Consider the following 1,153,433-nt stretch of genomic DNA (forward strand, 5'->3'; position numbering starts at 1 on the left):
AGAAAAAGACCCACAAAGACAAACCCAAAACAGTTAAGAAAATGGTAATAAGAACATACATATCAATAATCACCTTGAATATAAATGGATTAAATGCCCCAACCAAAAGACACAGACTGGCCGAATGGATACAAAAACAAAACCCAGATATATGCTGTCCACAAGACACCCACTTCAGACCTAGGGACACATACAGACTGGAAGTGAAGGGATGGAAGTAGATGTTCCATGCAAATGGAAATCAAAAGAAAGCTGGAGTAGCGATACTCATATCAGATTAAATAGACTTTAAAATAAAGACTGTTACAAGAGATAAGGAAGCACACTACATAATGATCAAGGGATCAATCCAAGAAGAAAACATAACAATTATAAATATTTATGCACCCAGCATAGGAGGACCTCAGTAGATAAAGCAAATGCTAACAACCATAAAAGGGTAAATCTACAGTAACACAATAATAGTAGGAGACTTTAACACCCCACTTACACTAGTGGACAGATCATCCAAACAGAAAATAAATACAGAAACACAAGCTTTAAATGACACAGTAGACCAAATAGATTTAACTGATATTTATAAAACATAATTTCTTAAAACATTTTTTCCTAACATACAAAAATTAATGAAAGAAATATGCTAATATTTTATATATGTGTTACTTATCCAAACTGAATCTACACGTTCACTTTAAAACACTTGGGGGAAAAAAAAGGTCAAGTTATTTGAAGAGTCAGTATCAAGCAACATTAAAGCCTATTTATTGGTTTGACCAGTTTTTATACTCAGAGCCAGACTTCCAAATTCTTTAAGAGTTCAAAGCAATGAGAATGTCTTTGAATCACACTGCCGTAGATTTTCAAAACAAAACACAGCTAAGTAAATATAGCACCTCATCTTTTTCTCAACTCCCTTAAAAAAAAATACTTATTCAAACTCCAAAAATATTTCAGGTTCTTTGTATCAAATTCAAACAAGGCTGAAATGCATAAAAAGAAAAATGAAAAAAAATGCCACTTAATTCTGCTTTCAAGTGAACCAGTATTACACTATTTGCTAGTGAATTTTTAGGACCTAAACTAAATATTCTGAATTAAGTCCATTGAGATATCTTACTGCAACCTCACAGCCCCAATTTGAGATACTTGGGAGTAGAAATATTAATGGATATTAATCAATGAGATCTGAGTTCTCATAGTAACTTTAAGATAAAAAAATTGTACTTTAATTGTCTTAAGATACTTATGGCCTTGAACCAGGTGATCTTTAAATTCTCCTTCAAATCTAAACTATTGATTCCATAGTAATTCCACAGTAATCCTTATTTCTATAGGCATTACACTGAATCTATAAATCACTTTGGATAATATGGATATATTAAAATAATTTTTCCAATCTCTGAACACAGAATATCTTTGATTTTTGTGTATCTTCTTCAATTTCTTCCATCAATATCATATAGTTTTCAGTGTACAGATTTTCACCTCCTTGGTTAAATTTATTCCTAAGTATTTTATTCTTTTTAATGATATGGTAAATGGGATTGTTTTTTTAATTTCTCTTTCTGATAGTTCATTGTTAGTATATAGAAATGCAACTACATTTTCTACATTGATTTTATATCTTACAACTTTTCTGAATTTGTTGATTAGTTCTAACATTTTTTTGGTGGAGTATTGAGCGTTTTCAATATATAAGATTAGGTCATCTGCAAATAGAGAAAATGTTCCTGCCTCCTTTCTGATATGTATGCTTTTTATTTCTCTTTCTTGCCTAATTTCTAGTACTATGTTGAATAAAAGTGGTGAGAGTGGGCATCTTTGTTTTGCTCCTGATCTTAGAGGAAAAGATTCAGCTTTTTGCTTTTAAGTATGATGTTAGCTGTGGGCTTGTCATATATTATCTTTATTATGTTGAGATATATTCTCTCTATACCTAATTTTCCTAATGAAAGGATGTTGAATTTTGTCAAATGCTTTTTCTGTATTTGCTGAAATGATCATATTAATGATCATATAAAAAATGATTTTTGTATTGATACTTTATTCTGTTAATGTTGTATATCACATTTATTGATTTGCATATGTTGAACCATTCTTGCATCTAAACAGTAAATCCCACTTGATCATAATTGTTAGATCCTTTTAATGTATTGAATTCAGTTTGCAAATATTTTGTTGAAATTTGCATCTATTTTCATCAAGCACATTGGTCTATAATTTTCTTTTCTTACAGCTGATCATTACTTCATGAATAACACTTTGATTATAATTAGGAAGATAGAAAAGCATTGAGACATTATTCCTTCCCTCTAAGAATTTATAATATGTAGGTAAACCAAAATATGCTATTAGTAAAATATCATTAAAAATTATGTATTCTGATACAATATCACTTTCATAAATAGCACAGAGTATTAGCTCAATTAATTCAGAAAAAGCACTTGAAAAAATCTCACACCCATTCATGATAAAAACTCTTAGTAAACGAGGAGTACAAAGGAATTTCCTCAAACTGAAAAAGAACATCCACAATAAAACCCAGAGCTAACATGATACTTGTTGAAGACTGAATGCTGTATTCTCATCACTTCTATTCAACAATGTACTAGAGTTTCTAGCCGGTGCAATAAGGCAAAACAAATAAACAAAATTACCATGTCCACATTAGAAAAGAAGTAAAATTGTCTTTATTTTCAGATGACATGATTTGGTATGTTGATAATCCCAAGGAATCCCTCAAAATCAATAAGATATTTAGCAAGATTTTTTGACACAAGATCAATGTACAAATATCAATTGAATTTTTATGTGTTAGCAACAAAAAATCTATCAATGAAATTAAGAAAGCAATTTCATTTATGATAGTATCATAAAGAATGAACTACATAGAAATCAAATCAACAAAAAAATAATTTTAAGATTTATGATCCAAAGCTTCAATATTGTCAAAATAGAGGGGAGACCTTCAAGATGGTGGAGGAGAAAGACGTGGAGATCACCTTCCTCCCCACAAATACATCAGAAATACATCTACATATGGAACAACTCCTACAGAACACCTACTGAATGCTGGCAGAAGACCTCAGACTTCCCAAAAGGCAAGAAACTCCCTACATACCTGGGTAGGGCAAAAGAAAAAAGAAAAAACAGACAAAAGAAGAGGGACGGGACCTCTGGGAGGGAGCTGTGAAGGAGGAAAAGTTTCCACACACTAGAAAGCCCCTTCACTGGCAGAGATGGGGGGTGGGCGGGGGGAAGCTTCGGAGCCACGGAGGAGAGCGCAGCGACAGGGGTGCAGAGGGCAAAGTAGAGCAATTCCCACACAGAGGATCAGTGCCAACCAGCGTTCAACAGACTGAGAGGCTTGTCTGCTCACCCGCTGGGGCAGGTGGGGGCTTGGAGCTAAGGCTCGGGCTTCGGAGGTCAGATCCCAGGGAAAGGACTGGGGTTGGCTGCGTGAACACAGCCTGAAGGAGGCTAGTGTGCCACAGCTAGCCGGGAGGGAGTCTGGGAAAAAGTCTGGAACTGCCTAAGAATCAAGAGACCATTGTTTTGGGGTGCGTGAGGAGAGGGGATTCCTTCCCTGTCTGCGCACAGAAGGCAGACCACCACCTGAAAGAGCTCCAGAGAGGGGCGCAAGCCACGGCTATCAGCACGGACACCAGAGATGGGCATGAAATGCTAAGGCTGCTGCTGCAGCCACCAAGAAGCCTGTGTGCAAGCACAGGTCACTCTCCACACCGCCCCTCCCAGGAGCCGGTGCAGCCCGCCACTGCAAGGGTCCTGTGATCCAGGGACAACTTCCCAGGGAGAACACATGCCGCAACTCAGGCTGTTGCAACGTCATGCCGGCCTCTGCCACTGCAGGCTCCTCCTGCATTCCATACCCCTCCCTCCTCCCGGCCTGAGTGAGCCAGAGTCCCCGTATCAGCTGCTACTTTAACCCTGTCCTGTCTGAGCGAAGAACAGTTGCCCTCAGGTGACTTACATGCAGAGGCAGGGCCCAAATCCAAAGCTGAACCCCAGGAGCTGTACGAACAAAGAAGAGAAAGGGAAATTTCTCCCAGCAGCCTCAGGAGCAGTGGATTAAACCTCCACAATCAACTTGATGTACCCTGCATCTCTGGAATACCTGAATAGACAACGAATCATCCCAACATTGAGGCGGTGGACTTTGGGAGCAACTGTAGACTTGGGGTTTGCTTTCTGCATCTAATTTGTTTCTGGTTTTATCTTTATCTTAGTTTAGTATTTAGAGTTTATTATCATTGGTAGATTTGTTTACTGATTTGGTTGCTCTCTTTTATTATTTTCTTTTATATATATATATAGATATTTTCCTTTTTCTCTTTTTGTGAGTGTGCATGTGTATGCTTCTTTGTGTAACTTTGTCTGTATAGCTTTGCTTTCACCGTTTGTCCTAGGGTTCTGTCTGTCCGTTATTTTTTTTTTTTTTTTTAGTGTAGTTTTTAACGTGTGTTATCATTGGTGGATATGTTTTATGGTTTGGTTGATCTCTTCTTTCTTTCTTTCTTTCCTTCTTTTCTTTTTTTATTACTTTTAAATTTTTTTATTTTTAATAATTTAAAAAAATTTATTTTAATAACTTTATTTTTTTCTTTCTTTCTTTCTTTTTTTCTCCCTTTTCTTCTGAGCCATGTGGCTGACACAGTGTTGGTGCTCTGGCCGGGTGTCAGGCCTGTGCCTCTGAGGTGGGAGAGCCAAGTTCAGGACATTGGTCTACAGAGACCTCCCAGCTCCTCATAATGTCAAACAGAAAAAGCTCTCTCAGAGAGCTAGATCTCAAGGCTAAGACACAGCTCCATTCAACAAACACCAAGCTACAATGCTGGACACCCTAGGTCAAACAACTAGCCAGACAAGAAGACAGCCCCACCCATTAGCAGAGAGGCTGCCTAAAATCATAATAAGGTCACAGACACCCCAAAACACACTGGACGTGGTCCTGCCCACCAGAAAGACAAGATCCAGCCTCATCCACCAGAACAAAGGCACAAGTCCCCTCCACCAGGAAGCTGACACAACCCACTGCACCAATCTTAACCAATGGGGGCAGACACCAAAAACAATGGGAACTACGAACCTGCAGCCTACAAAAAGGGGACCCCAAACACAGTAAGCTAAGCAAAATGAGAAGACAGAGAAACACACAGCAGATGAAGGAGCAAGGTAAAAACCCACCAGACCAAACAAGTGAAGAGGAAATAGGCAGTCTACCTGAAAAAGAATTCAGAGTAATGATAGTAAAGGTGATCCAGAAACTTGGAAATAGAATGGAGAAAATACAAGAAACGTTTAACAAGGACCTAGAAGAACTAAAGAGCAAACAATGATGAACATCAAAATAAATGAAATTAAAACTTCTCTAGAAGGAATCAATAGCAGAATAACTGAGGCAGAAGAACGGATAAGTGACCTGGAAGATAAAATAGTGGAAATAACTACCACAGAGCAGAATAAAGAAAAAAGAATGAAAAGAATTGAGGACAGTCTCAGAGATCTCTGAGACCACCTTAAACGCACCAACATTCGAATTATAGGGGTCCCAGAAGAAGAAGAGAAAAAGAAAGGGACTGAGAAAATATTTGAAGAGATTATAGTTGAAAACTTCCTTAACATGGGAAAGGAAATAGTCAATCAAGTACAGGAAGTGCAGAGAGTCCCATACAGGATAAATCCAGGGAGAAGCATGCCAAGACATATTAATCAAAGTATCAAAAATTACATACAAAGAAAAAATATTAAAAGCAGCAAGGGAAAAACAACAAATGACATACAAGGGAATCCCCATAAGGTTAACAGCTGAGAAGGGAAGCCAGAAGGGAGTGGCAGGACATATTTAAAGTGATGAAAGGGAAAAACCTACAACCAAGATTACTCTACCCAGCAAGGATCTCATTCAGATTCGATGGAGAAATTAAAACCTTTACAGACAAGCAAAAGCTAGGAAAATTCAGCATCACCAAGCCAGCTTTATAACAAATGCTAAAGGAACTTCTCTAGGCAGGAAACACAAGAGAAGGAAAAGACCTACAATAACAAACCCAAACTAATTATGAAAATGGTAATAGGAAAATACATATCGATAATTACCTTAAGTGTAAATGGATTAAATGCTCCAACTAAAATACATAGACGGGCTGAATGGATACAGAAAGAAGACCTGTATATATGCTGTCTACCCGAGACCCACTTCAGACCTAGGGACACATACAGACTGAAAGTGAGGGGAGATGGAAAAAGATATTCCATGCAAATGGAAATCAAAAGAAAGCTGGAGTAGCAATTCTCATATCATACAAAATAGACTTTAAAATAAAGACTATTACCATAGACAACGAAGGACACTACATAATGATCAAGGGATCAATCCAAGAAGAAGATATAACAATTGTAAATATTTATGCACCCAACATAGGAGCACCTCAATACATAAGGCAAATGCTAACAGCCATAAAAGGGGAAATCGACAGTAACACAATCATAGTAGGGGATGTTAACACCCCACTTTCACTAATGCACAGATCATCCAAAGTGAAAATAAATAAGGAAACACAAGCTTTAAATGATACATTAAACAAGATGGACTTAATTGATATTTATAAGACACTCCATCCAAAAACAACAGAATACAGTTTCTTCTCAAGTGCTCATGGAACATTCTCCAGGATAGATCATATCTTGGGTCACAAATCAAGCCTTGCTAAATTTAAGAAAATTGAAGTCGTATCAAATATCTTTTCTGACCACAATGCTATGAGAGTAGATATCAATTACAAGAAAAAATCTGTAAAGAATACAAATACATGGATACTAAACAATACACTACTTAATAACCAAGAGATCACTGAAGAAATCAAAGAGGAAATCAAAAAATACCTTTAAACAAATGACAATGAAAACAGGACGACCCAAAACCTATGGGATGTAGCAAAAGCAGTTCTAAGAGGGAAGTTTATAGCAATGCAATCCTACCTCAAGAAACAAGAAACATCTCAAACTACCTAACCTGATACCTAAAGCAATTAGACAACGAAGTAGAAAAAAACCCTAGAGTTAGGAGAAGGAAAGAAATCATGAAGATCAGAAATAAATGAAAAAGAAATGAAGGAAACAAAAGCAAAGATCAATAAAACTAAAAGCTGGTTCTTTGAGAAGATAAACAAAATTGATAAATCATTAGTCAGACTCATCAAGAAAAAAAGGGAGGAGACTCAATTCAATAGAATTAAAAATGAGAAAGGAGAAGTAACAACTGACATTGCAGAAACACAAGGGATCATGAGAGATTACTACAAGTAACTATATGCCAATAAAATGGACAACCTGGAAGAAATGGACAGATTCTTAGAAAAGCACAACCTTCCAACACTGAACCAGGAAGAAATAGAAAATATGAACAGACCAATCACAAGCACTGAAATTGAAACTGTGATTTAAAATCTTCCAACAAACAAAAGCCCAGGACCAGATGGCTTCACAGGTGAATTCTATCAAACATTTAGAGAAGAGCTAATGCCTATCCTTCTCAAACTCTTCCAAAATACAGCAGAAGGAGGAACACTCCCAAACTCATTCTAAAAGGCCATCATCACCCTGATACCAAAACCAGACAAAGATGTCACAAAGACCGAAAACTACAGGCCAATATCACTGATGAACATAGAGGCAAAAATCCTCAACAAAATACTAGCCAACAGAATCCAACAGCACATTAAAGGGATCATACACCATGATCAAGTGGGGTTTATCCCAGGGATGCAAGGATTCTTCAATATACGCAGATCAATCAATGTGATGCACCATATTAAATTGAAGGATAAAAACCATATGATCATCTCAATATAAGCAGAAAAAGCTTTTGACAAAATTCAACACCGATATATGATATAAACCCTCCAGAAAGCAGGCATAGAGGGAACTTACCTGAATATAATAAAGGCCATATATGACAAACCCACAGCCAACACCGTTCTCAGCAGTGAAAAACTGAAATCATTTCCTCTAAGATCAGGAACAAGACAAGGTTGTCCTCTCTCACCACCACTATTCAACATAGTTTTGGAAGTTTCAGCCACAGCAATCAGGGAAGAAAAAGAAATAAAAGGAATCCAAATCAGAAAAGAAGAAGTAAAGCTCTCACTGTTTGCAGATGACATGATACTATACAGAGAGAATCTGAAAGACTGTTCCAGAAAACTACTAGAGCTAATCAATGAATTTGGTAAAGTAGCAGGATACAAAATTAATGCACAGAAATGATGAAAATTCTGAAAGAGAAATTAAGGAAACACTTCCATTTACCATTGCATCAAAAAGAATAAAATACCTAGGAATAAATCTACTTAAGGAGACAAAAGGCCTGTATGCAGAAAGCTATAAGACACTTATGGAAGAAATTAAAGATGATATAAACAGATGGAGAGATAAACCATGTTCTTGGATTGGAAGAATCATCATTGTGAAAATGACTATACTACACAAAGCAATCTACAGAGGAGCTGGAGGAATCAGGCTCCTGGACTTCAGACTGTACTACAAAGCTACAGTAATCAAGACAGTATGGTACTGGCACAAAAACAGAAATATAAATCAATGGAACAGGATAGAAAGCCCAGAGATAAACCCATGCACACATGGTCACCTTATCTTTGATAAAGGAGGCAAGAATATACCATGGACAAAAGACAGCCTCTTCAATAAGTGGTGCTGGGGAAACTGGACAGCTACATGTAAAAGAATGAAATTAGAACACTCCCTAACACCATACACAAAAATAAACTCAAAATGGATTAAAGACCGAAATGTAAGGCCAGACACTATAAAACTCTTAGAGGAAAACAAAGGCAGAACACTCTATGACATAAATCACAGCAAGATCCTTTTTGATCCACCTCCTAGAGAAATGGAAATGAAAACAAAAATAAACAAATGGTACCTAATGAAACTTAAAAGATTTTGCACAACAAAGGAAACCATAAACAAGACGAAAAGACAACCCTCAGAATGGGAGAATATATGTGCAAATGAAGCAACTGACAAAGGATTAATCTCTAAAATTTACAAGCAGCTCATGAAGCTCAATATCAAAAAAAGAAACAACCCGATCCAAAAATGGGCAGAAGACCTAAATAGACATTTCTCCAAAGAAGATATACAGAGTGTCAACAAACACATGAAAGGATGCTCAACATCACTAATCATTAGAGGAATGCAAATCAAAACTACAATGAGGTATCATCTCACGCCAGTCAGAATGGCCATCATCAAAAAATCTACAAACAATAAATGCTGGAAAGGGTGTGGAGAAAAGGGAATCCTCTTTCACTGTTGGTGGGAATGTAAACTGATACAGCCACTATAGAGAACAGTATGGAGGTTCCTTAAAAAAAAAAAAATAGAATTACCTTATGACCCAGCAATCCCACTACTGGGCATATACCCTGAGAAAACCATAATTCAAAAAGGGTCATGTACCACAGTGCTCATTGCAGCTCTGTTTACAATAGCCAGGACATGGAAGCAACCTAAGTGTTCATCTTCAGATGAATTGATAAAGAAGATGTGGCACATATATACAATGGAATATTACTCAGCTGTAAAAAGAAACGAAATTGAGTTATTTGTAGTGAGGTGGATTGACCTATTGTCTGTCATTCAGAGTGAAGTAAGTCAGAAACAGAAAATCAAATACCGTATGCTAAAACATATATATGGAATCTAAAAAAAAAAAAAAAAAAGGTTCTGCAAAACCTAGGGGCAGTACAGGAATAAAGATGCAGACATAGAGAATGGACTTGAGGACACAGGGAGGGGGAAGGGTAAGCTGGGAGGAGGTGAGAGTGTGGCATGGACATATATACACTACCAATGTAAAATAGATAGCTAGTGTGGAGCAGTCGCATAACACAAGGAGATAAGCTCGGTGCTTTGTGACCACCTAGAGGGGTGGGATAGGGAGGGTGGGAGGGAGATGCAAGAGGGAGGTGATATGGGGATATATGTATAGCTGATTCACTTTGTTAGAAAGCGGAAACTAACACGCCATTGTAAAGCAATTATACTCCAATAAAGATGTTAAAAAAAAAAGAATTAAAAAATTATATGTATTGTCAAAATAGCAATTCTCCCCCAATTTATCTCTACATTCTTGAAATTCCTATAAAAATTCCAGCAGAAATTAAAAATGGATAATAAGCCCTAAATGCAATAGCTAAAATATAAGATTTCCTGAAGGAAACAAAGGAGGAAGTCTCCATGACTTTGGGTTAGGAAAAGAGTTCTTAGATATGACAAAAAAGCACAACCCATAAGAGAGAAAAAATTACAAATTGGATTTCACCAGTTCTTAAATTGTACTTGAAAATTTAAATTGCATTAAGAAAATACTTTGGAGAATTCTTTTGCAAATTATGTAAGGACAAACAATTAAAATGTAGGCAAATATCAGAAAAGATATTCCACCAAAGAAGACGTGTGAATGGCTAATAAGCCTGTATAAAGATACTTAACACTAAGGAAATACAAATGAAAATCTCAATAAGATACCACTATACATCCAGTAGAATGGTTATAATCAAAACGGCAGGAATACCAGGTGATGGCAAGAACACGTAGAAACTGGAACTCTCATACGTTGCTGAGGGATGTAAAATGTTACAGCCACTTTAAAATAATTGTCAGATTCTTATAAAGTTAAGCATAAATAGAGCATACAATTCAGCAGTTCCACTCCTGGGAATGTACCTGAGACAAATGAAAACACATTTCCATACAAAGAGATGTATGTGGATTTCATAGACACATTATTCATAATAGCCAAATGTTCACAACTGGCAAATTGATAAAGAAAATGTGGTATGTCCATAAAATGGAACACTATTCAGCGATAAAAAGATGAAGTACTGATACATAATACTACATGAATTAACCTCAAAAACATGCTAAATGAAAGAAGCCAAATGCAAAAATAAGTACTTGTTTTCTTCCTTTTATATCATATATCCAGAGAAGGCAAACATAGAGAGAAAGCAAGTCAGTGGTTGCCTAGAGTTGAGAGTGGGAGTAGAATTACTGCAAATGGACATGAAGGATTTTTGAGGGCAGTGGAAATGTTCTTAAACTGGAATGTGGTATAGTTGCACAACTCTATAAATTTACTAAAATTTATTGAATCATACATTCACAGCAAGTGAATTTTACAGTACATAAATTGTCTTAATAAAGTTGTTTATAAACTAAAAGTAATATAATATAGGGTGGCAAGAAGTGATTGGAGGTATAGATGAAACAGATTTGTGATTGGCTGATAATTGTTAAATCTGCAAATGTATGGGATTTCATTTCTCTCTTTTTATGGTTATCTAAAATTTCATAGTGTGTTCTCGATTTAGTTCTATTTTAATTCATTTTCCTGAATCATAGTTCTTTCGATCTGGATTCTGACAAACATTCTTCTATTTTTTACTTCTGTAATGTATCTCCATTCATTTCCTTTGTTTCCCACTTCTGGGAACCCTATCATTGGATAGCTGGCCTCCTAGGTGGGGCTCTAATTGTCTTTTTGTTCTTTTCAATGTTTAATTTTTTTTTTTTTTTTTTGGAAGAAATTTTATTGACTTTCTCTTACCTTTCCATGGTCTGTTTTCTGACTTTTATGCACTTAACTCTCAAAGGCTGATTCCTAGTCTCTGAATGTTTTCTTTTCTCATAGCAGGCATTATTTTATCTCCCTAAAAATACTGATGATAGTATTGAGATTTTTGTCTGCTTCTTTCATTGTTGTTTGTCTCTTCTTATTTTCTTTAAGCTGTCTTCTGTATTGGTGCTTTCTTTTAATATCTGTATGTTACTTGACTTTCATATTTAGAGTGAGATTCTGAAAAAGATTGAAATAGATGAGTGTGTGTGTGAGAGTCTGTGTGTGAGAGAGAGAGAGAGGATGTCAACATTCAGTATATATTGCCTTTCATTTGCTACAATTATTTGCAGCAAAGTACCTCAACGTCTCATGCTGCTGAGTCTCAGCCTCAATTTGTCCTGTAGACGTGGGAGATTGGTGGTTTCCCTCTGCCCAGAGTTGCAGACAAACTGGAAGTTTAACTGTTTCTTATAATGTCTTAAACGATCATCCATTTTTAGGCCCATGCTCACACCCACTTACTTTCACTCTTTTTGCAACAATTTCTGAGTCAAAGTTTCTATAGGATGAGGCAGCTGGCTATTCATTGGCTTCTTCTCTGTAAGAGAAGCTGGCTATTCATTGGCCCTTCACTGTTCTTTGCTCTGCTGTGTCAATCGTTATGTCTTCCCACTGCTTTCCATTTTCCAAAAAATATGCTGAAATCTCTTGTTCTTGTCTACTATTCTGTTCTCTTTGTGGTTGTAGATTAATAACTTTAAAATAAATTATCCTTTTGCTGTTCCTGTAATGATTTTTAGAAGGAACAGAGATATGCCCGTGGATTTAAATCTATTAAGATAACTGTAAAAGAAGACTGCTAGTGAAACCAATGACTAAAATTCAAGGAACGTACTCCACAGCTTGTAAGAAGAATTATAATATTAGCATTATCATAAAGACACTAATCTTTCAGTGTTAAATTTGAAAAATACTGCAGCATTTTATTAACTTTAAAAATAAGATACAAATATCTGGAAATGCAATAAAATGTCCAATGTGATGAACAAGCATCCTGTACACCAACAGCAATCTCTGTGATGGTTTTACATGTTCTGTGTGCATCCTTATTTTAAAAAAATAGTGAACCAACATTTGAAAATAATAATATTACAAAGAAATACATTGTTTCTGCTCTCTTGAAATATCAAAAGATCTGGCAAATTCCTGTTAATGGTTAGCTGAGTCTGAGAATTACTTGCCCCTCTTATTTGCTCTTCCATCACAACGCATGTGTTGATACCAGCAAGCTGAAATAGAGCAACCCCAGAGCCTAGGCCAGTGAGCATATAAGGAACAATGTCTTGGCTCATAAGAACACGGTGGAAAATAATGTCCTTGCCCTCATGCTTGGGTAATGAGAGGGGAAGGGCGAGAAACTTTTAACTGAATATTTAATGAAAATTGACTAAATTATAAACTTCAAATTGCTGAGCTTACTTAAAGTCCAAAATTCAGTTGTCTTTCAATTGGCAGAAATAGGGCCTCATGAACAAAGGGAGTTCAGTTATAGACAAATTAAGAAAGTTACACCTGCTCTCCTTAGATGTGTATTGTAAACTTTATACTCACTGTAATTATATACAATTATAATCATATTATACTCATATTTGCTTCATTTATAAAGATTTTTCAAAGTAGCATTGTTTGCTTGCTTTCCTTTTATTTATTTCAGTCTTTATTTTTCAAATTAGTTTGTCCGTATGGGCTCAACTTCATATTCTGAAATCCTGGTTGAAAAAAAGTCAGCTTGGACAATAAGATTTCAGTAAAAATGCTTTTCCCTCATATAACAGTGAATACATTTTAGGACAAAGAGTACTGTTTCATTGATTTTGTATCCTAGATCTACTAGGTTACAGATAGATTAGGCAAGTTACTTTAAGTGTTTTGATGCCTCTCTGTCCCCATACATAGATTTTATAGTGACTATTCCAACTTTTATAAATGTATAGTGATACACACAGGTTATAATTATGTAAAGTCACTTTAAAATGATAAGGTAACATATACGATATTATGATACGAATAATTATTGTTATTTTGAAATAATCCCCAAAAGTTTTCAACAAGACTAACTCCTTAAATTCATTCTTTCAAGATTTTGTCATTGAAGATAGTGAGGTTATTTGAAATTAGAATGCAAGATATACCTAGTGTTTATTTTCTTACTATTGAATTAGTCCATAGATATATAGATATAGACATAGATATTGCTATACATTGTTATATAAATTGGCTTACTCAATATTCCATTCTAGAATGGAGACCCTGTTAGCTGGAAAACTAAAAAATTACATTTCCTCCATGCCCTTTTACAGTCGTGGTCCTAGTCTGAAAATTAGGTGCATCTGTGAGAGATTTTGATATAGAACTGAGTCAGATGGGGAAAAAAAGTAGATTATAGGGCAAATTTCCAAGTGAGGTGGTGGTTCTGGAACCAGAGGCTATAGCAATGATTTCCTTTTCAGCAGTTAGCTTCCCATTCATCAGCTTTTGTAACTTCCTCAATTGTGGCAGAGGCAAAGTGGTTCTTACTGCTGGTAGTGATTCTTGGGGGCTTAGTCTAGAGACTTCTCCAGGTCTTTAAACGATGGTTTAAGCACCTATTTTTCCATACTACATACTTTTTGATAAAACTAGCTAGACTGGATTTGTTGATTTGTTGACTTGTTAAAAATTCAAAGGTCCTGTTGTATTTGGATACATTTTTCCCATTGTTTAACTTTTCAGGATAGGCCCATGTTATCCCAAATTTCTCTCATAGGAAAATGACTTGAGGCTTTATATCAGTGCACAATAGAGTGACATTTTTCATCTCACAAAAAGAAAGAAATGAACATTGGATAGGTTATTTCAGGCCCTCCAAGGAAATTTGACTGTATTTGATGGCTATTCTCTTTTAAATACTATATATGTGTTTTAATTTTTTAAAGACTACATGTGTTTTTAAATACTATATGTGTTTTCCATAGAGCTTTACAACTATTTTTAGATATAGTGAATAAGAATATTAAAGATCATCCTTAAAGATCTAGGATTAATACTGAGTGGTATTCTCTGAATATAACTGAGAATTCATGGTCATGATTGCAGGTAGATAAAAAATCTAAATAAAAAGTATTTACTTTTAAAAATATAATAATTTTGTTGGCAAACAAGAAACAAGTTATATAAAAACCATCTCCACTATTAATAAATAAAATCAAAGAGAAAAAGACTAAAGAATGCTCCCCAAAATGTTTGTGACATATAAAAATATGAAATTATTTTAAAAATCAGTTTCACATGAAAAGTTTGGGTAACTGAATCTAATAAGCAAAAAAAAAAAGAGTTCTATACTCTGATTATTATATAATAATAAATATTATTTTATAAATATTACTGATTTTATAAATATGTATTTATAAATATTTTATAAATATTATTGATGTTGTATTTTATAAATTGTTCTATTTTATAAATATTACTGATTTGGTTAGTAGATGGCCCCCATGACCACCACCTCCTGGCATTTACACCCTAGGATAATCCTCTCCTCTTAAATGTAGGTAGAACTCAGTCTGACAATTTGCAAGTTACTAAAGACTGCAAATAAACACATGAATAAGGAAACAGATTCTTCTCTAGTCAAGCATCAGATGATACTGCGGCCCAAGCTGACATCTTTGACTTCAATCTTGCAGACAAATTAACTTAACAGGGCCCAGAAATTGTGAACTAACAAATATGTGTTGTTTTAAACCATGACGTTTATGGTTATATTGTTACACATCAACAGATAACTAATCCAGTTATTTTGATATAATTATAATCACACTGTACCCATAGAACTGAACCCTTTTTTGTATTCTGTTAATAATTAGAGAATGAAACATGGCATACAAACCACATAAGTAATGAATAAAAATTGTTTTCATTCTATAACACTTAACAGTATATTGTTGTAAACAACTGCTTCTAACCAATCCAAAATTACATTTAAAAATAATTTGTTAGAAAGCTTATTATACAATAATAGTGGTTTCTAAGATGCAGTTTCCTACAGATAATCTCCCAAAGAGAAATTCTATTTGGCCAATAATGTTCAATAAGTATATATTAAATATGCATTTACTCCTGAATGACTTTTGTTGTTTGTTTGTTAACGGGATGTATGACACAGAGTCACAATTCTTGTGTGAGTTCATCAAATTTTAACCACATGGTGTTATTTGTTCATATGAAGCCATTAATTAATTCACATTAAAATTCTTATAAAAATATTAAACATATAACAAAGAAAAATAATAACAATAAATTCCATGAACAAATCACCTAGCTTCAGCAATTAACTCATGCCAGTCTGATTTATTGCATATCCTGATCTATTTCCTCAGACTTCATACAATTGCACCTGTAAATATTTTAATATGTATTTCTAAATTCTAAAAAAAATGACATAATTTTAATATCTTTCTCACAGCTACCAAGGTTAATAATTTCATCAAATATCCTGCTAGTGTTCAAATTTCCAAATATCTTACAATTGTCATCTTATTTACAGTGTGTTCATTTGAATATTGATCAATATAAAGCACACAGAATCTTTCTTTAAACTATAATTTCCCCATCTCTTTCTTTTTTTCTTGCAAATTATTTGATAACGAAACCCAGTTTTTGTCCAGTGTCTTTTTCACAGTGCGTATTCTGTTGATTGCATCCCCTGTGGCATTATTCAATAGATTTCCCTGTCTCTATATTTTCTATAAATTGGTGTTTTGGCAAGATTACTTCACAGGCAGTGTTTGTGTTCTTCTATCAAGTAGCACATGATGTCATGTTGAATCAAATTTGTGTTTTTACTTGAATAAAGTGAAAAATGTAATTAATATTCAGTTAGTTGAAAGCTTTCTAACTTTTGGGAATGGAAGATGAGTTATTTTCCACATCTTTAATTGTCTAAGAAACCTTGCAAAGGCTACCTTTTCAAAGGCATTGTCATTCCTTTAAGCACAGTAGCATGAGAAAAACAAACAGCATGTTGCATTTATGTAAACTAATTTCAGTTTGTAGTTTCAAGCAAAATTACAGTCAGTAACTCTCTTTTCAAGTGTATTGAAATTATGTAGTATTTTATTTCAGAATACTCAGTGTATTATAAATGAGCCCATAGAATTTTACAGAGATGCACATGTGAAGATAATGTTTCATTCCAGCTAGATTTTTAATGCCAATTTTCATTAGCAGAACTCCAAAGGAGTAAAAATTCATGCAAAAATTTGAATGCCTCTTCAAGTTTTATTTATAATTACCTTTAATAACTAAAACCACAAACACAGAAGGAAAAAAATGCACTATTGTTACAGAGTTTCTAAAATGCTGGGCAAATAGTGGAATGTTTTTAATAATATATATTTCCTTTAAAATTACCACTTGAGCTTGCTAAGTAGTTTAATGTATGTAATGGAGCATGATGCGTTTGCTAGTAGTACTCACTATTGCTCAGGTTGAAAAGGGGAATTCATAACAGATTTCTTCTTAGAATGTTACCGTGAACACATTTTAAACGAAAAACAGATTTCCACTGAGATTTCCGTAACGGAGTTTCACAGAAAACAAAAGTTTTCACTGAAACAGGGAAAAAATACTTGTTCTATAAATTTTGTATCTTAAAATAGATGGAAAAGTTTTGGAGTTTTTATTATAATTACACCATTTTTATACCATATTATCCATAGTTATATATTTGTTTTGTCCATCTGTAAATCTTAGAGAATTTAAAAGGTAAGGTATTGCACTGCAGAGTTTGAAAGAAAAACACAAACTTGGTAAGTGTTGTCACATCAGACAATGTTTATTAGACAGAGACACATCTGTCTCCCACCTGAACACCAAGAGATAACAAAGACCCAGACAGGTAGATTAACAAACCAAACTGCTACTTGGTAAACATATCCTATAATGTACTTCCTTCAAATTTTGCTAGAAAATTATTCTTAGTACTTCCCTCACCTTCGCAACTTAAAAATTGTAACCCTACCACCGTTCCATCTCCCATCAGAATTCCTTATTCTTCTTATTCTTTTTTTTTTTTTTTTCTGGAGATCTTATCACCATATAAGCTACTATATAATTTATTTATTTAACATCTTTAATCTCCATCTTCTCCCACTAAAGTGTCAGCTCCTGTGGACAGGGAATTTTTACTTTTTTTCTTTTTAGTTGATTTATGCCCAGCACTGAAAGCAATGTGACTGGTTCTTAGTAGCTTTCAATAAATATAAATGAGCAAATGAGTCTAATAAACAAAAGTTAGAACAATTTATGGTGACTCAATTTTTTACTTTCCCTTTCTCAATTCTCAGACTGGTATGGTGTAGGTGAAAGTTTCTGTGTATCTGATGCCAATGGAGGACAGAATTAGCTGTTATTAAAATGATTTGTCTGTTAATAACCAGTATAAACATAGTACCAGAATGGAGTCATTCCTACAAATTCTACAGACATTAAAAAGATAATACAAATATTTTAAATCAGAAATTTAATTTTAAGTTAATTTAAATTTAAATTTAATTTAATTTAAATTTCATCAATGAAAAAAAAATCTTTAAAAAGTTTGATGGGAATGTGTGAGCAAAGTGTTAAAATTATTGTTTCATGCTTGTAACTTACTGAGTAATGACAATCATGTATATATACTTGCCTTTAAAAATGGGACCAGGATACAAACACTTTCCTTACAAAAGTAGACATTAACGTTCCAGTAAAAGTATGAAATTTAAGAAATGTTCATTAAGTAAAATTAAATTTCAAACATTTGATTGACAAAGATTAAAGGAACTTACAAGTTTCAGTATACATAAGGGGTTTTGGAAAATGGTACTCATAGTCTACTAACTAATGTATAATTGACATCTTTTTTAGGGGAAAACCCAAAAATATGTGTAAAATTTTGCAATATGAATATCCTTCCATCCAACAAATCTACTTACAAAAAATGTATCCTAAGGAAGCAATAGAACGTGAGTACAAAGATATATGTTCAAATATGTAGAGTCAGCGTGGTTCCAAACAGAGGGAATTATTTATTTAGAGGTAATTTAAAAAATAAATTATATTAAAGTGAAATACTTTAAAATTATCAAAAGTGATGCAGGATTATATCTATTTTATATTATTAGAGGAAAGCAGAGTACACATATCCACAGTATTTTTAGTAGGATAGGCACTGAGTCACCACTTTGCACAATCCCAGAAGCACCATTCATATACAATACAATGTGAATGTTGTCCTGGTGCACATCTACAGTACAGGGTTGAGGGCAAGGGCTCTGGCTCTGGCTCTATCCCGTGTGTCCATGTCTGAGTTGGGTAAACTTAGGCAAGTTATTTTTAACTCATGGGGCTGATGTGGAGATCAAATGAGCTAATTCAAGCAAAAGCACATCAAGCAAATGCTTGACACCCATATGCATGAGTTAATTATTTTTATTCTTCATTGTAAGCCCCATATAAATTGTGTTTTGTCTCTACTGTATACCTGAATATAACTGGTTCTTAATATTTTGAATGATTTCTAATTAAAAATTTTAATCCAAGTTATCAGTGTTCATATATATTTAGAGAAGAAATTCTGAGAGACATATGTCAAAATGTTAATAGTGGTTATCACTGTTACATATAATTTTATTTTTTCTCTAGACCTGTATTTTATAAGGTTTTAAATTTGAGCATATATTATGTAAAATGTACAACAATGAGATACCACTACACACCCTCCAGCACATATTTGCCCTTTAGCTCAGCAATTTTATTCATAGGTATTTACCCAAAAAAAATGGAAACAAACAGTTCTAAAAAACTTATAAAACAATATCCATAGCAGCCTTATTCACAACAGGCAAAAACTGGAAACAGGCCAGTTCCCCATCAGTAAGAGAATGAATAAACAAGTTATGGTACTTCATCCATATAAGAAAGTACTGCTACTCGGCAATGGAAAGGAATGAATTAATGGTACATGCAATAACCTCTGTATCTATCTATGTATCTATGTGTTTATGTGTCTATGTATCTATCTGTCTACCTATCTATCATCTATCTATTTATCTATCTGCTGAGCCAGACAAGTACACATACATATATGGTATGATATCCTTTATATCAAGATTTATAGCAAAAGAAAAATAAATGGTGAAAAAAATAAAAACAATGGTTGTTTCATGGGACAGTAGGGTAAGGTTCTACTGGGAAGGGTCGGAGGGAATTTTCTGGTGTTATGATAAAGTTCTGTATCTTGATGGGTTTCTGGATTACACAGGTGTATAAATTTTTTAATTTATACACCTTATACACTCAATACCTCAATGGTATTGAGGTGGTGGCAGAAAAAGGGACCATTGCAGAGGTGGTATGACGTCTAGAGCTACGGTTTTAATTTTTTATTCTTTGACTGACATAAAATAACTTTAGTCAGTATAGCATATGAGGAACAGTTAAAGCAGTTAACTCTTACAAATTTAGTTTTATACAAAATTATAAATGTATTTTTCTTGTGCTTCAAGTGAAATTCTATTTGTCTAAATTATTTGGTGATTGTTCACCTCAGGCATATAAATATGTTTTTATTATTTATTCACAAATAAGTGCTTAGAATTTGAGGGTTAATTCATCTCTAAATAAATACAAGCTTCTTCTATCTTAATATAGAGTGACTGAATTTGTGGTCTTCACGGGCATTGAAGTACTGGCTAGTCAGCTTTGGAGAAGACCGAAATGTTATTTCAAGGGCAATTGATATTTAATAGCAAATATGAATTTGGCCTTCATTAACATGACCTATTTTAGGTTATTAATTAGTGAATGGTTCTTTGGATAATAATGTAAACTGACATTGTCATCTTTACAACTAGAATGAGTAAATTAAATAATGTTTAACTTTCTATATTAATTAGAATAAAGAAATGCCAGTTTTTTCTTAAGTGAGGTTTTATTAGTATAAGCCTATCTTTTTAAAAATGAATTTCTTCACAGGTAATAGAGGTACGTGATCACAGACCTGGAATACACTTTTGAAGATGATTAGGCAAACAATATTTTATAATTATTTTTAACAGATTTGTTTTGCATTTGGAATTCAGTTGACACTTTTTGTTTTCATTACTCACAAAAAGAAATTTAGTAATTCTCAGCACCATGTGGTGTTTGGCAGAGGAAAGGAATAATGTAGTAACTCACTCTACCCTCAGAATTCCCCAATGTAGAGAAGGGCAAAACTCGAACACAGCGAGAACATTGTGTTACACAGTTAAAGTAGGTTTAGTTGTTATCTAATCCCAACCTCTTTCTCCCTTGCTTTCTTTGACTCTAAAGGTTGGATAACGGAACACTGGCTTCTTTGCAGTAAGTCCTGACCATGGGACTGTTCTGAATAAAAAGTAAAAGCGCTTTTACTTTTAGAAAGGTGCTTCTGGAGAAGCTACACTTTTCTCATATAAAGGGATGTTTCAATGACCTATTGTTGTCTCAGAAATCAGAACCAAACATTTTGGATTAAAATAGGGATCTGCAAACTAGAACCCTAGGACCTGTTGTAAATAGTTTATTGGAACGCAGCATATTGTTAACATTAAACTTTTAAATCAAACTGTTACCTCACTTTTAAATGTATTCAGTGCAATCTTAATACAATAGCAATTTTATGTATCATCTACGTTTCAAAATCATGAAACGGTACTTCTAATAATTGGAATTTTACATGATTTTCTTTTTGTACTTGAACTTGTATTTCAATTTCATTTCCCCATAGTACTTTACTTAAATATATTTTTATGCCTGAATGTCTTTAACTGTTTACTTTATTACATATCTCTGCCATAAATTTTGAAAAAAATTTATTTCTTATGACGGTATGGCTCTAGGAGTCACATATTTTATTCTGGATTATTTTAGCATTGCAGTTACATAAATAATGATCCAAACAACATAAGCATACTAAATTGTTTGAAAAATAATTATTAAACATAAAAAACTACAATGTCACTTGAAATGCATGTTTTAATAAAATGAATGAGACTGGTTTTTTTCTCAAATAATTCATTATGTTGATATAATATTACTTGTTGCTAGTACCATTATTAGAAATTTCTCAAGACTTGTAACTGAGCAAAACAGATTACCAGGTGTAATTTCATTGGAAATCCACAGATCATCTGATTCTATAGTGGTGGGCAGATTTGCAGAGCTTTCTATTAACTAGGCTATTTTATAACTAACTTGTAGTGTCAAAAGTAAAAATTATAGAAGACATTGCAATCCAAACAATTCCCATTCATAGCAATGAAAAAGACTTTTATCTGGTAAAGAATGTAAATCTTAAGTCAAATTCTCACATGAACTGTGTTACCGAGGTCCTCATTAATTAGTGAGTTAGAAAAATCCTTGACAGGTCTACATTTTGTATTTGAGAGTCATGATTTTATGTTTTAAAAATTATAATTGAGCAAATGAGAAAACATCATCAATTGTATTTATTTTTATAGATGTAAGAACTGAGAAAAACACATTAACATTAGAAAAAGATTTAACAGTTTCTCTGTTTTTAACTCAGAGTTATATGCCAAATATCACATATAATCTATTATATCAACCTATTATTATGCTCATAAAATTAATAAATTTCATTTATTATTAAATTATTAATAGTGATTGATTTGCCAACAATATTGGTTACTCAATATAGCTAAAAGCAAAGATTGAGCAACTACCACCCTTGAAAAAAGATCTGTCACCCAATCATTTCGCCACCTCAGAGGTTTCTACACCTGGAGGGAATTTGCCACAGTAAGAATAAGTATAATGTGGGCTATTTCTTCTTTTGCCTTGCCCTTACTTTGTAGACATCTAAATCCAGAAAATGGTACTTATCTAATCTATTTGTAAACTAATTCCCTTTCTCTCATTAAGAAAATCTTCTTACAAATTTAGTTATCAGCATGTATCTTTTTTTTTTTTTTTTTTTTGCAATCTTATGTTCAAGGTATAAAGCCCCCACAAGGACAATTCAAAGATCTACTCTTTAACCTTTTTCTTTTATCTATTTTGTATATTGACTTTTGCTATAGGAAATATACAGTTTCCTTTTATGCTTTAGAACTATTTTGAGACAAATCGCATATTTTTAAACATTCATGATTAAACAAAATTCTGCAAATCTTATTGAAACTTGTCCCTAGAATGGCCACAGATAATGTATACATAAAGCATAGTTTTTGTTTTTAGCACTGATTCTGATTTCAAATTTACTCACCAAGAGAAGTATGAGGACAATTAGAGCAAGTACAACATACAGGGTTTTAAATAGAAGCTCTTTTATAGGAACAAAGCTATCCATAACAGGATGTGGTCCTAGTGGTGTTTTGCAGCCAACCTTATAAAAAAAAATTGATTTTTAACTCGGACTACTTTGTAAGGAATGGTTTTTATAATATATAGCATTTTTACTTAATAATTCCATCTTTTATTCAGGATGAATTTAAAAGAGTGACTTTAACAGATGTAGTGTTTTGCGGGACTGAAAGTTGCTAACACACAGGAGTAGTGAAGTTTCTTTCATTACGCCTGCTTCTATAAGGAAGTGACTTGTGGGGTGACCAAGAATGTCTTAGAATTGCTATAAATGTATATGGGGACTTTTGCAATAAAACTGCATATAACTTGAAAAAAAAAACCGTACATAAATGCATATATGATTGGAGCACAAAACTGACCCATTTGAAACTGTCCTCATTTCTGATGTCCTGGGCAGAAGATTGACGATATCTTCCATGTAGTTAGTGCTTAATAGATGTTTGCTAACTTGAATTGAATTTTATCTAGATGGTATCTCAGTATTATTTTCTCATAATAACTTTACTCAAGATAATTAGCCCTTTCTAATTCTAGTCTCAGTTCCTTAGTGTCTATAGACACGTCAGTTATTCCCTGACTGAGCATTCTGTTTTGTTTGTTTAGATATTTCTTTAAAGCACTTCTATTGTTCACTATGTATACCTCCTCACTTCGTCTTACATGCTTTCAATGTGTCATATTCTAGCTGATTTTCATCACTTTGCTAATGCCTTCCACATTCTGAAAATTAGCTGTTTCATAAATCAAATTTTATACAGCTTCAGTTCTTGTATTTATTTGTTTCACTGATTATTCTAATTGATTTACAGCAAAATTTAACATTTAAAAAAATCGTGATTGATATTTTCCTATATTTGCAAGTGGATAAACAAAAGTTCTTTTTTTAAAAAAATATTCAGGCATTTCCTGTGGGAGTTTTGCTCAAGGGCTGAGATTTTTCTGCATTGTTTCTTTAGTTTTTAAAAATATTGTAGGTATTTTCATCAGGGTCCATAAATTTATTTTTCTCACCTTGTTAATGTTAGCTTGCAATTACCTTGCTAATCTCTGGAAATTAAATGTAGTAAAACAGTGAGTACCAGTGCTGAGTAATCTACATACATTATTTTATTACAATGTCAAAAGAACTCTATAAAATTGGTATCATGATACCCACCTTTCAGTTGAAACTGAGGATTATATATTTTAAGTAAATTTCCCAGGCTGGTGTTTTAGCCAATGGAAGACCTTAATTTTAAATCCTGATTCTTTAACTCCATATTTTGTGATCTTCAACCATTCATTCATGCAATTTACATTATCGTTCAATTAATAACTGATGGTATCCATTTTGTTCCGATACTAATGATGCCTTTCATCAGCTCACCTAAAGGAAGAGTTAGCTCATCTAGAGAGCAGACCTGCAGGACAAGTGACATGGCTCTTCAAGTGCTTTCTTTCAGTGCACATTTGTAGAATTATATCTTAACAGGTGTCTTTATTTGAGAAAAAGGCCACAGTTTGTTTGTTCATCTATTTATTATTTTTGTTTTATGACACTTTCATGGGTATTTTAATGAGAAAAAGAGAGAAGCAATCACAAGCAGGGGGACTCAGCTAACAACCTGTGGAAGCCCTGGCTCGTGTTCACTGATGCAAATATAATATTTGGACATCAAAGAAACTTTTGAAGCCAGCATTTTCTCACCCAGATATTAATTTAAGAAATATTTGCTTTTCCTGCCTGTTTCTTGGACTATTTCATTTCAGATAAATACATTCTATTACTCTAGATACATGTATACGTGTCAAAACATAAAATAAATATACAATATTATTCTGATTTTTCAATGAGAATCATATACAAACACTTCACAAAGTAAAGAATTTAATAGAAACAATTGCATCAACATGAATAATGTAATTCAATTAAAAAGTAACATGTCACCTTTATAACCATCTTGAAATTTTTTTTAAAGAAACTGGATTTAATTTAAACTTGAAAATTTATTCACAGATATTACCATGTCTCTGAATAATAAGTGCTATGAGATTCAAAACCCTAAGCCTGTTAACGAAATATTATTCCTGTTCTCAAAAGCTCATTCTGTATTTCAAATAATAAGAAAAAAATAACTTCTTGTTCTCAGATCATTTTTAGCAAACTGTTTCTCATTCCTTTCTACTATGTGTATCAGACATTTTATTTTTCTACTTTTATCTGTCCTCAGAGATTTTTCACACACACACACAAATCTCTACTTTGCTCCCAACAGGGAACCATGGGCTTTCTAACTCCTATCCTTCCAGCCATCAGCCAGGCTGCTTTCCCCACTATCTATCTATTTTTCTTCTTGCCTGATACCCACATTCTTAGCTACTTTCCATTTCTTTATACATGCAACTACCTATTTTCAACCCCTCGGGGTTTTTCCTTCATCCCAAAAAGTCTGATAAGAATACTCAGGTTCTGAGCTTCACCCTCTGCTATTCCAGACCAACTTCATCCTTTGTTGTTGTAATGCCCCTGCTAACGTTTCTTTTCATAAAGTGCCACCTCCTGTCTTTTGCCTATCCCATTTTTGTAGATTCAATTAAGCTCTATCTTTTGCATGAAGTCTTGCCTGAAAATACAAATGCTGACTATCCTCTGGATTTCCAAGCTCCTTATAATTAATGCAAAAGGATAAGTCCTTACTTAATTACTTATCTTTCTATATTGTTTATGCTGAAATTTCAAAATTTCAGTTGTTCTAACTACAATCTTTGCTCCCACAGCTGTTTTCCATGATGACAGGAGAGTTACATTATAAGAACTCATATTAGAAAGAGTTAAGAGGAAGGTATTTGACCACACTACTGTTCTCCATCTTGGTTTGGCTCACTCTTCTGGTTTGATTTTGCTACAAAGTACGTACAGATAAATCACCCTATGACACTTGATAGGTCACCAATCAGCCAACATAGCATTCACATGCAGCCAGCAATTCTGTCAACCATAAACTTGACTAAAAAGAGCAATCACTTTTTCTTGTGAAATATTTTGAGCTTTCCCTAAATAAACCTCACCTTGCTTTTATTTAGAGTTACAACCTGTATGAAGGATGTCCCCCCTTACGTATATGAGTTGATAAAGTATAATTTTCAAAAAGATAAAAGCATGACTCTAAAAATTAATGCATTTCGAATATTTTGTTTCCTTAATTATTGAGGGAACCATATGAATTCAAATTAAAATTTGACATATATATGATACATATATACTTATATATATGTACTCTCTACTGGACATGATATGTCTGCATTATTATATACAATAAGCTTTTGCATTGCCATCACTTTCCTACAACCTAAGTTGTTTTACCCCCCAGAAATTAAATACGCTAGTCAAAAATAATGAAAGAATATAATACTGTATGTCAATTATACTTCAATTTAAAAAAGTGAACGTTTCACATTCTTATTGTCAGATAATCACCAGAAAGGTCTGCAATACAACATCTAACTCTCCATTGTCAGAAGACCAGGCCATCGCCTTTGCCCGTTTTCTGGCAGAGTAAGTTGAGTCTTCAGCCTTTTAATAGTTTCTGAGCTACTCTTTGATAGTTATTAAGCACGTATCAAGTTCTAGTAGCAACAGGTACTGAAGTTGCAAAGATTTTTTAAAAAGAGAGAGAGGAGGTAAAGTTCTGGTTCATACGCAGCTCACAGTCAGATATAGTAGAATGAGACACAAGGCAATATGACAAGTAAAAGATAAAGGTGTGAGTAAGTAAAAAAAAATCTTCAACTTTTCACTGGGGGTGTTATTTTAAAACGTTGTTTTAAAAATAGATTCACTGAAGTTAAAAAAAAGAATGAGTCTATTTCAAGAAAAACATCAAGCATCATGTAACAAAAGTAGGGAAGGCAGTACTCAGACAACTGAAATTTCAGAAAAACTGCAAGGAGCAAAAACAAATATGAAATCCATGTTTCAATATACAGCAAGTGACTCTTGGATTCCCTCAGACTTATGATTGCCTTCCCCAAGTCTTCCTGCTTCTAGACTATAAATTCTGTGTCCATTTGAGGTCTCCGGCTTCTGCACCTGTTTTGTACCTTTTACTATCTTTCACTAGAGCATGTTTGTGGGTATCTTAAAGCCTTGGCACCATTTCTTCCGCTGTTTCTTGTGTGTTTCCTTCATCATCCCTTTTCCTTCTTTATTGTTTTTACAGAATTATTATTCTTTAATCTGTGTTTGCTGATCTGTGGGGGAAAAGGTTATGCTTATTCTAGGAATTTGCCCTAATATACATAAAATTCTTACATAGGTTTTTTTGTTTCTTTGTTTTTTAGCTTCAAGAAGAGCAATCAAGCAATTTAAAATATTTTATCTTTTCAGGGCCCAGCATTTTCTCTAGCTTGCTTTCTTCACTTCTTCAAGTCAGAAACAAAAAAACAAAAACAAAAACAAAAGAAAAGGAGAATAGCTTCAGGTTTTATGTCTTTTGCTCTGTGTAAAATTTATACAAGCCTCTAATATTACCTTTTTCTTCTGTAATATTAATTTACATTATCACAATCAATTGTAGTCATTTTTTCCAGTCTCTTACTCTGTTTTTATTTTCAATATATTTGTTATTAAAACAGGAGATTTAATTTAGAAGAGGATTATAGGAAAGAATGAAGTTTCTTTGCAAGTGCAAAGGCTTAACCTGAGCTATCTTTGATGAAAAAACGTTAAGGAGATAGTTTATTGGTATGCATAAGAGCATTAAGGGAAATACATTGGAGAGCACGACTTCCGATTAAAATGCATTCAGGGATCTCTCTCCAACTCTTGTTTCTACATTCTCTGTATTCTGGCTTTATTCTCTCTAACCGTATTTCTTAAAATAACTGGCATTTACTTTTCTAACTCTAGGATCATGTCCTCACAACTCTGTGATCAGTGATAAAAGATCTCTTTTCTCCCAGACACCACTGAACAAAAACCATGGAAATAAGCTTCTTTCTCTGGCTTTAGTTACAAGTTTGTATTCTGGACTACTTTGTTTATTCAAATGATCTTATGAGTTTATTCCTTTATTCTATTAATGTGGTGAATAGAATTAATTGATTTCCAAATGTTAAACCAACATACATTCCTGGAATAAACCACATTAGGTTAGTTTTCCAGTTATCTATTGCATAGTCAACTGTCCTAAACTTAGGGTTGCTGTAATAGCAAAAATGATTTATTTATATTTGACAGTGCAGGTGGATGTTTTTTGCTCACAGCCTCTCATAAGGTTGCAGTCGAGCTGGCGTCCCCTCAGTCTTCCTCATCAACATGTAAGGTGGTTGATGCTAGCTGTAGGGTGTGACTTTACCAGAAGCTGCAAACTGGAATACCTACTGGAAATTTCTGCATGTGGTCTGAGCTTCCCCGCTCTAATGACTGGATTCCAAGGACACTAGTCCTGAGAGAAAACTGGACAGGAGCTGCTTTGCTCTTTATTATCTGGGAATCTAGAAAAATGGTACAGATGAACCTATTTGCAATGCAGAAATAGAGGCACAGAGGTAGAGAAAAGAAGTATGGACGCCAAGGGGGGAAAGGGGGGTGGGGTGAATTGGGAGATTGGGATTGACATATATCCACTACTATGTATAAAATACATAACTAATGAGAACCTGCTGTATAGCACAGGGAACTCTGCTCAGTGCTCTGTGGTGACCTAAATGGGAAGGAAATCCCAAAAAGAGGGGATATATGTATACATATAGCTAATTCACTTTGATGTACAGCAGAAGCTAACACAACATTGTAAAGCAACTATACTCCAAGTAAAAAAAAAAAAAATCTGGCATGAAGCATCAACTATACTGCCTCCTATACATTAAAAGCAAGTAACTAAGTCAGCCCATATTCAAGGGAAAAGTAAGTAGCCTTGTTGTGAGACAGTGAAAATATTTGAGGATATGTTTAAAAACCATCACAGTCATGATTATCCTTTTATTGCATCTATAACTAGATGCAATTTGCTAATATTTTGTTTAGGATTTTTGTATCTGTGGTTATGAAAGATACTGCTTAGTAATTTTATTTCTTGTAATTTCTTTGTGTGGGGTTGGACAGTGTTCGCTCTTCTTTTATTCTGTGCAAGAGTATGTGTGAGTTTGGTATTATTTCTTGATAATGTTTGGTAAGATTTAGCAATGAAGACTTCTGTGCTTGGGGTTTAGTTTCTGAGAAAGTTTTTAATCATAAAATCCTTTTTTTTTAAAACAAAATGCTGTTCAGATTTTTCTACTTTTTGTCTGCTTTGTTATTTTTTTTTCTTTCTAGATATGTTTACATCTCATATAACGTGTCAAATTTATTGACATAGACTTTCATTGACTTGTTAGTTTTCTAATGTTCATAAAATGTGCAGACGTGTCCTCTCATTTCTGATTTGGTAAGAGTGTTTTCTCTCTTTTTTCCATGATCTGAATTTTTCAATTTTATTTAACTCTTCAAAAATTCAACTTTGTTTCAGTTCTCTAGTTCCTTTTTTCTACTCCTTTGATTTATTCACACATGTATATTATTCTATTCCTTCTACTTATTTTGGGCTTTTTTTTTCCCTTCTTTTTCTAGAGTCTTAGGATTTGGTTTATTAGTTATAACTATTTTTTGGAAATATCGTTTTAGTAACCACAATATGTATCATTAATGTCTCATAACCCCCCTTGAATTAATATACCACTTTAAATATAATGTAAGAACTTTACAGTAATACACTTCCTTTTACCCCCTCATACTTTGTGCTATTATTGTAACATTTTTTCTCCGTGTTATAAACTAAATAAGATATTGTTAAGATTTTGCTTTAAACCATCATTTGTAAAAATTATCAAGCAAGAAAAATCCTATTGGCTCTACCTTCAAAATAGAATCTTGAGAGATGGATGTATGGATACCTGTGTGCTTAAGCACATATGATAAAATGTTACTGATAGAATATGGATAGTAAGTATACAGGTGGTTACTGTATAATTCTTTCAATTTTGTTCCACATTTGAAAATTTTTTTAAACAATGTTTTTAAGAAAAGTCTTTTTTTTTTAATTAATTTATTTGTTTATTTTTGGCTGCGTTGGGTCTTTGTTGCTGCGCGTGGGCTTCCTCTACTTGTGGCGAGCGGGGGCTACTCTTTGTTGTGGTGTGCGGAATTCTCACTGAGGTGGCTTCTCTTGTTGCAGAGCATGGGCTCTAGGCACACAGGCTTCAGTCGTTGTGGCTCGCGGGCTCTAGAGCGCAGGCTCAGTAGTTGTGGCGCACGGGCTTAGCTGCTCCGCGGCATGTGGGATCTTCCTGGACCAGGGCTCGAACCCATGTCCCCTGCATTGGCAGGTGGATTCTTAACCACTGTGCCACCAGGGAAGCCCAAGAAAAGTCTTTTTAAGGAAACAAATATTGAGAGAATTTACCACAAGTAGATCTACACTATAAGAAAAGTTAAAGGAATTTTCTTGGGTGATGGGTTTTGCATGGCCCTAGGACTATGAGAGTTTTCTGCCTCTCTTCCAGTGGCTTATATTTTGCTTCATGGGAGAGAAGGGTCTGGGAAACTGTGTGGAGTCCCTCTTCTGACTCTTGCTCTGCTCCTGGTCTTTCTTAAAAGCACCTGGTGATGACCAATGGAAGAGATCTTGACAGTCTATATGAAATCACAGAGTTTCAGGGGACTCATCGTTATCTAAACTGTCTTACTATCTTCTATTTACTCTTTAAGAATGTTTTAAAATTTTAGCTGGTTTTTTTCTTACCTGCTTTTATGATATCCACTTTTTCTTCTAGTGCTTTGTCCAAAGTAAAACACTTCCTGTGTTTCATCTCTTCCCAGGGAAACTTGTCACTCTTTGGAATTCAGAATAGTTATTGCTGTGTGACCTCATATCTCTAATGAACTTAAAATAGATAACACAATTTTGCATATTGTTCAGCTCTTTTCTCATTGTTAGTGAAGTAATGACATTTTCTTGGGGTTTTCAACATCCTAAACAGAAATGGAATAATCAGCTTCACTACTGATAGATATTTTTGCTGGATACAGAATTTTATGTTGACAGATCTTTTTGTTTTCTCTTTCAACATCTGACAGATATCTTTTCATATTTATCTGGATTTTATCATTGCTGGTGATAAAAAAAAATTTTGAGTTTTTGTCCATTTTTATTTATGATGTCTCTTCTTTGGCTGATTTAAAGATTTTTTTCCTTTATTTTGATTTTCAACATTTGACTATTAAGTATCTAGGTGTAATTTGGGGGAGGTTTATCATGTTTGAAGTTTTCTGAGATCCTTGGATTTATGAGTTAAAAGTTTTGTAAAAATTTATATCAGTATATTATTTCTTCAAATATTTTTTCCACCTCAATTTTTATCTTCTTTAATGTTCTTCCCTTCCATTAAAGATCTCTTAGACTCTTTAATATGATCTCTTGTTTCCCTAAGCCTTGGTCCTATACATATTGTCAACCGAAAAAATATTGCACAATCTAAAAGTTGAGAATTATATTTTATTCAGCAGACATTCTGAGGACTTCAAGGTTGGGAGACAGCCTCTCAGATAGCTCTACGGGACTGCTCTGAAGAAGTAAGGGAGGAGCCAGGATATGTAGGAGATTTTGCAGCAAACATCAGGCAGAACATCAAAAGATTATTGTTAATTAAAGAAAACCAGACATCTCAAGTTAACGAACTTAGCTCTTCTATGTAAGGGAAGATACAAAAATCTGGGCTCATTGAAAACATTCATTTGATATGTACCTCAGCTATCTGGGGCCAGTATCCTGTGTTTTCCCTTCCTGAGTCTCCTCAGGGTGCACCGTTGGAGGATGGCTGCAGTGGCTGATGGCTTGATGGCAGGCCTCCTGCTTCCATCCTGAGTTCTCTCATGGCTCACCATCGGGGGTGGGAGGAGAAGCTGTAATGTGATGGTTTGGTGGCTGCAACATCCTTTGTTTACTGATATGACAGGCAACAGTTTTCGTTATCATTGTATATGAGCAAATAATGACTCATGAAAAAAATAAATTAAACATGAAACCTAAGTAAGTTTAGGATAATTTAACATGACTAAGTAAATTTCTACACACAGACTCTCTCTGTTTTAATTATGATATTTTTTTACTTATCTTTTCTTCTGCGGTGCCAATCTGTTTTTAAGCACATTCAATACATTTTTCATTTCATATATAGTATTTTTCATTGAATGATTTTCATTTTCCTCTTTTTTATATTCTTTCATTTTCCATCCTTTTACTTATTATATCCATTGTTTCCTTTATATCACTGACCTCATTTACAGTTGTGGTTTTAAATTCCTTGTCAACTAATTTCAAACTATATAATAACTCTGAATCTATTCTTTTGTTTCTTTTCTTTCTGTTTTCTCTCTCTTTTTTTTTTTTTTTTTGAGGAGGGGTTGGGAGGTTCTCTTGGTTATGGGTCACATTTTCCTGTATCTTCACATTTTCTGTGATTTTTAAATTATATGCTAGACACTGTCAATCCTATGTTGCTTAGGGTCTGGAATTAATTTTTTTCCTTTAAAGGATGCTAACCTTCTTTCCGGAAGGCTGTTAATAAAATGATAATAAGAACGACTGTCTCAAGACTCTGTTTCAGGCTTTCTAGGGACATTCTAGCCATTTTCCAGGGTTATAGTAGCCTTATTTCCAAAGTATAGTTTTAATTTGTAGTTACTTCAAGCTGAATCTTCTTTCAAAAACCTTTTTGTTTTTCTTTCTTTAGCTCTAATTTACTGCTAAGAGAAAAAATATTCCTTCATGGTTTGTTAAGACATGGTGTCATAGAGTCAGAAGGTTTGGTCTGTGCTGAGTTCCATTTGTCCTATTGTGCATGAATGACAATTTGGATAGAAGGATAGTGAAGAACACTAATGTAGTGCTCACTTTTATCAGCACTTTCTCATGAGCAATACAGAGAGGACCACTTTACAAACCATTATTATTTTTGGAATAGCTCCCAGTACGGAAGAGAATAATTCCATCATTTCATCTTCTGAGAAATCATTGTTTTTTTGGTCGTTTTCCTCAATTTTGTGTTAAAATTAAATTTTTTACTTTCATAGCATCAAAATTTATGACTTCAATTTATTCAAACGTGTGAAGTCAGCTAAATAAACCAGTGCTGACAGTTTTAATTCATTTCCACAGCAATCAATATGCTCCAAAAGGAAATAATTGATAAAAACAACTCAGAAAGCAATTCATAGGGATTAGTTAGTACTACATGACTGAAAGATATTTTGAGCTTGTCCTACACAAAGGTAAAATCAAATTTGCTACTTGGAATTAATAAAAGAGAAACTAGAGGCTTGATCTTATAAATATAGGGCCAGATGCATGTTTTTCTTTCTTTCTTTTTTTTTTTAAGTGGGGCTGGGCCTTATATTTGATGTGTCTATAAAATATGAAAAAAATTATATTTTTCTTTTAGAATGTATGTTAGCAAATTACTGCTTGATTGAATGTTTTCACTAAAAATTAAAGCTTTGTTTGGTATACTTTACTAAAAATTCCAAATAAAATTATATACATATATCTATATGAGAAGTAAAGACATATATCTTATTATGTGACAACAAATTATGTTAATAGGCAAACATATGTTAACCATTTTTTTAAAAATAATTTATTTATTTTTGGCTGCGTTGAGTCTTCATTGGTGTGTGTGGGTCTTCTCTAGCTGTGGAGAGTGGGGGCTACTCTTCGTTGCAGTGCGCATACTAATTGTGGTGGCTTCTCTTGTTGCGGAGCATGGGCTCTAGGCTCATGGGCTTCAGTAGTTGTGGCACGCGGGCTCGGTAGTCGTGGCACACGGGCTTAGTTGCTTTGCGGCATGTGGGATCTTCCCGGACCAGGGCTTGAACCCGTGTTTCCTGCATTGGCAGGCGGATTCTTAACCACTGCACCACCAGGGAAGCCCATGTTAACCATTTTTATTAGCAATAGGATTTATTTGGCTATTAAGACTGACCCATATATAATTGCTAAAACATTTACAAAATAAAATTTTGAAATTCAAGATATATTCTACGAAATAGTCTTCTGAGGATATCTACTTCTGGCCAACGATGACAGAATTTACCCTTTTTCTTCAAACGAGTGAAACATTGGCAGAATATAGGAAATAATGTTTCTCAAGACATTGGACATCAGGCAACCAAGGACATTGAATCTTGGGAGATGAGAGTCAAATAAGGTGAACACTTGGGTAACCCCAGCTTACTACCTGTAGAAATATTTCAAGCCAAAGAGCAACTGGTGAGGCTAAGGGAAACATCAACAGACTAAATGAGTTGATGAGATAGAGCTCGGTGTTCAGGAAGGTAAAGAAAGTAAAGCGCTTAGGGCAGAATAATAGAAAGAAAAAGAGCTGTTCATGGGATGAGCTCTGGTCATTTGCAGACAGTATCCCTCCAGAATTCAGCTAAGTAATAATAACATTTACATGTGAGGGAACTTGAGGCAAGGGAAGGAACTCCTGAAAGAATTAGAGGAACAATCCCCAGTGCTCCCACAGGGTGAGTCTAAGTGCCTATTCCCACCAGCCATCATCAGCCCAGGGTGTTGAGTAAAGTGCTCAGAAGTATTTTGTCTCAGGAGTTGTGCAAATTGTCCCTGTAATTCCATTGTTCTGGTCCCATACAATACAGGTTAAAACTTAATCTGCAAGTTTCAAAATGTTTCCAAGTGTCTTAACTAAATCCAGGCAAAGAACAGAGGAAAATTCACAATACCTGGAGTTCAATAAGACATTACTAAGCATGAAAAGAAGCAAGAAAATACTACACATAATTAAAAAAAATATTGATCAAATGTACTGATTCTGAAATGGCGAATTAATAAAATGATGATCAATTGAATAGAAAAGGACATTAGCGTAATGTCTGTCACTGTATCCCATATATTCAAGAATATAGAGGAAGATTGAACATATTAAGTAGAAACATAGAGGAATCAAAAAGACAATTTAATTTCTATAAATGAAACTACAATGTCTGAGATGAAATTACACTTGATAGGATTGATAGAAGATTAAATATTACAGAAAAAAAGAGTAATGAATTTAAAGATATAGCGATAGAAACTATCCAAAATAAAACATACAGAAAAAAAATGATAGGAAAACAAATGAACAGATTATCATTTAGCTAAGGGACACTTTCAAGTGCCAAATATGTATGTAACTGAAGTAATTGAAATTCCCAAAGGAGGAGTGGTTTTAAAATATGCCCACAAATTCTTTGCTATTCCTCCTATAAGAGATGTAGCCTAATCTCCATCCACTTGAATGTGGGATGGACTTAATAACTTGCTTCTAATGGATAGAATAAAATGGCAACAATGGAGTGTCTCTGGAGATCAGGTCATAAAGGTCCTGTAGCTTCTGGTTCAGTCACTCTCTCAGGGAAGTTAACTGCTGCAAGAAGCCCATGTGGAGAGAAACTAAAGCCTTCTGCCAACAAGAATCAAGAAACTGAGGCCTCCTGTCATCAACCAGAGGAGTGAGTCATCCTTGAAGCAAATTCTTTAACCCAGCCAAGCTTTCAGGTGACAGCAGCCCTAGCCAGCAAATGACTATAATCACATGAAACATCCTGATTCAAAACAATTAGCTTCTTCTGAATCCCTGTCCCACAGAAACTATAATATAATATTTATTGTTTTAAGCTACTTGATTTTAGTAGTAATATGGTATGACTAATACATATTTTGGTACCTGAAAGCGAGGAGCTAGCATAAAATAATCCTATAAGGTAGGAGTGGCTTTAAAACTGGGCAGTGGGAAGAAACTTGGAAAATTTGAGAGTGTTTATAAAAGCTGGAAAAGCCTGGAAGAAGCTGTTTGTAGAAGTACCATTTGAGGAAGCCATGGGTGAAGGCTTAAAGGAAAGTGAGAAAAATTCTATCGAAAATCAGAGGAAAGTGGATACTTGTAATTTAATGGGAAAGAACAATATGCAAGTGGAAAATATACCTAATGATCTAGCTAAGGATATTTCCAGCCTAAGTGATGCATGCAGCCTGGGTGATATCGTGCTGCTTAGAGTAAAATGTGAGAAGAAAGATATAAATGATAGAGGGACTATTACATATGAATAATCAGGAGTTTTATATGGTTGAAAATTCTCAGACTTTCCAAGAGACAATATATATGTATATATATATTTGTTTTTTTCTCATTTGATAAATATATTCCCACAGAATTTCAAGGTGACTTGTTTTCCATTTTTTACACAGTGCTTATATTAAGGCTGGAACATAGTAAATCTTCAATAAACACTTATTGAATAAAAATTATGATTTGCATTAATATTAATACAACTATATTTAATGTAATTACATATGATTGACAATAATACAATTATAATAAAATTATTAATTTTTTATAACATATTCTGTGGTGTTATGATCTGTTTTTGATCATAACACTTCTGAACCAAATATGTGGCCTTCTTCCACACCTACAGCCAACTCTCCAACTCCTAGTCACCAAACTGGGTGTCCTACAATTCAATTCAATTCTGGCACCAACTACAAGTAGTTATTGTCCAGACTCTACAAGTTTAAGGATTCAGTCCCACAAGACTGTCCATAGAATTGAGTTCCAAGGCATATACTCTTTTGTCTAACTTGACTACAAGTTCCCACTCACAGTCCCCAACCCTTTTAGATTTGATAATTGGCTAGAATGGCTCCAGAACTCAGGGAAACACTTTACTTACTATCACTGGTTTATTATAAAGGGTACAAATGAAGAGGTACATAGAGTGATATCTGGAAGAGTCCCAAACACAGGAGCTTCTGTCCCCATGGAGTTGGGGTGCACTACCCTTCTGGTGCATGGAAGCTTTCACTACCGCTGTAGTGCTCTGAACCCCTTTGGTTAGAGACTTTTATGGGGATTGCATTATGTAGGCATGATTGATTAAATCAATGAACACTGGTGATTGCCTCAATCTCTAGCCTTTGTCCCCTCCCTGGTGGTTGGGGATGAGACTGAACTTCCAAGCTTTTAATCAAGGCTTGATCTTTCTGATAAACAGGGTCCATCCTGAAACTGTCTAGGAGTTCCCCAGCCAAGAGTCATCTTGTTAGCACACCAAAAGCACTGTTGTCTTTTTCAAGAGATTCCAGAGGTTTTGCGCCAGGGACAAAGACCAAACATGTATTTTTTATTGTACCTCAGGCATGGATAAAAAAACGTGGTTAAAGTTGTTTATTATATATGATAATTACTAGGAAAGAAGTTTTTATTATATTATAGTGTCATAAATAAGAAAAAGTTTGAATAATGTGCTTGTCTTTACAGATTGAAGTCCTATCAATTTTTGGAGGCAACACAAAAAGAAAAAAATCCAGTGTTTCCTAAAACAGAGCTGACTCAATTCCTCAAATGTGTGTTGACTATTTTATTCATACATATGGAACAGGTGAACTTCCAAAATTATTCTAAAGTGGTATTTTAAAATACATATGACTTTAGTTTGCTTAGTTTAACTTATTTTTGCTAGTTTGAGTCTTTCGGAAGAGTTTCTTTTTTTCCATCTTCCAGATAACTAATAATTAATTAGATATTTACTATTAATAATAAAATTACTATTAGTGAAATAATTTACATTTGCATATTGTTGTAAAGTGATAAGTGGTATGGACTGGTGCATACTTCGTTGTGATATTTTAAAGTTGCGAATGCTAGATTGATAAAATATTCTTATGTGTCCTGTTTTCTCATTGGAAATCTGAAATGTTGAAATGCATCAGATAATTTAAGATTAGATAGTTCTAGCTTGGGAGATGTTAAAGGGACATCAGATTTCATGAAAGTTGTGTCATTCTTCGGCCACTGGGGAAAAGATAACAAACAACAAAACAAAACAAAACTTAGGTTCTAACTAGGCATCTGTGAAATTCCATTCTTCTTGTCTGCTATTTCAGAGGATTGAGAAGAAAACAGACAAAAGAAAATGACTTTACAAATGCCTGGTAATGATAATATTTCTTTCCAAGCAAGTTGTTGAAATGTTAATAGCTGTTAAAAGAAAGGCATATACAATTAACCCTTGAACATGGGTTTGAACTCTGTGGGTCCACTTATAAGCAGATTTTTTTCAATAAATATACTAGAAAAATTTTTGGAGATTTGTGACAATTTGAAAAAACTCACAAACGGTGTAGCCTAGGTATATCAAAAAATTAAGGAAAGCCTAGGGATGTCATGAATGCATAAAATATATGTAGATCCTAGTCTATTTTATCATTTTCTACCATAAAATATACACAAATCTGTTATAAAATGTTAAAATTTATCAAAACTTATGCACACACTTACAGACCATACATGGCACCATTCACAGTTGTGAGAAATGTAAGCAAATATAGAGATGCTGTATTAAATCATAACTGCATAAAATTAACTGTAATACATACTGTACTTCTGTAATAATTTGTATCCACCTCTTGTTGCTATTGAGGTGAGCTCAAGTGATGCCTGTATCTGCTTAAAACATCGTGTGATGATAATCATCTCTGTCTGAGCAGTTGGTCTAAATTGTATATTGCAGTAAAAATGATCTCTCGTAGTTCTTGTGTATTTTTCATTGTGTTTAGTGCACACAACCACACATGAATAACACCAGAGGACCCATACAAAGTGCCACTAGTGATGCTGGAAGTGCTCGCAAGAAGCCAAGTCATGACATTACAAGAAGAAGTTGAATTGCTTGATATGTACTGTAGATTGAGGTCTGCATAATATGATTTGAGAAAAAACAAAGCTGTTATATAACAACTTAAAGCAAAAGGAAGGTGAAGGACCTAAAGCTAGAGAATTTAATGCCAGCAAATGATGGTTTGATAATTTTAGAAAGAGGTTTGGCTTTAAAAATATCAAGATAACAGGTGAAGCAGCTTCTGCTGACTAAGAGGTAGCAGGTGAGTTCCCAGATGCCATTAAGAAAATCATTGAGGAGAAAGGATATCTGCCTGAACAGGTTTTTAATGCAGATGAAAGTGCCCTATTCTGGAAGAAAATGCCACAAGGGAAGAGAAGCAAGCATCAGGATTTAAGGCAGGATGGAATAGCTAACTCTACTTTTTGTGCAAATGCGGTTGGGTTTGTGATCAGGACTGCCCTTATGTAATATAAAGCTATTAACCCCTGAGACTTGAAAGGAAAAGATAGACACCAGCTGCCAGTCTTTTAGACAACAAAAATGCTTTGTCTGGATTAGTTCCATCAATGCTTTGTCCCTGAAGTCTGGAAGTACCTTTCCAGTAAGGGACTGCCTTTTAAAGTTCTTTTGATATTGATGATGCCCCTGGCCACCCAGAACCCCATAAGTTCAATGCCAAAAGCGTTGAAGGGTCTACTTGCACCCAAACACAATGTCTCTAATTCAGCCTCTAGATCAGGGGGTCATGAAGGGCCTTTAAGGCCCATTACATGCAGTACTTTGTTGAAAGGGTTGTCAATGCTATCGAAGAGAACCCCATTAGAAAGAATATTATGAAAGTCTGGCACCATTGAAGAAACCATTGTTATAGAAAACTTCATGAAGCCATCAAGCCCAAAACAATAAATTCCTGCTGGAGAAAACTGTGTTCAGATGTTGTGCATGACTTGATAGGATTTACAACAAATCTAATCCAGGAAATCATGAAAGAGATTGTGAATATTGACAAAAAAAAAAAAAAAGGTGGGGGGATGAAAGGTTTGAAGATATAGATCTTGGAGAAATTCAAGAGCTAATATCATATCAGAGGAATGAACAGAAGATAACTTGATGGAGATGAACACTTCCAAACCAGGGCCAGACGATGAGGAAGAAGACATAGACGAAGCAGTGCCAAAAACTAAATTGACATTCAACAGTCTAGCAGAATAGTTCCCATTATTCAGGAATGCTTTTGACTTCTTTTGCAACATGGACACTTCTATGATATGGGCACTGAAACTAAAGCAAAAGGTGGGAGGGTTTGTACTATATAGAAATGGTTTTACAAAAATGAAAAAGCAAAACATCAGACAGAAATTACAGTGTATTGCTATAAAGTTACACCAAGTGTGCCTGCCTTCTTGCCTTCCACCTCTTCTGCCTCTGCCACCCTTAAAACATCATGGCTATCCCCTCCTCTTCCTCCTCCTCCTCCTCCTCCTCAGCCTACTCAATGTGAAGATGACGAGGGTGAAGACTTTTATGATGATCCACTTCCACTTAATGCATAGTACATAATCATCATGATGTACAGTTAATAAACTTATCTGTTGTGTGTGTCTTCATGTGAAAAATCTAATAACTATGGTAAGAACTGTATGGTATGAGACGTTTTTGTGTCATCATTATCATTATTACCTAAGCATTCATTGGGTAGAACATCGTATGCAAGACTTGTATAAGTGGATAGCCTATCATTACATAAGCATAAGGTGAGTGATATTTAACATAAAATTAATGTGTTGGTTTTCTTACTGTTTTATAACACTGTTAGAAAACATTGAAGAATAACAATACCGTACAGTAGGCCTCTCTCAAAATTGGAGAACTGTGTATCAGTCTGTCACAGATAAGTGGTTTTTTAAAAGTATAACAATGTTTCCAATACTATATTATGAATATGACTGTAATACTGTATACTATAAACATTTTATAACAGTTTCTTCATTAGTGTACAGGGTAGGCCACCATAAAGAAATCATATTACTGTTTCTTTGTTATCAATGCATGAATCACTATATTGTAAATAAATATGAATTCCTTTTTCACATTATATTTTCATTTTTGATGTCTAGTGTTAGTAATATGTATAACACCTATGGTGTTTTGTATCATATAAGACAATATTGATGCAAGTACTGGCAGACAATTTATCTTATAAACAGACAATGTAAACTTACGGTATTGATACACTGCAGTACTGTAAATGCATTTTCTCTTCCTTGCAATTTTCTTAATAACATTTTCTTTTCTCCAGCTTACCTTAGTGTAAGAATACAGTACATAATAAATATAACATACAAAATATGTGTTAATTATTTATGTTATTGGTAAGGTGGTCAACAGTAGCTACATTTATTACAATTTGTAGTTATATTTTGGGGGAGTCAAAAGTTATACTTGGATTTTTGACTGCACAGGGGGTTGGCACCCCTAACCCTTATGTTGTTCAAGGGTCAATTGGGGAGCAGTTTACATTTCCAGTTTTCTATTGTTTAGTACCTTCTGTAGTCCTCTCTAAAGAACTTGGTTTGATAACATTATCAAATATAATTTGAGATGGTTCAGAGTAGAAGATAGATTCTACTAGGATATAGTACAGTTGTTAAACATAATTAAAGGGTGTCCCTATCATGTTCAGTGGTCTGGAGGAAACGTCACAGTCACAGCTGTGCAGATAAAGATAGACACACAGAGAACAGTCGAGCCACTGTCATGCACATCTTTGAAGGCCTGCTGCCCAGGTGCTTACCAAAGCCTTGGATCCAGAAAGAATTCTAGCCCCCAGCCACATAAAATTCCTCTTGTGACATTCAGTGTCTCTCATACCCATGTGTGTCCTTAATAATACTCTTCACTACCAGAAATATCCTGTGTGGGTCTTTATTTCCTGTGATCAACTTTATTTAGCAAAAACATAAGGAAATTTCCTAGACTATGAAATTAAGTATTTATAAAATCCACTTCAAAAGAATTTTGGATCACACTTAATATATGTTGAACTTATAAAACTATAACTGAGAAATATTCATGCAAGTGACTTTATTAAATATATTCATTGATATTCATCAATTATAACCACATTTCAAAATAGATTTGCATAAAGATAGCTAGTTGCAAGAATCTGTATCAATAATTCTTAGGATAAACTTATTTTCAGTTAGAAAGGCAAACTCAGGGGAGATTATATGTGGTGTTCTCTTTGAAGCCTGAGTTGAAATACGAAATTAAAACAAACCAAGTTAATCCAAATGCTTTTAAATATTCAATACATATACTATATTTATACTCTTGCATTCTGTGTATCCTTACATAAATTAACGTTAGGTTTATAAGGTCAAATGTATTTTTTGCTTGTTAATTGAATGACCTTGAATGTTTACTTCTCTATTCATGAGTGGCTTCTTTTTCTTTTTCTGTTTCTTTTGAGGAGCTTCACATTCCACTGTTTATCAATATAGTTCTACCTTGGAATCTTTATTTTTCTAAAAAACCTGACTTCGTTGACTATAATTTGTCACATCAAACTTAATGAATTTAATATTCTAAAAATATGCCTTTTAAAATCTCTGACTTTTCAAGAAAATGCAATTCCCAAATTGCTTATGTTATGGTGTATTTTTGTCTTTTTTGTTTCTCAATGATCATTTTTAACTCCCCTAATTCTGCTCTTCTTAAATATACAGATGATCCAAATGGAAATAAAGTGACTGAGCGCTTATCTTTGTGGGGTGCATTAGACCTTTCTGGCCACTTGAGTCTATTTAGTAAATTGCTACTCCAGTGCATTAAGTGGAACTCCAATAGCTTAAAATCATTAATGCACTTAATAATTTGGCATTGGTAATTGCCAGTGATGGTGGTACATTTACTTTCAGATTCTCATAGCAATAATTATGACAAAAGAATTTGTGCCCAAAGTATTACATGGTTAGCTGTTAGAATTATATAGACCCTCTTAAATTTATGATAAACCCCTTTGTCATCCAATACTAAATAAAAGATATTTCACAAGATGTGGCCAAAGATTTTGTTTCTACTCAAAATGCAAAGTTTATTCCTCCCCACAATAAGAAAAACCACATACATATACTCTAGTATTTCAGTGCTTTACTTTCATTTTATTCTCATATTTAACCAAATTACCATTTGAAAAACATCCTGTAGTCTCCTCCAGCAATGGCACAGTAAAGAATTTAACAATTTTGGTTGGCAAGGGGCTAATGAGTTATTATTCAATCTACAATGTCAAAGTAGGCATCAAATTTTTTAATAGAAAAACAAGTTAGTTTTTTACCTACACTGAAGGCATAATCACGTAATTCTAATTTTCTATGTTGTACTAAATGAGTGCTCTATTATCATAGGCAACCACTGGTGCCAAGTAATTAGTTTCAGCCAATAGACTGGCTTTATGGCTCATTTAAGGCCACCCATTATCTCTCAATACAGTGTGACTCACCTTTGTCAATGTAACAATCCGAGAAAAAGCATCTTTAAGATATGCATTTTCCCAAGCATAGGCAAATATTACAGGAGATCTAATTCACCCTCCAAGTTCGAATTCTAAAAGCTCAGCAAAACTCAGCATGTGTTTTTAAGTATCCTTATTTCCTGGTATTCACTTCTTAATTAGTCAGTGAGAGGTAAACTGGGCTCTATAATCCTAAGGGGAATTGATGTCAAAACTGAGTTTAATTGGTGGCTTAGAATTGCTTGGAAATTGCTGTTATCCTTAGAGATAAGGTGTCTATCTATCATATTGGTGTCATTAATTAAAGGTAGTCTTTACGGATCATGAGTCAGTTTTTTAAGCCTGATCATGAAATTACTTCATTTATGCTATGCTTTTGTAAATTTTTTGCCATGCTCTGTAAAGAGCTGCATCTCAGGTATAAACATAAAATTGTTTTATTTATAATTGTTAACCATTTTGTTCTGTAGCCACCATTTTTGCTGGGCATCAAGATTACTTTTCGACCTCTTATCTGATTCTACAGGTTGTCATTCACCTTAGGTTATTAAAACTGTTCTGTTCAGTTACTGAAATTCTGTTCTACGTGTTTTAAAACAGAGGTTCATGGTTGACTCAATGTTCTTCCCGCCCCCACTGCAGGCTCAGTGAGGCCCCAGTAGCTTGCATTATGGGGGTGGGTGAACTTGGTCTGCTTCTTTCAACCTTCTCTTTTCTCTGTCTTTACTCCCAGGAGATAGGATAAGGAAAAGAAACAGGGAAAGGAGACTTTCTGACTTTGAATGTATATGACAATTTAGCTAATTCCTTGAATCATAATGCGAGCAGCCACACGTTGAAGGTAGTGAAGCGGTGGTCCTTTTCATCGTGGCCATGTCTCACCTATTTTGTGGTTTAAAGAATCAATCAGAAGACAGGCAAAGACCTCACTGAGAAGATCCTGACTCAGGATTTTGGGGCTTGTCATCAAGTTAACATTATTGCCCCTTGGCGCTTTATTTGTGCTTTACTTCAATGAAATTTAATTCGACAACCAATGAATCGTTAAACATTATGTGCCTTACTCTGTTTAAGCTTTAGGGGCAAATTTGAAAACGGAGTCCACAATCAAGAGGAGAGAAAGATGTCTAAAGCAATTCATATAAAACAATTTAGGTGGATATTCATTATATTTGGGGATCACAAAGTTTCAACTTTGGCAAAGTTGAAACTAACTCAACTGAAGAGATGTATCATGGAAGAGGGAAACATAAATCAAGTCTTAAAGAGTGACTAAATTTTGAGTTACAAAATTAGATTTTGACCCCTGCAAGTATATCAGCCTTCCCCAGTGCCCACTCATCGAGAATGTGTAGAATTCTAGGCCTTCATTTTCCCACCATAGTAAGCTAAGCCACAGCATATCCAGCACTTGCCAAGATTCAAATCAATAAAAAGCAATACTGAATCAGAACAAGACAAAACAATATAAACTACGCTAGTGAATGATGAGAAACACGCCTAAGTGAAATGAAATAAAAATGGGATTTTAGTGGGCAATAGTTAGTGAAGGACAGCTCCTTGAAAAACTGATATTTGAGACAAACTTTGAAGTAAAATTATGCATGGACCGTTTTCTGCAGAAAGAAAAGAAGGTATCTTGAAAAGAGAAATGACAAGCAAAATCACATAGGAGAGCAAAGGGTATAAAAATCAGTAATACAAAACAGGTGAGAAGAACAAGTTGGTAGAATCTGCTGACTGATTAGATTCTAGGAATACAATGAGGCAAAGAAAAGAGTTGAAATTTATCCAAAATTTTGAATGTTTTACTTGGAGATATAGATTGGAGAAAAGTTTAAATATAAAGGCAAGATATATATATATATTTAGAAGTCAAATAGTCAAAGTTATGACCCTTCTTTCTCACATCCTTGTAACTCTGAGAGAGAGGCAAGATTTAAAAAAAAAAAAGAAACTGATCAAACTAAATAAATAATATGGTATAATTTATATTTGAAGATGTCAATAAAATCTTCAAATGATGGCTTTTAAATCACAGTTCACAATCCAGATTTTAATGGAATGCTATTTCTTCTGTATAATAAAAATCAGCCCCATGAGAGCAAGGGACTAAGAGAGCTGAAACTTTACACATTTAAGAGGACACAGGTAGAAGCCTTTGTTACCTATCAAATAAATTTGTAAGAATCTGGAATAGCCTTACCTGACTGCTCCAGCTAGGCATCTTTCAGATATCAACAGAGAAGAGTTATACATTAAAAAATACAAAAGTCTTCAGAAATTCACCTACGTTCCTAGGATGGACCCTATACATTTAGACCACTGTTTTTCCAGAATTATTATATGTCATTTACTTTTGTGAACCAGAACTCAGTAAAGTCAAAATCCACAAAAATGATCAGGAAGATGAACTAAGAAGGAATCCGAGCTGATTGTCAGGTTGTAAGTCTGTGGAAGAGAATCATGGAAAAGTGGAAATAGAGTTATGTGTTGCTCTTCTATTTTTTTACTGCAGTCACACCCTTTGAAGGTAGGAAAGCCTGTCAGTAATGATGAGTCCTTGCTAATGGCTTCTTTTTGTATATGCCCTACCACAAACTAGCACCAAAAATGATATCAAAGAGAAGTAGCAAAAGAAAGTATATATTATATTAATGTCAAGCCAGTTCTAGGACTCAAGGTTCATTTCTAATTTATACAAATGAAAAAAATATATAAGACTAATTCAATATATATAGTGCTGTTTTTAATTTGTTAATTTTTTCTATCAAAATATTACATCCTTGAATCCATTCTCTTAAATAAAGGTAATTGCACAATAATATAATAAAGGCACAGATATCTAAAACTGATGAAGTTTCAAATAATCATTTCAAAATTTAAAAATCAAAAGTGAAAAAAATTCCAAGTAAAATTACATTTTGAAATAGAGTTTTAATTTAGACAGAGATTCCTGATGATATACCCACACCTATGATTTTTTTTTTTCTACATCTGAAGAAACTCAACTTTTCAGCCATCCAAGCTGTAATAGGTCACCTAGAATTTTGGAAAGATAGATGATTTGAAGGTAAGAGACTCAACTGATTTCTAGTTACATTATATTCGCTTCTTTAAGCTTTAGATCTTTATCTATGACACTACTACCATCATAGTAGTTAACAAATACTAGGTGATAAGTATGTGAACACATTGTTCTGAGAAATGTACATGTTTTAATTCATTTAATTCTCATATTAGTCTGTGAGACACATACTATAATTATCCCCATTTTACAGATGGGGTAATTGAGGCATATAGAAGAGTAAATAAATAGGATCAATAGCTAGTAAATAGTGGAGCTAAGACTCATACCCAGGCTATTTGACCTTACTTAACATAACAAATTTATTTTAAATAGTGCATAGTAGTAATACTTAATTCATAGTGTTATCCTACATATCAAATAAGGTAAAGTATGCAAAATATTCATTGCTTGCAAGATGTTCCTTTAATACATGTTCTTATTTATCAAAAATATTTGTTAAATTACCCTCTGTACAAAAGATTGTCCTGAATGAAGTCTAATTTTAAACATGATTACTATATTTAAATGTTTACACATATTTGCATACAGATTGTAAAAAGTATCACATACTTAAATGTATATTTCATTTCTACCCATATGCCAAATTGTGATATGTGTCCTGCTGATTATAGGACAGTTTAAAGTCATTAGACACCCAGCTGTAACTTGGTATACAATATGTAGTTAAGGCAAATAATTGAGATATATTTGCAGGTAACCAGTGCAGGTTTGTCACGATCCAGACCTTCTAAATGTAAGCTAACAATATAAATATTAAATTCAATGTTTAAACTATTTTCATAAGTAAGCAGTAATTTGATTTTATCTTTCAGATTTTCTTCTTTCTGAATGTATTTGAAACATTGGAAGTTTTAGATGGCTTAAATGTAACTCTCAATTTTCTATGGCCAAAAAGTGAGAGCTTATCTAAAAATGGCCATTTTCATCTATCCTCTAAAAAGAAAAATTGTGACATGGCAGAAGGAAGATATGTACAATAATCATGGGTGCACATATGATTTTCAATATCAAGATTTTATATTTGAAATATGAATTTTAATATCAAGATTTTATATTTTCTATTTAATAAAAATACTAGCTTTAATCATTTGAGAGCTTTTTAGTTTCTAATAAGTTCTAGATAATGTGTAGTTCTTGGTTTTCATTTTTTTCTGCCTCATCCCCCCATTATGGGAAAAAGAGAAAAGATGAATTTTCAGGTAATTTTTATTGTTTGGTAATTTGATAATGAATGCTTTTTTCTCTTTAGTGCTTTATCATGAATTGTTATCAATTTACTTCCTAAATTGTTCTCCAACTTATTAAGGGCAAATGATATCACAACATCATACAATTCCAACACTTCTTTCTCCCATGCTGGTTTTTTTTTTTTTTTCCATAGCACTGTCACTGTTTAACACATAATGCAATTTAATTATTTTATTGTTGTTATGTTCCTTGCTGTTTGTGTTGGCAGTGGTGATGTTTGTATTTCTACTTCCACTAGAATATAAGCTCTATAAGAGTAGGTATTTTTGTTTGTTTACATTGTTGTGTTATTAGTACATGGAGCAGTGTCAAGCTCATAGAAATCACTCATTCGTGTTGTTAAGTGAATGGATGGATAGATGGGTAGATGGACAGATGCATGCATGCATCCATCAACTTAAAGATGCCCCTTGCATTAGTTGTAAATAGAAACATTTTATTACAAGTTAGTAATTGATTAAATAAAAGTTAAACAACTTTGACTATAATGTCACTATGAGAGCTGTCACTCACAAAGTTATTGAATCTGACAGCAGTTTTTACAGATTGGGGACAGAATAGAGTTGAAGTAAAATATAGGTTGTCCTCTAAATCCCATGGTTTTATTTCTAGGTTACTCTTCCTTTATAGTTACAGCTCAGTTCTGGAAGGTTTGATTGCAATAGCTAATCAGATAGGTATCGCTTTACTTAAGGATAAGGAAAGTCAGGCTTGTAATAGCTTCTTCAGAAACAGGCATATTTAACCGAAGACTCTTTCAATATAGCTTCTTTCTCAATTGACTGCACAGCATCATAGATTTCATTAAGCTCCTGGTAAGTATATTACTTTTTTAAAAAATAAATTTAAGTTGCAGTTCAGAGCTAACCTCACAAAAAGATAGTTTGCTTATGTTACATCTTCAGAATTTTTAATACATTTATGTTTTACTAATAAATATGCAAAATATCAGGGCTAAGAGAAGAGAGGACTCTTTGAGCAAGTGACCTTCACAGAGCCTCTCAGCATCGTTTCTTTAGATTTGTGATCTGAAGATTCCTTCCTTCCACTTGTGATCACCCCATTTTGGCTACTACAACAGCTTCACATGATAAAGCATGCTGGGTTAATGAGCTAAGTCCTCTGAGACTTTCTAAGAATGGTCTGTGGAAATAGAGTGTTACACTATTTTCAATATGATCCTTATAAGTTTTGCCATGCAAAACAAGAGTGGAATCAACATGCAGAAACACTAGGGTGGGGTATATTTAAAGTATATTTACTGAAGATTGAATAGAGTTTCTGCAAGGCATGCACATAAATCTTTTACTCAAGGTTTATTACTGTCTGTTTTCCACCCAGAAGACTGAGACTAGATTACCTTAAAAATAAAAAAGCAAAAGCCCATTTAAATTGATGATATTAACTTGAGAATAGGCAGTGTTTTCCATCTTATTCACAATGCATTCCTGGTTCTTAGCACCTTGCCTGGCATGTTACATAGATCTGTTAAAATAATGCATACTTGAAGGAATGAATCCAGAAGTGAAAAGGAAGCAGAACAGTTATAAATTCAACGACATTGAGTTATAAATCTTACACTCTAGTTAATATAGGCAATCCACCTGCCTTCCCTTCAACACTATAGACTGAACCAAATCACAATTATAAAGAAAAGGAATCCAAAGGTTAAAAAAAAATTCTTAGACATTTGACAAACCAAATTGTACTATTAAAACTATTTTAAAAGACTGAAATGTTCCCCTTGTCAGCAAACAATTTTTAGAATAGAATTTTCCCTTCTAACCGAAGAGATTACATTTCATATAAAGCACTGGTCTTATCCTATCAAGTTTCAAAATCAATACTTTTCTAATCTAAAAGATAGAAAATAAATTCATTTAAAGAAATAGTTGTAGCAATATTAGGAAATCTTTTATAAAGAAGCATGACATTCTTCTTAGTCATTATAAATATAAACATTATAAACAATCTCCCCTACCTCATAAAACTTACCTCTATCAATTTCAACACATAATTAACATTCTAGAAATACCTTTTTATATTTATAGCTGGATGGAAGTAGTCATAGTACTTCTCAACAAACTCTTTTTTGGAGGAGAAATTAAAAAAATAAATTTTCTTTCCATCTAAATCATGCCATTGCTTTGGCAACATCAGTTCACTTGTATGCATTTAAACCTCTTAGTCACACCAGGTTCTCAGTGTGAGTGTGTCAGAAAAAAATCTTTTGTATATTTTTTAGTATCAGAACATTTCATGTTACTGCCATGGCATTTTCAATTCTTCTTTTGAGCTTGCATTCAATGCTAAGGATGAATGAAGATGACTATTGAAGTTTAAACACCATATCTTCCTTGTATAATTTCCAATGTGACTCTAGGTCCAAATTGCAAAGTGTCACAAAGAATCTGAATCTGGTTTATTCATGTGCAGGCAGCTGTGTACAAACAACACTAGAATAATTGAACTGGTTGCAGTTATATGAGCGTTATTTTATGCTGATATGCTACAGATAATTTCAAACTAAAATGAACATGATTATATTTTGATGAGAATGTAAATCTTTCTCCATTTGTCTCCTTTGAGGTACTATATGATATAGGGATTAATGATTTATTATCAAGAGATGAGTACGGCCTCTGAGAGAGTCACTAAAACCCTTCTTCTAAAATCACAAAAAGGTTGGGAGAGATAATTATATGACTAGAATTTTCAGTCAGATGTTATATATGTATACATGCTGATATACACATATATACACAACCAATTGTGTGTGCATGTATACATAACTGTGAATAACTGATACATTCTAATTATTGGCATTCTCTTTATATTAAAGAGTTTTTCCAATATTCCTGTCATCTTTCAGAATATCCAGCAGAATATATTCTACATATATTATAACCTTAAATAAAACAGAACTTAAACCATCACATTCCATTTATATATTAATTCACTTTACATCTGCAAACAAATAATACTGTGATTAGGAGACAGTATGTTATGGTGACAAATGTCAAAAGACCCTGATTTTAGTTCTGGCTTTGTTATCAATCATGCTACCTTAAGTAGATTAGTTATAAAATCCCTGTGCTATGGTTTCCTTGTCTATAGACTGAGCATGCTATTATTTGTTCTATCTCACAGAACATTTGGGAACATCACATTAATGTTTTGTTAAAAAAACTGAAGACAATTAAATCCTATAAACATAAATAATATTATTAAATTCTGTAATAAAACAAATGATACAGCAGGAACAATAAATTCTTTATTATATACATTCTGATGTACAAATTTCAGTCATTTCTTGAATATTTTATATATATATATATATATATATATATACATTTTTGTTAGTTTGTTTTCCTACATATTTAGTTTAATTCAACAAATATATATTAATTGAGCACCTAGTATATGCCGATTCATGAAACTGGCATTGCAGGGAACATAAAATGAATAAAAAATAATTCCTGCTCTTAAGGAGCTTACAGTCTCTATTAAGGAAATAAGACAAGGGCCCAAAAGTTATAATATAAAGCAAAATATCTATTCCATAAAAGAGATGCCAAAAGATGTTATGAATTTCAAGAAGGGTATCAGGTAAAAAAGTAGCATTTGACATGAATGTTCAAGAATGGGTAGGACTTTCCCCTCTCCGCCCCTCCCCACTCCCAACTCCCAAGACCATAAGGTAGAAGTCACTTCAGTCAAGTGGAATAGTAAGATAAAACTCAAAGAATTTAGAAAGGGTGAATATGTTCTAGGAAAGGTATGCTTTCTGGTAAAATTTCAGTGTATAGTGATCTGGCAAGATGTATCAGAAACATTTAAGAAAATTTGTGGGTATACACTTAGGCATTTGTACCTTAGTCAGTATATAAACAGTTGACACTAAGAATTCCTGAGAAGGGGACCAATATGTTGAGACTCCACTTTCTTGTAAAGCAGTGGGACTCTTATTTAGGAAGACCAATTTGACATAGTTATGATGATGAATTTGGGAACAGGGGACATAAGGGCAATGACGTGAGTTAGGATGCTCTTACACTGTCTGGACAGTCATTTTTGGTGAAAAGCAGAATGGAATTTAAAAAGAGTTCAAGATGACAGAAATGAGGAAGCACTGCTGATTAAATTTAGGATACAAGGGAAATGGAGGCAAAGGTGATTCTACAGGTTTTGAGCATAGTTAAACATAGTTCACTGGAAAATGGTAGCATTTGACCACCAATGGTGGTCAAATTAATGAGACAGAGAATTCAGAAGAAGAATTTGAGAATTCAGGAGAAGAATTTGTTTTTTAGGGGTTAAAATGCTTTTAGGGATTACTGATTTGGACTATAGGGAGTAGAATTCAGCATAAATCTTGAATCTATATAAAAGATGCAGGCCTGGAGAGCGAGGTCAATTTGAACATCGTCCATTGAAGGGTTTTTCTGGTAGTGGATGGGATGGGACCAACAAAAACAAATTTAGACCATTGGAAAATATTTACAGTTAAAGATGGAAGAAGGAATATGTGGCATGCAGGCAATAGATAGTATCCAAACCAATGAGGAAAAGCCAGCAAATACTATAACATATACCAATGTTGGTAATTTTAAAAAGTTGGTAATTTCAAAGAAGTGTGATGAACATTTATCAAAAATAATTTATCAAAAAGTAACTAAAGAGAATGAATTTGGGGGTAAGTCTTTGGACTTGGCTTCTGAAAGATCAAAGTGGGGGGGGGGGGAATATAGTCATTCATCATTGCTTTACAAAATATTTGATATCCTATTCTGAATTTTAAAAAGATGGTAAGCAAAATAAGCATGTTTCCTCTGGCTTCATAGAGCTCACAGTAAAGTAAGGGAATTCATAATAATCAATACACAAATATTCAATTAAACATTTGAGAAATGCTTTAAGACAAGATAGTGGGAATATATAATAGAAGAAACTGATTTGGTCTAAATGATGAAGAAAGGATTCTCAGAAGAACTCTTGTATAAGCTGAGATGAAGAACAAACTGGGCAAAGGGGAAAGAGGGCTTAGAGTATCTGAAACATAGGAAAAGCAGGCAAAAGGCCCTGAGTATGGAAGCAGCATTGGTCAAACTGAAGAAAATCTGTGTCTGCAGCAACGTGAGCAAGCATGAGAGTGGTAGGTTAATCATTCATTCCTTCATCTTAATTTGATGAGTGCCAGTGATAGATTGCATAATATGATAGGTACTGGGAAGCACCAGTACCCAGTTTAAGGTGAGGCGAGATTGGTGAAAAGAAGCCAGATCATGCAGGTTTTCTTATGCTACTTTAAGGAATTCAGTTTTTATTTGGCAAGAAATGGGAATCCATTAAAAGGTTACAAGAAGGAGAGTGAACTTATATTTGTATTATATTTTAAGATGTATATATACCTAAGCTACAAGGTGAAGAATGAGTGAGGGTGCCAGTGTAAGATGCAGAAATCTACGATGAGAGGCTAATGCAGTATCCTAGCGAGAGTTCATAGTAACTTTGTCTAGGGCAGAGACATCAGAAATGGTGGCAAGAAGACAGATTCAAAATATATTTAGGAGGCAAAATCAAGACATGCTGATGGGTTGGATACAGGGATGAAGAATAAGGAGGCATCAAGGATGATTCCCAGGTTTCTGGCTCACATTATAATGACTGTTAGTGCTATACTAGGCATAAGGAATACTGGAGAAGTGGTGGCTATTAATACACCAAGGTAAAACAAGGTTTTGAAATTTTCATTCTATTGTGATAATGAAAACCATCAATTTAGCCACACAATCATAGTCACATTTCTGACCAATTAAAAGCATTGGTTTGACTGAGACTATCAGCGTGCATCCATAGAGTTCATCTCTCTATGCACAGCTAATTAGGATGGGTTTTTGAATATACAGGACCGGCCTCATTAGCACATGCCCCAAACAACAGAGCTAACCAGGCCAGAAAGATAAAAAGAAATGCACTCTTTGTGACGAAGATTACTTTCATGTGCAGTGTACTATTTTCCAGAACAGATAAATACAGTTGAGAGACTATAATTGAGATCAACAAATAATTAGTGTACAGAAGGGAAGCGATAAAAGTAGAAAAATAGTCTTGAGGAACATGTATATTATATTCTAAAACGGGAATTTTGCATATTTCTTCTGCCATGCAAACTCTTTATTGTTATTCATAATGAATGCACATTATTGTTTTCATTGACTTACAAACAAGATTTTCACTTTTTTTCAATTAATATTTCCCAATTTAAACTTTGAATTAAGTATGCTGCATTAAGCAGAGCATATTTGGACTCTACAATGTTACCCAATTTCCTCTGCCAGTGTGCAGCAACATTCAGTGATATTTTGCCCTTGTAATTATCCTGTTTTCACTACGCCAGCACATCCCTAAGACCTCACTAGGTGGACATGGTGTTTCTCCTCACTGTCTTATGCCTCCATGTAGAATGCCTAAAGCTATATTTTCTAGGCCACCTAAATCTAGAAAAGATCCACTTTTGAACAAGGAAAATAAACCCCAAAATCTTTCCTTACTCTGAGCCATTTTCTTCCTTTCCTCTCCCTAGGATTTTTTGTTATGTTTTTTGAGACTACAAAATTAACATATGTTTAATGTCCAAAAAATTAAGAATCCAGGAATGAAATAGAAAATCAAACTTTGCTAAACAAAACCTACCAGACAGGAAGAATGTTACGAGTTTGAGGCATATGTATTTTTATAAATATATCAGACTACATGTAATGTTATGTATGTTTTTAATCCAACAATATATAGTAAACATATTTATGTGTTATATGAAGTTCAAGCCCATTTTAAAAAGATTCCTGCTTCTCTCTCCTATAAATAATTGTCTTAGTTTGGTTGTCTCAGAAGCAGTCTTCAAGACAAGGTTTCAGTGCAATATTTTTTCTGGAAGATGATTCAAGGAAATTCTAATAGGGATATGAGGAAGTGATAAAGGGAAGGAAAGGCAACCAATAAAAAATTTCTCTTAATCCAAGGACCACCGTGGATAATGAACTTGGTCCCATGGGGAACTCTGGGAGTCTGTAGAACGGGCATTTTGGAGTTATTCTCCCTCAGGGCTAGAAAGCTAGGGCATTATGCATTGGGTGAGGACTGCTGGTGCTGAGTGATGGAAGGGCTGGTTGTGGTGATGTTAATTCCTGGCACTTTTGAACTATAGTGCACGTGTAGGCATTGAAAAAATCTCTCACAAAATTGGCAGTCTTCAGGCTGTACTGCTGTGTGAAAGCTGGAGTCCACATGGGAGTGCACAACCATGCTTTATTTAATCATTCCCTTACTGATGGACATTTATATTGTTTCTAGTTTTCTCACTATTATAAGTGGACACAATACCTAATACATGACTATTTGCATGGCTGTCTGATTTTCATTACACAGTTTCTATAAGTGAAATTAAGGGAGAATTTGAAAAAATAAAAGCAGTAATCTTTGGGTATGCTTTGAGATGAAGAGATGCAACTTTCTTCTCTTTATATGGTTATATTATCATATCATATAACTTTAAATGTAACATTCAAAATTTTGATTTAATATCTAAAATACCTAAATTTGTTAACCTCATTTATTGCTCTGTTTAAACATCTTTCATCATTGCTATGAGAAAATATTATATTTTTAAACTAAAATAAATGTACCTAACATTAAAACAGGACTTAAAATTTGTCCAGTTTTCCATCTTAGGATAAAGACACCATTGTTTTTAAAAGAACAACAGAGAGAAAATATTTAGTATCTAGGGCTAGGCAAAGAGTTCTTAGGTGACACCACAAGCATAATCCAAAAAAGGGAAAAATAAATTAGACCTCATCAAAACTAAAAACTTTTGCTCTGCAAAATACCACGTGAAGAGGATGACAAGACAAGGTATAAATTAGGAGGAACTACTTTAAAACCACATATCCCGCAAATGACTTACATGTAGAATATAAAAAGAGCTCTCAAAACTCAACAATTAAAAAAAAATGTAATTAGGAAAAAGGCAAAGGACATAGCTAAACATTTCACAGAAGAGGATATTCAGATGGCAAATGAAAAGGTGTTCAACTTCATTAGCTGTTAAGAAAATGCAAAACCTCAATGTGATATCATGACACCCCAATCAGAATACTGAAGTAAAAAAAGTGGTGACAACACCAAATTTGGTGAGAATGCATAGAAATCGGATTACTTATACATTGCCAGTGGGAATGGAAAATGGTGCACCCACTCTGGAAAACAATTATAAAACTAAACATACAATTACCATACCAGCCAGCAGTTGCACTCCTGAACATTTTTCTTGGGAATGGAAACTTATGTTCACAAAACAATGTGTACATGAATGTTCATAGCAGCTTTATTTGTAATAACCGAACACTGGAAACAACCCAGATGCCCTTCAATGGGTGAATGGTTACACAAACTGGTACATTCATACTATGCAATACTACTCTGCAATATAAAGGCACAAGCTAATGATACATGCCACAACATGGATAATTCTCCAGGGAATTATGCTGAATGCAAAAAGCCAATCCTCCAAATTTATAGAGTGTTTGATAGCATTTATATAACATTCTTGAAAGGACAAAATTGTAGAAATGAAGAACCGATTAGTTGTTGCCAGGATTATAGGATGGGTTGGAGGAGGGGAGGCAGAAGGGAAGTGGATGTGGTTATAAAAAGGCAACACTACAGGGGCTCCTGTGGTGACTGAACTGTGTACCTTGTATGTGGTGGTGAATACATGAACCTACAGATGTGATAAAAATACACAGAACTAGGGACTTCCCTGGTGGTGCAGTGGTTAAGAATCCGCCTGCCAATGCAGGGGACACAGGTTAGAGCCCTGGTCCAGGAAGATCCCACATGCCGCGGAGCAACTAAGCCCGTGTGCCACAACTACTGAGCCTGTGCTCTAGAGCCCATGAGCCACAGCTACTGAGCCCGTGTGCCACAACTACTGCAGCCTGCGTGCCTAGAGCCTGTGCTCCACAACAAAGAGAAACCACCGCAATGAGAAGCCCGCACACCTCAACGAAGAGTAGCCCTCGCTCGCCGCAACTAGAGAAAGCCTGCGCACAGCAATGAAGACCCAATGCAGCCAAAACATAAATAAATAAATAAATTAACTAATTTTAAAGAATACACAGAACTAAATACACACACACACACACACATACACATACATGATGTTATCACTGGGGAAACAGTATCTCTCTATATGATCTCTTACAACTACAATGAATCTATAATTATCTCAAAATAAAAGTTTATTTTAAAAAAATGAGCAGCGTTTCTGTCTAGAACATCAACATATATGCAAATATCAATGGTAACTTTTGAAGAATGTCAAACTTGTGCTTATTTACTAACAATTGTCTACTTTTTCTAACAATTTTTTATATCCTAAAATAAGCATGATTATTCAAAAAACCATTTACATTATAAAGTAATGCCATAGGGCCTACTTCATTTGGAGGGCTAGTATACTTCATGCCAGATAAATAAGAACATTCAAATACTATAGAAAATTTTTCCTTGTCCATCTTCAAGATGTCCATCTTCAAGAAAACAAGGAAAAGGAAATAAGGATTAGCCATGAAAAGAAGTTTTAAAGAATTTATTTTGAAAGATCTTACTTTATTAAGCCAATAACTAACAAAACAAAACAAAACAAAACACTTTTCTCTTTACCAAATACTTGAGATGTGTTGCCTCATTTACTCATCATGGAGTTGAGGCGAGTACTGTTATTACTGTCCCATTTTTGCAGATGAGCAAGATATTATGTGGTGCTTGCTATAGACCAGCAATGTTCTACATGTTTTACATATATTAGCTCATTAATTCGATAACCCCACTTTATAGATAAGGGAACTGAGGGAGATTACGTAATGAAGAACTTGGCAGTCTGACTCCAGACCGCTCTATGCTGTCTCCGAGAGCACTAAGGCTCAAGGCTTTAAAAACATCTGCTCAAGGTCACACAGCTACTAGTGGTAAAAATCAGGATTTGAACTTATATTCTTTCCACTACACCAATCTTTATCAAATTGTGGCTCCTTTTATCACAAATGCCAGAATTATTTAAGTGGCTTGTTAAAAAAACCCTGTCTTCTCCCTCTAGCTCTACTGAATCAAAACGTCTGGTGCCAAGACTCTGGAATCTGTATTTTCAACAACCATTCTAGAAGCTTTTGATTCACATTAAAGACAGAGTCCAACTGCATTATAATACACAAAGCAGGTTTCTGTAAGTTTCAAATGAAATATCTAGTACATTAAAAATGATGTCATATTTCATTAATCTTAAGATTCAATTTTTTCACAATTTGACGTCTCTGAAATAGGACTGCCTGTTATAACTTATGGTGTCTTACAATCACAGTAAAAATGTGGTCTTTTTCTTCTTAGTGGTACACAAAATAATGTTGTTTTAGATTTCATATAGTATGGAGGCTCCCTGGATAAGAAAAAACAAAAGACATTGCTTATTAAACACTGTTCTTTTCAGTCCTGGGTCACTGTGAACAGGTGCCCACCTACATGCTGTGAGAGGCAGGGTGATGGAAAGAGGACAGGACGACATCCATCATACCTCAATTCACACCCACCACGGGGAAGTCACCAATCATTTTGGGTTAGAACAGATGAAACAATGTGTGTGAAAGCACTTGGAAAATGATAAATCATTATATTAATGACATGTATGTATGAATGTGTGCATATGCATGGGCTCGAAGTAAGATTATTAGAGAGAGTGAAAATAATTTGAAAATGCTCATTTCCAAACTTGGCATATGTGGAAGGTAACAGATGTCATGATTCTCAACTTTCTTTTCTTCCTTCTCTAAGAATAGCATGAATATCAGTAAAAAGTGCTCATTAATTCTTACTACGTTCTAGGAAATTAAGTGTCTTATGTAGTTTATGTCGTTTGAGCCTCCCTGCAATCCTATGAAATACTATATTATTACTGATGATATTATCCCTATTTTACAGGGGAGGAAACTGAGTTGTTATGGACATTGAATAAGTTAACTAAAATTGTATAATGAAAAAGTGGTGGAGAGAGAGTATGAACAGAGGCAGTCTGAAACAGGAACTCGCCTGCTGAAGTACATCTCAAAGGAAAATTTACAGAGAAGTAACCTACGTACTGTGAGTCCACATAACCAGGAAGGAGAAAGTGGACAGAGAAGCCATGTTGTAACCATAGTCACTGCAAAGGAAAGAAGAGAAAGCAGGAGCATGTGGTGAATATTTGTATATATATTTATTGTAGTTCCTTTTCAAACTTACTTGATCTAAACATTTTATTTTCATTTTTTAGATTATGTCCCTCTACAGAATGCATCTAGTTATGTAATTTTCCTTTTCTCTCCTTTCTACTAGTGTGAAAAATCTAGTTTGATCAGTTTCATTTTTTAAATGCATCATCCACATCTATTCACATTGTCCCCTCTCTGTGACTTCATTGTTTATGTTTCTGTCCTAGAAGCTCTCTCACTCTGTTCTTTGAGCCTTTGCCTGGGTCTGACAGCCTGACATTCCTCTCATTCTACCTCTGTTTTATATACTGGATATGTAATCTGGACCTGTCCTCAGGAAAACTGTGAAATGAATGGTCTTTGAAATCCTGTACCTCTCCTCTCTGCATGCATCTCCTTCCGGTTCCTTAGCCCATTCCAGTGGGTCCAGGGTTTTCTGTCAATTTTGCTAGATATTTGAAGACTGTGAGCTGATAAAATGTTACCCCCAAATATTAGGGACTAATATGTTTTCCTGATGGGAATATTTATAGTTTGAAAGAAGACTAAATGGAGAAAGCAACACCAGGCATGAAGGAAGGGACTGCTGAGTGAGGAATCTCACGCCTGGTGTGGGATGTTGATTCAGAATGGATACCCTTCCAGTACCCTCAGATACTCCTGCACTGCAAAGGCCTTTTGAGTACACATAAAATCCCACTTTTGTACATGATATTGCCAAAAACTAAATGAAAAAGAAAAGATGCATGTTTATTTCATTAAAAAATTATAACAGTGTACTACTTATTTTTGTAAATTAATTAACTATTAATTATTGTCTATTTGCCACATACTAGCACTGTACCATCTTTTATTTTGGGCTCATTAGCCTGCTGAATTGTGTCAATTTTGGAAATTGAGACATATAATTCAAAGCCGAAACAAAATAAAATAATAAAATTATAGTCGTTTCTGTTCAACACCGTTACCAATTTTGAAAATTAATTTCTTTCTCATTATTTTGTCCCATATGTATGAATCTAGTTTTTGCACCTAAAATATTACCAAGAACTAAATAAATATCTTCTTATTTTTATAATTGTGTTTTATAATTCAAATTATTATACAACCCTTTAAAATATTTGCATATTAAAATATACTTCATATCATATTTAGTGGATGACTGGATCCCAACACATATATACTGCAACAAACTCTACAAAGGAGCTAAGACTTTGAATTTAGTTCACGTGATCTCCCTAATGTAAAATTAAGCATAATATTCTATAATTAATACACTTTGGTTAAAAGAAGAGATTCTATGTCATATTATTCTCATGTATAAGGATGGCATCTAACACAAAACATGCAGAATTAGTCTCCTTTTCCTTAGTTTAACCATATAATGATTTTGTTTGCAGAAACATTAACAACGTTTGCCCTTTTATTAAGAAATACAATCATTTTCTGTTAAACTAAGAAGTGCCAGAAAATTGTGTTGGAAATGCTTAAACTGACCTTTCATTTTCCTCGACTCCTCATTTTTCTCAGCACATAGGAGATGTCTTCTGTCTGTGAAATGTCATTGATTTTATAACTGAAAGGTGATATTGCTGCTTATTTCCTACATTCATTGAATAAGTTCCATTCTAAATGTAGGTCTAAATCATGGATTAATCCAGTAATCATTAATTCAATAATCTCTATAGAACCTAGGTAAGTTGGAAGCACTTAAATTTGTAAAAAGACATAGTCCTTGCCATGGAGGAGGTTACAACTTCAGCTGGGAAGCAGATATGCAGACTACTAAAGAATAATTTAATGGAATATAAATACTGTAGGAATCAAATATGGACAAAGTCCCTAATTTGACTATTAAGCAAAACAGCTTATGAAGAATAAACAGTACTTTAATATGCACTTAGGGAGCAGTTAGGGAGTTGATTTCTAAAGATGGTTAATAGGTCTGTTAATGTTAATTGTATCTGTATTTCCAAAATTTCATGGATATATTTAGAGATATAGTAACAAAGATGAAGAAAAAACTAAGCTAAATAGGCAGTAGGGAAACAATAATAAGCAAGTTTTAGGATTCCATTTATACTTTGGTTCACTCAAATCGTTGTCAAGCAGTATTATTTATTTCCCTCGGAAGGCCCGCATTTAGGCTACAGTGTCCCTGTGAAATATGTGATTAAAACTTTCATCCTGGAAAACAGCAGTACTGTTAATCTGCAGTCAGTTATTCACATACCATACAGAAGCCCACAGTTACTAAATTGAACCATCATTCTTAAATCACAGTTCATTCAGGAAGATTTTAGTGCCTACCTGTTTAACACAATCTTATAAATCATCCCTCACAAAGGATGTAAAAATCAACACATATCTTTAACGGGCTAATTGTGCTCCACTGCAGTGTTAAGTCTATAAAAGCTTTTTAATAGTGAGAGAAATGATGGCATGTTCATCTTAATTTGCAAATATAATTGCTATTCTAAATATTTTTTTGTTTCTAACTTCAGTGCTTATTGACAGCAGAAATTTCCCCAAAACACTAACAGAGTATTTAACATAATTTCATTTATTGAAAGAAAATCCAAGGGAAAATAACATACAGCTATCTGCAGAAGGAAAATATCAAAAGGAAAAGTAAGTTAAATCTAAACTTGGAGATCTAAAATGTAACTAATATTCGATATGAATTTAACACAATGTATATTTGATTAAACGTATACATTTAAATATACTGATGTCTCAAGAAATAAAAATGATATCCTGGAAATCCAGGACAACAATTAAAAGCCATACGAAAACAAACTGAAACTAATATGCTAATCCCTATTTCATAAAATTTCCCATCATTTTATTGAAAAATAAGAATACATTTTAGCTCAACTTATGGAAAATTAGTACAATTGAAATTAAATTCAATCAGTTGTAAATATTCCTTTAAGAAAACTATTTCAGTTTCTACCCAGAGTTTAACCCCTGCCCTATTCAAATTTTGAATTCCAATTCCTTAATTCCAATATACTCAATGTAGGTTCACGGTAATGAAATCACCAATCATAATTTATTAAGCTTTATATTGTCAATAAAGTAGTCCATATACAAATATATGGAATATTTATCTCTCCCTAACTTTCACTTCTGTTTCCAAACAGACATAAACATATGATAGATGGATTCTGAACTGGCATATTTCACATTAAAATTTCAAGTTTTTAGGTCTTACTTTTTCTATGTAATAACATATATATTTACTTATAAATATTATGGATACTCAGCAGAGAACTTTTTATACCGGATTTGAAAAAAAGTTCTGATCATTCTGTGGTAGCTTTTCTAAGTAGAAGTAGAAAATGCCAGAGACATTGCTTTTTAAAAATAAGCACTAAGAAAACTAAGTAAGCTAGTTAACCACAAAGGGAACGTTGTCGGAAAGGAAATAGCTTGGGATTGAACCCTATGATTTTATTGTTTTCACAGAAAATGCAATAACTCCTCATTGACATCAACTACCCAGTTGCAAGAAGAGTATACCTTCTGCTTTGTTGAGATGCAGACGAAGCAATTAGTAAGAAGTAGTCATCACTCAAGAGGAAAATGAATTTGGAATAAAATTTTTCCAGTTTAAATGTCTGTTGAGAGGCTCTTATCTTTGAAAGGCACATTTAAAAAAAGTTTTTTGATAAAGAACATGCATTCAATAGAATCCTTTGAAGGCATTCTATCAAACTCAGGTTATGTAGTCTATCAGTATCTTTCAAATCACTAATCAAAACAAACAAAAATAGATCATGACAAACACCACAGCCAGTTTCATACAGTCTTAAGTATAGAACTAAATTAACTGTTCTTCAAATTACACATTTTGACAGATAGGTTTATTATAAAATCTTTAAAATAAAAATGCATGTTTGGTGAAAAGTTAGTATAGCTGTCATTCATATTTTGTCATATTTTAAACTATAAAAGTAAAGAATGGCATTATTTTTTACCATTTGTAACATGATGTAACTGACCAGATGGTTTGTAATTCTCGTTATTGTAATTATCACAATTCATTGCTATGCCAAAGTTGATGCTGTGATGTAGGTGAAATGAAGTACCATTAGTTTAGCCTATTACATGACATTGTGATGCACCAGGCATTTTTCAAATCTCTTAAAGAAAATTTAATGGCAGTCCAAACTTCTAACCAACCTACTAAGTGCTATGAAGCACATAAAACCAGAAAACATTTTAATCCAGGGATACATGGCATATTGTAATTCATAATAGAACTAAAAAATGGGTAGCAGGAAAAAAGAAAAAGACAGAAAGCAGGGCTAGGTATGTATAAAATGCATGTAAGAGAAGACTCAGATTTTTAAAAAGCACAAAATAAAAGTTATGTTATTTTTAAATAATGTGTATTCAATGAGTATTTAATATAGTCCTACAAATACGAAGGGGCTATTATGACTACTGAAAAGTAATAACATTGGGCATGATTTGACACTTCTGGAAACATTGGTGAATTTCAGTACCTAAGATGCCATGTTTTTAGGATGCACTATTATTTTATATATCACTACACAGAAATGCTGTTAATTATAATTAAAATAGCCTGATTGCAGAGATGTTAAAATGTGGAGAAACAATCATCTCTGAACTGATGAAAAAAAGTAATGCTTCTAATTAATTGGGATCAACTACTGGCAGTAGGAGATTACATGATATAATCTTTCTCCCAGGAAATTAAAAGCTCCATTGCCTAATGCCTTCCTACGAAAGAAAAACAACAACAACAACAAAATATTGCCATCAATTACACTTAAAATGTGTCATCAAAAAGGAAAAGGGGGAATATATTGGAGATTTCAACTCATATACAAAAAAGTATTAGGAAAAGGAAGGCAGTTGGTAAACATGTAAGTGCTTTAAAGTTGTCATTATTATAACTAATATTAAAGAAGGGAATACTTAATTTACATTTCACATATGCTGACCTTTAAAAAAATTTTGCATTTTTATCCATTGCCTTTCAATTACAGCAACTAAACATTTGCTCTGGAGTGAAAAACATTGATTCTAAGTTTGTTCATTTATATAAGTGATCCAGAACCCATTTAAGTTATATATTTTAACTTATTACCACATCAGTAAAGTTGATTGCTTTGCAGTTCTTCTGATTACCCCTTTGTTCTTGGCACTCATCTGCAATTTCTCAAACATTTAATCAAAATTACTTTTTGAAGTACCAGCCGGTTCTCATGAACTTCTGAAGCCTTGTGTATTCTTACTGTGTGAAAGGTTATGGAAAGACTTTCGTATTTTATGAATGTTTAGTAGGAGAACTGAATCTTTTGCTTACAGCAGTTTCTTTGTGCAGGGTTACTTAGGAGAAAAGACTTGATTATTTTCCTGGAAAGGACACATGTATATCCAAATATTCTGAATGCAGATTTTTTTTTTTTTTTTGCAAAAGCCTCACTCAAAGATCAGGGAAAGAAGGCAGCAATGAGTTAAGCCTCTCTTTTGATCTAGAACATTTTCATTGATATTATCAGAAATGAGTACGCAGAAAATCAATTTCAAAATATGATCCGCTAATATGGGATAGTGGAGAGAATTGGTTAGTTGCCACATAAAATGGAAGTCAAGGTGAAGGGAGATTTAGTAAATATTAAGCTAAGTGCCTTGAATATTTTTACTTTAATCTCTTTGGTTTGATAAAATACATGGGTGACTATAATTTTGAAATTCTTTCAATATGTCTGATTTGTTCAAATATGTTATAAAATTCATTTATTTATTCTGCTTAATTTAAAGAACATGGCTTAGCTCAATTCTACCATTACCTGGATATTCAGACTGGTTCCCTCTTTAACTATGAAAATACACATTAAATTCCAAGTTCATATTTGTTTCATATTTTACTTTCAAAAGTTTGACTTTTTTTTACAACTATTACAAATAAGGGAGAGTGCATCAGAGATTTCCTATCAAAATTTCTTCCTGCAGACATTAAAGTATATGAAGCACTGAAGATTTATCCCATGGAGACGTAACCAGTAAATTGTATAACTAGTCTCATTTTGGTGATAAGTGAACATCGTTCAACAAACACACATACTGCTTTTCATACCTTACCTGGAAAGAGGCTTTATTGAACATAGCTGTAAAATTATCTTTTAAGTTGGATTACTGAATTTGCACAAACATTTCTACAGAATTTTTTTTTTAAAAAATCAAGCTTTGTCATTTTTCCACTACATTTTGTTGTGCTTTTTATACTAATATTTGCAAATGTTATAATTTAATACTTATATCCCAATTACTTGCATAATCAGTTTTTTTTTTTAATCCTGGGGTGTTGAAAGAACATATAATAATAATAATATTCTTCTTTAGACAAAAGTCTTTTTAAATGAAGTTAAAAGCTGATATAATTTAAGGAAAAAGATCTTCAAATTTTCATAACCAACAGGTTTAAGTGAAATTTACAATGCATTGGAAAACTGGCTGGTTAAAGGTATGATTTGTCCTCAAAATCATTTTTACAGGTTTTTGTTTTTTTGTAAAAGTGTTTTTTAATCTTGGTAAAATAATAAAATAATATTTCACAATTTTCACAGAGTCTGACTAAAGGGCAGAGGCATATTACCCTCAGTGTCTAGAATAAAGCCAGATTTTTTCAGGCCCAGTTCCACTGTAGAGTTTGTATGTACTGCAATCACAAACATTTTCTTGTTCCCTCTAAAGCTAGGGCCAATTTCATTTCAAATGGAGGTTAGAGTAAAAAATCACTCCTGTTTCACCACCTTCTGCGCTAAGTATTATCTTAACAACCTTTTGCTCTGGTTGACCCATTTAATAACCTGGAAGAAAAAAGTGTTGCTCCCATGTCTGGTCTCAATGGAAGTTATTTTCTAATGGACAATAAGCCGAAAGGCCATGGCTGTCTAGGAGGTCAAACAACAAATATCTTGTCTGCATGGGCTTACGCAGCAGCTTCGGTCCTTTCTTCTTTAGAAGCGGCTTTGTTGTCTTGCCTGTAATTTGCACATTTAGGCTCTGTAGTTTGTTTATAAAACAGTTTTACACAAACCACTCTTAGCAGTGCAAACTTCTGAGTTGAAAATTATTCAGGCTTGTTTCATTGAAGGCACTTGGTTTCCATGGCAATTTATAAAAGGTGATGGTTTGGTTTCTTCGTTGGAACAGATGACTTAGTTTGGGTGTTCAAGTGGCCGCAAGCAAACTCCGATAAGCCTGTGTAATATGTAAGCCCAGGTTTACCATCCTGGATAGTAGTGCATGCAAAAATAGACAGTATACAGTTATCTAGCTTAGCCATGGGAGGAAAACAAATAATAATAATAAAGGTGGGATGGGGATAAGGTGGGGAGGAAGAAGAATGTTGTAAATAATTCTGAGTTCGGGTTATTTTCAAGGAATGGTAACAACCAAAGGTAAAAGGGCCTACATTTATTTAATTCTCTATGCAAAACCTTCTCAAAAGGAAAATAAATGCCAGCTCTTCACGTACCCTGTTTACAGTGAGGTTTTTGTTGGCAGGCCATTAGGTTTCCATGGTAACAAGCAAACTGTTCATTTGAAACAAAACCAGCCATGACTTTGTGCTTTGACAAGGATTTCTATAGCTCTTTTTTTTTTTTTTTTCCGAGTTCAACCAGATGACCAGATGACGCTGTAATCTTTTTAGCCACGAAAGCACCTGAAGGTCTCTTCTCTACTCAGGTCAAGATTTTCTTTTATTTGTAGTGCGGAATAAGTTATATTTCCATGATGTCTTTTTATCCCCAGTGCTTAAAAAATTTGTTTTTATTATTTTATTTTGAGTCATTAGTCAGTGGAGGAATCTTTGGTAGTTTGTTTTTTCAATGTCCATTTACAAAGACTCTTTCTTCATGCCAGTGCCTGGTGAATCTTTTATAGCCTCTGCCAGGGTAAGGTCACCTTCGAGGACTTAAGATAGAGATGAGGACGATAACTGGAAAAAGCCATATATGTACTAAAATTCCAACAGCACCATCAACGGAATCTAAAGACAAGGGAAGTAAATGCCAAGAAATCATTAAAAAGGAGAGTAAGTATTCCATGTACCTACCAATACAACTTCGGTGAACAAATAAAACAATTTTAGTATATGGAAGATATTTTTGGAAAACACTTGTTTTTTGGTTTGTTTTATTTATCAGCTTCACTTCCAAGACAAGTGAAAAGGAAAATAACTTGAATACATGGTGAGGCGTTTGATAAACTTAAAATATTTTCAGATTTTAAATTGATATGCTATGCTACGAAAACCTGTTCAGAAGTTATTTATGTGAGTTTGTGGCTAAGCTCAACCTCAGAGTTCTGCTAGCCACATGAAGGCATGCACACATAGAAAATTCTCAAAAATCTAAAAGGGCAGCTTCATTTTTTTTGCTTTTTAAGCTTTCAGAAATGTTTAAGCTTAAAGACCACTGAAAGAAAAACTACTCTTTATGAAAACCAGGTAGGGATTGTTATGGGTAGAGAAATTAACTACTGCAAACAGTGGATTATACATATCAGGATCAGTCTATTATCTATAAATTGGGTAAATAATTTTCTCCTTAGTGTAATTTTTAAAAGTGCTATGAAGTCCATTCTAACTAAAAGAGCTCTTTCACCAATCTGCTTTGAGATTCCTACTGTAGCTGGTATTTCAAGTAAAATTCATGTACAGATGATACCTCTTAGAATGTATAGCTTACCTAGGAGGACTAACATAGGCAAACCCAACAATTCATTAACCTGCCTTAAGTTACACAATGGCTCCCACCTAGGAGTGAGCTGGGTTTTGAAAATAAGAGACAAACAATCTCAGCTTTTGATAGTGTGGCCATAGTACTACATTTACTACCGGAGAGGGGTTGGAAGCCTGAGCAGTTTAGGAAGAGTCCTTTGGCCTCCAAGCTGGTTTGTACTTAGAATTTAACATTAATTTAAGATTCCACAAACGCTATTCATCAAAATGAACTTAATAAGTTATAGTTAAAGAGATACAAATGTAGCAGAGTATTTTCTCATACCAAAGAAAATGTTTTTGTTCAATTAGAATTGTTTCCTCTGATTTACAGAGGCTAAATAAAAATACCTCCAATAAGCATAGATATATCTTACTTGAAATAGTCACACTTTTTCCTGGATTTAGTAGTTTAAGAGAAGAAAACTGATTATGAAAATGTTCTATTGTATAACAATAAAGTGCCTATGGGTTTTCAGTCATTTCACCGTGGCTGCATTTCTGCTTTCTCCTTTTTGGGGAGTAAATTATGTTCTCTTGCTTTCCTCATTTGGAAAGTTTAATTCTATTTATACTAATTTTCAGTGATTTAATTATCAAAATGTAAGATTTCTGTATCAGATGGTAGCTATCTTCAGTTAATATAGTATATGTTACTATCACTGATTCATGTTGTGAAATTCAAAAGAAATCCCTTTTTCCTCTGAGAAGAATGCTTGCTTTTCTGTGCATTTGACAAACCTACTTCATTTGGATATAGCTACTGGTTTTCTAAAGAAAAATTAGCCAGACACAGGGAGAAACTTTTACTAAAATTGCCACTTGAAATGCTAAGTGTAATGACAAGAAGGTGAAAACTATGGGCAAAATGGCTCATTGTTATGTACAGTCTTAGTTTTTGTCTCCTAACAATGTTTAAAAATGGAGTCAATTCAGTTCGTATGAGCAATCACTGGGTAGTTGTACAAATTTGACTTTCAACATCCAGACTGATATAATTTCTCACTAAAAATACTCAATTAACAAAGACTCTGATTTGCTCTAGACTTATACAAAGTGGATTTTCATGCTCTTTTTGTAAGTACTAAATAATTGAGTTATTTGTATATATTTAGTTTGATTGATACCTCTTTAAATGACCACAAAATTAAAGATTCTAGGTGGGCCTATGAAAATCCTTCAACTAGAGGAAGTTTTCATAAGTATAATTTTAGATTTCTCACCTTCACATGAATAATACAATGAGGATTTTAAGAAACAGCCCAACACATAATTCTGATGGTTTTTGCATTAGTTATAATTTTTTATTTATAGCTCTTTTACTAAAAATGGATTTTTGGTGAAAAACATACAATTTGAAGATATCATTATACCATAATATTCAAACTAGAATAAAAAGTGAAACCAAATTACTAAACAAGATTGTGATGCAGGTATAAGGAGATTAATCATACCAGAAAAGAATTAGGCTGCTCCATTACTTAATATATATACTAAGGCTCTTCACAATATTGAATCTGTTAAAATGGTTGGCAAAAGTTAGACCTACAAAATACATTCATAAACTTGGAGGAATAAAAACAGCCATGGCTATATAAATGTGTGCTGAGTATATAGATTAGCCAAATATTTTAATAAAAGTGAAAAAAATTCTCTGAAATTAATAATATAAATTAAGAATATTTAAAAATCTTAATTAAAAACCAAAGTGTGCTTGCCTTACATAGACCTAAATCAAAATTACTTTCATTTTAGGTCGAATAACTGAGTTCAAATGCCTACCATCGGATTTCATACTTTGATTTTAAAATATAATTAAAATTTTAGGGTCTCATGCACAGGAAATTTTTAAATAAACTAAAAATAAATTAATTTTAACAATTAGACCACATTAGTTTAATAGTCATTACATTACTTTAACATCACACCAAATGATCCAAGAAGAGACACTTACTCTTAGTCGTTAAGTCTTGTTTTGCACATTCTCCTTCTGCAATTGATACATCATCAATGGCAATGTCACCTTCTATGCCAGGACCTCGAATACCTTCAAAAATGAGCTACAAATATGAATGAAACAAACCTAAATGTAGGGCTTTGATTTGCAGATGAATTTTTATTGAGAAATCGAGGAGACAAACCTAAAATTGACAACAATCCTGGCATCATTTATTATTGATGGTCTTCAGAATTCTTACTTGCAAAAAGCATAAACTTTCTCAACAAAACCAATAGGATCTTCCTTGTATAGCACAATTTTCCATATTACAAGCTCTGTGTCAATTTTAAAACAAAACTAAACTTAATTGAATAACAGAATAAAAGCAGCTATTACAAATCCTATCACTTTTTGTTTTCAGAGGTAAAGAAAAGTTTTTCTCTGAAATATTTCTCTGAAATAGATTCCCTCCGATGTTTTCTAAACATATCCCATAACACTGGTTTTCTAGAAATATTTTATGATGAATGAGTTCCGGGTTCACTGCGACAGTATTATGTTTAATGAAGCACAGAGCAAGGGTTTACCATCTCTGTAAAACTGTTTGATCTCTTGCAAATACAGTGAATAAATTCATCATATTCCCCATATGCTTTGTTTTTAAACCCTTGAAGATATTTATGGGTTTACTTATGTTGAGTGTTTAGCGGCAGACCTTTGAATTTCCGGTATCTAGAACAGTGGCTGGCACTGAGGTAAGACATTAGTGTTGAAAGAATAGATGAATGAAATCAGTCTCCATTTATTACTAAATTCTAGATACAAGGTCAATATAAGGACAATTAGCAAATTTTTATTTCATTTTTATAGAAATAAGAGTCTTCTAAAATTTTGTCTTATCTCACAATTACTCCTTGCTTCCAGTAAAACCTTTTAATTCTTTTGATACTAAAAAATAACCTATGCATGTAGTGATTATATTCCCAGAAAAATTTCTACATACCAAAATGAAATACCTACTTTGTTCTTTCCGAAGAAAAATTAGCCTAATAACTGTTTTCAACATCAAACTAATGTGTGCATTTTAATACAATTTCTAGCCTTATTTCATTGCAACAAATTGGAGTAAAAGTCTGTTTTTATCAATGCCAAAATTTTTGTTTTTCAAAGTACCTTAATATGACTCCTTAAAGGCAAATTTGTGATGAATTTAAGAGAACTTACACTACTTTTGTGAAGGCTACCATTGTTCTCTGATATGCTATCATAATTTTATCAATCGAAATCTCTAAGTAGGAGAGTAGAGGCATTAGTTATCACCTTTTGTATTGAGTCCTTTCCCCCACTTAAATATGGTCTTTAAGAATAAGAATAATTTGCACGATAGGGAAAAATTTGATAAGAGAAAAAGATTTGGGAAGTTTTTATTATTATATTATTATTATATTTAATTTGTGTAGAGAGTGTTTCCTGCTTACCTATGTTGAGATAAGTATGTTAATAAAGAGTGTTCAAAACCATTTCTTTGAAAGGCATCCAATTAGTCTTGTCACTGAAGCCAAAATAAAATGGCAGACCAGAGTTAAAATATTTAGAACTAAATTGGCAGTATATGAATTCTCCATCCTCAGATAGAATCAGGAATGAAGCATTAATTTGGCTGCCTGGAAATGATAACTTGCATTTGAGTTAGTGTGGTGTTTTGGAAGGTATCTGGATAGTGGCTACAGAGCCCTCAGAGGACTATTTAAATTGCAAGAGAGAAGATTAAAGAAAAAAATGAATGGTATAAAAATTCAAGAGCACTGGGGCTTCCCTGGTGGCGCAGTGGTTGAGAATCTGCCTGCTAATGCAGGGTACATGGGTTCGAGCCCTGGTCTGGGCTCGCGGAGCAACTAGGCCCGTGAGCCACAACTACTGAGCCTGCGCATCTGGAGCCTGTGCTCCGCAACAAGAGAGGCCGCGATAGTGAGAGGCCCACGCACCGTGATGAAGAGTGGCCCCCGCTTGCCATAACTAGAGAAAGCCCTCGCACAGAAACGAAGACCCAACAGAGCCAAAAATAAATAAATAAATAAATAAAATTAAAAAAAAAAGAAATCAGGCACAAAATACATTAAATTCTCACTTAAAAAAAAAAATTCAAGAGCACTGAATTTGGAAAAGGAGAAGTCATTTTAATGGCTGCAGAATAGTCCATGTTATGGGTGCAACAAAATTTATTTAACCAGCATGTATTGTTATTGTTAGACATTAAAATTATTTTCAGTTATTCTGAACAAGGCTGAGATGAACAAGGCTGAATTTCATATGATTATTATACACAATTATTATATGGTTCTTTAGGGTCATTATAAATTGCCCCTATCAGCAGTCTATCTGTGAGAAGGCATTGCCTTTTTCCTAACCATGGGTTTTTAAGTATTTGGGGTTTTTTTTTTTCCTTTTTTTGATATGTGCTGCTTACCTGGTAGAGAATCAATGCTAACAGTAAATCAATAGTATTCCCACCCCCTTCTTAGTTTCAGTCATGTGATGCTGAGTCTTCTCTCCTGAAGATAACAACATGAATGGAATGTTATCTTGGAGAAAGTCAGAACTCAAAGATTCATGCTATAAGTGTCTGATTCCACAAAAACAAATATTTTCCACTTTGCCCCCAAGACTAATACTTTACTGAATGAAAGTGGAGGGCTGTCATCACAAATTTTTCTTTTATGCAGGTCTTTTAAAGGATTGAATGGAAGAAAATGGTAGATTTCTTCCTCCCGGTCAAGTTTAATTCTGGAGGGAAGCAGGAATAAGAATGTATTAGTCAGAAAAATTTGGTATGGTGAAGAGGAAACTGCCTCAGTCACCAAGAGTTTTAATTTTAAGAGGTGGAGTAGAAAGAGAAAGGGAGTAAACACTGCTTGTAGAACAGAATACAGGATTTGTAATGTGGCCATGGCAAAGATAAGAGGATGGCATTCCAGTATGATTTGTGTGGGAAGTGAGATGTTGGTGAAAAGGCTAATACGGGTAGGTTAGAATGTTCTGCACCTGCTCACACTTGAAATCTAAACAGATGAAGCTTAAGTCATAATCCTTGCATTGGGAAGGATGCTGGAGGAACATGCTTGAGAGACATGGATTTTTCCATCTTAGGTATGTAGAAGCGAGTAGAAAATAAAATTATCCACAGTTTTTCTTATTTAAAGTACACAATTATTTTCACTTAATAAGTTGCTGTTACCTGGAGATAAGTGTCAATATAAAATAATGGCATTATTTTAAAAATAAAAATTAAAATGTCTAAATCTTCAAAATCATTCCTGAACTTTTCAAAGCTTCTTTCCCTGGAATGATCTTGCCATTGCTCAAAGCATTTCAAAACTTCTGTTACTGACTTTAAAGTATTAAACACTCCTACTTTTCCTACTAATTTTCTTTTTCTTTCCTTCTTTCTGCCTCGCTGTGCAGCTTGATCAAAAACCCAAGGCCGAACCTAGGCTTGTGCTAAAAACAAAGTCTTGAAGCAGCGAGGTTGTGAAGGATGCTGCCACCCTTCTTTTGTGGTCAGATTGAGAGGGAGTGCTGGGGAGACTTTGGTGGTAAACGTCAGAGAGTAGATTGACTGATGGAATTTAATATGTGTGCTGCCTGCCTACTGGCAATATGTTGACCGCAAATGTGTAGTTAGCTGAACAGCAGAAATATAAATCAACAAAAGTTGAACTGTCGTATGTACAGAGGGCTGCCTCTATCTAGAACATTCTTTTATATGAATACTTCATCCCTCGGTGATCCTGATGAAGTGTTACAGTAATAAAAGCTGACTGATTTGTAAATCTATTATTTACATTTATCTTCACAACTATAGATAATACAGTTTGTCACTGAATAAAGCAATTTGATTACTTTCCAAGCATAGCAGTGTTTTAGTTATTGTGTGGAAATAAATCAGAGAATTAGTAGTAGTTATTACTGGGATGATAAAAATAACTTTTGACAATCAAACTCTTGGTACAGTTATATAATTGGTACTTTTAATATATATTTGAAATCTTGTGATGATAGGGAATCCAATCCAATAGGCTAGAGAAATACCGTAGTCTTCCTCAGGGTCCTATTTGAACATGAAGAAAGAAAAAGGTACTGTGTAGTTGTTGGTTTGTTTCCTTTTAATTTCCATAGCAGCTTTGTTATTGGAAAGATATAGATTGTTTTTTAACTCATTTGACTCTCACAAAGAAATATTTATTGCATTGTTCTGTTTATGCTCTGAACTCCAACTAGAATTATTATAACACGATTTTATAGATTCTAATAGACTTATAAATGGCTTTGAGATGAAGACCTAGAGGGGTATTTTCTCCTTATATTGTTATTGACTATGAGATAGATAACAGAAATAAAATGCATAGGTATTAAATTTAAATAATGTACCTTGGCCAAACTTTCAAGTGCTTTTAAAAATAAATCCTTGGTGACAAACATCTTTTTTCTCACATACAAAGATGAGAAACTATAACAGTCCATTATAATATGATGTATCTCAACTTGGAAGATGTGATCTGTATGCAATGAAAAAAGTCTGAATTACATTCACTCAGAGAAGAAATGCTCTCTAGTTTAATAGGTTAAATATGTCATATTTTAATGAAGTACCATCATGATTCTGACTACTATTACAAGGATAAGACTATGTTCTTTTCCTCTTCAATACTTCTGAAATGCATTTGGCTTAATTGCCTTGAAGACAGAATTAATGGCATCTAGATTCTCTGGGAGAAAATGTTGACGTTTAGGTCTCCTAAAAAGAGGGTTCAAATTATGCAAAACCTGTTCTTCACACATAATCACACTGATCTTACTTAAAATGGTTTCCCTTAACTGAAACAAGTTTAAAATTGTAACGTTTTCACAGTGTGTGCCTGCAATTCAGCAAACTTAATATGCAAGAAATACTGCATGATCAAAAAATTAATTCCTGGTGGGTAAATGCAAGTGGGAGTTTAAAAAATGTATGTGAATTTCTGTGTTAGAATTACACTACACAAAATTATTTCAATTCATCGACTGACAGTTTCTTACATTTATTTATAATGCTTTAAAGCATGTAGATATAGATGTCAATATATAGGGAGATACAGATGATGCTATAAAAGCTTATGTTCAAATATAATTTCTCAGAAAGGGAGGAAGAGCTACATGTAGCACTAATAAGTAAAAGTAAATGGGGAGTCAAAGACTACAATGCACTTCTGATGATGACTTCAACATTAGTGGTGCCTCTGCAAATGTTTTCTTTCTGACAAGAGACATCGCTTCTGATCATTACTGCTAAGGCAAAGCCAAAGCCTTGGAATGCAGTTTGAAAACTGACAGTGTACATCACTTGGAAAAACTTTAGGATGTGAATAAATTTGAAAATAGCTATTAATGTTAACAATTTTACCTTTATTTTATTACAGGTTCAGCAAATAATTAAACTGTTTTTTTTTTTCCCCTCTTACCAGCAAAGAGCAGAACTATCCTTAACCAGTACAGAAGAGATTTGAAGAGAGGTAACATAATAAACCAGGTGAGTAGCCTAAGCTTTTCTCTGGAGAAACTATATAAATATTAACAGTGAGTTTAACTTCACAAGACTGCCAGTTCAGCTTGCTGGATAAATGTCAGCTGGTTGTCAAAGCTTCTAATCTGAAATAATAACATGAGATTGTGACTGTTGGCAAAAACAGAAGAACTAGATCGCATTGTGAATTGCAATTAGAAAATATTTTCAATAGTTACTTCAGGAGCCATCATCATGTCTATAATTGCTCTGGAATTTGGCTTAGAATGTCAGATATGTATCTATATGAGCATGTAATGTCTACTAAGGAGGACGATATTTTTTGGATTATTATTATTCATAGAAATATATAAAGGCAGCATGATGTAATGAGAGCATTATAATCTCTTTTCCAATCCCTATTTAATGTTAAGGATTTGTGTGATTTAAGATAAATTGTCTCAAAACGAACTTTCAAATCTTTAAATGAGGATATAAGAAGATCTACAGAATTCTTTTTGCCTATACCTAAGAAAATGTAGAGACGGTATTATAATGTCTCTATACTTTTCCCTCACAAAACGTTTGAAATGTACTGTGAAAGAAGTAAAGCATTTAAAAGGATAGTTAATTATTTTCCTTGGTGTAGGATATAAAATAAAAGTGACATTCTAAGACTAACACTATATTAATTTTACTTTTTTGGAAATTTTTTCCCAGATCCTTCTGAATCCAGCTAAATATATTTTCCTCACAAGCACTGATCATGCTAAATTAATTCTAGAAAAAGAGCCCCAAAAGACATTTCAGTAGGAGAAAACGTCTATTTGCCTGAAAAAGTACTACACAATAATTTGATTTTCAGCTAAGCAAACTAATTGGACACACTTAGACAAAGAACTTTGCAAGTGGTTGTTTTTTTAAAGGGTTTATGGATCAAACTAATTTGAAGGCATACAACTCCAAACAAAACATAAAATGTATCAATGTAACAGAGTCTCAAAATCACTTATATTTCATTTAAAATTCCAAGAGGTAAGAGATAACCTTTCCACTTGAATTAAAGACATTCTAGGATGCCACAAATCTACATCTGAATAATGTTAAAACTTCTCACAACTTAATCTGTACAGTAATATATTCCATACTTTTCTTTGCCATGCTTTTCTGGTAGGCATCACACAGCAAAGCAAGATTTTTGAAAAGCTTGATAGTTTATAAATGACTTTTGAGGAAAAAAATACTTTGTCTGAAAAAAGTTGAAAACAACAAGAAACTTGAAAACAAAATTAAATTTAAAAAATGGGGTAGGATGGTGCAGTTGCATTTCCTTGAACAATCAAGATTTATGAAATGAAAGTCCTTAGCCAATGGACCTAGAAATATCTCAGAGAAATAAGAACCTAGAGATCCAGTATAAAAATATGGTTTTATTTATCTTCATTTCCCATTGGTAATTTAAATAGTTTAGAAATTCATTGATTCAAAATCTTCATTTTTTGATTGGCTTCCAGCCAGGTTAGAGTAACAGAAACCAGATTTATCTTCCCAACTGAAACAACCAAATAACCGGACAAAGTATATGAAAGAATGGTATTCAGGACACTAGACATCAGGTAATGAAGAACAGTGAACCCTGAGTGATAGAAATCAAACAAGGTTTGCCCTATGACTGCCCTACATAGAATTTATAGACTATGGTGAAAGCAGAACAAAGGTAGATCCTGGTAGAAAATCTGGGTTGAGGAGATAGAGCTGAGAGTCCAAGGAATCCAAGGCAGCTAGAATATGCAGGGTAGAATACCAGCCAAGAAAGAATTGCAGAGAAAGAGACATCTGCAGAGGGTACCCCTCAAGTATTCAGCAAAGTCCTGATCAGGACTTGAATGTGAGGAAACTGCCTAAGACCTGGGAAAGACCCAGGGGGACGCATTTAATGTAACAGTGCCCAGCTAACACAGAACTTGGGAAACCTCATAATTCATGAGGCATTGGGTAGAGTACTCAGAAGACTTTTGCCTCAGTATTGAGAAATAATCAGCCTGATATCAAACACCATTCTAGTCTCATGTAACAAATCTTAAAAGCAGGAACAAAAATTATCAAACTGTTTCCAAGTAACTAAACTACATCCACAAATGAGCTCAAGAATAAAGAAACACAAAAATACCCAGCAACTATGAAGGTAAAATTTACAATGTCTGACACCCAGTCAGACTACCAGACATGTAAAGGAGCAGGAAAATAATGACTTGTAAAGATGAGAAAACATCAGTCAATCAAAACCAACCAAGAACTGGCACAGATGATATCGTTAGCAGACAATGACATTAGACAGTTATTATAATTGGATTTAATAGGTTCAAAACATTAACTTAAGACATGAAATGTATTTTTAAAAAAGACTCAAATTGAACTTACAGAGATGGAAAGTATAATGGCTGAGATGAAAAATACACTGAGTAGGGCTGAAAGCACATTAGACATTGCAAAAGAAATGATTAGTGAATGTGAAGACAGTAGGTTATTCTATTAACTGTGAACAGTGAAATAATTTTAGATAAGATGGTGGTTTTCGCAATTTCCTTACCACCTTATGCAAATTTCTTAAGAGTGGGCACTCTCTGTAACGACGAGTCTACTGGACTTGACCTGCTTTCCAATTTGAGAATCACAGTCTTTAAATTCTGCGAGCACCAAACTTTCCTCCATCTCCTTCCTTATAACTCTAAAAAATACTACTTAGGATCAAGCTCCTCTTCCACAGTTCATGTTAATGATTGGTTAGTGTTCTGTGTGGTTCCACTGCCTTTAATCACTGTTCACATATGTACACTTTTCCTTGGAAATATCAACCACTCCCAGAGTTTTACGCAGCACATACAGCCTAATGACCTACAAAAATGTTTGTCCCCAAAGCTTCAGGAAAACATATGCAATAACCTTCTGCACATCTTTAAGAGGATATTCCACAGGCATTTTATATTAACATGTCCAAAATAGAAGTAACCATAATCATCCCTGAAGCCTGTCTCTTTTCCTCTTTTTGTTATTTAAGGTAATGGATAAAGTAACAGACATTACTCAAGACACCCCAGTTAGAAGCTTCTTGGTCATTCATGGCTACTTCCCAAATTCCCAACATAAAAATGTTCTGCTAGTTTTTATACCTAAGTATATCTTGAAACCATCCTCTTTTCTTTATACCACTTCCCTAGTTTTTCCTTTCAATATCCTTTATGTGGATTTTATGAGTGTCCTAACTGGTTTGCTGGCCCGATTTTATCTCCTTGAATCATCTTCCATACAACAACCTAAGTGATGCACCATGTCATCCCCTGAGTAAAATCTTTCCATAACTCCCCAGTGCCTATGCTCTTGAGGTTCCTTAACCTCATCTCACATTAGTCTTTGATCTATTTTTGTGTACCAAATTCCAGATAAACGTCTCTCTGTTTCTCTGACAAATCCTGTGATGTATGACCTCCATGTCTTGGTTTACTCTGAACTCTGCTGCAATATTAATATTAGACCTTTTTCTACTTTGCAATCCCTCTCTTCAGGTTTCACCCCATGTAACAGGCTTCTCTTGACTCTCCTCCATACTCTTCTTGTTGATTAGGTGTGCTCATAGAAACTTGTGCATATTTCTATTACTGCAATTATTACAGTATGCGATATATGTGTTTAGATGTGTATTTCCATCAATCTGAGGTAAACAATCACTATGAAATCTTCATGTCTAGCAATGTGCCTGGCACACAGTAGTAGCTCAATAAGTATTTATTGTACTGTTGTCTGTGACAATAAATGATTGTCTTGAAGGTACTCAATAAATATTTACTGAATTGATGCCTATGGCAATAAAGGATTATCCTGAAGGAAACATTAATATAACTAGTCCCTTAAATACTTACTTTATATGTTTTTGGCTTAAAAATTTTGTGTTGGTAAGGCAGTGACATAGGAAGCAAAAATATGTCTAGAAGAACATCATTTTTTTAGAAAGAAAGGTTCTTTGCTGCCTATAGAGGTATGTACATTTTAATATTAAGGTTACTTTTATCAGTAATGCTTTGGAGTTCTGTCTTCCCAGTCTAATTTGGTTTAATTATATGTTGCCGTAGATTCAACTTCTTTTTTTTTTTTTTTGAAAGTTTAGTATTAGTTGTTTTGTTTGTTTTTTTATACTGCAGGTTCTTATTAGGCATCAGTTTCATACACATCAGTGTATACATGTCAATCCCAATTGCCCAATCCAGCACACCACCATCCCCACCTCACCGCAGTTTTCCCCCCTTGGTGTCCATATGACCATTCTCTACATTTGTGTCTCAACTTCTGCCCTGCAAACTGGCTCATCTGTACCATTTTTCCAGGTTCCGCATACATGCATTAATATACGATATTTGTTTTTCTCTTTCTGACTTACTTCACTCTGTATGACAGTCTCTAGATCCATCCATGTCTCAACAAATGACTCAATTTCGTTCCTTTTTATGGCTGAGTAATATTCCATTGTATATATGTACCACAACTTCTTTATCCATTCGTCTGTTGATGGGCATTTAGGTTGCTTCCATGACCTGGCTATTGTAAATAGTGCTGCAATGAACATTCGGGTGCATGTGTCTTTTTGAATTACGGTTTTCTCTGGGTATATGCCCAGTAGTGGGATTGCTGGGTCATATGGTAATTCTATTTTTAGTTTTTTAAGGAACCTCCATACTGTTCTCCATAGTGGCTGTATCAATTTACATTCCCACCAACAGTGCAAGAGGGTTCCCTTTTCTCCACACCCTCTCCAGCATTTGTTGTTTGTAGATTTTCTGATGATGCCCATTCTAACAGGAGTGAGGTGATACCTCATTGTAGTTTTGATTTGCATTTCTCTAATAATTAGTGATGTTGAGCATCTTTTCATGTGCTTCGTGGCCATCTGTATGTCTTCTTTGGAGAAATGTCTATTTAGGTCTTCTGCCCATTTTTGGATTGGGGTGTTTGTTTCTTTGATATTGAGCTGAATGAGCTGTTTATATATTTTGGAGATTAATCCTTTGTCCGTTGATTCATTTGCAAATATTTTCTCCCATTCTGAGGGTTGTCTTTTCGTCTTGTTTATGGTTTCCTTTGCTGTGCAAAAGCTTTGAAGTTTCATTAGGTCCCATTTGTTTATTTTTGTTTTTATTTCCATTACTCTAGGAGGTGGATCAAAAAAGATCTTGCTGTGATTTATGTCAAAGAGTGTTCTTCCTATGTTTTCCTCTAAGAGTTTTATAGTGTCCAGTCTTATATTTAGGTCTCTAATCCATTTTGAGTTTATTTTTGTGTATGGTGTTAGGGAGTATTCTAATTTCATTCTTTTACATGTAGCTGTCCAGTTTTCCCAGCACCACTTATTGAAGAGACTGTCTTTTCTCCATTGTATATCTTTGCCTCCTTTGTCATAGATTAGTTGACCATAGGTGCGTGGGTTAATCTCTGGGCTTTCTATCTTGTTCCATTGATCTATGTTTCTGTTTTTGTGCCAGTACCATACTGTCTTGATTACTGTAGCTTTGTAGTATAGTCTGAAGTCTGGGAGTCTGATTCCTCCAGCTCCATTTTTTTCCCTCAAGACTGCTTTGGCTATTCGGGGTCTTTTGTGTCTCCATACAAATTTTAAGATGATTTGTTCTAGCTCCGTAAAAAATGCCATTGGTAATTTGCTAGGGATTGCATTGAATCTGTAGATTGCTTTGGGTAGTATACTCATTTTCACAATGTTGATTCTTCCAATCCAAGAACATGGTATATCTCTCCATCTGTTGGTATCATCTTTAATTTCTTTCATCAGTGTCTTATAGTTTTCTGCATACAGGTCTTTCGTCTCCCTAGGTAGGTTTATTCCTAGGTATTTTATTCTTTTTGTTGCAATGGTAAATGGGAGTGTTTCCATAATTTCTCTTTCAGATTTTTCATCATTAGTGTATAGGAATGCAAGAGATTTCTGTGCATTAATTTTGTATCCTGCAACTTTACCATATTCATTAATCAGCTCTAGCAGTTTTCTGGTGGCAGTTTTAGGATTCTCTATGTATAGTATCATGTCATCCGCAAACAGTGACAGTTTTACTTCTTCTTTTCCAATTTGTATTCCTTTTATTTCTTTTTCTTCTCTGATTGCCGTGGCTAGGACTTCCAGAACTATGTTGAATAATAGTGGTGAGAGTGGACATCCTTGTCTCGTTCCTGATCTTAGAGGAAATGCTTTCAGTTTTTCACCATTGAGAATGATGTTTGCTGTGGGTTTGTCATATATGGCCTTTATTATGTTGAGGTAGGTTCCCTCTATGCCCACTTTCTGGAGAGTTTTTATCAGAAATGGGTGTTGAATTTTGTCAAAAGCTTTTTCTGCATCTATTGAGATGATCATATGGTTTTTATTCTTCAATTTGTTAATATGGTGTATCACATTGATTGATTTGCGTATATTGAAGAATCCTTGCATCCCTGGGATAAATCCCACTTGATCGTGGTGTATGATCCTTTTAATGTGTTGCTGGATTCTGTTTGCTAGTATTTTGTTGAGGATTTTTGCATCTATATTCATCAGTGATATTGGTCTGTAATTTTCTTTTTTTGTAGTGTCTTTGTCTGGTTTTGGTATCAGGGTGATGGTGGCCTCATAGAATGAGTTTGGGAGTGTTCCTTCCTCTGCAATTTTTTGGAAGAGTTTGAGAAGGATGGGTGTTAGCTCTTCTCTAAATGTTTGATAGAATTCACCTGTGAAGCCATCTGGTCCTGGACTTTTGTTTGTTGGAAGATTTTTAATCACAGTTTCAATTTCATTACTTGTGATTGGTCTGTTCATATTTTCTGTTTCTTCCTGATTCAGTCTGGGAAGGTTATACCTTTCTAAGAATTTGTCCATTTCTTCCAGGTTGTCCATTTTATTGGCATAAAGTTGCTTGTAGTAGTCTCTTAGGATGCTTTGTATTTCTGTGGTGTCTGTTGTAACTTCTCCTTTTTCATTTCTGATTTTATTGATTTGAGTCCTCTCCCTCTTTTTCTTGATGAGTCTGGCTAATGGCTTATCAATTTTGTTTATCTTCTCAAAGAACCAACTTTTAGTTTTATTGATCTTTGCTATTGTTTTCTTTGTTTCTATTTCATTTATTTCTGCTCTGATCTTTATGATTTCTTTCCTTCTGCTACCTTTGGGTTTTGTTTGTTCTTCTTTCTCTAGTTTCTTTAGGTGTAAGGTTAGATTGTTTACTTGAGATTTTTCTTGTTTCTTTAGGTAGGCTTGTATAGCTATAAACTTCCCTCTTAGAACCGCTTTTGCTGCATCCCATAGGTTTTGGGTCGTCGTGTTTTCATTGTCATTTGTCTCTAGGTATTTTTTGATTTCCTCTTTGATTTCTTCAGTGATCTCTTGGTTATTTAGTAACGTATTGTTTAGCCTCCATGTGTTTGTCCTTTTTACGTTTTTTTCCCTGTAATTCATTTCTAATCTCATAGCGTTGTGGTCAGAAAAGATGCTTGATATGATTTCAATTTTCTTAAATTTACTGAGGCTTGATTTGTGACCCAAGATGTGATCTATCCTGGAGAATGTTCCGTGCGCACTTGAGAAGAACGTGTAATCTGCTGTTTTTGGATGGAATGTCCTATATATATCAATTAAATCTATCTGGTCTATTGTGTCATTTAAAGCTTCTGTTTCCTTATTTATTTTCATTTTGGATGATCTGTCCATTGGTGTAAGTGAGGTGTTAAAGTCCCCCACTATTATTGTGTTACTGTCGATTTCCTCTTTTATAGCTGTTAGCAGTTGCCTTATGTATTGAGGTGCTCCTATGTTGGGTGCATATATATTTATAATTGTTATATCTTCTTCTTGGATTGATCCCTGGATCATTATGTAGTGTCCTTCCTTGTCTCTTGTAACATTCTTTATTTTAAAGTCTATTTTATCTGATATGAGTATAGCTACTCCAGCTTTCTTTTGATTTCCATTTGCATGGAATATCTTTTTCCATCCCCTCACTTTCAGTCTGTATGTGTCCCTAGGTCTAAAGTGGGTCTCTTGTAGACAGCATATATATGGGTCTTGTTTTTGTATCCATTCAGCCAGTCTATGTCTTTTGGTTGGGGCATTTAATCCATTCACGTTTAAGGTAATTATCGATATGTATGTTCCTGTGACCATTTTCTTAATTGTTTTGGGTTTGTCTTTGTAGGTCCTTTTCTTCTCTTGTGTTTCCCACTTAGAGAAGTTCCTTTAGCATTTGTTGTAGAGCTGGTTTGGTGGTGCTGAATTCTCTTAGCTTTTGCTTGTCTGCAAAGCTTTTGATTTCTCCATCAAATCTAAATGAGATCCTTGCCGGGGTAGAGTAATCTTGGTTGTAGGTTCTTCCCTTTCATCACTTTAAGTATATCATGCCACTCCCTTCTGGCTTGCAGAGTTTCTGCTGAGAAATCAGCTGTTAACCTTATGGGAGTTCCCTTGTATGTTATTTGTCGTTTTTCCCTTGCTGCTTTCAATAATTTTTCTTTGTCTTTAATTTTTGCCACTTTGATTACTATGTGTCTCGGCGTGTTTCTCCTTGGGTTTATTCTGTGTGGGACTCTCTGCGCTTCCTGGACTTGGGTGGCTATTTCCTTTCCCATGTTAGGGAAGTTTTCGACTATAATCTCTTCAAATATTTTCTCTGGTCCTTTCTCTCTCTCTTCTCCTTCTGGGACCCCTATAATGCGAATGTTGTTGCGTTTAATGTTGTCCCAGAGGTCTCTTAGGCTGTCTTCATTTCTTTTCATTCTTTTTTCTTTAGTCTGTTCTGCAGCAGTGAATTCCACCATTCTGTCTTCCAGGTCACTTATCCGTTCTTCTGCCTCAGTTATTCTGCTATTGATTCCTTCTAGTGTAGTTTTCATTTCAGTTATTGTATTGGTGATCTCTGTTTGTTTGTTCTTTAATTCTTCTAGGTCTTTGTTAATCATTTCTTGCATCTTCTCAATCTTTGCCTCCATTCTTATTCCGAGGTCCTGGATCATCTTCACTATCATTATTCTGAATTCTTTTTCTGGAAGGTTGCCTATCTCCACTTCATTTAGTTGTTTTTCTGGGGTTTTTTCTTGTTCCTTCATCTGGTGCATAGCCCTCTGCCTTTTCATCTTCTCTATCTTTCTGTAACTGTGGTTTTTGGTCCACAGGCTGCAGGATCGTAGTTTTTCTTGCTTCTGTTGTCTGCCCTCTGGTGGTTGAGGCTATCTAAGAGGCTTGATGGGAGGCTCTGGTGGTGGGTAGAGCTGACTGTTGCTGTGGCGGTCAGAGCTCAGTAAAACCTTAATCCACTTGACTGTTGATGGGTGGGGCTGGGTTCCCTCCCTGTTGCTGTGGTGGTCAGAGCTCAGTAAAACCTTAATCCACTTGACTGTTGATGGGTGGGGCTGGGTTCCCTCCCTGTTGGTTGTTTTGCCTGAGGCAACCCAACACTGGAGCCTACCGGTGCTCTTTGGTGGGGTCAATGGCAGACTCTGGGAGGGCTCACACCAAGGAGAACTTCCCAGAGCCTCTGCTGCCAGTGTCCTTATCCCCACGGTGAAACAGAGCCACCACTCGCCTCTGCAGGAGACCCCCCAACACCAGCAGGTAGGTCCGGTTCAGTCTCCCCCAGGGTCACTGCTCCTTCCCCTGGGTCCCGATGCACACATTACTTTGTGTGTGCCCTCCAAGAGTGGGGTCTCTGTTTCCCCCAGTCCTGTCAAAGTCCTGCAATCAATTCCCTCTAGGCTTCAAAGTCTGATTCTCTAGGAATTCCTCCTCCCATTGCCGGACCCCCAGGTTGGGAAGCCTGACGTGGGGCTCAGAACCTTCACTCCAGTGGGTGGAATTCTGTGGTATAAGTGTTCGCCAGTCTGTGAGTCACCCACCCAGCAGTTATGGGATTTGATTTTACTCTGATTGCGCCCCTCCTACCGTCTCACTGTGGCTTCTCCTCTGTCCTTGGACGCGGGGTATCCTCCTTGGTGAAGTCCAGGGTCTTCCTGTCAATGACTGTCCAGCAGCCAGTGGTGATTCTGGTGCTCTCGCAAGAGGGAGTGAGAGCACGTCCTTCTACTCCGCCATCTTGGTTAATCTCTCTTCTTTGTCGATTCAACTTCTTTATTCTGTCTTCTTATTCTTTTTCATTCTCTATTCAACTTATTTTATTCTTTTTTTATTCAACTATTTTATTCTTCATAGAAACAAAATAATTACTAGGATCTGTGAATTGAGTTGCTTTTATGTGTTTGTAGATAATCAGCTAGGACTTACTCCATTATTCTTTACCTGAGTGAACAACTGAATGCATTTTTATCATACTGGTTAGTTTTAGAAGTGTAATTTCTAAATCAGTCATTAGAATTTTATAGATTAAGTTACAAGAAGACAGCGTTCCACCAATTGAAAGTTGGCATAATTGAAGCTCTCTGAATTTCTATACCCTTACTAAATGCCATGAAATGAAATTAAGAAATCCCCAGTAGAAAAACATACTCAGCCTGAGTATATAAAATACATATATAAAGTTACTAAAATCACTAAAACTACATTATTTTCTCCACTAAAGTAGTTTATGAAAAATTTTTTCTAGCCATGATGACCATTGCTATAATCATTAAAATTCTTATTATATATTTGCAGCTAATTCTCTTAATCCTATCTAAGCCTTTCTTCTTTTCTATATAAAAACAAATAAAAGTAACTTGTTTAAAGTTCTCTAACTTTGATAATCAAAGTAATAAATTACTAAAATGACATTACCTCAAAGAGACACATTTTGCTAAAGTATACAAAATTCCATCAAGTAAAATTCAAACAGATTAATTGAGAATTGATTATCCAGCTTCCTTTATTATAAGAATCTATGTTGTTTGTCTTCAAGGAAAAAAATACACACATATGATTTTATAGAAACAAATTACGTTTTCTCCAGGCAAATCACTTGAATTCGGATAGACAATTATTCAAACATATTACTTGATAGATGTTAATTAATAAAAGAAAAGGACATTTTCTCTTTATAAAACAACTTTTAGAACTAAATGGAAACTTAAATCATGTGATTTTTGTGATGCTCATGTCAGAATTTTTGCACACGCATTCTAATTTTGCTCAAGATCTGCCTTTAACATTATGCTCAAGTGCAAAAATATATCCGCAGACATGATTGTTCTTTTCTTACCTGAAATGAAGTAATTGGATATATATTAACATGTGCCTCATTCCATCGTTGTCCTTTATTCCCACTTGAAGACCACAGTGGATTCTCTATTGTTGTCTGCCCTTTCAAACGTAGATAAACATTTAAAACACCTAAAAATAACAATGAAATTTTATTTTGTATATTTGCTTTGGCTTCATGTTTGTTTCTTCTTGACTGAACACTTGTAAATTATTAAAAATGAAATTTCACAGAACACTCCAGTGTCTCCTCTTCTCTTCCCCTCTCATTTCCAATCTTGCTCTTAGGACACTTGGCATATGTGGCAGGTCTCCAGAAATGATCACATCTTAATCCCTAGAACCTGTGAATGTTATCTTATATGGCAAAAGAGAGTTAACAGATGTGATTAAATTAAGAATTTTGAGATGGGAAGATTATTCCAAATAACCTGAGTGGGTCCTAAATATTATCACATATATCTTTCTTTCTAAGATGGAGGGAGAAGGAGATTTGATACAGGAGAGAAGGTCATGTGAAAGACAGATAAGATGCAACATTGCTGGTTTTGAAAATGAAGTGAGGAGCCACAAGCTGAATACAGTTAGTCTCTAGAAGCTAGAAAAGACAAGTAGACAGATTCTCCCCTAGAGCCTTCATAAGGGAGCAGCCCTGCTGACATCTTTGTTTTTGTTTTGTTTTTTAATTAATTTTTATTGGAGTATAGTTGCTTTACAATGTTGTGTTAGTTTCTATTGTACAGCAAAATGAATCAGCTATACATATACATATATTCCCTTTTTTTTGGATTTCCTTCCCATTTAGGTCACCACAGTACACTAAGTAGAGTTCCCTGTGCTATACAGTATGTTCTCATTAGTTGTCTATTTTATACATAGTATCAATAGTGTATACATGTCAATGCCAATCTACAAATTCCTCCCACCCACCCCCATTTCCCCCTTGGTATCCATTCATCTGTTCTCTATTTCTGCTTTGCAAATAAGATCATCTATACCATATTTCTTGATTCCACATATATGAGTTAATATATATTTGTTTTTCTCTTTCTGACTTACTTCACTCTGTATGACACTCTCTAGGTCCATCCACGTCTCTACAAATGACACAATTTTGTTTCTTCTTATGGCTCAGTAATAGACCATTGTATATATGTACCACATCTTCTTTATCCATTCCTCTGTCAATAGACATTTAGGTTGCTTCCATGTCCTGGCTATTGTAAATAGTGCTGCTATGAACACTGGGGTGTATGTGTCGTTTCAAATTATGGTTTTCTCTGGGTATATGCCCAGGAGTGGGATTGCTGGGTCATATGGTAGTTCTATTTTTCGATTCTTAAGGAACTTCCATACTGTTTTCCATAGTGGCTGTATCAATTTACATTCCCAACAACAGTGCATGAGGGTTCCCTCAGAAGACTGAGGCAAAAGTCTTCTGAGTACTCAACCCCGAGAATGGAAGAAAGTATTTGCAAATGAAGCAACTGACAAAGGATTAATCTCCAAAATTTGCAAGCAGCTCATGCAGCTCAATATCAAAAAAACAAACAGCCCAAACCAAAAATGGGCAGAAGATCTCCCATTCTGAGGGTTGTCTTTTCGTCTCATTTATGGTTTCCTTTGCTGTGCAAAAGCTTTTAAGTTTCATTAGGTCCCATTTGTTTATTTTTGTTTTTATTTCCATTTCTCTAGGAGGTGGGTCAAAAAGGATCTTGCTGTGATTTATGTCATAGAGCGTTCTGCCTATGTTTTCCTCTAAGAGTTTTATAGTGTATGGCCCTACATTTAGGTCTTTAATCCATTTTGAGTTTATTTTTGTGTATGGTGTTAGGAAGTGTTCTAATTTCATTCTTTTACATGTAGCTGTCCAGTTTTCCCAGCACCACTTATTGAAGAGGCTGTCTTTTCTCCATTCTATATTCTTGCCTCCTTTATCAAAAATAAGGTGACCATATGTGCATGGGTTTACCTCTGGGCTTTCTATCCTGTACCATTGATCTATATTTCTGTTTTTGTGCCAATGTCATACTATCTTGATTACTGTAGCTTTGTACTAGAGTGTGAAGTCAGGGAGCCTGATTCCTCAAGCTTTATTTTTCTTTCTCAAGACTGCTTTGGCTATTTGGGGTCTTTTGTGTTTCCATACAAATTGTAAAATTTTTTGTTCTAGTTCTGTGAAAAATGCCACCGGTAATTTGATAGGGATTGCATTGAATCTATAGATTGCTTTGGGTAGTAGAGTCGTTTTCACAATACTGATTCTTCCAATCCAAGAACATGGTATATTTCTCCATCTGGTTGTGTTGTCTTTGATTTCTTTCATCAGTATCTTATAGTTTTCTGCATACAGGTCTTTTGTCTCCTCTAGGTAGGTTTATTCCTATGTATTTTATTCTTTTTGTTGCAATGGTAAATGGGACTGTTTCCTTAATTTCTCTTTCTGATCTTTCATTGTTAGTATAGGAATGAAAGAGATTTCTGTGCATTCATTTCATATCCTGCAACCTTACCAAATTCACTGATTAGTTTTAGTAGTTTTCTGGTAGCATCTTTGGGATTCTCTATGTATAGTATCATGTCATCTGCAAACAGTGACAGTTTTACTTCTTCTTTTCCAATTTGGATTCCTTTTATTTCTTTTTCTTCTCTGATTGCCATGCCTAAGACTTCCAAAACTATATTGAATAATAGTGGCGAGAGTGGACACCCTTGTCTTCTTCCTGATCTTAGAGGAAACGCTTTCAGTTTTTCACCATTGAGAATGTTTGCTATGCATTTGTCATATATGGCTTTTATTATGTTGAGGTAGGTTCCCTCTTTGCCCACTTTTTGGAGAGTTTTTATCATCAATGGATGCTGAAATTTGTCAAAAGCTTTTTCTGCATCTATTGAGATGATCTTATGGTTTTTATTCTTCAGTTTGTTAATATGGTGTATCACATTGATTGATTTGCATATATTGAAGAATCCTTGCAACCCTGGGATAAATTCCACTTGATCATGGTATATGATCCTTTCAATGTGTTGTTGGATTCAGTTTGATAGTATTTTGTTGAGAATTTTTTGTGTGTATGTTCATCAGTGATATTGGCCTGTAGTTTTCTTTTTTTGTAATATCTTTGTCTGGTTTTGGCTTCAGGGTGATGGTGGTCTTGTAGGACGAATTTGTGAGTGTTCCTCCCTCTGTAATTTTTTGGAAGAGTTTGAGAAGGATAGGTGTCAGCTCTTCTCTAAATGTTTGATAGAATTCGCCTGTGAAGCCATCTGGTCCTGGACTTTTGTTTGCTGGAAGATTTTTAGTCACAGTTTCAATTTCATTACTTGTGATTGGTTTTTTCAAATTTTCTATTTCTTCCTGGTTCAGTCTTGGAAGTTTGTACTTTTCTAAGAATTTGTCCATTTCTTCCAGATTGTCCATTTTATTGGCATATAACTACTTGTAGTAGTCACTTATGATCCTTTGTATTTCTGTGGCGTCAGTTGTAACTTCTCCTTTTTCATTTCTAATTTTATTGATTTCAGTCCTCTCCCTTTTTTTCTTAATGAGTCTGGCTAAAGGTTTTTCAATTTTATTTATCTCCTCAGAGAACCAGCTATTAGTTTTATTGATCTTTGCTATTGTTTTGTTTCTATTTCATTTATTTCTGCTCTGCTTTTTATGATTTCTTTCCTTCTACTGACTTTGTGTTTTGTTTGTTCTTCTTTCTCCAGTTGCGTTAGGTGTAATGTTAGGTTGTTTATTTGAGATTTTTCTTGTTTCTTGAGGTAGGATTTTATTGTCATAAACTTCCTTCTTAGAACTGCTTTTGCTGCATCCCATAGGTTTTGGGTCGTCGTGTTTTCATTGTCATTTATTTCTATGTATTTTTTGATTTCCTCTTTGATTTCGTTAGTGATTTCTTGGTTATTTAGTTGTGTACTGTTTAGCCTCCATGTGTTTGTATTTTTTACAGTTTTTTTTTTCCTGTAATTGATTTCTAATCTCATAGTGTTGTGGTCGGAAAAGATGCCTGATATGATTTGTTTTCTTAAATTTACCAAGGCTTGATTTGTGACCCAAGATGTGATCTATCCTGGATAATGTTCTGTGAGCAGTTGAGAAGAAAGTGTATTCTGCCACTTTTGGGTGGAATGTCCTATAACTATCAATCAAGTTTATTTAGTCTACTGTGTCATTTAAAACTTGTGTTTCCTTATTTATTTTCTGTCTGGTTAATCTGTCGATTTGTGTAAGTGGTGTGTTAAAGTTCCCCCTATTATTGTGTTACTGTCAATTTCCCCTTTTATGGCTGTTAGCATTTGCCTTACGTATTGAGGTGTTCCTATGTTGGGTGAATAAGTATTTATAATTGTTATATCTTCTTTTTGGACTGATCCCTTGATCATTATGTAGTGTTCTTCCTTGTCTCTTGTAATAGTCTTTAAAGTCTGTCTTATCTGATATGAGTATTGCTACTCTAGCTTTCTTTTGATTTCCATCTGCATGGAATATCTTTTTCCATCCCTCACTTTCAGCTCTATGTGTCCTTAGGTCTGAAGTGGGTCTCTTGTAGACAGCATATATATAGGTCTTATTTTTGTACCCATTCAGCCAGTCTGTGTCTTTTGGTTGGAGCATTTAATCCACTTACCGTTTAGGTAATTATCGATATGTATGTTCCTATTACCATTTTCTTAATTGTTTTGGGGTTTTTTGGTAGGTTTTTTCCTTTTCTTGTGTTTCCTGCCTAGAGAAGTTCCTTTAGCATTTTTTGTAAAGCTGGATTGGTGGTGCTGAATTCTCTTAACGTTTGCTTGTCTGTAGAGGTTTTAATTTCTCTGTCATATCTCAATGAGACCCTTGCTGGGTAGAGTAATCTTGGTTGTAGGTTTTTCCCTTTCATCACTTTAAATATGTTCTGCCACTCCCTCTGGCTTGTAAAGTTTCTGCTGAAAGATCAGCTGTTAACCTTATGGGGATTCCCTTGTATGTTATTTGTTGCTTTTCGCTTGCTTTTAATATTTTTTCTTCATATTTAATTTTTTATAGTTTGATTAATATGTGTCTTGGTGTGTTTCTTCTTGGATTTTTCCTGTATGGGACTCTCTGCGCTTCCTGGACTTGATTGACTATTTACTTTCCCATGTTAGGGAAATTTTCGACTATAATCTGTTCAAATATTTCTCAGGCCCTTTCCCTTTCTCTTCTTCTTCTGAGATGCATATAATTTGAATGTTGGTGTGTTTAACGTTGTCCCAGAGGTCTCTGAGACTGTCCTCATTTCTTTTCATTCTTTATTCTTTATTCTGCTCTTTGGCAGTTATTTCCACCATTCTATCTACCAGCTCACTTACCTGTTCTTCTGCCTCAGTTATTCGATTCCGTCTAGTTTAGTTTTCATTTCAGTTACTGTGTTGTTCATCACTGATTGTTTGTTCTTTAGTTCTTCTAGGTCCTTGTTAAACACTTCTTGTATCTTCTCCATCTGTGCCTCCATTCTATTTCCAAGATCTTGGATCATCTTTGCTATCATTACTCTGAATTCTTTTTCAGGTAGATTGCCTATTTCCTCTTCATTTATTTGGTCTTGTGGGATTTTACCTCACTCCTTCATCTGCAACATATTTCTGTGTCATCTCATTTTGTCTAACCTACTGCATTTATGGTCTCCTTTTTGCAGGCTGCAGGGTCGAAATTCCTCGTTTCTGTCATCTGCCCCTTGGTGAGTGAGGTTGGTCCAGGGGCTCATGTAGGTTTCCTGGTGGGAGGGACTGTGCTCTGGTGGGTGAGCTGAGTCTTTCCCCTCTGAAGGGCAGGGATGCATCAGGTGGTGTGTTTTGGGGTGTCTGTGAGTTTAGTAAGACTTTAGGCAGCCTATCTGCTGATGAGTGGGTCTTTGTTCCTGTCTTGCTGGTTGTTTGGCATGAGGTGTCCAGCACTGGAGCCTACAGGCAGTTGTGCGGGGCCAGGTCCTGATGTTTATATGCATACCTCCAGGAGCACACACACTGATTAATATTCCCTGGGACCAGGAAGTCTCTGGAGGTCCAGCATCTTCGACTCAGTGCTCCCACTCTGGAGGCCTAGGCCTGACCTCTGGCTGGAGAAACAAGAGCCCTCAAGCTGCACAGTGCAACCAGAGAAAAAAGAAAGAAAACCAAAACTAAAACCAAACAGACAAACAAAACCCAAGACAAATACCAAAAACAACAGCAAACAAACAGCAGCAACAAACACACACAGAAAAAAGAAAAAAAGAAAAATTAAAAAAAAAATTCAAGACAACAAAATAATTAAAAAATGAGCACAGTCAATAACGACTAAACTAACAAAAGAAAATACGAAAAATAAAACAAAAACAGAAAGCAAACAAAAAAAGTGAAGGAAAAATATATGCATAAAAACAATTTAAAAAAAAATAAAGATAAAAACAAAGAACAAGAAAAAACCCATGAAACAATAAAAAGGTAAAATAAAAATAGAAAAAAAAAGATATATATTAAAAAATTAAAATAAATAAAAATAAAAATTTTAAAAGATAAAAAATAATAAAAGCAACAACACCAAGAACCGAACAAAATGAAACCATCACAAAAAGAATAATAGTAATAAGAATATTTTCCTGGGGCCTCCTCTGTCAGTGTCCTGGCTCCCACAGTGAGCCAGAGCCAATCCCCACCTCCCCAGGAGGCCTTCTAATACCTCTAGGTAAGTCTGTGGACCTGCTGTGGGCACTGTGGGGCCAGCTCAGACTCTGACCTGGCCTGATTCCCATGTGTACTTGCCCCCAAAGTCCACTGCTGCGAAAGCTAGACTGGTTTCAATTGTGGGAACACTCGTTGTCTATTCAGGTATTCCACAGATGCAGGATTTACCAAGCCGATCTCTGGGATTTAATGTGAGGCTTGTGCAGCTGCACAGAAAAATCTCCATTCCTCTTCCTTAGTTGCACCACCCCTAGGACTCACCTTTGGTTTTGACACCTCTGCATGTGTGCCACGCTCAGGCATCTGTTCCTTGCCCAGGCGAGAGGGAGTGAAAGCAGCAGCTGCTTGGGGCACACTCACTCACTCTGGCTGGGGAGGCGTATGGTGGCCACAATTGGGGTGTATGCTAGCTGCCAGTCACGGTGGGGTCTGGCAGGCAGTTGCAACAGACTATGGCATGCTCGCTCTGGTGGGAGCCCCTCCCAGTGCCCACGGAGGCAGGAGCTGGTGGGTGGGGGTGCCTGTCCCCCACCGCCCTCGTGCCTCTCAATGATGGTGCCTTGTTTTCCAGGCAGATCACGCTTCCTCTAGGGGCATTCCCAGCCATGCATCCCCTCACTCCCATCCCCTCTGCTCTATCCATGCAGCCAACAGCCCTCCTCTCCCCAGATCTGTTCTTCCAACTCCATACTTTAGCACTCAGCCACAGCCAGCATTGGTGGACTCTTGACCCAGGCAAGAGCACCCAGGGCTGATTCCCAAGGAGGCTTTGGGATGGGCAGCACTCAGGCCCCCGGAGCCCACATGGGTGGAGGAGACCCTGGCCCGAGGGGTGGGCGGGCCTGTTCAGATGGAAGCCCCTCCCAGTGCCCACAGAGGCTGAAGAAGCTGGCAGGTGGGGAAAGGGGTTATAATGGCAGCTTCACTCCCTTGCCCACCACTCAACAATGACCCCTTGCTTCTATGATGTCCCGGGCTTTTTCTGCAGACTTTCCTGGTTGTGGAGCTCCTTACTCCTGTCCCTTCAGGCTGTCTTTTCACAGCCAACAGCTGTCCCTTCCCTGGGTTCACACTCCAAAACCCACTTTCCAGCACCCAGCCCCCTTCGCAACAGGTGGCTCAAGATCCAGGCCGGAATGTGCAGAGCTGTGGTGTAGACCATGTGTGCAGTTCTTACTTTGTCCTGCCTTCCACAGACCATTCTCTGTGTTCTCCTTTGATCCCTCGAAGGTCCTTTTCTGTCCCAGATGATTTCCCCATTATGAGGGAGTTTTTCCTGAGTGTGGGGACCTCCCCTCACCTTCAGCTTCCTGCCAGAGTTGCTGGCCTCTTTTCCTTTTTCTTTCTTTCATCCTATCTGGTTGTGAGGGGATTTTTCTTGTCTTTTAGGTGTCCGAAGTCTTCAGCTTATGTTCAGCAGGTGCTCTATGAGAACTGTTCCATTTGTAGATGTATTCTTGATGTACTTGTAGGAGTGACAAATTCCGCATCCTCCTATTCCACCATCTTGACTCCTTCTCTATTTTTCTTCAGTGTGAAGACAGCCATGTTGACAAGTCTCAGATGTCCATCCACAGCTATGTGCTGCCCAAGCTCTACAAGGGTGACCTGGACCTGCGGGCCCCGCCCTTCGACTCCCTGCAGATGTATATATTCGAGGGGGGTGGCTCAGTCGCTGTGGGGTCATTGAGCTCCCTGCAGTCGGCCACGTCAGTCTCAGAGCAGAGCTTCGACTTCCTCCCTGCTAACGTCTTGATTTTAGCCCCATTATACTCATTTTGAATTTCTGTCCTCTAGAACTTTAAGATAATAAATGTGGTTGTTTTTAGCCACAAAATGTGTGGTAATTTTTGTTAGAGTGGCAACAGAAAACTAATATAGCATGCAATCATTTACTGACTGTCTTGCTCAAAGCTCGACTTGAATTGTTTCATCATCAGTTAGCATCTCGTTTTCAGTCTACTTTTCATCCAAATCTCATTTTTTTTCTTAAAGAATTATTGGAAGATAAAATGAATAGCTTTGTCTCATGATTTGATATATCTCAACAGTTTCATGTCCTGCACATAGTGCTAATAGTAATGATGATAATAATAATAATACAATATGTTGAACACTTACTCCAGATAAATGAATCCTCTCAACAATCTTTTGAAGTATTTAATATTATTATCCCCATGTTATAGATAAGAAAACTTAGAGTGATTCAGTAATTTGCCTTATGCCATACAGTTAGAAAATAGCAGAGGCAGAATTTGAACCCAGTGAGTTTTAAAATCTCGTACCTTAATGCTAGGCAATCATTATTTTAATAAATACGTTATAAAAAGTCAACTTTATTGAGGTATAATTTACATGCAATAAAATTCTCTCATTTTAAATGTACAAGTCAATAACATTTGATCAATATATATTATAGTGTAAGCATGAACTCAGTCAAGATATAGAACATTTCCATCTCACCAGAAAGCTCCCTCACTTTCCTTTGTAGTTAATCTTCACAACCCCTGTTCCTATGCCAGACAATTACTGATCTGACTTCCTTCATTAACTGATGATTATTGCCTTTTCAAGAATATCATATTAATGCAATTATGCAGTAAGTACTTTTTTTGTGTGTCTGGCTACTCAGCATCATTTCTGTTATATATATATATATATATATATATATATATATATATATATATATATATATATATATATATATATATATATATATATATATATATATATATCTCCTTTAAAGTCTTTATCTGCTAAGTTCAATGTTTAACTTTCTTTGGTTTAGTTTCTATGGACTAATTTTTACTTTTCATTGATTACGTATCACATTTCCTATTTCTCTGTCTACTAGTGATTTTTATTGAATAATGGGCATTGGAGATATTATATTTTAGAGACTTTAGATCTGTAATCTTTCTCAGAAAGCAGCTTTGTTTTAACAGACTATTCAGTTACTGATAAATTATATTGAACTTGTATAGGCTTAGTTTTACACTGACAGTGCAGATCTGCGAAAAACCCAAATTGTTGCCCTAGACTCTGACTTTGTGGGAACTAACCTCCAAATCTGTCTTTACTGCGACTCTTGTTGCAGCTTAGATTTAGGCTCTTTAAGGAAAGGTCTAGAGAAGATATTTCTTCAGGGCATAATTCTAACTACTAAGGAAGAACCTGCCTCGTTTTCTTTGTGCTGCCAGGAGCTTTTATGAGCTCTCTTCACTCTAAAATGGTTTAAACTTCAATATTTCCTACTGTTCTTCTCCCAGGACTCCTTGACTTCCCCATTTGTGTTCTGTTGTCAACTCCATAAAAACTGCTATACTGCCCTATTGTAAGCCTTGGGGTTTTCTAGTCTTGCACAAGTACAGCCTAGCCTTCAGGCAAAGACACATGGAAAACCCTCTACAGTCTTTTAAAGTCAACCCTGAATGCATCCCTTCTTTCTGTTACCCTGATTACAGATTCTGTTCCAGTTGCCCAGTACTCTGATCTCTGCCTCCTGAACTCAGTGGGACCTCCACATTCCACTTGAATTTCAGGGCTTTGTGCCAGTGTCAGGAGATTGTCCTCAGTCAGAGAATTGGACTCTTATGGAGATCACCTTATTAGTTTCTCTTTTTTCCATATTTTCATAGATTTCAGTCTTGCCCTGCCTCTTTTCTATTTTCTGAAAACAGTTACCTAATATAAAAGATATTTTAATAGTTGTTTATGGCAGCAGGACTTCTCTGGAACCAGTTACTATTGCATGGCTTCAAGATACTCTCATTTTGATAACTTTTACAGATAATCATGTTAATGGTTAAGATACACATACATATGTATCAGATATCTTGCATATTTTATGTTTTTGTTTATGCGAATATTGCACATAAATACTGAAAAGCAGAAAGGACAATATCAAAATCATCATTAAATTGATCAATCAGAAGTAGCTTCCTTAGTATTTTGCTGTATGTTGCTTCAGTTTTTTTTTTTTAACGTATATCTACATATGTACAATTGTATGGTGTAAAGTAGTTTATCTTTCAGAATTTTAGAGCAATTTTGTCTAATTATACATAAGACCACATATATTCATATTATACACAAATGTATAAATATGAATACCCAATTTTTAAACAAAAAAATCTGCATTCTTCACATCATAGCTGTCACTTTCTAGCTGGATGACCTTGACTTGATCTCCTAATCTCTCTGCCTCAATTTCCTCATCAGGTGAGTGATAATGATAATAGTAACTAGCATAAGTTTTTCTGCAAAAATTAAAATGAGTTAAAGTATGTAAACCATAAATTATGTCTCAAACATTATCTTCACTATATTTTACTATCTATCAAGATATTCAAATAATATTTCTCTATTTCTCTCTCAGTGCAATAGATTACATTAGTACACTTCATGATGTTGAACTATGACTATACTACAGGAATAATTTTACTTGGTATAGGACTACTATTTTCTTATTATGGTTGATTCAATTTGCTAGTATTATATTTAGAAATAATGCATATATATTGTATTTAGAAATAATGCATGTATATATAACTTTATCCAGCTTTCTTGTTTTATCTTTCCACTTTGCAAGATGACTTTTTGCTTCAGAATCTATTATTGTCTATCTTTTTCCCCTTCAGTGTAAGAAATAAAATCAGTACCTCCTTGGTACTGATTTATTTTCCATAGTGTAGATTCTGTTTGCCTGTTTCTAATGTCCTCTTTATCCAGCTGTATTATTTATGATGTTACATTCTTCTCTGATCTCATCAAGCTCCCCTTTATTTTAGTGTTTTATCCAGTTCCTTCTTTTCTTGGTCCACTGTTGTAACATTCTTATCTTTATTTGTCTCATAAAGTTCATATTCCAATTTTATTGAAAATATAAAGCATATACTGTACAAATTTGCCTTCCCCTGAACTGTCAGTAATTCTTCTTCAACAATATGTGCTTCTTTTACTGTGTGCATGTTAGCCTCTTTTTATACTGTGGAATCTTTATTCAAGCCTGATTTTCTCTCTTTTATTTTCTTCCTCTTTATTCATCTTAAATAGTACTTAGTAATCTTGTGGCATTTTCCCCAAAACTGCTAATGGGGCTTCTTTTATATGCACAGGATGGGTGTGGATTTTGTTAGCTCCTCCTCTAAGATCTAAAGCTGGAGGCCAGGTGAATGTGAGGTTTCACTACTAGATAAAGATTTAACAATCTGAGAATAGTGGAAAAGCATTTGTACCTTGAGCCTTTTAAGAGCTGAACTTTCTGGGGTTTTCCCTCTGTGCTCAGTGAGCCACTATGGCAGGGAGTAGCTTTCTGAATCCGTCTTTCTATTTTCTATTTTGGACACTCAATGGGGCTCAGTTTTTCTTGCTTGCTGGTGTTCGTCTCTTGTGCTTCAGAAAGGCAATTTTGTGCCAGAAGGAAAAATCACCACAGCACATATTTCTGTGTGATGTCATTGCATTATACTTTAAAACATTAATCCACAATAGGGAGGGGTCCCAAGGAAATCAAGCCCAAATAAAAATAAATGGCATTAAACATTAAATAAAGTGATAATACTTTTTTGACCCTGTTGTCATTGGATTAACAAAGCATTATGTAGCATATACCTTTCAGAAATTATTTGAAGAAATAGCCTGTGTGGGAATTAAATAGGAAAGGACTGCTTGCCTATTCCATGGCCTACCTCTACTATAGCCTCTAGCTGTATCAGTGGTAACTGATTGAGTTGAGCTGTAATAATTTCTACTGATTTCTATTTAAACTGTATTGCTTTTTCAGAAAGGAAAGTATCAGTTATCTTTTTATTTTTATTTTATTTTTTGTATTTCTTAAATGTATCACCTTAGCTTCTTAACCTAGTAGAAGTCCTTCAATAGCTTGCATGTAAAAAAACGAAGCCTGCTCCCTCTAAGCTACCAATGCAGTTCAAGTTGTTCCATACATTAAAAAATTATCAATGGATACTTCAGTAAATGTGAGGTGCTAATGTAAATAGATGGCAGTGAATGAATTACCATTTTATATGGAAGTCTTATTTCTCTTGGGTAGCATGGCCTGTTATTTTGATTAAAGTGACAGGAATCAATCCTGTCATCAAATTAATACATGGAAATTTCTTTTAAATGTTAATAAAATGATTATATACTTTTTAGACTTATTCATTTTAATTAGGCTAACAGCAGTGTTTACTATATGTCTTTCAGAATTTACTTAAAGTAATAAATACATACCTTTGAAATAAAACACATATTAATATATATGACTTACCATTATTATATCAATAATGATAGATTATTATATCTATATTGACTGTGTTTTATATCAGAGAATATGCTTTGCTGTGATCATGTTTACTTTTTCTTAAATAACATTTTCTTTTTACAGATATAATATAATTTCAAACTTGAATTATTACTGTTTATATTTATTGAATGTGTACTATGTGAAAAATATTTTTCTTAGGTCTAAAGAGGCCAGGTCCAAATTATCCCAGATTTTGAGTTAGTTTTTGAATAGATTATATAGCTAGATTTTACTTAAAAAGGCAAGTATTACTTGTTTTATAACAAAAAGACACTAGAAATATAACTGATTGAAATAAGTTCAAATATATTATAATTTAAATGTCTTATTCTTATGTACATAATATTAATTATATTCCACTTTCCAAATCGATGAATACAAATTATTGATTCACTGGTCTATTTTAGAGCTGATGACAAAAATGCTATTAACAGACAAATGATTTTGGAACATTTTTTTATAGCATGTTTCCAGCTTTTAAGTTATAAAAGAGAATTAAGTACCAAAACTTACTTAAACTTATGTCCAGGTCATCTTGGTCAACAAAATTAGAACTTGCAAAACAGAATAAAGCTATTCAAGAGAAGTTAGATTCAGCAAAGCTGATTCAACCCATTATTATAGTATCACAGTAAGAAAATTCCAAAGTGAATATGATGGATTGTGTTAATACCCTTTAAAAGTAACTTTAAATCCTCAGAGGCAGTGTGTTTATGCTTTGGTAAGCACCAGATACCAATAGGTATGAATTTAATCATCCCCAAGGATTTTCAAATGTTATGTAGTGCCATGACACAAGTTTGAAGTTGGTAAGCAAAACTTAACTATCTTTTTCTTCTGGGTTTCCTAATTCTTATCTTTCGGTCACCAGTCTTTAAGAGTTAGGTGCCAGAGTTAGAGATAACTTTGTTCATCTCATGCTTAGGGATTACAGTCAGAAAGGCTAAATGAACAAAATGCTGTATTATCTCATGAGCAGTGACCTAAGTTTTGGGGTTATTCATGGCGTTATTCAATAACACAATTCTTGTTTTAATATTATTTCATATAAATTGCAGTATAAAATATAATTTGCTTAAATATTATTTATAATTACTGTTACCAAGTTCTCTTCTTTCATTAAGTCCTTAGCATAAACTTACTTTTAATTATTTTACTATAAATATGTATTTTATATGTTTTAGATAAATAATTTAAATATATGTCCTAAAATGTGTATACTTTTCTTTTTAATAGATACTTGAAATTACCAAGTTCATATAAATTAATCTGTAATTTGCTTTACTCCAAAGCCTGGGGAATCACTTGAATATAAATCACATTTTTATTCTAATCAGTAATACAGACTCATTAATTTGAGTTTCAAGATGTGCCAAAATCACCTAGCTCCAGGGAAGAGCAATGTCTATTGATAGGTAATTGGTAACATCATTTGTATTATACACACAGACAAAATGGGAAATTATAAAATCATTCTTTTCTGCTTGAATAGAAACAGCTGTATACATTCATTGTTATTATTTTCTAAAATATATAATTGCAATGATATCTTAAATAAAAAGTGTCTGTTCACTTTCTCCAGTCATTACCATGCCTTCTTGTATCCAGATGAATCTCTACATTAGTGTCCAATAAATTTACTAAAACATAGCTTTCATCAGGCTTTCTATTTCTCTAATATATGCAGAGACCTTATATAGATCTTGTCATTATTTGGTTCTAAAGCCGAGTAGGACCCTGTGGGGCCCTCCCAGGTACAAATCCTTTCCAAGCCCTCCATTTCTTGCTTATAGGAACAAGGCTTCAGTTTCCTAGACCTTTCAGGACTACCAAAGGGCAAATTCAAACAGGTGCTAACCAGAAAAGTGAAGGAATGCAGAAACAAAGGAGGAACAGTCAAGAAACAATAGTGCAATGATGGGGCAGGGTCCTGGTTCCTCCTGAAGAAGTATACATAACAACATCTTCGAATTCTTCTGCACGAACTAAGGCCCCCACCTTAGGTGGAGGATGGTAACATACGGCTGAGCACAAGATTCCTGGAGCACTGCCCTGTTACCTCAGCACCAACCAATCAGAAGAAAGTCTTATACCCTGCATCCCTCACCCCAAATTTTGCCTATAAAAATGCTTCCCTGAAAACCATCAGGGAGTTTGGGCTTTGTAGCTTGACCTGTGTATTCTCCTTGCTTGGCTTTTGCAATAAACCTTTCCCTGATAGAAACTCTGACACTTGGGTTTGTTTGGCCTCACTGTGCATAGGGCACACTAACTTGCATTCAGCAACACTTACCTCTTTTAGAGGATGGTTTACATTTCTTTTCTTCCTTAGAAACTTTATTTTAACTCTGCTGTTCTAGGTGTTCTCTCCTTGTTCACCCATGGCATGGGCCTGTCATGCATTTTTGGTGTATATTACTTTTTGGCTTTTATTCAGTAATTTATTACCCTAAATAAATGATAAACTATTTGATGGATAAGAACCTTTTATCCTAATTCTCTTTTATCCTTTATAGTTCCCTAAACACCACTAGGCACATAGCATGTGCAATTCATCCTATTGAACAGAAATGAGTGAATCTAAGACCTAAGGGTAAAAGTACTCATCATAATAAACCTACACTTCCAATGAAGTTAGTTTAAAAAGGTTGGTACACTGGATGAGAAACAAAAGCATTTAACTTATTTGCTTACCATTAATTCGATTGATGAAATAATACTGTTTATTAATTACACTGAAAATGAGATGTATATTTGAAACATGAGACTTTCTCAGTCACATTATTAATTTTGTTTAAGCATCCTAGCTTCTACTATACATTGTCTGAGGGAATGTAGGGGATCAGGATTTGCCACCCTAAAATATGTTTCTTTGGCATATTAATTGTTTTAAGCTTGTTATTTTCTGAGAAACAGCAGAAGTGGGAAAGACTCTGAAAACCAAGTAGGAGTTGCCCCTTTGTAAGAAACATGTACATTTATAAGGGAAATCTGCATTTGTAAGTGTGTCTCCCTCTTATACCTGGACACATGTATACATGAGGACAACCAGGTCTCTTGAAACTCTTATCAATAGAGAAGGCAATGACTTAAATCTGCATCACAATCACCCGGTTACTGCGCTTTTCCTGGTAACCTCCCATAGCTGACTCTCCCCACCCTCAACATCCTCTTTTATCTTTAGCTGAGGAGGGTATTCAAGGTGAGGACTTTGGCCATTTTGATGAGTTACTCAGTTTTTCTGGGTCTCTCCCATGTATACATGTTACTAAACTTTGTTTGATTTTCTCCTGTTAATTTATCTCACGTCAATTTAATTCTTAGACCAGCCAGAACCCAGAAAAGTAGAGGAAAACTTCTTCCTCCTCAACAGGACCAACATCAATGAATAATTAAATAGGAAGAAAATAAACTTAGGGATAGTTGGTGGTTCATAACCAGAGACTTAAAAGGTAAATGTACTACATATTACATATGGTCTTATTAGAGAGTCTGTGACAAGGATCTGTAATAATATTTTGATTATAAGTGGTAATAAATCATGGTTAAAGTCTATCTACCACCCCCTTAAAAAAAATACATCTTAATTTAACAAAGCAGTTTACTGAATGAATGCCTTCTTTCTATTGCATTGTTTTCACACTGATGACATTGGCATTAACAGTATTAACAACAAACAAGACTTCACTGAAAGCATTATATAATTCTTAACAGAAAGAGTGGATTAATATCAATCATTAACAAACAGCCCACTGTCGGTAGCTATTCTCTAACATTTAAATGTAGAATACTAAATAACCTTATCTATTCTCTCAGCCACCAGGGAATTGTCTTTTTCAAGGACCTTAATTCCGAGAAATTATCAAGATTTAAGTATCTCAAAATTACATATTTATTTTGCTGAGATTCTTCTAGAGTCAATGTAATTAAGACTCTAAAATAATGGCACCTTAATATTTTTTTTCAGGCTCAAATCGACTCTCACGTGGTATTTGATGCCAAGGGGAAAAAATATATGAGTAGATTTTCTGTTTTACAAATATATCTGAGATATAAGCAAAAATGTTGATTTAAAAAAATACTAATCAGAAGAAATATGATCTTTGACTAAAATAAGAATAAAAATCAGACTCCTAAAATCATGCAAAAGATTGTCACCTTTACTTTCTCTACACTTTGTATAAAAACATTTAAGTCCCCTTTTAAAAATCTTTGAATGTCAGCACTGAGAAAGCTTTAATCCAGCTCTTGCTATAGGATAACCTGAGATATCTTATGAAGAGAAACTTAATTGAGGTTAATTTCAGATTCATTAAATTTTATTTCTACATTTTGTTAGATCATCATAAGGTAACATATCTGGATCATAATATTTCAGCTGAAAACCCAAATTTTATTCTTTAATGTATTATGGCCTTTCAGTATATACAATTTTTATTTGTACATGTTTTATGTTTTTTCTAAAAATACTACACGAAGATATTGCTAAGAGTATAGCAATATCTATATAGTATAGCAATATCTATATTGCTTATAGATACTGAGTACTTTTACAAAATACTAAGTACTTTCATAAAGATAAATTTCCCTTTAATTAATTAAGAAATATGTGACACTTTTGTTTCCCTCTACACTTTAGCTGCCAGATAACTTAAATTCAAATTCAAGTTAAGTCAGTGATTAACTTCTATTTTTTTCCCAACCTATCCTATAAGGTCTTGGTGAAACTACCTTCTGGTTTCAATCTAAACTCATACTTTCATTTCCCTCATGTTGTCATTCTTCTAGCACACTCAGAAGCTAAAGTATCTATTTTTGGATGATTTTTTAAAAATCTATTGAGCATTTGTTTTTTCCAGAGGATCAAATATAAATAAATCATGCTATTGCTCTCAAGGAGCTTACAGTGTAACCGGGGTCAGGGTGACAAACATTATGACAAAGATGTGCACCAGGTGTTATGAGAACAGAAGGAGCAGGGAGGATGGGGAGGAATTTTAGCAGATGTCTTTGAGTTGGATTTTGAAGGAAGAATATGAGTAACCTAGATGATTAAAGAGGAGAAAAAGTACTACTTCTACCATATGTTTAAAAAAAATATTCATTTACTTAATAAATATTTATGGAGTGGTCAAATAAACATTTACATTTGCAGGGTACCATGTGATGGGAAGAATCATTGTTTCTGCTCTTCCCAAGCATACAGTTCAAGCAGGACAAAAAACAGAGTCTGTAAAGAAGCCCCAGATACAACACAGATTGATTTGGAGAACTTCAGGTATAACTGGAATAAACCATGGAGCTGCCCCAAGGAGATGTCAGAAAAGCATGTATCCTTGAGGCCCTAACATTACTAGTTTTAGAGAATGATCTTTATCCCCAGAAACTAGGGTCAAAGAGACAGCAAGGAAGGCAGTTAGCAGACTAATTCAGTACAATACACAAGAAGGGATGGAGAGTCGAACTGAGCATTATATCCTAAAATACATTTCAAAACGCTGAGAATTGATGTCCTGATCTCCAAACTCTCCAACTCTCTCTATATCCCTGATCAGTATCGATTTCCTTTTACCACTTTCCTAAAATGGTTTACTCTTTGAAAATGAAACCTTTGCATTTATTTTAAAGAGAAAATAGAAACTGTTCGGAACACGAATTTCACATCTGCTTGCTGTTCTTGCATCTAAGAATGAATCAGAAGCCACATTCTTAATTGTTTTCATCCCATCTCAGTAGAAGAGACATTAGTATCCTCTTCAAGGCTAATCCCCCACCAGACCTCTAAATTCTCATCTCTTCAAGAAACTTGCTTCCCTCTGATTTGTGTATCTCTAAACTTACCCTTTCTTTTAACTCTTTTTTCTCTTGTTTAAGTCCTTCTACAATCCCATGTCTCTCTACTTTATCACTTCTTCCTCACCTTCAAGATTCATGAGAATAGATGTCATTAATGAACTCCTTTTCCTTGCTTCCCATTTGTTCCACAGTGAAATTAGCTTTCTAGAGGCACAACTGTATTTGAACCATTGTTATCAAGTTCAATGAATGTATTCATAAGTGTCTTTTGTATTTTTATATTTAATTTCCTGGTATGTTATGATGCTTATATTTCACATTCTCATTTCTAGAAATAAATGAAGTACATATTTTACTGATTTTTAATAAGCTCTTGTCATATCCAGTGACCTCATATGAGGTTCAATTTCTTTGTAAGAAAATTAGAAATTTAGCTGATTAATCAATCAAAATGCCTACTAGTGGTCATAGGATTGCTGAAATAGTCTTATATTATTGTCAATAGCCAGATCATGTACATTGTATTATATCATGTACATATAAATCAACAGTTAAAGGGTGACACATTAGAGCTCTCATTTATTTTTTTTAAATCAATTTTGATGAAAACTTAACAAGAAATTGTACCACTGTGGCAGATAACCTCTAAGATGCTACCCAATGATTTCAACCTCCTAGGATTAACACTCTTGTGTCACTTCCTCCCCCTGAATGTGAGCTGGAACGATCAATCAGTTATAATAAATAGAATAAGTTATGGGATATCACTCCAATGGTCAGGTTATTAAAAAGTCTTGGGCATGTATTTGCTCTCTCTTCATAGATCACTTGCTCTGGAGGAGGCCTGCTGCCATGAGACAGTCCTATAGAGACATCACATGGCAAAAAACTGAGACCTGCCAAAAACCTAGTGAGTGGGCTTAGAAGGGTATCGTCCCCAAATGAGGTCTTCAAACTAGGCTGCAGTCCTACCTGACAGCTTATCTGCAACCTCATGAGAGGCCTAGAGCTACAGACACTCAAGATAAGCCATACCCATACTCCTGACCCACAGAAAATGTGAGATCATAAATAATTGTGTTTTAAGGTACAAAATGTGGGAGAAATTTATCATGCAGCAATAGATAAGTAATATAACATATCTGACTTTATTTCAAAGAGGAAACTCTTTTCTAAATAATGAATAACTGATCACCCTTTTTTGTATTATTAAAAAAATTGTGACTCTTCTCAGTGATATATTGTCCGTTAGTCCCAGTTAAAAGAGCAATGATTATTTATGGTTGATCAAGAAGTAATAACTGCAAGTAGGCTATTAGAAATCCAGGACAAATCATTTTTGAATCTGGATTTCCAAAAGAAGGAATAAAACTAAGACTGTAGTTTGTAAAAACCAGTGACTATAAATGCACCCCAGTTTAACAGATGAATGAGTGTCTTAGAATAATATTTGCAAAGAGGAAGGGTTTTAGATACAGGCAGCATCTCTCTAATGAGGTAGTTCACCTAGCCATCACTGATTAGTCATGTCTGGAACAGATATTTTTGCCTAGATTTTAGTAAGCAGCATGATTGTGTCCTGCTGAGAGGGGACCCAAGTGACAGACCTAATACCTGCAACCTTCAACCATCTGAGGAAGCAGAGAAATGGCACAGGTATCAAAGTGGTAAATGTTTGAGAACATGGAAGAAATGGAGAACTGCCTTCTCTTTGAAATAAGCGGAACAAAACTAGCAGAACAAGCAGGCATTCACTGACAATAAAGAGCCTAAGAATAACAACTGTGAAGTTAAAAGTATATTGACATTATCTTGGGATTCAGCCTAAATATGCAGAAAGTTTGAGAGGGAGCTCTAAGGTAGCCAGCCTCAAAAATAAGGTAAATACATAGTTTACTCATTAAAGTAATTCAAAATATTGATCTTGGAATTATTCATTTAAAAACCATTTTAAATATGCCTGTTCCAAGGTAAATCGGGAGAAAAAAACGTCCATGAAATATATTCGAAATAGAGAGTAAGTAAAATCATACCTCATCAACTCAAGGGAAGAATTAGAGTTGAGCTAATTCTATCTTTGTAATGAGAGTAATCTCACAATAAGTAAGATGGTTTGGTAATTGTGTGGAGATTTATTTCCTTCATAGTTTAGGCCGTAGTGAACCCATGACTATTCTCATAGTTTTCTAATTGCTTTTCCAGTCTATATTCTGTTTCTCAATAATTTTACCCACGCTTATAAGATTTATTTTTCCAAATCATAGATCTCACTATGCTTGTTGTCTGCACAAAATCCGTAATAACTCCGCCCTGACTACTAAATAGCTAAGCTTTCACAACATTGCAAAGGTCTCCCTGAACAGTGGCGAAGCAGGCAAACTATGTGTCCAGCTTCCCAGATTAGTATTTTGGCTTCACTACTTATCAGTTATGATATGATGGGCATGGTAATTAAAATTCCCTATATTTTAGTTTCCTTATCTATAAAAAACAGGATAACAATTTTAATGAGTGCAAATGTTTACTGTGAACATTAAGGGAAATAATCCATCACGTGTTAGGAATAGTGTCCTGGTCCATTATGAGTACTTCATAAATATTAGCTATTACTTTATTATTGCTAATATTGCTGCTCTTTGAAATTCAAAGTAACCTAAGATTATGAGTGTCTACCATCTGATAGAAGGTTTTATATATGTTATCTCATTTAACTTGAACTAAATAGGAATTATTATTCCTATTTTACAGATGAGGAGACCAAGATCCAGACATTTTAAGTGACTTCTGTAAATTCTTACAGCGACTGACTGCTACAGCCAAATTCCCACCCAGGTTTCCTAACTTCATGTTGAGGGCACTTTTTACTGCATAAGAGTTTTCCTTTCTGGGCTTGTCACCTACTGCTCCACTGTGAAGAATACCGGTAATAATGTTGGCTATGAATCTGAACACCAGCATAACCAGTTACTTGTAATTCATACAAACTCACTGAGGTTCAGTTTTCTCAACTGTGAAAGATGGATAATGATGCTCATTTTTATAAATTTATTAAAAGGATTACTTCACTTAAATAAGTCTAGTAGCTGGTGTATATCATGTGCACAATTTTGTTACTTTATATGAAAATATTTACATTTTTAGTTTTGTTAAATTTATCTTAAGACAATGTTATCCTCACATCTTGCGTTTTACTTCCCCATTACCAGTGCTTTAATCTTCCTTATGCTTATCTCTGTCTATTGAAAATGTACACTTCTTTCATAGAGAAACATTTCCCTTTGTCCCAAAGCATTGCCTTATCCTCCAAATAGACAGAGATCCACAATCCCTTGCCAACCTCTGTGGAGCTAGATATGCTTCACCATTCAGAATTTTGTCTTATTTTAGAAAGCTAAAAGAGTGTATGTCTTGTATATTATGTGACATCCCCAGGAAAGAACTGAAACAGAATCCCATAATTAAACATAGTAATATTTTTGCTGTAAATAGTACATATGGTCACACTCATTTGGATAAATAAAGACTATACATATGTTCATATCACTTCAGGCCAGATATTCTAACACATGTAGATCAGGTTAGCATGTGTTGGCAGATTATTATGTTTAAAACAATTTGTGTTCAGTTGTTTTGATTTTAGAATTGCACATCAAGAATTGTAGATCTGTATGAATTCCTTCCATCCCTGGCCCTTACCAGGTTTGTTAGGTTCATTCTCAGGGTTATGTGGTATTCTGTCTAGCATGATTGCGTATTTACTCATCTTAGCCTTTGTTACTCTTAAGGTCTCTAAGGGCAGGGAGTGTGTCTTCATATTTGTATGTTTTTCAGGATCAAGGATGTTCTTAAATCCTACTAGGTGTGTTAGGCATACTTTATAAACAAGAAACTATCACCAATATTCCAAAAGTGTAGATAGTGCTAAAAGCACTTGTCTTCCAAGTATGGCAATGCTTCTTTTCACGGTCATTAATATACACTGAGTCATTATTCAAGCAAATTTCTTTGGAAAGTAACAGAGTAAATTATACCGGTATTAATTCCCAAGAAGATCTCATAAAGAACTTAACCTATTGATGGTCTGCCTGAATTAGGATTCTAGAGGAGGTAGGTAATGCACCCAAATTTCGAATTTTAATATAAATTTGGGAAATTAGGACGTGATGGGGAACATTCTTAGCATCTTATTTTGCAATTTGCTAGTAAGCCGTTTAAAAGTCAATGATGATACTCTTTGACTAAAATTGATTTCATGCTATGTGTTTGTGAACCTTTTTCTTCTGAGTTACGATTTACTTTAGAATAAACATAGTAATTCTTTCCATCTCACCTATATGTTGTCCATACATGTGATAAAAGAAGCTGAAACAATATGCAGTGTTCGTGGGTCCATAAGGGTTTTTGGGAGCTATGCTGAAAACAGGGCTGAGAAGTCGAGCCTTTTCTCCTTCCAATCTGGGTCTAGATGTCTCAATGTACATATAAAAACCTTTAAAAAGACAAAATAAAATGTTTAAGCAAATTATTATTAGGCAACATGAAATTTAAAATCACTGAGAAGTTTTAGAGTTTTCACACAAAGTAAAGATTGATAGGAGAGTCTGCATCTCATTTCTAAAATCTATATATACAAACATAATATAAAGAATAAATAATCTATATAAAGATAAAATTGTTTAAAATGTATAAAAACTTGAGACAAAATTGGAATTTTAGACTTGAATTATCAAAAAAAAATTCCTAAACTCTCTATATATGTCAGTGAGTTCTGAGTGAAAATTAATGATTACAAACTTTGGAAATATCTGAATTATTTGTATGGTACATAAAAATTTCATGTTTTATTCCAAAATCTTCAAATCTATTGCTAAACATTATCTTGCATTTTGTATTAACAGCATTTCTAAAAAGTCCAAGGCTGGAGTATGATTGTTATGAACACAACATTTCATACCCTCATACCTTCTTTGGAGCCACTACGATCAGCGTTAGGTCCAGTGTTTGGAGTATATTTTGTATTTCTTGTTGCAGTACTTTGCTTTGTCCAGTCAAAATTGTCTGTATCATCTTGGGTAAACAAACAAATGTTACCATCTTCAAATCCACAGTGAAATTCTCCTGTTGACAAATTTTAATTAAAATAATTAAAATAAATTAAATGAATACAAATATTGCAACATTCTTACAAGAAAAATTTAAAACATGATACAGCAATAATAATGCAAGATTGCAATAATGGCACCATAGCCAAAATAATGCACAAGATGATGACTAAACTTAAAACTATTTCAATTTTAATGAAAATGAAAAATAATCTTGATATGTAAATCAGTCTCTTATTTAATAATTTAAACCCAAACCATTTTCCTCTGAAATATACAGATAATTGAAATTAAAGAATACAATGCATGCTTGAATTATGGCTGAAGAATTTCCCCAACTTTCATTGTTCAAGTATAGGTACAATCCAAACAAAACTGTCAATTAGAAAAAGATCTTTATTAATTTACCCAACAGCACTTTAAAGCTGTATACCTTGAGGTTACAATTTTTCACTCCATGTCTCCAGATGCTTTCACGTATACCCATTTGCACAAATGAAGTTTACTTAGGGGAAGATAATGGCAAATTATTTTTAAAAGTAGCTATCTTTCATGCTTTATTTGAATGTGGATTTGCCAGGTGCTTGAAATTCACTAGAAATAAAGTAATGAAAAGAACTTTATGAAGACCTTGTGGAAGGACTGGGATTTCTTGGATGCCAGCCACATGCTGAGTTAAGGCCCAACAACAAGTTCACTGAGAGCTTTCCTTAAGTGTCCCTGAAATGAGGGTGGTAGTAATGTTTCTAGGTATCAAAAGGTTTTCTTACTGGGATGGACCCTGCTTGAAACAGGGGGGTAAATAATGGAGTTTATAATCTCCACTAGAAACAAAATTAAAATTATCCTTAACTGAAAAAAAATAAACATAGTTTATATTATTTCATTCAAACTTATAAGAACTCTATGAAAATACAGAAATGTTAACTCATGAGGCTCATGTAGGAGAAAGCTTTGGCTAATTCCAGCTAGTAAATAATGAAGTCAAAACTGAGTACAGAGTCCCTGTAATTCATAAAGATATAAACACCTAAATAATAAAAACTCCCATTTTTTTCCCCCTGCAATGGGTTAGATTTATCAGATATTCCTGGGAGTGGAGCCCTTGAAGTTGGGATCATGCCCTTGAATTAATCTGTGTGTTTCTATACACTAACAATGAACTATCAGAAAGGGGAATTAAGAAAACGATCTCATTTTCAGTAGCATCAAAAAGAATAAAATACTTAGGAATAAACTTAGCCAAAGAGATGAAAGACTTGTACACTGAAAACTACGAAACATTGATGAAAGAAATTAAAGAAGACACAAATAAATGGAAAGATGTCTCGTGTTCTTGGATTGGAAGAATTAATACTGTTAAAATCTCTATACTACCCAAAGTGGTCTATATATTCAATGCAATCCCCATGACAATGCCAGTGGCGTTTTTTTTTTTTTTAATAGAAATAGAAAATATTCCTAAAATTCTTATCGAACCACAAAAGACCCCAAATTGCCAACACAATTAGGAGGAGGAAGAACAATGCTGGAAACATCACACTTACTGATTTTAAAATATATTGCAAAGCTACAGTAATCAAGAGTATAGTAGTTTTATACTATTGGTGGCAATGTAAATTGGTACAGCTATTATGGAAAACAGTATGAAGGTTCCTAAAAAAACCTAAATACAGAACTACCATATTATCCAGCAATACCTCTTAAGAATATATAACCAAAGGAAACGAAATGAGTATCTTAAAGAGATATGTGCACTCACATGTTCAATGCAGTATTATTTGCAATATACGAGAAATAGAAACAACCTAAGTGTCCATTAATGGACTGTATTTACTTTTAATCTTCTCATGACAACTGTTTTTAAACATTTCTACTGGAAGTGCAGTCAGAGAACTTACCTTCAAAAGAATTATAATCAATATAGTAACTAATTAGCAATAGTACCCTGGGTAGAAGCCAGGGAGAACCTGATTTATGCCATTAATTCATCTTGAAACTGTCATGTATTTGTTCTTTTAGCAAATGATCATTGAACACCGGCTAAATATGAGATGCTGTGATAGACACAAAGATAGTGAGATGCAGAGAGAAATTAGAAACAGATTTAGTTCTTAAGTATCTTACAGTCTACTGGAGGATATGAGAAAACCAAAAATAGCTTCCACATAGATGAAGATAAATTGTTATGGAAAATCAAAATGAGGGAATAATTAATGGAGGAAGAAGTATTTGTGCTAAACATTATAAGAAAAATGAACCTCAAAGAGTTGATAATAATATCCACATTAAAGGGTCATTGTGATGACTAAATGAACTTTTATGCACTGAAGCAAGATGTGAACAATAAAGATCTATAAAAATATTCAGTATTAGTATTTGGATATGCAAAAGCAGAGTAAAAGAGGATCTTTGGTAAGAAATACAGCAAGAACAGAGGTTACAGAATTTGGTCTTTGTTATATAATCAGTTAAAGGCTATTGCAGAAAAGAGAATATAGTAAAATGAGAAAAAAGACTTGGACATTTTCTTCACTAAGTATAGGAAACTGAGAATGTTGAATGGATATGCGTAAGAGTAAAAAGTTGGCTCTTCTCTCTTTTGTTAGACAAGAACAATATATTGCTAGACACAAAATAGAAGACAAAAATCAATTCTTAATTTTAAAATGAAATATTATCAAGAGGATGGTGCTCAGATTATCTTCTTCTCCATATAAGATTGGGATACAGAATAATGATCCATGAAAAATCTTGCTTAAACCATTCAAATACTAACTTTCTAAGTAAATATAATATTTCATGAGTAGAATGTAGAAATCAAAGAATGAAAATTAAAGAAACAAATAATAGCAATACAAATAATATGCAATGCCACAAAAGAAACAACAGTTTATTATTTGTAGTTTACACAAATAACATTTGTTATTTGTGTAAACTACAGTTACACAAATAACAAATGTTAAGCATGTTGGGGAAATGGCTCCATATTTAGCAAAAGTCAATTATCAATATTAAATTATTTGTCTTTACACCAATATCCTTTGAAATTTAAAATTTACAATTATGTCAGTTTTACTGTTTCTAAGCCATTCTATTTTAAACCAAATATGAACAGTTGCTAAATAATCTTTGTATGTTTATGCATTTTCTATTTCTCTTAATTGTCAAATACAGTGCCATTTTTAAAGTGAAAATATACTTACTCAAATGAGGATTAACAGGAGCTACAAGAAAAGCAAAAAATAATGTTAGCATGGCTTGAATGTCTTTTATAAATCAAAGTCTAATCAGTGTCTCATAGTGCCTAACCAAAACTTAATGATCATGCCCACTGTGGCCATGGAGAATTGTATCTGTAATCCATTTTGTTCTAGAGGATTGAATAGAATCTACTTTGGAGCTCAGCAGTAACAGCCTCAAAGTACCCAAAAGATCAATGCTAAATAGCTGTGGGATTTGTTCATTTTCCAAGGAATGGAGTTGCTGATCTTTTATATCTTAACCAGTGCTAAACAAAACCGAGAAATCAAAACTGAGGCTGACAACCTATAATCTAGATGTTTTAACAATGAATGCAATTATCCAACAGAGATTACACTTTAGTTTTTTTTTTGCTGTTATCTACTTCTGGTGAAACTAAAGCAATCTTCATATCATGTCATTATGTGTGTCCCAAAACAAATAGCTACTTTGATGCTGCTTTAATTACATTCACATACACACACACACACACACAGTCTTCAAATGTTAAGCATTGCATATGTATTTTCGTGTACCAGAATAAATATTTATCTCAAAAAACTAATTGTGTTTGCAATACAAGTGCCAAGTGACTTCTACCTGAAGAGGAATGAATACTTTAAATATTACTGAAACAGCATCAAATATATGTCTAACCTAAGAGACAAAATGGTAGCTGTATATATCAATTAGGCATTTATCACTCTGAGAGAAAATTCCATTCTGGATAAAAGAAAGCATTATTGCAGTCTCCCAAAATTACAATGGACAGTTAATCTAACCTCCAGAAGGTTGTCTACTTTGTTGTAAATTCCTAGTATTTGCCATTAACCACTTTTGTTAAACTTGGACATACTAGTAAAGTATGATAGTCAAAAATACACACACATGCATGAAGTAAGTTCATATATAATTGTTAAATTTAGGACACTGAGATCAATTTTAACAAAGTGATTAGTTTCTCAATAAATTACTCTTTACTATCTCTACATTGAGAAGACAGACTATTCCCATTATTTTAATTGTTCTAATTGTTCATTCCCCATTGTAAATTATGAAATGAATAACACAGAGAAGGGACTATACATTTATTAGTTCCACTGAAGGGGAGAAAAAATAATTCCCTTTCTTGCAAGGTATTGGTATATTTTAATTTGAAAATTAATTGTTAAAAATTAAAATTATTTCATAATTAGAATAATATGAAGTTACAATTTTTATATATTGTCTTTGAAAGAAGTAAGCATCTTTAAATTATAATTTAGTTCTAAGAAATGTCACAGCTACATGTAACCTCTGACCAGACTGAATTTTGAGACTTCTCCTACAATATTTTAGTCACCAAATTCACTATAAATATCACAATTAACCTTGTGAAAATTTGCAATTCTAAATTTGAAATATTGCAGTGAGTCTATTTTTCTTTTTTCCAACTAGCATGTCAAATTTCTTATAGATGCCTATATACATTATATGCTTATATACACTAAAGTATACTTTACCCAAGTCCATAGTATATAGAAGTAATTTTTAATTAAAATGTTTAAGATTTTAATAAGCATGCCTAAGATATAAAGATAATTAAAGAAAGTTGGAACTAAACATAATATCTATTTTCCAGATTTATTTTTCATTTTATTTGTTACCTCAGAGTTTTCAATAAGAGCTACTAAGTTTATGAAGATTTTTTTCTATATCTCTGTAAGACAAGTTCTAATAATTTCTAAACTTAGCAAATAAGTAAAGATTTCTGTCATGGAGGAGTGAGCCCTAGTTTTAGTCAGAGTTAGTCATTTCATAGTTGTTTAACTCTACAGGACACAATCTTTCTGGGTCTTAATATCTTCATCTTTTAAAGGAATGGATAGTAATGCATGGTTTCCAATGCCCCTCCATATTACATAGTTTACAGTTTTACAACTTAGGGGCAGGGAGCATAAATACTAGTTAGGAGGAGATAATTCATATTTTATAAAAACATATGACACTAAAAATTTAGAAAAATATACTGGGATGTTATCTAGTTGTTTGCTCGACGGAATCATGAAGGTGATTACAGAATAACAATTGCTCTTCTGCAATAATATTTATATCACTAACAAGAAAATGTACATTTTTAAAAGAATCATATTCAAGAAAATATACACAGTGATTCTAATGCTTTTACATTCCTTGATCTTGTATGAATATTCCACTATACATTATATATTTCAATTTTTTAATGAAAATTGAATATATAATGCCCAATGTGTACTCTGACTGATGAGAGTGAAGAAAAGTGACTTCACAACTCTAATGAGTTTTTAATAATTTCACTTTATTTTTTTACTTCTGACAGTATTCACTGTTTCCCTCTTAAGTAGGAAAAAATACTTAATGCTAAACAGAATGGAGAACTTCAGCTGCAAAAAACCTCATTCTATTATTTTTTTTAACTCAAACCTTAACAATCAATAATAAAAAGAATAATATTCCACTGAAGTAATGAAACACATATGAAATATTTTGCCAGTGACTTATTCAACCTTGAAAAATACATTGATGATTTTAGAGCTAGTCTTTGAATATTATAAATTTAAACAGAAAAGATGTACATAAATCTCAACTGATAAAATATTAATCTGTCAGGTATATGTTAAAAATAATATCATATCTAATCACCACTATTTCTATTTGAACCATTAGAAGGTTTCTGACCAACTTCTTTTCACAGGTTTATACTATTTTCTACTTTTAAGTAGGACATTTAAATAGTAAAGAAATATTAAATGCATATTGTTTATAACTGCAAACTATAACTAACATATACACATTAATATTAGTGATCTAAAAGAAAAAAATGACCAAAAAAAATCAACTAAGATGTCATTCAATAGGTGAATGGATAAACGAACTGTGGTACATCTACACAACGGGATATTATTCAACAACAGAAAGAAATGAGCTACCTAGCCACAAAAAGATATGGAAAAGCTTTAAATGTGTATTGCTAAGTACAATAAACCAGTTTGGAAAGGTTATATGTTGTATGATTCCAAATACACAGCGTTCTGGAAAAGGCAAAACTATAGATATAAGATCTGTGGTTGTCAGGGTTGGAGGAGGGATGGAAGGATAAATAGGTGGAGCACAGAGGAATTTTAGAGCAGTGAAAATATTCTGTATGATACTGTAAGGGTGGATAAATAACATTACACAGTTGTCAAAATCCATATAACTGTACAACACAAATAATGACCCCCCAGTGTAAACTACTGACTTTAATAATGTATCAATATTTGTTAATCAGTTGTAAGAAATGTGCCACATTAATGTAGGATGTTAATAATAGGGGAAACTGTGACAGGGGGAGAAGGCATATATGGGAACACCCTGCACTTCCTACTCAATTTTCTGTAAACTTAAAACTGCTCTAAAAAATGAAAAAAAACTTAAAATTCAATCACATTTCCTAATTTCTTAATGATATTCATTTTAAAATCATCAAGAATTTGAAAAAAAAATGTATACATACTGCTTCATAACTATGGGATAGAAAATAAAAAGACACTGTGACATTATCACCTAGGTTCAATGTTAATTAAGCATTTTTCTATATCTCTACTTATAACCAAATATTACAATTTATGATGATTAAGTATTGTGGGATTTTTTTCACTTGGTTAATGACCCAGAAAGTCAATATGCTAAGTTTTATTTTGTGTCTAAATTTGGTAGATAGTTACAACCTTCTAGAGAGTTTAGCATGCAAATAAATACTTTTAAATGAAAAGCTACTTACCACTATATTTGATGACACGAATTGTTGAATCTCCTTCTCCAAATTTGGTGAGAGGAGTCAGTCGGACTTCATACGCCTCTGGTTTAATTAGCTCAGTCAAGTTATATGTAATTAATTCTCCCTTTTGAATATTCCCATTTATTTTAATCTCCTGTTCCCACCATCGCTGCTGTCCAGCCTGAAATTAAAAGAATTATATAATAATATTCCTGGTATTTTTAACTGTGTGTTGGTCATGTGGCTAAAAATACTACTGCTGGGGATTCTTTGGGGCCTAGGACAAAGTTATATTCCGTTAAAGATGTACCTTTGTTTCTGATATGCTCCTAGGGGCATCAATAGTATGGTTCACTTTTACTTTGAATGTGAAGCCCTTTGGCGTCACAGATTAAAGTGGAGATGATCCCTTGCTTTGGGCAGGCCTTGGGTTTTCAATCCTGTCTGCCTCACCACTGCCAAACTATAAGAAAGTTCAAGTTTGTCTGGGTTGGTTAATAGCTGAGGACAAAAGCAACTTGGGTGGGAAATCCCATTTATTACTTTGATTTTCCATTGTCCCTTAGATTTTTACCTAAGGGATGTGTGTGTGTGCGTGTGTGTGTGCCTGCACCATATATATATATACACACACACACACACACTCTATATATGTTAATGTTATATATATACATATTCATATATTTATATATTTGCTTGTTTTCTGAGGGTGGGTTAATCCTAATTATATAGCCTAGCCTGCTATATTTCTGGAAATGAAAATCTCAAGTATGTGCTATTAGCACAGCATTAGACAAATGACAAACAAAATAATGAAATGGAACAGAAAGCCCATATATAGATTTGTGGGGTTGTTCACATAGAAGACATGAAAATATATACTACTCAATTGGTTATGTATATAAAAAAATACATAAATGTAATCCCTATTGCATATCTTATAACGAAAAGAAAAAAGAAAAGGCAGTCTCAGGAGGATCACATACTTAAATTTTTTTTTTTTCAAATACTTAAATTTAAAAGGCAAAAGTTAAATCATTTAGAAAAAACACAGAAGAATGTCATTATGACCTCAGGTAAGGTGTTACTTTCTTAAACAGAATAGAAAAGCACAATTAGTAAAGGAAAAGATTGATAAATTAGCCAATCTTAAATTTGAAATTAATATTAAATTTAAAATTTTAGCATAAAAATTTCTTCTCAACAGTGCTCCTCATTAAACAGGTGAAATAAAGGCCGAGGCTTGAAAAAAGATAGTTAGAACAAATACAGTTAATCAGAATATACTAAAAACTCCTATAACTAAATAAGAAAAAGAATTCAATAGCAAAATGAGCCTAATAGGAACAGGTATTTTATAAATGAGAAAGCCCAAATAACTAATTAAAGTCTCAGCCTCACGGTGAATCAAGGAAGTGAAAATTAAAGCCACAATGTTATTTCCCAGATAAAAGCTTATAAAGATAACCACATTAAGGTTTGTTGCAAATATAAAACAATGAGAATCTTTATACCTGTCAAGAACCTGCAGCAGCAGAGGGTGGATGGGTAAGATTTTAGTCTACTTCCAAGCTAACAAGTTAGCCTGCAACAGTTCATGGGCACAAGCAGAAGAATCCAGACTACTGAGTCAGAGAAAAGGATTCATGACACAGCAGACAGTACAAGCTTTACTTTCAAACTGGTTCCCTTTGCCTCCCAATTCCCACAGGGTGATGCAGAAGTGCCCAATTGGATTTTGCACATGCCTTCTGTTTGTATCACATCTGTAGGACCCTGAGCTTAAGAGACCTTAGTGTTTTATAACTGACAGTACCCAAGCCTGTCTAACCATTGCCCAAGAGGGAGACATTATATTTATTATACTAGATATTAAATGGGCTTTACCTCTGTTCCAGGGGAGGTCTCTATATTCTAAGGATGTTTGCTATGCAAATAACCTTGAAAAGATAGGCTGGAATAAAAAGACAGTGCCTCTGCACATACGTTATGCAAAAAAGCAAGAGACCTACAGAAAACTGTCTTCTAAAAATATAGTCTTTATGAGTATGTAAATTGGTGTAAGTATGGAGAGCATTTGGCAATAAAAACAATATTACAATGAGAACAGATAAACTCGTGTACACAGGAAACAGGAATATTCATGGCATAGAAAACACAGAGAATGATCTAAACATCAGTAAGAGATAGAATTATCAAATTGTATACTCTTCATAAAATATAATTTAAAATATAGCATGAAAAATGAACCTAAGCCATAATACATCACCATGGATGGATTTCACAAAATATTGAGCGAAAATTAATTTTAAAGCAGACATATTATAAAATTTAAGTTCAAAATGTGCATTTTGATAAGGGATGCATAGATCTGTATTAAAGTATACAGAAATGCAGAAAATAGTAAATGCTATGTTTAACATACTGGTCACGTGGATTAGAAGAGCGTCAAGAGGAGAAGGTGCAATTGTGAGGAGATAACAAAGGACTTAACTCTGGTGATTTTTAGTTTTTAGATTGGTAGCAGGTATATAAAAATACTTATATTATTTTTGGCTATGCCTGAAATATTTCTCTTTGTTTTTCAAAGAGAGAATTGAAGAATAAGAGACAGGCAACCGTGAGTTTTCTTAAAACGCTTTCTCCCTTGAATGTTAAGATTGCGCTCTTGGGCTTCCCTGGTGGCGCAGTGGTTGAGAGTCTGCCTGCTAGTGCAGGGGACGCGGGTTTGAGCCCTGGTCTGGGAGGATCCCACATGCCGCGGAGCAGCTAGGCCCGTGAGCCACAACTACTGAGCCTGCGCGTCTGGAGCCTGTGCTCCGCAACAAGAGAGGCCACGATAGTGAGAGGCCCCCGCACCGCGATGAAAAGTGGCCCCCGCTTGCCGCAACTAGAGAAAGCCCTAGCACAGAAACGAAGACCCAACATAGCAATCAATCAGTCAATTAATCAATCAATCAATAAATAAATCTTTAAAAAAAAAAAAGATTGTGCTCTTGTATTGATTGCTTCCTCCAGCTACATCTGTGGCAACTCACCTGCTTGCCGGGCTGCTTTTCCTTTTCCCGAGTTCTAAATGTTGATAGTCTGGAGTTTTATATTTGGTGTTTTTAATACACTGTGTTAGTGGTTCTCACTTTTAGGCAAGCATGAAAGTCACAGGACAATCTTGTTAAAAACCAAAATTCCAAGTCTTAACCACCAGTATTTCTGCTTCAATGAAGTCTACAGATATAATTTTTCAGTGAGCTTAGAAATACATTTTTTTTTTAAAGCACCTCCTCCTTTACAGGGTAATTTGGAAGCAGGTGCCCCAGAGTCTGTATTTGTTGAGGCATAGCTCAGCCTTGCTAGTTCCACAGCATTAATGCTAGTGGTTTCTTCTCCACCTCTACACTGATTACTCCTGCCACATCTATTAAACCTTACGATGTGCCACTCAGGCACCATGTTAACTGTATTATACCTACTATATTTAATCTACCACAACCCGTAGTAGGTAGGAACTAATACTAGCCCTATTATACAAACTGAGGAAACTGAGGAAGAAGCAAGTTACTGTAACTCTCCTAAGGTTGTCTAGAGAGTAGCAGCTGCAAAATTTGGTTACACCCAGAATGACTCTATCTGGCATCATTTCTTCCTTTGCTTCCCCAGAATTAATTGCTCCCTTAATTGTTTTAACCAGTGTCTTTATATATTTAGTTATAATACACTTAAAAGTACTTTTTTGGCACATAGATTATAAATCAGGAACAATTTCTTATTAATTTTTTTACCTATAGTGTCTGGTCATTAACTAGGTAAAGATGTGACAAGATTAAATTCCAGCACACAGTGTATATTTAACTGACCCAATGAGTGCAGCAGAAAATCTAACTTAGTGATAACTGCATACAGTCACTGAATTTACAAACACTAGTAAAAATGGACCTAAAACCTAATTTGACAGAAAGTACTTTACTCATGCATAGCTGATACTAGACACTACAAAGTTTCTATCAGTTTTGGAGACTAAACATTCTATAAAATAATATAATCCAAATGTCAATTCTTTCAATGTCTTTAGATTTTTAAATTATTATATATGAACTAAAAGCAAACTACTGTTATTTCAGAAGATAAAAACCCACAAGAATATATACATAATAATTTGACATTATACTATTATCTAAAGACATACAAGTTTAATCAAGGTATACTTTTCTGGATGTTAAATATAAGTTTAATACCACTCAGTATTTATAATACATCCCAAGGAGAGACTGGTATTCTGTCGTTATAATGAGATGCTTTACTCAAGTAATTTTAGTTGGCATGTACATTGATGTTGTTACTTATTACAAACTCTGGAGTAGATAACTTCATATGTGTATTAAAAAAGCAATAACTTTGATTCTAAATATTTAACTTAAAGCTATAATGAAAGTATATACTTCAGTAGTTGAGGAATAAGCAATTAAGCACTTCATATTGTATCTCAGTGAGCTGTGCAAAATGTAAAAATGGAAAACTAAATGCAATGTTTGCACATATGCAAAAGAAAATACAATATTAGTCCACTGTTTGGAGGTAATACCACAAAACCCTCAGAGAAAGTGGACCTAAAACATAACTACAGATGACAGTTCCAGAACATACCTGGTAAGCATGTTGATATGAAAACAATGTGTAAAGTATTTCTTATCATTTCTATTTGTAAAAAATTTTCATGTAACTTTTTCTGTTCCTAGGAGATATGCTGCTTTCATATAATTTAGAAGACTATTTTCACTATTTGAAGAAGAAATGAGCCATAATTTTTCTGAATGCTAAGATCTGTAACTTGAAACACACAATATCTGGAAATCCTGACTTCTAGAGAGTGAGGCTCAGAACAGTTTTACAGCATGACATGGAGGAGTATTAGAAAGCTATATTCAATAGCAATTGGAGAAAGTATGGATTTTATAAGCACCAATGTGCTTCTCTTAAAAATCGGATATTCTTTATTCTTCTAAAACTGAATTCTACTTACCTCATTTCTGCTGATGAAATACTAATTCTTGCCAATCCAGGTTAAACTTGATACGTTTAAGATTTGAACTTGATAAATTTAACCCAATCACTTTGTGTACTGGGCACCACCTAGGGAAGTACGTAGGTGGGGCAGGGGCAGAGGAAGCCCATTCCCCAGCTTAAGTGCTCCTGGCGGTGGTGGAGGGGATAACTGTCGCTTGGTTTATCCTGTTTCCTACTGATATTCTCTTGGATTTAGTCAACTTCATCAGGTCTTTCTTGTCCTGTACTAGCATCTTTTGCATTGTTTTTGGAACTGCCTTGGCCGATGGTCAATATTTCTACTCAATCTGCATCTTTCTCAGGCAAATCACAGGTTCTTTTGGTCTAAAAGCTCCATCTCTGCCCTTTTTTAGAGGTTTGAAGAATCCTGTTTCTCCTGTAACACAGTGAAGCAAGACTTGCCAGGCCCCAGTCCCTGAAAATTAGACTCAGTCTATGCTATTGTGATACTCAAGGGCCCCCTCAGGCAGGACCCAGAGCTTCAAGGCAAGTTCTGTAGCCTTCCTGATCTACCGGTGGGGAAGTGGGCCATTTCTTTCTTACTCAAGTGGGTTGTAGGTACCTTTCTCAAGGAATTTCTAGGACTTACGCTACTGTTCTTCTTTCACTTTTACTAAAATATTCCTGATACCTGGGGACTCTGTGTATTTGCATTGGAATATCTTTCTATATTTTTATTCTGAAACTCAACACCTTTTCTCCCTTAACGACCTCCTGCCCACTTCTATGAACTCTTGTTTGATTTAAAGTCTAGGCTTTCAAGGCTATCGTTTGTCCTTAGGTTTTATAAAATCTGTTCAAAGCTCATTTGCTATCTTTTTAATTTTGTACCAGTGTGTGTCTGTGGGTTTGTATTCATGTTCTTGGACCGTAAACCTCAGCTTCCTTTGTTGTGATTTTAAATAATGAGAGAGTAGCTGATAAAAGAGAATTACAAGGATTAAAAAATGCATTTGTTAATATTTCAAATTCCCAACTGTCCTTTGTAATCAACATTTTAACTTACATAGTATATGAATGTCAATCTGCATTTAGCTTTGAATGTCTTGATTGTCATTCCCTATAGTTTTTCTAATTTATATTGCTTATCATAATAGTTACCTGATTAAAAAACAAAACAAAAGAATACAACAACCCTCAGGTAAAGACAGCATTGAGTGGGTCCACAGCTTCAGTGAATCTCTCAGTCTTTCAGGCAGTTTTGAAGTTTTCCATCCTTGCCTACCTTGGTGGGCCACTGCTGTCTGGAGGGATGAAAAGTGGATATGCAGGCAGAGTCTCTGGTAAACATCACTGGTATATAAATGAAAGACCTTGCAAATACATTTCAAGAATTTAAAAAGTGAGAACTAAACATTAGGCACATAGAACAGTCTTCAGTGACAACCAAATGAAATATGCTTGCTCAGTGATCATAGAAATGGAAGAAATACAAGAAGTAGAAGAAAATTAGAGCCTAAAACTTCCTAAATATACTATGTGCCGTGGCTTAAAGTTAAAAATGCAGTTCCAGAAAAATGAAGACAAATATTAGAACAGAACTTTGGATGAAAGGAGGTCCTTTAGTACCCTAAAAAAATTAATGTTTCTGCAGTAGCTAAACATTTAGTAAAGACTAGCATTTCATATAGTCTTAAGTGTTTAGTTCATATTTTTTAATGTGACTTAACTTTACATTCCCAATGGTACTGTTTATAATATATTAGAAGATTTACATGAGAATATTTTAAATAGTTTTATAGTTAATGTTTATTGAGTGACTACTATTGGGTTGGCCAAAAAGTGCCTTCAGTTTTTAGTAAAAATAAAAGACACATTTTTCATTTTCACCTAGAACTTTACTGAACTATGTATTCACCCTTTTGTTCCACTACCTTCCTCCATTTTTCAGGCAACTTCATAATTCCATCTTCCTAAAACTTTTTATCTTTTTGAGCAAAGAACTGTTCCAGATGCCTTTTACAGTCTTCCAGGGAATTGAAATTTTTTCCATTAAGAGAATTTTGTAAAGACTGAAATATATGGAAATCCGAAGGTGCAATGTCTGGTGAATACAGTGGATGAATCAGAACTTCCCAACCAAGCTGTAACAGTTTTTGCCTGGTCATCAAAGAAATGTGCGGTTTTGCGTTATCCTGATGGACGATTATGTGTTTTCTGTTGACTAATTCTGGATACTATTCGTCAAGTGCTGCTTTCAGTTGGCCTAATTGGGCCAACTGGTTGGAATTAATCATTTGGTTTTCCAGAAGGAGTTCATAATAGAGGACTCCCTTCCAATCCCACCATATACACAGTATAACTTTCTTTGAATGAACACTGGCCTTTGGTGTGGTTGGCGGTGGTTCATTTTGCTTGCCCCACTACCTCTTCCATTCCACATTATTGTACAGTATCCACTTTTCATCACCCGTCACAATTTGTTTTAAAAATGGAACGTTTTTGTTGCGTTTAAGTAGAGAATTGCAGTGGAAATACAGTCAAGAAGGTTTTTTTCGCTTAACTTATGTGGGACCCAAACATCAAAGCAATTAACGTAACCAAGCTGGTGTGAAATGGAGCAGGACCCTATGGTCCTTCCCCACCATGTCCTCTGCCTGCCTTTTTTTTTTTTTTAACATCTTTATTGGAGTATAATTGCTTTACAATGATGTGTTAGTTTCTGCTTTATAACAAAGTGAGTCAGTTACACATATACATATATCCCCATATCTCTTCCCTCTTGCGCCTCCCTCCCTCCCGCCCTCCCTATCCCACTCCTCTAGGTGGTCACAGAGCACCGAGCTGATCTCCCTGGGCTATGCGGCTGCTTCCCACTAGCTATCTATTTTACGTTTGGTAGTGTATATATGTCCATGCCACTCTCTCACTCTGTCCCAGCTTACCCTTCCCCCTCTCCCTGTCCTCAAGTCCATTCTCTAGTAGGTCTGTGTCTTTATTCCTGTCTTGCCCCTAAGTTCTTCATGACCATTTTTTTTTTATATTCCATATATATGTGTTAGCATATTTGTTTTTCTCTTTCTGACTTACTTCACTCTGTATGACAGACTCTAGGTCCATCCACCTCACTACAAATAACTCAATTTCATTTCTTTTTATGGTTGAGTAATATTCCATTGTATATATGTGCCACATCTTCTTTATCCATTCATCTGTCAATGGACACTTCAGTTGCTTCCATGTCCTGGCTATTCTAAATAGAGCTGCAATGAACATTGTGGTACATGACTCTTTTTGAATTATGGTTTTCTCAGGGTATATGCCCAGTATTGGGATTGCTGGGTTGTATGGTAGTTCTATTTTTAGTTTTTGAAGGAACCTCCATACTGTTCTCCATAGTGGCTGTATCAATTTACATTCCCACCAACAGTGCAAGAGGGTTCCCTTTTTTCCACACCCTCTCCAGCATTTACTGTTTGTAGATTTTTTGATGATGGCCATTCTGACGCATGTGAGATGATATCTCATTGTAGTTTTGATTTGCATTTCTCTAATGATTAATGATGTTGAGCATTCTTTCATGTGTTTGTTGGCAATCTGTATATCTTCTTTGGAGAAATGTCTATTTAGGTCTTTTGCCCATTTTTGGATTGGGTTGTTTGTTTTTTGATATTGAGCTGCATGAGCTGATTGTAAATTTTGGAGATTAATCCTTTGTCAGTTGCTTCCTTTGCAAATATTTTCTCCCATTCTGAGGGTTGTATTTTCGTCTCTGCTTGCCTTTTGTCTGTGGAAAAACTTTAGCCAAAGAATAAGTTTAATCAGAGAATTGAGAATATGCAGACAGAAAGGAAAACAAAGGAGACCAAATAATAATAGTTCAGTCATTAAGCATAGTCAAGGACCTTTAGTTCCTCCTCAAGGACTATAGATAATATTATGAGCCCTATCCTGTGAGCTGTCCTACTGATACTGAAACCCCCACCAGGTGGAAGAAGTTAACTACATGATGACCAGACTGTAGCCATGACATAAGCTGCCACAATTCCAAGAACTGGCCTCAAGGAAATGGGAATAAACTGACCCTGGAACTGAAGATTAACTGTAGTTAAAACAATCAAGATGATGCTGGTCAGACCACGGATGACCAATTTCAAGATGACTGTCAGAGCTGACTGTGCTGTTTCTGCTTGTAGCACCAACCCTCTGTCTATAAAAGCTCTTGCCCACTGACTGTCAGTGGGGAGAGTCAGCCTTTGGACAGGCATACGCCCTCCCCACTGGTTGCCAGCATCCAAAATAAAACAAACTTTCCTTTCTACCACCCTGGCCTCTTTATTGGCTTTTGAACGGCGAGCAGCCGGATCCCACTTTTGGTTACAGGTGCAAATGATTTTCAACGCTTGATTTGGATATTTTGAGTATGTAGGCTATCTCTTCTATGTAGGTGTAACGTTGATTGTTCTCAATTAATGTCTTGATTTGATCGTTATCAACTTCAGGTGGTCTACCCGACCATGGAGCATTGTCCAGAGAGAAATCTCCAGCACGAAACTTCGCAAACCATTTTTGACAGGTTTGACCAGTCAAGGCACCTTCTCCATACACTGCACAAATCTTTTTTTGCGTTTCGGTTGCGTTTTTACCTTTCTTGAAATAATAAAGCATAATATGCTGAAAATGTTGCTTTTATCTTCCATCTTCAATATTAAAATGGCTACACAAAAATTCACCCATTTTTATAAGTCTTTTTTAAAATGCACTCTGATATGACAGCTGTCACAATACAGTCTAACAAAATTGTTTCGAATGAAGTTAAAGACAACTAAGAGCTACTAGAGCCATCTTTTAGAAAAAAACTGAAGGACCTTTTTGGCCAATTCAATATATACTAGGATGTTCTAAGTATTTTAGTTATTATTTAATTTAAGCACAAACAATTCAATGTGGTAGCTAAATTAACTTTAGCTTGTATTATTATATTTCCACCTATTCTATTATAATGTGTACAATTATTGTTTCCAAAGATAAAAACATCTGATAAAAGTAAAATAATAAAAGTAAAGAGAAAAAGAGTAAATATGGTACCTCAGAAGACATACAGAACAAATTGAGCATTCAAATGAATCTTGCTAATCTTCTTTTCCTGCCCCTTGCATGAACATTTTAGATCCTTTGTAACATACATGGCATTTGAAAGGTAGCTGCTAACACTTAGCTTACGGAATGCTCCAGGAAACATTTTTTTTCTTTTAACTCTGTAGAACATGTTTATCTTGTTATATGAGATAAAATTTTTTTTCCTGTTTTATGAAGTTACTTAATAATAACTTTAATGATGAATTGTAGGCATAATTGTAAACTATATTGAAAAATACAGTTTAAACTCACAATTTGGTAGAATTTAAAACATTTAGTATTTAACAGAGCATAAGGAAATCTTTTGATTTGATACTAAAGTGATCTTTTTCTCAGTTTATAAAGAATAGTTTATTTTTGTCTAAAGGTTAGAATATAAAATTCTAATAACTACAATTCATCACCCAAAGCACTCCTTGATTATGGACATTTTTGATAACGATTCATTTTATACTATGATTACAATAAAACATTTTAAGATTTAAAAATAAAAAAAAATTTGAACATATGAAAAAGTTCCTATCTAAACTTAAACATGTGTTAATGTGTAGTAGAAGTGAATATGGGTGGTTCTAGCTCAGAAAAACTGTCATTTTGGTCATGGTCAGGCTAACATATCTCTACCTGTGGGGAAATGGTCCCATTATGAAGAACATGAATTCTAAAGATACAAATGACAACTCTGTTAAAAATGAAGTATAAGTTTCTTTTAAGGAATATAATATAACACTCATTTTTAAATATAAAAACGTAGATATACTACATTCATATTTCAATGCTATATTTAAATTTCTAGGAACAAATTTGACAACTACAGTGTTCTTTACATAGGAATTAAGAAATTAATCAAAAAGACTGAGCTTACTTAAAGATTCTCTTTAAGTATATATTCTCTTTGAGCATAAATAGTAGTAAATCAGGATCCCTTCAATCCATTGTGACCGCAGGGAACAGGCTGCATAAATGATGACTCCTGTATAGTATGCCGTTTAATTCAACCACCAGACACAAGAAAGGCTGACCCTTTAAAAGTATGTTTGGTTCATCTTCCACAGTTTATGGAACTGCAGTTTGGGATGACAGCTGGTAATACTCAACTAAATTATTTAAGTATTTTTGTCTACTAAGAGAAGTAAAAAATAATAGCTACCAACTTTCTGAGGACTCACTGTTGCCAAGCTTTGTATGAAGGATTTTATATACTATTTTTCATTTAATTTTTATAAAACTCCAATGAGGTTAGAATTATTATATTTATTTCCCCAGTCAAGGAAACTGAGACTTAAAGAACTGATAAACTTTTCTAGGTCACATGGCTGATAAGAAGCAAGAGATGATATAGGAACCCAATATTGCCCAATTTCAAGGCTACCCTCTTAATCACTATTCTTTATTTCCTATTATTTATATTAAATGTGTTGCCTTCACAAGTTTTTCAAACCTATGTGCACTTTATTCACATCCCCTTAGAAAAGTGATAAAGAATTCTTACACTAGGGAAGGCCTAATTATGTTGAACTGAATTACAAAGCAATGGGTGACAGACTAAGCTAATGGATCTACCTTTTGGATGAGGGTTAGTCATACAAAAGGCTTTTGACTCTGTGAGTCCTGACAGTTTAAAAGAATTCAGATTCTGCTTTTGAAGTTTACCCTGGGACTCCAGTGAATGTATGCTCTGGTTGGGCTAAGTTCTGTGCTCATAACTGTTACATAAATCATTAAATGACATGGTATTTTATATTGCCTCAGGAAAGAACTCACCTGTGTTACTGGTGTATCCCCTCAACCATGTATTTATTACTCTCATCTGTTAAAACAACAACATTGAAACCACTCAAGAGACCATGTAAAACAGTAAAAATAATCATTCTTTAGCAGGTAGTGATAAATCACTATAGAAGAAAAACTGGTTTCCTATCAAGTTTGGAAATAACAGTCTAATTATTTTCTTGCCATGCTTGGATCAGCAGGTGAAAGGACACCTCAGCCTAAAGATTAATTCATTACAGATTTCAACCCTAATAAATTGGAATTAAGCAGTTCAAGCTGCATCGTTTTTCATAAGTTAGTTTTTTCAGGATGTTAAATAGATCAATTTTTTAGGGTTTTGATTTTGGCATTTCATCTTGGTATTTCTCTGATATAAAGGGGATCATAATCACATCTTTCCTTTTATGAACAACCCAGTGTACTGCTTTCCATCTCTAAGATATTTTACTACAGCTATGTTCTGGATTTATTACTAATAGCTTTGTATTTTCATCCTACAAATGCCACCTGACCCCTCCATGCCTCATCAACAACTTTCTCTAATCTTTTAATTGAACTCTTTACTACTAGTGAATTTTGATTCTTACCCATCTTATATATTGCCACCAAAGTAACTTAATCTTATTTTCCTGCTCCAATTACCTGAGTGTAATGCTTTTGTTGTATTATTTATAATAACAGCTAACATTACTGAACACTCACTAGGTACTTTGATGAATTATTCAATTAAACTTAGTTGAATCTACAATATCACCATGAATATTTTCTAAGTTTCATTAGAATATGTTGATACCACTTAAATAGTTATCCATTTGGGCAATCAATTTGACACTCATAGGGAGAAGCCTCAGGTTAATATATTTTCATAAACTTTATATAATAGAAACTAATCATATAACAATTTAAATGTATTGATATACTGATACTATCAATTATTGACAATGATAAAAAGTCTTAATCATCCAACTGCTTTCAAATTATAGGCTTAGAAGAAAAAACAATGCTTACCCAAATGTGTAAATAGAGATTAGAATCTCTTACTGCATTTGGGGAAGAAAATCAACAATATTCTCTTTTCATAATAAACACTGCACAGCAACATTGACTGATACATTTATTCATTTATTAAAAAAATCACCTAACTAGATTGGCATTAAAAAACAAAAAAAAGGAGAAACCATGCAGAGTAATCTCTTTTTATATCTGCTAAACTGAAAATGGAAGAGTGAGAGAACAAGATGATGGGAATGTTATATAAAACATATTCAAACACGTTTCAAAGATAATTTCAAACTCTGTGTACATTTTTTTAGAGTTTTAGGAAACTTAGATTTAAAAGTTTCCTGAGATATAAAGCCTTTATCTTTTAGTGAGTTTACGGCCAATGAGATACAATAACTTTTCTTACTAAATAAATAGAGCACTGTCACTAAAGCTACTGCTTCCTAACTCATTCCCAGTACCCTTGCTCTTTAGCAAGAAAACCCAATTTTTAGCTGTGTTACATTTCTGAGTCTCCCTTTAAACAAGATGTGGTTATGTGATTTAATTCTGGCCAATGAGAGGTGAGTAGAGTTGCTGCATGGTGATTCTGGGAAGGCTGGGGCAGACAGTCTAATCAGCCAGTAAGGGTTTTTATTTGTTTTTTGTTTTTTAAGGATTTTATTTTTTTAATGCTTTGCCTTTACTTTTGATCCTGGCCTGTGATTAATTTGTGATGGCTCAAGTTTTAGCAGCTATCTTAGATCCTCAGGTAACCTGGGCATGAAAGACATGCCTACCGACAGTGAAAAAGAAAGATATAACCTTAGGTCTCTGACGATACTATGGAGCACATGTCAACACTGGATTGCTGATGTCTGAAGTGATTCTATGTGAAAGAGAAATAAACATCTATCTCATTTAAGCCCTTATTATTTTGCTCTTTTCAGTTATAAGAAACTATACACAATCTTAATTATTATAGATACTAATAATTTCTTTTCCTATATGTCTTAAAAAAAACAGACTGTTGAGTTTACTCAATGTAAAATTGTAAAATAAATTTTTCCAGACATTTTTAACAGATCGGATTATGGTTGCGTTAATGTTGTCTTCTATTAAAGACTCACTTCGCAAAATTGAAATATAAGATATCAAGGAAAAAATAATAGTATGCTTGTTTCATTTAGCTGTTGCATAACAATGCTGTTTTACAAATAACCAGAAAATCTTAATGGCATAAAACAATAAGCATCTGTTTCTCGCTTGTGCACCTGCAGGTTGGTTCAGTTTCGGCTTATTTAAGCTACGCTTGATTCTACTTGTCACTAGTCATGGATCAAATTCAAGTCAACTCTATGTCTCTTATTCTTCTTGGACCACCAACCTACCGTTTGTCTCATTGATGAGGTCAGATGGTCCTTGAGGGTGAGCTGAAATCATGCAAGACCTCTTAATGCCTAGGCTTACAACTAGCGTCTAACATTTCTGTACATACTCCATAATGACAAAAGGAAATCACATGCCCAAGCCCAATATCTGTGGATACAGGATACATTCTTTCCATGAAGATCATAATTGGGGAGAAATAAATTTTAGATGAACAACAATCTAATATTCTATAATGTGGTATTAGAACTTTGAGTGTATCACACATTTCCAACAGCAAAGTTTTCTTATTAAAGGGAAAATTTTAAATATAGAAGTTCTTGGAGCTTTAAGCTCCAAGATGTATCATACTGTCATATAATTGCATTTTCATATTCCTTTTCATATATGACAATTAAAAGCAATATTTTTAGAAGCTAACATTTACCTTATCTAAAAAATGTCATCGACTATAAATGCTTAGCTAGTTATAGCTCTTTTCTATAACATGAAACTAATTCCAGTTTTAGGGAAGAGGTAATTACTGTAATCATTCTACAAATTTTCATTAGTAAATACTGAAACAGTTATATATCAAGTCTTTTGTTTAAAGAAATGATATATGTGAGCCCCTTCCCCCAAAATGGCAAAAAATAAATTGATAATTGAAGCAATCAATGTCTTATTATAGAATAACATATTTAAATGTTTTTCAGAAAACTCATAATGCGATATCTATCCATATGTGAAACCCATATTTAGGTTATTACTCTTTATTAACATATTTACATGTATTATTAAGCATATAATCTAACATCACTCTAATGAAGTATATCTATGCTTAAATATTATTTTAACTTGATATTATCCTCATACCTATATCCTGTATTCCTGTCATTTTCCAGAAAAATGTCATAATCATCCAAGTATTCTTAGAATATTCCTTTTGAAAATGATCAGAGAAGCAAGCAATGTTATGCAAAGGTATATACTACGGTCATTTGCTTTTTCAATAACAAAAGTCAATTATACCTTATTTTAATGGAAAATGTTGCACAATATCATTGGTTGATTAATTCATTCAAAACCATATACTGACAGCCTATTACTTAAACAAATTAAACAGAATCTTTGTCATCATAGAGCTTAAAAATCTAACCTAGCAACTGCCTCTGAGATACTGTGGGAATTAAAAGACTTAATACATGTAAAACACTCAAAACAATGTGTAACACAAAGCAAGCATTACATAAGTGTTAGCTAATACAACAATAATTACATCTGCTAGTCCTAAGACTAGTATTATTATTACTGATAGGCAATTGGTAAAAAGAGTGCAGTTAGAGAGAGATTAACTTAATTATCACTCAAAAATATATAATCATAAGCTGGGAATTATAACATGATTAACATGGGGATCTGACCTAGTTTGGGGGATTGTAATCATTTTTACCCATTTTCTTTAATTAGACAATTTAGGACTTCCTTGGTGGTTCAGTGGTTAAGAATCTGCCTGCCAATGCAGGGAACACGGGTTCGAGCCCTGGTCCGGGAAGATCCCACATGCCACAGAGCGACTAAGCCTGTGCACCACAACTACTGAGCCTGCGTGCCACAACTACTGAAGCCCAAGTGCCTAGAGCCCATGCTCTGCAACAAAGAGAAGTCACCACAATGAGAAGCCTGCGCACTGCAACAAAGAGTAGCCCCTGCTCGCCCCAACTAGAAAAAGTCCATGCTCAGCAACGAAGGCCCAACGAAGCCAAAAAATAAATAAATTAATTTTTTAAAAAAAGAAAATTTATTGAAATAAATTACAGCTAGATTCTAATTTTAAAGTAAATAAATGAATCCGTAAAATTATTAGAAGTAAACGTTTGCGATTTTGTTTAGATCTTTGAGTGTGCTAGGCTTCTCCAAGACTTAAAATTCAGAAATCATAAGATGGAAAAATTCAATTGTATAAAATTTTTTAAAAATACGCACAATAAAAATAACATAAATGAAAGGATAAGTGCATGAAAGAATATTTCCAAACTTTATGACAGAATTCTTAATATATACAGAAGAGCTTGTATAATCAAAAATAAAAATATTAGCAATTAAAAATAAAATGGATAACTATGGAAAACAATTTGAAGGAGGCAAGAGTATTCAGCATGAGGCTCTGGTAATTTCTCTGGCAAGAAATTGGATTTGGTGATGGTGGTAGAGATGGATAAAGGTGAAAAGATTTGAGGATATTCAAGAAAAAAAACTGGCAGAAATTGGTGATGAACTGGAGAGGAAGAATGAACAGAAGTGTCAAGAATTATTTCCAGTTTATCTCTGGCTTGAACAATGGGATGCATGATAGGACTATTCAGTGTAATGGGGACACTGGAGGAAGACTGGGCTTGAAATAGAATAAGTTAGCAGTTAGGCATGTTTACATTTGAGAGGCAATGAGGCATCCAAGTACAGATTTATCAAGTGGGTAGGTCTAGGGAGGTAACACTAAAACTTTGAGGACATAATTCATGGACATGGCCTTTGGTACTTGACAAATAATGTAAGTTAATGGCAATCACATATTGTTCAGTGGCTCCTTTAAAGAAAAAGAAAATGAAAGTTTGAAAAGAAAGGTTAAAAGCAAATACTTCAGGAAGGAAATAATATATTAAGGTCAGTCAAGTAATTAAGACAAAGGGTGTCAATCACTTTAATTAGACAGATAGCATCAACAAAAATATTGGAAAACAATATAAATTTTAGCACAGATTAAGCGAATGTAGTATTTAATAGTCAGTGCAGTTCTCAATAAAAAGGAAATTAACAGGATTTTTGCTCCTCTCCAGACCTAACCCTGGAGACACCATGAAAGCAACAGGGAGATTAATGAACCTGGGGAGGGGGGTAAATTGCAACCCTAATGGGAAAAGGCCATGTCACAAAGAGGAGACAGGTTGGCACATAATTTTTTTTCTCACCCGCCCCACATCATTGTTATGAGTTGATCTTTGCTCAGGCTTTTCCTGCTGAGAAGCCAAAATTTAATCATACCAGATAAAAGGCTGGGAAGTGGATATACTAGTTGTAGGCAGATTAATAACCTGAGTATTTTCTTTCCTCCTCACTCTTCTTTCCTGGAGAAAAGTGGGAAGAAAAGAAATTTTTCCTGGAGGAAATGACTACAAGATACAGCATTTCCAGCACAGGAGAAAAAGAAGTTTCCCTGAGAGGCAAATGAGTGCCTGTACAACTACAGAATTCTCATTAAACTCTATGGAATATATGAATATCAATTTCTTGCTTTTGGTAATATACTCTGTGTGGGATTTTGGCTTGGAAATGGGCTGGAGGAGGGGTTCATGGAACTTCCCTGTACAATTCTTTGTAACCTCTCACGAATCTATAATTATTTCAAAATAGAAGTTTTTAAAAAATTTTAAATGACTTCATAATGAAAAGTCTTTTAAAGCACTAAAGGATATACATAATGGTGAGGAAAAGTCATACACACAAACACACTTTAACTTGTTATAGTAATATTTAAGAATATATAAAAAAGAAAATATTGGAAGCTGGAAAATCAGATTGACAATATGCTTCTCAATAGCATCAGTGCATAAAAAAAGACAATGGAGCAATATTTTCAAACTGTAAAGGAAAAGAAAATCAAACCTAGTACTAATGTCCAGCTAAATTATCGCATGTATACTCATTCATTTATTCAGCAAATATTTACTGCACTGCAGCTACGTGCCAAACGCAATGAATGACACAATGAATTAAACAGACCCAAATATCTTATTCCATGCCTCTATGCCATTGTAGATGTTGTTTCACCAACCTGTGACTGTCTCTAGTTTTCCCAACCAGTTTAGAAAGCCATGCTTACACCTTTCCTTTCCCTACTGTCCTAGGCTCATTGCTAGAGCTTAAAAATGGTGAGCCGAGCAGGTGGCCAAGGCTGGAGCTTCCTCTGGACCATCTTGGCATGGCAATCTTAACTAAAGAACTATGGCTAACCCTGGGAGTAAACCTAAAAAGAGATAACTGTGGCTTGTGTTGGGAACTTAATCATTCACCACCACGGACAATGTTGCTTGGGCTTGTGGAGGAGTTTTCAGCAGTAACTTCAAAAGGCAAATATACAGATGCTACTATGGTCTAAATCCAGAGTCACTGATGAACCTCCTTCCTTCCACTTCCCCTCTTCATGGGACACATAAGCACGACTTATTATTTGCTCTCACTTTTCCCTTCCTTGTTTTACAAGAAAGGGTTTTATGGAGACCATATACAAGTGTAGAAATAGTATAATGTCTTCAGTTAAATAAATGTTTCTATTTTTTAAGTTAGTTCATATTTTCAACAGTGTAACCAAGATCTCGATTTTGAAAGAGTTTTAACATTTGAATTGTTCTTACTATTTTTTTTTTACTTCTCATTATCCACATAAATGATAATTAGTAGATTTTTAAAATACATCATCATTAATATACCAAAAAAGATTTAATGAGTGCCTTCTATATGTCAGGCGCTTAACCAGACTAAGAGATATACAGTATTCCATTATCTACATACTAGGAATTCATAGTAAAAAAAATTAGCAACAACAATAATGATAATAATCATAATAAAAGAAAACTACCCACCTTTCTCAAAACTATCATTTCAGTTGTGGGAAACAACACTAAACAATAATAAAAATTAAATACATAATATGTCAGAGAGTAGTAAGTGTGATGAGACAAATCAGGAAGGTTGGATAATGAACAAAGGATCTCACAAAAATTATGGTGAAAAGAAAAATTCCACATTATTTAAAATACAATTCCTTAGTCCCTAATCTAGATTTTGCAAAACTAGAGTATACTTATGACCCCATATGAACCTTCCCAGACTTGTGGGGATATGAAGTGCTTTTTTATGGTTTTTCTTCTATTTCAAGTGGGACTTTATATTGTATTTGTCCTTTTATATCTTTATTTAAAAATGATAGCTATAATGTGGCTTGTGTATTACTAACATTTTATTATAAAAACACAAGGACGCTACCTAACAAGATTCATTAAACAGATTTAGAAGAGAAAAGGCATATAATTGAGTTGAAATGTCTTAAAAGCAAAAGGGTCCAGGATGATTAAGGATGGAATACCTAAGTCTGGTTACTTGGTTTTTATTTCTATTTTCATAACTATTAGCTGTTTATATTTGGGCCCATCAGGAAATTTGAGGGCTGCAGTTTCCTCAGTAGTAATATAAGGTGGTCTTTAAAATCTGTTGTAGCACTGAAATTGATGAATATTTGAACATTATGTAATATCTAATTCTGTAGATGAGATGCACTATTAACACTATATCATAATCCACTATTTTTCCTTTCTACTAATAAGTGAGCTGGCTGAATATCTGCTATAAGTGCTTGAAGATTATTAGACTGTGTGACCAAAAACACCAACCATCTGAACTATGGAAGCATTTTAATTTTAAAACAATTTTGAAGCTATGAAAAAGGTTAAAATGCAGAAACATACAGAGAATATATAAACAATTAACCATGTTGTATTTATTAATAAAATGAACTCAATATTTTATCATATTTTGCTTAGATGTCTTTTAAAAAGAGATAAAATTTTACAGATTAATGGAACCCCACAATCCACCTCTTTCCTGATACATTTCCTTTTCCCTCATCTCATGGAGGGACTATACATAGGATGTGCTTTTTTATCTTTTCCTAAATATGGTTTCATACTTTTTCAACATATATTTGAATACATAGAAGTTATGCTGCTTGAAAAAGAAAACACTATTTTCTTCTAAAATACCAAATTTTTGCTATGTTAAAAATAATTTTTATACAACTGAGTTTTTTTTTTTCTCTAAGCAATTGCACCTAAGTGGGCCTGGCATTGTGTTGATGTAGAATGTGTATAATACAAGAGTTACTACAAGTTTCTTCCCACTATTTGTCTATCTTTATTGCTTCATATATGGGCATAATATCCTCATGCTATCAACTAATAATGACTAAGAATCTGCTTTATGTTGAAGGTAGCATTTTAAAGTGGAGAAAACACGCATTTTCTGAAGATTTACACTACTATGTATGGCAATACTTCATTTGCTGCGTTCTCTAAGGCACTGAGAATCCACAGATCTAGTTAAATACACAGATTAATCAGTGCTTCTCTTTTCAGTATAACTTAATTTCCCATTTTTAATAGATTTCACTAGAAAATAAAATTATGGTTTATTTTAATGTCAAGAAATATATTCATTTAATTTTAGTGTTAGGGGAGAGTTGGCCTAGTGTAGCATTTATAGATAAAATTGATGGTTCGTTATGTGCTTTGACTTTTTACTATCTCAAAACAATAAATTTTATTTTGATGCTTCAAAAGTTTTATTTTCTAATCTTGACCAAAATGTCCAATTCTATAGTTGACTTGGGGGAACTTTATTGTGTTTCCAGTCCGAGAAAGTATTTTCCTTCTTCACTTCCATTATAGAGCCACTGTGTCAGATAGCCAATATAATTTACTTATTTTCCAAGGAGACCTAGTTGAACTTATTGTTAGTCTAATATATGTGCCTGTCACGTTATTTGTACTATATGGCATAATGAAATGCTCTTCCCACTCTACCACTAAAAGTTCCTACTCTATCTTGGGTTGTGGTTTTGCTAATTAAGCACTATTTAATTATTTATTATGATAGTTTGGTTTACAAGGAACAGTCTTTTGAAGTTGAAATGATATTAAATACCTTTGTATATAGCAATTTTTTGACTACTGTTGTTTTGCATTCATCTAATTAGAACTGTCAAATCTAGAACACATTATAAAATAATTTTATATTAACTAAAAATAATAAGATTTTAGACGATTTTGAGTCAATTAGCATCACTTTGTAAACAAAGGTGGTTTCAAAATATACATTTGTTAAAAAAAGAAAACTTTATAAAAAGTTTTATAAAAAGAAAAATTTATAAGAGATTTTAAATTTTCTTTGAAATATTTTGTTACATATCACAGCATTGCTATTATTAACACTGGCATTAATAATAAAATTGATAATTTTAAACATTATAATACATAAAATAATATATAGACATCCAGAGCATGTCAGTGAGGCAGACTAAGTACTTTTCTGAGGTTAATACAATTCTCAGATGAGCTACCCAAAACAGAATTATTATTGAGTGTTCAAACATATTAAGAATAGTTGAGAAAATTCATACCTGAGCTATTTATTTTTATCAAATCTTTTTTGATGTCTCTAATATGCAAGTTAATATGTTTCAGTGTTCACATTAGCAAGTTTTCTTTTAAAGAATTAGGGGTCCACAAATAATGAATAGCATATATCATTCTTAAAACATCCATAAACTCATAAGATGAAACTTGACTAAAAACTGCACTCAAGTGAGTTCTCCTTCAATACATCCAACTTCAGGGTCTCAACATCCTTGCTTTTTAGACAATTCACACTTGCGTTCTTGGAAGTCTATATCCTAGTCTCTTAAGTGGTACTACCAGGGTAGACTATGTAGGATCACTGGAAGTAAATGTGAATTTCTGCAGCTGTGAGAAGGCATGGAGAAGTCACAGCTCTATTAAAACAAAATTAATGGAACATGCAGGGACAACCCTATGCAAAACAGATAATCAGAAAAAAATTTCAATCTCCCAGAAGACTCTTCTCTATGCCTAGATGATCATCTTTCATCTCATTTCATTCTCACAAGACCATTGTCTATTAAGTTATTCTGAGATAAGTTGCTAACTAGATGAAAAGTCCAGGATTTCATCTTATCTGGAGTACTCACTTCACACAAGAAGACAAATAAAGATAGAAAAGATTTCAGACGTTCAAAGCAATTCCCAGTGGTGCAGTCTCAAGATTGGGAAAGCTATTTTTGAGCATGTGGGACTTCTTGAAATCTCTGTCAAAATACTAAGTAGTAACCTTTGCATGAACACATATAAAACCATGTCTCATTTTCTCACTTGGCAAAAGTACTCATTATCTTTCAAATTCCATTTTACACTTTTATTTATATTCTTTTGAGATTGCATGCAAACTATCTCATATGTAATTACTGATACCAGTTTGCATCATTATGCATAGGCACACTAAACCACACACAAACTGGAAATAGAAGCAAACGTAAGGAAATCAAAGCAGAGGAGTGCACGATACTTCTGAAACATTAAAATTTATCAAGTTATTATCTGGTTATACAAAATGGTACTAAAATATAGTAAACTACAACTACTTTATTGCCAGTTGCTTTTTTCTAATTTATTTTATCCAAGTATAGTTGATTTACAGTGTTGTGTTAATTCTGCTGTACAGCAAAGTGATTCAGTTATACATATATATACACAAATTATTTTTCATATTCTTTTCCATTATGGTTTATCACAGAATATTTTTTTAATTTTTATTTTTTTAAATTTTTAAAATTTTATATTGGAGTATAGTTGATTAACAATGTTGTGTTAATTTCAGGTGTATAGCAAAGCGATTCAGTTATTTGAAATAAATGGTACAACTTCATAAAAAAATCTTTACTTTTATTTTTAGTATTTTATAAGTAAACTTAAGAAGTAGATCTTTCTGAGGTTATATTTTCAGTATAAAATCAAATGGTATTATTAATATATTCAATCAAATACTGCTGGCCAGAAAGGCAGATCTGGGTAGTAATTTGAGCTCTTCATAAATATTTGGTTCTTTTATTCCTTGCAGTACATAAGGATAACACTTGTTTGCCCTGTTTAACCTCAGATCATGTCATAGGGCTTACTTTGGACAAGGAAATATGAACAGAAGTGACGTGCTCCTTCCAGGAGGAAGATTTTAAAAGCTGGTGCATGTTTCAACATGGTCCCTTCCAAAAAACAATTGATATTGTAACGATTGTTTTGTATCGATATACAGTAGTACTTAACCTAGTAAACCAATATTTGTGGGACACTAGGACACCTAAGGAAAGGATAATACAAAAAATATAGAGGAGACAGTATAAAGGGAAAAAAAATTATATGTTAAGTGAAACTATTCTTATCAAAAATTCTTCTAGAGTTTGTTTGTTACATTTAGGACCTTTTATCGCAGCACCTTATAAAAACATATATGTTCAAATGAGATTCTTTAAGAAGCTGCTATTAAATATAAGAAAACTTCCTATGAATTTTTTATTGTGTCATTTTGTTAAGACATGGATCTTTGAGAATAAATTTCAGCTTAGTGTCTTTAGAACACTAAAAAATGTTGCATAGATATATTGATACATTAAAGTTACTTTACATTATAACAGAAGCTTCCTTCACATTTTATGTTTTAAAATTTCATCATTTTACATTTCTTTGAAAATATTCCATTAAATATGTGCCTAATATTCATCTCAGTAACTTCATTTTTCTCTCAATATAAACAATAATATTCAAGAATATTTTATTAACATATAAAATGAGAAAACCAATATTAACATGTTTTGACATAAGATCTTGTAAAGACAACAAGCACTTAAGCAGTGAACATTTTCTTCATCTCTGCCTTCTTGCTCCCTTTTTTCCCCAACCTACACTTAATCATCAAATCCTTCTGATTTTGCCACATAAATTTGTCTCCAATTACCAGTGTAGCAGCACTGATTCAGGTCATTATATTTCACTTGAAATAAAACAACAGCTTTTACTCTATGCTGTCCCTTATTTTGTACCATGATAGTGATTACTTGATTCCTCTGTTTTGGCTCTGTATGTGTCTTCCCACTTCTCTCAAGGTAAAGTCCAATTTCTTTGGACTAGTTCACATGGCCCTTCATGATCTCAGTCCCTCGTATCTCCACTTTGATCTCTTCCTTCTCTCCTGAACTATGATTCAGGAAAGGTCCAGATATACTGCATTATTTTCAGTTCTCCAAATGTTATCAAGCTGGCTTTGTATCCAGGCACTTGTTAATTTCATCCAAGTCCCTTGATCTGGGCAACTTCTCTTCACCCCTCTGGTATCAGTTTGCTAATACTTCTTCCATCAGCATTCCTCACCTCCCAAAGTCATCTTAGGTTCCCCTCCAATGTTTTCACATAATACCTTATATCCACACTTATTATAATACTTATCAAACTATATTGTAGTTTGATATCTGCTTGGTTGCCTATCTCCTTGTTTGTTTTAAACTCTCTGAAGACAAGAACTATCCTCTCACCCTTCCATCCTCACTCTTTTGGCAACTCAAATGCTTGACATAGTCTTTCATCTTTAATCTGAACTTAGTACATATTTTGTTGATTACATGAAATAATTCTTCTTTCTTATTAATGACTTATTTATAAATTGACATGAAATATAGAATATAGATTTAAGTATTGTTTTAAAATAAAGCCTAATCCCATTTTGTCTAATCTCATTTATTTAAGGCAAAGCAAATCCCTATTCTTGTATTGGCATTTATAATTTATAAACTTATTTTATTTGTCTGGAGAGGGAGCAGCAAGAGGTGAGTAGACATTACAGCCCTTCATGATAGAGCCCTGTGCCGCCTATCCAATCTCATCTCCAAAAAAACCCCATCTCTCTTTATATTCTAATAATTCATAGAATTACATCTAGTTTTATAGTAGTAAAGTATAAAAGTTAAGAGAGCTTTTAGAATTAGACAAAAAAGGTTAATAATTTAGTTCCCCAGTGACCTCTCTCTCTCTGTAGAGCATGGTTATACAGCTTAAATTCTGTAAGATTATTTCTGCATCTAAACAACAGTGATAATACCAATTTTACAGAATTTTTTGATATTTAATATTATACTTGAATATTTTCCTAATTTACATTTTTTTCTGAAACCAATTATTTTATTTTTTCATTCATCATTAAAAAATTTTAAAAAGATATTAATATCATACCATAATTGAACAGTTTATAAAATTTATAAAATTAAAAGTTGAGGAAAAGATATCCAGAAACAGAAAAGCCTTGTATAAAATATATACATGCATTGTTGGTGGAAAAGCAGATATATTCTCAAATATAGAAGAGATTAAAGGAATAAAAATATAATATTCAAATATGTCGACATAAGTTTATAAATATAGAAGTGTATAATTTAATTAAAATATGAATGGCAACTGAAGTTAATACAAAAAGAGATAGAAAATTTCAACAGAAAATTACTACAAGAGAAATTAGGAAAAAAGGTAGAGTCTATCAGAAGAAGGAGGAGGAGGAGGAGGGGGGAGAAGGAGGAAACAGAAGAAAAATATAAAGATAAAGGCACATGGCTCAGATGGTATTCAGCTGAATTACACTTGCCAGACTCTAAGCCAGATGACTTGAGTTCAAATCCAGCTTAGTCTTTCATTTAATTCTATGATCTTGGATGAGTTACTTAACCCCATGGTTTCTTTAGCCTTAAGATAGAAATAACAATAGTATCTACCTCATTGTGTTGTTTTAAGAGTTAAACATGATGATATACGTAAAGCACCTAGAATAGTGTCAGACTGTATGGTATTGAGATATATATATATATACACACACACACACATCAAGGACAACTTAGCTATTAAAAATAGGTAATGCCTATGACATTCAAACTATTACTTTTACATTTCTACTCAACTTCTTGCTTCCATCTTTTCAGAAATGGTTTCCTTAATTTGAAGTACGCTAAAGCAACTTAAGCACTTTGTGATATTTTGCATTTCTTGTTTGAACTTTTTAAAACAGAATAGAAACTTGGAAAAGCCAGCAATCTATAATCAAGCTATCATACAGCAGTAGTTATTGTATGTAACTTTATTAACATTTTATTGAAATCTGTCATGTTCAACATTTATTATTCAAAGGTAAATATTGTTCCAGCTATTTTAGTTAAAATATTTTAACTGCTGAAAAGTAGTCAGGTTTTTGGTATAGAAATAGTGTAAAAATAAGTATGACTCCATATTTTAAAACAACTTAAGAAACTTACAGAAATACAACTGAAAATGATAAAGCTAAACAAATAGTAATTTATATTTAGAAATGAAAAGAAGCAATAGGAAATAGTTATCAATTCAAGACAACTCTGACATTCATTCTTGAAATCTGACGGTATGTTCACTGAGGAGTTGTGTTTTAATGTAGTCATACTCCTTTGTAAAGCATTGAATTAGCCATCAGAATTACCAAATGCAAGTTTTAGTTTACACATACCACAATTAAGTAACTTTTAATATCTCGTTAATAGGTTTCTTATTAAAAAAAAGCCCTTAGAAATATATACAAATGTAAGCCTAAGGAACTGTGTATATCTTGCCCAGGAGAACTAAAGAAAATATGTGCAGTTGGTTTAGTTCTCAGTCCATGGTATAAATCTTGAAACTCAACAGTGGACTGAGAACAATATTTCAATAATCACTGGTTTTGGAAATGCATCAATCCAGGCATAACTAGAGGATGCACCTCCAGTTGGAACTTAATGGTTACCTATTATAACAGTAAATTTCAAATCCATTCATTCCGCAAATGGTATTGCGCACCATATGCCAAGCTCTGTTCTTAAATCAGTAATTATAATATTGTTTTTCACATTGAGATCATATAGGAATGTTAGAATAAGGAAAAGCCAAAAGATGAAAATGGAATCTGATCTTAGTCTCTTCATTATAGTCCGAAAATATAAAACAGTGGTTCTCAAAGTGTGGTCCCAAACCAACATCACACAGGAAGTTGTTAAAAATACAAATTCTTGGGCCACACCCCAGACCCACTATACCAGACTCTGGGGGTCGGTCACAGCAACTGTTTTAACAAGCCCTATGGATGATTCTGATGCTCACTCAAATTTGAGAACCACTGATATAAGACAAAGAAAACTGTGTTAAGTTTATTAATAGATACAGAACATAAATAGATCATAAATCCATATACAAATTTGCACTCAAACAAGCAACTTGCATGGTGTTAAAGCCTAAAAAAAGAAAATGACTGTTAATCCCAACTCCATTTTTCATTTCAAGTTTTGATCATTTTTTTCCTGAAAAGTAGTTGAAAGAGTGACTATTTTCGGGCTTCCCTGGTGACGCAGTGGTTAAGAATCTGCCTGCCAATGCAGGGGACATGGGTTCGAGCCCTGGTCTGGGAAGATCCCACATTCCATGGAGCAACTAAGCCCGTGAGCCACAACTACTGAGCCTGCGCTCTAGAGCCTGCGAGCCACAGCTACTGAAGCCCGCGTGCCTAAGGCCTGTGCTCCACAACAAGAGAAGCCACTGCAATGAGAAGCCCGTGCACCGCAACGAAGAGTAGACCCCACTTGCCGCAACTAGAGAAAGCCCGCGCACAGCAATGAAGACCCAACGCAGGCAAAAAAAAAAAAAAACAAAACCATAAAAACCCCAAAAGTGACTGTTTTCCATTGAACTCTACACTCCCAGTCATTTAAGACACTGAATATATATATTGGTCTATTGGATAGTTTCTTTGACTGGATAAAGTCTTGGAATCCATAATAACCATGTATTTATAGGTTTATAGGTTGTAAAAGATACAGTTTAGACATTTAAAAATTGTTTTTTCATCCAAGGAAATATATCAGTCAGCCTTCTCTTCTTTATAAAATATTGATTCAAGTGGACAGCCAGGATAGGCTTAGGTAAATTTAATTAAATTTGTAATCAGTTGACCTTGGAATAATATTAAACCTATATACAATCTTTTTTTTCTTCCTATTTCCCTCTTAAAAAAGCAACACTGATTTGTCAGTATCTGGTATTTTAAAAATTTAGGGCTTTTTAATCTTTAAAAATTTTGTTTACAGGTACAAATACCTCCACCACCAACACACACACACACACACACACTCACATATTCTTCCCTTAGTTTCCATGACATTGGCAGATTTTTCTACCTCTCAGTTCTTTCTTTTTCATTGGAACTTCTATCATTACTGTCTTCATACAGTACATTTATGTCTACATTTTTGCTAGCTTCGGTTCTCATGTCTAATCCTTCTGACCTATAAATTTACACATTCAAGGGGAAGTGTTCACTCAAATTCTAGTAACATGTTTCTAACTATGGTAACTTTTGTTTTATGTTCCTCTGTCAACTCAAATTTAACAAGACCGATTTGAAAACATGAGTATATTTGCAAACTTTGATTCAATATCTTATTTCTGGCAATAATTTAATACTTTTTCACTCCAAAAGTCTCTTTGAGGTTGCTCATTTTTCACTACATTCAGGGTCAAGAAAAAGGAAAATTCTAATTAATATTCCTTAGCAGTATTACTACATACAATGGAATCTGTACAAAAGGCCACAGACTCAGAAAAACTCCTCAGAAAGTACTTGGAATTTTCCAAGACAAAATACCCTTATTTCACAAACCCTTCTATATCAAAGGTCTGTAGGTCATCCAGGTCTTTCAAATTTACTGTGCTAATTCCTCCTAGTAGATACATTGCGATGTTAGTATTTATAGGAATAAAGGGAATATGTGCAGTGTCCTTCACTTGGAATATCGAGACAATGTCATTTTTTACCAACTGGCTTATGGCTTATTCCTTTTCTGAAGCCAAAAAGACCATTTACAAAATGGCTTCTCTACATTTCTCTATATCCCTTACTCTCTTCTTCATCTATATATTTGATAATTTCTTGAGCATTCACTAAAGAAATTGAAGTAAACAGAAGAGAACATAAGGTCACTATACTCTTAAAAACTGTTTCTCAAAATTAAATCAATATTCAAGTTCTGTCCATTTCAAAATTTTCTTAATTCATTTTTTCTTTCTCTCCCCCTTCACTACTCTAATTTAAATCTTACTCAAACTTACTTCAAACATGCCTAACTGTGGCCTTGCCTCTATTGTAATATCATTCAATGTACTATGTATGATATGATCAGATTAATCTATCTATAGATGTCATTTTACTCATGATTTAAGACTATAAAATCAATTCAGATGATCTGTCAATTCTCCACAGATTTCCCTGGTCTTGGCATTAAATGCTCTTTTTCAAATGGTTCGCCAAACACCTCTCTCAATAAAATCTGTCCAATGGGCTTAAGTCAATTATGTATATTATTCTAATGTACATAATTCTAATATTATTATTATATTCTAATATTATTAGATTATCTAATAATATAATAATTATTATTCATAATAATAGAATATTCTATACTATTCACTTCTGTCTTATTCTACCATTTTCCTTCAGCATCTGTAGACTGTGCCATAGAAACTAATAGTTCATACAAGATGCTAAAGCATAAAAAGCCATCTCTTCAAGTTTTTCTGCTTCTTCTATCAATGCATTAAATTAGGTATTAGCTGTATTAATAACCATAGTTACAATGCATATGGTCATTTATGTATACAATAAATTTATAAAATTTTAATTACTATGATCTATTAAAACATTAACCCTTTAATAAACAATAATAAGCAATGAATTATTTAATAAAATAAAAATATGTTTTAAATGGAAGGAGAAATAAACTCTAGCTCAATCATTATAGTAGCACGTATGAAGACCAAAATAAAATTTATAATAAATTCATCCAGTAATCAATTTTACCAAAAAGTGTATTTGTGATTAGTGATTTCTTAGTCATTATTAACAATAACTATTTATGAAGATAAACCTATAGAAAGTAACAAGTCTCTACTTTGCTGATCATGTCACTTAACCACTATGTCACAGTACTAACTGCTCCCATTCATGTTCCTATGGAATTTTGGACATGCTCCTATTATAGCACTTTTGTTAACAGGACATTGAGGACAATATTTTTTAAAATCCTGGTATTCACTAGATGATTAATTTACTAAAAGTTTTGTTGACTGGGTAACCATGTGGGTATGATAGTTCTAAGCATTTTAATATATCAAGAGTTAAGAAGACAGGAACACGGTGAATTAAAATATTTATTCAATAAAATATCCCACTTTCCAAAGATGACAGTCAAAAAGTCACATTCATTGTGCATGTCTTAGGCGGAGTATAAAAAGGAAACTGTATAAAAGTCTAAAATCCTTTATTATCAGAACCTATAGTGTGTATGTTAAATGGAGTCAAATGATTGTGTTGTTTGGTATATTCAGATAATTTAGAAATAGTTTTGCTTGTTTCTTAATTCCTTTGATACTAAGGAAAGCAGACATTCAAATAACCTTTTTCTCTTTCCTGTTAAGCAACAAATGAAGCAAACAATTGGGAGGCTAGTAGCTGTCTAAGGAGATTAAACAACTGCTTAGCTGAGCCTAAAAAGTACAACATAAGGACATTAAGATTTTGAGAAAAGTTTTTTTCCACACTAATTTTTTAACTTCACATGAAATATCTGTTCTCTTTTTAAGTTTTTTAAAGCAGTGATTCCAGAATTACAGTGCTTTTTTATAGATCGACTGCAGCAACTTTTAAGAAAAGTGTATAAGCCAATACTCAAATTCTGAGACAATTTTCCTCATTATATTTAAATAAAGACCCTACAGTTTAACCAAAAGGATCAGCTAATTTTACCAGAATGGTGGGGGAATGCTGGGTTCAGTTTACCAACCCCATCCAGCCAGGGATTTAATAATATACTAGTGATTTTATAATCTTACTTAATTTAAGAATAAGTAATAAAGTTTCTAACAGTTTGTGGATTAAAACAAAGTCGGGCGCTTTACAACTGAATTTGCCATGAGTCTTAAAGGATCAAATTTGCTTCTCAGGCTTCATCGAATCAGAAATGGGTTGTATACTTTAGGCCATGTTTGATATTAAAAGGGGAAGTACTTTTCATTAGATAATCTAGATAATTTATGGATAGAAGAAATTAGATATGTAGGCTCAAAATAAAAATATAGGGTAAAATAACTATTTAAAAATCATAATATACATAACATAAATTAATAATCCCTTGAAGAAAACTTAGTCTCATAGTCAAAGACATAAATACTAACTATTAGAGAAGAAAATCCAATTTTAAAATTTATGTTGCTTAGGTTACATTCCTAACATAGTTTATTTAAACATCATCCAAGTTATGTTGGTTACATTCAAAAGCTCATAGATTCAAGATTCTAAGCTTGGGACATGAAAAAGGCCATATGCATGTCATATAAAATCTTCATTACAATGATCATCAGATCAGAATTCAAGAGTGATTATTTTAAATGCTGGTGTCTGATTGTGTGTTAAAACAATGTTGATAACCAAATGTACATACCTGAGGAAGAAGGAATCTAATTTTCTAAGTTAATATAGAAAAATAACCTTATTTTACTTAATGACTTTGTGTCCTATTATTAAACAGGGGATATTCTTAAAGAATTACATCAATTTCATTGTATCTAGAATGCTTCTGCCCTATCATCCTCAATTTCGGTATGCAAGGGGATCTTCAAAAGAAATGATGTCTATTGAGGCCATTTTGCATGTTAAGATTTTTCATGTAAGGGTTAAGTGTAGAGAATATGGGAGTGGGGAAAAGAGTAGTGTTTATACATGATCTTTCTGTTCTTACACCATATCTACGAACACTTCCTTTCCATTCATATTGGCAGAACAGCAGAAGGCCATTACTCTTTATTGAGACACCCACAAAAGATATATCAAAGTTTCTCTTCCGTGGCAAGATGTAGTATCTGAGTAAAATTATCAATAAATAGAGTATTACAAAAAAAGCACTCCAGGAAAAAATAATACTTGTTTCTAAATATAAAAGAAAATTCTAGTAAAATAAATAATGCTAAGGCAAGTAAAGAGTTAGCTTCAGAAACTGTGTAAGAGAAAGGATTGTTTTCTGGACTATGGTTTATAACACTAGAAATATGTTTTCCTCTAGTGCATAGCATGAATCTCACAAACTTGGGAAGAATAGTGTTAGCAGCAGACTTATTGATCTGATCAGGAAGGCTTTAAAGTAAGACTCAAAGTGGAAGAGAAAAATGTGAATCAGTAAAATGGATATTATGGAGGACAGCAGGTTTGAAATAAAAATAAGACATAGTGAAAAAAATGTCTAGAAATTATTTTGTGAAAATCATGGCTTGGAATAATACTTAGGCCCAGGTTATACAGTGTACTAAATAAAACTGAAATAAAAATAGTAGATATGTTAAGCTCTTAAGATGCACTTAAAAAAACTGTTACACAACCCAGGCAGATGAGTGCAAGAATTGCCACAGATATTTGTGCAGAGAGTGCCCTGCACAAGGGAACCTGGCCTGTGGGTAAGTGGGGGACGTATTCCACTCCACACTTCGATTGCCTGACAGGTATCATTATCTTCAACTTCCCAGGTAGGAGCCTAGGTTTGGTATGTTCAGAAACCTGTTCAAGGTTATATAGCTAAAAATGATAAGGCTAGATTGGCTAGAATCGGAAGCCAGGAATTCATAATTTTCGCAAAACACAGTAAGGGGAAATTTATACACATATATGCATGCATATATAATGTATTCTAAAGTAGCAGAGTAAGGGGAAATTACCTAACTAATTTGTTCACAAGGATGAATACAGACTGGGAAATGTGTGTCACTGCATATCAGGGAGTTATATATTAGTATTATGATCAGGAAACATAAAGACAGGAATTTAGCGGAGATGCTCATATCAGGAAAGGAAAATCTAAGAGGAGAAACTGTCATTGGAAAATAGCATAGCAATTCTAGCAAAAAAAATTATAGAAGGTAGTGTATTAATAACTAGTACAAGATATGGATGAGAAGGAAGGGCTTTAATTAGGTGGATGCCTCTTAGGAGGAAGTCTAATTCTGCTAAAATCGCTCCAGTTGAGGGGGAGGACAGAGATGGTAATCATTCTGTTAAATTAGACTTATGGAGAAGGTGACTTGCATACATAATGGAGACTTTGGGAACGAAGGTTTAGAAGACTGTTAGTGTAAAAGAAAGGAATGATGAGTAGGGTTGGGTAAATTAATTCGGCAGATTAAAACAGGCAGCCCTTCAGCATACGGGAAGCAAAGGGCAGTTACCCAGACACTCCAAAAAAATACAGCTGAGGAAGAAAGTGAGAAACTAAAGATGAAATTCTGACTCTATTGTTGCAAAAAAACCTATCACCAGAAAAAAAGGAAAAGACACCTAAATAAATTGATTCAATTTTACAAATAGGAATTTGGTATTAGGTTCTTAGTTTTTTGAAAACATAGGTAATAAAAGATGAAAGTGAATGACCAAATCATGTAGTAAGGACTTGGAAATGAATGTGAGGTGTCTAAAGTCAAGAATGTGCTAAGATGCTCCAAATATAAAAGATCTAAAAATATTAACTGTGTTGAGAAAACAAAAAGAAAGCGATAAGCCCATAAACCGAGGGAGACTGCTGATCTTTCTTTTTTCTATCTTCTCTATCAAGGAAAATTATCATTAAATTACAATGAGTACAACAAACAATTTTGATATGGATTTGGGATTTACTCAGATTTACTTAGGGACCAAAGTAAATGAGAGTAATAAAGAAAGTTTCCGAATGATCCACTCCTGTCTACCATGTCTGTGACCTGTGAATACTTAGACAAGAAGGATAAGAATATTCAACTTACAATGTATCTTAATTTTAATGATGTATCTTACATAGTCTTTTATTATAACTTTGTTAACAAGATTAAAAAAACATTGGTCTTACGATAGTAACACTGAGTGGATTGCTGATGGTCGACCAATCTTTCTCCAAGCAAATTCTGTCCTTTCTACTATCCAAACTCAAAATGCTATTGTGTGATTTAGCTAAGGAAGTGGAAAACACATTTTACAAATCTATAGATAATACAAAGATGTGAAAGAGAGCTAATAGCTTATGTGGTAATCAAATAAATCTTCAAAAACGTTTTGTTATGCTGAAATAGTCACTCCAGATAACCTACTATGTAACAGGAAATAAAGTAAAGACCTACATTTAAATTTCAAAAATATCATTTATACCAACGAAGGATAACTGAGTTTAACAGTGGTTCATTTGAAAAAGCTATGATATTTTTACACAATCTATAATCTTCAGCTACCTTAGGAAAACATCATATTTCATTGTTTCTTCTCATTTTACCAAAACATTTCTATTCTAGACACATTAAATTAGCTTTTAAAAATCCTATATATAGTTTGAACCTCCTAGAATAAAAATATGTAGAATTTCTAGCTTAGGAAACAAGACAAAGAATTATGCAGTATAGGTAAGTGTGAGAACATCTTAAATAAGTTTCTTTCCCAGAAATTATACCATGTAATTTCTATAGAACATGTAATGATGAAGGATTTCAGAAAGCTCACTTTAATATGTCTCCTGTCATAGTGAAAAATGCATAAATTAATTTCAAAGGTTTGTAAATAATTTGGAACAGTTCTGGGTAAGGTAATATTATCTTTGATATAGAAAAATATATTTTGGAATTCATGCAAATTGATTAAAACTTTATAGCAACACATCATAGTAATAAGGTCTTCACAGAGGATCACACACACACAAAAGAAGACAATTAAATTCCTCACCTGCCTAATACCCAACCGGTATGCAACGATCCGATCTACTGCATCAGGATTCATTTGAGTCCACTGTAGACTGTAGGAGTAAACACGGTGTCTGTTTTGCCACACAGGATTGTAGGTATCGTAATAGAATTCTGGAGCATAGGCCTTTCCTAAAAACAGAAAGAGTCCTTAAATGTAAATGACATGTTACAGTTAAACATACTTACTTATTCTTTACGCCCTTGTATTATTTTCTACTTCATGTTCCATAAGTAATTCTTGTATTTAAAAAGTCATGTGATTAAAATCTAATCAATTTCTGGAGAATTTGAGAAGAGATGCAAGAAGATTTCCTGGTTGGTTGTATAAGCAGTGTAAGAGGAAGAGAAGAATCAAGGATGACTGCAAGTTTTTTGGTCTAAGCAACCAGAAGAATGAAGTTTCCATCAACTGATATGTAAAGCTATGGGAGGATCAAATTTGGGGGGAGAAGATCAGGAAATTATTTTTGAACAATTTGAATGATCTAAATGGAGCCATTAAGTGGGATACACTTGACTAGAATTCAGGAGAGGCCAGGGTTGGAGATATAATCTTGCTAACCATAGGTGTATAGATAGGAGTTTAAATTTAAGCCCTGAGACTGATGAGATCACCAAAGGAGTGTGTGTGGATAGAGAGAAAGGCTAAGGTCTGACCACTGGGGCAATCCAAGGTTAAGAGATATGGGAGGAGCTAACAAACCCCACAAAGGCCTGAGACAGAACAACCAGTGAACAGGAGGAAAATTTAAAATGTGGCATCCTGGAAATCAAAAGAAGTGTATCAGTGAGATAGGGGTATGGGATTAAGAGACACAAACTACTATGTATAAAATAAGCAACAAGGATATACTGTACAGCACAGGGAAATATACCATCATTTTATAATAACTTTAAATGGAATATAATCTATAAAAATATTGAATCATCATGTTGTACACCTGAGGCTAATATAGTATTGTAAATCAACTATACTTCCAGAAAAAAATAAAAAAGAAGTATATTAGCAAGTAAATGATCAACTCTGTCAAAAAAAAATCAGTGAAGATGACAATTTGTGTTTATATTATCCATGTCTTTGGTCACTAAATTGAAATTAACCAAACAAAAACTTAACAACACAAGAACTTTGGTCAATAACAAAAAAGGCTTTTATTTAGATTTTAAGCATATGTGAGGTATACATACTATATGTAACATACATAAACCATCTCAGTTTTTGTCTTTTAATTGCCAAATAGAAAAATGCACAGACCATGGGAATTACATGTCCAACTTTTTTTAAAAAAATTAATTAATTAATTAATGTTTGGCTGCATTCGGTCTTCATTGTTGCATGCGGACTTTCTCTAGTTGTGGTGAGCAGGGGCTACTATTCATGGTGGTGTGCGGGCTTCTCATTGTGGTGGCTTCTGTTGTTGCCGATCATGGGCTCTAGGCGTGCAGGCTTCAGTAGTTGTGGTGCGTGGGCTCAGTAGTTGTGGCTCTCGGGCTCTAGAACACAAGCTCAGTAGTTGTGGCGTACGGGCTTAGTTGCTCCCAGGCATGTGGGATCTTCCTGAACCAGAGAATTGATCCTGTGCCCCGTGCACTGGCAGGCAGATTCTTAACCACTGCGCCACCAGGGAAGTCCCCCAACTTTTTGATATTCTGAAATATAGATTTTTTTCACACCATCTATTTTTTACCAATAATACATTTATTTATTACATCAATATTTAGTTAGAGCCTACTGAATGCCAAGTAGTGTTCTAGGCAATGAACGAGGAGGTATGGCCTCTGTTTTCCTGGAAATTGCTTACATTTTCTCCAACTTTTCAAATAGCTTTGCAATTTTTACTGGATTATGATTTAATAAGTTGTACATTATTCAACAGATTTTTTTTTTTAATTAGGTTAAATATTAAATGTCCTCCTGGGGTTTTCCTCCTGGGTTCCTGTATGCAGGAATATATCTTACCTGTTTTTTTCTTTTTCTTCATCATTAGTCATCTGTCATCTAGGGATTGCAGAAGAGTTGATTCATAAGAATTTATAACAGATAGTTAAAGTATGAATGTTGAACACTAAGAATGAAAGTGATGGTCTCTATTACCCTGGTGAGGTTCACCAGGAAAAAATGTCAGATGAACTGAATTTAATTTTTGACAAATTTACTAGTAAAATTAAATACATTGAATTAAATATCTGAATTTTAGTAACATTTGGAAAAGTCTCCTACATCAACACTGTGTGCATTAAAAAATGTTCTATGAATATTCATTCAGTTTTACTGAAAATGGATTATTAACTCTATACAAACAATCTTGCATAGAAGGAGGTCTCTGGAAAAGAGTCATCATATTCATTTTATTTCTTCTGTATCTTGTATGATATTTTTACTTATTACTAACTAAATGATAGCACAGATTCATGTTCACAACATTTAGCAAAATCTAGATGAGAGGAACACAATATACTGAATGAAGGAATCAATATCCAAAACATCATTGACAACTTGTATTTGAGACCAAATTTCCCAAACTGTTATTGAGGAGGTACATTTAGTAGTAGCCTAGATAAAGAGCCAGGGGTTTTGATTAAAAATAAGCATCCAAAACCTATAAATGAAGTAATGAGCTTTTTAAGTGAGAAATGTCACCTTAGAGTGTTTTCATTAGACATTAGTGTCTAGATTGAATTGAGGAGATAAGAGTCTCAGTGGTTGGTTTTTCATTTTGCTTATTGTAATTTTTTTTTTTTTTTGAGGGGCACAGGGCGAAGAGGGGCTTGCTTTTGTTTTTTAGCCAAGAGGAAAATACAAGGGGTATAAGATTTAGTTCTAAGTATCACTTTTTTCATAAAATGAATGATACATTCAAATAGAAATGAGAAGAGAATAAAGTCTATTTAGCATGGAAAAGGAAAAAAAAATCTCTCAAAAACTGGCAAATGAAGTTTTCTGAGAGTTGAAACTCCATCACAGGCTAAATTTGAACAGATCTATGAAATAAGATGAATGCCAGTGAGTGGGTATTAAAGGATACATATTTTGACTTAGAAATGTTCTAGCAATCCTCTCTGAATACGGATGATTTTCCCTTCACTAGAGGTATTAGTCAATACCTAACTGCCATTTAGCAGGGTCGAGATGGGTGACTGTCCACAAAATGGCCATTAAGGTAAGGCACAGTCTCAAATCTCTAGGGTGCTATGAAACATTTGCCTACTGTTTCTTGTATTATTTCAATTGTTTTAAGCACACTTATTTATAAATTCCATTTAATGTTTCTATTATCTATACTCTAATCCTGCTTTTTGTTGACTGCCAGAAGGGTAAACTAGCTGCATGTCATAAATGCAAATTGTCATAATACTAGAACTGATTGTTTATCTAAATAAATACTTTTCAGGTTATTGAAGCAGTTTGACACTGAAGTTAAAAAAAAAATTCTCATGACCTTGTGAATAACATGAATTTGTTTATCAAAATCTATTTTCAAGGTTGTGAAAAATTAAGCTACAATTTAACCCTCATTTGAATATTCTAAATAGATCTATTTTACTATAAAATTCTATCTTCATCTTTATTTTTAATTACAGATTGTTACGAAGGCTTTTCAATGTATTTTTTGAAAATACTTAATTTTATTTGCATTGACATGTCTGCATTACATATGAGTGACATCGTATGTAATATTTTTTCATGAAACATTAGATTGGAAAAAGAAATAGAGATGACCAGTTCCAGTGTCTCATATGACAGATAAATTTTGGGACAGAATAGATATGGTGATGATATATGGATGTTGATATAAAGTTTTATTGTAGTTGAATAATTGTACCACCTTAGAATTAAAGATGAAAAAAGCTTTTTTAGCTGGTGCATAAATAGTATTGATTAGTAACAAATAATTACTGATAAGAAATGATTTTGTGTAGGTATAGTTAAATATAAATATGCTTGCTACGTCTCAGAGCATACTTTGTACTAAACCTCTTTTGGATAAACTTGATAAAGGAAAAATGCTTTCTGACTTTGTTTGAGAAATCTATCTTAAAAGTAAAAAAAAAAAAAAAAAACCCACAAATTTGTTCTCTGATTTCAGAGCCAATCATATTTAATATTTATACACTCGTTTTGTAAGAAGCACATAGTACACATAGTAATACTAAGGAAATGCCCTTATAATAATCTTAGGCTGTAACAACGAAACATGACATCTGCTGGTTCAACAGGGAAAGAATTCATAATTTTTCTTCTTTTTTATCCTTCAGACATTTTTTTTTGTCCTTCTAGCAAGCACGCCAAAAATTTTTTTCATTCTCTTTTATAGTCTAATTTTATTTTTATGCAACATTGTTCGAATTTAAATCATTTTAAACTAACTGACCTAGAACTACATTCATTATCTAAATTAGCAGATAATTTTTAGATATGTATGATTATCTACAGATTTTGGATTTTAAAATATTCTTAAAATAGATATAGAGAAAAATTTAATTGTTCAAATTTAAAAATTTATATAAAAGTACATTTATTCCATTTTGCAAATAGCTTCTCAAAAGTGAGTAAATTGTTTTCAAAATATTATTTTATGCATAAACCTCAAAGTAAAAGACATATTAAGAATATATGACATGTCACTTTCCTAGTCTAAAAATGTTAGATTAAAGTATAACAAAAATCTTTCTTACATGCATTCCTAAGCTTGCAAGCAGAAAGGGAATTGTTTCTTAGAGGTCAAAAAACAAAGAACTGAAATCAGACACTGAATAGGAGCTTAGGGAGAAAAGGAGTGTTGCTGGTGTTTGTATCCTTGGGAGCTGGAATTTTAAGCCCATAGGAGATGAGGTTAATGGGCCAATTAAGATGAGATGTTAGAAATGAGGTACCACATAACAGCAAGATCAGTAAAAACAGCAATCTCAGTACTGTATAAATGAGTCAGTAAACTTTTCTCCATATTGCGTTTCGCTTGCCTACATTCTAGTGACTCAGCTTGCCAGTGACTGAAAGTTCCTAAAACTCTAGTTTTATCCTCACACATTTTGACTCCTTAAACTGAAATGCTTTCTTGGTGTAATTTCTACCTGCTTATCAATTCTTACCTTTTCGTACCCAAATCACAACTACCCTTCCTTTCTTTAATTACTCTTTCTTCAATGATAAATATTTATACTACCATACTTAACGTTTAATTAGGAAAACACATTGTAATACTATACCTATATATCTGTACTCCTGAAAATATTTTCTGTATGATCATTTTTATTTTTCTGATTAGAGGCCCTTTCCCAGATTTAGATATAATGTAATTGGGGCCAACAGAGTGGACTGAACAATATAAAGCAACTATTGCCTTGTTGTTTTAGAATAATATTGATGTTTCAATTTTCACACACATACATTTTTTAAAAAAAAAACAGAATTGTGGTATAATAGATACTATCTCTAAATAAAGCCAGTTTTAATTTAATTATAGCCATTAAATAAATTTAATGCTACTGACCAAGAACAACCTTCCCTAAGCATGCCTATGTTTTTAATATTAATCCATCAATATGATATTTAGGATGATTTTTGCAAAGAGAAAATAAAATGGGATAATTACTGTAAAATTGATAGAGCATTTACATGTTTTTATTTATGATTGTAGTTTAAAATATTATTTTGAGAGCTTTGATAAGGATATGCTAACATAAATACTGATATGCCAGGGAAGAAAAAGTTAAGAAACTCTGTAACTTGCTCCCTTTCTCCTCAAGGATGCCTAAGGTAATTGTGACTCTACCAGACCACCTTCTAAACCAGGCTTCAGCAAACTTTTTGTGTAAAGGGTCAGATAGTAAGTATTCTAAGGCTTTAAATTGTGATCATAAGATATCTGTCACAACTATTCAACTATGATATTACAGCTACTACTAATTCATGTAGTTCAAGATGATATAATTTGAGAGGGTAATATAATACAAATTCAAAATTCTTCTACTTATCCAATGAGTTCACATGTTAATAATATTCCAAATTTTATGGTTTTCAGAATTGGCCATGTCTCTCCAATTGTACGTACTCACAGCTGAAAATCTATATCTTTCATAAGTATTCAAACAACCCAAGGAATTTAAAAGTGTCCAAAATGAAAAGACTTAGAAGTTCAATATTCTCACATGTAGTAGCTACATGTTGACAATGACTTTAATAAATTTTAAGAGAATTTAGTTTATCTCTCATAGACATCTGATTAAAAGAACCAATTATAGTTTGCAGATGTATACAAGCAATACTTAAAAAAAATTCTCTAGAGCAAATTGAAATAGATTTACTATATCATTAGTGTATTCACCCCCCAAAATGGTCAACTACTATATCATAGCCTTTTGGTATTCAATGTGTTATTCTCTGATATATCAACATCATTAAACAAAAAAAAAATTGTAAATAAAAATAATATTTAGAATAGAGATTTAATGAAGTATTTAAAACATCACAAATTTTAAAACCTTTAAAAGAAAACGTTGACTAAAATAAAGCACTCATTTCTCATGCTTGAATTATTCTATATAAGACCCTGTTTAATGACAAATACAAAATAGGATTCAGAATTATTCATAAAATCCTTATTATTACATCTTGCATCGTTTTGATACAGTGGTGGCTGTTAACATGCTGTACTAACTCCATGCACTGCCCGAATTATAATATTTGCCCCCTTTCTATGGTTATGTTAATTTATCTTTTAATAGATTATAAACACTTTTTTTTTTTTTTTAAAGCTTTCCTTTTTTTTTTTTAATATTCCATTGTCTGGATAGACCACACGTTTCTATTTTTTTTTTATTTTATTTTATTTATTTATTTATTTACGGCTGTGTTGGGTCTTCGTTTCTGTGCGAGGGCTTTCTCTAGTTGTGGCAAGTGGGGGCCACTCTTCATCGCGGTGCACGGGCCTCTCACTATTGCGGCCTCTCTTGTTGCGGAGCACAGGCTCCAGACGCGCAGGCTCAGTAATTGTGGCTCACGGGCCCATTTGCTCCACGGCATGTGGGGTCTTCCCAGACCAGGGCTCGAACCCGTGTCCCCTGTATTGGCAGGCAGATTCTCAACCACTGCGCCACCAGGGAAGCCCGGCAGATACATTTTTTATATACTGTCCCCTCAGCTGAGGATACGAAGATAACCAATTGAACTAAAAAAATATCTCTACTGGGGCTTCCCTGGTGGCGCATTCAGAGAAAATGCCATATAGTAAGATTCTCATGAAACACCTTCATAAAATTCATACTATTTATTAAAATGTGTTAGCATGAAGTGTAAGAGTTATTAAGTAATTAAAATTACATAGATACCAATGCTTTTTTCCTAATTAACAAGAAAACATTAAAAGAAGTTACTTAAGACTTGTGTGCAAAACTAACTTAGTCTTTCCACAGTTTGCTTCAGTAAGTTCACTTGAATATAATATCCTATCATATAATTCAATTTTCCTTTACAGATACTTCCTAAATACTTAGATATTTAGAGTAAATATGTTTATAGAAATATCTACTTGGAAAATTATTTAACTATAATGAGTTCAAATTGTCTAAATTAAAATATCATTTTTACCTCATTTCTTGAAACATGAAATGAACACACGATCCAATTTTATACACTCTCCTAAAATCATCTTCATATATTAATAATTTAGCCTTTTCCTTAATCTCTAGGAAGGCAGAGGCCATTAAAATAAGACCAAAGAATATGGTCTCCAGGGGTATTTGCTAGGAAGTAGAAACTGAAAATGATGATCAGGCGCAAAGACTGTATAACTTACCAAGAATCCTGCCCTTGGTTATTAGGAAACAAATCACTCAGATTGCAATAGATAGGCAAGCAGGTAGGATTTTCAGAAGTAATATGGCTTGGTAATTCTTGCAAGAAAAGGATTCATTTTAACAAATCACTAAATGCTCAAGCCATGTATATCCATCTCAGTTGGAAGCTAATGTGATATGTTTCCCACTGTAAAAATGCTCCCCCAATTTAAGATACTTCTCAGAAGGGTGCATGATTTTATTTGAGTAGGGATCTACCATATAAAGTCAAGATTCTTTATTTAATAGAATAAAGAATTAATGAATATAGTATAGTCAGCAAATAATGATAGATTCATTTGTTCCTGGTAAGGACTCTATTAGGTTTTTTGGCTCTCAAAAATAATAATTATTTTATGAAGTAGTTAGGTTAAAAAGATATCTCTGGAGATCCCAATGGATGAAAATATAAAATTTATTCTATTTAAATTATTTGACATAGTCTATATAAAATACCTATGATAGCACTGGGGAAATAATAAGTATTTAATAAACATTAATCTCACACTGTACCCTCTCCCATAAAGAAAAAAAAAAAGAAAAAAATGTAAAATAAAATTCTCTAGGAAGAGTTCCATAGTTTGGTTCCATTGTTACTGTTTAAAAGCACAGGAACTTGAAGCAATTTAAAAACTAAACTAGACAAATTTAAATGAGTTCTTATTTATTTTTTTAAAACTTCAATGAAGTACTATTTCAACACAATTGAGTCACCTCTGACCCCTTTTAGGCATCAGCCTAGAAAACAAAATATTTATGCAAAGTAGTTACTGGCTTACACACCAAATATATATGGTTGTCTTGGGTAATATAAAATAAATGCATGCACTTACCAGATAACATTTTAACTTAAATGAATAACCCTTTTACTCTAAAGCCCTGAATGTACTTTGCCAAAAATGATGTTAAATATGAATAATATGAGGGTTTTTTTTTCCAAAATAGGCTTAGATTAGGATCTGGCCCCAAAAATTTAAAAGATGATTTGGATTTGATGAAACAATTAGCTTTCACATTAGGCATGTAAATAGGAAACTGCTAAGGGTTTAGAGAAAGTTTAGAAATAAAAATTATAAATCCATTGATATTTTACTTGGAAATATCTAAGTAAGTGTTATGTGTATTGAAAACCACATGTTCTAAAGAAAAATAATCTGGAGAGCTCCTCTGGGAATAAAGATGGTTGACTTGAGAGAAAGAAGAAAAGGCAGCTCTTAAATTCTGTACTTCAATTATCCCCTTGTACAAAATAGAGTTGGCCCAAGGGCCTTTGCTCACTACTATTCTGTCAAGTATTTGAGACACCTACCAGAATTATATGTCTAGGATTGCTGTTAAAAGTTATTCTATTATAATTTACCACTACAACCATGGACTCATGAAGCAAGAAACATCTTGAGAGATAAAAACTGTATCTCAAATTTATATAGGAATTTACAGTTAAAAAGTACTTCTACAAATATTAACTTATTTTAGTCTTCACAGAAGTTGGAAGGGCAAATATGCAGAGGGATATTACTTGGCTTGAACTGCAAATCTGGAAAGTTAATATGAATATCATAATTAATGAAATAATGCAGACTACTGTCCTTGTCTGGTCTGCAGATCATCCCTCAAAAAGATCCGAATGAATATTTTGTGAGAAGGAAGAGAGGTTACACCATTCACCTAAATATGCAAAGGAAGTTGGCTTTCAGACTGAGAGGGTCTGATCATCCCTACCTTCCTCAATGTATTTTATTTCAGGAATGTTAGGATAAAATGAAATTATTAGAAATCTCTCTTTTCAGAAATATTGCAGCAAATACTCCCAAGGCAGAATACAAAACTATTTTGCTTCATTTTATATTTTAGAAAAACATTTCATTAATACATGGTACATGTCAACTGTCAGTGGGTGAGGCAAGCACACACCAAACTTTCTTGTCATTGGTGAGGGAAGCCAAGGTCGGAGTAGCTATCTGGAGTACCACATTTGGCTATGTCACAATCATCGCTCTAGGCTGATTTTGTGATGCTCTTTTGCTATCCTTTCAAGAGTTATGCCATTTCTTTCATATATCACAACTATGCTTGTTAATGAGCCAACTCTATAATATGTATGTATGTGCTGGCATGGGAAGCACAGACAATTGAGGTTGCAGAAGAAATTCTATAGATCATTAAATTTCACAAAACAGAAGCAGATTCAGAAACAGAAAATGATTAAATATACATGGTGTCCAGTTCCTGGGCTAAGCACAAATCTATTTTGTAGCAAGTGCACTGTTTTATAAAAATGGTGAGTGCATCCCTGTTCTCTGACCATTTCCCCTCGCCCGTCCTATACATCCCACGCCTAAGAAATGCTGCTAGAAAATCAAATCACTGAAGTAGCTAGCAACCATTTATTCATAAACTCAATTGCTAATTCTTATATGGCCCAGAAAGGAAACAGAAATGCTATATGCATTCCCCTCAAATATACATAGATACTTACGAGTCAAGATATGGAATAACCAAAATCTCTGCTTACTTACTAGGGCCCACATTTTTATAAGACTTCAAAACTTTTCCTTTCCTTTTTCTAGGAATCCTCAAAAGACGTCTCACATATAATTCAAAAGCCAGTCACTTTAGGCTTTCCTGCCCTTTCTTTCTCATTCCAGCTTCCATCAAAGGGACAGTCAGAGAAATTCTCCCTTGAGGTTGTGTACAGTGTGGGGAAATTTTATGTAAATCTGAATCACGTAAGAGAAACAGTATGTGAAAAACATACCAGTGTTCAAATTTGAAATAGAATATGCCCAAACAAGGGAAAAACCCCACAGACAATGCAATATTAGAGATTCAATTTATTTTTGTTCAGTTTGGATTTTTCTTTTCATATAGCATGTATATGTCTGTAGATATACAACTTCTCATAAAATTCTCATGAAATGCTTTCCTCTGGGGTCTTCCTCTTTGTAAGCCTGCTTGCAGTGTTTTACCTGTACACAGAAAATATTCTAATTGTGACATTAGGAGAAAGCTTAATCTATGGAATAAAACAGTTCTTTTTGGCTTAAAGAAGAATTGATGCTTGATCTCTCCTAGACAAAAATAAGATTATTAAAGGCACTTATGTGGTTAATTTTTGTTATTTGCCAGGCACCATGCTAACCACTTGCATACATTGTGTTTCTTAATATTCACAATCCCCTGCAGGATGAGAATATTCTTACCATTTTCCTTTTGTGAAAGATGAAAGTGAAGATTAGCGATCTTAAACAAATTGCCCTATAGTAAGCAACTGTGGAGTAACAAAGCTGCATTCTGAATCCGCATCCGAAACCCTTTTTATTCTAACACCCAACGTCTTTGGATAGGGTTGCTCTCTACCATGCATGACTGGCTGAAGGGGTGAGAAGGGCTGAAATCCAGGCTCTGTTTCTGTTGCAACCACTTGTGCCCTGGTATGGGAGTTACAACTGCTTGAAGAAAGGGGCACCTTTTTCCTAATTCACACACAAAGACTGTACAGGCTGGTGGATTTCCTGATAAGATGCTACTCCCAGTAATCTAACAAGGATCCCTACTTCCCTACTCTGCCCATTGTGAGTATGGAAACTTAAACCACAATTTACCCTTGGGACTCAACCAGATGTGACATATTATATCGTTATCTGAAAGTATTATCAAGTCAGGAATTTATAAAGATAAGGATTGACTAAATCTCTAGAATGAGAACTACATGTACTTGTTAAGCATTTAACTCAGAAATAATGAATATATAATAAGCTGCAAATAATTCAGTCTTTCCTAAAGCTTTACGTTCCCTAAAAACTGAAAAGTTCCAAAGTGTCTAAAAGCCTTGGGTTCCTTTAAAGGACCACTGGTTGGGGGGTGTGCACAGAGGGGGAACGGATGGCTGAACTGACCCAGCAGCGCTCAGGCCGAGAGGACTGACTGTTCAGTGGTGCACTTACGAGGCACATTAACTTCCTGGCAAGCACCGCTGCCGCACATGTGGGTGGTCCACCGCCGAATATGAATGTGCGGAATATCATTGAGGCAGGGAGTAAGACGTGTTCAAGTGAGTTGGAGAGGAGCCCCGAAGGTATGCTGTTTATCTTCTAGGAACATTTATTTTCTCCAAAATATATAACTTGAATTAACAAAGTGGATTTAGATGTGAATAAAGGAAACCAGTCATTGAAACTGAATAACTGTGACTCTCTAAGAATAACCAAAAGATCTGTGAATACGACTCTTAGAGCAAGAAAAAGATTAAAGCACAAATAACTGTTCTTATCGTATTGCTAAGAAGCACTGGTCTGGATCTGACTGCAAAGCAAGTATCTGCCTGCAGTTAGATCCTGAGGCTACTAGTAACTGTCATTTTGATCAGTGCTTTAGAAATAGACAAAGTTCATTAGAACGATGAAAGAAGGTGATTTCTTAAGTAACGCTTACGTAAGTAATGTAAAATTATAAGACCTTGGTTATATCCTCTGGTCTGAAATTCAAAAAGAATTTATAAAAAGAAAACCTCTATCGACTTTCTCAACTTACTGCTATGTCACAAAATATCCCTTGAGAAAAGACAACGTATCAAGTTGTGGGCAATTATCTGTGGAATCTCTCACCTGACCATCTTAAGTCTGGTTTCTGGCATGTCTCTGGAATAAGTTTTGCACTGTTCTCATCCATTAATCATCCCTTCAGGGTGATGGACAAAGGCCAAGTGCTTAAATAGACACTTGGAGGTTTGGGATATGGCTTTGATTCCACTGAACTAAAAAGTCCTTTGATTCTTTCACAGATTGATTTTATTACCACCCAATATCTACTGAAAAAATCCAACTGTACTAAGTGCTAAACAGACTCTTAAGAATAGAAATACTAAACATATAATATTCACATACATATGTGTGGATTTCTACATGTGGGTTTCTTTGCTTTATTCTTTTCTGGTGTCAGAGAATATTATAAAAATTCTTTTCTCTCAGGAGAAACTGTGGTTTCGAACCATTTCTTATCCTCTACAAACTGGATCTAATGCCTGCCCAAAATAATATAAGGAAGCTGTGAGCAATAGTTTTGGAATACTGTGTCCTACCCTGTTATGCTGATATCTCTGTCTTCCCTTTATTCTACCCAGCAGTGACGGTCTTGCTTACAAATTAGTAATTCTCCAAAACCTGATTCATATCTTTCTGATTTCACTTGTATACATGACCTTTGTTACCAATATATTGGGTCATTCAATATTCTTAATGTAACAGTCACTATCTCTTAAAGTAACAGATACAGTTGGGCAAAGATGGTAGTGGTTATTTTGGGGAGGAGAACTACTGCGAAGATAACCAGTTTACTGTCTCCTCCTAAAGGAAAGTAATTTAGAGGTTAGGGGAGGAAAAAGGAACAAACGATTCTTGAGGAACAACCAAATGTTTAAAAAATTAACACAATATGGATTAGAAAAAGTATATACATGACAATAGTAAATCAAACAATGCCATTCATATTATGAAACACCTCCTATTCCCAACCCTATCTTATTTGGGAAATATCATTCACTTTTCAGTAATACTTGAGGTACAATTTACATACAATAAAATGCACACATTTTAAGTGCAGATTTCACTGAGTCTAGAAAAATATATATTACTATGTAATTGCCAATCAAGATATAGGAGATTTCCATCACTGCAGAAAGTTACCTTCTACTCCTTTGTAATCAATCAACTCCACCCTCAGCCCCAGCCAAAGAATATAATTTCTATTACTAAAGATTAGTTTTGCATGTTCAGGAAATTCATATAAATGGAATCATAAAGTATGTACTTTCTGTGGCTAGTTATGTTTATTCAATATAATTGTTTTTGAAATCCATCCGTTCATGTATTGTATCAGTTCTCTCCACTTTTATGACTGAGTAAAATTCCACTGCATGAGTAGATTAGATCACAAGTTGTTTATCCAGCTACCTGTTGATGAATATTTGGGTTGTTTCTAGTCAGACACTATTACAAATTAAGCTGCTATTAAAGTTTGTGTATAAATCTCTGTATAGACATACATTTTCATTTCTGTTGAGTAATCATCTAGGAGTGGAATTGCTGGATTACTTGGTAAGTAAATATTTAAGTTTTTGAGAGACTTACAAGCCATTTTCAAAACAGAAATCCCATTCTACACTCCAAGCAAGAATGTGTGATAATTTCAGTGACTATATATCCTCACCTACATTTGCTGTTGTCAGTCTTTTTAACTTTTGTCATTATAATGTGTGTGTAGTTCTAACTCATTGTGTTTTAAATTTCATTTCTCTGATAACAAATGATGGCTACCAGTTTTAATACAAATACTGGTCAATTGTATGCTATTTTGTGCAATGTATATTCAAGTCTCTTGCCAATTTTACTTGGACCGTTTGTCTTATTATTGAATTTTAAGAATTATATACTCTGGATACAAACACTTTGTCACAACATGTATTTCAAATTTTTTTTCCAGCCTGTGGCTTGCTTTTTCCTTTTTCCCTTTTTTTTTCTTTAGACCAATAATTTTTTTAAAAAAATTTTTATTGGAGTGTAGTTGATTTACAATGTTGTATTAGTTTCAGGTGTACAGCAAAGAGAATCAGTTATACACATACATATATCCACTCTGTTTAAGATTCTTTTCCCACATAGGTCATTAAAGAGTATTGAGTAGAGTTCCCTGTGCTATATAGTAGTATATATATACAGTGGAATATTACTCAGCCATACAAAAGGACAAAATAATGCTATCTGCAGCAACATGGATGGACCTAGAGATTGTCATACTGAGTGAAGTAAGTCAGACAGAGAAAGACAAATGTCATATGATATTGCTTATATGTGGACGCTTTTTCCTTTTTTAATGAGGTCTTTTGAAGAGTAGGAAGACTGCAGTTTTAATTATGCTTGTATTATTATTATTTGTATTATTTTTAAATGACTGGTGATTTTTTGGGTTTACTTTCTATTCCAAATTTGCCTAGATTTTCTCCTGAGTTTTCTCCTAGAATTTTACAATTTTAGTTTTTTTATATTTACATCTACAATCAATTTTAATCTTGTGTGTAATGTGAGGTATTGTTTAAGGTTCATTTTTTTAATATGAATATCGAGTTGTTCTAGCACAATTTATTCAGAAGACTATCATTTCCTAATGGATTATGCTGATGACTTTGAAAAACTCATTTGACCATATGTGTATCATCTCTGTGACCTTAGAGGTCTATTCTTGGATCCTTTATCCTGTTTCAATGAACCATGTGTTTATATTTATACAAAAACCACACTATCTTGATTACTGTGACTTTACAGTAAGACTTGGAACAGGGTAGTGTGAGTCCTCCAACTTTGTTCTTTTTCCCCTTCCACATAAGTCTAGCTATTGTTAAGCCTTAGCTTTCCAAATAAAATCTAGAGTCAGCTCTTCAATTTCTATAGAAACAAAAACAAAAACAACCATGCTGGGTATTTTGCTGGGATTGCAGTGAATCTGTAGATCAATTCGGAGACAATAAGTATGAAAACAATATTGATTCTTCCAAAATACTAACTTGGTATATTTCTCCATTTATTTAGGTTCATTTCCCTCAGCAATTTTAAAATATTTTTCAGTGTATGTCTTGTGCATATTTTATTAAATTTATTTACACTTTGATGTCACTGGAAATGGTATTTTTTACCCTTCAGTTTCAAATTTTTGTAGCTATTATACAGAAATATGATTGATTTTACATACTAATTTCATACCCTATGCTCTTGCTAAATTATCTTAATTCAAATAGATTTTCTCATAGATACTTTAGCATTGTCTTCAAAAACAACCACATAATCTGTGACTAGAAGTAACTTTGCTTCTACCTTCCTGATTTTTATGCATGTTATTTACTTTCCTTGTGTTATTGTAGTGGGAAGGACTTGCAGTACAATATTTGTGACTAATGAGAGTGGGTATTTTTGTTTTGCTCCCAAGTTTAGAAGGAAAATGTTTGATCAGCGTTTTATCTATCTTGGTGAGTATTCCATGTGCACAGGTAATGATGTGTAGTTTACAACTTTGGGCATGATAATCTACAAATATCAATTTAGTTTGCTTGTAGTATGGTTCAGATCTTCTAAAACATTAGTGATTTTCTGGGTACATATTCTATAAATTATTCATAGATGGATGTTAAAACCTTTAGTGTAATTATGAGTAGATTATTCCTCCTGGCACTTCTTTATTTATGAATTTTGAAGCTCTATTATTAGGTGCACACATATTTATATCTGTAAAATCTTCCCTATAAATTCCTCTTTTACTATTATTAAATGTCCCTCTTTAACTCTTAAAATTTTCTGTCTTGAAGTCTATTTGTCTAGTAATAATATAGCCATGTCAGCTTTCTTATGTGCTCTTTGCATGTTATGTATTCCTCCATCCTGTCCTTTCAGATTCTTTGTGTCTTTGTATTTAACATGTGTGTCTTGTAGATAGCAGTGTCTATCTTGTAGACAGCTTGCTTTTTTGTTGTTTTTTTAAAAATCCAGTCTAATGATTTCTGACAACTGAAGTGTTAAGTTCATTTACATTTCATGTCATTATTAATATAATTGGGTTAAAGTCTATCATCTTGCTCATTGTTTTCATTGTCCCTTCAGTGTTTTTGTTGTTGTTGTTCACCTGTTATCTTTTCCTCTGATATTTTGAGTAAATTTGAATGTATTTTAGTTTCTTCAATGCACCACTTTTTTTTTGATATTTATTTATTTAAACATCTTTATTGGAGTATAATTGCTTTACAGTGGTGTGTTAGTTTCTGCTTTATAACAAAGTGAATCAGCTATACATATACAGATATCCCCATATCTCTTCCCTCTTGTGTCTTCCTCCCTCCCACCCTCCCTATCCCACCCCTCTAGGTGGTCACAAAGCACCGAGCTGATCTCCCTGTGCTATGTGGCTGCTTCCCACTAGCTATCTATTTTACATTTGGTAGTGTATATATGTCCATGACACTCTCTCACTTTGTCCCAGCTTACCCTTCCCCCTCCCCGTGTCCATAAGTCCATTCTCTAGTAGGTCTGTGCCATCATTCCCGTCCTGCCCCTAGGTTCTTCATAACCAGTTTTTTTTTTTTTTTTTTTTTTAGATTCCATATATATGTGTTAGGATACGGTATTTGTTTTTCTCTTTCTGACTTATTTCACTCTGTATGACAGACTCTAGGTCCATCCACCTCACTACAAATAACTCAATTTCGTTTCTTTTTATGGCTGAGTAATATTCCATTGTATATATGTGCCACATCTTCTTTATCCATTCATCTGTCTATGGACACTTAGGCTGCTTCCATGTCCTGGTGATTGTAAATAGTGCTGCCATCATCCAAAAATCCACAAACAATAAATGCTGGAGAGGGTGTGGAGAAGAGGGAATCCTCTTGCACTGTTGGTGGGAATGTAAATTGATACAGCCACTATGGAGAACAGTATGGAGGTTCCTTAAAAAACTAAAAATAGAACTACCATATGACCCAGCAATCCCACTACTGGGCATATACCCTGAGAAAACCATAATTCAAAAAGAGACATGTACCACAATGTTCATTGCAGCAATGCACCACTTTTTAAAAAACTTTTTAGAAGTTTTTGTATGGCAAAAACTATGCAACTTTAACTTACTGATTGTATTTAGAGTCAATATTGTATCACTTATTATATTACACTTCACATTTCATGCTTCTCTGAGGTCTTTATTTGCTTCTCAGTTCCTACTTCACAAATGTTATAAATTTAGAACAATACAACTCAAATTAATCCCATCATTTGTGCTATTGCTGTAACATTTTGGTTCGTGATATGTTATAAACCCTAACTTATAATGTTATTATTTTTGCTTCAAACCAAGGATTGACAGACTTTTCCTCAAAGGGCTAGATGTAAATATTGGGTTGGCCCAAAAGTTCGTTTGGGTTTTTCAGTAACATCTTACGGAAAAATCTGAACGAACTTTTGGGCCAACCGAATATTTTAGGTTTATGAGCCATATGGTTGCTGTTACAACTACTCACCTCTCCTGTTGTAGCATGAATGGAGCCATAGACAATACGTAAGCGAGTGAAGAAAGCTATGCTGCAATTAACCTTTATCTATAAAAACTGTTGGCTGGTCCCCAAGCTGTAATTTGCTGACCATTGTTTGTACAGCTGTTTATTAGGGAAATTACAAAAAATTTTATCTTTACCCACCTATTTACTGGATCTGATCATCTTCATTCCATTTTTTCCCCATGTTTATTGAGGTATAATTGGTATACAAAAAAAGTGCATATAATTAATGTAATACAATTTGGTAAATTTAGACATATGTATACCTCCTGTTACTATCACCACAATCTAGGTAATAAATATATCCATCACCTCCAAAAGCTTCCTTGTGTTCATGTGTGGGTGTGTAGGTGTGTATGTTAAGAGCCCAGAAATAAACTCACTCATATATGGTCAACTGATCTTCTTCAAAGGTACCGAGAATACACAACGGAGAAAGGACAGTCTCTTTAAAACATGATGTTGAAAAAACTAAATATCCACATTAAAGAGAATGAAATTGGACCCATGTCTTTCACCATACACAAAATTTAACTCATAATGGGTTAAAGATTTGAACATAAGATCTGAAAACATAAAACTCACAGAAGAAAACATAGGAGAAAAGATTCTTTATTTCTTTTTGTAGATCCTGGTTTCCACTGATAACTTTTCCCTTTAATATGAAGAATATCTTTTGGCATATTTTGTGGTACAGCTTTACTGACTACTAATTCTCCAGCTTTCATTTTTCCAGAAAAATATATTTGTTTGACCCTATTTTAAAGCACATTTTCACTGGAAATAAAATTACTAACTGACAGTATTTTAAAGATGTTTAAAGATTTAAAGATGTGTCATTGTCTTCTAGCTCACATTGCTTCTAATGAGAAGGTAACTGTCATGCATATCATCACAATATCATTTTTATTCTGGCTGCTTTGAAAACTTTCTGTCTTTGGTTTTCTGCAATTGGATTATGATGTGTCTAGGTGTGATTTTATTCGTATTTTTTCTTGGTTTGTGTTCCATGATATGACTGGATCTGTGGGTTTGAAAAACTTTTTTTTTTTTTTTTGGTCCCATTCTCATTCTTTTCTAGAACATCTGGAACTTCAATTGCAATTATTTTAGGCCATTTTTCATTATCTTCCAGGTCCTTAGGTCTCTTTTCTTTAGTCTTCAATCTTTTTTCTATCTAGCAGATTGTCTCAGCTCTTTCAATTTGTCTTCAATTTCACTGACCCTTCTACCTTTTCCAATATGTTGTTCATTCCATCTAGGTAATTTTTTCATTCCAATTATTATATACCGTTTTAGTTATAGTATTTGCATTTGGTTATTTTTTAAAGGATTTTTTCCATCTGCTGAAATTTCTTATGCATTTGCTCATAAATACTGCATTTATCTTTAAATCTTTGAACATATTTTCCTTTAATACTTTGAAATTATTATAACAGCTAGGCTTTGCTATATCCAACAACTGGGCCATCTCAGGGTTAGTTTTTAAAAGACCACTGTTATTCTTTTTTTTTTTAGTTTATTTTTTAAATTTATGTATTTATTTTTGGCTGCATTGGGTCTTTTTTGCTGCGCATGGGCTTTCTCTAGTTGCGGCGAGCAGGGGCTACTCTTCGTTGCGGTGCATGGGCTTCTCATTTCGGTGGCTTCTCTTGTTGCGGAACATGGGCTCTAGGCATATGGGCTTCAGTAGTTGTGGCACACGAGCTCAGTAGTTGTGGCTCGTGGGCTCTAGAGCACAGGCTCAGTAGTTGTGGCGCATGGGCTTAGCTGCTCTGTGGCATGTGGGATCTTCCCAGACCAGGGCTCGAACCCATGTCCCCTGCATTGGCAGGAGGATTCTTAACCACTGTGCCACCAGGGAAGTCCCATGACCATTGTTATTCTTGACTAAGGGTAACATTTTCCTATTTTCCTTGCATGTCAGTAATTTTTATTATTTATTGAGCATTGTTAGTAATTACCACTACATTATTACATTGTAATGTATAATACATATTATATAATATATTATAGATAACTGGACTATGCTCTCTTCCTCTAAAGAGTGTCGACGTTTATTCTAGTAGGTAATTCAGCTACCTGCTAACCACCTCAAACTTTTGTATTCTGCCTTTTTACATTTTATTAGGGTGAGATGTATGGAGAACGTAGAGACTTGCTCTTACAAATTGGTGGAACTCTACTTCCAAATTCTACCTCCCCATGAATCTTATCAGGGCTTGGTGTTAGCCTTTGTTTGGGAGTATCTAGAATAAGCCTTTATTCTCAAGCAAGGCCCTGACTCCTAAGGCTTAATCATTCTGATATCTCAGCAGGATGTTCAGAATTTTAAGAAGGTATATCCTATTTTGCTAAGCTGAAAATTCTAGCTTTCTCCATCACTGCTTGAACTCTACTGTCACTTTTCTGCTCTGAACCTGATATAGAAGAGTGTGCTAAGCCTCAACAGTTTCACCTTATCTATGCATCCCATTCCTCAGGTAAGGACTAGGATGGAATCAACACAAACTCCTGTAAGCCTTCCTCTAATCAGCCCTTTCTGCTCCAGTCTCTAAAATATTGTATAAATTAGATTCAATATTAAAGTAAATATTTCGGTAAAATTTTTGCTAAGTGATAGTATTAACTTCCTTAATTAATATTTACATTTTTATTTCTACTTTTTTAGATTCAGCATGGACTCATCTACATTTTACCTAGCTTAATTATCCAAAAATTCCTTTAGAACCACTAATAAAAGAGTTACTGAGGTGTGTCAAAAAGAGCTTGAATTTACAGTCAGAAGATACACATTTTACTTTTGGTTTCCTTAGCCTCTATTAGCTTACCTATCATACAAGGGTGATATCGCTTCTTCTACACACATAGCAGAATTGTTTGAATGAAAAGAATACAAGTGGAATCACTTTGTACACCGTAGAATACATTAAGAGTTGTTAGGACATATAATGCATTTTCTGCTCTATAGTTTTAACATAACTGTAATTCATAAGGCTGGCTGAAACACTGGGATCCTGTTAGTCTATCTGTTATCATCATAAGTGAAATTCTAATAAATTTAACAGAATTTTGGCTCTGAAAAATATTTGACATTGAAGTTTTTTGCCTTTTAGAGTTATCACAGGGAATTTTATTAGACATTTTTCCATTAGTTCATTTGCTCTTACTTCTGATAGTTCTAATGATTTTTCTACAGTGTTATGCTGTTCATGTTTAGACATTCATAACAAACAATTATCCAGCTGAATAGCACAAACATATGCATTGCCAGAGAATAAAATACATTTTCTATCTGATTACTACATAACTCAATCTGACTTTAGAAAACAAGAATAAAACATTTTGATTTGGAGTCAAATTTGACTTGGTTGTTATTTCATCCTTTTCATTCTTTAGAACTAAGTAATGCTAGAGTAATCCAACAGCCTGTCTTAAGCATATCACAGTTCTCAGTCACCCTGAATTTCTTTACATCCACTGGGTGATAGCATGTGCTCCCTTTCATAAAAATGTCTCACTCTTGCTTTATTTGTTCTCTAGGATCTGTCTAATTTTGGTTAGGTGTCTGACCTGCTGGTGCTGAATATGGAGAAAACAGTAGTTCCAAAATGTCCATCTGAATATTGTAATATATCAAAAGAAAAGTAGAGGATGCACAATCCCAGTACAAATACTTCCAAATTAGAGGTGAAAGCAACCGTCACAGGCAAATTTTTGTTTGTAAAACCCTATTTGCCATGTTTATTGAAAGGGATTAAACTATGAGGAATTTCTTTAACTATTGCCATAGATAAAACAGTTTCATATGTAGGTTGTATTTAAAAGTACTCCTAGCAGCAGGTAATGTTGATACATGTGGCAGACTGAACCTAAGGTGACTCCAGTGATTTCTACCTCTGTTATTAATGTCTTTGTGTATAATTCTCTCCCATGGAGGGTGGGAAAAAACTGTGATGAGATGTTCCTTCAGTAATTAGGTTATGTTATATAAGATTCCATCTTAACAGACTAGAGCTAGAGATTCTTCCTCATGGCTTGATGAATTAAGCAGACACGTTGGAAAAGCACATGTGACAAGGAATTACAGGTGGTCTCTAGGACCTGCAGAAATATTCTAAGACATGAGAGTGGCCTTCAGCCCAAAACCAGCAAAATGCTAGGGCCCTCTATCATGCAACTAAGGACATTAAATCTTTCACTAACCTTACATGATCCAGGATAAGCTCCTTCTCTCAAAATCCTTAACTTAATCATGTATTGCCACATAAAGTGATATTCACAGGGTTTGGGGATTAGGACATGGATTTACCTTCTTGGGGGACACTATTCAGCCCACTACGTATTTTCAACTTGAACTGCTCTTTCACCCTCATTCTTTTCCCATTAAAAAATAATTTTCAGTAAGATTCCTTCCATTTAATCATTCACTCTTAGCCATCCCTCTATCTATTCCATCATCCCAGATTTACTGGTTTTCTTTTCTGGATCAAGCTGTGCGCTAGGATCTAACCTAGCATGTTATTCACTCGTATCTGTAATGTAATGAATGTGCCTAGACGTTTTGAAGTCTTTAAAAACATTTTTTCCAAATGTTAATTTGGAGCATTTGAACCTGTGATAAAGTGAAATTCATGCTCCAGTTGAGTGATCTGCTAAATAGTACAGAACTATTTATTAATATAGAAATACTTATGTCTATGTATTTATACATATATACTTGGAATTGCACATTTACAAGTGGACTTATAATAAATTAATATGTCACATTTATTTATAGAACTTGTAAAAATTCTCCCACAGAAAAATATGATAAATGGTGTTCGGGTTCCTGCCATAGTTCACAAAGGCTTAAAACACAAAAAAACTAGGCTTAACTTCACTATAACAATACTAGTAAATAAAATAAATGAAAGTACACAGTATTTTGTAGTATTATAGCTAATATTCTCTAATATGGACAGTGCACAACAAGCTAGGTTGGTCACTCTTCCCCAAATACCTTTGCTTACTATCTTCTTTTCCTTTCCAGGAAAATATTCTCACAACCCCTCTGACTTCTTGGTAAACACAACCCCACTCTCCTACCCCCAAACACCCACACACATTGCATACTCATGATATAAATGAAGAAAACACATCCGAACTTTTGAGCTTTCCCGGGAGCTAGAATACATATAGACATGAGGGCTGCCATTGCCTTTCAGTTCAATTCTGTACGTTTTGATGTGCAGTCAGATCAAGTCCACTTTCAGGACATTTAGGACAAGCAAGTGGAAGAGTTTAAATTCTTAAATTTGGTACAATAGTTATAACTATGAAAATTTAAATGTTTCTTAGTTAATTTGGGCCTCAAGGAAAAAGAATTGTCTTCAAAGAATTGTCTTCAAAGATCTGTTTTGTGGGTAAAGAACATATGCATAATAAATATATGAATCCTTGCATATATTATATTCTCTAGTTCTCTTCTGCATAGCTTCAAAGAGTTTTGAATTATGGGAAATTGATAAGGATTACTACTAATTCTGGTATGTTTTAGTAGAAAAGTAAATAGCCTTTCAAAGTTTCTTCCAGATGTCTGATTCTATGGAATCATTGATTTCTTTATATATTTTCCTGAATTATACTGTATTTGGAATTCAATCATTTCTTTTTCTCTTCTTCAAAATTTTATTAGATTTTATGTGGAGATCTTGAAACAATGAGGTTGACCTGGAGATTGAAAAATGCACACTAGAAACAAATTAATGCACGGGGCTGTTTCCTCTCCCTCTATGGGGCAATCCACAACAGGTTTATTCCTTTCTTCAACTACTGAAATCTACTTACTGCACCCCATGGATCTGGAATGGGAGAATGGAGCTAGTGTTTACTCTGGTCTCAGCTTGTCTTCTAGCTCAAAAAATAGGATTTGGATCATATAATAGAGAACAAATGAAAATCTTGCAGAGGCAGCATGGTCTAAACCAGTCAAAGTTAGAAAACAGTGTCACCCGAGAAAATCAGAATGTGTATAAAGCCAAAAAGATTGAAGAAAGGGGTTTAGTTAATTTTATGGAGTATTTTTATTTTGGAGGGTTAATGAAAGAAAGTAAAGTGCTCCATTTGCACCAATATGTGAAAAACAATTGCCTTTGAAGGATTCTTATTGTTTGGGATAATAACATATAAATAAGGAATGAAAGTATATCATGCCATTTAAATTACCCCATAGAGTAATAGATTACATTCTCTTACCCTTGTAAATATTCCTAGGAAGAAAAATTAGATCACCATGTAAGTAATTGTCCTAGGGATTTTTTATTTCGTTTTAATAGTTCACTTTAAGTATCAAAGTAGAAAAACCTTAAGTTCAACTGAATGTTAATAAAAGAGATTGCAAAACCAAGAGGTGGCAAGATCCAGCAGAGAGGATGTCTTCACATTCTTTGGTTAGTCAATTGTATTTTATCCACCTAATATCCCACTTCCGGAAGCAAAAATGTCTCAAGGCAATCCACATTAGAGAGTTCTCTTATGAGTAAGAACTTATTAATAAGAATTTATATTACCAATGAACAAGATTTAATTAATTCTGAAACATTTTAATCATGATTTTTATGATTGCTTTCCAGATAACATACAATGTCCAGTTTCTTCTTTTAGTAGCATAAACACTATAACCGTTTCAACTAATCTAGAACAAAATAATAATGAAAAGGAGTATATCCTTTTAATGTATGCCTAAACCCTAACTCAAAAATTACACAGATTTACTTTAGATTACCAAAATAATTTAAATAAACATGTATGATTTAATACAGATTTAATATTTCCTTAAATACATTAAAAGATAATGATATCAAAAATGATAATTCTCTCTAATTCATTGTATACCAGATACAACTATATTGATTTCCCTTTGAATATCTGTGGTCCTATGGTAAGCCAGGGACAAAATGAAGATTCACCATACATTAAGAGGTAATAAATAAATAAACAAGAAGAAGAAAGAAAGCACTCTCTACCATCAAAACAAGAGCAGGTATTGGATTGCAAGGGATTTTAAACTTGCAAAAGAAAACATGTATTAATATTTGCAATTTGATCTAAATAAAGCTAGTTAAGAGTTGTCACTTTATTACTGAAACACTCAACATAACCAACCTCGTCACCAACTCTATTTGAATTCACATAAACTTCTAATTTTATAGGCACATAAACTATCTTAACTACTAAAATAGACTTGCCTTGAAAATAAATGAGTAGAAGCTCTAAATATGAACAGTCAAGCTGTTCATGGTATGCTCCATGGATCTGCAAAATGCTTTCATTCTTATACTGACATAAGCCTAAGCTCCCATGATCTAAAAAAAAAAAAAAAAAAGCAAAATATTCAGCATCTTACCTGTAACAAGAAAGCTGCATCTCCCTGCTCCAGCTTCATTTATGATGCTACAATTATAAACCCCATAGTTTTCGTTGGAAAGACTCTTCACCGGGTACTCTGTGTATTCTTGAGAGTCAAATTGACCCATCCGTAATAATTTGTTTCCCAAGCGCCACTCATAGGTCAGCACCCGTATTGGATAGGCTCTCAGGACCCTGCAGCTCATAGTGACACTGCGGTCTTGTCCTTGCCGGATTTCCAGAAATGCTGGTTCCACAGCAGGAGGATCTGTAGAAAAGAGATATTAAAACAGATAAAATATGTGGTTTGCAATAAGCCAGTGGCTACTCTTACTGTGAGAAGCTATTTTCAAGAATACATCTAGCAACAGGGAAGGAATATTAAGAGGTGGGTGGAGAACATATTTAGGCCTGGGAATTTCAGCTTGGGTAGGGAAATGTGATTCCTGAGTGTGGGCAATGAATAAACTCATAGCTTTAAAAAAGCATTTGCAGGTGAAACTAAGCAGAGTTTATTTTTTCTTTCTAGTTGCTTCCCAGAAAAAAATGTCATAAGTATGTTTGGTTTATACTGTTAGCAAGCAAATGATGTTCTGGGTATAAAAGCAGAGTATCCACACTAACATGAAATTCTGAAGCAGATGAAGCCATTGGTTCAAGTCAGTGAATTCTAATTATCCCATATGAGGCTCAGTCCTTGGGCTTCTGGATACCAATTATTTAATAAAATGGGTAACACAAGTATATAAATTTATTTTCTAAATTATTTGGTCAGAAAGAATTTGACTGCAAGTCATAATATTCATGCGTAAACCTTAAGCAAACTTTGCAAATTACACCACAGGTGGATATGGATTTCAACCCACTGCAGTGACTCATTTATTTGGCTTAATTGTGACGGTTTTCCCCATACAATCAAAACTTGCTACGTTAGGTACCTAACCTTTTTGTTTTTGATGGGAAGATTTCCAAAAGGTGTTACACATTTCTCTCATTAGGGTATGCAAAATGCAGGCCTTTTCTTAATGATGACTCCCAATTGTCATAATAAATAACAATTATTTCCTGGGCTCTAATGACATGGTTCATTTGATCAAGGAAATTGTGTGGGACCACTCAGGATTTTTTGCACTCAGGATTGCTCTGGGCAACAATATCCCATCCTTGACTAGATGTGTATGGCACCCTCTTGAGTTGTGCAGTATAAAAGCTGTACAACTCTACCTGGAAGCCCTTCCTTCAGGATGCTAAAAGGTTTTAGGACTACCACACCAAATGTGCCATCTGATATTCTTTACATGTCATTCCATCTACTTTTTATAATATTGCTCTCCTTTCTCATAGCCAACATATTGACTGATCCTTCTTGCTTCTTTCAACAAATATGTTTAAGCTACATAAGAATTTTAATTTTATTCATAAATTCAATTTTTGAGCCCTCCTTATATAAGTGCTAAGAATAGAAAAAGAAATGAACAAGAAAAAAATCCTATCTGCATGTAGTTTATGGTCTAACACAATAGGCAGACATTTAAATAGCTAATTTAAAAAACTGAAGTACAAAAAACAATTCTAGGGTAGAAAGTGAAGAAGTGAATAACACTATGAGGATTGACCAGGCAAGGAATGTGATACTTGAACTGTATATCCCAGGATATATAGGAAATGGTCAGGTGGGTGAATAGTAAGAGAGGACATTCCCGGTAGAGGGGTAAGTAGGTGCAAAGGTAAGGAGGAGACAGGGAGAACAGGGTGTTTAGGGAAGTATAAGTAAATAGCATAACTGATGCATAAAAGGTGCATGAAGGCTTGGGAAGAAATAAAGATGAAAAGAAAAGCAGAGGCTCTATCAAGGATCCTTGAATGTCATGTTATGGAGTTTGAATTTTATCCTGTTGGTACTGAGGGTCTTTAAAAATTTTTAAATAAAGGCTTTATATGATTAAACCAATCTTTTAGAAGGCATAGTGTGGCAGATAGGAGGAGCATGAACCTCAAAGAGAGGAAACTCAAAGAGAAGGCTTGAACTAAGGCAATGTCATGGGACCATAAATGATGCCTTAGACAAGAGGGGGATGAGTGATGAAGACAGGGAAGAAAGGAGGGGTAGTTTGGAGTTTGGTGGACATGTTGAATTTGTGTACCCAAGCGCTTCTTTATTTCCAAACATATGGTTATATTTTATTTTCTCTTTGTTTTGATTTTGTGCTTAACTGAATCATATTCAGAGAAAACAGTTCATATATATTCAATCATCTGAAATTTGTTAAAACTTGTTTTATCTCCCAGAATATGATCGATTTTTATCCTGTTTGTGCTTGCAAAGAAGGAGTAGTCTGTAGTTTTGGGATGTGATGTGGATCTATTGGGTTAAGTCTGATAACTGTGTTGTCCATATCATTTATATAGTTGTTAGGGTTTTTTTTTTTTGCCGCATTTATTCTACTTGGATTAACTTAGAAGAAAGTGTTGTACTCTTCTAAAAGGGTAGTAGCTTTTAAAAATTTTCTTCTTGTAGTTCTGTCTCCTTTTTGCTTTACATATCTTGAGGCAATGCTATTCATTACATACAAATTTAAATCAGCTTTATGTTATTGATGATCTGAAACTTTTATCTTTGTGAAATATCTCCTTTATCTCTATTAATGTTTTGTTATTTAAAACTCTATTTTGTCTCATATTAATATAGTTACCTTGGCTTTCATTTAGTTAATATTTACATGTTATGTCTTTTCCATCCTTTTATACCTTCAGTAACCTTATATTTTACTAGTATCTCTTTTAAACAGCACGTTGTTATATTCTATTTTTTCAAAAAAGTCAGACAATCTTTTTCTTTTACCCAGAGTACTTAGCACTTTATTCATTTCAGTTTAATATACTGATATATTTGGGTACAAGTGTTTCCTGTTGTTTTATTCTTTCTGTTTGTTTTGTGTTCTTTCTTTCTTTGTTTTCTTTGTATTAATGGATTATATCATTATTCTAACCTTTTTCCTGCTACTAGTTGGGAACTTAACTGCTCTGTTTCTATTATTTTATTGATTGTCTTAAAGCATGCAACATGCATACTTAAGTTATCCAAAAACATCAATTAATACCTTTACCATCCTTTTAGACAAAATAAGAATCTTAGAACACTTTGTTCCTTTTATTCCTGTTCTGACATATTTTACTGAGTCATGAACTTTAATTCCCTCATTTTTTTAAAATTTATTGGACATTATCATACTTTATACTTGCACATTTTTTAAATTACCCAGATATACGTTAGCTTATTTGCCCTTAATTCCTTCTTTCATCACAGACCTTCCAAATCTGTGATCACTTTCCTTTCGCCTGAAATATAGCATATTGAATTATCTTTAGTAGACTTTCTGATGTTGAATTTCAAAAAATATATATTTTACCTCATTATTTTTTTTTTAACATCTTTATTGGAGTATAATTGCTTTACAACGGTGTGTTAGTGTCTGCTTTATAACAAAGTGAATCAGTTATATACATATACATACATATCTCTTCCCTCTTGTGTCTCCCTCCCTCCCACCCTCCTATCTCACCCCTCTAGGTGGTCACAAAGCACCGAGCTGATCTCCCTGTGCTATGCGGCTGCTTCCCAGGAGCTATCTATTTTACGTTTGGTAGTGTATATATGTTCATGCCACTCTCTCACTTTGTCCCAGCTTCCCCTTCCCCCTCCCCGTATCCTCAAGTCCATTCTCTAGTAGGTTTGTGTCTTTATTGCCGTCTTGCCCCTAGGTTCTTCATGACCTTTTTTTTTTTTTTTTTTTTTTTTAAGATTCCATATATATGAGTTAGCATACGGTATTTCTTTCTCCCTTTCTGACTGACTTCACCCTGTATGACAGACTCTCGGTCCATCCACCTCACTACAAATAACTCAATTTCTTTTTTTTTATGGCTGAGTAATATTCCATTGTATGTATGTGCCACATCTTCTTTATCCATTCATCTGTTGATGGACACTTCGGTTGCTTCCATGTCCTGGCTATTGTAAGTAGAACTGCAATGAACATTGTAGTACATGACTCTTTTTGAATTATGGTTTTGTCAGGGAATATGCCCAATAGTGGGACTGCTGGGCCGTATGGTAGTTCTGTATTTAGTTTTTTAAGGAACCTCCATACTGCTCTCCATAGTGGCTGTATCAATTTACATTCCCACCAACAGTGCAAGAGGGTTCCCTTTTCTCCATACCCTCTCCAGCATTTATTGTTTGTAAATTTTTTGATGATGGCCATTCTGACCGGTGTGAGATGATATCTCATTGTAGTTTTGATTTGCATTTCTCTAATGATTAATGATGTTGAGCATTCTTTCATGTGTTTGTTGGCAATCTGTATATCTTCTTTGGAGAAATGTCTATGTAGGTCTTCTGCCCATTTTTGGATTGGGTTGTTTGTTTTTTTGATATTGAGCTGCATGAGCTGCTTGTAAATTTTGGAAATTAAATCTTTGTCAGTTGCTTCATTTGCACATATTTCCTCCCATTCTGAGGGTTGTCTTTTCGTCTTGTTTATGGTTTCCTTTGCTGTGCAAAAGCTTTGAAGTTTCATTAGGTCCCATTTGTTTATTTTTGTTTTTATTTCCATTTCTCTAGGAGGTGGGTCAAAAAGGCTCTTGCTGTGATTTATGTCATAGAGTGTTCTGCCTATGTTTTCCTCTAACAGTTTTATAGTGTCTGGCCTTACATTTAGGTCTGTAATCCATTTTGAGTTTATTTTTGTGTATGGTGTTAGGGAGTGTTCTAATTTCATTCTTTTACATGTAGCTGTGCAGTTTTCCTAGCACCACTTATTGAAGAGGGTGTATTTTCTCCACTGTATATTCTTGCCTCCTTTATCAAAGACAAGGTGACCATATGTGCATGGGTTTATCTCTGGGCTTTTAACCTCATTCTTAAAAGATATTTTCCTTGTACATAGGATTATAGGTTAGCAGTTATTTTCTTTCAGCACAACAGGATATAATTCCATTGTTTTCAGATGGCCATTATTGCTGTAGAAAAGTAAGCTCAAAGTCTCATACTTTGAAGTGAACATCTTTTTTTCCTCCAGCTACTTTCAAAATCTTTTTGCTTTGATGTTCTACAGCTTCAATATAATGTTTCTAGGTATAGATTTCTTTTTACTTATAGTTTGGAATTTGCTGGGCTTCTTAAATCTCTTGATTTAAGTTTGGTGTCCATCATTTAGGAAATTTTTGGAAAATTCTCATCATTAGCTCTTCAAATAAACCTGTATTGTTCTCTTTCTATTCTCAATTGAGAATCCTTTTTATTCCCTTTTCCATGTCTTTTAACCTCTCTTCCAACTTTTCCATTTCTTGAGGTTTTTGCATGAATAAATTCTCTGAGCTAATTCAGTTCATTAATTCTCTCTTTAGCTCTGCTTAATCTGCATTGTGTTATTTACAATAATGTAGTTTTCATTTATAAATGCTCTGTGTAGTTCTTTGGTTTACCTTTTATACCACCGTTTTAATACTTTCCCATTACCTGCAAAGTGTCTTTAACCTGCAAAGGTTAAAGACACTTGTCTTTAAACAAAGTAATTGTTTTATACCATCTGATATTTCCAATTATAGTGTTGAGAGGGCTTTTCTGTTGGTTTTCTCTCAGGGTACCTTGTTCCTGTGTATTCTTGGTTAATTTTAACTCTGTGCTACTCATTGTCCTTTAAAAAATATTTATGAGGATACTTCATGCCTCAGATGACGGCTTCCTCCTCTAGAGATTTGTGTCCATACGCAACTCTTGGCATCAATGTCTAGGATCACATTAATCCAAGTTCCTTGCTTGAGGTTTTATTTTAATCATCTGGGTGACATGAATTTGAGTTAAAAATCCATATAAGAGCTGGTTTGTGATTATAACTTCAAGAATGGTTCCTACGTCACCTCCACCCTTCTCACGTCAAAGGCAAGGCTCTTTGCACTCCCTTGGGAGTAGGAATGTGCAGACTGGGTTTACTTCTGCTCTACTCTTACCCTGTGGGTACAGTCCTTTGAGTTCCAACTTCTATTGGTAGACACTTTCCCAGGGAACACCATGGGTTTGGAGTTCTGCATCCCTTGCCCAGAGATGCCATCAAAAACTGAAGCTCAAATTTGCCCATGTCAGCAAATGCCCCCAAGGGCAAAAGTAGGCTCACTGTACTATTTTTGTATAAATTTGGCCTGGAATTTTTAAATAAATACGTTAATGCTTTTATAATATTTTAAGAATATTTTCCCGCATTTTCAGTTGTTTGCATTGAAAGGGTTTTGTGGAATATTTTATCTATTTTATGCCCAGAAATGCATGTCTCTGATTGCCAAGCAGAAATATGGATCTAAAGCTCAGAACGGAAGGCTGACTGCAGGCTACAGTTCTGTTGAGATATCTCAGAGAAAGTATAAACAAAGCCATATAAAATGCCAAATTTGAATTTACTCTTGAATATATAAGCACTTACGGGGTTGGAGGAAAATAAAAGCTCCTAAAGGAAAATAAACATAAATTAGCAGAGAGATATGTGGATCCAGAAAGTTGTGTTACAAAAATTAAAGGAGTTGTATGCTTCAAAGAACAGGAAGTAATACAATGTGCCAAATGTTAGCAAGGCAGAAGTTAATACTTAAAATATCTACTGTTTTTGACAAGTTTAATATTATTAATGATTACAGTGAAAGCATTTTCTGTGAAGTATTTATAACCTGGGTTACAGATTTTTGGCATATGAAAGGATGGTTAAATAGTAGAGATCAGTAATGACAACTATTTGTTCAACAATATTGTCTGTGATTAGAAAAGATGGTTATTTCTATTGATTCTACCTTCAAAATATATTGGGAGTTTATACATTTCTCTCAGTCTCCACTATCACCACTATTACCTCTCACATGGACTACTACAAATGTCCTGTGATAGCCTTCTAGCAGGCCAACATGCTTCCTCTTTTGACCTTCTCTCAACCTTCTGAGACTGGCCAGATGTTCTTTTACCAGAGAATCAGCTCTTTTATTGTCCTGTTTAGAACACTTTATTGACTCACCCCTGCTTGTTAACCAGGCCTACAAGGTCCTGAAAGTTTTGGCTCTGGTCGTATACCCAACTATTCTCATCTTGAATATTATGTTTCAGAAACATAGGTTTTCTTCCTGCTTCTGCATGATAAACCCTTTCCAGACAATGGACCTCTGATTTTGTTTTGTCTTTCCTTTACTTTATCCACGGCCCTGTGATTCTCATCTTTTAGATTTTAACTTCAGAAAGCCCACTCTTGACTACCAGTAAGTGAAGTATCTCTCCTACTGTTAATAATGTAATGTTAGTTACCATTGTATTTATCTCCTGTGTAAGCTCCATTATAAAGAAACTTACAACTTCCTAGTCATTGCATCACCCTCTGTATCCATCAAGTACCTAGTATTATAGTTAGTGACAAATCATTATTGATTGAATAAATGAATGCTGAAATGAATGAATGAATGATGTAAAAGAGTAAAGATGTCCATAGTATCTTCAATATTCTCCACATCAAGACCTGGATTCTATGTTCACTTTGTTAAATAGGGATGGGCTCTGTGATTACTTTGACCAATAGCATATAGCAGAAGTGATGCTGTGCTGATTTCTGGGCCCAGGCCACAGAAGACAAGGAATTTCACTTCCTATCTTTTGAAATACTCACTCTGAGAGTCCTGACCCATGTAATAAGGCCAACTACATTGCTAAAGAGATGAGGTGAAGGGGCCCTGCGATTATATAAAGGAGAGGGCAGAGTTAAGCCCAGGCTTCCAGCCATCCCTACCAAGGTTTCAGGCATGTGAAGCTATCTTGGACCTTCCAGACCAGACCAGCGACCCACAAAGTACCACCAAGTGATCTAGATAATACCACAATCCATATGAAGCAAAAGAATAGCTTCTTCAAGTTACTGACTCACTAGAGATTAGATAACTAGATTTAGTAAGATGTGATATTTTTTGAGCTCCTAGGTAATACAGCAGTTTTTAACACAGTAACAGATAACACAGATGCCTTTTAGCCTTGAAAATCCAGCAGTTTGATATTTTGTGTGAAGACTCAGCAGAGTGAGGCATAAGGACAGGGGACAGGGCAGTTGAGGAGACATGGCAGTTAAGGAGACACAGTGTAAGCAACAGACCATGGGATCCAAACTGGCTCTGGAGAGGAATTAGCTCAGAAGGAAACTAATGGGGGAAGATAATCAATGGGTTGGATTACTAGGACAACTGGAAAACTTGAAAAGCAAATACCCTGAAAACAATGGAGTCAGGAAGCAAAAACCTTGTAGTCAATAAATAGAATTTTGTCGCAATTTAATATTTCAGTGATAGAGAAATTTAGTGTGATTACAAGATCAGAGATATGGCCATTGAAATAAAATGCTAAAGTGGAGTAGAGATGAATGATACTAGAGTCAAATGAAAATAAATTAAGAGAATATACAATTACTTTCAAATTATATTTGCATTTGTCTAGCAAAACAAAGTATTTGCAACTGCTTATCTCCCTTCTTATTAATTTTTTTTTAAATGGCAAATAATATAAATGTAATTAATTATACCTAACAGGGATATATCTTAAAATACATACTTACTTTTTCTATGAATGATTTTCTATGAGAATTCTTTGAATGTATATCACCTATTAGGTTATTTCAAGTAATGGATTTTTTAGACCCTCATTATATATGAATGTGTCATTCATCCAAACCTAGAAGATTTAGCCCTGTAAAGACATCTGACAGTGCTGGGTTAAAACTTTTCAAGCACAGTGTGTTTTCATACATTCAATAGAGTCTGAATTGGAAAGCATTCCTAAATGAAGGTAATCGTTACTGCAATTTAAAATACTGCCCAAACTACTTGGATTCCAAGGTGGTTCCTTAACCACAAAAAAGCTAGAGAATGTAAAACTGAGAATATTCATTATAGTTAATCAGGTCTGCCTATGGAAAACTTCTGTGATAATAGGGTTTACTTTAAGCTCACTGGCTATTAATGAGCTCAGCATCTCATTCTTCAGAATATCCAGTGAGGATAACCTGTGCAGTTATGATTAAATGGTGTAGTATGAAGTCTTTGAATATGATGAAAGAAAGCTTCAGGTGTCAAAAAAGTTAAAGTTCACTATTCTGACAGAACCAGTTTTTCATGGTGTAAGAGTTATTCAGTACGTTCTATTATGAAATAATCTTAAGAAACTAAATTAAATAAAATATCATGAGAAAAAAGTCCACTTAGATATGAAATGCTTAAAAGTAGGACTGCTTAGGAGAAATAAATAGGTGCCAGAGTTTTGTTCAATTAAATAAAATGATTCTAAAAATACATCATTACATTATACTGAATGGATTCACTTACGTTAAAAATCTCTGGTTGAAAAGTTTGTCAAAATATCTCCCTACAAATATACTGAAGGATGATGGTAATAAAAATAATAATTATATTTGTCGATACTGAATACTTACTAAGTGCTAGGTATTGTGTTAAAATCTTCACACAGTTTATCTTTTTATAAAATAAGTCATTTTATGGAAGACACTGAGGCACAAAGCAGTTAAGGAAAGCCAAACAGCTAAAAAGTAGCAGAATAAGGATTCAAACAAGGTAATCTGATTCAGAATGTACACTCTTAACAACAACCTATGCTTCATTCTTTCCAATTACAAATATTACCAATGTTTCATGATTTTGCTCTCTTCCTCAGAGGATTTTGAAAATTTTGCCCTATTAAAGTTATCAATTGAAGTCGATGTTGGCCTATTCACACCAGTATTTAGAATTCACAAACTTTCATAAGTCAAAATGGGAAACATGTTTTGTGGAAAGCATAAAAGTATTGCAACAAAATTGCTATGTTAAAGAAAAATGTTGCTAACGATGGATTTCAAACCAGATTCAAATTGCAGTTTATATAGCAATGTACTTCATGTAAATGAATTTCTGTATTATCCATGTATTAATATACATGATGAGTGCCTGTAGATTAGCTATCTGGAGGCAAACATGTAATCTTTTAAAGTTATCAAGGATTTTGATAGGAATTAAGTAAAAAGTGCACAAAATTGATTAAGATTTTAGCATTTTCTGTTCTTGCACCTACTGGTTCCAAGTGTTACAAATGGGGAATGGTTCTAATGTTTAAATTCACATACAAATGTCTAACTTATCTGGAAAGAGTAATGAATGAAAACACCAGACTATAGGGAAATGTGATTAATGTTTGTTTCTCAATAAGGGGATCAGAGACAAGTTCATGAGTTCTTTTAACATTGTGTATGAATAAAAATTTGCCTCTATTTCTTAAAAACAATAGCCAGATTCTAATGAGAACCAGGACTGTGAGCAAATCAATGCCTTTGATTTTAAAAAAATACATTTGAATAAGTAAAAACCTTCCAAAGCTATCTTAAAGATTATTAATAAAATCCATTTTAAAGTCTTTAAGGGAGTGTGAGACTATAGATGAAAAATTATTTACAGTTTAAGAGGAGAATGCTCACCTGCTTGGAGAACTTCAGGGTAAGAATGATCTTAATTACTGAACCCTTAGAGGGGACTGATAAACATGCACACAATACGGTCATTTCTTCTCAAGTCAAATGCCTGCCTAATATAACACCTGTCTGCTCTTTGCTGTTTTTTTGTTTAAGGAGATCTAGGAAAATTGTGCCCTTAAAAATAAAAAAGTCTAGAACTGAGATGAGAAAATCGAGGAGTTGGAGTGTTAAGTCAGCAAATTAAATCCTTCCTTTTTCCAATAAAAATAGTGAAATTATTACCTTTAGTGTATGACAACCTCTATTCCTCTGTTTCTGTGTGTGTGTCTTTCTCTCAAATCTTTTCATGGTCTTATAATTATATCTATCTCAGTGGTAAGGAAACTGAACTTCAAAGAGATGAGTGAGAGTAACCTGTTTATGGCCATCGAGGGACACTAAACATATTTGAACCTAGGCTAATTTATCTTCAAGATGTCAGCCATTTAGATTTGACCATGTGATATCTTGAAGCATTTTGTTACCATACAGATATAGGTTCAAAATATCCCTATTTTATTAGTATCAATCAAGTACATAAATACTTAGAAAATTCTTAGATAATGTTGGGTACACGATGATATATTAAGAGATTAAACAAAAATGAATAAAAAGGCTCCTATTAACATATAATTTACAGTATCAGTGTAAAGATAACATCTTAACAGATGTGAGTATGCACAATTTAATACAAACGATATATGAATTCTTAGAAGGCAATAATTAATTAATTGCTGTAGTATGATAGGAAATACACATATATATATAAATTATATGTTATATATATATGATCTGTCTTTTTCATTCCTGGAACAGATCTCCTAAAACTCTTGGAATTTCCTGAGTGAAAGAAGCACCTTTTCTTATTTATAACAAGCCCTTTTCAACCATACCTGAATTTATGCTAATAAGGTGAATCTTTGCTGGCCCCTAGATAGCTTCAGGATATGGGCTGGTCTCCAGAGAGACCAAGCCATGGTTGGAAGACTGGAACTTTTAGTCCCACCCCTGACTTTCAGGGAGGAGAGAGAGGCTGGAGGTTGAAAACTGAGTTCAAACGCCAATGCCAATGATTTAATCAATTTTGCCTATGTAATGAAACCTCCATAAAAACACCTCAGTGATGGGGTTTGGGGAGCTTCCAGGTTGGTGAACACACTGAAGTGCTGGGAGGGTGGTGCACTTGAGGAAGGTATGAAATCTTGACACGGCATCCTTCCTCCACCCCATACCTTGCCCTATGCATCTCTTTTATTTCGCTGTTTCTGAGTTGTATCCTTTATAATAAACTGGTAAACTCAAGGAAAAGTGTTTTCCTAAGTTCTATGAGTCATTTTAGCAAATTACCAAACTTGGTTAGGGGAGGAACTACCAAGTCATGGGAACCCCCGAATTTATAGTTGGTTTGTTAGAAGTATGGATGGCAACTGGGAACTGTGACTGGTGTCTGAAGTGGAGGCGGTCTCGTGGCACTGAGCCCTTTAACTTGTAGGATCTGCACTAATGCCAGGCAGTTAGTGTCAGAAGTGAATTGAATTTTGGACATCCAGATGATGTCAGAGAATCAGAGAACTGGTGTTAGAAGACACACCACTTATTTGGTGTCAGAAAGAACAATATAATTGCTAATCAAGTCTTAAAATAAGCCTAATTTATTCAATAGGGAAAGATACGAAAAAGGATGGACTTGGAAAAAGATACTGAGAAGTTTGTAGGGTCTGGCTAATGTATCTAGAAGAGACGGGGATTGAAATAGCTAACATTTTTAGGATTAATATACTCTGTATGACTGTGCTAGCACATTTCACATACTTATTACCTCATTCAATTCTTACAACAACCTTGTGAAGTGTGTATCTCCATTTTACACATAAAGAAACTAAATCTGTCAATTTTCACTGCAAAGTAAAGGAGCTGTTACAGTGGAGGATTACTGGACTGAATGTCAATATTATGACATAGTATGAGTGTGTTTCATGTTTGGTAATTGCAATCATTGTTGCTTTTGTTGTGGTCATCCATGTACAAGGCTTGGTGTCAGTCTATTTATGTCTTGTAAAAATAAAATACAGTGTGTGTGTGTGTGAATAAAAAAAAAAAAATAAAAAAAAAAAAAAAAAAAAAAAAAAAAAAAATAAATAAAAAAAAACAAAAAAAAAAACAAAAGTAAGAATAATGAGGGAGTACTAACCCTACAGCAGTTAAAGTCCCCCACAACTAAAACAAAGCTATTCTGGTACCTGAAGAGTAGGCAGGACAATAGATGAGAAAACAAACTCTAGAATACAGTACGTTAGTACAAGTTAAAGGAGCCATCTCCAGTAGAGATGTGTGAAGTTAAACTGATAAACACAGCCCTAGTAGAAGACTTCATCAAACCACTCTCAGTATTTTACTTCTCAAATTGACAGGAAAAAAAAAAAAGCCCAGAAAAGAACAAGCATGGGCAAGGATGTGATAAAATTGGAACCCTTGTGCCCCATTGGTTAGGAATGTAATATAGTGCAGCCGTTATGTAAAACACTACGGCAGTTCCTCAAAAAATTAAAAACAGAATTACCATATGATCCAGCAATCCCACTTCTGGGTATATATCCAAAAGAATTGAAAACAGGATCTTGAAGAGATATTTGCACCCTTGTTCATAACAACATTATTGACAATAGCCAAGAGGTGGAAGCAACCTAAATGTCTATTGACAGATGAGCGATAAACAAAGTGCGGCAAATACATACAGTGGAATACTATTCAACCATAAAAAGGAAGGAAATTCTGACACATGCCACAACATGGATGAGCCTTGAGGACATTATGCTAAATGAAATAAGCCAGTCACAAAAAGACAAATACCATATAATTCAACTTATATAAGGTACCTAGAGTACTCAAATTCATAGAGACAGAAAGTAGAATGGTAGTTGCCAGGGCCTGGAGGGGAAGGGGTAAATGAGAAGTTGTTGTTTAATGGATACAGAGTTTCAGTTTTGCATGATGAAAAAGTTCTGGAGATCTGTTGCACAACAATGTGAATATACTCAACATACTGAACTGTGCATATAAAAAGGGTTAAGGTGTTTTTTTTATCATGTTTTTACTATATGTTTCTATATGTTTTACTATATGGTTACTATATGTTTTCTAAAATGTTAAAAAAATTTGAATTGTTAATGGAGCATAGCAATAAAATATATAAAATATAAAAAAAAAAAAAAAAAAAAAAAAAAGAAACTAAATCTGAGAAGTTACATTCTCAAGCATCCCACACAGCCCAGGTGACAGACTTCAGACCTAAAACAACATGACTTCAAAGTCCATGTTCTTTCCAACACAACAGATTGAGGAAGTAGCACCAAAAGCAAATTGTAAATTAGTCCCTAACATAATGTTAGCCTAACTTGGAAACTGGCAATATTGGGAAATGTAGTTTAAAAATAAAATAGTCTATAGCATTTGTAAATAATTAGCAGGAAAGCAACCCCAAAGATTTGGTGATACACTTTACAAAATTAGTATTCACCTCTCTCCACAAACATTTTGAGATTGTTAATAATTGTTACTTTATATCTCTAATACTATTCTCAACAGGACAGAATTTTGGAGTTACAGTGTAGAATTATTGCTATGTGACTGAAAATATTGGTACATTTGTATTGTTCAAGTTAGGCACATGATGGATAATGTACAGAACCATTGCAATTTCTTCCTCATAACAAAAATGATAGTATTCTCAGTACTCTTAATCTGTTTATAGAAGCTTTGCTTTGTATGATTATTAGATACTATTTATTACTTAGTTATACTGTTCCTAGGTCTAAAAGAAAGTGAAGAATAAAACAACTCTAAATAATTCAAGGCGTTTATAATAAAACAATTGATTTAATTATTTGAATTTTTCTAGGCTATTAATATGAATAAAATTGTTTTAATTAGCACCTCTCCATTATAGGCAGTATCCATAGAGGGAATCTAAATGGAACTTAAAATGTTTTGCTTCTAACTCACTCAACTAGATTCTTGATATATGTATAAATAGATCTAGAAACAATATTACTCACTATAATGATAAAGGTATCCTAAACCAGTACAGAAATATATTTCCATTTTGAGTTTATTTTTGTGTATGGTATAAGGTCCCAGTTTCATTGTTTTGCATGTGGCTGTCCAGTTTTCCCAACACCATTATTGAAAAGACTATCCTTTCTCCATTGTATATTCTTGGTGCCCTTATCAAAGATTAGTTGACCATATTAGCTTGGGTTTATTTCTGGACTCTCTATTCTGTTCCACTGGACTACTGAAACTGAGTCCCCTGCCTCTTGTTTGTAGAAAAACTTTACCCTCCTAGGCCTTCCCCAAGTTCCAAAGAGCAAATTCAATCAGAGAAGTTATATTTTAAATCAGAAAAAATTGGTTTTTAAAAGAAAATACAGAAACAAAGGAAAGCAGTCAACCAAGACAAAATAATAACAGTTTATCCATAAAACAAAGTCAAAGACCTTTAGTTCCTCCTCAGGGGCTGTAGATAATATCCTGAGCTGTATCCTTGAGCTGTTTTGAAGATACTAAAACCTCCACCAGGTAAAAGAAGTTAACTGTATGCTGACCACCAGCAAGTAGACTGCAGACTGGTTGGAGCCAGATAACTGATAACTGAGATTCCTAAAATACCACCCTGTTACCTCACCATCAACCAATAGAGAATTGTACATGAGCTTATCAGGCACCCAGCAACCTTCTCCCTCACACGTCTTTAAAAACCCTTCCGTAAAAGCTACTGGGGAGTTCGGGTCTCTTGAGCCCTGGCTATCCACGCTCTTGCTTGGTGCTCTGCAGTAAACACTGTACTTTCCTTCACCACAACCCAGTGTCAGTAGATTGGCTTTGACACATGTGTTAGTCGAGTGAGTAGTCCAGTGAGTAGTCCAGTTTGGTTTGGTAACACTATGTGTCTGTTTTTATGTCAATACCATATCCTTTCGATTACTATAGCTTTGTAATATAGTTTGAAATCAGGAAGCATAATGACCCCAGCTTTGTTCTTCTTTCTCAAGATTGCTTTGGCTATTTGGAGTCTTTTTGGTTCCATAAAATTTTAGGATTGTTTTACCTATTTCTGTAAAAAATGCCACTGAAATTTTGATCAGGATTTCATTAAATCTGTAGATTGTTTTGGGCAATACAGATATTTTAACAATATTTGTTCTTCAGATCCATGAGCAAGAAATATCTTTCTGTTTATTTGTGTCTTCTTTGATTTCTTTCATCAATGTCTCATAGTTTTCAGTATATAGATCTTTCAACTCCTTGGATAAATTTATTCCCAAGTATTTTATTCTTTTTAATGCTATTATAAATTGGATTGTTTTCTTAATTTCTTTTTTATTCTGATAGCTCATCGTTAGTGTATAGAAACACAACTATTTTTATATATTGATTTTGTGTCCCACAACTTTACTTGATAGAAGAAAAATCAACTCAAAATGGATTAAAGACTTAAACGTAAGATCTGAAACCATAAAACTCTTAGAAGAAAGCTTAGGGGGTAAGCTCCTTGACACTGGTTTTGGCAGTGCTATTTTTGGATTTGACACAAAAGCAAAGAAACCAAAAGCAAAAATAAACAAGTGGAATTACATCAAACTAAAAAGCTTCTGCACAGCAAAAAAACAATTAAAAAAAAAAACCAAACAAACAGAAAATACCACCAACAAACTGAAAAGGCAATCCGTGGAATGGGAGAAAATATGCACAAACCACATATCTGATAAGAGGCTAATATTCAAAACATATGAGCTGTATTATTCAGCCATGAGAAAAAAAGGAAATCCTCCCATTTTCAACAACATGGGTGGATCTTGAGGGCATTATGCTAAGGGAAATAAGTCAGAAAGAGAAAGACAAATATTGCATGGAATCACTTATAGATGGAGTATACCTATATCTATACCTGCATCTATAATTTAAAAGGTCAAACTCATAAAAACAGAGCAGAAAAGTGGTTGCCAGGGCCTGGGGGATAGAGGAAATAAGGAGAAGTTGGTAAAAGGGTACAAACTTTCAGCTATAAGATGAATACGGTCTGAGGAACTAATATATAACATCGTGGCTATAGTAGATGATGCTGTACTGTATAATTGAAATTTCCTAAGAAAGAACAACTTAAATGTTTTCACACACACACATACACACACACACAAAGAAGGCAAATATCTGAAGTGATGGATGTGTTAATTCTCGATGGGGAGAATCTTTTCACAATGTATACATATATCAAATCATCATGTTACACCTTAAATATCATAATTTTATTTGTCAATGATACCCAAATAAAGCTGAAAAAATATATTTCCTGTCCTTTGTTCCTGTTCCCTCCTCATTGTCTTATTTATATTTTTCTTGTTGTTTAAATGGTTATAATGGTCAACTTTGTGCAAGGTGGTGCAATTAAGTTGTTATATGCTATATGCTTGAGAAAAATGGTTGCTCATAGTTATACATTTTTTTTAAATGTATGAGCAATATGTCTTACTAACAAAAAAATGAGACATTCCAAAAAAAAAAACCAGTCTCTTGTAGTTATTTAGTTTACATACATGCACATGGGTATGTGTAAGAGATATTTTAGTGGAGTAGTATGATAAAATTGTAAAATATTAAACTTGTTACACTAGTGATCAAGAGTTATGATTATAATCACTGATTTGACTGGAACACCTTCTGTTTTGAGCATTCATCACAGCAAATCTCTGAAGCTTTCTCCTAAAGATTCGTAAATGACAAAAATTTATATCTGTTCATGAATTTGCAGAGTTTCAGACTTGATCTTTTGTTTAAAAATCTAATGAGGGTGAAACAGTATAAATGAATACAATTCATACATAATTAAATCACCCATAGGGTCAGTAGCATCATGATTTCACATTCAGTCATCTGTCTAAAGAATTCGCTAAATTTCACATTCAGTCATCTGTCTAAAGAATTCGCTAAATTTCACATTCAGTCATCTGTCTAAAGAATTCGCTAAATCTTTACTAAGTAATGACTTACAGAAACAAACTAAACAACAAAAAAAATTGAGGAGTTGCATCTTAAGCAGCTCATCTTGTCAAAACCTTGTTTCTCTTCTAAATTTCCTCAAACTATAAAAACTTCTTTTTCTTTCTTCCATCAATATTGTACACATTAGCTTCTGCTACTCTATTCTCTACATTCTTCTTATTGTGACCAAATGTCCCCAACATATAACATTTTCATTATGTATGGCTTCCCTGGGAAGCAGCATTCTTTACCCTTTCCATTGCTTTGCTCAGGAGAATCAGTGCAACTGCTTCCCTGTCTCCAACACTACCTCAAGTTTTAGTTAATAAAACTCTCTTGCTTGTGTGTTCTTTCTTGAACACACAAGAAAAAAATGTTGAGTCAGAAGAGAACACTATATTAGATTGTTTTCCTGATTTTTTAATTAAACATATAGCTCTTTTAGTCAAAAAGGCAAATACAAAAAAGAAAATACTGTAATATCACTCTTTAAAAGTGGGCACAAGCCTAACTAGACTATAATAGTGTATCCAAGGAAAGAGTCTTTGTGCTTTTTTCTAATATTAGGCAATGAAACATAGGACTGAGTATTTAAAATAGCTATTTCTACTTCAAAATTATTTACATATGTGCCTACATTTGAAATGGTAGATGATTACTTTGAAATAGTCTTACTTTTTTATTAAAAAATTGTAACTGTGTGTGGTGATGGATGTTAACTAGACTTATTATGGTGATCATCTCACAATATCCACAAATATCTAATCATTATGCTGTATACCTGAAACTAATAAAATGTTATATGTCATTTATATATCAATTAAAAATATATTTAAAGTAATGCCAAGGAACTCCTGGCAACATAGATTTGGTAATAATTTCAATGTAAAAGGAATTTTTAATATAAGTAATATAATACCTATTCTTTCTGGATAACTTTTTATGCTTTAGTTCTTTGTTAATTTGGGGGAAGTGCACATTTAACATGGACATTATAGAAATCTTCAACTAACTAGATCCTCCCTTTGTTTTATGAGAAAAAAAGGGCAACACGAAAAGAAAGAAAATATATTCACAATATTATTATTCAGAAAATATTTTAAGGTCAATTATCTAGTGTTGCACAATTTAATGTATAGTCTAAGGTCCAGGTCTGGTTCAAAAACTGTTACATGCCTGTGACAAGATAAGGAGGTTGTACCAAAATGTAAACTAATTACATAACAGCACATTATTAAAGTCAGCTGATGATCTGAGTGGGAAATTTAGGAGGTTGGTAAGAGCAGTTATGCAATATATTTTTATTGATGAAATCAGCTAAAAAAATCCAGTCCCTTTAAAGCCTCTTAGAGCTTACTTGTGTGTCCATACAACTCAACAAGCTGGTATCAAAGCTAAAATAAAGGCTTAGATGAAGGCTGGAAAACTAACTTGTTAGCAACAAAGTCAAACAATATCTGAGATGGAGTCCTTAGTGAAGAAGCAGAAGAACCAGAAGAAACTAAATCTTCAAAACCTCAACCTTTTCTCTCTTTGTATTCATCAATGCAAGGAATATTTCAGAATCATAAGCAGTAAGGATCATTTCAATAAAACTGGCCTTTTACTTAACTCTAAGTCAACCAAGAAGTTCAATTAAGCAGAATAACCTTCTCAGAAAATGAAATTTCAATAGCCTCTATTTGTGCTCATGTTTGATTTTACAACACACAGTAAATGAAAAATAACATACTAGATTTTACAGTAAATTTTGAATTTGGTCTATAGACTATGATGTCGTGTAACTGTCCTTGAGTTTTGGAAATTGATACATGCTATAAAATTCCAGTTTAAAAATTAGTTCAATTTAAAAGAAAACTGAAAATAAATAGAATTGACTCATTAACCTATCACCTTAGAACAGGTTTAGGACTTAACAAACTGTGGTAATCATCTAGTTCAGCCTTTTATATAATGAAAGATGAATCTATAACACAGAAAAATCTGCATTTAGAAGATGCAGTAGCTTACCAATGATCATAGAACCAATTCTTGAAAATTTGGGACAAGAAATTTTACATTTTATATTAAGTTTTAAGTTTAGGAAGTGATAAGTTAATTGTTTCATGAAAAAGCATTCCCAAGAAAATTTAGTTTCTGATGGAATTAAAGAGGAATTGAGAGGTCTATAAAAAAGTAGTTTTGACATAGAAAATTCAATTTTGAATAAGTTAAAAAAGGATTGTTGAATATTGTGGTTCCAATATGCAAATAAGATATAGGAATAAGAAACATGAATTTATAGGTGTGACTCAGGGATTCCTCTAGCAAATGCAATTCCTATTGGAGATGTTTAGAAAAAAAGATGAGACATTGGAAATAGGAATGTGAAGTAAGCAAAAGGCAAAGTAAGAGAACAAGTTTTATGAAAATGTATTTTGGCAAAGATAAAGGTAACAGGAAAATTAAGGTTTCAGTAGAGTAGACATCCTGCATTTTTAAGGAAGGAAAGGTATGTGGTACAGTAAAGAGAGACTAATATTTTCCTTGAGTATGGAAAAAAGAGAATAGGGTCGATTAAGAATACCAATGTACCACCACTGTGGAAACTGAACAAAGATTACATCAAAGTTTTTTTTCACCCACAAATACAGAACAGTCACTTAATTGGCTCCTCTGGAACCAATGGTTGCATTTGGTGTGTCTTTATAATTTGAATCAGAGAGTAAGAAAAGTAGCTTAACATTTGGTTAGAGGGCCAGGCAGAAGTTTGCTTTATGTATATAATCTGCAATACATGTAAACAAATTTACAAATAATTCTTTGACAATACAAGCAAGGTTGGTCCCCAGAAGTCTCTACAATGGCAGATGCTGGCAAATAACTTCACAGTTAGGAAGGAAATATACTTTTCTTACTCATCTGCTCTTTAAGATTATATGTGTCATTACTGAAGCTAATGTGTAGCTAGTTCGAGATTGATTGTAATTTTAATAAATTTAGGTCTTAGAATATGCACAAACTATTGCTTTATATCTTTCAAACTTCATCATTCCCTTGGAATTTAGGATAGAAGATGAGAGAAATTCAATCCAAATTATGCTACTAAGGACAAGGGGACCAAATTCTCAATTCTGTGTTATATAAATTATATTTAATAAGGTAGAATATTAGGATTAACATGACCACATGCCATGTTTATCATCAAGCTCAAAAAGAGCAAAAATTAATTCTAGAACTTTTATATTAGAAAAAAAATGTCAATTTTCAAATTCCATCCTCAGAAATCCTTTTTATGGCTTACTTTTAGTAGTCAGCTTAGAGTCCAAGACCCTCATTTTTTTCTTGAACGATAATGTAAAGTATCTTTGAAAACGTTAAATGAAAGTGGTTGAAATGAGAATGAGTTAAATTTTTAATACTTTCTTCCTTTCACACGGATAGACAAATATTAATAATAAAAAACAGAGAGACTGCTCATTTTCTATGTTCAAAGTAAAAACTCATAATTAGAAAATCCATTTATTTTATCTCAGCCCATATTTCTACATCCAAATATGAAATGGTTATTTGATAATAGCCCCAATTAGGTAACACATGAAACCATGTAGATCTGCCAAAAATATATTTTAAATGTCGCATTTTATATATAGAAGCCTGTTATATATAGCCATTTTACATGTTTGCTCTAAGTCAAAGGAATATATTTAAGAAAATAGATTCCTACTTTGACAAATGAAATATTAATTCATTCATCTTTTACAAATCGTATATCTAGATACTATGGATCATTGACACAATAGTAAACTTAGTAGGTGTAGAAATTTTCAGAAGAGGGGAACTCAGCAAAAGTATTATCCTTGAAAATCTTGTTATGAAATTGTGAAGTCTAATCTTATGTCAATCATAGTGGATGATGTGTTGCTTTAGTCTTGGCAGCAAGGAGCTATAAAAAATGAACTCCATCACCAAAAATATTACAAAGTAGAAGTTGTATGGTTTTTTAGTTTTTGCTCCTGGCTTATGATTTCCTTCAAAGTATTTTTTTTTGTATTTAGTGGATGCTTTAGTTACCTTATTTTCTTTAAAGGTTAAAGACTCTTCATGTACTATTTGTTTATACATAAGATATTTTCAACAGAAACAACAACAACAAAAAGTAAGAAAACAAAACCGAAATGATTATAATACCAGTGGCTGCAAAATTGTGTCATCAAATATAGTGATCACATTGTTTTATTTTACTTGTTTGACTTATAACAAAGATAAACAGTCTGATGAAAAAGACTGTTATGAACCACTCATATGGAGAAAATATTTCAATTAATATATTATGCTAATTTAGGTATCAAAAATGGCTTCTCCATCTATCATAATTTAACAAAAACATTTAGCATACATGCTAGTAGTCAAGAAGTACATTAAATACGTTTGTGTAGAAATGAGGGATATAGGTAGTGATTTAGATAGCCATGTGTTATGCTATTTACATTAATTATAGGGCCGTATAGTGGAGCTTTCAGGATATACCTCAAAACAGACAACAACTATGAAAAAAAACCCCACCTACCGTTTCACTATGTTTCACTTAGTGGTAATGACAGAAGAAGCAAAGCACTTATTAATCTGCTGTAAATTCTTGTATATCATGTAACTATAAATCTGAAATTGCAGCTTCTGGGAGTCATTGTTGGTAACAGATGAAGAAATGCTTTCATTGCCTCTGCCAAATCATAGTTGCTACATTTGCAACATTGGGAAAATATTACAGAAGCCCTACTAAAAAGTGCTATATCTTTCCTGAAGAGTGATTCAGAGATGCAAGATGATATTTGTATCTCCATTCAAACATTATAGGATGTATTTTGGAAACTGTACATTTATATTAAATACTGAGTTTGCAAAATAGGCCCTTTCCTAGACTTTCCCTATATAGATGCATTGACTGAAACATAAACACAGTTGGGTTAGTATTCGACTTCATAAAAATGTCTATGTTTAAAATTTTGAAAAGTTCTGACCATCCCTGATTTTAAAGTATCTTTATTATTTTTCCTTGGAAAATTGTACACATTTAAGTCAGTAAATAAATATACTGAGATGAGGAATCATGTGAAGCACCACGTAAGACATTTTTTCTACCTTTAAGAAACTCTGAGTCTGAACTAGTAGATAAGAAATAAAAAATATAAGTTACATATACTTCATAATACTACCAAATGCAAATCAGTTTGTCAAGCACTGTGAGAAATCAATTATATTTCAATAAAAGTTGAAAAAAAACAGAGAAGAGAGTTTTGACTAATTCTCTTCTTCATCCAACAAAATACGACCTCATAATACCTACTGGGTGCTCAATGAAATTAGTTTGAATATTAATTTATTATTAATGTAGAATTAATAAATCACTAATATTAGTATAAATATGACTATAAGCATAATAGTAACAATATAGATATATTATTCTAATAAGGATACACAAAAATATTTTGCATGGTTCTAATGAACATCTTAACTTAGATCCTTGACTTCTAAACTTCCAGACATAGCTACTAGCATTTACATCCTGAGCCTTGTTTCTTTATTTATCTTACCAAAACAACAAACTATACCCACTACTTAATTTTCCTGGTATTTCAAAAGAGTACCTGACATGCATTTCTGAGTCGTCAAACTGTAGTAGGGAAATTAATCAGGAATTGTAGTCTCTATGGAAGTTAATGATCCTATTTCCATTTTTAATGTATAAGTATTTTCTATTTTTAACGAATTTTTATAAATAATTTTATATGGTATCCTCAAGATCCTTTGCTCACCTTTATCTAACTATAATCTTCCAAAAATAACTTTGGCCTGGGTTCTGGATTATCCTACAAGGAAAGGCCTCAATGAAGGTTTGTAGATGCAACATGAGATATACCTTCTACTAATTTTCCTCCCTTTTCCACATGTATTCTATTCTTTAAGAATGTTGAGTAAAAGTTTATTTATTATACAAATATGCAAAATATAATCAATAAAATCATAAAATTCCCTCATAGAAAATAAATGATTCCTGCTCACACATCTATAATCAGCAAATCAGTGCCATTATGTCCAAATCAGGACAATGATTTCCAGTGGATACTTGTATCCAGTGATCTCCATCACATTTGTCAAGAATATGTACACAGTCCATCCATTCACCAGTTAAAATCTTACACAGCTGATTTATGACACGACGGTTTCTCCTTAACTATTGAACTGTATCTGCTCTGGCAACCATATCAAAATACTGCAATAGAGAAATGGTTGCAATTGCCAACATGCAAAAGAAGTAGAAGTTATTTTCATGTTCTAATTTTCTGTTAACAGAAATACGACATGTATATACAACTGAAGTTTCTATCTTGCTCTTTCATCTCTAATACCCAAGTCACCAGGAAAACTTTAGCAATAAACTTAGTAACAGTCGTTCTAAATTATAGTTAGTACTGAAATCTCTAAGTAGGCATTTGCTGAATTTCCCTCCCCAATTTTATTTTAAATAGGAATTGTTCTTCAATATTCAGTAGTGTATTTTCTTTCTTTTTTCATTCATTTTCTCCTTTGGGGCCTTCTGAAGATTATTACAAAGAAATAAGGAAAGAATAAAGTACAAAGAGCTATAGACAAGGAACCAGAAGTCTGTTCCTGTTACTGAAGCTGATGGTCTAGGTGACTGGGACCCAGCCACATACTTTTGATCAGATTCAATTTTCTAGTCTTTATTTTGTGAATTTTAAGTATAGACTCATCTTTGTTGATGAGTTCTCATGAAGACTGAATGAAACAGATGTGAAAGTGGTTAAAAAGAAGTAATAAAAAATAAAAGCATATACATACTCTACAGATGAGCACATATGGGAGATGCATACTCAGAAACATTTTATAGATAGAAACACTCAATAAAAAACTACAGAGATCACTGGTTGGAAGCATTAGAGCCAATATTTAGATATTTTCTGACCTTCGATATTGTTGACATAATAAATGTTCAACAAATGATGACCATTGTTACTGTGCAAAATTAGTATTTACCACATTCTCTTCCTTGTTTAGTAATAGTTATCATTCAATATTAACCCAAAAAGGCTATTATTAGTTTATCTTAAAATTGCAGGGAAACAGAGAAAGACAAATACCATATGGTATCGCTTATATGTGGAATCTAAAAAATAGGGTACAAATTAACTTATCTACAAAACAGAAATAGGGTTACAGAAGTAGAAAATAAACTTATGGTTACCCACAGGTAAGCAGGAAGGGATAAATTGGAAGATTGGGATTGACATATACACACTACTATATATAAAATAGATAACTAATAAGAACCTACAGTATAGCACAGGGAACTCTACTCAATGCTCTGTAACGGCCTATATGAGAAAAGAATCTAAAAAGGAGTGGATATATGTATATGTATAACAGATTAACTTTGCTGTGCATCTGAAACTAACACAGCATTGTAAATCAACTATACTCCAATAAAAAATTTTTTAAATTTAAAAAATAATAAATAAATTGCAGTGAGCATCTACCTCAGGTCCATACGTATAATAGTAGTTCAATAAAAGTTTAATTTTTCCTGTTAATTCAGTTGTATTATTCAAATTCAGCTGTTTTAATAAAGAATAAATTTTTATTTGAAAATTGAAAAAAAGAGGTAATAAAAAATGTAAGATAATACAATGGCAGGCAATAATTTATTAACATTATTTTCTACTAATTTATTTGATTTGTTTGAGAAAGCCAGTACAGTTTCTTGAAAACAAGTGTTTCTCCTAGAATAAACATTGACAAAGATTGAACTGACCCTAGAGGAGTATGCATTTATATGTAATTATACATGTAAGTATTTAGATGCCACGGGATGCTAAATCGATAAGTCAGTACCTTGCTTTATCCTATTAAAGTTCCTACTAATGTTTCAGTTCTTTGTAATGCTGGTGATTTATAGTATGGTTAGGACAGATAATGTTTTAGAGAAAGGTCAGTTTTCTTGAAGGCACACTCAGCCCCTCCCTGATGTACTGCTACTCAAAATAGCATGCTCTGGCAACAAGATACTATGCACTTATAAAGAAAATCAGACCACAGTGGGAAAATCCACTCTCAGTGTCAAGCAGTGAAATATGGCATCTCTCCTACAACTAAGCAAACCTTTACTTGAATGTTTTACCCTGGAGCTAACAAAGAGTTGGCCAGCAGTGGATCTGGGGTGGTATCATACATTGATCATGAAATAACAGAGTCAAGGAACACCTTCATAAATCCTGCATTATTTCAATAATCAGGTATTCAAGTGAAAAGGGAGACATTTGACAGAAGAATCACAGATCTCATCAATTTATCCTACAGCGTCAACACTGGTGTCCTCCACCTTATCAAATCACCATTAGCTACCTGCAACTGAGACATTTTTCCAGGAAAAAAAAAGAATTAAGCTTTCTCGGGTTTTACTGATTGCTCCATAAATGTGATTCACCAAAAGGTAACACTGAGTACTACCTTTGTCTACTTAAAAGCATCACTGTATTTTGTTAGCTTTGACAGCCTGAGGAACCCTTCCTGGAATATCAGGTTCCAAGTGAGTGTTAGAACACTGCAGTGCTCACAAACCACTGTTTTTACCTTATGGTGCTAGCACTTGGCACAGACACAAGATAACAGATGGCACAGGGATATCAATTGTTTTCCATTCAAGAACAGTGTCATATACAGAACTCAATTATGCACAAATGGATACAGAAGCCCTTTGTACAGAAGTTTTATCAGCTACCTCCACATCTGTGCCTTTATTATTTGTACCAACAAAACCTCTTCAGGGATTCTTTCTGAGGTAAGCTACTCCCTTTAATTATAAAACCCTGGGGTGCTTTGCTCAACACTAATGACCACATAAAATGGAAGAACAATATTGAAGGCTGACAACCTGAGCATCTGCCAACACTGATCCCAGAATATCCCAACCACCTTCCCTGAAAATACTGATGTGAGATTTTCTTTCTGATTCTCATCTACAGGCTGATTAAATTCAGGTTTAATTTTGTGGGATACTATTGAGGAAACAGGCTATTGAGGAAATATCCAAAAGAGAAACTTCTTAAGAAAATTAAAGGTTTAACAGAAATCATCTACCCAAAAGGCACAACTAGCTGTTTAGCATGCTTAGTTTTCTTACCAATACACTGGCATGTTGTTTGTCCCTAAGCATCGGCAGTGAGCTATATTTGATTGCCTAGGACTGACTTAATTATTGAAGTCAGTAGAACTAACTTGTTCTACACTTCTTAGCATAGCCTGTCAAGAGTGTCTGATTTTCTATCAGAAATTACTTAGAAACCTTGGTTAAGAATGCATATTGATTTTCAGGACCATTCTGGGGGAAGAACTTTATGACTCTTAAATGCAACTTCTCACATTTACCCAAAGTGGCCTTGGTTTGATTTCAAGCTATTACAGTGATGCTTACAACTCTGTCCCAGTCTGTCTGCCATCTACCAACCTATCTACCTACCTATGTATCTACCTATCTATCTACCTACCTATCTACTTATCTATCTATCTAGTCTGTCATCTATCTTTTAGTAATTCATGATAGTAAAACACTAAGATAACTGACATAGAATCTGCATTTACCTCAACTTATTTTAAGAAATTTATTCACACAAACATTATCTGAACTATCATTCTCAAAATGACAGTTCTCTCAAGTAAATGATTAAAGTACTAATATGATCAAGGTGAATTCTGGATAAAAGGCTGGCCGAGCAAACAGGGCTGAATTTCTCATTGCTAATATGTTAGTCCATGTGATGAGTCATTCTCCTCATTAATACTGAGACAATGTCACAAAATATTTTTGTGATCTGCCCTGCTAAGAGAACTTGACATTAAAATGTCCAAGGAAAAAAATGTCATTATCCACCACTTATTCATAATATCTACAAGACCTATTCTTTCTCAGGAACCATGGAGCAGTTTAAGAGATTCTCTCTTCTATGCAGATGGGCATAAGGCCTATGTTCTGAGTGTTCCAGTGCACAGAAGAAGCAACATGATACTCACCATATTGATAAATTCAGAAGAAACTTACTTTGATGAGCTGAAAACAGAAAATCACTTTAAGGAGCAACACTAGTGTATATAAAAATGTTTGTTTAATTAATCTCCTAAATATGCATAAGATTCACAAAAATATTAGAATACTGCTTTGATAATCAAGGCAAATGAACGCTAGTGACATTTACTAAGTTCCTACTACATGTTAGGCATTTTAACCTGGATTAAATGAAGTCAAAATATAGTATATACCATTAGGGTCTCAAAAAAGGACTTCTTTACTGATAAATTATTATGTCTTATATAAGGTAAGGGAAATATGTATGGAAAAGGATGCTGATTTAGAATACTCTGGTGTGTGTGTAATAATTTACTGTAGAAGTATGCTACAGTTATTTAGGGTGGAGATTATAGTATGTGATGGTGATAGGAAATATAAAAGTGCTGAAATTAATATCATTAACATAATTATTTTATATATTAAAAAGTTAAAAATTAAAATTATTAAAAACATAATTATTTTATATATTATTAAAAAGTCATAGAGAGTAGAATCCATCATTGAAAAAGAAAAAAGTAGAGACCAGAGTAGAGAGAAACTGGAAAGTTTTAATTCTGCTGTTATGTGGGAGCTGAGGGTAAGTCATGGAGATGGAGATGGATAAGAGAAGAAGCCTAAGATGAAGGTCTCCACTTTAAAAGTAGAAATCTGACTGAATCTGTTCAATAAGCCATTTCATAACATTCCAATCAGCTCTCTGGAAAAGTCTATTCAAGAATACATTTCACAGCCCTTCAGAGAAAAGCAAAATATCGTCAACACGACATTATAGCCAATAAGAAGATAATTATCAAGAGTTAAAAATACAAAAGTGAAGAGGTTATGATAACCACAAATAAAGACAAATTATATGTGCCCAAAACTAATTTTGAAAGGAAAAATAGAATATTCAAAGTTCTAAAATAAGAATTATAGCATAAATTGGCATCAAAGGGATATAAGCATTCAAAGGATGCAAGTTGAGTATCCCAGTACCTCCAATCAATAAGCTCATTCATTTGAACACTCCCGTTCTCCTGTCTTTGGCATCACTTACTCTAAACACTGGTTTTCTCTTTCCTCTCCCTTCCTCTGAACATAATCATGAAAACAGAAGGACAGGGAGGAATACGCAGAAGGACCATCTAAAGAGGTCGTCACTCTCAGTAAGAACTGGGGTCCTAAATGATACTTACTAACTCTCTTCAAGAAAGAGTACATTTCAGATTTTTAGGACATATTCTCACTACTATCATAGTGAAGATAGCTTTTTAAGATGGTACTAATTAGCAATGCCATATAGGAGTGAGGGAGAAGGGTTGTCTTTTGTCCTCCTTCCGTAGGGTTGATTATTGTGTCCTCAGATTCACAATGGCAGAATTGTGCTGAGTATTCCATAAATCGTAAAGAATAGGAATAAAAAAGTAGGGTCAAATAAAAAAATACACAGAATAATTGAGGATTTATATATACCTTATGGAGTGGCTAGGAAGGAGGAGTTGATGGAAAAAATCAAGTAAATTAGCATAATTCTGAGTCCACAACTCAGACAGCTTCTGCCACAAAGTCAAATTTGGACATAAACAACTTAATAGAACCTGAGACACCAGGGAAGCAAAGGTTAGATTCTGACAGGTTGGCTGATAGAAAGGCTGCTGATGCTGTGTGTGGTGACAGCAGTGTCTCCGCTCTCAAGAGACCCAGTGTAGCAGTTTGATACCAGGATAAGAATATTATGCACATGAAGAAGCTAAACAGTGGTAGAAGCACTCATAGAAAAGTAAATGCTAATAAAGAGAATGAACAGGTACAGCCTTCATATATGCTAGCAAGGATGCCATATGTAAGCTGGAAAGAGGGATGTATGGAGCAGAGCTTTAAGAAAGAAATCTCAGGAAGATCTGATTTACCTGTCTCTTCTCAGTAGAATTGAAATTCATGTTCTATGATTTTGCCAGTGGGAATGAGACGCATTGCAAAACAGATCCCTTTAGAAGAGTGATTTTCAACTGTTTCTCTACCATGACACCCGGATAATGTGTTGTCAGGCACAATACGATCCCATGTAGTCTCAGATTAGGGGCAAGGATTGTTAAAACACTAAATGATATATGCAATTCCTGGAATGCTAGCATTACTTCCACCCTTCATTTTAAAGAAAGCATATCCAAGGCATAACCTGAGATTTGCTCTAATTTCTTTTAATTTATATTTAAAAAGCAAGTCACAAATTTTAGTTCCTTATACTAATAGGGAATTACTCATCACATGCACCTATAATTCTCTGCCCAGTTCACTTTTCTTTGTATCTGTGCAGTAAATTCTCCAAATTCCAATGTCATTACAAACTTCTGTGTTCTGTGCCTTCTGTGTTCTGTTTGCCCTAATTTCACTAGCAGCTCTTAGTGGTCTTTTACATCTGTATGGGTTAGAAATATTTACAGGAAATTGATGGGGAAATGGAACTTCCCTAAAATATTGGGACAGTGAAATAAAAGCACACATGTAAAGACAATAAAATAGACATGTCTGGAGAAAATTCTTACTGGAAAATGAACTAAAGGTAAATAAAAACACAAGGTGGCAAGCTTATATTTTTTAATTTTGGCAGTTGACAGTACGTGAGTAATCTTTTTCAAAATCGCCTGAATTACATAATATTAGTACTATGAGGGGAGAGACTAAATATAACATCAGCTTAAATAGTCTATTGGCAAGAGCTACACAAAACACATCCAGTTAACTCCTGAGTGACTGTACCAATAGGAGAGCAAAAGATAGAGATAATATAAATAATGGATTGCTTTTTCTTTTAAGATAGGTTCCATTTAGATTGCATTTTAGCAGAGATAGAACTACATACAAGCAACTATGCATGCTTTATATGATTAGCTACATAGGACCACACCAGTTGGCAGAGGAGAAAGGTGGCAGGAATCACAAAGAGTGACTCATCACACGGATTATGAATATTTCATAAAATCACAGAATTCTCAGCATTGGAAGAAACATTAAAAGTTAGAAGTTCAACAGCCCATTAGTGCCCAAATTCCTGCTACTACTTTCTACCATTCAGTTTACTCATCTTATGAAACTAAAATTACAGCCTCAAATTTAATAAATATGACAAAATATTTGCCTTGTCATGTCTTATGCAGGGCAGACTATTATAAAGGATCAGTCTTTTATATAACATAGGGTAGTTAAGAGCTCTCAGGTTTGAACCCAGACTTTATCACTTGCTAGACATATGACCTTGAAATATGTGAACTAAATTTCTCTTAGGCTTCAGTTTTCACATCTGTAAAATGAGAATGATAATAGTGCTTAACTCACAGGTTTGTTCTGAAGATGAAATGAGATAATATATATGAAGCATTTAATGTAGTTCCTTGCTCCCAGTTTGATAGCTACTGTAAAGGCTCTGTAGCACACTAGTCCTATGAGACTAGTTTATTAGAACATAAGCTCCATGAGAGTAGGGACTTGTTCAGGTTTGTTTACTATGGTGATTCACACAGTCATCAAACATCTCCTGAATAAATTAAAAGATACAAAGTTTTAAAGTAAAATTAGTTTGGAAAATGCTGCAGGTTCCATTCTTCTCTTGGGAATCCATGATATACTTTAACAAATAAAAGGTGTTGAGAAGTACTATAAACAGGTACAGGTAACAAAACCTGCTGACATTTGTTAAGCAGTTTCCAAAAATGTTAACTACTCCTTTTATTTTTGAGTTTCTGCTAATGTTTAGAGTTGTATGCAATGCACATTGGAAAATGGTGTCTTTGAAATATTGTATTAAAAAAAAATAAGATCAAAGATTTAAAATAATTTCTAGTAAGGATACTAGGTATGGATATATAATAAAATATAAATTTTATTTGTAAAATATATCAAATTTTACATTGTTATATATAGTAATATGCTTAATAATTTAAGTGCTAGAAAATGTATAAAAATCAAGCTTCTAGTTATTGACTTCTCTTCATATATGGAATCAATTATGCACATGCATAAGACAGAGCCAGGAAATACAGGAGCAAGCGGTTGTTGATCACTTCCATAAAGTATTATGGGATAATGGCTGTAAGTGTCAGAGCACACACTGAATTAGGCTTTATGCTCAGTGATTTTTTTCTGGCTACCATCTGGCCCTTCAATATGGAATAAGTAGTGTTAATATATTTAACTTGTCTTATTGGGGTCATATAGCCAGATACTTTTTATTACAATGAATGTACTTCCTGTTCTGTCCTTTAATATTTCTATTTAAAGTTCTGTGGAAATGTCATACACTTAAAAGAAACTTTAAGATACAGAATAATAAGGAAGACATCCTCTTCTTTAGAAAGGTCATCTCCTGAGGATTATTTAAATCCTTCATGAAATGTAAAGAAAATCTTATAGGTTTCAGAAAGAAAAGAAACAGTATCCTCATCTCAGTACTTAGAACACATTATTTTCTTAAGTATTGAGTTGTCCAGACTATTGATCACACAGAGCACTTGTCAAATAGCAATACTAGCCATCCCTCAATAATTTACCTTAATAGTTCCTAATGCCTCCTTTCTTTTTAAATTTATGTCCTAAGATTTGAAGCAGGAAAGTTTAGTCATCGATTGCTTTAATATTTAAATTATTCAGCAATTTTATACCCACTAAATGAAAATACAATACTTTTCATGAAAAAATTAATGATGCCTGTGAGGACATTTCCAAACATATAACTTCTATCAACAGTTAATCAGTTTTTCTCCTCTCAGGCTTTAATGTTTCTAAGAGAACATTTATCCACTGAAACTAAAAGGCAGTTATTTTCCCCTATGACTGCAAGAAGAAAGAAATAGTTAATGCAACTCTGTTTCATAATAAATTCCTAAAATTAAAAGTAAACTTTCTAATATCTTTGTTCATTCAAAATCCTGGAACTTTGCTAGATCACGATCCATCATACCATAGAGCTTAGTATAAGACTCTCTTGGATCCCATTCAAAGGTTGAAATACAAAAAGAGCCTTGTTGTATGTTGGCTTTTTGTCATGGACTCAGAAAAATGCATAATTGTGTGATCTAAATAGGAGGAAAATAATTGCTTCCAACTCAGATTCCATGATTTGGTGAGAAAAGCTAGTTTTAATATAATCTTTTTGTCAAAGAGTAGAACTAACAGTTGCTATCAGCAGTTGAGGTATACACCTTGACAACAAAACTACTTCCAGTAACAATGATTAAGAAATTCTTGCACAGTTCAAATCCTTGGTGTGGGCATAAGCAAAGAAAGGAAAGGAGAATAGCTTAATGGTAACTCTAACTTGGAATTTCATATTTGGAAGTAATTGGAGTTAAAATATCTACTGTGAAGCTAAATCCATACTTTTATTCAAAAGAAATAGATAAATGATAGACAAATTCTACAAAAATTAAGCAATTAGCTTAGAATTTTAAACAATATTTTAAAAATCTTACAGTTGTTTTCTTCCTATGAGGGGATAACTGCTTACAATTCCATGTTTGTTATAATTAAGTGCTACAGAACAATTTACTAAAAATTTATATACTACAGTAGCTTGTGACAAAAATTAATGCTCAAATTTATTACACACTACAAATGTTAGTGTAGTTATTTTCATTTGTACAAGTTTTCACTCTAGAAGAGAATATTCTGTCATATCACTCTTATCATTTATTGATACACTTTTCAGAGTAGCTAGACAGACACCTGAGTTTTCCAGCAATCATATACTTATTTGTACTTTGCTAAAAGCGTCTATGTAATAAGCATACCTATGTAAATTGTGTCACTTCTGATATGTCAGAGGAATTAAATTTTGAGCTCAGCTCTAAGAAATGAATTATGAGACAAAAATAGTTTCCAGAATTGTCCTGATGATTCCTGAGCCATGCAAGTTGATTAATGACACAGCAATATGCCTTGACTAACCTAATCACTTACATATTTAATACTGACAAGAGAAAATGAGTGATATGAAAACATTTTCAACCAAATGTCCCAAAATTGTATACCTCTTTCCCCAATAACTCAATTACTATACCTTGAGCTTTACTTGTCTCTTTAGTTATTTAGTGTGGAAATACATATATAATATAAATATATGTATCTATCTATACACACACAATTTCTCATGAAATTGTGAGAGTCACCCCTGATAAAAAAGATGTTAACAGGTTATTAGGAAAAAATTAAAAAATTTATTTTCCTGGCAATATGATGATGTGAAGCATTTTAAAATAAAATAGCACTGTTTATTAAGCATATTTTTCAAATTGTATCCCAGTTATCCATAAATTGATATAAATTATTCAAAAAACACCTAAAGACTATTTATTCCCTCTATCAACATTTTATTTCCGGAAGGTTCCTTCACTCCCTAGTTAGGTTCTCATCCTAAGATACCTCATACTGAATCATCAATTCCAAATCCTGTGCATTTAAATCACTGTTAATAAACAGTGTTTATAATGAATTTCACACAAATATCACTTTTTTTCCTATGTTGTTCTTTTATACTAGGGTCCATGTTGACTATCTCTATTTAACTCATTCAAGCTTTTTATCTTTCTGCTTTAAAAAGCTGTGTAGTAAAAGTAAAGAATTTAGCCTTGCCCAAAGAGTGGTCTGGCTTTCACTCTCAGTTTCTAGGAGATATCTATATCATAACTGACAGAGATGTCTTTGTTCCGGGCGGCAGCTGGCCACACCAGACAGTCTTGGGTTTGTCACACCAGAAAGGCCATGTAATTTAGGGTGGGAGCTTTGGATCATGCAGTATTAGGTGACCTGGAGACTGAATTCAACCCTGTGGGCAATCAATCAATCAATCATGCTTGGTACATAAAATCTCTAAACACTGAAGCTTGGATAAATTTCCCTGGTTGGCAATACTCTGTGTATATTGTAACATCAGTGCTGGGAGGGTAACACATACTGGCTTCTTGGGGAAGACAGAGGAACCTTCACATTTGGAACCCTCTGCGTGTCTTCTCTGTCTTCCTATTTAATCTGTCTCCTTTGCTTGTAATAAACTGTTACTTTGAATACACAGCTTTCAATGAATTCTATGAGTCCTCCTAGCAAACTATGGAATCTATGGGTGGTTTAGGAGACCCCTTGAACTAATCCTTGCAGTCGGTGTCAGAAGTAAGGGCCGTCTGCAGAGAACTGTGTCCTCAAACTTTGCAGTTTGGTTAACTCCCACGCAGAAGTGTTTAGATGACACATTAACTAAAAGGTAAACACACACACACACACACACACACCCCACTGGAAAACACCGCACAGAAACTCAGTCTCAACATAAAAATGAACATCATAACAAACTATAGATCAACAAATATATTTCAGTAACGTACTGTCAGTGCCATGTATGTTTGCTCTCATGCCTCTTACACTATAAATAGATTTTAGTAGTTAATTCAAGTGTTCATGCAAAACAATCTTAAATATAAGAGCAAAACCTTTAAATATAAAGCCTTTATAATGGAAAGCATTAAGGCATCAATTTCATGTCCTGATGCAAAGGAAATAATACATAGCAAAGTAGAAAATGCAATTAAATGTAACTCCTTATAATCTTTTCATGTTTTTAAAACACAAAGGATAGTTTCTTTAATCAGTTCTCTGAAGACATCATTTTCAGACCTTGCCTCATTACAATATTATTCTTGTAGATGCATCCACATTTATCAACACCAACATTAAAACGAAGTATTTGTAATTCTTAATTCCAAATTTAGCTCATATAGTGCAGAACAAAACAATATTTCTGAAACTTGATCAGAGTAGAATGATATTTCTCTAATCAGAAAGAGAAGGTATACCATTAAGTGGTTATGAATATCATTTTATGAAAAGTATGAGACAGCATTAAAACAGATGAATTAAAATTGGAATTTTAAAGTAAAGTAAAACAAAAAAAATTCTATTTACTCTGTTTCCATTGATATTCTCTTGCATTATCATCTACTGCAGTGACTTTGATCAAATCAGTGTCCCTTAGAACCACTGGTGAGTTTTTGGTTCCCAGATCCTAACCCAAGATATTCTGAATTGGCAGATTGGGTAGGATCCCAGGTTTCTATATTTTAACAAGCTCTATAAATGATTCTCTTGAATATCAAAATTTAAGGACTACTGATCAACTAAATAAAGTTTCTTGAAGACTGGACCTAGCACATTGCTTTGCACTAAATAAATGTTTATGGAATTTAATTGCATTCTAGGAGTTAAAATTTTCAGCATTGTACCATTTAATTAACTATGATTGTTTACATAGTTTTTGTGATTTTTGTCAGGTAATGTATGTGTTTAAATTATTTCTATGACAATTGCTTTGTTTGACAGTATCTTTTGCTGAATTCATTATCAGAAAAAACTCTTGCTAGTTGTTCTGAATGTTTTAAAGCGTCTTTTGACAATATTTAAATTAGAGTTTTTTTCAGCAGAAACATCTTTAATATAATTGTATGAGTGTGAAAATTTATTTCTTCACATATTTTAAAATAATGCAAGGATAACTATAAGGAAACTGTCATAAAATGGTTTTAATGTAACAATAAGAGTTTATATTTATTTACCACCACAATAAAAAGAATAAAATACCTAGGAATAAACCTACCTAAGGAGGCAAAAGATTTGTACTCAGAAAACTATAAAAAACTGATGAAAGAAATTAAAGATGACATAAACAGATGGAGAAATATACCATGTTCTTGGACTGGAAGAATCAATATTGTGAAAATGACTACACTACCCAAAGCAATCTACAGATTCAATGCAATCCCTATCAAACTACCAATGGCATTCTTCACAGAATTAGAACAAAAAATTTCACAATTTTTATGGAAATGCAAAAGACCCTGAATAGCCAAAGCAATCTTGAGAAAGAAAAACAGAACTGGAGGAATCAGGCTCCCCAACTTCAAACTATACTACAAAGCTACAGTAATCAAGACAGTACGGTAGTGGCACAAAAACAGAAATATAGATCAATGGGACAGGATAGAAAGCCTAGAGATAAACCCATGCACATATGGTCACCTAATTTATGACAAAGGAGGCAAGAACATACAATGGAGAAAAGACAGCCTCTTTGGTAAGTGGTGCTGGGAAAACCTGACAGCTACATGTAAAAGAATGAAATTAGAACACTACCTAACACCATACACAAAAATAAACTCAAAATGGATTAAAGACCTAAATGTAAGACCAGACACTATAAAACTCTTAGAGGAAAACAGGAAAAACACTCTTTGACATAAACCATAGCAAGATCTTTTTTAACCCACCTCCTAGAGTAATGAAAAGAAAAAGAAAAAGACAAACGGGACCTAATGAAACTTAAAAGCTTTTGTACAGCAAAGGAAACCATAAACAAGATGAAAAGACAACCCTCAGAATGGGAGAAAATATTTGCAAATGAAGCAATGGACAAAGGATTAATCTCAAAAAATATATAAACAGCTCATGGAGCTCAATATCAAAAAAAAAAAAAACAACCTAGTTAAAAAATGGGCATAAGACCTAAATAGACATTTCACCAAAGAAGACATACAGATAGCTAAGAGGCACATGAAAAGGTGCTCAACATCACTACTTATTAGAGAAATGCAAATCAAAACTACAATGAGGGGGCTTCCCTGGTGGCGCAGTGGTTGAGAATGTGCCTGCCAATGCAGGGGACGCGGGATCGAGCCCTGGTCTGGGAAGATTCCACATGCCGCGGAGCAACTAGGCCCGTGAGCCACAACTGCTGAGCCTGCACGTCTGGAGGTTGTGCCCAGCAACAAGAGAGGCCGCAGCAGTGAAAGGCCCACACACCGCGATGAAGAGTGGCCCCCGCTAGCCGCAACTAGAAAAAGCCCTCGCACAGAAACGAAGACCCAACACAGCCAAAAATAAATAAATAAAATAAATAAATTTACAAAATCACTTGCTTTAAAAAAAAAAAAAGCCAGTAGAAGATGCAGTGTCTAGGAGTAAATGGGTGTGTACATTGGAAATATAAGCAATAATAGTCAAATTTAAAAAAAAAAAAAAACTACAATGAGGTATCACCTCACACCAGTCAGAATGGCCATCATCAAAAAATCTACAAACAATAAATATAGTCTGTTTTCTGTATCAGAGTGATACTGGTATTGTAAAATGACTTGGAAATAATTCCCTTACTTTTAAGTTTTCTGAAAGAACTTGTGTATAACATGATCTAATTTTTTATTGAGGTTTAGTTGATTTACAATATTATATTAGTTTCAGGTGTACAAGTTAGTGATTCAAAATTTTTATAGATTATACTCCATTTAAATTTCTATAAAATATTGGCTATATTCCCTGTGCTGTACAATATATCCTTGTAGCTTATTTAATTTATACATAGTAGTTTGTACCTCTTAATTGTCTACCCCTATCATGCCCCTCCCCACTTCCCTCTCCCACTGATAACCACTAGTTTGTTCTCTATATCTGTGTCTGTTTTTGTTTTGTTATAGTCATTTGTTTGTTTTATTTCTTAGATTCCACATATAACTGAAAACATACAGCATTTGTCTTTCTTTGTCTGACTTATTTAACCAAGCATAATACCCCCCAGGTCGTTCCATGTTGTTGCAAATGGCAAAATTTTATCCTTTTTATGGCTGAGTAGTATTCCATTGTGTGTGTGTGTGTATATGTGTGTGTATATATACAATATATGTATGTGTATATATATATATATACACACACACACACACACACTCACCCACATATATACACCACATCTTCTTTATCCATTCATCAGTGGATAGATACAGGTTGCTTTCATATCTTGACAATTGTAAATAATGCTGCTATGAACACTAGGGTGCATTTATCTTTTCAAATTAGTGTTTTTGTTTTCTTTGGATATATATCCACAAGTGGAATTGCTGAACTATATGGTATTATAGTTCTATTTTTAGTTTTTTGAGAAACCTTCATACTGTTTTCCACAGTGGTTGCAGCAATTTAGATTCCCACCAACAGTATATAAAGGTTCCTTGTTCTCCACATCCTTACCAGTATTTGTTTTTTGTGGTCTTTTTGATGATAGCCATTCTGACAGATGTGAGGTGATAGTTCATTGTGGTTTTGATCTGCATATCTCTGATGATTAGCAATGTTGAGCATCTTTTCATGTGCCTGTTGGCCATCTGTAGGTCTTTTTTGGAAAAATGTCTATTCAGGTCTTCTGCCCATTTTTTAATTGGGTCGTTTAAGTTATATGAGGTGTTTATATATTTTGGATATTATCCCTTATGTGTCTTACAGAAATCTGTTGCATTTCTATACACTAACAACAAATTAACAGAAAGAGAAATTAATAAAATAATATTTACCATCACATCAAAAATAATAAAACACCTAGGAATAAATCTAACTAAGGAAATAAAAGACCTGTACTTGGAAAACTATTAGACAGTGATGAAAGAAATTGAAAACGACACAAACAGATGGAAAGATACATCATGTTTATGGATTGGAAGAATTAATATTGTTAAAATAATCACAGTACCCAAGGCATCCCACAGATTCAATGCAATCCCTATCAAAATATCAATGGCATTTTTCACATAACTAGAACAAATATCTCTACAATTAGTATGGAAACACAAAAGACCCTGAATTGTCAAAGCAATCTTGAGAAAAAAGAACAAAGCTGGAGGTATCATGCTCCCTGACTTAAGATTACACTACAAAGCTAAGTAATCAAAACAGTATGGTACTGGTACAAAAACAGACACATAGATCAATGGAACAGAATAGAGAGCGCAGAAATAAACCCACACCTTATGGTCAATTAATCTATGACAAAGGAGGCAAGAATACTCAATGGGGAAAAGACAGTCTCTTCAGTAAGGGGTTCTGGGAAAACTTGAGAGCTACAGGTAAAAGAATGAAATTCTCTAAAACCATATACAAAAATAAACTCAATGTGGATTAAAAACCTAAATATAAGACCAAAAACCATAAAACTCCTAGAAGAGAACATAGGCAGAACACTGTTTGACAAATCTAGCAACATTTTTTTGGACCCGTCTCCTAAGGCCAAGGAAACAAAAGCAAAAAAATAAACAAGTGGGACTTAATTAAACTTAAAAGTTTTTGCACAGCAAAGGAAACCACTGAAAAAACAAAAAGACAACCTACTGAAAGGGAGAAAATATTTGCAAATATGATCTAATTTTGATTTAAATATTTATGAACATATATTTATCTCTCTTCATCTCCTAATACATAATACATTAATATCAATCTAAAGATATTGATACTAATTGATGGGTGTTAGGAATTCAGGTGATTTGTTTCTATTTTTCATATGTTTATGCATTGATTGTGTGTTTTATAAATGCTATGAGGGACTTAAAAAGTCTCTAAAATTATATTCTGTAATTAAATAAATGGATATTGTCAGCACTTTACATTGATTACTAGGGAACCATATTTTTCAACATGTTTTCTGAGAATCACCGAATTATTCTGAGTCCTTTAAAGTGGTCATCAGTAAGTATGATTGTTTCTGGGGATTAACAGTAAATTCAAAATTTTCACTTATGTTTATCAAGTTGAAATGTAGATTAGTAACTGTTTTCAAAAAATATTATTTTATTAATAACCATTATATTCCTAAGGGTTGAGCATGCAATGCAAGGACTATTCTGGTCAGTAAACCTCAGGTTTGTTTCAGCTATCAGGATACAATTCATTTCAAGCCAAGTTATTTTCAAGATTTTTAATAAATTTACAATAACTAAACGTGAAATAATCTCCAATCCTCATTTCACAAAAAATAGAATGATGGTGTAAGAATGGTTTATTATAATATTGATATATAAAAGATAATGATATATGTGCTTAAAATATAGAACATCATTAAATATACAGAGTGACCATCACTTCAGTTTGAATATAAAATGTGAATTTGTGAGTACTCAATCAACTGTTTATCACATGAGAAAATTTAAATAATATTTTATAAAAAAACTCTTTCCTTTAGAAAAGGAAAATGAAATGTTTTTATTATTCCATTGTCAGGGAAGCTGATGATGTCTAATATTTTGCTCCTTCCCAGAAATGACTTGCTTGGTCATCACCTAATGATGACCTGGGAATGGAAATTTTTTTTTTTCTGTTATTTTTTTAAGCTAGAAGACTGCCATCTAAAATTTGCCATTTTTTTTCTTTCTTTAAAAAGGGAGATTCAAACTCATCTTTAAGCAGAGTTCCTATGTCTGAAAATAATCACCTGGGTGGCTCCTTTCAGCTATGTAGATGTAAAGGAGGAAAGTATGCATTTTTCTGGGAGAATAGCCTAGCAGACTTATTTGGCCTGGAGCAGGCTGGAGACTTAGATAAGCTTTCTGGGGGGTAATTTAGACAATGTTCTTTCTCAATGCAACCATTTTTCTTCAAATTTATATAGATACAAGAAATTTTCAGGAAGGAACATTTTCTATACAAAGTTCAGCATTTTGGATAACTGATACTTTATTAAAGAAAACAGGTTGAAAGACCAGTGAGGAGTTCCTATAGGATTTGTATCATATGAAAGTAGAAATTCTGGTCTTGTGAGTGAAACTCAACTCCTGAGTCAAGACATTTATAAAGAGGATGGAGTAATTCACAGAGGTGTCTGATGATGCAGAGCAACATATATTCATCAAGCAGAATTATACACATCTAACACAGATGCTTTAGGAAAAAAATCCAGTCAAAATTATTGCTGCCCTATAATTTTTCAGATCAATTCTAATTAATTAATCGAAGGTTGAGATTTTATGTTGTATTTCCTCTGTGTTATGATGTATTTGCTATAGGATTTGATGAGTCTGGTGAGTGAAGGTGAGAGAAATTAGTTTGGTAGTTGGAAAGAGCTTAGCATATACTTACACATAAACATAAAGGCTATTTTAGTCAACATTAAGATTACATGGTATCCTGTTAGTTGTGAGGGCACTGTGGACCACTTACTAGAGGTATTTACAGTGAACAACACAGCTACACTGAGAATTAAGGAACTTTACATAGACTGTTCAGAATGTTATCATCTTGACGGTAGAAAGTCTGTTTCTCCTCTATGATTAGAAAATGAAAGAAGACAAGTAGGGAAATGTAATACAGTTTAAAAGCACTGATATTTTTCAATGATCTCTAGATCTTTACTCTTGTTCCCCAATTATGTTGATTGGGTAGAACTTTTACTGATATAAATAAGTACTAGATTGTTTTGTCTATTGTGTAAATCATGCTCATTTTCATGCTGTGGGTTGCTTTCTCTGCTGGAATTAAGTTTAGATGAAGCAAATTTTTAAAATATTCAATTATATTCATTTCTAATTATGATTTAGGGAAATAAAATAAGCACAGGGTGAATTTTACCATGATGAAAATTATTTTGGAAAGCATCCAATTTCCAAATGTGTTTTATTTGGGACCTTTATTTGTGTCTACAATTCAAATTTCAAGTTTATTTATTATAAAATGGCAAATGTGAAACAACTACTGTATAATCACACCTTTAAATATTCCATAGTGTATATATGTACTGAAGTATCATTCTATATGTACTTTATGAGGGCAGGATGTAAGTTTTGGACATACGTGCATTAGAGGAAAAAAAACAATTCAGAGCTCCTCTGGATAAAAATGAAGAAGGATTATGAAAAAAACAAAAACATAAAGTTTAAATAAAAATTTCAAAGCTAAAGGTAGATCAAAAGATTCCTAACAGACAGTGTTGGAGAAATTAGCTAATGTCTAATTGTTATTGTTCTTGTAGTTGGCTCATGCAAGCAGCTAAACAGTGATAACTCCCATCTGTATCTGGAATGTGGAAGTAAGTCTTTGAATACAAATATTCCCTGGGCCACCTTGCTAATCAGTCTCCAATTCCTAGGACTGATCTGAGTGTACTAATTCTATCATATCCTTTGAGCTCTACAGTTAAAAAGCATGATGTATTTTATGTTTCTGCCCAGCACAGACTTAAATATTTAAATATTTTACAGAATTTGGCAGTAATGAAGTGAAAAATAACACTGGACTACAAATTCTGGCCCCAGATCTGCCACTAATCAGGTGTATGAGTTAGTTAAGTCACTTAACCTCTTAAGTTACAATGTCGTTATCTATAAAATATCTTCTCTGGAAGTAAAGATGAAATAAAATGTTCTTAAAGGAGTTTTTAAAAATTAAAATATTGCATAATTATAATTGTAGATCATTCTATCAGATCTCACAGTCCCTTCAATAAAGTGTCTTTATTCTTTTTGTAATAATATTCCTGTTATTTAAAAATATCTAAGATCCTTATTAAGAATTCATTCAAATGTTTATTTCTCCCTGAGCACATCTTAGCTGTTTAATCATTAAATGTTATTCAGCAAATGACGCTAATGTCTATTTCTTTCTATTTTTAACCTAATAACATGGAACTACATGAAAATATTTCCATTACCCAACTCAAAATTAAACTTCCTAGCAAATATCACCAGGTTAACTTTGTTTAATCAGGCAATACAATTTAATGCAATATTTATTTCATAGAACAATAAAATAGTATAGTATGGCACTCAAACAGTCCTACAGATTAGTTTGCATTACCCACATTAATCAAGTTGATGCATAACAATTTTTTTTACTTATGTATAAGAATATTCTTTTTCTGGAATAAGCACAGGGCAATAATGTACTATGGAAATGTTCAAATAAAATGATTAGATGTCCTAATGAAGTTGGCTATTTTAATATACTGTGGTTTTTCTTAAGGTCACTATTATGAGGGAAAAAAATCGTAAATACAGGTGACTTCAATTTGACCACTCTTTAAACGTGTGCCTTACGGATCAGATCACCTGACCCTTTTCTACCTCCTTTGATAATTATGGAATCTTGACATGTTAACTGGCCTCTCTGGCCCTCTGCTTCCCAGTCTTTAAAACCTGATCAATATCCACTTTTCTTTAGCACATAGCAAATGTTTTAAGTTCTGTCAGAAATACAACGTTAGTCTACGGCCATACCACCCTGAACGCGCCCGATCTCGTCTGATCTTGGAAGCTAAGCAGGGTCAGGCCTGGTTAGTACTTGGATGGGAGAAATACAACGTTAAAGAAAAAATAATCAGACTTATAGTGACTAGGACTTCAGAATTATTTTGCTATGATCAATGTGATATAATGAGTGAGCACTATTTGTACATTAAATTGTGATTCCATCTTTCCTGGTAAGATAGTGCATTTAATTTCCCCTGTTGGACATACTTACGAAATCCTGTTAAGTGCAGGTAAGAATTTTGAACTCAGTCTCTCAGGGAAAGAGGACAGCAGTAGTAAGAGACAGTCAACTCTGCAGCCAGCCACAAGAGGGAGCATACCATGACTCCATCCCCTCACACCTCTCTAGCCATAGCTGTGCCTTTTTTTGTCTTCAATTTTCACTCTAGCAATACTGACTTCCTCTTGTCACCATAAACAACATGCTATTTCTAGGCCTCTGAGCCTTTGCTCATGCTGGTTTCTGTGCTCCGTACACTCTTCCCAACCAACTAAGTCCTGATCATCCTTCAAATCCTAGCGTAGACAACACCTTAAGAAAGATTTCTGATTCCCCCTTCTACTAGACAACACTGCATCTCCATTTATTGATGTTCTCCATTGACTATCAAGTCCCTGAAGAATCTTTCCCTTTATGACTAGCACAGAAATGATCCATGGCTATTCTGACTAGTCAGCCACACTGGAAATTCTTAAGGATAGGAATTAGACCTTAATAACCCTTGTGCTCTCAGTACTTAGTCCAACTGCTGACATGCAGATGCTCAATATATGTTCTTTGAACTTATCTGAAAAAATAGTTTAGAGCTAATCAGAGAAGCTTTTGAGATCTTCTTAAAAAGAAATGTAAATTAGATTAAAAAAAAATCGAAATTTCCAGGACATTAAAGCTGAATGTATACACTCTGAGGTTGAATATTGAGGCACATACTTGTTTAAAATAAGGGTAGAATTCACCTTTCTGACATATCTCAATAAATAAATCAATTTTCTAAAAATCTGCATATTATGGAACTGATTACCTCAATTCATAACTGTATCTTCAAAACCCTGTTTTGCCTCCTACAGTACTTGGAATATTAGGTGGGGATGAGCAGTCAATGATTCTAGTCATTTAATGTAAAGACTGCATAGAAATGTCTTCACTTAATTCACTCAGTGCTTAGAATGTCCAACTTCCTTTTTTTAACCAACTAAATATTGTGTTAATTAAGCGTGGTGTTTTGAAATGAACATTACATGTATCTGTGGTCTGCCTTAAGAATGTACATACCACTTCTAGGGGAGTGAAATTTACCACCACAAAATATCTCTTTTTGACATGAGGATTAATACAGGCTGATTATCTTTTTTAGAAAAAGAAGGTTCAGGAAGTTTTTCTTGTTACCTCTCCCTTAACTATTTAAAAGAATTTAGATAAAAGGCCTGTTCTGGGAATAGAGCTATCAGATGGAAGAGACGTACAGGACAATGTATGGTATGGAGAAAGGGCAGGGAGCTGCCATGCCCCTTCCAGGTGAGCCATTCTCCCAGCACCTCCACAGATTCACCAACATGAAAGCGCTCTGAACCCCATCCTTTTGGGTTTTTGTGGAAGCTTCATTATATGGGTATGATTGATTAAATCACTGACCGTTGGTGACTAAACCTCCATCTCCAGCTTCTCTCCCCTCCCCAGAGGTCTGGGGTGGGACTGAAAGTTCTAATACTGTATAACAATTATAACAACCTACATTGTGAGCTCTGAAGAAAGCAAGGAGTATAAACATGTATATAACTCTTATTTTTGTGAAGGAAAACGAGAAAAAATAAAACCAAACATAGATAATAACAATTACTAGTTTTAATGATGACAATTTAATCCGGTGAGTAATTACAATTAATTATTTATACAATAAAAAGTATATTATTAATAATACCTAAAATATTATTTTCTCAAATAATCATCATTCTATAACTTCCTTAAATCTGTTAGATTTTCAAGGTTTACACAGCACACTCGGCTAGATAATTTCTGTTATTCAAAATTTATTCTTTACATTTCACTTTGTATAGTGAACATAGACTTATCAGTTTACATGAAATTAGAAAATAAACATACTGGAGATGTCGGTATATGTATTTCAATGACTACCCGGAATATATTTTAAAATTTCCATTGGGAAAAGGAAAAGAGCCTGAAACTCTCATTATTACTCCATTAATTTGGAATCTGCAATGATGTACCTTGGAGCTGGGAAAACTGTCTTAGCAAGCAAATTCATAGTGAATATAGCTAAAATGAGTACTTTTTAAGTGAAGCTTTATCATTATTTTTTTGTAAATATGAACGTATGAATCTAAATTTCTGATATATTTGTTAATACATCTAGGATAAGTTCAAAATTAATAGGAAAGTATTTAAGTTTTACATAACTCACAGACAAATGCTTCTAAAACACTTACTTAAAATATTTTCGTATCTCTCATTCTTGGTAGTTTTTATTATTTTCTTCCATATTCTATCCTTTTTTCTATTTTCTTTTTTTACAAAATGTTTCCATGTTGCAAAGTACCAGCATTTTATGTGTTACCACCTTTCTTATTTAGGAAAACGAGATATTATGTACCTATTTATGTCTCTATTTCTCCTGGTTTCCATTTGTGTTTATCTAGTCTGATTCACTTTTATCAAGGTACTTTATCCTTGAAATTGACTTTTCAAGCTTATCAAGGAAAACATTTTCCTGACTTCATGTTCCCTTGCTGCCCATAGAGACCGGTTTTATTTTAGACTGAGTTAGGAAAACCTAGTTCCATTAAAAGCCACCACCCAAAGGGTCAAAAAGAATTAATCTAAGCTCATATAAAGAAAAGAAATAAAAGTCAAATCTAGTTTTTATTTTTTTGCAAAGTTTTTGAGTGATAAATATAAAATACTCCATTAATCAATATTTTAAATCAAGTAGGAAAATATATAATAAGAAATAAAATGCATTCTAATTCTATATTATGTCCAGCTGTGAAAGAGATACAAAAACAAAAAGAGAGAACTGCAAAGACCAGAGAAAGAAATGTGACAGAGTCTCAGGATTTAACCAAACCCTAAATTGAGAGCTCTAGCATTTATATACATACATGCAATCTTCAACATTTAGGGGGAAAAACGTGTAAAAGGATTTCAATCTAAAATGGAATCAGAGGATATGAAATGGTGAATCTTGACAAAAGAAGGGACAAGAAAACCCTAACATGATTTCTTAAGAAAATAGTTTTAAAATTCCACATAAAGCTGAAAAACATAATTATTAAAAATTTTTTCTTTTATTTTCATTTATTAGAGAGACAAGCCCTACTTTCATGTTCTGATATGTGGGAAATATATGTTCTCAAATTTTAAGGGAAAGATTCTACATAACTAGATTAACACTACCATCTTGTGTTCCTTTAAATTTCAATATTGTTCATAATGATTTTTAAGACAAAATGCATGAAGTAGGACGTATACGCTGTCAAGCTGTTAGAGAGGACCCCCAAGCAAAATGTGGACATTTGCTTTGGTATTATCCCTTTTTGTCACTTTGTTGAATTTTCATTTCAATTCTTGTGGTATTTATTACTCTGTTCTTTTCCCAGTGTACACTACCTGCTCTTTGATATGTGCTCTGCAGATACAGACTCACACTCACACACACATGCACACACATATGCAAACACACCAGTACACACAGAAACATACAGTCACACACCACACAGAGAAGGAAAGTAAAAAATGTACTGTTTTAAAGCCCCAAATGACTATACTCTGTGGAAATGTCTTTTTTTTTTTTTTTTCTGGGGGTAATTGGCTGTCTTTTCTTTTTTAAAGAAATATCTTTACTAGTCTAAACAGAACAGTCTAAATAGGAGGGCACCACCATGAAAAAAAACTAAATTTCTATACATTATAAGTAAGATATATGTGAATTGTGCCTTTTATTAGTGGCTCACGGGTAGGAAGTAAAGATGTCACCTAGGAGGGAATTAAGGAAATACCAACCAGAGAGTGACTGCTTACAGAGGGAAATGCTGATGATGATTATCTGGGAACTCTGATAATTCATTCTACTCTGTCCCCCAGTCCCGGAAAGCTTCAGTAATCTGTTCTGCCTCTCAACGTTAGATTAATACTGTTTGAGGGAAATTAGGAAGAGGGATTATGTCCAATAAATTAAATTATGTGAGGGGAAAATTATGATTTGCTAAGGGAGGGATGATGGTGAAGGGAATGCTGAGAACACAGGAGGAATTCAGAGTGAGAGATTCACAGAATTAAGAACCCCCAAAATTCTTAGAAATATTAGGGAGGCAGGCTAGGAAACATCCCATAATTAATTGTAGGGCTCAAATCATTTTATAAAGTTTATGTTGAGAGAATAAAAATGAAGTGAGAGAATTGAAATAAAACTTTTATACATTCATATTTATATCTATCGATATTGGTGAATTCAAATGTAAAAATATATACTGAACATATATGGCTGTCAGGACAAAGCATAATTAGCTAAAACCACCTCCTCTTCTGTGCTCATATGGTACCTGTTATATAACTTACGTTAAACGTTTTTGTCTGGTTCTACATTACATTATTATCTTACTTGGCATACAGACTACTTTTTTTTCTTATCTGAAAACTTCCCTTAGTCTAGCACAAAAATTGATAGGTTATCAGTAAATATTTATTGACTGAATTGGATTAAAGCTTCCCCATTTGAATACCGATTAAAGTGAAAACAAGGAAAAGAGAAACAGTTTCATTACCTTGGAAAAGAATGAAGCATTTAGTAATAAACATATATAAGCCAGGAGTCAAAACAATGCCAATGTTTGAGTTTATAATGTAGGAAGAATAGTCATTGTTTTGAGCAAAACAGAGGAAAAAGGAAGTATACAAAAGTCATGGTGAGGCATAAAAGATACACTACAAGTAAATGTTCTGTAATTTGGCTTTATTTTTTTATGTCAGTTCATTGTTATTGTTATCTTTTAATTTTTGTTTTAACAATGTATAAAGGGATTTGGAACAATGAATATTTTATATGGAGAAATAAAGTCAAATTATTTATTTGGCAAAAGAGATGAAACACTTCCAAAAACTAGCAACTTATCTACACTGAATTTATGTAGCATTACTATTGCTAAAAGGGAGAGAATATACACTTCCATTCCTATTAGTTTTAGTATATTCGGGTGAATACAGAATCTTTATTTGAATTTTATAGACAGATTAACCCCAACTTTTCAGGCTCACATTCAACATTAAAGCTGAAAATTCAAGGCACTGATATTTTGATATCAAGTGTGAACAAACAGTATGCATATTCAGATAATCAAATCTATTTTTTTTTCATTTAGGAGAATCTATAACAATCACATGAATAAACACATCAGTGTTAAGTAATTCTGTAGATGAACTAATTAAAATATGAAATATTAAATTATTGGAGCCTATAGTTGGGGGTTATAAGATCAAATATGATTCTTAAGAAACACTGGTTTATTTAGTCATCAATGTGAAAACCCAAGAATTATGGCCAAGCTACAAATTGGGACCATGTGTATTCCATAACATGGGACGGCTTCGTACTCATCTTCAGGAGTATGAAGAAAGGAAAAGATCAAGAATTTTTCATGTAGAATTCTAGAGAAAACCAGTCTGATTATTTAAAACAGAGAGTGGCAATATATGTTCCATCTTCAAACAAGGAGCAATAGGCTCAAATTATAATCACCTAAAAGTAAATATGTATGTATGTACGTATGTACGTGTGTGTATATACATATGGGGAGGGGAGAGAAGATGACAAGGGGTGGGGGAGGAAAAGACAGACAAACAGACAGACTTTCTGAAGGTAAGACTCTTCCAAAGCTACCTAAGAAAATAATCATGTTTTCCCAAGACTATTGGAGGAAACTTGACACACCTCTTTTAGTGTTGGCACATGATTTATTACATGCTACTTTGGGTGTAGCCCAAGGTCAAAATGACTATTTCAATTAAAATATTTTTCAAATCCAGACAAATACAATGTGTATGCTGAAGAAATTTGTTTTTTCTTTTTTTTAACCCAAATGAAGTCATATATTTAAAATACTGGAAGCAGAACTTCTTTTTAACAGATTGTTCTATTAAAAAAGACTTGGGAACTTCTCAAAAAAAAAAAATACACTTGCTAAAGCCAACAGGTAATCCAATTTTAAAATTTGGCACTTGACATAAAATCACTTTTGAGAGAGAAGTAGTAATTTTCAAGCTACCGTATCTTTTCATTGCTTTATTTATCTTCTTTACAGATAAGCTGCAAAGGATATCTACATAGAAACAGACATACACACAAAAATAAAATGATTTAATTTGATTTACCAAGTATTCTGGTGTTATTTTTTTCAAGAAGGAACCAGACAGTAGATCCAAAGTCTGTAAACATAAGTAATTGTAAAATAACACATATTTGTATGCACGATGTTTGGACTAGTATATGCATCCAGTACTGTACCTAGTGATCATTGTTATTATAAAATGAAGTTAATCATAGTTTATAAAAAAAGGGGAAAGGTTCAGGTAAAATTCACAAGGCAACATCTTTAATAAACTTTTTAAATTTTAATTTATCAGGCACTGAAATCTTGTAATTATATGTACCACGAATGCTTTTTCAGTAAGATTTCAAACACATTGTACTCTCTAGATGCAAGAGATGCAAAACAGCCAAGCACATATAATTATAGGTGCCTCTAGTCTCCAAGTTATCTTTTTTTAAAATTTTTTACTCTCGTCTTTCACTTAGAATAGACATCTGAATTATTTTAATCCTGGGTATTTATGTGATGAAATGTTTTAATCCATGCATCTTTTTAATTCAAGTATGTAGTTTCTAGGAGATTCCTGAAATGGTTACTAGAATATGTGTTTTCTGTGATATATGCATAAACTGTAATGGTTTGTTGGTAACAATTTGAAACTTCAAGAATACTACTGTAATGGTTTGTTGGTAACAATTTGAAACTTCAAGAATACTAAGAGAACATCTTACTAAGTTCTTCATTTGCATAAAGAAACTGGTGGTAGAGACTGAGACAAGTCACACAATTAAAAATGTCACTGCTAGAATTAGAACCCAGTGCCAGATTTAGAATCTATCCTACAACTTATAGTCTCCTATTTCTCCCCTATTCCAGAGAGAACCCATATTCATAGTTACGGTAAAAACTATGTGTAGTGTTATATTTTCATTAACAAAACTGTAACTGAAAAACATGGCTAAAGTCAGGAGTATGTATTTCAAATATTCATTAACTAATGCATTTACTGATCTAGGCTCTTTTGGAAGAAGTAATTATGATTCATAAAGGGAAGAGCTTATACTCTAATGAGAAAGAGACAGAAAAAAAGGGAGAGAGAACAGAGACATGCATGTATAGATATAATGGATAGATACAGATAAAATCTATATCTATATCTATATTTATACCTATATCAATTAGTAGTTGGAAGGTTGACATTACTAAGAACAGAAAAAGGGTCAGATTTACAGGATAAAAAGATTACACACAGCTGGAGGTTTTGGAGGATACCATTAGAGAAAAGGCATTTGACTGTTGCTTTGAAGGTGGTAAAGAGTGAGCTCACAGAGGTGACTCTAAGGATATTTATGACAGAGGAAATGAAATTACAAAAAGCACCAAGTTCAAAAGTGCATAGGATAATGAACTGTTCACCTTGACTGGAATATGGTATATGATCTCAGAGAAGGGTGAAGGATCTCGTTTTCCAGTTTAGGAGTCTGAACATTGAATCACAGGTAATGAGTAGTCATATAGAGTCTTTGAACAGAGAGAGAACAATCAATGCTTGCATTCATGCTTTTGCATGAATTTGGCTTGGTTATCCAAGCCAAGCAAATCATGTCCCATTGGAGTTAATCCTTGATGAGAGGCAAAAGAGGGCAAGTTTGTTTGTTTGTTTCAGGTGTAGCTGGAAATAATAAGAACCACTAAGTAAAGCAAACAGAGAATGGAGCTAATGGTTGAGAAGAAGGCAACATTTAAGCTCCTGAAACCCACTATACTTTCTTGCCCATAAAAGACAAGAATTTTCTGTCACTTTCATCTGACAGTGTTCCTGCTCATAAAGAAACATTCATCCAACATCAATGTTCTGAGAGGAAAGGGAAGATCAGAGGTGGGGAAAAATAGTAGGAATTTCTTGCAGGAGATAAAAGGGTCTCCCTTTGAAAATGACAGTTCGACTAGAGAGGCAGGAATGAATTCAGAGAATGTTTTGAGAAATAACAGCTAATATTTAGGAAGTACTATCTATGTGTCAAACACTGGGCTAAAGACGTCTCAGGCATCATCTAATTTTATCCTCAGATAAATCTATGATACAATGAAAATAAATCTCCGTTATGACAGATATAAAAAACAAATATTGAGGAAATTATGGTTAAAGTAGCCAAGCTGGAATTTAAACCACATGTCTAATTTCAGAATCCAATATTCTAATTTTTAAATGCATATGGGGAAAAAGGGAAGATAGAATAGTGACTCTAATATTGGTAACAGAGAGGAGAGAGATCCTTTAAGGTGGGACAGGGAATTCAAGAGGAGAAAAATAATTAAGGGGAATAATTATAAAGTTTAATTTCAGTCACATTAGATTTTAGAATTAATCAGGAAACTAAGTGGGAATTTCACAGAAGCTGGCTGAATGTCTCAGATATAAATGTGGGGAAGATCTGCACAACAGTGATGGCTTAAGTCATTATATTGCCAAGTGAGAGAGTGCAAAGTAAGAAAACAATAGGACCAAAGCCTGATTTGGAGAAAGGAAGGATAAACAGCAATAAAGACAAGACTGGAAGGTAAAAACAAAACTAGCACGTACGGCATCATAAAAGACAAAGAAGAAGAATGCCTCAACAGTAATGAGTGTTCACTCAATAAACATGCTCTCTTCAAGGAGCCAACATTGAGTTAGATAGATATGCATCATATGTATTTATCTCTCTCTACATATTTGCATAATATGCATCTATATCTATTTATACGTGTGATTGATTGATACATTTGTACCTTAGGGTTTGAAGTCAGCACTTAAAGCAAAAACTTCATATACTCAGATTACTTATATTTTTAACTGAATAAAAAAGTGCTATATTTATCATCTTATATTGTACACAAAGCAGTTAGTTTATGTTTAAGAACATATATTTCAAACACTAGGATCACCAGGGAAAATACTGACACTGACAAGCAGAAAGAAACTAAGAACAACTGAAGAAATGTCAGATTACTTCTGCCATTTCATCCATACATTTCAATGCAAATAATTTAAATGCTAAGAAATTGTGTCTCATTTTTCTTAAATATTTTTCAACTTCCTGCTTAATTTTGAACATTTTCTTTCCCTTATTAATTTTGTATGTTTAAATCCCTCTTAAATTTAAGAAAGATACTCAAGCTACATAATTTTCTTCTCAAGAAAAACAATAATTTTAATTCATTGAGAAACAATATTAAAGAACAAAGTCCATGTATTCACTAATTTTCAAGAACATTATTTGACTTTTTTCTCTTTGGAAATAGTTTGTAATTAAGAAGAAAGTAATTTCCACATTTAAAATAAGTCTAATAAGTGTGAAATCAATGGAGAATTTCTTTCAAATTCACAGTGCGTGGTCAGCGTAAGTTTCAAAGCTTCCTTTTGAAGAACTTTTGCTTTTGCCTACTAGAATCTTTAGGGCTTCAAGGAAACACGCGTTTGCCAGAAGAAAGGAATTCAAAAGATGATCAAAATGATCCATGAATAAAATACAGCTACTTCCTCCCAAACCCAGATACAAAGCCGAAAGACCAACAAAGAGAGAACATAGGCACAGCAGTACACAGAAAATGAGACAAAAAGCAAGTTAAGAGAAAAAAAGTAAGGTATATTAGAAACATACTTGCATAATATACATAACTGTATTTATTACAACCAAATGAAGAAAAATACTAGAGCAAAAGAATTACTAAGAAAGTTTAACATGGCAGATGAAGAGAGTAGATGAATTTGAAAAAATGAAAAAAAAATTCCCTCCTGCATGAGAATCTGACCTTTTAAAGTTCTAGCTGTGCTCTCCGTGGAAAGGGAAGAATGTCAGCTATGATTTTAGGCAACATTTCTGTATTAAATTGCTTCTGGATTGAGAGGAATGTTAATATTGGATAGAAAGACATTAACTTCAAGCTTAGTGTAGTTAGTGACTCTTGTAGCTTCAGGGACTCTGGAAGTTATACCTATAGGTTTGTTACAAGAGACATAGAGACGCTGGTTCCTGTGGGGCAGAGGGTTCTGCCAGAGTTCCAATCCCCAAATTACATAGATATTGTCTCCTTATACATGAGCCATCGTCTAGGCAGAGGTTCCCAACTTGGGATAATTTTGCCCATCAGAAACTCTTAGCAACATCTGGAGATATTCTTTATTGTCATGACATGAGGGAGGGGCGTGCTACTGGCATCTCAAGATTAGAGGCCAGGGACACCTCCAAAGATCCTAACGTTAACAAGATAGCCCCCACACACAACAGAAAATTCCATTTTGGGCAGAATAATTCCCTGTTGGGAGTTCTATGTGTTTGAGACATCTAGCAGCACCTCTGGCCTCTACGCAGCAGACACCAGTGGTATCCCTCCTTCCCCAATTATGACAATCAAAAATGTTTTCAGAATTTTCAAGCATCCCCAGAAGTAGGGATGGGAGGACATGCTGGCAAGCTGTGGTTCCTGTCTTATATCTGCAAAGTGAATTTGATTCCATATGTGTCTACAGTAATGCCACGAGTTTGAATGTAGTTGAACCAAGAAGATCCTCTGGTAGGTTATATAATAGAGGAGTTCACTACTAGGTTAAGAGTTATTAACATAACATAATATAGTATAATATAATATAACCCCAAATAATATAATATATGCAAAAATCTTTGGCTGGTATTAAATATTAAAATATGATATTGGATCAAACAATTGATAATAAAGATAAAATTGCTAACAACAACATGTAAGCTAAAATTCTATATGAACAATGTCTGTAAATGGATTAAACTTTGGTAACTGTGTCTCTCTTGCTGGAGAGATAGGAAGTCATGTCTTCCTTTCACAATCCTAGCCTTTGATTTCTCACTCCCTGATGATTTTATCATGCACTGACTGAAGTGCTTTTTTGCCATTCAATTTCTTACATTGTTACCTAACTTCTGAAGTGCTTGTGCTTTTTTTCCTAACAGGAGAGTCATGTCTTTTGCATACCTTATGTTTTCCTCTGCACTAAACATTTCATAGGGGGGTATATTTATAAAATAAATTGATCAAGTCACAAGCACATTCATGGGATATATTATTGTAAACTTCTATGTGTGACTTATTTTAATGGTTTATTATTATTACCTTTTTATTTTCATGGGAGAAAAGCACAGTGTTTAGACAATTTATAGACAATAAATTCTATATTTGGGAAGAATACATTTATTTTTGGATGAGAGATAAATCCTTTTTTAACTAAGATTAAAAAGGCACAGGTTTTTATAGTTACACATATATATTTACAAACGTGTTTATGTTCACCTCTCTTAGAGAATATATTTCCATAAAGTGAGGAAGGGGGAAGGAGAGAAGACCCAGGGAAATAGGCAACATAAACCTTCTTCATTCAAAATACATTTAATCTAATCACATATCTGAAGGCTTTCAAGGGAGAAAATGATCTTTTCAGTACCATGGAAATACTACAATCATCTTAAATTCATTTCTGCACAACAGGGGTGGGCAGAAGTACTTAGCTGACAACATCAATAAACAAAAACTTGTCTGAGTTAAGCTGTCAATACTTTTAATCATTCTGTTTAAGCTGGCTGGTCCCTATCTCACTTCTTTGCATAGATGCTGAAAATAAAACTATTAATGAAAGTTTTTTTTTCTAAATATTAAACTATGGTTGTATCTACATTAAGACAGAAGCAGAGATGGAACCAGGGGAAAAATTATGCGTGTATTTTCTTTACAAGATGCATATACTTGACAAACCGATCCTCTTTCCAGGTAATCTGTGATCCACGGCTCAGTAATGACATCGTGTCTGTGCTCTACATTGAGAAGCTCTTTAGAATGGGAGAGTTTCTATTGTCTTTGACAATTTCCTTAGATTAAATACCCTGCTGTATTCTCTGAAAGAGTGAGAAACAGGGAGAAAGGGGATAGCCCAGGAAGGCAGGAGCAGTTCAGCTAAAGTATATTCATCATAAAGACTCTGCAAAATATCATAGTCACTTGGGAAGTTCAAATTTCAAATATTCAAGAGGAACATAAAAATAAAATATTTCAACAAATCTGTTTTCAATGCAGCTCCATTATAATTTCTCACTAAATCTGCTGGGAAATGAGGTGGAGTATATTTATATGACATATTGACTTGAAATAAAAATTTTAGAGTTTATTTTATACAGTTTAAATTATACACCATCGTATACGACTATTGTTTCTTCTTTTTAAAGAAAAGATCTTAACTACCTGGGGGTGGGGAAGGTAGGATGGGAGAAAATAGCACAAATATTAATGTTTTCAAAATATTAACACTGCCTCAAGGTTCAGTTGATTAATGTTTCTAATAACTGCTGCAAACATCAGAAGAACAAACATGACCACTTAATCCAAATAAAGGAACAGTGTGTAATAAACGCTGAGTTCTATTTAATAATCATTAATGTTAAAATATGAAAAATGAATGCTTAAAATATTAAGTATTTTCTTAGTAAACGTAAAAGCTTTCCCCAACCTACATTCAGTTGAGAAGATAAAATTTAAAATTCCTTATGAGCAGAGGTTTAGCTTTAAACTTTTCCCAAGTACAGAGACCCTGGAAATGGATCAGTTAATCAAGAATCTACCAATTTTACAACTGCTGTGGTGCTAGAAATGTAAGAGTTGCTTAGGCCCACAAAGCACTTAAGTTATAGTAGGAATGGATCAACAGTCTTTAGAAAAAAAAAAATAAAGAAAATAGTAAACAGTAAAATGGGGTATAGGAGCAATAATTACAAGTAAGAAAATGGATTCTTTACATTAAAATATACCAGAAATGATATATTAAAATGATAATCATAATTTCCATTTTGTGCTGCATGGTGAGCAATGTTCTAGTTGCTTTGCAAAATTATTTCAAATAAATATTAATTGAAAATGGAAAACATTTTTCTTTTCTTGGAAATAGAAAACTAAAGCTCAGAGAAATTAAGATATTGGACAAGGGCCATATATATAGTATTAAATTAACACTCAAACTAATTCTATAAGCAATAGTAAAGAGAGTTTTGATGAAGGCAACAGTGAAATAATAACCAATGATTTTGAAAGAAGTTTATCATCTAATATATATGTTTAAAATGAAGTTTTGCTTTGAAGTTCTAACTTGTGCAGACTAAATGCCAGTGTCCACAGGGCTATCAAGGAGGGCCCTCTTCTCAGTCACCAAGAGGCTTCCTAAAGAGGGAGGACTGAGGCAAGACTTAAATGGTGAAAAAGAATTGAAGAGTTGGTGGGAACAGGAGAAGGGAGGAATAGGAATCTACTACAGAGGCAACACCAAATTACCATGTCTATGAGGCTAAGAAGAGATGGGCTGAATTAATACAAAAAAAAAAAGGAACACATCTGAATAAGTAGAGCATTCTAGGCTATGCTAGAAGGCATTTTATTGTTCTTTTAAGTTAAAATTCTTATCCATTCACTTATAAATTCCTTTGGATAGCCTTTAACATCTTCCTGTGTGAATATGGCAAACTGCTTCCTTGTTTCCTCTTTAATCAATATTTACCTCTTATATTATTAGCTTATATTAGTCTCTTATATTAGCTTTAGATCAATCTCTAGTCACAATATTTGCAGAGCAATTTTGCTTTTGAAAAAATCCAAAAAGTAGTTATACTTGCTCAACACAGTCATTCTGTATATCTCAACACTACAGAAAATTACTCAGTAATTCATCTAACAATAGTGAGCATATCTGTTACATTACATTCCAATCTATCTTTAATTTTCTTTTTGTTTATAAGGTCCATGGTGTTCTGCTTTGGTTGAATATTCATTTTGATTGAAAGTAATAATCATACACACTTCACTAAATTACTTGAGAAAAAGAGTAAGCGATAAAGCTCTGATCTATGGCTCCATCCTCTTCACAAAATTCGGTCTTACTTTGGAAATAGGTGAGGAACATGGGGTCTTTCAATAGCTCTGATTATTTTCTTTCACAATTTTTCTTCATTTGGTAAATAGAAATTGTAAGTAAAGGGTGCATGAAATCTCATTTGAAGGCAGCTGAAAGATGGGTAATACATTTTAACATTATTGTCAGTTTTTGGTTTTTAGTGCGTATTTTATATTTTATGACAGAAATATCTTATCTTTACTTGTAGGTACAATAAACGTGTCTATAGATAATAAAGCTTTTAATATAAAACTAACATCCAATACAGTATTTATCTTCTTCACCTGATTATCAAGGAAATGTACTTCAAAATACACTCACTTCTCTAAAAGATTTTACTAGTGCTTTGAGATAAAATCATTTAAAGTATAGCTTTTATTAAAAATAAAATGTAACAGTTTATGAAATTAAAATCACAGTATGCAATATGTATACATCTATAACACAAATATAAGAAAGAGCAATAATTTCTTTTAGGAAGACAATAGGCATATCTTAGTTTCTTCATTTAATATTTGAATATATTCTTCCAATGGCATTTTTATTTAATCAATATTCAAATGATCAGTATTCTACTGATGTTTAAAAATAGCTTTTACTACTGCTATTTTGTTTAGGAAATTGTTCTAGTTTTGTTCAATAAGCTCTATACATACTGTAATTTTTAAATGATATTAATCAATTAACCTATCCAACATTTTTATTTTCAATGATTCTATCCTAATACTGCTTCACATAAATATAAGCAAGAAAGTTAAAAGAACTGTTATACATTTTCAAAAACATGTAAATGAAATTAAATTAAATAGAGGCTGAATATTCAAAGGTCTGTTAAAAACTCTACAATATATGTTGCAATTTCATCTAGCATTTAAAAAAAATATAGATAAATTTTAAACCACTATTTTTCAAAATCTTATATTTGCAACTTCCTATTCTGGTCTATATCATTTGTAGTAATTGGCAATTGTAGAAATTAAAAATATTATAAAATAAACCTTCAGCTTTCAAGGAATGAGCAATGTGCACAAAAATTTAATAATTTAAACCATTTCATTACGGTGATTAAGCTACTCTTAATAAGATATAAAATGCTGTAAAATACCTCTAGGCTTCTGTCACTTGTTAAATCTTTATCCACACATTTTAAGAAGAAAATTAATTGGAGATAGTAAATAATTGAAAAAGTTTTAATAAAAGAACTGCTCTATTATTTTAACACATGGGCTAAGAATAAATCTCATTTGAAGATTCAGAACATTAAATTAAATGTACTGTTCAACATTTTTAGGTAATATGAAAGCATTTATACTATTTATATTTAGGTCCTTAAACCTACACTCATCAAAGGCCTAATACAATTTCTTCTTTGGTCCTTTAATCCTTTTGATTGGTTATTGTTTAATTGGACACAACTAAAACTTAATGAGAAAAAAAAATGCCTTAGAGACACATTTGGTTTTGTTTCTTATTTATTATGACCATCTCTGTTTCATTCTTTTATATTTCAAAACTGATTAATTATATATAAATATATATGTGTTTATGTATACATATTGTGTGTGCATATATACACATATTTTGTCCTAGAATAGACTGTCCTACAATTTGCCAGTGTAATAACCATTTTAAGAAAGGAGATCTTAATAAACTAAAGTGTAGATAGAGTTCAAGTGCTGAAAACTGTCTTGTAAGGGTTAGAATAATTGACATCTTCTCCCTTCATACATTTGGATGTTTTCAGCTATCAAACTATTATGCGAGAGACCTTCAAGATGGCAGAAGAGTAAGACGTGGAGATCACCTTCCTCCCCACAAATACATCAGAAATACATCTACATGTGGAACAACTCCTACAGAACACCTACTGAACGCTGGCAGAAGACCTCAGACTTTCCAAAAGGCAAGAAACTCCCCACGAACCTGGGTAGGGCAAAAGAAAAAACAAAGACAAAAGAATAGGGAGGAGACCTGCACCACTGGGAGGGAGCTGTGAAGGAGGAAAAGATTCCACACACTAGAAAGCCCCTTCACTGGCGGAGACAGCGGGTGGGGGGGGCAGCTTCAGAGCCACAGAGGACAGTGCAGCAACAGGGTTGCAGAGGGCAAAGCAGAGAGATTCCTGCACAGAGGATCGGTGCCGACCAGCACTCACCAGCCAGAGAGGCTTGTCTGCTCACCCGCCAGGACAAGTGGGGGCTGGGAGCTGAGGCTCGGGCTTCGGAGGTCAGATGCCGTGGAGAGGACTGGGGTTTGTGAGTGAACACAGCCTGAAGGGGGCTAGTGAGCCACAGCTAGCTGGGAGGGAGTCCAGGAAAAGGTCTGGAACTGCCTAAGAGGCAAGAGACCATTGTTTCAGGGTGCGCGAGGAGAGGGGATTCAGAGCGCCGCCTAAACCAGCTCCAGAGATAGGCACAAGCCACAGCTATCAGTGTGGACCCCAGAGACAGGCATGAAATGCTAAGGCTGATGCTGCAGCCACCAAGAAGCCCGTGTGCAAGCACAGGTCACTATCCACACTTCCCCTCCCGGGAGCCTGTGTAGCCCACCGCTGCCAGGGTCCCGTGATCCAGGGACAACTTCCCCAGGAGAACACACCGGGCCTCAGGCTGTTGCAACGTCATGCTGGCCTCTGCCGCCACAGGCTCACCCTGCACTCCATACCCCTCCCTCCCCCCAGCCTGACTGAGCCAGAGCCGCCAAATCAGCTGCTCCTTTAACCCTGTCCTGTCTGGGTAGGGAACAGATGCCCTCAGGCGACCTACACGCAGAGGTGGGGCAAATCCAAAGCTGAACCCCAGGAGCTGTGCAAACAAAGAAGATAAGGGAAATCTCTCCCAGCAGCCTCAGGAGCAGTAGATTAAATCTCCACAATCAACTTGATGTACCCTGTATTTGTGGAATACCTGAATAGAAAACGAATCATCCCAAAATTGAGGCGCTGGACTCTGGGAGCAACGATATATGTATTTTTTTCCTTTTTCTCTTTTTGTGAGTGTTATGTGTATACTTCTGTGTGTGATTTTGTCTGTATAGCGTTGCTTTTACCATTTGTCCTAGGGTTCTGTCTGTCTGTTATTTTTATTTTATTATTATTTTTTTAAGTATATTTTTTAGCACTTGTTATCATTGGTGGATATGTTTTTCGGTTTGGTTGCTCTCTTCTTTCTTTCTTTCTTTCTCTTTCTAACTTTGCTTCTGAGCCATGTGGCTGACAGGGTATTGGTGCTCTGGCTGGGTGTCAGGCCTGTGCCTCCAAGGTGGGAGATGCGAGTTCAGGACATTGGTCCACCAGAGACCTCCCGGCTCCACATAATATCAAACAGCAAAAGCTCTCAAAGAGATCTCCACCTCAACGCTAAGACCCAACTGCACTCAACGACCAGCAACCTACAGTGCTGGACACTCTATGCCAAACAACTAGCAAGACAGAAACACAACCCCACCCATTAGCAGAGAGGCTGCCTAAAATCATAATAAGGTCACAGAAACCCCAAAACACAACACTGGATGCGGTCCTTCTCACCAGAAAGAAAAGATCCAGCCTCATCCTCCAGAACACAGGCAACCTCCACCAGGAAGCCTACACAACCCACTGAACCAACCTTAGCGACTGGGGCAGACACCAAAAAAAATGGGAGCTATGAACCTGCAGCCTGCGAAAAGGAGACCCCAAACACAGTAAGTTAAGCAAAATGAGAAGACAGAGAAACACACAGCAAATGAAGGAGCAAGGTAAAAACCCACCAGACCAAACAAATGAAGAGGAAATAGGCAGTCTACCTGAAAAAGAATTCAGACTAATGATAGTAGAGATGATCCAAAATCTTGGAAATAGAATGGAGAATATAGAAGAAACATTTAAGAAAGACCTAGAAGAACTAAAGAGCAAACAAACAATGATGAACAGCACAATAAAAGAAATTAAAAATTTTCTAGAAGGAATCAATAGCAGAATAACTGAAGCAAAAGAACGGATAAGTGAACTGGAAGATAAAATAGTGGAAATAACTACTGCAGAGCAGAATAAAAAGAATGAAAAGAATTGAGGACAGTCTCAGAGGCATCTGGGGCGACATTAAACGCACCAACATTCAAAGTATAGGGGCCCCAGAAGAAGAAGAGAAAAAGAAAGGGACTGAGAAAATATTTGAAGAGATTATAGTTGAAAACTTCCCTAATATGGGAGAGGAAATAGTTAATCAAGTCCAGGAAGCGCAGAGAGTCCCATACAGGATAAATCCAAGGAGAAACACGCCAAGACACATATTAATCAAACTATCAAAAATTAAACACAAAGAAAAAATATTAAAAGAAGCAAGGGAAAAACAACAAATAACATACACAGGAATCCCCATAAAGTTAACATCTGATCTTTCAGCACAAACTCTGCAAGCCAGAAGGGAGTGGCAGGACATGTTTAAAGTGATGAAAGGGAAAAACCTACAACCAAGATTACTCTACCCAGCAAGGATCTCATTCAGATTTGATGGAGAAATTAAAACCTTTACAGACAAGCAAAAGCTAAGAGAATTCAGCACCATAAAACCAGCTTTACAACAAATGCTAAAGAAACTTCTCTAGGCAGGAAACACAAGAGAAGGAAAAGACCTACAATAGCAAACCCAAAACAATTAAGAAAATGGTAACAGGAACATACATATCGATAATTACCTTAAATATAAATGGATTAAATGCCCCAGCCAAAAGACACAGACAGGCTGAATGGATACAAAAACAAGACCTATATATATGCTGTCTACAAGAGACCCACTTCAGACCTAGGGACACATACAGACTGAAAGTGAGGGGATGGAAAAAGATATTCCATGCAAATGGATATCAAAAGAGAGCTGGAGTAGCAAATCTCATATCAGATAAAATAGACTTTAAAATAAAGACTATTACAAAGAGACAAAGAGGGAAACTACCTAATGATCAAGGGATCAATCCAAGAAGAAGATATAAGAACTGTAAATATTTATGCACCCACATAGGAGCACCTCAATACATAAGGCAAATGTTAACAGCCATAAAAGGGGAAATCGACAGTAACACAATCATAGTAGGGGACGTTAACACCCCACTTTCACCATGAACAGATCATCCAAAATGAAAATAAATAAGGAAACACAAGCTTTAAATGATACATTAAGCAAGATGGACTTGATATTTATAGGACATTCCATCCGAAAACAACAGAATACACTTTCTTCTCAAGTGCTCATGGAACATTCTCCAGGATAGATCATATCTCGGGTCACAAATGAAGCTTTGGTAAATTTAAGGAAATTGAAATCATATCAAGTGTCTTTTCTGACCACAATGCTATGAGACTAGATATCAATTACAAGAAAAATTCTATAAAAAATACAAACACATGGAGGATAAACAATACACTACTTAATGACCAAGATATCACTGAAGAAATCAAAGAGGAAATCAAAAAATACCTAGAAACAAATGACAATGAAAAAACGATGACTCAAAACCTATGAGATACAGCAAAAGCAGTTCTAAGACAGAAGTTTATAGCAATACAATCTTACCTCAAGAAACAAGGAACATCTCAAATAAACAACCTAACCTTACACCTAAAGCAATTAGAGAAAGAAGAACCAAAAAACCCCAAAGTTAGCAGAAGGAAAGAAATCATGAAGATCAGATCAGAAATAAATGAAAAAGAAATGAAGGAAACAATAGCAAAGATCAATAATACCAAAAGCTGGTTCTTTAATAAGATAAAGAAAATTGATAAACCATTAGCTAGACTCATCAAGAAAAAAAGGGAGAAGACTCGAATCAACAAAATTAGAAATGAAAAAAGAGAAGTAACAACTGACACTGAAGAAATACAAAGGATCATAAGAGATTACTACAAGCAACTATATGCCAAAAAAACAGACAACCTGTAAGAAATGGACAAATTCTTAAAAAACCACAACCTTCCGAGACTGAAACAGGAAGAAATAGAAAATATAAACAGACCAATCACAAGCACTGAAATTGAAACTGTGATTAAAAATCTTCCAACAAACAAAAGCCCAGGACCAGATGGCTTCACAGTTGAATTCTATCAAACATTTAGAGAAGAGCTAACACCTATCCTTTTCAAACTCTTCCAAAATATAGCAGAGGGAGGAACACACCCAAACTCATTCTAAGAGGCCACCATCACCCTGATACCAAAACCAGACAAAGATGTCACAAAGAAAGAAAACTACAGGTCAATATCACTGATGAACATAGATGCAAAAATCCTCAACAAAATACTAGCAAAGAGAATTCAACAGCACATTAAAAGGATCATACACCATGATCAAGTGGGGTTTATCCCACAGATGCAAGAATTCTTCAATATACGCAAATTAATCAATGTGATACACCATATTATCAAACTGAAGGAAAGAAACCATATGATAATCTCAATAGATGCAGAAAAAGCTTTTGACAAAATTCAACACCCATTTATGATAAAAACCCTCCAGAAAGTATGCATAGAGGGAATTTACCTCAACATAATAAAGGCCATATATGATATGCCCATGGCCAACATCGTTCTCAATGGTAAAAAACTGAAACCATTTCCAGCAAGATCAGGAACAAGACAAGGTTGCCCACTCTCACCACTATTATTCAACATAGTTTTGGTAGTTTTAGCCACAGCAATCAGAGAAGAAAAATAATAAAAGGAATCCAGATGGGAAAAGAAGAAGTAAAGCTGTCACTGTTTGCAGATGACAGGATACTATACATAGACAATCCTAAAGACTCTACCTGAAAACTACTAGAGCTAATCAATGAATTTGGTAAAGTAGCAGGATACAAAGTTAATGCACAGAAATCTCTTGCATTCCTAAACACTAATGATGAAAACTCTGAAAGAGAAATTAAGGAAACACTCCCATTTACCATTGCAACAAAAAGAATAAAATACCTAGGAATAAACCTACGTAAGGAGACAAAAGACCTGTATGCAGAAAACTATAAGACATTGATGAAAGAAATTAAAGATGATACAAATAGATGGAGAGATATACCATGTTCTTGGATTGGAAGAATCAACATTGTGAAAATGACTATACTACCCAAAGCAATCTACAGATTCAATGCAATCCCTATCAAACTACCAATGGCATTTTTCATAGAACTAGAACAAAAATTTCACAATTTGTATGGAAACACAAAAGACCCTGAATAGTCAAAGAAATCTTGAGAAAGAAAAACAGAGCTGGAGGAATCAGGCTCCTGGACTTCAGACTATACTACGAAGCTACAGTAATCAAGACAGTATGGTACTGGCACAAACACAGACATATAGATCAATGGAACAGGATAGAAAGCCCAGAGATAAACCCACACACCTATGGTCACCTTATTTTTGATAAAGGAGGTGAGAATATACAATGGAGAAAAAACAGCCTCTTCAATAAGTGGTGCTGGGAAAACTGGACACCTACATGTAAAAGAATGAAATTAGAACACTCCCTAACACCATACACAAAAATAAACTCAAAATCAATTAAAGAGCTAAATAAAGGCCAGACACTATAAAACTCTTAGAGGAAAACAGGCAGCACACTCTATGACATAAATCACAGCAAGAGCCTTTTTGACCCACCTCCTAGAGAAATGGAAATAAAAACAAAAATAAACAAATGGGACCTAATGAAACTTCAAAGCTTTTGCACAGCAAAGGAAACCATAAACAAGACGAAAGACAACCCTCAGGATGGGAGAAAATATTTGCAAACTAATCAATGGACAAAGGATTAATCTCCAAAATATATAAACAGCTCATGCAGCTCAATATAAAAATAAAAAAACGTATCTAAAAATGGGCAGAAGACCTACATATACATTTCTCCAAAGAAGATATACAGATTGCCCACAAACACGTGAAAGAATGCTCAACATCACTAATCATTAGAGAAATGCAAATCAAAATACAATGACATGTCACCTCACACCAGTCAGAAGAGCCATCATCAAAAAATCTCCAAATAATCAATGCTGGAGAGTGTGTGGAGAAAAGGGAACCCTCTTTCACTGTTGGTGGGAATGTAAATTGATACAGCCACTATGGAGAACAGTATGGAGTTTCCTTAAAAAACTAAGAATAGAACTACCATGCAACCCAGCAATCCCACTACTGTGCATATACCCTGGGAAAATCATAATTCAAAAAGAGTCATGTAGCATAATGTTCACTGCAGCTCTATTTAGAATAGCCAGGACATGGAAGCAACCTAAGTGCCCATCGACAGATGAATGGGTAAAGAAGATATGGCAGATATATACAATGGAATATTACTCAGCCATAAAAAGAAACAAAATTGAGTTATATGTAGTGAGGTGGATGAACCTAGAGTCTGTCATACAGAGTGAAGTAAGTCAGAAAGAGAAAAACAAATACTATATGTTAACACATATATGTGGAATCAAAAAAAAAAAAAAAAGGTTCTGAAGAATCTAGGGGCAGAACAGGAATAGAGACGCAGACGTAAAGAATGGACTTGAGGACATGGGGAGGGGGAAGGGTAAGCTGGGACGAAGTGAGAGGGTTGCATGAACTTTATTATATACTACCAAATATAAAATAGACAGCTAGCAGGAAGCAGTCGCATAGTATAGGGAGATCAGCTCAGTGCTTTGTGACCACCTCTAGGGGCGGGGTAGGGAGGGTGGGAGGGAGACGCAAGAGGGAGGAGATATGGGTGTATATGTATATGTATAGCTGACACTTTGTTATAAAGCAGAAACTAACACACCATTTTAAAGCGATTATACTCCAGTAAAGATTAAAAAATAAAAAACAACTGTTATGCAACAAGTCCTCAGATAATCCTGAAACCTAAATAATAAGGACTAGTTATGCAAGAAGCAAGATGTGTGTGTGTGTGTGTATATATATATATATTCTTATTACATTTGTTATCATAACATATTTACTCAACACATTTTCTGAATAGCTATAATGTAAAATATATTATGCTGGGAATACAAAATATACAAAGCATAGCTTGTTAGCTGCAACGATGTAACTAATTGCTGAGGATGACATAAACACATGCACATATATATGTATATTTGTGTGTATGAAAATAACTTAGTATTTTATATTCTATATGAATTCTCACTTGTAGCATGGCTATCCCAGTTAAGCACAAATACCATATTATTTTCATACTTTTAAGAAGTCACCATAAAAGTTAAAATATTTATGATTTTAAAAATGTATCAGGATTCCTACATGGCTAGTTTTGCAGGAATAATGCTTAGGTAGGCTTGCAAGCTGGACCTGCTAGCAGGGATTATGTGCCTGGAAAATGAATGCTTGACTCAGAAATATTCTGGAGCTCTTACTAGTTTTCATACCTGGCAAATGCTCAGACACATAACTAGATTCTTCAGAAGAGTTGGGAATCCATGAAATGAAGCTTTTGGAAAGACATGATGGCATACTCATCCGAAACTGGCAAGACTGCTGGCATCCAGCCACCTTTCTGGGTAGGCCAGGGAAGTTGCCTCTGAGACGAAGTGCTATTAGATTATACCCCCTGCTCTGCAGTCACCCTGGGATGCAGATCTTTTTCTCTACATTAAATGAACTCGGCTTTGCCTATGTCTATTGATGGCGTTCAGTCAATTACATCCTTGTGACAATAGAGACAACTGTGTCAGTATTTATCTTCATGTGCTATTATAGGATTGAATTTTAAGATCTTGTGCTGAACTTATTAATATTATCTATGAAATTTATTAGGAAGCAAAAAAAAAAAAAAAAAGGAAATTTAGGTTGTCAATAGAATCCTGGAAGTTAGTATATTCTATGGAGATAAGAGATCCTGGTCCTTGAACCTTTAATTTAAAATTCCCTAGAGCCAGTGGGTTTCACAGCTTCCCCAGAGAGTGTGAGCAGGGTGACAACGAATTGCCCTGTGGCTGTAGGAACACTGAAGCTTGGTGCATAACTCCGGAGGAAGCACACAATCCTGTGATTACCAATACGAATGAGGTGCTCCAAACTGTATCAATTTCCTCTGTGGTTACCTGAGTGTGTCTCTTATTTTTTGGAGAATTAAGGAGAGGTTTCGTTAAAAAAAAAAAATTTTTTTCTTTCTGAAACCTGTTTTCACGTAAACCTCCTACCATGAGCTTATTATCATGAGTATAAAGGCCAGTGAGGAAAAAAATGTAATATTAAACTGTGGAATGGAACTTGCCACCTAAAAGCTGCATTCTTTAGAGATAAAACTAGTAATCAATTGGAAATCAGCCAAGATATTTGACAAATATGAGTTTGCATATTTACAGGATACACAGCAGACTGAAATCTGAGTTTCTAAAGAACAGGGACAGGGAATGGTTCAGCAGCACCCAGAACATTGCTCCTCTCACCACTCATACTCCTCATACAAAAGCGCATGTGTTGTTACCTGCCCCAAACGTAATCCTTCCGTATCTCAGTTAACCTTCCAAATTTAAAGTCAGATAATCTAATCTGCCAGCATCCTTAAGTCTTATATAAAAATAGACATTTTGGACTAATTGCTATTTTCCAAGTTACAGGAGAACCACAGAAAGAAAACAACATCATTGTTTATTGAAGTGTATAGTTTCATCTACTTCATTCTTTTTCTTGAAGACTTTGCCACCATGTTGTTAACAAATAATACATCAACTAAAATGTACAGCAACACTCCTGGAGTTTGAACAGATTGTGTTTAGTTTGCTTCTTCTCTTTAACAATATCCACACTACCTGCTATCCAAAATACCAGGCCATCATCCTCTAATAACCTAACACCAGTGACATTGTTAAACTTCTTAATATCATGAATTTAGGTATTTTTAACACTAAAAGCAAATACAAAGCACAGTATGTCTGCATTTTTTTTTTGTTAGAACTCTAACAGTGATTTCATTGAAAATAGTTAAAAATCTATCATATTCAGCTCTCACAGTTAAACAATTACCTGTGGAGAAAGTCAAGCAAAACTTTAGCTCCTAATATCTGCCTGAATTATCTATATATTACCAGATAATTATGTAATCTACTCTTACAACTTCAGATTGCACACAGCATTGCAATGATTAGGTCTCCACAATTTAAGCAAAGGAATGCCTTGAAATAGGTGGATAATTTGGGCAAAGGACACGCAATTGCTGAAGCAGAAACATAAACTATGAAAAAAGAGTATTATAATCTGAATTAGCAATTACTTCCAATCTCCATTTTGCTTCATTGTACATGGCCAGTATTTAACCATTAGGCTTGTTGATTCTTTGGCATTAACCAATGACATAACACCATCATAATCATCACACACACACTAATACAATTCTTTTCCATTAGTGTGTATTAGTTCAAGTAATAGGCAGACTTAGGGAAATTATAGTTTAAATTGGGTAGCAATAATGTAGAAATATTGTTTACTAATCCAATTCCAAAAATCACCTCATTTTCTTCCCTTGTCCCCCCAGTCTCGAAATACATAGAAAAAAAATGTACTTACACTGCACGATGAGCTGCACCAAGGCTTCTCTTGGTTTCACATTAAATCCATTGTACTGGCTGGTCTGACATCGGTACATTCCTGACATTTCCCTAGATACATTCACAATCCTCAGTGTTCCATCATAACTCTCCATTTGCATTGACCCATCAGGCATTGCAACTTCTTTATCCGCTCTAGACCAAAGGATGATGGGTTTAGGTTTTCCAGTTACTTGACACTGCAGTTCTATTGTGTCTCCTTCTCTGGTGACCAAAGGTGATTTTTCCTGTGGAACAGTCAGATTGGGTGGAACTTGAAATGGGAAAAAGAAAATTTTTCAAGGTTAGTATGCACTGGTAAAGCATATTCAAACACAGAAAATCATAAGGAAACAACTTCTGCTGGTTGAAGATGTGTGACAATTCAGATGACAAAAATTACAGAGACCTTGGGGATAAGTGGCACTTACCCTCACTTAAAATAATTCTAAATTGTTTTCGTAGAACTTTCTCCAATGAGGTCTTCAAACATTAGCAAAATAAATAAAGCATTACATTGGAACGCAAATGGTCAACATAAGAACAATCTACTCAATGACGTCATTATCAGCCATTAACTGGGTCTTTAAGATCTGCATTTCACAGAAGAGTGATCCTACTTGCTGAGGTAAGATTTAGCTTTTCAGTCTTCTGCTTCCTATGCTGTTATCTCTTATCCAAGGATGTTATAAGAAAGGGATAAGAGACATTATAGACTTAGCAGGCACAGCAAATGCAATAGGAAAGAGAAAAAGAAGAACCTCTGATATAAAACCAGAAGTTCTAAATTTGGTTTAGAAACTGCTGCCAAACTGCTAAGGTTTAGGATTCGTTCTCTCCCTCGAGGAAATGAAATGGAACAACTGACTACAATGCCACACTTTGACAATCCAGTGTACTGTTCTTTTTGACTTTTAGTATTTTTTGACATTTTAATTTCAAATGATTTCACTTTAAGATTTTGAGATCACTGTAAATAGTTTGTCATGATGCTGCCACTATTTCTGTAAAATTAATTTTAAGTGAGTTTTTAAAAATATATTTCAATAATCTAAGAATTTAATTTTCTCAAGTAAAGCTAATTTCTGATTTTACTGAAGATATTTATGAGAAAATTTAATTTTACAGGAACTTACCTTACTGTGCTGGAATATATTTATGTTAGGGTTTGGTGAAAAATGAACTAATAAGAGGCAAGTACTACTCAATGGGTTTTCCTACAAACAATATCACCTGTTCCACTGGAAGACTTTTACTTCTCATACAAATGTGTATGAATTAAAAAGTATTTATGGAATAGGACATCTATCAAAAAAGCATGGGCTAAATTAGAATGGCAGAATAAGAATAACCAGAAATATATGAATAATTCTATCCTTGTGATAAATGTCATATGCTTCCCCTCTTTGGAGTTATTACTGAATATGGACAAAAAGGCAAAGGTTTTATTCTCCTGTCTAGCATTACTGTGCTCCAGTGCCCAGGAACAAAAACAAATATAATTAATTTTTAAAGTATTTTTCAACTAATGTTGAAATGTTGTTTCTCTTTATTACACAGAGAAAAATAAATTTAAGTACAAAGTGATATGAGAATTAGTTATCTTGCTATTTAAATATCTTCATGTCTTTTTAATTCCTTCATTTACTTCTAATTAAAAAAAAACGTAAATAATGCTAGCATCTTAGAAATCAGAAAATATGAAACACTAACCACTACCTTCTTGAAGCAGATATATATATATTCTAGGAATTGGCATTAACAAAAAATGTTTAAAAATGGCTGCATTTTAAAAACCTACATGATTAGATAATTTACTCTTGTAAATATAAACAACTAAATAATTTAGTTAAATAATTTGTTCTTTTTGAAGTGAACCACCAGGGAATGATGCAATTCTAAATAAGCATCATCTAGTAACAATAGGATTGAAAGAAGCTGCAGTATTTATTCACCCTCCATGAGAAAGGACACAGAATAACAGCAATAAGCTCAGCATTTAACATTAATTATGCTCCTATTGTGTGCCAGGCATAGTTAGGGATTTTACATTTTCATTAATTCTCATGACAATCTTAGGATCAAATATTTAATATTAAAATTTAACAAATGAGAACACTGAGAATGAGCGGATAAATACTTTGAACAGAACTCAAATTGAGGCCAATTTATAGCAGGTGGCCAATGCAGAGATATGAACCCTGAAGCAGGCTCCAGTAAAGTATGGTGTCTGGAATGAATAACCTGAGTTAGTACTGGACTCCTCTTGCTCATAATTAGTCTGTTCTTATGGACAAACTGGACCAGTTTTACCTGCCCATCTCTTGGTTACTGTCTCAGGGACAATAAAAAAGAGTCAAGGTAGAAATGAGAGGGAGTAAATAACACGTATGTTGCAAATTACCTTATCTATCTGTCTTACATCTTATATGTCTATTTTAAATATCTGTATCTACCTGTATGAGAATAATTCCCGTATACAAGTCAAAACTTCTTATAAGATATACCACTCCAAATAAGTATCCAAATTATGATACATTTATGTGAAATAAATGAAAATAAATTATACATTAAAAGATTATTTAATGGAATGTTATTATTTGAAATCGGAAGATTTCATATCTTCCAAGAACAAACCACATGACCTTGGCCAAGCTTAAGCACCTTGAGTATGAATTTCTTCATTTTTGAAACTAAGAATTTATACTTTACCAGCTCCAAGGTTATTAGTGTTCTGACTATAGGAACAAACAGTAAAAAGTTAAAGATAGAAGCGGGGTTAATAATAAGTATCTATTTTCTAACTTAACAAGATGAATATTCAAAGATCTTATTACATTAGGCCAGTCTAACAAAAATAGATCCTTGACTAGCTACAGATTTTTAAGTTTATCATGCTAGATAGTTCAAAAACTCCCTTGTTAATGTATGTTATTCATTTGTTAGATAAACTTTTCTCCTTACGTAATCAAAATTATAGAAATGTAAACCTCAGTTTCAATCTAGGTAAGTTACAAGTTGATTTTTTAATAAATTTGCTCATTTTAAAATAAACACCAAAGCCTAATTAAAATAAAGTTTATTTTCCATCTTTTCCATGAGGCTTTTAAAATCTTGATTTCAGAGTTAACCCTTTCTTTGCAACTTTCTTGGACAAGAAGGTCTTAAAACTTGTCAGAGTTTTTATAGACTTCTCTCTCTCTCTCTCTCCACATTAAATTTTCCATTCTCTAGAATGCTCTAAATTATTATCATAATTTTTCTGTCAGGAGATTTTGTTTGTTCTCATGAATATCTCACTGTTTTGCATGTTTATAATGTGAATTGTAACTTTACCCCAAGGTTCTTCCAGTCAATGATTGCAGCCTACTACTATTTTCCAAAAGTCTTGCAAATCCCCAAACCTAAGGACTATTTATTTCTTGACTTAGTTGTTAGTTAATTATCAGACCACTTGATCTGCTAATTAAAAACAACAGACTTTTCTTTGTTTCACCATCTTCTAACTCACCACTTCCAATTAGCAGCTTTGGTTTCTCTATCAAAAATATCTCTCATATCAGCCTATTTCTTTTCATGGCTATAGGTAGCTTTCTTAGTATAAGTCATCCTTATCTCTTCTTGTGACAGTGTCCTAAGTGGTCTTTCTGCTGCCAGTTTAATTCTTCCAGGCCTCCTGCTTCTGTGTCATAAACTTTATCATCATAAATAAAATTATGTTCCTGTAACTATAAAAAACTTCAATCCTCACTGAGTGTGCTCATCATAATACTGCTTTAATTAAAAAAAAAAATAACTGAAAACAGCCTGACAGATTAACTAAAAAAAATCATGGTACAGTCACATAATAGATTATGATGCAGCCTTTTAAAATGATGATGTAATAGACCCACATTTATTGACAAAGATATATATATTGTTAAGCAAGAAAAACATGCTAGTGAATAGCATGAATAGCTACAACCACTATTAAAAAGTGAGTAAAACATGTTACTGAGCAGTATGTACAGTATCACATTTTTATGTAAAAAAAGACATATGCTAATGACTGATAACAGAGAGTTTCTTAAAGGGAGAATATAAGTGATTCATCTTTATACTTGCAGCATCCCACACTCTATTTTACACATAATAGGAACTCAGTAAAAATGTTTATACCAAATGTACAAATTAAGACAGTGAGGCAGTTGAGCACTGATTTATGGAAGAGAACAAGATTTACATGGGGAAAAATGTAGAGGAAAAGAAAGCCCAGAAGGAACTATACCAAAACACTAACAGTGGTTCTCTCTGAGTGTGGGATTATTGGTAAACTTTTTTTTTTTGTATATTGTTCATTTTTCATTCTTGTACAATATGTGCTATGCATATTAGCATATTATAGTCTTCAAGAAGCCCAGAGAAAATTAAAATGTTAATGCAATCTATTATCCAAAGCTCATTTGATGAAAACTCCACTTTTTAATAACAACAAATGTATCACTCCAGACATGGTATTTTAGAAACACAGTCTTAGAAATGCTCCTCTAGAATCACGCACTCCTACAACACTCATCACTTACAGTTTCACTGACTAGTGAACCTCAGTGCCCCTGCAGTTCTTTCCTGTATTTGGCAAGTCAGGCCCTTGTCTTCTAGCACCCCCTACCTGCCCCGTGTGTTGAGATTCAGTTCAAAGTTACCACTTAAGTGATGATACTTTGCCTACCCCTAGGCTGAGTTTGTTGCTCACTCTTCTTGACCACATATTACGTTGTATACCCATTTAACCTGTACTCGAAGCTTCACCCTGTATCTTCTTCCATGTCTATATCCCTGACCAGATAGCTCCTTGAAGGCACAGAGTGTCTAACTCTATCTCTAAAGCCTGATGCCCTGCTTTCCTGGATGGCACAGACCAGGAAGTCATGAAATAATTGAGGAAGGAAGAGGGGGAGAGAGGGCAAGAGGGTAAGAAGGGAAAAAGATTAAAATCTATGAATATAAAAGAAATAAATGTAATAGATAAAAATCATGAACATTTTAAAAAAGTAATAAATAACAATGAAACGTAATAATTCTATATAATTAGTAACCATAGAACTAGCAGAATCTCCTCTAAAATATATTGTTAGTATAGATTTCAGATGCAGTAGATCTTCAAATTTGTGAAGGTGTGTGAGAGATAAGAGAGTAAAACAAGGATTCACATAGTTTTCCTTTTCTTTCTCCTTTCATTTAAGATTTGGATAGATAAGTTGTAAATTTAAAAAACAAATGAACAGAAAACAAACAAAAGAGCCAATGTGAGGACATGGCATTTAATTTTGTCATGATGTTTTTATGCTCTTCTCTAATCAACTAAATTATTTTTTCTTAAAATAGTCTCACAATGAAAACGTTAAATAAAGTAGAAAAATTTGAAATGTCTGCACCTTGTGAGATTTATTCATAATGCACTTGCTAGAAAACAGTCCCTCCTAATAAAAACACAAAGATACATTCTTTGACGTATAGTCTATACACTGTCCTTGCTTTGATTTTTCTTACCTGAAATGCTACTGTAGGAGATGCTATAATCAGAGAAACTTAAAAAACATGGTATGACACCAAAACTTCTCATTCCAAACATTAAAAAAATAGACAAGTAATATGAACAAACTGGTTCTCTGTCAACTTTTCCACTGTATCACAGACTGTAAAATAAAGTAAGTATAGAAAATATAAATGCTTCCATTTCTTCATTGGGAAAGAAGGTGAGGAAATTTAATCTTCAGTTTTTACTCAGAAAATGGCTGGCTTATTTCTCCTTACTCAGAAGAATACAGGGGAAGGTTAGTTCATCTCAACTACATGAGAAAATATCATGCTGTTTGAAACAAAGACATAAGAATATGCTTATTATGAACTTATTGGTTTAAATATGTAAATATGCATAGTGCAGTTTAATAGTAGATGTTTAAACAAAAGATATACTTCTTTTAATACATTATAATTTTTTATAATAAACTAAGTAATAAGTAGAATTGTCTCCAGAAGGACAACCAGACTCGTATTTTCAAGAATCTTAAAACAAGTATGGCACTAATTTAATCATATTTGAATTTAGGGGGAGAAGTATTTTATAGCACATATGTATGCTCTAGAGTAGAGTGTATAATCTATATTTAAAGCATAAGTTAATAAGACCAAAAATATTGTGTTTATGAAAGTGAACCCCAGAAATCAGAAATCAAGAATTCTCACGCTGACTAGGTACATATAAACACATGTAAAAAAGTTACGACTCAAGTAAATAGTGAATTTGTAGACTCAACTAATCCAAATGAACCAAATTTATTGTATTATTTAACCTTCAAAAACAACAGGTGAGGTAAAACAAATTATGATAGACTTGACGTGAGTTTCATCCTTGGTGATCTACTGATTGAAACTGCAAGGTTAGCTATATCCTTATTGCAGACCACATAGTTTTAAAGGAAAGATACCTCTATCACACTTGAGTGCTTTCTCAGTGTCTGAGTCAGCAGTTCTCAATTTTTTTTTTCCAACACATTACAGATTAGCTTTGTAAGCATGAGACTTGCACATGGATATAGTCAGATTTTGAGGTTTTGAAAAATCACAAAATAATTTTACATGGAAGTAAAGAACTGAATAGTTTGCAGTTGCAATCACTATCAATGGCACATCAGTAATACCTTCTGATAATGGACTATGGGATAAGTAAGATAAGCCTTTGGTTAAGTGAAATTGTCAGCATCTTGTAACTCCACTCCATTCTCTTCCATTCAATTAAGTATCTTCAATGTAAGTGAGAAAAATATCAATACTGTAATCTGTATTTTAAAACCTCCATACACTAATAGTGGAACTATTCTAATTCTCATGCACCTCATAGCTGATTTGATGAGCACAAACTAAGATTTGGAATAACTGCCTTAATACATGGAATTTTTAAGAATAAGTGATCATTGAGAAATATTCATATGATGATATAAGGTAAATTTGAGAATTCCCTTCAACTTAAAAATAATTCTAATCCAAATCTCCAAAATACTTTCTAAACTAATAAGCTTGACCCATTTTCTTAATAATTATATGTCAATTAAAATGTATAGTAAGATGTGCTTGAAAAATATTCAAGATGACAAAACAAATCCAACATGCTAAAGACTCCTCATTTACTAATGGATTTGCTCATATTTGCTTTCTTTTAGAGACCATGACGGGTAACAATATTTGATGAAAGAGACACTCTAGAGCTCATTTCTCATGAAAGGAATGAAGGTTGCCAATGGATACTTCCTGTTTTGTAAAAACACAGAGACAATATGGTGATTTATATGATATGCAGCACATAGAGTATTTTTGCAATTGTTGTCGTTTTAAAATATGCAGAACTTCCCTGAGCCAAAGGTTAATATAATAATATATTGCATTGCTGCACTTCCTTCTGAATTATCTTCCCCCGTATAAATGAATCACTGAAATCTAATTGACAAATGCTTCTTCCTCCTCCTAAAAAAATCTTACCATTTCTGAATTAATCTTTCTTAAAAATCCTATTATTCTACCATTCAAATAGCTTTAGTAGCTCCCCATTTTCTAGAACGTCTAAATCCCATTGTTTATTTTCCGTTTTACCTGCCAACCCTTATTAAGCCATAGTGTTTCTGTGAAAAGCTCGTTATTCAATTTTGATAGGTCTCTTGGTCTGCTTAACACTTGGTTCATTCCCTACTCCTTGCCTTCCTTCCTTACTGCTTGCTTTCCTTCCTTCACTCCAGGAATGACTTTCCCGTCATAATACCCATCCAATGATTTCCCATTCTTCTAAGACCCAACTGAAACTTCCTGTTCTCTTAAGTCTCCTGATTTCTGTAACTTTTATTCATCCTCCATGTCTCTGAATTATAGTGTATCTGATTTATTCTATCTATGTCATGACAAAATGTCTACTCTTTTACGTATGTAGCCAAAACATTCTGAGGTCAGTACTAGGCTTTATCTATTTCCTCAGAAAATAGCTCCCACAACATGTGATATTTTAAAGTATTTTAGAGGTGCTTAATAAATTCATGATTGATTGATGGAGCACCAATCAAGGTTACTAAGCAACCAAAGTAAGAAAACTATTAATGAATAATCACCTCTTGATTATCAAAGGCTTAATTATAAAGTATATAAATTTCAAGATCATTTTCACACATCAACTCTTTCTATTTTTAGTTTAAAAAAACACAAAAACAATAGGTTTTCATAAAGTTAGCATGTATACTAGATTTTAATTTGGGCATAATAATGAAACAGGGAGGTAAAGTATTGGAAGTATTTGGTAGTATTGAGTAATTTGTCCATGCTATGGCTTTCCTCTATCATCAATTTTTAAAAAAGGCTAGTTAGCTCTACAACAGACCATTTGGACCCATATTCTAAGACATGTATTACTTACAGTCTTGTGGGTAAATCATATATGAAATAGGCACTTATTTTTCAACATGCCATCATACCATATGGTAAGCCTACTGTTTTTGTCCATAATATGAATAAGCATAAATACATCTCTTATCATACCCTATAAATAAAAACTGCCTTTTCTGCACTGACATACACACTTTTTTTTATTGACTCACCTATAATAAATGAGGAGATGCTAATAAAACAGGATTGACAATGTTTTACAAATCTAGCTACAGAGAAAGAAGAAAGCATGTATTAAAAACAAACGTGAGGTTAAAATAGCACGGTGTTTGCATTTTGAAATTCTTAGGGGAAACGTGCATGCACACATACACACACACCCATACATACACACATGCACAATCCTTATTTTTTAAAGAGTTATAGAAAATCTTATTACAATGGTATTGTTAGTTATTTGAAACATGGGGAGAGGCAGGATCCTGAAGCGTAGCAACTCTGGAGAGTTTAGTATTAGAAGATGGAGGACATGCAGTGCCATTCAATCAGGAAAACAGGTTTGGCAGGCAACAGTTATGGCTGTTCCAATTTCCCTCTCCCAGCAGGTGTTGCTATGGCACAAGAATAGCCTCTGAGGGATTCAGTGGAACATAAAGTGTAAGATGAAAGAGCAAAAGAGAAAATCATTCTTTGAGTCGCATTCATATTTTCTCTGCTACACAAGCTACAAGGCCAGTTGCAAATAAATACAGGTTCTATTCTTGCTGCCTCATAAACAGATAAATGAAGGGGACCTTAAGCTGGGGTTGCTTATGTAGCATTTGCTTAAGTTTAGTTTTCAAGTATCTTGAATTGCTATGATCTTCACATAATTTGGTTTGCTAACTTGAGCTTATAGTAAAATGTTTTCTAGAATCATTAATGTAAATCTATATCAACAAGACAATTTTTTACTGACATTTTTGGGAAAAGATGTGAAAGCATACCTTTTTTCTGAGTTTAACCTCCCTTTCCTGACTTATTGTATGTGTTTCTCATGTACTGAAGTACAGAAATGAACGACGGTCACTGACTAATTATGTAAAGTCTCACATGTGAAAAACTTGTTTTCTTTGAGACAACTAAATAAAAAAACAGGACCAAGATAATTCTGCTTGCTAGTGACTCGAATTATGTTAACATTTTAGCAAGCTAGGAATCTGAACTAGACTGAGAAGACCTTGCTTTTTTCTGTAATAAGAAAGGAGATACTATAATAGTCAAAACCTCAAAGTGCTAAGATCTTTAATTACTAAGATATGACCAGGTCATTTGATGAAAAGATAATCAATCTATAATCATTTCTGGGAAATAGGGGACCAATTCCTCAACTTAACTCTCTACTGTTAATCAAGTTCCATTTCATGTTTGGTATATATTTTTTTCAATAATGCAGAGTAAAGGTGGAAAACTATAGTTAATTGGGTATAAACAATTGACTAAGAATTTAAAGTTGAAAAGTTGAATACCACATTCTATACATGCATTATACAGAGTAAAGGTAACAAACAGGAAAGAGTCCTATAGCTTAAAAGTTAGCTCAGAGATTCCCAAATTCCTGGAATCCTGATATTCCATTACACATTTGTGTTCTTGCCTACTCACTCTTGAAAATGGTGCCATGATTTATCCAAATATATTTAAATGTGTGTATAAATGCACTATCCCTTAAATTAACATTATGGGAGTAACAAAAGCAGAACTGCATGTATGAAAACTTATGCCCTAGGCTGGAGCTATTACCGATTCATTTTAATACACATTTTTGAGCCCCTCAAATAGGTAAATATGCTTAAGACTGGGGGCAAGAGAGATAAATTAGACCTTTAACTACCTTTAAAACTTTCAGTATGCATTACGGAAGCTGATAAATAGGGAGAATTCTCAGTAACTGATAACCGCTCACAATCATTTTTAAATCAGAAGGCCTTTTTTAATTGACACGTATAGTCTGGAAGAGTTGTAAGTGTACAAGATTAGAAATTTGACTTGGACACAGGGCCTAACGACTTACTAGCTGTGCAATCTTGGATTGTCTTAATCTGTTTTCTCATCAGCAAATAAGGCTGAGGAAAAGGAGAATTTAATGAGAATTTAAAGATAAAATGGCATAATGCACATTAGAGCATCCTCTGAAGTGTAAAGTATTTCACGTTGTGTAATATACTTGTAAAGAGCAAGGCTCAGGTCTGGCAGCCTAGATTCAGATCTTAGCTCTACCACCTATTAGCTGCATGACCTCAGGAAAGCTATCTAGCCAGTATCTCTCAGTTTAAGTAAAGTGAATATAATATTACCTACTTCAATTTTCTTTTTTTAGAATTAAGCAGTATAATACATATAAAATCTTGAACACAAGGTCTCTCATATAGTAAACACTCAATATATGTTAGTTATTATATTTTCTCCTCAATGTCTTTTATTATGGTGATATCAATGACTATATTTTATTGTTCTGCATATATTTCTATATTGAGGGCAAATATTTTGTTTTATTCATATCTGTGATGTCTCAAGTACTGAACATGGGTACACATAGGGTCAACAAAATATTTTATAAATTTGATATATATATATATCATTACCATTGACAGCTGTCTTGGAAATATGCATTCATTTCAGATGAGGACACTATTTGAAGAAGGTAACATTTTGGAAAGGACAGGAGTGAACCTTTTTAATCTGAGTAGTCAGAGGCATCCCCCAAAGCCATCCAAGGAAAGAAGGTGCAGATTTCTGCTGTTAGTTATAATAATTTGAACTGTGTGTTTGGACTGTATTATAAAATGGCACATAATACAGATATCCTAGCGCCCATTCTATTCCTATGAAGTAATGAGGTTTGGACATTCCTCAATACATCTCTCTCTCTCTTATGAAGATGACAAAATGTCATTGCTGTACATTTTCACAAAGGTCAGGGTGTTGCCATGAAAACTGGGAACCAATAAGTAAAAAGGAACTGTCTGATCATGTTAATTATGTGATTGCTTTCCTGTGGGTGAAGGAATTCTAAATTAAAAGGATAAGCTATAAATTATATATCAAAAGTGCAATGAAAGCATAGCAAAAGAAAGATGCTTTAAAGAAATCCACAATTTATTTTATTTTCTAGAGGAGGGGGCCCCAATCCCTGGGTCGTGGACCGGTACTGGTCCGTGGCCTGTTGGGGAACCGGGCCACACAGCAGGAGGTGAGAAGCGGGCGGGCGAGCGAGCGAAGCTTCATCGGCCGCTCCCCATCTCTCGCATTACCGCCTGAACCATCCGGCCCCCTCCTCCCCGCACCACGCTCAGTCTGTGGAGTAATTGTCTTCCACGAAACCTGTCCCTGGTGCCAAAAAGGTTGGGGACTGCTGTTCTAGAGCAACTGTTGCTCACAGTGATAAACTCTTCAATGCCTAATGGCTAGAAAAATCAATTTACTTCTATAATAAAAAGGCCATTTGTCTCCTTGTAGAATCCATCTGACGTTGTTTGGCCTCTTATACATGATAACTCTGAACAATGCCTGTGGTTTACAAATTCCCTAATTAAATCACTGATTATGTACTACTGAATATGCCTTATCCTGTGGAAATAGACACTATCACCATTTTAATAAACATTTTGACATAAAATGAAGCTGGCTCTTTCATGCTTTGTCAAGAGCAAAGTGAAATAACCAGTGAACACAATGTTCCATCAACAGATCAGGACCACATGTTCTTTAGAGCAAATGAGGTTTAATTAACAGATCCACTAGCAGAGAACTGGTCAGTTAAAACATAGGAGAAGGGTTTTCTTATAACACATGGACACTTTATTAACAAATATTCTACAAATGCATGATTGTATTTTATGATCCATTCTGCCAGTCTGTAGAAGTATAGAATGCTACAGTAAAAATATGGGCCTAATTTTAAAACCACATAAAAACTCATATAACGTCATTGATTGGAATGATATATAACTCATTCTAAGCTAATAAGTGTGTGAATAGAGTTTAGTACCATTTTATTAATATAGTTTTACATTCCATTTTATTCCTAAGCAAGGATATTTCCATTTAAATGTCAACTAAATACATTCTGTTTACAAGTATTATTTAGATAGTCTTGGTGAAAGTGGACTACTTATGTTTCATTTATAGTGAACTGTAATTCATACTAAATGCATTTTAGAGTGCAGACATTTGAACTCCTTGTCATTTTATTATTTCTACTTCACGTATTTAAATTACCAATATATTTCATACTGTGCATAGAACCTTTTTTTAAAGTGCAATGATATGCTTTTAATTTCACATCTTTTTAAATCTCATCATTATTATGGTAGAACATCCCTAAAATTGGGGAAATTCTGATGTATTTACCTGATTTATTTATGTACTCAGAGGAATCTGGTGCCCTCAGTTCTTCCCTTCCCCTGCAAACTATTGTCTTGTCTCCTTATCTAAAGCTTTCAGTTCTGAGCCTAGGCTGTCTCTTAGGCTGACTTTCACCCAAGAGGACCACCCAGGCTCCAATTCTTTAGTCAGAGAGGTAAGAAGGCAGACATGCCATGATTTGGGTTTCCTGAAATGGATTCACTTAACAAAAATATTTACATTTTTCACAGCTTATCCCTGGAGTCTGAAATCTCATTACGTGTGCTTGCTCCGTTGAGAAGCTGTGTGTTTTGTGTAAAGAACCTGGGTTTTGCAGTCAGAATTGACCTATGTTCAACACTTTGAAATGCATCAGCATATGCTAATGCTTTGCTTCTCAAATTGGGTGTGGTTATATTTGTGTGTAAACTATTCGAGCTTCATGCTTACAATTCATGCATTTTTCTATGTTTTTGTTACGTTGCTATAAAAGTTAAAAAAAAATTCTTCACCATAGACAATGTGATCCACACTTGCGTGCTGCAAGTTTTAATGTATAGACTAGGGTTACTTTAATATGTAATTCATGCCACTCAGGAGTACACATCCCTAGATGTGGTTAGGCAGCATTTTAAAGACACAAACCCTGGGTCCACTCTTCTCAGGAAGCTAGAACAAGACAAGTATCATCATGTTGAGTTGCCCTAGAGAATTTTTAACCTAGCATAACGCTGAAAGTGGTCTCCTTTGGTGAAATGAATATTGCTCAATCTATGCACCTAGGTTAGAATAGGGTAAGGCCATGCCCCATTTTAGTGAGAGGAATATGAGATGGGCAAATGGGACCTGACATCCTAACACTCTTTGAAGTGGTGTTCTCAGAGTAGGGGAGAGTGCTGTGCCCCACTATCAACCCAACACATGGTCACATGAACCAACTAGAATATTACCTGAATTCCTTTTAGAATATTTTAATACCTGCCTACAGTGATCTTTTGATGCAAGGCCCTTGTCAAAGGCCATAACTGAATATCAGAATCACCTGCGATAGTAAAGGGACATACCCATGTAACGTAAGATGCTGCAAGCTTATACTGAATTTGGAATCTGAGACTGTAAACTTGAATCAGGTTATGGTTATAGGAAGTGAACAAGTACCTAAGCTTTGGGATCCCATTTCCCTCTCTATAAATGGAAGGCACTAGGTAATCTATAAACGTCCTCAGTATTTAAAAACGATGTCAATAACTGAGACATTTAGAAATCTTTTTAAAATGTTTTACAAAATAGGTATATGGGGACCTGCTCCAATAATCTTTTATTTTTACTTAAAAATAGATATTCAGAATTCATAAATATCCTCAAATTGTGCCACCAAAATCCTAATTGTAATGATTTTCTAAATTTATTTAATCTCTTTGCTAAGCTCACTGATATCCCACAATGAATGATGAAAAATTAAGACTGTAAAAACTAATGAGGCCCTTTTTATATATTAAAATGAATTCATTTGTAAGCAGATTTTCAGGGGAAAGTCCTTTGCATTAATGGTAGTTCTAACTTCTATTTTGGAGCTATTGTAAGAAATAGCTTTAAGACATTCCAAACTGTAAAATGAAACTTAGTCACTACAAACAAATTATATCACTATAATAATTGTTCTATCTAATGCCAGAAATCTAGGATTCTAGATCTTTTGCTATCACATAGACTAAAACGGCGATCAAACTGTTAGTCTATGGATCTAGTCTCTATGGCTACTTCTATTTATTTCTCTGTTGTTCAATTGATAATGGTAGCTTGGTAGTGTCATCTAAAAATGACATAAAAATTCCAAGTGTTATCATAATCATATCAGTAGTGAATCTAATACCACTCACCACATCTCTATCTTCTCCTCTTGTCAAGAGATGCAGAGTGAGTCCTGGTATTGTAGCTTTAAATAATATACCCTGATTTACATCCATTCTCAACTATAAGTTTGATGGAGACATTTATTCTTCATCAGTTAATGAATATAATTTTCATAATTCTTTCTTTAACTTGTGTAAGTTATTGCTAGTTATTATAATATTAAGTACAAATTATAGAACTAACTGTGTTCAGTCCTCTGGATTAGAAGAATCTCTATTCAGTCATTTAAAATTCAAATAGTTTCCACGTCCCCATTGCTTGCATTTATAAGTGGATGAAGGGTATAGGAAACATAAATTGGGCATTCTTTCCTATTTCTCATTGACCTGCTCTTATCTCAATGTAATCTGGGAATTTCAAAAAGTGTTTAATTCTGCCAAGTGAAGGAAATCCTCAACACATGACACAGTAATTAGACAACAGCTAATTAACCACTGTTAAACTATGGCTTGTAAGGTAGAATCTTGGTTCTGATATTTGGGGAAGAAAGTGCTGGATATTTTAAGATGATAATTGGAGGAAAATCGTAAATCTGATGTTATTTTCATAATTAGATAGATTCAGTTTTATGAGAAAATTCAATATAAAAACATGATTAATGTTTATTCAACTACTACAGAAAATAGAGTTACTTTAATGCAGCCAATCTTTGCATTTATGCTCTCCCCAAAAATAAGCAGTATAAATGCTGATATAATTTATGCTTCTCAAAACAACTTATAACTTCCTGACAAGGCCAACTAAAAATGTTTCAAATATCCTTCTCACTTTTGTAAATGATCTAATTGAAAAGAGAATTAGTGTAATTGTTACTGTCTGTAAATCTCTTTCTCTCATTCTCTCTCTCTTATTTTCTCTCTCCTTCCTACCCACCTTCCCTCCTTCAATTCCCAATCCTTTCACTTGAAGAAATATAAGAGCTCACTTCCACTATCAAATTCCATGCATCAATATTAAAGTACCTGAAACAAATATAATCTTCACATGCTGATGAAAAGGTACTGAAGGCTCTAAAGATGCTGTAAATACAGGAAGTTTTCCACTGGATATTCCCCTCTTTCATTTGGTTTCCACTGACCACTCTTTTTTTCCATTTTCTTCATGGTTTCTGCTTTTTCCACCATGTCCTTGGACATTTTGTTTGTTTTTGCTTAACACTCTCTTCTTGGATAAGCTCATCCACTTCTAATTAAGGCAACTGCTTGTGAAGTCCATGTTCTACTTCTGACCTTTCTCTCGATTATTAAACCCCCCTTTTTTTTTTTGGACCATACAACAATCTTTTATTATGTATGGGTTTTTAAAATTATTTCTGCAATCTCTCCATAAACAGGCAAAAAAATAAAAGTATTGTTTAGCATATTGGAACGTGCAAACTTGATCACTGAATAGAGAAGGGAAAATTATCCCTACAACACGCTTAACCAGGAGGCCAATTCATCTGCCGACCTCCAAGAACATGGAGATGAACACGATAGACAGACTGTCCCCCATCTGAACCTTCATTCACCACCATTTGATAACCCTTCTTCAGGCCCAGATCAGCAGCACATTGCTTGCCAGCAATCATTAAATGTCCAAGAAGACTTTCACTATTATCTTCTGCTGCAGAAATCTGGGATATATGTTTCTTGGGTATCACCAGAAAATGTGTCGGTGCTTGAGGGGAAATGTCATGGAAAGCGAGACACTGGTCATCCTCATAAATGATTTTGGCTGGAATTTCCTTGTGAATGATCTTCCCAAAAATCGTGTCACCACCAGGCCAGGCTGCCTGAGCCTCAGCCCAAACGCTACTTTCTAATTGGTCACCAGAAACTTGAGAACGTCTTACCAACCTTTCAAGTACACCTAATCCCAAACCAATCTGTCCTCTCAAACCTTTCCTTCAGCCCCTCATTCAGACCTAACATTCCTCAGAATGTGGCATTACCATATTCTGAACTTAAGTATAACATTTTGGAATCATAGAAGCGTAACACACTTTGGGAGGGGAGGAAGAACTCATCTAAGCAAATGGCTTTCAACTGTATGTTTTGAATACTGTGTGCACATGTATGTGTTTGTGAACTTAAGTCAGAATCCCCTGTCCAAATTTAATCGTAGATAGAAGTTCTATATATAAAAGAGAGATATATTTTGTTCTATGTGAAATGGCAAGGGAAATAAAAAAGGGTAAAATTCTCATCTGGTTACTTCCCTTCCCCTCGCAGTTCAGTAGACCCTGAGAATAGTTTTTAAAAATCTCTAGTTGCCATTGGAACACCATTTAGAAATCAGTTACCTAGCTGATCCCTTTATTCTACAGATGGAAAGCTTAGGGGTCCAGCCAGACATAAGGTTGCAATGCTATTAAGTGGTAAATTTGGGCCTGGACCCAAGTCCAGGGCTCTGCACACACTAAACTGCCTGATGTCAATCAGGCACTCTCCCAATTGACTTGAGAGCACTGGTCACTGACTTAACTGCCCCTTAACGAGGTTGTGAGTGTCCCTCATCTGATTCCTATCAACCTCTTCAGCTGAATAAATAGTCTCCCCCCCAACCTGACCACCACACACACACTCGAATGGGCAGACTCTTTTTTTCTTATACTCCTTTTTTTCCACTCTATTTCCTCAAACTCTTTCTTAAAAGTATCCTAAAGCCGTGGTGGAGAGAAAAGGAACTAAGGAACTAAGATGTAAAGAGGTTACCTGACTTCTCAGATGTAGTTTATGAGCGAGTTTATGAGCGAGTCTCATGCTTCTTCTACCAGCTAAGCCTTCTGTATCTTTCCCTCTCTCACCTGACACATCCATAAAGTAATACATATTTCCACTGCCTTAATTTACTTCCTAATAAAAATTTTCTGCCTCCTCTCTCACATTATCACTAACTGACTCACTGAACACCTCCTCACAATGCAAAGGTAGTCTACAATGTTGGGAAAACAGAGGAAAAGTTTTCTTTGCCCAACTGACTGATTGCGAAGCTTCTGAAATGTCTTCTGAAACTCTCTTCTATTTCTCCACCGTCTTTCCTCTGTCTCTTTTTGGAACACTGCAGATTCATCCAAAGAATAGGCCCTCCTGACAACAATCTGATTATGCTGCTACCTTGATAAAATTCTGTGGTCGTTCTTGACTGTGTGAAGGAGATCTAATTAATTCATTTCCTCCTAAGATCTAGTGCCAAATAATCCCCATTCTTAATCCAGCTCAGATGCCGCCTGCTCTATGGAACTCCTGCTGAATAGATTCAATAATTTCATCCTGTATGCTTCTATATCACTCTGATAGTTTATAAAGCAAATACTTGACTTTATCTGTTAATAAAAATTTTCAAGTGTATGGGATATAAAATCCATGAACTAGACCTTATACATTTTTATTTCTTCCTATAGTCCCTTTCCTATAGTGGTTGTTTAATAAATATTTTGGGGGGTTGAATGTGCACTAAATTTCATCAGTTAATCCCAGAATTGTGGATGACAGCTCTACCTAATTTCTCTTTACCATATTGGAACACTTGGCATTATTCCTACTTGAATTGTCAGTTAACCTTGCCTCTCAAATTTAAATTTTCAACCGCAATCTTCCTCCGCTAAGAACAGATTATTTAAGGCTGAGGGCTTGTGAAATAAAGGTCAGATATACCAAATGGAAGGAAAAAAATACCAGTGACGTAAGCTGTAAATACTGTGTTCATCTCTTGTGGTAGGTTTCCTATTTTTAAGAAAACCTCAGAGGTTTTAGGAAGTCTCTGTAAACTGCTCTCATTTGATTTAACATACCTTTATTTTGTGTAATTTTAGCAATTTCTCTCCTAGGTCATTTAGTATATTCTAATGGGGCATTTGGTAAGCCTTCTGGAGGTATCTTTACTCTGAAAATATTCAAGCATGGATTTTTGACTATTTGAATGATTGATATCAATAGGGCACTAGACTTTAGCTCCAAACAGTCTTCATCAATGCTACCTGAGGCTAAATGATAAAAACAATAATAATACAAACAATAATATCTGATGTGGACAACTGACATTTTCTCAAACTTAATTTAGTGTGAGTATAACCATTTTTAGAAAACTTTGCTACTTTTCTTTCATAATATATTTTTTTTGGCTTTTCATCTGTTCTTTTTTTTAATTTTTGAATTTTATTTTATTTTTTTATACAGCAGGTTCTTATTAGGCATCAATTTGATACACATCAGTGTATACATGTCAATCCCAATCGCCCAATTCATCACACCACCACCTCCACCCCCCCGTGGCTTCCCTCCTTGGTGTCCATACATTTGTTCTCTACATCTGTGTCTCAATTTCTGCCCTGCAAACCGGTTCATCTGTACCGTTTTTCTAGGTTCCACATATATGCGTTAATACACGATATTTGTTTTTCTCTTTCTGACTTACTTCACTCTGTATGACAGTCTATAGATCCATCCACGTCTCAACAAATGACCCAATTTCGTTCCTTTTTATGGCTGAGTACTATTCCATTGTATATATGTACCACATCTTCTTTATCCATTCGTCTGTCGATGGGCATTTAGGTTGCTTTCATGACCTGGCTATTGTAAAGAGTGCTGCAATGAACATTGGTGTGCATGTGTCTTTTTTATATTGTGGTTTTCTCTGGGTATATGCCCAGTAGTGGGATTGCTAGATCATATGGTAATTCTATTTTTATCTTTTACGGAACCTCATTACTGTTCTCCATAGTGGCTGTATCAGTTTACATTCCCACCAACAGTGCAAGAGGGTTCCCTTTTCTCCACACCCTCTCCAGCATTTGTTGTTTGTAGATTTTCTGATGAAGCCCATTCTAACTGATGTGAGGTGATACCTCATTGTAGTTTTGATTTACATTTCTCTAATAATTAGTGATGTTGAGCAGCTTTTCATGTGCTTCTTGGCCATGTATATGTCTTCTTTGGAGAAATGTCTATTTAGGCCTTCTGCCCATTTCTGGATTGGGTTGCTTTTTGATATTGAGCTGCATGAGCTACTTGTAAATTTTGGAGATTAAATCTTTGTCAGTTGCTTCATTTGCAAATATTTTCTCCCATCCTGAGGGTTGTCTTTTGGTCTTATTTATGGTTTCCTTTGCTATGCAAAAGCTTTTAAGTTTCATTAGGTCCCATTTGTTTACTTTTGTTTTTATTTCCATTACTCTAGGAGGTGGATCAAAAAAGATCTTGCTGTGATTTATGTCAAAGAGTGTTCTCCTTATGCTTTCCTCTAAGAGTTTTATAGTGTCCGGTCTTACATTTAGGTCTCTAATCCATTTTGAGTTTATTTTTGTGTATGGTGTCACGAAGTGTTCTAATTTCATTCTTTTACATGTAGCTGTCCAGTTTTCCCAGCACCACTTGTTGAAGAGACTGTCTTTTCCCAATTGTGTATCCTTGCCTCCTTTGTCATAGATTAGTTGACCATAGGTGTGTGGGTTTACCTCTGGGCTTTCTATCTTGTTCCATTGATCTATGTTTCTGTTTTTGTGCCAGTACCATATTGTCTTGATTACTGTAGCTTTGTAGTATAGTCTGAAGTCAGGGAGTCTGATTCCTCCAGCTCCGTTTTTTTCCCTCAAGACTGCTTTGGCTATTCGAGGTCTTTTATGTCTCCATACAAATTTTAAGATTTTTTGTTCTAGTTCTGTAAAAAATGCCATTGGTAATTTGATAGGGATTGCATTGAATCTGTAGATTGCTTTGGGTAGTATAGTCATTTTCACAATATTGATTTCCAATCCAAGAACATGGTATATCTCTCCATCTATTTGTATCATCTTTAATTTCTTTCATCAGTGTCTTATAGTTTTCTGCATACAGGTCTTTTGTCTCCCTAGGAAGGTTTATTCCTAGGTATTTTATTCTTTTTGTTGCAATGGTAAATGGGAGTGTTTCCTTAATTTCTGTTTCAGATTTTTCATCATTAGTGTATAGGAATGCAAGAGATTTCTGTGCATTAACTTTGTATCCTGCTACTTTACCAAATTCATTGATTAGCTCTAGTAGTTTTCTGGTGGCATCTTTAGGATTCTCTATGTATAGTATCATGTTATCTGCAAACAGTGACAGTTTTACTTCTTCTTTTCCAATCTGTGTTCCTTTTATTTCTTTTTCTTTTCTGATTGCCATGGCTAGGACTTCCAAAAGTATGTTGAATAACAGCGGTGAGAGTGGACATCCTTGTCTTGTTCCTGATCTTAGAGGAAATGCTTTCAGTTTTTCACCATTGAGAATGATGTTTGCTGTGGGTTTGTTGTATATGGCCTTTATTATGTTGAGGTAGGTTCCCTCTATGCCCACTTTCTGGAGAGTTTTTATCATAAATGGGTGTTGAATTTTGTCAAAAGCTTTTTCTGCATCTATTGAGATGATCATATGGTTTTTATTCTTCAATTTATTAATATGGTGTATCACACTGATTGATTTGCATATATTGAAGAATCCTTGCATCCCTGGTATAAATCCCACTTGATCATGGTGTATGATCCTTTTAATATGTTGTTGGATTCTGTTTGCTAGTATTTTGTTGAGGATTTTTGCATCTCTATTCATCAGTGATATTGGTCTGTAATTTTCTTTTTTTTTGTAGTATCTTTGTCTGGTTTTGGTATCAGGGTGATGGTGGCCTCATAGAATGAGTTTGGGAGTGTTCCTTCCTCCACAATTTTTTGGAAGAGTTTGAGAAGGATGGGTGTTAGCTCTTCTCTAAATGTTTGATAGACTTCACCTGTGAATCCATCTGGTCCTGGACTTTTGTTTGTTGGAAGATTTTTCATCAGAGTTTCAATTTCATTACTTGTGCCTGGTCTGTTCATATTTTCTATTTCTTCTGGGTTCAGTCTTGGAAGGTTGTACCTATCTAAGAATTTGTCCATTTCTTCCAGGTTGTCCATTTTGTTGGCATAGAGTTGCTGGTAGTAGTCTCTTAGGATGCTTTGTATTTCTGTGGTGTCTGTTGTAACCTCTCCTTTTTCATTTCTAATTTTATTGACTTGAGTCCTCTCCCTCTTTTTCTTGATGAGTCTTGCTAATGGTTTATCAATTTTGTTTACCTTCTCAAAGAACCAGCTTATAGTTTTATTGATCTTTGCTACTGCTTTGTTTCTATTTCATTTATATCTGCTCTGATCTTTATGATTTCTTTCCTTCTGCTAATTTTGGGTTTTGTTTGTTCTTGTTTCTCTAGGTGTAAGGTTAGATTGTTTATTTGAGATTTTTCTTGTTTCTTGAGGTAGGCTTGTATAGCTATAAACTTCCATCTTAGAACTGCTTTTGCTGCATCCCATAGGTTTTGGATTGTCATGTTTGCATGGTCATTTGTCTAGGTATTTTTTGATTTCCTCTTTGATTTCTTCAGTGATCTCTTGGTTATTTAGTAACATAGTATTTAGCCTCCATGTGTTTGTGTTTATTACGTTTTTTCCCCTGTAATTCATTTCTAATCTCATAGCATTGCATTCAGAAAAGATGCTTGATATGATTTCAATTTTCTTAAATTTACTGAGGCTTGATCTGTGAGCCAAGATATGATCTATCCTGCAGAATGTTCCATGTGCACTTGAGAAGAAAGTTTAATCTGCTGTTTTTGGATGGAATGTCCTATAAATATCAATGATATCTATCTGGTCTATTGTGTCATTTAAAGCTTCTGTTTCCTTATTTTCATTTTGGATGATCTGTCTATTGGTGTAAGTGAGGTGTTAAAGTCCCCCACTATTATTGTGTTACTGTCGATTTCCTCTTTTACAGCTGTTAGCAGTTGCCTTATGTATTGAGGTGCTCCTATGTTGGGTGCATATATATTTATAATTGTTATATCTTCTTCTTGGATTGATCCCTTGATCATTATGTAGTGTCCTTCCTTGTCTCTTGTAACATTCTTTGTTTTAAAGTCTATTTTGTCTGATATGAGTATTGCTACTCCAGCTTTCTTTTGATTTCCATTTGCATGGAATATCTTTTTCCATCCCCTCACTTTCAGTCTGTATGTGTCCCTAGGTCTGAAGTGGGTCTCTTGTAGACAGCATATATATGGGTCTTGTTTTTGTATCCATTCAGCAAGACTGTGTCTTTTGGTTGGAGCATTTAATCCATTCCCGTTTAAGGTAATTATCGATATGTATGTTCCTATGACCATTTTCTTATTTGTTTTGGGCTTGTTTTTGTAGGTCCTTTTCTTCTCTTGTGTTTCCCACTTAGAGAAGTTCCTTTAGCATTTGTTGTAGAGCTGGTTTGGTGGTGCTGAATTCTCTTAGCTTTTGCCTGTCTGTAAAGCTTTTGATTTCTCCATCAAATCTGAATGAGATCCTTGCCAGGTAGAGTAATCTTGGTTGTAGGTTCTTCCCTTTCATCACTTTAAGTGTATCATGCCACTCCCTTCTGGCTTGTAGAGTTTCTGCTGAGAAATCAGCTGTTAACCTTATGGGAGTTCCCTTGTGTGTTATTTGTCATTTTTCCCTTGCTGCTTTCAATAATTTTTCTTTGTCTTTAATTTTGGCCAATTTGATTACTATGTGTCTCGGTGTGTTTCTCCTTGGGTTTATCCTGTATGGTACTCACTGCGCTTCCTGGACTTGGGTGGCTATTTCCTTTCCCATGTTAGGGAAGTTTTTGACTATAATCTCTGCAAATATTTTCTCTGGTCCTTTCTCTCTCTCTTCTCCTCCTGGCACTCCTATAATGCGAATGTTGTTGCGTTTAATGTTACCCCAGAGGTCTCGTAGGCTGTCTTCATTTCTTTTCATTCTTTTTTCTTTATTCTGTTCTGCAGCAGTGAATTCCACCATTCTGTCTTCCAGGTCACTTATCTGTTCTTCTCCCTCAGTTATTCTGCTATTGGTTCCTTCTAGTGTAGTTTTCATTTCAGTTATTGTATTGTTCATCTCTGTTTGTTTGTTCTTTAATTCTTCTAGGTCTTTGTTAAACATTTCTTGCATCTTCTCGATCTTTGCCTCCATTCTTTTTCCGAGGTCCTGGATCATCTTCACTATCATTCTTCTGAATCTTTTTTGGAAGGTTGCCTATCTGCACTTTATTTAGTTGTTTTTCTGGGGTTTTATCTTGTTCCTTCATCTGGTACATAGCCCTCTGTCTTTTCATCTTGTCTATCTTTCTGTGAATGTGGTTTTTGTTCCACAGACTGCAGGATTGTAGTTCTTCTTGCTTCTGCTGTCTGCCCTCCTTCTTTCATTATTTTAAATATATAATCTGAATAAAAACTGTAAAAATAAAATGGTTCTGAAGAACCTAGGGGCAGGACACGAATAAAGATGCTGAAGTAGAGAATGGACTTGAGGACATGGGGGGTGGAAAGGGTAAGCTGGGATGAAGTGAGAGAGTGTCACGGACAAATATACACTACCAAATGTAAAATAGATAGTTAGTGGGAAGCAGCCACATAGCACAGAGAGATCAGCTTGGTGCTCTGTGACCACCTAGAGGGGTGGGATAGGGAAGGTGGGAGGGAGACGTACGAGGGAGGAGATATGGGGATATATGTATATGTATAGCTGATTCACTTTGTTATAAAGCAGAAACTAACACACCATTGTAAAGCAATTATACTCCAATAAAGATGTTAAAAAAAAAAACTGTATTACTCATTCCAACAGTTTCCAGACAAGCTCCCTAACCACTCCCAAGACTTCCAGATTGTTGTGTTTACATGTCTCCTATGTAGATAACCTGCATCAGCCCCAGAACAATGTAAGACTAACATAAGTGAGCAGAAGAAACAATTCCAAATTATTGAATAAATTTTTATAAAACATTTAATATAAGAAGTAAAACCTATTTTCTAATAGGCAATATTAACCATAAAATATTCTTCTTGGTAAATTCTATATACCTAAATATGAATTTTATAACTACGCCTGCCATGTAGGCTGACATTAATACCATCCTTTACTGAAAAAGCACAAATTAATGAATTAGGTATCTCTACAAGTATGCTGTAAGCCCAATATTTCCTGAGGAATGTTCTGTGTACATGGTCAATAAAAACAATATTATGCAGTTCATTTTTTCTCTGGTAAGTTCATTAAACACAATAGCAATTTAAGGGTCTAAGAGCCACAGTAAAGATATCAGCTAGCCACGTTTAGTTCCAGTTCCAATGCTATAGGTGAAGAGGCATTTTCAATGCCTATGAAAAGAAAGTGGGAAAGGCTGTAGAAGAGATAATTCAATGTTTTTTAGGGGGATAGTTTCCCTACTGACACGCTGATTAAAACACTATTCTTTCTGGCCCTTATCAGGGACAGTTATAATACCCCTTCCAATAAACACAACAGTCAACTGAGAGAGAGAAATTTTCAACACCTAAAGAGTAAATTCAATCTCTATGAAATTAGCCCTGCCTAAGGCCAGTGTGAAAAGCAGCCATCCATTCAGAAATGAGGAAACTGTCTCCATATCCAGGAAGAGTCTAAAGTTCAGAGTAAATCTCATTGTTTTAAAATTGTGGGTTTTTTTCATTGTTTCCTCAGCCATTCAAAATTTAAATATATGTATATAGAAACAGATAAAAAGATAGGTGAAAGAGTTCACAAACAGAATAGAGACAGTAGCAGAAAATCTTATATGCTAGGAATGAGACGAGCAATTGCAAAGTAATCTCAGGAATCCTTGCAGCATAATTCTAGAACTTGGGCACCCTAGCAGAGAACAATAAGCTTAACAAGGAGCCCAGTAAAATACAGTTGACACTTAAACCACATGGGTTTGAACTGAGTGGATTTTCAATAAACACGTACTATAGCACTACATGATCCCGGGTTGGTTGAATATGAGGATGTGGAACCTCAAATATGGAGGGCCTGACTATAATATACTCGGATTTTTCACAGCTCAGGTGTCGGTGCCCCTAACCCCCATGTTGTTCAAGGGTCAACTGTATACCCATAAATGAGGAATAAGGAATAACTGAGATTTTTGCCTCAATCATTAGAAAATATATTGATGTTTGTACAGACTAATAAGTTATATGTGGATTTAACTTAATTTCCTAGTAAGTTCACAGAGTTCAGCTTTGTTATGATTTTATTTCTTAATCAACAGGGTTTCAGAAGTCTAGGTTAGAGGTTAGCACACTATGGCCTATGGGCAAAATATGGTCCACCACTTGTTTTTGTAAATAAAGTTTCATTGGAACAAAGTGGTACCCATTCATTTTATTGTCTGTGGCAGCTTTCCTACTACATTAGCAGAGAAGAACAGCTGCAACAGAAACCATATAGCCTGAAAAACTAAAATATTTACTATCAGACTCTTTACAGAAAAAAATTGCTGACCTCTGTTCTCCATCATTAATTTGGATGTCATGGTTGAACCTCACAATTTTGGAGTCAAGAAAGAAAATGAATTTTTCTTTGTCCAGTAACTCAGGAACCAATTACATAACTTTTGACTACATGGAAGCTTCCTCTGATCAAATCATTGTCAGGTCTTACATGTGTTAGTCTTACTTATGACTTCCTCTTACGTAAAACAATCTGTCACCCACTATAGTCATTCTATAAAACTTCAGTTCTGATCAGCAAAATTTCATGAGTTTCTACTCCTCCTTAACTTGAAAAGGGCAAAGAAGCAAATCCAATTAAGAAGACAATCATTTGTCTTTTGCTCTCATGCTCATCAACTATTCTTATTAGTTGTGTACCATAGTCCTCTATTATCAAGAACTTTTATTTCACAGGTGTGAATACTTGTACAGACAATTAACTATCATAATTATAGTAACTAGCCAGGTAGTCAGCAGCAAAGATAAAATTTCCAACTAATTTTCTCAATTTGTTACCTTCTTTGTGTACCTATGCTTACATTGCTGCCTCCGGTTTAATCCTCTAAATCTTGCTCCATTTTCTGCTATATAAAATGTCCCTGTACTCAAACAGGGGAGAAAAAAAAAAGTCATCAAATTTGTACTGAGTATTCTGCTATATGTGCCTACCAGATGTCTCACCACGGAATTCCACAGATCACCAGGCTCACTGTTTATATTTTCTAGGCATGATGCAGATGCTTCAGAGTTTACTATAAACCTACGAGTTTCCAGGTCATGCAAAGGAATACATGCAAGCTGAAGAGCACCAAAGGACTTTATGCATAACAATACTGGAGGAAGCAATGGGATATTTTTCAGCAACCCTCTGAAAATTAAAAATCTGCTGTAACAATTATACTTATGTAAACGAACAAGAAACAATATTTTAAGGGTTGATTTTAACTGTTGCCAAAATTTTAGGCTAAAATTTACATGCATTTTCCAGCAAGTATGTAAAGGATTTTCATTTTACAAGATTAACTGCAACAATTAATATTTCAGTATATTTAATTTTTAAATTGAGAACTTTACAATTACTACAATGCAAGTTACCTGCAGTCTAGCCACATAAAATATAGCTTCATTAAGGATAATAATAAAATTGAAATAAACCAATAAAGCTTGCTTGTATTAATATCAGTTAATATTAATTCTACAGTAAAAAGCAAGAATCACATAATATTTCTGGGACTTTCTTCAGCCTGTATATTTTGCCAAATGTTTTCTCCCTTCACTGTCACTGTCATAATGCTCCTTCCAGCAAGATTTAACTTAAATATTGTTTTTCTGTGGAATTTTCCTGTGCCCACATTGACAAAAACATTCATGATTCCTAGAGAAGTCTGATAAAACTTTAAGTACAGCATCCATTCCACTATATATCGTGCCTAATTTTTAAATCATCTGACAACTAAGTAATTTGACAACTTAGATTGTAAGCTCCCTAAGGGCAAGGCCCACTGTCTGTCACCATGAGACATACAGCTAGATACAGAGCAGTAACACAGTAAAAGAACCTGCAAGGGACATGATTTTAACTTGACAGAACAACAAATACTCACAATAAAACAGTTTGCATGTTTGCAGAACCAGGAGGAAAAAAAATATTTCTAATGTTGAATTAATGTGAAAAGAAGACATAATCTATTATCACATATATCATAGTTTTTATTATTCAGTCAAATGCATGAGGAAAACTCCAAAATGCATGCAGCCTCTCTCTTCAAAGTTTTTTTTTTAAATCAAATCACTGCCTTTTAAAAATATGAATAATTCTGTAAACTAGGATTTACCTTCCTGAGATATTTTATATTTCAATTTTAAAGTCCTCAAAAACGTATCTAGAGATGCAGTTCTGTCATTTAAAGAAACAGTTTTCAAACTATTAGGCAGAAGTGCCTTATGGTACCTCATTCTCATCTTAATAAGTTTCATATATGTCTCTTAAAACACAGTAACAACTAAGATTCAATGTAAGATTTTGTATGAAAAACAAAAGGTTCAGATTTTTTTTTAAGTTTAAAATGTCATCCTAAAATTGCTTACATTTAACATAATCACAATGCTTAACACATAAGAAAACCACTGACCACTTGGTCAATTCTAAATTCCTTAAAATAGTAATAACTAGCAAAACCCAAAATCTAAAAGGGCCCCACATATTTACTTATGTCTTAACAGTAGTTTCCTTCTTTTTGACTTTGCTGAATTTGTAGGAATTTCCTCTGAATTCTATATGGTTCATAGAATTAATATAGTTTAAGATTTTCCTCCACGCTATAGCTTGTTCAAACTCTATCCCCAGTAATATCTCTATATTTCAGATTAAAGCACTGCTTTAAGTGTAGTCTCCTACTCTGTGGGGATAAAAATAATTTTTATTGATACCAACTGAATCACACAATCTCTGATGTACAGATCTTTATACTGCACTCTGGTATTCAACTCTACTGTAAGCAAAATGAAACATCAAATCCAGTTTCAGCATGAAAATAGAATATGTAATCACATTCGTGACTTATCCTTTGGGTTAAACACCACCTTCTGCAGACCTCTCTATCAAAATACAATCCCGTGCACAGGCCAGTCCCACAAGCATGTCACCTGTGCAGCCATGCTTAGAAGGGTCCCACACTTTGTTTAATGCTCTGATATTGCCATCATGAAATCCTTATCAAGTTCTGAACAAGGGACACATTTTTAAAAATTTTCACTGGATGCCACAAATTATGGAGCCAGTCCTGCCCCTGAGAGTGATAACATATTAAATACTAGTATAAATTGGTCTATGAATGATTTTCTTAAAGTCTGCAGGGAATTACAAAATCAAGAAGAGAGACACCAAATGTCTACCTTGCAGAGGTAATAATAGGAGGAGGAAAGAAACCTAAAAGGAAAGCTACATGCACAAATTAGCTCATTTTTTTGATTTAATTATAATTTATTGAGTATCTTCTGAGTGCCATGTATTGTTCCAGATGCTGATATTACAACAATGAACAATACAGAGAAAGTCCCAGCCTTCATGGAGCTTCCACTCTAGGGAGGAGACAGACCACAACCAGGTCTGTCTGTGGTGGGTAGGGAACAGAAAGGGGGAGTGTTTTGGATTTAATATATCTCCTTCATCTCGAGCACTGTCACCTTTGGTAACCAGACAAATAATAATGGTTAAAAAACGTTAATTATTACAACTAAGCTTTTATTAACAAGAGGAATTTCTTGAGGATTTTCTGCTTTTCTGATCATCTTTTGGAATTTTCCTTTTAAGATTTTTGGAAATTTCATGAATCAATGCTGGTCATTTACAATACAGTTCCAAATAGGTAACTAACTAGTGTATATAAAAATAAATGTTAGGACTCATTTTGTGAACAATTACATAATGCTCCTTTCTCCTCTCCATTCTCTGCTCCCTCTTTTGTCTAAGTTTAATGGTATATGAACTACACTCCCATCAGACAAGTCTGTTTAGATAGGAGCACTGATTCTTTACATATAAGTTTTTGTCATTGGTTTCAAAAAAGAAACAAGCAAACAAAACCAGGCAAACAACCAAACAAACAAAGCAATGGTCATAATTCAGTGTAGACCATCTGGAAAACTGTCTCTCATAAATAAGGAAAAATGATCATGGATTTTACAAAATTCTTCTTACTCTTATGGGAAATATCATATATGGGTGTCCTTAGCATGTTGATGCAGGCATTCAATGGACATCTGTTGATTGAATAAATACATAAATGAATGATGACTGACTGAGCATATCAACAGCTTTCCTTAGATATCCTCAAATGAGTCCATCTAGGGATGGCACTAATTTTGAACACAAGTTAGATAAAAAATAGTTATTGTGGTTTTGTTTGTTTGTTACCTAGAAAAGGACATATTTCCAAACACAAGTACCTTTCATCACCCTAGAATGGAATATCTTTTAGAAATAATGCAGAATGGTGAAAAGTAAGCACATTTGGTCAGCCTGAGGTATGGACTATATCCCTTAAGGAGTAAAATCAATCCAGTGTGCACTGCAATTTGGAATCATGAAACGACACAAAATCTCAGGTCAATGTGTTAACATACAAGAGTCAAAATACTGTCTGACTAGAAAGGAGAAGCCAACCATTCAAATTCCCTCAAAGCTCTGTGATGACCTAGATGGGTGGGTGGGGGTGGGAGGGAAGTCCAAGAGGGAGGGGATATATGTATACATAGAGCTGATTCACTTCATTGTACAGCAGAAACTAACACAACATTGTAAAGCAAATATACTCCAATTAAAAAAAACAAACAAACAGAGTATGTCTGCTATCTACATTTGTGCTCTATGTTTTCAACACACATTGTTCGCCCTAGGATTATATAAAAATCCTAAATTAAAATTCAATCTAGTAACAAGCTGGCAAAACAAATAAAGCAACGTTGGAGTTCTCCAGATGCATACTGATTGCAGTTCATAGAATCACAGGGCTTTAAAACATCCTAAGAATTAAGCTAATATGTCCTCCCATACCAAAATTACCCTGTAATTTTCCTTATCCATAGACATTCATTTAATTGAGAGAAAATTGATAACATATTTTTGGTTTTAACCTTAATAGAAGAAATTTCACTCCAGTCTATTTTTATATTTAGCCATTCTCATTGTGAAGAGATTCTATCATAAGGTCTTGAAAGAGTCACATCTGATTACTAACATGTTTATCATTGGTTTTTGTTGGTGGAAAATACATTTCTTATATTCCTTATATTTGAATACTCAAATTATCTCTCGGTATTTTCTTCTATGGACTAAATAGCTTCTGCTTGCTTCACACTTCTGAAAATTGTCCTAATTCTTTAGCCATTTGGTGTTTAACATTATTAATTAACATAATTTTAGGCTTTACAGAGTTCCTAGTTAATAATTTAAAAACTGGTACCATTTAACCCAGAAGCCTCTACCTATCATAGACAACACTATTAACTTTATTTGCACTATTTCTGTAAAACCTCATGTAAATCTAAATCAAATCGAAGTCTAAATCAAAACCTAATGTAAATCTAAATCTAATCAAAATCAAAGTCTCTTAACATGATATTTATTGGGCATTCAGAATGTTAGGATTTTGGTTTCAGGAAGCTTTTTGAAAATTAGAATGTTCTTAGCTTGGCTGAAGACTATTTTGTTTTACGTAAAAAAAGAAAATTATTCTCAATGTGAACGTCTTTTGAATCATAAATATGCTTCTTACCTGTGCTGCTGGATATATTAACATCAATACTGATATCAGATATTCCTCCTCCCTTCAGAGATGCTACACATGTGTATGTCCCAAAATCCGTGAATTTTAAATCAATGATGTCCAAGTTTGTCGTTCCCGGGGAGACATCCGGATCAGTCTGCGTAATAACCATCCGTTCAGAACTTCTTAATGGACGACCATTTTTAAACCAACTAAATGTTAACTCCTCAGAAGGAACAGCTTCTACTTGGCAAGATATTTTCACCTCACGCCCAATCTGGATGTTGTCATCTTTGTGATAAGGATCTGGTGTGATCCAAAATCGTCCTTTTTTTAATGCTAAAACATAAAAATTTCATAAGTTATTAGTGTTACTTTCATAATGTTAGGGATGCATTCACTCTAGGTAGTCATCTCTGGGCTGAAATAAAGTAAAACAAAATAAAGTAAAATGTACATATGTTTCTTCAGTTTCCAAGTAGTGTGCATATTAATAAACCTCATTTAGGTAATTTAGAAATAATCTAAAGACCTAAGTCACTTAGACACTCTAAAACTGATTTTTATAAATTGGATAATATTTTCCAGTAATATAAAAAATGCTTTAAATCTATATATGATACTTAAACATTGTTGCCATTGAATTTTGAACAAATGATGAAACATGCTTATATAAAGTCATTAGGTATTAGAGTTAAAAATAATTATACGGATCATTAAGCCCAATCCTTACCCATGTCATACTTTAATTATGGCACAATTTCCCAAATAACTCAAATATTGAACAAATTTCATATTAAAGAAAATTCTTCTAAGGTTGTATCTACATGCTGACCAAAACTAGTTTGGTAAAAATTCAGTCAGTTCATATTCATGAGGTATTTTCAATAGTAGTGAAATAACCTGAATTGAAAGAAACATTTTTTTCAAAAAATTTGCTATGATGGCTCTATTCCACCATTCATAGGTGTCTCCAGTAGAAACTGTTTGCTGGCTATTTCATGCAGATGGCCAAAAGAACCTCTTGGCAGACGGCTTGGAAAACATGCTGTGTTTGTATCCTAACAGCAGTGCTTTCTGAGTCTAAGGTCAGTGCTGTTCTCACAACCTGTGTCAGTAATGATACCTACCAGAAGCTGCTGGGGGAGCATCTATTGGCTTCTTAAGGGCTCCAGTTCTGAACTCTGAATGATACTGTGTACTCAATTTGGAATAGAGTTTGTTCCTTTTTATGGCAGTTATACTCATATACACATCTTTCTCTTTTCCAACATCCTACTCATGTCCCTCTCCTTTAACATCACCATCCCTATATGATGAAATGTAGCATATGCAGTGAAACATAATTATCAGAATAAAATATTGTTCATTCACTTTTACAATTAAACCTAAATATATGATGACACTGGCAAAAGTGACGTGAATTTAGAAGACCTGCAGATATTGGAGGCCTTCTAACTGCATTCTGGGTAAACTTTCCTGAATTTAACTTGATTTTCCTCAGTCCAATAAAGGCCAGGAAATACCACGGAAATCTGTAGAACTATTTAAGAATGCACTAGAGATTAATACATTTTTAAATCTTAAAAAAATTATTTTAATTTTCTTTACTTTTCAGCCTCAAATATTTTCATCTGCTTTCTTGTTTGCATCTTAATAAGGAGAGAGAAATGAATATCAAAAGCAACGTTTATATCTTTCTTTTTATTCAAGAAATATTTATAGGGCTCCTGTTCAGGACTAGGCACTAGGCAAGGACCTTATAACATGAGATGAACAAAACAGACATAAACTTGACCCTCATGTATGGCAAATTGTGCACTCATAACTTATAGTCCAGTTTATCTACCCAATGCATATGATACCTATGTCTAAAAAAAGATATGAAATGTTTTATAAGTTTGAAGAAGTCTGAATCTCAGAGGAGAATCCTCCAAAATATTGTTTAGAAAATGCACAAAGCTTCAGTCTTAATGAAAATACCGAAAGACAAATATTTAAATCACATTCTTATATTGTTGTTTGTTACATCTTCCAAATGCAACTTATGAAACTTATTTATTCCCAACCATAATTTTATCAGTACATGACTTTAGGGTGAAAACAGGAGAAATTATGGCATTCTATTATGTAGAGTCATATATTTATATTTTAATAGGGTGCTGAAATATATGACTTTATATCTAAAAAAGGAAATGTGCTGAAAATGTCCATATCTGGCTATATATTTAGTATAATATACTGTGCACATATAATTCAAATGCAATTAAATTTCTGTAGCACAAAGCAAATTATAAGATCATAGAATGTCCTTTACTTTTTTTAACAGACCTAAAAAAACAGTATGTCAAGGAGCATTTACTTTTGTTAGCATTCATAACATTTAAATGAAAGTTTCCTTTCATTTGGTAAGAATTTTCCTTATCCTGTTTCTATAGAGAAATAATAAAGCTAAAAAAAAGTTAAACAGACGAGTCATACTTTTCAAAGATAAAAATTTTATATATATATGTGTAATAGTTTCATATGGGGGTACATTTAGGATAAATTCCACTCCTAAGTTATATGTTGGTTGTCATACACAAATATGACAAAAAACTCTGATGTTTCAGTGATTAAAATTTATTGACTAGGCAGGTATTGTTTTCTAGCTTTGTTCTCTGTACAGTGACATATTAAAGTGATACTGATGTTGAGAGAACTGCAAGTTCATCAGACAAATTAGATTTAAACTAATAAACAATTCAAAAGCCACTGATAAAAAAAAAAGAGATCAATATCGATGTTACACATCATGGACTGTTTTATTCATGAGAAATAACTTTTAAAATCCAAAGTAAAAATATTTTAAATATTATAAATCTAATAATAAATTCAGAAATAAAATTAAATATGATATGTAACTATATTTTTGATAGACGGCAATATAAGCAAGTGGGCTTTTAAGAACGAACTCATTGACACAAATATTTGTTGATCTCAGTATCAGACAATTCTATGATTTGGCCAAAGTCAATCATATTAGTCTTTCAAATGACATATTCTGAAAAGGAAGAGAGGGACAAGTCAGTCTGGCAAGTGAGCTAAAGGTAGGGAATATGAGAATAAGTAGCATGGATCAACTGACTGGAGAGCCATCTCTTTGAGTTTCTTTTATGTTACTCCATAACAAAATATCTGGTTTTGCATACTGAACAGAAATGTTCTAAGGAAAAAAAAAAAGTGTGTGTGTGTGTCTGTGTGTCTGTGTGTGTGTGTGTGTAGCCATCTGACAGTTAAATTTACTTAATTTTCTAATTTATTTTGGCTGCTCAGAAAACTAAGAGCATAGCTCTGTTAACTAGGCACAGGTGCATTAAGAACTTGAAACCCAATTCTAGTTTTTCATTTCTATGTGGTCCGATATGGGCAATCTAATTTTTATGGGTCAAGTGCATCATTTATAAAAATAGGAGGTGATAGTATTACGCTCCCTCTGAGACCCATTGTGAGAAATAGCTTATTAACAATAGTGTAGAGGTTTGAAAATATGAAGTGTTTAATATAGTTAATCAACGGGGAAGCAGGTTTCTTCGTTTATAATTAAACACTCTTTTCAGTGAACAATTTATAGTAGTTCATGCAATGTTAAAGTCATTTCCTGCTACCAGTTAAGATTTCAAATACTTAAAATCAATCTGCAATTAGTACCAGAGTATAACGGGGGTCCAACAGGCATAACAAGACTCTATAGAACTAAAGAAATTCTATGGAAAAAGAGAGGAGAAATCCCTTTCCCCAAATGCAATTTCTTAGCCTGAATATAGAAAATCCCGTAACACCAGCCTGAGATAACATTAGATTTAGCTTAATGTATCATAAATTGTGATGGATGAACCTCAAATGGTACTTGTTTAGTCTGGTAATGCATGTAAAGAACTGGCATCAGTTCTGACTAAAGTTCTAAGGCACACTTCAATTATTTAAAATTAGATTACTTCTTGAGTTTATCCTTGAGCTAAAGACCACTGGCTTTGGAGAAGTCTAGGCTCATGGCTTCCAGGAATACAATATGCAGATAAAGACAAAGAGGAGGCTGTGAGATTGTATCTTTCCTATAGCTATAGATTTAAAATGATAAAATGCACCGATTGTCTGTCAGATGTTCCATGAATTATACAGCACGTAATAGTCCGTATTAAAATAAAATTTGTAGATGGAACAAAAATAACATTAAATTAAATGACATTTTTTAAATGTTTTAAATTTTAATGACAAAGCATCTCTTTGGAGAGAAGAAATATCAGGTGTCAGCTTCTGAAACTCTGCTAAGAATTTGTTTCAGAAGGATGATGAGACACAGACTGACCATTGACCACCATTCCAAGTAGATAAATTAGTTAAAAATCTCCAAATACATCACTTCTTACAGTCTCAGTAGGATTCTGGTCAACATGAAACACTGGCAAAATGTTGCTAAGAAGAATGAATCTAGAAATAATTAATAGTGTAATCAGAGAAATAAAAATTGATTTTCTATTCATGTATTCTCTGTTAAAGACAATAAAAATATCTGAGTGAAAAAAGTATTTGCTAGTCGTACTGGGTGCCAACTGAATAAAGAGCTGGAAATATATTACATCAGCAAAGCAACTTGAGGTAGTAAATGATAGTATATAGATATAACCTGTCCTATTATAATTAGATGCCTATCTTTCTCCTCAAGGGGACTGTGAACACCTGGAGAGTGGGCCCATGCCTTACCCTCTTTTTTGTCCCTAATCCTGAACGCGGTTCCTTGTTATAGTTGGTATTCAATGGTTTTCTTTAAAATCAATTAAACTTGACAAAGCATTAACTTTACAGATTCTAATTGTTTCCATTCAGTCTGATATGTCTGTGTTAACTCTGTTTCTGTTTGGTAGTCTTATGTTCTGAGATGCATGGGGGGAAACAGGATAGAGAAAAAAGAAAAAAAAATGATGTCTTCAAGGATTTAAGGGTTTTGTTTTGTGAGCAAAATATATTTGATGAACTAACAGTATTAACATAGGGATGTATGTGAGGAAGGGAATTCTGTACAGAAAAACTCAGGAGACATCATTCCATCATACCTAGTGACTAGCTAGCTTTGTGTCCCAGTTATATAATGTGCCAGGGACACCAGCTATCAAACAAGATATCAGTTACTCATCCCTGCTTTATAAAGGAGACTGAATTTCATGCAAAAGGGCTTGTTCGCATGCTTTAGAGCTCAGTTGATAATTATTTCTAAGGAAATATGGAAGAAGAAAACTGATATCTAAACATAGTTATATTATCTAAAATAGCATTTGCCAAAACCTGTTTCAGAAAAATGTTAATAGGAATCATGTTAAAAGAAAGCAGAACGAACACAGTTTGAGGATTGACTGTGTAATGTAAGTAAAAGTTCGCTTTTCTGCAGAACTTTTCAGAGCTTTGAACATGCTAATATGCACATTGCAACATTCCTAGAGGGGCTGATAATACTTAAGAAAAAACCCTTTATTTGTGGAACATCTTTCGGGACTAGTATCTCACAGAATAAAGTAAGAGAATCTATTAGTTGATGAAAATCATTGAAATGACTTTAAAATTAGACTCCATTCTTGATGTTTTAGTCATTTCCATTATGAGCATCACAAAATGATAGACAAGATACAACTCTCTTGTGAAAATAAAATTTATAATTAAAAAAACTAAAGGACAGGGGAAATGTCTAATGGCACAATGAATTTATAAAACATACTTCAGAGCCATCTAATAAAGTTATCGGCACTAACAGCAGTGTGGCTCCTTCCTTTCCCAAACAACCAGGATTTCTTAAAACTGGATTAACAGTTTGTTCCTATCTTGGAAATGCACATTTTGAAATATGCAAATAGCATGAAAAAGGAATTAAATGTATTAGCATCTGTATAATTTGCAATTATTGATATAAGTTAGAAAGACTTAATCTAGCTCAGTTGCTTGAGGAAATAATAATACTATTTATTTATTTATATTTTATGTTGTTATAAAAAAGTATTTAAAGTGTTATTATGAGAAGTATTAAAACTTCTAGAAGATGGATAGGAGGAGGAAGTTCTTTTTTTTTCTTATATACTGTTCAGCATTCTTATACTCACTTCCCTTTATCTAACAACACCAATCGCCAACCTATAGTCTGAATGAAAGTTCATTAATAATGCAAGAACCAAAAACTCATTACACCCATTTCCTAAAAGTAGTTTAAAATAGCACCCCTGATAATTTGAATGCAGAATTAAATGCTGAAAGGAAGTTGGGGTTCTGTTTAACTGTCAAGTATCAAGGCTCTATTTATTTTGTGAATTTACTCAAAGCTAATTACTGCAGTTAATCATTCAAAATGTTCAAGCAAAGTATGGTTGAATTTTTGTCTTTTAATGTCCTTGCTCAATAGAATAACCGCAGGTAAGTATTTTGAGTAGAAATGAAAGGAAGAAAAAATCTTTTAGGGGGGCATAAATTTTGCTTTTTGATGTAAGCCCTTCCTTGAGAGATGAAAAAGTAGACTAAATTCATATTATTACTATCATCATTATTATTTTACCATTCTTATTTCAGCCTTATCTTAAGTAAGGAGCAAATATATATTAGCTATAGATTATCTAAGTGTCCATATAATGTCATAAATAGAAACAAACATTTTCATAGTATGGCTACTATGTAAATGGTATTTGACATAGTATGTCTTAGCACTAGTTACTTGACTAGGAGAATATTAATCAGCACAATTTATGCATCCTATGTCATTAAAAATCAGTAGGTATTTTGAGCTCACCTTTTCTATCAAATTAAATATATCCCTTCACTATGAGAAGAAGAACGAGTCCAGGATGAGTTATATTTTTTATTAGTTTTTAAAGACTTAGGACTAGAAACAGCTATAACATGAACTGCAGCTTAGAAAAGCCTGTGCTAAACATAGTTCTTCTGAAGTCTTTTTGAAAATAGTACATCCTTAATATTTATGGAATTGATCATGTAGTAGTGAAAACTGGATGAAAATAATGAGACTAACAAACTAAAAATCGTTCTTTACTTTTTTTCTTTCCTTATTTTCTGTCTCAAAAGCTGTGGACTTTCTCCTTTGCAAAATGATCCTGCCCAACTGCCAACCTCTCTCCCTGTACCCTGATGCCATGCATTCTTTTGGTTATCCACTTTCTTTTGAAGTTTCAATATTTTCTCTTTCATATGCTATTTAATTTCAGAGTAGAAAGTTGTTTAGGTCACATCTAAACTTAGAAGACATTCCTTAACCCTAATAATCCTGCAAATTATTTGTAGCATTTTTCTTAAAAAAAATAGTGAAACACCAATTGCCTCCTTGTGTCACTATGCACTCATCCAATTTGACAGTTCACACCCTGGTTTTCACTGGTGCTATTCTGACCCTGAAGTCTCAAAGGTTAGCAATAACCTCTTACTCAGTTAACACAAAGATATTTTCCAGTTCTTCTCCATGTTTATATCACTTGCATTTTGCACTTCATATCACTTTCCATTACTGATTCTTTCTTCCTTCTTGAAAATTCTTTCTACAGACTTCTATGACTAGGAAAATGTAATATTTAAGGAAATAAATTAGTTTGACTTTGCACATTTGCATCACAATTGTCATGACACACTTCCTAGTTCCCTACTTCATTTGAATTTCATCATTCAAACAGTAGTTGTAAAGTCAGTCTTTGTTGAGAAAGAAAGGATTTTTATAAATTATTTTGTCATAATTGCAGATCACAGAGTTTTTACTTAATCTTCTACCTCCCAATTTGCTGCGCATGTTTAGGGACATGTGATCATTGTTTGTTTTGTTTCTTGACACACAAAAGATTGCAACATATTCAATTTAAATTAAAATAATGATTTAATCATTTGAATATATTATTTCATTTTTAATATTAAAGAGCAAGGAAAATAACCTAGGTATGTTGAACAACCAAATGAAAAATATCTGTATTCACTAGGAATTTATAAAAATTATCTTAACTATCTTATTATATTTTGAAAGGAGCTCAAGTGTCAATACCAATGACAAAAACCAACTAAACATTCCCGTCAGTGTGACTAAACATTAGACAGGTTTCTTCCTGACTCTAGGCCCCTGGTCTCTCTTTTCTTAGAGCATTTAGCTTTAGAAAATTTTCAATTGTAGATTCCTTCTCTGCCTCTTTGAGATGTAAATCTTTTACAAGCCAGAAATGGTTTTCTTAAGGACCCAGGAGCCATCCGTCTAAAATGTACTGGCATACCTCAGAGATACTGCGAGTTCAGTTTCATATCACCGCAATAAAGCAAATATTCAAATAAACTCACACAAATTTTTTAGTTTCTCAGTGCATATAAAAGTTATGTTTACACTATACTGTAGTCTATTAAGTGCACAATTTAGCATTATGTCTAAAAAAAGCAATGTACATACCTTAATTAAAGAATACTTCATTGCTAAAAAATGCTAATCATCATCCGAGCCTTCAGCAAGTCCTAACATTCAGCAAGTCCATGCAATGGTAACGTCACGGATAACCATAACAAATATAACAATAATGAAAAAGTTTGAAATATTATGAGAATTACAAAAATGTGATACAGAGACACAAAGTGAGCAAATGCTGTTGAAAAAATGGCCCCAACAGACTTGTTTAATGCGGCATTGCCGCAAACCTTCAATTTGTTAAAAAAAACACAATATCTGCGAAGCAAAATAGAGTGAAGTGCAATAAAATGAGGTATGCCTGTAATCATCAGAAGAGATAGTACTTCTAATCCCAGTTTCTATAGGAGGGTAGGAACCTAAGTTTGAAAAGACCACTTAGCAAGCACAGACAGCTTAATCACATTCACCAACCTCCCCTAATGTCTTCTAGTACTTTTCCATTAGCTCATCCTAGTATTTAAAAATTCTCTGTCTTTTGTTTCAGCAGAGTTACATTTAATCTCTCTCCTCTAGTGCAAGAGTCGTGACTCCTTTTGCAACAGTCTTCTTTGCTGTTTTATCACGTGTCTGATGTAACTTTTCTTTTACATCATTATGGTCTTTTACATTATAGTCTTGTGCATTATTGAAATAGATGAAAACTGAATAACTCTAGGAAATTCACTGCTACAAAGTTTCAAATACTAAAGAAAATAAGGCTTACGGTCACACCACACACACACGTTGTAGTATGTTGTTCAAAGGTGAAATGTTGCATGAGTACAAGTGTATTTGAGAGTTAAGGAGGTTAATTTAATCCCTTTATAAAGCTATGTTTCCTCCAATGTGGTAAGCCCTATTTAATCTTTAATGCCCTGTGGGTCTAGAATTTCTGATAATAGGCCACAGGACAAGACTCTGGGTTTGTGGGTTAACCAAAAGATGACAGGACTGCTAAAATGAAGTGTGAAGAGACTGATTCTAAAACTAAATACCTTTAATATGTATATTATAAAGAGAAATGTGTAATATTTCCCTTTTAAAAAGAACACCCTACCTTGCTCTAGAAGTCTTTAAAGCAGATTTTAGAAATATATGTTATAGTTTTCCTTTTCTCTTTTTAATGAGAAAATTCTGGCAAATAAGCAGATGAGATAAGGTCAAAATGACGGTGGTATAGAAATGTTTTCATATCCTGTAAAGTTGGTAGCTGGGCCATAAATTGGCTCTGATCTTTACAGGAATAAAAAAGAGGGAAATACTAATTTCATGTTTCATAGTATCTGTGAGTTCAAAATATCCCAACTCCTAACAAACAAACAACAGACAAAAAATATTCTTGGTCCAGAGATCTGAGTAGAATTTATCTCCTGAACCTGCATAAATGAGACACACAACAAGCAGCATTTTAACCACATCCTTATGATGATCATAACAATGTAATTTACAGAACTAGTTGTCAATCTGTCCCTCAATTACAGGATTGTTAATTACATCAATTTATACTGGAACAAAGGAATATGGTCCAGGTGCACAGGTGTTCAGGCTCAATTCAAAGATAAATCGAAAGATAGTGTTTCAGTGAGTATTAAGCAGTAGTGAATACAGGTTTATAGTCTATAAGAATGACCCAGGGAGGTTATCATTGGTGGTCATGGTGGGAGGGTGGTATTGCAGATGTTATATATTGAGGGTTATATGGAAATATCTGCTTTAAGTGTTAACTGACATAGATGTAAGATTCACATACTCTTAGAAAGGAGAAAAGCCAAACTAGGATGCAAGTTCTATAAAGAGATGGATAGTGGGATACCTATGGACAGGAACAAGACAAAGGTCCACATGGTACTGAAGTCCAATGAAAATACAACTTTAAGACGTAAAAAATGCTGAGTACTTTAAGAAAAAAATGGTTTCACAATATATCTCCCAGATCAAATCAACTGTTTGCATTACTTAGAGAATTGTTGGATATAAGCCAGTTCAGTGTTAGGACACATTTACCAGAAACAATGACTTCTGTGTTGGAAGAACTGCTCTTAACTCATTCTTCAAGGAAATGATTAGATAATAAGGCTAGTAATATATTAAAGTTATGCCTACTATTTGAAACTAAAACTATGACATCTATAGTTTAGAGCATTAGTATTTGAAGTGTGGATCCTAGACCAATAGCAACAGCTGGTCTGTTGGGTGCCCCTCCACAGCAAAACTATACTTCTTGGGGTAGGACCCAGCCATCCACATCTAAAGGGTTCACTGGGTGATTCCGATGTACTCTCAAGTTTGAGAACCACTGTCTTAGAAAACAATTATCCTTGAGAGTTCCCCGTCAGTCCAGTGGTTAGGACTCGGCACTTTCACTGCCAGGGCCCTGGGTTCAATCTCTGGTCGGGGAACTAAGATCCTGCAAGACACGTGGTGCGCCCAAAGAAAACAACTGTCCATCCATCCTCCAGAAATGCAGAGACAGAAGAGAAGGAGACATGCCATCAGCTCATCCAGAGGATTACTGAGTTATTAAAGTGCATGCTAAAAGTGGCCACAGCATATCTTTTTTCTTTGTAAGGCCCTCAAGAAATTGTTTACCCTGATTATGACACGTGAAATATTATTAAGGAACAGCTCCTGCAAGTATCAATAACAACAGGGTCTAAATTGACCTCACACAGCTTAACATGTAACTACGTCCTTTCCACATAGCCAAAGCCTGAGGAAAGGTTCACAAAAGCACTTATTATTTTTAGGTTTCTTCACAAAATGACAAAGATGTTAACAGTGGCCAATATAAAGTACCTTCCTCTTCTTTACCTAAGAAATTGTAACTCTTGAAGTATTAAGAATGTAACCAAATATCATGTAGGAATATCTAAAAAATGATTATGTTCATAATTTGTGACTGAGAGATTGATAGCCCGCCAACTTTCTTCTGAGAGTCAATGGCTTCTCAGAGAGTCAATGTAGGTAACAGTGAAGAGTAAGTATTCTGAGGTCAGACTGTCTAGGTTTCAACATGATTTCATCTTTTATTAGCTGTGTGACCTTGTGTAATTTACTCAGTCTCCCAAATCTGTAATACGGAGATGATAATAAAATTAATCCATGAAGCTCTGAGTATGCTGATACCGCCACTGAGTAAGCAAATGGTAGATGTCAGCTGCTTTCTATTCAGTGTCACCTGAGCACTCACAACACATCTATTGCTCTGCTTGCTGCCAAAACAGTGCAAAGATGAAGAGGCTAGTGGTGGAGAAAAGCATAGAAATAAATAATTTTATATACAGAGCAATAAAGACAAAGATTCATTGTACTAGGTATTATGGAAGGGAACACTTAAAAAAAAAAAAGTTAGTTAACATGAAGGAGGCAGGGAAAGCCTGAGAATTAGGGAGGAAAGGGAATACAGGAGATTGAAGATGCTGAGAGGTCATTTCAGAAAGATTTTTACTGTACCAATAATTGGGTCTAGTTCAGCTTTCTCTAACTCTAGCAAATCCCCTCATGATTCCACAAATTGTATTTCTCTGTGATTTCAACCATTCACATCCATTCTCCTCCGGTCTCTGAGGATACAAGTTTGGTCCTCCTTTCAGGGCTAATGTCTTAAACCGTGCTCCTGATCTCAGCCCCAGCTCTGTATGGAATATCGCACACCTTCAATTTTCTCATCTCTTTTTCTCTTAAATTCTCCCTCAACTGAGGCCCTTCCCTTGTATCTACAAACATGATCAGAATCCCCTCGTTAATTACAACAAAACAAAGCAACAACAACTAATAATGCAGAGAACCTGTCTTCAACTTCTTTATCTCATGGGAGTTACTTCTTATTCACTCTCTTTTGTTTTCTCACTGTCAAAACATTAAGATATAAACCACTCACCTTTAAGCTCTTCCAATTAGATTTGATTCCCACCAGTAGCACAACTTTTAACGGTTGACCATTTGTTTCTAGCTGTCAGACTCTATTTCCGCTTCCTTTGTCCTGAATCTGTGCTCCTCTTTTCTCTTCTCTGTCTACACTATCACTTCACAACTTGCTTTTCCATCCATAGTTTCTGTCTCAGCACAGTTGCCACCTTAGTAAAACCCTCTGCACCCACCTCACTGAGTTATACTTGCTTATTTCCAAACACCTGCTAGCTTTCTATGTGATGCAGCACTTCAGAGTCCATGGGCCTCAATTAAAACTTCTTTTATCACCACTTTAAGGAATATCTGTGTGACTCTCCTTTTTTTCACTATTTGCTTTCTGTAAATATAGTCTATTAAGAGAAATACATATTTGAGATCATACTATATGGACCAGGAACCTTTATTTGGAGGTCCACATGAAATTTGGGAACAAATCAATGAGAATTTTATGAAGCTGTTATTCTAAAGATTCTCTCAAAATTTATTCTCCTGAATCCACTCCTTTGACCTAGGTGATGGAGCAATACATTAGCCTCAAATGTTTTGTTTCATTACATGATAACAAAATAAAGGATTAATTTGAATTTAGCTGATCTGGAAAATATTTCCTTACCTGAACATCCTGCACAATTCGACTTTCTTTTTTCTTTCCTTTTTAAAAACTAAACATTTTCTTACAGCAAATTTAAAACTCATCCAGTTGGAAACTCAGAGAAAACACTTTGGATTTACAAAAGGTTTTTCTGTTGAAAATACATCGTCTTAGGGCCACAACTTTAAAACATTAAGCTTTTTAAAAGCATTTACTCTAAAATATATTACATACGTCCCTGCTTTTTTTAGGAAAGGAGTTGAAACATAGTTTTGCATTTTCTTGAAAATTTGAGGGCTATCATCACCAATTTACTTTACTTAACTCATAGTTAGACACTAAGTACTACTAATTATGACAGAATTACTTTTTTTCTTTACTAAAAGGCTACAGACAGGTATGTATTTTTAGTCTGTGTCAGTTTCTTTTTGGTCTCTGTTATTTTCTTTATTGATGACTATCAACTCTTACTTCCACTATCAGCATAGAGTTAGTGCAACAACTTTTATTCCTCTCCTAATTTGTTACTTCATCTCTTACCAAAGATATATGTGAGGTTTAGCGCATGCAGTTGTGCTCTTTCTTTCCACAGTTATATTTTCTGTTATTTTGGGGTTTTCTTTTGTTGTATCTCAATTCTTAGTTGTGTTCTTCTGAGTTGGTATGGTTGCTGTATATGTGTAATTATCACTTTGCACTCTCTACATAGTGGGACTTAACATAATTTAGAGGTTGCTGCTTATTTATTTATACCTTGCCATATTCTAAGAAGGATCTAAGGGACTTACAACATTTATTGTTAATATACTGCATCTTGCAGTAAAAACAAGAAACAAGGAAGCAATGATTAACTCAAGTTAGGAAAATAAGACAGAGCCAGAGTGAAGTTGATATGAAAAATAAATACAATAAACCTCTATGTAGTTATTCAATCACAGCAAGACAGAGATTATATACTAAACATTATAGCAGCCAAAATAATGAGAAAAACAGAGCCAATTATAAAACTGACAGTATCTTTAGAATAAAAACAAAACAGTTGTACAAGAGAAGTACAACCATTCCTATGCTCCTCAGAAAAAGAGTACAGGATAGAGTAATGAACAGTATCTTTGAACATTTTCTTACGACAAATAGGGAACAACTTTGGAAGGCTATTTCTTTTTAAAAAATTGCTCAGTATAGGCTTAAAACATCAAACCAAGGGGAATTCAGCAAGGAGGATTCTAATATGTGTGGGTTGAGGCAATACTCTATGATATGTCAATTTAGGGACTGATTTTAGAGCACTGAGCCAGTGGGTTCTTAACTAAAAGTAAGCATCAGAATCACAATGTCTGAGTCACATACCCCAGTGACTCCAAGTAAGCTACTTTAGGGTAGAGTTTGGGGATCTGCATTTGTAGGCTACACCACGGATTCTGATTCATGCATCGAGATGAAAACTACTGACCTAAAGGAAGAGTTGAAAAACAGCCTACCTGAACTCCTCCATATATTTGATATTCTTAATCAAGATCCTGAAAGATACTGAGCAGCAATAAATTTGTGGTCATAATCCCTGACAAGTAACCACAGGGCAACCAATCTATACTGACAGTCAACTACAGAGCCAGATGCTTCAACAATCAGTTAAGCCAAGACAGCCTCCCATAAAAACTGTGGAGCTTAAAAATCACTGCTAAGTAGAAGCTTACCCTAAATTAGCTCAGAGTCTTGATGACATAAACTCCTTAGAATAACAACATATAAAATAAAACATCTGTATCAAATGTTTAAAATATAAATCCAATTTAGATGTTAGTACAGCCCAACCTATATAACTGTGTGTTCCTTCTCAAATTTGAGGGGAAATTATTAAGAGAAAACCTTAGATGACTTCTCTCACATATTTTTCATGACGGAGATAATCTTTTAAAAGTAAATTTTTGAAAAAAATTATGTTGACTACTCGGCATGTCAAATATGTGACATTTGCTTTCCTACTTCTTCATAGGTCTATAGCCATTATCATACATTAATCCTTCCTATCATACATTAGTCCTTCCTATCCAGGCTGCATAACATATCAAAATCATTCAGGACATTGTACTATGGGCAGTCACTAATATTTGATCAGCATTTGGCACGCGTGAAGAGACCTTTCCGAACTTCAACACAGTTACTTAATCTTGACTTGACATAAATCTTCCTTAATGAAGGACTCTCTATAATTTGTACATTGTTTGGGTGATTTTTTAGCCATTGAAGGAGGGTACTAATTAGGATAATACATGATGGAAAAATTGTGTTGATAATGTGTCATTAATAGATTGAGAGATGCACAAACTACTAATTGCTCCAAAGAACTAAGCCACATTTAATTCTCGCCTTGATTATAATGTTTCTGTTTGCTATATAGAGAAAAATTTAAGCAATAATGAAATTTCATTACCACAACCTTTTAGAAAGCAGAGAAGCTCAGCATGGAATTATGTTTTTATTAAGTATACCTTCATTCTGAACATTACTTGAGGTAGAAACTGACACAAAATAATATTGGAATGCAGGCAAATCAAATATGAAAAATATAGATAATTTATGGTAGCAGTATTTTAAATTTGATAATAAAGCTTAGTGATAAGGACAGCCAAATTATCTGTCCCTTAGTTTTACCATAGAAAATATTTACTGAATTCAAATGTCAGTATTAATGCTGATAATAAGTAGTTTTAGGCAGTGTTGACAAAAAAATGCTACCAATGTACTACGTTATTTGGGTCAGTTGTGGTTTTTCTCCTAATTTCTATTTGCAATCCACCTGACTGAATAAAATAGAAAGAAGGAGCTATAGGCAGGTGAAGGTTAACACTCTGTATAATTAAATTAAACAGATACTTACTGCATATCAGTTACATAATTCAGGCATTGGAGGGTCCTGTTCTCTGTCATCACATATGCAGAAGAAAATATGATTCTAAAACAAAGCTGAACGTGCTAGAAACTAAGAGTAGTAAAAATAATTTATATTGCGCTTATGTTTAATTCAATGATTTCTGGTTGAAGAGATGTCTGTTCTATTTATATAGTCACGGGTTTATTTGGGACACAGGATCAGATTAATTTCCTTCCACAAAGGCTTTGAATGAGTTTTACTTCAATGAGAAAACAATTTTTGACTATCGGTTTAAAAATAATTTTTCTATAAATCTTGAGAGATATATGGCTTACTTTTATATTATTTATTTTCTCCCAGCCTTACTGAATATATATCTTTATTCCTCAAACCCCAGTTACTCCCATAATCTGCTGATATCTGGCTTCTGATCCACCTTTCTAGTGTCACAGTACTCCAGTGGCATCATTTTCAAGTTTCAGTCCTTGTCTACCTTAACTCTTTTGGGCATTTTGCATTTAGATGCTGTTGACCCTACCTTCATTTGTGAAATCTGCTTTTCTTTTTTTGCCTCTGGAACAGCATATGTCTTTGCTTCTCATTTTACCTTGCAAACAACTCTTTCTCAATTTTTAAAAATTGTTGTATCCCTTACATGTATACATTTCCAAAGGTTCATGTCTAGGTCATGTGTCCTATATTGCCTTTAAGCTATAGATATTGAAACAGAAGAACAGAACAACTTACTGAAAAGACATAAGTATCAAAACTATAAAAATGAAATATTTCTAAGTCAAGTAATATTTTAAATATTATTTAACAAAAACAATTTTACTTTTGTTAACAAAAGAATATATTACTCATACATTAATGCAATCTCTAAGCTTACATATCATTTGTGCATTTGGGCTTTTTCTATATGGTCAGGAAAATCAGGCAGGAAATTTGGATGCAAAGTGTTTTTGAAGAAAAGACACTAGAGTTTATTTGGCAAGGGAATATCATAGTGAGCTTATTTTTGGAAATGATGTGTTCCTTAAATAAAATGGTTGAATTACACAAATTGCTATATCATATTGACTAGTAACTATGAACAGTTCCTAAATTATCACTGGAAAAATACATATCCATTAACATATTATTTTCATTGCACAGTGCCTACAATTAAGACATTTCCAATTAGGGAAGAAAGAACTGAATTTATTGCTCAATTTAAATTTTTCATTATTTGCTAATTAAGCCATTTGCCAATTATTGTTTCTGTGCTGATGATCATTATATTGCGAAATTATGCTACTGTTAGCACCTTTACCATGTAAATACATCAAATTGCAAATCCTATCATATTCTATTACATTTTTTGCTCCTCAAAAATGAAGAGGTAACAAAAGCTTCAATTAACCGTAGGAACTTAAAAAGCATCACATTTACGGTGGAAAAATGAACAAACCTAAACTACTTGGTTATGTTCTATTTTACTTGCTCATGATGTTTGAGTTTTCTGTGTTCTATCATCATTGCTCTTCAAATACAAATTTAGTCTCTATTGCTACAAATACATTACTGTTAAAAGTATACTGAATCAGATTTCTATTTCTGACTTTACTAGGGTCACTTGCAGCTGACTGTCACTCCCATGGAGAAAAATTAGAAAATCCAATAAAAATTATTAAAAGTCCTTTTTGAAAGCATCAAACATCAGTTCAGGCAACCTGAACTTGAGGGGTCAAAATCCCAGAGAAGGGAAAAACAAAAAGGTGAGCTAACATACTGCAGCCACTTTTCTTTCAAGTCATTTGCCTGTAGCAGGAGGCTGAAGATCCAAGCAAAAAGCTCCAGTGAATAGCCCAGGATACTCAGCTGGAAGCTGTGAAGAGCCATGCCCTAGGAGTGGGGCAAATAGGAGACATAGCATTACCAACCCAGCCTTGAATCTGCTCAATCTCTGACTGAACTGAGACAATAAAACTACACTCTCTCTGCCTAGAAAAAAATTGAAAAGAAAAGAAAGAAATATTCTGAAGAAACATAACATAATCCTGAGCCAATTTTTAATACAGAATAATATGCATTCAATAAGAAAATAAGGCTTGTCAAGAGACAGGACAAGGTAAAACAGAAGAATAACAACAAATCACAGGTGATCAAGACACTGGAGTTCTCAGATAAAAACACTAAAATAGTTATGATTGAAACATTCAACAAAATAAGACAAAACACTGGGGAAAGTGAAATGAAAAGATGGCAAGTTTCACCAAATAACTGGAATCCATAAATCAAACAAATTTTACAATGGAAAAATACAATAAATGAAATTGAGAACTCAGTAAAAGTGTTCTACTATAGATTAGAAGCAATAAAATACAGCATTGGTGAACTAGAAGATGGGGCAATAAGAAATACTGAAGCACAGATGGAGGAGAAAAAGGAGGAAAATATAGGAAAGAGCATAAAAGACACATGAAACAGTGAAAAGTCTAATATAAGTATAAATGGAATCAATGAAGAGGAAAAAGAAGTGGAACAAAGAAAACAGACTAAAATCCATAGATTTAAAAAGCTCAGAAAAACTCAAATAGGATAAACACAAAGAAAATCCCATCAAAGCACATATTAGGAAAACTATTAAAATATCTAAAATTAATAAAAAAAAAAAAAAAAGACTGCTAGAAAGCAGCCATGGGGTGGGTCTGGGGAACTACATAAAGAGACATACTCAAAAACACTACAGATAAATCAAAATGGAAACTTTAAAAATTTAGTTGTATTTAGTGGGACAAAGAGGGAAAAGTACATCTACTCCATATTCCAGGACATAGAAGTTCCTCATGTTCAAATAATCCACAGGAAGACAGATGAAAGAAAACAGAAAAATAAAAAAACAGAGAACAAACAAAACAAAAGATAAGTGGCATACTTAATCTCTAACATTTTAATCACTGCATTCAGTGTAAATGGTATAAAAATACATCAATTAAAACATAGATTGGCAGAGTGAATTAAAAAAGAAACCATGACTCAACTATACATTGTCTACAAGAAACTCACTTCAAATATAATGATATAGGTAGAGTAAAAGTAAAAAAAAAAAAAAAACAAAAAAACTTTATCATGTAAACTTCAATCAAAGGTAAGAAAGAGGAGCTATATTAATATCACATAAAATAGACTTCACAGCAAAGAAACTGAAAACTGCCAGATTCAGAGAGGGACATTATATATTGACAATGGGTCAAGACACCAAAAAGACATTGCAGTTCTAAATGTGTATACACTAAAAATAAACAAAAAACAAGCAGCAAGATATGTGAAGCAAAAACTGACAGAACTGAAAGCACAAATGGACAAATTCACAATTATATTTAGAGACTTTGACACCCCTCCCTTAAAATTGATAGAACTACTAGACAGCAAATCAGTAAAGATACTGAAGAACTCCGTCAACCAAAAGGATCTAACTGACATTTGTAGAACATTATACCAAATAGCAGAGTGCACATTCTTCTCAAGTACCCATGGAACATACCAAGCTAGACATATCCTGCTTAAAAAACAAACTTCAATATTTTTAAGAGAAATGAAGTCATCCAGAATGAGTTCTCCAACCATAATAGAATCAAACTAGAAACCAATAACAGAAGGGTAACAGAAAAGTTTCCAAACTCTTTTTGGAAACTGAAAAACATAGTTCTAAATAATCCATGGGTCAAGGAGGAAGTCCCCGAGGAAATAAAAAAATCACAGTGAACAGAATAAAAATAAAAATAGAGCATATCAAAATTTGTGGGACACAGCTAAAGAAGTGCTGAGAGGAAAATTTATAACATTGAATGCATACAACAGAAATGGTGAAAAGTCTCAAGTAAATTATCTAAGCCCCCACTACAAGAATTCAAAAAAAGAAGAGCAAAATAAATTCAACACAATGCCATAAAATAAAAATAAGAGTAATTCATTATATGAACTCTGATCATAATGGAATTAAGTTGGAATCAATAACAAAAATATAATTTAAAAATCTCATTTATTTTGTACTTGAGCAATATAATTCTAAGTAACCCTTGGGTCAAAGGAAAAAAAACACAGTGGAAATTAGAGAGTATTTCAAACTGAATGATAATAAAACTATTACATATCAAAACTTGTGAGAAAGTTAATATGTTTAGAAGGAGATTTATAAAAGCCTATATAGCAAAAATTTTAAAAGTTTAAAATCAATAATCCAATCAATGCTTTAAGATCTTGGAAAAATAATTGGCATTTTTTTAATAACTGGCTTTTTAAAGCTACAGATATAGCAGAAAGGAAATAAGGGTAAAATTATTATAATACAAAACATATGTACAACAGAGGAAAATTTTTAAAAACCACAAAGGTTCAGAGTTAATTCTTTACAATAACTAATAACATTGAATGACCTCCAGAAAAACTAACCAATAAAACCAAGTAAAGAAGACATAAGTTACCAATATCATGGTTTCACTACAGATTACAAAAGTGGTATGTTGGAACTACTTCATACCTGCTCAAGATAACAAACTATGTGCATATCTTCCAACTATACAACTTGAAATTGGCTATGGTCTGGTGATATACACTGTGGAATTGGCAAACACTATAAATCAAGTGGTTGTTTTTTTTTTTTTTTCCCCAGAAAACTGGTTTACCAGCACATCATTGGACCAAAAAAATATTAAAAAGATAACTACAGTAATTATAACAATTTTATACCAATAAACTCAACAATTTAAACAACATATTCGGATTCCTAGAAAAACAAAACAAAAATTGAAGAAGAGATAGAAATTTTAATAGTTCTGTATTTATTAAAGAAATTCACTCTATAACTGAAAATCTTTGTACAAAGCAATCTATAATCCCAGATGGTGGCTTCTCCTGAAAATTCTTTTCTAAACAATTAAAGTTACACTGCTTTTACATAAACTTAAGATAGCGAAAAAGAAGAAATGATTATGGATTTGGTTTTTTTATTACCTTTTTTTGGTAGTGAAGTATAATTTACATACAGCAAAACACTAATATCTTTTTTTAAAGCTATTAATTAATTAATTAATTAATTTAGTTTTGGCTGCATTGGGTCTTCGTTGCTGCGCACGGGCTTTTCTCTAGTTGTGGCAAGCGGGGGCTACTCTTTGTTGCAGTGAGTGGGCTTCTCATTGCGGTGGCTTCTCTTGTTGCGGAGCACGGGCTCTAGGCACGTGGGCTTCAGTAGTTGTGGCACGCGGGCTCTAGAGTGCAGGCTCAGTAGTTGTGGCACATGGGCTTAGCTGCTCTGTGGCAAAAATACTAATATCTTAAATGTATCATTTGATCAGTTTGAACAGATCTAGACCAGTGTGAAACCCACATCTCTATGATGCAGGAAATTTTTATCATCGCATAAAGTTCTTCCAAGTCCCATCTTAGTGAATGAGTCCTTCCCAAGAAGCAACCACTGATATAATCTCCATTAATAAAGAATATTTTTGTCTAATCTAGACTTCATATACATGAAATCATACAGTATGTACTTTTGTACATCTGATTTATTTCACTAAGCGTATAGTTGTTATGATTCATTCTATTGTTTCAAGTATCATTACTGTACTTGTTTGATTTTATTGCTGAATAGTATTCAACCATATGAATATATCACAGATTATTTTCTATCTGTTTTAAAGGTGATGGGACTGCTTCCATGTTTTCGCTAATATGAAAAAGATGTTATACAGTATTATACAAGGATTTTTGGGTATATAATTTAAATTTCTCTTTGAAAAATACCTAAGAAAAGAATTCCTTGGTCATAAGGTAAATTATGTTTAACTTGCTAAAAACTGCTAGACAGTATTCAAGAAGGATTGACTCCTTTATGCTCCCACTGGCAGTTTATGAGTGCCAGGTGCCCCACAACCCCTACAACTTTTGGTGAAGTAAATCGTTTTCATGAATCCATTCTAGTGGAGTCTTGTGGTACTTAATTGTGGTTTTAATTTGCATTTTCCTGATGAACAATGATGTTGAGCATTTTTCTGTGTGCTTATTAGCCATTCGTTTATCAGTGTCTGTATAAATCTTTTCCCTATTTTAAAAAATTGGTTTGTTTATTGTTTTATTACTGAGTTGCAAGAGTTACTGATATAATCAGGATATAAGCTATTTATCATATATATATGTGATGAGGGTATTTTCTTCCCATCTCTGGCCTATTTTCTTAATAGTTTCTTTTGATGGGCAAAAGTTTTTAATTTTTATAAAATTCAATTTATCCATATTTTATGGCAAGTTTTGTTTTTCATAGATTCATTAAGAATATGTCATCAGAGAATAATTAGAGTTTTACTTCTTCCTTTATAATCCACAGGGTTTTCTTTTTCCTGTCTTATTTCACTGGTGAAAACTGCAGGAGGTATAATGCTGAATAGATGTGGTGAGAAAGGACATCATTCTCTTATTGCCAGTCTTAGGAAGGAAAGCATTCAATATTTTACTATTAAGTATTATCTTAGCTGTAGGTTTTTTGTAGTTGTGTTTTATCAGATTGACTATTCCCTTCTATTTCTAAAAGTGATGTTAAATTTTAACTAATTTTTTCTCTGTATTAATTGAAATATTAATATTATTTTTCTTTTAATCTGGTAATGCAGTGATTACATTAATTGCTATTTGAGTGTTAAACCAACACATTTTTTGGATACAGTCCACTTGATAATTTTGTATTATCCTCTTTAAATATTAGTGGAATTGATTTGATAACATTTGTTAGGATTTTTGTGTCTAAGATTATGAAGGATATTGGTATTAAATTTTCATTTCTTGTAATATATTATCATCTTCTTTTACTACTAAGGTTATGGTGACTTTGTAATACGAATTGGAGTTTCTGCTTCTCTTTGATTTTATGAATTTTGCTTGTGTGTGTAGGATTGCCACTGTTTATTCCTATAGGTTTGACAGAGTTCACTAGTGAAGTCATCTGAACATGTTGTCTTTTTTGGAAATTTTGAAATGATGAATTCAATTTCTTTAATGAATATTAAGGCATTCATCTTTAAAGTTTTTTCTTATGTTAGTTTTGATGAATTGTGTTTTTCAATAAATGTGTCCATTTTACTCATTAAATATATTTGCATGAAGTTGCTCATAAAACCCCTTCACTGTCCTTTTAAGTTTGTAAATTCTGTAGTAATGATACTTCTTTCATTCCTGATGTTAGTATTTTGTATTTTATCTATTGCTTTTTTTTAATCAGTCCTTTTAGGAATTCATCAACTTTGTTAATGTTATCAAAGAACGCATTTTTGGATTAAGTCTCTCTGTTGTTTTTGTATATTTCATTGACATATGCTCTCTTTCATTATTTTCTTTCTCCTGCTTAAGGTCTAATTTCTATATGTTCCACATGTCCTTGTTCCCCTATTCTTCTTTTCTTGCATTTTAAAGCATAATTCCATTATGTTATGGCATTTAGCACTCATTAACAGTTCTTAGCTAGTTATGAAAGAAGAGTATCATTAAAATGCCAGCAGTAAGCATTGTATTTAATGGTATAATACTTAAAACTTTCCCTTTGGGATTGGAAAAAGGAGAAGGATACAAGATATTCTACATCTATTAAACATGTAATTTGGACATCTTTGGCAATAAAACAAATCAAGAAGCAGATATAAAATATGTAAAAAAAATAACTATATTTTTCATTATTTGAAGCCAACATGATTGTGTACATAGAAAATTCAAAAGACTCTAAGATAAATTATTATAATCAATAAGTGAATTTAGCAAGGTTAAGTAATACAAGTTTGATATACAAAATCATATGCATTGATTGCCATACATCAGCACAAAATAAATAGGAAATAAAACTTTTAAAATGATACTGTTTACAATGCCAAGAAAAAGAACAACAAAATTCTCAACTACTCAGAATGAATCTAACAAAAGATGTTTAAGATCACTCCTTTGAAAGACACAAACTGTAGTGAAAGAAATTAAAGAAGACAAATAAATGGAGGGATACAAAATGTCAATAATTGGAAGATTTGCAGATTCAATTCAGTCCAAATAAAAATTTCAGGTTTTTTTGTTTTTTGTTTTTTTAGGGGAAAGGGGCGAAGTAGAAATTGATAAACTGCTTATAAAATATATATAGAAACACATGGGGCCAAGACTAACCAAGGCAACCTTGAAAAAGAAAAGAGCCAGAATCCTTGCATTACCAGATTTAATACAATTTTATAGTAATTAAGACATAGTAGTATTAGCATAGGGATAAACAAAGACAAATAGAAAAGAAATGGGTCAAGAAACAGACCCACGTGTATTTGATCCTTTGATTTATGACAAAGGTGACAAGGCAGTATAATGAGAAATAATGGTCAATTCTATAGGTGTTAATGATTTAACCAGATATTCAAATTTAAAAAAAAAAAACTTTAGTCTTACCTCAAGCCACATACAAAAGTCAATTCCAAATGAATTCCCATCAGATATTTAGGTAACACAATGAAATTTTAGCAGAAAACATAAGAGTATATTTTTTATTATCTAGGGTTAGGAAAATTTTTCTTAAATAGAAAAAGAAATATTCTATTTCTTAAATAGAATTAAAAAAGATTTCTTAAATTCCTTAAAAAATTTTTGATAGTTCAGACTGGATCAAAATGGAGGACTTTTATTCATTATAGTATAGCATTAAGATTGTGAGAAGGCAAGCCACAAAGTAGAAGAAAATATTTTTAATAAATATATTCAATAAGTGACATATAAAATATATAAGGAACTCTATGCATAAAGAAGAAAGATACAACCCAAAAAGGGGGAAATAGGCCAAAGACTTGAAGAGGTGACTGACAAAACTAATCTAGGATGTTTAAAGTCAGAATAGAGGTCACATTTTAGTGAGGCTGTGAAAGAGGGGCAGAGAGAAGCTTCCTGAGAGCTCTAAATTCTCTGCTTCTCAATCTGGGTGCTGCTGACACAGATGTGTCTGCTCTGTAAAAGTTCATTAAGGTATATACTTATAAAGTCTACAATTTCTGTTACACTTTAATAAGTTAAAATAAAGTCATATCTTACACTATATTTTTTAAGATAGTGCTTTAATATACCCAGATTATATAATCAGCAAGCAGGAGGGTACTGTATGACAATAATGTATTAAAACTAATAATAAATGCACAGGGTCACCAAGTCTAGACTTCCATTACTGTGAGAGGAAAAAATTACTGAACCAGAAACTTTGTATCCTAGTGAACATCATTTATTTCTCTGGGCTCTCACACCAAATAAACTTCTAAATTAATAGGCCAACTGCAATCAGTTACATGCCTCCCTTTTTAGGTTTTCCTACTTCTCTCAGAATAAATTAATAGTCAATATGAAATGAAATGAAATGTGCCATGCTAGAAACAGTCCTTCAAAGTAAGTTTCTATAAAGAAAGTCAGCATTTAACCCATAGTGCAAGAAGAAGCTATAATATGACATTTTATAAGCTCTTTAGACCACACACACACACACACACACACACACACAGGATAATTAGGAGAAAGTTTAGGAAGATTGATAACAGCAACATAAATATCTATTTTTTCGTTCTCCATCATCCTGGTTTCATGTCTTGGACAACCTGACAGGGTATCTTCTAGAGCTACTGGGAACATGGAGATTGAATAGGAATCAAAAGGGCCATACATGAAAAAATTGTGCTCATCTGACTGTGTTCATTGACTCCACAGGCTCAGTGGATGACTTGCGGGAGGGAGCACATCTTAGAAGCCTAAAAAAGAGCTCTTACTATTGGAGTGAATATTACATTTCAAAATTAGGAAGCACGCTGAAAAACTTCAATAAACAAAGTGAGCTTTGCTATCAAAAAGAGTACGGAGGTTCACAGGAATGAGTCTAAGATATTGACTAGGTGAACAATTGAGATTCACAGAGAGAGATCATTACAACCCAGGAGACAAGAGCTCATAAATACGGACCACAGAAAAGAGGCATTGCTCTAAGTTTCTAAGAAGTACTTCCCAAGAAGGGCCAGATGACAGACTTTTCCCAAGATACAGAGAAAGATGCATGTCAGGTTAAGAACTACTGACATCTGAAACTCTAAGAAATATGTCAAGAATGATTATAATCTAACATCAATATTGTATCAAAATGTACAGTGTTTTTTGGAATTGTGTGTGTGTGCGTGTGCGCACGCATGAGTGTGTAGTTTTATGCATCTTTCAATTTGGCTATAGGGGAAGCCTTTACCTAGGCCAGAGTTTCTCAACAGCAGCGCTATTTACATTTTGGACCAGGTTATTTTTTGTGCGCAGGCTGTCCAGTGTATCGTAGGGTGTTTAGCAGCATCCTTGGCCTCCATCCTTTAGATGCCAGTGGCACACCAGCACCCCCAGTCATGACAATCAAAAATGTCTCAATACACTACCAAATGTCCTCTAAAAGGAAACACTGCCCCCAACTGAGGACCACTGACCTAAGCAGATAAATAAAATGCCACCTCTCTCTTCTACCTCTTTTGTTTGCAATGGGTTCCCATCATCTACTCAATGATGGCTGACACTTGAATGTGAATTTTATTATCCCCGTGCATGTTAACTAAATAAGGTTATGTGGGGCATAAATTATAGAAAGAACCATGGAAAGACCAATCCTAATGTTTGCATGACTAAATAAAACTTCTCTAATTAGAAAAAAGTAACTGATTTTTTTTAGTAAGTTTAAAAAGTATTTTCCTAATTTTTGGATTTTGGAAATTAATTAGTTAGTTTTGGAATGAATTTATGGACTTTCCATGGATAAATTTTCTCTTACCAGTCATTCATACTTGATTGATTTTAACAGGTACATTTTCATTAAGATGGATTTGAATGACTGGGTTGATGATTTCCATGCACACACAATTTTCAGATAAATATATTTGCTGAGACAATAAGGTTAAAAAAAAAGAGAAAAAGAGAAAACATTCTTTGAATGCTAAAATTAAGAAATCATCTTACGGAGTCTAGATGAGGAATAATTTAAGAATTAGGTTGATGGTCTCTAGAAATTTCCTGAAGCATTTAGAAAAAGCACTGATGTTGGAAGAACACTCGACAGAATTCAAATGGAAACAGAAAACACAGTAAACAGAAAATTTGGCAGGTTGACTAATTCAATTAAAAATTTTATATAAAATCTTATGCAACTCAAGACTGCAAAATATTAACCTTTAAGCATTATTTCAAAATCACAAAATAAAATGTATAAATTACTTAGTTTCTGAAAATATTTACTATAAAATATGGAAGTTGAACACAGGTTTTTCTTTTAAAGGCTATCAATAGTTTCTAATATTTCAATAAATAAGAAAGGGGAGAAAGTTCAAAAAGCTAGTTAATGCCACCATTCTGGACAGCACAGGAAAGAGACACTTCATTTCTAAATATATAAGGATTCTCATTTTTCAAAGACCATCTCAAATGCCCCCTTCTTTGGAATTTTCCTCTATCTCCCTAATCAGAATTAATTGTTTCTTCACCTGAGCTTCCAACAGCATATTGTCTATGCTTCTATTGTGAAGTTATGATCTTTCTTACGATCTATGGAGGGAGTTGCCCCGATGATTTTCTCCCTGTAAGTGTAAGAACTCCATGGGCTCGGGGATTGTACTCATTCCTTTTCTGTCCCTTACAGCAACTGACACAGATCTAGTGTGGAATAGAAATTTTCTAAATACCTACTGAAAGTACCATTTACATTTATCTTCCTGGTTTAATATCCTAAGGTAAGTAAACAATAATCTTTTAAAAAAGAATTTTGTTTGAAAGTTCAGTGTTTTTTAGTAATCATATCTATACTGCCATGTATTTGTACTCATGTATTTGTATGAGTAAATTTGTAAGCAAAAATAAAGAGTGATTAAGTCCAGAAAGGGGCATAGGTCAAGGTACATTTTGATAGTATAGAATCATAGATGGTTAGAGCAAAAATATCTTAGAAATTATGCACTCCAATTTCTTAGTGTAGAGTAAAGTAAGCAGAGGCCTCTTTAAATACTTGTGATCTGGTAGCTAATTTAAAGGAAGCCAGAACCATATCATAGATCTCTTTCCCTATACCTTACTGCCTACAGACTGTTTAACCCACACAAACTAAGTGTGATGAGCCAGTAGGCTTGGGAAATAGGTGCCTGCCATAACAGGATAAAAAATCTGAATCAGGAGTTTTCAAATTAGTTATCATTGTTTTGGCCCTGTTTTACAACTGTAGGTTATCTAAAAACTAAACCACCCCCCCGCCCCCTGTGAAAAAACCTATAAAATGCCTTCAAAGAAACTGATGAAAGAAATTTTAAAATAATGTTACTGAATAAGATTCTTCTTTTCTGGATGTTAACAGGTATTGACTTTTAAAGCACTACTACCAAGTAGTACATCTCCTTTTGACTAGAGTAAATATGACAGAAATTCCAACTACCAAGCGGGACAACCTAAGTTTTAATAAAATAAAATGTATGACTAAGCTGTATGTATACAGTTATATAAAAGTAATTATAAGATTATACAATATCTAGATAAACTTTTTTACTTGAAATTGTATCTTAAAATTCCTCATATGTTATTTCACTGAACAAAGATGTTAGATTTATCTCATTTGTAAGAGAAAAGTGAGTTATCTATATTCAGATGAGAACTACCGAATTGGTAATTTTTAGATTTTGTACAGCCCTAATTAATTTTTAAAAAGATAATAATGAAACAATTTCAGAGCTAAAAAACATAATATACTAAAATTCTCTCTGGTGTTTTGGGGAGATGTAATTATACAGAATATTAAATTGGGAAAATAGAAATAGAGCACTTAATCTACATGTGTAATCGGGACACTTGCACACAGCAGACAGTTTTGCTCTTGGAGAATGTTAAAGGATTAGTTTTCTACAATTTCAGCTATTATCATTATAGTTTTTACTAATGAAAGGTCATGGAAGAAAACTATTGATGACTGGAAATTTAATTTGATTAAATGCTTGGGAGGAACTGCAACAACCCTGTAGTTGGAAATTCACAAATTTACATTTAGAATGCACTGTAAGCTAAATATGATCAATTCTTCCTGGAAAATTGACAATTAACTCTGACTGACTTTCTGACCAATAGCTTGAAGGTATATACTTTTCAGCAAAAACAATGAACACACTTTATAGGTCTTGTTTTGTTCCTTGTTTATACTAGTTGTCTTATTTGTGCAGTTATTTTGTATCTTTGTCATTCGTAATTCAATTGATCTCTTTAAAAAAAAATTTTTTTTGATGTGGACCATTGTTAAAGTCTTTATTGAATTTGTTACAACATTGCTTCTGTTTTATGTTTTGGTTCTTTTTTTTTGGCTGAGAGGCACATGGGATCTTAGCTCCCCAACCAGGGATCGAACCTGCACCCCCTGCACTGGAAGCCAAAGTCCCAACCATTGGACCACCAGGGAAGTCCCTGATCTCTTATGATTAACAGAAATTCTTTAACATTTTTGTACAATAATCTGTAAGACTGCCAGTAAAAGTAACAGAGTCATGCTCAGTCCTTCAAATATAATATTATTTAGAAAATCATAAACTACAAACAGTATGTTGGTTAGAACTTGAAATTAAAGTATGCCCACCATTACTGGAGAAAAAAGTACTGATTAGCAAAAACACAGAATTTTCTCCAATCAAAAATGACTGTATACTTGGGAGGGAAATGGTGTAATTGGGAAGGACTGTATAGTGTTGGGGATTTTTTTTTAATAAACATAAAAATGTATTCAATTTACAACCCACAAAGAATCCTTAGTAAGTTTTTGGCAAGGCAAGGGTAGAGGAAATAGAAAAGGACATTAGTCAGTTCAATTTGGAGAGGAGGAGGAGGAATTATACATTTTTAAAAACTTGACTAAATTTTGAAAGGCACTATGGTACCTTGATTAAGACAGTGGCCCTGGAACCATACTGTGTGGGTTTTGAATCCCAGCTTTGCTGCTTAAATAAGGCTTATATTTGGGGGAAGTTACTTAACTTGCTCCCTCTTCAGTTTTACTATTCTTTAAAATAGGAACAATAATATTTTTTACCTCATAAATATCTGGGAATGATTAAAAAGTTCATGTACATGGTGTGCCAGGTAGCCCAGTACATGGTAAGTGCTCAAATCGATAATAACTATTACTATTACCTAAACAGAACTGGCATACTCAAAGGTTTGAAATTATTTTTCATAGAATTTTTGAATTACAAGATTTTTTTTGGTAATAAGCCTAAAGATCATTTTGAAATGTTAGCAGTGCTAATATTTGATATATTTCCATTAAATGAGTTCTGAACAAATATGTTTAATATAAAAATTCAGGTTTTTAAAGATCTCAGTCCTTTCATGTGGATATACTAGAGTTAGGCAAATCAACACTTTTCAGAACAGAGGGTTATGATATTCCTGGAGGTTACAGTATATATTTTTGTACAGTTAGGAAAGTGTATATTCATGGTTCACTGAATACATATTGACTTCTTCCATAAAGGTTAAATCTATTTCAATACTGACAAGTGTTTTTTCTGCATATTAGGAATCTGAGATCATAGCCAACAAAGATAAGCTGGAGAAATTCTAGAATTCAAAGAGGAAATATGTTTAGGACATCACTTTTGCAGAGGCTATGGGTTCAAGATAGGGGCTGATGAAATTAAGGAGGAAAGTGGAAAAAATAGGGGCATAAATGTGCATTGAGGCAGCATGGGAGGTATGATGTGAAGAATATGGCTTGTGGAGTACACTGCGCATTGTGGTGGCTTTAAAACACATCTGCAGATGATCTGACACTCATCCCTTCAAAAGGTGAAGATACTTGATCTCCTCTTGGAACCAGGCCAACCTCTGGCACTGCCTTGATGAATAGACAATAGCAGTAATGACACTGCATGACTTCAAAGGCTAGAACTCATGCAGCTCTTGGGACCCTGGTTCTGGGAGCCTGTAACAAGTCTGGCTACCTTGAGGCTGCCATGCAGAGAAACCATATAAAGAGCCTATTGAGAATGAATGAGAGAATGAGAGGCAGATAGGCAGAGACAGAGAGAGACTGACCTAAGGAGCCCAGATGTTTGAACTTTTTAGTCCAGGAACCAGAAATTTGATTGGAAAAGCTTTGAAGATGATTCCAGCCCTGCCATCTTCTGAGTGCAATTATATGAGACCCTGGATTTTTTAGCTGAGTCTCTCAACCCCCAGATTTGTGAGTAAAATAAATAAATGCTATCATGTTAAGCTACTGTTTTGGGATGGCTTGTTACACAGCAATGAATGATTAGAACAATGTGGCCTTTCACATGAGCTAGTCACATCACACAAATGTTTAATATGATTTAACACGTATATAGAATTTCCTTATTTTGCTTGATATCATTTATTATACACAGGGTATCAAAGGGTGATAGATGTTCAAAAGAAATATCTAATGTAAGCCAGTAAACTTTTATAAAAAGTGATTCATTCACTCAACATATATTTATTCAGAATCTACTATATGCTGAGTAATTTTTTAGACTCCAGGGATGTCACTGAGAAACACAACAAACAGATAAATTCTTTGTCACTATATACAGTGTCATGAAAGAGACAGGCAATAAATTTTTAAAATGTATAAAATAACTCCAGGTAGTTATGTGATAAGAAGAAACAATAGATCATTCAAGGGATTAGGGGTTGATTATCTACGATAGGGTAGTCAGGGAAGATATTTCCCAGAAGACGGATTTTGAAAATTAACACCCCAGGCTGAAAGAACAGCAAATGTTTAAGTCCTGAGTTGTGAAAAAGAACAAGAAGAATAATGTGTCTAAAGCAGAGTGAGTAAAGAGGAAAGTGACATGAGATGACAATGAGGAATGTGAATTCCATTTTAGGCGAGATGGGAAGCCACGGGAGGAATCTGATCAGGGGAATGAGATGATTTCAATCACTCTGGCTCTTGTATGAATGTAACAGAGATGGCTAGCTGTTGACCAAAATCCAAGCCCTCGTATACCTGGCACACAGTGGTGTGATTATGTACCTAAGGTCTAGCCAACAGAATGTGATTGGAACTAACACGTTTCTGGCCCATAAAAGTCTCCCATGTGTGATCATTCAAGCTCCTTCCCACTTCCAGCTGACAGGGATGGAGGTAATACTCAGAACAACCTTAGCAGCCACAGTTTGAAGATGGCAGAAACATCATCTCCCTAGGTGCCTAATGACTGCATGGAATAGACTCTCTTACTCCTACACCCGCCCCCGCCCCGCCCAACACCAATCATAGACAACACCACTGCCAGCATAATCAACTAGGAAACACCCTAAACTTTTTCATGAAAAAAAGCTAAAGTAATTTTGTTTTGAGTAATTACATGTATGGGTCTATTTGTTAACTCAGTCAAGTCTACCTTATCTAATACAGTGGCTAAACAGCCCCTTCTAAAAGAGGGGCTGGACTGGAAAGAAGATTAATGAAAAGACTATTTTAATCAACTAGGGGAAATATACTGATAGTTTACACAAGGGTGGTAACAGTGAACTTGGTAAGATATGGTCAGATTCAGAGTATAGTTTGAAGATAGAACCAGAAGGACTTACTGATAATCACATTTAAGAATATCAGCTAGAAGTTTTGAAAATTCTTGTAATCCTTCAATACTCTTGTGAAACCAGATAATAGAATAGACTTTTCCTGATTCACTTTTGACTGAGAACAAAATCCACAGAATTCCACAATGAGTGTAAGACAAATCTCCTTCTTATGCAGAATTTTCAAAGAAACTCCATTCTTTGATTCTTGGATTTTATAGAAATTAAGCACATAAAAAGTGGCAGAGACCAAATTTGTTTGGAAGGATATCTTTGGATAAAACTGTGAGATGAAGCTTCTTCCAGGCCCAAGGCAGCAAGAGAGCCTGTCTATTTCATCTCAGTCCTAGTGAGGTGCTTTTCATGGGACCAGCCAAAGCTCTAAAATATTTTCCCTGAAATGATGCCTGACATATCTGAGGAAACCAAAACCTGTGTGACAACAGGATAGAGGTGGCTACATTGGAATCTGTGTGCTCTCACAGAATTTATTGGTAAGAGCTTCTGCTTACAGCTGTGAGTCACACACGGAAGGAGAGGTAGTATGGGCTTCTTGTCTTGGGCTCTGTTGAGTTGGCTACCTGGAGGAGAGAGAGAAGCTCTCAGCAGAAAGGCGGTAGAGGTAGGGCATGAGATGCTCAGGGAATGTGGCACATCAGTGGTCTTGGGAGAATCCGTGACTAGAGAGTTCTCCTTGGTGCACACAGATGTGCATCTCTTCTAGGTAGAGGAATCTCTCAAGAGTCCATTAATGTGCCAAGGAAGAAAAAAAAATGTTTTATATAGAGAAGACCTTCCTACCCCGCCCCAAGCCAGGAAGGTCAGAATCTGGCTATAAGGTCAGAATCTGGCTATCAGATCAGGGATGGGGTGGTGGAGAGGAGGGTAGAGAACAGACAGACAAACAGGAAGAAGCCAACCACACCAGCCCCTGTCCCCTTTCCCACTGCAAGTCTCCAGCCCAAAGTGGACCCAAGCTGGGCAGGGGAGAAAATTTTACATTAAATCAGGTTTGGAGTTTCATTACTATTTTGAAACGTGTATCCAAAACACTGAACTAAATGCATGATTGTGACCTGAATGCACTGTAGGCCTCTCTATTTCTAATAATGAACAAAAGAGTTATGGGGTCTGCCGACTTTTCTTCTGAAGCAGGGGAAGATTAAGCCACTGAATAAAGTTTTAAAAGACCACAGGACACTAAGATACAGTAATGTCTTGGTCATATTATGAACCATGTTTGCTCAAGATAGTGGCTCATTCAATTCATGACGGAAGAGAAATGTGGGCATTTCTAAATACAGTGACTCACAACAACAGAGAACTTTAGGTGGGAAAGTTTGGAAAGCACTGACCTCAGGCCACCCCACATGCACCTAGGAAATCAACATAATTTTCTTATCAAATGTATTAAGCAACTGCTTCTCTCCTGACTTGAGAGAAATGTGGCTCAATCACAGCAACTTCTTAAAGGATCATAAGAAAAGGCACTGCTGCTATATTTATGAATGCCTAACAAAATTTTAAAACATACGAGATTCTTCTTCAGTTTTGGAGCTTGTTATCTACATGGAGGATTATCTACATTATTTAAAGTGTTCTCTTTTTTTTTTTTTTTTAAAGTCAAGTGCACTCCAGAAATGTTTCTAGAGTTTTATTCCTGTCTGCATCCTACAATCTTGTTTTGTTCGTGAATATTCTCAAACGGCAGTGGGAATTCTATGCACAGGATACTGTCGTGATTGTTCAGAAAACCTGGTCTGTGGATCTTGATTTAATGACAGAAGGGAATGGGGGGAAAATGAACCTAGAGTTCTGTTTTTGCTGTATCCATGACACAGTTAATCTAAGACACTGCAGAGGTCTACAAATTCAGAAGATTTGAAAATAATTTCTTTGATATAATAAGAAGAAAACCATTTTTCTTTAACTGAATTTCTTGGCCTTTGTGGCAGAAATCAAATGCCTCATATTATTGTAGTAGTTTTTCTCCCCACAGTTGAACCTAGGACCCGTTAACCAAGGCTACTTCTATGTTCAGTAAGATTACATACAAACTCAATTTTATGAATTATGTAAATGCCACTGCTGAGAAGTTCTACTGGTAATATAATATGACTATGTAAATGTACACTTCAGATAAATTTAAGGCATAAAAAAGAAATTACAAATTGGAGAAGTACATTTTTAAGGCTCTATTTATTTTAGGTCATTCATGTCAAAACTGAAAACTGTCTTTTGTAAGAACACAGATGAAAAATTCTAGATGAGATGGGGAGGAGCAAATCATTCTGGGAGCATCTATTGCTGTGAATTGAGTTAGTTCTTTATGGAGGGTACCTGAGCAACACCAACATTTTATGCTAGACATTTTGCCAGTTGTACCGGGATTCAATATAGTTTCAGATGATCCTACGATCAAACTAGATTTAGAAAACCATAGTCATCAAAGACTGGGATGAAAACTGATTTAGAAGTTGGGTTGGTTCTGATTGTGAAGTTTTAGGAATAATTTAATCAATTGATTTTTATTTTATTTTCCTTTTTATGTATGCTAATGGGTGATACATGGTTTAAAAGAAAACCTAAGTATAACAAATCTGAAAGACTTCTTTCAGTAACATTTGATCTCATAGGAAAACACTGTGGTAGCTCAATTGGCATGATGTTTTATTTTATAATGATACATAAAATAATGGTATATCTTGCAATTACTAAATATTGTATGGCTTAGAATTTTGTAGCAGATAGTGCAGTATCCACAGCGTCTTTTTTTTTTTTTTAATTTTTATAAACAACAGCAATTTATTTATCACAATTCTAGAGGCTGGGAAGTCCAAGATCAAGGTGCCAGCAGGTTCAGTGTCTGGTGAAGGCCCACTTCCTGGTTCATAGACTTTTTTTTTGCTATAATCTCAAATGGTGGAAGGAGAAAGGGCGATTTCTTGGGCTTCTTTTTTTTTTTTTTAAATCCATGCAGCTTGTGGGATTTTAGTTCCCTGACCAGGGATTGAACCTGGGTTGGGCCTCTTTTATAAGGATACTAATTCCATTCATGAGGGCTCTATGCTCACAACCTAATCACCTCCCAAAGGTCCAACCTCCTAATACTATTACCTTGGGGATTAGGATATAAACATATGAACTTTGCAGCGGGGGATACGAACATTCAATCTATAGCAAGGTGCTATTGGAATGTAGTGGGTAGAGGCCAGGGATGCATCTAAACATCCTACAATGCACAGAGCAGTTCCCACAAGAAAGAATTACCATCCTAAAATGTCAGTAGTGCCAAGGTTGAGAAACCCTTGTTCAGATTTATCTGATTGTTTACTTATGATTAGGTTCAGGTTTGACATTTTTTTGGTGAGAAACCTACATAGGTGATATTGTGGCTCTTTAGTAAATCTCATCAGGAGGCTCTTCCTGTCAAACTGTCCCTTTTGGTGGTCCCTAAGTCTGATCATTTGGTTAGAGTGGAGACTGCTGAATCTCTCAACTGAAAAGCTACCTTTCCTGCTTTGTAGTTAGTAAAAACTACAAAGGGGTAGCTTGTAGTTTGGGGTGATACTTGGAGATCTTGTGAATATTCTATTGCCTCCAAATATTTTACCCAATAATTCAGCATCCATTGATAATCCTTGCTGGAACCAACTATTACACTGGGGATTGCAGAATGGTTGTTTTCTTTTATTCTACCATTCCTTCTATGATTTTTACCTGGGATCCTTCTGTAAAGAAGAGCTTTTCATTTCTATTTTTCTTTTTCATTTTACTATTACTATAGAATAATGAAATTTTAATTTAACATATTATAAACCATTATCATCGTTAACACATTTCAATACTCAAATTGCCACTAATTTGGCCAACGGGAGTCACTTTAAGCTGTCTCCTATGTCCTTTTGACATTTCCCTTAGTCTTTGAGCTTTCTTTAGTCTTCTTTTTTTTAAAAAAAGATACTTTATTATTTTTATTTTTACTTTTCATAGTTATTGACCACCTTCCCCACACTGTACATCTCACACCCATGACTCATTTACTTTGCAACTGGAAGTTTGTACTTCTTAGTCTCTCTCACTTATTTCTTTCCTCCCCCACCCTTTTTTTAGCCTTCTTAGTCTTCTTTGCTTTCTGGCACAAAATACATCCCAGGCTCACCTTCTATTTTCCCAGCCCCTGCCCTGGAATCATCTATTTCTCCAAATGTTCCTTTTTTTTTTTTCAAGGGGGCATAGTGTTTAGAACCAAGAACTGGGTGTCAGATATGTTCATTGCTACTAGAGTATCATTGCTTCTAAGCTCTTTCAGTTGACAGAGCAAAAATCATGAACTCTTGAAAAACATATACATTTGAAAAAATCCTAATACCACCAATTCAAATTCAACAAATACCACTAGATCTCTGTCCTTCTATATTTGTATCTTCCTTCTCCCACAGTGGGAACCCTGGTTCTCAATAAAAGCAATATATATTTGTGCATTTGTTCTACCCTATAATATATATCCAAAATGGTTTGTGGATTACTCCCCAATAATGTTTTTATTAGCCCGTGGTTTATCCCTTCCTTTTGTGAAAAAATGAATACAGATAGAAGCACTTCCAGAATGGCATAATAAAGGTCTCTGAAAATCTGGTCCTCCATACAAGCAACAAACACACAGGCAAAAATGTCAAAATCAACTTTTTCAGAATTCTGGAAATTAACCGAAGCCTTGATAAAATTCGAGAAGGATTTATTCAAGAAAAACAGCTAAAACTAGGTAAGAACAGAAAGCTTTCTGGCATTTTAACTTACTCTATTCTCCTCCCCTTCTCCTTAGCTTTGCAGTAGACATGAAACTAGTAGCTATGAAATCCACAGTGTCTTGATTTACACTGTAACATCTTACAATATTTTGACTAGAGTATATTTTTGGCCAAGTAGCATATTTCTGATAGTTTGGGTGGTAACAGATAACTATGGTCACTAAAACCACCACAGTCTATGTTCACAGAATCACAAGCGTTTATCTCAATATACTCAATTATGTTTTGCTTCCATTATAATCCTTCATTAATGATAAATTTTCATTCGTCTGCTGGAAGAGTCCTCTTGGGCATATGGATGTCTATTTTAACTTTAGAGGCCTTGGTGACCATCCTCCATCCCCAGCCCAGGACCACACCAGGTAAAGTGAGACATGAAGATGCATATGCTTTCCTTGCACAGTGACTTCACCTTCTCCGAAATGGAAGGTTAGCATCTCTTCCACAGGCAGCACCAGCACACTAGCTAGAACATCACTGCTGTTGACTTAGTGAACCACCTTTTATATAAATTCCTCAAATAAACTTTACCTTTTACTAACTCTGACTTTTCCATGACCTTAGCTAATCTCAGTCTGTTAAAACTCTACCCAGCCTACAAGACCTGATGCAAATGTCATTAGATAGTCCCTAATAACTTCAGCCAGAAACTACTGTAATTTTTATGTTTATAGCTTTTACTCATGCTTGCCAAACACTGCATCATATGGCTATAAATTGATATATATATTTTTTCACTATCTGAGAGTAGAATCCTTGAGTACAAGATAATGTTTTATAGATCTCTATGTAATCCCACAATTTAAAGCTCTGCATGTAATAGGGTTTCAATAAATGTTTATTAAACATTAAATTGGTGCGTTTGTTAAATCCTTAAACTAATACACAATCTGTATTACAATGCATAATGCTCTATGCCACATTTGGATTTTAATCATTTTTTTTACTAAGAACATATTATAAAACTATTCCATAGTATCACTAAAAATATGTTATGAAAACTATTCAATGCAAATATAGAAATTTATGCTGTAACATTCTCTATGCAAACTTACCTCTCACAATGATGTTGGTAGACTTTTTTGCAGGGTTTCCCACATTATTATTGGCGATGCAGCTGTAAGTACCAGCATCTTCTGAGGTGATGGCAGGAATGGTTAAAGTTCCTCCATTCAAAACAGTCTTTTCAGGCAGAGTCCCAAAGGACCTGACCCAGGTGAGAGAGGGTACAGGCTCTCCTCCTGTCGTAACACATACTAATGTTATGGCCTCTCCAGGATTTACAACTATAGGGTCATCCACCAAGAGTTTAATTGACGGAGATGCTAAAAGACATAAGCAAAAGAACATGCACCTATTTAGATCTACTACAACTAGAGTAACAGTATGCTTTATATTTCCTCAAAAAATTAAAATTAAATATTGTTCTCTTGTGCCAAAATCTTACTGTATTAATCAAGTTTAAATCATGTAGAATGGTTACTCATTTTAATTACATGTTATAAACCCATGGAATTGTTTTAAGATCTTACACATGGAGATGGGGATTAAAATTTATGTATTCTTGGATTATTGTTCCAAAATTAGAATGACAAGAGGAATTAAAGTTTTAAAACAAAAATCCCGTTCTCTTTTAATGTTGACAATCTCTTTTGTCCTTCCAGGTATAAATATTGCAGTTGTTTAGTCCTTGTATTTTCATGGTGAAGATTGTCATTTTTTAAATTTTTGGATCATTCTGAGGTGAAATGATACATATTTTGCAACCTGAACACAACCAAGTAAGATAAAAGATCACTGGAGGTTTTTACTAAGCAGTGGGCCTGGTTTTTCATCTTGAAAGGAATAACAAAATCATGTAATTTAAAGCAGCCCCCATATTTCCTCTCTAACCTCTCTGTTCAGAAAGTTTAGGCAATGAGTTTTCATAATCACTGCTTTAAAACTTAGAAACAAATAAACCACTGTTCAAACATAGTCACCAAACTATGACAGCCACCACTCCAATGTCTGGGTTATAATAATCTCCCCAGTGAAAATAAGTTGTTTGCAACTTTTCAGGTAAAAAAAATTGTAGATAAATATCCATTCAATAAAAAATGCTGTATTACAGACTTTTCATCAAACACTCAAAGTAGAAACTGCACAAAAACTCTGTTCACATACAGAACTTTTTTTTCTGCTTATACCACAGTGCCGCCCTATATAATGCATTCCTAAATAAAAACAGGGGGAATGCATTAGGCCAATGTTTGAGTTCACACATTCAGAAATATTTGATGCCAAAGTTAAAACTGAAATCTATCCATATTGGGAACACAAAGTGTTCAATTGTACTGTGTAATTTTTTTAGATATTGATTTCAGCTTAGAGTTGGACAGTGCTTTTCTCAGAATACAAGGTAAACTCCTTGTGTGATTCAATATTGTCTGCCTTGTTTGAATACAATGGAATACTATTCAAGCATAAAAAAGATGAAAACTTGCCTTTTGGGACATGGATGGACCTTGAGAGTATTATGCTAAGTGAGATAAGTCAGAAAGACAAATACCATATGATCTCACTCATACTTGGAATATAAAAAACAAAACCCCAAAATATATGTACAAACCAAACGAAACAAAAATAAACATGTAGATACAGAGAACAGAGTAGTGGTTACCAGAGGGAAAGGGGCAGGGGGAGGGTGAAATGAGTAAAGCGGATTAACTGTATGGTGACTGATGAAAACTAGATTTTTGATGGTGACCATGATGTATGGTACAAAGAAGTAGAAATATAATGTTGTACACATGAAACTTATATAATATTATTAGTCAATGTTGCCTCAATAAAAAATTAATTTGAAAAGACGCCAGAGGAGAGCAAGAAGACAACTCCATATTATAATTATGGTTCTGTGGAATAGGTATGGAATGCCTGCAGGACCTTTTTAAACATCATTGTTGCATGCTGGCCCTTCTAACATCATCTTAAGGAACACAGAAGTTTCCAAAGTATCTTAATTGCCCTTGTGAGATGTTGACTTGAAATTATAAATATCTATGATAAACCTGTTGGGGAATTCACAAAATGAAAATAAGAGGCAAAAGGCATTGCAATTTGGTAGAAAAGAAAGCATCTCAAAGAGTTATTTAATATTGTTAAACTGATAAAAAAGAAACTACTAATTAAATATTTTTAAAATAGATATACTTAATTATTGACATAGCATTATGAAAAAGTAAAAGAAATCCCTATAGCTTAGTTTGAGGTAAATAATATAATCTTACAAAGCTATTTAGTTAAAATACAATTGTAGACAGTCCAACAGTTATATTATATTAGTAAAACTCATTTGTTTTACATCATGTTTTAGTAAAATGAAAAGTCCCAAGGCCTAAGGGCCATTAATAGCGTATGTTTAGATTATGGAAACACACAATGGTGACACTAAGAAATATCTGCCCCTGAAATTGACTTGTATAAGGATGAGTTGTTTTTCTATTAGATAGACAATATTTAAAGAAAAAGGTTCAAGAGAATTTCAAAGCTCATAAAATAATATATAAATAACAAGAGACCACTGTTTTACCTATAGTGCATTGCAGAAGTGTATTCACAATCATATTGAAATTTCTCTTTTCCAAATCTAAATTGAAAACAGTGCACTGTCCAACTTAGTTTTATTAAAGATGGCATTATTTTCTCTGATAATCCCTGATGTTAAAAATATCCCACAAAGACCCCAAAATGGGCTAATGCTTTCAAGACTTTAAGAATGCTCATATTTTAGTAACAAAATTTTATAGCTTTAAATTCTAAAGAGATAAAGGTGAAATTGTTATCATTTTGTTCTAGCGTGTTATGTTTCATTCTATAAATATCAGCTTTTTTAAACTATGAGGCTATGCTTAAGAACCATAGGGTCATTGGATTCATCAAGCTTAAGTGTAAATCATGCCATAGAGAAAAAAAATTAAAGTAGGAAAAACATAAAAAAATATTTTTGTGTATTATTAAAAATATTTTAAGAAGAGATTTCATCCTGGGCTAGTTAAGTCCCTTGCTATAAGCTTCCATAGCCCCCTTATTTTCCCTTTCATATCACATCTTATAACATTAGCCAGGCTTCCACTATGGCTCTTCAGACAGAAGCATCATGACTGCGTTCTCTGAAATATGGCCTGATAGTTGAAAGGTAAGAGCACAAATTCTGGAGAACAATACCTGGGTTCTTGACTCTGCTATTATTTAATAACTGTGTGCACTTGGGCTAGTTCTTCTACTCCTGAGTGCCTCAGTTTTCCACTGTTGAAATGGAGGAAAATAATTACCTGTCTTACAGAGGTGAGATGATTTAACACGTGTTAAGTGCTTACAATAGTACCTAGTACAAAACATGCACTGAAAAAGCATTTTATTTTGTCATTATCTTCATTACCACCCCCATAGCCTGGTCCTGTGCTTGTACAGTTACTGTGCTTAATAAATATTGGTAAGGCAAATCAATAAGTGGGCAAATGAATAAATGAATGACTAGTGTAAAAAATGTAGTCACTAAACGATATAATTTTTATATTTGACTCTGATGCATTTGACAGAGATATTTTAAAACCATTTTAACTTTTGGAGGTCCTACGCCATATCACAAAAAACAAATTTAAATATACCCATACATTTTGAGGACACATAATAAAACATCTATTAATTTTGTTTTATTGATATCTTGTAATTTGTAAGTTGAAACTATTGTTTTTCAAGATTAATTTTCGTACTGCCTTTAAAAGCTCATAGGCAGGGAGACCTTCAAGATGGCACAAGAGAAAGATGTGGGGATCACCTTCCTCCCCACAAATACATCAGAAATACATCTACATGTGGAACAACCCCTACAGAACACCTACTGAATGCTGGCAGAAGACCTCCAACCTCCCAAAAGGCAAGAAACTCCCCACGTACCTGGGTAGGGCAAAAGAAAAAAGAAAAAACAGAGACAAAAGAATAGGGATGGGACCTGCACCTCTGGGAGGGAGCTGTGAAGGAGGAAAAGTTTCCTCACACCAGGAAGCCCCTTCACTGGCAGAGACAGCGGGTGGCGGGGGTTAAGTTTCGGGGCCACAGAGGAGAGTGCAGCAACAGGGGTGCAGAGGGCAAAGCACAGAGATGCTTGCACAGAGGATCAGTGCCGACCAGCACTCACCATCCTGAGAGGCTTGTCTGCTCACCCGCTGGGATGGGTTGGGGCTGGGAGCTGAGGCTCGGGTTTCGGAGGTCAGATCCCAGGGAAAGGACTGGGGTTGGCTGCGTGAACACAGCCTGAGGGGGTTAGTGTATCACAGCTAGCCGGGAGTGAGTCCGGGAAAAGGACTGGACCTGCCTAAGAGGCAAGGGACCATTGTTTCAGGGTGCACGACGAGAGGGGATTCAGAGCACAGCCTAAATGAGGTCCAGAGATGGGCACCAGCCGCGGCTAACAGTGCAGATCCCAGAGACAGGCATGAAACGCTAAGGCTGCTGCTGCAGCCAACAAGAAGCCTGTGTGCGAGCACAGGTCACTATCCACACCTCCCCCTCCCTGGAGCCTGTGCAGTGATCCAGGGACAACTTCCCCGGGAAAACACAGGGCGCGCCTCAGGTTGTTGCAACATCACGCCGGCCTCTGCCGCCGCAGGCTCGCCCCGCATTCCGTACCCCACCCTCCCGCTGGCCTGAGTGAGCCAGAGCCCCCTCATCAGCTACTCCTTTAACCCCGTCCTGTCTGGGTGGGGAACAGATGCCCTCAGGAGACCTATGAGCAGAGGCGGGGCCAAATCCAAAGCTGAACCCCAGGAGCTGTGTGAACAAAGAAGAGAAAGGGAAATCTCTCCCAGCAATCTCAGCAGCAGTGGATTAAATCTCCACAATCAACTTCATGTACCCTGCATCTGTGGAACACGTGAATAGACAACGAATCATCCCAAATTGAGGCGGTGACATTGGGAGCAACAATATATATATTTTTCTCCTTTTTCTCTTTTTGTGAGTGTGTATGTGTATGCTTCTGTGTGTGATTTTGTCTGTATAGCTTTGCTTTTACCATTTGTCCTAGGGTTCTGACTGTCCTTTTTTTTTTTTTTAAGTATAGTTTTTAGCGCTTGTTATCACTGGTGGATTTGTTTTTTGGTTTGGTTGCTCTCTTCTTTCTTTCTTTTTTTTAAATTACTTTTAAACTTTCCTTATTTTTAATAATTATTTTTTATTTTTATTTTAATAACTTTATTTTATTTATTTATTTTTTCTTTCTTTCTTTCTTTTTTTCTCCCTTTTATTCTGAGCCGTGTGGATGACAGGGTCTTGGTGCTCTGGCTGGGTGTCAGTCCTGTGCCTCTGAGGTGGGACAGCTGAATTCAGGACATTGGTCCACCAGAGACCTCCCAGCTCCACATAATATCAAATGGGGAAAATCTCCCAGAGATCTCCATCTCAACGCCAAAATGCAGCTCCACTCAATGACCAGCAAGCTACAGTGCTGGACACCCGATGCCAAACAACTAGCAGGACCAGAACAAAACCCGACCCACTAGCAGAAAGGCTGCCTAAAATCATAATAAGGTCACAGACACCCCAAAACAAACCATCGGACGCAGACCTGCCCACCAGCAAGAAAAGATCCAGCCTCATCCACCAGAACACAGGCGCTAGTCCCCTCCATCAGGAAACCTACACAACGAACTGAACCAAGCTTAGCCACTGGGGGCAGACACCAAAAACAACGGGAACTACGAAACCACAGCCTGTGAAAAGGAGACCTCAAACACAGTAAGTTAAGCAAAATGAGAAGACAGAGAAACACATAGCAGATGAAGGAGCAAGGTAAAAACCCACCAGACCAAACAATACATAAGGCAAATGCTAACAGCCATAAAAGGGGAAATCGACAGGAACACAATCATAGTAGGGGACGTTAACACCCCACTTTCACCAAGGGACAGATCATCCAAAATGAAAATAAATAAGGAAACACAAGCTTCAAATGATACATTAAACAAGATGGACTTAATTGATATTTACAGGACATTCCATCCAAAAACAGAATACACTTTCTTCTCAAGTGCTCATGGAACATTCTCCAGGATAAATCATATCTTGGGCCACAAGTCAAGCCTTGGTAAATTTAAGAAAATTGAAATCATATCAAATATCTTTTCTGACCACAATGCTCTGAGACTAAATATCAATTACAGGAAAAAATCTATAAAAAATACAAACACAGGGGGACTAAACAATACACTAATTAATAACCACGAGATAACTGAAGAAATCAAAGAGGAAATCAAAAAAATACCTAGAAACAAATGACAATGAAAACATGATAACCCAAAACCTATCGGATGCAGCAAAAGCAGTTCCAAGAGGAAAGTATATAGCAATACAATCTTACCTCAAGAAACAAGGACTATCTCAAATAAACAACCTAAACTTACACCTAAAGCAATTAGAGAAAGAAGAACAAAAACACCCCAAAGTTAGCAGAAGGAACGAAATCATAAAGATCAGATCAGAAATAAATGAGAAAGAAATGAAGGAAACAAGAGCAAAGATCAATAAAACTAAAAGCTGGGTCTTTGAGAAGATAAACAAAATTGGTAATCCATTAGCCAGACTCATCAAGAAAAAAGGAGGAAGACTCAAAGCAATAGAATTAGAAATGAAAAAGGAGAATTGACAACTGACACTGCAGAAATACAAAGGTTCATGAGAGATTATTACAACCAACTATATGGCAGTAAAATGGACAACCTAGAAGAAATGGACAAATTCTTAGAAAAGCACAACCTTCTGAGACTGAACCAGGAAGAAACAAAAAATATAAACAGACCAATCACAAGCACTGAAATTGAGACTGTGATTTTACACCTTCCAACAAACAAAAGCCCAGGACCAGATGGCTTCACAGGCGAACTCTATCAAACATTTAGAGAAGAGCTAACACCTATCCTTCTCAAACTCTTCCAAAAAAAAAATATAGCAGAGGGAGAAACACCTCCAAACTCATTCTATGAGATCACAATCACCCTGATACCAAAACCAGACAAAGATGTCACAAAGAAAGAAAACTACAGGCCAATATCACTGATGAAAATAGAGGCAAAAATCCTCAACAAAATACTAGCCAACAGAATCCAACAGCACATTAAAAGGATTATACACCATGATCAAGTGGGGTTTATCCCAGGAATGCAAGGATTCTTCAGTATATGCAAATTAATCAATGTGATACACCATATTAACAAATTGAAGGAGAAAAACCATATAATCATCTCAATAGACACAGAAAAAGCTTTCGACAAAATTCAATACCCATTTACGATAAAACCCCTCCAGAAAGTAGGCATAGAGAGAACTTACCTCAACATAATAAAGGTCATATATGACAAACCCACAGCCAACATCGTCCTCAACGTGAAAAACTGAAACCATTTCCACTAAGATCAGGAACAAGACAAGGTTGCCCACTCTCACCACTATTATTCAACATTGTTTTGAAAGTTTTAGCCACAGCAATAAGAGAAGAAAGAGAAATAAAAGGAATCCAAATCAGAAAAGAAGTAAAGCTGTCACTCTTTGCAGATGACATGATACTATACATAGAGAGTCCCAAAGATGCTACCAGAAAACTACTAGAGCTAATCAATGAATTTGGTAAAGTAGCAGGATACAAAATTAATGCACAGAAATCTCCTGCATTCCTATACACTAATGATGAAAAATCTGAAAGAGAAATGAAGGAAACACTCCCATTTACCATTACAACAAAAAGAATAAAATATCTAGGAATAAAACTACCTACAGAGAGAAAAGAACTGTATGCAGAAAACTATAAGACACTGATGAAAGAAATTAAACTGATGAAAGAAATTAAAGATGTTACAAACAGATGGAGAGATATACCATGTTCTTGGATCGGAAGAATCAACACAGTGAAAATGACTATGCTACTCGAAGCAATCTACAGATTCAATGTAATCCCTATCAAACTACGACTGACATTTTTCACAGAACTAGAACAAAAAATTTCACAATTTGTACGGAAACACAAAAGACCCCGTGTAGCCAAAGCAATCTTGAGAAAGAAAAACGGAGGTGGAGGAATCAGGCTCCCTGACTTCAGACTATACCACAAAACTATACTACAAAACTACAGTAATCAAGACAGTATGGTACTGGCACAAAAACAGAAATATAGATCAATGGAACAGGATAGAAAGCCCAGAGATAAACCCACGCACATATGGTCACCTTATTTTTGATAAAGGAGGCAAGAATATACAATGGAGAAAAGACAGCGTCTTCAATAAGTGGTGCTGGGAAAAGTGGACAGCTACATGTAAAAGAATGAAATTAGAACACTCCCTAACACCATACACAAAAATAAACTCAAAATGGATTAAAGACCTAAATGTAAGACCAGACACTATAAAACTCTTAGAGGAAAACATAGGCAGAACACTCTATGACATAAATCACAGCAAGATCCTTTTTGACCCACCTCCTAGAGAAATGGAAATAAAAACGAAAATAAACAAATGGGACCTAACTAAACTCAAAAGCTTCTGCACAGCAAAGGAAACCATAAACAAGACGAAAAGACAACCCTCAGAATGGGAGAAAATATGTGCAAATGAAGCAACTGACAAAGGATTAATCTCCAAAATTTACAAGCAGCTCATGCAGCTCAATATCAAAAAAACAAAAGACCCAATCCAAAAATGGGCAGAAGACCTAAATAGACATTTCTCCAAAGAAGATACACAGATTGCCAACAAACACATGAAGGAATGCTAAACATCATTAATCATTAGAGAAATGCGAATCAAAACTACAATGAGGTATCACCTCACACCAGTCAGAATGGCCATCATCAAAATATCTCCAAACAATAAATGCTGGAGAGGGTGTGGGAAAAGGGAACCCTCTTGCACTGTTGGTGGGAATGTAAATTGATTAAAAAACTAAAAATAGAACTACCATATGACCCAGCAATCCCATTGTTGGGCATATACCCTGAGAAAACCATAGTTCAAAAAGAGTCATGTACCACAATGTTCACTGCAGCTCTATTTACAATAGCCAGGACATGGAAGCAACCTAAATGGCTAACAATAGATGAATGGATAAAGAAGATGTGGCACATGTATACAATGGTATATTACTCAGCCATAAAAAGAAAGGAAATGGAGTTATTTGTAGTGAGGTGGATGGACCTAGAGTTTGTCATATAGAGTGAAGTAAATCAGAAAGAGAAAAGCAAAAACTGTATGCTAACAAATATATATGGTATCTAAAAAAAAAAAAAGGTCATGAGGAACCTAGGGGCAGTACAGGAATATAGACGCAGACCTACTAGAGAATGGACTTGAGGACACGGGGAGGGGGAAGGGTAAGCTGGGACAAAGTGAGAGAGTGGCATGGACAGATATACACTACCAAATGTAAAATCGATAGCTAGTGGCAAGCAGCCGCATAGCACAGGGAGATCAGCTTGGTGCTTTGTGACCACCTAGAGGGGTGGGATAGGGAGGGTGGGAGGGAGGGAGGGAGACGCAAGAGGGAAGAGATATGGGGATATATGTATACATATAGCTGACTCACTTTGTTATAAAGCAGAAACTAACACACCATTGTAAAGCAATTATACTCCAATAAAGGTGTTAAAAAAAAAATAGATAAGTCAGACACAGAAAGACAAAAAAAAAAAAAGCTCATAGGCAAAAGTGAAGTGCAAGTGAATGCTAGTTTTTTACAGTGCTCTTAAACTCTCCAACACCACCTCGAGTCCATGCATTATGTTTCTTTTTCTGCTCTTATATAGGTAATCAGGAAATTAAGAAAGATTAATCTCGTTGCACTGAATCATGTATGTGGTTGAGTGTTAATTAAATATCTATTGTATGTTTTGGTTGAATTATCCCATCACTATGTAAGAATAAACATGTAAAGCCATCGAGATCATCAGCTTCCTTATAACCATGAGACAAGAGCGTTGTTCTAAAACATACTGCAGAAATCTAGATATTCAGTCATTCTTCACAGCAACATATCAGAGACAGATTACTATTTGAAGCTCATTTTAAGTAATAAAGAAATGAAACAGAGAAGTTGAAAAGGGACAAGAGAAACACTGAGTGGACAGTATGTTAATTTTTATTTGGGATGTTCATCAAACCAAAGTAAAAAGTAGAAAAAGGTGAAATACATAAAATAAAAAAGGAAATCTATCAAGTTAAGTGAAGCATCTATAGTATATTTAAAAAATCACAGATTATTGTAAACATGTTTTATAGTTATTGCCAAAACATGGCTCAAATTACATAAAAATTATTCCAACTAAGTCTGTGTTTAATACGACACACGCACAGACATACACCACCAGCTATAAACATTCTCTATGTATACAGTGCTCATAAAAAAGTGCCCATCAGACTATCCGAATGAGACTCTTGCCAGCACTCAATGATGGAAGGCATGGGTCACCACAGCAGTTGCCTTGGAGACTTGGCTCATTTAAGATCAGTATGTCAACATTCTAGCATGCTTGATGTTCCCTGTGGTGGAAATACGAGAGATAGATAGATAGATAGATAGATAGATAGATTGATCGATAGATCGATCAATCTATAAATTATTCGCCCTGGGAGGGATGTGATGAAGTAGAATGACAGAAAAAGAAAGAGAAAGAAAGGGAAAAGAAGGGAAGGGAAACGAAAGAGAGGAGAGACCAAACAGTCTGTGGTTTTTATTTTCCAAAATCCTAAACCCTTCAATAACTGCAACACGGTAAGTATATTTTAGGAAATATCTCTGAGGAAGAGAATTCTTCCCATGTTCCCTTCAGTTCCTCCTCTCCTGGCCAACAAAAAGAAAAGTTTTCTTGGGCTAAGCAACAGTTACTTCAGTTGGTCTGAGACAGAGAGGATTGGCTTCTTGACTCCCACACCAAATCCTGAACACCTGCACATTCAAGAGCAGAGGGGATGCGTGTGTCCCTTCCTGCTTTGAGGTCACTAAGTATGACTGGCTACACAGACAGGCCATACTGAGTCTCATGGGAAAGGCTCCATGCCTCAGGGGAACAGCCCCAGCCCCACACAATGGAATGGAAGAAGCAGAGAGACGGGCCAGAACTGAATGTGGCAAGACAGTAGGAATGAGGGAGATCTTAGACGATACGTGCCTGTCAAAAGATCCAGATCTCATGTCCCACACCTTAGTATAATATAGCAACCCCTAGAATTTAAATAAAATCTGGTGGAAATGGGAACTCCACGTTGACTGAGATACAATTTCTGAAATTATGGCAGAATAGGTGGTTGAAATAAAAATGAAGTTGAATTATAGAATAATAAAGATATATTTCTTTCAAACCTGAGTTTGTAGACTGGGATTCATGACCATTAATTTTAGAGTCAGTTCCTCGTGAGATCTTCTGGATTGTAATACAAAGATTTAGGTTGGGGTTAATTAAGAATACATTCTGTAGGAAGAAAATACTACTGTATTGGTGGGTTTGTTTTGGCTACTACCTAACATAACAGCTAGCTGAAGATAAACATGGTTTAAAAAAATTGAAAACAATGCAGTGCTAATCATCTTTATATTTTTAGAGATTTGGCTCTCCATGGATCTGGGCCTTTTAATTTTTAAAAAGGAACTTAGTTTTTCACCCCCGACGCTTCGATTAAATTCATATGAAATAGTTAACTACGGTAAAAGTTGCCGGTTGCCTTGAGTTAGAGATAATCTGAGACATATGATTCTTTGATTGGAAGGAACTTGAATACTGAGTCACAGAGAAAAATCACAAGGAAGGAAGAACATGAAAAAACAAACAACTCCCCCCAAAACCAATAAAACAACAACAAAAAAACCCCCACCAGAATGAACTCCAATAAAAAATCCTCAGCTAGGATGGTATTAGTCTTATTTTGAATCCTCCCAAAAGCAGGTCCTAATATAAGAAAATAGTTCATCTGGGTGGAGATCGCAGGAAGAATACTGAAGGAGAAGAGAAGAGACAAAGAAAGGGAGAAAACCCAGTAATTGAGCACTAATGAGCAGTTGTCACTGTGAGAAACTTAACTCCCTGCTGCTGGGGACCCTTTGGGAAACTAGATAGAACACATCTCAGAACTCTCCCTCTGAAAAGTGAGGAGGCTGGCTGGGGTATTTACCTACCAACTCGTGTCCTTCATTAGTTAAGGATTATTCTATGGGTCTTAACTTACCAGCCTTCTGCATTGGCTGAACACATTGCTGAGTCCAGCGAAAGTTTTCAAACAGAAGGATATTGAATCGAATCTGTCAAAAGAAACTACAATAACCTCCAGAACGGACTAAGAGGAGAAAGCAGGGCACTCACAGTGTTTGCTAGGACACCCTTCCCATGTAAATTCAATGATCAGTAGTTGGCCACATGGAGATAACGTGAAAAGGCTAAAGAAAGAATAAGGAAGAAATCAGTGGTGAGCAGGGGCACCTTTACCCATCAGGATATAAGCACAAAATAAAATGAGTAAGAGCACAGCATGAATAAAAGGAAGAGGAAGTAAAAATACATACAATTAACTTTCTGCTTCTTTTCCATGGCTGTACATTTTTTAAACTAAAATATACACATGATAGACAAACCAAGTCCAGCTTCTATATGGAGAGACATGCTATGTTTACAGATTCAAAGAATAGAAAAAAGTTTCTCTTGCAAAAAGAAGTCATTTCACTAAGATACAAGAATCACTGTATTTTCGTGCATTTCATTGGAATTCATTTTCAACAGACGTTTCATTGAAATACAGGTAGCAATGGACATTTCACATGCTAAAAATGAGAGAATATATTAGAAGTTGATTTGAAAATTCAAAATAATCCACACATATAGTTGAAGTTATTATTCAAATATTATAATTATTGACAAATTGATTGATTCTCATGAAGCCCAGGAATGATATAATATTAGGAAATTCTATTTAAAACAATGTTTCAGGATATGGCAATATTTGAAATAGTATTCATAAATAGTCTCTAATGCAAGAGAGAGCCTTTCCTATAGATACTGAAGCTAACAAGCATTTTTCATTTTTTTAATGTTCAAAGGACAGATAGTTCTGCAAATCATTGAGAAGGCAGAGTAAATATGTTCCTTCATGGAAAATTGCATAAAAGTTTCCTAGAAGAGACCTACTAGGAAATGGTATACTCATGGCATAATGCCATGAGTTCCAAAAAGGGCTTCCCTAAATGGGTTTTGTTTGATTGGCACAATATTATTTATTGTTTGTTGTTATCATTATTAGGAATAAATGTCTTTAGGTATTGTTTGGTCTCCCTAGTATAACACATTTCAACATATTCATTTAATAAGTATTTACTGAGCACCTACTATGTATCAAGGCCTGTGATAGGTACTTGGGATATAATGGTGAACAAAACAGCCCAAGAATTCCTGCACTCAGAATCTTACATCTTAATAGGATGAGAACCAGCCTTCTCCCCATGACTCCCATTGTCTTGGGTGACTTCACATATTTACATCACCTCCCTGTTCTCTGAAGTCATGTGCATTTATGATCCCTAACCAGGATATTTATGCCATCACAGCATAATGAGTAAAGAAATCTGGGGACTTCCCTGGTGGTCCAGTAGCTAAGACTTCACGCTCCCAATGCAGGGGGCCCGGGTTTGATCCCTGGTCAGGGAACTAGATCCCACATGCCGTAACTAAAGATTCCACATGCTGCCACTAAAAAAAAAAAAAAAAAAAGATCCCGCATGCCGCAACTAAGATCCGGTGCAGCCAAATAAATAATATTAAAAAAAAAAATTTCCCAAAAGATATTCTTCAATGAAATCAGACTTTACAAATTATAATGAGTGTTATTTACATTTGAATCTAGTCATTAAACAAGATAAACAGAAAAACTAGAGCTGGAACTTGTGTTCTAAGGTGAGCAAAAGATAAAGTCAAAAGCTTATTTCAGTCAATAAGTTATGCCAATAGTTGGGGTACTAATACTTAATGGCCTAAAAAGTCTTCATAAATATTGTTGAAACATGACGAAGAAGAACTTTATCACCACTTACATCTCCCTCCCTTGGCCAACAATCCCTTAATGTTCCTTCCAACAGGTGAAATTTTGGCAAAGCAGGTCTCATTCAAGTTTACCAGAAACTGAGCATTATCTACAGCTGCAGCAGAATCCCATCATTCATGGAGAGAAAATCCAAGCTAAGTACTTCCAACCAAGGAACTTGCTGTCTGTGGAATTTTCCTGTTCTTCATGGAAGATACCAGGTTTTTAGGAATAGTGCCAGTTTGCAAAAATGTCCTCCTCACAAAATCAAGAAGGCATGAACTTGCTATTCCTGCTGCCTGGGATTCTCTTCCAGTGCTTATTCACCCGGTAAACCACTTTACCACGGTCAAATGTCAATATCAGTTTTTTACCAAATTCTTAGTTTTTGTACAAGGCAATTGAATTCCTTCCTCTTTTGTATAAGCATAGCGGCTTATTACAGCTTCCCACACACACCCCTCCTCACATACCTTAGCCACCATTAGAACATTTACCTTCGCCTTTCACTGTGCGATATTTAAGAATTGAATTATCTGTGAAAAGGGTGATGTTTTTCATATTTGTACCAACAGCACTCAGAAAAGGATTTGGCAAAGAATTATGTGCTTAATAAAGTCTTATTGAATAAAAGAATGTTGAATTTAAAGACTAGAGAACGGAAACTCCACATAAGACCTATTTGTCATAAACTTAACCAAAAAAAAAAAACCATGAAAAACTCAGGATTTCATGAACCATTCATTGAAAAACACTAGCTATGAAGACCTTTCTGTTCTCTCATTGTTCAACCCATCTAAACTTAACCACGCTTTATATCACTAACAAGGTGATAGCAAAGAATTTCTCTTTCAAAATTTAGTGCACCACTCACATAAAATAATTACAGCATATTATTTACACTTCTTTGTACTTAATTCTTTGCTCAGTTATAGCACATACATTACTATCAATAAACCATTTGATTAAACCAAATTATATCCCTGAAACCAAAACTAAAGGCATATGGCCTTTGTCATAAGAGGACCAGTATGTGGGTAATTCAATATAGAATTAAAAAGATCAGTCAAGATTTAAGGCTCTTCTGTAAGAGTGATATAGCAGTAGGAGGACAGATAAAGACATCACCTCCAAGACCATCTGGTGTTTATCTCCCAGCTATACTTCTTGAGGCCTCACTAGAGTAGCAAAGAAAACAAAACAATAATTCTGCTCTGGCCATCAGGGCTGCTGAAATGGAGGCAGCTGGTATTTCTACAACCAGTATTTGCAACATAGACGGATGGTGCAAAAAGGTACTCTCTTATTAGTTACTCTCTTACTCTGTCTTATTGGTCTGATAAAAATTAGGTGTGTTTTTTTTTTCTTTTTATTACCCATCCTGGTGACACTGTATTATAATGTTATATTTTGAAACTTTTTATGATTCTACAATTTCATTTCATAGTAATATTGCTAAGGTGGTTCATAGCTAATCTTAAAGAGTAATGTTGAACAGATTTAACTCTGCTGGGCCTCTGTTTGCCTCTCCAAGGGAATTCCATTAGTTTCCAAAGGACTGCCCAGGCCAAATGTCTACCTTGATTAGGAAAACACCTTGGCATATAGTCTCCTAATCTTGTGACATATCTATACTCAGGTTACTCAAATATCTAAATTGGTTCCAAGATATAGCAAAGATTAGAAATCAGATCAGGAGCTTAATTAGCCAGGTCATTGATAGCAACAAAATAAACTGACAGCAAACAAAGGAATAACCTATGTTTTATTTAAAGAAAAACTGTTAATTCAACATATATTTATTAAGTGCCAACTGTGTGTCAGACTCTGTTCTAGGCCTTGGAGATAATAGAACAAAACAGACAAAAATCCTACCCTCGAGGTGTTTGTAATTAGATGGAGACAACTATAGCCCTTAATACGTTCCAGGCACACTTCAAAAAGCTTTTCATATATTTCTCATGTAATTTTATGAGATAGCTACTATTATTACCAATCTGAGAGATAGTTTAGATAACTTTCCCAAGGTCACGTACATAGTGAATGGTGGAGCTGAGATTCTAATCTAGGCAGTCTGACTTGAGATGGAATTAAAGCATTGTAGATAAACTCCAGAGTGAAATAAAGCTGATAATTTTCAAGCTCTAATTAAATTCCTGATGATATTTATGCCAGAGAAAGAATTAATGCTGCTGCTCTAATAGAAAAAAGGGATAACATTAATATCATCTATTATAATAAAAGCCTAGGGAAGGCAAAAATAAATATGGTTTGCTAGTCAGGCTTCCAGAAATCTCTACCATTTAGAATAGAAGGCAAAAAGGACTTGTGAACCCCCTAAGGCATAATTTAAAAGCCTAAATTCTGAAGTGACTGTGGAAGAGGCTCTTAGGCCATTGCTCACAGTGTTTTCACTCCTAACTCATACAAAACTATAATGGGCTCAGTTATTTAAGTTCTCAGACTTCACAAGGTAAGGAGGAGAAATTTAAACAAGGAAAGGCTTCCTGAGACAGAACAGTGGAGAACAACAGTGGCAGTTGACAATATACCACTAAGAAAAGAGTAAGAAAAACAAGTGTATTATTACATGGAACAGTAAGCATGGTCATAAACTATTAACCAAGTCTTCATTTATTGACATTTCAACTGCCAACCCCAAATATCAGATTAGGCAGATACAATTTTAAAAAGCAAGAAAAGAAGTAATATATCCATATATTTAGTTATTAATCATGGGATGGGGGAGAAGAGAGAGAGACTTTTGCTGGTGCTTCTAAAGTTTTCTATAAAATACTACTTCGCAAAGGACAAAAGTAGTCATATTTTGCTAAATACAATACTGGACCAAAGGTCAAATTAAAGAAATCAAAGCATACAAATCATACATACATTCATACTTAACACATTTAAGCATTATAATGATTATTTACATTGGATTCTAGAAGTAGTTTCGTAAAATTAAGAATATCATACCTTGATCGCTGAATTGGGTCACAACCCAGACAAGTGCAGTGTCATGAGTACCTCAGCCCTTGCCAAGTATCTGTTACCAATCTCCTAGCTGGGATTTCTGCTCTAGCCTCCAACTGACATGTGCATCTGAAAGTGTTGGAATGAGGAGTCTAATTCTAGGAGGTGAGGGGTGCCTCAACAAATTAAGGCCTGCCCTGGGAAACCTGAGAAATGTGTAGACTTTGTTTTATAAAGGGCTAAATATGTTTTCAGGAGGTGTTCTCCTTTCAAGTACAGATATATTAACTATTATTTACTTTTAGGCTTACATTGATATTCCTTCCCCATGGCTAATTAAATGAAAAAGAAAGAAAAAGAGAGGCAGAATCAGAGCATAATTTGTTAAAAATAAATATGACAAAGCAGAGGGATTTGATTCCAAGTTTTGTGTGTGGTTAGGAGCCAATATATTGGACTAAATTACAAAACAATAAAATTGTGGTTTGCACCGTAGAAAACGACAGTTTTAAACTATAGACCTTGTAGTAGGTTTCAGTACAGTATCAGGTTGACATACTGTAAATACTAACTGCTGTTTAAGAATGTTATTACAGATCTAATTCTAACACAAGTCAATTCAAGCCTAACTATTAAACTAGCTACATTTCTTATCTTGGGATTTCAGACATTCAGAGTATGTTTAAATGTATTGTTGCCATATTCTAGGACAATGCTGCTATATGATAAGGGAGGTGTTTCTTTTTTGAGTAAGATAATACTGTAGTGTAACATACGTGAAGGAACTAAAAAGCTGCACAAAATGGAATGTTGCTTAAGGAAAGATTAAAAGTCAATAAAACCTTTTTAATACTATTTTAATATGAAAGATAAAACACTGACTGAATCACCTTCAAATTCAATTCCTCTCTACACATGAGAAACTGCATGTACAAAAAGTGTCCTGCCAATATTTTATTTCACAAAGCTACTGAAAATATAACTTTCCTACTCTAGTTCTGATGTTTTCCATATAGATTTTGTTAAACACATATTTCCCATTCTACATGATTAATATGAACTGATGAAATATCTTTGCAGAGGAAACAAATACCATTTGTTTGAAATGTTGAATTATTTTTTGTTTTTCTTCAAGTTTTTAATATTGGTATGTATTGAATTGCCTATTTAACTCTCCAGTGACTTAAGAATTAAATCCATATTACATATTCTTTGACTGTAGATCTGTATACATTATAGTAATGCTTTTCTAAACTCGTATTCATATTTAACATTTTACTTAAACACACAAAACAATGTTTAGTATGCAAACCATTGCATAGTCACTGAATTTTCAGGGTCTTTGAAATGTAGTATCATATTTTTGTATAGTCCATAGTGTCGTAACTCTATATGGACATCACATCTAATCGCTTTTTGCTTATGGTTCCAAAATGAGAAAGACATAAACTTTACAATTTTTTCAGATTGAGCTAATTTTAAAGCTGAAAGACAAAATGCAATGAGGCAGGACTTTAGTTATTAAGTATTCATGATCAAAACCAAGAGAATTAGAAAGATATGGTAAGAATAGAAGGAGTTTTGCTTCTTTTCCCCTATTTTGTTCCTCCCAGGCAATTGTCTTAGTGGATTCAATCCCAGGAAATTTATAAGAACCCATATTATATGGCTTGTTTTTCCAATAGCTTTGTTTATTTATTTCCTGTTGTGTCTTTTTCTCTCTTCACTTTGAAAATATATATTTTAATTTGCACTCAATACGTGATAATCATTTTGAAGAAATTTCTTATCTATTGTTACCTGTTAAGTCAAACTATATGAAATTGCCAATATTTTACCATTTTATTTTATTTTACTTTTTTTAGTTTATTATTTATTATTTATTTATTATTTTTATTTTTGGCTGTGTTGGGTCTTCATTCCTGTGTGAGGGCTTTCTCCAGTTGCGGAGAGTGGGGGCCACTCTTCCCACTCTTCATCGCGGTGCGCGGGCCTCTCACTATCGCGGCCTCTCTTGTTGCAGAGCAGAGGCTCCAGACGCTCAGGCTCAGTAGTTGTGGCTCACGGGCCCAGCTGCTCCACGGCATGTGGGATCTTCCCAGACCAGGGCTCGAACCCGTGTCCCCTGCATTGGCAGGCAGATTCTCAACCACCGCGCCACCAGGGAAGCCCCAGTTTACCCTTTTAGAACTATAAACTCTTTTCAGTAAAACAAACTGGTGTTGCCAGATGCTGCTAAAGAGGCAGAACACCACGTGGTAATGTTTTATACTTGACTGACTAAAAATTCTGCCTCTTGCTCGGTTGTGCACAGGGTTGCAGTGCCAAATCAAAGTGAAACTTAAAGAGTAGCTTCATATAATTGTCACATCTATTTATGCCAAAAATTTTATTCCTGGTTTCTTGATAATTTCCATTTTTGCCAAAGCAGGGAAATAGGTACCATTAATAGAACAAAAGGACAAGGTTGCCATCAATAAATTTCTATTACACAGTATGTCTATCAGAAATCAATACTGTTGACTTTACAGCACATTCACTGGATGGTATGTGATTGAAGGATGCAGTCAATAAAATGCTCAAGTAGTACAATATAGCAACTAAAGCAGAGTGACTAAAAGGAGCTGACAGAAAGAAATGCTGTTCAAAACATAAACTAAACCATATTACTAAACAATTGGGCAAACCTATTTTCTATAGCAATAGAACAGTAGCAAGTAAATCAAGAAGAGTATGTTGTTATCAGAAAAAAAATGTCTCAGAAAAGATGTTGCAGAAAATGAAAATTGAGGGAAAAGCCAAAATCTTTGTGATGCTTTGGAAATAACTGCCACAACAGCAAACCAAAAGTACATGCTGCATCTGGACTTATAGTCAAAAGGTTGATGTTAATGCATTTCTGATACTCTGCCTGTCCATTATGCTCCAGTCTACCTCTCACCTCTCTCCTTTCAGTCCCTGTAAGAATACATGAGATACCCTACTCCCACTGTATGGACTACTACAAGGACTTCCTTAATTTTTAAATTTAATTCAAAGCCATCATGAACCAATGTGGATCTTTTAAATTATGTCTAGTTGTGACTCAAATAACTCTATGAATCTATATTAACAGTGACCACAGGGCTAATCTTAGCCACAACACAGGATGTTAAATCCTATGAGTAGTGTGGCTAAAGTCAGAGGACTCCTTGAAAACACAAATATTTTAGCATGAAGTTTTAACAATAATACATGCATTTCATCATATTAGAATGTCAGAGATAAAAGCAGATATTTATGGCTCACCCCTCCCCCCCAAAAAAACTGTTTGCATTTTTCCTGTTCTTTAAACTAGAAAATGTATTCTATAAGTGTTCTTTGATGAGATAATAGTCAATTCCTATTTTCCTAAAAATTTTTTTAAATGCACATTTACCTGGTACTGATTAGTATACTTGATTTTAAGAAAGGGTAAGAACATAAATTGTATCTATTTCTTCATTATGGAAGTAAGTGTATTACAAAAAGGCTTTATAAAAATCTTGCAGACCTAATGTAAACATCTACTCATTACTAATGTACATACTAGTAATATGATAATTTATACTTAATGAGTATACAATATTTGATATTCACTTACTTCTGTAACCATTGAAACAAATTGGAATTTAGCTGTGATTTAGTATTTCTGCTGAAAAGTACAGAGTACTATATTGTATCACTGATACTTTCAGTAAATAAAAAAGGACAACCAAAGGGCTAAATGAGATTTTGGAAATCCTCATTAGTTTCTTCACAAAGGTAATTTTTTTTTAATCTAACAATCACAATACCATAAAACTAAGAGCCCAACATTTGCCAGGCAATTTAAATACGATCTCATTTAATATCTTCACAGTATGTGCAATGAGGTAAGGTTCTATGGGGAAATTTGTACTCTTAAATGTCTTACAGCTGGAGGCAGGACAGTGGCCAGCGATGCATCTTCTCTTGAATGAGATGAAAACCTCCCTGACAGTGACTTTTTGTAAAAGAAATATTGAGAGTCCAAGATTTGCAAAGACTTCTTCAAATAGGTGCATCAGGTCCAGAGGTTATTCATTTGCTAAATCTTTTTCTTGAATAGATAGTAATGTAAGCCTTACGTATAAAAGGACAACAGCACAATGAGGTATTAATCTTGTCAAATTCTGCAAGCCTGAAACTTGCTTGCATGAATCCCGGGGCCTCACGAGTAGCTGTGTACATAGAAGCTGCATCTACTTCTTTGCAGCCATCTCATTTAATCTAAGTTTTTGTTGTTGTTAATGTTAACTTGGTAAATAAAAATGAAATCTGAGAGTAAATATTTTCTATCAATTGGTGGCCCACCTAGAACCCATTATCAACATGAATTAGCAAAAAAAGCAGGTTCAAAGAGTTGAAGGACTTAGTCACACCACCACTTGGGGAGAGTCAGGATCTACACCCTGGTTTTTTTTACAAATGCTTCTTTACGTAGAGCTGCTTAAGGCTGCACATGTACCAGCATTAACAACTGACATTAAGACTATTCTATATGAGGGTAGGCTGCATGGTGGATTAGATCATTAAGTGACCAATTATACTGGTTTGCCTGAGATTATAGGATGTGAGACTTTCACTGAGTCCAGGACACACAGGGATGGTTGGGAACCCTAAAGACCATCCCTTGATATAATCTATTCTAGGAGTTTGGGTAAATAAATTATGGGATTAGCTACATGCACTTATGGAAATTATTGTATCTTCATCATGAGATCCAGTAACGTATAAAATCAAATGTCAGTGAATGATCATAAAGATATTCTAAATCACAAGTTCTAAGTGTCAAGCTCAAAAAAACATACAAAAAGTCTAAAATGCATTTCTAGTAACTGAATTGTCTACAATAACACAATTCTCAGCAGTTTCACTAGAACAATAGAACCTTATCAAGTACTAAGCCAAGGTCTACAAATTTGCAATCAGAAGCAGTGTAAAATTAAAAATTAAGTGTTCTAAGGTGTATAAAAATTCTATTGCTTTATTTTAACATATTCTCACTCAACTCACTGAAAGAAATATCACATGATTTGAACTTCTTTATTCTTACGAATAACTTTTAAATTGTTTAATTATAATTATAGTCTAATAGCATTTGAAAAATAACTACGTAAAGCTGGGAAAATCTGATCAATAAATTATTGTAGATGTTTCCTAAAACACAGACTATTTGACATGCTCCAAAGTATTTGGTTAAGTTGTGAGATAGCATTTCAATAATTTACACCCTTTTTAATAAATATGATAGCATTGCCTTTCATTTGTTTAACAGTTTTTTTAATCTTCTTTGCTTAGCTATCTACTGTATCTGGGTTATGATGTCTTCTGGGCAAGTTAATAGTTTATGGGGGATATTTTATATAAGAGCTCATGCTCTAAGAATAAATTTGGATATAGTGAACCTGAAAAATTCATTGCTAGGACAATAAAATGCATAGGCGTAGAGAGATCCCAGAAACATGCATACTTCCTGTTACTATGGTAATAGAATTTTGAAAAATCTGGGCTAACTTGTTTCTCTGAAAATAGTATCAGGAAGACCAAAGCTGAAGCCCCATAATAACCATTGCTTCTGTCCCCATATTCACTGTGTATTCATCACCTATATTTTCATATTTATGAAGCTACATTAGTGAGGATAGGGCATATATACGTTCAATTACTGTAGGAAATGACAGAGCACTCAGATGAAGAATCTATTACATATCGACAAAATTGCAAATTTCTTTAATTTTCCTTATGTACCCTTATTAATTTCACAGAATAATATTTTATATTTATGTTACACATTTCTGCCAATCATAGTTTAGATAGACATATGCCAGAATATGTATTCATTTCTATATATTTTTCTGGAAAATATTAATATTTAATTTACTCACTGATGAAAATAATTTAAAAAGGATGGAGAACTCATTTTAAGATTAGTCATCAATGGTTGAAGCTATACACCATATCCTAGCAAAAGTCTAAGGTTCTTGTCATCATCTCTCCATGATTACTGATGATACCAATTTTATTCTTTCTTTCCATTATCAAGGTTAACAACCCAATGATGACTACTATTTATTGTATTTGTTATGTGTTGGAATCTCTTCTAAAAGTTTTCCATTTAATAGCATTTACAGCCTATAAAACCAAATAATATGGATCTCTGTGTTATCCCTATTTTGGGGAGGGGAAAAGTAAGTTTAGAGACGCTAAATTACAACTCCAATTTGAGAAAAACAAAATTTGAACCTTAGGTTTTTTGTTTTTTTTAAAATAAATTTATTTATTTATTTACTTATTTTTGGCTGTGTTGGGTCTTTGTTTCTGTGCGAGGGCTTTCTCTAGTTGCAGTGAGCGGGGGCCACTCTTAATCGCGGTGCACGGGCCTCTCACTATCGCTGCCTCTGTTGTTGCGGAGCACAGGCTCCAGACGCGCAGGCTCAGCAGTTGTGGCTCACGGGCCCAGTTGCTCTGCGGCATGTGGGATCTTCCCAGACCAGGGCTCGAACCCGTGTCCCCTGCATTGGCAGGCAGATTCTCAACCACTGCGCCACCAGGGAAGCCCCGAACCTTAGGTTTTTGAATGTCAAAATTCTTGCAAGAGAGTTATAGGAAACATCTCATTCTCTAACGATATGGCCTATCAACAATATTCTAATACTATTCTTTGTATTCTGTTGGTATCTGTAGTTATAAATACTATTGTTTAGAAAATCTGCATTACCTATAATAAAAAAAATCTACTAAGGCATTCATATTCCCAATGTTTTAGTACATGAAAAGATAAAACATTTTTTCTGTTTCTTTTCCCTTTTCTTCCTCCTGTTTCTTTCTTCTGCTTCACATACTAACTTCTCCATCATAAAAAAGAAAATTAGAAAAAAAAAGTGCAGATTCACTGACACATCATTTGTATCCATATTTTAATACTTTGTCCAGTCTTTTAAAATTTTATTATGATACTATTACAAAAGTGATCTTTGTCCCTCACTAAAGTTTCATTTTACCTTCTTCCTTTACAGTTTATTCCTTCCTATTTCCCCAAAGTTAAGAATACAGGACCACACATACTCTCAGTAGAGTTCCCTCTTTAGGTTGAGAATCTACTGAAGAGTAGACTCTTTCCTTTAAATGGCTGATTCATTTTCTTCCTTTGATGTAACATATATTATGAACTTATATCTGAAATTTTAAAAGAAAAGGAATCCTAAATGCAGAGGCCATTTTCAGTCATTTTAAAGTGTTACGAACTGAATTGTGGCTCCCCTCAAATTTGTATTTTGAAGCCCTAACCTTCAATGTGACTGTATTTGAAGACAGGGCCTTTAGGGTGGTTAAGTAAATTTAAATGAGGTGATAAAGGTGGAACTTTAATCTGCTAGAGCTGGTGTCCTCGTTAGAGTCAGAAGAAACATCAGAGCTCCTTACTCTCTCGCTCCAAGAACCACAGAGGAAAGGCCACAATCAGAAGGTGACAACTACAGGCCAGGAAAGGGAGGCCTCACCAAAAATCAACCCTGACTGCACCTTAATCATGAACTTCTGGCTTCCAAACTGTGAGAAAATACATTTCTGTGGTTTAAGCCACTCAGTCTGTGGTATTCTGTTATGGCAGCCAAGCAGACTAATACAGGAAGTCATTGTATTTACACTAAGTATCTCTCACAAACATAGCCTTTCTTTAAAGCTGTAATTGTTGGTGAAAAAAATACACGTAGAGTCTAATAATTGGTGCTACTGTTTGTCTAGATGCTGTGGAGCTTGCTTGAAGGAAAGAAGTTCAAATATCCACATGGCTAAGAAAGATGCATGAAGTTAGTACTCAGGTATGATGACAGCAAAGTTTCTCCTGCCATTTCCTTTTGCCCTTAAATGGGCTATCTATGACAATGGACATACTATTTTACAAGAGGAGGTGTTTATGTCCACACTATCCTTATTACAGACAATTATTTCTATGAAATTCCTACAACTGAAACATTATTTTATTTTTCATAACACTCAGATAATTTAAATACCTCTAAACATAGAAGAGAACTACCATGAATAGATCACAGCATACAAAAAGTTTTATATTGAGTCTCACAGCAATTGCTGAACATTTACATTAACAACTTCCCTACAGGTTATATAAAATAATAAGAACAGATAATAGTTGTCTAACAAAGGGAACAGAGATGCTTCCTAACCTCTATCTCTTTCCGTGGTAAAATTTACTGAGACAGATTGGAGGGGAAAAAAATAGAGAAAGAAAGAAAGAAAGAAAGAAAGGAGAGCGGGAGGAAAAGAAGAAGGGAGTATAGGTTTCCGTATTTCTATAGCCAGTAATACATTTCAATGACTTGGTTCCTAGATGTAATGCACATTTATGGAAAGCATCCTAACTGGATAATTTTATAAATGCTAAATTTGAGCAGACTGAATCAAAGGACCTATATAATTAAGTAAAATTAGCCCCACCTGCCCCATTTCTTTATAGAATTCATCATAACCTCTCAAGCAGGTACAAAGTTTGTATTTCATCCTAATATAAATAACATAATTAATTCTTATTTGCCTTTGAAATCATGAGTCATCAACATATAACTGCCTGAAATATATTAAAATAAATTAATTTTTTAAAATCATAATTTGTAGGTGCCCTCATGTTAGAAATACACATAATCTGAGAAATTTCAAATAGTTTATAGTTACCATAATTATGATAATTTAAAATATACCTGTATTTTAAAATTTTCTAAATTTACAAATTTTAATAGGTTTATTTTAATAAACTATGAAAAATACAACTAAATTAAGAATTTACCAATTAAGAGCCAATATTCATTTTCTTCCAAATGGGAGTAGAAAAACAATCAAAACAACTTTTAGACCCTGCTACAAAATTATGCCAATTGGTCAGGGGGTGTGCATGACAAGAAATAAATGAACATAACATTTTATGTTTTATAAAATTCTGTGAATTGTTCTTGATAAGGTCTCAGATAATTAGATTAGTATGATAAATAATGACATTTATGTAACAGAAGATTTTTCATAGCATGGCAAGTAATCAACAGGGGCCAACAAATGATTGGACACTCCATGACAGATATACAGTTATAAGCTCCACTATGATGTCAATTAAGAGTAAGAAAGTTAAGAAAACACATTATTGGTAAATCTATAGATGACACTGACTTTTAAAATGATGCCTAGACATTGCTTTTTTAAGCAGTTCTAGGAAATTGATTTTTATTAACAAAAATTCCTATTCACAAAATGTAATGGGGTCATGGAAAACATGACTGATAACAAAGACATTTGTTTTCCAAAGCAATTATTTACACTTGTTTAAATATATACATTGCCAGGTCACTCCCCAGAAAGTCTAATTCAGTAGGTATGGAATGGGCCCAGGAATCTGTACTCCATGATACAACTGTTCTGCTGCAAAAAACTTTTAGAAATCCTTATCTACAGCAGACATTGTTTCTGTCTTCATATGCTGTGTCATTTGGGCATTGTGCAAATCAGGTCAATAGACTGCTTGAAATTTAAAAGTTTATTTGACTATAGAGATGTTAAAGTGAAATTTTGTCTGTACCAAAAATACATTTTTTAGTCAATTATTTGATCTCTATTCCAAAAATTAGTTCCAAAGTTACACTTTCCTAAGTATATTAACAGAGATTAATCAAACGTATTACAGTATTTATAATATTGTAGAATATTCTCCCCCTCAATAAGTTACACATTTTCCTTGACGTTGTGCAAACCATGAGTTAAAAATATGGGAACTTTATCTCTCTCACTTAGAGATTCACAAGAGGGAAAACTTAAAGAGCACCTGACTCTCATGTTGGTTATGGCAATGGTGACTTAGGATCTTCTTCTGATGTTAGAAAAGCAATGAACTTATTTGTTAGTTTATAGACCTGTTTGCATGGAGATGATGAACGCTTAATTTATTCCTGGTGTACTCTGAGAGCTACCTCAATGATTTCACCTATTTGAAATGCACAAACTCTCCCTATTTTGTGCACAGCCAGATGGGAAAAGTGCTGAAGCAAACCTGGTTTGAATATGTAAAGCACCAAGCACATGACATACCTGATTATAGTTATTGAAGAGTCAAACAAGGTACTAGCTTATATTTTTAAACCCAATTATTTACCATAACTCTGAAGCTCATTTTGTAATGACTGTCAATCTAAAATTTTGTGAGTTTATAAAAGAGAATAATAGTTTATTTTGTTTGCTCAGTCTAGATATATAATATTTTTGCTTAAAAAATAATGGACCAGAAAGCTGAAAGTGATCTTGTGCTCTTCATAGGACAAGAAGTCAAATCTCTGTTTTCTGAGCTGATAATTGTTAAAAATCATCTTAGAAATAGTCACCCAGCTGCTTTACAAGATGTCAGGAGTTGGAAAGTCTGTCACCTCTTCTGATAATTTTCTCCTTTCCACTTTAAGAAGTCCTTCTTTATTCCTACTAAAACACTATGGCTGAGATTTAAGATCATTTTCTCAGCTCCACAAAAATTTTGAGTAGCTAGTCAGTCTCCTATTTTAAAATAACCCTTCCAACACTGGGATCAATCTTGTCCCCTCCCCTTGGTTACTAGCTGTGGGGAATTAGAAAATAATAAAATCACACATTTGTTCAACATAAAAATATTAAATATAATTTCATTGTACCTTGGTCTTTAAAGACTTTTTGTTTGTGTTAATTCAGTTCATCCTCAAAATAACCCAATAAGGATACTTTTTAAAATTTTAATTTTATATTGGAGTATAGTTGATTAACAATGTTGTGTTAGTTTCAGGTGTACAGCAGAGTGATTCAGTTATACATATACATGTATCTATTCTTTTTCAAGTTCTTTTCCCATTTAGGTTACTACGGAGTATTGAGCAGAGCTCCCTGTGCTATACAGTAGGTCCCAATGAAGATACTTCAATTGCTACAGGCCAGTTTATTACGTGTCAGGTGATAGGAAAACACATGGCAAAAAAAAAAAAAAAAAATCCACCTGTTTACATCCCAGTAGTTATAAAGATAAACTAAAATAATAAACATGAAGTACTTTTAAAATTAATAAAGTATTTCTCAAGTGAAAGGTTGTAACATAAGTAATAATATACCACTATTATGTTATTTTTCATTCCACTGGATGGAAGAAATTTTCACACACATTGAGGTATGGGGAAGTCAGTCTGGCTTAAACATGATTTGGCTTGAACTAGAACAGCCTACCTTATGGCCTGTCAACATGCATTGTATGTCTGCTTTAACCATTAAAGAAAAGAATGAATTTAAAAATCAAAATGGAGTAACTGTGTTTCAGGCATCCAGGATGGAGCCAGGTGGCCATTGTGGATGTGGTTTCAGACACATTCCTGCATCATTGGGAACTTGAATTTTATGAACTGTATCAGACTCAAGCACACCATCAATTGTTCTCAAAATGACATCTGCAAGCAGCAGCAAGCTGCAACCTTATGGTCTCAAGGTCTTCCCTTATAACTGTGCAACCATTTCAGACCCCAACCAATACTTGCTTAACAAGCACCCTTACTTCTTGCCAGCTCCAATTCTAATTCTTGACAAACAACTTACGTAATTTTGCCTTTATAAGCATCCCCCATTTTGCAGCCTGGTGGAACACAATTCAGGTGCTTCCTGAATCTGTGTCTCCTGGGCTATAGTCCTCATTTTGGCTCAAATAAAACTCTTTTATATTCCTATCATAGATTGTTTATGGACTATCTCCATTGACACACTGCAATGCCTTTACCCATCCCATAGGACCTACTTCCATTTAATTTTTAATTTTTCTCTCTGAATCATGTGTATTCTAAAAATACATTAAAGAAACTAAGAAAAACAAAATCAGTTATAATAATTCACAAAATAGTTCATGCCAAGAAGAATAATGTAATCACACCAAGTTCTTACATTAATAACTGATTTTTATTTCTCAATATCCTATTTGTTCTTTTAAGTGAAATGAAATTATTAACTTTTATAAGTCTTAGGGCCAGCAAGATTTTATAATTCTATTTTTTCCTGCAACACAGTTTTCATCAAGTCCTTCTCATCTTTCTTGATAAAGTTTTTGTCTGCCACATTCTGCTTTTAATTTCCTCTAATACTTTTATCCAGTGCTTAATGAGGATTTCTCTAGTTTAAGGCGATTTACATCTTAGCCAATAGCCCTGTGCCTATCATTGCTGACCCATAATAGGAACACAGTAAGTTTCTGATGAATAAATGCATGAATAAATGAATGAATAAATAAAAGAATGACCTTTCAAAATTTGAACAACTCAGTGGAACACATGTTGATGAATCAACGTATGAGCACACAAGATTTCATCTTTGCAGAAAGTCCTAGGTTTAATCTTTCCACCAAATGAGCTGGATGGGGTTGCTAACTACTAGCTCATTGTCAGAGGAATAAATAAAGTATGTTCCACATGCTTTATATACATCAACTCAGTAATTCCTTCCTATAAGTTTATGAGTTTATGAGGAAACTGAGGCAAAGAAGAGTGAAGTGACTTGCTCAACAAGATCCAAGAGCTAATAAGTGACAGAACTGGGACCCAAACCAAGGAACACCAAAGCCCACACTTTTCAAGGTTTTTGTTAATGGGAAAAGTACCTTTAAAACTCTATATTTTAATATAATGATTTAAGAGTAAAAATTCATATTAATTGCCAATGAAAATTTCTCAAAACCTGTTCAAATTCTAATTTTTAAGTGCTTCTTTATATACAACCTTACAAAAGATAGTTCATTCACATGCTCTCTTTGCTCTTTCACTTAGACATTTCTTCTTAATATGTTTGCAATTATTCTGAGGTCTATATTACTAAACACAGGCTAACATAAGTTGCAGTCTTGCTAATGTTTTGACATTTTCTACAAAAATACTTTCCTAAAAACACCTACCTGAAATTACCAATTAGCTTTCTTGACATGAAACAGAGTAAGAAAAAGGTTCTTTTACTCAGTTTTGGAATCACAAAACACTTTTAGCAATTTAGAGCACAAATTTTCATATGAAAAATCTAATATTTCTCAGCAATTTCTTTGAACAGAATATAGGCTGGCTTGTGACATTTATGAATACATTATTTTAAGGAACTATAATTTTGCTTGCTGTATAAACAAACATATTACATGGGAGCATATTGCAATTAAATTTTATAGTGTCCACTTAAAAGTTTTTTATATACTACAGAATTTTCTGGAAAGAAAAGATGCCTTGTTCCTTACATATACTATAGAAATCATTTGGTGTATAAAAAAGTTAAAGAGACTTTTTAAACATTTGTTGTGGATAACAGAAATAAAACATTCAGGGGTAGTTCCGTACCTGTTTTATTGGAAAGTCTAAATGACACCATCTTATCAGGAATATTACATACATTCCTCACTGAAGCAATGCAGCTATAATTAGCATAGTCCTGAGGTCGAAGATTCTTTAGTTTTAATATCTTTGTTTCACCCTGAAAATGTAGAAAAAGTCATTAGAAAAAGTCAATGGTAACCAAAATTAATAAATGGATGAATCATGGCACTGTATTTAAAATTATATTATCAAAATATGGCAGATTGCCATTTTTTAAGGAAAATACCCTAAATTAAAACCAAAAAAAAAACTATCACATTTAAAAATCAAACTGTAATGTGCTTGGAGATAAAAACTGACTACAATGAAAATTCATAGCTTTTTTTTTTTTTTTTGCAAACTAGCTTCCTAAGGGGGGAAATCTATTTCTGGTGGTAGTTATGCAAATTATTATGCAAAGATCAGAACAGTGTACTTAATAATGGAGTTTATTCAACAAACACTGTAACCTATGCAGGCTTCAACATGAAATGTTATGAAAGAAAAGGATTCTGAAGAGCCAATAAATGAAACACTGTTGGTAAAACAAAGTTAATGAGGTCAATCTAATGATAGATAATTAAATTAAACATACATAAATATTTTGTGTATATGGAGCAATGACAGATGATAAATCTTAAACTGCATTTAAAAAGTATTCATAAAAAAAAAAGTATTCATGAGTGTTTCTATATTATTATTATTTGTGTTACTTTATGTTCAGGAATTCAAGGTTTAAGTCTCCTGGGTAAATCTGCAAAATTGCAGATAGACTCAAATCAGGCAAGTGGTCAAAAACATCTTACAGGGCTTCCCTGGTGGCGCAGTGGTTGAGAATCTGCCTGCCAATGCAGGGGACACGGGTTCGAGCCCTGGTTTGGGAGGATCCCACATGCCGCGGAGCAACTGGCCCCGTGAGCCACAATTGCTGAGCCTGCGCGTCTGGAGCCTGTGCTCCGCAACAAGAGAGGCCGCGATAGTGAGAGGCCCGCGCACCGCGATGAAGAGTGGCCCCCACTTGCCACAACTAGAGAAAGCCCTCGCACAGAAACGAAGACCCAACACAGCCATAAATAAATAAATAAATAAATAAAATTAAAAAAAAAAAAATCTTACACACTCTTGATGAGCCAAAAAAGACCATGCAAAAACACTGAAATTGTTCAAAAGATAAAAAGAACAAACAACAACAAGAAGAAGAGGAAAAAACCTGCCCAATTCAAATAAGGTCTCCTGGGATTTCTTTACCATCTAAAGTTATTAATGCATCTCTCAAAATAGTTCCTTTCACAAGTAACTTAATTATGGAGATGGTAAAAAGTCTCCCAATGACATCATATTTGGTAGAGCATTTTTAAAATGTTAATTTTTTCCAGATAACATCTGTACAGAACCATGTGTTTCTTTTATTTTACTTAAGTAACATCATTCAAGTCCTAAAAATTGCAATACTTTGATACACTATTCAGAAGAATCAGAATATTTAGTGATTTAATACATAAAGACACTGCCTGTTCAGTTGCAGAAAAAAAAGCTTGCCCACACATATGCAGGCACACAGAGTTTTCCAAATGTCAAATGAGTCTTTCCTTCAGTGTGCATGGGTATTTGGCCATAATTCCTTTCATTCATTGTCAAAATTCAGTCTTAAAACAGTCACACCTTGAGCATTTTCCTCAGTGGGATAAATAATAATCTTCTATCTTTCAATTTTTCTTTAGGAAAGACATTGCCTTTTTTCTGTATAAACAGACGCAAATACACCCCACAGGAATATACACAGAGTCAGAGTGTATGGTTCTAGAATTTATATTGGGTTGGCCAAAAAGTTTGTTCGAGTTTTTCATAATAGCTTATGGAAAAATCCGAACGAACTTTTTGGCCAGCCCAAATTTTAAAACATGCTCTCAAAGTATTACAGAGTTCTCATTTATATTAACTATATACAATGCATATAAAAGTGTGCTTAGTTACAAAGCATAGTTGAAAGAATGTTATACTAGAACCTGCTGACTCAGATAGTTTTTTGAATGAGATAATACATCTTACTCCTCCTACCTCTTTGACTGTTGTTGCTTAGATTTCTTCACTTTTCTTTCTCCTCTCAACACTTAATTAACTGTTGGTATTCTCTGGAATTCTATTTGTTCTACAGTTAATCACACTTTATAAAATTCCCTTAAATGATTTTATCCTTGCTGATGAATTTATACTACAAGCCTGATGAATTTATTCCTGGCCCCCCTCAAGTCTTTATCCCTATTCCAAAATTCTCCCTCAAGTTTTAGACGTATATGCCAATTTTTTACCTCAATATGTCCATTTTGATGTCTCATAGGTACCTAAAACTCAACATATGCAAAAATGGACTTCAAGTCTAAATCTACTCTTTCTTCTTTAGTTAACAGGAATCTTAGGCTTTCAATTATTACATCTTATTCATATATTCAGTATCTCTATCTCAGATTTTATTGACCTTTCAACATGTTCAATTCTGAACATTCTTTTATTTATTTTTAAAAGTAATGCTCTAAACCCAACATTCAGCTGAGAAATTTCTGATTGTGCTTGGTATAGTTTAAGAATCCAAGCAAGCATGATCCTCTAATCTAGAATCAGGACTTTTTTTTAACATGGAAATCTGATCATGCCATTTCTCTGCTTAAATCACAGGAATAACAATGGTATTGTCCTTAACATAAACGTAACAGTTGTTAACATGACTGTCAACCCTATATGACCTGCATTCTCCTTGCCTCCCCAGTCTCCTCTCATTTTTGTAATGCCTTACACACATTCAGCTTCCTTTGGCCACAGACCCTTTACATATGCCTGGTTCCTCACCTCTCTATGCCTAATCAATTTCATCTCATTCTTAAATCCCAACACTCCTCACTTCCACAGGTAAGTCTTTCCTTACTTTCTGGAAAAGGAGAAATTCATTTTTATGAGTTCTGCTTATATCTTTCTATAACACAGTCTCACTTTTCCACTTATTTTGGTAATAGATTTATTTTCTGCCATACTCCTCCCCTTGCCAGTAAGTATCTAGAGGGCAGAGATTATGTCTGTCTTGTTCTCAGCACTATGTTCTAAGCACCTAGTACAGGACTTAGCGTAGAGAGACACTTTTTAAATGAATACTTTTGCAATTAAAAGTACTATGACTACTTATCGTTCACCACTCAGGGTTTTGCTTTATGCATATTTATTTATCCAGAATTTATTATCTGCTTGGTACCTGATATGAACTCAACAGATGTTAATATACATAGTCAATATTCTAAAAGGAATCATGCAGTGATAACAATTCTCAAATATATGCAGAGGATGAACAGTGCCATTTAGATGCGTATTTAATGATAAAGTCTCTTTATTCACATAGAATTAATCATATTCTGCCAGTATTTCTTGTTTCTGTTTCCACTGACAAATTATTTTTTAATCCATATTTTCTGGATACTATTTCAACACTTTGCTGAAACTGTATCTTCTAATGTCATTAATAATGCTCTTTTGTTAAAATTCAATAAATCTTTATTTCTTTTTTATGCTTCTGTACTTCTCTGCTTACTTCTAACACTTTAGATTACCTTTGCAATTTTGACAGTTCCTTGTGTGTAGGTAAAAAATTAGAAATATAATAATTTAGACACTTTTTGGTTGTATTCTATTTCATTTTCTATCTACTATACAAATTTTAGTCTGCAATCTTCTACTATACTATATTCCTAGAGCAATCTGATGCATTATCATGGTTTCAATTAGCATTTATATATAGATACCTGACAAATTTCTAAGCAAAAAAAAAAAATATATCACACTTAAAAACCATCACCAATAGTATTGTAATTAATGAAATCCTGCTTTTCAAAACTTTTCCTGTCCTTTTAGTTGCAATGTTTGCTAGCCATTACATTCTTGCACTTGAGTTTCTCCCCACCCCATCTGGATCTCTTAAGATAATCTATCCTGGTTTTCTAATTCTTTTTGACCATTATTTTTGTTGTTGTTTACATTTATCGACTTCTTCTTGCATTACAGAGCCCTTACCCCCAAAAAAGCCACTACACACTTTGCCAACAAACAAGTTAGACTTGTCTCTTCTGTGTCTAGATTGAATTTTTTCTCTCTTGGATTCCCCTTGACCTCTCTATGCATGTCCTCTTCCACCACCTCTATCTATACCTCTGACCTCTAACCTAAGTTCTTCGATAACTGACTGACGAAGATTTTCATCAGTAAGACATACAATGTCATATCAAACTCAATGAGTTCACCATTCCATTCCACTTACACTCACTGCATCACCTCATATAAATTTTCTCTTCTGATGTTGTGCTACTTTTTAATGATCACCTTATCATTCTCCTCTAATCCAGACTCAAGACTCATGTCATCATTCACTCTTCACTGTTTCTCATTCCCCCACATTCAATGGCATCAAGTGCCTTAGATTATTCTTTAGTTTTTCTTTCACGAATGACCTTTGCTTTTCAATCTATAGGCATGATATTTGCTGTAGTCCCTCATCAACCACTGATTTAATGAATACGGCTTGAGAGCTTATTTCGGCTAAGGTAATGTACTGCCTAGTATCGAGAACTGTTGCTCTCCTTTATTCTAATCTCTCTGCATGCTGCCACAATACTTGCCTTCATCATGTCATTTTCATGCTAGAAAACCCTAAATAGCTCTCCTACTCTGAAAGGTTATTTCAAAAACCTTTAGTGTGTCATTTGAAACTCTATGCAGTCTAAGCAAATTTACTTTTTTCTTATTCCTCACACAAATTAGTTTATTTATTATGTATTAATTTATTATTTTTATTTAATATTTATCCCCATCAAATTAGTTTAATCCCTATTTTAAGATGTCTTTTTATGATTTCAACTCTGTTTTTTTAATAAAACTATCCCTTGATATGAATCTTTTTCTGTTCCCGTCTAAACCGAAGTGCAGTTCAAAAAAATCTGTATCTACTCTGTAACTCTTTTCTGACCTTCTCAGTTAGAAGTAAATTCTCTTCCTTTGGAACTTCTATTTCATTTTTATACCAAAATATCTATTTATAACTCACTATTGAGTATTTGGTTATGAAATTATCATTCAATGTGTTGACTTATGTTCTTTAACTGAATCATGAGGGCCCTAGGGGCAGAGTTATCTTATATCTCTAATAACACCTAATAGGGAGCCTTTTATATCCATTGCTTAATAAATATTTGTTGGTTGACAGGATATACTTAAAATTGGTCTTCCCACTCATAATATTCTGTAAGAAGTAATGTAGTTATAATATATAATCATAATGACTTTTAAAAATAAAAGGTACAAAAATATAAAATCTATAAAAATTAGACTTCATTTTTCCCACTATGCATTCTGTCCTATGCGTATGATGCTATAGTTCTTGTATCATTCTTATTACTTTGTAATTTCTCTGCCCTTTCTATAATACTTGCCACATTAATAATCAATTGGAAACTGTCTGATTCTTTCTCTGTAATTTTTCTACAATTAAATATTTTTACTTGCACTACTAGAATAAATACACTGTCAATTCTCTTGCTTCTCCCTATTCTTTGTAAAAAAATATAAATTGTATCACAGAAAGTCAATCCTTTCAAATTCTTTCAAATGTTATGCCACACTTCCTGTCTATCAAATTTTATGATCGTCAGTTTCTTGACTTAAATTAACTACAACCATAGAGGAGGTGCTCGAAAGTTCTGTTTCTTGATATTCACGTTACGAAGCGAAATCTGATCTCTGTGAAAAAATGCATCATGCTATACACTTATGTTTCAGGTACTTTTCTATATATATGTAATATTTCAATGAAAAAATGTTTAGACAAAATTAACTATAGCCTTACTCTAAGTACTTTCCAAATGCTGGGAACACAGTGAAAAATACATTAAACTTTACGTTTGAAACAATAAATATGTAAACAAAGACAGAGAATGATTTTTACAAGTATTAAATGCTGTCAAGTAAATCAAACAAGGTATGTGATAGAGAGATGGAGATGTGGTGAGCTATTCTGGATAGGATATTCTGAGAGGTATCTCTAAGGCTTTTGAGCTGAAACTTGAATGACTAGAAGGATGTTTGAAAGATGAGTTATCACATATAGTATGATAAAGATAGTAGGAACCAAAACTGAGGAGACCTAACACAGCAGTAAGGTTGCCCTGTTGGAGGGTTAGATAGAAAATCAATGTGGCTGGAATATAGAGAAATTAAGACAATTGATTGACATTAAATTTCAGAGCCTGGAAGAGGCCAGACTAGATGGGCTGTGAGAGTAGGTTTTAATTTATTCTAATACTACTTATTTGGTGTTGAATGCCACTTGTCTACCTGATTATTATTTTTTTTCAAAACCTGCCCTCTCTTGTTGGAAAATATTTTAAACATGATTTCCACTCACCATAGCTGTATACCCATTAAACAACAAATGCCCCTACAGTTATTTTGAATATTTCCATACAGCCATTATTTCAAGGAAGAGTTTTCAAACTAAAAGCTCTTACCCTTGAGACAGTCTCTAAAAGTATTTTTCCTACATTCTTTCTATTTTCTGAGTTAATGTTTTGTCTGTACCAGTTGTATTTGTTTATATGTTTATATATGTTTTCTGTCATTTACATTATATATTTATATTAATACTGCCTTTTCCATTGTATAAGATAAGGCCACTTTAAATTCCATTCCTGCCATTTGTGCAGTGCTTTGCATGCTATCAACTTAGTCAAGATTGCTGACAAGAAAAGAACAGAGCCAACTCACTGTCCTGCACATAATGTTTTCAGTAAACCTTTTTGAGCCACATTGACTCTAACAGTAGTAATAACAATAAAAAAAAAATCTTTATATTAGGGTAAGCTGAAAGACAGATTTGAGAAGCTGAGCTAGGGGCCATCCACAGAAGAATTGAACAGTCAATTATTAGCAAGAGCATGTAAATGGGAAGTAAGCCCCAAGGGACTGATAAAACAATCAAGTACATTTGAACCAACAGCAATGAAGCTATGGCCATTAAAATACAGAGGTCATTTTTGTAGTAGATGCATTCTGGAAATATTTTATATACCTAAGTTCTTGTGATTAGGAATGCTGCTACTGTTTATGTTATCCAAAAGTAAAGACTACAAATTGGGTAGTAATTGAGATTTTAAGGCTTAAACGGCCTTACTGTTGAGATGACTCCCACTCTTTAAAGACCAAAAAATATAGTCCAATAAATATAACGGTTTGTGCACAGCATATCGTAGTTAATTCTTATGCAGATCAGAGCAGCAAAGTGGACACATGAGAAGGACAGACAAAATGGAGGAATAACTTTTACTGTGAATTCTAGGTCCACAATTGCCCATAGTTCAGCTCTCATTTGACTGGAGAATCGTTTTGGGTGAACTAAGATGATTTACATCTTGCAGTCAGGAAACAAGTTACCAAGGTGTCTGAGCTTACGAGACAGCCACCTAGGTTAATATGTAAGATTCCTCTATGTAGTATGTCAAAGAGGGAGAGGGGCTAATACAGACAAAATCTGTAAAAGGAATGTAGAAAATAACAGGCAGAGTTAAGGAAGAATTTGAACCCCACTCAATTAATTCACCACATTCAGGAAATGAGGAAAGCATTCAGGCTGACTCTCTTCCTCTCAATAAACAACTCCCAAAGCTCAGAATATTTTTTAAAAATATATCATAATGTATAACAAAATAGAGAATATATAAAACATGTGTGTGCATATACATATGCTATCAAATGGCATGTACGTATACATATGAGTATATTTATAATGATTTAGACTTTACTACTTATAACTGTTTTATTGCATAATATTAATTTATTTTGTTGAACATATAAATTTAATATTCTGTGATACTGGAAGTCTTTTTTCATGTGAATTTCCATGATTTGTAAAAAGGAATTTTCAGTTGATTATTGTCTAATTGTATAATTAGTCTAATTAGCCTAATTATAACTAATTACATAATTGATGTAAATATGTTCGGTCTTGTAATTAGATGGTGTAATTACAATACACAAGATGATGTCATGAACATCTTTACAAAAGTTCTTGAGAAATAGCAAGAGTACATATAGTTTGTAAAATTTAAGTACACATTTCTTTAACATTCACAAAATTATTTGAAACTCCTGTATTTAAATTTTTAAAACTACTTTTTAAATAAAATAAATAAAGGGAAGGCATTCTATGCATTAGTCAGTGGCCCTTACCAATGGTGACACTGTCTAGTGAAATAATGCCCATAGCCTGAAGCAGTATTTCTATTTTACTTAGAAAAGGAATTGAAACTTTCTTTTAATATTTACTTTCAGATATCGGTAAAAAGAAAAAAAAAACCAAACATTCCAATTTACACTCATTTTTTGTAGCTCTAATGACTAATTTATAATAAACTTCTAAATAAATAACGGTATATGCTAGCCGACATCTTCCGTATTAAATGAGTGGAAGTATGAAAAGGATAATTATTCCTCTTAGACGTATATGCTTTTTAATTCATATCGGCCTCAGGAACACATACCAATTTCCTTCTGGAAACATGATCTATAAAAAGGCATAATCAAGATTTTGTATTTCTACAGGATGGTGAAATAAATATTCACTTCAAATTGATATAGGTATTAACTTAGTATGAATGTGCATGTGGGGTAGATATATCTCATTATCTTTGAAATTCTGTTTTATGTAAAACAAGACATTGTTATTAGCAAAACATAATATCTTTAAAAGAAATTTAATTTTCTAATATTAAAAATAAGCAGACTTATGATCTGTCATTTGAATCCTTCCATGATATAGTCCCAGTATACCTTCCCAGCTTTACAGTCCACTGTTCCCCACATACACCAATTATTATTCCAGCCATCCAGAGACATGGCCAGTCTCTGAAGATTTTGTCTTCCTTCTGTATATTACACATGCTATTGCTCTCCATCCTGAAATGTTCTCTCCATAGCACTATTGTGTGCCTCTTTTTGACAATAATTTCTACTTTGTATCATAATCACTGTTTACTTTGACTTCTACCCATGTTTATCAAAGTTAGAGGAGGAGCCTTGCCTAGTAGCCTCTATATCTCTGATAGAGAGTTGCCCATATCTTGCACAAAACAGATCTCAGTCATTTTAACTGGATCTTATTTACACTATGAAGCCACAGAGGTGATAGATCTATGAAAATAAATTATTATTGAATTACTCCAATACAAACAAAGCTAAAATGGAAAGTTTTTTCTTCATAAAGTACACACAGCAGTTGATGGGAAACAATAGTCCAAGAAATCAATAACACCTAAGAATACATATACATACACACTAACCTGATAAGCAAAAGGAAAACTGAACACCATTCCTACCTCATTATAAATAGCAAAGCCATTACAGGAAGGCAAAACAAAACAAAACAAAACAAAGACTATCTTGGGAAGCATTTCAAGGATACAAAAAAAAGTTAATTTTAAATCTAAAGCAAATATGATATGTAGACCAAATAATTAATGCCTTTATTTCAATAGCATAATTCTGAATAGTTACTTACAAATGTTTGGGTTACCTTTTAAGGTAGAGAAAAACAACTAGATATGATAACTTTGTAAATTGGAATCTACATAAAAATTATGCTTTACCATTGTAAAAATAAAGACCACACGCTAAATACATTGTGTTGCTTTCTACTGCTGGACAACCACAATTCACTGTCCTTCCAAATTTCCAGTGCAGCTAGAAGCTACTAATGAGGACGTAGTTTGTTATCAAGTAGATTCATGGGTAAAAATGTTCTTTACATCATATTTGTCTGTATTATAAAAATGTGCCCTGGAGGCTGGAATCAGTCCTGGAATTCTCAATCTATTAATTCTAATTTTTTCATTCAACAGAATTTTTAGAGAAATCCTGCTTATTCTGTAATTCCCTATATTTGAAATTATACAAAAGTAATAATGTTATCATATGTACCACCCCCTCCTGAAGAAACTGTGGACTCAAGCAGAGTTTCAAAATGGCAGCCCAGAGGGTCAAATATAGAACTCTGGCAGCAACAGGTGGTATATTGTTTTATAAAAAGTGGGCATGCACAGCAAGCTTTACCAGTTCTTATTTTCATACTACATAACCCACTCCAACAGATCACATATTTATGTTACCAGATAGTTTCAGTAGGCATCTGCATTTGTGTTTCCTGCATAAAAGTAAACCTCCTATGGCCCACTGAAAAAGAAAACTGTTGGATTTTCAGGTGGTGGATATATACACCTAGCTGCCTTGCCCCAAGAGGTAATTTGTTTATAATAAACCCTCGAGAATTTCTTAAGTAAATGACTAGCTTCCTGTGCATTTATGATAAATACCCATTTATATATGAAAATACTCAAAGCAGTATCTTAAATGTTGATAAACCTAAATAAAACTGGTATTGGAAAATCTTACATATGCTGTCAAATTGTTCATAGAGCAATACTATGCATGACAAAGAGGTAAAGTCAAAATGAAGGAGATCAGGTTTTTCTTTGCTTGATTATAATACACTGCCAATATCAATCATCCTCAGTTCTATAACTTTCATATCAGTCTTCTCAAATTGAGCTATAGATTCAACAAAACTTTACTCAAAACCTTATCAGACTCTCTGTAGAAGTCAACAAGATGATCCTAAAATTTATATGGAAATACAAAGAAATGAAAACATCTAAAACAATTTTGAAAAAGATGAACATGGTTAAGGGACTTATTCTTTCTGATTTTAAGACTCGTTATAAAGCTACAGTAATTAACACAGTGTGGTATTGGCATAAAGACAGACATATAAATCAATGAGACAGAATAAATAGTTCAGAAATAGACCCTAATACATAGGGCCAATTGATTTTCAATTTAAGTGCCAAAAGCTACCAAGATAATTTAAACCTCTTGGTTAAATAGATGATAAAATGGAATAATTTATCATCCAATGATAATAATTTATCATCTGATAAATCCAGAAGGCAAGAAAACAGAGAAGTAAAATAAAACAAATGGGTCATATGGTAAAAAATTGATATTAGTCATTGGATTAAATGTACTAAAAATTAAGATAGTCCCACTGGATTAAAACAACAACAAAAATCTATATTCTGGTTACAAGTGACATGTTGTAAATATAAAGTTGGAAAGTAAAAGAGAGGAATATTTATCACTCTCCCCCACCCACTAAAGAACCCCACTAACCAAAGGAAAGCTTGTATAGTTAAATTAATGACAGACAAAACAGATTTAAGGCAAGAAACAGTGCCAGTGGTATAGAAGGATATTTCTGAATGATAACTTACCAGGAAGATAATACACTCAGATAATCCACTAGGAAGATATAAAAATCCTAATTCTGTATGTGCTAATAATATACCTTCAAAATATATAAAGCAAAATTGATAAAAATAAAGAAGAAAGAGACAAATCCACAGCCATAGTCATAGACATTAACTAACTTCTCTTAATAGCTTTTAGGACAGCAGACACAAAAATCAGGAAATACATAGAATATCTGAACAACAAAATTAACAAATGTGACCTATCTGAAACTCAACAATTTTAGAATGCACATTTTGTGGGTGCACATGGATCATTCATGGAGGTACATCACAGGCAAGTACACCATGCAAGTCTCAATTTCTAAAGACTGAAAATGTTGAGAGTATGCTTTCTGACCCAGTGAAATTAGACTAGAAATCAATTAAAAATTATAATAAGAAAATCATCAACAGTTTGGAAATTAAATACTTTAAAATTGATTTAATTATAATATCATTCTCATTCACATTTCACTAAGCTTTCTTTAGTGGGTAAAGAGGAATGGAGTTACAGAGAGTGATTCAGGAGTTACTAATAATTTTAACTATTCCTTAGTTACAAATCCAGACATCTCCATGGGAATATTGGCTCAATATATTTATTGAGAATCTTTCATGTGTCAGGAACCATTTGAGCTGTTGAAAAGACAAAGTCACTATAATTATTGAGTTTATGTCCAAATACACAAATAAGATAATTTGATAATTTCAGTGCTGTAGGGAAAAACAAAACAAAACAAATAAAAACAAACAAGCAACAACAAAAAAAAACTGGGTATTAGAAAAGAGTAACTGTGGAAGGGAAAAGATGTTACCTCAGATAGATCTGTCAGGGAAAGCCTTTCTCAGGTGATGAGTGCTTGGTGTTAAGTAGATCCCTGCCATATTATCTAATAAATAACATTCTACTTGGAGGAATTGAGAACATTCACACCCTAGACATGTCTAGGGCGAGTGTGACCAAAACAGTGAATAAGGTACAGAAGGCAAGAGAGAACAAGGCAGAGCAAGGTCAAACATGGCCCTGTAGGTCACGATATGTATTTGGATTTATTGTAAACATTGGGAAGCCACTGGAGAGATTAAAGCAGAAAAAATATTTACATTTTAAAATGATCACTCAGATGACTGGAGGTTTCTGTAATAAAACATGACAGCCAGTTAGGAACCTATTGCTATATTCCATGGAGAGATAATAGAAGTCATGTGATATGGTTGGACTTGTGTATATCAGGCCCATGTTCAGTATGTCAACACACATGGTATGAAGAAAAACCACTGACAGCATTTTGTCTGTGAGAAATCCAACATTCTCTGTGGTTATAAGAACTAAACTTCCCATGTGCTGCTCTTTGAGAGTTTTATCAATCCAGCCTACAAAATATGTTTAATGTTAACAAATTAAGTACATATATAACATAAAAGTATTGAAGTATTGTTTCTACATAATTTTTAGGACAGATATAAATATATAACCATTAGGGAGTGTGGGATTGACATGTACACACTGCTATATTTAAACCGGACAACCAACAAGGACCTACTCTGCTCAATCTTATGTAACAACCTAAACAGGAAAAGACTTCGAAAAAGAACAGATACATGTATATGTATAACTGAATCACTTTCTTGCACACCTGAAACTATCACAACATTGTTAATCAACTATACTCCAGTATAAAATAAAAAGTTAAAAATAAATAAATATAGAAAACAAAAACAAAAAACACCCCAAATACATAGCCATTTCAGAAGGAGAGATAAACAACATAATCAAGTAACCAAAGGCAGGAAAGACATTTTTAAATAGGAGCTATAACTACATGTTATTGGCGATTATCAGCTACAGCAGGTGAATCCAGAGCACAGAATTTCAAGAAAAGTTTGTTTCTTAAATACTTTTTAAGAGAATTAATTCAGAGGGTCCAAGCAGCAGAGTTCCGAGTATAGCAAAATAAAAAGTGTGTGTTATGCAGCATAGTATAAGCTAATATTCATAACAAAGAAAGTATCAGTATTGAAATGTTCAAATTAAAAAGTTGTTTTTCTCACAAAAGAATGGGGGAAGAAAAAGAAGGAAGAGAAAATAAAAGTTACCTTTAAAAGGTAGAATCAATCGCTACTAGTTTAGAGTTCTTGTAAGACAGATTTTTTAAGAGTTGATAACACAGAAACAGCAACAAATTCAAAATGAATGAAAAATTTGATTGTGCTTATTTAATAACTTTAAAACAAGTTCTTAATTATTTTGAAAGTATAGAAGTTTTCCTCCAATTTGGACAAGGGCCATGTGTTCATTTCTAAGTGATAAGACCCTTCTGCAGGTAAGAAACTGCCTACAGTGATTATGTACCTAGTGAATATGTGTTTAGAATTGCCTTGGTATGGTAAACATCATGTGAAACAGAAAATTATGTTTTCTAAATTTTAACAATGTCTATATTTTAAAAGAAATTGACAATAAAAGAATCAAATAAATGATAGGTGATCATTTATTTGGATTTCTAAACGTTAGAGACATCCAAGCAACTAAATACTGTTGACAAATTTTTAAGTCATTTTGCTCAATAAAAAAAAATGGATTTTAGTAAAAATTAAAGAATGAATTGCCATATTTATTTAATGCTGTGTTTAATGACAAAAAAATGGGATGCTGGGAAATTTACAAACTCAGGATAATCTTATATTATTAGAGAGTTGAGATGTGAAACTTTTAATAATCTTTAACATTCTGAAGTAGAATATTTACAACATTTTAAATTTGGTTATATACTTCCCTAGTTAAGGATATATGATGTTCCAAACTTTAACAATGTAGTCAAATTCCTGTTTATCTTATTACTCATATAATTTTTTTAAAAAAATTCATGGTCACAATTATTTTGAAAATTTTTCCAAGTACATTTTTTTATTTAAAACTTCTTCTTTGTTAGTTAGGTTTGTGTTCCTTTCTGATCATCAAAAAATCTTTATAATAACAGCATTTAAATAGTCCTACAACTTCAATGTCCTCCTCAAGAATTATTAATTCATTAACTATACTTCAATAAAATTTAAAAAAATACATTACAGAAGAATGTTCCATATTACATTCACTCTATATAAAATTAATTCAAATTTTCTTTTTATTAAATAAGTTTTTAATGACTCAGATATTTTAGCTTTTACATAATTACGGTTCTATACTTAAACTAAACCAAAACTGAAAATGAACAAAAAAAATTAGACAGATTTTTTTCCCTAAAACCAAAACCAAATAAATTTCAAGTAGATTTCTTCATTCTTTTAAAATGTATTTACCATTGCAAGTAGGGAAATCAAAACCTCTTCTTTAAGAAATATTTCCCACAAAAAAACAAAGCAGGCAGCAAGTATATAATTACTTACTTTAGAGTGAAACCTAGGCAAACCTATAGACAAAGAAATATGTTAGGATACATTAAATTGTTTTCAAGAGTTAACATTATCAATTTAACTACCACATGAAAAATAAACAAATTGTTCTTCATTATTTGAGTCCTCTGATCTTTCAAGCACATGTTATTTTTTCAAAGGTCAGACTGGGAGAAATTATCTTTTCAAATTGATGTAGTATTGCATGCTGCCTGAATTAGAAAGGTATCCAGCAGAGTGGGGTGGAAATACTATACCTCAATTCCTACCTGGGTAAAGAAGGGTTCATAAATCTCAACTCCTTTATCAGACCCTTGTAGTAACACCTCCTGGCCACGTCTCCAGCTGTACCGAACAGGTGGATTGGAATTGGCAACACACCGGAGGAACACTGTTCTCTCATAGTAAAATTGTTCTTTAGCTTCACCTATACTTTGGTGAACAGTTACTACTGGATCATCCAAATCTAGAAAACATAAAAACAGTGTTATGAGTTACATGGATTTTAAAGTACTGTACATATAAAACCTAACCAAAGATGAATTTTCCTAATTGAATGTATTATTTTTAACTAGACTCTTTTTCATTGAGTTTATTGAACTCATTTGCAGAGAAATTTCCAGTGATAGAAGGTAAAGCTAAATAATAGTTACTTCTTAAGATCTCTATTTGCTGAAATAGTACGACTACATATTTCCAACACATCGCCAACAGCCACATAAAACAGAGCTCCATGAGAGAGATCAGAAAACTTAAGAGGTTAGCCAAAACGAAGAACCATAGTCATAAAAATATCAAGTAGCTCAACTAGCTCTTAACTTTAACATACTTCTTTTTCCAATTATTTATAACATGTATTTTAAAAATAACTTATGTTTATAAATTATTATAATCTTTGTAGTAAGAAAATATCTTGTACTGGGTTAAATTTTTCCTTCATCTCATACTTTATATCCCAGATCATATTTGCTAGTTAAAAATGTGCTAACAGAAGGTACTATTAAAAGGCATTAATATTTCTATTATTGAATACTGGAACTAAATTTTTACCATTTTACATACATTCTAAAGAAGGGATATTTACTACAGGGTTTAACAAACATTTTCTGGAAAGAAACAATTCATGAGTATCTTGGGCTTTGTGGTTCACACAGTCTTTGTCTCAACTACTCAACTCTACCATTGTAGTGTGAAAGCATCCAAAGACAATAGGTAAAATGAATGAAAGATGAGGGTTGCTGAGTTCCAATTAAACTTTATTTACAAATGCAGGTGCCCCAGCCAGATTTGGCTCGTGGGCCAGAGTCTGCCATAGATTGCCAACCCCTATATACCATATCCCAAGTTCTTAAGAGAAAAAGAAATTAAGGAGTGTATTTGCTTTAAAACAACTGTACTGTGTATTTGAAACTTTCTAAGAGAGTAAATCTTAAAAGTTCTTATTACAAGAAAAACAAATTTGTAACTTTGTATGGTGACCGATGGCAACTAGAGTTATTATGGCGATCATTTTGCAATGTATACAAATATTGAATCATTATTTTGTATACCTAAAACTAATATAATGTTATATGTCAATTATACCTCAATAAAAAAATAAATACAAATAAATATTTTATAAAGATGTGTTAAAATAATAAAAAGGCAACTAAATTAGTGAAGTAATAGCTTCCCTAAGGAAGCTAAGTGATCCCTAAGGAATCAAAGTGAAGAACAGAATCCCAAATTTCCCCAGTTTTAAAAAAGCTTTTTTCCAATGTGAATTGCTTGACAGTCCTACTTAGATGTCTAGCTTTGCAACATTCTGAGTTTTCTTTTTTTTTTCCAACATTAGAATCTTTTCACAGCTATCTCAATGGCCTCTAATTTTAGTAGTGACAATTTACAGAACAACTGCTGCTTTTTCGGTAAAGTTGTAGGAACTTTCAGCTTAAATTCATTCTATTAGCTCTGCAGGGATATATGCCTGGTTTTAATAAGTTGGAGTACTTAGGGATACCAGCATTATTATCATGAAATGTTTAAAGGTCTTTAAAATCCATCAAATGAAATAGTCTCTTATTTGATGATTAGGCTTTTACATATAAATCAAATCCTACAGGCGATTGATTAGCTGAACTCCATCTTAGTGGCTTGAAAAAAAGGTACTGTGAGTCAGTAGTAAACAACTTATTTTCTCTTGTTCAAAACATAATTTCTTTTAGTCACAGTTTCCTTTTTAGAAATATAAGCTGTGTTATATTGTAAAAACAAAATTCTCAAGCCAGAAACTTTCAGAAGAAAACAGATTTGGATGGGAAACATTGTAACAGTGGTGACACTCTTTGGGTTCCAAATAGCTATTAATATTGCATTTTTCAAACCCATTTATTGATGTATCCCTAGCTCTTTTCATGTTAGGTGGTGGTGTTGATAGGCACAGTCAGGAATAGACCAAACCCAAACAATCCTTTAAACAAGCTCTTCCCTGACTTAGATGAGTTTCGAGTCACTGGCCTTCTGAGGATCTAATCCTGTGACAATGGCTTACTGAACATTGTATTGGCAGAATTATCTGTTAGACTCACCCATGCTTTGGAATTTCCATTTCATAAAACTCCCAAATGATTTTTTTTCACACTTAAAAACAAATATGCCATTGGTGGTTACCTTTCTGTACAGTATAAAATATTTGTTATTTTTATTACTATTTTAAAAGATTAAAAACACATTTAAAAGTGAAACAAACAAACAAACAAAAACCAAACAAGCCAAAAACAAGATTTCTTTTAGACAAGTCAAATAATGGCATGGCTAAAAAATATATTTTAAGTGAGATTATATGTTTGTGTTTGTGTGTACATATACATATATACATACATGATATATAGTTTAAGTGATATATAGAAATATATCATTTAAAAGATATGTTTAATATATACTCTATATATTACTGAATATATGTATTTGCCTTAGGTCAGGTTTCTCGGAAAAGAGACTCTAAGACAGAGAGATGTGTGCAGGAAGTGTATTGGAAAGTACCTTCAAGACTCGTGGGGGAGTGAAGGAAATAGATTTGTTAAGGACGACAGCTGAACTACAGTGCAGTTGCAACTGAGGTCTCTAACTCTAGAGAAGTTTTGGAGCCCTGAGGTCCCCTCAGAGCTGTCCTGCCGTAAGACAAGGAGGCGAAGCCTTTATACTACAACCCTCTCTCCCATCAACCAGTCCTGGCAAGTGTGCTGCTCCCCACCAGGGGCCTTGACCTTGGGAGGGGCAGCTCTCTTTGGCTTATGGCAATTTCTAGAGAAGGAATTAGCTGATAGCCATCAGCTGCTAAAAGTTCCAGTGGCTGGAGGAATAAGTGCTTCAGCCCTGAGGAAGGGATCTGGGGGTGTATTACAGCATCCATCCAGATCCACCTGTGAGGTATGAAAATTCACTCTATCTCGGAAAAGCTACTCCAGGATTTTGGGTAGTCACCTTTCCTAGGAAATCTTTCACAAGAAACTGTGGTGGGATGATAGTCATCATCTCCTTCTACTATTACCATTCTAGATTGCTCTCATCCTGGGCTAGTACATCTTTTGGTATAAGCAGCTTACCTAGTGAGGCTACCAGATCTTTGTCACTGAGGATTTTGAGCCCCTGGTAACCGTGCTCTTCTCAAGCTATTACTGATGCGTTTGTCAGTTTACCACCAAAACTGGACAACAGAATAGCAAGAAATGACTCAGTGGATCAACTGGGTATGGAATATATTCTTGCTGCCTCACTGTTAATGACAATCCTACCTTCAAGCTGACTATATGGGCCAGTTACTCCTGCCAGGATGGTGACTCCTCTTTTCTGCTATTTTCTGACACAGGAAGCCTAAGGTAACAGAGTAGCAGCCATGTCTTGAAGATTAATGGGACTCTTGCTGTGTCACTTAATAAAAGCTTTTCCCTTTCCGAGAACTAGAACTTCTAAACTGGCAGAGAGACCAGAGTTGTGGGGAGGGAAACATAGATTCCCCAAGTGGATCACTGAATGTGATGGTAGTAAGTAGTGTCTCTACTTGATTCTTGAACCTATGTATTCTCCAAAAAAAAAAAAGAAAAAAATAAGAAAGAAAGAAAAAGAAACAGAAAAAGAAAGAAGGAAAGAAAAGAACAAAAGCATCATATAATAATGGTCATTGATTTAGGATGTATCCTGCATCACAGAAGATGGCACTCCCTCCTTACTGGATATTATCTCTCCAAGACTCAGCTGCCTCCTCCAAAGGCCATTCTATCACTCTAGTAAGTTAATTTTTTTAGGTGGCTTAGAATATGATATGACTAGAGATTACCATGGCAATGCTCCCACTGCATATCTTCACTGCTATAAAATATGCTTCTGGTCCCATGAGTGATTAGGTAGGATCATGTATTAAGAATAAAACATTCTGAAAGCCTTTGGATAGGGCTGATGCTAGCTGAGGTCAGCAGAAAAGTCCATATTCAGAATACATGTCAAATTTAATCAAAACGATGCACTGTCACTTTCAGGGTAAAAAAGTTCTAATATAATTAACTTGCTACCAAGGGACTGGTTGGTATTCTTGAAGGATAATGCTTTATAAAGAGTCAACTGTTGGTGTCTGTTGCTGCCAGGTTAGATACTCAGTAGTGGCAGTAGACAGACTAACTTTCATGAATGATAACCCATATTTCAAACTTATGCATAGCCTCTATCCCTACCATTATAGCTATTCTTTTCATGAGCCTGTTATCCCAGCTATGGGTAGCCGATGACAGAAGTTGGTTGATATCAACTGTCTGCATTACTCTGTCTATTTCATGTTCTGTGCTGCTTCTGTGGTAGATACTTATTGGTGCTCATTAACATGCAATACAAATATTATCACACTTCATGCCATGCCCACAGTTCCATCCAAATACTTGAACAGATCTCCCCTTTCCACACAAAGTGGTTGACCAGGTACACCACCCAAGTCAAAGTTCTGTCCACTGGGAAGATTTTCCCCTTATTCCTGTCTATCAAGGACATCACAGAGTGGGGTTCTAGTGAAGCAGCAGTCCAATTTTGGGCTTGAAAGAAAGAAAGAAAGAAGCTTAGCCTTTTTTCTCCACCATTAGCTCAAAAGAGACCCTCTATGTGACCAGGTATGAACTCAGATAGAGACACTGGTAAAACACTGATAGATGCCATAGGGGTCTGGGCACTTGCTTGTACATTTTACTTAGGTGCTTTGGCCCTGGTCATGCCTCATCTTAGATGTACCACTTCCATCTTATGATGGACCACTGATAGGTCTGCCCTATTTTATAACAGAGTGTTGGTAGATATGACAAAACCCAATGCATGATTGGCACTTCAGGCCACGTGGTCTGAAAATTACCAGGTTCAACAATTGAACAAGGAGTCCTGACTTTTTATTATATGACCATATTCAGCCTCCTGATCATCCATCTGATTTCTTTTTTAAAAAATTAATTAATTTTTATTGTAGTTGCTTTACAATGTTGTGTTAGTTTCTACTGTACAGCAAAGTGAATCAGCTGTACGTATACATATATCCCCTCTTTTTTTGGATTTCCTTCCCATTTAGGTCACCACAGAGCATTGAGTAGAGTTCCCTAAGCTATACAGTAGGTTCTCATTAGTTGTCTATTTTATGCATAGTATCAATAGTGTATATATGTCAGTCCCAATCTCCCAAATCATCCCACCCCACTCCCTTTCTCCCCTTGGCGTCCATACGTTTGTTCTCTATGTCTGTGTCTCTATTTCTGCTTTGCAAATAATATCATCTATGCCATGATTTCTTTAACTGTGTATATGGGGCAATACACTTGTCGACTGTCCTCTTATTTTGCCTCAAGGGATGCTGTGTTCTATTAACCATCTCCATAGCTCTCTGTGAGTCTAGAGCACTGGATGCATTTGAACTAGCTGCTCATTAAGACAGCTGTGTCCATCTTGCTTGTGACAACTACGTACTGCCACCTAGCCTCTATTACTTTGAGATCCTACCATCCCATCGTTATCAGGAAGATCAATTCTGTAATAGCATCTCCTGCTATGAACATTTGCCTACAGAGAACAGTCACCTCTGAGAATCAACGATGCCTGTATCTCAGTCGTCAGCACATTCCTATTGCTTTAATAAATGTGGTGTCTTCTAAGCCTTTACACAGAATATACTGAGTTGATGACTTTTGTGGCTGTAACCGGTAAATTTACATATCTGAGCCTTTTGATCCCTTTTTCTACTATCTGCACAGCAGTTGTGGCATGTATACTTCTTTTTATGGGACCCCTGCTTTCCTCAAGCTTCTAAGAACCATCCTAACAGCAGCAACTATGTCCTGCTATCCTGGCCAGGGTCTGGATCATACATCATGGGAGAATGCTCCCATATCAATAAACCCTTATTCTTTATCTCCATTTGATCTTATTCTCCATCTCCAATCTTATTCAATCTTATTGTCAATCCCACTTGGTCCAGCAGCCTCAGGATCCTACTCCCTACATACTCTCCTGACTCCTACCAGTAAATATTGGCTAGGGTCTGCAGCTCATTTGAAGCATAGCATAGGTTATTTCCTCCCTTAGAGAAAAAGCATTTCTACGGTCAAATCATGTCATCTATTGACCCTATATGCCAATCTGGTGGCAAGAAATGGAGGTAAGGGTATATCCTAAGAGAGGTATGTACTACCACAAAAGGAAGAAGATTCTGCATCATATTTAAGCAAGATAGAAGTGAAGCCCCTAATTGGAAGAAATGGTTCACTTCTGTAGGCCCAGAAGGTTTAGGAATATCTAGGTTTTCAAGGTTTTTAAGATCATAAACCCAGATATACCCCACCTCCCCAAGTCAGGGTTCTACTTATTCCCAGCTGGGGTTCAGATCTTGGCTTGGCTGATACGCTGGGACTGAGGATTCAAGATGCTCTGGAACTCTGCTATACTTTTAAATAAATTCTAAGCCTTATTATCAGCTTTTATAACCTCTGGCTAAAGAAGATAAGACTTTCTTTATATTCTGCTACAGAGGCTTTCTATCCTCACACATTACCTTAAACTCATGATTAATCACGCTCAGTCTTTTATTCTTTCTCTCCATTGTATAAATAGCACTCAGCAGAAACTGATTCCATTGTTCTTATAATTATTACTTTCCATTGAATTCCTCAAAAGCCTGAGATATTGAATTCACAGAGCGTTACCTTCCGTTGGTACCTATCCTTGTTCACCATCTGTGAAGGTTTTAACAATTTTACCACTATAGCATTCAAGGGCTATCCATAGTCCACCTACCACCATCTATGGGGTCCTCATTGCCAGCCAGTTAGTGCACTGATGGGTGATCTAACATTCTATTTAGACTCTACTTCCTCAAACCATCTAGAATGTTTCCTTGAAAATATGATTCTCTGATGAAGAGATGCATTCAGGAAATTTACTGGGGAGTGTTCTCAGGATCAATTCTTGTGATGGTGTGCAGACCAAAAAAAAAAAAAAAAAAAAAAGGAGGCAGGATTAGGTAGTGAGGGGAATTAAACTGGAATTCATCACTACAAAGTCTCCATATGGTCCAGAAGGAGCTCTAGAGTGGAGATGGTCTTTCAGAGTCATCCTACGAAAGACAATGATCAGTCACTGGATTAGGCCTGGTGAGGAGGAGGCTTGGACTTGGGTTAGGCGCCTCCTTCCAGCTGAAGGTAATTTCATGAGAGGGATTCACTTGAGACTCAATATCTTCCAACACTCCCAGGATATAGACAGAATACTTGCTATGCTGTTCCATTTGAGGGCTTTGAAGTTCATTTCTAATTTTCTTCAGTCTTTATTTACAGTTCAGGGACCATAAGATAACTTCTTATATTTATTCAATCATCAATTTCCACACTAAGTGGCTTAGATACTATTACAAAACAACACTGGGATATTTTATGTTATTGCTGACTATTTTTTTTTTTTAAAGATTTATTTATTGATTGATTGATTGCTATGTTGGGTCTTCGTATTGCTGACATTTTATCTGCATTTATTTCTTCTTTTAAAATAAATTTCTTTCAGTTTTATAGGCTAAGTATGTAAAATTAAAACACCTAGAGATGATATTCACTGGCAAATGCAAAATGTTACTTTAAACGAGACTGATTTTATAATTTAATGGAGGCAAAACTCCTATTTATACGATAATGTAAATCATTGAATATATTATTTGATACCTGAATATCTGCTTTATATATTTTTAAATAACAACACTAAAATGATTTTCTATAAAATATACCCCTATGTGGATAAGATCTATATCTTAGTCTTGTTGTATTCCTAGAACTGGACATAGGGGCAAAAGTAGTCAATAATGATCTAATAAATTAATATAAAGGAAGATTAATCTGTAACTAATATGTTCAATGTCAATTTTCAACAAGGTTAGCTATACATACTACAATAATAAGGCTAAGGAAAATTCATTTTTTCCCCATAAATGCAATAGCTACCTACCCCTTTCTAACTGAAATAATTTTCTGTAAACTTTTTCTTTGGCTGATTAAATATGCCATAAACTGACAAATTAAAGTCATTTATATATATAAAATGATGTAAGCTACCTTTCTTAACCCTAGAAACTTACATAAACTGAACTGGGTAACTGATTAGATATAGGGCTGAGGAAAAGGTGGGAGTTTAGGAAGGACCTGGCTTTGGCAGTTGGGTAGACAACGCACTAACTGAAATAGGAAATGTAGAGTGAGACCTATACCTGGCCATGGGAGTGGGTGAAGGAAAATGTGAAAGGGAAAGGAGTTATTTTTGTTTGGACCGTGCTCAGTGTCAAGCACCTGTTGCTCTCTTAATCACAATATTTATAAGCTGGAGCCAGAATGAGAAGTCTGGGCTACAGATGTGGATCAGGAGACATCAGTATTCTCTGAGGGAATGAAAACGACTCAAGAGGTGTGTAGAATGAAAAGAGGAAGGACCAAGGAGAGAGCCCTGGTCAACATCAAGTGGAGGCAAAAAAGAAGGGAAATACCTTGAAAAAGACTGAGGGGAAAAGTGATGAGAGGAAGTGGAGACAAAACAAATTAGTGGGAAACAAAATAAATTTTAAAAGTAATTCCACGCCCTTGGAGGGGTTGGAGAGCAGAATAAATGGTGAAAAGAAATCAAGGTAAAAACAGAACTGGAAAAGGACTTTACATTTGGCAAGAAATATGTTACTGGTGAGCTTCATCAGAGCTGTGCCAGTGGAGTCATGGAACCAGTAGTCATTTTTCTACACCTTAAGAGGTAAAAAGATGAAACACGGAATAATTAATGGATATAATCCTTTCAAGAGACTTGGTTCTGACAAAGGAAAGAGTTAGGGAAGTAGCTGGAGGACAACATGTGATCATAGGAGTCTTGCTTTGTTCTCACTGTTTTGTTTTCCTCTAACTTGAGAGATACATATTTAAATCCAAATAGGGAAGAGCAAGGAGTTTATAGGAAAAAAATAAAATAATAGGAGCTCTAGGAGAATTGGTAGATGCTTGACCTAGTTAATTTTTTTTAACATCTTTATGGAAGTACAATTGCTTTAACAATGGTGGTTAGTTTCTGCTTTATAACAAAGTGAATCAGCTATATATATATACATATATCCCCATATCTGCTCCCTCTTGCTCTGCCTCCCACCCTCCCTATCCCACCCCATCTAGGTGGTCACAAAGCACTGAGCTGATCTCCCTGTGCTATGTGGCTGCTTCCCACTAGCTATCTATTTTACATTTGGTATATATATGTCCATGCCACTCTCTCACTTTGTCCCAGCTTACCCTTCCCCCTCCCCGTGTCCTCAAGTCCATTCTCTACATCTGCGTCTTTATTCCTGTCCAGCCCCTAGGTTCTTCATAACTTTTTTTTTTAGATTCCATATATATGTGTTACCACACGGTCATTTGTTTTTCTCTTCTGACTTACTTCTCACTCTGTATGACAGACTCTAGGTTCCATCCACCTCACTACAAATAACTCAATTTTGTTTCTTTTTATGGCTGAGTAATATTCCATTGTATATATGTGCCACATCTTCTTTATCCATTCATCTGTCGATGGACACCATAGGTTGCTTCCATGCCCTGGCTATTGTAGAGAGAGCTGCAATGTACATTGTGGTAAATGACTTTTTTTGAATCATGGTTTTCTCAGGGTATATTGCCCAGTAGTGGGATACTGGGTTGTATTGGTAGTTCTATTTTTAGTTTTTAAGGAAGCTCCATTTGTTCTCTATAGGGCTGTATCAATATACATTCCCACCAACAGTGCAAGAGAGTTCACTTTTCTCCAAACCCTCTCCAGCATTTACTGTTTGGAGATTTTTTGATGATGGCCCTTCTGACTGGTGTGAGGTGATATCTCATTGTAGTTTTGATTTGCATTTCCTCTAATGATTAGTGATGTGAACATTCTTTCATGTGTTTGTTGGCTATATGTATATCTTCTTGGAAAAAGGTCTATTAGGTCTTCTGCCACTTTTTGGATTGGGGGTCGTTTGCTTTTTTGATATTGAGCTGCTGAGCTGCTTGTAAATTTTGGAGATTAAGCCTTTGTCAGTTGCTTCATTTGCACATATTTTCTCCCATTCTGAGGTGTTGTCTTTTCATCTTGTTTATGGTTTCCTTGCTGCGCAAAAGCTTTTAAGTTTCATTAGATCCCATTTGATTATTTTTATTTTTATTTCCATTTCTCTAGGAGTGGGTCAAAAAGGATCTTACTGTGATTTATGTCATAGAGTGTTCTGCCTGTGTGTTTCTTTAAGAGGTTTTATAGTGTCCAATCTTACATTTAGGTCTTTAATCCATTTTGAGTTTATTTTTGTGTATGTGTTAGGGAGTGTTCTAATTTCATCTTTTACATGTAGCTGTCCACTTTTCCCAGCACCACTTATTGAAGAGGTTGTTCTTTTCTCCATTGTATATTCTTGCCTCCTTTATCAAAAATAAGGTGACTATATGTGTGTATGTTTATCTACTGGGCTTTCTATCCTGTTCCATTGATCTAGTATTGTCTGTTTTTGTGCCAGTACCATACTGTCTGATTACGGTAGCTTTGTAGCATAGTCTGAAGTCAATGAGAGCGTAATTCCTCCAGCTCTGCTTTTGTTCTCAAGATTGCTTTGGTTATTCGGGGTCTTTTGAGTTTCCATACAAATTGTGAAATTTTTGTTCTAGTTCTGTGAAAATGCCATTAGTAGTTTGATAGGGATTGCACTGAATCTGTAGATTGCTTTGGGTAGTAGAGGTCATTTTCACAATGTTTCTATTCTTCCCATCCAAGAACATGGTTATATTCTCTCCCATCCTGTTTGTATCATCTCATTCTTTCTTCTTCTTCCATCAGTGTCCTTATAATTTTCCTGCATACAGGGGTCTTTTGTCTCCTAGGTAGGTTATTACTAGACATTTTATTCTTTTTGCTGGCAATGGTAAATGGGAGTGGTTTCATTAATTTCTCTTCAGATTTTCATCATTAGTGTATAAGAATGCAAGAGATTTCTGTGCATTAATTCATTGATTAGCTCTAGTAGTTTTCTGGTAGCGTCTTTAGGATTCTCTATATCTAGTATCATGTCATCTGCAACCAGTGACAGCTTTACTTCTTCTTTTCCAATTTGGATTCCTTTTATTTGTTTTTCTTCTCTGATCACTGTGGCTAAAACTTCCAAAATATGTTGAATAATAGTGGTGAGGGTGGGCAACCTTGTCTTGTTCCTGATCTTAGTGGAAAATAGTTTCAGTTTTTCACCATTGAGAACAATGTGGCTGTGGTTTTGTCATATATGGCCTTTATTATGTTGAGGTAAGTTCTCTCTATGCCTACTTTCTGGAGGGTTTTTATCATAAAGCAGTGTTGGATTTTTGTCGAAAGCTTTTTCTCTCTGCATCTATTGAGATGATCATATGGTTTTTAAACCTTCAGTTTTTTAATATGGTGTATCACATAGATTGATTTTCGTATACTGAAGAATCCTTGCATTCCTGGATAAACCCCACTTGACCATGGTGTGTGATACTTTTAATGTGCTGTTGGATTCTGTTTGTTAGTATTTTGTTGAGGATTTTTGCATCTAAGTTCATCAGTGATATTGGCCTGTAGCTTTCTTTCTTTGTGACATCTTTGTCTGGTTTTGGTATCAGGGTGATTGTGGTCTTGTAGAATGAGTTTGGGAGTGCTCCTCCCTCTGCTAAATTTTGGAAGAGTTTGAGAAGGATAGGTGTTAGCTCTTCTCTAAATGTTTGATAGAATTCACCTGTGAAGCCATCTGGTCCTGGGCTTTTGTTTGTTGGAAGATTTTTAATCACAGTCTCAATTTTAGTGCTTGTGATTGGTCTGTTTATATTTTCTATTTCTTCCTTGTTCAGTCTCGGAAGGTTGTGGTTTTCTAAGAATGTGTCAATTTCTTCCAGGTTGTCCATTTTATTGGCATATAGTTACTTGTAGTAATCTCTCATGATCCTTTGTATTTCTGCACTGTCAGTTGCTACTTCTCCTTTTTCATTTCTAATTCTATTGATTTGATTCTTCTCTCTTTTTTTCTTGATGAGTCTGGCTAATGGTTTATCAATTTTATCTTCTCAAAGAACCAGCTTTTAGTTTTATTGATCTTTGCTTCTGTTTCCTTCATTTCTTTTTCATTTATTTCTGATCTGATCTTCATGATTCTTTCCTTCTGCTAACTCTAGAGTTTTTTTATTCTTCGTTCTCTAATTGCTTTAGGTGTAAGGTTAGGTTGTTTGAGATGTTTCTTGTTTCTTGAGGTAGGATTGTATTGCTATAAACTTCCCTCTCAGAACTGCTTTGCTGCATCCCACAGGTTTTGGGTCATCCTGTTTTCATTGTCATTTGTTTCTAGGTAGTTTTTGATTTCTCTTTGATTTCTTCAGTGATCTCTTGGTTATTAAGTAGTGTATTGTTTAGTCTCCATGTATTTGTATTTCTTTACAGATATTTTTCTTGTAATTGATACCTAGTCTCATAGTGTTGTGGTTGGAAAAGATACTTGATACGATTTCAATTTTCTTAAATTTACCAGGGCTTGATTTGTGACCCAAGATATGATCTACCCTGGAGAATGTTCCATGAGCACTTGAGAAGAAAGTGTATTCTGTTGTTTTTGGATGGAGTGTCTTATAAATATCAATTAAGTCCATATTGTTTAATGTATCATTTAAAGCTTGTGTTTCCTTATTTATTTTCATTTTGGATGATCTGTGCATTAGTGAAAGTGGGATGTTAAAGTCCCCTACTATTATTGTGTTACTGTAGATTTCCCTTTTATGGCTGTTAGCATTTGCCTTATGTATTGAGGTGCTCCTATGTTGGGTGCATAAATATTTACAATTGTTATATCTTCTTCTTGCATTAATCCCTTGATCATTATATAATGTCCTTCTTTGTCTCTTGTAATAGTCTTTATTTTAAAGTCTATTTTGTCTGATATGAGAATTGCTACTACTCCAGCTTTCTTTTGATTTCCATTGCATGGAATATCTTTTTCCATCCCTCACATTCAGTCTGTATGTGTCCCTAGGTCTGAAGTGGGGTCTCTTGTAGACAGCATATATATGGGTCTTGTTTTTGTACCCATACAGCGAGTCTATGTCTTTGGTTGGAGCATTTATATCCATTTTCATTTAAAATAGTTATTGATATGTATGTTCTTATTACCATTTTTTAATTGTGTTGGGTTTGTTATTGTAGGTCTTTTCCTTTTCTTGTGTTTCCTGCCTAGAGAAGTTCCTTTAGCATTTCTTGTAAAGCTGGTTTGGTGTTGCTGAATTCTCTTAGCTTTTGCTTGTCTGTAAAGGTTTAATTTCTCTGTCGAATCTGAATGAGATCTTTGCTGGGTAGAGTAATCTTGGTTGTAGGTTTTTCCTTTTCATCACTTTAAATATGTCTTGCCACTCTGTTCTGCCTTGCAAAGTTCAGCTGTTAACCTTATGAGAATTCCCTCGTATGTTATTTGTTGTTTTTTCCCTTGCTGCTTTTAATATTTTCTTTGTATTTAATTTTTGATAGTTGATTAATATGTGTCCTTGGCGTGTTTCTACTTGGATTTATCCTGTATGGACTCTCTGCACCTCCTGAATTTGACTATTTCCTTTCCCATATTAGGGAAGTTTTCAACTATAACCTCTTCAAATATTTTCTCAGTCCCTTTCTTTTTCTCTTCTTCTTCTAGGAGCCCTATAATTCGAATGTTGGTACGTTTAATGTTTTCCCAAAATCTCTGAGACTGTCCTCAATTCTTTTCATTCTTTTTTCTTTATTCTGCTCTGTGGTAGTTATTTCCACTATTTTATCTTCCAGGTCACTTATCCTTACTTCTGCCTCTGTTATTTTGCTATTGATTCCTTCTAGAGAATGTATAATTTCATTTATTTTGTTGTTTATCATTGTTTGTTTGCTCTTTAGTTCTTCTAGGTCCTTGTTAAACGTTTCTTATATTTTCTCCATTCTATTTCCAAGATTTTGGATCCTCTTTACTATCATTACTGTGAATTCATTTTCCAGGTAGACTGCCTATTTCCTCTTCATTTGTTTGGTCTGGTGGGCTTTTATCTTGCTCCTTCATGTGCTGTGTGTTTCTCTGTCTTCTCATTTTGCTTAACTTACTATGTTTGGGTCTCCTTTTGCAGGCTGCAGGTTCATAGTTCCCATTGTTTTCTGGCGTCTCGCCCAGTGGGCTAAGGTTAGTTCAGTGGGTTGTTTAGGCTTCCTGGTGGAGGGGACTAGTGCCTGTGTTCTGGTGGATGAGGCTGGATCTTCTCTTTCTGGTGGGCAGGACCACCTCCAGTGGTGTGTTTTGGGGTGTCTGTGACCTTATTATGATTTTAAGTAGGCCCTCTGCTAATTGGTGGGTTCGTGTTCCTGTCTTGCCAGTTGTTTGGCCTAGGGTGTCCAGCACTGTAGCTTGTTGGTCGTTGAGTGGAGCTGGGTCATAACATTGAGATGGAGATCTCTGGGAGAGCTTTCGCCATTTGATATTACATGGAGCTGGGAGGTCTCTGTTGGACCAATGTCCTGAACTCAGCTCTCCCACCTCAGAGGCACAGGCCTGATACCTGGCTGGATTACCAAGACCCTTTTGGGAAGTCTGAGGTCTTCCTCCAGTGTTCAGTAGGTGTTCTGTAGGAGTTGTTCCACATGTAGATGTATTTCTGATGTATCTGTGGGGAGGAAGGTGATCTCCACATCTCACTCCTCTGCTATCTTGAAGCTCCTCCTGAACTAGCTATTTTAATAAATAATCATTTTAATGTATAATTATGATATGAACTTTTACAACTCAACATTCTTTAAGATTTCCTTTATCAGTAGTATTGCCCTATTTTAGGGGTTTTTCTTCCAAGCTTCCAGTCTTTAGGCTAGAAAACTTGAATTATTTTAATCCTTCCCTATCTTTTTATCTAGGCAAGATAGTTCACCTTAAAAAAAAAAATCCGGGGTTCCCTGGTGGCGCAGTGGTTGAGAATCTGCCTGCCAATGCAGGGGACATGGGTTCAATCCCTGGTCTGGGAAGATCCCACATGCCGTGGAGCAACTAGGCCCGTGAGCCACAATTACTGAGCCTGCGCTTCTGGAGCCTGTGCTCCGCAACAAGAGAGGCCACAATAATGAGAGGCCCGCGCTCCGCCATGAAGAGTGGACCCCACTTGCCACAACTAGAGAAAGCCCTCGCACAGAAACGAAGACCCAACACAGCCATAAAAATAAAATAAATAAATAAACCCAAAAGTTAAAAAAAAAAAAATCCAAAATTAGTTCTTATACATTAGGTACCTGTTTGAGTAAAGGTTCACTAAGTCATGGAAGCAAGCATTTGTTTAGTCTACTCTGCACTTAAACTGGGATACTCTAGTGACATGAAGAGAGAACTCATCTCCCAGCATAATTAATCTCTGTGCTTATGGTTAATCAGTTATTAACTTCAGCTGAAGTCATGGGTGTAGTTACAAGTTAATGAATCAATTAATCTCAAATATAACCACAGCAGAAGCATGTTTTTCCACAGGGGTTTATTCCACCATTTGGTCCAATTTTTCTTTCTTTAATCTTGAATTAAACCAAATGAATCTAAAAACCCAGATGGCAAAGACACACTAAATACTGTAACTGGATGTAGTCTTTCCCTCTGGGAAGTTCCAGAAATCTTAAAAATCATATGCAAAAGAAATCCAATGTGTTTTCTTAAGGAAAATAACCACTCAATATACTTGGAGGCACTAAATTAGTAAAGTATACTACTTTATCATTTTATGGGTAAAAATTTATGTTATTATTATAACTATGGGATGGATGTACATAACAATAGATAATGCTGAGTAACTAACTTGAATAAAATTAAGTTGCCTTGAAGTTATACAAGAGAAACTAATTAAATCATTGTTAGATATATCAATAACCAAGAATAAGGTACCTTATTGTAAACAAAGCTTCTGTGTCAATGATTTGTAGTACTTTCTGCAGATACCAATACAAAAGCACTGTGTTTTTAGATAAATCAATGAGAAATTTTGTGCAAGTTTGAAAACAAGAAATGTTTTATATATTTTCCTGCATAGTGATTTGTAAACAATGACTAATTTTATTTGATAACCCATAAAAGAAAACAGACACAATGAGCACTTACAGCCAAATTCTTAACATGGGACATTTATAAGAGTGAAGCTATCTGTAAGATTTAGACTCATTCTTATTTGAAATTTTGTTCTTACTCATGTACTTACACTGGGTAGAATACACCGTATCTTCAATAATTAAAAAAATGTAACCCCATGTTTTAAATGGGGCCAAATTAAACTTAAAAGCTTTTGAACAGCAAAGGAAATTATTGACAAGACAAAAAGATAACCTACTGAATGGGAGAAAATATGTGCAAATGCTATGTCCAATATGGGGTTAATATCCAAAATATATTAACAGCTCACATAACAATATCAAAAACCAAACAACCCCATTAAAAACTTGGTGGAAGACCTGAATAGACATTTTTCCAAAGAAGGCATACAGATGGCCAATAGGCACATGAAAAGTTGCTCGACATCGCTAATTATCAGGGGAAATGCAAATCAAAACCACTATGAGATATCACCTCACACCTGTCAGAATGGCTATCATCTAAAAGACAAACAAATGTTGATGAGGATGTGGAGAAAAGGGAGTCCTTATATACTGTAGGTGAGAATGTAAATTGGTACAGCAATTGTGGAAAACAGTATGGAGGTTCCTCAAAAAACTAAAAATAGAGCTACCATGTTATCCAGCAATTCCACTCCTGGGTTTATATCCAAAGAAAAGGAAAGCATTAATTTGAAAAGATACATATGCCCTACTGTATAGCAGCATTATTTACAACAGCCAAGATATGGAAGCAACTTAAGTGTCCATCAACAGATGAATGTAATGAAGTACATTTATCTTTTTTGTATAGCTTTGGTTGGTAACGTGTGGTAAAGTATGCCTCATTTTCTCCTCGATTGCACACGAAGTCTTTACTCCATCAAGAAATGAATTTTGAATATCATGCAATTTAGAGGTCTAGTTTTATTTTCTTTCTGATGTAGGTACAGTATCAGCAGCACCATTTAATATTTTATTATCTCACAATGAATTGAACATCAGCTTTATCATATATTAAATTCCCATGTGTAATAGGATCTATGACTTTGTCTATTCCTGTGCAAAATCATATTAGCATGATACAGTAGTTTTTATCTTCTGAATTCTATTAAGACAACTTTATTCTGTCCCAGCCCCTCACTGCTATTCTATTTCACCTTTCTAGGTTATTCCTAGGCTTCTGTCTTCTAGTTAATGTCTATATTATTTTATTTCACTCAAACTTAAAAATTATATAAACACAAAACTCTGGGAATGATTTGGGACTTCATTAAACTCATTTATTAATTTGGAATATTTTATGTCTGTTAGCTGTACTCATTCAAAAACATGGTATGTCTTCTCAGTAATTCAGAACATATATTCTTAGATATGAAGTAACACTTTCTTCACTTAGGTTCTATGTCATTTTTGAAAAATTTTTCTAAATATTTCATAATTTTTGAAATAATGAAATATTTTTATTGCCATTATTCATTACTAAAATAGGACTATTAATTTTTGTATACTTAACTCATATTCAATTACTTTCATAGTCTTTCAAACATCCAAGAACTTTTTGTTAGTCTTTGTGTTTTTTTATACATAAATATGTATTTTATATTCACGTTATATATTTAAAATATATTTATATATAAAATTGTTCTTATAGTTTATAAGCAAAATTTAATTTTTAAAAAATGTACATCAATAATTTTATTTTCCTTTCTTAGAACATTTGCTAGAAACCTAAGACAATATAAAAACTAATAGTGCAAACAAGCATTCATATCTGGATCCTAATGTTACCGGAAATTCTTTTAGTTTTCTCTTTTTGTCATTTAGGATTTCTAAATTGAATATTCTTGATTTAAGTTCTTTTTTTTCTACTTCTAATTTATTTAGAGATCTGTTTTAAAATTAAGATGGCTGCAAAATTGTATTAAATGCTTTTTAAACACCTATTGGTGATGTGTGTATACATTTTCATATAGTGAGGAATCTATTGTATTCCTTGAGTAGGGTTTTTTTGGTAATATTTATTGCACGTTTATTCTATTGGTTAATTAATTTGCTAAATTTTACTTAAATTTTTTGTATTCATTGCCATAAAAATTCATGTATAATTCTCCCTTGTGTTCATCATTCTTACATCTGCAGTGAATATCTAATTTAATTTCATGAACATAAGAAAATATCTCTACTTAATAAATATGGCTTTGTGTTCTAAGCATGCTTTTCAGCAAGGTGTATTATCTATGCTAACAAAATCATTATTCCTAATATAAGCCTAATGTCTACAGAAAACAAAATTACAATGTATAGCATTATGTAACTCTTTTCTTTTTCTCCATTATTTAGTTACTTCAAGAGTTGAGTTTGAAAATATACATTTCAATAATGAATTAAAATTTTAATTATAATTTAGTGAACTGTGTAGTAAAAGCTTCATAAAAGTACCTTCTATATGACCATACACATTGCATAAATTAACAACAAAATAAAGAGGGCAGATAGCATTCTTGTTCCCAGAGATATATATTTATAAGCAATATCAATGAAGAAATGTCTCAATTTACCCACTGTAGATAAAGGGGGCAGTGTATCCAAGTCAAAATTGTGTACTTTTTGGTAAAAAAATTATTTTCAAGTAATAATGAACATTTATGAGATATTATGAACTATTCCCTTAAACATGGTTTTTGTTCCTTAACAGCTATCTAGCAAAATAATAGGAAAACATGGAAAAGTACAGGGAAGGATGTTAAAAAAAAAAACCAACCCATAATCTAGATGAAAATTTAATTTGGGTATATGTCTCCCAGTCCCAAAACCAGATTGAATATCATTTTAAATATTATATTTCTTGCTTATATCATGTGTATTATGACATCATATATTTTTCATAAACATTCACTGTATCTCTCCTACTCTCATTTTCCCGGCAGTAGTCTACGTACTGAGTTTTCAATAGGAAAGAAAGAAAGAGAGAGAAAGAGAGAGAAAGAAAGAGAGAGAGGAAGGGAGGGAGGGAAAGAAAGAAAGAAAGGGAAAGGAAGGAAGGAAGGAAGGAATAAGGAGAGAGAGAGGGAGGGAGGGAGAGAGGGAGGGAGGAAAGAAGGAAGGAAGGAAGGGAGAGAAAGAGAGAGAGAGAGAGAGAAAGGAGGAAGGGAGAGAGGGAGGAAAGGAAAGGAAGTCCAAAGCACTAAATAATTACTTAAATAAATAATTTGTAAAAATCACTGAATTATAAATTATGATAAGGGCTAGGAGGAAGGTATAGGATGCTATGAGAACATGTAAAAGGGGAACACATAAGTCTGTAGCATCAGGGGAGGATTTGGTAAGAGCTGGTTGAGGAGAATTTCAGGCAAAGGGTGGATTATTCAGAGCCCCTGGAATGGGCAGCTTTGTGAATTCCAGGAACTGAAACAAAAGTGGCATGGCTGAAGCAAAGGCAGAGAAATGGAAGGAAACCTGGGGTGAAGCTTGAGAGGTAGGCAGGGCTCAGTGGAACCAGGTCATATAGCATATTAGGCAGTGGGAAGCTTTTGAAGAGTTTTAAGAAGGGTGTTACATAAGCAAATTTGACTTATAAAAGTTGGGAGATGTATGATGTATTTTATACTACTATGTATAAAATAGGTAACTAATGGGAACCTACCGTATAGCACAGGGAACTCTACTCAATGCTCTGTGGTGACCTAAATGGGAAGGAAATCCAAAAAAGCAGGGATATATGTATATGTATGGCTGATTCACTTTGCTGTACAGCAGAAACTAACACAACATTGTAAAGCAACTATACTCCAATAAAAATTAAAAAAAAAAAAGTTGCTCGAGCTACAGTGCCAAGAAGATACTGAAAAGCAAGCAACAACAATGAATATGAGGAGACCAGTTCGTATGACTGTTACAAGTGTCCAAGGGACTAGAATGGTGCTAATAGAAATGGAGTAGTTGTTTTCAAACGGCTATATAATAACCCACAGTATTATTGTAAACACAATGAAATTGTAAAATAAGTCACAAATTTTGCAGAAGCAATTACATTGAGTTCATCATGCACAAAGAACATTTTGAAGTTGATTTCATAATATAAATCATCAAATCAAGAGACAGTTGTTTTAACTATATGGTCTAATACAGTTTGACTTTATTCTTTGTGGTGATCAATATGAAAAGAAAGGCTCTACAAATGACAAATATGTAAATCCTGACAGTCAAGAGGGCTGAGATGAGGCTAACTAGAAGAGTACACAGTTTGAAGGAGTCAAAGAATGTCTTGGAAATTGGACTTCTTATATTACGGTTCTCATATTTGGGATCTGTAAAGATTTGGGGAAAAAATAGGTAAATGTCTGGCTCTCATCAAGTACGAGGACTAACATTTGAACTCCATCCCTATATTTTGAGTATTACCCACCTCCCACCAAAAATGATGAAGATGATAAATACTTTCTTTCCCAGCCTCCTTTTGTAGCCAGAGTGTGGGCACATGACACAAGCTCATCCAACTGGATGCATCCACCATAAACCTTGAATAAGGAGCTATTGACAGAATGGAAGAATCCATTCCAGTGGCATGTGGTGGAGGTAGCAGCAATAATATTGAGTTTTCTGGTAAGCAGGGTGAACTGTGCTAGTGACAGAAGCCAGCGTTTGATACATGCCACAGCAGGGTACTTTGGGAAATTCAATGTACTGTGCCTGCAGAAGTGGTAGCCCTGACCTCACTGGTTTGTGGAAGGATTGGGTGTGTGCTCCCCCATGTTGTTTAGCCTCATTTATCCCTGATTGTTTTCTAAACTTCATTCTGAAGCCTGAAATCCAGTCTAAAAAATTTAAGTTCATTCATTCAGTTAGTTTAAATCTGCCAGAGTTGAAGTCTCCTGCTTGTATGCAATGGTTTACTGAATTAGCAGTAAGTACTAATAAATATTAGTATTAGTGGCAGAAGGAATAAATTAACTTTATTCCTTCTGCCACTTGTCATTGGACAGGCTATTTCTTTTCCTGCTATTGGATAAAATTTGGGGCATATTTCACAGCTTTCCCAGTTCCCTGTAGTCAGTCACAGGCACAGTCCCCTTTTTGTAATTAAAATGTCCAGTTCAATAATTTAAAAAAAACTTGTAAACCTTTTAATTTAGACTTTTTCCATTGCCTCCAGCTGTATACTAATGTAAGCTTGATATCCTGAAAGTCTGAGGGGAACAAATGGAGAGTGAGGGGGCTTTACTTAGTGTCTTTTTCTCCCTTTGCCTATTTTTGTTCTTTGACTCTTCGTTCCTACTCTCACTAGCCGTAGGGGTTAGCCCCTTCAGGACTGTAGTGATGATGACTGAGGAAGGAGAGGTAGGAACTATGGAGCCCTGTCTTTTGTAGATGAAAAAGTCTGCAGATCTTAAGGTGGAACTCTTGAAATCCCTCTCACTTGGCTGGAGGAAGCATTACCATCTTAATCCACCTGAGAGTGTTCAATGAAGCACTCTCAACAAAGAATTCCTTGTCTTCTAGCCCCAGGCCCCAATCTAAATTGCTTATAAAACTGAAGTGGTGTGTCTCCAATGCCAGCATAGATAGATGGTCTAGCAGCTCACTTTGCGAGAGGTATTTGGCAACTTCTAAATTGATCTCAGCCTTCCAGTCTCTGCCAAAACTGATATGCAAAGAGACTCAAGGCAAAGTATTCTGCTACTCTTGCAACTATGAGCCCTGACACATAGAGCTTTTTTGCCTTCTGATAAGCCTTTTTCCTAAACCCAATCCCTTATTTATTGATAGGCAAAAGACACACTTTTGTCCTACTTCCTACTTTATTTCATACCTAAGAGTAGCACTGGTGGCTAATTATTAAGACAGTTCAATTTTTGTAGGTCAATATACACTTTCTGAAGTTTTGATTTCTTCAGTTTTATAAGTAGCCCTGTTTACTACTTTAATCTTTAATTCATCCTTAGAAACTTTTAAAAAAGATATAATAGCTAATACATATATACTATTTCATCAATCCAAAAATATATATTTCTATATAATTATTTTTTCTATCTTCTCAAAAGAAATGCAAGCTGTACCTTCGTGCTTTTAACAACATTGGTTATCTCATCCATAATACATGCTTCAGCATCTTTCTGGTATTTGGCAAGGTATTTTTCGTAGCACATTGTGTAAGAATGGGTCTTTAGAATAGAATAAAGATACCTCAAAATGAGACACAACCTTAGGTCTAGACTACAAAGCCTGAAGGAACAAAACTGGAAACCGATGATTATTAAAATAAAAAATTAAAATTAAAAAAAAAAGCAAATATGTGAATCAGCTCAACGAAAACCTCACCTGAGATAAAGAGAGTGTTTTACATACAACTCCAGTGCTGGCCTGATGGTACAAAGAAAATAACTGACTTTGTACCCACTACTGATTACCAAATGCTTCTCATTCTAATTTAAAAACCAATTAACAGGGACTCCACACAGGTAGACAAGACAATTTGTGTCAGCTAGAATATATCAGGCAGTCTAGCCCAGTATGCAGAGTATAGGATTCTGCTTTCAGCTGCCATCTCCTAATGGTCTGGATTTAGCTCTCTGAAAATTGGAGGAAATTAGCAATACTGCCAGTGTAGACTTTGACTAGTCGCCACGGGCATGCTCCACTTGTGAGAATCCACCCACCCTTATTACTGAAGTTGATACCTATTTAAAAAGTAACTACATGAAACTAATTCTAATTAAAGTTGAATAGGAATCAATTTAACTTTCTGGTTACAAGGAGAACTGGGTAATCTCCAAGATCTCTGCTCTAGTCTTTACTAATATTGCAGTCTAAGGCAATTTACTTAACCTCTCTCTGCTCCCATGTCTTCTCTTTATATAGGCTCTGCCAAGGGAAGCACCTCGGAGCCAGCTGACGTGAAAAGCAAAAAGGACTTTCTGATTGAGTAGAGAGGGAAGAGAGCACTGGAGATTAACCAAGAGGAGAAAATCAGCATTGGTGAGCATTCTTCTCACAAGACAAAGCAGCAGAGGCCAAAGGAGCAGAAAGGAGGCAAGAGTAGCAGAACTGACTTACAATGCCTCACGCCATTCCCTTCTTTTATCTGTCAAAATATAAGAAAAGGAAGTCAGGGACTAGTGTTCTGCTGTTGAGAATGATAAAAGAATCTCAGATTTGTGACCACAAGGAATCAAATAATTGATTTTGGTCAGATTTATTGTTTCCGCAGAACTAGAGGCTGTCAATCAAAATGATCGATAAATTAGTAAATTGGGCTGGGATCTCTCCATACTAAATATTAATTGAAACTATACAAAAAAGTATTTTTAAAATAACATATTACATAGTTCAGAATATAATGCTACTAAACAGCATGAACTGAGTTCTATAAAAGGAGATAAGTTTAATAAATGTGTGTGAATTTTATAGTCTGATATTGAGCTATCAACCAAGTTCAATTTTAAGGAACTGCCTCAAACTCAAATTAATTCACCTTAAGTTATATTTATACATTAAATCTAAGAAGCTGGAATTTCACAGCAAAGTAATAAAATGCTAATAAAGCTAATGGAAGAAATTCTGCCTTCAAGACACTAATTCAATGAAAGTTACATGTACCTCAGCACAGTTCCCCTTTGACTGAGAACTGATTCACCTAAAGTATATAATTTGTTAAACCTTAGCAACATTTAGACCTGACTGATGTTTATGGATATAAGTTCTATGAGACTTAAACACTAGTCTTTTATTGTCTCATTAGTTATAAAACTAATTGGTCTAATTTTGGCTCATTCAAAGTCACATTAAAGGAAGATTAATTAATTCATGTTATGTGTTTATTTAGTCAGTCTTTCCTGGGCATTAAAATTCCCCTTCCAGGGAATTCCCTGGTGGTCCAGTGGTTAGGACTCAGTTCGCTCACTGCCGAGGGCCTGGGTTAAAAAAAAGAAAAAAATTGCCCTTCCAAATGGGCAGAGTAGGGTGATAAGAAACAACTCAAAAGCTACTTTGCTTTATTTGCATATTTCAAAACAGGCATACTGAGCATATTGAAATTCAGCTAATGAGTTCAACAATATGACAAGAATAACATATGACAACTAGTTTCTTTTCAGAATATTTTCTTCCATTCTTTGCTCTTAAAATGTCCACAGATATTTATATAGCTACAATCAAAATGTATCTACAGTTTTTAAAATTTATTCTGCTGCCTTCAACTACCTATAAATACAAATAAAAAGATTCATATTTATTGATAACCAACAATTTTTGCTAAGAATTTCCAAATAATAAGCTATTACTTAAATATTTGAACAAAAAGTTTGTTACTAAGATATAAACCTATGCATCTAATTAGAAAAAACAGTAAACATAATTTTTAAAAATACTGACATTTTATATTTACTGATAAAACATAATGTCTTTCTACTTGACAGTTACGATAAAATGGCATTAATTATGATAGACAAGGTTTTCTATAGTTTATTAAAACCAAAAATTTCCATAGTTTTGCCCTTCAACTTTAAGTAGATTCTCTCTTGATTATACAACTTATGAATGATGATTTTTCAGAAAATATTAATTATTATAATGCAAATACATTAAATAAGTAATCCAGAAATTGAAAATTTAAATGTATTGTTACAGAAACTCCCTCCCCCCTTTTCCACATTCACACTGTTCCAGTCAGGCCAAAGCAGTACAGTGTATTATTAAATAAATATCAAATGGTAGATAAATAGAATAATAGTTCAATTATCCTGACTTAATTTATCTATATCAGCAACCACCAGAACCAATCCTAGAACTTACACATAAACACAAAGGGCTTCTGAAGGAACAAAAAGATGTCCACGCTCTTTACTGATAGGGCCCAGCACTTTTCTTTGGCCTCCAATCCAAGCTTTTAGATACAATAATAAATTGCTTCCTGGTTTAATTACTAAATTCTCAGTTAACCAAAAGTAGAAGAGAAGAAAAATGACAGCAACAGCAATAAGAAATGGTATTTGAAAAGACTGACAGTTTCCTTTACTTTAATAATACTATGGCCCAAAGCTTAATGAATGTTATGAATCCTTTTAATTTCATATACTAGGGAAAAAATGAAAATAATAAAATATATCAAATAACATTATTTTCATTGAAATAACTGAGGAAATCCTTATGTTTAACTGGAAGAAAAATTAAGCATTTCTCTTATGTTCTTGGCCTGGGGCAAAGGTCAGATTACATGCAAAATGGTACTACTTTTCTAGAATTCTCCTCTATTGTTTCTTATTGACAAATGATACTAAGCAAAGTAGGTGATTTCTTACTTTTCAAAGGGAGATAATTTCATCAGTGACAATATCCATTTTAGACAGGTGCTGTAATCATTTCAGAATCTATGCCAAATTTTATGTCAATTTATGATATATATGCATATATTTTTAAAACATTCTTTACTAATTTTCCATTTGTGAATTGTTTAAGGACAAAGGTTAATAGAAATGCTTAGCAGATTAACTATAACTACACATACTAAAATTTCATCATAACGAATTCTGCTCTATGGCTAACAGTGTAAAAAAAGATTCCGCTTTGAATGCATCCCAGAGTACATGACTTATAAAGCACATGTTGAGAGGAGTAGGTGTTGAAGACTCTGTAATCCAAAAACATAGTCCAGAATAGCTCCATTTTCCTTAAAAGAAACTTTTAAAAAAGCATTAAATACTATTAAAATTCATTACAAAACCACTATGGCATTTCAAAGTAACTGCCATATTGTCATTTTCTGGTTTAACAAAGAAAATGCACATGTGGCAAGTCTTTGAATTCCAGGCCTTCTTTAGAGCTATTATTTCCTTTCATAAGTAAAGAGCATTCAAAAGCATCTCTGCTTGGTCAAAAGCCACCTGGATGACTTCGACTTTTTTTCACTGTACATAGTGGATATTTAAACCTGGTACTAGGCCAGTAAACCTTTGACTATTCTGTCTTTTATTTGTTTCTAACTTTGGTATCTTAGAGATACTTAAAATATCTTCTTCCTAGTCTATTCTTTAAGAAATTTTACAAAATGCATTGGTCAGTTAATTCATTTGCTCTATAAAAGTGTTTCACGTCTACCATTTGTGTACCAGGCATTGAGCTAGTACAGAAATATAAAAGTAACTAAGAAAATTTATACCTGGGAAGATCTCTCAACTCAGTGAGGCAGAAAATACAGAAAAATAAACATCCTCATGTGGAAGGTGCTATGGGAATGATTGGAGACAGCTATATTATAGATATGTGATTACACAACCTACCCAAATTTTTATAGGAATCCAGGCAGAAACAGCAAAACATTCTGCCAGAAGAGGGAATATAGAGAAGGACACTTGAGCTGAGGTTAAAAAAGTGAATAGAGGCTAACCTTTTCCTGGAAAAGGAATGAGCAAGCACTTGGAGGTGTAAGAGAGCATGGTATACTCCGGAAACTGAAAGGAGTTCAAAGTTGTTAAAGCAGTACATATGAGTATTCTTTTAAGCAATGAAGGTCTTCAGAAACTTTTGGTACATGATGAAAACAAGTCTATATATTAGAATGTTAACTTGCTTGATAAGCAATTTTAATTGAGAATCTACTGTGGCTTTTTGCTAGGTCATGGAGAAATAATTGTGACCATAGAACAGTGACTGTCCTCGTGAAGATGAATATTAAACAAATAATTATAAGTAAGCAATGATTACAAGTATACAATGTTATGTGGAGGAACCAAATCAACAAGACTCATAAAGTTTAAATGTCTAATTTTAAAAATCAATATTTTCATTTATGGTTTCATTTTATGGCTTATTGTCACTTAAAACTTTTACTGTTTTTCCTCTATTTACATATGTATTACATAGTTCTTTACTGTAGCTTAACAACATTTAAGGGCAAATAGCCTCATTTTTTAATAATATTTTCTTTGTTTTTTTAATCTGTTTATTATTCCAAACAAACTATTGGACCATCTCCATACTATTCAGACTCCTAAACCATGTTTATAATACAGATCCACATCAATTCAAGTCCATTTACATATCATTAAAGGCTTGGAGTTTTCTTTATAAAATCAGACATTTTTTATTATATATTCTAATAGACTATTGCTTATATATAGAATTTTTAATATAAAAAGCAAATAAAGCACAGCACTGTAGGTTCTATGGGAACACAAAGGGAGGGGAAGCATTTTAAATGTACAGTTATGAAAAATATTTAATTGTTAAACATCAACATTTTAAACTCATAAATTCTTCCCATCAAAATATTCTAGTAGCTACATACAAATTCAAGGTAATGAATTATTCTATTTTTATTCTATCTTAACCAGAAGAGCATCTTTTTTAATAATTTAATTGGGATATTTCCTAAATTTGACAATATCTTCTTACTGACTATCTTGGGAATAACAGACACACCTTAATCAGTTAAATTAATGTTTTACTATATTCTAATGAATTAGTCCTCTGTTTTAATCCATAATGTGACTGTACTACTCTATTCTTCATTCTTTTAATTTATTTATTTTGCTTTCTATTTAATCATAAATGTATTAAGATAATCTTGACTGGTGAGCTTAATAAGATAACTGTAGCTTACTGCTGATCATTTTAGATTCATAAGTAGCAGTCCATTTTAGTTGAGACAATTTAAATTTTCTGTTTTCAATGATTTAATTTTCTTTCCTATTTAATAAGTGAATATCACTTGCCTTTTATTCCTTTTTCTCTTCCTTTTCTCTCTTATCTTCTATTTTTATACTCTGCTTTGCAAATCACATTACATCCATCATCATAAATCATTAAATAGTGTGGGTGAAATAAAATCAGAAAGACTAATTCCAGACCCACTTTTTCTATTAATTAAGAGTGTGACATTGTAAAAGGCATTTAGCCTGTCTGAATTTTAATTTCATCATATTTATACTAAGAAGTTGAAAGTAACTGATTTTTCAGTTCCCTAATATAAACCTCTAATTGTCTACATTTATTTTTTGGTGAACCAATCAGCCACTTTTTCATTCAACATTAATTCAAAACTTAATAATTCAACATCTTATTCTATGCCAGGAATTGTACCAAGTACATTTTGGGGCCAGGGTGGGGGGCACTCCCCATAATATTTTGATTCTTGTTTAACTGTGACATGAGGATAGTATTGCACATTATTTTATCTCTTCAAATAGAGCTCTCTTAAAGGATATTTTCTTATGATTAATTTTTTTTGATTGAGGCAGTTTTCATCACATAGCTTATCAGAATTTTTACCTCATTATGATACTGTAACTATTATGGACTAAATTTAGTTTGCCAGAAAATATGTATGTTGAAGCCCTAATCCCCCAATGTGACTATATTTGGAGACAGGACCTTTAAGGAGTTAACTAAGGTTAAATGAAGTCATAAGAGTGGGGCCCTAATCCAAATGGACTGGTGTCCTTATAAAAAGAGGAAGAGACATCATGAGTGCATGTGTAGAGGAAAGGCTGTGTTGAGGACAAAGTGAGAAGGCAACCATCTGCAAGCCAAGAAGAGAAGCCTCACCAGAAACCAACACCTTGGTTTAGAATTCCAGCCTCCAGAACTGTGAGATAACAAATTTCTGTTGTTGGAGAGCTGGGAGGAGGCGGCAGACAGCGGGGCACTCCGAACAACTGTAGTGAATGTAGTTTCTACTCTCATAAAGCTTATTTTCTAGTGCAGAAAGATGGACAATAAATAATATTCTATAGACACACACAATGAAGAAAAGTAAGACAAATTAATGAGCATAGAAAGTGAGTGGCAGATTAGTTCGAGATGGCGGAGTAAAAGGATGTGCACTCACTCCCTCTTGCTAGAGCACCGGAATCACAACTAACTGCCGAACAATCATCAACAGGAAGACACTGGAACTCACCAAAAACTTTGTCCAAAGACAAAGGAGAAGCTGCAATAAGACGGTAGGAGGGGCGCAATCACAAAAAAATCAAATCCCACAACGGCTGGGGGGTGACTCACAAACTAGAGAACACTTATACCACAGAAGTCGACCCACTGGAGTGAAGGTTCTGGGCCCCATGTCAGGCTTTCCAACTTGGGGGTCTGGCAACGGGAGGAGGAGTTCCTAGAGAATCAGACTTTGAAGGCTAGTGGGAATTGATTGCAGGACATAGACAGGACTGGGGGAACTAGAGACTCCACTCCTGGAGGGCACACACAAAGTAGTGTGCACACTGGGACCCAGGGGAAGGAGCAGTGACCCCATAGGAGACTGAATCAGACCTACCTGCTAGTGTTGGAAGGTCTCCTGCAGAGGTGGGGTGTGGTTATGGCTCACCGTGGGGACAAGGACACTGGCAGCAGAAGTTCTGGGAAGTACTCCTTGGCGTGAGCCCTCGCAGAGTCCACCATTAGCACCACCGAAGAGCTAGGCAGGCTCCAGTGCTGGGTCGCCTCAGGCCAAACCAACCAATAGGGAGGTAACCCAGCCCCACCCATCAGCAGACAAGCAGATTAAAGCTTAACTGAGCTCTGCCCACCAGAGCAACACCCAGCTCTAGCCACCACCAGTCCCTCCCATCAGGAAACTTGCACATGCCTCTTAGATAGCCTCATCCACCAGAGGGCAGACAGCAGAAGCAAGAAGAACTACAATTCTGCAGCCTGTGGAAGGAAAACCACATTCACAGAAAGATAGACAAGATGAAAAGGCAGAGGACTTTGTCCCAGAAGAAGGAAAAAGATAAAACCCCAGAAAAACAACTAAATGAAGTGGAGATAGGCAACCTTCCAGAAAAAGAATTCAGAATACTGATAGTGAAGATGGTCCAGGACCTCAGAAAAAGAATGGAGGCAAAGATCGAGAACATGCAAAAAATGTTTAACAAACACCTAGAAGAATTAAAGAACAAACAAACAGAGATGAACAATACAATAACTGAAACGAAAAATACACTAGAAGGAATCAACAGCAGAATAACTGAGGCAGAAGAACAGGTATGAGACCAAGAAGAGAGAATGCTGGAATTCATTGCCGCAGAACAGAATAAAGAAAAAAGAATGAAAAGAAATGAAGACAGCCTAAGAGACCTCTGGGACAACATTAAACGCAACAACATTCGCATTATAGGGGTCCCAGAAGAAGAAGAGAGAGACAAAGGACCTGAGAAAATATGTGAAGAGATTATAGTTGAAAACTTCCCTAACATGCGAAAGGAAAAAGCCACCTAAGTCCAGGAAGTGCAGAGAGTCCCAGGCAGGATAAACCCAAGGATAAACACGCTGAGACATACAGTAATAAAATAGACAAAAATGAAAGACAGGGGCTTCCCTGGTGGCGCAGTGGTTGAGAATCTGCCTGTTAATGCAGGGGACACGGGTTCGAGCCCTGATCTGGGAAGATCCCACATGCCACGGAGCAGCTGGGCCCGTGAGCCACAATTACTGAGCCTGCGCGTCTGGAGCCTGTGCCCCGCAACGGGAGGGGCCGCGATAGTGAAAGGCCCGCGCACCGCGATGAAGAGTGGCCCCCGCTTGCCGCAACTAGAGAAAGCCCTCGCACGAACCGAAGACCCAACACAGCCAAAAATAAATAATAAATAAATAAATAAAGTAGCTATAAAATTAAAAAAAAAAAAAAATGAAAGACAAAGAAAAATTATGGAAAGCAACAAGGGAAAAATGACAAATAACATACAAAGGAACTCCCAAAAGGTTAACAGCTGATTTCTCAACAGAAACTCTACAAGCCAGAAGGGAGTGGCACGATATATTTAAAGTGATGAAAGGGAAGAAACTACAACCAAGATTACTCTACCCAGCAAGGATCTCATTCAGATTCGACTGAGAAATCAAAAGCTTTACAGACAAGCAAAAGCTAAGAGAATTCAGCACCACCAAACCAGTTCTACAACAAATGTTAAAGGAACTTCTCTAAGTGGGAAACACAACAGAAGAAAAGGACCTACAAAAACAAACCCATAACAATTAAGCAAATGGTAATAGGAACATACATATTGATAATTACCTTAAATGTGAATGGATTAAATGCTCCAACCAAAAGACAGGCTCGCTGACTGGATACAAAAACAAGACCCAAATATATGCTGTCTATAAGAGACCCACTTCAGACCTAGGGACACACACAGACTGAAAATGAGGGGATGGAAATATATATTCCAGGCAAATGGAAATCAAAAGAAAGCTGGAGTAGCAATTCTCATATCAGATAAAACAGACCTTAAAATAAAGAATGCTACAAGAGACAAGGAAGGACACTACATAATGATCAAGGGATCAATCCAAGAAGAAGATATAACAATTATAAATATATATGCACCTAACACAGGAGCACCTAAATACATAAGGCAACTGCTAACATCTATTAAAGAGGAAATTGACAGTAATACAATAAGAGTGGGGGACTTTAACGCCTCACTTACACCAATGGACAGATCATCCAGACAGAAAATTAATAAGGAAACACAAGCTTTAAATGACACAATAGATGAGATAGATTTAATTGATAATTACAGGACATTCCAACCTAAAACAGCAGATTACACTTTCTTCTCAAGTGCACACGCAACATTCTCCAGGATAGATCACATCTTGGATCACAAATCAAGCCTCGGTAAAGTTAAGAAAGTTGAAACCATATCAAGCATCTTTTCTGACCACAACGCTATGAGATTAGAAATCAATTACAGGGAAAAAACGTAAAAAACACAAACACATGGAGGCTAATCAATACATTACTAAATAACCAAGACATCACTGAAGAAATCAAAGAGGAAATCAAAAAATACCTAGAGAGAAATTACAATGAAAACACGATGATCCAAAACCTATGGGATGCAGCATAAACAGTTCTAAGAGGGAAGTTTATAGCAATACAAGCCTACCTCAAGAAACAAGAAAAATCTCAAATAAACAATCTACCCTTACACCTAAAGGAACTAGAGAAAGAAGAAGAAGAAAACCCAAAGTTAGTAGAAGGAAAGAAATCATAAAATCAGAGCAGATATAAATGAAATAGAAACAAAGAAAACAATAGCAAAGATCAATAAAACTAAAAGCTGGTTCTTTGAGAAGATAAACAAAACTGATAAACCTCTAGCCAGACTCATCAAGAAAAAGAAGGAGAGGACTCAAATCAATAAAATTAGAAATGAAAAAGGAGAACCTACAAGAGACACGGCAGAAATACAAAGCATCCTAAGAGACTACTACAAGCAACTCTATGCCAAAAATGGACAACCTGGAAGAAACGGACAAATTCTTAGAAAGGTATAACCTTCCAAGACTGAACCAGGAAGAAGTAGAAAATATGAACAGACCAATCACAAGTAATGAAATTGAAACTGTGATTAAAAATCTTCTAACAAACAAAAGTCCAGGACCAGATGGCTTCACAGGTGAATTCTATCAAACATTTAGAGAAGAGCTAACACCCATCCTTCTCAAGCTCTTCCAAAAAATTGGAGAGGAAGGAACACTCCCAAAATTGGTGCCTCAAATTCTGTGAGGCCACCATCACCCTGATACCAAAACCAAAGATACTACAAAAAAGAATTACACGCCAATATCACTGATGAATAGAGATGCAAAAAATCTTCAACAAGATACTAGCAAACAGAATCCAACAACACATTAAAAGGATCATACACCATGATCAAGTGGGATTTATCTCAGGTATGCAAGGATTCTTCAATATATGCAAATCAATCAATGTGATACACTATACTAACAAATTGAAGGATAAAAACCATATGATCATCTCAATAGATGCAGAAAAAGCTTTTGACAAAATTCAACACCCGTTTATGATAAAAACTCTCCAGAAAGTGGGCATAGAGGGAAACTACCTCAACATAATAAAGGCCATATATGACAAACCCACAGCAAACATCATTCTCAATGGTGAAAACTGAAATTATTTCCTCTAAGATCAGGAACAAGACAAGGGTGTCCACTCTCGCCACTCTTATTCAACATAGTTTTGGAAATTCTAGCCATGGCAATCAGAGAAGAAAAAGAAATAAAAGGAATCCAAATCAGAAAAGAAGAAGTAAAGCTGTCACTGTTTGCAGCTGACATGATTTTATACATAGAGAATCCTAAAGATGCCACCAGAAAACTACTAGAGCTAAGCAATGAATCCGGTAAAGCTGCAGGATACAAAATTAATGCACAGCAATCTCTTGCATTCCTATACACTAACAACGAAAGATCAGAAAGAGAAATTAAGGAAACAATCCCATTCACCACTGCAACAAAAAGAACAAACTACCTAGGAATAAAGCTACCTAAGGAGGTCAAAGACCTGTACTCAGAAAACTATAAGACACTGAGGAAAGAAATCAAAGATGACACAGATGGAGAGATATACCATGTTCTTGGATTGGAAGAATCAATATTGTGAAAATTACTATACTACCCAAAGCAATCTACAGATTCAATGCAATCCCCATGAAATTACCAGTGGCATTTTTCACAGAACTAGAACAAAAAATCTTAAAATTTGTATGGAGACACAAAAGACCCCAAATAGCCAAAGCAATCTTGAGAAAGAAAAATGGAGCTGGAGGAATCAGGCTTCCTGACTTCAGACTGTGTTACAAAGCCAGAGTAATCAAGAAAGTATGGTACTGGCACAAAAACAGAAATATAGATCAAGGGAACAGGATAGAAAGCCCAGAGATAAACCCACGCACTTATGGTCACCGTATTTTTGATAAAGGAGGCAAGCATATACAATGCAGAAAAGACAGCCTCTTCAATATAAGTGGTGCTGGGAAAACTGGACAGCTACATGTAAAAGAATGAAAATAGAACACTCCCTAACACCATACACAAAAATAATCAAAATGGATTAAAGACCTAAATGTAAGGCCAGACACTATAAATCTCTTAGAGGAAAACACAGGCAGAACACTCTATGACATAAATCACAGCAAGATTCTTTTTGACCTACCTCCTAGAGAAATGGAAATAAAAACAAAAGTAAACAAATGGGACCTAATGAAACTTAAAAGCTTTTGCACAGCAAAGGAAACCATAAACAAGATGAAAAGACAACCCTCAGAATGGGAGAAAATATTTGCAAATGAAGGAACTGACAAAGTATTAATCTCCAAAATATACAAGCAGCTCATGCAGCTCCATATCAAAAAACAAACAACCTAATCCAAAAATGGGCAGAAGATCTAAATAGACATTTCTCCAAAGAAAACATACAGATGGCCAAGAAGCACATGAAAACCTGCTCAACATCAGTAATTATTAGAGAAATGCAAATCAAAACTACCATGAGGTATCACCTCACACCAGTTAGAATGGGCATCTTCAGAAAATCTACAAACAACAATGATGGAGAGGGTGTGGAGAAAAGTGAACCCTCTTGCACTGTTGGTGGGAATGGAAATTGATACAGCCACTATGGAGAAGAGTATGGAGTTTCCTTAAAAAAGTAAAAATAGAATTACCATATGACCCAGCAATCCCACTCCTGGGCATATACCCAGAGAAATCCATAATTCAAAAAGACACATGCACCCCAATGTTCATTGCAGCTCTATTTACAATAGCCAGGTCATGAAAGCAACCTAAATGCCCATCGACAGACGAATGGATAAAGAAGATGTGGTACATATATACAATGTAATATTACTCAGCCATAGAAAGGAACAAAATTGGGTCATTTGTAGAGACGTGGATGGATCTAGAGACTGTCATACAGAGTAAAGTAAGTTAGAAAGAGAAAAACAAATATCGTATATTAACGCATATATGTGGAACTTAGAAAAATGGTACAGATGAACTGGTTTGCAGTGCAGAAATAGAGACACAGATGTAGGAACAAATGTATGGACACCAAGGGGGGAAACTGGCGGGGTGGGTGGTGTTCGTGGGATGAATTGGGAGATTGGGATTGACATATATACACTAATATGTATAAAATAGATAACTAATAAGAATCTGCTGTATAAAAAATAAATAAAATAAAATTCAAAAATTCAAAAAAAAAATTTCTGTTGTTTAAGCCACCCAGTCTGTGGTATTGTGCTATGGCCGCCCAAGTATGACTTAATTTTAATCTACATGTTGATAATTTATAATTCTTTATCTTCAGCTGACATATCTCCTGAACTAAAATCCAGTTTAGCAAAACACTTGCTAGACATATACTTTTTATTGTTTTCTAACCATTTGTTATCTATACATGTGTAAAATTGGACTCATCATCTTCCCTTTCCATCCTTTTGTGTTTATCCTTCCAGGGAATAGAGTCATCATATACCTAATTTACCCTGGTCAAGATATCTTCATCAACCTTGATTCAACTGCTGAATTTAATAAATCTCTACGCCAGTAAGGTCTATCCTCAAAGTACATCTTAAATTCTATCATGTCAATCTCTACTGCATCTACCACAATTTAGGCACACACCATCTCTAGCTTACATTATGAGTATTTCTCCCTCCAGTTTCACTCCTCCTGCTCCTACATCCATTCTTCACAGTATAGCGAAAGAGAGCTTTCTATATTCCAAACTAGACACCTACTTCAATAACTACCAAATGCCACAAAATAATGTTCATATGTTTTGGTGAGGATTATAAAGGGGGTCATAATTTGCCCTAGATGACCTCTTTCTGTTACCCTAACTCTTGCTACTCAATTTTTAGATGTGCTCAAGTTATGCTGAAATAACTACAGATTCTTAAATGGGCAACAATGATTACAGCAAAGATCATAATAATAATAATAATACAGCATATTTATCGGTCACTTACTTTGGGCTAATAACTATACAAAACACATATACACATAAACACATCAAACCTCCAAAACCTAATTTTGATATAAATAATATTATCATTGGAATTCACCAGAATTTTAGAAATTAAATGACCTCTACAAAATACCTCAGCATCAGAATTCAAATCCAAGTCTTCCGGAAACCAAAACGTATGAGGCTATGCTGACTCCCATGCATTCTTTTGCCTCTGTGCCTTATATGGTTCCCCCTACCTGGAAATCTCCATCCTCCCCTTTTATAAAAAAAATTTTTTTTACATCTTTATTGTAGTCTAATTGCTTTACAGTGTTGTGTTAATTTCTGCTGTACAACAATGCGAATCAGCTATATGTATACATATATCGCCACATCCCCTCCTTCTTGAGCCTCCCTCCCACCCTCCCTATCCCACCCCTCTAGGTGGTCACAAAGCATTGAGCTGATCTCCCTGTGCTATGCAGCAGCTTCCCACTAGCCATCCATTTTACATTTGGTAGTGTATATATGTCAATGCTACTCTCGCACTTTGTCCCAGCTTCTCTTTCCCCACCTGTGTCCTGAAGTCTGTTTTCTTCGTCTGCGTCTTCATTCCCGCCCTGCCACTAGGTTCATCAGTATCATTTTCTTAGATTCCATATATATGCATTAGCATATGGTATTTGTTTTTCTCCTTCTGACTTACTTCACTCTGTATGACAGACCCTAGGTCCATCCACCTCATTACAAATAACTGAATTTTGTTCCTTTTTATGGCTGAGTAATATTCCATTGTGTATATATGTCACATCTTTATCCATTCATCTGTTGATGGACATTTAGGTTGCTTCCATGTCCTGGCTATTGTCAATAGTGCTTCAGTGAACACTGTGGTACATGTATCTTTTTGAATTATGGTTTTCTCAGGGTATCCATCCCCTTTTTGCATCTCTAATTCTTATTTGATATTTAAGGTGTCAGATATCAATTCTATGAACACACCTACTATGATAATGACCCTTCCCCTCAAATAATGGCTTAAATCTCCCTATTTGATTTAGGGCAAAGACACTATATTTCTCATACATTCGTTATATATCATATATAAATTAATTTTAAATGATATGCATATACATACATGTGTTTGTATATATGTGTGTGTATCTAAATAAATAGATGGTCTATGTATATACTTATTTTGAACGTGAAACAGAAACATTTATTCATAGGTATTAAAATTGCTTACTGTTGAAGTTTCACCCACATTTAACATTGTTTATTTTGTTGATTTAAATTCTCTACTTCAATATTCCTTAATTAAAATGTATTAGCGGTCAATATTTCCTTGAAAGCTAGTCAAGCAGTCTTTATTCATGCATAATTGCTTTGCAGATAATAGTAGGGAAAAAACAATCAAACAGCTGCAAATTAGACCTCTATTGAGATATTTTAGAACATTTTTTGTCCATGTAGTTAATTAGAAATCAACCCATATAATGACAAATTTTACAAATTGATACTGGTATAAATTCGGATTATTTTATTAAATAGCCGTGTGGTCCAGATGCAGCTCTCTATTCAGTCTCTCTATTTCTCTATCATTTCCTCTTTTCCTCCTTCCAAAGTTGCTGCAATATTTTCTAACAGATAAAACTAGCAAAATTTGCAGTTTCTAAGGAAGTTTAGCTAATTAATATCAATTTGAGCATTGTAGAATAAATGTCATTCTATCCTCCCCCTCCTTTGAAAATACCATTAATTAGATAATACTCGAGGTAAAAGACATGTTTTATGAAAACTAGAATACGGTATTTGTTGTTTAATTCTCAGTACTAACAACACTATATATGTAGTTTTAAAAACTACATCCTGTACAGTTTAAATTGTGAGCTGTAGCACAAAGAAGACTGAGCTGCAGAGTTAAAGATAACTAAGACACATGCATTATGAAAGGAACAGAGATACCGATTAATGTTTAACTTAGAAGGTTGAAAATGCATACCAAAAGTTAAGTTTATCTATTAAAATATAAAAATAGAATGTGCAATTTTAAAATACATTAAAAGAATAAGTAAAACTTGAACAGTCAAACAAAATGTATAAAGGAAATAAAATAAAGCAAAAAACCATATAAAATGAAACTAACGAATAACATGCTAGAAATATGCCAAATATGTTAATAATACTAATGTAAGTTGATAATAAAAGACAAGAATTTGCTTTTAAAAAATCTAATGATATGCTCTTTACAGAAGACATACCTAAACACAATGTTAACATAATGTTATAAAATATTTTAATAAAAAAGGGTGGATGAGAAAAGACAAATACTAACCAGAATAATATTATGGCAGCATTATTAATATGAATAAAATAAGGCAAAATCATTGATAGTGATAAAGTGTGTTATTATTTTATAATTCTGAATAATTTTTCAGAGAAACAATAAAGATTTATATGCTAGTGTTCTTAAACATTTTACATGTATTATCCTAATCCACAAAACACTCTCTCTCAGGTGTGAAGAAAGGGAACCCTCCTACACTGTTGGTGGGAATGTAAATTGGTATAGCCACTATGGAGAACAGTATGGAAGTTCCTTAAAAAACTAAAAATAGAGTTACCATATGATCCAGCAATCCCACTCTTGGGCATATAACCAGAAAAGATGAAAACTCTAATTTGAAAAGATACATGCATACAAATGTGCATAGCAGTACTATTTATAATAGCCAAGATATGGAAGCAATCTAAGTAAGTGTCCCTTAACAGATGAACAGATAAAGAAGATATGAGATATATATATATATATATATATATATATATATAATGGAATATTACTCAGCCATAAAAATGAATGAAATAATGCCATTTGCAGCAACATGGATGGACCTAGAGATTATCATACTAAGTGAAGTCAGAAAGAAAAAGACAAATATCATATGATATCACTTATATGTGGAATCTAAAAAAATGATACAAATGAATTTATTTACAAAACAGAAATAGACTCATAGAAAACAAACTTATGGTTACCAAAGGGGAAGGGGTGGGGAATAAATTGGGAAATTGGGATTAACAGATACATACTACTATATATAAAATAGATAAACAAGGAACCTACTGTAGCACAAGGAACTACCATACAGCACAAGGAACTATATTCAATATCTTTTAATAATCTATAATGGAAAAGAATCTGAAAAAGAATATATATATATGTATATATGTGTGTGTGTGTATATATATATATACACATATATATATATATGACTGAATCACTTTGCTGTACACCTGAAACATTGGAAATCAACTCTAGTTCAATTTTAAAAATCTCTCTCTCTATATATATATATAAAAAACCCACAGCTAACATCATATGCAATGGTCAAAAACTGAAGCTTTTCCTCTAAGATCAGGAACAAGACAAGGATGCACTCTCTCAAAACTTTTATTCAGCATAGTACTGGAAGTCCCAGGCAGAGCAATTAGGCAAGAAAAAGAACTAAAAGACATACAATTCAGAAAGAAAGAGTTAAACTGTCCCTCTTTACAGATTACATGATCATAATATATAGAAAACCCTAAAGACTTATTGAAAAAACTTTTAGAACCAATAACAGAATTCAATGAAGCTACAGGAAACAAAATCAACATACAGAAATCAGTTGCATTTCTATACACTAAAAAACAAGCTATCTGAAAAGGAAATTAGGAAAACAATGTCATTCACAGTAGTACCAAGAAGAATAAAGTACTTAGAAATAAACTAAGTAGATGAAAGACTGTACACTGAAAACTACAAAATATTACTGGAAGAAATTTTAAAAGACACAAAACAATGGAAAAATATCCAATGTTCACAGATTGGAATAATTAATATTGTTAAATATCTATACAACCCCAAATGATATACACATTCAATACAACTCCTATCAAAATCCCAATGGCATTTTTTTACAGAAACAGAAAAATAATTCTAAAACTAATATGGAATCACAGAAGACTATGAATAGCCAAAACAATCTTTAGAAAGAAAAACAAAGCTGGCAGCATCACATTCTTGATTTCAAAAATATATTTCAAAGCTATAGTAATTAAAACAGTATTTTACTGCCATAAAGACAGACAAATAGATGGATGACACAAAATAGAGGGACCAGAAATCAATCCATGAATACATGGTCAATTGATCAACAAGAATACCAAGAATACACAACAAGGAAGGGATAGTCTCTTAAACAAATGGTGCTGAGAAAACTGTATAGCCACATGCAAATAAATGAAATTGGATCCTTAACTTACACCATACAGAAAAATCAACTAAAAATGGATCAAAGGCTTCAATATAAAACCTGAAACTATAAAGATCCTGGAAGAAAACATGGGGAAAATGCTTCTGGATATTGGTCTTGGCAATTATTTCATTGATATGACTCAAAAGCACAGGCAACAAAAGGAAAAATAAACGAGTGTGACTGTATCAAACTAAAAATCTGCACTAAAGGAAACAAAGAACAAAGTGAAAAAGCAACCTATGAAATGGAAGAAAATATTTGCAAACTATATATTAGATAAGGAGTGAATTTCCAAAATATGTAAGGAACTCATACAACTCAATAGCAAAGAAACTAAACTCTATTAAGAAATGAACTAACAAGTTGAATAGACTTTGGTCCAAAGAAGACATAAAAATGGCCAAAAGGCATATGACAAGATGCTCAATATAACTAATCATCAGAGAAATGCAAATCACAATGAGGTATTGCCTCACACCTGTTAGGATGGTTATTATCAAAACAACAAAGGAAAACAGTATTCCTGAGGATATAGAGAAATGGAAACCCTTGTAAACTATCGGTGGAAATGCCAAATAGTGCAACCACTATGGGAAACAGTATGGAGATTCCTCAAAATATTAAATATAGAACTACCATATGATCCAGCAATCCAACTTGTGGATATTTATCTAAAAAAATTGAAATCAGTATATCAAAGAGATATTAGCCCTCCAAAGTCACTGCAGCCTTATTCACAGCAGCCAATATATGGATACAAATTTTTACAATACTGAGTAAAGTTGAAGATGCACTCTCAGACCAAGTAATTCCACTTCTTGATATATACATTGAAAAAATATTACAGATGTGCACACAGAGACATTTACACATATATTCAATTAGTTCCTAGCAGAAACTTAGAGAAAAGTTTTAGTATCACTATCCACTCAGAATATTGTATTATAGTTTAATAAGTGAGCTAAATCTTCATGTATTAACTTAGATAGCTCCAAAATAATTCATGTGGAATAAAAAAATTAAGTTGCAAAAGAATGCATATCATTTCACAATATTTCTGTAACTACTGAAACACAAAAAATACTACATATGATTTATGCATACAAAAACATATAACAAATGCTAACAGTCAAAACTTGGATAAGAATGACAAATTTTTGTTTCATATTCTATGCAGTACTGTGAGTCCAATGCAATACATTTTGATGAAATTGTTTAGTAATTATAGTTAATTAGAAAGTTAATTCTAGTATTACTAGATATTATAGATATATAGATATAGATATCCAATATGGGTAGAGCATAGAGTATTACAGAAATATAATTATTTTTATTAAAAGTAATATAAAAACCATTTTCAAATAATTGGAAAATCACACAATCTGTATATCTAACTATAATAAAAGCTAATATTTATATAATGCTTATAGATTAGTTTCTGTTCTACAAGCTTTATAAATACTAACTCACTTAATACTAACAGAAATCCTATAGGGTTATGAGGATTACAAGTAAGGGAACAGTCCTGGAGCATTTAGCAAACTTCTCATGATTGCATAACTTTTAAGTGACTGAGATGATTTTCAAATCCAGACATGGATTTGAATAGTATGGTCTAGCTCATGCTATTAACCAAATACTCTACTGAATCTCGATGTGCCTTAAACACAAGTTGACTTTTGATTGTTATTGAGACCAACAGTCACTCAATCCTTCTCAAATTACTTAGAATTTGTAAATCAACAGATGGAGCTCAATCTTCTCTAAAGAAATATATTTACTGGATCACTTTGATTTTTCTGGGATGATCATGTATTGTTGATTACATTATTACCACCTTCTTTTGTTAATTTGTTCTCTTGTTTAGCTCTGAGTTTATAATCATTTGTTTTATCTCATTCTGGATGTGGCTCTGTTTCTATGATGAGGCAAGGCCAATATTCCCACTTATTTCTGCTGCCAGTAATGAAGAGTTAGAAAGATCCTATTTATGCATGTTATTATTTTCAATGTAAATAGTTAGCCACAGCTGCTGCAATTTTCCCAACTGTTAGAGAGAAAAATGAGGTGAGGAGATGAGGGCACAAATACATCATCTATCAACTGTCTAAGCATTCAGAATAATATATGAAAAAAGACCAAGAAAGAATGATTTGTTTCCAGGGCAACCAACTTCAAACTGAATGGACTCATAGATCCTATCAACACCTAACATATACAATGAGCGTAATCATAAGACAGGTTTGAAATTAGTCATTTAAAGTTTACACTTGCCTGGGATTTTCAGAAATATTCTGTTTTGATTACCTCACATAACCAGTTGGTGACCTGAAGAACAACAGAGTATTAGATAACATAATGCCTTTAGTTAATAAAAAAGTTCTTTATACACATTTTAAACAAGTAACTAAGAATAACATTAAATCACTTAAAAATTAGTTGAGTGAAAATATGTATTATTTAAGATATTCTATATTTGATTAAAGGCTTGTGAGATGAATTCATGTTAATATGCGATTCCAGTTTATTCATTTTCACTGTGTATAATACTTAGTTTTATGAATATACCACAGTTTTCACCCCCATTCTACTGTTAATGAATATGTAGTCTCCCTTTTTTTTCCTTGTTCTGTTATGATTAATGCTCCTTCCAGCAACCTTTAACATATATTCTTGGGAGCATATGAATAGATAAAATAAGGGGAGCATTTATATGAGGATTTTAAACAAGCGAAACAATAATATATTGTTAAATAATGCATATATATTATAAAATTATAAAAATGTATATTGAAAAGAACACTGAAGGCAGGCCAGCAATTATCCTTAAGAAAGCAGGGGTACACAGGGGATTTTAGATACATTGGCCTTGCTGTTACTAAAGTAGGATGTAGATATGTAGTTGTTTGTTCTATTATCTCTACATTTTTTATGTTCCCAAATACTCTATCAAATTACATAAAGTTAATCTCTTTAGGTGAAAATATAAAGGTAAAATAGACTTCCCATTTGAGATTTTTTTAAAATGACTAAGTAAACTGTCATTTTTTTCACTAAAGCCATTGGTTACTAGTTACCATTTGTGGTAAGTAGCTCCTAAAATGCACCCCAAAGACCCCTCTTTCTGGTATGTATGACCTGTGTAAGCTTCTCCCTTTGAGTGTGGGTCACTTCTAATAAACAGAATATAGCAAAGGTAACAGGATTTTACCTCAAAGATTAAATTACAAGGACAGCGGTTTTCTTCTTGGGTGTCCACTCCTGCTCTTTTTCTTGCTTGGTCTATGGGAAACTGGTTATCATGTTGTGAGCTGCCATGTGGCAGGGGACTTTTATCTCTGGGGAATAGCTGGTGGGGACATGAAGCCTGCCAACAATCATATGATTTAAGCTTGAAAGTGAATCTTCCCCCAGTCAAACCTTGAGATGGCTACAGTCCTCCTGGCTGACAACCTGATTACAGCCTTGTGACAGATTCTGAGCCCAAAGACCTACCTAAGCCATGATGAAATTCCTGATACACATAAGCTGTGAGATAATAAATGTTTGTTACTTTAAGCCACTAAGTTTGGAGTAATTTATTATGCAATAATAAATAAACACTCTATTCTTGGGAAAGGAAAATAAACTGGACCATGGGAATGTAAAAATATTTCTAGCAGTAAAGTTAAAGAGAATAAAATTGAAGTATTCTTGATATATTCTAAAAGATAATTAGAGGAGATTAATTTCTAGCATGACAGAGCAAGGAGAGCAACAAATCCTCTCCCAAAGAAGGCAACAAACATTCCAACACTCTGGAAATTGACTTAGGACATACAACCCACTGAGAAACATTTACTCACAAAATTACTGAACTTCAGGTAAGAATAGCACAAATCTGTGGTATCTATGCTTGTGGCTACTCCTCTACCCCAACCAGGCTCCGTCTTCATCGTAGTCTAAGCAAGCCTTAGAAATGAGAAGTTCTGCTGCTGCTGCCGCCAAAGATAGCTCACTTGATTGAGATGTTTTCACTTATAGGCAAGTGAACAGGAGAGCCGACAGCTCTGATATCCTGAGTTTGTAACCCTATCCTCCTATGGCATGCATATTCTCTGTTTGTCTCTGTCTCTGTCTGTCTCTGTCTCTCTCTCTCACACACACACACACACATTCACAAATACACACTAAAGCTTAGCAATAATTGATTGTCAGTTGCTGCTACTGTCACTCCCCAAGGTGCAAGAGCAGTTTGAAGCCATCTTGTCGCTCCTTTGTGAAAAATGTTCTTGCCAGAGTGACTTGACAAGAAAGCATGGGAATTATTGCCTCAGAGCCATGGAATATAGTTGACTCAACTACCTCTTTTTAAGACTCACCAAAATCACTAGATATAGGTAAAAAACATTATTCCTGGCAACCACAGCTGCTGATATTGAGTCAGCTGTCATTTCTATTCTTCCTAGTATAACATGGAGATAGTCTGAACTCATCCACTTTTCCTCCTCCCAATCACCTCTTAAATAAAAATGTCATCATTGATTTGCAAGTTTAATGATGACTGACGAAAACACCCCTGTGCCATTACGCAAACAAGCATCATTTAATTTTAAGCCCAAACTTGTTTCCTAAATCATAAAAACAGCTACTGAATTTCAATTTATATTTAAACCCTGATTCTGAGAGGCACAGCTCAGATACACTGTTTTCAAAGAGGATGGATTTAAACCTTCAATCACCATGTCAGGTAGGAGATGGATTTAATAGGTTTGAAATCATATTTGGTGCTCTTTCTCATTGATATGGTGATAATTAACACCTAAAAAGCACCTCAGCATAGCAATAAAAAAAAATAATGAGGTTGTGCTCTAACAGCCTAGTAAAATGTCACTCCTTCGATTACTTCTCCAGAGTTTCACTTGTCTACCAAGTCCAATTCTTCCTCTCATTTATCTGTAGCTTTCACTGTATGGTAGTGGCAACATCTTACAGAAGTGCTCAGGCTTCTGGCTTTACTAAACAAACAGGCCATGATAAATTCAAATCAGTTTGACCTGCCTAACATCCAAAATGAGGCTAGAGTTGATCCGAGCAAACTGAAATGCACAGCATCTTCTTTCTGCTTCCATGTAGGGCCTGGAAATGGCTACTTTGCTGACCTAGGAGTTGGAACCTAATGACCCTTTGCAATGCTGCTGTGGTAAAATCGCATGAATGTGTAACAAGTCTCACTGACTGCAATATACACAGCTTCCCAAGACAGCAAGCAAGGTCAAAATCAATTATGTGGGTGGGAAGGCCTGCCTGTCCTCTGGGCTGAAATATTAGGCAGTCAAGACATGTTGTACTATATTAACACATCTGCTTTCAAGGCGGATGTCCTTTGGAATTTTTCTCATAATCTCTGGTGGAAATATATAAACATCAGCAAATTCAATAAAATGCTTCACAGATCAACTTGAATGTAAGGTCAAAGTTCTCAGACATGACACAATCCTTAAAATATTATCTTTGGCTATGAAAGAAAAATAAATGCATCTCTACAAGACTGCCATATCTGTATGACATTACGTAACATTTAGTCTCATAATGTTCAGAAGATCATGATGGCATATAAACCATGGAGTATTTTTCTTTCCTTTTCCCCCTTAAAGAAATGAACTTTATCAACAGAAATCTTTCCAGTGGTGGAAAAAAATGGCTCAGTACAGAACTATCTAAATCAATTTTCTCTTCACATCCACAGTAGACTACAGCTTATGACTTGCTGGAGTAATGTAGCAGAAAATCCAATGTAGGAGAATTCTATGTACACTGGAGTTTTCAATCTTACTACAGTACCTTGTTTGAAACAATATAGTTAGCGGTGAGTTAATGTAGTTTTTTCCCCGGGTTTTTCAGGAGGCACTCATTCACTTAACTGTTTCAAAATCAGGTTGAGATTTGCCCTACAATCTGTGATATTAGATTTAGGGAAGGTGGATAATTTTTCAGCTGAAATGTTAAAAAATTATTTTCAAAAATTTAAAAAATATTCTTAGTATGAATTTAGCTAGTGTCCCATATATATTTATATATACACATGCATTTTATATTTCATATATATTATATATACATTATATATGTCTATGTATTTATATATATACACACACACATATCTATCTGTGTATGTGTGTATGTTTTTATTTCCCTAGGACTAGAAATCTATTTATATTAAGCCTTCAGAAATTAGAAAATAATACGAAAACCCTAGAAACCTGCCATAATGTTCTTCCTTTTATGAAAGTATTTAAAAGCATCATTTACAGACCTCCCCTTAAATAAACTAGTACCGCTTATTTCAAGAATGAAATAAAGCCATTGATTTGTGATCCCTAAAAACAATTACGAAAATGCTAGAAACTTTACCATCAATTCTTAATTATGGTATCCATTATTAGAAAAGGCTATCTTAATGGCCATTTTACCTTTTCAAAAGTTTCGATTCTCACATCTATAGTTAACATCTTCATTTGATTAAGGTGTCAATTAACTGCTTCAATTTCATCCAAAACACTTTACTAGAAAAGGACTCTATGTCCATGAGAACACCAGGTTATCAAACTAAGAATAATACTGCTTTCCAAATTTTCCCACTAATGATTTGTTGGTAATTGTCTACTTGTTTTTACCTCTGCTGCTCAGAGGTTAAATGGTAAATCTAATGCACTGCAGTCAGAAAATACTTAATAATGTCACACACCCATTTTAGCTTTCCTTCTCAAAGCCAAAACACAGTAAAATGGACCCACCTGTGGAGAACACAGTGCGTGAGTAGGAGGCAGAGAAACCTAGATGTTAATCAAAGGTGCAGAGTGCCACAGTTTATGTAAATGAAAAAGCCATCTCAGATAATGAGTAACCGCCTGTATCTTATTGAGCATATTGGAGAAAGCAACCACCTTAGCTGTGCAATAAATGAGGTCTATTCATTTAAAATCTGAACTGTGCAAGAAGGCAGACATTGAGAACTTTTTGCAATTAGTAGTTAATAATAATGGGAGGCAGTGACTATTCCAGTGCAGAGTGTGAGATAGACTAAGAGAAATTTGTGCCTGTCTTTCTTTGAGTGCATCTTGGTGGCTCCTGCCCTGAAAATGGCATTGTAGTATCTTGTCACTTGTTATTTTTTTAAAAATCACTTTTTTATTCAGGTACAATTGACATATAACATTATAATAGTTACAGGTATACAATATAATTATTCATTACTTGTGTATACTGTGAAATGATCACCACAGTAAGTCTATTTACCATCTGTCACCATACAAAGTTACAATTTTTTTCTTATGATTAGAACTTTTAAGATTTAATTTCTTAGCAACTTTTAAAAATGCAATACAATATTTTAAAATTAATTTTTATTGGAGTATAGTTGCTTTACAATGTTGTGTTAGTTTCTACTGTACAGCAAAATGAATCAGCTATACATATACATATATCCCCCTTTTTGGATTTCCTTCCCATTTAGGTTACCACAGTGCATTAAGTAGAGTTCCCTGTGCTATACAGTATGTTCTCATTAGTCATCTATTTTATACATAGTATCAACAGTGTATATATGTCAATCTCAATCTCCCAATTACTCCCACCCCTCCCCTCTCCCCCTTGGTATCCATACATTTGTTCTCTACATCTGTGTCTCTATTTCTGCTTTGTGAATAAGATCATCTATACCATTTTTCTAGATTCCACATATATGTGTTAATATGTGATATTTTTCTCTTTCTGACTTACTTCACTCTCTATGACACTCTCTAGGTCCATCCACATCTCTACAAATGACCCAATATTGTTCCTTTTTATGGCTAAGTAATATTCCATTGTATATATGTACCACATCTTCTTTATACATTCCTCTGTTGATGGACATTTAGGTTGCTTCCATGTCCTGGCTATTGTAAATAGTGCTGCTATGAACACTGGGGTGAATGTGTCTTTTTGAATTATGGTTTTCTCTGGGTATATGCCCAGGAGTGGGATTGCTGGGTCATATGGTAGTTCTATTTTTAGTTTTTTAAGGAACATCCATACTGTTTTCCATAGTGGCTGTATCAATTTACATTCCCACCAACAGTGTAGGAGGGTTCCCTTTTCTCCACACCCTCTCCAGCATTTATTGTTTGTAGATTTTTTGGTGATGGCCATTCTGACTGGTGTGAGGTGACACCTCATTGTACTTTTGATTGGCATTTCTCTAATAATTAGTGATGTTGAACCCACAGACACATCATTATCTTCCAAAGTCCATATAACACGTTTTGTAACTATCAGTAAGTTTTTTGTCATCTTCATGAAATCTCAAGATAACCTTTGAGGAATCAGCCTATCTAGATACAGTCTAGATAGATCCCCTGAAGAAGCAAAGTCAGCCTGCCCTTTCAGAATTCTGCCTTAACACTGTTCATTTCCACTTCGGTGTGCTATGTGTTGTAATAAGATGGTGTTGACTGAAAAAAATGCACAAACTAAAAGTTGAGAGTTATGCTTTATTTGGCAGACAAAACTGAGGATTTCCGCCCAGGACACAGCATCTCAGAAAACTCTGAGGGACTGCTCTAAAGAGACAAGGGGGGAGCCAGGATATATAGGAGTTTGCATTTCTCTAATAGTGAGGTTGAGCATCTTTTCATGTGCCTCTTGGCCATCTGTACGTCTTCTTTGGTGAAATGTCTATTTAGGTCTTCTGCCCATTTTTGGCTTGGGTTGCTTGTTTTATGGATACTGAGCTGCATGAGCTGCTTATATTGGAGATTAACCCCTTGTCAGTTGCTTTGTTTACAACTATTTTCTCCCATTCTGAGGGTTATCTTTTCGTCTTGTTTATGGTTTCCTTTGCTGTGCAAAAGCTTTTAAGTTTCATTAGGTCTCATTTGTTTATTTTTGTTTTTATTTTCATTACTCTAGGAGATGGGTCAAAAAGGATCTTGCTGTGATTTATGTCAAAAAGTATTCTGCCTATGTTTTCCTCCAAGAGATTTATAGTGTCTGGCCTTACACTTAGGTCTTTAATCCATTTTGAGTTAGCTTTGTGTACAGTGTTAGGGAGTGTTCTAATTTCATTCTTTCACATTTAGCTGTCCAGTTTTCCCAGCACCACTTATTGAACAGGCTGTCTTTCTCCATTGTATATTTTTGCCTCACTTGTCATAGATTAGGTGACCATAGGTGCATTGGTTTATCTCTGGGCTTTCTATCCTGTTCCACTGATCTGTATTTCTGTTTTTGTGCCAGTACCATACTGTCTTGATTACTGTAGATTTGTATTATAGTCTGAAGTCAAGGAGCCTGATTCCTCCAGCTCCGTTTTTCTTTCTCAAGATTGCTTCGGCTATTCAGGATCTTTTGTGTTTCCCTACAAATTGTAAATTTTTTGTTCTAATTCTGTGAAAAACGCCACTGGTAATTTGATAGGGATTGCATTGAATCTGTAGATTGCTTTGGGTAGTACAGTCATTTTCACAATATTGATTCTTCCAATCCAAGAACACGGTATATCTCTCCATCTGTTTGTGCCGTCTTTGATTTCTTTCATCAGTGTCTTATAGTTTTCTGAGTACAGGTCATTGACATCCTTGGGTAGGTTTATTCCTAGGTATTCTTTTTGTTGCAAAGGTAAATGGGATTGTTTCCTTAATTTCTCTTTCTGATCTTTCATTGTTAATTTATAGGAATGCAAGAGATTACTGTGTATTAATTTTTGTATCCTGCGACTTTACTAAATTCATTGATTAGCTCTAGTAGTTTTCTGGTGGCATCTTTAGGATTTTCTATGTATAGAATCATGTCATCTGCGAACAGTGACAGTTTAACTTCTTCTTTTCCAATTTGTATTCCTGTTATGTCTTTTTCTTCTCTGACTGCCGTGGCTAGGACTTCCAAAACTACGTTAAATAATAGTGGCAAGAGTGGACACCCTTGTCTTGTTCCTGATCTTAGAGGAAATGCTTTCAGTTTTTCACCATTGAGAAGGATGTTTGTTGTGGGTTTGTCATATACGGCCTTTATTATGTTGAGGTAGGTTCCCTCTATGCCCACTTTCTGGAGAGTTTTTATCATAAATGGATGTTGAATTTTGTCAAAAGCTTTTTCTGCATCTATTGAGATGATCATATGGTTTTTATACTTCAGTTTGTTAATATGGCATATAACATTGATTGATTTGCGTATATTAAAGAATCCTTGCATCCCTGGGATAAATCTCACTTGATCATGGATGATCCTTTTAATGTGTTGTTGGATTCGATTTGCTAGTATTTTGTTGAGGATTTTGGTGTCTATGTTCATCAGTGATACTGGTCTGTAATTTTCTTTTTTTGTGATATCTTTGTCTGTTTTTGGTATCAGGGTGATGGTGGCCTTGAAGAATGAGTTTGGGTGTATTCCTCCCTCTGCAATTTTTTGGAAGAGTTTGAGAAGGATGGATGTTAGCTCTTCTCTGAATGTTTGATAGAATTCGCCTGTGAAGCCATCTGGTCCTGGACTTTTGTTTGTTGGAAGATTTTTAATCACAGTTTCAATTTCAGTACTTGTGATTGTTCTGCTTATATGTTCTATTTCTTCCTGGTTCAGTCTCAGAAGGTTGTGCTTTTCTAAGAATTTGTCTATTTCTTTCAGGTTGTCCATTTTATTGGCATAGTGTTGCTTGTAGTAGTCTCCTATGATCTTTTGTATTTCTGTGGTGTCAGCTATAACTTCTTTTTCATTTGTAATTTTATTGATTTGAGTGCTCTCCCTTTTTTTCTTGATGAGTGTGACTAAAGGTTTATCAATTTTGTTTATCTTCTCAAAGAACCAGCTTTTAGTTTTATTGATCTTTGTTACTGTTTTCTCCGTTTGTATTTCATTTATTTCTGCTCTGATTTTTATGATTTCTTTCCTTCTACTAACTTTGGGTTTTGTTTTTTCTTCTTTCTCTAGCTGCTTTAGGGGTAAGGTTAGGTTGTTTATTTGAGATTATTACTGTTTCTTGAGGTAGGATTTTATTGCTATAAACTTCCCTCTTAGAACTGCCTTTGCTGCATCCCATAGGTTTTGGGCCATCATATTTTCATTGTCATTTGTTTCTAGGTACTTTTTGATTTCCTCTTTTATTTCTTCAGCGATCTCTTGGTTATTTAGTAGTGTACTGTTTAGCCTCCATGTATTTGTATTTTTTGCAGTTTTTTTCCTGTAATTGAAATCTCATAGCGTTGTGGTCGGAAAAGATGCTTGGTATGATTTCAATTTTCTTAAATTTACCGAGGTTTGATTTGTAACCCAAGATGTGATCTACCCCAGATAATGTTCCATTAGCACTTGAGAAGAAAGTGTATTCTGCTGCTTTTCAGTGGAATGTCCTATAAATATCAATTAAGTCTATTTGGTGTCTTCTGTCTGGATGATCTGCCCATTGGTGTAAGTGGGGATGTTAAAACCCCCACTATTACTGTGTTCCTGTCGATTTCCCCTTTTATGGCTGTTAGTATTTGCCTTATGTATTGAGGTGCTCTTATTTTGGGTACATATATATTTACAACTGTTATATCTTCTTCTTGGATTAATCTCTTGATCATTATGTAGTGTCCTTCCTTGTCCCTTTATTTTAAAGTCTATTTTGTCTGATATGACTATTGCTACTCCAGCTTTATTTTGATTCCCATTTGCATGGAATATATTTTTCCATCCCCACACTTGCAGTCTGTATGTGTCCCTAGATCTGAAGTGGGTCTCTTGTAGACAGCATACATACAGGTCTTGTTTTTGTATCCATTCAGCTAGTCTGTGTCTTTTGGCTGGAGCATTTAATCCATTTACATTTAAGGTGATTATCGATGTTCCTATTACCACTTTCTTAAATGTTTTGCGTTTGTTCTTCGAAGTCTTTTTCTTCTCTTGTGTTTCCGGCCTAGAGAAGTTCCTTTAGCATTTGTTGTAAAGCTGGTTTGGTGGTGCTGAATCCTCTTAGCTTTTGCTTGTCTGTAAAGCTTTTGATTTCTCCGTTGAATCTGAATGAGATTCTTGCTGGGTAGAGTAATCCTGGTTGTAGGGTTTTGCCCTTTCATCACTTTAAACATGTCCTGTCACCCCCATCTGGCCTGGAGAGTTTCGGCTGAAAAATCAGCTGATAACCTTATGGGGATTCCCTTATAGGTTATTTGTTCATTTTCCCTTGCTGCTTTTAATCATTTTTCTTTGCATTTAATTTTTGTTAGCTGGATTAATATGTGTCTCTGTATGTTTCTCCTTGGCTTTATCCTGTATGGGACTCTCTGTGCTTCCTGGACTTGATTGACTATTTCCTTTCCCATGTTAGGGAAGTTTTTGACTATAATCTCTTCATATATTTTCTCAGGCCCTTTCTCTTTCTCTTCTTCTTCTAGGACCCCTATAGTTCGAATGTTAGTGTGTTTAATATTGTCCCAGAGGTCTCTGTGACTGTCCTCATTTCTTTTCATTCTTTTTTCTTTATTCTGGTCCTCGGCAGTTATTTCCACCATTCTGTCTTCCAGCTCACTTATGTTCTTCTGCCTCAGTTATTCTGCTATCAATTCTGTCTAGTGTATTTTTCATTTCAGTTATTGTGTTGTTCATCACTGATTGTTCATTCTTTAGTGCTTATAGGTACTTGTTAAGCGTTTCTTGTATCTTCTCAATCTGTGCCTCCATTCTATTTCCGAGATCTTGGATCTTCTTTACTATCATTACTCTGAATTCTTTTTCAGGTAGATTGCCTATTTCCTCTTCATTTATTTGGTCTTGTGGGATTTTACCTCACTCCTTCATCTGCAACATATTTCTCTGGCCTCTCATTTTGTCTAACCCACTGTGTTTATGGTCTCCTTTTCACAGGCGGCAGGGTCGTAGTCCCTCTTGCTTCTGTTGTCTGCCTCCTGGTGAGTAAGGTTGGCCCAGGGTCTTATGTAGGTTTCCTGGTGGGAGGGACTGGTGCATGTGTGCTGGTGGGTGGAGCTGAGTCTTTTCCCTCTGAATGGCAGGGAAGCGTCCGGTGGTGTGTTTTGGGGTGTCTGTGAGCTTAGTATGACTTTAGGCAGCCTGTCTGCTGATGGGTGGGACTGTGTTCCGCTCTTTCTGGTTGTTTGGCGTGAGGTGTCCAGCACCGGAGCCTGCAGGAAGTTGTGGGGCCAGGCCCTGGTGTTGATATGCTATGCATACCTCCATGAGCACACACACCAATTAATATTCCCTGGGACTGGGAAGTCTCTGGAGGTCCAGCATCATGGACTTGGTGCTCCCACCCCAGAAGCCCTGACCCAACCTCTGGCCATGGAACCATGAGCCCACAAGCCACACAGTGTGGCCAGAGAAAAAAAAAAAAAAAAAAAAAAAAAAAAGAAAAGAAAGAAAAAGAAAGAAAACAAACAAAACCCAAGACAAATAGCAAAAACAACAACAAACAGCAGCAACAACAACACAACACACATACACAGAAAAAAGAAGAGAGGAAAAAAACAAGAGAACAAAGAATTCAAAAATGAGAACAGTCAATAAGGACTAAACTAACAAAAATCAAAAATGAAACATAAAAATAGAAAGCAAATGAACAACAAAAAAAGTGAAGAAAACATAAAATATACATATAAAAACAATCAAAAAAAGAAAGAAGAAACAAAAACAAGAAAACCCGACAAAACAACAAAAAGTGAACATAGAAATATAAAAATACATATATTAAAAAAAATTTAATTAAAATTAAAAAGGGGATAAAAAATAGTAAAAGCAACAACACCAACAACTGAACAAAATGAAAGAAACAAAAAAATAATGATGGTAATAAGAATATTTTCCTGGGGTCTCCTCTATCAGTGTCCTTGCTCCTGCAACGAGTAGAGCCAATCCCTGCCTCCCCAGGAAGCCTTCCAATACCTCTACGTAGATCTCTGGACCTGCTGTGGGCACTGTGGGCCCAGCTCAGACTCTGACCTGTCCCGACTCCCCTGTGTACTTGCCCCCAAAGTCCACTGCAGTGAAGGGTAGACCAGTCTCAATTGTGGGAATACTCATTGTCTATTCAGGTATTCCACAGACGCAAGATTTACCAAGCCGATCTCGGGGATTTAATGCGAGGCTTGTGTAGCTGCATGGAAAGATTTCCATTCCTCTTCCCTATCTGCACCACCCCTGGGGTTCAGCATTGGCTTTGACCTCACCTCTTCGTGTGTACCACCTTCAGGCATCTGTTCCTTGCCCAGGCGAGAGGGAGAGAAAGCAGTGGCTGCTTGGGGCACACTTACTCAGGCTGGGGAGGGGTACGGTGGCCACAAATGCAGGTGTGTGCAAGTTGCCTGCAGTGGTGGGGACCTGCAGGCAGTTGCAACAGACTGGCATGCTTGCTCTGGTGGGAGTCCCTCCAACTGCCCACAAAGGAGGAACTGGCGTGTGGGGGCGGTGGTGGCCCTGCCCCCCACCTGCCTCTCAACAATGGCACCTCGCTTTCCAGGGAGACCACACTTCCTCTAGGGGCATTCCCGGCTACGCATCCCCTCAATCCTGCCCCCTCTGCTGTATCCAGGCAGCCAACAGTGCTCCTCTCCCTGGATATGCTCTCCCATCCCCACGCTTTAGCACTCAGCCCCAGCCAGCATCAGCGGACTGTCATCCCAGGCAGGGCCACCCAGGGTTGATTCCCAAGTAGGCTTTGGGATGGGCAGCGCTCAGACTCTGGAGCCCACGAGGGCTGAGGAGACCCTGGCCCAAGAGGCAGGTGGGTCCACCCCAATGGGAGCCTCTCCCAGTGCCCGTGGAAGCTGAAGAAGCCAGTGGGTGGGAAAGGGGTTGTAATGGTGGCTCCGCCCCTTGCACACCACTCAACAATGATGCCTTGCTTCTATGGTGTCCCAGGCTTTTTCCGCAGACTTTCCCAGTTGTGGAGCTCCTTCATCCTGTCCCTTCAGGCTGTATTTTCACAGCCAACAGCTGTCCCCTCCCTGGGTCTGTGCTCCAAACCCCACTTTCCAGCACACAGCCCCCCTTTGCAACAGGTGACTCAGGACCTAGGCTGGAATGTGCAGAGCTGCGGTGTAAACCATGCGTGTCATTCTTACTTTGTCTTGCCTTCCACAGACCATCTGCTGCATTCTCCTTTGATCCCAAGAAGGTCCTTTTCTGTCCCAGCCTGATTTCCCCACTGTGAGGGAGTTTTTCTGAGTGCAGGGACTTCCCTCACCTTCAGCTTCCTGCTGGGGTTGCTGGCCCCTTTTTTGATTCCTGTGTTCTTTTTTTATTCTTTCTTTCATCCTACCCAGTTGTGAGGGGATTTTTCTTGTCCTTTTAGGTGTTCGAAGTCTTCTGCTAATGTTCAGCAGGTGCTCTATGAGAATTGTTCCATTTGTAGATGTATTCTTGATGTACTCGTGAGGAGCGACAAATTCCACATCCTCCTAGTCTGCCATCTTGACTCCTCTCCCACAATACAATATTATTGACTGTAGTCACCATGTTGTACATTACATCCCCACGACTTATTTATTTTAGAAATGGAACTTTGTACCTCTTTACCACCTTCAGCCTAAAATTACTTTAAACATACTATAAAAATAGAAGACAATAGTAAAAAGATAAACTTCTAAATAGTAGACTTCCATTAATTTAGTCCTAGAGTATATTTATCAAATGGTCATTTTAATTAGACTTAGATGCAATATTTTGCTCATTAACCACTAACATAAGGAGCAGAATATATTTTTTTAACTCATATCATATTTGTATTTGCATTATACTATACTGTATCCTGGACAACAAAATTATATTTTGTTAATAGAGTTGAAATTTAATTGAAAGAATCTCCACACATAGCAACGTTTTTAAATATTTGATGTGAAATGCTAATTTAATAAAATAACAACAGATTCAGAAGATCCAGGCTCAAGTTTATTCAGAAGAATGTAGATCATTAATATTCCATTTTTTTGCTGAATAACCAATAACTTTACAAAAAGTGTTCAAAGTAGATTTACTTTCTATATATTATTGCATCATCAGTTTAATCATCAGTTGGTTCTTGATATGAAATTTCAGTTAATTTGCCCGTTTTGATGTATTTTTACCCTTTTATAGTATTCAGACACAGAAGTTCTTGTTCCTTTTAAAAATACTTATCTTGAGATCATTCCTTTGTCTAAGAGTGATTATTAAAGAGTTCTTGTTCAACTAGGTTAACTGGCCCCTTGGGCCCTCTCTAGGAAGCACAGTTTCAAAATAACACTTGGGTCTGATGAAGTAAAGCAATCAGCTCATAAGAAACCAGAAAACCACAACAAAACTATAGTATTGAACTGAAGATTCAGATAAAGGGATAGCACACAGGTAAAGATGGTTTAAGTTACCCTACTATTGCAATTAGGTAATTAGATGAATCAATCAATCTCTCTCCCTCTCCCCGCCCCCCCCCCCAAAACAGCTTTGCAAAGGTTATTACCACTGTTCCTTTTCTAGCAACAGAAAACCTGACTTTAAAGACAATTTATTACCTTCCCATAGCCATTTACTATTAAAATAGAGACAGGACCAAATGCATTGCTCATGTTTCCTATTATATCATATCACTTTCTTATTTATTTCATGTGTTCTGGAATGATTGTGATATGAATGTGTTTGATATAAGACACAAACTCTCACATCTTCTCTCCTGTGCATTAAAGTACAATCCCTGTATTTTAGTGCAAACCTTAGTATAATGGTTAAATAAAGGTAGTACATATTGTATTTAAAACCAGTGGGGTGAAAATGTTCATTCTTTCAACTTGAAATTGTATTCTTTCCATGTACACATTACTTATGTTTTGATATTCGATGACTGTATTTAATTCTTCAAATTTCCATCAATGTTGGCAATAGTTTTTACATTTATTGAACCACCACAAAAAGCATCCTCTTTTCAACAAAATTGTGGTTTAACAGTCCAAGGATAATAATACTGCAATTTAACTAGGGAACTGAGGAAATATTCTTATGTCCCCTAGGAGCACTTTTAAATCCTTACATTAGTTTAAAACTTCAGTCTCTGAAAACACCTATTATCAAAATGTGAAGACATTAAGGACCAGAATTTGTACTACATCTCACTGCGGGGTGTGTTTAAATGAACTGGTTTTATTGGGCCACGTGAAAATGATTAATACAGACATATCTAGTTTTCCAAAGTTCTTGGACAGAACCTTAAAATATCATTGTAACAATAATTCAAAGTTTGCTTCAGTCCGTAACTGACAGTTGGAAGTTAGGAAGACAGCTAAGGAACTTATAAGTAAATTGTATATTCTCTTCAATTTGTGGATATCTAAAATGCCAGAGACCTATAGCAAATAGCTATAGACAGTCATCCAGAAATTATGCCTAGTAAAGGAAAATAATGAATTAAAAACTGCATTTAAAATAAAGTTAAAATCTATACAAATAGAAAAATCAGGGAGGGTCGGGGAGGGAGGGATTGGGAGTTTGGGAGTAGCAGATGTAAACTGTTATATATAGAATGGTTAAACAACAAGGTTCTACTGTGTAGCACAGGGAACTATATATATGCAGCTTCTCTTTTCCTATTCATATTGCATCATCTGCTAACCTATCCATTCAGTTGATGGAATCATCAACTTAAGGAACTCTTATACCTAGTTTACAACCTCTTCCTCCACCATGTTTCCTGCCATCAAACTCAGTGATTTCAATATCCACATCAGTGCTGCATGAGTCCTAACTCTAAACTCCTTATCTACCCTCTACCAAAAGGATGGTAACTTTCATTCCACCTTAGCCATGCTCTAACAAGATTATTACCTGGACTTTGAGATATACAAAAAGGCAGTCTATCCCTGCATTTGTAAACACAGATTGTTCCTTTCCTTACATGGGGCCCCTATTCTTTCCCTCTGTCTTGCCTGGTGTACCTACAGGCCAAACTAACTGAGCCTTTCATGATGTTTCACAAGCCACCCTCCTCGAAATAAATGGCATTTCCATGCCTCACAAATGCTCCAAATATGCAGAATTTTCTTCAGACCTCTAACCCAGCCTCTGCCCACATTCTCATCAAATGACTTACCTTTTATTTTAGTAGACCAAAACTTCTTCACCTTCCCAGCCACTACCAGCCTACTTTATCTGTATCTTTTCTATTTCCTTCTTGCCTGCCTTGTTATCACAAAGCAAGAAAGTTAGATTTTCTTCAAGTTACCTATCTGAGTTTTTTATTCTATTCCCTCCAGAATCTCACTCCCATCAAATACCCCTGCTGTCTTATATCATTTATCTTTCTTTACACTCAATTTCATTATCTGTAAAATGAAAAGTGTGTATATTTAATGAATTAACACGTGATGAACTTGACAGAGTGTACCTTCATACTAAATGCTATGAAATGTTATCTTTGTTATTGAGTAGTAATAGTATTAATAGTGATATAATGATTTTATATGCTGAAGTCTCTTGTACCTATGCATAAACAAACAAAATCAATATGCTACATCCCACTGCCTCTTCTTTTCATTCCTACAATTTTTCTTCTAGATATCCTTTAATGAGTTCTTACCATGTCAGTCACCATACTAAACCGTTATAGTTGTAAGAATTAAATGGCAAAATCCTTAAAGTGGGCTCAGCACTTTGCCAAGCAAATAGTAGGCACTTGATTAATGTTAGTAAATGCAGTTGTAATAATTAGGTAATAACAGCTATATGGACTAGATATCATTATTGCCCTTTAATAAGGGGTTAAGCAATTTGTCCAAGGTCATAAAGCTAGTAATTGTGGAGATGGTCTCTTGTGATTAGATTAACTCGCTGAACAATTCCTACCCTTGGAAGTGGTCCACTAATTTACTGAAGTGCCTCTTTAGAAGCATCAATTCATATTAAGTTTAAAATGGTGACAGTGACGACCACCCTTCTTGAAACTACTCTGTAGTCTTCTATACTGCTAGCATGCCACTTGTTAATAGCAACTAAGAGATGACATTCCTGAGCTTTGACTTTGTGTCAGCCATGGATCTAGGAACTTTAAATGTCCTAAATAATTTTCTCCTTACAACAACCATATATATCTGGTATAATAATGAGCAGAATTAGTTGCATGATGTTCAGAGAGTGAAAATGTATGGATTATATGGTTACACAAATTACAGAATTGACAATGGTAGATCCAGGATTGGAACCCAGCAGCTTTGTTCAATGTCTGTACTCATAAGAATGACACTCTACTGACTGTGGTGCCCAGATTAGTGGCACATAATTGATTCTCAGTGCATTGTTGAACAAATGCTTGCTACAAAATTATTATAACAATAATTAACTAAATACAATGTTAAGAGAAATCTTTGAAATACTGGAAAATAACTCTTTTCTTTCCAGTTCTGGTGCTTAAAACACTTGAAAAGAGTTATCAATTGTCATGTTTGACTTGAAGGTAAAGGTTTGCCTTTATGGTCTTAACATATACCTATACATATTAATAAAAAGTATAAGCAAGTAGAGTCAATCATAGATATTGCCTAGGCACTATGCAGTTACAAAGATCTAGATACTCTTTATGTAACTCTAATGAGGTGGAGGAATTTTATAATCTACTATCTCACACTAAGTCCCCCAAGGAGATCACTCTTTTGAAAATACAATTATAAGTGTTCAAGATGAAAGTGAAACTGGAAGGGCTGGAGGGACAGCCTAGTAGGCTTCAGAGGAAGGCTATATTGTTTTTCATGAGGGAGGAGTTGGTGGCAGATGGGGGTAGATTATTGTACTGTTCCTGAAAGAAAGAGAAAGGCACCAGGAGAAAGGCACCAGGAAGACATAGAGCATCTGAACACACCAAGAGAACACAAGAAGATCAATAATTCCACCAGGTCCAGGTAAAGTTGTTTGTATTGCTGGGATGCAAATCTGCCTCCATCATAGCTTGCAAGTTTTAATAAAGTTTACTGTGTTCATGGAGGCTTGGTGGTTGTGGAGTTTTGTGTGAAATCAAATGGACCATGCTTCCTGACTGGGCAAAATAGGAGTGCATGGTGACAGAGACAGAGAAGCGGAAGCCCAGGAGGCAGAAAGCTCTACAAACCAGGGCAACTTTCAAAAACCTTGATGGAGAGCTTTGGATTTTGACAGAGTGTGAAAAGGGCATAACTTTGAGGCAGATACCTACTTTTGAAACCGGAGATTGACTAAGGATCTGTAATTTTTTTAAAGGTTCACAAGAGATCAAGATATATAACCAGAGATAAGAAGCACAACGTGGCTTCAGGGCTGTGAGAAAGAAAGAAGCATCTGCAGCAACACTTCCTGAGGACACACTCTGGTTGCAAGGAAGCAGATGAATACACGTGGGGCATTTTGGCCAGGTTAGAGGGATGGTTGAGTTCTGAGAGGTGTCAACAGGAAAAATTAGAGTTGGCACAGTATAATATCTGGAAAAGAAAAGTATGAAGATATACTAAAAAAAACCCCGCAATTAGAAATGAACTCATACATAGTGAACATTTTGAAAAGGCTATACAATCTTTATTGAAAGGCTGACTAATTAATAACTTTTTATGCATATTGAACGGATTCATTCCACCTCATTATCTTCTATCAAGTGCAGTGAAAATGACCAATTATAGTGATTCATTCCTGTTTTAACACAACACTGCATGTTTACCTTGCAAGAAGAGACTATATAAAAGACAGAACTGAATGGTTATGAACTTACTATGGTGAGTGAGAAAATTCAGTAGCAACAATCCATTAAAAATGACCTTATAAAATTATAAAATTATGCGGAGGATATGTGTTCTGTGTCTACATGTGCTTCAAATAAAATAAAACAAATTCAGTGGGAAAGGAAATCATGAAATACAAAAGAAAAACTAAATCTTCTAATGTATTAATTGATAAACCATATAATAATCTGTTACCTCATTTCAGGTAGATTTTCCATTCTCTTCCAAACTAGAGCACAGAGACTATATTTTCAGTTCTTTAAAAAAATACACTCTCATTCTTTTTTAAGTTCCTATTAGTTGTAACACGTTCTCCACACTTAGTATTGTTTTATAAAGAGTAGAAACTCAAAAATGTGTGCTCACTAAATAAATTAGCTCATTGACAATAGTTTTAAACAGCTCAGGCTCACAGTGTTTTGCTGAGTTGGTGAAAAATAACATGCTAAAGAGGAAAACTTACCAGAGTTTCTTTATTACCGATATTATTTCATCCTAAGACAATTTCACCATAATACCAATCACATAGTTAAAAGATTTACTTTCTAATTCCTGCCACCAACATGCTGTGAAGACTAGAACAAGCTATTTAAATTGAGTGACCCAAGTCACAGGTGTAGGAAATGAGGCTTTTCTTGCTTTCTCTCTTCATCCTTCATACTTCTACCAGCAATTTTTTTTTTCACATTACAAACTATACACATATCCTTGCTCAGCAATTCATATATGGCTCCTCACTCCCCACAAGATGATAAACGAACTATTTAAGTTTATATTCCAGGCCACTGCCTGAATATTCAGAAAATATTTGGCCTGTAACCGTTACCCAAATCATTCTCTCCCACCAATGTAATACAGTCAAGCTCTCCTAAGAATGTCATATATAATTTCATATCCACCCTTGGCCAGTCCCATTCTCCCAATCAGAAATATTCTCCCTTCTCCATCTCAACTGATCTAAGTCTTATCTTTCTTTGTAACTTTCTTTCAAGCCTTTCTTTTAATCATGCCAATATTTAGTCACTATTTCTTTCCCTGACTTCTGTAATACATCTTTGTGTTTATGAGCTTACATCTATTCATACTTTCAAAAGAGGCTGTAACTTATTAGTGGGCAGATAGTATGCTTTATACATTTTAATATCCCCAAGGCTAACAGGTACCCAAAAAATGTTTACTGAAATATCATTATAATTATTCAGAACTGTTCTTAGGAAAAAAAAGTAAATTTTTATTTATTGGAGCTTTAATCTCTTCCATGCCCCAGCACACACTCAAAATCTTCATTCTAGATGTTTTGTTTAATTTGAAGCATCTTTTCTATAAAAAGTTCAGAATGAAGGAATTTAAAATTTTGGTGGCGATTAAAGATATTTCAGTCCAATCTGTTCATTTAGAAAGAAAAAAAATAATGAAACCCAGGAAAGTTGTCTCTTTATTGAATTCATAATTTAGCAAGTCTCACGGCCAGCATAAGAAAACATGGAACCATGATTTCTCAATCTTAGCTCAGCATTTCAGCTACTACAGCAAGTATCTTAACTATCTCTTCTGGATCATATTCTCTCTGATGATATGAACTGTGTTGACTTTGTAAAACACCAACACAGAGTCATATAGAATCTGCCACACAGACATCACTTAAGAATTGTTTGTTGAATGAATACTGAATGGGCCACTATATATAATACCATATGAAGTAGGATTTCACTCCCACAAAGCACACTATTCGAAGGCATTTTTTTCCAGATGTCACCCTCTCATTGAAAACGTTGTTTCATACTCACAGAGAAAATAAAGGAAAGAAACTGAGTTTTCCAACTACAGCATACTGTCTTCTCTCAGTGAATTGCTATTAAAATCACAAGCCATTTGCTATCTGTTCCCAATGGACATATGGACACATGCTATCATTTCTTTGCCTGGATCTTGACTCAGGAAATTTATCAGAACATAAATTTTAAGCAGTAGAAAACCATAAAGAGTTTAAATATTATTACTATTATTTGGCAATGTTATGACAGGAAATGGGGAATCACAGAATTTAAGTTATATAGGCTATTTCTAAGAATTTGGAGGTCATAAAAGAAGGGCCACACATCTAAAGAAAGATAAACATTCAAATACACATTCTGAAAGAGATTAGGTCAAGTAGTTTGATTTTACTTCTAGGTGCACCTCAGAAATTAATCTATCCCTCCACAAACACCCGTTTCTTATACCCTACTGCAAGTTCATCATTGAGCTGGTCATTTGGACAGGAGTATACTAAATAATGACATAAGGTGATCCTTGCTCTCTAGGAGTTTACAAGGCCTTTAGAAAAACAAAATTTATAGGCATGAATCATTATATAATACCTGTCAACATACAAAACAACTATTGATACAGATTGACCTTGTGCCTTATGTACAATTAAACAAATTCTCCCACACAATTCTAAAGAACAAGAAGCTCTCAAAAAGGAAAGATTTTCCATAACCCATTTGAAAACAAAATCTGACATGGCCTGAGCTCTTGTGATGACAAACATTGCCTTCAAATGATTTGAGGCTATTTATAAAATTCATTTCTCCCACTTCATGTTTGATATAACTCAGGGTATAGAGAGGGCTAGAGAATATTAATATTTTTCATCATGGAGTCACTGGTGATGTTACAAAAAATACTGTATGTTCACCACAACCTTTCTAAAAATCTTAAAAACTGAATCTTAAAATGTCCTGGAGGATTCACAAAGCATATTGTACATGTAACATAAAGAGGCAGGTAATTCCATGAAATATTTGAGGTATAAAGTTAAAAAAACCAAGTTATAATTCCCAGGAGAAGAGATGAAGAAAAGAATTCAAGAAGTCAGCAAGGAAGCTTGAAGGGTAAGCAAGGTTGGGAAATTGGTCAAAACAGAGGAGATGAGGATGCAGAAGACACAACAGGAACACAGTGTGTAGACAGAAGTAAGCCCAGGTCCTTCAGCAGCAGGAGAGGGCCAAGGTCAGCTAGAATACGGAGAGCAAGAGAAAGAGGAGAGGCGAGGTGAGGAGGACATCGGTTTGGGAGGATGAAGGATTACATGTCAAAAGTAGGAAAAAAAAAACAAGCACAAGGAATGTGGAGTTTTATTAGTAAAAAAGTACAGAATGAATGTAGAATTTTTAGTGACAAGTATTACGATGAGCCCTGAATTAAGAGAGATGGATCTGGCAATGACATGCAGATAAATTCAAGAGGAGCACTACTGTTGTAGGAGAGGTCTGCAGGAAGCAGGTGTGGCGTTCCGCTGAGGGACTGGAACAAAACAGCTGGAGGTGGGATTACAAAACAGCATCTGTTACCCTTTCTCTAATTTAGCTCATTCTGAACATTGGAAAAGATTTCTAAAAGCCTTTATGTGTTCACGCCACATTTTGAATATAACTCTTAGGGATGGACACCTGAAAATGGCTGAAATTGACTTTATTCACAGCCATCTGGATGTCTTGAATACATATATGCCTCATAGTTACCTCATAAAAAAACATGAATTTTTATATTCTAAGCCTAGTGTCAAACCCAAGTGACCATGAATTAAAAACAAAAACAAAACAAAACTGCTGCACTCTAGCAGAGTTTAAATGCTTTCATTTCATTTTCAATTTAAGAGCTTGAAAGTAGGCGTACTTTTCAGATACTTTAATATATGGTGTTCAGCCATACTAGTATGGGACAGATGCTAAAAACTGTTAATTTCTCCCTCTATCAAGAGAAGAGAGCTAAGTTTTTTGAAATATGAAGTATCAAAACAAGGTCACATGTCATATCCTTGGTCAGGCTGACAAGAACCATTTTCTTTAACTGTCAAAGGAAAAAAAACTTTTTTAAAATCTTGCCTTAATTTAAATTTGGAGGTAGAAGTCATTTTAATTTTAAAGAGCTTCTTATCTTGTATAAATCTAATTGCTTTTTTACCCTCTATGAGTATCTTTCCATCTTGTCTTATAAAGTTAGCCAAGAATTAATATTCCAAATTATTTCATCTGATTCATGGTATAGACAGAGCTGCAGAGCAAAGCTTACTAGGTTGTCTTGGGACTGTTATAAATTTGAGACTGTAATTCATTCTGAATAAATTCAGATAAAGTATTAATCACATCAATAGCCTCAAGTGTAATACTTTACTACTCAAACTTTTACTTTATCCTCTCAGTGAGACTCAGAATTTGCTAGATTTAAAAACATGTGAAATAAATCGAATTAAACATCCTCATACATATTTTTCAGATTCAAATCATTTTATTTGCTACTTTATCTGTACAAATTATATTGCTTCTAACTTTTTTAAATGAAATATGTATGCAATATAGATTGGATAGTAGTAGACTTTATCCTCAGGGAGAAAACTAGACTCAGAGGGTCCATGAACTGGAAATCAAAACACTGAATACCAATCTTGAGTCTCTGGTTGACTCAGCAGGAACATCTGCCTGTCATTTAACTTTAGGCTAAGGAATCTCACATAGCCAATGGTCTGTTTTCTAAAGGTCCTTTTACTTGGTTTAATCAATGAATTTACCATTTTAAAATGACAGATAAAACTTTTAAGTAATTTTTTAGATACGAGAAAGAACCTTTACTGAATTTAGACACAAACATTTTGTTTCAACTTGTTGGTAAAAATAAACATAAAAATATCAACATAGCTGCCCATTAGAATAGTCACCAACTTTTGTGAAAAACATTGCTACTTTTCAGTAAATAAGTTTGTTCAAGAATTGATAGTTTTTACCTAACAACCTAGCAATTAAGTGCACGTTGATGTAATAATTATACCTGTTTTCTTGAATTCTTTAATATACCTAGTGGAAAGACTTTCTAATTGATGTCATATTTCATATCACTTTTCCCTTAGTACTTTTAATACACATACACATTTTATTCACCAGCCTATTTTTCAAACAAGTTCCTTTCTATGTCTATTTTTCAAATCTCCAACTAATTGTAAACTTCTTTAGGGCAAAGGCCTTGTGTTTTTGTTTTATCTCTCACCATACCTTCTAGTTAGAATGTTTTACATATAGTGGGTCCTCAAATAACATTGCAAACTGACTGACTATAATTGGAAGTAGCCTTTGGGGACCTCCAGTCCAGAAGGCTCTGAATGCCTGGGATTTTCCGAATCAGGTTGAATGAGCACAACGACCTAAAGGCAGTTGGAACAGCTGCAGAGCAACTGAGAGAAAGCTGTTGGTAGCTACTCTGGTTGCGTGCCTGTGGCATCAGGAAAGGATTCCAGTCGGTGCTCTGTGAATAGCTCTTAGGAGGGTGTGTTTGATCAGTAATGAATGAGAAACAATCAGCTTGAGAAAGATAGGGCTAAACTGGTTTCAAAGAAACTCTTCCATTATGTTCTCTGAATAAGAAGCAGTGAACAGGTATGAAATAGGCAATGTTTATGGGGAATTAAGAAGAGCTAAGTCTTCTATAGACCCAGGGATATGCTTCAGAATCTGTTCCACTAAATTTGACAACTGTAAATGAAACTCACCAATAGAAGAGAATAAAAGAGTATTCAAGATTTCCTCTTCTCTAGAGATGAAATAAAAAAATTATACCTTGAAATTGATGCTGGACAAAATCCTGAACTTATTATTAAAAAAGATACTGGGTAATTACATGAAAATTATATTGCAAATTAGATGAGTCAAAATATGTGCTAATCAATATTTTAACACTCACTATGTACAAAATAACTTTTGATAAAGGTTATGAAAATACAAATGAGTCAGATGTGTAGCTTGCTCCTGAAGCTAAAATCAAACTGTTAACATTCTAGAATAATTTATCATCATATTTCCCTTTACCAATATGTGTCTTTTTGAGTTCCCCCAGAAGCAATCTCTATGACAAAGACTCAAATGCAAAATGGGTATTTGAAAAGTGTTCCCAGAAACACCCATAAGGTATTGGGAAAGTGTGTGGGGAAAAAAAAAAAAAAAAATATATATATATATATATATATATATGTATATAAAGGATGCATTATTAAACTGGTGACAATTGTGAAGAATTAGAATTTAATTTTCCCAAGGAACTCTGGGAAACAGTGAAACAGTCTCTCTGAGTCATCCCATCCAAGGACCATGGTAGCTGAGGTATTTGTACACCAACTCCCACTAATAAATTTTTCAAAGATATGGGGGTGAGCATTAATTTCTCAAAACTTCTGCCTGCTGAGAATATGGGTAGAGTAGACTCTGGAAACCAAAAAAATCTCTAGGAAAAGAGTTTTCAGGTACATGCATTTGGAAGTCACTCCAGTGTACCCAGAAATAAAGAATGAGAAGGTATCAGAGGTCACCAATACATTTTCTACTGCAATAGTTGATCAGGGAAATTCTGTATTTTGGGTACATCATGACTGAGAGAAATCTTTTTTTTTTTTTACATTCTCCACTTTTACACATGCAGGAACTCTTTTTAAATATTATCTCTGTGATTAATCATGGGGTTAGAATAAAAATGGTAATCAGATTTCAGTTTTGCTATAGGAACCATCCATCCTTCACAGATGAATATTCTTTTCTTATTAAAACAATCTATACTAATATTTAGCTTTAGAAACTAAATCTTGTTTGTCTAAAACATACTGCAGGTCAAAATGTAAAACTGGATTAACCCAATTTATTAAACTGGTCTGCTTAAGTAAATAGCAACTACTTCTTCATACTTCAGTTGTTGCAACTTTAGACAAATAAAAATTGGATCCTCTTCTGATGAATAGAATTTGGAACATTATAAAAACTAAGAATAAGTCATAGAATGAAGTTGACATATTGGCATTATATTCTTCCATTGAGACACAGTCCTACCCTTCTTGTTTCATGAAAGAATGGGAAAAATGACAAACTAGAAAATGGTTCAGCTGCAGAAGATATTAATGTAGAGTTCCAAGGGAGAGAAGTCTTAGACCAGGAGTATTTCCTACACTGTGGGCAGGGATTGTAAAATTGGAATCTGAGAAATTAGTAATTTTCCTACTTTATCCATTTAGTACACATAATCAATAAATGGATTTCTTTTCTTTCATGTGGTTGTTTTTGTTAAAGTGTATTTACTTCTGACCCTTAAAATGTGCTAAAAAGAACAAAATGACCAACATTTCTGAAGACTCTCTATAATTTCATAAATACACTGTAGAAATGGAGAATAGATGGAAGTAGTAATCAAGAAAATAGTGATTAGAATAAGTATAACAAATATCCCTAAAACCTCAGTGGCTTAAAAAACAACAAAAAAATCTTCCTTTCATGAAAATTGCAATGCAATTTCTCCTACTCTTATAGGTCTCCTGGGTAGCTTTCCTCTAAATGGTGACTCTAGGGAATTCACTGAAGGTCCAGTAGTTAGGAGTCCATGCTTCCACTGCAGGGGGCATGGGTTCGATCCCTGGTCAGGGAACTAAGATCTCGCATGCTCCGTGGCATGGCCAATAAATAAATAAATAAATGGTGATTTTTGTTATTCACAATCTTTCCATTGTGTGGCTCCAAAAACCAGTGGGTCCTCAGACACTTTACAGGAGCCTCTGTATGGAGAGATAGATAAATCAAGACACTCTGTACAGTACTGTGTGAGATGTTTCAGACACTCAACCTGAGTATGGCACATGTCACTTCCTCTCACATTCCACTGGCCAAACTTGTCTCATGACCCCACTAGACAAACAGACTGGGAAATAGAGTTCATCTGTGTATTAAGAAAATTAACACCGGCACCGGTTTGGTAAACATCTGGAAAGTGTCTATCGCAGGTCATAATTGATAGCCTAAAATTTGGAGGTGTGGTTTAGTACAGCATATTAAAGTGGGTTGATCTTGGTCTTGCCCCTAGGATATATTTTAGCAATGAATTTGATGAAATTTAGGAAACAAATAATATTTTAAACAAAATAGAAAAATATAAAATGAATAAATAGGAAATATAATTCTACAACAAAAATATTTTAAAATCTTAAAATACTTATGCACAGATAAAAATAAGACAAAATTAAACAGGAATAAATATAAGATTCTGCCTTCAGGTTACAATATAATCAACTGCACAAAAAATGTTAACAGAATGTAAATTTTCAAATGTCTATGTGAAGAACATTCTTACCACAAGCCAATTCAAATCAACACAGTAAAAATATTATTGCTTGAATTTTTAAAGAATCCAAAATAAATAATTTTATTAGCAAGAATACAAATTTCTTGATTATAAGGATAATACTTCCAATTTAGACTGTGTGGATCACCTGATATCTATACTAAAATTTTTTTGGGAAATACTGACAAACTTAAGCATGGTAGGAGAGTCCACTAGAAGGTAAAATGTTTGGAAACTGTCTCATACAAACAACAATAAATTACATAGGAGTAATGAATCAGTAAAAAAAAGGTGCAGAGAGTCAGATTGCCTTTGTTCATATATACAAAATGGTCATGCGAAAGAAAGAGTAGACATATGTTTGCATACTTAAAGTCCTAGGAAAGGCAACATAATTTTTAAAAATTTACAAATGTTGCACAAAAAATTGAACAAGAAAAAGAATAGTAAAGGACTTGTAAGCTGAAAATATATTACAGAAGCTAAGTACACTTTATGTAAGACTCTGAGGAGAAGAAATTAGATGGGTTTAAAAGGAATGTAATATACATCTTTATCTGCCTATTCATGTCTAAGATTACAGGAATTTAAGCATTCTTAGCATGACGCTGACATGGTCTTTGACCCAGTAGGAGTCTCTATATACTCACTGTAGTTTTCACTAAAGGGTTTTTTTGTGTGTTACTAAGTTCTTTTATTAGTAATGCTAACGCTATTCGGGAATTAGATTGGTCATGTGTCCCGTGAGTAAATAACTCTGATAAGCAAGCATTCTTCATCTGCAGATACACAAAATTGCAAAATTCTGTCTTGAAATTTATTAACAGGATAATTACCATGACAGCAACCCATTTTTAATAAGCATCATAATTACCATATCAAGCATCATTAAGACCTTCCAACCCAAGGGAGGAGGGGTGGTGGTGAGAAAATTATGTTTCATGAGATTGACTTAAGGCAGTAGTCTTGCTACCAGAATTTCCATTAGTCGTTGTAGACATTTTTCCTAAACTTTGTTGTCCAGAAGTCATGTTGATGGGTCTAATAAAAATAAACTCAAACAACTCACTGCCAATATTTTTTAACTGTGACGTTTATAATTCTAACACAGGTAAATTATATCTGAAGAATAAATTGGTAACATGTCATGCTAATCTCCCATTAATTTCTCAGGTGAAGATGTAATAAAAAATCTAACAGACAAGGACAAAAAATTTCACTGCTTGTTCTGAATATAATGAAATGCAACAATCTACCTAAGTGAAACTAAAGTGGGGAGTATGTTTCAGAAATAAGAAGGCTTACAAAATGTTTAATGGATATTGGAAAAGATTTGTCTCATGTGTGAACAGTGTCTGCCAGATGAAAACTTATTAAGCTAACATCTCTTAATCTAATTTCTTTTTGAATTAAGAATAAGTTTTAATCAAACCCTAACCTTTAAAGTTGTATGACCTCTATTACCCTGTGAGCAATACAGTCATGGCTGAGAATAAGTGAAAGAATTATGGAAACACATTCTCAAAAAATTGTTTAAATGCCCTGAAGAATCTCAAGGTAACAAATATATTTTAGTACGAGGACTTCAAAATTCTGTGAACCTACTTTTTTTTTTTTTTTACATATTGTAGAATATACTCTCTTCCTCCAAAGACAGATATTGGAGTTCCTTATGAGTGGCCATTGTTTCGTAGGTCAAATGAAGCAGTATTAGTATTAGGAGAATGCTGATTCTCATCAGTAATTCTGAAGTCCTAAAATTATAATTTCTTCATTTTATATTTCACATAAATAGCAGATAATCATTCATATGGTCTAAAAACATTAGCAGTAAAATCTCAACACAATATGAGAGCCCACTTTTCAAATTAAGCTTTCATTCTTCCTCTAAACCCATTTGAGTCACTATTCCCCAAACAGAGTTCACTTAATCTCTCTTCTGTGTCTTCAAACTACTCACTCATTATGGAATACATTTGGCTTTCCCTTCTGTTTATTTAAACCTACTGTGTAAGAACTCTGAAGAGTCGGGTATTTTCCCTATTTACTAGCTAACAAGTTAGCTTGCCACAGCTTCATGGAAGCTCACAGAGACATGAGACTCCTGGGTCAGAAGCAAAGGACTTTATCACCCAAGTCTCAGATGAGCCTCATGTCATCATAGGTTCTCCTCCTTCAATTTCCAAAGGAGCAATGTGGGAGCAGTCCAAGTGAATGTTGTACACAGTTTGTGACACAGCTAAGGAATCCAGAGTTTAAGAAACTTCTGATCTTAAAAGGTCCTACTAGCAAACCTACCTAATCTTTGTCCCTGAGGGAGACATTACCTTTATTATCCTGGTCAGGAAGCAAATCTTCCTTCTGCTCTGGAGGCAGATACTGACTCTAATATCTAAGGCTGTCTGCTACACAAACATCCTGGAAAAAGAGTTCAGGACAAAAAACTGCCAAAAGTTTTCGGATGCATGTCAAATCTCATCCTTCAAACTACAATGTCAATCCTACTTCTTTAATGATAAGAGGCCACAGTACCATCTCACTCTTCCATTTTCTGTGCCATTTGACACATCATTCATGTTGTGTGGCATCATTTATGTTGTTTACTTTCTTGCTTAACATTTGTGTCCCATTTAAGTAAATTATATATTTCATGTTGTCTCTTTAAGTAGTTCAAACTCAATGAAGGTACAAATTATGTAATAAATTCCTTCTTAGCCTCATAAAATTTAATGCAACTATATTTTGAATAGCCTCTCAAATATTTGTGGCATGAAGAAGGGTAAAAATTTACTTTGTAAATGTTTCATCTAAAACACCAGTAAACAAATGGTAGTGAAAGAGTTTTATTCTATCTGTTGGGGGGAAATTAGTTAGAATGTGGCAACAATGTTCCCTGTGCTATTGTCTGCCCTTTTCTTGTAAGATACCTTTTCAGTCAACTTTATTATTTGGTGATTTGGTGTCAAATATCAAAAAACATCAATTCTTATGGAGAATTAAATAAAAGTGTAAATATAATCAGAATTGACAACAATCCTCTGATAAAATCTGGAATGGGATTAGTTTTCACTTCTAGGAGCTCAATAACAAGGACCTCCAAGGCAAAATCTTCAAATCTATATTTTACAAATTAAAAATTATCAAATTATACATGCACATAGTTTAGAAAGCCAATGATTATACAAAACACAACCTCAAGTATTTCTAATACCCAGAGGCAACCTTTCTAATGCATCTCTTAACCATTCTTGGTTTTGCCTTCATATTTCTAAATGTTTAACTGCTCTTTATAGATTTTTTTCCATTTTCACGTTGTCTTACTGATTTCTTCCTGTTGAAGAGAAGCCTTTAGTTCTCTTATACTAACTCTCCTCCTTCCCCATATTCCTTATATTTATATACTTATGGTTAAGTCAACTGCTATTGTTATCATTAACTATCCAAGTATATCTTCAGAGTTGAACCTTGTAATATATTTCAATTACATTTCATTTCATACAACTTTTTCTTTGTGTTCTGTTATTAACACTCACATTTTGTTTCCTCAATCATGTATACACCCATCATTACCATATTATTAAGCTTTCCATGAGAAGTGTAAAATCCTTCTCTAAACCATCAGATAACCCACTAGTTGCATCTCTCTCCTGAAGACATCCTTCATGAAGCCTCTTCTCTCAGACTCAGTCTGTCTTGGTTGCTCTTGACTTCCAAGGCACAGCTATCATCATGGTATTTTGCTTCATTATCATCTTGGGATTCCCTTCTATATTCTCCTATATACAATCTCCTATTTTTAAAATCAGTTTTGGTGGAACATACATAAAAGTAGTGTCCTGAGAAAGGGAACATGACAGAACTAATTTGGAAATCTTATAGGTCTAAAAATGTCTTCCTTCTTCTTCAATACCTGAAAAAAATATGTCTGGTTGTGTAGAAAAATTCTAGTTTGAAAATAGTCTTCCTTTAGAATTTCAAAAGCTTTACTCAATCGTCTTCTAGCTTTCTGATCTCTATTATGCCATTTTGATTCCTAATTCTTTATATGTGATCATTTTGGAAAAAATGAAAATCTCACTGGAAACATTTAAGATCTTCATTTTTATCCTAGTGTTTGAATTGCATGTGGATGTGTTTTGGTGTGGATCTTGCTTACTCTATGTGCTAGACACCTAGTGGGTGTTTTTTAATTAGAAACGTATGTCTAAATATGATAGAAATTTTAATTAATTTTTTAGAAAATAATTTCTTAATCTCTATTTCTCTTTTCGGAATTCTATTCAAACGTTAGATTAGCTGGACCATTTCTCTAATCTTCTTATCTTCTCCTTCTTCTTCCATCCCTTTGATTGTTAAATTTTGTTTTATTCTCTTTAAGATTTCGTCAACTTTATCTCCATCCCTTTTATTGATTTTTATGTTAACGTTTTTAATATTCTAAGAGTTCAATGATGTTCTCTGAAAATTCCTTGTTTCTCTTTTCCTATTCTTGTTATGTGAATGCAACATTTCCCCTTTTTTCTGAGAATACTAATTAAAAATATCAATAATTGTGTTTTATTTTGTAGTTGGGCTCCCTGAAGTATCCTTGTTTCCTGAATTCTTTTTCCCATTTATTTTTCTTGGTTTCTCTCTTTTATTTTTTAGAAGATTGTCTCAAATGTTTGGTTATCTGGTATACTCACATCTAGACTCAGTTATAAAAGAGCTTATTGGTAGCTCTGTTGATCAACAGTAGGCTTCACTGTGAGTGTATTACTGAGGTTGTTTCGACAAGGACCCTTTTGTCAGGATCTGTAGCCTTTTCTCCAGAGATCATCAATTTTCCTAGAAAGGAATTCTCCAATATTCCACCAGAAAGGAATTCTCAGAACCAAGTGTCAAAAGGGATTGTGTTGAGTATGTAAACTTTCACTTAATAACCTTGATTTAAGACTACGTTGCCTTTGTTTTCAATGATTCCATGTTTCTTAGTTCAAAGTTTCTCTGGTTCAACATCTCACAAAAATCAATTTCTAGCCTTCTGCAGGGATTTGACTAGGAAGTTGGTGGGAGAAGGGAGGTAGCTGGGCACTGAATTGTGTGAAACGTGAAAGGAGATCTGAGTATTTAACTCTTCTTATATAGACCTTCAACCACTTCTTCTGTTTTTAGACTGAATTACACTCTAAGAGCTAAATGGTGTCTCCAATTCCTGAGTTATTTAAGAATTCTGTAACACTTCAGTATGCCTAATTCTGTCCTCCTACATACTGACAGCTTTGAATCAAGTTTTCTTTAGTATGCTGAGCAGTGGCCATTCCCTGATCTGATTCTTTTCCTTCAAAATTGTTTTTCTGTCATCTCCTCTCCCATTCCCTCTATCACTGTTGATATGTGTTTTGTTGTTGTTACTGTTGTTGTTTTATTCCTTTATTATTGTTTTAGCATAGTTTTAGGGAGAAGATGTGAAGAATGAATATGTTTGAAAACAGCAGGTTTAAGTAGAATTAATCCTACATGTTTTTCTTAAACATATAGCTGTTAGTTTTCAGACCCTCAGAAGCTATTTCCCAGCAAAAGAAGAATTGTAATTGATGAGCTTTTGATTGGAAATATTTGTATAAATGACTAGGTCAGATTTTACAAAAAAATAAGTTATGTGGTTATGAAATCTGCTTGTTTATAAATATACTTTTAAAGGAATTATACTTCATTTTGGAATGTTTTTAGAATTCTTAAGAAACAAAATGATAGGTCATGATAAACTGAGAAACATAGCTATATCTTCTCAAAATAGTAACACAGAGAAAACAAAAAAAAAATACATTTGGTAGTTGCTTTATAAAACCTACATGGTCCAATTTTTCTGCTATAATAAATTTTAGAAAATTATGTGGGAAGAAATTGTTAATTTAAATTAATAAATCTTCCCAAATTGATCAAAATATTAATACAGTGTCACAAATATTTCAAAATATCTATCTAATAAAATCACCTCATTTTATATCAATCAGCATTGCAGCAGGTTCCTCTTCTGAAAATAAATTTCCTTATCAAAATAATGAGGAGTTAGCACTAAATTTTATTTTAGGTAGGTATTAGCTCTAAAGTCTAGAAACTTATAATCAGAACATGGGGTTTAATGAGAGATACATATTTTACTATTATGAAATCTCTCCAGGATGGCTATAAACTTAATATTTTATGGAAGATTTTTAAAAGACAACCTATAACAAGGGATTCAAGGATAAATTCTAATATCATTTATTAGGATTTTTGTTAAATCTAAGCCATAGTCTGCCTCAGCTTGTTGTTGCAAATATAATCCTTACCTGCAGATTATTTTGTATTTTGTATTCTATGCCTATACTCTGTTCCAAGTTCTACCAGTGTTGACGAATTAGTTTAGAAAAAGAAATAGAAATCTACAGTGTAGTTGATGATTCTAAAACCATGACTTCAAGCATAAAAAAAATAATAATAATTAATCCTATTGTTTTAGCATTTCCAAAAATAGTTATGGCAACAGCACCTGAAATAAAGTTGCTCACTTGTTTACGGTTTATAAAAATGAATTTCTATTCAATTGACCAGTCCAACATCAAATCAAAATCCAAGTACCAGATGAATCTTAAGACTATAATCCAATTTTAGATGTCAAGGTTGCCAAGTTTAAACTCAGCACTGATATGCCAGTCATGTTCCTACTGACAATGATAGGACAGGTTTTAAAGTATAAATATTCATGTAGAGAAAACATACTTGAGCCTAAAAACTGTGTTACTTAAAAACTGTGATTTTCAATCAAGGTTATATTTGGACAACATGGATTCCCAAAAAGGCCTAATTGTCTCAGCTGTAAAGTATTCTTATCAGTCAAAACATGTTTGAAAAGTTACTGTGTGAAGGAATTTATTTATTTAAACTTTCAAAATGGACATAACTACTTAAAACACATGTCTAGATCCCCATAAGAAAGATCTTCTCTGGGACTTCCCTGGTGGTCCAGTGGTTAAGACTCCACGCTTCAACTTCAGGGGGCGTGGGTTCTATCCCTGGTCAGGGAACTAAGATGCCACATGCTGCGCAGCCGTGGCCAAAAAGAAAAAAAAATCTTCTCTGGAGCTGAAGGTAAGGTATTCCCAGGAAAATTTATATTATTGAGATGTCACATTTGTTTATAGAGTCCATAATTGAATACATGTTATTCTCTCAAATAATATAATTTTAGACAGCTTTCTAATAAATCCTTGTCACCAGAAACTTACTGAAAGTAGTACTTCACTATGGTATGCATCACCATGACATTTAACTTAAACAACATAGAACAAGATGTTTGTCAAGTTTAGGTGGTGTGGGAAAAATCCCAAAGGAGGCATAAAAAGAAGGGAATAGAGCTAGTGCCTTCAAGCATGGCTGCTTGGAAGGTAACACAGGCCTTAAAAGACTAACAGGGCTTGGGAAAACTGGAGGGAGTCGTGCTGTCAGTTCCACCCAAGTGTGCAATGTGAACTAAGATCCTGAGGCACAACTGAGTCTGGACAGCAAGGGATATGAACAAACAGAAAAGAGTGGGTATAATGCAGAATAGTACTGAAAAGGCTTTGCAGTAAGAAGAGAAGCCTCTTTTTAAAAGTCTTTAAAAATGTCATTTCCCGGGCTTCCCTGGTGGCGCAGTGGTTGAGAATCTGCCTGCTAATGCAGGGGACACGGGTTCAAGCCCTGGTCTGGGAGGATCCCACATGCCACGGAGCAACTAGGCCCGTGAGCCACAACTACTGAGCCCGCGCGTCTGGAGCTTGTGCTCCGCAACAAGAGAGGCCGCGATAGTGAGAGGCCCGTGCACCGCGATGAAGAGTGGCCCCCGCTCGCCACAACTAGAGAAAGCCCTCGCACAGAAACGAAGACCCAACATAGCCAAAAATAAATAAATAAATAAATAAAAACTAAAAAAAAAAAATGTCATTTCCCTCTTGTATTAGATTTTTAACACAGCAATACAATTTTATTGTTTTTATCAAACTCATTGGAGTGGCAATGCAAGTCACAATCTCATTCAAAGCCTTAGGGGAATGTTTTTCAGAATATTTCAGATTTTAGGAAGATAATAAAGTACATATACCATGTATTATATAACACAGCCAGCAGGCTCTGTGGCAACACTGTGTAATCAAATACATTATTTCCAGAGCAAAACATATGATTATTCAGACAAAGTAGGGTAAATAAAGACCAGAAAGTCTTTTCTATTTTTGTATTCAAGTCACTTCAGGTTAGATGTTGCCACCAAACTAGTTCACATCAGGTTTTGCTGAAAAAAGTTACCAATAAAATTAAACAAAACACACCCATTCAATCTGCAAAACGTTTTAGATTTTAGAATTGTGTCTAAGGTATAGAAGTTGTGTATTTTAAAACGTCATGACCAAAACTATAACAAAAGACACAGATGTGTACTTTAAAAAGTTATATTATAAAAGTGTTTAATTCATTTAAATTAAATTTAGTGTCATTTAAAATTATATGTGAAAAACAGTAAACATAGTACTTTTTTAAAGTATATGTTACTATAAATATTTGAGCAGGGGAGGGGGGTCCAGAGGCTATACTGTTGGGAAGCATAGGGGTAAGCCTAACCTGAAGGCCCGTAAGGACAGGGAGAGAGCAGCACATGGGCTACAGATGCCCTAGTTATGCCAGGGGATGCCTAAGGGACTAGGAAATGCTAGAAAGATTGGACATGGGCTTCTTCTCTCTCATCCTTTTCAGGAATGGTGCAAGCACCTGAATGTGGAAGGTGAATCACAAATGCAGCCTTGTCACCCACTTCTCAGTCACCTGAATAATTACATGAGATACAGCACAGGATCTGATAAATCACATATAATTCCCATCACTTTCCCAACTATGCAACACTTACCCTGAATTGAAAGAAAAGAAAAAAGGAAAGAATGAAAGATGGGTAGAAAAACAGGAACTCCTCACTTGTTACTTATGTCTGAATCACTAAAAAAATCCTTTTATTCTAACACTAGAGAGTTAACCAAAAAAATGCAAGTTCTTGTAAAAACACAATGGAACGATAGAAACCTATGCAAAAGACCAAACTGAATATAGGTCCTTAATTTGTCTTGGTGGGGAAGAAAGTAAGGAGACCAAGAGGACTTTAAATATATTTGCTAACAGCAAAAAGCAGAAAACTGAGACCAAGAACAAAAATAAATCAACAAACAATTTCCAGGTGGCACAGCATTGCCCTAGGTACTGATTACTTTCAACAGAATTGGATCAAAAACAGACTCTACACTGAGATTTTGGTCTTTCACGAGTCAATTCAAATAGCTTTGCTCATGATGTGCGTTTTAAAAAATAAGAATAACACGGGCTTCCCTGGTGGCGCAGTGGTTGAGAATGTGCCTGCTAATGCAGGGGACACGGGTTGGAGCCCTGGTCTGGGAAGATCCCACATGCTGCGGAGCAACTAAGCCCGTGAGCCACAACTACTGAGCCTGCGCATCTGGAGCCTGTGCTCCGCAACAAGAGAGGCCACGATAGTGAGAGGTCCACGCACCGCGATGAAGAGTGGCCCCCACTTGCCGCAACTAGAGAAAGCCCTAGCACAGAAACGAAGACCCAACATAGCAATCAATCAATCAATCAATAAATAAATCTTAAAAAAAATAAAATAAGAATAACAGAAATTACACATAGGTAAAGTTAACAAAACCAATTACAGTATGTACAGCATGATTTTTTCATACAAATATAAATATGCATTTACATACTTATATATAAAGATAAGAAGTATATACATTCAACACTAACAGTCATTGGTGGGATTTTCAGTGATATTTATTGTCTTACTAATTTGGTTCTTAAATGTTCTGTAATGAATATGTATTATTTAATTATAAAAACTATGAACATTTCTAATGGAGGTTCTTTCTTCCGGAAATACGTTAAATGAGCTATTACAACCGTATACACTTGTCATTCTCAACTAAATAGAACTCTGTTTTTTGGAACAGACTCTAGTTTTTCTCAGTAGATGTAACGATAAAAAAAAAATAGACCTTAAGTTGTAGGACAGAAGAAACCTGTAGTAGACTTAAGTATAGATTTCTGGGAAATTTACTTACAGTACACATCCACTCTGATTGACTTTATCGCTGGGGACCCCAGGCCATTCTCTGCTTTACAGTAATACCGGCCTCCTTGGTGTCGCTGAATATTTGTAATCCTCAAAGTCTCGTTGAAGACACTTGAGTCTTGGAATCTGTCAGAGGCACTTCCTGCTGTTTTGGTCCACCTGATCTGAGCAAGCATCAACAAAGATTGTTACTTTAGGTTGGTTTTCTCACTGAAAAATTAAATAGCAATTACTCATTTGAAGAGTTGGCTTTCAGAACTGCTACAGTGCCATTTTTGGCAAGTTATTGGAAATTAAGAAGAAAAGTTTATACACGTAATTCAACTATAAAAGTTTAAAATGCAATGTCATCATTGTATAGTGTGTATAATTCTAATTCAATTGCATAGAGTTCATCGATAGTTTAATCAGTGTGAAGGGCAATATAAATATAATACAAAGGAAGTTAAATATAAGTAGTGCACTGAAAATATGGATTAGTTTCTTTTGTTGAGCCTATAAAATTCTTACTCATATTTTCAAAACCCTGTAAGGCACTTTTTATTTATTTAGTACAGGTAATACAGGTAGGTTCTCACTTTCTTTCTGGACATGCTTCAGTATTTTATTCAAAATTTTCTATTTGATTTGGATAATTTAAGCACATTACCATAATAGCTTATTGAAATTATGTGTAATTTTATACACCTGGTTGTTAAAAATGGTTTTTTTTTTATTATGTTTTTGCTTTAATAAGCCCACAAATAACTTGTCTGTTTTGATAATTAGAATTCACTTTACATCAATAATTATTTTCAAAAAATGTGTAAACTTTTCCAAAGAGAACATTTCTATTAAACTGCCAAGAGCTTTGAATGTCTAAAACATTCCATTATAAACAATACCATTCTTTTAAACACAGCTGTGCACAACAGTCTTAGATTTTACTAGAAATAAAGACTGGCATTCAACTCAAATTTTGTGTATTTTAGCTTATAAAACCTGAACAAAAGTCACATGATAGTACTGTAAAGTGATATAAAACAGGATGTAAAAAAGATTCAGTTTATTTCTCTCCTTGTCCCTGCTGTATTATATATATATATATATATTTTATTATTATGTTTAGGTTGAAAAACTGCTGATAGAAATCCTCTGGTCAAACACAAATGAAGAAACAGAGAAAAATGCAACTAAGGAGTGGGTCATCAAAACTGAAATCTTTTAATACTGCTATTATTTATGCTATTTTCACACAATGTTAATTAAAATTTATGATCTAATGACATTATCTTTAAAAAGTTCTCCAAGTCATTACAATATCAGTATAAATATATTCATGCTTGCCCTTAATTGTGAATGAAATGAAAATGTTACCTAGAGATTAATAAAAATTAGGTAATTCATAAAAATAAATATCAAATGTTTATCCAACACTTTGTGCAGAAAATATACACAAAAATAAATGGAATGGGCTTGCCTGGTGGCACAGTGGTTGAGAATCTGCCTGCCAATGCAGGGGACACGGTTCAAGCCCTGGTTTGGGAAGATCCCACATGCTGTGGAGCAACTAGGCCCGTGAGCCACAACTACTGAGCCTGCACATCTGGAGCCTGTGCTCCGCAACAAGAGAGGCCGCGATAGTGAGAGGCCCACGCACCGCGATGAAGAGTGGCCCCCACCTGCCACAACTAGAGAAAGCCCTCGCACAGAAATGAAGACCCAACACAGCCATAAATAAATAAATAAATAAATAAATAAATAAATAAATAAATAAATAAATAAATGGAATGATTCCTGATTTCAAGCAGTTTATAAGCTGATTATTAATACGCTTATAAAAAGATGAAGGGTAACATGGGCACTGGTTTGATAAGTACTATTTCCATGGGGAAATCTAGGATTCTATTTTAATTTAAATTTCAAAATTTATAGGTAACCAAATAAAGAAAATTGAAATAAATAAGCAAATTACATAATTTTGTTCTTGTACAGAGATATGTTCTCTCTAAAATAATAGATATTTCTAAGATATAACCTAAGATATAATAAGTACCAATTACCAATTAAAATACCAAGTTTTCTTTGAGTATCACAATATAGTACCAAAATTGATTTTTAAAAATAAGTATTTCAGAACATAAAAAGTTCAGGATAAAAAGAGTTATGGAAATGGCCTAGCAGTTTCAGGTATTAAAAATATAATATTAATACAATAATTTAGTTATAGAATACTGTTACAGTATTGGGAATTGTACAGGAATTGGAGGTGGGGGAAAGAACAAGAGTGAGTGTTTGTGTGAGTGAAAGAGAAAAGAAAGCGTGAGAGAAGAAATTATGATATAGACGAGCAGTTATCAAACGTTTTGGTCTTAGAACACCTTTACACTATTAAAAATTATTAAGGACCCCAAATAGCTTTTGTTTATTGGAATTATATCTTTTCATAATCATTGTAGTACAAATTAAAACTGAGACAATGTTAAATTATGTATTAACTCATTTTAAATCATATTAATAAACTGAAGACAACACAAGGAACATTTTTAATCACAAAATTATATTTTTCAAAACAAAAATAATTGAGTAAAATAAATGGAATTGCTTTATAGCTTTGCAAATCTCTTTAATACCTGCTTTAGTGGAAAAGAGCTGTCTCGATAATTATATCACCTTCTGCATGCAATCTGTGGCAACACATTGTTTTGTTTGAAATATGTGAAGAAAATCTCGCCTCACGCTGATATCTGGTAATAAAGGCAGGAGTGTTTCAATAGCCTTTTCAGATAATTGTGGATAGCCTTCCTTAATACTAAACTAAAACCCCACAAGTGTTAGTTTCCTAACATTTGATGGCAAAGTAGAATCAAAAACCATATAAATGCCCTTTTGGCACTCTGTGACACTAAAATCCATTGGTCTATCTTGCACTTTTAATGGATTGTTTACTCATACATGATTTTGTAGCATCATACATTAGTCATCTGGAAAATATAAATTCACTGAGTTATGCAGATCTTCCAGATGTTGACATATTTCATTATATAATACAAGTCACATATATTAATATCATAAAACTTTACAGAAGAGTCTTTAAGTGTTGGGAAGCAGTGATACTTATGTTGGCAGATTTTCCAAACTTCTAATTTTTCTCTTGAAAATGTAAAATTTATCATTAGTAATAAATATAACTAAGGTATTTTATTTGGGATGGCAAATTCACTTCAATCATTTTTGAGAAAATATTTGCCAAATACCCAAGTCTGAATAACCATTATTTGCATAACAATCATCCTTTTAAGTAAAAACATTATTCTATGAAAAAAAGTGGCGGAGACCTTCAAGACAGTGAACAAGTAAGACGTGGAGATCACCTTCCTCCCCACAAATACATCAGAAATACATCTACATGTGGAACAACTGCTACAGAACACCTACTGAACGCTGGCAGAAGACCTCAAACTTCTCAAAAGGCAAGAAACTCCCCACGTACCTGGGTAGGGCAAAAGAAAAAAGAAAAAACAGAGACAAAAGAATAGGGATGGGACCTGCACCACTGGGAGGGAGCTGTGAAGGAGGAAAGGTTTCCACACACTAGGAAGCCCCTTCACTGGTGGAGATGGGGTGTGGCGGAGGGGGGAAGCTTCGGAGCCACGGAGGAGAGCGCAGCAACAGGGGTGCAGAGGGCAAAGCGGAGAGATTCCTGCACAGAGGATCGGTGCCGACCAACACTCACCAGCCCAAGAGGCTTGTCTGCTCACCCACCAGGGCAGGTGGGGGCTGGGAGCTGAGGCTCGGACTACGGAGGTCAGATTCCAGGGAGAGGACTGGGATTGGCTGTGTGAACACAGCCTGAAGGGGGCTAGTGAGCCACACCTAGCCGGGAGGGAGTCCGGGAAAAAGTCCGGAGCTGCCTGAGAGGCAAGAGACCATTGTTTCAGGGTGTGCAAGGAGAGGGGATTTCTGCTCCGTGTACCCACAGAAGGCAGAGCACTGCCTAAGCAAGCTCCAGAGACAGGCGCGAACCGCAGCAGTCAGCTTGGACCCCAGAGATGGGCATGAAACACTAACAGTGCCGCTGCTGCCGCCAAGAATCCTGTGTGCAAGCATAGGTCACTACCCACACCCCCTCAGGAGCCTGTTCAGCACACCACTGCCAGGGTCCTGAGATCTAGAGACAACTTCCTTGGGAGAACACATGGCGCACCTCAGGCTGCTACAATGTCATGCTGGCCTCTGCCACCACAGGCTCACCCTGCATTCCAATTATGACTACCACACCCCTCACTATCCCTGGCATGAGTGAGCAAGAGAGCCCTAATTGGTCGCTGTTTTAACCCCCTCCTGTCTGGGCAGGGAAGAGACGCCTGAGGGCAGCCTACATGCAGAGGCAGGGCGAAAACCAAAGCTGAACCCCAGGAGCTGTGCGAACAAAGAAGAGAAAGGGAAATTTCTCCATGCAAACTCAGGAGCAGTGGATTAAATCCCCACAATCAACTTGATGAACCCTGCATTTGTGGAATACCTGAATAGACAATGAATATTCCCAAAATTGAGGCGGTGGACTTTGGGAGCAACTGTAGACTTGGGGTTCGCTTTCCACACCTGATTTTTTTCTGCTTTTCACGTTTATCTTAGTTTAGTTTTTAGTGCTTGTTATGATTGGTGGATTTCCTTATTGGTTTGGTTGCTCTCTTCTTTTTATTTTTTATTTTTTTAATTAAAAAAATTTTTTTCCTTTTTTCTCTTTTTGTGAGTGTGTATGTGTATGTCTCTTTGTATGATTTTGTCTGTTTAGGTTTACTTTTACTATTTGTCCTAGGGTTCTGACTGTTCGTTTTGTTTGTTTGTTTGTTTTCCTTTTATGAGTGTATGTTTCTTTGTGTGATTTTCCCTTTTTATTTTTACTTTTACAATTTGTCCTATGGCTCTGACTGTTCATTATTTTGTTTTTTTTCCTTTTTTTTCTTCCTTTTCTTCCAAGCCATGAGGCTGGCAGGGTCTTGGTGCTCTGGCCAGATGTCAGGCCTGAGCCTCTGAGGTGGGAGAGCCAAGTCCAGGCCACTGGACCACAAGAGATTTCCTGGCCCCACGTAATATCAATCAGCAAGAGCTCTCCCAGAGATCTCCGTATCAACACTAAGAATTAATTCCACCCAGTGGCCAGCAAACTCCAGTGGTGGACACCCCAGGCCAAACAACTAGCAAGACAGGAACACAATCCCACCCATTAGCAGAGAGGCTAATCTCATACTAAGTTCAGAGACATGCCAAAACACACCACCGGACGTGGCCCTGCCCACCAGAAGGACAAGTTCAAGCCCCACCCACGAAAACACAGGTGCCAGTCTCCTCCATCAATAAGACTACAAAAGTCACTGAACCAACCTCACCCACTGAGGGCAGAGACCAAAAACAATGGGAACTACAAAACTGCAGGCTGCGAAAACGAGACCCCAAGCACAGTAAGTTAAACAAAATGAGAAGACAGAGAAATATGCAGCAGATGAAGGAGAAAGGTAAAAACCAACCAGACAAAACAAATGAAAAGGAAATAGGCAGTCTGACTGAAAAATAATTCACAGTAATGATATTAAGGTGATCCAAAATCTTGGAAACAAAATGGAGAAAATACAAGAAACGTTTAACAGAGACCTAGAAGAACTGAAGAGCAAACAAACAATGAAAAACAACACAATACATGAAATTAAAAATTCTCTAGAAGGAATCAATAGCAGAATAACTGAGGTAGAAGAATGGATAACTGATCTGGAAGATAAAAGAGTGGAAATAACTAACACAGAGTGGAATAAAGAAAAAAAGAATGAAAAGAATTGAGGACAGTCTGAGACCTCTGGGACATTAAACACACCAACGTTCGAATTAGAGGGGTCCCAGAAAAACAACAGAAAAAGAAAGGGTCTGAGAAAATACTTGAAGAGATTATAGTGGAAAACTTCCCTAACATAGGAAAGGAAATAGTCAATCAAGTCCAAGAGGCACAGAGAGTCCCATACAGGATAAATCCAAAGAGAAACACGTCAAGACACATAATAATCAAACTAGCAAAAATTAAATACAAAACAAAAAATATTAAAAGCAGCAAGGGAAAAGCAACAAATAACATACAAGGGAATCCCCATACGGTTAACAGCTGATCTTTCAGGAGAAACGCTGCAAGCTGGAAGAGAGTGGCAGGACATATTTAAAGTGATGAAAGGGAAAAACCTACAATCAAGATTACTCTGGCCAACAAGATCTATTCAGATTTGACAGAGAAATTAAAAGACTTACAGACAAGCAAAAGCTAAGAGAATTCAGCACCACCAAACCAGCTTTACAATAAATGCTAAAGGAACTTCTCTAGGCAGGAACACAAGAGGAGAAAAAGACCTAAAAAACAAACCCAAACAATTAAGAAAATGGTAAGAGGAACATAGTTATCGGTAATTACCTTAAATGTAAATGGATGAAGAAAATATAACAATTATAAATATTTATGCACCCAACATAGGAGCACCTCAATACCCAAGGCAAATTCTAATAACCATAAAAGGGAAAAGCGAGTAACACAATAATAGCAGGGGACTTTAACACCCCAATTTTACCACTGGACAGATCATCCAAAATGAAAATAAATAAGGAAACACAAACTTCGAATGACACATTACTCCAGATGGACTTAATTGATATTTATAGGATGTTCCATCCAAAAACAACAGAATACACTTTCTTCTCAAGTGCTCATGAAGTATTCTCCAGGATATATCAGAAATTGGTTCACTAATCAAGCCTCGGTAAATCTAAGAAAATTGAAGTTGCATCAAGTATCTTTTCTGACCACAACGCTATGAGACTTGATATCAATTACAGGAAAAAAAAACTGTATAAAATACAAACACACAGAGGCTAAACAATACGTTACTAAAGAAGCAAGAGATCAATGAAGAAATCAAAGAGGAAATCAAAAAATACCTAGAAACAAATGACAATGAAAACACAACAATCCAAAATATGGGATGCAGCAAAAGCAGTTCTAAAAGGGAAATTTATACCAATGCAAGGTTACCTCAAGAAACAAGAAAAACCTCAAATAAACAACCTAATCCTACACATAAAGCAATTAGACAAAGAAGAACAAAAAAACCCATAGTGAGCAGAAGGAAAGAAATCATAAAGATCAGGTCAGAAATAAATGAAAAAAAATTGAAGAAAACAATAGCAAAGATTAACAAAACTAAAAGCTGGTTCTTTGACAAGATAAAAAAATTGATAAACCATTTGCCAGACTTAATAAGAAAAAAAGGGAGAAGGCTCAAACTAACGGAACGAGAAATGAAAAAGTAGAAGTAACAACTGACACTGAAGAAATACAAAGGATCATGAGAGATTACAATAAGGAACTATATGCCAGTAAAATGGACAACCTGGAGAAAATGGACAAATTCTTAGAAGAGTACAACCTTCCAAGACTGAGCCAGAAAGCAACAGAAAATATGAACAGAACAATCAGAACTTGAAACTGTGATTAAAAATCTTCCAACACACAAAAGCCCAGGGCCAGATGGCTTCACAGGTGAATTCTATCAGACATTTAAAGAAGTGCTAACACCTATCCTTCTCAAACACTTCTAAAATATAGCAGAGGGAGGAAAACTCCCAAACTCATTCTATGAGGCCACTACCACCCTGATACTAAAACTAGACAAAGCTGTCACAAAAAAAGATAACTACAGGACATATCACTGATCAACACAGTACAAAAATCCTCAACAAAATACTAGCAAACAGAATCCAACAGCACATTAAAAGGATCATACACCATGATCAAGTGGGGTTTTTCCCACGAATGCAAGGATTCTTCAATATATGCAAATCTATAATTGTGATACACCATATTAACAAACTGAAGGATAAAAGCCATATGATCATCTCAACAGCTGCAGAAAAATCTTTCTACAAAATTAAACACCCATTTATGATAAAAATTCTCCAGAAAGTAGGCATAGAGGGAACCTACCTCAACATAATAAAGGCCATATATGACAAGCCCACAGCCAACATCATTCTCAATGGTGAAAAACTGAAAACATTTCCTCTAAGATCAGGAACATGACATGGTTGCCCATTCTCAACACTATTATTCAACATAGTTTTGGACGTTTCAGCCATGTCAATCAGAGAAGAAAAAGAAATAAAAGGAATCCAAATTGGAAAAGAAGAAGTTAAATTGTCACTGTTTGCAGATGACATGATACTATATATAAAGAATCCTAAAGATGCAACCAGAAAACTACTAGAGCTAATCAATGAATTTGGTAAAGTAGCAGGATACAAAATTAATGCACAGAAATATCTTGCATTCCTAAACACTAACAATGAAAAATCTAAAAGAGAAATTAAGGAAACATTTTCATTTACCATTGAAACAAAAAGAATAAAATTACATAAGAATAAACCTACCTAAGGAGACAAAAGACCTATATGTAGAAAACTATAAGACACTGATGAAAGAAATTAAAGATGATACAAACAGATGGAGAGATATACCATGTTCTTGGATTGGAAGAATCAACACTGTGAAAATGACTATACTATGCAAAGTAATCTACAGATTCAGTGCAATCCCTATCAAACTACCAATGGCATTTTTCACAGAACTAGAAAAAAAAATTTCACAATTTGTATGGAAACTCAAAAGACCTCGAATAGCCAAAGCAATCTTGAGAAAGAAAAATGGAGCTGGAGGAATCAGGCTCCCTGACTTCAGAGTACACTACAAAACGACAGTAATCAAGACAGCATGGTACTGGAACAAAAACAGAAATATAGGTCAATGGTACAGGATACAAAGGCCAAAGATAAACCCATGCACATATGGTCACCTTATCTTTGATAAAGGAGGCAAGAATATACAATGGAGAGAAGACAGCCTCTTCAATAAGTGGTACTGGGAAAACTGGACAGTTACATGTAAAAGAATGAAAGTAGAACAGTTTCTAACACCATACACAAAAATAAACTCAAAATGGATTAAAGACCTAAATGTAAGATTGGACACTATAAAACTCTTAAAGGAACACACAGGCAGAACACTCTATGACATAAATCACAGCAAGATCCTTTTTGACCCCCTACTAGAGAAATGGAAATAAAAACAAAAATAAACAAATGAGACCAAATGTAACTTAAAAACTTTTGCAAAGCAAAGGAAACCATAAACAAGACGAAAGGACAACCCTCAGAATGGGAGAAAATATTTGCAAGTGAAGCAACTGACAAAGGATTAATCTCCAAAATTTACAAGCAGCTCATGCAGGTCAATATCAAAAAAACAAACAGCCTAAACAAAAATGGACAGAAGACCTAAATAGACATTTCTCCAAAGAAGATATACAGATTGCCAACAAACGCATGAAAGGATGCTCAACATCACTGACCACAGAGAAATGCAAATCAAAACTACAATGAGGTATCACCTCACACCAGTCAAAATGGCCATTATTAAAAAATCTCCAAACAATAAATGCTGGGGAGGGTGTGGAGAAAAGGGAACCTTCTTGCACTGTTGGTGGGAATGTAACTTGATACAGCCACTATGGAGAAGAGTATGGAGGTTCCTCAAAACTAAAAATAGATCTACCATACGACCCAGCAATCCCACTACTGGGCATATACCCTGAGAAACCATAATTCAAAAAGAGTCATGTACCACAATGTTCATTGCAGCTCTATTTACAATAGCCAGGACATGGAATCAACCTAAGTGTCCATCAACAGATGAATGGTTAAACAAGATGTGGCATATATATACAATGGAATATTACTGAGCCATAAAAAGAAATGCAATTGAGTTATTTGTAGTGAGGTGGATGGACCTAGGGTCTGTCATACAGAGTGAAGTCAGAAAGAGAAAAACAAATACCATATGCTAACACACATATATGGAATCTAAAAAAAAAAATGGTTCTGATGAACCTAGGGGCAGGACAGGAATAAAGACCCAGACCTACAGAATCGACTTGAGGACACAGGGAGGGGGGAAGGATAGGCTGGGACGATGTGCGAGAGTGGCATGGACTTATTATATATACTACCAAATGTAAACGAGATTGCTAGTGGGAACAGCCACATAGCACAGGGAGATCAGCTTGGTGTTTTTTGACCACCTAGAGGAGTGGGATAGGGAGGATTAGAGGGAGACACAAGAGGGAGGAGATATGGGGATATATGTACACGTATAGCTGATTCACTTTATTACAGAGCAGAAACTAACACACCATTGTAAAGCAATTATACTCTAAAAAAGGTGTTAAAAAAAAAAATTGGAACAAGACCTAAGTAGACATTTCTCCAAAGAAGACATAGAGATGGCCAAGAGGCATATGAAAAGATGCTCAACGTCACTAATTATTATAGATATGCAAATCAAAACTGCAATTTGGTATCACTTCACACCAGTCAGAATGGCCATCATCAAAAAATCTACAAACAACAAATGCTGGAGAGGGTGTGAAGTAAAGGGAACCCTCTTGCACTGTTGGTGGGAATGTAAATTGATACAGCCACTATGGAGAACAGTATGGAGGTTCCTTAAGAATCTAAAAATAGAACTACCATATGATCCAGCAATCCCACTAATGGGCATATTCCCTGAGAAAACCATAATTCAAAAAGAGTCATGTACCACAATATTCATTGCAGCACTATTTACAATAGCCAGGACATGGAAGCCACCTACGTCTCTATCGACAGATGAATGGATAAAGAAGATGTGGCACATATATATAATGGAATATTACTGAGCCATAAAAAAGAAACGAAATTGAGTTATTTGTAGTGAGGTGGATGGACCTAGTGTCTGTCAAACAGAGTGAAGTAAGTCAGAAAGAGAAAAACAAATACCATATGCTAACACATATATATGGAATCTAGAAAAAAAAAACTGGTTCTGATGAACGTACAGGCAGGACAGGAATAAAGACACAGACCTAGAGAATGGACCTGAGGATATGGGAGGGGGAAGGGTAAGCTGGGATGAAGTGAGAGAGTAGCACTGACATATATACACTACCAAATGTAAAATAGATAGCTAGTGGGAAGCAGCTTCATAGCACAGGGAGAAAAGCTCTGTGCTTTGTGACCACCTAGAGGGGTGGGATAGGGAAGGTGGGAGGGAGGCTCAAGAGGGAGGGGATATGGGGATATATGTATACATATAACTGATTCACTTTGTTATACAGCAGCAACTAACACAACATTGTAAAGCAATTATACTCCAATAAAGATGTTATAAAAAAAAGTGGCTAATACACCACAAAACTCAACCATACAAGTCCTTTACCTTGAGACAACCACTGTTCTTTCATAAGCATCAGAAATGTTTTATAGGAATTTTCCATTTTTTCACTTAGAATATTAAAAATAGAGTAATCAATTTTCAAGATGTTAAGAATTAGTATTGATTTTTACTGATTTATCAAAAATATTCTTAGTGACATCGATTTTTTTTTTTTTTTTTTTGCTGTGAGTACATGGAAGTGAATTAGTGAAGAATACAAAGATTGCTGATACAATTTGATGCCTCAGCTTTGTTTTGCGCTAAGGTACCTCCTGTTTTATTTTCCACTACTTTACACCATCTCTGCAAATGCGGCACAGTGAGAAACAACATTTTACTTCATAAATTCCCTGTAAAGACCACACGGTCCCCATAGAGATCTACGCACCACACAAGGGAACACTGTTAAGAGTACAAAAAGATATATATATACTATATATATAATTTAGGATTTCATACAGGAGGTATTTTAAATGAATGAAAAGGGGAAAGGAAAATTGTTCAGTAAGTGTTGTTAGGGCAACTGACTATATATCCATAATTTAAAAAAAAAACTGACTTTTTTTTTGAATTTTCTTTTATTTATTTTTTTATACAGCAGGTTCTTATTAGTCATCCATTTTATACACATCAGTGTATACATGTCAATCGCAATCTCCCAATTTATCACACCACCCCCCCCCACCGCTTTCCCCCCTTGGTGTCCATACGTTTGTTCTCTACATCTGTGTCTCAATTTCTGCCCTGCAAACTGGTTCATATGTACCATTTTTCTAGGATCCACATATACGCAACAATATGCAATATTTGTTTTTCTCTTTCTGACTTACTTCACTCTGCATGAGTCTCTAGATTCATTCACATCTCTATAAATGACCCAATTTCGCTCCTTTTTATGGCTGAGTAATATTCCATTGTATATATGTACCACCTCTTCTTTATCCATTCGTCTGTCAATGGGCATTTAGGTTTCTTCCATGACATGGCTATTGTAAATAGTGCTGCAATGAACATTGGGGTGCATGTGTCTTTTTGAATTACGGTTTTCTCTTGTTATATGCCCAGTAGTGGGATTGCTGGGTCATATGGTAATTCTATTTTTAGTTTTAATGGAATCTCCATACTGTTCTCCATAGTGGCTGTATCAATTTACATTCCCACCAACAGTGCAAGAGGGTTCCCTTTTCGACACACCCTCTCCAGCATTTGTTGCTTGTAGGTTGTCTGATGATGCCCATTCTAACTGGTGTGAGGTGATACCTCATTGTAGTTTTGATTTGCATTTCTCTAATGATTAGTGATGTTGAGCAGCTTTTCATGTGCTTCTTGGCCATCTGTATGTCTTCTTTGGAGAAATGTCTATTTAGGTCTTCTGCCCATTTTTTAATTGCGGGTTTTTTTTTAATATTGAGCTGCATGAGCTGCTTATACATTTTGGAGATTAATCCTTTGTCTGCTGATTTGTTAGCAAGTATTTTCTCCCATTCTGAGGGTTGTCTTTTCGTCTTGTTTATGGTTTCCTTTGCTGTGCAAAAGCTTTTAAGTTCCATTGGGTCCCATCTGTTTATTTTTGTTTTTATTTTCATTACTCTAGGAGGTGCGTCAAAAAAGATCTTGCTGTGATCTATGTCAAAAAGTATTCTGCCTATGTTTTCCTCCAAGAGATTTATAGTGTCTGGCCTTACACTTAGGTCTTTAATCCATTTTAAGTTTATTTTGTGTACAGTGTTAGGGAGTGTTCTAATTTCATTCTTTTACATGTAGCTGTCCAGTTTTCCCAGCACCACTTATTGAAGAGGCTGTCTTTTCTCCATTGTATATCCTTGCCTCCTTTGTCATAGATTAGTTGACCATAGGTGTGTGGGTTTATCTCTGGGCTTTCTATCCTGTTCCATTGATCTATATTTCTGTTTTTGTGCCAGTACCATACTGTCTTGATTACTGTAGCTTTGCAGTAAAGTCTGAAGTCAGGGAGTCTGATTCCTCCAGCTCCGTTTTTCTCCCTCAAGACTGCTTTGGCTATTCAGGGTCTTTTGTGTCTACATACAGATTTTAAGATTTTTTGTTCTAGTTCTGTAAAAAATGCCATTGGTAGAATGATAGGGATTGCATTGAATCTGTAGATTGCTTTGGGTAGTATAGTCATTTTCACAATATTGTTCTTCCAATCCAAGAACATGGTATATCTCTCCATCTGTTGGTATCATCTTTAATTTCTTTCAACAGTGTCTTACAGTTTTCTGCATACAGGTCTTTTGTCTCCCTAGGTATGTTTATTCCTAAGTATTTTATTCTTTTTGTTGCAATGGTAAATGGGAGTGTTTCCTTAATTTCTCTTTCACATTTTTCATCATTAGTGTATAGGAATGCAAGTGATTTCTGTGCATTAGTTTTGTATCCCACAACTTTACCAAATTCATTGATTGGCTCTAGTAGTTTTCTGGTGGCATCTTTAGGATTCTCTATGTATAGTATCATGTAATCTGGAAACAGTGACAGTTTTACTTCTTTTCCAATTTGGATTCTTTTTATTTCTTTTTCTTCTCTGACTGATGTGGCTAGGACTTCGAAAACTATGTTGAACTAAGAGTGACGTGAGTGGACACCCTTGTCTTGTTCCTGATCTTAGAGGAAATGTTTTCAGTTTTTCACCATTGAGAATGATGTTTGCTGTGGGTTTGTTGTATATGGACTTTATTATGTTGCGGTAGGTTCCCTCTATGCCCACTTTCTGGAGAGTTTTTATCAGAAATGGGTGTTGAATTTTGTCAAAAGCTTTTCTTGCATCTATTGAGATGATCATATGGTTTTTATTCTTCAATTTGTTAATATGGTGTATCACATTGATTGATTTGCGTATATTGAAGAATCCTTGCATCCCTGGGTAAATCCCACTTGATCATGGTGTATGATCCTTTTAATGTGTTGTTGGATTCTGTTTGCTAGTATTTTGTTGAGGATTTTTGTATCTATATTTATCAGTGATATTGGTCTGTAATTTTCTTTTCTTGTAGTATCTTTGTCTGGTTTTGGTATCAGGGTGATGGTGGCCTCATAGAATGAGTTGGGGAGTGTTCCTCCCTCTGCTATATTTTGGAAGATTTTGAGAAGGATGGGTGTTAGCTCTTCTCTAAATGTTTGATAGAATTCACCTGTGAAGCCATCTGGTCCTGGACTTTTGTTTGTTAGAAGATTTTTAATCACAGTTTCAATTTCATTACTTGTGATTGGTCTGTTCATATTTTCTATTTCTTCCTGGTTTAGTCTTGGAAGTTTATACCTTTCTAAGAATTTATCCATTTCTTCCAGGTTGTCCATTTTATTGGCACAGAGTTGCTTGTAGTAGTCTCTTAGGATGCTTTGTATTTCTGCAGTGACTGTTGTAACTTCTCCTTTTTCATTTCTAATTTTATTGATTTGAGTCCGCTCCCTCTTTTTCTTGATGAGTCTGGTTAATGGTTTATCAATTTTGTTTATCTTCTCCAAGAACCAGCTTTTAGTCTTATTGATCTTTGCTATTGTTTTCTGTTTCTATTTCATTTATTTCTGCTCTGATCTTTATGATTTCTTTCCTTCTGCTCACTTTGGGCTTTGTTCTTCTGTCTCTAGTTACTTTAGGTGTAAGGTTAGGTAGTTTATTTGAGATTTTTCTTATTTCTAGAGGTAGGCTTGTATAGCTATAAATTTCCCTATTAGAACTGCTTTTGCTGAATCCCACAGGTTTTGGATCACCATGTTTTCATTATCATTTGTCTCTCGGTATTTTTTGATTCCCTCTTTGATTTCCTCTTTGATTTCTTCAGTGATCTCTTGGTTATTTAGTAACGTATTGTTTAGCCTCCATGTGTTTGTGTTTTTTATGTTTTTTTCCCCTGTAATTCATTTCTAACCTCATAGCGTTGTGGTCTGTAAAGATGCTTGATATGATTTCAATTTTCTTGCATTCACTGAGGCTTGATTTGTGACCCAAGATATGATCTATCCTGGAGAATGTTCCATGCACACTTGAGAAGAAAGTGTAATCTGCTGTTTTTGGATGGAATGTCATAAATATCAATTAAATCTATCTCCTCTGTTTTGTCATTTAAAGCTTGTGTTTCCTTATTAATTTTCTGTCTGGATGATCTGTCCATTGGTGTAAGCGAGGTGTTAAAGTCCCCCACTATTACTGTGTTACTGTCGATTTCCTCTTTTACAGCTGTTAGCAGTTGCCTTATGTATTGAGGTGCTCCTATGTTGGGTGCATATATATTTATAATTGTTATATCTTCTTCTTGGATTGATCCCCTGATCATTATGTAGTGTCCTTCTTTGTCTCTTGTAACATTATTTTAAAGTCTATTCTACCTGATATGAGTATTGCTACTCCAGCTTTCTTTTGATTTCCATTTGCATGGAATATCTTTTTCCATCTCCCCACTTTCAGTCTGAATGTGTCCCTAGGTCTGAAGTGGGTCTCTTGTAGACAGCATATATATAGGTCTTGTTTTTGTACCCATTCAGCAAGCCTGTGTCTTTTGGTTGGAGCATTTAATCCATTCACGTTTAAGGTAATTATCGATATGTATGTTCCTATGACCATTTTCTTAATTGTTTTGGGGTTTTTTAGGTCCTTTTCTTCTGTTGGGTTTCCCACTTAGAGAAGTTCCTTTAGCATTTGTTGAGGGGCTGGTTTGGTTGTGCTGAATTCTCTTAGCTTTTGCTTGTCTGTAAAGCTTTTGATTTAACCATCGAATCTGAATGAGATCCTTGCCGGGTAGAGTAATCTTGGTTGTAGGTTCTTCCCTTTCATCACTTTAAGTATATCATGCCACTTCCTTCTGGCTTGTAGAGTTTCTGCTGAGAAATCAGCTATTAACCTTATGGGAGTTCCCTTGTATGTTATTTGTCATTTTTCCCTTGCTGCTTTCAATAATTTTTCTTTGTCTTTAATTTTTGCGAATTTGATTACTATGTGTCTCGGTGTGTTTCTCCTTGGGTTTATCCTGCCTGGGACTCTCTGCACTTCCTGGACTTGGGTGGCTCTTTCCTTTCCCATGTTAGGGAAATATTCGACTATAATCTCTTCACATATTTTCTCAGGTCCTTTCTCTCTCTCTTTTCCTCTGGGACCCCTATAATGAGAATGTTGTTGTGTTTAATGTTGTCCCAGAGGTCTTGTAGGCTGTCTTCATTTCTATTCATTCTTTTTTCTTTATTCTGTTCTGCAGCAGTGAATTCCACCATTCTGTCTTCCAGGTCACTTACCGTTCTTCTGCCTAAGTTATTCTGCTATTGATTCCTTCTAGTGTAGTTTTCATTTCAGTTATTGTGTTGTTCACCTCTGTTTGTTTGTTCTTTAATTCTTCTAGAACTTTATTAAACATTTCTTCCATCTTCTCGATCTTTGCCTCCATCTTTTTTCCAAGGTCCTGGATCATCTTCAGTATCATTATTCTGAATTCTTTTTCTGGAAGGTTTTGTATCTCCACTTCATTTAGTTGTTTTTCTGGGGTTTCATCTTGTTCCTTCATCTGGTATATAGCTCTGTGCCTTTTCATCTTGTCTATCTTTCTGTGAATGTGGTTTTTGTTCCACAGGCTGCAGGATTGTAGTTCTTCTTGTTTCTGCTGTCTGCCCTCTGGTGGATGAGGCTATCAAAAGCTGACTTTCTAACCCACCCTTCATATCAAAATAAATTCCAGATACAATAGAGATTTAAATGTAGAAAATTGAAATCATAACAGTTCTATAATAAAACATGGAGTAATCTGCTACAATATTCAAGTGAGCAAGGCTTTTAATACAAACACTAAAAAATATTATAAGAAAATCTTGATTAATATGTCACTCATTTTTTAAAATTATATAAGACAATTTACTATTAACAATGTCAGAATTCAGGGTTAGTTTCCATAATGTATATATTTATAATATCGTACACTAAATGATGAATAAGCTAATGTATAAGAACAGAAAATCGAGGGGAAAAAATAGAACTACAAATTGGCATTATATAAATAAAAAGATGTTCAACTTCTTTCTTTTTAAACTATAAATAAAGCATGAGAAATCAAATTTCATGTATCAAATAGCCACCAACACTGATAATATCTTATATTGTTGAGCTTTCACAGCTGGGATTGGAAGGGTAGACTGGTAGAGCCTTCCTTTTTGGAGGAGAACCTGCTAAATTATGTCAAAAAATGGCAACACATTCAGACTTCGACTTAGCAATTATCTAGTTAATATAACTAACATTTGCACAAGAATGCAGAAGAATGTATGTATAATAGTATAACACTGGAAACAATACAATGTCAAATGATAGGGAAATGGTGATAAATTGATTGACTCTAAAGTTGAATTGAATGCAGTCATTGAAAGAATTAAAATACAAAATGTATTATTCAGTTAAAAAAAAGAAACCAAAGAGAATATTCTCATCTGTGTAAAAAGAGTATATGTTTGTGTACATGTGTGTATTCTTATATGTTAATATGTTTATACATGGAATACATGGAATACACACAAAATTTAACATTGATTAACTCTATGAGTGGGACTGGCAAAAGAATAGTGAAAACATTCTTTTTAAAAATTTCTTATTTAAAATTCTTATTTACAGTTTATTTTACTATGAGCAAATATTGTATTTATTATAAATAAATTTAAAAGAAAAAATACAATTCAGTAGTGAAACATAAGAAATAGAAGAACTAGAAAAGAATAGAAAGAAGCAAAAATAATCACTTATGGAAAGGGTTTTTGTTCTCTACTTTTAAAAAATATATACTAAAAAAAAAAAGAAAAAAAAAGATGAGCTGAAATATCAAGACTACTTTGGCCGTTGAGGTATAAAAATAAATTTTAAAAAAAAAAAAGTTAAAAATAAATAAATAAATAATAAATACTGAAAGGAAATATTCCTGAGCTTTGGAAAGACGTAAGTTTACTCACTGAGGGAGCTTATCAAATTATATGTCTAACTGATGAGAAAAGAAACCCCAGACATACTCTGATAGAAGCTGTGACCTCAAAGTCTACAAAGAAAACTGTATTAGGCTTCCAGGCAGAAGGAACAAACTGCTACAACGTGTCAGAACCTGCTCATTCCCTGATGTTGACTCTCTCCTTCTTCCACAGGAACTGAATCCCACATTATTCATCAGGCACAAGCCTGCCCAAAACAAAGACATTTCCCTGCTATCCATTCAGCTATGTTCTTGCAAGTGTGTTTCAAGTAGAAATGTCCTTATAGGGAAGCAGCACTCCATATTTCAGTCATTTCAGCATATTTCTTCTGGCTCTTGTCTTGGACCATGAGCTGATATGGAATGAAAGTCAAGCACAGAGAAGCAATAAAACAGAAGAATCTAAAACTCACACGGAGTTGTACCTCCCTAACCTGAACTGTTTATAGCTTCTGGGCTTCTTTACAGGAGAAAAATAAAATTCTATCTTATGTCATACTTTTGGGGGGGGGTATTCTATGACTAACAGCCAAACTTTATTCTAATTGATAAGCCTGGGGTGGTATGGAAGGACAGCTTGTCTTCAGGATTCTCATCTCCAACACTGGAAGTTTGAAAACAGTAGAACAGCATGTACATTTATTGAAAAAGGTGGGAGGAGGGCTTATATCCCAATACCCAACAGCCAAGATCTGATTCATCTTAGTTTGAAAAAATATATAAAGTGATATACAAAACTTCAGTAACCTCAGGGTTCAAATAACATAACCCTACCTGACAAAAATACTTGAGATAGGGGACTTTCCTGGTGTCGCAGTGGATAAGACTCCATGCTCCCAATGCAGGGGGCCTGGGTTCAATCCCTGGTCAGGGAAGTAGATCCCACGTGCATGCTGCAACTAAGAGTTCACATGCCACAACTAAGGAGCCAAAACTAAGGAGCTGGCAAGCTGCAACTAAGGAACCCTGGAGCCTCAACTAAGGAGCCCACCTGCCACAACTAAGGAGCCCACGTGCTACAACTCAGGAGCCCACCTGCTGCAACTAAGACCCCACGCAACCAAATAAATAAATAAATATTAAAAAAAATACTTGAGATAATATTCCAACTACCCAACAAATAAACTAGATCTAAGGCCTTGGATTTGGAGAAGATCTAGAAAACCAGGTGGTGGTGAGCAGTGAATATTAATATACTTGCATTTAAGGGTAAGTATGGTTCACCTGGGTAAAACAGAATTTAATCACTAAATAAAGTTATTAAAACTGAAAGGACATAGAATAAGGTGATTTGTAATATCATTGCAAACCCTAGGAGTTTGGAGGAGGTGTAGGACACAAAGAGGAGGTAAAACTCTTAATGGCTCAGTAAAGGAAAGGGAAGGAGAGAAGTAAGTTATCTAAAATCTTCAACTTTGGCGCCTTGGAAGGGTGAAGAGTATGTCTCTATGGGAGAAACAGTAGGTATTTTATTTACAAATAACAATAGTATAAAAGTCCACTTAAAATAATAGAAAAATGTATAATTCCAGTAATGGGAAGGAAAATGAGATAAAGCGTAAAGAGTGGAAAGAATAGAAATTTGATAAAATTAGCAAAAATAGAGCAAAGGGAAAAGAGAAATATATAATTTTAAATAAATAAAATTATATGGAGTAAGATGGAAACAGTTGTATCAGTCATAGACTAAATGGGAATAGACTGAATTTGCCCATTTCAAGAGTCTGTTAGACTGGATTTAAAAGTAACAACAAGTTTATATGCTGTTTACCAAATATATATACATATATATAGTTATATAATAATATAACATATAGTTATAAAGATATAGAATTTATGTTATAGAATTTATATATTATATAGTATATGGGTACAGTAACCACATTTAAAAGTAACAAGTTTATATGCTATTTATCAAATATATATAACTTATTACATATTATATATATATACACACATATATATAGTATAGCATGTATATTAAAACAAGGTGTCAATAAGATTGTAAGCTAAGATTGGAAAAGAGGCATGGACAGAGTGATAACAGGAATATGTAAATGATCAGAAGTGAAAATACAATTCAATTATTGAGAAGAAATTTACCATTTACAACACCAAGAGGGAAAGAAGGTCATTACTTTATGTAATGTTACAAGTTACAACTGACAGCAAAAGTATATTGTTATGAATTGGTATGCAATCCCTGGTCCTGCTCCCTTATCCACTGCTCCGTATGAATACAGAGCAGCTAAAATTATAAAACAAAAAAAAATTAGGAACAGAATTTGAGAAACATGCAGCAGTTGCAGTGGGAAATTCCAATACATCTCTGAGAACTAGGAAGTTCTAGATAATAGTTTTTTTCTATTAAGTTAGAAAGTTAGACAAGGAGGAATCAAAAAATATAACTAACGTCTATGACTAACAAAAATACAGAAAATCTTCCATCCATAGAATACTGGATTTTTTTCTTATTTTTTCTTATTTATTTTTTTCTTATGTCCATTTAAACATTTACAAAAATGGTCATGTAGTTAGAAGCAAAAAAACAACAACAACCACCCTTAAACCCTCAATTAACTAAAAAAGCAGAGATAGTACAGGCTATCTCTGGACTTTAATTCAATATAGTTATAAATAAATAATCAAAAGACGAAAAATACATGGTTCAAAGAGAAAAAAGGACAATTGCTAACTATCTAAAAGTCAATGAATAGAAAACCATTTCATATATAATCTATGCATACAGTGAAAGGAGTACAAAGAGGAAAATATAAACCCTAAGCATCAATACCTTCTATATTAAGGAATGAATGAATAAATAAATAAATAAAGTACTTATTTAATTCATTTTAATTTAATGTAGGTTGCTGGTCTCTACCCTAAACTACTGTTTGTTAATCAATACAAGTAGAACCAATCCATCTTCATTTTTAATTTCTTCTGGAGACTACCCTGGGCTAGCCTGGCATATGTATGAAGAATGTCATAGGGAAACAATAAAATAGACAAGAAGTACCATAGGAAGACTTTATGGATAATTCAACTCTGGAACCTAGCAATTAGTTCAGTAGATAATTTACATGTATCTGTTGAATGAAAATATAGGACTTGAGTTGAAACTTGAGGTGCTGGCGGATATAATGGTGAGGATTAGACTCAGCTGTAAGATAGACATATTAACAGTGATTTATACCATATAAAAGTTAGATTCTCTCATGTCAAAAAAAAAAAAAAATCTGGAGTAAGGCAGACCAGTGCGAATTTAATGGCACTGCTCAGGGACTCAGGCTCTTTGGAGGTGCCTTCCCTACCATGTGCTGCTTGAGCTCAAGGCCCACAATAGCAGCTACAAATCTAGTTTTCGCATCCCACTCCTAGCAGAAGGAAAGAAGACAAGACAAAAAGCACCCACTAGTTACCTTTTACAGAAGGCTCTAGGATGCTGCCTTGGGACACTGGTTCAGCTCATACAGTTACAGTTCCACCCCTAGCTACAAGAAAGGCTGGGAAACCTACTCTTTACCATAAACAGCTCCTCCCTCCCAGGAAAAAGAGAAGAGGGGATATTTGGGACAACTGCTAGTCCCACAGTGGGAATAAAATATATCCAATATTCAGATATGCTGCATTATCAAATATGATTGTGTTTAAATCCTGTTACAATATTAAACAACAATTTCCATAAAAAATAACACGAACAAAAAAAGAAAGATACTAGACTTTAGGAGATACTTTTTTTTTATTGTAACTATATAATCTAAAAAAACAACTCGGAGATACTCCTAGGTTGCAGATCATAACACTTAGCTTAGAGTGACCCAACTCCCAACAGAAAATTTTCTACTTTTCTTTCTGTAAATAATGATATTTCGGAAACATCATTGCTTTTATGTAGTCAAATAAAATCAGTGTTGACTGAGATAACTTAAGAAAATGTTAAAAACCTCAAGTGCAGACCACAGATGGACCTAGCTGAATCCAAAAGAGTATATTGCATAGATGTTACAAACTCAATAAGTACTCAGCCCTTGACAATGCTCAGACTTCTAGGTTCTCCCCTTTAATTAATGTCTAGTTAATGAGGATTTGTGAATTAAAGATACTTTCTATCAGTTGCCAAGGAGTTAGGCTTTATATACTCAGGTCAATCTGTGGAGACAAATCTGAGCTTTGTCCCAGCCTTGTTCATATTCTAAAAGAAGATCCCTTATCTGTAAAAGAAAGCCAGAGAAAAAGAAAGATAAACATCATCTGATCTGCTATAATTATTCGGGTGATTTGCCACCAGAGCCTTTGGGAGCTACACAAAGCCAGTCACAGCTCTTGTTGCTTTTGGAGTGACAGCCTGAAAAAGCATAAAGGCATGATAATGAGTAAACAGTGCTCCTTACAGTTTTAAAAATAAAGGTTATCCTCTTATCCTGCACTAATATCAGGGAAAATTACAGAGAAAATATGTTTTCTTTTAGTTACTTAATACAAAAAAATAGAATTCTGAGTGGCACAGGACTTCAGATCACACAGGTTCCAATTTTTAATAAACTGTATCAGTCTACCATAAATTATAGCAAAATGTCACACTTGCTTCTAAATATAGTTTTATTTAAAAAATTGTCTGGCAAAGCAACAAATTTTTAACCTGAAAACTTCTATACTCTATGCATGAAACATATTTTTCTAGTATGCCCCCAATATTGGAGACAACTACTACTACTATTACTAATATGACTACTACTACTATGAATATAATTTACAGCTTTAAAAGATTTCTACAAGTTAGAGTTACTATCTGTTAATATGCCCACAGTGTGATAAGGAAGAATTTCTTAGAGTATGCAGTGCAAATAAGAAGTTCAGGGAAGCAATAAAGAAAAGATAGTCTGAACATCAACCAGGGGTCTTCTCACCAGCCAGAAAACAGAATGGGGAAGGAGAGGGAATCATCATGGTAAATGCATTGGAAAAAAAGGGAAAATCGTGAGGTGAGGACCTGGGTATTTCTGAGCATGACATATGCCTTAAAGCAGAGAAGACTTTAGGTTTTCTCATCTTTGTTTTGGCTGTGGCTTTTCTTTTGAACTTAAACTTTGAAGACTTTATTCATCTCTTGTGAGAATAAGCAGTGAAAGAATCTAAATAAATTTTGTGCTTATCTTTAAGAACGTCAGGCTTCCTACATGTATATGGAGAACTACAATAGGGCCTGCTAGCATTATTTCAAACCAAAGGTGACAGTAGAGGGTACATCTTGGTGCAAATGCTTATAAATACAAAATGTTGGGGGTTACTGTAGGTTGCCTTCTTGAAGGGTTTTCTTTTGTAGCATAACCAAGATACTTATTAATCAAGGACTCCAAACAACCAGTAACAGGATTTTACTTCTTTAAAAGTTCACAAAAAGCTTTTTTATCTTATTGGCTGATTTGAATACCATGACAGGCTTGAAAGGTAGGAAATTTTTTTCTCCCCATTTTACAGCTCCAGTTCTTCCATGACCATGTGACTCTGCCTTTGTACACTGGGCTCCTTCTGACCTGAAAGTTCTCCTTTTTTCCTTCACTTATTAGCTAGTTAACTCCCTCTGATCCTCCAGAATTATATGAGAAAGCCTTCCCTCTCTAATAAAGCTCTATCTCACCCTGTCCTCTTTGTTGCCACAGCACCTTGCAATTCCCTCTGCGAGAGTACTCATCACATGCTATATAAATTATCTATTTATTCCACCTGATTCTCTCAGAGTCCCTTTGTGCTTCTCATGTGTACCTCCCTAGGACGCCCTCTTTCTCTTGGAAAAAGGTCTTGGGGCTGTGGAGCCACTTTGCTCTCAGAGGCAGAGTCTGGGAAATGCTTGAGAGTTTCCTCTCTACCCAGCAGCTTTTTAGTGGATATGAAAGCCCAGCTCCCTTGCCACACTTGGCACAGATTCTGAAGCATAATTTATACTCCAGAGCAGAATAAGGTGGAAGCTAATCTCCTAAAATCACTCTTGCCTGGCTTCTTCCGTTTCCTGTTCTGCTTTCTTACTCCATTAGCAGTTTCTCCTAAGAGCATTTCCCTGACAAATGACTTAGACTTGAATTCTCAAGTTCTACTTCTAAAGAACCAGACCTAAGACATAACTTTTTTGCCTTTTAATAAACTATAAGCCATTACAGCAAGGACTGTTCTTGATCTTGGTGTCTCCAGTCCAAAGCACTGATCCTAGGATATAGTAGCGATTAACAAAATCACTGTTGCTTGAATGGATTCCTAGCAGTATAATTCTGCTGACAATGAAACATAAATTACAGAAAAATCCACTCTACAAGGCATCCACAGTATAATGAGTTTCAGTTAATTGAGGTGCTGATCTTTTAATAAATATTTCCTCAAATGAAAGCTGAGTCTACTCATCTGCTTTCATTCTGGAATATACACAGAGGGATTTTTATTTAAATTCTATAATTTTTTATAAATTTATATTAATATATCTAAATATTTTCCCATTCATTTTTATAAGCATAGGATTATACTTGAATATGGATGGCTGAAGTTAGAGGATACTTCAAATGAAGTATCAAATGATACTTCTCTACTGTCACATTTTAAATTGTTATTGAATTAGCAATTAGCAGTATTACACAGGACAAGAATAAAATTTGATAAATGGGAAAAAGTAAATTTATAAAGATATATTCATTCAAGAGAGCTAGTAATATTGGAGAAAAATAATATAAAAATAAAAACAGAAGGATACATGATGTGAGTTATGAATTGGTTTATCAGAAAACCAACCAAGTTTTAGAATATAGGCTGCTAAATGAATCAACATTGCAAATATCAAACACTGTGCTAAATATATTCAAATATGATTGATATGTAAAGATTTGGCTTCATTTTTTATCATAACTGAAATGTTTAAGGAGTATAACATTCCATATAGGCTACAGAAAAATAGGAAAAAATGTAAAAGATGTTCTCCAAGTTTTCCACAAGGTGACGGGAAAGAGATCTGTTTAGCTGCTTCCTCACTGTCCAGTCCTTCCTGGTCTTTGGTGGTTCCTACTCATCTCCCTGACCCCTGAATGACGGAGTGCCTTAAAGTTTGGTCCTTTCCATCTACACTCATTTCCTTGGTCGTCCCCTCAAGTACTTTAAATACCATTTACATGACGATAACTCCTAATTTAGGATTTGTAGTTAAGGCCTCTCCCCTAGTCCCAGTCTCCTGGTACCACCATCTACCCTCCATTTCCAATGTAACACATCCGAAATTGATTAAGATATGAACTCTTGATCTCCCCTCCAAACCAGCTCTCACCATCTTTCCCATTTCAGTTAATGACAACTTCATCCTTTCAGTCATTCAGACCCAAAACTTTGCAGTCATTTTGATGAAAAGAGAAGGCCAATAAAACTATTACCATTAGTGCCCAAAAGTACCACATCTGTGCTAGACCTTAAAATGTGTTTTATAACTTGAGAACTAGTAACACAGTCATCTACTGAATTTTCATGTTTTTTGGAGGTGGTCCCCTAGACCACATCTAGGTTTGATGACTCACAAAAGACTTACAGGACTCATGATATAGTCATACTCATGACTATGACATATTACAGTAAAAGGATACAAAGCAAGAGTAACAAAAGGGAAAGATGTTTGAAGGAAAACAGGAACAAGCTTCCAAGAATCCCCTCCCCATGTTGTCACAAAGGAGGCACTTAATTCCCCCAGCATTAAATTATGACAACCCTTATGAAATGTTCTATCAGGGAAGCTTACTAGAGATTCCACTTTTACTGGGGTCTGGTCACATAGGCACCATCTGCCTTGGATATACCAAAATTCATTCTGCAAAAGTAAAGCAAGTGTTCCATGTCAATCATATGGTTTGCAGAAACAATTTAGGCAAAATGAACCACTCTAATCAGAAGGAGTGGAGTGACCCTTCCTGAAATCCAAATTTCCAGATGCCAACCAAGGACCAACCTTTCAAGCAGGCCTTTCTAAGCATGGTATTCTCAGACCTGCTAGGTTTACTCTTTCTGCACATATGTATACCTTGTAGCAGAAGTGTTGTGTGGGCCCTCTGAAGAAGCTCCTTAAAAGAGAAGGGCATGGACCCATTTATCTTTTTCCCTTTTCTTCCTTGCTGCCTGAAATTCATCTGTGATAGCTGGGGCTCCAGGACCCATCTTATATTGTGGGTCAACTCCAAGGCAGAAGTCATGTGCTAAGGATGGATCCCTCGTGACACTGTGAAGGGATCATACCACTTCAATATTTTTGACATCTAGATTTATTTTCTAGACAGAATTGATACTTATCTTGTTTAAGTTACTATTATTTCTGCATTCGGTAATTAGCAGCCAAACACAACTTGTCATAAAAAAATTAAATAAAAATAAGAAATACATTTTTAACATTTGCAGACCCTATAAATAAAAGATCTGCTCTGTTTTTCCAAATGCAAAATGATAAAAATAATACCCTTGAAGAAGCAACTAGAAGTACTCAAAGAAATAAACTGTATGCATTGGAAATGCTATATTTAAAGCATCTAAAAGAGCTGAGTGCCAGCTCATGAGAGAAAGAATAAACCATTGGTTAAAAAATAAATAAATCATTAAACTGAGGCTTTACAACTTAATCATTGGTATGTCATTTTTATGGAGGGGAAGGTTCTGTAATGGCATACAATGTATTCCAAACACATTTTTTTTTGACAACTTGAGAATAAATACAGGAGGGTAGTCAAATTTCACTATAGTGTTTCTTCCAGAACTTTAATAAAAGTTTTCCCTGATTTAAATTTAGCACTTTTATACTTAACAATCAATATTTAGTTAACCACAAATTTTAACAATTAAGGATTTTTAAGTGTTGCTACTGAACAGCTAGCTTTCCATCTTCTTCCCTATAGGTTTCTTTTTTTTTTTTAAATAAATTCATTTACTTATTTTATTATTTATTTTTGCCTCCATTGGGTCTTTATTGCTCTGCACGGGCTTTCTCTAGTTGCAGCAAGCGGGGGCTACTCTTCTTTGCAGTGCATGGGCTTCTCATTGCAGTGGCTTCTCTTGTTGCAGAGCATGGGCTCTAGGCAAGGGGGCTTCAGTAGTTGTGGCACAAGGGCTCAGTAGTTGTGGCTCGCAGGTTCTAGAGAGCAGGCTCAGTAGTTGTGGTGCACAGGCTTAGTTGCTCTGAGGCATATGGGATCTTCCCACACCAGGGCTCAAACCCGTGTCCCCTGCATTGGCAGGCGGATTCCTAACCACTGCGCCACCAGGGAAGTCACCTATGGATTTCTTATGGGACTTTTTTCACCATCATTCTTAATCTTGTTGAAAGCAAAGCAGTAATTTCTTTAATGATTTTTATAATAGAATATAATCTAAATTAACAGCATTTCGGACACTGCAGAGTATTAGAAATGTAATAAAAAATAACTTGCTCTGCTTCACTCACTCCAAGATAGCATTCTACTAAAGCCGTATTTAAATTTATTCATAAGATAACCAAATGAACTTTTGCCATTCAAGATACTGAAAAAAACACCAGCACACTTACAGAAAAATGAGAATGTCTTCTGGTATGTAGGCTTGACAAGAGATGTTTGTAATTATGGTATTCTAATCTTCTCCTAATAAATAAATTTAGCCAGATTGTGCCAAATAAATAATAAAGTACAATTCTATTTCATGTTTTCTAATAATTCATCTAAAATACCAAAAGAAAGTCATATTAAACTGGCCTAAGAAAATATCTGAGAGTAAATTATCTGTCCCTCTGTACTTTTCTGGGCACCTGAAACTAGAAAGAGAAATTAACATCTCCAATTCCTATGGGTACATTTTCAATCTATGGAAAAATCTTTGTCACACACTTTTCCCCTAAATATTTGAGCAACTTTTAGAAAAACAAGAATAAGAACAATAAGACATTTTATCGGCACCTTGCAACACTCAGAGGTGCAAATGATCTTTACTCACAGCTGTTGACTTGGAAGTTAAACTCGACGCAACACCCAGGTGACTGAAAGCTCTCGCAAGAAGACATGCAAAACTAAACTGAGGCATCAAAAATAATATAAATGAAAGAGGACCATTTTAAATGTTCATGTAAATGGCCCAATTTCAGGAGTTACAAATCAGAGAGTATTAATGGTATGTTCATTTCGAACATATTTGAAACATTTCAGCCCACTAGATTAGTGTTGTGGTAAAATATTGCAAGAATTTATATTTAACTTGTTTCAATTTTGGATAAAGCTTAGAAAGGGAAGATATGGGAACTAATATTGTGTTAGATTCTATACTATGCACTTTTGCATAATAGTCTTCATAAAAATCCTACAAGTAAATGCTATTATTCTTAATTTGCAGATGACTAAATTGAGATTCAGAAAGGTTAACTAACTTTTCCAAGACCATACAATCCCATACAATGACCATACAATCAGTAACTAGTGGTTCCAGGATTTTAACAAGCATCTGTATGACTCTGAATTTCTACTAAAAAAAATCAATAATTTATTAAAGGTTTACTCTGGTAAATGCTTTATTATGATGTCATTTAATCCTCACAATCATATCAATTAGGTACTATAGCCCCATTTTACAGATGAGAAACTGATGCTGAAGACAGTAAAATGAATTGTCCAAGGTCCTACAATGAGTATATGGGGAAGCTAGGATGGTTCCACTCTATCTGAAATCAGTCTGGTTTTAGTCTTGCTCTGGTGTTCCTAATAGAAACTCATTCTAGTGGCTTTAATGCAAGTAGATCGAAGAACCTTTCTCTAAGAACAGATGAAAATGGATGGCGCCTTAACTCTTAATAAAGAGAGAACATATCATTCACCTTTACTGACCCACTCTAACATTTCTTGCACATATTTATATTTCTACCAGACTTTTTTTCTAATTGAAATGGAAATGAAGAATAAAGCACAAAATTACCCTGTGATTCTGGGGACTGAATATTCCTGTGACAGGAAAGAAGTAAGAAAAGGAACTTGAATCTGTATGCTGGGCAAAAAAAAGAGAGAAAAATGAGGAATTTTAAAGTTAAAAGAGAAAGGTCTACAGAAAAGCCTGTCCTAAGACAGAGTGGTTTCCACAAACAACAGGAAATTGTTAGAATATAATCTTCAACATGTTGGTAACTTCAAGAATTAAGGCTTCAATAGCAAGTTAGAGATTTTGACTTTCGTCCAAAGATAGTGAAGACCAAATTGTTTATGGGGATAGGTGAATGGGAAATCATCCAATATAATTCTCCCCTAGGACCACAAGATACAGCTCATTGGTTGCTTACCATCTCTTCTAACTTTTGACTAGGATGCCTTCTTATAATTCAGAAGCCAGAAAGCTAAAAACATTTACTAGACTCCTTTACACTAAGGTTGCAGACAGAATTTCAGATTTATCCATGACAATTCAGAAATAAATTAAGTGGGAAGAGAGGTATTCTGTGAGGAATCAATCATAACTAAGGTACATTTTTTTTTTTTTTTAATCTACTAGCTAGGAGAGTTACTTTGTGATTCTAACAGAGGAAACAGTTCGATGGTGGGCAAATGTTGGGGTCTTATTCTGAAGTCATTCCTGTAGAAGCAGCCTTAGGGCCTCTTGCAGCCCTTAAAATTAGTTTTTGTAAGGAATTAACTACCTCGATTAATCCATTTATGCTTAAACTAGCTAGAATAGATTCTCTTATTTTCAACTGAACCTTGACTGATACACCCTTTTTCTCCTCACTCTCACCTGCCCTCAATCAGGTTCACCTTCAAAGCAAGGCCTAGCAGAGTCATGTCAGCACTACTGTGTCACCTCAGGGGCCTCCGTCCTCCAAAAGCATGCTCATCTCCTTGGAATTACCTATGTTAGTATTTTCTGGAGACTACACAATTTATTCCACAAATATAAATGAGCACCATGAAATCCAACTGCCCAGTGGGATTACTATATTGACAAGAAACTCTTGGCTGCCTAAGTATTATCAACATGCAAGTTTAAATGATGTTTTTCAATCTTATAATTTTAATGAGGAAAAGGAATGATGGAGAATAGGTCAGCACTGGTAACTAAAGAGAGAAGTGGCACCTTCAACAGAGTGTAAACAATCAGGTGTCATATTCTGCTTAACAGAAACATTATTAAGAGCTGCATGAAATATGCACGGAGCTGCATGAAATATGCACAAGCTACTCTGCATGATTCATAAAGACTTTAGTGTGTCTTCAACTGAAGGTAAGCACTGTTATAAAAGAGCTACATCATCAGTATATAGAATATCAATGTATTTACATTTCAATAAATTATTTTATGAAGTTTTAAAATAAATGCTTGCTGTTTGATAGTAAATTATGTTACAAGTTCATTTATCCATGTAAAGTTAACACCAGTATCTACATAAAAAGTCATGAATATTTAGTTTCATCCTGACCTATATGAAGATTTATTTCACAATATTTAGAATCAACTGCATATGAAAAACTAAACTATATTTCGGGTAAAAAAATAAATGAACTACTTATTACAAAATGGATATATCACAATGTATGTCAAAGATACAATGATTACAGTAAGTTTGTTCGCCCCCCCAACTTAGTTTTCAATCCAGAAAATGTGAGGAAATATATTCAATTTGTATCAGTGTATTGTCAATAATTTTAAAGAAAAAAGTCAGACTTTGCACTTTTAGTCCTCAATTTGTTAAGTTTATCTCACAGTTTCAATACTCTTCATGTGATATGTGATATGAGTTCATCTGAGGTATAGGATATGAGGTGGGGCATTAAAGAAAGGATGGCAGACAGAGAAAACAAAGGAGGGCCTGCTGGCCACATAGTACAAACAGTGAGAGGCTGCTCTAGAATATCTTATACAAACCACAGGAAAAATATTTTTTTAAAGCACATTAAAAGAGCCATATAATGTTCCTTATCTAAAAGTCAGACTACTGACTTATCAGAATACATGACTTTCAGTTGAGACTCACATTAAGAAACTTCTGAGAACATTTCACTCTCACCCCTAGAGATGAAGGGAATTTAAACCTTTTTAAAATCATGAAGTAGGGCCCCTACCAATGGATTTCACCAACAGCCCCATACTTTGAAGTCAGGTCCTTTAGGAAAATAAGTGAAACAGATGTAACTAGTTCAGCTTATTGCCCCCTGAGCTAATAAAGAGTAACCCCTAAAATGTTTTTATCTACCTTGTTGGTTCATAATAAAACCAGTATACATAGCACTATAAAATATCTTATATAAACATCGTGTTTCTTTTTTACTAACTTTATTGCATACATTTAGATACCCAGACCAAAATCACATAGCAAGTGACAGAGATACAATAACCCACCTCTCATAATTCTGGATAATGCCCCAATAATATATACGTATATAAATACGTATATATGATATAAGTATATATTCAATTTATAAATGTTTATATTTTATATATTTTATATAAATTCACATTTACATTTATGTTATATATAGGCAATATAGGCAATTATATGAAATTACAATCATAAGTCATCTATATAATAGTAAAAAGATACAAAATAACATGATGTGTAGACACCATTTCTCAACTATTAATTAAGGTTTGGACACATTAGTTTTATCATCAGTGGTTTTCATATATGTATTCCTTAAGTAAAGAAAATTATAAGTATCTAAGATCTCATTATTCCAAATGTACATCTACCAATGCTACTTCTATGCCTGATACCAAGAAGCCCCAAGATTTCAAATATATTCAAATAGTCAATACTTTTTGGCAATGGCACATGTTGAGCATACAAAACCAAAAGTAGATAAATATATGTTGAACTTATCAGATGAGAGGAGATAACATACATCCTAAGATGCTATCATAACACTTCATGGAAAGGATAATTGCCTCCTCTAATAAATTTATACATTCACTACTTCAGGTAAGATGCAATCTTGTTATGTCTCACTGTAAAATTAATACAGTTCACATAAAACTTCCAATAAACAGAAAATGCTAGAGTCCATTGAAAGGTATTTTCAATAAATACGTATTTTTATTTTTCACTGACATGTTTTTGATGAAAGTACTTATTTCATTTTTGTCACTTCAGTCAATTACTGTATATTTACATAGTTAACATAATTGTCTATAATTAAGAAATTAGTGTTCACATGTATAATCATTTGAACATGTAATTATGATATCTAATTATACAATTACAGGATATACTGAAATGATCAAAATCTTCATTATTGGTTTTAAAAGAGTGCATGATATTTATTAAGTACCTGAAAGAGAAAAGTTTCAAGCATCACTTAACGATACTGTCTTTCAAATTGCTGACTTTCCAAAGTTAACTATTTTTAGATATTAGAGGGAAATAAAGAGAAGACAGTGGCATAAATCTTACGTATCCATATCAGGCCACAGAATATATTTTTGCATTATTACATACTATGATGTGCCAAAATGCCTAATAGTGAAATCTCACCATTCCTTGATTCACTCATTCAATGTATTCATTTATTATGCATTTATTACTTGGAAGTTTTGACCAGGGATAAATTTTTTTTTAATTCCTGGAATGATCATAGAAAAAGAGGTTTTATGTCTTCTGAAAGATGAGTTTTTGTTTTGTTTTGTTTCAGAACTAATAATAGAAAGAATAATATGAACAACTGATAGAAACTCAGAGTGTAGGCAGAAGGGGATTTTATAAACCTTTCTATTTTCCACAATCTTTGCTAAATGAATAGAATAATAATACCATCTAACTTAATCCAGATCCTTTAAAAAAAGCAGAGCCCAAATCAAGAATTAGAGTGCTGACAGTTTCTTTGGGAAACGCAATCCTAGGGATATGAAGAGGGAAAGAAAGTGAGAGGTGTGACTGAGGCAAAGAAAGATGAAGGGCAATGCAAAGGATATGTTGCTCCTGATGTGCCTGTTTCTGCATGCAGGATTATTCAGATTTTCAAATGGGAAACATACTTTCATTGCAGTTCTATGAGGGATGAAAGAGAATTTATCAGTCTTATCTCCCCCTGTCTCCTGCTTCCTATTTGTCTAGTTTCATGCCAAGAAGAACTGACTCTCCCACCTGGTCCCAGTGGCTACTCAAAAAGCTATATCTGAACACCCAGAAATGGTCCTGGGAATCAAGGACTTTACCAATGCCAAAGCCTAGGTTCAAGAGTCAAGAAAAAAGAGAATGAAGAATCAATGTCAGAGAAAATGGGGTTACAGGAGAAGACTCCACTGTGGGAAGACAACAATTTTATTACAAGATAAGTGTTCCAAAGAACAAAGCTGAAGGATACAATTCACTTTAGTAGGAAATGTTTAGGAGCAGATAGTGGTTGAGGAAAGTCATAAATGGATAATATTGATGGAAGTAGATTGAGAGTCACATACTATTTCTGGGATGAAGGAATGTTAAGTAGGCAAGATGTTCTTTCCCACAGGTTTATAAAAACACAATGAATACTAACTTGGATAATGATGTTTTCCCAAACGCTCCCCTAGATGCTGGGTAAGGATTGATGATGCAATGATTATTGGCACCTTACAGGACACGATCAATGATGGTTAAATAAATGAATAACCTCTTCAATGCCTTCAGGGAGGAGATAAAGTTTATGGTGACTTTTTCTACATTAGCAAAGTGTTAAAATACCCAATAATCAACTTGTTTGAAATATTTAAAACAAATTCACAGGCAATATCAGCTTTAAGAAAAAAAAAAAAAAGCTAATATTTCAGAAACTTTTTCCTTTTTTCCTGAGCCAGGCCATACAATATAAAGGAGAGTCCCCATGAAAATTCACTCTTTAACTTTGCTTGCAAAATAAGCCAGGTTGTTAGAAAAACTTACGTGGTACCAACTTAATATTTCTCTTTGACCCAGTTCTTAGAAATTTGTTATTGAGTTACCTCTTAATATAACTTACTAGTGCAAACACCCTGAATATGCAGTACGTACAATATTCAGGTTCCTATAAAAATAGCTATTGCCTCCCTAGAGTAGGGCAAGTTTTCCTTTTCCTACAACCTAAATCTAATTTTAGACAGACTTATTATTAATTCAGAATGCCAGAGAATCTGGTGCATAAAAAGGAGAGCTTTGCAAAAAAAAAAAAAAGCAGTCCCTCTGCATTTAAAAAAAATCCATCAACAAAAGTTTTACCCAAAATATATTTGATCTACTCTTTTTTCACCACCTCCAAACATTAACCTCCTTGCCAATGTCACCATCATCTCTCCCTGAACAAAGCACCAGCTTCCTCTCTCAAACCTTCTAATTTATTCCCCAAGTTGTAGCCAAAGCCATCCTGTTAAAACACAAGTCACATTGTATCATCTTCTGCTTAAACCCTCCTTTGGCCTCTCCTTTTAAGTAGGATAGAATCCAACTCCTTTTCATCAGGCCCTCTATCCTTCTTCATCTCTGTGAATCATCCCTCAGTCAGTGGCCTCCAGCCATACTGACCTCCCTCCTCAAACACACCAATATTCTTCCTGCTTCAGGGCCTGCGACTTTGTTGTCCTCCTTTCTCTTAACTTCACTTGAGACTCTGCTTAAATGTCATTTCACGACTGTAGCTTTCCCTGAGCATCCTATATAAAATAGTGGTTTCTGTTATTCTCAATCACCTTTTCTAGTTTAGTTTTCTTCAGGACACTTAATATCAGAAATCAGAATATATGCTTATTTGTTTATGACCTGTTTTCCCCTAAAATATATAAGTTCCATGAGGGCTGGGATTTGGGAGGTCTGTATCCCAGCACCAAAAGAGTGCCTCACACTTTGTAGGTGCTTATTGCTCACTTCCTAACATATGGCATCCAGCTGCCTTTTTTACAACTCCTTGGGTAGTCATTAGAAAGTATAAAGGACCTCATTAACACCCCATGTAATTCTGAGGGAGAACTGAACTCTATTTAAGAGACTCAATTTCTTATATGCTCACAAAAAACAGGTTACCCATTCAGCAATAATAAAAACATCAACATCATTAATTAAAATGTTTGTGCTTTAAGTTAACTATAGACCTCTCCAAATAAATGTGAAAACACCGTGTTCCCAGAAGGGCATTTTATTCACAGAATTTTTATGAAAAGACTTTAAAGCTCAGCAGTTTTAGGAAGAAAAAAAGTGAAAACTCAGTAACAAAAAAGGAAATATATTTCAGAAACTTCTCTATACCTAACGATGTAAAAACAAAATACAACTTAACAAAAACAAAAACCCTGATTTTTTAAGTAAAATATGGCTAATCCAGAGGACCCCAAATAATACAGAGGAATATAGAGGAATATTTTTCAATTAATGGAAAGTAAAATTGAGCTAAGAGGTAGAAAATCCAAAACAGGAAAGAATTTTTAAATTGATGTAAGTCATCTGTGCTCAGCTCTTCAATTATCTGTTTATTCTTCACCGAAGATTCCCATAATCAGCATTTATATAGCAGGGTTGGACTATTCCTGGAATACTATCAAAGAATTATCTTCCACAAATTTGAGTGCTATTGACTATTGCCATCACTTGAAGTTTTATTGAACGTCTAATATGAGATTTACACTGACTTGGGGAAACAAAGCATATTCTGTGTGATCCTGAAGACCACAATCTATAAGGAAAACCAAATTTATAAGAAAATTGCTGTAAGTGCTCAATTAAATTATAGACAAATTCTGCCATACAGCATTATTTTCATGGACTAGTATCACTGAGTTGAGGAAAAGTATCATTATTTTAATCATAAGTCCTTCAGTATAGGCTTCTACCTTAACATGTCTAATGTAAATTACTATATATTATATAAAATGATTTATAAACTTTCTTACAGATAAGCAAATCAGCCTCCTCAAAAAGATGTTTTTGCCTAGAAAAAGGCAAGCAATATGCTTTGATCAATTTAATATGAAACATAAAAGTCTTCTTCCATATAAAAAAGATACTAGACATTCAATTTTAATTGAGGAGGATTTTTGTTAATTTTTAACATTTCAAGGGAACATGTACCAAAAGGAGCAGTAAGTCAAATGGTTATTTTATTATTACCTTTGCAATAAAATAATAATGTATCTTCCTTAGAAACAATGTCTTCAATGCTTGACAAATGAGATCACTATAAATTCAATTATGTTTAAAAAGTCACTATTTTAATTAACATTTTATTAGGTTTTTTTTTGTCCTCTGCTTACACATTTGCTATGGCATTCTCACTTTTTGAAACAATAAACTTTATATCAAAATTTTATATCACCTTTTCTATGGTGTATGTATATGTTTTACTGAAGTATAGCGGCAATCTTTCTCTCTAAACATTTCACTCCTTGAAACATCTTGGGTACATTCAGTTATTCTAACCTCCTCACTCAAGTATCTGATAAAACAAGGTGATCTTATCAAAAATAATGAGGATAGACACTCTTCTTGGTAAGAAACATTTTTCAAGAGGAATAATATTGTGCTGGCAATGTTCTGTTTCTTGAATTGGGTTGTAGGAGTGTTTTCAGTTTTATATATATATATATATATATATATATATAAAATAACCATCATAATAATAAAGGGTAACTAGATAATTAGAAGGATTTAAGAAGTATAGTGCATCATCAATGTCAAGGAAGGGACCATCAAATGTGCCTGTCTCTGTGGATATCCCACACTTGAGAAGGTACAAATTGAAAATGAAAAGGAGCATAGTGTGGTAGTGGAGAGAAAAAAAAAGTATTTGTAAAGAAATCATGGAAATAATGGACAGAAATGAATTAATGATTATTGCTATAGAGGTAGCAGATGTTTTAGAATATACACAACCGAGAGGTTTTAGATAAAAAATACATTACCCAGAAAGGAAGGTGTGGAGGGGGAACAGCAAGCGACATTGCTGCTGCTCTCCCAATCTAACAGTTAGTGAGCACTTAGCCTATCCTCTTGAAAGCACCTCTAGGGAGGATGGTCTCAGTTAATTATTCATACTTATTGCAATTACTTTAATCAGATGCTTTTTTTTCATAACATTCAGCTGACTCAGCTGAATTTAGGAAATGCTATACATATAGAGAGTATGAAAAGGGTTATGTGTGTGTGATTTTGGAAAATGGGTTATGTGGAAGAAGCCTGGCATAGATATATTTGCTGAAATTATTGGGTTTTCAAATTCTATTCACCTAACTCTTATGACTAGATGCCCAAACCAGGAGATGAGGATTCAGATTCACTTGATGCTTCAAGGTTGAGCATTTAAAAAGCTACTTCAATGCTTCCCTAAAACAGGTGTAACTCAACTTGTAGGAATCTTACCATGACTTGAGGGAGGAATAGTGTATTAAGTAATTATAACAAAAGTCAAGTGTTTGCTTTAAAGCTGGACTTACAACAGGCAAAATGTTGAAACCACTAGTAGTCTCACTTAGGTTCCTATCTCTTTTTGATACACATCCACACATCCTCATATTGCCTCAGTCTGTCTTCACAGGGACACTCCCACCCAGCTCCAGAAACATCTTATCTTCTCCATTAAAATGTCAATTCCTTCTGGAGTCAAAAGGAAAAAAAGTTTCTTTTTTTAAAGTATTAATACTGATAAATGATGTAGGTCTTAGTTGTTTGTCTTAGCAAGGGGGTTTCCTTTATTTAAAGATCATCCTTGAACCAAAGGATAAAGTCTCCTATGAATTACTTGTGGCCTAAAATATTTGTATGAATTCCTATGGGGAAAGAGTATAACGGATTCCCATAACTCCTGGATTCTCCAACCTTTTTATCTGATTAATTGTCCTGGTTTCCAGAATATTTCATTGTACCATAAAACTCTAGTATATTACATTCTAAAATTTTTCCACTGGGGTAAAAATAATGCTTAATATCCAAATGAACAAAGTGATGTTTACCTACCAAGAATTTTTTTAGGCAAGGGAACAGTAAAACGTTGCTTATATAGCATGCTAGATTGAGATCCCTTTTATACCCCAAAATTGCTTTGTGATCTTGGTGTAAACATTAATGAACAGAAATTAAAAGAGGCAGGAGGCCAGAAAAGAGAGCTCTCACTCCCTAGGAAGTTAGTCCAGCTCAACAGGAAGAAGAAGGACTTCCCCTTCTTGCCTGGTGAGAGCTCAGCCAATGAGAGACTGTTAAAACTCAGCCAATGAAAAGTCACTATACTTCGAACTCTCAATTCCTCCAATGGACTCTTCATTTACTATAGCCCTCCCAACTTCCTTTTCCCCATAGTATAGGAGTTTTCCTCTCCTTTTTGCACGTGGCTCACCATGATTGCAGACCCTGGATTGCAATTCTTTGCTGATCCCAAATAAACCCATTTTTGCTGGAGAAATAACTGGCAGTCTATTTGTTTAACTTCAACTCTGGTAAAGTTACTCTTTTTTCCTAGAACTTCACATTCCTCTCCAGTATATTAGAAACAATTATACTCAACTCACAGGTCCATTGTGAAGAAAAAATGAGATAGGTTCTGATAAATGAGGACAGAGAATGTTTTTATTCACTTTAGTATCTTTACTGCTTCCCTGGCAGTAAACCCAGTAAAACCTACTCCAATGTTTTATTCCAATAACCTATAACAATTGCTAATATGTCATTTAGAATAATTTTTAATTTAAACTATACCCTCTCTACCACACACACTTGCAATTTTCTATTTTTCAATAATTACATGATTATTGAATAGCTTGATGAAATACTGCCTTGCATAGAGGATATTAAATCCTTGTGGAGCCAAACACTCCAACCATTTCAAGTGGTAACTGGAAGCCATGCCCCAGTGGCATCAGAACATGCATATGTTTTGCCTCTGTCTTTAGTTACACTGTTATTTTTACTCAGTTTCAATTTACTGGTCTATAGAAAATTAGATGACCAAGCAGTTCTTTCTACTTTTATAATTTTATAATTCTACTCATTCCTGTCCTGCTGACTTTCCCTTGATGACATTTACCACACTTTGATAGTTGCTTCTATCTGTCTCTCCCCTAACATCCTGCCTTTGAGGGCAAAAATTTAGCTCTCTCTTTAATTATTTTATCCTCATCAGCTAGCAGAATGCCTGACACATAGCAGGCTTTTAAAAACTACCCGTGGAATTACAGTGAATTAGTTTAATGAATGAGCAAATGCCTAACATATTGAAGTAGAAAAGATAATACAAGTTTAATTTTAATGTGATATATCTTCTATTTGCCCTAAAGCAATGTACTTTCAGTAGAAGTCATGCACCCTCCAGAATTAAATAAGACTCTTTGTATGCAATTTTATACTCTTGCAATTTTTTTATTTGTATATCAATCTTTTCTGCTACACTTTCTTAGCTCTTTGAAGGCCTCTCCCTGGCCTCCAGTGTCTACATATTTTTTGGTCACATATATTCTGATACTCAATAAATGTTCATTAAAAGAATCATATTTACACCTTTATAAATATAATTGTCTTAATTCCTTAAAATCATCTTCCTTCTATCCTTTCAATGTGATTCTTGCACCTATGTCAACACTGCTTTTCAAAGCTTCTGTAAAATAGAGTCAAGCCTTCATGGAAAACGTGTTGTCTAGTTTGTAGCACACAGACCAGGCAGCGTTTTTCAGTGGCACGACATCTTGATTAAAGGGATAGAAGATGCTATCTAGTGAAAAGGCAATTGAAATGTGGAGTTTGTGTCTGTATATTTTTATGTACACTACCCAAAACAGTCTCTGGTTCCCTTAGTCTCTTCTAAGAAATACTGTATAATGATAAAAACAGAATAAGCATGGTTTCCTCATCACTGAGGTAAGGATAGGGAACGGAGAAAAAAATGACTGCAAGATATGGATAGGTATTTTGCAGCTAACTTTTACATGGAGATTTGCGGTTGGCAGTCTCAAATTTAAAGATATGTTGACAGGTAAACTACTCCCACACTGGTGCCAGGTGTTCTCCTACTCATTATAAAATGATATTTGAATTTCTCACCCTCACTTCCTAAAGAAATTAGTTCTGGGACAAACAGTGGTAAAGGAGATAATACAGCATTTTTATAACTTTTCTTGTGGCATTTCTTCAAATTCCTCAATAAAACAGCAGAAAACAACGGCCCTTTTTTCACAAGTAAAAGGGATTTTTGAAGGATTTTCTTCCTATGATTTTGTTCTTAAAATCTAGTTATGAGGAATCTGCAAGTATTATAAAGGTGTAGAAAATCATCTAATTTCCCCCTATAATTTAACAAAATTCTATATATAATTTAGCATCAAATGATTTTAAGAAATTTGTCTTTAAAACACAAATGCTACCCAAAACCCTGTGAACTCATTTCCTGCTCACCAGAGGAGATAACTTTCAACTCTTCTAGCATATTTTATGATACTTCCACATATCTAAAAAACATATTTATATTGTTTCTTCTATCTTTCTGATTAGAGCACTCTGTATTGGCTTTCCATTGTAGAAAATGGGGATTTAGTTCTCCTCCATTGCCCACCTCACCTACCCCCACCACAAAGACACACAGATGCACAGACACACAACACACTACTTATCCCTCTATATTCCCAAATATAGTTTACCATTAGTTTTATTTATTTATTTATTTTAAATATCTTTATTGGGAGTATAATTGCTTTACAATGGTGTGTTAGTTTCAGCTGTATAACAAAGTGAATCAGCTATACATATACATATATCCCCATATCTCCTCCCTCTTGCATCTCCCTCCCACCCTTTCTATCCCACTCCTCTAGGTGGTCACAAAGCACCGAGCTGATCTCCCTGTGCCATGCGGCTGCTTCCCACTAGCTATCTATTTTACATTTGGTAGTGTATATATGTCCATGACGCTCTCTCACTTCGTCCCAGCTTACCCTTCCCCCTCCCCATGTCCTCAGGTCCATTCTCTACATCTGCGTCTTTATTCCTGTCCTGCCCCTAGGTTCTTCAAAACCACTTTTTTTTTTCTTTTCTTTTTTTTAGATTCCATATATATCTGTTAGCATACGGCATTTGTTTTTCTCTTTCTGACTTGCTTCACTCTGTATGATAGACTCTACCATTAGTTTTAGTTTAATCATTACTCAATGTGTATAGTACCATGACTGTATGAATGCTATTCACTGCTGAACCATAGAGGATACTATGTAATTTTTCCTTTTTTACACTTTTGGTTTTCCTTGAAGTAAATAATTGTTTGTCTGATCCCTTTTTAATAGTTATTATTAATTCACTCTCAACTCTTAATGAAGTGCTTATCTATCTCAGTATATACAAATACATTAACTACTTCATTCACTTTCTCTTATTAAAGAAGTCCCTGCCAAGAGCTTCTACCTTTCCAGTTTGGATAGGTTGCCATCTCAATTTCTCCAGCAGCTCTAATCTGAGAATATCCCTTCACCATTGTCATCTTTAATTTGCTTCTCTCCTGTGGTCTCTATGTTCTGAGGAAGTTTCTTGTCTTAGTTCTTTGATAATTACTTTTTCTCCATTTTCATTCTTCACTTTTTTTCTGGGAGTTATATTTTTCAAATGATGGACCTCCTGGAATAAGTCTCTCTTTTTTTTTTTTTTTTTGTCTCATAATTTCAACTTCATTGTGTTTTACTTTCTGATATTTCTTAATTTCCAAACCTCCTATTGAGATTTCCCTCACAACTCTCTTATCTTTAATTTCTAATAGCTCATTTATGTTTGATAACTATTTTAAATAACAAGCTATTCTTGTTTCATGGATGTAATAGTATGTTTTATCACTCTAAGATTACTAATTAACAATTTTGAAGATACCCTCACTCCCTGGTTAGCATCTATCCATATGGTTTTCCTTTTTTTCTTTTTTTTTTTTAACCTCCATGTTTTGTCTCATATGTCTTCCATAAATACGTAATGGTCCATAGCTCTCTGCTCATATTAAGAGTAGAATATTAAAAAGTTGATTGGAAATCCGTGCCCGTGGGTGGGTTTTGTTAACTGTGGTTTTCTTAATATGATGATCTTCTGGGCCATTTGCTTGGGGACCTGTGATATCAGTCGGTATTTTCAGGATTCTCTGACCACCCACGTCAGATTACCTGTACAAGTAGCTTCCATTTGCATACCTGCAGGATGTACACCATGTTTCCAGAGTCCTGGGTGTGAGGTGACAGGAAGCTAGGGCCTGGGCATCTCAAATTTATCCCTCAATGCTCACTTGCTCACGCTGTTATAATTTAGTGCCCCTCTCATTTCCCCAAGCAGAGATCCTCTCATTTGCCCTTTCCAGTATCTAAAACCTTCATCTTTTGTCAGAGTGTGAGAGGAAGGACCATTCAACCATGCAGAGTCGAGGAGAGAGGATCAGGGTCTAATTGCTTTTTAAACAGATTTTCAGCCAATTCTCCCAGTTTTTCAGTCTTGCCATCTCCTCCACTTCTACAGGTACCTGATACTACAAGTTTATAAGGCTTTGATGTTGGAAAGGAAGGATCCTGTGATGTAAATTACATTTTTTCTCTGTTTTAACAATGCTGGCTTAGGATTCAGCTTTATTTTCCCTTTTCTGCTGACCAGCTGCTGTTTTCATTCCAATGATTTTTTGCTAAAGTCTGCTTCTCCATTCTAATTGTCATTTTTACAACTTTATAACAAAACAGTCTTAAAGCATGTGTTCAATCCATTATTTTAACTAGGTTTTAAAAGATTATGTTACTCCACATTTACTTTTGCCACTGCTCTGTGTGCAATATTTCAGGTGATTACACAGGTTTACACTTTGTCCACTATAAAGAACTCAAGGTTTTATTAATAGCAAGAGCTATTTTCTCTTTGTGGGGGGTGAGAGAGAAGTCACTCTAAACAACAACAACAAAAGAACCAAGTACTAAATACGACACATTGTATAGAATTGCAAACTGCATATTGTAAGAAGGAAGCTGAAAAACTGCAGTTCTCCCAAAAAGTACAATCGATCCATAATATGGAGGAAGAAGGGTGGAATATATGATTTCAAAGTTCCTTCCTAACTCTAAACAACTATGAAAGCAGAGAAAATTTTATGTATCCTGACATGGAAAAATGTCCAAAATATATTTTAAGTGAAAAAAGCAAGTTGTAAAACTTTAGGTACAGAGTGCTCATATTTTTTGTAAATATATAAAATTTTAAATTTATTCTTATTTCCAATATAAAAGAAAATACTTCTATAAAACATTAAAATAGTTCATTACCTAGTTAAAAGTTTATCAAATATTTTAACAACCTGCCTTTATTTGCAACCATTTGCTTAAAGAGAATAATAATAGCAATCACTTACATTGTCTAACTCCAGGAGTGTTTTTTAAAGAGCTTTATAAACATTAACTCATTTAATACTCATAAAAACACTACGAAGTAGTTGCCATTATTACTCCTATTTTGCAGATGATAAAATTGAGGTAAGGAGAGATCAAGCGCCTTGCTCAAGGTCATACAGAGCTAGTGATCAGTGGAGTGGGGCTTAAACCCGGGGCACTTCAGTTCACAGGCCAGGTCTATCCAGGCCCACCTACTACACTGCGCTGCTCCATGCTCTTACCTCCACAGCCCATTCAAAACCCTAACTTGATGATCATGCTCACTGGCAATACGATTTGATATTTACCTTGTGCCCATTTACTTTACAAATATACAATGAGCACCAATTATGTGCAAAGCACTGCTTGATAATCTCTGCTTCCAGTTAATTGATGAGTCCAGTTTTTCAGTCTGCTCCTCTTAACAGCCAGCCCCAAATTTATCAGTCCTCCTCAAGGTCCTGATCCGGTCATTTCACACCTATTTCTAACACCATCATCATTAGCAGAAAAATAGAGGCATTCAAAGGCCACTCAGAAATATAGAGAAAACCTATCTCAACACATTCCAGGAGGCCACCATTTCCCATACTCCCTTCATGCAACTCAAGATGCTCACATGTTAGAACAGATACTGTATATATACCTACATATCAGGAACTGCTGACAGGTATGCAAAGTTGAGCTAGATAACTCCTAAATAATTGTAGAATGAGTCACTTACTCAATATCTGTGGCCCTAGAAAGAACAACACTTTCTCCAGGAATGAGGTCTAATAATATGGTTAGCAAAATGCACAAACAGGACATCTCCCTTCTCTTTTCTTTTTTAAATTTCAAGGTGTAGTAGGGTTTCTAAGAGAAACAAAAAGAAAGGCAACAGGAAAGAATCAGAAACTCGTGAATTCTGGGGGTAGATGATAAAGAAAAAAAACCAAAAAACAAAAAACACTTGAATATACCAAAAAAAAAAGCCAAAGGATCCCTGAAAGTGTAATACTTGGCAGAGGGCAGGGCCTCAGTCCTGGGTTTGGGAGACAGGACTTCTATCCGATGCCAGAGAGCAATACTAGCAGAGGTTACTGCTACTTTGTGGGATCCTTAGTTAACGGATACACAGTACAGATTTTTTGTTGATGCATTTCCTATTAACTAAAAGTACTTTGTATTTCTCATGTTGAGACTATTCTTCAGGCTATATCTTAACTGGTTTGTTGGTGCCAGGACCACCTTGGTCACAAAGAAAATGAAAGCCTTGCAGGACAAGAGGCTCTGAGTCCCTATACCTTAGACCTAAAGGAGAAGGGTAGCTTTTAATCAAAGAAGCCAGATGTAGAGCTCCTCAGGAAGCAAGGGGGGACAGAATTAAACATGTGTATATTCCATAGTGCCTAGTAGAGTGTCATATTGATAGAGTCAATATAATTTGTTAAATACATGAAAGTATAAATAAGTACATGAAAGAATAAATATGTACTATGCAAAGAGTAGGAGAGAAGACACTGATGAATCTTTCTTAAAAAACATGAGAGTCATAAGATGGATAATAGCAATAATGAAACGTAATGTAAAGAGCATACCCCTTTCCATATCTTACATAATTTTCACAGAAGTGACACAGGAAATGTCATGTTAAAAAAAGGTTAGGAAGATAATGAGAGAAGATAATTTTCTCCATGAATTTGCAGAAAAGCATAGCTAGACAGTAGCCACAAGAAAGTGATTCAGACGATAGTATTCAGAGCCAAAAAGAAAATTATATTAAAAAATATATATGACAAATTCCTAATGTCTTGTTAAAGTTATACAGTTTTATAGAAATAAAATGAGCCTTAAAATTGGCAGATTGTTGGCATCAGGCAAACTATAGTGTCTTGGTTTTGTTATTTTTGTTGTGCTTTCCTTTTTGGAAAAATATATAATTCCTGAGCATCAGAATAATTATAAATCTTATTAGTGGCTCTAAAACAAAATAGTTTGTATAAGAACAACACAGTATTAGGCTTGTCAAAGTAAGTAATTTCAATTAATGCTGGTAAAACCATTTCAACACTGCTATAAGAACTTAGGAAAAAATTAGTGTATTTGATGTTAATACCATTGTCTAAAACCCAGAAGTTAAATTTATGTTTCAGTTCATCTTTTCTACCAAAATCCTTACGGTCAATCTACCTTCTTCAGAATTTGTTGTTAAGATAAGACAGGGATTAATCCCAGGCTACCTCTTTTTTTTTTTTTAAGAGAAACAGATTTAGATACTCCTATAAAAAGTAGGACAGAAATGAGCTCAAGAGCTGAAAAAGCTTTTAAAAGTCTGTTCTTTGTATTTTCCTTTATGTAACAAATCTTGTTCCTGAAAAATTGATAACGAGAGAACATAATGGGAAACCTTGCACCTGTAACCTGGTACTTCTATGGCAAGGAAATGGACCTTCACACTGTGGAAGAAGCTCTAAGAGAACACCCACAGTGTATTACGGTCATATCCAGAGGAACTAAGGAATGCTTTAAAAAGTCTCAGGAAGCAGTGTTAGAGACACAGGGCTATGAAGGAAAATTCTGGGGTAGAAGGGAAATGTCTCCGTTACAGCTGTATCTGTTGTATCACAATGCTTTACATTAGATTAGACACTGAGTCAATGTATTCCTACCCTTAGACTGTGGCAAAGAATACAACACTAACATGGATCTTTTCATGGGAATGCTTAACTGCTGAAGCCAGACAATTCTCTGGACTTTTAGGGGGCAGGATACTCAAAGTCTGCAACAGATGATGAGGGGCAGGCCATGCTGGATTCTGGGAGCAGGATTGCCATTGATGAATTCTAGACAGCACTGTATTTTTAAGTTTTGTTACTTATTTGTCTTCTTATCTATCATTTATTAAATTAATACACCCTTCACACAATATATGTATATTGCATAAAATAGAATTTAAGATACTGTGGTAATTTGAAAACACAGCCATAAATCCTTGGTCCTCCTCCCATTGAAAGCTGGGATCTATGTCCTTATCATTTGAATGTGGGCAGACTTGTGATTGCTTTGAATAATAGCAAAAGGGCAAAAGTGATGACATGTGACTTCAAGGCAAGGTCATAAAAGGCCATCAGCTCCTACCTTATCTTCTGAAACACCATTCTTGGAGCCCAAGCCACCCTGTAGGATGTACAACTCCCCTGTGGCCATCACACTAGTGAGTCCATATGTAGGGACTGTGGTTTTCTTTCCCAGCTGTGCTCAGTCTTTCAGCCATTTCTGACAAGGCAACACACATATCAGTGAAGCCTTACTGAATCATCTCGAACAGCCTACCTGCTAACTAAATGCCACCAAGTAACTCTGGGTAAAAATCACACACATACACACACCAAAAAAAAACCCAAAAAACAAAAAAACCCTAAAAAAACCAGAAGAATCATTCACTTGAGCCCTAACAAAATTCCTGACTCACAGAAAAATAAGCTATAATAAAATGATTATGTTAAGCGACTAATTTTGAGGTTTGTTGTATGATAAATAATAGGAACACACAAAAGATACACTAAATGTAGACACATAAAATATTTTAGGATAGGACTTCCCTGGTGGTGCAGTGGTTAAGAATTCGCCTGCCAATGCAGGGGACACGGGTTCGAGCCCTGGTCCAAGACTCCACATGCTGTGGAGCAACTAAGCCTGTGCACCACAACTACTGAGCCTGAGCTCTAGAGCCCACGAGCCACAACTACTGAGCCTGTGAGCCACAGCTACTGAAGCTTGCACGCCTAGAGCCCCTGCTCTGCAACAAAAGAAGCCACTGCAATGAGAAGGCCATGCACCGCAACGAAGGGTAGCCCCCGTTCACCACAACTAGAGAAAGCCTGAGCGCAGCAATGAAGACCCAAAGCAGACAAAAGTAAATAAATAAATAAATAATTAAATTTATAAAAAAACATATTATAGGATAAAATAACATAACTTAGAAGACAGGAAAAACAAATGGTCCAGAATATGTCTTACTGAATGTTTTCAGGTCCTCTGTTATGCCGAGCTTGCTCTCTGTACTCTATGCTGTCCCATGAGCTCTTTACTCTGCCTGAAACCACTATGCCACCAAGATCCTTCTGGTAAAATCATTCTTATAATTCTCATCCTTTATGTCTCAGTTTGAACACTATCTCTCAAGAGTGCCTTTCCTGAACCTAGGTTTCCTTACTCTCTACTGTAGAGAAAACTTTTCAGTATTATTAATGGCTGTCAAGATCTCAGAAGGGGCTGTCATTGTTACCCTACTTGCAAACTAACAAACTTTAGTAGCCTGCCACAGGTAAAAGAACGCTGGTAGAAGACAAGAGCCTCCTGGGTTAGAAACCAAAGACTTTATTATTCTTGGGTGAAAGACAAAGTAATTTCTTTTACAATATTGCTATTACAGCATTAGCAGTCACCAGAGTGCCAGCACTGGCCCCAGTTCCCTGAGTCTCTATTCAAACAGGGCCCAGGTGAACCCTGCACATGTGTCACGGGAAGGGAAACTTGAGCTTAGGGAAGCCAGATTTTTTATTCTGGATAGTAAGCATGCCTTCCTGTTATTCCAGATGGAGACACTATCTCCATCTTTCAGAAGAGTTAATATATTTATATAGTTAAGTATAAAAATATATATTTATACACCTGGAAAGTTTCCCCTCAGTCTCTTGCCTCATATACCCACTGAGATTATCACACACTTTGCTCTTTCTCATCATTTTGATCTCAGCTAGATACTGCTATCCCTGAAAGCCTTCTTTGACCAGCCCTTCTAGAGCAGTACTGCTGTCCCCTACTCGGTCTCTCTCTATCTCATTGGCCCTGCTTTTTTACTCACCACACTGGCCACCATTAGAACTTATGCCATTGTTTGTATTTGTTCATTATTCACTGTCTCCTCCACTACGATGTAAGCTTCTGTCTTGTGCACTTTTGCATTCCCAAAGGTTAGAACACTCCCATCGCATATGTAGGTACTCAATAATATTTATTACATGAGTGAAAGGAATATAGGACTTTGCCAACTCTGACTCACTAGCCCTGAAGCGCATATGCCGTATCTTGGGCGTTGTTCTACTGAAGATGAATAAACTATCACATGAGTCTTACATTGTTATTTTCCGTCAGTAAAATTTAGTATGGTTACTACAAGTAAACATCACTTGTTCATTGTTGCACACCAAGACAGAAAGCACACCAAGATGTCTAGGTTCCTCATGAACCTCTAAGACTTCCACAATTGCATAGAAATCAGCTTGAAGATGTTTGGAAGTAAATCAAGACAAAAGGACATCTACTTATTAAGAAAAAAAAAAAAAAACTTCAGGCTAAAAACCACAATCAGCATAAAGAAAAAACTACATGGGTTTAATTTTAGCTCTTTCCATTTGTTAGTAGAGGTGCTTGACCAAGCACCTTAACCTCTCTTTGAGTTAGTTCCACCTAAAAAATAGGGAAAATAACAGTACCTGACTCCTAGAGCAGAGTGGTTTCCTTTGTTGCTGTTGTTGTTGTTATTATTATTATTATTTTATTCCATGTTGGTTGAGAGTGAGGGGGCTACTGGAAATAAGAGAAACACCTATAGCCCCCACCCAGAGCCACACCTTAGCCCTGTCACTTCCGTTCCTTTCCTTAGCTATTCTTCCTTCTTCCTCTACCACCGTGACTCACATGACCTCATTCTTAATCTACATATGTAAGATGGGAAGATGGTGTCATTTTTTACACACTAAGAGGCCCTTTTACACGTAAAGAGGAGAGGGAACATACTTTGATGAAAAGGAGAGACAAAGTTTAGAAAATCTAGAATTTTAAATATAAGAATCTCATGAAGCATAGAAACGTTGTGAAAAATAAGCTATTCTTATAATGAACAACAAATAAATTGTCAAGCTTATTCAGGCAGGCCACTTTCAGAAGAGGGTTGTGATACATTTAACTCTGGAAGGCATCAATGTTTCCACATAAAATACAATGATAATACACATACACAGATCCCATCTCAAAAAATAACAAGAAAAATATTTAATCACAATTTTGTACATTTCTATTAATATGGGTTACCTATTCATCATTCATAATCTAGTGGGCTAGTGATAGCACTAGAGATTTAAAATTATTTATGGAAGAAATGTGTAGAATTAAAAAAATTTATTCTGTTAACATATTGTGTTTTTCCTGCAAACTGAGACATAACACTATTATTCCATTTTGGTGATAAAAACATGAGCGTTAACAGGAGCACTGTTTGGGAGTCACAACCTGAATTCAAAGCTCAATACATATGGAAATGCTAAACATATCCGCATGTTAAAATATAGACAGAGATAGCAAAAAGGTGAGGAGAAGGACAAGGTGAGAGTGATGTCTCAAAAAAAGGAAGAAAATAACATTTATGTGTGACACGTTACATATTTTAAGCTTGCAAGAAAGCCAAAAAAAAAAAAACAACAACAAAACACTTTTCTAACAGTAATATCTTATGAAAAACAGAAATGCCTGAAATAGGAAAAATCTAACATATGGTCAATATCTCAGTCAATACTTCTTTGGCAGCTTTCTTTACTTTTTGAAATTGAGAAAATAACTTGCTATTCAAGCTCAGCCAACTGTGAGTAATGTTCGTGAAAATTAAAGTCTCTCCTATTTACAAACAATTAATGGATGGAAAACTCACTTTGGCAATGGTAGGGCTCTGCTGCCCAATGAATATGATGTCTGAGTACCTCGAGGTGGTTTGATTGTGGTGCGTCTTGTTCCCCATTTAGCTCTTTCTTTTTCTTTTTTCTTTCTTTCTTTTTTTTTTTTTTTTTTCAGGCTGGGTTGAAATTGCTGGGTGATATAGGAAATGGTCGATGCTTTTATTCTTAATTCACTCACATAGTCAGCAACAAGTGTTAGACATGTGTTACGGGTCATTCATGACCAAGCTATGGAGATGCAAGGGAGACTAGGACCTGGATTCTGCCTTCATGGAGCATACATTCTCTCAGGAAAGACAAACAGGTGCAGAGGCAATTAATATTATTATTATACAATGGTGCAATTGCTAATAGAGATTGGGAGGAATTAGCAAAGGGGTAAGGTGAAAGAAAAGTGAGAGTAATGTCTCAATAAAAGAAGAAAACTAACAATTGTTTTTTCCTATGGCTTTTTTAAACCATCTTAACCATTTTTAACTGTACAGTTCAGTAGTGTTAAGCATATTTACATTGTTGTACAAGAGATCTGCAGAACTTTTCCCCTTGCAAAATTGAAACTCCATACCCATTAAGCAGCTTCTAAAAATCTTTCAGCCACTTTCCCTCCGTTCCAATCAGGAGTTTATCAGCAGCTGACACTTGCCAAAAGCACGATAATTAGTGATCTTGTCTCTCTTTTCTCTCTCCTTCTGTCTCACCACCTGCCTCTCCTGCTACCTTTCTCTGGCTCCCCTTACCATCAAATTTCAGTACGTTTCTCTACTAGAACAGTTCATCTATTTGCTCCCTTCTTTCCAACCAAACCACGCACTCAAGTGCTCATCTTATATATCTTAAAAAAGATATGCCAAACAAAAGGTCATTTCTCTGGAAAAAAATATTCTAGCACTTCATTAGTGGACGAAATGATTTTACTTATTTGTGATTTTAAATAGAATATTTTCTTTTCCTCACTAATAATTAGTGTGATCTTACCTCAGGGATCTTGTGCTTGCTGTTTCCTCTTCTGGAAATGTTTGCTTCACTCCTGTACTTCCCTTCAGATATTTGCTCAAATATCAGCTTCGCATCGAGGCTTTCTCAAACAATTTACTGAAACTCGAAATTGTCCCTGACTACCTCTTCCAGCTCTCCTCATAGACTACTCATATTTTAGTTATATATTTGTCCACTGTCTGTGTCCCCTTATTAGAATATCCATGAGGACAGGGATTTGTGTCATTTCATTCACTGCTGGTTTGTCTGGTACCTAGAACTGTGTCTGGCACATATGTTGCTCACTAAAATTTTTGTAATGGTTTAACTCTAAAGATATTACCAACTATCTAAACTAACTGCATAATTAATCATATGTATAGTGCTTCAAGAGCTCTACCAAGATAGAGCCACTTAGCCTGAGAAGAGGGGAAGGACATGGGAACCAGAACAAGAACCTTGTCTTAGAACAATGCTTCCCAAAAAGTGTTAGGTAGAATTGTGGCTTTCACACATTTCTTTGGCCCACATTCCTCCTAAAAGACCTTTGAAAAACCAGGTACCCCTCACATATTTTTAGGTTAATGTTTAACATTATTCTCATATTTTTAATTAGTTGCAAAGATGCATTGTAACTACTGAGATTTGAAAATAAAATGATTACATCAGTCTTTTAAATGGATCCGTAGGTTATACAACAATTTCATACTCCATATCATCTATTGAAAAAATATGAAAACATGGTCTTTTTTAATAGTCAGAAATTTTATAGCATTTCTTTTTCTCCCTGAATCACTTTTCATTCCACTTTTTCTCCACAGAATTTTACCTTGCGGATATACATTTATGTACTTGAAAGTCACTTACTGATCAATTTTTTATATTATCTGTGGGGGAAATAGAAGTATATTTTTTGAGGCTGAGATTGAAGTTCTTCTTTGAGTCATCACTGAAATTCTATTAGTACATAATTGACCTAAACAATATAAATATGTTACTTTTTTAAAAAAATATTCATTGGAAACACATCTCTTAATCAGATGGGTGGGTCTATTTTTTCCCCAATTAATTCATATATATTGGATGATCACCATTTATTGCTAGAATGAGGCTGTGCATCATTCTTATTTCCCCTTTTCATTTTCCTAAAACTGAGAAACTTGTTCATATAAATAAGATGAGAATTTTGATTCTTTGAAATTCTTCCAAGCTTTGGGAAGAATATCATTAGTTCTTTGCTACATCATCAAAAATTACTTCCAGTAACTTGTCAGTTGATAACTCCATTAGGTCCATCTTCAGTTTTCTTGAAACCACCCTAGTTGCAGAAGAATCTCTTACCCAAACATAGTTACTCACTTTTTCAACGCCAAGACTTATTTCTATTTGTTTGGTGCCCTGAAGGTTATTTTCACCCTCCAGAGGTAATGTACCAATAATAAGATCAAGCTTGTGAACTATGTATTTTTTGTATTTGTAGAAAGGGATAAGAGAGATTATCATGGGTGGGGAAAAGGAATTTAAATCCCACCAACTTTTTATTAAGCACATCAATTTTAGGAAAGTGAACACATGGAGGTTGAAAATATTAAGGTAATTCCCTTAACACTCTCCCTCTACCCACTGACCCTTGTTTGAAAGTTGCTGCTTACATTTTTTTAAAAATAAGTCCCCATAAATGAGGGTCTTAACATGTTTACAAGGTAAACCTGTTTCAGAAATGCTGCTTTTGTTTTTCCCCTTTGAAGAGATTCACAATATTCATTGTTCTCTGGGGAGGAAACCTGTTTTGCTTATTTAACTCAGACTTTCTAAATCATATTTGAACACAGAACCTTTTTCCCTTGTAACATTCACTGTTTGGCAACCCACAAAACTAATATTCCATTGGTACATGTTTAACACTAAAACCAGATGCTGCCACTGAGAGGCATGGAGAGATTATCTATCTATCTATCTTTCTTTCTTTCTTTTAATAGAAAACTGGCTTTAGAAAATAAGGGCTTGATGTCACAGGAAAGTGAATTCTGATAATTAAGGAATCTGAGAGAGTAGAGAGGGATCCAGGAGCTGAGCAGGATACTGCATATTCAAAACAGAAAAAGGACTAGTTCAAGAAATATGGGGGAAGGGAGAGGACACAGTGTCACCACCAAATTATTATATAAGAGATTGACAAGACTGTTCAACATCTAGGATACTTCATACATATTCAACAGATAAGCTGCTGCTGATAATAGACTGTTCTTTCTTCTGGAAGCTGGGGGTGGGAGCCTAGAAAGAAAATAACTTTCCATCTCCAGAGATCAAGGGAGAAAATTCATTCAGCTTTAAATTGGTGCTAAGTGGAAAAATGGAGATTTAAGGGGGAAAAAGGATAGCATGGTCCAAAATATAATGCTATGTGGAAAACTGAACTACCTGGAGAGAAAGATTAAAAACTCCAGATGAGAGTTCTTTAAATTAGTGCAACATGAATTAATATCTGACATAAGGAAGAATTTATATATACATATATGAGAGTGAGAGAGATTCTGCTTTCTCTTGGAGACTGTCTAGAACTATAATTAAAATTTTTGCGTGCTCAATGCAGTGCACATATTTTGGAAAAGAGTGACAAAGAGAAATGAAAGGGGACAGTCAGGCTTTAAGCAAGACGTGAAATCTTTACTGAGCCCCTAGAGAGGAGGAACAGAAGTCACGCAAGACAGAGAGCAGATAGAATGTATCTAGGAGTCTTCTCTTATAGAGCTTCCTTGAATGCGCCTTCTCTCATTTCAGTCCTCAGAATGTAATTTTAAAAACAGTTTAGAAGCATTAGAGGAATCATAGCAAAGATAAATAAAAGAGAAAAGCAGCACAGTAAATACCCACAGTGAATAAACACAATTTTTAAAAGTAAAACTTTGTCCTTATAACCCCTGTAATATTTAGATGGGCATCCTTCTTGGGTTTTCTGAACATACATTTAATGGAATTGGACTGAGTCTGAACAAATCATAACCTAAAAATAGATGCCACTGAATCAACTCCTCAACCTAAATTCTCAAGGTCCCTTTTATACAAAGTCCATTGTCAGCCCTAGAGTTCCTAAAGAATGCAAATACTAGCAATGATTTAAATGTGAAATCCAAGAGAGAAACTTATATTTAGCTTTAATATCAGTTACTATGACAACCAATGGGCTATTTAAAGTTATTAGCATTCTAGCCCACTGAGTTAATAATACAGATAAAAATGGTATAAAAGTTGAGAAAAAGCAAATTACTTCAATGTCATATCACATAGCAATGACAGTGAAAGCCATGTAGGCTTAAGAGAGGGTTCAGAGGGTTTGCAGAAACATAGTTTAAAAGACAAATCAATCAGTAGCTGTTAGAACTTGTAGCACATTATTGATGCCTGCTCCCTATCACATTCTTCAAGCTTTTTAAAATTCCAAGTTCAGGATTTAAACAAAACAAGACAAAAAAGTTAAATTGGAATGGACAAATTTCAATTTAGCCAAAATCTTTTACAACTACATGGCCTTGATCTTATTGTTCCCTGTTTCATCTCAAGTACATGGTGAAGAGTAAAATGTAAAGTTAGCTCTGAGATATCCAGACAGTTTTAAGAGAGAAAAAGGTGATGCAATAAAGAAGAAAGGATCAAGTTTCATGAACTTCCCTTTGAAAGATTAATCGCTAAAAGCAGCAAAGAGCAATATATCATACGATGTTAGAACAGATGGCCTAAGTCACAGTGCTATATCACAGAAGTACGGGTACTAGAACTAAAATAGCCAAAGTAATATTTTTATTAACAAGATGCCAAGTACAGCAGCAAAAATACCTTGAGGAAGAATCTCACTGCAAAAAAAGGTTTTTCCTCCTTACACTTGATGCTATTTTCTGAATTACTCTTGGTCTGTTGCATATGTTTAAGCATCTGGGTGCTTGCCATGCTCAGATGAAAGAAACTAACCTCTCTCCTTGAATGAGGTGCCCTTGTCTTACAAGCCTACCTGTGTGATATAGACAAATGAGAGTAAACTAAACAGGCAACCTAAGAGGAACGTGCTATACTGCACACTCTTGCAGAGAACTTTTTGCGACAAGCAGAGTGAAGAATTCTCTGGTCTCTGAATTAGTTATTAAGAAAAGAACACTCATTAACTCATGACAGTAAATTTTGCTGGAGTGACCTTGAGATTATTAAAGGTGATGCCAGGAAATGACTTCAAAAATGTGAGCACACATGGTAGTGGGTATAAACAGCTACCCATAGACATTTCAACTACAAAAGCACACAACAAGCAGTAGGGTATAGTCAAAGACATGTGAAAGTCTCTCCCAAATCAGAAAGAACAGGATGAGATTTACAGATAGATTCACTTGCATGGCCCTATCAATAAATATTGTTCATTAATGTATGTAGACTCATTCACCTATTAATTATACTTAGAAATTACCTTGGGGAAGTGGCATGATGTAATGGTTAAGAGAATAGACTCTGGCGCCAGACAACCTGGTGTGAATCTCAGGTCCTTTATTCTGGACAAATATGTGACTAATCTGGGCTTCACCAGTATTTTTCTCACAAGGCTATTTTAAACATCAAATGAGCTAATGCATTTAAAGCTCTTAGAACAGTAACCAACACACAATCTGCACTATATACTGTTTAATATTCTCATTATATATTATGTACAATGTAAAATATACATAAAATAGAAAATAATGAAAATATGCACAAATAAAAATGATAATACTTTCCTCCCTTGCCCCATGAATTTGCTTGCATAACCCCACCTAGCCCATCAATCTGAAAGACAGAAGTTTTGAATAAAGCAGAGTCAAAAGACAAAGATGGCAGTCCCTGTTCAAGCACTGACCAGGAAAAATAAGACACAAAGGTTTTAATATTTGCCCTGACAGGACTTGGGATCTTGGACTTCACCTCATGGAGACAAACAGAACAGATTTTTGAAACCTAATGTCATTTTATGTTGAACCATAAGCCTAACTCTCTTGATTAAAATTTGTCTTTCCTTACAGCTTTCTAACAAGAAAAGAATATTCTAGTCAAAGAATGAAACCCTTACCAGTTGAATTTCTCTAAATGAATACATAAATAAATAAATAATCATTCTGCTTGTAAACTTAAAATCATTGTGGGTTTTGTCATCGTGAGTCAGCCTCCCAAGTTCACTGAAAAGTTTGAGCTTGTAGGGCCTACCACGCTGTGGGGCAGACCTTGGATAAAGGCATAGTCGCCAGGATAATTCCTCCCTGTATGGCCTTCGCCTGCCTGCCAGCCTGGCGGCATCTTCCTAGTGACATCCTAGCTACTCAGATACTAAGGCTTTAAATTTCTCTAAGTTGAGTCATAGAGAACGGGTACTGCATAATATTAAATCTTAAAATTTAATCTATAGAACCTAGATTTATTTAGGTATGTGGATTGAAATTACAAGCTGTTTTGCTTTTGTTTTCCCTACAGTCTTATGATCTCATCGAGGTAACTGCTAAAAAAAAAAGTACGCAGGCACAGTTAAATAGTGGTATAAAGCAATATTTTTCAAGCCTCTCCCCCAGAATAATTGATTTCTATTTTCTTGCTAAGAAGTCATCATTTGCATTAGAAAGATATCTGATCTACTACTGGTTTTTAGTATTTCAGCGAGGTCCTCATTAAAAATCTTTTATAGGATAGAATAACTGATGATGCTCTTTATTTTGGGATTAACATGTGGTTATCTTTACGGACAAAGGAGCTAGAAAGCTCCAACAGATTCACAGTACCCATTAGACTCCCTTAGGTCAACTCTCAGACTTCATGTCATTGTAAGTGATCACATCTGCACAGCAAAAACATTCACATTTGCTTTACAGTTGTCTGAAGGTGATTTGCCTTGGCAAATATTCTCACAAGCCAATGTTCTGAGTCATTCCTTACAACAATGAATTCATTCACTTTATTCTAATTTTTATGATTTCTCATGTCCACAATGTCTGGTTTTTTTTTTTTTTCCTCTTTCCTAAAGAAAATAACAATTCATCCCTGAGTTCAAAAACCCTGACAAGCACCAACTTGTGACAAAGCCAGCCTGTCTCTGTGGAGTAGCATGAGTTCTCAAAGCCACATTCCATTTTGTAACAGATTTATCTAAAGTGATGATACTCAAACCACTCTCTATTTCACAAAATGTACTATATTACTACTATTCCTTGAACCCATGAAAAATCAAGAAGCAAGCTCTTTAAGTCAAGATTTTCCTGGGGAATAATTTAATAAGTTGAGTTGTTTTCAAGGAGCAGAGAGGTCCTGTTTCTGAATATCCCTCTTAAATTCGTACCTCTGGGCTTCATTTCTATTGTGCTCACTAAAAACTCATGTCTTGCTGAAAATTTCTTCACCAGTTTTTCTGCTCTCAAATGTTTGGCAAATTAACATCTTTACAGATATCACCATTAAAAGGTAGTGAACAAAAATCAATGAAATAGCCATTATTAAAATTCATACTTCTTTCCTCCAAGTAGGCAAAAAAAAAAAAAAAAAAAATTGGGGTAAACTACAGCTTTCAATATTTTTTTTTAAGTTTAATTAATTAATTAATTTATTTATTTATTTATGGCTGTGTTGGGTCTTCGTTTCTGTGCGAGGGCTTTCTCTAGTTGTGGCAAGTGGGGGCCACTCTTCATCGCGGTGCGCGGGCCTCTCATTATCGCGGCCTCTCTTGTTGCGGAGCACAGGCTCCAGACGCGCAGGCTCAGTAATTGTGGCTCACGGGCCTAGTTGCTCCACGGCATGTGGGATCCTCCCAGACCAAGGCTCGAACCTGTGTCCCCTGCATTGGCAGGCAGAATCTCAACCACTGTGCCACCAGGGAAGCCCCATCTTTCAACATTTTTAAAGCATGTTTTTGAACACAATAAAATTTGCCTTCTGTGGCAATGCTGAAAGAGGGTACTTTTAAAAACAATACGTCCAATACATTCTCAGCCTTACCAACAATACAGGGCTTAACTAAACTAAGTTTTCTAAATTCCAAGTTTTACTGGCTATGGAAGCTCCAAAGAATTTTTTAAAATTTCTTAGTGATTCATGCTTTTCCTTGTCTTGCCCCTCCTCAATACCTTTCAGGCTAGCTTTAAAAATACTTTAGACTTTCCCTTTAAATTTTTATAATTGTTTTTCATTCTAAAATTGCTGCAAGAGTTTGAACCCTAATTCACACCTTTGTTCAGTGGGGTGCTAGTAAATGTTTAATAACCAACTCACTGAACAAAAACAAACAAAATTAAACAAAAAGTATTGATTTGTAACATTTGCCAATTACTGTGGTATAAATACTTCCAATGGGGCTGATTTCAAATTACCAGTATAGTGACATTGACTGTAGAGTTAAGAGATGCACAATACAGCATTATATAACATTTCAAACATTTAGATACAACAGACATAAACAACTTCAAGATCATCAATAATAAGATGCAGTAAAATAATTAGAAAGTGATTAGTTTTGATGATTTATTACCTTTAGTTTTAATGTAATTTATTTAATGGTAAGATCATATCATTTAATTTTTAATAATCTCCATGTTTAACGATTATTTTTCACAAATCTTTAAGAGCTGGTTCCAGCACACCACTGCCTGCATTATAACAGTTGATCAAGATTTAAATTTATATGTATCTTCATGATAGCAAAATCCATATTCTATTTAAATACATTCCACATTTTTTTTTTAAATCGCTTGCTAACTTCTCTACTCATGGTAGTTGGAGTATACTACTATCTTCCTTGCTTTAAAACTCAATGGAGGAAAGACTAAATGTAGTGGCATAAACTTGACATTGCTGTGGAAGGCAGTGTTTCATCTTGTTTTATAAATTACATTCTTTTTAAACTTGCTGATTTATGATGTGACAATTTTTTTAACTGGCTGGGCAAATCTCTGAAAACTAGAGAGATCACAAGTCTACTGTGAGGACCAGTGACATTAGTATAATTTTTTCTCACCTCAGAGGCCTTCATGTTAATACTGACCAAACTAATGAGACCAAATTCTTAATAACACAGAAGTTCAGTGTTTTCTAATCGAGCATCTTCCAGGCTTTTAAAAAGAAAAATCACAAATTGCAATGCCTTCTGCACAAGTTATACAGAAATCATAATCTCCACCCTCCAAAAACCTTTACTAATATTTTTACAACTAATGCTATTAATGGCAAACACTATTGCTAGGCACTGGTCTAAGTTGTTACATTTATTACCTCATTTAATCCTTATAATCACATGCAGGAGGTACCTCTGCTATCCCCATTTTACAGGTGAGCAAACAGATAAGGTTTAACTAGACTAAGTAATTAGCCCAAATAATACTAGGGATAAAGCTGGAACATAAACCCAATTCTGGCTAACTCCCAAGACCTTTCTTTACTCTACTATGTTTACTAAACCTATGATAACTAGTTCACTTGTACACCATGCACCCAGTGTTCAAACTAGAAACTCTAGACTTTTTTAATGTTGTGTAATCCTTCACCCTTTACACTTACTCAATGACTAAATACTACCGGTTATACTTCTAAAATAGGTCCAAAATTCGTTTATCTCCACTGCCACTACCCCAGTACAGGTCACCATCATCTCTGGCCTGGATATCTGTATGAATCTTCTACTTACTCTCCTTTCCTTTCATTTTGCCACTACACTCTGCATCCCCATGCTCCATCATTTCTTAGTGTGTAGCTAGAATAGTCTCTAAAACTAAAGTCTGATTGTATCAATATCTTAATTAAAATATTTCAGTGAGGGCTGAAGTTAAGCCCAAAGTCCTTAAAAGGACTTCCCGAAGCTCTTTGCAATTTGCTCCCTGTAATCTCTTCAGGCTCTGGCATTGCAGCTTCCCCTTTTATAGTGACTGACTTCTGATTCTCTGAAAGTGCCAAGCTCTCACCAACTGGCTTTTGAACAAGTGCTTTCTTCTGTCTGAAGTGCTAATCTTTTGTTCCTACCCTTCTCCAGTGCTCCTGGTTTGCTCTGGTTATGTAACTCTCAACTTAAAAGTCACTTTCTCTGGAAAACTTTTTAGACTCTCAAAGTCTAGGTGAGATATCCTGCCTTCCTGCTATCCACAACTTCTCCATTTAAAACACTTACCGCACTGTACTGTAATTGTCCTGTTAATTCTGTGAGCTCAGGAACTATGTCTGTCTTATTTATCTCTGTATGCCCAACCCTGAAAACGGTGGCTTAAATAGTAAAGGCGATCAATAAACATTTGTTGAATGAATTGATGAGTTTGTTCTGAGGATTAAAAGGGGATAACGATATAAAGTACTTGGTCACACTGTCCTCTACAAGAACCTAAATATGCAAGTATAAATGTAAATGGAGGGAAAATGACTCCTCCACTTTCAGCCCCAAAGGTGATCCTTTTTGATGAATACGTATCTTTTAGTCATAATAATAGCAACATGAATATATTTTAAGTGAGAAAATATACCTTAAAATTAAGATCACAAAGGGAACTTAATTCTTTGAAAAGGAAATTAAATGATTTACATTCATTTGGTTGAATATTTTCATTTCAGTCCATCATTTTTAATATTACATAAAAATAATTTGATTCACCCATTTGATTTTGTCCATATGAAAATTTAACTGTGATTTCTGTCATTGTTTTTTGTGTTCACTGTGCCTATTGATTCCAAATATCTCAGGTTAAATTTGGCAATCAGAAATTTTGTCAGGATAATTTTACTTCCCATTATTTTCTATAGATAATGTTTTAAAGTTATGCTTATCTGACCAATATTAGTGTTTTATAGATTAAATGCAAAACATGCACACACAATTTTGAAAATCACAGAAAACAATCTTCCCTCAGTTATGCTTTCTTTTACAAAGTTTGTTTTTTACAGTTTTATTTCCTTGTAGTTGATTTCTAATCTTGTAGCATTGTGGTTGAAAAAGATGCTTGATATGATTTCAATTTTCTTAAATTTACCGAGGCTCACTCTGTGGCCCAGAAGGTGATCAGTCCTGGAGAATGTTCCATGTACACTTGAGAAGAATGTGTATTCTGCTGCTTTTGGATGGAATGCTTTATAAATATCAATTTAGTCCATCTGATCTAATGTGTCATTTAAGGCCTGTGTTCTCTTATTGATTTTCTGCCTGGATGATTTGTCCATTGATGAAAGTGGGGTGTTATAAAGTCCCCCACTATTATTGTGTTACTGTCGGTTTCCCCTTTTATGGCTGTTAGTATCTGCATTATATATTGAGGTGCTCCTATGTTGGGTGCATATATGTTTACAATTGTTACATCTTCTTCTTGGATTGATCCCTTGATCATTATATAGTGTCCTTCTTTGTCTCTTGTAACAGTCTATTTTTAAGTCTATTTTGTCTGATATGAGTATTGCTACTCCAGCTTTCTTTTGATTTCCATTTTCATGGAATACCTTTTTCTATCCCCTCACTCTCATTCTGTATGTATCCCCAGATCTGAAGTGGATCGCTTGTAGACAGCATATATACGCATCTTGTTTTTGTATCCATTCAGCCAGTCTATGTCTTTTGGTTGGAGCACTTAATCCATTTATGTTTAAGTTAAATATTGATATGTATGGTCTTATTGCCAGTTTTTAAATTGTTTTGGATTTATTTTTGTAGGTCATTTTTCTTCCCTTCCTCTTTTGTGCTCTTCTCTTGAGATTTGATTACTAACTTTAATGTTGTGCTTGGATTCCTTTTTCTTTTTTGTGTATGCATCTATTGTAGATTTTCAGTTTGAGGTTACCATGAAGTTTTGATACAGCAGTCTATATATAAACAAGATTGTTTTAAATTGCTGGTCTTTTAATTTCAGAAGTATTTCCAATATCCTGCTTTTGTGCTCTCTTCTCACAATTACTGGTTTTGATATCATATTTGTGTGCAGATGATTTCCTACCTTTAATGTATGTTTGCCTTTACTGGTGAGCTTTTCAATTCATAATTTTCTCGTTTCTACTTGTGGCCTTTTCTTTTCCTCCTAGAGAAATTCCTTTAGCATTTGTTGCAAAGCTGGTCTGGTGGTGGTGAATTCTCTTAGCTTTTGCTTGTCTGTAAAGCTTTTGATTTCTCTGTTGAATCTGAATGAGAGCCTTGCTGGGTAGAGTATTCTTTTCCCTTTTATGACATTAAATACATCGTGCCACTCCCTTCTGGCCTGCAGAGTTTCTGCTGAGAAATCAGCTGATAACCTTATGGGAGTCCCCTTGTATGTTATTTGTTGCTTTTCCCCTGTTGCTTTTAACATCGTTTCTTTGTCTTTTTGTCAGTTTGATTACTATGTGTTTCAGCATGTTCCTCCTTGGGTTTATCCTGCCTGGGACTCTCTGCACTTCCTGGACTTGGGTGACTGTTTCCGTTCCCATGTTAGAGAAGTTTTCAGCTATTATCTCTTAAAATATTTTCTCAGGTCCTTTCTCTCTTCTCCTTCTGGGACCCCTATAATGCAAATGTTGGTGCGTTTAATGTTGTCCAGAGGTCTCTTAGACTGTCTTCATTTCTTTTCATTCTTTTTCCTTTATTCTTTTCCACAGCAGTGATTTCCACCATTCTGTTTTCCAGCTCACTTATCCATTCTTCTGCCTCAGTTATCCTGCTATTGATTCCTTCCAATGTATTTTTCATTTCAATTATTGTATTGTTCATCTCTGTTTGTTCTTTAGTTCTTCTAGGTCTTTGTTAAACATTTCTTGTATCTTCTCGACCTGTGCCTCCATTCTTTTTCCAAGATCTTGGATCATCTTTACTATCATTACTCTGAATTCTTTGTCAGGTAGATTGCCTATTTTCACTTCACTTAGTTGTTCTTCTGGGGTTTTATCTTGTTCCTTCATCTGGGACATATTCCTCTGCCCTCATTTTGACTAACTTTCTGTGATTGCAGTTTCTGTTCTGCAGGCTGCAGGGCTGTAGTTCTTCTTGCTTCTGCTGTCTGCCCTCTGGTGGATGAGGCTGTCTAACAGGCTTATGCAGGCTTCCTGGTGGGAGGAAGGAAGCTGCCCACTGGTGCGTGGAGCTGGGTCTTATCTCTCTGGTGGCAGGGCCTTGTCAGGGGTTGTGTTTATCGGGCAGCTGTGTACAGAGGAAGACTTTAAGCAGCCTGTCTGCTGATGGGTGGGGCTGTGTTCCCACCCTGTTGGCTGTTTGGCCTGAGGCGTCCCAGCAGTGGAGCCTACAGGCTGTTGTGTGGGGCCAGGTTTTGGTGAGAAAATGGCAGCCTGCAAGAGGGCTCATGCCAATGAGTACTCCCCAGAACTACACTGCCAGTGTCCTTGTCCCCACAGTGAGCCACAGTCACCCCCTGCCTCCAATACTAGCAGATAAGTCTGGCTTAGTCCCTTACGAGGTCACCACATTTTTCCCCAGGTCCTGGCGCACGTGAGACCCTCTGTGTGTCCTCCAAGAGTGGAGTTTCTGTTTCCCCCCATCCTGTAGAGTTCCTGCGATCAAACCCTCCTGGCCTTCAAAGCCAGATTCTCTGGGGGCTCCTCCTCCTGTTGCCAGACAACCAGGCTGGAAAGCCTGTCGTGGGGCTCAGAACTTTCACTCCTGTAGGAGAACTTCTGTGGTATACTTATTTTCCAGTTCGTGGGTCACCCATCCAGCATGTATAGGATTTGATTTTATTGTGATTGTGCCCCTCCTACCATCTTGTTATGGCTTCTTTTGTCTTTGGATGTAAGGCATCTTTTTTCATAGGTTCCAGCATTTTTTTGTTGATGGTTTTCAGCAGTTAGTTGTGGTTTTGCTGTTACTGTAAGATGAGGTGAGCTCATGTCCTTCTACTCCACCATCCTGTCTCCTCTTGCTTCTTTTACAAATTCTAAAAGGTTCAGTCTATCCATTGTTGGCTTTATTTTGTGTTATTATGTTTACCAGTATTATTTATTATGAGTAGTATAGATGACTAATAATTTGGTTTATTTTTAAAATTCTTTTAAAAGGTTATTTTATGACATATAGGTTTTTTAAAACTTTGCTTATTTATTTATTTTTGGCTGTGTTTGGTCTTCATTGCTGCACACGGGCTTTCTCTAGTTGCGGTGAGTGGGGGATACTCTTTGTTGTAGTGAGTGCATGGGCTTCTCATTGTGGTGGCTTCTCTTGTTGGGAAGCATGGGCTCTAGGCACTCGGGCTTCAGTAGTTGCGGCACATGGGCTCAGTAGTTGTGGCTCACGGGCTCTAGAGTGCAGGCTCAGTAGTTGTGGCACACGGGCTTAGTTGCTCCGCGGCATGTGGGATCTTCCCGGACCAGGGCTCAAACCCGTGTCCCCTGAATTGGCAGGCGGATTCTTAACCACTGTGCCACCAGGGAAGTCTGATGACTCATAGTTTGGTTTATTTTTAAAACACTTAAAAAAAAATTAAAGCCCTTTAATAGGCCAAAGGTATACTCTTCAGGTGCTCAGCACTATGCCTAAAATGTGATTTATTTAAGAAATATTTATTGGTTGTATTGAACAACGTCCTTTCAATTTTCCTTAAACATTATTTTGTTTTTGTGCTTAAGTACTTCCTACGTATGACCAAGGCTTCACCTATTCATGTGTCCTCAAAAACATTTTATTTTCTCTTTATGTATAGGAATGGAATTTTCATCACAGAAGGAATTTTAGAAAATTTAGTAAAAAAGAACAATACTACAAGAATATCTGGAATATCTCAGATATTAAAGTAAGGCAGGACTGCAGGAGTAGAATTCAGAGACATTTCATCCTTAAACGTGGGAATGAATGAGAAGGCAAGATGGCAAATGCTTCCAAATCTTCCATCTCTTAAAACATGAACTATTTTTTTGTCAAAAGTCTAGACACAATCCTGATCTCTTTAGTGTCAAAACATTAAATGGTTATTTATTCCTTAGAAACAGGGCCGCGATTTGGGTTACACAGTTATCTCCACCCTGTGATGATCTGAGAATACTACCATAATTCTACTTCAAACCATACCCAAAACATTCTCAGCACTCATGAAGCATGAATTTTAGGAGTAAATAAGCTATGGCAGGGTTGGCAGGAATCAGTGTTTAGGGATAAAAACTGCATAGGCAAAGGCAATAATAGCAAAATCTTATTTAAATTAGTAAGTTCTAATTTTAAAAAACGTTAACACTGTTGTGATTACAGGTTTCCCCTGCTTTCCCTGCTTTTTTTTTTTTCCTTTTTTTTTCATAAAAGCCATTTCGCTTTTATGAAAGACCTACATTGGTAAGGTAACTGCTTTTTTTGTAAAAGTGAAAATCCTCTTCGGATTTCTTTCAATTAACGTAAAACAGGTATGAATATAAGTCTTTCATAAAAGCAAAATGGCATAAGGTGAACCTTCAGAGAGCGAGGGGTACCTGTATATGGTTTTCACAGAGGACTTTGAAGCAAGGCTCACCCCTGTGAGCTAAAACCTCTTCCTTAATATCTGAGGAAGAGAGACGTCCTTCTAGATCAAGGAAACATCCAATGGGAGGAAGACTTCATGCAATTAAGTAGATGGAATTGGTTGAATGATATAATTAAGGAAAATATGCTCTAACCCTTAAGATCACTGCCTGGTACTGTATAATTGTATTCCATGGGCCCTTGCACAAACATTTTCTTCAGCTAGGCTATGTCATATATTTGTTTTTGTAAGAGAGAAGCTATAGGCCATTTTAAATGATCCATTATCATCATTAACTGTATTCATTCATACCACTCTTTCAAGCATGAACAGAGAAAGTTAGTTAACTTCCCAGAGACCAGTTTCCCTATAGAAAAAAATGAAAAGAGTGGACCAGATAGTTTTTACAGAATGAGTATATAATTTAATTTCTAAATTAGAGGACTCTGTACCTTAATTGAGACAGTTTTGGGGATCATAAAATAAGAAGCAGTAGTAATAGCTTTTTCTAAGCAGCAAGTAGCTTTCGTTATGAAAATTCCTGAAACATTATAAATAATCAGTTTTTGAAAGAAGTCAGATAGTTGCACGATACAGAATATAAATGTTTTATTGATATATGCTTCATTAAAATATCAGTTACATATGTGAGGGACTTTAGAATTAAGAATGAAATGCTCTGGGCTCCTGCTCAGAGCACACTGCTTTTTCAGATTTTAACATAAAATTCTCAAATTTGTGGCTCTTTGCGAGTACCCAGATGAGAAAAATTCAGTACAGGTAAGCAAGTGATATGGTCTTATCTGTATAGGCACTTTTGAGGGGCGGTTTTCACCTATAAGCCTGGATTCTTTCAACACACAACAAAAAGACTGATGAAATGAAGTCTGGAAAAACACCAATATGTTTTCCCCTTGCAACCTATTACATCAGCCAGCATTTCCCTGTACTTGTGATTATTACATTACGACTTGATTACCAACTATTACTGCCACAGTTGGAAAAGGGAAAGCACAGCATGGAGCCACTTCCATTAAAGGAATATGAAATTCCATAACAAGCTCTGAGGCTGCATGGCTGCTGTGGGTTGAACTCAGAAGTGCATAAGTACCTACTTAAGATGCTGCTTGAAGGAGCACCCTAACTTACATCATTATGTCATTTAGTTTGAACTGTACAATGGATTTTTCCATTAAACAATATTAGACACTTAAACACTATATCGAGGTTATTTGTGCTCTAAAAAAAGGCAATGTAATTTTCTTCTACTCTTTTCAAAGTACCAGAATTTTCTATCCCATGTGTATGCAATCTGGATTTTGCCTAATAGAACAGAGTAAGTGGTTACATAAACTAGAGAACTCCAGCCGTGTTGAAGTGGTATAACTAAGAAGAGAAGCATTCATATTCATGTTGGTAATATGGGCATATGTCATTTAGGAAATCAGAGAGAAAAGGGTTTCAGCTGCTGTAATTTAACAGGCCCAGAAAATGCAAAATAGTCAAATATATTTAGAGAATATAAATTAATGTTAATGGGGAAAAGGAATCATAGTGTTTTACATCTATTCTTGGTTTATGTGTCACTCAAAAGACAAGGTGGCCTGGAATGAGAAGTGGAATATGATGAAGTCTTTCACAGTGTTTTTAGGACAAAATCTAGTGGTGGAAAAACACTAAACTATTTAAATAGTTCATAGAGGGATGATCATCACTTCAAGAAAACTACAAATTATTATATATTTATTTTTGCTTGGGACAGATTGCACGTATGTGTGTATGTGAGTGTGTGTGTGTGTGTGTGTGTGTGTGTGTGTGTGTGTGTGTGTGTGTGTGTGTGTGAATATATACCGAAAGTAACAGAAATAGCTGGAAGAAGTATTACTTAATTTGATTTTCAAAACCATAAAATTTGTTTATTCATGTGATTTCTTCTAGCATAATTTTATGGAGAAAATCTGTATTTGGCAGGATTAAAGCTGTCTCTAGAAGCTTCCTTGAGGTACAGAGAAATTTACTCTTTCTCTTCTGTCTCATTTGGCTGTTTTCTTTCCTGTGTGGGATTCCTCACTTTGGGCATGAAGGAACATCCTCTGACAGTAGCCAGTGCAAGTTTTGGGATCCTCACTATGAGGGAGAGGAACCTAAAATGGTTCCAAACCTCAGTATCTGCACCACTTACTCTCTCCTTCCCCCAAAGCCTTGACCACTCCCCTTTCAATCATCACTCCACTAATAATTAGCAAGAACTTTACCTCTGAATGCCTGCTTTCCTTTTATTTTTAATCTTTAAGCACACTTAAAATCACTAATATAATTCTGCCCTCCTCCTACCAATTTTAAAAAGAAAGTACCTAAAAAAGTGCAGGAAATTATGTGAGCAAGTTTGCTGGCTTGCTATTCAAAGGCGTGTGTAGTTTTTTGTTTTTTTTTTTTAAAGATAGAAATACAGATGAAATGTAAAAGTCTAAACTGTGATTCTAGGCCCTTTTGCAAAGGGTCACTCTATAGAAGAGGATGAGAAATGAGTATAAGTGGAACCCGGGAAAATACAGAGACTGTGATTGAAAAAGACCCTGGAAGCCTGGAAAGAGGTATCACAGAGTAGCAGGAATGGTAACATCAGAGTTCCCATCCCAAGCCCTGTGGCTGGCTGTGCACCTCTTGATTTTGAATAAATCACTTAAGCTGATGAGACTATTACTCTCTTTATATACAACAACACCAATAATGTTAGAAAATAATTCTTAAAAAGTTATTAAAATTATAAATAACTTTTAATCATTAATAAAATTATGCTTATAAGTGATTTCCCCAAAGCAAATATTAGCTCCTTATTTCCCCTGGATTTCTAAAATAATTTTCCTTCTCCATTAAGGGTGATCAACTCATACAAAAACTGTTTAATCTAACAATATACGGAAAATCATTGTTTGTTAATTTAAGTGTTGATATTTCTCTATTTTGTGCACCCCAGTTTTTATAAGCTAGATAGTCATGAGTAACAATGCTTTGTTTTCCCCTTTTAAACTATTATTTCGTTAAAGCACACCCAAACTAAAGCCTTGAGAAGTCAAACAAGAATGCTCAGCACTTTTCTTCAGTAAGTATAAATAAGAAATACAGTAAATGTTAAAAAGAAATTTAAGGAAGGGAGAAAAAAGGGAAAGGAAACAGCTAATTAAAAGGTCAATCATTAATATTCATTGAACGCTAATTACAAGCCAGACATTCTGCTAAGTGCTTTACATGGACTGTATCATTTAGATATCACACAACCCCATGAGGAAGGCAGCACAATTATCCTTATTGCTTAGATGAGGAAACTGCAATGAAAGTTAAAGGTCTATTTGAAGATTCCACTGTGGGTGAACAGCAGAGCTGAGACAGATGTCCAGGTATGTGATCCAGAAGAAAAAAGAGAGAGATTGAGATGGAGATGAAGATAAGGAGTGGATGGATACTGTTCACTCTTCACCCACTCCCACAGTCACATTCAGGTTATAAGCAATCCCCATGCCAACTGTTACTCCACTCTTTTCTCTGTTCTCCAATTAGTGCTTTTCATGAAGGAAAAAAAGGAACAGAATAATTTTACTGTAAAAATAACCCTGAATTTTCTTTTTTTTCAAGTGAACTATTTGCAAAAATTGGCACTTTAAATATTTCTACTAATAAATTACATGCAATCCATTTCATAGCTGTTTTCATCACCCCAGTGTATTATCACTGAGTTAACCTATTAATGCCTTTTTATAAAAAATAGTCTATATAAAACAATATGCATATGAGGTAGCTTCCAGTGTTTGCTAATCAGTTAGCAAAATGCCATTAACTTAGCTTACTTCAAGGTAATTGGTTACTAAAAAAAATGTAATTCCCCAGGTGCAGGAAGATGCATAGACCTACTTTCCACCTAACTAAGGCAGTGGTTTTTACTCTAAGGAGCCTTAAGCAATCTTTGGAGGTGGCCCAGAAGACTACTGTGGCTAGAGGCTGGGTCTCTTGACCCTCGTTTTAAATTCCTAATGAGCAGACGAACTTTGTTCTTATATGATTTATATACTGGATTTTGAGTGAGATTTTGGTTGGAAAAAAGAGTTCATTTCACAAAATCTTGAAAATCACTGAGGTAAGGGACTTTCTATTTTCTTCAAGAATAACTTTTAATGTAAAACCAATTTGTAATAGTTACATAAAGCTGTCTTCAAAAATCAGATCAAATTATATTCGTGTTATTAATGAAATTAAGATGACAATGAAATCTTTTAGTAAAACCATAAAATAATATTTGAGTAACAAGGTTTTTGGTGGTTCAATCCATCTTTCACTCAAGTATACTGAAGCAAGGAGAAGTCAGAGCAAATTAACCTTCGTGGTGTTTTTAAAAAGATAAAATAATCATAAGGGTTTTTAAATTGATAAAGTCTATATTGTGAGAAAAAAGTAAAATGAGTCTGATCTTTCATAAAGTCATGACATTAATAGCCCAGTGCATTCTGTCACTTTTTGCATGCAAATTTTGATTATCTGCTCTTGAAACTTGTCTTTATCATCTGCAGTTTCAAAGCAAAACCTGTCCTCCATTAAAAAAAGTACAGGGAGATCAGCTCAGTGCTTTGTGACCACCTAGAGGGGTGGGATAGGGAGGCTGGGAGGGAGACGCAAGAGGGAGGAGATATGGGGATATATGTATATGTATAGCTGATTCACTTTGTTATAAAGCAGAAGCTAACACACCACTGTAAAGCAATTATACTCCACTAAAGGTGTTAAAAAAAAAAAAGAGTATTGCATATGGCATTTTCTAACATTTAGGGAAGGATTACTTACTTACTGTCCATAAGCATTTCAAAATTGGTTTCAATATTATAAAATTTCTAAACAGGCTCAAAAGGCTGTATGAATGTAAGGGATAATATAGTTAAGTTCGGTTGGTTTCTTCCTATACATCTATGTTAGACTCTGGCAAAATAATAATAGTAATAGTGATGATGAGGAGGAGGAGGAAGAGGGGTGGGGGAGAAAGAGGAAGGTGGGAGAAGGAGGAGGGAAGAGGAGGGGGAGGAGAGGGAGGAGAAGAAGGAGAAGGAGAATTATTTTTATTTATCTCTGATCTTGAGGAACTTTAGTTTAGTGGTAAAGACATCCACATGAGGATTTTAATGCAATATGTCTGATAATATAAATATATACACCAGCAACACAAAGAAAGGGAAATGAGCTCCAACTGAAGTTTCAGGAAAATTTTTCTAGAAGCCACATTTAAACTCAGGGCTTAAAAAAAAAAAAAGTTTTACTGAGATATTATTGAGGCATAATTCACATACCATACTATCCATTCATTTAAAGTTTACAATTCAACGATTAATATATTTGCATGGTTGTACAACCATCACCAAAATCAAATTTTAGATCATTTTGGTCCCCTCTAAAAGAGACTCGGTAGCTATTAGCTGTCACTCATCATCTCCCTCCACCACCTCTACTCTCACCCCCGCAAGCCCTAAGCACCCACTAATCTACATTACGTCTCTATGGATTTGCCTATTCTGGACTTTCCATGTAAATAGAAGTATATACTATGTGACCTTTTGTGACTGATTTTTTTACTTAGCATAGTGTTTTCAAAGTTCATCCTGTTGCAGCATGTGCTATTATTTCATTTATTTTTATTGCTGAATAACTTTCCATCGTATGAATGTGCTATATTCTATTTATTCATTCATCAATTAATGGATATTTGGGTTGTTTCCACTTTGAGTCTATTATAAGTAATGCTTTAAGAACATTTGTGTGTACAAGTTTTCTGTGAACTTGTTTCTTTTTTTATAAATTTATTTTTATTATTTATTCTTGGCTGCATTGGGTCTTTGTTGCCACGCGGGTTTTCTCTAATTGCGGCGAGTGGGGGCTACTCTTCGTTGCGGTGCGCAGGCTTCTCATTGCGGTGGCTTCTCTTGGTGCGGAGCATGGGCTCTACGTGCACAGGCTTCAGCAGCTGTGGCGCACGGGCTTCAGTGGCATGTGGGATCCTCCCGGACTGGGGATCAAACCTGTGTCCACTGCATTGGCAGGCGGATTCTTAACCACTGCACCACCAGGGAAGTCCCTGTGAACTGGTTTTTATTTCTCAAGTATATACCTAAGAGTGAAATTGCTGGCTCATATGGTAACTCTATGTTTAATTTTTTGAAAAATTGCCAAACTGTTTCCCAAGGTGGCTATGCCATTTTACATTCCCACCAGCAATGTAAGAGGGTTCCAGTTTCTCCACATCCTCACCAACACTCGTTATTATCCTTCTTTTTGTTTATTGCCAATTTAGTGGTTATGATGTGTTATATTGCTGAGGTTTTGATTTGCATTTCCTTAATGACTAAAGATTTGAGCATCTATTTCATGTACTTATTGGCCATTTGTATATCTTCTTTGGAGAAATGTCTATTCAGATCCTTTGCCCATCTTTTAATTGGTTTTTTCATCTTTTTATAATTTAGTCATAAGTGTTACTTATATACTCTGTATACAAGTTCCTTATCAGATATATTATTTGCAAATAGTTTCTCCCTTTCTGTGGGTTGTCACTTCACTTTCTTGGTCTTATTTGCAGCACATATGTTTCTAATTTTGATGTAGTCTAATTTATCCATTTTATTGTTGTTGTTGCTATTGCTTGTGCTTTTGGTGTCATATCTAAGAAAACATCTGAGCTTAGGCCTTGAATGAAGAGTAAGAAAGAACCAAATTAAGAATGAGAAAAACAAATACCATAAGCTAACACATATATATGGAATCTAGAAAAAAAAAATGGTTCTGAAGAACCTAGGGGCAGGACAGGAATAAAGATGCAGACGTAGACTGCACGGACTTGAGGACACGGGGAGGGGGAAGGGTAAGCTGGGACGAAGTGAGAGAGTGGCATGGACATATATACACTACCAAATGTAAAACAGATAGCTAGTGGGAAGCAGCCACATAGCACAGGGAGATCAGCTCGGTGCTTTGTGACCACCTAGAGGGGTGGGATAGGGAGGGTGGGAGGGAGACGCAAGAGGGAGGAGATATGGGGATATATGTATATGTATAGCTGATTCACTTTGTTATAAAGCAGAAACTAACACACCATTGTAAAGCAGTTATACTCCAATAAAGATGTTAAAAATAAATAAATAGCCTCACGTGACTAGTGGCACAGGAAAAAAAAAAAAAAGAACAGCGGAAGCTCATTCTAGGCAAAGGTAATAGAGCAAGCAATGGCATGGAAGCATGATGCAGTGTGAAATCCTCCTGTTTGTTTAGAACAGGGGAGATTCCCACAGAGCCATACCTAGTAACTTTGGCACACCATCATACCAGTTTTATAATGTACAATGTAGTTCTCAAAAGGGTATTAGTAACACTATTCTAGGTTAAGCTCAGTTAAAGGAGTGTACGTTCTAAAAGAAGGTCCACGTAATGCAAACATTTTAAAAATATCTATATTCTTTTAACTAATTAAATGATTTGTATCCTCTAATTTGAAGGCCCTGAGGCAAAGTTCAGTTTACATATCCTAGTTATTATTCTGGATTCTAAACTGTATCTAAGAGACTGTCAAGTATACCTTAAGATTTTTTTTAAATATTATAATTCTATGAAAAGGTGGTAGAAAAGGAAAAAAAAAAATTTGTTCTTCCTCTAAACCCAATAGCGATTTATTTTTACTGCTCTTACAGATTTGATTAACTCCTCTGTGTCTTAACCTATGATTAGAGTCTAAGCTCCTTGATATTCCTGACCATGTCTAGCTTTTATTTTATCTAACAAATATACATTTATCAGGTCTAGGTCACTGTGTGTAGGGTAGAAGGTCCAACTGAAAGCTACGAGGGCTAGGAAAACTCTGAGTTATAACTTACACTGCAGACCTTCCCTTCAGGATCAGGCTGAAGCCACCCTCTAAGGGCCTTTGCCTGATATCACATCGTCTTGTGGCTTCCTTCTGTTCTGCCCTGCTTCCCCAACTCCTTTACCAGTCTCCCCTATGAACACTTCCTTAACAAATCACTTATACCCAATCCTCATCTCAGGAACTGCTTCCAGGAAACTTGATCTAAGATACTATGATAGAAGATAAACAATGAAAAGGTATGCAGTGAGGATAAATAATTAACAAGATGGATTTATATTTTTCAAGGAAGCCATACTTAAATAACTAATTGCACATTTAGACCATTATCACCTTGCTTTGACTAGCACTGCACTAGTAGATGCTTCATAAATATGTGTTGGGTGAACAATTATGAATAATTAATTTAACCAACAAATATAGAACACATGTACCCATTAACTAACTCCTATGCATCTGATTGGGCAATACTGACCAGAGACAGATTTCAGAGAAGAAATCTATTTAATTGCAGATAATGGGCTTCATATTAATTAGTGGAAATTGAATATATCAACTAGGGAAAAGTATATAAGTCACTTGGACCTAATCTGCCAGAACTATGAAATGTGTCTGTGTAATTATTAGTAATAAAAAGGACTAGAGAATAATTATTTCTAAATCCAATACCTTTGGGCTTCCCTGGTGGTGCAGTGGTTGAGAATCTGCCTGCCAATGCAGGGCACACGGGTTCGAGCCCTGGTCTGGGAAGATCCCACATGCCACGGAGCAACTAGGCCAGTGAGCCACAATTACTGAGCCTGCGCGTCTGGAGCCTGTGCCCCGCAACGGGAGGGGCCGCGATGGTGAGAGGCCCGCGCACCGCGATGAAGAGTGGCCCCCACTTGCCACAACTAGAGAAAGCCCTCGCAGAGAAACGAAGACCCAACACAGCCAAAAATAAATAAATAAACAAAGTAAACAATGCCTTAAAAAAAAAATTCTTTAAAAAAAAAATAATAAATCCAATACCTTTTTTTAAAAGAATATTTTCAGACATTTATCTATCTAGTTACCAAAATAAAAATGCAAGTTAATTCTCAAGTGTAATTTATTAAATATTATATAATCCATTTTATGATGGATATAAGAGGAAGTTATTATATTTAAGGTTAAAATTTTTATGAATGTTTTTACTAAGATTTAAAATAACATTTTTATAACAGGACCTAAAGATATCTTTACTCCCATGTTTATTACAGTTTTATTCACAATAGCCAAGACGTGGAAAAACCTAAGTGTCTTGTCAATGGATGAATAGATATAGAAGATGTGGCATATATGTGAAATGGAATATTATTCATCCATGAGAAAAAAGGAAATCCTGCTATTTGCTATATCATGGATGGACCTTGAGGGCAATACACTAAGTGAGATAAGCCAGACAGAAAAAGACAAAAACTGTATGATATCACTAATATGTGGAATCTAAAAAGCCTGAACTCATAGAAACAGAGAGAATGGTGGTTACCAGAAACTGGGGGTGGCAGAACTGGGGAGATGTTAAAGTGTACAAACATGGAACTAGATGATGAATAAGTTCTGGAGATGTAATGCAAAGCTTAGTGATTATAGTCAACAATACTGTATTATATACTTCAAATTTGCTAAGAGACTAAATCTTGAATATTCTCACCACAAAAAAGAAATGAGAATTATGTGACATAATAAAGGTGCTAGCTAACACTATAAATGTAATCATATTGCAATATATAAACTGGTCAAATCAACATGCTATAGATCTTAAACTGACACAATGTTATATGTCAATTATATCACAATTAAACAATTTTTCTAGGTATTTAGATATTTGGCTTATTTGCTTTAAAATGTTTTCCAGGCTAAAACTCTCACTGTCCAGCTCTGAGTTACAGGACTCTGCAGACTTAATTATTTGTCATCTATGTGCTAGAGCCAATCCAATGTTAATTTTTTTTTTGTTTTGGCCTCACCAGGCAGCATGTGGGATCTTAGTTCCCCATCCAGGGATCAAACCCGTGCCGCTTGCATTGGAAGAAGTGTGGAGTCTTAACCACTGGACCACCAGGGAAATCCCAATCCAATGTTACTTTTGATGTTTATCATAATATTCTGGAAAATTTTAAACCTACACAAAAGTAGATAGAATTGCTTAATTAGCCCATATATACCCTTCACAAGCTTCAACAAACAATAATTTATCATTCATGGTTCCCCTATCCTTCCTCTCATCTTTTTAAAACAATCACTTATTTTAGTTTTCTTGAAGTATCTTAAGCAAATTACAGACATTGTATCATATCTTCTGTAAATACTTCACATTATCTCTATTGAATAGTCCATTTAAAATACTTAACCATAATACTATTCATTACATCCTGTACTACGAACAAGAATTCCTTAATATAATATAAACCAGGCTGTGTTCAATAGTCCCCGATTGTCCTTAAAGTCCTTTTAAATATTTTTTTTCAGTCAGAATCTGGAAAAATCCTATCCATTAGAATGATATGACACTTAGGTATTTAAATCTATAACATTCTTTCCCCACCCATATTATGTACTAGGTGATCTGTCCTATACATTTTCCTACAATCCATATTTAGGTGATTGCATCCTGGTGCTATTTAACATTGCTCTCTAACTCCATATTTTCTAGAAATTGCTAGTTAATTCTATAGGCTTCATTATATTTAGGTTCACTTTTAAATTTATTTGGGAACAGAGCAAGAATAATTCATGGGTAGCACTGTGTACTTCCTAGTGCTTATCATCAAGAGGCATAGAATACCTGGTTGTCCCACTGTCAGTTAGGTTAATACTCATCAGGGGGTCCAGGTGTTCTTACACTGATCCATCACTTTAAATTTCCTCAACATATTTCACCTAATAATTTTAGCAGTCATTGATGATCCCTGCCTAGATCCATTAATTTGGGGGGAGGTTGAAAAATGGTGATTGTTTAAATTCTGAATTTTTTTCAGCATGTATTAGCTGAAGTTCATCTCTAAAGAAGACATTTTCTTCAACAAGTGTTTGCTTACTTTGAAATACAGCTGTATAGAAAAGCAAGGAATTTTCAAAAAAATGAGTATGTGTCAGAAAATTCTAAATGTGACCATTAAATTTGTGTTGGTTTATTTTTTAATGTTGTGGTTTTGGTTTTTGTTTTGGCTTTCTGGTATCATTATATACTCAGATTTTGATGTCTTTGACATTAATACAGTCATTTTGAGATTCAAATTGTTTCTTCTTTGACCAGTGGAAACCCTTTCCAGTTGGCTTTTGTGTCCTTTGGAAATGACACTAAGTCATCTTTGATCCTTTGTTTTACGGCTGGAATAAAAATCTAGGCTCACCTTGTGTATTTCCTGCCCCTGGACAGGAATCAGCCATTCTTCCAAGGAGACCTAGTCCCATTTACTGCAAAATTTTACTTAGAGATCAAAATCCAGGTGCTATGAGTGCTCTTTGCTATACTGTCTCTAGAAATTTTCATTAGACTGAGCTAGGAAATGCATACATTTTTGAAAAAGAAAATTACAAGTTCATATGGATTCTTCCAACTAAAATTAAAATTACAAAGTTTCATTTAAATTAAGTGCATACTTACATCTTTTCTATTATTATATTCTTTAACCTATTGTGTTAGTTTCCTATTGCTGCTACGATAAAATTACACAAGCTTAGAGGCTAAAAAACCACATAAATTTATTATCTTAACAGCTTTGGTGGAAAAAAGTTTAAAAATGGGTCCCAAACCTGCATCTTTTGGGGTTTCAAGGAGAGAAACTGGTTTTTTTGCTTGTTCGTTTATTGTTTTTTGGTTTTTTTGTTTTGGTTTGTTTTTGCTTTTTCCAGCTTCCTGCAACTGCCTACATCCTTTGGATCATTGCTACTTTCTTCCATTTTCAAAGCCAGCAGCATATCATCTTCTCTCTTTTACATGGAGCCCCAGGGTAATCTCCCAGCTCAAGATCCTTAACTTAACCACATCTGCGAAGTTCATGTGCCATATCATTCACAGGTTCCAGCGATTAGGATGAGGTCATCTTTAGGGGCCATTATTCGGCCGCAAAGCAACAACAACAGAAATAACAACAATAATGTCATAACTACAAAAAAAACAACTATTGAAAGCAATTTAGTCTTCCTTTGCAGTTCTCCCTCCCTGCCCCCATTTAGGATATATCCCACTAACATACAACCAAAAGACTATGGTTTAAAATCACTTGAGATCATTCTTCCTTGGGTGCTGATTCAATCACCTTGATATTGACTTTAGTTAATTTGCTTTATCTTCAATTTTTAGGAATTTAAAAATAATTTAGAATTTTTGGAACTATATAAAAATACATGGTTTCAACATCAAAAATATAGAATAAAATACATTCAAAGATATCTAGTTTAATCTCTGTCCCTTCATCCTTGTTCCTTTCACTCCCTAATGGTAACTGTTTTCATTAGTTTTTTTCTGCCATTATTTATTTCTAAAAATATCAAAATATTTGTATAGAGATAGAGATGATAGATAGATAGACAGATGATAGATAGATCTCAACTATAGAGATCATTCCTCTGTAGTGTATGAAGATCTTCCTCATCTCTTTCACAGACACCTAGAGATCCACTGAATAGATGTACCATGTCTTTTTCAACAGTGTGAAATGTGAGGTAAAGATTTAAATGTATTTTCTTTTAGAAAGACAACATTTTGTGCCAAAATGACCTATTAAATGATATATGTTTTTTCTAATGATTTGAAATACTGTCTTTATTTTACATTGTTGTTTGTATATATGGTTCTTTTCTAGGGCTTTATGAATTGTTGGTTGGTCTGTCTATTCATGCAACAACACCATGCTATTTTAATTATTTTTTATAATATGTTTTAAAATATGGTAGAGTAAATCCTAAGTTAATCTACTCTTTCAAAAATGTTTAGATATTTTTGATTTATTTGTTTCCATATAAATTTTAGAATAAGCCTGCCTAATTTTAAAATATCCTGTTGAATTTTCAAAAAATTTTTATTGGAGTATAGTTGTTTTATCAAAACAATGTTGTGTTAGTTTCAGGTGTACAGCAAAGTGAATCAGTTATACATATATCCACTCTTTTTTTTTTAAGATTCTTTTCCCATATAGGCCATTATAGAGTATTGAGTAGAGTTCCCTGTGCTATACAGCAGGTCCTTATTAGTTATCTATTTTATATACAGTAGAGTGCATATGTCAGTCCCAATCTCCCAATTTATCCCTTCCCCACCCCTTACCCCCTGGTAACCATACGTCACATAACCATCTGTAACTCTATTTCTGTTTTGTAAAAAAGTTCATTTGTACCCTGTTTTTAGATTGCACATATAAGCAATATCATATATGTGTCTTTCAGTGTCTGACTTACTTCACTCACTATGACAATCTCTAGGTCCATCCATGTTGCTGCAAATGGCATTATTTTGTTCTTTTTGTTCTTTTTTAATATCCCATTGTAAATATGTACCACTTCTTCTTTATCCATCCCTCTGTTGATGGGCATTTAGGTTGCTACCATGTCCTGGCTATTGTAAATAGTGCTGCAGTGAACACTGGGGTGCATGTATGTTTTTGAATTATGGTTTTCTCCAGGTATATACCCAGGAGTGGGATTGCTGGGTCATATGGTAGTTCTATTTTTAGTTTTTTAAGGAACCTCCATACTGTTGATGTTTTTATTGAGATCATAATACAAGAGAATAGGTTCTTGAGAGTGCATGTGAAATAAAGGGGCCATGAGAAACAAAGAAATGAGCTCTGTGATTCAAAGAAAAGCAGACATGGTGTCAAAGACAGCAGTAGTTTTAGGTAGCAGTATGTGCTCTGTGTAGTATAGTAATACTGGCAGTAGTGATTTAGCACCTACCTTAGTGCCTAACATTTGTCAGGCATTGCGCTCAAATTCCTTACATACTTTATGAAATTTAATCCTCATAAAAACCTTTTAAGGGACAAAGTCAAAAGTGGAACCTAAATCTCTTTCCCTAAAGCTTGTAGTGAACCACTATGGTCCACTCTGTCTAAGGAAGTAAGTCTAAAACAATCTACTATTATTACCCTATATTAACTATACTCTGAAGGAGAACTGCCTCCAAAGAATCAGTAAGTGTAATCAGTAGGGGGACCTCAGTGACAATAAAAGAATTGTCCCTGCCTGCTAGAGAATGGAAAGTCTGTGGAAATGAAAAACATGCATTCAGTACCTCTTACAAGGTAGGTAAATATCTAGGACCCACATATGCCTGGGGTTACATATGAGCATCTTGGGGATTTTCTGGAATGCATCACTATATAAATCCATGAAATGAATGAACATCAAACTCTAAAATGCATCAGAATCATCCAGAAGCCTTATTAAGACATATGTTGCTGTACCCCACCCCTATAGTTTCTGATTCAGAAAGCCTGGATTGGGACCCAAGAATTTGGTTTCTAACAAGTTCCCTGATGATGTTGATCCTGTTGTTTCAGGGATCACAATTTAAATCAAATGGGCTATGCCTATAATTGGTAATAATAATAAAAGCCAATCAAAGTCGTGATCAAGTAAAATCATTTTCAGGTCACAACATGTTGGTAGAGTAGGAGTATGAGGTCAGCAGGCTGGCAGCCACCATCTAGTCTCTATGGCTTAACAATCTGAGTAGCCTTGACTTAGTCACTTAACTTCTCCAGGCTCAGTCTGCACATGTATGAATTGCAGAAGAAAGGATAATATATACTCAAAGTTTCATCAGAGTATTGGGATTCTTATAAAAAATAATAAGGTTCACCTATCCTAAAGAAATTAGAAATATAGGAACTACAACTGTCCTCAGAGAGGGCAGTTATAATTAATTAAGCACAACAATTCAGAACAGCGAGAATGCAAAGTCAGCACCATATTAACACATCTCTGGGACTTGACTATAATGTGATTGAATGTATTAATGGTAATATATCTAAAGAAAGAATGAGCCAATCAAAACAGAAATTGGTCTGCCTTGGGAACAGAAAAATAAGCTTTTAGGAGGACAAATTGGCAAGTAGTAACTATTTGGGAACTGTCCAAGAGAGAGAAAATCTTTACTATTGGACTCAAGCCTTAAGGTCTCCTACCCCATAATAGATTAGACAGCCTTCAGCTATCCCAATTAAAATTCCTTGCTAACCAACATGATTTTTGCTTGGCTTCTCAATTGGTTTGCCTGCTGAGAGAGTGATCCTGCTATACAAGAGCAATATTCAATTTGCCATTGCACATTAAAATTTTGGCATTTTGATCAAAATTTTGCTTTATCTGCAGCTTACCTACACTGATTTACAGGTGGAACAGTCTGCTGTAATCTGCAATTGTATTTCTCATTATAAATGCCTAACCTGATTTTTGCATTGTTTGTATGTGTACCTGTCTTTATGAGTTTGGAAAATGCAAACTCATCCCTAATCTGCCTTCATTATACTAACAAAACCAGGCTTATGAACCTGCAAAATGAGTATTAGAACCTGAAGTGGCCTTATTTACCAAGGTAAAAGTCCCTCTGTGGATGACTGCCTAGAAAGCCAGCAAGCATTCTCCAGGTGGTACCTCTCTCCACTGCTGTGAGGGATGGTTTTGGCCAGTTTGCTCATAAATCCATTTTTAAACCTTCCTCTACTCTGCTCTGTATCATTGAGCAGAGGCTAAACACTTGTACGTTATATCTATTTCCAAGACTCTCAATGGTTTCAAACAATGGATTGGTACTGGCATAAGACTGAATGACAGAAGAAAAGGAAAAGCCATGTATTTCTCCCTCTTCTCAGCCACTTCCATTCCCAGCAATTCATTTCCTTCATTAAATTTTCTCAGTTCTAAACGCAGAGGATTTTTTTTTAAATTTAAGTACTGTTTTTAGTTTCAGATGTACAGCATGGTGATTCTTTGTTTTTCAGATTATATTCCATTATAAGTTATAACAAGATATTGGGTATAATTCCCTGTGCTATACAGTAAATCTTTGTTGTTTTTCTAAACTTAGAGTTTCAAATAATCAGAATGGTTTCTGTTTTCCTTGTCCAACCCTAACTGATGACCATGTGACATAAGAGCTCACTAGTAACTGTCACCATCTGTTCAAGAAGTATTAAGTACGTGCCCATGGACACACACACACACACACACACACACCCCACACACAGACTCATAATAAAATTATATAAACCAATAAAAATTTTGGTTTCTATTTTTTTGGTAAATTATACTAAGCAGCCATGTTAAATAGTCACAAGCCAAGTGTGTGACTTATTGTGATTATCAAAGAGCAGAAGGAATCAAAATCTCAAGTAGACAAGTGGTTGTGAGGGCAGTTGTAGAGTTAGATTATGCGTACGTCTAATAAGAAAGTAAATGTAGTTTTCAATTTCATCTATGAACAAATCAAACCACTGGCAATATTCAGACTGATAAACATAATGTTACAGAAGTCATCACAATATTGGAGTATTTACCAGTTTTGTTAACTAAAATATTGGCCAAGGGAGTGCATTGGTCTGCAGGCAGGGGCTCCAAACACATGTGAGAAAAAGTACCTATGGATCATCCATCCTATATCATGCAACCAAATTCCCTGTACTTATGAAGGAACGGGCTTTCTGTTTTGCACCCTATGAACAACCTTAAGGCTATACTCCCTCAAAGGCTTCCAGCAAAATTAGCTGGGGCCAGTTGACAATATGAAGTCAAACATGTCTTAGCATACACTTTTTCAAACTCTGTTCTACTTTCTGTTGATGTCAATTTTTTCCCTTTTCTGATGAAAACCAGGCTTCCATCATTTCTAAATTATTTAGATAGGCACAGGGTTACGACTTTATAGTTTGGTTTTAAGCAACAAATTCCAAGCAATGAATTACCAGGTTTTTGTCTGATACTTAAGAATATGTTTCCGTCACTGAGATCCCAAGGTTGCCCTGTTATATCTGTAATTTAAAATGTGTACCATTGTCAAAAGTGGCATGGAGGGTTTAAAGTTAGACTCTTCTCCGACTGCGGGGCTTTAATAGCTTCATATTATTGAGCCCCATTTCCCAAGTGTCTTTAAATCCTTGCTGGGTAATAAAATAAGAAGACATATTAAGTCCTCATGGAGACCACCAAGGGAGCAGTTAATGCATCCCTGCAGGCACTGAGGTACGCGGCTTCCAACAGTGCCTACACAAGTGAGTCTAAGGTTTCCTTAAATGCTTAATTCTAAGAGGTAAATGACATAGGCACAGGCAAACACAATTTAGTACTTTTAAAAAGGAACCGAATTAATTAAAATATTCAACAATTAACCCCAAGTGATAATGCCTGCCACATTTACTCCTTTAATAAACGAGATCCTCTATGTGAAAGCTTTTATGTTTATGGTCCGATACAGTTTATCCTCCAAAGCAGGATACTTTGGGGGATTGAGAGACAATGACATCAACAAGTGTACCAGAACAATAGCTATAAACCAGGACTGTCCCAGGCAAATCATGACATATGTTCACTCTGTGATAGAAAATGGGAATGCAAGACCCAGTCCTTTGCTTTCTAGTTTACAGCTCAGTGAGAGAGACAGGAAATGGAAAAACAATACGATTATTCTATTTTATTATTTCTATCATCGTTATTCAAGATTTTTGTCCTCCCTTGTATGATTTTATTTGATCCTTAAAGAACCTATATTTACTAATACTATTGTCATTTTGTACATGAGGAAAACAAGTGAAAAGGAGGTTAAATATATTACCCACATTCACAGGGCTGAAAAAGTGGAGAAGGTGAAATGTGAAACTATGTAGTTTGTCTGCAGAGTCTAAATTCTCACTCACTCCCCAAAGCAGGACCCTATGATGTATTGTGGTAAGAAATGGCCTGATATTCTGGGATCACATAGAAAGGGCACTTAAGCAAGCCTCTTTGACCAAGCAAGACCTTATGAAAGAGGTGATAAATAAGCCACTCACTCAGTTGGACAAGGGAAAGGAGTGCAGACAAGTGGAAGAGACAACAAATATATTAAATCAGTAGGCAAAGCACTGTAAATTCCTTCAAGATTAATGATGCATAGCAGTCATTACATGTCTAATGTGCTCTTTAAAAGCAGCCCCAGAATATGGCCAGCAAAGGTATAAACTATCTAATTTAAAAGAACAAATAATATACGTTATGAGTTGAATTGTGTGCCCCCAAAGGTATGTTAAAGTCCTAATTCCCAGTACCTCAGAATGTGACCTTATTTGTAAATGGGGCTGTTGCAGCTGTAATTAGCTAAGATGAGGTCATATTGGAGTATGCGGGCCTATAACCCAATATGACTGGTGTCCTTACAGGAAGAAGAAAATGCCATTCAAAAGACACACACACACACACACACACACACACACACACACACACTCACACACACACAGGTGACGACAGAGGCACAGATTGGAATGATGTGGCTGAAAGCCAAGGAAAACCAGGGACTGATGGCTACCACCAGAAGCTGGGAAAAGGCAAGGAAGGATTCTATGCAGAATCTCAGAGGGAGTATTATGGCCCTGCTAACACCATGATTTCACAATTCTAGACTTCCAAACTGTGAGAGAATCATTTCTGTTGTTTAAGCCACCTAGTCTATAGTACTTTATTACAGCAGCCCTAGGAAACTAATACAATGTACAACTATGCACTTCAGGCACTTGCACAATTTTGGAATTAGGGAACTCTTTAGGCTAATATGAGACATTAGCTGATGTAGAATTTATATGTCTCATGAAATGTGTTTACATGCATTTTATATAATAACACACGTAATGCTTTGTGTTATTTTAGAAAACTCTTTCCAAAATGATTGGTTACAATCCATCTTCTTGATGGCACCTTGAAGAGTTATTCAAAATGGTAAAGTGTTCTGATTATAAATGCAATGCAAAAGATCGCTTAGATTCAGCACCATACTGCACATAGCTGGATGCCTAAACGTTAATCTTAAAAAATACAGAATTCCTATGACACCCAACAGTGAAGACACTAATTAACTAAAGATTTTGTTCTGCTCAAGCTTATCCAACATCATTAAATGATACCTGCCAAAATCAAGTAAGTAAACAAGAAGGGACCGGGTTGTATGGGATAATGTTTCTATATGTTCCATACAAAGCAGAAAAAGGAAGAAATCAATGTTTGCGGGTAGAAACAGATAAAACTGTCAGGAAAATAAACGTTATTTTTAGGTTTTTGTTAAGACTTTGGCACTAAAAGAAAATGAAAATATTAGCAATTCCTAAAAAAAATTGAGTCATTATTAATAACGGTTTCTCATTTTTCAGTCCTGAAAATACTCATATTTTACAAGCACTTTTTTGTGTAGCACAAGTTAACTTTTTCAGATTATGGAAAGGCTTTATTCCTTACTGATTTTGTCTGAAGCATCTCTGAGCATTTCAGGAAATGCCTGTGATGAGCCTAATTTGAAATAAATGTGTCATGTTTACAACCAGCACTGGTATAGATTATTAATTACCACTGACAGGATATTCTTTAGCATAGAAGTGGATAGGTATTATTTTCTATAATTTTAATTAAAATCATTAAACTTAAGTTTCAAACCTCAATGTTTTAAAGTCAACCTATGGAGTGTTTCATTAAACTGGAGTTTGAAAACTCAAGTAAATCCAACTCTCTTAATTGTCATCTTTAATGTAATAGCTAGAAGTGAAGAGGATAAACTTGATTCAATAGGATTACAAGTAGACAACTACTATATTTGTTTTCATGCTACCTTTTTAAAATAGCAGGGATTCATATAACTATAAATGAACATTTACAACATGTTGAATGTGCCCAAATGCCTCACACTTTATTATGAATTTATCTTTATGTGTACATATATCTAAGTATATGTAATATAGACCTAAAAATAGATCAATTAATTTGATTATCATTCCATCATGAAAAATTCACTTCAGACTATGTTGAGATTAGTCCATTTAGATTTTGTTGACAGCTCAATAACTACTACAAAAAAGATTAAAAATCTAAGGAAAAAAACTGTATTGTAGGATATCCACCACTTAATAATCTCCTCATGTCAAATAATACACATCTGAAAATATGTTAATGGGAGTATTCTTCTAATAATAAAAATACAAAACCAAATCATCAATGTCTATGTAGTTATTCAGAACTTCTACATTAAAAGAATTGCAACTATTTACCGTAAAATGATCCATTTTAACTATACAACTAACAGATTCTCAATTATATATTGATAGGCAATATTGATTTCCTTCTATCTTCTGGAAATGCCCTGGTAATTTTAAAAAGTTTATTTCACATCAACTGCTGTAATAAAATAATGGTTATGGTCTCATCACTCTTATATATAATATTTTTCATTGAAATATGTAGATTTCAAAAGGAGACATCTAATTTCTAACTTTCATGTGGTCTGTATATTCAATTATTTTGACTCTGTTTTGATATCCATTTTCTGATCACTCTGAAGATCCAATTTTGACCACGAGAGGCAAAGCTGTCAAAACCAAACAAATTCTCAGTCTGTATTTATATTGTAAATCTCCATCACATGACATTCCTTGCAAATGAACTTGCAAACTTTCAGTGCTTAGATTTAATTTGAGTAGAAGACATATTTTTCAAGAGATGAGGAGAGTAAATGAGGACAATATACTACACACGCATGCTAATTATATTGTATAAAAGTCTTAAGAAATAAAAGCGAAATTTAATTAAACATCCTACCTTGGCTAGTTTCTTGTGGTTTACCTTTACAAGTCTTCAGGAAAAGCAGAAGTACAATAATTCTGAATCAGAATTAAGCAACATAAGGTCAGCAGCAAGGAGGCAGAGACTAGGACTGATTAGGTGCATAACACACTCCTCATTAGGTTTGAGGCCAGGAGACAGGTACTGTCATATGCTGGAGTTGCCTCAGGAAAGAAAATCTGAGACGAGAGATTACAAGTACATAGTTTATTTTCAGAATTAATCCCAGGGAAGCCGAGTAGGGGGCTGTGAAAAGTGACACAGAGAAGGAGAAAAACCAATACAACAAAGTGTTATTATGCTAGTCACTGCTGAGAGTGACTGGGGCTCCATTCTACTGGGACCCTCTAAGGAGCCATGTAGAATATATTACAGAATTGCCTGACCAAGGGGGCATGTATTGACTGGATCCTACTCCCTATTGACCAAAGAGCTGCTTTTCAAACAGCAATTAGTACTCTGCTGTAGAAAGTTTAGTTTTTTTCTAGAATCTAAAGTTTTGTGCTGTGACTCTATTCTTAGGACCTAATAAAAGATCCACACAGCATCCGTGTCCAACACCAAATCTGCTAGATCATATTGCTTGAGCAGCAAGGCAGTTTGCACTAAAACCTGGACTTGCTGCAGAGCCCTCTCTTCCTCTGAGTCCTACTTGAAAATCATAGCCTTTAAAGTTGCCTGATAAAGTGACTTGAAGCAGTATTTCCAAATGTAGTATATGCAGCTCCTAAAGTTCAAAAAAGTTTACCATATGCTGGACCTCCTTCTTACTGGTGGGCTTGTGAGGAGCAACAACTTTTTCATAACCTGAGATGGAATGTCCTAGCATGCCCCAGACCATCAGACTCCAAAAATCTTCACCAATTTGACGGACTACTAATATTTTGGTACTGTATTTCTCATCCTCTGGCATGTGTCTATCTTATATGACATCCAGAGTACTTGCTACTTCCTGTTCAAAAGGTCAAAATGACATGATATAATCAATATAATGGACTAGTATAATGTTATGTAGATTATGAAGATAATCAAATTCCCTGTGCACTATAATGTTACAGAGAGTGACAAAGTTCATCCTGACCCAGGGCAGAGCAGAGCTTCTTCTTGAGAACTGAAAAGCATTCATTTATCAGATGACTAGCTATATACCAGCCAGTATCAGAGGTGTGTCAATTTGTTCCAGTGCAGACACTACATCTGGCCCAGATTACAGCTAGCTCAAAATACATTAGTTAAAGCCAGGCATATGACCAAAACCAACTTCAATGGGAGAGTAAGAAATACTCTACCTACTCTACTGGGTTACCTGCAATTGTGTAGTGATGACAGTAATAGCTGAGAATTATTAACTTTATAAAATAAATTATTATTTTGTATCAATAATAGAATCACAAATATGGTGATGACTGACTAAGTATTTACTTTTTGCTAGGTACTCCGCTAAATGATCAACATGTATTATCTCATTAAGTACACTGACTAATGTTGTTTTTGCAAGTATCTGGAACTGTATGATAAATGTTTCTTCTAAGCATCAGGACTGTCCATGGAATTAAACAAATGATGAACTCTGAAATAACTGCAAATGGATTCAGATCTCCTGAGGAACAAAAATGACCCTTTATATTCATGAGGATTTTTATTAAATTTAAAAAAATCTTTGGTTAATGCTGATGTACTGGGAATAAAATGTATCAGTAGTTTTGGAGTAAAGTGTTGAACCAAAAGAGGCTTTCCATATTCTATATTAAAAGTAATGGTAACAAAACTATTTGAAGGTGTGACATCAATGATCAGAAAGGCTATAAGAGCTTTCTCCTAAACAGCTATGGTGAGTACATTTCCCCTTGTAACCATGACCTTAATAAAGATGTATGTCACCAGGGGATGAGACTGTGTGTGGGGGGGGGGGGGCTGTAAAGTTACTCACTGATACAAAATTTGTGATTAATAAATTTTTGCATACTTCTCCTAAACTCTTTCCCATATTCTATCCAAAGATACATTGAAAAAATATTAGTTGTTTCAGTTGGAGAGTCTCTCACATGATGCAGAAAACAGGTCCAGTATGTCAAATATCCTTTTGTTTAAATCATTTACAAGAGGACTATATTCATAATTCATTTGTTATTGGTGTGGTAATATTGAGGGAGAAAGAACAGAGGAAGGAGGGAAGAAGGGAGAGAAGGAATGAAAGAAGGAAGGAAGGAAAAAAGAAAAGACGGAAAGAAAAAAGAAAAGAAGGAAAATTAAGAGAGTACGTAGCAAAATCCTGAAATTATGGATATGCAGAAGTAATATTAGGTTGGTAGATTTACTGGCAAACCCTTGTCTCCTTTCTTTCGTACCTTCCCACGTACTTTTATAATAAGCCCTCCTTAAATGAGGTAGTCTGAACACAGTTCTAGTCCTTGCAAGCTAAAGAAAGCTAATTAACAGAGATGCAAAAGCTCTGCAGTGCATTAAAACACAAAAATATTGAAATTTATTGAAATGCATTTAATTTAGACTATAGAAATGCTAAGAACCTTTTTTTAAAATTTACTTATTTCAAATATGTTCGACGTTGGAGTCTAAATATAAATTACTTAAAAATAATATAAAGCCAATATATATTTTATTATGTACCAATATAATGCTTACTATGTACCATGTATATATGTATATATGTGTATATACATAATATATGTACATATATATTTACACATACATTTAACTTTTGAAAGGGGTCTATGATATAAATAAGATGGTTAGCATCATTGCTATTATATAGATAAGAAAACTGAGGCACAGAGAACAGAGAGGTTAAGGAACTTTCCCAAGGTCACACTAGTAGTCATGATGGATCCTGGATTATATCCAGGCAGTCCCAGTACCATGCTCTTAACCACTGCTATGTACTGACCTTCTTCACTTATTTTACTTTAAAGAAAATTTTAAAGAATCTAGAAAAAAATGCTGCCTTAGAATACTTGTAGAAATGGAAATTTTTATGACTCGCGTTGCCACAGGAATAGGCAACAGATTAAGAAATCTTCTGAAGAGTGAATGAGGAACTTCTCTCTTTCACTGAATTATCATATTCAGATTAGACACAGGAGCAAGAAAGTCATTCCAGCTTCATGGTATCAGCCAAGAAAAATTATCCTCAGGACCAGATGCCAACAGCATGCCCTTTAGTATTTGGACAGGATGCAAAGGCCCAGCTGTTCTGTCAGCCTTCCTTATACAGTTTGTTGACAAAGAAGAGGCCCAGTTAATTTTCCAAATATGCAATATAAACTGAAACTGATTCACCTGCAAACACCTGAATTACTTCTAGGAATGAAGAAATAATAATACTGAAATAATAAATTTTTCATAGGCTCATAACACATTGAAATATTTCCAAAAATGGAATTTCTCAGGAAAAATAAATAAGGCAGTAACCTACTCCTGTTTTTCAGAACTACTTTTGGATTGGCCAGAGCTCAAAGATTGCATCCAGATTGCTGAATCACGAAAGGGAAGATGTATGGAGAAAATAAGAAATGTCTAATATTAAGGGAATGCAAGGATGAAGATAGAGGGAGAGGAACAGCTGGGATGACTTAAAAACAAAGATAAGTTGCATTTTTAAGTAAAATTTGAAGTTCAGAAGCTGCAGAACTTGGTACATTCATTGTGGGAATAATGGGAGCATCAATGAGTCTTCTCTTGTGGCTTCTTCTAGGTTTACTCGGACCTTCCTACTTTGATCCCAACTTTTTTACTCTGGAATTTTTATTCTATGTATATAAAATAAGAAAATCAAATTATAACAACACTAAACTTTCTTTGGGATAATATTCTTGAGTTAGTGTTATCATTTTTTAATTTTAGTAAAATTATTTTCATTGGACTATAGTTTTCTGCATAAATCTGAAAATAAAAATGCTTTACATAGCTTCATCTACATCATATTTTAACAATTATTGCTTCTGTGCTTATATATTTAGTTTTGCAATCATTTTTTCTACTAAGTCTAATTATATTGGGTCAAATTTTCTGTAACTCAATTTTATTGAGACAATTTTATTCTTTAATAAATTTTCAGTTCTTAGCAAGTGTCATAATTTACAATTTTAGCCACTACGGATTTTAATATTTTTCAATATTTTAAAATAATTTTTTTCTAGATTACTTTTACTGTTTTCCATTTTATCAGCAGCATAAGTTTTATAAAACATATTTCACCATTTCAGTTTATTTATGGTCTTATCAATCTATTGCTTCATTCTGTGCAGTTCATATGCTTATTTTTATTTGTTCTTCAGGGTCAAAATTGTAGAGTCAAAACATCCTTGAGGATTAAAGAGTTAAGGATGACAGGACCAAAAGACAAGATAGAAATGATGGGAGACTTTATAATCTCCACATTGTTCTTTACTTTCCCGTACACAGTCGTGTTAGCTGGATTTTTTTTTTTTTCTGTAATACAAATACTTAAAATATGTAACTTTGTCTATCAAACAAATGAGACTTCTTTTCCATCACAGTGTTTGTGTTTAATACCAATCCATATTTTGAACCAGTCAGGTTAAATATATGACAATAAGAATTGGCAATTAATGAATAAAAACATCCTGAATATTCTGTATCTGAATTAAATTTTTACATCATAGATACATAGCCTAACTATACTATCTTATATCTAACCCCTTTTTTCACTCCTACAAGCTTTTTCTTTGCTCATTGTTTGTAATTTTAGTGCCCTTTGAAAGTCTCAATTTCTGCTCCTGCTACTAAATTAGCTATGAAAGCTGTAGCTGCTGACTCTTGAGAACCTGAATTCATACAGCACCCGCAAACATTTGTTTTTCGAGGTTTTCTATTAATATAATGACTAGGAGTAAGGAAAGTACATGTGACCTCGTTCATCACATTCTTAGAACAAGTGCTTCCTCCACTGCAATTATGTCATCGTGAAATCATGTTCCACATTCTAAAATAAACTCATTGCCATATGAATTGTTATCTGACTGAGATATTTTTGTAGTTGTCTTTTTTAACAGCCTCCTTAGAAGTGTCTTTTAAATTTCTCACAATACCAAAACAAAAATTTCTTTTTTTTGTCTTATCCACATGAATACTTCAAGCTTGAATGTTCAGCAGTCACTACTCGTATCCTGCATTGCACACATACTTGAATTTCACACACACACATACACACACAAACACATTTTTAGCTAAATCATCTAAAATATACACTTTTTGACTTCCAAGAAAAGTCAAAGAGAGTTTTCCACAATATCACGGTCCGGGACTCACCTGTGGACGTGGATGTCCTGTGACCAGACAGGTCAATTCCAGGGTTTCTCCTTCCCGTATAGTGTAGACCCTTTCCGAGTAGCGCTCCTCCTCAATGTTACAGGCCAAGCCTGAATGCACAATACGAACCGTGGGGGGAGCTGTCGAGTCAGGAAGAAGAGAGACAAGATACATAAAAAGATAAGCAAACTGTCTTCCCCTGATCATCATGGTTGTTACAGCAATTCTTATCAGACTTTACCACTGTCAGATCCATCAGTCTTAACACTTTGAACATCCCCAAGGGATTAAAGATTTTGCCAGACAGAAAACGTCAAGTTTACCTTACAGTCACCAACACGGTCTGAAAATGGCAAAGGGGAATAGGGTAGTGGGGAAAAATTGGTGATTCAGGAAATCACCATCATTACAAGACCAATGATAAAACTTGATTGTTAAAATGTGATAGTTCCCTTCCTCTCTGAAATCCAAAATTTAATATAGTAAGGGATGTTGTCCAAAAACTAGGTAGTGCAAAAGAAAGACCATCAGAAAGGAAAAAGGAATGTGAATTAAAGACATTGTCATTTTTCTATTAATTTTTTAAGTCCTGTGGTGTAACTAGGGAGCTAAAGAATAGGAAGATTTGGTTATCAGGAATTGAACACCAACTTAATTTTCAATATTTATAGACTCCTGTATTAATATGAGCAAAAGATAATCACTGAATTAAGCCACTGATGAAGGCCATAAATCACTGGTGTCTAAGTATAAAATTCTGATTCAAGATAGACTTCTCATGAAACTGTCCAAATTCCATAATATAATTTTCTCCGACTTCAGTGCCACATGGGCCTATAAAACTTGACTAGCATTCATTGACTTACATATCATTGGAAACCCACTGTATGCAAAAATTCTTTTGGTAATGAGAAATACTTAGATAATAAGATATGCTTCTTGTCATCAAGGAGATTACTGTGACTAGCTTCAAATTGGAGATCATCCCCATTTGTGAATTCAGCATTTGTTTGTAATACATTTGGAGTGGAGGCAAAAAGTTTGTTTTAATTAAAGACAAGAGGAAAATCTATATCTACATGTAAGAACAATGATCTCAAGAATTTCCTGATAGCAATCTCAGCCTAAACAGCAGTATTATCAGCAGAGGCTACAGTTGCTTAAAAATTAATATGGGCATATTTGGAATTTTTTATTTAACATTTAAAAGACTATGAATCCTATAAAATTTGCAGATAAATTTGGTGATTTTATGGAGGAAATAAAATGATTGTAAGTCCAACTTACAGGAAACTTTCTTTTGGGAAAATCTGTGTTGTGAAAGTAAAAAAACAATAGTTTCCAGTATCTAATACTTTGTTTTACATAACAAAAATGTATAGAACACTCAGAGAGTTTAAGAACTGAAAAGGGCATATTTTGTCATTGTTCTTAATTTCAAACTGAAAGATAGAAAAGCCTACTTGCAGATAATAAAACAACCAGTTATTTCCATTTTTTTTCTGGATATCCAAGCAGAGTACTGTTCTTCAACCCTCAAATTCAGGATCCCACTCTCCAATACCCAGTATCAAACAACATGTAAAAAACTGCCAGCAGCTGGATAAGAATGAATAATATATTTAGAAAAGTAGTTCTTACATTCAGTATGCATAATAAACTCCCCAGGAACTTGTTTAAAACATAGATGTCAGAAGTATACACAGAGACTGTTATGTCTGCAGAAAAGCCCCGGAATCTGCCTTTTTACAGAACATCCCAGGTATGACAATGACAGTGCTACTCAGACCAGATCATTAGAGATAATTTTCTAATGGCTCTTATAAATATTTGTTTATTAAAGGAAAATACACCATGGGATAAAATGTCCTTTTCTTTTAATTTTTTTCAAGTAACTAAACATCATGTTATGCATCTTCTCACTGGTTTAAAAAATTAAATAAACCAAACAATTTTTTAAGTTTGTTTAAAAACTTAAAGAAACCAAATAATTTTTTTGTCTATAAAACCAATTTATCAAAGATTTTCTACCATGTCTTCGGACTCTGTCTAGACACTGTAATAATTTGCCTAGTTTTAAGACATTAGAAATCATCTGTAGTGTTTATCTGGGTGTTCTGATATATTTCACACAAGGTTTCCTACAAATCATTTCCTATAGTGATCAAATTTAAACTTCAATTTAGACAAGTAATACTAGAAAGCTACTTATTTTAAAATACCTGTCATACAACTGTATACATATTATGGAGGTGAACAAACTGATGACAATCAATAAACACTTGCAAAATATAAATAGAAAATTGTTAAGTAAAAAAATAGAGATTCATTACCTTGAAATATATTTCTTTGCCAAATTTAGCCTAACAAGTGATAGCCCACATGTTTATTAATACATCTAATTATATAGTAACATGACATCTTTTCCAGATTTATACTTACTTTTGTTTTAATTTCAAATCAATGAATAGTATTGTTATTTTTAAGACATGTCTTTCCAAAGCATCATTATGCAAATAAGTAACTTAATTTAAAACATTTAAATTATACAGTAAGCACACTGTGTTCATCTACAAGGGTAAATTTTCTGCTATTTTCTTCTGTATTTTAACACATTCTTGGAAAAGGTAATTGCCTATATATTGTAGTCATTATGAACCTACCACCTACCTTGTAGGAGGGTGAAATAGTCTACCAAATTATAAATGTTAAAGATGTATTTTTCCTAGTATGCATTAAAATATATGATCAGTACTTTAGAATCTCAATGATAAGGTGAAAATTTTGGAAGCTAGACCTAGACTACACTAGGGAAATAAAAAAGATTGAGAAACAGTTCATGAAGTTAAAGCACCATAACTAGATCAGCAATATAAACAGTATAATCGTTCCAAACTTAACCAGTGTAACATTGTCCCAATTCACCATCCTGTCTCCAGTCCCTATCAAATCCATGAAATCTTAAAATTTCCCAAATAATATATTGTAACTTCTTTTTTCATCATGTTGTATTCCTGCCTAAGAATCTATATTGTCTCCCTATGACATTTCACAGAGTCCAAATCACCCCACATGGCATTTAGATGCCCTGTAAATGGTCCTCATACTGATTATCCAACCCAAAATCCCACTTCTCTGTAACATCAGCCCAACATCAGTGGGAAGATAAAGAGCACTAAGAATTCAGGTGTCTTTGATCATGATGTTTCCTCATCTAGAATTCCCACACTGATCTTTGGACCAATGTTGCTGAAACTTTCGTGGATTACTTAGCAATGATTCTCTTCTCTATTTTCCAGGAAATCTGTATTGCCCAGTGATTCTCCTTTTTCTTAACACTCTTAACTTGATAGGAAGCACCTAATTACAAGAATGAACATCATTTTCAGCATCTATTCCACATCACATAATTCAGAGCACAGAGTAGGTATTTAATAATTAATTTATAATTTTAAGCATATATCACTATAAGGACTCTAACCTATTTTAGCAAAAATATTAACCATTATGGCACTGAATTTAAATATATATGCAATTTGCAGTACTATATCTGAAACAAGACATGTTTTATCCTCTGCCTTGTTAGAGAAAACCTCAATTCATCATCCTGAAATTGGACTAAGGGTTATGATCCCCTTTGCCCTGTAGAGTCAGCAATGAATTAAAATGTTAAAATATTGCAAGAGACTCATATTCATCCAAATTTGCTTGCAGTAAACCAAATCCCATTACATAAAATCTTTCTAACACTAATCATATCAACTCCCTTAATTTGAATAAACTGGCTTTGGGTTCAAGAGGTCAGCCTAAAAGGGCAAAAGAGAGACATTCTTTTATCTTGTTACAGTATATCCAAAGTCAAACGAAATTCTCACTGTATTCTGTTGGAGAAAGAACACAAATTCTTTCTTATTCTCCAATGGCAACAGCAAGAGCATTTTTAAGTCTTTTATATCATATACAGATTTTCAAACATATATTTATTGAGCAACTGCTGTAGATCAGGCACAAGGCTATGAGCTGAGGATATGAAGATTAATGCTATGAGCTGTGCCCTCTATGGGTTTATAGCCTACTGGGTCTGTCCAGTTTATTTATATATATATATATGCGTATATATATATATATATATATATAATATATATATTTATTTATATATATACATATATATATATAAATAATACAAAAATAATAAAACAATTACCGTTGAGCAGAATAGATATTCTAACAGAAGGAAATGAAAAGACCATAACAGGACAAAGCAGAAGCTGACTAAATCTGCCTGGTGGATTCCAACAGGTTTCACGAAGCCAGTAACATTTAACTTAGGTTTGGAAAGATGCATGTGGTGAAAGGAATTCCAGAGAAAGGAAACAGCGTGTTCAACGGCATGTCTATAAGAGACTGCCTGCAGTGTTTAGGAAATAACTACATGAACATGTGGTCCACATAGTTTGTAATATACTCCAAACCTTGACACCAGTGCCACTCTCTCAATTTGCCATGATGTCTCCAGACATGAGACTGTATAGCCCTGCAAATGGAAATGATGGGAGAAACCTACTTGAGAGTTCTTGTTAGACAGGACTTGAGGATTGACTGATGTGGGAGCGAGGGAGCAAGAGTTAAGATGACAGTGAAGTCTATATTTTGGTTAAATAGGTGAAAGATAAATTTTTAAATAGAAAATACTCTCTTGATCACTATGGACTCCACATTATTCACAGTTGGGAGAGACTTAAGATGAGGGGCTCTGAGCCCAAATTACGGAGGGCTTTGTTAGAGTGAGGACTTAGATGTGAAGTGTTTTTGAGGGAGAAACTTTTTCCATGTTTTCTGAAGGACATGCTGTTATTAGCCAGTAGTAAGTTTGGTATTAGGAGTTTTCTCTCTTCTAAGAACCCCAAGCAAGAGCATTGTACTTTGGTAAATCCTTCAAATCCCTGGTCCAACTATTCTTTGGGAATTCAAGTTGCCAGTAAAATCTCACCACTATGCTCCACTAGGTCAAGGTAACTTATGTTCTTGGCGCAGGTCACGGATCCCCTGGGATAGCTAGTGTGGAGAGAGGGAGCTCACGGAACCTCTGTTAGAAGTTCCAGTGAAGACATCAGTGAGCCACCCTGCACCATCGTCTCTCACACACTCTAGATTCTGTTCAGAGACAGAGACTCAGAGACAGATAGATAGAATGTCTCACACCTTTCTACTCTCATGTGGCCAGAGATAACAGAACTAACACTATTGCTTACACCATTCTCTTAGCAGGATCAGTTTTGCTTGTAAAGCAAACAAAACAATAATCAAGTTTCCTTCTATTTTTCTATTGGTTTAAGTGATTACTTGATTTGATAAAACATTTATCAGTTTTCTATGACATTTTACATTTACCTAATTAACATTGCCAATAATTGGTCTCTTCTGCTTATTTCACAATTCCAATGTAGCACATGTGAACAGTACTTCTAAAGCATGGTGTCTTCCATTCTTCTTATTTGCTCTCTTTCCTACCTGAGTTACTAATTTAAAATACTACATGAGTCGTCTCCTCCCTCCCTTTTTCACAATAATCTCCCAATGCGACTTTTAAATTAAGTATTGTGTCTACAGGTATAGTCTATAATTATCTCTCTTCTTGTTGACAACTCTTTTGCCTAATGTCTTTTGCCTTAGGCTCATTATATTACATATTTTAATATCAAAAACTCAGATAGGGAAGGGAAGAATATGAAGATTTGGGAGAGTAGGTAAAATTTTAGATTTAGATGCTGATGTTGAGCTGTCTAACAACTGAAAAGTTGTTACTGCATATAAAATTTAGAGCTTTTAAATGGTAGTCGATGGTTGACAGCAAAAGAATAGACGAAATCTCTAAAACAGAGCATGTAGAGTCAGAAATTAAGAAGATAATGATAGAACCGTAAGGAATGTGAATTCTTGATAGAGAATTGGTGTCCATAAGATTATGAATACAGAGAGGCCAAGAAAAGAGACTCAGAGGTAGAAGGAAAACAAAGAAAATGTAGTGCTTTAAAAGTTACACAAAGAGATGCTCAAGAATGGTGAACTGTCCCAAACTGTCACTTACAACAGAGTTGTCAATTAGGAGGAGCATAGACAAAAGGTCATTGCCAATGATAGTTAGGAGGGCATTGGTGAATTTCAAGTGAGATTTGGCTGTAGAACAATAGGGGCAAAAGATGAAGGAGGTGAGTTTTGAGAAAGAGAAAAGTCTTAGCAGGTCAAACCAAGCTTCAGGCAAAAAGTAAAACTGCTCCTGAGGTTTACCCACACGTAAAAAGAAATGATAAGTATAAAACAATAAGTATAAAACAGAATATTTTAACAATATTATACCACCATCTCAGGGTTGCAAAGACTAATTATTTATATTATAAGAAACAAACCATAATGTTTGTATTTCCAACATAAACTGTAACTTTTACCAATACTATACTATTTTTCTACTATCCTTCAACATTCTTTTAAAATTAATTTTCCCTAAAAACTGACTTTCTTTTTTCTTATCTTTTTGTTCTTTTACTCTTTTACAAGTTTAACTCTGCTAACTTCTGTACCAAATATGCAGAAATCTCTCAAAACGGTCTAATCTCTTCTGTAAAAAAAAAAAATCAAGGTTCATCCTCACAGAACATAAATATGCTTAATCTCCCCCACATTAAAGAACGGAGACAAAACAACATTTATCCTCCCATCAGCAGGCCTCCTCTCGCCTTTCCTTCACAGCCTAGTGAACAGAAATAATGGTACCCACTCTATGTCACACTTCTGCACCTGCTTTGCAATCCTCAGGCCACAGCAGTTTGGCATCTGCCCTATCATTTGTATTTATAAAAGAATAAGGCAGGAATATAGAAGACCACTTTGCTTAACTGCTAATTTTTTGTCATTATTTTGATCTCTTACATCTCCTTCAGTCTTAGTTTACCAGACTTCATTTCTATGCAACTATGAGGATCTTTTGAAATTATACACTTGTTCTACACTTCAAAACAATAAAAAAAAATTATTACATCCCACTATTATTCTTACAATCATGAATATAATCATATATCGAAACATGCAGATAGCAGAATGTTCAATTTATATGTCCATTCCAACAATTTCCTCAAAAAATAGTTAAAATCCTTCTGTCATTGTCATTTAAATAATCCCAAATAGGACAATATCTTGATACACAAACAATTTACAGATTATTTTTAATCAGCTTTTAGCTCATTTGAGTTGTTTGATTCCACTGGTTATTTTGAATTAACTACAATTTCAGCATCAATGTGAATTTATTTCCCTATCTCTTTCCCCTCATCCCTCATACTTGGTTAATACTGTACTCCTGTCCACTGGAGGGAAATACATTTTTATCTTTAATTTGATGAGTTATAAAATGAAAGTACTAAGATCATATTGATATTCTGGATTTAATCAAAAGAAGATCATATCTACCTCAGTATGACTTTGGTGAAAGGCTCTGAATATGAAAGGTTTTGAATATTTTGTATTATTTCCTCAGCACACGTTGAGCAGCACTGTTATAAATTAATTGAGCTGCCCTGAGAGACTCTGCAAAGCCCAAAGTAAGGTAAGAAAATTAAACCCTGAAGCCCCTGGTTCTAGAAAGCAGCTATTAATTTTTCCTAAATAACAGAGGTTGATATGATTTTTTAGGTTAGTGTTAGCCAAGAATTTAAAGCAAAGAGCTTAAATTGCTTAAATTTTTAATTTAAACGTAAGTTATCTGTTATATGCAATAGATACTATTTAAGATGGAAGAACGTTTGTCACTAAAGAAAATGACATTAAATAACAATGTAATTGTGTTCATGAAATTTTAAAGTTAAACAAAAAAAGCCATAATGCAATTTAAATTTTAAAGTTAAAAGCAATGATAAAAGCAATAATGTTTTTGTGTAAAAGAATTACCTTGTAATGTCATCTTTTAACATTCTGGAGTCAAGGTACTAACTTTACAAAAAACTGAATACATAACGGCAAAATATTAATCTGAATTATCTTCCATAAAATGACATATATGTGTCCTATGCTTCTTAAATGAAACTATAAAATTTTTAAATATTACTAAATTAAGGTTTTTATATTAACAACTTCAGATTTCATCAGATTTCTTTCATCAGATTTCTTTCATCAGATTTCATCATTTTTTTTTTGTTTTCATCTCAAAACATCACCTATTAATTCCTAAGGCTAAAACTTCAAAGACCCTAGTATGTTTTATAGATTTAAAAAAATATAAATTTCACTGAATCTAAGGTTCTTAACATTCTTTTCAAATTCAGCATTTGACAACCTCTGACACGCGTGCTGGAGAGGAACCATGGGCCCCAAAGTCTGACATAGACATCTGCATCTCTACGTGGATGTTCCTACCCCAAGCCCTTCGCTATGTTCTTCCCAGTATTTTCCAGGAGAAACATATGAAAGCAATATTTGAAAGGTTATCAAATATTTCATTGATCTCATATTTTGCTCACAAAGGACTTGACTGAACTAAGCTGTGTGCTATCACTTAAAGCTAAATACTGTGGTGAACTGTGCTTTCCCCAAGTAGGTAGAAACCTGAGATTCTATACACAAGTTCCTTTCTCTATATTGGATCCAATGCCACATCCTGAATGGTCTCCATCTAAAGGTTGAATCATGTTTCTATCTAATCAGTAAATTTTAGGAGGAAAAACAAAAAAACAAACAAAAAAAAACTACTCCAGAAATTTTGGCAGCTAGGCCATAGACTGTCAGTACAAAAAAAAAAAAAAACAACCTGACATAAACACAAGGGAGTCGCCTCTTTTATGGTACCATTCTTTATGTGCTTTGAGTCATGATGGAAGCACAGTAAAGGATGCACAGAAACTATTATACTGCTACAAGAGGGGGCAGCCTTTAATCCTTAAAACCTTTGATTAGGTTTTCCCCCTCTAAATCAAACTTGTGAAATGGCTTCCTCTTAGTAATGTCTGAAGCTATATATCATGTGGTCAGTGAACCCTCCAAAGTTCTTGGAACCTAATCTTCCTGACTCTCATGAATTATCACAGCATCTTATGAGATCAGGACTCCTGAACCCACAGGTACTAATTACATCATTTTTAAACCCTCTGGACTGAAATGTATACCTAAATGTACTCACCCTTCTCTAGAATTAAGAGCTTCTCAGCTTTCTTGGAAAGAACTACAAAGCCCCAGCAAATACTAACTAAAATGAAATTAGTGTCATCATTGTGCTCCAACCTTAATCACAAATTGGGTATTTAGAGGCAGCTATTATTTCTTCCAGTCTAGCTAATCAACAAAACAAATGAGATTTACTACAGAATATGCCAAAAATGAAAACTTCAACTTGCTTCTCCAAGAGTGGCAATGGCAGGCAGAGGATTTTGAGGATCTGGCCTGCCAATTTCTCCATTGTTTCTCTCCATTGAGAAATCACTGCTTCTGCTTGTGACTAGCCCCAAGAAAAACAAGATCTTCAGCATGTCACAAAAATGCATTTCAAACCCCAGAATACAGGAATCAGTGTGATAATGACAAAAACCCAGAGTCCCCTTCAGAACTGGGCAGAAGAGCAATTATCACAAAGCAAGAACAATTCGGACTCCACCAGGCAACACTCATAGACTAAGAACTTAGCAAACACCGGGAACCTGTGCACAGCTTGTTATTTATGACAACCTCTAGTTCTATCTAAAACCATAAAAAGTATATTTTTAATTTCCATTTGAAAAAATAAGACATCCCCAGTGAAGGTTAGTGAATATTCAAAGTTTAGTTTCATCTACAGTTCTGTCTTATTCTAGAAAAAAATTGTGTTATATATATTAGTTTTTTTTCATTTTGCCATGCTGCATCCTCATTTTAAAAAGGACAGACATTCCTTTGTCTTTAGAATTTAGGGGGAAAGAACAGAATACAAAAAAAGAATTATCAATCATTTATAGTCCCATAGACAAAGAATATTTTTATTAAATTATTTAGTACCATAAGAATTCAAAGTAAAAACGTTTTTCTAAACCATGAAATGTGAAATAGAAGCACTTATTGTTAAATATCATCACTCAACCTCTAATTTTTTTTTTAGGCTTGACAATTTCAAAGAAATATACTCAGGAGCTGAGGAACTGCCCAAAATTTCTGTTCAAACAATATAATTTCCATCTGTCTGAGGATGAAGTTTTGAAATTGTCCCTGTAAGTATCTCAGTGGTTCACCTCTGTGGCAATGTGACACGGCATTCCCCAGGAAGGCTCTTAGACCTGCCATCTCCCAGATCCCCTACCATCAGGTCCCAGGGGCTGGACCTCCCACTCAATCTCACCTGTGCTCCTTCAGTTTGCCATCGAGCAAGACTCTGTTCTCAACTTTAAATAATTTCCGCATTCTCCTAAATGAACTCATAAATACCCTTTCTAAGAACTGTTATCGTTATTAATGTTAGGATTTGTTAACAAAGCAAACAATATGAGAAATCTACAGTGTCACAAAATCTTAAAATCTTCAGAGTAGTAGCAAAACAAATGGGTGATCCACAACGCTTAACAAGTACACAAGATTTTTAAATTTAATTTTTTACCCTTAAGCTTTTTCTATTACAAACTTCTAATTAATAGTATTTCCTTGATTTTTTTGAGCAAACAAGAAATATATAAAATATATAAATAACTGCTTGTAGCCATAGCCCGTTACGTTAAACACAAAATTGTTATGCTTAAATTCTCACAGCACCATTCACCTAACTTCAAATGTTATGCTTGAAATTCTTCTAGTTTTCTCTGCAGAATTGATGAGATAATATCTATTAGATGTTAGACCAAATAAGTTATTCAGATTTTAAGGTGTCCGGGTTGTAACACAGCTGAGTCAGTGCCTTTCAAAATATACTTCCAAAGACAAGTGGCCTATAAACATGTTCAATGTTGTTCAATGTTGTTCAATCTACCTAATTTTTAAAGAAATTTAAACCGAGAGGAGCATCAAGATGGCGGAAGAGTAAGACACGGAGATCACCTTCCTCCCCACAGATACATCAGAAATACATCTACATGTGAAACTGCTCCTGTAGAACACCTACTGAACACTGGCAAAAGACCTCAGACAGCCCAAAAGGCAAGAAACTCCCCACATACCTGGGAAGGGCAAAAGAAAAAAGAAAAAACAGAGACAAAGAATACAGATAGGGGGCTTCCCTGGTGGCGCAGTGGTTGGGAATCTGCCTGCCAATGCAGGGGACACGGGTTCAAGCCCTGGTCTGGAAAGATCCCACATGCCACAGAACAACTAGGCCCATGAGCCACAATTACTGAGCCTGCGCGTCTGGAGCCTGTGCTCTGCAACAAGAGAGGCCGCGATAGTGAGAGGCCTGTGCACCGCGATGAAGAGTGGCCCCCGCTTGCCGCAACTGGAGAAAGCCCTCGCACAGAAACGAAGACCCAACACAGCCATAAATAAATAAATAAAATTTAAAAAAAAAGAAAAAAGAAATTGAAAATTGTAAAAAAACAAAAAAGAATAGGGACGGGACCTGCACCAGTGGGAGGGAGCTGTGAAGGAGGAAAGGTTTCCACACACTAGGAAGCCCCTTCACGGGTGGAGACTGCGGGTGGCGGAGGAGGGAGCTTCAGAGTCGTGGAGGAGAGCGCAGCAACAGGGGTGCAGAGGGCAAAGCACAGAGATTCCCGCACAGAGGATCGGTGCCAACCAGCACTCACCAGCCCGAGAGGCTTGTCTGCTAACCCGTCAGGGCGGGCAGGTGCTGGGAGCTAAGGCTTGGGCTTCGGAGGTGAGAACCCAGGGAGAGGATGGGGGTTGGTGGCATGAACACAGCCTGAAGGGGGCTAGAGCTCCACAGTGAGCTGGGAGGGAGTCCGGGAAAAGGTCTGGAACTGCCCAAGAGGCAAAAGACTTTTTCTTCCCTCTTTGTTTCCTGGTGTGCGAGAAGAGGGGATTAGGAGCACCGCTTAAAGAAGCTCCAGAGAAGGGTGCAAGCCATGGCTATCAGCGCGGACCCCAGAGACGGGCATGAGACGCTAAGGCTGCCGCTGCAGCCACCAACAAGCCTGTGTGCGAGCACAGGTCACTCTCCACACCTCCCCTCCCCAGAGCCTGTGCAGCCCACCACTGCCAGGGTCCCGTGATCCAGGGACAACCTCCCCGGGAGAACGCACAGCGTGTGCCTCAGGCTGCTGCAATGCCCCGCCGACCTCTGCCGCCGCAGGCTCACCCAGCATCCATACCCCTCCCTCCCCCCGGCCAGAGTGAGCCAGAGCCCCCGAATCAGCTGCTCCTTTAACCCCGTCCTGTCTGAGCAATGAACAGACGCCCTCAGGCGAGCTACACGCAGAGGCGGGTCCAAATCCAAAGCTGAACCCCGGGAGCTGTGCGAACAAAGAAGAGAAAGGGAAATTTCTCCCAGCTGCCTCAAGAGCAGAGGATTAAAGGTCCACAATCAACTTGATGTACCCTGCATCTGTGGAATACCTGAATAGACAACATATCATCCCAAATTGAGGAGGTGGACTTTGGGAGCAAAGATATATTATTTTTTCCCCTTTTTTTCTTTTTGTGAGTGTGTATGTGTATGCTTCTGTGTGTAATTTTGTCTGTATAACTTTGCTTTCACCATTTGTCCTAGGGTTCTGCCCGTCCATTTTTTGGTTTTTTTTTTTTACTTAAAAAATTTCTTTTCTTAATAATTATTTTTCATTTTTTATTTTAATAACTATTTTATTTTACTTTATTTTATTTTATTTTATCTTCTTTCTTTCTTTCTATTTTTTCTCCCTTTTATTCTGAGCCGTGTGGATGAAAGACTCCTGGTGCTCCAGCCACACATCAGGGCTGTGCCTCTGAGATGGGAGAGCCAACTTCAGGACACTGGTCCACAAGAGACCTCCCAGCTCCACGTAATACCAAACGGCAAAAATCTCTCAGAGATCTCCATCTCAACATCAAGAGCCAGCTTCACTCGACGACCAGCAAGCTACAGTGCTGGACACCCTACGACAAACAACTAGCAAGACAGGAACACAGCCCCATCCATTAGCAGAGAGGCTGCCTAAAATCATAATAAGGCCACAGACACCCCAAAATACACCACCAGACGTGGACGTGCCCACCAGAAAGACAAGATCCAGCCTCATCCACCAGAACACAGGCACTAGTCCCCTCCATCAGGAAGCCTACACAACCCACTGAACCAACCTTACCCACTGGGGACAGACACCAAAAACAACGGGAACTACGAACTTGCAGCCTGCGAAAAGGAGACCCCAAACACAGTAAGTTAAGCAAAATGAGAAGACAGAAAAACACACAGCAGATGAAGGAGCAAGTTAAAAACCCACCAGACCTAATAAATGAAGAGGAAATAGGCAGTCTACCTGAAAAAGAATTCAGAATAGTGATAGTAAAGATGATCCAAAATCTTGGAAATAGAATAGAGAAAATACAAGAAACGTTTAAGAAGGACCTAGAAGAACTAAGGAGCAAACAAACAATGATGAACAACACAATAAATGAAATTAAAAATTCTCTAGAAGGGATCAATAGCAGAATAACTGAGGCAGAAGAAAGGATAAGTGACCTGGAAGATAAAATAGTGGAAATAACTACTGCAGAGCAGAATAAAGAAAAAAGAATGAAAAGGATTGAGGACAGTCTCAGAAACCTCTGGGACAACATTAAACCCACTGAATTCAAATTATAGGGGTCCCAGAAGAAGAAGAGAAAAAGGGAATGAGAAAATATTTGAGATTATAGTTGAAAACTTCCCTAATATGGGAAAGGAAAAGGTCAATCAAGTCCAGGAAGTGCAGAGTCCCATACAGGATAAACCCAAGGAGAAACACGCCAAGACACATATTAATGAAACTATCAAAAATTAAATACAAAGAAAACATATTAAAAGCAGCAAGGGAAAAACAACAAATAACACACAAAGAATGCCCATAAGGTTAACAGCTGATCTTTCAGCAGAAACTCTGCAAGCCAGAAGGGAGTGGCAGGACATATTAAAACTGATGAACGAGAAAAACCTACAACCAAGGTTACTCTACCCAGCAAGGATCGCACTCAGATTTGATGGAGAAATAAAAACCTTTACAGACAAGCAAAAGCTGAGAGAGTTCCGCACCACCAAACCAGCTTTACAACAAATGCTAAAGGAACTTCTCTAGGCAGGAAACACAAGAGAAGGAAAAGACCTACAATAATAAACCCAAAACAATTAAGAAAATGGGAATAGGAATATACATATTGATAACTACCTTAAATGTAAATGGATTAAATGCTCCCACCAAAAGACACAGACTCACTGAATGCATACAAAAACAAGACCCGTATATATGCTGTCTACAAGAAACCCACTTCAGACCTAGGGACACATACAGACTGAAAGTGAGGGGATGGAAAAAGATATTCCATGCAAATGGAAATCTAAAGAAAGCTGACGTAGCAATTCTCATATCAGACAAAATAGACTTTAAAATAAAGACTATTACAAGAGACAAAGAAGGACACTACATAATGATCAAGGGATCGACTGAAGAAGATACAACAATTGTAAATATTTATGCACCCAACATAGGAGCACCTCAATACATAAGGCAAATACTAACAGCCATAAAAGGGGAAATCGACAGTAACACAATCATAGCAGGGGACTTTAACACCCCACTTTCACCAAGGGACAGATCATCCAAAATGAAAATAAGTAAGGAAACACAAGCTTTAAATGATACATTAAACAAGATGGACTTAATTGATATTCATAGGACATTCCACCCAAAAACAACAGAATACACATTCTTCTCAAGTGCTCATGGAACATTCTCCAGGATAGATCATATCTTGGGTCACAAATGAAGCCTTGGTATATTTAAGAAAATTTAAATCGTTATCAAGTATCTTTTCCGATCACAACGCTATGAGACTAGATATCAATTACAGGAAAAGATCTGTAAAAAATACAAACACATGGATGCTAAGCAATACACTACTTAATAACCAAGTGATCACTGAAGAAATCAAAGAGGAAATCAAAAAATACCTAGAAACAAATGACAATGGAGACAGGACGACTCAAATCCTATGGGATGCAGCAAAAGCAATTCTAAGAGGGAAGTTTATAGCAATATAATCCTACCTTAAGAAACAGGAAACATCTCAAATAAAAAACCTAACCTTGCACCTAAAGCAGTTAGAGAAAGAAGAACAAAAAAACCCCAAAGTTAGCAGAAGGAAAGAAATCATAAAAATCAGATCAGAAATAAATGAAAAAGAAATGAAGGAAACAATAGCAAAGATCAATAAAACTAAAAGCTGGTTCTTTGAGAAGATAAACAAAATTGATAAACCATTAGCCAGACTCATCAAGAAAAAAAGGGAGAAGACTCAAATCAATAGAACTAGAAATGAAAAAGGAGAAGTAACAACTGACACTGCAGAAATACAAAGGATCATGAGAGATTACTAGAAACAACTCTATGCCAATAAAATGGACAACCTGGAAGAAATGGACAAATTCTTAGAAATGCACAACCTTCCGAGACTGAACCAGGAAGAAATAGAAAATATGAACAGACCAATCACAAGCACTGAAATTGAAACTGTGATTAAAAATCTTCCAACAAACAAAAGCCCAGGACCAGATGGCTTCACAGGCGAATTCTATCAAACATTTAGAGAAGAGCTAACACCTATCCTTCTCAAACACTTCCAAAATATAGCAGAGGGAGGAACACTCCCAAACTCATTCTACGAGGCCACCATCACCATGATACCAAAATCAGACAAAGATGTCACAAAGAAGGAAAACTACAGGCCAGTATCACTATTGAACTTGGATGCAAAAATCCTCAACAAAATCCTAGCAAACAGAATCCAACAGCACGTTAAAAGGATCACACATTATGATCAAGTGGGGTTTATTCCAGGAATGCAAGGATTCTTCAATATATGCAAATCAATCAATGTGTTACACCATATTAACAAATTGAAGGAGAAAAACCATATGATCATCTCAATCGATGCAGAGAAAGCTTTCGACAAAATTCAACAACCATTTATGATAAAAACCCTGCAGAAAGTAGGCATAGAGGGAGCTTTCCTCAACATAATAAAGGCCATATATGACAAACCCACAGCCAATATCGTCCTCAATGTGAAAAACTGAAACCATTTCCACTAAGATCAGGAACAAGACAAGGTTGCCCACTCTCACCACTATTATTCAACATAGTTTTGGAAGTTTTAGCCACGTCAGTCAGAGAAGAAAAGGAAATAAAAGGAATCCAAATTAGAAAAGAAGAAGTAAAGCTGTCACTGTTTGCAGATGACATGATACTATACACAGAGAATCCTAAAGATGCTACCAGGAAACTACTAGAGCTAACCAATGAATTTGGTAAAGTAGCAGGATACAAAATTAATGCAAAGTAATCTCTTGCATTCCTATACACTAATGATGAATAATCTGAAGAGAAATGAAGGAAACACTCCCATTTACCATTGCAACAAAAAGATAAAATACGTAGGAATAAACCTACCTAAGGAGACAAAAGAACTGTATGCAGAAAACTATAACACACTGATGAAAGAAATTAAAGATGATATAAACAGATGGAGAGATAGACCATGTCCTTGGATTGGAAGAATCAACATTGTGAAAATGACTCTACTACCCAAAGAAATGTACAGGTTTAATGCAATCCCTATCAAACTACCACTGGCATTTTTCACAGAACTAGAACAAAAAACTTCACAATTTGTATGGAAACACAAAAGACCCCAAATAGCCAAAGCAATCTTGAGAACGAAAAATGGAGCTGTAGGAATCAGGCTCCCTGACCTCAGAGTATACTACAAAGCTACAGTAATCAGGACAGTACGGTACTGGCACAAAAACAGAAATATAGATCAATGGAACAGGACAGAAAGCCCAGAGATAAACCCACGCACATATGGTCACCTTATCTTTGATAAAGGAGGCAAGAATATACAGTGGAGAAAAGACAGCCTCTTCAGTAAGTGGTGCTGGGAAAACTGGACAGCTACATGTAAAAGTATGAAATTAGAACACTCCCTAACACCATACACAAAAATAAACTCAAAATGGATTAAAGACCTAAATGTAAGGCCAGACACTATCAAACTCGTAGAGGAAAACATAGGGCGAACACTCTATGACATAAATCACAGCAAGATCCTTTTTGACCCACCTCTTAGAGAAATGGAAATAAAAACAAAAATAAACAAATGGGACCTAATGAAACTTAAAAGCTTTTGCACAGCAAAGGAACCCATAAACAAGACCCAAAGACAACCCTCAGAATGGGAGAAAATATTTGCAAATGAAGGAACTGATAAAGGATTAATCTCCAAAATTTACAAGTAGCTCATGTAGCTCAATATCAAAAAAACAAACAACCCAATCCAAAAATGGGCAGAAAGGGGCTTCCCTGGTGGCGCAGTGGTTGAGAATCTGCCTGCCAATGCAGGGGACACGGGTTTGAGCCCTGGTCTGGGAAGATCCCACATGCCGCGGAGCAACTGGGCCCGTGAGCCACAATTACTGAGCCTGCACGTCTGGAGCCTGTGCTCCGCAACAAGAGAGGCCACGATAGTGAGAGGCCCGTGCACCACGATGAAGAGTGGCTCCTGCTTGCCGCAACTGGAGAAAGCCCTCGCACAGAAACGAAGACCCAACACAGCCATAAATAAATAATTAATTAAAAAAAAAAATGGGCAGAAGACCTAAACAGACATTTCTCCAAAGAAGATATACAGATTGCCAACAAACACATGAAATGATGCTCAACAACATTAATCATTAGAGAAATGCAAATCAAAACTACAATGAGATATCATCTCACACTGGTCAGAATGGCCGTCATCAAAAAATCTAGAAACAATAAATGCTGGAGAGGGTGTGGAGAAAAGGGAACCCTCCTGCACTGTTGGTGGGAATGTAAATTGATACAGTCACTATGGAGAACAGTATGGAGGTTCCTTAAAAAACTAAAAATAGAACTACCATACGACCCAGCAATCCCACTACTGGGCATATACCCTGAGAAAACCATAACTCAAAAAGAGTCATGTACCAAAATGTTCATTGCAGCTCTATTTACAATAGCCAGGACATGGAAGCAACCTAAGTGTCCATCAACAGATGAATGAATAAAGAAGATGTGGCACATATATACAATGGAATATTACTCAGCCATAAAAAGAAACGAAATTGAGTTATTTGTAGTGAGGTGGATGGACCTAGAGTCTGTCATACAGAGTGAAGTAAGTCAGAAAGAGAAAAACAAATACCATATGCTAACACATATATATGGAATCTAAGGAAAGAAAAAAAAAAAGGTCATGAAGAACCTAGGGGCCAGATGGGAATAAAGACACAGACTTACTAGAGAATGGACTTGAGGATATGGGGAGGGGGAAAGGTAAACTGTGACAAAGTGAGAGAGTGGCATGGACATATACACACTACCAAATGTAAAATAGATCGCTAGTGGGAAGCAGCCGCATAGCACAGGGAGATCAGCTTGGTGCTTTGTGACCACCTAGAGGGGTGGGATAGGGAGGGTGGGAGGGAAGGAGGGAGACGCAAGAGGGAAGAGATATGGGAACATATGTATATGTATAACTGATTCACTTTGTTATAAAGCAGAAACTAACACACCACTGTAAAGCAATTATACTCCAATAAAGGTGTTTAAAAAAAAAAGAAATTTAAACCATTAAAGTATTTGTTTTTGCCAAAGATATTGATAAAAATAAAAAATAAATAAATGAAACCTAATGTTGGAGTAAGCTTGAGGCAATATATACCCCCATATTTGTTAGATGGGAATCAGTACACTTTTTGGAGGAAGCAGTTTGCCAATTTAGATTCCAAATGTAAAATATATATAACATTTGGGCTATCTCTAAAAAGAACTGACTAATGAGACAAATTGCCAAAAGGTACAGAAGCCAATATTTCCACTACAATACTTATAAGGGAAACCACAAAAACAATAGCATATATAGAAAACTAATAAGCTATTAAAGATGGGTATGTAGCTATAAATGTATTTACATACAAAAATGTTGATGTCATTGATTTTTAAAAATAAAGTTTGAGAAGAATGTGGATCACATAAAGTGCTGTGGTTATAAGCAAGGTCTCTGAATTGAGGTGCCCAGGTTCAAATTCCCACTCTGACATTTACTGTGTGACACTGAGCAAATGATCTTTCTGTGCCTCTGTTTTGGTATCTGTAAAACTGATTAAAAATCAAACCTCTGTCAAAGGATCTAGTGACAATGTGAAAATAATGCTTATTAGAAGAATGGTCACCTCATCAAAAGCTGGCAGCAAGTGTAAGCCATTAATATTTTCAAATTCAAATGTAAAGTTTTTACATGTACAAATTAGACATACATATAAGGAGATCTCTATAAAGATGTTCTCTGAATTTTTTTCTAAAAGGTAATTTAGAGGTAATCACACAAGAGGGAAAACATATGATCAAGTATAACCATTAATCTTAATTTTTTTAAATGACTGATAAAAGTATAGAACCGGGCTTCCCTGGTGGCGCAGTGGTTGAGAGTCTGCCTGCCAATGCAGGGGACACGGGTTCGAGCCCTGGTCTGGGAAGATCCCACATGCCGCAGAGCAGCTGGGCCCGTGAGCCACAGTTACTGAGCCTGCGCATCTGGAGCCTGTGCTCCGCAACAAGAGAGGCCGCGATAGTGAGAGGCCCGCGCGCCGCGATGAAGAGTGGCCCCCGCTTGCCACAACTAGAGAAAGCCCTCGCATAGAAACGAAGACCCAACACAGCCATAAATAAATAATAAATTAAAAATAAAAAAGTATAGAACCAACATAAGTATCAAACAATAAAGTACCGGATTAATAACAGATTACCCCACAACCAGTATAAAATGATGCAATCTATGCTTATTGACATGGAAAGAAATCCATAATTATTGCTAAGAGTAACATGTATGTTATGACCCTGTTCATGTACTAGGTGCAACTGTGTGTCTAGAGACATGTCTAGAAGGATGCTGACCAGAATGCTAACAATCATGGTTCTCGGGGCAGTAAGTTTTCTGATATCTTTGTTTTTTCTTAATGTTATCTGTATTTCCAATCTTTACAGTAAGCACTTTTTCCCCCCAGAACTACTAAAATGATCTTGTAGTTCATCTCTAAGATTTGGAGCCAAACTCTACCTCTCTGACTGTAATATTTTCTCTACTTCCACTTCACAGTTGCACAATTCTTTTAATCTCAATGGATAAAGGAAACACTTGTCTATCTGGATCCATCACGTTTTTCCCCATAAATGTCAGGCCATTTTTTTTTTTTAATTGATTTAGAATCCTCTGCATTTTCTTAAATTATGTTTCTGGACTTCAACAATTCTACCCTCTTCTTTGCTCTGCCAATTTTGTCTGCAGTATAACCACCACCTCTGTTTGCAACTTTGAAGGTTGACTTTTTCACGTATTGTGTAATTCTAAGCAACTGTCTTAGCAAAGTCTCAGTAAGCATCCTTGGTATTGAAATCCAGTATCATCACTGAAGTATGACAAGTACTTCTTTTCATCTTCCAAAATGCTAATGTAGACTTCTGCTCTTCCCGCTCCCAAGTTCCTTAGTGAAACTCTTAATAACTTCTTACATTCTCCCAATTTCATTTTAACTTTTTTCAATTTATTTGTATGGGAAATAAGACAATACATGAATATCCAATGAATGATCAAGCTCATTACGGTTCAGGTCACTAGCTTTGTCCAGTTTGCCAGGTTCCCTGCAACAAGTCATCACTCATGTATCATCTTACCAACCCCCACTTTTACTGGCCCACACTCCTAGGGATCTATCTCCCAAACACCAACATTACAATTTTACAATATCAACATAATTTAAAGCAATAACTAAAGCAGTCAAAATTTCAAGCAAAGGAAAATGAATTTTTTTCTTTTAATAGTAATTTTCTCCCACACCTGCTTAATGCTTTTGGTAAATAATGAACAAATGTGTACATATACATGTCTGTATATATCCATGTGTGTATATATATACACACACATATATGCATATATACGTGTGTATATATACATATATTTTTTCCTCTAATTAAAAAGTATCTAACAACAAGAGTTGAATCTTTCTAATGTTGCTAATTTAAAGTACTGGGTTTGGAGTTGGATTTCCTGGGTTGGAAACACTAGAATATAATCTACAATAATCTCAATTTCCTCATGTATAAAGTAGGGATGAAATGACTTTCTACTTCACACTGTTGTAGCGATCATATTAGATAATCATATCTAGGATTTACCATAGTGCCTGGATCATAGCACTGAGCATTCAGCTTTTGTTGGCAGTCTGAAATCTCCATGTAAGGAAGAAACAATGGAGGAATAATATTATTGCTGAGTAGTAAAATCATTACAAACTTTCATCCCAGTAACTTACATGAAACAAAAAAACTAGAAATGAAAAACATTTGTAAAAAATGACACTATAAACTTTATGTAAATTGCCCACATAATAAAATGATCAAATTTGTCAGCAAATCTAAACTTATCTTTTTAAGGCCAGTTGATTAAGTAAATGAACAAAAATCTTCGCTGGGGGCTTCCCTGGTGGCGCAGTGGTTAAGATTCCGCCTGCCAGTGCACGGGACACGGGTTCGAGCCCTGGTCTGGAAAGATCCCACATACCACAAAGGAACTAAGCCCATGTGCCACAACTACTGAGCCTGCGCTCTAGAGCCTGCGAGCCACAACTACTGAGCCCGCATGCCACAACTACTTAAGCCCTGTGCCTAGAGCCCATGCTCTGCAACAAGAGAAGCCACTGCAATGAGAAGCCCGCACACTGCAACGAAGAGTAGCCCCCGCTCGCCACAAGTAGAGAAAGCCTGCACGCAGCAACAAAGACCCAACACTGCCAAAAATAAATAAATAAATTTTAAAAATCATTGCTGAAAATATCAACTGAAGCTGGTGCTTTTCAAAAATAAACATGGAAAAATAACTTCTTAACAAGGTAAATACTATTTTATTTACTTAATATCACAAACCACTTTTAAATAAAAAAAAATAAGGAAACACCTAATGAGTAACAAGTATATTTATCAACAGAGAAGCATTTCAGATAGGCTTCTGTCTAATTAATCACTATATTCAGCATTCTTAGAAATATTTTAATACTCAGGGCACAAATCATGTAGTATTTGCTTCCTTTCCATAAACTAAAAAGGAGTCCAACATTTGTAGAAATTTCAAAGATATATCCAAACGGACAATTATTAAGTGACGTTTTCAATACTGAAGTTTCAATACCTAAAGTGAATAATGGAGGAATGACATAAGCCAAAAACGTTATTATGCAGATGAAGCCTCCGTTTTAAGGGCTGAGAACGAGAGACCTGAGGGTCTAATTCCAGAGTTATTTTGACATATATCAAATGTTCCTTAATCTCCAATGAAAGGCCTTTCTGACAAGTTCTCACGTCAGTATGTTCCTATTAGCTACCAGTACCTTTAAGCGGTGTTTTGTCACTGACCTACATTAGTATATCAAATTATGACAGGCAATTAATGGCGTCACACAATAATAATTCAGATTACAGTCTCTAGCCAAAAACTTAGAGCACCACAATAACACAATAACAGTGAAACATGAATATCTCTGTTTCTACTTTATTTGATAAAAAATGTAAAAAAAAAGAATATAATGGTAAATAGCTATACAGGTTCTCAAAATCTTTTTTACTTAGGATTTTGTACAGAGGTTACATAATTCAATTCTGGAAATAAACTTTCTCTTTAAATAACTAGAACAAGAAATAACTAATCCTGAGAAATATAAGGACAAAGACTTTGACATGATATATTTATGCATATATTCATGAAAACCTCCAATCAAAAACATCTTACTTATTGATATGACATTTGTCTCTAATTTTTTTCTTCATATAATGTATCAGGTTAAAATATGTGACTTTTTATCATTCCTGAGGTACAGACAACTAACAGTGTGCTGTGGAGATAAGGGCTTTTATACTTTTTGTAAGAGTTTGCCTAAAGCTCTCAATGGTACTTCTCAAGAAAAGCTTCCCATCGTGCTTACCAAAACTGAAGAAATCCTCTCCTAGAATGATCACATTTTCCCATTGGTCATTTATATTGGGAGGTGGGGCCTTTGGCCCATATCAATTTGGTTATCTTTAAAAAAAGAGTCAAACATGGCAAGACTATTTCCTGTGCTACTCAGGCCTCTTCTCATTCATTTTTATTCTATAGTACATGTACATTAAGTTGTGGCTTGGCCCATCTACCATCTCTTTCATTGCTCACAAATTCATATTGCCAACACAGACCTTGGACAAGCTCTCCAGGCCCATATATCCAGCTATCTACTTGGCAGTTTGTCTTGAATATCTTTATATTCCAATATATCCAAAATTGAACTCATGACTCAACACTCTCCCTTCAAAAAAAAAAAAAAAAGTCTTATTTGAGCATTTCCTATGTCATTGAAATGGCAATACTATCAAAAAAGTTGCTTATACTAGACACCTAGAACTCACCTCTGCCCTAATTATCAAGTGTTGTTGATTTTACCCTCTTAATCGGCACCCTCCCTCCACCTTCACCACACAACACCGCCCAAGCCACTACCATCTCTCCCTGACTACTGCAAAAGCAGCCTCACTGATGGCCCCTTTCCAATTGCATCTCCAGACGGCACACTAGTGATATTTCAAAATGACCGTATCGACCTCTTAAGAACCTTCAGTGGCTCCCTAATGCTTTTAAAATAAAATTGCTATTAACAGAACTCTGAAAACCCTGAAAGCTTTCCCACGTGGACATGAAGGAAGAGATGAGAGATGACGTAGCCAGCCAAACCACAAAACACCAAAGCTTACCAGCAAACCAGCAGAAGCTAGGGGAGAAGCACAGAATTGACTCCTCCTCAGAGCCCTCCGAAGTGAACCTGCGCCACACAGTGTCACCAGAAGCTGATAACTAACAGAAGTTCTTGAGTTCCTCTTATAGACCAACAAATAAGGGAACAGCCTGTTAAAACCCCTCCACTTGTAAACTGCCTTCACTAAGTTCGCTGTAGCTTTTTTGTTTGTTGTTTTCTCTTTAATTGTATACCTTGCCAGCTTCGCACAGCCAGTCGGTTCTCAGGACTGCAGTCAGCTCTCATCCGGCGCGAACCAGCTGGGGCTGGCTGCAACCACCGCCCCCAAAACTGGGCCTGCGCAGGCGCCCTCACACCGGCCTGGTGACGTCAGAGGCCGGAAAACTCCACCCTCCAATCTCGCTCAGCGCCTCCATGTTGAATATGCAGAATCTCCTAACGAGATGCGCCTGAGCAGAACACTGATTACCGTTACCCATTACCTCACCTTCTTTCCTGCTTCCAATCACCTTTCCCCACCCCTAAGACCACCTTGCTTATTCTATAAATATCCCAACCCCCTCACCTTTCGGAAGGCAGTTCTGAAACTTGTTCTCCAGTCCCCTTGCTTGGCTGGCTTGTAAACCGTAAACCTCTGCAACTCAGAGTTTGGCTTGCTCTGCATCGGGAAAACGGACGTGGTTCAGTAACAAAAGGAACCAATCCTGCCAATACCTTGATCTCAGACTTCTAGCCATTTATGTTGTTTAAACCAACCAGTCTGTGGCACTTTGTTACAGCAGCCCTAGGAAACGAACACACTGTTGAACAATTAGTGAGAAGGATGGGATGTTTACAGTTTGGCGTTTTCCTGTGATAATATAATGATAGTCACCAAAACAAATATGAGTAGGAATGATAGCATTACATCTACCTATCTTTCCTTCCTTCCTGCCCCCTTCTATTTTCCTCTCTCTCTCTTCTACTCTCCCTTCCTTCCTTTGTTATTTTTTTCTGTTCCCTCCCTCCCTCCCTTCCTTCCTTCCTTTGGATAACATGATGAATAAGTCATGGTCCCTAACTCCAAGAATACCATTAAAAAGAAGGGAGTTTTCTGAGCAAAGAAGTCCATTATTTTGTACTTAAATTCAGTAAGAGAAAAAGGGAGATGTTATAACATCTAAAATTTTTATCAAAAACATAAATCCCCCTCTATTTTTCCTGGAAGGGAAGAGCCTGGACTAAAGAGATTTAAGACTGTCTTGAGAATCTGTATTTGCACTGAAGTTAGGAGAAAGCTATCTATACCATTTACCACGGACCACTGTAACCCATATAAAGCTGAACCAAAATTTATGAGGAAGTGGTCGAAGGGGACACGTGCAAGGACTTCATTGACTGAGGAATATCAAGGACACCCTATGGAATACTATGGTAAGTGTGGGACCTTCTCAGAAAACATAAAAACATATATGTGACTAGAATGATAAATTTGAAAGTGAAAGAGGGCAAAGTAGATTGTGGCTCCTGAGTGATTAGTTGGCTACCCTTTCTTAGCTTGAGAGTGAACACACACACACACACACACACACACACACACAGACCAAAGTGACATTCCAGTTAGTTCTGGGTAACCCTGTACATTTGCTTTTGAGGTTCCCTCTTGTGTGGCAGACCTAAGCAAGGTAACTGCAGTAAGGGTAGAGTCTGTTGGTATTTTTACTTATCTTTCAATGAATTGCTTTTTGACACAGCCAGTATTCAATAGAGCATTATTAACATCACATATAATAATTACTGAAATTTTACTTATCAAATGGAATGTCTTGACCAAAGGGTATATCCCACTGCTAGCTGCTATATATATCGGTAGCCCTAAAGGTTGGTAATTGAATCCCAGCCTCCAGCTGCTAGGCTTGTAAGTGTTCAATGCCAGCTGTCTCCACCTAGGAATGAGGTTACCTTTTCCTATTCTGTGGTTTCTTCTGTGCTACAAACAGATCTAGTAAGAACTACTAAAGCTCATTAACAGTCAGCCATTACTCTGTGGCACTCAACTTACTGTGGTTTTATCTTAACCAGAGAAAAAAGAAAAATTACAACACTTTTCATAAGTGACAGTTTCAGCTGTACAAGTCAAAGATGCTTACAAAATGAGATACAATGATATTTATAAGGATGTAATCATATTGCATTACCAAAACAAACTTTCACCATCTTTTTGTCTGAAAAATTGACACACCCTTACTTTCATCTCTCCCATTAATAACTATTGATCACATATATTAAGAAAGAAATAGCAATTATTTAATAATGCATTCTGCAATAATTTATTTTAATTAGGCCCCTATCAGTTCTGGAAGTGATAGCTTTACAAATGCATGCAGCATTCTACTTAGGCAGAAATATCTAGGCTACTCGTTACTAAAATGCTAAAAATGGCTTTTATCCCAAAATATCGAACTTCAAAGGTAATAGTAAACTGAGTGAAGGGAGAGAGACAGAGAGAGAGAGACAGATTCCAAGATATTCTATATAAAGAAAAGCATTTTCCATTCACAGTGTTCTATTTGGATTGATTCCCCGTCACTGGAGACACTGGCGGACCAGACATGAGACATATGTCACAGAGCACAGTTTTCTAAAACTTACGCAGCTGGAATTGCCATAAACAGCAGAGTAACCAGTTGTAAGGGGAGGGAAGCTAAGGTTTCCCGCATGTAACATAAATGCTTCCTCTTCCTCAGGTATTTTGCTGACAGGTTTTGAAGTGTCAAAATTAAGTTACCCTCTGACAGCAGTTTTGGGAAGTCGGTTTGCAATGTAATTTGTTTAGCCCTTTATTATGTATTATTATTATTAATATTTTTATATTAGTGCCCTGTATCAAGAAAATAAGAGACTAAAAAATGAAACTTACTGCTAAAATTTGATGAAATCAAGCAACCTGACAAGGAGATACAGCTTCTGAAGAAACAGAATTCAATCTGATTTTATCCTTCAGGAACAGTGCTGGAATAGAGGCAGGACTTTTAATGAGACAACACCCAGAAAACATGATCTGCATATAAAGAAAGTAACTTCTATGGCATATTCACATCTCAGATTGTATTTATCATCTGTGGGTACTCAGTTTCTCCCTTTGGGTTGAGATAGCACAATAATTCTAGGTTCTATGAAGAGTCAAGTGTTATTATTTTTTAAAGTCTGTTTATTTACCTAAAGCATGAATATTTTTTCAGCACCATGAGCCATGATGCAAATACAGGGAACATTTATTAGCACTGGATTAACTCCGGGAATGTATAATCGCCCGCCATGATTTCCACACCACCACCCACTCTTCACAAGTATATACATCTTCCTCCCTCTGCAAGCTGATTAGTATTAACAGAAAGCTTGCAGTTGCCACAAATAATAAAGGAGAAAGGGGTCCTAAGTCTGTGACATAGAAGCAGAGGGACAAATTTGGGGGTGGTAAAAGATTTTTCCCCTCCTTTAGAGACTAACTTCATCTACTGTCTTCTGGGGTGAACTTTGTGAGGTGTTAGATAACTCTAGCCCCAGGGGAAAAAAGTCATGCATATACACTGTATATAGTGCCAGATGACAATTTTGACTGACTACATGTAAGGGTTCAAAATAAAGGGCTTGACCACAGTTATTCACTAAATGACTTGTGGCTAGACTTGATTAATAGATGTGATAAAATAAATGGTTCATTTTCTCAAATAGGAGACAAAGAAAAAAGACAGAGAAAACAAAGCTGTCTATAACTATAAAAGACTTACTAAACATTCTCAACTGGAATGACATCCTCAAATAGAATTAATTTGCAATGCAGCTTTGAAAGTGGAGGCTGGCAAAAGCAAAAGAGGGAAGAACTTAAACTAAAAAGGAATGTGATAAAAATGAAAGCATGAAGTAGCCTGGAAAATAAGAGCTATAGGAAAAACCTAATCTCAAATAATTCCATACAATTCAATTTAGGAAATGTTTAATTGAGTAGATAGTCTATACAAATGTTGTATTAAGATTGGTGAGTGATACAAAAGTATATAAAACATTCTCTTTCTCCCAGAAGCCCAAAGTACAATCAGGAGAGTCAGATACTTTAATGTTGCCCATGGACCAGCTATAACAGAATCACTGGGGATGTATGTTAAAAATGCACATTCCATTAATCACTTAGAAAATATCAAAGTTACCTTCCATCTAGAGAAGGTCAGAATATTTTCTTTCTTCAGTGCAAATTAGTCCAGAATCTGGAATTCTCTGTGGACCTTTCTAACCCAGAACTATTGAGTCAAATCATTATTGTATCAAAATTATCAGGAGAATTTTTTTTCATTTTTTTCTTTTTAGTTTGCTTGAAAAATATGATGGAAATACACAGGAAACAAATTCATTCATATTTTCTTTTCAGCCATGAACCTTTGTCTTCATATTTCAGATTCTAATATAGGATGTTTAAATTGTCGTCTTTTGTAAATTGTTTGAAAATTTAAAGATGTGAGGTTTTTTTTCTTGATTTCTGTCAGTGGTTATCTTAACTTGGTAAAAGAGGAAAGGATGTTAAGTGCTGTAAATGTTGTTGCTCAGTATTTTATGAGAGAGAGGGAGAAAGTGAGCAATTAGGCAGCCTTGGAGTAATTAAATTTAAAACATGTACGCTACATATATGACAGAGCAAACTTGGGGAAGATGGATGAAGGAAAAACAGGCACATGTATCTGGACATAAAGCAGAAGAACAGTGCTATAACAAAAGTCAGTAACAGGACATGATTACTGTGTTGCAGCACAATTTTGCAAGTAAATGTTGGCAAAAGCAGGAGAGGAAATAAGAAAGAACTGAAAGAACTAGAATGTGATAAATGAAACCAGGAAATAGCTTAGAAGGTATGTGTATGAGAGGTGACATATTCTGATTTTTTGGTTGGCCATTCAAGATCTGACCTGATTTCTCAACTTATCCTTAACTAAGAAACTGAAATTGAGAATTCAGCAATGTTCAAGTCATGAATCTAGTGTAGTTGGGATGATTGCATCCATCCACTCATCCCAGGGGCAGATATCTCAGTCATGAGAAAGTCATGGCTTCATACCAAGAGGAGGGGTTGGGTGACAGGCAGTGTCAATCCTTTTCTCTTTGACCATTTATCATCATACAATAAGTATCTGCATTGAAACATGCAGACCTCATGAATCAGAAACTTTTGGATCAGGTGACCCAAGAAGCTGTATTAATGACATTCACTATAAAATCTGAGAACTTATTTTCTAGTACAAGAACACTTTGAAAAATACTGTAATAGAGCTTCACTTAGCATAACATGGGAAAGTGAGGGAGGGAGAGAACTTTAAAATGGGAGAAGGGAATATGAAGAGTATCTCTTTGAGAAACTGGGATTGATTGAGCTTTGCAGGATGATTGGTACTTTATTGGGTACATATAGGAAAGGAGGATATATATCAGTCATAGGGAACAGTTATAACAAAGGCTCAGAGGCAAAATAAATCAAAACACTCAAGGGTCTTTAAATATCTGATAATGGAGTACAATGAGAAAACAAAGCAATATAACAGATGAGCTAAACTAATAAGGGCATTGAATTCTAGATTAAGGAGTTAAGACCATATACTTGAAAACATAAAGAGCCACAGATTTCTGAGGATACCTAAGACTAAATCAGATAAAGTTATAGAGAGGCCAATTTAGGTGAAAAGAACTGAAAGAAAGATCCACTAGGCCAATATGGAGGACTTTACTGGATATAAAGGGATCAATGTAAGACATAGTCATAGTGGAAGATACCCAGAATACACCTGGAATTCAAAGGAATTTGGGTTTTATTTTGCCATATTTTGAGCATAGTAATGACAGCATCTGACAGTAAGATGGCAGCAGTGCAAATCTGAAAAAACAATTAATAGAAATTAATAGGAATTAATAGAAAAATGTGAAGATCTGAACTTTCTGCTAAATTATCTACTTCAGTACTAAAAATCACACACTCCACCAAATCATATGTCTGCAAGTCATCTCATACACGTTCTCTCTACCATACATGTTCCTTCCACATCCATAAAGATACTACTACTAATATTTAAAGTGTATGTTATATAATGCTTACTATGTGCCAGGAGCTATACTATGTACTTTACATGCATTAATTTAATCCTTACAACAACTCTGAGATAGGTACTATTGTCCTCATTTTGCAGATGAAGAAATTGACTCAGAAAAGTGAAATAATTTGCCTAGGGTCACAGAGCCAGTAAGAAGCTAACCATTGTGCTCTAATACCCCCTAGATAACTTCTAAATTATTCCTCTCCAGTACATTTTCCTCTAACTTATCTGGTCAAAGTTACTCTCATCTGTTAACCTCAGCTACATGACAGTCTCTCAATGCATGTTTCTACCTTTAGTATTATCCCTTCTCAAGCCACTTTCCATGATGCTGTCACACCCGTTGTCTAAAATGCAAGCCACAGCATTACTCTGCCTGTAGGCGAATAAGATAGTATATACATACCACAGTTGTAGAAACTCTTAATTCCAGAGAGAGAAAAATTCAGGCAAATTGGTTACGGTCATCTTGGCTTTATAAATAGAGATATTAAGGGCTATTGATCCCTGAAGTAGAAGAATCTATTATTCCTTCCTCTCTACAGAGAAATCATTAATTTTATTTCATTGAAGACATTTCTATCAGTCAAGGTCTTGTCAGGAATCAGAGGCCACACTCAAAAAGCATGCCAGGAGAGATATCAATGAAGAGACTGTTTACCAAGGAGTGGGTGGAGTTAAGGAAAACAGCAAGGAAAGACACCAGGACCAGTGAAGGAGGGAAGCCACGCCCCCACCTGGGCCTGAAGGGACCAGAAGCCTGAATCTGGCCAGATTTATGGATGGGAAGGGCCACCCACGGAGCCACTGCTTACGCAGAGAACAGAGCCACTGACAAACTGTGGCCCCCCTAAGACAGGAAGCTAGTGAAATAACCCCCCCAACCTCGTCTATGAACCAGTCAGTATCCTGTGGTCACACTGTCCTAATCAAATCAGAACCTGGATGGCTAGGGAACCCAGCTGAGGCGGCCCACACAGGCCCCCTGTCAAGGAACACAGCAAGGTACACAAGGGTAGAGAGTGAATAAGGAAGCGTTAATAGGGGAATAGCCAGCACATTTGTCTGTCTTTATATTTAACAGTGTTGTTCTTGACATGGAATTTTATAAATTAAGGCTTATCTGAATGTATGAAACAAGCATATCATCTGACATTCAGCAACAGGGAGGCTTTCTGGGCTTCCATTTTCTACTGCCTTATTGCTGGAATTGTCTTGCCTCTCATCTACTACAAAATCAAGGATTTGGGCAGGTAGAGACATGTATAAACCCTTACTGCCAACAAATAAATCCTGATGCAGAGCAAGACCAGATTAGTGTACTCATCTTCCAGAAACATGTTTCTTTACTCCTCATGGCTCTTAGAATTGCTTACCATCATAGTTTATTTAAAATGTAAAATGTAAATTACTACACAAAACATAAATATAGCATACACACATACATGCACATACATATATGTGTGTGTGAATATTTTAATGTTTTTTAATATACCTGGCTCTGTGTTATGTATTTCACATAACATTACTCACTCAACATTTACTAACCTTGGATAGTGTGTATCATTCTCATTTAGCATAGAAGAGTCCTGAAGCTGGAAAAGGGTAAGTCAACAACAAAAGTTCACATATTAAGGAAAAGGTGGAAGCTAGGGTTCAAACCACAGGAATCTAGTGCCGCGTTACACTCAGTCACAAAGGTTTACTGCCTACAAATGCTGATTCACATAGAGGAATGTACTATCATACATTTGTTTCTGGAAAACAAATAAAAATACTGCTTACCCCCTAATAACATTAACAAATTCAGTCTAGAAGCTCTTTCATGATAAAGGAATTGAGGTGATTACTTAAGCATCACTTTAAATATATATAAATTTTTGGTCTGAGCACTCCACAGTAGCAGAGAGGGACAAATGAAAGCACTGTCTAAAAGATAATGTGGATTTAGACACAAATTCCTGAAGAAATATAAAGGGAAAGATTTTCTCCACACAGTGTTCATCACCCACTGTGAAATCTTCCATTTCCACCAACCCAGGGAAACTTTAATGATCAGCTGAGGGCAGTACCAAACAGAAATGTGCAGAGAAGAACACTACATATTAGAGGATCTATTGTTCCTCTTTCAGAGCATACAACCAAAATTTACGCTAATATCATGCTGAATTTTAAAGACTTTAAGTAATACAAGCCTAATTTTACAATGTGTACATTTTAAGCACTATTGGAAGAGCCTTCCTTGTTCACACTATACATCCCCACTGTCTATACTCCTGGAACAAATTGGCAGGTGTGAATTCATAGGTCTGTCTGAAAGAACTGTGTCCCTGATTGTATGTATCCAGGTGTTTTTGATTTTTATTTATTTTTGTTTTTATTCTTCCAGGTATGGGATGTGATAGGTAACAATCATCAAAGAAGAAGCCCTGCACAAAATATTTTACTGTAGTTAGTTCATGTTATAAATATGAGACAAAAAATATAAAAACAAATAACTCCAGTGTTTTTGAAATATAAGCAGTGGATTATTTTTAGAACCTGCTGCCCATCTGGCCAACTAGGATTGTGGAGAATTCAAGTGTTCTGGAGGGTGCTACATCCCCAAAGAAATGAGATGAGAATTATGGCAACATTTGTTAACTCTCACATTTTGGATAACCTGAACAGAGCAGTGTGACAAAATTCTTAACTGAGATTTGGTTTTGATCTTAACTGCTTACTTGATAAACACCATACATGTGTTATCCTATTAAACCAATCCATATTTTAAAATGGCGTGTATGTTATAAACTAGGGGAACATTTTTCACATGCTTAAGGGGACACATCAGATATCATCTGGAACAGACCACAAGTTAGAAACAGTAGGGACAGAGAGGTGGGTTCTGCTGAGAACCAGAAAGAATTGGCCCAGTGAAGTATGAAATACGGGGGGAGAAGGGCCAGCTCTTACTCCATTCCAGTTGATAGTTGCCAGGTGTGAATGTGGTCTCATTGTTCATAAATCTCCTTTGTTTTAAAGACAAAAGGAAAATGTATACATATTTTTTGTGTGTGTGTGAAACCTCCCCATTTTAGTGTTGGCAACTGATGCAAAAATCTTTGAGACACTGTGCTGGCAAGCATTCTGTACTCCAAGCCACACACATGTGCAGGTGGGCAACAGCCCACAGGCCAACTACTGTGCCCTCAGTTATAGATAAAGGACATCATTCTTATGTATGCAACTGTTTTCTCTATCAGTTGTTCTGAAAGGATTTTGTTTGCTTTGCTGATTTTTTAAAGTAACTTTCTAGGTTTCAAATTATCATCCAGCATCAAGCTCCCAAAATGTTTTGTTTTGTTTTCATTCTGAATTGACAAAGTATTTAACTGGATCAACTCATTTTTCACATATATTTATAGCATAAACAAGGCAAGATTTTGTTGTTGTCATTGGATTCAAGTAGTCTTGGTTATCGTTATTTCTTGTACTTTTTATTCTGTTTAAGAACTACCTAAAGCCGAAGCAGTACTTGTATGCCACAGGGATTTATTTTCTTAAATATGTCAAGAAAGAAAAAAAAAGAGGGAAAGGGAGGGAGGGAGGAAAGAAGGAAGGAAGGAGGGAGGGAAGGAAGGAAGGAAGGGAGGGAGGGAGGGAGGGAGGAAGGGAGGAAGGGAAGGAGGGAGGAAGGGGAGGAGGGAGGGAGGAGAAAAGAAAAGAAAGAAAAGAAAAAGAACATGGGAGAGGGTGTCAGTCGGCTAGGGGAGGCTCAAGTGAACCTTCCTAATTCCTGAAACAGAAAAATACCTGCTTCTGTCTGAGTTTTCCAAGGTTGATAGTCTTCAAAAGTTCTCACTCCCACTAATGAACACAGTACTTTTCTATACGATTCAAGTGTGTTTTATTTTCCTATAGAAACAAAAGTAGAGGTGTTTATGATCACTTAATAAGTTCTTTTTCCTGTATCTTCTGACCTCGAAGAAATTTGAAAACTCTAAAGTAACAAATACTGGGTCAGAAAGCCTCAAAACCTCATAGTAAAAATGCCAAGTGTTGACTATTATAGATTAATAGTTTTTAGTGGATATGTAAAATCTGATACCAAGGGATAGTCAGAAACAAATATAAAATCAAGAATCTCAGAACTCTAGGTAATCTAGCAATCATTTTATAATAATAACACTGAAGCAAAGGAAAATTAAATGATTTACCCAAAGTCACTTCTTTGGAAGTCAGAGTGAGACTTTAAAATTTAGTTCAAAACACTAAATAAGAACTGAAAAAAAAAATCCTCTATATTTATAAAGAGAGAAAGAAAAAAAATCAAAGATATGAGATACTGAGATGCAAAAAATTTCATGAACAAATGCTTCAATAATATTCAAACTGACATTGTTCTATTTTATTTTCTTTAAATAGCTTCTGGGAAACCACTTGGGCTAGAAATATTAAGGCATAGCAATTTAAAAGGAAGAATATTAAAATAAATGTATCCATATCTACATGTATATTTCATGAATAGCGATTTTAAATGGGTTCCATTTCTGTCATTTTAATGAGTTACAGGTCACCTAATAAAATTTTTAATTTATATTAAGTATTTCATAAGTCAATTTGATTTATTTTTACATACCTAGACCTAAAATTGATGTAAACGGAATACTTCTTCTTCTATACATTTGTGGTACATTAGTCTATAATACAATTTCTACTTGAGACATTAGCTGCCATAGTTTGTGCTTTGAATAACTGGGATATACAAAGAAATTCAGAGAAAGGAGGACATATTTTCAAACAGTATTTACATGACATATGTCATAATTCAATACAACATCAAAAGGAATAATCTATAAACATTTGGTAAACTTTAAGTTGGAAAAGCAGAACTCTGATAGTAAAATTAAGTTATGCCTGTGAAAAGAGAGGCTTAAATGTACAGTATGTATTTCTTCATCTATTGCAATGTATAACCAGAATAACCTGAATTCCCAACTCAATTTCAATCATGACATAAGGTAACAGACCACAGTAAATATTGTTATATCATAATGATTCACACTTCTTTGTAGGCACCAGCAAAAAAAAAAAAAAAATCAAATATTTTATACTTACACCCCAAAATCTATGTAAGTGATTTCTCAAAGAACCACAGAGTGTATTTCCTTTCTGACATTTCAAATACGTATGAGTGAAATGAGGAAGCATTTGAACAGTTTTACTGGATATATTTGCCCATCTAAATCCATATACCTTCAAAAAGTAAAGAAAGATAGAAGGGCAGTTTCTATGAGAGAATTACATATTTCTGGACTATGTAATCTCTCTGTATTTTTATGTAGTTTAGAGCTGTAGGATTTACCCACTATTAATGGACTTCAGACTGGGCTGATTTTAGTTTAGCTTTGTTTTGTTTCAGTTTATTTATTTTTAATAGCTTTATTAAACAGTATAACAGCTCGATGAGTTTGGACATATGCAAACATCCATGTTACCATCACCACAATCTGGGGAATAAACACATCCAACATCTCCCAGAGATTCCTTGGTTCATTTGTTTCTTTTGCGTATGTAGTAAAACCACTTAACATTTGACCTCCCCTTGTAAAAAATTATGAAGTGTGCAATACAGCATTGTTAACTATAGTCACTACGTTGTAAGGTAGAACTCTGGGCATGTAGTAATAACTGACACTTTATGCACACTGAATAACAACTCTCCATTTCCCTCACACTGCCATATGATCCAGCATTCTCACTTCTGGATATATATCCAAAAGAATTGAGATCAAGATCTCAGAGAAATATTTGTAGTCTCGTTTTCATTGCAGCATTATTCTTAATAGCCGAGACATGGAAACAACCCATGAATGGGTAAAGAAAATGTGGTATATATTGATACATACAGTGGAATATTATTCAGCCTTAAAAAAGAAGGTAATCCTGCCATTTGCAACAACATGGATAAATGTGAAGGACATTATGCTAAGTAAAATAAACCAATCATAGAAGGAAAAAACATTGTATGATTCTACTTATAGGAGTTATCTAAAATAGTCAAATTCACAGAAGCCGAGAATACAATAGTAGTTGCCAGGGGCTGGGGATGTGGGGGAAATGGGCCAACTTTGTTTTTATCAGTATTTAAAAATTCAATTCCTCTTAACACAAAATAGGTTTACTAATCAAAAAGTTTTTTACGATGAAAGTTTTGTGAATTGCAGTACTAATCCATGAAGAATTTCATTAAATATCAATGAAAAAATGTTATGTTAATCTTAAAGATGAACATATATAGCTGCATAAGCATATATAAATTCAAGAAAAGCAACACTGCTTTTAAGATCAGAGAACATATTTTCATGAAAAAATACTCTTCTTGTAAGATGACATAATTCCTCAATCAAATGCTCAGATTAAAAATAAAACATGATTTTCTGTATTTAGCCCTGAGCAGTTTGGTGTGAAGCATGAAAGGAAAAGCAACAGAAAAATTACCCTACATGTCATTATGCCAAGTAATAAAAATGTGCTAAAATAAAATTTATACTGTAGAAACTAGTATCCTAATCTATCCATATTCAGTTTAGTTTACAAACATAGATATCTGAAAAAAGTTCTGTTTCACATAAATGCTCCTCTTGACACAAATGCCTTACAAACTCTCCCACTTTCTCCTACCATACCTCATACAAACATATTTCCTCTCAGTCAAATCACTTGATATTATTCTGAGTTATTTTAATATTTGACTGGAAAGCTACTGATACTGCTTGATTTTTGTTAATAAATTAGCCTATTGGGACTATTGGAAGGATAAGATTATTAGATTATTTGAATAGGATTAACAGAACAGCTGCCTTATTTTGTGTATGCTTCATATTTAACTAGACCAGTGACACCTTTGCCATTAATGATTGGTAAACTTTCTATTTCTATTGGCAAACTTTCTTTTTTTTTTTAATTTTTATTGGAGTATAGTTGCTTTACAGTGTTGTGTTAGTTTCTGCTGTACAGCAAAGTGAATCAGCTATACATATACATATATCCCCTCTTTTTTGGATTTCCTTCCCTTTTAGGTCACCACAGAGCACTGAGTAGAGTTCCCTGTGCTATACAGTAGGTTCTCATTAGTTATCTATTTTATACATAGTAGTGTATACATGTCAATCCCAATCTCCCAATTTGAACTTTCATTTCTAAATCTCAAACATTTCAAAAGAAGTCCTTTCTTCTTTATAATAATTGACCACAGATATTTGTTTCTAAAAGAAAAATAAACCAATTTTCATTTAGTACCATAGGGATATTTCAGCATAAAGAAATCAAACAATTTGAGGAGACACGAATAATAGAATTACAGGAAATAAAATCCAGGTTTTCTCATGTCTGGCCATAATAAAAATCTTTAAAATGACTTGGACCATGTCTACGGACATAAAATAACAATATTAAGTTTGACTACAAGACCATTCTGTTCATCCCATGGCTGGCATCAAGTCCCAACTCCTCCACTAACTCTCTGTGATCATGGACAAGTTGGCCATCTTCATTAAGCCTCAGTTTTCTCATCTGTAAAACCGAAGCATAGACAATTCTGAAATCTCCTGTAAGCTCTCAAATTCAGATAATTAGTGATTAGTTTGCATTCAGAAATTGGCCAAGTGACCACACTGGCTTTACTCCAATCAGTGTTGGCAACAGCATGTCAGCGCTCCCATTAGCAAAACTCAGATATGCTGTTGAGTCCAAACAATATTAAAACAATGACAACAAAAAGAATTTAAATAGCCAATTTGAGTTAATACAAAAAACTATAAGCCTGTCAGGAAAAATAACAGCACGTGCCTTCCTATGCAGCTGAGAGGGAAGTTTGGTTATCACCAAGTCCTAAGAAAAAGTTGTAAAGTCCTTTAAAAGAATTCAAGACTTAGCACAAAGCCAGCTCAATATTAGTGTAAAATATCTTTCAAAAAACATTGCTAGTCTTAGATTTAAAAATCAAAATTAAATGAATAACCAGTTTAAGTAAATAAGGTTTCACAAAGTATCACAACAGTAAAGAATTCATTTTTGTCTAACTATTTTGAATTCAGTTACATGCTAATATGTAGTCACAGTACATAACTTTATCCCAAATTATAGCAAATATAAAAAGTCTTCACTTTCATGATCACTTCTTCAAAACTATAATCCAGCGATCTAAGAATTTTTGCTTCAACGATATGAATTTTTGTTTTGGTAACATAACACTTATGGAATTAATTTTTGAAACTTACTGAATTTAATTGTAGTTCTTCTATCAATGCTAGGCCCGAAAACAAAAATAAGTGTTCCTCTCTCATTCCTCCCAGTCTCCACCCTCAACCTGGATGCTCACACATGCACAAATGGAACAAGTCATTTATATAACAAAACAAGAATATGATTTCACAAAGTCATTCTAAGTCTATTTTAATAAATAACCTGGTTAATATTAAATCCTATTTTGACCTGACAAATGAGTAAGAAACAAGAGTATCCTGAGCCAATATTTAAAAATATATTTTAGTGAGTTCCCTGGCGGTCCAGTGGTTAAGACTCGGCGCTTTCACTGCCGAGGGCCTGGGTTCAATCCCTGGGTGGGGAACTAAGATCCCACAAGCCGTGCCATGTGGCCAAAAAAAAAAAAAAAAATATATATATATATATATATATATATATAAAATATATGTATATACACTTTATACTATTAGTTGTAGTAATTTGTATTTGAAGTGACTTCTCAATTCCAGCTGACAAACAAGTAATATTTCTGGATCCCTATGTATTTTAAGTTATGGTTAAGATATTCCCTCTAGCACAATGTTGATGCTGAGACATTGGGGGAATCACAGCTCTCAACTGAGATGATAATAACAAACTAAAAATAAGTCTAGAGCGGAGCTGTGACTCACCACACTCATCACACGCATCACACTCGAAAGGTGATAGCTAGAAAGGTTTGAAATCCTCCAATGACACATTAAAAAAGAAGCAAAAAACTTCCTGGTTTTCTGAGGGAGACCTCTACAGCACAGACTCACTAGAGAAAAGTTTTTAAAAAATTGTCTAGATTTGAGATAGAGCAGACCTGTTTTCCAATCTTAGGTTACATGAATTTAACTCATTTTCATGATGAAACACACATTATATATACATGCATTTAAAAAATCCTTTTTTTAAAATTTATTAATTTATTTTTATTTTTTAAACATCTTTATTGGAGTATAATTACTTTACAATGGTGTGTTAGCTTCTGCTTTATAACAAAGTGAATCAGCTATACATATACATATATCCCCATATCCCCTCTGTCTTGAGCCTCCCTCCCACCCTCCCTATCCCACCCCTCTAGGTGGACACAAAGCACCGAGCTGATCTCCCTGTGCTATGTGGCTGCTTCCCACTAGCTATCTATTTTACATTTGGTAGTATATATTGGTCCATGCCACTCTCTCACTTCGTCCCAGCTTACCCTTCCCTCTCCCCATGTCCTCAGGTCCATTCTCTACATCTGTGTCATTATTCCTGTCCTGCCCCTAAGTTCTTCATAACCATTTTTTCTTTTTTTTTTTTTAGATTCCATATATATGTGTTAGCATACGGTATTTGTTTTTCTCTTTCTGACTTGCTTCACTCTGTATGACAGACTCTAGGTCTATCCACCTCACTACAAATAACTCAATTTCGTTTCTTTTTATGGCTGAGTAATATTCCATTGTATATATGTGCCACATCTTCTTTATCCATTCATCTGTCGATGGACACTTAGGTTGCTTCCATGTCCTGGCTATTGTAAATAGAGCTGCAATGAACACTGTGGTAAGTGACTCTTTTAGTAGGAAATCTGTATGTTTAAGTGGAGCAAATCTATTTTGTATATTGTCATTTTTAAAATGCAAGGTTCTAGAGTAAGGGAGCATAATTTTAAGTTCAGATTTTATTTACCACTTGTATAATCACAGGAAAGTTACTGTGCCTCCCTAAGTGTTAGTTTCCTCACCTGTAGTCGAGGCATAGTGATACCTCATAGGGCTGTTAAGAGGATTAATGAGACAATTACTTCAAACAACATAAGAGAAATAGTGGCTATATTTAAAAATTATTTAAATACATTATTCAATATCTTTCATCATTTCAAGGTTAAAGACAAATAAGCATTAAGTTATCTGAATTATTTATATTTTGCTGATAATTCTGCAAGCAAAATGCACATCTTACAGGTGTTGCCACATTTTAAGTGTGAGAAGGACTCAGGCTATAACATGATTGATAATTCAAGTAGAATCAAATGCAAGAGCCTGTGAGTGCTCAGAAAGTTAGTCTGATGTGGTGGAAGGATCCCTTGGGTGGAGGTCAAGACCAGATGTGTCTTTACATTGAATGGGCAATATCTGTTGAGTAAGCACTTAAAATCTTTGAGACTTGGTTTTCCCACCTAAAATGTTATGGAGCTGGACTGCATAATTGCTAAGATAGATCTCATCTAGCTTTAAAATGAGTGGGTTTTTTTTTAACATTTAGTAGTAAATTATTATTTTGGGGGGGCTTACTATAAAGCAAACAGCATGCCCTTTATGTATTGCCTCATTTAATTTCATTTACTCAAAGCTATTATGAATATCTACTATGTTTTAGCCCCTTACTCTTTACAATGCGGGGTGCAGCAATGACAAAGCAGAAAAAAAATAATCCTGTTTTCATATCTCCTACATTGTAGTAGCACAGACAGAGATAACAAATAATAATTATGCTATGTTATTTGGTGGTCAATATTATGGAGAAAAAAATATATAAGGTAATAAGGTCAAAAAAGGATTTCTGAGATTGAGGAGCTGCAGTTTTCAATAGAGTGGTCATGGAAAACTGCCCTGAAGAGAAGACATGTGAGCCAAGTCTTGATGTAGATAAGAGAGACAGCCATTGGGATAAGTAGGGGAAGAGCCTTCCAAGCTACGGAAACAGCAAAGCAAAGACCCAAGGTGAAGACTGTTCATAGCATGGGGCAGACTGAGGGGAGAGGAATGGCAAATGAGGTCAACCATTACAGGAGATCAGATTGTGGAGGACCTTTTTGATAACTGTATTTATGCTGAACAAGATGGGATGCCATCAGAGTCGTTAGATGATTTTAAACGGTGGAGGAATATAATCTGACATGTAATACATAGACACACACACACACACAGGATCACTCTGGCTGCTGTATTGAAACTAGACTAAAGGGAGACAAAATTCGAGGCAGGAAGACTAGTTTGGATGCTGTCCATTTAACTCAAGCAAGGGACGACAGTGGATGTATGGACAGTTGAACATAGAGTGTAAGAGAGGACCAGGACAGCAACAACATTTGTAGGGCTCAGTGAAAAATGAAAAGGTGCGGTTCTTGTTGAAAAAAAAAATTTTTTTTTAAATTTCTATTTATTTATTTATTTATGGCTGTGTTGGGTCTTCGTTTCTGTGCGAGGGCTTTCTCCAGTTGTGGCAAGTGGGGGCCACTCTTCATCGCGGTGCGCGGGCCTCTCACTATCGCGGCCTCTCTTGTTGCGGAGCACAGGCTCCAGACGCGCAGGCTCAGTAATTGTGGCTCACGGGCCCAGTTGCTCCGCGGCATGTGGGATCTTCCCAGACCAGGGCTCGAACCTGTGTCCCCTGCATTGGCAGGCAGACTCTCAACCACTGCGCCACCAGGGAAGCCCTTGTTGAAAAATTTTAAGAACTTTAATACAGGGAGAGCAAAACACTAAACCAAGCACAGAGCCTTTCTGAGTGTGGAGCCCTATGTGACTGCATACAGGGTTACATTCTCGTGAAGCTGGTCCTGGAGAGAATTCAAGGCTAACTGCAAGGTTTTTACCTGAGCAATGAAGTGATGAAGCTTTCACTAATACTAATACATAAGAAAAAAAATGTGCGGGAGAGGAAGGTTGGGGGCCAGGGAAAAGGTCGGTAATTGTACATATCAACATTCATGAGATGTCCCTTGCACCTCACATAGAGATGCCAAGTAAGTAGCTGGATCTATGGTTTGGGGGTCCAAGGAGAAGTTTGGGCTGAAGATATATATTTAGGTGTAATTCATGTATCAACTCACATTAGGCCTAGAGTAAACACAGACATTAGAGGGAAGAGGTCAAGGACTGAGTCCTGAGAAAATGAGGAGGAACTACTAAAGAAGGCTGAGAAAGAGTGGCAATGAAGAAATACAGACTCATGGGCTCTGGAGGCCAAGTGGACCGAGCCAAAGGGAGAAGGGAAAGATTGACTCTGATATTAAGTGGTTCTCATGGATTGATAAAGTGACGGCTAAGAACTTACTTTTACGTTTAACAACACAGAAGTCATCATTGACCTCAGTAGCACAATTTGGTGGAGAGAGTGATGGAGTCTGACTGCAGTAGTTTTGAGAAAGAATGAAAGGAGAGAAATTAGCATCAGTACGTACACAGCCACCACGAATTAGCTGAGAAGGGAAGTAGAAAGTGGAGAATGGCAGTAAGGAGAACATGGCAAAAAAGGATATATTTGAGAGGAAGAAATAATTGCATCCTCAGAATAATCCTTTCAAGTCGGCATTATTTTTTCTATTTTATAAAGTTTAAGTAACTTGCCCTAGACCACAAGACTAGTAAGTTACAATAGTATGTAACCACAAATTATTTTATTTAAATAAGTGTGCCACTTTGAATCACTGCCTTAGATCAATTACTTAGGGTCTTAGCATCTTAGGGTTTTATTTTTTCTTTTTTTTTTTTTTTAACATCTTTATTGGAGTATAATTGCTTTACAATGGTGTGTTAGTTTCTGCTTTATAACAAAGTGAATCAGCTATACATATACATATGTTCCCATATGTCTTCCCTCTTGCATCTCCCTCCCTCCCACCCTCCCTATCCCACCCCTCTAGGTGGTCACAAAACACCGAGCTGATCTCCCTGTGCTATGCGGCTGCTTCCCACTAGCTATCTATTTTACGTTTGGTAGTGTATATATGTCCATGCCACTCTCTCACTTTGTCCATCTTAGGGTTTAAGAAGAGAGACTTTATATAAACACACTGGCTTAAAAATGGTAGGGGCTTAAGTTCTCAGCTGAAATGTCACCTCCTCAAAGAAGAGTAGGCCCCCTCAAGATCTCCACCACATAGTATAGTACATTTCTTTCATAGTACTCAGCAAAATGTGTAGTTATTTCATTTATTTCTCTATTTTTTGCTTATTTACTCATTTCCTTTTTGTTTCCCAATTGTAAATGAATTCAGGAATTTTTTCAGAATTGCTCTAAATTTTTTCCACAGTACCAAACACATTGCTCACACTAGTATATGCTCAATAAATATTCGTTAAATAAATAACTGCCTTTACTTCATCCACCCCTTTCATAATCATGCCAATAGAGAGAAAAGAAATATATATCTATCTTCTTGGATATTCTTCTCTTATACAGAAGCAAAAGTACAAATGTTCATTCTCTTCTAAAATCTGATTCCATTTACAATTCAAACTCTAATACTGGTTATGGATGTGACATTACATTAAATTATGGTGATAATGTTTTCATATAAATTATATTATTCACTCAGCTTCTCTTAAAAAATAACCAGTGAAATCAAATAGAAAAATAAAGGTAAAATATGTGAAATGTCATTAGAGAATATGTTAAATTAGGAAATCTAGTTGTTCAAACTTGTTCGTTTTTCTAGACCTTCAATAATGATAATACTTTAATATATTTCACACATATAGCCACAAAAAGTATTATTCACAGATATTACTCTTGAAGCATCTGCTTGAAGAATCGTATTAGTTCCAAACAATTCATTTGCTATTCAGCATTCTCTTGCCTGCATTCTCTACCTATAATATTTTCAATTTAAAGAGTCTTCAGTTACAACATGGGTTAAGATTTAATCCTGACTTTAAATCTAGTAGTTTGGGTGCCACTAACAGATTTTTTTTTAAAAAGTAGGCTTACTTCAGGAGAAAAGAGAAAAGTAAGCACTAGTTTGTCTTTTTGGCCTCTTTTCTTTGGGATCAATGCTGACACAAATCTGCTTATACATTAAAGCTCCCATCTATATAATTTGTCCAAAAAACAAAACAAACAAACAAAAACCCAAGCTCTCATGCCAATAAAATTAAAAGAGAAAAGAGATAAGAGAGAAAGAGAAAGAAAGAGAGAGAGAGAGAGAGAGAGAGAGGGAGAGAGGGATAGAGGGAGAGAGGGAGAGAGGGAGGAAGGGAGGGAGGAAGGAAGGAAGGAAGGAAAGGAAGGTAAAGAATGAGAAAGAGCAGAGGTACTTTTGAATTTCTCAAGGTATGAATACTGGCATCTGATAACCCAGTAGTGTTTATTGGGAAAAAAGCTGCAAAAATAAAATTGAGAGAAATTGGAAATAGCTTTGATGAAGTAGGAGAAAAAGATCATAAAAAGAAGGGAGGGGGAAATAAGTTGTTCAGATGATGGCCAGTGTCTAGGTGCCATTAATAACTTTTCCCCTTAAGTTCATTATTTATATTAAATACTCTAGATTTAGGATTAGACAGTATTCAATTGCACATGATCAAATTTTGTATATTATTGTATGATTATAGTATAGGGAATATCAAGAAAAAAACTACATGTCACCACATTCCCCACTGTGTTTGGAATAAGCTAGTCTATAAATAATTATTTTTACAATGCTTCAGTCTCCATGATACAATTTTTTTTTTTTTATTACACGTACACTAGAACACTACACTGTAGTTTCTATTACAGTCTGATTTTTCCTTTGAGAGTTGGGTAAATAATTGTATGGTGCAACAGAACAATTTTGTTCTGAAAGTATCTTAAAATAATCTGTATGTTTACTCTTTAAAATAATCTAGGAGAGACAAGAGTGGTTTTCAATAGCTGTTTTATCCTAATTGTGTATTTGTTCTTTTTAATTAGCATTTCATCAAACTATATCATGAGGATTAGAGTGAGTGAGATTTCATTGCATTTGATATGGTCTGCTTTAAATAGACAGTTTGGATAGGTTTATGGAAATAATTTTACTGTCTAGATAGGATATATTAAATATGTAGCTTCTGAAGAACTCTATTAGGAGCTAGATGGCATCAGATAAGGGAACATATTGCTAAAACGACGAAAGGTGCGTCTGAACAGACTATATATCTCACTAGTAACATACATGTAAGTGGGCTATACTATCACCCTACGTGTGTGTGTGCGTGTGTGTTCCTGATATTCAATCTTAAGCATAAAAGAATGATCACATCCTCACTGATTTATGCAAATTTACAGTGAAATTAAATAAGCATAAAATTTGGTAAGTGCTTCATAACTTATAAAGCTTTCAAGCACGGCAAGAGAGATAGATTTGACGTAGTTATTAGACTTTGGTTTTAAAAGACAATAGTAAAAGTTTTGATTATATCTTAAATGGCTTATGCAAATCAATAGGCTCTGATACTAGCACTAGCTATTGTTCAAAAGTCCACTGACTCATTGCTCAAAGCAGAGAACCAAAATGTGTCCTCTTAGCATTACCAGATTAGTTTTGTTCTACAGTAATGTGGTGTACCAAAGCCCCAGTTCTTTGTTTTCTGAAAGCCATAAGTATTAGTCTCTGTCTTAAGAAGGCATATTAATAACTTATATTTGTAATTATAACCTAAGGCAGTGTCCGCATAATACCTAAACAAACAACCACTTCTAGGAAAACGTTGTTCAAACCAGCTGATGAACAGAAGTGGCCGTTTTAGTCAATCTGTAAAGTCTAGAATCCTGTGGAGGTGTAGCTGTAGGTTCATACATCCCTCAAAATTCTATGAGTTTCTTTGCTTAGAAATAAAAGGTATTTATTGACTCAAATAAGGATATTTCACAGAAGCATTATAATTCAGAAGACACCAGGTTTTTGATCTATAAGATACTATGATTTATTTCCTCAACTCTGAAACATTTACAAATATATAAAGCCCAACAGTCAATATTTCTATTCTTGAAACTTGGTGTGAAGCAACATTAAGGGCATGTATTGTTGTTCATATGATGTACAGTCCTTTCTCACTGGCTCACAAACTTCTAATTTAATTAACAGAGTGCCATTAGCCACTAACTTTACTAGGAGTTACACATATTGAGAATTTCTATAAGCCTATTAAGTATTCAGGGAGGAAAAAAAATCATGTCTACTTTATTCTGGTTTAAATTAATCACTAGTAATAAACTTGTAACTTTTACAAGGACAGTCCTTTAAAATGGGCTATACAGTAACGTCTTGTCATCATTCAGTCTTCAAAGTGCACCAGTATGTAGTCATCTTTAGGGAGTGTAACAGAATGAGGAAACTGGCATAAGTAGTTAAAAAATGAAACACTATTTTTTGTTTAGTTTTATTTAACTTTAGTAATTTTTTACTAGATATTAAATAAAATTATTGAAAGAGATTTCATGTTTCTCATGAAGAGGGAACATAAGTTATAAAAGTTTGAAAATAGTATACTTTATAGTACATATTAAAATTTTTATAACTGAGAAAGCAAAATTTCTAAGACTAATTTACATTTATGTAAGCATATGTGTGTGTGTATGTATATATATATATATATATATATATATAAAGTTTGTATACACGTAGGTGTTTCCCCTACTAATGCCAGTATTCTGAATTGTCAACAAATACCATAACTTATATAGTCTCAAAAAATAACAGAATTTATCAAATATGTGCCTTCTAAAAATAAATATACAGGTAAATAAATAAATAAATAAATAAATATACAGGTAACACATTGCTTTGGATTTTAGAATTTTATTAGGAGAAAATAAAGGTGTAATAGCAGTGAGGCTAGCTGGCCACTTGGTGAGGCCTTGATTTTGACTGGACATTCTTAGTTTAAGGTCTGCAGTTTCACAGGCAATCACTTAATTTTGCACAACCAGAGATCACAGCAGGTTATACTCAATTGGAAGGATTCTGGCTCACCAAACTCTAAAGACATCAGTGCCTAAGTCAATTTATAAACAGATTTCCTACTTGTTAATTTATAATGAGAAATATGAGTACTAAACAAACTAAATACTTATATATACTTGATCAGTATGGTCTTTCCCATCAAGCAAATGACTATGAGGAATAAAAAATACCCAGAATACTGATTTTAATCATGATTTCAGGACCCAAGGTAATTAGACAGATGACATCAATAGCTAGTACCATCTAGTTATGCCTCCTTATAGAATCCATCTCAATCACAGGCATATACCTTCCAGATGGGTTTCTAATAGTGATGGAACTCTCACTTTTTAGCAATAGAACCAAACCAACAATTCATTTCCAATTGCCTTAAAAAAAAAAACTTTCTTGATCTCCTAGAGTTTGTGAACATAACCTTTACAAGAAAGAGTACCAAGAGGATCCGCAAATCATTTGCTGCCATTCCTTGATGCTATAGCATGGGAGATATCGATTATGGCCCTCTTTTCTGATAAATCTGGACTGAGTCTTACACTCTTTCTCAGAGCAGCAAGCTGCCCACTGCAGTCACCATCAGTTGATTATAATTGTCATTTTAAATGAAATTCATTTGCCATCCCAGAGTTAGAATTAACTTTCAGACATGTTATGTATTCAAACATTCAAGATTCAATGCCATGGAATTCTCCCTGCTTGTGATAATGTTGTTTCTGTGACTTCAGACCCATCAGTTACAGAATATTGGTTCAGGTGGGTTGCTTATACAGATGTTTGGTTGATCTCACCTTCTATATTTAATACTCTATAACTTCATTTTCAATGAATTTCTTATCTTCAAATTTTGGAGGCAACTTACTGTTGCTTTCCACGTACTAACCACACTTAGTTCCATCTGCTATCAGATAATCTTGCACTTTCCCCCACACTGATCTTATTCTAAATTTTCCTTTTAAGACACACTGCAGTTTAGTGATATGCAAAGGAACAGAAGTATTCCACATAATAGGATAGATTGGGGAACTATTTTTTAGGAAATACAAGTGACATTAATAGTACTTTCCATAATAAAAATCCAAAAATTCTGGGCTTATTGATACAATGGTATATGACCAAATAAACCTTTGTGATAGATGTCATAGAGTGATGTGACTAAAGCTGATTTTTTTTTCAACACTGATAATCATAAAATGGAAAATAAATCATATTAAAGGTGTAAGAATATCTGCGCCTTGGTAGGCAATTTCTTACTTTGGGGTAAATTCTAAGTTGTTTTGTCGTTGTTGTTGTTTTAATGAAAAGATAAAACTAATACACTCAGTTCTTCAAGAAAGTCTGAAAATAGGGAAGTTACCCCAATGCAAATAAGGTTAGGTTTGATAATACACTAACATTATCATTATCTAAGGATATACCTGACAATTAGCCTCCTCTTAAGAGTCTTATAAAAGTTCCTCTTGGTAAACATTGATGTTTCTTTGGGGAAAAGTGTTACTTGCTTCCCTTTCCCTAGAAGTAACTGGCTGTTCTTGAGTAGTTAGCTGTGCTATTCTTTGGGCAGCTATTTGCAGGTGAACAGCTGAGGTGGAGAGAACGGCGGCAAGACCCTGTGGGACAGACTGTGACTAGGATCTAGACTGGTTTATTTAGAGATTCATGAACTGGTCTGTGAGTTCCCACATAGAGATTTTATTTATTTATATTTTTTAATAGTTAAAATGTATGCCCAGCTTAGATGAAATGTATATATATATATTTATATACATATATAAAGTCTATCTTATTCAATTCCTATATGAAATGAATAATAAGTATTCCCATTCTACAGATGAGGAAACAGATGCTCATAGCAAGTGAACAGTGAAGCTGAGATTCAAATCTTGGTATCTCTTACTTCACAGCCCAAGTTCTTATTCCCTACTGCCTCACGTTGAATAATCCAGAAGTAGAGAAATGTATTCCTTTCAGATTATTGTTTTCTTAAACCCGTGGATGAAGTTGGTGGTGGGCTTTCCTCTAAGCAGAGAATGCAGTGATCTATTATACTAGGAAGAACTCCATCCTGAGACAGAATATGTGGAGTCTTGTGAAGGTGTCACCAGGGGAAAGGAAGAAGTGTTTTTCTCAGGAAGGCCCACAGTTTGAAGACTGAACACTTGACTGAGGGGGTTCTCCTTGGGGGAGGTAACCTGTCCCAAACCTAGGCATGAAATGGCCTACGAGCGGGGTAAACAGCAGCCTATGAGAGACTTCATGAAAAGGGGTCTGGATTTGGGTGGCCTGAGAGGAGTCACAGTAGTAGTAATAGGTTCTTCTCCATGTTGAACTTCTCTTCTGTTACCCGTGGAAAGCTTCCTTAAGGACTTAAAGGTTAGGTTCTACTTTGAAGAAAACCAGAAGGGCTCATTTCATATTTGGGTTAGATGAATGAAAACCATGTCTCTTCCTCTGAAGTCAGAGTAGCGGGAGCAAGAGAAAGGCAGCTTTGGTAGAGCCCTGCCTCGAGGGAGCCAGAGCCAGAGCGGGAAAAGCAGACAGCACGACTAGGAGGCCGGGCACAGTCCCTAAAGGACTCACACCTGAACAGGGAGGTGACACCCTGGGGAACAGATGCTCAAGACACTGTTGATGGATCCAAGAAATAGCCAAGGTTACTCTGACAAGGACTAATTCCTGATGATCTTTCTGATAAGGTCTCAAGCCATTAAAAAAAAAGGAACATGGTCTAATTTTTGAGACATATTACTGAATCCTGGGCATTACATCAGGAAGGCAATGTCACCTAAATTACAAGCAGTAATGAGATATGGTGAATCTGTGATGAATTGAGTGTTCCCATAGCTTAAAGGAGGGCACAACCCAGAGTGAAAAGCCTAATTTTGAGCCCAAAATAAATACATCCATTCTTTCCATCAACATCACTAAATTTCACTTATCTGTTTCATCTAGGTACTGCCATTCCCTTTCTTTCCTTCTTTCTGTCATTTTTCACCCAAATATTTTCACAATGGCTTTCTTTTATCTTTATCTTGAATTGATACGGCATAATTAACTGCCAAAGAGTGAAAATGTTTTCTCTAACAAAGAAGGCAGATCCCAAGGAACAAAAATGCCATTTTCACTCATTATCTAAATATAATGACACACACGCACAACAGGAAAGTTGTTTCTCTTCGTAAAAAAAGTTTTGCATTTAGGTTATGATAATTTCATATTACTTTGCTAATTGATTTGTTACAGGTTTCCCTAGTGCTTTGTGCCTTTTATTTTCTCCTGTGTATTCAAGCATTGCACAATTATATGGCCTGTGTGCATTTTTAAATGCATTAAAAAAGAAAACAGTTAAGGTAATATGCAATAATTCAGAATAAAATAGCCCTATGTATCTAAAAATGCAACAAAGTTATTCAGTATTCAATTCAATAATGGAACTCACCATTTTATAGCTTATTCATTTACCCTGACTCTCAAAGAAATAAGAGCATACACCTCTGTACATCTAGAATTAACTCAACTGTCATTGTTGCCCCTCCCGAGTGCAAATAGCTGATCATTGTTTACCACACAATCATGCTCAACTACAGTTGTTTCCCTCATTTTCTTTCCAATTTCCTTCTGCCTTCTTTATCCCTGGCATTTATCAAAAACATGTCTTCAGAGGGATAAGAGATTTCTTTATTTCATAAAGAGGAAAGCATTTTTAGTTCTGGCATGTGTATAAGCCAAATATTGTTCACTATGCCATGTTGTCAGGACAAATGTTTTGCCTCTCATCCTATTGTTAAAGACTGGGCAGGGTGGGGCTTATTGACATTCTTTTGTATGAAGAACCTTCCCTCAACAATACAAGAACAAACAGTCTTGATGCAATATTTTGCCAGGCAAAACCACAGCCATTTATGAAACTAGTTTATTCTTTCCTTAAACACTAGTTTGCTGTCTCAGAAAGATGACTGAAGAAAGTGAGCCACTCTCTCTCTCTTCCAATTTTGTGTCTTCAAAGCCCTAGTCAGTATCAGGGAATTTTTTACAAGGTGTATGATGGTTAATAACAATAAACTATATATACTCTGGTATTTGGGCAGATTCTACAAAAGGAAATCTGTTGTGATTCTTTACCATTTTTTTGCAAACTGGCCCGTGGCTCCTCGAGAGCAGATAATTTCTATGAAACTTCTTAACATTTTCTTCATCATATAAGACATAAAGAATGATTTAATTAATATTTATTAACCTATATAAAAACGTCTTAATTCCGTTTGTCTCTTTTTTTATGTAACTTCAAATCTGGTGGGACACTTTTATTAATAGAGCACTATTTAATGTTTGAGGGGGTCTGTTTAAGCTAGATGACAGCTAAGACACTGCACCAATGACCATAAGTTAAATACAAAAATACTTTACAAAGAGCCAGCAAAATAGTATAATTTGAAATTTTTATTACCTTACCATAAAATTACAACTTAATATACCACTGTGGAAAAGTGTGTGTGTGTGTTTTCGTGGTAATCATTATTTCTTAACAATTTATAAAAAACAGGCGAGACAAAGAAATGAAAGTAGAAAAGTCTTGGCATATTTGATCTTAAAATTCAACCTACTATTCTGTGAATGAAAATGAAAATTAAATGCCTAAATTTCTTTTTCCTATATTTCTTTCCCTTGGGAATTTACAACATCTTCTAGGAGAGTTCGAAACCAATGAAAAAAGAAGCAAGTTCCATTTAATATTTATTTTTAGCTAGGACTTGGCAAAACCAGATGCCAGGAGTAGTTCTACCGTTCTGAATACTAAATATTCAACAGATGGCTCTTAGATTTCATCCAATCTGGAAATGCCCCAACAGGAAACAAAGATGGTCTTCAGATTGTCCCTTTTCTAATAAAATATACTTCCCACACAAGCTATGAATAGGAAGGTAAGAATCACAAGCTCATTCTATAAAACAATGAGTTTAAGGACTGTACCAATATTCATTATGTAAACAAATATCTCCCCAAAGAGTAGTTTATATATCCGTTTTTAAGTGAAGTATTGAGAGAATAAAAGATGGAAAAAAATCTCAAAGAAGGTTTGGAATTCCTACTTTTAGTAATTTCTGGGTGACAACTCTTAACTACATAGTGCCTTTACAATTTGAAAATTTATGTGCCCTCCCCTCCCAAATTCTCAAATGAAGTTTGGTTAAACAATAACACCATTGAGATCTGGCAATTTCCACAGCATGAGGATTCTTCCACTGTAAGACTACAGATGAATTACAATGAGGCTCAAAGAATAGTCATAAATTAGCTAACCCAAATACTAGATGTTTTATATTCTGTAGAAGTGAAGCGTGTGCTGTTTTCTTCTCATTATAAAGACAAATACATTTGCGTATGGTATCTTAGTGAGTTGGGTCAAAGTAACTTTGTTCAAATAGCCAAGCTAACATCAATGAAAGGACAACTAGTAAGTAACATAGCGAACATTCAATAAATAGTAACTATTATTCTTGTTTTATTGTTAGTACTAATCAGTTAGCCATACTAGCTTGTGCATTATATAAAACTGTCTAATAGAACAAAGTATGCAAATTTTGTACTTTTAGCACTTCCAGATTTCAGCCAGTGAGATACAGCAGAAGCCAGATTGAACCAGAAGTCAGGGGCTCTAGTTCTATTTTTTTAAAAACATTCCTTTAGGGCTTCCCTGGTGGCGCAGTGGTTGAGAGTCTGCCTGCCGATGCAGGGGACACGGGTTCGGGCCCTGGTCTGGGAGGATCCCACGTGCCGCGGAGCGACTGGGCCCGTGAGCCACAACTGCTGAGCCTGTGCATCTGGAGCCTGTGCTCCGCAGCAAGAGAGGCCGCGATGGTGAGAGGCCCGTGCACCGCGATGAAGAGTGGCCCCCGCTTGCCACAACTAGAGAAGGCCCTCACACAGAAACGAAGACCCAACACAGCCAAAAATAAATAAATAAATAAAACATTCCTTTATTTTTTATTTTAGGCAAGGCATTGTATTTTTTTTTTTTTTTTTTTGCATCTCAATACTCATGTATAAAACAACAGTCCCTCTATTCAGAGAATTGTCTTTAGGATTGCATGTTACAGTCTATATAAAACACTTTACAAATTGCATATTAATCCTCCAACTAAAGTAAATGTTCCTTTTAATTGTAGTTTTGTTATGGAATATCACTTATTTTTAGTGATTCATTCAAGAAATATTTATTAATCATTTATTGTGCCTGGCACCATTCTAAGTGCTGGGGAGTTAATGATGAACAGTATTGACATACTTACCACCCTCACGAAGCTTATAATCCTTAAAGAATATAATTCATAAAAGACAGGAAAACAGGCAATTAATAAAGCTGAAAGTTTATATGGTGAAGTATACAAAGTAGGAGCAGTTCAACATATCTTGGAATTCAAGAAAGGCTGAGAAGAAGTTGGTGGCTACTCTGAGAAAAGAAAGATGAGCCAGTGGAGGGAGAACTGGGTTGAGGAAATGCACCACAAGCAGAGAGAGCAATCCATGAAAAGGCACAGAGTCAGAGCAAGGGTGTATGCCTGAAGAACTGAAAGTCTGGTTCTAAAGTATGTAGAGAAAGCAATGAGAAGTGATCAGACATAAGTAGGAAACCATTTAAACAGAGCTCAGTAGCCACATTAAGCACTTTGGACTTTAAGAGCAACGGATTCTAAGCCTATAAGTGACACAGTCAGAAGTTCATTTTTAAAAAGTCATTCTGAGAGCAATTGTGGGTAATGAGTTAAGCAGTAAGAGTAGAGATCAGAACACTTTTTAGTAGACTGTGGCAATAATTCCAGTAAGTAATAAGGGTAGGATATATTAGAGAAAAAGGGAGAAAAAGTGGTAATGAGAATGGATAAAAGTGATAAATGGAATAGATGTTTAGATGGTAGAATTAAAGACTTTACATTTTATTGACTTGTGACAGGCGCAGGCATTAGGAAATAGGGAAATTGGTTGAGTCAAATGGACAAATGATTCCAAGGTGTCTGGCTTAGACTTCTAGGTGGTTGGTGTTCTCAGTCACTGAAATAGAGAACACAAGGGGAAATATGGGTTTTTGGAAGATTGTGTGTTCAGATTTCAACATTTTGAAGTTAAGATGCTTACAGTATCTCAACATGAAGCACAGGACAGAGATCTGGGCAGGAATAATGATTTGGGAATCATCAGCATACAGTGGAAATGAGTCATGGGAATCTGATAGTTCATTGAAAGAATATGAAGCAGAGGAGAGAGTGTTAAGGACATCCGTATAGCATTAACATGCAAAGAATGGACAGAGTAAAGAGCCCACAAAAATGATTGAGAACGAATGGTCTGACATATAGGTATATAATTGGGAAAGTGCAATATTATACAATCTAAAATATAAGGAAATGTTCAACAGCACCAAATCCTAGGAAGAGGTCAAGGAAGGAAAGAAATTTTTCCTATTTCCTCTAAGTGTTGGTTTCTTCTTATGTAAAGTAGAGACAAGAAGTTATAAAGATTAATTGAGAGAATATTTATAAAATGCCCACCATAATGCCTGACACATAGTGGTTCAAAAAATAAATGTTACATGTTCTTACATTTATTATAATATACCTTACCTATCCCACAGGATTATTGTGAGGAATAGATGAGATAGTATATGTAAAGGCTCTTTGTAAATTATAAATTACCAAACAGATATTAATGAGCATTTTTAGTAAAGTAACTATATTACTCCCTACATTTTAATATCACTATCTCATCATTAAACTTTAATACATTGTGGTGAATAGTTCCAAGTCCTTTTCAGAAAATGCTTTATTTTACAATGCTTAATGCTTTAGCAAAAAGTCATATACACCATGTGTGATGGGCTGAATTGTTTTCCCGCCAAATTCGTATGGTGAAGTTCTAGCCCCAAGTACTTTAAAATGTAATCGTATTTGGAGATAAGGTCTTTAAAGAGGTAATTAAGTTAAAATGAAGCCATTTTGGTGGGTCTTAGTCCAATCTGACTGGTACCCTTATAAGAAGAGGAAATTAGGACACAGAAAGAGATACAAGGGACTTGGGCACACACAGAGACAACCATGTGAAGAGGCAGCAAAGGGTGGCCACCTACAAGCCAAGAAGAGAGGCCTCAGAAGAAACCAACCCTGCCAACATCTTGATGGTGGACTTACAGTCTTCAGAACTCTAAGAAAATAAGTTTCTGTTATGCCCTCTGGTCTGTGGTATTTTGTTATGGCAGCCCTAGCAAACTAACCCACCATGCCTAAATGCAGAGGAAGTTGCAGGGTCATTTAAAACTCTTATTGTTGCCTCTGATTTTAGGTAAGAAAAGGTACATTGTAATTCTGTTGTCCCTCATAAATCTGATTCATCGTATTCAGATAAGCATAACTATTATCCAAAGCCTTCTAAAACACTTCAGAACATGGTTTCCTCACTTTTAAAAATAAAAGATTGGACCAACTGAGTCTCTTAGACTGTTTATACAGGTCTCCATTCTTGAATTCTTTGATTTTGAACTAGAGAATTAGGAGTTTGGCTGAATCACTCATCTGCATATCTAGTCAATCTATGAGAAGATTTTCACCAGAATACAGGAAATTAGGGGGGAAAAAAAAAGGATATTGGAATGTGTTTTTCAAGCTCTCTTCTTATTCTGAGATACTACACTTCCTTTTATTTTTAAATTTTGTTGTTGTTGATAAAATGTGTCCTTTTTTTGAAAGGAGATAGTTGTAGAGTTTTGTTTTTTAAGGTAGAATTTCCAACCTCAGATCAGACAGAGCACATATATCTGCATATATTTCATTCTACCATTAAATTCAACAGTCCTTAAACTTGAACCAGAGCCTGGCTTGGCCTTCTGTCCCAAATGGCCTTAGATTTATGCATTCTCATTCAAACACATTTGCATCACTAACTGAATCTCATAAAGGAAGTATTGACACCTCCATGGATTTTGAAGTACCCTTAGTTTATTTTCCCTTTCCTTCAAGCAAGACTCCTTTCCACATATGTATCATAGTAAAGTTATAAATCTTTAAAAATAATGAAAATCAAATAATTTTGATGATTTTGAGTGTTGTATATATATATATATAGTAACACATTAATTCATTCCACTTTTAATTAATCCAGTGATTATTTAGTGGTTTTTGTCTTTACAAGGTATGGATCAACTATATTTAAGTACACTATAAAAATGAAAATTTAATTATTGATATTCTTGGTTGCATTTACTTTTGTTTCTTGTTCTACCTTACATAGATTTCCCCCTCCATTTTATTTTATTTTCTAAATGATTTCTCTGAATGTACAATATAAAGTTATAAAATTATTAGGTAAAACTAAACGTCATCAGCTTCTAGGTCTTCCCAAAATTTTTGAAGGAATATGTCATCATGTTTAATAAAACTCTTCATATTTTGCTATCTCCTATCAGTCTGTTATTTTGCTAGTTATTATGTAACTCAAAACTGAAGCTTTCTCAATGGTTTTGACACTAGGTATTATTTTATTTTACTTATCCTGAATTACTTCAAAATAAATACATCAAAGACTATAGTACTGATGGACTGAACACTGTCAGTAAAATCTCATTCTATAGGAGCACTTAGGACTAAAATTGCTTGATAATTTTCATTTTAAATTTATATATACATTCCTGATACAAAAGCAATTAGTAAACTTTTAAAATTAGTTAATAGCTTGTTCACAGTAGCACAATTTTATATGCTCATAAAACAGCATCTTTTTCTTTCCCTTAGGAAAAGCTCTGTGGAAGATAAAGATATCTGCGTTTATCATCTTGGTAATATGACAAGCTATGCAGAATGTCTTCCTATACTTGTATATACCTTACTTTCATATCTTTTACATACACTTTCAGATTTTCAAGTTTATTAAAAATGCTTGAATATCTGGGCTGTATCAAATTTGTATGCTTATACCAAATATTGATGACAGATCCAAGTTTCAAACAGCTCCTGCTCATTGAATTATAACCTAAAGTCACAAGGCATGGTAAATGAATTGGTAAACATTGAAATTATTTCATAAACAAGGGCTAGAAGAAGAGACAAAGAAGGAGAAGGAGGAGGAAGAGGAGAAGGAAGGAAGAAAGGAAGGAAGGAAGGGAGGAAGGGAGGGAAGAGGGAAAGAGATCTGAAGCCAAAACATATGTGCTATAGGAGTATTTCTGGAGAACAACTAATCCAATTTAGTATGTGAGTATACATTTTAATACTCAATGCATATCTAACATGTATATTTTATTTGCTTTGCACCTGTTAAATTTAGAGCACATACCTAAAAGCGTTAATATATTTCAAAGCAGTAGCTGCCTGAATAAAAATGAATTTCTTAGAAATTTTGAGTTAAGGGAAAAAAATGATAGATCACCTATACCAAATCACATGACTATAGATGAAACTCAGATAGAATCTGGGCATTCCCAAATGTTTGATGTTGTCATCTTTATTTCAGATAACCATTGTGGTGATTTTCTTTGAGTTTTATTAATTCTAATTCAACAATACATATATATGCTATCTCTAAATAATAGGTAAATATGTAATTCTTTAACATTGAATCCACTAATCTGCTAATAATGAATCATATTAGATGACAGAGTATAGTTCTTCTGTTGAGTGACAACCAAATGAGGTCCTTCCTTAAAGCAAATGTGACTGACGCTAAGCTGTGGTGCACAAATTTTCATTGGGGAACTGACCCTCCAGAGAAACGTCCTCCTGGTATTCTGAGTTGGATCTTAGAGTTCATTTCTTATATAAACTGTGTGAGGAGACTTGCCTAGTAAAGTCAAAATGGAATTATTAGTAGTTTATAGGTAAAACAGAATTTCATGGTCTCACCTATAATTGAATCACCAAGTATAATACTGCTTTCATAATATAATGTTCATGAATTCTAAGAAACAACTAAGAAAACTTGAATAAAACCCATCTGTAAGCAGAATAAAGTTCCTTTTGGGAAACTGTAGTTTGATTTCTACACTATATAATGGGATCTCAACTAAACAGGTGCTCAAGCTATTATCATAGAAATCAAATAAAATTCAATTCCATCACTTCCATCCATTTCTCAATAGTATAATCTGAAAGAGTTACGATAGAGTTCATTTTTTTCCTCTGGATTAGAAGGAAGACATGCCTTTCTGAGTACAGCTGGAAAATGTGCCTTTTGGTGTCCCACCCCTATCTTTCCTGTCTGTCCAGGTTTACCCACGGAAGCTGCAGCCAGCAGTATGCACAGCTGTTGAGGCGGAGATAACTTTGCCCGTAATAAATGAGTGAAGCTCTTTACCCCATGGAACAGAAAGAACTGATTGTGTTGGAATGGGCAGAATCACAACAGCTCTGCTGCTGACGGCACAGCCCCCTGCCATTCCTAAGCTGCTTAGTGCCATGACCAGTAAGTACCAGGAGCAGAAACTTGGGAAAGGCCAAGAAAGCCCAGGGACACTGCACAGCATTTTTGTTCAAAAAATGATTTCCTCACTTTTATTCTCCTTTTTTCTCCCACATTAAGCAGTATAAGGCAGTTGTTTCAGACAGTGAATGGTAACTCACTCTGTTTCAAAGTACAGATACAGCCAGAATACCTACAGAGGAGACCCAGAGTGAAGGACATTAAATACGGACTTCACCTTCTCTTTCTTGCATAACATATTGCTTCACTGGACCATTGTAAAGATTTTTCCTTCTCCCTCTGTCTACAAATATTTATAGCTACGGTATGCCACCACATCCTAATTTGATGCCAGGCCAAAGCATATCCATTCTTTTAATCTTTCTTCATAAATCAGTACTTCCAACTCTTTCATCATTTTTGTGGCTTTTCTCGGAAGCTCTTTAATTTATCTAAATCTTTCTTAGAATTGAGGTGCCAAGAACTCAATCACATAGGCAATCTCAATAACCATGCATGAAGGGGAAAAGAAAAGGAGAGGACAAAATCCCCAGCTCCAAACCACTCTTATAAGTCAGACTTTCAGTGACTGCAATTCTCACAACAGGACCTATTTGCCCTACACCACTAGAAGCATTCAAGGGTTCTTTCATGTAGCTCAAACTTCCCCCATTGAGGGCTTTAGGGCTTTGGGTATTGAAAAGTCAGGAAAACTATTAGAAGAATACTGGATTGGAGAGTCCCAAGCAACAATCCCTCTTACATAAGAGTATATTTTCTGCAGGAAGGGTAGACAGAACTTTAAAATGTGAATGCCCAAGGATATCTGGTTCTGATTTCATTAGTCTGCAAAACATCCAGGAACAAAGGAGTCTGTTCTAGAGTTTCTCTGAAGAGAGAGTGATTCCTTCTAACCCTTCTGGGATCAGCTGGGATGTATCCATTCCCCATGGTCTCTTGTAGTGAAGGCTAAAATAACAGCAAAATAGGGGTTCCTTCCTAATTTTTCTCTTCATCCTGCTTACTTTTACCAGGAAGTTATGTTATAGTAAGTGTTGTATTTATCAGCCAATAAAATGGTCAATATAACATGTTCATCTGTTACAAAGACTATATATTTTTAAAGTACATATTACTTAAATTTTGCCTTTTAGTTCATTTATCATTAATCAGTATAGGTTGAGTTCTTCAATTTTATCATCATCATCATCATTATTATTATTTATTTGCCTTTGCTCAAGTGACTATGTTATTTCATCAGAAGCTTTTAAAAATGTTATATATACTTCAATTCATAACAGTACTTACATCTAAGTACATTTGAATATCTTAAACATTACATGTGATACTGTGCTTTTACCAACATTTAAACATAATGCATTCATTTCAGTTTGGTTCATTAGTTTTGCTTCTAACAGAAGAAAAAAAAAAGAAAGAAAAGCTGATTTGTCTGTAAAAGTAAGAACTAATGAACAGAAACTTTAATCTATACAGTTAGAACTGTTATAAATAGATGTGTTCCAAAGCCTAATCATCTGTCATCAAATGAAAGACTGACAGTTGTGAATAAGAACTGAGCTGGAGTTTATTAGCTAATTATTGTTAACATGCACAGAGGAATACAAATAAAACTGAGCTATCTTAATTCTTCTTTACTTTATAGTAAGCAGTTAAAACACAGTGGTATTAATTCACCCATTAACTCTTATGAGTAATTTCACAGTGTTTTGTGTCTTTGCAATAACACCCATCTATCTTTGTTTCAGAGTAAGATAAAGCCCTAGAGTTTTCAAAATCATTTAAATCTTTCCTAGAGATATATATCTCTAAGAATGTCTGTCTTAAAGCCAGTAATATTGTATTCAGTATTACCCAATTTGCAGCCCATTTAATCTAAATAATAAATCACCTGCCTTTGACTCTCATTTAATTTAGGTACACAGATGTCAATTACTGAAGCAATTATTTTTATCTTACTTTTCTGAATAGCAGCAGTTACTACCCAACATACAGTCCTAAAATATCTTAAATCTTATCAACATTCAGAAGGGGCATAAAAGTGTTCTAAGTTTCTCTCTTTGAAAAACCAGACTTATTTTCTGAATTAAGTTTAAGGCACAAAACAAAATAAAAAATCTTCATGAAATCCACCATTTTCTAGTAAATAATAGAAGACAGATACTAGATATGTTTTAATGTAATATGGTTTCTGATCTGTTAATTCTGAGTGCTGATAAGGTTGATTGTATTTGATGCTTCTCTTTGGCTGTACCATAAAAAAGAAATCAATTAAGAGGTCAGGTAACCAAGATGCTCATAAAGGAATAAAGTGTAGTAAACTCTTCTTTTCACTATCAGGAAATACTTTTAAATTAAAGTTGTAATTACTTTCTATTTTCATATAGAATTAATTTGATTCTAGTACTACCAAAAATACTCTTTGCCAGGTAACCAAATGTCAATTGTCTAGTTGTGGGCCAATATGTTCCCAAAGTAAAACTACAGAATGATAGACCATTAGCTACCAGACTATTATGGGGAAACTATTTTAAAAATTGTTACTCTTTTTCTTCCACAGTTTGCTAAAACAAATCTAATTGAAACAAGAGCAACAATTACAAGCATGTGCGTCTTGATCTTCTAATCCCTTTTTGAAATTCAGTTTTCTCTGCTTTAGTTAATTCTCTTACTTGGCCAATGTTCCTTTTGGCATTTCTCCAAACTTGACTTAGGTGACTGTAAATAAGTTTGTCAATTACTGAGGCGATGTTCTTATTATCTGGGAGAGTAAATATGTATCTTTGCAAAGGCAAAGTGTTCTTGAAACATAAAATTTATTATTTTTCCCCTAAAAGTACCAAAGTAAATTGGTATCACTCCTTAATAAAAAGGAAGATATGCCACAGTAATCTGGAACTGAAATGAATAAATGATGCTATAGACAGAGTAAACACTAACAAGATCCATTCGCAAATTAAATACTTCTTCAATCGAGGTTAGACAGTGATACAAAGGAAAATACAATTGAATAATCATGCAGTTTAATACAATTGGATCTTTGTTTTGTAAGTGCATGGCTGAAAGACAAAGAAAGAGATTTAAAGTTTTCTTCATTAGATCTGTGTTCTCAATAATACACTTGCGGAAAGAAACATAAAATACCGCTGGTCAATGGCAATTTCATGTCACTTTCTATTTAGGATCTAAAATATATAACTCCAGCTATTTTATCTCATTTTCATAAATAGTAACTATAATAATACCATCTATTCTGAAGAATACCATTATATTTTTTATTTATTCAAGGTTAACACTGTCCTTAATGTAAAAAATTAAGTTCAGACTTAAGCGAATTAAAGTTTTATTATAAAGTGCATAGAGAAGTCATATAATAATACACTTTTTAAAAAGTCATTATCCTGCCTGCTAACTTTAATAAATTAAGGCTAAATTTATATCTCAAAAAGTTGGCAAGTGATTCCCACCATTTTATGCCATACATGCACTCAAATATATTATTTGAATTTTATATAATGTTTATTCCCTTTTTTCTAGGTTATAAACATAGTATGTACCCAATGTTAAGACAATTCTGAACAAATGAACAAAAATTATAAAAATGAAAGTAAAAATCAACCCATAATAACATTATTCAGCGATAATAACTACTATACAATTCAGTGTTTTATGTCAAGATATGTGATAGATAGATAGATAGATAAACATGTTGGGCATGTAGTTTTTCGTTATAGTTTTTTTTCTCATGTACCATTATACATAAAACATTTCCAATGATAGTAAAAGTTCTCTGATAACTTCATTTTAAACAACTGCATACTTACTTATTATATCAATTATTTAATTTTTCTCCCAATTTTGTACATATTTGTAATCTTACAATCAAAAACTAGTGCTGCGTTGAAAATCTTTGTATATAAGTTTTTATCCACCTCTCTGAAAATTCTCTTAAATAGATTCTGGAGGGGGAAGTACACGGTCAAAGGTAAGAATGTTTTTAAGATTGAAACCATTTCTGAATTGCTTCCTGCAACTGGCAGTAACTTGTCTCATTCCCTCTTTTCTTTCTTTTTTTAATAAATTTATTTATTTATTTGTTCAGTTTTAGCTGCGTTGGCTCTTCGTTGCTGAGTGCGGGCTTTCTCTAGTTGCAGCGAGCAGGGGCTACTCTTCGTTGTGGTGCGCAGGCTTATTGTGGTGGCTTCTCTTGTTGCAGATCAAAGGCTCTAGGCACGCGGGCTTCAGTAGTTGCGGCATGTGGACTCAGTAGTTGTGGCTCGCGGACTCTAGAGCACAGGCTAAGTAGTTGTGGCGCACGGGCTTAGTTGCTCCGTGGCATGTGGGATCTTCCCGGACCAGGGCTCGAACCTGGGTCCCCTGCACCAGCAGGTGGGTTCTTAACCACTGTGCCACCAGGGAAGTCCTCATTTCCTCTTTATAATAACGTTTGAGAACTCAGGATTTTCACCTCTCTCCCCACAGAAAAGGTGTCACAGGATGGATAAAAAATGGTGCTCACTAGTCACTATTTTGACTTTCACCTGATTAAAAACAAGATATGGTATTTTTTTCATAAATATAGTAGTCATTTGTATTTCTTTTAAATATTTTAATCATTTTGCCTAGCTTTTAGATGAATCATTTAGAAAGGCTGAATATTTTTCATCATGATTTGTACACTCATTTTATATTAAAAATATTATCTCATTTATATATTTGTAGGAAATATTTCAACCAACTAGCCACTTTGTTTTTAATTGGCTAACGATAATTTTGTGTATACAGGCTTCTAGACATTTAGGTAATCATATAAGTAAAATTTTTCCTGTATGTTGTTTCTAGTTTTAATGCTTAAAAGAGTATTTCTCATTCCATTTTGTGGTCATTTTTAAAAAATAATAACTCTAATCATTCTGACATTTTATTTTGAAATAAGACGTAATGTATGAGGCTTATTCCTTTTCTGTTGTTTTTTTCCTAAATGGTAATCTTTTTCTCAACATCATTCAAGGAATAATGAATTCAATCATTCAATAATGCACTCAACAGTTATTTACGAAGATACCATGAGCTTAGTATTGTTGTGGGTGATGGGATCCAGGGGTGAAACAGAGCCTTTGCTCTCATGGAATTTACATTCCTGGGGAAGAGAAAATAACAAATAATTATATAATATAATGGCATGTGTTGACAAATGTTTGAAGATAAAATCAAAAGCAGAGTTAGAACATAGAAAAGGCTGAATATGTGTGCATGGAGGGGAGATGTTTAAGTTAGGTGACAAAACACTTCTCCTAGGAAAAGGGAGTTGATCAGTGATCTGATTTTGAATGAATATTTTGTAGGTCTGTTTATTGTTTGTGTATGTATAAATGTGAGTAAAGTTTGGTGTTTGGACATCTAGAAAGAAATTGATGTACAAGTTATAATATTCTATGTTAAATATTCTCCTCAAGGGACTTCCGTGGTGGTGCAGTGGTTGGGAATCCGCCTGCCAATGCAGGGGACATGGGTTCGAGCCCTGGTCCAGGAGGATCCTACATGCCACGGAGCAACTAAGTCCGTGCGCCACAACTGCTGAGGCTGAGCTCTAGAGCCCATGAGCCACAACTACTGAGCCCATGTGCCACAACTACTGAAGCCTGCGCACCTGGAGCCTGTGCTCTGCAACAAGGGGTGCCACCACAATGAGAGGCCCGCGCACTGCAGTGGAGAGTGGCCCCCCTTGCCGCAACTAGAGAAAGCCCGCACGCAGCAACGAAGGCCCAACCCAGCCAAAAATAAATAAATAAATCTATTAAAAAATATATATTATCCTCAAATTAATTGAAAGATTATGCTATTCACCTAAATAGCTTTGTTTATATCGTATGTTATTCAAACTGATTAGCCATTGAAATACTCACTGTGTTGCTAAATTCATAAAAGTCCATCAATAATTTTGTAAATTATTAGTGTCAGATATCCTACCCCAACATCTTCCAAGCATATTTCCAAGCATATAGCAGCTACTCATTTCTGCTTTTTCCCTTTTGCTCAGGTAATACCCGCTTCTAAACACAAATGAAACACTTGCTTTAAGTTTCTAATGACTTTCAAACCTCAAGTGGTACATTCTTTTCTGTTTTACTAAGTTGATTGTACACTACCTAATAAACATTTATAAAAATTTGTCTCCTGTTTCTCTAGTTAATACCTTCTTGAGTGTACATTTTCTGTTTTACTAAGTTGATTGTACACTACCTAATAAACATTTATAAAAATTTGTCTCCTGTTTCTCTAGTTAATACCTTCTTGAGTGTACATTTTATATCTCCAACTTTATAAAAAAATCATCAAGAGTTGCATATATATCTCACATCTAGTAGACAGCACCAAAGGAATTGTAAAATACCTCGAATTGAAAAAGTCTGTCAAAGAAACCAGAATAAAAGAGAGGATGAAAAAGGAGTCACATAAAATGATTTTACAATTTGAAATAAACCTGAAAAGTAGGAGATACTTTTATTCTTCTCTCAAACTAAATTATAAGCCAAAATTCAGTGGTACAATATGGGATTTTTTTTTCATAGGCAGTCTAGTTTAAGAGATTTTATTATTAGAGTAACAATTTTGACCTTTTAAAAACTATGTATGAGCCATTTTCAAATACTGATCTTCCTAATTCAATGAAAGAAAGAGCTGCTAAATTTTAGTATAAAATTGTAAAACCTAAAGTCACTACATAAAGTCTCAAATATACACCCAGGTTACCTATTGGAAGTATCAATCTCTCTTAGTCCTGTAAATTAATGTACTGACTCTCTCCAGCCATAAACTGTATTCAAGATAGGATTTAATATATTTTCTCATAAAATATTAACATTATAGTAATTAATAATATTTAGCCCCAGGAACATATTTATATTCTGAATAGAACCAAGAGAAGCACAGAATCAGATAAATAGCTCGAGGATAATAATGCAAAAAAGTTGTTTCCTAGATGATAATATTCCTGCAATTCCCTCATCCCAAAAATGTACTAATCAAGAGGTTTCATATAAATTAAAATTTTTCCATAGCCTAATTGTTTTCCAACTGTAAGAATAATGGATTCTCATTTTCATTGAAAGGGTACCAGAAAATAATATATACCAAGATAATTTCTAGTTCTACAACTTGATATTTTATATTATGGCATCACATAAATCAGTATTTCTCCTTTTTGGATAAAAATATCTATTAGTATTATTTTACATTGTATATCTGATAGCATTTTAAGTAGCCTGTGCTTTTTGAATTAAACATTTATAATATATACTGCTATTTTTCATTATTCATTTTGAAACATATAAAGACAAAATATATATAATTTCATTTTATAAAATATTCTGAGATTGTATAAAGCATTCAATATTTAGAAAGGAACTGTGAAGAAAATGTTGGATATTATATATTAACTGCAGTTAATTACTGAATACCTTAAAAACATTATGTTCTTTTGCTTAAACATAATACCGGTTGAAATAAATTTAATAAAAAAAGTATGAAAATACTCCTATTACTAGTGTGTAGAAGAAACTTTCCTAAGCAAACTAAAATGACTGAAAGAAAAAAAGAATAGACATATATGAATACATTAAAAAAATTTATATGGTAAAAACAAATTCAAAAAACAAATGATAAAACATTTGCAACACAAATGATAAGCAAATATTAATATCCCTAACATATAGAGAGCTCCAATAAGTTGTAAGAAGAAAGCAAACAAAATTGATGGAAAAAAGGGCAACGGAAAATAATTAGCAGTTCACAGAAGAGGAAATTTAAATTGCTAATCAACATATGAAAAGATGTCCCCTCTCATTTGCAGTCAGAGAAATTCAAATTATATCAACAACAAAATAGACACATAAAATTGGCAAATTTAAGAAGATTGACTATATCCAGTGTTGGTGGAGAGTCTGTGAAACATTTACTCTCATGAACTGTTACTTTGGAGCATGAATTGCTATATATGTTTTTGAAAATAAATTTAACAATATATATTAAAATTAAGGATGACTATTGACTTAGCAACTCTGTTTCATGGGAGCAAGCCTATAGAAGTTAACATATTATTTATAAAAAGCATATGGATTACTGTGGCTTTCTTTCTTTATAGCTGTGACAAATTAAGAGGCAAAGCAACTAAATTTGAATACTCAATGAGAGGGAAATGTTTATATAAATTCTGTTATACCAGTTTTGTGGAACATTGTGTCATCATTAAGAAGAATGAGTTAGAGATACATCTTTTGGCCTAGAAGAATACTCATGGTATATTTTTAAATGAGAAAAACAATTTGCATTGCAGAGAAATGCAAACACCAGTATTATTCCATTTTAAAAAGTCATACAACAAACCCTCATATGTGTGCATATATAATTTTGTATTTGTATAAGTTTGTATGTAGATTTTATGTTTGTTAGCATGTGAGAACAGTAATGGGATATGGAATGACATACATTAAATGGCTATTACCTTTGGTTATTTGGAGGGTTTGATGAAAAGAAGAAAGGATGGGGGAAATTATTAATTGCTTTTTCTGTTTATATATATCAGCACTAATTCATTTAATTAATTTGGAAAAATATTGTGACATTTAAAATGATTAATACTGGTAAGAGATAAAGTGTATAAGTCAAGTCCTAGGATATCAGTTCAAAAATATCTGTGATCCTAGGTAATATATTCAAGAGAATATGTAAACAAATATTTATGGCATCATTATTTATAACAACCAAAATGTAGAAACAATCAGATATCCATCAACTTGATGACTGGATAAATAAAATGGAACATATCCATACAATGGAATATTAATTAATAGTAAAAAGAAATTAAGTATTGATACATGCTACACCATGGCTGAACCTTAAAAACATGATGCTAAGTAAAAGAAGCCAGTCACAAAAAAAACATAGTGTATCATACCTATATATGAATTGTCTAGAAGAGGCATCTATAGAGACAGGAAGTAGATTGGTGGTTGGCTAGGGCTGAGGGGACTGACAAGAGGAGGCTGATGATTGTCTGCTAGCAGGTAGAGGGTTTCTTTTGATGGGGACAAAAATATTCTAAAATTAGATTGTGCTGATGGTTGCACAACCCTGTGAATATACTGAAAAACATTCAACTGCACGCTTTAAGTGGATGAGTTGAATGGTATCTGAACGATAGCTCAAAAAGCCTGAAAAAAATAAAACCTAGGATGACTTTTGCTGGAGCATGCAAAATGTCTCCTAAAAAATTAATTTTTAAGTGTTATGCTCATTAAATTAAATACCTTATAATCTAGCATCAAACAAGAATAAGGTATTCCATATCAGTGAAACTTGCTGTTGGTTGAAAATTTCCACTTAAAATGTCAACACTGTCTTTTCAACTTTAGCTATTTTGGTTAGAAAAAAATTCTAAACTTTGTTATAAACCTACTTGACTTTTTCAGCAGTGTCCAATAAAAATATGGCATACCTTTCTTGCAAATTGTATGCCAATAATATGAATGTCATATTTAATATTATGATATAATATAGTTTAAATATCATATTAACATAAATAAGGATTAAAACAGAAGTTCCCCTAAGATTTCTCACTAATTTTCTTTGACAGTAAATCTCATTAAATATACAACTAAATAAGAGTAAAAGAATAAATCTCATTTAAGAGAAAGCATGAATTCCCATGAATAATGTACCTGACCTTAAATGCTTACATATTGTGAGATCAGTTTTGACTCTTCAGATGTCTTTTTCCTCAATTTTTAGTTCTCCTCTCTGTTCTGTATAAATAAGTTTGTCAGACATAAGGAAAATGTGATATAATACTCTAATTTTCAGTCTGGGCAGGGCTCCTGATAGTCTGATAAATTTTTAAGATTTTCAGACCTATTCTTACTCCATGGGGAATTACAATTACTGCATGAATATCTATTTTCAGATTACGGTTTTCCAAACATGGTTTTTTGGCAATGAATTCAGCCACTTACATTTTTAAATTAAACATCAAAATGGTTTCTAAATCTGTGACAGATCAATTTAGGGGTGTTATATAAGAGCAAGGAAAAGTTGCAGGTGCTGGAAAAAACACAGACTGGATTTGCTTCTATGGTTTTCTGCACATTTCTTCCTTAACCCGGTGAAAGTTATTATTTAGAATTAGAAATATGTGATCCCAGGGAGATCAGCTCGGTGTTTTGTGACCACCTAGAGGGGTGGGATAGGGAGGGTGGGAGGAAGACGCAAGAGGGAGGGGATATGGGGGTATATGTATATATATAACTGATTCATTTTGTTATACAGCAGAAACTAACACAACATTGTAAATCAATTATACTCCAATAAAGATATTAAAAAAAAAAAAAGAAATATGTGATCCTTTCTGTTCCAATCTGGTATTTGTAATGGTATGTCTTCCAAAATATATACCCATACCTATATATTATTAGATGTCAAGTGGATTAAATATAAAACCTATTACCCACCCAAGTGTTCCCCCTCCCAGCCATAATCATCTTCAAGTCAGTTTTCTTTTAACCTGACCTCATCCCCATAACTAATCATTTATCAACATTACAAAGTTTTTTTGTTTGTTTGTTTTCCAGTGTTTTAATGGTAAGAGCTTCAATTTTGAAGTCAAACAGAGCTTATCTTGAATTTTGGCTTAACTGTTTTCTAAGATTTTACTTGATCACTTTCTTAACCTTTCCAAATCTATTTCTTCACTGACAAAGTGGAGAAGATAGTATCTATTTTGTAGTTCTGCAAGGGGGTTAAACTAGTCATCATTAATAAAAAAAAAAACTCTAATATAGTGCCTTCTTTTTAAAAAATGAGTCAATAATAGTTAATTCTTTTTAAAATTTCTTTGGCCCCGCAATTTCCATCTTAATCACACCCCTTATCACTTCAATTGATCTTTCTGCCACATACTACAGCCTGTTTTACCTTTCTAAAATATACTTCAGGTCTTCACTCCTCAAAAATCTTCAGTGCCAGATTATGGTATTCATTTGCCAAATAAACTCGAAATGCTTTAACTTGACCTTTAAGAGTCTTCTTAATCTGGCTTCATCTTCCTTCTATTTCAGTAAAACTGATGTATATTTGAAATAGCATGTTTTCCCTAAATCTGCCTTTTTCCTAATGTCAGTCTTTTTTTTAAGAAAAAACAAGATTAACTTTTAATTTATTTTTCTCTGCTTCCCTGATTATACACATTTTATAATTTTCCTTTCCATTAAACGATATAATGACATTTTACTTGTCCCAATCCTCACAATTATCCAGATCTAAATTTTTACCTACTTTGTAAAACTTTTCCTAATTATTCTAACTAGAAGTCATGTCTCCCCGCTTCTTTAACCTCTAAAACGACAGTTCTTAGAGTTTAGGAGGTAATTAATTTTGTATATTTATTCAGTGTTCTGATGTTATTTCCTAGGGTTGCTCTTCATTTTTGTGTGTCTTATGTGTGCTTTTCAGGAAAAAGCACAACACACACACACAAAAAGTACCTGGTGCTCAGCGGGTAGTCTATGACCATTTGGAAAACTTGGCTTGCTCCTATTTAGTCAGTTTCCTTTCAGGTCAATCAGCCAACTGAGTTCTATCCATCTTTACAAAAACACATGTTTCTGAATCATCAGGAAAATAAAATTCCATTGTATTCACTTTATAAAACAGAAAAGATTTCTGCCAAATATTTTCAAAACAATGAAAAGGCATTTCGCAGAATTTCACTTAAACAGAAAATGCAATTTATTCCAATGCTTCAATCTCAAATCATGTTCATCAATTTCATTTCATGCTAATTGAATTTGAATTAGTTTGGGGGTTTTGACCATTTATTTTTGAAAACCTACGTGCATAGTGTCAAGAGTTACTGAAAAAAAGAAAAAAATGCAACTGATGCTGGAGCTCACCTCCTATAAGTGGGCCAAATGTTTTACACATATTCGTTCCACACTTGTTTTCCTGGTAAATATCATTATCATCTGTACTGACATGTCAACTGTACATAAAGGCCCATATATCTAACAAAAACAAAAAATAAAAATTACAGCTGTGTAACCCAACTATTGTTGGTCAAACTCAGACCTAGGTTTGTTCTCTTTTTCAATTAAAAAAAAAATTATAAACACAGATTTCTCACAAGCACAAATTTATTTTCTACAACAATTTCCATTTACTGCTAACTTCCAAAATACTATCTTCTCTGACTTTATTTATTTATTTATTTATTTATTTATTTATTTATTTATTTTCTCCTCAATAGGGAATATTAAAATTTGGGAAATACTTGCTGATTTCCTTTGACCCCTTTGTTTTTGTGCAATTGCTCTTGCATGAGATGTCCATGTTGGCATGCCATACATATCACAGCTTTCCAGCAAAACCATGTTATGAGTTCCAGAGCAAGAGTTTATTGAGCAGTCACTTTGCACGGGGGCTGACTTAGGCACTGTAGAAGGGTGCAGAAAATATTAAAATGCATAGTCTTGAGGCACTTTCCAATTCAGGTAGAGAGAGCAAAAAAACAAACATGAACTTTCCTAAAGATTAATTTTAATCAGTTGAAAAAAAATCAGCATGTTACAAGTATAGAGTACCAATAAGAATTGATCAAAAAAAAAATCTCTCCTTGACGAAACTTTAGTCAGGTTCCTCTGAATTCTCCTTTCAACTAGACCCTGACTTTTGAGCTTTCATGTTCTTCTCTGCATTGTCCAATATTAGCAAGAATCCTGCTAAGTCAGTCCGACCAGAATCCCCCACCTTGGTATCTGATCATTCTCGATATCTGATCAAGTCCCTCATCCCCCACAGTCCTCCAGGTGATGTCTATTCCTCTGGCCTCCTTTCAGCAAGAATCCTGTTAGGTCATTTAGTCAGAATTCCCCCTTACCAGTGATGTGATATTTCCTCTTAGCAATTTTCCATCCACCTACCTCCACTTTGCAACTTGGCTATCAATTCCAACCTTTCCTCATTGTGTCTTGAGTTGAGTCCAATCTCTGTCCTCACAAAACCCCATGTAGTAGGCCCCTAAATAAAGTCTGCCTTACTGTCTTCAATAAGTGTCATGAATAATTTTTCTTTAAGAGTATTGGTGGAATACAAAATAAAGAGATGGATAGTTTAAAGAAAAGGTTAATTTATTTGGATTTAATGAGGCAAATGTTAGAGTCGTGAGCCTTGGAAGTAATAAAATGAGTTAACCTGACAAAAAAAAAGCTATGGTTTTCTGTGGAGGGAAGGGAGAGATGGCTATTTATTATCTATAAAAAGGCACAGAGGAGAAATATGGAAACTGAAATTCAGGGCATCACACACTGGTTCAGTTGAAGCAGAGGTTTCAGAAGTTGAAGAAATAGATACTACATTAATTGATGGTGCATACTGAATGCTTGTCTAATAAGGTCCATGTATTAACTCATCACTGTATGCAATCTGTGATTACTAAAGGAAACAGTAAAGTTCTAAGCGGAAAGTGATTGAAACATATCACATTGTTCTTCTGAACACAGATTCATAAGAATTTCTCATGCATAAGCCATTCTAATTAGGAATATTTCATCAGCTGATTGTGATCATGCCTGAGACAAAATGTTGCCATCTGTGGACTGTCCAGTCCTTAAAGGCAGCCTGGCATAAAGCCTCTACGTATGGTGTTCCATAGACAGATACATGCAGCATAATGGTGCTCTATATTGCTTAGTGACTAGTTAATCCTATCAAATATTCTCTCAGACATTTGAATATTAGATACATATCCAGTGATTTACAAAGTACTCTAAAATAGAAGCTTATAATCATATAGATATAACAGAAAAGTCCAGGAGGCAGTGAAGAAAGTAGAGATTTCATACTTGGCAGCACTGATAGAGGTAGAGGAACTGAGGCAAGAAAATGGAACACTATGAGAGTTGCTGCTGAGCCGTGAGAGGGACTCCAGAATCCAGACAACTCCAAAGTTCAGCTCTGAAGTTCTCCAAAGTTAGGCTGTATCAAGGCTGAGAAAGTTCCCTGAACTTGCTTAATTAATTTAATGTAAGCTCATCATGATCTTAAACTTTATAATAATCTTAAAACCTGGAAAAAATCAAATGTACAAACTCTGTTTTTCTTCAAAATAAACTTTCTAGGATCATTTCTCATAGAATTATTACACTGTATTATTCTTCCTTTCCTTCTCTGTTCTGTGGTACATGACTTTCCTTGGTACATGACTACACTTGGAACTACTACTAGGTTTACCATTATTTGCATCCCCTCCTCGCTAATCTAGAGTATTTCATATTTTTGTGTTCTGCAGTATGGCTGAAAGGGCAACTTTACCACATACTGCCATCAAAATCACTGCTCCTGATTGCTGGGGTGGATGCCACAGTGCTTTCACACAGCTCTCAGAGGCTCCATCCCACCTGATATACCCACTTACAGACTCTCCAGTAGAGAAGAAAATATTGCAAAACAAATTGAAAGTCACTGAACAAATGGGGGTGTTAAGCACAGTGGAGTGACCCAGATGAACAGAACACTGCAGAGGTAATCAGGAAACTATGCAACCTGGGATCACAAGGATAGCTGAGCCCATAACAAGGGAGGAACCGTACAATGAGTACTTCTGATGCTTTCAGCTATTTCAAATGTGTCTTGCTAGGGTTTCCTAAAAGAGAGCAAACACTGCTCTTGATGTGAACAGACATGACTTAAAGCCCCAGCTGTGCTATTAGCTGCTTGCCTAATCTTGGGCAAAGCAACTGAACATTCTGTAGAGCCCTAGTGGGAGAGAATACTGACCCACCTCATGTATATAATGCACATGTAATAATATGTGTGAAACAATTAGAAGTATAAAATTATAGTTTTTATTTCTAAGAGTTTTTTATACATGTTTTTAATAAACTGCATGTTAAAGCCTAAAGATTTTAACTATGTGGATATAAATATCTCTGATGCCCCTGGTAGTTTCTGGATCCAAACAAAATTAATTAAGAATGGTCACATTTATCAAGATTAAGAATTGACATTCATTCCCTTAAGACACAGTAAAATACTTTTAGTAAAAATTAAAAAGGAATTTCTAAATAAGTGATGTGTAATTTATTACTGAGAGATGTTAGCTCACGTGCATTTTGTGTGTGAAAGTACGTATTAGATTAAAAATTCAAATACAATCAGAAATATTTTTAAGAATGATGCATATATAGGCCATTGTTTCAAATATGGAGTCATAATATGGTTATTTAAGAGATGGGTACTGATCATTAAAAAGCTAATTTTGCCTTCTAGTGGTTTATATAGTTCAAAAGCAAGGCAAGAGACCATCAGAGACTCCTCCTTCTACCCTCCCTCCTCACTCACCCATTAGCAATGCCCTCATTGTCTCTCTCTATGTGTCCCGAGCAGAGAAGTCACATATTTGCTCTCTGTTGAAGAAGGGGTGGATAGCTTTTATGTGACCACAATGAACAAATTATCCCTTAAGGTGTCCAAAAGAGTCAGTGATGATAGCAACTGAGGCAGCTGCTTACTCATCCCCAAGGCTGGAAGCCTTAAATGCATGAAAGAGGAAAAAATAATAAATGCAGATTATCATTCAGAACAGTATAATGAAATAAAGGTATCCATATCATATCCATCAGAGTCATTTCTTTTTTAATTTTAAAAGTACAGAATTCATTTTTAATCTTCTAAGTGATTCTGATTTCACAGGAACTGATTATGGTGGATTCTAGCAAAGGAAAAAATGCAACCATTGATTGATAATATGTAGTTAACAAAGAGATAATCATCACCATTAGTTTCACAGTAGAATGGCCACCATTCCTCAAAGATGTGAAGGTGGTTCATTTCAGAAAAAACAGCAACAAAAGTGACAATTACAAGGTGAAAGAGTCCTTAGGCAATGACAGCATAAAATGCTAGCCTTGCTGAAAAGTACTGATTAGCTACAGAAGCAGAGTGCAAACACAAAGAGAAAAGAGACAAATGGAAGGACAAGTACCAAACTATCAATACCTGTTGAGGTTAGCCTTTGATAATTTGTCAAACCAAATAATAAAAGAAGCCACTTCCACAACTATGCATCTGATCATTCAGAGATTACATATGAGCTGTGGAATGACTCCTTGTAAAGGAGTGGTTGTGGGAATGGATTCACAAGGAAGACTGCCTGGCTTTAAATCCTGTTCCACCATTTACTAGCTGTATGATCTTGGAAGCTTACTTTCCTCATCTGCAAAATGGGGGCATTAATACCTACTTCACTGGATTTTTAATGAGGAGTAAATGAAAGACAGTACATATGGCATGTGTACTGTGTGCAACAACAAAACAAATATGACCAGGCTATACTCATCCCCAAGCATGAGCGCTGTTCTTCAAAGTCATCTTCAAAGGGCATGACTATGGCACCCTGTAGTGACAGTAGTTTCTGATACAATTCTTAGAATACATTTTTAGGAGTTGGTTACTCTACAAACTCAGGAAATATAAGGACTTCTCTAACAGTTACTTCAAAATTTTGTAAGCACAACTGATTCTGCAGTCGGCTTCCTTTTTTCAATTCATGAACAGATACTTTGAGACAAGACCAAGCAGAGTAAAGTGGGTTGCTTCGGTCTTGCCGTTGTTTTCCCCCACCCCATGCTACACGTGGAGGGAAAATCGGCGGTTGGAGATGGAAGCTACAGATGTTTGACTCTATTGTGCGTTTGGATCTTTATGGTTAATACATCAGAATAGCTCTCTGTTTCTATCTCTCATCACTGTCTACTAGCTACCTCTTATTCTCACCAACCTCTCTCTCTGTTACTTTCTCCTACTCTTGACGTAAACAATTTCAGCCAGAGAAAATTTTAGAAGTTGCTCTAAATTGTTCATTTTAGTAAATCAATCAAAGTGTTCAATTGTTTCAAACACTTCTGCAACAGAGAACACTTCTTTGTTCAAATGTCATCATGTGGGCATAATTTTGTTTAACATATTTGCACTTTAAATATCTTTGTGTCAGGATAAACACATCCTGTACTCTTATCTGGTACACTCTAGGCCCTCTGTAGAATGGATGTGAAAACTTTAAAAGTCATAGATTTCACTACCTTTCTAGATTGAGGGTATGTTTATATGTAAGCAGATCCCTTGTCTTTTTCCAAACCAGTCTTTATTTAGGGCTGGCTCAGACACAGTACAGGCTCCAATATCAGGGAAAATGATAATATGTGGATGGAAATGCCTTTTAGTCAGTGAATCACAGTTTTGAACATTCACCAAATTCACTCTGCTTATTTCCCCTATTCTCCATGTCTGGTTATTAAGAGACCACAAACTTGAGAATAAGTGACAGCAAATCCTGTTTCCATATTTTCCTGTCTCTCATCCTGAGAACTCATCACTAGATGCTTTGAGGAGTCTATTGTTGTTGTTCTTACTTGTTTTGGGTTTTTGTACCTTTCTTATGTTAGGTATTCCCAGAATGCTAGCTGAAATTATACTGGACATGGAGGTATAAGTAATAAGAAGTAGTGGTGCAAATGATTCCTTAGAATTTTTTTCCCTAAATCTAGTCTGAAATTAAATACTGTCCACCATGTTCCATGCTAAGGGTAGCAAATTAAATTGAATCCTCAAATAATTTCTTACTGGCACTAAATCAAGTGTTTCAACTGTGTTCCAAATCCTCCCAAAAATGTGTAGAATGTATAGGTTTGTAATTTGACTTCTCTCTTTGAAGTTTTATCAGTAATGAAAAAATGGAGGTTATACAGACCAGCAGACAAGTAAGCATTACGAAGGGGGTGGGGAACCCAACAGACTAACAGTTTATTGGAGAACTCCAGGATACACGAGAATGAAGACTTATGGAAAGTGAAGGTAAGTAGACAACTTTCAAACATGTGTCTCCTGTAACAACAAAAAAAATTCCATTGCTCCCTATTGCTTTCCTTTCACAGACAAGCATCTGAAACCACTGATCTATACTTGCTGCCTTCATTTTTCACATCCATTCAATATTTTAACTCCTTGAAACCTGGTTTCTGACCAAACCAATCTCCTGATTCTACTCTCAAAGGTCACTAACAGCCTTTTTATTGCCACGTGCCATGGCCCTTTTCTCCAATCTCATTTTTCTTCACCTTTCTGTTGCATTTAACACATATTCCCCCCTTCCTTGAAATGTTTTTCCCCCTCCCTTTTTTTTTGTGGCCTTACAAATCTTGATTCTCTATTGACTTTTTGACAAATCTTCTTTTTCAGTTGTAAGATTTGTGTCCTCTTTTCTCTATAACTATTCACGTTCCTCAAGGCCAGCCCTAGATCCTTTATCCTCTGGCTCTGCATGCCCTCATTCTTATTGCATATTTTGTTTCTCTGCATGATGTCAACCCTCTTCTCTATGCTCCTGACTCTTAAATCTACTGAATGGTCAGGCTTTATCAAATGACAGGAAGTATCCTGCTCTTCATCCTTTTACCCCTTCTCTAGCCCAGAAAACCATGAGCCAGTGATGCATTCTTGCCAAAGATCGTCTCCTGCTCTTGACAGAGACCACTTAAGAGGCTGCTTAATCCTGACCTGGATTTTCTCCTTTATGGACAAAACTCTTTATATGGGTTACTGATCCTAGTAGCCTGAAATCCATTATTTTCACACACTGACTGACCTGATTCAGTGAGTCCAATTCTATCTTCGAGGCTTTTTTTGTCTGCTTGGAACCCTGACTTAGACCCTGTTTTGTTTTGACACTCAGAAGAGCCCTAATCCCAGAGGTCTGGCCTCTGGGCTCGGCTCCACACAGTCCAGTATCTCCTGCTATTGGACAGGACGTGGGGGCAGTGTTAAGAGGCCCTCCACAGAGAGGAGATAAAGGAAGGATTTGTACCACCTTGTTCCTTAAGGATCTTTGTTACTTGTCTCTCCGGTGTGAGACATTGTCAGTTTCAACAGCCTTTCAATAAGATAGTCTTCTGTAAATGAAACTCACCCTTCTTAGATGGACCCACCGCATTTAACACACTATTTTCGTTCTCATCTACCAACACTCCCTCCTGTTTGTTTGCATTCCCACCACTTCCATCTCCACCTGAACAATCTGTCTCCTGCCTACCTTACTTCTTTTCTAAGAGATGCTCAGTGGCAGCCATCCAACCTGGTTGCCCTATGACCTTGCTTGACCAAGTCAAACTCTTTTTCTTAGGCTACTGAAATCAGGAGTCTGAGATGCCAGTCAGCATTTGCTAGGCACTTAAACTGAGTATACAAAAGCTTAGGAGTTTGGAGTGTGAGTTGTAATCATCCCTCATGTGCAGAAAAGTAAACAAAGCTGATTCCAGGAAAAAAAGAGAGTGATGCAGGCGTTCATAGAAAAGCCCAAGTGAGGGGAATAGTTGAGCCCAGATTAAAAGGCAAAGACAGAACAAGACCATTGTGGTTCTCAGCTCTTGAGGCCTCAGAGTAACTCCTGATCATACTATGACCAAGTCTGCTCCTCTCAGTACAGGCTGAGCTCTGTCTAAGCTGGCTGAGTGGATTTCGATTAGTTACAACCATGGGTCTCAACCAAGACACTGACTATCATTCAAAGTAAAGGTCACATTTCACCTTCTGTGTGAAGTCTTCTAAGATTATTCCTTATTGATTTCTAAGTCTCAGAAATCCCGTTGAAAAAAGAGGCTTTGAGTCACAAAAGCCTGTACTAATGAGCATTGTCTTTGTCTGTTAGTCACATTTCACTGACAAGATTGTAAGTGCTTTAGTTTTTATTTCCCAATACATACAACATGCTGCTAGCAAATAGTTGTGTTTCATAATAGCTTTTACTAGCACTGTATACATATTGATCTATGAAGTGGAAACATAAATGTTATATAAATTTTGCATAGAGAAAACATATGTGTAAACATATAAGCATGTTGACTCCTGAAATAGAGTAGGCATTATGCAAATAAATGTTTTAAAGTTCCCAAACTAACATATGACTAGAAAAGTATCAGTAATAGCATTGTTTATGTTTTGTAGGCTGAACTTACTAATTTTTGTTATTTAAAATGGTATATGGAAATACTTATGTCAACCAATAGAGATTCTTTTTTTTTTTTTTTGGTCATGCTGTAATGCAGTCTTTAAAAAACTGCTGTCTTGAAATGTATAGAAATATTGAATCACTATGTTGTGCACCAGGAACTAACACAGTGTTGTAGGTCAATTGTACTTCAAAAGCAAACCAATGAAGTTATAGAAAAAGAGATCAGATTTGTGGTTACCATAAGCTGGGGTTGGGGGAAAGGAGAACTGGATGAAGGCAGTCAAAAGGTACCAATTTCCATTTATAAGATAAACAGTACTAGGGGTGTAATGTACAACATGACAAATATAAGTAACACTGCTGTATGTTATATATAAAAATTGAGAGAGCAAATCCTAAAAGTTCTCATCACAAGGAAAAAAAATTTTTATCCTTTTTATTTTGTATCTATATGAGATGATGGATTTTCACTAAACTTATTGTGGTAATAATTTCATGATGTATGTGTTGACTGAAAAAAATGTACAACGTAAAAGTTGAGAGTTATGTTTTATTTGGTGGACAAAACTGAGGTCCTAAGCCCGGGACACTGCATCTCATATAACTCTGAAAGACTGCTCTGAGGAGGCAAGAAGGGGGGAGCCAGAATGTATAGGAGTTTTTGCAACAAAAACCAGGTAGTTGAAACACCAAAAGATTACTGATCATTAAAGAAAACCAGATATCTCAAGTTAAAGAATTTAGCGCTTTTCTATGCATGGGAGGATGCAAGCGTCTGAGCTCACTGATACCATTCCTTTGATATGCACCTCAGCTATCTGGGGTCAGTATCCTGTGCTTCTCATCCTGAGTTCCCTCAGGGTGGACCATCTGGTTGACTGTAATGTGATGGCTTGATGGCTGCAACGTCCTTCATTTACTGATACAGCAGGCAATATTTTTCATTCACATATGTAAGTCAAATCAGTATGCTGCACACCTTAAATTTACATAGTGCTGTATGTCAATTGTAGCTCAATAAAACTGGAAGGGGGAAATAAAGAAATGTAAAACTATTTAAAAGTAAAAAATAAAGGTTAAAAAAATTGCTATGTAGGAATGTGTTCAGACAATGGGATAAATGAAAAATAAAATGCCGTGTGAACAATTACAAAGGACTTGACAATTTTCCTTTTGAGGGGAAAAAAAAAAAAAGCCTTAAGAGAGCAAAGCAGTCTTACTCACCCCCTGCAGCTGTAGAAAGTAGAGCTCTGCCCTACTTTTCAGTCCTTGGGCCTCAGGGTTAAAAAGGGGGGAATTTCTCAGAGAGCTGTGAATAAAACTGTTGCCACAGTCAAGTACTTCAAAATGCCTAAGGATAGAGAATTCCAACATAATTCTCTCAAACAACTTTTAAGAATTAAGCCAACTGACTTTAAAAGGATACTAAGAAAGTGGCCATTTAACCATTTAGTAATCAATTTCCTGACTCTTACAGAGAAAATAATGTAGGCTGGCTCCTTCAGTATGCTCCTCCAAAAATGAGGACACTCTGAGACTGGAAGACTGGCCTCTTTGAGCTGGAAATAGTATTGGGTTGGCCAAAAAAGTTCATTTGGGTTTTTCTGTAAGACGTTATGGAAAAACCTGAACGAACTTTTTGGCCAGCCCAATATTTTCTCTAGACCCTCTCCATTGCCCCTCCCCTTTTTGAAAAATCCTTGAATTTCAGTGTTTCAGGTAGTTGATCAACTAACTATTCTCAGCCTAAAACTTATTAAAGGCACATACAAGTTAAAAATGAGAGGCTTAATTCCCCCTGTTGAAAATAAGGGAGAGACTTCTCCCCGCTCTTTTTTCTTAGAGCAATTTCTTGAGAAAACTTGTATTTTAAGTTCTTTCCCTCTCTTTGAAATGTATGTAACTTGTTTTTTTTTTAATTGAAGTATAGTTGATTTACAATGTTGTATAACTGAATCACTTTGCTGAGTATAACTCTTTTTGAAAGCTAGATAAGCTTTTGCCATCTTCACAATACAGCCATGTTTCTCAAGGACCAGAGAATCAACCCTTTGAAATGTGATTATCAAGGAAATGGGACCCTATCTCCTAGTCTCTGTGGGTGGGTATGTGGGTAAGAGTTTAACTTTGGTGGGTGCCTGGCACCAAAGCTACCTTCTGTCAGAAAAATAAATGTATTTTTCCTTTGGATAAAGCCAACTAGCTAACACAGAAGGTCACCCCAATTACCGAGTGAATTTAGGAAGAACTATGTGCAGCAAATGGTGTTGTCAAGTCCTCTTACCTGAGGACTAATTATTGTTTATCTTGAGAACATGTATGTGATGGCTATATGAAAGGATGAGATGTCTTTCTGTCTTTGCAGTCTCTTAGCAGGTTACCTGTGATGCACATCATTTTCTGGTATAACCCTTATTCAATACTAAAACTGTTTTCTTACCATTCTACCTCTGTGATGTTACAGTAATTAATCAACGAGGCCATTAGATTGAGGTGTCTTTAATGCCTTGGTAGCAACCAAAACCAAAGCCAGAGTCAAAGTACTGGAGTCCAGGAAAATGAAACTTAAGAACTACCAATCCCAAACAGCAAAGGAGGCTTTTCCAAGTAAAGCAAGCTTAGGCAAGAGCTAATCAAATAACATTCTTGCTTTGCTTCCTTATCTTCTCTATAAAAACCTCTCCCGTAGCTCCTGTTAGTGGAGTGTCCCAAAGACTTTCAGTCTGGTACTGCCTGACTCGTATGGATGTATGCGCAAATAAGCTCTAGAAAATTTAATGTGCCTCAGTTCGTCTTTTAACAGTTCAGAGGTTGTTTGGGTTAGGTGAAGATTTTGTTTTTAATTATATTGCCCCAACACCAGCTCTTGACTTCTGGGACACCAATTTCTCCTGTATTTTTCTCCTGCTTCCTAAGCAGATACCGTAGGGTGTCCCAGAGAAAGAGAACTAGGCATGGCTTTCTTATCAGAAGAGAAGCCATTTTTGGCCTAAGTCATTCTGTGATCTAAGTCTGGCCAGGATGTTTGTCCTTGAACAGGTCTCAGCAATTAATGATCTTAAGGGAACAAAACAGTGCAAAACATTGCCTGTTTTCAGACAAGGGAAGTAACAATACAAAGATAGTATATCAGTTGTAAAGACTCCTAGTTCTGTTTCAGTGGTAGAGATCAGCCAGAAGCCTCAACCATCAGATCAACTGGAACTTAAGGGAGGATAATGTTGATCTTTTCTGACCCCTGTGACCTCAATCAACTAAAGCTTGGACTTTGTGACTGCCCAAGCCCCTTCATGAATACGCATGTACCCTTAGCTTAAAACTTCCCCAGTTTTGCTGTTCAGAGAGACACTGCTTTGGGAAAGATTCCTAGTGTTCTCCTTATTTGCAGCAAGTAATAATAAATTCTTCCTTCTCCTGATATTTGGCTTGGTTGTGTCTTTTGGCTTGACACCCAACACCCAACAAGAGGTGAACCCAGTTTTCGGGTAAGACTCTCTGTCTGCTTTCTTGGTGCCCTTGGTTGAATTCTCTTTCCTGACATTGACTGACCAGGTTTTTCAAGGTCTGGTCCCCTTCTACTTTTTCAAACTGAGTCCTTGCCAGTCCTAGCTCTACCAACCCCCGCCCAGCCAGCCCTTGCACATTGTACAACCTAACAATATTACTAGAGACACACCATGTTTGTTTTGATTCTATGCCTTTAAGGTGCCGTCCTTTCTGGCTGGAGTCACCTCCTCCTCTGGTTTGATCTCCTCTGTTAAGCTTTTCCTGACCAGACTCTAGAAACAGTTATATCCTTTGCTGCAAAATCTGCTCTGATTTCATGTTACGCAATCTTCTGATTGTAACTGCATAAAGTGTAGATTTGATGAAGGGAGAAAATGCACTAGTCTGCTCCAGAATTCCTGTTCATGTGACAGTGATTTCTCATTATTAAATTGGCTGGCATTGTTTTGCTATAGTTTTTATGAATCAGTTTCTGGGATTAGGTGAGTGTGATACTGTTTTAAGAAAAGGGATGATCCATTCAGAGAATTTCTGAATTTTTGAGGCTGTGAAGGTCAGTCCCAAGGTAATGGGTGGCCTTTGGGACTCTGTGGATGCCATCTAGTTGGGCTTCCCTGGTTATATGCCAACCTCCCCTCACTTTGAACATCTGTTTAAATTGCACTTGTTCTAGTCACAAGTTTGCATATAAATATAATCTACTAATCAAGACAAGTCATTTCTCTGATCTTGGTTTAGTCAATTATAAAATGTCAGGTTGACCTTGATTATTTCTAAAAGTCCCAAAGTAAAGTACATGAATCTGAAAATGTTTTCCGAATCTGCAGTGTCAATATCAGAAAATGCTAGGAACCCTCAAGTATCTATAATTAGTGTCAGACATTCAATTTTCTCCTTGGTGGGCTGTTGTGGACTATAAACCCCATCACCAAAGCATCTCAAAAATCTCATATAAGCAGCTGAGAAGCGCTAAATAAAAGTTATTTTTCCATTAAATTTTTTTCCAAGCAAAGTTTCTGCATCTATTTTCATCATTAAAAAATTAAAGTTTATTTCCTTATTTTTGATTAATACTTCTCCTCTTTTTGTTACTTATTTTCATGTGCATCACCTAAAAGGCTAGAAGGTTTAACAAGATTGCTTGGGGGATGTTTGTGTGCAAATTGCCAATAAGAAAGTGACCTGAAACTAAGTTCTCTTTGATCTTATCAGATTTGCAGAATGCCAGTCTTTTAACCCTGAGATCTCCTGAGGAGATCATCAAATAGAAGGTATGTGTAAATGAGTGAATGAATGATGGATAAGTAAATAAGTAAGTAAATAGACAAATACATACATACATACATAACTAGTTGAGGGTAAGGTTGAGGAGAGGAAAAGACTATTAATTATTAAAGTCAAAGGCGAAGAAAAAGTGAAGCTTAGAAATCATTAAATGTTATCATTTGATTAGGCAAATGTTCCAACATTAAAGTGATGGGAAATTATACTCATAGTACATTATAATGCAAGATCTAATTTTTGCTGATAGCTCATGCTGACCCACAACAGCATTATAATACAGATTCATGCAAAAAGGCCTTTGAGTACAGGCAAAATTTCAGCAAAAATTTTGTTCATTCCACAAATATCTTTGAGTGGAAGATATAGTGATGAACAAAATAAATATAGACCCAGACTTCAAGAGGTAAGTGGATTTATAGGCAAAAAGTCCAGAGTGGCCTTACTGAGCTTCACAAACCAAGCAACGCCTCTTGGCAGGCAGGAAGGGCCAGAGCAAATGTCTGTGAGCATCTCCTGGGAACAGGGGAAGAGCAGCTGTGCATGGTGACTTGGCTTAGCCTATATTTCCACTTCAACTTGCTGTGCAGAGGTAGATTTACTTTTGTTGATTTATTTACTTTTGTAGATCTATTTCTGTAGATTGACTTTTGTTGATTTATTTACTTTTGTAGATTTATTTTGTTGACAAACAAAAAATATGCATATTTAAGAAAAAATATCTGATGAATAAGATTTCTGAATTTAAACAAAAAGCACACAAGTCTGTTACTGCCTGAATGAAATAAAGATCACATTTAGGGAAATGAAAAGGCTCAAGGAGGAGGGTGGGAATAATATGAGTATAGGGGCTCATTACTCTTATTTCTTCATCAGCCAAGGAAATTCTGTTGGGGAATATCAGATCAGCCCAGTGTTTTCTCAGAAGCCTTTATGGCTAACAGAGAAGTTAGTCTTCCAAAGTCTTAAAAACTAAAGTGTTTGCTAGATGAACCTTAAATTGCTACAAGCTAAATAGACCAGATAATAAAAAAGAATTGCAGCAAGATGTACAAAGAGCTAGCTGTGTCAAAATCGTTGTTCTCAAACATTGACAGGCTTGAGAAAAAAAGCAACTTTAGAGTTGCTTCAATTGCAAAATCTAAAGCATTCACTTCTTTTATATCCTTGAGAATCTGTGTAATGTGTTACAGCAATGTAACGTCAAATTAATACTGTTGAAAACTACAGACCAGGTCCCTATTTATTTTATTTTTTCAGAATTTACTTTGTTTTTTTTAAAGTTTTAATAAACTGTGTTTCTTTGATTTTTTAAATGAAATATAATTACATATTTAATGCCTGAGTGTATTTGCTATTTAAAACTTAAAACTCAACAGCTAAAAGCTATTTCTTTTAAACTGTGGGTGAATGAGGAGGAAGAAAAAGGTGGATTTATAATCAGCAGAAGCAAATTTCCCATGAAGCTTAATCTTAAGGCCCCTTATTTGTACAAGGCCCTATCTCTAGTTTTTGATTTGTTATTTTATATGCTATTTCCATGGGAACTATTCCCCCTCCACCTCAAAATTGTACAAGCTTTGGGAGCCAATATAATCTGAGTGTGATACCCATAATTAACATTCTACCTCTGTAAGATCCTCAGCTACTTGTCTATCTTTCAGTAGTGAGAATATCCTGTGATTTATGCTTGAACAGGAAGTGAGAAAATATGTTTGCAAACTGACTATGTAGTCATACCCATTTACCAAGGTCTGAAGGTTTTCTTGGGAAATGAGACATTCAGTGCTAAAACCAGGCCAGCTGGTCACTAGAACTTTGGGTTGGACAGTGGTTTAGGAAACAGAAGGAGGAAAACGAAGCCTGCTTAATCATGTTCCCCAAAGACAAAATTGCTGTTAACCTACCTTTTTCTGGCCCTCTCTTTCCCCGTTAAAATGCAAATGCAAACTCATAACTGCCACCATAAAGATAACATCACAAGAAAACTTAAACTTTATATGTAGCAAACACACTATATATTTGGAAGCATGTGACATTACTTTTTCTGATTGCTTTTGCACCTATTCATTCATTTGAACTTTTAAATAATCCATCAAGGTAGAAACAATATATTTTACTTGTTTTTAAAATTAAGGAAACTAGGCTACTAAGGTTTTGAGTCGTCAACTGAAGGAAAATAGTTTGTTAGAGACTGAACCAGAATCAAAGCTTCTTGAATTAGCACAACGGATCAGCAATGGGTCATCTGAAACACCCTGGAAAATGTCCCAGACACCAAATATTTACCAACCAAAACCCATCTTAAAGTTAATCTAAACTGTTCTAGCAATTTAACCAAATCAGAAAGCATATCATATAGAAGCAGTTATTTGACTATAATTTTAAAAAACTGTCTTAATCCCAAACCAGGGAAGCTACTACATTGCCATTTGAGTGTATACATCTGGCATAGAATGTAAAGAGTACACAATATTTCCCTTCATATATTCCAACACGCATGCTTTTCTATTTGTAGTTAGTGCTTCTCTTTAAAATTATAACAGTTTAATTTGAGAATTTCACAACCACATAACTATTAAAACGTGTGGGTTTTCTTCACATGATGAAAATGTAAAATGGCCAATTAGAACAAAAGTATATTAAGATCATGAATTATGCTCAAAACCACAATTGATAAAAGGTCTTTAAATGAAACATTACTAATTATAAATGCAAAGTTATGTATTAATGACTTAAAAAGTAACATTTAACTTTGAGCTACAGGCAACTGAGACCCTATGGTTTCAAGAGAAACTAGTACTCCTCCCTTAACTCCCTAGAAAAAATTTAAATTGGGGATTTTTCCCAGCAAAAGAGATGTTACCAGAGATAAATTTTATCTAAGTGACCCCATCTAAATGGCAAGGCAAACATCTAAACATCAAACATCTGCTCTTCTTATGGACCTGTCCTGGAATGACCCTCCTCTCCTTGGAAACGCCAACCCCCTATCCCATTTCTTAGCTCAGGATGGCATAGATACCTCATTCTATCTTTCTGTCTTTGGACTTCTCACGTATGTAGGGTCTCTGACCTCTCACATATGTGGGATTCTGGTACATACAAAATTAAATTTGATTTTCTTCTGTTAATCTGTCTCATGTCAATTTAACTCTTAGATCAGCCAGAAAAACCTAGAAGGGCAGAGGGAAATTTTCTTCCTCCCCAACATATCAGAATGTTTAAATGTATATTAAGTTAGAAAATAAATAAGAGACTTCTTCTTTTAACTAGGAGGTAACTAGCAATATCTGCCACTAGTTACCATATTTACTTTTGTGTGTAGTAAGCGGGGAGAAGAAAACTAAACAAAAAGTCTGAGTACTTTCTGACTAGTAAGGTAATTTACATATTTCATAAGTGTTGGGCTGGGTGAAATTGAGGTGAAGTAGTAAGCTGTGTGTTAATATTCATAAGGGAATACACAAATCAATTTCCAATAACACACATGGCCTATAACTTTAAGTGAATAAACAAATTTTCCTAACAAGCATATTTTCAAAGTTAAGGAACTTTTAAGGGTTTCTTTTTTTCTCTTAGTATTTTATTTAATGCAGATGGCTTTTACTATTGTAGTCACATTTGTACTCATAGAATCTTATAGGTACTCTGAGACCAAACTAAGACCTAAAGAATTATATATAATAGGAGAAACACCTGGATAATTTTCAAGACTCAAAATAAAATAGAATGTAGGCAAATCTACAGGATTTCTTTTCTCTATAGAACTATAGATAGATATCTCTATAAATAGATAGATACTCTCTCCATAAATATGCATTATATATGTGCATATATATAAATACATACAAACATAGACAGATATTTTATATAAATTCATGGAAACACACACATGTATAACTGAGTACTAAATGCAACAAGATAGCGCTGGGGGCTGGTTGAAGAGACCCAGGTTAAGAGAGCTGCAATATAGAAAATGTAGAGTTCCTATTGTCAATTATGCATATCTGTCTCAATTATGTAGATGCTTCAACAATTAGCAATATCTAGTAACTAACACTAATATAGCACTTACTATATACCAGGCATTGTTCTAAGCACTTTTATATATTCTCATTTTATCCTTACAGCACCCCTTTGAGAACAGGACTATTATTATCCTCATACAGAAGAGCACTTGAGGCACCATAAATTTTAATGACATGACTGAAGTCGTTTGTAAGTGTCTGATCCAGGAATCAAAGCCATTAGTGGTTTGGCTCCAGAGTCCATGACCTCCACCATAATGCCCTTTAATTAACTGTCTAGGCCCAAATTTTCCATGATAAAAACCTACGGCTTACCATTTACAATAGTCAGGACATGGAACCAACCTAAACATCCATCGACAGATGAATGGATAAAGAAGATGTGGCACATATATACAATGGAATATTACTCAGCCATAAAAAGAAATGAAATTGAGTTATTTGTAGTGAGGTGGGTGGACCTAGAGACTGTCATAAAGAGTGAAGTAAGTCAGAAAGAGAAAAACAAATACTGCATGCTAACGCATATATATGGAATCTAAAAAAAAAAAAAAGGTACTGATGAACCTAGTTGCAGGGCAGGAATAAAGAGGTAGACATAGAAAATGGACTTGAGGACTTGAGGTGGAGGGGGAAGCTGGGGCAAAGTGATAGTAGCATCGACATTTATACACTACTGAATGTAAATAGTTGGCTGGTGGGAAGCAGCAGCATAGCACAGGGAGATTGGCTCAGTGCTTTGCGATAACCTAGAGGGGTGGGATAGGGAGGGTGGGAGGGAGGCTCAGGAGGGAGGGGATATGGGGACATGTGTATGTATATGGCTGATTTGCTTTGTTGTGCAACAGAAACTAACATAGTATTGTGAAGCAATTATACTCTGATAAACATCTATTTAAAAAAAACCTATGGCTTAAATATAGTCTATCCAGTTTACTTATAACTCAGAAACTCTTGAAATTTAGAAATCAAGATTATTTTTAGAGGTACAATTTCACATGCATTAGTTCTCTCAACAGTCTTGTAAGAGGCAGCATCGAGCCAGGCAGACCTGACTCCTAGTCCAACTCTACTAACTCTTTCCTGTGAAAGTTTAGGAAAATGGCTTAACCTTCTTCAGCTTCATTTTACTATATTATGCTATACAGGAAAAGTGCATTCTTTAAAGGGATGCTATCAAGGTAATAGCAACTGTATATACATTTTCTGGCACATTAACAAGTACTTTATCAATGATAACTATTATTAAACTATCATTATTATTCCCATTAAAGTTGAGAAAATTGATGTTCAAAGACTGTAAAATGGAGCTGGAGGAATCAGACTCCCTGACTTCAGACTATACCACAAAGCTACAGTAATCAAGACAATACGGTACTGGCACAAAACAGAAATATAGATCAATGGAACAGGATAGAAAGCCCAGAGATAAACCCATGCACCTATGGTCAACTAATCTGTGACAAATGAGGCAAAAATATACAATGGAGAAAAGATAGTCTCTTCAATAAGTGGTGCTGGGAAAACTGGACAGCTACATGTAAAAGAATGAAATTAGAACACTCCCTAACACCATACACAAAAATAAACTCAAAATGTATTAAAGACCTAAATGTAAGGCCAGACACTATAAAACTCATAGAGGAAAACATAGGAAGAACACTCTTTGACATAAATCACAGCAATATCTTTTTTGACCCATCTCCTAGAGTAATGGAAATAAAAACAAAAATAAACAAATGGGACCTAATGAAACTTAAAAGCTTTTGCACAGCAAAGGAAACTATAAACAAGATGAAAAGACAACCCTCAGAATGGGAGAAAATATTTGCAAACGAATCAACAGACAAAGGATTAATCTCCAAAATCTATAAACAGCTCATGCAGCTCAATATTAAAAAAACAAACAACCCAATCAAAAAATGGGCAAAAGACCTAAATAGACATTTCTCCAAAGAAGACATACAGATGACCAAGAAGCACGTGAAAAGCTGCTCAACATCACCAATTATCAGAGAAATGCAAATCAAAACTACAATGAGGTATCACCTCACACTCGTTAGAATGGGCATCATCAGAAAATCTACAAACAGCAAATGCTGGAGAGGGTGTGGAGAAAAGGGAACCCTCTTGCACTGTCGGTGGGAATGTAAATTGATACAGCCACTATGGAGAACAGTATGGAGGTTCCTTAAAAAACTAAAAATAGAATTTACCATATGACCCAGCAATCCCACTAATGGGCATATACCCTGAGAAAACCATAATTCAAAAAGAGTCATGTACCACAATGTTCATTGCAGCTCTATTTACAATAACCAGGACATGGAAGCAACCTAAGTGTCCATCGACAGATGAATGGATAAAGAAGATGTGGCACATATATACAATGGAATATTGCTCAGCCATAAAAAGAAACAAAATTGAGTTATTTGTAGTGAGGTGGATGGACCTAGAGTCTGTCATACAGAGTGAAGCAAGTCAGAAAGAGAAAAACAAATACCATATGCTAACGCATATATATGGAATCTAAAAAAAAAAAAAAATGGTACTGATGAACCTAGTGGCTGGGCAGGAATAAAGACATAGACATAGACTTGAGGACACATAGCGGGGGGGGGGGGAAAGCTGGGGTGAAGTGAGAGTAGCATCGACATATATACACTACCAAATGTAAAATAGCTAGCTAGTGAGAAGCAGCCACATAGCACAGGGAGATCAGCTCGGTGCTTTGTGACCACCTAGAGGGGTGGGATAGGGAGGGTGGGAGGGAAATGCAAGAGGGAGGGGAGATGGGGGTATATGTATATGTATAGCTGATTCACTTTGTTATACAGCAGAAACTAATACAACATTGTAAAGCAATTATACTCCAATAAAGATGTTTAAAAAAAAAAAGGACACAACAAAGGAAGGAGGAGGAGGGACAGGAAGAGGAGCGGATCTAACACAGAGTTTATCGTACACAGTCACATGGGGATAAGAATAAAAAGGACCAACAGAAGATTGCAAAGTGGGGAAAGCAGGTAAAGAAACTTGGGGTTGGGAATATCTATTTGCATAGTAGGAAGAGGGAGAATAAGGAATAATAACTAGTCCAATATTTGCTTCTTTGTTCTCAAAATAAGTAGCCACTTCTCTATTATCTTAGAAGTAGAGATTTATTTCCATCTGTTTTCTTTTCTTTTTCTCTTTTTTTCCCCTGCTGTGCCGTACAGCATGTGGGATCTTAGGTCCCTGACCAGGGATCAAACCCCTGCCCCCAGCAGTGGAAGCACAGAGTCCTAACCACTGGACCGCCAGGGGATTCCCTATTTCCATCTGTTTTGAGACCTCAGAAAACTGTTCATATGACTGGACAAGATTCTTTGACTCTTTGAATATCATGGTTGATTAGGGTGTCCAGCTGTAGGGAAAATGCCTTTCTCTCCCACAGGGCACACCTAACACATTAACAGGTGCCAGAGCAGATTGATGAAGCATGTAACATATAGAGAAATGCCCAGCAAAGACAGGATGTTCAATAACTGTTTCTTTACTTCCACAAAAAGTTTATAAAAAGTTCAGGAAACAAAAAATGTCTGATTTAAAAGGAAAACAATGCTACATAACAATATATGGTAACTGTCAAATCTGGGATATAGAAATAGCAAGCTTGGGCCTCCCTGGTGGCACAGTGGTTCAGAATCCACCTGCCAATGCAGGGGACACGGGTTCGAGCCCTAGTCCGGGAAGATCCCACGGAGCATCCTTAGTTGCGGAGCAACTAAGCCCATGTGCCACAACTACTGAGCCTGCACTCTAGAGCCTGCGAGCCACAACTACTGAAGCTTATGCGCCTAGAGCCCATGCTCTGCAACAAGAGAAGCCACCGCAATGAGAAGCCCACGCACCGCAGGGAAGAGTAGCCCCCGCTCACTGCAACTAGAGAAAGCCTGCATGCAGCAACGAAGACCCAACGCAGCCAAAAATAAATAAATTAAATAAATAAATAAAAATAATAAAATAGCAAGCTTTAGGATTTCAGAGGAAAGGAAAATCACCATGGGTCAGCTGATGTGGTCAAAGAAGGCATCTGTAAAGAGGTGGGTCTGGTCATCAGCCAAGTCTCTTACTGTGGTACTGAGAATATATAATTAAGCAGCGACACCTAAAATGCTGACCCATGGCACAAGAATAGCATGTATCTCCAATTTACTTCCTTTTTTTCCTGACAGTGTTTTGTCAGTTCGGATGCATAATATTCTGGTAAAAATAATCTTGTTGACAGAACAATCATATACAGAAAAAAATTTTCAAAGTCTAGAACAGTTGAAATGCATGCTTATCATGAAAAAATCTTTTGAAACACTCATATTCCTATACTATATTTTGTTTCTGTTTCCTTCACAAGTTAATGGTAAAATCTTTATTTTCCAACATAGCTTGCAGTCCCAAGCTACCAGAGGTATATCATTTAATGTGAATTCTCCTGCAAACTCACCCAACTTTATACTCAACTACTCAATGTTTAATTCTCTTCTTGTCATGACTATCATTTTTAAAAATTATTTTCTGGAACTTATCTTTCTCCACTTGTCCTTTATGCAGAATAGTCTTTTGGATTTCCTATCTCCCTATATTTGTACATTTATATCTGGCTCTGACTGAAAATCTACCAGCGACATTTAGCCAATGATAATATGAAGCACTTTGTAGAAATTATATTGGTAACACCTACAATGAACAAAACATTGGAAGGAAAACAACACATCAGTTTTAAAATCATGGATGGCAAGGCAAATATTTTTCCCTCCATGTTTCCAGTACTGTTCTAGGTGTTTTCCTTGCCTAATAAAAAAAACCTCAATAAAAACATGTTAAATAAATGAAGTACTGAATACAGTAACAAAAGAACTGCTCATTTTTTTTTCATCTATTTAGTTAATCATTAATTCTTATATCCATTTATTCCAGTAGGCACTACTGGATAAAAAGACAGAACGGAACTCTAGCCTTTGAAACAGTAAAAGAGGGAATGGAAGATGACACGAATATGTATAATGAAAACAGACATTGAAAGCTTAGGGTGCTGTAAGATAAGGTTCAGAGCCATAAGATGTATGGGAGTTAGAAGGAGGGAGAGAGCAAAGTAAGTTTTCTTCTGCTTGCCAGAGAAAAGCACTAATGCAGCCTAATAATTATGTACAACTGGTCTGACTAACCTTACTTAGCATTAGGTTAGTCACCAACATGCTTGAATTTTTACCAATAAATTCCTATACAATTTGGCTATGTTTACATGTCAACATTGAATGATTAAATATAATCAAGCTGTGAATTTGGTACCAGGCAACCCGGCAGCACATGACAGGCCAGGCTATAACCTACAGCTGTTATGTGGCCAGCGCTATGCACTCAATCAGATCAATTCACTCAGAAGTCGTGTCCGTCTTCCCTAGCCACGTCTCCAACACAATCACCTGAGAGCCCTTTTTCTGGAAACCCGTGACAGCCAACGTCAGGTCTGGCTGGGCCACTGATTGCATATCTTTCGCTGATTTAATTAAGTAATAAATTATGATGTCTGCTGAGAGGTAAAGTTCCTTTATTGTGAAGCCGACTTAATGCAGTAGATCTCCAAGGAGTGACAGGTGAGAGACAGTAGGTAAGCAAAATTCGAATACCTCATAACAAGTGAAGACCTGACTTTAGGACATGGCCTAAAGGTATGAAAAATCAGTGGTCATCAAATTCCATTTTGTGGTCCAAAGTTATCACAAACAGGTAGAGCTTATCGTGCCTATTTCATATAGGCTAGGAGAAGTATTTAAGACTTTTTCATAGTTTATTTCTCGTTCAGCAAATAACATTTTACTTCTGTGCCCATGTTCATAGATCTGCCACAGGTAGTCAATGCGCCTTTAAAAGGTATTAAAGACAGAGTTCCAGACTTCAAGTAGCTTCCAGTATATTTGGGAGGATAGAAGAAAGTTAAATCCAAACTAAGGGTATTGTTGTCACTATGTTTCCACAAATCTGATTTAGGTTTTCAGAAACCCAAAAATAAATGACTGATTTATGCTAGAACAAAAACCCTACAGACAAAAAAAAAAAAAAAATGCTACCTTAACAGACCCTTTTTATTTGCTACAAACAGGGAGTAAACCTGTCCTCGGGTGCCACATTTCCATCTCACCAAGGAGTACATTATCCCTCCAATACAATTCTATAAATGATACAGAAGTTCTCTTTCTAGCCTACAAAGCATGTTTATTCTGTAATGTTGCTGGAACAATATGGGAACAGGAAGTGGCAGAGGAGAATGTGAAAAAAGGAAGAACAAACAGAAGGATAAGAAAGAATATGAATTGTTTTACTTCAGCAATAGTATTTTGCATTTGTATAACATTACATAGTTTACAAAATATTATGTGCACACATTTCATGTTTCTTAAAAACAGTGTGTCATAGGGAAATTACAAATTAGTAGATTGGAAAACAAATAACGTCTCAAAAGTGTCCATTAAGAATGATAGCTAATTTTAAAATTCTCTTCTGTCTCATTAACAAAGAATTTCTATTCCTGTGGGTGAACATTCTTCACCTTTTCATCTCATTAGCTATTTGGCACCATTACTTAACTCCCTTCCCTATATAACTTTTCCCTCTTGACCTGCTTTTTCTCCCTCAACATGAAATCCTTCTTGAACTTTTTCTCAGGTTAAAAACAACAGCTGTTCTCTCAACACTGTCTCTCCCCAGCTACTATGCTATGCTCCCTTCTTAGCTTTTTGAGATTCATCTCTAGTCACCATTCTCCACCTCCAACACATTCAACTTCGTTCCATCCTTCTCAGTTCTGCAAAAGCACTCTTTCTAAGTCCAAAGACGCCCTAACTGCAAATTCAACTGGGCATTTTCATTTCTTATCCAAGTTGGTATCTCTGTTTCATTTAACACCGGCTTCCTCCTCCCTAAAGCTCTTTTTCATTTGCTGTTACAGAACCTGGAAACCACTCTCTTCACCTTTCCCCTCTGGGCATTCCTTATCAGTCTCTTTTGCAAACTCTCTTTTCTCTGCTGTCTAGACGAATGTTAGCTGATCACATTCATGGTCAATATTGCAGTCTTCCTGGAGTTTTCCCTCTCCCTTTCTCCACTGCCATTATGAACTGAACACCAGGGACTACCCGTTCGACCAACGAATCTCTTGAATTTCCAATCTGCCCTCTCCATTTCCACTGCCAACGCCTTAACTCAGCTCCTTGCTCTCTATCACGTGGACCACTATACATTTGCTAACAGTACTTGCCTCTTTTTCTCAACCATCTCTACCACTATGAACACCACCCCCGACAGCAACCACTCATTCATTCTCTATGCAGATCCAAATAAAATGATTACTTTCCAACTTTATTTGGCAATTGAGATGCAACTTTTCAAAATAGCAAGCACATTTTTAAGCTATTATGGGATTGTTGGCTTATTTAACTTTCCTATAAATTTTTATGAAAATGATTATGACATATATCTTTTAAGGATTTTAAGCAAACTTTATTTTACTCCAAAATGAGTCTTAGATTATCTGTTTGTATAATAAAGCCTTTACCCAAGACAGCAATAATGAAAAAAACTGCAGCTCAGTTTCTGTACACATTATTCCTAATTTTGGAATATGAAGCAATGAATGATGTTTATAGCGATCATTAATTAATCAGTGCTTTCTAAGCAAGATCTCACAAAACATTTTTTCTTATATATTTCTTCTCTGATACATACATGTATTCTTATATTTATATAAAAATGATTAATAACAAGTGTACCTCGATGCAGCTTTATCAAAATACAAAGTAATTAATTAAACTGCCTTTTAAATCAAGGAAATGTAATGTGTTCTTCATCTTACAGTTCTTAACTGAATTCCTAAATAAAATTTAAGTCATAGCCTCATCTTGTGTTTTCCACTTGGCTCTCTCCTGATGAATATGAACTCTGATGCATTACTGCTAGAGTGTAATATTCCATCTTATCTATAAATTCCACAAAGTCTTAAGCCATAAAAAAGATGGTTACATGCTGTTTTTTTAAAAATGTCTGAGAATTAATCATTTATTTCCCTTATCCTGAGATGTCTTTTATGCTTTGCATGTTTTTCAAAGATAAGGGGAGTAGTAATGTTAAGCAGTATTACTATCCTCACCAGTGGAGAAAATGAAACTATCAATCCCCAAACAAAGCTACACACTTGACTTTGAAGGTGCAACAGTTTGTCCAATCTCAGAGTCTTTTCCAAACACCTTTTCTTGAATTATGAACGGCAAAATCACTTTGACACTTACAGATTCTATTTTTAGAGTCTGTGCCTTTTGTCACATAATTTTGCATAAACTTCCAAGCACTTGGAGCATGAAGACAATAAGACGGAGATTTAAAGTGCTCGAATTGCTAGAGTATAAATGACATATGAGGCAATCACATAATTCAATCAACAGATTTAACTCCACGAAGAATCTTCCCAGAAAGTTATCTATGTTCATGCATGACTCAGCATTATTAATAGCACCTGTAGAGTCAATGTTTGAATAAAAGAGAAACAATTAAGAACTTGAAACTTCAAAATGTACAACTAACACTTTTCCATAAAGTATGAATTTCCAAGCCTGGGTCCATAGAAACTGAAATTCATTGAGTTGATCCTCATTGTGAGAATTAACGTATATAAAAAAGTTATATTCTCACAGTGCAAGTTAGTGATTCATTATGGAGAAATATGAAAATAATTTTCAATAAACCTAATACATTTTACACTGTTAAGTCAGACATTTGTTCTTGGGAAATAATCAGAAACTCATATATAAATTAAGTAGTTCATTGTTGCATTTTTTATAAGAGCAAAGCAATGAAAACAATACAAAATTTTGAAATTACAAGGGCAAATACGGTGCAAATAATTGACAGTATGGTAACTGTGTAATTAATTGTGGTACCGATTAAGGATGGCTTATTAGGTGACCACTCAAAGAGCAGTAAGTATGGAAACAAAAAAATAAAAGTCTGAGGAGCAGAATTTACCTGGGAAAATTTGGAACAAAGAGAAAACATGACCTAGTCTTCATGTCCAGTTACATTTATATTTTCTCTTCTTCCATGCATCAAAGAGAATAGATAAGATGTAGCTATGAAATATTTCTCATAATAACTGGGGTGTTTCTTCTTCATTTCTGTCTCTTCTTTGCCTTTAGTGAACATTAACAAAACAGGTTGTGTTTATTCTGTGATTGTTTATTCATATGTGTTGCCTTTTTCTTCAACTGGAATTTTTGTGAGTTCTTCATAGATTACCATGAAATCTTTAAATGTTATCCCCCAAAAGCAGTTTTCACCCCTGAAAATATGGTTTACAGCTGGTCCTTTGGCTTTTAGTAGATTTTCATATATTGTATATTAGAAAAAGTTATGGGAATGCATTTGTGTAATCAGATGCTAACTTAAAATATGTATACAAAGTAGGGTTAGATTCTCAGATTCTAACTTAAAATATGTATACAAAGTAGGGTTAGATTCTCTGTGTGCTAATTAAAATTTCCTTTTCACCATTAATCTGATTCACCACTAATCAATTGCACAATTATTTAGTATCATGGTGAAAATGAGAGCATGCATTCAATAACATTTACTGAGCAGGTATGAGCAGAAAGGCCTCCTTCCAGGCATTTTGAATGCATCAGTAAACAAAATAGATGGGGATTCTTATCTGCATGAGTTTTCGCTTAATTCTAGTAAGGAGAGACGGACAACAAACATGTGTGAGGCAGAACGATGGCTCCTCAGAGATGTCCGTACCCTAACCCCTAGAACCTGCGACTAAGTTACTCTACATGGCAAAAAGGACTTTGCAGATAAAATTAGGGTTGTGGGCCTTAGAATAGGGAGTTTATCTTGATTTATCTGGAGAACCCATCTAATCAAATAAGCCTGTAAAAAAGAACTGTTTCTGGTTTTAAGTGGAAGAGAGATGACGCAGAAAGGGAAGTCAGAGATATTCCATATCTTAGAAGTATTTTATGAGCAATTGCTGCCTCTGAGAAGTATTTTATGAGCAATTGCTGCCTCTGAGACGTAGGGAACCACATGTAAGAACTGGAGAAAGGATTCTAGGATCTAAGGGTGGCCCCAGTTGACAGCCAGCAAGGTCAATGAGACCTCAGTTCCATCAGCACATGGAACTGAATTGTGCCAAGACCCTGAATGAGCTTGGACGTCTGTTCTTCCCAAAGCCTCCTGAGAAAAGCCCAGGTGATGAACACTTTGATTTCAGCCTTATGAAATCCAGAGCAGAGAAACCAGCAAGCCAATCTGGACTTTTGACATACAAAATGGTGAGATAATAAATTTGTCTTGTATGAAGCAAGCCACTACATCTGTGGTAATTTGCCCTGACAACAATAGAAAACTAATACAAAATGCATAATAAATAAGTAAATTAGATAATCTATTAGAAGGCATTAAATGGTCTAGGAAAAATTAAAATTAATGCAAGGTCAGAGAAATCAGGAATGCTTGTATGAGGAGACCGGACAGATGGAGCATTAAATAGGTGGTCAGGTTGGGCCTTATCAAGAGGTGAGATGTGAACAAAGGAGGTAAGAATGTTGGCCAGGGGCTTCCCTGGTAGCGCAGTGGTTGAGAATCTGCCTCCTAATGCAGGGGACACGGGTTCGAGCCCTGGTCTGGGAAGATCCCACATGCCGCGGAGCAACTAGGCCCGTGAGCCACAATTGCTGAGCCTGCACGTCTGGAGCCTGTGCTCCGCAACAAGAGAGGCCACGATAGTGAGAGGCCCGCGCACCGCGATGAAGAGTGGCCCCCGCTTGCCGCAGCTAGAGAAAGCTCTCGCACAGAAACGAAGACCCAACACAGCCATAAATAAATAAATAAATAAATTTAAAAAAAAAGAATGTTGGCCAAGTTGACATAATGAGAGAAGTCTCTTCTGACAGAGGTACCTGCTGGTGGAAAGACTCTAATGCAGACCTGGTGTCTCTGAGGAACAGCAAGGAGCCTTGTGTAGCTGGAGTGGAGTGAGTTGGGGCTGGACAGGGTAGGTGGAGATGAGGTCAGAACATTTGCCATCTCAGCCCTTGGAAACTTGAGCTTGTACTCTGAGCGAAATAGAAATCCACTGAAAGGTTTTGAGTGGATGAGTGATATGATCTAATTTAAAAGTTTCTAGACCAATCTGGCTTCTGTATGGGAACAGGCTGTTAGGGGAGCAGGAACAGGAGCCAAGAAATTTGTTCAGAGGTCCACAACTTGTTCATTTATCCACACAAACGATCGTAATGGTTTAAATTAAGGTAGTGAAAATAAAGATGATGAGAAGGGATCCTTTTCTGGAAATATTTTTTTTTAATTTACATATAACAGTTAAGGGGTTCTTTTTCTAGGAAGCTTCTGTGACACACCTAGATAGCTTTACTTAATTATCATAACACTTCATGCTATTTTCATAGCACTTATCACACTACAGTGATCTGAAATGAGCTGTTTACTCTTTCTCTCCTGCTAGACTTCAAGCTGGACCCTTAGAAAGGCAACTGCATATTTTCAGGTGAGCCTAATAACAAGCTACATGCTGCCAGCCCTATTTCTAACCTGTACTGCAGGTACCATCCAGGCTTCTAAGGAGAGTTATCTTTTATGACATACCAGAAGTCCTCCAGGCCACTTCTCTCAGAAGCTATATATCATTTCAAACAACTTAGATGACATCTAGATGTGAAAATCAGATTCATATTATTTTGATTTGTTTTTCAGTAAAAAGAAAAACCTCAGGAATAGTATAATCACCAGTAGAAAGACAGTCCAAATGGAATATTGTTTCCTGGATTTTAATTCACTGTTTTTCCATCCTTGGATTGGAGCATTCTAAAGAAAAAGCCTAGAACAATCCAATAAAAGTCGGCGGTGGCAGAATATTTACATATCACTGAGGAGTAAGCTGCAAAAAATTTCCAAAGCCATGAAGTACCTGTAACGACTGATTTCTGGTCAATAATAAGCAGCATAGTCATTACAGACTATGAGTTTGATTCTGTTTAATAAACTACCTTTTTTTTTCTGCCCTGCCCATATTCTAACAAGAACAAAACCCAACTAATATTTGCTGTCTTCAAACAGGAAACTTGTCAGGATGTGAGCAAGGACCATTTTGCACTGTAACCACTGGTTAGAAGACGTACCTATAAGTTAATCTCCAGCACTAACAGCTTTAACAATTTAGTACCCAGAGAAGCATAATTAATCCAGAGTAAGCCTTGATTTGCTATAGCTTACTTAAGAGGAAGATGAAAGATTTAAAAAAAGAAAGAAAAATGGTGAGAAAGTTAACACTACTTTCCAGTCTTTGCAAATTTTATGAGCAGAAGTGTTAAAGGTCATTCAAAGAAACCAAGAGATTATTTGTCCTTCTCTTTCAATTCTATTGTACTAATTTGATACTGGAATTTACCGGTTTTCCTTTTGTTTTTATATATTTGAGGTTCACTTCCTCACTCTTTTTAACCTTTATCTTTGTAACAACCTTATAAGAAGTGATTTCAGACAACAAATGATGTACCAACTATAATCATTTGCACAAGAGATATTTGATCACAGTTTATGTGGGAGGAAAGGCGAATCTCTTCTGGGAGTGGGAGTAATCCGAAAAGGGACATTTGTGAGTTGCAAAGAGAAAGATAAGATAATATTAATTAATCTCCATATAATTATGATAGAAATACATAGAAGTTTCTTTCTTCCCCCCATGGGGGAGGAGTTCACAATCAGACAGAAAAATTTAAAAATACCCGCAAGCCTTGAAAGTGCACTACAGAATACAATGCTGTTGGGGAAAAGGAAACTATGGCATGCATAAGAGTGGTTTGTGTGGTTGGATTGGAACATTCTAGAATGTTTTGGAATTAAGGCCATTTTCTTCTAAGTAAGTCCAGGTAGGGAGATTGTAGTCAAATCTCATATGCCTTAAAATGATTAAGTACAAGTTTATCCAAACTTTTGATCTCCATCACTTAAATTTCATTACATCTCTGGAACCTTAACAGTCGGTATTGGGAAACAAACAAACAAAAAAACTATAAACTGAAAAACTCATATAAGGCCAGAAGATAGGAAACTAAAGCATGCAGAAATGAAAAATGTTAATTGGTAGTAGGCTCATGAAGGATTAGGTAAGAAAAATGTCAGCAGTAATCTATGTGGAAAGCAGGAAGATCACAGCCATCTGCTCTATTGGTTTGTCAAATTCATGCATTCTGCCTATAGATTGCCTATGCAGTGCTATGTACCAGGCGCTGTTACATGTATTAACTCCTCCTCACAATGACCCTAAGAAGTAGGTACTCTTATTAGGGATATTACCATTTTACAGATTATAGAAACTCAAAGCTAAGTTAAGAAGCTTACCTAAAGTCCCAATGCAGTCCAGTTCCCATTTTGTTTGGTAATATTTTCTGGAAGGAAGAAGGAAAATGCAACCATCAAAGTGCTCACAACTGTTTTCAGTTTGTTTGATATAAAGTGTCTGTGAGTCTCCATGGGAAAGAAGGATGAATAATGTGAGGCAGTGAAAAGCATGAGACAGGAAGTTCTACAGACAATTACTTAGAAGAAAAACAAAATAGAAATGAAAATATTTCAAGTGGCAAAAATACTTTTAAAATGTTGTAGATGGGTGATAATGTCAAAATGCAGTAAAATAAATTATTTTGACAGTAGATTTGCTGAGAAAGAGACAGGCTGGAATGAAAATGGTCCTCTAGGCTGTCACCGATTCCAGACTCTTGAATTTCCCTGGGAAAGAAGCCCTGAGGTTTACAGATACTACTGATGTACACACACAAACCAAACCACACGTTGCTCATACAATTTCAAGGTGAGCTTTGGGGAAAAGGCCTTTTGAGATAAACAGTTTTGCATTCATCTGTTGGAGTAGGTAATCGAGAGGACTTGACCACTGGTTGACCTGTGAACTGGACCAGGGAAATCGGAGGCTCCTCACCCCCTCCCCTGCGCTTGGAATGCACACTCTATTGTTCCCACAGTGGGAGCTGTTGCAAGGACACAGCCTTGAGAGAGTAATGTGTTGCTGAGACCATCTAGGCTGTGTACAGAGACTAAACCCATTAAAGCCTCTATATAAAGTTTTAAGATTCTGGAGGACAGGTGTGGAGATCTACTGGTCTTGTGGCTGCCAAAGACAAGCTTGTAAGTAAGTTTCCTTGCTCATTAAACCTGCAACCTACCAATCTGGAGTGCTCTGCCTCTTCCTTCAGTCTATCCTTACCCTCTGAATATGGGAGCCAGTTTGCAAACCAACCTCATCCTTTATCACAAGACATGTGGTCTTTGAAAGCTGAATATATTACAAATAACGGACTCTCTCAGAGATTCATTAATGTGCTTTCTAAAACTATCAACATCTCATCAAAATTTCATTTGATTTTCTTCAAAACCATTTGTTAGTCCAGAAAATTGTATAGTGTCAAAACCTTTTTATTTCATGTGAATAATAGTATTCTACGAGGCTGACTGAGCATTTGAACTATATTTCAGGCCGATATTAAACTTGGCCTATCAATATTAAACATCTATCCAATGGCAAAAGTTTTCACTAGATTGCAAAATATTTGACTGGAAGTGAACATTAGACATCAAGAAAAGCACATTCTTAAATTCCTGGCATGCAGGCTAGAACCTGTGCCTGCCTAATTTTTGAGGTTGTGAGCATGTCCTTTAACAAAATTAATCCCATAAAATGTTTATTAAGCCCCTACTTTGTTTTATGTATTGCATTAAATGACTGTCTAAGGATGGAAAAGACTTCATTTCTGCTTCTAAGGGGAAGGGTAGTGGTAACAATGGAAGTTACATGAAAAAGGGAAATGAAAAAATAACTAAAGGCATTGCCTATGTCCTCAATGATTCTATGAGAGAAGGATTACAAAATGTCTACAAAATAATTGGAGGGAGTAAACCACTTACAAGGAAAACACAAACACAAGGTAATAGATTGGCCAGCCTGCTTGATGATCTTTTCCTCACAAGCAATAATAAACCGAAATGCCCTGTTCTATATGCAAAGAAACAAAAGTTGCAAAAGGACATTAAGCAAACAAGAGAATAGAGTGGAGAGTTAGTGAAACAGTTGTGACAATGGCAAGTTTAGATATGTGTTGGGAACAGAGAGAAGGGAAGCTTTAGTTCTGTCATCAATGTCATCCACAATACACAGTGCTATGTCACAGACTTTTTTAAGTTCCAAGGAAGGAGAGAAAAGGAATAGATGCATGCTCTCTAGGACTTGAAAGTCTATTCAGAAGATGACATTTATAAAATGATAAGTAGCATTTCTTAAGGCCAAAAGAAAATGATAAATTTTCCTATAGGAATTAAGAGAAGTGTGAAATTTCAGTGGAATAAGGTAGTGTGGAAAGACTTTGCATGCCATGGAGTTACAGACCTTGGGTACTATTAATCTCCTTATCCTTAATCAAATTTCTTCATTTCCATAAGCTCCAGGTACATGGTAGTCAAGACCACTGACTAGAAACAAACAGCATCCCTTACAAGTTTTGTGTCCTTGGCCGTATAGCATCGTTTCTAAGACTAAGTATCCTCAACATAGTACGAGAATGATAAAATGTACACTTCACTAGTGTTCATAGATTAGTTTTTAGATTAGTGTTTAGAATTAAATTATATAATTCATTAAAAATCCCTAGTATATACCAATGTGTTTAATAAACGTTAGCTACTAATGGCAAGAATTAATACTCTTTGCTAAATTACAAATCAGTGCTTAGAAATAAATTTCTTTATATATATATACACACAGACATAAGAAAATGGAAATAAATAGATCCAGATTAAACACTTGCTGATTCATTAATTCAAGTAAAAAATAAACAAAAGCATTGCTAGAGCTCTACAAAAATGCTAATGCACACTGTACCTGTGGATATAAAACCTGCGTAGCTTGGGGTTTTCAAAATTACTTTCTTTGATTCATATTTCATTGTATACATCACTACTATGTTGAACATTTGACCATTATTAAGATTTATGAAGTTCCGTCCTGATTTAAATTCATACCATATAACCAAGAGCCCAACAAAAATTTAGATGCAACAAAACAGATATTGAAAAAGAGATGAAAGCAAGTCAAAAGAGCAATAATTAAGATTAATGCAATCGTCATTTTTACTAACATTGTAAAGATTCAAATTTAATTCTATGACAAATAAAAAAACATAAAAGAAGAATCCATTTTTGTTCAGAGAATCTTTAGTTAAAATGTAAATGTTTATATATATTACATATAAATTTGGGTATTTTCATTAGGGTCACTTGTTTAGTTCACTCATTCCCCTTAAAACTAATGAACTAATGTCACTATTCTGACATGACGAAACCTATTTTGAAAAATCTTTATTTAATAAACCCAAGTGGATCCAAGAGCAGAGCAATCTCCACACCAATAACTCTTTAAGTGTATGGATGATTTTGGTTGTTAACAAATAAAGAAGAAGCCTGGATTAATCAATAGAGTTGTTTTCTGAGTAACAAACTCAAAGATCTATCATTGCTTCATAATCATGGAGAGCAAACACCCTTATACATATGATAATTTAACCAATTTTAGGCATTCTACCTTGTTGAAAATGTATTCTATATACATATTACATAGAATTTAGGTATCAATATTTATACATATATTCATACTCAACATAGAGTAAATTAAAGTATTTTATTCTTCAAGATTTATTTTCCAGTTTTATTCTAATATAGAAAGGCTCTTCTTTCATTGCAAATGTGCCAATCCTGCTAACCCCATAAGAATTACTGTATAAATCTTAACAGAATACACTCAAGGCATTGTACAAAATGGACTTTCCTTCACAAATTGCAAAGTCCCAAAAGTACTGTGCACAAATAAAGTAAAGCAGTCACCACCATGGTTGAATTTGAAGGAAATAAGAGGATTTCCAGGTTGAAAGGTTCATTTAGTCAAAATATCTTCATAGCCAGTTTATCAGACTACCTAAAATTTCACCAGTAGAGATTTACTCCCTTGTAATTACATAACCCAGCTTCTGACTCATTAAAAGTAAAACAAACATGGCTTTAGTAAGAAAAACATATGCAGACATCACTTATTAACATCTTACTGCAATTTGCTTTCTTACCTCACTTTCCAAGCATTATATCTAACTGGTATGAAGGAATAGAACCTAGGTCTGAGAGAACAGGAAGAATATTAGATCTGAAATGCTGTCAAGGAAATCAGCTCACTGGGGAGGATTTATTTGTCCAAAAAACATTACACTACTATAATCTAAGTACTCTATGAATTCTGGGGACAGAAACTGGAATAATATTCAGTTCCTGCCCTATAGAGAGATTGTAGATTAAAGAAGGATTAAAGAGATGTTAAAGGAAAATTAAATTAAAGAGGGATTCAGACACATAGGTAAATAGTTCCAGTTTATTTTTAAGAAGTGCCACTTTGAGCAAGTCATTCACTTATATATAGGTACATCAGTTATTCATCTGCCAGTGTTGGAATTGGTTTTTATGCTGATACTTAGATGTTAAGAAAAACTTTTGGGATTGACAAAGGGATATCAGCAAGGGAAAGAGGATTCCTGGCTTAAGTGGTATTAAACGCAAAGGCACAGGGAAATAAATACACTGCCCCCATGTTATCAATATTGCTCACATGAGAGAATAATTTAGCAAAAGGGGGCTTTCTCTTGGTCCTATGAAAGATTTAGATATTGAAAGACCAAATGAGAAGTCAAAGGCCATGCCTCAAAGAAAGTAAGATAGTCAAGATCCTTAAACATGTTTCTAGTAATCATAAGAAAAAATGTATAAAATATTTCTTAAAGTAATCTTCTTTTAAATAACATACCTGAGCACAGAAGAATGAATTTGATTAACTGGACTTAGGACTCTTGTATTCTTATTCCTATCAGTCAAGACCCTTCCTGACATATTCCTTACACAGGTTCACTGCTCATTTATATATGCTTAGTATAATTCTATCATCAAGTAAATTTAGTTAATTTTTTTAAAATCATGTAAATAAAATATACCATATCTCTCAATATATACAAGAAAGATCAAGACTATTATTCAGTAAAATGTACTGAATATTCAAATTTAAATTGATAGTTATAGAATTGGTTTGATAATTGAATAAGGGATAAGAAATATTTTTCTGTAAGGATCATTTTTGAGGGAAAAGGAGGACCTTTCTCTGGGGTTAGGCATACTTACTAAAAGCCGAGATATTTTTAAGGCTATACATGGAGCATTCATATATGAAGAAGGATAATCCAAACTTATACAAAGGTAATAAGACATAAGTGAATAAATGCTACAAATAAGAAATTATTAAAAGGATGATGGGCTCTGAATATAAGAAAGATTACTGGGCAAATTATATGAGTGGGGTTTGAATGGAAGAAAGAACAAAACAGATACTGGATATATGATCAAATAATCCAAACTCTGCCCATATATATGCATATACTTGTATGTAACATATATAGTAACAATTTATAACCAATTTTAAAAAATTACTTTCAGAATAATTATTTTAAATTGAAAGTCACATGAGTAATTCAAGTTTGATAATTGACAAGGCATCAATTCACATGAATCTTTTCAGAAATAAATCTGGTAAAGTAACATGGCCATGTAACAAGATAAATATGGATGATAGAGTTCAAATGTAAAGGAAAGAAACAGACTGGGTCTAAGACAGTTCCTAGTATTCTACGTTATTTTAAGCATGACAGTATCTATTGTGATTCCAATAAATTCTACATTTGGGAAAAATTACACAATGAATTAATATGAAGGGTGATTTAGATCTTTAAATTAACCTTAAGGATAGTAAAAGTGAGAAAAAAAGCAGGGGAGGAGAGGAGATAGGAAAGAAGGGAATCGGAAAGGAGTCTTCCAAATACATGTAGGCATTTTCTTCTTGGTGCTGTAAAACACAGGCACTAAAATTTAAAGCAAATGAGAAGGTAAACATTTGGCCAGATAGGCTCAGTTGTATGCAAGTCTCTGACCATTTTAAGAATCCTATTTTCATTGTAATTCTTTCTTCATGAAGCCATAAGTACTACAGATTTTGAGAAATGAAAAGGCCCTTATTTTTAATATCAGGCACTAATTTTATAAGGACTTCCATTTTCCTTAGATATAAAAGCAAAGTCTGTATATATGTAAACATATACATATACATTTTATAGCCATGATAACACAAGCTCTATTTCTTCCATCAGGAAGAAGAAACATGTATGGTGCATCTTCTCTGGAGACCACTTTGATTACTGTTGTTTTACATCCACTTATGTGCAAGGAAAACATAGCCACTAAAAAAAATAAAGCTAACTGAGAAGTGTGGTGAAGCAAATAGACTGCAGAGTGGAGAACAAGATAGGAAGAGAGCCCCTATGTTTTTCCTAGAGAGAACTCACATTATAGCAAAATGTTACATTTTACATGGACATTCAATAACCCCTGATGCAATCTGTTAAAAAAAGAAAGGACAGATCCAAAATGGAGTCACCTGTGCTAAGCCCTACATAAGCAAATTAAGACTTAATACCCAACCTACTTTCAATTACAACCTCCCCCAGGAATATAGTCTTAACCAGTCAGTCTAAAATTTTCTGGTCAGCACAGATGAGGTAATCTGCTACATAGATTGCCTAAACCTAAAAAAACTGCTCTTTTCCCCTTTTGCCTATAAAAGCCTTCCATGTTGTACAGCTCCTTGGAGCTCCTCTCTACTTGCTAGATAGGATGTTGTCCCATTCATGACTTGCTCAATAAAGCCAATCATATCTTCAAATTTACTTGGTTGAAATTTTGTTACTTAACAAATCTGAGCATCTATCTTTGAAACTGTATACAAGCTCCTGTGTCCCTGTCTTTTGAAATAAAAGGCTTTTGCTTTAGTCTTCTAGGCCTCCCCCAAGTCTCGAAAGGCTGGCTTAAGAGTTAATGATGAGGAAATGTGAAGATGGAGAAACAAAGAATAGCTGTTGGGTTGGGAAACTGGTAACAATTTATACTATAAATCAGCCACATAGTAGAGTCACTGAACTCCCAATTCCCTGAAGGGTATAGGTAAAGATTTGACACATATTTCTAAATCGTTTTTACAGGAAGCAGATCCCCATCAGATTAAAACTGCTGACCACAAGCACATAAAACCCAGACCAGTTGAAACCAGAAGGTTAATGATGCTTGAAAGTTCACCTTGATGCCGATCAATCTGAGAACTGAGCACAAACTGATCAGGCACCCTGCGGCCCCCTCCCTCAAACTGCCTTTAAAATCCTTTCCCTGAAAGTCATTGGGGAGTTCAGTTCTTTTGATCATGAGCTGCACATTCTCCCTGCTTGGTGCCCTGCAGTAAACCCTGCACTTTTCTTCACCACAACCTGGTGTCAGGAGATTGGCTTTACTACCTGCAGGCGAGTGGACCCAAGTCCAGGTTCAGTAACACCTTCTGTGTCAGTTTGATGCACTGTAATAGATCTGGAGAACTTCATTCTGGGTCTGCCCCTCTGTAATATTTACATTTTAAAATTCTGTTATTCAAAAAGTATGAAGAAATTTAAAGCTGTGACTTCTGAGGTTAAAGAGTCAGAAACAAAACAAAACAAAACTTCAAACTGTGGAGAAAAAGTCTGCCTTCCCTGGTTAATGGATAGTCAAACAAAACAATTTTGAACACTGTGGTTCATGTTTTCAGAAAAAGATGGACAGTAGCACATATTTCATTAACTTCTATCCCTTAATATGTGGTCAAGCTGAACAATAAGAAAACAAAAGCACAACTGGGCAGCAAAATCCTTGAGTTTCTTGTTTTTCAGGACAGAAGGAGTACAGTCATATTTTACTGACATTTACAGAAAATATTTGCTTTATATAATGGTGCATTAGTAGAGTTGTAAGTACCCCTGATATATTATTGAACTAATGGTGTATATCAAATATATATTAATTTATATTTGTGAGGAAAAATGCCAAATTTTAAGAGAAATATCTCTCTCATGATGTCTAAAATCGTTTACTTACTATTAACAGAAAAGTCTTAATAGAATGAGACAAGTCTTCCACTGTAAAACCAGATTACATTTCCTAAATATCTTTAAGTTTTTCAAATATTTAAGAGTGTGCCTTTGGTTTTGGTGTTAAATTGCCAGTTGTGTCAACTTTTAAATTCATTTTTCCAAGTTAAAAGAAATCATGTACTTGATAATTTTGGAGGTGTGGTGACTGTAATAAAAAATATTTGTATTTTACAACTTTAACAATGTTCTCTGAAGTTGTAGTGTCACTAAACAGTATATTAATCTCTTCTTAAAACCTAAAATTTGCCCTCTATGTGCACAGACATTCACCCTCTCTCTTCTGTTTACTAACTTGCCAGACTTGCATTTTCTGATTTTTATCTCTAAACTCATAAATTTTCTGCTCTCTCCTTCAGTAAAGCATTCTCAGCACTCTACGACAGCAATAAATTAAGTATCTGAGTTCATTTGTGAGCAAAATCTCTATAGACTAAAAGGGAAATCTGAGTACTTACGCTGACCTTCCAGTTACCTTTCTTCCTGGTGATGCCTGGGTTTTCTTTTGGTTTTGATTAGCAAGGCCAATCTGGCAGACTTTTCTTGTTTCCTAGCCACCCCCACTTCCCACTTCCAGATTCCAGGTTAACAAAAGTAAAATGAAGTGAACCAACATGTCTCCCAAAGAATGAGAGAACTGCCAGGATACTTCTGAAGTTCATATTAAGAATTTTGAAAAACAAGGGTCAAGTGAAAAAGAAGCTTAAATTAAAGACATAATTTATTCAATACATTGAGTTTTGTTTCCCTCATTCAAATATTAGGTCTGAAGTTTTCTAACTTTTTACATTATAACTTCTATAATGTGTTTTTTTTGTTTTGTTTTATTTTATTTATTTATTTTTTTTGCTGTCCCTCTCTCTCTACTCCATTCGTTTTCCTAGGTACACAAAGTTAAAAAAGAAACCACATTTGGCTAAAGTTTTGCATGAAAAATAAATTTGATCCTTTTTTTCAAACATCAACAACAGGAAAGCCAAAATGCACATCTCTTCTATACACCAGGACATTTACAAGGACTACGTTAGAATTGACACGAGGAAAGGAACTAGAAGGCTGAAATAGCATCAGCCCATTCAACATATATATGGTGATATATCCATTCCCCATATATCTTTGTGCTATAAACAATGTGTTAAATTTCTAACTGAAAAATCCATTGATAAGCTATGAACTCATAAAGGACAGAGTTTCATGGAGCTACAAATAATCCCAGTTCTATAAATTGCAGTGTTCATAATCTGTTTTTGAAGCAAATTAAAGGGCAATGCTGATAGTTCCAATAGCATAAAACATCTACAAATGACAAATTATTGGACAGTATTTAAGCAACTGTTTCAAGACAGTCTGTACCTGAGTACTATTGTGACAGCTGAACTCTAGTTAAAATTGAAAATATCAGAGAAAAATGGAGTCTTTGGCAGGAATAACAAAGGTCATCTATTCGATAATTGATAGGTTGTTCTTCAATGATTACTTCCTAAACTAGAGGATCTTAACAGTAATCTCCTAACTAAAGGACTAGATTTTTGCCAGTGAAGTGGCCTTTTTATGCCATGATTCCTCTCCAGATACCAAAGGCATTCTGTTTCTTTTTAAGAAATATGTTTGCCTTACATTGTCTTTATTTAGTAATGGTAAAAAATTAATTTGAAACTAATAATTATGGATATGTACGCTAATTTCAGGTATGCCCACCATGATTATCAAACACATGCAAAACTTCAGCAATGCCTGATAATTGTTTCATTGACTCTATCTCAGGTTATGCTCTGTGAAGCTTCAACACATTCCTGAATTAGCACATGAATTTGTTTCCTGCACAACTAGATGAGATACTTAAATAGCAGAGAATGTTCTGTCTGCCTTGAATAACAAAAAGGTGATTTCATTTTTCTCAGTGTGCTTACAGTTGAAGTCTACAGCTTTATTCCATTTTCGTGGAAGAACAATGTAAATGGCAGCAGCAGCCCCACAGCACTTCAGTTCCCTGACATCCTTAATCCAGAATTTCTAATTTCCTTTAGTGAGGAGCTTTCCAAATGTCTCTTCAGTCCTGAGTTAGGTTTTATAAAGCTTTAGGGAATATCTCCATTAAGATATCAAGCTACTTACTTCAAAACTGGCAATAGACATGTTGATTATTTTACAGGGTATAAACATTTTTCAAAGTGATTCTAAATTATTTTAGTTTTCTTGTCTTCTCTATTTTCCTATGAATTTAGTTTGGGGAATCAAAGAATAATCTCTTCAAAAAATGTAAATCAGGTGGAATGTCACTCGCTTTCTTAATCAGTGCTTAGTGTTTCCAGAAGACAGTCCTGACTAAGAAACCAAGTAGCATGAAGAGGCGCCTCTGTTTCCCAGAAGGGCAACTCTGCTGGTTCTAAGGTTCTGATGGCTAATAGTGTCAAAATGGTTTTAAACAAAAACTTTGTATTGTGGTTGTGACCACTTTATAATTACCCGAATTAAAATTTCTCCTCAAACACTTTTGATCTACAAGTTCTTACGCTCTGTTTACACCCTACCTTTTTACTTTTGAAAAGACAATTATATCTATAATTACTGGTTTACAGAAGGAGGTACACGCCTTCCTCACGTGACCATGAGGGCAGCTCCCTGAGAGCAGGAAGAACAGGCCATTCCTCTTCATCTCTGTATCCCAGTGTCTGGCACAGCTTCTGGTACATGGTAGGTACTCAATAAATATTGAGGAAATGGATGAATGAAATTATATTAATACCTGGGTCCTGACCTGCAAACAACCTCTATGATAATCATTTATCTTCAAAATTTTTATCTGCATTTACCTAGTTCATCAAAAAAAAAAAAAAAGGGTAATAGTTTTAAACTAGAGCTTCTAAAATGTCTTCCTTCAAAATCCGTTATTGAGAATGTGATTTATTTAAACTACGTTGCATGTATTAGTGATATCAAGACTGAGAGGGCAATTTTCAAAGTATTAACATTTAGCATTTTCTTACTCTTCCAGTTCCTTACTTGATACAGCATTTCTTTTTTCAAAAGGACACAGAGAGTAGCAGGAGTTTGTAAGGCCTTTTGTTCATATAAGTGAGAATAGAAATATATTTAGACTGAGATCCTATCATTCTTTTGGCATACATTTTCAGCTAAAAACACCATGGAGAAATCCCTTCTACCTATAACGGCATTAGGAGAGGAGCCGGAAAGTACATATAAAATAACGTGAATATACAGATTCTTATTCCAGGGACTTATTAATCTAATTTGGCAGATACATGTAAGACAACATAATATGAGACATTTCAACTGCTGGACAAAATTTGAGCAGAACTGTGACCTCACATAAAAGCATGAGATTTCCTCAATCATCACAAACGGAAGTTAATTCAAGAATATCTAACTCTGAAGATGAAACAGACTTTTATATTGTCATAGATGTTTTAATAATTCTTTTAACCACAAAACCATGAAGTAAAAATGTCTATATGAAACCCAATTATCCTGCAAAATCTTTTTTAAAAAGTCAGAGATAGGCATGTGCACAAACACCCATAGATTTGCCAAATTATTCAGTGTATGTAGACTTAATGGACATTCTCTTTCAAGAGCTGATTGTTTTCACTGAATAAAAAAGTTGATACAAATAATGTACCACCTACATTCATATCTCCCTTACTTTGTTCCTTGAAGTAGTAATTAATGCCTCAGGGGGTTAACAAGGGTATTTGAAATAGAGTTTAGTCAAACATGTTTGTAGAAAGCTGTATTAGGCAAATTTAAAGAGGTTTCTTTACTGCAGGACTTTTCAGAGGCTTTAGTTTACTGATGTGTATCATAAACTGCCATTTTTTAAAAAATCGAATGTAGACAAATCCAATTTTTCAGTAACTAATTCTCTGCCTATTTTTAACTTCCCTAGTTTCATTGTCCACCATAAAACTTCAGAAATGTGGGCAGTAAAGTATAACTTATTTCTGTAATAAAATGATATTATTACTCCAGAAATCCTCAACTGTGAAGAGAAAAAATTGCACCCCAAGCAACATTTGAAATATGATCAAATTTCTTCAGGAGATAATTAGTAGTAAAGCCATGACATGAACCTACCTCCAGTGTTATGCATTTCCCATTATAAAACTATCAAAAACATAATATTTAATGAGTTTTTTCTATGTGCTAGGCACCAAGATTAACATTTTATATATACCACCACATAAAATTCTCATAATACTCATGTGATATGGGTACCATAACTCCACATTTACTCAGGACCTTTGACTGAGAAGATAAATGTAAATGCCCTTAAGCAACTTTTATCATTAAACTTATACAGCTGTACCTGATACTTCCCCCCCCCACCTCTTTAAACCAGATGATGAAAATTTACATTTTGTCCTTTCTGCTCAATTTTGCTGTGAACCTAAAATTTACTCTAAAAAAATAAAGTCTGTTAACAACAACTTACATTGTGAATCAGTACCCAAGGCTGAGTGAGTTGCCACTGCCTACAGTGGAATTTGTAATCTCTGATTAACTGTTTAATGATTATCTATTCCCACCAGGCATTCTTAGCGTGTGTGTGTGTATGTATACGTATGTATATATATATATATATATACATATATATACACACACACATATATATTTACAGTTACATATCAAAACAAATAACATAAAAACAATAATAGCAGAAAATGCTTGATGAGTTCCTACTCTATGAATAATTTTAAGTCCTCCACATGTGTGTACTCATTCAACCTTCAAAACAACTGTATGAGATAAATAACCCTTTACAGCTGATGAAAGTGAAACAGAATTAACTTGTCCAAGGTCAAACAGCTAGAATAGCGGTGCCAGGACTTGAATTTAGATAATCTCACACTTGATCATTTTGTTTGCTGTCAACATTTGAATAAATGGGATGGCATCATTGGAAAAAGTAAGATTTTAAACTTCAATGAAGAAGTGCTTATTTAGTATAGCATCTTATATGTTTAAACAGAAACGACTTTTGAATTCCTCCAGTATGGGTAGGTTGGAGAAGGATTTTTAATTGTGATTCCATCTAATAATGATACTCCTGTTTCTTTTTTCCCCATGGAGAATAAATTTTCCTTATTTAGATATTTAAAATTTCTAACCCCAATAAAAATGTTTCTTCTCACTCTAATTACTTAAATACGCACTTTCTTCAATCTAACATAAGGAACACAGATCATGGCAAAGGGATCATATGCAAGATGAAGACAAATCTGGTCATAGAAAGCTGCCTGGCTAAGGACAGGAATGTAAGTTGAATCATCTGTCTTCACCCTCTCAGTAAGCGGCACTGCTATCTACTCATTTGCTCAGGTTAAAAAAAAAAAAAATTATCTTCAATTCCTTTCTTAGTTTATGATTGCTGATCAGTTAATCACCATGTTTTAATGACTTTTCTTCCAAATATATTCGGAGTCACCCTCTATCTCTGAATTATCTCCTAAACTACTACAACAATCTCCTAACTACTTCAGTGTACAATGGTCTTTTCAAATATATCAAATATGCAAAATATATTTATTTTACAAATAGATCATGTCATTGCCTTGCTTAAAACTATTCTCAATACTTCTAGAATCAAATACGAACTCTTTAGCAGAGTCAACAAGACACTAGAGGATCTGTACCCTCCCTACCTCTCTGACTTCAACTTTACTCTCCTACTTATTCCCTACATTCCAGATACACTGCCCTTCTCACTTTCCCACCTCAAGGACTTTGCACTTGCTTTTCCCTCTAGAATGCTCTTTACTGTCATTATTATCCAATCCTCATTTTCAATCAATCTTCAGACCTCAAACTATCTAATGCTGTGATATTACCGTTTTCATTTCTCCCTTATCTGGTCATTGTAGGACATTATTTTATTTTCTTCCTAGAATGCACTGCTATGTGAAATTACTTGTTAATGCTCCATCTTTCCAACCAGATATAAATATTATTTCTCTTGTTCACTGATCTATCTTCAATACCAAGAATGGTTCCTAGGACATTGATGATCTCAAAAATTCTTACAATGAATGAATAAATACATCATATTATGGATAATAAATGAAGCTGGCATTAATCACATTGCAAAGAAGAGCAAGTCTGCATAAACTAATTTGTAAAGACTGTACCTAAAGTGAATTTTGAGCATTTGATAATTCACAGTGCAGAGATGCAGCTGATGATGCACACTTTATAACGGGTATAAGACTATCCCAGAACAGAATGAGATAAGAATGCCATAGAAAAGACTTGCTGAACATAAATAAAATAAACAAGAAACCCAGAGAATGCAACACATATATTTGCAAAGAATGATTATAATTTCCTTAGTGAGAAAGAATTGGGACTGAATATCAAAACTCTATTTTTTTTTTTTTCAAAACTCTATTATTTTTATGTTATGTATATATGTGTATGTATAGGGATATATATAAATATATATGTATATGCATATATATTGCATATATGTATATGCATATATGTATATGCTCTTTTGTTTCCTTATATTTTATGGTTACTTGATTTCCTCAATTTTATTGTAAAAAAACATATGGATGGTCCTATTCTCAGTCTGTGGTTTGAATTATGCTGAACAAAGCCTTTATTATTTTGTATAAATCATCATTCTATGTAGCATTTTATAAAAATGTCATCAAGAATTTAGCATATATATTATATATGTATATATATGTGTGTGTTTATACACACACACACACACACACACACACACACATATAGTGAGCATGAGAGAGAGAGAACAATAATAGGGAAAAGCTCCATATATAATATATATAGAACAGCTCCACATATATAAAGCTCTCTATATAGAACAGGGAAAGGCTCGGCTTAGTGAAGGCTGTCCCAGCAGGGTCTATTATTTGGGTTTGACTGATGATACTTAAGTATTGGAATATAAAACATGTATGTATGAGAGTTTTGGAAGCAGATTCTTGAAAACTATATTCTTTTTAAGGTGACATTTTTTCATTTTGCAATAGCAGTACACTCTCACTATTAAGAATCAAATATAAACTTGATTCGGAAAATTAGTCTTTTATATAGGCTCACAAGGATTTCCTCATTTGGTAGTAAGACTGAATAACTTATTATGAAAACTTCTGTATTTCTCTAATGTAACGAGAAATTAACTTCATTGAAACCTTGAAACAATTCATAACAACATTTTCAGTGAAACACAATCAAACTTTAGGATTGCACATTCATCTTTTTAACTGTGAGAAGGACTGAATGATAATGATATGGTATTCTCCAGATTAATTATCCTTCCTCATAAGTAATACAGACAACAAAGTGAGAGAACAAATGCTCTTTAATTTTTTTCCCCTCGGTTTCCGATTATGTACTGAGTTTGAGGTGGCACACAAAATAGAATGATATATTTTCAGTGCGGTTCATCCCCAGAAAAGTTACTCTGTGAACTTAACATCAAATTAAAATAGCGATTCAAAAAAAGGAAAGAAAAATCTGGCAAGATCAATAAATGTGCTTTAGTGAAATCAAGGAATAACTTATCTTTCTTAGGAGTTTGGCTCCAGTTTATTTCTTTCTTAGGTGCAGCTAATCCATAGATCTAGACTAACAGCATGATAAATTTTAATCTTGGCATGTTCCAGCAATAGATCTCTTAATAATGAGAAGCACATCTCTCACAGAACCTGCCCTGAATCAAATGTTTAGCAGAACCATGTGAAGCTTCCCCTAACTCACCGCTCACTGGCACTTTCTGAGAGAGAAAGAATTGCTAGACAATTGAAACAAATTCACCACTTGAGGAAGTAGATGACATCACATTAAGTCCCAGGAAAGAAAAAAATGGTTCTGCTTTTCTAACTCCCATCTCTTGGCTCCAAGCACCTAGCTTAGTGACAAATACTCAATTGCAATTAAGTCTTGCTTCCCCTAAGAATGTTGCAAAAAAAGGAGAGGACTTCAGAGCGTGAGGAGACTTCTTGTGTTTGTAACTTATGTTCAGATGAATAATAACCAAATGACATAGAGAATGTGATCCAAAGACTTCTTTTTCCTTATTACCTTGATCAAATTGGTGAGTGCTAAAAGAGTATTTAATGTTGAAAACATAGTATCTACAAACCCTAACATCTAAAAAATCGTAATAATCCTTCCTCTCCCTTTACCTACCACCCCTCAGTTCTCTCTTGCTGCTCCATAACCAAAAATTCTATTTTCCTTAAATCTTTCTCTGTATCCCCATCAATTTCAGGCTTTTTTGGAGGGAGGGGAGGTGTAATAGGTTTTGGTTCTTTGTTTTTGGTTTTTTGCCTTCAGAGAACACATTTGAAACATTTTTTAAAATCCAAAAAAAAGGCAATGATTTTTTTGACCATTTTATTATATTGACAATGGTGGCATGACAGCAGCTTATGGGAAGTTTATATCTATTAAAACTAAGCTGAATTACTTTCAATACTGCCAATCAAAAAGTAATCAAATTCAGCAACATTTTTATTTAAATTATTACACAATTTTAAGAGCACTTGACATTCACCAGCCATAACCTTTTATCACTTCGGTGTATTTACTTGCAGACATTTTTTCTATGGTTACAAAAATAACTCACAAAACTCACAATAGGTAGAGAATTCCAAAGCCTGCTATTCATCTCCAAGCAGTATATTATGAATGTCCTTCCTCCTCTGTAAATATGAATCTTTATCATACTTTAAAAGTTACATGCATCAAATACTATAATTTAGTCAATCCCCAATTGTTGGACATCTAGATTGTTCACATCATTTTGTTTTAGTAGATAGATAGATAGGTAGATACACATACTTACATAGTGGCTCAGAATAGTATAACAAACTTGCACTAAAATGAACTTTTTTCCCCTTAAACTCTCTGGGAAAGTGGGCTTTTAAATTACACTTTAGTGAAAGATATTTTAACACCCTTCAACATTCCTGTACAGAAAATAACTTTACTTCCTGTTTCTGGAAGTGTCTAGCCTCTATGGTCTGCCTCTGTGTGTGTTTAGTATTTCCTTTAATCCTAGACATTTTTTTTTTTAACATCTTTACTGGAGTATAATTGCTTTACAATGCTGAGTTAGTTTCTGCTTTATAACAAAGTGAATCAGTTATACATATACATATTTCCCCATATATCTTCCCTCTTGCATCTCCCGCCCTCCCACCCTCCCTATCCCACCCCTCCAGGTGGTCACAAAGCACCGAGCCGACCTCCCTGTGCTATGCGGCTGCTTCCCACTAGCTCTCTATTTTACATTTGGTAGTGTATATATGTCCATGCCACTCTCTCACTTTGTCCCAGCTTACCCTTCCCCCTCCCCGTATCCTCAAGTCCATTCTCTAGTAGGTCTGTGTCTTTAGTCCCATCTTGCTCCTAGGTTCTTCATGACCATTTTTTTTTGTTAGCTTTCTAGATTCCATATATATGTGTTAGCATACGGTATTTGTTTTTCTCTTTCTGACTTACTTCACTCTGTATGACAGACTCTAGGTCCATCTACCTCACAACAAATAACTCAACTTCGTTTCTTTTTATGGGTGAGTAATATTCCATTGTATGTATGTGCCACATCTTCTTTATCCATTCATCCGATGATGGACACTTAGGTTGCTTCCATGTCCTGGCTTTTGTAAATAGAGCTGCAATGAACATTGTGGTACATGACTCTTTTTGAATTAGGGTTTTCTCAGGGTATATGCCCAGTAGTGGGATTGCTGGGTCTCATGGTAGTTCTATTTTTAGCATTTTAAGGAACCTCCATACTGTTCTCCATAGTGGCTGTATCAATTTACATTCCCACCAACAGTGTAAGAAGGTTCCCTTTTGTCCACACCCTCTCCAGCATTTATTGTTTGTAGATTTTTTGATGATGGCCATTCTGACTGGTGTGAGATGATATCTCATTGTAGTTTTGATTTTCATTTCTCTAAAGATTAATAATGTTGAGAATGCTTTCATGTGTTTGTTGGCAATCTGTATATCTTCTTTGGAGAAATGTCTACTTAGGTCTTCTGCCCATTTTTGGATTGGGTTGTTTGTTTTTTTGATATTGAGCTGCATGAGCTGCATGTAAATTTTGGGGATTAATCCTTTGACAGTTGCTTCACTTGCACATATTTTCTCCCATTCTGAGAGTTGTCTTTTCGTCTTGTTTATGGTTTCCTTTGCTGTGCAAAAGCTTTTAAGTTTCATTAGGTCCCATTTGTTTATTTTTGTTTTTATTTCCATTTCTCTAGGAGGTGGGTCAAAAAGGATCTTGCTATGATTTATGTCATAGAGTGTTCTGCCTATGTTTTTCTCTAAGAGTTTGATAGTGTCTGACCTTACATTTAGGTCTTTAATCCATTTTGAGTTTATTTTTGTGTATGGTGTTAGGGAGTGATCTAATTTCATTCTTTCAATGTAGCTGTCCAGTTTTCCCAGCACCACTTATTGAAGAGGCTGTCTTTTCTCCACTGTATATTCTTGCCTCCTTTATCAAAGGTAAGGTGACCATATGTGCGTGGGTTTATCTCTGGGCTTTCTATCCTGCTCCATTGATCTGTATTTCTGTTTTTGTGCCAGTACCATACTGTCTGGATTACTGTAGTTTTATAGTATAGTCTGAAGTCTGGGAGCCTGATTCCTCCAGCTCCGTTTCTCTTTCTCAAGTTTGCTTTGGCTATTCAGGGTCTTTTGTATTTCCATACAAATTGTGAAATTATTTGTTTGAGTTCTGTGAAAAATGCCAGTGGTAGTTTGATAGGGATTGCATTGAATCTGTAGATTGCTTTGGGTAGTACAGTCATTTCACAATGTTTATTCTTCCAATTCAAGGACATGGGCTATCTCTCCATCTGTTTGTATCATCTTTAATTCCTTTCATCAGTGTCATAATTTTCTGCATACAGGTCTTTTGTCTCCTTAGGTAGGTTTATTCCTAGATATTTTATTCTTTTTGTTGCAGTGGTAAATGGGAGTGTTTTCTTAATTTCACTTTCAGATATTTCATCATCAGTGTATAGGAATGCAAGAGATTTCTGTGCATTATTTTTGTATCCTGCTACTTTACCAAATACATTGATTAGCTCTAGTAGTTTTCTGGTAGCATCTTTAGGATTATTTATGTATAGTATCATGTCACCTGCAAACAGTGACAGCTTTACTTCTTCTTTTCGGATTTGGATTCCTTTTATTTCTTTTTCTTCTCTGCTTGCTTTGGCTAAAACTTCCAAAACTATGTTGAATAATAGTGGTGAGAGGGGGCAACCTTGTCTTGTTCCTGATCTTAGTGGAAATGGTTTCAGTTTTTCACCACTGAGAATGATGTTGGTTGTGGGTTTGTCATATATGGCCTTTATTATGTTGAGGTTAAGTTCCCTCTATGCCTACTTTCTGGAGGGTTTTCATCATAATTGGGTGTCGACTTTTGTCAAAAGCTTTCTTTGTATCTATTGAGATGATCACATTGTTTCTCTCCTTCAATTTGTTAATATGCTGTATCACATTGATTGATTTATGTATATTGAAGAATCCTTGCATTCCTGGGATAAAACTCACTTGATCATGGTGTACAATCCTTTTAATGTGCTGTTGGATTCTGTTTGCTAGGATTTTGTTGAGGATTTTTGCATCTATGTTCATCAGTGATATTGGCCTGTAGTTTTCTTTCTTTGTGACATCTTTGTCTGGTTTTGGTATCAGGGTGATGGTGGCCTCATAGAATGAGTTTGGGTGTGTTCCTCCCTCTGCAATATTTTGGAAGAGTTTGAGAAGGATAGGTGTTAGCTCTTCTCTAAATGCTTGATAGAATTCGCCTGTGAAGCCATCTGGTCCTGGGCTTTTGTTTGTTGGAAGGTTTTTAATCACAGTTTCAATTTCAGTGCTTGTGATTGGTCTGTTCATATTTTCTATTTCTTCCTGGTTCAGTCTCGGTAGGTTGTGCATTTCTAAGAATCTGTCCATTTCTTCCAGGTTGTCCATTTTATTGGCATAGAGTTGCTTGTAGTAATCTCTCATGATCCTTTGTATTTCTGCAGTGTCAGTTGTTACTTCTTCTTTTTCATTTCTAATTCTATTGATTTGAGTCTTCTCCCTTTTTCTCTTGATGAGTCTGGCTAATGGTTTATCAATTTTGTTTATCTTCTCAAAGAACCAGATTTTAGTTTTATTGATCTTTGCTATTGTTTCCTTCATTTCTTTTTCATTTATTTCTGATCGGATTTTTATGATTTCTTTCCTTCTGCTAACTTTGGGGTTTTTTTGTTCTTCTTTCTCTAATTGCTTTAGGTGTAAGGTTAGGTTGTTCAGTTGAGATGTTTCTTGTTTCTTGAGGTAGGATTGTATTGCTATAAACTTCCCTCTCAGAACTGCTTTTGCTGCATCCCATAGGTTTTGCGTTGTCGTGTTTTCATTGTCATTTGTTTCTAGGTATTTTTTGATTTCCTCTTTGATTTCTTCAGTGATCTCTTGGTTATTTAGTAGTTTATGCTGTAGCCTCCATGTGTTTGTATTTTTTTACAGATATTTTCCTGTAATTGATATCTAGTCTCATGGCATTGTGGTCGGAAAAGATACTTGATACGATTTCAATTTTCTTAAATTTACCAAGGCTTGATTTGTGACCCAAGATATGATCTATCCTGGAGAATGTTCCATGAGCACTTGAGAAGAATGTGTATTCTGTTGTTTTTGGATGGAATGTCCCATAAATATCAATTAAGTCCATCATGTTTAATGTATGATTTAAAGCTTGTGTTTCCTTATTTATTTTCATTTTGGATGATCTGTCCATTGGTGAAAGTGGGGTGTTAAAGTCTCCTACTATGATTGTGTTACTGTCAATTTCCCCTTTTATGGTTGTTAGTATTTGCCTTATGTATTGAGGTGCTCCTATGTTGGATGAATAAATATTTACAATTGTTATCTGTTCTCCTTGGATTGATCCCTTGATCATTATGTAGTGTCCTTCTTTGTCTCTTGTAATAGTCTTTGTTTTAAAGTCTACTTTGTCTGATATGAGAATTGCTACTCCAGCTTTCTTTTGATTTCCATTTGCATGCAATATCTTTTTCCATCCCCTCACTTTCAGTCTGTATGTGTCCCTAGGTCTGAAGTGGGTCTCTTGTAGACAGCATATCTACAGGTCTGTTTTTGTATCCATTCAGCCAGTCTATGTCTTTTGGTTGGAACATTTAATCCATTTGCATTTAAGGTAATTATCGATATGTATGTTACTATGATCATTTTCTTAATTTTTGGGTTTGTTATTGTAGGTCTTTTCCTTCTCTTGTGTTTCCTGCCTAGAGAAGTTCCTTTAGCATTTGTTGTAAAGCTGGTTTGGTGGTGCTGAATTCTCTTAGCTTTTGCTTGTCTGTAAAGATTTTAATTTCTCCGTCAAATCTGAATGAGATCCTTGCTGGGTAGAGTAATCTTGGTTGTAGGTTTTTCCTCTTCATCACTTTAAATATATCCTGCCACACCCTTCTGGCTTGCAGAGTTTCTGCTGAAAGATCAGCTGTTAACCTTATGGGGATTCCCTTGTGTGTTATGTGTTGTTTTTCCCTTGCTGCTTTCAATATTTTTTCTTTGTATTTAATTTTTGATAGTTTGATTAATATGTGTCTTGGTGTGTTTCTCCTTGGATTTATCCTGTATGCACCTCTCTGCGCTTCCTGGACTTGATTGACTATTTTCTTTCCCATATTAGGGAAGTTTTCAACTACAATCTCTTCAAATATTTTCTCAGTCCCTTTCTTTTTCTGTTCTTCTTCTGGGACCCCTATAATTCGAATATCGGTGCACTTAATGTTGTCCCAGAGGTGTCTGAGGCTGTCCTCAATTCTTTTCATTCTTTTTTCTTTATTCTGCTCTGCAGTAGTTATTTCCACTATTTTATCTTCCAGGTCACTTATCCGTTTTCTGCCTCAGTTATTCTGCTATTGATCCCTTCTAGAGAATTTTTAATTTCATTTATTGTATTGCTCGTCACTGTTTGTTTGCTCTTTAGTTTTTCTGCGTCCTTGTTAAACGTTTCTTGTTATTTTCTCCATTCTATTTCCACGATTTTGGATCATCTTTACTATCATTATTCTGAATTCTTTTTCAGGTAGACTGCCTATTTCCTCTTCATCTGTTAGGTCTGGTGGCTTTTTACCTTGCTCCTTCATGTGCTGTGTGTTTCTCTGTCTTCTCATTTTGCTGACCTTACTGTGTTTGGGGTCTCCTTTTCACAGCCTGTAGTTTCATAGTTCCCATTGTTTTCGGTGTCTGCCCCCAGTGGCTAAGGTTGGTTCAGTGGGTTGTGTAGGCTTCCTGGTGGAGGGGACGAGTGCCTGTGTTCTGGTGGATGAGGCTGGATCTTGTCTTTCTGGTGGGCAGGTCCACATCTGGTGGTGTGCTTTGGGGTGCCTGTGGCCTTACTATGATTTTAGGCAGCCTCTCTGCTAATGGATGGGGCTGTGTTCCTGTCTTGCTAGTTTTTTGGCATAGGGTGTCCAGCACTGTGGCTTGCTGGTCGTTGAGTGGAGCTGGGTCTTGGCGTTGAGATGGAGATCTCTGGGAGATTTTCTCCGTTTGATATTACATGGAGCTGGGAGGTCTCATGTGGACCAATGTCCTGAACTTGGCTCTCCCACCTCAGAGGCACAGCTCTGATGCCTGGCTGGAGCACCAAGAGCCTGTCATCCACATGGCTCAGAATAAAAGCGAGAACAAAAAGAAAGAAAGAAGGAAAGAAAGAAGAAGATAAAATCAAATCAAATCAAATCAAATCAAATCAAATCAAATAAAATAAAGTTATTAAAATAAAAAAATTATTAAAAGAAATTTTCTTAAGTAATTAAAAAAGAAAAGAAAGAAAGAAGAGAGCAACCAAACCAAAAAAGAAATCCACCAATGATAACAAGCGCTAAAAACTATACTAAAAAAAACCCAAAAAACAAAAAACGGACAGACAGAATCCTAGGACAAATGGTAAAAGCATAGCTATACAGACAAAATCACCCACAGATGCATACACATACACACTCACAAAAAGAGAAAAAGGGAAAAAAAAAAAATATATATATATATATCGTTGCTCCCAAGTCAACCTCCTCAATTTGGGATGATTCGTTGTCTATTCAGGTATTCCACATATGCAGGTACATCAAATTGTTTGTGGAGCTTTAATCCGCTGCTCCTGAGGCTGCTGGGAGAAATTTCCCTTTCTCTTCTTTGTTCACACAGCTCCTGCTTTCACCTTTGGATCTGGCCCCGCCTCTGCGTGTAGGTTACCTGAGGGCGTCTGTTCCCCGCCCAGACAGGAAGGGGTTAAAGGAGCAGCTGATTCGGGGGCTCTGGCTCACTCAGGCCGTGGGGAGGGAGGGATACGGATGCGGGGCGAGCCTGCGGCGGCAGAGGTAGGCGTGATGCTGCAACAGCCTGAGGCACGCCATGCGTTCTCCCAGGGAAGTTGTCCCTGGGTCACGGGAGCCTGGCAGTGGCGGGCTGCACAGGCTCCCGGGAGGGGCGGTGTGGAGAGTGACCTGTGCCTGCACAGAGGCTTCTTGGTGGCGGCAGCAGCAGCCTTAGCGTCCCATGCCCGTCTCTGGGGCCCGCGGTGATCGCTGCGTCTCGTGTCCGTCTCTGGAGCTCGTTTAGGCGGCGCTCTGAATCCCCTCTCCTCGCGCACCAGGAAACAAAGAGGCAAGAAAAAGTCTCTTGCCTCTTCGGCAGCTCCAGACCTTTTCCCGGACTCCCTCCCGGCTAGCCGTGCTGCACTAACCCCCTTCAGGCTGTGTTCACGCCACAACCCCAGTCCTCTCCCTGGGATCTGACCTCCGAAGCCCGAGCCTCAGCTCCCAGCCCCCGCCCACCCTGGCGGGTGAGCAGACAAGCCTCTCAGGCTGGTGAGTGCTGGTCGGCATGGATCCTCTGTGCGGGAATCTCTCCAATTTGCCCTCTGCACCCCTGTTGCTGCGCTCTCCTCCATGGCTCCAAAGCTTCCCCCCTCTGCCACCTGCCGTCTCCGCCCGCGAAGGGGCTTCCTAGTGTGTGGAAACCTTTCCTCCTTCACAGCTCCCTCCCAGTGGTGCAGGTCCCATCTCTATTCTTCTGTCTCTCTTTTTTCTTTTTTCTTTTGCCCTACCCAGGTACGTGGGGAGTTTCTTGCCTTTTGGGAGGTCTGAGGTCTTCTGCCAGCGTTCAGTAGGTGTTCTGTAGGAGTTGTTCCACATGTAGATGTATTTCTGATGCATTTGTGGGGAGGAAGATGATCCCCACGTCTTACTCTTCTGCCATCTTGAAGCTCCTCCACTCCTAGACATTTTAATGACATGATATTGACTATTCTTAATGGTTTCCATTAGAACGTGTTCTCAGGATTTGATGGTGATGGATACTATTATTTTGTACTTTTAGGTGACTTTTTCCTATATTTATTTCCTACTGATATTAAGTGAAGGTTTATTTATCTGGTTTCATTTTATTGTCTAGATGGATATGTACACTATTACTAGAAACCAGTTTTGCCAGGTCGTACTAAAAATTGATATCCCCAAGTCTGAAGTTTGGAATGCAAATGTCAATATTGGTACAGCTTCTCCCAGTAAGGCATTAACATTGAACCATATTTTTCAAGGACAAGGATTTTGCAAATTTACGGAAATACACAAGGGATTAAGAGGTTTATCAGATAAGCTAAATTTAAATTGCCTGATAACTTTAAATGAGAATTTCTGTTTGAAGATCTACCTTGGGAGCTGCTGCAATTCCCATCACACTTGGGCTACTTCTTTGCCAGATCCTCTTATCTTTATTCTCATACCCTACCTCTCTCTCCACACTCCAGGTTGCCTTCTCCTGCAACTTCCCAACACAAGATATCTTTTCATCATGTTTCCTTTAAAATTACAAAAATTAAATCTATGAGATTATTAGTTGTTGTTTGCTTTGGATTATTGATAACTAGATGATGGGAAGACAGGTGGAGGATGTGAGCTTTTGTATTAGTCTGTAAAATCATAAAGTTAATGAAATTAACTTATGGAAACAGAAACATGAAGAGACCAGTTACCCAAGTCACAAGGATATGTACTGTTCCTCTAAGAACCTCTAGCTGTAAGACCCTCTAGCTCCACACTGCATTGACTATACAATTTTATAAAGTCCATGTAACATTTAGAGTTTCACCATTTGCTTAAGTAATAATCGGAATCACCTCCATCATAATCATACATGCTTAGGAGTGATGTATTTCTAATGTACATATTAGATTGTTTAAGTGGTAATAAAGTCCTGACACACATGGGAAGATGGGGAGTATTAGAAAGAGCAATGAACTCAAGAGACTTTTGTTCAAATGCCCACCTATGTCCTCTACTTACTCGGTCATCTTTGGAGTAGTGAATAATCTCTCTGAACTTCAGTTATACTCTCTCAAAAATTAAATAAGAATTTAAATAATTGATTAAAGGAGATAAATTGTGTGTTAGTTCTTGTTCTTGTATGTACACACACATATACACACATATCTTTTGGTTTAACAATCTCTGTCATCGGAAAAATTCAGTAGGGAATAACGTATTGAGTTCTACCACATGATTCTTTAAAAACTAAGTAAGTAAGAAAATAAAGCATCTTAATGCATAAGAAAACATTCTTAACTTTTGCTTTCCATCTCATCACCACACTGAAGTCGAACAACAGAGAGAGAGAGAGAGAGAGAAAGATACACACACACACAAACACACACACGCACAGAGATTGAGAAAAAGAGAGAGAAAGCAAGCACTGAGTTCAAGTCTGAGCTCTGACAATTAATCAGTAGCTCTGTGATCTTGGGTAAATCACTTAAAATTTTTGAGCTTCATTTTCCTCACCTGTCAAATAAGTTGCTCTGATGACTAAATGAAATCAACATTGCATGTAAAGGACCTAGAAGAATATATTTTACAAGTATACAAGTACTCAGCAAACATTAGTTTCCCAGTCGTTACTGATAGGTATTGGGTGTACATAAATTAGCGTGGAAAAGGGAGAAAAATGACTCACAGAAACAAATTACTTAGGGATTTAAAAACTCTTGATTTTTTCCCGTATTTTTCTAATCAATAATAAGTAGAAAAATGATTAATTTCAAATTTAGTTCATGGTTCTATGGATGGGGGTAAAATTTATTTAATACATAAAGACAGACAAATTATGTGTTATATATGTAGGAATAATTTGAAAGAAAAAAGTAGAGAAAACAAGGATTTAGTGTCCAAACACTGGAAGAGAAACTGCGTAGTCATAAAAATATCCTCTCCACACCTGAAAGAGAGAACAACTAGCTATTTATGGGTGGTAAGGAGAAGACAAGATAATCCCAAATTATAGGTAAAATAAATCTGTATGTGTAATCTGTCTATCTATCGATGGCAGACACACAGATAAGTATCTGAAGAGTAATGTCTGAGTGTGGGTTACATAAATTCTCATTTGATCACTCTGGGCCCCAATACTTCAAGACCCAGTAAGGGAGAGAATACAATGCTTTTATTAAAATTCATCCTGTAATATAAAATTTTATTTTATGTGGACAATGCAGTGAGTTATTATACTTAGCTCTAGTGGGAGTGTCACTCATGAGGAAGAGCGGCCGCACCTTCCTAAAAATATGAGTCCCTTAATTTTTAGCTAAGCCAAGATTTCCTTTGTGTTTTACCAGACATTTCTTGAATGCATTTCTGAGATGCAAGTATTTCTGTCTGCTGTGCATTTTTTCCAAATTTCCCGTCATTTTTTGAATGTGGAATTATGCACACTTCATCTCATTAGACCCACATGTTAGTAAGAGTTTGGGCTCTGAAACGTGGACCAGGGCAGCATGTCTTAGCACAACCTGGGAATGAGCTGTCTTGAACGTCCGTTGTTTTCACTCACAACACCCTTTACTCACAGTTTAATAACCTGGCTTGCATTTTCTATGACCTGTGAAGTATAGCTATGGTTGCCTTCAAAATAACTCACTTGTTTTGTAAAACTTTCTAAGGTCACCATAAATTGCCATTTGCATTCATGGTAACGCTGGGAACTATTTAAAGGCTTATTAAAAAATAGTTGTCCTGAACACAGGAGATAGGAACAAGTCTTAGGGGCTTGAGAGTGGGCTTGGAGTAGAGGAGCCCATCCTGGTCCTCAGACCAAGGCTTTCTTGTACTGAGGAGCACACGGCTTTATGACCCTGTCACCAGTGCAGTGAGGGAGGACCACATTCCCTCATGACCAAGGTACCGAAAAAACCTCCCTGGACTTCCTGATTTTGGACTCGCCCCTCTCAAATTCATGCCTTATGAATTTGGCAGAACATGACCTATCGAACAGTATTTACATAATTCAGTTTCTTCTAGAAAATCTACAGTGTTCCCGCCTGACCTCTCTGAATCCTTCAGCCTCATTCTAGGGCTCTTTTCCTTCTTCTCTCTCTTCCTAAAGCTGGTCACTTCTTGTCACAGAGCCTATCCTTGCCAGATAAGGCCTCCTCAAGCTCCACTCTGCATTCTGTGCACCCAGGATTTCAGTAGTTAAGGCCAGAGATCATAGTTTTCTTCAAACTGGGCCAGCTCACAGAAAACTCATCCATGAATACATCTCTAATACCCCAAGCCTTTTCTTTTCACTACTTGAGAGGTTGCTCTTCTCACAGAGATAAATGGAAACTGATATGAGATTCAGGTTTCAAAAAACTGCTGAAGTTTTTAGTCCTGGATGAATACTTCAGGCATTCTAGTGGAATGGGGATTAGAAATAGGTTTAACATTAAGGGACATATGTTTCATGCTTGTGTATAAACTGAATTTCATACATATTACATTTATAGTAGTCCAGACAAGCAAAGCAAATGGCATTTTCTTCTAAATATAGTATATATAATGTTATTTATATTCCTTATTATTATATACATACTATATAGTATGTATAATACTATACATCATTTATACATAAAATATATATCTAATTATGTAAATGTATATATAATATCTATAAAGAGGGGACCCCAAGTGGAGTTCATAGCGTAGAAAAAAGAAAGAAAGAAAAATGGACACATTCACCTACTACAGTGTTCCATACTTTCTGGGTCAACCCAACATATTTCCCTATAATGCCCCAGGTTTCCAGGGAAACCACAGAAAGTGTCCTCTAGCCAGTTGGTTTCTTGGGGAAAGCACTAGCTCAGATCCGAGTTCTTGACACAAGCTCACTGCATCTGCACCTGCAGGAAGGTGAATGGGATCTACTCTGGGTTTTGTGTGCTCCTCTGTGTACATCAGTCGCACACAGACCCCCACCTGGCACTTCTTCTGCATAATGTTGATTATAGAATGTAACATTGCTTGATTTGTGTCTTTACCACTCCCATGGAAAGCTGCTTAAGTTTGGGCACATTACTTAGTCATTTTTCTATCTTCAGTGCCTAGAAGTGTGCCTTTTTCCAGTTCTTCTAAACTTACCTCTATGAGAAATAACCTCATATGAATTACTCTTCATTCCAAAGCAGTTATATAGAAACATGACCATACTGAATAATGGTAACTATATGGGCTATTGGCCCTGGAATCTTAAAGCAAGATATTGAACCCCTTTGGGCTTCAAATATCTCAATTGGGTTGAGAGGATTAAATGTGATAAGGCACCTAACCTTAGCCTATTCCAGAGCATACGGCAAATCTCAATAAACATTAGCTGTTGTTTGTATTCTATTTCATAGCTTTGACAGGCTTCCAGTTGTTCAAACCATATATAGTGTATGTCGCCACTACAGAAAAATGGCAAGTTGCTAAAAGACAATGATTATGCCTCTATTTCTTTAGCAATTACAGTATTTCCTTATGACTTGTACTCAAATCCACCCACAGTTTGCACATAGAATGGGTTCTCCAAATTTCAAATGGCATACTGGGTAAAGTGGAGGCAACAAGTGACAGGAAGTTACTGTGTGAAACAAATCAGTCTTCAAATGTGATGAGGAAACTGGGGCCATTCTTGTACTGTACGAATATGATCAGAATTTCTTTTGCAGCTGATCTTTTAAATTAAACAAACAAGCACAGCTGGAAAAACACATGCAAATTTTCGTATTTCAGTCCAGCAATATGCAAGCATATCCACAGTAGGAGTAATTTGCTGAAGAAGCCTCATTAATGAGTTCTAGCACTGGTTTATTCTGAGAAGTCATGCTATACTCTAATAAAGGCAACGTCTTCCTGAGTGCTACATAAGGTCGTGTCTATGTGCAGTGTCTTTCCCCATAAAACACCAGTCCTTTTAGTCAAGAACCTTCTGCCATTACAAACAGCCTGTCAAATACACATGGGGGCTCTGTATTTCTCAGCATCTCATTCTGAAGTATCTCTAGACTGAATTATCACATTCTGTTCGACATTAGGATGTGATTCAGCAACACCAGTGGACAGACTGGATATAACTAATCCATTTACTAATTGTACTCTGTTATTAGCTATTTGTGCATTGATTTAACTTCTTACTACATTTGCAAACTTAAAGTCTAAAAGTAGAATAATCTAAAGGGAAAACATTTTAGCTCATCTCCAAGACACGAGGAAGCTAACATTTTGCAGTGATGCAACTGGAGGGTAGCCAAGAGCAAACTAAGAGCAAATGTCTCTCTCCAGAAAGAATGGTTGGTACAAACGTCCATCAAGCTTTAGATTCACCTCGCAACTCTGAAAGAAATATCACTGGATATACCTGATAGGGGGATACTGTTCCAACCTCATAGCCCAACACATTATATTTCTACAAAGGATTTCAAATATTCCTACTCAGGCTCTAAATACCTTCCACTCCTCATATATGTAAGCCAGTACGGCACTTCACTTCTCTAGCTCCATGATGCCATTTTCAAGAGACAAGAGCCAAAAATATGCTACAGCTCTAGCTCTGCAGCTGCAACTCCCAAGCTGGAAGGAGGAAATGTCAGCAATGCAAAAAGCAAAAGAAGAACCAGACCAATTGGTACTGCTAGTGCCTGATTCATTAGCATGGGCCAGGGGTTATTTTCCAGTGTAGAAAAAAGCTGGCACAAATGCTTGGCAATGTGCTCTAAGCTCTATCAGGGAAAGGAATTGATCATTTGGATAAGTAAAAAAAAAGAAAGTCTCTCGCTGCCTCGCTATGTCTCTTATGTGTGGTGCTACTGTACTGCTTCAGGAACAAGCATAGTGTGTCTATTTTTAGGGGCAAATGTGCCTACTCAATCCTCGCCAACTAAATCTTTCTACATGACTAATTTGCAAGTTGAATTATCTTGGTAAACAGGCTGACTCACTAGCAAATAATCTGTAGAATTTAACTATGCATTAGGCTTCTGTAGTGAATTAGGTCTTTCTGTCTTGCTCAGGATGCTGAAATGAACTGCAGCAGTGCTCTGGTTAATAAAGAAGGAAGAAAAGTTATTCCAAAGGCAAGACATGTCTCTCTTTAGAAGAGTTTGGTATAATGGAGATAAATATAGCAGGCTATATTGAGAGACACGGCAGTGACTTAAGTCAAATAAGGAAAGGAACCACAGTTCAGAGAGATATGTACATAGTTGCTGTGCGTATACGTAAGATATATTTTATGTATGTGTGTGTATCCTCTACATATTTATACAATAATTTATACTTACATAATCATTTATTACAAGATGTGCACAGCAATCAGCACCCAGCACCCAGCAGCTGTTCAAGAAACGTTTGTGAAATGGATGAATTAAAACACTGGGTTAACACTCCCGCATTGGCAAATGGTCCTGCCCCTCCGCTTCTCCACCCCCTCTATGCCTGTGATGATTCAGCTTTAGAAAGACACATCTATGCCTCATAGGTACAGAAAATTTTTTTCTTGTTTTTTGTTTTGTTTTCACATGGTTTAAAAAGATCACCAAATCATTTGTAATTATAGGGATAAGGACTGACATTTAGAAAAAATACATATCTTGTCCAAGTATTATTTTTTAAGCATGGTAGGGATTAAAATTTTATATACTTAAGTACCTAAGAGTGGGCCAGGATGGCAGCACACCAAGATAATGTACACGGGATGAGGGGAAAGGGGGTTGGAAGTATTTTATCGGTGACAGTATTCAGAATTGCTGGTGATAATAAAAAGCAGACTGACTTTTAGCCAGTTTTATTTTACTTTTGTTTGTAAACCCTCAACAGACAGTGCACTGCCCCTATCAGCTCTCCCTCTTGGGCCAGGATTCTCAGCAGAAACCAATGCGGAGTGCAGGCTGGGATTGCAGCTATGCCACGGCTCCCCCGACACCCATGCTGATGTACCGATCCCTTCACCAGCGTGTGCACTGGCTCTGAAGTGCCCTCACTCCCAGCAGCAAGCACCTGTGGCTCCCGAGAGGAGGGCTGCCCCCGAGCCTCTGGACTCGGCTTTGCCTGCATCCAGGAAGAGATGCACCCTTGGGGGCAGATCTTAATGAGGACATATAGATATCATGCCCGGAGAGGACAGCTTGAGGTGTGATCTTCATCATCACCACAGCCCCCTGCGAGACTGAGTCCAATGTACTTTCCACGGCACGTTGTTTTATCTCCATCCTTACTTGTCCTGTCCTGTGCCATTTCCTCACTCCTGGGAGTACCTTCTAATAAACCACTGTCTCATAAAACTTTGTCTTGGGGTCCGCTCTGGGGAGAGAGAGGGCAACCTTAGGCCCCAGTGACTGGTTAACCTAGAACTGGCAGAATTGTGAATCACTGGACAATTTTATATACCCTCTCTTTAGAGAAGAGTGAAAAAAAAAAGTCTATTCTAGTTTGTATCTTGGTAGCTCCAATTTCATAAAAGAAAAGCTAATATAAACCCCATGGTCTTACTCAGCATGATTCTACCCTTTCTGTAGGCTTCAAGAGGTTCCCTGGGAAGAGAAGTGTCAAAAAATAAAAAATAAAATGACCTTCGTCTCAATCTAAGGGTGCCCTTTGCCTTCCTCATTATGCATACATGAGGGAAAGATGTGGTTGTTTTCCTTGGAATCCAAGGCATTATTACATAGAAATTTTTTCACTTCTCCTATCTCACTCCCTTATCCCTTCCCAAAGTAGAATTAAATGCAAGGTCACAGCTAAGGACTGAATACATGGCAAGCTCTGATTCCATCTGGGGACTGCATATTCACAATCTAAAACATTCTCTACCTTTGGTATCACAGTGTAATCGGAAAGACAGATCTGTGCACAGAGGCTGTAAAGCAGGGAAGAAAATACTTGCCTCAAAGAGAACTATGAATAAAGGTTTATGGGAGCTGAAAGGTAAAGTGAATGAACTTTGAACTGGGTGGCCAGGCAAAGCAGCATGGCCAAGATGGCTCTTGAGGAGATCCTTAATATAAGAGATTTGGTCAAGTGGAGTCCAGGAGAAGACCTTCCAAGGTGACAACAACATGAGAGGTTATGATGTGCAGAGACTAGGGCAGCAGGTTGGGAAGGCAAATATGGAGAGCAGAGAAAGAATGAGCACGTGATGCAGGTAGCATTGTTTAAAATGTTTAAGCAAGATTGGAATAGGGCTAGGGGGTGTAGCAGGGATGCACTGAAGACCCAATGGCGATTTCATTATGACTGAAATTCCACTCACCTTAGGTCATTAAAAATTCAAATTTGCAAAGAAGTGTAATTTTAGGCTAGCTGTCATTTTTATATTGAAGTGAATGATTTCTAAAATAATTTGATTCACAGCTGGCTTTGATAGAGGAGAGGTAAGATGAAGTGACTACTTCTTTAGGGGAGGATGAGGAGAACCTAAAGCACACTTTGCCCACTTAACACATTGCAAGTTTCACCCAGGCTTTTGCAATAGCCACAAACTAACTGGATAACAAAACAAAACATATGACTAAAGCACTGTTTCTCACAATGAAGGAAAGAGGAATAGTAAACATCAGTAATTTATATTAACAATTCTTTTGGACTGAAAACTCTTGGATATAACAGATTAATTAATCAGATATAAATTATGACAATTTAAATTTTGAAATTTGATGAGAAATTATAACTAGAAACAATACCACAGTAGTTGGGGAGCTAATCCAGACTCAAGGAAAATAAAGTTGCATAAACCCCATAAAATCACTCGATAATGTAAATTTCTTAAAAAGCCAAATAAGTGATTGAAGCAAGGCATTTTTTGACCATATTGAAGGACTTGTTGGGAAAATTAAGGGGTAATCTAGTTTCAACTACCAAGATGAGTTCACAAATAAATATTTTGTTAACAAACATATATTGAACACCTATAATATAAGTACTAGGAATGCCCAGAAACACTCCCTTTTCTCATGGAACTTACAGTTTTGTGAAAATCAGGTTAATGATAGGTACAACAAATGACAACTAGCAGAGTAGCAAAATAAATAATTGGTAGATAAACTATATAGATGTATATAGGTTATAATGACAATAGATAGAATAGTGCTAAAAGAAACACAAACCAGTACCTAAAGTTTGAATGAAACTTATCAATCAGACACAACATCATGAGTACAAAGCTGAGAATGACTAGAAAACAGCTGCCACAATATATCCTGGAAACGAATCACTGTGTCAGATGCACACATTCTGTGCAACAAAACAAATATTTTCCTATTTGATTTCAGAAAATAGATAAACCAGTCAAATATATTGATTCAAGGTTTTACTTAGGAGGAAAAACTCAGAATAGTGCAGAAAAGATAAACAGGACTGTGGTGTAGAAATTGTTCTACACTCACTGTTCATCGTGTGATTTATCATAGGTTGGCATCAATTTGTAATAATCATATTGATAATAACAGTAATGGATAACACGATTTGAGTTCTTATTATGTGACAAGCAGTCTGTTAAGGGATTCATAAGCATTTTTTCACTTATGCCTATATTCATTGAAATTACGCTTATTGTGGTTCTATTTCATGCCAGGCACTGTCCCAGATACTACAGACATACCGTGAATAAACAGCAAAAGTTCCTGTCCTTCTGGGGCTTACTTTCTAGTGGTGGAGACACAGCAATAAATACATATAGAGGAAGAATGTAATCTAATTCCAGCACTAAAGTGAAATCAACAGGATAAGAGGATAATGAGTCCATTGTTAGCTAAGCTGGCCTCTCTGATGACTTGGAGAGAGACCTAAATGAGTCAGGCAGGTGGCCGTCTGGAGGCTCAGCTTCCCTGGCAGGGGGAATGGGTAGGGGACAGCCAGGAGTGAGGGGCACACCTGACCTGGCGGCCGATGCACAGGGGTGGTGTGAGCAAAAACAGTGGCCAGTTTTTTAAGGAACCTCCATACTGTTCTCCATAGTGGCCGTATCCATTTACATTCCCACCAACAGTGCAAGAGGGTTCTCTTTTCTCCACACCCTCTCCAGCATTTACTGTTTGTAGATTTTTTGATGATGGCCATTCTGACTGGTGTGAGGTGATACCTCATTGCAGTTTTGATTTGCATTTCTCTAATGATTAATGTTGTTGAGCATTCTTTCATGTGTTTGTTAGCAATCTGTATATCTTCTTTGGAGAAGTGTCTATTTAGGTCTTCTGCCCATTTTTGGATTGGGTTGAGTCATGTACTACAATGTTCACTGAAGCTCTATTTACAATAGCCAGGACATGGAAGCAACCTAAGTGTCCATCAACAGATGAATGCATAAAGAAGATGTGGCACATATATACAATGGAATATTAGCCATAAAAAGAAACAAAATTGAGTTATTTGTAGTGAGGTAGATGGACCTCGAGTCTGTCATACAGAGTGAAGTGAGTAAGAAAGAGAAAAACAAATACCGTATGCTAACACATATATGGAATCTAAAAAAAAAAAAATGGTTATGAAGAACCTAGGGGCAGGACAGGAATAAAGACACAGATGTATAGAATGGACTTGAGGACATGGGGAGGGGGAAGGGTAAGCTGGGATGAAGTGAGAGAGTGGCATGGACATATATACACTACCAAATGTAAAATAGATAGCTAGTGGGAAGCAGCCACATAGCACAGGGAGATCAGCTCAGTGCTCTGTGACCACCTACAGGGGTGGGATAGGGAGGGTGGGAGGGAGATGCAAGAGGGAGGAGATATGGGGATATATGTATATGTATAGCTGACTCACTTTGTTATACAGCAGAAACTAACACAACATTGTAAAGCAATTATACTCCAATAAAGATGTTAAAAAAAAAAAAAAAAAAAAAAGAGTGGCCAGGAGATCAGTGGTGAAGGCAAGAGCTGCACATTAACATATTTATTCTCACAATGATTCTACACAGTACACAGGAGGTGTTATCATATTCCTCATTTTCCACTTGGGCAAACAAAAGTTTAAAGACACTAAAGAAGTGGGGCCTAGTGACTGCCACGCAGAGCATGTGCCCTAACCCTCCTCTCACCACTTCCCAGCAGAGACCATGTCTGTGTATAAAACACTAGGAGATGTCTAGCCTCAAAATGGATTAAGAAATGATCATCGTGTTAACAGGCTCATAAAATGAAAATAATTACATTTCTGTATATCTGGTTGTCTCTCTATATATGTAAGCTACATAAATATTCATTGTTCTGAATTTCACTATTTCGTGGTTTGGTAATTCTATAGAAACCATCAACTGTACAATGAGGTTTCAATGAAGAATAAATCCAAGGTCAAAACTGAGATGCCAGAGAGGTACCCGCAGCAAGGGAAGACACCCTTCACATACTAGGGCTGCCCCTAAAGAGGGGATCTTTAAGGCAGGAATGAGACCCTGAGGGTTGGAATGCAGGCATCCACATGGTGAGAGAGAGAAGCCAAAAAAAAAAAAAACCAAAACTTTAATTTCTCAGTTTGCATTCTTACCCATTCTTTCTCAACCACTGAGATCACAAGACATAATAAGACAAAAAAAAAAAAAAAAAAATTCCAGAGGAGACAGCCATAAGAAAGAGAGAAATTAAGAAAGTGAAGAAGATATTGGGGAGTCAGGAAAAGGGGAGGGTAGAGAGAGCAAAATCACTGCACACCAGCTTCATTGGCTGCCATGTGGTTCCTTTGTAAATGGTCTGGGGCAATGATAAGCGCAAAAAGAAAAAGAAAAGCAATGAGTCAGAAATGGAATTCAATTTCTTGATACCACAGTAGTAGAGGCTATGATGGCTGACAAAGAGAAAAGAAAGGAACACAATAGAGCAAAATATAATTTATTTCCATAACTCTCTTAAGGACACAGAAAGCAATCTGGGTCAATACTTTGTTCACGTGAAGTGCATAGCTTTGTATTTTTAGGCTACAAAGTCATTTAGTTATTTTTTTCAAGAAACTCTCACAAGCCTACCCCCTCAACCTCTTAGAGCTTGTCTCTATGTGCCAACAGAAGGGGAAGGGATTATTTATGGCTTAAAAAACTTCTTTAGCAGTAATAAATAAAAATAATTGTCCACAATTTTATACTCACTGCCTTAAACAAAAAAAAAAAAAAAATTGTGTACCAAAGAGTTAGCCCAGTGTGGAATTTTTAAGAAAAATGGCTTGCCAACAGAGGAATTTACACGAAGATATATATGAGCACTTGGTTTGCTGTAACAAAGCAAAAACACCTTAGTAATCATGTGTGAGCAGATTATACAAGAAATCTGAGTGGAAGTTTATGCAGTCCGTGGCTATTAGCAAAAACATAATGTGTTTGTGATCCAGAATTTACACTGGTTCCCCAAGGCTTAAACCATGAAAAGAAAGCTGCTTAAATGGACATATTACTGGTTTCCTCTCCTTTTGAGGTATGGCTCATTGTGAAAGAAGAAGAAACAGAAACATTTTGGTTGGTGTTTCTTCTAAATGATAATTATTTGTAAAAAGAAAAGTAGGGAGTGTAGTTGGTTGATGGGGAAAAAAAGAGAAAGATAACATTTTCACTTCATAAAGACTTGAAGGACTGAGGTGAAGTTTATATAACATTCAAAAAGATAGTTTCTCCCCACTTGTCAATGAGATCATCCATTCTCCTCTTTGGCATCTCCTTAGCTTTGTCCTAGTATTAAGTTAAATTAAAAAGCCTGAGCCAGGGTATGCAGATGTACAAAAGAAAAAGTAGAGAAATCGGTGGTGGGAGGTCAGATTGAAGGGCAGCCACTTTCCAAAGTCAGATTTGAATACATCATACTAATATCCATCATGTTCACTTTATGCCCCTCTACTGTATACCTAAGTGGGGCAGACTGGAATTCTGTTCTCATACTGTGAATGAATTTCATGCATCTTTGTAGTGACTTTCATCTTTATATTGAATGGGCTGAACTCCATAGCATGTAATCAGAAAACAATTTATTTTTTTCCCACACTGTTCTCTTAAACTTGATCCATGGACTCATTCTTCCCTAACTCATGGATGAGATATTCTCCTATTACTTCCAAATAATAAAATATTTTATGTTGCGCTCACATACTAAATATTACCATTTTAGCAATAAGAACGTCCAGTCCAGGGAACTCCTAACTTCATAGAATTTAATGCTTTCCTCCATTCCCTACCTCAGCTAACCTTGGTATGGCTCAGCCTGGGAAGTTTTTCGGTGAAGACAAGAGGAAAGGTCAGAATCTTTTCTCATTCCTATTCCCATTGCCTGTCTCTACCCCCTGGCCCTAATTTTGGAATCCATTTAAGGGAATTAGATCAGGGAAGGAAGACCAAGGGAAGGGAAAGGAAAGGCCTTCCTTGATTGCCTCAGATGCCATCTGGCTGTAGGTCTCCCTTGTATGGTAGTTTCTCAGTATAAATCCTTTCTCTTTTTGGATGCTTCTGTGGGTTACATGGGAATTCCTCAAAGTGCCTGGAGTTGTGGCAATGCTCCTCTCCAGCTGGTTATTTCTGAGGTCAGTCCTCAGCACTCTACCAGGGCATATGGCAGCCCACTGCATAGAGACTGTGCTTCTAGCAGCACTCCTAGAAAAAGTCCCTTTAAATTCACTCTGGGCTGGCTCCGCTCCCTTGTAGTTCATTATGGTTCATGGGAAATGAGGCGTTTTGTTCCCACCATCAGTAGAAGTGATTTTGTTCGCAACATATAACCTCTTTGGTAGACAGTCAAGCCAGCAGCTCCAGCCAAAGCCTACTGCCTCTAAATCGCTCAGATAGAAACAGATATCAGAGCTTTGAACTCTTCTCAACTCCAGGTGACCTATGACAAAATCTATGAATGACATCTTAAAAATTCTCTCATTTGACTTGAGGTGAGAAGGAAGCATTTCCCCAATTCTTTCCAGAGGAATCTTAAGTCTATTTGATTCTTCAACTTCTTAACGTATCTTGGAAGTAGATGAACAGCTAAGACTCACTAAACTGGTATTTTGCCACTGCATTTGCAAGTCCTAAGACAGTGGTCCACCACCCTTCTTTATAATGTGGAGGGTACTGAGCACTTACTTTGTTCTTTGCGTTTGGAACCCCAGCCCTGTCTGTGTCCGAAAGAGTTTATTTCCAGTTAAACACTCTATTACACTCATAAAAGTATATTTCATGTTTTAAATTCCGTTTGTATATGGTCTTAAGCAGGAAGAAATGAGGGCTTTGTTATAGAGACACAGTCAGACTCATCCCTATTATAAATTAATTTACGACAGGCTTTTAACTTACTTTTGTACCTCACAGTCTTTTCATATAGTAGGGATCAATGAGAACTGGCCATGGTGGGAGTGTTTTTTTAAAGGAGCATAACTTTTGTTTAGAAATAGAAGTGAATTTAGAAGTCATCTTTCTAAATAGAAATAGAAGTGAATTTTTGTTTAGAAATAGAAGTGAATTTAGAAGCTTACTTCTTCAATAATATAGGTTTAGCTGAGAAAGTTAAACACAGTTGAAAGGTCACTAACATTATTTTGTAATTAACAATCACAAAAGATAACAAGGAAGATGGAAAAAAAATTAAGTTTCAGGATGTCTAAATGTACACAACCCTGAAAAGCAAAAATAAAACTATCTAGGCGGACACTGACAAACTCCATAAGAATGTTTCTCTAAGCATGGGTTTTCTTATGCAAAAAAACAAAAAACAAAAAAAGAAAGAAAAAAGAAAAAAATTGGTGGCTTAAGAATAATTTTAAAAAGTATTTACTTAGTCTAAATAGAACTTCTGAAATTCAAATCGTTTGGTGTTCTTTTTTACAGTCCTTATTGATAGACAACTTATATGTTCTTAATTCATATCTTCTTGTGAAGATCATCTGAGAATAAACAGCTCTTTGTACTTTTGAAGTTGACTCCCACCTTACTAAGATATAAGCTTCCTAATATTTGGCAGCAAATATTAGATCCCAAATGTGTTTAAACACAGCTGTATGGATCTGTCACTTTCCTGTTTTCACTTCCTCTGAGCAAAGTCCTTTGAAACACACGTTAACTTCCCCTCAGCCAAGGCAGTTGGAGAAAAGGTGCATCTCACAGATCACTTAAGGAGCATCATCTTCTTCCAGCATAAAGGAAGTCGCGGAGGGGAGCTGCTGGGCCAGAAATTGGGAAATATTTTCCAGCAGTGCTATATTCACGTTGACATTAAAGCAATTGAAGAGAACCTCCAGAACAAATGTAAAGGTAAAATTTTTAAAAAATCAATGTCAAATAATGCTATCTGGTTTTTTATCACCTGTCATTTGAGATTATTCTTATTTCATCTACCAGAATTTATTAACACATTTTTGTCTTAGAATTAAGACACTGTAATCTTAATCTAAACTAAAGGAGCAGTTACTTATAGCCTTTATGACAATGGAAGAAATGTTGCATGAGTGAATATGAATAAGGACTGCTTATTTTCAAGCTGAAGGGAAGCACAATGGTTGCAAAAACATTGTAAATAATTTAATTTTTTTCAAGTAGTTGCTATTGGAATTCATGATAAAGGTTAATGGAATAGAGAACTGAAAGTCTTGCTTTTCAAATGAACTTACGAATGCAAATTCAAAATTCTTAGTTAGCTGGGGCACTACTGAATTAACATTTGGATATGGCAGGTACTCTCAAGTTTTTGCTCCCCAACTCATCAGAGGGATGTGAGAGAGACACACATCTGTTAGTAACTATAGCTTACCACAACGGGATGCTAAAATGGCAGCCACTCTAGAAAAAGTACCTCAGGAGACCCTTCACCACATCTGTCCACTGTGACACCCCTCCAAATCACCCTTCCATAATCACTGGAATAAGGCTTACTATCTGTAAATTCTAAAGACTTACTAAAACAGCACACTTTGTAACCTTAAGCTTAAATTCACCAACCCAGGGAGGAAGATCTCTGACTTGGACAAGTCCATCAGGAATCCTTTAAAATATCCAAAGGGGGTCATTGTGATAAAGAGAGAAACTTTAGTGGTTTTGTGGAAGGAATAAAGTGATCATATGAATCTGAACTGGGGCAAATATTGCTTTTTGGTCTTTTTATTTTCTGGTCACCTGTTAATTTCCATCATATGTACCTGGCATTAAAATGGAGCCTGAGAACATGTCCACATGGATTTCCCTTATTTAGAAGGCTAGAGAGATAGCAAGGTATGGTTCAGGGAAAAGGCAAAATAGAACTTCCTGTTAAACCTCCTTCTAATCTTAACCTAAACTAAAGGAACCTTTGAAGCTAACATATATGTCAACCAGTGTACCAGGATGGAGAAATGGATGCAGATAATGGACCAAAAATCTAGAGTAATAAAGACAATTTTAGTCACAGATTTCTCTGTGCATCTATCTTTTGTTAACTACATAGAATTGACTGTGGCTACATTAGATGGCTAGCTGTTCCATGTAATGAGATTTTGGTCCTGGCCAATAGATTTTATTTATCCTCCCCTACGTAACTGAAAACTCAGTAACATATATCACAATAAAATATTTGCCATTTTCACACCAACACGAAACTAGACAAATGGAAATATACAGAGATAGCAGGAGGCCTTGGAAAGACTCATCAATGTTTGGAGAATGATGAGACAAGTCAGGGGGTATATTATGTATACGTTTGACAATACATGGAGATACAATTTCTTTGTGATTGAAGAATATTTGAAGAATGCCAACGCAGAAAAATATTAGATTTTCTCAATAACGTACACATTTGGGAACCAAGGGCTTCAAGAAGACATGTTTTTTAGTTGCTAAAAAAAAAATGAAAAACCTTTCTGATAGGATTCTTTACAAATAGAAAAAGCAGTCTTGAGTGGTAATAAGTATGCTATCATGTGCGGTATTCGTGCATAGAAAGGCTAAAAGTTTCTCAGTGTTTCTCCACACACACACACACACAAACACACACACCCCATAGATGGAAGATACCTGTATAGATTAGACAGCTTGTAAATTATGTAGAATTTCCACCATACTATCTGTGCTCTTCTTCCAAAAAAGATAATTGTTGCTACAAAGCACCAGCCCAGCCAAGGGTGTTTTTCCCAGGCCCACTGCATCTAGATGGGGCCACATAACTAATTCTCTCTAATGGAATGTTTGCAGAAGTGACGTATGTCAGTTCTAAGATGAAATGGCAACGAAATCGGTATATCTTCACCATGCTCTTATTTCTTGTCTTCTGGCTAAAAGGCAAAAATGTGGTAAAAAACATCAGTGTTGTAGGGGATGGTAGAGACATAAAATTAAAGGCATCTAAGTCCATGAATCACAGTGTGGAAGGCCACCAACTTTACAAGCACATTATAGTAAATGTTACAGTAGTGAGAAATATAGTTCTATTACGTTATGTCACTAACATTCTAGGGTTAATTTGTTATAACAGTTAGTATACTTTGAGTAATAAAAATTATGATAATGTCCCTTTCTCTAATAAAGTTTAAAGCATTTCACACATTCTTGCTCTATAATAATATAATAATATTATTACAATTTATTGGGCACTCTATTACTAGGTACATTGATGGCAATGGAAGAAACGTCAAAAGAGTAATTTTAAGTAAAGGCTACCTATGCTCTTCAAGTATGATCAATTGTTGACTGGGCCTGAGTTTAGCTTTTAATTATTCCAACTTTCTCATATGTCTTAAATCCCCTTGTCTTTGTCCTCTTGTTTTAAAATATAAAAGTCGTCCTTACAAAGGAATGCTATAGAGTTTCAACTTATTTTGAGGTCTTTTGTCTCTGACAAATTCAAGACCTGAGTTACAGAATTCTGAAAAAGAATACATTTGTATAAGGTACAACATTTGGGGGTAGTTTTGTTACTGAGCAAAGATAAGTCCCTCACGTGGTAAATACTAAGTAAACCTTGAGCTTTCTAGATGTCTTTTACTAATTTCTCACTATGCTTACTATTCTCTTCCCTCCTAATTGGGCCTCACTCTAATTCTAACCCTCATCTATGGGCCAATCTGAAAAGCACAAGGTTTGAAATCCCAAAAGAGTAAAGATCTTCAGAATATAGGCTAACTAAGTTTTAGAACAGTCGTTCTGATAAAAGTTGCTTTAGTCATAGACCGACGGTACATTTTCAATACTCTGGTAACCACTAAATAACTGACTAATACCTAGCCAATTTATGAAAGGAGCTAAAGAGCTGGAAAGAGTCGGAAATGTCTGACAAGATCTGCCTTTGGGTGAGCGTTGACACCCATCAGGTGCAGTGAATTCCATGAATTGGTGTTACTAGCTAACGGTTCAGTAAAGGCTATCTCTGCTTCTGCAAGTCTTTTAATCTCACAGAAAATTCAAGCCACACAGATGAACACTTAAAAAGCTGAGGTAACAGATGTTCCATGCCATGCTAAAATGACGGCATACAGTACTTGAAAATCTTTGATTTGTCATAGGGTAGCCTACATACTCCCTCTGCTACTAGAATTGTGAAATAGGCCCCAATAGGGAGGTTTAGCTTAATAAATGTAGCTGCTTTGTTCTTCAGATGGCTGATCCACGTGATTGATCGAAGCTTCTATTTCATTCAGGGAGGTGGGAGAGTGTGGTAGGCAGCAGACTCTGTAATTTCTGATGTATGACAGAGCAAATGAAATTCATGTGAGACTTCCTTTCCCCTCCAAACTGCATCAACATTTATTTATGATGAAGGGGAAGGTGGGTGAAAAAAAGCAATATTGTTTACCATAAATCATGAAGTTTTACATTCTGCTTTTTAGAAAGAGGAATGACTGGTCTGTGGTATATTTACAACCTCAAAATTTCTTTAATACTTTAAATATACAAAATGTAGAACCAAAACTATCTAAAAGCTAACTCTATAATACTTAATGTCCTTAAGGGATCAATGAAAATTATTATTCATTCTTCCGTTGTAGTTGTTTTTAACTCTGTGTATAGATTTCACACCCAGTAAGTACAAGCTTTTACATATGTACCAGATTCTCTGAGCTATGTAATCATTTCTCAATTTCAGTAGTGTTGTCTACATAAAAAGATTCCAACTGAGAGGCTCGCTAGTAGGCATCTATTATGATGCTTGAAATTAAAGGACCTGAAAGTGTGCTGAATGACTGCCTGAAGTAACGAATGATAAAAAATATCTTTCAGGATCTTCTCAGATTTGGAATTCACTCTTCTGAGTAAGATAATTTCAAACTCCTCCAAGCAAAGATGACTTCAAAAGATAAAATGTGAAGAATCAGGAGACATCAACACCTGGCAATGGAGAACGTTGGGAAGATAGTACTGACAAATGAACACTAATAAGGACAATGGACAAGTGGACATAATAATGTGACTGAAAAAGCATACATACATCTTTTCTTTCGGCTTTGTTTAGTAGTCTAAAAAGATGAGAAAAACACTATCATGTAACAACTTTTAAAAATATGAACATTAGGTTTACAGAGCATGGACATTACGTTAAAATGAGAATGATGAAGCAAGTTATAACACTCCTGTGTATAAAATAATGAACCAAAAAATGAATATAAGGTGTTTATGAATATATACTCTCTATCACTTGAGAATGCATAGAAGTAGAAGTACCCTAAAGAGGGATACATTATACAGATTAATCTAAAAGGATGTGAGGAAATATTGAATAATATGGGTTACTAAAGAACTTTGATGCACAAAGTTAGAATCCTGAATATGAGCCACAGAAACATAGCAGTTAAATATTAGAATATGAGTGAGAATGGGCTGTGGAAAATAAAATGCGAAATTGCTTAAATGAATTTGTATCAAATGTTGTAACTAAAAGGAAGATGAGGAGAGAAAGAGAAGCCTTTTATAAGGCTTTAGAGGGGAGGATATTTTAGAGTATTAAGAGATCATGGAAAAATCTTTAAGGGCAGATTATAACATTTATACTAAAATAGATAATCGAGTCAGTGTTAGCAAGAAAGTTGTGTAGATTTTTAAAGAGTTAGAGAGATGTAAAACCATAGGGTGAGGGATGAATCAGAAAACAAATAGAAAGTTAGAATGCCTCTCTGTGAAAGATAAACACAAATGATTAAAGGCAGTAACCTCTTTTAAAAAAGAAATATGATGTCTGAAAATTTCAAGGGCATTCTTTCCCTAATGTTTTACAGAAGAGCAATAGAAATATGGTGACTCTCAGTTTGTGAATGTGTTCTGGTTAAAAACAGCACTAGGCCTTACTGAGCAAGTATACTTACAAAAAGCACTTAAAACACACTAAAAAATGTCATGCTATCTGTAGACTCTGGATAAAAATATGTTCTAGATTAGTCAGTATAATGAGATATTTAGAACCAAAGCGGACATACTGCAACAATTGGCTGAATCCAACAGTTGGAGTGTTGAATGAAGAAATATTCTAATAAAGCACATGTGAATTAACAGTGAGGTGTATAGTCAAAAGGACTGGATTACTTAGTGGAGTTAGGTAAATCATACTAACAGTAACTGTCTTAACATGATATTATCAGTCTGGAGTAGAAAGATTTAGTATTTCTTGTTTGTACGTGGTTTCCCAGAAGAGGAAATATTAATCATATATTAGCAATCAGCATGTATTTTAGAAGGCATGCTTTCTGCAAATATTTGATGAATGCAGTAAGGACTACACTAATGCAAACTCATTACCTTCCATATTAAAATACAATTGAGAATTAATACATGAAGACAAGTAATTCCAATTCAAGGTGCTATGTGATAAATGGTTTTGGAATGGTGTAAACAATAATTTAGAAAAAAAATGGAGAGGGAGGAGATAATATATGCTTTCCAAAGAAGACTGAGATAGCTTCTTACAATATTCCTTGGTATTACTTATTTGATTTTCTGCGCTGTTAACTCTACAGTTCATTGCCTCATATTTGCAGTTAGTTATGCTGCTTTATTTTTGTTGTTTTGCTACTTAAAAAATTTAGCTTATTTCCTTATTTCGTATTAGCTTGAATCAGTCTATATTTTTAAAATATACTTTTGATCTTTTATTATGGCTTCCTACTCTCAGGTTGTATGGTCATTTTTTGCTTTATTTTGTTTTTTATTTAATTTTTACTGCTTTTTTTAAAGGACAATAGTAGATATTTTCTAAAATCATTCACTGTTATTATAGTAAATTATTCTCACAAGTGCATTCTTCTTCCAAGTGGTTAAGAAGATATTACCTATTTTTATGCAGCTAATTTTTAAAATTTTCAATCTTTCCTGTAAGACCCTCCCCCCTTCCAATTTTGTTACCTTGCTCTGATATCCTGAGTTAATGACATATTCAGAAAAGTCTTCTGACAGAAGAAGGGTATGTGTGAGTTAATCTTTGCATTCCCACTGTCCTCTGGAACTGAAAGAATATTCCACTTTTTGGCAGAGCTGATATGCAGAGCTTCCAGTTCAATTTTCAGCAATGGCCAGAAATGTATCTAGTATGGTTTTGTGGGATGAGGTTTATTTTCTTCTACCCTCCAACTGTTCTTTAACCAGGAGAAGTGTTTATGTCCTAATGAATCTGAGGCAGTCTATATTCTTTGACCAGAAAAATCTCTAAATCATCACGGCTTAGCCTATTTCTACTGTTATGCAGAACATTATGTGCTGGAAAATTACTTCAACAAGGCTATGCAATGCCATCAATCCCTCTTCTATATTCTCTTCTTGATATCTTTGAATTGTTGACTTACTGATGAGGGATAAAAGGGAAATGACTTTCCCAAGAAGAAAACCTACAGAAAGCTGGCAGAGGGTGGGAGTTAGGAATGCGAGACAATGGCCTGGTTTTCTCCACAGTACAGGTCATGTATCTCCAAGAATAAATGTGATTGGGCTGTGCCATTTTACAGGGTGAAGAATTCCTCCTAGATTGTGGCATTGTTTCATGGTTAGTTTCATTTTTTTCTTCAGAATTTTGTTATACATCTATCTATCTATCTATAATATCTATCTAACCTGTCTACCTTCCTCTCCTTTTTTCCCATATTTTTTTCTTTTTTGCTTTCTGTGTTGTGTGTGTGTGTGTTTCAATAGTAGAAAGTTGTTAGAAAGGGTATATCAAACCCTTAAAGTGAAATGATGTACTGAAAAAAAAATTCCAAGAAATCTAAATGTATATTATTTCATAATTTTGTGTCTCAAATGCTATTGCTCTTATCAAAAATTTTATGAGAATTAATTAATACCAAAAGGAACTAATATAACTGTTATGGTAACTATTTCTGCCAAGGTCTGTTAAAGATGCTAAGAAGAAATATTTTCAGAGTGGTAGGAAGAGGTAGGAAAAGGAGAAAAGTACGTTCATAATTTCCAAGCCAGGTAATTTATTATTGTATGACCTAGAGTAGATATTTAAATATAGAAGTAGCTGTGTACATTAATTTGAATCTCTTATTTTAAACTTCAAAATTACAAAATAAAATATTTTCACTTGATCTGATTCTGATCTTTTATGGAAAAAAAAGGTAATACCATTTTCTTCATTCTCACCCATAGTCAGTATTAAAACTGACTCGTAAGAGATCTTTAATACTCTTTTTTAGATATGCCTAACACAGAACATGTTTTGAGGGCATCTCATTTTTGTTTTGGGTGTTATAACCTTTGATTCCGTTAAGTGATCCTAAATCATATGCAATAAATATCGTTTCTGCTCTGCCTGAAAATATGAATACAACAGAAAGAAAAAGAATAATTCGGAGCTAAGAAATGATTTTGAAATAGTTTGAAAATAAAATAGGAACAATGGAACTGTGTTAAAACTAAAAGGAGATATGTAAAAAAAACAAGCACTGTATTGCAATTTTTACAATTTGGTGTATTTTTGTCTATTTCTAGGAGACTAATACATTAGAGTTGTTCACTGAGATAAAACACAAAGAGAGGAGAGAGGAAAGAATTACTCTAAAAGAGGAGAGAGTTATAAATTCATGCCACATTCATAAAGAAAGACAAAAAAGAAAGTTGTGTTTTGGTAGTGGAAGACAGTAAATAAAATTTTATCCAGCAGTCATATTTGGGTAATCTCGGACGCACAGTGCAGTTCATCCAAGGGTGTGCCCTCTTTGGAAGAGGAGGTATTACATAATGGCATTCCACAGTGCTCTGAAAACAGAACCCAGGAGGCCTGTGGTTCTATGTAGGGACAGTCAAATAGACGAGGACAAAGGATAAAATAAGTGTTCCTGATCCATATCTGCTCACCTCGGAACATGTCCCAAGCTAACTATAGAGGTCCGCAAGTCCCATTAACATTAATGATAACATTAATTATCAACATTTAACTAAGAAAGATGTACTATGTTCACTTCACACAGCTTCACATTTTACAAAGGAAATGCCTCTGAGTTGATTTCAAAAACAAACAAAAAAAGGAAAACCCTGCAATCTCGCTTTCCAAATCTGAGGGCAATACACTCTGGTCATGCAAGTGTAAAGCTGCTTATCAGTTATGACTCTGCGTTTTAAGAACTCTCCCGGCTCACATGGCTACAGTGCCCCACCTACCAACTAAGAGGATGGTAGGAGGAGGCTAACCATGGAGTCTAAGCGGAATAACCCCAGAGCGTCTTCATTATTCCATGAAAGAGTCAAAATTAAGTAATTTCATAGTTGCCAGCAGCTCAAGTTAAAAAATATACACACTGTGAGATGGAAGCACAAAACCAGCAGGGTCCAAGGCAGTTGCACCAGGAAGAACATTTGGTCAAACTTCTGACTCAAAGTAGAAATAAGAAAGAGCATTGTAAAGATCTTAGAACAGAGGGAATTGAGACCTGGAAATAACAACAAAGAGCGTGTCTTAGTTTTATAAACAGAAGAGCACTGTCCAAAAAAAGTAGAAGCAATTTAAATTTTCTGTGGTACATTTATTTCTCAGGAAAGTGGCTTCCAACTGTGAGCATTCGCTCCTTCACAGACTCTGTGCTCAGCAACTCAAATATATTCCAGCCCACAAATACCTGTAATGATTGCAGACTACAGACTGAACCACAATAAGGCATCAAAAAAGAGAAGAAAAAAAAGACCAAAGGTAGGCACTTACTGAAAAAGATTTGAGCAACACATGATCTTGGTTTTCTTATTTTCATGTGAAGTGAACGATACTAGTGAAGTTCAAAGCTGTTCGCTTTTCCCAGAAACCCAATTTCAAATTATTTCAAAGAGGAACACTTTGAAAGGACCGAAACAATAAGAATAAAAGAAACTCATAGATGAGGAATGTGCTTTCAGTAACAGTCCCTAAACTGAAATCTGTGGAATCCCTACGTATTTAATTGAGGACAGTAAATTGTTCTAATTAGAAATATCTCGTAAGCAATGAAGACAGTTCACCAGCTAACAGCCCTCTTAGGTCTTTGCCATTAAAAGAAACTTAATAAACTCTAATCATTTTGCCACCTTTAAATCCAGCTCACAAGAGATGTTCCCAATAAAACTAGTGACTATGGTAGGTGATATCCACAGGGATTTGTAATTAGGAACAAAGCGAGCAGACAAGAAGGATAACTACTTCATTCAGATGTTTTCCAAACTTCCTGGATGTTAAGAACTGCCTGAGGTAATTTTAAAAATATACAATAAAATTCTGTCAGAATAGAAGTTATGGTTAAAAATACAAATTCCTGTTAAAATTACAACTTCAATTTAAGAGCCGCTGACTCATAATCCCCCAAGAAGGAACAAGAAGCTGTATGCTCAGGGCCCCAAGGGATTATTATCAACATGGTAATTTTGGAAATAAGTGATACCAATAATGGAGGATTTTTAAAATAGAAATAAAGGACTAAAGTAAGTTAATTATGCCTAGACGATTTCAATACTAAACAATTATTTTGGCTTCTTCCCTTCCCACCTCTCATATTAAAATGATTGAACATATTAGCAACATATCAACATCAGATTCTCAGAGAACATAGAGCAAGGTTTTAACACTGGACTTTACTAGCAAAATTGAAGCATTTATGTATAGTTGTGGTTTACTAACAAAAACTTTGAAGAAGTTAATAAGTTTAGAAAAGAAATCTTGTGTGTGTGTGTGTGTGTGTGTGTGTATCAAAGAAATAAGTTAAACTCTAAGTCATGGAAAAGAACAGGAATACTCAGTTCAGAACAGAATATTCAGGAATCCTACAATTCCTGAAAAGGTAAATATAGAACTGAAAAAAAATAAACATTATGTCATGGATAATAATTTTCAGCAAATTTGAATCTGAAACTGAATTTCTATTAAAATTACTTTCATACTTCCTTATCCCATTTCACTGAAAAAAAAAAATTCCTTTGAGAATTATTTATGCACAAACTCCTGAAAAAAAATCACATGAATGCTTGCCCCCCAAGCATGTAACATAATGGTACATACTGTACAGACTATAAGTCTTAGCTCCTGTTTGTAGGATGTTTATAACTTAGGCGGAAAAAGATGGGGCACAGCTATCCCAAAACTAAAATTACAGTAACAGTCCATAACATATAGGAGTCCAAATACCTGTATGTGATACAATTTATAAACATTATATACTTATAAACTGAGCCTAACTAATCAGCTAAGTCTTCACATAGTGATTGAGGTGAACTTCGAAATATAGGGAAATTCATTTTAGCAAGAAGACAAAAAGGGGATACTCTGGAAGTAAGAGCTCTTAATCTCCAAGCAAACTTCTGGAGACATATAAATAGTATTGTTAAATAACAGCTATACTTTTACGATCACCAGTTACATGCGACACATTGTGCAAAGTACTTTTCATCTCATTTAATCCTCATATTATTGTTTTGACTCCTTTCCTGTAATAGAATGGAAATTCTAGGGTTTTTCTGATCATTCCTTATTTAATGGCATCCCTTTAGTCTATCATGATTATAACTTAAAGTATAATGCTGTACTTGATAGTTCAATTTAATGGCCAAACATTTGTTGAGAGGACTGCTTAGGACAGATCACCAATGTGCATACGTAACCTAAGAATTTTATAACATTAGTCACAAGTTCTCCCTAGAACAATTACTGCAAGATAAACTGGGTAGTTTAGTTTTAAAGGTCATTTCTAATTTACTATGAACATACACGCACACACAGCCTTTGTTGCTTTGCCTGTGCCAGCAGACAGGAACCACAGCTGACCAGACCACAGATGGACCAGAGGTGGATATGAGATCCAAGAGAAAACAACTCATAGGCTAGGAAAAACATCAATCCAATTCTCTTTCTTGCAAGTATTTGAATTAAGTGATACAGTAAGTCTTGTTAGATAACTCAGACTGAGATTTACATAGTCATTTGGAACTAGCAGAGATAGACGGATGGAGAGAGATGGGACACAGATAAGCAGATGAAAGAGAGAGAGAGAGAGAGAGAGAGAGAGCGCTGGTATTATCCTTGAGAGGTAGAGAGAGAAGTCTGCTTTTTTTGCTTTTCCAATTTCAGTTTCAGTCTCTGCCACAAGGCTGTGCCTCATTTACAGGACTTGGATGTCAATGAGATAACGCTGTCACCTTTCAACTAACGTTAGAACAAGTCTGTTCCTGTTATATGAATAACAAGGGTATCTTTCAAGAGAAGTGATATTTCAAAGTGAAGTCTTCAAACTCTTCCTTTGAAATATGTGTGTGTATACATACACATACACATGATACATTTGATATATTAATGATATATTTCTAATACCATATATTAACACCATATTATAACATAAAATTATATATATACAATATACATTCTTTCATTCGATAGATATCTTTAAGTTCACTTCCTGAAGCTTGTGCTTTCCTGTGCAGAACACAAGTAATGGAGGAAACTGCAGAAAAGGGAAAGGGGCAATTGAATCACTTCTAGAAGGAACAAGGCCAAGTGTTTGGGACAAACCACCAACTCAGAGACTGTGAACTGCAGCAATTATGACTAAAGAGGGATAGTGAAGGTGCCACTAAGGAGGTAACTCTATTCTTCAAAATGGCACCAAGATCATAAATTACTACTTTCTCAACAAAGAACCACAAAGATTTATGATAAATGCCTGCCTAAATGGTTAAAAGGAGAAGCCAAAACAAGGCTGGCAGTTAGAGAGGGGAAAAAATAACGGAGTTTACAGAAAGGTTTCTTTTATCCTCCTCAAAGACTAAGCATTATTATGTATCCATGGCTGACTATATGGGTAGCTGAGTGATCAAAATAATGGCATACAAAGTACATGTGCTGCAGGAATGCAAAAGGAACACAATCAAATTTCATGCAGTAGGAAATCTGGGAGTGGAGAGACATGAATCTTGCAGCATGACATGCAACAAAGGTTCTGGATAAGGGCTCTGGGGAAAGAGACTGTCACCTTTCATCCTCCTCCCTCCATTAATATGCCCTACAATGGCATGAATGAGGGCATCATTTAAAGGGCATCATTTTGATAGCTTGGCATAATTTTTAATATTCTGAAGCAGCTGAAGAGGCAGCATAATGTAGTGGGTAAATGGACAGCCCCTCAGAGCCACACTGCTTGGGGATGCCTTCTCACCCTCCCACTTACCAGCTCTTTGACCTTGAGGAAGGCATTTAGATCCTTGGGCCTCAGTTTTCTTATCTGTAAAATGAGGGATAAATGAGGTCGTGCTGATGACTAAATGAGTGTTTGTGTATGTGTATGTATTTAGAACAGAGCCTAACTCATATTAAACACCATATATATAATTTAACATTATTTAATATTTTAACCTTGTTAACTGGTTATAACAACTCATATAAAATAAACTTTAACTCCATACTTAAAACATGGCTAAAGTAAAAACTCTATTAATATAGTGTCTGTCATATAATAAAATGCTTATATAAAGATGGAGCAGAGTATGGAAATATGTTAATATAAATGTTTCAGACATTACATGAAAAAAAAAAAAAAGATGGAGCAGAAAGTGAGAAGCATTGGAAATCAGGCTAAGGAAACTGGACCTGATCCTGTAATAACGGAGAGCCATGGAGGGTAGAAGCTTACAGAGGTGGCAGAGTGAAAGCAACGTTGGTTTTGCATTGCTATCAGGTTGGTACAGGAGAAAAGAGCTGAGGGGTGAGGGCAATCAGGACAGTGTTGCAAAAGCCCAATAACCCAAGCATTTCTGCCTGGGTGACAGTGACAAAAGCAGTCTTGGGATGGCTTCAAACCAACTTCATGAGACTTGTTTAAATTTTCTGAGGTCTTGCCTATCCATAATCTTCAAAAGATGTCTCAAAGAAAGAAAAGAGATCAGTAGATTTATTCTTTATGGGAATTACAAACTGAATATATCAATAATTATGGCAGCTCCAAAGCTGATGGACGCTCGTGTTGGTCTTGTTGCCCTTCATCTTATTTCTAAGTTGAAAAGCTGGACATCAATTGTTGGCCCCCATACAATAGAAAACTCTTAATCACGGCTGAGTGGAGTAAGTAGTTTTTCTCTCTAAAGCCTCTTCAAGGAAAGAGTTGTGTGGATAGTAACACTGATTGTGATGAGGGTTGGCAGCTGAAGCCAAAATTAATCCAATTCTAAATGATACTTAATAAATCAGCTGAAACAAAAGTAGACTGGAGTCCTTATCCATGCCCAGTAGAGCTTCACTTGACCTCATAAATTGAATTTCTCATGGTGTTTTTCCTTTAACTAAGGAGTTAAAGTAGCATTGAAATTTAGCTTAAACCAACAGGGAAATTTTTTAAAGTATATTTTAGTTAAATTTGGCACCTCTTTTGGATATAAATGCCAGGTGCATTGCTTTTCAAATGACGTTAGCTCATTGCAAAATGTCTGAGCATATAGGGAATCTTGACAATTTACTATGCAAATAATAATCACTTAAAATTGCCTTTGAAATGTCAAATCTGCTCCACACAGAGGACTGGAAATTTGAAAAAAGATTTTTCTTTCATGTTTTACATCCAGAGGAAGGCTCTGGAAACAAATATGATTCTATTCTATTTGATTGCTATATATATAACATACTCCAGAGAAATATAAAAGTCACATAACAACGACCTACCTGATGTCATGATATACTCAAAAATTGCTATCTCAACAGACTTATTTAACATTAGTTTGGATTCGAATTGGGAAGAAATTAATATCTTCTTTTTATATTAGAAGGGCAACCTAAAGTTAATGTCTATAAAGGTAGATAGAGTCTTCCCTCCTACTCTCCTCGTCTCCCTTCTGTATGAAAGAAATTAAAACAGCCAGTGACACTACAGCCAGGCTCACTAAGGTTCAGCTCTACCACAGTGTCAGGCAGCAGATTTTATGAAGCTTCCCATGGGATTGGTTTCTCTAGTTTAATGGGATTTCCACTGAAGGGTTACCCACCAGGTCTATCAAGATTAAGAGCGAAAAATTCTCCCAGGAGTAGCTATTTCCAGTGCCAGATTGGCAGCAGTTAATGAAAGCATGGAATCAAGGTTGATTTTATACTCAGCAGAGAAGACAGCATTTTCCCCTAAAGTTTATAATAGAAAGTTTTAGGAAGTAAATTTCTACGTTATGATTTACCAACAATGGTGGATTTGTTTACAAGTCTCATCTCAAGGTTGCGGGGGAGTGGTAAGGGAAAATTACTGTTCTTCTCCACTTGGGGTGGTACTGGGCAGGAGGTTCTAAATCACTCTTACCACTGTTTTAGTATCCCAAAATATTATGGATTGATAGTGCAAAAAATTGGTAAGTTTTCTTTTTTTCTTTTTTATCTTGCCAGGTAAAAGCTAGATGGCTCTCAGAATAGAAACTAGAGGGGAAGGGGAGAGATTCTTGAGCATTCTTCTATTTCCTGTGACTAATGGCATTAATGGAAGGTTTTTTGTTTTGTTTTGGTTTTGTTCTTTTAGTAACAGACTCTGGATGTTGTCACATTATCATTTTAACAAAGTCTGTGCTCAATCACTTAGTAGTGAGAAGGTTATAAAATTATCTTGACATTTAAAAATATATCCCCTTATTTCTACTCTAGATTAAACTAGTTAAACATATTTTAAAGTCAACTAAAGCAAAATGAAGAGGAAAATTATTGTATGAACAAGTCTAAGAAATATAATTCAGCAAAATGCTTATTTATTTAAAAAACAATCATGGCAGCCTTTTCCCCATTTTTAGAACTAATCCTCTCTAGCAAAATGCTTTCTCCTTTTCATTTAGAAACACTTTATCTTGGTTAAATTGATTTATTCAACTCAAATACAATAACTAACATTAGATAATTTGCTCAGTTAATGTTCACATAATTCCAAATTTTAAAATTGCCTCAATCTTTTTAGTGGCATATTTACTCTTTGGGAATTAACTTAGTAATAAACTCTATGAATGCAGAAAACATTAAAGGCTTGACAAGTACAATAATTCTTGGATTCCATGAGAGTTCCAATTTTGTATTAGAGTAATAATTTACTAAATTAGAAGATGATAGCTGAAAAATCATTTACATCTCTTTCCAAGTAACTTTTAGTCTGTTACAAGACCAGGCTTCCACAAATAAAATGTTTATGGTGTTATTATATTTCCAGTGACTAGTGAATGAAATGCTTTTTATTCAAGGTAATGTAGTAAGTTATATTGGGGAACAGGAAATAAATAAAAAATGTTATTGTTTTTCCTTTAAGTTTGTAAAAGTAACATATCAAAACTAATGATAATCCAGAAAAGGAAAAAATATATAATCCCATTATTCTAACACAATGATTCTATTATAGTTTATTCAGCTTTGAGCTATGCCTATATGTATACTTTAGCTGTAAAATATGTAGCCATAGTAATAGCATATGTATAATTTTAGTTTTCAGTTTTTTTCACTTAACAATTATCTCATATGCTTTTCCATATTTTAATGCCATTAGTAATGGTTGCACATTATTCCATCAAACAGCTACCTTATAACTTTTTAACTAAAATATCTAAGATTTTTAAAAAGTGGAATGATGACTTAAAGCAACTGAAATTCCTTGATAATTTGTAACTCTATGTCACAATATCATTCACATTTTTGTGTCTGTCAGTTGCTCAGATTTTCATCCTTTTTTCTTGATGCTTATACTATGGCCCACTTAATTTTAGGTATACTAAAATCATAAAGCTTAAACGATTTCTTATGTCTGCCAGAAAATATAAGGTAGAGCTAAATTTTAGAACATAGAACACTTAATTCTTATGGTATATGTGTCATTTCTGCCATACAGTTATCAAGTGCTTACTTTGTGAGACTTACTGTACTAGTCACTGGATGACAAAATACTTTGTAAGACAAAACCCTTCTCAATACACATAAGTGATTTATTCCACAAAAGTAAGGCAGTGGACTGTTAGTTCTGCAGCCATGATGAGGCAGGCTAGCTTCAGTTAATGCCAGTGGTTGTTAAGGACGGGACGGTTAGAGCGGCTTTAGCACATTAGCAGGTCATGGCCTAGAAATGGTGGCAGGAAAGGGTCAGGCAAGGTTTGAGGAACCTGATCATCCGGGAGGAGTATAGAGAGAAGAGCTGGAGGGAGGTTCTCCTTATCTCATCAGCTGGGCAACTTTAAAAGCCTATGTCTCCGGGTTCGAGCCCTGGTCTGGGAGGATCCCACATTCCGCGGAGCAACTGGGCCCGTGAGCCACAACTACTGAGCCTGCGCTTCTGGAGCCTGTGCTCCGCAACAAGAGAGGCCGCGATAGTGAGAGGCCCGCACACCACGATGAAGAGTGGCCCCCACTTGCCGCAACTAGAGAAAGCCCTCGCACAGAAATGAAAACCCAACACAGCCAAAAATAAAATAAATAAATTAATTAATTAAAAATTAAAAAAAAAAAAAAAGCCTGTGCCTCCATTTCCTCAGCTGGAAATAATTTTAATAATACCTACTTTTTTGAATGGTTATGAGATTCAGTGAAGTTGCACCTGAAGTGTGCTTACTGGCATCTCTGTGCTAGATTTAAAGGAAAAAACCCTCAAAACTGTTCATTTTTGTTGTTGATAGTATTCTTCAGTCAATTTATGAGCCAACCGAACATGAGAAGCCGGGAGGTTCATTTAGGGAAGTGTGAGGAGAAGCATATACACAGCCCAAGGGAAGAAAGGCCACTTGTAACAAAGGACACCTGGAAGCAAGGTGTAATGACAAAGCAGTTAGAAATAGGGAGAGTCACTGATCAGAGCAAGTAACAAATCACAGGGCAAAGGCCCAATCAGCCCTGCCAGTTGGCAGCGCTGTGCTTCCAATTCCCTTCATTTTGAGTTAAGGCACCAGAGGTCTCTCTCCACCAAATCATGGAGTAAAACAGGTTCCAACCATCAGCCATGGATATAACAACTCTCTCTTGTTTTATAAACAATATTTTGTTTTAATGTCAGATTTAGGCCTTACAAATGCCCAAAGAAAACATCAATGTACTCCAAAACAATTTTTGAGAGAGCAAGGATTTTAATATTTTAAAATAAAGCTGTCTGAAACCAAAGGTAGAAATCAAAAAGAAAAGCACCAACAGACTTGACTACATTGATATTAACCTCTTTTAAATGTGAAAAAGTATCATGAAGAAAGTTAAAAGGCAAAGGACAAATTGCAGGGGGATTTGTAACATAGGGTCAAAGGGTTAATATCATTATATGTAAAAAGACTTACAAAGCAAATTTCTAAAATGAATACTCTATGATGGGATTGGATATGTGTTTCAGGAAACTCATTTTGAGAAGAGTGTGAATAAGGGGAGAAGGAAGGCAAGGCTGGAGGCATGAAAGCTACTGTGATAGTCCACAGGAGAAAGGAATGGGGACCTGAACTAAAAGCAGTGGCCTCAGGGTAGAAAAGAGAGGAGGGCAGAGCTTCAGGAGACATTGGGGAGATCAAATTTACAGTGACTAATTAAACATATGAGGCAACTTTCCAACTGGGGCAGGAATGAGGGCAAAGGATGAACCTAGAACAGGTATGTTATCAGAAAATTTAAATTTTATTCCCTGCTTATGGAGGCTTTGTATACTTGCTCTCTACCTGAAATGTCTTTTCTTCCATTAACAAGAAAAAGCTCATCATTAAAATTCAGTCCAACATCAAAAAATAAAATAAAATAAAAATTCCAATAGAAAAATGGACAAGCTTCAAGGACAAAATTAATTTTTTAATACTTTGGCTAAAAAGCATAGACAAAGTGTTTAATCTGAGTAATGAATATCCATGAATATAAAAACTTGCAAATTGTCAAAAGTATAAAAATACGCACATGTATATAAAATCTAGTGTCGGACATGGGGAAAGAGGTAATCATACTTGCTAGGAGTATAAAATGTTAAAAAATTACCTGGAGCACAATTTGTCAAAATATAACAAAGCTCTTGAAAACAACTATAAAACTTAATCTTGAATATCCTAAACAATAAAATAAAGATATTCATGAAGGTTTAAATATAAAGGTAATATACTTAGAACATTTTGTACTAGAAAAATTTTAAGATCTTATTAATGCTTACTGATAAGGGATTACTTAATAAAACAGCATATATATTAACTGAATCTAATCTTATAAACAGTTATTGATTTATAAAGATATAAACATATTCTCAGGTAAAGAAAAGAAATTAGAAAACAAACACAGTAGGACTTGATTTTTTTATGGGTAAATTCTATATTGTGCCTAGAAGAGATCTGAAGGACACAGAGTTTATCATTTAACATGAGACTATATATTTTTAAATTACCTTCTTTTCCCTAATTAATGTTTTATAAATTTTCAATAACAAATGTGGACATCTGCATATAGTTTTGTAATGGGGAAAATCTGATAGAAGGTGTAATAACACGACCTTTGGACCCAGTCAAATCAGATATGGAGAGCCAGTTCTGCCAACAATGAGTCTCTTTAACACTCAGTTTTTTAAGTCTAATAATGGCATCCACATTATCAAGTCACACATATTAAATTAAATAATACATGTAAAGTGCTTGATACAATGACTGCCATGAGGTGAGTACTCAAATATTTGTTCAGTCTTTTGACATTTGATTTGAAAGCACTTTAAGCTTCTGGATGTTAGGAAACATGTTTTTAATTTGAATACCCCTGGAACCTAAAATACTATCAAGTACAAAATGAAATTTTGTGAAAATTGTGCAATGGAAGGAAGAATGAAGGCATAATATGGAAAGTGTGCTCCTACTATGATTAATATCTCAACCACAGTCCATACCTGATTCTTTTGATTTTTCAGGTCCTTAACCAAGTTTTCATTTATGACACTAATTCTGACTTTTTGTTCCACGGGGCTTTTGTCTTTACCTGATTTAAATAATTATTGGCTCTCAACTTTGATTTCTACCTTGGACTTTATTTTTGTACACCGAATTGTATGTGATAGTTGACTAATGTTCTTCCACTATAGCAACTTTTGTTTTTCTGTACAAATTCTTTGTCTGAGATATGAGAATGATATTCATTCATTTATAAGTAAAGAGAGAGCAATCTTCATAGATTCTATGTGTACGAGGATCTTGCCTGGCTCTATCAAAAACCATCCATGGTTATTCATTTCAAATATAGCAGTATGTACATGTCAGTCCCAAACTCCCTAACTATCCCTCCCCCTCACCCGTCCCCCCTGGTAACCATAAGCTTGTTCTCTGTATAGCACAGGGAACTCTGCTCAATATTCTGTAACAACATAATTGGGAAAAGAATTTGAAAAAGAATAGATACATGTATATGTATAACTGAATCACTTTGTTGTACACCTGAAGCTAATACAACATTGTTAATCAACTGTACTCCACTATAAAATAAAAAGTTAAAAAAAAAAGAAACCATCCATGATATTCCACAAATACACATACATGTAGTACCAAGAACCCTGACAGATCATCCAGACAATCTCTTTCTTTTAAAGAGGACAAAACTTTGTCCCTGAAGGTCAAGGCATATCTGTCCATGGTTAAATAGCTAAATAGTAAGAGGACTGAGTTCAGGCCTCCATACTCCCAGGCCACTGCCCTTCCCACGACATCCTGTGGCTTTTAAGTTACTTAAAAATAAACTCAATGCTGCTGAAACAGATTGCTTTTGTTTTTTAAAAGGACAACATTTCTGGTATTTTAGTTCACGATGCCTAAGGCAAAACTCAACCCTACATATTTTTCCTGAAGAAAATATAAGTCAGTTCAGCTTAAAAAGTTGCAGTTGACTGGGTAGAAATTTTGTTTTCCATATGCTAAATCAACCAAACTTCAGGGCTGAACTTTCTATCTTTCAAAACACAGACATATTGCATGTATTCTAGATGGACACATTGGTGGCCAAAACAAAGATACTTATGCAATATCAAATAATGCTTTCAGTGGTACTTTTGCTGAAATGCAATTATATTTACAAATATCATTTTACATATGTTTTCATATCCAAGGACAGTACCTCTCTAGCAACAATGAATTCAAATGACCCTTCTCTGATAGAGAATGCATTGAGAAAAATCTCTCGTGAGTTAGGAATTCAGTGGAGAATATTTTACCAGTGGATGACAGAGCATGTTAAATGGATGAGGAAAAGACACGGCTTTGAATTGTTGGAGATATTTTGACATCTTAAAGCCTTTGAAATGGCAGCTAATTTCCAGAGAACGTCACCTTTGGCTCTTTATAGGCAAGTCAGATTTGGCTGTAGTTCCCTGTACTTGGCGGTTCCATCAAAAGGAAATATCCATCATGCTCACTTTAAAACAATTATTTTTTAGAGTAACAGTCATAGCCTCTTTATTGTAACGATCTGATAAACATGATAATTTTTTCTGAATTAAACTGAATTTGCAAGGTGCACTGCATATAGGCATAATAATTATCCTAATTATGAGTCAAATAGATGAATATTAGATGTTGATATAAACTCAAATACTTCAAAATCGATTAAGAGCTTCCCTATTGAGATATAGAGTAGAATGACGATTCAAACGATAACATGCAATGCTAAACATAATTCTTTATTTTTCAAATGAGGTTTGCATCGATTCAAAATCTAGGTCCTACAGTAAGGTAAGGTACACATTGACAACACTTCTCATGCTGTTGTCTACAGACTCAAAGCTGCAAACCGTGTGATCTATTGAAGGATGTCTCCTCTTGGCATCTAATTTTCATTACAGGCTTATTCCCTACAAGCAATTATTGTCCTGTACATAGGACATAAAAATTTAATGATGTAAACATTACCTTCGGTGAAATGTGCTTCTAAATAACTGCCAGTAAACATTCACTCTATCTCACAAGGAAAAATATTCACACAGTACAAGAAACAAGTGATTCCAGATAGTAATTATTCATAACATGTCCTATATTCCTTCTCCCAGTGATGTACCACGCCCCCAGCTAACTACACAAAAATCTGAGTCATCTTTTCACCAGTAGTTTATAGCTTCCAGTTCCTACAATCTCTCTCAAATCAAATCACATCTGCTCCATCTCTACTTGCCAATTGTTCAGGTTCACATCTTATCTTCCAAAGGTTATGCAATAACATCCTTTCTGTTCTCTCTCCCTCCAGGTTCATTCCTTTCAAATCGCTTATGCTAAACTAGGCATAAATATTTTTAAAACATGGTTCCTTTACATAAAAAAGCATAAAATTTTAATCATTTAGAAATTATCTCATACCTAATGCTCTTCCCTCCTTAATATTTACTTAAAAGCTTCTAATGGACAGCTCTTTAAAAATCAGCCATACTTTAGCACATATAAAATTAATGCATACCGGGCTTCCCTGGAGGCGCAGTGGTTGAGAATCTGCCTGCCAATGCAGGGGACACGGGTGCGAGCCCTTGTCTGGGAAGATCCCCATGCCGCAGAGCAGCTGGGCCCGTGAGCCACAATTGCTGAGCCTGCGCGTCTGGAGCCTGTGCTCCGCAACAAGAGAGGCCGCGATAGTGAGAGGCCCGCGCACCGCGATGAAGAGTGGCCCCCGCTCACCGCAACTAGAGAAAGCCCTCGCACAGAAACGAAGATCCAACACAGCCATAAATAAATAAATGCATAAATAAATATAACATGAATGAACATTGAAGACATTATGGCAAGTGAAAAAAAAAATAATGCATAAATACACATACAAAATAAAACATTTCCAAAGAGAAGGACCTAACATATTAGGGTTTACAGTTGAGCTAAGAACTGCACGAATTGAACTAAAATTGTTTCTAGCGGTATTTAAGCTTAAATATTGGGTGACTATTTTAATATGTCAAATGAATTTTTCCCATCACACATCTTTTAAATCTAAGAAACAATATTTCTAAGAAAATGATGCCTTTAATTTATCTATGATAAAATGATATTTGATAATAGCACTAACATTTAGTTCCTAATTTCTTTTATTACTTGGTAAAAATGATTATAAGAATTAACATTTCAAGCAACAAGTAATAATAATCCAAGATTTTTTATCAAAAGAATATAGTTTGGATGCTTAGTATGACATTTATATTATGAAAAAGAAAAAATACTGTTTTCTCACCTTTTTTCAAAATGATAAAGATGCCATTTAAGTTTTAACTATCATTCACAGAACAGGAAGGAATAGATAAACTTAGTCCACCAGCACTAAACCTGAACAACCACTGTGGCTTCTGAAACCTAGTATTGAAGACAAACTAGGAAAGGGAAGATTGTGGGGATTTTTTGCCCAAATAGGAATCTTTAAGAAGAATGAGATGTTGTAAATTCTCCTGTGGTAATTAGGACAAAGTGGTATTGTAAAAATTCTCACACTATAGGATGACTGTATGATTCATTTTTACACTGATAGGGAGAAGCACCCTAGAGAATTGTTCCAACAGTAATAATTATCTTGCTATTATCATGGCAATCTCATATTGTTTGAGAAAAGAAATGGATAAAGAAGGGGGGAAAAAAACCTGAGATATTAGAAGTCTTTAGATAAGAACATTCTAACACTTGAGAACTACTAACATCCTTAAAAGGTACATAAGTAGTGGCACTGCCATTGCAAATATAAGTTAAGGAGGTCCAATTCTTTGCTTAAGCTAATGTGATACTAGGAAAAGATATTAGCCTTATTCCTCCTACTCTTTTACTGCCTTTGCCACCTAGAAAGTGGTAAGTGTAGGAGGAGATCTGTCTTGGCAAAGAGCCAGTACTATTTCCAATGTGCAGAAAACAGTTTCCACTTAGAAACTTTAAAATCAACATGTAACTGAATAGACTATCAGATTTTTTTTGACAACATTTACATGATGCAACAGTTTACAGGATATGGTTGCCCATGATGCAAAATAAGGTTTATAGATGCAAGGTATTTTGTCCACCATATTAATAGCCAATAGGAAGGAGTTCTAACAGACACTAATATCCTGAACTTTCAGGGTAATGTTTCCTCTGTGCCTTGAGTGTAAAATATCTCTGTTTCAAAAATATCCAGTCTTTACCCACAGAGAAAAATAATCAAATTATTCCAATGTCACATAATCACTTAAGTCCTTTTTATTATCAGATAAAGCACATAAAAGAGAAGTGACATTTTGCTTAGTTTCTCCATCTTAGGTAGAAGGCCTTCAAAGACAGAGAAACATTTATGGTTTGAAATTATATGTGACTTAGTAATTTCTCAATAAAAATATCACATCAGGGTTCTTTCTCCAATGCTGAAAATTAAAACACCACAGAGAAAAGAATTCAGAGCTTTCACTTGAATTAGCATGGATTATTTCTGAAAAACAAAAAGAGAATATATCTAACGTGTACTGTGTATGAGGAACTATATAAACTGTTAGAAATGAACGGTTAAAAGCATATAATGATATGTTACCCCACATTTTCATAATGTTAAAGATATACAAGGACTATAATATAGGAGTAGGCCTTATTTGACATATTTTTAGTAACATATTGCAGTGAATTAACAGACTCTGTAGGTTGAACTTAGATTTTCCAGTTAGAATTTATCATGGGGTTACAATAGTGAGTGCAGTGTAGCTCCACAGGTAGCTCTTAGAGGCATTATAATTTCTAGGTGAAGAGCAAAAAAGGGAAGCTGTAGCTCTGGAAGCTTTGACTCCAGGTATGGAAGAAAATTATATTGTCTCAGGAATAACACTCGTTTAAGAAGAGGGGAACTGAGGGAAGTTTCCCTAAGATAAAAAAGGCTCTGAAGAATTACAAAGTTTCTGCTATAGGACTTCTATAAAACAGCATTTTGGGGCTTCCCTGGTGGCGCAGTGGTTGAGAGTCCACCTGCCAATGCAGGGGACACGGGTTCGAGCCCTGGTCCGGGAAGATCGCACATGCCGTGGAGCAACTAAGCCTGTGCGCCACAACTACTGAGCCTGTGCTCTAGAGCCCGGGAGCCACAACTACTGAAGCCCACGCGCCTGGAGGCCGTGCTCCGCAACGAGAGAAGCCACCGCAATGAGAAGCCCGCGCACCGCAGCGAAGCGTAGGCCCCGCTCGCCGCAACTAGAGAAAAGCCTACGCGCAGCAACGAAGACCCAACGCAGCCAAAAATAAATAAATTAATTTATAAAAAAAAAAACAAAACAGCGTTTTGAATGATACAGGACACCAAACAATTCCTTACCAATACTTTTCATTTTCATATTGGGAGTGGTATGGTATATTGGAAGGAAAACTGGACTGGAAATTAGTCCCAGGTCTTAATAAAAGTATAACATGGAACATATTGGCTATCTCTTTCACTGGACCTCAGCTTCCTCATTTGGCACAGAGAGCACTAGACTACAGTTCACTCCAACTCTGAAAAATTTAAACATCTCTAATTTTTAAATATAAAATAATGCTAATTTGTTTTACAAAACTTAATTTGAATCTAAGTTTCTAGATTGTGAAACAAGAAAAATATATCATATCATGATATCCTTCTCTTCATTCTCCTTTTATTCATTCATTCTTTCACTCAATACTATTGACTATCTGCTAATGATCATTCTAACTTCTATATTGACAGACTGTAGGAAGTGAAGTGGTATTGGGAGACCTATTAGGAGGCTATAGTAATACTCTGGGCTTGTACCAGGATGTTATCAGCAGAGGTCGTGAGAAAGCAGTCAGATTTTAGATATATTCTGAAGGTACAGCCAAGAAGGTTTGCTGAAGGATGGGATGTGGGATAATGAAAAAAGAAAAGAGTATTACTGCAATTTCTCTTTCTGCAATCCCAACTCTTCCTATTTTAAAGACATTTATTTTTCCTTTCCAAATTTACAATACAATGACTATTATTTTACAATATTGAACTGGTACTTCATGGAATACTTTCAAGTTTTCAAAAATAAAAAATATTCACATTTTATAAAGTGTTTCACTTATATTTCTTTCAGATCATGGCAATTATAACTATGGGAACACCATTTTGAGTGCTTTTATTGACCCCATCTTTTGCTTTCCACAATTCTAAAACACCTCTCAAGTGTTTTTTGTAAATGTACTAACTTATTTTACTGCTATTCCATATTACATTTACTTTCAATGACCACACATTCTATGTGTTCCATGTTGTTCTCCCTCCTCCCTTACACCTATTGGCCTGCCTTTGTCAATCTTTCAATCAGAAACACTGATGAGCAAGAGTCTTCCTCAAACAGACACACACAATCACCATAATTATGATCACTGCAGCTGCTTTTTTCATTTCTTGTCACTCTTCCGGCCCCGTCATTCTCAGGTCCAAAGCTGACCTCTAATGTTGAGAGGTTCCAATTTTAAGAATCATTCTCATTATCTGAGAGCTCACATTTCAAACATTTACCCCAGAGAACTGCTCTAAATCTGGTCTCACACAGCATGGAGGTCCACCATGTATGTACAGAGAAGTACAGATGGTTATAGACAAAGCTGAGAGCTCATGAGTGCCTCACAGCCGTCAAAATAACAGTGGCTTTCCATCTGTTAACATATTCACATTTACCTCATTTTCTCACAAGTACTTCTCTTTACTTTCCACTCACACTGGCAAATCTCAGCAGGCAGTGAGTGGTTGGCATCTATTTTCATGCTTTAGTAGTTCTTGAGTCTCCGTTTTCTAAACAGTGTGATATTATAAAGACAAGTGCCAAAAGCATATTCTAGCCCCCTAGAAGCATTTGAGTATAACCACTCCTCAGCAATTTTTAGTTTCACTGCTCAGTATTGGTGACAAAGGTACCTTTCCTGTCCACTGGTGTCATAACCCTTGAGATATAAATTTTCTCTAACCAGCAGTTTTCAAAACAAATTTTGTCTAATTATTTTAATAAAAGAAATTCAAGGAGAAGTGAGGGGGAGAAAACTCCAAATGAAGACTATATGGCTACACAGATTTATTGCTTTACAATAGTTTTTGAGTTATCTATTGCTTTTAACAAAATTTCAGCTTTGCTAAAAAACAAGCTGAAACATCAAGCCATATCATAATTATTATACAGAAATTATGGACCAGGAATTATAAATAAATATATATTTATATATTTCCAAAGAACTTATTTTCTAAAACACAATGAATGTTGGTTTTAAGTTTTCATATTTCATACAATTTATACAGTTTCATACAATTATAGGGGAATATTTCATATGGTTGCAAAGTAAAGTACAACATTTAAGTCTATCAAATAGAGCAGCTTCCCCCCCTCCCAGCTGCACCGCTTAGCATGTGGGATCTTAGTTCCCCGATCAGGGATTGAACCCACGCGCCCTGCAGTGGAAGTGCAGAGTCTTAACCACAACCACCAGGGAAGTCCCAAACAGAGCAGCTTTTAATGGTACCTGGTTAATTAGAAAAAAATAATTCATATATTAATGCTTTATGACAGATTTGTCCAAAACTTGCAGAGATATTTGTTCATTTTAAGGAGGGTTTGATAACAAAGTTTTCTTCACATTGCCAATAGATGCAACACTATCCGTTAATTTTGTTCTCCTGCTTGGTGTTAACATTATGGAGATTTCCACAGTCCAAAATAGCTCTTCAAATTGACATGTGGATGTCAAATTAGCACTGAATTTTTTTTTTCCTTTATTACTCTTATGTGTAAATGTGTTTGAGAAGGTTTATGCATTCATCATCAATTCACAACATTAGAAACACAAAAGTCTTTACACTTACAATATGCTATGAAAAATAACTGCTCAGTTTGAATGATTGCTAATTTCTTCTCACTCATCTCTTCCTAAGCCAAACCTTGAGAAAGCAAACAGTATCACAGACCCTATTCAAAACAAAGAATGTAACTGCCTTATGCAACACTGCCTTATTCAATCTCCCTGACAGATGTTTATGTACAGCAACAGATTCCAAAACAAATATAGTAGATCACATTCAGTCAGATACAAGGCTAGACCATCTAGGTCTGACTTTAAGGAGATATAGCATTTTTCCATAACAAGGGATATGGGCAGTACATTATCAAAACTTATACCTTCAGTAGGTTACTAAATATTTCTAAGCCTTAGTTTCTTCATCCATGAAACAAAAATTATAAAACATAATCAACAGAGTTGTATGGGTTGAATGAAATAAGGTAAGTGAAAGAGTGTAGTATGGAGAAGGCTCACAGTAAATGAGAACTTTTATTATCACTTCATGGCTGTTCATATTCACATGTTCCTAGCACTCTGGCTCCATTATTATGTCTTCTAAATGCCCTCTTCACAGAATAGAAGAATGGAAAAGAATATCAGATAATTATTTGAGCTCAATATTGCTTACTGTCACTTTTAAAATTTATTTGGTAGCTTATTTCTAAATTTGGAAGCTGTACCATAAATAGAAAATGTAACCCTTCACTTGCTGTTTCATAAATCTGGATTGATTGATAATTAACCTTTCTTCCTAGCATTTCCAAGATTTCCTCTTTCACTCAGTTTTGGCAATACCTCAAAAATGTCCATTATAAAAGTCTAATTTGCACTATACTTTGAAAACTGAATTAGATTTTAAATGATCACTTATTTTCATATATCATGCAAGGATTTTCTTATCCGTGGAGCATTGTTACAACAAGAAAGTAAAATTATTGGTGAGTTAGGAAAGTCTGTTTGAATCAGGCTGTCTTCTATCACCTTGTAGGAATAATTTAATTCTATAGAGCCCTGGGGGCTCTCTGGGCTGTCTCCCTGCTCCAGGACACTCATTCTCTACCCTGGTTACATCTTTGTGCATTCTAAGTATAAATGGATATTTTAGAGAATCCAGTCACCTTATGAGCTGTCTCGTCAGTCAGGTGTATGGGCTGACATGTGAGATTTCAAACCAAGACAGAGTGTACTTAGGCCAGAGAAGTAATAGAACCCATTAAACTTCAAAACTTCAGTAAGAAAATCTCTTTACAAAGCCAACTTTTGCAAAGCAAGAGAAATAAGCTGACTAGTTCCCCCTCCCAATGAAGCAACTGGCCTGTGCATTTTGTTCATAGATCAAATTCAAGGAAATCATTATGCTCTTAATATTTTGCCTCCTATAGTTCTACTATTTTACACGTGTGCTTTGTGACTGATTTAAAGACTTTCTAACAATGCATCATGAAAAAACATGCCACTCCTTTTATAAGGTTAAAACAATTAACATAATAGACTTTTAAGGCAGATATGTTAGTGAATTAAAACTATATGAAAAAGAATAAGAGAAAAGTGAACAGAGAAAAGGAATGAGGTGAGGGAGAAGCACATAACTAAAAGTAGGTAGGTCATGGTCAAGGTCCCAGTTTTCATTTTCAGTATGGTTAGTGAGTGATTATTAGAGATTTATAAGCAAATAAGAAAGTTAGTAAACAATAAATAAATAAATGCATGGAACAGTACTGAAAGTACATAATTAATAAAGGATGATTATGAATCCGCTTCTGCACAACACAAGTTGACTAGGAAAACTAAAGAAAAAAATTGCCATGAGAAACACACATCATAATCAGCTGAAATGGACAAATGACTTGTAGTATCTCCTCTTAGCTAATAAGAGGTGTCCCTCATATAAAGCATAGGACAAAGTTATGATCTGGTAAGTGACCAAACAATCTAATTAGGAAATGTGGTTCTTGGTAATTATTCTGATGTAGGTTTAGCTAAAATTATATCTAGAGATGTGGGCTATTGAAGTTCCTTGTTATGCTATAATGATTTTGAGGACTGATGGGATTTAAAACTACAAATGGTTAAAGAGAAACTAGCATTTCCGTGACAGCTAAAAAATTTTAGGATTATAACCTTAACAAGAACTAGCATTTAGAAAACTAAATCACATCTTTAAATGTTTTTCTTTCCAAATTTATAAATGGAGTTCATTAAATAATGTTTAAATATTGAATTCATGATAATTTTTTCTTGTTGTATCTTTAAGGATTCATCTCTTTACTAAATTGAACAAGCCTTTCAGTTTATGCTTCATCCTTGAACATCTTACCCAAAGAACTGACAGCTAACTAATTGTTGACAAGAATAGACAAGACATTTCCTAAAGGCTACTTTTTTTGGTTAACATTTTAACTCTCTGCTCCCATCTATTTGGTGAAGGTAACAGTGGTCTATGAAATGCCTAAACCATCAGAACAAGAGAGGCAAACAACATTGATAATCCAAACAGCATTTTACATATATAAAATTTGCATAAGATAATTGTTAAATTTTCAAGTTTTTTAATGCCATTTATACAATAAAAATTCTGTAAGCATTCAGAACAGCTACCATCTCCTCTTTATAAAGGGTAAACTGAGGCAGCAAATGGAATACTGCCAAAGTCATATAAATGCTCAATGAAAGAGCTGGGTAGCATTTGGTACTCTCCACATCTTATCAAGTTTCAATATGTCTCCAGCTCTCTTTTTCTCCATGGGATAGGTTTTTCTTTCTTACATAGCTCAAGCTAATCCTCAGCATTCCTTTACAACTCAGTGGGTTACTTTCTGAAAACTATGCAACTTTCAAGATCAGAAATTACTCAGCAGCTTTCACACTCTTACACTCTTTTGTGGCAGGTTGTTTTCTAAAGGGATTCTAACAAAGAATGACTATGTGCACCTACTTTTAATTTGGAAAATGAAAATGTGACAGTGATGGCTGATTTAATGAGAGATGGTATTGTCAACACCAGGATAAAATCTATTCCCCAAACAAACGCCTACAACGAGACTAGTGAGCCTTTTTGCTCATAAACTGTGTAGAAATTGCCACTCTTGGGGTTAGCTCATATGAAATGTTTTTGAATTTTAGTTTTCTGTTTGTTGTTGTTATTTAAACAAAATCACTTTCCTACTTGCAGAAAAGCTGAACCCTACTGACTACCCTAACGATAGTGAGCATATATAGAGGAATCATCTTCAGTAATTTGAAAACATTTCATTTAAAGCAAATACTATTAGAAGCTAAAGAAATGAAAAAGTTGTGAAAAATAATTTTATTCTGAATACATTTCAAGAAAATAAGCTGTTCTCCGATAACTGGTGATGGACAGCATCATATAATACATCTTTGAGGACAAAATGAAGACTCATTTTGAAACCAAATCAGATAGTGTAGTTTGTCTCCTCTACGCAAATCACATTAACTTAATAATTGCCGAATCTCACTTTCACAATGTTATACATATTTGTGGGAATAAAAAAGAGATGCTAAAAAAGCTATATTAGAAGCAACACTGAAAGTATTAAATTGTAGAATTTTAAGCAAAGGGAAATATGGAATAAAAATTTACAAAGGAGAAAACCTTGAAAATCTAAAAACATGAATGAAGTGATAAGGAAGAATATTAGGTTAGATGTAATAAGCAAAATGATCAGTTTGTTATGGTGGACTCAGGAGAATCCCCTCCAAGGGTCCTATGATCAGGTCCTACTCTGACAGAATGGTTCCCCTTCTTACAGGAATTAGATGGTTAGGACCAGTGCAGGTATCACATCTAGAGACAAGCTGTATGTATGCACTATGTGAGAAGAATGTTTCACAGGATCTGTGACAAGGATCCTGTTAAAAGTCCTTTTGTTTCAGAAACTATTCGTTACCTGTCCAGAAGTGGCAAATGCATAGAAACAGAAAATATTATACATTAGTGGTTGCCAGGGGTTTGGAAGAGAGGGAAATAGGGAATGACTGCTTAAAATGGGTGTAGGTTTCCTTTTGGGGTGATGAAAATGTTTTGCAACTAGGCAGTGGTGATAGTTGCACAACATTGTGACAGTACTAAATTCCACTGAATGGTACAGTGAGTTGTAAAATGATCAAAATGATGAATTTTGTGTTATGTTCATTTTACTACAATAAAAAGGAGAAAGGGTTAGGGAAAGACTTTGAGTTTGGGAAAGTAAAGTGAACTGGAAAAAAAAAAAAGAAACTGTTCGTTACCTGTGTTTTATTTGTCTGTTGAAGAACTACGAGAATTGGCCCTTGGTATTCTGACAATAGGTAGATTTATAGATACATGGGTAGCTAAACAAGTGTAATCACTTTCTAAAGATAAGTTGATCTTTAGAAAATAATTATAGCAGGATGTTGACTGGAATTCTTTCTGTTATCTGAGGATTATGGCTAAGGTCCATTGCTGAAAATGAAATTCATTAACTAGTCTGCATTCTAAAGAGATGTGCAAGAGCTCAAAGTGTCAGGACCATATGCCACACAGAGTTTACTGAGTAAGGCACAGCCGGCCCTACTACCACCAAACACCAACCCATCAACTGCTCCCCAGAGTTTCTTTGAAGGTCTTGTGAGGAATGCAGAATTCACAGTGAGAAAGATGCCCTTTCCCCTCTGGGAAGAAAGGGAGAGAGGAACTCTCTCCTACATGAAGCTAAGTGCAAAAGGGCATCAATGTATCAATCACGAAGAATAAGGATGCTTACAGGACAGAGAGACTAGCACTTCATCTCCCAGAATCTCTGCTTAAGCAAGAGACCTGCTGATTAGCCTAAATAAGCAGACCTAATGATGACAAATAGGGTGACCAAAATGGGGGCCTAAGAAGCTGTAATTGTTTTTGTTTTAAGTTGATCTTGTAACCTGGATGTATAGCCATGGTTAACAGTGATTCCTGGGAGAACCCCAGGAATACTAGCAGGATGATAAATATCTGTTGGACAATTATTATTTTATGTGTATACCTTAGTTGCTATGTAACAAGTCTGATTTAAAGACGATATTAAAGCGATTATTAATTTTCAAAGTATACAGTAGTCTCTCTTAAAAAAATTCTCTAACAAAAGTTACCACATCTGACCAGAGAATCATGGTAGTATTTTCAAGCATTCCTGGTAATATCCATTTTTCAATAAACAAATAAATTGTTCTTCTATTTATGGCAATGACATCGTTTAGAAGCTGAGTTTGACCAGCAAGTATGTATGTTTGTCTACAGAGTCTCCAGCAATCGGTGATCATTCAGGAACATTTGTTCTCTTTGAACCAGGAACCACAAATATAAATTCCTCTTTCCTTCCAATGCTTCCTCATGCCAAGAACCCCCAAGTGAGTCCAAGTAATTGCACGCTTATTTCTTTCATTTAATCTTTAATTTCCCAGTATTAAAATATTAATAATGTTGATTTTATTCTAATGAACCCAAGATGCCAATCAAATTTGCTATGGTTTCTGGTCTCAAAGTCAGAACAGAGATGACCAGAAGGAGATCATATCTTCATTCACTCATCTATTTAAAAAACTGCATAAAATCTCTATCTATGCAATATTTTTATTTGTAAGAAATATATGTTTGGTCTTTGTCCATGGTTCCTGGCTCACAATTTCTAAAACCCTTGGAATTTCCTGAGCAATAAGAACAATGAGAACTTTTTTTCTTAGAATATTTGGTCTCTGGTCCTTAGTTCTTGAAATAGCTTCAGAGACATAAAGATGAAGTGGGTGTCTTGTTATTCATAACAAGACCTTTTCCATCATAACCAGGTTTATATTAATGAGGTAACTTTAGGAAAGCATCTAAGGATGGGTGTTGGTTGCCAGGGGAACAGAACATGAACAGAAGGGTGAGACTGAGAGTGCCTGATTTCCAGGTAGGAGAGAGGGGCTGGAGATTGAATCAATCACCAATGGGCAATGATTTAATCAATTATGCCTATGTAATAAAACCTCCATAAAACCCCAAAGGGACATGGTTTGGAGAGCTTCCAGGTTGGTGAACACATGGAGATTCAGAGAGAATGGCACACCCAGAGGGAACATGGAAACTCTGCACCCCACCCCCGCTACGTCCTTTTCCCTTATGCATGTCTTCCATCTTGCTGTTCCTGAGTTACACCCTTTTATGATAAACCAGTAATCCAATAAGGAAATGTTCCTTTGAGTTCTGAGCTGCTCTATAAAATTAATTGAACTCAAGGAGGTCATGGGAATCTCTGATTTATAGCCAGTAGGTCAGAAGTACAGGTAGCAACCTGGACTTTCAAATGGCATCTGACATGGGTGGCAGTCTGGTAGGACACATTAACTTCTGGGTTCAAGCTTGGTCCTTCAGACAATATAAACATTAATCAGACAGAGATATGCTCTCAATGAGCTTACAATATGAGTAGTCATGATAGATATGTCCAAAATTATGATTCAGGACAGAAATGGTAAAAGAGATTCAGAGAAAATTTTTGGTACTTCAATGGAAGGAAAGATCATTTATGGCTGGCTGGGTTCAGTCATTCAATAAAGGTTAGCTTCTAAGTGATTTGTCATCCCTATAGTTAAGTTAAAATACGGTCAATTTCAGACCATGTTGTCTGAGCTTATTTTTAATAAGAATTGATTTTAACTTTTTCTATAAGTAAATTTATTGAAAACATACAGGAAACTTTTAAAAAAAGTTCTGAACCACATCCAAGACCCTACTGAATTATATTAGCAATAATAAAATTATTATCTTCATGATACTAGACTTAAGCAATGCAAACAGTCTTTTAGTTCATGATTCAAGGTGAGTCAGCTATATCTTAGAAGAATCAAACCCAAAACTTGAATACTTACTTTAAAAGAATCTAGAGAAACTGTGTTTCACTTTCTCATGTTCTCCAAAACTGTAGACATTTACCTTTTAATTGTTTTTTATATTCTTCATGCAAATTTTGAAACTACTGTATCACTTTTAATATTTTATCACAAGAATCAAGGTAATACAGTGATAGTTCTCATAAATGTGACTTAGTTACATTTGCTAATTTTACATTTTAAACTATCTATGAAATATTTAATATAAATACCTCCATGTTTTCAGGTAATGGGAAACCAAATATAGAGTACTTATGACATTCAATTATTTCTCCATCTCAGAAAGATTTTAATGGATATATAAAATATTTTTACATTAAAATGTGTCTGGAACTCTGATATATTAAAATCATCTAAAATAGATTTTAAATATCAGCTTATTTAATTATATATCTCAAAAAATAACTCTCAAATATTTTTAACATGCCACCTTGGAATATTTTCCTATCCCATAGATTATTAATAATAACACTTAAGTTATTTGTTCTTTTTGTTATTACCAATGCATATGATATATCCAATGGAACTCATGATTTAAAAATTTTAAATATAATCTGCAAGGCTCTGGAAAGAAGGCACCAAGTAACCATTCAAGAGAAAGGTATAGATACAGATCACTATGTACCATATGTAATTGAGTTTTATATAAATCTGTGAAATGGGTGTTACATAAACTTAGTTTTCCTGAAACTCATTCCATAATGACCATAGTTTGGTGACTATCCTACTGTTTTGAAACTGTAGCTGATGGCCAAAGCTACATTCCCTCAGAGGATCCAGAACAACCTTTAGAAAAACATTTGGCAATATTGTTATGTTAAACTAGATACCATGTTGTTTTGACTTTATCTATAAATCCTCCACAGATAATTGCCTGGCAAATCAAATCAACCAAGTGTGGAGTCAGACAATCCTATTTTCAAATTATGTATCCCCTATTTACCATCTTCATGGTTTTGAGAAATTTTATCTACTTCTCATAGCCTCATTTTTTAAATCTCCAAAATGGAAAAGAACTACTATTCCTACTATCATGGAATGGCATTTGTGATGATTAAATGATTAACGTAGATTTTTAATAGTCTTACAGTACATGTAAGGAGGATGGTGATCATTCAATAGAAAGACACAGAAAATATCATCGTTTCAGATCCCCATTTCTGGATGCTTTACAAAGAGGGTAGATAAATTTTCATTCTCAGTGGCAGCGTACGTAAATGACCATTTTGTTGTTCTTGCATAATCATTGGCTTACTTCATTTTTTAAGCATTTGTTAATTTGGTGATTGAAAACTTACTTCACTGTAATTTTAACTTTATTCTCTTTGAAAATCAGTGATTACATATTTTTTCAAAGTTTATTTGATATTTGTATTTTTTGTAAATCGTCTCTTCACATACTTGGTACATTTACTAATTAGGATTCTTTTTGTATTTATTTACTAAATGTGTTCATAATTTGTTTGCCATTTTTTTTATAACTCGACCAAAACTTTTTTAACCAAATGAATAAATGAATGAATGCCTGAGAGGAATTTTTAGTATCACAAATAGAACAAATATATCCTTAGAACTTATTTATTTTTCACATAATTTTAACTTTAATTTTGGAAAAATGGAGATAGAAAATTTATGTAATTTTAAAAGGAAGACTGATTTGCATTTTAGTTAGAAATTAAATACACTGGCATATCATCTTTAATTAATTATAATAATCTCTGTAACATGGAAGGCTTGAAATTTGCATCATTTTTTTCACAGGTCATTTTTGTCTCATAAATTTAGCAACCCTAAAAATTGTTCATTAAAAAGAAGATTTGACTAATCTTGAGATTCTCAATATCAAGTCTTACAATACAGAGATTGAGTTAAACAAGTCACTCACTATCATTCATTGACTTGGTGAGGGATTTTGGATAATTCATTGCACTTACCTGTGCTTCAATTTAATAACGGGTTTAAAATGACTTTATATTCTATGAACAGGGTATGCTCCAATTAAAACAACAGGATATTAAAATTCTAATTTAACAATAAAGATATTAGTGTAAAATGACTAGTGTTGTTAGAATATTTTTCCTTTTATTATTACTTAATCAGAACATTCTCTTCAAATTGTGATTATCTAAGAAGTATCTGTTACCATTAATTTCTGATGTATGCAAATTTGGGGGTGCTATAAAAAGTTACAAGGTCAGAGTGTACTGAAACAAGATAAATCACAACTGCTGACAAATATATCTGGAGTTGGTGTAAATTAATAGAAAAATACAATGTAATTCACAGTAATTCATTTTGTATATTACTGTTCTGGTAAATATTACTTTAATTAAGAATCAGTTATAATGTTCTCTTTTGGGTGCTCTTTCCAAAATTTAGGTAATTATTCAACAAGCTTCACTTGGGAGACACAAAACAGCAGAAGGAGCACAGAGGAAAACAGGACCACTGACCAGGAAACCTGATAAAGTAGTTGACCCTTGAACAATGCAGGTTTGAACTGCTCAGGTCGATTTATACGCGGGTATTTTTCAATAGCAAATACTATAGTGCTACAGGGTCCATGGTTGGTTGAATGCAAGGATGCAAAGGAACCACGGATACGGAGGTCTGACTATAAATTATATTCAGATTAATGCCCTGAGTTGTTTAAGGGTCAACTGTAACTGTAAATCTCTGACTTTCCTATCAATATCCAGATACCAGCGTCTCCTACATGTACCTTGCTTTGCTACATGTAATTCTCCTCATTTCCGTGCAGTATTCTGAAGCAGTTACCCCCTCTTATCAACGCTAATTATACGTGCTGCTAACTTGTTAACTGAGATAATATTCCTACAATAAAATGCTGAGCAAAAGACAAATTCTTTTTACCATGAAGCTGTTACTGGAACAATATAGATGTAGAAAACCTTGATTTCCAAAGTTACACTGGTGCTATTATGAAGGAATCCTCACCCTTATACTCTAGTGTTAGTAAATGTGTACTCACAATGCCTTTCCCACCATGGTAGGTACAAGAGAAACGGGACTTCATAAAAGGAACATAACAAAACTTCTCTTCAGGAATTCACTCACAAAGGATCTATTTAAGATACACCCTTAAGTCAGGATAAAACAATGGCATTATTTAAATTATTATTAAATGCACTGGAATTCGTATTTCCACAGTAGCAAAGCATATGAAATAAAGACACCCAATGCTTGGCAATATAAAAATATCAAGAAACAAACATGTCAAGACTTGAAAGATGGGAAAATGTAGTCATAACAGGAAGGATTTCAGCATAGTTTTTGGCATACAAACATCCTGTGTATCAGTACTTATTTTGGTCTGAAAACTTAAAAAAAAGAAGAAAGTTTTCTTAATCATTGTCAGGGCACCACCATTCTTAGTTTATGAAACCACAGTTTATGAATCATGTAGCAGGGAAGTAGTCATCCACGATTCTAATACTCAACAATTTGGCACTTTTCCTCTTCTGTAGGACTTCTTTTCATTGTATCATGTGCTAATTGTTCATATTTCTCCAGCACAGCTAATACTAGTCCATTTTTAAAACCAAAGGTGTGTGTTCATTATTTAGGCATATTTCTTCCTTATCATTCCAGCTGGAGCTGATCCATAATATAATGGAACAAAGTTGCATAAAATGTACCTGGCTCTCTTCCCACTGATTGGTCTTTGCTAGATTGAGATATCTTAGGTCCATTGCAAATGCGAGAGTACTGGAGGTATCAAGGGGAGCTTTGCCTTTTATATGCAGATCTTGCATATCTATTTCTTACTGTTGGAAAAATCATTGAAAAATTATTTTCATTACATTGGCAAATATAGTCTTCCCTTCTCCTACTTACACAGAATTATAACTATTCAATCCGCTTAATGCCCTTCTACCTATAGCCACAACATACATAAACTCTATTCTTCCTATTCTTCTAGAACAAGAGAGTGTTTTACAAACTGTAAGCGGGTAATTAATCTATTTTAATGTGAACTGCTAGAATCTTAACGGTGCAGTTCTTCTACAGCTCACTACCACCCTCAGCCTATACATCTATAGCTTCCAGCAGTAGAGATGACTGTAGACTGGCTATTCCAAAGATAATGAGAGGAATAAAAGGTACAACAGGAGCAGAACCTACACTTATCTTTTGATGAGTTTTTCTACTTACTAAATCAGGATAGTCAGGCTCTGCCTTCTGAGAAAAGACAGTTCATAGGCACTGCAAATTCCATGCTTGAGGATTTACAAATAGAATTTCTTTTTCAATCAGATCTAATTTAGTCTAGTAAAACTGTGCATTCTCTAGTTTTGTGTCCTAGCATTTATCTTTGCCCAATATGTGCCTATATTTAACTTGAAGATGAAAGAAAATGTGAAATTTAGTGGTAGACATTGTTGGAAAATATATCAACACTAAAAGTGTTTAAGGTTTGTTTTTTATTTTCTTATCTGCAAGTCTACTTCCACTGAAAAATCATTTGCAGATGTTCAGAAAATACACACGAAAACATGTGCAATCCCCACACATGAGTCTGAGGCTCATACCATTTTGAATTTAGGGCAAAAACTATGTTGCACAAATTCCTCATATCTTCTTAGTGACTGAACTCCTTCGTTTTTCTAAAAGTTTTCACAAAAGTTAAATTAATCCTGTGACTGAAGGACCATTTAAAGGCCTAAATCAGTAACAGGAATTTCTTCCCAATTGAGATTATTTTGTATACATAATATATATGTAATATATATAAGTATATGTATCTATATATAGTATTACAATTGTAACTAGGAATCTTTGCTACTCTATTGTTGAGATAAGAAAATTAAGACTAAAAGAGAAGATCAGAACCGGTAGCTGAGAATATATACTGACTTAGATATTTGATCCAGAAAAGATGAAATAAGACTTCATTAAAAATCAAAATTCAATATCTGCTACCACGTTTGTGTTATCCAAATACTAGTGCCCATTAAAGGAACCAGACCTTCTTGGAGAAATAGCTGATTTCCAGATGAGGGGAGGATATATAAAAGATGAACCAGGGACATGTGCTGAGAAGGATGGAAGTTGCCAGAGTCAGGCCAGAGGGATGCAACTGGTCAAAGACAGACTAATTTCATCATCAAAAGGAATCATGACTACAGTTGATCAAAACACATCAAATATTTAAAAATCCATATATTCAAACGACACTAATAAAAGTTACTAGAACCAAAGAAGTGTAACTCAAGTTTATTAGAACCAGCTTATTATAATGAAAGTTGGTAAATAAAAGGAAAATAGCATTTATCATGTTTTCCTGCATAATTGAGAGTTCTTTATTAAGGATTCCGGCTAAAAATATGAAAGGTGTACTTAGAATTAGAAAATTGCTATTTTGTAAGCCTAATAAATAACAGATGTCGGTAATGACCCTCAGTGAATTTTACTAAATTAAATATTGATGGGGAATTTATAATGCAGAAATAAAGATAACAACCCCTGAAACCACTGATGAATTTTAGCATCACTAAAAGTGGGCTTCATGATATAATATCAAAAAATCTGAACTTGAACATGATAGATCCTCTGGATATAACTACCAGTTTACATGTAATGGGTGATAGCAGAATAAGTTACAGACACCATGAGAAATGAGTCAATCATATCCAAAATGGGTAACATTCTACCAGACAAATGAATCACTTTCTTGGTAAATCAATGACATTTACAAAAAAAGAGGACAGACAGGATCCATTATAATATTAAAAATACATCACAAATAAATGTAATGTTTGGACATTGTTTGGCTCTTGATTTGAACAGATCAACTCTACAAAGATATTTTAGAGTTAATGATGGGAAACCTGAATAGGAACTGGGTATTAGATACTATTAACGATTTTGCTAGTATAAATTACCATTTATTATGGTTGAATTGTGTCCCCCCAAAATGACATGTTAGGGCCCTAATCCCCAATACAGCAGAATGTGAACTTACTTGGAGAAAGTCTTTACAGAGGTAATCAAGTTAAAATTAGGTCACTAGTGTGGGCCCTAATCCAATATGACTGACTGTCATAAAGGGGAAAATTTGGACACTGAGACTGACACACATAGAATGTGATGTAAAGAGACACAGGGAGAGGATGACCATCTCCAGGCCAGAAGAGATTTCAGACTTCTAGTTTCCAGAACTGTGAGACAATACATTTCTGTTTTTTTAAGTCACCCAGTCTATAGTTCTCTGTTACAGCAGCCCTAGCAAATAATATACCATATACATTTTTTTATTAGTTGGAAATACATTGTGAAGTATTTGCACGTGAAACGGCATGATGCGTGAGATTTCCACTAAAATTATCTAGCAAAATTGTATGTTGAGAGAAGACATGAAATAAGATTAGAAAATTATTCATAATTATTAAAGATGAGTTATGGGTACATAGGGTTAATCATATTATATTGCTTTATTTAGTGTGATTAAAAAGGTCCATAAGAAAGATTTTCTTAGAATAAAATAAAAGCATAAAATCAATGTTTGAGATTAAACATGAACATACAGGTGAAATTAAGGCTGGCTTCCAGAACTACGTTTGGACTTGTGTATAGAACCAAAATGCAAAACCAAAAAATCTAGCAGGAGAAATGCCATTCATTAGTTTGATGATGATGATTTATACCCAAATTCATGCCTTTTATAGTATTGATAAGCTCACTCTAACAACTCACTTTCTAAAAAGGTTTTTACAAATACTGTGCAAAAATTTTAATATTTTATAAATCCAGTATAAAATATTAAATATCAAAGACACTCTTCTAAATATACACTATTTTATTAAGAACATTCCTGGGTGCTTCAGGGGGAAAAAAACAAAAAACATAAGCCCCTTTTAAAGTATAGAGATTCAAATTCATCCTGCAAAGTGACACTTAGCCGCCTGACATTCCTCCACATTTTAGCATGGGCTACAGTGAGAAGAGGTTGACTGTTTACTCTTTTTTAAATATATGAAGTGTAAAGCTGTTTCAAAATTTATTGATAATCAATATAGTAGACAGATGGGTTCTATGTCTAAAATTAGTTTCAGGAAAAACTAATGGGTCAAAGAGAAAAATAGGCTTTAGATAATTTTTTTTAAAGCCACATTTGCGCAGCTTAGGAAAACACAGCCCTAGATAAGAAACATGATTAGCAAAATTAATTGTCACCACTCTCCCACTACACTATGCTCTACTATCTCAAACCTATCCTAGATTCTTATACTTTTATTTTGTTCCTCTCTGGCTGGTAATACCAATACACACTTTCCAGAAAATGGCTGAGTGGTGCTGACATTTAATGCCCTATTTACCTTCTTCTTTTTCACTACCTACCTGTGACTCTCTTTTGGAATGTGGTTAGCCTGTATCCAGTTTTTGAATATTTAGTTCTAGGTTTTGTTTCCAAATAAGGTTTTCATCCTTTAGAGAACCTAGCACTAAAAAAAAAAAAAAGATGTTAAAATGTGTAACCCTAATATCTTCATAATAACTTAGTGTACAAGGCAACTTTATGATGCTCTTTCATACAGCTGAGTGACATAATATGAAATGATTATTCTATAATAAAATTAATATCAAATATATCTGAGGTTAAAAGTTAAGGGAGGCTAAGGACCAAATTACTCTTTAAAAAAATGTAAACAAACTCTTGTAAGACTGGTGTTTTAACTGGCTAATGATTCACTTTTTCACATTTTCATTTTGAAAATTCTTTTTTTAATAGTTAGTTCCTAAATTACTCTTTGGACATGCAAATTATTTTTTGAGTACTGAATTATAGGCTAGGAAACTGCTACTGCTCACTGGTTCTGATAATATTCACAACAAAAATGGGGATATACATATAAATATCTCCAGTGCCCCACTCTTCTATCCTCCATCATATTGTATCATATCATATCACATTATATTTCATATCATGTTATAATATGATGAGGTGGAGAGTAAGGATAGCATCTGTTTTCTTCATGGTTTATCTACAGACCTAGAATAATGCCTGTTGCATCATTAAGCACTCAATAAGTGTTTGTTGAATGAATAAACTCATATATAAGTGAATTATCTAGGTTATTATAATCCATATTAGTAAAAAAAAGTGCTAGGAATTTTTGCCATTATTTGCAAAGTGCAGACTAATCCTGCCTTTATCTTCAATTAAACTCCAAATTTCAAATTGCATTGCAGTCTCTTGTGATATTAATACAAAATTAATAAAGGAATATAATTTAAATTGAAATCCAGAGTCATTTATCCATTGAATAATTCTTAATCCCTGCCAAGACCTTCATTTATTCTATATATTTTCACTATGTGTCTTGTTTACTTATTTTTCATTCTTTTGAACCCAAGTTTAGAAAAACAATAACCACATTACTCATGCACTCATTGAATGAATATTGAGTAGAAATGATACACAAAGCACTCTCTTCTCAGTGGAGTGAGAGAAAATTATTAATAGGGCAAAGGTACTATTATCTTTGAACAAGTAGCTTGCAGGAGAGATAGGCACGTGCATGAATAACTAATAAAATGTAGGTTTCAGTGATAAGAGAGTACAGACACATGTACCACAACGTTCACTGCAGCACTATTTACAATAGCCAAGACATGGAAACAAGCTAAATGTTCAATGACAGATGAATGGATAAAGAAGATGTGGCACATATATACAATGGAATATTACTCAGCCATAAAAAGAAACAAAATTGAGTTATTTGTAGTGAGGTGGATGGACCTAGAGTCTGTCACACACAGTGAAGTAAGTCAGAAAGAGAAAAACAAATACCATATGCTAATGCATATATATGGAATCTAAAAAAAAAAAATGGTACTGATGAACCTAGTGGATGGGCAGGAATAAAGACGTAGACATAAAGAATGGACTTGAGGACACATAGCAGGGGGGAGGGGAAAACTGGGGTGAAGTGAGAGTAGCATTGACATATATACACTACCAAATGTAAAATAGTTAGCTAATGGGAAGCAGCAGCATAGCACAGGGACATCAGCTTGGTGCTTTGCGACGACCTAGAGGGGTGGGATAGGGAGGGTGGGAGGGAGGCTCAAGAGGGAGGGTATATGGGGATATATGTTTGCATATGGCTGATTCACTTTGTTGTACAACAGAAACTAACACAGTATTGTGAAGCAATTATACTCCAATAAAGATCTATTAAAAAAAAAGAGCCAGTAAAGAGGCAAGGTTGGTGAAAAAAAAAAAAGAGAGAGAGAGTACAGACAAAAAACTACTGGAGTTCAGTAGACTACCTTTGGCTTGAATGATCAACATATTCTCTACGGGAGAAAGTAGTATTTCAACATAAGGTGTTTGGGAAAATGGAGTCTGGATGTCAGAAAAGACATCCAAATAGACTGACCAGGAAGAGCAAAGGCACAGAACGGGGGCTGATGCATAAGATATAGAATAAAGACATATGAAAAATAGAATTGATGAAGGACACAGCTAATTGTCCTCTCAAAAATCTATTTTTCCCTTGGCCACCCATCTAGAAACTATATTTCTCAACCTTACTTGCAGCCAGATGTAGCCATGTGACCAACTTCTTGTCTTGGCATACGAATGCAAATCCCTTTTTTCTGCTTTAGATGAAATTGCTTGCCCTGAATTTTCTTTGTTTCTCTCACTTTCCCATCCTCATGGGCTAAATGTTTCTGGCACTTGAATAGGGTTCAAGAACACTTGTGAAGAAAATGCTCTAAAATATGGCGCCATGAGAAGAATGGTTGGTCCCTAGATGATTTCCTGGAGCAGAGCCAGTCTAGACGTTTAACATTCAGACTTTATGTGATGTCTTTGAATGCCAGGATGAGTTTAGACTTTTTTCTGTTTTTATGGTCTTAATTAGGTGAAGGAAGAAGAGAAAAGAAGATAGCTAACTTTTTTTTTTTCACACTTACCATGGTGCTTTTCCAAGTTATTTCATTATAATTTGATGAGAAGAATTTATTGGAAGTTGTGCATTGAATGGATTGAAGTAAGAATAGATGACAAGATCAAATCAGTTAATATCATATATGAGAATGTAAAAGAGGGAACAGAAAGGTAAATTGTAGAAAATACAGAATTGTAGTTGTAACAGAAGATTATCTAGCTGTGATATTAGCTTAGGAGACAATGGAGATTGGGCTTCTTTCAAATTAGTAACACAGAATAAAGAAAAGGATTTAAAAGAGGGAATTATGAATACAGTTTATGAAAAATATATATTCAATGATGAGTTAAAAGTTTAGAAGAACTAACAAGAAAGCAGGACTGAAACTTCAGTTTAGAAACCATTTGCTCAAAGATAAGCTGAGAAAATAAGCTCAGTATAACACCAAATGTAAAGAGTGTACAAAACAGGCCAGATCTGAAAAGGGAAGAGGACAGGATTTCACAGATCCATATTTGATCCTAAATAAGACAGAGCTGATAAACCTTTCATTTTAAGTTCCTTTCAAGTAGATATAACATGTTAGCTATAGATTATCAGACAGAAAGAAGAAGAAAGGTTTTGAACAGTGATTTCAACTTTTCCCTAGTGATCAAGGTAATGCATTATTCTCTTAGTGTTTTTCTTTATACCTAAAGGATTCTTTCCAGATAATACTGACATGGGTCTTATCTTCATTTTCAGAACTGCCTAAATAATTCATACAAAATTTTTCTTGCTGCCGAGATTATGTCAGTAACTGAATAAAATTAAATTTTGGCTTAAGATCTCTAAGTTTATTGCCGAGGTTGCTCTTTACTGCACTCCAATAGAGAATCTGAGAACTGAAGCAGTGACTGAAACAGTGATTGCCAAGTCCAGTGCAGCCCAACTCATCCCCATGCTTGAATCTCTCTACACCTCTCTTGACAAGTCCTACCTCTATCTAAATATCACCACGTACTTCCAGACATCAGTGAAAGAGAATCCAAGTTTTGAATGGCTCTATTTGTTCAGAAGTCTTCCTGATATAGTAGTATAATCATTTCAACCCTCTATAGAAGACTCCCAATATAAAGATAATTCCTTTTCAACATGACTACAATTCAAATATTCAAAAACTGTTATGTCTCCTGTAAGTCTTCTTTCCAAACTAACCACTTCCAGTTCCTTAAGTCATCTCTGATATAGCTGTTTGCACTACCTTTACCATACTGATCATTTACCATTCTGGGAATTCATATGCCCATATTCTGCAGATATCTAGAAGGGGTCACAAAATTAAAGAGAATTTGATCAGTGCAGAATAGTCAGGAACTGCAGTCTTATCTATAATGATCAAACCATTATGCTAAAACTAGTTCAACATTTTGCTATCTTCAAAACTTATTATGGGCCCTTCTTGTACAACAGTAAGTAATAGCAACACAACAAAGTTAGTCATTTAACATTATCATGTCTTTAAAAAATATGCTATTAGTCTGTATGTGTGCAGCTAAATTTTTATCTAAGTAAAAGATTTTATATTAATTCTTATTCAATTTCACCTTGAATGATTCATTCTATTCTTCTAACCTGCTGAGAAAATAAGTACATCCCAATCCTATACCCAGGTTACTCATCACTGCTTTGTGTTTGGGTTTTATCATTATGCTATGCATCTCCCTTTCAAAGTAATAAACAAAAATTTTTAAAAGGACGAAATTGAAAACTGAACCCAGTAGAATGCCACTAGAGGCCTCCTTCTAGGGTGATGCATTGATACATTCATTAATAAGATTTCATGTGTAGTCATACAACCCATTTATGAGATTAACTTCATGTATTTTATCATCTAGACATTATTTCTCCAAATTAGTCAAAATTATTTAAAAAGTCATTTTTTATGTAATCTGTCTAAATATAAATAATATATATCATATGTACTATTATTGAAAAAAGGACTTCAGCTTTTGTAGTCTAGTTAGAACAGAAATACAAAGAAACAGACAAAACAGTAACAACAACATAAGAAACTGAGGTCCTGTTGCATTTCTTATTCCTAGTGCCTATATGCTGCATCAGGTGTTGAATTTCTTTGTAAGTACTATTAATCATCCAATTAATAAGTCATAGTACTCAATGTTGGTATCTAACGTAAGTATTATTATTGTTGGACTGTACTTTTTGTTCTTTTTAAATATAAATACATTGTATGCATCTCCAATGGTTTACTAATGCCCCTAAAAATACCTGAGTAATGTAGAGTTAACTAGTACCAACCAAGTATTTTCTAATTTGTCAGTTGCCTCAATTCTCTTCCCACCAGTAATTTTTCACAAGTTTTTATTATGCATGAGAAATAGAATTTTCTAAAAAAGGAAGATATTGATCTTCCCCATATTTCCGTTCATTGTTGGTATAAAAACTAAGTCTCTAAGCAAGAGTGAGGCAAGGAAGTTTATTTTGTTGTTGTTTCATTGTTTGTTTTGGGTGGTTATTTATATATGGATTTGAGATCTGGTGGATGGTTTAGAGATTGTGACTTGCACAATATAGGTGGGAATAAGATAAACACACACACACATACAAGTAATAGTCTGGGAAAAATGTGACACAGCTTCCTACAGGCCTACAGGGGAGGAGTTGAGATAGTTGCAGATATATATAGGTTTCTATGAGAAAAGTTGAGTTATTGAGGGCTAGACAAAAAAAATGAGAAAGTAAAAAAGTAGTTGCCATTTGTACGGGAGGGCTGAGAAAAATAGAAATGTCTAGATGAGAGAGAATTTAGTCGACATTGAATAACTGGGTAGACTGTCATACAAAAAAGATAGAATGTTAGAAGAGACTTTGCTGGGATGGGATGGGGTGGGGTGGGGCTGGGTGTGAATATACACAGTAAAACTCTTGGAATATTTATTCTGGAACTAAAAAGAACAAGTTAAAGACATCAGTTTAGGAATTATAAATACAGTGGTGATCCACAAGAGTGGATCAGCTCATTCAAGGAGAGTAGTGTGAAAGCACAGGAGAGGGAAGTTCAGGGATCCCCTTTATGTCAAGAGTGGGCGAGGCAATAAATCATGGGAGACAGGTACACAGAGAAAGAGACAGAGAGGAAGAGCTCCCCTTTTTTAACTTGTTGCTCTAAATAAGACCCCCCCAAAAGTCCTTTTTGTTAGCAATTTTATAAACCTCATCCTATTTTTGGTCTTCAGCCTTCCTGATATTAGCTTGAGATTTCTGTGCAATTTCATTTATTTTCATTTTCTAATTCAATGTCTCTTATAAAAATATGACAATGAGCACAGCCTCAAATAACCATGTTTCCTTAAGTTATTCCTCCTCCCCCTTTTCTTTGTGAGATAAAAGACTGATGTCACCAAGGGATGTAAGGACAAATGCGAAGCCTTCCAATGACTTCCCCTTGGTACTGCAGTAAAATCTAAACTCCTTGTGGTTGTCCCATAAGTCCTTAAAGGAGCTGGTTCATGCCTCTCTGACTTCATCACATTTTACCTTCCATCAAATATGCCTTCTTTCTGTCCTGGCATCCTCCAATATACTCCTGCCTGAGGGACTTTGCACTTGCCATTTACTCAGTCTGGAACGTGAGCTCTTTGTTCCCATAGTTTGAATCTCAGCTTACATGTTATCTTCTTGGCACAGACTTCCCTAACTAGCTTAGCTAAAGCGGATGTCTCTATTCCATTACCCAGTCTTAATTCTTTTATACAGATATCACTACCTACACTTCTCTAATTTTTATTGGTTTGATTTGCATCTACCAATCCACCTACATACATTAACTCCTTGAAGGTAAGGGCTATGTTTCATTTACTAGTGTGTCTTCAGATTTTGGAGTAACACCAAGCAGAAGGAAGGCCCTCAGTACACAAATCTCATTAAAATGAATTAGTGACTGAATGAAGACAATTTATACGGTGCCCAAAGGAAATCTCATTACTGGTAGAAAAGGAATTGAATTTTGAAAGACTCTACCATAAAGTGAACATCAATTATGTTTACAGAAAAATATAACCATTTACAAAATAGAAATCATCTATTAAATGGCTAAATATTTTAAAAATTTCTTTAATGTGCAAATAATTAACATGTAAGAGTGTTGGGTGTTTTTTTTTTTTTTTGCCCTTTTTTGATGGTTTCAACTCTAATGGACATAAACATGCCACATATTTTCCTGAGAATAAAAATGTTTCCGCCAACTTATTTCTTAAAATTGTTGAGTATTGCACACATGGAAAAGAAAGAGGAAAGGTAGGAAATTACACAGACCACAATACACAAACACACTTTTAAACCAGAAATAAAATGCAACTAATGGAGCAGCCAGTTCAAGCTAGAAGTCTATCTTCATTGTACTGAGTATGCAGGAGGAGCATGAAGAGAGTGAAAAAGGAATGATGACCAAGTCTGCAGAAATAGACATAATCAGGTCTCTCCTCAAAGAAATAGATTTTTTTATGATGAACACCTGCAGGCCTACATACCCCAAATGTTCTAGCCATGTTGAACACATAAGCACAACAACCCACAAATAATAAAACTGGCTCAGTGAAGTCCTTGCCAAGGGTCATACAGCTGGTATGCGATACTGTTTCATGGGACATCATGAGAGCTACTGAAAACTGCCCAGGGAACACAGGCATATCAATTGTTTTAACACTTTATTTTCTTTCTAAATTCAGTAACACACTTGGACACATAAAAATATTAAAGTATAAAAAATATTTTCTGTTTAATCTGATTTTGACCTCCAACAATGAGTCAAAATTGAATGTGTCAGATGAAAAAAAAAAAAAAAGGCTGACTTGTAAATTTACCCACTGTAAAATTGTTCTTCTGATTTTTCTGCATTAGAAAAGTCATTAAGGGCTTCCCTGGTGGCGCAGTGGTTGAGAATCTGCCTGCCAATGCAGGGGACACAGGTTCGAGCCCTGGTCTGGGAAGATCCCACATGCCGCGGAGCAACTGGGCCCGTGAGCCACAATTCCTGAGCCTGCGCGTCTGGAGCCTGTGCTCCGCAACAAGAGAGGCCGCGACAGTGAGAGGCCCGCGCACCGCGATGAAGAGTGGCCCCCGCTTGCCGCAACTAGAGAAAGCCCTCGCACAGAAACGAAGACCCAACACAGCCAAAAATAAAAAAATAAATTAATAAAAAAAAAAAAGTCATTAAAATGTTTGGCATATATAGTAATTCACTGGATATAAACATTTAATATGATCTCAATCTAACTATAGTTCAAAATTGCTCATAAAGATTCAAAGAGATCCTAAAATTATAGGACTATAAAACCATAAATCAAATTCTCCACTTTACTTACTGAAATGGTATCAACCTTTCAAGTGCCAAAGATTTGAATGACTTATGAAGAGATGCCTTGTTCTATTGACATCATAAATCTATCATAGTCCATACCAAGGTCCATACTTAACAGTACTTCAACTGTGAAATGCTCATTTAAATCCACAGTTCAATGATTTTCTTAAGAGATGACAGCATAATGTTGAAATTATTGATGTCAGTCTCTAATACAGCAGATTCCCTACAGAGCCACTCAAAATCCATGGCTTTCTCTCACTGTGAGGGTATCAGCCATCTCTGAGTTGGATGAAAGAATGCAAAGAAAATATGTCCCATGTTATCATAGTTATGTAACATATCCTCTTTCCTAAATTGCACAATTCAGAGCTGAATTTTGAAACTCTGCTATGCTTCTATACAATGCCATAAAAATTTGACTAAATGGCATTCAAGAAAAATTTTAATAATATTATGTATTCCCAAAGTTAATTATTATATAATTTATTTCATGTACATTTTAGTAAGAATTGTTCTATCTTGTTCTATTGTATCCAGTCAGTCAATGTTTATAGTATGAATTTCCTTCAAACAAATCTAAAACAATGCAAGAATTTTACAGAAACAATATTTCTTAGATAGCTGTGTTACTTAAGTAAAGATCGTGATGAGAGAATGTGCTGGCTAATTGAAAATAGGAAATTTACCAAATTATATAAGAGAAGTATTCACTTAAATTCTTCAAATACGTATTGAGAACTTTCTACATGCCCATACAGCAATGAACAAAACAGTAATATTATAGTTTATGTGCTAATGGAGCTTACAATGAAAGATATTTTCTAAAACAATTACTATAATAAACTCATGGGATAATTTAATATTTTTGTTCTAGGGTTCCTTATATAAAAAATGTTAGACCATTAAATCTAAATATACCTACTTAGTATATTTAGTGATCTTTCTTCTACCCACATAGAGAAATAGAGCGATAATTTGGGGGTCTAAAAATTGAATGGGTAAATAAGCATTTCATTCAGTAATCGAAAGCAGAATCAATTGCAATGTAAACACTGCCTAGCATGTGAGTTCTAATGCATATTGTGCCTAAGGCTAGTAACCATACATAAGTGATTGCTGCAGAATGTTTCAAAGAACTGAAAAGCACATTAGGTTAGCATTCCCGTATGTCCTGAGTTACAAACTCATTGACCTCCATTTCTAATGCTGCAAAAATTAATATGAAATGATTTGTCCAAATTAAGACAGTCACTAACTCATAAACCAACTAACATTCATTTATTTTGTACCTTCCCTCTTTGTTAAGCACCTTTGGATGATACTGGGTTATATTGAGATAATGTGTAATATCTGAAATACAGTAAATACTCAACAAATCTTGTTGATTTCTAGGAATAGTCTATTAGGCTAAAACACCATGAAGAATGTAGTGACACTGAAGAAGAAGGTGCAACTCAGAAGCTAACAGCAAAGCAACCACCAGCCCACTTAACAAGGAGCTCTGATTTTTAGCTAGGGCACCTTAACAGACTTTTTACTAAATTCCTCCTTGTTTGTTTTGTTTTTCAGAAAGGTGGAGTGGTACTTGTTGTAATTACTTGCTCCAGGTTAAGAGAAAACTGCACCTACCACATGTTTTTTTCCCTTCAGACAATGTTCCTCCTTCTTCAAAGTCTAAAAAGACAGATTGGTAATGCTTCCAAGTTCCTGAGAAATGTGATATGTACAAGCCATCCTTCATCTGTGAGCTCCTCATGGGCTTAGGAGGCAAGTAAAATTAGATCAAGAAGTCCTCCTAGGCTAAAATTAACTGCTGAAATTCTGTCTTTCTTCTGAGTCTTCCAGGATGATTGGAGAAGGAGGAATCTATAGTTGCCTCTAATCTTTGTTTTACAGATGAGAACACTGGAAACTCTTGAGATTTTTCCAGAAGACCACAAACCTATTAACATCAGTTCTGGGTCCTGAAGAATACCTTGTAATTTTATCATCAGTATACTTCTGTCAGATCCCATGCCTTGCAGTACATTTTATACAGGTGGTACTTCATTTATACTTGTATAAGGTAAATTCTGCCTTATAATTGAATGACCACCTATGAATAACAGTCCCGACTAAGAGATCCTTTCCTCCCTCCTCTTATGTCATCTTTCCTCTTCATTTCTTTTTCTGCTACTTTCAGATACCCCTTAGCAGCCAAAACTCTTGATTACAAGGGCGTCACAACAATGTTAAAAATTCTCCCCAAGTTATTCCTTTTTTCTCACCTCTCTAGTTATTATGATACCAGCAAGAGACTAGCGGTCCATTTCATCTCCTGGGATGAATTTCTCTAGATAATCTAAGCATAGTTGTCTCTGAAATAAAGATTAACTATACTTTATCTCTTCATATATGCAAAGTTCTACCTTTGTATCTGTGCCCATTTTCTATTTTCCTATAAAGTTGACTGAATAAACAGAAGGTTAGTTGAAGAACAGGGAGCAGAAAAAGTGGTTCTGCCAGTCAGAATTAGAAAGTGATTGTGAATAGCTTGAGCAGGAAAGGAATTGATTTCAGGATTTAGGGTGGCTCATAACTTGTATAGAAAAAGAGAATTAGGCCTGGATGAGGGGCTAGGCCATTGATTATACAGAAAGGTGATGCCACAGGCATGGATATTTAGGATGCCGGCCCTGGCATCATCACAGTAATTTTCAGCAGTGCTGTCGAAATCTCAGTTTGGTTACCACCACGGTGAATAACCAGTGAACACCCTGCACACACAAAGATGTAAAGTTCACATCTGATGGGCCAAGTCTGGGTCACGTGATGACACGTCTGCAGGCCAAGAACAGGGAGATGAAATATCTTCTGTTTATATTTGCATAGGGAGCAGTGGGGCGTTGCTTCCTGACTCTTTTGGAATCCCCCCCCCCAACACGGATAACGGAACGAATATTCAGTGGCCGAATGCCAAACATCAACAAGTACTTGAGACAGAGACCAGAGAGGAATCTCTCATTTGAAGGGGTTAATTTCAAGCCTTAGATTATTATGCTTCAGCTGCATGAAGAAATAAATAAGCCATGGTGGGCAAGTCTGGAAACATGAGTGAATCATCAAGTTCCACAATATTTTTTAGGAGAAAAGTATACAAAGTCTGAAAGGCAGTGATTAACAGCACAGACTGCACAGGTATAAACACTGTTTCGGCCACTTATTAACTGTGTGACCCTGGACAAATCTGCCCAGTTTTCTGTACCTCAGTCTTCTCATCTTGAAAATAGTACAGAATCAATATCTACATGTTCATTCTGAGTTCTGAACCACCAATTAAATTTTAGAACCACAACCAGTTACTAAGCTGATTTGCCTGAATTCAACTGTTAGGAACCTAAATCAAAGAGGATTTACTGAAATGCAGATAGAGACCCTTCATTCCTAGAGATAATGGAAAATAAGCACAGCTCAATCATTAACCCCAATTCAAAAGACTCAGTACCTTTTCTATGCATTGACTGCATTTATGCAAAGCTTTTTTATAGGTGATCCTTATGGCCACAGTGGACCCCCATTTGCATTTTCAATTCTTCATACCTATTACTAATCCTCCCTCTGCATTACACTTTACCAAGTAAAACCATTAGTGTATAGGACATTAACAACAAATCAATGCTTCTTTTTATAAAGGAAGTGGTCTTTTATGCATAGACCTGGAGCAGACATTTGTTGATTGCCTCCTCAGCATCTAATCTCCACTAATCTCTCTTCAACAGCACCCAGACTTTCCTCCAGCTAATCCACATCACTTCATTCCCTGCCTCTTGAGCCTCAGGTTCAGAAAGCCACATTGCTTAAACCAGATCGCAAATTCCATACTCTGGGCTGCAGACTTTGGTTCAGGGATGATCAAGCCAATGAACCATAAGGAGGTATTTACTGGGACTGCCAGGAGAGCAGTTCCCCCTCTTTTTTAGGGGAGCTACCAGAACAGATGTCTTCTCTTTCTCCAGACTTCATGGTGTGAAGTTATGAGGCTTGATCCCTCTGTGGCCATCATGTGGAAAGCCGACCTGAATATTATGCCTACACACAGCGTGTGCACAGCTAGAGAATTACAGAGAACAAAGCCAAAATCTGGATGACATCATGAACATTTAGTACAAACTGTGCCTCAAGTCAGTAAAATCTCTTATTTTGTAGATATATAAGTCAAATTATTTTTTATTTTTTATGCCAATTTGGGTTAGGTTTTCTACTATGTGCAAGTGAAAGATTCCTAATTCAAAAGCAAACTAGAAAATGATCAGAAAATATATTCTTACACATAAGAACAAAAATAATGGATATTACATTTACCAAAAAATTGCCTGCTGCAATACATTCAGCAGAGAAACAATCAGAAGTTGTTTCAGAAGGAATCACAGATTGAGACTCAGAGTAGTTGTGACAGTAACAAATCGTTTACAAACATCAACAAATGTTTTCACATATGACTATTTATCCTCCTTTTGGACTGAAAATGTCAGTCAGATAAAAGGCATCTTAGGTTGAATTTTTTTTCACAAGTACATGAGAAAAAAAAAATCATGCCTGCCAAAAATGCTTCCACCTGACTTTTACAGTTTAACTCAGACTGCAGGTGGGAGTCGTTCAATGACTGAAATGGAGAGAAGTCAAGTTTAAAACACCCTAGAGCTCTGAAGGGAAATTATGATGTCAAAATACATCCTCCAGCAAAAGTTAATGCAGAGATACTAGTGTGCCATTGTACACTCCTCCCATGGGTACAAAAAGAGAGAAGAAAACAAGATATTTAGAGCAAAATATATACAAAGTAGGTTATAACTTTCAAAAATGTTAACTTTTCTTAACTCTTTCATTTTAAACAAGCAATATGCAAATCAGAGAGAATCAAAAACTCACATTATGTTAAATTTATATTATATGCAAAACACTATATTAGATGATTCAGTATAAAATTAGCCCACTCCAGAAAGATAGAGGTAGTGACCTCTAATTTAGATTCTGCTGTGGAATCAGCTCAATGAACTTGAGCAGTACATAGACACCTTCTGACTGTCAGTTATTTCACACATTTGTACATAAGGGTACTGAAGACAATATATCATTCAGACATGAAGAATAACATACTTGAATGCATGAAAATTACAAAAATGCCTAATAACCTAATTATGTGAGTTCATTGATTCCCTATTTACTAAACTATTAGCTCTCAACCAGAAAACTGGAAATTTTTGGTATAAAGAAAAGATGTCCTCAACGTATTGCATGTCTTAGTTTCCTCAATTTTTTCTTTTCCTTTCTTTTCAGTTATTATTATTTTTTAAATCCAACAGTATAAAAAATTAAGGTGATGAATGCCCACGATGAGGAGAGAGAATGTGTGTGTGTGTGTGTGTGTGTGTGTGTGTGTGTGTGTGTGTGTGTGGCGGGGGGGTGTTTGGTGGGTGTCAGGGGGCGTGACACAGTTGAACTAAGGAGATACTTTGGAAGTGGCTGGACCAGTAAAGAGTAAGGAGATACTGTATGCTGATATAAGTGAGTATGCATATGCATATTATCAAGGTGGGTTAAGAAATAATGCTTCCCCAGCAACTGACTAAATGATACTTCAGAATTCTAGAGGCAGAAAATTCTACCCATGAAAACATACTAAATTTGTGGGGGTAGAGGGTGAGCAGGCGGTGGTGAGGTCAATAGACTTCATAGATATTGAGGTAGAAGAGATTTGATAAATTTCCTTTGAATAAAAAGAAAACAATCATATAATTTTTAACATATTTACATATAATAATACATAATTTCTGGAGGAAATATTTGCTAAAATTATATATATGCATAGATATATGTTTATATATATATATAAAAATTGGCGCAAACTATTATATGACACTAAGTGTTTAGCACAAAACAAAACACTATTTAGGCTTTCTATCACTGATGTACACATCACACACTATAACAGATAATTTGCAGCAGTGTACTTGCCAAGAAAATGTACTGTTATTTTACACCTGCTTCCTGCTTTAATTTTCTATTTGATATTCTGTTACATTAGGTATCCCTATAGAGAAGCTTTTTTTAAAAAACAGGAAAGCTGAGGACTAACGTGAAAATCACTTACAGGAATTTGACAAATGGCTACCCAAGAGCCCTAAGCCATCTATGGCGGCAGTCTGCTTTATATAAGGTCTGGTGACACTGGGAGCTGTCACACATATATTCAGGAGACACACAGAACCAGGTAAGTGCTAGGTCATCATCATTTTTACAGCTTTCACTTTCTAACTGTTGCCTATTTTGGCAGCCACATGTCCTCTTTTTATTAAAAAAGAAAAAAAAAGCTATTAAACCTAAATGTTTTAGTGCTATTTTGCTTCCTATTTTAGCAAGTACTAGTGAGTATCTTTATAAAATATTCATCTTTATGTAGAATGCTCGAAAACATAGAAAATAAATAAGAAGTAGTATTGTAGTTTTAAGATCCCTATCGATTAAAAATATTTTGTTCAATTTTATCTTTAGTTCTTAACCTATTTTATATTTTACTCACAGCTATGTTCTTATTTAAGGAGCTGATTTAGTTTTTTGATTCAGTCTTCGCAGGTTTTCTTCAGATGGAAGATCGAAATACTTTTGGCCACCTGTTTTTAGGGTTTCATTTTTCTCTTTTCTCATGAAATTTTTTAAAAAATTGCAATTTTATGTACAATGTGTGACTTTAAAAATACTCCTCATTTGGGCAATTAAATTGCAACTCCATTTTAAGGGAAAGAATTTGAACTTACACGTAATGCTTAATCGAAATGGTTGATTGTTTTCTTTGAAAAATGGGCAATAAAAGAAAGCACAAAAATGGCAAAAAAGTTCTCCCAAGATTTTATTTGATTTTTTCTTTTTGTCAGACGAGAAATGGAGGTATTCTGTCTCCCATTACTCTTCCTGATTACTTTCCAAGTCCTTTTGTCTCAATGTTCTTCTAAGTCATCCTGTCAGCTGGAAACAAATCATGAGTTTATACTGTACACAGCCATTCTTACCTTTGAGTATCCAAGCAACTACAGTTTATGAGACAGTGATTTCCAACTCAGTAAGAACTCTTCCCCCTCTTTTCTGGAATTAAAAGAGAAGCAAGAGTCTAACAAACTTTCCCCCTCTCTCCAATATTAATCTAAGGTAAATTAGTGCACTGAGTTGGAAGGCCATTACTCTTCTTGATACTCTTCTCTCTCTCCATAAAGCCAGATACTAACTCAGCTGAACTCACTGCTTGAGAACAAGGAGAACCATACTGGAACTAACTCAGATTTTTGAAAACTCACTTCTGATTTGGCAAAGGCTAGCTCCATGTCTATGCATTTGGTTTGTTAGATAGGCTAATTCCAGATCTCAGGTACTCTGAAGTGTAGACCTCTAAGCCATGTTCTCTGTGAAGCACCACACCATTAAATCACCCTACTTCACTTATTCTTGGTAGTAACCAAGAGCTTTCTAAGGATTTGCATTCACCGCGGACTATTCTCTTTTTAATGGTGTTTTCCTTTCCTTTTTTTAAGCCACCACATGTTTTGAACTCAATGAATTTGCTCTTTCAGAAACTAGCTAAACACAATGCACTCAAGGGTATCTGAAAATAGGAATAACAACAACAACAAAAACACTGTCTAAAATCTTAAAACACTGAAAATGATTGTCCAAATCACAGTGGCAGCTATTAGCACACTAGAAGCAATTCACGGGATTAATTTCCCAGAAGAGGCTGATATCAGTGCTAATTAAAGCTACATATTATGAACCCATGTGAACTTTCTAATGCAAAAATCTATAAGATGGACATTAAAGCGTAAGTAGTTTGCAAGCCGTGAGAAATTATATTAGCCATTTTTTTGCCTATGGCAGATCACAAGCAAGTGTAGTCAGAAAATTGACACAGAACAGGAGAAAACTGACATTTTATTAACAACTCCATTAGAATACATGAGCTCACAGCCAAGCAAAAATCGAGAATCAGTAAGTGTTTTAAATTAAGCACCTGACATGTTGGAAATGAATGTACACTTCAGAACACTGCAGGAATCAGTAACCACTCCTTGAAATATGATTCCCAACTATTGGATTCATTACATGAAAGTATCAAATAAATTTCTCTTAAGTTAAAAGAATAATCCAAATTACAGCTAATTATTGACCATTCTTAAAGTATAAGAACTGTGTCATCCAAAATTAAGGGAAAATAATTTGTAAAATAATTTTAATACAGAATGAATTTCAACTCACATCAGAGTTTTATTTCTTTTCTAATGCTTATTAAAGAGCATTGACACTTTGTCATTGATTTAAACTCAAGGGTGGCAAAACCTGTCATCGATATAGCAATTAACAAAGATAACCTCCACTTTGTAGACACACACATACACAGAAACTAAAATTGATTTTCCACCTCCCTCAAATCCAGTCTCAATCTTTCCGTGAAAACACTTGCTCCCTCCTTCCAGGGGATCTTAATCATTGGTTCAATGACTGTCATGCTTAATATTCAATTATTGAATAAGGCAACAGAAACTGAATTTGGAGAATATTTTCTTGGATGCTCTTACATGTTTTCTTTTCAGCCTTACTCAGTGTACTCTGTAAAGTTCCCTGACTCATAATTCATGCATTTAAGGGCAGTTATAACAAGAGCATCTACCAGGTACAGTGCTAAGTTCTTTACATCTTTATCTTTCCACTACCCTTTCTCTTACAAAAAGAAAAAAAGAAAACCCACACAAAAAAAGAGAAAACTATACAGCAGCTGTAATTAGTCTCACTTTATAGATGAAAAAACTAAAGCTCAGAGAGTTTAATAATTTAACTAAAGGACCAAGGACAGTAATGAAGGGAGCTCAAGTTTGAAATGGGATTTTACAACCTCCAAAATGCTAGAACCACTCTTCAGAATGCCTTCATGTTTTAAAATATTGGGACTTTATCTCCCTATGCATGTTTACACTTCCTTTTTGGATAAATAAACCTCTCCTTCTACTTCTTAATATCTTAGCCCCTCAATGAATCTTCAATGGGAACATACTTTCCCTTTCTATTCCCCTCTTATTTTAAATACTCCATTGAACTAAAATAAACACATGAACTAATATAAACCCGTGGTCAGAAGGCTTTGCATTTCAGTTTCTTTCTATAGGCAAGCCAATTATTTTCTCTTGAGGTATAAATGTCTGCCTTTAATGTGTTACATAGGTTAATAAAAACAATGTAATGTTGTATTCCAATATTTGAATATCCAAAATACATTAATATATTTGTGTGTGTATATATATATATACACATATATACACTAATTAAATATAATTAGAAATGCTATATTCAGTTGGGTATGTTCACTAAAGAAATTGTCTTCTATTTCTGCTTTAAATAACTTTATAGATGCAGTTTTGAGCAGTGTCATTGCCATCGGATCAGGGAGAATATTTAAAATTGTAATGTTTGAACAGTCCAGAAGAAATGAATGAGGTAATAAATAACTAATGAGATAGTATTTTTAAATTTCAAATTTTATCAACTGGAAGGAATGAGATCCACAATAATACCACAGGTTATTTCCTCCAATTGGAATGAAATTGATTAAATAATTCTAGGGCTAAATTAATTTAAAAGTAACTATTATGTTCAGAAATTTAACCCCAGCTTATATTTCCAAAACCCATTATTCTTATACAGTACTTCCATAATGAGGTTATATTCATTAGGATGCCAGAATTTCAATTTCCCAAAGAGATTGACACTTTCAGGCAATCTTCACAATTTCAGAGGCAATTCAGTCTATTTTGATTTAATATTGATTAGCATCTTTGGAAATAATGTGTAGTGAATTGCTGAGCTAATCAAGGTAAATGGAGCCCTGCATTAAACATTCAAGAATGTTATTCAATCACAAAATAACCCACATTTTCAAGCTCCAAATCAACAAATTAAAGCTGCCCTTTGAAAAACTTAATTTCACTGGCTCATCGGTATTGTTGTATGCATTCATATAGTTATCAAACACTAACGACATGCCCCTGATATAAGAAACAGCCTGTCCGCCCTATTAAGCAAAGGCCAAAGAGGACCAAAAAAATAATGAAAATACAATCAAGTCCATTTACCTTGCTCATTCAGTTTTGAATGACAAAGTACTCCCTTATATACAATTTTATTCACGGAAAACCTACACTAATCAGAACCAACAAAATAATCTGGGATGTACAGTAGGGGGTAACACAAACAGTAGGGGTTGAAGATAACTTAATGGATACTGACCCTAAGTTACTGGCTATTATTTTAATTTTAATTTTTTTAATTTTAAAGCCATTTAGAGAAAGAAGGCCCTTAGATCAGTACACTTTAAACATAATCTCCTATTTGAAGTGGAAAAAAGAAATGACAGGCTGAAATGTGGAACACAGGGAGGTTACATCTCTAATTGGGCCATAAAATCTTCAGATTCTCTGGACCTAAATTCACATGAAACTTGAAGGGATGACTACAGGGAAGGACCATTCAGGGAGATGGAAAGGCAAGTGCACCTGTGCTCTGCTCTGACCTCCAGACACCCTGCCCCACAGAGATTCCAGGCTTCTGTGCCTGCCTGTACGTGGGCTTACAGCTCGACTATGCATAGGTTCATTAAGCCTTCAGCACAGGATCCCAACGAAGGGACATCTCCATTTTTATTTTGCTATCCATCTTATTAGAAGTTGCTTTTGCCTTAGTTTGTGACTGAAACAAAATATCCCTATTTCTTTCTTCAGCAGCTTACAAGTTGAAAGGTGTATCAAATGGGAACACAATGTCACAGTTGAAACATTTATTTTCCCCAGAAAACAATCTTCTGGCAGTGGAACTGACAATATTTTTCTGTGATGCTTGAGGGCAAATCAAGGACAGATAAAAAAGACCTGAGATATGTGGTATTTCCTTCTTTTTTTCCCTCCAGTTAAAAAGGTGCTTTTAAAATGTAAAACCTCTTTTCTACTATGAATATAGTTTTAAAAATAGAATTTGGTATGAAAAGTATGTTTTTGAAGATATGTGTCATTATCATTATAGACTACAGTGTAAGCCAACCCCTCAACCTGGGTTATTAAAATGACGGGATCAAAGATTCTCAATCCCTTTAGATTTAAGTAGGAGAAAATGTTTGAGGTAGAAAATAATTGCAGAGGATTTTGATTTAATGGCACAGAAAACGCATTTAAAAATTACTATTAATAACATCTTTCTCCTACCACCACAAAAAGACTTATTTGATCACTTCATGATAGAGAATTGGAATCGTTGAAGAAATACAAGATTGTTTAAACTAACAATATTGAGGTACTAAGCATGCCTTCTAAAGCCTTGAAGCAACAGTATGCTAAGATCACCTGGCTGTCCTGAAAAGGGTTATATTTATAGCAGTTGTGTTCAGTTTGACAAACAGTGTGTAATCCCCTCTGTAAAAAGGAATATAACACCCATCTAGTGGAGATGAATTATTCTTTTACACTATTCAGCTCCATTTTAATAATATATGTCCTATCTTCCTTTGTATTAAGTTATAGTGGCCTGAATAAGATATAAACTCTCCAGAATAGGCTTTTCTCAAGTACACGATCCAGATGATGCCAGAAACTGTGTCTTACGTCTCCTGGTAGTTCCTCTGCCTGTGATGGGGCCTTACATGAAGTGGGTACTCATTAACATTTGCTGAGTTAAGGATTAAATGGACAGCTTCTTAAATCAGTGCTGGTCATGAAAATACAACAATCATTCACTGGAATGCACATTATAGAATTATTTAATCTTAGAGTTGCAAGGAGTCTTACAGGAGAGCTCATTAAACTCACGTTCAGTTTAAAAATACCTTCTACCTCTCGGAAACTTGGTCATCGAAATCTCAGTTTTTAAAAATTCCCAATGTTCTGGAGTTCACTGTGTCATTTTCATTCAGGCATATTTATTAAACTTTCCTATGCTGAGTCACAAATTGCTTCCTTTCAACTTGTATCCTAGCTCTGTCCCCTGGATAACACAGAACAAGTAAGTTGCCTTTTTATCCTGACAACACTTCAAAATTTTAAGACTATTATAATTGTCTCACTCACTCTTTTCTGGTTCAACATTCCCACTTCTTTCACCTTTTTATTATTTCCTGGTCTCTAGGTTCAGTCTCTAGGTGTTTTATGATCTCTGGACACTTGCCACTGGATATGCTCTAGTTCATCAGTCACCTTCTATACATGTGGCACTCAAAAATGAACAAAATTAAAATGTAGTTTCACTGCTTTTAAGATTTTCTCTTCCTCTTTTGTTTGCAGTAGTTTGCGAGGCACCTAGGTGTGGTTTGTCATTGTATTTTCCTCCTTGGAGTCTGAAGATTTTGGGATCTGTGGCTTAATTGCCAGTTTTTGAAAATTTTCACTGATTCTGTCCCATTCTCTTGCACCTCGCTTTCTAGAACTCTAAATTATATATATATGTTAGGCATATGTCACTTTTTTTATACTCTTCCTCATTTTCCAGGCTTCTCCCTCTCTGGGCTTTAATCTAGATATTTTTAAGTCATTTTATCTCCCAGTTCACTAATCCTCTCTTCCAACACGTCAAATCTGTGATTAACCTAACCACTGGATCCTTAATTTTCAGTCACTGCATTTTTTCAGATTCCACTTCTCTGAGAAAATTCTCCATTTTTTCTTCTATTTTCTTGAAAATATTAATCATAGTTATTTAGAGGTTCCTATCTGATAACTCCAATATCTAAATCATCCCCTAGGTCTCTGTCTATAAAATTTTGTTTTTATTTTTAGTTATCTGGACTTGTTTTTGTGCATGCTAGGTAATTTTAAATGACTACTAGACATCATATATAAAATATTGTTGCAAAGGCTCTGGTTGATGTTATTCCAAACCAAATTCTAGAAGGCAGGTAGAATACTGGCATATTCAGTTAAGCGTGGGTTTTGGATTTTGTTAGGGCTGGTCTTTTTTCCAGTTTGCCCTTATTCCTAGGTGAGAGTACCTCTGGGATCAAGACTGAAAGCCTGTGAAATCGACAAGGGCCACTCCACCTTCCTGGGCCCTGAACTCTAACTTCTCTCTCACTAGGACCACCAGGTTGTTGATATCTTTGCTAAGCTCTTTGGTCTCCTGGGAACAGGTTTCTACTTGATTTCTAGGAGTTTCACCCTGCACATGTATAGTTTAAGAATTGGAAAATGCTTTCAGAGGAAATCACATATATTATTTCTGGTTCAGTTCTTGGAGGTTTCTTCCTCATGTCCTGATCTACTCGGTAGCCCTGAATACTAAATTTTCTCTCTCCAGCCCAGTAAGTCTGTTGCAAGCTCCTGGCTGACACTTTCCCTCGGTCTCTCTTCCCTCTGCTGAAAATTGACAAGTTCTGTGACAGAAAACTAGAATGATCTGTTGAGACCACCATGGTGGTCCCTTTTCTCCAGGGTGTTGGCCCAAGTCCTGTCTGCTTTGGATTTTCACCCATGTCATCAAGATTTGAATATGTGATTTTAATTGTGCAGGGTGCAGTGAAGTTATCATAGTTCAAAAATGTTTGTTGAATATTTACTAAATCCTAAGCACTGTGTTAAACATTCTACAAAGATAATTAAGATATGATCCCCACCCTTAACTTCACTTAACACAGAGAGTAAAGTTAAGTGTGTAAGGTGATAGTGGGCGTGTTGAAGAAAGCATTTATTCTTGAGCAAATTCGCTGTTCATTTGTTTGTTTCTAATAAGAAACAATTTTTTTTTTTTACTTCTGATTAAAACAGTAATTCTCATTCACTGTAAAAAAAAATCAGAAAAGGAATAAAACTATGAAGAATAAACTAGAAACTACCTCTTGATTCCCACCAGCAGACAGTCACTGTTTTATTGTCTATCCATCACGACTTTTATAGATAGATGCATAGAAAGAAAAGAAGGAGGGATGGAAGGAAGAGAGAAAGGAAAGGTAAGAGGTAGGTGAAAACTAAAATATTGCCTGCCATACCAGTAAACAAAGGACGTTGCAGCCATCAAGCCATCACATTACAGCCCCCCAGACGGTGAGCCCTGAGGGAACTCAGGATGGAGACAAATGGGCTGCCCACTGCCAAGTCCATCTACCAGGCAGCCACTGCAGCCACCCCCAACGGTGCACCCTTAGGAAACTCAGGATGAGAAAAGACAGGATACTGACCCCAGATAGCTGAGGTGCATATCAAAGGTATGATTTCAGTGAGCCCAGACTCTTGCATCTTCCCATACATAGGAAAGCGCTAAACTCCTTAACTTGAGATATCTGGTTTTCTTTTATTAACAGTAATCTTTTGATGTTCCGACTACGTTGTCTTTTACTGCAAAAACTCCTATATATCCTGGCTCCCCTTTCCCCCACCTTGCCTCTTTGGAGCAGTTTCTCCGTGTTATCTGAGATGCTGTGTCCGGGCTTGAAGTCCTCAGAAAAGTCTGCCGAATAAAACATAACTCTCAACTTTTAGGGTGTGCATTGTTTTCAGTTGACATAGGAAAGAAAGAAAAAGGCAGCCATCAGCATATAGGATGTGTAAAAAATACTAACAGTGGAAAGGATTATTCTTGAAGCCTTTGCCCATGAGACACTCAGTGGACTGAAAACTGAGGTAAGAACCTTGGAAAAAGCAAAAGTATAAAAGCTGGAGAGAAGTGAGATTGGGGTAGTTAGAAAAGAGGAAACTGTGAAGACTCTCCATGAGCAAAAGAACAGTTTCAAAAAAGAGGACGTGAGCAGAGGCTCAAATGTAGCAAAGATTCGTACAAACACCCTCTTCATGGGACCCTCATAATACCAGCATGGGGGGCTTAAATGGAAATATTTTGAGTAAAGCAGTGGTGGCAAAGCCAGGTTTCACAGAGGTAAGAGGAAATGAGAAAGGAGAAATGGAAGACATCAGTGCTCAGTTATTCTCCTTGATCTTTGCTGAGGACAGAAAGAAAAGTGATAAAGCAGTGGGTAAGTTATTTAGTTTTAACTCAAGAGATAAAGAAGATGTGGCACATATATACAATGGAATATTACTCAGCCGTAAAAAGAAACGAAACTGAGTTATTTGTAACGAGGTGGATGGACCTAGAGTCTGTCATACAGAGTGAAGTAAGTCAGAAAGAGAAAAACAAATACCGTATGCTAACACATATATATGGAATCCAAGGAAAAAAAAAAAAAGTCATGAAGAACCTAGGGGCAAGATGGGAATAAAGACACAGACCTACTAGAGAATGGACTTGAGGACACGGGGAGGGGGAAGGGTAAGCTGGGACAAAGTGAGAGAGTGGCATGGACATATATACACTACCAAATGTAAAATAGATAGTTAGTGGGAAGCAGCCGCATAGCACAGGGAGATCAGCTCGGTGCTTTATGACCACCTAGAGGGGTGGGATAGGGAGGGTGGGAGGGAGGGAGACACAAGAGGGAAGAGATATGGGAATATATGTATATGTATAACGGATTCACTTTGTTATAAAGCAGAAACTAACACACCATTGTAAAGCAATTATACTCCAATAAAGATGTTAAAAAAAAAAAAAAAAAAAAGAGACTTAGGTATGTTTAGCAACTAAAGGCAAGAAACAATCAGAAGGCAGAAACTGAAAATGCAGGCAGGAGAACATGAAGTTAACAAAATAAGATCCCTTCCTTGGATGTTATGATATAGCATATGATTATCCCGGACATTTTTTAGTACCCATGTTTCAGAGCAGGTGCACATTAAACTCAAGGCCAAATAAAACCAACACATCTTTTTTACAAGAACTGCTGCCAAGCCAGGCCTTTTCTTATCTGTTTGTGCCCAAGTGAGCTAGTGTTCCTTCTCCTGTGCCCAGACACAGCACTGCTAAATTCCACCTCTGCCCTCCAAAGCTTTCACTCAATAAATATTTAATCAGTGCTCACTGTGGGCACAGCAGGAAGCTTAGCAAGCCGAATATTGCAGTGAACAAAACAGACACTGTTCCTGCCCCCTCGAGCTTATACTCTAGCTGTTTACAGAACAATATATACTCCCATCAAACAACCATATTGTTACGGGTCTCAAATATGGAAGTTCTTCAGTCAGTGGCCGTGGAAACTTGTGGCAACTTTCTATCTTCCAACTGAAGACAGAAATTATGGTCTCTTCTATAATTGTCTGAGAGTAGGTTTCCAGCAGATTTTCAGGTAATAAGACTAGAAAATAAACATTCACTGAAATTATAGATACATTATGCCAACAAAATTCGGTATAACAAATGTTTAAAAATTACATTTAACCAGGTTATTTTTTTAATGATCTGTGTAATAGAAATGACGGTTAAGACTGATTTTCTTTCAGATGTATTAGCTTTTAGACTGAATTGACTAGATCAAATAATTTTTTATAATTTTAGTTAGCCTAAAATAAATGGTCTTTTTGCATCGAATTGGGAAGCTCATGAATAAGGATTATCAATAGATTTTATTTTGTAAGACAATCCATCTACTATACAGAGAAAATTATCTATCTGAACATCCACTCTTGGGTAGAGACTATCTGTATTCCACGAAACAGTTTCATAAAGTTTTCTGGACAAGGGGCAGACATCATTACCTCAGAGTATCAGTGAGAAAGATTTTAAGGACTTTTTCATAACAAACTACATCTGCAATACAGCTCTTTACTGTATTAGCGAGCCCCTTTTCGTATAACCATCCTGAAAAAACTATAAATCAGAGATGCACATTAGTTCCATTGTTTCTTGGAATATCTACCTGAACATTTATTATTTGCATTTTTATAGAGAATATTTCACTAAGTAATAAAAAAGAAAAAAGCTGTATTTTTGTAACGGAAAAATGGAGAATTCTTCTCCCGTTTTTCATCATTTCCACACTCTTAGTGACCTTTTACAGAGAGCTCTGTTCCAGCATTCTGAACTCCTGACCTGAATTTCTGAATTCTTTTCTGTCACGAAAAACACTGAGAATGGTCAACTAGAACTCTACTTGGAGAGAGAATCTTTTTCGGTAGGTAAGAAAGAAGTCTGCGTGTTTGACTAAATGTTGTTTTGCGTGTCACAGCTGGAGACTTTTCTATTTTGGAAATCCTGTCATTCAAGGCAATTGTACAGATGCACAGAAGGAGTTGCAGGCTATGTACAGCTATGACATTTACACAACTGCAAGCATTTTCCATACAGGAATCATATTTTCTTTAGTTTGAATTTTTGCTACTTGGAAACATGAGGGAGCAGCACTCAAAATGATAGGTAAGATAAAACAAAGAATAATTTTCTTCTAGCATTCACCTTAAAGGTTTCCTTATCTGAATTATAAGTTAATTAAACCCATGTAACCTACACTCCATTAGGTTTCCAGGCTAAAATTAATTTTCCAAAGGAGGTTAAAATTTGCCTGGAAAATTAACATTGAGTTCCAGGGTAGAAGATGTAACATTGGGAGTCTGGTAGCTCTATTTCAGCAGAACTTCAAATATGATCACTCTCAAAATGAGGATACAAGGTGTATGATCACAAAATGTGTACATGTCACATTGTCCTGCAAAAGCCAGTACTAACAAAGTCCCATATTAAAAGGGAAAGGAAAGTGTTTGGATTATTTTAGACAGCCATCAGATAAATACAATATTATTAGGTGTGCAACAACCTATCTGAGCCTCAGTCCCTTGCTTATAAAATGTGGATAATAATAACACCAACTTTTAACTTATAATCCTTATATAAGGATTAAATGAATTCCCAGAAAGTCTTTACAACAGTGTTGCGGATTTCACTGTGCTTCCCTCTTCTACCTTCTACAGGAGGAGTTACATCTTAGCCTTCATACTGTGGCCACTGAAACAGCATCATGTCCTTCCCTCATGGTAGCAGCATGGCTGCATCAGCTCCAGTTCTCCAATCCTCACATCACACTCTCCAGGGCGGAAGACAACATCTCTTCTGACAGCTTCCACACAAATCCTGGGGTTACTTCTCTCTTGGTCTGATTTAGGTCAGATGTACACCCCTAAACCAATCACTGAGATCAGAGACGGCTCTACTGAGTCAGAGGAAGCTTCAAGTCTTCCCACAACACAAGGCTTACAATGGGGGCAGATGAATCCTTCAAAGGAAAATCAGGGTACCGAGTGGAGAGAAGGGGAAATAGATGCTGGGAAGGAAAGTAAAAATGTCTGAAACCAGGCCCATCAGGTGACAATCTCTAAGCACAGATCATCTTCCCTCCTGTCCTCACTCCTCAGTCCCACAATATACAGCACTGCAGAAAATCCAGAAGTTGATTATTAATACATGTGTTGGGGTTTATTGATTGATCAATAATAATTTCAACCTGACATACATGTTTGGATCAAATGGTTTAATGCATCTATCTAAGGCCTGGTTAAATGCTTGGAGGAATAAAGTAATAGAAGGGTATGTGTCCGTCCATCCATTTTTTTCCACCTCTACAAACATAGGGAGGATGCTTAAAACACAACTGCATATCTAGAATATAATTTTAAAAAGCATATATTACCATACCTATGTTCTAATTTGCATATCTGAGAATTATGACCTCATTATGCTGCCTATGCCCTGATATCCTCTACCTATCACCTGAATGTATTATTAATGAATATATATGTCCTTAGTAGACTGTAGACTTGTTTAGAAGAATAAATCACTTGTTATTGATCGTTTTATGAGCTCCAGAATTCAGCAAAAGACATGATACATAGTAGGTCCCAAATATCTATTTGTTAAATAGCATTATTATTCTATTCTTTGATTAATAAAGACAGAAAGCAAATAAGTACAATTTGACATTCCTTTAGTCATGGTAAATACAACTGAAGTGGTCAGATTCATCACTGGGAGAAATTCCTTATATTTCATAGGAGGTCCTAGTTTAAGCAGCCTAAACCTTTTCACCATAGTATTCAAATGGGTCTGGATATGCCTAGGGAGCTTCATGTTAGAGAAAACTTCTGGGAAAAGAAAATCTTACGGATGAGATGTGAGGCTCAATAGAGATTCAAGGGCAGTGAGCTAGTACTAAAGAGGTAAGAGAGCTTTAAGGTGAGGAAGACGTCTGTCACTCTGATTGATCTGTGGTCCAGTCTTCAGGTCCTCATACATAAATCCCAGGGTGGAGGTGCAGTGAGTGGGAGGCTGGTGGCTTCAATAAAAAAGCAAGTAACAAGGAAAAGTGCTGGCTTTGAATCTGACAGCTTTGGCACCAGCAAATATAGTAGCTTCATGGGCACAGGTTGTTTTGATAAGAACACTGAACCAGGTCTGAGGACTTTGGGAGAATATATTAGGCACCAATAGCAGGAAAGGTCGAAAATGTCAGACAGCAGGTGATAGATGAGAGGACCACAGTGAAGCATTTAATGTAGAGCCTCCCCAGGAACTCCCCAACTATCTGGAGAGAAACTAAAGGGCCTGAACGTCTCACAGATCTGTTTGGACAGAACTCAAAGAACACAATACTACTGTGCTTCTTGCAGCCTTTTGTGAAAGCCACTCAGGTAGAGCCTAGGGAAACATAAACTGTGTCTCAAAATTAGAAACTGAATTGTGAAAAGTTATGTGCCAGATAACCACATTCATATGACAACATGTTTTCATTTTTGTTTCTTCACAATCTATTTGTCATCATTAGGATTGCCAGGTGTTGGACATTGATTCACGCCATATTTTAGTTCCTATCTAGCAAAATGAAAAAATTAAAAAGCAGTAATATAAATTCCGTTTATGTCACTTACACAATTTCTTTCAGTTAATAGGATGCACTGACACTGGACCTTCTTATTCCTGAAGACTTGACAACTAGTGTATTGTTGAGTGCATGTGTGTGTACTTTTAAAATGTTTCTGTATAATATGAAGTTGATTTTTTGAAATCTTTCTGCCTGGGAGAGACTGCCCTTCCTTTGGTGGATATTTCTTAGAGACAGCAAAGGGCCCAGCCAAGAGCAGACCTTTGATATGCAAACACATCTCCTCTATGGGGCCTGTTCTCTCCAGGAGACAGTATTTCTTTGTCTTAATCACCCCAGGGCCAGTACCAACAACCAGAGAACAGCTGTATAGCCCAAAGCCCAGCAAAATTATTCAAACTAGCCAATCCTAAACTGTGTACCCTGCCCTGACTTGCCTTTCCTGGGGAAACCCCAAACAAGGCCATTGGCCTAAGCACTCCCCTGCTCCCGTCTTCTGACTCCTGACCACCCTGGTGTTCTTCCACATGGCCTTGTACTATGTGTTCTTCCTCCCATATCTAACACCTGTGAATATAACACACAGCTTTTTCCTGAGCCTCTCCTCAGTCTCCTCTTGTAGCCACACCTGACTGACAAACTCAATAAAAGAGTACACAACAACTAATAATAAAGATAAAACTTCTATATCTAAAACGGATGGTTATTTGTTTTTAGTGGTTCTAATAATAGAAACAGAAAATCCTATTTATGGCAGATTCTTTGTTCTGGAAGGAGCCATTTTGTTTTCCTCTCTGGGGCATGCAGATGTAAGTCAGGAACTTATTAGTTTCTAAAGGTTAACTCCTGACTTTGGAAAGTTAAGTCAAGTGCAAACAGTTTAACTGGAATGGAAGTAATGTCCTGTCTTACATTAGCAGGCAGAGGAAAGGGCTGTTCTGAAAGATTTTGTAAGGGAGTTGGCAGTCATTGTGAGGAGTTTGCAGTTATCACCCAGACAATAGGAAAGGGTTTAGTCAGCTCTGGGTTACAAAGGAGGTAGAAGCAGTGGCTCTGAGTTGAAGAGTGGATTTCAGTAAAATAGTGACAGACAAAATAATAGAGGGAGATTATGGGTCTTAGGAATGGTGATGTCCTATATAAATAACTCACAGACAAAAAAAGAGGACAAGTAAACATGAAATAGATGCCGACTGAAATTTTTCATCTTCTTTAACTTCCAAAACAATAGTTCTAAAGTCAATGCATATACACAATAAAAGCTATGGTGTCAGTCAAAATTTTAGCCACAAAAATAATGCATAACAAACCACTCCCAAGCTCTGTTAACATCCCATTGATCCAAGCATATAAGTTGGCTAAATCCAAATCAAGAAATGGATTTCTAACTCTAGTTGGAAGAACTACAAAGACACAAGACAACGGGCAAAGGCTTGGACATAGGGCACGGTGAAGAATTAGGGGCCATACTTTAACCTATCACAAAAACAGTTAAGCAAATAAAAATTACCAAATAAAATACATACAAATGCATTATTAAAACAAATTTAAATGTCTCCATAGACTGAATGTTCATGTTCCCCCAAATTCGTATGTTGAAACCTAATCCCCAATGTCATGGTATTTGAAGGTGATTAGGTCATGAGGGTCATGAATGGGACTAGTGCCCTTATGAAAGAGACCCTAGAGAGCTCCCTTGCCCCTTCCACCATGTGAGGAAACAGCAAAACACAGCTGTCTATGAACCAGGAAGCAGGTCCTCACCAGACACCAAATCTGCTGGGGCCTTGATCTTGGACTTCCTAGCCTATAGAACTATGAGAAATAAATTTCTTTTGTTTCTAATTCACCCAATCAATGGTATTTTGTCATAGCAGCCTGAATGAACTAAGATATATGTTTCCCCTCCAGCTGTTGGTCCAATATTTATAGAGCACATCTATAGCCTTGGGCATTGTGTGTACAGATGTGATGTCAACATTAGCACATACAAAAAAGTAATAATTGTCTTATGTCTATCGTGAAGTATGAAAGTTCCTGTGAGCTTTACATTGCTAAAGCAGATGGGAGTTTCCAAGTGTTCTATTACTCAGACTGAGAGTTCACAAGTACTCCATTAACTAGTTGATCACACTAGTCAATAATCACACCAGTTGAAACAGTGGTGAAGAATAAACACCAGAATATATCCATACCATTGTGAGACATAATTGAGAGTTTGTAATAATGTGAAAATTTTCCAGCAAGACAATCTAGAATTACTAATAACTTCTTTGTAAGAAGTAAAAGGCTTTTATTTACATCACCAACAATATTGACAGCTCAGCATGAATATTCCATATAGCTTGGCCATCAAGGCATTTCAGTGATCTAATTCCCCTAAATATATGATCTTGCCCCAAAGTTAGTCATATAACAAAAGAAGCAGACACCTTCTGTGTCTATTCGAAAGTTAAGTATGGCACTAACTCTAAGCACATAGTTAAAGCTTATAGACCACTCCATGGAAGAATGGCAGACTAAATTGGTTAACCCACAAAGAAAAAAGACTTTGAAAAGAGGTCAAGTGACTGTAGAAGAATTTAAGGAAGAATTTAAGAACTGTAGAATCTAGAAATGAAAGTTCCTTCAAATGTGCAGCTGTAACAAATTGCAGCAGCTGTTGATATGGAAGAGGGATGCTACAGTGCAATTCAAGAATTCCTCTGAAGAGGAAACCTGGGGCCTACTATTATCCACTGATACCTTCTCACTGTAAAAACTTAAAAATAAGCAAAAGCTTGTTACAGTACTAAAATGTGTCACATTACTGTTTAAATTCATCAGAGACAGATGGCTAATTTGACTGAACCAACATTTGTTTACAGTGGAACAGATCCATAGATCCTGTGCCAAAGAAGTGTGGTTTAAACTTTCCCCTATTTCAGCTACCATATTAATTCTAGGGTTCACTGAGTCTCAAAAGAACAGGATTAAGATTTCAACGTACTCCTGAAGGATAAAACAACTCGATGAGTTCATACTAATAAATATTTCGGAACCAAACTTCCCAAGAAAACATAATGAATAATAAACATGTACAGCACAGGTGGGCAGTTTTATATCCTCATGTATTATTTATATGATAGGAAAAAAATATTGTTAAATGAAAAGCACTGTTACCAGCACTGATGTTTAAGACCATACAGATTCAGATAAATAGATCCTCTGTGTTTTTCTATTTGCAATTTAAATTACAATGTTGGATGGGTTTAAGCCCTAATTATTTAAAAGAGGCAGTACTTAAACAAAGGTATGCTGTTTTGAATCTGTGCTAACACATTTTAACCATATGTAAATGTATGCCCTGGATATACATGGCTTATTGATGAAATAAAATTATTGGGTGCTTTTCCTGCCCTAATGTTTTATTAAAGTTTGACTGTTTGTGATTAGCATGGTATTCCCAATTTGTGAAATAATTATTTTCCTCTAATTAGCAGAATCTGGCCAGCAAATTATTCCATGAGTGTTGAGTAGCATCTAAGAAGTTGACTTCATTATTCGACTACCAGGTGATTCAGTAAATTATTGTTCAAGAACAGTAAGTGGTAGGTCAAAGTGTCTAAGTCTTGTAATGAGACTAAGTGGTCTCAGAAATTAACTTATGGAGATTTAGTGTTATACATAAAGGTAACAATGCAATATCTATAGACTGGGGTCCTTAACTGAAAGGTTGCTCACACTGAAAACATCTCTACCTCTCCATGACTGATATACTTGACCTTTCTCTTACTTCTCTATCACCCCCATCACAAGTCTTATCACATAATGATGTGACTCTGCGTGTGTGTGTGTGTGTGTGTGTGTGTTTCTTCCCTACCCCTCCCCACCCATGTTCTCTCCCTCCCTCCCTCCCTCTCTCCCCCTGACCCCTCCCTCCACATAGGACTCTAAGTTACTTGAAAGGTAGAAATTCCCTGTCTACACTATATGGCTATCCTAGGAATTACCCATAAGTTATCTGGTGCCAGCACTTAACTGTTGCTCAACAAATATATATAGTGAATAAAATCACTGTAAGTTTCAGGGAAAGTGACACAGTTGCTTTGCATGCAAAAATTGCTCAATAAATATGCAAGTCCCTGAATTAAGCCATATCTTTCTATTCCTTATTAAGTTCACTTTGCTAGTCAAGAATGCTTTGCACCTCTATCAGTTGCCTCTCTTACCCCACCTGTCATGCTAGTCTCACTCTTGAGTTCTCTGATAATTGCAAGTCAAGTAATGCTTTGGCTGACTTTTTCAACTTGATGCGTCCCTGAGAATACTGAAAAAATAAACACGTGTCTGTAAGTTTCAGAATTAATATTCTGCTCTACCACCTGTATCATTCAGGGTCCAGTCAGGTCAGAAACCATACCATGATTTGAACAGGCAAAAGTTAATACCAAGAATTATGATCAGCAGTAAATACAAATTAAATGATATTTAAATTATTAAATAACAAAGAATTATTAAGTATAAGGTCAATATAAAGGTGTAATGAGAGCTCAAGAGAAAACTCTAGAGCTGAGGGAGAGTACCTGAGGAAGGTACAGCTTGGACAGGTGAGGAGACCTCTCCAAGTCTGGAATTAGGTCTAATTGGAGAAGTTCGCTGAGTTGTCCAGGCCAGAGCTGGTCTACAGTTGCTAGGCAAGCAGGAAATATCTTTTGGGGTGCAGGCTGGTCAAGGCTGGCAGGTGGGCATACTGAAGGAATCAGGGTATTAGAGCCTGCTCACCAGCAGAGCAGCAAGAGAGCTACTATATACGGTATCCCACTGGGAGAGCTAAAGCAAGATGGTGAATCAGACTGCATGCTCTGGGTGTAGGGTTGAAGCAGGGTACCACTGTTGTTCCTACACCAGCATTCTTGCACTAAAAGCAAGAAGCAAAACAGATTCACACGAGAACCAGCAGGGGAAAACACTCTTCCTTCTGCCATGTTGCTTTGGCACCCTCTACTGACAAAGTTTAATTTTGCATTTACTGCAAAGGAAAAATGCTTAAAGGATCTAACTCCACTATAGCTGAGCAGGTAATGAAGGGTGGATTTGAAGCTGAGAGGCAATGAATGAATAACTGGAACATTACTCAACAATCAAAAGAGGATCAGGATTAGCATCTAACCATTCTGATTCTCTTATCTGTTGGTCCAACCTGCATCCCTTCTTCCAAGCAATCTATTGCAATGGAGTATCTAGGGAAAGAGCACAGGTTACCATTACTTTTATTTCAGAGAATTGGGGAATATTTGTAGCTTAGAGCAAGTTTGGCATAAATGCAACTCCTTTAGGGCCTAATATTTATGGACATACAGTTCATACGCAGAGTGAAAGTTGGACTGCTAACAATTTATAAGGCATTTCAGATCCAAACCCTTGTTACCGCTCTTATTGGTTCACTCTATGCAACCCCCCACCCATGCACACACACACACACACACACACACACACACACACACTGGCCTCTTTAATGTTCCTTTAACACACTAACAAATCCATTCAGGGCATCTGTCCTTGATTTTTTTTCTCTGCCTGGAACACTCTTCCCTCAAAGAGTCACAGGGATTGTTTTCTTTAGGTTCTTACACAAATGTCACCTTCTCAATAAGACTTTCCCTAACTACCCTGTCTAAAATAGTAACCCAGTGATACTTTCTGTCCCCTTTCCAGATTTATTTTCTCCTTAGCACTTATCACCAACACACTATATATTTTAGCTGATTATACTAGTTATTGCCTGCCATCTACGTTAGAATAGAATCTCCATGGAGGAACTTTTCTGGTTTCTTCACTGCACTATATTTTAGGTCCTAGATCAGCACCCGACGCATGCCTGGTAATTAATAAATACATGTGGAATGATTTTATTCTATAAGGTAAGCTCAGATCATGACTCACTCTTTCAAAATTTAAAAATTCAAATGCCTACATATGCCAAGCAAGAAATGTAAGTGTAAGCAGGCTGCGGTGAGTGCCTGGATGAAGGGAAGAATGCATGTCCTGTCTGAAGGGAGTTAGCTGTTCATCATCTCTACTGAAAATTGTGGCCACACAGGAATAAGACTAAGCCTTGCCAATTTAAGACTTTTCAAAAGTGGCAGGAAATAAAGACTTTTGGGTATAATCTCCTAGTTTGCAAATGTAGGTAATGATTCAATTTAAGAACAAAAAGAAACCAGGGGCTTCCCTGGAGGCGCAGTGGTTGAGAGTCTGCCTGCCAATGCAGGGGACATGGGTTCGAGCCCTGGTCTGGGAAGATCCCCATGCCGCAGAGCAGCTGGGCCCGTGAGCCACAACTACTGAGCCTGCGCATCTGGAGCCTGTGCTCCGCAACAAGAGAGCCCGCGATAATGAGAGGCCCGCGCACCGCGATGAAGAGTGGCCCCCACTTGCCGCAACTAGAGAAAGCCCTAGCCCAGAAACGAAGACCCAACACAGCCATAAATAAATAAATAAAAATTAAAAAAAAAAAAAAAGAAAAAAGAAACCAAAAATAAAACCAAAACACTTTTGCTAAACAAACAAAATATGTCTGGAGGCAGAAGGCAGCCACGGCAGCCAGGAATCACATGATTTTCCCTCACTGCTATACTACGGAAATTCCATGTTTAATTTCTAAATTCATGTTTCTGGTACTTACGCTCAGCCCTAATGTTTCAGTCATCTCTCTTATCAAATAAACTTCGCCCCCATAAAGACATCTCTTCCTTCTGTCCTCTTTATGTCCTTTATTCTTTCAGCCTTTTCTGCCTACACATAGTAAATTTTCAGAAGGACCATCTGTTTTGGAATTAAAAAAAAAAGAATTGAATTTATAGCTCTAGCTCTTGATATTTATGAGAACTTGGATCAATTTCTACAACTCCAACCCCTAATTTTCTCATAGTATTTGAGTTTCTTTTGAAAACACACCACTTTCTCTGAAGTTTTTCTATCACTTTCCAATACCCTGGGCTGTCCCCCAGGCCTCTGGCTGCGCTTCCCCTGAGCAGCCTGAATCCATCTCTGCTTAATAGGGAGACTCATACAAGGCTTGTCTTCTAAAAGAAGCCAAATTCCGGCACTATAACCTCCTTTCAGCATAGAATATTTTTATTTACTGAGCTATTCTCTCAATGTGTTATTATCTACTTTCCTTGGTCAAGCAAGAGAGAGAGAGAGAGAGAGAGGAGGAGAGGAGGAGGAGGAAAAGGAAGAGGAAGAGGAAGACTAAGAAAGGAATAATTATTTTGTTACCAAGTATCTCTTGGAGGCAAAAGAATGGATTCCATAGTCTTAAAGCACTACTTGTGTGTTCCATGGTTCTGTGACTACGTGGTCATAGTAAATAATTGAGAGGACAGCGTATTTTACAGACAAAGTACTTATTTCCAACAAAGTACTTATTTCTCCCTGATAGTTCATGAAAAGGATAATTTCTTTTTATGATGCCCTTAACAGACATTTAAAAACTCATGTTTATTTCTGAAAAGATGTGTGGGTAGCAAACTCTCCATTGGTTTTGTAAAAACCTCTAGGAAGCACATTTGATTAGCCTTCTAGCACACAAGGGAAGTCAGAGATTGACTACAACTAGCCTAGCTGATGTTCTTTCAACTTTCCTTTAACCTTGGCAATATTTCATGTTCTTACCGGTAAATTCAGAGTCAATACTTACTTTAGCCTTTAGACTACAGTATAGTTTAAAGAGAGATAGCATTTAAAAATCATTCCTAGGTCAAGGACATAATACCATCATTTAGGTAAAACAGTAAATTTGTATTGGTAAAAAAATTTAAGAAAAACTATCCACAAGTCAACTGTAATAAAAACAAATCAATTAAATTAGATTAAAAAATTTTGACACTAAATTTCTAAAATGTTGTAAAAATTCTAATTTATTTCTCTTATATTTTGTATTATCAACTAATTTCTAAATATCGATACCTGGTTAATGCAAAGATGTGGTAGACTTTGTGTTGAATTAGAAAATAGATCTATGAATGTGTTTCATTTCTCAGGTTATAAAAAGTAATGCATACACACTTTTAACAAGAATAGAGAGTAAAAAAACATAAGATGTAGAAAATAATATAATTAATAATTTCAATTATGAAAGTGTAACAAATCACCTCAGGCACAAAGCTCACTGTGTCGTGGGTAATTATTATTAACCCTTAATGCCTAAAGACGGTCAAGCAGAGAGTAAGCACTAACCCTGAAACAAGGGGGAAGTTGGTTAAAGTGTTAATACTCTAAAGGAGTTAAGGACATAGGCATGGTCCAAAACAGTGAATGGAATATAACTTCTGAGCAGGTGACATTATCAGTTTTCCAGCTTTTCCACATGGTTAATAAGTTAATGATCCTTATTCTTGCCACTTCAAATGTATTTACTCATATGATTCAAAAATATCTTGAGTTTTCTCATGCACACTCCTAGAGTTACTGTCATAAATCATCTAATCTAGCCACCAGACTCCAAAAAAATCTATAACTCATCAAGGGAGATGTGTTTGAAAGATGCTGTGTAAGATATCAAGCACTAAAATATAATTCAGCAAAGTGAATACGGCACAGCACTTAGTCCAGTGAGATTTTTTAAGGAAAAAAAGGGGGAGGGTAGCCTATGACCCCTCTCTGCATGTATCTCAAAGTACATTAACATATAAAGGCTCTGAGGACACTTGTGGTAAACAAACCTGATTAATTTCCTTTAACCCAGTATCTTTCCATTATATTTACCAGTGAAACATTTGGCCAAACTTCTTCACTAACTCCTCAGGAATATCTTGAAGGTTTGTGATTAGTTCATATAAAGTTCTAATAGCAAACATATTCAAAAGAACTAAAGATAATGTCCAGATATTTGAAATATAAAGATTAGAAAGCATGTCATAGACTAAATGCTGGGGTTAATATCACCAGTGAGACAATAACAGTTATCAAAAATTTAATTGTGTTCAGGATTAAACAGTTATAAGACTAAGTATTTAAACACTTTTGATTTTTACAAAACCATTAGCCGGTTAGAGTGGCCTTTAACTTGCTTTCCAGATATAAAATGTATAATTTGTATATTTCAAACTTGTAGTCATGGACTAACAACTGTAATAAAATACATGCTTCCTAACCTGCACATGTTTTTTAATTGCCCAAAAGAACAATGTGAAACAATTACATTGATTCTAATTAGCAAAGCTAATCAGACCAGTTCTCACAGCCAATCTGACTGGAGAATACAAAGATTATCTAAGGGGATCAAATCTGTAGAGAGAAATAAAGATACCATGAGAGTCACAACACAGGACCAGTATGAAAGAACTGGTCTTATAACTACTTTGTGTTACCAGAGATATGCAGGTTAAGGCTGGATTTATTTTTAAAGGTAAACCAACCTTTTCTAAATTTGATCTAATTCACCAAAAGAACAGTACTAAGAAAAGTGGGTATAAAATAATGATCTATATGATCTGTGCCAACTAAAATGATTTATTTTCAGAAAAGAATCATTTTTATTATTCATCTATGCAACACCAAGTTCAGTATTGAAATGAAAACTCCTAGCCTCATATTGGTATTGTAAAAATCTGTCAAATTCTGTGACAAATGAGTTTCATATCAATGAATTAATTCTGTCACTGTTGGTTGTGTTTAATATTTGTGCAAATAAAAGGACAAGATAGAAAGAAATTCTGATGCCACTAAAAGCTGATGGCTAAGCCCGAAATGTATTTAAGTGTCCATATTTAATGGCTGGAAAGCAGTTTAAACTGCGTACCATAAAACCCATCAACACACACTTTTATTTAAAAAAGAAATCTCCATTTTGTGGTCAGATAGACTCAATATTTGGTTTGAAAACATCTCATGTTTTTATAGATTAGAAAAGATTAGAACAGGGGCAGGGATCATGTGCTAGATACACTTTATTTTTCAAAAAGGAGTATGTTCATGATTTGATATACATTGTAAACAAGAATGAAAGCCATAGATTAAAGGTCTCTCCATACACACCAAAAGCCAAGGAAAACTATGCAGGGTGCTACTTATGATGTATTATTTACACAGGTGAATTTCCGCCAACAAAGCTTTCTACCTTTAAATACATTTCAAATCTGCAGTGTCAATCATTGACATTTAACAACTGTCACAGTCACAGTCAAAGGGAAAAAGACAACCTGCTTGAATCCTTACACTGAGCATTTAATAATGATAATATGAAAACCCAGCAGCAGTCTCAAATACAGCAGTGTGCTACAAACAGAAATAAAGAAGATAGCGGGAAGGATTCGAAAGCCATGCCCATCAAGTGCATTGTGAACAATTTAAGAATCATGTGTTTACTGAGATGTTTGAGAATAAGGTAGCCCAGTTTATGAACCAGCTGTGTTCACCGAAGTATGTGATCTGTGCTAGGTACTTTGAAGGAATATTCAGATATTTAAAACTCAATCCTTGCCTTTAAATAACTGGTATGATGGTGAAATGGAGAGCATGCTGGGTTTAAGAGAATAACAAAACTATTACACCAAATGGTATATTTGTACCGTGAAATAAATGCAAACAGAATTTTATGATTATTCACAAGAGGGGAGGTTACAGATAATGGGGGGAAATATTTTACATAGGAGGTTCCTTTTAATATGAACTTGGAAAACATGGTTCAGGCAAAATGATAGAGCTTAACAGGGACGACAATCTGGCAAAGCCAAGAAATGCAAACTAACAAGGCACAGTCTGAGTGCATCATGTAACTGGGTATGATGGGAAGAGTCTTGGCAGAAAGCCCTCAAGGAGGTCAGCTGGTCACAATGGGGAAGCATAGAACATGCAATTATTCATCAATTAATAATGTGGACCGATTTTATGTAATATTTGCTTCTGAATATACGTTTCCAAGAGTAACAGGAATATATCTGCACTCATTTATTTGAGGTTGTGTCTTTGTGTGTGTAGGTTTATATATAAACCTACACACATCTCTGTTGACTCACAGAATCTACTTAAGTCATAATACTATTGGAGCAGGCGGCAATATCCATTGACTATGAAGAGAACCGTCACATTTCTATGGGAAGACAAATTCAAAGCCCTTAGTTGGGATATCAAGCATTTATTCCACACATAGGAAGAACTTTTCCTCTGTCTCCATTAGAAATGGAAACTCATAAAAGCCACAGAGGGAAGCCTCTCTGGTTTTGACAAGGGGTTTGGATATCCCAGAAGAGTAGCGGGGGAGGAGATCTCCAGAACTGGGGCTGTGTGTCTGGGGCTTCAGATTACTTTAAAACCTCAAAAGTGTTTCTTGGTTCCTCTAGTTCCTGGGTTAGCCTCTTTCTTTTCTTCAGTGAACCTCCATAAAGCCAAGGCCTTTAACATTGTTCACTTTGAGACCTAGTGCCTAGAACAGTATCTGGTTCATTTTAGGCTCACAGTAAACTGAATGAATTAATGTTAAATTCTCAATTTTATTTCAAAAAAGATTACCCTCTGTAACTCACAAAGGAACTGCACCACGTGTTTTCACAAATTCTCTTCAAGGTGTATTTTCCTGAAGCAAATACTTAGGCCCTTGAGTTTTTAATGAAGGTGTCTCACACAAATTACTTAAAGGGATTCTAGAAGAAAACAGCTCCATTTTAGTCCTAACCTATTTTTTTCTTTATAAGATAGTGAAAGCTAAATAATAGATAAATTTTGTAGTGGGCTTTTGTACATTAGAGAATGAATTAAGACTCAGCTACATCTTAGAGAAAAACTGGGTTCAGTATATTTTAGGCATTTCAGGACAGAAGACGGGCAGGACTGCAATAAAAGGCAGTAGTTAACATGGACAGAATTGCAGTCAGTTAATTGCCGCATTAATTACAGGTTGTGAAACCTCTGAACACTGGCCCTTTGCCTTTTCATCCTTGTACCTACACTTTGTATCACTTTGTTGATGCGCAAAAGAAGCAAAGACTGAATGAGGAGACTAGGAATTTGCTCTCCTCTACTACCTCATCTTTCCTCTTTTCTTTTCCCAGGTGCTTTCATGAGTTTTCCCCCGGGACTTGGCCTGGAGAGAATACAAAGAGGGGAGAGTAGGAGTTGGGAATCAGCGAAGCCAAGGAAGTGGGATGGTAGGAGATGAACTGGCTGTAGCTGATACAGAAATGGTATTTTCACAACTACTTGACATTCCCAGGTTTATCCACGTAAAAGCATGAAAGCTGGTTATTGCTTTCTGAAATTCTTTCAAAGTTCAAAATAGGTTAAATACAGAGGTTCTAGAGTAAGAAGTCTTCGATTTAAAATCTGGCCCTGTGCTTCCTCCTGGTATGCCCGTGAGCAAATTAGTTAAATTCTGTAAGTATCAGTTGAGTATTTGTAAATGGATATAAATTATATCCCTCACTTTACCTGTGGTTGTTATTATTAAATACGATAAATCCAAAATATTTAGCACTGAAGAGAGAAGGCAATAACCACCGAGTATCACATACTGTTGCTATTACTGCCCGTTAATACAAATATACAATCACACTGTGGTTTAAAATGAGAAAACACATTAACTTAGTGCTTTTTAAATGAAGATTTACGTCTGAGAATTAAGTTAGCTTACATGTTATAAGATCTTGCGTATGGCATATTTTAAATAAAAACATGTTTATATATTCATTTAAGAATGATGATAAGAAAACTAGTCAAATAATCAGATGGACCAGTAATCTTTGTTCAAGTTTGATTATAAACCACATCCTTAGTTCCAAGTTCAGAAATTTTTATTTGTCATAGAGCAAATGTGAGCAGAGCAAAAGCACTGGGATTAAAAACAAACAAGCAGGGCTTCCCTGGTGGCGCAGTGGTTGAGAGTCTGCCTGCCAATGCAGGGGACACGGGTTCGAGCCCTGGTCTGGGAAGATCCCACATGCCGTGGAGCAACTAGGCCCATGAGCCACAATTACTGAGCCTGCGCGTCTGGAGCCTGTGCTCCGCAACAAGAGAGGCCACGGTAGTGAGAGGCCCGTGCACCACGATGAAGAGTGGCCCCCGCTCGCCACAACTAAAGAAAGCCCTCGCACAGAAACGAAGACCCAACACAGCCAAAAATAAATAAATAAAATAGCAAAAAAAAAAATAGCAAACAAAACCTCAATTCTCTTTATTTGTGGTACATATGTGGATGGTATCAATAGCTCTAAAGATCTAAAAGAATGGTTATTCTTTGTAGAAGATTGTTTCATCACCATTCTGAATACATACAATAAAAACTGTTAATAGTAGTATATATTTTCTAAAGCTAAATTTCATATTCATAATCTTAGTAGTAATACAAAAAGAATTTATACCTTACCGTTAACCATAATAATTGCCAAATAAATTTATTTAAATTAAGTACACACACACATTCATAGTCCTTTAAATGGGATAATAACATATTGCCAACAATATAACCTCATTTCCGTGAATAATAATGTCTTCAGTCTCAAAGAAGCAAGGTGATTTTTAAACAAGTTTTCTAAAAATTAATTAATTTATTTATTATTTATTTTTGGCTGAATTGGGTCTTTGTTGTCACAGGCAGGCTTTCGCTAGTTGCGGCGAGCAGGGGCCACTCTTCGCTGCAGTGCACGGGCTTCTCATTGCAGTGGCTTCTCTTGTTGTGGAGCATGGGCCCCAGGCACGCGGGCTTCAGTAGTTGAAGCACGCGGGCTCAGTAGTTGTGGCTCACAGGCTCTAGAGTGCAGGCTCAGTAGTTGTGGTGCATGGGCTTAGTTTCTCTGGAGCATGTGGGATCCTCCCGGGCGAGGGATCGAACCCGTGTCCCCTGCATTGGCAGGCAGATTCCTAACCACTGTGCCACCAGGGAAGTCCCTAAACAAGTTTTAAACGAGATTATTTTATACTTTAAAATTGTGTCAAATGTAATTCTTTGCAGAAGTTAAATGTAAAGATACTGCTATAATAAGTGGTGTCCTTTAAAAATCTGCTACTGCTACAGCCATGGTAATAATGAGATTAATTTTCATGTGCAGAATGAGAGATCAGTCTTGCTATATTTGAGTCCAACTTTCACATAATATTTCTTAAAAAAATGTCTGAACTTGCTCATCTATCTGAGTAATGTAAGCATTAACTATGTGTCTGTTATACCAGACAGGGAAAAAATGGAAGCATGTGAATAACCTCCAACAATTTTAATGCCATAAAATCTAGATATACTTTTCCTAAAAGAATACATTTTTAACCTATTTTTAATGCATTTACTTCGGGGATGTTGGTAAAGTTGAAAGGAAAGAGGAATGAGAGATGTTTTGTCTAAATGAAAGAAAAGAAAAAATTGCAGTGTACTATAATGATTATGAATGAAGGCCTGCTTGTCTGGATTCAAATCTCAGTTCAGCCACTTACTAGCTGCATACCTCTGCATGCTCCTTTACCTCTCTGGTCCTTCCCATCTCATTTGATAATAGAGTGGCTGTAATGACTTCCTGAGTTCACAAGGAAAGAAAAATGCTTAGAATATTTTCTAGCATGCATACATTAACTCTCATCACCCCTAATGTTTTTATTTTAAACTTATCTCTCTAGATTTGGGGAACCATTTTTGATAATTATTCATTATCACTGGACATAGGCAAACAAAAACTACACCACGCCTGGAAATCTTTACATGCAAACAAAAGATACTAGTTGAGATGTACTATTTATAAGTTTGCCATGACAATATAAAAATAATTAATAAACCCATAATGCTGAATATCTGTCAATTTTTAAAGTAGATGCTAATCATTCCTTTAAACATAAAATTTGATTTACATATTGATATATTTTTCCACATCTTCTCCAACCTAAGGGGGTAGGCATTGCAATATCTGAAGCCTTTCGTTTACGACTTCTATATTGCCTTTTTAAGAGAGATTTTTCTTAAAGAGATTTTTTTTTTTTACCAACTTATTTGATTTTGAAACAACATTAGTTTTCCAGTTTTAACATATAAATAGAAAGACAGGTAGACATACAGTCGGGGCTTCTATTCAGGGGATCTAACTATAGCATTGTATTTCCACATTGCATGAATATATTTTTAAATGAATGATCTTGATTCCTTAGGTATTCTTTGTAGCCTTATGATAGGTAAATGTTGGCTTTTATTAGTACTTTTGATACACTGGAAAGAAGGCTAAGAGCCTCTCAATAATATTTTCTTGAATTTCTAGGAGCTTAAGGTTTCTAGATACTAGGGAACAAAACCTATAAAAGTCAAATTCTCTAATAAGATAATATTCAAAACATTTTATGCTAGAACTGACAAAAAAATAACAGCCTCAGATATGAGTTTTAGAGGCAACAATCAAATTGTTGAAGCAGACAAATCAAGTTCACATATTTTAAATATTGTGACAATTTTGTAACCATTCAACAAAGGCTGAGAAACTACTATGGGCTGACAAATGAGAAAACCATGAACACTTCAGCCAGGCACAGGCCAACTCTCATGACTGAGAGGGTTAAGGCTGAAAATATGCAGTTTTCATATTTTCTAATCACAGAATCAGCACAGACCTAACTCAGATCTGGCTTGGGTTAGAATGTCATGCAAACTTTGGAGGAGGACAAGCACTTATGTACATAAATTGGATAATTATACAGTTTTAATTTGATAATACCAGCAATCAATCAATTCAAAGCAATGTATCTCTATTTAAAGAAAGTTGTATTTTTTCACATGAAGTAAAATGATCAAATTATGCTCCCTTACTTATATTTTTTATTTCTCTCTCAGTTTCTTCCCTTCATTCCAGTTCTCACAGGACTTATCTATGATTCTTTTACTCCTTTAAAGTTTACTGCCCTCTCCTTCTGTTTACCTGAATTTTAAAATGTTACGGATTTTTTCAAACACTTTTATGTATTTATTGAAATGATCATGTAATTTTTTGTTGTTTACTAATATTGATTGATTTTCAGATGTTGAATCAACCTTAAACTCCTGTGATAAATCCCATTTGTCATGCTGTATAATCTTTCATAAATGCTTCTTGATTTGGTTTGCCAGCATTTTGTTGATTTTTTTCATCTATACTCACAAGAGATATTGGCCTTTAATTTTATTGTGATGTCTATCCAGTTTTGGTTTCAGGTAACACTGACCTCAGAAAATAAGTTGGAAAGTATTTCCTACTCTTTTTTTTGTGGGGGGGGGGGGGATAGGAAAAGAATTTGTGAAGGAATATTATTAATTCTCATTTAAGAGTTTGGTAGATCACCAATGAAGCTATGTGTACCTAGGCTTTCCTTTGTTGGAATTTTAAAAATTCTTCCCAAAAGTAAAAATCTATTTACTTGTTATATATACATTCAGGTTTATCTATTTCTTCTAAAGTCAGTTTCAGTAGTTTGTATCTTTATAGGGATTTTTTCGATTTCATCTAGGTTATCTACTTCATTGGCATCCAGTTTTATCATTTTGGTAGGCAGAATAACAGCCCTCCAAAGATGCCCACGAACCTGTGAACCTGTGAATATTTTACCTTGAATGGCAAAGGGAAATTAAGGTAGCAGAAGAAATAAAAGTTGCTAACCAGCTGACCTTAAAATAGTGAGAGTATTCTGGATTATCCAGGAGATCCCAATGTAATCACTAGGGTCCTTAAACATGGAATAGGAAGGCAAAAGAAGAGGTCAGACTGATGTGAAATGAGAATACCTCCATCACAGGAAGAGGAGAATGAAGAGGGCCAAAAAGAAATGTGGGCACCCTATAGAAGCTAGAAAGAGCAAGGAAACCGGTACTCCCCTAAAGCCTCCAGAAAGGAATGCAGCCTGGCTGATACCTTGCTTTTAACCCAGTGAGAGTCATTTCAGACTTTGGAACTAAAGAACTATAAAATAATAAGTCTGTGTTGTTTTGGGCACTAAATTTGTGATAAAGACAGTAGCCAAAGATATATGATGCAATAGTATTTCCTGATAAACCTTTTAATTTCTACAAAGTCAATAGTGATGTCTCTTTTTTCATTCCTTGCTTTAGTAATTTGAGTCTCCTCTTTTTTTCCTTGGTCATTATAGCTATAGGTTTGGCAATTTTGGATCTTTTAAAAGAAGCAATTTTTAGTTTTGTTGATGTTCTCTAGTGTTTTTCCATTCCCTGTTTCATTTGTTTCTATTCTAACCTTTATTTTTTCCTTCCTTCTGATTGCTCTCCATTTAGTCTGCCCTTTTTTTTTTTCTGGTTTCTTAAGGTAAAAGGTTATTGATTTAAGGATATTTTCTTTTTTAATATAGTTATTTACAGCTATAAGTACTGCTTTAGCAGCATCAAGTACATTTTGGTATGTGGTGTCTTCATTTCATTCATCTCAGTATTTTCTAATTTCCTTTGTGGTTTATTTTTTGATTTTTAATTTTGATTGAGATCTGTAATCAATTTACATTCAATGTAATTAACAATAAGATCGAGCTTACATCTATCATTGTTTTTTGTTTTTATACACCTTATGTCACTTTCTTCCTCAGTTCTTCCATTATTCTCTACTTTTGTGTTAACTAGATATTATCTAGTGTACAATTTTAATTCCTTTGATGTTCTTTATATTTTTTGAATGATTTTCTCAGTAGTTGCCTTGGGGTTTGTAATTAACATCTTAATTTAAAACCATCTAGTTAGGACTAATACCAACTCAATTTCAAAGTATGAAAAAGTTTTGCTCCAATATAGCTCTGTTTGCCCCTCCCCTACTTTGTGCTAAAGCTGTCATACAAGTTACAACTTCATATATTATAAACCCATCAACAAAGTTTTAAAACTATTGCTTTACACATTTGTCTTTTAAGTCAAATAGGAGAATAGTTACAAACAAAAACATGTTCTTCCTGTCTTTTTTATGCATGTATGCAGTTATTGTTTTTCTGTGCTCTTTATTTCTACATGTGGATTTGGGTTAGGACTTTGTACTTTATTTTGCAGAGCATGTCTACTGTTGACAAATTCTCTCAATTTGTTTTTCTGGAGATTTCTTAATTTCTCCTCAATTTTAAAGGATAGTTTGGCTGGATATAGAATTCTTGGTTGACAATTTGTTTCTTTCAGTACTTTGAATATGTCATTCCACTTTCTTCTGGCCTCCATGGTTCCTAATCAAGGCAGCTGAAAGTCTTACTGGGAATCCTTTGCATGTATTATGAGGTGCTTTCTCTTGGTACATTTAAGATTCCCTCTTTGTCTTTGGCTTTTGACAGTATAACTATAATGTGTGTAGGTATGGAATTCTTTGAGTTTATTCTACTTGGAATTGGTATGTAGATTAACATTTTTCATCAAATTTGGGGAGTTTTAGCCATCACTTCTTCAAACATTCTTCCTGGCCCTTTCTCTTCTCCTTATAGGATTCCTATTATGTACATCTTAGAACAGCTGATGGTGTCTCACAGGTTTCTGAGGCTCTGCTCATTTTTCTTTCTTCTTTCTATTCTTCAGACTGGATAATCTCAATTTATCTATCTTTGAGTTTACACTTCTTCTGCCAGCTCAAATCTGCTGTTGAGCCCCACTAGTGAATTTTTTTTAAATAAGTTTATTTATTTTATTTATTTATCTATTTATCTATAGTTTATTTATTTATCTATTTATTGGCTGCATTCAGTCTTCATTGCTGCGTGTGGGCTTTCCCTAGTTGTGGCGAGCAGGGGCTACTCTTTGTTGCGGTGCACGGGCTTCTCATTGCGGTGGCTTCTCTTGTTGTCGAGCACAGGCCCTAGAGCATGTGGGCTCAGTAGTTGTGGCTCATGGGCTCTAGAGTGCAGGCTCAGTAGTTTTGGTGCACTGGCTTATTTGCTCCACAGCATGTGGGATCTTCCTGGACCAGGGATCGAACACTTGTCCCCTGGCAGGTGGATTCTTAACCACTGCACCACCAGAGAAGCCCCCCACTAGTGAATTTTTCATTTTAGTTTTTATATAATAGTTTTAGCTTGGTGAATATATTATTAATATATTATTAATAGCTGGTTTAAAGGGTTGTTTTGGGGGAGGGGAGGGGGGAGTTCATCATCTGAGCTTCCTCAGGGATGGTTTCTTTTGACTTTTTTAAACCTGTATATGGGCCATAATTTTTGTTGTTGATACTACAATTTAATAAATCAGATCCCCATCCTGACAGTTTTTTGGTGCTGCTGTTTGTTTAATGAATCTTCTAGACTAATTCTAGAAAGTCTGTATTCTTTGTCATGTGTAGTCATTGAAGTTTCTGCTTAGTTTAGTGAGCAGCCAATGATTAGACAGAGATTTGCTTAAATGCATTGAACCAATACGTTTCTAAGCCTTTGAAAAGGAGCTCTGTGTGTGTGTGTATGTTTGGAGACATGCCTGTAAAACCCCAGCATTTTTTTTATACATCTTTATTGGAGTATAATTGCTTCACAATGCTGTGTTAGTTTCTGTTGTACAACAAAGTGAATTAGCCATATGCACTCTGAGCCTTCACTTCTTGTTTGTGCAAAGCTTTCAGCCAGAGGTAAGAAAATAAAACCTTCTGAATTACCTCCTGGGCATGCACACAGCTATGCTTATGGCTGTGGGCTTCTGGATCTCCAGGAATATGGCAGAGAATTTCACATCCCCCCCATGGACTTCTTATTCCTCAGGTTTTCTTTTTAAGATTTTGGTCAGCCTCTTGTTTTTCCCAACTGGTATCACCATTTCAATTGTTAACAACTGCAGCTGAATTTTTTCAACCAAGTCCTTGGTCCTCACTAAATGACCTCTTGACTCAGGTCAAATTAAGATAGGCCCTACTGATAGGCTTTTCCAGAGATCTGCCAGACAGGTCAAATAGTGACAATTCAGTGGGGATGAAGCTTTTTTTTAAGCCTTTTTTTTTTTTGAGCAGTTTTAGGTTTACAGTAAAATGGAGATGAAGGTACAGAGATTTCTCCTCTACTCCTTGTCCCTGCATATGCATACCCTCCCATATTGTCAACATCCCCCACGAAAGTGGTGTATTTGTTAACATTAGTGATCCAACATTGATACATATAATCACAAAAAATCTGAAGTTTACCTTAGGATTCATTCTTGGTGTTGTACATCCTATGGGTTTGGACAAATGTATGATGAGAAGTATCCATAATTATAGTATAATAAAGAGTATTTTTACTGTCCTAAAAATCTGTGTTCCATCAATTCATCTCTCTCCTTATCCCCAAAGCCTAGAAAACACTGATATTTTTAATGTCTCCATAGTTTTGCCTTTTCCAGAATGTCATTTGGTTGGAATTATAAATTATATATCTTTTTCAGATTGGCTTTCCATGGCTTGATAACTGATTTCTTTTTAGCACTGAATAATATTCCACTGTCTTGGAAAATGTACTACTGCTTATTTATCCATACACCTACTGAAGGACATCTTAGTGCTTCCATATCTTGGCAATTATGAATGAAGCTGCTATAAACATCCATGTACAGTTTTTTCTGTGGACATATTTTTTCAACTCCTTTGAGTAAATACCAAGGAGGATGATTGCTGGATCACATGGTAAGAGTATGTTTACTTTTGTAGGAAACCACCAAACTATCTTCCAAAATGGCTGTACCATTTTTCATTCCCACCAGTAATATATGAGAGTTCCCATTGCACCACATCCCAACAGTATTTGGTGTTGTCAGTCTTCTAGATTTTGGTCATTCTATTAAGTATGTAGATTGTTTAAGGGATGAAGCTTTTCAAGGGGCTCTAAAACTGTCTTACCCTTCCAATGGTTGATAGGCTATGGGTTCTTATAGCTACCATGTTTGGCTGATGATTTTCATAGGTACTGTGAAGGTAGGGAAAGGGAGATAAATATAGAGAAGGTAAAAAAAAAGTGCCACTAAGCTCTCTGTTCTTATGATATTCAGAGGTCTTTCTGGAATAAATACTCCTTGGATTGCTGCAACTCTGATTGATTTCCAGAGTTCTGAAAAAGTTCAGGTTGACAGGTCTTACCAGTATCCCTTCTGCTACCCCCCCCGCCCCCGCCATCTCTCTCTTTCTCTAATGGAACAGCTAACTTTTTGGAAATCCTTATTTGTTCTTCCGGAAGTGCTTCTCTCATTATGACATCTTAATATCTACAGTCAATGGTTTTCTTTAGTCCTCATTACTCTTGACTGCCAGACCTTTCCTTTGGGTCATTTCTTTATACTTAAAGCATCAGTGATTCCACCTCTTCCCTGCCTTTGGCTACTGTTATGGACTGAATTGTCTCCTCCCATCAAATTTATATGTTGAATCCCTAACTCCCAATGTAACTGGAGAGAGGGCCAGTAAGGGTATAATCAAGGTTAAATGAGTATGTAAGAGTGGGGCTCTGATCCAGTAGGATTAGTGTCCTTATAAGAAGAAACACCAGAGAGCTCTCTCTCTCCACCCATACGTACCAAGGAAAGGCCATGTGAGCACGTGGTGAGAAGGCAGCCATCTACAAGTAGGAAGAGAGCTCTCACCAGAAACTGACGGTATTGGCACCCTGATCTCAGACTTCCATCCTCCAGAACTGTGAGAAAATAAGCCACCATGTCTGTGGTATGTTTTTATGGCAACCCAACCTGATGAATTTATATTCATAGTCTCTCCCCCAAATCTACTTCTCAACTCTTAAACCCATTTGTAAATTATCAGCATGTATTTTTAACTTATTGCTTGGTATCACTTTCTTGATGCCCTTCTGGCCTCATAATCTCGACATATTCCAACTGGAACTCATAACTGTAAATCAGCAACTCTCCCTGCCTTTCTAAATTTTATTGATTCCCACTCCCAGCTACCCATACCCATACCCTAGCAGAGTTGATCGTATAAAATGTTTTCTAAAGCTATTTAGTGATCATTTCTAAACAAGGGATTAAAGGCTAGATAGAATTTTCTTTTCTTTACTTGTGACTTCTTAGTGAATATAAAACCCATGTTATAAACATGTTTATAGTGAATATAAACCCATGTTAATGGATGTGGCTATAAGATACAGTACAGTGTGTTTGGCAAGCCAGCTTGATATGTTAATACTTCCATCACCTTCTTCAGAATCAATAACATCAAGCATATAAAGGCTATGCTCTATAAATAGAAAATTGCTATCACAGCCACTGATATTGCAAGACATTAAACCTGTATCCATAGTACCTGCAAACAACCCACCAGTAAAACTGAAAATTTGGTGAAGAAAAAGCAAAATTACAGTAATCCTTAGATGTTACATAAGTCAAAACATGATTCATTGACTGATTTTTTTTCACTTTTTAATTCACTATTTAATTCACAAATAAATATGACCAAATTTCTGCCTCACCATAGTCTTCATCAGACTGTGTCTTTGTAAACAGTCATTGTCCTCGCATTTAGCAGCAAGGCAGAATTCCTGGAATTATGTGAGCATTGCCAGAAGGGACAATGGTTTTTCTCTGTTACAAGTTATATCCTATTCTGCCTAGGGTGATCTCATTTTTGATAACCAGATAACATATCAAGAAAACACTCTCTCATTGAATTTGAAGTCCAGAGATTGGCCCAAGGTGCACACTGAGAGAATGGTAGAGTCTCTCTCAGAATCCTCACCCTTTCCAAGCCGACTCTTGGCCATCCAGCTACATGGGTCCCTATGCAGCACAAGGAGGAAAACCAACCCAGTCTTTTCAAAGCACAGAGTCTCATCCATTTTTGCTTTTGGAGTGTTTTCATCATCTAAAGTATTTGTTGAAATGAGAAACATGTATGTTTAATATTAATTTATTAAATATATTTTAAATTTTAAGTAAAGATGAAAATCAAAAGAAGTTTATGAAGAAATTAAGCACAATATGACATCTTCCAAACTAAACTAAAACTATAATTATTAGTTATTTAGTATAATTCAGAGGAGACCATTTGTTTTTGGTTCAAAAAATTCTCAAAATATACATACCTTTAAATTCTGCCTGCAGACAGCTTAGGTGGTGGTTTTCCTTTTGCCTTTTATCACAGACCAGCCTTTAACCTATTAGAATGATGTCTGATTACCAGCTCAGAAATCACTGAGCCTGCTCTTTGCCTGGGGATAAACATTTTTGCTTTCTATGCTTTTCTGTTTATCAAAACATCTCTACTGCATGCAGCTGCAGTTCAGGATAAATATTGTGATGTTCTCAAGTCTTCACAACCCACCTAAGTATGTACATATTGCTCCTCTGAGTCTCTGTGCAATACTTTAATGGCATTTTATTTAAATAAAGGGTGTCTTTGGCATCTTACTGTAATGATCCCAACATTTCCCCCAAATCTGATCTCGCATTAATCTCCAATGAAGGGTTTCTGCATTATTAGATGTTTTCTATATTTTACAATCTAGTGTCTCCCAAGAATTAAGATACAAAATAGAACGCAATAGAAATAGAGTCAAAGCCAAGTCTCCCAAGACCTTAGTATTACAATATGTTCATAACTATTTCTTGACAGACTGGAAAGCAAAACAAACAAGATCAAAAGAAGTTGTAAGCATATTTCTAAAAATGTCTACTAATGTCTTCTTTTTTATGAAATACTCATGAGGTAAAAAATCAATTCCCATATACGTAAGCTGATCCACTTTGTTATACAGCAGAAACTAACACAGCAATGTAAAGCAATTATACTCCAATAAAGATGTTAAAAAAAAAGAATTTAAAAATTAAAAAAAAATCAATTCCCATTTGTCCTTTCCCAATATACTCTATCTTTATTGAAGAGATTATTGTATGTGTAAGAGGAAAGGGAGAAGCAGCAGTAGAAATAACATCAACAATAGTAATTACAAAAGGACTCAAGTTATTTTTCTGTTTTCCGATAGGAAGGTATACTTCATTTTTGAAAGAGTTATTGTCATTTGGAGTTTATTTTTAAATTAGTGTAAAAGTAATATTTCGAGACTTCAGCTCTCCTAGTTCTCTTTCTTCCTCCCTCACCATTCCAGCTTAGTCCTTTTGTCTCATTTCACTGACCCTATATATTACAGTGCTTCCGTGATCCTACTGGATAAGCACTCACTCCACCAGAGATCTTATCTAAATCCAGATTCTTAAATACCATCCCAACTGACTATTCCCCAAAGTATTTCTCCAGCTGGGACCTCTCCCCTGAAATTCGGACTTGACTATCCAACTGTCTACTCATTCATTCAACCTGGATATTAAATAGACACTTCCAAATCAATGTCTAAAACTGGGTTCATGATATATCTCAACCAAAAAAACTTCCCCACAGTCTCACCAGCCTCAGTAAATTGCAACTACATGCCTCCTATTGTCCAGACCAAATACAACAAATTTATTGGAGTAAACCCTGATTCCTTTCTTTGTCTCATACCACAGTATCCGCTCCTTCAGCAACTCCTATATGTTATGTCAAAATATGTGCAGAATCTGATCACATCTCATAATTTCTATCCCTTCTACACTGGTCCATGCCACCATCATTCCCCACCACAAAACCACGCTATTGCAATAGCCTTATAACTGGTCTTTATCTTTACATCCTTTTAAAAAATAAGAGAAAGAAAAATAAATCAGATCATATCCACCAATGGCTTATTTTTTTACTCAGAGTAACAGTCAAATTCTTTACAATGGCTTACAAAACATGATACAATCTCTTACCACTTCAAGCTTGCCATTTTCACCCTGCATTTAGCTCCTTTCTGTACCTCAAACACACTAAGCAAGCTCTTGCCTCAGGATCTTTGCATTTACTTTCCTTTCATTCGTGGATTTCTCCTCCCTCAGATATCTGCTGGCAGGCTGGCTGGCTGGCTGGTTCCCTCAAACAATTCAGATCTTTGCTCAACTACTACCCTCTCAGTGAGACCTTGCCTTACACTTTATTTTAAAATGCAGCCCTAACCTCTCCCCCAGCACTCTTCATGCCACTTCGTTGCTTTATTTTGTCTATACATTTAACATTTGATATACTACACTTTTTTTCTGTTTTCATTATCATTACCTAACTCTCCCCACTAGAATGTAATCTCCATCATGGCAAAGGATTTTGTCTATTTTTTTCACCGCTTCCTAGTAACAAGAAACGTAGTGACACAGAGTAAATGCCTAATAAATATTTTTAAACTATGGTGATGAGGCATGGGATGTCTGGAAGTCAACTAGTGTATTACCGTCAGCCACTTGGAACCCTGCTAGGTATTCAATAATTTGTATCATTATTTGATATAAATAAATAACATGTAAAATGTTTGATACCTTTATTATTTGTTAAATTTTTAAATGGCTCCTTTTTTGAAATAATTATGTGATCACTAGAAAAGTTTTGGAAAATACCAAAAGGTAAAAAGAAACTGTCACCTCTGTCTCAATATTATCAATATTTTGGAATATTTCTGATTTTTTTCCTATGCATACACATATACTTACAAGTAGCTATATACATATACATGTATATATACATATGCATACACACAAATAGCAATACTATAAGATGTAATTTATAATAAAGAAAAATATACTTAATTTTAAATACTTTATCAAGTCATTAACCATTTGTCAAAAATATTTTAATAGTGTCATTATAGTCCATTGAATGCACATGAATTAATTTATTTAGGCAATCCCATATTATTGAAATTTAAGTTATCTGAAGGATCAGTTCAAGTCCAATATCTCCCACACAATTTTGCTGTCTCATTCCACATTGATCTGCATTCACCCAGAATCATTCATCAAAAACTTCACAGAATTGTAACTTAGTTGTTTATAATATATAAGGATATATGTTTTCTTATACTTTATTGCATCTCTAGAACTTTCTGTTGGTTTCTATATATTAGGTGTTCAATAAATATTTGTTTACTAATTATGAAGAAAATATGCAAATACCCTATACTGTCCTAACAGCAAAGTCACAGATAAAATGAAGTCAAGCATTCTATTTATTTTCAGGTGTGGGGTATGGCAATTCTATGCACTTTAGTCCAAACTTGCTGTTTTAACCCTTCCCCTATTTTTTTTCTTCTGTTATCATTTAAGAAATCCATTTTCTTTCAATGAGTGTTCAGTTGCTGAAATCACTCCCCATTATGAAGGGTATTTGATTCCCTGGATGCCTGTGTCCTGGGTTTGAGTGGGAGTTCCATTACAGGTGTTATTGATTTGGGCTGATTTTCTTTCTCTGAGCTACACTCTACATTTGCCATCTGACTGCCTGATAATGAGTCTATTGCACACCTAGTAGTTTATTTTATTTCACAGGAAAACAGAGATATGGATGGAAATTTTGTTGCTAGGAAAAAATAACTTTGAAGACTATTTTTTGAAATGTATGTTTGTTTGTTTTTGAGTATGTTTGTATATAAGAACAGAAACAGAAGCTCAGAGGAATGCAAAAAAAAAAAAACATGAAAAATCATCTTGTCTTCATAAACCACCCCAGCAACATTAGAACTAAACTATCCCAGACAGATGAAGATGTGCACATACAGGTACACTGGATGGCTGAAAAATTAATAATGATTCTTTCGGAAAGTTTCCAAGGAGCAGGCCAAATTTACTACCAGCACTTTTTAATAAATCTCTGTTCCCCGACTGTATTCATGATAAATAATTTTTAAAATAATAAGTGCTTTAACATGAGCTGATCCAATCTTCTGATTTTTAAAGATGAAGATATTAGTTTCCCTTTTCACCTAAGAGTCAGTGGTTGAAATTGGACTCTTTCTATCCAAACCCACTACCTCAGGATACTTTGGTTATATTCAAATGCAGAATCTTAGAAGTTCATATTTGGAAGTGGCCTTAGCAATCACTTCCTTTAGTTCCTTTCTTTCACTGATGTGGAAACTGAGGGCAAAAGTTATTTGCCACAAGCTGCTATGGCACTATCTATTTCACCTCTCTTTTTTTCATATTTCTCTTTTCTAATTTTCCCTGGTAGAATTGCAGAATAAGGCCAAATCTATACAAATAAATAAGTTCACCTCAGCCAAAAACAACATTCTGAATGCTGAGTTACATCCTATAAATGTTACAGGAAGCAGATTATTAGAACAGGGCTGTTGCCTTTGTCAGAGTACAGCGTGGCAACAAGAGATAGGCTTGATACTATGTACGTTCTCACCGACTGACTGAGAAAAAAAAAAAGGGGATCGCCAATGCTTTCTCTGGCTTCAATTGGCAAACTGAAGGCAAATCTCTCTCTAATATTTTAAACCAAGGTCATACAGCTAGCTGGCACTAGCACTAGAATTAGAACCCAGAAACCTTGACTTTCCATTGTTTTTCATTCCTCAGCACTGCAACGTTATTAGTCATTGGGATCGCATGCTCATGAAAACTGGGGTGTGGGATGGTGAAGAGTTTGTGAGTTGTGTGTAAGAGAGACTAACAAAATCAGGCACCAAATGGAACTAAGAATATATACTCCTAAACCTGGGAAGGACATAGCATCTTTATTCTGACCAATATATGTGCTAGGGCCACTTGACATTTTATCCTCCAGGGGAAGACTCATAAGTAGGAGTATAAGTAAGAATCCATCATAGTGATGTTTAAGAGGTTTTTTTAAAGTACTATTTCTACATTTCAAGAGACACTTTTTCTAGAAAAGAAAACAGAGCAATACTGAGCCAGTGAAAATGAGAATCACTGAGAATGGAAGCAAAATTCACAAAAATTTGAGGATGGACAAATTTTAGTATTTAACTGATTATAAACATCCTAATAAGATTAGGGACATTTCAGATATTGGTTTGTCACCTTATCTCTGGGGAAAATTTACACTAAGTGTATAATTTGTTTAAAAAAAAAAAAAGGTCAATTGATTTGGTTTTAACATCCTTCGTTTGAAGTGTTACATCTATAAAACTTCTTGATAGTCCAGGCTCACAAATCAATTGTGAGAAAAAACCCCTACGCACAGGCCTTAAGGACTAGAGAGCAACAACAAAAAAGAACCAGAGAAGGAGAGATGACATTTCCAGTACCTGGGCAGGTTGAGGTGGGACAGGGAGGGAGAGAGGGCAGATACAAAGCTAGGAAGCTTGGAGTCATTGTTCAAAATTTCAAAATTCTTCACAAATCTTACATTGTGTCCAACTAAATCCATCTATTAATTTATTCATTTATTCAACAAACTTTTACTACGTACCTATCATGTGCCATGTTCTATGTTAGGCACTATGGCTATAATGTTGAACAAATGATCTGTTTGTTAGGAAGCAGTATAACTACCCTGGGTCAGTTCTATAACTGGAGTGTGTGTGTGTGTGTGTGTGTGTGTGTGTGTGTGCGTGCACGCACTTGTGAGTGATTGATTTGTGGGTAATTTTTAACACATTTTGATTTGGCTTCCCTTTGTTAGCTTGTATATGAAAAACTCCCCTCTCCACATTGTCATATAAAAAAGTTGCAAACAAAGCTTTAAGTCAAATAAATTGATTTTTGGATTTCCCACACTTTTCATTAAAATTCTTTCACTTATATAATTCAGATATAAGTCTGAATGATCACATTTCTAAAACAGATGAGCTGTCATGAATTTTTAAAAAATAGAATCCTGTGGGATAGTTGACAGTGAAGATGAAGGCAAGTGGAGAGCAGTGTCAGAAAGAAGGCTGATAATATATAAGACCATGATTCCAGCACCCTTAGAAAACAAGATTTATCACTGGATGAAGACTCTGACTATTCCCATCTATGCCTATGGATAAAAGTATAATGCTTTCTAAAAAATAATATTATTTTTCAAAGAACTTCCAATCCTGGTTTTAAAAAAATCTGTGGTAGGGGTGGGCAGGGGTAAGAAAAAAAATAAATCCACTTTGATATCCTCAAATTTTAGGTGTAGACTGGTATAATGCCAGTTTTGGTTTTAACCCATCATCTGGAGGAAGTTATATTTTCAGTAGAAAAGTAATGTTTACTGAAAATGACTGACTCACCATGCAGTTTTCTGGGGGAGTACATTATTTATACCTAAACAAACTGAAGAACAACTGTCAAGATTCCAAAAATAATGAGTAAACATCTCTGGATCTCAGGAATAAATGATGTGAATTGACAAAAGAAAGTAGTCCCTTAAGTAGTGAATTTTATAAATAGCCTCTGTCTTCAGGGAGAACATATATAGGCACATTTTCTTTGCCGTTTTAATGAGTTTTCTGACTCTATTATAATAAGTGTTGCCTGCCAGTCAATGATAATATGCTTGCACTTTTAAAAGTGTATATAAATTTAACTCTTTCCCTTAGGGCAGGTAGGGAATATACATTATATAAAGACTGTTGTAATAAAACCTAGGGGTGAATTTGTGCTGATAAATGATCGTTTTTAATAATAGAACTTCTCAAAGAACCCTGATTAAAGATTTTCCTGCATGGAGATATTTTATCCTTCTTAAGGGAGTAAAATAGACAGCTATAATCTGTAAATTTTACTTCATTTTCTTAAAAATTATATATACCAGGGACTTCCCTGGCAGTCCAGTGGTTAAGCCTTTGCCTTCCAATGCAGCGGGTGCAGGTTCGATCCCTGGTCAGGGAGCTAAGATGCCACATGCCTCACGGCCAAAAAAAAACCAAAAACACAAACAGAAGCAATATTGTAACAAATTCAATAAAGACTTTAAAAATGGTCCACATCAAAAAAAAAATTTTATATACCTATGTAGATATATATGTTTGTGTGTGTGTGTGTGTGTATAGGTATATTATATATATGGTCTTACAAAAGAGTTTTGCATGAAGTTGTTCAAGTTTTTATGCAGATGTGTCAAATAATTAAGCACTTGAAAAATATTAATGAATAAAATAATAGATAAAAGGTTAAAAAAGTATTACTTTACAATATTTAAAAACATAATTCAAACATCCATCATATACAAGTATTTGCAATGTATTCTTATTATAGAACCTGTCCCAAACAAGATCTATAATAGAATGAGATGGTGAGATTTACCTATGACTAGCAAAAATGAGGTCCTTATCAACTAAGGGACAAACACATCATACATTATTATAGAGTTGCCAAATGGTGAGATATAAACTCTAGCAGCCACTCAAAATTTGCTTGCCCAAGCAGCAGGACTCTTCATCTAGAAGCTAAATCTCATCCACTCTCTGAGCCCATTCCACCCACTACAGGGTGTGTCCTCTATGGACAAAACACGGATGAGTAAGGTGAAATTAAGTCTTGTTCTATAAGATCCAGTGCTCACACGGTATTAGCATTAATGGGAGGGTTGAGTGTCTCATACCATTTTGAGGCCATTTGCCTACGGCTTCTGAGTCCACTTCCCTAATGCAAGAGCAGCTCACTTAACTTGACATTATGTCTGGTTGGCTTTTTTATTTTGGTTTGGTTTTTGTGTATGCATATGCAGATACATAGATATAGATTATGAATATATATAATATAATATATATTATATATGTTATATAATATATATATATATATATATATAAACAAACAAAATCTTGTCCTTTGTGTTGGTAAGGTATATTTTATTTGTTTTACTCCTAGGCCTGGCTGGAATGCTGCTTTTAATTGTCAGATTCTCTAAAACCTCCTGTCCCTCTGCTTGCTGGCATGCTCCCAGCAACTGGATACTATTTGCGGACTTTCCTGGCTACTCCCATGCCAGTGCCCCCAAACAAGGAGCCAGCCTTAGAATTCTCCTCAGCTCACTCCCGTGTTTCCATAGGATCCTAGTGTCCTTGTTTTCTTCACTGGTCAGTACTGCTGGAGCCCTAACAGTGTGGATTATGTTCCAGCCTGCCTGAGTGATGACACGGAAAGGTCATTAAAGTTAAAAGTTTTAAAATCACATGTGGATTTTCTGGACCTCAGCCTGTCTATATAGACTGAAGTCATCAACCAACTGCTGTGCCAGGGAATTCTGTTCCTGTGTTACAAGTCAGAGCGTTATGGCTGCTCAGCTTCCCTTACTGCTGTCCACTTAAAGCATTCACCATCAGTCAGTTTTTAAAATTTTAAAATAAAATATAAAACTGAATGAATCATTCCAATTTAACAAAATGCAATTATTTGTGAACTCCTTTTTGTGACAACCACATCTAAATATAAATATGACAGTAGGGGATATGGATTAATAACCAATTTTTAGCAAAAGAAAAAAAAAAGAACCAAAAACAAAGAACATTTTCTCTGCATGGTAAAGAAAGACTTCAATATATGTCTTTAGAAAAGGTAGTTAGATGATTCAGACCACTCAAAGTCTATTTATATGGTCATTTATTCCAATTCCCATATCACAGAAATTGTCCCCAAAACGATTCAACTTCTTTTCTCTGGGGAGAATAAAAATGAAGCAGGTTTAGATAATTGCTGTTAAGAAGTCTTTGTAGACTGGTAAAATTATCTTTCTATCAATGGGTATACTATATAATAGGGGAAGCCTGGCATATTTGAAATTATTGCTGGAGTTAAAAATTTTTTAAACGCAGAATTTTCATGTGATCAATTTTAGATGGCATTGCCTTTGCTGGTTATAAAATATATACTTTTTTTTAACTTAGTGCTTATGAACTAAGCCACTATTTGGAGATTATTATTTCCTTTTGGTATATAAGTTTCTTCTATCACATTTAACTAAGCATGAAACTTCGGCCATTCTAGTTATAAACTTGGCTGATTACTGAAATAAATAATAAAACCCAATTTTGCGTTCCTTTTGTTGTTAATGCCTTTATTTGCTTTACAAAATAATTCTTTCTCATAATCAGACATCCTATAGAAAAACTAGGATTGATATCAGAGTAACACTGATACTGGATTTTTTAAAAAATGCACACATACAGAGTTTAAGACCAAAATCTAATCATTGTTTTCTTCCTTTCAATCCACAGTTTTGTTCAGATATCTACCCCATCACTGCCTCTAGAGGATGGATCTTGATTACTCTGAGCTATCCAGTGTATGGCATTAACGTGGCAACTGCTATTAGTCTGGCCCAGTCAGATAAACGAGACGATTTATCCATAGTTGGGGGATAAGTTCTCTGTCTCTCACTAAATATGAACCAAAAACACACAGTCCTAGGTCACGATTTCAGCCATCTTGCAATCACCATGAAAAAGAGCCTGAGGAAAAGACTAATACCCCAAAGATGGCAGAGCAAAGAAATAGAAAGGCCCCCGCCATATGGTTCAATCAACAATCCTTGAGCACTGACAAATTCTGGAGATAAGAAATACCCTATTGCTTAGGCTATCTTTGTCTGAATTTCCATTACTTACAGTTCATAGTATCCTAACTGATTAAATATAGTTTAAGAAAAATCCAGTTGAAAATTCAAACTTAAGTACATTTCAGATATTGATCCCTCTCTTGAGGTCCAGTATCCACTGATGTGCAAGTAATAACGTCTAATGTCTTAATTTCAAAAAGATCAGTTCTAAGAAAAGATTCATCTTAAGCATGGGAAACTAAAAGTGCTTTTAAAGATTTTTGGTTATACTCACAAAGCAAGAACTTTAATGAAGTGTTGAATAAACTGTTTAGGCAAAACAAACCACATTACTGATGACGACAGAAAAATGTTTAAAATGAAATTAAGTTTAACTTTGTACATGATCCAACTTAATGAAAAAAGGAACAGTTTTATCCACATATATTATTAGAAAGTATCCAGTTGTAAGTTGCTTTAAAAAATTAATCCTAAAAAACTTGTCTTCTTTCTCAAGTATGCCCCAGAATTAATGGAAAAATTAAAATAAAATGAGGAAGCTTTTTTTATGTGAAGGAAATGATAGATACCAACACATACTTACAACACAACAACACAGATTTGGGAGTTAGACACATGTTCACATTAGGAAAGTTCCTTAACCTCTCAAACTTAGCATACTTGAGTGTAAAACAGAGATAATAAAATCCCTTTAATGGACCTGTTAGAAGATTAAATGACGTCTCACACTGTAAGGGACAAAAATGTCTCTTTCTGTATTTCCATTTCAAATTTTCAACTGAAGTCATATCTTCTCTTAAAAATGTACAGCACACATCAACACACACACACACACACATACTTGCACAGTACATTCTTATGCATACACATATGTACTTTTCTCATGTGTCCAATTTAAAAAAGCAAATGGAGCAATAACACAGGATTTGGTTTTTGGCCTCCACTATTTATTCTCATTATTCCCTCTGAATAGCAAATCTCTTGTCCTACTTTAGGAAGAAGTTTCAAAAAGAATCCTAGGCTACCCCATCCCATCCCTTGCTCCTCCAAATTCCTGCACTGCCTCTGATACTTAAGATTCATTGCTTTGCTAGTTTTCTTCTCTGCAAAATACAAGGTACATGTATGGACAATGACCATTAACAATAATTCTGACCTCTATGTCATTTGTATTACTTTACAAAAATCACTCATATATTTCTAACATCCTCATATAAACTTTAAGCTATAGGCATCATGAGCCACATTTTGTGCGTTGATATCCTCATAATTCCTAGCCATATAATACCTTACTTGATTTAGAAATATTTGTGATCATGTTATTAACTATAACAATCCCTTAAATATGGTTCAAGTTTTGGCTGGACAATTTTTAAAATTCTGACCTGGTTAAAACATTAGACTTAGTCACTAAAGAGGTTCACCTGATGAACTGGTAGCATTCCTCAGTTAATACTCAGCTTTTTGGTGAGTTGCCTTAGAAAGGACCAAATCACAAGTCAATCCTTCAGATGGAAATTCCACAGAAACCTAGAAGAGGCAGCATAGAATCTCTTTAAGTCTCTTGGTTGGGAGATCTTACCACCTCCACACTCAACATAGCCAGCCCAACTCCTGGGAAAATGACAAGCTGGGGTTGGGGATACAAACCACAGAAGCAGAAAAGTTGTGGTTTTTTTTCTCTCAGTGTAAATTAACCAGCCTATATATAAATAGAACTAAAAATTCTGGCCTTGGTAGCATCATTCAGCATTATAAACCAAGCAGACCAGCAAACTCATTTAAATTTCATATAAGAAATAAATTTCCTCAACTTTGATTAGCATTTTGATACAAATGCTCTTTACCTCCTGATTATTTTCTTCAGTCCAAATCAATAAAGGCAGAAATTATCCTAAGAATCAATTTAATTAATTTGCCATGGTTTTGTGTTTCCTTGAACAGATCCCTTAGAACAATCACCAATCCCTCTGCAACTGATTATTTCTCTAATTTAGCACTTAATTCTCTAACTGAATATATCCATTAAGGAATTTGCTTCTCTGCCTACATTATATCTCTGGAAACATTAATAGACATCAATTCCATCAAATTATGAATGAAAATATGAAATAATATGAGATTTGATTAAGATAACAATACTGAAGAAATAAGTATTATTCTTTTGGGGAGTGTTTTCCAAGCAGTTAAGCATGAACTGTTGGATAGAGAATCCAGCATAAGAGACATAGACTATTTCTAGCCCTGGAAAAGTAGCATGTTATTAATCACATTATAATCCTTGGATATATCTGCAGGCAGATATATTATTATACTTCTCATTGCTAGAGCCCCGAGGGCTTGCCACCTTACCGGATAGCACATTTTTTAACAAACCCAACATTCAGCTTACATGTGTCTTCATTTAACCATTAGAATCTAGTAGAAAACACATCTTTCTCATGCTCAGTTTCTTTATCTGTGAAATGGGGGAAAAGTAATAATTACCTAATGTTCTCGGGTATTCTGTGGTTTAACTAATTAGAGGTTGTACAGCCTGATAAAGCACTAAGTGGTATTAAATATCTATATAGCATGCATTTACTGGCCAACTTGTGTGCCAGCTGCTTAAACACAGCTGCTCTTAATAAGCAGTAGAAACTCAGCTAAAATCAGCTAAAAGCAATCAGAAGAGCTGATTGGAGGAAATGACACGGAAGGAGTGTTTTACAAGTCATGAATTTGTTAACATTGTTTTTAAAATTAAAAATTGATTTCATTGTAGAATGTTGCTGTCTTTAAAAATCCCAGAAAGGTGAAACTGTATAGGGCAAAGCTTTGAAACTGATAGGAAGAAAATACTCTGAATTCCATGGACTGCACCAAAAGGGCTTTTGAACCCAAACTGACATTGTTTGCCTTTATTTTCACTGTTCTCCTTTCTCTTTGTTCTGCTGATGATAAAACTCATATGATGTATACATGTACAAGCATAGACACTAGCTTATCAATGGCAAGTTCTTATGGAGAAGAAGATGGGTTCTGTGCACTGTGTATCTTTAGCAAGCTAGAGTCAGACCAAGGAGAGAGTGGATTAAACACAAGCAGATATTAGGGGACTCGTGGACTGTTGTTCTCGCTGAAGATTGGCATCTGTGGCCTTACCCAGATCATAAGCCTAAATTATGATGCTTCTCTTCCCTAACACTTTATATTGTCACTCCCAGGTTCCTTGCTAAGATCCCCATGTTCAAATCCAATGCATAAGCCAGCACTGTCAGTGCCTCTCTGCTCCCCTGGGTTCTTGTCCTTGGCTCAGCGACAGACTTTGCTTTGTCTCTGACCTTTCGGCCTACTTCATCCACCCCAAAGCCCAACTCTGTATTTCTGACTCCATTTTGATGACCAGATTACAATTTACAATTATGCTTTTTATTAAACAATTTACTCTGATTTTCTTAAGCATGAATTATAACCCAATTCTAGTTACTCTAGCCATGACAGTTTAACTGTAATATCTAAATTCTCCCCTTAAAATAAGGAAAGTTCTTTGCCTTCATTTCTAGTACTGCTACTATTACTACTACTCCTAACGTAAATAATTGCTAACATTTATTGAGTGCTTACTATGGATCAAATACTTTTAAATAGTTTACATATACAAAATACTTAATCTGGACATCAATTCCCTAAGGTAGCTGGGAATTCCAACTTCCCTAAGGTAGTTGGGAATTCCAACTACCAATTCCAACTTCCAAACTACCAATTCCATAAGGTAGTTGCTATTGATAGCTCCTTTTACAGATGAGGAAACTGAGACGCTGAAGAGTAAACAACCTGCCCACAGTCATGCAGCCAGTAAGTGGAGCTGAAACTGAACCCAGCAAGTCTGGCCCCAGAGTCTGTGCATTTCACCACTCCATTCCAGCTGCTGTGTGGTACTGGGCTACTCACACCCTCTTTCCTAGAATGGCAGCTGGGACTGGGGGGGTAGTGCAGCTGGAAGTAGGTGTATGCCATGCCACTGTAGGACAGAGGTGAGTGAGTGTATGTGTGTCTGTATGCATAAGACTAACAGTATTCTATTGTTAGAACACCCATAGCTATTTATTTCAGTAAGAGTGGCTTCTGAGTTTACCATTCCAAGTTATTTTTGAAGTAAGCAGATTAAGAGCATTTCTAATCATTGTGTCCACTGTACCAAATGCAGTCAATATACTAACTTTGCACCATGAAAAGCAATACCCTTTTGACATGATTTTAATCATCATAATGGATTGCTTTCAAATAAAATAGGAAAAAACAACATCCTGGTCCTAATATCTAAATAGTCAAAGGAATGAGAGCGCAACATTAATTTTATCAAAAGCAAAAGCATTATTTTTGGCAAATAACTAAAGCCATTTGGTCTGTATTAAACACTACGTAGACTCACAGAGAAAGTATACCATGCCACTTGGAACCACTGATCAACTGGCTGAACATGGTGACCATCAGTATAGGGCTTAAGATAGTTCCAGGCAAAAATGAGTTCTATCATGCCAACATCACAGGTCATCATCAGAAAATAAAACCTTGGAGGGAATTCCCTGGCGGTCCAGTGGTTAGGAGTCGGCACTTTCACTGCTGGGGCCCAGATTCAATCCTGGTCGGGGAACTACGATCCCCACAAGCCATGCAGCATGGCCAAAGATAAAAAAAGAAAGAAAAGAAAACTTTGGGTGTTTTGCCCTCCATTACCAGTCAAGGACAAGAAGTGATGTTTAGAGAAAATACGTATATCTCATCCTTTCCTCAGTATTTTAAATTTTATTAGAGATCAAAATCAGCTACTATACAAGGATATGCATTTGAATTACATTAGTCTTAACATTCACAGAATCAACTTTACTGAAAGACATTTTAATATTGTGTCCCCTACAGTTTTTTTGAGTGTAATAAAATATAAACGAAATTTAATGTAGAATATTATGTAAACTATAATTTAGGGCTCTTTCTATTATATAAATTCATATCCAGCACATAAAAACCAACATTATACATTTTGGGATTCAATGCTAAAAAAATATCTGTGTTTCCTCTGAAGAACCGGTATATATATTCTGGTTCAGTATTATAAGCTACATAATTACACCATGTTTTCTCCTGAACCTCAACTCCAGCTTTCTGGAAGCTGAGAGCCAAATTTGAGTGTCAATCACAGAGAGATTATTTGTACCCTTATAATACAGAATATCTATATTTGAAACAGATTTTCTAATTCAATTTCTATTTTACTATTTCATTACCGATTCCTATTTTTTAACCAGTCTCAAAGCTTTCATGAAACAAGTGTACTGTAAACATAAATAAATAAATGTAAAAAGCAGCTTACCCTAAAAATAATTTATCTCTCTAGAGTACAAATCAATATTTTAAAATCTGCTGTTACAATGCATCCTTAATGTGGATAATTGGTATGATGTTAAGAACAACTGGGCTTCCCTGGTGGCGCAGTGGTTGAGAATCTGCCTGCCAATGCAGGGGACACGGGTTCGAGCCCTCATCAGGGAAGATCCCACATGCCGCGGAGCAACTGGGCCCGTGAGCCACAGCTACTGAGCCTGCGCGTCTGGAGCCTGAGCTCCGCAACAAGAGAGGCCGCGACAGTGAAAGGCCCGCGCACCGCGATGAAGAGTGGCCCCCACTCGCCGCAGCTAGAGAAAGCCCTCGCACAGAGACGAAGACCCAACACAGCCAAAAATAAATTAAAAAAAAAAAAAAAAAAAGAACAACTAAAAATAAAGGAATTCCTTCTTCTTTGTAACTTTGGCTCTTCATCTCCCTATTTATGTCTTACCACAAAATCAGGTTATGCTTGGTGGTACAAATATTATTTCAATCAGCATAAAAATCAAACAGCCATATTTCCCCATGTGTCAATCACCAGAGTAAACCTGGCAATATTGGAAAACAATAAGGAGGAGCAAATGTGAGAACAGAGCCTTGCAATAAATATACTAGTCGGATATTGTGGGGGAAACTAAAATGTTAGTATTGACAACAACGAGAGTATTAATAACTTACTATGAGCCAAATACTCATTTAACTTTAAATAACCTCTTATAGTCAACTCCAAAAAATGCACGATATGTTTGCTAGCTCTGGTCTCTCCATCAGTATGTTTCCACTTTTACTTCAGCTTTATAGTCTTAAAAAAAAGGGTTATTCACGTCACAGAGATTCTGTCCCACAGCAGCTCCATCCACGGCAAGTCTATGGAGGTTGGGAAACATTATTAAATTCAGTGGGAAAAGGGAAATAAGATTTAATAAGGTCAGGAAGAAATCCCAGCACACTAACTTAACTTGAGGATGATATTTCCCAGTCTTCAGTTGTTTCAAGTCATAATTGTTTTTCCTTTCCTTATAAATTAAATTCCACAAATGCACTCCCAATGCCCACTGCAAGGTCAGTGTTTTTGTAAACTTGTGATTAGCTTCTCTGGAGTACACACCATAAAAATGCCAACACAAACCCATGACCTGCTATTCCTTTTCCAAATAAAAATAGAAGGAAAAAAAGCCCTGAAACATTTGTTGTAGTAACCTAGTTATAGCTCTATTTTCATTCCCACTTATTTGAACTTCATCGCAGAGTAACATATGCCCATAGGTTTGCTACATCCAGCCAAGCAGCTTCAAGTAATAACAAGATGGTTCACTGTAAAGACATCATACTAGAAAGTGTATGTGCATGTTTAAAAAGACCAAAAAGACTATCTTATAGGATACAAAACTGAGAATCAAAACCTGATCAAAGCTCATTTCTCTTTACCAAGTGGACCACTGTACAACCTTGGACTAGTCAAATAATTACTTACACATTTTCTCATTTTCTCTGTTTAGTCATTAGTAAAAGATGGCAGACAATTTAACATAATTTTCTGTGTCCCCAATCTCAGAGATTAACCTATGCAGTAAGCAATATTTTTCTGTTTCTCTACTTTTTCACACTATAGAGTAGTGTACAGTATGCCCACTATGTGTGGAGCATGTAGACCAGTATTGGAATTTTGGCTCAGAAACTTACCAGCACCACGATCTTGAACATATAACATTTTTGAGCCTAAATTTCATGAACTATTAAAAAATGGATAATAATATGTATTTTACAAATTTTAGTGAAAATTATCATAAGAACAGATGTAGAACCTTCATCCACATGCCTGGCACGTTATAGTTCCTTAAGAAGACTCAGTTTTCTTCAGTCACTTCCCCTTATCTCAAGATGCACTGTTCTCATTGCACCAGGTTTATTCTCACAGATGCATTTAAGTTCAATCTATGAAATATTTTTTGTGTTTTTACCACAGGTCCTATGTGAAGTGGGAAACAATCCCAGCCTTCAGAAAGCTTACAACCTAATTACAAAGAAGAAAAATAGGCCAGAACATATAATCAAGCGTCAAATGAAATTTGGGGGATTCTCAAATGCAGAACAAATGTCTTGGTCTTTGAAATTCTACTTTCTCACCTAACCAGAGTATTATTGAAGAAAAATTGGAAAGTTACTCATGCTATTGTGCCTATTTCTGGGAAGGAATAAGTTAAATGAGACAAGAGATGGGAAGTGTAGAATAGAAATAACCCATTTTAGCAAAATGGCTTCATAATGTCCCCAAAGCATGGTGAATTTCCACCTTACTCTGGAAATTATCAAAATCTGAGTTCAGATCCCCAACCAAGCAATGATAGTAATATATGACCAAGGTAGGGCAGAATTAAGCTTAGCTGATTTTGATAATTTACTTTCTTTTTTATAATTGAAGGACAGCATAGTTAATGATTTTCCTTTTAATCCATCTATAATCATTATGTATCAATTAATATGCTGTTGTTTTCACTCAGCATCATAAATAGTTTTCTAAATTTCCATGGTGTTCACAATTATCCTTGTTAGGGGACACACCATAACTTATTAGAGCATTTTATATGTTATGCATTTAACTTGTTTCCATTTTGGGGCTACAATGAACTTCTTCTTCCTTGGGTTGAAATATTTTCTTAGGACAAATTTCTGGGAGTACAATATTAGGTCAAAGTATATGAATAGTTTACCCTCAACACACCAGGAAAATAATCATCGCCATTTTCTATCTTCATGCAATTTTTAAAATACAAATATATTTTTATATATATTTTAAGCTTTGTAAATAATTTACAGATGTGTAAAGTGATAGTGAAAAACTTTATTATAATTTGTCATAAGATTTTGAACATATTCTCTTTTTTTTTTTTTAATTATTTATTTATTTATTTATTTATTTATGGCTGTGTTGGGTCTTCGTTTCTGTGCGAGGGCTTTCTCTAGTTGCGGCAAGTGGGGGCCACTCTTCATCGCGGTGCGCGGGCCTCTCACTATCGCGGCCTCTCTTGTTGCGGAGCTCAGGCTCCAGACGCGCAGGCTCAGTAATTGTGGCTAACGGGCCTAGTTGCTCTGAGGCATGTGGGATCTTCCCAGACCAGGGCTCGAACCCGTGTCCCCTGCATTGGCAGGCAGATTCTCAACCACTGCGCCACCAGGGAAGCCCATATTCTCTTTTTTTTTAAAGAGAATTTTGGTATACAAATATTATTAAAGATAAACTTTTATCAAAATGAGATGGATCAGGTTTTTGTAGTAAAGTATTACATGATTAAGTCCTTCCAGTTGAATGACTAATGAAGTGAAATGCTATATTTATTTTTGTCCATAAAAATGTATTATTCATCTACTTATTCTTGATTTGGGGAAAATTCATCTAGAATATCATAATCTGAAGACTCATGGTCTGAGATTTCATTTACATAATAAATTTCATCAACATCATGAAAGTCTAGAATGCTACTGTCTCTTTACATTCATCTTCTGATTCATTTAATAATTGTGAAACATCTTCCTTTAATTTATTTTATTTCTTTTTTAAGTCTTTTTTAGAATAGTTAGGAATAAAAGATGAAAAATGAACTAATTCATATGATAATGAAATAGCAAAATGTTTTAAGATACGGGAAAAATAATATCACTAAAATCCCATAATATGATTTAGATTTATAAAGGGGCCCAATGGACCCTTATGATAATTACAAGATAGGGTGAGTTTTATTCTAATTAAATAAACAAGTAAATGTTCTCTTTGTCCTTTGGAAGACCTCTAAGAAACAAAAGTCATGATGTATCAATCCTTACAAAGAGTTAGAATTGCTCTCAGAAAACAGGAAAATCTGAAACTGGATCCAATGGGCCCTGATGGTATATAGTGGGTAGATAGTTTTTTCTGCATGTCCATTTTCTAGTTAAAACAGTTTTTAGAAAAAGAGACAGAAATCACTAAAAACTATGGGGGACCTATTACTATATACAAGGCATTATACTATCATTTAACTGACAAAGTAGGTCCAAGAGGGAGGAATTATAATTCCCATATTACAGATGAGGAAGCAGATCCAGAGAGACTGCTTTTCTCTGTTAAATTCACATCACAATTAAATGGCAGAGTAAGTATTTGAACCCAGCTATATTTATATTTATTTTATTTTATTTATGTTTATTTTACTCTCCAAAGCTCAAGCTTTTACATGTGAATTAGTTTTCATAAAATGTAATCATATAAATATGCTTCCACTCAACCCACTGTTATAAACCATATGAGGAGACAATATGAGATTGTAGAAGAGGAATGTAGAGAAGAACTATTCACCTGCAATAATCTCTGAAAGAGTAGAATATATGTGGTTTCTACATATTTGAGAACACAAAGAAACAAATGCTAGCATATCCCTTGAAAGTCATTTTTTTTTCTTTGAAACAATATGGATTGATATTTTCCTGAGGTTTTAAATCAGAACAAGGCACTGGTTTTCTTACCTCACAGTTTGCAATTATGAGAAATAATGCTACTGCTATATAACATGCTGCCTATTGCCTCTTAGTTAACTTGGTGACAGTGCCACTCTCCACAGGTCACACATCAAAGGGGCACATCAACAGTGGTTGCCTGACTTCGCAGATATCCCCAACTCATATTGTTTTAGAATAGAAAAATGATTGCTAATAAATGTAAAGCCACGAGGACTCAGTCACTGGGTAAAGCAAGATTTTAATCATCTGAAATCAAGAAGCACATACAAGTTATCACAGTGCCTTACATTTCTTCAGCAATAGTCTTTTAAAAGTCTTTATCCCTTAATTCAGCTTTCCAGCTAATGAAAGCCCTAAACCTTTATCTTCACAGACATATAGGAAAAAAAATTCTCTCTAGAGCCTATCCTATGTTACTCTCTTCATTGGGGCCTACTTCCTGAGTGGAGGAAAGCAACATTTTTAGGAAAGCAGTTCTCAACAGGATGAGGTGTGGGGGGGGGGGGCAGCGTACGACGTGGAGGTGGTATTTCCACACCACCTCTGCCCGCTAATTTCCCTCCGTCCTCAAGTTTCCAATAACTCAGCCCCTGGTTGAAGACTACTGTTTTGATTATTTGAGGATATGAGAATTGGGAATTGTGAACAATCAGGTTTTTATGGTAATATGTTCAAATACAGTCTCTTAAAAAGAAATCAGAAAATCTATGGGATACACTTAGCTGATAAATGTGAAGAACACAGACGTTTCCACCATATGAAATACATACAGGACATAGTCCCACTCACGATTCTCACTCTGTGGGGGAAGATCACTTTCTCACCTCACTGAGTTTGGGCTCGTTCACATGACTTGTGTTGATCATTGGAATCTGAGCAGAAGTGACAGTTTGCCTATTCAAAGCATAGGTTACAGTTAGTATAAAATTTGTCTGCTCTTTTGCTCCTCCATGGGAAAAGTATTCCCAGCAGTTGCTGGCCCCAAAATGAAAACAGGTGGAGTGACTTGACCCTAAGACGGAAAATAAATGTTTGCTATTAAAAGTCTCTGAACATTGTTAGGGCTGATTATTGTATAAACCTGACTAATGTACATTGTATTTTAATAATTCCTTTCCATATTCATTCCCCTCATTCTGCCTAGAGCTGCATTCATTACTCTAGGCAAAACAATGGCAGTTAAGCACGCAAGCTCTGAAATACCAGACCTCCAGTAAGCTAACTTCTGCAAACACAGTCAATTGTGAAACTGGCATAACAACAGAATCTAGTTCATATTGTTACTGTGAAGACTAAATAAGATAAGAGACTTAAAGTCCATAGTACTATGCTGGGGATACAGCAATCATCCACTAAACGTTAGCTATGGTTTTACTATTTTTTTTATTACTTATGTCTTAATTATTGACACAGTATCATGCCACAAGCTGCCATCGAGGGTCTAGGTAGGAAATGGGAAGTGAAAGTAGAAGGAAGGAAGGGATGGGGGCATCCTTCCAATGGCCCGTCTTCGATGTTAGTGCAGTGAAAATGGACCTCAACACTCCAAGATTTTTCACAAAAAATACAACAACAAAATCATAATAAATTCATGTTTTAAAAATGTGATGCTGAGCATAAATGACTTTTACATGTGGCTGAATAGGAATTCTTTCACACTAAAATTATTTTAAATCATTTTGATGGAAATATTTCTAAATTACATGCTAAACCTCCTTTCCTCTGTATATGCATTTCAAGTTTTAAGCATTTTCCATGACTCTATATTTGTTTTCTTTTTTCTTTATAAATTTATTCATTTATTTATTTTTGGCTGAGTTGGGTCTTCGTTGCTGCACGCAGGCTTTCTCTAGTTGCGGAGGGAGGGCTACTCTTCATTATGGTGCGTGGGCTTCTCATTGAGGTTCTTCTCTTGTTGCGGAGCTCAGGCTCTAGGCACGCAGGCTTCAGTAGTTGTGGCACGTGGGCTCAGTAGTTGTGGCTCGTGGGCTCTAGAGCGCAGGCTCAGTAGTTGTGGCACACAGGCCTAGTTGCTCCGTGGCATGTGGGATCTTCCCAGACCAGGGCTCGAACCTGTGTCCCCTGCATTGGCAGGCAGATTCTTAACTACTGAGCTGCCAGGGAAGTCCCTCTATTTTTGTCTTCTTATTTATTTTTTGTAATTATCACACTGTATTTTTAATATAAATTTGAGGTACCAGTACTGATTATAGGATAAACACTACAACTTACATTCCTAAATATAATATACATAGCATCTTCTCCTTTACTTAGTTTAAATAAAAGTAGAGTGCAGCAAGGATAGTTGCTTGGCTTTTGCTAGATGACCATTGTTCTGTCCCAAACAGATCAGCAAATTAAAGGATGAACCAGTTTTCTTTGAAGTTATTTTATGCTCTTAATAAAATCATATTTTGTTTATCAGTAACCTTTGATATTATAGCATTATTCAAAACATTTTCTCTTAATTCAGAATTAGTCACCACTTCAACTGCTCTGTCATGTTCAATTCAGTCTCTCACTTTCACAAACTTCTAACTATGGCAAGTGAGCAAATACGCATCTGATTGCATGCCAGAGCACTCTATTTGATGGGAAAATAACACCATCTTGTGAAAACTTCAGATATTCATCCTCAAGACTATCCATCCAAGTTGTGGTTTTTATTCATTACTCATTAATGCACTAAACCTTTATCAAGAACCCACAATGCATTGTTTCGGGCACCAGAGAGAAAGATGTAAGCAAGATAGCCTCACAGAGCTTAAGGGGAAACATAATGTGCAAGTAAATAAATGAATAAATGTAGTGTGATGCAGAGACTTAAGACAGAATGATGTGAGACCGGGCAGCCAGATTAAGTTGGATGGCTGGGGAAAACATCTCTCTCAGGAGGTCGGATTTATGGTGAGCTCCAAATGACAAGAAGCAGCTATCCAGTGAAACTAGAGAGAGTTTTACAATTCCTGGCTTAAATGTGAATTAGAGCCTTTGATTCATCTTGACAATTCTCTTTAAAACTATGTAATTGATTCTTAATTTATTTTCAGAGACTTTAGGGTACCAGACTTTGGGGTCTTGAATAACCAAGATTTTATTGAAATACACATATATACATACATGTGTAAATATATAATATATATGTATATCAAATACATGTATTAAGCTCTCTCTACCTTGAAAAATTGATGAAAATTTTAGGTCTCAGCAACAAAATCATCTGCCTCTAACTCTCAGGAGGATGGAGAAATGATGGAGATTTTAAATATACCTATTTATTAATCACTACCTCTTCTTTATTTAAATCCCTGTATTTGGATCTTGGATTAAAATAATATAAAACTGCATCTATCTTCAAGCCAAAATATGATCCCCAGGTAATATGTGATTACTTTCTAAGATAAATTCCTTATTAGCTGTCTTCAGAAGTTGAAATGATTATCTTATGTATAAATAGCCCTTTCTCTGAAGAGCTTAGTTGTCCATTCAGACTTTTATTTTTAATTACTTTAAACCCACATAATCCTCAACACATCTTATTGATGTAGAGGGAAGATAACCTTATCCCTACTATGCTAATGAGTATACTGAGGCACTGGGCAATTAAATTACTTATTCTTGATTACCCTGTAGTCTGTATTTTCATGGTTTCAAAGTGTCTGGATAAAAAGTAATCATCTTAGCTAGTTATCTTCCTGATGACAAGAGGCTAGCTATTTGAGAAACACATAGGTGTTTATTTTAAAAATAAATTCATCCATTTTTTAAAATAAAACTTTCCACTTTTTTTTTAATCCACTGATTCTATGATATTTGTTCATCTCTCATTTACTGAAGAAGCATTTATTGTGCCCCTTCTATTTTTCAGAGACAATTCTAGGCATTGAGCACATAAATGTAAAGGAATCAAATTTGGCCTCTTCTGGCAATGATATTTTAATGTCATTTTGTAAAATATAAAACCTGATCACACTTGTGAATAATCATTTAATTATTATAGCTTAACCTTTAATCTGGGCACATGAGGGTTGTTCAATGAATACTTGTTAACTGCATTGCTTGACCTGAGGCAACCCAGCACTGGAGGCTACAGGCTCTCTGGTGGGGCTGATGGAGGACTCTGTGAGGGTTCATGCCAAGGAGTGCTTCCCAGAACTTCTGCTGCCAGTGCCCTTGTCCCCATGGTGAGCCATAGCTGTCCCCCACCTCTGCAGGAGAGCCTCAAACACTAGCAGCCATGTGGATGACAAGCTCTTGGTGCTCTGGCCGGGTGTCAGGCCTGTGCCTCTGAGGTGGGAGTGCCGAGTTCAGGACATTGCTCCAACAGAGACCTCCCAGCTCCACATAATACCAAATGGAGAAAATCTCTCAGAGATTTCCATCTCAACGCCAAGACCCAGCTCCACTCAATGACCAGCAAGCTACAGTGCTACACGTCCTATGCCAAACAACTAGCAAGACAGGAACACAACCCCACCCACTAGCAGAAAGGCTGCCTAAAATCATAATAAGATCACAGATACCCCAAAACACACCAACGGACGCGGACCTGCCCACCAGAAAGACAAGATCCAGCCTCATCCACCAGAACACAGGCACTAGTCCCCTCCACCAGGAAACCTACACAACCCACTGACCAACCTTAGCCACTGGGGGCAGACACCAAAAACAACGGGAACTATGAACCTGCAGCCCGCGAAAAGGAGACGCCAAACACAGTAAGGTCTGCAAAGTGAGAAGACAGAGAAACACACATCAGATGAAGAAGCAAGGTAAAAACCCACCAGACCAAACAAATGAAGAGGAAATAGGCAGTCTACCTGAAAAAGAATTCAGAGTAATGATAGCAAAGATGATCCAGAATCTTGGAAATAGAATGGAGAAAATATAGGAAACGTTTAAAAAGAAACTAGAAGAACTAAAGAGAAAACAAACAATGATGAATAACACAATAAATGAATTTAAAAATTCTTTAGAAGGAATCAATAGCAGAATAACTGAGGCAGAAGAACGGATAAGTAACGTGGAAGATAAAATAGTAGAAATAACTAAGGCAGAGCAGAATAAAGAAAAAAGAATGAGAAGAATTGAGGACAGTCTCAGAGACGTCAGGGACAACATTAAATGCACCAACATTCGAATTATAGGGGTCCCAGAAGAAGAAGAGAGAAAGAAAGGGACTGAGAAAATATTTGAAGAGATTATAGTAGAAAACTTCCCTAATATGGGAAAGGAAATAGTTAAGTCCAGGAAGCACAGAGAGTCCTATACAGGATAAATCCAAGGAGAAAAACACCAAGACGCATATAAAATCAAACTGTCAAAAATTAAATACAAAGAAAAAATATTAAAAGCAGCAAGGGAAAAACAACAAATAACATACAAGGGAATCCCCATAAGGTTAACAGCTGAACTTTCAGCAGAAACTCTGCAAGCCAGAAGGGAGTGGCAGGACATACTTAAAGTGATGAAAGGGAAAAACCTACAACCAAGATTACTCTACAGCAAGGATCTCATTCAGATTCGACAGAGAAATTAAAACATTTACAGACAAGCAAAAGCTAAGAGAATTCAGCACCACCAAACCAGCTTTACAACAAATGCTAAAGGAACTTCTCTAGGCAGAAAACACAAGAGAAGGAAAAGACCTACAATACCAAACCCAAAACAATTAAGAAAATGGCAATAGGAATATACATATCGATACATATCGATATGATGCGAAATAAACTTTAGTTTCTTATAAGCCACCCCGGTTTAGGGTATTATATTATAGCAGCCTGAAGGGACTATGGCAGTCAGCCTGGAACCGATTGCTGTAGGTGGGAAGAGAGGCTACTTGGACTGGTAGAGCCTAGGTCACATGTTCACTCCCGAGTTCTGGAGGGTGAGGTCTGTTACTGGACAGATGAAAACCATAGCTATAATATTATCCATCTTAATATTTCCATCTTCTACTTGATCTTAGCTAAATTTAAATTTGTTTTGATTTTTCCTTTTAACTGACTGCTACCTAAAGAAGTGGTGAGCAGCATTAATCACTGGCGTCGGACTGTACTTAGTACTACGTACTTTTGCCACAACCCTGACCAAGGACACAATGTCTTCACGCTCTACCCCGACCACCTACGTTACTCCATGAGATTTAGTTTATTATTCTTATTGCTCCCTAATATCTTAACTCATAGTCCCCGTTTCAGTGGTGTCTAAAATGTTTTTCCCAGGTACCCACCCAAATATAAGGATTTGAGTATAACAATTTTTTGTAAGATAATCCTCAGAAACATCAGTATGAAGTAGCAAAGCAAGGCAAGGAATGGAAGCAAACCAGTATGGTACGCATTTAAAAAACAAGTTATTTCTGCAGGCATCAGGGACTTAACTCCACTGGGCACCTCTGGAAGATCATCTGAGACACTTCTCAGAATTGTGCCTCCCAAGGAATGAGGCATTTGGAATATTTATCCTCCAATGTCCATTTGTTAGTGGCTGAGGGCAGCTCCAGGGTATATCCTTCCTCAAGCGCTTCCAGACATCCCCTATGAGGGCTGAAAGAAAGCTCTTCAAGGCAAAAGTCACAGAGGTTTTCTGGAGTACATCAATGTAGGAATGGTGAATGCTGAGGGGACTTGGGCTGGGCATCGCACAGTCTTCTATAAGTGGCCTTCCATGTACTTTCTAGGATTGAGGCCTGCTTTGCCCTTTCTTTTTTTAATTAAACTATAGCTGATTTACAATATTGTGTTAGTTTCAGATATACAGCAAAGTGATTCAGATATATATACATATATATGTATATATGTATATTTTTTTTCAGATCCTTTTCCATTATAATCCAATAACCCTTTCTTAATGAATGTCCTATCCCTGATGCCTACTCACATTCCAACCTCCTGGACGGTCATTGTCAACACTACACTGTCTTTCTTTTGGAGTTCAGTACGTGAATCCTGACTATAAATAGCTATAATTCTTGGCTTCCTTACTTTTGGCCATAGAGCTGAATCTAGGCTATACATTCCTGTAGTAGTAAGGGCATCTAGCTAACTCTGCTGGCTTGACTGTGTGTCATTCTATTCTCTTCAACTGCCTATCCCCTCTGATACTGCACCTCACAAAAATATAGTCCTTGTTTTCAGGGAGTTCACAGACTACAAGAGAATATAAGAGGAGGAAGCAAATTACTTTATGTTCCAGTTTAGATATCTTCTATAAAGAAGCCTTCCATAACACTCCGAGTCATGCCAGGGTGGCCCTCCTAGGTTCTCGCAGCACCTTGCACTTTTCCTTTCAAAGCACGTACTACCTTTTCTAATTTAATTTTTCATATTTTTAATAACAGTTGTATTGAGATATAATTCACACACCATAAACCTCACCTTTTATTGTTTACAATTCAGTAGTTTTCAGTATATTCACAGAGTTCTGTGTCCATCACCATTAACTGTATAACATTTTCATCATTTCCAAAAAAAACCCCATATGCAGTAACAGTCACTTTCTATTTCCCCAGAACACTCCCCGCACCTGGCACCACTAATCTACTTTCTCTTTCTATGGATTTGTCTATTTTGGACTGTCTTATAAATGGGATCATAAAATATGTGCCCTTTTGTGTCTGGCTTCTTTCATTTAGAAGGTTTGAAAGGTTCATCTATGTTGAGCACGTATCATTACTTCATTTCTTTTTATTACTGAATAATATTCCATTGTATACATATGCCACATCTTATTTATCCTTTCACAAGTTGGTAGGCATTTGAGTTGTTTCTATTTTTAGAGTATTATACATAATGCTATTGTGAACATTCATATACAAGCTTTTGTGTAAAAAGTATGTTCCAAATTCTCTTGGGGATATTATCAAAAACAGAATTGGTGGATCATAAGATAATTCTGTGCTTAACATTTTGAGGAACCAACAACTATTTTCCAAAATAGCTGACTCATTTTATGTTTCCACCAAAAATGTATGAGGGTCCCAATATCTTACATCCTTGCCAACACTTGTTATTGTCCATCTTTTTTATTACAGCCATCATAGTGGTTGTGAAGTGTTATCTCCTTGTGGTTTTCCTTTGCATTTCCTTAATGACTAACAATGTTGCGAATCTTATCATGTGCTTGTTGGCCATCTTTATATATTCTCTGGAGAAATGTTTATTCAAATCCTTTGCTTATTTTGTAATTGGGTTATTTGTCTTTTTTTGTTGTTGAATGTAAGAGTTCTTCATATTTTCTGGATGCAACTCACCAGATATGTGATTTGCAAATATTTTCTCCCATTTGGAAATTGTCTTTTCACTTATTTGATGTTGTCCTTTAAAGCACAAAAAATTTAATTTTAATAAAGTCCAATTTATCTTTGTATTAGGTTTCTACTGCTGCTGTAACAACCACAAACTTGGCCTAAACCAACACAAAGTTATTATATTGCAGTTCTGGGCAATATAATAGTCCAAATGGATATCACTGGGTGAAAATCAAAATGTTGGTGGAGCTTCACTACTTCTGGAGGTGCTAGGGGATAATTTGTTTCCTTGCCTATTCCAGCTTCTTAAAACTGCATACTCGTGGTCTTGCATCTCTCCAAACTCTGCTTCTGTCTTCACATTTCCTCCTCTGACTTTCCTGTGTCCTTTCTCCCCTTAAAAAACCCTTGTGATTCTATTGGACCTACCCAGATAACCCAGGATAATCTCTCCAGGTTGAGATCCTTAACTTAATCACATCCACAAAATCCCTTTTGCCAGGTAAGGTGACCACAAGTTTGGGGGATTTTAATGTAGACATCTTTCTGGAGATGTTATTCTACCTGCCACAATTTATTTTTATTTTTTTGCCACTTGTGCTTTTGGTGTCATTTGTAAGAAATCATTGCCTAACCCAAGATCACAAAGATTTAGGCCTACATTCTTTTAAAGAGTTTTATAGTTATAGCTCTTACATTTAAGCGTATAATTCATTTGGCATTAATTTTTGTATATAGTATGAAAAAAAGGTTCAACATCATTCTTTCGCATATGGATATCCAGTTGTACAAATACCGTAAGTTCAAAAGACTATTCTTTTCGCACAGAATTGTCTTAGCATCTTTGTCAAAAATCAATTTACCAAACTACAAGTGTTTATTACTCTTTATTACTCAGACTCTATTACATTGATTTATGCCAATAGGTCATACCACATTGCCTTGATTACTGTAGCTTTGTATTGAGATTTGATAGCAGTTGGTTTGAGGCCTCCAACTTTGTTCAAAGATTGTTTTGGCTATTCTGAGTCTTTTGAATTTCCATATGAGTTTTTGAATCAGCTTGTCAATTGCTGCAAAAAGGTGGTGTGGATTTTGATATGGATTTTATTGAATCTGTAGATCAATTTGGGGAATATTATCACGATAACAATAGTAAATCTTCTAATCCATGGACATAAGACATTTTCCCATCTACTTATGTCTTTAATTTATTTCAATAATGCTTTATAGTTTTCAGTATACAAGTCTTACACTTCTTTTGTTATATTTATTCCTAAGTACTTTATTCTTCTTGATGGTATTGTAAGTGGTACTGCTTTCTTATTTTCATTTTCAAATTGTTCATTGGCAATGTATAGAAATGCAATTACTTTTCGCATGTTGATCTTGTATCTTACAACCTTGCTGAATTCATTTATTAGTTCTAACAGTTTTTATATATGAATTCCTTAGGGGTTTCTATAAACAAAATTATGTCGTTTGCAAATAGAAATTGTTTTATTTATTCATGTCCAATTTGGATGCCTTTTATTTATTTTTCTTGCATAACTGCTCTGGCTAGACCCTAATGTTGAATAGAGTGGTAAGAGAAGATATCATTCTTTATTTTAATACTATCTTAAATTATCTGTCTTCCCCATTACAATATAAGCTCAGCAGTGGCTTAGTTCATGGTACAGGAAATAGCTGATGTTCAGTATAAATATTTTAAATGAAAAGCAGAATATGAAAATTGTCAAAAGAAAGATGCAAATAACTAAAGTTTCAGGAGATGTAGTTATCATTTTTTAGTAGGTATAAAAGAATACAAACTGGATCTTAAAGGATGAGTTGGATTTTGACAAAGTAAGATACCTTCTAGGCAGAAGGAAAGTGTAAGCAAAGGCATTTAGGGAGAAAGACATAGGGCATGATTATGTACAGTAGGTATAACTGAATATTTTACAGAGAAAATGAAGGTATGTCCTCATTATTGTGAATTTAGTTATTAAAATGCCAGGAAGATAATACAGATCAGTTAAACCAAGAAATTTTCATATGCAGTATGTATCTTAGGATAATTATAGTAATAATGCACCAAACGGTATTTTGTAATATGTTCACTGAACACCCATAAGACAAGGAAATTTTTCCATTAGCTTAACCAAGTAATATTTTTGAAATCTGATGATTAATCAACAAATAATGATGAAATGTTAGGAAAAAGTGTCAATTTAACCCAATTACAGGCTAATTTTGGAACAGGAGAGGCCATTTCATCTTTATATTAGAACTCTGATATGTCATAAGAAATGACTCTCCCCTGTGGAATCTTATTAAATTTAGTACCAGTTCTACAAAAGAAAATTTTTGTCTCTGCTGCCTCATGGCAAAGGAAAATTGCTAATCTCTGATGTGAAGATTCCCAGGTTTGACTGCTGAGATTGGACATCTGCCATTCATGCTCTCACACTTATTTGTTAAGGTTTGGCACCAATTCAAACAACATGAAAACTCAGTGTCATGTAAAGACAGCAGTTTAGTTAAGACCCTGCTTGATTATTTGTGTTTTGCTACTCCAAATAGTTTCTTGTGGGGAGATTTTATCAGTGACATGCACGTTTTAAATGATATTTAAAATGTAATTAAACTAAAAACACTAGTGAAATTATAGAAGTGCCAGGAGTTTTTTAGAATGAAACTTATACATTTTTCAAAATAAAAAAGTATGAAATAAAATTTTATTTTTCAAAATAAAAACTATAAAATAAAAAAATTTGAAAAGTAAATTTTTCAAAAATCAATCAGTTCACCTCTTTGCCTCAGTAAGGAATTCAGATTCAGTGTGGCTTGAGAAATACAGTCCTTGTACAAAGTACAATTAACTCCTAAATTAAGGCTTGCTCCCTTTCAGGAGATTCACGGTTTTGTCTAGGATAAACATTAGAATAAGTGGTCATACTTTTAAAGAGCTAGTTTGTTGGGACTTTGGTAAGAACGTGGATATGTATATCCTTCTGTTTTACTTTATTCTCTCCCATACCTCTATAATAATTTATTGGCTTTGATGACTGATTTACTCTAATTTTTATCTTAAAGTGTTAGAAAGTAAAATGTCTTGAGAGCTTGTAAATAAATTCAACATTCCAGTAAGAGGATAGGTTCTTCTACAGATTCCTTTGAAGGACCCATAAAGTTGTTTCAATAAAAAAACATAAATTAATGGAAACATTAAGGTTCAGGTTGAGTAAAAGTAGGTTTCTGTCATTGTTTTGAAATAGACTTTTAGGTTCAGTGTCCCTCAGGGCTTAAGGGGGAAGTGTAGCCTCCTAAGTGGTCTTTGTATTCTCAGGAGTCAGATGCAGTTGTGCTCGTTACTTAAACAAGGATTTGGTCTTGGTTCTTAACTGCAAGTGTAGTAGAGACAGAGCCACTCTCCACTAGGCTCTGTGCTCACCATGAAGTTCCATGTATGCTTTTATTTTTTCAACCAATATTTACTGAATACTACTGTGTACCTAGCACTGTACTAGATGCTGAGAATAGAGTGGGGCAAGGAAGGCTCTCTGTTCTCAAGTTGCTTCTAGTGCAATGGATAAGAGAGATTATATGGTGTACATCACATTTACCTGTCTCGACAATTTCCTCCATATCCTCCAACCATTTGGCCTTTGTTGGTGCTCTCCCCCTTCATCTGAGAATGCCTCCTCGCTCCTCACAATTAAGACATTACCCAAATTCAAGGTCTAGCTGAATACCTAGTCTCTTTCACAAATCCCACTCCAACACATATACATGCTCTTCTAGAGCAAGGCCCATAACTTCAGCTTCTCTCACACCCTGAAAGTGCCTAACAATAAATTATGCATACTGTAGAGCCTTAATGATTTTGCACATAACCAACAAGAAGAAATAACTGGGACGTTCAAAAGAAGATCCTTTAGACATTTTCAACCATGTTTCTTTGCCGATCCCTAGCAATGAAGGAACACGTAAAAACTAATGTACTCGAAGAAATTTTTAAAAAAGGAGCAACCCACACAAACTCATCCTACTATATTTTCAGTAGAATCCAAGTGAAGAATTCACTCAAGGGCATGACAGCCTAATAGAGTGAGAGGCATTAATTTTACTCTCTGAAGGAGCCATCCTCAGCTACGCATATCAAATGTTCATCACCTGAAGTGAGTCACCAAGGCAGTGCCCACACTAGGCAGAAGCAGGTAGGCATATAGAGATCTCTGTCCCTTAACTCAGTTTTTCCTCTATGATTTGGTAGTTTTCAAAGTCCTAACAAGGAAATTGACAGTCTGCATGAGGTATAATGCCTTTTCTATAAGAACAAGTCTGACTTTAGAAGACTCCCCTGCTGAACAAAATAATTCAAATATTAAAAAGTATATCTTATATGATTCCATTTATAGGAAATTCTAAAACAACAACAAAAATCCAACCTAACCAGTTGTTGCCCAAGGCTAAGGTGGGGGAACTGGCTGCAAAGGAAAACCAGATAATTTGGGAAGGTAGGTAATGAAAGTATTCTATATGTTGATTATAGGAGTATTTACACAAGTGCACATATTTTGTCAATACTCGTTGACCTGTACACTTCAGATGGGTGAATTTTATTGTATGTTAATTATAACTCAATAAAATTTGTTTAAAAGTTAAAAAAAAAAACCAAAAACCCAAAAGGTCTCCAGTGTTGTACTAATAATTCTGGAGTCAAGAAGTAGAATTTGATGAGAATTTTTAAAAATTATGCAATTGATTCATTCTAAGAACTGAAACCTAAAAACATGTGGACTTAGCTCTTCATCATCTTCCAAAAGCACTTCTGACTCATTCTTCAAAGTCATTTTTTTGTGGCTTATTTTCTTATTTATATTTTTCTTTGATGTTTCATATGTTCAGCTCCATGGTAAAATTATTAAGCAGTTTGCTTCTGACCACCCAACCAGCTCCACTTTCAGCATCACTTTCCCTACTCTGTCTCCTCCCAGGAAACACATTCTGTCCTCTGGTTTCTCTTCGCCTCATATCCCTACCAAAAATTATTACCAATATCATCAACAGCTAATGCTTCCTGAACACAGTATTTCCCAGACATTCTGCTACTTGGATTCATTTATTTAACCTTCAGAATATCCTTCTGAAGTATTTTGCTATAACCGTTTTTACAGATAAAGAAACTAGTCCTGTAGAGATGAGGCAATTTTCCCAACTTCTAAAAATTAGTAGGTTACGGATTCTTGATTCAACTTTCAATCAAGAGCTTGAATCTATAACCAATATGCTTTGGTGCTTAAGGCCATTCTATAAGAGCCCCACTCTGCAATAATTGGTAGCTACATCAAATAAAGCATTCCTGCTAATGTGTTAGTGAGTCACTGTGTTACCACACTGAGGCCACACATCCAAAATTCCATCAAGGTCTTCTTCCCGTAGAAGACTGAAATATTCTGTGAGAGACGGGTGTGCTGCAGTAATCAAGAGACTTTTCATTAAGAATCTGAGGTCATGAAAATTTTCCCTTTAAGGTTAAATTTAATAGGTAGTCATTTAAGAAAAAGCTAAAGGAATCATCAAAATAAACAAATTCTCTATGACTATTTCTCACAGATTGACTAAAATTGTCTGTCTCCACAATCAAGAAATGACATCTATGTAGCCGTCTGTCCATTTTTTAAAGAAAATATTTTAATTTTTTGCAGTAAAATTCAATAAGGAAAATATCCTAGGTGAAACTTTCTCTCTTTTTCCTAGCAAATTCACCAACACTCTTTTCCAACAATGAACTAAAAATAATAATGTCAGTAAAATACTCCAACTATAATATGACTAGCCCATGGGAGATCTTGGAATTTATTATGATCCTTCACCTTGTATCTTTACATCTCAGAAATTGAAAATTTTGAAAAATAACTTTATGTTTCCCTTTCAAAGAGATATTTTATAAATGTAAAAGTGACGAGCTAATAGTCGTTTGAATCAAAATGGCCTTTGCTCAACACCCTTCTCCCTAATCATAATTACTATAACAACTTTAAAGCACTTTCATGTATCTTTGTTTGGGTTCAACAGCTGCTACAATGGCTTCCTCTTTAAAAATATAGTAGATTACAGTCAAAAAGATAGTTACATATATGGAAGATTTATTTAAAAGAAAAAAAACACAGAGTCTGGACTTGCCACCTCCAGATATAATTCTTCAAGCCCTGGGAAATGACAGATATTGATTTATTAGGACATCAAAGGTATAAAGCTTATCAAGTAATGTATCTATAAGATATAGATGCAAAGTATGCTTTAGCATATATTTTGTAAAAGAAAGCTTTGATAAGCACATGAAAAGGCATTCAACATCATTAGTCATTAGGGAAATGTAAATCAAAACTATAATGAGATATCACTTCACATCTACTAGGAAGCCTACAATAAAATAAATAAATAGTGCTGACAAGGATGTTGAGAAATTGCAATTCTCATACATTGTTGGTAGGAATGTAAAATGGTGCGGCCCCTGTGAAAAACAGTTTATGGTTTCTCACAAGGTTAAACATAGAAACACTATATGATCCAGAAATTCCACCCCTAGGTATACATCCAAAATAACTGAAAGTAGGAACTCAAACAGATACTTGTACACCAAATTTCATAGCAGAGTTATTCACAAGAGCCAAAAGGTGGTAACAACCTGTGTCAATCAACAGATGAATGGATAAACCAAATGTGATACATACATACAGCAGAATATTTTTCAGCCACAAAAAGGAATGAAATTTTGATGCATGGCTATAGTATAGATGGATCTTGAAAACATGCTTAGTAAAATAAGCCAGACACAGAAGTGCAAATATTGTATGATTCCACTTATAAGAAGCACCTAGAATAGACAAATTCATAAAGACAGAAAGTAGAAACAGAAAGGGGAGTTATTATTTAATGGGTACAGAATTTATGTTGGGCATGATAAATTTTGAGTATACATAGTGGTGATGGTCACAAAACATTATGAATGGATGTAATGCCATTGAATTTGTACACTTACAAATGGTTAAAATGATAAATGGTATGCTATGTATATTTTACCACAATTACAATAATTTAAAGGAAAGAAAGTTGCAATTATCTCTAGACTCTTCCCCCCAAATGTAGTTCAGCGCATTTCTCCACAGAAACAATTAACTAGGAGAATTAACTGCTGCTAGATACATTATAAGAAGGGGTTATATTTAATATCTAGACAGAATATAGTTTAGTAGAAGGAATCATGAAACTGGGATGCAACACCAATAGTGTGCCATCCTCTATTTGTTTCCCATCAGTTTATTTTACCTCCTAAACTAGATAATAAGATCACTTGGGGAAGATGTCATGTCTGTCCTCCTCTAGTATGCTTCACAATATCATTATGCACAAGAAGGATATTCCATAACTGAGTCAATGATTTTTAACTTAAAAGGAATCTGTCAAGTCAATTCCATCTGAAACATAAAGAGACAGAAAATCTGCTAGCAGGAAAGACTGAAGTCAGTTGGAAACTAAGAAGTGCTGGTGTTTTCCATTTCATTCAAATGGCAGCAAATCAAATTACAATAATTACTGATGTCTACTTAGGCACACAAAGAAAAGGCAATACACGGAACTCAAATCGCTGACACACAGCTGAGTATTTTGCTGCATTCAATATTTCTTTCAAGAAGTAGCAGAAGGTGGCATGTGCTTAGCGTAGGAGTCATGAGTTTTCCATTTAACTCCATCAATCAGTTTAACCCCATACAAAAGAATAGGCTCTGAAGAAGTAACTGATCTTGTTTGCCTCAATTTCCCCATCTGGAAAACACAATGTCTCCTTCATATACTTTACAAGCTTGTGTTCTAAAATTACATTAATTTACAATTGAAACAAATTTTTAAAAATAAGTTGGCTCCCACCCTCTTTCTTCACAGATAAATCAGGTGAGGAGAGGGTTAATCATATTCTCAAAATCACCTAGTTGGTTAAGGATAGAGTCAGTGCTGGGCATCAGGTCTGCTGAAGAGTTATTCGGTGTCATTATCACCTCACCCCACTGTGTTTTGAAATGAATCATAAATCTGTTTGAAATGTAAAAAATATACATAAATGAAAGTAAAGATTTAATACAGATTTAGGTGGATAACTTATTTATGTTCTGGATATCCTCAGTAATAGCTCTATCAAAGAAGGAAAATAAGAAATGATTTAGTTTCTAGTTTATACCATACAGAGTAAAGAACTGTAATTGAAATTTACAAGGAAATGAGATATATTTGATTTGCAGCTGTATAGGCTACATGGCTATGGTAAGTTTTCTCCTCTCTATTACTCTACATGGTTGTCCCAGGAGGACAGTTTAATACTTTACCTAAATCTTATTGAATTAATGACTACATGGTTGCTTTTGGATGTAACAGAATTGTGTGCATACCTTCTCAAGGGCTCTCAGTAGTCTTGATTCCTTAAAGTGTCAGGCTTTGGGGACAAAAGAAATGCATCAAAACCCACAGGTGGGGATGCTTATGGTCCATAGTCACAGCCTCAGTCACCCTTGTCCTAGTAAACTACATCAAAGATGTGTGTCTGCATGTCAGATCATGAAGAAAAGCTGGAAAGAGCCCACTTAAATTGGTGTAAATTCATCACTGTTGCTAAAAGGCAGCTTTAAGTGTCTTTTTGACAGCTGAATAAAAGCCATTTTCAAACACTGAAAAGTCATGTTAGCCGGTAAGTTTTCCCTGACTAAAGGGACAACTTTAACAAGAAATTTTAATTTGGTGACACCAGAATTATACGCTGTTATTACTAGCACCTTGTTACAACATGCAGAGAGATGTGTCCCAAAATGTCTACCATCTATAATATTGTATGGCTATAAAGAGTAATAATACAAGTCTGTTGTCACAAGATTTCCAAAGATAGTACAAGCTGGCAGAATATTTGATATCAACACAAACAGAAATACTAGGCATTTAATTGAACAAATATTTTTGAGCACCAACTAGGTTGTAGGTTGAGGAACTCCTTTTACTCTGCAGAATAAATGTTAGTTGATACCATCAGCTAGATCTGAGGAGTCAGACAGAGGGCATGAAGAAAAACTGAAGGTCTGTATGAGCTGCAGAGAGTAACTAGGAGAAACTGTTTGGAACAGCCTTGGTTACAGAGCAAGATCCAGGACACATCTGAGGTGAAAGGCCATGTGTCTACTGTGATAGAAATCAACACTTGTGACTTTCTCCAACAGTCCTCTGCATCCTGGATATAGAATCAAAAAAAAAAGTGTATTGATCCAAAGCAGTTATTTTTTGGGGAAGATTATAAAAGGTTAGGGAGCAAGAGTTTTAAGGTATGGCCCTTAAATTACAAAGGATGCTCACATATACACCTATATTCTATTACTAGTCTACTAGTCTAGGATAAAACCACTCTATTCATTTTCTTTTCCACTATGTAATACTGAAACTAAACGGCTTTATAAAAAATTCTTCCTTTTAAATAAAAAAGACAGGACTCTGTCAGAATTACATACATAGTTGAGATGAAATTCAAATTTTGCTCTCAAAAATATGGGTAAAAGAGTTTTTGTTCCAGTTTCAGTGGCATCTGAGACAAGCCCAAGGGTCATGATCCAACTACATCAGTGAATAGCACTTGGATGTGTTAGCCCAGTGTATATGTAGCTCTGGGAATGAAAGCATGCTTGTGTGTATCTGGGCCGGTACTAATAGATATTCTTTAATAAAACTTGAACTCGCTTTAACTGCAAAGAGGTCTCATGAATCCATACAAATACAAAACTTATATTCTCTCTTTTAGCTTTGGAGTTCTGGTTTAGGCTTATTTTCCTGGAGTCACTATCCACTGTTTTAGACATGACCACTGCAGGAAATTCACTCATTTAGAAAGAACAGAAATGCCACAATTGATGCTGCATATTTAATCTAAAAAAGCTCCTGTCAGGACTGTGGAAACCTATTACTGTTTTAAATCTAAACAGAAATTATTTTTTAAATAAGTAGCACGTGTTTGGCTCCTATCTTGTATCAGCAACTTAATGTGTTTATGAAATGACCATGGTAAACAACTAACCAACTCACCGACAGGCACAATCACAAAGGTGTACTGTGAGTACCAGTTATTCTAAATCCAAAGAGACAGCCGAGACCAAGAGGCCCAGCACAGAGTGAGCGCAGTAAAAGCACTAATTAGCGCCTGATTTTAGATCAGACAGTGCCAAGAGGGATGAGCAGCATTAACTTTGATCAGCTGAATCACTCATTAAACCAGTAGAATAACTCCGCTTTATTTTTCGAGGGTGTTTACAGAGCTCTGAAGCTCTGTAAAATACAAACAATTACAACCTCTAAAAGCAGCAGGAAAAAGAGACCACCTATATTTCCTCTCTTACTAGGTTGAAATTTGCATATGTTTAGTTTCCTACTAGGTCTCTATGGAAAACTATTTCCAGTAAAGAAGATTTTAAACAGGAATTTCTTTGGGGAGGGGTGGGGGGGGGGAGTGACAAAGCACCTGAATTTTATGCTTGAGGCTTCCAAAGGCAGGAAAATTGAACTATCAGTTTGTCCGCAGTATGCAAACTTCATGCAAGATAGAGCTTGGGGGAAAAAACTACCTCAACACCCATGCTTCCCTTATATAGGGCTCAGGGACTGTGAAACATGTTGTACTAGATAGAAGTGGCCCCAGAACGCAGAAGGTTAGGTTCAATGCTGCATATTTTTGAACTTTGTCCTGATATATATCACTGGAGTCCAAGTGAGGTATTTAGTCTGAAAGCTTAAGGTTATCAGTTAAAAAGGAAACAACATGGGCCATAAGTCATACATTAAATAGAGCCTACACAGGACTTTCATTCATTTATTGCCCACACAAAGCCACAGGAGCCTGCTTATCCTTACAAGTTCATCTGGTCAATTTAGGGGTTTAGATTAATGAGTCTATATAAAATCTACCCCAACAAGAATTAGGATCATGGCTCTCTAAGCAACAACACAGTCTGTCTGCCAAGACACAGAGACATGCAATATTTTTACTTTTTCCATCTGCAATGATTTAAATAAAGGGATTCTAATTTTTTTTTGTCTCACCACTAATTGATTTTGCTTTTACAGTCCTTTCCCAGCCATTAATGAAACTAACCGATTTCACTGGAATGCTTTATTAAACTAATACATCAGTCTGTACTAGTTCCACATAGTGATGCATTAGTCCAAAGCATGAGTACATCCTCAAATTATGTACAGTAGACATGAAATCACCACTGCTCAAAGAAGCACTTCTTCAAAAAGGGGTGTTATTTGATGTCACACTGAAAATGCTCCTGTGTCAGATTGCTCCTCTGAAGGAACAAGAGATCTATATTCTGCAAGATGCTGATTAGCAAATGCTTTGATTTTGTCCGAAGACTAAGCTAAAATTAGATGTGGATTTATTTCCTGTTCCCCCACTCATCTCTCACAGTCTCTCTCTGCCCCCTTCCTTTCTCTCTTCCCTTCTCTGCTCCATGCCCATTGTCTCCAAACCTTTGGAAAACTTTGCTGAACATACATGTAATTGATTGATAGTCCTTGAGCCAAATTGGAGTAAAATGTGCAAGGAATACTTGTACTTTGATACTTCAGATGTCACTTTTCTCACTTCCTTTGTACCTCATTTGTCCCTTTTTTCTCCCTACCCACCACCACTCTCACCCCTGCTCCTCCTTCCTCCTGAATCTGGATCTCACTCTAGCTCTCTCAGATTAAAAATAGCCACTCTTTCTTTGCAGCTCCTTCCATCAGGAAGGGGGCCTATTTCTCCACCCTTTGAATCTGGGTGGGCCTTGTGAATTTCATGGAAATGATATCCTACAATTTCCAAGAAGGCCTCATTCTCACCCTCTTACAACCTTGAGATCATCATACTCTCGAAAAGCCTCGTCTGGCTTCCTCGAGGCTGAAAGGCCACATGAAGAGAGAGGTGCAGCTGTCCCAGGTGACCCACCTGCTGAAGCATCTGCATGACAGTGTACAGGCAAGACCAGCAGAAGAAAAAGCCACAAAATCACTAGGAATAATAAATTGTGTTTAAGCTACCAAACTGGGGAGTGGTTTGTTATGGAGGAATACACAACAAATACATTGTTCTCAGTTCCTCTTTTTTTCCTATTTTCTTCTCTACAATTTAAGATATCTCGTGCTACCAATGCTATTGACATTTGTCTAGTAACAAGCGTTTCCTTGGGTTCATAGTTTTGTATTTGGTAAATAATTTTTTAGTAAGTAACAGCAGTTAGCTATAAACCCATCAATTCATTTAACCTCAAGGAGCGAGAATGAAGGCAATCATTACTTTCCTACTTACAGATAAGAAGCAAAATAGTTAAGTGGCAATACATGCGTGTTTGTGTCTGTGTGCATGTGCACACACACATTTTTTGATTATAGCTATAAGGAAGTCCTAACTACAAGAGGAGCGTATGGACCCACAGGGATGGATGAGTCAGCTGGGGGATGGATGAGTCAGCTGGTAGATGGAGAGGAAATTAGAAACTGCTGTATCTCATATTTTTCTATAAGACATTATAGATGGAACAACATCATTTACAAGAACGGAGAAAATCACATGAAATCAGCCCAGCAAATATTCAAGGGAACAAAATTATGGTAATATCCAATGTTCCCACAGTCCTATACATAAGCTTTACAATGGTTACAATGAGAGAAATGAAACTCAGAATTCCCCAAAATAACTTTAACATGAATTCTGAGGCAGGTTTGTGAAATTCCTTCTCACAAGTTGAAGTATTCCACACAAAAAGAAAAACAGATTTTAGCGTAGGTTCCAACAATCGCTATTGCTATTTGATTATAAGGTACAAGTGTATTTCATAATGTAATAAATACCCTACGTAATCTAGCTCCTTCCCTATCTCTCCTCATTTCCTTCAATTCTCCTCTTTATTGCGGTCTTGGTTTTTCTCAAATATGCTCAGCCCATGCACACGGCTGTCTCCTGACCGACATCCAAGTCTCTTCCTTTGTGTTGCTGTCTCAGTGAGGTTGTCTCCAATCACTATACCTTACGGTGCTCCCCCCAGGTAATGTTTTACATATAATCGGGTTATAAAATTTTACATATCACACATCACTAACTGAAATTATTTTATGTTTCTGTTATTTTATTTTTTATTTTCTTCAACTAAAGTATACAGTCTATGAGTTCAGTTACCTTCCTTTTCTTGCTCACGCCTATGTCCTTAGCACCTAGAATATGTGAACATAATGTTTGAGTGGGCAAATGTACTACATAGATAGGAAGTACAGAGCTGAATCCCTCGCCAGGCGAAAAGTCATCCCATGTAACTTCTTCCTGCCACATCACACAATTTGGAATCGCTTCCCTTTTCTATCAAAACCAGGACTCAGAAAAGAAAGGTAAATTTTGATATGGTCATGAAACTCTTTTTAAATGGTATCTACTGAAAGGAACCTAATTTAATCCAAGAGCTAAATATATATTCTATATGTTCAAAATGTACTTTGGTAATCACCATGTCAGGGCATGAGACACCCGCCACTCTCCATTAGTAGCGGTAATTGAGACCTAACTGTGTAGAGCTAGCCTGGAATCACGGCCTCCAGCTCCAACCTTACATCCGAGGCTAAATACTAAAGGTACAAGTTTGCCTTGTGTCAGCAGATCCACCCACACCACTTTGAAAAGGCACCACCCCTCCCTACAGCACACAGTACGCTTATAAAGATGTATGATATGATTCGTTCCCCACTGGGAAGAAACGGTTTGTAGGACAAAAAGAGCTGCTGTGAATGAGTCAGAAAGCATGCATCTTGTGCAAAGCTGAAATGCCTCACTCCATGAACCACAAAGAATTGGTTTTGGGTTTTTTTTTTGTTTTTTTAAAATAATTCACCAGTTTTCCTTACCACTTAAACTTTAGAGTTTTATCAATAGTTTAATGAATATTAAGGAAGAATGTCATGTGTTAGAAAAGGTTATAACACTAGGAAGCTTGAATTTAAAAAAAATGCATACACTAGTATAACCAAATTGTCCTAAATTTTAATTGGCCCAGGATTTGTAGAATAATTGAATTTCAAAATTTTTTGTTACTGTTTCCTAAAGATTATTTGGGTAATAGCCAAGAGTCAAATTATTTTTAAAGTTAAGATTTCCTGTAAGAAATACATGCCCAAGAAAATAAACACGTATTTCTTTATTATAATGCATGCTTCAGTAGAAAACAAATTGCTTGACATTTGTCTCCAGATATATGTTGCCTCTGAATTTGTGTAGATTTACTCTCCTATAATAGAGATTAGAGTAGGAAAAGGGAGAAAATAAAGCACATGAAGATAGGTGTTTTATCTTTATCTTTATAAAGATAGGTATTTCAGTGTCGCTTATGGAACAAGGGGATGTCACAACTAATGATACACGAACTTTGTTCACCATTTATTTTTTACTGTCAGTTTTACTGCAGCTAAGTGGGAAAAGCATAAAGTTATTTTACTTGCTGTATATCAATGGAACTACTTAGCTCAGGCAAAATAAAAATTTTAACATACTCTTCTGTGCCCTTAATTTTAAGTCTAACATTTCTAGCCAGGAAATGGTTCAGATCATTGTATGGTGGGGCAGCGAGGGTCAGTGGTGGCAGTGTTGGTCAGTAACAAGTAATCAAGGAGCCAAATGGAGATGGCATAAAGGGTGAGAATCCTTGCAAGTGACAGCCTGGTGAGGATGTAAACACCCACAGACACAGAAGGAAGGGTCCTACATTCAGACTAAGTGGTCTTGACTGCACCATGTAGGCCAGAAGGGATCTGGGATTTGTATTTTAGAAAACTGGTTAATAAGCAAACTTAATTCAGTACGTTCAGATAAGTAGTCAATAGCTATTCAATTACTTAAAACAGGTTAATGTTCTTGTGTATATAGAAAAAGGCCTAATCCAGCCCCACGGGAAAATTGTGTTTATAATGTGATAAGATCAAGTACTAAAGAGAGACTTTGCACTGCAACACTGCCATGTGGTTGCTCTTGCTGTTGTGGTTGTTTTCCTGATGTACTTACTGCGCTGATTGCTTTTCCCCAACGGGGGAAAAATATAAAAATCTAAAAAACTTGCCAAAAATCACCATGAGTTCCTTTTGCAATCCTATGACCACACAACTGGTAATGGTTTGAGATATTCCATGTAAGCCCAATAAAATAAATATTTTAATGTCCATTTAGTAATATCTATACCCCATGGCGGGGAAGGCATCACTAAACCGAGCACAGCCGTATCACCACTCATAGACACTGGCTCAGGAATAGGTGATAGGTGCTAGCAGTTCCTGGTGAGTTGGGGTATATTATAGCTCATTCCAGAAGACCTCCCCACCTTCTTCTGACTAGAACTGTGAGAAATTAATCAGCGTAATTATATAGTATGATCCTCGGGCAGCAGTAAGACAAGTGATACATCAACTTTTGTTTAGATCCCACCAAACCATACATTCTTACAAAAAATATTCACTGAGAGCATATAATGTTCCAGAGGAAAGTCTAGGCGCTGTAGACAGTGAACAGAACATACAAAAAATATGGGCTCTCACGGAGCTGAGATGAGTGGGGGGGGGTGCAGAGAGAAACAAATAAATAGGCTAATGTATAATATATCCGATGTTGATATATAAAACAAGGTAAGAGGTACAGGGAAAGTTACATTGCTGGGAGTGGAGGAGCTTGCACTTTTATAGAGGGGTCAGGAAAGACCCTGGCGTGCAGACTTGAAGACATGAATAAGTAAGCAATGGGGCTACTAAGAAAAGAATTCCAAAGGGAAGAGCAAATACAAAGGCTGTGAAGTGGGTGAAAGAATGTCCATATATGAAGAACGATGGTCAGGAAGTCCTGTGGCTGGAGCAGTGGGGGACCAGGGTTGTGAGAGGTAAGTTCAGAGAGGCAACAGAGCCCTGATCAGTCAGCATCTGGTAGGCCACTGTAAGGATGTCGGGCTTTCCTCCTGAGTGAGGTGGGAAGTCATGGAAAGTTCTCAGCAGGAGAAAGATGTCAAACATAACTTCTAAAAGAATAACTCTGGCAGCTGTATTGAAAGTAGGCCGAGGCGCACAAGGGCAGAGGCGGGAGACTCGTTGGAAGCTAGTCTGTGACCCGGTTGATAGGAGATGACGTTATGACTCGGACGAGGGAGGGCAGTAGCAGTGAAAGCGGCTGGATTCTGAATGTACATCAACGTAGAGCTATGCTGACAGTTTGGAGACTGGTTTGGGAAGAGAGAGAAAAGTCCAGGTTTCTACTTTGAGCAACTGGAAGCCATTTACCAAGAAGGAAAGGAATCCTAGAAGAGGAGGTCCAATCAGGAAAAATCAGGCATTCAGTTCTGATGTTCATTTTGAGATGTCCCAAATCTCAGGTGCTTGGAAAGCCAATTGTCAGACAAACCAAGCACAGCAGAACCGAGAGAAATAGCAAGATATTGGTGGTATAGTTAGTGCACAATGACCAAGCATATTATTGCCCAACAATCCAACACAGCACATAAAAAAGGCTAGCTCTCAGCAATTCTGGGGAGCAAGCAGGGACTCACCTGTGTGAGCAGTACTTGTCCAGTAAGGAGAGGTGCACTATAGCCCATTACTTCCCAAGAGTGGAAGGATGTGTTTAGCAAGACACAGATAGCACAGAACTATAATATAAACAATTATTTGGGGATCCTGAGTGTAGCATTTAGAGGGGAAAACTCTGGCTATCTTATTTGGAAATATTTTCCAAGTTTCCAAATAAATACTTTATCCAAGAAATATGTTTTCCCTAATCTGTATCCCAATACTATTTTTCTACTGTACTCACCACATTCTATTTTATATTTAAAATATATGTTTATGTACCTGTTTCCTGGGTTTTATCAAATGCCAGTCTCTGGAATGGAGTGCGACATCTAGTAGGTGCAGGACAAAGACTTACTGCATAGAATTCATGTAAGTAATTTAGGAGGTTACACACCCTTATGGAAAGACCACCAATGTAAAAGAACTATTTGTTATGTCACTATACTTTAAAATGAAAACATTTATAAATATAAGCTTTAAAACAATAACAACAAAATAGGCTCCATAACTTTCTTAAGCTGCTCAAAGTTCTAGATGCCTAAGGTTATAACTACTGGCATGTGAATTTTAACTTTCATTAACACTGAAAGTGAATTGGCTTTAAGTCTTATACAGCACTTATCGTCTGATATTTTTCACTGTTGGCTATGCAAAGCTACTTGGATGTGCTCGTATTTGAAAACCCTTAAAACTTCTCCAAGTAATTTGCCACTGTTTGTGCTCTTAAAGTACTAGCTGTATTGGGTTTTTTTTTTTTTCCCCAAATAAAGTGCCGAAATAACATTTCTAGCTCAGGAAACATGTTATACACATAAAGTGAACATACTCTATTTCCACAGGTAAAAAAGTACAAAGTAAACTTCATATCCAGTTTAAAATATGCTGCTGGTTCACGACTTGTTAGGCAAGTATGTTCCTGAAATCTAAGTCTGACCATACTAAAAGTGGACCAAGTTTGTCTGTAGGATCTCCCCTTCCTGGGCCTCACTGACACCCCTCTCTCAGCGTCCTTTGGAGACCTACTGACACCATGTTTTCTTTCCCCTATTGCTTAGCTTTGAAAACTGAAGTTGGGGAAGAATTTCAGACAACAGTTCACGTTGAGTTTTAAGTACTTCCATATGCCAGTACTGTGATAATTGTTATAATTTTCTCACTTCTTTTTCACACCAACTCTGAAGTAACTACTGTTACCTTATTTTCCTGAAGAGAAAATTGAGGAACTTAAGAGTATAAATAACTTGCCTATGGCCACTCAGCCAACTACCAGCAAGGTTCAGTCCCGGCTTTGTCTGACCCTAATAGCCCTGTTTTCCATTAGATGGCAAACTGCCCAGAGCATCTCCCAAGAAAATAATTTTTGCATGTTAACCCATTAGTGAAGTCTTAAATCAAAGAAATATGCAAGCTGCATGGTGCAATTTCAGACATTCACCAGGAGATGGGAACGCGTATTTTGAGAGAGAGGTTCTGAATTCACACTCTGCAGACAACGTTACCTAATTTATTATATCTGCATGTATAACACACACACACACACATACACCAAAAAACAAATTGTGAACTTGCTACAATATTACTTATCATGAAAGAGGGATTCACTTTATACCATGAGGGCCAATGTAAACCAAATAGCTTAGGATATGGACTTTTATGCTTTCTGCACATACATTTATAGATAGTTCTCCTGATTTCCTTTGTGAATAATACACATCTGTCATGTCAACATTCACCACACAAGATGACCATATCATTTCCTTTACTATGGAAAAATCTCAATCTCACATAATAGTTAACTTCCCACATCACACTAAAAATGAAACTTCATGTACTTATTAGGATATTTTACTTGTACTTTTATATGAAATATTTTTAATTTCTTTCATCAGATATGAACACATTTAAAACATATATATTAGAATTATATATATATATAAATTTGGAGCTATATTTGGAGTTGTGTTAAATATAGCTTCTATAACCCTATTTGAGGAATTGAGAACAGAATTTGTGCCATTCTGAAAGAAATTCATATACATTATTTTAAAGTATATAAACTTGCTTATATAGTATAAAGTATGTAATGAGGTATCACCTCACACCAGTCAGAATGGCCATCATTAAAAAGTCTACAAATAAAATGCTGGAGAGGGTGTGGAGAAAAAGGAATCCTCCTACACTGTTGGCAGGAATGTAAATTGGTACAGCCACTATGGAGAACAGTATGGATGTTCCTTAAAAAACTAAAAATAAAGTTATATGATCCTGCAATCCCACTCCTGCACATATATATGGAGAAAACTCTAATTCAAAAAGATACATCCACCCCAATGTTCATGGCACCACTAGCCAAGACATGGAAACAACCTAATTGTCCATCAACAGATGAATGGATAAAGAAGATGTGGTATATATATACAATGGAATATTACTCAGCCATAAAAAAGAATGAAATAATGCCATTTGCAGCAACATGGACGGACCTAGAGATTACCATATTAAGTGAAGTCAGAGAAAGACAAATATCATATGATATCACTTACATGTGCAATCTAAAAAAATGACACAAATGAACTTATTTACAAGACAGAAATAGACTCACAGACATAAAAAACAAACTTATGGTTACCAAAGGGAATAGAGGGGCAGGGGAGAGATAAATTAGGAGTTTGGGGTTAACATATATACACTACTATATGTAAAATAGGTAAAATACAAGGGCCTACTGTATAACACAAGGAACTACACTCGAAATCTTGTAATAACCTATAAGGAAAAGAATCTGGAAAAGAATATATATATATATGTATGTGTATGCATAAGCAAATCACTTTGCTGTACACTTGAAACTAACACAACATTGTAAATTAACTATATTTCAATATAAAATGTATATAAACTTGTTTATATACTATGAAGTATGCAAGGTTTATAAAGTATATAAACAAAGTTGATAAACTTTGACCTATAAAAACCTCTTTTCCCCATAAGAAACCTTGGTTAAATTTGTCCAGAAACAGGTTATTCACTTTTTAAACCAATGTTTTCCCTCAGATGCATTCCACTCAATTTTATAGAGCAGAAAGCCTACTTAAGGCAACTACTGGCCTTGTTGTATGTATTCATGTTATTTATGTTCATATCCATTATGCTAACCAGTGGAGTAATTACAGATTAATTCTAATATAACATTCTTTAATGAATCCATATTAATTAGAAGGTTCACCATTAAGTGATTCTCAGAAATGGCTACAGGTGAAAAACTGTCAAGTTTCCTAGTTTAGAACCCTCCAGTAGAGCAAGGTCTAAAATGGTACCTGATCAGATTAAATCTCTAGTGGTTCATCATTTTAACTGTTAAATAAGAAGGGGTAAATAAGAAGGGTAGTAATTTTTTAATGTATCTCAAACATCAACTAGTTCATTCAGAACATTCAAAAGATAAGACCCATGTCTCTAAGGCTTAATAGTGACATAGTTCTTCTGTGTCCCTCCTTCTATAAAATGATGCCAATAATAGTACTTGCTTCAAGTGGAGTTTAGTTTTTTTAAAAGATTCTATCTATTAAGGATTTAGCTCTACATCTGGTATGCAGTAGGTATTCCATAAGTTTTTTTGTTGTCATTATTATCATTATTATTATTATTTGGCAGCTACAAAGTGGATTCTCCAGTTGGTGGGCTGATTAAAAATGTATTTATTAAACACTCATTTGGAAAAATGATTATTTAAGCTAAAAAATTCTTATAGCAAGGTTAATTCCGTCTTCCTGGTTTGTTGTTATTTTTTGTTTTGTTTTATTTTTTCGATTCTCTTTCATACATCTATGGCCATCAGAAAGATACGGGCATGTATTTTACTTCTCTTGACCTCCTCAGGAATAGATGCTGAATTAATATAAAATGATACTATTCAGAATATAAAAATAACATTTGATTTAGTGGTGCTTTTAATTCCCACCAAAATAACTATTTCAACCATTCTATAATAATGTATGTTTATTAAAAATTAATGGAGCATTTGAAATTCATGAACATTTTAAGGATAATTCCAGTTATCCAGATCCATGGCTATACTGAGCATTAAGGGACTGCCCAAGATAACCCTAAAGTGTATGACTCTAGCCTGAGCCAACAGACAGGACGTTCATAGCATAGTAGCCTGGAGGAGTCAGAGGATGAAATGTGGGTTGTGTGCGAAACTACGCTAAGCAAAATCATAAGTGGGTCTTCCAATATCCAGGCCAGTTCTCAGTGGGGGATATTTACAGGGGTTGAGGTGGAGTGAGGTCAGTTGGAGAGAGGAAAGAAGGAGAAATGCACTTTGAAAAAGCTATTCTGGTGATTCTAGTGGACAATCTCAAACCCTCAGCCACCTTCCTCCCATTGCAGGTGGGAACTATTAGATTTTCAAAGGAGTCTCATCAATATCACCCTCCTCCCCAACCTGAGTTCTGAACTAGGAAATAAAACCAAATCTCACCTTGACAACTGACAAAACTGAAACTGTAAAATGTGGCTGATATGAGCAAACGGGCATCCTGATACTGACCCCAGAACCGAGTGGACTAACCAGCTCCACAGCGACTGCACTCAACGATCTGAGCCCCGGCCTCTCGTTCAGGGCTCCTGGCACTACCCCAAGTGGGACTGAAAACGTTGAAGAACAGACCTTGTTTCTCCTTCCAATCTCGCCAAGCAGAAAAGTCACGGCACCTCCCCTGCGAGGAGTGACAGAGAGTGAGGAGGAGCGATCAAGACCACTGAAACCTCAGCATAAGATCAATAAGCACTAGAAGGTTATATCTTATAACTGAAATATATTTGACTCCAGTTTTGAAGCAGACAGTAAAATATGATGGAGCATTACTGTCAAGTTTGACGGAAGAATCAAAGTGAGTATCTGTGCACTGTCTGATCGGCTGCTGAAGTTCCCAGATTACTTTGTCTCTGGCAGTAAACTCTGAATTAGCCAGCTAGAGGGTTTATTTTAATAGTGTCTGTTTATGCTACTCTTGTATAATGTATGGATAACAGGTGATTTATTGTTGTTCTAGATATTGGACTAACATGAAAAAAAAGCCTAGATTTTATAATGCTGTTAAACTCTTGTTTCCTCTTTCTACACCTGCCAGGGCAGTTTTGAGGCAAGCACTTCTTTAGCTCAGAAGCCTTTTGCTTGAGGCATGTTTGAGCTTCCAAACACCATCTCTATGTTTCTCCTGCTAATTACTGGGTCTGCTTTAAGTATAACATAACAGGCCAAGCAGTGACTTGTTACTTTGGAGGTTGTCACATAAACAGGATAAGTGAAACCCCACTGATTTCTAAAATTTTCACCTAAGTCAGCATAACATAAAACACAGCAATTTTTAAGATAATGGACTGCCGATGTAAGTTTATTTCCACATTTGTATGAGCATATATATGGAATGTTCACAAGATGTATTTGTCCAGAAACACTAATAATGTGACCTGATCTGTCATCTAAAGCTACACTATCCACTAGGTAGCCACTAATTACATGCAACTATTTAAATTAAAATTAAACAAAATTAAAACGTCACTTCATCAGTTGCACTAGCCTCATTTCAAGTGCCCAAAAGCCAAATGTTGTTAGCAACTATCCCATTGGACAGCACAAATAAAGAATATATCCATCATCAGAGTCAGTTCTATTGGACAGCACTGATTTTAGAGCGTCACTGCTGGAATAACCTCATTGGTAAATGACAGACTTTGAGTTAAATGCATATGCCTCCAAATGATCTAATCTTTTTATATAGTGAAGAGTAGATATAATCTGGTAAGCTAGGTGAATAATAAAGCATTTCTAAGATTATTTAAGTTTTATCAGTTCTTTTTAAATAACGTAATGGTGAACTTGCATGCTACTATTAATAATCACTACAATCTTAAAAAATTATTTATGCACTAAATCTACCAGCTCACTGGTAGTTCTTAGACTTCATAAAACATCAAGACTACATATATATATATTATATTTTGTTTATAAGTATATACTGAATTTATAAATATATATTTATATAAATATTTAGTGTCTTTGTTGACACTCTCCAAGACAGTTTCTTTTTGGCTGATTTGTAAACATGTAAATGTTACTGGGTTACTTGGTGCAAAGTAACTTGTAGTTATTGTTTGTTTCTTAGGTTTAGATGTATATTATTTATATATTTGCATACAACATACTACATGCACACCAAATACTATACAGAGACAAAAGGTGAGATAGAGACAGCTTGAAGAAGAGCAATGCAATTGGAGGGTGCGGGTAATTTCACATTCATTGTACACCAATGAGTGGATTAGTACAAGATTTTTTTTTTTTTTTAATGATAGAAAGGTGGGTAGATAGATGGATAGAGAGAGAAGGAAAGAAAGAAAAAAAGAAGAAAGAAAGAGAAAAAAAGAAGAAAGAAAGAGAAAAAAAGAAAGAAAGGAAGGAAGGAAGAAAGAAAGAAAGAAAGAGAAAGATGGATAGATAGACAGATAGATAAATGTTAGAAAGAAAGAAAGATGGGGAGTTCCCTGGTGGCCTAGTGTTTAGGATTCTGGGCTTTCACAGCCATGGGCCCGGGTTCAGTCCCTGGTCAGGGAACTGAGATCCTATAAGCTGCACTGCGGGAAAGAAAGAAAGAAAGGAAAGACAGAAAGAGAGAAAGAGAGAGAGAGAGAGAAAGAGGGAGAGAGAATAGTACAAGATTTTTATCAAAACAATGCCAGCATTTGGAAAGAGCCCAAAGAACATTAAATGTAAAAAGTTTCTAATATAGGCTGAATCTTACATTTGAATTTAACTAAGAATTCAGAAGTTTTTAATTTCTTACTAAACCTGATCAGTCTTCAATAGGAGTGAAAATGGCTAAACCCAGAGCAATTATGACAAAACATACTAATTATTATTGTTACAGCCAAAAGGAAGACAAGGACAAACACATAGGTAAACACACGTAACTGTACTAGATGGAGATGTTTCTTCCAATCAGTGAAAATGCTCCACTCATATATATTATCACAGCAATTCTTAAATATCATTCTGATGCCTGGAAAGCAGTGGGGACCATTTTTGTTTCCTTTTGCAGATGCAAACTTCAAAATGCAAGATAAGTAAATTCCACAAAAGTCAGTAGTATTCCCAGCTCAGTACCTCTATTTGTGCTGTTCTGTTCCTTTTTGCCAAATATCCATCTGCATCCTGCTCTCTATCAAAAGCCTACCTATCCACCCATGGATGCATGGATATCTATCAGGATGTTTCCACCAATCATTCCCTACCTGAAAGTGACACATCCTTTCTTAAGACTCTCTAAAACTCTCCATTTGTACCTTTCTTGCTGCAATACATACTGTGTTAAAGGTTCTAGGTCTGTTGAAAATAAGCCCTCTAGCTAGGACAATATTCTATTTTAACCACTTTGGATTTCTTCTTTTCATTTGCTTTGCTACAATTACTATTCCAGTACTTTTATACCGCCACAGAATTAAAAAGAGGCCTTAAACTCAGATCATGAACAAAGTTAGCTTAAGTTTAAAAACAAAACAAAACAAAAGTCACGCAAAAAAAGGAAAAATAATACAGCTTTGAATTCGGGTAGGCTTGAGTTGAAATTGCAGTACCACAACTTAGTAAGCTGTAGAGCTTTCCAAACTTTCTACTGATGGCACTTATAAAAAGGACCACATCTGTAAGGTACACTAAAAGGAACAAAATAATCCTTTCATGGTGGTCAGGTGGGACCCATTCACAGGCTCTAGCTTCCCTGGGCCCCTCTTTGCAGGCCCAAAGGCTCAAAGAATCAAGACCTTGGCACACAACCCTGGAATGGAAATCTCTGGGTTACGCTGCTTTTGATACATTAACATAATAGCATTTCTGAGCCTCAGTTTCTTAATTTTAAATATATGTAGCAATACTTTCGCTGATGGGAAACAATGTAAGGAAAACATCTAGCATTATGTTAGACACTAAGAAGACACTCATAAATAGTACCTAATAACTTTAGTGCCTAATAATGATATTCAAAATAGAAGTCACATGAATGAAAACAGTACCCTTCATGGAATAGTGTCAGGTGCATTGTCAATACCACGAAGTAGGCTGCTAATAGAGGACTAGCTGATTGATTTTTTTTTAATGAGTAAGCAGAGCTTTAAGTACATTAAAGCTGATATCAATAATTTCATAGGTAAATCAAAGGCTTCTCTAAAACCACACATCAAATAAAGGGTGGAAGTAGCCAGGAATCAGGACTGTGTATTGAGTCAGAACAAGTAGGGGGAGGTGGATACGGAGCGCAGTGAAACACCACTCAAGCCTTCTGTTGGCAGAGATGGAATCTCAGAACGAAAGAGCCCAGAAGGCTCTCAAGAGACCACGCAGCACAACTCACAGATGAACAGGTACTTCCCTGTACTCACAGGTCGAGCATAAGGAGCTCCAGTGCCCTTTGCAAGCCTGGTACTGACATTTAAAAAGGCTGTTGATTTTATGTTTTGTTTCCTTTGACAAATACAGTCATCTGATTGGACACTTTCCCCCACACAGTCAATATTTGAACAGGTTTTCAACACTGATCTTAAACGCGACTGCAGTTTGACTTATGATTTTGTTGGCCACAGCTGCTCCACTCTCAACAGTGGGGCATGATTGACCCACACATTGATCCGCTGCTGTCCTCATCACAGCACACAGCCATCTACCTGATTCTGCTGGCCCAGACCTGCCTTCCTATCTTAGCTACACCAGAGACCCCGCTAAAAGGTTCACAGGAAGCTCCAGACTAGATACACATACGATCCTTGGCGTAATGCTGATATTTGAGATCTAGTTAAATACTGAAGAATGAAATGAATTTAGATCTAATAGGGCATATATCAAGAAAACCAAGGCCCCAAATAAATGCCAACTTTTAGAAATAAATGAATCAAGAAGCTAATGTCAATATGATGGTTTATCAAGCCATTAATCACTGTTTCTGATACAAGAGATAAATACTAATAACTGAGTTCTTGAATTAGAACAATAAGTAGCACTTAAGATACTGTAGCCTATTCGAGGACATGTGGAACAAAATGATACCTAGTGGACTACACAGTGATGTTGTTAACATATATAAAGGTACCGTAAGAAAACTGTTTACTTTGGGAAATCTTTGGCAAATGCAAATTAAATTATCCTATGAAGTTAAAGTCTCTAAATTTTAAAGATAGCACATGTAGTTCTTAGTTTCCCAGCATATCATACCAAATCAACACAGTGTATATTTCTTCCCTAAAAGAAATAGAAAGCATTACTGATTCTACACGAGTAACTTTTTTTTTTAATTTCTTCAATCTGAGTTCTAAATTCTTAAATCATAAAAATCCAATTAAGTGTAAGTACATTTCATTTAATTGTAGGTATATGTTATATGCTTAAAATGCTTTTCCTCCTTCTTCAATTAATGAGAGGGCAGAAGAACCTAATTACTTGTTGCCTAATTGTGCCATAAACTTTGTCCCAAAAATTTTGCACATTTTTATCTCTAAATGATAAGATTAGCATACACACTCGACTCTTCTGAGTGTCCAAAACAATCTTACAAGAAAATAAGAATCTGGTTGCCACGTTATGGCTTGCATGCAGGCTAAGGCTTTGAGGAGAGAATGGAACAATTAAAGGCAATGTCTTTCAGTCTTTTGGAACAGCAAATGTGCACTTCCCCTGGCAGTACATGATTGGATATTTGTGTTCACTCTGACTGAGTTAGGCTGGCTGAGGCATCATCATTCTAATCAAGACAATGTGAAGCACATACAGGCAGAATTGCCCACTATTTGTCACCTGAAGCCTAATTACAACTGTAATCACAGAGCATCCCCAATGCTGAAAATTAGTTTCAGTCATTTACCTCTAAAACACTTTAATGTAACAAATAGTTGAAGATTACTTAAATAGAGCAAATCCTTTGCAATTCCAGTCATCCTCCTACTACCTGATCAATGCAATGATCTTTATATCTGAATACATACATTTTGCATCACTGACCACTCTCATTAACTCCCAACCCCCTTTCCCATTACTCATACCCCTGCATTATTAGAACTTTATTTTCCTTTTTTTTCAAAGTATTAGAACTTTATTGTCCTTTGTTTTCAAAGTCCCTACTCCTTTCACAAATCCCCAAACTCTTCACTGAATGCATTAAAGATCTAGTTCTTAGGGATTTTTTATTCTCTCTTCTTCCTTCCATCTTACATTTCACAATACTCAGCCAACCAAAGGAACTCCTGCCCACTCATTATTAGTCACAAATTCTTGCCTCTTTTTATCTAATTTTCTTGACCATGTACCCTTAGAAAACAGCACTTATTTATATTTAGAACACATCAAAACATGGGCATTAGGCTTGGCTATGTGACTTGCACTGGCCAATAAAATGTGAGCACAAGAATGGCATGTCCCAAATAGGGGCTGCTGCTTCTGTTTAGTTCCCAAAGTGAGGAGGACATAGGGCAGAATCACAACTGAACCACACTTCACATGTATATGAGAAATAAACATATACTGCTGTAAGCCCCTGAAATTCTGGGATTATCTGTCACCCCAGCATAACTTAGAGAAAACTAATACAATACTACATAGGTTTATAGTGATAACTAAATGAGAGGATGTGAATGGCGCTGGTGACACAGGAGATATTCAATACATGTGAGCTACTGTCAAGTCAGCATCATTCCACATGTATCTGCTTCATTTTCTCACATTTTTCAAAGAACAGAACTATGTGTTTTCTAAATAGTCATTCTTGATATGCCTCGAAGAGTAACAGGTACCTAATAAGTATTAAATAAAGTCAAAGGAAAAAGTAACAAACAGGTAACCTGAAGAAAGCCATAGTAGGGCAAAGAATAAGATTTGGAGGGAGGAGGGGAGAAAGAATGATGCCATCACTCTTTTTATTCAATAAATATTTATTGAAGAATTAACTGTGAGTCAGACACAGTGATACACATTAAGGAGGCAACTGTGAATGAGGCAATTTTGCCTTCACTGAGATGGGGAAATAATGAAAAGTAAGTAGCAATTATACGTCCTCCCATTTGGAAAAGCACAGTGACTTTGAAACACGTAGAAGGGGTCAAGGAAGTTTTCTTCAGGTGAAAACAGAAAAACCTATCTGTTGTCACTGAAAGGGGTGGAGGGAGTAAAGCTGATCTTTAGGAAGTTAGATAAGGACCGATGTTGCCATTACAGACAAGGAGTGAGGAAGCTGACCAGAGATTGGGATAGTTTTCTAGGCACTATTGCTGGCGTATTGGAAAGCATAGCAGTAGAGTGGCATTGATCATCAGAGTGGGGTGATTTTTTACAGTGGCACTCAGACTGGTTACGCTCACAGGGAAGCAGGCAGGTGGTTTGTGCCAGAGTAGCTTCTGACGCCAGATGGTTGCACTGAAGCCAGCAAGGAACTGGAATTGTGAATACTGGCAAGGATGTGGCTGCTGCTATGGAATGTGATGTCTAAGTCAGGAAAATAAAGGAGGGTGGGTGCTTCCACCGATAGATGTGGCAAAAGCAGAGGTTTTCAAGGGACTGGAGGCCTCAATGAAGCCAAAGCATGGATTTTTTTAAAAAAAATTTAGGCTCCATACAATATCTGATGGAGTTGCTCTCTACAAGTATCATCAGGATACAGTAAACACTTCTCTCTGTAAACCACCGAACACAGGCATAACTTACGTGATCTAAGACTCTATTATTACTTTATTTTCAAGCACTTCCCTTAAGTTCAAATGTTTTCCCATGCATTGAAAACACCACATTTGATTGACATTACAACGTATGGTAATGGGAAACCAGTATTAATATCTTCGTTTTATAACTGGAAACAATTGAGGTTTGGGCAAATTTTAAAACTTGCCTAAGGTTCCAAGGTGAGTTTGTGATGGATTATAATAAAATCCAGCTTATTACTCCTTTGATATGTGTCTCTTAAGAAATTTATGGAGAAAACTCAGAAGCAGAAGTAGACTACCCATGTGGCAAACTCCCAGTATATACTGAAATCACCCATCATCTCAAACAAGTTCTTTTGTGTGATTCCCAAACCACAGGCCAATGGCTGGCTCCTCCTGGTCATTCCAGGGAGAATTATCTTTAGGAGTTATTAATCAGCCTTATCATCCTCCTTTTTGAGGCACTGCTTTTGCTTTAATGTCTACCTTTATGATATAAATATTGTTTTTATCTGATCATTGTAAACTTTAAAGGATGTGTCTTCAACCAAGTAAGGTTGAATGTCCTTATTCCTTTAGTTTGGGAGATCTTTTTATTCACCCTTGAGGAAAAAAAAAAAAATTATACATCTTATTCAATTATAAGGATCTAAATAGAACCAAAGGGTTGGTTCCAGGACCTGAAAAATAAATGAATATTCTTATAACCAATCAGCTGAAAACAGCTCCAGGCTATGAAATAGATGGTAAACAATTTTCCTATGTGCTTCTAAGTTTAAATTAAAATCGAGGTCACATTGAACTGGTGGAAGTCAAAACCAATTCAGTTCCTTTGATTTCAAACTAGGAAATATACACTTCTGCTTATCTTCTTTATACCAAATAAATGCTTTTCAGATGAAACAAAGACTGTATCACATAAAAATAAGGGGATAGTATGTTTGGCACCATATAAAACTATTTTCAAATGCTGGATAAGTCGATTCTGTACAGATTGGTTTTACCTTTGCCTGTATAGACATTTCTATTAGAATCACAATTAAATGGAGCCCTCATTTATTTCTGGTTTGACCATGATCTTGACATGTGAAATTAAACAAATCACGCAAACTCTCATTTTTTTAGGTTTCCTTGTCTATAGAGTGAGTGAATTTATTTGCCTTGACCAACTCCTAGGTCCTAAACATTAGATGATTTGCTCAAGATTTTGTTGCAAGTGACAGCTAAAAACTTCAAGCCATATCTCCTGAAATCTATGGCTCCTTTTTCAACAACAGGTTATAGTATAGTTGTTTCTGCATAGGTTTTTATTCATCTTGGAATGGTTTATTTTAGAGCACTACAGTAGTCTCTGTTAAAATCTGGTCAAACTTCTTATATCTGCAGCAAGAGTAGAGACAAAAAACACAGATGATCCTAAATAATGTATAAGCAAAAAAAATAAAATTCATTTAACTTCAGAATGCAAGATTCTTTGTTGCACTAAATGACTTATATAACAGTGTTTTACGTAGTCTCATATTAAAACTTAGATTGTACCTCCTAATCACGTACCAGTGCTAATATTTATAATATTACCCTAAGAGCAATGTTACACAAAATTCATATTGTGTTTTCAGGTCTTAAATAGAATAACTGTGGTTTGCAACTATCAAAACTGCTCAATGACTTTTGGCTATTAAACAAAATTGGTCATGAAAAGAGATATAAATACACTCATGCTTAATATTTCTAGGTTCTGTTCCTTCCTCTTTACTTTCAATATCTTAAAATAAGCCACCTTCGCTTATTATCTGGATTACTGAAATGTCTCTCTAACCTTTTCCCTATTTCTAACCCTATCACTCTCCAGTCTTTACTCCACATGACCATCAGAGTTATCTTTCTAATATGCTCATTAGACTGTCATTTTTCTGCTTTATAGCTTTCACTAGTTCTTCACAGTTTTCAGAATAAAAGGAAAATTCCTACCTTAACCTCTAAGTTCATAAGACTTAGCTTCTGCCTTTTCTTTAACCCCAGGCTCCTCTGCTATCTTTATCAAGCTAATCACAGGGACTCAGGACTGGAGACAGAGTTTCAAATCTCTGTAAATTCCAATATCCTGTTCCCTTACCTAGGATCCTTTCCTGCCCTTCGCTGGTACAGCTGACCTCACTGAGACTTAAAGCTTCACTCAAGCATTACTTTACCCTTGAATCTGATTAGATGCTCTCCTGTGTGCCCTCACCACATCCTCTAAACTGTCACATCCTATCAGTCAGTAATCCATGTTTAAATCTATTTTCTGCATAGCAGCTAGGGTGTTACTTTAAAAAAAATGTAAATCTAATCTTATTATTAAAAAACAGTCCAGACTTGCCCCCTGAATTCTGGACAACAGCCTCCAACGGTGCTACCTGACTTGCCCAGCCAAAGCCTAAATCCTTATCTACCTGGCAACATTTTTCTTCCTTCCCATTATGCCCCTGCCATAGTTTGGGGGCAGGGGGAGAAAACTTGAACTCCTTCCCGGTTTTAGCATCTACTCTTCTCTTGTCTCAAGTGCCTCTCTCCCCACTTGTGCCCTTGTTCATCTCCAGGCCTCATCTTACATGACACTTCCTCAGAGAGTCATCCCCCCACCCATTTTCAGGAAAACTCACATCTCATCCCCTCTCATAGCACATTTTACTTTTCTTTCACAGCATTTATCAAAACGTATAATTATGTACTTATTTACATGACCATTTGTTTAAGGTCTGTCTCTACATCCTCTGTAGGTTCCATGAGGTCTGAGACTATTTGAGGTTTGTTCATCACTCCAGACTCAGTGCCTGGCCCAGTGACTGGTGCAGAGTAGGGCTCAGGAATATTTGTTGAATGAGTTCAAAGCCTCTTTTACTAAGCATCCTTGTTCTTGAGGAATGATTTGATTTGACTTTGTAACACCACATAATTGTATAGTGCAGAACTGACCATAGTGGGTTCTCACTAAATATTAGATCAATGAATGGGCAGTTTTCAAAGATGAATCAAAAATTATGCTGAACAGCATTAACCTTTCTTTGATTATCCAGACATACTGAAGGATCCCCTTTGAGAAGTGAAGACACTCCCCCAGATGGTAGGAGTGCTGCAGGAAGATTACCGTCCCTAGTAATCTAGTCACTAGTCACTAGTGAGTGACCCTAGTCAGCTCACTTTGGGGACTGCCTCAGTTGAAGAAAACCACTATGTTTCAGGTCTCACCTACTTGCAGAGGCATTCTCCATCCGGGTGTCCAAAGGTCCAGCCCCTTCACTCCAACCTGGGACAATGCTGAAGGGCCATCCCACTTCCAGAGCTCTCCTTGGGGTCCACAGAGGCTGGCCAGGGACTGGATCATTTTCAACTTCTCCCTTTACCCACTCCTGCTTTTTTCCCTTCACTTCTATAGACATTGATCTCAAGAGCCATCCCTAATGAACATTCTGACTGCCATATTCCATCTCAGGGTCTGCTTCACAGCAAACCCTTTCTGTGACAAGAAGAAAAATTAGCGTTTTATGTGGATAAAAATGATAGATAAAGAACTTATGACACATTGGTGTTGTGGAGATGTATATATTATTAGTAGAGGGTTTTTTTAAGCTATTAGAAGGATACCATATGGTTCTTTCAATACCATTATATATAATAGCAATTCTAGTTAATTTGAGCTGAGTGGCTATTTACAGATATATTGGTATTATTGTCCAGCTTTCTTTTTTTTAATATTAAGCATTATGGTCTGTATTTGCTTGAAGAGAACAAGTACATTGTTGAAGATATTTCTGTGTCAAGGGAGGAAATGATGGAGGGTAAATATGCCATATTTCGTGCAACACCACAATGATCTGTTTATCTTTCCAGAAAATGGGAGCTCATCCTTATAAGCATTGGTTCAGACAGTAAATGCTGTAGGATAAAGATATAACTAGTTTCAGAGTAAGAAGGGAGGCCTTATACAAAAGGAAAAATATATAATTGTTTGTTATTAGAATAAAGGAATTATCCAGCTGACTTTGGCAGCTGTTTTTCAGCATACTAGCTAAAATTTAACGCTTATTACTTTCTCGCTTGTACCTTAACTATGCATATTGTGTAGCTAAGTGTTTTCAATTAAACACCTACCCTTTTCTAAAGGCATATGCATTCTCCTACCTCTGTAGCTCATCAGAAAATGTCTACTAGGAAAGAACAGGTTTCTTTTGAGGCATCTGAGCTTCTCAAACTTTATTATGAACACAAATCACCCAAAGAATCTTATTAAAATGCACATTCAAATTTAGGGGTCTGCGATGAGACCTGAGAGTCTGCGTTTCTAACAAGCACCCAGGTGATGCCGATGCTTCCGATCTATGGACCATACTCTGAGGAACAAGGGTATAAAAAACACAAAAGAACATGTAGCTAGGGCTTATAGACTGTGATCTAGATTTAAGCCAATATCTCTGATATATTGCTCAGTGGGGGGGAAAAAAAGGATATATGCCATTTTTGAAGGAAAAAAAAATTACACACACACAAGTATATATGAAAAAAAGTCACTTAGCCGCTTCATTGTACTTTATAAAATGAGTACACCAAAAGCCTAGTCGACCTTAATGAGTAGTTGTGGGGAGCAAGTGAAAATCATTTCTGTAATGTAAACCTCAAAGTGTTATATGTTTTGTAATTATGAATTACATGGTACAATAAATAGTTTCAGTAGGTTATTTTCATACTGCAAAAACCACATTTTAATGATGGAAATTTCTTTACATATCTATGCTGTGTGTGTGTATCATACACACACAAATGAAAGTTTTTATGTCAAATTTTATGCGATACAATGCTTGATAATACAAGCTGATTCACATACTATTCTTGTTTCATGTCTCTTTAATAAAAATCTTACTTTTTCTGTGCTTACAGAATTATCTAAACAACACAGAGACTTTCTTTCTGTAAGGAGATTTATACTTTCAGGTGTCTGAATATTAAAAACAAAGCCAAACATTAAAACAACCCACAAGTGCATTGTACAAGTCTGAAAATGAATTATTGCGATAATGCTGAAGGAAAAAGGGACATCCAGAACATCTATTCCCTTCATTCCAATGAAGTCAGTACAACTATCCTAATGTCCTGAGTCCACAGAACAGCCAGATACTAGAAATGAAACACATTTCTAAGATTCTTTAAATTGGGGTACAAGGAAGAACAGAACCGATATTTACTGAGAATTTACCATGTTCCAGGGACTTTGCTAGTTGCTTTATCTTTTTGCTTATCTATTTCTAAAGGCAAACTAGATCAGGTAGGTCCTATTATCCCCACTCTACAAATGAAACAAATGTTCCTGGTCACAGAGCAAGACAGCTCCTATCTTCTTTTGTAAAGATACGTAAATCCTTTTAATAGCTGTCAACCACATTTACACAATGGAATAATCTGAAGGGCTTATAAAAGACTAATTCTTGGATCCCACCCCTTAGAGATTCTAACTTAAACAGCCAGGTGTTTGGTCTTCATATATGGAGTGTAAAAGTTCCTTAGTTGATTCTAATGTGCACCAAAGCTGAGAGCCACTGTTCTGGAGCATCTGAATACCTCTGTCCTCATCTACTCCCCCTCAGTCTAAACAGATGACCTCATTTCTTATTTCACAAGGAAAGTAGACGCTGTCAAATAGGCACTTCCTCAACTTGTCACCACCATAACCTAGATACCTAGCTCTAACAAATATTCTCTTTTCCCCCAATTTTCACTTTTCCCTCAATTTACACCAGAGATTATTCATTCTAATTCCTCCCCCCCACGCACACCCTTAATGCCAATTCTTTCCCCCTAAGTGCTGGACAGCACCTTCTTCTCCCACCCCCACCTCCACCTCCTTTCCTGGAACCTTCTTGAATATACAGTCATCTCTTTATTCCGTAATTTCAGCTTGTCCCTCCTTGTCAACTCATTCCTAACTTAAAATGCTCATGGTTCTCCTATCTTTTAAAACAAAGCCCTCAAACCCTCTTTGTCACCACAAACCATTTTAGCCTGTTCTGTCTATACCCATCACAGCCAAAATTCTTCACCAAGTTAACCGTAAGGGATGGTGATATTTTCTCCCCTTCCTGTCTCGTCTTATTTCTACCCCAACATTCAATAAGATCCACTCTACCCAAATCACAAATGTCACTTTTCATCCAATACCTCACAACTCTTGCCAGCCTTTGACCCTTAATTTTTTTCCTTTTTCAATTGATTTCTTTCCTTCTCTGCAACACTGCACTTTTCTGGGCTTTCCTTCTATGATATGGAAGGTCCTTCTCAGTCACTCTGCAGGTTTCTTGTCTCATATATTTATGTTCCTCCTTGTATTCAATACTTCTTGCACCCTGTATAGTACATAGACATGAATCCCACTTGAACACCATTAGGGAAGTAAATCACCAATCTTGATGCCCTGTTTTAATCTCTCTTGAACTGTGGATTTATATACCCTATTATAAATTAGACACCTCCAAGCTATGGAAGCTTAGTATGTCTAAAAATGAACTCAGAATCTTCCACACAAACTTTCTTATCATTCTTTCTTTCCTTTGGCAATGAAGGGTGCCATGATTCAGCCCCATCCCAGACACATACATGCATTCCTGAAGCCTCTCTTCCCCTACAAAAACATTAAACCAATCATTAAGTCCTCTTAATTCTCAAAGACATCATCTTGACAACATCCTCTATTGCCACTCCCCTAGTCTGGTGACCATTCTCTACTACCTAGATGACTACTCCTAAGTGTCCCCTCTGTTTCTAATTTTGTTCCCTCTACCATATCATCTGCACATGGCCATTACGGGTATCACTGTAAAAGGCAAATTGGATCATGTCACTTTCCTTGAGGAAACTCTTCAATGGCCCCATATTTCCCTCAGAATAAAATGTAAACTTACGGACTTAGCTTAAAAGGTCCTTCATAAACTGATCACTTCTTTCCTTGCTAGCTTCATCTCATGTGATTTTTCTCCTTCACCTTCGAAGAACCGCCTATACTGAACTTCTTAAAGTCCCTCCCATTTGTCATGTGCCTTTTCTGGCTTCCACAGCTTGGCACAGGCTCTTTGCTCTGCCTAGAACTGTTTTCCCCTTCTTCCCTGCCCCAGACTTCCTCCCCTTCTGGATAACACTTCACTCATCTTTCAGGTGTTAGTTCAGCAGTAGGTGCTCATACCTCAGGCTCAGGCCATGTTTGAATCGGGATTCTAGCATTTCTTAATGGGTGAACCTAAGACAGTTGTTTAACCTCCCTAATTCACAGTCAACTCATCTTTAAAATAAGGATAATAGAAATATTCATGTCATAGAATACATAAAATATAAACGAAATAATGCTTGTAAAGTGGTTGGCACACTACCTGGCACATATTAATTGTCAATAAATATTATTATTCACATGCTCCTGGGAAGGCTCCACTGACCCCAGAAATGTTTTTGGTCAGTATCCTAAGTGATCTCACCATGCCCTCTACTGCTCCTGCCATTGTCCCCATTATATAGAATGACCAAGTGTTTTATCTTTTTCTTTAGCTCCCACTATACAGAAGCTCTTTAAGGGTCAGGACCACATCCATTTTACTTAATATTGAACTCCTGACATCTGGCACAGAGACAAGCCTATAATAGCACCAGTTAAATATTAGTTCCGTAAATGAGCAGGGGCTTCAGAATTAAAAAGAAACCATTCCAATTGCACAGGCTGTGCACTTCTCAAAGCATCACGCTGCTTCCTGAAGCAATGAAGCAGTGTGTGTATGTGTATATGTGCGTGTGTGCATGTGTGTATTAATTAAACCATTCAGGAATAATCTTTAAATTTTATGTTTAATTTGAGATGCTAGTTTATGTTATACATATATTAGTAAGTGTAAAGTATAAATAATTACATAGATAAATTTTGACAAAATGTTAAATGGGCATATAAAAGAAACATCAAAATTTTAATTTGAAGGATTATGATATATTCTGAAAAACAGGTGTCATATCAATAATTTCAACAGTGAACTATACAGCGTACTTTGCTTCTTTTACAAATGCCATGTGAAAGATGCAGAATTCTACTGATGCTGCTATAAAGACACTATAAATTTCAGTTTGTAATCCACCTTAAACATAAGGCAGATCTTTGTCCCTGGATTTATTTCTTACCCAAATCACCTTCAAAAGTATATCCTGTAGGTTAGATATAAGATCCCTGAGCTTTTGTAACCTGAGGGTTGGTGCCCACTTTATTAACAGGGTAAAAGTTTAGATGAGAAACTCTATATCTTGAAATACCGTGGAGGCGAAAGGTTTGAAAAACAGATTGTTTGTCCTTTTCTAGGATGAAACACATAGTGATGTATACCTAACCAGTAAATGGATCCTTTAAGGAAGAAAATAAGGTACGTGTCTTCTGGAATGTAATTTGGAAAATGTTTGTATAGCTTGACCCAGTACTCCTCCCTCTGGGAATTCACTTTAAGAAATATTCTGAAAGAAGAAAAAAACCAAATGCATCAAGATGTTTGAAAAAAGAAAAGAAAAAAGAAAAAAACCCAAATGCATCAAAATTCAATGGTTTATTGTAGTATTTCTCAAAATAGAGAGGAAAAACTAGAAACTATATTCAAAACAAGAAAAGAGTTTAGTGTATTATGACAGATCATATGCAGCCCTTAAAATTAAAATTAAACTATGACCATATCATAAGCATTTTTATGTTGCTACATAATATCAAATAAAAGCATATTTTATATATACTGACTTCAATTACATGGAAGTGATACAGGCATACCTTACTTTATCACTCTTCACAGGTATTGTGATTTTGGAAATTGAAGGTCTGGGGCAACCCTGTGTTGTCAGATGATGGTCAGTAATTTTTAGCAATAAAGTATTTTTTAATTAAGTCATGTACATTGTTTTTTTTAAGACATAATGTTACTGCACGCTTAATATAGACTACAGTATAGTGTAGGCATAACTTTTATATGCACTGGGAAACCAAAAAATTTGTGTGGCTCGCTTTATTGCCATATTTGCTTTATTGCAGTGGTCTGGGACTGAACCCACTACATCTCCAAGGTTGCCTGCATATTCATGTTGAGGAATAGATGTGAATATGGCTAAGCAATAATTTATAAGAGTTGTATAATTGTGAAGTCACTTTTTAATAAATTCTGTGAAATATATATATTTGTTATAATATCTGTCCATTTTTAAAGTTCCTCAAAAGTAAAAAATCAGTCCTATAAGTTTATTAATATTATCATTCTGGAAAAAAAATTTGTTTGTGAGTCTGGTCTTCAATAGAAAAGAAGGGCTTTTATAAACCATGCTTTGGACCATACTTTGTAAAATAAAATGATTACTTCTGTGTCTCAAGTCCATACCACAGGACTTGAATTAGAAAGACAGATTTCATCTTGAGAACGAATAATGGAGCTGGAGGAATCAGGCTCCCTGACTTCACACTATACCACAAAGCTACAGTAATCAAGACAGTTTGGTACTGGCACAAAAACAGAAATATAGATCAATGGAACAGGATAGAAAGCCCAGAGATAAACCCACACACATATGGTCACCTTATCTTTGATAAAGGAGGCAAGCATATACAGTGGAGAAAAGACAGCCTCTTCAATAAGTGGTGCTGGGAAAATTGGACAGATACATGTAAAAATATGAAATTAGAACACTCCCTGACACCATACACAAAAATAAACTCAAAATGGATTAAAGACCTAAGTGTAAGGCCAGACACTATCAAACTCTTAGAGGAAAACATAGGCAGAACACTCTATGACATAAATCACAGCAAGATTCTTTTTGACCCAGCTCCCAGAGAAATGGAAATAAAAACACAAATAAACAAATGGGACCTAATGAAACTTAAAAGCTTTTGCACAGCAAAGGAAACCATAAACAAAACCAAAAGACAACCCTCAGAATGGGAGAAAATATTTGCAAATGAAGCAACTGACAAAGGATTAATCTCCAAGATTTACAAGCAGCTCATGCAGCTCAATAACAAAAAAACGAACAACCCAATCCAAAAATGGGCAGAAGACCTAAATATACATTTCTCCAAAGAAGATATACAGATTGCCAACAGACACATGAAAGAATGCTCAACATCATTAATCATTAGAGAAATGTAAATCAAAACTACAATGAGATATCATCTCACACCGGTCAGAATGGCCATCATCAAAAAATCTAGAAACAATAAATGCTGGAGAGGGTGTGGAGGAAAGGGAACACTCTTGCACTGTTGGTGGGAATGTAAATTGATACAGCCACTATGGAGAACAGTATGGAGGTTCCTTAAAAAACTACAAATAGAACTACCATACGACCCAGCAATCCCACTCCTGGGCATATACCCTGAGAAAACCATAGTTCAAAAAGAGTCATGTACCAAAATGTTCATTGCAGCTCTATTTACAATAGCTAGGACGTGGAAGCAACCTAAGTGTCCACCATCGGATGAATGGATAAAGAAGATGTGGCACATATATACAATGGAATATTACTCAGCCATAAAAAGAAATGAAATGGAGGTATTTGTAATGAGGTGGATGGAGTTAGAGTCTGTCATACAGAGTGAAGTAAGTCAGAAAGAGAAAAACAAATACAGTATGCTAACACATATATATGGAATCTAAGGAAAAAAAAAAAAAAAAGGCCATGAAGAACCTAGTGGCAAGACGGGAATAAAGACACAGACCTACCAGAGAATGGACTTGAGGATATGGGGAGGGGGAGGGGTGAGATGTGACAAAGTGAGAGAGTGGCATGGACATATATACACTACCAAATGTAAAATGGATAGCTAGTGGGAAGCAGCCGCATAGCACAGGGAGATCAGCTCGGTGCTTTGTGACCACCTAGAGGGGTGGGATGGGGAGGGTGGGAGGGAGGGAGATGCAAGAGGGAAGAGATATGGGAACATATGTATATGTATAACTGATTCACTTTGTTATAAAGCAGAAACTAACACACCATTGTAAAGCAATTATACTTCAATAAAGATGTTTAAAAAAAAAAAAAAGAAAGACAGATTTCAATACCAGTTAATTTGACTTTGTGAGTTACTCAGCCACAGTTTACATAGCATGAAAACCATTTTTATTTTTTGATTTGTAACAAATGAAGAATATGCAGGATGCTAGTTAAAAGGCACAATGTTCCTAGATTCTCTCATGTCAATCATTATTATGTATCAGTCCTTTAACTGAATCATTTTAAAAGAGACCATTAATGTGAAAGAACTGAATTTAAGAACAGGCTCTGAAACCATATCATAGCGCCTCACATACTAAGCTGTGTGACTTCAGGCAAGTTGTTTAACATCTCTGTGCTTCAAACTTCTTATCTAATTATTATGGGTAATAATTAAGTATGCCTACTTAATAGACTGGTTGTGAGCATTAAATATATTTACAGATGGAAAGTACTTAAAACAGGAGGAGACACATAGAAAACAGCATATAAATGTTAGTATAATCATCACTCAACTTTAATCAGAGCTAGGTTTTACACATTTTTTTTCTTATTTAAAGCTCTCTGCAAAGTACATTGAAAAAAATAAATTTCATTTTGTTTTCCTAGAGAAAGTCCTGAAATTCTTTATCTTAAAGTTGACCTTAGGTAGGTCACTTATTTCTCTGAGCATTAGGTTCCTCACTAACAAAATGGGATGAATATCTACATTATACGTTTTAGATAGGATTACGAGAGACGTATAACAGGAATCAGTGTGATACAATCAATGTGTTCTCTCCTACATTTTATATGGACTGGCACAGTATCTGACACAGAACAGATGGGTTACAAATAATAATAATTTTTTAAAGTAGGTATACTTGTGCAAAAAACAGTTTCTCAAGGGGACATGAATTTAAAAAATAACCTCAACAGGTCAAATGTCATGAGATGTCATTATTCCTTACTTATCAAATGTATTATGATGCCAGAGTGCAAACACCTTCCTACAAGAATATAAAAATTATCAATGTGTGGATAGACAGGACTATGGTCGTTATCTTAATTAAATCTATCTTCACAGAAAACAATTAATCCCCAAAATTCAATGGTCCTTGAAATCAGAAGTGTTAATTTTGCTAATCTTGCAACTCAAACTTTCAGGAACACTAAGGCCCTTAAGTGCTGATTTTCTGTCAAGAAAAGCAACCATGCTGGGTTGTTACCCTCCAGAGAGCATAGGTTTCATCCAAAGCAGTGTATGAGGTAACCAAGAAAATGGTTGTAAGGTATTAATTTAGAAATGGTAAAAACAGACACACTTTATGCAAGACATAATCTAAGGGAATGAAGGACAGACACTGAACACACTGACAAAAAATATAGACCCTAGCAAATCTTCATTCAAAAAGTCACCTACTTTAAAATTCTCAAAGAGCAACTAAGAGGAAGTAGGATAAATGGGAACATTTTTCAAAAAGCTGCTGAAGGAACAAGGCTTGCCACTAAAGGACAATAATTTCTTACAACAGGGATATCTTATTACTACGTCTGATCTTTTCATGGTAACACAGTACTTTCAAGCACTTTGTTCCCCCCAGACTCAAAAATTCCTTAAACAAAGATATCCTCTTAAAAGCATAACTTGAATTTAAGCAAAAAGATAACATGGAATATTAATCTTACTATTAGAAGCAACAACTTCTAAGAATAACTGGGAAGAAAACATGAAACCACAACGCAGTCTAATCTGCCTTCACTGAATACAAATGAAGGAGACAGCTTTTGTTGGTTTTTAGGTTTGAATCAATCATTAGAGGAAAATCTACTAAAATTATTGCAGGGCTAGAGATAGCTACATCAATTGAAGATAGCTAGTATCCAGAAACCAGCATTAGTAAATGAATGTATACATGTGTAAATCCAACAACTTCCAGGAATTAAAAAGTGTTTATTTATTGATACAATGTGCTAAGCCTCATGAGATGTATTGTACATGCATTTTTCTCATTTTAATGTACAAGTTTATGAAATCCGGTATTATATCCTCATTTTACACACGAAGAAACAAGATCTCATAAAACATCCATATGGATGTGTGTACAGAGTTGAATGCCTTGCCCAAGATCACTCAGCTGGCTAGGGATACAAACAAGATTCAAATCCAAGTAGAATAAATCCAGAACTTCTAACTCTAGCCACTATGAGAATATGTCTGTGTTTAAGATGCCCATAGTTAAAAATTTGGTATGAAAATTTTTAATTTTATGGATAAACCATTTAGCATTGGGCAGTAAATTATTTAAAGTAACTAACTGGCATAAATGTCAATAAAAGAAAATGAATTTGAGGGAAAGATCAAAATATTTTGAGAGAAAATTAACTCTTTTTAATGGTTTAGTCCCCTCTAGAATAACATAGCCAAATGGCCACTTAAAATAACTAATACGTTATAATTTTAAATAATTTTCTAAGAATAATAACCCTACAAAGACTTTAAGGAAAGAATTTTGAAGGTTAAAAAATTCCCAAGAAAGGTCACATCACTCCTACCTCTAAGAAATAAAAATTCTGTAGATTATAAATATGTATAGCACTGTATAAAAATGTCCTCATGTAGTATATTATATGAAATATATACCAGTATGAAGTCACCATAGAAAACGCTATCCAAATTTTCACTGCAAGATAGTTTTAAATAGGGCAAAATGTCAGATTTCAGATGGGATATATTTAATCCTAAACTCTAGCTGGTCTCGTATCACTGTTCTTCCTGAATGAACTATCATGCTAATTGCATAGTTCTGTTCCCACACTGCCCTTGGCGAGGCAAACAGCAACAAGCTTAGATTAAATGTCTTTGCGGTTACCCAAGGAGATGAAATGACACAACTCTGATTCTTTTGCTTACTGTCTCCTTTGTCATCGTCATTCTCAATCAAATCCTGCCAGACTTTGAGCCTGTGATTATGGTCTTCAAAGCTACAACAGAGTCAAAGAAGCTGGCCTAATGATGCCTAACACAAAGAATTTAGATGAAGCAACTGACATCCAGAGGCAGAAATACTCAATAGTGAAGAAATTAGTGCCAATAAATCTAGGCACCTCCACAAAATACGCCCGAGTGTATGATGTGTGTGCAGACACATAATTTCTAGATAGGAACGTAAAATCCATTTTGCAGTTAAAATCATTCAAAATAAATTTCATTTGAGCGATAGGAGTGAGGGGCTGAGATGATTCACAGGAAAATGATAAATTAGAAATCCGGTTCTGCTATGAAAGAAATTAGGAAAAAACAGTACCTAGAGTGATTCTTAGCACCTTAAACAAAACTTTCCCTCTGTGCTTCCTTGAAGATGAAATTGAGACTAAGTGAAACATTCATCAGATGCCTACCTACAATCCCCAATACTAGGTAAAGGAGTAGGAACTGCAGAACTCCCAAGTTTTACCCTCAGATTTAGTCAGTCTAATTCTGCACAATTACTCAAGCTGAAATTCCCAAGGAGGTTCGGACCTCCACTCTTTCCTACCCACAGCCAGTTCAGTAGCCAATCCTGTTAGCCCCTGCTTTCAAAACAGAAAGTCTAATCATGAATCTTCACACCATCTCCTATTCTGGTCAAACCACATCATCTTTCTCCTCAGCTATGGAAAATGCCTTCTAATGGGCCTCTCTCAGCCAACTTCAAACCTCTCTAGTCTATCATACACCCAGCAACCAGAGTGATCCCTTTAAAAACTATAATAGATAATCTCACATCTCTATTCAGGCCCCATGGTTTCCACTGCATTCAGTCAGAATATATTCTAATGTATTTAATAGTCTTTGTTACGTTTAATGCATTTAATGATGTTCAGGGCTTACATGATTGGTCCCTGGTTATCCCTCTGGTCTTACCTTTTATTATTGACACTTTCTCTAGTTCTGTGCAGTTCCTTGGTAGTCCATGAACACATGAGGCACACTCCTATATCAGGTTCTTGGCACTCAGAGTTCCCTCAGCCTGGAATGCTCTGTCCTAGCTTCCTCATGTAATTTAGGCTTCTGATGAAATGTCACCACCTGAAGTCTTCCCTGGTTACTGTACTTTAAATAGGAACCTCCTGCCATTGTTCCCTACCTTCTCATCTTAATTTATAATCTTTGTAGCACTGTTATCAGCTGATATAATCTATATTTATGTAAATGTATGTGTATAGATAGACACATATAGATGTAAATTTGTTGTCTATTTTGCTCCACTAGACTGTAGGCACCATGAGAACCATTCATGTCTTTTGAGGATGTCACCCAATTAAAAATTTGATGAACAAACATATTATTAAGCACTACTGCTGCCATCTCCATGCATCATCCCCTCAATGTATTTTATTATCTGATCTACTCTGGCCAAGACATGGATAAATCCGTTCTCTCACATCCACCTCCTTTCCCTTTGAATACAACTAAGATAGTAACATATTTGTTTAAAGATTTTATCTAAATAATTAACTCTCTCTCCTTTCACAATCATTCATGGGCTCCAGTCTACTTTGTATTTTCATCCCGAACCACTGCAAAGTTGAATTCTACTCAACTATATTGTGACTCTTCTCATTAGGGTCACATATAACACCTCTTTAATTCTGAATAAAAATGTCATTTTTTTTCATCTTCCATTTAAAACTTTTATTGTAGTTCACATTGTATACTATTTTATTTTTCCATGCCTTTCCTGGTTCAATTCCTACCATCCTACCGTTGCTGCTTCTTGGTCTCATTCAAGGACCTCTCCACCACCATCAATCTATTAAGATATTAGCATTCCCTAAGACTCCATGGTGTGTCTTTTCTCTGTAGAAACACTTCCTGGATGACCTCAGATATCTACACAGCTTTGACTCCCAAACACCCTTATTGGCTCTTCCATTCTGAGTTCCTTGAGAAAAAGGGCCATATCCTACTCATTACTGAATCACTAGCTTTAAGCATAGTATGTGGCACAAAATGGATGGTAAGTAAATATATACTAAATGAATGATGACCCCAAGTCAATGCACAACTCTAAGCCAGACCTCTCCCCAGATTTCCAGAGCCAAAGCTCTACCTACTAATAGGGTATATTCACTTGACTCTGAGGTTCTTCGAATATGTAAGACACAACATGTTCAAAAATAAGTCAAATATTTCCCCATTTCTTTTTCCCTCTTCCTTAAGTTTAACTTTAAATTGTTCCCTTTTTCTATATTCTACATCTTGAGAAATGAAATTCACACAAGCCAAGGATTTGAGAATCACTTCTCCATGTATATCCAGCTTTTAGCTTCTATTGGCTCCTTCTTTTAATTGCCTCTTCAGTAAATCCTCCCTCATTTAACACTGACACAAATATGTCAAAGCATGTCATTCCTTAACAGGTTTACTGCAATGACTAAGTGTCCTTCTTGCCGCCAGTTATATCCTAGTAGCCTTCCACATGGCTGCCTTTATGTCGCTGTGGTTGCTATTGTTTTTTAAGGTAAAACTAACTATCTCATATTACTTGCTGAAAATCTGTGGAGGGATTCCTATATCCTTCTAGAGTACTTAAAAATCCATATTTCTTTTTTAGCATATCATATAAAGCCCCAAACGATATGGGCTCCACCTCTTCTTTAGCCTCTTCCATGTCTCTTTCTTGCTCTCACCCACCCGCAACCATCTATTTTCCAGTAGTTTTCCCACTCGTAGTCTCCAAGGGCTGACTTATTGCACATGCTGGTCTTTCCACCTGAAATACACTCTCCCTCACTCAATGCTACTGACAGCTTTATGAAGACTCGCTCACACATCATTTCTTCTAAGAAGTCTTCCTGTCTTGAGCTATCATCAAGTTCTCTGTGCATTTCTCTTATTGTACATATCACATAAGATCACAGCCTGCCCAACAGAGGCAGGAGAACTACCTCTCTGGTTTACAACTACATGTAGAGAGCTTAGTATGATCCGCACCTAGAAAGTACATGTCAAACACTTCTTGAAGAAACAAGTGTGCAATTATTTCTTTACTCTTCTGTCTCTCCTACTCAAGTAACTCCTCAATGGCAAGAAGAAATATTCATCTCATTATTCCCAGTGAATTAAACATAGCAGATAGGTATTCAACTTTTTTGTTTCATTCATTCAACTAAGAAACTGCAAAAATATATGCATGCACCGACACGTATGTATCCATCCAATGCAAATTAAATATATCAAATATTGATATACCTGGAGTCAAGCCAAGAAGTTCATATTATAATCAGGGATACAGATCACTACCTTGATGCCTATATTACCGTGCCTGGTCTAAAGAATAAAACATGTCCCTTTGCCAAGTATATGCAAGTCTGATTCCAAAGCACAATCAATTGTTTTCTCACTTATGTTATCAACTCTGCTCACTCTGGGGAGCTGTAATCCCTGATTCAATGAATGCTTCTAGAAATGGCTCACCATTCTACTTACTCGATTCTAAATGCAAATGTGACTATAAAAGGTAGACTAATGAAAACACTACAACGAGGGGCCAAGTATCAGAGAAAAAGGGAAGTGAGAGAGAAACTCCAGCAGAGGAAAGTGATACCAAAAAGAAGTAGTATTCGAATAGAGAGTTGAATGATGACTAAGAGTTCAAAAGTCCAGACCACGATCAATAAGAAATCAACAGAAAGATTGATAAGCAGTGGCAATCCTCTAACAAGCTATTTGTCATTGGAAGGATTTAATCCTCTTACAAAACAATTTTGGCTGAATACTGTGATAACCCTCCAAGCTAAAATGCAATAATCAGAAAGTTTTACTGTAATACTTCATTCCTAGGTAATAATTTAAGCTAAGGTTCTCAGGTACTTTACGCAAAATGCCACTTTAGATGTATATAAATTCACTTACCAGTCCATTAGTCTATACAACTTACTTGAGAGAGAGAAGGAGAGACAACAACAGGAGAGAAGAGAGGAGAGAACAGAACAGAATTAATACGATCTGTAGATAAGAACTCAAGGGTTAAGGAGTGGGGGTAGGGTGCCATAGTATTTAGTTACCTCATTCCAATTGTGACAGGAAAGTAGGAAAAAGTGTGCACTGGGCTAAAATTAGGAGAGGAGAGGCTCATCTCCCAAGAGAAACTTGTTCTCACAGATTTGGACTACTTTATGAACAGAGAATGGACTCTGGAGACAGACTGCCCAGATTCGAATTCTGGGTCTGCCACTTATTATCTCAGTGACCTTGGGCAGTTTGTTAATTTCTCCCTACTCAGTCCCCTCACCAGTAAAGTGGGGATTATTGTGGTACTTATCTCATTGGATTGTTACAAGAATTAAATAAATCGGTATTCTCAAGGCACTTAGAAGAGAGTCTGGTACATAATAAGCACTATATAACTGTGTGTGCTAAATAAACATGTACGCATTTTAACATAACAAAATGAGCTCAAAAACATGACTTTCCAGCAGATGAAAACAGACAAGGACCTATATCCAGCAGCCATTCCAAAGGAGGACTTGGACAGAGCTTTAGCTCTCACTCATTCTCCATCAGATATATATGAATCAAAAATTAACATTTTCTCAACCTCAAACACATTGCTAGGCAAACACAGCTTCACCTCTTTCTTCTCAAACAAACCGTGTCCCTAAACTCATTAGTATAGAAACCTTACAGCCCTTAAGGTCACAACTCCCTAAATATCTACATTAAAACATAAACATTGTGAATTCTATACTCCAACCTCTGTTAACTAAAAAAAATTATCTTTGAAAATCTAACTTCTGGAAGATTTCTATGTGGGGTGAATTATTTGCATATTCTTCAGGATTACTGCTTAACAATATTTTAAAAGTACAGTAATGATTTGTTTTGTTGTGAGTTCAGACTGTTGAGACAGATTGACTGGCTCAAATCCCAGCTGATATTTACTAGTTATGGAACTCAGATTTAACCTGTTTTTGAGTCATTTCCTCATATATAAAATGAGGATAACAACAATGTATGTATCTGCATATATACATACACACATACACACACACACACACACATATACACACACGTATATACACGCACGTATATATGCAAAGCACCTGGACTATTACCTGGCAAATAGTAAGCACTATGTAAGCTTTTGCTTTATCATTATTATTGTTATTCTGGATAAAGCACAATGACTATACTCTTTCCCTATGCTGATGAGAAATCAAATTCTACTCTTAAAGAAATAGCCAAATAAATAATGGATTCTGGGCTTCCCTGGTGGCGCAGTGGTTGAGAGTCCGCCTGCCAATGCAGGGGGCACAGGTTCGAGCCCTGATCTGGGAAGATCCCACATGCCGCGGAGCAACTAGGCCCGTGAGCCACAACTACTGAGCCTGCGCGTCTGGAGCTTGTGCTCCGCAACAAGACAGGCCGCGATAGTGAGAGGCCCGCGCACCGCGATGAAGAGTGGCCCCCGCTTGCCGCAACTAGAGAAAGCCCTCGCACAGAAACGAAGACCCAACACAGCCATAAATAAATAAATAAATAAATAAAGGAGTTCCTTTAAAAAAAAAAAAATTATGGATTCTGTGAATGTTCATTTATTTTAAATTATGTTCCTGAAGGAAAGGAAAAAAAGGAAAATATTTTAAAGTACTACATTATGCAATTTTAATAAAATGTCTATCAAAAGTTGAAAAGATATTTAATGAGCAGAATGTTTTAGCATCTCTGGTACTTCTTGTCAATCATTATAAAAATGACGTAGAAATCACTAACATTCACCATTTTTGGAGATGCATATGCAAATCACTGATTTCTCTAAGCCCATCAGGTTTGCTGTAGGGAGGCTAATGATGTTAAAGATGAAATGGCAATTTCTTCCCAATAATTCCTGAAAACTCATCTCTCAGAAGTAGTTTAACATGCAAGGAAATAGCATCCTAGTTATTGAAATAAAACCTTGCATCTTTTTATCACCAATCATTCAAAATATGGGAAAGCAAGCAGGTACCAACTGTTAACATACCTGGTGGAACCTCTTAATCTCTCCTTAAAAGCTTTGTTGTGTTCATAAAAATATCAACAAGTCATACTTTGACTGGCAGTTTCTTTATATAATAATAAGAATCTTTTTTTACTAGAATAACAAAAATGTTCTTACTTTTCCATTTTCTCTGCAAAGATGAACTTGGGGATAACCAGTGCTAAAATAAAAATAGAATGGTTTAGATTATTCTCTACTCTTCTTTATTTAAATAGAAAAAATGTTTTGTGAGGGAAACTGATTAAATAAGTCTTTGTTTTTAAATGCAGTAACTGCTAAAAGCTCATTACCAAGCACTCTCCTTGTTGCGTATAATTTACATAGTGAAAAGGAGGAAATGAGCCATTAAAGGTTCATTCAGTGGATCAGAGTGTAAAGCAGGTGAGTTTTCTCATGGCTAATTTTAAGTTATTTTATTAGAGCATATATACACATGCAGCAAGAATTATAAAGATATGTTTTTTATATGAAAACAATAATTTAATCTATATTGTAGAATCTGACTGTGGTAGGCAGAGTAACAGCCCCCCAAAGATGTCCACATCCTAATCCTTGATACCTGTGATTAAGTTACCTTACACAGCAAATGGCACTTTGCATATGTGATTACTTTAAAGATCTTGAGATGTGAAGATTATCCTGGATTACCTTCCGATGGAAGGGTCCAATGGAATCACAAGGGTTCTCATAAGATGTAGGTAGGAGTGTCAGACTAGGAGAAAGATTTGAAAATACTACTAAGCTTGCTTTGAAAATGGAGGAAAGGCCATGGGCCAAAGAACGTAGGCAGCCTCCTGAAGCTGGAAAAAGCAAGGGAAGAGATACTCCTCTAGAACCTCCAGAATGAATGCTGCCCTGCAGAAACATTGATTTTATCCCCGTTAAGACCCATTTCACATTTCTGGCCTCCAGAACTGTAGGATAACAAATTTGAGCTGCTTTAAGCCACTGAGTTTATAGTAATTTGTTATAGCAGCAATACGAAATAAATGCACTGCTTTTACAAAAATAATGTAGCCTCTACTATATCACTCTTGAAGGGAACTATCTTTTGCCTCTTTTCTACCTGCAAGAGTTTCTGAATGATCATCTTTATTTTTCTCCTGCAAGTGAAAATTCTAAACAGGAAAAAATTGCTTTCAAGGACTTAATTCAAGTTAGACATGTCTGTTTTATTATTACACAATTTTTAAGTTCTCATAAACCTAGTACCAGAATAAAAGGTCTATAACTGATCAAAAGAAGATCTAATCAAAGTGCAACCATTAATTGTTTCAAGACAGATTAATATACAACATAAAAGAAGAAAACTTTCCTCAGTTTTATCACCTTCAACACAAAAATTTCTATTTCTGAAATATGCCCAATGCAAATATCAAGATATAAATACACATAATATAACAATAGTTGGGTTTTTTTCCACATGCTAAAGATGTGTCTAGGATAGATTACCAAACTAGTTTTCTTAAAACGTGTGTTCACTTCTTTCTAGATTTTCAGTTTAAATTTTTACTCTGAGCCTGGAAGGAGTAGCAAAGTGATTGACAATGATGCTTCAGAGTCATTCTGCTTGGGTTTGAATCCTTGGTCTGCCACCTACTAGTTGGGTGAACTTAACATGTTATTTATCCCTCCAAGCTTGGCATTCTAGTCAGTAAATAAGAATAACGATAATGCATTCTTTGTCATGGTGTGCAAATGACAATACATATAAGTACCTGTCCTACCATGGGTGCAATTTCAATTATTATGTTATTATTAGGCGTTGTTTTATGCCATTCAAACCTTAGCACAAAATCTGCCACATGCTCAACAAACATTAGGTGACAGTTTGGTTTTAGGGGTGAATCTGCATCACAGAGAAGTTTTACATAAAATAAAATTGCTCATGAATCTGAAATTTGAAGCTTACATTTACTAGGTCCTTAAATATACATTCTCTAGCATGTACACAGCTGACAAACAATGATTGAATTCTCTGCTTCCATCGTACCAAGTTTAACACAACTATTTAGGCATACTCCACTACACTGATATACAGGAATATCTATGAGATGGTTTACTAATAAAACATATTGCCCTCTCACAGGAAGTTTGGCTGTCTATAGCAAATATTGCTTGGATTAATCGTTAGCTCTAGTATCACATATGGTGCTCTAATATCTCAAATGAATTTATGTACTTTTTTTTTTGAATTTATGTACATTTTATCCATTTGCCAAAATGCATGCCATTCATAAGTTGGAAAGATTTAAAATACTCTAAAACTTTAATTGTTCAAGTATTTTGAACCTGTACATACACTCTGAAGCCTCACCTTATGAAATATGCTTCAAAGTTTTCTTACTAATTTCAGTGTATTATATTGGAACAGTAACATATACAGCCTGTTTCAACTGAATTATTTATTGCACTGTATGCATCTTTGTAATGTCATCTTTGGAAAGACTTTTCCCTATAACACTATATAATAACATCAGGTACAAGCTAATATGGTAAAAGAAAAATCACAGTTCCTTTAAAATGTAATTCAACTTCCACCATTTGGCTTAGAGACTGATAATCATAAGATTTATCCTGAATGAGTAAAACCTAATTGGAAAAACAAATAACCTTCTAGAAAGACTGCATAAAATATGATCTCCTTTTGTGGACAAAAGTAGTCATATTACTTACTTTGACACTTAGTTTATACTATTCCATGCAGTAGGGTAATATTGGGGTGAAACCACAAAATAACATAGATATTTGATATCCAGATGTCCCAAACATATATGCTGTATAACTGTTTTAAAAGCTCTAGAACATTAAAAATGAAATATAATAAAACATGAAGTCAGCTATATGCGATATAGTGCCTTTGTTATCATTTTATTTTCTCTTCAACTATAAAGTAATCATGGTTAAAACACATTTTTAAAAGATCACAAAACAACAATAAACTATGCCTACCACTTAAATTGTGTTCTCAAATATCCATTCAAATACACACAACTTCAAACTATGTTTCATGCAAAACCTCCAATTCTCTGCCCATGTCATGATGTGCTATTTTATATTGTTAAGTGACATGAATATAGATTGTGGCGTTAGACACTTCTGGCTTCTAATCTGGGCTTTGGCGCTTATTAGCTACACAACTTTTCACAAATTATACAATCTGTCTGAGACTCAGCTTCTTCCACTGAATTCAGATACTATTAAAGGAGTATTTTGAGAATTTATGAAATAAAGTTTCTAACACAAGGTTCATTCTCAGTAAATGATGGTATCATGGGTATGATTATGAATTTCCTTGTCTTGTCAATGGGAGTATATGTTATCTGAGGACAAAGACCATTCTCAAAATTGTTTGAATGTTTTCCTGAATGTCTAGAAAGTACCATGCTATGTACATAATGTCTAATAATGATTTGCTCAATGAACAATTGTAACCAAAGATAAATAGAGAGCAATTAAGTACTAAACCAGAAGGCATTGAAATATAAGTGCAAGAAAACCTCAGCTTCACAGAATGTGATGTAAGTGCGCTGGTGTAGTCAGGGAAGGATCAATGGCAGACAAGGCACCAGAAATGGGAAGTGAAAGCATTTCTAGATAGAACAAGACTAAATAAATAAAATCACACAATGTTCTACTTCTGTGACAAACTTAAAGAGCTCATTTATGAATATATCCATTCATGCTCCAGCCCCAATAAAATAACTGTTGTGTCAGGCAAACTGCAAAGTGCTCCACGTATAAATGGTGAATAAGTTAGAGCAGTCCTTGTTCTTCTGGGACATCCAATTTAGTGGGGAAGATACATGTCAAACAAATTATTTCACAGGTAAATACAGAATAATAAATCATGATAAGCACTCAAAGATAAAATGTATGAAGCTATGAGAGGTTTAACAGTGGACTTAAAGTTAAGTCAACGGAGTGGTCATGGTGGGCTGCTCTATTTTTAATCTGAGAATTGAAAAATCTTAGGCAGAAAGGACCGGTAAAGGGTAAGGGGAATGTGACAGTTAATTTTACGTGTAAACTTGACTGGGTCACAGGGTGCCCAGACATTTGGTCAAACAGTATTCTATGTGGTTTTATGAAGATGTTTTTGGATGAATTTATAACATTTAAACCGATAAACTGAGTAAAGCAGATGGCCCTCCCTAATGTTGGTGGGCCTCGTCTGATCAGTTGAAGGCCTAAATAAAACAAAAGGCTGACCTTCCCCAAATAAGAAGGAACTCCTCCTGCTTCACTGCCTTTGAACTGGGACACAGGGTTTTTTCCCTGCTTTCAAACTCAAAATGAAACACTGGCTGTTCCTGGGTTGAGGGTCTCAAGCCTAATGGCCTTTTTACTGGAACTATAAACCATGTGTTCTCCTATGTCTCCAGCTTGCTGACTACAGATCTTGGAACTTGTTGGCCTCCATAATCACACGAGCCAATTTCTTATAATAAATCTCTGACCATATATATTTATATCGATAAATGATAGATAGATAGGTAATCTCCTGTTGGTTCTGTTTCTCCAGAGAACCCTGACTAATACTAGGCAGAAAATTTCAGAGCAAGGGATAAGCATGTACAATGACTCTAAAGCAGGAAAGAGCTTAGCAGGTTTATGGGACGAAACAAAAACAACTGTGTCTCCACCACCATGTTTAAAGAAAGCAGCAATTCAAAATGAAGCTACAGAGGTGGGCAGGGACCACATCTTAGATGTGTAAGCATGGCAGGAGAGTTTCAAATTTATCTTCAGAGGAATGGGAATGATTCCTGAATGACTTTTAAAGTAGAGGAGTGACATAATCCGACTTACGTTTTCAAAAATCACGCAGGCTTGACGTATGGATGTCTGTACAGAGGTGTATGAAGTAGGTTGTTTAAAAAGGTTGGGGGAAGAACAGTTAAGAACCAACTGCATCTATAGAGACAAACTATAAAAATGACATGGACCAGGGTGGTGGCAGCAGTATATTTGAGACCTGTTTGGGGCCTGGTTAAAGTGGCATGAAGGAGATGGTGGTGTTAAGTATGACTTCCAGGCGGATGATATGTATAATTGTGTAAACCAGAGCGACCTGTAACGAAAAGGGGAAAGCTGAGGAGAAAGATTTAGGCAAAGATCAAGAGTCCAGCTTTTGACATATTAACTTTGATGCTTTTGAGGAATCAAAGTGGAAATGTGAAAGAGGCAGTTACCTGTGTTGCTCTGGAGCTCAGAACAAAGATCTGATATGGAGTATAAGTCTGCAGGTCATCAGAGGGAGATGGTTTGTAAAACGTCTTAAGGCAAGAAGGTGCAGAGTGAGGAGAAAAAGAGCGACAAGAACAGAATTCTGAGAATCTCTAATATCTCGTGACTAAGAGGAGGAGGAATTAGCAAAGGATACAGATAAGCATTATCTATGAAACAGATTTCTTTGTTAGAAAATATTATTATTTTCTTTTACTATGAAGTACTATTGGAACATCTCAAATTGTTTGGAATAAGGAAGGTTATTTACAGCAAACTTAAATATGGCCAATATTCCTCTCATCTATTATTTCTGAGAATAAAAGTTCTATATAGATGTAATAAATTATTCACAGAGAAACCTGAACTTTCATTATATATACATAACAACCAATAGACGTATCAAGTGATACACAAATGTTCTTAAATTCTGCATAAACAAGACTAACTCCAATGATGGAAAACTCACAAGGTAATTTTCCTGCATCTGAAAAGATCAATTTATTCAACATCTATAATAGGTACACATTTTAAAATAGAATTAGGCTGTAATTTACAAATGTAAAACTTATGAAGATGCCATTAAAATTGCTTCAGGTTTATATAATTACTTCTTGAGGGAAAATAAGTCCTGTAAAATATCGGCAAAACAGGAAAATGGAGGTTGGGTAAGAAAACAGTATCTTATAATTCTTTAACAATTTTTAAAATTGCAAAGATCTTTTCAATATCATACACACACACACATATTTCTCCAATAACTGATAATTGATAGTGGAACAAAATATATATTAATTTTTTCAAAAAAGTAAAAATGAGTAAGAACTATAACTCACACTCTGAAATCAGGATCTCAAAATCCCTAAAGAGTTGGCACATAAGGCCAAAATACCACAGAGGGTAGTTGGAATTCTGAGCCAGATCCGGCTTTCTGACACACCATCTAATCTCCATTTTCATCCCCCTAACTTCCAACAACCAATTCATGGCACACTGGTGGGTATGGCAGATCCTTATTATACAGTGAGAATCTTAGATGGACAAGAAAAAAATTTCAACATAAGAAAAACTGACATTGCTACAGTTAAGGTCCTTTGAAATAAAAGATTCATTTCCTATAGACCACAAGAAACACAAGACAGTGGTAACAAATTTCCCCAGAGAAAAGAATTCATTCATCAAAGCAATGTTGTGGAAGCAACAGTTCTTTGCTGAGATTTGCTGAGATCTGTGATGAGGATTGCTTGAGCTTTTCATAGTTTTACCTCTGTCTTACCTAGGTGAACTGAAATGATGATATACTAGAGGAAGGTGTATGCAATGCCTCAGGTATTAAGAGGTTGGGGTAAGTAGCAACTACAAGGAGTGCAGAATTAGATGGTTATTGCTGGGGACTACCCATGCACTTGAGAAAAAACAATGGAAGGCTGGCATCAATTTATTACTGTGGTTGGCAGAATACTGCCCCCTCCTCAAAGATTTCCACATAGGTTGCAAGGCAAAAAGGAATTAAGGCTGCAAATGAAATTAAGGTTGCTATCAGCTACCTTAAAATAGAAAGAACATCCTGGATTTTCAGGGTGAGTCCAATGTAATCAGAGGTAGATGTGACTATGGACAAAGGGCACAGAGAGATGCAACATTGCCAGCTTTGCAGATGGAAAAATGGGCTATGGGCCAAGATATATGGGCAGCCTATAGAAGCCGGGAAGGAACAGGAAATGGATTCTCCCTTAGAGCCTCTAGAAATTAACACAGCCCTGCTGACCCCTTGATTTTACCCCACTGAGACCCATGTCAGGCTTCTGACCTACAGATCTGTAAGAGAACTTTTATTGCTTTAAACCACCAAGTTTATGGTAATTTGTTAAAACAGCAATAGAAAACTAATACAATTATCAATTTAAGATCAAGTGTGAAAGCCAGAGAATTTTCTTGTCAGTAAATGGAAAAAATCTCATCTCCTTACAAATAGAAGGTAAAAAAAATTCTTGAGGGTCAGGTCCAGAATTTAATTATAATGTTAGGGGCTCTAGATACAGATGAATTCAACTAAAAAGTCGGCTACTTCAAAATAAAGGGCCGAGTTGGGAAGCTGTGGACCCTGGAGATTTAGGAAATGAACATCGGGTTTGACACATGCAACAATCTTGATATCAGGTTCCCTGGACCATGTACGCCTCGAGAAGTGGCACAGTCCTCCCCATTAGAGACTAGTGCTTCCTACTTCCTCCTTGATTGAAGACAAGTCAAATGACAGTTCTCCGCAAGAGGACATGAGCCTCACTGAGGATTTGCCACCGTGTCCTCTCCTGCCTAGGTCCACAACTAGGAATAAGTCACAGCTGGCTGGGGAAGCGCTGAGCCTGCAGAGGGAGGAAAGGGACAATGGCCCACAAGAGCCACAGGACCTCGCCAACACTGCCAGCAGAGCTGTAGAGTAACTTCGGGGCTGAGTATGAAGATGCTTGAGTCTACAGGGAATGGGACATAAAGTTGGATCACTGAGAGTTCATTGATACAGAGACCTCTGTCCAGTAAGACAAAACTTTTCTCCCTTAGAAACTAACCCTAAAGCCCACACTGGTAGCCAATCCAATAGCCAGGGTTAAATTAAAACATAACCCAGCCATGGAGGTATTAGAATTGCCAAGGAAGAAAGAACACTGTGCCCTGAAGGAAGTGGATTTAGCCAATAAGTACTAGCAGGAGCTGGAAGAATACGCAGGGAAACAGATTCTGAAGGTGCTGGATTAAGATGGGAAAGAATAGAAAGCTGGATAAGGGAGAGTTTTTTGACATGGGAGTACCTTCCTGTGATAAAGGATTTATTAACACCCTAGTGAGGACCCCAGGAAATGGTGCAATAATACTAGTAAAACAGGCTTGCAAACCTGGCTTGCAAGTGACATCCCTTACTAGGTGAAATAGAAATACCGGAAACAGAAACATGGCATGTAATGGAAAAGTAGATCAAAAGACAGAGTGTGTTTTATTCCTAGTAAGGGGGATAGATATGTGCCATTGTAGTCAGTTTATTTATTGATCCCTGAATTAGTTGGCAAGAGCTGCCATAACAAAAGAGCTGCCATAACCACAGATCGGGTGGCTTAAACAACAAAAAGTTATCTTCTCACAGTTCTGGAGGCTGGAGGTCCAAGTTCAAGGTGCTGACAGGACTGTTTTCTCCAGCGGCCTCTCTCCTTGGCTTGCAGGTGGCAACCTTCTTGCTGTGTTCATACCTCTGTGTGAGTGTTTTCTTAGTATCTCTTCCTTTTCTTACAAGGACAGCAGTCCTCTTGGAGTCCCCCTCTTACGACCTCATTTGTCTTTAATTACCTTTTTAAAGCCCTAATCTCCAAATACAGTAACATTGAAGGTTAGGGCTTTAACATATAAATTTGGGGGACATAATTTAGTCCATAACAATCCTCTTGGAAACCAAATGTATAATTGGTCAGACGTAGAAATACAATGCATGACAATGGAGTATTTTTAAATGTTACCAAGACTACTAGTTATTTGGGGGAAGGGGAAAGGGGTTTCATTATCTCTGGGCTGTCCAAAAAATGGGGCTAACCAGACCAAACACTAATACTCTTATCACAGAGAGACTAAACAAAGAATATTTCTAAAAGGTTAAGAGAGTGGGAAAGCTTGAGTACATATACTATTTAAAGCCAGAGAAATCAGCAACTGACTATGTCTGCAGCAGTGAGAGGGGTTTTGACATTGCTGAGGTCAGGACTGACAGTAGGAGATGTCATTACAGACTTGGATTCCCTGACAGCAGTGGGAATGATAGGATCTCTAAATAATAGAGGCCAGTTTGAAGCACTTAAGCATCAGTAGCAATGTTGGCACAATTAATCATAAAAAGCAGCAGAGTGGCAGCCAGGGTGAGGGGAGTCACTAAAATGCCTATTATCCCAACCCTAAACCAAGATAGCAAATCACAAACAATATTGTTTATCAGAAGGAATGGAAGATACTAGTGCCACTCTTAAAACCCTAAAGGAGACATTATGTCCTAATTTTATTCACTAGTCTGCTCAATACAACAACCAAATGGATGATGGAAGATGAGAGTGCACTACCAGATATTCAACCAAGTAGAAGCATCAATCACAGGTGTGTGGCTAGTTGTGGTATCTTTGCTACAGCAAACTGATACAACTTTAAGTAACAGTAATTGATAATTGGTCTAGCAAATGCATTCTTGTCCATCTTTATCAAGAAGAAGAACCAGAAGCAGTTCTCACTCACATGGGGCAAACAGCAGTATACATCTACCATCCTGACCCAAGACTATAAGTTTTTCATCCTTTGCCATAATATAGTCCATAAGGATATGAACTTACTGGACATTATGTGAAACATTACATTGGTACATTGGTCTATTATATCAATAACATCCTATTAAGTGGGCCAGATAAGCAAAAATTGGCAAGTACTTTAGAAGCCTTGGAAAAACACATGTGCTCAGAGTATGCAAAATTAACATCTTACCAATGAAAGTTTTAGGGCTCTAAGACCTGAGTAATGCGAGGACAACTCTTCATAAGGAAAGGACAAAATATTGCATCTCACATCGTTCATCAATAAGAAGGAAGCAAAATCTCTAACAGGCCTCTTTAAATTCAGGAGGGAACACATCCTATGCTAGGAATACTGCTCTGGTCCATTTACCATGTATGACAGAAGGATGCTGGGTTGGAATGGGGCATAGGGAAGTCAAAGGCTTTGCAGAAGGTACAGGTTTCACTGAAGAAATCCTGAAGCTTGGGCCATATGATCCCACAAACTCCACGATATTAGAAGTATCTCTGGTGGGAGAAAATACCATATAGAATTTATGGCAAGCCGCAGCAAGAGAATTACAGCATAAACACCTAAGGATTTTAAGAAAGCCCATGTCATTTGCAAGAGAGAATTAAAAATCATTTGAAAATAGCTTATAAGGTACTACTGAGCCTTGTTGAGGCAGAGTGCCTGACCACAGGCTATCAAGAGACCATGTATCCAAAAATGTCCATTATCAGCTGGATTCTGTCAGTGAAGTCATGCAAGATCAAGCAGGTACAGAACTAATCCATTATTAGATAAAAATGGTATATTTGGGACCGAGCACAAGTAGACAGAGAATGCACCAGTGAGCTACATGCAGAGGAGGTGGTCCGGACCCCTACAACTACCCTGAATAATGAGCACTGGCTCCCTATCCTCAACTCCTACCTGTGACTGCATGGGAAGTCCCTTATAATCACCAAGTCCAATAATGGTCTACAGATTGGTTTGGCTTGATATGTGGTACAAACTAAAAAGGAACTGCACCCCACTAGGGGGTGCCTTCAAAGTCAGTGGTGAGGGGAAATCTACCCTCAGAACATGGACAGAACTTCAGGGATCATACACTCTGTGTGGAAAGAGAAGTAGTTGAGGTAAGAATATATACTTACTTACTTACTTGTTTATTTATTGGCAGTGAATAGCTTGGCTGGTTGGTTGGCTGGATGCCTGGAGTGGGCACAAAGTAGACAGATCTTTGTCTACCATGTTATTGCCCCCAAGAGAGCATCCACCATGAAAGAGTCATGTTGCAGACTGTACTTTCTAAAGAAGGCTGCAAAATTTTCTCTAATCACACAAATCCTTCCTCCAATGTGAACTTGGCACTATTCCCATCAACTAGTGGGATTTATAGTCCCTTCCTTTCAACCTGGGTGAACATTTGTCTCTGCCTCAAACAAGAGTATATAGAATTGATGCACGTGGCTTCCCAAGCAAGATCCCAGGAGACTACTTCTATCCTCCTGGGATACATGCTCTTAGAATCCAGCCACCATGCTGTGATGAAGCCCAAACGATGCGACAGCCCACATGGAGACACCCCATATAGGCATTCTACCTGCCAACCAGATGAGGTCTCAACTGTCAGCCAGAATAAAGATGCCTCCAGATGATTCTAGTTCCTAGATGTCAAGTCACCCTCTGCCTTCAAGTCTTTCCAGGTAAGGGTCCAGAAACTATGGAGCAAAAATAAGCCATTCTGATTGTCCCTTGTATGAATTCCTGGCCCACAGACTCCATGAACATAATAAAGTGGCTGTTCTCTACCACTAAGTTTGGATAGCTTTTTACAGAGCAATAGTAATTAGAGTACAGCAATAAACAGCCAAATAGACATAAAGACTTGACCAGTTGACATCAGTCAGCTTGCCATCAGTCACCTCAGTGTTGTTCAATAGGTGCAAGAAGAAAGCAGCCACAGTGAAAAGTATGGACACTATGCATATATTGAGTAGCATAGGCTCCCATTCATAGAGGCTTATCAGCTACCACTGATGCTAAATGTCCAAACTACCAGTAAGAGAGACCCTGACATATACCATTCCTCAAGGAAAGTAGCCAGCTATTCAGTGGTAATTGACTACATTAGACTCCGTTCAGACATGAAGGAGCAGAGAGTCATCTTGACTAGAATTGACACATATTCTGGATATGGGTTTATATTTACTGCCTACAAGGCCTCAGCAAGCACCTCAATCCAAGGGCTTTCAGAATATGTAATCCACCCAAATAGGATCCCTCATAACACTGCACTGAACACAGGGATCCACTGAAGAGAAAAGAAAGTACAGCAATGACTATGTGATCATACAATCCACTGGTTATAACACATCAGGTGCCACTCAAAAGCTGCTGATCTGATAGAATGATAGAAGAAAGAGCATCTAATAGAGCAACTTGGGGATAATACCCTGAGTGGATCAGGTACCCACCCCCAGGATGTAATATAACCCTAAATTAATGATCATTATGTGGAACTGTGTCCCTAGCAAGTAGAACACACAGGTCCAAGAGTCCCTTTACCTTCACTCCTAGTAACCCACATGCGGTATCTGTGCTTCCAATCCCCATAATTATAGACCCTGTGTGGCTAAGATTCCTGGTTTCCAGAGGGGTAACATATCCCCCAGGGAAAAGAGCAAGAGTCTCAAACTCCTGTGACAGTTGCCACCTAGCCACTGTGGGTTCCTTGTGCTAAAGACAAGCAGGCAAGAAAAAGTTACCTTTCAGGCGTCTCAAACTCCTGTGACAGTTGCCACCTAGCCACTGTGGGTTCCTTGTGCAAAAGACAAGCAGACAAGAAAAAGTCACCTTTCAGGCAGGGATAATTAACTCTGATTGTTAAGAGAAGGCAAGACTGCTATGAACTCAATGTGAGGAGGGAAGAAGACATCAGGCACCCAGGTGACCCACTTAAGTATCTGTTGGTGCTCTCGATTCTGAAAGCAAATGGACAAATGCAGCAGCTGTGGAAGCAGCCTGAAAAGGGCATAGAGACCAGGATCCCAAGCCCTTCAGGGTCACTTCCCCAACCAGCCCATTAGAGTTGCTCGTTGGGGGTAAGGGAGATCTAGAAAAGGTGGTTAAAAAAGGGATAATGAGTATCAGAGATCAGGAGCAGCAGCAGGGGCTGAAGTTTACCCCGCAGACTTTCTTCTTGTATGTATCCCTAAGAAACGAGGCCTGCTCTCAGAGGACCAGTTCCCAGAAGGGATGAACTTTCATAAGCAAGCAAATATGAACACCACAGGGGTGATGTCTAGAAGATGTGATGCACCGTCCAGAACCCCTTCTGCATGAAGGCATTCATTCCCCCAACTCCCAAGAGTGTTACCTTCTGACTGCTCACAGTTGAGTTCCTCCCAGGATTTGCCTTCAACCCAAGGGAACCTGAGATATGTTGCCCCCTCCCCAGGGGCAGCCCACACCCAGTGATGGGTGGAAAAGGGGGTAAAAAGGATTTTTTCTCTATCTGGGACGTCTCTGAAGGTCTACCCCAACTTCACAGTACCCCATTTGCTCAGTTTAGGACTCTGCTGTAACTGAATCGCAGCTCAACTTCTCCCCGCGCTGAATTCCGGCCCTCTCCCTCTCTTCCAGGTGGTAGTTCCAAGAGCACTCCCTCCGAAACCACCTGCATGTTAATCTGCCTCTCAGTCTCTGACAAGCAGACACCTCATCCTGCCTTGATCCATCCTACTAATTCCCATGACCTGGGCCCAACTATTTTCCTGTAATAGCAATAAATTGATTCCAGCTGATTCTGCCTATTTTGGGGCCAATACCATGACCAGACTAACTCACCTGTTCCTCCACATGCAACTTCAAATCCAATCCCCCCAGAGCAGCACACAATGGTATACTGGAAGTTTGCTTTACTGGTTTTCATTTATTTGCTTTATCAAACACTTCCCATTTGTAGAAATGCTGAGTTTTTCATTAATAATGAGAAAACCTCTGCAATGTCATAATTATTGTTGGAAGGATGACAGCTATGTACAATGAATGAGAAGCAGTCAATAGTTAAGCCACCAGAAAAGATTCTTAGAGCAATTTTAAAATAATCTTTAAAAATATCTAGACTTTACCTTTTGTCACAACTAAAGATATTTAAATAGCATTTTCAAGTTCATAAGAATCTCTATTCCAGCTTCTTTTAGACATTTAATTGAATTAATATTAATTGTTAATATTTATAATATCCAATTAAATGATAAACCATAACATACAGATGCATCTTAGGTATATAATTTTATACCTAATCATTAAGACACTATCCACCTTCATCCAAAATAGATCATTGCATCCAAGGTATCATAAAATACAAAAATTAGAAGTAAAGAAAGACATAAAAACAGGGTGCACTATTTTTTGTAAGTATTCCCAGATATATCATTAAATATGTGAGGTAGGAAAAACATACAATCTATGATTAAACTCTTTTGAACTTTGATTTGACTCATCTTACTCTATTCCTTTACAAAGGCTTGCAATTTAATTTGAGATTCTTAGATTGCAAAATACATGATGGCCCACTCCATTTAACATTATCACAATTTTCAGTGTGCAGAAAGTCAGAGACCACTAGTTTCAACTATCTGGCTTGAGTATGAAGAAGCACTCTTTAGAGAAAAATTCACAAAATCGATGTTTCTCCATATTCTTAAAGAGGTCTGACTTTAAAACACAACAATCACAGCACCCAGTTATACTAAGAATTAATGAATTCCGCATTGTGCATTGTGAATGTATAGTGAATTTCAGGGCACTGCTCTTGCAGCCAGACTGAATTAAGAGTTAAAGTTCTAAAGCCTCAACTGCCTCTGAAAATTTGGGGGGTGGTTATCAGTTAAAGAAAACATCAGCTGTTTAGAAATGCATGGCATTACAGCTGAATATAATACCTTTCCTGTTCTCGCTTGAAATGGTTTCCTATCGAAGCAGTTTCTGTATCAATCACACAATAGCCAGAATGGTACAGGGTTATACTATATCACACAATAACTACATTCAAAAAGCATAGGAAAAAAATTACTTTTATAGCAGCAAATGCTGTAGCTAAAAGCCTAAAACAAATCACCAAACTGCACTAATTTGTAAGCTTTGAGGTTTGAGGAACTCCCTGGCAGCTAAGAGAAGGGCAGAGCTTGCAATCAACTGTCCTCTTGAGCACAACACGATTTTCAAGAATAGAAACCCGCTGATACGCTGATATAGTCTCCTCAATTAACTCTGCAAAAAATGCCCAAGCAATACCCAGAGGGAACTCAAGGCAAAAATCAGGCCAAATATCACACTTAACTATCAATCTTACCAAGGCCAGTGATTGTTAATCAGCCTGGGGGAAAATAAAGTAGTACAGTTGACAGTTTATTTTTTTATGAGCACATGCTTCCTATTTTACATGGAGGAATATAACTACTTCTGCAGAATATCTAGTAGAGCCATGTCTTCATTTTTTACAGGTCACTAATTATGAATATGCTTAAAATATCCTACTAGTCCAAAAATAAATTATACCAGAGAGAGTCCTCAGTATGGGCATTTTGCTTCTAAAACAAAAAAAAAAACCAAAATTATAAATCATATCTTCTTTTTCCAAGTAAGAAAATTATGATACAAAGTGCTGACATTAGCTACCTATTTATATTTCTCAGGCAAAAAGCTAGAATTTATCACCCAATCGGCATTTCAAATATAGACTGAGATGTCACATACATGGCACAAGATGATCCAGGTAACTTGCATGGCTTCATCATAGTGGGTATAAACACACATATATGAATATAATTTAATAATACATATAAGAATATATACAAATATTTATTTTCATATACACTTCATATGTGATTTCAAATTCAGCCACTGGTAACTGTATGGTAGTTATTTAAACTGTATGAGTTTCAGACTTCTCATCTATTTCATTCAAAGATTAGAGTATGACATAATGTATAAAAAACTCCTAGTAGAAGGTGTGACATATAGGAGGCACTTGAAAAACGGCAATTATTCTATGAAAAAATTACGATATCCTATGTTTATTTTTCAATGACAGATGGAAAAAGAGAGCAGATAACCCAAGTTAATTGAATTTGGTTTACAGATATATTTTAGAATCCATACTTGAAGACAGATATGTCTTATGCTCTAAATTCCCACTTAAAAAAGAGGAAAGACCAGTATAAAGACCTGGCTAATAGAGCAGGAGGCATGGTCTTTTGAGTATGCAAGTGACACTGGGCTTTAAGTGTATACATCACTATAGTTCAGGTAAAATAAACTTCACGTGTATTGCTCTTATGCAGCTAAGAAACATTTCTGTCAATTGCAAAGATATAGAAGGAAAAAAGTAATGAGAGTTTCTGAAGGTAATGTTGGAAATTGGTGAACAATACAAACATGAATTATCACAAAAGATATCTAAAAACAAAATGAATGTTAGATGAGAGATTGCATGCCCTGCTGTCAACACTGAATCAGAGTCAGCTTTGCAAGGGAAGCAAGAAAGCCATCCAATTCCTTGTCTAAAGTTCAGCCGCTACTCCATGAGACCCACTCCATGAATACACAGATACACCCACATATCCACACACTCATAGACAGTTAATATATATGAATATATATTTTACACATATATTATATATACAAATATATATGTGTAGTTTATGTGTAGAAAGATAGATATCTTCTTTACACTTTCTCTGAAACTGGAGAGGTGATTAAACTTAAAAGGTTTCAAAGTACTTCTTTGCATAAGTAAGCTTAGAGAATTAAGGCATTAACGAGTGAGTTTTCAATGATGACAGAAAATTAAAAACTTAAATGCTTTTTGAAATATCAACTAAAATCATATAATGATAATAGAGTTCAACAGTAAATTATGAAATCACAGGAAGCAGGAAGAAGGCCACTTTTAACCCCAGCTGCTGCAACTAGAGGAATGTTTGTTAGTGAGATACAGAAAATCATCAGAGGATAAGTAGCCTCTGAGTAAAATGGCTGTGGCCCACTGAGAATTATTCTTGTCTTAGGTAAAGAGGGGGAAGTTTCTAAACCCCAATCTTAGCAATATTACAGGGTCAGAATGGAAGAGAGCTGCGCCTCCTTAGGCAATTTACACTTAGATGAAGCTACACATGACAAAGTAAGAACAAAATTAGCCCAAGATTGAGGTTTGATTAATTGTGAACTAAGACTGAAAACTTTAATATTAATACAGCAGCTCTGTACAAAGAAAGGGTACAGGTAATATAGTCCAGTGTGAAACATGAACCAAATGAAAAAGGTAAGTAAATAAAAGAATGAGGGGAGAATCGCAATAATGGTGTAGAATAAGCCATGAAAAAGAATGAACAAGTTCAGAACCAGGATAAAAACAATAACTATACAACTTCTTGATAATAACTTCACTAATTCTGAAATACTACCAGGATAAGACTGACAACTCAAAAACTACACGTCAGTTAAATCTGTGCATGTCACAGAGTCTACTGTGTGTATATGCTTAAGGTGACATGCTTAGCAAAGCCAATATTGTTCATCCCTCGTAGTGGGGAAAATTATTCTCAACTAATAATTTTGTTGCCTGTTTAAAGTCTCCAGTAAAGATGACCTTTTGGTTTGGTTACAGAATATTCCCAATATATATACCAATATTCCCAACCAATAACTAGCTAATATTCTGACACTCAGAAAACTAGCCTAATGAATTTCTTCCATGTAGTTAGTTATATGAATGGGTATTATTGAGGTGAGCTACCTTTCACCCTCAAAAAATAGAAAATAAGTGTTTACCAAGGATAATTAAAATCCATTATATATAAAAATGCTTTCTTATGTATGTAGCTGTTACAGTGTAATGGTGAATAAGGTCCCAGCCTTTTCAGTTAATTTTATAGATTTTTTTTAATGATTAGGTGACTAGGTGGGAAACAGTAATTTTGGTCACTTTGGGACCAAATACACAATAAACTTGTGATAGCCCCACTTAATGATTTATTCTCATTTTCTCTGGTTTTATTTTTAAATTACCAATGACTTGTAGTCTCACAAATATATCCCTATTTGTATCATTTTTAGATTAGTCTCGAAATGGCAGGACATTGAGACTATTCTCGCTCCCTGGTACAAAAGCAAGATTTATACATATATTTGAACACACACATATATAAATATACTCATGGTCATAAGGTTTAGGCGACACTGTCTCTGGAGCTCTTAAATGAGGGGGGATACCAGCTCCCCACCCCCACCATTAAGGAGCAAAAGGAGAAACTCCAGGGTTATATGGATTGAGAGAAGAAGACTAGCCTGAGGAGCAATACCAGCCACATGTGCATACAAGATGCAATAGCAAATGGCATTTTCATGCACATATTAATATTACATACACTGTTTAAAAATATACCACTTGAGTTATTTTCTGATAGACTGACAGATGGGAATTATTTTTTCCAGAAAAAAAATTACTTGCTCCCTGTTACTTCCAAGCCCCTTACTTTGTTCTGAGAACCAAATGGCACTCCCACTAGGAGGTCCAATTGTTGGACCACCTGAGTGTACTTTTTTAAGAAGATAAAGGATGCTTGCTATGCAGTCTCCCTCTACTCCAGATATAAAAATGCAACCAGACTTTTTTATTCTTGCTGTTATTTACATTTTCTCTGTATAACAGCCCACTTTCCTAAGAGTTTATTAGAGATGGAAACTGAGGGATAAAGAGATTAAGATTTTTTTTTGCTTCTGGTCATGGAGTAGAGCAGCAGGTGAACAAGAAGAAAGCCCAAGTTCCCCAACAGTTTTCAACCACATTATGCTGCCTTGCACAAGAATTAAAAAAAATAATAATGAAAGCACATACCTCTTTTCATAAAGGCAACACATTCATCTCAGTGGCTGTACATTTGTAAAGAACAACATGGACTCTTAAAAAGGCTTTGAAAAGTCTTTGACCTTAACTCCAAAAGGAGCTGCCATGTAAGTTCAAAGTTTCCCAAGTTTGCGTAGAATTGGGGAGGGCTCAGTATCCTACAGGAACTTTAGAGACAACTGTCTTAACTCCTGATGAGGTCAAGTGGCTCCACATTGCACACACACAAACCTAGGAACTTGGTAAACATAAATATCTGAGCAAGTTCCAGAGTATCACACAGTCAAATTTATTTCACAGACTTACAGACTCCGGGGAAGAGGGAGTTACCATAGGTTAATGATGGATACATCTTTCTAGTTGGGACAAACTTTGGAGAAATTGCTTAGGCTTAATACTAGACACGTACTGCAGGGTTATTTTCCTTTCTGCCCTATTATTCTTGCAGCTGGGATCTGTGCTTTAGCACTGGCCTATCCTCCCTCTTTATCTATATTACATCAACCTACTTTCAAGACTCAAATCATGACGTACCAGCTTTTTCAAGTTTCCTCCAACCATGGCAGCTATCAATGCTCTCTCGTCTTGCACAAATATTTGTATATTTCTCATAGTCTTATTTTGTTTGTTTTTCCATTTGGCTTTATCTTCTTAATTAACTAGTAAACTCTTTGAGTTCACAGCTCTTACTACTTAGTTACATGTTTAATCCATAGAAGTTATACCTTAATTTGCTGACTGAAGTTACCAGAACTTACCCACAATCTGACCAGAATCTGTGTACAATTCCTACTGAAAATTTCTGAAAAGTTGCATATCTTCCTCAGAGCTTTATATCCTTCTCAGGAGACTCGTGGGAGCCTCCCCCTCTTCAGTAGGAAGTGGACCCGAGGCAAGGCCTGGACCAAATTCATAGCTCCACTCAAATAACAGAGAGAATGCCCCAATGTTTAATCTGCGCCTATCTCTCCTTAAGTACAATCAATTGGCAGGTAGGATAATCTGGTCCACTAGGACCATAGGCTCTGCTTAAGAATTCCTCATCTTTCCATCTTTCCCTTTCAAGAGAACAGAAAAATCTCCCTGAGGTTGTCATTCAGTCAAATGGCAGACATTTTTTTTTTCTTCCTCTGTTTGACACACATGAACAAAGTTCTATTTACTTCAGAAAAAAAATAGTTTGCTGTTTTGCTATTACTTATAGGACAGATATATTTTTCGAATGGCCTTTTCAGGCCAGCATTTGATTTCCTACTCACCTCATTGAGATTTCAATGCCCTTTGTGCTGTCCTTTAAGACTGTGGGAGGCCTAGCTATGAACCAACCCTTCCTCTTTCAGACATATATGTTTCCCTTTCCACAGAATCACTTCATTATTTTTATCCCTCTCATTCTTATTCCAGCAAAACAGGACAAGAAATATGCTGCTTGCGGATATGGTAACATGTCACATATTTGACCCCATCTGCCAACCACACAATAGTCCTTGGTATAGTTTTGACAGGGAACAGCAAGAAACTGATGTCTCCTATGTTTATGTAAAGTTGTAGAGGTAGCATACTAAAAGACAGAAAGAAAAGTTACGTCATAATTTCTAACACCTTTGCTCCTACCATAATATGTCTTTAATTGGTAAATTTATAGTAAATGTGTAATAGCCAAAAAAAATATTCCTAACATTTGAAATCCTTTTCTATGACTGTGAACTCCTGGGGAAAGTATGATTTAGATTATGAAATGGAAATCATCTTTCTTACTGAATTCAATCAATTACATCCACAGGAAAGGAAATAAGTGTTTTAAAACACAAGATAGAAATAGTATCTTGGAAATAGTATCTTGGCATTAGTATCTTGGAAAAGTAGTAAGAAACCAATATAAGAGAGGTTAATTGGGATCAGTTCAAGGTCACATAAGTTAAGAAAAAAATGGAATTGTACTGGTATAAAATGGGAAATAACTAAGTGCATGATCCAATAATGGAGATGAGGGATTTTAGCAAGGTGACAAAAAAATATCCATCCAGTGAATGAGCCTGGATTGTGGAAAAAAGAGTTGTGAAAGAAATCTCACGAATCGGATAGGACCACCATCAGACTAGCATAATATAAAGCCATTGTGTCATAAATTAGTGAGATGATTTAATGCCATCGTAAAGTCTCTTCTGACTTTATGATTTTACAGGGCCAAAAGTTTATTAATTGGATTTGAAAATAAAAATAAGATACAGTGGCCTATAAATGAAATCATTTCTTCATTCTGCTCTAAGTAATATATTTACATTGACAGTCACTGAAGCAAAGAAATGAAATTTCATTTTGAGGGACTATTCAGTTAATGGCAATTACAGTGAAGCTAAAAACGTTCACCCTATTCACACTTGAAATGCATTCAATATAATACTTTGCTTGTCCTTCCAAAATAGCCAAAAGGGAAAGTAAGATCTTCCCCCAATTCAACTGGGAGCTGATAGCACATTCCTTTAGTTCATTGCAGCTGCCAAGAGCTCAGTTCCAGGACTAGGCGGGTATAACTGACTCTTTGCCTTTGACTTTGTGGGTTTCCAGCCTTGAGCCCAACTCTTCCAAGACTCTTCCCAAAGCATGAGGACCAGGCCAGAGAACATGAGTGATGAATTATCTCAACAGGTGGAAAGCAATCCAAGATCACGGTTCCTAACACTGTGTTAAGACATAAACTGAACCCACAGGCTCATGCTATTAGTTGCATCCCATGAGCCCTACCCCAATCACATTAAAACAGCATTTTAAAAGAATACAGAGCACATTTTTTCCAGAAAACCTGTTTCTCAAAATAGGTTTAAGGTGGTTTGCTTTACAAAACAAAAACGAAAATAATTTTACAATATCAATAAGAAGAGCTGGTATCAGAGACAATAAAATTAAGCCAAGATAATGAAGATCATGAAAAATGCCTTCCTTGAATTTCTTTTATGACATCTATTCACCCTCACTGATTTGTTCTCTAGAAAATGATTCCTTAGGCTTAATGTTCAACCTGCTCAATCTAAAGTACTTAATAGCCCACTTAGGGGCTTCCCAGGGACAAACAGGACATGAGCAAGTAACACTGTATAAAATAATCTGCTCATTTGTCATGCGAATTCTCAGTAACACGACCAGTAAGGACAACCTTGAATGTACAAAAATAATCTCAAGATACAAAGGACAGCCCACTTTTCCTGTGATGGTGACCAAAGTGGTGATGATCCAGGGTGCGCGCATGTGTGTGCGTGTTCTCGCGTGCACATAGGGACAGTGCGGTGAGGAGTGGGAAGAGAGAAGGTTAAAGCTAACTGCATATGACAGAGCTTCAGATTTACCTTTTTTTAGCAACACTCATTAAAGTCATCTCCCACAGGCTGACACCCTAAATATGTGTTCAGTCAAAAGCAGAATCTGATCACAGGGTTTCTCCAAACTCATAACAGGACAAAAATCACAATTCAATGCACCTTGGGATAATTTTGCTGTGAGGATGGAAACATCCTGGGACTGGATGTAATGGTCAACTGACCTGCCAGAGCACTCTTATCCCTTTGGGTCTATCTGTACATTTAGATTCAACCCACTGACAGTCTGAAAGATCTTCCAGATCCTTCCTGTCTACCTTATCCCCTGGTTCTCAATTCCACCAAGTCTTTTCTGTCATCTACTGCCTGGGGTGTCATTCTTAAAATTTATGAGACTAATTGATATTACTTGAATTGAGAGAATATAGCTTGCTAATTTGTCATACACATGTGTTGATAAACTTATTCTATTTATTGCTTTCTAGCACATCCTGCAAGCTATTTATGGGCAGTACATTAATTATTTTAGGACACCAAGTCATTGGTAGATTTGGCTCCCATTAAAAACTATTTAGACATAGACTTTTATTTTGTTTTTCAATTGCAGTGGGGATTTGTCCTGTGCTAATGCAGTTATAATCTTTTATTAGCCTCCTTGGAAATTAAGGGTATAATAGGTCAGAAGTAAAAATACAGTGTGTGTCAATGGAGCAGTTTTTTTCTTTTTAAGCAAGACAACTGTGAAGTTTACAGGAGATATGATTCTCAAAATTATGTAATTATCAACAGGTTCTCTAAAAAACACAGTTAAACATCCACAGAATAACTTACAAAGAAAACTTTCAAAACTAGGAAAAATACTTTCGATCACTCAGCTCTAAGTACTGCAGTCGTATACACCTAGCTGGGGTTTACATTGTGACCCTTGATGCTATGTTTAATCAGTTATCCTAAACGTAATGCAATGGGTTTAGTGCAACAAAATTAACAATGCCAAAAATGGATACCAGTTCACTGTGCTTTAATGACTTTTTGGTTTTCAGTGAAGTTTAATATAGTAAAAAGAAAATTAAAATAAAACTTTAAACTTCCAAGATTATTTTGAGGAAAAAGCTTGAATACCAAAAAATTTCTTAAATTAAAGAAGGGAGAATATATAACTTAAGAAAACTGATTTTAAAAACTACACAGGGAATTCCCTGGTGGTCCAGTGGTAAGGACTCCACGCTTTCACTGCCATGGCCCCAGGTTCAATCCCTGGTTGGGGAACTAAGATCCCACAAGCCTCATGGCATGGCCAAAAAAAAATTTATTAAAAAAAATTAAAAAATAAAAACTACACAAATATAGATATCTACAGGGAAAAATGCCATTTTTAAAAAATGTTTTTTAATGACATCAGAATCATTGGTGGAGGGTAGACAGGCAGATATAAATCAAAAGATAATCTCCCTTACCCAAATGCCACATATACACAAATCTTAGCTACTGTGCAGTAAGTCTGCTAAGCAATATCCCCAGATAAATGACAGTAAGTCCCCAGGTCTATAGCAGAAACTTTTATACTTAAGTAGTACACACGGTACCAAGCTGATCAAACACAATAGGAAGAAGATTACAGTAACTCAAGACAATATAATCTATATATTAAAACAAATAGTCTCAATTACTTAAAAACATCTGAATTTCATGCTCAGAATTTTCCAGGCTAGCAGTAGAAGAATGAAGGGCTGACTAGCTATTTCAAAGAAGAAAGGTTACAATGATATATTTCTAAATCATGTAATTAGTTTTAGGCTACAGTGAAGTGATTTTGCCTGAATTACCGATAAAATAATTTTATTTTCTCTTGAACTTAGCTACTAGAAAACAATATTAAGAAATAATACTTTGTGTGTAGCACGAATGGTTTTACATCTGGCCAACACAGGCAAATAAAGGGTGACAGGGATACAGACTTATGCTAGCAAAGTTCCTATCTAGGTCTTTGAAGTCTCTGTTTATAATTGCACTGCTTTTTTAAATTAATCATTTTCCAGACTCCTCATGTAAAATGTTCAAAACACACTTTATAATCTTACACTAACTCTTACGTCTACGTCCTTCTTACAGTTAATCAATATTTTATACCTAAATAAAAATAAAATCTTCTCTTCCCCATAAATGCTTCCACACAAAAAAAAAATAAAACTACTTCAGGTTAAGAAAGGTCATGGTTTACAAAGTCAAAGCAATGAAATGTGAAGTTTTATCAGTGGTTCTCAGACTTTAGCATGCATCCTAATCATCACCTGAGGTGAAAAACACAGAATGTGGATCCCACACTCTGAATTTCTGATTTAGAAATCCTGGGAGGGGTCAGAGAATTTGCATTCCTAACAAGTTCCCAGGTGATGCTAATGCTGAAGGTTAGGTATTCCCACCTTGAGAATCTAACTTCTGTGATTTGTAAGACATATTTGAAAAGCAATATATAAATATATTTTTTCACCCACCTGATAGCTATGACATTTATAACGACTAGAGATGCTGACTAATTTTCAAACAAAGCCAATTCTACTCCTAGCTAAGTGACTAATAACCACATCAATAGTAAAAGAAAAAAAAAAAGACCACCACCTTCACAACCATCAGCTCAGTAGCAGAAATGCCTTCCCCCTTATTGTTAAGCAGCATGGCCCAGGACTGTTTTGATGCAATTGTTCTCTACTTGTCTCCACTCCTACATCTTACACTTTTCCACCGCCCAGCATGAGACTTGCCAGGACAAACAATCTGAATGACAAACAGTGACAGAAAAATGGAACCCTTTCTAATCCAGACAGTTCCAGAATATCCCCTACCCCGCCCCCCCCCGATTTTTCTCACTTCTCATTATCTCCTACACACACACACACACACACACACACACACACACACACATTTAAAAAACAAAACAAAAACTTTTTATTTGGGCTAATCTGAACCAATGGGAGAGAAATAAAGACTTGGACAAGCAGAGTTCAGACTCACACTAGGGAACAGCTCGCTGAGAAGGTTCCATCTTACCTGCAGCATTCCTCCATCCCTAGAATCCCAGCCACTCTCAGCTTCGGGACACCAGAGTCCAGCAGAAGTCAAAACAGCACTAAATAAATTCCTGCTCCGCTCAAGGCCTCACCTCCTGCCATCAGCCAAGCGGTTTAAGCCAAGAGGTTCAAGACCTCAGCATCTCTCCTACACACACCAGCAGCAGCGGTACCAGCACCACCACCACCACCAAGAAAGCTCTCTTTCATTCGGGAAAGAGGGAGTGAGGAGAGAGGGGAAATTAAGATGCTTAGAGGTGGGAGAAAGTGAAGATCTCTTGTCCAGAGCCAAGGAGGGAAGTAGGAAGACAGGCAAGGGGAGCGGCCGATGAAGCGAAGCAGAGGCCAGAGCTCGCCGCTCCTGACCCTCTCCCCACCAGCCCCCAGCACCGCTCAGCCCTGGACAAGACACCGCGGAGAGAGTAAAGGCGGACCTCCCGTCTCGGTTCCCAAACACCTGACCACTGCGCGCTCCACGTTCCCAGAGAGTTTGAGGGCTCAAGGTCCCCTTGCATCCGCGCCCACTCCCAAATCACTTCTAGGGTCTGCGCTTCCACAAACACTCATGCCCTTTGCCCGGGGCAGCCGGTGCCTAGCACTGCAGCGCTGGGGTCCCAACACCGAGGGAGACCAAAGGCGGGCTGCCAAATTTCCAGCACACACTTTCTCTGGATGTCGGCCCCAGCCTGGGAGCTGTGGGTGAATCTCGGCCTGCTGTCCCCTCAAGGGCTCTTCTCCTAACCTTCCCACCATACCTCGAGAACACAAAAGTTATTTTTTCCTTTGTAGCACCGCCTGCTTATCCCAGGAGAAGACTCACATTTGAGCCAGAGAGAGAGAGAGAGTGTGTGTGTGTGTGTGTATCTTTCAGTCCCGAAAACCAAGGGTGCCAACTGCTGACAGGCGAAGTAACCTGGATTGGCTCTTGAGGACTTAAAAACATCCGAATTAACTAGCTCATCCTTCTCTCCGTCCTAACCCTCCCAGACCTGCGTTTTCCGGAGAACTGAGATTATGTTCCTGTTGCAGTGAGCTAGTGTCCTGCCCCGGAGCCGAGACGCGCAGACTTGGCCGTCCGTTCATTCATGCATTTGCTCATCCATTCACATAAACATGTCCCTTAATTGTGTCTGGCACCGAGAATCTTGCCTGCTATTTTCCCCTCCCCAAGTCAGTGCTCATGGCAACGGTTGGTGCAGAACGCAACTCGACTGTCAACCCACTTCCTGAGCCGGAAAATCAAGTCAAGTAGGCATTCAACTCTCCCCACGCCCCCCCCCCAAAAAAAAAGGAAAAGGAAAAGAGAAGGCTGAGGGACGGGGCGGAGAGGAATGGGGAGCTCACTGGGGTCACATTCGAAGCTTCCCTTGGGAGGAAACCGCGGCACCGACAGCAAGGCATGCAAGGAGCCAAATCATTATTAAATCAAAGACAGCTAGGTCCCCAGGGGGGATAAATCAAGTGCAAAGCCACTTATTCGCACGGGTGCTGCGCTGCCGGCTCGACCCAACTCCGAGCCCGAGCCGAGGCGCTGGGAAAGCGGTTCGCAGCCCGATTCGCAGCGCGCTCGCCGCCTCCTTATCGCTCCCAATAACGCGATGAAGTGGAAATCAAAAGCCACGCCGGGAGGGGTCCCGGAACGGCGCGAGTCGTGCATTTTCGGTCACCAGCCCATCTTCCCTAAGAATCACAAGGTCACAATAGCGTCGCGATTCCACTCACCGTACACTCCTTGGCCGGAGATCCCCTCCAGGAGGACTGTCAGCAGCCACACGAGACCGTACACTAAATCCATCTTCACGTGAACATGAACATATCCAGCCCAGGGGGGACGCAGCGGGACCTTCTGGAGGCCGGCGGCCAGCCGGGCGCGCTCCGCTCGCTCTCCAGCCGAGCCGAGGTGCCCGGGAACCGCTCGCGGAAGAGGGAAGCGCAGTCCGTCCGTCTTCCCCCGGCGGCGGCCGTGAGCGGAGCGCAGGAGCCCCTCACACCCCACACTCATGCACACACACACACACACACACACACACACACACACACTCCCACAACACAATACCCTGACACAGACTCACACGCACGCCTCACTCACACTGGGCGCCTGGGAAAATCGCAGACGCCGGGGAGGAGCAGGGGGCGTGATGCGAAGCGGGGCCGGGAGGCGAAGTGTTCTTCAGGGGAGCGGGCTGGAGTCTCCGCAGCGGCTGCGGCGGCGGCGGCGCGCTGGGCCGGCGGCGGGTGCTGGCGAGGGGCCGGGTGTGCCGAGCGGTGCGAGCCTGACGCGGGCAGCCAGGGAGCAGGAAGTGGCTTCTGACTCGGGGCACCGAGCAGGGGCTTCCTCGCTTGGGTTCGCCTTTACAAAGTAACTCGCGAAGGTCCCCGGAGGAGCGTCAAGCGGCGGCAGCGGCCCGCCCGCCCGCAGTCCGGAGCCCCCAGCCCTGCTGTCTTGCCTTCCCCCATTCCATCAGTTGCCATTGCAACGCCAATCCTGTTACACGATACAGGCTCGCATCGCCGAGCGGGGAGAGGAGGAAGAGGAGGAGGAGGAGGAAGAGGAGGAGTGGGGCTAGGGGCACGGGGGTGGGGAGGAAGGGAAGGGAGGAGGGGGAAGAAGGAGGAGAGGGACCGACAGGGCGCAGAGTGTGAGTCTGGAGCTTTCTCGGGCACCAGCCTCAGCCGCCGCCGCCGCCGCCGCCGCCGCCGCGGCCACCTCCACCGTTCTCCAAAATAGCCTTTAGCGCCACGCCAGCGAAGAGGGGGCTCAGGCCGGCCGCACCAATTCCGGGAGCCAAAAGCAGAGTCCAGGCACCGTCCCTTGCAAGAGACGGAGAATGCCAAGCAGAGAGCGGATCGCACACACGTCTACGCGTGCCCACCGGCACCGCGCGCGTCCTCTTCGCTTCCGCGCTGCCCCCGCCAGGTGGAGGGGTGGGGGCGGCCGGGACAGGCGGGAGTTTAGAGGAGGGCGCCGCAGAAGGGGTTCCCCGCCTGGGCTAACGTAGTGCTGGCATCCGGAGATGAACGCGGGAGCGGCCGCCTGAGAAGGACACCGGCTGCGAGGCCGCCGTTCGGGCCCCAGCTGCGGCGGAGGTGCCCGGGCCGGGCGGCGAAGCGCCGAGGGCTCGACGCCGGCCGGAATCCCTGGGTGTGCGCGGGGGTGCGCGCCGCGGAGGCGGAAAGGAGGAGGAGGGCGAAGCGGCGAGTGGGTCTGCGGGGCTGCCGAGCTGCCGGGCTGCCGGAGAGGAAGGCTGTGTGTGGTCACGTTGTGCGCTACGTGCTGAGAGCGCGAGCTTCTAGCCGCAGCCGGACGACGTCAAAGCCGGGTGCGCGGCTCAGTCGCCTGCCTCCGCGCCTCCTCCTCACGCTGCCTTCCTGTGTCAGCCGTGGAGCTCATCAGTATGGACAGTGCAGAGAGGCTCCGCGAGGCCGACGGCATCCGGCCTCCAGCCTTCAGCCTTCCCCGCGAGCCCCCCGTCCCCCCACCTCCCGGAGCTGCGCGTCCTCGGACACCGGTTATCGTTTCCGACGCCGCTGTTGGCGTTTGCACGCGGAAGGGCCAGCTACCACCTTAGACCCCGGGTAATTACAGGACACACCATCCCCTCCCCGCCGCCCAAGGTCTCCCGGGATCCGTTCCGCTTGACTAGAGGGCAGAACCGGCCACAGCACTTGGAAACAGCATCGTTTCTTCCCCATTTCTGTCCTTTTAAATGGAAATACGGTCGTCACAGCAGTGAAGGCTCTAGGGGGAAAACACTAAGAGTTCAGAGCTTAGCATATTTAATACGCAATGTCTCCTACTAAAGTTAACCGCTTTGAAAATCTTTTCTCTTTTGTGACAGAGGCTCTCGAGGAGCTTAAGAAATTCATAGTTACAAAAGGATTAGAAAATGCAAAGCATCTATAATTTACATTGGAACTAGTGTAGAAATAGTCCACCGAAGATTTATAGGGGAAAACTGGTAATATAAGTAGTGGTTTCTGATTTGTCTCTGTAGCCACAAAAATTAGTGCTTCCTGCACGCAATCCACTTTGTCGAATATGTTCTTCAGTCTTCAAACAACATATGGATAGGGAAGTGATTAAAATAGCAAAAAACGTGCATTTATACATGTGTTTAAAAAAAGTAATTGCTATGGAAAATTTGGAGCATAGTATTCATTTATCTGCTCCCATAATAGACTGGTATAACACACTGCAGGTCCCTTTCCCTCTGCTATGGCTAGGAGGGGCAGGAGGGGGGTGTGTTACCTCCGAGCACTAGGAAATGAATAGTCCCCATTGTTTCCACCAAGGTCCTTTTCCTCACTTAAGTGAATTATGCATATTATTTTTACAGGGTGTGATCTACTGCTTACACTCTGGGTTTACAAGGTAAGAGGACCACTGTTGAGAAGGTCCCAAAGGCTGCCTCAGCGTTGAGGACCGCTTCTTTATGAAATGACACTTTCACATAGTAGATGGAATTAAGTATCACTGTAGAAGCAAAACTCAATGTGTGGCATTTTTGAAGGAGAATGAGTGAAGTTCACTCACTGGTCAGCTGTGAGGGGAATTGTCTTATGTTTCAGGAAATCTGTCTTTTAAAAGTAGATAATTCCTGCATACAGCAGCACAGCAGCTTCAAGGAGCAGTAAAGTGCAACTCCTCTCTCAGATGGCAGCTCAGAATATGTCTTGTCCATGAGGCACTTCCAGATTTTGGCCACTCATGTTCTGAGATAGTACTTCACCTGTATATTTGTACTGTCCTTTTTTTGACTTTTATTTATGGAACCATAGGCTCTTTGAGTGATTTCAGGACTCTACACTGAAACATTTTATTATCCTAAAAAGTCAGTGTATCACTTTAACAAAGTAACCCAGACTAAGTCAGTATCTCTAAGAGGGATTAGGGATTACTCTGCTTAACCTGCCACATTAGGACTTAAGCTTCAGGAGCTCAGGGCCTTTCTTTTCCATGTAATGCACACCTCTGCCTAGGTAAGGACCAAACACCCATGGAGCCCTCAGCATTCCTGAATGAAATATTTGGAGCTTGTAGAGAACCCAGTCATTTTACAATTTACTTCAGTTGAGGAAACCACCAGGTGTATCTACTCTGGGCCAGGTCCTGTCCTGGATATTGAACATTCAAAGATATACAGGACAGAATCCCTTCCTTTAAGAAAGACACAATCTAGTGGACAGGGTTTGTTGGTCAACACATGCACCACTACTTCTATTGACACTATAAGTGCTATCTAAGGAAAGTCCCATGGTGGCAGATTTTACATGGAACCATTAATTAGGTTATACGACAGTAAGAATAAAAATTGCACTGGATCTCATATGTTTTTTCCTTCCAATGAAAATGATAGATTACTTCTACAAACAATTGGCCAATTCAATCAACCAAGGTTTTTTGTTTTGTTTGTTTGTTTTCTTAAAAGTCAACATTTTTTAGGCTGCCCTGACCAAATAGACATGATGTATCCAGCCACACCTTAGCACTAACTATTGAAGGCCTCCAGGTGGTGAGCCTGAGCTGAGTCCTAAGGACAGGCAGGGAGGTGGTTTATCAGAGAGAAAGGGAGATGCTCCAGAAGGCAGGTCCAAAGGCTGTAATGAAATCAGGACCAGGATAATCTGTGTGGCCCAATTAGTGCACTTTCCTATGGGGGAAGGGTAAGTAACTTTAAGGATTGCCAGCTTCTTGGATTTTGCATAGTGAATATGGAAATTGTACAGAACTCAAAGGAATCCTCCATTGCATTACTGCCAGGGCCCGCTCAAGAGTACTACTCTGTCTCTAACAGAAACATCAATGGACACTTTATCATTTGTGATGACAAGGCCAGGAAAATTTAGGGGCTCTCCTCTGACAGCCTTAATTATCTTAATAACCCCTTAGAGTTTTATTGACTGTAGTTTCATTTTAAATTTCTATCTCTGTCCTGCAGTATAAGCAGGATGTTCCAACCTAGGTAGCATGAAAGAGGCAATGTCATGGAGGGAGTCACAGCTTGGCACAAAATCCACCCAAGGTAGTGGGACAGAAGTGAGAAAAACTAGTAACTCTGGAGATACAGCGGAGTAGGCAAAATCAGACTATCAGTGGCAAATGCATCCTTTCTTTCAGAGCTAGCCTCCTCCCCCAAAGCAAATACCAGGTCTTCTGTACTATTTACTACGGCTACTCCCTTATGGCCCTTTAAATCACACTGACTCCCATACATACTCTTCCCTTTCTAGTTTATACAACCAAACAAGAATGTAAAAATCATCAGTGGTTTATAGTAATCTCTGGGGAATTGTGCACCCTGACCTGTTGTTCCATACTTCCTTGTGCTTGCTCTGTTCTTCATGGTCACAGGTTCCTGGCTCATATCACAGCTTACTAGGAATATAACCCACCCTGAATCATACCGCAGTTGGCTACATGTCTGTATCCCTGGCCTACTCCTTTAATCTTGAGACTAAATATACTTCTGATATTTCAAAATCAGTTAAGGCAAGCTCATTGTTCTATGGCCCAGACATGTACCTGAGACCACGAACCATCACCCCCTCAACCTCTGACCAGATCTCTTTAAAGCTAACCTAGATTACAATAAAGTTTGACTAACCTAAATTGGAACTACTTCTGTAGGGCACAGAATCTTCTATACTGGTAAATTTTCTCTAACCAAATGCCTGTTCGCCTGGTTTTATTTCCTCCTACTTAGTAATAGCTTCCAGCATGCAAGCTTGGAAGTCTAAGCAGCATCACATAGAATTGGCTGTTTCAGATGACAGATATGATTTCCTGTCAGAGACACAGAGCATAGCATTGGAGGTTCCAGGTGCTGGTGATTTCCAGGAGGTAGGGTGGGAGCAATTGTTTATAAGAAGCAGAACCCAGACACTGGTGTTAAATATGAGACAAGGATTTCATTTTGGGAAACAGTGTTGTCCCTTGACAGGGCTTTGGTGAGAACAAAAAGGACAACGAGAATGGTAACTGCTGATATTAGAAATAAGGAAGCACATCAAATCCCCTTTGTAAGGACTGAGAGAAGTCAAGGAGAGATGTATAGCTTGAGGAGGCAACAAAGTACCCAAAGAATAATCCCTGGAAGTAGCAAATACAGGGTCCAAATAAAAAAGGAGGTGCCCAGGAGAGGCTGACTATATGGATACTGTTTTGAGAGGATGCCAAGGTAATTTGTTACCAGATGATGGGGCTAAGGTCTCAGATATATCGTGGCTGCCAATGAAGAGTATCTGACAAACAGAGGAAAGTAGAGGCAGAAAATATGAGCCAAGGGCCTTGATATTCTTGATACTCTATTAACAGCTAAAAATAGCAAATTTCTGAGAGTTTTTACTCATTTGGTAAAGAGCATTCCCTCTCATAGGCCCTCCTTTCAAGACAGACATGCTAGTTTCTAGTTCCAGACTTCTGGGATTTTGTGAACCATTCATGTTTTCTATACAGTTTGTATGTTGAACCCATAATTATTTTTAAAAGTCTACCCTCATATACCCTCATATCACCTCTTGGTGATTTTAGTAGCCCTGCCCTAGATTTATTCTTATTCTGACATGTCTCCTTTCCACTATTATTAAAATTCTGATACTATTTTGGGAACAAACCTAATGCTGATTTGTTCCAGAGCAGATGTTCAGTGCAGGGCTGTGTAACGTTGTAGGTAAATGTCTGAGCTTTAACATCAGATTGCCTTGAGCTTGAATTTCTGACGTCATTGTGACCTTGACATTTCCTGTATCCCATAAAATGAAAAGAGAGCAAGAGGTTACTAAGAGTTTTGTATAAAGTAATACATGAACGTTACATAGCTCAGCACTTGACTTAAGCAATACATTGTTATTGTTATTACTGTTAATATTTTTCTTAATATTTGTTAGTTGTTGGAGAGCATTAATATATGGGCCTAATAACTGGAATGAACTCCATCTGAGGTTAGCTGACAGCTTGGAACCTTTAGTTCTATAAGGATGATGAAGTGTTTTTCTCTAAAAGCATTACTTCACTTGCTTTTATTCAAAGTTCATCTGTCCCATTTCTGTCCAGTCACATTGAACTCTGAAGTCCTTCCACAGTTTATCTGTAACAATTTGGCATTTCAGTACTTAGGTATAGCTGGAAAGTTGAAAATTTGAGAGTACAATTCTGCTTCAAGATTATTTTTGAAACTGCTGCGTCCCTGGATGTATCCTTGGAGAACTCAACAGCTTAAATATTAATGCAGAGAAGTTTCTCCTTATCACTATGCTTGGTTTACTATCTTTCAAAAACAGATTAGTGTGAAGCAATGCTTACACATCTAGGTCACCAGTAGACCAGATTAAAGATCAACATCAGCATTGGATTAGAAAATTTGTGGTGGAAATATAAGGAAACCCACTGTTTCTGACAAAGAAGTGATTTGATTAAGCCACAGATAAGATATCAAGGACTACGAGAGAGCTGAACAAAAATTTCCCCCAAGATTCTATGTTTGGAGCAATTTACAGATATGCATGTAATAGGAAATAAAGGAAAGGAAATCTGAGTCACAATCAGGTGGTGGATTCAAAATGTGTCATCACAACACTAAAATATATACAATACAATACAATATGACATAATATAATATAGTACAATATCAACATTTAACATTCTCTGTAATTAAACTCAATCTGCAACAAGCTAATCATATCAGCTAGCTATTGGAAAAATTCAAGGAAGCAGAGTCCTCTTCTCAGTTTAAAACTTTGTCTCCCATGTAATTACTTCGTTCTCTAGGGTTTCTCTCATTTGCTCTTCTCCTTGTCCTTATCTGACTAGTGGTTGTTTCAGATTTTGTCCCGATAATAGGGAGAGGTGTCTTCTTCCATCCAGCTTTGCTGTCCTCCACTTGATTATTGGGTGTCTGCCACTTACCCTGCTTCACCCAGTGCTCCCATCTTCCCTGTTGGCTTTGAATCATAAGGACTCAGCTCCCACCTCATTCCGAGCTAAGGCTTCTCCCAGACCTCTAGCCATGGAAGCACCTTCCCATGCTCCTCTGGAGCCACCGGGAGAGTCTGGATCTCCTACACATGACTCACATTAGGAAACCAAATGGCACTATTCTTCATTCTCCCCTTACCTGAATATACCATGTTGACATTTCTACTCACTTGTAGAAATTCTGATTTTCATCCTACGAGGCATTTTCATCCAAGAGTTAAGGCAAGATTCAAAAAACAAGCTTTCTATACCATGGAATTCTTAAAGTATAAGAAGGTCACTAATCCCTGTGCAACCACAAGAGGACAGGGAAGTCATCAGGGACATGCATATCCCTATTCTCCAACTCTACCTCTCTTTTTCCTTTCTCTCTCTCAGTCTCTCTCTGGGGTCCTCCACTCTCCCCCACTACAAGCTTCACACCAGGGGTACTCACCTTCCTTCTAAAGGGAAAAATGGACTTCATTTCAACCTTGCATTCTCCCTACTCTCTGGTTTGTAGAAAAACTGCTGTGATCTGAATCCTCCAAGCCAGAGCTTAATAATTTAGAGCCTGGGTCTAGGAGTTCCCAAAAATCCTTTTTTCTCTCAAATGTCTGACACTTCTTTTTTGCCTGGCTTCTGCCCTTTCCCTGAAGGGATGCCCAACTTCAATAAATATATTACCCTAGAGCAGCAAGAATTACAGGCAGTCAGAAACAAATTGAATATAGGATAATATTTCAAAACATTAGTTATAGCTGCATGGCCTGGTCCCCTATAAATAAGTTACTAAGGGGATAGGACCAGGTCTTGCCTACTTGGGGTGACCCAGGAAGGCAAAATATCACATGGAAGTTCAAAGTTCAAGGGCAGATCCAAAGGAATGCAGGGCTGGGTGGGCCAGAGAGTTTCCAGAGGGAAGTTCCTTGAAGAAGGGAGAAAAAACCTGTAGGTAGGAAATTGTTTGTTAGGAGGTTGGAGAGACAAATATCCCGGCATGCCACCAAACTGGCAAAGAAAATAAGAGCAGCCAAGAAAAAAATGTGGCTGAGTCCTCTGATGAGGGTTAATAAGCGAGAAATAAAATAGGTGACGGCAGAGAAGAGGCACAAGGAGCTGTACTGGGTTGGTAGTGTCCCTCTAAAGCACGTCCTCAGAATCTCAGAACATGACTTAATTTGTAAATAGGGTTGTAGAAGATGTTATTAGTTAAGGTGAGGTCATAGTGGAGTAGGGTGGGCTCTTAATCCAATAAAACTGATGTCCTTAGAAAAGAGAAGGCACAGAAGTTGACATGCACAGGGGAGAATACCAGGTGACAACAGAGGCAGAGGCTGGAGTGACGCATGTGCAAGTTAAGGAGTGCCAAAGGGCTAAGGGAAAGGCAGGGAACAAATCTTCCCCCAGCATCACAGAGAGCGAGGCCCTGCTGACGCCTTGATTTTATACTTCTAGCCTCCAAAAGTATAAGAGAATAAATTTCTCTTGTTATAAACCATCCAGTTTGTGGTACTTTGTCACAGCAGCCCTAGAAAAGTAATAGTGGAGCCACACTTGTCTCTTGGGCAACAGTCTACACAAAGGCTATTTGGTTGAAACCTCTGGAGCTTCTATCTTAAATCCTTGCCTGTAGGAAGTTTTCTTCTAAATCACTATGGAATCACACTTTCCTAGCTTGGACAAATCCAATAACCTCAGTAACACATGACTCTCCATATCTGTAAAGTATACTACTCACTCAGGAAAATGTTGTGAAAGTTAAATGGAATGATGTTTATTAAGACATAGGTGATCATGCCCTTTCTCAGGGAGCCAGAGAGGACCAGGGAAACTAGGCTTGAAGGACTCCTATTCCCAAGTTAACTTTGCTGCAGCACTCCCCAGAAAGAGGTGGGGAGCCTGGGATGCCCAAGAGACTAATCAAAGTACAAGTCTCTGTCCTCAGTGTTCCCCTGCAACTCTCTGATGAGTACCCTCTATTTAGCAAAAGCCTGGAAAGAGGAAATCTCTCCCTTCTCTTTCCTCTCTTTTTCATACTTTCCTGTGACCAGAAGAGGGGAATTTGCCTCTTCTTCCTGTCTACTTCCCTTAAATAAAACTCACTTAGAGCAGCAGTTTTCAAACTTCCTTTTCTTGCCATCTTTTTAAACCTGAACCCACAACAATTATTTAACATCATGACTCAGTGTACATACACACATAAACACACACAAATGCATTTTTTTCTCATAAAGTGATTACCTTTACCACATGTATTTTGATGTGTTCTTTCTATTGCATTCCATTTCATTCTCTTCCATGTTATTTTACGTTTAAAAGTATGGTCTGACTATATTAAATTTTTTCCATAACCCCTTAATGTGTCAAGCATCATATCGTGTGCAAATGCCTGGCTTTTGACATGCTGTAGTGTTACTAAAAAAAAGCAAATTCTCTATCTTAAGATAAAGAGCATGCACCCTAACTCTCTTGCCCTGAGACAATAAATCTCTTGGTTAGGCTTGGAGGAGAGATAATTGTTAAAGATGTATTTTGAGTGACATACTTCTTTACCTACTTTGTATCCCATTTTTTTCCATTCAGTATAGAGTGACATCTTGCCATGGCAGTAAGTGATCATCTTCAGCAACAGTTTTAATGATTGAATATCATCCCAATGCATGAATGCAATATAATCAATTAGCTAAACTCCCTATGTTGGGCATTTGGTTGGTTTCAAAGCTTACATTCTAATGGCAGGAGACAGATATTGAACAATAAACAACCAAACAAACAATAAGGATGATTTCAGATTGCAATAAGTACTTTAAAAAAAAACAACATGTTGTGTTAGACTCTGAAAGGGTTGGGGATTAGATTAGATAGTATCATTAGGAAAGTGATTATGAGATAGACCTCAGGAATAAAAGGGCCCACCATATAAAGAGGTGAGATCTACAGACAAAAGGAAAACAAGGGTTTTTTGGAGATTAATGCCTTGAAGGAAGAGAAAGAAGGCTTTCTGAGAAGTAGTTAGGGACCAACTCATGAAGAACCCTATGGGTCAGTGTAAAGAGAAGGTTGTATTCTCAGTGTAAGTGGAAGCCCGTAGACAACTCAGAGAGAAATAGAAATAGACAGAGAGATGAGAGAGAGACAGAGAAAGACAGAGACAGAGACTATCCCAAGAGAGAAAAGAGCCTATAGTCAGCAGATATATTGGTTATGGATATGAATGAATCTATCTGGGTACTGACCATATAAAACTTACAGTCAGTTTCAGAGTTCAGAAACAATTTACATACACCCAGGAACATGGACTGTTTCTTAATTCATTTAGACTTTTTCAAGTTCGTAATCATATTTTGTAGTTTTGTTTGTGTATGCCTTGTACACTTTTGAAAAATTATATGTCATTACTATGAATGAGAAATTTTAAAACTTACATTTTCTAATTGATTATTGTTGGTATGTAGGAGAGTTATTTAATTTTTGTATACTCATTTGATAACCAGCTGAAATTGCTTTTTAGGTCTATTTTTCTTTTTTCTTTGATTTCTTGAGTTATCAGTTAGGAAGACAATCATATAATCTGCTAATAATGATGATTTTTAAAATTTTTTTTTAATAATGATGATTTTGATTGCTTCTTTCCAGTAGTAATGAGTCTTTACTTCTCCCGATTTGTGAGATTCGATTGACAGGAACTTCTATTATACAACTGAAAAATGTTAGTGATAACATGTTTCAGATTTTAATTAGAATGCCTCTAGTGTTTCACAGTTCAGAATGCCATTGAGTATCTATTTCAAATGGATATATAATTGCTATTTTATTGAAAGGTTTGTCTGTGTTGTTATTTCTGGTTGTTGATGTTGTTTTTCTCTCACCTACTCACCCAATCTGCATGGCTGATGTATATAACCAAATGCCTTTTGGCATAAATTATAATCATTTGTGATTATTTTAAACCTAGGTTTATTGTAATGATGTATTAGGGTTCTCTAGAGAAAGAACCAAGAAGATATATATAGATGTACACAAAAAGGGATTTATTATAGGAATTGGCTCGTGAGATTATGGAGAGCAAGAAGTCCCATGATCTGCTGTCTCCAAGCTGGAAAACAAGAAAGCCAGTGGTGTAATTCAGTCCAAGTCTGAACACCTGAGAACCAGGGGAGTTGATGGTATAAATCCCAGTCCCAGTCCTAAGGCCCTAGAACCAGTGAAGCTGATAGCTGAGGGCAGGAGAAGATAGATGTCCCAGCTCAAGCAAAGAGAGCAAATTTGCCCTGTCTCTGCATTTTTATTCTCTTCAGGCCCTCAGTGGATTGGATGATGTCCACCTGCATTGGGGAGGGCAATCTTTTTTTTTTTTTACCAAGTCTATCCATTCAAGTGCTAATCTCATCCAGAAACATCCTCAGAGACACACCCAGAAATAATGTTTCACTAGCTATCTAGGTAAATACCAGAGATTTAGCTAAGTATCTTAGCCCAGTCAAATGACACATAAAATTAACCATCACAAATGGCAATGACAACTACCATGAAAATTTATAATGTACTAGGCAACATGCTAAGTATTATATCATGTAATCATCATAATAAAGCTAGAAGAAAGCTATCATTATGCATATGCACCTGAGGAAAGCTGAGATGTTAGAGAGGGTTAAATTCACTGGTAGACACAGACTTTTAAATACAAATCTGATCCAAAACTACTTTGATGGGTTTTGATGTATTTAGTCAATTTTAATTGCTGTTAATATTACAATGGCTGTTGATATTTGTTGAGAAATTATATAACAAAATATCTAAGCCATTTAAACTTATTAATATATTCAATCTTTGAAATCACCATATGAGGTAGAACCTATCATTATTTAGTTTATAGATGAGGAAACTGAGGCACAGAGGGCTTATTATGTTGAAATATCTTTGTGTATGTTTCTGTAAGAATGTATTATGGCTTTAATAAAGTTCTGGATTTACTAATAATTTTATTTAGTATTTTCTTATATTTATACTCTTATTTGAAACTGGTCTGAAATTTCTTTGTGCTGTAATCATTAGGTTAACTGGGAAGCTTGTAATTTTTATGAGCTCTAGAATATCATAAAAATTATTACAGAAAGGTCCATGATAGTCATCTGGACATTCACGTTTTTGAAGGGCATTCCTGTTCAATTTATGGTATCAGAGTAATTCATGCATTTCTTAACATTTACGAAATACGGTTTTATGAGTAGTGTAGTCTTAAATTTTAATAAACATCTTCTCTAGATCTGCATTTACATAACTTTTTTCATTCTCAAAATTTAGTACTTTTAATTTCTTTGTGTGTATGTGTCAGTGTATAAGTTTTGTGAGTTTTCAAGTTTCATCTTTTTTTGTCTCTTCAATCAACCAGCTTTCAAATTTACTTGTCAGTTATACTATTTCATATTTCCTAATTAAGTTTTGTATTAGTTTTCATCTCTATTACTATCTTAGTTTCCTTGGGATAATTTTGGCATTCCAGTTATAGCTTCTTAGATTAATTCATTTATTTATTTTTATTCTTACCTAGTTACTGATAAAAGTATTTAGATTTATGCCTCTTGTCCTGAGTGTAGAATTTGCTGTTTCATTGTATTTTTTTTTTTTTTTAATTTTTATTTCCCGGGAATTGTTAACGGGCTTTGCTGGTGATGTTTTTGTTTTTTGTTTTTGTTTTTGTTTTTAAAATTAATTAATTAATTAATTTATTTATTTTTGGCTGTGTTGGGTCTTCGTTTCTGTGCGAGGGCTTCCTCTAGTTGCGGCGAGCGGGGGCCACTCTTCATCGCGGTGCGCGGGCCTCTCACTATCGTGGCCTCTCTTGTTGCGGAGCACAGGCTCCAGACGCGCAGGCTCAGTAGTTGTGGCTCACGGGCCTAGTTGCTCCGCGGCATATGGGATCTTCCCAGACCAGGGCTCTAACCCGTGTCCCCTGCACTGGCAGGCAGATTCTCAACCACTGCGCCACCAGGGAAGCCTCCTGTTTCATTGTATTTTTGACATATGTTGTCTTTCTTGTTAGTTTGGATTTAGACTATAATAACTGTAGTTTTTAATTATTGGTTAACCAATCAGCTGCCAAGGAGATTTTTAAAAATATTTGCTGCGATTAGTTATCTTCCATGTCAATTATTGCATAATGAGAAAATGTAGACTATACAATTTCTAGTTTTTTATGTTTGTTGAAATGTTCCCTGTGGTCTTTTAGCTGGTTTTTTCTGGGTAAATATTTCATGGATTCTGAAAACACAGTGTAATCTTAAATGTAAGATACAAAGTTGTATATGTAAATATAAATATATAAAAGCAACCTTCTTGATTAGATTATTTACCTTCATTATATCCTAATGATATTTTGATGTCTGTTGCACCAATGTAACTTGTCAATATTATTACGGAAGGAGAGGTCTGACGCCAGCTTGACTTTTCATTCACTATAGATATTTGCTTTTTCTCCCTAGGTGCGTTCAATGTTTTTACTTCATGTCTGTGATTCACATATTTTATCAGGATGTATCTAGATAGGATTTTCCCCAGCAACTACACCTTAAATGTCAGTAATTCCTTTCTCACCTTTGAAATGTTTTCTCTTACTTATGTCTTCTCTGTTTATTCTGGCTATACTCTTTCAGGAACAACTACTCTTTGCTCTATCTTTACTCTTTGCTCTCTCTCGATATATATAAATATAGTCACTTCATATATCCAAACTATATAGTATGTGTGTGCGTTCATTTTCTCTTATTAGTTCAAATTTGTCGTTTTCCTTTACGTTTTTGGAAAGCTTCCCATGCTTCTGGTCCATATCACTGCTTTGATTGCCTACAGCAGTGGATATCCACACCAGAGTCAAATGGAAATTTTAACTTTATCACTAATTTATAATCATCATTGAAGCCCTTTGATATTCATTCACTGCTTTCTTTACCTCATCCTGTTTCTTCTTATGTCCTCCCCGACACTCAGGGACACAAGATGTGTCAAATAATTAATTGTAATTTCTTCTAGATATTGCAATAAACTATTGTCAAAGATGCACTCTCTCCATGCCATTCCCTTCCTCTGTTGCTGCAGTAATTTTTTATTAGCCCAGTGCTGGTTATTTTTCTTTTTAAAGAGAGTTTAGATTTATCAGGATTTAATCTTTGTTAACGGAATATATGGATTGTCTTAAGTCCCGCTCTCTCTCCACCTAAGTAATGGTGAAATTCTCTTCTGAGAGTCACAGTAGAGGATAGACTGATGTAGCCTTAACAAGGAATAGGCCATGCAATTCTCTATTACTTCAAGGTATTTTTCCACTACTTGCATAATCTGATTTTCTGGTTCAAACCAAGATAGTAGGTAAAGATTATAGTTCCCAGCATGCTGCAACAGGATTTGTTATGTCTGTCCTCTCTGCAGTGCTCAGTTGTAGTAGTTATACTTTCCAGAATGTGTGTATTGTGGTGCTTTCTCTGCAAATGGCACCTGAAATGCACCATTTAGTTGGGGGATATACGAAGCATATTCCTTAATTTTTTCTTAGCTAATCTCTTGACTTTAGTCAAGGACTAAATCCAGAGTAATTTCTTCCTTTCTTTTTTTCCTCCCTCTAACTACTTCTCTTTATATTATGTCAATTACTCCCAGATTCTAGCCTAAGGTTATGTGTCTGTTTTACTTACCTTTTAGTTTTTGTCTTTTTCCACTTTTTTTTCCATATAGAGAGGGCTGCATTAGTGGTCTATTAGCCACATATCATTTAAATGGGTGTTATCACATTTAATTTCTAGATCTATTTTACATTAAGATATTCTCTTTACTTCCATTCTGTAGGCAACCCAGAATAAGTGGTATCATTCTTCATATTGTTACTTGGTAATTATGAAGAATTTTCCTTGGTTTTATTCTTTAAGTTATTTTGAATTCTGTTAAGCCGTCCTTATTGTTTACAAGAGACCTGTAAAGAGAATGATGGAATCACAGATAAAATCTTTTATAATACAAATCTCACTCTAGAGCAACAGAAATGAAACTGAGATGGATTCAACACATGTCATCAGTGTTGAAAGTAAGAGAATTCTTGTTTCAAAATCTTGGAGAGAATACTCAGAACCATGAGGGCGTACAAAATCCTTGTACCCTATATATCATGCATTCCTATTTTGTTTATAATCAACTTCATATGAAAGGAAAGGAATCAAAAGCACAAACTATTAATTACAAGTTATTAGATGGGTAGTAATATTAGTTCATTTTAAGCATTTGTTCATTTAAAATACTTGTTAAATCCATATATAGGAAAGTGTAGCATTTGTATAAGGCTCTGGCCTTACTCTCTTGGTCCCCCTGGAGGCCACCTGTGTCTTTAATGAATAATTCATGGAATAAATGAATGGCTTCCCACCTCAAGCACTTCAGCGTGAGGGTATTCTCAAGGTGTAGAAACATAGTAAGTCAAGGAGCAGGCCAGAGTTGTGCCCACAGAAGCAACCTTCAAACAATAAGGGACATTTATTGGGAGATAAATGCCTCGACTTCCCTCATTTCCTTGGTGGAAAGTTCTCTCAGCAAATAGTCAGCAAGTCTGAGCTCCAGTTGCCCATAGCAATTTCTATTTATTAATGCATCTTTTATTGACTTTCTGCTTTTGGGGGAACCCCATTCGAAGAAAGGAGGAAAGTCCCAGAGGGTATACATGATAGCAAATATTAGGGGGAGGAATCAATCAATGCAAGCAGTGCAAGTGGTAATTTTAGAAAATGATTCTATTCAATCAACATTTCATCGAAATATTTATTCCAAGCCACTGTTTTACTCAATAACAATAGTGCTAGTTTTCTATGTAGAAGTTTCATGTCAGGAAGTCAACAATGGTTGCCGAATCAGCTATCTGCCTTGTATCATTTTACTTCATTTTAAAAATCTTTGTATTTTGAAAATTTTTAAATATTTCAGAATTCTAAATGTAGAATATAAAAACCCACATATTCTGTCATCCAACTTCTTTTTTTAGTCTCTTTTCTTTTAACTTATTTTAAAATAATAATTGCTTATATTTAACAGGTACAACATGATTATTTGATATACATATACATAGTGAAATTATTACTACAGTCAAACTAACATCTCACCTCCTCACATAGTTACCAATTTTTTGTGTGATGAGAGCACCTAAAATCTACTTTTTAAGCAAACTTCCAGTATTTGATACAGTATTATTGACTATAGTCATCATGCTGAAACGTTAGAGCTCTAGGCTTATTCATCCTACATAACTACAACGTTGTACTCTTTGACAAGCATCTCTCTATTTCCCCAGCCCGTGCTCCCAGCCTCCGCTAACCATAGTTCTACTCTCTGCTTCTACGGATTTGACGTTTTTAGATTCCACATAAGTGAAGTCATGCAGATTTTTTTTTTTCTGTGTCTGTCTTATTTCACTTAGTGTAATGTCCTCTGGGGTCTATCCAGGTTGTTGTAAATGGCAGGATCTACTTCTTTTTTAAGACTGATTAATATTCTATTATATATACCGAGTCATCTCTTGATGGACATTTAGGTTGTTTCCATATCTTGGCTATTGTGAATAATCCTGCAGCTGCCATCGAATTTCAATAAATATCCATATGTACTATACTTTTACATATCCTATCTTATTTATTTTTTGTTTTTTAAGATCTTCGTGGAATTATAATATACCCACAGAAAATGCACATTGTAAATACATATAGCAAAATGAATTTTCTCAAACTGAACATACTCATGTAACCAGCATCCAGATAAAATAAATAAAATATTTAATACCAGCACCCCCAAATTCCCTCCCTGCCACACATACACTTTTTGTCAATTACTGCTCACACTAACAAAATTAAATACCATTCTAAATTCTAGCTTGCATGAGTCTTTTAAGCAAATAACAGACTTCCTGTCATTTTATCTCTACATCTACCCTGCTTTATATTGTATATTATTAAGTCTAATCTAAAGGCAAAACTGCTCCCAACTCTACCATACTTTACATACAAACACGCATATAATTTTTTCAAAATTTGTTGGAAAATGTTCTCCTCAAGTAGAAATGAACTAAAACCTGATTTAGTGAATCAAGAGGATATGTATAGTAAGGAAGTAAAAGGCATATTTTCACTATATGGGCTTGGACTAGTGGGAAGGTAATGTCCTATGTTCAAAGATCATGTAAGAAGCACACTGACTTTTTGTGAATTGCTACCCTTTCCCAACTTGAACTGGATTATTTTGCTAAGAAACCCTACAATTACATTAATAATATCCCTTTATTGTAGCATTATATTCTAACTTTAACCCAGTTTGCAAGTAATTGTTTTATTTGGATTTAAGTCATAATCTATGTTGAAAGTTTTATTTTAGGATGACTAGAGGCATTTTGGAATAATAATTTTTTTATTAGGATACATCTGTTGATTAAAAAACTATTTTTGAATTTATAAAGTACTCCAAGTAATTAATTTTAACAGTGACATAATGCAATGTATTTCTGGAACAGCCTTTCCCTACAATGCAGAGTAATTCCATATTCATTAGATACTTCCTTATTTGACAGACAAATGCCCGAAGGAGACAATTATTGCAGTGTCTGTTTCAGTGTATTATTTTTTCAGCTAAAATGTAGTCCTCTTCTTGTTAGCACAGAAGTAAAGAGCTGATAGTGAACTTCATCAAGCTACTTATTTGAATTTCAGAATAATGCCTGGCTTTTATGTTCATTTTCCATCTTGAGTTTATAATTTTTTAAAAAGAAAAATTGAATTGTAAGTAGGACATTGATAAAACATATCTGGTTAATCATCACTCTTTGAGAAAATTCTAGGGCATATAATAAAATTTTAATGTTTTTCCCCTTTTAATGATATGGAGCAAATATATATTCTGACAATTCAAATACTAACATAATCATATAGTTAATAAAACATTAAAGTAAGCACAAATACTGATTTCTTATCAATTGTTAAAAAATTAAGTACAAAGTAATATTACATACAAGAATCTTAAAGTTGTGACAAATTATTGAAAATTAATTTATTGTTTCTGTTCTTTTGACCTTAATTTTCAAATTACCTAAAGACTTTACTCTCAGAAACAGTGACTTCCAGCATGCAGAATTGAAAATTTTTCATCCACATTGTTTATTCTGCAGATAGCATATACTTGCCATTTGTCTTTCTAATTCATCAAGCATTTAAAATATATTCATGTCCTTACCAAATTCATTCCTCAAAGATGTCCAATCTATCCATTTAAATCAATCTTTGAAGAAATATTTAGAAGCATAACCCCTGTGTTCATATCAGCACTATTTACAACAGCTTAGACATGGAAACAACCTTAATGTCCATCAACAAATGAATGGATAAAAAAGATGTGGTATATATATATATATATATATATATATATATATATATGTTTGATACAGATGAAGAGAGAATTTTGAACTGGATTAAAAGAAGAAAATTTCAAAAATGAATGTGAATATTTAAAAGAGTAGAAAAAATACAGAACAGAACATATGAGATAAGAGAGTAAGAAAAAAAACAAAGGTCTATGCAAATATGATTGAATTCCAAAGAGGAAAAAAGAAAAATATTAAAGATTTAAAGATATAATAGCTCAGAATTAAATAGCTGATGATGACATAAATCCTCAGATTAAGAAGCAAATGAAGAAAATGTACCTATACATAACAAGGTAAATGTGCTAAAGATAACAAATAAGACACCAGAGAAATGACAAAATCATCTGGGGAAAAAGAGATGAATCACCTGCACAGAAGTCATGATAGGACTGAAGCCAGTTTCCTCAAACAGAAAAACAAAATTGAAGCCATATGACAATGGAATACTATCTTCAGAGTATTAAAAGAAGTTAAACATTCTATACCCAGAAAATAGTCTTCAAAAATGAAATGAAGAGGTAAAAAATTAGGAAAAAACTGTTCTCTTACAATAATAAAAAATGCAAAATAAAATTATGCTAAAATGCCATTTCTCATCTATCAGAGTGCCAGACATGAATTTTGAAAATACTGTCTTAGCAAGACTTGTGGGAACAGGCATTCTCATATAGTACAAAAATCACTCAAGCTAAAGAGAGAAATTAGGTAATTTGGCAAATTACATATACATTTTTCCCTTTTAATCCAGCAGTTCTTCTTTAGTACTATTTCAAATACATACTGACAGAACATATAAAAAGCCCTATGTACAAGAAAATCTATTGTAGTACTATTTGTAATAGTAGAAGAACAGAATGCAACCAAATATCCATTAATAGGAACTGATTAAATATACTATGGTCTGGTATTTAGCTGAGTAGATTTCCTAGATTAGTGTTGAAGATGTGGCCCTGGTTTATTCTTGCTGCTTATAGTAAAATTTGAGAGGAGAGAGATGAATTGAGGAAAAATTATTAAAGTAAAAGAACCAGAACTGATGATTTGGGAAACTGTCGTCCACCCAGATGCAAAAAATGCTGAAATTCAGAATTCACTATCAGAAAATACTCTAGAGAAAATGCTGAAGGTGTGACCATAAAATCCCTCCCTTAGCACCTCATAAATCTCTTTGAGAGATTAACGATAGGACTCAAAAGTCCCCTCAATTAAACTAAGTAGCCTCTAGGAACTTGAGGGCAAAGTCCTTCAGGTGTATCAGCAGAAGCAAAAATTAAGAAGGGATATTTAGGTAAGATTCCAGGGGAATCCCGTTCACAATGTATATGTATATCAAATCATCACGTTGTACACTTTAAATATATTACAATTTTATTTGTCAGTTATAAATAATAAAGCTGAGAAAAAAGTCTCTTGATGAGCCTCTTGTCTAATAGAGTGAATTCCTGTGACATACACAGTGACAGAAAGTTCTTGAAATTTTATATAGCAGAAATTCTTCCACTCTAATCATGAGAAACACATCAACAAATTCTAATAGAGGAGCATCCTACCACATACTGGACTAGTACTCCTCAAAACTGTCAAGGTCATCAAAACAAGAAAAATCTGTGAAACTGTTACAGCCAAGAGAAACCTAAGGAAGCATGACAACTAAATCTAATGTGGTATCCTGAATGGGTTCCTAAAATAGAAAAAAAAGACATTAGGTAAAAACTACAGAAATCTGAATAAAGTATGGACTTAATAATAATGTATTAATCTCATTTTTAGTTGTAACAAATGTACTACACTAATATAGAGTGTTCATACTAGGAGAAACTAGGTTTGGGCATATGGGAACTCTCTATAAGTAGCTTCTTAATTTTCCTGTAAATATAAAACTGTTTTTAAAAATTAAGTCTATTTATAAAGATATAAACATATATGAAGAAGAACATTTCTTCATTAAGTTGGTATAATTGTGTATATAGCAAAAACTATCTTCATCAGTTTTTAAACTTTTAAAGATTGAGATAAAATTGACAAAACTTAAATTTGCCGTACAATTCAGTGGTTTTTAGTATGTTCACAGTGTTGTATAACCATCATCACTATCTAATTTCAGAATGTTTTCATCACCCCAAACAGAAATCTCATACATATTAAGCAGTCACTCCCCATTTGCTTCTTCTTCCCAGTTCCTGGAAATCACTAATGCTTTTTGTCTCTACTAATTTGCTTATTCTGGACATTTCATATGAATTGCCTCATACGATATATGGCCTTTTGTGTCTCACTTTCAGTTAGCATAATGTTTTCAAAGCTTATCCATGTGGTAGCATGCATCACTACATCATTTTTAATGGCTGAATAATATTCCACTATACAGATATATCACATTTTAATATAAATTTATCAACTGATGGACATTTGGGTTGTTCCCACTTTGGGGCTATTTTCAGTGATGCTTTATGTACATCCATGTACATGTTTTCGTGTGTAGATTTATGTTTCTAGTTCTCTTAGGTATATACCTTGATGTGGAATTTCTCTGTCCTTTTGTGACTCTATGTTTAACTCTTTGAAGAGCTGCCAAAACTCTTCCAACTGTTTTCCACAGAAGCCGAACCATTTTACACTCCAGTCATCAATATATGGGGTTTTCAATTTCTCCACATCTTGACCAACACTTGTTATTTCCTTAAAAAAAAAAAAAAGCTATCCTACTAATGGTAAATTGACATCTCATTATGGTTTTGATTTGCTGTATTTGTTGTCAGTGATGATTTTTGCACTATCATCATAAGAGTTATTTATCTGTGGACTTTTTTCTTTTATTGTCTGTCTGGTTTTGATATCAGGGTAATGCTGGCCTCATAGGATGAGTTAGAAAGAGTTCACTTCTTTTCTTTTTGGGGGGAAGAATTTGATAAAGATTGATGTTAATTCTTTAATCTTTATTATTTTCTTCTTTCTGCTTATTTTGGGTTTGGTTTGCTCCTCCTTAAATTTTAGCTTTCAAGTTGAAAGTTTAGGTTATTGACTTGAAATCTTCTTTTTCAGTGAAGGTATTTACTGCTGTGATTTCCCTTTGAGTACTTTCATTGCATCCCATAAGTTTGGTTTGTTGTGTTTTGTTTTCAAGTATATAAAAATATTTTCTAGTGTCACTTTTGATTCATTCTTTGACTCATTGGTTTTAGGAGTTTGTTGTTTGACTCCCACATATTTGTGAGTTTAAAAAATTTCCTTCTGTCATAAATTTTTAGTTGAAGTATAGTTGACTTACAATATTATATTAGTTTCAGGTGTACATATAGTAATTAGATATTTTATAGGTTACCCTCCCTACAGAGTTATTATAAAATATTAACTGCATTCCTTGTGCTGTACCTTACATCCTTGTAACATTTATTTTATACCTACTAGTTTGTACTTCTTAATCCCCTTCACCTATTTTGCCCCTACCTACCAACCCACTCCTCTCTGGTAACCCTGTTATAAATTGTAATCCTCAGGAAAACAACTAAGAAAATAACTAAAAAATAAATAGTAAGAGAAGTGACAAGGGAATTAAAATAATACACCAGAAGATATCAATTTAGTCAAAAGAAAGCTGTAAAAGAGGAACTGAAAAAAACAAAAAATATAAGGCTTACAGAAAACAAGTAGCAAAATGCAGGATTAAGTGTTTCTTTATCAGTAATAATAGTAAATATCTATGAGTTAAATGCTCCAAATTAAATGCAGAGATGGATTAAAAAAACCATCCAACTATATATTGTCTACAAGTGACTCACTTTACATACAAAGACATAAATTGGTTAAAAGTTAAAGGATTGAAAAAGATATTCCATTTGAATATGTCACACAAAAGAACTTAAAATTTCATAAAATACCATATTGGCAGGGGAGAGAGGCCAAATGACATCCAGAGAGAAGTTTGCTTTCTATACTTGATTATTAATGCAAGGGAGACTTTTGGTTATTTCTTACAAAGGACATAACTGTTCTTACCCTCTAAAATCTATCATGAGAGATCTACTCACTCATCTCTCACTTAGTTAATCTTGTTACCTGTGTTAGTTATTTATTTATTACTTCTGAGCTCCAAATCCATCTTGCCTTGCCTTGCCTTGCCTGCCTTTGTGATCCTGGACTTTCTGGACATTTCTCCTTTGCTAGGTAACTTGATGTTAGACTTCACCAATAGAGGGCACTGAAAGGCCATTGCAAGATCAGAGCAGGAGGAAGGGACTTCTTTTCCTTTAAGAGTGTTCTGGGTTCAACATGGCAGTCAGTGGATTGGTATGCAAGTGGCCTGGTACTCTTCACCACTGTACCAAGCTTCATAGATTAGAAGTTCATGCTTTCTGAAATATTTCTCCATCCCATAGCAGCAGCTCTGGTGGCTCTCCTGAAGCCAGCATTCTCCAGGTAATTTCTTTTCCACCTAAAGTGCCACAATGGTTCACCAGTCAAAGCAGAAGCTAATGCTAGTTAGGGGAAAGCCGGAGTCTCAGCCCAAGGTTAACTCACAGCAGTTCTTGAATATGTAATTGAAATAGATATGCTTGGGAACTGGCAGAATCCCTACATTAACTTTGTGACCCATGGGTAAAGACCATGGTGAAAGTCCCTGAGCTTCTCCCTTCCTATTCAGATATTAAGCCAGAAACAATATTACATCCTTGAAGGAATTGCAAAGATTTTTACTGTTATCGAAGATTGTAAATATGCAGAGAAGCTATACTTATCACATCCTCATTTAACTTGACTATTTGGTCTGTGCAAAAGTTGGATGGATCTTGGAGAATAACTTTGGTGGCTCTGTTTGCAGCCAATAAAACAGGCACAGAGCAAATCAAAACAGCCCTTGGGACTTGGTTTGCAAATACTGATCTGGCCTATCCATTTTTCTCCATACAAAAAATTGCAGGGACCACCAGAACGTTTGCCTTTTCTAGCAGGCAATAGTACATCCTCATGGCTATACTTTAGAGCTATTTCTACTCTCCTGCTCTCTGCCATAACATAGTCTGCAAATATCTTAATTATCCACACTGTTTCCATAAATTGATATTATTCTGATTAGATAGGATGAGGTGGAGGTAGTAGATAATTTAAATGCCTTAGTAAGATATATGCGAACCAGAGAGTAACAGATAAACTGCACAAAATCTCAAGACTTTCTTACCTCAATGAAGTTTCTAGGGGTTGAATAATCTGGAGCAGAAGATATATTCATCAGGATGAAACACAAGCTACTGTATTTCACACCACTTATCACACACAAACACAGTGAGGCATGATGTTTGGAATTTAAAAGCAACATATACTACATTTGTGTGTTCTCTTTTAACCTATATACCAAATTACCTAAAAGTTTTTATTCCCTGAGCAAAAGAATACTCTGAAGCAAGTTCAGGCTCCAGTGCAACCTGCTTTTCTCCTTGGGCCTCATAATCCAGGAAATCCAATGATATTCAAATTATCTGTGGCAAATAAGAATGCTGTATGGAGAATCTGGCAAGAACCTATAGGAGAATTGTAGTACAAACCTCAAAAATTTTGGAGAAAACCCATACCTTCTTCAGCCGGTAACTATTATTATTTTGAGAAACAGCTTCTGACTTTTACTACTTGCCATTAGGAAAGACAATGCACCATGGGATATCAGGTTACCATGAAGTCTGAGCTCTCAGTCATGTTGTTTTTTGATCAAACTGAAGGTTGGGCATGAGCAAAATTAATATGTCATCAAGTGGAAACAGTATATAAGAGGCTGCGCTCAGGCAGACCTCAAAGGTGCAATTTTTACTTTAAAGTAAATCCAATGGGACGGTGAATGAATTTGAGAATTAATTAATATAACAACTATAGATACAATGCTATTGGGACTGTGTGTCTCCTTATTTTAGAGAGTGAGAACGTCTTTATTTGTATGAAGTATGAATGTGTCTTGTTAGGTGGAAATATAAAGTTGTTTTGTTCACCCGCTTTTAGTCCTAGCGTAGGAACAGGGATATTACAGTACATTGTGCAGGGTTTGTGAAGGGTGTGAGAGGAAAGAAGAAAGCCTACCATTTTTGAAAGTAATAAGTTATGCAGATCCACGGGTGTTTAATCTGTATTAACTGCTTACATTTTAAAAATAACTATTTATTTAGCTTGTGGGTGCAGGTATACTTCAAATCTGTGATGCATTTCTTAGTTTATGTATATATGTCCAGTTCTGCTTGAGAATCTTGTAATATAAACCTCTTAGGGGGAAAGGCCTGTCTTTTTGGCTTCTGAATGTTTTCTCTTGTTCTTTTTATTGCCCTTAAAAGGAATTTCAGTGATGGTACAGATGAGTGGAGGCCATAGTGTTGAGTGATTCTGTGATGCTAACTTGAAAAGTTCAGAAAGTATTTCAGGGATAGTAAGTACCAGGGAAAGTGTCAGCAACAGCATTACATACAGTTCACATGAATCAAGTCTCCAAATTTTGAAAAATTTGCACTAAGAATATATCATGTAACAATTTTTGCAGAAAGATAGAATGAATTCTTCATTATTGATGATGAAGCAGTACAGACAAAATGTACTTGATTCAAAATGAATTTCTTTTTAGCCAAACTAGCATTTAGAGTTATGGCAAGAGACATTCTCTATTTATTTTTTATTTTTTGGCATGGTATTGATCTGAATATAGAAAAGAACAATTGCTTTATGGGCAATATAATCATAATTAGTGCTGTATGGAAAATTTTCACATCATCTGTGAAATTATTTTTGCCAGATATTTCATTTTTTGCCCAGGGCATTTATGTTAATTTAGCCACACATAAAAATAGTTTTTCTGTAAGAACAACTTTCCATATTCTCTATTCTAAAATTATAATCTATTTTTCCCCAGGAAGGAATATAGTAAGCTTTATGTGAACTAAAGAGAAAATCGATGAATATAAAGAGTTATCACAGTTAATTCACATTTGATTATTCAGTATTTTTGCACAGTGAAGCAAACTTAGGTCATTCAGGGAGACATTCAGCTCTCCATATGAGAAAGCTCAATTCAACATGGTTTAAACATAAGGACAATTAATTCAAGAATTATAGCAAGAAGTCCTAATAACTGTTGTTCCAGAATTGTTGAATCCAACATCTCTGAGAGGCTCTTGGCTTTACTGTCATGGTCATAAGATCATTTATGCTGCTTCAAGCATCCTGTCTTTCCACATTAGTGATCAAGGCAGGCAAGAAGAAAGGGTGTGGGTTCCCTTCAGTTAACTACCTCCTTATCAGTGCACAGGTTCTCTTCAAGGTGAATAGCTAAGGCAGTTCCTCTGGGAGGATCAACCCATGGCCCACACCAGTTAAGTCAAAGATCCTGTGGATTAGTTACCTTCTTAAGTATATGTCCAAAAACAACTTGTCTACTTGGCAGTTATATCCTTTTTACATTGTAAAATAGGACACAGAGAAAACATTTGACTTTTTTGTTTGTTCAGATTTCCAATAAATAGATAACCTTAATATATATTTAACCCTGAACATTTTGAATAATCTCATTAACATACTTCTGCAGTTGGCTTCTCTGGATTCAATCTGAATATTATTAGCAATTGACAGTAACTATGCTGCACCGAAGTTCAGTCTGGAATCATAAAGGCCTAAGTACAGGTAAGTATATGATGGGAAAATTGCTTTCCTTCATTTGTAAAATGTAGATAATGTTAGTACCTACCCCATAAAGTGTTCCTGTGTGTGTGTGCCTGTGTGTGTGTGTGTGTGTGTGTGTGTGTGTAGAGGGAACATTAAATGAGATCATGAACATAAAACTTAAAGCATATTTTGTCTCAGAGTAAATCTTTAATAAATATAAATTCTAAAATGTGGATAATGATGATGAAGAAGAAGATGATGATTTGATCTCTTATATCTCTTGCTCTGAGCTGGAAACTAAATATGTGGCAAATGAACCACATATCCATAATCATAGGTTAATGTGAGATAATCAAATATTTAGCATTCAGTTTAATTTATATCCTTTTTTCTCTCACTTATTGAATATTTAGTGTTCTCTACCCACTGTGCAAAGCTCTTCACTTATTTCTTTTTTTTTTTTAAATTATTTATTTATTTATTTTTGGCTGTGTTGGGTCTTCGTTTCTGTGCGAGGGCTTTCTCTAGTTGCGGCAAGTGGGGGCCACTCTTCATCGCGGTGCGCGGGCCTCTCACTATCGCGGCCTCTCTTGTTGCGGAGCACAGGCTCCAGACGCGCAGGCTCAGTAATTGTGGCTCACGGGCCTAGTTGCTCCGCGGCATGTGGGATCTTCCCAGACCAGGGCTCGAACCTGTGTCCCCTGAATTGGCAGGCAGATTCTCAACCACTGCGCCACCACGGAAGCCCTACTTATATCTTTTAATCTCCAATTATGACTTGTTTTACAGAAGAAGAAAGAGGTTCGGAAAGGTGAAATAACTTGTCCAAATCACAACCAGGCTGTGGTGGGACAGGGATTCAGGCACAGGTCGGCTTTGCTCCCAGCCTCTGCTTTTAGCCACTGCAGGGTTTTGCTTCTCTTTTTTTTTTTTTTAAACATCTTTATTGAAGTATAATTGCCTTACAATGGTGTGTTAGCTTCTGCTTTATAACAAAGTGAATCAGTTATACATATACAATAGGTTCCCATTTCTCTTCCCTCTTGCATCTCCCTCCCTCCCACCCTCCCCATCCCACCCCTCTAGGTGGTCACAAAGCACCGAGCTGATCTCCCTGTGCTATGCGGCTGCTTCCCACTAGTTATCTATTTTACATTTGGTAGTGTATATATGTCCATGACACTCTCTTACCCTGTCACATCTCACCCCACCCCCTCCCCATATCCTCAAGTCCATTCTCTAGTAGGTCTGTGTCTTTATTCCCGTCTTGCCACTAGGTTCTTCATGGCCTTTTTTTTTTTTCCCCTTAGATTCCGTATATATGTGTTAGCATACTGTATTTGTTTTTCTCTTTCTGACTTACTTCACTCTGTATGACAGACTCTAACTCCATCCACCTCATTACAAATACCCCCATTTCATTTCTTTTTATGGCTGAGTAATATTCCATTGTATATATGTGCCACATCTTCTTTATCCATTCATCTGTCGATGGACATTTAGGTTGCTTCCACGTCCTGGCTATTGTAAATAGAGCTGCAATGAACATTTTGGTACATGACTCTTTTTGACCTATGGTTTTCTCACGGTATATGCCCAGTAGTGGGATTGCTGGGTCGTATGGTAGTTCTATTTGTAGTTTTTTGAGGAACCTCCATACTGTTCTCCATAGTGGCTGTATCAATTTACATTCCCACCAACAGTGCAAGAGTGTTCCCTTTCCTCCACACCCTCTCCAGCATTTATTGTTTCTAGATTTTTTGATGATGGCCATTCTGACCGGTGTGAGATGATATCTCATTGTAGTTTTGATTTGCATTTCTCTAATGATTAATGATGTTGAGCATTCTTTCATGTGTCTGTAGGCCATCTGTATATCTTCTTTGGAGAAATGTCTATTTAGGTCTTCTGCCCATTTTTGGATTCGGTTGTTCGTTTTTTGTTATTGAGCTGCATGAGCTGCTTGTAAATCTTGGAGATTAATCCTTTGTCAGTTGCTTCATTTGCAAATATTTTCTCCCATTCTGATGGTTGTCTTTTGGTCTTGTTTATGGTTTCCTTTGCTGTGCAAAAGCTTTTAAGTTTCATTAGGTCCCATTTGTTTATTTGTGTTCTTATTTCCATTTCTCTGGGAGCTGGGTCAAAAAGAATCTTGCTGTGATGTATGTCATAGAGTGTTCTGCCTATGTTTTCCTCTAAGAGTTTGATAGTGTCTGGTCTTACACTTAGGTCTTTAATCCATTTTGAGTTTATTTTTGTGCATGGTGTCAGGGAGTGTTCTAATTTCATACTTTTACATGTACCTGTCCAATTTTCCCAGCACCACTTATTGAAGAGGCTGTCCTTTCTCCACTGTATATGCTTGCCTCCTTTATCAAAGATAAGGTGACCATATGTGTGTGGGTTTATCTCTGGGCTTTCTATCCTGTTCCATTGATCTATATTTCTGTTTTTGTGCCAGTACCAAACTGTCTTGATTACTGAAGCTTTGTAATATAGTCTGAAGTCAGGGAGCCTGATTCCCCCAGCTCCATTTTTCGTTCTCAAGATCGCTTTGGCTATTCGGGGTCTTTTGTGTTTCCATACAAATTGTGAAATTTTTTGTTCTAGTTCTGTGAAAAATGCCAGTGGTAGTTTGATAGGGATTGCATTGAATCTGTAGATTGCTTTGGGTAGTAGAGTCATTTTCACAATGTTGATTCTTCCAATCCAGGAACATGGTATATCTCTCCATCTATTTGTATCATCTTTAATTTCTTTCATCAGTGTCTTATAGTTTTCTGCATACAGGTCTTTTGTCTCCCTAGGTAGGTTTATTCCTAGATATTTTATTCTTTTTGTTGCAATGGTAAATGGGAGTGTTTTCTTAATTTCACTTTCAGATTTTTCGTCATTAGTGTATAGAAATGCAAGAGATTTCTGTGCATTAATTTTGTATCCTGCTACTTTACCAAATTCATTGATTAGCTCTAGGAGTTTTCTGGTAGCATCTTTAGGATTCTCTATGTATAGTATCATGTCATGTGCAAACAGTGACAGCTTTACTTCTTCTTTTCCGATTTGGATTCCTTTTATTTCTTTGTCTTCTCTGATTGCTGTGGCTAACACTTCCAAAACTATGTTGAATAATAGTGGTGAGAGTGGGCAACCTTGTCTTGTTTGCTTCTCTTTTACAATGCTTTTATGAAAAGTTTTTACACAACCCATCTATGTAATTAAGTTATAAACTAGAAATATTGTCCTTGGATATAGAGACTCTAGAGCTTTGTTTTCACTTTTCCTCTTGTCTCTGGTACTCTTCATTCATCATACTTTCTCTCAGGATTACTTACTTAATATACTTGTAAAAGGTTCTTATGAGAATTGCTGCAAACCATTAACTAGTTTCCTTGTACAAACATCGACATTTGAGCTAATTTCTTGATCGTTTCCATTAAAATTTATTATAGTTACAGAATTTTTTCTCTGTTAATAAAATATTTAGATTTCTTGTAAGATATGCATGCATACTGACTAAATAGATAGTAATAACATTTTACACATAAGTGAGTTAGCATTTGTCTCTTTTATTGTAATCTTGAATTTTAGATGAGTGGTGTAAATGTTCATAGTTCATTTTATGGACTGAACGGTGTCCCCCTAAAATTCTTGTTGAATTTAGTTGAAGCCCTAAACCTCAGTACCTCAGAATATGACTGTATTTAAAGATAGGGCCTTTTAAGAGGTGATTAAGTTAAAATGAGGCTATTAGGGTGGGCCCTTATCCAATCTGTTGTCATAAGAAGAGTAAATTTGGACATAAAAAAGAACACTGGGGGTGCATGCACAGAGAAGAGACCATATGAGTACACAGTGAGAAGGTGGCCATCTGCAAGCCAAAGGAAGAGGAGGCTTCTGGGTAAACCAAACCTGTTAACACCTTGATCTTGGACTTCTAGCCTCCAGAACTATGAGAAAATAAATTTCTATTGACTAAGTGTCCCAGTCTGTGGTATTCTGTTATGGCAGCCCTAGCTAACTAATAGAGTCATTCATTTATTCATTCATTCATTCATTCATTCAAGAAATATTTACTACAAATGTCCACTCTAATCCAGATATGCTCCTAGTGTCTGGGGATAGAACATTGAATAAAGGAGAGCATCCTGGCAAACATGAAATGCATGTGAAATGTTAGTGCCATGGAGGAAAAGAACAATGTGTAAGGAAAGCCTAAGAACTTGTTTTTCTTTTTGATGTTGTTGGAGAGGATGATCAAAATCATGTTCATGTTAGTATACCACAGAAATTTTCCAGGTGAGTTTTTGAGAAAGATAAGTATTTTCTTTCATAAGAGATTATAAAATTGTATATATAACAAGCTAAGTTGAACAACCTTGTTAAGTTGATATCACTTATTTGTTTGTAATTATCTGTTCATTGTAGCAGCTGAGTTTACTGTGGTTGCTGAATGTTAAAATGGCTTATAGAAATAGGGAATGCTTCCCTGGTGGCACAGTGGTTGAGAGTCTACCTGCCAAGGAAGGGGAAACGGGTTCAAGCCCTGGTCTGGGAGGATCCCGCATGCCGCGGAGCGGCTGGGCCCGTGAGCCACAATTACTGAGCCTGCGCGTCTGGAGCCTGTGCTCCGCAACAAGAGAGGCCGCGATAGTGAGAGGCCCGCGCACCGCGATGAAGAGTGGTCCCCGCTTGCCGCAACTAGAGAAAGCCCTCGCACAGAGACGAAGACCCAACACAGCCAAAAATAAATAAATTAATTAATTAATTTTAAAAAAAAAAGGAAAAAGAAATAGGGAATGTTTTGCTTTACCCCATTTTCCTGACAACTAGTTGATCTATATCTTCTGATTTACATGGAAGTAGAAATGCCTCCTAGGAGAGCGCCACATGTAGACTTACAGGGTGAATACATTGAGATATGAGAATGAAGACAACTGGTGGGATTGTAAATTTTCAGAGACAATTCTACCTTGACGAAGTGTGACTCAATGAGGCAGCTTTAACAACAGATACCAAGGCTCCTTGTACCGTGTGGCAGCCTTGACCTAGACTTGCTGGAAGCAGTATATGCTGCGGGGGTAAAGAACTGTGTGAAATTCTGAAAAAAGCCGCATCCCCGAAGTCTGTATTGATTTGAGGCTCTGCTGTACAGAAGCAGAATAAAGGTAAAGAAGACATTTCATTGTTCTCTTCAGACAACAGAGATGACACCATTGTCTGAGGCAATTCAGCAGCAGCATAAGCATTAGCCTGAGTGGTGCTCTGAATAGTTACCTAACTGGGAAACAGGAGATAGAAGATTATGCTACACAGAGTATGGAGCTGGCCTTGGTCCTTGATGATTCTGTGCCTCATTGGAGATATAATCCAGTAGCTTATATCTATAGATTCTGGAGTGGGGCGAATCTCTTGGAAGAGGGCTGAAGTTCTGTAGTTATGAAGGTACAAAATGTGGGATTAATGGCTAGCCTGATTTATTTTGTATTCACAAGAGGATGAGGTCTTGGGATCAAAGTTGGTGGCCTTGAAACATATCCCCCAAACTTGAAACATATCCCCCAAACTGAGAGTGAGCTGATCAAGTAGACTACTGCGAATCTTTATTGGAATTCTTCATAGTATGTGGGCCTTTAAGCCAAAACATAATTCTCATGCTGGGTATTTTTTGCTATAATTTAGAGCTTCTCAAAAATTTCTATGGCACATAACTTTGTAAGAATCCATGCATCACCTCTATTCTTTGTCATACCTAAGATTTTATAATTCAGAAAAAAGATTTTGTTTTTACACTTTAATTGAATTACACAATTTCCAAATTTTGGCTCTCTTTAGGGATTTATTTTAAAAACTCAAGAGTAAGGACTATTCTTTTCTTAGTTCCTTTATTGAATTTCTGAATTACTTAATTTTGCTCAATCACTTTCCTCTGTTGCACAAACAAACACAAAAACAAGCAAGGAACAATGGTGAATTATAGTTAGGTGACAATTCTTTTACAAATCAGGTTCACTGATAGGAAATGTATATAATAAAATAGCATTATATAAATATAGAATACAAGTGTTATTATTTGATTAACCACAATTTATAAGAATTATTGTCTGGCTCTTTTTTGTGGGATTACCCTCTTTGCTTTGAGGTAGATTGTTTCTGAATGCAATGTCTTGCTCTCTTTCTATATAATGTGTGTTTTTCATTTCTTAATCTTTTATATAGTCTAAATTTAAAACCTGAAATGAGTCCATTTTTATATTACCATTTGCCTTTTTTAAATGAAGGGCTCAAGTCACTCCAGGTTTATGAGCTTCTTGCTACTGCCAAGTATTAGTTTTAACTACAGCATTTTATCAGTCTGCTTCAGAAAGGAGGTTAAACAGGCCAGTTACCTTTCACCTCTCCTGCCAATTCACAGAAACATAATGGTCATTTAAAAATTTTCTAATCTACCCAATTTATCTAAATCAAGTCAAATCAAATACATTTAAAACCATTTTTTCCATTTGCTCTTTGTTTTATGAAACTCTGAATCACTGCTAGCAGTTATTTCTATATCTACCCCAAAACATACCTAGTTACAAATAGAACAAACTTTGTGATGTTAAAACATTAAAAGGAAAATTTAAGGTTGCTCATTTAGGAGTATTGCATTGGTGATGGATAGTGAATAGACAAAAGGATGGGTTCACATTTAAATGTGAAAAATAAAAAATTGCATACACTTATCAGTTGACAGATGTTAGTAACTAGGACAGATATAAACATTAACATTTCTAATAACTTAAAATAACATGTGATTAAATCAGTATTTTGGGAAACTTTCATAAAAATAATACATGTAGTGCTGTTCTTAAGATTATATAATAGATTAGGTTCTGTCATGGCTAAAATTGTTGTAGTTATTCATTAATCTAAATTCATTAATTTAGAAGATTCTCAGAGCTTAACTAGGGGAGTAAGATAATGTTTCTCCTCTGTGTCTGGTAGTAAGTGTCCCTTTAAGAATCATTAAAATTCTTAAAGTGATATGGGCAGATAGCCTTATTGTCTATTACTATCTAGGAAGAGTGGATTTTCAAACTTTTATTTCCTTGATAAAACTGAAGATTCCCTCAGCCCGACCTATTAAAATTTTGATTCATGGGACCTGAGATGAGCCACAAAATGTGTGTGTATGTGTGTGTGTGTTAGTGGTGATGGTAGGAAAGAGAATATGCCCATATTAAGCAATACAGAAATAATATTATTAAATACTCCCTTTGGTTAAAAAATAAAGCCCCTTTGTATTCCACCAGTAAACCTTCTAAACACTCAACTGCCTAAACCCAGCAGTTGTGAAAGCAGTGGAAGTGTGTATGTAAGTTGCTTTTTCAGAGAGTGCTGTCAGCATGGATGTGTTTGACTGCACTCTGCTGGCTGAGAAGCTGAGAAAAGAAGTAACCCCAGAGTATGAGAAATGAGGCACCACTATGGTCCGGCTCTCCCACAGGGGAGAGAGTGGAGCTTATACTCCACAGAGAAGACCTTTGGCCAGTTGTTGCCCTCCGGCCCCTTAGATTCCACAAACTAGCAATTGTAGGTATTGAATCAACCACAATATTTTATTGTGGCATAAAAATTAATTCATGATAAAGGCTTTAGAAACACTATTTATGCCCCCCCCCAAATAAACCATATTATCCATTGATTTGCCTAATGTCTTTGAAATGTAATAATCAATGGTGTAACAAAAACTGAAGATTACAGGAGACATAAAACAATTATCCAATAAAAACCACTATCTTGCTTAATATTATTGGCAAACTATGTTTTTCTTAAAAATAGTTAGAAGGTTATTATCCATTAAGTGGAATTAAAAATTTATATTTTACCATAAAAAGCCAGAAATTAAGTGCAACAAGAAAATAGATCATAAACCCCAGTCCCAGTTATTGTTCCTATAGATGTTTGGATAGACGATAGACGGACTGTAAAGAACTGTGACACGGCTGGCTTACTGCTTCAATAAATCATTTCCTGGTCTCCAGGAAAAACTGTTTCATGATATATTGTCCCTGGCAAAGACATTTACATATTTAAGGCCAGTCTTTTCTGTATATGCACTGTGTTAGAACTATAGGATAAACTTCAGGTTGTATTCCTTAGGTAGTACTCAGCCGTCCTGCAAAGATTTCTATCAATGAACTTGATAATTAAAATCTATTAATGCATTAACAAATAGAAGTAAATAAAAACAAACTACTTTTCAGAATTAAAGTATTCTACTAAGGTCATAGGACATCAAAGAAGCACAGTCATAACATTAGCATGCCCTATGTCTTTCTTTTTAGCTTAAGGAAAGCAGATTCCAATTGTATAGATCATATGAGCACAGATAAATAAGCGAATAAATATCCTTTGTTACCAGATTTCTATCGATTAAAAGCTATTAAGAATATTATCTTCTTAAAGATGTTTTCAATTTTATCTTAGTTTGTGAATGTCCAATTTTTTACTCTTTTTTTATTGTTGTTGGTCACTTGCTATGTCACTTTTTCTTAGTATTAAGTATTCTTTCTTTGAATATCTGTTCTTTTCTAATCATGTCTGAGGACTCATGGATTTTTATGAGACAATGAAATTTATAAATACATAGTTCTAATGCCGTTTGATCAGGCACCAGCTCATACAAGATGCTCCTACAAAGAACTTAAGATCTGCAATGCAAAAAGGATCTTTGAATAAGGATAGCTTTGAGGGACATTTATTTTTCCTTCATGTGATGAATTTGGGAGATACTAAGAAAAGAGTGATGAAAGAAACCAAGCCTGGTTTCAGACTAAATCCAAGTCTATGTATAAGTATAACATTTTCAAACCTGAGCTCTACTGCTGACTTACTATGAAATTCTGGTCATTTATTACACTTAAGTGGTATATACATAGTCTCCTGAGGAGAAATTACAAGTGTCTGAGAGTCTTTTAACTTTCTCTTCATGCTTATCTAGATATTAAAAACTAATAAACTTTCAGGGAATCTATCACTATTTTTTGTCATAGTGAATGATGAAAGGCACATAGTATTAAGTAAACTCTACAACAATAATGTCATCTTTATCAGACTTAATAAAACATTAGATAGCTTTCATCTGGGACCATTAAATCAGTTTCCAAAATTTATCTAAATACCACTAAGTTAGAGGCATGAAAGAAAGCAAAGAGGTCAAGGTTCAGATAGAGATTTTCAACAAATAGGCAATAAACAAATAAATGCAAAAAGAAGTGATTACAAAATGAAATACATATTAATACGAGAATTCTGTAGGTTGCCTCGATGGAGAATAATATAAAGGAGATGTTATCACTTAAATATGTCTTTGAGGAGATGATATTTAAACTGAGATTAATAAGATTGACCCAATCATGGCAGAACCATGTGGGCAAACACTGAGCCAGGAAAAAGCCTGGAGTACTGGAGGATCTGAACAAAGGTCTGAGCAACTGAAGAATAGTGAACACCTAGAAGATGCTAAAAAAGTGAGAAGCAGATAATGCAGAATATTAAGGGCCATGGTAAACTGCTTGTACTCCATACTCTAAACATTTTGATTTCCCAGAAGATGCCATGTTTTCTACTGTCATGATTCTTTACATGTGCTGTTCTTTCCTAGCCACCCCCCACCCCTAATGATATTTCTTCCTCCTCAAAGCATTCCTTTTTCTTTTAAAACTAATTTTATGCTTCTACTTTATATTCTAGTAACCCTCCCCCACTTTTTTTTGCCTCAGTGTGGCACTTATCATACTATATTGTAAATAACATATTTGTCTAAATCCATAGGCTATGGTTTCTTTGGGCAGGGGAATTTCATACTAACCTTTCTCTCTCCAGCATCTAGCACAATGTATAGCACATAGCAAATGCCTGGCAAACATTTGTAGAACACATGTGTTCATTTCCTAGTGTCAGCTCTGCCTCAATGCATTTCATTCAATGTTAAGCTTGTTCAGCTCTTGAAACGTCAATCATCCCCAAAGCTAGGCAGCAGCGTTAGACATGGTGATTGCTCTCCTAAGTGCCTTCACTTCCAGCTGGGATCCTGGGCCTGGTACTGAAGCCAAGCTACAAGTGACCTAATTAGTCCTTTGGTTATTTCCAAAAATTTGAGAATAATCATGAACTGCGATGGCCAAAAACTGGGACATGCAGCATTTGATGAAAGCTGAAATGTTTAGGGTGCCAGATGCAAGTCTTTTAGACAGCATCGATAGTTTCCAAAACAAAGCAGTGTGCATTTTAATTGTTTTCTGGAACTTTTATCAACAAAATATGTTCATTGACTAATCAGGTCTTTGTACCAGATTAGAAATTAACAGTGTGTTGGCCACAGAAATGAGATACAGAGTGTCTTTTTCTGGCCCTGCTTTAAAGAATTTCTGACAGAATTCAGCCAGATGCTGTGTATCTCTTTCCAGAGAGCAATTTTGGGGCTAACTAACAATGAGCTGCCCTTAGATCCCTTGCTTCTAATCAATGTCAGGGAGTGGATGCTAGGAAGGCAACCCTGCCAGCGGAATCAGTACTTAATGGAACTTTGACAGGCTTTCAGTGCTCTTTTCTAAAGGCTCATCTCTTGCTTCACAGTCACAGTTTATTGGTGAGTTTGATGGTTGATGTCACAGATAAGTGTAACTAATACCTTGTTGGTACCTTATTTACTCAGGGGAACAAACCACCAGGAACAAGACATTCTTTAAACAAGACAACATTCATGGAGTGGCTGATGAGTTTAAAGTTAAGCACCACGTATTTAGGATAATGAGTGACTGTTACTAAGAAACCATACCCAAATCTTTTGAACACTGCTGCAGGTGACTAATACACAGTATCAGGGGAGAATTTTTTTTGAGGGGAGTTTACATGTCATTCTGAAGCACTGAAATGGCTATTGAAATTCAAAATATTTATTTACTTGTATATGATACAGAAGTCTGTATACAAATATACAATTGAATAAAATATAGTATATACCTATTTTATAGATCCTAAAGTTTTTACCGACCCTCTGGAGTACGTCCCCAACAAGGGGCCTTTTGCCCAGGGTGTCACTGGTGCCAAGACAGAGTTCAGAAACAAAGGAGAGTTTAATTCTTTGATCAAACAACGGAGAGCTGCAAGCTCTCGCTCTAGAGCACAGGCTCTCTTGCACAGGCGGTGGACGGGGCTGCGTTATAGGATCTCGTCAGCGGGGAGGAGTTCTCGCGGGATTGGCCTCAGTCGTGTTGATCTTGGTATTTCAGCCTGAAGTCCCAGGTGTAGCGTGTCTGCACGTGGCCCGCCGCTGCCATCTTGAATTGCAGTGTCATGCGGGTGCTTCTGCACATGGCCCACGGAGCTGAGGTGTTGGCACAAACGTTTCACACCGGGAACGCTGGTCTGAAGGGCCGGGTGCAAGGCCTCTGCACACAGCTTCCTGTGAGCAAGTGAAACTAGACGAGGCATAAAGAAAAAAAAGAAAAACAAGGTTAGACTTTAGTTTATTACCCAGATTCTATTTTTATTTCTTGGTAGTTAATGGGCTTTGCCGGTGACATAATATGTGGTTCTGTCAATGAGTAATAAATAGTGCCTAGTTTTGACGACAGTAGAACAAAGAAACAGCTTGAGAATGCAAATGGACAAAAAGTACCTGAGTAATATTAGAACCAAAATGGGTAAAGACCAAGAGTGCTGATTTTTAAAGAACAGCTGACATTTGAAGAAAGCCAGGTCTTTTTTGGATTACTTATGTAAAAGAAGAAAGCTAATAGTTGTACCCACTAATGGGAACTTTTAGTCTTTTAAACATTAGGTACCTAAACCTTTGCCTTGGGCCTGTGTGTACAGTTGCTCACATTGTCATCACAGAATTGCCTAATACCAGATGAACAGGATGAAAAAGGAGCCTAGAAAATTAAATGCAAATATCTAGGGTAATCCAGCTTCACAGTTGTTCATTTTTAACTTCTGCATTCCTTAAATTAGTTCTTCTCTGTCACAGTTTAAACATTCCAGTAGGGCCCTAAAGATTCATTCTGCTTCAGTGAAAATGCCAGTCATTCTGTAAACCTATCAATACTACTGATTATAATAATATAGGTAATTAAGTCTTTATTGTATGTATACATTCACTGTACGCAGTAACTGATCATTTAAATAATGTGTATTGATCTTCAAGATTAGAGCTTAAATGCATCTATCTAAAAGTCTGGACTCATTTCAGTTAGAAGATAAGTGCATATTTTAGATGAACACCCCGACTTCTTTACTGTACTAGAGCACATGCCTGCTCTATAAAAACTTTTTCCCCTATTCTTTTTTTTTTTTTCTTTTATTTCTTTTCTAGGAGAAGAATAAGACCTTGTGGGGCTTGAAACACATACATTTTAGGAATCCCATGGAAGAAAAAGAATACGGCATTACAAAATAATAAGCATGACTGAATATTTATTTAGAAATAAAAAGAAATCATAACAAACTACAAATACTAAAAAGTTGAAAAATACCATCAAGATCACATAATCTAGAAAATACCAGTATTGTTATTTAACTTCCATGTTCACACTCTGATACTATTAGCTGTCATGTGTCATTAGTCTCCTTTAATTTGGAAAAATTCCTCAGTCTATCTTTGTCTTTCATAATCTTAGCATTTTTGAAGAGTCCAGTTAATTGCTTATAAATAGCCCTCAACCTTGTTTGTCTGAAAATTTCTTTTAAATGACTGAAACATTTCTTGATTGTGCCATTCCTGAAGTCTCCTAGTTTATAAATACCTTTGTTTTATTCTACCCTCTTATGATTCCTACAGTACTTGCAGCCCTGGATGAGAGAACACAAGCAAAGTATCTAGCACAGAATTTGGCATCCAGATGTTACTCAATGAATAGTAGTTCCCTCCATTTCTATCTTCCTTCTGTGTGTTGCTAAATTTCTTTCACAGTTAGTAGATTTTGTTCAGTTTGGCTACTTCCTGCATCACTCCAGGGGAGTTATTTATTATTGCTGAAGTAAGCTTTTGATGCCCTCTCAAAGTCTAGGTTGAAAAATATTGTTCTCGTTCTTGAACTCTTTGCTATCTGAAACACTTCACTGTGTTCTCAGGCCTATGATCCTATGAGAATACATATGCTCAGTATCCTATAACATTTTACCTGGTTTTGGCATTTCTCCCACGCTCTTTTCTGTGTGTGTCATACAGGCTTCTCTCCTTGACTGCATTCTCTTTTCCCTATTTTCTTGCAACATACTCTGTTATGGACTGAATGCTTGTGTCCCCTCAAAATCAATATGTTGAAACACCAACCCACAATGTAATGGTATTAGGATGTGGGGCCATTGAAAAGTAATACCATTTAGATGAGATGATGTAGGTAGAGCCCCATCATGGGATTAGTGCCCTTACAAGGAGAGAAAGAGACACCAGAGCTTCCTTTCTTCACCGTGTGAGGATACAGTGAGAAGGTGGCCTTCTGCTAGCCAGGAAGAAGGCCTTCACCAAGAAGTGAATCTGTCAGCACCTTGATCTTGGACTTCCCAACCTCCAGAACTATGAGAAATAAATGTCAGTCATTTAAGATACCCACTCTATAGTATTCTGTCATAGCAGTCTGAGCTATGATATGTGCTGTAATATTTTCAATTATTATTAATTTGTCTTCTTTTAACCCTGTGTTCTCTCTCCCACCATTTAATTCAATATATAGAAATAGAGATTTTAGTCTTCTCTCTTCTTGTTTTTTTCTCTACGTATTTTGATCCTTCTGTGCATCCTTCTGGCCAGCAATTTGGGAATCTCATTTTATTTTTTCCTACATATTTCCTACATTGATGTCTCTCTTGTTAATTATCTGATATCAGTATTTCTTTTACTTTCTCTATGACCTACACTCCCATCCAAATAGTTATACTCATAGCAGCAGTAATGCCACATTCCCAATGTGGAGACATTCTTTATCAGCTTATTTCATGTCTTTCAGCCCATGTGATTTGTCAACACCTGCTTTTAATGCATACCAAGAACTTTTGGTTGAGAATACGTTTTATGAAAGGTCAAAAAGATTCTCCATGGACAATAATTACTTGGGTAAAATATACCAAAGATGTGTTGGATTAGACTTGCTACTGATCTGCTACTCCACTTAGTACATGTGTGGATATCTTTAACTTTTTCTGAACTAACCTATTTATGCATTAAAGGCCTAGTTATTTATATACTATCTTGTTCCAAAAATACATAAAGGAAATTTACAATTTACAATAATATATAAAGTATTCAATAACATAAGAATAGGTGAGACAGGAAAAAATATGAAAAAACAAAGGCAGGAACACAAAATGAAACCTAAAATGAAGCTCATATAAAAAAATCATAAAGCATAGTACCTCATAATCTAATTATAATGTTCTTAGTGATTACAGTTATTTATTTCTCCTTATGGTAACTTAAATGGTCTTTAGATTTCCCTTTGGAGGAATATTCTTTTAATATATTCCATTTATTCATACTATAAGTGTGACACTAGAGGCAAATGCAGGCTGGTTGCTTTTACTTTTCAAGTAATTCACATAAGTATTTTCTTGTTGACTGTGTGAGTGAAGGAGGACAAACTAGTTGAGAGGGAATTCCTGAGATGCATGTCTCATCCCCCTGGCATAGAGTAGGTGCTTAGTTAACATGTGAAGTGAGATGATATACTGTAACACTTGGGTTTGCACTTTTCTTTCCCTGTGCAATCAGAGATGGAACATCTGCAGAAGAGTAAAATTGTTATGGCCAGGAATGTGAAGAGAAAGATCCAGTCAATATTTTGTTTCAGAATTCCAAATTAGGCTCTGAGAGATCAGTACAGTTATTCTGAAAGTCAAAACTTTTGATTAAAAAAAAATTTGATTAGAGGAAATAATGCCCTAAAAATAAGGAAGTCAAATTATCTGATAGATTGGAAATTAGTATAGAATAAGACCTAGACAACACTGACCTCAGGGAGAGTATATGAGCATCATCCAGCCTGGGAAGAGGCAAGAAGAATTGCATGGTCAGTAGGGTGGGCAATAAGGGGACTGAAACTGAGCGACTATGTGGCTAGACAAAGTTAGCACTGAGGGGTTTCTCTACACTCTTTTTCTCAAATCAGGGAGTTGAGCCAAGTTAAGACAGCTGTACGCTGTCCAATGTCATGGAAGCTAGTACTGTATTTTGTCTCTTCTGAGGAGCCATGATAGCTGTTCTGGTTGTATCTAGTAACAGCTCTCATCAAGAGCCACCTGCCTATTGCTTATGAATTGTTCATCAGAGTGGTGCCTACCTAAATTTTAAGAATTGCCGAGCACCATTCAAATCACCCTATGTGGATATCTCATTTTGAATGGCTCAAGAAATATATAAATCTACATAACAGAAAACGATGTGGTTTTTTTTTCACGGAGAGGAATAAAGGAAAGCCACCAGTTTCTATGGGAATGGATATGTGTAGCTCTGTCTCAAAGAGAGAATCTGTTTCCTGCCAGTACACTATTATAGTTGCTGTGAGGGCTAATACAAAGTAGTTTCTATTATATTTGCCCATAATTTACATACTAATATTTTTAGGCAATACTGGGGATTCATTGCTTAGATAAACACCAGCTCTGCCCTTGTGGAACTTACAGTCTTGTTGGGAAAGCACATATTAAACTAATAATCACATTGATAAACATATAATTCACACTTGCATAACTTTCAAGGAGAAAGTTATGTTGTCCTCTGAAAGTGTATGTTAAAGTGTTTAGTTTAAAATGAGAGGCTCCAGGAATATTTTTCCTTAAGCCAAAAGGAGTTAGGGTTAATTGGGAATAGGGGCATTGGAGGGGACAAGAGTGGGGATGAGGAAGGGAAGAATGTTCCAAGCAGCAGAGGAGGCCTGAGCAAAGGTCTTGCAGTGAATAGAAAGTGTTGAATCTAAGGCTCTGAAAGAAAGCCAGAGTTTCTCAAGCACAAAGATAACGAGGAAGTTATGGTAAGTCTTGAACACTTGACAGGGGCCAGAAAATGTAAGACCTTGCATGCCAGGTTAAGAATTTTGGTCTTTATCCTAAAAGTGGTGTGAAGCTGTTGATGGGTTTCAAACACCAGGGTGACATGATTATATCTGCATTTTGAAAATATCATTCTGTGTCTTATAATTTGTAGAAAACAAATTGGTGAGAGAGACCAAAATGGATAGAGGGAGATGAATTAGGAGTCTGGAGAAAGATTCTTGGTGAGAGATGATGATAGCTTAGGCTAAAGAGGTACTCATGACAACAGACTGAAAGGTACTAGGGGACATCTTAATGATTTGACCCATCATCCTAAGACAATTTTTAGATATCCAAAATATAGATATTTGGATATATAGGTCTGGAGTCCAAAGGAGAGGTCTGGAATGAAGATATACATTTTAAAGTCGTAGCACAGATGGGAAATGAAGCAGGGACATGGATGCATTTCCCTATGGAAAGAGTGAAGTGTACAGAAAGAGGAGGCCAGAGCCTCAGGAATTCTAACCTTAACTGTAAAGCTTGTCTATTTGGGGGAAATATAATGGGTATCCATGAAATACCATCACTCATTAATGCTTTATTACTTACAAGTCCTTAACAAATTATTTCCTATGTTCTCTATTATTTCTTTTATATTATTATCAAACATTTCATCTTTAACATTATTTTTTGTCTATTTTATGGTATTCTTCCCCTGATTTTCATTTATTTATGTAAAGTAAGGGGACATATTTATATCTATATATCTTTAATTCTTCACCATGGAATGATTCTTAAAACTTCTTTAAATTTTCCAGATAATGCACTTTTGATTTCCCTTTAGCACCTACCATTTTATTCCTTTCTTATGCCAACATTCTATAGTGATGCTTTCTGTTTCTATTGATGCAAGAAAACAACAGTTCTTGCCAAAGACCCTCGGAGGTGCTGCCATCCCTCCTGCTGCTTGTCCATAACTGAGGCTTAGATGTGCTGGTCATTTCAGACACACTCCTTTCAAAACAAATTCTACCAGTACTATCACTTCTTGTCACAGAAGCTGCTCGCATCCAGTGTTGTCACGTATTTTCCTTTCTCAATATCAGAGTAAACTAATTTTACTTGTACTTTTATTGCATCCTTTTTGCCCTAAGACTCAAGCAAGAACACAAAGGGTTAGGCCAAATGACGATTTGACTGGCCACCACTGGTACTTTATTAGGAATGATTCCTCCATCCCTACCCCCAATACTGGCCAGCTACTAACCTTGCAGGATATTGTACAAATTGATTTTGTGTTTCCAGAAAGACTTCTTTCCAGGTAAACTTCTCAGATCCTAGAAAGTTTATGGGTTCAAGGAAAGTTTATATGGGTTCCAGGAAAGCTTCCTCTACAAGTTTTCTGAAAATGATGGAATTCTAGGATTATTCAGCTAAGTCAGCAGTTAACTCACTTATTTGGGATGAATATTCTTTCTCTTTACTTTTCTGTAACTATCCAGTGTTTAGGAATTCAGCTGATTGTGGTTTCTCTCATAACCTACACATGATTAAAAATGCTCAATTATATTCCTCACAACTAAAGGCAATAATTTTTCCATTGTGGAATTTTCCCATAGATGCCATATTAAGAAATTTATAGTTTTAAATTATGTCCAAATCTGTTCCTTCTCTACCCCAGTATCATGAGGTGAGTATACATCTTTGTGTATATTTATTAATTAAAAAATAGGAAACTTAGTACCTGCAGAGTGTAGGTGATTCCAGGTGTCACTCTCAAGGCCAGAAATGTATACAAACAAGTGTTGATACTTGTTTACATGTATAGTATCACTGGATAGTGCCCAGTGCTGTACATTTTTGCACACGCAGTGAGTGAATATTAATATCTGCAAACCCAGAAGTCTGCTATAGTACAAAACAGGCCTTATTTGCTATGCCCTGAAGAGTGTTAAAATTCTTAAAGATGCCTCAGGGGCTTCAATAGAACCAGGCAAAGCATTTGGGGATCTAGGTCTTTTTCAGCTTCCACAAAAGCAGCCTTATTCCTCCTGTTTTGTATGGAGTTCTTTCTCCCCTACTTCTCTCTTGCTTCTTCCCTTCCCCACACTCTCCATAACTCCTTGTGTCTCTTCTTCCCTTTCTCCCACCCTCCCTTCCTTTCTTCTTTAATTCCTTCTATCTTTCTCTCTCCTCCCTCTGTTCTCTCTCTTTTTCTTCTCTTATTTCTTCCTTCTCTTCTTTTTTCTGAGTTGAGAAAAATCTGTGAAACAATAAAATGTTAAATACAAATCACTCATATTCTCATCATTTAGAATAATTGATCTTAAACATTTTTTCATGTTAGTTTTTGAAATAAATAAATCATTTGGATAAAGTCACAGACCTCTTTGCTATCATTGCCTCTACTCACCTCAATGCACTCTCACTCACAGAGGAGAAACCATTATTTGTGAGTTAGCATACATTCTGTGTGTTCTTTTTGTTGCTGTGAAAGAAAAAATACGTCTGTTAAAAAAAATATTTAACAGGTCAAAAGTCATCCAGTGAAAAGTGAGTCTTCCTTCCATTTCTGACTTACAGTCCTTTTCTGTTAATAACTTCTGTATCCTTTCAGAGGTATTCTGTGCACTTATATGTAAGTGTATGTTCATATTTCCAGTTGAACAGAGTTATATAACATGCAAATTCTTAGGAACTCACTTTTATGATTATTATGTCTCAGAGATCTTCCTATGTCACATATATGAATCTATAACTTTGTTTCAAATAACTTCTTAATTTCTATTATACGGACATTATGTAATTTCTTTGCTAATTCCCCATTGATAAACACTTAGGCTGCTTCCACTCTTTGGCTGTTATGTGGAATGCACAATCAATACCTTGTCTTTTTCATTGTTCTCTGTGGAATAGAGTTCTAATAGTGTAATTTCTGGTTAATATGCTTATACATGTTTTCCGTTGATAGGTAGTATGTATATGCCCTCCAAAAGGTCACACCAATTTACACATCTCACATACACACATAAAAATGGACACACATGAGTGTGTGTTTTCCTCTCCAACATTGTAAATTATAAAACTGTTAAAATAACACTTTATTTGAAAAAAGAATGTTTATTCTAAAACGTATTAGAAAACAACTGGCACAATAGAAAAGGTCAATTAAATTAGAAACAGCAGACCTGAAGCCCAGGCCAAGCATTTCTATGTGTTAGCAGTATGATATGATCCTGGAAAAATTACTTAATCTATAAGAGTTTCATTCTTTCATATATAAAGGTTTTCTTTTTCTTTCTTTTTTTTTTTTTTTTTTTTTTTTGCTTTTTTATATAATTAACGTACACAAAAATGCATGGACCTTAAATATACTCTTAACTAAGCTTGGGTGTATTATGTATAAAACTGCCACAAATATTCTTACACAAGTTTTTTTGGGGGAGGCATATGCACTCATTTTTCTTGAAAATACAACTATGAGCAGAATTGCTGGCTCATAGGGTAGGTGTAGGCTTGAATCTCTAAGGAATTGCCAAACACTTTGTAAAAGTTTTATACCATTATACACTCCCACCAACAATATTTGAGAACTCAAGGGGCCATATATCCCCAGAAACACTTGGTATTTTCAATATTTTCAAAGTTTAGCCAACCTAATAGGAGTAATATGGTATCTAATGGTTTTTATATCACATTTTCTTGATTATTAATGATGCTGAACATCTTTTCATGTGCTTGTTAGTCACTCATATATCTTGTATTGTAAAGTTTCTGTTAAAATCTTTTGCCCAGTTTAAAATTCAGGGGCTATAGGAGCTTCTTATATATGCTGGATACAAGTCCCTTGTCATATATATGTGTTCTAAATATTTTTCTCTCAGGCTGTGGCTCCACTACTTAATGATATATTAATACCATTGGCATTAATATAACGGTACCTTATTAAGATTGGTATTATGATTAATGGTATCTTAATGGTATCTTATTTTCTTAATGGTATCTTTTGATAAGCAGAAAATTTCACATTGAATATGTCCGATTTACCACCTTTTATTTTTGTGGTAAGCACTTTTGTGTCCTTGGAAATCATTAACTACCCAAGTTGTGAGAACATTCTCTAATATTTTTTTCTTAGAAGATTTATAATTTTAATTTATATGTTAGGTCAATGGTCCATTTCAAATTAATACTTAGATATGGTGTGAGATAGGAATTGAGAATTTTTTCTATAATGTTATTCAAGTATGTTTTTCCTAAAAAAGACTTTCCCTATTGACTTCCTATGGTGCCTTTTTTTAAAAAAATTAATTAATTAATTAATTTATATTTTTGGCTGTGTTGGGTCTTCGTTTCTGTACGAGGGCTTTCTCTAGTTGCGGCAAGTGGGGGCCACTCTTCATCGCGGTGTGCCGGCCTCTCACTATTGCGGCCTCTCTTTTTGCGGAGCACAGGTTCCAGACGCGCAGGCTCAGTAGTTGTGGCTCACGGGCCCAGTTGCTCCGCGGCATGTGGGATCTTCCCAGACCAGGGCTCGAACCCGTGTCCCCTACACTGGCAGGCAGATTCTCAACCACTGTGCCACCAGGGAAGCCCCTATGGTGCCTTTTAAAATCAATTGAACATATACATGTAGATTCATTTCTGTACTCTCTATTTCTGATTGATCTATTTTACTATCTAGAGAATTACCAAATTATCTTGATTACTGTAGCTTAAAATAAACTTTGAAATCAGGTAGGGTAGGTCCTCATCTTTCTTTAAACTGGATTAAAAAGAATACTCAGTTGTTTCAAGGATCGAATGAAGTAAGCTAGATAATTCTATCTCTCATAAAGAATTATACAAATGACAGCTGTTGTTAGAGTTAAGTGAAAGACAGTATCAAATAGTTAAGAGCATATTTTTTATGAACAAAGTCAAACTGTATCTTCTGCTTGCTAATTGAGGATGCTTTAACTTCGAGAATGTTGCATCTATATGTCTTTGTTTCCACGTGTGTTAGTGATAATAATTGCATCTATCTCATAAGGCAAGTCAAAAGATAAATCTAATAGATACTAACTAAACACTTAGAAAAATGTCTGGCATACTGTAAGTGCTAAATAAATATTTCCTGTTGTATTACTTAGTTACTGAGGATAACAACTTACACCAAAACTTAGTGCCTTAAAGCAACAGTTTTGTGAGTCAGCCTTCTCAGCACAGCCTAGCTTGGTCCTCTGCTTCATCTCACAAGACTGCATTCAAAATGTCAGCTAGGGCTGAGGAATCATGTAAAGGCTTGACTAGGAAAGGAGCCACTTCCAGTGTCACTTACGTGGTTGTTGGCAGGATTTAGTTCCTCATGGGTGGTTGGACTGAAGGTCTCTGTTCATTGCTGCTTGTTGTCCTGAGTCTGCCCTCAGTTCCTTGTTGCATGGGCTTCTTGAACATAACATCTTGCTTCATCAAAGTGTGCAAGCCAAAAAGGCAACAGAGAGAATGTCAGCCAACAAGATGGAAGTCATAATATTTTGTAACCTATCATGGAAGTGAGATCCCATTGCCTTTACTGTATTCCTTTTGTCACTGGGTCCAGCCTATGCTCAAGGGGAGGGATTACAGAATGATGTGAATGCCAGGAGGCAAGAATCCTTGGGAGCCATCTTAAAAGTCTGCCTACCATACCTCTGTATAATAAGCACATAAAAATATTTAAACTTGTTATTTTCACACCTTTGTATAATAATTTTATGACAAAAGGAAAATTAGATGATTTTATATTATGTTATGTAAGTCTTTAAACAAATATTGCCATATATGTTGAAGGAAGTCTAATATGCATGGTAGAAAGATATACAGCTGTTAAAATCATATTTAAATCCCTAAGATAGAGACTATTGCCCTAATGTTACTTTTTTTTTTCAGTTAGAGTGATGATTGTTTAGTTTTGTGTTTTAGCTCTCACTTAGTACTCAATCTATGACTTTTGTATAATACCATGGTTAATTATTTTCTTATCTTCTCATTAAGAAATTATAAAACTTCTTTTAAGTTTTAAAAGGTTAAATTTCCTCCCTTGATGCATTATTATTTTGACCTCTTTCAAATATATCTTATAGTTTTGAGACTGCTAGCATGCTAGTTTTCACCTATGCAGGCCACAGTTTTTGTGCCCTTATAGAAAACATAGTGGTTTATTCATGGGTAATTAAACTCATTTATGTACTTTATGACTATATTTATTTTTTTCTTTTAACTACCTTGTGACTTTCTTGAGGGAGGAGGGGATTCTAATATAAGTCCTACTGGTCCATAATTCCCTGTATAGACACAAACATCTTTAAAATTCAGGACAAAGTTAGACAACTTTCAGTGCTTCCGGAAAATTATTGCTTTCATATTAATTATTTTGAGTGGGAGTTTCGTACTTCAGAGCTCTCAGGTGAATGCCACCCTGTGCCACAGATTTATTACAATTTTGTTCTCAACTTGCCATTACAGCATTTCTGTTTTTGATAACTTAGGTCTCATTTCTCTTATCTATAAAGAATAAACAAACCCAAGGATATTTTTCATTGCTATAAGCAAACTGTCTTGAACTTTTTTCTATGAGGATTTTCCAATACATGAAAAAATAGAAAATATGTGATGATCCAGTTATTATCTTTAAAATTTTAAGCAGAATAGTTATTTCTTGTATTGGAATAAATGCTTTGCATAAACAGAATACATTGTAGTCTAGTATTATTTGTTTCAACAAACATGTAAATAAGTTCATCTAGTGGTAGTATGCTGTGGCCCAACTTTACAGGTAAAGAGTCTTCAACTCATGGTAAGACTGAATCAGACAAATATTTTGATTCTAATATAGCTACATCAAGTTTATATTTTTAGAGCATATAGCCTGGATCCACAGGCTGATATTAAATATACATATAAAATATTTATATTAGGTATTTCTTGGCAATAACAACCAGAATTCATAGGGTAAAATCATACCTATTTGGTCATTCATTCATTCATTCTATATTAAAACACTTTTAAAAATAGACCGAGGATACATCAACAACACACAAATAGAAAAAGAAGTATCCCAGACTTCATGGAGAGAGAACCAATAAATAAAAAATTAAAAAGCAAACAAGATTGTAGGTTAGAAGCTGATCAGCATTATGAAAAAAGATAAAGCATAGATGGAAGTATAAGGACTACCGAGGATGAAAAATAAAGTTGCACATTTATATCAGGTAATCAGGGAGGCATTATTGTGATGATGAAGAAAAGACTTGAATGAAATGAGAAAGTGAGCGTGTGGATAGCTTTTGGCAGCAAGGAGTAGCCTATTCAGTGGCCCTGAATTGGCAGCTTGGCTGATGGGTTTGAGAAATAATAAAGAACAGAAAAAGCGAAACAGGAGATAGTTGGAGTTGAAATCAGAGTCAGAGAGACAGATGATGCTCAGATTATGTACAGCCCTGAAAACTAATATAAGGAGTTTGACAAGAATGTGTTCACGTGCCCACTATCCTTCCTGCAAGAGAGACTGGGGAACGTAGTCTTCCTTTGCAAACTGAGGTGGAATTTGTTTCTGCCACAAGTGAAAAAGTACATTTTGGGGTGGGAGCAGGGCATGAGTATGTGGGGGCATGGAGCTGGGATAAATTATGTTGTGTGGCTAGACCACAGGATAGGTATTTCAAGTTCATTCTTTAACCCCATGAGCTTCTTTTAACACATTTTCACCATAATACTGAAGCATTGATGGTTTGTTTCAGAATCTCTTGAAGAAAAAGTGGTCTCAGATTCACCTTTCAGATTCTCTCTCCTCAATTCACCTTTCAGATTCTCTCTCCTCAAGGTTCCAGCAGAAATGATGCCTGGCTCAGGGAGAGTATCCAAAACAGACCTTGCTCTTCTCCGATCTCTAGGTTTTCTTTCCAGCCATGGATATTCAAAATCTCCTTTCAACTAGTGAATCTACAAATCAGCTCCTAGAGGCTGCACCAAGCAGTTACGAGATGAAAGGTGTCTAGACATATTGACCAACACCTACCACAGTGGATTTTTATTACAAACCTACTGTGGGTTGGACACTAGCCTAGGTCTGAGGACACAGTAGAAGACAAGACTGTGTGTGCCTGCTTTCTTAGAACTTATGATCCAATAGGGTGAAACACAAAAATAATATTCATGAAACTGTACATAAGAAAAAAACTTTAGACTCAGAATAATTGTAGATATTGATAATTACTAAGAAAACTAGAGAATGACAGGTGGCAATTTAGTGTAAGAGTGAGCTCTGGAGTTTCTAGGTTAAATTGGATGGTCAGGAAAATCCTCTTTAGGGAGACAACATTGAAGCCAGACTGATTTCCAGGGTGAACTTACAAATGTGTTAGGAATGAAGTGACCCAGGCAGAGAGAAGAGCTCAGGCCCTGTGGTGAATATGAGCTAAATGTGTTCCGGGAATGGCAGTGGTTCTCTGTGATAAGCAAAACCTCTACCTATTAAACCTGTTACATGATCTTCATTTTATGTGTTTTATATTAAGTTTAATTTTTTATTTTTAAAGAGCTCTTACTCATTTTTTTCATATTCTTAAGTATTTAAAAATTTTATTTACAACTACATGTACATCATTTATCTTAATTTTCTATCAAATTTGCTGGTAATAAGGAAAGCGTTGATATTTGTATACGTATGTTTTCAGTGATACTTTATAGAATTCTATAATTATTTTTAATACTTTTAAATTGATTATTTTGTCTGATTCATATAGACAATCATACTAAGAGAAAAAAAAGACAAAGGCAAAAAAAGGCAAAAGAATCTGTCTCCCAAGGCAAAAGAAATAAAAACAAAAATCAACAAATCAAGTTTAAAAGCTTTTGCATAGAAAAGGAAACCATCATCAAAATGAAAAGACAACCTACTGAATGGGAGAAAATATTTGCAAATGATATTAATGATAAGGGGTTAATATCCAAAATATATAGACAACTCAATATCAAAAAAACAAACAACCTGATTAAAAAATGGGCAGAAGACTTGAATAGACATTTTGCCAAAGAAGACATACAGATGGCCAAAAGGCACATGAAAAGATGCTCAACATCGCTAATCATCAGGAGATGCAAATCAAACTACAATGAGATATCACCTCACAGCTGTCAGAACGGCTATTATCAAAAAGACCACAAATAACAGGTGTTGGGGAAGATGTGGAGAAAAAGGAACCTCTGTACACTGTTGGTGGGAATGCACATTGGTGCAGCCACTATGGGAAACAGTATGGAGGTTTCTCAAAAAAATAAAAATAAAATTACCATATCATCCAGCAGTTTCACTCCTGGGTATATATCTGAAGAAAATGAAAATACTAATTCAAAAAGATACATGGAGCCCAATGTTTACACACACACACACAAACACACACACACACACACACACACACACACATATACAATGGAATATTACTCAACCATAAAAAAGAATGATATTCTGCAATTTGCAACTATATGGATGGACCTAGAGAGTATTATGCTTAGTGAAATAAGTCAGACAAAGACAAATACTCTATTATCACTTATACGTGGAATCTAAAAAACAAATAAATGTAAATAACAAAACAGAAACAGACTCACAGATATAGAGAACAAACTAGTTCTTAACAGTGGGGAGAGAAAAGAGGGGAGGGACAAGCTAGGGGTATGGGATTAAGAGATAGGAACTACTATGTATAAAATAGATAAGCAACAAGGATATATTGTATAGCACAGGGAAATATAGCCATTATTTTGTAATAACTTTAAATGGACTACTATCTATAAAAATATTAAATACTATTGTACACCTGAAACAAATAAAATATTGTAAATCAACTATACTTCAATAAAAATGGCAAAAGAAAAAGAAAAAAAAACGATCTTCATTTCTATTTCTAGTTGTATGTCTTTTTTTTTTCTTGTAGAATTTCAGGAGCTCTATTTTCTCTTAATTTTAATGAAAATATCTTAAAATTGTTTCCATTAAGTATAATGTTAATAATTTGTCTTAAGTTTTATTCTTTATCATACTATCTTTCTATTTCAAGTTGGTCAAGAGTTTTATCAGGAATAAATGATAAGTTTAGTCAAACATTTTCAGAATTTAAAAAATTATATAATTATTCTATTTTCACTAAAGAATGATGAATGATATTAATATATGTATTTGACTTTAATAATGAACTCTAATTAGTAATGTTATCTTCATATTTAAAAAATTATTGTTGAGTTAAATTTGCTAGTATTCAATTTATAACTGTATATTAATGGTTTTGTTTTTCTAATCATGATTTTGATATTGTTCAGGAGAATATTGTGTTATTTTGTAATTTTTGTAATTTTTAAGTAATAAAATTTTGTTATTAATTTTCACATATAATTTCTGTTTTTGTTGTGTTATAGTTCCATATTTTTACCTGAATACACTTTCTACATTTGAAATTTTGTAAAAGCACTACATATTGGGACTTCCCTGGTGGCACAGTGGTTAGGAATCTGCCTGCCAATGCAGGGCACATGGGTTCAATCCCTGGTCCGGCCAGATCCCATGTGCCATGGAGCAACTGGGCCTGTGTGCCACAACTGCTGAACCTGTGCTCTGGAGCCCACGAGCCACAACTACTGAGCCTGCGTGCCACAACTGCTGAAGCCCGCGTGCCTGGAGCCCGTGCTTCACAACAAGAGAAGCCACCGCAATGAGAGGCCCGTGCACCACAGTGAAGAGTGGCCCCCGCTCACTGCAACTAGAAAAATCCTTTGTGCAGCAACGAAAACCCAACGCAGCCAAACATAAATAAATAAAATAAATTAATTAAAAGCACTGCATAGTCTTGAAAAAACTTGACTCGAGTATAATACTTGACAAATCTATATCTTATAATTAATTTATCATATTCAGATGCTTTGTAATTGTATTGATCATTTATCAATGTAGCCTATTGAGAGATGTGTTTAAGACCATCTTTACTGCTGTGGGTTTGTTAACAAATGTATATATTTATAATAATTCTTGGATTTAACATTTAAAACTATGTTACTAGCTACCAATGTTTCTATTAAACTCACTATTTATCAATTAAGGTACCTTATTTGCCTTATACAATGCTTTTGCCTTGAATTTTACTTTGAAGTACATAGCAGAATATGATCAGGAAGCAGTTAAATCGGGAATTCAAAGGCATTGACTAGACCATCGATTAGAATTGGATATCATGTACATAAAGATGTTATATACGACCTTGGGGGTGAGTGAAAATATTCAGAGCAAGAGTATGCGAGGACAAAAGAACCAAAGGACATATTTTTAGGAACACCAATACTTAAAGTACTGAAAGAAGGGCTAGCAAAGGAGAGTAACATCAAGTAGGTAGAAAAGAACCATGAAGGAGTTTGGCAAAGAAGTAGAGCCAAGAGAGACTAAATCAAGAAGTTGGAGTTGTCAAACAACATCAAAACATTTATGGTTTATGGGGAAGTGAATTGACATTCACTTCCAGCCCATTTATTCAAACATACACACTAGAATGTAAGATTGAGGAAAGGAATGTTTTAAAATGTTTTCTTCACTAGGTAGCTCCAGATCCTAAATCATTGCCTGGCACATAGTAATAATGATAAAATTTGTCGAATGAATTAAAAATATAATCTTGTTATTAAAACAGCACAATAATATATGATTTTAAGACAAGTGAACTTTAATATTCAAATATTTTTCTATGTCCCATTCTACCATGTGGTAATTTACAGGGTTAAATAAATATACCACAAAGTAGAGCAGTTTAAAACACTTTGGTTATAAAATAGTTTACTTGGAACTATTGCATAAAAATATCAAATATTCAAGTCATAACATTTTCTTCCTTAATCCACCCTATTTTCATGGAGATATACACATTTATTAATAACACTCAATTTATCTGCCCTAATGTTAATAGCCCATCAGAATAAAATGGCTAGTTCCTATAAAATGGAATTTATAATGAAATGCCAGATGAATAATTACTATGTTAAAACTTTTGTCTGTTTTGTGGGTTATTAAAAAATAAAATGTAAAATAAAACCCTTTTAGTTATAAAGATAGGTGATTAAAAGCTAATTTTACAGATGTCCATTAAAACAAATTCCATTTCAGAAATTATTTAAATAAAGGAAGATAGTTATCGAAGCCCCACAATTTTTAAGTGGACTAAACTTTGTTAAATTTCATAATAATATAAGAGCAAGTAAATTACTGACAATATAAATTAATGCATATAAGAAAAAAAGAGTGGATGCATATTAATTCAACCATAAAAATTGTTTCTCTTTATGGTGTTTACTATTGTAAAATTGTATTTAAAGTTATTAATATACTTTTGGGAAATAGTGCTAATGATTTTTAAAAATAAACTTTCCAGAAGCTTGTACAATTGAAAAATAACTTTTTTAAGGTATCAGTCTATTTGAGAGGCTATTCACTTCTTCGAAATATGCTGCTTCTGCATTTAAAGCCTTTTTGGAAAAGGAAACAATAAGTTAAATACATGCATTTATACATAATTGCATTTGTGGAATGATGTTGAGCTAACCATTTAAAATGTTTTCTTTGAAATTATATTCAAAACCTGTGACATATTCTTTTTAAAAACAGATTCAAAGACGGTAAAGATTTATCATCTTGAATTTTAGAAATAATGGACGGTTTCTACATACTAAACTTGATTGACATTTTGATCTTGTGAAATGAATTATGCATAAAGATCATCATTAATGCAGAGGAAATAAACTCTATTGGCTTCATTTGTGATTTTTAAAGCATATATGCTTTTGGGTATCAGACATCTTCAATTTTCTCCTTGGATTTTGACATGTATTTTTGCATAGGCCCAGACACCTATATTTTCATCCTGACAACTATTTTCTTTAGAAATACTTTGCATAACTTTACTCAGAAGAAGAGAATGAATGTTTATCACTCAAAATGTGAAGCATGATGTTCTGTAGAAATATTCTACGTGTTCATGATGTTTTCAGAACTAGTCTATTTATCTAAATTCAAATGTTGACCATTGTCCTCATAACCTATTATCTTACTCTAGAATTGAGATCTGACATTTCCAATATTTTCATCAGTGCTAGAGTTAACGTGTAGGCTGTTTGTATACCATATTGACCATCTTTATAATTTTTAATCCTTTTGTGCTGGTGAAAACTTTTATTCTTGATATTTTATAGACATCTTTTTAACAAGTCAGTTGTCTCACATGAAGATTTTATTAGTTATACAAACTGCAAAATTATTCTCTTCTATGATAAATAGCATCCGTTTCTCATCATACTATTACTATAAAAATAAATGGTTAAACTTGAATGTTGTGCTGTAATATGAAGTACACATTTGTACCATCATTCAGTGATCATGCCTCATATTCTATATATGCCAAAAGTTCAGCATCCCCACTTTTTACTCATATAATAAATATGTTGACTCTGTGCTAATCCAAGGCATAAATTATAACAAATGGTTAGTAGATTTTACTTCAGTTTACCTTTTGCTTTTGTCATTATCAACAATCACAGTACCAACAGATAGAGGAACAACGAGTTTAATACATGAACATTTTTTTAATCAACTTGTGAACATGTCCTCCTATGTCCTTTGTGCATAGATGAAAAAAAGGAGCTGAATACTCGTGGTAGCTTTGGATGGGCTGAAATAACAGTGTTCAAAAACATCTAATGAATCATTCATTGTCAACTTGGAGAGAGGTTGCTGCCATGAACTTTGTATTTACACCAATCTTGTTCAACACTTTTAATCAATAATTTGGATTAATAATTTATCATATTTATTATGTGAGTTACAGATTTAACAAGAGAAAATAAAATAAATTTGGGTCCATGGAAAAAAAATAACCTGCCTATTCAAGGTGAGACAGCTAAATTTTAGCAGCAGAGTATATTTTAAAAGTCTTAGAAATTTTAGTTAGCAGAAATCTTAAAATTAGTTGATAGCGGTATATGGTTTCTAAAAAATACACATTTATGTTACATTTTGAGAATAAGAGAGGACATAGTCTTATTATGCTTTATCCCAGAGTAACCAAGGGCATTAAAGTGACAACATTAAGGTAACTAAAAAATGATAAAAGAGTGTAGATAGATTTAGAGACATTTGAAAATATGTATGAAGTATGTTCCTTAAGATTGGGGAATTTTACCTTTGAACAATAGACTTGGAGGAAAACTTTTGTTTTCAAATGTTTGAGAATGCCTGTTGGAGAAACATGTAGACTTGTTCCATCTGGCCTCAAATTGTTGAACCACCATGATGGAGAGGAAGTGCCAGAGAGGCAGATTTTTTTTTTCCACTGTAAGAAAGAGCTTTCTGATACTGGCAGCTATTCAAAAAAAAAAAAAAAAAAAAAAAAGAACTGTCTTAAAAAGGAGTGAGAGTTATGTTGCTGTGAAGATATATTAATATATTAATAATCAGTGATTATTATTTCAAGCTCAGAAGATGTCAGATGGCTAAGGAGGCAAATTCCTAGGATAAGGGGCCTCCATCTCTAACTCAATAAAAACAGCTCCATGTTTATATATTTTATGAATCTAGCTTATATAAGATTAAAAGAAAAAAAATCTATATTTTAAAATTTTACAAGTACTGAATTACATAATCATCTGGCAGTAGTGCTGTAAAGAAAATTTAAGCACTTGAACTAGGTGGCCTTTAAAGTTTTATCAAACACTTTTAATAAGTTATAATAAAATTATAACATTGCCTACAAATAAAGTGTCTGAGATGTTTATATACTTTCTCTTTAATCCTCACCACAGCCCTGAAAGAAAGCTTTATTATTTTTACACATGAGAGTATTGAGGATCAGAAAAGTTTAGCAAATTGTGCAAGGGCCTGACATTTGGAAAGAGCTGGGTTTACAACCTTTGTTACACTTTTACCATAGTACAATATTATAAAATCATAGAATTGGGAATTTTCTTAGAGATCATATCCTAAACCATTCTATCTCTGATATTTTAAGACTCACATACAGCATCACGATTCAGTGACTGGCTAATCTGTATTTTAATATCTTCAAGCTAACTCAGTTGTTCTTGAGTTATCTCATTCCATTTGGAGTAGCTCTGGCTATTAAAAAGTACCTTCTTATGTGAGCAGAAATCTACCTTCCCATTTGTCCCCATTCAAAACCTGTGTGCTTTTTTGTCTTCGTCTGCTATGGTCTCCTCCTTGAAGGTGTTTATATTTAAATTGGGGAAGTACAACATGGAGACAAAGCATAACAATATAGTAAGTGTTTCTGCAATAGGAACATAACTTCAAAAATCTCTTTTTCCAAAATAAATTATAATTTAGAACAACAGGGCTAACACACTCATTATTACTTGATCTGCTCTGGCAAGCACCTTTGTAAAATAAGATACTATAATGACAAGCATAGTCACAGTTCAAAAAACAAACATACATTCTTTCAGAATTGAGGTTCAATTGGCAAGTGAGTAAAATGTATAGAGTAGAAATTACTAAAGAACAGTCTCACTACTTCCAGGATAGTTAACTATGTTAGTGTTGGCCAAATCAATCAGTAGACAAGAAACATATCTTTAAAATGGACAGAGAAAAGAATAGCAGGAGCTGACAACAGAAAGGCATGTGCTAAACTGAGAGAGATCATGCAGCAAGCACTGAGGCACTCATTCATGGAAATTGTGCTTTCAAGACAGTAGTTAGTCTTGGGGTCAAGGCAAGATTTCACTCTGTGGGTACCAATCAGAAACAAAGTAGAAGTGGGCAAATAAAAGGTATCTGATTATTGGATTACAGTTCATCTAATATATAGGTCAATTATTTAGACCCAGGTTTCTAATTTACCTATCTTATTAATCTTAAGTGATATTTTAGTTTTTCTTCATTACCTTATGGAACTAAGTTGCTATCATTCGGGAGAAAATTTTTAGTTTTCTAGATAGAAATGTGTCTTTGTGTGTCAGTGGTCTAAAATGGCAATTAATCAAGCTACCCTAAGTATAAAAATATTCACAACATTTGTAAGTTATGAGTTGCCTTATGCCCAAAAGGGGTACTACACTCTGAAATACAATAATAATCACTAGCTATACCTCTGTCCAAATGTGTCTAATGTTTTTTGTACTATCATTTGGGCATCAGTTGACCCAGAGATGCTTCCCATTTTGGCATTAGCATATCACTGAAGACAATGAGAGCTGAATACAAGTAAAATAACATTTTAGGTCAAATTATTGTATTTATTTACTCAAAAGAATTTAATGAATCCTTAGCAAACACAACTTTGATTGCTAAAGCTGAGATACAGTACACATATAGGACTTCAAAAGATCAAAATGAGAGCTACTGTTTCATCACTATTAAGTAATGCTGTTATAGGCAATAAAGAGGAGCTAAATGTGATTCTCTTCATTTCTTTTTTAGTTCTTCTAGTCTCTAATTTTATGAGTTCCTAGCAAGCTAGAGTCTTCTGGGAAAATACTACTTCATTTTAATGGAAATATGGAAATGAAAAGAAAGCAAAGTTATAAAAAATTTTATACCCCCCCCCCCCGTGCACACATACACTGAGAAATATCTCATAATTCTCTATCATCCAGCAATCAATTTTAGACTTCTTTTTTTGTCCTAAGATTTCAGATTCAGATCCTCCAAGGAAATATTTCTCAATTTTTATATTTATAATTTTATTTAAAATAATTATAAAGTAACTTTATCATTGCACTTTTATATCTTAGAAAAAATAAAGAATGGTATACATTCAAACCTCTGTCCCATAATAAAGAACTACTGAGTAACAATAACTGGAAAGAACTACTGAGTGTTGGAGAGCTCAGATCAAGTTTATAATGGGAGCTGTGAAAAGGATTGGAAAGCTGTCATCATTTGCTAATACATTCTGCAATGACTGCTTAAAAACAAGTAAGTTTTTTTTTCTTAAATCGTATCTCCATGTCACTCCTGATACATCATTTTTGCTACCCTCTGTGGTTGTGCTTATTCTATTATGATTGAATCATATTTGCTTTCATTTTATAAAAGTATGACAGTCCTGGGGAAAAAATACTGAGATGTCTAACAGAGTAGTGATAATGCAATAGGTAGAAGAAATAAATTAGTATTTCAACTCATTTTGTTCTGATTCTTATATTTTGGAAATAGTTTCCTGCAACTTGAAAGCAGTTATGCTGCAGGGCAGAATCAATTCACTTTCTAAGTTATATTTAGTTATTAGCCTTCCCTCTTATTTGGGAGGCTAATGCACAATGTTGGCATTGGCTTTCTGTTTGAATTTAAATTTTTCAGGGAAGAAAAAACACATAATCTGCTTTCCCATCCTTTGTGATTAATTTCTGGAATAGGAGATGTGAAGGAACCTGAGTGATGCTGTGCCCATCAAACTGTGGTGGACATCTGCTTCAAAGTAGTTAGTAACTTTGCAACAAGATCTCTGTAGGTGTCACTTGTGTGCAGTGGTGCAGAGCGAAAATACGGGGAGGATGAAAGGAAACAACTAATGCCGTTTGCATTTCAGATTCCATGACAATTTAGTAATGTGTATTGATGATGCATTTTGGCAATAAAGCTATTTAATAATCATTAAACAAAATTGCCATTCCCTATTAACAGCAGACTATGTTATAACACATTGCCTAATCCCTCATTAAATTCTACACAAATTAAATAACAGATTTTATGTATATACCTAAAGAGGAAGATGCCTTTTAATTTATTTTACTAAGAAAATAAACATCCTTAGGGAAAATTGACTTTCAGGTTATAATTAGAGAACAAAACAGAAAGCTTCTTTCTCTTGATGTTCAAATTTATCGTTCAAGGATGGTAAAAGAAAATGAACATTGTTCCACTGTGGTGTTTTTCAGGAAAATACTTGTTAAATACTTGATAAATACTTGTTAAATTCAAATTTGCAACCTATAATGTATTTGCTCTCAAAGTCATTAAAGATTTTCCAAGACTCAGTTTCAGAGATTATTAGTATTGGAGGGATATGGGCAGTGAAGGAGAGGACAATGCCTCCAGTGCCTGGCCCTCCCCACTGTTCTCCTCCTCACCACTGCCCGGGCATGGTTTAGACATGCTCTTTGTAGGTGGGAGTAGGTGGCTGTGGTCCTGCTGAGTAAAGTATGGAGGCACTCCTCGTTGTCTCTATGCATCTGCGAAGGTCAAAAGACTTCTGGACCAGGAAACAGATACTCCTTTGCATCCCAGTAGATGATCAAATACATTAAATTATATTTGATATTTAGAACTATAATTACAAGTGCATGATTGCAGGGAAATTCAAGAGTCCCTAAGAAGAAAATTACTCTAAAGGGAGACATCCACATTTTTAGCTAGGCTTAGCACTAAGGCCAAGTTATTCAAAAGAAGTTTGGCTCTGAACAGATTATATACATATAGAAAAATTGTTAAAAGCTTTGCTTCTGTTTTGTGATATTTTGGGTTGTTTTAACATTATTCCTTATATTTTTATATTTAACATTCTTTCTTATATTTTTTCAGTCTTATTTGGATTTCTATGACTTCAAATGAGAAAAACTATGTTGGAGAAAATGAATAATTATAGTTGAAATGGTTATATGGAATATACAGGTAAAGAAAAATTAGAGACTGACTAAATTTAATGGCATGAAATATGTTGAATATTTGCTGCATGAAAAGTTTAGTCAGAATGGATGAATCACATTATAGAGCTCCCTTTTCATTTAATAGGAAATAATTGTAGTGAATATCAAATAAGCAGATGAAGAGGTTTTTTTCCTATGAACCAATCAGCTCAGAGTTTGTTTAAATGAAAAATAATATTCTATTTCTAAAGTGTGTCCATGTAAGATTAAAACATAATATCATATGGTTATATGAATCTATAATTAATGTCATATTCATAATTTTGAATAGTCCTAGCTAAAATAATCTTGTTATGCCACACACGAAGTAAGGAAATGTTACAATACTTTGTAGATTACTCATGGAGTTGAACACGTCTGTGCAAATTTGTGAATAACATAGTTTAAATATGCAGACCATGAGGAACTTCTGAGAATTACTCGATTTTTCCTTTCCCTCTTTACTAGAGAAAGACAGTACCAAAAATCTTACTGAAACTTTAGAAGTACTATAATGTTCTTCCAAATCTCCTTCTAAAATCTATTTGTCAGCCCTTCCATATTTCCTTGCCTTGCTTTCTCCAGAGTTTTCTCATAGATTAATCCAACATGGATGTTCCTAAATTTCTATCCAGCTATTAAATACCTGCCAAGACATTGATAGTGCTAATACTATACTTTTCCTCCACTGTTCCCCTTCCAAACTTATTAAGGCACAAGTTTAAGTGAGATTTCCTGGTTTCTAGATTTGCAATTACTAGAACTTCCTCTGAGGAATTAAATATATTACAATATAAATGTGTTGAATCAATGTATTGTACACATTAAACTTACATAATGTATGGTAAATATATCTCAATTTTAAAAAGACATCAAAGTTTAAATATGTGCAGTTGATATATATTGATTATACATCAATTAAAAGAGCAGACAAAAATATGAAACATTTTAATTACAAAATAAAATGCATATGTGCTCACATAAAACCAGTTTGATCATACAAAAATGACTGGACATTTTACTGAATCTTTTACCCTGGGGAAGTATTTCCTTATGCTTTTGTCTAATATAAAAGCATTTTCTTAGTCTCACCACTGTAGAGATAAACAAAGTAGCAAATTAACTATTCTGTCTAAAGATGCCCTTGTTTTCTTCTAAACAATTTTCTTTAGTGATTGGACCCTTTTTTCGCAGTAGTATTTTGATTTTTTTCCTCTAAACCATAGTTCCCTTGTTCATTCAAGAATACAATGTACCAGGGTACATGAAGTCCCTAGAAAGATCTGTAACTTTAGATCATTTACCTGATTTTGTCTAAATCCTGGAGGACAATAGATCACCTGTTCTAATTCAGTGATTCTCACTGCTAATCTGAGGATAAGCACCAAACTGAATTTATATGTATCACCTGGAAAGGTTTGTTAAAATTATCAGTACTTGATCCACATCCTTGTAAATGCTTATTTTGTCTGGGTTGGGGAATCTTTATTCTTAAAAAAAACTTCCTGGGCTGATACTTAATGCATGGCCAGTCTTGGGAACCACTGGCCATTTTCAAACATTAGGGCTTCTTTACAAGCAATGAGTAAGAACTAGAAAAATCTTGATAACTGGATTTGCATTAATTTATAGGCTCAAGGAGATGCATTTCTTCAAAGGAGAGCCTCAACTGTGATTAACAAATTAGATAAGATAGCCTGTCAGAGATCATAAAGAGACCTAAGCTTCCTCAGCAACAGAAGGAACAGGTGAAGATGAACACTTGCTAAGAAGCCCAGGCAAGTATTAAATGAAGTGGAGAAGAGTAAAAGCTTTTTTCACTTATCTCCTGATAGAAGGATGTAAAATATAACAATACATTTAGACTATAATTGTAGAAATTTAGGGTGATGAGACAATTTTTACCCTGTGCCAATATTCCCTAAAAATAAATAGTATCCTGAAATAGCTACATAATATATATGAAACACACATGTCTTATTTTGGCATGAATTATTTAGATGATCACTGCAATGCTCTACTTCATTTAGCCTGAAATTAAGTATGGTTTCAATCTTAGGCTAAACATTAGGGGATTACTTTTGCAGCCAAAACAAATGTCCTGCATGTCATTCCCAACCCCTTTCATCCTCCCCCTAGACTCATCATGTCCCAAATTAAATTTTAGGGTTACTATTAGGATCTTTGTATCCAAAATGCCCTCTCCATCATTGGAGAATGATTTGAATTTAATGACAGACAGGCTAGCATTTCTTTCCTCAGACAATTTCCATACTACAATCAATCAAGAAGCCCAGGGGTTTCCATTTTGCTAACATGTTTGACTAGATATATTGAATACCTTCCTATTGTAAAACACCTAAAATACTGGATGAAAATACTGAAAAACAAATATTGTAAGTGTAGAGCTGAACTTTCAGTAAAGAAAATGTCTATGGTTCAGATTGATGACGAGATGGAACACTGAGTGGTAAATTTATGAGCTGATGTTGCAGCTTTACTGGCAGGGAACAAGAAATTAATTTAGTAGCTTGGTTCCAGTGTCCACATCAGAATAGAAGATAAAGTAGGGATGCTGGTAGTGAGTTACAACTGAGTCTTCCCTGTAAAGCTGGGATCCACAAAGTGATCAATCTTCAATGAAGTGATGGAATTAAAAACAATCCTCCCACTGGCACAGTAAGATAATCCAAAAACTTTTTTATTGTGACTTTTAGTCTCTAGATGGAGAGTAAAAAAATATCCCCCTTAGAATTTGAAACCTTATGTGGAGCAGAGGCTCTATATATATCACATGCTCCAGGACTATCTTCAATTTCAGCTCCAGTGGTGGTAGACACTTTCCATGCATTTAGTGGACTTCCCATCTCAAGTTACTGCCCTCCACCCCAGCTTTTTCTGAAGCCCATAGCACCTGTTGAACAATCCTCGGTCAATGGAAGATGGGAACTAGGAAAAACATTTCTCAACTCCCTCCCTTCAAAGGTAAGATTCTGAGGAACACCCCACATTGTGTCTCAGAAGACCGTCAAGAAGTTTGAGCCCCACTTGCCTCCAGATATGACTATAGCGCAATAGCATGCCCTTTATTTGTATTACATCCTTCCTTGCCTTACTGTCTTTACTCTCTCATTCTGACTTCTTGGGATCAACTCCCACATATGACACGTATACACAAGTCATTGTATCAAGTAATGCTTTCAGAGAAATACAAATTAAGACAATGGAATTTTTACCACATGTAAATTTGGGGTTCAAATTTATATAACCCATATGATCTGGGAATTCTCAAGCTACAAGTATCAATGCCAAGTTATACTCAGATCAGTGAATCCCTGCATGCACCTGACAATAGCAAATGCAAACACTCTGGTGGTGAACACTTTCAAGCCAAACCACCTGGGGTCATTTCAGATAAAGCCCCTCTAAAATGAGTTCAAAATACTAAATCACAAAGCATGAGAAGAAATAATCCATTCAAAGCAGTATGAAGAACTAAAGACTGTATTCTTTAACTGTTGCCTAGTGGCTTAAGTTACACCAATCTCATTATCTTATTGTTTCTTTGGGTTACAAACTCAGTGCTCAGATGGGATGGGTGGTCTCTGCTTCCATGTTGTTTGTGGTATCAGCTGGAAGGCTTGAGGGCTGACTAGCTGGAACTGGCTGAAGACTTATGTCTTAGTCTGTTCTGGCTACTACAAAAAAATGCCATATACTGGGTGGTTTATAAACAAAAGAATTTATTTTTTAAAGTTCTGGAGGCTAGGAAGTTGAAGATCATGGTACCAACATATTTGGTGTTTGGCGAGGACTCATTTCCCAGACTGCGCCTTCTCCCTCTATCCTCTCATGGTGGATGGGGCAAGGGATCTCTGTGAGGCTTCTTTTACAAAGGCACAAGTCCCATTCATGAGGGTTTCATTGTCATGACCTAATCACCTCCCAAAGTCATCACCTCGGGCATTAGGTTTTTAACATATGGGGTTGGGGAGGACACAAATGTTCAGACCAAAGCAACTTGATTGGGGCTAAAAGAGCTGCCTTCAAGGTGACTGACACAGCTGGCAAGTTGATGCTCCTGTTGGCAGGAAGCTTCAGCTCTTCTCCATGTGTTCTTCTCTACAGGGCTGCTTGAGTGTCCTCACAATGCGGTAGCCAGCTGTCCCAGAAGGAGCAGGCTAAGAGACCAAGGAGGAGGCCATTATATCTTTAATGACCTAACCTCATAAATCACACACTGTCACTTCTGCAATATCCTACTGGTTACACAGGTCAGTCCTATTAAATGTGGGAGGGGATTACACAGGGTGTGAATACCAGGTGGCAATGATTATTGGGGAAATCTCGGAGGTTGGCTACCACAGAGACTGTGGTAGATTTGTATTATGCTAAATTAACTAAGTTCAAATTATGCCTCCCAGAATGCCCTCCCAGCATAGTTCTGTGTTAGTGAGGGCCATGGGAGAGATTTTGTATGGATTTGGAAAGGTGAAGCGAAGCAAGAAGTATGTTCTTGTTCTCTTCAGAAAGTCAGTGCTGGGCACAGGGCGCTGTTGCCACTCATGCAGGTTGTTGTTACTCTGCTGTCTCGCCTAGTTGAAGTGGGATAGTAGCTGGGCCTACAGGGACGCCACTCCTGCCAGATTCCTCCTTTCAGCCTCTGACTTATGAATGAGGTGTGTTTTAGCTGATATCAAGGCCTTCTGCAGATCAGCCCACCTTTGAGGTTGGGGACTTGGAAGCAGTGAAAACCTGACCTGAATTCCCATCCATCCTGATTGATTCTGGCTTATTCTTACAGGTATGAGGTAGTCATTGCTTCCCCCGTTTCACACCCATCTTTTCTTCCTCGCTACTTGTCCTGATAACTTCAGGCTTGGCACCAGATACAGAAACGGTAGCCTCACAGTGATTGTTTAAACAGCTTTCACAAATATATAAGGACAAATCCCTAAATAAATCCCCTATTACACACAAATCTGGCAGTGCTGCTTCTCAGATCAAACTCTGACTGACACAGAGACTATAAAATAAGTAGCTTTAAACTGAACATAGCAGGAAATAAGAAATCAATTACTATAAAAGATAAGATGGCAAAAAAAGCAGATATATTTGGAAAGAGGCCAAGTAGAAGTTATAAAAATGAAAAATATATTAAGTAAAGAAAAACCTTCCAACATATGGGTTTAATAGGTATACTCTCTGAACAGGATATAGGAGGCTGTAACAAAATCCCAAATAAATAGTAGTTCAAATAAGATAGATATTTATTCCTCTTTCTTAAATGCAAGCAATTCAGGGCTCCTGTGGCTGATAAGGCATTTCCGTATTGTCAGCAAACCAGATTTCTTTTTGTAACATTCTCAGTGAGCTTTTATATCTGTGTCCAGCATGGCTACTCAACATCCTGCCATCACATCTGCACTCCACTGTACCTGAGTGACAAAGAAGAATAGGAGGGCCTGCTTTTTTCATTTTAAGACTGTGATCCAGAAGTTGTACACGTCAATTTTACTTATATCCCATTGATCTGGCCATAGGTAGTTGCAATGGAGCCTGGAAAAGGGTAGGTTGATGGACAATTACCCATTTAAAAATTGGGTTACTACAAAGGAGAATGTGGATATTGAGAAAACAAATTGTAGTTTCTGACACAATGGTTAAAAAGCAGGTAAGACACTTCCCAAGAGAACATTAACAAACACAAAGAGTTGAAGATTTTATGTAGACTAAAGCAAGTTTGAGAGAGAAAAAAGATGGGAAAAAAGGTGATAAATTAAAATAGGATAGATGCAATGGAGAAAGGATAGTAACTATTAATTTTTTAAAATTGATAAATAGTATGAATCCTAAGGTTTGAGAAGCACACTGAATCTGAAGCGAGATAAAACAAAATTACACATAGATATATTGTAGTAATACCATACATAAAAAAGATCTTTAAAATCAACATAAATAACCCACGAGGAAAAAGAATCTATATAGATTCTTCATAAAAATCTACATTTCAATGCATTGCTCTGCTTAAAGGGAAATAAGTGAATCTTTAAGCACCCCTTGAATAAATAACCTAGTAAACATGCAAAAAATGACCTGAATCCTGAGAAAGAGTCAAGGAACAGTAAACTGCCTTCGAGACACAAAAGGGAAATGTAGACAGAGCTAGTCTGAGACAAACGCTGCTATCAGCATTGTGTTCTAAGACTAAGCCTGAGGGAGCTGATCTTGGGAACCAGGCATTATGTTAGTAAGCCTGGTCCCAGTTCTTACAACACCAAACTCCTCAGAGAAATAATTTCATATACCTCCTGGAGAAAAATTGATCCTAGAAAACCCAAAGATTGAGATTAAATAAATCAAGCCACAGTGAGTGAGATGCCAGAAACAACAAATATCTCATTTAGATTCCTAAGGGCTTCAGGTATTGGAGTGATTGGAAGTGGAATGTAGAATGACCATATATAAAATGTTTAAGCAAATAATATGCGAGGTCACAAAATCAGTAAACTACAAAATGTTACCAAGAATGAGCAGATACAGAACTCTGCTCTAGTCAGGATAAATAACAGGGACTGGAGTTTTCCTAGTATTATAAACATCTAGAAAACTTGGAAAATGTATTAGTCAAATGCTTTCAGATATAGGATAATGTGCAACATAGGATTGCAGTCCAAGGGAAAAGGAAACAAACAAGGTGAGCCCCATGATCTGCCTGGAAGTATTTTCCAAACTGTGCCACAGGAGGATGAGCCCTCACGTGATCTCACTGAGTTGCAGAGATCAGAGTAAGGGGAGGCTGAGGTACCTGGAGTGTGGAATGTGTAAGGCAAATTACCAAAGAGAAAGAAATACCTGGAGGAGGAGCTCCAGGAACACACACTGGGGACTCCTTTCGTCTGTTGCTGAACACTAAGTTGCACATGCATGGAAGAAAATCAGTAAGCTGGGAGCTTTTAGGTGAATAATTCTTAGAGCTCAAACAAGGCTGGGAAATGTTTGCTTTCCAACCAGCCAGAACATTCAGAGGGGTCATGCCTTAGTACAGGAGTTAAAGTAATCCTTAGGTAAAGAATCCTCTAAAACTACCCTAAACAGCTTAAAAGTATCAAGCTGACCCTAACCCTAAATCTAACCTGGCACAAAAAAAAAAAAGGCAACTAGAGAAAAATGACACATCATTTACTGAGCAGTCAAAACAAGAATATTAGCACACTTCTCATCTGAAACATTATCATCCAGAAAACAATGAAACTATATTTTTAATAAATTAAAATCTCAGCAGGACTTTTGTAGAAATTGACAAGCTGATTCTAAAATTTCTATGGACTGCAAACAACTTAGAATAGTCAAAGTGACTTTAAAAATGAAGAGCAATGTTGAAGAACACACAGTTCCTGATTTTAAGATGTATGGTAGGTGACAGTGATAAAGGGAATAGAGTATTGGCAGAAGGACAAATATTTAAATTAATAGAACAGAATGTAATCCAGCAATGTATGCATAAATATGTAGTCAGTTGGTGTTCATCAAATTTGCCAGTGCATTTTAAGAGAGGGGTGGTGGTAAATGGTGCTGGAACAACTAAATATCAATAAAGAAAAAAATTAATCTCTCTCTTACACTACAAAAATAAGGGCTGCCAAGTTAGTGAAACTTAGGCATTCAATGGTTTGGGGCATCATGGGACATCTACAAGGTAAAGGACAAATGATTACTTATTGCACTGCTCATCAACAGGAAGGAAGCACATATTAGGTAGTTCTTTTTGGATACAGGAGACGGCATATTCCACATCTGAGGATACTGTTCCAACCCATATATTAGATGTTACAAATGTTCACATTCATCAGTGCACACTAACTATGGAAGAAGTATTAAAGTACTAAAAAAAAACCCCTTAGATCACAGAGTGACTTGCTCAGTTGACAGCAACCTCAAAATGTTGGCATGATGGGCATGTGAAAATGGGTACCACAGTGCTGTGAGGGAGTCTATGCATGATTTTAGTAGTATACACTCCCTCTCCAACACCAGTGTATCTATTGCCACTGCATGATGTCCAGACAAACAGAGACAATCACTGAGCCCTCTAATACCACCATTCTGCATGGAGACCAGTCAGTCACATGGTAGAACAATGGCATGGCCATTTAACGTTTCCAATGAGGTGCTTAGACATGAGACCATACATGTCATTTTCTAGGATTTGTAATTATTCTAACTCAACAACCTAATATGGTTTTATGTTCTCAAGAGGTAGAATACATGAGTCTGAAAATCAAGATATTAAAATAGGAATAACTCAACATCACCCCAGTTACTTAATTAGGGTGTTTGAGCTTTCCAGACCCATAATTCTGGACTCTATGGGTATAGAAGTTCTGACTGACAATGGTAGAATGCATTGGCCCTGGGATGAACTTAAGCTATGGCTTCTTCCTGAGTACTTCAGGCAATTTTTTTCCAAGGCAAAGCGAGAAGTCACCATACTGGAGACACTAGTTGATCTAAACTTCAGAAAGAGGTAGAGCTCTTGTACAAGATGAGAGCAGAGAGGAATGTATTTAACACTAGGTGATCCACTTGGGTGTCTCTTACTGCCCAATGTTGAGAATAAATGTAATAATACAGCAATCAATGCTTGAGATGGTATAGTGACCAGGACTACAGAAGTCTCATGAATGAAGGTTTGAGTCATCCAAAATTAGGTCATAGAGACCAACAGAGGTGCTATCTAAGACTGAAGGGAATGGAAATGAATAGTTAAGGAATGTCTTTCAGCTTTGGCTGCTATAATGCAATATCATAGACTGGGTGGCTTGAATAACAAACATTTATTTCTCACAGTTCTGGAGGCTGGGAAGTCCAAGATCAAGGTGCTGGCAGATTCAGTTCCTGGTGAGGCCCCTCGTCTGCAGACAGCTGTCTTCTTGCTATGTCCTCACAAGATGAAGGTAGGACCTAATGGAGAGAGAGAGAGCACAACAGGGCTCTGTTTGCTTTTCCTCTTCTTATAAGGACACTAATCCCATTATGGAGGCCCTACCCTCATTACCTTATCTAAACTTAATTATCTCCCAAAGGCCCCACCTCCAAATACCATCATATTGGGGCTAGGGCTTCAACATATGAATTTTAGGGAGACACAAACATTCAGTCCATAATAAGGAGGCTGATGCTGAGTATCAGTTGCAGCTTCAAGATGTGCTGCACAGTTGGGAGCTGTGGTTCCTTCTCTCATGAGTTTCCAACAGGAAACAAAAACCAGCACACCGGAGTCAGGGAGAAGCTGCTGTTCCCAACACATATGTGGAAGTGGATTCAAGTAGAATTTAAAAGTGGACATTTTAAATTCCAAAGTGGATTTGTGCTTCAGCACCCATTTACTAAACTAATTATTATTCTGTGGGCTCTTGGAGCGCTGCTCACTTGAAGTTCTTCGCCCTTCCCTGAAACACAATTGTGGATGCTGGGGTATAAAGTCCTGGTCCAGTCACATCATCTTAGAAGAACTCTAAAATGCCATCCGGAACTCTCTGTGGGGTTGACTGAAGCCTTTTTTGTAAAGAATCAGAGAACCCAACTTCTTTGTCTTTTAATTCTTTCCCTTCTCCTGCATGAGTTAATTCCAAGAACACTGCCTAATCAACCTCCTGTGCTAAATTTCACTGTAGTCTGCGTCCCAGGGATCATGACCTGCAACATCAAAAGCCTGAAAACAAATATGCAAAAGTGAGAATCAACAAAGCAACAAATTCTTTCTTTGAAATAATTAATCAAAGTGATATACCTCAAGCAAGACTGATCAACAAATCCAGAAAGCACAAATTTAAAATATCAGGAATGGAAAGGGGACATCCCTGTAGGTCCTGAAGATGTGAAAAGTATAATAAGAAGATATTATCAATGACTTTATCCCAATAAGAATTTAAATTTCAATGACAAGGACATATTTCTTGAAGAGCACAATTTAGCAAAACAGATATTAGAAGAAATAGAACCATGAAAAACTTTGCTAAAAAATCTGAAAGCAGAAAAAATGAAAAGAATACGTAGACAAATATAACTTTACAAATTTTACAAAGAATAATTGAAATGCCTTTAAGTAATAGATGCAGAATTTAAAGCTCTTCCCATAAAGAAAATAAGAGATTCAATGGTTTTATGGTGAAGTCTACCAGAATGTAAAGGAATAAATCATTTAAATTCTATACAAAACTCCAGTGGCTAAAAAATGAAAGAATGCCTTCCAACTCCTTTTTGAGACCATCCAGTATAATATTGATATAAATATCAGATAATAATATGATAAAAGAACATGGCAAACTTATTAGAAGAGAAAATCCTAAACAAAATATAGAAAAATCTAATTAGCAGAGAACCAAAACAATGGTAGGATAGTAATATTAGAAAATCAATTAATATTATTAATATTATGACAACAGATTAAAGAGAAATATCACTTAGTTGAAGAAAATGCAGTGATAAATCCTTAACCTGATAAACAATAACTAACAACTACAGTAATATGACTCCTAATGGTGAAATGTTAGAAACATTTCCTTTAATACCACAAATATGACAAAGATGCAGAATGTCTCTACTTCAAATTAACATGGTGATAGAGGCCCTAATCTCTGTAGAAATATAATAAAAAGGAACAAAAAACAAAAGGCTTTATGGGGAAGAAAACATGAACCATATATTATAAAATTCTCTCTATATAATTCTTATATTATTGTCACAGTTATATAATTGCTTATTCCTCTTCTGTTACTCTTACTTCTATTGATCTGGAAACTTGTGTATAAGCAGAAGGGCCATGATTAGGGTGAGGCAAGTGAGGTGCTCACCTCAGTCCAAAATGTAAAGGAGCACCAAAAAAATCTGGCAGGTAAGAAAATAACATTTTAATGCAATATTTTAAAACTAAAAGTTAATGCCAGAAAAACTATGGTGAACACAATTATAAATAAAGATGGACTATTGTTTGTTTAAGACCCTGTGCTGTGCAAAAGGAATAGTTGTTTCTAATGAGTCCCTGAGTTCCAGGCAGGGCTGCAATTCTGTCACATCACATGAAGTGGGTTAATGAGGGTAGACAATAGCATAGGAACAATTGGGCAATGTAGGACTTTAGTCATAAATGTTTTATTATAGAGCTTTTATTAACTTTTTTCCATTGGTTCAACAAATGGGATTTGTTGATATTTTGGATAAGTGCATATTGGAGAGCACACGTTTCCTTTTGCCTCAGGATCAGACATGGCTCCCCATGGCGCTGGTGAAGAGCTTTATTCTTTTTGTGGTTTCTGGGTTTTCCCAGTCCTGATCTACCTCCGTGGTCCCTTCCTTATATTATAATGGCCTAGATTTACTGGACTTTATTCCTTCCCCAACACTGTCCCTCTGCAGTGGCCTTTGGGGTCTCCTTTCCCCACCCTGACTTTGAGCACAGAGGGGCAGATCCTAGGGAATTATAAAGTAGGCAAAGATGTTTTTGTAGTACTTCAGATTTCCATTTTTTACCACTTTACTTCCTAATTATGCACCTTTCCCACTCATTGACACTCATGTTTTTCATGGTATTTTTCCTTTTTATCATCTCTAAACATTCAAGGGATTTGTGGAATGAACTCATTCACTCTGAAATATAAAAGACTGAAATCAGCTGAGTGAGCATCCTCTACATATTCTGCAGAGTTTCTGTTTTACAAAAATCAAAGTTTTGCTAACTAAAATAAAACACTAAATATTAAATCTCAAGTATCAACCAGTGGGTGAACAAGTGGAGCCTTACTATAGCCCCTTAAAATTTTGTAACAATTACCCCTTCTTGAACTATGCATAAAGCCATTTTTAAAATATAACACACTAAAAACACATAATAACTTTTCCCACAAGGCTGTAAACGAGAAAAAATTCTTTTCCCTTCTACCCCCACTACGTTCTCCTGCTACGGTCCAGTAATTATACTGACCAAAGAAAGATTAACAAGAGAAAAACAAAAAGAAGTTTATTAGCATGTGCATCATGCATAGACATGAGAATACCCAGAGGTGAGTAACTCCAAGGGATGGTTAGAACTTGGGCTTACTAGCACCTTAACAAAAGAACAAAAAATTTCTAGAGAAGTAGAAAGACAAAGGAAAAGGACTTTGAGCTTCTAGGGTGGCAAATTGTGGGAAGACAAATATACGGAAAAGAAGAACTAATGGTGGATAAGAGCTAGTTTTAGCCAGGTTTGTTATGGAGATTCTACTGTTGTAGTCTCCAGGTTGATGGAGTCTAAAGTTGTCCCTGGTAATTAACTTCTGTCCTTCCTGGTAGAGATGGGAGGGGAGACACCCTTGCAAATTTATGTCCTACTTTTAGGCATATAGGGGTAGTGTAAAGAGCTTTTCTGTACCTGCTTCTTCTCAACTGCCTTCAGCTCAAAATAATCCTTATGCCAAAATGGCATATTTTGGGGTGACATATTCAGCTATTCTACAAGGCCAAGAGTTTTATTTACAAAAATAATATATCTGCATGTGGACATTAAGGAGACTACTTCTAAGAAAATTAAATTTTTGAAGTCTTAATTAAATCCAAAATAAGCAATGTATGCCAACACTACAAAAGACTTCAAAAGTCTCTTCATCTGCCAAATGTTTCCCAATCTGAGTATGAATTTTACTTCTCTCATGAATGCCATGTTATACTTCCTGCAACCTGCATGATTGTCATTGAAAACTAGAAGGAGTATAGAGTGTTAGGTGTTATGTGCAAATATTATGAACAACACAAAAACTAGACTTTACTGAACCATATTCCAGCAACTAAATCCCTAGAATTTAATTATTGGATTTATAATTTAGATAAGTTCGTTTTTTATTTGGTGACTTTGGGGAAGGGAATTTGGGTAGAGATAATAGCTAGCATTTTCTAAGCACTTACTATGTGCCAGGCATGATTCTAGGCTGTTAATATGGGTTATCTCATTTACTCCTTACAATAGTCTTATTTAATCATCTTTTGCATATTTTTCATAAGAGGAAACTGGGAGATATACATAGATTATGGAACTTGCCCAAGTTCACACAGCTAGTACACGAAGGGAAGCCAGTGAGATATGCATGCTCAGCTGGGAGAAAGGTTTGACGTATCACATTTATAACATACTCTTCTGAATCTTTTACTCACCATCACCAACTCATAGTTTATAATTATTCTCTCTCTCTCCCTCTCTTATTAACTCATCAATTTTCCATGACTTGGAAAGCAGAACTTTAAAACTCACATAATAACCATCTGCAGCCCTGTAAAAAGTATTGAATATATTTATATGTTACATAAACACCAGTAAAATGAGTACCTAGAAGAATTATGCAAACCCCTGATGGATCCCAAGGGATTCTATATCCACTCCCTGTTACAGTTTAGATGCTGTATCAGGCTATTTAAGTGTGAAGAAAAAAATTCCTGCTCCCCTTTTCCATTTAGCAGAGCTAACGATGGGCAAAATCAAGACAAAAACAAAACAGCTCATTAAAGCAACAATAACAGCTGAACTTTTTGTTTTTAATTTTTTGTCAGCATTGGGTCTTTGTTGCTGCGCGTGGGCTTTCTCAAGTTGTGGCGAGTGGGGGCTACTCTTTGTTGGGGGGCGCAGGCTTCTCGGTGCAGTGGCTTCTCTTGTTGCAGAGCATGGGCTCTAGGTGCTTGGGCTTCAGTAGTTGTCATTCTAGAGCACACGCTCAGTAGTTGTGGCGCCTGGGTTTAGTTGCTCCGCGACATGTGGGATCTTCCAGGACCAGTGATCGAACCCGTGTCCCCTGCATTGGCAGGCAGATTCCCAACCACTGCACCACCAGGGAAGTCCCAACAACTGAAAATTTAAAAACAGAATTCTTTCAAAGTTCTTCCTAATACTTTTACAAAAATATTCACCCAAACAACATGCTTACTCAGAGCAAATTGTACAAAATATAACGCATTAAATAACACGTGTTGTCCGTTATAATGAAATGAAACAAGCATCAAAGGCACAATATTCATAAAACATCTAGAATCTATAACCCAATAAAATTCAGGCTACCAGCCAAATACTACAACAGCTTCAAGTATCAGGCAACTTCAGGTGTATGATTTGAAACTGATAATGCATACTTTCCAAAGAGCTCTAGGTAGGTAAACAGTGGTGATACAATGCGCTATTTGTGCCAGGCATTTATTTCTTTGCTCTCTGATTTTTCCAGCTCCCCAGAGGTTAGGAGTCTATCACCTGCTGTTCCTCAGCTGCTGCGATCAGACTATAACACAGATGGAGCGCCTATGTTCTCAAGGCTGCTGCTTCACGGAGATAAGGCTGCACTGGAGAAGTGCTCAGCTTTTCCTCCCTCTGAACGAGCCTGAACAGCCATCAATAATAAACAGTAACTTCTCAACTGTTATGTTGAACAACACTGCCTTGCACACACAGGTGAAATTTGATAAAAGGAAGTTATTTAAATCACTTGAAATGCCTATAGCTTCATTATTTCTAGTCCTTGTGTTATCTCTTTCGTTATTTTTTTCTTCTTTCTCTCCTCCTTTCCCCTAATCTATTGCCAAAATGCAATGATTTAAGAACTCAGTGGAAATATTGGGTCACGTTTCTCCCCCAGTTGTTTGCCTTGAATGTTTTTGGTGAGCTATTCTTTAGCCACCTTGTCATTCTGCTGTTATTCACAGCATTATATCTCTAAGTATGAGAACATTGCAAAAATCTACTATGCCCATTCAGAAACATGTATTATGTCTGGTTTTGACCTTGCAATTAAAATAGGCTACCTTCCAGAAGTCAGAGAGATAGCTGCAATCCCTAGCATTACACAAAGTTATACAGTTCTTAATTTTATCAAAAGACAGATCATTTTCTCTAAAACTCCAAAATTTGGAAATACAAACTGTTCACCCACCTTCCTGCCACTGGAGAGTTGTAGAAAGAGTCAGATTATACCACTAAATAATACTTCATATAATTCACCAGGTTAATCAAATATCATTATTGACAACAGCTTTTTTCCTGTGAAGCAGAAATATGCTTAGCTTACAATCAGAGATAAATTATTGCTGAATGTTACCAATGTATTTTTATTCTTTCCCTCCTGACAGGTCCTTGAGTACCTTTGGTGGCTAATTTCCAACCCCCCCCCCCTCCCCAACCCTAGGTACTCTGGTGATTCTTGGGAAATAAGTTGAGAAGATTTTCACCTGATGCCTCCACCCTTCTGCAGGTTATTGGGAACGCTGAACACAAATGTACCTTACGATATAGAAACAATGATCAGAAATTCACTGTCACAGGATTTTTAAACAGTGAACTGATTAAGTATGCATTGCCTGAGTTAATATTATATATTTTAAATCCACACATTTTCATAGGTGTTTTTCCTATTATTTCCTTAACTTCTCTTACAGTGATAGAGCCGTATCTTTGATTGTTGATATAGTATTTTGATTCCTCCATTAAGCCTGAAGTAAACTGCTTCTTACTAAAAACCGAACATTGGAAAAACAGTTAAATGTGACCCACCAAAGACTGAACTACCTGTTCACATTCTGTCAAGCAAGCAAGGTAATTTAAATGGAACTTTGTTTTATTTTGTTTTTTTAGTTATACGTATATTGATTTACTTATACTTTTAAGCCACTCTGCCAAATGTAAATTACAGTTAATATTTATTGTAATTTAAATATTATTATTAATTTATTAGAATTATTTTCAAGCATTCATATATTCATATATGTGTACATATAAAATTTTAACTTTAGCTTAATTATAAGATGTTAAGTAACTTGTAATTCTTAGGAGGAAATTATGTTCCAGATGAACACATTTCTAATTTTATATGAAATCCAATTAGAAAATAGCACTGTAATTCCCTTTTAGCAGACCAAATCTTCTACTGAAAACCCAATGCTAGGCTACAACCTCAAATTTCAGTGCTTTTCTACAATTTTTGCAAGTTAGTCTTACTGGAGTCAGGTTTTCCTCTGTGAAGCAATGTTTTAGCCTAGGCATCTTTAGCCTTTTCCCAAGATGTTCATTGTTTCACTCCTTGGGATGGTGGAAACCACCAGGCTCCTCCAGTCTGTAATGTCTTTCCAGCTTGACATTCTCCCAGTGGATGTCCCAGTTAATAAACACCAGCAGCACAGGTTATGGCAGTAGTTGCCAGCAGTATCCTCTCTGATCCAGTGTTTCCTCTTTCCTCTACTAACTGGAATCTTTGGGAACAACAGTTCTAAGAAAATCTCCTTACCTCCTATGATCTCTTGGTAGCTAGCCAGCTCATGATTACTTTCTTAACTTCATATTAAAGATCCATGTTAGGCACGATTTTACATGCATTTAACGTCCTCTAGTGCAATGTTATCAAAGGGAGTATCTGTAAGGGGGGATATGTGAGATATTTTCTGTGAAGTTAGGAAGCACAGTCTGTAAGACTGTCCTCACTTCTAATACCAATTGCAAGCTTGGGGTTTCCCAATATCGCTCTCAGATTTGATAAATCACTAGAAGGACCCATAGAACTTACCAGAAACTGTATTATTCAAGTATGGTTTATTACAGGGTAATGATAGAGATTAAAATCAGACAAGGGGAGACATACATAGGGAAGAATCAGGGAGGGTTTCAAAAGTGAAGCTTTCATTTTCCTTAGGATGCATTATGCTTCTGGCGTCAACGTGTGACAACATTCACAGAATATTGGAAACCAGGGAAGCGTATCTGAGCATGTGTCCAGAGTTATTATTGGGGCTCCATGTTTGACTTTCCACATGGCTGGCCTTTAGCCTCCAGCTCATTGGAGGTAGAGTGGTGGTATCTAAAGTATATGGTATATGGCCCAAAGTTCTCATCATAATTCACATTGTTAGACATTCAGTGGTAAAGACCTCCATGTAAATAAAGACATGCTTATCATGGAGGATGTCCTAAGGTCCTAGAGATCATCTCCCATTGCCCAGCAGCTGGGTAAGGTTAAATACTTTATTATACAGTTTTCAAATGCAATCTGGCAATATAGTTTTAAGAAATTGAACTTAGATATTGTGGCTACTTTAACCACAAAAATGCATTGTTTGACAAATTTCAGGACATGAAACAAAAACAACTTCTTTTGATGATTTAGTTAAAGCCACCCAAACCCACAGGGCTTAATGTCTGCTTCTACCATATTTATGTGAAGTATGTGAAGCATACGAAGTGTGGTCATTGAAAGGGGGCATTTGACCTCATACAATATAATGAATCTGCTATACGGTACAGTGGGGTGGTAAGTATGATGACAAATTTCTTTTAATGACATCCTTCCAACATTTGGCTGCCAGCAATAATGCATCACACTTGAGGGAGAGTTCCGTGAGTACAAGAAAAAACATGAAGAAATGATTGAATGCTAACAACAACTTCCATCCTCTCTGACCCCAGGTATTTAAACATAGGCAGTTCTTTTAAGCTCTTCTCAGTACTTTTTCTCATATTGAAAGTGTTACTGGGCGACCTGCAAGATGGCAGAAGAGTAAGACATGGAGATCACCTTCCTCCCCACAAATACATCAAAAATACATCTACATGTGCAACAACTACTACAGAACACCTACTGAATGCTGGCAGAAGACCTCAGACCTCCCAAAAGGCAAGAAACTCCCCATTACCTGGGTAGGGCAAAAGAAAAAAGAAAAAACACAGACAAAAGAGTAGGGACGGAACCTGCACCTCTGGGAGGGAACTGTGAAGGAGGAAAGGTTTCCACACCCTAGGAAGCCCCTTCACTGGTGGAAAAGGGGGATGGGCAGGGGGGGAAGCTTTGGAGCCACGGAGGAGAGTGCAGCAACAGGGTTGCAGAGGGCAAAGCAGAGAGATTCCCTCACAGAGGATTGGTGCTGACCAGCACTCACCAGCCTGAGAGGCTTGTTTGCTCATCCGCCAGGGCGGGTCGGGGCTGGGAGCTGAGACTCGGACTCCGGAGGTCAGATCCCAGGGAGAGGACTGGGGTTGGCGGCGTGAACACAGCCTGAAGGGGGCTAGTGCACCACAGCTAGCAGGGAGGGAGTCCAGAAAAAGTCTGGAACTGCCTAAGAGTCAAGAGACCATTGTTTCAGTGTGCTCGAGGAGAGGGGATTCAGAGCACCGCCTAAATGAACTCCAGAGACGGGTGCGAGCCGTGGCTACCAGCGGGGACACCAGAGATGGGCATGAGACGCTAAGGCTGCTGCTGCAGCAACCAAGAGGCTGTTGTGCAAGCACAGGTCACTCTCCACACCTCCCCTCCCGGGAGCCTGTGCAGCCTGCCACCGCCAGGGTCCCGTGATCCAGGGACAACTTCCCCGGGAGAACACACGGTGCGCCTCAGGCTGTTGCAATGTCATGCTGGCCTCTGCCGCCGCAGGCTCGCCCCACATTCCATACACCTCCCTCCCCCCGGCCTGAGTGAGCCAGAGCCCCCTAATCAGCTGCTATTTTAACCCCGTCCTGTCTGGGCAAAGAACAGATGCCCTCAGCTGACCTACAGGCAGTGGCAGGGACAAATCCAATGCTGAACCCCAGGAGCTGTGTGAACAAGGAAGAGAAAGGGCAATTTCTCCCAGCAGCCTCAGAAGCAGTGGATTAAATCTCCACAATCAACTTGATGTACCTGCAGCTGTGGAATACCTGAATAGACAACGAATCATCCCAAAATTGAGGCAGTGGACTTCAGGAGCAACTGTAGCCTTGGGGTTTGCTTTCCGCATCTAACTTGTTTATAGTTTTATGTTTATTTTAGTTTAGTATTTAGAGCTTATTATCACTGGTAGATTTGCTTATTGATTTGGTTGTTCTCTTTTTTTTTTAATATATATATTTTCTTTTTTCTCTTTTTGTGAGTGTGTATGTGTATGCTTCCTTGTGTGATTTTGTCGGTATAGCTTTGCTTTTACTATTTGTCCTAGGGTTCTGTCTGTCCATTTTTTTTGTTTGTTTGTGTTTTTTTAGTATAGTTTTTAGCGCTTGTTATCATTGGTGGATTTGATTTTTGGTTTGGTTGCTCTCATCTTTTTTTTATTTCTTAAAAAATTTTTTTTTATTTTTAATAATTTATTTTATTTTTTATTTTAATAACTATTTTATTTTATTCTTTCTCCCTTTCTCCCTTTCTTTCTCCCTTTCTTTCTTCCTTTTTTTCTTTCTTTTTCTTTCCTTTTCTTTTCACATTGTTAGACATGTGAGAAAAGGAGTTGGAGGAATCAGGCTCCCAGACTTCACACTATGCAACAAAGCTACAGCAATCAAGTCAGTATGGTACTGGCACAAAAACAGAAATATAGATAAATGGGACAGGATAGAAAGCCCAGAGATAAACCCATGCACATATGGTCACCTTATGTTTGATAAAGGAGGCAAGAATATACAATGGAGAAAAGACAGCCTCTTCAATAAGTGATGCTGGGAAAACTGGACAGCTACATGTAAAAGAATGAAATTAAAACACTCCTTAACCCCATACAGAGAAATAAACCCCAAATGGATTAAAGACCTAAATGTAAGGTCTGATTCTATAAAAGTCTTAGAGGAAAACATAGGCAGAACACTCTATGACATAAATCATAGCAAGATCCTTTTTGACCCACCTCCTAGAGAAATAGAAAAAAACCCAAAAATAAACAAATGGGACCTAATGAAACTTAAAAGCTTTTGCACAGCAAAGGAAACCATAAACAAGATGAAAAGACAACCCTCAGAATGGGAGAAAATGTTTACAAATGAAGCAACTGACAAAGGATTAATCTCCAAAATTTACAAGCAGCTCATGCAGCTCAATATCAAAAAAACAAACAACCCAATCCAAAAATGGGCAGAAGACCTAAATAGACATTTCTTCAAAGAAGATGTACAGATTGCCAACAAACACATGAGAGGATGCTCAACATTCCTAATCATTAGAGAAAGGCAAATCAAAACTACAATGAGGTATCACCTCACACCTGTCAGAATGGCCATCATCAAAAAATCTAGAAACAATAAATGCTGGAGAGGGTGTGGAGAAAAGGGAAGCCTCTTGCACTGTTGGTGGGAATGTAAATTGATACAGCCACTATGGAGAACAGTATGGAGGTTCCTTAAAAAACTAAAAATAGAACTACCATATGACCCAGCAATCCCACTACTGGGCATATACCCAGAGAAAACCATAATTCAAAAAGAGTCACATACCACAATGTTCATTGCAACACTATTTACAATAGCCAGAACATGGAAGCAACCTAAGTGTCCATCGACAGATGAATGGATAAAGAAGATGTGGCACATATATACAATGGAATATTGCTCAGCCAGAAAAAGAAACGAAATTGAGTTATTTGCTGTGAGGTGGATGGACCTAGAGACTGTCATACAGAGTGAAGTAAGTCAGAAAGAGAAAAACAAATACCGTATGCTAACACATATATATGGAATCATAAAAAAAAAAAAAAAAAGGTTCTGAAGAACCTAGGGGCAGGACAGGAATAAAGACGCAGATGTAGAGAATGTACTTGAAGACACAGGGAGGGAGAAAGGTAAGCTGGGACGAAGTGAGAGAGTGGCATGGACATATATATACTACCAAATGTAAAATAGATAGTGAGTGGGAAGCAGCTGCATAGCACAGGGAGATCAGCTCAGTGCTTTGTGACCACCTAGAGGGGTGGGATAGGGAGGGTGGGAGGGAGATGCACGAGGGAGGAGATATGGGGATATATGTATATGTATAGCTGATTCACTTTGTTATATAGCAGAAACTAACAGACCACTGTAAATCAATTACTCTAATAATGATGTTAAAAAAATAAAAAAAGCAAGTCTTACCAAATGTGGGGTCCAGCTGCTTGTTGAGCAAAAACCAATAAAAAGGCAAGTTGGTGGAAAGGGAAGTTTGCTTTATTTCAGATGCCAGCAACCTGGGTGGGGGGAGGGTGGACTCCTGTCCAAAAGCTGACTCCCTACCTGACAATCAGTGGGGAAGAGCTTTTATTGATGGAGGGAGGGGCTACATGTAGAAGCAGCACTGTCAGTTCTGATGGTCACCTTGAAATTAGTCATGCGGTGGTCTGATCAGCATCATCTTGATTGTTGTAGGTACAGGTAGTCTTTAGTTCCAGGGTCGGTTTTTTCCCATTTCCTTGAGGCCAATTCTTGGAATTGTGGCGGCTTATGTCACGGCTACAGCCTGGTCATCATGTAGTTAACTTCTTCCACCTGGTGAGGGTTTCAGTATCTGTAGGACAGCTCACAGGATAGGGCTCAGAATATTATCTATAGTCATTGAGGAGGAACTAAAGGTCCTTGACTTTGCTTAATGACTAAACTATTGTTTGGTCTCAAGTTTGACTGTCTTCTTTTGTTTCTGCATTTTCTCACTACTCTGATGAAACTTATTGTTTGGCTAAAGTTTTTTTTCACAGACAAAAGGCAGGCTGAAGCAAGTGGGGGCAGGAAGGACCATAGAGCCCTGTTCCGTTTCAAAAGCACTTTCAAACTGAAGAATCTATGCTATTAATAAAAATACATAAAAATGTATGTGGGATGTTGTACAGCAAATTTCTCAAGGCAAATGGTCTCAATATAAAACCTGTGTGTGTGTGTGTGTGTGTGTGTGTGTGTGTGTGTGAGACAGAGAGAGAGAGAGAGAAAGATTTCTTTTTGATCTGTAATTTCACTGTATTTAATAAGGAAGTTAAATCCTATTTTATTAAATCATATCAAAAACTATATCTCCAATGACAGTCAACTCATCTTGTTTACACGCAGAAGAAATTATATAAAATTAAAATATAAAACATAAAATTAAAATCTTTTATATCTATAATTTTCAAATTGTATTCTGGCTATCAGGTATACTAGTTTTAGCAATAGATAATTGTTTCTTTCATTAAATATGTAAGAAAACATGATCAATGTATAACAAAGTGAACTTATTTCTAATTTTTATTCTGATTATTACTTAATTATTCTGAAAGCTAAAAATATATGTACCCACACAAGTTTATCAAAGAAATATTATGTATTTTATCATGCTCCTTGCCTCATAAATGACAAATTCTAGCTACACACATTGCATAGCCGTATTACAACTAAATAATGGGAAATAGCATATTGATATATTATGTAATTTTTATAATTTAAAATAAACTCATTATGTCAAATGTACAACATTTCAATCTTGAGTGCACAGCATGTACTAATTTGTCTTTCAAGATGTGTGTCACTATTTGTTTCTGAATCTTTTTAATAATATTCCTTGAAACACATATTTATGCAAAATGATAAATGAAATAGGACTTTATGTGACAAAGAGAAAGAATTGGATGTTTGGCTTGAAAATGAGAACTGGCTTTGCTAATCTGGTTGTATTCTGGACATTTTTTTTCATAAATTGAATGAACTTAATCTGCAGCTACAAAATATCTGACAAATACATCTTTAAAGTTCAAGCTAAGAACATTTAAAAACATTAATAAAATTATAACAATTAAAATATCTTCATAACTCCAACTCTATATCTGTCAAGATTCAGCAGATGACACGCTAAAATTAGAATTTTTGAAGACAGTTTATTTACAAAGGGGAATGGTGGAGTTATAGAGGAACCACAAGCAGTGAAATGAGAACTAGGGCCAAGCAGCAGTGAAGCTGTCACCACCACTTAGCCGCAAGGACAAGGGAAGGGAAGGGAGGGCTTATTGAACCCTGGAAGGAGAGTTAATCTTGTAGACAAGGCTGCTTGGAAATGAGCGCTGCCTTTTGTTTAGGGACACAGCCGGTCTGAGGCAGTCTTGAAGCGGAAGGATTCAGGAGAATAAAGACACTGATTTTGCTCCCTTCTCTCCTTCAGATAATCTGCTAAGGCTTCCTTTAGCTGAAGCCAGAGAGAAATTTAGAAGGCTTGGAAGCCCACTGACTTCTTGATGCAAGTCAGCATACCAGAGCAGAGAGCAGGGAAGAGAAGGAAAGAGGAAGAATTTGGAGGGGCACATAAAAGTTATCATCTAATAGAAGTCTTTTCTTATTATATCAAGTTAAACAAGATGCACCAAAGAGAAAGAATAACAGGTACAATCAATTATCATTTACAAAGTTTTGATAAAGCGTTTTAGGGGATCCCTCCTGTATTAATGAAGGATATTCAGAGAAACAATCTATAGGATATACGTATATATAGATATATAGAAAGAGATTTCTTACGAGGGATTGGTTCACATGATTATGGAGGCTGAGAAGTCTTTTGATCTGCTGTCTGCAAGCTGGAGTTCCAGGAAAGCTGGTGGTGTAGTTCTATTTCAAATTTCAAGGCCTGAGAATGAGGGGAGCCAATGCTGTAAATCCCAGGTTGAGTCGGAAGCCCTGAGAACTAGGACACCTGATGTTTGAGGGCAGGAAAAGATGCACGTCCAGCTCAAGCAAAGAGCAAATTTGCCCTTTCTCTGACTTTTTGGTTCTATCTAGGCCCTCAACTGATTGGATGATGTCCACCTGAATTGGTGAAGGCAGTCTTCTTTACTCAGTCTATCAAGTCAAATGCTAATCTCTTCATTTGTTAATCAGCTGAAATTGCTTATTAGGCCTGTTTTTCTTTGTCTTGAGTTTATCAGTAAGTGAGTAGTAATATAATATGCTAGTATTGATGATTCTGATTGCTTCTTTCCAATAGTAGTGAGTCTCCTCTTCTCCCTTTTTGTGAAATTCCATTGGCAGGAACTTCCATTAGAAAACTGAAAAATGTTAGGGACAACATGCTTCAGATTTTAATTGGAATGCCTCTAGTGCTTAACAGTTCAGAATGCCATTGAGTATTGGTTTCATATTGATACAGTTTAGTCAAAGCTTTGTTTGTGTTGTTGTTTCTGGTTGTTGATGTTGTTTTCCTGGTTATTCTCCAACTGCTAACTCACCTAATCTGCATGGCTAATGGATTTAACCAAATGCCTTTATGGCATAAATTATAATCATTTTATGATGATTTTAAACTTAGGTTGATTGTAATGATGTATTAGGGATCTCCAGAGAAACACAACCAATAGCATATGCATAGATATGTATAAAAGAAGGTTTATTATGGGAATTGGCTTACATAATTATGAAGACCAAGAAGCCCAGGATCCACCATCTGCAACCTGGTGGAACAGGAAATCCTGTGGTGCAATTCAGTTCAAGCCTGAAGGCCTAAGAACCAGGAGAGTTAATAGTGTAAGTCCCAATCCTAGTCTTAATGCCCTAGAACCAGGAGAGCAATACCAGAGGGCAGGTGAAGTTGGATGTCTCGGCTCAAGTAAAAAGAGCAAATTCACCTTTCCTCTACCTTTTTGTTCTATTCAGGCCCTCATTAAATTGGATGATGCCCACCTGCATTGGGCAGGGTACTCTTCTTTACTTAGTCTATTAATTCAAATGCTATTCTCATCTGGGAATACTCTCACAGACACACTTGAGAGATGATGTTTTATCAGCTATCTGGTCATCCCTTATCTCAGTCAAGTTGATCATAAAATTAAGTATCACACCTCCCTCAAATAAAAACAATGAATGATGCTAATTACTGGGTTAAAAAATTTTCTAATTCAAGTTACTTCATGTTCTTTGCTTTCCACAAATCTAAACCATAACCTAATCAACTGATTTATAATTAATAATAATTTTTGATAATAGACTTATGTTATTTGGCATTTAATTCTGAAGGATTTCAAAGAATTGAGTGATGTTAAAATAAAACCTCTTTCATTCCTATCTGCTTTACAGATAAACAAGTTTCTTTACTGCTTCAAGTAATAAAATGAAAACTGTCAGTAGGTTGACTATAAACTGTCATATTCCAGCAATAACACATTTATCCATGGATAAGTTTAGTAATTAAAAAATAGCTTTATTAATCTCATTGAGATATGCATTTTGAATAAATTATTTTTATCTTAAAATTACTTGTTAAATTAGTGGTATGTTTGTGCTAAGATCAATTACATACTACTAATAATTATAATGCAAGTCAATCTAGAAGAAAAACAATTTAATAAAGCCTTGTATAACAAAATGTAAAATTTATTATATATACATATTTTGTGACAGAATTAAGATGGGGTGTTTAATAAAAGAGATTTAAGCATAAAATGATATTGTGTTATCATGCAATTTAATGATGGAGTGAAATGGAAATATGAGTTCAAGATGAAAAAAAGAAAAGTAAAAGATTTCTGAATGTTATAAAAGAATTTGTTTATGTATATTTTAAATGGTTGACAAGGATTTCAAATTATTGTGCTCAGGAAAAATAAAAATTAGGGATGAGATGTCTCCCCTGCAAGGATTTATCCTGAGCTTTCTTACAGAGTGCTGAGGATCTGGTAATTTATATCTGTTTACTGCATTCCCTTTGTTGTCTCTGATTACCTATGCTTAGAAGAAAACTTCCACCAGAATATTTGGCATACCTTCTAAAAATTTACCTGTGTTTTGTTTGTGTTTCTGAAATCTTAGTGCTTATCATTTTAATCCTTTTGATTGTTTGTTTTGGTTATGGCATGAGGAACAGATATAAAACATGTTATTTCTCCAAATTTATACTCAGTTATCCCAACACTGTTTTATGAACAAATATCATAACCTTCGATGCTTCATCAAATCCTACATTTCCTTGTGAATTTGTTTCTGTACTCTCTGTTTTGTTCCAATGATTTCTTTGTCTTGTGCTGTGACTTACCCTTTTATTTACAATATCTTTATAGAACACTTTAAAGTTTAGCTGGTAGAACTACCCATTAGAATTTTCCTTCAAAATTTATGTATTCACTCTTCCAGATTAACTTTAGAATCATTTTTTCAACTTAAAAAAATTACCTTGGGATTGCTATTGGCATTACATTAAATTTACTGTCACTGATTTGGTTTCTCTCTCTTGGCTCAGTGTAACTATTAGCCACTATTTAAAATAAGTTCCTTGGCTTCTCAGCTTAGAGCTAGCTACTGTGAGCAGCAGCTATATCTCAAATTGTTACAGGGAATATGAACCAACTGGGCTTGTGGTTTTCATTGCTCTGTGTTGGGGGAGTGATAGTTGAAATCATGGATTATTTTGTCTAACCATGATGTTTTCATGCCTATCTTTTGAAATGGGAAGTCTTGCAAAGTTTTTTGTTGATTCTCAGATCAGCTGTTTATTGAGGTCTTCCCAGCACTTCCAATTTGAATTTCAGGAACTCTATAAAGTTTATATTCTAGGGAAAGCCATTGATCCAGGTTTTACTGGGTGATAGAAACTTAATTGTACTGTATTTATGTAGGCTGGAAGAGAAGTGAACTCTTTTACACAGTGATTCTTTTTCTAGGAACGTGATCTCTCTCTACTTATTCAGGTCATGTTTTATATTTCTTAAGTAAAGATTTATTATTTCTTCATAAAAGTCTTGCTGATTAATTTTGAGTTTGCTTTATTCTGATTTATTTTATTTGTATTGTGAATAAAATACTTTTGCATTACTTTTTTAAAAAGCTGGCTATTTCTGATAATATTATAGACCTATGGTATAGAGCAAGGATATGGTATAGACTATGTGTATTTTGTCTTGCATCTTGCTGAGTTTTCTCATAAGTTTAGCTACTATGTTAGTTAATGTACCTATATTTTCTATTTATTATTAATGATAATAACAGTGATATTATCATTTGTGTTAACTTTCTATTATTCAGATGACTAGATTCTCTAATTTTATTACTATATTTATTGGAAGAATAATGTGAATAATAATTGATAATTTGGAGCTTTTTTTCTTTGTTCACTCTAATAAGGAGTTTCTTACTGATTCCTGATAGTCTTTAATAGATTAAAGGCAATTTCTCCTAGTCTTAGTTTGTCACATGATTATTATTTTTTTAAAATCAAGAATGTATACTTATTGTTTCTAATTCCTCTTTAGTATCTAAAGAAATTTTAATATATTTTTATCTTTTAATGTAATATTAAATTAGGTTAATAGATATCTAGTTCTAAAACACTCGCAAATTTTACCCCATAATTTTCACTTTCATCTTTGCATATTTCTTTTATTTTGATTTGATATATTGTTATTGTTACTTCCAACATTGAATATTTAGTTTATTTATTTTTCAATCTTTCTTATTTTCTCATAAAACATTTAAGACATTTTCTTCTGAAAAATTTCAGCTGTATCACGTATTATTTTATATGTTTTATTCCCAGTTTCAGTCAATTCTAATAGTATATAATATGTTTAGATTTCCTATTTAAACAAAACAATATTTAGAAACAAAAAAAAATTTTCTATCTTCCTTCTTTCTCTCTTTCCCTCCCTTCCTTTTTTCCTTCCTTCCTCCCTTCCTTCCTTCCTTCCTACCTTTCTTCCTTCCTTCCTCCCTATCAATTCCACTGATTTCACTAATACCACTTTCCAAAACTGAAAAGTGTGTGTTTTGTATTTTTATGTTTGGCTTTATTATGTCATTGCATTTTTAACAGCACACTCAAAACATTGCTATATTGACAAACACTGTGGCTTACTCAGTCAATAGCTAAACTCCAGTCTTGCTTGCTAACAAAACTTTAACTTTTTTTTTTTTAACATCTTTATTGGAGTATAACTGCTTTACAATGGTGTGTTAGTTTCTGCTTTATAACAAAGTGAATCAGCTATACATATACATATATCCCCATATCTCTTCCCTCTTGCGTCTCCCTCCCTCCCACCCTCCCTATCCCACCCCTCTAGGTGGTCACAAAGCACCAAGCTGATCTCCCTGTGCTATGCAGCTGCTTCCCACTAGCTATCGGTTTTACATTTGGTAGTGTATATATGTACATGCCACTGAATTAACTTTGTTTTGACATGAATGTTCCTAGTCTGAGAAGATTAATTATTATTGGTCTTGATCATTCAAACCAATCTTATTCGCCGGGACAGATCCTTGCCTTCACAACTGTCCTTGTAATTACAGGTGGGCACGTGACATAGTTCTGTTCAATGAGTTGTAATCGGAGGTCTCCTGTGGGAGTACTGGGGGAAAAAAATTGATATCTTGGGGAAAACAAGAAAATTGCAGGAATATTGTAGAAGGAACAGGTGTTCCACCCTTTTCTTTATAACAGGCTTTCTGAATTTTAGCTATGTTCATGGCTGCTTGAAATGAAGCTAACATGTAGCAAATTTTCTTGATGGTAGTTGCTGTCAGGTCATTAAGTTCTGACCAAAGATATGCAAATTCCGATAGTTTCTTTCTCTCCCTTGTCTCCTATTTTTGTCTAGAATGAAAATAAGATGGCTCTGGCTAAAGCAATCCTATACTATAAGGTGAATTGGGAATGGAAGTGATACAATAGTGGTGCAACAAGATAGACTCTAGATCTCCAATTCTGTGGAGCATCTTTCTGGCCACAGACCATGTACTTGAACTTTTACGTAATAAATAATTAAATTTCCATGTTTTTGACCCGCATTTTATTTTGGGGTTTCCTGTCCCTTAAATCCAAAATTAAACTAACACTGATGCTGATTCAGATTCTTGATTTTCAAGTCACATAATGGAAAGAGTAACTGCTTAATTTCAGGTTCTCATTAGGTAAAATAATAAATATTTTCTCGCTTCTTGGTTGGTTTTTCTGTTACTTGCAGACAAATCATTCACCATGATTAAAAATTAAAGCTTCACAGATATATCCATAGACTTCGATAATTAGTATCGTCTGTATTAACAAGTTTTCTATGTGAGAAAAAGAACTGTGCCAATACTTATTAGGTTTGATTCTGCTGGGATACATTTTGAAGCAACATTATACTTATTGACCTACATTGCTGATTTTCATAGGCAAAGCTTTTAAAGAGAATAATCCTCCTTACAAGATAGTATTTAAACTTCCATATTTCATAGCTGTATTACATATTTTTCAGCATGATAGGATAATCTCTATTTAATTTCGTACTTGACTTCATGTATGTATGTGCATATTTATTATGTGTTTGAATTCTAATACGCAAAATTCTATCTCCAGTCAGTTATGCCCTTTGTCAGATACAAAGCTCTTAATTTTTCTCTTTCAAACAGCTATGTATAAATGGCATAAATAAATGCTGTGATCCAAATGCAGAGCATTCTTTTGAGCTACTGTATATTATGAAGATTTTGACTAGTGGGTTGAGTTTAGAAAGTTAACATGTGTAAAGTTAATCCTTAATTAATTTCGTAAGGAATATTCTGGAGGCAATAAGTGTCATGAGGAAGACAATTATTCAGAAAAGTAGAGGGTTGTTTCCTTTTTCAGCTGATTTGTTTTTCAAGATCACTCTGTGTCTTTAAACTGCCAGCCTTACCACTGCTTGGATATCTTGGAGCTGCGTATATGATCAAGTCAACTCTTTCATTGCCTTGAGCATTGCTGAAGGATATTCAAGCTATTTGCTGATCTCTAGCTATGTTTTAACCAAACTTTATTTTATAAGGAGTCCCTCAGCTCACCTATGAGGCATTTTTATGCCTCCTTTGATTGATGCTTCCAGCCATAGCCCTGAGTGATTTGGTAATATTTTAAATCCCTGCCTAAGTTGTTTCACTATTAGATAACCAGAGTGGAGAGCTGCCAGAATCTTTGTATTCCTTTCTTTGTGGCCAAGAATTGATTCAGTGGTTCCTGAGAGAATTTTATTGTTTGATGGCTCTCCCCATTCTGATGTCTGCTTTCTGTGGTTTCACAGAGTACTTATTACCTTTGAAGTTAGGCCTCCTCTACCTATCTTTCTGATCATAGGACCTCCAATTTTTTTTTCTCAGAACATGGAATTAAAAGTCAGCCACGCTCGATTTGGAAACTAAGCCCTACTAGTATTTGTTTTAGGCCAGGATACTGACTGCTGAGCCACAAGTTCTATAAAATGCACATTGGGATACGTAAATAAAGTTGTGATGTAACAGTGCCAGTGCCAGGCACATAGTAAATACTTTAAGTTCAGTTTCTCTACTTCCCTTTCACCCATATTGCAGTTATAATTAGTCCTTTTGTATTGAAGGATAATTCATGAGAGATTTTTAATAACAAATGTAGTTTTTATTCAACATTTATTATCTATCTATGCTAATATTTAATAAAGTATTTGTTTCTCTTCCCTTTATTTCTGAATTTCCTGCTTGCTAACTCAGAACTTTCCTGATTATTTGGACAATTATATATATTTTAAACTAGAAATGCATTGCTGGAATACAGTAATATCAATTCATTACATTGGGATGGTTATATGTATTTTGGAATTTATTGAATATCTATTTTGATGATAAAACCACCTATCAGTGCTTTAAAAAAATCAATTTGAAGTTTTCAAGCTTGTATTCAAGGTGATTGTATCTTAAAATGTGAAAATATTTTATATTAAGGTTATGTCAAGAATATTGTTTTGCTTCCCTTAAGCTTCAAACAGCGCTTTATATAAAGTCCAGTAAATGGACCCTTTATTATTTCAATGAATTGCACTAGTTTTCTATTACTCTGAGGATTAGGCTTAAGCAATAAATCTTTGTATTCAACTTGACTTTTTATGTCCCCAGAATTACCTTAATCAATCTCACCTGGACTTTTGTAGTTATACTTGAAAATTCATAACCTTCTTTTAGTTCTGTAGCAATATTGTTCTAGTTTTACATGTAGGGAAATATTCCTCATAATTCTTGTGGGAATCAGAATATTCTCTTAAGCAGTTCGCCATGTATGCTACCTCAGCTACTACTGTACATTGGATTAATCACTTGAGGCTTAATAAATCCAGAACCTAGAAATTTTATATCTTTCTGAGAAATGCTGATGGTGGGCAGCTCAATAGTTTTAGAGAAATTAAAAGTAAAAAACTTCTAGGAATAAGAGAAATGAATTGCAAATATTAAAAAAATCTAAAACATCTTTCATTAGTCATTGTTCAAAGAGGCTATTGAAGGAACTACTCCATTAGAAATAAAATTTGTGATGAGCACTTCTGCTTCCACTTTGGATATAGAAAGAGTTGCAAGAGAATGTTCCTCCACCTTAGCAATAAGAACCTTAAAGTCATAGTTTCTTAAGCTTATCAGAGATATGAGCATGCAAAGAAACCTACTGAATTATAACCCACAGAGTAATTAACTTGACCTAGAAGAGAAGTGATCCATGGCTACTTTTTTATCTGGTGAAACAGCAGGAGGAGGAAGAAGCCATCATAGCTGTGACTAAGGAGAAAAGAGATACTTTTAATAAGTTGTTAAAGACTGATAACGGGCTGGTATGACAGTTTAGAATCCCAGGGAGGCAGAGACAAAGAAAATTTGCAACCACCTGCCAAATCTTTTCCACAAGCTTCGTTGAGCACTCATGAGAAAACTGTGAGCAGCACAGGAGACCTGAGACAGATTCTACCTGGGATTCAGGTATGCAGAGAATGCTGAAGTCTGAGGGGAGGACAGCAGCACTGAGAAAACCCCTGTGCACTTCAGGTACTCATTGTGTGATGGTGCGATGGGCCTGCTAAAACGTGAAGGCAGGGGAAGGATAACAGAGAAAGCCTCCAGCCCTCCACACCTTCTACTGAGTAGGGGGCAACATCTGTTTACGCTTGGAGGAGAGCTGAGAGTAACCCTTCAGACGCAGGTGCACAGAGATTCCTGAAGGCTGAGAACCATGCAGAAGAAGGAATAGAATCTCCACAGACACTCTGACTCTTACAATGAGCATGAGGCAGAAGTCATGTGTGAGTGGGTGTGGGAAACAGAGATGAATTAAAACTCTCCAAGGTGCATGAGAATGGGACCTACTGAAGTCTAAGGACAGGGAAACAAATGCTGTAAGCATTCAGATCCCAAGTCTACTAAAAGAAAGGTTCTGAACTTACCTTCAAATAATTTGAAACCTCAGTAAACTAAATCTAACAAAAGCAATAACAGATTCTAGACCAAGCTCAACTACACTCAAGATTGATTCAGAAGAAGGGGCATGCTTTTTTCTAGATATAAATATAATTTATTAGTATCTATTTTTTTTTTTTTTACAATTTTCTGACATTTAAGAGAGATTTATTAGACAAGAAAAGAAGAAAGAAAATGAGACCTATCATCAACAATGAAGCAGTCAGGAGATGTTGGAATTATCAACCAGTGATTTAATAATAACCAAAATAGAAATTTTAAAGGGTCTCATGGAAAAGGCCAGCTGTTTCAAAGTAACTATGATAAATATGTTAAAAGATCTAGGGCAAAAGGCAGATAACAAGAATGAACAGATGGTATGTATCATCAGAGGGTTAGATATTATAAAAGAATAGTCAAATATAAATGCTAGAAATGCAAAATATAGTAACAGAAATGAAAAAGTCTTCCTATGAGCTTATCAGCTGACTGGCCACAGCAGAGAAAAGAATCAGTGAAATCAGTGTCCTTAAATGGTCAAAGAAACTTTCCAAATTTAAATAGCAAAAGTCAAAAGAGTGAATAAAAGAGAACAGAGCCTGCAAGATTTATAGGACCATATAAAATGGTCTAACACATATATTTGGAGCCCAAGGAGAAGTAAGAATCTAGCAGAGGGGGAGGAGCTTCAAGATGGCGGAAAAGTAAGACACGGAGGTCACCTTCCTCTCCACAAATACATCAGAAATACATCTACACGTGGAACTACTCCTATAGAACACCTACTGAACGCTGGCAGAAGACCTCAGACCTCCCAAAAGGCAAGAAACTCCCCAGGTACCTGGGTAGGGCAAAAGAAAAAAGAAAAAACAGAGACAAAAGAATAGGGATGGGACCTGCACCAGTGGGAGGGAGCTGTGAAGGAGGAAAGGTTTCCACACACTAGGAAGCCCCTTCGCGGGCGGAGACTGCGGGTGGCAGAGGGGGGAAGCTTCGGAGCCATGGAGGAGAGCACAGCCACAGGGGTGCGGCGGGCAAAGAGGAGAGATTCCCGCACAGAGGATCGGTGCCAAGCAGCACTCACCAGCCCGAGAGGCTTGTCTGCTCCCCCGCCGGGGCGGGCGGGGACTGGGAGCTGAGGCTCCGGCTTCAGTTGGATCCCAGGCAGAGGACTGGGGTTGGCGGCGTGAACACAGCCTGAAGGGGCTAGTGCGCCACAGCTAGCCGGGAGGGAGTCCGGGAGAAAGTCTGGAGCTGCCGAAGAGGCAAGAGACTTTTTCTTGCCTCCTTGTTTCCCCGTGCGCGAGGAGAGGGGATTCAGAGCGCCGCTTAAAGGAGCTCCAGAGAAGGGCGCAAGCCACAGCTATCAGCGTGGACCCCAGAGACGGGCATGGGATGCTAAGGCTGCTGCTGCCGCTACCAAGAAGCCTGTGTGCGAGCACAGGTCACTCTCCACACCTCCCCTCCCGGGAGCCTGTGCAGCCCGCCACTGCCAGGGTCCCGTGATCCAGGGACAACTTCCCCGGGAAAACGCACGGCGCCTCAGGCTGGTGCAACGTCACGCCGGCCTCTGCCGCCACAGGATCTCCCCGCATACCCCTCCCTCCCCCCAGCCTGAGTGAGCCAGAGCCCCTTAATCAGCTGCTACTTTAACCCCGTCCTGTCTGGGCAAAGAACAGATGCCCTCAGGCGACCTACATGGAGAGGTGGGTCCAAATCCAAAGTTGAACCCCGGGAGCTGTGCAAACAAAGAAAAGAAGGGGAAATCTCTCCCAGCAGCCTCAGGAGACGCGGATTAAAACTCCACAAACAACTTGATGTACCTGCATCTGTGGAATACCTGAATAGACAAAGAATCATCCCAAATTGAGGAGGTGGACTTCGGGAGTAAAGATATATATATATTTTCCCTTTTTCTCTTTTCGTGAGTGTGTATGTGTATGCTTCTGTGTGTGATTTTGTCTGTATGGCTTTGCTTTTACCATTTGTCCTAGGGTTCTCTCTGTCCATTTTTTTTTTATACTTAAAAATTTGTTTTCTTAATAATTATTTTTTATTTTTTATTTTAATAAGTTTATTTTATTTTACTTTATTTCATTTTATCTTCTTTCTTTCTATTTTTTCTTCCTTTTATTCTGAGCCATGTGGATGAAAGGCTCTTGCTGCTCCAGCCAGGCGTCAAGGCTGTGCCTCTGAGGTGGGAGAGCCAACTTCAGGACACTGGTCCACAAGAGACCTCCCAGCTCCATGTAATATCAAATGGAGAAAATCTCCCAGAGATCTCCATCTCAATGCCAAGACCCAGCTTCACTCAATGACCAGCAAGCTACAGTGCTGGATGCCCTATGACAAACAACTAGCAAGATGGAAACGCAACACCATCTATTAGCAGAGAGGCTGCCTAAAATCATAATAAGGCCACAGACACCCCAAAACACACCACCAGACGTGGACCTGCCCACCAGAAAGACAAGGTCCAGCCTCATCCACCAGAACACAGGCACTAGTCCCCTCCACCAGGAAGCCTACACAACCCAGTGAATCAACTTTAGCCACTGGGGACAGACACCAAAAACAACGGGAACTACTAACCTGCAGCCTGCGAAAAGGAGACCCCAAACACAGTAAGTTAAGCAAAATGAGAAGACAGAGAAACACACAGCAGATGAAGGAGCAAGGCAAAAACCCACCAGACCAAACAAATGAAGAGGAAATAGGCAGTCTACCTGAAAAAGAATTCAGAATAATGATAGTAAAGATGATCCAAAATCTTGGAAATAGGATAGAGAAAATACAGGAAACGTTTAACAAGGACCCAGAAGAACTAAAGAGCAAACAAACAATGATGAACAACACAATAAATGAAATTAAAAATTCTCTAGAAGGGATCAATAGCAGAATAACTGAGGCAGAAGAACGGATAAGTGACCTGGAAGGTAAAATAGTGGAAATAACTACTGCAGAACAGAATAAAGAAAAAAGAATGAAAAGAACTGAGGACAGTCTCAGAGACCTCTGGGACAACATGAAATGCACCAACATTCGAATTATAGGGGTCCCAGAAGAAGAAGAGAAAAAGAAAGGGACTGAGAAAACATTTGAAGAGATTATAGTTGAAAACTTCCCTAATATGGGAAAGGAAATAGTTAATCAAGTCCAGGAAGCACAGAGAGTCCCATACAGGATAAATGCAAGGAGAAACACGCCAAGACACATATTAATCAAACTATCAAAAATTAAATGCAAAGAAAAAATATTAAAAGCAACAAGGGAAAAACAACAAATAACACAAAGGGAATCCCCATAAGGTTAACAGCTGAACTTTCAGCAGAAACTCTACAAGCCAGAAGTGAGTGGCAGGACATATTTAAAGTGATGAAAGGGAAAAACCTACAACCAAGATTACTCTACCCAGCAAGGATCTCATTCAGATTTGATGGAGAAATTAAAATCTTTACAGACAAGCAAAAGCTAAGAGAATTCAGCACCACAAAACCAGCTTTACAACAAATGCTAAAGAAACTTCTCTAGGCAGGAAACACAAGAGAAGGAAAAGACCTACAATAACAAACCCAAAACAATTAAGAAAATGGTAATAGGAACATACATATCGATAATTACCTTAAATGTAAATGGATTAAATGCTCCAACCAAAAGACATAGACTGGCTGAATGGATACAAAAACAAGACCCATATATATGCTGTCTACAAGAGACCCACTTCAGACCTAGGGACACACACAGACTGAAAGTGAGAGGATGGAAAAAGATATTCCATGCAAATGGAAATCAAAGAAACCTGGAGTAGCAATTCTCATATAAGACAAAATGGACTTTTAAATAAAGACTATTACTAGAGACAAAGAAGGACACTATATAATGATCAAGGGATCAATCCAAGAATAAGATATAACAATTGTAAGTATTTATGCACCCAACATAGAAGCACGTCAATACATAAGGGAAATGTTAACAGCCATAAAAGGGGAAATTGACAGTAACACAATCATAGTGGGGGATGTTAACACCCCACTTTCACAAATGGACAGATCATCCAAAAGGAAAATAAATAAGGAAATACGAGTTTTAAATGATACATTAAACAAGATGGACTTAATGGATATTTATAGGACATTCCATCCAAAAACAACAGAATACACATTCTTCTCAAGTACTCATGGAACACTCTCCAGGATAGACCATATCTTGGGTCACAAATCAAGCCTTGATAAATTTGAGAAAACTGAAATTGTATCAAGTATCTTTTCTGACCAGAACGCCATGAGACTAGATATCAATTACAGGAAAAAAACCGTAAGAAATACAAACACATGGAGGCTAAACAACACACTACTTAATAACCAAGAGATCACTGAAGAAATCAAAGAGGAAATAAAAAAATACCTAGAAATAAATGACAATAAAAACACGATGACCCAAAACCTATGGGATGCAGCAAAAGCAGTTCTAAGAGGGAAGATTATAGCAATACAATCCTACCTTAAGAAACAAGAAACATCTCAAATAAACAACCTAACCCTACACCTAAAGCAATTAGAGAAAGAAGAACAAAAAACCCCAAAGTTAACAGAAGGAAAGAAATCATAAAGATCAGATCAGAAGTAAATGAAAAAGAAATGAAGGAAAGTATAGCAAAGATCAATAAAACTAAAAGCTGGTTCATTGAGAAGATAAACAAAATTGATAAACCATTATCCACACTTATCAAGAAAAAAAGGGAGAAGACTGATATCAATAGAATTAGAAATGAAAAAGGAGAAGTAACAGCTGACACTGCAGAAATACAAAGGATCATGAGAGATTACTACAAGCAACTATATGCCAATAAAATAGACAACCTGGAAGAAATGGACAAATTCTTAGAAATGCACAACCTTCCGAGACTGAACCAGGAAGAAATAGAAAATATGAACAGACCAATCACAAGCACTGAAATTGAAACTGTGATCAAAAATCTTCCAAAAAACAAAAGCCCAGGACCAGATGGCTTCACAGGTGAATTCTGTCAAACATTTAGAGAAGAGTTATCACCTATCCTTCTCAAACTCTCCAAAATATAGCAGAGGGAGGAACACTCCCAAACTCATTGTACGAGGCCACCATCACTCTGATACCAAAACCAGACAAAGATGTCACAAAGAAAGAAAACTGCAGGCCAATATCACTGATGAATATAGATGCAAAAATCCACAACAAATTACTAGCAAACAGAATCCAACAGCACATTAAAAGGATCATACACTATGATCAAGTGGGGTTTATCCCAGGAGTGCAAGGCTTCTTCAATATATGCAAATTAATCAACGTGATACACAATGTTAACAAATTGAAGGAGAAAAACCATATGATCATCTCAATAGATGCAGAGAAAGCTTTTAACAAAATTCAACACCCATTTATGAAAAAAACCCTCCAGAAAGTAGGCATAGAGGGAACTTTCCTCCACATAATAAATGCCATATATGACAAACCCACAGCCAGCATCATTCTCAATGGTGAAAAATTGAAAGCATTTCCACTAAGATCAGGAACAAGACAAGGTTGTCCACTCTCACCACTATTATTTAACGTAGTTTTGGAAGTTTTAGCCACAGCAATCAGAGGAGAAAAAGAAATAAAAGGAATCCAAATCGGAAAAGAAGAAGTAAAGCTGTCACGGTTTGTAGATGACATGATACTATACATAGAGAATCCTAAAGACACTACCAGAAAACTGTTAGAGCTAATCAGTGAATTCGGTAAAGTTGCAGGATACAAAATTAATGCACAGAAATCTCTTGCATTCCTATACACTAGTGATGAAAAATCTGAAAGTGAAATTAAGAAAACACTCCCATTTACGATTGCAGCAAAAAGAATAAAATGTCTAGGAATAAACCTACCTAAGGAGACAAAAGACCTGTATGCAGAAAATTATAAGACACTGATGAAAGAAATTAAAGACGATACAAATAGATGGAGAGATATACCATGTTCTTGGATTGGAAGAATCAACATTGTGAAAATGACTGTACTACCCACAGCAATCTACAGATTCAATGCAATCCCTATCAAACTATCAAAGACATTTTTCACAGAACTGGAACAAAAAATTTCACAATTTATATGGAAACGCAAAAGGCCCCGAATAGCCAAAGCAATCTTGAGAGAGAAAAACGGAGCTGGAGGAATCAGGCTCCCTGACTTCAGCCTATAGTACAAAGCTGCAGTAATCAAGACAGTATGGTACTGGCACAAAAACAGAAATATAGATCAATGGAACAGGATAGAAAGCCCAGAGATAAACCCACGCACATATGGTCACGTTATCTTTGATAAAGCAGGCAAGACTATACAGTGGAGAAAAGACAGCCTCTTCAATAAGTGGTGCTGGGAAAACTGGACAGGTACATGTAAAAGTATGAAATTAGAACACTCCCTAACACCATACACAAAAATAAACTCCAAATGGATTAAAGACCTAAATGTAAGGCCAGACACTATCAAACTCGTAGAGGAAAACATAGGCAGAACACTCGATGACATAAATCACAGCAAGATCCTTTTTGACCCACCTCCTAGAGAAATGGAAATAAAAACACAAATAAACAAATGGGACCTAATGAAACTTAAAACCTTTTGCACAGCAAATGAAACCATACATAAGACCAAAAGACAACCCTCAGAATGGGAGAAAATTTTTGCAAATGAAGCAACTGACAAAGATTTAATCTCCAAAATTTACAAGCAGATCATGCAGCTCAATATCAAAAAAAAAAAAAAACACCCCAATCCAAAAATGGGCAGAAGACCTAAATAGACATTTGTCCATAGAAGATATACAGATTGCCAACAAACACATGAAGGAATGCTCAACATCATTAATAATTAGATAATGCAAATCAAAACTACAATGAGATATCATCTCACACCAGTCAGAATGGCCATCATCAAAAAATCTAGAAACAATAAACACTGGAGAGGGTGTGGAGAAGAGGGAATCCTCTTGCACTGTTGGTGGGAATGTAAACTGATACAGCCACTATGGAGAACAGTATGGAGGTTCCTTAAAAAACTAAAAATAGAACTACCATGCGACCCAGCAATCCCACTACTGAGCATATACCCTGAGAAAACCATAATTCAGAAGGAGTCATGTACCACAATGTTCATTGCAGCTCTATTTACAATAGCCAGGACTGGAAGCAACCTAAGTGTCCATCGACAGATGAATGGATAAAGAAGATGTGGCACATATATACAATGTATATTACTCACCCATAAAAAGAAACGAAATTGAGTTATTTGTAGTGAGTTGGATGGACCTAGAGTCTGTCATACGGAGTGAAGTAAGTCAGAAAGAGAAAAACAAATACCGTATGCTAACACATATGTATGGCAGCTCATGAAGAACCTAGGGGCAAGGCGGGAATAAAGACACAGAACTACTAGAGAATGGACTTGAGGATATGGGGAGGGGGAAGGGTAAGCTGTGACAAAGTGAGAGAGTGGCATGGACATATATACACTACCAAACATAAAATAGATAGCTAGTGGGAAGGAGCCGCATAGCGCAGGGAGATCAGCTTGGCGCTTTTTGACCACCTAGAGGGGTGGAATAGGTAGGGTGGGAGGGAGGGAGACGCAAGAGGGAAGAGATATGGGAACATATGTATATGTATAACTGATTCACTTTGTTATAAAGCAGAAACTAACACTCCATTGTAAAGCAATTATACTCCAATAAAGATGTTAAAAAAAAATCTAGTAGAAAAACTATTTAAAGGGATAATAGCAAAAATTTTTGCAAAATTGTTAAGATATCAATTCAGAGGTTAAGCATAATATGTATGATGAAACTAGGTATAGGCGCATCATAGTCAAACTGTGGAAAACCAAAGGAAAGAAGAAAATAGTAAAAACAGCTATAGAGAAAAAAAGACATTACATACAGTGGAACAATATGAAGAGTAGTGCTGATTTCTTACCAGAAATTACTACCCCAAATGTTGGAATGGCCTCCTTTTAGTGGTGGAAAATAAATGTCATGCACAATGATTTCTATATTTAAAAAAAAGGTGAAATAAAGATATGTTCAGATAAGCAAAAGCTTAAAGAATTCATGTGATGCAAACCTGCACTACAAGAAATGCTAAAAGAAGTTCTTCAGGCTATAGGAAATGAATGAAGAATACCAGAAAAAGCAAATATATAAGTAAATATAATATATTTCTAAATATCTACATCTATGTCCATGTTTTTGTATATATCAATATCTTTATCTCTTTAAATATCTTTTGGACACTATTGATTTAAATAACAACAAGGGATTGTGAGATCTGTAGCATATGTAGAATTGAATATATGATAAGGACACAAAGAACATGAGGGTGGTAATTTGAAGTACACTTTTGTAAGATTCTTGCATTGTTTATAAAGCAGTAGATTATTTTTGAAGGTAGACTTGATAAATTAAAAATGCATAAGGGAAAGCACAAAATAAATAACACAGAGAGACATGACTAAAAAGTCAACGGAGGAGATAAAATGGAATACTAAAAATATCAATTCACTCTAGAGATGTCAGGAAAAGATGAACAGAGTAAGAGAGAGCAGACAGGCAAATAGAAAATACTATTTTAGTAGAATTAAACCCAAACATATCAATTATTAAATTAAAAGTAGTGCCATTTGATTTCACCAGAAAATGTACCCAAGACGGAGATAGAAGCTCAAAATATTTACTCATGTAACACCTGTGAATAATAAAAGGGAGAGTTATCAGGAATATGTAAGAAAAGCCTTCATGTTGCCACTGTATGTCCAATACCAGTAAAGAAAATGGATTGTGTAAAAAGAGCTTCAGATTGTGAAGTATCATTTTCTTCACATTGTATCAAAGACATATGCAACATGCCATTGTTGATGATGTTGACCTTCATCGCCTGGCCAAAGTAGTGTTTGACAGGTTTCTCCACTACAAAGGCACTTCTTTACTCTTCCGTATTCTATTTTTTGAAAGCAAGTTACTATTTGGTACAATGCACATTAAAGGGGTATGGCAAAGTTAAGCTCCACCTCCTTGAAGGAGGAATAGCTACATAAATTATTTGGAATGCTTAGGTAAAGTAGATTTATCTCTTCTCTCCCATTTATTTATTTATTTATTTATTTATTTATTTATTTATTTATTTATTTATTTATTTATTTAACATTTTTATTGGAGTATAATTGCTTTACGATGCTGTGTTAGTTACTGCTGTATAACAAAGTGAATCAGCTATATGTATACATATATCCCCATATCCCCTCCCTCTTGCGTCTCCCTCCCACCCTCCCTATAGCACCCCTCCAGGTGGACACAAAACACGGAGCTGATCTCAAAGTGAGAGAGTGGCGTGGACATATATACACTACCATTTATTTATTCATTCAGTTTTTTATATTAATATGGACTTATGGATATTTATTTTATACTTTGCGTTATAATTTAATACTATGTTATTTTATTGTTCAAATTGTCCCAGCTTTGGCCACTGGGAGCTCTTTCAGTTAGGCTCCTGTGTCCGTTTGGCATTCACCAATCCTTCTGGTTTTTTGTTTTTTTTTTAAATTTACCTTACTTTCTAGCATTACAAGATGCTCCAGGTTCATTCTATATATTCCCTGCCCCACCCCTAGATTAAGCCATTTCTCCCAGGAGCCCTGATACCATTTATTGGAGGATGGTTTTATAAACAAAGATCTGGGAGATAGGTAAGCTCAATTTTCTGTCATTGTTGCTTTCAGGCCTTCTCAAATGACACAACTAGGAAATTCTATATGTATACTAATTTGCATGTGCACAGATATGTATAATTATTTATCTATCTATATATCTCTATCAAGCTAAATATGGATTCATAAAGCTGTCTCTGACTCTAATCCATTACCACATGTTTCATTCTAGTCCCCCTTCTCCTTGCTTACATGTGACTCACTCTCTAATAGTGATAAGCTTAACTCACAGCATTCACCATTATTTACTTATTTGTTTAGTGGTACTATACATATGCAGTCTTTTCAGACTTGTTAACCCATGCACCTGTGAGAAGCAACTAGAGTACAGTGTTTAGTTCAGATGGAAAGAATTATCATTGGAAAAAATAGGTGCTATGATTTAAACAATTTTATCTGGACATACATTAAAAAAACAATGTTTCTAAAGTTGGTAACATTTTAAAACTTTACATGGGTTAAGTCAAACCCAATAAATCAAATAATCAAAAATTAAATTAGGAAATAATTCAAAATTTAGTTTGTAAAGACTTTCCCTTGCTGTACTATGAATGACGAAAGGCATAACTCTGGTATCAAGATGCTCTAACTGAGGAGATAAAAGACACATAAAAAGAAGGGTTTTGTTAGTGGCATATGATCAGTAAGGACTCCGTGATTTGTGTGCACAAGTGCTACTGGAGATAAGATAAATATTTTGAATTATGGTGTCTGAGAGATCATTAGTTAAAAATAAGTAGAATGATAATGTAAGGGTAAGAGGTCACAGGCTTCTTATCTTATTTCTTCCTTTTCTTTAAGCTTAGGAGCAAGGCTAACCATAATGGCATTCTTGATTTATTACAGGTCTTAGGTAATCTTAGGTCAATCTCTTAAACCTGAGATTGCCGAACTGTAGCCCTGAAACAAACCCAGGGAGTGGCAGATGTGTCCAGATATTACTCTCAACCATGGCAATGAATTGAGATTTTGAGATCCATTCCAACAAAGTAATCCAGGAATCAGGAAGCCAGCAAGCCAAAATTTGTCTCATTATACAAAGATACTTTTCTTAGAGATTGTAATGGAAATGTAGGCTTCGTTTATCATAGACCTAACATATATTCTTATTATGGGTTGATCTGACTCTCTTCAATTTGCAACAGACTCATGGAAAATGCACCATAATAGAAGACAGAAAAAATTATAACGTTAGCTCTTTCATTGACTAGTTGTTTGAACTTCTGAAAGTCATTTTACCTCTGTGAGACTTAGTTTATTTTTCTGTAAAATAGAAAGTAACTCTCTCAGGGTGCTATAACTAAAATTGAAGTAAAATAAACAGGTGAAAGAAGGCACATGTTCAGTTTTTCAGGCTATCTCAAAAAAATGTTTCTTCACTGCAATTTAATTTAGGCAACTTTGTTGCATCTGTAATGCAAACAAAATATATATGTGTTGTGCTTGGCAGTTTCTATTCACCTGTAATAAATATATATGTGATGCTATTTTTTTGATATAATCTTTAATATCTTTTAAATGAGTAATGTATATTTGTAAAATCTATTGATATTGGTAATATAGTTGCCATAAACAAAACTATAGCACTCTATATTTGGCACCAAATTATTAGAAAAAGATATTGTTTTAATTTATTCTAATATTTACTGTCTCCAGGTAAAAATTTGATTTTATGGAGAAAATATCTTAACTCAAAACTGTTTTTATTTATGAAAACCTTGGTCATTATGGCAGAGTAATATTGGGAGCTGGTATTTTCTGGAGAGAGATGCATTTCCATAAATCACATGAGGGATATAGTTGAGGATCAGCGCTATAATAATCTTAGCTACATCATTAGCAGCATTATCTTCAAATATACAGAATTTTTAAAAGAAGGTTTAGCGTGTATCTTTTATTCCGTATAAAATCTCACTCAAAAATCCAAAACAAACTTCCCCAAAATAGAAAACAGAAAAATGGGAAATGGATTTCATTTTGCCACTCAGGCCAGTACTATCCATGCATGTAAAATCAGAGTTGAATTTTCTTGGTTTGAAGCACCCCATCACCAATTTTCATACATTACACTAAGCTACGATAAGTCAAAACCTGCATTTGCAAGTCCAATGACTCTATGATCCTGTCAGCAGTGAACAATGCTGATTAAGGAGCCATATGTCATTTAGCGATTATTTCATGACACAATGATGATTTCGAAGTTATTAATTCAACACAAGAAGGATTTTCATAAGAAGAACATATTTTTGAATACAGTTTTATTCTCCAGTCAAGTGCTCATTTATTGTTTTTTTTTCCCCAAAAAATCTCATGGAACAAGTCAATATGGAAATAAGTCATTAGCCAAAGGGAAAGGGAAATAAAAAATCCCCAAACTCGGCACTAATAAGATTTCAGATGGGTTCCTAGTAATAAGCATGTGAAAATGATAGATCTATTTCCTACTTCCTCCAGGGAGTTTCTATCTGACCTAGTTGCAGTTGTTGAGTGCGTTTTCTACTAAGAGAGATCTCTTAAGATCTCTCTTAAGAGAGATTCGAAAAGCTTTGTGATTTCTAATGTACTTAAAAAGAAGCGAAATAACTCAAGTTGAAGAGGGTCAATCAAAACAGAACATTGGTTTTATGAGATTAGAAAAAAAGTAAAACCTTTCTCGGTGATCATATAAACACGTGATACTTTAAATTCTTAACAAAATATAATGTAAATATATATATATTTCTTGTTCCCAGGAGTCAAAAGCAGAAAAACTGGAAGATAGACAAAATAGATTAAAAGAGAAAAATATATATCTCCAGAACTACCCTGCAGCTAAGGCCACTTGCAATCAAGGCCCTTCCTAAAATGACAGCCAGCAGGTGAGATCCGTGAGCTACAGGAGGGAGTGGAGTCCAGGTTCCTCAGGCTAGACAATGCAGAAGTGATTGCTTTCCCAGAGTGTTTCAGAACTATATCTCACTACAAACACCCAACATAGCCCAGGGTGGTGCCAGATTCTGTTGACAAAATCATTTGACATTACACTCTTCCAACATAGAACAGATTTTCGAGAGATACCACGCTGCCATCTAGAAATCACATACTTTTATAGTAAGAAAAAACAAATACGACTTTTGCGATTCTTCCTCCCAAGGAGCCCATTTGAAATATGAGAAGAGTTTTGTGGAAGCAAAATAAAACCATTTAGAATAATATGAGAATTTAAATAGCTTTGTAGAAAAAGGAGCGCTAGATTGTTACATAGAGAGTGCATGACATGGGACATTGAAAATTCAGTGATAAATGAGAATAGCGTAGGAGGAAGACAACGGTGAGTTGGATACATTTGGTTTGTTGTAAAGCAGGTCTCAGAAGAGGAGTGGGATTTATATTAGCTCAGTAGCAAGCTGGGAGAGACGTTTGTTGGGGAAGACATGAAAATGGTTAGAGATCATAAATGCACTAATCAACATTCCTTCAGCTGCCTCTCATTTCTCAAAAAGCACTCCTGCTTAGTTTTACCCTTATGCCCTAAAGTCCAGAGAGTAAGTGTTTAGCTTGATTGAGATTTTGAGATCATGTTGAATGATGAAAGACAGAGAGGATTTGTGTCCATTTATTCAATGTGTTAAAATTGCATATGAGTAAAATATTGATTGATTTGTTACAATAATTATAAAGCTGTGCTTTTTGAATCGTGCTATGGGCCAGGCACTGTATTAAGGTCAAAACTTAAATAGTGGTTAATTTTTGTAAAGTTTTGATTAAATTAAATATTTAATCACAAATATAATCGGGTCAAAAGTATATATTAGAATTACATGAAAAAATTAATATTCTTTCAGAATTTTGAGGAGAAGAAAATAGACAAAAGCAGGAGAAAAAAAGTGATCCTTTCCACCATATAAAGGTAATGTTAATGCTAACTTTTTTTATTGAGCACTTAGTGAGTGTATGATAACTGCTAGTTCTTATTATACACCAGATATTGTCCCATGTGCTTTTGTTCTGTATTTCATTCAATCCAAATAACAGCTCTGGGAACAAATTTTCCAGACAAGCAAAGTGGGGTTGAAGACATTTAATAACTGGTTCATGTTCACACTGCCAATAACTGGTGAGACGTATTTGAATTAGGATTTCCTTGACTCTAAAATTTATTTTTCTATCTACTCAACTGTATTTTTCTTCAATATTATAAGTCATCTTCAGGCTGGGAGAAAGTATGCACCTCTTAGGCTGTTGCTCCCTGATAATTTATTAAGTAATAAATACTAAAACTTAATCTAAACCCTAAATTTATGTCTAACTCTAATCCCTATTCTTTGGAGATATCAGTGATCTCAGTAAGCCCTGCTCTTTTATGAAAGTGATATATTTTGAGAGGAGAGGCCAGGATCTTCTGGTTGGAGAGGTACATGTCCACATATGCACTGAAACTCTCATGGAGTCTGAATCATGATAGGTAATTCCTCAGAATTTCAGTGTCTCAACACAACATTGAATTTTCTCTGAGGATATATGTTCAAAATAGATCATCAGAGGGCTCTGCTCCACAGCTGCTCAGAGATCATCCAGAACACATGGGCTCCTTGGTCATTGGGTTATTATTTTCACTTGCATCAATTTTGTAGGCTCACACAATTTTTTTTAAAACTCTGATATTATGGACAGTTAAATTTTTTATTTCAATGACATATATTTGAAAACATATATTATTTAGAGTCATATAAAATAAATAAATCATTTAAATAATTTAACTAATTCATATCTTAAATGTTGATTTTATAAGCTGAAATGCTATCCCATTGTTTTAATGTGCATGTATTTATTTGTGATATTAAACATTTAGACCTTTATTATTATATTAGTGATATTGAATCTTTTTCTGTTTTATTTTTGTAGTGAGATTTAACATCTTGAGCATATTGTGTATGTTTGTTTGTTCAAGCACGTTACTTTCCAGTAGTCACTGTAATAAGGTGTACCTTAACAGGCAGACATGTGGTTTCTCTATTCCATAGAAACCAATGAAAACTGCAGGGGCCCTGGATGCAAGGATTGGAAATGATTTAGTAAAAGTGTATTTGTGGAGGATCTGTACTGGAATGTTTGTTTTCCTATGGTCCCCTTTTTATGAACAGCCATCTGTAAAATGTTTTAAAATTGCTTTCAGTCATTATTTCTAATTATACAAAAGTATTCCAATATACATGTTTGCAAATATAAAGTGAGTTACACTTAAGGTATTTATTTTTTTAAGGATTATTTTACTCTTGTACTATGTGTATAACTTGATAGTTTCTGTATTCTTGCTTTTAACTTCCTTATATTAGATTTTAATAAATGTGAGTTTGATTTTCAGAATTTTATACCTGCTTTTGCTATATATCTTAAATGCATGAGACTTTTTGTTCCTATTAAAGAATTTGATATTATACTTCATTTATAAGTTCAGTAATCTGATTTTCTTCTTACTCTCTCCCTTTTAATCAAGCTACTTGCTTTGTATTATGGTCAAAACAGGCAGTGTCAGTTCTGTTTCCAGTTAGTTTCTCCTCTTATGTCTAAAAATCATAGACATTGCCTTTTTCCCTTCAATTTCTACCTATCACCTTCTTTCACCCCAGTCAGCATCACATAAACTAAAACATACATGCAGCATCCAATTTATAAGTATGTATTTTTAAGGTAGAAAATAGCAGCTATTTTCAAGTTTTACTAGTATTTGTTCTACAAATTAATTTCTTAATAAAAATCAAACATTTATGGAGTGTTCATTGAGTGAAAGAACTTTATAAAGAATCAACAAAAAGCAATTATCTGACCTCATGATGTTCACGTATACAAACAGAGACTTAAAGCTTTTCAATATAAGAATGAGAAAAAGAGACAATTTTATGCAGCTTTCCCGCATTAATATTAGGAACTTTTATTTCTATGGTGGGTTTGCGAGATTGTTGGAAGTATTGAGGAAAATGAGAAAACAGAGAGCACGATAATGATGAGAATAAGGGGTCTTGAAGGCAGTCTTCAACTCTTATAAACACCAGATACGTACCCATACCCAGGCCAGGAAGTTTTTACTTTCTTTTTTGCCCCCACAGATGGATCTAAGTCTATTTTTAAATTTAAGGATAAGAATTCTGCCTAGGAATATAACGCAGAATATTTTAACTACTGGGGAATCTACAGCAGAATCAGGGGAAGGACTTGTTGATTATCCTGTAACAATGGAAAATTACACTGTGGTGGGGAATTTAAGGGAAGATAATTGGAAAAGAAGCTGTGGGAAGAAAGACTGACTGGACCAATTAGCAAAGTAAAACTGCAGAAGAAAGTGTATAAATCGCCACAGGAGCAAGTGGACTAAGCAAGTTTACATCAAGGACTAATGAATATCCTGGTTGGGCTGAAACTGTCTCTTTAAAGGTGAGAAGAAATGTCGATAGAAGTAAGAGAGGGATAAAAGCCTGAGTGAGATGATAAATAGCTTTCAAAATTATCACAATATAAGTACTGCTTTTCAATGAAACTAATGTGAGTGGAATAGATAATTTGTGGGTATTCAAAAGAAAATGTGACTACAGACAGAATCTTAAGGGAATAAAATACTGAAAAACACTAGTCAAAAAAGAACTAAATGGATTTAGTTCACACCGATAGCTCTGATGAGCCTTCAGAAATGTGAGTTTCCCATGGTTCTAATTATGAAACCCTCAAGATCCTTAAAATTCTTCCATCATAGTATAACTTTTAACCTTACCTGCTTAAGGAAAATAAGTATTTTCATGTAAATGCAAAACACAGTAAACTTGGCTTATTTGTTTTCAAAATCCATGTTGTTAATCCAGAGACTATACCAAAACATATTTTAGGGGGAGTATGTATATATCACTTTTTTCCATAACCACCATGCTCATTACATTGAAGGGCACATAATTAAGACTAGCAGGGGGCAGAACATTAAAATAATAATTGATGCACTGAAACACAACTTCCAAAATCATTCTGATATTTTGGGGAAAGAAATTCTGATATTTATTACAAGTAATAAGGTGTCATTTTAAATTTATTTATTTATTTATTTATTTTATTTATGGCTGTGTTGGGTCTTCGTTTCTGTGCGAGGGCTTTCTCTAGTTGCGGCGAGCGGGGGCCACTCCTCATCGCGGATGCGCGGGCTTCTCACTATCGCGGCCTCTCTTGTTGCGGCGCACAGGCTGCAGACGCGCAGGCTCAGTGGTTGTGGCTCGCGGGCCTAGTTGCTCTGCGGCATGTGGGATCTTCCCAGACCAGGGATGGAACCCGTGTGACCTGCATTGGCAGGCAGATTCTCAACCACTGCGCCACCAGGGAAGCCCCAATAGGGTGTCATTTTAAAAGGATAAGTTTGGAGCACTCCCTGAGCATACAGGCTAAGATGGAGGACAAGGTGATAGAGTAGAAAGACTTAACTAAACTTGACTTTTACTATGCTTTGGAGAAAGTCATTCAGTCTCCTGAGATTTGTTTCTTCATTTTAAAATAGCTTTCTGGGATTGTTGTGGGGATTAAACAATTACTTTAGTACTTTGCCAATATTAAGCACACATTAAATGTTAGCTTCCCTCCTCCGTCCGAGGCAAAGACACAAATGCTAGCTGCAGAAGCAAGTCAATGATTCCTTTTTATATTTGTGTCATGGAGGAAGGCTATGTGGATTTTATTAATGATAAAATATAGAGTGGTCACTGTAACATTTGCTAAAAATTATTTTCTTTGTATAATAATATGTAAAGATGAACCCATATATTATGTTATAGTATAAAAATATGAAACTAGCATTACAGAGAGCATTACATATAAGAAATGAAAGAAAAATAATTGTCTCATAAATTTGCTAAAACGTGATTCATTCTCATAAACTTGTAAAAAGTTTCCCAATATCATCTTTCTGTGACAAACCCCGAAGTCTGTTCAAAGGCTAAATTTTTAATAATACCTGCTTTTATGAAAGAGGCTGAGATATAGCAAAAATTACTCATTGAATATAAAAGGACACAATAGCAGATGAGAGGCAAGTGTGGCAATTGTTTTCACATGGATAGCAGAATTCACTGTTTTATATCTTATTTAGTGCTCTCTTTGGGGGCAGAAGCACACCCACTCGGGTAATTTTTGGAAATTTATTGGAGACATGTCTTTGATTGCTAAATTATTAAAGGTGATGCTGCATTAGTAGATAGAGACCAAGAATTCTATACACTATAAAGCATGGAGAAGTACTGCATATTTTAAAAAATTCTCTGGAGACAAATTTTGATTGTCTCTCATTGCTGTTTAAAATTAGCTGAGCCTAGAAACTAACTCACTATAGGCATATACAAGATATTTTTCATGGTTCTAATATATACCAAATTTTCCTGGATTTCATCTATATATCAAAGGGACATTGTCCATCTTTTTGTTTGAATTTTGCCAAAAGTCACTTTCCATTTTGGAAAATTACTTTACCATGACAATGTTGCTTGTGATATTTGAGTCACGAATGTAACATAATTTTTCAGTTTGTATTTATAATTTTTACATTTTCATAGGTTATTTATGTAAATATACATACAAAATTCTTACTTAAAAATGTCAAATATAAAGAAAACATATCAGTGGTATTCAGCTGATTATGTAATATTGGATTTTGTAGTTTGTCCAATAATTGAGCACTTTCTCATATTCCTAATCTGTGAACCCATTTTTAAATGAAACAATAAAAACCAGTGAAATTTAATGCAAATTTTGCAGAGAAACACACTGATTAAATTAGCAAGGATATAACATATTTCTGAAATTTATAGAAAAAGTTTGAAAACTATATTACTGTCACCAGACTGCTTTAAATATATCCTACTCAGAGGACTAAAGTTTTCATTATTTCTTATAGAATAGCACAATGTATTACAAGATATATGAAACCAAAAATATTAAAGTAATCTTTCCAGCTCTTTAAGAGACTGTTATTTTTATTTATTGAAAGAAGTTCAAATGAAAAAAAAAATCTTGTGTTTTACTGAGCAATGATTTTGTATCAAGAAACCTTGATGAGATTGTGAAAAATGTTGAAGATCAACTGTATAATGAACAGCAGTCAAGCAAATTTTCATACAAGGGATGAAGTATCCTATGTGAAAATGAATCATTACTGGTCATATATATGTCAGGTTCTTAAAGATAAAAAATCGTGAAAGAAATGTTACTTTCAAAATTAGTGAGGATGGATACAAAGAGATGGTCGATTCACAAAGCTCTTAAAAATCTCATGTGAAAACATATTTGCTTTCCAAATACCACTGCTTCAATAGCAGCTATGAGGGGTCTACAAAGTAGATGTAGAGCTGATATTAATAACTCTAGGTAGTTTAGTAATTCATTATATTATTTACTGACATTCAGGGCTATTAAAGAAATACTTCAAAATCAATGAATGTTGTATTTGATGTTACAAATAGAACTAAGAGTAAACTATGCAATGGTAATAAAAAGAGTTTGAAATTGGAAGTAAGGTGACTTCAATGTAAAGTTAAACATGTTTTTATTATTTAAAATAACCAAAGAATTCATTAAATGAAAAATTAAGCATCACAATTCAAATATCACAAAATGATATATCTTGCAGATATATTTATGTTTGCAAAGTTAAATGGGATCCATTATAAGATGCTAGAAATGAAGATCAATCTCATAGTGAATGGAATTATTGTAGGATTTGTCAACGAACATGTATTATTTTAAATTAGCTTTTGCATCAAACATTTTTATAGCTTTCATCTTTGCAGAAGTTAGATAAATGCAAATGGATTGCTTTCATTTGAATGGCTACTAGAAAGAGGATGATTAGATTTTTATAAATTTTGGTTTAATTTACAAAACTGGACTGGGTAATTAATCCATTTGAAATGGATGAAGAACACTTTAGCCAAAATTTTCAGAAAAATTTAATTGAGCTGAAAACCAATGTTGGGGCCAAAGCACACTTTATTCAATTTAATTATGAAGGGTTTTGGATGCTTTTAATACTTATACACACTTCCTCAGAAAGAAAAACTTACTCTAGACTTCCAACAACATATTTGGTTGAAATGGCTGCCAGGGATGTAGTGTAATTCTGGCAAAAGGACCAATATCAATACATGTATTTGTAGCAGAGGAAACACGAGATTCTTTTTAACATACTTTGAACACCTTTAATAGCATAGATTAAATTTAGGTTTCTCACTGAATTTCATTAATAAAGATTGTTTTAAAATTGTATATATAGGTAATTTAATTTTTGTAATGCAGAAATAAATCTAGATTGTAGAAATTACATATTGAAATAATTTATCTTGGTTATAGAAATTACAAATTGAAACAAATTGGGGGTATTCCTTATTGTTAATCCATTTTACTCTGCTATTATCCTCAGAGGTTTACTACTCAGTTTGTTTATAGCAATGCTGTGCTGTGGAAGTACAATGCAAGCCACATATGAGAGCCACACGTATAATTTCAAAATATTTAGTAGCCATATTATAAATAGTAAAAATAAGCAAGGGGAGTTAATTTTAATTACATATTATATTTAGCATACTATATCCCCCAATTATCATTTCAACCTGTAATTAATAGTGTAAACATCATCGAGCTATTTTATACTGATTTAGTTTTTAGTATAAACCTAATTTAATTAAAATTGAATAAAGTTAAAAATTCAGTTCTTCAGTGTCACTGACCATATTTCAATAGCCATTTGGGGCTAATAGTTACCACATTGGACATCATTGGTCTACAGTCTTACGTATTGCTGTTATTAGTAGTCTTATCAACAATTAACAACTATTAGTTAGCCTAACATTGGTTTTATTTTAGTATCCACACATATCTCTGTTCTTGCATTTTCTTGCACTTAATAGAGTAAGCTCCTCTTAAATCCAAACCTACTATAAGGAAGTACAAGAATCTAATTACTTCATTAAGTCTTTTATTGTAGCCAATTATTTTACTATAAATTATGTTTTCTTTCCTTTACAGTTAGAAGATTATATTGATTCTCTTGTATCAATATAATGAATAAATTTGCATTAATAATGTGTGATTGAATTATTCTAATGTGTGGTTTCAGGTTATATTTTCCATAAATGTCTTTTTAGGCAGTAAAGGGAACTTTAGAAAATATTTGTTACAGGGTTTAGAACCACTGATCTACATGAATACACTAATGCTGGTTTTTGTCTCTCTGTGCAGGAAAAACAATACTGTATTGGGTTTTAACGAGAGAATTGTGCTGATTGATTTCTAGGCTTATTAAACTACTATACCAGCTCAACTCTCTGAACTCAGCAAAACCTTACTGGCCATTACACTGACTTTTCTTCTTTATTGGATTCTTCTATATCTCTCTCCTCTCCTCATCATTTCTGTCCATCTCACATTTTTCCTAAGCACATTAGATATATGTGTATTCTAATTAAGTGGTCTAATACATGAAGTGAGAGGAACATCAAATACTGAGAAAAAGCATAAGAAAATGGGTTAGTGATGATATTGGTTATAAAATAATAAGGCAAAGTATATTCAAGTACTTACCATGTCTTAGTTATTGGGTTAAAGGCTTAACATATATTAGTTGATATATCTCAAAGCACTCTTTGAAGAATGCACAATTGTTTTTCTCCTTTTACTACTGAGGAAGTTGATATTTGCCTTTGGTCAGACCAGTAGTAAGTAGTTGAGTTGAGAATTGCACTCAGATTTTTAATTCCCCAAATCCTAAGCACTATGACCTATTGCCTCACAAGGAAATAGAAGCGGGCTTTTAGTGGATGAAAGCTCCACACTAACACACCTGTGTAGAGTGTAAGATCATTACAATTGCATGTTGTGTAGTTTTTACTTTAGTCCTTTTGTTTTAATCTAACAAACCATTGCTGGCAGCATTCAGATGAACAACACAGATGCATTTATATAATAGTGCCCCGTGACGAAAAGATTATGTGCTGTTTCACTATCTATCTAGTTCTACAATATTAGGTTTGTGCTAGTCATACAGCTGTTGCTAAACAGAGACTCCCCAGAACTGTCTAAGTTAATATTGGCTCCAATCATTCTGCTGCCTGTGGGGTATTAGAGCAAGACAGTGTTGTAGTTACATTTCAAAGGCAAAGGACCTTACTGTTCTCAGCTCACACACAGCAATTACACTGGTCCTACATAATTTGCCATTCTTGTTTCCCTTTGCTGTTACTTTGCTGTTAGTACATGGAGTAATCTGCTTGTTAGGTTTAACAAAGATGTTAGCAGTATTTATTTCCTTAAAATGTTCTCTGTACATTAGGGGACAATGTTTTTTAGGGGACCAATTTTAATAGGCTGCTCTTCTTGTAGTCTCCATTTTAAAGAATACGGTTTATATTCTTACTTTGAAGGATTTTTCTAAGGAATTCTTTGATGGCAACTTTAGCCTTACATTTTACCCAACATCACCTTGACACATGTAGAGTATTGATGTTTAGGAAAGTGACTGAGATAGGTGGTTTTAAAATAGTGAGGGAAAATAATATTATCCATTCTAAAACTTTTAAATGTTTTCAGTTATATCTATTAAATATATTAAAAGCATATTTTACTTAAATAGTAAACAAATAAATTTTGAGTGTTAACATTTTTAGCAAATTCTTAACCTCAGTTTTCTTATCTGTAAAAGAGAAATAATTATTAAAATAGGAACTTCTCAGCATTGTAATAAGGGTCAAAAGAAATCATATATGAAGTTTAGTTTATACATGAAATTTGCATGTATGTTATTTCATAAATATTTTTGATGATTGGTATAATTAATATGAGTTCTATTTAAAGACTATTTTTGATAAAATTCATCCTAGCAAATGATGAATTCCCCCTATAAATTTACTAATAGTTTAGATTTTTTATATTCTTGAAGACATTTTCACCTAGCTTTCAAAAAAACAAAAAGGAAAAACTGTGCAAAAGCAAGATAGATTTGTGCAAGGTTAGAAAATGTATTGTCAGGTATGCTAAAATCTTATTCCATATTTAATTTTAATTATGAAAATCATCATTTTCTAATTATTTCTCTCACAGTGGTTTTAACATTTTTCAACAACCCCTCACCCGAAATATCAATACGTTGTTAATTTTGCTAAGCTAGATGAGACATAGCAATGTATTATAGTCAGGAATAAAATTGTTTAATTGAAATTTAGGTGTGTATCAGTCAGCTCGTGCTGCAATAATGCTGTATAACAAACTACTCACAAGTTCAGTGGTTTAAAATTTTTAAAAATTAATTTTCATATTCATGAGTCATTGAGTGACTGCATCATGGCTGGTCTAGGCTGTATTCTAGAAAGTAGGCTCCAGGCGCCCAATTCTAGATTATAGATTGAGTTCAGGTTCAGGTCTGTACCTTATCATGCTCAATCTTTTGGGTCCAGCAATTACCCAGTGCATGTGGCCATCTCCATGTATCTTATTGTGCAATCCAGCTTGAAAGACAGTGGCTTGCTGAGGACATTTTCTTCTCATGGTAAATCACCAGGGTTAAGGAAGCCAAGCCAAACTTCACAACCACATTTCAAGCCTCTACTTACAACTTCCACTAACATCTCATTGGCCAAAGAAATTCCATGTTCAAGTCAATGTCAAGATGAGGGCAAGTATATTTTGCCCATAATAAAGCTATACCATGGCCATAGTTGTGTGATCATATCATTGAAAAGTGAAGAATTGGAAACAGTCTAGAATCTAAGATAAGTATCACCTAGGGTAAGGTAAGTGGTTTGTTAAATGAGATGTACACAGTAGGATTCAAACAAAAGACAAATTATTATTTTTTCCTACTTCAGGTGTTGTGATTTCTTTATGTAGAAACCTCTTTCCTGGCTCTGGATGAAATATCAGACATATCCCATACTCTTTTGGTCAACTTGAGATAATAAAATAGGAAACTTAAACCTTTACATAATTCAAATCTTTCCCCCTCCTTAGAGGGGAAGGCCTACCCTGGACTTAGACATCTGCAATAGAAGGAGCAGTTAATGTTTGACATCTCTCTTTCTTGCCACATTTGTTCCCTTACTCGCTAGCTGCTTTATTAGTGGGTCGGGTGGTTTGGGAGGGCTCTTTCAGAACTGATAGAAGTAGTGGAAGGGAAGTAAAAGGCCAGGAAACATCTTAAATGACCAGTTAATGGTAACATGGCATCGGATTCATTTGTGAGGCAAGTAGAGAATTTCCTGCTTTTTTTTTTATTGTGAAGCATATGGTGAGGATTTTTGTTTCTTTATTTCTGTTTTTTTTTTTTAGAGTTCTCTCCTTGTGACTTTGTATATCTTTGGCTGAGCTGCCAAGAGCCTCTTCTTTGGTAGATATTTTAGCCTGGTTGATTCTACAACTATTCCCACTGCTTTCTACTATGCTAAAACTAAGAAAACCTGAAACTACTTTAGCCCAGCTGTTTTGCTTTTCATGTTCTGAATATGATTTAGGTTCTTGTGATAAGAAGCATATCATGCAATGAATAGAATGGTCGGTCTTGTGACATGCATTTTAAAAATGCAGTTCCTAACAGGGGCCATTGAACAGAATTTTTGATTTAAGGTGATGGATGTGTTCCTCAAAATCCTGTGTTATGCTATTTTATTGAGGTAAGGGTAACATACACAAAGATAGGAGAAAATCACACATTAAGCCTTTCCAATACCTGGCAAACTGAGCCCAGGAGAAAGGTGGGAGTGAATGGTATTATGTTCAGGGAAAGAGTGCCACCTATTGGTACTTGCTGCACTAGACTGTATTCATATACTTTGCTTTCAGTTACCATTTGGTGTGAAGGATTGACAAACAGGGAAAAATTCTTATAAACTAATGCAGTTTTTATACTATACTTTTCTTGTTATCTTATTTAACACTCATATATAAGCTCATTCATGCAATGGTAATATGCATTGTAGCGGGGGATGCTGTTGTGGCAGCTTTCCAATTCGATAGGCAGCCACCTCATCTTGGCTAGAGTAGCAGTTGGAGGCCGGATTCTTTGGGGTGGCTTTTGGCCCATTCCTTCCTCAGGCCCGAATCTGTCTCATCAGCCCTTCCAAAAATTCTCTAAGCCATTTAATACCCTGCAATAAAACCCTTTCTGTTTAATTAGCTAGAATGGATTCTTTCTTCTTGTACTAAATACAGATAGAGTAAATATTAGCTGGAGGTGCTGAAGGTCAGACTCTAAAGAAAATAGAAGGCTGAGATTGCTAAATTGATCTGACAGGGCTTAAAAATCGTAAATATCCCTCCAGATACTTGAATTTAAGACCAGAGAATTATGCAATGGTAGTATATGGTACATATTTGTGAAAGATCTGCTTATATTATTGCCTGGAGTCACTTAGAATGAAGCGCTTATTAAGTTATATAAAGACTGTGGGTTGAGCTGGATATTTTTAGCTTCCTTAGAGGATTTATAGGAAAAATAAAATGATAAGCTTAGAGCTTTAAAAATCCTTGCTCATTGAATTATCAGAAGATAAGAGGTCTTCTATGGTGCCCCTAATAGAATCCGATCCTTGAAGGCATAATATTAACATACAAAAACCAGAAACAGAGTCTGATCCTTTGAGTTGCCAAATTATCGATACAAAGTTAGATGAATTCATAGCCCCCCTAAATGTCTTATTTAAGTTTGGGGTGTCTGTTGGGAAACAGTGGGACTCTAAGAATTGAAATGGGGTACTCTGGGGGATCCAGATACATCTTAGTGCCTGAAGTCTGAATGTCACTGAGCCTCTCTTGGCAGGAGAGGCAACACCTCCCTATCTGATAGTGTTGCCCCTTCCTTGTCTGAAGTTGTTGTCATGAGGCAGTTGACGCATAATGTGATATTACACAGTATATTCTTTATTGTATCTGACTTCTTATTCAACATAATATTTTTGAGAATCATCTATATTGCTGCATGTGTTAGTAATTGATCCTGTTTATTGCTGAAATATTCCATAAAATAAATTTGCTTATCCATTTCCTGTTGGTGGACATTTGGGCTATTTTCAGTTTAGGAAAATATGAATAAACCTGCTATGAACATTTTTTGAAGTCTTCTTTTGACATATGTTTTTATTTGTCTTGTGTAAATATCTAGGAGTGGAATTGCTTGGGCATATAATAGGTGCTTAACTGCCAAAGAATTTTACAGAGTAGTTGTACAATTTATAGCAATTCAAGAGTCTGGTTGGTTCAAATCTTTGCCAACAATTGGTGTTGTCAAGTTTTTAAAATTTTAGTCATTCTACTGCGTCTGAAGTAGCATCTCTTTGTAGTTTTAACTGATTTTCCTGATTACTAATGATGTTGAGCATACTGCATATGCTTACGGGCCATTCTTATATATTCTTTTTTGAAGTGTCCATTCAAGAATTTGCCCATTTGTTTTAATTGGGTTTGTCTTAATTAGTGAATTGCAAAAATTCTTTATATAGTCTAAGTTTTAATTTAATGATTAGTGATTTTTTGTGGCTTGTCAAAGAAAACTGTGACCCCCAAGGTCATAAAGATTTTCTCCAATTTATTTACAGGTGCTTTATATTTAAGAGCTCCTTCTATTATTGGTCATTCATGATGGCTTAGTGTTAAAATTTCTACTCTTGCCTTCCTTTGGTTTATTTCTCTGCATATCTTCTTCCATTCCTTAACTATCAAGCTTTTGAAAATCCCACTTCCTTCAAATTTTTTTGTTTACTACATAATGCTGGATATTGGTTTTATAAATTCAGTCTGAGAATTTTTATTTTGGTAAGTTACCTTAACTCATTTACATTTATTTTAATAAATGAATAGATACAATTTTCTTCGGCAGGTATATAGAATTTATAAATTCTACTTTTTGTGCTTCACTTGGTATCTAATTTATTAAGGTCATTTAAATATTTTTTCTTTATAACGTTCTTGATATAAAATGTTCTTCCTTCTCCATATACCTGGCACGCAGGTATTTCCTGATTGTTCATTCTCTACCCCAACCTCCCAAAGCACAATTTTGGTATTATTTTGAGTTTAGTTATGTGTTCTTTTGAACCTTTTTTGTTTACTGCAGATTTAGATAGTAGTCAATTCAGTAAGTTATTTTCTCACCCTTACATCATTAATAATGTTAATAAACTTTTATTAATTAGCATCCTTTTGCATTTATTTCTGTCCTTATTTGGTTACTTCCTCCATATATAATTTCATGTAGGTTTTTTTCTTAAAACTTTTGACACTTTGTGTGATTGAAAATAGTTTTATTTTGTCTATTTCTCTAAATGAGAATTTGCTAGTATAAAACTATGCCATTAATTTATTTTTATTTTTCCCCAGTAACTTGAAAATGATGTATCACTGTTTTCTTGCCTACAGTGTCAGTGATTCATCCTATCAATCTGATGCTTGCTTTTAAGTCAGATTCACTCTCTAAGCTTGGAGAGTTGTCACATTATTTTAGGTATTCTTGAATTTCACTCTAATTTATCTAGATTGTGTGTGTGTGTGTGTGCATGACTGAGAGATTCTTTTGAAGTTTTTATCTTTCCTTAATTCTTAGGAACTATGAACTTTTATTATTTAAAATATTTCCTTCTTTTTATGTTTTTTCTTCACATACTAGGACATCTATCATTTCAATATTGCTGCATCTACTTCTACCACTTATATCCTTAACTTTTTTTCACATTATTTATCTGTTTCTAGTACTTTCTAGGAGAATTTCTTGACCTGATCTTTTGACTTAGTGACTTGCTTTTTTGCCTCTAAATTCATACTTGATATTTTCATTTTAGATATTCTGTATTTTATATATAACAGTTGGACTATCTTTTTTTTAATAAAGATCTGACTTCACTCCATGTTACAGTAGCCTTCCTGATCTCTTTGAGGAAGAGATTTATTTTGCTTATTTTAATTTCTTATTCTCTCAGGTTCATTAATTTTTCTTCATCTTTTATTACTACTCAGTTTGTTGTCTTTCTTCTCTAGGGTTTGTGTTCTTTGGAGGTCCCATTAGTTTTTCTGGTTAGATTATATTCCTTTTAGGAAAAGACCAAAGGTGGATTAAAGTTTGATCCCTGGTTGGTGCATTTCTGCATAAGTTTAGAGTGGGGGATGAATGAGGAAGGCATATTAGGATGGTGAGAATCTGAAATAGGAATATATACTTCCATTTTTGACAATCCACATGACCGTGTCTTTAGTGGAATTTCCCATCATTCTCTGAAATTCCTTTTCTCTAAGGGTTAATTCCCAGGGTTTTAATTATTCAGATCTTAGAGTCTAGAGGGGGCTGTGGAGAGAATATCAAAGGCAACTGGGTCTTCCTGCACCATTTTATCCATTTTCCATCCCAACTTGATTGCAATCTTGATTTTAGGCTACTGTAACAGTCAGTGTTCTCCAGAGAAAGAGAAAAAATAGGATATATCTATAATAACTCTATCTATCTCTGCCTCTGTCTCTATCTCTATCTCTCTAATCAGTGTTCTCTTTACCACTGGAAATATAGTCATCAGTGCCTTTAAATCTAATCTGATTAGAGAACCAATTCCAGAAATCACAGAACCAATTTTTAAAAACTCATTCTTAAGATTCTGTTCCTCTAGAACCACTGTTCTTGGTACCAAATTCTGTATAAGTCAGCATTCTCTAAAGAAACAAAATCAATAGGAGACACACACTCTCACAGAGGGAGAGAGAGGATTGGTTCACATGATTGGGGGTTGTGAGGACTGGCAAGTCTGAAATGCACCCCACAACAAAGAATTATCCAGTCTAAAGTCAATAGTGTCAGTGTTGGAAAACCCTGGTGTAAAGTGATATTTATAAGCTGGAATAACTCTACTTAAAGCTAAGGGTGCAACATAAAGTATAAAACATTACCAAAGGATCCTTTAATAAGCATATGATAGTTAAACTGTTATAGTTAAATTCGATCTTCTTAGACTGAAGTAATTTTCTAACACAAGAAATCTAGAATGTTGTAATTATATAATGGAATCTAACATTGCCAAATATTAACAAATAAAAATCTGGGGCAAAATAACATGTAATTTGTTTCTTTCTAATTATTTTTAAACATTAACTAATGCTTTCCTACAAAACAAAATAGTGCCAATGAATTTTGAGTCTAGGAGCTGACTGTAAAATTCTTTCTTTATATGATTACCCATTTTTTTTAAATAGAAACAAAGCAAATGTATCTTACCTTCCTGACCCTTTAGTCTATTATAAAAACAAAACCTGGTGGAAGCATAATTTGGAAAATACCAAAAATTTGAAGACTACCACCAATCACATTATGCAGATATGATGGCAATTAATATTTTGCTGTGTATCCTTGTTGTTTTCCTTGTTATGTAAATATATAATATATCTCTCTGTATTGTACTATTTATAATCTCTATATCTCTATATACTGAGCTACCTATAATATCTAGCTATAATAGCTAATATCTAAACATTGAGCTATCTATAATATCAAGACATATTTATATGTATTATATTTAGAATATCCATTATAATATTAGAATATCTTTTTTATTCATTATATTTGGGGCATTTTCCTATAACCTTATATTTTCTTCAAAGACATGATTTTAATGAGTATATCTTGTGGAGGTATAATGAATTCAACTGATCCCTTTTTATTAGATATTTCATTTCCTCTTCTTTCATACTGATATAATCCTGTACTGTTTAGATCTACCTCTTATATAATGTGTATAGCTTTATTATTTAGATCAATCTGAGAGCTTCTTTTTAAATAGGGATTCTTACATATTTACATGCACTGATGTAACTGATGTTGGTCTGTCGTTTTACGTATTTGAGTTTTAAATTTTCTTGTATTTCTTCTCTTTGACTATAAGTATTAATTTTCTTTTCTATTTTACCCTCCAATAATTTGTAAGATATTCTATTAGTGGCTATATTATGCTATTTTAAAATATCATTATTTAAACTATTTTCCTGAATTCTTTTCACTATAAAATTAAAACCATATATCAATTTCTTCTTCCTAGCTTATTTCTAGAGAGTGAAATTATATAAATCTCGTACATTAGACAAACTCATACAAGGACATTTAGAATTAATGGATTTCCTCAAAATATTTACATTAGAAAGTGGGAAATACATGAAATTTTTACACTGAAAATCTCTCCCCTATTTAATAATGTGATCCCTTTTAATTTTCAAAGAATTTTAGTAAACTTTTTATATTCATAAGTCCTAGAATATACTACTAGAAAATTAGAAATACAAAATATGAAGATTTTTAGTTTTTGTATACCAGTCTTGAAGAATCACTTTATTTTTATGTTTCTACTGTAACTATTTATGATTGTACTATGTGTGTAAGATTCTGAGGGAAATGGTAGTAGGTTCTACTCTAATGTATATTAATCTCTTTTAAGAAACATATTATTTTATTGTTTTTTCTTATGTCTACACTGATTTTGTACAACTTTACCTTCCATTTTCCACCCTCCAATTCCTGTAAATTTGAGAATGATGAATGAAAATCACTGTAAAATTTATTGTTCTTTCACTTCTATTATTTTTGCAAGTACATCCCTTTTGGTGGGTAGAAATCTTTGCTTTAACCTTTCATTTCAAATGAGGTCTACTCTTTGGCTCAAAATGAATTATCTTTTGGGGCAAATTATTTTCATCTGTCCCAATATGTTGAATTAAATCTTGATAATGGTGGTAATAATAAAATACTATTACAACTATTTTTTGAGGAATAAGGTCATCTTTAAAGTGTTGTTTGAATTTTAAACTGTATTAAAACAACAGCTCAATTGGAGATTATAAAACTTACTTAAGAATAAGAAGTTAAGTATTTACAAAATTATGGAAAATATTCTGATTGAATATTTCCATAATAAATGAAAGTTAAATATTCTTGCATTATGAGTGACCAATTAAAATAAATTATTTAAAAGAAAACAGTATGCATTTATCAGAAATTTAGTTTATGTGTTATATTCTTTTTTTTGTTATTGCTGTTAACCAGCACCTTGATTTTTCACATTTATTTCCAAACTGATCATGAACCAACTGTCTCTAATGAATAAACAGCTGATACATCATATTATTATGAATATAAAGAAATGAGAACAAATTTTCCATAAACATTAAACTTCTGGGTGATTTAAAAAATTTGCATAGGAAGATAATAGCACCATATCTTGGTGGTTTTTTTTTTTTTATTGTAGGTATTTAAGCTCCCACAGCCTACTGCCCTCCTAAGAAATACAAACTTGTTTGGATGTCAAGAATGCTCTTGCTCATCAATCACACTACTATTTTTATCTGCCTTCCGTGTTTTAAGGGATGTGGGGTTGCTCTGCTCTAAGTGTCTTAGGCCTTGTCTAGAGCAAAGCATTCACCACCGGAACAATCTACTGGTATAAACAGAACCCCAACTCCTTAAATGCTGGAAGATAATGGAAGTCTGGGAAAATCACTTTGGATGGGTATTGAGAGTAGGCATACAGTGCTGAAGCCAGCAGTGGGGCTCATGCAGAAGAACATGTGGGTCAGGATCACTGTGGCCGTCAACAGGTGAGGGGCCAATCCTACAGAAGTACAGGGAGCCTGAGTGGCAACTTCCCAGCTGCTGTGCTCTCAAGGTCTGAGTGCTCTCAAGTCACTCAAGTCAGTGTCTGTAAATGTACAGCCCTTCCTACAGCATAGTCTGCCCTTCTTTGCAGGGAGCTCTTCAGTTCTTGGGTAAAGTACATTAGAATTCTTCTTTGTAATAACTGCCCCTTTACTTAAGCCTGTTTCTTGTCTCCAAAACTTTGCTCTCTACTTCTTATCCAGTTTTTGTTTACTTGTGTCTTAGTAAATACAAACTATTTACTCATAAAAGTTCTCAAATGAAAAGTAGAAAGTCACCTAGTCAAACAATAAACTTCTTTATTGGGAAGAAATTTGCTAGTCTATTCTATGTAGGCTCTATGGACGATTTTGATCTGGACATACCAAATGTTTCTTAACGTATTTCTCCTACTTTAAATTCACAAAGACATAATAAGAATTCAAGTGCTTATTGCTCCCTGCATTGACTATTGCCATTGTTTTCTTACTGGTCTCTCTGTCATTATTTTCTCCTACCTTCAATTTATTCCACACACTGATGACATTTTACATTTTCTAAAGCAGAAACACTTGGCTTTTCAACAAGGAAATCTAAACTCCTTGCTTGGCATTCAAGAATCTACACAGTTTGTCACCACCTTGCTGTTCATGGCTTGCTCTCCACTGTCATACTTGGTATGCGTCATGCCCTAGAGGAAGGTGAGCTTGGTGAAGCTGCACATGCCCTTCATTTCCTTGTCATTGTCCTTGAGGTTAAGCAGTTCTTTCCACTAGAAATGTTTCCCTCTTCACTTTTATGCTCTCTACTTTTTGAAAACTTTTTAAACTTTAAAACACAGCTCAAATGATTAATTCTTCTTTAAACTTCCCAGGATAATTTCTAATCACTATTCATGTCTCTCACTTTGGGGGATCCCTCAGGATGTCTCATTCTTCCTTTATTGAAATGTTTTATTCTTATATCTAATTTTCCCTACTGGGTGTTAAGCTTTGTGAAGCAGATCCTGAATCTCATTTTTTCTTATCACGGTAACTAGCAAAATATCTGGCTCATAGTAAGTCTTTATATACATTGATTTTCATTAAAGATTATAATGATATATATTTATATGTTTTGGATATTAAAGATAAATATAATTAATTATATTTTTAGTAAAGTGTTATTTCATAAGAGCAAGTATTTCTTAATATTCCAAAATATCAAGTTGTTTCCTCCTGAAAAAAACAAAAAGCACCATTGTTAGGAGACACAAATATAGTACAAATCAACATAGAAAGTAAAAGAATTATATTTTTAAATTAATAATGCTGAATATGTACTATAAACATATTGTTACTTGATAATTATATCTTATTTAAGCTAAATCCAATAAAAATTTTAAAAATCCTTATTTCAAAACAGTAAGGTATTAGAATTGAGTTTTGGGATTATGTTTACAATTATGTTATTGTGTTTAATATTTTGAAATGGCAAGGTATGCTTTGTATTTGGAGATTTTTTTTCCTAATACTTTTCTCTAAGATGCTTGATTTAACTCAGTAACTATCTCTTTTTCTCTGTACTAGCATCATTTAAGGTTATATGAATTTTTGTTTTATTCAAGTTGCATCACTAAAACATGAGCATTTAAGTTCTTAAGTTTGCTTTTATTCTTTGGTGCATTGTGCATGCCTATGTACATTCATGTGAATTGATTTTTTAGTAGGCAAGACAATCTAGTGTTCGGTCAAGAAATTTTATATCAGCACAAAAATCAACTAAGAGGGTGGATGGAAACAAGATAGATTTGTGTGTGTGTGTGTGTGTGTGTGTGTGTGGATAAGTGAAGAGAGGAACAGAGTTGTATTGAACTAAAAACACATCAGAATGAAAATAGACTTCAAAATTACTGGCTCAGAGGAGTGATACTGTTAACAAATTAGGTTCATTTTGCCCAATGCACAGCAAGCCAAAACGCTGGGACACTGAAGTTTACAGCAAAGAGAGGGTTGATTCCTAAAGCAGCCAAGCAAGGAAACTGGAGAATAAGCCTCAAATCAGCCTCCCTGAAGGCAAGGGGCTCGGGGTATTTTGAGGATAAAGAATCAGGTTGAGGTGTGGGGAGCATGTGGAAAGGTGTCAGAAAACGGAGCAATGATTGTATAACTATTGTAGTCAGCTGTGTCTAGTTTCTGTAGCTCAAACTAGACACAGCTGACTCCAAGTTCCTGGAAAACAACTCAGGCAAACATCTTGCTGTTTAGGCTACGTGCTGCTTGGAGGACAGGCAAGTCTTTTACAGCAACAGTTAAAACAACCTTGATTAGTGAAGGCAGGTTACAGGTAAAATGGATTTCACTAATGATAATCCACAGTTTCAACATCACCAAGATGGTGCCATAGGTCATTCCTGAATTTGCTCACCTTACAAGGAGAATGACCAACAACTCACTATTCATAGACAAGACGCCACTGAGAAAACCCTAGAACACAGGGTGAGGCTGAAGCACCGTTTGAACTACAAAGACGAAGGCAGATGGCATTCTAAAGGTAAGAGAAACAGCTACACACTGACCGCATTTGCCCCTCCCCCAGGCTAGCACGATACTGTGATGGAGGTCTCCCCTGAGCTTACAGTTCCTGCAGTGGGAAAAGAGAGCCTAGGGTGGACATCCAGCTCCCTCAGTGTTGCGGGTCACTTCTTGGGAGTCCCCGCTCACTCTCGTCCTATGGGGATCACAGGGGAATCTGCTGGGCCTGATCCCTGGGAAGGTGACTGTGAAAGCGAAGCGGGGTAGGGGCTCGCAGTGACAAGCACTGCGATCTTGGCAGAATGACTGGCTCACTAGAGGGCATAGATGAAACAATATAGGCAGTGTTATGAGCGAATATTTTGGAGGCTGACTGTCAGGTTAAATTCTGGTTTTGCCGCTTACTTAGCGGTACGTTCTTTGGCAAGTTACTTAGTGTCTCTGTTACTCAGTGTACTCTTTGGTAAAGTATAATAAAATAAGGTACCTCAAAGGATTATGGTATTAAATTAGTCATTTTCTATTAATCATTTAGAACTTATTTCTTATCAGCTGTAATTATGTCTTAGAAGCACTTCAAATATATAGGAATATTAATAATAGCTAACACTTTTTGTAGAACTTACTTTGTGCCAGGCACTTGACATATATTACTTCATTTAATCCATCAGTTACTCTCTGTGTGCCAACAGGAAAGTAATGACATATTCAAGACAGGTAATATAAGGAGAGCTGAAAATACTTAAATAAATAAGGGGTATTGATAGCATAGGGCTAGCATAGCAGGGGGTCTTTACCAGCCCTAAGCTTGAAGGGGGAAATGGAGTTACTAGGACCTAGTGTATGTAACTATATGAAGAATTGCCAACCAGAGCTGTGGTCTTTGATAGGTAGATGTAGCCAATCTACAGTAACTTGGCAAGAAGAAAGAATAAATACCCTTCATGCCCTACCATCTCCATCTCTGGTCCAATGTGATGATAGAAGGCAAGAGAGATCAATGGTTTGGTTCATATAAGTAGGCCTCTCTGAGCACAAAGTAAGTTAGGGATAAATGGAGAGGGGATAGATAGAACTGAATGTTGTCATCAACAACAAAAAAGACAAATACGTGAGGTGATGGATATGTTAATTACATGGTGGGGATCCTGTCACAATATATATGTACATCAAATCACCACAATGGATACTTCAAATATCTTACAATTTTGTTAATTATACCTCAATAAAGCTGAAAATTATTAGAAAGAAGGATAATGGGAGCAGTATTTACAGATAGACATAAATATTATATAAATATAATATTGAAAAAAGAGTGTTTGCTTTGGCTAATATAAGGTACTTTATATTTGAGTGAGACATTGATAGTGCTAAACTGAAAAAGAAAGTCATGTTTATACTTTGGACATGGTTCAAGAGGGGAAAACTGTGGCTTGAGCCAACCACATTATATTGTTTTAGGATAAGTTCTCATTTTCCTTCCAACTTTTCCACTAGGAACTGGTAGTGTGAAACTAATCATGATAACAGGGAAATTAATCCCAAGACCATTGAGGAGATTGTTCAAGAGCATTGAATCATATTAAAGGAGCTTAAATCACTAGCGCTAGATAAATTAACTTTGTAAGGACATTTCTGCAGTCTTAAACTTTTTGCAACTCCATGCAGGGCACTTTTGCCCAATGTCTTGACAGTGCCTCAAATTCAACCAGTAAAAATAGTTCATCCTCCATTCCCAAATTTACTCCTACTTCTTTTTTTCTTAATGTCAATCTCTTAATTCACTTGATTCTCCTAGTTATATGTTCCTGAACCTTCATAGTTCTGTCTTTCCCATTTGATGAGTCTCTATAGCCAACCATTTTTCAGATGCTGCTGGCAAGCATTCTACCATTTCTTAAATCTCCTACCGATCCCACTCAAGTAATCCTAGCTCAGTCTTTTCTTACATTAGTGTAAAACTGCTATATTGAACGTGTATAGGGAAACGCAAGGCTGAGTAGTATGCTGCTTATGCTGTGAATAATCTCATAGTTTAGTCTGCCTCCCTCCTGGATTATAGTGTCATCTCCTTTCTGGCCTCGTTTTACCCATTTTCATGCCAGTCTAATTAGCCCTGAAGACTGCCACCAGTTAAAATACAAAAATATAGATCTGATCATGTCACATCCTAATAATCTTTACATGAGCCTTTCCTGAATCACCAAAATTCCATTACGGTGGTGAATAAACAGTATGGAAGTAGTTCTCAAGTTAATGGTTCTTATTTTCTCAACTGGAAGTGCTGGTGAGTGGGTGGTGAATAAAGAAAAAAAAGTACATTCTCTTGGAGGAAAATCTCTGGGCTGTTTGATGATTCTATACTGATGAGTTAAAAGAAAAGCTCTAAGAAACTCTCCATAAGGTTAACATCTTGTTAATGAGTTTGAAAAAACATGCCTTTTTCTAATTAATTTAAGTTGCTATGATTCTGAAAGTTTTACAGTAGAGAGTGTGACTATAACCTTCAAAAATTAATTATTCAACTATTTAATAGAATTTTTAATGCTCAATTATCTTTTAAGAATATTGCATAAAACAGAGAAAATAAAATAGCAAATTGCTGCATTACAGGCTAAACTATAAAAGGAATAAAGACTTAAGTAGTTTCTTGCCTAGTATTCCTAAAATCTCTTTTAAATTCTATAATAAAATTATCATTCTACAAATTTAAATACTGTAACAATGTTAGCGATATTAGATTCAGTCATTTCCATCACTTTTATTTAAACTTTCCGAATTTTAAGAAATAACAGGGAAGAGGAGCTCTACAGTGATGGACACCACAGTACTGATTTAAAGGAATATTATAGTCCTTCAAGAATAAGTATTTCTCCTCCAAGCAGTGCCGAGATAGGGCATTTCTAATTATTACAATTTATAAGACTTAATAATTTTACTCACAACAGAATAAGACAGTTAAAATGTCACTTCACAGTTAAGGAAATTGAGGTGCATAGAATTCAATAATTTGCTCAGGGTCACATTGCTATTAAGAGCTGGAGCTGGAATTTAAACCCCAGGTTTTTGGTCCCATTGACATTCCTAGATCTTTCCATTTTGCACTGTTCTTCCAATCAATATTTTTTACTAGACTATTTATCACTGCAGATATTCCAAACCCAATTATAGAGGTACTCAAGGGTGAGTTAAATTTTGGCCTCCAAGTGCTGCTCGCTGGGAGTGAGGTAACGGGCCCTCAAGAACTGTCTTGATTTATCTGTAGTCTTTCCTCTTGTCTTGTTTCAGAGGGCTGAAATGCTGCTTCAACAAATACCTCACTGTTCTATTATCACCACTATTTGTAAGGTTTTCTAACAATTGCAACATAGTTTTCCAGACTCACTTTTTCCAAATTTTTACTTCTTCTGCATAATCTTCTCCTCCATGCTGCTTTCTTTTTCTCCCAACCAACTTAAAATTCACTTTCATCCTTTCTTTTCCATTCTACAGTCATCTGCTCCTACTGTGACCTTGATTCCTGTAGTGGAATTTTATTTTCTGTTTCCAGTTATCCTGTAAAAGATCCTTTCTTTTCCTTTAAAAACTTTTGTATTTAGAAGAAAACATTTTATTCCTGAGTAAGCCCAGCAAGGGAAAACAAATTCTCTCAAAAACAATGCAAATGTTCTTATGTGGCTTTTTTTCTATCTCAAATTTAAACCATCTTCTGCTCCAAAAACATTTATATAAGTGACATAGTTCAAAGGTTGTTAGACAGAATGCCTACATGGTGAATTGCTGAATTCGCTTTTTAATCTGCTATCCACCTGCATTTACATTTGTTTACCTTTCTTACATAAGACTATATGACTATTCATGATATAAATTATTTGTTTTCCTTGATAATGCTGCTTGGAAAATAATAAAAAGCTCTCAAATAAATTTACCTTCAATAACTAAAACCCATTTAAGACCTAGCTATTGATAACTAAGAATAATTTGTGAATAGTTAGATTTCTTAACCTGAGTGTTTAAATGATTTGAATTGCTAGCTCTTTCATCTCTTTCCTCATTTGTTCTTTGTAAAGACATTACAATAGGTATTATTCAATAAGTACTCCCTAAATGTTAAAATTCCCTTATCAATACAAATTATACTATGAAGTTTGAAAATATATACCAGATAAAATAAGAATCATTGAAATCTGTAGGAATTCTAAATACTTTTCACAAAGTTCGACTTTCGAATAAGCAAATCCTGCCAAGTAACCACTCAAAGTAGAAAGTGCATAGTACGTTCCGAAAATACTGTAGCTGATTTGGAGTTAGAGTCACATGGCTCTTTCATTTTTTTTTTTTTTTTGCAAAACCCAGGTGGATTAGGCACACATAATTTGGAGTTTATACATTACCAGCTTTATATCAATTCTGGAAAGCAGGTACAGATGTCCTGGAAAAATTCTGATCATAAATAATTGAAAGGTGGTTTCTTCATGTTATAGAAGCTTTTAGCTGCATCCTACCAAGATCACAATGTACATGATGTTAGGGTAGGAATTAGAGTGTCTGCTGGATTTTATTGCTGTTTAGAGACCATCTTTGTGTAGTTGATCCTATTCACCTCAAATAGATATTTGTAGATAAGTAGTAGAGCAGCAAGGTCAACTACCCTGATTGTCACAGTCACTGTAATCCTTTCAGCATAGATCAACAATGCTAGGTCACATGGTAGAAGGGGGAAAGTCAGGAAGGGGAGGGGAAGCTAGCAGATAAAATAGGTTATCTTGGCTACAGGTCAGGTCTACATCACAAGAAGCGGTCAGGCACTCGGGCACACAGAGATGAAATGTGAAATTCAGCAAACCAAGTGATGCAGAAATCAAATGCCCATGGAAGGCATTGGTGAACCAACATTCTCTGTTCAGTCAAAGTCTCCTGTCAGGAGTCTGAGCACTCAGCAGTTTCTGGCTAGGCATAGAGTGTATTATAGTTGCAGAGTAAAAATAGCTTCTACTTTTCTATAATCACTTTATAAATAATAAAATGTGTCCAAAGCCATCACACACCCTGATTATTTCATATAATATTTAAAACCACCCAAGGAAAATGTCATTCTTACATTGAAGAAAGTAATAGGAAGTCATGATAAGAATGGAGGTTGACACTTGGCCATGTGTTCTGAGGAAGAAGCTTCATACTTGTCTTGTGCTTGTTACTAGAATTAAGTTAATGCCTGAACTCACACATGAAGCTTAGGAACATTTGTGGAACAGGAAACCACATAATTCCAACCTGTAATTGTTTTCAATTCCCAAACAGAATAGATGTGCTCTCCCTGCATTTGGCTTCTCGAGGTAGAAAATTATATGGAAATCCTGGGATGGCCATGTTGTGATAAAAACTTTTTTTTCAAAAAGTAGGTAAACTAGACCCCTTATGACTGAATTTTAAAAGGAAAACTGATGCTTTTGACCAGTAATTACTAAACACTGGTGCTGCTAGTGCTGGGACTAGGGTTAGTTTTGTGTGTGTGTGTGTGTGTGTGTGTGTGTATGCACACATATGTATATAAATATGTACTTAATATTTTGTGTGAAATGTGAAATGAGATAAGAATATATACTATTTTAATTATACTAAATTTATTCAATATGAGGAATTCTTTATTTTCAGATAATGAATTTCATACAGTTTTAAGAAAAATAAATTGTTCTTTTACAAAATCATAGTAAAGGAAATAATATGTAGTGAAAATAGCTATTTTTTTAAATTGGCAGAGACTATGTACCAGGCACTGTTTTAAACTATTTACAAATACTACTCCTGTGGTGACTACCTTTAAAAAGGGCCACATATCATTTCTTGCTTCTCCCATTAAGATGTGGAGTTTATTCCTTTTCCTTCCAATCCCTGTGATTTGCTATGACCAATAGAAAGTGACAGAAGTGTTTTTTTGTTACTCTCCAGCCTCAGCCTTAAGGTGCTTGTATAGATTCCACTCTCTCCCACTTGGAATGGTGTTTACCTCAATGTAAAAAACATCAGGGGTCCTCCAAAGAGGCCACAGGAGAGAGATAGATCAAAGTACCCCAGCTAACCACCAGGTATGTGAAGATGGCCAACCTGAACCACCTAGCTCTAGTGAAACTTCCAGATGATAAGTTTATGAACAATCCCAGGGGAGAGAGCACCAGAAGAACTGTTCTGCTGACCCCTGCCCAGACTGCAGAATCCTGAGCAAGTTAAATGGTTAATATTTTAAGTCACTGACTTTGGAATTGGCTTGTTATGCAACAAGATATATCTAATGCACTCCATTACCTATTATGTCACTATTATAACTTTCTAGTATGCTCTTATTATCCCCATTTTACAGATGAGGAAACTGAGATTCGGGGATGTTAACAGCTTGCCAAAGTCATACCCTGAACAAGCGGGATTTCTATTTATTTATTTATTTATTTATTTATTTATTTATTTATTTATTTATTTATTTATTTTTCTTAGATTCAGGTGTAGGCAAAATTTTGGAATCTAGTATGTTAAGAAGGTATTTGTTTTGTTTTTAAATATCCATACCTATTTTAAAAAGTTGGCAGTACTATGTTAGTCCTGTACTTAAACAAAAATCCCATTTAGTGGAACAAAAAACTTAAAAACTACTCTCAGAATATTTATCATATCATAAAGCATGAGACAATTATGTTTAATAAAAACTCTCTATGTGTCCATTGCTTATATCTTGTCAGAAGTTCCTGAAAGCCATAACAGAAGGAAAGTTTGGCATGTAGGTATTTTATTTGGAAAATGATCCCAGGGAGCAGTAGAGAAGTAAAACAGGGAAATGAGAAAACCATCCAAGGATGCAATATTAAGTTGGCATTTGTTACTGGCCACCTGAGCTCTATCCAGTGGACCTCTTAAGGAGTCTTATGAAATTAGCTCATGACTCCTTACACCTGGAAGAAAGGGAGAAGACTTTGTCATTAGGAAGAGTGGTTTCATGGAGGTTAACTCTCCACACTTCTATGTAACCCAAGCATCCTAGAGTAGGAAAGAAGAAGCTCAGGGCACTGGCATGAAGCAAGGCACTGTCAAGTGCATTTTCACAAAACCGGTCAAAGTCTATGAGGAAATGATGACCAGATTTTGGCAGGAGGAAGAGGTAGGGCCAGGAGGATTTGAAGTGGCCATAAAATGAATCTTGTACACATACTTAAATGCATTTCTTTGGAAGACATGGCAAGAATATTGCTTTGTGTGAATTCTCAATAAGGTTAAATAACCATAGGTTGAATGCCCTAAAACTAATATTAGAAAGATTACTAGAGGGAAGAAAGCATAAGCACTTTTCTTATGACATCTGACTTCTAGAGATTTGCTTCCTGCCCAAGGTCAAGAGCAAACTAAGAGAGGCATTAAATTGCATGTGGTATTTGACCTTGGCTGAACTTTCACTAGTTTGCACCCCTTCCCTCCACTTTTCTTTTTTGCTTTTGAAAGCCAAGCATGACTAAAATATCCATGGAAGAGAAATGCTAAAATTCTCTTAATGAGCTACCCTTGCATTTGGTTACATAAGGTCAAAGGAAAGCACGCTTTATATTTATATTTAAGCCATACCAACTACTCACAGCAATGCCAGTGTGAGAGAACCAGTTTGAACTTAACATTAATTAGCTTTTTAGTGGGCTGTAAAACTTGCTCAACGTATGAAGTACTTCATAATTACAGGAGATTATGGTCATATTCTGAAGAACTGAGGCAGAAAGACCCTGAATAAAGCAAATTACATTTAGCTCTGAATTATAAAACAGTTCAATGCATTTCATATCTTTGGGAATATTTTGAAATAGTTGTGAATTTTATAAACTTTTAAGAAATGCTAAATAATTGTGTTAGGCATGCAATGACAAAAGTGCAAATTAATACATATTTATAATTCATAGTTACATGAAATAAGATTTCTTATTACCTGGCATTAATTTTTTAAAGAAATCAACCTACTCATTGTAGCTTTAAGTAAGGTATTGAACACATTTATTTTTCTTGTCTCTTATTTATTGAAGTACAGTTGATTTACAATGTTGCATTAGTTTTAGGTGTACAGCAAAGTGATTTAGTTATGCATACGTATATATCTATTTTTTTCAGATTCTTTTCCCTTATAGGTTATTACAAAATATTGAGTATAGTTCTCTGTGCTATACAGTAAGTCCTTGTTGTTTATCTACTTTATATATAGTAGTGTGTATATGTTAATCCCAAACTCCTAATTTATTCCTCCTCTGTTTTCCCCTTTGGTAACCAAAAGTTTGTTTTCTATGTCTGTGGGTCTATTTCTGTTTTGTAAATAAGTTCATTTGTATCATTTTTTTAGATTCCACATATAAGGGATATCATATGATATTTGTCTTTCTCTGTCTGGCTTACTTCACTTTGTACAATAATCTCTAGATCTGTCCATGTTGCTGCAAATGGCATTATTTCATTCCTTTTTATGGCTGAGTAGTATTCCATTGTATATATGTACCACATCTTCTTTATCCATTCATCTGTCCATGGACATTTAGGTTGCTTTCATGTCCTGGCTATTGTAAATAGTGCTGCAATAAACATTGGCTGCATGTATGTTTTTGAATTATGGTTTTCTCTGGATATATACCCAGGAGTGGGATTGCAAGATCATATGGTAGCTCTATTTTTAGTTTTTTAAGGAATCACCATACTGTTCTCCATAGTGAACACATGTTATTTAACAAATGCATACTGTTATATCTATAACCAAGTGTAATAATTTATCTTCCCTTATTTGAAAAGGGCAGCTGCTTTGCTCTCACAACAAACGGCTTTGCTGTAACCCCATACATCACATATATTGTGTTGCTTCCAGAACAATGTCAATTTCCTTGCTTCCTAAAACATTTTGGATGGTTATTTAGTGCCCAAGAGGCTAATTGTAAAGGGGAGGCTGACGAGGAGTTGGAATTTTAAGATTAACTTATATGAGACTAGATACAACCACTGCCTAAACCATCATTGAAAATGTAAAGAACTTTTGTGAAATGCTTTTGAAATTAAATATTTCTGAACCTTACTGAAGGATGTAGAGTAGATGTTCAAGTGTCATCCACAAGTAAATTTCCATTTTACCAATATTAATTTAATTTACATTCTCCAACTAGCATGAGGAAAAGAGTAGAGACCAGTATTTACTTTCCTTCTTTTTCTAAGAAATTGTACATAATGTGATATGAGTGAATGCAGTTTACAGAGAGTAGTTTCCCCCTAATTACTGAATGGCATTGATTTGGAGTGCTAAAACCAAGTATTCCTCAGTTTTCAAATTAATATTGGTAACTTCAATGACTGTATTAGTATATGACCTACTAAAGACTCAATCTAGGGACTGCTGAATAATTCTTTAGTAATTAAGCATAGCTTATAATCAGCATCCATCTTGGGTCTGCAGGGAAAAAAAATAGTGAACTAGGGATGAAAAAGAAAAGTCAAATGTCAAGAATTCACATGTGAAATTTACTTAAAATCTAAATATTATAGCCATGTTATGGAATTTGCAGTGGCTTGCTGGTGCTTCAACTTGAGCTACAAATTGATGCCAAATCTTTTCTTCTGGAGTCAAAAGTCTTGGTAACTTTCTTGAATCCTTCTTCATTACTATTGTTGGTACATGTCTAAGTAGAAGAATCTGGTGTCAGATTTTATATCCTTATTATGAGCAATCCAGCACCATAGCCTCAAGGAAAATAATTACTCTGGTCCCAATGTTATCTTTGAATTCTAATTGAGACTTTTTGTGTGATATTTACTTACTTGTAAGGACAAAAAGCCTCTTTTTATACACATATATGTATTTAAATATATTTATTTTATGAAAATATAAAGTAATTTCTTCTTAGATAAAAAGATACATTTTAAATCTGTAAATAAATATAAATGGAACGTATTTAAAAATATAAATTACTGAAAGTTGAGATTCATTTAGGAATGGACCTAAATTAAACAGGAAAAAAGCAATAGATACTGAGGAGAAATGTTAGTATTACAAAATCTCAAAATTAGACAACCCCAATGTTTATGGATTCATAAGATTTTATAAAGTATCCTCAATAAATAGTCAAATGGTATCTGTAAACTCACTAATAAAGGTATTCCACATTTCCAAATATTTTGTGACAGTCTAAATAGAAATGTTCTCCCTAAAAACATAAATCTAAAAGCACTCAAAGGCTATCTTTTGAAATAGTTGTAGAAATAGAAATCGGCAAATGCTGACTATCAGCCTCTCTCACCCCATCTCAGGAAGCAGCTATTAATGTTTACCAACATACTACTTTGTCTTACATTTGTGCATGTTGTGTGTTTATTAATAGTTTGTTCCTTTATATTGCTGAGTAATATTCCACTGAATATATATACCATATTTGTTTATTTCAGTTGTTCTCAATTGGGGATAAGTTTCCTCCCTTAGGGTACCTATGGCAATGTCTGGAGATATTTTTGATTGTCATAACTGTGTGTTTACTAGTGACACCTGTTGGACAGAGGCCAAAGATGCTGCTAAACTTCCTACAGTGCACTTGATAGTTCCCCCCCCAAATAATTATTTGATCTAAAATGTCAAAATTGCCACTCTTGAGAAACTATATTGTAATCTCCTTTGGGTAGATATTTTGCTTGTTTCATGTTTATGTCAATTATAAATAGCGTAGTTTGAGTATTTTTTATATCTCTTTTGGAGACATCTGAATTTATATTTTTTGGATAAATAACTAGGTGTAGAAATGCTAAGTAATAGGGTATGTATGTTCAGTTTTAGTAGATACTGGCAAAGAGTGTCCCAAAGTGGTTGTTCCATTTTACACTTCCATCAGCAGTGTATAGAAGTACAGTTACTCTCCATCCACACCAACACTGGGACTTTTAGTATAATTTTATTTTTGAGGTTAGATTAGTATACAATGATAACTCATATTTTCATTGTATAATTTGATGTGATTTGATAAGTATTACAACATAGAATATTTCTATCAACCCCAGAAGTTCTTTTTCTCTACAAATTAATCTCAACCTCTATAAACAATCACACTTCTGATGCTATTAAATATATTAATTTTGCCATTTCTCAATATTCATATAACTGTAATTATGCTATATGTGTTTTTTTGTGTGTTAAGCTTCTCCTGCTTAACATAATGTTAACATAATGTTGAGATTTAGGCCTGTTGGTGCATGATTCAGCAGACTTTTTTTTCTAAAGTATATTCCCCTGTGAATATTATTTTTTATCCATTTTTGTTGATTGATATTTGTTTTTATGCCAATTAATAATAAAGCTACTAGACTATTTTATATGTAATTATTTTACTTATGTATGTTTTATTTTGGGTTAGGGTTAAAGCTAACAAGGGGAATTGCTGGGTCAATTTGTTTGGCTTAGTAAAAAGCCGCCAGTTTTCCAACATGATTTTACAATTTTACCTTGCTCCAGCAGTGTGTGAATTGCTCCACAGAATTGCCAAGACTGTTGTTGACATTTAATTTTAACTATTCTAGTAGGAGTAAAGTGGTATGACATTGTATTTTTAATGTCATTTCATTGATGACTAAAGATGTAGAGAACCTTTTCATGTACTTATTCCCCATTTAAATATATTTCTTGTAAAATATATTTTTAACTTTTTGTCCAAAATTGCTTGATTTTAAAAAATGATTTATTGGAATACTTTACATGTTGGATAGAAGTCTTTTGTCAAATATATGTATTGTAAATATTTCTATCTGTCACTTCTTTTTTAAAAATTTCCTTTATGGTGACTCTGATGAGCAGAAGTTTATGACCTTGTCTTTATGCAGGAAGTACAGCAACATTTGTTGAAAAGAGTGTCTTTCCCCAGCTTCTTTCCAATTGTTTTGGAATCTTTGTCAAAACTTTACTTATTTTATATGTGTAGGTTCATTTAGGGATTTAATGTTCTCTTCAATTGATCTATTTATCTATCCTTACACCAATGCACTGTCTTGAATATTGTAGCTTTAATTAACTTTTGAAATAAGATAGTGTAAGTCTTCCAACATTGTTATTTTGTAAGATTCTTTTGACTATTCTAGGTCCTTTTCACAGCCAAATAAATTTTAGAATCAACTTATCTATAAATACGCCTATTAATATTTTAATCAAGATTGTGTTGAAGCTATAGAACTATTTGCAAAGAAATTACATATTAATGATTGAGCCTTCCAATCCATGAACATAATGTAACCTTCCATTCATTTAAATGTTCTTTAATTTCTCATAGCAAAATTGTCTGTATTTTCAGTTTGGGGGCTCACAAGCCCTTTGTTAAATTTATTCCAGTGTATATATATATATATATTTTTTTTTTAATTAATTAATTTATTTTTGACTACGTTGGGTCTTTGTTGCTGTCCGCGGGCTTTCTCTAGTTGCGGCAAGTGAGGGCTACTCTTTGTTGTAGAGTATGGTGCGCAGGCTTCTCATTGCAGTGGCTTCTCTTGTTGTGGAGCATGGGCTTAGGTGCACGGGCTTCAGTAATTGTGGCACTTGAGTTCTAGAGCCCGGGCTCAGTAATTGTGGTGCACGGGCTTAGTTGCTCTGCGGCATGTGGAATCTTCATGGACCAGGGCTCGAACTCATGTCCCCTGCATTGGCAGGCAGATACTTAACCACTGCACCACCAGGGAAGTCCCCTCCAATGTATATTTTTGATGTTACTGTTTAAGTACTGATTTTTCCTAAATATCATATTTCAGTTTTTCTACTAGTACACAAACACACAGTGACCATTTACACTATGACCTTCCTAAATTCATGCCTTAGTGGTGGAAGCTTCTTTTGTAGATTCTTTGGGATTTTATAGTTAACCATGTACCTGTGAAAAAGGCAGTTTATCTACTTCTTTTCCATTCTGCATGACTTTTATTTCCTTTATGTACTTTATTCATTGCTTATACTGACTAGAATCTCTAATACAATGCAGAATAGAAGTAGTATGAGCAGACATCCATGCCTTGTTTGTGGGAAAGTTTTAAATAATGAATTCAATGTTTTTAATTGAGAGAGTTATTCAGATTTTCTGATTCTTTTGAACCATCATAGTTAGTTTGTGCCTTTCAAGAAATTCATCCAAGCCATCAAAAATTCTGAATTTATTGGCATAAATTTGTTCATAATATTAACACATTATTACTTGATGTCTAAAGAAACTGTAATAACTCTCAATTGATATTATTAAAAAAGTCTTTTCTCTGTTCTTCCTTATTAGTATTTTTAATGATTTATCAATTTTATTAGTCTTTTCAAAGAGAGAACTTTTATTTTATTGCTTTTCTCTATGCTTTTTTGTTTTCTATTTCTCTGATTTTTCACTCTCATCTTTACTCTTTTTTATTTCCACTTACTAATTTTGCTCTTTTTAAAATTGCTTAAATTATAATATATTGTGGACTTAATATTTGTGTGCCCCCAAAATTCACATGTTGAAATCCTAACCTCCAATGTGATGGCATTAGGAGGTAGTAGCATGGTGTTAAGACGGTATTAGGAGGGCCTTTGGAAGGTAATTAGGTCATGAGGGTGGAGCCCTCAAGGTTAGTGCCCTTATAAGAGGAGACATGAGAACTTGCTCCTCTCTCTCTGCTCTGTCTCCACCATGTGAGGATGGAGGTAGAAGATGGCCATTTGTGACCCAAGAAGCAGGTCCTCGCCAGGAACTGAATCTACTAGTGCCTTGATTTTGGACTAGTCAGCCTCCAGGACTGTGAGAAATAAATGTTGGTAATTCGGTGTAGTCACCCAGACTGACTAAAACAAAGATACTCCATTTTAGATATTTCTGCTCTTCTAATTTGAGCATTTGAAGCTATAATTTTACTAGCAGAAATTCGCTAATAGACTGAAACAGAACAACAAAGAAACTGTGAGTGGTCAAAGGACTCAGTTTCAATTTCCAACAGAGCATAGGTTGCAGGATAATTTAACTGTACGTGGGAGTGAGGTGGAAGGCATGGTGAGGGCTGATGCAATGATTTCTAATAGGGTCAGCTGTGCAAAATACAGAAGGGAGCTGATGCCTCAAGTAATGTGAGCCTATAATAAAACAGAAAAGCAAGCAAGCAAACAAACAAAATATGGGTCTTTTCATTATAGTCATGAAACTGCCTGCTAAAAAAAACCCTCTAGCTGTAGTTAATTCCTGTTTCTTACAGACAACTATACCTCTTAACTGGCAAAAGAAATGATAGAGAATGAAGTCTCTCTCCTTTCCCACTTACTAGGGCCTAGAAGTTTTTAATACAAACCAGTTCAACTTGGACAAAAACTGTTTTACTCCCTCCAGACATTACACACACACGGAAAGCAAAATGAATGAAGCTTATTGAATGTGTGAAAAGACTAGAAGGAAGCCTCTCTAAGGAAGCAGACACAAATTCTCCAAGTGAGCTTCAGCCTGATAAAGTATTTCATACATATTTAAAGTGTTTTAAAGAAGCTTATAAATGTACAAAAAATGTAATGAAATAAGAATCTATTTCAAATTTTTGAAGAAAAAGTTAATTTTCTACTGGTCCAATGGAGGAATGTGATATACTCCCAATAAAAATTATTTTTTAGATATGTTGAAAAACATTTTGATGCAAAATCTAGGCCTTTGGGGGGTAAAAAGTGTAATTAAATGTCACAATTACAGCCAACATGATTAAGGAGAAAAGTTAAATATCACATCATAGCCAGGAAGCCTTTGTATCATTCTGGATTATTTTTAAGGATTTTAAAGTGACTAGTGTTCCCACAATTTTTTGAGATATACTTTTAAAAAAAATTATGGTGGTTTGATTTTTATTCCTAAGATGGGGTGGGCTAGGGAATGTTTATTAACCATCATTATATACTTCATTGTAAGTTTTAATCTTTTTACCATTTCATTTTATCCATGTTTAGGAAATTAAAACCTTTTCATTATGCATAAAATGTTAAACTTCAAACGTAATAAACAGCAGTAATTTCACATCTGCTATAACATGCTTCTGGAGAGTGCAAACTTAATTGTGGCTCCAGAATATGAGTGGAGTAAAAGACAGGCTATCATGTCCTGGTTTACAGAAGAACAGTCCATGTTTGTCCTAGAACTACTGCACCATCCTGAACAAAATTGGCGCTACCTAATTTGCTTTTTTAGGAAAGCTCAACACATTATTTGGAAGTATATATAACAGAAAGTAACTGAATTATTACATTTTTAGGGAAAGCTGTGTGTTGAAGTAGTAGTTAAGCTGGTCGGAAGAGGAATGATTTAATGAAATTGCATGTTGTCCTGAAGAGTTCACTACACGAGTATCATGCTGAGAAAACTGCAGGTTCCCAACTTAGCTTGTGACTGTTCCTATGAATCAAGGCTTACTTCCCTCACTGCGGAACTAATAAAGTCATCATTATTACTGGGTGCTAACAGTCAAAAGAAAACAAGTCTTTCCTTAAAAAAAAAAAAAAAAAAAGGAACAAAACCACATAGAAAAATTGAATATATTAAATTGAATTTTTATTTCATTCACTCTATATACTTTAAAATAACAGGTTTATAAGCTATTAAAACAGTAATTAAAAAAATGTGCAGTGCTTTATGCACAGGTAAAGATGATATGATATTTTATCATCTTACCATTTCTCTTTTGGACTTTTCACAGTTTTGGTATATTAGCAACTCTAATTTGACTCTCTGAGCTCTTGCGCTAAGGAGAAATAGAAGGAAAAAATGAACCCTTATTGAGGCTGACAATTGGGTTATTCTTCATACCTTATTTTAAGTTCTTCCATCTTCAAAACTACCTGAAACTTATTGATACAAAACCACAACCATTATATTATGCTTACAAGTTTTCTGGATTAAGAATTCAGACTGGGCACAGATGGGGGCTTGTCTCTGTTCTATGATGTTTGAGGCCTCAATGGATGGCTTCCAACTTTAATAGCAGGAGTGATTTGAACTGGTAGGGGTGGAAAACATCTAGGGACTTCACTCAAATGTCTGGCACCTGGTCTGGGATGGGCTGGGATGAGCTGGAGTGTAGATTGGTTGGGCTGTCAACTGGAGAGCTCATGTGTGCCTTCTTCATGAGGTTCAGGCTTCTCATAAGCATGGAACAAGCTTTCCGAGGAACCTAGGCAGAAGCCATAAGCCTCTTCATGACCTAGTCTCAAGAGTCATGTACTATTACTTCTGCTGCCTGATACTGGTTACAAGCAAATCACTAAGGTCAGCCTGTATTCATGGGAGAGCCCATATTCACCTCTCAAAAGTAGAATGGCAAAGTCCCATTGCAAAAGAGCATGTACAATGTGGGATTCAGTTGTGACTGCATTTGGAATGTAAAATTGGCTGAATAAAAATATCATAATCTTAATTTTTATAAATTAATTAAAAGAGCTACTGAGTAATGGACTTGGGACCATCACCAGTGCTTTTTGCATCCCAAAGCCTATGTTCTTTTACTTTATTAAATGCTTAATTTGTGTCATACACACAGACCAATTTTCATGTAAATTTTCAGTGTTATGACTTTTGTCATACTTTTAGTGGGATAGATAGATTAATATTTCTTTACTTGGTATTAATTGATTGTGTTGTATATACTTAAGTTCAAAAATGAAAAAATGCCTTATTTTATAAATTCAGATAAAACTAGAGTGCTAGTTATAGACAAAGTATTTTATTTTGAAAAATTGCTAGCCTCTGGGATCCTTAACAGTATCTTGGTCCAGGGACTATTGGATCTGGCATTGAAAAAGGAAGATGTAGTACTGTAGGAAAGTTTTCTACTAAGTTCCTATATCACCTTCTAGCCCCATGTTCCCCAATTTCACCAAATAGAATAACAAGTTATATAATGTAAATCTATCTTATCATTTATATAATGTAGTTGCTCTCATTCTAAGTTGGAAAGCACAACACTAGAGGGTTGTAGACAAGCTCTTTGACTCTTTGTCTCTCCCTACCATCCCCGATTATCTTTAATAGCAGATTTTCACTTGTCTATTCCAATTCACTATTAAGCCATTGCTTTGAGGGTGATCAGGAATATGATTAGTCCACTGACTGTAATATTTCTTCTCCCATTGTTGTGCTGAGTAGGCAGTGAAGTGAGTGCCTTGATCTGATGAAATGGACCCAAGAGTTCCAAACTGGCATAATACTTTTGGTTTCAGTCCTTTACAGTATATGAAGCATTGGCTTCAATCACTAAGTATGAAGAGCCAAACCCTGATTATGCATAAATCCATTTAAATCCACTTGGAACTATCAGAAAAGGGCCAATGTTATCTACTTGCCAGTTATGTGCTTGACATTCACCCCTGGGAATGTGTTCTAGAGTGAACTGCAGATTCTACCTTTCCTGTTAAAAACAGGGCAAGTTTTATTAAATATTTGCATTTCGGAGGAGCCAGCAATATATGTCACTTTTGCTCTTTACCTGACTGTCTTTAAAGTGTTTTTATTCTAGGCAGCATATAGTTGGGTCTTACCTTTTTTATCCAATCTGATCATATCTGCCTTTCAAGTGTGATGGTTTGATAATGTTTTCCTTTAAAGTACTTACCAATATAATTATATTTAACTCTATCATCTTGCTATTTATTTTCTATTTACCCTATCTATTCTTTGTTTGCTTTTCACTCTTCCTCTTCCCCTCCTTATTTTTCTGGTTCAATTGAATATATTTTATGATTCTGACCACCTCCTTTGTTAGCACATTAGCTATAATGCTTGTTTTGTTATTTTAGTGGTTGCTTTAAGGTTTATCCTATGTATCTTTAACTTATTGCAGTCTACCTTCAAATGATATTATTCTACTTCATATATATTATAAAGCCTCCCAACAGTATAATTCCATTCCTTCTCTCCCAGCCTTTTTGCTCTTGTCATCATACGTTTAAATCCAACATATAAGTCCCACAATATATTGTTATTATTTTTGTTAAATAATCATCTTTTAAAGATTTTTCAATAGTAAGAAAAAATGTACATGCTTATCTATATAGGTACTATTTTCAGTGTTCTTTATTCATTTTTGTTTATATATATATTTCTATCTGCTATAACTTTCTGTATGAAGGACTTCCTTTAATATTTCTTGTAGCGCAGACCTGCTAGAGATAAATTCTTTCAGCTTTTGAATATTGAAAAGTTCTTTAGTTCACCTTTGTTTTTGAAGGATATTTTCACTGGATATAGAATTCCAGGTTTATGGGGATTGTTTGTTTCAGTACTTTAAAAATGCTGTTTCATTGTCTTCCCACTTGCAATGTTTCTCACAAGAAATCTGCTGTCATCCTTATCTTTGTTTTTCTATATGTACTTTTGTTTTTTCTCTCTTCCTGTCTTAGGATTTTCCCAAAATTATCAGTTTTGAGTAATTTGATTATGATGTGCCTTGGTATAGTTTTCTTCCTATTCATGGTGCTTGGGGATTTTTTAAATCCCTAAATCTATAAATTTCTTTATATTAAAAGAATGTTCATGTATTTTTTTCTCTGACACTTCCCCCCCGCCCCAACCGTCTCCCTTAGGGACTCCAATTACGCAGTTTTTAAGCCATTTAAATTTGTCCCACAACTCACAAATACTGTATTTATTTTCCTTCAGTATTTTTTCTATCTGTGTTTCATTTTGGACTACTATGTCTTCAAGTTCATTTATCTTTGCTTCTACAATGTCTAATCCACTATTAATCCCATTTAGTAATATGTTTTATATCAGATATTGAAATTTTCATCTTTACAAGTTTTTAAAAAAAATCTTCCATGTTTCTACTAAACTTCTGACAATAGGGAATGGAATTATTATAACTGTTTTACTGTCCTTGTCATTAATTTTTAACTTGTCAATTCTGAATCAGTTGATTTCAATTGATTCATTTGTTTTGGGGTTGTGGTGTGTAAATGTAAGTACAGAATATAAGTATAGAATATATACAACTGTAAAGTAGCTTTAATATACTGAAAGATATCATATTGTCCATGTTGAAAAGAAAGTGAGGTTACCTGGGTTATTTTAGTAGATAGAGATATTCACAGAGGGACTTTATTCTATCACAAGGCTTAACAATCCATATTAAATTAAATTACTTATCTGTCTTCCTCTTTATACTCTTAACTTCTTCATGCAATAATCTGGTGTGTGTGCTTTTATACGTGTATATGTGTGTTTTGTTTTTGGTTTTTTTTTTACTTTTTAAATTAATAGACTTTCTTTGTAGAGCAGTTTTAGGTTTACAGAAAAATTGAGCTGAAAGCAGAGTCCCTATATACTTCCTATCCCTCTCCTACAGTTTCCCCGATTACTAACATCCTGCATTACTGTTGTACATTTGTTACAATTAACAAACCAGTATAGATATAAGTTTTAGTTTGTACTAGAGTTCACTCTCTTTGTTGTACTTTCTATGGGTTTTGACACATGTATCCACCATTACAGTAGCACACAGAATAGTTCCACTAGCATAAAAATCCCCTGTGCTCCATATATTTAGCCCTCCCTACTTTCCTGGAATTTTTTACTATCTCCATAGAGTTGGAATCATACAGTATGCAGCCTTTTCAGATTGGCTTCTTTCACTTAGCAAAATGCATTTAAGGTTCCTCTATGTCTTTTTGTAACTTGGTAACTCATTTCTTTTAATCATTGAATAATGTTCCATTGTCCGGATATTTATTTACCCATTCACCTACTGAAGGACATCTTGGTGGCTTACAAATTCTAGCAATTATGAACAAAGCTGCTATAAACATTTGTGTACAGGTTTTGTGTAAACATAAGTTTTCAATTCATTTGGGTAAATACCAAGGAATGTGACCTCTAGATTACAAGATAAGTGTATTTTTAGTTTTTTTTTTAAATAGATCTTTATTGGAGTATAACTGCTTCACAATACTGTGCTAGCCTCTGTTGCACAACAAAGTGAGTCAGCCACGTGCACACATACATCCCCATATCCCCTCCCTCTTGCTCCTCCCTCCCCCCATCCCACCCCTCTAGGTGGACACAAAGCACCGAGCAGATCTCCCTGTGCTATGCTGCTGCTTCCCACTAGCTAACTATTTTACATTTGATACTGTATATATGTCGATGTTACTCTCGCTTCGCCCCAGCTTCCCCCTCCCCTCCATGTCCTCAAGTCCATTCTCTATGTCTACATCTTTATTCCTGCTCTGCCACTAGGTTCATCAGTACCATTTCTTTTTTTTTAGATTCCATATATATGCTTTAGCATATGGTATTCATTTTTCTCTTTCTGACTTACAACCAAGACAGTATGGTGCTGGCACAAAATCAGAAATATAGATCTATGTTTAGTTTTATGAGAAACTGCCAAGCTGTCTTCCAAGTGGCTGTACCATTTTGCATTCCCACCAGCAATGCATGAGGTTTCTGTTGCTCCATATCCTCACGATGATATGGTGTTGTCAGTGTTTCGAATTTTGGCCATTCTACTAGGTGTGCAGTGGTATCTCATTGTTGTTTTAATTTGTATTTCCCTAATGACATATAATGTTGAGCACCTTTTCATATACTTAGCTGTCATTGGTATATTTTCCTTTGGCAAGGTGTGTCTATTCAAATCTTTTGCCTATTTTCCCCCTTTTTTCTTTTTTCTTTCTTTTTTAAAATTTGAGGTATAGTTGACTTACAATATTACATAAGTTTCAGGTGTACAACATAGTGATTCATAATTTTTAAAGATTATACTCTGTTTATAGTTATTATAAAATATTGGCTATATTCCCTGTGTTGTACAATGTATCTTTGCTTTTTAAAATTAATTAATTAATTAATTTTTGACTGCGTTGGGTCTTCGCTGCTGTGTGCAGGCTTTCTCTAGTTGCAGTGAGCGGGGGCTACTCTTTGTTGCGGTGCATGAGCTTCTCACTGCGGTGGCTTCTCTTGTTGTGGAGCATGGACTCTAGGCACGCGGGCTTCAGTAGTTGTGGCACGTGGGCTCAGTAGTTGTGGCTCACAGGCTTAGTTGCTCCGAGGCTATACATGTGTTTCTATCTCAGTACCTAGCATAATGTCTAGTAAGTGGTGGTTGAATACATGAATATATACGTGAATAAATGAATGAGTGAGATGGAGAGGGCTCTCTACACCTATTTAGTGCAGAAAAGTTCAGAGAAAAAATGTTCTCCCTTGGATGCTGGTTGAGGAGATTAAGTTGAATAATCAGATTATAGAGTATACTTTTTTTTCTTAATTAGCCTCTGTAAAAAGAACTGATTAGAAATATAAAAGAACTCTACTATAGGAATCCATGTGAACTCTGGTGTTTTAGGGGACTGTTTTGTCTTTACAATTTATTTATTTATTTATTTATTTATTTATTTATTTATTTATTTATTTATTTATTTATTTATTTAACATCTTTATTGAAGTATAATTGCCTTACAATGGTGTGTTAGCTTCTGCTTTATAACGAAGTGTATCAGTTATACATATACAATATGTTCCCATATCTCTTCCCTCTTGCATCTCCCTCCCTCCCACCCTCCCCATCCCACCCCTCTAGTTGGTCACAAAGCACCGAGCTGATCTCCCTGTGCTATGCGGCTGCTTCCCACTAGCTATCTATTTTACATTTGGTAGTGTATATATGTCCATGACACTCTCTCACCCTGTCACATCTCACCCCACCCCCTCCCCATATCCTCAAGTCCATTCTCTAGTAGGTCTGTGTCTTTATTCCCTTCTTGCCACTAGGTTCTTCATGGCCTTTTTTTTTTTTTTTTCCTTAGATTCCGTATATATGTGTTAGCATACTGTATTTGTTTTTCTCTTTCTGACTTACTTCACTCTGTATGACAGACTCTAACTCCATCCACCTCATTACAAATACCTCCATTTCATTTCTTTTTATGGCTGAGTAATATTCCATTGTATATATGTGCCACATCTTCTTTATAAGAAATTTTATTTATGTGACTTGAACCTCATCTTGAATAAATGAACCTTGAAAATATATTCCATTCAACACATTTTAAGAATCAATCATACATGAAATTGGTGCTCAGACAATACCCATGAAAATATATATAATTCATGATCATCAAAATCCTATTATTCTATACTCTTTGAGACTAGCAGTATTTATATCACCATTCAGAGTTCTTATGTTAAGAAAATATATTTACATCATGAGTAATTTATAAGAAAAATTTTTAAAGTTTCTGAGTAACTCAATATCTGCTGGGGCACATATAAGTAATATATTATGAGTCTTCTATTTTCATACATAAGACTTCATGTAAAGTGTGATTTTCTTCCTCAGTGTCATTTACCATTTGGATCAAGGTAATTTTATTTAGAATTTTAAACTAAAGTTTATGAAAAATTTATTTTAAAATAAAATACTATTATATTTACAATTAAATAGACTATATTTATTTAAAAATATACTAGTATATTAAAAAAATTTTTAAATATACTATTCTAAAATATACGACTATTTAACTAATATACTAACTACTATGACATACATGTATATTTGTATTTTTGCAATGATATATGTATGCTATGATATATTATTATAAAAAATAAAAAATAATAATTTTGTATTATTCATTTAATTGTCATCCATCCCCAAATAGAATGGGAGGTTGAGCAATGATCCATTTTTGTCATTGCATTAGACCATGTGGACTGCCAATTTGGCTCACCCAGAATGGGAAAACAGGCTAAAACCAAATATTTGGAAACTAAATTATTCAAATTTGTTGTCACTTAAGATGACTTATTCTTAATGTGTTTCTTCCTTTACTTGCTGTGTAGAAACTATCATCGTAATTAGGTGCATGTCCAATATTGAGATGCCTATGTTGTAGGGCCAGAGTACAGATAGAGGTTCACATAATATATTTATAAACATTTGAAAGTTACAAATTAAAGCAACAATTTACAATATAAAATATGTTTTATACTTTTACATTGATAAATATCTTCATAAAAACCTAGAGGTTCAGATTTGAATTTATACTTCTTGGATTCCTCAGAGTTCTATGCTGAAATGTAATGTTAAGGGAAGCAATGCTTCTGAAATTCTCTGATCTTCTACCATGTCTTTTTCACTTTTCTATCCTCCCAGGGCTTTACACCACCACCCTGACCCTACAACAGTTGCCTTCTAGCTACCTTCAGGTCTAGAGGTGTGCAAACCTTTGTAGTAGTCAGAGTGCCCTGGCAACAGTCCTTTGGGACAGGAAATTCCAGGTTTTTGGATATCCACAGAATGGATTGACAGGGGGAACTAGGACCTCAGGTAGGAGTGTCATCTCCTTGACACTTAAGACTCTTTACATTGTAGAGAGGGACATGGTAAGAGTCATGGGCGAAGGAGAGCCAGATCTGGGCCCTCTAAAGCACCAGCCCTAGGGCAACCAGGAATCTATCTTCTCTGGGTTCAAAGGAGGCACAGATTGGAATAAGCCTAAAAATCTTAGACTTAACAATATTGTCAAGTCACCCTCAATCAAGTGATTGCTTATTTGTTCTACTTCCAAATTATAACCATGATTAAATGGAAAGAAATTTTCACCTTTCTTTCTGAGTAATTAAAATCGTTAGCCTAATATGTGCATTTATACAAACAGTACACCAAGTTTTAAAGCTTTGTCAAATATAATAAGCAAGTGTCCAGGAAAGAAACATACCAAATGACATGAGTTGTAATAGAACATTTTTAGTTTGCCAAGTTTGCTGTATTTAACTTTCTGTGAAAATTGAAATATAGTTTTTCAACAGCCTAAATTTGCAAAGCTATATGATCCAGAAATTGCTGAAATATTTTGAAAGAGGCTTTGAATATACCACTACTTAATAACAATATAATTTTACTTTTATATGAGAATGAACTATATTTTATATAATCTCATTATATAAATATATTTTCTGATTTAATTTTACTTTAATAAAGAATTAATTTGTTTTCCATATTTCTAGTTTCAAAAGAACCAAAGAAGTTCCCTCACAAATGTCCTTTTCTTGAGTGCTTTATTTCTTTATTTGGATTAGCTCAAGAATAGCTTAAGATTTTCTAGTACAGCTACTTGAAAAATGAGGAAAATACATTTTGTTCACAAAGCATCTTAGAGTAACAGTTTATTCCAATGATATATGAACCCTATTATCATGTCAAGCACATTAAATTCAATTGGAAAATAAATGCAACACAAAAATGATTCGTATGTCATATGAAAACCACAATATGAAATTAATTACAAGTAGGCTTTATAAAAGAAGATTTTCAGATCCCTTAGAAAAGTACATTTGGTATATCCCAGCTAATAGAGTAGAATCTTCCATAGAAGCAGCTCTATATCTGTAGAATACTCCTAGATTTTAAGAATAAATGTGTGTGTGCATGCGTGCTAGCACGTGGATGTTTAACCACCATTCTACTAACACTTGGCATTGGCCATTCAATACCTCTGAATGTGTATCTCTTAATCCATACATCTCCATGCCCATTTTCCCAAGGAATTGAGTTGATTTTCTCACCATATTAGCTTTTTCTGGAGGTGCCTGAGGTTGTGTGAGGTGGAGAAGCATAGAAGTCTGGATACACCGACAGAGGCAGACCCCCAGACATCCATTCCCTTGAATCTATTTTACAGAGATGTTCTGCTTTATCTGTCATATAGCTTGAGGTATTCCTATGATTTCATTTGAAAAATATGTTCTATGTCTTAAAAATATTTGTCAAAGCCTGGACTAATATCATTAATTTAGATTTCAGGAATTGTTGTATAATTGTGAATCAATATTACCATAAGATTATATGCATTGTTATTCAAATACAGTTAAATCATATAAAACCAGTGTTTCTTCTCTTTGGTAAGTTAAAGTAGAAACATCTATCTGAAAAAAATAAAAAAAAGAAATTCGTACAAATCTTATATCACTAAAAGAGAAAAAGAAAGACCTACTTGTATATTAACAAAACTTATCTTTGAGAAGACAGATGGTTACAGGGATATTAGGAAAAACTGTATCAATTAAACAAAACTGGCTGACCAATAAACCTAATGAATATTGATTAAAGGCTATAGGAAGTGTCCAGAGGAAACTGACAGTGCATTAATCATTAAATATTTCCCCTCCTCTAAACTAAAAAAAAGACTTCTCCTATGTTTAGAGTACTCTGTGAGTCTTTCTATGAAACGAGCTGTACAATTTTTTATACACAATTAGCAAATTGGCAAATATTTTGGATGGACTGAGCAATCATATTGAACTAGTTGGGGCTAGTTTGTAACTGGAACTCAAAAAAAAAAAAAAAGAACCAGCTTTTCATTCTGGGATAAGTACAAATGAATAAGAGTAAAGACTTTTCATAAAATGTTTTAAATGGCTTGATGGAATTTATAATCACATTCCAACTTATTTTACTATATATCTATTAGATCAGAAAATACTAAAATACATTAGATTAATAATTATGATTATAATCTTTTCATATTAATGATAAATAATTCTATAAATAAATTTTGTAAGCAGTGGTAGAATTTTGTTTTAGGAGAGTCCAATTATCAGAAGGCGCTTAAAGTCTTTTCTTATTTTTCATATTATCTTGCTTGAAAAATTAACTCATACCTGCCCTATGAGGGTTGTCAGCAAGACTGACAATATTCTGAAGGACAGTAAACAAAGAATAATAAAAAATAGCAGACTGTCAAGTTAAAGGGACCTGATATATAGATCATTCTTAACATTAGCTTTATTAATGATCTGGAAAGTGATGCAAATGGAAATTAATTAAATCTTCAGGTAATAAGTGATACATTTATTGGTATAAAAACAAGAAAAAATGTGAATCTTTGAGAAGTAAAATAAAGAATGAATAGAGAAAGAAAGGAAGCATCACACAAGAATGGCTATCAATTGTTCTTCATATTGAGAACATTGAAATACACTTCTACAATGTTTAAAATAAAATATAGATAGGCAGCAGTATAAAGTAAGGAGAGATGGAAATAGTCTACAGATGAGATGTCATATTCCATTTTGTACCACAGATTGTTATCATCTATTTATTGTGTATATACTCAAATAATACTTTCCTGAATGATGTCTAGGAAGCAATATTATTTGTAGAAAAACAGTTCCTTCTTAGTAAGTGATATTCTTTTTAAACACTAAGAAATACTGTTCCAAATAGAGAATAGTTGTTATCCAATAAGGAAATATTCATATAAATTCCAACAATATTCTAACTATTCTTCCCCAAATCATAAGATATATACTGAAAAACTGTAGAAATATGCAACTCTAAACTATTTCTTTCTATGATTATTACTTTTAAAATGTCATACCTGGGTTAATAAGAAATCAGATAATTTTTTCAGTGGAAGAAAACATAGATTTTATCAGAAATCTCACACATGGAAACAAGCCTGTCACTACTATATAATTTTTGACTAATTTACATTTTTAGTAAGTATTAAGTTTTCACCTATTTATTGTGAGAATATATCATAAATGTTACAATGCAACTTATTTAAAATAAAATATTTTACTATTGTTGGATAAATTCAATCATATAATGTACTTATTAAACAGATCAAAAGTAAAAATGGAATGTCCTTTATAATGTGTAAGATTATCATCCAGTAATTTCAAAATACATTTTTCCCTGATACACATGTTTTTTAAAGTTCTTAGGGCAAAAAACAGCCATAGGTATGCCCAAAGATAAGGAAAAACTTTAGTGTGCTTCTTCCTAACCAATACCTCAGCTCTAATCTAGAAAGCATATCACACTAAAATGTCTGAAACTTATTGTATTATGCAGATTGTTTGCTTAAGGTGTCACCTCAAATCATACTGTTAAAATATAAACAAGTTAATGAATGATATTTTGCCAGTTGACTTTCATATATATACAGAATTATATTTTCCCCTACACAATGGAAAGAAATAGATCTCAAATCAAGACAAACTTACAAAGTAAAGAACCTTGAAAACGTTTAGGTTATATTATGGGAAAATCTTTATGATGTTTTGTTAAAAATCAATAAGAAAAATAATGCACTGGAAACATGATCAAAGGACCCTCACTCTGTTCCCTTGGTTCGTCTTCATCTTTAGCTTTCTTTCTGAAGACCATCTTTGCTTCTCTTGTGGGAAACCTGGCTACTATATCTTTCAAGATATAACCCTTAAAATTTTAGACTCCATTAACTACATCTGAAGTTAAAAAATCCCAGTGAAGTTTTCTGATTAATTCAACTAAAGGCCAGGAAGGCCCTCAAGTAACTTTTATTGCTTCTCTTCTTAAAAGGTCCTGGTGAGTAGACATTGACTTCAGCAGAGGTATTCTAAGAGAATAGCTCTGTGGGATTAAGTGTATTAAAAGAAATGTATGGGTACTACATTGCTGTCTTAAAAACTCCCTGTGTGCATTAGCTTAGGTTCTCCTCAGTTGGAAAACAAGGACTGATTAAATCCTTTTTATCAGAAGTTTGAAGTGAGGTTTGGAGAGGTAATATAGTCCAGTTGTAAAAAGAAAGGACTATGAGCTGTGCTATTTTGAGTATTACTCCTGATTTCAGTTCTTCTTTGCTGGTGAACCTGACAAAACTATTTACTTTGTTTTTCACATTGGTAAAATATGTATTATAAAAATAATACTTTCAAGTATTGCAAGGGCTTTCTTTTCATTGAACAAATATGGTTGGGCATTGAAATTTCCCTGGCTCTATTTCCATGATATGGATACACTACTTGCAATAAGATATATGTCAAATACCTGCCTACATGGAACTTGGGTTTCATTTGGGAAAAACAAATAGGAACAAAACAAGTAGAATACATAGATTCTCAGATAGTGATAAGTGTTGGGGTATAAATAAGACAGCAAAGAAAGACAGGGAGTGCTGAGTGTGGTTGCTGTTAAAAATGGTGTGGCCAGAAGGCCTGACCAATAGGAAGACATCTGAGAATAGACTTTCAAAAGATGGAGGAGGTGAAGCAGGTAGCTGCACATATATATGGGTGAAGAACATTCTAGGCAGAGGAAATAGCAGTTGCAAAACCTCTGAGTCAGACATGGTCTTAGAGTTTTGAGAAAAAAAGCAGAGAGAACATTGTGGCTGGGGCAGTTAGCAAAAGATATATGTATTTTGAGATAGAGCCAGATAGGTAACAGGATAATAAGCATATTTAAGGGAACCTTGTATGCCACTGACAAACTTTACTTCTACTTTGAATGAAATGGAAAATTACTGGAGGTAACTTTAGCAGTGACAAGATCTGATTTAGGTTTGGGAAAAGATGTCTGTAGCTGTTGTTTTGAGAATAAACTATGTGTGGAGGGAAAGGAAAAGCAGGGAAACCATTTAAGGTGCTATTAGTATTATGCAAGTAAAAGATGGACCATAATGGTAATAGTGGAAGTGGTGTCATTTGGTTCCAGAAATAGCGTAAAAATAGAATTTATTGAAAGTTTGGATATATATGTGAAAAAAAAATTACAGGAGTAAAGTTGACTCCAAGCTATTTTTCCTGAATAATTAGAAAGATGGAGTTGCCATTTACCACGATATTGACAATTATGGAAGAAGCAGTAGTTTTGGAAGGATGACCATGATTTCTATTTTGCACATATTAAGTTTGAGAAGTATATTAAACTTAGGAGATGTTGAGACAAAAATTTGATGTATGGGTGCTCATTCCAGAGGAGATGTCATATATTTAAATAAATGTGACCAATACATGCCTATGGATATTTTTCTATATTTACTCACTTATTATTTATGCTCTTCATTCCTTCTTTCATTTCCTCATTTCCTTCTGGATCATTTTCTTCCTGCTTGTGGAACTCACTTCAATGGGTTTTTGTCTGTTTTTAAGTGCAATTTTTCTGGCAAAAGTTATTTTACCTTCTGTTGGTCTGAAAACATTTATCTCACCTGTAGTTTTGAAGATTGTTTTATTTTATTTATTTATTTATTTAAATTGGGGTATAGTTGCTTTACAATGTTGTGTTAGTTTCTGCTGTACAACAAAGTGAATCAGTTATATGTATACATATATCCCCTCCCTCTTGGACCTCCCTCCCACCCCACCTCCATCCCACCCATCTAGGTCACCACAGAGCACCAAGCTTAGCTCCCTGTCACTATACAGCAGGTTCCCACCAGCTATCCATTGTTTTATTGATCATGGGCTTTTTATTTTTATTTGTTTTGAACGTTTATAGCAGCTTTATTTATAATTGCCAAAACTTGGAAGCAAATAAGCTGTCCCTCAATAGTTGAATGGACAAACTGTGATACATCCATACAATGGAATATCATTCAATGACAAAGAAATGAGCTATAAATCCATAAAAAGACATGGACGAAACTTAGATGCATATTTCTCAGTGGAAAAAGCCGGTCTGAAAAGGCTACATACTGTATGATTCCAACACATGTCATTCTGGAAAAGGCAAAAGTCTAGACACAGTAAAAAGAACAGTGGTTGCCAGGAGTTTAGGGGAGCGGCGGAGAGAGGAGAGATGAATAGGACCAAAGGGAACTTTAGGGAAGTGAAACTATTCTTTATGTTACTGTAATGGTGAATAAAATCATGGGCTTTTTAGACTGGCCGTTATTTTCTTTCTGCATTGTAAAGTGTCATTCTATTATCTTTTGGCTATCATAATTTATATTGAGAAACTTGCTGTCATTGCTGCTCCTTTGAAGATAAGATACCCATTTTTCTTGGTGCTTTAATATTTTTCTTTTAGCTTATGGTTTCCAGCAGTTTTACTATGATGCATCTTAGAGTGGTTTTCTTTATCTTCTTGGGACTTACAGAGCTTCTTGAATCTGTGGCTTGATGTGTTCGTGATTTGGAGAATATTTTCAGACATTTTCTCTTCATATAATTCTTTTGATTCACTCTCTTCCACCTCTCCATCTGCATACGTATATATAGAACTTTTACTATGTCCTACAAGTCTCTTATGACTTTTTCTATATTTTCCATTCTTTTTCTCTCTTTACTCCTGTTTCAGTATTTTCTCTTGATCTGACTTCTAGTTTACTATTCTCAAGGCAGAATTTTGGTGTCAAGAATGAGAGAGAAAAACAGGCATAAGGATCTTGCCAAGTGACTGGGGTACACAGAACTGTAAAGATTCCTCCTCACTACTGCCTATGGTGGTTTAGGGTGTAGGGAGATTGGTGTTATTCTGAGTAGAAGAAGTTCTAGACTTCTCTCTAGGTTTTTGAAGAGAAATAAATGATATAATAAAATTAAAGCCCTTAGCACTGTACTTCACACATGATTAAGTACTTGATGAATGTTACTAGTACTAATATTACTGGACCTTGCTGATATGAGCTCTGTGCTTTCACTTCCATGTTCTCTGTATCACGATAACCTCTGAATTTTGTGTCCTGGGTGCAAGGTTAACTGCAGCTTCTGCTTTCAGCCAAGATAGAGTGACAGGGATGGGATTTATCTATCTGCTTGTATTAATCTGTTTGTGCTGCTATAACAAAATACCACAAACTGAGTGCTTTAAACATCAGAAATTTATTTCTTCCCAGTTCTGGAGGCCAGAAGTTCAAGATCAAGGGACCAGCAAATTTGGTTTCTGGTGAGGTATGTCTTTCTGGCTTGCAAATGGTTGCTTTCTTTCTGTGTCCTCATGTGATGTCTCTGTTGTGCTTCTGTGGGATGGAGGAGAGAGAGAGAGAGAGGGCACTTTGGTGTTTCTTCTTATAAGGACACTATTCCTATTGGCTCAGGACCCCACCCTCAGGAACTCATTTAATCTTAAATATTTCCTTAGAGATCACAGTCCAAATACAGCCACATTAAGGGTTAGGACCTCAACATATGAATTTGGGGGGAACATTCAGTCTATGACACTAGCTAAAACAATTTAAAAAACAATAAAAATATATGAAACAATGGTTCTCAAGACTTTGAAAATAGGCAAAAGAGAACCATGGTCTCTCAGAGATGGGAAGAAAATGAAATGAAATCTACAGTTGCTCCAGTTTACTGCCTGAAGCAAATATCAGATGTTGGAATAGGGAAAGTAAGCAAGATGAGGCCTGATAAGTCTCCTTAAGTATAAGAGATAGAACTGGGGGTCTGGGAAGACCAAGATGGCTAGAGTTTCTTTCAGAGTACCAGAAGGAGGAGAAAGGCACAGAGAGAAAACTCTGGAGATGCAAATACCCCATGAGTATTCAGCTGAGCATTGCTCAGGACACAAGTATGAAGAAACTACCCAAACCTGGGAAAGAATTGCCAGAAAGGATTAGAAGAATAATCCCCAGAGCTCACACACGGCCAGAAATAGTACATTTTTCCATCAGTCAAAGTGGGGAACTTCATAACTCATGGGGCATACTGTAGAGCACTCAGTAGTGAGAAAATAAAATGAAACCTTGAATAAATGCTGCTATATTCCCATCCAAAAAGTTTAAAAGCAAGCCCCTAAAAGATTATACTGTTTCCAAGAAACTTAACTATATCCCAGAATAAAGCTCAAAAATATTTATAGAAATACAGAAATGTTCAGCATCTAACAAAGCAAGATTTTTAATGTCGGATCCAATAAAAAGTTACAGGCATACAAAAAAACAAACCCAAGAAATAACCCTCACATCTGTCAACTGACATTGATAACAATAATAGCATTAGTAGAAAAGGCCTTTAAAAGAGTATGACTGTATTTTATACTTTCAAGATGTTTGAGGAATGATTGAACATGTTAAGAAGAGAAATGGAAGATTTAAACACTATTTATTGAACTTTTAAAGAGGGAAACTACAATGGGTGAGATAAAACATACACTGGGTACGATTAATGGCAAACCAGACATTGCAGAAAAATATGGCAAGTGAAGTTGAAAACCGTGATAGAACTTATCTAAAATGAAACACACAGAGAAAAAGGACTTAAATAAAAGACCAGCACATCAGAGAGCTGTGGGACAAACCGAAAGCAGTGTTTCAAGATGAGGTTCTGTGAGATGGTGCTTCAAGGAAGGGAACTGGTTCGGAATTTATTAAGTCATAAACAATCACAAAAAGTCCATAGCCTATATTAGGCTTTCCAAGTTTGCTGTTGGTGCAGTTGAGTTAGAGGCAACAATCACAAGTTCACATTCATGCTGTTTTTCTGTTGATTTCTGTGGTTACTCTATGTGCGTTGTTTCTCCCTCTTGTGTGCTAAGAACTTCCAATTTCTCATACCCTCTGTATTTCGGGTTCTGCAAATCCTCATTTTCATTATGCTCAAGATTTTTCATAATATTGTAAAGCCATTATACAGTGTTTGACACATGCTCACATATTTGATGAATGCCATTTAATGTCTTTAGTACAATCCTCCTGAAAAATAAAAATCAAGTTGTTAGGTATATTGTACTGCAATACAACAATTTATAACACATGATTTGAACTGGTGTTTTACTAATTCAAGGGTAAACGTGTTTGGCAGACTTCTAGAGTTAACCAGGAGTAGTCATAGCCAGTGAAATTGTTTTAAATTTCACAAGGGCATTTGGATTTCAGATGCAATGGGACACTCTGGATGAGACTGTAGCCTATTATTTTTGATACAAAGGGTAGGAAAAATAATCATTTAAAAGTCGTATTTTCTTTTGTCTCTAGAGGTAGAGATTTCAGTTTACATTGGGGTCAGGGTGCTGCCTCATTTTAGGCAAATCACCTCAATGGACTTTGGATTTAGCCAGTTGTTAGGAAAATTGTTAACCAGGAGTTATACCAGAGGTAATATATATTGGTAGGTGTAGATGTACTGGAGTAATATGTCTAAGGATGTTTGCTTTATTTGTTTGTGAGGTGAAGTGAGAAAATGGAAAAATACATTTTTGTGTGCGCTGAATGGAGAGAGTTATTTCCTTAGTGAAGACTTGAGTGGTTTTTGCTGTTGATTTTTATTCCTGGGTGGTTTCTGTGTTGTTCATTTTTATTTTTGAGAGTTACTTGCCAGAGATGAGTAATTGAGAGAAGAGGCAGAAAAACTTTCATGAGAATTTTGTTGAAATTTTGGACCCAAATACTGTGGTTTGAGACACATTTGAAAATTTTCGCTCAGAGTTGAAAAGATAGCCATTTTTTTTCTGCCTGCACTCAGAACCGGCCCTATTCTTTTTGTTTTAAAAATTTTCATTGTATCTTCTTATATTTTATTAATTTATTTATTATTTAATTTTTGGCTGTGTTGGGTCTTCGTTTCTGTGCAAGGGCTTTCTCTAGTTGTGGCAAGCGGGGGCCACTCTTCATCGCGGTGCGCGGGCCTCTCACGGTCGTGGCCTCTCTTGTTGCGGAGCACAGGCTCCAGACGCGCAGGCTCAGTAGTTGTGGCTCACGGGCCTAGTTGCTCCGCGGCACGTGGGATCCTCCCACACCAGGGCTCGAACCGGTGTCCCCTGCATTGGCAGGCGGATTCTCAACCACTGCGCCACCAGGGAAGCCCCCAGCCCTATTATACCACAGAGAGTGGGACATTTTTGGAGTACCAGTAAAAACACCCCTGGAAAGGACATTAATTATTTCTTAAGAAACTCCATCGACAGGTGGAAATAGTCCATCACTTTGGGATGATTTAAGGGGCAATGACAATGCGCAGGGGAACCTGGGGCAGCAGCAAAGGAAGACCCTGAGTTGCAACTACAGGGGACTCACTACATTATGAGAACAAGTGACATTCTCCTTTTTAGACTCCCAGTAAATAACAAGAGAGCATTCTATCTTGCTTAGTTTGAGATGCAGCATTATGAGGGGAAAACACAAATTTTATAATATGGAAACATGACTTTATATTTGTTCATATCTTGGTGAGGCCTCAACATTTGGGCTACTCATGATTTGCATCTCATAGTAGAGAAGAACTAGGATCAACCAGCACATTCACATTCTTGATGTGTGTGATCAATAGATAACCTTTATTAAATAAGGGATTATCCTTGACTGTATAAACACAAATAATTACAGCTCAATTAATTTGCTAAAGGCATATATGTTTTTTTGTTTTTTATTTTATTGAAGTAGAATTGATTTACAGTGTTGTGTAATGCATTTATGTTTTGATATGAACCTGGTTAATGTCAATATTAACAAAACAATTGGCTAAAGAGCAAAATAATATTGGAAATCTATCTGGTAGTGAGTGTCATTCTGAATATAGCCCATTGAAATGCTGCATATGTGAATGTGCAAAAAGATGGCAGAACTGGCTGGAGATGGGATTCCAGCCCTTAAATTACATTGCTTTCATATACATGAATGCTAAGCACTTTTGGAAACATTATAACATTATAGATCTTGAGGAAAGCAAAATAAGTGGAAATAAACAAACAAATGGTAACTTTGAAAATGAGAAATTCTATCCTAACTGTAGATTAATTAATCAGATATGAGTGGACATGCATTTTTAAGTTTGAGTTTTTTTTTTTTTTTGCCCAGCTCGAGATTTTTTTTAAACTCAGAGATAATCTAATAAGTAAAATCTTGAGAATTAATGGGCGTTTAACTGAAGTCCCACAGTAATAAGAAAATGAAGTTTTCCAACAATTCAGCATTCCTCACTGATATAAATGTTGCACTGGGCATTTCAAGCATTTTCAAAATGTTGCATCCTGTCAGGGCAGAGGATACAGGTTGTGATGCCAACTTCCTTTCATACATGGATTTAGTTGAAGTCAGAGTTCACCACTGTGCCTCTGACAGAAGCTCTCCTATTCCACTTTTGACATGTCACTTAACTTGCTCCCCTATCTAACAGACTTTTCTAAAAAGAGAGTTTTAAAAACATAGGATAGCAAACACTTTTTCCTGACAGAATTTGACCTCTTATTATTTGGAGTTAGTCCTTGTTACTTTCCCAAGTGGTTCATTTAAAGGAGTCAATTTAAATTGCCCTGCCTTTCAAGTAAATACACAAGGGCTAGAAGCACACTTAAGAATCTGGAGTTTTCTTTTTTCTTCTTTTTTGGCTGCACCTCACGGTATGTGGGATCTTAGTTCCCCTATCAGGGATGGAACCCACACCCCCTGCATTGGAAGAGCAGTCTTAACCACTGGACCACCAGGGAAGACCCAGGAATCTGGAATTTTCTTTATGCTCTTTTTTTTTAATACCATAAGATAAAATATAGCAGTAGAAGAGAGCTGTGATAGGCTCTGGTAAGCTAAAAATGTATAAGATTTTAAATGGCTTGTTTTAGCCAGAATTTCCTAAAAGAGAGAGCTTATAAAATTATTTAATATATTTCAGTTTAAATTAGGAAAATATCATAATGTTAACTGTGGTGAACAGCATTTATTAGGCATAAAGAGTGATATAGATTTATTTTTAGTAAAAATTTAGTTTTAAACAAATTATTTCATATTATGGAAAAAGTAAGCTTGTAGGTACAAGGAATGCTATACGATTATGATAATATCTATGTAAGAAACTGAGAAAATTAGGATACTGGAAGTAATATTATGAAAATTAAGCTTATCACTGGATATTAAATTTCAAATAAGATATCAGGCCATCTGACAATGCTATGAAGATATGCAAAAAAAAAAAAAAATCTATGATCTTCTCACATCCGAAACTGAAAGCAAAGTATGACTAAATTAGAACAGCAGTATATAAGTATTTTGTTTTTTTTTTTTTTGTTTTATGTCTATCATTTCAGTGTCTAAGAGAAGTTTGCTTCACACTTACAGCTAGAATATTCATTTATTAAATGAAAACAAAATATGTAGAACCCAGCATGACATAGAATATGAACACATTACTTGTCTTTGTGAGGATTACAGTCAGAGGTTGGGATATAAACTAGAATGAACAAGGCAGCTTAATAAGTGCTCAAATAGGGGTATCACCTAGAAAGATTTTATTTTTCATATACTGTGAGGATTAGATCTGTAGCCATTTGTTTAGTTAATTATGTTGATTCAAAAGGATACTAAAATTTCTATTATTTCCCCAAGAAAGCCAAATGGTTACATCCTAGACTAGACCCTTAAGTTAAGCTCTCAAGGTTCAGAAACTTGGGAGCACTATAGCCTTAGCTATTTAAATTGCAAAAAGGAATGACGTTCAGAACCTTGGAGACATCTCTAGGTCATAAAAGCCAGAGAGACACTAGAGCTTATCTGGACCTTGGAAGGATGTATTTACATTCCAAAAGGTTAAAGCGAAAACCAGGATTCTTTCCATCCTATCTCCAAGGAGGAAAGGGGAGGAGGAGGTACTTGCCTCTCTTCTTGGTAAGTAGAGAAAATCCAGTTTTCTCCATCCTTTGCCTATGGAATGACTTTCACTTATGTAGGGACTTGTTCCATCTGGTTTTCATCACGTCACCCTAGAGGTAAGGATCAGAGTAAAGGGAACTGACACATTATTATTTACATAATTATAATAACTAATGAATCTCTTAGCCAGAACACCTAATGTGCACATTTAGGATAAAATTAATAAAGATGACTATTAAAAACTCAACAAATCCAAACAGTGCAATTCTAGAATCTGTCAAACCACATTCTTCTCTTACAAAATGCTAAAAATCTCACAAAGCTGCAATAAAAAATTAGTATGGTAATTTAACAAAAATAAGGGAGACTAACTGAACAAAACATTGGGTTGGTCAAAAAGTTTGTTCAGGTTTTCCTGTAATAGCTTATGGAAAAACCCGAACGAACTTTTTGGCCAACCCAACACATGAACAAGAAATAGATATTAGTATAAGAGAATTTTAAAAATGAGTGATCCATTTTAAATTGGCAGAATTTTTAAATACTATTTGTATTAACTATTCAACATTTTTGAAAATATCAATTTGATACTCACCTCGTATATTATTTTATAATATTTTTTATGAATTAAACCACAGAAAAAGATTTAGGGCAACTGAGTTGAATAGTCATTAAATAGGAAGGAGTAAATTTTAAGTTTAAGAAGTATAAAATAAATTGTAAAGATGAAAAATGATAAATTTGACAGCAAAAAAATATATATTATGAAGTAAAGATATAGTAAATACTTGATATTATGCCAAGTAAGTAAGAGAGTAATATTAAATAATGCCTATGCAAACAATAGAAAAACATTTTAAGAAAAGCAGTCCACAGAATAAGAAATAACATACTTTAGAAATTGGTAAAATGTACAAGGTGTGTTACATGCAAATTAAAATAACAGTGCAACAATACTGACTATTGTATAACAAATACAAAAAGGATAGACCCAAATTTTTCAAAAGTTACAATAAAATTACATTAATTGATACTTATAGAAATATGAGTAAATATAGTCTTTTCAAAAACAAAGACAACTAAAATATCCATAAAATTTAAACTAGCAATTTTTGTTTCTCCAATAGAACAATAGATCAAAAATATTAGAACTTAAATTCTAAAATTATATGTCCTATATTACACAAGCTTATTTGATATTTATTGAGGCTAACTTTGTAATCTAATATATGGCCATTTTTAATAAATATTTCATGTGCTTTTGAAAGGATGTGCATTCTTTGGGACACAGAATTACATATCTATAGTCAGATCAATTTTATTAATGTGTATTCATGTCTTCCATACATTAATTTTTTGTCATTTTGATCTCTCAATTTCTGAGGGACATATGTTAAATTCTTCTACTATGATGTTTATAGGGGATCTGGATCTTCTCCTATGCCCTTTACTATACTCCTTATAGGAGAATTCTTACTCTATTCTTATTTTTGGAGAATTCTCATTCTCCAAATAGGTATTATTTGACAAATATATATTATGACAAATGTTTAGAAACAATTTAGGTATTCTCATTACTTCCTGGTGTTGTGATATTTCATCAAAGAATGTATTTGTTTTTTAACATTTCTTATAAGTTAGGAGGGTTCTTCTAATTTGAGGATGTGTCTTGTTCAGTTTTAGACACTTTCCCTCTATTGTTTCCTTGAGTTTTAACCTATCTTCATTTCCTATTCTATCTTTCTGAAAGCTCTATTTACTAGATATTGTCATTTCTGAAACAGTTTCCCAGGTTCTTAACTTTTCTCCCATGCTTTCTATTTTATTTTCTCCAATTGTTGACTCTTGGGAAGAATTTTTCCTTTTGACATTACTGTTAATTTTCTTTTCATCTGTGCCAGTTGTGCTACTGAACTATCTGTACTGCTGCTATTGCTGTTGCTACTTAATTAGAGCAAATGTGAATCATGAGACAGATCTGATGAAGGCACTGGAAGCAGTCATGAGAGCTCTATAATCCAACCCAGGAGAAGGACAAAGGAGAATTCTCCAGGATGATCGGAGAAAAATTTCCTAGGATGATAGCTCTACAATAGACCTGAAAGAAAGTAATTCCGACAGAAGGAAACTGAGATTCCCAAAGGGAATGTTTCCAAGGGTGGGGGTGGGAGAGGGGAAGGAGATCCACTATCATAAGATGAATTGTGACACCTCCCTCTCCAAAAAAATTATGTTAAAGTCCTAACCCCCAGGACCTCAGAATGTTACCTTATTTGGAAAGAGAGTTGTTGCAGATATAATTAGTAGGATAAGGTCATACCAAAGTAGGATGGGCTCTTACTCCAATATTACTGGTATTATTATAAGAAGAGGAGTAGAGACACAGAGACAGGCACATGGCAGAGGGTGGGGTGGGGGCAGGGCAGTGAACACATGCGACAAAGGAGATAGAGACTGAAGTGCTACAACAAGCCAAGAAACCAAAGATTGCTGGCTGACCACCAAAAGCAGGTAGAGGTGAGGAAGATTCTCCCCTACAGGTTTCAGAGGGAGCATGGCCCTGCTGACACCCTGATTTCTGACTTCCAGACTACAGAACAATGAGACAATAAATTTCTCCTGTTTTAAGCCACTTGGTTTGTGGCAATTTGTTATGGCAGCTCTAGGAAATTAATACATCCATCAATTACGTAATTGGAATAGACCGTAGAAGAATTATACTAAGGAACTATTAGAAAATATGTGAAAAGTCAACAGTGAGTACAAAGAAAATTGAATAAATTATAAAATAAAGTAATTATTAGCTAAACCAACAAAAAATATAATAAAAAATCATAATCACAGCACACTAAAATGTTTAGCTATGAATAATATTTGAATGGGCATAATAACATAAGCATTCACTATTGAATTAATAGAAACTTAATATAATCACAGTAAGATAATGGGAAAATAAAAGCAGAAAGAATAGCACTGCCAAAGGTCTAAATCTCATCTAACATAACAGGAAGTCAATATTTTTTTCTAAAATTGATAAATCAAAAGATAATAGTATATGCATGTTATTCATATATGAAAGTAGAAAAATAACAAAAAATTTGTGAGTCAGTGTTCCAGATGATGTGGGGGAAAAGGTGGAAAGAAGTCACAAGGGGACATCCATTTTTTGTCTTTTATTTCTATCATTCATAAAACTATTTTACATGTTACTTTGATAAAAATAAAACCAAACATATAAAAATTTACAGCATATTTAATGGAAAATAAACATTTAGAGATTAAAAAGAACTCTTAGAAATTAAAAATACGATAATACTCATAACAGAACTTAAGTGATAAAACCTTGAAAATCTCCCAAAAGATAGAACAGATTTTTGAAAATTTTAAGATAAATAATAAGAAACATATGTGATTACATCAAGAAGTTCATCACATAAATTCCAGAACAAACAAAATAGATAAAAGGTAAGAGAATAAAAGTCTAAAGATATCACAGATGTCAAAACATATAAGACCCATCTTGAACCGTTTTTCTTTTCACACCCATCTCCTGGAAGCCTCTACCCTCCCCCACACAAGCCTATAAGCCAACCTCATTGTTTTGTTTATTTAATTTCTGAAGGTCTTCATGCTCTTTCACATCTGGACCTTCTCCTATGCCCTTTTCTATGCCTGAAAATTAAACTCTGATTACCTTAGGTCTCAGTTTCAATGCTTCTCTCTGGAGAAGTAGGATCTTCCTACTTTTCTACTTTTCTAAGGGTATTCTCTATCTTTATATTGTGTACATTTCAGTGTCTCAGTAGGCTAGGGCTTTTTATAGGAACACTGAGAAACCTAGGAAAGCTTTATTTCTCCATATGTTTGGAGCTCAGCTTTACCACTTGTGTGGACATTGGATAAGTCCTCTCTATGCCTCAATTACTTCCTATAAAAAAAAAAGAGAATGATTATAAAAATACCTGTCAGATATGGATTAAATATAAATTGGTAAACATAGTTTATCACCTAAGCCATGACAAATTTGACAGTGTATGTAGGTACTATTATTATGCTAGAGCAACACATAAAACCCAGGGGTGCACCTGGAACACTAGACATATGATTGTACTGATTTAAATAAGATACCTTATTACAATTTTTGTTATACAGTAATCACTCAATGATTTTTAACTTATATGGCTTACTTGCTTGCTTTTTTATTATTAGTATTTTGTTACATTGGCTGCTTATCTTAGGTCATTTTATCTGTTCAAGTAAAATATTTTTAAGCTCTGTATCTACATGTTTGTTTTTGTTTGTTCATTTCTTTTTTAAAATTTGCTTGTTTGTTTTTTATATTCCATAGAAGAGTGTCTTTTTCTGACTTATTTCACTTAGCACAGTACTCTCAAGGTCCTTCCATGTTGTTGCAAATGGGAAGATTTCATCTTTTTATGGCTGAGTAGTATTCCATTGTATGTATATGTGTCTGTGTGTGTGTCTGTGTGTGTGTGTGTGTATATATATATATATATATATATATATATATATATATACACACATACATATATATATATGTATATATATATGCCACATCATCTGTTGATGGACACTTAGGTTGTTTCCATATCTTGGCTATTGTAAATAATGTGATAAACATAGGGGTGCATATATCTTTTTGAATTAGTGTTTTTATATTCTTTGGATAAATACCTAGAAGTGAGATAGTTGGATCACATGGTAGTTCTATTCTTGATTTTTGGAAGAATCTCCACTGTTTTCCATAGTGAATTCACCAATTTACATTCCCACCAACAGTATATGAAGATTCCCTTTTCTCCACATCCTCACCAACACTTGTTATCTCCTGCCTTTTGGATAATAGCCATTCTAACAGGTGTGAGGTGTTATCTCATTGTGGTTTTGATTTACATTTCCCCAACAATTAGTGATATTGAACATCTTTTCATGCACCTGTTGACTATCTGTACGTCGTCTTTTTGGAAAAATGTCTATTCAGCTCCTCTGCCCAATTTTTATTGGGCTGTTTGTTTTGTTGTTGTTGAATTGTATGTATTTTTTTAAAAACATATTTTGAATAAAAATCTCTTAGTAGATATATCATTTGCAAATATCTTCTCCCATTCTGTAGGTTGTCTTTTAGTTTTGTTGATGTTTTCCTTTGCGTTTATCCCAATGACAAGTTTATTCTCATTCTTTGAATTTCTGTTTAAAATTCACTTCCATGGAGAAGCCTCAAACAACCACATATTCCTATCATTCTCATTTATGGCCCAATATTTACTTCTTTCCATCAGCTCATCACAGTCTATATCTATGCTAATATTAATATTTATGAACATACAAAATGTCTCAAATATTTTTTTATTTTAAAGCTTATTTCCACCATTTACCGATGTGCAATAAATATAGTTCAAACATTAAACATATAAAATTCAATGCAGTGTTTTCCCCCCAAAACACTTGGTCCTCTAAAAATATATGATACATTATCGTTAGCCCTAAAATATAATGTTCTTTTTCTGTAGAATTGGCTAGTTTTTGCCTTTCTAATAATGTAAATTATGTAACTGGTTTTGGCTTCCATTTTATATTAGCTAACAGAATTCAGAGCAGAAAATATGTTCATATATCTAGATTATGTATTCATGTAATTATTTTATCTTGCTACTTTAAAACATCTCTATGTAATCAAATAAGATCTAGTGGGATGATAACATATCATTTTAATCTATATTGGCTTGCTAAAATATATTTTGTATTTCAGTGTAATATAATATAGTACATATATCTTCACTTTTGCAAATGAAAAGGAGATCTTTCCATATGGTTTTCTGTGACTTTTATTTACGTAGTCTTTATCATTAGGAATGGTTTATAAAATGAAAGTCATATGTAAATGAGCTCTTATCTCTCCTCTAAAAGCACTTAGAGTAATTTTAATTGCTTATTTCCTTTGTCTGTGTTTTCAACCCAGATTGTAAAATTTGAGGGAAGAGGTTATATTGGTTTTGACAAGTATTGTGTCCTCAATTTATATTACCTGGTACTTACTAGATGATCAATGTTTATTAAATGAAAGAACAAATGGTAAGACTTTCACCTTAAAACAATTATTGGGACAAATATAAAACCAGTAATGTCTGTTGTTACACATATACCTTTAATACTACAACTTGTTAAACTGCTGTTAAGATTTGAAATTTTGAACAATCCTCACTTTCACAAAATCTCATATTGCTGATTAGCTGAGGTAATGACAAATGAAACAATAGTGCTTGATTCCACAGACTCACCTCACTAAGATTTAGAATAAAATGTCTTATTTGGTTTATCTAAGGTCACTGCATTATTTTATAAATTGTAGACACAGAAATAATCTATTCCATAATATGAAATCTAACTTTCCTTTGAGCAAACTTCTTTTGGATTATAGACCACATGACAAGATATAATACATACTTAGAAGGCTTACTCTGCTTATGACACCTAATGACAAAACAAATGGTTGTTCATAATTTTCCACTCTGGTTCGAAAGAAGCCCTGTAATGAATTAGTCATTAGGGACTGTTGATGGTCATATTATCACCAGTGCAAAATAAGTAAAGAGAGTCATTAATTTAGTAAAGAGTCTCAAACAGCTAGTAAAGTCTGGAATCAGGTATTCATATGGAAGTGCCATGATCATATAAAAAAAATCTCCAAAGGCAATGGGAAAGGAAAAGAGTGATAGTCAGAAGCCAAGATGTGCATCAGACTTCAGAATGTATACAGGCTAGTTTATAAGATTTCCACTTTCTGCTCAGTACTTCTGTATTTACCATTGGGTTGGGTACATACAGTAACTTTGACCTCAGTTTTATTTTCTGGGAAAAAATAACTTAAAAAGAAACAAAATCTATGGATAAAACTGATTAACATTTTAACTGGGCAGTAATGTGGTACATGGTAGAAACAAACTCTAAGGACACATGCATAATAGTCTCTTTTTATCAAAATATAAAGATAAATTAAGGTGTAAAATCTTTCATTTTTATGTAAGAGATAAAAAGAGATAAAAACATCTTGCCCTTAAAATGCATACTATTATTTTTTTATGTGTTAATTTGCTCTAAATACACTTTCCCAGAGATACTTTAATATTATATTATTTTGATAAATGTGTACTATTTGCCTCATTGTTGTTAATGCTTTTAGATGCTCAGTGAAGAAAATTGGGAATGTATTTAAACATGTATATAACCAAGTAAAAAACATCCATAAAGTCTATCACTAAAGAGCTACTTAATATGTGGACATATTTTATTTAATTAAAAAGAGTACAAATTCTAGTTTCAGTTCTGACATGTAAAAAGCTTGGAAGTCTTCATTTCCACCCTTAAAACAAGAAAAACCTGGACAACTGAAAAGCAATATTTTTTTGGACCCATAAGAGAACTTAGTTTGCAGGTAAGACTGCCACTGCAGAATCTGGAAAGACAGGCATATCCAGAAAATCACCATCAGGATCTGCTTACCTGGAACATATGCCACTGGTACCATAAACTTTTATTAGCACTTAAATGTAATTTTAATGATGTGCTGGAGACTGAATGTAGACTATAATGGGAGTGAGAAACTCCCATGGACTTCAGTTTTGGGGTGGCCCCTACAGTCTCATTAGTTTTCTTTCAAAGAACCTCACCAAATTCTCATGGTGAAGGTTCAAGAAAGATCTCAGAGATAGAAAGAGATATCATTGTTAAATATCCTGGAGACTTCTTCTTAACTAAAGACTACTGTCCAGAAGAAAAGACTTTGCTAGAGCCTTATCTCAGCAGGAGGAAGAGAATGACTCCCACTTCAGTCTCATCTAGACTTTTTGTCTTACCTAACAGGTGGCAGGGGGAACATAGTCAAGAGATATCAGGGCTTCAAGGAAATAGATTGGGAATGCTGCAGTCACAGAAGGAAGTAGAGAACAAAGGGGAGAAAGCTACACCACTGGAGAAACATTTTTGAATATCAAAATATGGGCTCCAATGGAAAGATTATACAATATGCAAGAAGAAATGGGTAATGTGAGCAGAGAGGGAGGAACTCTAAAAAATAATAAAAATGAAATGCTAGGAATCAGAAACACTGCAAGAGAAATGAAACATGTCTTATGGGTTTATCAGTAAACTCAACATAGATTAGAAAAGAATTTGTGAGCTTAAAGACAGGTCAATAGAAAATTTTCAAACTGAAACATAAAGAGAAAAAAGAATGAAAAAAAGAGAATACCAAAGAATTATAGGACAATTTCAAAATATGTAACAGGCACATAATCAGATTACCAGAAAGACAATAGAAAATGAAGCAGAAGAAATACTCAAAGTAATAATGGCATAAAACTTTCTGAAAGTAATGAAAGACATAAAACCACAGATCTAGGAAGGTCATAGTAGACCAAGTGGGTTAAATACCTAAAAATCCACACCTAGGCATATCATATTCCAACAGATAATTCTTGGAAGAAGCCAGCAAGGTGAGTGGTAGGGAATATTACCAATAAAAGAACAAGAAAAAGACTTAGAGCAGATTTCTCATGAGAAACAATGCAAGAAAGAAGAGAATGGAGTAACATATTTAAAATTATTTTTTAAACAGCAATCTAGAATTCTATACTTAGTGAAATTATTTTCAAGTGTTAAAGACAAATATATATTTTCTCAGATAAACAAAAACTGAAGGAAGTCATTCCCAACAGACTTTCCCTGAAAGGAATGTTAAGTTATTTAGGCAGAAGGAAAATGATACAGTTCAGAAATTTGGATTTAGAAAGAGAAGAAATACTTTGGACAAGGAATAAGTGAAAGTAAAATAAAATCTTTCCTTTCCCCCCCTTTTTTTTGATCTAAAAGATAACTGTTTAATATAATGATAGAATTTATTGTGTGATTATAAAACATGGACAAGTGAAATGAATGTAAACAATGTTAGAGTTGATGGATGGGAGAAATTGTGAAAACTTTGTTATAAGGCACCTGTACAACACCTGAAGTGGTATAATGTTAATTGAAGGTGAACTTAGATTAGATTAAAATGTGTATTGCAAACTCTAAGGAAACCACTAATTATTTGGAAAGAAAGTATAAGTGTTATGATCAGAGAGGAGATAAAATAGGATCATATAAAACACTCTATTAAAGCTAGAGAGGGCAGAAAAAGAGAGTGATAAAGAAAGAAAAAACAAATAGAGCAAATAGAAAACAGCTACAAAAATGGCACATATTAATCAAAATATATATCACCAAACACTTTAAATGTGAATGGTATAAATATACCAAATGAAAGACAGAGACTAATCAGAGTTAAAAAAAAAAAAAAAAGACAAGGCCTCAATTGAATGTTATCTAAAAAAAAGAATTTAAACATAAAACCAGAACTACGTTAAAAGTAAAAGGATAAAGATATACCATGCTAACACTAATCAAAAGAAAACTGAAGTAGCTATATTAATTTCAGACAAAGTAGACTTAAGAACAAGGAATATTATCAGAGATAAAGAGGGGTATTACATAAAGGGGTCAATTCTCAAAAAAGAAATAACAACCCTTAATGTACATAAATATAATAACCACAACTCAAAATATATAAAGCAAAATTGATAGAACTGAAAGAAGTAAACAAATCCACTATTATAGTTGGAGACTCCACTGCTTTTCTGTCAATAATTGATAGATCAAGCAGGAAGAAAATTAGTAAGGATATAAATGGCATTAACAGAATTATCAATTAATGTGATCTAAGTGATGTTTGTAAAATACTTCATTAAATAAGAGCATAATACGATAATATTAAGTTCCCTTGGAAGATTTACCATGACAGACCACATTCTGGGCCTTAACACCTTGACACGTTTAAAATAATAAAATTCATACAAAGTATGCTCATAGATCACAATAGAATTAGACTAGAAATCAATAGCAATAAGATAACTGGAAGATCCTCAAATATTTGAAAATTAATAATACACTTCTAAATAGCCCATGGGTCAAAGAAGATATTTCAAGGGAAATTTTTAAATATTTTGAAAATACAACTTATTAAAGTTGGTGGGATGCAGAGAAAGCAGTGTTTAGAGGGAAGTTTATAGTATTAAATGAATATATTACAAAGAGAAGGCTATAAAATAAACAACCTTACCATTCTTCTTAGGAAGCTAGAGGAAAAATGAGAAATTTAAGCTTAAATCAAGCAGAAGTAGAATATAATAATTTGTACAGAAATCAACAAAGAAATGAGAGAATATCAACAAAACCACTAACTAGTGTTTTAAAAGATCAGTAAAACTGATAAAACTAAAAAATGAAGGGAGACAAAAATTTCCAATATCCTAAATGAAAGAGGGGTCATCACTACTAATCCTATGGAAATTAAGAGGATAATAAAGGAATAGTAGGAACACCTCTATGCCCACAAATTTGATAACCCACAATTTGACATAGGAGAAGCAGATAACATAAATATCTCTGTGTCTATTAAAGAAATTGAATCAATAATTAATAACTTTCCAAAAAGGAATGTTTCAGGTCCAGATGCTTTCAGCTGTGTCTCCTACCAAACATTTAACAAAAGAAATATATCAATTCTCCACAATCTCTTCCAGAAAATAGAAGCTGAAGGAAAATTTCCTAACTTATTCTACGAGAGTAGCTTACAATATCAAAAGCAGATAAAGACATTACCAGAAAGGAAAACTATATACCAATATCTCTCATGACCATAGATGTAACATTCCTCAATAAAATATTACTAAATTGAATCCAACATCATATTAAAAAGAATTATACACCATGAATAAGGTTTACATATGTAAGGCTGGAAGTTCAGCATTTGAAAATCAATTAATGTAATTTACCATGTACAGAAGCCAAAGAAGAATATCATATTATTATATCAAGTGACAATGAAAACTAATTTGATAAAATCTAACACCGTTTCATGATAAAAAGCAAAACAATACCTCAGCAAACTAGAAAAAAGAAAAACTTTCTCATCTTGATAAAGAACATGTAAAAAAAATTATAGATGATATCATATTTAATGGTGAGAGGCTGGATGTTTTCCCCCAAAGATCAAGAACAAGGTCAGCATTTTCTCTCTGACCACTCCTGTTAAACATCTTATTGAAAGTAATAGCTAGTGTGCAAAGATAAGAAAAAAAAAATGTGCAGATTGGAAAGGAAGAAATGGAACTCTTTATTCATTGTCTATCTAGAAATATCAAAGTATGCACCAAAAACTCCTGGAGCTAATAAGTATAACAAGCCTGAAGGATACAAAGATAATATATAAAAGTCAATTGCTTTCTTGTATACCAGCATTGATAATTATAATTTGAAATGAAGTTTAAAAAATACCACATAATAACACCAAAAAAATGAAATACTAAGGTGTAAATCTAACAAAGTATGTACAGGACTTGAATATGGAAAACTACAGAATACTGACGAAAGAAATCAAAGATGATTCAAATAAATAATTCCAATGGATTGGAAGACAATGTTGTTAATATCAATTTTTCCCAGTTTTATCTATAATCTCAATACAATTCCAATCAAAATCCCAGCAAGCTATGTTGTAGATAATAACACACTGATTTTAAAGTTTACATGGAAACCAAAAGACACAGTGCTGCAGAAAACAGGAGTCATACTACCTGATTTCAAGGCCAGTATAGAATGTTCAAGATACTGGCAAAAGAATTAATGCATAGATCAATGCACTAGAATAGAGAGCTCTGAAATAGACTTAAACAAATATATTCAACTGATTTTCAAAAAAGTGTAAAATCAATTCAAGAATATTGAAATTTCCTTGAAAATTAGAAAAAGGAAAATCTTTTCAACATACAGTATTGGAGCAAATGGACATCCATTTGTAAAAACTGAACCTAGACACAGATCTTACACCTTTCAAAAAAATTAACTTAAAATAGATTATAGGCCTAAGTATAAAATCAAAACTATGAAACTTCTAGGAGATCTTGGGTTTGATTGATGAGGTTTTAGATACAATACCAAAAACATGGTTCATGAAAGAAAAAACTGATAAACTGGACTTTATTAAAATAAATTACTGTGCTCTGATTATTTGCTTTCTTGTTGTAGACTTTTAAGAGTTCTTTATATATTTAGATACAGGTCCTTTATCAGATATGTATTTTGCAAGTATTTTCTCCAAGTCTTTGTTTTGTCTCTTCATTCTCTTCACAGTGTCATCATGAAATTAGGGATTTTTTTCTCTCTCCTTATTTTCCTTTTCATTGCTCTACACTCAAATTTAGAAAAGTGTTTGGCACATAGTAGAACTCAACATACTTACTATATATGTGAATGAATAATTTAGGAGTTAAACTAATATAGAGGCTTAGATCCACTATTGATATGGGGGGTTCAATTGGTCTCCACCCATTTCCTGTAGCTGCTATAGATTTTCTAAGCATTAAGCATATGTTTTAAGTCAGCATTTGGAGAGGCAGGTGACTTGATTGCTGAAGGCATAGGAATAGACTCATGCCATTTAAATATTACAATGCTTGTCCCTAGGGGATTGGTGAGAGCTAGGATAAATTTGGAGGCAAAGATAGGATAGAATCGGTGTTAGGTGGTGCTGCATAGTAGGTCACAAGGGGTAAATGTTTAAACTCATTATATAACTGACAAATTGTTTACTTTGCATTTTAGACATTGAATGCCATGCTATTTTGTGGCATTATTGAAGAGACTTACCCAGATCTCAGTGTATGATTTAGAAGCTGCTATTTTCTGAAAATGATGTGGGAGTTCAGAAACAGGCTGACACAGATAAAGTTATATGCGAAGATTCGGGGGAAATGAGGGGGTGGCTGGACTGATAAATACAAAGATTTAGTCTACTTAAAACTCTATCTCGGAGGGAAGAGAGATATGGGAACATATGTATATGTATAACTGATTCACTTTGTTATAAAGCAGAAACTAACACACCATTGTAAAGCAATTATACTCCAGTAAAGATGTTAAAACAAACAAACAAACAAACAAAAAACTCTACCCCAACGCTGTGGACAGAATCCTGGGCAGAGCATCTTTACGTCCTTTACATTTGCACTTGATATATAATAGCTTATTACAAAAATACAGGTCTGAAAGAGTAAGGTTGCTAAGGTTAATCCAGAAGGGTTTAATTTGGGGAATTTATAATGCCTGTTAGAATAGTTTGCAGTGGTATTTTGGCTTTATAAATAAAGCATTCTACCATGAATGTGATGTAAGCTATACATGGAACTTACAACTCAGTATATCACTAGATCATTTAGGTAGTGGTTTAAAAGGTTTATTATCAGTGTGTAATTATTTTAGAGATTGCCTATATAGCTAAGTAATATAAGCCATATATATTCCTCCACAGTGGAAGCAAAAAAAAAAAAAAAAAAGATCAAATTGGAATGCATGTGGGTCAGCTGCCATAAATATGTTAGCAAATATGTTAACTATAATCACATCTTATAGAATGCAGTTAAGGCTTAGGTTTGCATTTCAAAAAATATATATATATCCCTGTATTCTTTATAGAGAAGATAGAGTAGTAGAAATACAAATGGATGATGCAGGGAGACCAGTCAGGAGGTTATTGCAATTGTCCAGGTGCTTATATGAAGTTGGAGTTAATAAGTATGAATACAATTAGATGGCTTTGAGATAATCAAAAAGTAGAACTGATTAGACTTCGTACTGGTTACCTTAAGCATGGAGTGGAGAGGGGAAGGTGTTATGGATGTCAGCCTTCTGATTTAAGCAATTGAATCAATGGTGGTATCTTTCACTAAGAAAGGGAGCTGATAAGGACAGGGTTATGTGTATGTATAAGATTATAAATTCAGTTTTGAATTTGAGATTGAGATATTTGTGAGACATTTCATTAGAACTAGTAAATATGCAGATGGATATAAAGGTTTGCAATTCTAAAGTATTGTCTAGATTGAAGATACAAATTTGAAAGTCATCCTGTTTATAGGTACAAATTGGAGTCAGCTCAGGGCAGTCAATGTGATCTATAAAAAATGAATTAGAAAATGACCTAAGTTCTGTTACCTAGGACTGGGGTCAATATTTTTTTTCTGTGACTGGCCATCTATATAGTAAATATTTCAGGCTGTGCAGGGTCTATGATCTCTGTCAAAACTACACACTTTGCCATTGTTGTGCAAAACTGGCTATAGACAATACATAAATGAATGAGCGTGGCTGTGATTTGATAAAACTTTATTCACAAAATCAGGAAGCAAGCTGGATTGACTCATGGGCCATAGTGTGCAGACCTATGAACTAGGGTCCTGAATCTAAATATAATGTAAGTGAAAATGAATTGGCAAAGTAGAAAAAGAAATAGGAGGTAGAAAAAAAAAATCAGTTTAGGTGTGTGTTGCAACCTCAATTCTAAAATAAAGAAAAACATTATGAATTTTTAAAAAAACCATTGGATTTAGCCACATGGTAGTCATTGATCACCTTGTTAAAATTTATTTTAATGGGGAGTGAAGAAATGCAATGGGTTGAATAAAGAATAGAAAAGGGAAAAATGGACACTATAAATACATATAAATCTTTTATAAAAATTAGATGTGAAGAGGAGGACAGAGATAAAATATACCTGGAAAGGGAAGAGTTTTCTGAAAGTGGATGTAAAGTGGTTATAAAATGGACAAACACCTCATTTATATCAAGATTCTATATAGTCCCATGCTTGTACTCCCTACTTCAAGCTCCCTACTTCATTTTGCACTCACTAATTTAAACGAGAGGCTTTGGAACTTGGTGATCTAGCATCTGCAGGTTATAATATCAAGGTTCAATAAAACTCCTTTCCCAAGCCTTCATTAGGGAGTTAAGGCCATTTTATGAATACACTTCTTTAGAACGTGTGTGTGTGAGGAATTGTTTCAGTGAATTATACTCTACCAGTGACAGTGCTGTATAACAAAATAGAAGTAAATGAATTTAATGAAATCTAAAAATTCTATGGTATTTTTAGTAAATAAACGAGTTGTAAACTGGAGCCCCTTGAGATTCAGAAAACCCGTTGTAAACTGGTTTTCAGTAAACCAGTTGTAAACTGGAGCCCCTTGAGATTCAGAAATCTATTTAAACTTGTTTTGTAATCTTCAAGGATCTTAAGGTCACCTTGTAATTTCAGGAAAATTGTCTATAGTTAACATGCCTATGTTGTCCACTGTCACCGTGCTGCTCTCTCCTAGCCTGTGGAAATAAACAGCTTCTTCACCGTTTTCCATAAAAGATTCCTTGAACCAATAATTTTATGATTGTAATAGCTCTCTGGAAATAATAACCTCTCACTATCTCCTTTTATTTTGCCTTAATATACTTCCTTTTTCTCTTCATAGATCCCTGACTCTGGCTTTAACAAACTTACTTTTCCAATGGTCTAGAGACAAAAGTGCTTTTTGAGAACTTTTCTAACAAATGTGGGTTTGTTCTCCCTAATAGAGAGGGTGTAAGAGTATAACAATTTTGTAACTCATTACATTTGCGTGCATTCTGCTCTAGAAAGGATCCGGCACTGGATTTACCACAAGGGCTTCTCACAGCCAGATTTTGACTTTATTTAAAAGGAAGTCCAAATTTCTTCTTAAATTGATCTCTATCAATTAAAAATGGACTTTAAATAAAGGCTTAAATGCAAACCTGCAAAAGATTTTGGTGGTTAAATTTCTGGAATCACTGTTTTACTTCCTTCTAATGTAAAACTCAGGATCTATAAGTGCTTATATGCCATCGCAGGCCAGGAGAGGGCAGCAGAAAGCTGGAATTTATGGGAAAAGTGAAGACTTGAAGGACCTGGGAAACCACCTAGAATTTGGGAGAAGACATGTTGAGGAAAGTGGATGAGAGTTTGTAACTCCAACTAAGAAGCAGACCTGTTGGTCCATTCTACTAGGTACTTAAAAAGACCTTGTGAGGTTGGAGGAGTTGATTCGAAACCATATGTCAAAATAGAGAGCAAGTCAACTGGAAAACATTCCTGAGAAACACAGATTTTAAGCTATGCATAAGCCCCAAATAAAGAAGAGAGACACCAAATAAAGAAAAGAGATAACAAATAAAGAAGGAAGATGATAACACTTATAATACTTTGTAACATCTCTTGAGAGAATGTGTTTATGGAGATTGTCAGTACTGATATATTTTCCCAGTCGAAGCAATTCAGTTGAAGTTGGTGGTGTTTAAGTTGTCTTTTATTAGAAGGAAAAGATGTCCCCTCAACTCCGACTCACTGTAAACTTTCCACCAGTAATTAAATGTTTCAGATGTTCTTAGCAAAGGATAATGACCGGCCAAGTTTGCTTCAGCATCTTTTTTGTTATGACTTATACTGTCATATTTTTATTTTCATGTTTAATATTAGATGTATCCTATAGACACATTAGATACATATTACTTGTTATCCTATTATTTTATATAATACTTAATTTATTTAAACTAATAAAATGTAGTTTAACCTAATGCATTGCCAAATACAAAAACACAACAGTAAATAGCTGTGTGCATTCAGAGATTTGAACTACCTGTAAATAAATATCTTTTCATTATAAACACGACATAGGGAAGTAGCCATCTCAGGCTATGGCTAGTATTTGTTATATAGTGATAACATATGGTCAAAAGATAACATCTACTTTTAGAAATGGTTTAAGAAGGAAAGAGCATTGTTTTTGACAAAAAAGACTTTTTTTTTTAATAGAGTAGCTGACAATAAACACTTAATTGGAAATATTTAAAATTGTTATAAATATTCTGCTATAAGGGTAATTAGGAAAAACACAAGCTAATTATATTATTTTTCTCAGAGAGCATTAATTGATTCAATTGATTCTTAGGTTGAAGGAAAGTTATTTAGTGAAATATTATGTATGATCTCAGAAAAAAATAGTTTATAAGAAAAAAGTAAGTACGGAGTTGACATAGTATATAATGCAAATATAAGATAGTCTAGAGATATAAAAGACTATGCCATAAAAGTGAAACAGTCGAGATACTTCTATGAAAAGGCAAAAAAGGGGGGGAATGCTTTGAAAGGAAAAAAGAGAAAGAAACTTTTATTTAATGAGGAAAATGGAGAACTTAGAAGAAAGTATGAAGGTATAAGTAAACTGTATGAAGTGAATAGTCAAAATACCTACCAAAACCATTCTACAATCCCAGGATACATATACAGAACCAAGGACTTGGCATAAGGAGAGATTACAAGAAAGAAAACTACAGACCAATATATCTGTTGAACATAGATATAAAAACCTTCAACAAAATATTAGCAAGTAAAATTCAATAATGTATAAAAAGAATTATACACCATGACCAAGTGGGATTTTCCTCAGGTATGTAAGGCTGGTTCAACATTCAAAAATCAATTAATATAACCCATCACATGATAATGTCAATAAATACAGAGAAAGCATTTGACAATATCCAATACCCATTCATGGTAGAGAAAAATCCTTCTTTTGACATTTCTTGCAAGGCAGGTCTACTGGCCACAGAGTCGCTCCATTTGTGTTTGTCTGAGAAAGTCTTTATTTCTCCTTCAGTTTTGAAGGATAATTTCTCGGGTACAGAATTCTAAACTGGTGGGTTTTTCTCTAAAAAGTATTTGTAAATAATAATTTAAACATATTACTCTACTTTCTTTTGCTTGCATGGTTTCTGAGGATAAGTCAGATGTAATTCTCATCCTTGCTCCTCTATAAGTATTTTTTCCCCCGTAGCTTCTTTCAGGACTTTTTATTTATCTTTGATTTTCTGTAATTTGAAAATGATATACCTAGGTATAGTTATTTGGTTTTTTGTTTTTTGCATTTATCCTGCTTGGTATTCTCTGATCTTTCTAGATCATTAGTTTTGGGAAAGTCTCAGTCATTGTTCTTCTGTTTCTTTCTCTCTTTTTTCTTCTTCTGGTATTCTCATTACACATATGTTACACCTTTTGTAGCTTTCCCACAGTTCTGGTATATTCTGTTATATTTGTTCAGTCTTTTTCTCTTTGCTTTTAAGTTTTGAAATTTTCTATTGGTATATGCTTAAGCTCAGAGATTTTTTCTCAGCATGTCCAGTCTACTAATGGGCCCATCAAAGGCATTCTTCATTTCTTTTACTTTAAAAAAAAATTGTGTAGCATTTGTTTTTAATTCTTTCTTAGGAGTTCCATCTCTCTATGTACATTACCCATCTTGCATGCTGTCTACTTTATCCATTAGAAGCCTTAGCATAATAGATATAGCTGTGTTAAATTTCCTGTCTGATAATTCCGTCATATCTGCCATGTCTGATACTGATGCTTGCTCTTTCTCTCTCTTCAAACTGTGTTTTTGCCTTTTGGTGTGCCTTGTAATTTTTTCCTTGATGACTGGATATGATGTCTGAGTAAAACAGACTGCTGTAAATAGGTTTTTAGCAATGTGGTGGTGAATGTAGTGTGTGGGGAGGGGAAGAATTCTATAGTCCTATGATTAGGTCTCAGTCTTCTAGTGAGCTTATGCCTCTGGACTGTGAACTTCACAAGTGTTTCTCAGTTTTGTTTTTCTCTTCCCTTAGGTGGGACAGGATGTTTAGGGTAGTGTGCAGTTAGGTGTTTCCCATCTCTCCCATGGAGGGCTAATGTGGACTGCAGTTGAGTATCTCCCTTCCCCCACATCATTTAGGAGCTGAGAATACCCCAGAATGATAGGCTCTGGTTGACTAGTTTCCCCCTGAGAGCAGCCCTTGTTATGTAGAGCAGAGTGCTTTGACTTATTTCATAACCATTCCTTTTCCCCTCCCCATGCTGGAAGGAGAAGATTTTTTTCTAATATTTACCATGAGAACTTGTTCTAGCTCCTATAGGTAAAACTCAGAAAAGCATGGGAGCACTTCTATGACTGGGTCCCACAGAGTTTTTAACTTGTCCACACCTAGCCTTTGACAATTCATCAAATACAGTTTAAGTTTACCTACCCCAGCACTAGTTCCCACAGAGGTTTCTGCTTTGGTAAGTTGTTCTCTGTATCTGCCTATCTGTCTCTCCAATTCTGTGGGCAGTGGTTTTCCCTGTGACCTAATTTCTCTTAGGAATTTAAGAGGATTTGTTGATTTTTCAGTTTGTTGAGCTTTTTATGTGTTGTTAGGACAGAGTGGCAAATTTCAAGTTCCTTACATGTAGATTTGGAAACCAGAAGTCTCAGTATACTCTGCAGTGACTTACCCTACTTAATGCTTCAGGCTGATGTAGAGGACTATATTTTTATAATCCTTGAATTTCAGCCTTCTAAGTCTTTATTCCTCCAGTCTCTCCCATATCTGTGCAAACTCAAATTCCTATAATAAAGCTCTTTGACTGTGGTAACTTTGGTTGGCCCTGTCTTACTGCTCAGGATCAATAACAGTGCCATGCCACACCATAGCAGAGTATTAGTCAAAAGGAAAAATCATTAGTACTGATCCTGCCTTTATTCAGAATTTTAATTGTTTTGTCATGGATTAAAAAAAATCAATTTGATTTCTTTAAATATTGCTTTAAAATAGTCTTTATTTCAATTACTGAGCATTTTGGTGACCTCTTTAATTTTGCTCCCGAGGAGAGTCCCTCCCTTTTCTCACCTTGGTCCCTGCCCTGGCATATGTATCATGTGAAGGTGTATCAGCGTTCACTATTTCTTGCTTACCTTGTACATCAGAATAAATGATATCAATGAAATGTATCAGAATGGTGTACAAAATTCCTTCAGAGTAAATTATGACAAAGCTAGACGTGAATTTATATAGCTCTGAGGAAACGTAATAATTATATATATTGATGCATATTGTTATCTTTGTCGGGCGAAAGCAAACTTATTCTGGTTGTCTTTACTAACAGATCATATTTGTGTGTGTGTGTGTGTGTGTGTGTGTGTGTGTGTGTGTTTGCTTGATTAATAGCTGCATACCAGGTATCAGGGCTAATTTGATTTGCTCCAGTAAAGAAATTGTACCTGGCAAAGGAACTCCAAATAGAGTCAAAACATGATTAACTTTATAGTAATCCACTGTCATTCTGCAATATCCAACTGTCTTCTTCACAGTCAAACATGCAAGTTAAGTGGGGCTGTGGTAGGACTCACCCTCGCTTTCTCCTTTAAGTCTTGGATGGTGGCACACAACTTTGCCAATTTTCTAGGGGGTTACTTTTGGTTTGGGTTCACTACTTTTACAGGGGAAGCAGTTATAGTGACATTTCCACTGGCAAATTCTACCGTAAGAGCTCTTGTTCCATAAGCCAGGGAACCAGCAAGGGGATTCTTCTAGTTATTAAATAGGTATATAGCAACTGTGCATTCTAGAACTGAGAAAATAACCACAGATGTATTTGGAATCTCACTAAGCCTACTACGAGCTGAACCTAAGCCAAAACTTCATTAATAAACTGAACCCACTAGTGCCTACTTGAATGGCAAACCAAAATAACATTTTGGGTTCTGAGGAATTAATGTCAGTTCAGAGTCTAGTAATTTCTGAAAAGTCTGGGAATTTCCCTTTTCTTAATGCACAGTCATCCTGCTGTGACTACATTTGTGGTGATTCAGGTTCTCAGTTTGCAGAAACAAAGCAAAACAAAATGCTATAAGCAGATAGGGTAGGGGATCCCCAGAGAAAGAGAACCAGGCATGGCTTTCTTGATATAAGATAAGACATTTTAGGCCTAAGTCATTCTGTGATGTAAGCCTGGCCACAATGCTTGTGCTTGAACAGGGCTCAGTGATTAATGATCTTAAGGAACAAACAAAGTCAGGAACAAAGGAAGAGCAATCAAGAAACCAACAATAGTTCAGCAATAAAACAGAGTCCTAATTCCTCCTCAAGGGATATGCATAACAATCTGATACACACTTTTGAGATCTGCAGGAACTAAGGCCCCACCCAGGTGGAGGATCATGCTGAGACCCCAGACTGGTCAGAACTAAAGGAATAATGATGTTGACCTTTTCTGACCCTCCTGACTTCAATCAACTAAACCTTGGACTCTGTCGACCTTTGCCCCAATTCTATGCTGAATTCTACTTTACTCAAGCCCCTTCATGAATATGCATACACTGCCCAAGCCCCTTCATAAATATGCATGTATCCTTAGCATAAAACTTCCCCAATTTTGCTGTTCAATGAGACTCTGCTTTGGGAAAGATCTTCGGTGTTCTCCTTACTTGCTGTAAGTAGTTAATCCTTCCTTCTTCCACGCTTTGACTTGGTTGTGCCATTTGGCTCAATACCCACCAAGAGGCAAATCGAGTTTTTGGGTAACAATGCCTCTATAAAGGGTTTTTGGTTTTTTTGTTTTTGTCATTTACACTTCAAGTAAAATGTTATTAGACTGCACATCTATTTCAACCCAAGAAACATCAACCATTGTGAATGCTGCTCCCACCCTCCTGCTCATTATAGTCCCCACAACCATCCTGTCTGACTTGCTTTCATGGGCCAAACCTTGCAGGACTTCCATCTGGTTTCACCAGGGGCTCTTCACATGAAAAGTTCTCAACTCTAATCCTTGTCTTAGTCTGATGGGACTGAAAAACTCACTGCTTTGCTTTCCAGAGGCTACTTAGTTAACTTCACACCTCTACTTTTCAGCAGATGTTGAGGGGAAAACAGGTTTAGTGATGGCTCAGCTCTCATTTATCACTTCTCACTAGGCTAAATTCTTATTCCTCTCTTTGTTGCTTCTCAAATCTTTATATCCCCCAGAGTGAACTAAAAACTCTATTCTGCCTCTGCTTCCCAACAGTGAGTTCTGCCCAGGCAAAATCCAGATTGTCCAACTCTTGCCTAGTGGCCAGAATCAGAAAATACCCAAAGGGGAAAAAGCTGCTCCCCTGAGGGGCATCTCATTTCCTCTATCCCAGGTTGATTCATTAGCTCTCCAAAGCCTATAAAGACATACATTTGTATATTTACCCATTTTGGTTGCTCTCAAAAGGAGCATTGATGTACCACAAACTACTCCATCATACCTGGGAGCAAAAGTTATACTTATTATTTAAAACAAGTGAAATAGTTGTTATTGGTTGATTAAGTTTTAACTGGAGTGTTTTTAGATTAGCAACTCTTATGCCCAAAATTTCTTCCTCTATTGCTTTATGAAAAAGTAATCTTACAGATGAAAATTAGGGCATCCATATTTTGTAGTTGGATGCTTAAAGATTTTGTTTTTAATCTTTGTAATTCACAAGATTTTAGTTTTTTTTTTTATCAGTTTTCTTTTTTTTTTCCCCTAGCAATCACTAATACCCTCTCAATACACATATTCAGATCTCTTGCTTTGGATATTTTAGAAGCTTTTACTTTTGCTTCTCTATCATTTTTATTTCTGGTCTCTTGTATTTAGGCAAAATTGTTAAATTTTGAATTTCTCTTGTGTATCCCCTGTATCTTCTCCTTAAAAATTTTTTTTTTCATTTTTCTATTCCTTCACTTTGAATTTTGAGAAGAATTTCTCAACTTTTCTTCTATGCCAGTAATATACTTTACTAAAAGATGAATTCTGCAGTTAGGATTTAATTTTCTTAAACCATTTTTTAATTTGAAATACTTATTTGTCATATATATTCATATTTAAATCTCAGCTTATCTTTTGCTGTGGCTTTGATTATCTTTCTTGAATCCCATGTCTCCATGTTAAGAATTTCAAAGAGTATTTGAAAAGTTGTTTTTTTAGTTAACTGTTTTATCTCAGTTAAGATCTTCCTTTGAGACATTAGGAAACCATTTCAACTTCCATGCCCTTTACTGGGTTTTTAACAATAAAATCTTAGATTTTTCTTTTACTTAATTATTCTGTGATGAAAAGAGATTTATCTAGACCAGGAATTTGCCAGTAGGTGATTTGCCTTGCTTATTTTCCATTTTAAACTTAGATAAATATCTTTATTAAAACTAAAATTAAAGTATCAAGTGATATTTCAAAGTTCTATCCATGCCCTATACCTAGCAGGCATTCATCTAGTATAGCTTTACTGAAAGGAGTTGAAATGGGCTATTCCTTAACCTTCACTCCTGATTCTAGGACACTAAACTGTAAGGACATTAAAAAAAAAAAAAATGAGAGCTATTAGCATGAATGCTACAAAGGCTCTTCCTGTTTTTATTCTATATTGAGTGCTTAATTTATGTGAACTAAAAATCCCAGATAAAGATTTGCTAGCAGTAATAATTTCCCTTCTCTTCAGCTACCCACCCCGCCCCCAAACCAGGCATTCCCTGCCCCCCACATTTGGTGTTCAGTTGTTTTCCAGGAATATCAATCTACAAATGTCTATAGAAAGTGTAATATTGACAGACCACCTCAAAAACCATCCTTATATAAGATGCAACATTCTCAGGTTTATGGTCTAGTTTTGTGGTTGTTATATGACTGGTTCTCTGAGCAAAAGTTCAAGCAACAGAGAAAGGAGTAAAATCTCTTGCATTACTTTTATCAGGAAGATTGCATTTTAGATTGACTAGTATACCAGCAATTAGATTGTAATTTTTCACTGTATTTAATTGTTCTTGATGTTATTATGGCTTCCTCCAGCTATAAGGTGACTACCAGTATATATATATATATATACACACAAATATATATATAGTTTCTTCTGTCTTTAATACTATTTTAATTGGAACTTGACACAGGAAATGCTAGATATCATTTTAAGCAAGAGGATATTTCTATAATTTTAATAGGATTGTAAAAATTGTGTATAAATTTTTAATCTTAATATTTTACTCTTAGAAAGGCCATTTTAGAATTTTATATAGAAGAACCATTTGTGAAATTGAATGTCTTAGTTTTTTTCAGTTCTAGGCTCATCACAAGGGAAATAAAAACATCCCCTTCTAATATTAGGTATTTACTTTACTTGCTAATTAAATGTCTTCCGGCATTAGAATAAACTCCTTGAGTAAACACCTTTTTGGTTCAGCATTGTAATTTCAATGTCTAAAACAGTGTTTGACATCGATCATCCACAAAAATAAATTTGTTTAATGAATTATATTCTTCCTTTCCTCTTTTAGGTCCATAAATCTGAGACCATTGAATGGAGAGTTGCCACTTAATAATAAAACCATAAATTTCATTAGTATAATTGGGCAATAAGGAGACCTCTTTTTTATGTCTAAGTTCATTGAGGAAACTAAATTGATTTTTTTTTCCTAAGGAAGAATAGGCCAAGTATATTGAGATTTGGAAGGAGGGAGAGTGTCCTGTTTACTCACAGTTTCCTTGGATTTTAAGAGGACTTAGGATAGAGGTGGTAGACAGGGATATGGGTGAGACAGTGATTGTGGGTTCCATCCTTAGTTAATACAGATTCCTATTCCTTTTGGGAGCTTCGCTCAAGGTCCTGAGAATCAAGTTTTATAAAGAGGGAAAGGGGCCACCAGTGGAGATGCCCATCTCTTGGGATCATGTGGGCACAGGGAAGGAGCAACAGTAGCTTCACTCACCAAAAATTAAGGATTAGAGCCTCTCCTTTGTTCTTGGTTGATATGTTTTGTGATTTTTATATCATCAAACCAAAGAAGAAAACACTTTAGCTCCTTTAGCATTTCCCCAACTGTTTGACAATTAGAGCTTTATGCTTTTTTATTATTTACTTTTATGAAATTGAGCATCTTTGTGCATTAGACTTTGGAGAGGTGGTTATATATATTTTCTTAGGCTTGTTTTTCAGAATTGAAATTACTGGGTAAAAGGAACAAATGGTTTTAAGGTTCTTAATTTATAGTGCCAAATGATTTCCTCCAAAGTTGTTCAATTTTCTTCCTTTAAAAAAAAAAAAATCTTTCAAAGCTTACTTTTCTTTTTTTCCTTCCAGTTTTATTGAGGTATATTTGACATACAACACTGTATAAGTTTAAGGTGTACAGCATTATGATTTGATTTAGATACATCATGAAATGATTACCCCAGTAAGTTTAAGTTAACATCCATCATTTCACATAGATACACAATTAAAGAAATAGAAAAAATTTTTACTTGTGATGAAAACTCTTGGGATTTACTCTCTTAACAACCTTCGTATGTAACATACCGCAGCGTAAATTATATTTATCGTGTTTTATATTACATCCTGAGTACTTATTTATTTATAACTGGAAGGTTGCACCTTTTGACGGCCTTCATCAAGTTCTCCCTCCCCCTGCTCCCATCTCTGGTAACCACAAATCTAATTTCTTTTTCTGTGAGTTTGTTTGTTTTGGAAGTATAATTGACCTACAACACTACGTTAGTTCCTATTATAAAACATAGTGATTCGGTATTTCTGTACATTTCAAAATATCACCAGGTTAAGTCTAGATACGATATATCACCATACAAAGATATTATAGTTATTGACTATATTCCCCACCCTGTACATTTTATACCCATGACTCATTTATTTTGCAACTGGAAGTTTGTACCTCTTAATCTCCTCCACCTATTTCTTTCCTCTCCCTATCACCTGCCCCTCTGGCAAACACCTGTTTGTTCTCTGTATCTATAACTTTGTTTTTGTTTTGTTATGTTTGTTCATTTGTTTTGTTTTCTAGATTCCACATATAAGTGAAATCATACAATATTTTCTCTAATTTCATTTAGTGTAATACCCTCTTGGTCTATCCATGTTATTGCAAATGGCAAAATTTCATTCTTTTTATGGCTGAGTGATATTTCTTTGTGTGTGTGTGTGTGTGTGTGTGTGTGTGTATGTGTGTGTATACACATACCACATTTTCTTTATCCATTCATTTGGTTGTTGGACACTTAGGTTCCTTCTATATCTTGGCTATTGCATAAATGCTGCAATGAACATTGGGGTGCATATATCTTTTCTAATTAGTGTTTTTGTTTGCTTTGGATAAACACTCAGAAGTGGAATTGCTGGACCATATGGTAGTTCTATTTTTAATTTTTTGAGCAATCTCCATACTATTTTCCATAGTGGCTGCACCAATTTACATTCCTACCAACAGTACACGGGGGTTCCCTTTTCTCCATATCCTCGCCAATACTTGTTATTTGTTGTCTTTTTGATAAGGTGTGAGGTGATATCTTGTGGTTTTGATTTGCATTTTCCTGATGGTTAGTGATGTTGAGCATCTTTTCATGTGCCTATTGGCCATCTGTATGTCTTCTTTGCAAACAGGTCTATTTAGTTCCTCTGCCCATTTTTTAATTGGGTTGCTTATTTGATGTAAGGTTGTATGAGTTCTTTGTGTATTTTGGATATTAACCCCTTATTGGATGTATTTTTTGCAAATATCTTCCTCCATTCAGTAGGTGGCATTTTCATTTTGTTGATAGTTGCCTTTGCTGTGCAAAAGCTTTTTAGTTTGATGTTATCCCACTTGTTTATTTTTGTTTTTGTTTCCCTTGCTTGAGGAGACATATCCAAAAAATATTCCTAAGACCAGTGTCAAAGAGTTTACTGCCTGTGTTTTTTTTCTAGAAGTTCTAGGGTTTCAAGTCTTACATTTAAGTCTTTATTCCATTTTTAATTTATTTTTGTGCATGGCATGAGAGAGTAGTCTAGTTTGATTCTTTAACATGTAGCTGTCCTGTTTTCCCAACACCCTTTATTGAAGAGGCTGTCTTTTCCCCATAAAATTTTTCAGTTTTCACCACCATAAACTGTATATAACACACATTTAAACACAATTTATCTTTCACAATTAAAATGTCAAACTCTGTTGATAATATTTCTAAATACTATTTTTTTATTATTTGCTTAAAAGTAAGGTTGACAAATTTTCTATATAAACCATTGTTAGGAATGTCAGACATTTTACTGCTAAATTTGATCTTGGTTTTAATAGGAGAGGAAAATACATTAATATATTAAGCAAACATGCTGCAATTTTGAAGTTTATAAAAAGCTTTTTTAAAAGCTGTTGATTGCTGTATTCAAGTAAAGAATAGCCATTTTATTTTATTAAGGGGAAAAAAACTGTATCCATCCTTGTTTCACATTAAGGAGGATAAGTATAAAGTGTCTTGGAAGTTTTAGATAATCTATACATTTAAAAGCTGTGCTACCATCTTTAATAATTTAAATGTTGTTTTAAATTTTCTCAGATATGTTTTCTAAGTTAGAATATGCTAACTCATAGGATTAGCAGATCAAGTCTTCTCTACTAGTATTTTGTAATGATTTCTATGTTAAATTTCCTTATTTATGAAAACAGGGATAATAAAATAATGCAATGGATGTATTGCACATACACATATACATGTATGCATATGTAGATAACCATTTGTGTGTGTGCAAAAATTAAATATGTAAGATATGAGAGGTGATTAAAGAATCATGAGATAGGCAACAATTCTAGATTTTATAGCTGATTTAGCAGTGTTTTTCTGATTTGCCATGTTACAATAAGTTTCTAAAGGTTTCTAAAAATAATTATTTCTAAATATATGATTTCACTGACTATATTCTCATTAAATGTTTAAAAGAGCATTTTATTGTGTGTTATTTTGACTCAACGGACATAATGCTGTAGCTATAGAGTATTTGATTCTGTAACAAGTGAACATAAAGTTATGTTTCTTGCTTTCTCAAATGAGTGTTTGCAGCATAAACACACACTGTGACATAGTCTACATGTGGTTATGGATCATTACTCGTTGACATTTCTATGTAACATAAACTTTAAAAAATCACCTTGAAACAAAAGCCAAGCTGTGAGACACCAGATGGGAACTGGATTTTTAAATATATACTGCAATTTCTTTTCAGATTTGGCTTATAGTTTTATTTCATAAAACTTTTCAGAAAAATGTTCAGATATTTAAATTTTGACAGGACAGTCAGAGACAGAGAGTTAACAAGTTTAAATGCTTTGGTTATAAAATTGCAATGCACATATCTTATTAAATGATCTTTATTGAGCACTGATATTACATAAAATTAATTTTCTCCTGCAACTTTTTGTTGGCTACCTTAGTTACCAATAGTCATAGTGTTGCAGACTATTGAATAGTCTTGTATCCATTATTTTAAATGATTTTTGATCCAACTATCCTCTATCAAAATTTAAAATGTCATGCATCATAACAATCTCTATTTTGTTAGGAATTTGATTAATTTGGAAATTGTGTTCTTTACTTTTGATCTTTTATATGATGCCATAGCCTTGAATTTGTCATTTTATGACATAAAGTGTGAGCTAAAACCATTCCATTTGCATATTTCAGATCATAGAGTATAAAGTCTGAGATTGGAACTTTGAATATGAATCTTATTGAGAGGTAGATACTACTGACTACATTCACCCATGCCCTTGCTGATTGATTCAATAGAATTGAACTCATGCCTCCTAAAGCTGATCGTATTTTGACCATGTTAGCATCATTCCATTTTGCAATAGGCAATAATTACTGTTCCCCTTCTCTTCCTTAACCTGGTTTCATGCATAAACTGTATAGAAACAAATCATTTTATTCTAAATGTAGCCATAGTTATGAGAACCGGTTGAAAGAAAAAATGTAATTATAATAACTTCTTCGTATTTAACACAATCAATTCATGAAAAATAATCTTCCTATAAATTCAGAGTCATTGGGGATATGAAAAGCAGATGATTAAAATGATCTGAAAGTATCTCTTAGCCATCTGGGAGTGTGCAGATTGGTAGAACTTCCACTGACATTGTGATGAAAGAAACTCATTAAAGATATTTTGATTTGAAAAAGAGAGGGCAGAGGCTAGTTCTGGATGGATTAAGGAAAGAAGAAAATGAGGGAGAATGGGGGAATGTGCATGCAGACTAATCACTTGGACTAAGAACTAGGTGAAGATCTAAGTTTAAGAACACTCTTTTAGATTTTGGCTGCTTATAATTTTAAGAATGGCATAGAAAATAGAGGCATAGAAAATCTATTCTTGGTAGAAAGATCCTATAATTTTTAAACATGGCATTGAGCTTATACCATAGCTTCACTAAATTTATCCCCCAGAAACAGTAGCTAGGCTAAGAGGAATCACTTTAAAAACAAATCAAGATAATGATTCTGGCCCTGCTATTTCATTGACCCCCTAATGGTCATCAGAACTGAAAAAACTCCCAGTGTAACTCTAGTTGATAAATAAGACATTTGATGCCCAACATATGGTCAGAACCAAGATTGTGAAGTGGTGAGTTAGGATTTATGACTAGGGGTTTAAAAAAATCACTTATGGTGAAAACCCAATCAGAAAAATGATTAAAAGTGATATGATTGAGATTTGGAGTCCAAAAGAGCTGGATTCAAATTGTTTTCCAGTGTTATTAGCTGCATGACCTTATTTAAACTACATACTTTCTGAAACTGAGTGTTCTCACAGAAAATGAGCACTAGAATACACAACTCACAGGTTTATGAGGGTTAAATGAGAAAAGGCATCCAAAGAATCCAGCATAGTGACTGGCACATAGCAGACACAGTATATTTTGTTATTATTATTGTCATGATTATTACTAATATAATAATTATGATGATGTCTAGCCATAGGTGACAGTTTTCAAATCTTGAAACATAAAGGGGTCATGCTTTCAGAGTCAAGCAAGAACAATACACAGAAACCCAACCTATCAACCTGTGTCAGGAAATGCAGCTGTAGAAAGTAAACAATAGTGAAGATAGAAGTCTGACACTAAGTGAAGCATAGCAAAACCATGGTCCTGAAAAAGATAGGGCATCAGGTATTCTTAGCCTGACTTGGGGATGCTGAGGATAGAGTTGGAGGAGGTAAAGTAAAATCTAGACAAAGGCTTTTTTGAACTAAGTGTAATTCAGGAGTAAGAACAAAATGAGCAAAGAAAAAAGTGTCTATGATGAAATTAAAATAGAATCAGGAATATGCTGATACAGTACCCAAGTATGATCTAAGACTTTTTAAGAGCTCCTTGACTAGGGACATGACTGACTAAAACCCTAATGCCTGCCGTAGTTAAACACTAACTTTTGACAATTTTGGAAATTGCATAAATGTTACTATAGGGAGTTGTATAGATCACTATATTGTGGGTCAGAATTTTGGAAGAGTTTTATGATAGGTTTACTTGTCTCTCCTGGAAATTTCTGGTACTGGCTTTATCCTACTCCAAAAAGTGATCTTGTGTTTTGAAATGGCTTGCCTACTACCTTACTGACTTTTTAAGAAAAGTTTTTGCTAGTAGAAGCAAGGTCCATGTAGATTGGTTTTTCAGTCTCTCTAGGAATTTTTGAAGAAGTGTCAAGAGATAATAATTCCTAATATAAAAATTTGGGTTTAATTTTGAATTCTTAAAATTCCAAATTACACAACTGAGATAAGAGATGAACTGCTGTTTTAAATAAATTTAAATGTTGGGGCTTTAGGTTTAGAAGAAGGAATTTCATGGAATAAATAAGGATTGGGAGATTATTAACTACATCTATAAATAAATACAAAAGTGAAATCACAGAAGGAGGTGAGAAAATAGAGGTCAGAGACCATGATTGTAAGAACATTTTGGGTATATTAAGTTTTGTCAATTTCTCCTGTTTATTATATAGCTATTCCTGGTTTATTTCCTTGTAATAATAACTGGTAAAATGATTAACATGTAAGGATTCATATGTTTGTGTTCAGTTATACCAAAGAAAAGATGAGGTAGAAAGATATCCTATTTTGTACCCGGTTTTAAAAAAAAAAATCTATAAGGATTTGAGTAAGCATTGGTAGCTATATAGAGGAAAATCAGCCCAAATATTTCATGCATATGATAGAAAAAAGAGACTAATAAGACAAAAATTGATTTCAAGAAAATTATTAAGGATCCCATTTTTAAATCTTTCCTTATTCCAAACAAGAACAGATAAACTGAAAATTTATGATATAGTAGAATAATAATGTCACTACTTGGAAAGATGGTACCCTGGGCTGACATGAAATGTTCAATAATATCTAACATTATAAAACAGAAATAAAACTGATCATGGCTTCAGAGTTAAGCTGGTGACAATACACAAAAGTCCAATCTACTAGTCAGCCTATATAAGGAAATGTGGCTGTAGCTACAAAGTAAACAAAAAGACAAAAAAAAAACCCTTACATGCCCCAAAAAGGAGGGAATTTGATGTGAGTGCGTTGCATAAACAAACACAATGTGGCTAAGGATGGTGTGGGGAGAAAATTAGGATATAAGGTCTTAGAATATGGAACTAGAGTTTAAATACCCAACAGTTAAGTACAAGATATGGCTTTGTGCCTACACAAAGTGGGGCTAGAATTAGAAGCTTTTATAAATCAAGAACTTTCAAAGACTATGAAACTTATGAAAAGAAAAAAAATTTTAAATCTTTGCTCACGAGAGAGACCTTCAAGATGGTGGAGGAGTAAGATGTGGAGATCACCTTCCTCCCCACAAATAGATCAGAAATACATCTACATGTGGAACAACTCCTACAGAACACCTACTGAACGCTGGCAGGAGACCTCAGACTTCCCAAAAGCCATGTGGTTGACATGGTCTTGGTGCTCCAGCCGGATGTCAGGCCTGAGCCTTGGAGGTGGGAGAGCTGAGTTCAGGACATTGGCCAACCAGAGACCTCCTGGCTCCATGTAATATCAAATGTCGAAAGCTTTCCCAGAGATTTCCACATCAACGCTAAGACCCAGCTCCACTCAATGACCAGCAAGCTACAGTGCTGGACACCCTATGCCAAACAACTAGCAAGACAGGAACATAACCCCACCCATAAGCAGAGAGGCTGCCTAAAATCATAATAAGGTCACAGACACCCCAAAACACACCACCAGATGCACTCCTGCGCACCAGAAAGACAACATCCAGCCTCATCAACCAGAACACAGGCACCAGTCCCGTTCACCAGGAAGTCTACACAACCCACTGAACCAGCCTTAGCCACTGGGGGCAGACACCAAAAACAACGGGAACTACAAACTTGCAGCCTGCGAAAAGGAGATCTCAAACACAGTAAGTTAAGTAAAATGAGAAGACAGAGAAACACATAGCAGATGAAGGAGCAAGGTAAAAACCCACCAGACCAAACAAATGAAGAGGAAATAGGCAGTCTCCCTGAAAAAGAATTCAGAGTAATGACAGTAAAGATGATTTAAATATTGGAAATAGAATGAAGAAAATACAAGAAACGTTTAACAAGGACCTAGAAGAACCAATGAGCAAACAAACAACGATGAACAGCACAATAAATGAAATTAAAAATTCTCTAGAAGGAATCAATACCAGAATAACTGAGGCAGAAGAACAGATAAGTGACCTGGAAGACACAAAGGTGGAAATAACTACCGCAGAGCAGAATAAAGAAAAAAGAATGAAAAGAATTGAGGACAGTCTCAGAGACCACTGGGACAACATTAAATGCAGCAACATTCGAATTATAGGTGTCCCAGAAGAAGAAGAGAAAAAGAAAGGGACTGAGAAAATATTTGAAGAGATTATAGTTGAAAACTTCCCTAATATGGGAAAGGAAATAGTTAATCAGATCCAGGAAGCACAGAGAGTCCCATACAGGATAAATGCAAGGAGAAACACGCCAAGACACATATTAATCAAACTATCAAAAATTAAACACAAAGAAAAAGTATTAAAAGCAACAAGGGATAAACAACAAATAACATACAAGGGAGTCTCCATAATGTTAACAGCGGATCCTTCAGCAGAAACTCTGCAAGCCAGAAGGGAGTGGCAGGACATATTTAAAGTGATGAAAGGGAAAAACCTACAACCAAGGTTACTCTACCCAGCAAGGATCTCATTCAGATTTGACGGAGAAATTAAAATCTTTACAGACAAGCAAAAGCTAAGAGAACTCAGCACCACCAAACCAGCTTTACAACAAATGCTAAAGGAACTTCTCTAGGCAGGAAACACAAGAGAAGGAAAAGACCTACAATAACAAATGCAAAACAATTAAGAAAATGGTAATAGGAACATACATATCGAAAATTACCTTAAATGTAAATGGATTAAATGCTCCCACCAAAAGACATAGACTGGCTGAATGGATACAAAAACAAGACCCATAGATATGCTGTCTCAAAGAGACCCACTTCAGACCAAGGGACACATACAGACTGAAAGTGAGGGGATGGAAAAAGATATTCCATGCAAATGGAAATCAAAGAAAGCTGGAGTAGCAAGTCTCATATCAGACAAAATAGACTTTAAAATAAAGACTATTGCAAGAGATAAAGAAGGACACTACATAATGATCAAGGGATCAATCCAAGAAGAAGATATAATAATTGTATATATATATGCACCCAACATAGCTGCACCTCAATACATAAGGCAAATGCTAACAGCCATAAAAGGGGAAATCGACAGTAACATAATCATAGCAGGGGACTTTAACACGCCACCTTCACCAATGGACAGATCATCCAAAATGAAAATAAATAAGGAAACACAAGCTTTAAATGATACATTAAACAAGATGGACTTAATTGATACATATAGGACATTCCATCCAAAAACAACAGAATACACTTTCTTCTCAAGTTCTCATGGAACATTCTCCAGGACAGACCATATCTTGGGTCACAAATCAAGCCTTGGTAAATTTAAGAAAATTGAAATTATCAAGTATCTTTTCTGACCACAATGCCATGCATGAGACTAGATATCAATTACAGGAAAATGTCTGTAAAAAATACAAACACATGGAGGCTAAACCATACACTACTAAATAACTAAGAGATCACTGAAGAAATCAAAGAGGAAATCAAAAAATACCTAGAAACAAATGACAATGAAAACATGACGACCCAAAATCTATGGGATGCAGCAAAAGCAGTGCTAAGAGGGAAGTTTATAGCACTACACTCCTACCTCAAGAAACAAGAAACATCTCAAATAAACAACCTAACCTTACACCTAAAGCAATTAGAGAAAGAAGAACAAAAGACCCCAAAGTTAGCAGAAGGAAAGAAATCATAACGATCAGAAAGGAAATAAATGAAAAAGAAATGAAGGAAACAGTAGCAAAGATCAAAAAGACTAAAAGCTGGTTCTTTGAGAAGATAAACAAAATTGATAAACCATTAGCTAGATTCATCAGAAAAAAAGGGAGAAGACTCAAATCCAGAATTAGAAATGAAAAAGGAGAAGTAACAGCTGACACTACAGAAATACAAAGGATCATGAGAGATTACTACAAGCAACTCTATGCCAATAAAGTGGACAACATAGAAGAAATGGGCAAATTCTTAGAAAAGTACAACCTTCGGAGACTGAACCAGGAAGAAAGAGAAAATATAAACAGACCAATCACAAACACTGAAATTGAGACTGTGATTAAAATCTTGCAACAAACAAAAGCCCAGGACCAGACGGCTTCACAGGCAAATTCTATCAAACATTTAGAGAAGAGCTAACACCTATCCTTATCAAAGTCTTCCAAAATATAGCAGAGGGAAGAACACTCCCAAACTCATTCTCCGAGGCCACCATCACCCTGATACTAAAACCAGACAAAGATGTTACAAAAAAAGAAAACTACAAACCAATATCACTGATGAACATAGATGCAAAATTCCTCAACAAAATACTAGCAAACAGAATCCAACAGCACATTAAAAGGATCATACACCTTGATCAAGTGGTTTTTATCCCAGGAACGCAAGGATTCTTCAATATATGCAAATCAGTCAAGGTGGTAAACCATATTTACAAATGGAAGGAGAAAAACCATATGATCATCTCAATAGATGCAGAAAAAGCTTTCGACAAAATTCCATACCCATTTGTGATAAAAACCCTCCAGAAAGTAGGCATAGAGGGAACTTACCTCAACATAATAAAGGCCATATATGACAAACACACAGCCAACATCGTTCTCAATGGAGAAAAACTGAAACCATTTCCTCTAAGATCAGGAACAAGACAAGGTTGCCCACTCTCACCACTATTATTCAACATAGTTTTGGAAGTGTTAGCCACAGCAATCAGAGAAGAAAAAGAAATAAAGGAATCCAAATCGGAAAAGAAGAAGTAAAGCTGTCACTGTTTGCAGATGACATGATACTATCCATAGAGAATCCTAAAGATGCTACCAGAAAACTACTAGAGCTAATCAATGAATTTGGTAAAGTAGCAGGATACAAAATTAATGCACAGAAATCTCTTACATTCCTCTACACTAATGATGAAAAATCTGAAAGTGAAATTAAGGAAACACTCCCATTTACCTTTGCAACAAAAAGAATAAAATACCTAGGAATAAACCTACCTAGGGAGACAAAGGACCTGTATGCAGAAAACTATAAGACACTGATGAAAGAAATTAAAGATGACACAAACAGATGGAGAGATATACCATGTTCCTGGATTGGAAGAATCAAAATTGTGAAAATGACTATACTACCCACAGCAGTCTACAGATTCCATGCAATCCCTATCAAACTACCAATGGCATTTTTCAGAACTAGAACAAAAAATTTCACAATTTGTATGGAAACACAAAAGACCCCAATAGCCAAAGCAATCTTGAGAAAGAAACACGGAGCTGGAGGAGTGAAGCTCCCGGACTTCAGACTATACTACAAAGCTACAGTAATCAAGATAGTATGTTACCGGCACAAAAACAGAAATATGGATCAATGGAACAGGATACAAAGCCCGGAGATAAACCCACGCACATATGGTCACCTTATTTTTGATAAAGGAGGCAAGAATATACCATGGAGAAGTGACAGCCTCTTCAGTAAGTGGTGGTGGGGTAACTGGACAGCTACATGTAAAAGAATGAAATTAGAACACTCCCTAACACCATACACAAAAATGAACTCAAAATGGATTAAAGACCTAAGTGTAAGTCCAGACACTATAAAAGTCTTAGAGGAAAACATAGGCAGAACACTCTATGACATATATCACAGCAAGATCTTTTTTGACCCACCTCCTAGAGAAATGGAAATAAGAACAAAAATAAACAAATGGGACCTAATGAATCTTAAAAGTTTTAGTACAGCAAAGGGAACCGTAAACAATATGAAAAGGCAGCCCGTAGAATGGGAGTAAATATTTGCAAATGAAGCAACAAAGGATTATTCTCCAAAATTTATAAGCAGCTCATACAGCTCAATATCAAAAAAACAAACAACCCAATCCAAAAATGGGCAGAAGACCTAAATAGACATTTCTCCAAAGAAGATATACAGATGGCCAACAAACACATGAAAGAATGCTCGACAACAGTAATCATTAGAGAAATACAAATCAAAACTACAACGAGGTATCACCTCACACCAGTTAGAATAGCCATCATCAAAAAATCTACAAACAGTAAATGCTGGAGAGGGTGTGGAGAAAAGAGAAGCCTCCTGCTCTGTTGGTGGTAATGTAAATTGATACAGCCACTATGGAGAACAGTATGGAGGTTCCTTAAAAAACTAAAAATAGAACTACCATATGACCCAGCAATCCTACTACTGGGCATATATCCTGAGAAAACCATCATTCAAAAAGAGTCATGCACCAAAATGTTCATTGCAGCTCTATTTACAATAGCCAGGACATGGAAGCAACCTAAGTGTCCACTGACAGATGAATGGATAAAGAAGATGTGGCACATATATACAATGGAATATTACTCAGACATAAAAAGAAACAAAATTGAGTTATTTGTAGTGAGGTGGGTGGACCTAGAGACTGTCATACAGAGTGAAGTAAGTCAGAGAGAGAAAAACAAATACCATATGCTAACACACACACACACACACACACACACACACACACATATATATATATATACATATATATAAAGGTTCTGAAAAACCTAGGGGCAGGACAGGAATAAAGATGAAGATGTAGAGAATGGACTTGAGGATACAGAGAGGGGGACTGGTAAGCTGGGACTAAGTGAGAGAGTGGCATGGACATATATACTCTACCAAATGTAAAATAGATGGCTAGTGGGAAGCAGCTGCATAGCACAGGGAGATCAGCTCGGTGCTTTGTGACCACCTAGAGGGGTGGGATGGGGAAGGTGGGAGGGAGACGCAAGAGGGAGGAGATATGGGGATATATGTTTATGTATAGCTGATTCACTTTGTTATAAAGCAGAAACTAGCACACCATTGTAAAGCAATTATACTCCAATAAAGATGTTAAAAAAAAAAATCTTTGCTCACTTGTTCAGGTATATCATAAAGTACGTTATCTTCTTCCCCAAGCCTTGGGTTGAAAGAAAAACAAAAATCACTTGTAAAAAGTAAAAAACTTAAGTATCATTTTAATGATACTTAAAATCTTAAGTATCATTTTAGAGTCCATATTTACATTGTTCATGTGGTATAGAAGTATTCAACTGAGAAATTAAATAGCAGTTTGTCCCAGACTTTGCAAGCTGCTGGAACCCTGGAAAAATCTATAGCAAAACTCTTCTGGATAAGAGATTTTCACAGTTAAGGTCACGTGGGTTTCCTTAAAAAAATATTATATAGCCCATGCTGAAGATAAGCTCAAGGAAACAGAATTATGATGTATAGAAAGAAATGAATCACTAAAAAGGAAAGTCACCTGTCACAATAAACAAAATAATTGGGAACACATAACAGAGTCATCTAAAAGACAGTTTAGAGAACCCATTACAAAAGAAACATTTGTTTGGAATCCAATTTCAGTTTTCATAAATTCAAATAACTCTGTGCTTTAGAACCATTTTCCCTGAGAAAGAAGGGTTAAACTTATGATGACATGTAGTGTGTTTATAAGAATTTATAAATGATGGACATTTTAGACATGGATAGTCTGTGGGATGGCTTTATCGTTGTTAAGGACCTGATATGTAAATAGCTGGTCCACCAAAATAAGCCTACAGATACAAAGTGGGTGGACATTTTTGAAGAGCTGTAAACTAATTTCTAAAAATATAAAATTTTGCTGTTCCTAGTGAGTAAAATCCTAAATGCCCCATGCTCAAACACTTTTATTGAGAAGATATTTAGTCTAATGTCATCCCATTGGACTGACACCAAGAATCAGTGTAATGTGGTCTGATAACGGCAGAGCTGCAAGTAAATTTTACGTTTAACTGCTGCGGTTTTACCTCTAACTGAAAGAAAAGTAGGAAGTCCTAAATGTTGCAGGCAACCAGAGAAGTATTACTGGACTAGGAAACAGAAAGAATTAAAATATACTATTGTGTCATGGGACAGAAAGAAATCTGTCATTGCTATTTTTTATAATACTAATATCTTTTTATATATAATAGTTTATAAACAATTTATAATAGTAATATATCTGTTTTTTAAAAGAAAAACCTATTAAGAAAAAAACTGGTAAACTTAAGAAAAATGCCAATGAGAATTTCTAGAAAATATAGACATTAAAATGAAATGTGCAGAATACTAGACATTGTTTAAGAGAAGATTAGTTATTAAAAATACAGTAAGTCCCCTATATACAAACAAGTTCCATTCTGAGAGCATGTTTGTAAGACCAATTTGTTTGTAAGTCCAACAAAGTTAACCTAGGTACCCAACTAACACAATCGGCTATATAGTACTGTACTGTAATAGGTTTATTATAATTTTCACACAAATAATACATAAAAACAAACACACACACAAAAAGAAAACATTTTTAATGTTACAGTACAGTAACAACAGAGTTAGCCATCCTTTTCTGCTTTTATAGCCTGGCATCAACTTTTCCTCCTTACGGAGGTAGCTTCGGTCTGGCATCCTCTTCCAGTACAGTCCTGTCTCATCCACATTAAAAACCTGCTCAGGCAAATATGCGCCTTCATCAACAATTTCTTGAAGCATTTCAGGAAATTCCCTGGCAGCTACTGTATCTGTACTCGCTGGCTCGCCACTTACTTTTACATTGTGAAGGTTGGCTCTAGCCTTGAACTGATGAAACCAGCCATGGCTGACATTAAAAGATGTGCCCTGATTCTTCACCGTGTTTCTTCTTCGAGTCTTCATAAAGGCTTTTAGCTTTCTCTTGAATCAGACTGAGCGGAACTTGATGCTGATGCTGATCCTGCATCCACACACTGAGAAGTTTCTCCATCTCCTGCATCACTTTTCCAAGCTTCTTTGATATTATTATCAACATCATCGGCACAGCAGACTTCGCATGTTCCATTATCTTGTCCTTGTTCTTTGGAATTGTGCCAATGGTTGAACGATTCATAAGAATGAGCGACATCTACCATCTTTTCACCTTACTCCACTCTCTCAATTATTTTCACTTTTGTTTCCATCATTATTGCTTGGCACTTCTTAGCAGTACCAGCTACATCACTGCTGCTTTTACGCTTGCTTCCGGACATACTGGGTTTGAAATAAAGGTACTGTACTACTGTAATCTATACAGTACTGTACAGTAAAGTACACAAAAGCACAACCACTTGTAGAGGATGCACGCATGTGACAACGTATGCCAGACACATGGACTAACTTACGTGACTGGACATGCAAACACACATTCACATCTTTGAAAGTTCGAAACTTGAAGGTTCGTATGTAGGGGACTTACTGTGTCTAGAACAGAGAGATGAAGAGACAAAATGTACTCAAGAAAGATTAAGACATATGGAAGACACAATAAGAAGGGTAAAATATGTCTAAATAGAAGGGTTTGATTGAGTTTTCTCTAACTATAGATACAGTAGAAATTAGAGAGCGAGAGAGAGAGAAAGGAGAGGGGAGAGGGGAAAAAATTGAGAACAGCATTATGTTTTTAAGTTAAAACAAGATAGATGAAATAAATATTTTCCTACTAGTATTCATAAATTACCATAAAAATTTCCAGAAGAACAAAGGAAAATTTTAGATCTATAATAATGAAAGAAAAATGAAGCCCTCAAGATACAGATAAAGATCACCAAAATCCTCAGAGAACAAAAAAACTCTTTCATATAGATATTCTTCCAGAGACTAGAAGAACAAAATGACAGCCCAAGATGGACCATCCAAATTATGATAAAAAAATTATAGTCCTAGAGTATCAAATCTGAAATCAGGCCAGATATGATTTAGAATTTATCATTTGCTTTGTTTTTAGAGTTTTAATGAGTATATATTTTCAAATTATGTAATATTCTCAATAATGTCTAGTGTAGCACTCTATTAATAAACAGCTTGTTTGTATGAATAAACATTAATATTTCCCAACAAAATGTATAACTATTAACACTGTTGATAAAGTCTATTATATAGGTTAGTATTTATTCATATATTTTGCTAAATTGATAAGTGAAATAGTGGGATAAATATAAACCTTAAATACTAGAACTCTTATTTTTAAGAAATATATTTAGTAGAACTTCTAAACATATATAATCTAAACTACATTATATCTGTACATATCTATGCAGTATGCATTTATTACAGTTGTTTGAAGATCTTGGAGATGAAGCAATATTACTGCTGTTTTCATCAAACTGGAGTTGGACATCTCATGATAATGATGGAACCCATTCTTAGGGATAAAATAGCATTACAATAGTCATTTTAAAAACCTTTAAAAGAGTATTCCATTGTTATTTGGCCCATTAACCTAGTTTTCTGACTAAGTAATCCCTCTTTAGTTGTGTAAAATGACATGAATCTCTTGCTCACTGATAAAGGCAGGCTGTTTGAGGGGAGCAATTAACAGAATATGCATTTTCACCATATCACCAACAGTGATTTTATCACCTGTACTTAAAATGCCATCATTACCATCTTCACTAAGACCTTATGCTTATGTACACTTAACAGTAGAATAATTTCCCCATCATACAAAGAAAACACAATAGATATATCTTATCAATGTTCATCATTTTTCTATGTCAATTTCTAATTTATTCATATTTTTGTTTGACAAACATTTGAAGTAACATGGTTTAATATTCAGTTCTCATTAATGAATGTCCATTTTCAGTTTCAATTTCAGTTTCAATTTCAAATGTCATAGGATAAATTTTGCAGTAAGCATTTAATATTGGTTTATTACCATTAGCATTTAGTTATTATAAATTTATTATACAGGAGTGTCTTTACACTGAATTACTTCAGGAAATAATGATTTCTCATCTATATTGAATACAGGAACTACTCAGAGCAAAAAGAGTATAATATTATTTCATGGGGATTTTTGGCATTATTGTTGTCATACATACATATGTTATAAACTCCATTGGATATTGTTATTATTTTTGTTTAATCAATTATATTTTTAAAAGATTTAATTAATGATAAAAATATCCTATACATATATTCATATAGTTATCCTTTTTTGTGCTTTTATTTCATTGTAGAGATCTATATTTTAATCTGCTCTCATTTCATTCTGCCTGAAAGACTTACTCTAACATTTTTTTGTAAGGCTGGTTTGCAGGTGATGAATTCTTTCAACTTTGTGTGTTTGAAAAAGTCTATTTTACCCCCAAAATTTTTAAAAACTTTTATTGAAGTATAGTTGATTTACAATGTTGTGTTAATTTCTGCTGAACAGCAAAGTGACTCAGTTATACATATATATATATTCTTTTTCATATTTTTTTCCATTATGGTTTCGCACAGGATATTAAGTATAGTTCCCTGTGCTATACAGTAGGACCTTGTTGTTTATCCATCCTATAAATACTAGTTTGCATCTGCTAATCACAAACTCCCAATCCTTCCCTTCCCCCTCCACCCCCACATTGGCAACCACAGGTCTGTTCTCTATGTCTGTGGGTCTGTTTCTCTTCCATAGATAAGTTCATTTGTTTCATATTTTAGATTCCACATATAAATGATATCATATGGTATTTGTCTTTCTCCTTCTGACTTTGCTTAGTATGATAATCTCTAGGTCCATCCATGTTGCTGCAAGTTATCTTATTTCATTCATTTTTATGGCTGAGTAATATTCCAGTGTGTGTATATGTGTGTACATATACACACAACATCTTCTTTATTTATTCATCTTTCGATGGACATTTTTTTCCATGTCTTGGCTATTGTAAATACTGTTGCTATGAACATAGAAGTGTATCTTTTTGAATTATAATTTTGTCTGGATATATGCCCAGGAGTGGGATTGCTGGATCATATGGCAACTCTATTTTTAGTTTTTTGAGGAACCTCTATACTGTTTTCCATAATGGCGGCACCAATTTACATTCCCACCAACAGTGTAAGAGGGTTTCCCTTTTCTCCACACCCTCTCCAACATTTATTATTTGTAGACTTTTAATGATGGACATTCTGACCATTGTGAGGTAGTACCTCATTGTAGTTTTGATTTGCATTACTCTAATAATTAGCGATGATGAGCATCTTTTTATGTGCCTATTGGCCATCTGTATGTCTTCTTTGGAGAAATGTCTATTTGGTTCTTCTGCCCATTTTTTGATTGGGTTGATTTTTGTTGCTGAGTTGTATGAGCTGTTTGTATATTTTGGAAATTAGGCCCTTGTCAGTCGCATCATTTGCAAATATTTTCTCCGAGTCCATAAGTTGTCTTTTTGTTTTATTTATGGTTTCCTTTGAAGTACAGAAGCTTGTAAGTTTGTACCTCAAATTTTTGAAAGATACTTTCTCTGGAGATGGAATCCTAAATTGAATTTCTTTGCAATAATTTAAAGATGGGGCTTCACTGTCTTCTCACTTACATTGTTTCCAAAGAGAAATCTGCTGTCATCCATATCTTTATTCCCTTGTAAATAACATGTCTGTCTCTTGCTGCTTTACAGATTTTCTTCTTGTCTCTGGTTTTGAGCAATTTGACTATGATATGTCTCTCTTCATATCTCTCATGATTGACTTCTGTTGAGCCTCTTGGGTTTACAGTTTTCATCAAATTTGGACTCATTTCAACCTTTATTTCTTAAAATATTTTTGCTCCTCCTTCATATATTAGGGTGATTAAAATAGCTCCAAAACTTACTATTGCATATTTCACTTTAAAATTCTCTCAGAATTTAATTTTTCTAGTTTGTATTACTGTTTTTAAAGTTACCAATTTATCCAATGTTGAATTATAATTAATCTCATCCACTATATTTTTTCAGACTGTAATTTGCAACTCTAGAAGTTTGATATGGGTCTTTTTATATGTCTTTACCTAACTTTTTGAACATATGGAATTTAGTTCAATAACTTTTTAAGTGTCCTTGTTTGCTAAATTTAATATTTGAATCAACCCTTATCAATGCTAAACAATTGATTTTCTTTTCCCTTTGGGAGATATTTTCCTTCTCTTTTGTATTCCTGGTAATCTTTGATTTGATCCAGACATTGTGTATTTTACATTGTTGTATGCTGGATATTTTGTATTTTTATAAAAAGTCTTGAGCTTTATTCTGGGATCAATTTAGCATTCGAAAATAGTATGGTCCTTTTGTTTAGTTTTTTTGTAAACAGTATGATGTTGTTAAAATTTGTTAGGCAAGACAGTACCAAAGGAGCATTTAGTCTAAGGTTAAGTATTCACCACTGCTGAGGCAATACCCTTCTAAATACTCTGTGCAACACTAAATTTTTAGATTGTCTACTCTGGCTGGGAGAAATAGATACTATTCTTGTCTCTGTTTGATCTCTGAGTACTGTTCCTTCTAATCCTTTTGGATGCTTCTCTCCCTGGCCTTGAGTAATTTCTTCATATTCACATACACATCAATACTCTGCTGAATAATCAAGGGACAGTCTCTGCAGATATTAGATTCTCTGTGAAGTTTTCTCCTCTCCAGTATTCTGCCTTATAAATTCTGGCCACCTCGGTCTATGAGGACTCTAATTTCCATCTCCTCAACTCAAGGAGTGAGCTGAGCTCCACCTTGATTGCTCTCCTCTGTGCCAGGACCTGTAAACTTTTCAAGTCCGGAAGCTGGGACTTTCCTAGGGCTAACCTCATTTGTTTCCTATCTCCTACTATCCTTTGTTGCATAATGTCCAGTATCTCGAAAACCTTTGTCATTTATTTTTGTTTTGTTTCTTTTTGTTTCAGGTGTATGCCTGAAATTCCTTCCTCCTCAATAAAAGAATATATTTTTATTAAATAAAGGATAACTGAGTTTAAGAGGTCCCTATGTTAGGAACTAAATATTGAGATTATAAATTAATTGTAAGCAGTTAGATGCTCAGAATTAACCAAACAACCATAGCAAATCTGTGTTTATACACACATATATACATATATAATACATTCACACATATATAATTAGACAATGAATATGCAATATGAGGTTTGTAAGTTAATCATATAATATGACCACATCTATTGTTGTAAATTGACAGCCCCAGAGACTATTAAAGTTCATCCATCAACTTCATCATAATCAAAATTATCCATTTTTACTTTTAGATTATATCATTGTTTCTTACATATGTCACTGTAGTTCCATTTTTCAAATTAAGCCAGAAGTTCCAAAGAAATTACTCAGGTGCTGAGAAATAGAATTGCCTGAGAATTGAAATAACACAATAATTTCTTTTCTATCATGGATATTAGTTCAAATTCAGAGAGAGAAAGAGAAGAGAGAGAGCAAGCATCTGTTACTGGTCGTAGAAAGTTTTTGCCCTTCAAATTATCTTTATTTTTAGATATTTTAAATTTTATATATCAATTTTTAGTGTAAATTTTTAAAAAATATCAGTTTTAATAACATCAAATTACCTAGGAATTAATTTAAAGAAATTGTGCAAAAGAAAAATAATAAATTGCTGAGAGACATAAAGAAGACCAAAATAGATGTAGTATGTTTATATATTAGAATTTTTAGTTTTCAAAAATTCGAATTTTCCATACTTTAATTCTAGATTTAATAGAGCACTACTCAAAATCCCAACATGTTTTTGTGGAATTGACAGGCTGATTCTAAAATTCATATGGAAAAGCAATGGACAAATAATGCCAAGTCAGTCATAAAGAAGAACAAAGAATACTTACATTATCAAATGTAAACACTAAAGATATCTCTATAGTAATGAAGACAGCATAGTTTTTGTTTGAGGATAGATGTATAGACTGATAGGATATATAGTAGAGAGCTCAGAACTAGATCCACCCATACACAGATAATTGAAATATAATGAGATGGTACTGCAAAGCAGTGGGCCAATGATAACATTTTAACAACAAAAAAAGCTCATCTAAATGGATATCCATATGGAAAAAATAATGTAATTGGACCCTTACCTCACACAAAATAAGTAAACTCTTGCCAGATCAAAGACTTGAATGTGAAATCCAAAACTGAACATACTCTAAAATGTGCTGTAGAAAATCATCTCCAATAATCTATTGCAAAGAATGATTTCTGAGAGGAGGCAAAAAATACACTAAATATAAATTAAAATAATAACTTTTGCTAAAACTGCAAAATGCCAAAGGAGACTACAAACAGGAAGGGCAAGATTCCAAGTGGGGGAAGGACTTGTTATGTGTACAACAGACAATGAATTAATACCTAGGATATATAAGGAATGCCTACATCAATGAGAAAAAGAGAAGTAAGTAGGACTAGAATAAGTACTTCATGTGTGAGGAAATGCAAATGGCTGATAAATACATGAAAAGATTTTCAATTTTGATAAGGAAAATGCAAATTAAAGAAGACAGTATGTTACCATTACTCACCAATCAGAAAAGTGTGATGATAACTATTGGCAAGGCTGTAGGCATCTAGTATCTTCATATTCTATTACTAAGAATGTACATTGCTTCAATCACCTTAGAACACAGTTTGGCATACTTAACAAATTTTAAGACACACAAGCTCTCTCATCTAGCAATCCTTTTCCTAAGCATAAATGCAAATCTTCTGTACATGTTCCTCAAGATATATGAATAAGAATTTTCTTTGCATATTTGTTTACAATATTCAAATTTGATAATAATACACACATATATCATCAGTAAAATGGATAAATATGATATGTTCATTCAGTGCAAAAGTCAGCAAAAAATTAATAAGCAACATAGGCTAAACTATAGTTGATCTTCAGGAACAACATTTTTTGAAGAAAAAAGACAAAAGAATTCATATGATTTCATTAATCTAAAATTACAACTAGAGAAGAATAACTGCAGAAGATTTTTTAAAATGTGTGTAATCTGGCATACTTCTTGACTTTCTATTACGATAGCAATCTCTCTTCACATTAATTACTAGAACAGACAGGAATCCAAGTTTATCAAAGGCTTAAGAAACCATGCTATAGAAAACTTTAGAAAACATTCAGCCTGGTTAACCTGTTAGAACCAATTTGGATTACAGAGGCAAAGTCAGAATTAATAAAAATAATTCATGTTATTTGTCATTCATTGTTAGATAGGAAAGATATTTCTTTTAAAATTTCAATTACAGAGAAACAAAGTTGTTTACTTAAATCTGAGGGAAATCATTCTGTTTACTGAAATATAGATAGTAATAGTCTCTTGATTTAATCCAAATAATTAGAATATGAATGCAATTTATCTCATAACCAAAATTTAAATTTTTAGAAAAAAAGTTCAAAATATAAATTCCAACAAACTTCTGGTATCTTGAGTTGTATTTACTTTAGCAAAGAACTGTTCTATGCACATTTTAAAAGACAATACAATTACAGTATAATTATTTTCTATTTTTTCTTTAGTGTTCCTTTCCCAATATATTATTTTTTTGCAGTGTTATAATATTTTGCATCCTTGGAGTAAAGTCAACAATAAATAACCTGTCAGGATCAATTCTCTTGTATAACATATGGGCTATTAAAGAGAGCACAGCTGGCTTATGTGTATCCATAGTTTTATTTCATGGAAACAATAGAAAATTATGGGGAAACGAGAGAAAGTACATGATTTTAATGTTAATTATTGGCAATCAGGTGAGATTGAGAAAGTAGGATACAAATATTTTAAAATATCAGGTATTTATTTTTAAGAATGTTATAAAATAAGATTTTTGTGTACCTTTTTTTTTTTTTTTTAATATACAGAGGGGGGCTAAAAGGTAACATCCTGCTGAGCAATTTTTCAAAATTCTAGGTTATTCTCTCCTTGAATCATCTTGTAAAACCTAAAGCTAACATTTTCTTTCCCTGATACATGTTTTTCTTTCTTCATCAGACATACCTGGTCAGGAGATAACTTTCATTTTTTTTCTTCTTTTCTTCCTTCCTTCCTTCTCTCCCCACCTCTCCCCTCCCGCCAAATATCTCCTCAAATAACATAAAGCATTTTATCTTATAGTGATGTTAACTTGGAATGCAGGTTCAGTTAATTTAAATGTGAGTAGAAATCCATTATTAGATCTTAATTATTTTAAAACTTGAATATGAAAAACATTTAAAATATATGTGTCAACTGTGCAAATAGTTAAGATATATATATAGTCCGTTATAACTTTGCTTCCTTCAACTCATGTCTTCCTGTGAGTGTTTTCTTTCTTTATGAGAATGTATGGGACTGTTACATTATTTTGTCAATAAGCTGGAAAAACTCTCACATGCTTGTGTCTTTCAGGCAATTAGTCTTTCAATGATGGTTGAATTTGGAATGATGGTTGTGAAAATTATGACTTGTATATATTTTGAAATTTTTTTCTATGGCTCTTAACCTATACAGCTTTGTTTTACTTTTTGTTACAATTATATTGGCCATGTTAAAAAAATTTACTTTTTAAAACAAATTAAGAATTCCAACATTTGTTCTTATGATCACTTTGATGATGTCTTGTGAACGCCAGTGGTTTTTTAAACATATGTACACTGAAGAAGAAACCTTGACACCTTTGTTCTTAGGCATTACAATGGAAAATTCCTAGAATTTACTTGAATGTTCATTCAGTGAGGTTGACAATAAGAGTTAGGAAGAGACACACCAAAACAATCATCCTAAATTACTACAAAAGTGTGTGTGTGTGTGTGTGTCTGTGTGTCTGTATTTGTGTATTCTCATATATGATCTCATTTCTCAGCCTGGTTGACTTCTGCATTGGGCTAACCTCTGTAAAATTGTATTCAAGTTACCTAAGAAACAGAACCTTCTGGTAATAAGCCTCTGTAAAGCAGTATGTGACAGTTCATCTCAAACACAGGAGAGCTGCTAACATTCCTCAGTTCCTATCTCTCAGGCTATTGGCAACTCTGAAAAATCTACTGATTAATTGCTGCAAATTTTCCGTGAAAAAGGAGGAGCAAGTTTAACATGTAAAACTCAAACTTATCTTTTGGTATTTTCTCCCCATGAATTCTTTCAAGATTCTCAAAAGAAAAATATTCTACATATCCTTGGTGACAATATTCGAAAAAATCTAAACGAATTCTGGTACAAAGGGCCCAGATCTTAGATTGTAGTGTCTTTTAACATCCACTACAAGTTTGAATATTAATGACGTCTCTCACCGAGAAACCGCACATTTCCATCTGCCCTTCGCTCCAAGAACTCTGACTGCACCTCTCAGTTCCTGACAAACATGACAAGGAGTTTGCTCTGAGCTGCTCATATGTTCATATTCAATATGTGATTTTTTTTTTTTTTACATTAGCCATCAAAATGGCTGTTTTCTAAAAGGAGTATCAGTATAAGCTACTGAAATGAATAAAACTGTTTCTAGTGCAATGTTGTTACAATACTGTTATGTAAAATCTTTATGTTATGTACATGAGATAAATGAAAACCAGAAGTACATTTTAACATCATATTTAAAAAGACAGGAATATGCGGATGATTGTAACATTTGTTGCTTTTTTGTAGGGTCTCTTTTCTTAAATTGGGGACTGCCATTTGAAACAATGTGGTGAGAGCTGAGGCTGGGCTAGTCTCTTGCCATACTTTATGTAGGATTAGGTAAACAAAGTGTGGAAGAGTCTGTTCTTAAATGTCTTTTGTTAACAATGCTGATAGCATCAGTCTTTATTAAAAGAATAGCCTCCTTAATATCACTTGTAGTTAGCATTTTACATCTCCCATCACATTTGGACATTTCAATTTGCATAGATTTGAGTGATTGTTTAATTTTGAGAAATTAAGCTATAGCTTTTAACTTTCAACTCACATAAATCACTTTTATGGCCAAATGCTGAAAAGGACAAATGTAATAAATGCTTGGAGAAAAGGCAGAAGTATCTTACTTCTGTTCTTGTAAATTGCTATTTGACAAGGAGGCAGACATTTTAAGAATAAAGAAATCACTGTTTCAGTTATTTCTAAAATGCATACATATATAATAAATAATTTTAAAGCTCGTATTTAAAAAGAAAAGTGTCTTTATATTTCAGATTGGTAGCTGAAATTAGGTGATAAATAACACTCTAAAGGGATGATAAAAAGAATAAGGTTAGCTATAATTTATTGAACATTTCCTAGATGCCAAGATCTGTGCTAGGTGCTTGGTGTGAATTATTCTTAATCCTAACAGGAATCATACAGATAGATGGATTTAGCGCCATTTAAATTGTGGGAATTTAAACTTGAAGTTTAAGTAATTTATTCAAGGTATACAGCAAAAGTTGAATTCAAACTCAAGTCAACATTCTTAAAAGCCCATGTTTTTAATCATTGTATAATCTCAGATGACCTTAAAACTTAAACAGAATAGTCACACCTATATTTTCCTTCCTCCCATATTCTCCCCATCCACATCAATTGTGGAAAACAATTGCTGAGACTGAGATAAATCAAACCTTTTTAAACATGAGTACATTGGGCTTTTAATCAGAAACAAGAGCAGAATTCTCAGGGCAAAATTTCAATATATGTCCAGAAGATGTTCTAAACTCCCTAGGTTATACCGATTTGTGACTTCTATTCTTCCTGAGATTTCTTTCTAGGGAAATTAAAGGTGCAAGTTACAGGGGTGAGGAGTAGAAGGTAGTGATGATGCTCCCAGAAGAATCTATCTGGACTTACATAATTTGATCTTATATGGGAACCTAACTATTGGTTGCTATTTTAATTCAACCAAAACCCAAGACAAGAAAAGTAGATCCTTTATTTAACTCATCAGTTTCTTTGTAAGTTTCAGGAAGCAAACCATGATTTTAAGGGCTGTACGATGCTAAGATAAGTAACAAAAGGAAATTATGTGTGTGACTTAAATTGCTTCTTATTTTTCAGAACAAAATTGGGCAGCTATCTTTTCCCTCAGTAAGTTTTGAGTGCAGTCTTATTTTAAAACAAAGGTGTATATTTGCAACTCCTCTAGCCTTATTCTAAAATTTCCTATTGTGTTTTCCCTTTTATCTCTTGATGAATAAAACATGATAAACAAAACATGAAAAGGTGAGTAGATGTTGAGCATAGAGAGAGGAATTTGCAAATACAGATGCTCCTTCTTTAATCTAATTTCTTATCAAGTTATTTCCTATATTGTTATTTAATTTCTGGTGAAATCCTAGAGATATAAAGTGTGGTGAATACATCTTTTATATATCGAGTTTAACATAGTAGAATATTTTCTGATTAAGCCGGTACAAATTATGATGTCATCTTTTAAATCAGCAGAATGATATGATTAGTGTCGAAATGATCACCAACAAATCAGGCTCTTGCCAAACAAATTGCAAATGAAGCCCAGTCAACATATACACCTCTTCCTCGTTGTAGTGCTGTGAATAAGACGTTAGAAGATCAGTCTAAGGTTATTATCAGTCACAAACATGACTCCTTTGATACAGATATGTCTGTTGGCTTGGTTTTCAGCGGATGCTGTGGCTGCTGACAGCCCTCCTGGGATTCCTCCCTCACCAATTTCACAACACAGGCAGTTGAAAAGATCAGTGTGGTTCCCGGAGAAGTCCCCAGTTGTGTTCCTCAATAAAACTTTAACGCTAAAAGCTCATGGAACCCCATGAGGGGAAATAAGGGAGCCCAAAGCTGCAGCACTGAACCAATGAAAAACATTTTCCTTTCAAAAAATAATTCTGTGACTTTCACAAATTCTCAGCTCCTCACTCCTCTGGGGTGTTAGCCAGCCCCAGTCATCTGGTTACTTCCATTATTTATTGAAAAGCACCACGGGGAGCAATGTGTTGTTCCCCACAGTGTTATTCAGTAGATAATGAATTAATGAACAGAGGAGCACAGAGATTTGTGCTTCAGGAGGAAGGCAAAAGATGTTTGTGTGGTAGAGAAGAGGCTAGGCCAAAAAAAAAAAGAGAGAAAGAGTTCCTATTGAATATAAAAAGAGGTACTCTTGCCCCAATATCTTGCTTCCTTCCCTCCCATAACTGAAGTAATGAGGCAAAAACAAAACAAAATGTAAAATCCTAACATCAAAGAGACCATATGTGTAAGGGTAAACTCATCTTTTGGGTCTTAACACTGATGTACATGTGTAGAAAGAAAAAACACATCTACATATAGTCTGAGTTCAAAAGAAGTGAAAATAAATGGCTCAGGAACATCTAGTCATTAATGTGAAAGCCCATATGACTGCTCTGTGGTAAACAGAGACCAATCCAGAGACTTGGTGGAATTCAGAAAAATCCAAATTTTCATTTCAGTCCAGCCCTGGACTCTACGTGAGGTATTGCTGCTCTTCCCATGTCAAGATGTCTCGCCTGATCCACCAGATCTCTTTCCTTCCAGGAGCTGTGAGAAATTAAGATTGCTAGATACTCTTTCACAAACCTTTCTTGTGGTTTCCTTGGACACAAACAGATATACAGAACTGTTACTAAGTAATCATATTTTTTGATATTTCTGTTGTGGATTAATGGGTAAAACTTCTTCAGATGGGGTCAAAAACCAATCAGCCTCTAGTGAAAAGTATCATATCCTATTTCTAATGTATTGTCACTGTTTTAATTAATATAAAATCTCTTTTTAAAAACTGAGTATTCAAAAGAATTTACTAAATGGAATTCCATTCCAAATATCTATTATGAAGCTGAATATAAGAATGGTGCTCTCTTATGCTACATTTTTCTCCCCCAGAACAGGAAAAATGGTTTTATCTCACCAACTATAATTTGAAATGGTTTTAGGGAGCAGGTAGATTCAACAGTTGTATTACGCATTTGTATAAACCTGAACAGGGACCCTCTGAGGGTTTATAAATATACATGAAATATGTACACATATACACACACATGTGAAGGGACTATGAAACTTGTTGTCAGAGTCAGCTAAAAGTTAGGGTGGAATAAGCCTCAAGATAACTGTGAAATGAGTAGGAAATGTGTATAAAAGCAAAATGATTACAAATATGTGCCATTGAAATGAGGTGTGCTAAGAATGGACTGTGAATCCAGAAGGCAAATTGAGACTATCTTGAAGAAAGTAGGGCACGAAGGCAGTGTCTGCAATGTCAATGTCATTGTTTTTGTTATACTGAAATTTATAAGTGCTGCAAATTAAGAAAGTTGACTTACAGGAAACTTCTTAACAATAAACTTAAGCACACATAAATAGCTAATTGCCAGTGCCATCCTGATCTACATATAGTATGATTGCTATACACTATCAATGTTTTCTTTATAGCCAAGCCCTCCCCCCACCTTTTTTTTTTTACCATACTGTTGTGAATAGAGTCCATGTTCTGGAGGAAGAGAGACCAGACTGTATTGGCTCTGCCATTTACTTACTTTGTGACGTTGGCTCACAGTCTGAGTCTACTGCTAAATCTAAAAAAAAAAATGGGTAAAATATTCCAATATTATTAGGAACTTTTGTTAGCCAGAAGCTATATAAATTATGTAAAATGCTTACAAAACCAGACACAAAATGAGCACACAATAAATGTTAGCTAATATTATTTATTTTATAAAGCTTTAAAAATTCTTTCTTATTATTTTGTAAGGTCACATGATTTTAAGCTTGCATTACTTTTTCCTAGCACTTGTTTAAAGTTTATAAACTATTGTATTTCTTTATCCTTCATTCTTATTAAAAATTATTTTTTAAATGTTTTTAGTCAATTATTTTAGTTTCAATTTTTCCTAATATTTTAGTTCATTTTCTTTATTTTTAATTTTTACTTCTTCTGTAACACTAACATTTCATTTCTCTTATTTCCTTTAAAAAACCTTCATTAACTATTTTGGATTAAAGCTTAAATTTTCCCTTTTTGGGTAATGTATTTTTTTAACTTTTTAGTTTTTAATTTTTGTTTTTGGTTTGTATTTCATTTTACCTTATTTATTTTTCACTATAAATACTTTTGAACTTAATAATTTTTCGTATTAGAATTTATGGGAATCTCATCAACAGAGATTTAGGAACAATAGATTTAGGGGTGGTTAATTTTAAAGGCAAATTTCTCCCATCCTGTCAAATCCCTACAGCTCTATATCTAGGGCTTGGCAATAAATCTCTTGTGCAAAAGCAAACAAAACAAATAAAGTAATACTTCCCTGGAGTACATAGAAAATTTGCTAGTTACTTCAAAGTCTTTTCTGAGGATTCATGATACACTCAGTGTAGCTGGCCCACTTGAATGTCTACAGTGTTGTCTTGATATCACATTCCTTCCAGTATCTTTATGGGTAGCTCTGTGCTTTGAAAACTGACTGGTATATAAAGGCCATAAATTTTGAGCATGCTGTGCTTGGTGTCTTCCCTCATTAGAAAGCATGTTTAGAGTCTGGAAAAAAAAAAGTGCAACAGCTATGCTTTTCCAGATGATTCCCAGAATTACTGGGTTCATTAGAATTCCACAACTAATGAAGAAGGGGTGTCCACCCTTTGACAACAGGTCCATAACTATGAAAGAACTCTCAAAATGTGGTTAGAAGAAGAAGACAGGCTTCATCTCTTGCCCCATAAGGAACGAAGGGAACACTTGTCCTATTATGTCATAATCATTCCAATGATATTTTCCTCCTAGACTTTAATTGTAAAATTTCCCATAGCTGAGCTCTGGCTGAGAGTCTGGTTCTTCAGATATTTTCTATGCAATTCTTCTTACCATTTTTACTGTGATCTCTGGTAACCTGAGAGAAAGCACTGATAAATTGTCTTGCATTAATGACTTTAATTCAGTTCCCTTTTATGCTGAATGCACAATTCTGCCTTAGTATTTATGAAGTGTCTTTCATGATATGCGATAACTTTGTTTGTATAATTCACTGTATTTAAAGTAAAAAAATTTCTTCCAAATGGTTAGGTTTTGTCTCATTCTAAGCATTTATTTTCAGAGTTTGGAAGAACTTGGTATAATTTCAATCAGGCAGCTCTCTCTCTTTTAAAATACATATAATCAGAATAAAAATAGAAAATTAAACAATTTAATAATTTGAAAATCTTTTCAATGTAGCTAGAAAAAAAAGTAAATACAGATAAGAAAAATAATTAAAGGGCACACACCAAATGCTACATACAGAGATTGTAAACAATTGGTGTATATCATTTCAGATTATTTTTCATGTAATATAAAACATTACTTCAAAGACATAGGTTCTTGAATATAAAGGTTTCATATATAGTATAGGTTTTATATATTATATAGATAGCTGAGGTTCTTATATTGGAATCTTTTATCCTTTGCTTTTGTTTTCTGCTGGTCATATTGCTATGGTTGATTTTAATATAGGTACTTAAATTCTAACTATTGGATGTTTAAATTATCTTAAAGTATTGTCTAATATTTCTTCTATTTAAAAAACGTACCCCATTATGTTTACCATGCATACAATCGTTACTTTAGTTTATAATTCCTGTTGCACAAATTTTTACAATGAGGAAAATCAGAGGTGACTTGACACCTTATGATTTATTTCAAGCTTATATATGATATACAGATCTTGGCTACTGTGCTTATAGATATTTGTGGGCTTTTGAAAGGAAACTGGCCGTATTCTACACTTTTTGACAACTTTAAAACACTACACTGGTATAAAGATCACAAATGCCAGACTTGGTCTCTATTTTCCAAAAGAAATCGAATCCACTTCCAACATTCAAAAATTGGGAGACTTAAAAAAAATATGAATTTCTGGTTTCTCCCACAAAATTTCAAGTTTTCACAATACTAGCAACATTTGCTCACGAACTGTGACTGCCCCATTAATAAGGACACGAGCTCCTCACTTCATTACAGTCTGTATTGCTCCTTTTTAGACCCAAAGCAGCCTGCTTTGATCTTTTATTATTGATAACCACTTGGCCTCTGTATGCATTTAAAGGAGTAATCTCAGATTTAATGCTTTTTCCTGTGTTTCACCATCAACATCCTTCCTAAGGCAATCATCTTGATTTCCTGAGGCTTACCATATTTTGTTACACCTGATTAAACAGACTGCTTAACTGTAACATGCTCATTATATCAGGCTTGCAAATGGATTTACAACAAATATGATTTTCCCTGTAAAGAAGCAGGAGTGCCCTTTATTTTCTAATTAGAAGCAACTAATGAAGTGTGATTGCTATTATAATGGTATGTGTACCTGAAATATATTACTTTACTGGTTGTATTAAATTATACTCTTCCTGTAGTTCAGAATAGTAAAATAATAGTGAATGCCTAGCTTTGGTTCATGTTCATAAATGTTCCATCAAATGCAAAAAGCAAGGACAAACCTCAGTGATCACTGTGTACACTGCTTAACCTTGTAGCTGGTTTTGTGATAAACAGCAGGGGCTAATGAGAAATGACAGCTTTCCACTTGCATGAGAATCACCCTGGCCATCAGGGCCCAACAGTGACTAAAATAAACCAGGCAGTGAAAAGGTTTGAATTGATTCCAGACAAAGTCTGGGGGAATTAATAATTCAGGAAATGCTAGAATGAGAAATATATAATATGTAGGAAAGAACAATTTTTATGAAATATTGTAAGAAGTAAAATGCTAGGTAATATATTAAATGGTGGAAGTAGTAGTAAATTTGGGGCAGTAAAATGTGGGTTTAAATCCTTACATTTTTGATATTTAGCTGTTTAATGGGTATCTATTAGCCTAGGGAAATTAGTTAACCTCTCTGACTTGTAGGATCCTCATCTTTATAGTGGCAACTATATATGCATAGGGAAAAATATTTGAGATACACACACATATGTATTTATGTATGTGTGTGTATTTATGCATTTATACATATATACATATAGTAGTCATAAAATAAATAGGATCAAGCATAGTTGTAGCTGTAGCTGAAGGTATTTCCATTACATTCACCCCAACTAATCCTATCACTGTTTACTGTGGTCGTCTACCTATCAGTTTCTACCACATTAAGAAAAGGCTGAGAGGGGACTGAACTATTCCATGTGCTATCATTACTCTGAATTCTTCTTCAGGTAGATTGCCTATCTCCACTTCACTTAGTTGTTCTTCTAGGGTTTTACCTTGTTCCTTCATCTGGGACATATTCCTCTGCTGTGTCATTTTGTCTCACTTTCTGTGTGTGGTTTCCATTATGCAGGCTGCAGGGTTGTACTTCTTGCTTCTGCTCTCTGCCCCCAACTCGTTGTGGTGTCTTCTTTGTCTTTGGATGTAGGATATATTTTTTGGTAGGTTCCAGCATTTTTTTTTGTCGATGGCTGTTCAGCAGTTAGTTGTGATTTTAGTGTTTTCGTGAGAGGGGTGAGCTCACATCCTTCTACTCTGCCGTCTTGTCTCCACTCCAAGTATAGTTCTCTGTGCTGAAATCCCATATCCCAGAGATGATTACCATTAGCACATTGGTGACTGTCCTTCTTTCATCTGTCATAGGCTTGTACTCATATTTGTATGATTTTACCAAGAGAGTCTTGGAACTCCCCTGAGGCAGAGAATTACTCCTCAGGGCAAACCGCCAAGGTGTTAGCAGGCTGCACATGCACAGGTACCATGTGCTTTATTGGAGACAACATTCTAACTCTAGAATTTATGATCCATTATGATCTGCTATATTTAATTACAACTTCTAGAAGATTCTGCACTCAAAGATCTCCTGCTGAGATCTTAGGAATTAGGCCCCAGTCTTCAAATTAGACTCATACTCCCTCACTCACCTCCTGACCATGTGGACTAATTTTTTTCAATATGCCAATATGAACAAAAATGTTCCCAATTACTCACAACTCCAATAAGACATTTGCTGAAAAAGGAATGCTATTTATGACGAAAAACAAAACTTGTATGTTTACAAATTTGAAAATGTCTCAAACACTTCTGTCCATAGCTTCCCTATATCTGGGCCCTTGAGTTCAGGAAAGAAATGGAATTTAAAAGTTGATGTTTGTGGATTGTAAGAATTAATATTGTTAAATGTCCATACTACCCAAGACAATCTACAGATGCAATGCAATCTCTATCAAAATACCGATGGCATTTTTCACAGAACTAGAACAAATAATTCTAAAATTTATATGGAAACACCAAAGATCTCAAATAGCCAAAACACACTTGACACAGAAGAACTAAACTGGAGGTATCACAAACCCTGGTTTCAAACTACTACAAGGCTATGGTACTCAAAATAGTATGGTACTGGCACAAAAACAGACACATGGTTCAATGGAACAGAATAGAAAGCCCAGAAATAAACCCACAGTTACATGGAGAATTAATGTATGACAAAGGAGGCAAGAATACACAACAGGGGAAAAGACAGTCTCTTCAATAAGTGGTGCTGGGAAAACTGCACAGCTACATGCAAAAGAATCAAACTGGACTACTTTCTCATACCATATACAAAAACAAACTCAAAATGGACTAAAAACTTAAATATAAGACCTGAAACCGTAAAACCCCTAGAAGAAAACATAGGCAGTATGCTATTTAACATCAGTCTTAGCAGTGATTTTTTGGAATGTCTCCTCAGGCAGGGGAAACAAAAGCAAAAATAAATAAATAGGACTACATCAAACTAGAAAGCTTTGCACAGCAAAGGAAACTCAACAAACCAGAAAGGCAGCCTACTGAATGGCAGAAGATATTTGCAAAATGATATATCTGACAAAGGGCTAATATCTAAAATGTACAAAGAATTCATACAACATCAAATAAAAACCCACCCAATTAAAAAATGGGCAGAGGATTGGAATAGATATTTTTCCAAGGAAGAGATACAGATGGCCAACACACACATGAAAAGATGCTCAACATAACTAATCATCAGGGAAATGCAAATCAAAACCACAATGAGATATAACTTCACACTTGTCAGAATGGCTATTATCAAAAAGATAACAAATAACAAGTGTTGGCGAGCATGTGGAGAAAGGGAAACTCTCATGCACTGCTGGTGGTATTGTAAATTGGTACAGCCACTAAGGAAAACAGTATGGAGTTTCCTCAAAAAATAAAAAATAGAACTGCTATATGATTCAGCAATTTCACTTCTGAGTATTTACCCAAAGAAAACAAAAATAGTAATTTAAAAAGACATGCATTCCAGAGGGCTTCCCTGGTGGTGCAGTGGTTGGGAGTCTGCCTGCCGATGCAGGGGACATGGGTTCGAGCCCTGGTCCGGGAGGATCCCACATGCCATGGAGCGACTAGGGCCGTGTGCCACAACTACTGAGCCCATGTGCCACAGCTACTGGGGCCCGCGCTCTAGAGCCCATGCTCTGCAACGGGAGAGGCCACCGCAATGAGAGGCCCACGCACCGCAACGAGGAGTGGCCCCTGCTCACCGCAACTAGAGAAAGCCTGTGTGCAGCAACGAAGACCGAACACAGGCAAAAATAAATAAAATAAAATAAATTTATTAAAAAAATAAGTTAAAAAAAATAATAAAAAGATATACGGGGGCTGCCCTGGTGGCGCAGTTGTTGAGAATCTACCTGCTAATGCAGGGGACACGGGTTCGAACCCTGGTCTGGGAAGATCCCACATGCTGCGGAGCGACTAGGCCCGTGAGCCACAATTGCTGAGCCTGCGCGTCTGGAGCCTGTGCTCCGCAACAAGAGAGGCCGCGATAGTGAGAGTCCCGCACACCGCGATGAAGAGTGGCCCCCACTTGCCGCAACTAGAGAAAGCCCTCGCACAGAAACGAAGACCCAACACAGCCATAAATAAATAAATAAATAAAATTAAAAACCCAGACCCAGCCTGGCTTCCTACCTCCCTCCCTGCGCTGCCGCCAATAAAAAAAAAAAAGAAAAAAGATATATGCATTCCAGTGTTCACTGCAGCATTATTTACAATAGCCAAAATATAGAAGCAACCTAATTGTCTATCAATAGACAAATGAATAAAGAAGATGTGGTCTATATATACAATGGAATATTGCTCAGCCATAAAAAAGAATGAAATCTTGCCATTTTTGACAGCATGAATGGATCTAGAGGGTACTGTGCTAAGTGAAATAAGTCAGACAGAGAAAGAAATGGCACATGATCTCACTCATACGTGGAATCTAAAAATCAGAGCAAACAAAACAAATTAAAACAGATTCATAGATACAGAGAACAAATGGATAGTTGCCAGAAGGGAGGAGGTTGAGGGGGTGGCTGAAGTAAATGATGGGTATTAAGAGGTACAAACTTCCAGTTACATAATAAGCAAGTCACAGGAATGTGATATATAGCATAAGGAACATGGTCCACAATATTGTAATGACTTCATATGGGGACAGTTGGCTACTGTACTTATGGTGGTAATCATTGCATAAGGTATGCAAATATCAAATCATATGTAGTACACCTGAAACTAACATAATATTGTATGTCAACTATACAATTAAAAAAATAAAGGAAAGGTAGTGTTTTGTTTTATAATCTTTGCTCTATTGCTAGTTAACAGGAAGATGTGGCATGGCACAGATTCATGAAATAGCAAGTTCTATATGTCTAAAATGAAATGAGGCAGAGGCTGAGGGGAAGTGGATAAAACAGGAGAAAGTTTAAAGATACGATACTAGGCACCAGATAATGGCACCAGATCATGCTATACTTTATGAGAAATGTTTAGAAACTTGCAATTTATCCAAAACATCATAAGAAACAATGGAAACATTTTAAATTTGATGTTACCAGTAATTTAAAAGCTCACTGGCTAGACTGTTGAAGATAGTTTAGACTGTACAGTACTTGAAGATGAAATAGCATGCCACAGCAGAAAGCCACGCAAGAAAGAGACTAAATCAATAATAGTTGAAAAAAGTGGGAAATGATGAAGATTTGAGGAATATTAAGAAATTTACACTGCTGGACTTGATGTTTAAATGTAGGAAGACAAGGCATGGGAGAGACGTGATCAAATTCACAGGTTTATTTCTGTGGGCTGAATGGTTTTGTGATTCACTGAAATGGAAAATACAAGAGGAGGAACAGAAACAGAACATTTTCCTTAATTACTTAACAAATTAGTAATCCCAGTCTGATGTCTTTACTTACATTTTGTTTTCTAAAATAATGTTTTTATATGTGTTACACTTGTCCAATAGAGCCAATCAATTTAGATCTGTAAGGGACTTGTGATGTTGTATTCATGCTTTACAGAAATCTCCATGAATGAAAGAGAGACCCTCTGAGGAGAACTGAGTGATTTAAACTAAATACACTAATTTCACAGCTGATGACTTGAATAATATAACCAGGCTCTGTTTGATAGCCTCTTGTTCAACATTTCAAGGAGGTCCTATAACTAAAATAAATTTTCTAGAGGCAAGTCGTCAGTCTTTCAGTTTTGCTTGGCTCTAATCTGTGGAGGGAATCTGATAACCAGAAACACAGGATTGAAAATGATACATGAAATAAAATGTCCAGAACGTATTGAAAAGTTAAAAGAGTTGATGAGATTGGATGTGTTTGTCTCCCTTCCTAGAGAACCACATTCTGATGGAGGCCTTTTAGTGTTTCTTCCAGGATACTTAGACTATCCCCCTTAATCCACACTCACACCCACCCTATGCAAAAACAAAGGTGGTTGTTCTAACTCTGCTCGTGAAAAAAAAAAAATGTTCCATCTTACCTAATTTCTCTCTCGCTGCCTCCCAATCCACATGTTCCATGCATACCTGGAGATAAGGGGCCTCTAGTGTAGTAAATAGCTACAAAGGAAACGTGAGATTAATAGAGGGAGGGAATGCAGCATGATGGAAAGAGTGTTCAGTTCTGGGTTCAGACCTAGACTCTGGATCTCTGTGGCTGTGTGATGCTTGCTGATCACGTATCAACTTTAGTTTTCTTACGTGTAAAATGGAAATCAAGTAACTCATAATAAATAGAATTAGTGGGTTGGTGAAGTTAAATACATGTCTTAAATTTAATGATATTGAAATGAAAATTAATATACTTGGAACATTTATGAAATGATTGGTCTAACACAAATGCTCTCTAGGTCAATGTTTTGAAACTTTATCAAAATGTTAATACCATTAAATGTTTTTGCTTAATTCATACCTTTTTATGTAAAGCATAATTTTCTTAGTTTAGAATCTTACTTTAAATGCCACATTTGGATAATCATAGAGTTAGGAATTTAAAGGGAAATTGTTAAAGGAAGTATCAATAAGATTATTTTGGGCCCAAATCATGCTAGATCTGAAATGTCCAACAGTTAAAATTATTTTTAACTTTAATTTTAAGAATAATTAACTAGGCTTCATACATAAGTGAGCTTGATGTGTACTGTGTTGAGAAGTACTGAATAAGTAGTAGAAAATTGCTTAAAAATTGGAGAGTTATTAATTCAAGTTTCTTTTAATAATCTCTATTATATACCTTCTATAGAAAACTGCCTTAAATTTATGGATATTTATCTGCATGTGCTCATGTCTGTATGGGGGGGGGGGAAAGGATTCTTTTTTCCCTGAAAATATGAATGCATTTTCCATTTCCACTTGAAAAATTCCAAAATTTGAAAACATACTAGTAATATTTTATAAGTTTGAAGTGTTTCGTGCAGCTATGATAAATTATGGTTTGCAAATTATTATTTTGATGCCATCATCTTCTGTTTTTTAGTGTTGCTTTCCAATAAATAGATATTAAAGACAGAAAAAATAACATGAGAAAATAATTAGTTAAAAGTAATAAAATCACAAGAAAATCTGGATATAAATAAATCCCCAGGACCAGATGGAATTTCCCCACTGGTTTTGAAAGAACTCAAGGGTGAAACTGTGAAATTGTTAGCCAAAGTGCATTACCTGTTGTAACAAAAGCTGCAGTGTCAGGGTACAAAAAGCCTGCCAGTGTGCCAGACATCTAGAAGACACTCTTCAAACACATGTTGAGCATTGATTCTTTGGTGCCTAAGCTGGTGGGATACATAAAAAAGAGTGGATTATAGATCTTTTTTCATTTTGAAACAGCAACTTGAATTTTATAAGAAAAAATAAACCTTACTAAGCTTTTTATTTTTAAATTAATTTATCGAGAATTTCAAAAAGTCTTGTTGACATTGCTCTTCTGCCAAAGATTATGAAATATTTCTATTTGGTAGGATTCTTTTTATCATGTGTACTCCTTAGAGACAGGAATTAAAAAGAGTCCCTACATCTAGATGTCAAAGTGTCAATGGCAGTGCTTCACCATAAGCCACGTTTTTTTTGCCTTATCTGTATTTTTAAACGTTAATAGAAAAATAGAGTACAGATAGTAAAATCCTAGGTATAATAATTTAAAAATATTAGAGGTTAGATGACACATTTAAGGTCATAAAAGTCATTGTCAAATGGGTTTACTATACAAACACACATACACACACACACACACACACACACACTCACACAAAATGCAGAATAGCAGAGCTAAAAGCTCGCACTAAAATAAGTAGTTTTCAGTCAAATAAAACTACAGCAGGTGGCAAACTTAATACTATCATTATCCAAAGTGCTACTGAAGGCTAAAAGTATAGACTCAAAAATATTAAAATTAATTCACAAATTAACCAGTTTTTGCACAAAGTTGAGGATACTTGAAAATTCATAAACCTTGCAAATTTCCTGGGCTAGATGGAATATTGATTAGAAACAGAATGCCATAAACTAATTTATTTATACTGTGGTCATATGATACATTTGTCTAATAGCTAATTTTATCACCTCATTACAAATATGTGGAAAGGGAAATCCATCTTAAAGGTTTGAGATAATATGGAGTATTTAAATGATAGTGCATTCAAATAATCGTTATTTAGTGCATTAGTCACTGAAGATAGAAAATAAGAAAAAGCTCTGGTTCTCAAGGGTCATGCAGACATTAAGTGGGACAAATGCTCAGGTGTATATAACATCTCTGTCTTTATTCATGGCTTCAACGATGAGCAGGGCCTACAGATACTAAATGTGAAAATCCAAACTTCCATTTACCTAGTGTTACCTAGAAGAAAAGAGTGTTCTGAGGCACTGGCAATCTGACTCCACTCTAGGGAAGTCCTGGGCCTGATTCTGTCTAAAATGTATCCAATTCTTAATTCTATACCTTGATTTCTCTTTAATCTGAAGGGAAAACACCAGCAAAGAGGGGAGAAGTGACTTTTGTTGATATAAATGATGAGAAAATGGCATGTAAGAACTGTCTTCTCTTCTGAGCAGAATTTTCTTTGTAGTTTCAAGGAAGAAAACATCTTTCATGGGAAAGGGAGAATGCACATACACAATTGTTTTTTGATAAACTTGAGATGGGGACCTACAGTGAAATATAGCAAGACTGAACAAAATGGCTTTGCCAGGAGATAAGATGGAAAATGACAAGAGAAGACAAATGGAGAGTGAAGCTTATTCAGTTCTCTGAATTTTCCTGAGAGAAGCTAAATTTCAGCAAGTTGTTTTCTTTTCAAAACATCTGCCGGATTTTGTTCTCCTATGATTCTTACAGTCGTTTTGATAGTTAATACTGCTTCTAGGTTTACATATATGGAACTGATTATTTGTCTCAGTGGGAGTGGGTACATTTAAATTTCTTCCTGGCTGTGGAGAAAAAAAATGTGCTGCTTTATGACAGTACAAAGAGGGGTCAAAGAGATACAGATATTAGAGAGAATCATTTCCAAACACATAGTGCTTGCTATTTCTTAAAAAGCAGGGTGACATTTATTTTAATGCTGTTTAAGTGCATCAAGATTCTACCATACTGTTCTGTATGCATGTATTCATGAGAATGTCTACATTTTGTGCATAATGCATGGAATTCTGAGCTAATCATGTGTCATTTTTACATAGTTATTAAATATCAAAAATACACTTTCATTAATAAGCTGGCATTTGATTAATATAAAATATCCATCTGATTAAATCTCCATTAGATGCCTAGTCAAAACAGTGACATTTCATGTGTTATTAGACAACCTTACTGCCCACACAGATGGCATGCAATAAAAACATTAGCCAAATATTTTACTATGACTGGTTGAACAAACTAAAGCACATCCATCTTAATAAAATACATTGTAGACCAGGCCTCTGCAATACAGCCAACAATGAAATTATTACCATAACAGATTGGTGTTCACTCTAACATATGCTGCCAATCAAACATATTTTGCATTTGTGTGTGTAAACAAGCAGATGCAAATGTGTAATATTCTGTCTTGGATCTTGAGCACATTGTAGTTAGTATTAAGTAATAAACACCAAAGCAGACGGGTTATGGAGCTATGAATTTGAGTATATCTGATGACCGCTTGGGATATTCATCAGCAGTATGTTATTAGAATTATTTTAAAAATATTAATCACAATATGGATATTCATCAGTAGAAGGATATCTATTTACGTTATCATTATTAGTTAAACAGTTGGGAAAAATATATCTAAAAAAGAACACTAATAGTTCTTACTAATAGTTATAATAAACATTCTTTACTAGAATGCACCAGGTATTATTCTAAGAGTTTTACTTAGCCTGAGTAATTAAATTAACAAGCTGAAGAAATAGTAATATTACATTCATATTTTACTGAGAAAATAAAAGTGTAAAGAGAGTGTAAAATTAGTTGATCATGCTGGTGGGCTTCTAATCCAGGCAGTCTGACTTCAGAATTCATAAACAATCTGCTGTGTTTTCTCTTTGAATACATTCACTCAAAGACATGACATCAGTGTTATTCACTGAACAGAGAACTACTTTATAGAATAGACCATAAGGGCATCAAGTAAAGGGACAATTGATTTCTGTAATCCAGATACCTAATATAGTGCTTAAATAAAGTAGCCATTCAATATGCTTAAATGATTGAAGGATTAAGCAAATTATCTACTGATTGCTGAGTAGCTGATATATGTGATATTCTGGGAAATACTGACTTTCTATTTATTTTTTTATTAAGACAATTTTTTTAGAGTGATTTAAGGTTCACAGTAAAAGTGGGGAGAAAGTACAGAGATTTCCCATATAGCCTTTTCTGCCATAGCCTCCTCCATTATCAACATCCCCTACCAGAGTGGTACATTTGTTACATCCCCTACATTGACACATAATAATCACCCCAAGTACATAGTTTACATTATCGTTCATTCTTGGTGTTGTAAAAATTGACTTTTAAAGACATGTTTGTTGATCATATCCTAATACAAATGTGTTGATTAGCTGGACTGAGACTTAAAATTAGAAGACTTCTCAGAATTACACATATAAAAATGTATACACCTACACTTGACGTTCATGTACATGCATACATATATGGATATATACATATAGATGAAAATGTATTCGCTTAGAGGGATTTTACACATTGTTGCAATGATAAAAAAGCTGAATTATACTATCTTTTTTTTGGTAATCGATTTTCTTACTTCTGTCTCTTCCGTGAAAGGAAAAATTGTGTTTTAGAACATAATTTTAGAGCCCGAGTACACTTTGGTGGATAAGTGAAGGCTGTAATTGCTGACTTACCACCTTCTCTGTGACAGGAATCTCTTTCAGCCATCAGCTGGCATGACAGTATTTGTTTCTCCTTTTTCCTCCGACGATGCAGCTCTATTTACCATTTTTTGGATACCAAGGGTGAGTTGGTTAATATAATCATTGTCTTGACAATAAAAAAATCCACTCCTGTATTATTTTTAAATACTCAAAATTATCACAAATCTTAAGATTCATTTTCATATTATTTTCACATATTTTTAATTAGTGGAAATATCAGGCACAATCTGTATTTTTCAAAGCAATGGCTTGTGTAGTCCACAGAAACACATTACTCACTATAGCATTTCTCTAAAATATGATTTGGAAAAGTTACAATTTTCCTAATTCTTTGTCATCATTCAATGAGCTGTTAAGTCTAACACTTCCTTCATAAGCAGAAGCATTTCTTTGGTAAGTACTAGTCTCTCTGATTTCATTTTCCTCCAACTCTCTCTTCTAATTTATATTCTGCATCACTCTAGATTGACTTATTTTGTAAAATGTCTCAGTCAGTAACTCTCCTGTTTCAAAACCCTCGTTATTCTCTTTGAGTATCAGGGTTAAACCTCAAGTTACTTTGAAAGACAAGAAATGAACGTCAAAGTTGATTCTCTTTCCCACTAACTCTTCTTCATGATTAGTTGTTAAGTTTGTTCACTCTGGCAGTAATTTTCTTCGCTACTTAGGATTTGTCTCTGAGACAAAAAGACCAGTTGAATGGACCTCAGGGTCACTTGCTATTTGGAAGTTTACAGGGGATAGTCACATGTGGAGTAGCATTCCAAAAGAAAATCAAGAGTATATTTCTGAAACAAAGACACAAGGCTTTATTCAAGAGAATAGCTGTGTTCACAATCAGAAGAGGTCTGGAGGGAAGGCAAACAGCAGAATAAGCAGTGAAGCCAGTGCATTGGAAATCTAAGAACATAGAAACAAGGCAAAGTGTGAATCTGACTGAGCAGATTGAGTCATTCATCCAAAAGAGATACATCATAGGATAGCTTTTTATATGGTGCCCACACACTGAATTTTGTTGTGGATGGGTCAGAACAGCTATTTAAACATTGAGTTGGAGTGAGTTTGAGTTCACTAAAATTCTTTTTTATAAGACTCCTCTAAACGTGCTCCATGGAACACTGTAGTACATTTAAACACCCTCAAAGAATGAAATGTCACCTCTCCTTGATGTGGAATTGGACTGACATCTGTGGTAACATGAGGCAAGAACCACCCATATGGAGTATTCTAGTTCTTTTTTATTTTTAATATTGATTTTCAAGACAGGATTGTCAAAACAGGGAATCATAAAATCTGGGTTCAGAAGAGAACAGTGAGGTACAGGCTAAATATACTTGAGGGTAACCATGAGCTCTGAAATTGGGATTGATAATCTAGGATACTTGGAATGGATTAAAGTGATATGATCCAATACTGGAATGGGCTCCTCAGCAAATCGTTCTCTCTCAGAAGGTTCTGGTGATAGGCTTGTGCCCCTAGAAGGGGTAGAGTTTTATATACCTAGAGTTACTGGCTGTCAAGAAGTTTTATCATCCTATTTAACATTTCAGGAAAAAGATTGTTGAGATTATAATTTCCATAGAGGTGAATTGAAATTTATGGGAGGGCTTTCACAGGTGGACTTGATCATGGGGAGAGGGTGATATAATTATCCTGTTGGGAGGGGATATATCATATAAGGACCTTGTTCAAAATCTTAATAGTATCTTCTATCTGGGTTTTAGTTTGGAAGAAGTAAATATTGGAATCAATTTCTAGACGAATTTGAAGAGGACTATTAATTGAGAAACATGTCTAAGAATACTACAAAAATTCCATTGATATTTTAAATAGTATATTCTTAATTATGTTTTTAAATGTCTTTGTTAATGTTTAGAAATGTAAAATAGATATATTGACCTTTTATTCAATAATTACTAAAATTACTAAAATTTCTAATAAAATCCATAATTCCCTTGAGGTTTTCTATTTAGAAAATGACAATCTGTGAATAGTGACAGTTTTGTTACTTCCTTTCCAAACTTTATGCCTTTTATTTAATTTTCCTATTATTACTTGGCTAGGTCCACCAATGCATGTTCTATGAAATCTATGTCAGATATTGACTTTTCCTGTTTTTAAAGAAAAACTTCAGATATTATTTATTAAGGGTAGTAATTGTTGTAGGTTTTGGTAGCTACTCTTTATCAGACTAAGAATGTCACCTTTTATTACTGTTTTCTAAGTTTTCATTTGTCTGCTTATTTTTAAGAAAGAATGGTGAAACTTATCAAATATGTTTTCTAAATCTATCAAAATGATTTGTTTTCTCCTTAAGCTTGTCATATAATCAGTAACCAACTTTTTAATGGTTTCATTGTTTTTTTTTTTCATTAATTTTATTTTTTATTTTTTAAGGGAACGTTATTTATTTATTTATTTATTTTTGGCTGTGTTGGGTCTTCGTTTCTGTGCGAGGGCTTTCTCTAGTTGCGGCGAGCGGGGGCCACTCTTCATCGCGGTGCGCGGGCCTCTCACTATCGCGGCCTCTCTTGTTGCGGAGCACAAGCTCCAGACGCGCAGGCTCAGTAGTTGTGGCTCATGGGCCTAGTTGCTCCATGGCATGTGGGATCTTCCCAGACCACGGCTTGAAACCGTATCCCCTGCATTGGCAGGCAGATTCTCAACGACTGCGCCACCAGGGAAGCCCGGTTTCATTGTTTTTTGAAAGTAATCGTAGGTGGGGTGGACTAATATTTGTTAAAAGTTTTCCATCTATCTTCACTAGTGAAATTACTTTATAATTTAGTTTGCTTTTGCAAACAAGATTATTTTTAACTCAGAAGGACTCGAGATGGAGTTCCTATTTCTCTTTCCTATCAGGAGGAGATTGTGTAAGACCAGAATTATCTGTTTGCTATTTTGCTAGAATTCACCTTCAAACCAACCTCAGTTGATATTCTTAACTGTTTTCTTCAATTCATTAATGCCTCTGTGATTATTTATGATTTCTAATTCTTTGTAAGATTTTTATATGTTTTTAAAATTATTGGAACAAATAGTTTCATAATATTATCCATCATATAGTTTTCATCTTTGATAACTTTTTCAACTTGATTTATTTGTGCCTTCAGTAATTCACCAATAACACCAGATACTGGACTTTACTACTAGTTTTTTTAAAACACTTTTTAATTTTATTTATTTATTTATTTATTTATTTATTTATGGCTGTGTTGTGTTTTTCGTTTCTGTGCGAGGGCTTTCTCCAGTTGCGGCAAGCGGGGGCCACTCTTCATCGCGGTGCGCGGGCCTCTCACTATCGTGGCCTTTCTTGTTGAGGAGCACAGGCTCCAGACGCGCAGCCTCAGTAGCTGTGGCTCACGGGCCCAGTTGCTCCGTGGCATGTGGGATCTTCCCAGACCAGGGCTCGAACCCGTGTCCCCTGCATTAGCAGGCAGATTCTCAACCACTGAGCCACCAGGGAAGCCCTACTACTAGTCTTTAAGAAAAAGAAACCATGTATATTTTGATCATCTCTACTGTAACATTTTTTTCCATTAATTTCCACTCCATTCTTTAATTTTTCCACCCAAAGTCATACTCAGCCTTTCTTAAAGCATATAATGGTTCAACTTTTTCCTTATTTCTTTATTTATATACTCAACTAATTATCAGGCTTTTTCTTTTCTAATGTAAGAATGCAAGGACATAGTTTCTTCTCAAAATATCACTTATTCAGAATTTTTAATTTTGATACAGAATATTAAAATTTTTCTTCAGCTCAAAATATTCAACACATGAGCTATTTAAATAATATTGTTAAATTTAGAAAACTACGCTTATCTTTTTGTGCCTTTCAATTATTGATATTAAATTTGATGTCATTGTAGTCAGAGAACAGTGTGTATGACACAAATTTTTAAAATTTGTTGAGATTTTCTTTATGATTTGTTTTCTCATTTATTTTGGAAACCATTAGGATCAATAGGACCAGATTTTTAAAAACAACTTGTGAATTTGTGTTAATTATGGCAAAACATTTTTTGTCATTTTTTTTTTTTAGATTTTAATGCTTTAATTTTTTTTTAAAACATTTTATTGGAGTATAATTGCTTTACAATGTTGTGTTAATTTCTGCTGTATAACAAAGTGAATCAGCTATACATATACATATATCCCCATATTCCCTCCCTCTTGTGTATCCCTCCACCCGCACCATCCCACCCCTCTAGGTGGTCACAAAGCACTGAGCTGATCTCCCTGTGCTATGTGGCTGCTTCCCACTAGCTATTTTACTTTTCATAGAGTATATATGTCAATGCTACTCTCCCACTTCGTCCCAACTTACCCTTCCCCCTCCCTGTGTCCTCAAAGCCATTCTCTATGTCTGCATCTTTATTCCTATCCTGCCACGAGGTTCATCAGAACCATTTTTATTTTTTAGATTCCATATATGTGTGTTAGCATATGGTATTTGTTTTTCTCTTTCTAACTTACTTCATTCTGTATGACAGACTCTAGGTCCATCACCCTCACTACAGAAAATTTGGTTTCTTTTTATGGCTGAGTAATATTCCATTGTCTATATGTGCCACATCTTCTTTATCCATTCATCTGTCGATGGACACATCCTGGCTATTTTAAATAGTGCTGCAATGAATATGTGGTACATGACTCTTTTTGAATTATCGTTTTCTCAGGGTATATGCCCAGTAGTGGGATTGCTGGGTCATATGGTAGTGCTATTTTTAGTTTTTAAGGAACCTCCATACTGTTCTCCATAGTGACTGTATCGATTTACATTCCCACCAACAGTGCAATAGGGTTCCCTTTTGTCAACACCCTCTCCAGCATTTATTGTTTGTAGATTTTTTAATGATGGCCATTCTGACTGGTGTGAGGTGATACCTCAATGTAGTTTTGATTTGCATTTCTCTAATGATTAGTGATGTTGAGTATCCTTTCATGTGTTTGTTGGCCATCTGTATATCTTCATTGGAGAAATGTCTATTTAGGTCTTCTGCCCATTTTTGGATTGGGTTGTTTGTTTTTTTTTTGAAATTGACCTGCATGAGCTGCTTGTATATTTTGTAGATTAATCCTTTGTCAGTTGCTTCATTTGTGAATATTTTCTCCGAATCTGAGGGTGTCTTTTCATCTTGTTTATGGTTTCCTTTGCTGTGCTAAAGATTTTAAGCTTCATTAGGTTCCAGTTGTTTATTTTTGTTTTTATTTCCATTTCTCTAGGAGATGTTTCAAAAAGGATCTTGCTGTGATTTATGTCATAGAGAATTCTTCCTATGTTTTCCTCTAAGAGTGTTATAGTCTCTGACCTTACATTTAGGTCTTTAATCCATTTTGAGTTTAGTTTTATGTATGGTGTTAGGAAGTGTTCTAATTGCATTCTTTTACATGTAGTGGTCCAGTTTTCCCATCACCACTTATTGAAGAGGCTGTCTTTTCTCCATTGTATATTCTTGCCTCCTTTATCAAAGATAAGGTGACCATATGTGCATGGGTTTATCTCTGGGCTTTCTATCCTGTTCCATTGATGTATATTACTGTTTTTGTGCCAGTACCATACTGTCTTGATTACTGTAGCTTTGTAGTATAGTCTGAAATCAGGTAGTCTGATTCCTCCAGCTCCGTTTTTTTCCCCTAAAGATTGCTTTCACTATGTGGGGTGTTTTGTGCCTCTGTACAAATTTTAAGATTTTTTGTTCTAGTTCTGTGAAAAATGCCATTGATAATTTGATAGGGATTGCACTGAATCTGTAGATTGCTTTAGGTAGTATATCATTTTCACAATATTGATTCTTCCAATCCAAGAACATGGTATATCTCTCCATCTGTTTGTGTCATCTTTGATTTCTTTCATCACTGTCTTATAGTTTTCTGAGTACAGGTCTTTGACCTCCTTAGGTAGGTTTATTCCTAGGTATTTTATTATTTTTGTTGCAATGGTGAATGGGATTGTTTCCTTAACTTCTCTTTCTTATTTTTCATTGTTAGTGTATAGGAATGCAAGAGACTTCTGTGCATTAATTTTGTATCCTGCAACTTTACCAGTTTCATTGATTAGCTCTAGTAGTCTTATGGTGGCATCTTGAGGATTTTCTATGTATAGTATCAAGTCATCTGCAAACAATGACAGTTTTACTTCTTCTTTTCCAATTTGTATTCCTTTTGTTTCTTTTTCTTCTCTGATTGCCGTGGCAAGGACTTCCAAAACTATGTTGAATAATAGTGCCAAGAGTGGACATCCTTGTCTTGTTCCTGATCTTAGAGGAAATGCTTTCAGTTTTTCACCATTGAGAATGATGTTTGCTGGGGGTTTGTCATATATGGCCTTTATTATGTTGAGGTAGGTTCCCTCTATGCCCACTTTCTGGAGAGTTTTTATCATAAATGGGTGTTGAATTTTTCAAGAGCTTTTTCTGCATCTATTGAGATGATCATAGGGTTGTTCTTCTTCAGTTTGTTAAGATGGTTTATCACATTGATTGATTTGCATATATTGAAGAATCCTTGCATCCTTGGGATAAATCCCACTTGATCATGGTGTATGATCCTTTTAATATGTTGTTGGATTCTGTTTGCTAGTATTTTGTTGAGGATTTTTGCATCTATATTCATCAGTGATATTGGTCTGTAATTTTCTTTTTTTGTAGTGTCTTTGTCTGGTTTTGGTATCAGGGTGATGGTGGCCTTGTAGAATGAGTTTGGGAGTGTTCCTCCCTCTGCTATACTTTGGAAGAGTTTGAGAAGGATAGGTGTTAGCTCTTCTCTAAATGTTTGATAGAATTCACCTGTGAAGCCATCTGGTCCTGGACTTGTTTGTTGGAAGATTTTTGATCACAGTTTCAATTTCAGTGCTTGTGATTGGTCTGTTCATATTTTCTATTTCTTCCTGGTTCAGTCTGGGAAGGTTATACCTTTCTAAGAATTTGTCCATTTCTTCCAGGTTGTCCATTTTATTGGCATAGAGTTGCTTGTAGTAGTCTCTTAGGATGCTTTGTATTTCTGCAGTGTCTGTTGTAACTTCTCCTTTTTCATTTCTAATTTTATTGATTTGAGTCCTCTCCCTCTTTTTCTTGATGAAGCTGGCTAATGGTTTATCAATTTTATCTCCTCAAAAAACCAGCTTTTAGTTTTATTGACCTTTGCTATTATTTTCTTTGTTTCAATTTCCTTTATTTCTGCTCTGATCTTTATGATTTCTTTCCTTCTGCTAACTTTGGGTTTTGTTTGTTCTTCTTTCTCTAGTTCCTTTAGGTGTAAGGTTAGATTGTTTATTTGAGATTTTTCTTGTTTCTTGAGGTAGGCGTGTATACCTATAAACTTCCCTCTTAGAACTGCTTTTGCTGCATCCCATAGGTTTTGGGTCATTGTGTTTTCATTGTCATTTGTTTCCAGGTATTTTTGATTTCCTTTTTAATTTCTTCAGTGATCTCTTGGTTATTTAGTAGTGTATTGTTTAGCCTCCATGTGTTTGTATTTTTTCAGATTTTTTTCCTGTAATTGATATCTAGTCTCATAGCGTTGTGGCCGGAAAAGATACTTGATACGATTTCAATTTTCTTAAATTTAACGAGGCTTGATGTGACCCAAGATATGATCTATCCTGGAGAATGTTCCATGAGCACTTGAGAAGAAAGTGTATTCTGCTGTTTTTGGGTGGAATGTCCTATACATATCAATTAAGTCCATCTTGTTTAATGTATCATTTAGAGGTTGTGTTTCCTTATTTATTTTCGTTTTGCATGATCTGTCCATTGGTGAAAGTGGGTGTAAAGTCCCCTACTATGATTGTGTTACTGTCGATTTCCCCTTTTATGGCTGTTAGCATTTGCCTTTTGTACTGTGGTGCTCCTATGTTGGTGCATAAATATTTACAATTGTTATACCTTCTTTTTGGATTGATCCCTTGGTCATTATGTAGTGTCCTTCTTTGTCTCTAGTAATAGTCTTTATTTAAAAGTCTGTTTTGTCTGATATGAGAATTGCTACTCCAGCTTTCTTTGATTTCCATTTGCATGGAATATCTTTTTCCATCCCCTCACTTTCAGTCTGTATGTGTCCCTAGGTCTGAAGTGGGTCTCTTGTAGACAGCATATCTACGGGTCTTGTTCTTGTATCTATTCAGCCTGTCTACGTCTTTTGGTTGGAGCATTTAATCCATTTATATTGAAGGTAATTATCAATATGTATGTTCCTATTACCATTTTCTTAATTGTTTTGCATTTGTTTTTGTAGATCTTTTCCTTCTCTTGTGTTTCCTACCTAGAGAAGTTCCTTTAGCATTTGTTGTAAAGCTGGTTTTGTGGTGCTGAATTCTCTTAGCTTTTGCTTGTCTGTAAAGTTTTAATTTCTCTGTCAAATCTGAATGAGATCCTTGCTGAGTAGAGTAATCTTGGTTGTAGGTTTTTCCCTTTCATCACTTTAATATGTCCTGCCACTCCCTTCTGGCTTGCAGAGTTTCTGATGAAAGATCAGCTGTTAGCCTTATGGGGTTTCCCTTGTATGTTATTTGTTGCTTTTCCCTTGCTGCTTTTAATATTTTTTTCTTTGTATTTAGTTTCTGATAGTTTGATTAATATGTGTCTTGGTGTGTTTCTCCTTGGATTTATCCTGTATGGGACTCTCTGCCCTTCCAGGACTTGCTTATTTCCTTTCCCATATTAGGTAAGTTTTCAACTATAATCTCTTCAAATATTTTCTCAGACCCTTTCTTTTTCTTTTCTTCTGGGACCCCTATAATTTGCATGTTGGTGTGTTTAATGTTTTCCCAGAGGTCTCTGAGACTGTCCTCAATTATTTTCATTCCTTGTTCTTTATTCTGCTCTGTGGTAGTTATTTCCATTATTTTATCTTCCAGGTCACTTTTCCGTTCTTCTGCCTCAGTTCTTCTGCTATTGATTCCTTGTAGAGAATTTTAAATTTCATTTATTGTGTTGTTCATCATTGTTTGTTTTCTCTTTAGTTCTTCTGGGTCCTTGTTAGACGTTTCTTGTATTTTCTCCATTCTGTTTCCAAGATTTTGGATCATCTTTACTATCATTACTCTGAATTCTTTTTCAGGTAGACTGCCTATTTTCTCTTCATTTGTTAGGTCTGGTGGGTTTTTGCCTTGCTCCTTCATCTGCTGTGTGTTTCTCTGTCTTCTCATTTTGCTTAACTTACTGTGTTTGGTGTCTCCTTTTCGCTGACTGCATGTCAGTAATTCCCATTCTGTTTGGTGTCTGCCCCCAGGGGGTGAGGTTGGTTCAGTGTTTTGTGTTGGCTTCCTGACGGAGGGGACTGGTGCCTATGTTCTGGTGAGCGGGGCTGGATCTTGTCTTTCTAGTGGGCACGGCTGTGTCCGGTGATGTGTTTTGGGGTGTTTGTGAACTTAGTATGATTTTAGGCATCCTCTCTGCTAATGGGTTGGGTTGTGTTCCTGTCTTCCTAGTTGTTTGGCATGGGGCATCCAGCACTGGAGCTTGCTGGCCGTTGGGTGGAGCTGGGTCTTAGCATTGTGACAGAGATCTCTGGGAGAGCTCTTGCCGATTGATAGTACTTGGGGCCAGGAGGTCTCTGGTGGTCCAATATCCTGAACTTGGCTCTCCCACCTCAGGGTATCAGGCCTGACACCAGGCCGGAGCACCAAGACCCTGTCAGCCACATGGCTCAGAAGAAAAGGGAGAATAAGAGAAAGAAAAAAAAATTAAAAATAAAATTAATTAAAATAAAAAATTATTAAAATAAAAAAATTAAAAAGTAATAAAAAAAGAAAAAAAAAAGAAGATAGCAACCAAACCAATAAACAAATCCACCAATGATAACAAGCGTTAAAAGCTATAGTAAGATAAACATAAATATCAGAAACTAGTCAGTTGCAGACAGCAAACCCCAAGACTACAGTTGCTCCCAAAGTCCACTGCCTCAATTTTGGGTTGATTCATTGTCTAATCAGGTATTTCACAGATGCAGGGTACATCAAGTTGATTGTTGGGATTTAATCCGCTGCTCCTGAGGCTGCACGGAGAAATTTACCTTTCTCTTCTATGTTCACACAGCTCCTGGGGTTCATCTTTGGTTTTGGCCCAACCTCTGCATGTAGGTTGCCCCCAGGCTTCCGTTCTCACCCAGACAGGACGGGGTTAAAGCAGCGGCTGATTAGGGGGCTCTGGCTCACTCAGGCCGGGGGGAGCAAGGGGTACGGTAGTTGTAATTGGAATGCAGGAGGAGCCTGCAGTGGCAGAAGCCAGCATGATTTTGCAACAGCCTGAGGTGTGCCGTGTGTTCTCTCAGGCAAGTTGTCCCTGGATCATGGGGCACTGGCAGTAGTGAGATGCCCAGGCTCCCGGGAGGGGAGGTGTGGATAGTGATCTGTGCTTGCACACAGGCTTCTTGGTGGCTGCAGCAGCAATGTTAGCATTTCATGCCCGTCTCTGCAGTCTGTGCTGATAGCTTTGGCTTGTGCCCCTCTCTGGAGCTTGTTTAGGCGGTGGTCTGCCTTCTGTGGGCAGACAGGGAAGGAATCCCCTCTCCTCATGCACTCTGAAACAATGATCTCTTGCCTCTTAGGCAGGTCCAGACTTTTTCCCAGACTCCCTCCTGGCTAGCTGTGGCACAATAGCCCCTTCAGACTGTGTTCAGGCCGCCAACCCCAGTCCTCTCCCTGGGATCCGACCTCCGAAGCCCGAGCCTCAGCTCCCAGCCCCCACCCGCCTTGGCAGGTGAGCAGACAAACCTCTCAGGCTGGTGAGTGCTGGTCGGCAACAATCCTCTGTGTGGGAATCTCTCTGCTTTGCCCTCCGCACCCCTGTGGCTGCGCTCTCCTCTGTGGCTCTGAAGCTTCCCGCCCCGCCACCCTCTGTCTCCGCCAGTGAAGAGGATTCCTACTGTGTGGAAACTTGTCCTCCTTCACAGCGCCGTCCCAGAGGTGCAGGTCCTGTTCCTATTCTTTTGTATTTTCTTTTTTCTTGTGCCCTACCCAGGTACTTGGGGATTGTCTTGCCTTTTGGGAAGTCTGAGGTCTTCTGCCAGCGTTCAGTAGGTGTTCAGTAGGAGTTGTTCCACATGTAGATGTATTTTTGATGTATTTGTGGGGAGGAAGGTGATCTCCACATCTTACTCCTCTATCATCTTGAAGGTCCCCTTTTCATCTTCTTAATGTGTGTGTACTGGGTCTTAACTCAGTTTCCATTTAAGGGAATTGCATTAAGTCTTTCCGGCCCCTATATTTCAAGTTAAGAAGCCATGACTTCTCATATCATGAATATTTTTAAATGTTCCATGTGCTTTTGGACAAGGTTATATTGTCTAATGCCTGGATGCATCATTTTATACATGCCTATTAAATTAAATTGCTTAACTACATGGTTCAAATTTTCTGTATGTTTACTTCTTTATGCTTAAAGGAACAATAATTGAAACAATTGTGTCAAAAACCCTCAGAATGATGACAGATTTGTTGATTAGTCATTATACTTCTGTAAATTTTATAATACATATTTAGACCGTTTATTTCATGAACACAATTTTATAGTTGTTACATTGGCCTAATGAATTGTGCTTTTTAGTCATTTTATATGTATGATATAATTCATAATAAATTCAAGAAAAAAAGAAAAAAACAAACATATAATTCAATTTTATATTTTTTTGAAAAATACATACATATTTCAAGACTTTTACAAATACAGTGGAGGTAAGTGAGAGAAGTAGAAATTAACAATGAAAAGATTTAAATTAAAAAAATAATAAAATGGAAATAGTAACTCACCCAAACTGATAAACTGAGGGGTAGATTGAGGGATAAGATTGTCTCTCTGAACTATGTATCTAAGAGTCAAGAGAAGAAGCAAGAGACAGAGTAAAAAATAGGATTATTCTCAGAAAGAATGATTAAAGCCTGTGGCCCTTTAGCAAAGTTTTTTGAGGAAATTCTTGATTATTCTGAACAATTGCTTAAATGTTTGAAAGGAAGTCAAGGTGCCAAAAAACCCACAAATGATAACATAGTAAAATCTTTCCTTTGGAAATTAGAGAGGAAAAGCAATTGCCAAAAATAAATAAAAAGTAGGAAATTCCTTTGTTTAAAATTTTACAAAGCAAACACCACAACTCTCCCCACTCCCAAAGAAAAAGTTAATATAGAAGATTCCTTTATGTTTAGCTTATTTTCTAGGCTTTTAAATAATTGCCATTATCAATTTATTGCCAAATATTTTCATCATCGTAAAGCAATGAAACTATATAACATTATGCATACATCTAAGAGGAGGATAGTGGTCTTTACTACCATCAGAAATCATCAATTATTTTTGGTGTAGTTAAGAATGGCTTCCTCATTACAAAAGCAGTACATGTTCATTTTATCAAAAATTAAGAGATACAGATAGATTATTTGAAAATAATAATTGTGAAAAATTATTTTCAGTGAAAATAATTATAATAATAATTTCAGTGAAAAATTATTTTCAGTGAAAAATCCTTTAAATTCCCAGTGCAGAGATAATCACAGTTGGTATGTATAATTACAGATCATCCTTATATATTTATGGAGAGGCAGGTCATGAAGGTCTTTTTATGTTAATGAATATTAGTGACCAAAATAATTTTTAATAGGTGAAAAGTATCCACAGTGTGATGATTAATTTGCACATTTACATTGTTTTTTTATCACGTAATTACAGTTACCATCCTACATTATTTTCTTGGGATTCATTTTCGGAAATGGTATTACTGGAGTGAAGGAAATGAATAATTTTAGAGATTTTAAAAACAATTTGCTAAAGTTGGACTAAATCATACTCCTGAAAGCAGTTTAAGAAATCTCTATATCTCTCTACTCCTGTCAATATTTAGGTTTTTATTCTTGAAACTGAAACTGTAAGAATTATATGTGTGTGTGTGTGTGTGTGTGTGTGTGTGTGTGTGTGTATATATATATATATGGATAAATAGGTATCATTTTTATTATTGTACAATTAACTAAATGGAAAATTTCCTTAATGAATAAAATAGCTTTATATTGCAAGGTAATAAGTTATTAGTGATAGATGGAAGAAATATACTGCCATCCTCTGAAATATTTTTTCCCTCTGAAATATGTTTTAAATATATTTCATTCATAACTATGTTTCTTTTTTCTGTCATGAATCTATGAGATATTTCTTTGATTTTTTTTTTTGTTGGTAAATGATTAATTTTAACTTTATGAATTTACGAATTATTGGTTTCCTTATACAAATAAATTAAAGCCTACTTAATAACAGCTAAAATAAAGAAGTATATTTTAAGCCAAATAATTGAAAATGCTTCCTATTTTTTTTAGCATTTGAATTAAGCCAAATCAAATAAACATTTCATTTAATTTAAGAAAAAAAGTGGTTTGTGTATAAAGATTATTATAAAATGAGGTTAACTTTAGAGAGGTATCAAAATGTTTTAATATTTTTTCTTAGGATTTAACAGAGTTCAAGCTTACACAAATAACTAAAAGAATTGGCTTTTAGATATCAAATGTAATTTAATGAATTGTTATTAATTATATTTTTGTGATACCATGTTAATTTGAGATTCATAGATAATATCCCATTTAATATGGAAATTAGTCATATTCTTGACTACAAACCCTTTAATTTTCTGAGGTTAGAGATTAAGGGAGTTGAATTGCAGTTTGGTGCTTACACTATCATTTAATCTTGCCACAACAACTTTATTTTAATGATATTACTAAGTAATTTTATCACTTTTGACATTCCCTACCCTGATACATTTGATATTACCCTAATGGACAGTCATTACTTCTGAACACCCCAGTTAAACGAGGTCCACTCCCATACATCTCATTATGTTTCATCACAGCACTTGGTTTTTTTTTTTCCAACCTTCATAGGAATTATCACCATTGTGACCATAGCTTCTTTATTTTTTAACTGTGAATGGCTCTCTAAACTCTCTGAGCCCAAAGGCATATCTATCTATTCATTCTTTTTTTTTTTTAATTGAAGTATAGTTGATTTACAATATTGCATTAGTTTCAGATGTACAGTGTAGTGATTCAGTTTTTTTGTGGGTGGATTATATCCAATGTATTGTAATAACCTACCTTATTCACTCTTACAGCTGTAGAGTTTAGTTGAATTATGAACAACACTGTTTTGTGTTTAGACTTGGAAACTATTAGAGTCATGATTACCTTTATTTAAAATTGTTGCAAACTTCTGCAAAAATAAGTAAAGAGGCTAAGCTGTTTTTCAAAATCAGTAATGGAAATTATTCTGTTGTTACAATAATTTAAATGTAACAAAGAAGCTAGCATTTTCTTTGTTAGGGAAAAACAAGCACACACATTTCTGAAAGTTCATTTTAATTATACCTAAAATTATCAACCATATAGGTGACTGTCCAGAGAGTAGTCAGCAAGTGATTCTTGAGTGTGCATTTTCAAAATAATTATTTTGAAATGTGGAGGTAGAATAAAGGATGGAGAGGCAAATTTCTTTTTATATCTAACAATATTGGCACTGCTAAAGGAGCTGGAGAAGGTGTAGGAGACTTTCAAAGAACTATAATATGCTACCCACATTAAGAGAGATAAATGTGGCAATAAAATGGATCTTTAAAATCTCTCTGACTGCTTTCATGTTTTTCTCTTTATAGCTCTTTTGTCCTTGTAATATTTTCATAATGCTTATGTTGGAGTTACTCTGTCAAGATTTTGGGCTCTGAAATTAATATCCATTATGCACCTTGAAAAGATTTTAGATATTACCTTGTGTATTCATCAGTATTATGAATATCTATAGAGGTCCTATTTTTTTCAGTGATGTGATTTGATGAATATTTTCCTTAGTAAATCTTAGTTATGCATGTTATTTTTTCTTCGTAATTAAAAAAATCACAAATGCACTGTAATATTTCATTTAGGATAACCATTTTAAGTAATTTATTTCAGTATCAATATACACACACAATTTTCGATTTTAAGTAAATTATATGAAAGTCTATAACAGATGTGAGGTAATTTTGTTAAAGCAGTCTTTTTTCTTTCTCTCTTACCTTCGATTTTTCCTTCTCCCACATCAAGTAACCCATGTTAATAATCTAGTATGCTTCCCTATGTATTTTTCTACTTGTCAGTATAATCTTATTAAGGCTTTTATAAATATAGTGGATTTAGGTGTCAATGTATGACAAAAATGAGTTACTTGTATGAGTTGTTCTAGATCTTGTTTTTCCTTACTCAAAATACATCAAACCTTGTATACCTCAATTATTTTTCATGTAGTTTCCTACTGTTTTCCAAAGATTGTCTTATTAACGTTGAAGTTATCTTTATACATCATGTGAGAGGTGAACCCAACTTTTCCCCCCACAGGAGTAGTAAATTATGTCAACACTACTTGTTTAGTCAGTTGGGGTTGAAGACTCAAAATGAAGGGAATCCATAGGCAGGCTGCTATTCTTCCCTGAAGGTACCAGGAGGAAGTCATACTACTCCCCAGTCTTCTAGGACTTTCCCTAGGAGCAGCAAGGATCTAGCCCCTTCTCTTAGTCTTTCCTTTGGCTCTTGGTGGCCTGTGAGGCCAGACCCATTCATGTTGGGCAATGCCAACTTTACCCGCAAAGGGTGATGGTTTTATAGGCCAAACTCTTTCCAGAATCCCCAGCATTCTAATCGTTACCTCAGATTTCATTAGTAACGGAAAGTTCTCTGATTCGTTATCTGCTAACCTAAAGGGAGGAAAGTAATGGGATTCCCATAGACCCCTATTATTATCAATCAGTAGTCAACAAGCAGGCCCAGTAGCTTCTTTGCTCTAGAGAGGAATTCAGATTAGGGAGGGAGGGAAGTGAGAAAAATTCAAGTTCACTATTGTCTCAAAGATTCTCACCGATGAGTCCACTAATTAGGAAGAAAAAATAAGAGAGGAAAAACTACAAGTTAAAATCAAGTAATATTTTTAAAATCATAGCATTTTATTTAAAGTCCAGATGTGTCTTTTTCCTCTTTGGGGACTGTATAACTATGGTGATGTTATTTCAAAGCATACATGCAAATATGTATACACACAGGTATAATTCATATTTTTGTCTCTCTCTATACACACACACATATGCCACTTCCCGTCTTATTTTGGTTGTATCAGTTACCATGCCCCTTGTAGCCATCAGTCCCAGTGTACTGATGGAATGTAACATAAAATTTGTGCTTGGGTTTGAAATGATTGCATCATAAACACAGTTGTATGTTCTCTAGAAATAAACCTTTCTTTATTGATTCTTTCAGATATTCTCTACTGAAAGTTATCAGAAACATTTTTACTGGGCATCTGCATCAAAAGTCATGTGCAACTAGCCTGCCTAGTCAAGCATTGTATTCTCTACTTTATATTCAAAACAGTTGAATGATTCTACTTAGTTTGAGTGGCAGAGTGCCACATGTATATTACAGCGCGAGGGAACTCAGAAGAGTCACTGAGGCTAACCATACATTACATGCATGGTGCACACCAGATGTCTCTTCTTACACTGTTATGGTTTCATAAGCTACACTGACATTGTCATTAAGTTCAGAAATTTGATTCTGCTCACTTCGCCGTCTTTAAAGTAGAAGACTCTGAAGGTTGCTGCTTTAACAAATAGAATTTGCATACAAAGAGAGTTCTATCAGCAATACTTGTAAATAATTACGTTGTTCCATTTATTCATATAAAGTAATAAAAGAGTCAGTTCAGAAATAAGAAATCATACCAAGTCAGAGCATGAAGGAACAATGCCGTCACTGAGTTTTCTCTCCTACAGTATTCTGATATAAAACAACCACTTCTCTACCTCTCTTTTACTCGCTTTTGGAGTCATTTGTCTTTTATGGCGTGTACTAACATATATGACTGAGGCTGTAAAATGCCACAAATTGGGTAAGACTGAAGCATTCTCCTCATTAAAGTTTGTGTAGCTTAGTTATATAGCTCAGTTTGGCTTTGTGGTATAAAGCTGGAAATGCTGAGCTTCCCTTAATTATGCCATTGATGGCTTTCTGACATGCGGGCCTAATGCGTAAGCTTGCCCAAGTAAAGCTGCGGAGGGCTGCAGTAAGGGGAAATGCTCGTGTACTTGGAGCATTGCTTTTCCATTATAAACGCTCCAGGTATTTTGTCTACTGACATTTTGCAGTAATCAAAAATTCACATAAGATTAAAAGTGCATTGTTTTTATAAATAGCCATTGTATAGAAGGGTTGGGTGTTGGGATAATTAAAGGGTCCAATATATTTTTCTCATTTGTTTATGTGTTTCTGAATAAATTCAGTTTTGACTTAAATTACTTAATAGTTTCTATATTTATTACTGATGCTTTGATAACGTTTTGTCAAGTAAATTGTTAATTAAAGCATACAAATATTATTTAACTATGTTTTGCTCTAATTGAGTTACTGCTAATATCTTTTATTTAATTATGCTCTTCTGTTCATTATTTTAAAGATAAGCATCCTAGAGGGTTGTTTCTATTATTAGCCATCAACATGTCTCTTCTTCCCTTCAGCATACATTGCTTTGGCATTGGGGGATATGTGAATGATAATTTTTCTTGATGAGCAGATTTATGATTGATTCCCATAGAGAGTGGATATGTTTGTTTTTGCCTATTAAATATGCTTGGGTAAATTGCCATCCTAATTTTTATAGAGAATAATTTTCTGTGATATAATGTTGGTCTCAATCTCATTTCTTGTCTGTGCTATCTTGCTTTGGTTCACTTTTCTTGCTCCTTCCTACCCTTTAGAAGTTACAGATATTTTAAAATGTTTAAAGCAGGGTTGACTAATGTATTTACCACTTATTTAATTTTGAGTATCTTTGAGAATGCTGAAATATAAAACCTCTTATTCTTTATCAGGATTTACTATTGTAGTCTTTCAACTTTGCTCACTACTATCAAATAATAGTATTATATAAGAAAGGATGTGTTTAAAACTTAAGGAATTAACAGAATTCCAAATCCTCTATAGATGGCTAAATTGGTATTATATTCATATGATAAGGTATAATTTATTTACAATTTTTCTATTGTACAATATTTAATATTTTCCTATATATTAATAATAAGACTGCAATAATATAAAGGTTTTAATATAATGATATTAAAAGGTGATATAATGAGGTAACTTTATTTTAATCTTTGACTTTCCTTTTGAATTTGAGTAAATAGTTCTTTCCCTGCCACAAGTCCATGATGACTTGCTAATCACTCTTCAGTAATAAAAAGTTGTACTTCATTTCAAATCGGAACACAAATATTCAGTTCAATAATTAAAATGTCTACTCCCATGTATTAATCAAAAGTTCCCTCTTGATTTAAAGTGAAGGCCTCGGGCTTCCCTGGTGGCGCAGTGGTTAAGAGTCCGCCTGCCAATGCAGGGGGCACGAGTTTGAGCCCTGGTCCAGGAAGATCCCATATGCCACAGAGCAACTAAGCCCGTGCGCCACAACTATTGAGCCTGCGCTCTAGAGCCTGTGAGCCACAATTACTGAGGCCGCATGCCTAGAGCCTGTGCTCCGCAACAAGAGAAGCCACCGCAATGAGAAGCCTGTGCACTGCAACTAAGAGTAGCCCCCACTCCACACAACTAGAGAAAGCCTGTGAACGGCAATGAAGACCCAACGCAGCCAAAAAAAAATAATAATAATAATTGGCGGCCTCCTTATCCCTCCATGTGGAAGTGTCGTAGGCCAGAAAACTATAGTTGGGAGAAGCATGTGGTTGATTTTTAAGGTGTTCCTTCTCTAGTGTTTAGACCTGTGATGACTTAAAGAAGGAAAGCATGTGGGGGGAGGAGTATGGGAGCAGGATTGTTCTTCCTGATGGATGTGTCAAGATGATTGACGTTAGTGCCCTTTGAACTTAGCAGATGATGAAAAATGACATTTTAGGTGCTACCTGTTGTCTTTTGATCTCCAAGCCCTCTTTTTTCAGTCCTTCAAAACCACTTTTTGAGTGAAAGCAGGAGGTCAGCTAAACATGTACAACCTTTTTTTTCTACAACATTCTTTTCAAATATGTATAGGGATCTAATATCTCTCTTTGAAACCTGGCATCTATTATCTTAATGTCTCAGAAGGAAATGGAACAGAAAACATCCACTTCTAACATGCTGGTCCATAAATATTTGACTGTACCTTTAACTTGTTAGTGTTGTTGTTGTATTTTTTTTTCTCCCCTTGAAAGTAGACTCATAAACAAAGCGTCACCGCCCTGGAAGACAATGGACATTTTTAAAACTCATAAGACATATTGAAAGGTGATTTTTCAGAAAAGTTGGACTCATTTTTATAATCCACCAGCCATCCTCAGAAGTGCACCTCTCACTAAATCCTAGCCTCCAACATTTCATTGTTTCTCTTTTGAAGATTCAATGAGTTAACAATAGATTGTCTTTATGTTTTAATTTACATGGATTTAATCACTAGCGAGATTGATCTTCTTTGCATATGTTTACCAGATGTCTGTCTTCTCTTAACCATGTCATTTGTCCACTTGCTGAGATAGCAATTTTTTTCAGTGCTTATATACACATACAAAATAATGTATAGTACAGTATAAATTACAGGTATAATGTGTAATATAATTAGTAACTAACCATGACCTAACATGAGAACTAAAGCATGACCAACACATTTCGAGCCCATCTGGTGTAAGCCTTATGTTGTAAAGACAAATTTTATCAACCGTATATTTTCTAAGTATTTCTAAATTATTGCTTTTGTTATAAATTTTTATAAACACTTCTTTAATTAAGTTGAAAAAATCAACAAACATTAAGCATGTTGTTTGTAAATGAATTTGACATATAATTTATATTAAGAATAATGAAATTTCAATCTTACCATCCAGAAACATCTTTGTACTCATTCCAATCTTCTATAATATCTCCCTGTAAAGTTTGACGTTTTTCAATTAGATCCTTGATCTGACTTAAGTTTATTTATATCAAGTACGTCACTTATTATAATAAATAACAGATTTACTTTATTTTATAACTGTTTTTTACTGGTATATTTGAAAGCAATCAGTATTTCTAAGTAATTGACCAACTAATTAAACTTTGGTTTCATTTATAGTGATTCTCTTCAGTATTACTAAAAGACAATTATATTAACATGGTTCTGTCTCATATTTTCCAATAGCTATTCATTTTATTGTTGTGTTTTGTCATAGTATAACGGGTATGGTTTCTTGTAATAGTGTAATTTTATGCCCCTAACTTGAATGAAATATTTCTTATTCCCTATTCATATTATTGATATTTATTGAGGTGTATTATTTCCAAAAAGCATCTTTCTCCTCCTATTATTGGGTATTTTATTATTTTGCTTTTTATCAGAAATGGATTTACTTTTTTAGTAAATACATATTTCCATGTTTCTGCCAATCATCTATCCTTCATCTAAAATGGTATTGCTCTGCAAACATTGTAACGTGTTTTCTGGATAGATTGATTTTCTAAGGAATTACAATATTCTGTTAACAAATCTTATTCTGTTTAGAGATTCTGGCTCACATAAAGTTGGACCCAAGATAGAGGGCCACTCATGCATTTTCTGGATGATACAGACCTTCAATATCTGAATTAACTAACAGACACTGAGCCGGGAGAAGCGCTTGTTTTGTTTATTTTCAAGCATGCTCTTTTCTGTTTTATAGCACATGTAGCCTACAAAAGTATTTTTCCTCCGCTACCATTGAGTTTGGAGTTAGTGAAAATTCCCTCAGATTATGGAAAAGGACCACTGTTTTTCTGAATATAAACATGTATATTTTCCAATGGCACTTGAGTACTCTCACAGAATAATTTTGATTATATTTTCCTTTTGGAATTAATTTTCCCATTATCTACTTACAGTTTTATATGGGTAGAGAGAAAACAATGGGGGTATTTTATTTTAAATTTTTCATAAGTTCAAACTATTTCTCGGTCAGTTATTTTATAGCAAGGTGAGTTATTATGGTCATTATACAGTACTTGAGAGGGATGAAAAATAATCACAAAATGTGATGCCAGAAATGAACCAATGATTTTTTTTTCATTAGGATGTCTCTGACTGTGAGTAAAAGAAAACTCAAATCAAATTGCTTAAACAATGATACAATGTATTGTTTCATATAACATGTAGGGAAGACTTGGCTTATTGATCTAGTGGCTCTCAACAACAGTATCAAAGGCCCAGATTCTGTCAGTTGCTCTGTCTGCTGTGTGTATAGTAAATTTCCTCAGCTTATTTCCTTGGCTGTTTGTAGAAAGGCTGTCACTTGCCATGGGATTACAGGTGGCCTAGTTCACCTCTGGCAGTAGGGAAAGTGAGAACACCTCTTTCCCATCCCTTCCCTTTAGTGTAGTTATACCAGGCTAGCTCACATGCCCTACTGAACCAGAAACCAGCACTGAGGGGAAATCCTTGTACTGAGTCGATGTACTGGTCCATCCCTAGATCCCTGGACTATCAGTGAATCTAAGATTACTAATGATGGCTTTCACTAATCAGGATTTATAACATCAAACCCATTGTTACCATAGAAAAGGGAGGAACACAGACTATGTCGAGCTGTTGCATTGCTTCCCTAAACATTATCATTCACTATCTTATATCAAAAGTATCTTTGTGCACGCTCCTGTGTTCTCTTCCAGTGGAAACAAAGCTTACCCTTGAAGGTAAGAACTGTTTCATATTTGTTAGTATCTTTCAGTACTTAGCAATAATAACAGCTATTTCATGGACATTTGTTAAATGAAGGAAATAGTTTCCTACTTCCCATTTTAATTTTTTTTTTTGATATTTAGGAAATAGACAAAAGCTTACCCCTGTTTTTAGTCATAATCATAGATTCATTAGTTTTCATTGTGAAATGAGTTCTTCATAGACCACAATTTTCTATGTGATTTTCCTAAATATCGTTCTATAGATAAGCACCTTACTTAGATTCATTTCTGTGGTAATGGCAGGCCATGTATATTATCTTTCATTCCGTAAAACTTGCCCTGAAGTGCTCTGTTACTTTCAAATGCCTTGCGACAACTGGAGATATGATGTTTCTATATTTCCAAATTATCTGGTGTTTATGGGATAGCAGAAGAGTCTCTATAGTGCTCATGTAAAAACCTTATGACAGAGGTTGTTTTTTCTTTGGAATCGGCACCATTTCTTCATGTTGAGGAAAAAAACACGTTCTTTTTAAAAATGTCCATGTGATGTTAAACTGATTTGTCATAACATAGGTGCTCCACAGTTTTGTTATTGTTATTTTGTTACTGGGAAATAAGTTAAATATCACATTATAAATTCTCTTCAGTTTAATTCTTAGTATTAATCTAATTTATAACAGAAATATGTGAACTATAATTTTTTTTCTTTTCAGAGATGTCTATTTTTAATTTTCTCAACACTTACTAAGCATCAGCAGAACATTTCCTATGTACCAGGCACCATGTCAAACACTAGGGATGCAAAGATGAATAAAACAGTCTCCATATTAAAGGAGCTCGAAGTCTACTAATGAAAATGAAAATAAATGAGATAATCTATATATGCAAGAGTCATTACAAAATTCTAATTATACAGAAAACCTTACTGAAATACAGAGAAGCCTTCTGTGGGAGTCAGGAAACTTTTCTGAGGGTGATAAAACCTAAGCTGAAACTTAAATATATCCATTTTCTGAAAAATTTTTATTCACTTCTTAAACTAAAATGAATTTAAAAGCACATGTTATTTTACAGTAATAAAATTTAAATTAGGTATGATAATTTGCAAATTCTGTATCAATTTATGTGCTTCGGAGTCATTGTGTTTCCATACAAATTGTGAAATTTTTGTGCTAGTTCTGTGAAAAATGCCACAGGTAGTTTGTTAGGGATTGCATTGAATCTGTAGATTGCTTTGGGTAGTATAGTCATTTTCACAATGTTGATTCTTCCAATCCAAGAACAAGGTATATCTCTCCATCTATTTGAATCATCTTTAATTTCTTTCATCAGTGTCTTATAATTTTCTGCATACAGGTCTTTTGTCTCCTTAGGTAGGTTTATTCCTAGATATTTTATTCTTTTTGTTGCAGTGGTAAATAGGAGTGCTTCCTTAATTTCTCTTTCAGATTTTTCACCATTATTGTATAGGAATGCAAGAGATTCTGTGCATTATTTTGTATCCTGCTACTCTACCAAATTCAATGATTAGCTCTAGTAGTTTGCTGGTAGCATCTTTAGGATTCTCTATGTATAGTATCATGTCATCTGCAAACAGTGACTGTTTTACTTCTTCTTTTCCGATTTGGATTCCTTTTATTTCTTTTTCTTCTCTGATTGCTGTGGCTAAAACTTCCAAAACTATGTTGAATAATAGTGGTGAGAGTGGACAACCTTGCCTTGTTCCTGACCTTGGAGGAAATGGTTTCAGTTTTTCACCATTGAGAACGATGTTGGATGTGAGTTTGTCATATATGGTCTTTAGTATGTTGAGGTAAGCTCCCTGTACGCCTACTTTCTGGAGCATTTTTATCACAAATGGGTGTTGCACTTTGTCAAAAGCGTTTTCTGCATCTATTGAGATGATCATATGGTTTTTCTCCTTCAAATTGTTATTATGGTGTATCACATTGGTTGATTTGCATATACTGAAGAATCCTTGCATTCCTGGGATAAACCCCACTTGATCATGGTGTATGATCCTTTTAATGTGCTGTTGGATTCTGTTTGCTAGTATTTTGTTGAGGATTTTTGCATTTATGTTCATCAGTGATATTGGACGGTAGTGTTCTTTCTTTGTGACATCTTTGTCTGGTTTTGGTATCAGGGTGATGGTGGCCTCGTAGAATGAGTTTGGGAGTGTTCCTCCCTCTGCTATATTTTGGAAGAGTTTGATAAGGATAGGTGTTAGCTCTTCTCTAAATGTTTGATAGAATTTGCCTGTGAAGCAATCTCGTCCTGGACGTTTGTTTGTTGAAAGATTTTTAATCACAGTTTCAATTTCAGTGCTTGTGATTGGTCTGTTCATATTTTCTATTTCTTCCTGGTTCTGTCTCGGAAGGTTGTGCTTTTCTAAGAATTTGCCCATTTCTTCCAGGTTGTCCATTTTATTGGCATAGAGTTGCTTGTAGGAATCTCTCATTATCCTTTGTATTTCTGCAGTGTCAGTGTTACTTCTCCTTTTTCATTTGTAATTCTGTTGATTTAAGTCTTCTCCCTTCTTTTCTTGATGAGTCTAGTTAATGATTTATCAATTTTGTTTATCTTCTCAAAGAACCAGCTTTTAGTTTTATTGATCTTTGCTATTGTTTCTTTCATTTCTTTTTCATTTATTTCTGATCTGATGTTTATGATTTCTTTCCTTCTGCTCACGTTGGGTCTTTTTTGTTTTTCTTTCTCTAATTGCCTTAGGTGTAACATTAAAGTTGTTTATTTGAGATGTTCCTTGTTTCTTGAGGTAGGGTTATATTGCTATAAACTTCCCTCTTAGAACTGCTTTTTCTGCATCCCATAGGTTTTTTTTTTTTTTTAATTTATTTTTGGCTGTGTTGGGTCTTCGTTTCTATACGAGGGCTTTCTCCAGCTGTGGCAAGCGGGGGCCACTCTTCATCACGGTGCGCTGGCCTCTTACTGTTGTGGCCTCTCTTGCTGTGGAGCACAGGCTCCAGACGCACAGGCTCAGTAGTTGTGGCTCACAGGCCTAGTTGCTCCATGGCATGTGGGATCCTCCCAGACCAGGGCTCGAACCCGTGTCCCCTGCATTAGCAGGCAGACTCCCAACCACCGCACCACCAGGGAAGCCCATCCCATAGGTTTTGGTCATCATGTTTTCATTGTCATATGTTTCTAGGTATTTTTTGGTTTCCTCTTGGATTTATTCAGTGATCTCTTGGTTATTTAGTAATGTATAGTTTAGCTTCCATGTGTTTGTATCTTTTATAGTTTTTTTCCCTGTAATTGATATCTAGTTTCATAGCATTGTGGTCGGAAAAGATTCTTGATACAATTTCAATTTTCTTAAATTTACCAAGGCTTAATTTCTGACCTACAATATGATCTATCCTGGAGAATGTTCCATGAGCACTTGAGAAGAAACTGTACTCTGTTGTTTTTGGATGGAATGTCATATAAATATCAATTAAGTCCATCTTGTTTGATGTATCATTTAAAGCTTCTGTTTCCTGAGGTGGAGCTTCAAGATGGCGGAAGAGTAAGTCGCAGAGATCAACTTCCTCCCCACAAATACATCAGAAGAACATCTACATGTGGAACAACTCCTACAGAACACCTACTGAACGCTGGCAGAAGACCTCAGACCTCCCAAAAGGCAAGAAACTCCACACGTACCTGGGTAGGGCAAAAGAAAAAAGAAAAAACAGAGACAAAAGAATAGGGATGGGACCTGCACCAGTGGGATGGAGCTGTGAAGGAGGAAAGGTTTCCACACACTAGGAAGCCCCTGCGCGGGCGGAGACTGCGGGTGGCAGAGGGGGGAAGCTTCGGAGCCACGGAGGAGAGCGCAGCCACAGGGGTGCGGAGGGCAAAGCAGAGAGATTCCCGCACAGAGGATCGGTGATGACCAGCACTCACCAGCCCGAGAGGCTTGTCTGCTCACCCGCCGGGGTGGGTGGGGGCTGGGAGCTGAGGCTTGGGCTTCGGTCGGATCCCAGGGAGAGGACTGGGGTTGGCTTCATGAATACAGCCTGCAGGGGGCTCGTGTGCCACAGCTAGCTGGGAGGGAGTCCGGGAAAAAATCTGGAGCTGCCGAAGAGGCGAGAGACATTTTCTGCCTCTTTGTTCCCTGGTGCGCGAGGAGAGGGAATTCAGAGCGCCATTTAAAGGAGCTCAAGAGACGGGTGTGAGTCGCGGCTATCAGCGTGGACCCCAGAGATGGGCATGAGATGCTAAGGCTGCTGCTGCAGCCACCAAGAAGCCTGTGTGCAAGCACAGGTCACTATCCACACCTCCCCTCCCGGGAACCTGTGCAACCCGCCATTGCCAGGGTCCCTTGGTCCAGGGACAACTTCCCCAGGAGAACGCACGGCACACCTCAGGCTGGTGTAACGTCACTCTGGCCTCTGCCGCCACAGGCCTGCCCAGCATCCGTATCCCGCCCTTACCCCGGTGTGAGCGAGCCAGAGCCCCCGAATCAGCTGCTTCTTTAACCCCGTCCTGTCTGAGCAAACAACAGATGCCCTCAGGCGACCTACACGCAGAGGCTGGTCCAAATCCAAAGCTGAACCCTGGGAGCTGTGTGAACAAAGAAGAGAAAGGGAAATCTCTCCCAGCAGCTTCAGGAGCAGCAGATTAAATCTCCACAATCAACGTGATGTACCCTGCATGTGTGGAATACCTGAATAGACAACGAATCATCCCAAAATTGAGGTGGTGGACTTTGAGAGCAACGATATATATATATTTTTCCCTTTATTTCTTTTTGTGAGTGTGTATGTGTATGCTTCTGTGTGTGATTTTGTCTGTATAGCTCTGCTTTTACCATTTGTCCTAGGGTTCTGTCTGTCCATTTTTTATTTTTTATTAAAAAATATTTTTTCTTAATAATTATTTTATATTTTAAACACTTTATTTTATACTATTTTACTTTATTTTATTTTATTTTATTTTATTTTATTTTATTTTATTTTATCTTCTTCTATCTTCGTTTCTTTTTTTCCTCCCTTTTATTCTGAGCCATGTGGAGGACAGGCTCTTGGTGCTCCAGCCAGGCATCAGGGCTGTGCCACTGAGATGGGAGAGCCACGTTCAGGACACTGATCCACAAGGACCTCCCAGCTCCACATAATATCAAACGGTGAAAATCTCCCAGAGATCTCCATCTCAATGCCAAGACCCAGCTCCACTCAACGACCAGCAAGGTACAGTGCTGGACACCCTATACCAAACAACTAGCAAGACAGGAACACAACCCCATCCATTAGCACAGAGGTTGCCTAAAATCATAATAAGGCCACACACACCCCAAAACACACCACCAGACGTGGACCTGCCCACCAGAAAGAAAAGATCCAGCCCCACTCACCAGAAAACAGGCAGTAGTCCTTTCCACCAGGAAGCCTACACAACCCACTGAACCAACCTTAGCCACTGGGGACAGACACCAAAAACAACGGGAACTATGAACCTGCAGCCTGCAAAAAGGAGACCCCAAACACAGTAAGTTAAGCACAATGAGAAGACAGAGAAACACACAGCAGATGAAGGAGCAAGGCAAAAACCCACCAGACCTAACAAATGAAGAGAAAATAGGCAGTCTACCTGAAAAATAATTCAGAGTAATGACAGTAAAGATAATCCAAAATCTTGGAAATAGAATGGAGAAAATACAAGAAATGTTTAACAAGGACCTAGAAGAACTAAAGAGCAAACAAACAGTGATGAACAACACAATAAATGAAATTAAAAATTCTCTAGAAGGGATCAATAGCAGAATGACAGAGGCAGAAGAACGGATAAGTGACCTGGAAGATAAAATAGTGGAAATAATTACTGCAGAGCAGAATAAAGAAAAAAGAATGAAAAGAACTGAGGACAGTCTCACAGACCTCTGGGACAACATTAAATGCACCAACATTCGAATTATAGGGGTCACAGAAGAAGAAGAGAAAAAGAAAGGGACTGAGAAAATATTTGAAGAGATTATAGTTGAAAACTTCCCTAATATGGGAAAGGAAATAGTTAATCAAGTCCAGGAAGCACAGAGACTCCCATACAGGATAAATCCAAGGAGAAACACTCCAAGACACATATTAATCAAACTATCAAAAATTAAATACAAAGAAAAAATATTAAAAGCAGCAAGGGAAAAACAACAAATAACACACAAGGGAATCCCCGTAAGGTTAACAACTGATCTTTCAGCAGAAACTCTACAAGCCAGAAGTGAGTGGCAGGACATATTTAAAGTGATGAAGGAGAAAAACCTACAACCAAGATTACTCTACCCAGCAAGGATCTCATTCAGATTCCACAGAGAAATTAAAACCTTTACAACAAGCAAAAGCTAAGAGAATTCAGCACCACAAAACCAGCTTTACAACAAATGCTAAAGGAACTTCTCTAGGCAGGAAACAAAAGAGAAGGAAAAGACCTACAATAATAAACCCAAAACAATTTAAAAAATGGTAATAGGAACATACATATCGATAATTACCTTAAATGTAAATGGATTAAATGCTCCAACCAAAAGACATAGATTGGCTGAATGGATACAAAAACAAGACCCGTATATATGCTGTCTACAAGAGACCCACTTCAGACCTAGAGACACATACAGACTGAAAGTGAGTGGATGGAAAAAGATATTCAATGCAAATGGAAATCAAAAGAAAGCTGGAGTAGCAATTCTCATATCAGACAAAAAGAACTTTAAAATAAAGACTATTACAAGAGACAAAAAAGGACACTACACAATGATCAAGGGATAAATCCAAGAAGAAGATATAACAATTGTAAATATTTATGCACCCAACTTAGGAGCACCTCAATACATAAGGCAAATACTAACAGCCAGAAAAGGGGAAATTGACAGTAACACAATCATAGTGGGGGATGTTAACACCCCACTTTCACAAATGGACAGATCATCCAAAAGGAAAATAAATAAGGAAATACGAGTTTTAAATGATACATTAAACAAGATGGACTTAATGGATATTTATAGGACATTCCATCCAAAAACAACAGAATACACATTCTTCTCAAGTACTCATGGAACACTCTCCAGGATAGACCATATCTTGGGTCAAAAATCAAGCCTTGATAAATTTGAGAAAACTGAAATTGTATCAAGTATCTTTTCTGACCAGAACGCCATGAGACTAGATATCAATTACAGGAAAAAAACCGTAAGAAATACAAACACATGGAGTCTAAACAACACACTACTTAATAACCAAGAGATCACTGAAGAAATCAAAGAGGAAATCAAAAAATACCTAGAAATAAATGACCATAAAAACACGATGACCCAAAACCTATGGGATGCAGCAAAAGCAGTTCTAAGAGGGAAGTTTATAGCAATACAATCCTACCTTAAGAAACAAGAAACATCTCAAATAAACAACTTAACCCTACACCTAAAGCAATTAGAGAAAGAAGAACAAAAAAACCCAAAGTTAGTAGAAGGAAAGAAATCATAAAGATCAGATCAGAAATAAATGAAAAAGAAATGAAGGAAACAGTAGCAAAGATCAATAAAACTAAACTCTGGTTCTTTGAGAGGAAAAACAAAATTGATAAACCGTTAGCCAGACTTATCAAGAAAAAAAGGCAGAAGAGTCAAATCAATAGAATTAGAAATGAAAAAGGAGAAGTAACAACTGACACTGCAGAAATACAGAGGATCATGAGAGATTACTACAAGCATCTACATGCAAATAAAATGGAAAACCTGGAAGAAATGGACAAATTCTTCAAAATGCACAACATTCTGAGACTGAACCAGGAAGAAATAGAATATATGAACAGACTAATCACAAGCACTGAAATTGAAACTGTTAAAAATCTTCCAACAAACAAAAGCCCAGGACCAGATGGCTTCACAGGCGAATTCTATGAAACATTTAGAGAAGAGCTAACACCTATCCTTATCAAACTCTTCCAAAATATAGCAGAGGGAGGAACACTCCCAAACTCATTCTACGAGGCCACCATCACTCTGATACGAAAACCAGACAAAGATGTCACAAAGAAATAAAACTACAGGCCAATATCACTGATGAACATAGATGCAAAAATCCTCAACAAAATACTAACAAACAGAATCCAACAGCACATTAAAAGAATCATACACCATTATCAAGTAGGGTTTATCCCAGGAATGCAAGGCTTCTTTAATATATGCAAATCAATCAATGTGATACACCATATTAAAAAACTGAAGGAGAAAAACCATATGATCATCTCAATAGATGCAGAGAAAGCTTTTGACAAAATTCAACCCCCATTTATGATAAAATTCCTCCAGAAAGTAGGCATAGAGGGAACTTTCCTCCACATAATAAAGGCCATATATGACAAACGCACAGCGAACATCATCCTCAGTGGGGAAAAACTGAAAACATTTCCACTAAGATCAGGAATAAGACAAGGTTGCCCACTCTCACCACTGTTATTCAACATAGTTTTGAAAGTTTTAGCCACAGCAATCAGAGAAGAAACAGAAATAAAAGGAATCCAAATTGGTAAAGAAGAAGTAAAGCTGTCACTGTTTGCAGATGACATGATACTATACATATAGAAACCTAAAGATGCTACCAAAAAAACTAATAAAGCTAATCAATGAATTTTGTAAAGTAGCAGGATACAAAATTAATGCACAGAAATGTCTTGCATTCCTATACACTAATGATGAAAAATCTGAAAGTGAAATTAAGGAAACCCTTCCATTTACCATTGCAACAAAAGAATAAAATACCTAGGAATACACCTACCTAAGGAGACAAAAGACCTGTATGCAGAAAACTATAAGACACTGATGAAAGAAATTAAAGAGGATACAAACAGATGGAGACATAGACTACATTCATGGATTGTAAGAATCAACATTGTGAAAACGACTATACTACCCAATGCAATCTACAGGTAAAACGCAATCCCTATCAAACTACCAATGGCATTTTTCACAGAACTAGAACAAAAAATTTCACAATTTGTATGGAAACACAAAAGGCCCCGAATAGCCAAAGCAATCTTGAGAAAGAAAAACGGAGCTGGAGGAATCAGGCTCCTGGACTTCAAACTAGACTACAAAGTGACAGTAATCAAGACAGTATGGTACTGGCACAGAAACAGAAATATAGATAAATGGAACAGGATAGAAAGCCCAGAGATAAACCCATGCACATATGGTCACCTTATTTTTGATAAAGGAGGCAAGAGTATACAATGGAGAAAAGACAGCCTCTTCAATAAGTGGTGCTGGGAAAACTGGACAGCTACATGTAAAAGAATGAAATTAGAACACTCCCTAACACCATACCCAAAAATAAACTCCAAATGGATTAAAGACCTAAATGTAAGGCCAGACACCATCAAACTCTTAGAGGAAAACATAGGCAGAACACTCCATGACATCACAACAAAATCCTTTTTGACCCACTTTCTAGAGAAATGGAAATAAAAACAGAAATAAACAAATGTGACCTAATGAAACTTAAAAGCTTTTGCACAGCAAAGGAAACCACAAACAATATGAAAAGACAACCCTCAGAATGAGAGAAAATATTTGCAAATGAACCAACTGAAAAAGGATTAATCTCCAAAATTTACAAGCAGCTCATGCAGCTCAATAACAAAAAAACAAACAACCCAATCCAAAAATGGGCAGAAGACCTAAATAGACATTTCTCCAAAGAAGATATACAGATTGCCAACAAACACATGAAAGAATGCTCAACATCACTAATCATTAGAGAAATGCAAATCAAAACTACAATGAGGTATCATCTCACACCGGTCAGAATGGCCATCATCAATAAATCTAGAAACAATAAATGCTGGAGAGGGTGTGGAGAAAAGGGAATGCTCTTTCATTGTTGGTGGGAATGTAAATTGATACAGCTACTATGGAGAAAAGTATGGAGGTTATTTAAAAAAGTAAAAATAGAACTACCATATGACCCAGCAATCCCACTACTGGGCATATACCCTGAGAAACCGTAATTCATAAATAGTCATGCACCCAAATGTTCATTGCATCTCTATTTACAATAGCCAGGACATGGAAGCAACCTAAGTGTCCATCAACAGATGAATGGATAAAGAAGATGTGGCACATATATGCAATGGAATGTTACTCAGCCATAAATCGGAACGAAACTGAGTTATTTGTAGTGAGGTGGATGGACCTAGTGTCTGTCATACAGAGTGAAGTAAGTAAGAAAGAGAAAAACAAATACTGTATGCTAACACATATATATGGAATCTAAAAAAAAAAAAAAAAGAAATCGTCATGAAGAACCTAGGGGCAAGACGGGAATAAAGATGCAGACCTACTAGAGAATGGACTTGAGGACACGGGGAGGGGGAAGGGTAAGCTGGGACAAAGTGAGAGAGTGGCATGGACATATATACACTACCAAATGTAAAATAGATAGCTAGTGGGAAGCAGCCGCATAGCACAGGGAGATCAGCTTGGGGCTTTGTGACCACCTAGAGGTGTGGGATAGGGAGCGTGGGAGAGAGAGGGAGATGCAAGAGGGAAGAGATATGGGGACGTATGTATATGTATAACTGATTCACTTTGTTATAAAGCAGAAACTAACACACCATTGTAAAGCAATTATACTCCAGTAAAGATGTTAAAAAAAATTAAAAAAATTAAAAAAATTAAACAAAGATTGTGTTTCCTTTTTTATTTTCATTTTGCATGATCTGTCCATTGGTGATAGCGTGGTGTTAAAGTCCCTTGCTATGATTGTGTTTCTGTCGAGTCCCCCTTTTATGGCTGTTAGCATCTGCCTTATGTATTGAAGTGCTCCTATGTTGGGTGCATAAATATTTACAATTGTTATATCTTCTTCTTGGATTGATCCCTTGATCATTGTGTAGTGTCCTTCTTTGTCTCTTGTAATAGTCTTTATTTTAAAGTCCCTTTTGTCTGATATGAGAATTGTTACTCCAGCTTTCCTTTGATTTCCATTTGCATGGAATATTATTTTCCGTCCCCTCACTTTCAGTCTGTATGTGTCCCTAGGTCTGAAGTGTGTCTCTTGTAGACAGCATATATATGGGTCTTGTTTTTGAATCCATTCAGCCAGTCTATGGCTTTTGGTGGGAGCATTTAATCCATTTACATTTAAGGTAATTATTGATATGTATATTACTATTACCATTTTCTTAATTGTTTTTGGTTTGTTATTGTAGGTCTTTTCCTTGTCTTGTGTTTCCTACTTAGAGAAGTTCCTTTAGCATTTGTTGTAAAGCTGGTTTGGTGGTGCTGAATTCCCTTAGCTTTTGCTTGTCTGTAAAGGTTTTAATTTCTCCATCCAATCTGAATGAGATCCTTGCTGAGTAGAGTAATCTTGGTTGTAGGTTTTTCCCTTTCATCACTTTAAATATGTCTTGCCACTCCCTTCTGGCTTGCAGAATTTCAGCTGTTTACCTTATGGGGATTCCCTTGTATGTTATTTGTTGTTTTTCTGTTGCTGCTTTTAATATTTTTTCTTTGTATTTAATTTTTGATAGTTTGATTAATATGTCTTGGTGTGTTTTTCCTTGGATTTATCCTGTATGGGACTCTCTGCGCTTCCTGGACTTGATTAACTATTTCCTTTCCCATATTAGGGAAGTTTTCAACTATAATCTCTTCAAATATTTTCTCAGTCCTTTCTTTTTCTCTTCTTCTTCTGGGACCCGTATAATTCAAATGTTGGTGCATTTAATGTTGTCCCAGAGGTCTCTCAGACTGTCCTCAATTCTTTTCATTGTTTTTTCTTTATTCTGCTCTGCAGTAGTTATTTATTTTCCAGGTCACTTTTCCGTTCTTCTGCCTCTGTCATTCTGCTATTGATCCCTTCTAGAGAATTTTTAATTTCATTTATTGTGTTGTTCATCACTGTTTGTTTGCTCTTTAGTTCTTCTAGGTCCTTGTTAAACATTTCTTGTATTTTCTCCATTCTATTTCCAAGATTTTGGATCATCTTTACTATCATTACTCTGAATTATTTTTCAGGTAGACTGCCTCTTTCCTCTTCATTTGTTTGGTCTGGTGGGTTTTTACTTTGCTCCTTCATCTGCTGTGCATTTCTCTGTCTTCTCATTTTGCTTAACTTACTGTGTTTGGGGTCTCCTTTTCACAAGCTGCAGGTTCGTAGTTCCCATTGTTTTTGGTGTCTGCCCCCAGTGGCTAAGGTTGGTTCAGTAGGTTGTGTAAGCTTCCTGGTGGAGGTGTCTAGTGCCTGTGTTCTGGTGGATGAGCCTGGATCTTGTCTTTCTGGTGGGCAGGTACACATCTGGTGGTGTGTTTTGGGGTGTCTGTGACCTTATTATGATTTTAGGTAGCCTCTGTGCTAATGGATGGGGTTGTGTTCCTGTCTTGCTAGTTGTTTGGCATAGGGGGTCCAGCACTGTGGCCTGCTGGTTGTTGAGTAGAGCTGGATCTTAGCATTGAGATGGAGATCTCTGGGAGAGTTTTCACCATTTGATATTACGTGGAGCTGGGGTGTCTGTGGTGGACCAGTGTCTTGAACTCAGTCCTCCCACCTCAGAGGCACAGGCCTGACACCATGCTAGGGCACGAAGACCCTGTCAGCCACATGGCTCAGAAGAAAAGGGAGAAAAAAAGAAAGAAAGAAAGAAAATAATAAATGAAAAGAAATAAAGTAATTAAAATTAAAAGAAATTATTAGAAATTTAAAAGTAATTAAAAAATGAAAGAAAGAAGAGAGCAACCAAACCAAAAAACAAATCCACAAATGATAACAAGCAGTAAAAACTATACTAAAAACAACAACAAAAAAAATAGATAGAACCCTAGGACAAATGGTAAAAGCAAAGCTATACAGACAAAGTCACAAAAAGAAGCATACACATACACATTCACAAAAAGAGAAAAGGGAAAAATATATATATATCTATGTTTAAAAAAAAAGGAAGAAAGCAACCAAATCAATAAAAAAATCTGATGATATTAAACTCTAAATACTAACCTACGATAAACATAAACCAGAAATCAGTCAGTTGCATATAGCAACTTCCAAGTCTACAGTTGCTCCCAAAGTCCACCGCCTCAATTTTGGGATGATTCGTTGTCTATTCAGGTATTCCACAGATGCAAGGTACATCAAATTGATTGAGGAGATTTAATCCACTGCTCCTGAGGCTGCTGGGAGAGATTTCCCTTTCTCTTCTTTGTTCGCACAGCTCCTGGGGTTCAGCTTTGGATTTGGCCTTGCCTCTAAGCGTAGGTCTCCTGAGGACGTCTGTTCCCCACCCAGACAGGATGGGGTTAAAGTAGCAGCTGATTAGGGGGCTCTGGCTCACTCAGGCCAGGGGGAGGGAGGAGTACGGAGTGTGGGGTGAGCCTGCGGTGGCAGAGGCTGGTGTGACGTTGCAACAGCCTGAGGCGCGCCGTGTGTTCTCCTGGGGAAGTTGTCCCTGGATCACGGAACCCTGGTAATGGCGGGCTGCACAGGTTCCAGGGAGGGGAGGTGTGGATAGTGACCTGTGCTTGTGCACACGTCTTTGTGGCTGCAGCAGCAGCCTTAACATCTCATGTCCTTCTCTGGTGTAAAGCTGATAGCCACGGCCCAAGCCCATCTCTGGAGCTCGTTTAGGCGGTGCTCTGAATCTCTTCTCCTCGTGCACCCCAAAACAATTGTCTCTTGCCCCTTAGGCAAGTCCAGACTTTTTCCTGGACTCCCTCCTGGCTAGCTGTGGCACACTAGCCCCCTGCAGGCTGTGTTTACGCAGCCAACCCCAGTCCTCTCCCTGGATCTGAACTCCTCTGAAGCCCGAGCCTCAGCTCCCAGCCCCCCCACCCCAGTGGGTGAGCAGACAAGCCTCTCAGGTTGGTGAGTGCTGGCCGGCACCCATCCTCTGTGCAGGAATCTCTCCGCTTTGCCCTCTAACCCCCTGTTGCTGTGCTCTCCTCTGTTGCTCCGAAGCTTCCCCCCCGACAACCCCCCCCACCCCCGTCTCCGCCAGTGAAGGGGCTTCCTAGTGTGTGGAAACTTTTCCTCCTTCACAGCTCCCTCCCAGAGGTGCAGGTCCCGTCCCTATTCCTTTGTCTCTGTTTTTTCTTTTTTCTTTTGCCTGACCCAGGTATGTGGGAAGTTCCTTTCCTTTTGGTAAGTTGAGGTGTTCTGCCAACATTCATAAAGTGTTCTGTAGGAGTTGTTCCACATGTAGATGTGTTTTTGATGTATTTGTGGGGAGGAAGGTGATCTCCACATCTTAGTCCTCTGCCATCTTGAAGGTGGAAAAACATTTCTTTTGAAGAGGAAAGAATTTCTAAAATGAAGCTAGGACTAAACAAGATGAGGCTCATAAATATAAAATAAATAATTCTTTAAAAAATTCCATTGGTTCAAGATATCAAAGATCTAAATTGTTTCATCTAGAATGGTTTGTATGTTACAAACAGTGCATGCCAATTTTGTTCTTCTAGTCTCATGAACTCTAATACATACCTGATCCAGGATCATCTGTTTTGTTTTTTCTATCTTTTGAAATCAGTCTCCCTATGCTGCTGTACTGTTCGTCTAAATGTTATTTTGCATTCATTTTCCTCAAAGTCTGCTCACCTTTTAAGGTAGCAGGTTTTGATGACATTTTCTAAAATATTTCACATGGTGAGATCACAGCTTTCAACATGAAGTTCTAAGTTTAACTACTGCCTTTTTATTGCTGTTATCTTTGATAATTGTCTTTTATCATTTGCAGAGTACTTTGACTTAATGTTTTCTAATTTGGCTTTAAAAAAATATTTGAAAACCAAGCAAACTATTTCAAATAAAAGCAAGATTCATTCACTACATTACACTGCCCCTTGTATAGACTACACAAGATGCCTTTGACTCTGGAAATTTAATTATATTACTTTTTACAACCATGTTATCAATAACCACATTTATCATGTAACTACCATATGTTTATTAACTTTCTTCAGTCATTCTATTTCATGTAGTTCATATAACTCCACAGTGTAAACTCTTTTAAGTCTGAGGCTGGAAGAATTTAAGGAAATGGGGTGGATGGAAATGAACTCAATTAAATGGTAGGAAGAAAGGAGAAAATGAAAAAGAACAATGAAAACTGTATTTGTACTTTAAAATAGAGGATTGCTTTTGTTTCTTGTGTTTAAGTTTATAGCTCTGGTGATAAATGCAAAAGAACACTTCTGAAATGTATTAAGATTTAGCGATATTGTTTGAATAGGATTTCCACTTTTCTGAGTAAATCTATAAATGACAATTCTGAATTGGATGGATACATTTTGAAATTATTATTAAAAAAGAAACTCCAATTCAGTATTTATTAATCTTAGTTATCACAAAGAAAAAAAGTGTCATAGAAATGATTGGATTATTTTATTAAAAATATCAACATATATTCTTAATATATTTTAAATATACTTCTGATTGCAATTGACTTAGTTGATTTTGAATTATTTAGCCAGCATTAGAAATAAATATGAGATGTTTTTACAATAAAATAATTTTATCTAAGATCAAATGAACAGACCTTTAGGGGAAGTACGGATTAGTTTATACATTTTAACAGCATGTAAACGTTTTTCTTCTATCATTATAAGATAGTGCCTCAAGAAGGAAAAAGTATATTCTGTTCTGCACCAGTCATTATAACAACGAATAAATTAAACTCTAGTGCCTGTGCAATCACAGCAGAAATTCACTAAACGAGAAGAGAAATCAACAGAAAACCATGAAACTGTTTCTAAAGTAGCCATCAGTTAACCCAAATTGTTTTTTCAAATATCCTTGAAGAAAGCAGTTAAATATTGCACAAAAGAAAGCCTTCCATGATTTTGACAAAGAGGTTTCTTCATTTCTAACTTTTCTGTAAAAATAATGTAGAAATTATGTAGATGATATTTCTAAAAATGTAGATACAGTAATAAATTAAATTGCATACAGTTGATTTTCTGATTTATCATTGTTGGTGCACTTATAAAATTATCCTATTTTTATCATAGAGCCAAATCATATGTAGATCAGTAATTGGTTTCACCAATTTTATTGTCATTTTTATTAAAAAATAACACTAAGTGACCCATTTCCTAGATAGGAAAATTAAATTTGCTTTTATTGGTCAAGTCCCAATAATTGTCAGGGGATAAAATTCTATTTAATGGGATGACTGTATTCAATTTGAGTTTCTTCTTTGTCATGATTTTTTGTGATGGTAAATGACCCTCTTGCTTTTTGTGGGGAGATATCCCTGAGATCTACTTTACTGTATTTCAAAAACAGTATGTTGACAGTGGCATATCTTTTTTCAAACTCTGGAATGATAAGAATATTAAGTCAATAAAAAACAGTTGTGAAGTGGATTCTGTTCCAGATGTTTAAATTTTGAAGTAATGGAATAAGTGTGCAATGGCCTTGAGGTGGGACCACAGTTAGATAGTTTGCAGAACTGTGTGCTGGTGCTTGGGTTAAGGTGATGGAGGAAAGCTGGGGAGTATGGACTGCAGGGAGAAAGGAAAGTAGAAGGAGATAAATTTAGAGAAGTAACTGAGTGGGGGTGGTGAACACAGATAACGTAAAGAGTTAGTTTATTTGTAAAATGGGATAAATCATAATGCCTACTGCATGGAGTCTTGTAAAGATTAAATAAAGTAATCCTCTTTACTTCAAAGAGCTTAGCATAATTCCTGGAAAATAACTAGATATGATTATTATTATTCTTTAAATGTTTACTTTGTGTATGTGCGTGCGTGTGTGTGTGTGTATGTGTTTACAAACATGGGAATGCTACTGCTTTGTTTTGACGTGTATTTATAGACTTATTTAAATGGAAAAACTTAAATTCTGGGTGCATATTGCTGGGCGTAAAACTCTTCAGCTTGATTAAATCAAAACTCACCTAGTGCTATCAGGATATATTTAGAGAATCATGGGCTAAGGCTTCTGAAATAACAGACAAGTTTGTAAAGCCACTCAGGGTCACAGCATATAGCAGGATGTTGAGCAATGAACAATAATAAGGTAAATTTGAATTTTTTAATGAAAAGAAGTTATGATAACTGGTTTTACAACACTTAGGTGATAGAAATCTCAAAATAATTGGATTTGAAATCAAAAGATCAAGATGGAGAAGGTTATTAGCAAGATATAAATGCAAATGATAGAAAATGCAATGTTTTTGTATTAAAGAAGCTATAAAGGTTAATTGGGAGCAATAACTGAAGAAAAACTATTAATGAGAATTTGGAAATATTCAGAACATTGCTGAGAAAACAGATAGAATTTTAGTCAAATGCCTAAATCTACTAAAATTCATGTGTAAATCTCTCCCCTAACAATAAGCTTTGTGATTTTTTTCACAAGCATTTATAATATGCCGTTTTATGGAGAAAGTTAAGACATTTAAAACTAAACACTTGAAAATTTAAACAGAAAATAGAAGTCTGAATGGGTAAGAGTTTGGCGAGAAGGGACTATAGATATCTGTTATCTATGCCCAGTAAGATTAGATTCTAGTCCCAATATATTTATCCAAGACTCTGCAAAGAACTTAAATTCCTTGCTTTTCCTTTTATAGAAATGTTTACAGACAACAGGCTCTCTTAATCTTGAACAAATGGTACCAACAAGTCTGGATGAGGGGAGAAAGCATTGTCAGGCCTTTGCCCTTCCTGAGCAATGTATCTGATGTTAGCTTTCCAGCTCTCCAGAAAGCCCATCTTCTGCAAAGATAGAAGGACACAGAGAGTAAGTAAGGACTAAAATATGCCTTTTAAATATAAAAGCTAGTGACATGTTTTTCCTAGTTTCTTAAATTCAATCTTGCTTGGAAAAACCAAAAATTGCATTAGTGAAATGATGTACTCTGATTAAAAAAAAAATCTGTATTTCATTAATTCACCTACCAAAAATGTGGCTTTATTCTCTGTGGTATTCTATTATTTGGTAATTCAGTCACAAGTAAAATATCCTTATATTATTTTTACCCTGTAATTTTATAAGCTTTGTGGTTTTAAATAGAAATTATCAAAAATGAATCAGGTTTTATAATCCTCTAGTAGCTTAACTTTTCTCCAGTGGTCAATAAGTAATGAGAATTGCATTCTATAATATAACGATTCATTATTTTGTTGTTCTAAATATGCTTACCAACCTAGGAAATATGACTATGAAGATAAAGAAACTAATTTGATAGTTAAATGCCGTTTTTCCAAAACAACGTACATCTGCATTTAGGTTAAAAATACTTATTCAAATGAATTGTAGCTGGCTCAATACCGTGCTGAATTAATAGGTAACTTTAAATTTTCCTTATATCCTGATGTGGTTTTCATTCAACTTATTGATTAAAGGGGAATTGGACCCAATTTTACTATTGGGCTTGGAATAAAAAGTCCCAAGTTGTGTCTTTGATGGTTGTTAGTCATGTGACTTAGGAAAGTCACTTTCTCAATTATTATTAAAATTTTCAACACACTGATACTCTGACATAAATTCCTGGCTTAGTTTTGAAATTATAAAGATTGTCTTTCTTTTATTTTCCTTTTAAACATTTTTAATTGTACCTTTTTTTCATGAAGTTAAAAATATGAATACCCTAAGGCCCATTGATTTCATTCTTAGGTAATATTGTACACTGGGATGCAAATATAAGAGTGTTGATATCAGTGGTGTTCATAATTGCTCCAAACTTGAAACTATCCTTATGCCAACATAATAAAGTATTGATGCACAGTTCTCCAATGGAATTCTACACAACAATAAGAATCAAATGAAATATAGAGAATAACATATACATCTCTATATTTTAATATCAATTTCCTCACGTATAAAATAAATAATAACATTGCACAAATACAATCATTAATGAGACTGCAAAAATCATAGGGCACTCAATTAGACAAACGTAAAGTGATTATTTTCCAAATAAATGAATATATGTTTAGAAAGGCTATACATGCTTAAGCTGAATCCGCTAAATGTACTATTTTTTTTTTTTTTAATAAATTTATTTATTTATTTATTTTATTTTTTGGCTGCGTTGGATCTTCATTGCTGTGCGCGGGCTTTCTCTAGTTGCACTGAGCGGGGGCTACTCTTTGTTGCGGTGCGCTGGCTTCTCATTGCGGTGGCTTCTCTTGTTGGGGAGCACAGGCTCTAGGCGCGCGGGCTCAGTAGTTGTGGCTTGCGGGCTCCAGAGCGCAGGCTCAGTACTTGTGGCGCACGGGCTTAGTTGCTCTGCGGCATGTGGGATCTTCCCGGACCAGGGCTCGAACCCGTGTCCCCTGCATTGGCAGGCCTATTCTTAACCACTGCGCTACCAGGGAAGTCCCCATTAAATGTACTATTGTAAAGATTTTTAGAACTATTAGAAAGACTTTAAAATCCTACAGTTATACACAAGGAAATAGGAACTTATTCTTGTTTGAGTTCAGAATAATTGGAACTGTTGATTTCACAAACATGCTTTCCTTCCTTCTTGCCTTTGTTCCAGTGATGCCTATGCCTGTGCTCTAGCATCCTTTCTGATTCAGTTCAAATGTTTTCTTTTTCATAGAGTTCTTCATATATTGAAAGCCCATCATGTACCCTTAATTATGTTTGGTTCGAATAAGGCTTTCTTTCCACTGGTATGTTAGGTAAACCTGCATCCATAGGAGTCCACATAATCTTCTATTTTGAAGTTTCTGTATTGAATCATATCACATTTTCAGTAGCAGAACCACAGTTTGATTAAGATACTGAATTTGAATTGATCATCAGACTAACAGGAAAGAAGAGAATTCTTAAAGTATAAAATGCATAATTGTTGCAAATTTTCAGCATGTGAAAGGTAGGATTTTTAAAAAATCCTAATTTTATTTAGTTCAAAAAATTTCCAAGTGAGTATAAAGATGACTCTCCAAAGAAGGGACTTGTTTTGCAGCAGGCAGTTTCCCTGCCTCCAAAAATAATTCATGGAGCGGTGCACAGAGGTTTCCCAGAATTTAAAAGTATCCTGAGGTTTAATTAGTAGATCTTTCCTATGAAGCGTGAGGAGTGACATGTGGAGTCTCAAATAACAGTCTGGAAATTGAAGCAATTCATGTGATAACCAGGTAATCAGCAGTCTAGGTTTTTTTTTTTTTTTTTTTTTTTAATGTATTTATTTATTTATTTATTTTTGGCTGTGTTGGGTCTTCGTTTCTGTGCGAGGGCTTTCTCTAGTTGCGGCAAGCGGGGGCCACTCTTCTCCGCGGTGCGCGGGCCTCATGCTATCGCGGCCTCTCTTGCTGCGGAGCACAGGCTCCAGACGCGCAGGCTCAGTAATTGTGGCTCACGGGCCCAGCTGCTCCGCAGCATGTGGGATCCTCCCAGACCAGGGCTCGAACCCGTGTCCCGTGCATTGGCAGGCAGATTCTCAACCACTGCACCACCAGGGAAGCCCCAGCAGTCTAGGTTTCAAATCACTGACAACGTCAAACCACGTTTATGTGTGTATCATCTGCCCTGGTACATCTGCCTGGATGCTTCAGGCAGAGAACCTTGAGTCTTGAGTGACAATTTATGATATTCCCCACTAACCTTGACGTTTCTCTGGCCATAGATAAGCTCTTCTATCTTCACAATGGAACAATGTGTTAAAACAATCCTAAACGGGACTCCCCTTCATCCTAGTCTCTCTTCAGGGTACTCACCTCCTTTTTAAAAATCCTATTCCTCTAATAATCTTTCATAGTAGAACTGGAAAGCCTATCAAGAGCTTTAGAAAAAACAAAAGTATAATCTTTCCAGGCAGGGGAAGAACACAGTCATTACAAACTTAAGGACAAATTTTCCATTTCTGGAAATATGTGGAAAATAACTATATAACTTCCTTTTGATTCAATCCTCCAACATCTACCTTCCAATGCCTACTTCCCACACATCTCTTTTTCATAGTAACTGTCAACAACATCAATAAGAGTAAATTAAAATTCTCAGTGCTCGGGCTTCCCTGGTGGCGCAGTGGTTGAGAGTCTGCCTGCTAATGCAGGGGACACGGGTTCGAGCCCAGGTCTGGGAAGATCCCACATGCCGCAGAGCGACTGGGCCCGTGAGCCACAATTACTGAGCCTGCGCGTCTGGAGCCTGTGCTCTGCAGCAAGAGAGGCCGCGATAATGAGAGGCCCGCACACCGCAATGAAGAGTGGCCCCCGCTCGCCGTAACTAGAGAAAGCCCTCACACAGAAACGAAGACCCAACACAGCAATAAATAAATAAATAAATAAACAACCCCCCCCCCCCCAAAAAAAGTAACAACCTTAATTAAAAAAAAAAAAATTCTCAGCGCTCTTGCTGCTAGTTAAGTTTTGGAGGGGTGACCAGTATACGATATACTGTGGAAACGTTTCAGTGCTGTTAAGTGATTCCTTATAATATCATTTAAAAACTATTTACCTTTGCATGACTGTACCATACTTCAAACAAATGTCTTATTTTTGCATATTAAGGTTGGTTCTACATGGTTAAGATTATTAAAAATATAAATGATAAGTAAAAACATACAGGACATTTGAACATTATATATTTTTATTTTTTTAATTTTAAGTAATAAAATTTAGGATAATAGATTAAATTCAGAAAAATAAATAAATATGAAATAACAAATATCTATGTATACAAACATCATTAACAAACAGTAAGAGTTTGCCAGTTTTCCCTATAAGTATTTCTTTGATTATTTTTATGTGATAGAAATAAAACATTACTGATAAAGTTGAAGACCTAATTTTTACTTGCCATCCTCCCCAAGGCATTCACTTTCCTTTTTCTGCAGAAGAAACCACTATCATATATTTGCTATTTATTTTTCAGTCCTTTTTATAAATTTTACTTCATATAAATGAATCCATGCCAATATATAGTGTTGTATATGTTTATTTAATTTACTCAAACGCATTGTACAAAGAATCTTGTGAAACATCCTTCTTTCATATTTTTCATTTAACAGAATATTTTCAAGAATTATCCAAGTGGGTACATATAAACCTAGCTTCTCTATATTATTTTATTATTTGATTACATCATAAGTTTTAATCTATTTACCTAAAGTAGACCTTTGAATTATTCTCATTTTGCTCTATTAGAAACAATTCTGCATTGACCTAAGTTGGATTTGTTTCCTGATGATGACACATCTTAGAAGACCCAGAGTTCCTCTAAGATTTATACCTAAGATCAGTATCACTCAGTCCTTGGCTATGTACATTTCAAGCCTATTAGATGATGTCAATTTATTCTTCAAAGTAGAGGTTCCAATTTACTTTCTGCAAGTTGATTAAGAAAGTTCTTGTTTCCCATATTCTAGCAGATGTTTTTTGGGTTAAGAGAATTTTGATTTCTGTCTACAAATGTGGTTTCATTGATGGTTATTTATCTTCACAGTAACCTATTTCTTTTGAATTATATTTGCTCTTATTTAATGTTTTCTAAAAATAACTCATTTTAACTTTCCAATATTGTTGATATACAATTTGTGACTCTTTCAATAGATATGTATGAAGTGCCTGTCACATGCTGGGCAGTATACAGAAGGGACAGGCATTGTTCAGAGCCTGTTTGCAAATATTCCTTCAGGGCTTTTGGGATGACTCTTTCCTTGGCCTTAGGTACTTTCTTCACATGCACATGCTGATAACAGAATTAAGCAAAGTAGTTTATTATCAGAAAATTACAATAATTTTACAATACAATAAACTACAGCTATATGTAATAAAATGGGTAAATTTCACAAAAATTTTGTTGAGTGAAATAAACCAGACAGAAAAGAATACATTTATAATACTCAAATTTATTAATTTCTGAACCAGATCTAAGTAATATTTGCTGTTAAAAATCATAATAGTGTTTACACTTATGGACACCAAGGGGGGAAGGTGGTGGGGGAGGGGTGGTGGTGGGATGAATTGGGAGATTGGGATTGATGTATATACACTAATATGTATAAAATGGATAACTAATAAGAACCTGCTGTATAAAAAAATAAATAAAATTCAGAAATTCAAAAAAAAATCATAATACTGTTTACATATGAAAGGCTAGTGATTGAAAGGGGACACGGCCAGGACTACTGAGTTGGGAGATATATTCTATTTATTCACCAGCATGATAGTTGCACAGGTATTTTTGTGAAGATTCATTAAGCTACACACTTATGATTTATAAACTATTCTTATTTGTGATATATTTTATAAATCAGGTATTAAATCAAGAGAAAATTGGAACATGAAGTTGAGGAAACCTAAGCTAAGTAGGAAAAAATAAATGAAACAGAAGAGAGGAAAGAGATATAAGGAATCAATCTAGGATTTAAAAAATCAGATTAATCGAAATTCTAGAAAGGGCAGAAAAACTTGAGGAGGTAATAATGTCAAAGAGATTACAGAAAGAGAAATTTCTGGATCTGAAGGAAAACAATCTTCAAATTAAAAGAGTCAACTTAGAGCCTTGTGCAATGAATGTGCATTATGCAAAATTAAAACAACAACAAAAAGTTAAAGGGAACACCTAAAAGCTTCTTTGAGGACATTAAAAGTACTAGAAATAAGTAAACTAAAACAGTAACAAATCAAAAATTTAAATACAAGTGAACTGGAGTAAGAATAGTATCAGATATCTCATCAGTAGTGTTGGACGTTAGAAAACAATGGATTGAAGCATTTAGCTTTCAGTAAGAAAATTATTTTCCACGTAGAATTCTGTTCCAAATGAAACAGTAATGTAAAGAAAGAATAAAGGCATTTTCAGTCGTGTGATATTCATTACGTTTATGTTGAATTTTTTTTACTAAGGAATTCAGTGGAGAATTTATTTCCAACAAAACAAGACAATAAACCAAGAAAGAAGATATGAAAATAAATGTTAGATCCAACCTAGAAGAAAATAAAGAGGCATTCTAAAACCATATATAAACAGCAGCCTTTGGAAAGAAATAGCAGAATGAGAATTTTGAAAAGCCTCAACTTAGGATGAAGGCAATTGATAGATGGTGAAAATGGACATTCACTTGAACTTGATGCTATGTACATTATCTGTTGGATAATCTGAGAGTTCAGAGTTAGGGTCACATTAAGATGCAATAGGATTATATTTTAACTGGGCACTGCATTAAAAAATCTTATTTATGTCATCTAAGTTATCTGAATAATGTTATTAGTTTTAAGTTTCTAGAATCAATTTCAGAAAACTATGTTTACTAGAAGAAGATATGAAAGTAAAGAATTTAGAAGATGAAAGGATGTGAGGAGAAGTGAAAGGAATGAAGAAGATGCTAAAGTTCTCATCTAATAATGTAGAGTCAAAAGATACTGTCTGCAGCTTATAGAACAAGAAATGTTTGAAGTTGTTTGAAGAAGCAGAGGTAATTAGAAGAAAGAATATGGATGCCAATATAACTATTAGGGAAGGTAGGAATAGAGAGAGATGGAGTTTAATTTAAGCAGCTGTACTTTTGTCATAAACACATCTGCATCACGACTCATATGTACAGAAAAAAAAAATCTATCTTTATGTCTTAAACTATTCTTTTTTCTCTTCTGGGCCTCCCACCGAGTTTCTGATTGCTGTTCTGATTCTATGGCTGATTAAATGCAGAGTCTGCTTTTTCTCTCTCAGCTTGTTCAGAGCCTGATACCTTTTCCTGATTGATGTGGCCTCACTCTGGGTCCCTCTGGCTGAAAACTGTGAGCTGCAGCCACATCGTGTATCCTTTCAGCAATCTGGCACACCATGCCCAGGTTTTGATGTGGAATATCTCATTTGGGAGTCCTCATTGCCAATCCATTACTTATCTATTTAGCATCCATGCCACAGTTGAAATGCAGGGGGCTTGCAAAGCCTAATTTTAGACTCTGTTTGCCTGAATAAGATGGTGCAGTGTTAAAATGATATGGTGGGAGGGTGGCCCTGCTGTCATTGCCTGAGTTCTGAAGGGAACTGTATTGGTACCCTATTGCTACTGTAACAAATTACCAGGCACTTAGTGGTTTAAAACAACATGAGGTTATTATCTTATAATTCTAGAAGTCAGATGTCTGAAATAGGTTTCACTTTACTAAAGTCAGGGTGTCAGCAGGTCTGCATTTCTTTTGGAGGTTCTCAGGAAAATCTGTTTTGTTACCTTTGCTGCATGCTTGAGGCCACCTGCATTACTTAGCTCTTGGCTTCTTCCTCCATCTTCAAAAGCAACAGAATAACATTTTCACCTCTCTTGCTCTCTATTTTCTGCCTCTAATTGTAAGGACCCTTGTAATTATACTGGGTCCACAAAGGTAATCCAGGATAATCTCCCCATCTCAAAATCTTTAATTTAGTCACATTGGCAAAGTAAGGTGACATCATCACAGGTTCCAGGGATGAGGATGTGGACATGTTTGGGAGACCATTCTTCCTACTACAGGAGCCAAGGATAAAATTCCATTCTGTGCTAATTGTCTCCACTACATTTCTAATGTAATTCCTCTCCGGGAAGCATAGTTGTCTGACAGCCTTGCTTTCCCATCCCTCTCTCACTCTTTCCCCTCCCTTTAACTCCCAGAATCCAATAGAGAGATTTCCCGTATGCCATTCTCTCCTTCCTGCCTTCACCTTTATTGTTGAGCCATTATTAGAAGCAGGCATATTTTTTTCTATACTTTGGAGAACTCTATATTGACCTGATAAAGAAAGAATGCAAGGGTAGGACAAGGAAGAGGTGAAATCAATTTAGAAGTTTTTTTTAAAAGACAATTGCATGGATCTCAAGGTGACAGTCTTTTTGGATAATCCTATTTGGCAGATAAGAAGGTGATTATTACCTTATTCTTTCTTTTTTTTCTTTTTTTTTCTGCAACAAATCTTTATGTTCTCTAAGCCAGATAGATGTCTCTCAGTAAGGAGAAGGTCAGATACTCAAGAGGTGAAGAGGAACTGTACAAAAATAACAATCAAAATATCAATGTGGGGCTTCCCTGGTGGCGCAGTGGTTGAGAATCCGCCTGCCATTGCAGGGGACATGGGTTTGATCCCTGGTCCGGGAAAATCCCACGTGTCGCAGAGCAACTAAGCCCGTGAGCCACAACTACTGAGTCTGCGCTCTAGAGCCCATGAGCCACAACTACTGAGCCCGCGTGCCGCAACTACTGAAGCTCGCACGACTAGAGCCCGTGCTCCACAACAAGAGAAGCTACTGCAATGAGAAGCCAGCTCACCGCAACGAAGAGTAGCCTCTGCTCACCGCAATTAGAGAAAGCCCGCGCACAGCAATGAAGACACAACACAGCCAAAAATAAATAAATAAATTTATTAGAAAATATTAACGTGTTAGAAAGTCGTTTCTCCTGTAGCATACAGTGAGTAATGGGAAATGTGAAAATATAAAGAAATATTATTGATATGAAGTTATTCATTAGAAGTGTCAAAAAATAGTGATTTAAAAATGGTTCTCCATAATTGGAGGGATGGACAAGAGACATGAATTATTTGATTCTTTATTATATGATATACATAGGAAACAAAAAGTTGAAAGGATTTTTAATAAAATACTGGGTGAATTCCTGTCTACGAAATTAATCTGGAGAAAATTAGAGGTTAAAATAATCTCTTTTAGTTACAGATATTTCAGTAGTCTAAAGGGAATGTTTGTACAAAGCAGAAATGGTACACCCTCTGGACAAATGCAGCCCCATGGGGTGCACCTTAAGAAAATAGATGTCTTTATGCTAATTAGTACAATGTGCCACTTTCTCTGGGCAAATGCGGTCATATGTCTGAGTTCACAGCTTAGCAAGCATAGGGTAGGCTGGATTTCATCCCCCATGGCCCATCACTCGGACACCCTCCTGAAGTCTACCACCAGCAAAACCAAATGAGGTACTCATGCATGGATAATTCAATTGTCCAATATTCCCAGTTATATTACTGCAAATTGGCTGAAAAATGCAATATATGGAGCTTCAGAATTCAAAGAACCATTGGTGCTTATATTTGCTGTTGTTGAGTTTCAATATAAAAGCATTTACAATTTTGTTGGCATTTCTGCTGTTTTCAAAAGTTTTCTTGTTTTATAGCCAATAACAATATTGCATTTTTTTCCCACTTTATAAAACTCAGTTTTGTGCCAAGGACAAGGCAGTCAAATTAATGTATCTTAGTGCAGTTGAAAAGGTGGTTCCTCATCTGTGGAAAATTTGAAAACAGTTAAATCAACTATTACCCACTCTGGTTTTTATTACGGCCCATGCACTGGAAATTCTAAACATCATACATAAGAAAGTATTCTTCCTTGAAAAAAATTTTTTATTCAAATTATAAAGACAACTGCTGCAGTTTGTGCCATATGTAATATCAAATCAGCTTTTGAAATTCTTAAAACTTAATTTTATTATCAATTTATTTATTATTGCTTTGTATTTTATTTTATACTTACTTTCATTTGTTACCCATTAGCACTGAATAGAAACATTGTATGTAATGTGAAAGTTAATATGGATAACTCTTAGTTATAAGTATATTCAATCCCTGGCATGCACAGATTCAGCTACCTGTGTTCATTTCTAGAGCACATTTGTAATGATTTGAAATTACTCCAGCTTCATACTGATACAGTTTATATATCCAACTCCTGTAGTACTACAATTTGCTAAAGTTAATCAGTAGTTTTGGATTTAAAAAAGTGGTAGTACAGTGTTTTTCAAGGCAAAGAAACCAAGCTTACTTCAATTCTATCACTCAATACAATCACTCAAAATTTTTACTTGTATTTTAAAATATAAAAGTACAAATTTAAAAGAGTACAAACTATAAGATGTAATATTTTTGTTTGATATACACAAATTTTAGGTTACGTGGAAACTTTTACTGAATTAGAATATAATCTTCAAAAAGTAAAGCATCTCTTTAAATTGCTTTTTTGAAACTAAAGAATGAATCAAGAGAAAAAAAGGGAAGTAATTTAGATACAACATTATTAGTGTCTATCATTGACTATTTGCTCACTTTATTCAATAAGTCCATACTTCTGTGCCACAGCAAGAATTCACAGTAGTAATGCATAGACAATCTAAAATACTTATAGGGTGAGCTAAAGTACTTATCTATGATAGCACAGAATGACTCGTACCCAGGATGGCTGTTTGGTAGTGTTGTCAGTCTGACTGGTTACAATGTCAGTCAGAAGCACAGTGGCAGCCAGGGTGCTATTACCACTGCTCTTTCAAGACCTTGCCATTGAACACTGGTGCCCTTGGTCTGTGTCTATGACCCTGGGGATCAACCTCCTCAGTTTATATGTCCACAGCAGCTGTCTCACATATAATATTGCTTTAATATCAGCAGAAACCATAGATTTCATGTTAACCAACAAGAGTGGGAAGAAAGAGCGTGATGTTCAGACACTATGGTGTGGACCAGTTCCCTGAACTCAGGCAAGATTCTCTTAGATAACTATTTAGAAGTTAGGAAGGGATGAGAATACCCAGGTGAATTTAGGGATGGAGAAGACTAAATATTTGAGTCCTTATTTTGTCTTTAGTGTATATACAGTGATAGGAAATGTACTCAGAAAGTTTTGTTTCTTTTGTCTATTTTAATCCCAGGGTAATTTCCCCTCCTATGTGATACTACTATATTCTTTAAGGCAGTTAAGAGATATGAATTAATGCCTTAGTACTGTCTACTTTGTGAGATTCATTATTACAAAGAGTTTAATTTACCCATACCGCATTTTTTCTACTGATTAATGGTTAATTTTATAATGAATAAATCTGAAGGAGAATGTTAAGTGTAACTTAAAGATTATAGAAATATAATTATTCTAAGCTACTTTTAATGAAAGTGAGTGAATTAAGATTCCAGTATTCAACTCATTTTTTTTCTAAAAAATAAATGAAAACTGACAAGGTTAGTATCCTATCCTACCACTATCCTACAGATTAAAAAAGCAAATAACAATAGTGCTGAAACCCTGGTTTTCTAGGATAGTTGGAACTGAAAGTATTGCAGGTCTTACTTCAAGAAGAAGATAGTCATGAATTGTTTAAAAGTTTAACTTAAGTGAGTTACAATAAAAGGAATATCTAATCTTAATTTTCGAGAAGGGTATGCACATTAAAGTTTTAGCAAAACAAACCATGTTTATTGCAAAATTCATCATAAAAATGGGTTTCCTTGTGTTTTAATCACACACTCTAAAAACATGTTCTGATTATTAATATAATATCATATAATATTATAGTTATTATAGCACACTATTCTTAACCAGATTTTACTTAGAACTCAATTTATATAATGTTCCTACCCTCACAGTTTGGGGTCCCTTGAACCTTCATTTAATATTTTGATTAAAATGATATTGAATATAGACAAGAAATATACACAAAGCTTGCATCTACAATTCTGGGATAAAATATTAAGTTCAATCCTTATCTTATATACAAGTTTTGTTAGCTTTATCCTTTTTTTTTCTAAAGTGTACTTCTTGCTAGTTATCTGTTTTGTACCCTCTGACTGTCTAGGTTTGAGGCCTGTATTAGTCAGTATAGCCTAATTTATGCTGTGAAAATAAACAAGTCCAAAATATCAGTGGCTCAACACTATGAAAATTTGCTCAACTATACACCATGAGTTCCACATGGGTCATGTGGTGCTTTGGTCCACAGAGTACTCAGATCCTCAGTGAATTAGCACCACTACCTTGTAGATGGGTGATTATGGAATAAGTAACTTTCTCCATCATGTAGGTGTGGAAAGATAAACCTAGGGAATCACAGACAGGTCTTTCAGGTGCCTTAACCAGGAAGTGTCCTACTCATGTGTCATTGGCCAGAACCAACCACATGACCTCAATCTAATTGCCAGGGAGGCTGGGGCAGGTAAAGGAGGAAATGGGAGGTTTGGTGAACACCACTGTCACAGTGCCCTTCCTTACTCTTGCCAGCAACTAAATTTTTTACTGCTTAATATGAGTGTAGCATCTTGGAAACTGCCCTCTCATCACCATCCATCCCTGTTTGGATTTCCAAACATTGTCAGCATCTGTACTCTTTATCTCAAATTTTGGAATGCTCTTTTGTTAACCATGAATGGATGTAGGAATTCCTCATCGCCTGTTGTAAAAAATGACTGTACTCACTGGTTGTCCCCAGGCTCTCTGAAATAAGACAAAAATCTCAGAACACGCTTTAAAACTAATGTTGTAAATGTGTCTCTAACTAAAATTTGGTTACGTCTCTATTTGGACTGCCTCTAGTCTCTATGCTCCAGAGGCTCAGAAGAATTTGAAATGCTCTAGCAACAGACATTAGAGAGGCCAAGGGGTAGCAAAAGACTGAGTTAAGTTCTCCTTCCTCTATTTTTTCACCCAATTTTCTTGTTTACAGAATTTTCTGCCCAGAGCATTGATCTCTATTTATACAAATTTTTAAAGTGTGTTGAGGAAAAAAAATCAATGGAATAAAGCAATATACAGGTAGAGAATTTCGTTGGTTGGTTGGTTTTCCTTTAAGAAGATTTGCTCCACAGATTTGTATAATACATCATGTAGTGAAAACTCAGGAAAAATAAAGAGCAGAGACTGTCCTTGTAAAGCTTACATCACGGAGAATCCAAGCATATGAGTATGCTCCAAAGATAAGCTAATAGGAAAAGAATAGGAGAAAAGAGGTTTGAGTTCTGACACCTAAACTCATCAAATAATGATCCCTTGTGTCTTGAGGAAGAGACAGAGCTGGAAAGAATGACAAGGAGTGCTATCCTGTTCGAGAGCCCTCCACATAAAAAAAAAAGAATATATGATGATAGAAATAAAATCCCCTGGCTTTTCTGTTCTTAATCCTTTAGGGTTTAGCCATCAAGCCTATGATGAACTGGGGATATATGGTTAATGCCTCATAAGAACTTCCTTCCTTCAAGAGGCCAATCTCTGTCAACAACCACAGCCTCTTGTATGTATTATGCAAGAAAAAATAAGAGATAGCTTAGAATTTTACCTCAGGAGATGTTGAATGACCCAAATACTAAGATATTAAATTGAATTTGAGAATACTCTGCCCATGGCCAAAAATGGATTCCTTCTTGTGTTTTGTATCTCAAGTCATGACCAGAAAATCTTCTTTTGACTGAGATGGAGTAACAGGGACTGGATTTACTCTGCCTGAAACAATGACAACAGCAAGAACAATAAAACAGAAAAAAAATGAAACAATGGTTTTCAAAACAGTGAACACCAAGCAATGAAGAAAAGGGAGATGGGAAACAAATAAGGCTAGCCCTACTACTGCCCAGCTTACTGCTTTGAAAGAGTTTCCAAGCCACAGTGCAGGGAGTGGAAACTGAAGTAGAGCCCTAGCACATTCCCTAAGTTGAGGGGACAGAGCTGAGGGTCTGGAGAGACCAAGAAACCTAGTGTTCACAGGATAGAGTCATAGGAGAGAACACCATAGAGAGAGAATACAGGAGACTTGCAGAATGTCCATCTAAATTGTCCAGAAAATTAATGTTCATCATATGCATGTGAGGAAATTACCTGAGGTCAGGGAAATAACCATGTAATAATAAAAAAAAATAGGAGAATAGTACCTGATGTTCGAGCAAGACACTGTGAACAGTGTCTTTTCCTACCAAATAAACTGGAAAAATTGATGAATTCATGGAACATTGAACAGAATATCCAGGAAGGTCTTGATTCAGAAGTAGGGAATAACAAACCCTAGACTGAGCACTGCTCTAGATCTACATAACAAATCATAAAAACAAGGTCCAAAAGAACAAACCATTTCCAAGTAACTTAATTGCACTTTAGAACAAAGTTCAAGACGAATTTTAGGAATAAAAAAATTATCCATTATAGAATAAAGTCAAATTCACAATGTCAGGAATCTATCAAAGATTACTGGGCATACAAAAAGCCAGGAAAGGAGACCCAAAATTAGGAGAAAAGTCAATCAAGACCCAGAACTGACACAGATGTCTGAATTATCAGAAAAAGTCATTAAAACAATTATCAAAATTATAATAAAAAGTAGAGACATAGAAGATATTTTAAAAAGATCAAAATCAAGCTTCCTCAAATAGACTCCAATAAAAATTAAAAAAAAAATTTTAATATAAAAAAAAATTAAAAAATCAAACTTCGAAATGTGAAAACCATAATATCTGAGATAAAAAATTCTGAATAGGATAGATATCATATCAGATATTATAGATAAAGATATTAAGGACTGTAAGGATATAACAATAGAAACTAAGCAAAATACAATACAGAGAGAAAAAAATTTAAAGAAATGAAAAGAGCATCAGTAATTTGTAGGTCAACTTCAAGCACACTGCTGTATATGTAACTATAGACTTTCAGTGGGGAGGGATTAGACAGAAAAAAAAATTGAAATGATGGCCGGTACATTTCCAAACATGATGGAAATGATAGACCCAAATATCCAAGAACCTCAATAAACCCAAAGCACAAGAAAAATGAAGAAAACTATACCAAGGTATGTCACAATCAAATTGCTCAAAACCAGTGATGAAAAGAAAATCTTAAAGCAGCCAGGAGAAAAAAAAAAAAAAAGATATATACAGAGGAACTAAGGTGCAGATGAGTGAATATTTCTCATGACAAATAATAGAGTAAGGAAATAGTGATGAAATACCTTTAAAATACTGAAAAAGTTAGGAGTGGGGGATAGAATTGTTCATAAAGGCAGGCTTTATGATGAAACTGTTTTCAAAGTTACTTAGGTGGTGATACCATTCATTCCATTCATTTGTCAAAACCCGTCGAACTGCATGTTACAGAATAATTTTTAACACATTCAAATAACAATAAAAACAATAAAAATAAACCAGGTCATAAGGCAAAAGATCAAATGTAGACTGTGACATATGTATCTAACTGTATTACCGATGAATCACATAACAACATTGAAGTGAATGTGGAAGAAAGTAGGAAGTGACCTAGGTAACTTTAGAAAACAGTGTTGTGGCTGCATATCATAAGGCTAAAGACAATAATAATAAATAAAAATTACTGTATGCAGACACTGTACTATATTTTTATTTTTCTGCATTCAACATGCAAAGCTTGGCTTAAATGAAGTCTCTAATAAATGGTCACTAATTATCTTTATTTGTACTTTTTGATCCTGTATTTCACAAAACAATGAGTTTAAAATCTTTCCAAATATGAAGAGTATTTGGGGGCTTTGTCTGACAAAATTGTAGACTATGAGATGAGCTATAAAAAAAAACTATTTTTGAAGAATCTTAGGAAGCAGCTAGGAGATTGATGTGATACAGCAGTGACATGATCTAGTGAATGGTAGTTAAGAGGGGGTAGAGACAAGGTCATTGGGAGTGAGGAGGTCCAGTAATTGAGAGGTTGAGCTATTGTCCTATGATATAATCTATGATGACAAAAATAAGCAAATGTAAAAATGTTTAACTATTAATTGAATGGCTTCAGTATATTTTATTCGTCTTGAGATTTAGTTTCTCATGTCTGTTGAGAAAGAGGGGTCAAGAGTAAGTATGGTTATAGTGAAAGGAGGGACCTGAGAATTATTAAAGCCTAGGGAAAGAACAAAAAGAGCAAGCAACTAGGAAGTATGGAAGAGAGTTGAAGTCACCCATATTGTCTTTATTCACATGGAAAAATGTTATAAAGTCACACTATTTATAATCAGAATATCACTGTGAACAGACCTTCCTTATGTTGTCAGTATTGAAAGATTCATAGGACGTAATCCTTTGGAAAAATTTCTTAGCAAAGCAAAATCTTCCAATCCTGTTGATAAAAGACTCTCTAAAGTAGAAATCATATTTATTTAAAGAACATAAAATCTGGCTCCAAGGAGCACAGTTAACTTCCCTGAATATGGATTTACCTGAACAGATGCTCTAGTACTTTTATTTGAAATAGCAAATGAGGCCACGTGTATTTTCAGAATTAGCACATACAACAGTTGAAAATTGGACATTGTACCCATTTTCACTGTTATGGGGATTTTGCTATGAGACACCCCAGATGTTACTCTTTGGCACAGTTATTTTTTTGTTTGGGGCTCAGAAGATTATCTTATGGTTCTGGATATGTACTAATCTTATTCTCCAAGCATCTGGCCTAATTTGGTCAAGCGAATAATATAATTGGACTTCCTTACTAATGAGGTTATATGTAAAATGACAGTTCACATGGTTTGGGAATCCTTCATGAATAACGCTGCCTTTCCCATGCAGTGTGATGTAGTTTACTGTTTAATGAATGATGATTGTTGATTGAACAGAAGGCTCTATGTTCAACACGGAGACAAATTTCTTAATTTATACTGTGTGTTACACCTTCCTTTGGGCTCTACTAGCTTTCATTATAGTATGACATTTTAATAGATGCTGAAAAGCAGGCTGCTTCTTATTCAGCAACGGTAATTGGTTAGTTTTGTTTTTCTTCAAGTATTTATGATGTCACATCTCTTTTCGTAACTAATTTATATTTTTGATGTTATTTATTTTTTAATTTATTCATTTAGAATTCAAACTATTTATTGAATCTTGGCAATGAAACAGATAGATGCTGTGAAAATATGTGTGTTCCAAAATTCTTCCATATTGGTGGGATGTCCAAAATTGGTTTAATCTAGCCAAAATACATCAGATGTAAAAACTTTCCTTTTTGCTTCCACTAATGTCATAAGTAGATGAGCCCCCACACTTCATTCAAACCACTTAAAAAGTTCTCTGGGCTATTGGATGGACGTCTCTTCAGTCAGGTGGGGGTAATTTCTCCAATCAATAGCCTCATTAAAAGAGCCAGAGGTTGTATTTATCTGTTTCAATAAAGAAACTATAACCAGTGCAATATCCACTATTGGGGCTGCCATTTAATTAATTAACATCATAGTCCCTTTTAGTCTATTATGATCCATCTATTTTTACAGAGGTTGTGCAGGTAAAATGAACAGGGATATTCTGGGAACCACCATTCTGTATCCAAGCTACTGAAAGTAGTTCTACTTTCTGCAATGCCACCCTGATATAGTATAGCTTCTTTTGGCTAGGGAGAGACCAGTTTAAGGCATTTCCATTTGACTGTTACTAATGTTTTTTTCTATAGATCCGGGAACCAAAGTGAGGGTTCTGTTAGCTGAAAGGTATATCTATACTAATTCCATACTCAGAACTTAGGTAAATAACCACAAATTGAAGTTACAGATTCATTGGACTCTCTGTCAGACAAATTTGGCAACAGTACATTTATCAACTGTACTTCATATGTGCCAGTCTAACTTGGTGGTCACCATAGTGTTTTATATAATCTAGCATGGAAGTCAGTTTGCACATTGTATGCAAGGACATTCAAAAGATCTGGGTATTCTCCCTTCCCCAGTATATACAGTTAGTCTGATAAATGTCAGCAAGTACGTTTGGAGAAGGATTGAGAATACTTACGTGTGGTGGTGATATTACAGGGCTCTTTTTCAAGGGAAATCAACTTCCTTTTCAGTTCATACCCTCTGATTCAGAACTTACCAAGAGTTAGAAACTATATGGAACTTCCATTCA

At 35.2% G+C, this 1,153,433-nt stretch overlaps 2 protein-coding genes across 3 annotated transcripts; both read right to left on the reverse strand.

Annotated features, from left to right (window-relative positions):
• Positions 1-66,590: 66,590 nt before the first annotated feature.
• MDGA2 (MAM domain containing glycosylphosphatidylinositol anchor 2) lies at positions 66,591-867,881 on the reverse strand. 2 transcript variants are annotated; one of them, XM_036839756.1, is made up of 17 exons: positions 867,374-867,881; positions 533,148-533,287; positions 441,446-441,620; positions 362,055-362,251; positions 347,009-347,141; positions 316,596-316,865; positions 278,291-278,620; positions 247,012-247,305; positions 177,421-177,690; positions 152,085-152,233; positions 117,333-117,510; positions 113,515-113,535; positions 110,169-110,324; positions 109,537-109,695; positions 86,412-86,542; positions 69,675-69,780; positions 66,591-66,988 (listed from the first exon to the last, which is right to left on the reverse strand). In XM_036839756.1, the coding sequence occupies exons 1-17, from the start codon at positions 867,651-867,653 to the stop codon at positions 66,900-66,902; spliced, it is 3,078 nt and encodes a 1,025-aa protein (XP_036695651.1). In that variant the 5' UTR covers positions 867,654-867,881; the 3' UTR covers positions 66,591-66,899. The 2 variants fall into 2 exon arrangements, with proteins under 2 accessions (XP_036695651.1, XP_036695658.1); XM_036839763.1 differs by lacking the exon at positions 278,291-278,620.
• LOC118891150 (histidine triad nucleotide-binding protein 1-like) lies at positions 263,146-264,547 on the reverse strand. The gene is made up of 2 exons (XM_036844787.1): positions 264,523-264,547; positions 263,146-263,534 (listed from the first exon to the last, which is right to left on the reverse strand). Exons 1-2 carry the CDS (start codon positions 264,545-264,547, stop codon positions 263,155-263,157), a joined length of 405 nt encoding a protein of 134 aa, XP_036700682.1. The 3' UTR covers positions 263,146-263,154.
• Positions 867,882-1,153,433: the final 285,552 nt, after the last annotated feature.

This window comes from Balaenoptera musculus, chromosome 2, assembly GCF_009873245.2.
Source record: "Balaenoptera musculus isolate JJ_BM4_2016_0621 chromosome 2, mBalMus1.pri.v3, whole genome shotgun sequence".
Classification (NCBI taxonomy): Eukaryota; Metazoa; Chordata; class Mammalia; order Artiodactyla; family Balaenopteridae; genus Balaenoptera; species Balaenoptera musculus.

What these genes read in the sequence shown, in the direction of transcription:
- LOC118891150 (XM_036844787.1), bottom strand. Translation starts at nt 264,547, where the DNA reads ATGTATTACTTTATGGATGTGTCAG. An exon ending in TTACTTTATGGATGTGTCAG is followed by an intron (nt 263,535 to 264,522) that starts GTGAGAGAGGGA and finishes GTGACCAATTAG; the next exon opens with AAAGTAGCGTTTGGGCTGAG.
- MDGA2 (XM_036839756.1), bottom strand. Translation starts at nt 867,653, where the DNA reads ATGAGTGTGGGGTGTGAGGGGCTCCTGCGCTCCGCTCACGGCCGCCGC. An exon ending in ATGAACCCTTCTTTACCCAG is followed by an intron (nt 347,142 to 362,054) that starts GTAGGAATTGAG and finishes CTACATTTTCAG; the next exon opens with GGTGAAACAAAGATATTAAA. An exon ending in ATGCAGCTTTCTTGTTACAG is followed by an intron (nt 152,234 to 177,420) that starts GTAAGATGCTGA and finishes TTCTGTTTTTAG; the next exon opens with GAAAGGCCTATGCTCCAGAA.